Source organism: Arthroderma uncinatum (assembly GCF_011692745.1).
Source record: "Arthroderma uncinatum strain CBS 119779 chromosome Unknown scaffold1, whole genome shotgun sequence".
In the NCBI taxonomy this organism is placed as follows: domain Eukaryota; kingdom Fungi; phylum Ascomycota; class Eurotiomycetes; order Onygenales; family Arthrodermataceae; genus Arthroderma; species Arthroderma uncinatum.
The window spans coordinates 1,334,382-2,321,863 of record NW_022983863.1 but is presented as its reverse complement, the minus strand read 5'-3'; the positions used below and the strand labels follow the sequence as shown (position 1 = coordinate 2,321,863).

General features: G+C 48.9%; 302 protein-coding genes and 1 non-coding gene across 303 annotated transcripts; 151 read left to right on the top strand and 152 right to left on the bottom strand.

Annotated features, from left to right (window-relative positions):
* Positions 1-4,197: 4,197 nt before the first annotated feature.
* On the top strand, positions 4,198-4,864 carry GIQ15_00711 (uncharacterized protein; the record flags this gene model as incomplete). The annotated part of the gene is made up of 2 exons (XM_033548128.1): positions 4,198-4,279; positions 4,368-4,864. 2 exons carry the CDS (start codon positions 4,198-4,200, stop codon positions 4,862-4,864), a joined length of 579 nt encoding a protein of 192 aa, XP_033409079.1.
* Positions 4,865-5,939: 1,075 nt separating this feature from the next.
* Positions 5,940-6,668, top strand: GIQ15_00710 (uncharacterized protein; the record flags this gene model as incomplete). The annotated part of the gene is made up of 1 exon (XM_033548127.1): positions 5,940-6,668. One exon carries the CDS (start codon positions 5,940-5,942, stop codon positions 6,666-6,668), a length of 729 nt encoding a protein of 242 aa, XP_033409078.1.
* A 1,887-nt stretch (positions 6,669-8,555) lies between these two features.
* On the bottom strand, positions 8,556-10,586 carry GIQ15_00709 (uncharacterized protein; the record flags this gene model as incomplete). Its single annotated transcript, XM_033548126.1, has 2 exons — positions 8,556-9,545; positions 9,879-10,586. 2 exons carry the CDS (start codon positions 10,584-10,586, stop codon positions 8,556-8,558), a joined length of 1,698 nt encoding a protein of 565 aa, XP_033409077.1.
* Positions 10,587-14,306: 3,720 nt separating this feature from the next.
* GIQ15_00708 (uncharacterized protein) lies at positions 14,307-14,546 on the top strand (the record flags this gene model as incomplete). The annotated part of the gene is made up of 1 exon (XM_033548125.1): positions 14,307-14,546. The coding sequence occupies one exon, from the start codon at positions 14,307-14,309 to the stop codon at positions 14,544-14,546; it is 240 nt and encodes a 79-aa protein (XP_033409076.1).
* A 941-nt stretch (positions 14,547-15,487) lies between these two features.
* GIQ15_00707 (DIL and Ankyrin domain-containing protein) lies at positions 15,488-18,238 on the bottom strand (the record flags this gene model as incomplete). The annotated part of the gene is made up of 4 exons (XM_033548124.1): positions 15,488-16,993; positions 17,052-17,459; positions 17,534-17,961; positions 18,043-18,238. 4 exons carry the CDS (start codon positions 18,236-18,238, stop codon positions 15,488-15,490), a joined length of 2,538 nt encoding a protein of 845 aa, XP_033409075.1.
* A 769-nt stretch (positions 18,239-19,007) lies between these two features.
* Positions 19,008-23,750, bottom strand: GIQ15_00706 (low temperature essential 1; the record flags this gene model as incomplete). The annotated part of the gene is made up of 3 exons (XM_033548123.1): positions 19,008-19,258; positions 19,333-23,471; positions 23,548-23,750. 3 exons carry the CDS (start codon positions 23,748-23,750, stop codon positions 19,008-19,010), a joined length of 4,593 nt encoding a protein of 1,530 aa, XP_033409074.1.
* Positions 23,751-27,788: 4,038 nt separating this feature from the next.
* GIQ15_00705 (uncharacterized protein) lies at positions 27,789-29,882 on the top strand (the record flags this gene model as incomplete). The annotated part of the gene is made up of 1 exon (XM_033548122.1): positions 27,789-29,882. One exon carries the CDS (start codon positions 27,789-27,791, stop codon positions 29,880-29,882), a length of 2,094 nt encoding a protein of 697 aa, XP_033409073.1.
* A 270-nt stretch (positions 29,883-30,152) lies between these two features.
* Positions 30,153-35,181, bottom strand: GIQ15_00704 (uncharacterized protein; the record flags this gene model as incomplete). The annotated part of the gene is made up of 8 exons (XM_033548121.1): positions 30,153-31,485; positions 32,123-33,318; positions 33,378-33,483; positions 33,546-33,993; positions 34,051-34,739; positions 34,814-34,899; positions 34,963-35,055; positions 35,146-35,181. The coding sequence occupies 8 exons, from the start codon at positions 35,179-35,181 to the stop codon at positions 30,153-30,155; spliced, it is 3,987 nt and encodes a 1,328-aa protein (XP_033409072.1).
* Positions 35,182-36,107: 926 nt separating this feature from the next.
* On the top strand, positions 36,108-37,221 carry GIQ15_00703 (cell division protein kinase 3; the record flags this gene model as incomplete). Its single annotated transcript, XM_033548120.1, has 3 exons — positions 36,108-36,890; positions 37,006-37,127; positions 37,206-37,221. 3 exons carry the CDS (start codon positions 36,108-36,110, stop codon positions 37,219-37,221), a joined length of 921 nt encoding a protein of 306 aa, XP_033409071.1.
* A 3,031-nt stretch (positions 37,222-40,252) lies between these two features.
* On the top strand, positions 40,253-42,302 carry GIQ15_00702 (SH3 domain-containing protein; the record flags this gene model as incomplete). The annotated part of the gene is made up of 3 exons (XM_033548119.1): positions 40,253-41,266; positions 41,465-41,689; positions 41,742-42,302. The coding sequence occupies 3 exons, from the start codon at positions 40,253-40,255 to the stop codon at positions 42,300-42,302; spliced, it is 1,800 nt and encodes a 599-aa protein (XP_033409070.1).
* A 929-nt stretch (positions 42,303-43,231) lies between these two features.
* Positions 43,232-45,590, bottom strand: GIQ15_00701 (oligonucleotide transporter; the record flags this gene model as incomplete). The annotated part of the gene is made up of 2 exons (XM_033548118.1): positions 43,232-44,701; positions 44,775-45,590. The coding sequence occupies 2 exons, from the start codon at positions 45,588-45,590 to the stop codon at positions 43,232-43,234; spliced, it is 2,286 nt and encodes a 761-aa protein (XP_033409069.1).
* Positions 45,591-47,136: 1,546 nt separating this feature from the next.
* Positions 47,137-51,890, bottom strand: GIQ15_00700 (uncharacterized protein; the record flags this gene model as incomplete). The annotated part of the gene is made up of 8 exons (XM_033548117.1): positions 47,137-47,655; positions 47,712-47,962; positions 48,021-48,267; positions 48,329-48,772; positions 48,843-51,140; positions 51,202-51,387; positions 51,480-51,793; positions 51,842-51,890. 8 exons carry the CDS (start codon positions 51,888-51,890, stop codon positions 47,137-47,139), a joined length of 4,308 nt encoding a protein of 1,435 aa, XP_033409068.1.
* A 183-nt stretch (positions 51,891-52,073) lies between these two features.
* GIQ15_00699 (rds1) lies at positions 52,074-54,620 on the bottom strand (the record flags this gene model as incomplete). The annotated part of the gene is made up of 5 exons (XM_033548116.1): positions 52,074-53,099; positions 53,157-53,466; positions 54,203-54,283; positions 54,343-54,425; positions 54,489-54,620. The coding sequence occupies 5 exons, from the start codon at positions 54,618-54,620 to the stop codon at positions 52,074-52,076; spliced, it is 1,632 nt and encodes a 543-aa protein (XP_033409067.1).
* Positions 54,621-55,342: 722 nt separating this feature from the next.
* Positions 55,343-56,286, top strand: GIQ15_00698 (60S ribosomal protein L44; the record flags this gene model as incomplete). The annotated part of the gene is made up of 4 exons (XM_033548115.1): positions 55,343-55,345; positions 55,402-55,563; positions 55,808-55,900; positions 55,990-56,286. The coding sequence occupies 4 exons, from the start codon at positions 55,343-55,345 to the stop codon at positions 56,284-56,286; spliced, it is 555 nt and encodes a 184-aa protein (XP_033409066.1).
* Positions 56,287-56,879: 593 nt separating this feature from the next.
* GIQ15_00697 (fusarisetin A cluster transcription factor) lies at positions 56,880-59,128 on the bottom strand (the record flags this gene model as incomplete). The annotated part of the gene is made up of 3 exons (XM_033548114.1): positions 56,880-57,150; positions 57,215-58,401; positions 58,466-59,128. 3 exons carry the CDS (start codon positions 59,126-59,128, stop codon positions 56,880-56,882), a joined length of 2,121 nt encoding a protein of 706 aa, XP_033409065.1.
* A 1,073-nt stretch (positions 59,129-60,201) lies between these two features.
* Positions 60,202-61,035, bottom strand: GIQ15_00696 (alpha/beta hydrolase fold protein; the record flags this gene model as incomplete). The annotated part of the gene is made up of 1 exon (XM_033548113.1): positions 60,202-61,035. The coding sequence occupies one exon, from the start codon at positions 61,033-61,035 to the stop codon at positions 60,202-60,204; it is 834 nt and encodes a 277-aa protein (XP_033409064.1).
* A 2,475-nt stretch (positions 61,036-63,510) lies between these two features.
* GIQ15_00695 (amidohydrolase) lies at positions 63,511-65,460 on the top strand (the record flags this gene model as incomplete). The annotated part of the gene is made up of 6 exons (XM_033548112.1): positions 63,511-63,754; positions 63,837-64,071; positions 64,183-64,423; positions 64,486-64,669; positions 64,738-64,939; positions 65,040-65,460. 6 exons carry the CDS (start codon positions 63,511-63,513, stop codon positions 65,458-65,460), a joined length of 1,527 nt encoding a protein of 508 aa, XP_033409063.1.
* Positions 65,461-67,030: 1,570 nt separating this feature from the next.
* Positions 67,031-70,015, bottom strand: GIQ15_00694 (uncharacterized protein; the record flags this gene model as incomplete). The annotated part of the gene is made up of 5 exons (XM_033548111.1): positions 67,031-67,284; positions 67,349-67,697; positions 67,741-68,048; positions 68,114-69,658; positions 69,760-70,015. The coding sequence occupies 5 exons, from the start codon at positions 70,013-70,015 to the stop codon at positions 67,031-67,033; spliced, it is 2,712 nt and encodes a 903-aa protein (XP_033409062.1).
* A 1,567-nt stretch (positions 70,016-71,582) lies between these two features.
* GIQ15_00693 (uncharacterized protein) lies at positions 71,583-73,409 on the bottom strand (the record flags this gene model as incomplete). The annotated part of the gene is made up of 1 exon (XM_033548110.1): positions 71,583-73,409. One exon carries the CDS (start codon positions 73,407-73,409, stop codon positions 71,583-71,585), a length of 1,827 nt encoding a protein of 608 aa, XP_033409061.1.
* A 233-nt stretch (positions 73,410-73,642) lies between these two features.
* GIQ15_00692 (beta-lactamase) lies at positions 73,643-75,006 on the top strand (the record flags this gene model as incomplete). Its single annotated transcript, XM_033548109.1, has 4 exons — positions 73,643-74,039; positions 74,090-74,208; positions 74,261-74,561; positions 74,621-75,006. 4 exons carry the CDS (start codon positions 73,643-73,645, stop codon positions 75,004-75,006), a joined length of 1,203 nt encoding a protein of 400 aa, XP_033409060.1.
* Positions 75,007-76,552: 1,546 nt separating this feature from the next.
* GIQ15_00691 (uncharacterized protein) lies at positions 76,553-79,495 on the top strand (the record flags this gene model as incomplete). The annotated part of the gene is made up of 2 exons (XM_033548108.1): positions 76,553-77,897; positions 77,958-79,495. The coding sequence occupies 2 exons, from the start codon at positions 76,553-76,555 to the stop codon at positions 79,493-79,495; spliced, it is 2,883 nt and encodes a 960-aa protein (XP_033409059.1).
* Positions 79,496-80,553: 1,058 nt separating this feature from the next.
* GIQ15_00690 (manganese resistance protein MNR2) lies at positions 80,554-82,870 on the bottom strand (the record flags this gene model as incomplete). The annotated part of the gene is made up of 3 exons (XM_033548107.1): positions 80,554-80,624; positions 80,697-80,899; positions 80,964-82,870. 3 exons carry the CDS (start codon positions 82,868-82,870, stop codon positions 80,554-80,556), a joined length of 2,181 nt encoding a protein of 726 aa, XP_033409058.1.
* Positions 82,871-84,063: 1,193 nt separating this feature from the next.
* GIQ15_00689 (uncharacterized protein) lies at positions 84,064-106,130 on the bottom strand (the record flags this gene model as incomplete). Its single annotated transcript, XM_033548106.1, has 5 exons — positions 84,064-85,611; positions 85,663-97,734; positions 97,790-104,316; positions 105,146-106,030; positions 106,091-106,130. The coding sequence occupies 5 exons, from the start codon at positions 106,128-106,130 to the stop codon at positions 84,064-84,066; spliced, it is 21,072 nt and encodes a 7,023-aa protein (XP_033409057.1).
* Positions 106,131-107,183: 1,053 nt separating this feature from the next.
* On the bottom strand, positions 107,184-107,740 carry GIQ15_00688 (uncharacterized protein; the record flags this gene model as incomplete). Its single annotated transcript, XM_033548105.1, has 2 exons — positions 107,184-107,369; positions 107,465-107,740. 2 exons carry the CDS (start codon positions 107,738-107,740, stop codon positions 107,184-107,186), a joined length of 462 nt encoding a protein of 153 aa, XP_033409056.1.
* A 1,109-nt stretch (positions 107,741-108,849) lies between these two features.
* Positions 108,850-112,424, bottom strand: GIQ15_00687 (uncharacterized protein; the record flags this gene model as incomplete). Its single annotated transcript, XM_033548104.1, has 7 exons — positions 108,850-109,123; positions 109,213-109,738; positions 109,798-110,000; positions 110,059-110,139; positions 110,199-111,572; positions 111,640-111,752; positions 111,819-112,424. The coding sequence occupies 7 exons, from the start codon at positions 112,422-112,424 to the stop codon at positions 108,850-108,852; spliced, it is 3,177 nt and encodes a 1,058-aa protein (XP_033409055.1).
* A 5,085-nt stretch (positions 112,425-117,509) lies between these two features.
* GIQ15_00686 (uncharacterized protein) lies at positions 117,510-118,292 on the bottom strand (the record flags this gene model as incomplete). Its single annotated transcript, XM_033548103.1, has 1 exon — positions 117,510-118,292. The coding sequence occupies one exon, from the start codon at positions 118,290-118,292 to the stop codon at positions 117,510-117,512; it is 783 nt and encodes a 260-aa protein (XP_033409054.1).
* Positions 118,293-118,839: 547 nt separating this feature from the next.
* Positions 118,840-120,891, bottom strand: GIQ15_00685 (uncharacterized protein; the record flags this gene model as incomplete). Its single annotated transcript, XM_033548102.1, has 3 exons — positions 118,840-119,082; positions 119,168-120,609; positions 120,867-120,891. 3 exons carry the CDS (start codon positions 120,889-120,891, stop codon positions 118,840-118,842), a joined length of 1,710 nt encoding a protein of 569 aa, XP_033409053.1.
* Positions 120,892-124,284: 3,393 nt separating this feature from the next.
* Positions 124,285-134,098, bottom strand: GIQ15_00684 (eIF-2-alpha kinase activator; the record flags this gene model as incomplete). Its single annotated transcript, XM_033548101.1, has 12 exons — positions 124,285-124,440; positions 124,515-124,665; positions 124,810-125,079; positions 125,608-126,146; positions 126,202-126,343; positions 126,396-126,477; positions 126,537-126,689; positions 126,759-126,950; positions 127,009-131,022; positions 131,081-131,762; positions 131,829-133,883; positions 134,039-134,098. 12 exons carry the CDS (start codon positions 134,096-134,098, stop codon positions 124,285-124,287), a joined length of 8,496 nt encoding a protein of 2,831 aa, XP_033409052.1.
* Positions 134,099-134,443: 345 nt separating this feature from the next.
* GIQ15_00683 (uncharacterized protein) lies at positions 134,444-139,322 on the top strand (the record flags this gene model as incomplete). Its single annotated transcript, XM_033548100.1, has 9 exons — positions 134,444-135,876; positions 135,936-136,829; positions 136,884-137,599; positions 137,653-137,710; positions 137,764-137,905; positions 137,961-138,345; positions 138,439-138,625; positions 138,758-139,025; positions 139,089-139,322. 9 exons carry the CDS (start codon positions 134,444-134,446, stop codon positions 139,320-139,322), a joined length of 4,317 nt encoding a protein of 1,438 aa, XP_033409051.1.
* Positions 139,323-147,113: 7,791 nt separating this feature from the next.
* GIQ15_00682 (cell pattern formation-associated protein) lies at positions 147,114-149,745 on the top strand (the record flags this gene model as incomplete). The annotated part of the gene is made up of 5 exons (XM_033548099.1): positions 147,114-147,133; positions 147,199-147,875; positions 147,926-148,132; positions 148,186-148,318; positions 148,374-149,745. 5 exons carry the CDS (start codon positions 147,114-147,116, stop codon positions 149,743-149,745), a joined length of 2,409 nt encoding a protein of 802 aa, XP_033409050.1.
* Positions 149,746-151,354: 1,609 nt separating this feature from the next.
* GIQ15_00681 (uncharacterized protein) lies at positions 151,355-152,454 on the top strand (the record flags this gene model as incomplete). Its single annotated transcript, XM_033548098.1, has 3 exons — positions 151,355-151,835; positions 151,916-152,282; positions 152,346-152,454. 3 exons carry the CDS (start codon positions 151,355-151,357, stop codon positions 152,452-152,454), a joined length of 957 nt encoding a protein of 318 aa, XP_033409049.1.
* A 710-nt stretch (positions 152,455-153,164) lies between these two features.
* On the bottom strand, positions 153,165-155,552 carry GIQ15_00680 (uncharacterized protein; the record flags this gene model as incomplete). Its single annotated transcript, XM_033548097.1, has 2 exons — positions 153,165-154,724; positions 154,782-155,552. The coding sequence occupies 2 exons, from the start codon at positions 155,550-155,552 to the stop codon at positions 153,165-153,167; spliced, it is 2,331 nt and encodes a 776-aa protein (XP_033409048.1).
* Positions 155,553-156,624: 1,072 nt separating this feature from the next.
* On the bottom strand, positions 156,625-161,045 carry GIQ15_00679 (uncharacterized protein; the record flags this gene model as incomplete). The annotated part of the gene is made up of 8 exons (XM_033548096.1): positions 156,625-157,903; positions 157,959-158,532; positions 158,590-158,746; positions 159,046-159,201; positions 159,552-159,760; positions 159,823-160,276; positions 160,337-160,824; positions 160,877-161,045. The coding sequence occupies 8 exons, from the start codon at positions 161,043-161,045 to the stop codon at positions 156,625-156,627; spliced, it is 3,486 nt and encodes a 1,161-aa protein (XP_033409047.1).
* Positions 161,046-162,030: 985 nt separating this feature from the next.
* On the top strand, positions 162,031-163,190 carry GIQ15_00678 (MOSC domain protein; the record flags this gene model as incomplete). The annotated part of the gene is made up of 3 exons (XM_033548095.1): positions 162,031-162,045; positions 162,098-163,112; positions 163,168-163,190. The coding sequence occupies 3 exons, from the start codon at positions 162,031-162,033 to the stop codon at positions 163,188-163,190; spliced, it is 1,053 nt and encodes a 350-aa protein (XP_033409046.1).
* Positions 163,191-164,581: 1,391 nt separating this feature from the next.
* Positions 164,582-166,371, bottom strand: GIQ15_00677 (serine hydroxymethyltransferase; the record flags this gene model as incomplete). The annotated part of the gene is made up of 5 exons (XM_033548094.1): positions 164,582-165,726; positions 165,778-165,915; positions 165,971-166,064; positions 166,133-166,189; positions 166,255-166,371. The coding sequence occupies 5 exons, from the start codon at positions 166,369-166,371 to the stop codon at positions 164,582-164,584; spliced, it is 1,551 nt and encodes a 516-aa protein (XP_033409045.1).
* A 1,575-nt stretch (positions 166,372-167,946) lies between these two features.
* GIQ15_00676 (uncharacterized protein) lies at positions 167,947-168,529 on the top strand (the record flags this gene model as incomplete). The annotated part of the gene is made up of 2 exons (XM_033548093.1): positions 167,947-168,206; positions 168,256-168,529. The coding sequence occupies 2 exons, from the start codon at positions 167,947-167,949 to the stop codon at positions 168,527-168,529; spliced, it is 534 nt and encodes a 177-aa protein (XP_033409044.1).
* A 1,016-nt stretch (positions 168,530-169,545) lies between these two features.
* Positions 169,546-171,833, top strand: GIQ15_00675 (MFS transporter; the record flags this gene model as incomplete). The annotated part of the gene is made up of 3 exons (XM_033548092.1): positions 169,546-169,700; positions 169,751-171,044; positions 171,360-171,833. The coding sequence occupies 3 exons, from the start codon at positions 169,546-169,548 to the stop codon at positions 171,831-171,833; spliced, it is 1,923 nt and encodes a 640-aa protein (XP_033409043.1).
* A 195-nt stretch (positions 171,834-172,028) lies between these two features.
* On the top strand, positions 172,029-172,752 carry GIQ15_00674 (Ras2; the record flags this gene model as incomplete). Its single annotated transcript, XM_033548091.1, has 3 exons — positions 172,029-172,106; positions 172,196-172,660; positions 172,741-172,752. The coding sequence occupies 3 exons, from the start codon at positions 172,029-172,031 to the stop codon at positions 172,750-172,752; spliced, it is 555 nt and encodes a 184-aa protein (XP_033409042.1).
* A 1,455-nt stretch (positions 172,753-174,207) lies between these two features.
* GIQ15_00673 (AMP-dependent synthetase and ligase) lies at positions 174,208-176,507 on the top strand (the record flags this gene model as incomplete). Its single annotated transcript, XM_033548090.1, has 4 exons — positions 174,208-174,589; positions 174,655-175,050; positions 175,115-175,987; positions 176,065-176,507. 4 exons carry the CDS (start codon positions 174,208-174,210, stop codon positions 176,505-176,507), a joined length of 2,094 nt encoding a protein of 697 aa, XP_033409041.1.
* Positions 176,508-177,217: 710 nt separating this feature from the next.
* On the bottom strand, positions 177,218-177,913 carry GIQ15_00672 (uncharacterized protein; the record flags this gene model as incomplete). Its single annotated transcript, XM_033548089.1, has 1 exon — positions 177,218-177,913. One exon carries the CDS (start codon positions 177,911-177,913, stop codon positions 177,218-177,220), a length of 696 nt encoding a protein of 231 aa, XP_033409040.1.
* Positions 177,914-178,659: 746 nt separating this feature from the next.
* GIQ15_00671 (uncharacterized protein) lies at positions 178,660-182,765 on the top strand (the record flags this gene model as incomplete). Its single annotated transcript, XM_033548088.1, has 2 exons — positions 178,660-181,846; positions 181,906-182,765. 2 exons carry the CDS (start codon positions 178,660-178,662, stop codon positions 182,763-182,765), a joined length of 4,047 nt encoding a protein of 1,348 aa, XP_033409039.1.
* A 704-nt stretch (positions 182,766-183,469) lies between these two features.
* GIQ15_00670 (uncharacterized protein) lies at positions 183,470-184,099 on the bottom strand (the record flags this gene model as incomplete). Its single annotated transcript, XM_033548087.1, has 1 exon — positions 183,470-184,099. One exon carries the CDS (start codon positions 184,097-184,099, stop codon positions 183,470-183,472), a length of 630 nt encoding a protein of 209 aa, XP_033409038.1.
* A 659-nt stretch (positions 184,100-184,758) lies between these two features.
* GIQ15_00669 (uncharacterized protein) lies at positions 184,759-185,083 on the bottom strand (the record flags this gene model as incomplete). The annotated part of the gene is made up of 2 exons (XM_033548086.1): positions 184,759-184,836; positions 184,907-185,083. 2 exons carry the CDS (start codon positions 185,081-185,083, stop codon positions 184,759-184,761), a joined length of 255 nt encoding a protein of 84 aa, XP_033409037.1.
* A 654-nt stretch (positions 185,084-185,737) lies between these two features.
* On the bottom strand, positions 185,738-189,034 carry GIQ15_00668 (uncharacterized protein; the record flags this gene model as incomplete). The annotated part of the gene is made up of 1 exon (XM_033548085.1): positions 185,738-189,034. The coding sequence occupies one exon, from the start codon at positions 189,032-189,034 to the stop codon at positions 185,738-185,740; it is 3,297 nt and encodes a 1,098-aa protein (XP_033409036.1).
* A 924-nt stretch (positions 189,035-189,958) lies between these two features.
* On the top strand, positions 189,959-192,357 carry GIQ15_00667 (palmitoyltransferase akr1; the record flags this gene model as incomplete). Its single annotated transcript, XM_033548084.1, has 5 exons — positions 189,959-190,240; positions 190,314-191,117; positions 191,179-191,251; positions 191,318-191,512; positions 191,804-192,357. The coding sequence occupies 5 exons, from the start codon at positions 189,959-189,961 to the stop codon at positions 192,355-192,357; spliced, it is 1,908 nt and encodes a 635-aa protein (XP_033409035.1).
* Positions 192,358-193,711: 1,354 nt separating this feature from the next.
* Positions 193,712-195,295, bottom strand: GIQ15_00666 (uncharacterized protein; the record flags this gene model as incomplete). The annotated part of the gene is made up of 2 exons (XM_033548083.1): positions 193,712-194,312; positions 194,364-195,295. 2 exons carry the CDS (start codon positions 195,293-195,295, stop codon positions 193,712-193,714), a joined length of 1,533 nt encoding a protein of 510 aa, XP_033409034.1.
* Positions 195,296-196,965: 1,670 nt separating this feature from the next.
* GIQ15_00665 (nonribosomal peptide synthetase 2) lies at positions 196,966-212,568 on the top strand (the record flags this gene model as incomplete). Its single annotated transcript, XM_033548082.1, has 9 exons — positions 196,966-197,259; positions 197,314-201,268; positions 201,321-201,569; positions 201,633-201,817; positions 201,871-204,276; positions 204,341-205,567; positions 205,621-207,652; positions 207,701-212,370; positions 212,437-212,568. The coding sequence occupies 9 exons, from the start codon at positions 196,966-196,968 to the stop codon at positions 212,566-212,568; spliced, it is 15,150 nt and encodes a 5,049-aa protein (XP_033409033.1).
* A 1,053-nt stretch (positions 212,569-213,621) lies between these two features.
* GIQ15_00664 (uncharacterized protein) lies at positions 213,622-216,930 on the top strand (the record flags this gene model as incomplete). Its single annotated transcript, XM_033548081.1, has 3 exons — positions 213,622-215,407; positions 215,469-216,133; positions 216,193-216,930. The coding sequence occupies 3 exons, from the start codon at positions 213,622-213,624 to the stop codon at positions 216,928-216,930; spliced, it is 3,189 nt and encodes a 1,062-aa protein (XP_033409032.1).
* Positions 216,931-218,442: 1,512 nt separating this feature from the next.
* Positions 218,443-220,036, top strand: GIQ15_00663 (glutamate 5-kinase; the record flags this gene model as incomplete). The annotated part of the gene is made up of 5 exons (XM_033548080.1): positions 218,443-218,482; positions 218,549-218,736; positions 218,794-218,904; positions 218,966-219,061; positions 219,131-220,036. 5 exons carry the CDS (start codon positions 218,443-218,445, stop codon positions 220,034-220,036), a joined length of 1,341 nt encoding a protein of 446 aa, XP_033409031.1.
* A 610-nt stretch (positions 220,037-220,646) lies between these two features.
* On the bottom strand, positions 220,647-221,835 carry GIQ15_00662 (wiskott-Aldrich syndrome protein family member 2; the record flags this gene model as incomplete). The annotated part of the gene is made up of 4 exons (XM_033548079.1): positions 220,647-220,706; positions 220,773-221,406; positions 221,470-221,570; positions 221,626-221,835. The coding sequence occupies 4 exons, from the start codon at positions 221,833-221,835 to the stop codon at positions 220,647-220,649; spliced, it is 1,005 nt and encodes a 334-aa protein (XP_033409030.1).
* Positions 221,836-222,233: 398 nt separating this feature from the next.
* GIQ15_00661 (uncharacterized protein) lies at positions 222,234-223,191 on the top strand (the record flags this gene model as incomplete). Its single annotated transcript, XM_033548078.1, has 2 exons — positions 222,234-222,434; positions 222,490-223,191. The coding sequence occupies 2 exons, from the start codon at positions 222,234-222,236 to the stop codon at positions 223,189-223,191; spliced, it is 903 nt and encodes a 300-aa protein (XP_033409029.1).
* Positions 223,192-223,684: 493 nt separating this feature from the next.
* GIQ15_00660 (cystathionine beta-synthase) lies at positions 223,685-225,446 on the bottom strand (the record flags this gene model as incomplete). Its single annotated transcript, XM_033548077.1, has 4 exons — positions 223,685-224,278; positions 224,335-225,011; positions 225,079-225,113; positions 225,190-225,446. The coding sequence occupies 4 exons, from the start codon at positions 225,444-225,446 to the stop codon at positions 223,685-223,687; spliced, it is 1,563 nt and encodes a 520-aa protein (XP_033409028.1).
* A 568-nt stretch (positions 225,447-226,014) lies between these two features.
* On the top strand, positions 226,015-226,320 carry GIQ15_00659 (metalloprotease ATP23; the record flags this gene model as incomplete). Its single annotated transcript, XM_033548076.1, has 1 exon — positions 226,015-226,320. The coding sequence occupies one exon, from the start codon at positions 226,015-226,017 to the stop codon at positions 226,318-226,320; it is 306 nt and encodes a 101-aa protein (XP_033409027.1).
* A 792-nt stretch (positions 226,321-227,112) lies between these two features.
* On the bottom strand, positions 227,113-228,200 carry GIQ15_00658 (serine/threonine-protein kinase 6; the record flags this gene model as incomplete). Its single annotated transcript, XM_033548075.1, has 2 exons — positions 227,113-228,054; positions 228,108-228,200. The coding sequence occupies 2 exons, from the start codon at positions 228,198-228,200 to the stop codon at positions 227,113-227,115; spliced, it is 1,035 nt and encodes a 344-aa protein (XP_033409026.1).
* A 404-nt stretch (positions 228,201-228,604) lies between these two features.
* GIQ15_00657 (uncharacterized protein) lies at positions 228,605-231,626 on the top strand (the record flags this gene model as incomplete). Its single annotated transcript, XM_033548074.1, has 4 exons — positions 228,605-228,918; positions 228,980-229,370; positions 229,431-229,529; positions 229,884-231,626. The coding sequence occupies 4 exons, from the start codon at positions 228,605-228,607 to the stop codon at positions 231,624-231,626; spliced, it is 2,547 nt and encodes an 848-aa protein (XP_033409025.1).
* Positions 231,627-231,929: 303 nt separating this feature from the next.
* GIQ15_00656 (xaa-Pro dipeptidase) lies at positions 231,930-233,420 on the top strand (the record flags this gene model as incomplete). Its single annotated transcript, XM_033548073.1, has 3 exons — positions 231,930-232,084; positions 232,140-233,157; positions 233,208-233,420. 3 exons carry the CDS (start codon positions 231,930-231,932, stop codon positions 233,418-233,420), a joined length of 1,386 nt encoding a protein of 461 aa, XP_033409024.1.
* A 246-nt stretch (positions 233,421-233,666) lies between these two features.
* GIQ15_00655 (uncharacterized protein) lies at positions 233,667-236,944 on the bottom strand (the record flags this gene model as incomplete). Its single annotated transcript, XM_033548072.1, has 7 exons — positions 233,667-234,200; positions 234,271-234,406; positions 234,523-234,741; positions 235,098-235,662; positions 235,723-236,258; positions 236,602-236,678; positions 236,867-236,944. The coding sequence occupies 7 exons, from the start codon at positions 236,942-236,944 to the stop codon at positions 233,667-233,669; spliced, it is 2,145 nt and encodes a 714-aa protein (XP_033409023.1).
* Positions 236,945-237,011: 67 nt separating this feature from the next.
* GIQ15_00654 (epstein-Barr nuclear antigen 2) lies at positions 237,012-240,022 on the top strand (the record flags this gene model as incomplete). The annotated part of the gene is made up of 4 exons (XM_033548071.1): positions 237,012-237,242; positions 237,329-238,292; positions 238,512-239,771; positions 239,835-240,022. The coding sequence occupies 4 exons, from the start codon at positions 237,012-237,014 to the stop codon at positions 240,020-240,022; spliced, it is 2,643 nt and encodes an 880-aa protein (XP_033409022.1).
* Positions 240,023-240,317: 295 nt separating this feature from the next.
* Positions 240,318-240,951, top strand: GIQ15_00653 (uncharacterized protein; the record flags this gene model as incomplete). Its single annotated transcript, XM_033548070.1, has 2 exons — positions 240,318-240,626; positions 240,694-240,951. 2 exons carry the CDS (start codon positions 240,318-240,320, stop codon positions 240,949-240,951), a joined length of 567 nt encoding a protein of 188 aa, XP_033409021.1.
* Positions 240,952-248,641: 7,690 nt separating this feature from the next.
* On the bottom strand, positions 248,642-249,423 carry GIQ15_00652 (peroxiredoxin DOT5; the record flags this gene model as incomplete). Its single annotated transcript, XM_033548069.1, has 2 exons — positions 248,642-248,949; positions 249,009-249,423. 2 exons carry the CDS (start codon positions 249,421-249,423, stop codon positions 248,642-248,644), a joined length of 723 nt encoding a protein of 240 aa, XP_033409020.1.
* Positions 249,424-250,009: 586 nt separating this feature from the next.
* On the top strand, positions 250,010-250,716 carry GIQ15_00651 (NADH-ubiquinone oxidoreductase kDa subunit; the record flags this gene model as incomplete). The annotated part of the gene is made up of 3 exons (XM_033548068.1): positions 250,010-250,072; positions 250,137-250,627; positions 250,692-250,716. 3 exons carry the CDS (start codon positions 250,010-250,012, stop codon positions 250,714-250,716), a joined length of 579 nt encoding a protein of 192 aa, XP_033409019.1.
* A 1,376-nt stretch (positions 250,717-252,092) lies between these two features.
* Positions 252,093-254,120, bottom strand: GIQ15_00650 (U3 small nucleolar RNA-associated protein MPP10; the record flags this gene model as incomplete). The annotated part of the gene is made up of 1 exon (XM_033548067.1): positions 252,093-254,120. One exon carries the CDS (start codon positions 254,118-254,120, stop codon positions 252,093-252,095), a length of 2,028 nt encoding a protein of 675 aa, XP_033409018.1.
* A 570-nt stretch (positions 254,121-254,690) lies between these two features.
* GIQ15_00649 (Atg22A-1p) lies at positions 254,691-256,555 on the top strand (the record flags this gene model as incomplete). The annotated part of the gene is made up of 2 exons (XM_033548066.1): positions 254,691-254,868; positions 254,934-256,555. 2 exons carry the CDS (start codon positions 254,691-254,693, stop codon positions 256,553-256,555), a joined length of 1,800 nt encoding a protein of 599 aa, XP_033409017.1.
* Positions 256,556-256,931: 376 nt separating this feature from the next.
* Positions 256,932-258,485, bottom strand: GIQ15_00648 (actin; the record flags this gene model as incomplete). Its single annotated transcript, XM_033548065.1, has 3 exons — positions 256,932-257,805; positions 257,876-258,374; positions 258,443-258,485. The coding sequence occupies 3 exons, from the start codon at positions 258,483-258,485 to the stop codon at positions 256,932-256,934; spliced, it is 1,416 nt and encodes a 471-aa protein (XP_033409016.1).
* Positions 258,486-258,886: 401 nt separating this feature from the next.
* Positions 258,887-262,218, bottom strand: GIQ15_00647 (nitrate reductase; the record flags this gene model as incomplete). The annotated part of the gene is made up of 7 exons (XM_033548064.1): positions 258,887-259,435; positions 259,537-259,654; positions 259,714-259,837; positions 259,905-260,293; positions 260,356-260,519; positions 260,574-261,893; positions 262,003-262,218. 7 exons carry the CDS (start codon positions 262,216-262,218, stop codon positions 258,887-258,889), a joined length of 2,880 nt encoding a protein of 959 aa, XP_033409015.1.
* Positions 262,219-263,183: 965 nt separating this feature from the next.
* GIQ15_00646 (neutral protease 2) lies at positions 263,184-264,441 on the bottom strand (the record flags this gene model as incomplete). The annotated part of the gene is made up of 3 exons (XM_033548063.1): positions 263,184-263,203; positions 263,266-264,111; positions 264,204-264,441. The coding sequence occupies 3 exons, from the start codon at positions 264,439-264,441 to the stop codon at positions 263,184-263,186; spliced, it is 1,104 nt and encodes a 367-aa protein (XP_033409014.1).
* Positions 264,442-267,142: 2,701 nt separating this feature from the next.
* Positions 267,143-267,844, top strand: GIQ15_00645 (pyrophosphatase ppaX; the record flags this gene model as incomplete). Its single annotated transcript, XM_033548062.1, has 1 exon — positions 267,143-267,844. The coding sequence occupies one exon, from the start codon at positions 267,143-267,145 to the stop codon at positions 267,842-267,844; it is 702 nt and encodes a 233-aa protein (XP_033409013.1).
* Positions 267,845-270,666: 2,822 nt separating this feature from the next.
* Positions 270,667-271,513, bottom strand: GIQ15_00644 (uncharacterized protein; the record flags this gene model as incomplete). Its single annotated transcript, XM_033548061.1, has 2 exons — positions 270,667-271,133; positions 271,201-271,513. The coding sequence occupies 2 exons, from the start codon at positions 271,511-271,513 to the stop codon at positions 270,667-270,669; spliced, it is 780 nt and encodes a 259-aa protein (XP_033409012.1).
* Positions 271,514-272,433: 920 nt separating this feature from the next.
* Positions 272,434-273,481, top strand: GIQ15_00643 (lathosterol oxidase; the record flags this gene model as incomplete). Its single annotated transcript, XM_033548060.1, has 3 exons — positions 272,434-272,950; positions 273,016-273,082; positions 273,148-273,481. The coding sequence occupies 3 exons, from the start codon at positions 272,434-272,436 to the stop codon at positions 273,479-273,481; spliced, it is 918 nt and encodes a 305-aa protein (XP_033409011.1).
* Positions 273,482-274,051: 570 nt separating this feature from the next.
* GIQ15_00642 (Ara2p) lies at positions 274,052-275,263 on the top strand (the record flags this gene model as incomplete). The annotated part of the gene is made up of 1 exon (XM_033548059.1): positions 274,052-275,263. The coding sequence occupies one exon, from the start codon at positions 274,052-274,054 to the stop codon at positions 275,261-275,263; it is 1,212 nt and encodes a 403-aa protein (XP_033409010.1).
* Positions 275,264-275,818: 555 nt separating this feature from the next.
* Positions 275,819-277,822, bottom strand: GIQ15_00641 (Poly(A) RNA polymerase cid14; the record flags this gene model as incomplete). Its single annotated transcript, XM_033548058.1, has 3 exons — positions 275,819-276,199; positions 276,272-276,962; positions 277,026-277,822. 3 exons carry the CDS (start codon positions 277,820-277,822, stop codon positions 275,819-275,821), a joined length of 1,869 nt encoding a protein of 622 aa, XP_033409009.1.
* A 4,245-nt stretch (positions 277,823-282,067) lies between these two features.
* On the bottom strand, positions 282,068-283,644 carry GIQ15_00640 (glucosidase 2 subunit beta; the record flags this gene model as incomplete). Its single annotated transcript, XM_033548057.1, has 3 exons — positions 282,068-282,720; positions 282,790-283,518; positions 283,566-283,644. 3 exons carry the CDS (start codon positions 283,642-283,644, stop codon positions 282,068-282,070), a joined length of 1,461 nt encoding a protein of 486 aa, XP_033409008.1.
* Positions 283,645-284,166: 522 nt separating this feature from the next.
* On the top strand, positions 284,167-285,233 carry GIQ15_00639 (replication termination factor; the record flags this gene model as incomplete). The annotated part of the gene is made up of 3 exons (XM_033548056.1): positions 284,167-284,186; positions 284,245-284,710; positions 284,775-285,233. 3 exons carry the CDS (start codon positions 284,167-284,169, stop codon positions 285,231-285,233), a joined length of 945 nt encoding a protein of 314 aa, XP_033409007.1.
* Positions 285,234-286,102: 869 nt separating this feature from the next.
* On the bottom strand, positions 286,103-287,429 carry GIQ15_00638 (uncharacterized protein; the record flags this gene model as incomplete). The annotated part of the gene is made up of 3 exons (XM_033548055.1): positions 286,103-286,396; positions 286,463-286,889; positions 286,963-287,429. The coding sequence occupies 3 exons, from the start codon at positions 287,427-287,429 to the stop codon at positions 286,103-286,105; spliced, it is 1,188 nt and encodes a 395-aa protein (XP_033409006.1).
* Positions 287,430-289,455: 2,026 nt separating this feature from the next.
* On the top strand, positions 289,456-290,556 carry GIQ15_00637 (uncharacterized protein; the record flags this gene model as incomplete). The annotated part of the gene is made up of 4 exons (XM_033548054.1): positions 289,456-289,488; positions 289,655-290,121; positions 290,184-290,226; positions 290,284-290,556. 4 exons carry the CDS (start codon positions 289,456-289,458, stop codon positions 290,554-290,556), a joined length of 816 nt encoding a protein of 271 aa, XP_033409005.1.
* A 727-nt stretch (positions 290,557-291,283) lies between these two features.
* GIQ15_00636 (phospho-2-dehydro-3-deoxyheptonate aldolase) lies at positions 291,284-292,508 on the bottom strand (the record flags this gene model as incomplete). Its single annotated transcript, XM_033548053.1, has 3 exons — positions 291,284-292,279; positions 292,350-292,405; positions 292,463-292,508. 3 exons carry the CDS (start codon positions 292,506-292,508, stop codon positions 291,284-291,286), a joined length of 1,098 nt encoding a protein of 365 aa, XP_033409004.1.
* A 4,562-nt stretch (positions 292,509-297,070) lies between these two features.
* GIQ15_00635 (uncharacterized protein) lies at positions 297,071-300,913 on the bottom strand (the record flags this gene model as incomplete). The annotated part of the gene is made up of 1 exon (XM_033548052.1): positions 297,071-300,913. The coding sequence occupies one exon, from the start codon at positions 300,911-300,913 to the stop codon at positions 297,071-297,073; it is 3,843 nt and encodes a 1,280-aa protein (XP_033409003.1).
* A 4,041-nt stretch (positions 300,914-304,954) lies between these two features.
* Positions 304,955-306,981, bottom strand: GIQ15_00634 (integral peroxisomal membrane protein; the record flags this gene model as incomplete). Its single annotated transcript, XM_033548051.1, has 3 exons — positions 304,955-305,563; positions 305,623-306,902; positions 306,969-306,981. The coding sequence occupies 3 exons, from the start codon at positions 306,979-306,981 to the stop codon at positions 304,955-304,957; spliced, it is 1,902 nt and encodes a 633-aa protein (XP_033409002.1).
* Positions 306,982-307,392: 411 nt separating this feature from the next.
* On the top strand, positions 307,393-307,865 carry GIQ15_00633 (uncharacterized protein; the record flags this gene model as incomplete). Its single annotated transcript, XM_033548050.1, has 2 exons — positions 307,393-307,395; positions 307,452-307,865. The coding sequence occupies 2 exons, from the start codon at positions 307,393-307,395 to the stop codon at positions 307,863-307,865; spliced, it is 417 nt and encodes a 138-aa protein (XP_033409001.1).
* A 1,607-nt stretch (positions 307,866-309,472) lies between these two features.
* Positions 309,473-310,469, bottom strand: GIQ15_00632 (inositol oxygenase 1; the record flags this gene model as incomplete). The annotated part of the gene is made up of 2 exons (XM_033548049.1): positions 309,473-309,529; positions 309,588-310,469. The coding sequence occupies 2 exons, from the start codon at positions 310,467-310,469 to the stop codon at positions 309,473-309,475; spliced, it is 939 nt and encodes a 312-aa protein (XP_033409000.1).
* Positions 310,470-311,713: 1,244 nt separating this feature from the next.
* GIQ15_00631 (uncharacterized protein) lies at positions 311,714-312,772 on the bottom strand (the record flags this gene model as incomplete). Its single annotated transcript, XM_033548048.1, has 4 exons — positions 311,714-311,899; positions 311,965-312,139; positions 312,196-312,299; positions 312,410-312,772. The coding sequence occupies 4 exons, from the start codon at positions 312,770-312,772 to the stop codon at positions 311,714-311,716; spliced, it is 828 nt and encodes a 275-aa protein (XP_033408999.1).
* A 523-nt stretch (positions 312,773-313,295) lies between these two features.
* Positions 313,296-314,347, bottom strand: GIQ15_00630 (uncharacterized protein; the record flags this gene model as incomplete). Its single annotated transcript, XM_033548047.1, has 3 exons — positions 313,296-313,916; positions 313,994-314,052; positions 314,110-314,347. The coding sequence occupies 3 exons, from the start codon at positions 314,345-314,347 to the stop codon at positions 313,296-313,298; spliced, it is 918 nt and encodes a 305-aa protein (XP_033408998.1).
* A 322-nt stretch (positions 314,348-314,669) lies between these two features.
* GIQ15_00629 (uncharacterized protein) lies at positions 314,670-315,212 on the bottom strand (the record flags this gene model as incomplete). Its single annotated transcript, XM_033548046.1, has 1 exon — positions 314,670-315,212. One exon carries the CDS (start codon positions 315,210-315,212, stop codon positions 314,670-314,672), a length of 543 nt encoding a protein of 180 aa, XP_033408997.1.
* Positions 315,213-316,133: 921 nt separating this feature from the next.
* Positions 316,134-317,917, bottom strand: GIQ15_00628 (uncharacterized protein; the record flags this gene model as incomplete). The annotated part of the gene is made up of 3 exons (XM_033548045.1): positions 316,134-316,854; positions 316,913-317,542; positions 317,607-317,917. The coding sequence occupies 3 exons, from the start codon at positions 317,915-317,917 to the stop codon at positions 316,134-316,136; spliced, it is 1,662 nt and encodes a 553-aa protein (XP_033408996.1).
* Positions 317,918-318,438: 521 nt separating this feature from the next.
* Positions 318,439-325,861, bottom strand: GIQ15_00627 (phosphatidylinositol 3-kinase tor2; the record flags this gene model as incomplete). Its single annotated transcript, XM_033548044.1, has 6 exons — positions 318,439-318,816; positions 318,889-323,289; positions 323,342-324,228; positions 324,281-324,660; positions 324,716-325,667; positions 325,735-325,861. The coding sequence occupies 6 exons, from the start codon at positions 325,859-325,861 to the stop codon at positions 318,439-318,441; spliced, it is 7,125 nt and encodes a 2,374-aa protein (XP_033408995.1).
* A 382-nt stretch (positions 325,862-326,243) lies between these two features.
* Positions 326,244-327,539, top strand: GIQ15_00626 (uncharacterized protein; the record flags this gene model as incomplete). The annotated part of the gene is made up of 1 exon (XM_033548043.1): positions 326,244-327,539. The coding sequence occupies one exon, from the start codon at positions 326,244-326,246 to the stop codon at positions 327,537-327,539; it is 1,296 nt and encodes a 431-aa protein (XP_033408994.1).
* Positions 327,540-327,812: 273 nt separating this feature from the next.
* On the top strand, positions 327,813-328,447 carry GIQ15_00625 (40S ribosomal protein S17; the record flags this gene model as incomplete). Its single annotated transcript, XM_033548042.1, has 4 exons — positions 327,813-327,833; positions 327,900-328,025; positions 328,101-328,298; positions 328,364-328,447. 4 exons carry the CDS (start codon positions 327,813-327,815, stop codon positions 328,445-328,447), a joined length of 429 nt encoding a protein of 142 aa, XP_033408993.1.
* A 394-nt stretch (positions 328,448-328,841) lies between these two features.
* On the bottom strand, positions 328,842-329,876 carry GIQ15_00624 (DUF408 domain-containing protein; the record flags this gene model as incomplete). Its single annotated transcript, XM_033548041.1, has 1 exon — positions 328,842-329,876. One exon carries the CDS (start codon positions 329,874-329,876, stop codon positions 328,842-328,844), a length of 1,035 nt encoding a protein of 344 aa, XP_033408992.1.
* A 640-nt stretch (positions 329,877-330,516) lies between these two features.
* On the top strand, positions 330,517-334,083 carry GIQ15_00623 (SH3 domain-containing protein; the record flags this gene model as incomplete). The annotated part of the gene is made up of 3 exons (XM_033548040.1): positions 330,517-332,170; positions 332,227-332,289; positions 332,342-334,083. 3 exons carry the CDS (start codon positions 330,517-330,519, stop codon positions 334,081-334,083), a joined length of 3,459 nt encoding a protein of 1,152 aa, XP_033408991.1.
* A 486-nt stretch (positions 334,084-334,569) lies between these two features.
* On the bottom strand, positions 334,570-337,183 carry GIQ15_00622 (adaptor protein complex AP-1; the record flags this gene model as incomplete). Its single annotated transcript, XM_033548039.1, has 6 exons — positions 334,570-335,623; positions 335,675-336,103; positions 336,163-336,527; positions 336,588-336,663; positions 336,749-336,933; positions 337,145-337,183. The coding sequence occupies 6 exons, from the start codon at positions 337,181-337,183 to the stop codon at positions 334,570-334,572; spliced, it is 2,148 nt and encodes a 715-aa protein (XP_033408990.1).
* A 1,412-nt stretch (positions 337,184-338,595) lies between these two features.
* On the top strand, positions 338,596-339,279 carry GIQ15_00621 (uncharacterized protein; the record flags this gene model as incomplete). Its single annotated transcript, XM_033548038.1, has 3 exons — positions 338,596-338,739; positions 338,797-339,149; positions 339,204-339,279. The coding sequence occupies 3 exons, from the start codon at positions 338,596-338,598 to the stop codon at positions 339,277-339,279; spliced, it is 573 nt and encodes a 190-aa protein (XP_033408989.1).
* A 116-nt stretch (positions 339,280-339,395) lies between these two features.
* Positions 339,396-340,887, bottom strand: GIQ15_00620 (kynureninase; the record flags this gene model as incomplete). Its single annotated transcript, XM_033548037.1, has 3 exons — positions 339,396-339,826; positions 339,877-340,339; positions 340,396-340,887. The coding sequence occupies 3 exons, from the start codon at positions 340,885-340,887 to the stop codon at positions 339,396-339,398; spliced, it is 1,386 nt and encodes a 461-aa protein (XP_033408988.1).
* A 355-nt stretch (positions 340,888-341,242) lies between these two features.
* On the top strand, positions 341,243-342,380 carry GIQ15_00619 (uncharacterized protein; the record flags this gene model as incomplete). The annotated part of the gene is made up of 2 exons (XM_033548036.1): positions 341,243-341,413; positions 341,475-342,380. The coding sequence occupies 2 exons, from the start codon at positions 341,243-341,245 to the stop codon at positions 342,378-342,380; spliced, it is 1,077 nt and encodes a 358-aa protein (XP_033408987.1).
* Positions 342,381-342,413: 33 nt separating this feature from the next.
* Positions 342,414-343,678, bottom strand: GIQ15_00618 (metallo-beta-lactamase; the record flags this gene model as incomplete). Its single annotated transcript, XM_033548035.1, has 4 exons — positions 342,414-342,733; positions 342,799-343,197; positions 343,251-343,394; positions 343,492-343,678. 4 exons carry the CDS (start codon positions 343,676-343,678, stop codon positions 342,414-342,416), a joined length of 1,050 nt encoding a protein of 349 aa, XP_033408986.1.
* Positions 343,679-343,948: 270 nt separating this feature from the next.
* On the top strand, positions 343,949-344,500 carry GIQ15_00617 (HHE domain-containing protein; the record flags this gene model as incomplete). The annotated part of the gene is made up of 1 exon (XM_033548034.1): positions 343,949-344,500. One exon carries the CDS (start codon positions 343,949-343,951, stop codon positions 344,498-344,500), a length of 552 nt encoding a protein of 183 aa, XP_033408985.1.
* Positions 344,501-345,165: 665 nt separating this feature from the next.
* GIQ15_00616 (uncharacterized protein) lies at positions 345,166-346,224 on the top strand (the record flags this gene model as incomplete). Its single annotated transcript, XM_033548033.1, has 2 exons — positions 345,166-345,217; positions 345,266-346,224. 2 exons carry the CDS (start codon positions 345,166-345,168, stop codon positions 346,222-346,224), a joined length of 1,011 nt encoding a protein of 336 aa, XP_033408984.1.
* A 1,486-nt stretch (positions 346,225-347,710) lies between these two features.
* GIQ15_00615 (uncharacterized protein) lies at positions 347,711-348,865 on the bottom strand (the record flags this gene model as incomplete). The annotated part of the gene is made up of 1 exon (XM_033548032.1): positions 347,711-348,865. The coding sequence occupies one exon, from the start codon at positions 348,863-348,865 to the stop codon at positions 347,711-347,713; it is 1,155 nt and encodes a 384-aa protein (XP_033408983.1).
* Positions 348,866-350,254: 1,389 nt separating this feature from the next.
* Positions 350,255-351,299, top strand: GIQ15_00614 (iron-binding protein erpA; the record flags this gene model as incomplete). Its single annotated transcript, XM_033548031.1, has 3 exons — positions 350,255-350,593; positions 350,884-351,208; positions 351,265-351,299. 3 exons carry the CDS (start codon positions 350,255-350,257, stop codon positions 351,297-351,299), a joined length of 699 nt encoding a protein of 232 aa, XP_033408982.1.
* Positions 350,678-350,793, top strand: GIQ15_r0003. Its single transcript, XR_004500572.1, has one exon. It is a non-coding gene; the product is annotated as a 5S ribosomal RNA (ribosomal RNA).
* Positions 351,300-351,801: 502 nt separating the features above from the next.
* On the bottom strand, positions 351,802-353,301 carry GIQ15_00613 (eukaryotic translation initiation factor 3; the record flags this gene model as incomplete). The annotated part of the gene is made up of 2 exons (XM_033548030.1): positions 351,802-352,923; positions 352,993-353,301. The coding sequence occupies 2 exons, from the start codon at positions 353,299-353,301 to the stop codon at positions 351,802-351,804; spliced, it is 1,431 nt and encodes a 476-aa protein (XP_033408981.1).
* Positions 353,302-353,942: 641 nt separating this feature from the next.
* GIQ15_00612 (uncharacterized protein) lies at positions 353,943-355,691 on the bottom strand (the record flags this gene model as incomplete). The annotated part of the gene is made up of 7 exons (XM_033548029.1): positions 353,943-354,440; positions 354,502-355,053; positions 355,109-355,191; positions 355,242-355,263; positions 355,325-355,402; positions 355,487-355,538; positions 355,639-355,691. The coding sequence occupies 7 exons, from the start codon at positions 355,689-355,691 to the stop codon at positions 353,943-353,945; spliced, it is 1,338 nt and encodes a 445-aa protein (XP_033408980.1).
* Positions 355,692-356,788: 1,097 nt separating this feature from the next.
* GIQ15_00611 (uncharacterized protein) lies at positions 356,789-358,095 on the bottom strand (the record flags this gene model as incomplete). The annotated part of the gene is made up of 2 exons (XM_033548028.1): positions 356,789-357,981; positions 358,053-358,095. 2 exons carry the CDS (start codon positions 358,093-358,095, stop codon positions 356,789-356,791), a joined length of 1,236 nt encoding a protein of 411 aa, XP_033408979.1.
* Positions 358,096-360,379: 2,284 nt separating this feature from the next.
* Positions 360,380-361,661, bottom strand: GIQ15_00610 (prephenate dehydrogenase; the record flags this gene model as incomplete). Its single annotated transcript, XM_033548027.1, has 4 exons — positions 360,380-360,535; positions 360,609-360,740; positions 360,799-361,395; positions 361,449-361,661. The coding sequence occupies 4 exons, from the start codon at positions 361,659-361,661 to the stop codon at positions 360,380-360,382; spliced, it is 1,098 nt and encodes a 365-aa protein (XP_033408978.1).
* Positions 361,662-362,787: 1,126 nt separating this feature from the next.
* GIQ15_00609 (40S ribosomal protein S14) lies at positions 362,788-363,499 on the top strand (the record flags this gene model as incomplete). Its single annotated transcript, XM_033548026.1, has 4 exons — positions 362,788-362,860; positions 362,917-362,989; positions 363,120-363,280; positions 363,348-363,499. The coding sequence occupies 4 exons, from the start codon at positions 362,788-362,790 to the stop codon at positions 363,497-363,499; spliced, it is 459 nt and encodes a 152-aa protein (XP_033408977.1).
* Positions 363,500-364,009: 510 nt separating this feature from the next.
* On the top strand, positions 364,010-365,377 carry GIQ15_00608 (AAR2 domain-containing protein; the record flags this gene model as incomplete). The annotated part of the gene is made up of 1 exon (XM_033548025.1): positions 364,010-365,377. One exon carries the CDS (start codon positions 364,010-364,012, stop codon positions 365,375-365,377), a length of 1,368 nt encoding a protein of 455 aa, XP_033408976.1.
* A 305-nt stretch (positions 365,378-365,682) lies between these two features.
* GIQ15_00607 (40S ribosomal protein S16) lies at positions 365,683-366,418 on the bottom strand (the record flags this gene model as incomplete). Its single annotated transcript, XM_033548024.1, has 4 exons — positions 365,683-365,973; positions 366,031-366,207; positions 366,276-366,298; positions 366,373-366,418. The coding sequence occupies 4 exons, from the start codon at positions 366,416-366,418 to the stop codon at positions 365,683-365,685; spliced, it is 537 nt and encodes a 178-aa protein (XP_033408975.1).
* A 354-nt stretch (positions 366,419-366,772) lies between these two features.
* GIQ15_00606 (mitochondrial 54S ribosomal protein YmL23) lies at positions 366,773-367,454 on the top strand (the record flags this gene model as incomplete). Its single annotated transcript, XM_033548023.1, has 3 exons — positions 366,773-366,793; positions 366,881-367,241; positions 367,324-367,454. The coding sequence occupies 3 exons, from the start codon at positions 366,773-366,775 to the stop codon at positions 367,452-367,454; spliced, it is 513 nt and encodes a 170-aa protein (XP_033408974.1).
* Positions 367,455-367,749: 295 nt separating this feature from the next.
* Positions 367,750-368,800, bottom strand: GIQ15_00605 (uricase; the record flags this gene model as incomplete). Its single annotated transcript, XM_033548022.1, has 3 exons — positions 367,750-367,880; positions 367,946-368,592; positions 368,661-368,800. 3 exons carry the CDS (start codon positions 368,798-368,800, stop codon positions 367,750-367,752), a joined length of 918 nt encoding a protein of 305 aa, XP_033408973.1.
* A 1,034-nt stretch (positions 368,801-369,834) lies between these two features.
* Positions 369,835-373,963, bottom strand: GIQ15_00604 (sterility protein Ste20; the record flags this gene model as incomplete). The annotated part of the gene is made up of 5 exons (XM_033548021.1): positions 369,835-370,027; positions 370,102-370,268; positions 370,327-371,595; positions 371,650-372,159; positions 372,215-373,963. 5 exons carry the CDS (start codon positions 373,961-373,963, stop codon positions 369,835-369,837), a joined length of 3,888 nt encoding a protein of 1,295 aa, XP_033408972.1.
* Positions 373,964-375,538: 1,575 nt separating this feature from the next.
* On the top strand, positions 375,539-376,755 carry GIQ15_00603 (LON peptidase N-terminal domain and RING finger protein 3; the record flags this gene model as incomplete). The annotated part of the gene is made up of 2 exons (XM_033548020.1): positions 375,539-376,134; positions 376,197-376,755. 2 exons carry the CDS (start codon positions 375,539-375,541, stop codon positions 376,753-376,755), a joined length of 1,155 nt encoding a protein of 384 aa, XP_033408971.1.
* Positions 376,756-377,201: 446 nt separating this feature from the next.
* Positions 377,202-381,642, bottom strand: GIQ15_00602 (actin-like protein ARP8; the record flags this gene model as incomplete). Its single annotated transcript, XM_033548019.1, has 6 exons — positions 377,202-378,406; positions 378,481-378,750; positions 379,227-380,862; positions 380,931-381,339; positions 381,454-381,532; positions 381,606-381,642. The coding sequence occupies 6 exons, from the start codon at positions 381,640-381,642 to the stop codon at positions 377,202-377,204; spliced, it is 3,636 nt and encodes a 1,211-aa protein (XP_033408970.1).
* A 3,143-nt stretch (positions 381,643-384,785) lies between these two features.
* GIQ15_00601 (uncharacterized protein) lies at positions 384,786-385,622 on the top strand (the record flags this gene model as incomplete). Its single annotated transcript, XM_033548018.1, has 3 exons — positions 384,786-384,942; positions 385,008-385,216; positions 385,278-385,622. The coding sequence occupies 3 exons, from the start codon at positions 384,786-384,788 to the stop codon at positions 385,620-385,622; spliced, it is 711 nt and encodes a 236-aa protein (XP_033408969.1).
* A 5,265-nt stretch (positions 385,623-390,887) lies between these two features.
* On the bottom strand, positions 390,888-393,455 carry GIQ15_00600 (uncharacterized protein; the record flags this gene model as incomplete). The annotated part of the gene is made up of 6 exons (XM_033548017.1): positions 390,888-391,282; positions 391,338-392,547; positions 392,603-392,683; positions 392,740-393,267; positions 393,332-393,358; positions 393,414-393,455. The coding sequence occupies 6 exons, from the start codon at positions 393,453-393,455 to the stop codon at positions 390,888-390,890; spliced, it is 2,283 nt and encodes a 760-aa protein (XP_033408968.1).
* Positions 393,456-394,622: 1,167 nt separating this feature from the next.
* Positions 394,623-396,328, top strand: GIQ15_00599 (ATP-dependent RNA helicase DBP5; the record flags this gene model as incomplete). The annotated part of the gene is made up of 5 exons (XM_033548016.1): positions 394,623-394,879; positions 394,954-395,436; positions 395,512-395,749; positions 395,803-396,003; positions 396,074-396,328. 5 exons carry the CDS (start codon positions 394,623-394,625, stop codon positions 396,326-396,328), a joined length of 1,434 nt encoding a protein of 477 aa, XP_033408967.1.
* Positions 396,329-398,504: 2,176 nt separating this feature from the next.
* GIQ15_00598 (uncharacterized protein) lies at positions 398,505-399,281 on the bottom strand (the record flags this gene model as incomplete). Its single annotated transcript, XM_033548015.1, has 1 exon — positions 398,505-399,281. The coding sequence occupies one exon, from the start codon at positions 399,279-399,281 to the stop codon at positions 398,505-398,507; it is 777 nt and encodes a 258-aa protein (XP_033408966.1).
* A 612-nt stretch (positions 399,282-399,893) lies between these two features.
* Positions 399,894-401,119, top strand: GIQ15_00597 (FAD dependent oxidoreductase superfamily protein; the record flags this gene model as incomplete). The annotated part of the gene is made up of 2 exons (XM_033548014.1): positions 399,894-400,803; positions 400,881-401,119. 2 exons carry the CDS (start codon positions 399,894-399,896, stop codon positions 401,117-401,119), a joined length of 1,149 nt encoding a protein of 382 aa, XP_033408965.1.
* A 291-nt stretch (positions 401,120-401,410) lies between these two features.
* GIQ15_00596 (ferric reductase) lies at positions 401,411-403,329 on the bottom strand (the record flags this gene model as incomplete). The annotated part of the gene is made up of 2 exons (XM_033548013.1): positions 401,411-401,994; positions 402,060-403,329. The coding sequence occupies 2 exons, from the start codon at positions 403,327-403,329 to the stop codon at positions 401,411-401,413; spliced, it is 1,854 nt and encodes a 617-aa protein (XP_033408964.1).
* Positions 403,330-404,399: 1,070 nt separating this feature from the next.
* On the bottom strand, positions 404,400-406,276 carry GIQ15_00595 (tripeptidyl-peptidase 1; the record flags this gene model as incomplete). The annotated part of the gene is made up of 2 exons (XM_033548012.1): positions 404,400-404,688; positions 404,775-406,276. The coding sequence occupies 2 exons, from the start codon at positions 406,274-406,276 to the stop codon at positions 404,400-404,402; spliced, it is 1,791 nt and encodes a 596-aa protein (XP_033408963.1).
* Positions 406,277-409,297: 3,021 nt separating this feature from the next.
* Positions 409,298-410,143, bottom strand: GIQ15_00594 (uncharacterized protein; the record flags this gene model as incomplete). Its single annotated transcript, XM_033548011.1, has 2 exons — positions 409,298-409,711; positions 409,799-410,143. The coding sequence occupies 2 exons, from the start codon at positions 410,141-410,143 to the stop codon at positions 409,298-409,300; spliced, it is 759 nt and encodes a 252-aa protein (XP_033408962.1).
* Positions 410,144-412,093: 1,950 nt separating this feature from the next.
* GIQ15_00593 (sodium transport ATPase) lies at positions 412,094-415,611 on the top strand (the record flags this gene model as incomplete). Its single annotated transcript, XM_033548010.1, has 5 exons — positions 412,094-412,317; positions 412,371-412,563; positions 412,616-412,710; positions 412,769-414,704; positions 414,769-415,611. 5 exons carry the CDS (start codon positions 412,094-412,096, stop codon positions 415,609-415,611), a joined length of 3,291 nt encoding a protein of 1,096 aa, XP_033408961.1.
* A 1,087-nt stretch (positions 415,612-416,698) lies between these two features.
* On the top strand, positions 416,699-417,187 carry GIQ15_00592 (uncharacterized protein; the record flags this gene model as incomplete). Its single annotated transcript, XM_033548009.1, has 1 exon — positions 416,699-417,187. One exon carries the CDS (start codon positions 416,699-416,701, stop codon positions 417,185-417,187), a length of 489 nt encoding a protein of 162 aa, XP_033408960.1.
* Positions 417,188-420,303: 3,116 nt separating this feature from the next.
* Positions 420,304-423,603, bottom strand: GIQ15_00591 (sterol regulatory element binding protein Sre1; the record flags this gene model as incomplete). The annotated part of the gene is made up of 1 exon (XM_033548008.1): positions 420,304-423,603. The coding sequence occupies one exon, from the start codon at positions 423,601-423,603 to the stop codon at positions 420,304-420,306; it is 3,300 nt and encodes a 1,099-aa protein (XP_033408959.1).
* Positions 423,604-424,644: 1,041 nt separating this feature from the next.
* Positions 424,645-425,586, bottom strand: GIQ15_00590 (uncharacterized protein; the record flags this gene model as incomplete). Its single annotated transcript, XM_033548007.1, has 1 exon — positions 424,645-425,586. The coding sequence occupies one exon, from the start codon at positions 425,584-425,586 to the stop codon at positions 424,645-424,647; it is 942 nt and encodes a 313-aa protein (XP_033408958.1).
* A 2,248-nt stretch (positions 425,587-427,834) lies between these two features.
* GIQ15_00589 (uncharacterized protein) lies at positions 427,835-428,557 on the top strand (the record flags this gene model as incomplete). Its single annotated transcript, XM_033548006.1, has 1 exon — positions 427,835-428,557. The coding sequence occupies one exon, from the start codon at positions 427,835-427,837 to the stop codon at positions 428,555-428,557; it is 723 nt and encodes a 240-aa protein (XP_033408957.1).
* A 648-nt stretch (positions 428,558-429,205) lies between these two features.
* Positions 429,206-431,110, top strand: GIQ15_00588 (MFS transporter; the record flags this gene model as incomplete). The annotated part of the gene is made up of 3 exons (XM_033548005.1): positions 429,206-429,322; positions 429,598-430,043; positions 430,093-431,110. 3 exons carry the CDS (start codon positions 429,206-429,208, stop codon positions 431,108-431,110), a joined length of 1,581 nt encoding a protein of 526 aa, XP_033408956.1.
* Positions 431,111-431,456: 346 nt separating this feature from the next.
* On the bottom strand, positions 431,457-433,552 carry GIQ15_00587 (para-aminobenzoate synthase; the record flags this gene model as incomplete). The annotated part of the gene is made up of 5 exons (XM_033548004.1): positions 431,457-431,488; positions 431,571-431,919; positions 431,984-432,085; positions 432,146-433,102; positions 433,157-433,552. 5 exons carry the CDS (start codon positions 433,550-433,552, stop codon positions 431,457-431,459), a joined length of 1,836 nt encoding a protein of 611 aa, XP_033408955.1.
* A 3,397-nt stretch (positions 433,553-436,949) lies between these two features.
* On the bottom strand, positions 436,950-438,347 carry GIQ15_00586 (ankyrin-3; the record flags this gene model as incomplete). The annotated part of the gene is made up of 1 exon (XM_033548003.1): positions 436,950-438,347. One exon carries the CDS (start codon positions 438,345-438,347, stop codon positions 436,950-436,952), a length of 1,398 nt encoding a protein of 465 aa, XP_033408954.1.
* A 2,243-nt stretch (positions 438,348-440,590) lies between these two features.
* Positions 440,591-441,232, top strand: GIQ15_00585 (uncharacterized protein; the record flags this gene model as incomplete). The annotated part of the gene is made up of 1 exon (XM_033548002.1): positions 440,591-441,232. The coding sequence occupies one exon, from the start codon at positions 440,591-440,593 to the stop codon at positions 441,230-441,232; it is 642 nt and encodes a 213-aa protein (XP_033408953.1).
* Positions 441,233-444,480: 3,248 nt separating this feature from the next.
* GIQ15_00584 (MNN9 protein) lies at positions 444,481-445,605 on the top strand (the record flags this gene model as incomplete). The annotated part of the gene is made up of 1 exon (XM_033548001.1): positions 444,481-445,605. One exon carries the CDS (start codon positions 444,481-444,483, stop codon positions 445,603-445,605), a length of 1,125 nt encoding a protein of 374 aa, XP_033408952.1.
* A 618-nt stretch (positions 445,606-446,223) lies between these two features.
* Positions 446,224-448,058, bottom strand: GIQ15_00583 (uncharacterized protein; the record flags this gene model as incomplete). The annotated part of the gene is made up of 5 exons (XM_033548000.1): positions 446,224-446,239; positions 446,304-447,249; positions 447,313-447,463; positions 447,527-447,618; positions 447,920-448,058. The coding sequence occupies 5 exons, from the start codon at positions 448,056-448,058 to the stop codon at positions 446,224-446,226; spliced, it is 1,344 nt and encodes a 447-aa protein (XP_033408951.1).
* A 369-nt stretch (positions 448,059-448,427) lies between these two features.
* GIQ15_00582 (66S preribosome component NOP16) lies at positions 448,428-449,248 on the top strand (the record flags this gene model as incomplete). The annotated part of the gene is made up of 2 exons (XM_033547999.1): positions 448,428-448,555; positions 448,627-449,248. The coding sequence occupies 2 exons, from the start codon at positions 448,428-448,430 to the stop codon at positions 449,246-449,248; spliced, it is 750 nt and encodes a 249-aa protein (XP_033408950.1).
* Positions 449,249-449,904: 656 nt separating this feature from the next.
* On the top strand, positions 449,905-451,579 carry GIQ15_00581 (uncharacterized protein; the record flags this gene model as incomplete). The annotated part of the gene is made up of 4 exons (XM_033547998.1): positions 449,905-449,972; positions 450,066-450,197; positions 450,307-450,329; positions 450,414-451,579. 4 exons carry the CDS (start codon positions 449,905-449,907, stop codon positions 451,577-451,579), a joined length of 1,389 nt encoding a protein of 462 aa, XP_033408949.1.
* Positions 451,580-454,359: 2,780 nt separating this feature from the next.
* GIQ15_00580 (peroxin 24) lies at positions 454,360-456,108 on the bottom strand (the record flags this gene model as incomplete). The annotated part of the gene is made up of 3 exons (XM_033547997.1): positions 454,360-455,662; positions 455,717-455,838; positions 455,899-456,108. The coding sequence occupies 3 exons, from the start codon at positions 456,106-456,108 to the stop codon at positions 454,360-454,362; spliced, it is 1,635 nt and encodes a 544-aa protein (XP_033408948.1).
* Positions 456,109-457,042: 934 nt separating this feature from the next.
* GIQ15_00579 (dyrk) lies at positions 457,043-461,766 on the top strand (the record flags this gene model as incomplete). Its single annotated transcript, XM_033547996.1, has 7 exons — positions 457,043-457,148; positions 457,236-457,416; positions 457,491-457,551; positions 457,609-460,470; positions 460,522-460,879; positions 460,934-461,631; positions 461,752-461,766. 7 exons carry the CDS (start codon positions 457,043-457,045, stop codon positions 461,764-461,766), a joined length of 4,281 nt encoding a protein of 1,426 aa, XP_033408947.1.
* A 1,055-nt stretch (positions 461,767-462,821) lies between these two features.
* On the top strand, positions 462,822-464,160 carry GIQ15_00578 (ER-derived vesicles protein ERV41; the record flags this gene model as incomplete). The annotated part of the gene is made up of 3 exons (XM_033547995.1): positions 462,822-462,912; positions 462,977-463,567; positions 463,643-464,160. The coding sequence occupies 3 exons, from the start codon at positions 462,822-462,824 to the stop codon at positions 464,158-464,160; spliced, it is 1,200 nt and encodes a 399-aa protein (XP_033408946.1).
* A 1,300-nt stretch (positions 464,161-465,460) lies between these two features.
* On the top strand, positions 465,461-466,416 carry GIQ15_00577 (uncharacterized protein; the record flags this gene model as incomplete). Its single annotated transcript, XM_033547994.1, has 3 exons — positions 465,461-465,895; positions 465,944-466,003; positions 466,078-466,416. The coding sequence occupies 3 exons, from the start codon at positions 465,461-465,463 to the stop codon at positions 466,414-466,416; spliced, it is 834 nt and encodes a 277-aa protein (XP_033408945.1).
* Positions 466,417-466,828: 412 nt separating this feature from the next.
* GIQ15_00576 (uncharacterized protein) lies at positions 466,829-467,685 on the bottom strand (the record flags this gene model as incomplete). Its single annotated transcript, XM_033547993.1, has 2 exons — positions 466,829-467,501; positions 467,567-467,685. The coding sequence occupies 2 exons, from the start codon at positions 467,683-467,685 to the stop codon at positions 466,829-466,831; spliced, it is 792 nt and encodes a 263-aa protein (XP_033408944.1).
* A 1,800-nt stretch (positions 467,686-469,485) lies between these two features.
* On the top strand, positions 469,486-470,237 carry GIQ15_00575 (methyltransferase; the record flags this gene model as incomplete). The annotated part of the gene is made up of 2 exons (XM_033547992.1): positions 469,486-469,531; positions 469,624-470,237. The coding sequence occupies 2 exons, from the start codon at positions 469,486-469,488 to the stop codon at positions 470,235-470,237; spliced, it is 660 nt and encodes a 219-aa protein (XP_033408943.1).
* A 239-nt stretch (positions 470,238-470,476) lies between these two features.
* GIQ15_00574 (M protein repeat protein) lies at positions 470,477-472,541 on the bottom strand (the record flags this gene model as incomplete). Its single annotated transcript, XM_033547991.1, has 3 exons — positions 470,477-471,703; positions 471,759-472,388; positions 472,485-472,541. 3 exons carry the CDS (start codon positions 472,539-472,541, stop codon positions 470,477-470,479), a joined length of 1,914 nt encoding a protein of 637 aa, XP_033408942.1.
* Positions 472,542-473,347: 806 nt separating this feature from the next.
* GIQ15_00573 (mitogen-activated protein kinase MAF1) lies at positions 473,348-474,280 on the bottom strand (the record flags this gene model as incomplete). Its single annotated transcript, XM_033547990.1, has 1 exon — positions 473,348-474,280. The coding sequence occupies one exon, from the start codon at positions 474,278-474,280 to the stop codon at positions 473,348-473,350; it is 933 nt and encodes a 310-aa protein (XP_033408941.1).
* Positions 474,281-475,175: 895 nt separating this feature from the next.
* Positions 475,176-476,265, bottom strand: GIQ15_00572 (putative AP-2 adaptor complex subunit sigma; the record flags this gene model as incomplete). The annotated part of the gene is made up of 5 exons (XM_033547989.1): positions 475,176-475,220; positions 475,571-475,845; positions 475,911-476,028; positions 476,161-476,194; positions 476,255-476,265. The coding sequence occupies 5 exons, from the start codon at positions 476,263-476,265 to the stop codon at positions 475,176-475,178; spliced, it is 483 nt and encodes a 160-aa protein (XP_033408940.1).
* A 991-nt stretch (positions 476,266-477,256) lies between these two features.
* GIQ15_00571 (uncharacterized protein) lies at positions 477,257-478,201 on the top strand (the record flags this gene model as incomplete). The annotated part of the gene is made up of 1 exon (XM_033547988.1): positions 477,257-478,201. One exon carries the CDS (start codon positions 477,257-477,259, stop codon positions 478,199-478,201), a length of 945 nt encoding a protein of 314 aa, XP_033408939.1.
* Positions 478,202-478,420: 219 nt separating this feature from the next.
* GIQ15_00570 (serine/threonine-protein kinase bud32) lies at positions 478,421-479,341 on the bottom strand (the record flags this gene model as incomplete). The annotated part of the gene is made up of 1 exon (XM_033547987.1): positions 478,421-479,341. One exon carries the CDS (start codon positions 479,339-479,341, stop codon positions 478,421-478,423), a length of 921 nt encoding a protein of 306 aa, XP_033408938.1.
* A 1,850-nt stretch (positions 479,342-481,191) lies between these two features.
* GIQ15_00569 (mating-type alpha-pheromone receptor PreB) lies at positions 481,192-482,365 on the top strand (the record flags this gene model as incomplete). Its single annotated transcript, XM_033547986.1, has 2 exons — positions 481,192-481,936; positions 481,998-482,365. The coding sequence occupies 2 exons, from the start codon at positions 481,192-481,194 to the stop codon at positions 482,363-482,365; spliced, it is 1,113 nt and encodes a 370-aa protein (XP_033408937.1).
* A 1,036-nt stretch (positions 482,366-483,401) lies between these two features.
* On the top strand, positions 483,402-484,890 carry GIQ15_00568 (uncharacterized protein; the record flags this gene model as incomplete). Its single annotated transcript, XM_033547985.1, has 2 exons — positions 483,402-483,512; positions 483,568-484,890. The coding sequence occupies 2 exons, from the start codon at positions 483,402-483,404 to the stop codon at positions 484,888-484,890; spliced, it is 1,434 nt and encodes a 477-aa protein (XP_033408936.1).
* A 2,382-nt stretch (positions 484,891-487,272) lies between these two features.
* GIQ15_00567 (indoleamine 2,3-dioxygenase family protein) lies at positions 487,273-488,925 on the bottom strand (the record flags this gene model as incomplete). The annotated part of the gene is made up of 2 exons (XM_033547984.1): positions 487,273-488,490; positions 488,638-488,925. 2 exons carry the CDS (start codon positions 488,923-488,925, stop codon positions 487,273-487,275), a joined length of 1,506 nt encoding a protein of 501 aa, XP_033408935.1.
* Positions 488,926-490,961: 2,036 nt separating this feature from the next.
* GIQ15_00566 (Cysteine desulfurase) lies at positions 490,962-492,742 on the bottom strand (the record flags this gene model as incomplete). Its single annotated transcript, XM_033547983.1, has 3 exons — positions 490,962-491,384; positions 491,651-491,860; positions 492,002-492,742. 3 exons carry the CDS (start codon positions 492,740-492,742, stop codon positions 490,962-490,964), a joined length of 1,374 nt encoding a protein of 457 aa, XP_033408934.1.
* Positions 492,743-493,207: 465 nt separating this feature from the next.
* Positions 493,208-493,830, bottom strand: GIQ15_00565 (uncharacterized protein; the record flags this gene model as incomplete). The annotated part of the gene is made up of 2 exons (XM_033547982.1): positions 493,208-493,421; positions 493,490-493,830. 2 exons carry the CDS (start codon positions 493,828-493,830, stop codon positions 493,208-493,210), a joined length of 555 nt encoding a protein of 184 aa, XP_033408933.1.
* Positions 493,831-495,171: 1,341 nt separating this feature from the next.
* Positions 495,172-496,158, bottom strand: GIQ15_00564 (uncharacterized protein; the record flags this gene model as incomplete). The annotated part of the gene is made up of 3 exons (XM_033547981.1): positions 495,172-495,491; positions 495,551-495,959; positions 496,045-496,158. 3 exons carry the CDS (start codon positions 496,156-496,158, stop codon positions 495,172-495,174), a joined length of 843 nt encoding a protein of 280 aa, XP_033408932.1.
* A 357-nt stretch (positions 496,159-496,515) lies between these two features.
* GIQ15_00563 (uncharacterized protein) lies at positions 496,516-500,310 on the bottom strand (the record flags this gene model as incomplete). The annotated part of the gene is made up of 8 exons (XM_033547980.1): positions 496,516-497,917; positions 497,977-499,177; positions 499,292-499,328; positions 499,383-499,494; positions 499,553-499,740; positions 499,803-499,862; positions 499,921-500,137; positions 500,195-500,310. The coding sequence occupies 8 exons, from the start codon at positions 500,308-500,310 to the stop codon at positions 496,516-496,518; spliced, it is 3,333 nt and encodes a 1,110-aa protein (XP_033408931.1).
* Positions 500,311-501,664: 1,354 nt separating this feature from the next.
* On the top strand, positions 501,665-503,321 carry GIQ15_00562 (7-dehydrocholesterol reductase; the record flags this gene model as incomplete). Its single annotated transcript, XM_033547979.1, has 5 exons — positions 501,665-502,286; positions 502,342-502,456; positions 502,512-502,628; positions 502,687-502,931; positions 503,086-503,321. The coding sequence occupies 5 exons, from the start codon at positions 501,665-501,667 to the stop codon at positions 503,319-503,321; spliced, it is 1,335 nt and encodes a 444-aa protein (XP_033408930.1).
* Positions 503,322-503,688: 367 nt separating this feature from the next.
* GIQ15_00561 (putative Glutathione S-transferase) lies at positions 503,689-504,601 on the bottom strand (the record flags this gene model as incomplete). The annotated part of the gene is made up of 5 exons (XM_033547978.1): positions 503,689-503,761; positions 503,820-503,914; positions 503,981-504,095; positions 504,182-504,375; positions 504,431-504,601. The coding sequence occupies 5 exons, from the start codon at positions 504,599-504,601 to the stop codon at positions 503,689-503,691; spliced, it is 648 nt and encodes a 215-aa protein (XP_033408929.1).
* A 1,505-nt stretch (positions 504,602-506,106) lies between these two features.
* GIQ15_00560 (aspartic endopeptidase (AP1)) lies at positions 506,107-507,489 on the bottom strand (the record flags this gene model as incomplete). The annotated part of the gene is made up of 4 exons (XM_033547977.1): positions 506,107-506,441; positions 506,503-506,781; positions 506,838-507,115; positions 507,179-507,489. 4 exons carry the CDS (start codon positions 507,487-507,489, stop codon positions 506,107-506,109), a joined length of 1,203 nt encoding a protein of 400 aa, XP_033408928.1.
* A 2,489-nt stretch (positions 507,490-509,978) lies between these two features.
* GIQ15_00559 (reduced viability upon starvation protein 167) lies at positions 509,979-511,380 on the top strand (the record flags this gene model as incomplete). The annotated part of the gene is made up of 3 exons (XM_033547976.1): positions 509,979-510,162; positions 510,234-511,289; positions 511,355-511,380. 3 exons carry the CDS (start codon positions 509,979-509,981, stop codon positions 511,378-511,380), a joined length of 1,266 nt encoding a protein of 421 aa, XP_033408927.1.
* Positions 511,381-512,037: 657 nt separating this feature from the next.
* GIQ15_00558 (saccharopine dehydrogenase) lies at positions 512,038-513,920 on the top strand (the record flags this gene model as incomplete). The annotated part of the gene is made up of 11 exons (XM_033547975.1): positions 512,038-512,090; positions 512,240-512,576; positions 512,637-512,667; positions 512,780-512,954; positions 513,022-513,129; positions 513,185-513,284; positions 513,352-513,384; positions 513,447-513,467; positions 513,540-513,597; positions 513,669-513,846; positions 513,905-513,920. 11 exons carry the CDS (start codon positions 512,038-512,040, stop codon positions 513,918-513,920), a joined length of 1,110 nt encoding a protein of 369 aa, XP_033408926.1.
* Positions 513,921-514,344: 424 nt separating this feature from the next.
* GIQ15_00557 (F-box domain-containing protein) lies at positions 514,345-516,376 on the bottom strand (the record flags this gene model as incomplete). Its single annotated transcript, XM_033547974.1, has 2 exons — positions 514,345-516,153; positions 516,227-516,376. 2 exons carry the CDS (start codon positions 516,374-516,376, stop codon positions 514,345-514,347), a joined length of 1,959 nt encoding a protein of 652 aa, XP_033408925.1.
* Positions 516,377-520,337: 3,961 nt separating this feature from the next.
* On the top strand, positions 520,338-522,219 carry GIQ15_00556 (uncharacterized protein; the record flags this gene model as incomplete). Its single annotated transcript, XM_033547973.1, has 9 exons — positions 520,338-520,460; positions 520,517-520,537; positions 520,592-520,649; positions 520,719-520,778; positions 520,853-521,135; positions 521,194-521,288; positions 521,345-521,616; positions 521,678-522,128; positions 522,203-522,219. 9 exons carry the CDS (start codon positions 520,338-520,340, stop codon positions 522,217-522,219), a joined length of 1,380 nt encoding a protein of 459 aa, XP_033408924.1.
* A 2,204-nt stretch (positions 522,220-524,423) lies between these two features.
* GIQ15_00555 (Nnt1p) lies at positions 524,424-525,371 on the top strand (the record flags this gene model as incomplete). Its single annotated transcript, XM_033547972.1, has 3 exons — positions 524,424-524,541; positions 524,717-525,234; positions 525,300-525,371. The coding sequence occupies 3 exons, from the start codon at positions 524,424-524,426 to the stop codon at positions 525,369-525,371; spliced, it is 708 nt and encodes a 235-aa protein (XP_033408923.1).
* Positions 525,372-525,910: 539 nt separating this feature from the next.
* Positions 525,911-527,603, bottom strand: GIQ15_00554 (carboxypeptidase Y; the record flags this gene model as incomplete). Its single annotated transcript, XM_033547971.1, has 4 exons — positions 525,911-525,982; positions 526,050-526,528; positions 526,837-526,939; positions 526,995-527,603. 4 exons carry the CDS (start codon positions 527,601-527,603, stop codon positions 525,911-525,913), a joined length of 1,263 nt encoding a protein of 420 aa, XP_033408922.1.
* An 886-nt stretch (positions 527,604-528,489) lies between these two features.
* On the top strand, positions 528,490-529,041 carry GIQ15_00553 (Autophagy-related protein; the record flags this gene model as incomplete). The annotated part of the gene is made up of 3 exons (XM_033547970.1): positions 528,490-528,579; positions 528,704-528,936; positions 529,005-529,041. 3 exons carry the CDS (start codon positions 528,490-528,492, stop codon positions 529,039-529,041), a joined length of 360 nt encoding a protein of 119 aa, XP_033408921.1.
* Positions 529,042-529,484: 443 nt separating this feature from the next.
* GIQ15_00552 (RNA polymerase II elongator complex subunit) lies at positions 529,485-530,900 on the top strand (the record flags this gene model as incomplete). The annotated part of the gene is made up of 3 exons (XM_033547969.1): positions 529,485-529,490; positions 529,547-529,749; positions 530,012-530,900. The coding sequence occupies 3 exons, from the start codon at positions 529,485-529,487 to the stop codon at positions 530,898-530,900; spliced, it is 1,098 nt and encodes a 365-aa protein (XP_033408920.1).
* Positions 530,901-531,723: 823 nt separating this feature from the next.
* Positions 531,724-532,128, bottom strand: GIQ15_00551 (uncharacterized protein; the record flags this gene model as incomplete). Its single annotated transcript, XM_033547968.1, has 1 exon — positions 531,724-532,128. The coding sequence occupies one exon, from the start codon at positions 532,126-532,128 to the stop codon at positions 531,724-531,726; it is 405 nt and encodes a 134-aa protein (XP_033408919.1).
* Positions 532,129-536,381: 4,253 nt separating this feature from the next.
* GIQ15_00550 (uncharacterized protein) lies at positions 536,382-537,850 on the bottom strand (the record flags this gene model as incomplete). Its single annotated transcript, XM_033547967.1, has 5 exons — positions 536,382-536,644; positions 536,721-536,802; positions 536,853-536,959; positions 537,047-537,169; positions 537,235-537,850. The coding sequence occupies 5 exons, from the start codon at positions 537,848-537,850 to the stop codon at positions 536,382-536,384; spliced, it is 1,191 nt and encodes a 396-aa protein (XP_033408918.1).
* An 817-nt stretch (positions 537,851-538,667) lies between these two features.
* Positions 538,668-539,448, top strand: GIQ15_00549 (Palmitoyl protein thioesterase; the record flags this gene model as incomplete). Its single annotated transcript, XM_033547966.1, has 3 exons — positions 538,668-538,722; positions 538,773-538,832; positions 538,895-539,448. 3 exons carry the CDS (start codon positions 538,668-538,670, stop codon positions 539,446-539,448), a joined length of 669 nt encoding a protein of 222 aa, XP_033408917.1.
* A 2,793-nt stretch (positions 539,449-542,241) lies between these two features.
* Positions 542,242-543,228, top strand: GIQ15_00548 (palmitoyl-protein thioesterase 1; the record flags this gene model as incomplete). The annotated part of the gene is made up of 1 exon (XM_033547965.1): positions 542,242-543,228. The coding sequence occupies one exon, from the start codon at positions 542,242-542,244 to the stop codon at positions 543,226-543,228; it is 987 nt and encodes a 328-aa protein (XP_033408916.1).
* A 443-nt stretch (positions 543,229-543,671) lies between these two features.
* On the bottom strand, positions 543,672-544,232 carry GIQ15_00547 (uncharacterized protein; the record flags this gene model as incomplete). The annotated part of the gene is made up of 1 exon (XM_033547964.1): positions 543,672-544,232. The coding sequence occupies one exon, from the start codon at positions 544,230-544,232 to the stop codon at positions 543,672-543,674; it is 561 nt and encodes a 186-aa protein (XP_033408915.1).
* Positions 544,233-545,571: 1,339 nt separating this feature from the next.
* Positions 545,572-548,906, top strand: GIQ15_00546 (uncharacterized protein; the record flags this gene model as incomplete). Its single annotated transcript, XM_033547963.1, has 3 exons — positions 545,572-545,930; positions 545,994-548,812; positions 548,866-548,906. The coding sequence occupies 3 exons, from the start codon at positions 545,572-545,574 to the stop codon at positions 548,904-548,906; spliced, it is 3,219 nt and encodes a 1,072-aa protein (XP_033408914.1).
* A 3,406-nt stretch (positions 548,907-552,312) lies between these two features.
* On the top strand, positions 552,313-555,692 carry GIQ15_00545 (uncharacterized protein; the record flags this gene model as incomplete). The annotated part of the gene is made up of 3 exons (XM_033547962.1): positions 552,313-553,957; positions 554,010-554,773; positions 554,850-555,692. 3 exons carry the CDS (start codon positions 552,313-552,315, stop codon positions 555,690-555,692), a joined length of 3,252 nt encoding a protein of 1,083 aa, XP_033408913.1.
* A 532-nt stretch (positions 555,693-556,224) lies between these two features.
* On the top strand, positions 556,225-557,451 carry GIQ15_00544 (uncharacterized protein; the record flags this gene model as incomplete). The annotated part of the gene is made up of 1 exon (XM_033547961.1): positions 556,225-557,451. One exon carries the CDS (start codon positions 556,225-556,227, stop codon positions 557,449-557,451), a length of 1,227 nt encoding a protein of 408 aa, XP_033408912.1.
* Positions 557,452-557,682: 231 nt separating this feature from the next.
* Positions 557,683-560,013, bottom strand: GIQ15_00543 (Lpz3p; the record flags this gene model as incomplete). Its single annotated transcript, XM_033547960.1, has 4 exons — positions 557,683-558,384; positions 558,446-558,962; positions 559,016-559,648; positions 559,760-560,013. 4 exons carry the CDS (start codon positions 560,011-560,013, stop codon positions 557,683-557,685), a joined length of 2,106 nt encoding a protein of 701 aa, XP_033408911.1.
* Positions 560,014-561,016: 1,003 nt separating this feature from the next.
* On the top strand, positions 561,017-562,137 carry GIQ15_00542 (eukaryotic translation initiation factor 2 subunit alpha; the record flags this gene model as incomplete). The annotated part of the gene is made up of 4 exons (XM_033547959.1): positions 561,017-561,094; positions 561,169-561,331; positions 561,407-561,614; positions 561,669-562,137. 4 exons carry the CDS (start codon positions 561,017-561,019, stop codon positions 562,135-562,137), a joined length of 918 nt encoding a protein of 305 aa, XP_033408910.1.
* A 612-nt stretch (positions 562,138-562,749) lies between these two features.
* On the top strand, positions 562,750-564,972 carry GIQ15_00541 (potassium ion channel Yvc1; the record flags this gene model as incomplete). Its single annotated transcript, XM_033547958.1, has 5 exons — positions 562,750-562,825; positions 562,910-563,237; positions 563,291-564,228; positions 564,290-564,430; positions 564,503-564,972. The coding sequence occupies 5 exons, from the start codon at positions 562,750-562,752 to the stop codon at positions 564,970-564,972; spliced, it is 1,953 nt and encodes a 650-aa protein (XP_033408909.1).
* Positions 564,973-565,603: 631 nt separating this feature from the next.
* On the bottom strand, positions 565,604-568,038 carry GIQ15_00540 (vacuolar segregation protein; the record flags this gene model as incomplete). Its single annotated transcript, XM_033547957.1, has 7 exons — positions 565,604-566,234; positions 566,622-566,786; positions 566,851-566,929; positions 566,990-567,477; positions 567,544-567,566; positions 567,740-567,881; positions 567,941-568,038. 7 exons carry the CDS (start codon positions 568,036-568,038, stop codon positions 565,604-565,606), a joined length of 1,626 nt encoding a protein of 541 aa, XP_033408908.1.
* Positions 568,039-568,402: 364 nt separating this feature from the next.
* GIQ15_00539 (cation-transporting ATPase 4) lies at positions 568,403-572,540 on the top strand (the record flags this gene model as incomplete). The annotated part of the gene is made up of 4 exons (XM_033547956.1): positions 568,403-568,426; positions 568,518-571,790; positions 571,879-572,015; positions 572,084-572,540. The coding sequence occupies 4 exons, from the start codon at positions 568,403-568,405 to the stop codon at positions 572,538-572,540; spliced, it is 3,891 nt and encodes a 1,296-aa protein (XP_033408907.1).
* A 3,940-nt stretch (positions 572,541-576,480) lies between these two features.
* On the top strand, positions 576,481-578,471 carry GIQ15_00538 (choline transport protein; the record flags this gene model as incomplete). Its single annotated transcript, XM_033547955.1, has 6 exons — positions 576,481-576,642; positions 576,762-576,811; positions 576,907-577,103; positions 577,179-577,556; positions 577,610-577,947; positions 578,004-578,471. 6 exons carry the CDS (start codon positions 576,481-576,483, stop codon positions 578,469-578,471), a joined length of 1,593 nt encoding a protein of 530 aa, XP_033408906.1.
* Positions 578,472-579,002: 531 nt separating this feature from the next.
* On the bottom strand, positions 579,003-579,835 carry GIQ15_00537 (uncharacterized protein; the record flags this gene model as incomplete). Its single annotated transcript, XM_033547954.1, has 4 exons — positions 579,003-579,300; positions 579,370-579,488; positions 579,558-579,616; positions 579,685-579,835. The coding sequence occupies 4 exons, from the start codon at positions 579,833-579,835 to the stop codon at positions 579,003-579,005; spliced, it is 627 nt and encodes a 208-aa protein (XP_033408905.1).
* A 742-nt stretch (positions 579,836-580,577) lies between these two features.
* Positions 580,578-583,127, top strand: GIQ15_00536 (PH domain-containing protein; the record flags this gene model as incomplete). Its single annotated transcript, XM_033547953.1, has 1 exon — positions 580,578-583,127. One exon carries the CDS (start codon positions 580,578-580,580, stop codon positions 583,125-583,127), a length of 2,550 nt encoding a protein of 849 aa, XP_033408904.1.
* A 2,677-nt stretch (positions 583,128-585,804) lies between these two features.
* GIQ15_00535 (uncharacterized protein) lies at positions 585,805-586,566 on the top strand (the record flags this gene model as incomplete). The annotated part of the gene is made up of 1 exon (XM_033547952.1): positions 585,805-586,566. One exon carries the CDS (start codon positions 585,805-585,807, stop codon positions 586,564-586,566), a length of 762 nt encoding a protein of 253 aa, XP_033408903.1.
* Positions 586,567-590,291: 3,725 nt separating this feature from the next.
* GIQ15_00534 (MACRO domain-containing protein 1) lies at positions 590,292-591,435 on the top strand (the record flags this gene model as incomplete). Its single annotated transcript, XM_033547951.1, has 2 exons — positions 590,292-590,938; positions 591,048-591,435. The coding sequence occupies 2 exons, from the start codon at positions 590,292-590,294 to the stop codon at positions 591,433-591,435; spliced, it is 1,035 nt and encodes a 344-aa protein (XP_033408902.1).
* Positions 591,436-596,712: 5,277 nt separating this feature from the next.
* On the top strand, positions 596,713-598,601 carry GIQ15_00533 (NsdD protein; the record flags this gene model as incomplete). The annotated part of the gene is made up of 3 exons (XM_033547950.1): positions 596,713-597,861; positions 597,930-598,280; positions 598,350-598,601. 3 exons carry the CDS (start codon positions 596,713-596,715, stop codon positions 598,599-598,601), a joined length of 1,752 nt encoding a protein of 583 aa, XP_033408901.1.
* A 1,159-nt stretch (positions 598,602-599,760) lies between these two features.
* GIQ15_00532 (uncharacterized protein) lies at positions 599,761-601,389 on the top strand (the record flags this gene model as incomplete). The annotated part of the gene is made up of 3 exons (XM_033547949.1): positions 599,761-601,069; positions 601,120-601,191; positions 601,376-601,389. 3 exons carry the CDS (start codon positions 599,761-599,763, stop codon positions 601,387-601,389), a joined length of 1,395 nt encoding a protein of 464 aa, XP_033408900.1.
* A 113-nt stretch (positions 601,390-601,502) lies between these two features.
* GIQ15_00531 (uncharacterized protein) lies at positions 601,503-602,346 on the bottom strand (the record flags this gene model as incomplete). The annotated part of the gene is made up of 2 exons (XM_033547948.1): positions 601,503-602,199; positions 602,258-602,346. 2 exons carry the CDS (start codon positions 602,344-602,346, stop codon positions 601,503-601,505), a joined length of 786 nt encoding a protein of 261 aa, XP_033408899.1.
* A 1,107-nt stretch (positions 602,347-603,453) lies between these two features.
* Positions 603,454-607,191, bottom strand: GIQ15_00530 (C2 domain-containing protein; the record flags this gene model as incomplete). Its single annotated transcript, XM_033547947.1, has 7 exons — positions 603,454-603,636; positions 603,702-604,453; positions 604,514-606,073; positions 606,134-606,542; positions 606,623-606,838; positions 606,909-606,953; positions 607,045-607,191. 7 exons carry the CDS (start codon positions 607,189-607,191, stop codon positions 603,454-603,456), a joined length of 3,312 nt encoding a protein of 1,103 aa, XP_033408898.1.
* Positions 607,192-609,345: 2,154 nt separating this feature from the next.
* Positions 609,346-609,695, bottom strand: GIQ15_00529 (uncharacterized protein; the record flags this gene model as incomplete). Its single annotated transcript, XM_033547946.1, has 3 exons — positions 609,346-609,410; positions 609,468-609,533; positions 609,599-609,695. 3 exons carry the CDS (start codon positions 609,693-609,695, stop codon positions 609,346-609,348), a joined length of 228 nt encoding a protein of 75 aa, XP_033408897.1.
* Positions 609,696-610,656: 961 nt separating this feature from the next.
* Positions 610,657-613,311, bottom strand: GIQ15_00528 (pheromone-regulated membrane protein 10; the record flags this gene model as incomplete). The annotated part of the gene is made up of 1 exon (XM_033547945.1): positions 610,657-613,311. The coding sequence occupies one exon, from the start codon at positions 613,309-613,311 to the stop codon at positions 610,657-610,659; it is 2,655 nt and encodes an 884-aa protein (XP_033408896.1).
* A 2,130-nt stretch (positions 613,312-615,441) lies between these two features.
* Positions 615,442-617,286, bottom strand: GIQ15_00527 (uncharacterized protein; the record flags this gene model as incomplete). Its single annotated transcript, XM_033547944.1, has 2 exons — positions 615,442-616,530; positions 616,753-617,286. The coding sequence occupies 2 exons, from the start codon at positions 617,284-617,286 to the stop codon at positions 615,442-615,444; spliced, it is 1,623 nt and encodes a 540-aa protein (XP_033408895.1).
* Positions 617,287-617,959: 673 nt separating this feature from the next.
* Positions 617,960-621,470, bottom strand: GIQ15_00526 (uncharacterized protein; the record flags this gene model as incomplete). The annotated part of the gene is made up of 4 exons (XM_033547943.1): positions 617,960-618,470; positions 619,224-621,111; positions 621,170-621,356; positions 621,417-621,470. 4 exons carry the CDS (start codon positions 621,468-621,470, stop codon positions 617,960-617,962), a joined length of 2,640 nt encoding a protein of 879 aa, XP_033408894.1.
* Positions 621,471-623,548: 2,078 nt separating this feature from the next.
* On the top strand, positions 623,549-625,977 carry GIQ15_00525 (glutamate-cysteine ligase; the record flags this gene model as incomplete). The annotated part of the gene is made up of 7 exons (XM_033547942.1): positions 623,549-623,559; positions 623,631-623,703; positions 623,813-623,878; positions 623,935-624,074; positions 624,141-624,263; positions 624,323-624,908; positions 624,967-625,977. 7 exons carry the CDS (start codon positions 623,549-623,551, stop codon positions 625,975-625,977), a joined length of 2,010 nt encoding a protein of 669 aa, XP_033408893.1.
* A 691-nt stretch (positions 625,978-626,668) lies between these two features.
* Positions 626,669-630,414, bottom strand: GIQ15_00524 (CBS domain-containing protein; the record flags this gene model as incomplete). The annotated part of the gene is made up of 8 exons (XM_033547941.1): positions 626,669-627,203; positions 627,262-627,440; positions 627,501-627,618; positions 627,699-628,168; positions 628,231-628,701; positions 629,128-629,182; positions 629,247-630,089; positions 630,146-630,414. The coding sequence occupies 8 exons, from the start codon at positions 630,412-630,414 to the stop codon at positions 626,669-626,671; spliced, it is 2,940 nt and encodes a 979-aa protein (XP_033408892.1).
* A 1,335-nt stretch (positions 630,415-631,749) lies between these two features.
* Positions 631,750-632,610, top strand: GIQ15_00523 (uncharacterized protein; the record flags this gene model as incomplete). The annotated part of the gene is made up of 1 exon (XM_033547940.1): positions 631,750-632,610. One exon carries the CDS (start codon positions 631,750-631,752, stop codon positions 632,608-632,610), a length of 861 nt encoding a protein of 286 aa, XP_033408891.1.
* A 2,224-nt stretch (positions 632,611-634,834) lies between these two features.
* GIQ15_00522 (uncharacterized protein) lies at positions 634,835-635,835 on the top strand (the record flags this gene model as incomplete). Its single annotated transcript, XM_033547939.1, has 2 exons — positions 634,835-635,185; positions 635,242-635,835. 2 exons carry the CDS (start codon positions 634,835-634,837, stop codon positions 635,833-635,835), a joined length of 945 nt encoding a protein of 314 aa, XP_033408890.1.
* An 820-nt stretch (positions 635,836-636,655) lies between these two features.
* Positions 636,656-637,912, top strand: GIQ15_00521 (actin patch protein 1; the record flags this gene model as incomplete). The annotated part of the gene is made up of 1 exon (XM_033547938.1): positions 636,656-637,912. One exon carries the CDS (start codon positions 636,656-636,658, stop codon positions 637,910-637,912), a length of 1,257 nt encoding a protein of 418 aa, XP_033408889.1.
* Positions 637,913-638,611: 699 nt separating this feature from the next.
* GIQ15_00520 (reticulon-4-interacting protein 1) lies at positions 638,612-639,766 on the top strand (the record flags this gene model as incomplete). The annotated part of the gene is made up of 1 exon (XM_033547937.1): positions 638,612-639,766. The coding sequence occupies one exon, from the start codon at positions 638,612-638,614 to the stop codon at positions 639,764-639,766; it is 1,155 nt and encodes a 384-aa protein (XP_033408888.1).
* A 985-nt stretch (positions 639,767-640,751) lies between these two features.
* GIQ15_00519 (vacuolar protein sorting-associated protein 74) lies at positions 640,752-642,035 on the bottom strand (the record flags this gene model as incomplete). The annotated part of the gene is made up of 4 exons (XM_033547936.1): positions 640,752-640,802; positions 640,868-641,364; positions 641,455-641,701; positions 641,778-642,035. The coding sequence occupies 4 exons, from the start codon at positions 642,033-642,035 to the stop codon at positions 640,752-640,754; spliced, it is 1,053 nt and encodes a 350-aa protein (XP_033408887.1).
* An 855-nt stretch (positions 642,036-642,890) lies between these two features.
* On the bottom strand, positions 642,891-643,738 carry GIQ15_00518 (uncharacterized protein; the record flags this gene model as incomplete). Its single annotated transcript, XM_033547935.1, has 6 exons — positions 642,891-642,937; positions 643,007-643,045; positions 643,149-643,197; positions 643,254-643,334; positions 643,393-643,410; positions 643,511-643,738. 6 exons carry the CDS (start codon positions 643,736-643,738, stop codon positions 642,891-642,893), a joined length of 462 nt encoding a protein of 153 aa, XP_033408886.1.
* A 268-nt stretch (positions 643,739-644,006) lies between these two features.
* GIQ15_00517 (NADH-ubiquinone oxidoreductase 23 kDa subunit) lies at positions 644,007-644,884 on the top strand (the record flags this gene model as incomplete). Its single annotated transcript, XM_033547934.1, has 3 exons — positions 644,007-644,314; positions 644,421-644,686; positions 644,754-644,884. The coding sequence occupies 3 exons, from the start codon at positions 644,007-644,009 to the stop codon at positions 644,882-644,884; spliced, it is 705 nt and encodes a 234-aa protein (XP_033408885.1).
* Positions 644,885-645,383: 499 nt separating this feature from the next.
* GIQ15_00516 (uncharacterized protein) lies at positions 645,384-647,194 on the bottom strand (the record flags this gene model as incomplete). Its single annotated transcript, XM_033547933.1, has 3 exons — positions 645,384-646,952; positions 647,039-647,122; positions 647,177-647,194. 3 exons carry the CDS (start codon positions 647,192-647,194, stop codon positions 645,384-645,386), a joined length of 1,671 nt encoding a protein of 556 aa, XP_033408884.1.
* A 2,095-nt stretch (positions 647,195-649,289) lies between these two features.
* GIQ15_00515 (uncharacterized protein) lies at positions 649,290-649,906 on the top strand (the record flags this gene model as incomplete). Its single annotated transcript, XM_033547932.1, has 2 exons — positions 649,290-649,600; positions 649,687-649,906. The coding sequence occupies 2 exons, from the start codon at positions 649,290-649,292 to the stop codon at positions 649,904-649,906; spliced, it is 531 nt and encodes a 176-aa protein (XP_033408883.1).
* Positions 649,907-651,314: 1,408 nt separating this feature from the next.
* GIQ15_00514 (uncharacterized protein) lies at positions 651,315-652,649 on the bottom strand (the record flags this gene model as incomplete). Its single annotated transcript, XM_033547931.1, has 1 exon — positions 651,315-652,649. One exon carries the CDS (start codon positions 652,647-652,649, stop codon positions 651,315-651,317), a length of 1,335 nt encoding a protein of 444 aa, XP_033408882.1.
* A 659-nt stretch (positions 652,650-653,308) lies between these two features.
* GIQ15_00513 (uncharacterized protein) lies at positions 653,309-654,766 on the bottom strand (the record flags this gene model as incomplete). Its single annotated transcript, XM_033547930.1, has 1 exon — positions 653,309-654,766. One exon carries the CDS (start codon positions 654,764-654,766, stop codon positions 653,309-653,311), a length of 1,458 nt encoding a protein of 485 aa, XP_033408881.1.
* Positions 654,767-655,573: 807 nt separating this feature from the next.
* Positions 655,574-657,328, top strand: GIQ15_00512 (initiation-specific alpha-1,6-mannosyltransferase; the record flags this gene model as incomplete). Its single annotated transcript, XM_033547929.1, has 2 exons — positions 655,574-656,767; positions 657,122-657,328. 2 exons carry the CDS (start codon positions 655,574-655,576, stop codon positions 657,326-657,328), a joined length of 1,401 nt encoding a protein of 466 aa, XP_033408880.1.
* Positions 657,329-659,881: 2,553 nt separating this feature from the next.
* Positions 659,882-660,559, top strand: GIQ15_00511 (uncharacterized protein; the record flags this gene model as incomplete). Its single annotated transcript, XM_033547928.1, has 1 exon — positions 659,882-660,559. One exon carries the CDS (start codon positions 659,882-659,884, stop codon positions 660,557-660,559), a length of 678 nt encoding a protein of 225 aa, XP_033408879.1.
* Positions 660,560-665,435: 4,876 nt separating this feature from the next.
* GIQ15_00510 (translation initiation factor IF-2) lies at positions 665,436-668,431 on the top strand (the record flags this gene model as incomplete). Its single annotated transcript, XM_033547927.1, has 2 exons — positions 665,436-668,202; positions 668,277-668,431. 2 exons carry the CDS (start codon positions 665,436-665,438, stop codon positions 668,429-668,431), a joined length of 2,922 nt encoding a protein of 973 aa, XP_033408878.1.
* Positions 668,432-668,983: 552 nt separating this feature from the next.
* Positions 668,984-669,850, bottom strand: GIQ15_00509 (uncharacterized protein; the record flags this gene model as incomplete). Its single annotated transcript, XM_033547926.1, has 2 exons — positions 668,984-669,124; positions 669,251-669,850. The coding sequence occupies 2 exons, from the start codon at positions 669,848-669,850 to the stop codon at positions 668,984-668,986; spliced, it is 741 nt and encodes a 246-aa protein (XP_033408877.1).
* A 1,113-nt stretch (positions 669,851-670,963) lies between these two features.
* Positions 670,964-671,793, bottom strand: GIQ15_00508 (uncharacterized protein; the record flags this gene model as incomplete). The annotated part of the gene is made up of 2 exons (XM_033547925.1): positions 670,964-671,527; positions 671,596-671,793. 2 exons carry the CDS (start codon positions 671,791-671,793, stop codon positions 670,964-670,966), a joined length of 762 nt encoding a protein of 253 aa, XP_033408876.1.
* A 2,895-nt stretch (positions 671,794-674,688) lies between these two features.
* GIQ15_00507 (uncharacterized protein) lies at positions 674,689-675,251 on the top strand (the record flags this gene model as incomplete). Its single annotated transcript, XM_033547924.1, has 2 exons — positions 674,689-674,904; positions 674,955-675,251. 2 exons carry the CDS (start codon positions 674,689-674,691, stop codon positions 675,249-675,251), a joined length of 513 nt encoding a protein of 170 aa, XP_033408875.1.
* A 1,563-nt stretch (positions 675,252-676,814) lies between these two features.
* On the bottom strand, positions 676,815-679,219 carry GIQ15_00506 (neutral ceramidase; the record flags this gene model as incomplete). Its single annotated transcript, XM_033547923.1, has 3 exons — positions 676,815-678,110; positions 678,169-678,952; positions 679,014-679,219. 3 exons carry the CDS (start codon positions 679,217-679,219, stop codon positions 676,815-676,817), a joined length of 2,286 nt encoding a protein of 761 aa, XP_033408874.1.
* Positions 679,220-681,916: 2,697 nt separating this feature from the next.
* On the top strand, positions 681,917-684,124 carry GIQ15_00505 (kelch repeat protein; the record flags this gene model as incomplete). The annotated part of the gene is made up of 4 exons (XM_033547922.1): positions 681,917-681,922; positions 682,114-682,195; positions 682,252-682,889; positions 682,982-684,124. 4 exons carry the CDS (start codon positions 681,917-681,919, stop codon positions 684,122-684,124), a joined length of 1,869 nt encoding a protein of 622 aa, XP_033408873.1.
* Positions 684,125-685,926: 1,802 nt separating this feature from the next.
* Positions 685,927-686,843, top strand: GIQ15_00504 (vacuolar-sorting protein snf7; the record flags this gene model as incomplete). Its single annotated transcript, XM_033547921.1, has 4 exons — positions 685,927-686,101; positions 686,208-686,412; positions 686,481-686,689; positions 686,761-686,843. 4 exons carry the CDS (start codon positions 685,927-685,929, stop codon positions 686,841-686,843), a joined length of 672 nt encoding a protein of 223 aa, XP_033408872.1.
* Positions 686,844-687,729: 886 nt separating this feature from the next.
* GIQ15_00503 (uncharacterized protein) lies at positions 687,730-691,283 on the bottom strand (the record flags this gene model as incomplete). The annotated part of the gene is made up of 2 exons (XM_033547920.1): positions 687,730-691,031; positions 691,082-691,283. The coding sequence occupies 2 exons, from the start codon at positions 691,281-691,283 to the stop codon at positions 687,730-687,732; spliced, it is 3,504 nt and encodes a 1,167-aa protein (XP_033408871.1).
* Positions 691,284-691,501: 218 nt separating this feature from the next.
* GIQ15_00502 (uncharacterized protein) lies at positions 691,502-692,220 on the top strand (the record flags this gene model as incomplete). Its single annotated transcript, XM_033547919.1, has 2 exons — positions 691,502-691,913; positions 691,961-692,220. The coding sequence occupies 2 exons, from the start codon at positions 691,502-691,504 to the stop codon at positions 692,218-692,220; spliced, it is 672 nt and encodes a 223-aa protein (XP_033408870.1).
* A 124-nt stretch (positions 692,221-692,344) lies between these two features.
* Positions 692,345-693,502, bottom strand: GIQ15_00501 (cAMP-dependent protein kinase regulatory subunit; the record flags this gene model as incomplete). Its single annotated transcript, XM_033547918.1, has 1 exon — positions 692,345-693,502. The coding sequence occupies one exon, from the start codon at positions 693,500-693,502 to the stop codon at positions 692,345-692,347; it is 1,158 nt and encodes a 385-aa protein (XP_033408869.1).
* A 275-nt stretch (positions 693,503-693,777) lies between these two features.
* Positions 693,778-696,108, top strand: GIQ15_00500 (extensin; the record flags this gene model as incomplete). Its single annotated transcript, XM_033547917.1, has 3 exons — positions 693,778-693,788; positions 694,179-694,437; positions 694,624-696,108. 3 exons carry the CDS (start codon positions 693,778-693,780, stop codon positions 696,106-696,108), a joined length of 1,755 nt encoding a protein of 584 aa, XP_033408868.1.
* Positions 696,109-697,166: 1,058 nt separating this feature from the next.
* Positions 697,167-697,499, top strand: GIQ15_00499 (uncharacterized protein; the record flags this gene model as incomplete). Its single annotated transcript, XM_033547916.1, has 2 exons — positions 697,167-697,381; positions 697,439-697,499. The coding sequence occupies 2 exons, from the start codon at positions 697,167-697,169 to the stop codon at positions 697,497-697,499; spliced, it is 276 nt and encodes a 91-aa protein (XP_033408867.1).
* Positions 697,500-699,102: 1,603 nt separating this feature from the next.
* Positions 699,103-699,794, top strand: GIQ15_00498 (uncharacterized protein; the record flags this gene model as incomplete). Its single annotated transcript, XM_033547915.1, has 2 exons — positions 699,103-699,233; positions 699,389-699,794. The coding sequence occupies 2 exons, from the start codon at positions 699,103-699,105 to the stop codon at positions 699,792-699,794; spliced, it is 537 nt and encodes a 178-aa protein (XP_033408866.1).
* A 2,601-nt stretch (positions 699,795-702,395) lies between these two features.
* On the top strand, positions 702,396-706,888 carry GIQ15_00497 (carboxylic acid transport protein; the record flags this gene model as incomplete). Its single annotated transcript, XM_033547914.1, has 7 exons — positions 702,396-704,020; positions 704,163-704,187; positions 704,420-704,663; positions 704,808-704,954; positions 705,053-705,096; positions 705,579-705,919; positions 705,985-706,888. 7 exons carry the CDS (start codon positions 702,396-702,398, stop codon positions 706,886-706,888), a joined length of 3,330 nt encoding a protein of 1,109 aa, XP_033408865.1.
* A 936-nt stretch (positions 706,889-707,824) lies between these two features.
* Positions 707,825-709,913, bottom strand: GIQ15_00496 (uncharacterized protein; the record flags this gene model as incomplete). Its single annotated transcript, XM_033547913.1, has 3 exons — positions 707,825-707,970; positions 708,054-709,476; positions 709,527-709,913. The coding sequence occupies 3 exons, from the start codon at positions 709,911-709,913 to the stop codon at positions 707,825-707,827; spliced, it is 1,956 nt and encodes a 651-aa protein (XP_033408864.1).
* Positions 709,914-710,377: 464 nt separating this feature from the next.
* On the top strand, positions 710,378-711,028 carry GIQ15_00495 (uncharacterized protein; the record flags this gene model as incomplete). Its single annotated transcript, XM_033547912.1, has 2 exons — positions 710,378-710,725; positions 710,792-711,028. The coding sequence occupies 2 exons, from the start codon at positions 710,378-710,380 to the stop codon at positions 711,026-711,028; spliced, it is 585 nt and encodes a 194-aa protein (XP_033408863.1).
* A 411-nt stretch (positions 711,029-711,439) lies between these two features.
* On the bottom strand, positions 711,440-714,088 carry GIQ15_00494 (uncharacterized protein; the record flags this gene model as incomplete). The annotated part of the gene is made up of 1 exon (XM_033547911.1): positions 711,440-714,088. The coding sequence occupies one exon, from the start codon at positions 714,086-714,088 to the stop codon at positions 711,440-711,442; it is 2,649 nt and encodes an 882-aa protein (XP_033408862.1).
* Positions 714,089-714,398: 310 nt separating this feature from the next.
* On the bottom strand, positions 714,399-715,651 carry GIQ15_00493 (meiotically up-regulated 65 protein; the record flags this gene model as incomplete). Its single annotated transcript, XM_033547910.1, has 2 exons — positions 714,399-714,593; positions 714,647-715,651. The coding sequence occupies 2 exons, from the start codon at positions 715,649-715,651 to the stop codon at positions 714,399-714,401; spliced, it is 1,200 nt and encodes a 399-aa protein (XP_033408861.1).
* Positions 715,652-716,027: 376 nt separating this feature from the next.
* Positions 716,028-717,006, top strand: GIQ15_00492 (uncharacterized protein; the record flags this gene model as incomplete). The annotated part of the gene is made up of 2 exons (XM_033547909.1): positions 716,028-716,189; positions 716,272-717,006. 2 exons carry the CDS (start codon positions 716,028-716,030, stop codon positions 717,004-717,006), a joined length of 897 nt encoding a protein of 298 aa, XP_033408860.1.
* Positions 717,007-717,464: 458 nt separating this feature from the next.
* Positions 717,465-718,622, bottom strand: GIQ15_00491 (SEC14 cytosolic factor; the record flags this gene model as incomplete). Its single annotated transcript, XM_033547908.1, has 3 exons — positions 717,465-718,142; positions 718,198-718,321; positions 718,378-718,622. 3 exons carry the CDS (start codon positions 718,620-718,622, stop codon positions 717,465-717,467), a joined length of 1,047 nt encoding a protein of 348 aa, XP_033408859.1.
* A 1,132-nt stretch (positions 718,623-719,754) lies between these two features.
* On the bottom strand, positions 719,755-722,259 carry GIQ15_00490 (ras-GAP; the record flags this gene model as incomplete). Its single annotated transcript, XM_033547907.1, has 4 exons — positions 719,755-719,915; positions 719,980-721,822; positions 721,875-722,008; positions 722,061-722,259. 4 exons carry the CDS (start codon positions 722,257-722,259, stop codon positions 719,755-719,757), a joined length of 2,337 nt encoding a protein of 778 aa, XP_033408858.1.
* Positions 722,260-723,464: 1,205 nt separating this feature from the next.
* On the bottom strand, positions 723,465-726,031 carry GIQ15_00489 (exosome component 3'-5' exonuclease; the record flags this gene model as incomplete). The annotated part of the gene is made up of 2 exons (XM_033547906.1): positions 723,465-725,358; positions 725,412-726,031. 2 exons carry the CDS (start codon positions 726,029-726,031, stop codon positions 723,465-723,467), a joined length of 2,514 nt encoding a protein of 837 aa, XP_033408857.1.
* A 1,118-nt stretch (positions 726,032-727,149) lies between these two features.
* On the bottom strand, positions 727,150-730,610 carry GIQ15_00488 (N-acetylglucosaminyl transferase component Gpi1; the record flags this gene model as incomplete). The annotated part of the gene is made up of 6 exons (XM_033547905.1): positions 727,150-727,610; positions 727,663-728,096; positions 728,736-729,019; positions 729,073-729,164; positions 729,224-729,685; positions 729,749-730,610. The coding sequence occupies 6 exons, from the start codon at positions 730,608-730,610 to the stop codon at positions 727,150-727,152; spliced, it is 2,595 nt and encodes an 864-aa protein (XP_033408856.1).
* A 1,375-nt stretch (positions 730,611-731,985) lies between these two features.
* Positions 731,986-737,081, bottom strand: GIQ15_00487 (DNA mismatch repair protein msh-2; the record flags this gene model as incomplete). Its single annotated transcript, XM_033547904.1, has 5 exons — positions 731,986-732,734; positions 732,810-733,245; positions 733,301-734,842; positions 735,351-736,258; positions 736,343-737,081. The coding sequence occupies 5 exons, from the start codon at positions 737,079-737,081 to the stop codon at positions 731,986-731,988; spliced, it is 4,374 nt and encodes a 1,457-aa protein (XP_033408855.1).
* A 1,769-nt stretch (positions 737,082-738,850) lies between these two features.
* GIQ15_00486 (zinc finger protein) lies at positions 738,851-740,993 on the bottom strand (the record flags this gene model as incomplete). Its single annotated transcript, XM_033547903.1, has 2 exons — positions 738,851-740,366; positions 740,422-740,993. 2 exons carry the CDS (start codon positions 740,991-740,993, stop codon positions 738,851-738,853), a joined length of 2,088 nt encoding a protein of 695 aa, XP_033408854.1.
* Positions 740,994-742,557: 1,564 nt separating this feature from the next.
* On the bottom strand, positions 742,558-743,964 carry GIQ15_00485 (uncharacterized protein; the record flags this gene model as incomplete). Its single annotated transcript, XM_033547902.1, has 1 exon — positions 742,558-743,964. The coding sequence occupies one exon, from the start codon at positions 743,962-743,964 to the stop codon at positions 742,558-742,560; it is 1,407 nt and encodes a 468-aa protein (XP_033408853.1).
* Positions 743,965-744,382: 418 nt separating this feature from the next.
* GIQ15_00484 (uncharacterized protein) lies at positions 744,383-744,736 on the top strand (the record flags this gene model as incomplete). The annotated part of the gene is made up of 2 exons (XM_033547901.1): positions 744,383-744,411; positions 744,460-744,736. 2 exons carry the CDS (start codon positions 744,383-744,385, stop codon positions 744,734-744,736), a joined length of 306 nt encoding a protein of 101 aa, XP_033408852.1.
* A 190-nt stretch (positions 744,737-744,926) lies between these two features.
* GIQ15_00483 (uncharacterized protein) lies at positions 744,927-745,615 on the bottom strand (the record flags this gene model as incomplete). The annotated part of the gene is made up of 2 exons (XM_033547900.1): positions 744,927-745,308; positions 745,371-745,615. 2 exons carry the CDS (start codon positions 745,613-745,615, stop codon positions 744,927-744,929), a joined length of 627 nt encoding a protein of 208 aa, XP_033408851.1.
* Positions 745,616-745,924: 309 nt separating this feature from the next.
* Positions 745,925-746,322, top strand: GIQ15_00482 (uncharacterized protein; the record flags this gene model as incomplete). The annotated part of the gene is made up of 2 exons (XM_033547899.1): positions 745,925-746,152; positions 746,212-746,322. The coding sequence occupies 2 exons, from the start codon at positions 745,925-745,927 to the stop codon at positions 746,320-746,322; spliced, it is 339 nt and encodes a 112-aa protein (XP_033408850.1).
* A 1,252-nt stretch (positions 746,323-747,574) lies between these two features.
* On the bottom strand, positions 747,575-749,756 carry GIQ15_00481 (uncharacterized protein; the record flags this gene model as incomplete). The annotated part of the gene is made up of 5 exons (XM_033547898.1): positions 747,575-747,636; positions 747,689-747,964; positions 748,019-748,160; positions 748,231-748,391; positions 748,445-749,756. The coding sequence occupies 5 exons, from the start codon at positions 749,754-749,756 to the stop codon at positions 747,575-747,577; spliced, it is 1,953 nt and encodes a 650-aa protein (XP_033408849.1).
* Positions 749,757-750,908: 1,152 nt separating this feature from the next.
* Positions 750,909-752,176, bottom strand: GIQ15_00480 (U3 snoRNP protein; the record flags this gene model as incomplete). The annotated part of the gene is made up of 2 exons (XM_033547897.1): positions 750,909-752,033; positions 752,087-752,176. The coding sequence occupies 2 exons, from the start codon at positions 752,174-752,176 to the stop codon at positions 750,909-750,911; spliced, it is 1,215 nt and encodes a 404-aa protein (XP_033408848.1).
* A 277-nt stretch (positions 752,177-752,453) lies between these two features.
* On the top strand, positions 752,454-755,773 carry GIQ15_00479 (calcofluor white hypersensitive protein; the record flags this gene model as incomplete). The annotated part of the gene is made up of 7 exons (XM_033547896.1): positions 752,454-752,492; positions 752,556-753,102; positions 753,164-753,290; positions 753,498-753,573; positions 753,623-753,668; positions 753,727-755,534; positions 755,618-755,773. 7 exons carry the CDS (start codon positions 752,454-752,456, stop codon positions 755,771-755,773), a joined length of 2,799 nt encoding a protein of 932 aa, XP_033408847.1.
* Positions 755,774-756,385: 612 nt separating this feature from the next.
* GIQ15_00478 (uncharacterized protein) lies at positions 756,386-756,976 on the top strand (the record flags this gene model as incomplete). Its single annotated transcript, XM_033547895.1, has 3 exons — positions 756,386-756,524; positions 756,592-756,686; positions 756,770-756,976. 3 exons carry the CDS (start codon positions 756,386-756,388, stop codon positions 756,974-756,976), a joined length of 441 nt encoding a protein of 146 aa, XP_033408846.1.
* A 604-nt stretch (positions 756,977-757,580) lies between these two features.
* Positions 757,581-758,969, top strand: GIQ15_00477 (DNA mismatch repair protein msh-2; the record flags this gene model as incomplete). Its single annotated transcript, XM_033547894.1, has 1 exon — positions 757,581-758,969. One exon carries the CDS (start codon positions 757,581-757,583, stop codon positions 758,967-758,969), a length of 1,389 nt encoding a protein of 462 aa, XP_033408845.1.
* A 545-nt stretch (positions 758,970-759,514) lies between these two features.
* GIQ15_00476 (cleavage and polyadenylation specificity factor subunit 2) lies at positions 759,515-762,648 on the top strand (the record flags this gene model as incomplete). Its single annotated transcript, XM_033547893.1, has 2 exons — positions 759,515-759,663; positions 759,927-762,648. The coding sequence occupies 2 exons, from the start codon at positions 759,515-759,517 to the stop codon at positions 762,646-762,648; spliced, it is 2,871 nt and encodes a 956-aa protein (XP_033408844.1).
* A 563-nt stretch (positions 762,649-763,211) lies between these two features.
* GIQ15_00475 (uncharacterized protein) lies at positions 763,212-764,036 on the top strand (the record flags this gene model as incomplete). Its single annotated transcript, XM_033547892.1, has 1 exon — positions 763,212-764,036. The coding sequence occupies one exon, from the start codon at positions 763,212-763,214 to the stop codon at positions 764,034-764,036; it is 825 nt and encodes a 274-aa protein (XP_033408843.1).
* Positions 764,037-766,169: 2,133 nt separating this feature from the next.
* On the top strand, positions 766,170-767,995 carry GIQ15_00474 (asparaginyl-tRNA synthetase; the record flags this gene model as incomplete). Its single annotated transcript, XM_033547891.1, has 3 exons — positions 766,170-766,492; positions 766,602-766,722; positions 766,787-767,995. 3 exons carry the CDS (start codon positions 766,170-766,172, stop codon positions 767,993-767,995), a joined length of 1,653 nt encoding a protein of 550 aa, XP_033408842.1.
* A 7,719-nt stretch (positions 767,996-775,714) lies between these two features.
* GIQ15_00473 (cAMP-independent regulatory protein pac2) lies at positions 775,715-777,097 on the top strand (the record flags this gene model as incomplete). The annotated part of the gene is made up of 1 exon (XM_033547890.1): positions 775,715-777,097. The coding sequence occupies one exon, from the start codon at positions 775,715-775,717 to the stop codon at positions 777,095-777,097; it is 1,383 nt and encodes a 460-aa protein (XP_033408841.1).
* A 5,175-nt stretch (positions 777,098-782,272) lies between these two features.
* On the bottom strand, positions 782,273-784,121 carry GIQ15_00472 (uncharacterized protein; the record flags this gene model as incomplete). Its single annotated transcript, XM_033547889.1, has 4 exons — positions 782,273-782,848; positions 782,900-782,985; positions 783,169-783,866; positions 784,045-784,121. 4 exons carry the CDS (start codon positions 784,119-784,121, stop codon positions 782,273-782,275), a joined length of 1,437 nt encoding a protein of 478 aa, XP_033408840.1.
* A 6,236-nt stretch (positions 784,122-790,357) lies between these two features.
* On the top strand, positions 790,358-792,530 carry GIQ15_00471 (uncharacterized protein; the record flags this gene model as incomplete). The annotated part of the gene is made up of 2 exons (XM_033547888.1): positions 790,358-791,150; positions 791,254-792,530. 2 exons carry the CDS (start codon positions 790,358-790,360, stop codon positions 792,528-792,530), a joined length of 2,070 nt encoding a protein of 689 aa, XP_033408839.1.
* Positions 792,531-794,632: 2,102 nt separating this feature from the next.
* Positions 794,633-798,674, top strand: GIQ15_00470 (ATP-dependent ABC transporter; the record flags this gene model as incomplete). Its single annotated transcript, XM_033547887.1, has 2 exons — positions 794,633-797,924; positions 797,980-798,674. The coding sequence occupies 2 exons, from the start codon at positions 794,633-794,635 to the stop codon at positions 798,672-798,674; spliced, it is 3,987 nt and encodes a 1,328-aa protein (XP_033408838.1).
* Positions 798,675-799,413: 739 nt separating this feature from the next.
* GIQ15_00469 (uncharacterized protein) lies at positions 799,414-799,998 on the bottom strand (the record flags this gene model as incomplete). Its single annotated transcript, XM_033547886.1, has 1 exon — positions 799,414-799,998. The coding sequence occupies one exon, from the start codon at positions 799,996-799,998 to the stop codon at positions 799,414-799,416; it is 585 nt and encodes a 194-aa protein (XP_033408837.1).
* Positions 799,999-802,623: 2,625 nt separating this feature from the next.
* Positions 802,624-806,105, bottom strand: GIQ15_00468 (transporter sec-24; the record flags this gene model as incomplete). Its single annotated transcript, XM_033547885.1, has 6 exons — positions 802,624-803,285; positions 803,368-803,559; positions 803,648-804,085; positions 804,153-804,493; positions 804,561-804,658; positions 804,735-806,105. 6 exons carry the CDS (start codon positions 806,103-806,105, stop codon positions 802,624-802,626), a joined length of 3,102 nt encoding a protein of 1,033 aa, XP_033408836.1.
* A 476-nt stretch (positions 806,106-806,581) lies between these two features.
* Positions 806,582-807,973, bottom strand: GIQ15_00467 (amino acid permease 2; the record flags this gene model as incomplete). The annotated part of the gene is made up of 7 exons (XM_033547884.1): positions 806,582-806,672; positions 806,733-806,804; positions 806,868-807,224; positions 807,280-807,475; positions 807,524-807,594; positions 807,661-807,838; positions 807,904-807,973. 7 exons carry the CDS (start codon positions 807,971-807,973, stop codon positions 806,582-806,584), a joined length of 1,035 nt encoding a protein of 344 aa, XP_033408835.1.
* Positions 807,974-810,154: 2,181 nt separating this feature from the next.
* GIQ15_00466 (putative Protein kinase) lies at positions 810,155-810,952 on the bottom strand (the record flags this gene model as incomplete). The annotated part of the gene is made up of 1 exon (XM_033547883.1): positions 810,155-810,952. One exon carries the CDS (start codon positions 810,950-810,952, stop codon positions 810,155-810,157), a length of 798 nt encoding a protein of 265 aa, XP_033408834.1.
* Positions 810,953-812,439: 1,487 nt separating this feature from the next.
* On the bottom strand, positions 812,440-815,611 carry GIQ15_00465 (uncharacterized protein; the record flags this gene model as incomplete). The annotated part of the gene is made up of 3 exons (XM_033547882.1): positions 812,440-814,710; positions 814,776-815,291; positions 815,360-815,611. The coding sequence occupies 3 exons, from the start codon at positions 815,609-815,611 to the stop codon at positions 812,440-812,442; spliced, it is 3,039 nt and encodes a 1,012-aa protein (XP_033408833.1).
* A 3,826-nt stretch (positions 815,612-819,437) lies between these two features.
* Positions 819,438-820,934, top strand: GIQ15_00464 (oxalate decarboxylase; the record flags this gene model as incomplete). The annotated part of the gene is made up of 6 exons (XM_033547881.1): positions 819,438-819,558; positions 819,615-819,853; positions 819,910-820,042; positions 820,101-820,161; positions 820,218-820,563; positions 820,620-820,934. 6 exons carry the CDS (start codon positions 819,438-819,440, stop codon positions 820,932-820,934), a joined length of 1,215 nt encoding a protein of 404 aa, XP_033408832.1.
* Positions 820,935-821,448: 514 nt separating this feature from the next.
* Positions 821,449-822,483, top strand: GIQ15_00463 (histone acetyltransferase MYST2; the record flags this gene model as incomplete). The annotated part of the gene is made up of 1 exon (XM_033547880.1): positions 821,449-822,483. The coding sequence occupies one exon, from the start codon at positions 821,449-821,451 to the stop codon at positions 822,481-822,483; it is 1,035 nt and encodes a 344-aa protein (XP_033408831.1).
* A 1,472-nt stretch (positions 822,484-823,955) lies between these two features.
* GIQ15_00462 (T-complex protein 1 subunit zeta) lies at positions 823,956-825,959 on the bottom strand (the record flags this gene model as incomplete). The annotated part of the gene is made up of 7 exons (XM_033547879.1): positions 823,956-825,182; positions 825,249-825,422; positions 825,481-825,501; positions 825,564-825,605; positions 825,672-825,693; positions 825,750-825,844; positions 825,918-825,959. 7 exons carry the CDS (start codon positions 825,957-825,959, stop codon positions 823,956-823,958), a joined length of 1,623 nt encoding a protein of 540 aa, XP_033408830.1.
* A 325-nt stretch (positions 825,960-826,284) lies between these two features.
* Positions 826,285-827,976, top strand: GIQ15_00461 (SIK1; the record flags this gene model as incomplete). Its single annotated transcript, XM_033547878.1, has 3 exons — positions 826,285-826,448; positions 826,508-827,627; positions 827,701-827,976. 3 exons carry the CDS (start codon positions 826,285-826,287, stop codon positions 827,974-827,976), a joined length of 1,560 nt encoding a protein of 519 aa, XP_033408829.1.
* Positions 827,977-830,358: 2,382 nt separating this feature from the next.
* Positions 830,359-831,147, top strand: GIQ15_00460 (uncharacterized protein; the record flags this gene model as incomplete). The annotated part of the gene is made up of 1 exon (XM_033547877.1): positions 830,359-831,147. One exon carries the CDS (start codon positions 830,359-830,361, stop codon positions 831,145-831,147), a length of 789 nt encoding a protein of 262 aa, XP_033408828.1.
* Positions 831,148-831,343: 196 nt separating this feature from the next.
* GIQ15_00459 (uncharacterized protein) lies at positions 831,344-832,012 on the bottom strand (the record flags this gene model as incomplete). The annotated part of the gene is made up of 2 exons (XM_033547876.1): positions 831,344-831,609; positions 831,673-832,012. 2 exons carry the CDS (start codon positions 832,010-832,012, stop codon positions 831,344-831,346), a joined length of 606 nt encoding a protein of 201 aa, XP_033408827.1.
* A 356-nt stretch (positions 832,013-832,368) lies between these two features.
* On the top strand, positions 832,369-839,180 carry GIQ15_00458 (DNA polymerase epsilon catalytic subunit A; the record flags this gene model as incomplete). The annotated part of the gene is made up of 3 exons (XM_033547875.1): positions 832,369-832,973; positions 833,035-833,171; positions 833,224-839,180. The coding sequence occupies 3 exons, from the start codon at positions 832,369-832,371 to the stop codon at positions 839,178-839,180; spliced, it is 6,699 nt and encodes a 2,232-aa protein (XP_033408826.1).
* A 642-nt stretch (positions 839,181-839,822) lies between these two features.
* On the top strand, positions 839,823-841,253 carry GIQ15_00457 (uncharacterized protein; the record flags this gene model as incomplete). The annotated part of the gene is made up of 4 exons (XM_033547874.1): positions 839,823-840,011; positions 840,085-840,175; positions 840,233-840,563; positions 840,644-841,253. The coding sequence occupies 4 exons, from the start codon at positions 839,823-839,825 to the stop codon at positions 841,251-841,253; spliced, it is 1,221 nt and encodes a 406-aa protein (XP_033408825.1).
* Positions 841,254-841,900: 647 nt separating this feature from the next.
* Positions 841,901-842,276, bottom strand: GIQ15_00456 (uncharacterized protein; the record flags this gene model as incomplete). Its single annotated transcript, XM_033547873.1, has 3 exons — positions 841,901-842,089; positions 842,154-842,216; positions 842,271-842,276. 3 exons carry the CDS (start codon positions 842,274-842,276, stop codon positions 841,901-841,903), a joined length of 258 nt encoding a protein of 85 aa, XP_033408824.1.
* Positions 842,277-844,144: 1,868 nt separating this feature from the next.
* Positions 844,145-845,276, bottom strand: GIQ15_00455 (uncharacterized protein; the record flags this gene model as incomplete). The annotated part of the gene is made up of 2 exons (XM_033547872.1): positions 844,145-844,616; positions 844,675-845,276. 2 exons carry the CDS (start codon positions 845,274-845,276, stop codon positions 844,145-844,147), a joined length of 1,074 nt encoding a protein of 357 aa, XP_033408823.1.
* Positions 845,277-845,997: 721 nt separating this feature from the next.
* GIQ15_00454 (ecdysoneless) lies at positions 845,998-848,040 on the bottom strand (the record flags this gene model as incomplete). The annotated part of the gene is made up of 3 exons (XM_033547871.1): positions 845,998-847,398; positions 847,463-847,542; positions 847,773-848,040. 3 exons carry the CDS (start codon positions 848,038-848,040, stop codon positions 845,998-846,000), a joined length of 1,749 nt encoding a protein of 582 aa, XP_033408822.1.
* A 340-nt stretch (positions 848,041-848,380) lies between these two features.
* Positions 848,381-852,299, top strand: GIQ15_00453 (calmodulin-binding coil-coil protein; the record flags this gene model as incomplete). The annotated part of the gene is made up of 3 exons (XM_033547870.1): positions 848,381-848,944; positions 849,026-852,015; positions 852,071-852,299. The coding sequence occupies 3 exons, from the start codon at positions 848,381-848,383 to the stop codon at positions 852,297-852,299; spliced, it is 3,783 nt and encodes a 1,260-aa protein (XP_033408821.1).
* Positions 852,300-852,748: 449 nt separating this feature from the next.
* On the bottom strand, positions 852,749-854,282 carry GIQ15_00452 (vacuolar protein sorting-associated protein 4; the record flags this gene model as incomplete). The annotated part of the gene is made up of 4 exons (XM_033547869.1): positions 852,749-852,970; positions 853,046-853,496; positions 853,575-853,904; positions 853,984-854,282. The coding sequence occupies 4 exons, from the start codon at positions 854,280-854,282 to the stop codon at positions 852,749-852,751; spliced, it is 1,302 nt and encodes a 433-aa protein (XP_033408820.1).
* A 435-nt stretch (positions 854,283-854,717) lies between these two features.
* On the top strand, positions 854,718-855,391 carry GIQ15_00451 (uncharacterized protein; the record flags this gene model as incomplete). The annotated part of the gene is made up of 5 exons (XM_033547868.1): positions 854,718-854,778; positions 854,863-854,933; positions 854,994-855,118; positions 855,194-855,254; positions 855,326-855,391. The coding sequence occupies 5 exons, from the start codon at positions 854,718-854,720 to the stop codon at positions 855,389-855,391; spliced, it is 384 nt and encodes a 127-aa protein (XP_033408819.1).
* Positions 855,392-855,895: 504 nt separating this feature from the next.
* Positions 855,896-857,691, bottom strand: GIQ15_00450 (2,3-bisphosphoglycerate-independent phosphoglycerate mutase; the record flags this gene model as incomplete). Its single annotated transcript, XM_033547867.1, has 4 exons — positions 855,896-856,106; positions 856,166-856,748; positions 856,818-857,555; positions 857,661-857,691. 4 exons carry the CDS (start codon positions 857,689-857,691, stop codon positions 855,896-855,898), a joined length of 1,563 nt encoding a protein of 520 aa, XP_033408818.1.
* Positions 857,692-857,797: 106 nt separating this feature from the next.
* On the top strand, positions 857,798-858,508 carry GIQ15_00449 (uncharacterized protein; the record flags this gene model as incomplete). Its single annotated transcript, XM_033547866.1, has 1 exon — positions 857,798-858,508. The coding sequence occupies one exon, from the start codon at positions 857,798-857,800 to the stop codon at positions 858,506-858,508; it is 711 nt and encodes a 236-aa protein (XP_033408817.1).
* Positions 858,509-859,072: 564 nt separating this feature from the next.
* On the bottom strand, positions 859,073-862,276 carry GIQ15_00448 (serine hydroxymethyltransferase; the record flags this gene model as incomplete). The annotated part of the gene is made up of 6 exons (XM_033547865.1): positions 859,073-860,033; positions 860,116-860,480; positions 860,556-860,606; positions 860,667-860,784; positions 861,100-861,957; positions 862,017-862,276. 6 exons carry the CDS (start codon positions 862,274-862,276, stop codon positions 859,073-859,075), a joined length of 2,613 nt encoding a protein of 870 aa, XP_033408816.1.
* Positions 862,277-862,602: 326 nt separating this feature from the next.
* GIQ15_00447 (uncharacterized protein) lies at positions 862,603-865,191 on the top strand (the record flags this gene model as incomplete). The annotated part of the gene is made up of 5 exons (XM_033547864.1): positions 862,603-862,636; positions 862,693-862,996; positions 863,049-863,175; positions 863,231-863,530; positions 863,590-865,191. 5 exons carry the CDS (start codon positions 862,603-862,605, stop codon positions 865,189-865,191), a joined length of 2,367 nt encoding a protein of 788 aa, XP_033408815.1.
* Positions 865,192-869,389: 4,198 nt separating this feature from the next.
* On the top strand, positions 869,390-871,046 carry GIQ15_00446 (uncharacterized protein; the record flags this gene model as incomplete). The annotated part of the gene is made up of 2 exons (XM_033547863.1): positions 869,390-869,401; positions 869,511-871,046. 2 exons carry the CDS (start codon positions 869,390-869,392, stop codon positions 871,044-871,046), a joined length of 1,548 nt encoding a protein of 515 aa, XP_033408814.1.
* Positions 871,047-872,913: 1,867 nt separating this feature from the next.
* On the top strand, positions 872,914-873,961 carry GIQ15_00445 (uncharacterized protein; the record flags this gene model as incomplete). Its single annotated transcript, XM_033547862.1, has 2 exons — positions 872,914-873,083; positions 873,346-873,961. 2 exons carry the CDS (start codon positions 872,914-872,916, stop codon positions 873,959-873,961), a joined length of 786 nt encoding a protein of 261 aa, XP_033408813.1.
* Positions 873,962-874,154: 193 nt separating this feature from the next.
* GIQ15_00444 (uncharacterized protein) lies at positions 874,155-875,592 on the bottom strand (the record flags this gene model as incomplete). Its single annotated transcript, XM_033547861.1, has 2 exons — positions 874,155-875,321; positions 875,461-875,592. The coding sequence occupies 2 exons, from the start codon at positions 875,590-875,592 to the stop codon at positions 874,155-874,157; spliced, it is 1,299 nt and encodes a 432-aa protein (XP_033408812.1).
* Positions 875,593-877,084: 1,492 nt separating this feature from the next.
* On the top strand, positions 877,085-878,766 carry GIQ15_00443 (prenylcysteine oxidase; the record flags this gene model as incomplete). The annotated part of the gene is made up of 2 exons (XM_033547860.1): positions 877,085-877,220; positions 877,295-878,766. The coding sequence occupies 2 exons, from the start codon at positions 877,085-877,087 to the stop codon at positions 878,764-878,766; spliced, it is 1,608 nt and encodes a 535-aa protein (XP_033408811.1).
* A 666-nt stretch (positions 878,767-879,432) lies between these two features.
* GIQ15_00442 (uncharacterized protein) lies at positions 879,433-880,656 on the bottom strand (the record flags this gene model as incomplete). The annotated part of the gene is made up of 1 exon (XM_033547859.1): positions 879,433-880,656. One exon carries the CDS (start codon positions 880,654-880,656, stop codon positions 879,433-879,435), a length of 1,224 nt encoding a protein of 407 aa, XP_033408810.1.
* Positions 880,657-881,494: 838 nt separating this feature from the next.
* GIQ15_00441 (Atg26p) lies at positions 881,495-883,445 on the top strand (the record flags this gene model as incomplete). The annotated part of the gene is made up of 2 exons (XM_033547858.1): positions 881,495-883,099; positions 883,158-883,445. 2 exons carry the CDS (start codon positions 881,495-881,497, stop codon positions 883,443-883,445), a joined length of 1,893 nt encoding a protein of 630 aa, XP_033408809.1.
* A 907-nt stretch (positions 883,446-884,352) lies between these two features.
* GIQ15_00440 (prefoldin subunit 3) lies at positions 884,353-885,222 on the bottom strand (the record flags this gene model as incomplete). Its single annotated transcript, XM_033547857.1, has 4 exons — positions 884,353-884,463; positions 884,548-884,781; positions 884,851-885,100; positions 885,200-885,222. The coding sequence occupies 4 exons, from the start codon at positions 885,220-885,222 to the stop codon at positions 884,353-884,355; spliced, it is 618 nt and encodes a 205-aa protein (XP_033408808.1).
* A 325-nt stretch (positions 885,223-885,547) lies between these two features.
* Positions 885,548-886,608, top strand: GIQ15_00439 (uncharacterized protein; the record flags this gene model as incomplete). The annotated part of the gene is made up of 2 exons (XM_033547856.1): positions 885,548-885,847; positions 885,922-886,608. 2 exons carry the CDS (start codon positions 885,548-885,550, stop codon positions 886,606-886,608), a joined length of 987 nt encoding a protein of 328 aa, XP_033408807.1.
* Positions 886,609-886,773: 165 nt separating this feature from the next.
* GIQ15_00438 (UDP-glucose:glycoprotein glucosyltransferase) lies at positions 886,774-893,495 on the bottom strand (the record flags this gene model as incomplete). The annotated part of the gene is made up of 8 exons (XM_033547855.1): positions 886,774-886,836; positions 886,898-887,797; positions 887,863-888,269; positions 888,670-891,535; positions 891,617-891,877; positions 891,938-892,811; positions 892,926-893,285; positions 893,347-893,495. The coding sequence occupies 8 exons, from the start codon at positions 893,493-893,495 to the stop codon at positions 886,774-886,776; spliced, it is 5,880 nt and encodes a 1,959-aa protein (XP_033408806.1).
* A 1,132-nt stretch (positions 893,496-894,627) lies between these two features.
* GIQ15_00437 (uncharacterized protein) lies at positions 894,628-896,086 on the bottom strand (the record flags this gene model as incomplete). Its single annotated transcript, XM_033547854.1, has 2 exons — positions 894,628-895,371; positions 895,430-896,086. 2 exons carry the CDS (start codon positions 896,084-896,086, stop codon positions 894,628-894,630), a joined length of 1,401 nt encoding a protein of 466 aa, XP_033408805.1.
* A 3,337-nt stretch (positions 896,087-899,423) lies between these two features.
* On the top strand, positions 899,424-901,344 carry GIQ15_00436 (uncharacterized protein; the record flags this gene model as incomplete). The annotated part of the gene is made up of 4 exons (XM_033547853.1): positions 899,424-899,447; positions 899,508-899,809; positions 899,886-899,959; positions 900,383-901,344. 4 exons carry the CDS (start codon positions 899,424-899,426, stop codon positions 901,342-901,344), a joined length of 1,362 nt encoding a protein of 453 aa, XP_033408804.1.
* Positions 901,345-902,246: 902 nt separating this feature from the next.
* Positions 902,247-903,068, top strand: GIQ15_00435 (uncharacterized protein; the record flags this gene model as incomplete). The annotated part of the gene is made up of 1 exon (XM_033547852.1): positions 902,247-903,068. One exon carries the CDS (start codon positions 902,247-902,249, stop codon positions 903,066-903,068), a length of 822 nt encoding a protein of 273 aa, XP_033408803.1.
* A 1,843-nt stretch (positions 903,069-904,911) lies between these two features.
* On the bottom strand, positions 904,912-905,673 carry GIQ15_00434 (uncharacterized protein; the record flags this gene model as incomplete). Its single annotated transcript, XM_033547851.1, has 2 exons — positions 904,912-905,531; positions 905,601-905,673. The coding sequence occupies 2 exons, from the start codon at positions 905,671-905,673 to the stop codon at positions 904,912-904,914; spliced, it is 693 nt and encodes a 230-aa protein (XP_033408802.1).
* Positions 905,674-906,016: 343 nt separating this feature from the next.
* Positions 906,017-907,996, top strand: GIQ15_00433 (heat shock protein; the record flags this gene model as incomplete). Its single annotated transcript, XM_033547850.1, has 5 exons — positions 906,017-906,118; positions 906,196-906,232; positions 906,295-906,421; positions 906,483-907,254; positions 907,316-907,996. 5 exons carry the CDS (start codon positions 906,017-906,019, stop codon positions 907,994-907,996), a joined length of 1,719 nt encoding a protein of 572 aa, XP_033408801.1.
* Positions 907,997-908,416: 420 nt separating this feature from the next.
* On the top strand, positions 908,417-909,589 carry GIQ15_00432 (uncharacterized protein; the record flags this gene model as incomplete). Its single annotated transcript, XM_033547849.1, has 4 exons — positions 908,417-908,482; positions 908,559-908,744; positions 908,856-909,161; positions 909,218-909,589. The coding sequence occupies 4 exons, from the start codon at positions 908,417-908,419 to the stop codon at positions 909,587-909,589; spliced, it is 930 nt and encodes a 309-aa protein (XP_033408800.1).
* A 1,123-nt stretch (positions 909,590-910,712) lies between these two features.
* GIQ15_00431 (uncharacterized protein) lies at positions 910,713-911,939 on the top strand (the record flags this gene model as incomplete). The annotated part of the gene is made up of 1 exon (XM_033547848.1): positions 910,713-911,939. The coding sequence occupies one exon, from the start codon at positions 910,713-910,715 to the stop codon at positions 911,937-911,939; it is 1,227 nt and encodes a 408-aa protein (XP_033408799.1).
* Positions 911,940-912,349: 410 nt separating this feature from the next.
* Positions 912,350-914,842, top strand: GIQ15_00430 (S-adenosylmethionine-dependent methyltransferase superfamily domain-containing protein; the record flags this gene model as incomplete). The annotated part of the gene is made up of 1 exon (XM_033547847.1): positions 912,350-914,842. The coding sequence occupies one exon, from the start codon at positions 912,350-912,352 to the stop codon at positions 914,840-914,842; it is 2,493 nt and encodes an 830-aa protein (XP_033408798.1).
* Positions 914,843-915,503: 661 nt separating this feature from the next.
* On the bottom strand, positions 915,504-916,086 carry GIQ15_00429 (DASH complex subunit SPC19; the record flags this gene model as incomplete). The annotated part of the gene is made up of 2 exons (XM_033547846.1): positions 915,504-915,890; positions 915,955-916,086. The coding sequence occupies 2 exons, from the start codon at positions 916,084-916,086 to the stop codon at positions 915,504-915,506; spliced, it is 519 nt and encodes a 172-aa protein (XP_033408797.1).
* Positions 916,087-916,155: 69 nt separating this feature from the next.
* GIQ15_00428 (uncharacterized protein) lies at positions 916,156-916,881 on the top strand (the record flags this gene model as incomplete). Its single annotated transcript, XM_033547845.1, has 4 exons — positions 916,156-916,375; positions 916,441-916,470; positions 916,608-916,658; positions 916,814-916,881. 4 exons carry the CDS (start codon positions 916,156-916,158, stop codon positions 916,879-916,881), a joined length of 369 nt encoding a protein of 122 aa, XP_033408796.1.
* Positions 916,882-919,028: 2,147 nt separating this feature from the next.
* On the top strand, positions 919,029-920,547 carry GIQ15_00427 (uncharacterized protein; the record flags this gene model as incomplete). The annotated part of the gene is made up of 4 exons (XM_033547844.1): positions 919,029-919,096; positions 919,230-919,345; positions 919,451-920,101; positions 920,165-920,547. 4 exons carry the CDS (start codon positions 919,029-919,031, stop codon positions 920,545-920,547), a joined length of 1,218 nt encoding a protein of 405 aa, XP_033408795.1.
* Positions 920,548-920,820: 273 nt separating this feature from the next.
* Positions 920,821-922,620, bottom strand: GIQ15_00426 (leucine Rich Repeat domain-containing protein; the record flags this gene model as incomplete). Its single annotated transcript, XM_033547843.1, has 3 exons — positions 920,821-920,845; positions 921,015-921,851; positions 921,914-922,620. The coding sequence occupies 3 exons, from the start codon at positions 922,618-922,620 to the stop codon at positions 920,821-920,823; spliced, it is 1,569 nt and encodes a 522-aa protein (XP_033408794.1).
* Positions 922,621-923,967: 1,347 nt separating this feature from the next.
* Positions 923,968-924,330, bottom strand: GIQ15_00425 (uncharacterized protein; the record flags this gene model as incomplete). The annotated part of the gene is made up of 1 exon (XM_033547842.1): positions 923,968-924,330. The coding sequence occupies one exon, from the start codon at positions 924,328-924,330 to the stop codon at positions 923,968-923,970; it is 363 nt and encodes a 120-aa protein (XP_033408793.1).
* Positions 924,331-926,445: 2,115 nt separating this feature from the next.
* On the bottom strand, positions 926,446-927,053 carry GIQ15_00424 (uncharacterized protein; the record flags this gene model as incomplete). Its single annotated transcript, XM_033547841.1, has 5 exons — positions 926,446-926,575; positions 926,650-926,740; positions 926,791-926,820; positions 926,878-926,904; positions 926,990-927,053. 5 exons carry the CDS (start codon positions 927,051-927,053, stop codon positions 926,446-926,448), a joined length of 342 nt encoding a protein of 113 aa, XP_033408792.1.
* Positions 927,054-927,827: 774 nt separating this feature from the next.
* GIQ15_00423 (vacuolar protein sorting-associated protein 64) lies at positions 927,828-930,194 on the top strand (the record flags this gene model as incomplete). Its single annotated transcript, XM_033547840.1, has 2 exons — positions 927,828-928,976; positions 929,034-930,194. 2 exons carry the CDS (start codon positions 927,828-927,830, stop codon positions 930,192-930,194), a joined length of 2,310 nt encoding a protein of 769 aa, XP_033408791.1.
* Positions 930,195-931,230: 1,036 nt separating this feature from the next.
* GIQ15_00422 (CMGC/SRPK protein kinase) lies at positions 931,231-932,618 on the bottom strand (the record flags this gene model as incomplete). The annotated part of the gene is made up of 2 exons (XM_033547839.1): positions 931,231-932,039; positions 932,105-932,618. The coding sequence occupies 2 exons, from the start codon at positions 932,616-932,618 to the stop codon at positions 931,231-931,233; spliced, it is 1,323 nt and encodes a 440-aa protein (XP_033408790.1).
* Positions 932,619-934,821: 2,203 nt separating this feature from the next.
* On the top strand, positions 934,822-936,212 carry GIQ15_00421 (salicylate hydroxylase; the record flags this gene model as incomplete). The annotated part of the gene is made up of 2 exons (XM_033547838.1): positions 934,822-935,805; positions 935,871-936,212. 2 exons carry the CDS (start codon positions 934,822-934,824, stop codon positions 936,210-936,212), a joined length of 1,326 nt encoding a protein of 441 aa, XP_033408789.1.
* A 3,251-nt stretch (positions 936,213-939,463) lies between these two features.
* On the bottom strand, positions 939,464-940,433 carry GIQ15_00420 (uncharacterized protein; the record flags this gene model as incomplete). Its single annotated transcript, XM_033547837.1, has 4 exons — positions 939,464-939,623; positions 939,687-939,825; positions 939,880-940,279; positions 940,335-940,433. The coding sequence occupies 4 exons, from the start codon at positions 940,431-940,433 to the stop codon at positions 939,464-939,466; spliced, it is 798 nt and encodes a 265-aa protein (XP_033408788.1).
* Positions 940,434-941,571: 1,138 nt separating this feature from the next.
* GIQ15_00419 (PA and RING finger domain-containing protein) lies at positions 941,572-943,866 on the bottom strand (the record flags this gene model as incomplete). Its single annotated transcript, XM_033547836.1, has 1 exon — positions 941,572-943,866. One exon carries the CDS (start codon positions 943,864-943,866, stop codon positions 941,572-941,574), a length of 2,295 nt encoding a protein of 764 aa, XP_033408787.1.
* A 2,331-nt stretch (positions 943,867-946,197) lies between these two features.
* GIQ15_00418 (uncharacterized protein) lies at positions 946,198-948,513 on the top strand (the record flags this gene model as incomplete). Its single annotated transcript, XM_033547835.1, has 1 exon — positions 946,198-948,513. One exon carries the CDS (start codon positions 946,198-946,200, stop codon positions 948,511-948,513), a length of 2,316 nt encoding a protein of 771 aa, XP_033408786.1.
* Positions 948,514-949,196: 683 nt separating this feature from the next.
* On the bottom strand, positions 949,197-953,767 carry GIQ15_00417 (uncharacterized protein; the record flags this gene model as incomplete). The annotated part of the gene is made up of 6 exons (XM_033547834.1): positions 949,197-949,386; positions 949,441-949,778; positions 949,842-950,175; positions 950,234-950,484; positions 950,542-953,238; positions 953,312-953,767. The coding sequence occupies 6 exons, from the start codon at positions 953,765-953,767 to the stop codon at positions 949,197-949,199; spliced, it is 4,266 nt and encodes a 1,421-aa protein (XP_033408785.1).
* A 1,984-nt stretch (positions 953,768-955,751) lies between these two features.
* On the top strand, positions 955,752-956,631 carry GIQ15_00416 (uncharacterized protein; the record flags this gene model as incomplete). Its single annotated transcript, XM_033547833.1, has 3 exons — positions 955,752-955,764; positions 955,818-956,088; positions 956,400-956,631. 3 exons carry the CDS (start codon positions 955,752-955,754, stop codon positions 956,629-956,631), a joined length of 516 nt encoding a protein of 171 aa, XP_033408784.1.
* A 382-nt stretch (positions 956,632-957,013) lies between these two features.
* On the top strand, positions 957,014-961,914 carry GIQ15_00415 (kelch-domain-containing protein; the record flags this gene model as incomplete). The annotated part of the gene is made up of 5 exons (XM_033547832.1): positions 957,014-957,382; positions 957,508-957,904; positions 957,976-958,258; positions 958,323-958,904; positions 959,109-961,914. The coding sequence occupies 5 exons, from the start codon at positions 957,014-957,016 to the stop codon at positions 961,912-961,914; spliced, it is 4,437 nt and encodes a 1,478-aa protein (XP_033408783.1).
* Positions 961,915-964,249: 2,335 nt separating this feature from the next.
* GIQ15_00414 (CK1/CK1/CK1-D protein kinase) lies at positions 964,250-965,487 on the top strand (the record flags this gene model as incomplete). Its single annotated transcript, XM_033547831.1, has 3 exons — positions 964,250-964,261; positions 964,323-964,395; positions 964,457-965,487. The coding sequence occupies 3 exons, from the start codon at positions 964,250-964,252 to the stop codon at positions 965,485-965,487; spliced, it is 1,116 nt and encodes a 371-aa protein (XP_033408782.1).
* A 3,561-nt stretch (positions 965,488-969,048) lies between these two features.
* On the top strand, positions 969,049-970,238 carry GIQ15_00413 (uncharacterized protein; the record flags this gene model as incomplete). Its single annotated transcript, XM_033547830.1, has 3 exons — positions 969,049-969,159; positions 969,279-969,613; positions 969,686-970,238. The coding sequence occupies 3 exons, from the start codon at positions 969,049-969,051 to the stop codon at positions 970,236-970,238; spliced, it is 999 nt and encodes a 332-aa protein (XP_033408781.1).
* Positions 970,239-971,043: 805 nt separating this feature from the next.
* On the bottom strand, positions 971,044-971,904 carry GIQ15_00412 (phosducin family protein; the record flags this gene model as incomplete). The annotated part of the gene is made up of 3 exons (XM_033547829.1): positions 971,044-971,521; positions 971,587-971,769; positions 971,852-971,904. The coding sequence occupies 3 exons, from the start codon at positions 971,902-971,904 to the stop codon at positions 971,044-971,046; spliced, it is 714 nt and encodes a 237-aa protein (XP_033408780.1).
* A 1,090-nt stretch (positions 971,905-972,994) lies between these two features.
* GIQ15_00411 (coatomer subunit gamma) lies at positions 972,995-975,876 on the top strand (the record flags this gene model as incomplete). The annotated part of the gene is made up of 5 exons (XM_033547828.1): positions 972,995-973,234; positions 973,307-974,270; positions 974,339-974,683; positions 974,750-975,574; positions 975,644-975,876. 5 exons carry the CDS (start codon positions 972,995-972,997, stop codon positions 975,874-975,876), a joined length of 2,607 nt encoding a protein of 868 aa, XP_033408779.1.
* A 1,343-nt stretch (positions 975,877-977,219) lies between these two features.
* GIQ15_00410 (F-box domain-containing protein) lies at positions 977,220-977,615 on the bottom strand (the record flags this gene model as incomplete). The annotated part of the gene is made up of 1 exon (XM_033547827.1): positions 977,220-977,615. The coding sequence occupies one exon, from the start codon at positions 977,613-977,615 to the stop codon at positions 977,220-977,222; it is 396 nt and encodes a 131-aa protein (XP_033408778.1).
* Positions 977,616-987,482: the final 9,867 nt, after the last annotated feature.

Sequence of the window (987,482 nt, the reverse complement as noted above, 5' to 3'; positions counted from 1 at the left end):
TTCTATTTTCTTCTCTTTTTCGTTAATCTACTTATAGATATACCCAGATACCCTAACCATCTTAATGTATTTGAGTTTTTTTTTTTCACTTCAATTCTACTAATCCTTTTGTGTTGTCGTTTATCTATCTAACTACTTATTTCATGTTGTTTTAATCGTTTTATATAACAACCTTACGATTACACTTTCCTTCTGTATTTACCTTTATTTCATTCCTCTTTTCGGATCTGATAATGGATGATGAAAGGTGTCGACTCATGTCCTGATTTGGCCGTGATGGATAGTCCTTCGCTCTGAAAAGGTAGATGGGAGAAGAGAAATACAAGGAGGTAGGTAAATACCACAGTCGTTACTTCCTAGGAGCTTTGTTCTCTAGTATATTTATCGTAGAATACACCTCGTCCATTTCTCGGAAAGCTATAGCTAGCCCGCGGTAGTTTTAAATATTTAAGGTCGGTCGCCACTCTATAACCTAATCCGCACCACAACACAACACAACACAACATCGAATATACACACCTCCAATGCCCTCTGTCCACAATCAACATGATACCCTCGGTCAAAAGCCAAAGTCTGTTTTGAAAGTACTAGGACCCCAGGCTGCAAAGAAGGGTCGAGTTTATGCAATGTCAGCATATCAACATATCCGCACACCATGAAACAATTTAGTCACTGGGCATGCAAGTCATTGAGCAAGCTTGGTGGTAGCTTTATTTATATAAGTCAGAGTGTTAGAGCCACAGCAAACATTTATGGAAACACCAGAAAGCAATATGAAAGCTAACAAGCAAAATTGCTGTGATTGCTACTGGAAATTAGCATCAGCGCAAACAAAACTAAATCAAAGAAACAACACAAAGAAAACATGAACTCAACACTCAATGTTGAAGTTTTATCCCATTCACTGTTTTCATAGCTGCAGAGGCTCTGTATGCTATACAAACTAATCTTTGTGGTACATTTTTAGAACTCATGCATCCGGCATTGATGATAGAAAATGTTATACTCATTCACTCCCCTTCCTAGAGTGATAGTGGCCTACAGCTACATATCTTTTTGGCATCGCTTGTATAAACACCTCAAGCCCCAAGAAGATCATCCAGCCATTTTTACTCAAAGTTGACGGAAAATTGAGGCAGCATGGCCAGTATACCAGCTCCAGGGTTTATCTGTGCCAACTGGCACCCTCACCACACCGGCTGTAAGAAAGAAGGTGGATACACTTGCAAAAACTGCTTTCTTGTCATTGTAAGTTTATGACCCATGCTCCTTTTTACCTTTTTTTATTTGATTTTAGGGGGTTTATGGTTATACCTTGAGATATACAATAATCTAACTGCGTATATAGTACTGTAGCTCGACATGCTAGAAGCCCCACTGGCCTCGACACAAATCCGAATGTAGGTCACCATTGGGTAAAAGGACCTGGCAGCCCGCCTGGGTTTTAGAGAATCGAAAGCCTTCGTTTGTGGGAGCGGTGGAGCAGTTTGTGACAATAGGGGTGAATAAATATCTTTGGGGTAATGTCCCTGCCTTCGATGTCCTGCAACTCGGTTTAAATGAAGGTGTTGAATACGGAGAAGCTCAGAGTATCTTGCTTGCTGGTAAGTTCTAGATACAGAGGCCCCTACTGGAAGTCCTTAAGGGGCTCTGTTTTTTCATTACTTTTTTTAGGACAAGCTCAAGGGTTATAAAGTAAGGTTGATGAGAGAATCTCATTACCAATAAATTCCTGGGGACCCTTAACGGCTTTGTTAGGGCCCTCAGGGCACCCATGGGCCTAACGAAAGCTGACGAGATATACATCTTCCTATAGCTTTAGGAGACCTTCGAAATGTTATCAAGACGATCGCCTAACTTCCGCATGGCTATTGTTAACCACTCGAAGTAACAATAAACGACCGAGATCTTGACATAGTGGCCCGTAACGTGATCTTGCTTCTTAGGTATTTCCCTAATGACCGGGTAGGTTGACGATGCAGCCGACTGCATCATCCACCTCTGGTACTCAGCTCTTGTGCGCGAATCAGACATTGACCTTCTTCGCCATAAAATTCGGCCTCTCATCGAAGACGTCTGTCAAAAAGTCAAAGATAAGTCTCCTAAATGTGTACTAGGAAAGACATGGACATTTGGGCAGCACTCCCTTAGAGTTGTGCTTGAAAAGGCATCGTGGGACTGCCTTTTATCTTTTGTCGATGTGCTAGCTAGCTTAACGACTGCTCGGGCAAAAGAGATCCGCACATCTATCACTCTGGCTGAATCAAGAAAGATTATCGTGACCGACTCATTCTTTGCCAGTCTCCTTCACATCGGATCGCTTTCCATAAATTTTGGGAAGACGGTCCCCTCCTTCCATTTGGGTACCCGCGCAATGAATTCGAGTACAGAACCCGTGAGTTGATAAATATATACCAAAGTTACACGGTAACTAGTGCTAACGCAGAACAGGACATTCTTCCAGACCGCCGATATCTAGCCGATGAAGGACAATGCTGATGTCCATAGCGGTTGGTCTTCGCTGGAGGCTGTCAATACATCAAGCGGAGCAGCAAAGGCCGATATATACGGCAAGCTTTTCTTTCATATCCGCGGGATGCTTCAATCACCCCTTGGAAAACTCTCGACTTTGAGTGTATCCTTTAAACTCTTCCAGGTGGATGTCGGTATTCTTCCTGTCTATCTTGGGAAAAATGCTTTTAGTAGAATCGAGGTAAGAAATATCCAATGCCAACAGCAACTTCTATATTTTTCAACCCCTTGTGAAAGTGAATAGACAGGGAGTACTTGGTTGGCAATGCATCTCCAAATAAGGCACCACTAACACGAGATAGGTATCCAATATTTCGGACGCTGGTTGGCTGGGATTGCATCGCACACTGGGACTGATGCTACCATTTCTTCAAACCCCTCTCGAGAACCCACATGCAACTCTGATCACTCTCTTTATGAATGCTGTTGATATGGCCTTAACCGACGATGACAGGCTGCCTGCAACCTCCCCGGTCACAAAACGCCTGCTCAAATATCTTCCCTACACGGAAATGCCAACTTCCATGTATGATCCCCAGATTATCAAGACTACTATTGGCTGGGGTCTTGTAACAACCCTACGACGATATCTTTGATATGTAAGTGTATGATTAATGCAGATATGCACCTGGAGTAATCAGAGCTCCATGTTAACCCTGCGAGTAGGTATTCGAAAGCTGCCGGGTTCTATGAGACAGCTGATATATTGGGGGCGGCGATAAACGAGAAGCACACGATCATTGATAAGTGGCCCTACCGATTGAAGCTCCGTCCCGGCCAGCCAGGAGCACAAGAGGAGTTTGGCCGGTGTTTGGGAGGGGCGACGTCTGGAAAGGAGCGCTATGGAGAGTGGAAGAGAACTCGTTAGGGGGTACTCCGTATGATTGGAAGATGGCCAACTTGTGACAAGTCATATATCTGACCTCAGGACGCACATACGGAGTAAAGGCTCGAAAGATGTTGGAATACCTTCTTGTACGGAGTATACGGCTTCTTATAGAATGTGGTTCCAACTGGTTAAGCATTTTTCGCCCGTGGTTGACTTTCGGACGGGCGCCTTGCTCCACCGACACGGGCTGTCCGTGGAGTGGCAACCTTAGGCCCCTGCATGCAGCCTCCTCCTTTTCTTTTTCTTGACATAACTATGAACGCTGACCACTTCTACTTACCAGATGCTGCACGGGGACACGGGAACGTCGAGTTCGAAAATGGATAGGGGGTTTAAAGACAAGTCGACATGCTTCGTTCTATACCCTCTTGTCTCACGGCTGCAAATGATCCTAGCGGCTTGAAGGATTTGGTCGTGGATGACGATCTGTTTATTCCTTGTGGAGATAGTTTCCGGCAATTACGAAGAGGGTGCGGCCTGATACCTCCTTCAGTGCATGGGTTTGGGGCGGCGCTGGACGGGAGAGGTCGACATATACCCTCTTCCTTCGCCGCCCCCGTCCGCGGCCTTGCTCTCACCACTACTCAGTATTGCTGTCCACCTCACGGCTCCCAACATGCTAACCAGGAGTCTTTTATATCTGGTCTTGTCTGCGTCTCTTTGCGCAGGACGGGATTGCTTCTATCCTGACGGGTCCGCTGCTCGAGGCTATTCTCCATGTTTCTCAGGCCCTCGTGATACTCATTGCTGTGCGGATTCTGCCATCTGCTTGACCAATGGCTATTGTCTGGAATCAACCCAGCCATATAGTCTTGGACGTGCAGCCTGCACCGATAAGGACTGGGACACATCGTCCGGGTGCCCTGATCCATGTTCAGAAAGTACGCCTCCCTGTCATATCACCATTTGTTGTCCAAAGAATGACCAAGTCTAACATGCTCAATAGTACCTGGCAGAAAGGGAGAAGGATGCACAGTCGTCCTCTATAGCTTCCTCAATAACAAATCGCTGTACTGCGCAAACTCGATCGTCGCCAATTCATCAAACAGCATAGGCTGCGCCGAGGATACAAAACCATTCACCATCAACAGTGGTGATGTTATCACCAACAGAGCCCTTCTCGCGAAAGCCGATTGCTCCGTACCTACGCTCAACCAGACAGCAGCGAACAGTGGCATGCCCTCCTCCACTGCCACCCCTACCAGCAGTCCTGACAAGGATAACAGTGACCCCAAGACTATCGCCGTCGGCGTTGGTGTTGGCATCCCTCTTGGGATCTTAGCCGTATTCGCCTTCGGATGGGCCCTCTACGAGCGGAAGCAGCGATATCTCCTCATAAACTCCCATTCATCGCAAATGATGGAGCCACAGCCATACACCATGGAGCCGAAGCCTGTACATATTAGCCCAGTTCCCCAGGAATTGGGAGACGAGAACCGCTAAATATACACTGGAATGTGGGAAGGGAAAATGGGCACGGCTATCTTGATTGTAAGATTTCGGGAAATCTACTGGTATCAAGGGTTGGAGGGGGTATTTCCTTTTCTATTCTTCTCTGTTCTATATAAACCACCCACTGAACCGCGACCTTTGCGATACCCAATGAATTGTACAAAAAACATGTTGTCCGGTGGCGGTATAACATGAATTAATATCGATATAAAATACCTATATCACTTTATCTCTACAGCTTTTCTAACAACGTCTAGCTTCTTCATATTATCTTACACAGGTCTCAGTAACTTAGCACGGAATATCTATTTATGCCGAGTACAGTTTACGCCACCGAAATGAGCTGCAGATGGAGCACGAAATTTGTCAGGCAATCCAGCATTGCTTTTACTCTCGCAGAACTGCTTTACCAGGTTTACCTCTACAATAAAACCTTGAGCGAGAACCCCAGAACACAGCTGTCAACGAGATAGCCGTGAGGATGCTAGCCAGTCGCCAGCGGCATCCGAGAAGGATAACGAGGATGCTACATACCCAAGGAGCCATTCATCCAAGTTCATATTCGCCTTAATGCTAGGTTAGATGAATATAGCCGAACTTCTGACAACTTACTCTCAAATCTCATGGCTCGAAATATCCTGACGGATGAAACATCCACTAAATTATCCAATCTGGACCCGCATGCTGCCCTGTCCATTTACAACTAGCACAATGCAGCGTAACAGCCGTCACCACGGATGTCGATTAACGACTCTCTTGCTCCGAGATCCTGGTCCTTAAGAGCAAACCGACTTAATGGAACGGTCTATTTACGCCTACTGGACCGATGCCAGTTCCTATGCAACCCCTGTTTCTATCAATAATTGATACCCCTGTTGATATTTGTCTAGGCAAACTAGTCTATAGCAGGGGGATAGATTAATATGTATACGCCCTATGCAGAGATTTCACTGTTTTCAGTTATGGTTATCACCGATGTTGTACCCCGTACTCGTCTGATATAGCTATATCTCAAAAAATATATAGAAGAAAAAACAAAACATCTGTCGCAGCTGGAGGAGGAACTATGCGAGTTCTCAACATCCCCCTCTCGGCCTATATCTCTGCGTTCTCCCCTCGATACACATGCCGCTATATTCTCGCCTCCTTCCTCCTGTGCTACCTCCTCCTCATCCAGTACGGTCGAACTCATAACTATCGCGACCCAACTTCCGTCTTTTTTGATGCCAACAAGGGGTATGAACCGATATACTCTAGGTTTAGAACTTCCGAAGCCACCAACTTTATCCGGTACATCGACGCGACGGCCAGCCCTCGAAACGGTACTACCTCACCAGGGGATAGCAGCGCAAGTCTCTGTGTCGGGATTGCCTCCGTTGCTCGGAAAGATGTGAGCTATATTGAAGCGACGGTTGGGTCCTTACTCATGGGCCTCAGCCAGCGGGAACGTGAGGATATCTACTTGATCTTATTCATACCTCACGTAGATCCAACGATACACCCGTCCTTCGCAAGTAATTGGACATCGGCCATGGTCGATAGAGTCTTGCTCTATGATGTTGATGAGGAGAAACTCAGCCATCTTAGAGAACTGGAAGGAGAAGGCGGATTGTTCAGGGAGAAAGGTTTGTACGATTATGTTTACTTGCTGAAAGCTTGCCAGGCCGTGGGAACACCGCATATTGTGATGGTGGAAGATGACGTTCTTGCAATGGATGGCTGGTACCATCGTACAAAGCAGGCTTTGGCAGATGCAGAACGACAGACTGCTCAACTGGGTGCTTCAAAGTGTTAGTATTGATCCCCTCGTGTTTGACTACTTATACTAAATATCTGATACCTCGAGAGCAGATCTATACCTTCGATTATTCTACACTCAGGGCCTTCTGGGATGGAATAACGAAGAATGGTTCACTTACCTCACTGGCTCTATCATCTTTATCGTATCCCTTTGGGCTGTACTCGTTGCTACTCGGTGGTGCATCCCTCGTTCTGGCCGTCTGCTCTCAAATGAGGTTCTCGCACTTGTTTGCCTTGTCTGCGGACCTCTCTGCATAATACTATTTTTCGCCTCAGGCCGCTTGTCGGTATTGCCGACTCGAGCGGGAGTTCATCAAATGCCACGCTTTGGATGTTGCTCCCAAGCTCTTGCGTTTCCACGCAACCGCGTCGCGGATATCGTATCATGGTACGAATCAAAGAAAGTTGGATTTGCAGACTCGCTGTTGGAGGAATATGCCAATGCCAATGACGAGGTTAGATGGGCTTTGACCCCGAGTGTATTTCAGCATGTTGGCTTGAAAAGCTCGAAACGAAATGGCCCTGCTGATGACGATGCCGCGAAAGTAATTTGGAACTCTGGGTTCGAATTGAACGACCCGATTGCACTGGAGCTTGAGCATGAAGCCGCTATCAAGCCTGTGAATACCATGTAAATTTAATAAACAGTGTAAACAGTCACTTAAAACCTACTAATAATTTGAAGCGTTAGACAGATTCTTTTGGTTTTGTTTTAGTTGAGCATATCTCAGCTAAAAATATATCTGGAGGGAGGCCCAGCTACCGTATATACGATTACTGATAGCATTTTTGATCCATTTGAGAGGAACAGTCGCCTCAAACATGATTTGTATAGTTATCTAAATGAGACTGTTCTGAAAATTCCGACAAGACGTTGATAAGTGTAATATCAAGGTTGTAAAACGTGAGCATTGAAGCAGTGCAGCCTGTCTATACGGTGCACCATTAGGGATTATAATTAGTACGCTAATGAAGGCCACTCCTAACTCCATGGAACTGAAGCTGTAACTGGAATTCCATCGTCTCAAAACGTACTTCGCCACTGAAATTACATCCTGCCTAAGGCTTGGGCATCACCGCATCGGGCATTGTTCTATTTGGATTTTGATGTCCGCACGCCACATGTGATATCATATCGTGGCGCCCTCAGCATTGGAAGCGGCGGAATAAAGTAAGAATCTCGCTTGTCTGTATGAATTGTATTTTATTTCATTGATCAGCATTCGTCAAATGGATGATGGATGCAAAGGGCCAAGGCGCCCATTTCCCTGGACAAGTAAATATACACACCTCCGCTGGGTATCAAGTTTGATTAAAGGAATGTAGAAGACAAAAGGGAGGCAACATTGGATGGTACATGAAGGGAATGTGAACTAAAGGATGCAAGGAAGTAAATAAGCCAGCATCGAGAAGATAAACCCACCCTGCCACTCTATAGGCCAAAAGAAGTAATGGCAATCAGAGAAAAATACTAAATAAATAAATAAATCAAATGGATTAAATCGAAACATTATAAAAGGGACATAAGCAGAACATTAAGAGTAAAAACAGATACAAGCGATCCAATATCAATCATTAGGTGCAATGGTTAATCAAACCCTCTCATTACGTAGAAAAGGACAGTAAATGGGATATGCAGAAGTAAAGTAAACGAAACACAGGCGCAAAGACACAAGCGTGGCTATTTTTTATAGAACAAAGACATGAAATAGTAGAAAGAAGGGCATGCAGAGCAAGAAGAGAACAAAACATAACGAAAAGGGCGAGGATGTCGAAGAGGGCAAGGCATTAGATTAGGTATTATACCAACCAGCCTAGGCAATTGGGATATAATCAATCAGTCAGTTAGTCATTAAGTAAGCCAGTTTCAGCATGGCCGGTCCTAATTGTTCAAGTGGTCACCATTGACAAGTGCGCCGCTGGTCTCGTTATTTGGTGTTATTGGGTTCGATGCGCTGTGGTAAGAGACAGTGCTATCCCCGCTGCTACCGGCGTTGGCGTTGACATGGGCGTTGGAACTGGTAGCGGTAGGAGTGCCTGATTCACGTACGCTTGCTGGATCTCTCTCCCTCTCCCTCTCTCTGGTGGTGTCTCGTGTATCGCGGGAAGAAGGCGAGACGTCGCGCGAGTGAGAATGAGAGCGACTAGTCGTCGGAGTCTGAATCGGATCAGATGGACGCACTAGGGAAGATACTTGCATCTGCATCTGGACCTGACCATGTCCCTGAGCCTGTCCATGGCTTCCTTGTGGTGGTTGTTTCGAGGTAGAGCTCGGATTGGCATGGGCGTTGCTATTATTTCTGGTATGAATCTTAAACGTATATTCCCCGGCTGAGCGGGCCTGGGCTGCGGAGCTGCTCTGCCTGCGTCTTTCCGTGCTGCCTCCAGAATGAGATCGATTGCGTGGGTTACGACCAGAAGTAGAATTTGGACTTTCCGTGGTGGCTACCTCTGACAATTGGGATGGAGGAGGTGGGACGGGAGCGTGTGAGGCCTGGGTTTTGCGCTTCTTGGGGGAGTGTTGGTATTCATTTCGTAGATGGTGAGTCTGGGAAGAGGCAGAGGCCGGGTGGCCGGAGTGAGGTGAGCTGTTGGGGCTTTTTCCAGCGGGAGTGCTTGGCTGTGACTGTGGTGGTACCCAGTGGTGGAATGAAATAGGAGAGGTCTGGGAGGGCGGTTGTGCCTGAGAAGGAGTTGCAGACTCGTGTTTGAGCTGCATGGAATGAGAAGAATGAGAGTGGGAATGGGAATGGGAATGGGAAGACTGCGTGTGGGCACTGATGGCAGCGGAAGAAGGAGCGGAGTTGTTCCTTTGAACGGGATGATGCATGTCAGAAGCAGTGGAGATACGGGGAAGTGATTCGGTGGTTATCTGGGGGTGATGAGACATGTTATTTGGTCCGTATATAGTGATTGGAGGGTGTGACGATTGCGGAGACGGTTGTTGCTGATGATTATGCTGTTGATGCTGCTGGTGCTGTTGATGTTGATGATGCTGATGCTGTTGATGCTGGTGCTGGTGCTGGTGCTGTTGATGCTGATGCTGCTGATGATGCTGCTGGGAAGATGGAATGGAGAGCCTGGGAGCGGGAGAAGGAGCAGCGTATGGATTGGGTGCTATCTCACGGTTCTCAGATGGTTCCATTGGACTCTGCTTCGAGCGTCCTGGGAGCTCTGGAAGCTGGCTGAGGGGATTGAGAGGCACCGGCTGAAAGGAAGGAGGCGGAGGCGGTCTGTACTGCTGAGTATACTGATGGTCATGCCGTTGCTGGCCCTGGTAGGCAATTGGATTCGCGTTTGGAGACGGACTCATGTTACTCCCGCCCTGGGTCATCTGGAGGATATACTGCTGAGCCCACTGAGCCTGGGGCCCGGCCAACCCCACAAACACCAGGGGCACCATATGCGGCGGGACGTTGGAGTTGAGCGTCTCCTGCAGCATTCTGTGCTCGATCTTGCGCTGGTCGAGCTTAAGGGACTCCTGCCGGGTCCGCTCCTCCTCCTGCTTGCGCTTGTCCTCCTCCACCTTAGCCTGCAGCCATTGGCGCATTGCGTCGTCGTGGCCATCACGGCTGCCATGGTCACGACTGTCGCGGAGATGCTGATGCGAGTGCGTTGGCGGCGGCGGAAGGGGGATGCTGGTTCCGCCGGTGGAGTTTGAGCTGCTGGAGCTGTTGTGGGCGTTTGTGGACGTCATTTCGGTGACGGTCAGGCCCATCGCAACTGGTGGAGGCAGGTTCCGGAGCGAGTCCATCTGACAGCGAGCTGGCGTCGAGGTCAACGGCGACGGCGGTGGTGACGGCGACGGCGACGGATGGGGGTGTTTCTGGTATGCGTATGCCGGCGTCGTGCGCGTGCATTCGTCCAGAGCCAGGGCGCCGTTGCGGGAGGAAGCCTTGAGGGTGAGCAGCATGAGCTCGTCTCCTCTTCTTCTTATTCTCTTTCGTTTGTGTTGTGACTGTTGCTGTTGCTGTTGCTGTTGCTGTCTGTCTGTCTGTTGGCGGTGCAGGTAATTGCGTCGCCTTCAGCTTGAGCTGGATTATCCTGGGCGAGGAGAGGTTAAGAAGGCCATCGAGAGCCGCTGCGGAATGTGCTGGCTGGTGTAATTATAGCAGGAGGATGGAGGCAGACGGTGGAGGTTGCGCCGGGCAGAGAACCCTGGCCCATCGCAAGTCGCAGCGCATCCCAGGCCTTTTCTTCTTCATCCGCATCCACTTCCACCTTTTGCTCCAGCTCGTATGTTCGACGCAGGTTGGCCGTATTTGGAATACGCACCGGGGCGGCGGTACAGCACGGGGCAGCCCTGGGCACGACCCCATTGGTCCACGCGGCTCCACTTCCTCTTTCGGACAACTTAGACCTGACCACACCACACCCCCATCTACAACATGTCCATGTCCATAAACATAGGCCATAGTACATGCTCATTGCGCAGTATAGAGTGTGCATATAAATATAGTGTAGAATAGTGTAGGTAGCGTAGGTAGCGTAGGTAGAGTGTAGAGTAGGTAGATGGTCACCGAAGTTTCCCGATCGGGACAAGGCCTCGGGCTTTGGCATGGACCCACCTTTGTCCCAAAGCGGAAGGCGGACCGGGCCCATCTTGGCATCAGCCCTTTCCCCTTTCGGCCAAGGCAGGTACAGCCGAGGTTGCTCAGCCCTTCCCACTTGCCGCTTTGGGACGACTTTCCCTCCCACAGCCACGATCTCTTTCTATACATATACCACAGCGCACACAAAACGCACCACGAAACCGCAAAAACGCACATATAACAGCTCACAGGGCCAGGCAAGGCCGTCTAATTATAGCGAGTACAGCAGTACACGGCACATAGCACAGAGTAGGCTAAAGGGTGCACAGAAGCAGATGCAGGTACTCTCTCTTCTGCATCGAACTCTGCTGCATCGCGCCGTTGGCCTTCCTGGGGCCAAAGGACCCTGATCTCCCGATCTCCCAGCGGGCGCCTATATTTAGAAGCTGACTCAGCCTCTCGTCCCCCTTTGGGCCTCTTCCTCCCTCACACTCTATCTCGACTCCCACCCACAGTCACTAACATACGGAATATACAGCATGCATTTACTATATGCACACGGCGTACGGCACCAGCCCGTATCGACTGTGCCGGTCTTTCATTACCGCCAGCAGCAAGATAGGTCGAACAGGATGGATGCGACTGAGGGGCCGGGGGGCCGTTCGGGGAGTAATTCTTATTCGGAACGAGTCAGCTATAGACAACGGTTTGGTCGTGTATGATTAGCGTCGACATATACGAAGAGGCCTGGAAAGGGACAGCAGAGACAATGGATGGCCTATCGATAACCGCCGAGGTATGTGATGTGATGAGACAAGGTTGGGCCCCCTCATCGACTTCGCCCGCAGCCATTCGGCCAACCACTACGCGAGACATGGACGAGAAGGGGGGTTCTGTTCCCGCTTTCAGTCCATCAGACGGAGAATACAGTTCGGTTGGTTGGTCGGGGGCTCGCGAATGATTGGGGTTGGCCCATTGTTCAGCCCGACCAACCAACGGATTATATGTAAGGGCCGGCGCTTAACTCCATCACATACACACACAATCGGCAGAATACCACGATCGCCTCCTGCACGCTGCACGCTGAATAAGGCCTCAGGAGGGGCCGCTCGCACTCTAGAAGTTACATGCTAATCCTTCTACTTCTTTTCTCTTCTCTCGTCTCCGGCGCGCAGCGGTGTCCACAATACACAGACCCAGATGTGGCCTCCCCCCTCTCCCCTCACCCCCAGATTGCCATTTAGACCACCAGAAGAGCACCAGGTACCCAATCATTGATGTTACTTCCCCAGACTTAGAGACTATTTAGCCAGGGATCAGCCAGAAAGCTCCGCAGTACTCTTGTCTGGACCCCAGCATACAAATCATCTTAGTTCTCGCCATTGAGGCGCACCTCTGCAGCTTACAGCAAGTACAGGTACGATCACCTCGCCTCTCGACCGGCCAATTTGCAACACCATCGCCATCAGCTGCAACCTCATCGATACCGGTTAAGTCCGTATGTGTACTACCGACTTATCCCAACATGCACCTGCATGACTGCTTCCATGAAGGAAGGCAAGTGATACATTCCCCAAGAGCCATTTCCACTAGAAGCTGTTCGTCTCAACGGTTCTTGCCAAGTCCTTATCCGCAGCCCGCAAATTACAAGTTCCTCTGCATATAATGTCCATTGCTACGGAAGGTCACGTTGGAACCAGTGCTCCCTTAGCCTGCCAGCAATATACCAACGTTCCATATATCAACCATGACACACCACCACCTCAGTGGCACGAAATAGACCAGGCTACGTCAGCCCACAGTGGCCACTGCCTAAGTCCGAGAGGCGTAGACGCCCAAACCGCAATACTTATTGATGATACAGCCATAGCTCATGTCTGTGCCTCCTGTGCCTTGGCTTGGTACAGCTTGCGCGTTCTCACCCCATTCACAGGAAGAGAGAATCATGCTTGCACCTGACTTGAATGTACTTCACTTGTATACCTAGTGCAAGATATTTGCATTGGAACAAGCTCGGCCAAGCCTGTGTGGCGTTCAATGCAGACTGGTATGTATATACAACCTGTATGCAAGGAGTCAGGAGTGATCAATAGCTGGCATAATTCGACAATCATTAAGTCTTCAGGGAACGGAAATGTAAGTAACGTGGCTTGGAAGTGCAGATGATACAACCGCGCCGACCACTTGGTACAGTCATCTTAATTTCATCTCCGGCGGTACGGAGACAATTATGCCCGGTATGACCCGACTCTATATCTGAGCTGTGCTTCATGATGTTGAGCTCCTAGTTTGGCTTAGGGCTATCTATGCACGCTTTCAGTACATCATAGAGACGTTTGCAGGCTCATCTCAGCGGCGTGGTAGTGGTATATTTACTCTCTTGCACATGTGAGGGGTGTATTACTGAATATTCAGGCGCTGCTCTTCTATCATATGAACAGTTTACCTGGTGGCGTGGTAGAATTGCAACCGAGTCTGCACGTGAATAGACATAGGAATCTCATGCCTTACTAAAAGAAAAAGTTGCCAGAATACGAGGTCATAGTTTTCACCCCCTGGTCAGGGAAAGAAAAGATACGTGATATCAAGATCTGATTCCGCGGATCATGGCCCCTCCGTCGTGCTTACTAATATCCGCTGCCGTCTACCCGCCGCCAAGCCTATTTTTCATTGGGTCTTGGCTGCGGGTAGGGAAGACTCTGTGCTTACTTAATCAACAACTACGTCATAATGCGTAAGCCAAGTATGACTAAGCACGAAAAATGCGGCTATCTCGATGTTTCTTGAGGCTTCAAGAGATGAATTAATCCATGCGCGACGGGCAGTGCGATGCAACATCAGAATTTTCCTGGATAGCTTCAACTCGAGGTAGACGGGTATAAGTATGACCTCGATTCTCGTTCGAAAAGCTCCATCATCATCAACAGCATCGTCAACAAGAACAATAACAATCACAAAGCATTCAGATCTATACCAATCAAATACCACCACAAACAAACAAGCACACTATATCAGTCTACCAACAAACAACTATCCATCAAGACAACTCAATCTTATCCACTCCATACATCTACTCCAACTTCAATAAAAAAGCATTCACAATGTCTGCCAACTTGACCGACTTCAGCCTCCACTACACCCCAATGCTCATTGATGCAAACGCTTCCTCTCGCCGCAACTCGAGGACCTTTGAGCGCCACTCTGCCTCCGCCTCTTCAACTCCCTCCTCGTCCCGCGCCTGTTCTCCTGCTCCAGCCTCCCGTCAGAGAATGGACAACAAGGCCGCTGAGAAGAAGTCGAGCACAGAGGCTCGTGCTTCCTTCTTCGCCAACCTCGGATGAACATTCAACTCGATTCATAAAATGTTTTAAAACCATTACCATTACTTAATTACCACCACGAGCTGATGCAGCAACGACACTCCTTACGACAACTATGGCTTTTTCAATATATGGGACGGTGATACGGCAGTATCTAATTTTTTTTTCTTGGCCTTTTATATATAGAACAATAGTCACTAATACTTAATACTTATTTGTATACTATTAATGTGCCTTTTATAATCAATTAACCTTATGGTTCATACAAGTGCTATCTAATCTTCCGTATTCAGTATAAATTTACTTGCAATATGGTTATGTGCAACTGGCTGCGTGCGATTAACACCCAAGGCAACAGGGAATATCTCAAGTGAGCAGAATTGATCATTTAATGATTACTATTCACAGGCCTGGGCAAATTTCCTTCAAGCGAGCAGGAAATGAGCCAAATATAGTGGTTGACAAGGATCGCTCGTAAGTCACTGCGAACTCAACCCGATGTAACCACAAGGCTGGTCGCGATGCTAACTTTCGAGCCACTCCTTATCGTCTAAATTATCGATTCTAGACTTGTTTATACTGCGGCGTGTATGTACGTGAGAAAATAATACATTTTGACCCAGCCCCCGGATGTATTGGACGACGTTCCAATGCATGACTTTGGTTGTATCCATGCAATCCCGAGTTCCATGTATGTATAGAAGCACAGAGCAGAGCCTCCCTCAGCCTGCAGGGCTAAAAATAGACCGATGCAACATCTCAGCCTGGGTGTATCTAAAGCAAGAAATAGAATGATAAGACCGGTCATATACTCTAGGCACCGGCAATATACAGAGTACAGAGTACAGGACAGTATATCCGAAAGGAGTCCGAAAAGAGTAGTGAAATGTAGAAGGTAGCGTCTCATATTTGTACTAGGAAACATAATCGTTTCACTACGGTCTATATAATACTGCCAGTTATTACTCGCGATCAAATTTGACGAGAAACTCCGTCGGCACGGTTGGTATATATTTTCGTTCACGCTCGCGGTTGACTCCACCGAACCCGGCCCCGTAACTTACCAGCATATCGGTGCTAGTGGGCAGTTGAAAAGGAAGTGTTAGAGATGGGTCGAGAAGAAGCGGGGCGTTCTTGGGGATAGTTATTTGTGGTGATGGGGGTGGCGCGGGCGAGGTAGCACCACCTGGGGAGGATGGAGGAGGCAGCACTCGTGGTGTTTTGGGGGTTTGTGGTTCCTCCGATGGTTTCGTTTCATCCTTTGCATGGTCGGTGAATGAACCTGTTGTACCGGGGGTTTGGGGCGGTTTCGAGTGCTGTCGATGCTGTTCTAGAATCTGCTGTAATTGCGATGGATCCTTTTGTACAGAGAGAAGGAGCTTCATGGCGTTCTTGGAAAGACCCTTCTCCCCGACTTCTGATCGGTAGAGCTTTACAGCATGGAGAAGCTGGTTCGGCGTAAGGCGTTGGAGTTGTTCTAGCGTCTCTACCAGAGCATCCATATCTTCGCCCAGCGACGAGAAGCATTGAAGCCACTGTAGCAGTTCAATGAGGGGCTGTAGGTGTCTACGGGCTGCCTCAACTGTGCTTTCACCAGTGCAAGTCGCGGAGCCATTTTCATAGTGTTCAGGTTGTCGGCTGTTCGTACGTGCCCAGTCCTCAAGGGCCGATACGTTCATTCGAATTTGCATCGCCTTGGTTCGAGCAAGGTATTGCTTCGTAGTCATAATTCTGTTGAAAAGCTCAGACCCAAGCCAGTAGAACAGCTGTGCTATTATTTGAGTCGTGATAATTGAGTGGACGTCGTATAGATCTAGCACAAACAGAGTCGACGATAGCAGAGATGTCACATTACGAGGAGCAATTTCGGCCCGTCTCTTGGGAGACGGTGGCCGGTACCGCTTCTCCATTGGCTCCGGCTTTACCTTCGACTTGGTTCTAAACAGCTTCCATTCGTTCTGGAACTGAACATCTTCAAACCCCGGGATAGTCTCGTGGTCGAGCATTGCTGTGTCCAGAATTTTATCTATGCGTCGCTCGGCGTCGCGGATGATTAGTATAAATATCTCATTGATCAGCTCTGCAAGATGAAGCTGGAATTCGACCGTTGCTTCGACCAACTCGGCGTCTTTCTTCAAGTAGTGTAATAATAAGGTAGCGTTCGATATCCAAAACGCCAAAATGGTCATGTCCCACTGGTGCTTTTCGACCACGCGGTTGATTCGATCTGTAGCGGAGTGAAGGAGCGTCTGTAGGAGGTCGGCGCTGGCGTGATAATGCGCGTAGCGTGCGCAAAGGAAGAGTAAATTTGCAGGGACAGGTTTCTGTGAAGGCGATCGTTGAGGGGTCATGTTCGTTATAACAATATCCAATATCCTTTCCAATTCATGTTCCTGAAACACAAACATTTGGTCGTTCAGGCATCGGTCCCAGGCAAATTCTGGCTGCTCCTCAAATTCATCAGGGGACTATTTTAACAATAATATTAGCATGTGTTCTTATCTTGTAGGAATATAAAAGCCGTACATCTTCATTCTTCTCGTCAAGACCCAAGCTCGACAGGTCAACTTCTAGATTTATCGCGCTCTCCTCCATCATCATCCTCCTCTTCATCTCGTTTTCTGCCATTTCTTCCTCGAAACGGCTATGGGAAAACCCGGAATCATAAAAGTCCTCTCCACCACCGGCAGATCCAACGTTATAGCCATTTTCATGGAGATACTTTGAAATATCAGTTCCAGGTTGTATAAAGTCAAACGCCGTCCCGCCAGAAGATGATCTGATATCGGGCGACGCGCCGTGGTCTAGCAGGTTCTTTGCAATGGTCTTATGTCGGTTCGTCATAGCCCACATTAAAGCACTCCATTGATTGCGATCTTGTTGGTCGACAAATGCGCCAGCGTCGAGCAGCGCCGATACAACCTCATGGTGGCCCTACATTGGTTAAAGGTTAGATCCCCGATTCACACAAGCCATCCTACCGACCTTCCGATTAGACGCCCACTTACAAAACAACTGGCATAAATCAACGGCGCAGTCCCTTCTTCATCTGGCGCATTCACATCCACATACTTCATTGCCTTGCCACTAACCAGCTTCCTCACCCGGCCTACATCCCCATTACTCGCAGCCATATTCAGCGTTCGCTGCAGAATATCCTTCTTTTCCTGATCCGACAGCTTATCGTCAGACGCAATAACATCCTCGTCCGCTTCGACGTTTTCCCCATCACGGTGCGCCGCCTGAGCAGCTAGCATTTCCATTAACCGGGCATCATTAGAATCACCTGCTCCAGTCCCTAGCCTGGAACCACCGGTTAAGCTCTGGGATGGGAGGCGAGGGTTGTAGAAGTCTTCTTCAGCGTTATGGTCGTCGAGGGCAAGGTTGAAGGAAAGTGGTTTCGTAGGCATAGGAGTGGTAAGGAATTGCGATTGTCCTGGCAGATGTATACACGTATGTTAGTCTATATAGGGGGGACGGAGATGGGGCAGGATCAAGAGGTACAATAAAATCTCACCTTGCCATCCATCATATATCTCTGTTTCAGAGTTATAGCTTGGAAATGAGCGTCGGTCGTCTAGTGACGTTGGCAAGTCGGGGGGTAGAGTTCTCGGCTTCTCGACGCCCTCATCACCGCTGCTCTCGTGCTCTGCAGCAGTAATGTTGAAGGAAGGCCCCCGAGCATGCTTCTGGTCCCGACCCTCAGAGTCCATGGCATCTAGATGGTGCGAGATCCAGTCCAGTCCAGTCCGGTCGGGTTTGGTGGTGGGGGATTAAATATGAAGCAACGACAAAAAAAGCTATCCTAGACTGCGGGGGAAACCAGCATCTGAGTCCATTAGGGCGAGTGAGCACGCGGACACGGGCCGTAAGCGGTAGTAGGAACGCCGGGCCTGAATATTGGATCTGGTTTGTATCTGGTGAATTGCTGGACCGTATGTTGACGTGTATTTGCAGGTTGTGAGTGACGATGTTTTATGGCGAGGGTGGAAGAATGTTGTTTCTGGCCAAGATGAACTGGAACCGGCCGAGGACAAACTCCGATCTCCAACATTATACATCAAAACACAACCCAACTACAGAGCAGGCCAATGTGAAGAATTATCATTACTTGGATAGAATCTGTCGCCAAAAAAAAAAGTCTTTATGTTTAATCTTAACATGCTCGTCACCGCCGCGCTGCACCAGCCCCAGATATGAGAAGAAAACAAACAAAAGACCACACCGATGCTCCTGAGTTAAGAATGATGATTACCAGATCCGGCCCCAGGATGCGCAGATGGAGATGATTATTCCAAAGAAAAGTAGACAAAAAAACCAAATGCAAAAGAGTATGAGGAAATAAATTAGAAAATAAATGGCCATGATATGGAGTGGTTCGGAGATTGGTGTTAATTAAATATGTGAAACAAGTCGGTTTCATGTATGATGATAAACCTGCTGGTCAATCGGTCGCCCGCTCGAGGAATAACGCCGTTCAACTCATTCAATCGCTTTGCTAAACATTATGATATCGTCGTCCGGCAAAGCCGCAATCCAAAGACACCGCTCCAATATTCCGGGAACGGGCTCGAAGGCATATTTTGTGCTGGCATCAATGAGGCGAAGGAGGCTCTTCACAATGGCAGCTGTGGTATGGTATCGCTCAAAGTTGACCAATGGCTCACCGTCACGGGTGCTTGCGATCTGTGCTGGCTTTTGAGCGTTGTATGTGAGGTCTTGCACATAGAGGCCTAGTTGTGATATGAGTAAGGACGGACGAATGGAAAACGGAAGAGAGGGAGAAAGAAATTTGGGGGATGCTCACCAACAAAAGGAATACAGCCGTCCTGAACGGAAGATTCCATCTCAGACCTAAGTTTATGGAAGTTACGGATGGGTTGGATCAACGATTCCATCTCGGCCAGGAACCCCCTTTCAACCTCCGGAACGCGCTCCCACGTCTTCGTCAACCGCGAACAGTCGACAGACGACAAAGCAATAACCATCTGCAACATGGTGGCGTAATTGCGCAGCTTACGAGCGTATACAGCGATATGAATTAGTTTCGTGATCACGAGAGCACGCTCCGCGATATTCTTGGTTAGCACGATTTCAGACACGGCCCATTTGACCATTAGATTGAACCGGGCGACAACCATGTCTAAGCCCTTGCGCTCAGGGCCAGCGAAGATATAGTCGACCCAGTTGAGCGGGGAAGGGCAGGAATGGGCCCAGCGCATATCTACAAGGTCTTTCCAATCAACTTCACTGAGCGCAGCTTGCTCAACGATAGTGAATTGCTGGGCGAGCGTGTGCGAGTCGTGAGCTAGGATAAAAGCGATGTGACCAGAGCTAGGAAAGGTGCTGCGCGTGGGTGTTGGAGTGGTGGGGGTAAGAGTTGGCTGCGAGTTATTGCGAGGACGGGAGAAGTTTGGATGGCTATCCTGATACTGGTTGGTATATGGCGGGCCTGCATAATGATTGTATGGCGGCAGGGAGGCCGACGGGAGAAGAGCCGGTGGCATAGCAGGCGCTGCGAGGGGATGCGTGGGATGCGAAATTCCCTTGCCGATAGAAGTGTCATCGTCCACCGAGAGCTCGGATGAGAGTTCGGAGACATTGTCATCCATATTCTCATCTACTGGTGACGGCGCAGTCGCACCCTGCGCAATCCTATCCATGCTTTCCGTCTTCTCTATGAGTTCAATAGACGGGTGCGATGGCGTATCTCCGCCCAACGGAGACCGATTCTCACCCCTAGGAACTCTAGGCGTTCTCATCGATTCATCGTCCAGCCCACGCTCCAGGAGCGGAATGGAAGAGTACGAATACTCTGATCCTAGGTACGACTCAGTGTTCGTGCCTCCACCCGCATTCCCATATACGGAATAAGCCGTGCCGTTGATGTTGACGTTTATGCCTTGCCCGTGTGCGCCTTGCCCCTGTATTGGACCATCCACAGGTCGGGGGCGACAGGCACTCTGCCCGCCAGTATTAGGGCAGACAGCCCTAGGAGAAATTTCATCAACCTCAACATTCATATCTGCCCTCCACCTTCCTTCAAGTTTAAGAAGAGTTGACTCAATACCCCCATCCCCCTGGTCGGGTATCTTCCGAAACCCGGCAACTGCGTTTTCAAAGATATGCCCGACATGGGGCTGTGGAGAGGAGTGGGAGCGCGTGTTGCTACGTCTAACTGAATATTGTGCACTCGATGAAGTGGATAAGTCAACTTCATCGTCTTCATAGTCATCGTCCTCGCTATGCGAGATGGAGCCAACGGTCGTTGATGTACGGGTGATATACAACGCCGAGGATGTGGAGTCAGTTGCGGTTGTGCCAGATGCAAACTTGAATTTTGCTAGACCACGCTCAGTGTCGACGTCTGGTTCTTGGTCGTCGGAGTCCAATGCGGTTTGCATCTTGCGGAGGTTGCCGCCTGGCCGTCGACGAAGTCGTTTCTCGGGTAGCCGCAAGGGTGTGGCAGTGGGCATCCGTGCAGGCAGAAATGAGTCTCTACATTTAATCATATCTGCATCTGGAGTTGCCTTGGGCATGTCCGACGCCGGCCGTTGCGTACAATGCCCACCCAACACGCTCTGATAAGATGCATACTTTCGAAGCCTCGAGCCTGATCTATCGATAGGGGCATTCTCGTGATGCGTTGAAAATGGGGTGATATCTAATTTATCCTTTTGAGGCACCTGGATGGGGATAGGTGTGAGCGGGTCAATCTCTGGTTCTTCAGCAGCCTTGCCAGTGCCAGGGTAATACATCTGGAACTCCTCTGGAAGCAACGAAAGGCCACCCCCTGCACCAACGCGCGCACCAGTATCATCGACAATGACAATTGACTGGCTGCCAGTTGTGATTTGGCTAGATGCTCCGCGTGAGTAACTGGGAATAGGGAGTGAGGGGGCCACGCCCGTTCGGGACTGTGACTTTGGACTTGGACTACGAGCGGCAACAACTGGTGTTGCTACTGGTGTTTGACTTGCCAATGCTTGATAGGACTGGTACGTCCGCTCACACAAGACGTCGATGCGTGAGGCGCTTCGGATGCCTGGTCGCTTTTCACGGTACCTGTCGGAGCCAAAGACGATATTTGGCGGGAGAAGAGATGTTTTGCCATGCGCTGATACGATCGGCCGCGGTTCTGGTTTGTTGGAGTTACTATTAGTGGAGGTACTAGCACCGGAGCCACTGCTGTACAAGACACGTCGAAGTGAACTCATGAACGTTTTGACTGCTGGCGCCGGAGACTTTGGTGGCGATTCTACCCGTGTGAATGAAGCGGCTGCTGACGGTGGTGGAGAAAAGGAAGACGAGCTAGGTGGTCGAAGACGTGGCATTGATGGGTCTGGTGGTGGTGACGGCGGGCATGTCATTGGTACATCTGGCTCCGAAGGTGCGAGCATGCTTCCTCGAATGATACTCATGTTCACGCCTCCTGAGGGTTGCGCGGTTTCGGCAGAGAATTGGCCAAGTGACCCTAGTCCAAGCCCTGCGCCAGCACCATCGATATTGATATTTGATTGAGGTTGTGGGAGAGGAGCACGGTCATCCCGAAACGAGTCAGAGAAGCTGCCGCTTCGTTTATGCGAGTGAGAAGAGTGAGAGTGGGAGTGGGAGTGCAGTGGCCAACGCCAGATAGGAGAACGCGGACTAGGGGGAACGGGGGAAGAGGCGGAAGCGTTTAGCTCTGGAATAGGGTCCGGGATGGCATGAGGAGCTCGACCTTGGTTGGAGAAACTGTTACCGCGTACTGAGAGCCGGGATGAGGGATTGAAGCTTGACGGGTTGAAGGTAGACGACGAAGGAGGTGGACTTTTAGGAAAATCGTTCATGGAGGCAGCCGATGCCTTGCGGTTATGGCATGTAGGCGTACCCGGTGCAACAAGTTCAGAATATGAAAAGCACAATCCATCACCATTAGGTCTGGAATCCGTTCTGTTAACACCGGGGATAATGGGATCCTCTGGTCGTGCATCGTTGACAAACTCTGGATCATCCCAGTACTGTGCACATCTCCCGTTCCAGCACCGTTTGAGATCTAGGATGATCTTGGTATCACTGACGTCACGGGTATTACGCTCTCTAAGATCATCATATAGTGAATTTATGCGTGAACAGAACTGAGCGCGCAGGCTCTGGTTTGCAACAAAGTCGTCAACGAAGTAGTTTAGTATCCAGTGCCGTAGGGCGGCGAAGACACGGATACGGATGATGCGTCCATCGTCTGCACGACGGTTGATAGCCCACTGGAGACGAGCAAGAAGGAGTGAGAGCAGATTGCTCGCAGAGAGGTAGGATCGGAAGGTGAGAAAGAAGTCCGAAACGAGTTCATAGTCCATAAACGACTCGGAGGAGATCTGGGCAACGATGCGTGCTGGGGTAGCGGCGGAGAGCTGCTTAGTCTGCTTTGTGTACCGAACCACAGAAGGGTCGTGCATTATAGGGATGAGGTCGTCGAAGACGGAAGGGTCGATCGGTTCCTTTAGCTTGTAGAAGACAGATTGGCCGAGTCCCCTATCGGCGGACTTATGCACGGGCCCGTCCATCTTGTCCATCGATATCGGCGGAGACAACCTGCGAGGACTGGGTACCGGCCGGTGTGTCGAGGCATGTCTGTCAGGAAACTTGAACTCGTCTAATTTATACGCAGGCTCTGGTATATTTGGCAGTCTCCTGTCTCCAAGTTCGTACCCCTCGATAACGACCTTCAATCCTCCGCGAGTAGGACTTGGCGGGACGTCGTCGATGGTGGGCAGAGACTTCCACCGACGGAGGTGATGGTAAGCCTGCGTGTGTCCATGGGCGAGAGTGGTGTCTGGCTGGTCAACGAGGTACGAGAACTGTGAGTTGGACCAGACGCTGGCTCGATGCCCTGCAGGCGTTGTAGTATCGTGTATGCTTGGACCCGGTTGCAAGCTATGCGGTGTGTAGGGTTGATTGGCGATTGGTCTGTCCAAACCGTGTTAGAAGTACCGAACTTGTGTAGTCAGCGGGAAAGGGAAAAGTGAAAGGGACAAGAGGGTACCGTAGATATATACGCCCATTGTTGCCGACGTTGGCTACCGTGAACTGACGTCCGTGAGAAGCACCTCGGCGGCGGTGTAGGACCTCATCGCTGCTCTTGACCTCACGCAGGCCGAGGCCACAGTTGTGGACGTTCTGGCTCTTCGCGACGGAATGTCTTCGTGGACCGAGAGCAGAGTAGTAGCTGGAGCTATTGGTGTTCATTCTTGCACTCCGAGTAGGGCGCCGGGTGATTGTGGCTGCATGCTCGGCCGGAGCTGTCAGAAAGGCGACGGAATCATTGCAGCATGCTATCTATATCGTGATAGTTAAAGCAGAGTGCAGAGGCGTCGATCTACGCCTCGGGCGGGTCAGTGTCGCGTGTTCCGTCCGAAGAGACGTGTATAGGAAGACGTTCGACGGGGTGGTGCTGTGTCGACGGTCGGTTGTTGACACCGGCGTAGTAGATGTAGGTAAGCAGAAAAGAGACAGAGTTTCCGGGTCCGGGCAGCGATACGGTCAAGCTGCAACTTCAAGACGAGAGCACGGCCTAGTATGCCGATTAGCGGACGGCCATGAAGGGACGCCGGCGAGACAAGAACGAGACAAGACGAGGCGAGGCGATGGGCTGGAGGTGAAAAAGCAAGCAAGAGGGCGAAGAAGCAAGCAAGGAGGAAAGAGGAAGAAGAAACAAGCATGTCACGCAGGCTTACGTAATACTGCAAACGCAAGGACCTGTTTAGGTAAGCAAAAGGACGGGTGGAGCCGCGTGGGCCAATAGCGGAAGGGCCGTGCTTAAGTAATCAGATATAGCAGCGAGCTTATATTGAGAACGTCCTAGGTACAGCGTAGAGAGGACGATGGAGAATAAGTAGGAGAAGTAGGAGAAGTAGTAGTGGGAGAGTCAGGTGGTTAGATAGTCACACCCCGTAACTTGCAACAACCACCGCCTCCGCCTACTTCTGTGTGTCGCACCGGTGAACCTGGCCTGGTTGCTGTTGATGTTGATGTTGTTGTTTGATAGCTGAGCAAAAAGCAAAAAACCGGAAAAAGAAACGAAGAGATGCCAAGACCAGCTGCCCAGCCCTAACTTTTTTGAGGTCTAACCCTAATCAAGCCCTAGCTCCGTCTAGCCCTAACCTTAACTTAGCCCTAGCTTTGACCCAAAGAACGGGGGAGACCATGTGATATCACGTGGTTGCGGGGAGGTGTCGTGACTTGCTCGAACTTGTCGCAGGGCGTTAAAAGAGAAAGGAAGTTGAGCAACTTGTCAAGCAGAGGGCGTAACACACTCCGTCACAGTTGATAAGAAAAGGGATATATATAAGCTCCTCTCCCGCCGCCACAGTCGCTATCATCCTCGAACCCCTCGCTACCTCACTCCAACTCACTCAATTGAACTCTCACCACCTTCAACCCTACCCCTCCTCCACAATGGCTCCCAAGCAAGAAAAAGTCCTCCTCGCCTACTCCGGTGGCCTCGACACCAGCACCATCCTCGCCTGGTTGCTCGAGGAGGGCCATGAGGTCGTCTGCTTCCTGGCTGATGTCGGCCAGGCCGAAGACTTCAAGGAGGCCGAGCGCAAGGCCGTCGCCATCGGTGCGAAGAAGCTTGTCGTCGAGGACCTGAGGAAGGAGTTCGTCGAGGACCTCTGCTTCAAGGCCATCCAGTGCAATGTGCGTTCTCGACCGATTGACTGCATAGAGCATGACATGTGCTAATGGATACCTGCAATTTAGGCCATCTGGGAAGACAGATACCTGCTCGGGTAAGTGTTTTATCATCGCCTCTAGATACTGGAATCGTCAAAGCTAACTGTTGAGTAGAACCAGCCTGTATGCATCCAGAGAGACCCCACAGTGGTGGATATGATAACTGACTTCCTCAGTGCCCGTCCCGTTATTGCCAGAGCCATGATGCGTATTGCCCAGCAGGAAGGGTGCACCGCCGTCAGCCACGGTAAGTTCCACCGCTCTTTGACCGTCTACTCGACCGCTGCTAACGTTTATCATTCGGCTAGGATGTACCGGCAAAGGGTACCTCCCCTGTCCAATCCCTGCAGATCATCCTGACCCATGCTCACCCATTGTATAGAAACGACCAGGTCCGCTTCGAGCTCGCTTTCTACGCCATCCAGGTGCTTTACCCCTCATCCAACATAATCTATTTACCAACTCTAACGTTCTATATAGCCCAGCATCAACGTCATCGCCCCATGGAGAATGCCAGAGTTCTACAGCCGCTTTGCCGGCCGCAATGATCTTATTGAATACGCCCAGAAGCATAACATCCCCGTCACTTCCACCAAGGCCAAGCCATGGTCCATGGACGAGAAGTAACCCTCCCTTTTTGGCTCATATCTTGTGGGGGGAAAGTTAGATAGCTAACGTCGACGTTGTAGCCTTGCTCACTGCTCTTACGAAGCCGGCATCCTCGAAGATGCCGACCATACTCCACCAGAGGACATGTGGAAGCTGACCAATGACCCTCAAACCGCCCCCGATGCTCCAGCTGACCTTACCCTCGTCTTTGAGAAGGGTCTCCCAGTTGCTCTTGTTGACCCCAAGAGCGGTAACAAGACCACTGGCTCGTTGGAGATCTTCTCTGCTCTCAACGAGATTGGTCGTATCCACGGTAAAATCATATACCTCTCCCGTATGGTGGCAGACCCGACTGACATCCGCTCCAGGTATTGGCCGCATTGATATTGTCGAGAACCGCTACATTGGTCTCAAATCTGTACGTCTTACCTCCCCCTGATCCACTACCCTTGGCGTATGCATGCTAACTCTTCCTTGTATAGCGTGGTTGCTAGTAAGCTTCTCTCCCCTCCTGCATGTCTCTTAAACCCCTGTTCCCCGCCACTAACATTGCGCCTTCCAGCGACTCCCCTGCCATGACCATCCTCCGCCTGGCCCATCTTGACCTCGAAGGTCTCGTTCTCGACCGCGAGGTCCGTCTCCTCCGGGACCAATTCGTCACCATCACCTGGTCCAAGATCCTTTACAACGGTCTCTACTTCTCCCCCGAGCGCAAATTCATCGAAAAGTCCATTGCCGCCAGTCAAGATGACGTTAATGGCCAAGTCCGCCTCCGCTGCTTCAAGGGTGCCGTCTCCGTCCTTGGCCGCAGCTCCGAGACCAGCAAGCTTTACGACCCTGAGCTTAGCAGCATGGACTCCATCGACGACTTTGCCCCTACCGACACCACTGGCTTCATCGCCACCCAGGCCATCAGACTAAAGGCCTACGGTAAGGCCGAGAAGGAGGCCGGCGTCGACCTCACCAAGGCATAGATCTAGTACGAGCAGAAGAAGAACTATGGAAAAAGAAATACTCTTGCTCGCGCGGCTCGCTTGTTCGGGATTTATTTCTGGATAGCGCAATCGCCGCGTCACCCCGCCATCACACCACTACAATACCATACCACCACCGCCACCACCACTACCGCAACATCACAACATTTAGCTATCCAACTAGCTATCTTATTATTTTTTGAGCCGTAAAAAAGCAGGAAGGCGGGATAGAAAGGGACCCCATCTGTTTGGAAGCTCCAGGGCAAAATGCTTATACTTTTAATCAATGATACAAATAAAAGCTCAATATGACCAATGAATGAATTCAAACCTCTTCAAATGTAATAGGATAACGCAACTCACCTGCTGAATGAGCGGTATCTCAGTTGTATCGTGATATCTGGCCACTACCCCGATGCCAAGACCAAGAAAGGACAAGGTTGAAAAAGTTGTATGACACCAAACGCCATTTTAGGCAAGCGCGGGGTCAGATCATGTGAGTATCACCTGATGAGCTTAGATAATATTTATATAAGCGGGTAAACGCGGGTCATGTGATTTGGCGGCTGCACGCGTCTAGCGTTTCCCTGACGAAGCAAACAAACGACCATAAGGTAAATAATAATAGTGACTTCTAAACACACCTATCGCCGATATAGAGTCAAAACAGAGCTGTTACTTCACTCGGTCAATGCATCAGCCTCGTCGAAATTGAACAGGGATAGGGCTGAAATTCCCCTTGCTTGGTTACTCCATTGGAATCCTCTCACAGATTTGACAGTTTCAGGATGAACAGCGGGAGGCTATCCCATACGCAGCCAACATACGACTTTCTCGCTGGGAACTCGCCTTCCCGGATGGCTAGAAGCCCATTACGACAAAGCATCCGGGCCAGCGACCCAGTCGTGAAGCCAGGTCAGTTACTCTACCCCTTATAAGATCAATTTTACGCATCAAGTTTGCTAACATGTCCTCAACGGTCTGGTCGATAGATGCCGGAAACGAAGAGCTACGCGTACAAATAAGTACCCAGAAATACGATCTCGAGAATATCAAGCAGGAAAAAGACCTTATCGCGCTTCAACATGAGAAAGAGCTGAGGGAGCTGCAGGCTAGGGCGGATGCGGACTTCCGTAGAGCACAGGCGGCGGAAAGCAGTAATGCTAAAACGCAGCATAAGATCGAGTCGCTGGCCGAAGAACTGAAAAACACACAGGAAGCTGCAATTAGCGAGAAGTCTTCGTGGGAGAGGCGGTTGAGGTCCCTGCAGGATGAAAACGAAAGTTTGCAGGAGGAATCGGACGATTATCAATCACAGCTTGCAGACCAACAACGCCAATCGAAACACCAGATCAACGAGCTAGAAGCTATTCGGTCTGCCTTACAAAAGACCCTAGACGAACTGCGGAACGAACTTCTGGAGGTGACGGATAACCTACAAACGGCGCAGGGAAGACTTGAACAGCGGGAATCAGAGGTTGAGGCCTTGGAGACAGAAAATATACGTTTAAAAGCCGAGGGCACAGATCCTGAGTCTCTTACCGTTTTGAAGCGAGAACTATCCGAACAATTGGCGCAAGTTAGACGGCTCGAAAGTGAATTACGCCCTCTCCAAAAATCACAGAAGAGAGTGGAGGTTGTGGAGGAACAGAAGATGGCGCTAGAAAATCAATTACAGATGATGAAAGGCGTCGAGGCAGAGTTACATAATGTGCAAATACGAAATCAAGTGTTGGAAGACGAGAAGCGGTCCTGGGCCAATTTGCTGCAAGAGGAGGACCAGGAGATGGAATTTGAATCTCCCGAAGCTATCGTCAGAGCGCTTGTGCAGTCCAGGATAGAGAATGCATCTTTGGTGGAAAGAGTCGGACACGTTCAATCAGAGGCTACAGAGAAGGCTGAGCTGGCTGCGAGGTTGGAAGACGAGAAACATGCCCTTCAAAAGGAGATGGAAAAGATTCGTGCAAATACCGCGGCTAGTGCAGCCCCATCAGCATCGTCAGGCTCTGAAAGTCGGGCTAAGCTACGACTAGAGCGCCAACGAATGCTTGCGCTAAAAGAGGTTGAATATCTACGAGCACAGCTAAAGGCCTTTGATGACGAAGAAACGACTATGAATATTGAGGAGAACCGTTTCGATTCCCAAAAGGCCGAGCACATCGCGCATCTGGAATCTCTTCTAAATGAGCACCGTCAGGAACTTCATCAGTTACATGAACAGCTCTCGAAACAGGAGGCAGAGGCAACTCCCGCTGATCCACAAGCAGCGGCCGCTCGAGGAACCAAACGGCCCCTCTCCCCTGCAGATAGCGATGCCGAAAGTGAACGGATTGCAGTTCTGACTCGCAAGTATCGTACCGTTCAGGCATCTTTTTCCAAATCAGAGCAATCCGTCAAGCTGCTTACGAAAGAGCTCGAAGCAACCAAATCCCACCTCTCTTCTCTCCAGGCTCAGTCACGCACTCGGATCCTAGAGTTCCGCGATAACCCAACTGCCCAGGCGGAGAAGATCAAAATGACTACACTGAAGACGCTCAAGGCAGAGAACGTCGACCTTCTCAACCAAATCCGTGGTTCACGTGCAAACATCAAATCCGTCCCGGCCACAGTCCTTGAAAGCATGAAACTAGAGCTACAGGAAGCCAGCAAGACAGTTGCTGAGAAAGAAAAACGTATCCGACGATTAAAGGAAATATGGACGGCCAAATCTTCCGAGTTCCGAGAAGCTGTAGCCTCGATCCTTGGCTATAAACTTGACTTTATGCCCAATGGTCGCGTACGAGTGACTTCTATGTTCCATCTCTCCCCGGCCTATAGACATGGCGACCCAGGCGGTTCTGCTGACGGACCCGGAAGTATGGGCGACGGCGAAGAAAATTCGATTATATTTGATGGTGAAAATGGTACCATGAAGATATCCGGCGGACCTAACAGTTTGTTTGCACTTGAGATTCGCGACCTGATTAAATTCTGGGTAGAGGAAAGGAAAGATATCCCATGTTTCTTGGCTGCGATGACTCTGGAGTTTTATGACAAGACGACAAGAGCTTTGCGTATTTAGGTTGTCTGTTTAGTGATTTCCTAGGCTGGGGACCTCAGACTGTTTATTCTATATTTTATGTTATTTTTTGGCGATATAGAGCGCAGGGTTAGGCTGGTCCTTTGAACATGCTCAACGTTAACTCCCAAACTTAGCATCTTGAATGCTTCGGTTCGTAGCTGAAGAGTGGCTATATCAATATACACATACTAATAGAATATCTCCAATTTGACTACAGCTTGAATCTCTCCATTAAATGGGTGATATGAATATCCTCCAAAGTCAGTACTTTTACTCTAAGGCTCCTGCTTCATTCTTCAAAAAGTCGTAGGCGATCATAGTATGGATCTGTGAGATATTATGGAGCTCATCTATCTCAACGTATTCGTCGGCTGCACCCATATTATTCGGTGTGCATCCAACAACCACAGTCGGGACATTTGCAGCGCGATACCATCTTGAATCCGATGCTCCGACACGCATATTGCGGATGGCTTGCTGGCCTAATACTTCAGTCGACACTGCCTCTGCCAATCTACATATTTCATGGTTTGGCGAGGTATAGTTTGGTTCCGATTTCCGTAGGATACGCCATGAAATACCCTCCATGGGACCAAGCATTTCCTTCAACTTCTCTGATACGGTGCTCGTTGGGATACCCACTGGAATACGGATATCACATTGGGCCACCGCAGAACTTGGGATCAAATTAGGGGATATGCCGCCTTTGATAGTGCCTGTGTTGACTGTTATGCGTTGCAAGGTATCCGATTCACCTGCTCCAGAAAGGCTTTCAGATATTGTGCTAGCTGCTTTGATGGCATCGCAGACCTCCTTTGGCGCGGGAACGGGGATCTTTTCAAGGCCATACACTGCATCCAATGCTTTGCGGAGACGATCAATTGCATTCATACCGAGATGAACGTGTGCTCCGTGGGCAGGATTGCCAACAGCTTCAATGTCGACCCAGACGAACCCTTTTTCGCCGAAGCGGATGATCCTAGGTGATCCAGCATCGCCGCATATCATGGCATCACCTGTCGCCTTTTCAATGTTATCTAGTAACCACTTGGTGCCATGTGTGCCCATTGATTCCTCGTCACCGGCCAGCGTAAGTACGATCTCACCAGACCACATCTCACGATTCTCAGACAGGACCTTCGCGGCGATGGTAGATGCGGCAATCCCGCCTTTCATATCAGAGACTCCTCGTCCGTAGAGCCGGCCATCTTTCACCAGGCCGCCTGCTGGAGGCACAGTCCAGTTCAAATCCGTGCCTAATGGAAAAGTATCTAGATGCCCATTGAATATGAGGCGTTTACCTGGACGGCCGCTCGAAATGCAAGCGAATATATTCACAATTCCAGGTTCGGGTTCGTGACGGGATATTTGGATATCTGGGATCCCTTCTGTGAGCAACTTGATAGCCGCCTCGGCTGCTAGTGTGGTGTTCCCTGGCGGGCATGGGGAGGGAGCAGCTACTAGTTTCTGAGCTGCTTTCACAATCTCGTCCTTTAGATTTGATATTTGAGCTTGTAGACGGGATCGTAGTGTTTGTTCATCCATCATTGCAAAAGTGTCCTCTAGATAGTATTTATATGGTACCAGGAACGGGTTTCCGTAGCTATTTATACGGTTCAGGGGAATGGATCAAAGTATAATAACTAAGCTGTAGTTGACAGCGCCACAGACCCGAATTACAATGGTAACGGTGATGCATAACTAGAGATGTATACTTTCTCTATATGCAGAACCATCTAACAAAATATTTGGTCAGCCGGCGTTACTGGGGAAAACAAGCCGAAATACGTGGTCAAACTCCTACATTATATATGCCGAAAAGCCGGCTAGACTGACCAACTAACTGTAATAAATCTGGGAAAGCCCAAGATTATCAATGACACAGAGTACCTATGGCCGACAGCACGATTTAAGTATTGCAGGCTAGAAAAGCACAAGATATGATAGGAACATCATTCGTTTGGGCATCATGGTCAACAACTTAATGATTAAAGAGTCTACTTGTTAATTTATCAAAAAAGGATACATAGCAGGAAGAATACATAATATGGCAAAACGGTAATACCGGAGGGGGCTTGGCTTAACAGTAATGGCATGGGAGTCTACAACTGAACCTGTCTCCAAGGGTATATGTTAAAAGGGATTCAAGGGAAATGAGCGAATGTACGTGGCACGCAAGCGGTAAGTGTGACTCCCTACCAACTAGCCTCAACTCAATGATGGATCATGCCGAGACGTACTTTGCAACAGCAAGTTTACGCTCGGTCAAAGGTTCCGTCCAGGTGCCCGTAGATGCCGGAGCATTCAGACTTTCGTCCGCGAATGGGTCGTCTTCCTTGCTCTTATCGTCTGCGTGTGCAGCGGATTCAGGAGAGAAAATACTCACTCCAAGCCTTGAGGTGTTGTCATTGCAGGTAGCGTCAAACTTGGCTTCAACCTTGCCTCTCTTTGGCCAGCAGGTTGACGTCGTGAACCTAGCAAGGAACTTACCCTCCTGGCCAGGCCCAACCTCTAGCTCGGGGATCTTCCAGGTAACGGATGAGTTCTTACGGCGGAAGACAGCGCCGGTGCTTGGATGCATAGCGGCGCCGATCGCCCTGGCAGCTTCACGGGGGCGCATCGTAGTTTCGTCGACGTGGGATATGTCCAAATTTACGGATAGCAGTAGGTTGTGGAGGACGACTGATGCGTTAGAATTAGTCGATAAGAATTGCGGGTTCAGTGAATATTGGACAATGACGCTGGCTTGAAACTCCTCCTCGTTCCAGACGGGAGTAAAGATGACAGGGCAGTATGATGATAGATTCGAAGAATCGAGATGGACCTGGTATTTGAAAGCAACGGTGGGAGCAGGTCCCGTAATCGATGCTAGGCGGACATTATACATGCCTTTCTCGGAATCATCACCAGCGGTTAGGTTGGACGCCTTCTCTGTAATAAACTGCGGGTTTGCAGCAACTCGTTCCAAAACACCGAAGTTGTTTAGGCGGATAAGCGGCGTATTTGGGCTAAATTCATCTGATGAGTTGCTATTGTATGCAAGAGCAAGCTCACCCACGACGAATGATCTCGTAACCGTCCCCTCGGATATCATCGCAGTTAACTTTTCCACTATGGAAACATTTAATCCGGCTTCCGGTAGATCAGGATGTGTTATGGGCCCAGATAGACTGTGTAATGTCTGTGATGAATGAATCGACGTATTATCTGGTACAGTGTGATCCTCTTGGACGGACTTTTCAGCTAACGTTGCGCTTCTTGGCATGTCTGGTGACCCTGGAGTAGCAAGAGCAGCTAGATTCAGGGCTGGCACAGGGCTATCGGCACTGACTCCAGCGTCCGGTACGGTGGGATGAGGAACGAATATGGTATTTCGTACGTCTCGACGACCCCGAACTGTTCCAGGGCCGCGGGAAACACCTGATTGCTGTGCTTTCTGTTAAGATGAAAAGTTAGTTATCTGAAAACTGAGCAATGATTGTGATATGTACATACAAGCCGCAAGGTATTCGCCACCTGATTCAATGCCTGTTTCGCTTCACTTTCATCCTCTGGAATAGGCTGGTCCCGAATGGTTAAGTTGATACCTGAATCATCGACACTAATGAAATGTTAAAACTATTGGCGTTTGTTTATACGGGTTAAAGAGTATGGTAAACTTACGCAGAAGCTTCCCTCTGGATTCGTGTGATCTCATCTTCGGTATCCGGTCGCTGAGAGTATCCCTCGGCATCGACTTGAGGAGATTTAGCAGGCGCATCAATAAGCTCCCCATTCGTTGCTGTTGGTTCTTTCATAGTTGGCTCCTCGGGGATACCATTCGTCGCCGTCGCCGTTGGAGGGGGAGATTCGATGATCGCCGAGTCGTTATGAGTAGACGACGATGGCCTCTGAGATTCCCTTGACATAACCGTTTCTAGGCCATTAGGGCCGTCTGATTCGTCCATTTGGTGAAAGTTGCGCGATGGGTCGGCGCGGCGGAATGGAGTGAAAGGAGATCGAAATTTCTTCTCAGGAAGTCCAGCGTTAGGAACAATTATGCTCTTCCGTCTTCCCATGACAGTTCCTAGTCGTTTCAAGCCACCGAAGGCAGTATGACGTGCTTCAGGCGCTGGGAGGTGTTAGCTGAATGTGACAGGTGCATGAGGGAAACAATGTACAGTCTTACCTTGTTGGAGACTTGGGCGACGTTGAGTAGATGTGCCGGAGCGTTGACTGGCGGCATCATCGTGAATCCTTGGGGGCGATGGTAGCGGTTCCATCACTGTAGGCGGAGTTGGTTTAGGGCTTGTTGGTGTCGCCTGTCTAGCGGAAGAGGCAGCAGGAGTAGAAGGGGCATTTTCAGCCGGCAGCCGTCCTCCGCTCTTCTTGCTAACATATGCGCGAATCTCTTCGCCTGCTTCTATATTTAGCAAAGCATTGAGTGAGTTCTCTGCAGCCTGGCGGCTGCGCTCGACCTGGTCTGCCTCATGAGTCTGGTATTGGGTGAGGATGTCGCGCAAGTGGTTTATACGGTGTTCGTCGACAGCTTGCAGTTGTTCCAGCACGAATGGTGCTCTAGACTGCCATTGAGTCCTGGCATCATCCACAGCTGCCTGTGCGCTGGGCACCTTTGCAGCGTACTTTGGCCCCTTGTCCTTGAGCTTGTCAAGTTTCTTCTGTGCGACTTCTAGGGTCTTGACGAGGGATGAAAGATCGGTTTGAATCGACGCCATTGATTTCATGTCACTATTTTTAGTTTCATATTCTCTGAGAGGCTTTTCGGCGTCCGTTTCGATCCCACTGGCCAGGGCTTCGTGCGACTGCGCCATGGACTCCGTCGAAGAAAGGATGCGTTGCCATGGTACATCAAAGACTCTATCATATCACATTGCCAGTAATCAGTAGTTATTCTCACATATATATGTGTGCTATTGAGGGTGATATCATACCCCAATGCGTGTCCCGACTCCGGTTGTGGTCTCCGCGCAAGTTTTCGAAGGCCGAGGTAGTATGCTTCCTCTACACGGCGTCGTTCCTATCTGCATATCAGTGTCCTGCTTTCCGGTATTAACGGCAACCATAACTGCATAGAAAGTACCGCAAGCCAGTCTGCAACATCTGTGTTCAGCTTATTAACTGTCCGCAATCGCTCCGTCACAACTGCAACAGCTTGGCTAGGTTGCAATACGCCCTATTCCCCATAACCGTGCTGTTAGTATATGAATCGTACATGAGAATATAAAGGCATTCTCAGAGACGGCTATTAGATGCTCCAACTTACCGCCAGGGCAGGATATTCTTGTCGCGATAGTTCCATCTCAAACGCGTTTCATAATTTGGCTGCAGATAAGAACTATTGTATAGTTTCTCGGCGACGTCCGGGTAGAACAAGAGAGGTAAGGAGATATCTCAGCCTGTAGTTAAGAGTGACTATTGAATGAATGACTGCTCTTCTCTGCTGCTCCGCGACTGACTTCAACGTTTAATGTCAGATGGAGGATGAGACAGCCCTATGAGATAGCTGGAATGAGGAGAACATCGCGAAAGTTGAGATTACAAAGGCATCACGTGTCTTCATCTTGCCACCTGCAGAAAGTCTGGGGAAGAAGCCATTAAACAGAGGGTTTGGAGCATAGAATTGATAGCAAAGAGGGATGATGTTCAAAGGGATGACAGATCTGTGAGTGAGAGGTGGAATTAGAGGCTGGAATATTGATGCTGTCAATTTAGACCAGATCTCAATGCATGAAGCAGATACCCGTCAGTCCCTCCTGCTCACATAGAGAAGACATCTATCTATCTGCTGGATAGGTGCTTTCCACCATATATCCAGAGCTATCACAGGTCATAAGTAGATTGAGAGATAGCCTTCATATCATAAACCGCCATGGCCACAGAAGCAGATTGGAGATCAGAAGTTGGATTTTCTGAGCGACTGGCTAATGTCACAGCACTGCAAGTTACACAATATGTGGCCCCTATCCAAATGTATGTATGGCAAGACTAACTGGTTTATAGGAGCTCAGCATATTGCCACGCCTTTGCAAGCTCTGATGACTCTTTCAGGGGACACGCAGAAGGGACCAAAAGGGAAGCCGATGCATTTAACACTGCCTCCTCCAAGGTAAGGAAGAAAGCCGACTACCTATGTCAATAATTACACTGAGCCGCCATCATATAACCTTCTCAACCTTCTAGGCTGAGTACTTGGATAAATGCCAGGCACTTATAGCTTCTGTGAAAATGCAGCGGGCCAACGATGAGCCTGTGCAAGAATCAGAAGCAAAACGGAACTATGAGAGTGACCCTCGACCTGGACAGGAGATCGGACCCTACAAGAAGGCCCTGCATGATAATGATGGACTGTTCTCAACCATCTACAAGTCCAAAGATTCTGATGGCAATCTCGTGGCTTTAAAGGTCACCGTTCCGCAAATGATGGAACCGCCACATGATTCAGTGCGCGAAGCAAGAATACTACGCCGCAGCGCAAGTGCCAATGTGATTCCGCTGCTGGACACTTTGCACGAACCGGGTCAGCGATTTGTTCTTATATTTCCATACATGCACTGTCAATTGGGCGAGCTGCTGCAGCAGAATCAGCTCTCAGAGAAAGAGATCCAGTCCCATTTGCGTGACATGTTTCGCGGATTGGACCATGTACACTCACTAGGTGTTATACATCGTGACGTTAAACCGTCAAATATCCTACTCCGCGGACCGTTGGGCCCGGCATATCTGGCCGACTTTGGCATCGCTTGGGACCCAGAGGATGTGGTTTCTGAACCAGCTAGCGAGAAGATAACTGATGTTGGAACAACATGCTATCGGCCACCTGAGATACTGTTTGGAGCGAAGGATTATGACACCAGCCTTGATCTGTGGGCTGCTGGATGTGTTGTCGCTGAGGCTATCAGCCTGTCAGGCCATCCGACGTTATTCGACGCTGGCGAGCTCGGCAGTGAGCTGGCGTTAATACATTCCATTTTTACCACCCTGGGAACACCGAGCCTTGAGTCTTGGCCGGTATGTGTAGGGATTCCAACCCCATCCTAGCAAGCCTCCGCCCTAGGGTTCACATGCTGGTCCCTCCGTCATACACCGGAAATTGCCATGTCTAATTAACTGATTCGTCTTGTAGTCTGCGAAAAAGTTGCCTGATTGGGGGAAAATCGAATTTAAGCAGTATCCTGCAAAACCGTGGGAGGAAATCCTGAGCCAGGCACCGCCCGCCGGCCGAGACCTGGTGCGGCAGTTGGTCAGGTACGAGAGCAAGGATCGGATTAGCCCCTGCAAGGTTCGTAATTCATCTATCCATACATGCATGTTTACAACGTGCAGAGACTCTGGGGCTTAGGAAGTTGCTAACAGCCTGGGATGACAGGCATTGAAACATCAATTCTTTTCTTAGCGAGAAACTCGTTGGAAATCAATCTATCGATATTGATTATACGGCCTTAAATGAGGATCGTTTTGACCTGCATCTAGATAATCTGTTTAATTTCTTGCACTCCCAGCGCCAGATCACATGATAGTATACGATCATGTGACTTTACCTTCCTGATCTAGAAATTCTGGACTTCTCCAAGACGACATCTAAGATCTATATCCAACGGTTTTGCATATTCTCTGTGCTTCTCTTGCATTTTAGGCTGTTTATTCGCGTATTAGACATAATAATAGCACTCTCTCTGTGGGTTGGCATCATAATTTCTATACATACAAGAATTCCACAACCCACTTACATTGGTCTGGGATCTACTTCTTATACCCTTAAGTTTGTCCAAATAATTAGCCCTACACTCCTCCTTGACCTTCCGTCTCGCGCCCCGTTTTGCCATATGCTTAGGCTTAGGTAAATAAGGGAGTCTTGCGGAAAAGAAAGCGAGTCCGCGATTCCTAATTCTATAGCAACCTGGAGTCATCATACAGCAGAAACCACGAGCCCGAAAGACCAAAGGCCAGTCAACAAGCAGGATTCCATTTCTGCATGCATCGTATATATAAATACACCCTATACTAAAACGATTGAGACTCCAATACTGATACTCCTCCTCATGTCAGATAATGCTGGCTATGAGGTTTTAGACCCTCTCCGCAAGATGAGAGGACCTTTGACACGCTGATGGAAGAAGCACGCGAAGCTTATAATGTCGTCCAGGATGGGTCAAGGCAAGTACGCGCCATCTTGGAGACTACCACAAACAGGAAATGCGTCGACCTACCGGAGATTTCTGAATGATAAATCTCCTGCCATGGTATACGAAACGAAGGTCCTTACCACGAGTCCTTGGGGGTCCTCCACTCCGTACATATTACCAGATGATATCAGGTAAAGCACTGCCCCCTTTATGATGGTATCCGGAAGGGTAAATGAAGGTAAGCTTAAGGCCAAGCTTAAGGTACAGGAGAGAGGGTCTTTATTAGACCTATAATGATACATTATAGGTCCAGTTATGGGCTTATGAGACCTCACAAAATATTCAACTAACGGTATAACCTGTATAGTCAATTAGCGTCAATAGGACAGTCGCGTTATTACCATTCTGAAATTGGCAAGCATAACAGCAGCTGTTATGCTTAATCCGCAAGAGCTTCTGCTCTCTCTGCCGAATTCGCACGGGGATTCGAGTCTTACTTCATTGATGTTGAGGCCGAATCTCAGGCGGCTAAGCTTCAACCCTCCAGTGAGTAACTTGGCTGGTGGCGGGCCCTGAGGAAATAGCGCAGCTTCAGGTGCTAGTGAGCCAGTCTTCGGGGACCCCAACAAAGACAAACATCCTGCCGGTTCTTGAGATCGGTGTAGTTGCCACTCGTGACACCTCTTCGTTGCCTTCAAGACTCAGGACGGTAACGATGATATTCCAGAAGAAACGCGCTTCTCTCTCCTGTCCGTCCGTGTGATGCGCTGGTGAAACCTCTTGGTCGCAGCTAACATCTGGTATTTGGCGGGGCAGACATTGTATGGCATTATGAGCTTGGGAGATATGCTTTTCCCTCAAGAGGATTTCAAGTCTTCTCCAACTTTCAACAGACATGGGGTGGGGCTGTGTATTGGCCGTGGCTTTGAGATAGCACCCTGAGACGGCTTGAAGAGTCCTAACCAGAGATATTATTCAACATGCGGCTTCAAACTGGTGGTAGGAGCTCGCTTGACGTTCTCAAATTAACGTACGGCTTCGGTTGGAAACATCGCAGATTTTATATATTAGCGGCCCCAGTGATCGAGGGGAAAACATTAATCGAGCACCTTTCGACCAATGGCGCGGCCACACCAGGTCCCCGTTGTTTGACGATGAACTGGATCCCCTTTCGTACGGGCTCGTATTGATCGACAGCCAACAAAACACGGCAGACAAGGGGTGGGAAAAACCGGCACCAAATTGTTTCCTGATGCACATCATCAAGCATACTGCGGAGTACGGTCATCATCTTCATAAACATCGCTATATGGACATGGCAGTTAGTGCATTGCGAATCAACTATTTACGTGTCTCGCAGGACGGCGGCCACATGTGTTGCTCCATCAGCCGTGTGGATGCTTCCATATCGGGGCAGGCGCCAGGCACCAACGCCGTCACAGCTTCCTCCAAGCCACCACTGGGATAGCGCCAGGGGTGATACGACCCTGGCCACCTCGTACCGATGTTTAATTAATAAAATACGCCAACACCGAGGCATCGCATGCAACTGACTCTGGAGCGCGGGAGCGTGGGAGCCTGAGAGTATGGCCATGATAGAGAGAGTGCTGCGAGATACGGAGGACCGCTTGTCAGTTCCTGCTTCCATGGCCACTGTTTACTACATACTCCATGAGATCGATCGATGCGAGCCCGATCTCGAGATGTGTCTTGCGTGATTACTCAAGCAGCCGGGGAGATACGGGCTCGCTCGCATGGGTAGCGCATGGGTTGACCTGGTTCAGCTGGTTCACTAAACCGCCGCTAATCTCTCTTAGTGTCCAAAAATACATCTCCAGGCTTGGGATGCCCTGGCATGAAAGTCTCCTCCTTCCCCCAGGCTTTCGCTTTCGCTTCGCTTCCGTTGCGCTTTAGTTTCTTTACTCCTGACGCTCGACGCTGCCACTACGTTCTTTACTCTGTCGACGTTCGACGTTCTCTCTTTGTTCGCTGCCCCCAGTCATTCTTTTATCCATACTCCGTTCACTCTTTTAAACGCTTTATAGAGGGGTACGATCAGTCGCTCGCTCAAAAAGCTATTCGAATCTCACGCAACTCAACGTATTGTTATTGATCTCGACGCAGAAACAGATGGCTGTCTGTTAACAGCTACTTCTATCGATCCCGTCCTCTTCAGAGCGCACTGGTTGCTGCATTACGTCAAGCCAGAATTGAATTCACGACCGTTTTCTGATATATCATTTCATCATGACGCGACACAGCCATAGCCATAGGGCTCGAAAACACCCTAATCGCGATATCATCGATGATATCCGCGACAATATCGACAACATCATCAATGGCGGGAATCAACCGGCGACCATCACCTCTGTCATCTATGTGACGGCCAAACCGACATTCTCTGGACCCATCGGCGGCTATTCGACTGCGACTGGTAAAGATGACCACCCACCGCCTACCCTGCTTCCTCCTCTGGAGCATACTCCCACCAGGTCGACAAGAAGACCAAAGCCAACTGAAACCAGTGAGGAGGAGGAACCAACCTCAACACCTACTCCGACCAGCCGTTCTTCTTCGTCGTCGTCGTCTTCTTCTTCTCGTTCGTCCCCCGTAACAACCACAAGCAGAGATAGGGATTTCACAACTTATACATCGACCCCTACACGGACTACCCTGACGAACTCGAACGATGCCGCTATGGGAACAGGATTGAATTCTCCCTCGGCTACTGCTGCCCCTGCCGCTGGAGGAATGTCCCCTGGCGCAAAGGCTGGTCTTGCCATTGGCCTCATCGCGCTGTTTGCAATCATCGGCGGTGCCATCTTTTTCTTCATTCGCAAACGGAAGCGAAACGAGGAATTGGAGGAGATTGATAATGAAAAGTCTTTCAGGAATACCCCCATGAATTTCCCACCACCTCCTCCTTCAAGACCATCTGTTTCTACCACTTCTCCTGTTGCGCCGAAGCTCAACATCCGCCCTGTGACCCAGTTCTCCCCAGATTTCGGTAGAAACCAACCAGGAGCAGCCAAAGCTCCAGGCATGCTGAATGTCTCTGGTGCTCTACCAACTCCCCCTCCATCGACCAATGGTTCGCGTAGTTTGACGGACGGCCCCGGCCCAGCATCCCCTCTCCCGCCGCCCAAGTCACACAATGCTACGAACTCTGATCCTTTCAATGACCCGGTCAATCCCTTTGATAACCCCAACTCGGCGCCCTCGTCGCCTCCAGCTGAACGAGCACTTCCAGGAGCTCTCCAGGTTCGCACCCCGAGCCTTGGATCAGACGTTGGCCGACCTGTGTCCCCTGAAGGCACTGTCAACACCGGCGTCGTTGCGTCCGCTACTGCCCTGGCCGCTGTCACTACTGGAGCTGCTGGTGTTGCCGGTGCTGCCGCCGTTGCTTCTGTTGCCTCCAATGATCACACACAGAAGCAAGAGCTACCTGCTCCTCCACAGATGCCGGCTGCCAATGGTCCACCTCCAAGCCCCGCCATGAGCACCGGATCTGCCTCTGTCGTCAGTGTCGCTCCAGTGCCAGCAGGAGGAGCAGCTGGTGGCCCTCCTCCAGGCCCAAACAATGTGTACCGTATTCAGCTTGACTTCAATCCCTCTATGGACGATGAACTGTCCCTCAGGGCTGGCCAACTTGTTCGCATGCTTCACGAATATGATGACGGCTGGGTATGCAGTCTTTCCCATCCACCTATCCATGTACTTTACTAACTTGACTTAGGCTCTCTGCGTCCGTCTCGACCAGTCCCAGCAAGGTGTCGCACCACGAACCTGTCTTTCTTCCCGCCCTGTCCGTCCTCGCCCACGCGGTCCTCCCCAAGGTCCCGGCCAACGCGCCCCAGGTCCAGGCCCCATGCCCCCTGCCGGCGGCCCCAACTCCCCCGGTCCAAATGGCAGCCCAAACCCCAATGGTCCACGCTTCAACCCACCCGCTAACGGCCGCCCTGCCTCCCCTAACGCAGGCTACCGTCCATACCCTCCACCGCAACCGAAATTCAGTGAGATCCCACGCTCCTTATCTCCAGGCCCTGGTGGTAGCCCGCGTATCCCACAGCCTCGGTCAATGAGCCCTGGCCCATATGGACCCGGCGGAATGGAGAAACCCGTTATGCCCGCTGCCCAAAGACCAAGGAGTAATAGCGCCGGGCAGGCCGCTGCAGCCCCGGCACCAGCTCCCACTACTGTCTCGAGCGAGCCAGCAGAGAAACCGGAGCCAACAAGCAGCCCACCACCGTCACTTGGACCTGTGAGCCGTAAACCGATTCCAGGTCAGGAGTCGTAGACTTTGTTTTCCAACGCGAATTCCCCATTTCCTTTTTATCCCCTTGATTTTGTGTCATGGTTTGAATGTTTCTAATGTCTAGTTTCTCCCTTTCCCTTTCGAGCTAACGGTTGTACATGAAATGAACATCTACATACCTATCTAGCTATATCTATGTGGGCTGTAGCCATGATCATATATGCATACGTGCTCTCACCGGCGATGCGATGGCGATGATATCCCGGATATGTTTTACCTCTCTTTTTTTCGCTTTTCAGGCCCGTGCTTACATTTGCTTCAAAGTTACCAATCTAAGTTCACGGTGTTGTATTTATTTACCTTTTTTTTTTTTAGCCTATCCTATTTCTTATGGCTTTATCTCGTCGCCCAATTGTATACAGACTTTTTTCTATACTGCTCAAGCCCGGTACCTATTGCTATGGTTTTGATGTGTCCTGACCATATAGCGTTTCATGTTATACACTTAGAGTAGCAGTTATACATTTAAGCTGTGGCGTTCCTCTTTTGAAAGATCCTTTTCAATAGCTAGTGAGATCCCCTTTTTAGGGGCTCTCTAATTACAATATTATGGTGGGTTTTTATAATGACTTGTTCGGACATATGATGTTGATATATGGTATAGAAATATACATAGTTCCCTCTTTCAAGAATTTATGGCACGGAATAATAAAAAACGGCGCCGGTTTGTTAAACTCGACTAATGTGTATGTACTGTTAAGCCTTCCCGTAATAAATGCATCATTGCTGTATATATATGCAACCAATAGACTCTAACCGTGAAAGACAAAGGGTATCCAGGTATTCATTCTAATCTTTCCCAGGGCGAATCCATCCCCTAACGGGGCAATATAGGAGCCGGAGCTCATGGGTATCTCCGAAATCTATGGTATAACTATAACTTCGTCCATGTAATGCATGAACAATCGAGATCAAAGGTGCGGAACTTTCGCACTCGCGAGCACCAAGTTGAGAATGCTAACAATACCTTCGCCAAGGATAAGGCCAGATGCCAAAATAACAATTGTCGACGATGTTGCATCTTCATCTTCATCGCCCTGAGATTTAGGTGACTCTTGCCCCTGACTCCTTTGAGTAGTAGGATCCTGCGGTATTTGCAAGGTGCGGGCATCCCGTGTTAATTTTGTGCGATATTGCCATACCAGCGCAACGACGCCCCCAATTGCCCTGGCCAACGTGAACGAAGGGACATTATACATCCCAACAGCGACGGCGATACCACCAGGAATCCAAGCTCGCCACGGTGCAAACTGAGGAGACTTTCCACCAGCGGGGCTTGTCACAGTTCCCACAATCCTTAGGATGGTAGTTATAGTAAACACTATGCTGGCAATGCCGGCAGCAGGCCATGCCATCTCTGGCAGCCCCTGACCGGTAACTAGCCGCGCAGTGAATATCCATACATAAGCCGTTGGTACCTGGAACATCGGCCCAGGAACAGGATATACGTGGACATAAAGCTTATAGACACCAGCGGATATAAGTGCACCCACAACGCTGCCGATTGCCTGGCCATAAAACTGTGCCTTAGGGCTGGCGCCAAGTAAGTGTCCCGTCTTCAAATCCTGCATCATGTCACCGGCCTGTAGGGCACCAGCCTCCGAGACAGCACCGGCGAGGAGATTGGTAATGATTGCGCTGCGACGGGTATGGTGACTGGCCGGTGTGGCTGCAGCAAAGATGAGCTGGGTCAGCTTGCTGATGCCAGACACGGGGTTGAGATCTGTTTCACCCAGAGCACGAACACCCATTACGGATAACACGAGGGCCAGGAGAGTCGCGAGCGTGGAAAGGAAAGGGGAGATGAGGTCTCCAAAACTTATATGCATGCATATCACGTTAAGGATCAATGTTAGAGGAAGGAGAATCATGACGGTACGGTTGGATATAAGCTGGGATGGAGGGGCGTCATAATCTTCAGCTTTGCCGCCCTGTTCGTGCAGAGCAGCATAGCCCTGGCGGGACGAGGAGTTATTGTTGAAAAGGCGTTTCCAAAACCGTTTTCGTCCAAAGTCATGCTGAAGACGAACGATGAAACCAGGGCCGTGGTTAACGAGCGGCCGAATTACCAGCCATCCCAGGTTGACGATTGAATCAGCAAGCATGATCGCAAGGGAGACCCAAACAATCCATCCTTTACTACCGGTTTCCCAGTTATCAACTGGACCGGGTGCCCAGCCATTATGCTTTGCAAGTGGTGACAGAATGGCCCATCCAAGTACGGCACCAAGTAGCATATGAAGGGATGTCGAAGGACCCATGATGATGCCCTGGCCAATGTATGCAGGGGAAGGGTTAAGCGTCCACAGCCATTTATGCGCCAACGGTAGCCCAAATATCGGTAGGTCACGAAAGATGGGAGCAAAGTAGGTCAGGAGAGTCTAGAAACAGGTTTTTTTTGGTCAGAATTAAAAGGCGGACGATCAACGTATGAGACGATGATGTGTGACTTACGTAGAGCGCGGATACACCAAAAGCAAGTATCAACATTCTGATCTTTGCTTTCCATGCATTCTTCCGTCTTCTATCAGTCTCAAGATCTTCCGGTGTAACAGCCGTAGACCCAGTATCTTCTAGATGACTAGACACTAGCAACCTCTCCCGCTCCCCTCGACTGTCTGTGTAATAATCCAAATCCCTTGCAGCCCCTTTGCCCTTCTCGTCTGTCTTTCCTGCGCCATGCAGTACGTTTATCATAAGGGCCGTTGCCGTTCCGCTTGGAAACTTCAGCCGTTCCCGTACTATAACCTCTCTCCTCAACGGTACAGCAAAGACGACTCCGAACAAGCAGACCCCCAGACTCCAGACGACCAGTTTCCAGAACGTCAGCTTCAAGGGACCGCCTTCTCCGTCGCCGCCATCGCTCCCATCCATCGCACCGTCAGGTCCCGGTCGAAGTAGATACTCCAATGCCGGGATGACTCCTACAAACCCGCAGCCCAACGGCATCGTTCCAACGGCCCCGGCAACGGTCTGAATCAGGACATTCTCGATCGGAGTAAAGGGGAAGGACAGATGGCGGGAGAGTGTTTTGAAGACGGCAAAGCCGATCAGGGACGACGGCATCGCCATGGTACTGATCCATCCCGTCTGGAGGCCGAAGTAGGTGTTTGAGAACGTTATCAGAGTCCCGATTGCGAGGCCAACGAGTAACGACCGCGGCGTGAAGCTCTGCGGAGATGTCTTGGGCGAGGTTTCGTCTTCACCATCCTGTCCCTCGCGGGCTTCCGGTGTTTCCTCTGCTCTGAGCGTGTCGCCTTCGCCCGCCATGGTGTTTCCGGGGATATCGGTTGAGGTATGTGGCGGAGAGGTTCTTTCTTTCAGGATCGTGCGATGGGCGACGGTGGGAGGGATCCTGTATATAGAGAGCCCATGCTATGCTCCCGTACTTGTCGCCGGCCAGTTCTCCCAGGCGCAAGTCTGCTCTCGCATTGGCTGTTCGTCCGTTGATCGCGGGCCTCAAAATTGAAGCCATCGCGAGCTGACTAATTGGGGAAATAGGGCGCGTTGACGTAATATCGCATCTCTATCACGAACCTATCTCGTATTCCTTGCTGATAGATGATATAGAAGCATCTTCCTGGTCTATACCGCCGGCATGTTAACAGCCTAGACCTGCTCGGAGACTATACCATCGTTGATACATAGAAGGTTGAACAGGATACTTACTTTGTTCTCGAACACTTACACAGCCAGGTTTCTTTGTAGAGAGGTTACATGGCCTTCTGTTCGCGCGAAGAGTAAGACGAGTCCGGATGTAGTCGATATATATGCATATATATATCATCTATTCTCATCCTCGGGGGCTGGAGATCCATATTCTTCAGATCTGCGAGCCTTGAAGTCAGTCTACTCTTCTCAGTCTCTAGAAGTCTGTCTAGATATCTCTCAAGATGAAACTTCCAGCATCAATACTGTTTATACCCCTTTTTGCCCTTTTGGCTGCCGCTTTTCCTCGAAGCATGCCTGAGAAATTCACTCTCTTCGGCGAATATCTCAACAATACAGGACGTTACCAGTGGCCAGTTCAAGCTTATGAAGGAGCCTTCTATCTCGGCGGCGAGACAAGCACGAGATGGTACGCAGGCTATCACTATCCGGTTACCCACTTCAAGGACGGCCATGGGCTCATGAACAAGTTGGTATGTTGCGAAAAATGTGCAGTCTTTGGCTCTGCTCTTGTCGTTTAGCTGATACTCGGTCTTCACTGGAAAAAGGACAGCCCCATAGACCAGACAGTGTATATCGATGTCAATGGAGCTCTCCGCTACACGTCCGTGGAACATCCAGCGGTCCCCCCTAACGCTGACCATGGGGGATTTCGGGCAACGTACACTGAGTGGGCGCCTATAAGCTCAACTGGAGTATACTGGCACGCCTGTGCCACTACCAGGGGCGCGCAATATCGTCAAATCTACCGCCCGGGCGAACAGATAAACGTTTCTACCTGTGTGAACCTCTCTTGTTGCATTTTCCTCAGGCTCGTTTATACTTCGTCCGTCCTAGGATACGCAGGGATGTCTTGGGTTGGGTAGGTTTCAATATAGTCGTTGATATAGTGGCATTGTACAGGAGATGTAGTCGCGCTTGCGTTGATACAATGTCACATCCTTCTCACGACTGCTAAAAGAGAAAGAGAGAAACCAAGTCATCAATATTCCTACTATACATTGCCAAATAAATACACACTATAATCGCGGCCTCCCAGGCTCGATGATCCTTAAAACTCCTACTGAAATTAACACACAATCGCAGCCCATATGCATCCAAAGAGTATAAATATAATGGGAAGAAAAATATAGTATCGTAGGTAGACTTAGAATCCGAAGCTATCGAGCAGCGAGCTTGACTCTGGCTCTTGAAACTGAGTGGCATTTTTTGCTTGCTGGGAACCAGCTCTGGAAGCTTCTGTCTTCCCAGCGTCCTCTTTCTTATCGTGTGCGATATGCATATCTGCAACGACCAGACTCCCTCTGCGTTTAAGTAGTTTGCGTGGATCCCGGGAGTCTTCCATAAAGCTGACTGATAGCCGATTCGATACCGTGTCGTTTGCGGAGGGTGGAGTAAGGAACTCCCACTCTCGTACTAGGTTGAGGGCGAGAAGATCACAGCCCATACGGTCGTATAAACGTGCGTTGCGTAGGACAAACTCCCATTCCTCACGGGCGGAAATCCTGGATGCACCTTTGAGAGTTTGTAGAGTCTTTTCGCGCAGCTGCTGGTACAAGACAACGAGCGCTGGATCGTTGGAAAGGTACGATTTAGCTTGAAGGGCTACTTGGCCGGGACTCGATGGGGACCCAGGAGTCGACGGGAGGAGACCTTCGATGGGCGTCTATGGCCAAAGGTGTTAGTACAGGCCAACGATAGCAAAAATCAGAAAACACTCACCACCAATGCACGGACAGCCATGTCACGTTTGTTGAGCATCCAGAAGGCCCATGTTGCCATCCACCGGTTACCTTCTGTGGCAGCCGTGGTGAGAACTCGATCCTCCAGGATTTCCTTTAGAACCGGCCCATCGTCTCCTTCATATGCGCGAGCGAGTGTGATCGCAAGTTGTACGTCTTGAAGCTGGTTTAAGCAAACGTTTACTGCATCTCGTAGGTGGTCGGCCAACAAAAAGAAGGCGGCAGCGTACTCTATCGTAAAAGTTAGCAATCTCATAAGGCAGTGTTTAGATCTAGGGCGACGTCTCACCAAATCTTCGCTTCCCAAGCAACGCAAAAGCGTTTTTCAGCGCCGCAGTCTGCCAGCGAGTCTCCTTAAAGTTATTAGACAGGAACCGATAAGTGTTTGGTTGCTCTCGGTGCCAAGTTGCCATTCGCCAAAGACCCTGCAAGACTTTCTTTTTCTTTAATGCAAGATAGAAAATGCTGCAATCGATAGGGTTCTTCTCGTCGGTTTTGGTGTATTCATTTCGAGCAATAATTTCGAGTAACGAACGCTAACCATACACACAGTTAATAAATATACGACATAATAATAAGTAGAAGGGGAAATCATACCAATGCATTAGTGTCAGTGATCCACATGAAAATACCACTTTCCCTAGCTTGTTCCCAGAGCATCTTGCCGTGGAATTGTTTGCCAACCAAATCTGTAAGGATTTCGTGACTACCGCTGTGGAAGGCCCAAACGATTTCTCGCCATGAAACCATAAATTCTTCGCGGAAGCCTTGACTTTTTCGAAGCATATACTGGCGAAAGAAGAGTAGATATCTTGCAGCATTAACGTCCATTGAGCGTCGATGTTTCTCAACAGTCGCAACGCACTCGACGGTATCAACAAGGCGAAATTGTTCTTTAGAAGACAGCTGGGGGAGAGCTATTTTTTTCAAATACTCGTTGAGTGAAGTTGCTATTGCCTCATCTAGCACATGAGGTTCGTCATCCATCGTAAAACCAGCATAGGATGAGTTCATTTCCTTATATGTTATCTGTTGTATGGGCTTGCGATAAGGATTAGCTTGACTATCAGTTTTCACATGTATTGGACCGGGAAACTTTGTATATACGTACGGAAACCTCGTTATATATATCATCAAGTGGGATGTCTAGAAACGCCCCAATATCATCACCATCAGTAACATATTTCAATTTCTGATGTAGCCTGGTTAATATCAAGTGCACCAAGCTGGTTTTACCACTTAAGATGCACTGCGCCAGAAATTGGGGATGGAAAACTGGTAGCGGTCCATTCAGTCGGCTAACAGCATCGAATAAATCGAAATGTGTCTCCTCGTGATAAGGTAAACGGAGGCTGGTGACCCATCGATTGTTCGCCTCGATATATTTATCATGTACGAAGAGTTGGTTTCCGGCGCCAATGACAAGGTTTCCGTTACCTAGCCAGCATGAATCGCCGATCGGATGAGGCGTGTGACGCCCGATATTAACCTCTCGAATTTGTGCCCATGACGGTCCGGCGTCAAGGTAATCATATCGCAACTGCGAGAGAAGAATGACTTTATGTGGGAACCCGACAGCCAGGATAGACTGGGTGTCAGGAGTGGAAGTCCAATCGAGATCTTGAATGATATCATGTTCTTCAAAGCTTTCTTCCAGTTCCAGCTGTGCACTGTTTGTGTCCCAGATAGTCAAATGTGTTCGGTTTTGATCTACAAGAGCTGCCTTTCGCACGGAACCGGCACTTGCTAAAGAAGGATTGGGGATTCCGGTCTCAACGGAAGCCGTCAGAAGCCAGTCAATTTTTCGCTTTGATTTGTCAACTTTAGCAGTCCAGGTCTTGATTGTACCGCTATGCGAGTAGGACAGGGCAATATCCGTTGCAAACAAATCTAGTGAGTGGGAGGCCTGGAGCTTGGAGCCTGCTGGGTCAACAGGGAGGATGTAAGCAACATCTTCGTCTGACCCGAGGCTGAAAGTTGAAAATTCTCGTAGAACAAGGGTAGTATCTTTCTTCGACTGGCCTCGATCCGTACTGTTGGTAGGAAGCTCAACTTCCCAAGCCACACCGGCCATATCAGCTCCTATAGCTGCAATGTAAGAAGTGCAAGGTTCCGACGTGGGGATGAGCAAGACACAAAGAGGCTTGCTGCTCAGATGGAAATCGCTTTTCGCTATCATCTTTGCCTCAAAGGAGCGAATATCCCACATCGACACGCCATTATGGTGTAGATTAACTAGAAAATTTCCATCTTCAAGCAGGCAAGTTCGGTGGATATGCATATCACAGTTAAGTGAACTTTGTTGCACAAGTACGGAGCCCGTAGCGCTATTTGACCTCTGTCGCCACATGACAGCATTGTTGTCATTGGTACGTGAACTGAGTACTTTTCCACTCGGTGTTCGAACTATCTTCTTTATTGACTCTGTGTGTCCAGACCATATGGCTTGAGAGACCAATCGACGCTTCCTCGGCGTAGGATCGAATAAAACGTCAACTTTGGAGTCTAGCCATTCGATCCGCCCATCAAAATAGTGCGCGAGGACGGTAAAGGACGCATCAGATACACCACCGGCGAATGGGTAAAACTGGGCATAATCGCCTGTTGGGCTATTGCCCAATGCGGAGGATAGATCTAGCCCTTCGATGTGCGCGATGTTGAAAATATTCGCTTCCGAATGAGTTTTACAGCCTGCATTTTCCAAACCCCAGACACACATGTGGCCGTTCCCATCAAGGATAACACACACTTCCGGGCTCTTTGTAGCGGCTTCGATGAGGTGTTCAAGGGCGAACTTGTCCTTTTCTGTCGCTGGCCCGCGCTGCACCGCACGTTCAGTAGCAAGGGAGAAATCCCGGCTATCAACAATGAATCCGTATCGACTGCTAGCGTTTCCTGTTTTAAGAGGGTATCGTGGTTGAATTGAAGCCTCCATATCAATGGTATTCCAGAGCTGAAGGGCCAATAAGGCATGGCGATCCATCGGTGCCCATACTCGTATTTTGTTATCGGCACATATAGTGTATAGTACATTGTCTATCGTCTGGTCTATATGATGCGATCGACGCCAGTGTATACCTGTTACAGCACTTGGATGCGGTAGATAGGTAACGTCGAACCGCGCCTCGTCTGAGCCGAACGAAAGCCGTCTCCATACTTTCACGAGCCGGTCATAGTCTCCCGTAGAAGCAATGAGCCCAGCATCGTATGAGAATTGGGCAATTTTAACTCTGTTAGCCAGCTTATTTGTCCATATGGCATGTGGAGTGTCATCGTCAAAATGCCAAAGAACGAGGCTGTTGCTGCCTGTCAGCAGCTCTCCAGAGCCACCCCATGACAGCGTCCTGATCTCCCCATTATCGCTTCCGGAATCAGCACCATCACGACGAAAGGTATACTGGAGGTTCCACTGCGTGCTTATTAGCAGGTTTTTATATTATTCCAGCGAGGGAGCAAGGGTGACATCGTACCTCGACTCTGTCGCGGATTTTCGACGGTTTGTAAACAAGTATAGTCTGTCCTCCACACACTGCAATCTTCCCGGAAGCCTCGTCTATATTAACCGCGGAGAGCCAGTCGACATCGTCAAGATAGATGGTCTGTAGAAGCTTCTGCGGGCCACCGAGTATGACGACCGCATTGCCAGATATATACACCTATCACGATCATAGGTCAGCCAGGCCACTAGAAGCTACAAAAAGGCACCGGATAAAGGATAATATGCGCGCTGGGAGGCTGTATCACTTACAACTACACGGATGCCCTCCCACAGAGCTGTGCTGACAGCTTGGAGCTTTGGCGCAGGCCTGCCTGGAAGTACGGTGCGCATCGCAACGTCGCGGGACAGGACACGCTGGTTCAGGTGCCGCGCTATACCATTGCAGATAATGATAGAACCCTGCAGTTGCGCATGAAGAGCGAGGGCGTGAGGGAGGTGGCCTTCGATGCAGTTACAGGCAGCTCTCTGGGGCTGTTTGCGGTCGTTGTTCGTATATGGGCGGGTTTGGGGCGTGGTGAAACTATGACGTGCATCTCCTTCGCGCGTGATTGACTTGCTTGCCTCTAAAATTGTGATTTTCAGCTTGAAAATGCAACAACCAACCAACTCACGATACAAGAAAAGGAATATCAGAACTGTACTCAATCTTACTTTTGCCATGTATGGGAGATACGGAGATATAAGGATCAATATTATATTCTTTTTTAGGTACCGTACTACAAAATATATATCCAACTTTTGACTAACCGTCGTGTAAACATCGTGGGATAGCCATACATTACAACAGACTTCTTATCAACCCGACGCTGTTTATACTTCGAGTATAACTTATGAATGTTCCTCTCAGCCAGCTTGATACAAAGCTGGGCCAGCAACGACGTGTGGATTGATCATTGACAGGTTAAACGACGTGTACGGCGTGTCCGAGTCGGTGATAGCAATGAACATCGTCCCATTGATCGCCGGGTCGCCCTGGAACGTCTCCAGGTTTGGCTGCACGGTAGTTCCTGAGCTATTTCCATTCATGTTTAGGGGAGAATAGGTGACGTTAAGCTGCGATACCCATACGACGAACTTGGGAGCTCCGGCCTGCGAAGTTGTGATATAGCTGTTATTCGGCCCCACTGGTTTTCCGGGACTTTCCCATGAGAGATTGACGACGCGGCCAGGGTAGGAGAGTGGGTTTGTGCGGTTCTGGGTGATTGCTGGACCGCAGTCGTTGGACAGGCTGGTTGCGTTGAGACAGGCTTCAGATGATGTTAAGTTTGAGCTCTTCAGCGTGTTCATCCCGGGAGTCAGCGTCTCGTTTGTTCCTGCTGATCCATTTATACGTGCTGGGTTAGGCTGGTTAACGATCTGAAGGGCCGGGAAGTTTTGCCAGGCAAGTCTGGTCTGGTCAGCTGGACATGAGCTGATATATGGTGCGAGAAGCGTCCAGGCCCATGATTGAGGAATGCCAACTTCGAACCACACGGGCATAGGGAACACGCCGTTGAATTGGCGGAAGATCATCTGCTGTCGAGCCTCAGTGGTAATGGACTGGAGCAGGAGCGTAGCTGCTTCACCTGAGTTCAGATGTCCGAGGAATCCATACACTCCCGACTCACCGAAGCGAGTGAGCTTTTGACAAAAGTCGACGTACTCCCGGACAGTGGTGAAAGGGTAGTTGTATGTGCATTGCATAGGAGCCTGGGCGCCTAGGATGTTGCTGATTAGGGTCGCATGGCCGATTTCCTGCTCAGCCATGAACTCGATCAGATATCGGTCCTCGGAAGTGAGGCCGGCATCAGTGAATTCTTTCTCTGAGAAGATCTTCAGGCCGTATCGGAAGAGATCCAGTTCGATCCATTCTTGATATAGTGCCAGGGCCTTTACCAATTGTTAGCACTGGGAGTTCACCCCCTGGAGACCTATGCTACAACATACCAATGATTCATAATCAAAGTCACTCTTGACATTATAGACTGGCTCCGTTCCGTTTGTTCCTTGTCCTCCGGCGGGAACATAAGGGGCTGGCTGAGGGTTATGAAGCTGTCCATCGCTCGGGTATGTGGTAGCTGATGCTGCAGGAGGTTTCGCAGGTATCTCCGTTCCCAATGCGGTATTCTTCAAAGCACCAGTGACGGTCGGTGTTCCACTGAATGAGCCATGACTGGCCAGAGATTCATGGCTTCGAACAGGTGGTGCAGCAGCTGGTGCCGCCGTGTTAACCTGGGCAGCTACATGGAAGACTCCACTGCTAATAAACAGTGCCAACAAGGCAACAATAAGGTCTGTGAGGGTCCGCATGGTCCCGACCTTTCTCCAATCTATCCCCGAAACTTATATATACGTAGAATTGCACCCGGGGAACTGCGTCTTGCCAAGTTGACTATGGCAAGTGTTTTTCCTATCTCTCCTGATGGTTTTATTGTGGAAGAAAATAAAAGTAGCGAGCAGCTATATACCGGCTAGCTCTTGATCGGAACCAGATGGAAGTGATGGTGATAGTTGCGTCATCTGAGGTCTCAGCCGGGACATACGGAACATATGAACGTATGTCATGACATTTAACGGTTACAGTTTCTAGTAGCATCCGTATATCATGGACCAGATGCGAGCGAACAGCACGATCTAGCTGTTGTCCTCTGGATTCTGGCCCGAGTTCACCGTACTTTTTATCAGCCATGGAAATATAAGGTATTTTGATAATCTCGCTATCAATTGATGCAGGTAACAGATCTAATAAGATAAACCAGGAAATAAAAGCAGACAGTTGGGATTCTGAGCTTCGTTTCCAAGCGGAAGCCCGTTCCGCCAGGCAGTAAACGGGTTTGGGAGACCTTCAGTGTATCCTTGTGGTTTGACCCGGTCGACTCATGGGTGGGTGTTCTCTTCTCTCATTCGTCTTTCGTCGTTCATCCTTACTCTCCTCCCTGCTGTTTCTTTCCTTCTTTCCTTCTAGTTCTTTATCCCGTGAGATATGGCCTTACTGTCCCCCTCGTAGGGCTAGAACCAGATGCAGTGTGGCTCCGCCTTCTAAGTTGTACTCTGATGCGATCTTATCGTCTGCCCTGTTGGATGAGAACGGTTAGCAAGAGGATAAGCCCAGGGTAAAAAGGGGAGAGCATACATCTGCTTTCCGCCAAAGATCAACCGTTGCTGCACTGGTGGAATACCCACCTTCTCTTCTACACGCTCCTTGATGCGGGATACCTGGTCGGGTATTCGGGTCAACAATCACGTCTTGTCTTCGAATAAAAAAGATAGGAGACGCACCTTGTAGTCTGGCTCAATGTCCAGCTCGATCTCCTTGCCTGTGAGGGTTCTAACTCTGTTGACAGACGGGTTAGCTGGTGGATGTGGGCAAGCGTTAAAAGGTATGAGGGGCAGCAGGTACTTGATCAGCATGGCGACAGTGGCGCGAAGTGTGAAGAGGAAGTGCTACGAAGAGACAGCAAGCGGTGCAGGGGAAGAGCTCAAGATTGAGTGAGCGTTGCAGTCGAGGCGCCAACTTATATATCGTGTTCTCTCTCTCCTCTGTTGTCTTAACCGTTGTATATACAAAAAGACGGAGAAGGAGGCTCCAGCCAACGCCAAGACCCGATAACCCTTATCATCACGTGGGGACTACAGACAGCGAGATGAAGACAGGGAGAAAACATGGAGAAAGGATGATAGAAGGGATAGACAGGAGGATATAAGAGAGGTATAATGAGGGTAGATATAGAGGGTATAAGAGGAAGTTAGTATAGAAGTTAGGTATAAGAGTGAGTATACTATTGACTAGCTGGGGCCGAGTATCTGCACTCTCCGGTTCTACCAAGGCTGACTGTAGTTCTGAAGTAGTCCTATTCTACTATGTCTCTGTTTAATATAACTGCCATATGCCAACTGCCAACCTATGTTATAAGCGTTCCTGTCTGACGATAAAGATATAGATGCTTGCGTACAGAAGTTTTGTAGATGTGCTTACATAACTCGCCTAGCGTCTTGGCTTCCTCTAAACGTAAGCGAGCGTGAAATTCACACCACACAAAAGTCGCATCGACATCGACATCGACATCGAACTCAGCGACCAGCGACCAGCGACACTACCACTCGAGTCTGTGATCCGGCGAATATCAGTCACCATGGTAAGAGCCTGACTCCCTTTTTCTTGGCCGTGTCTCCTTTATTTCGGAGCTTGGAGGGGTATCCAGCGAGCAATCGAGCAATCGACATCGACCGGCCATCGCATAATGACACGAAATTCGACAATTTTGACGAGAGCGAAACCGTGTCTGCGGATACTATTGGAAAAGAATACAGTGTTGGGAAGATTGTTGTGAAAGATCCGGGAGTGACAATCGCGGTATAAACAGTCAATATTTTGACTCCTAGAGATGGCAATATACGTATATCTCTTCGGTATTCATGGACGACAGCGAATGTTCTCGAGGACTCATCTAATCCGCCTCCTGGCCCATCGACGGCACGATACCACCGATAATACGATTTCTGCTTAAAAGATCGAATAGGATGACTCCAAGCTTCAAATATACTTACAGCCTGCAAAAGTCTTAATCCGCGAATAGTACTGACCCTTTGCTCGATAGGTCAACATCCCAAAAACCCGCCGGACGTACTGCAAGGGCAGGGACTGCAAGAAGCACACCCAGCACAGAGTCACCCAATACAAGGCAGGCAAGGTCAGCAACTCTCACGATCTATAAGACAAACCAGAAATATCTCTCGCGCGTGCAATATACTGAACAGTGCTGTTTCTTCGGTGCATTAGGCCTCGCTATTCGCCCAGGGTAAGCGTCGTTATGATCGCAAACAGAGTGGTTATGGTGGTCAGACCAAGCCCGTGTTCAGGAAGAAGGCCAAGACCACCAAGAAGGTCGTTCTCCGAATGGAATGCACAGTCTGCAAGACCAAGGCACAGCTCGCATTGAAGCGATGCAAACACTTCGAGCTTGGGTATGTCGTTCCTGTTGTCATTTTCTCCTTCTTCTTCTTCTACTTTATGCTAATTACCGTGTTCAACAACAGTGGTGACAAGAAGACCAAGGGTGCCGCCCTTGTTTTCTAAACGACAAAAAGAAATAAAACTTAAACGAATGAATTACCTTCATCAACCACCTCTCTCGATGACATTCTTCTTCTCCTTTTTCCAATATCATGCCGTGCTTTTGAAACACCCCACACCACCTCCCGATACCTTCTTCAATCTTCTTCATCCATTTACCGCTTCTGGAATGGAAATTATGTGGGGTGGCCATGCGGAATGAAAAGAAATAATCAAATAAATAAATGTTTCGATTTCCGTGTAAACTAGACGGCAGAAGCAAGAATGGTGAAGCGGTCCTAGGGAAATGACATAAAATTCAATGAAGCTTTCGTTGTCAAGTAGGTGCAAAACCAACTGGTGTAGATTGATGTAAACTATTATTTTCATGCTTTTAAATAAAACTCCTAGATCTCCGTACACTCGTCATAATATCCTAAATTCGTTCTTATGGCGTCATCCCAATATTCGTGCATACATCATATCTTGCATACATCCAACGGTAATACATTCACACAGATAAACAAAAATGTATCAAATATCTGCCTTGACGACTCCCTAAAGACACTTAGACACACCTAGAACTCCGAGCTTGCTTTCGTGATAGTAGAACGGGGCTATACTTCATGGATAAGGAATCCCCAGTTATTCCATGGGATACCGCCAGCCGTGACCCAGTACTGGGCCTGGAGCTGGGACTGGATAGTTTCAGCGTGCGGGTTTGCAAAGTTGAATGCTGGTTCTGGTACCGGGGCCCCGTGCGAGAGGAGAGGGAGAGCGGCATCTTGCGGTGATGAGAGAGTGGTGGGCATGAGGTCAGAATGTGACTGTGGCTGTGATTGTTGTTGCGGTAAGGTTTGATGCTGGGGCTGAGGGGATGCCAGCTCACTATTATTCCTGGTTAGGTATCGACGGTAGGAAACGAAGATGGGATAAAGATCGGTGGACTTACAGTAACTGACTAAGGATTGGTATCCCCTTCTCGCACAAACTACTCCTACTCGAAAGTATATGGAAGACCTGCAACGTATCCACCAACAGGCCATGAATCTCTTCATACTCCGCCTGGCTTTCAGGATTCATCATGATCACGGTGAGGACAACGGCGGCATGGAAGGCGTGGAAGCTAGCCAACCCAGCCGTGTACCATTTATAGGGTGCGTACTGTGGCGATTCAGCAAGGGTCTTTTGGATGGATAGCAAGCCCTTTGCAGCGTCAAGGCAGCGATTCCGAGAACTATGGGTGCGGTCGTTTATATCCCCGGTTAGATAGCGGTTGAGGGCGGGACGATGCAGTAGCAGACGCAGCTGGTGCGAGTAGCCGAAGAGGATGTTAATGTGAGCAAAATGCTGGCTGGGCAGCGGCTCGACACTGGTGTCGGAATGGTATCGTGTGGTCCAAAGCTCCTGTTGGCTAGATATATCATTGTCCAATTTGGCAATGACAGAAGGTGATGTCTCCGAGGAAAAGATCTCATTACAAATGGCCAAGGCAATATCGTAGAGACGGAACTTGAAGAGGAGATATGTCATCTGTGTAGGGCCGGTAGGATGGCGGAGCTGGTCCATCGTGAGACCACTGCCCTTCATCAGGTCAAGATCGTTGGCGTCCAGGGGAAGACGAACGTCACGACTCATACGCTGGCGGTCGAGGTTGCGGAAGGAGATCTTCTGGATCATATGCAGCATGATCAGCCCAGCCCAGCACCGCCGGCGTTCTTCAGCTTCGACCAGAGAGAGGTCGAAGTTATCTGGGTCGAGATGGCAGCCCATGGCAATGGCTACGTGATGGGTCATGCCGATGAGGACCCATGACGGCTGAGAGCTATGCGTGAGGGCATAGATCAAAAGTACCAATGCCTGGAGGGTCTTCATGGAATGCCGGGACAGCACCTGGTCTGCAGCAAGGCATTGCATGGCCGCTGACCGGTACTGCTCTGAGATGACCCTGATATTGGCGCTTGGAGTAGACTCCCGACCCAGATCGGGGAGCAGAGGGTCGTCGTCGTCCAGGCTGGTGACGCCGATTGCCAGGACGACAAAGAGCAGAGCCAGCCATGATAGAGACACCGAGCCTGGATCCTGTCTGAAGCACTCATACTCTTCAGCAAAAGTAGGATCGTGCAATATATGAAACAGCTATAGACGGTCAGATCCACTGATATAAACAAACAGTCCTACAGTCCAGGAAAAAAGGACGAACCGGAGAAAACACTCGAAAGTACGTGTCCTTCAGGGCATCACAGTATCTGCTCGGCGGCAGACGGGCCAGCAGCCTGTCTCGCGATGCCGGGTCGTCACAGCCAAAGGGGAACCCGCTGGGCTTCTCGACGTTGGCGCTGTTGACCTGGTTGCGGTACTCGCTCGCCGAGATCTGGGCGAGATGGAAGTCCAGCTTCGACGACTGAGGCTCGAAGCGAACATGGCCCTGCGGCGAGATCGAGAGCGAGCCGACATTCTGCAGAAAGCTCTGCGTGAGCTCTGAACTGCTGCTGCTGCTGTTGATGTTGCTGTTGCTGTGGCTCTTGCTGTCGCTCTCGGAGCCGTGACGGGTGTTGGACGACACATTCGTCGTCGGCGGCGATACGGGCTCGTCCTGGACGATGGCATGCCCGACGTGCTTCTTGAGCAGGTCTTCGAGGTTCCGGATGCGCTGCAACAGCTCCTGCTGGACGATCTTGGACGACTCGGCGGAGGTTGCGTTCAAGGGGTTGCGCGACTGGCCCAGGAAGAAGCAGTCCGCCATCCCCAGGCCACGGCGTATACAGGTGTCGCACGGCGGCCCATTGCGCGGACAGCGGATCTTGCGCTTGCGACAGGGCTCGCAGCTAACCGGCAGCCGCTTGTTCGTGTGCGTCGTGCTCATGGCGAGGACGGTGATCGCGGAGGAGTGAGGGCGGAGGGGGGACGGAGGACGAGAAGAGGCCTGGGACAGCGTCGAGGGGGGGGAGGTTGGTTTTTTTAATTCTCCTTTACTTCCAGCTCTACGCCATGGTAACGGTATGACGGGCGAGGGCGACGGTTGGATCTTGTCAAACGTCTGTCTCCTTGCTTTGCCTTTGTTATATATTGCTTTTTGGCGGTTTCAATATACCAGCCCGTCGCCAATTATTAAGATATCGGGATGAACGCCAACTCTGAACAAATAGCCAGTCGAGACCGAGGGAACGAGGCGGCGAGTCGCTCGTACACAGTGCGACGGCGATGTTACAGTACTTGGGCGTCGATGGCTGATCGTGCGGCGTATATCTGGCCTCATACGGAGTATATGGACATGCGTTATCACAGATATAAGCTGTATACCATACCTGATACCCTTAAAGCTGGAACTGCGGCTTCCAGATACTCAGGGGATATGTTATAGCCCAAGTTTATCATATACGGCCTTCCAGAAGCCGATGTCCTGGTACAGACTGCTCTATATAGCCGTCTAAACAGCTTCCAAGGATTGCTTGAGGATAAGCACTGCTGATCTTTAAAGGCTTGGGGAAGGCCGTGAATAAGAATATGGATACTTATAGGGAAGCAGTGGGTGAATCAACGTTTTATTCGCCGAATGATGCTGTATAGAGATATAGATGCTGGTTATATCGAAGTTACCAATGTAGACATTATAATATTAATACTCTATTAAAACCCTTGGTCCAAATACAACAGTCATCACGTCTAGGCCAACGTACGTATATGCCCGAACTTACAGGCGCTGGTTGACAGATGATAGTCGACCACTGCTCTGTTGAGTCATTACAAAAACATATACCAAGTCATTGTTCCCGAACAGTTGAGCTTGCAGCTTCTATCCCTTCCTCTATTGCCTATACGCAGGCAGGAGGCATAACATCATCAAATCTGCAGTCCTTCTTTGCAGTCCTTATTCCCGATAAATCCCCTCATACAATAAGAAAATAGCAGTCGTGGCCAAGTTGGATATATAGAGAGCTAGTCCCTGAGAAATGGCCGGATTGCCTTGGATACCCCGTCTATGTCTTCGAAGACATGCCAGTGGCCAACATCCTTCAGCACGACTGGAGGCTGGCAGTTGGGTATAGACGCTGCAAGCTGGCTACACACAGCTGGCGGACTAACTCTGTCCTCGTCGCCGGTGATGATACAAGTCCGACAGGTGAGGCTTCCAAGGTCCAACGGCTTGGTTTCATCGGCCAGGGCAGTGCATGCCTTTGCGTAGCACTCTGGATCCTGGCCCAGCAGCATCGATCGTATTGTCGAGTAGACGGCTGGTTTCTTTGTTTTGGTGAGTGAGGATGTGGCAGCTGTAGCAACTGTGTCCGCAATGGTAGACATGCCTCTGCTTCTCACCACTGTTGCCCTGGCGTGAGTTGCACTTCGTCCTGCCGGAGGGAGAGGGCATGGAGCAGGACCCAGGAGGATGAGCTTGCGAACCAGCCCTGGATTCTGTACTGCAAATAACGTTGCTATAATGCAGCCCATGGATGATCCAATCAATGTCGCTGGCGTAGATGGTGAGATACCGGCTAACGAAAAGATACTCTTCACATCGTCTGCGAATGAGGACATGCTTAGTATCGATTCAGCGGAGGAAGGTGAACGGCCGTGCCCTTCAAGGTCGAACTGGTGAATTGAATAAGTCTCTGCCAGCTTGAGAGAGGAAATCAAGGGGTCGTAATATTCCGATGTGCCCCCTAGGCCATGAACGAGTACAATTGGTGGTCCTGTTGGGTTTCCATGTTTCTTATAGTATAAATGCTTGCCGGCTTCGTTTATCCTAGTCAGGAATCCACTGTTCTTGGTCATGGCTTCGAGGTAGACAGGAAAAGTCGTTGATATATGCGTATTCAAGAGTTTGGTCTTCCAAACCAAGGAATTCCTTCAACAACGAGCGTGGTTGGAGGCCTCTTATATATAAAACATGGAAAATTCCTTCTTCTTGCCAATTCTGCGGACTTCCGCGTCCACGTATTGCCTCCGAATCCAGCAGCAAGGAAATCCTTGAGATGAGGACCACTTTCACGGACGAAGCCCTGCGTTGAAGCGCGGATGTCAAGGAGAAGAGCTATTTCTCTTTCGACTAGTCACCACAACACTATGCAATGCAAGACGCCCTGACCCTGGAATGATCAAGGGGGACCTTCAGCCCGGCCATGGAGATGCTGTCCGAGGCGCGGAGACCTGCACGAAGCGGGCTTGACGATGGACTTGGCCGTCCGCTCCTCCATGTCAGTCGACTCTTCTCCACGATGGAAGACGGACATCGATGCGGACTCCACGCCCAAGATATGCTAGAAATCGGTTCTTCAATTCCAGATGATGCAGCCCTGCCCCACAGATCGAGCTCTTCTCCTTCTCTTCTCTTTCTCTCCGCCTTCTCCGCCTTCTCCGTTTCGAGCATTGTGATGGCCTAGGAACTATCTCTGCACGAAATCAGTCCCGAAGCGACGATGGCATGGCGAGGGAAGCTATAGTAGCTCCCCCGGCGCATGATGGTGGTCGTTCGCCGGCGTGGTGGGAATAGAGAGAAGAGATAGGCTGATATCGACTCTGACGGTAGCAGCGGTGGCCCTGGTTAGCCAGACGTAGTAAATATAGTATGACCTGGCTCCAGATATCAACCTGTCGTCTGCAGAAGAAGGTGTTTGTACATGCAGGACGCGGTAGCCAGATCCCAGTCTTCTTCTCCTAGACGCAGTCTCAGTCAACTCATATCCCTAACCTCTTCCACCATCTCTCCCGTCGTCTTCCAGCTTTCTTCTCACAGCTTTCGAGACTTTTCTTTCTTGAACGGGCATGATGAGCTTAGTCCTGCTGGAATCTTTGTCCATCCTGGCTGCGATGTGGCGAGTATATGGCCATCATCTCCTTGAATAAACAGATGATCACGACGGCGTCATTCATCAACACCCGGAAGCCAATTTGACGGTTCGAGAAGATGAAACTCATGCCAGCGAGAACGGATGACCAGGAATCGCATATACATTCGTTCATTCATACATGGATGCATTCAGCGCGAGGGTACGACGTCGAACCGATGCGCGATTGAATGGCGCCGGGGAGATATATGTACTGCAACACGATCAGTCGCACAAAAGAGACTCGACAGCTTCGATACTTCGCTGGCCAACATATATTTCGTCTTTGACTGTTTTCCTTGTCGATCAAGTTGAGAAGCTCCAATCCCTCTTCGCGCCATGCCTCCATCGCTCTTTGAGCGCGCTCCCAGGGACATGCTCTACGGGCTATACAGGCTACTCTGCGGGCTATACAGGCTACTCTGCGGGCTATACAGCCTACTCTACAGGCTACACACTACGGTATAGCCTCTGCTGGACCTCAACATATTCATTCAACACACTTTCGCCAAGCTGAAGCTTGCCTGGGGATGTTTGCTCTCAGCGGCACGACGAGGCCAGGGTGCCTCTGCAGCTGTGACAAAACTCTGAAGAAATACAAAAGTTACAAGGTGACGGGCTTAACTTTCGGCCTCTCGCGTTCGCTGGCTCGACAGTATCTCGGTTCTGGAGGACGGATCAGCTCGATATTGCGCCCTTGATTGGCCAGATACGCTGCTTTCTCCCGGTTTTTCTTTCTTTATATTCGACGCTATCTCGCTAGCACAACGGCAGGCCCGAAATAGCATAACTCGCTCCTATATACCGCCACTAAATCATGACTGTGCGTTGAGCTTGGAGAAGGCCGTCTTGTGGCGCCCAGCAGTCTGCTCCACGCAGCTGGCTTGCCTGTGCTGTGCCGATCTCGTTCACCTGCAGCGCCGTTGGTATCGTCGCGGAATTCAGCATGTGCAAGGCGGAATACTCCTCGCTCTTCGTTTTAAGGAGCCAGGAAGGGTGAAGGAGGGAGCAAGGATACATCCCAAGCCTGGTTGTTTTCCCAACATAGCACACACGCCTGCACGGGGGAATCATACGTGTGACACGCCTTGACCTGCCTGTTCACTCCAGCGGCACTGGTGCTCAGAGAGACTTTGCTGAGACAAGCCCTGTTGGCGAATATTCATCGCACACGTACTAACAGGCCGCGGTGGTAGTGCAAAACTCACTGCTGCGAAGGGATAGTTCTTCAGTATCTTTCACTGTCCAGGGTGGATCGGTATAGCAGAACTCTAAATTGATATCACTGTCACTTGTCTCTGGCATATTGTACGACAAAGGGGGAGCTGCGTCCTTTAAGAGCAGTGGGAGACCCCCTTGCAGAGGTAGAGGACGGCAGCTCCTCGAACTCAATCCAGACCTGCCCCCTCTAGCAAAAGCAGTCATGGCAGCAGAAAAGACGGACGAACCTCCAGTTTCATGGGCCTCGACTGGGAGCCAGATACAACCTTACGATGGGCCACCTAGAAACATAGCTACTATTGATGCTCTAGACTTTGGAGCCAACCTAACCCCCAAGAAATATGAGATTTCAGGGACTCACGCAGACTCCAAGGTCCTGTTCCTAGATGTTAATATTTTGGACTCTACTGGCAGGCTCCCATATCAGGGCGATGTTCTCATCGAAGGTATGTCAAACCTATCTGGCTGGCTCCTGATTCCTGCTAGGGTATATATAATAGAAAGGGCCGGCGACTAACCATCTCGTAGGCGAGAGAATAACCGCCGTTGGTGCAGTTCCGGGGAAGGAGGATCTTAAGAAAAATCCCCGAGTACGAAAGATCTTCGGACGTGGCCGCACGTTAATGTCCGGTCTAGGTGATGCCCACACGCATCTCTCCTGGAACGGTGGTGACCTGGAACGGCTCGGCGAGCTTGCAGTCGAAGAGCATACATTGCTCACGGCAAGGAGCGCCCAATGTTATGCTGACTCTGGTTACACGATGTATGTACTCGACCTTCGTATCATCCATTTCTTCCTTTCTAGTATCGCTTTTTTCCCCATCTTATCTGGTGTATCCTTGGAAATAATCCAGACGCTGACCCTCTAGCAAAGGTGTTTTGGAGCGGCTGCAGCTAAGGATCGACTGGACGTAGTGATACGTGATTCGATCAATGCTGGCGATATACCCGGCCCCCGGTCTCTAGCTAATGGCATGGAGATTGCTAGGCGTGATGGGGAGTTGATAGCTGGAATCACGGCGTTTGCGGATGGGCCAGAGGAGATGAGGGAGGTGATCAAACATCATGCTGAGCTAGGAGTTGACCAGATAAAGCTTAGCATGTCAGGCGAGGAAGTGAGTAAATTATTACTAACCTTTTCGATATTTTATGTGCAGCTGTTAATGATATATTGCAGATAACGGAGACAAGAAATGCACAAGACTGCTATTTTACAGATGAGGAGACAGCTGCTTGCGTCGATGAGGCCCATAAGCGTGGTATACGTTTATGTGCACATGCACGAGCTCGAGATTCGGTGAAGATGTGTGTCAAGCATGGAGTCGACGTAATATACCATGCCTCCTACATTGACGATGAAGGTTAGTTCTTCACCAACCAACAGTAGTCTCCCTTTTCAAGGGAAGAATGGCGCCTAACTGCCAGATAGGAATGGACATGCTTGAGAAAAACAAAACGAAACACATTGTTGCGCCCGCCTTGAACTGGTTGGTCAACATATTCACCGAAGCCGCAAAGTTTGGATACCCACCAGAAAAGGCAGAGGAGGTAGGATACCGGAAAGAGAGGGACGCGGCACTTCTAGCTCTACGGGAGATGCATCGTCGTGGTATCGTTATATTACCAGGAGGGTATGCCGAATCCCTTTCAACTCCTTCCCTACCACATACCATACCTCACTAGTTATAAGAAGGATAGTTTTAAGACATCCTAACTAACACCTAGCTACAGTGACTATGGCTTTGCTTGGACGCCTCATGGCACCTATGCCCGAGACCTCATGCACTTCCAGGATCTACTAGGCTTCACGGCTCATGAAAGCGTTATCGCCGCCACCGCCGGCGTAGCAAAGCTGTTCATGCGTGAGAACGAGCTGGGAAAAATCCTTCCGGGTTACTATGCTGATTGTATACTGGTCGATGGTAACCCACTAGAGAATATTTCTGTGTTGCAGGACCATAGGAAATTGGACGTTATCATTATCAATGGGCGGGTGCATAAGATTGGGATGAAGGATGGCGCTGGAAGAGCTTCTGCTGCTTCTGCCGGCGCTGATGCGGAAGAAGGGAGGAATGGGAATGGGGTGAGCAACGGGGATACTATCCACGAGGAGTTTCCGGAAGTCAAGAGGAGTATGCAGAAGAATTACTAGGGCCATTTCACTCCACCAATACACTCCTATATGGCCAGACGAGTCTGTTTATGAATCACCAACGAATGACGTGCCATGACTGTTATTTTATCGTTTAAGGGTGCACCTTTGGGGGATTGGCTTGATTTATTGTTTGAGCTTGCAAGGTTTTATTTATATTGCAGTATTATTATCGATTTCCGTATCATCCCTTTCTTGATTAGGCCATGAATTCCCGCCGCTTTTCCTTTCTACTAACTTACTCATATTTCTTCCTCTTCCTATAAAGGTTTCTTTGTATTCTGTTGAGTGTATTCAAGGAAACAACTGGTCGTCCTCGATATTTATATTGAAATGCGCGTGTCGTTTGTTTTATTTTTTTTTAATATCAACCTTGGAAACCTTCGATGGAATAAAAGATGAGGATGCTGCCGAATGACGTCAGTTTTGACGCTGACTTCTAACTCGGATTTATGTCTCTGCTTCTGTATTTCTGTAAACACGACATAACAGGTTGAATAAGCCCTCAGTCTGGTAACTACTCAGCTGGTATGTGTGGATTTTATGCCCTCTAGTCCACCATTGATCATCTTTATAGTATCTTATTCTTGGTAATGTTGGTAATTAGCACGCCTTGCACAACTGCGACTATGGACGGCATTTGCAGATATATTAGTAAATGGAGATCGAAAAAGTTTTCTGGTCGAAGAGTGCGAACTGCGCAGCGCCTCGCATGTCCAGGATCTCATCGATGAGTTAGAAGCTGATATCTTGGGCCAGTACCCTGATCGTACTCTTAAAGGGCTTTACCCCCAGCGGAGAGTGTATCAGCGACGTCTACCCAACAGCCTTAACGTATGATACCGAAGCGCACGCCGAAGATACTGCCCTTTCCATGAAACAGTGGCACGTAGATAGATACGGGATTGGCTTAGACTAGGCGTCAGTCTTCTTTTGAGTTAACCGTTGCAATGTATTATACTCTGATATCCTTTGAGCTTATGGCTGTTTTCATTCGTTGAAGGCCACCACTTATCTTATATAAAACAATAGTTCTATTAGATATTCCTACTGTCTTTTGACGCTTAGAGGTAGTATGGCGCCCGGTGAGCGAGGAAAGCAATTAGTTAGCCAAGGAGAGCTCATTATTGCAAACTATATAACTTGTTAATCATTGATTTAAACACAAATTGCATCTCACGTATGCGATGAACCCAAAATCTGTAAATAGAAGCTTTGTTATCATGACATATCACAAGTAGGGGGAATCGACATGAGGCATGGGCATGGGTCATTGGTCGTTATAATAAAAAGACGAAGAAATAAAACCAAAAAGGTACAGGTAACAAGCACGTAGGTCGTAACGTATAAAAAACAGGTTCATAATCAGATCATAATCATAAGGGATAACAGTATAACATAACTGGGTAATAAATCATTAAGCAAATGGCCCCCCTCTAACGACAAACTGTGAAACAAACACGAACGCATAACCGGGCGCTAATCTCTCTATTTTTTGTATTATTTCATATTATATTTCATCATCGTCATGGAATAAAAATATAACTCTCTCCAAGTAGTGGTGATCTGTCTAACAATGGCTTATTAATTGGCCGGCCATGTTCATCAAACCTTGGAGGGAGCTCAATGGTAGAATCAGAGTCTCGGTCGGTTTCACGCCTAACATGTGCAGGGGTATGGTTCCGGGGAGAGTTTGGATAAGGTTGTGGTCTGGACTGGGAATAAGGCTGGGGCTGGGCGGTATTGTGATATCTTTCCGAGTGGCGGGATGGCGCATAAGAAGAAGCATTGGATGTAGAAGAAGTAACGGACGAGGCGCTGAGGCTATCGGTATCATGGTCACGGTGGTCACGAGGATTGCGGGAATGGGAATAGGAATTTGACATACGACGATCCCTAGAATAGGATCGTCTAGCATAGTCGATGGTTGCATCGGAATCAGAAGCAGAATCATTATCGTCACTTTCATACCCGTCACACGACGAGGGAAGGTCAAATTGGACGGATTTAGAACGGGTAGGCGCCTTATCCTTCTTGGGCTTGTGAGTGTGAGAGGGGGGAGGTGGCGATGGGGGTTCGAATAATGGGCGTGTGTTATTTTGAACGGGGCTTGCAGCTGGTGATGCAAATAACCACCTCTCCAAACCTCCGATGGCATCAACTCCTCTTTCGCCGGATCCGTTCTGTTTCTGATTCTGGTCGGATGTTTGTGGAATCTTTACACCTGCTCCGGTTAGCTATGTACTACATAATGTCAGACACCGTTATGTGGAAACGTACATTCTCGTCCCCCCTATATCCTGTATACCCGTTATGTCCGGACGGCCCTCCCGGTCGTCCTGGGCCAGCAAAGTAACCCGGCCCTGGCGGAGGCCCAGGCGGAGGTGGAAATCCCTGTCCCCCGAGTGGTCCTCCGGGTGGTCCTGGTGGAGGAGGAGCGCCGTAGTACTCCTGTGCTGCTGGAGGATGCTGATAAGGAGCAGCGCCTGGCGGTGGACCAGAATGTGGTGGATAGTCTTCCTCATATGAATTACGGAAGTCCCTGTGGTGCTCAGCACGGCCGCTATCACGCTTATGTTCGCGGTGGTCTGTACGCATTGGTCAGTCGAGTACTACTTGTGAAGTATGGTACGGGGTGTGCGGTATGCCGTACGCTTTGCATATTCATGCCCAGCATATCCTGCACCAGCGGCAAGACCAGCAGCGGCTAGCCCTGTGGCTAAGTTCCCATTTCCATGGTCACCGCGCGAATGGCTACGGCGCCTATTCTTCCTATCCTTTCTCCGTCTGCGTCTTTCGTCGCTATCAGACCCGTCATATTCGCTTGAATCGCTGTATGAGTCGTGCCTGGAGTGATGACGGCTCCTACGTCGGCGAGGAGAATCCTCTAGCCGCGGCTGATCCGGGCGTCCATAATAGTCTGCCGCTGGGATACGACCATACACAGGGTCGCCACCATATTGGATTAATTCGGGATGTGGATTCCTGGGGTCGTCATTGATGTTTAGCCGGCCCATTCCACGGTCAACGTCCGTGTATGAAGAACCAGAGTGAGATCGTCGACGTCTGGAGCGTGACTGACGGCGCTCCTCTTTCTCGCTCTCGTACTTCTTGTCAGCTTTCTTCTGTTTATTGCTCTCATACATCGCGGCGATGGCGGCACTACCCAGTCCCGCAGCTGCAATAGGAATACCTTGCCTTATACGGCTGTGAGAGCGAGAACGGGAACGGTGTCCTTTGCGGGAGCGTGATTTGCTGCGAGCGTGCTCGACAAGGCCTGCTACAGTAGCACCAGCGAGGCCAGCTTCGGCCATGCGTTTGTTGCGGTGTTCAGCCGATTTCTTCTTTCGCCTCTCCGAGTCCCCACTGTCGGAGGAATAGGAGTATGGGGATTGAGAGTGCCGGCGACCACGTCGGCGACGGGAGTGGCTCTTACGGCCGCGATACTTCTCGGTTTTGAGAGCCTTTTCTTTCTCGGCCTTAGATTCTGCATGTTTATGGGCTAGGGCCACAGCGCCAGCAATGGCTGCAGCGCCAATTCCAAGGCCAGCCATTGCCTTGGTATGCGAATGGGACGAGGAGGAGCGAGAACGGTGATGGCGTGAACGGCTGCGGCCATGACGAGACCGGCTGCGATGATGTCTGCTGTGGTAGCGGTGCCTATGACGGTAGTGCTCACGATCACGACCACGGTCGAGCGAGTCTGCGCGGCGGCGGGATTTGCTGCGATGCTTGGATATAGCTTCCACAGCGTATGCGCCGACGGCACCCGCACCCAGGTCCGTGGTTATACGTGAAAGGGTGCCAGAGTGTTCCTTTTCTTTATCCTTTCTGCTGTTGCGGCGCCACAGCTCTGCGGCGCCTACACCAGCGAGCGCACCCTCAGCCATATGTCGACGGCGGTGGTCATGCTCGTCGTCGCTACCATATTCACGATCGCGACGATGGCGATGGCGATGGTGTCCTATACTAGACCGACTATCGGAATAGCGATCTGAGTAGTGGTCGTCGTGGTCTCGAGGACCGCTGTCGTACTCACGAATGCGACGTTCGTACCAGTAGTCATCTTCGTGGGGTGCACGATGGACCACGGTACGATCTTCTATGTCATCAGCACTGTGACGGACGATCTGATATTCGTGGTCATCGTGGGGGGAGTAAGTAGCTGACCCCCGATAGGCGGTGCGATACTCATTAGCTACAGTCATGATATGGTGATGTTAATGGATAGACAGATGGGCAGATGAAGATAGGTATGAGATGGAAGTGGATTGTAAAGTAAGGAAGGAGAAAACCTACAGTCGTGGTCGATGTCGACATATTCATACTCCTGGCGACGTTCCATTGTGTTAAGGCGGCGGGGCAACCGCTCGCTTCCAGAATCGCGCCGGCGGGAACGGGGCTGCGAGTCGGGCACAATGACGTAGCGTTTGATAGAGTAGCTACCGGCGTTTGAAGATCGGGTTCCGGACAGAGGCGAGATTATTTCTTGGTCGTCGTCTTCGTCGTCGTCGTCTTCGTAATAGTAGCGGTACTCCCTTTCTCTGAGGCTCATGCTGGCACAGAAGAGAAAAGACGGGGCCTTGGGCGGATATTAACGATGACCGGGGATCTCTTTATCTGCCGTCAGAGGGGATTTCTCGGCTGTAACCCAGATGATAGAATGATGGAAGAAACAAGAAGTCAAGGATGAACTGAACTCTGAATAATAATAAAAGAAGTCAGGCGGGGCAGGGCGGCCGTTTTGCCCAACTCCAGCTTGGCAGATCCTGGGCCCGTATCCTATACGTCAGGATACAGGGAGATGCGCGCCTTCGACTGGGCAATGCGGGTAGAGCTGTGCCGTGCGCAACAAGGTCGTACATCTCAATACACGGCGATACGGATGTGTTCCCATGACATCATTCCTGGATTCCATGGAGAAAATGCTGGCAGATCCAAGGAGATACGCCCATTTCGCAACGCCGAGCATAGGACGGCTGGGATATGAGGCGAACTATACGCCGTGTCAGCACTAATCCAGCGTCCATGGAGAACACGGAGCCTTCTTTTTTCATCTTTATCTTACTATGTATAGACCTGGGAGTAGTTCCTCCGTCAGCCCTGCCGGGCGCTCCCTAGACGTGGCAGCGTCGCTTGTCGCCAGCGATCGATGCATGGCGCCATCCTTAACGGCCACTGGGCCAATGACACTCCTTATGCATGCAAGTAGGCGACGTAGATCTGGAGAAGCTGGAGGTACAGCTGGACCTGGTGGAAGTCGAAGAGGTGAGGTCGAAGAAGTGAAGTCGAAGAAGTGAAGTCTGGTTGGCCCAAAGGGGGGGCGGCGGGCCGCGGCAGAACCAGAACCATTCTTTCTTTTCTCCTTTTTTCTCTCCATCTTCATCTTCATCTTCATCTTCTCTCTTTTCTCTTCTCTATTTTCTTATTCTACTCCCACTCTAATGGCCAACTACTGATAGGCAGTTTCCAACTCTAATTGAGCCCCGTTGCCCGAGACCGCGGATATATCGCGAAACGTCAGGGGGTGTGGAATATCCGTCGAGAGGATTGGGTACCTGTATATGTACGTATGACGTTTGCTTATCGATCTGCCGTTAAAAGGGCCTCCTGATGCCGCTGCTTATACATACGGGCGCGGAGATGCTGGAGATGTCGGAATATCGTGCATGGGTGTATTATGCACCTGTATGCCGGGCAAAAATCTGGCCACTTACCCTGCTGTCGCCCCCGCCCGTCAGCATTCCAGATTTTTCTGTGAAAAGTTTCGGGTATCCACCAGTGAAGGTGTATGTGTACCTTGAGAAGATAATCGTATCGCAGTCACTTGCGCCGTTACTTCGCTAAAAAAGATAGGTAGCACATCCTGGCACATACTATTTAAAAAATAGAAAAATCGTAATAAATATTAGGAATGGATGTAAATATGTAATTATTGCACCTGAATGTTTCCCGTCGAGTCGACACCCTATACGAGTTTGATAGGGCCAGTTTGATAGGGCCGAATTGATGGTGAACACCTTCGTCCAACATTGTACACCACACACTGAATCCACCAAAGTCTGGCCCTTCATATTGCACAATTAAAATAACTAAAGGTAACGCTATACAAGTGATCGCGTTCAGGTTCGCTGTCCAAGCTGAAGGGGGAAGCTATACCAGTCGTCGCTCCAATGCGCCCGCGTTTTTGGCCAGAGGTCCCGAAACGTCTCTTCGTAGGCCTTGGGGGGTTCGGGATGACGATTGATGGTCTCAATTCTCTCTCTCTTCATGCTTCCAAGCTCCTTTACATGAAGTTTGCCGCTGCCGTCCCTTGACCTGGTACATAGCCAATGGCGTTGGAGAACAAGGGCGACATCTGCATACTCCCTATCACGTAGGTGTTCCCATTGATAACGGGCTCTGTTCCAGTGGATCTTGAGACTCCGCAGAGCAGATTTTCCCTGATCAGCAGCGGTGATAATTGTGTGAAATATAGATTGGGCTAATGGCCTATCGATGGCAGAGTTTATCATCATTCCATGGTTGAAGCTGCCGTCAATCTGAGGGCCCCAAAAGTCCATATATATTACAAGATGCTTCAATTTAGCTAGTGTCCCAAGTGCCCGGTAGACAGCAATTTCATCCTGACTCCCCATTGTGCGGTCGACAATTAGTGTAAACTCCTCAAGCTTCAAGCATCGTAAGGAGAATTTATTGATCATCGCCGCTGACAAGGTAAATGGCCACTTCTTTTTCGGGGAACTTGAGAGCCGTAGTCGTTGTATATGGCTACCATGACTATCCAAAACAGCCTGGAGAGTCTTCGTCGAAAAAGAGCCTGGCAAGTTTAGGCTCTTAAGTGGATGAGACAGACTTTTGAGGAACGAGCTGCCCGTTGCATCCAACTCGTGCCTATCATACTCCTCACTGAGGAGAGACAAATCTAACGCCAGAGTTTCAAGCGAGTTAAATTCGCATTTCCCAGCCAACTTAAACGTGTCCATGGTTATATCGCCCTTCAAAACAAGAGTACGCAATTGGGAGAAAGAGGTATTGTTGTTCCAGGCCTCGAGCCCCTGGTTGTCCATCAGAGCGCCAGATGAGAATCCCAATTTCTCTATCTTCCCAAAGCCGATTGTGGGTTGAGGCCGGTCAGGAAAGAACCCATGCCATGTAGGCCTAGGGACGCTCCGGTTTACAAGTGGATATTCTTGTATAGTCTTCAGGTATATCTCCTTCAAATTTGGAGCCAGTCCCGATGCGAGCAGCAAAGCAGCTTCGTAATTATGGTCGACCAACGGCGAACGAAAATAAAAATGAGGCACAAAAATGCTGTATAGGTTTGGTGATGTAGCGAGGGTATACTCATATGGCTCTATATTGTATGGGCAATCCGGGAACCGGTATAGGCTCTCTAGGCAGAAGGTGTATATGTGCAGTCTGCACCGGGGCAACTTCCGGTGTAGCACATCTAGCAGACACTGCGGGAACAGTTTTATATAGTTATATATCAAATCAGTCAAGCCTGGAAGTCGGCTAATGAGCTGAGCCAGGGGCTCCCATGCTTCTTCCTCCCGTAGAGTCCATTGGTTGCGTTCATACATTTTATCAAAAATGCTGCAGGGAGATTGGCCTGAGAGTATGTCAATGTTTTCATCGGCAGGGTCCTCCAGCATGCCGGACTCGAAACTTTGGACTGGAGCTTCGTCGTAGAGCACAAGCCGACGGACATACGCAAAATAGCAGCCCGATTCTAAAACGGTATTCCATCGGTTCACGCTTGAATGGAGCTCTTTGCGGTTTGTGATGAGGAAGCGAATCTCCCTGAAACGTTGTTTGTTTGCTGCGTCACAGAATCGCCTGTTTGTAAGTGAGAAACCGCACAGGCTGGCCCAGTCGTCCTCGGAAGCGACAAATTCACAGATATCCTCCAAAACCTCCAGGGGAAGTCTCTCTATGTCGGCCATTTGCACATCTCCTGTTGACGTTTGGGGGGAGGAATGTGGTTATGGAAATCGTGTGGTTGTATAACTATACGGACAATTAAATATATAGTTAGGCTTGATCCCCCGCTTGCACTAGAAGCTCTATAGTTATAATATGCGAGCCCCCGCACTCAGCGTTTCATTTTTCCACGGGTGGGATAACTATATTTTACACAATCCAGGCTGAATTAATCTAGAGAGTAAACTCTCTAAAAATGGGCAAATCCATCTCTCCAGACGGGATCATTGCCATTCGCAAAGCCGTCGACGATGCCTGCGTCGATAAGGTCAAGGGTCTCCCTGGCGTGACCGTCGTAGTGGTCAACAAGCAGGGAGAAGAGCTTCTCGCCCATACAGCAGGAAATAAAGGAGATGCAGCCTCGGAAGCGCCCTTGGCTCTCGATGCGGTGTACTATATGGCGTCCTTTACTAAACTGATCACTGGCATTGCCTGCATGCAGTTAGTTGAAAGGGGGGAACTGTCCTTGGATGATGCCGAGATGCTCGAAAGGCTTTGCCCCGAATTGAAGGAAGTGAAAGTCCTCCAGGATGATGGTACTCTCGTTCCGAAGAAAAAGGGAATCACACTTCGCATGCTTCTTTCTCATACCTGTGAGTGTTGGCTTGTCCGCATTGGAGTGCACCGACTGATAACTGAGTAGCTGGGTTTGGATATTCGAACGGCAATAAGAAACTGGAGGGATTCCTGGAGAATACTGGCAAGTTTGACCAGTTTCTGCAGCCACTCGTTAATCAGCCCGGCGAGAAGTGGGAGTACGGTGTATGTTTTTACCAATATCACCTCGAGACCTCCAACTAACAGTTGTCGCTAGATTAGCATCGACTGGGCTGGTATAGTGGTCGAGCGAGCTACCAACATGAGACTGGGAGCGTATTTCCAGTCGAATATCTTTGATCCTCTTAGTATCAAGGATATCTCTCTGCTCCCATCCGACGAGATGAGATCTAAGCTCGTTACCATGCATCGACGGCATCCCGACGGAACATTAAGACCGATGGACTATAACTTGCTTAAGGCTGTATCAACTCTATCAACTCGGACTAACGAAGAGCGAGAACAATTTTTTCAGGGCGGCGGAGCCGGCGCCTTTGGAACGATGAGGGACTATTCTAGTATGCAGGCTCTTCTATATATTCTTCATCTTCTGCGGATGCTAATGCAATGGCTACAGGCATCCTCGCAGCACTCATCAATGGCGGCACATCGCCGACGACCGGCAACAGGATCCTAACTGCCAAAACGGTAGAGTCCATGTTCCAAAACCAAGTGCCGGACATGCACAACTTTCACTGCGAGCTGCTGCCCCATATCTCGCCAGTTAACCCTGCGGAACTGCCCTCCTACGGGTGGGGGTTAACCTTCATGATGACATCGACCCCCCTGGGCAGAAGTGCAAACAGCGGTTTCTGGGCCGGGGCGCCAAACTGCTACTGGTGGTGTGATCGTGAGCATGAGATCGGAGTCGTGATAGCAACGCAGGTCTTGCCCATCGGCGATGCTAATGTCCTCAGGCTGTGGCATACCGTTGAATCGACCATCTACCAGCAGTTACAGTGAAGGGCGCTGTCGTCACCGCCAGAACCAAGGATAGAAGTATGTTAATAATAGGACAGGGGCCTGGCCATATAGGTCGAGCCTACAACAGAAAGTGAAGGCTCTAGACAGGCCCTGAATACGAGGCCCTCATGTGTATCTGTACCTCGAGCCGAGCAGGAGGGATGGGGCAAGTCGGCGCTCTCGGTACTTTTTTATATCATCCTCATCCCTGTCTGCCAGCAATTTACTCCGGTCAAAGGTTTCCATTTCCCATTTCCCACTTCCAGCTTTCGGCCATCGGTTACATCATATCAGCCTGTTCGGAGGATGAAACATGTCTCCCAGCCTGCATATCTGTATCACATCATCATCACCACCATACATCATCGTACATCATCACCATCACCACCATATCATATCTTCGTCACATCGTCACATCGTCACATAGTCACATCCGACTGTACCTCGACTTAGATGCTGCGATATCCAGGGGCTTTTTGTATGGGGGAGGAAGTACCGGTACTTTGCTCACCGCCGTATCAGTAGCGTATTCCTCTTACCGGACAAATATTAAGACCGAGATATAAGTAACTCCAGCGTTACTTCTGTAGAAGAGTAACATTAGTCATACATACTGTCATGTACTGTACGGTAACATAAATAGTGGCCAGGCTCAAACCTCCAACTTTCTTCAACAACCTCAACTTCGACCTCAAAACTTCGACTTCATCTTTCTCTTCCTCCACCCGTCTCCTATTTATCTGCAGCCTCGCTCCCTCTGACAGCCCTCCTCGCGTCCTCCGGTGGTTGCTTTTTGTCGTTGCCGGTTGCTGCCCAAGCGACGACACCTGCATCTGCAGCACACACTCGCAGTAGCCCAATAAACAAGCTTCCGGCTTCATCTTCAACATCGAACCTCGACCCTCAGCCTGTCGACGGCCTCCCCTCGCCTTGGACTGTTCCATGTCCAGCTTCACTTCGCTGGCTCCTTAGACCTGCTGCGATCGCTGGCTAGCCGTCTCCTTCCCACTGGCTGTGCCCTGGTTGGAGAATCTCGCCTCGCTGTTGACGTGGGCCGTCCTTATTGGGCCCTTTCGCTCCTCCACGCCGCAGACAAACAGATATCGACCCCTTGCTGCTCAATTCGTGCAGCTGTCGTTGGCCGTCTGAGCGGGAGAGTCTGGATCGGACCGTACTCGAGCTTACTTTACCTGCGGACCTGCCCAAGCCTGCGTTATTCGACCTGGACAACAGAGGGAAGCCTGACCATGATCGTCACCCCTGTATAATCCGCTGCAGCACACCTTGACTATACGGACTCTACATTTCTAATCGCTCAGATCTGACAAATACCTTGCTCTCTTTTTCTCTCAAAGAAAAATCAATCTGCGTCTCTGACCTGGCCAGTCTCAACATTATGGAGTTTTGTTGACCTATGAGCGCCTCATTTTGATAATTACCTGCACATCCAACCGTCGCTGGCCGATCATTTCGTGCCAGCACTCTAGCCCCGGATTCGACAACGACGGCACTATTCTCCATATCGCCTTTCCTACAATCCCCCGTCATGTCGTCTTCTACTAGCCGCCTCTCGTCTCCGTCACGGCCAGCGCCAACAGCGCCGTCACCTGATTACGCCGTCAGACAGGACGCTCCTCCTTCCGCAGGCCCCGATGGCCGTAGTAGCACCAACGGGAATGGCACCGACAGTGCACGCGAGCAGCTGCAATCCAGACCAAATCCCCTACTTCCTCCAACCATCCTGCACCCCTCGCCTGCCTCCACATCTACAGACCCGTCACTGCGTCCAAAAGCACTCCACCTCCATCATGGCAGACCTGTCCATTCGTCTTCCCCCAATTCTGTCGCTTCCTCGCGAGAAACCTCACCTATACCGCGCATACCGCGCTCGACCATTGCCCATCCAGCCGCCCATTCATCGACGCCCACATCTCGATCCATCTCCAGGTCAAGGAAGAGCAGCAGGGATCTCAGTGTCCCTCGTTCCCCAAGCGGAGGTGCCGCTACTCACCCCCCTCAATCGCAAGGGCAGAACGGCCAGAAACTGCTTTCGGAAGTGAATAAGCCTCTACTCCCTCCGCCGGTCGAGACATTAAGCCGACTCTCCCCAATCTCGCCGTCGTTCACTAACAAGTCAATCGACCTCCAATCTCAACGCTCTCCAGGGCTGAAGTCGCCTCAGCCACAATCTAATCTATCAACCTTCTGCCTGCCGGCCACCGTTCCTGAAACAACACGACAACAGTACAGGGAGAAAGATAGCGGATGTCAGCAACCATATCAACTGCAACTGCAACCGCAGCAACAACAGCAGCAACAACAACAGCAGCAGCAGCAATCCGAGAAACAGGCTGAAGACTTTGAGGATAGCCAGATGCGGAGTATAAGTCGTAACCTGTCCCGCGCAGGGAGTGTGGCAGGGTCTATGCTCGAAACTGTTGAGGAGGCAGGGACTCCAACACCAACGGATTCACATACCACCCTCGACTCTAAACTAGATGAGAAGGAAAAGGGGAAAGATGACTCCTTGTCTAAACCTGCCGGTGAAAGTGGCTCGGACTCTAGCGGAAGGAAAGCCATTGCTCGGCCCCCCACTAACCCAAATCGAAGAAATGCATCAGCTACAACCAGGCCAACTGCCGGTGATGTGTTACCGAAACGGTCGTTTACATCCTTGAGTGCTACTCGAGGAAAACCAGGGGAAATTTCCATGACCAACATGACCGTTGAGACGGAGACTGTTAGTTCCGTACCGCAATTACCCCTGGGCGGCGGAACTACTGAACGTGGAGGGCCTGGCACATTAAGAGAACGAAGGAGTGACGAGACCATCAGGCCTAAGAAGGAGAAGAAGAAATCGAGTAGAAAAACCACAGTGCCGCCTGGAGCATGTAAGTCTACCTTCCATATACATGTTCGTTGTTCATCAACGTACTAATAATGTGTGCTAGTGTCGTCGAAGGCGGATATCTTCGAAGCTAAAGTTGCTAGTGCTGTGGACGATGCGGACTCTTCCGATTCTGCAGAGACATTTGTCTATGAATCCAATCCTCGTGATCCCCATCCTGCTCGCCAGCATAGATATCACTCGAGAACTCCGTCTGCTGCCTCAGCTGTTAGCCAGTTAGACCAGTACGGTGGCCGCACGCGTTCTACACTCCGCGATACACCTGGCTTCCATGGAATATCTGGAAAACGAAGTATGAAATTCACAAATACTACCTATAATACATTTGACGGCGACGACAATATGTCTTCGGGACGAGGGAGCTCACGAACCAATGGTCATGGCCACAATATACATACCACAAGACACCACACTGGCCGACATGCACGCAACGGAGCACACCCATCACTCTTCGACCATGCACGGTTCTTCTCGCAACAGTCGCCTGGAGCCAAGGGATTACGATATTCCTCGGTTAACAGTAACGGTGGGCCTCAGCGTTTCACCTCCAAGCAAGACGGCGACTACGGTTACGACTTTGACGCTGAAGGTGCAGACGACGAGCGCGCACCCCTTGTCGGCAGTTCAAATGGCCGTGCTCTCCGCTCCCGTCATGGCCGCCGACCAGGCAGTTCTAGCCTTCGACAGCTAGAATATATGGAGGAACGACGCCGTGGATGGTTTGCGCGCGTCACCCTCTGCTCACTCCTGCTTATCTGCATCATACTCCTCGGCGCTGGCACCGCGGTGTTTATCGTCGGCGTGACCAAGGCGTTGAGCAATGTGCAGATTCGCAGCATTCAAAATGTGCTGGCTTCAGAAGCAGAGCTAATGCTGGATTTGGACGTCCAGGCTGTTAACCCGAACATCTTTACGTTAACGGTTAATTATCTAGATGTGAACATTTTTGCGAAAAGTAAATTTCTAGACGTTGATACTATGGACTTGGGCGAAATGCGAATACTTCCTCGCACAAGCGATAGTAAATCGCGCGCTATCCTCTCCCTCGCAGCGAGAGGAGTAGAGGCGGATTCCGCAGTCATCTCCAAACGAGAAACGATAGATGGAAAAGTCGACAAAGGCACTGACCCCATTCACGACCCCTCGGATCCGAATCCGCAAACGATGCTCCTTGGCCGCGTCTTTCATCTCGACTCACCGCTTACTTTCACTCCTTCACCGTGGAAACACATCGCATCCAATTCAACGGCTCAAATCCGTGTTCCCAAGCCAGGAAATAGGACCGAAGAAGGCGGCTCATTGCGTTGGGAAAGGATCTTGCAGCATCCTTTCGAGCTGATTGTGAGAGGTGTTGTGAAGTATGAGCTTCCGCTTAGCTCGATAGTACAGAGCGCACCGGTTAGTGCAAAGGTTGCTGTCCTACCAGATAAAGGGATTATAAAGCCTACGCCTACCTCTATTACTACCTCAATAACGCCAACGAAGACTGTCACGGCGGAGGTGCTAGCGGAGACAATAAAGTCCGCGTCAATAACGCCATCCCCGCCGCCTCGATCCGATACTAACATCCACCGGCCATAGATTCTTTGTACGACTATCTTCGAATTCCCGAATATTTTTAACGGATTTTCTATATGCTCTATCTTTTTGAAAAAGAGGATCATCTTGCGTTTTTTTCATATGATGATTCCAACGAATTTCTAGTTTATTTCTCCAAGCCTGATTCGGTTTTTATGTTTTAAGCGGTTTTTATAAGAAAACACTTATACCCTTGTTGCTTTGCTGTTATGATGCATAGCTGTTTTAATGCTATTTTTACTTCCTTGTTTTTGTTTTCCATTTTTTTGTCTTTGCCTTTTGTCTTTATGTACTTGACCCCCGCAAGGGTAAAAACCTGTTTTTCTTTGATATACTGGGGGAAACATCATGACAACAACAATGACAACAAAATAGAATGGGGAATGGGTAATCGTTATGGGCGCAAGCTAGGTTTTTTTTCCTTTTTCATGTTTCTTCTGGCCCCTATGATTGCTATTTGGCTATCACACTGCACTCTTTTGATGACAGAAGCAGACGGGGCTTGGTGGGATGATATAGCTGGCTTTTTAAAGCCCTGTCCTCGCCTCGCTTTCGCCTTCTTCGCTTCTCCTATCCTTTTCCTATGTTACTTTACGATCTGATACGAAATTGCCACGAATGAAAACAGAGAACAGAGCAGGACAAACAGAATATGAAAAGAACAGATAATATATTAAACTATAATACAGAAGTGGAAGCATATTTATAGTATGAATTACTGGGAATAGAAGCTTGTGTCTATGTACTTTTCAGGGGACTATTAACATATATAGGAAATATCAAACAGTGTTTCTAGGGCTAATAACAAATGAGTATCTCCATAAACTTTTTTATAAATACCAATAACTGCAAAAGTTGAAGGGTAAAAAATATGCTCATATATCAAAAACATTCAAATAACTTTCAATTCAAAACAAAATCAAAAGGAGCGTTCTAGAGCACCTGATATCAAAAACGCTTCAAGAGCTAGCTGGTACTTACACTACTATCCTGTGAAATAGCTGGAAATGTGGAAATATATAGAAGACGACCCACTCCTCTGTTTGCAATATATGTGCTGCTTACACGATGCGATAAACGCGTTTCGCAACATAGAAGCAGACAACAGCAAAAACCACTAGCCCTGCGGTAACTATAAGAAGGAAGATGTTAGCGAGTATTCATAGTAGGAGATGAAATGAAAGAGTGGGTTTTGGTGACATACTTGACCAGAACCAGTTGAGGTTCTCGATATCCTGTCCAGGAACTTTTACGTTCATCCCCCACATTCCACAGATGATGTTCATTGGAAGCACGATGGTGCCAAGAACTGTAAGTTTTCCCAGGACATCGGCCGTCTGCTCTTGTCGTTCGTTCATGCGGATATTTATCTGGGCAAGATAGTTGGAGTGGGCGCGGGAGAGGAGGCTAGGTAAATGATTAGTATATTATAGTAAATGATATATAATGCATGGGATGAGGAGCGGCGTACGTTTCGTAGTGAGTCAGATTGCTCGTCATAGTCAGAATATGATCTTGTATATCACCGAGGTAGAGCCCGATTTCTGACTTTGGGGCAACCTCCCAATACTCGTTGCAGCGCTTAGCGAACCCCTTAATAACATCTGCCTTATTGCCTAGTAACCTATAAAGGCCCATCACCTTCTTTCGGCAGGAGCCAACCTGTCGAAGCATATTAGACCCAGAATGGCTCGCTTCTAGAGCAGCTGTCTTTTCGTTGTTTTCATTGCGGTCAGGCCGCATATCTTTGCTGTCGGAATGGAGACGTAAAATTATATCGTCAATCTCATCAACCTCCTCTTCAATAGCATGGATAAGAGGACCAAAAACATCCGTGATGTCGTCAATGATAGCATAAGATATCCAGTCTGCGCTAAGGATCAGGTAGTCCTTAAGTTGGCGAATTCTTCGACGCACGTTGGCTGGATGGGGGGTTCGAGAGAAGTGGAAACTGAGCAGACCTTCACGGAATACTACCACGTACATATTCACTGGCTCAAGGAAATCAGGGCTATTCACATCCTGTTCGAATGTACGATAGTTGATGAAATAGTAGTTTCGGAACAATTCAACCTTTTCGCGAGCCTCCTGCATCATGATATCCTCAGCCGTCAAGGCATGGATGCCAAACGCTTTAGAAATTACTCTCATTTCGCTGTCGGTAGGGCTGAGAACGTCAAGCCAGAATGTGGGCCTGGGTCCATATCGTGTTTCTTTCGGCTGGCTATCTTTCCGGCTGTGATCGTTGGCGGTCTTGGATGAAGCGCCGTCTGCATTGTCTGATAGGAGATCTGGTATGTTGTTTGTATTGTGATTCAGGTATGTGGATGTTGATTGTGTTCTATCACGGTTCATGGCACCGTTGTAAGGGCGGAAATCATCTTCGTCTTCCGAAGACTCATCCTCCAGTATCGGGGGCTCGGGAATAAAAAGATCCCGGAATGTTTGGCCGGGCTGTTCAAGCTCCGACAGAGTCTGGCTATGCAGAGTACTCTGAAAGTCTTCGTTGAAGTAGGTAAATCGGTAAGGTGCCTCCTCTTCTTCGTCGTGCTTCCATACTAAATTCCGCGTTCTTAACCTCCCGCCAATGAGCACTGGTTCACTAATTCTCTTTGAGCGGATGGCGCCGCTGCGGGCTTCTTTCTCCTGTTGGCTCCATTCGTCTAATGCCGAAAGGTCTGGCCATACCCTTCGTGCACGGCGTCGACGTCCTCGTGTGTCTCCTTCAGCTTGCGCGCGTGACTGAAGATCTTCCTCGCCGAGATCTGAGAGACCACCGGTTGGGAAACATACGTCCTCTTCTACAGGGAGTGCGACTGTTCGCCGGCGAACGAGCTCTGGAGGGGTGTGGCACGTTGATGTACGACGAGACGGCCCTCCTGGTCTTCTGGTATCTGTATCTATATTGATGACAGCGTCCATGGGTAGGCTAGAGGCACTCATCGCCTCTGGCGATTGTGATCGAATAAATCCTGGGCCTGTGATCATTGTACTATCGTAACCCAGATCAGGCCCCATTTTCGGGCTCCCAGGCATCGAAGGCGGGTTGTTGACATCGTATTCCTGCCTAGGAGCCAAAAGGCCATCAGGCATGTAACTGTTCTGCGGTGATCGCCGTGACGATGTGGTATCCATGTTATCCATATTCTGATGCATAGAGTAAGGCGACCTTATTTCACCGGCCCCATACCCCCCAATACTACCATTGTGTATTGGGTTGATTAGCAATGGCGAACGGTCATCTGTTATGGCAAATTCGTCCTCTTGTACCGCCTCAGGCCTGCGGCCTCTGCTGCGTGAGTTGGATGGCGACTCCGTCAGAGGCTGGTCTGGACGAAAGCTTTGAGCTAGCCTGCTCTCACGACGTGGGCGCATCATGGGTTGGTTTCTGTAGTATTTAAAAGAGTACATTAGAATTACAATTTATATCACGGATTAGGTCGCCCACGAAAACGCCGCTTACCTGTGATCTAGCAAAGCTTCGCTCTCAAGGCTTGTCTCGCTGAGATTACCTCCGCCAACTCGCCCTAGATTGTAAAATGGGCGTGGGCGAGTCTCCGTCGGGGAGGCATTCTTTACATTCTCGCTACCGTCGTTTGTTTGGCTATCGACTCGGCTGAGCGGGGACTGGCAGTGAACGCTTTCACCGGGAGCAGGGGCGAAAGACGGTCTCCGATTTCTCTTCTTCCTCGGTGCTCTCTGTCTTCTTTTCTTCGACGCACTCCCTTCTACCCCCACGACGTTGTTGACCGAATCCATCCTCAAGCCGGCCCGTTCGAAGAGGAGATGGCGAGTAGGGCGAGGCTGAATGTCATCAGGGTATCCCGGCCGAGATATTGCGCTTTTAGGGAACTTTGGAGTCGTATGCAGGTAGCAGACTAATGGAGAGAGATGCGGAGCTCGACATGGAGCAGAAAGATGAGCCGAAGAGGTTGATGTCCGAATGCTGGCATGGATGACCGCAGCATGACGTCGGTGGTTGGAAGTTTGGGCGGTATGGCTCAGCGCAAAACCTAATCCCGGCCCAGGGCTGACTTATCAGTTCCGGCTCCCAGGCCCGGATTCCTCAGCCATGCAGCCGGCCGCGGTGGTGCGTCTATCGTCAACCAATAATTATGCTGGATCTGGTTTTTCTGTGATACCGCATAGCCAGGCGGATCAGGGGATCGGCTTGGAGATCTTGAAGAACACGCGGATCCGGGACAAGGCCGTTGTCAGTCAGCCGGGGAAGATCGTTAGGTGGTGATATCCAAAGTCAACTTCCAATAAAATTGAGAACTATTAAAATACAGCTATAGCGAATAAATACAAAACAAAAAGATTTGGAAGATGTCGTGAACCTCGTCATCGTTATCCGAGCAACAAAGGAAATATAAAATAAAAAAAGTGATTAAACGCCGTGAATCTTGAAGCACGCCCAAATGCCAATCCAATTATCCCATCCAAAAATATAACAAGAAAAAGGTATCCCAGAATATATCCAAACGCCGCAGTTTCCGTGTATTTGAGAGGTAAAGGAAATGTCATCAAGAGGCACCCTTGAGCGAATAAATAAGTATGAGTGTGACGCCTCACATTATGTTGCTCGGGTTGCTCGGGTCCATGCTGATGGACGGGAAACTTTGAACGGATCGAATGCTCTGTCTATCTGCGCTCAATCCCTTTGACGATTTCCTATCCTTTGGCGGCCTTGCGACGAGGACTTGAGCGGGACATACAACTATCTCTTCATCCCCATCACCCTCATCGCTGCCCTTCTTGACAACGAGGGGGAAGAGAACCATGCGAACGATTGCACGCTGTGATTCGAGCTCCTCGTTTGAAGTAGTCTCGCCGCTGCGTTCGTTCATGAGGGCGGCGTTGAAGTAGACTTTTCTGAGTAGCTCGCCATTGGTATCATATTCTGGCTGCAAAGGAGGCAACATGATGTATTCTGCACGCTGAGTGCGCATTTTGATTGAGAGGTCGACCGCCGACCTCATAACATTCCGGAGAGAGTCGAGAACCGTCTTTTCTAGCTCCTGGGGTGGGGGGAGTAGCTTCGAAAGGGTACGGTAAATTTCTTGAACTACGGCCTCGGTATCCTGCGCGCGTAGTTCCTTGAATGACGGTCTCTTGGAGAGAAGGGTCAATGTGGTGGCTCTCCATTTATGGACAGCGTTTGGCGGGCCGACTTCTGACAGGTGCTTTTCGAGAGTTTTTAATTTTTGTCGTTGCTCCCTGTCCATTCCGAACAGGTATCGGGTGAAGATGTACTCCCACATCATTGTCATTGCAACTGACATGAACACGTCCCTTCGTCTAACCCGGTCGGCGAGATATGTGTCGACGTCGGTTCCGTCTAGGATGGCATTCTCGAACCGGTCGGCAATCTTTTCGTCGCGAAGGACGCCCGTCGTGCGACAAACGCGCATATCCGAAAATTTGGAGAATCTCAGGACCCATTGCTGAACGTGTTGGCACAGCTTCTGGCAGGCGCTGTCAAAGTAATCTTCATCGTGGAAAACAAGGATGTCGTCTTTGGAGGCACTCTCGATCTGCTGCTGGAGCTCCTTGATCTTGTCTTGCGCCTCTGCTAGGTTGTCGCGCAACAGCTGTATTTCGGCATCTTTATCGGCCAGCGCGTTGCTGACTTCGTGCTTGACTATCTGGTCCAGGCCTGAGGATAGCTGGGTGTACTGCGCCCTGGCCTTCTCCAGCTCCTGCTGCGCTTTCTCCCATTCTTCCTTGTAGTTGGAGCTGTCACCGCCGTCGAGGGCGCGAGAAGCAGCGTACCCGGCGCTGGCGGCCACAAGCCCTTCATTGACCTCCGTCAACCTCGCTATCTCCTTCTGAAGCCAGTCCGACGACTTCTGCAGCTTCTGGATCTCCAGCTCTTTGTTTTGCAGCGCCTGGTCACGTGCTTCCAGTGCGCGCGCATGTTGGCGCTGGGCGACGGCGTGGTTCTCAATGGCCTTTTCGGCAGCGGCCTTGGACGAGCCCAGTAGACGGTTTTCCGACACGAGCTGGTCCAGACGGGACTCGAGGTCCTGGAGGTGCTGCAAGCTGCGGCGTCGGCGCACACTGGGCGGGCGCGTAGGCGACAGCGGCGGGGTGCCCTGGACATCGCCCCATCCTTCCTAAGAGCGAGGTTAGCACTGTAATATCACTGACCCATGGCTATAACTTACATAAACGTCAGCGGCCATGCCTCGCAGCGGCGCTTTGCCCTTGTCGGTGACGGGATCGTAGGTTGAAGACGACGGAAGTTGAGCTTCTTCTGCTTCTGCTTCTTCTGCGGCGCGGAGGCTGGGGGACGGAGTGCGGGTTCTTCCGCGCCGGAGGTCACGTTGGCTCGCCGCTTTAAGGTCGGTGCTGCGGCTGCTTTTAACCCGGCGCAGGCTGGGGGGAGTCGACGCCGGGCTGGCGATGCGGTCGACGGCGGCGCCAGAACGGACGGTGTCCTTCTTCTCGGGCCCGCGGTAGATGGCGGTGGCCTCGGGGGTCAGCTGGGGCAGCGCTGGCGGCGTCTCGAAGGGTGGTGAGATCGCGGCGTGTTCTTTGATCGGAGCCAGGGGCGTCTTGGGGGGGGAGACCGATCTCTCCTTTTCGGCGAGTCCATATGGTCCGCCAAAGAGAGACGGCGGATCGAGGGAAGACTTGGCCTGTTCGAGCTGTCTGGACTGTCCGAGGGGAGAGTTGGGCAGTTCAAGGGATCTCGGCTCGTCGTCCAGCTTTTCGGGAGTCGGGAGCAGTGCGTGGGGAGTATCAAGGGGCTCGTCCTGCTCGATGGACTTGTACAAGTGCTTGGGCGTAGGCGTGGACGGGAATTGTTCGAATCTATCTTCCCTTTCAGGACGAACCGGGGTCGTGTAGCTGAAATCCCGGGTCGAAGGCGAGGAGTGAAAGAGTAATGCGGAGGACCGTTCCTTTGAGCTCGATTCAACCGAGAATGGATCCTCGTTTCCCGAGCGTTTTGGCGTCGGTGGCACCGTTTCGCTATCAAAGTCATCGATTGACCTGGAAACGGCCGTGTCTTGCACCGGGACATCCTCAACCGGCTGATTGATGGTTTTGTGAACATCGCCGGGAGCCTCAGGTAGATCAATATCCATATCCCTGGAAGTCGTCAAATTGTCATTGACTAAACCTGCGTCTTGACGTTCGACATTGCTATCTCCAATTGGAAACTCACGTTGCTCGGACCAGTCAGGTACCTCCAGAGCTTCTGTTGGCATAGGATGAGGTTCAGGTTGAGGTTGAGATTCAGGTTCGGGTGTTGGTAGCTGGGCGTCTACATTGTCAGGGGAAGGGTCTTCGAAAGCCTGGTTTTTGCCCTTTCGCTTGGTTTTCTTTCCCCTCTTGCTTACGACCAACGACGGCAGGTCGTCCTCTTGCCCGCTCTGTAAATCGTTTGGGGATTGAAGAGAAGGCTCAACTGTTTTGACAGGATCCGCCGGTTCAACTGGTAGTTCACGAGGTGCATCCTGGGGGCTCTGTTCCGTTTCGACTGTCGACTCTGGCTTTGCTGATTTTTTGCCCTTGTCTTTAGATTTCTTTCCCTTTTTCTTAGTAGCGGTTGGGAAGAAGTCTTCCTCTTGGCCGGGGATTTCCTTTAAGGGCTCTGAGGTTGGCTCGATGATTTCAGCTGGAGCCTCGGGTTCAGGGGAAAGCTGGGAGAGTGGTGTATCTTTGACTTCGTCTGTTACCAGTTCAGCTGCTTTGGTCTCCTCTTCCCGTCGGTTCGCGTCTTTGGATTTCTTTCCCTTTCTCTTGGTAACATTGGGTAGGAAATCTTCCTCTTGATGCGGCTCCGTAGAAGGCTCTAGCACCGAATCGAGATTTCTCACAGTATCCTCAAATCCAGCATCTTGAGTATTCGCTGTCTCCTGATGATCTTGTGGTTCGGGTGCGGCCCATTCAATATTCTCGACAGCACGACTTTTAGCCTTGGATTTTTTCCCCTTTTTCCCCTTGGTCGTCATCAACACTTCTTCATTTGCAGGCTCCATTGCAGGCTCCATGGCGGGTTCCAATGCAGGCCCTGGGGTTGATTCAGCGGGTCCGGCGAGATCTTGAGGCTCAGTGCTTGATGGGTCTGGTAAAATCTCCATTTCAAGTTCGCGGGTTTCGTTTTTTTCTTCCTCACGACCCTTTCCCTTCTCTTTTGACTTCTTTCCCTTTTTTCCCTTCTTCCCCTTGGCTTCCTTTAATGGCCAGGTTTCTTCCTCTTGCGTTGAGCTCTTTGGAGTGTCAGCGGGTTTTTCGGCTTCCACCCTCTCTGTCGGCTCCAGGCTGCACTCCTTTCCCATCAATACGTCTTCCGTGCCTTGTTCCTCAGTGGAGATAGGCTCCATAGGCTGGGTTTTATCATCTGAGAACGCTGGGGCTAGGTCTTTGGAATCGTGAGCCTCGGTCGTCATATGCCCAACGAAAGGGAGAGCGATGTAATCCTCCGTAGACACCTCTCTAGAGTCGTCCTCTATCGCTAGAGGATATTGCGCATCAGGACCCTGGGGTACGTCCTTCGGGGTTTCATCGATCTCCATAGCTGAATCGGCCTCAAGTTCAGGGGTACCATCGCTTTTCGTCAACGCAGTTTCATCATGCACTCCCTTAGACGGAGGCAAATCGGGAACGGGTGGACTTTCTACCTCCTGCCACTTGGGGGACGAATCCATATGAGTATCGTCAGCCTCAGGTATCGATGACTTGGTTGGTTGGACTGGGTATAGATCATCCATATCCTTCGACTCGCCCAAGTCGATTGTCTCTGGGTTTTGTTCAACCATAGGGATGCTAGGTGCCGTTCCCATCGACTTATATTCATCCCTGGGTATTGCGTCTTCGTTGAAATCTCCAATATCATCTGCCGCTGAGTCTGGAAGGTCCTGGTGGTGAAGTTCGGGGGTATCGTTCGTCACCTCATGGTCGCCTGAAAGCTGTAGATCCAATGACGCCGTCTCCACCTCTCGTTCGTTATCAACCTGAGGGTACGGAATAGTATTAGATACATTTTCTTGGACTTGGTCCCAGTCAATAGTTGGCCATACCTCATCCTCTCTATGAGCTTCAACCTCACTAGCAACAGGCATATCAACCTCAGGATCAGCTACGGGGGGTTCCGTGGTAGGCTGCTCGATTTCTTTCTTTTCTTCTTCAATCGAATTGTCAACATCGCCTCTCGTGGAGTCGAAAACGTTCCTTTTCTTTTTCTTGCTTTTCTTGGAGGATCGTCCCGATACAATAGGTTCCTGCGAAATCTCTTCTTTCTCCCCTTCATTTCCTCGTTCTGTTCCCGGTTCAGTTCCTGTCGCATCGTTGGAAACATCAGGCTCTACCAGCGAAGCCATCACAGATTTACCATGCTTTTTTTGTTTTTTCGATTTTTTCGTTGAGCTGGAACCCCCCCATGCAAATTCGTCGTTCGTTTCCGTCGTTGCAGTAGGGACTCCTGACGGGGCAGAATTGTCATCCAGTGAGCGTGAGGTTGGCTGAGAGGCCTCCGCTGCCGCGATTGGATCAACGGACGTGTCCGTTAGAGCAGAGGGTTCTTCCAATTCGTTGGTTGAGCTTTTAGCAAGCCCATCTAATCCCTCAGGCATGGGTGCAATGGCTGCTTTGTCGAAATTTGTATCCTCGTCAACATCAGCCACGTTATCTAGCCCCCGTGAAATTAGACTGGGCTCCTCGGTATCGTTCTTGGAGGGCTCTTCTTGGACATCAACTGAAGCTTTTCGGCCCTTCTTCTTGGCTGCCTTCTGTTCTTTCTTGGACAGGGTCCGGGGCGGTGGTGTTTCGGGATCAACAATGGCTGGCTCCAGAACGTTAGGCTCTTCAGGTAGCCTTTCCATGCTGCTCTCTGGCATTTCGGGGGCAGCAGGGGCCTCTTCCTCCAATACAACAGCCTTCTTCTTCTTTTTATCCTTTTTCTTCTTACCCTTTCCGCCATGTTGGAATGGTTGCTCGTCAGTGACCATTTCGGTGTGAGGAATAGGACTCGCTGGAATTTCTTCCTGAGCGTTGTCAAGGGGGAAGGCTGAATAATGGCGGGCATCGGGGATTGGTTGTTTGGGGGAGTCAAGAGATAAATCTGGTTCTGGCTTTGGATCCTTAAACAGAGTCTCTTCCATGATCTCACCAGGGACTGTGTCTGTTGGCGCAGAATGGGAGAATTCGGTGGATGGGGGTTGATCTAGGACTGGGTCGTCATGAGATTCTTTGCATTCCATGAGGTCAGTGGGCTCAGATTCCAGGGTCGCCGTTTCTTCCCCGATGGCCATTGGTTCCTGCTGGGCCATGGATTCACCGCAAGTCTCGTCTGATGGTCCCTTTGCTGCAGTTAAAATTTCGGACTGATCTTCGGTAGAGGGCCATGCATGCGTGCTGAGCGATGGAGGTGGGGAGCTCGATTGTTCTTGTGGCTCAGGTAGCAAAGGTTCGATAGGAGTATCCCCTAGACCGATTGATGTTAAGTCTTTATTCTCATCAGGTGATATTTCATTGGCAGGATTCTCAGCGGCGCTCTCTTGGGCATTTTCTTCAGTCCCATCATCGAGAGATTGCCCGGGTCCGGTGCTCTTTACTTCCTTGGGCGTTTCAATACCTTCTTTGACCGTTTCGTCCAAGTTTTCTTCTGGCTCCACGGCTTCCTCCAATGATGCTAGCAGAGGGACTGTTCCGGCATTAGCAACTTCATCATCGGCAGTGGATGTTGGGTCCTCGATGGTGGCTATGTCATCCATGGGGGGTACATCAAAGTCGTTCAAGGAGTCTGATAGCTTCGATTCCGCGGGGACAGCTGGAGAATTGCTTGGGAGAACATTTCGTAATAAAGGATCCGGGGCATCGGTAGTTGTGTCAAATTCTTTGGGAGGTTCTTCATTGAAAGATAACGATCGCTGCTGGGGCTCAAACTCCATGGGAGGGATTGCAGGTTCATTGTCAACCTGCGTAGGCGGAATTTCATCAGTCCAACCAGAAACTTTAGCCTTTTTCTTACTTTTACTCTTCTTCTTAGATTTAGAGAGCTGAAATTCTTTACCGTCCACGTCTGGGTTACCAATCCTACTATCACCACCACCGTCACGTCCGAGCTCAGTTGTGATAGCATCTGGTCGGTCGACATCCATATCATCTGTGCCTTGGTCGATCGAACGGGGCTCGGTTGTCTGCCCTGTTTGATCTTCGTGCTGTTGTTCCATAGCATGCCCTTCCGGCACAGGTTCCATGGCTGATGTAGGCTCTGGTAAAACATCAAGGCCGGTTGGGACTGGCGTCTCCGGTTGGGCATCTTTAGCGTCCTGAGAAGCCTGAGGTACCTCGTCCGTCCAGTCCAATGCCTGCTTTGATTTCTTGCCCTTTTTCGCCTTTTTCTTTTCCTTGGCAGTCAAAGGTTGCTCAAAGGGGGTTTCTATCGATACGTTCTCGATGCCTAGAGCCTCCTGACTTGAAGGCTCAACAGCTGCATTTTCTGGAGGTGGTGATGCTTCTATAGGTTCGGGTTCGCCTTCCCACGGAAGAGATTCTTGATTCTTTTTCTTTTTCTTCTTTTTCTCCTTTGCCGACAGCGGTTTTTCAGGAGCTTCTTCTACCGTTGTATCGATATCCAAAGCCTTGTCGCCCAGGGGCTCCATAGGGAGACTCTCGGATGGCGGTGGTACCTCTTTTATAGGTTCAGGCTCATCCTCCAAAGTCATCTGTTCTTTGCCCTTCTTCTTTTTCTTTTTCTTTTCTTTCGCTGACAACGGGTTTTCAAGGGCCTCTTCCACCGGGGTGGTATCGGCTGCCAAAGCTTGATCCGTTAGATCTTCCGCAAGAGGAGTTTCGGGTGTTGCTGATGCTTCTATGGACTGGGGTTCCTCGTCCCAAGACTTTTGCTTTTGATTCTTTTTCTGCTTTTTCTTTTCCTTGGCTGTAAGAGGTTTTGCAGTTGGCGTTTCCAGAACGGGTTGATCTTCTAGAGGGCCAGTGGGTAGATCCTCAAGAGGGGCTGGCGCTTCCGTGGTTTCAAGTTCATTTTCCAAGGGCAACGACTGACCCTGCTTCTTCTTCTTCTTATTTTTCCTTTCTTTAGCAGTGAGTGGCCTTTCAATTGGCGTTTCTGTAGTAGCCTTGTCAATGCCTGAAACCTGCGCCTCTACAAGGTCAGGCCGTTCCTCAATGACCTCTGCGGGCTTATCTTCCACAAGCTCAGCAGGAATATCCTCCACAGGTTCAGTAGGCTGTGCTTCTATAACCTCAACAGGAACATCCTCCACAGGCTTAGTAGAAACATCCTCCGCAAGCTCAGCAGAAATACCTTCTATAGGCTCAACAGGAATATCTTTCACAAGCTCAGCAGAAATATCCTCGACAGGCTCAGTAGGAACATCCTCCGCAAGCTCAGCAGAAATATCCTCGGTAGGCTCAACAGGAATATCTTTCGGAAGCTCAGCAGAAATATCCTCGACAGGTTCAACTGGAATATCCTCGACCGGCCCAGCAGGAATATCCTCGACAGGTTCAACAAGAATATCCTCGACAGGCTCAACAGGAATATCCTCGACAGGCTCAGCAGGAGTACCCTCCAAAGGCTCGGTAGGCTTGTCCTTTATAAGCTCAGTAGGGATATTCTCCTCAATCTCAGTAGGCTGTGCTTCTACAAGCTCAGCAGGGATATCCTCCTCAATCTCAATAGGCGGCTCTGCCACAAACTCAGTAGACTTGTCCTCCACTTTCTCTGCAGGCTGTTCCTCTACAAGCTCAGCGGGTTTGTCCTCCACCGTCTCTGCAGGCTGTTCCTCCGCAAGATGTGCAGATTTATCCTCCTGGGGCTCCGAGAACTGATTCTGCTGAGATTCAAGGTCCTTATCCTCCACCGGTTCGAGAGGCCCATGCTCCTGGGGCTCCGACAGCTTATCATCCAGAGATTCTGCAGGTGGATCTTCTAGGGGAGCTGGTGTTTCTATAACTTGGGATTCACCATCCGATGGCATTGACTGGTTCTTTTTCTTTTTCTTCTTCCTTTTTTCCTTGGCTGTGAGAGGCTTTTCAATTGAAGTTTCCAAAGCTGTATTGTCAATGCCTGAGGGTTGATCCTTAGCGGACTCTGCGGCGGTATCGAGCTGAGACATTGACGGCATGTCCTCCATGGACTCCAAGGGCTTATCTTGCTGGGACTCTAACAGCTTATCCTCCTCTTGAGGCGCTGACGGTTTATCCTCCTCTTGAGGCGCTGACGGTTTATCCTCCTCCTGGGGCCCTGACGGTTTATCCTCTTGAGGTTCTGCGAGTGAATCCTCGACAGGGGCTGCCGCTATGGGTTGAGGTTCATCATCCCGGGACTGATTCTTCTTCTTCTTCTTTTTCTTCCCCTTCACTGACAAGGTTTTTTCGAGAGATGGCTCCTTGGAAAAACTATCCGCGTCCACTGGCTGTTGCTCCCTTGAAGCTTCCGAAACCTGGGGCTCTGCTGCAGCTTCGAGTGGCTCCTCAACTGAGACTCTTGAGGGCTGAGATTCTATCGTAATGTCATCAACAGGCAAGGCCTGCTCGTTCGATGATTCCACGAGCTCACGCCCAGTCAGACTATTATCAAGGCCTGGAGGCTGCTCGCCCGAGGATTCAAGAGGCTGGGGTTCCGTTGGCGTCTTACCGATGGCCGATGGCTGATCGCTCAAGGGTTCGGAAGGTTGGGATTCTTTGTACCCGTCATCAATGTCCAATTCCAATGAACGGGTACCTGAGGGCCCAGGTTCGTCTTTAGGCGTAACAGGTTCAACCGACAATTCAGTGACCTGGGCTTCCTCTTCCATAGCTAATGACCCTCGATTCTTTTTCCGTTTTTTCTTTTCCTTGGCTGTCAATGGTTTCTCGAACGTGGCATCCATGGAAGCATTATCGGCACCTAATGGCTGATCGCCAAGGGATTCCAAAGGTTGCGATTCAGGAGAAGAATTTTCGATGCTGACCCGTTCGTCCTCCAAAGGTTTCGGGGGTTGGTCTTCAGGGCTCTTCGCTGGTTCTGCGGTCTGCGCTTCATCTTCCCAAGGCTGCACTTCTCGGTTCTTCTTGCCTTTCTTTCCCTTCTTATCTTTCTTGGATTTGGCAGGTTTTGTAGCTTCCCCAATGTTAGATAGTTCTCCTGCTCGCAGGTCGGGTTCTTCAACAAGGCTTTTAGGCTGCGCAGTTTCGATTTCCCCAGCATCTTTTGCGGTATCCGAATGTTTCTCTACAAGGCCCGCTTCACCTGACGTCAATTGAGTTGGCACCTCATGCTCAGCATCTATTGGCAATGGATTCTCCTTGGGCGGTTCACCCATCTCGAGCGAGGAGTCAACAGGTATATCCTTCTCCTGCTCCGGAAGATTAGGACTAGCACCTAAGAAGTCGTCCACTTCCTTTTCTATCAATTGACCACCTCCGATATCTTCAATAACCTCTGTTTGCTGTTGAACAGGTAAGGCAGTATTCTCAGCATTCTCCTCGACGTTACTTGCCTCAGGAACCATTTCCTCTGATGCATTGGCCGATGGTATTTGCTTTTTCTTGTCCTTTTTCTTTTGCTTTTTAGATTGCTTCGATGTTGACCGCACATCAAGTTGAGAACTGCTGTCGCCAGGCACATGTGGTGGGCTATCATTGGCTGCTAACCCAGCTTCGGCCGCATTAGCGGCTTCATCCGTTGACAAGGGTAAAGCCTTGGATTCCTCCACATCAAGTGATTGTTCTTCTAACATCGGTGGTTCGGTAGGTATTTCACTTGGAGCGACAACCAGAGCATCCTCGGCGTCATTGGATCTCACCGGTATTTCAGAAGTTTCTGCGGTGGGTTCCGCAGGTGTAGGTGTTTCAACATCAGGAGGAGTGGCATTTTTGCGGTCCTTTTTGGCCTTCTTTCCTTTCTTCTTCTTTTGTTTAGGTTCCGGCTCTGCTGTCTCTCCAGGTCTATCAGCAGGGGTGGGTTCCGGCTCTTCATCCGCCAACTCATCCGGGGTTGCAAGCTTGGCCGGCGCATCCACATCTTGAACGGTGTCAAAGAACATATCGGTTTCACTTTGGTCGCCTTTCTCGTCTATTTGGTTACTTGGTGCAAGATCGGGAGAGCGACTACCAACCACTATATCCTCTAGAGTTTCACGCGCCTCTGTAGTAGAAGAAGATTCCAATGCTTGAATCTCAGGCTCCTTAGTGTAACCGGAAGAGGTCGAAGCGGGTTCTCCAACGGTGGTGGTATCTAACGGTACTTCATCACTGAAGTCTCTCGCATCGACGTCCCTATGAAGCGAATAGTCTTTGATCGGCAGCTGGTCATGGTGCGAGGAAGCTAACGAATTCATTAAAGAATCGTCCAATTGCGTGGGCTCCTCCGCGGCTACTTGGCTGATTTCTTCTAAAATATTCGCTTCATCGAGATCTGGTAGTGGTAGTGGGATATCCTGTGCGTTTTGATGCGGACTGTGAGGTAGAGACATTGCTGGCTCATTTGGAGGATCTTCTAGCTGCACCGATGTTACAGCTAGCCCAGGTTCTTCATGGACAAATTTGAGGGCATTGATTTCATCAAGATCCACCTCGGGTAGAGGAGTGTCTTCTGCACGAGCTTCTTCTAAAGTAGAGTCTACCCCCAAAGGCAAATCACGTTGACTTGGGGCTTCATGCTCCACTGCATGACCATGATGAGGTTCCTCAAAGACGTCCGAGACATGATGCTCAGGGTCAATGACAACTTCTGCTTCCTCAAGAGGGTTAATGATTGGACCGGCAGAGTCACCCGCTATTGGAACTTTTTCCATTTCTGGAGGGCTACTTTTTGCTTCGGGGATAACATCCGCGCCGTCTTGGATATCACGTTGAAAATTCTGATGCATGTCAAAGGCAGGCTTGTCTGTTTGATCATCAACATCTCTCATTGGAGCCTCCAAATCTTGGCCCTGGTCTTCAACTACTTTTTCTTCTGTTGGTGGAGTAGAGATGAAGAACGGAGGCACCTCGGGTTCCTTGCTAGGCTCTTCAGCAGGCTCTACCACAACAGGCTCTTCTACCACAGCTTTATTCTTTCGGCCTTTCTTATTTTTGCCCTTCTTGCTCTTGGATTTCGCAGTTGATTCAAGAACGGGTTCAGGTACTGCAGGCTCGGGTTCGACAGATTCAGGTTCGACAGTTTTGGGTTCGACAGGTTCAGGTTCAACTGATTCAGGCTCGCCGGGTTCAGGCTCGACAGTTTTGAATTCGACAGGTTCAGATTCGACTGATTCAGGCTCGACGGGTTCAGGTTCGACAGTTTTGGGTTCAACGGGTCCAGATTCAACTGATTCAGGCTCGACGGGTTCAGATTCCACCGGCTCTAACTTGGTTTCTTCAGCAAAAGTACTGGAGGCAGCCTCTTCGGTTGGGCGTTGATCAGGATTCGTGACAGGGATTGAGTCCGGTGAGCTATCTAGGGGCACTTCTCTCTCAGCTTCAATCTCGGCGACAGGCCCAGTACTCGGTTCTTCAGCAACTGTAATCTCAGGCTCTACAGGTGATGCAGTAACAACAGCCTCCGCATTGCGATCCTTCCGCTTCTTTTTCTTGCCCTTTTTAGATTTTGATGGCATTGAGAGTTCGGGTGCCTGGGCTTCTTCTTTCGCAGCCTCAGATTCAGGCTGCTTTTGATCTCCGTCGTCTTTATATGCAGTTCCGATGGACTCAAGGTCGATGTCTTTGGATATAGACTCTTCATTTGGTGCAACAGGGGTCGAAAACTCAGCGCTAGGTGTGACAATGCCGCTCTCCTCGGGCAGTTCGTGATCGGATGCCAAGCGAGTAGGAGTAGTTGGCGAGTGTAACTCTCTTTGATAGGATGGGCTCATGGGCGCCTGGCTGCTGGCATCTACGAAGTGGTCCTCGTCGACTGATTCATATTCGCTAGCCTCACCACCACGGTAAGCTAGTGGGATTTCCGTAGGGGTAACAGGGGCTGTATCTGAAGTTGAGCCTTCAGCGGGTGTTTCATAGGAAACCTCTTCAACAGCACGATGCGTCGGCTGTGGTGTCAAAGAACGGTCGATATCTTCAGGGATCATGTCATTATCCACATCTTTGTCGGCATCGGGGCTGCTTGGGCGGCTGTCGGGAAGTGGTGGAAGCTGTTCGGTAGAAATTGTCTCTGCTGCTGCTTCTGAAATACTCTCGCCTTTATCATTAGTTTCAGAGCTTGAAGGCGCCGAGACACCCTCATCAACGTCAGAAGTTTCATCTAAAGCAGGAGCCTCCCGTAGCACTGGGAGGTCTTCTTCGACCGGCGAAGCAGGCAAAGGCGGCAAGTTCTGCAGGTCCATATAATGCAACCCCATACCAACATCGTCATCATGTATTGCAGTACCTTCAGGCGACTGTGGTGCCTCGTCTGGCATGGATCGAGGTATTTCCACGTTGAGCATTGGGTCCTCCAGGAGCTCCGATGGGGAGTGGAATTCATACTTCGGTTTCTCCTTTCGTTCTGCATCTTGTCGTTTAAATGTGGCCGCAGTGGGCGTGGCTTGCTGGGAACCCAAAATATCTGCATCAAAAGAAGGATGGTCAGTAGCAACTTGTAATGATGGTCGGCGCCTTGGGGTTGAAAAGAAATCCGTAGATCCTTCGCCATCAAGAGCAGCGGCCCGTAAATCTTCAACCGATGACATTCGAGACGTGGATCTACTTGAAGGCAGGGAGGGGTATGATTCCTCCACCGGCTGTTCGGCTTTACTGGTGTGTCGTTCGACAAGCCATAATGGTCTAAACTCACGATTCGTCTTAAACTCAGTAGACTTGGGCCGCTTGTGTCCTGATTTCGGCCTGCTTGGAGAAATTTGGGTGTCATGGGCTGATCTATCAGGGGTTGAAGGTGGCCGGCGAAGTTGTATAGGGATGGCAGTCGGAGAACTGTTGAAGTCGCCGAAACTGAAGCCCCCGCGCCACGATACTCGTTTTGCAGTATCTGGTGGTGAACGTGATTGAGACGAAGGCCGGCTGACGGATTGAGCAGGAAGGTCGACAATTTTCTCGCCAGGCAGCGGGCAAACCGAGCGGCTTCGGCCACGAGATGGTAAGTTCAGCTGCAAAGGAACTGCTGTCCCAGGGGTCGGAATGCTGCTTGCGGGCTCTCCGCCAGCAGGAGTAGAGTCGTGCCCCAAAGTACCACCGGGAACGGACGGTATTTCAGGGCTACCTCCTAAAAAAGACCTCGATGTTCGATCACTCTGTGAAGGTTCGTCCTCTTGTTGTTTAGCACTACGGGTGTCATGGCGAATCTTGTCCTGAGAGTCCTGTCAGCAATAGAAATGGTATTATTAAACACTATTAGTTACATACTTCGTCATCACTTGCTTTTCCAGACTCAACGATTTGTTCATATCGACTTTTACGACTCTTTTTCCGGTCTTTACTCTTTTGCTTTTGTTGATCCTCAAAATCCGCGTCATCTAGATTTACTGGCTCGATATCTCGTGAGGTGGCTAGGTCATTGTCATCTGGCTTGATTTCATCGTCGTCAGCACGGCGATCTTTTTTCGACTTCTTCTTTTTCTTTGAGCTTGTTGAAATTTCAGACGGGGCAGGTGATCGGTCTCTCTCTTTTGAATGCTTCTCCTTATTGCTGGTGGAGGAGGAACCGAACAGTCCGAAAAGGCCTCCAGATCTTTTCTCGTTACCATTTGAGTAATCTTTTGCTGTCTCAGATTTAGCTCGCGACGAAGAAACTATTGATGCGTCGTCATCTTTCGGCCTGGAGCTCCCAACAACATCAGACTGGGATTCGATCAGTTCGCTATATCGTTTTGAGCGGCGTTTTGACTTAGACTTTCCTCTTTCTAGCCCTTCGTCCTCGTGGATTGACATTGGAGCACTAGGTTGGGTGTTGCGGTCAAGAGAGTCGTCTATTTCTACATCGCGAGTACTGGGCTCCACGAACTCATCGGCGAATATATCGTCCTCCTCGGTGGTGCGGCGTTTACTTTTCCCCTTTGACTTCTTTGACTTTTGCGCGGTAGTAAACTCAGGATCTTCTGCTGGGATAGGCTCCGCAGGTGTAGGGAGAGAACCATCTCCTCGGTCGGCGGTACCGTCGTCAGCCCAAACGTCATCAAAGTCCCCTGGCATTGAAGAGTGAGAGCGATTATCGATCTCACGATCTCCAACATTGCGGGCTGACGAGCCGTTACTCGCCGGGGTTATTTGAACATGCTCATTATCGGCCAAAGGCAAAGATGAAGGTGCCATATCCTCTTCAGCGTCTTGCCATGTCTCAGGCCGGTATGCAGATTTTCCTTTGCGATCATCTACTGCTTCCTCGAAATTCATACCACGGCGATCCTGGCTTGGGGCATCTTCCACATCAAACAAGTTTCTGCCCACGGGTTTTGGTTCATCAATAGGCGCGGCTTCCACCAGGTGAGAAAATTCTTCTGAGGGTTTCGATTGAGCGTAGGCAGACCCTTCTTCCCAATCCGGCTCAAATGACTTCTGACCGGAAGACTTGTCCTTCTTCTTAGCAGCTTTCTGTTTTTTCTTGTCTTTCTTGCTAAGCTTCCCAGGTGATATTTCAGGTATTTCGCGGCTAGAGGTCTCTTCAGGCTGAGCGGTTTCCATTTCTTGATAGGCATGCTCTGGTAGCGGTTGCGTCGAGGCATCCATGTTTCGGTAAAAAGAATCATTGCGCTTAGAGTAATAATCCTTCTCGGCCTCGTTGTCAGACGTAGGTAGGGATTCTCCTTCAACAAAACCTCGAACGGGGGATACTGGCGTCTCATCACGAATACCACCAAGGCCATCCTCGCTTTCTGATCCAGGAGGCGAAACACGGCGGTGATAAGTTGGGTTATCCGTGACAATAGCAGGGTCAAAACCTGACATGGCAGCACCAGCAGCAAGAGTAGCTGCGAAGTCGATATCGTCGGCAAATTCACCAGGCATATGGTGAGGGGGTGAAGAAGTATCAGGACTAGATTCAGGCTGGTAGGAGCCAACCTTTCGCGGCACAACCTCGATATCCTCATGGTCATCCAATTTTTTAGATGCTCCCACAACGTCAGGCACAATAGTTGTAGGGATGGCAATGTCCTCTACATCTGCATCCCGTTTCGGGTCGCGAACACCACGCTCTACAATATCTCCAATGTCTCTATCATTGTGAACGGCGGATGGCTCGGGGACAATGACGACAGGGTCCGCAACGCGTTCCTTTGGCTCGCTGGCATCTCCCAAAATGGAACTGGTTCTGCTATGAGGCGGCGTCGGCTCAATTACATTCAAATGGGGAACTGGCCATGGTAAGTTTGTACTCTTGACTGGCTCATCCTGCAGCGCTTCACTATCAAGTCCCGCGCCACGGGGTTTAATGACACGGAATTTTGCAGCTCCCGATGTAGCTGTCGGCGTCGAATCAGGGATTGACTCAGCGCTAGATTCACGGCGAAGCTCCGGGGGAGCGAAGTAGTCGGCATAGCTTTCATAAGTTGGCTTGCTTCTGGGCTTTCGGGTTGGTTTCTTGACTACCTCCTCAGGCTCTACAACGATATCATCATCAGGAAGGTCGAAACGCTTCCCTGATGCCGTTGATGATCCCATGTCAGATTCGGGGTAGCTACCGCGGTCTCTGCGACGCTCTTCGGGGGGCTCTTCTTTTTTACGCTTTTGAGCATCCGATATGTGATCAGCTGCGAATGCAGCGGCGGCCGCGGTGACAGGGATAGCAACTCCTGTAGGCAGAGCCCATGGATGAGATGAGCCAGTGTCCTTTTCACTTAGCTGGTCCTCAAATGTTTCCGCGGGTGGCGGGGAAATGTCCCTTCCCTCACGGCGGCGAGAGCGCTTGGGTTTGGTTATCCGGATCTCTGAGTCTGACACAGGCTCGTCGTCCCGTTGGTATCGTCGGGGCTCTCTCCTGCCGTCCAGCTCTAGCTGACGCATCTCTTTATCTTGCTGTTCTTTTGTCAATTCGAATTGGACGCCTTTGATCGTCGAGCTGCGTTTGGGTAGGTCCGATCTTGAGATATAGGATTGCTGGCTGCTGAGGACTGGGGAAGAATCTCGCCTTCTGCGTTCCATCTTCTTCGCTGGTAAATCACTATCGTCAAAATGGTCTCTCCTTTTTCTAGTTTTATCCACACCTGTTCCTATATCACCAGAAAAGCCCGCCACTGGCTCATGATCGTATTTTCCCGGTAAGGAAATAGGTGCAGCTGGTATTGCTTCCTTTTTCCGATACTTGTCTGCGCCTATACCACTAACCGTCTCCTTGGGGAGTTTAGTATCATAGTGCTCTCGACTACTCCCGGGTGATGGGACTAGTGGTGAAACGATATCCTTAGTCTGGTGTTGCTCTGCTGGTATACTCCCTACAGAGTCTTTCAGAGGGTGGTCGGTGTAATATTCATGTGCGGTCCCAATCAATGCCGCGCCAGCCACTGCAGCTGCAGCCGCTGGTGCAATTTCTTTAAAGACATGCTTCGATTTTGCGGCTTCGGGCTCCGTGTGAGAGTAGAGTGAGCTAGAGATAGGAGCTACGGGTTTTGGCTGGTCGACTTCGGTGGGTTGGGAATGGGAGATATACATCGGGCTTGTCGTGTCATAGGATGATATTGGAATACCAGTTGAGGAGGAATGGCGCGGGTTGCGGGAGGGTTGCGTGGAAGATTGTTCGGAAGCTGGGATTGGCTCCACATTTTGCATGGAAGGAAGGCTGGTGAAGCTGCTGGAGGGCGGAGGATATGAGGCTTGGGAATTTCGTCCGTTTGTATCAGGTTTATAGGGGAGGGTTGGAGATTGTCGTCTCTTTTTTCGGGAATTCCCCCAGCGCCATCCCCATTTCGAAGTCCCGGAGTCTGATGTGAACGAGTCTCGGCTACGTGATGACGGTCCTCCGTATGCTAGACCTGAGTACCCTGAAGAGGACTCATCTGATACAGATTCCCAGTTGTCATCTGCAGAAGTTTTGTGCTTGTTGTTCGATTTTCGTTCCTTGACTGCCACGAGGCCATGCTGTCGCCTACCATTTGCGATGGAGGCTGTAGCTGCAAGCCCAGCTGCAGTAGCACCCAGGCCTAGGAGCTTCGCATCAATATTCTCATCACGCTTCCGGCCCTTTCCCTTTTTCGGAGTCCGTGATTTAAGGAAACCGGAGCCAAATGCAAGGTCACCGTCATCTGACGACGAATACGTTGATCCAAGGCCGAAAAATCCCTTTTGTCTCTTGCGAGGACTGGCACGACGGGTTCTGGATTTCTCTGAGGGCGCGCTAAAGAAGGTTGAGAAGCTGGCTAACCCTTTCCTAGCAGGAGGCCGTGATATGTCGATAATGGAGGAGCTAGAAGACGAGTATCGTCGACGAGGTTTCCTAGGTGACCTGCTCCTACTACCACCACGTACCCGTCTCTCCTTGTGTCCGTGGCCCATCGACGATACCGCTGCCGCCGTACCAAGCGCTCCCGCTGTGATAGCCGCAGTCTTCAGACCAGACCTAGATTTACGGTCACCAGACGACGAGCGTGATCTATCGCGTAGGAGGTATCCTTCGGACTTAGACCTCGAATGGCCTGACACGGATGACTTGGAAAAATCGCTTCTAGAATCATACCTATCAATTCTCTGCCCGCCTGCTATAGTAGAAGGTGGGTAAGAGCGATCTGATATAGCGGTCTGTCCGTAAGAAGCGGTTTTAGGTCCTCCTATGCTCGAGGTTGATGATGATTTTGTACGGCGAATGGACGGAGACCGATCACGACGGTCCTTCTTCCTCTTATCAAAGAGTGTCTTGCCCACATAGGCAGCTAAACCAGCAGCAAGCCAAGATTTGCGGTTCGAGCTTTTGTGGTGACCCTCATCCTCGGAGGAGCCATAGCGACTGAGCTTATCAACTCTAGACCTACCACCAAAACTTTCATTGGAAGGTCTTCGCCTATATCGATGCTTGCGTGGTGCATCACGAGAGGTTGTTCCTGGCTCGAAGCAGTACTTGCAAATCCCTGTGATTTCTGAATATTCTTCAAACTGTGCCACGCCTTCGGGGTCTCGCCAAAAGTCAACAAACTTGCTAAGGGGCCCATGGTGGCGCTTATGATATGCCAGAGTTCCTTGTTGAAAACCTCCAATCTCTTGTTGCTGGGGCATATGGTGCGAGCTTAGTTGCGAGGCGCCGTAGTTGTGTGAATTGTGATTTGTGTTGTAGTGAGAATTGTGGTGCGAGTTGTGGTGCGCGTTTGCTGCTAGGCCAGCTGCAGCTGCGAGACCAGCCGTTGCTCCAAGAGCAGCAAGCCCACCGTGTGAGGATGACTGGTGATGTGATGATGAATGGTGATTCGAAGATGAATGATGTTGAGGCTGAGTCTCGGGATATGCTGGTGGTGCATAAGCGGTTGGAGATTCGTGGTAATTCCCGGGCATCGCGTTAGATGGCATATCAGATGGCATGCTTCCTGGCATGGTAGGTGACATGTTAGAAGGCCCGGTATGAGGCAATCCTCCAGACATGGCTGAAGAAATACCATAGCCAGCGGCTCCGGCAGCCATTCCTCCCATCACACCGGCACCAGTGCTAGGTTGAGGCGGCCCATGCGGCCCATCCCCGTGCTGTTCATACTGTGTCATGGTGGGAGGCCCGTATTCAGGTCCTGGGGAGGGGGAGATGGCGCTCGGTGTGAATCCGGGCTGGCTGGGAACAGACTGGCCCTGGTCGCCGTAGTATTCAGCCGCTGAACCGATCGTTTGCGGCAGTTGCGAGCCCTCTGGGGGTGGATAGGAACCCGATGTTGGATGGTAGTTAGATTGATGTTGTGGTAGGGAGCCAGGACCAGATGTCGAAGGTAGAGGGTAGTTGGTATCAGTAGGGTATAAAGGAGAGCGCGTCGTCTCGTTACCAGAAGTACCAGCTCGACCCCGGCTAGCTGGCTCGATGGGCTGGTCGTCAGAGATGCCTCGATCATTTAGAGTCCTGCTACGTCGCTCAGAGCGTGCAGATGGTTCGTATCTCTCATCGGGTTTTATTTCTTCATGCCGTCGACTTCTTCTCCTATCATCATCGTCGTATCGGTCTTTGTCCCGTCTTGATATATCTGGTTCTGTTGTCGAAGAAATATCATCGCGGCGTCTTCGTTCGCCTGGGAGGGTATCTCTATCCCGTCGTGATGTGTCCCATAAATCCGATCCCACAGTAGAAGGAGCATCATCACGGTACCTCCGTTCGTCGGTATATCTATCTCTCTCGCGACGTGGTGTGTCTCGCGAATCTTCTTCCACGTCCTCATCATGTCGTCTCCTGCGAGACCTCCGCTCTCTGTAATGGTCATCAGGGTCATCACCAATCACACTTCTCGCACCATCCAATGTACGCGAAGGAGCCTCAGAGGCTACCTCACTGGCTGCTACAATGGATCGTGCGCCATCATCTTGATCCTCGTGTCGTCGCGAGGATCGCCTCGAACTCGAATGTCTGTCCGCATCACGATCGTCACTTCGTGAGGACTTGTGTACCAAGGAGGACGAGCTATGGCGTGAGGATTTACGGTGGTGAGAGTGCGATGAAGTTTTTGAGCGGCTGTCATCATCGTCGTCGTCGTCGCGGTCTCGACGATGTCGGTGGCGGCTAGATGATTTAGAGCCCGACGATCGACTGCTCGACTGCGTTCCCAGAAGGCTTCTAAACATCTTGAGTGTGAATTGGAGCCGGCCGCTGGACGAGACAGCCTGAGAGAGGGTGTGTGGTCGTGGTAGTGAGAACGTCGACTTTGGTGTTTGTTTACCGACCTGAAGCTGGTTGTCCGGTGGCTGGTAAACGGTAAACAAGTCGACCCACGGCTGAGCGGCCGGGAAGAATCCGTGGTTGGCTGCCGGCAGGGGCAGACGAGCTTGGGAGCAGAGCTAGTGGCGCCGTCTTCGTCTTGCGATAAAGCGAGGGCGAAACACCCAGATCGCGATGGACGGAGCAGAGAGTCGTACAGAGTAGAGTATAAGTGGTTGAAGTGAATAATCTAGAGTCGTCAGGTCGTAAATCGTTGGAGACAGGCTGAGTAGTATATCGTTTTACAAGGGAAATTCGTCAATCGTAAGTCGTAAGTCGTAAGTCGTAAGTCGTCAGTTCGTCACAGTAGATCAAGTCGCAGGCTTCGCTATCAGAACAGACGCCAAAACGACGGTTTTTGTGTCAGGACATCAGTCGGCTAAGGAAGAGAGATGCGGATGATGGAGAAAGAATGCGACGATGAGAGCGAGGCGAGGAGAGATAAAAGTGCGAGATGCGATCGAGCTTGCGAATCGAGCTGAGGCTGCCTTCTTTCTGCATGTCGCACATGACCTGGATACGTTGCCACCAGCAGAGAATGTCCAAGTACAATTATCGTATATTCTGGGGAGGTCGTTGGGAAGTATCCAAGTGTACCAAATGTAGTAATCGTGAGGTCAGTGACCAGCTATATCAAAAACGCCAAAAAATATATCTACAAAAAATAGGGAGAGATTTATCCAAAGAGATCGATTCATCCAAAATTATACATCGTCTCACATCATATCTCGTCAGGGTCTGCTGAATTCTTCCCTCCCTTCTCGTCTATCAAGCACAGTGACTGGTCCTTGACGACCTCTCGCATCTATCCCTGATGAAGTTCTGGAACCAGAACGGGAACGCGCGAATGTTCTCAGCCAAAAACCCAGTTGAAGCAGGCAATATCACTCTCCCACTAGATCCGGTCAATATCTGCTCAACCGTCCGTTCTGCAACCGTGTCAGGGTGAAGAAGCGGGTGGAACCATGAATCCTCCGATGACATGCCATCGATGAGGCTTGTTTTGCAGAAACCTGGCTCAATGACTACTGTGCGTACTTTGGGGGCTTTGTATCGTATCTTCATCTCACTAGCGATACCTTCGTGGAAAGCCAATGCAGCGGCCTTGGTGCCGGCGTAGTCAACCATACTGGCGCATGCGACGTGTGCAGCCTGTGAAGCCACCGTCACCAGCATCCCATGGTTCTGGCGGATCAGGCAGGGCAGGAACTCACGCGCCATTACATAGTGCGAGAGAGTGTTAACCTCAAAGGCAAGTCGGGTCTCCGCCTCCGTTCCTTGAAGCAGAGGTCGCGTCCTCAGAATGCCGGCATTATTGACGATGATGGTTGGTTCGCCAACGTCTGCGCGGATTTCTGCAGCTGTCGCAGCGACGGCCGCGGTGGAGGTGATGTCACACTTGTAGAAAGTGATGTTTGCTGGTGCTTGATATTTCAGCGGCTGGACGTCAAGGACAACAACCTTGAGACCGCGGCGGGCAAGGAGGAGAGCAATTCGCTGTCCGATGCCATCGCTGCCACCAGTGATCAAGGCAATTTCCCGCCTCCAGACAAATTCGTCGGAAACCCAGTTGTTTAGAGCACGACGGTTAAGCCAGCCGTTCACGGCGCCTAGCAGGCCGATTGATACGAGTGCCTTCAACGCAGTAAACACGCGAGGTCGCTCAGCGATCAGCTCCTTTCCTTTGGCGGTGTAATTAGCGACGAGCAATAGAGGTATCGTCACCGATGGTGCCAGGAGAGTGGAAGACAGGATGCGCCCGACGACGTCCGCCGTGAAACCTGTGTTCGTGTTAGCTCTTGGACAAAACCAAATACGATGCGTTCTCAATGGTGACACACCTTCACGCGGCAGCCACCCTTTATGACCCGACAAGCTCATGATGGCTATAGTTGCACTTTGTATCAACAGCTTGACCTGAGCAGAAACGCGATCGTTTGTTTCCCTCGATATTTGGCCAGCAGGCGGCTCTATATACTTCACTCGTCTCCACAGATCTCCCAACGCACATGCTAGCTCCCTCCCAAGAAACGCGGAGAAATAGCCGACTTCTGCTGGACTCGGGCCTCTGCTTGGGATAACGTATGTTGTGGTCCTTGCATCGTTTTTTCCTTGAGAGGTTCCGCTCCTGTATCCGCGATTGCATGGAGTACAGGCTTGTTCATAAGCTCTGTTGTCCCCGGCGGACGCTCGAAATAACAGCCACGCCATCCAGAAAGGCCAATCTTGTCCCAGCAGGCAGTGTCAGGAGAGTCCGGGGTTCTCGATAGCCCTTGAGCACCCCAGGCACAGATCTATGCCATCCATGCTCTCGGTCGAACCTCTCTGCGCCAATACGAGCAGAGATCCCCTTCTCCGGACCTCGGTCCAAATTCGTAGCGAGGACAGGACGCGACGAGCTGCGGGAGCCCCAGACTGCCCCTTAGCTCCAAGTTTCCATCAAACACGGCGAATCACAATTATCGTTCGTCTTGGGGGGAAAAGAAATGTGGGAAAGTTGAAGTTTCTTTATATAAAAAGCTCACGGCCGAGTAAGTCACGTGGTATCATATTCGACCTCCATCGAGATATCGACATGGACATTTCTCAATATAAGAGCTGTTAAACAGTCGATATGCGATACTGTGGAATGTATGATACCCATATAACTGCTGTTCCTACTCTTTGTCCATGATATTGATTATTAAATGATGAAATATGGTCGTTCAGGGTGTCCAGAGTACCCCTTATCGCTGCTATTGCCCCGGTTTATACTCAGGAAAGCTCGTGTGTTTATAATCATTGTGTCTTTTGTCTTGTGTCCTTGAGAGAATATTGGATACAGTCGATTGGAACATGAACTCAAGTCAAGGCCTCAATTTTCGCAAAGGGTAGACTGCCCAAAAGAAAAGAAAAATACCCAAGGTCAACCCTCCCTCATCCACGGATATGAACTCAAGATAACCCCCTCATAAACACCTTCATTACTGGTACACTCTTCAGGACAGATTTTGGGATGAATTTCTTCGTACTCTGTGTGTACTCCTTTAATGCATTGTGCGTTCGGAAAATATGTGGCGTAGCCTCTCGACGCTGTGCGTCAATCCAGTCAAGCAGGTTGATATGCACTTTCCGCAATTTCTAGAGTGCCATTAGCTTGATATATCCTGTATCCGTATGGATATCTTCAGGTCTATACACGCTCTCGCGCTCATCCGAGAAGGAGAACCACATACCTTCTCGCATGCGGTAATAGATGGTGGTGCTTCGTTGCAATATTCTCGACACAGCATTTGCATATTTTCAAGCTTATCACCTGTTCCATCGACAATATTATCCACATGGTATGCCAGTTCGGCTATAAGGCATGTCTTCCATTGACGTTGGTAGTTTCCTTTCGCCTTGGTCCAACCACGACGGTTGGCGACGCGACCGAATTCCACGCGCAGAGGGTTTTTGTCATTATGGATGAAGCCAGGGTCGTGAGCCTCAAAGTAGGTTGAGTGTGGCATGCTGACGCGCTCGTTGGGACAAGCTAGATCATATATTAGCAAAACCTATCTAATAGATTGCTTGTGGATATGTGATACACACCAGCTGCGTCGCTAACAGATGCCCTGGATACTATCTGGCGTGCCTTAGAAGTATGATGTTAAAGGAGTGGGAAATATGGCATGTAAGTGAAATAAGAAAGAAAATTTATTAAGAGTTTTTGCTAGGGACACTGTTTATATAGAAGTGGCGGGAAGATCCGTTTCCTATAACCTATCTAGACAGTGAGAGTGGATATACTCAGGTATTATCTATACAGCAATATCTAAGGCTTACTTTCACTTTACTGTTGTCATACCTATATATGAAATACCAAATTTTGGGTAAATTGGTGCTATCCAGAGGTAAGCAATCTATATAATGGATATTTATACCTAGTGAGATTTGTAGTATGTGGTAGTTATGCATTTTGCATCAACTAAAGGAAGTGAAAATATCTATACACGTCTTGTCCCTTATATTACGGGATATAAATAAGAACCATGGGCAAATAGAATAAATTCATTTTATAAGCTGCTAATCAATGAACTGGCAGCGTATGTTAATCTTCCATAACTCTTACATTTATCATCACCACTCACTTCACCTACTAGTGAGTGACTCGCTACTTTGTTTTCAGAACCCAGGGCAGGATGGAGCAAGATGGCCAAAAAAGGAGCAAAAAAACCAAAGGGAAACGTGCAGATAAACAATACGCATAAAAGTATACAAAGATCGAAAAGCAAAAATGAATATAGATGTTTAAAAATAAGTATGGTTTTCACATAAAAAGAGCCCCCATAACCTATTTCAGACCTACAAGAAGCGAAATAGGTAAACAATAGAAAAGTCCTAAATATATGCAGAAGACGATTTGCCACCCACGCCAAAATGGTATTGAGCATAGATTGAAACAATGCATCAAATGCAATAAAAATATATGAACCCAATAAAAAAAGTATCAAAACAGAGAAGTGAGGATAAAAACACATAAAACGAATGGAAAGAACGTAACCATGCTCGCTTGAGAAGTCAGTAGACGAGATGGTTAGGGGTTATATATATATTCGAGGAGTAAAGGTTAAGTATATCAATGGTCACTAGAGAAGCTACTCGATTGTGCCTGCTGTGTCTGCTGTGTGGCCTGTTGGGGTTGCTGCTGCGGCTGTGGGGGTTGCTCGAAGAGTTTACGACGAATCAATGTTAGGATCTCTGCATCCTTGCGGAGAGTAGGTGATATATGCTTGCTTTGTAGTAGGAATTTAATGGTTCGGTTGAGTAGGGCGTATAGTTTCTCGCCATCCACGAGGCTCGAAAGTTGAGAGGTGTAGGTTGCTGATAGAACAAGCATGTTGCCAAATTGACTATAGCAATAATTAGTGATCATCTTTAAAGGCGCATTATATATAATGTTACAAAGGGAGAAGAAGAAAGTGGCTGCTTGGTGACTTACGCATGAGCAGTCCCAAAAATATTGGTCACAATGGGGCGCCCTTCTACGCCGTCGAAGGCAACAGTGCTGTTCATTGCGGTATTGATGCAGACCATACACGCATCAAAAACCTTGGGCTCCAGGTCTTTCACTGATGGGGGTTGTGGATCGTTCGATGGGGTGCGCACCGGCGGCCCCATCTCGCTTGTATATCGCTCCATTTTCTCCGCCTGCTGGACATGTGAGAGAGATGGCGATACCTGGGATTGTGAGCTTGACACTGTAGATTGGGCTGGCGAGTCGGCGGGGGCAGGGTTGCGCGGCTTAGGGGCCATGGGATGCAGGGCATGGTGGAGGAGAGGCCGGTGGATGAGGTACTTCGCGCCGTAGTACTTCCCGCGCATACGTGCAGTGTTGATGTCTTTTGCCGGTGGGTCGGAGTCAGACCATCGCATGTATTCTGGGAGGCCACTACGCCATTGCTCAAGATTGAAGCTCAGCGCTTCCTGGATCTTGGTCGACCAGCGGGCCTTTTCGCCTCCTTGCTCTATGAGTGGTTAGCTACCAGGCTATGACAAAGGTGTATGGATGTGGTTGGTGTCTCACTTTCAGCTTTGTAGAGGTCGGTATGGATCCTATTAAGAACCTTTCGGAGGTGGACCTGCACAAGGTAATACATCATCATCATGGTATTAGGCGCATATATTTCGTTTGGGATGGTATGCGCAAAGACACCTCGCGGAAAATTCATGCGCCCCTCTAGTCGACTGATCCCACTCGCTGGCAGATCAAGCTCGGCCAATATGTCACTATTTTGGATAACGTATTAGCAGCATGCTTTTAAATTATTTTCAATTTAACTCTTACCTCTCAAGTTGCAGACAAGTCCAGAAAACCAGGCAGGTCAAGTCTTTCTTTGGGCCTTCAGGCATGCGATCATATTTTCGTCTAAGAAGTAGATGAGTTACAGTCACCTTAAAGAGAATTAATGGCAGGGGGACCCTTACGGTCGAACCAAAACTTGGCAGGCTCGGGCTGCTTGATAAATCCATCCATGGCTAGAGAACGGATGTGCAAGTTGTCCTGTATATAGAGCGGCAAGCAGACAAGCTTGAGCAAGCGCCAGATCGTTCCCACCATGTAAATTTCCTAAAATATCTGAGGCAAGCGCGTAATATGCCATTCCAGGAATGACATCCATATTTCTCACGTCAGGTGGGTCCGGCCCAACGTGGGTTGACTGCGTGGAAAATCGTCTATGGTGATTTGCAAATGGCATGCTCTCGGGCGGGGAGTTTGAGACCGCTAGAGAGTGCTCTCCCATTACGGGTGTGAAGGGGACAGGCTGCGTATGGCGTACGGGGCCTGGGATTGGGCCTTTATATGCGCATATCGCGCCCAGGGCCAATACCAGCAACACAATTGCATTATCAAGAGAGCGTTGAATTTCATGACCACCATTAGGGGAGAAGGTGTCTGATGCCGGGGATTCTATCTCAATGGGGTAGCCATCCGACATATCGACGGATCGCTTCCGTTTTTGAACTCTATGGATGCCCGATGTTGGATCGGCTCGTGAGGGTAGCGGTGCTGGTGCAGTTTTAGCCTGGGGGCTGTACGTCCGGATGAAGTTCGCAATCATGTTGTTTAGGCTATCCTGACCGAGGAAAGGGTGCAGGATATGCATGTGTTGGAGGTAGCTATGGCGATACCTATCGATAACATCTGCATCGAGGTTCAGCACCCCAGAGGCATTGAGGCCACCTACCTGGCGCTCTTTTGGGACGCGCACGGTAGGGTTTAACTGGTAAATTTCCAGTCCAGTTCCGTAGCCTGTGCTAGGCGAGCGGGATTGGTAGCCTTCATCATCTCGGGGGCTTGGGGATCGAAGTTTCGGGCTAAGTGGGTAAACGCTGATGTCATGTCCGTCTTCCCCTTCACCGCGGCCATAGGGTCGAATAGGACCCCGTTCTTCCTCCAGCTCCATTACATATTCCGCGTCAATTCGATCAGGTAGTAATTTCCGTATCGATGGCCATAGAAGAAGTTTGTGTGCTGCGGTAGTGTGCTCGATTGGGATAGATAGCTCATCGTCGTCAATGTGTAGGTCGATGTGCTCATCCTTTATATGCTTTCCACCACTAGGAGCTTCGTTGGTAGATGCGGCTTGCGGGGGGCTCCGTTCCTGTTCTGCAGGCTCAGATGGTTGCTGGACGATCTCTGGCTTCTTCTCGATCTTTGGACTAAAAGGGGACATCTTCTGAGCCCGTATCAAAGCTTCTAGTTTTGAGTCTTGCTCTGCCTGTCCCTTCAGCATATCATTGAATCTATCATCTAGCTGCTTAAGACGATCTAGTACCAGTTGGGTCGAGCGTTCGTGTCTACGCCAGGAAATGTCAGTTTTATCCATCGCTAGTGGGACATAATCAACCGTTCGTCGACACATACTTGTGAGGCGGAACATCTTTATAAACGCAGGCAGAGTTGCTCTCTTTACACAAGCTGCATGACGGGCGACCTTCGTCACATTTCGCTTTTCGCGCACGACATTGATCGCAAGCCTAAACAGACAAACGATTAGCTCTGGTAGCAATACCGCCATCAACAATCACAAATTTGATTCCTACCTGTTGCGCCCGTGTGGTTCGGCGCTGCCGTTGAGCCTGCGACTGTGCCTGCGAGTTAGGCTGGTTGAGGAAGTAGTTGTTCTGTTCGTACGGGCTGTGTGTCTGCGCTATTGGTGTACCGGGAGGGTATGGCCGGTGCGATGATGAAGGCGGCTGCATGCCATCGACAGGCGAAATCATCTGTAAGCTATGATGTTCACCATTCTGGTGCCCGCTATCAGGGCCATAGCTGCTAGGTCGGGTATGGAAATCGTTCGGCGGAGGCTGGTAGTTATTAGGAGGATTGGGGTTGCTGTCGTGGGCACCATTAACCGGTCTGAACGTGCCGTTGGGTGTCCTGGAGGCGGGAGGTATATTATTTCCCGGCCTGCCGTATGATTCTGAAATATGGGAGCTTTCTCGCGGGGAGACCGAGTATGAAGATGGCCCTCGTTGGTCCGCGTTTTCGTAGGGATGATATGAGCGACCCCCCCATGTATTCTCGTAGGAGGTCCGGGGAGGAGGGAGAGATGGCGGCCGTTCGGAGGGAGGCAGCTGGCGCACTGACGTCGGGGAGGGAAGAGTTGGCAGCGTCTTCGGGTTGTCTGATGCTGTTACGGCCTCCATTGTCATAATTTTGGCCCAGTCCAAGATCGGAACGCTCGATCAGCCTGCAAACGCGAGGTCCAGGCAGGGAGGAGCCGGTGATTTTTGTTTGTGTTCCAAAAAGAGCGCGATATATATACGTTCTACAAAGACCAGTTCAATAAACTCATCCGTAAAAATGGCATGGCTAAGGGTGACTGTTAGGTCGAAGTCCTATCCAGTTGCGCTGCGAAGGTCTGAGCAGAGACGAATACGACGACGGTCAGCAAGCTAACGATCAACGGTGATATGTGTAGTATCTGTGACGGGCGCTGTTATCCTGCACGTTTGTTTCAGGGTCGCAGCGAGGGAGTCGAGGAAGGAAAAAAAAAAAGGGTTGATCCCGAAGCCGTGACAATATCGATATCTCTCTTTGGTTTGGGGGGGAGGCAAGTAGACGGCTTCCTGACAAACGATGGATTGGTTTGTTTGTCAGAAATGCGGTGACCTATGGTTCCTGAGCCTTCAACCCAATGCTGTCAGCAGCCGTGTAATGGTCCTACTTGAATGGATGGTGGTTACCCGGTTCCGGGCAAAGTTTCCGATGTTTGAGAGCCACGGAAACCGACGCAGCTAAGGTGAAACGTCCAAGCCAGACGGTGGTAGGGACTGGGCGACTTGGGATTATGTAGATACCCTCTACCTATCTTCGGCTGCGGCGTGCGGCGTGCGATGTCAGAATAGGCCAGGCCAGGCGGGCAGCAATCGTCGCGAGGTACGAAGACAGGAAAGATGAACGTCCCGGTCGAGGAATGACGAAGACGAAGCGGTCGGAAGAACGTCTTTCCTCCCTGGCTGTTAGCCCCAAGTCGTCGATGATCCGGTGATTGAGCAAAGGCTGATGATGGACGTGGATAGATGGGATTTGACTGGACGAGACTGGGGACACTGGGAGGGGCGAACGCGATCCAAGCTCCCGCAGGCTTTGCTCGTAGCCGAAGCCTCGATCAGGGCGATGCCGGGGTGTGATGTCGATGCCGGCAGCAGGCAGGAGATGTCTCTGCTTCTTCTCCCAAATCTCGATCGATCCCCCGGGCTCGAGCTCAAGGCACAGAGGAGGGAGGCGGCGAGTGGAGCAGAGGATCGGATCACCCACAACGACGTTAAGCTCAGAACGGAGTCACAATTTTGCGGCTTGCGGCTTGCGGGCGTGATGGAATTGCGGACGGGGGATGGAGTTATGGAGCGGCGTAAGTAGCGTCCCTCTTGGTCGAAGGGAAGAAGAAGAAGAAGGAAAAAAAAAAAGAGGGCTACCCAAGATGCACGTAGCAGTGGGATGATGGATCGTGACAAATCTCCTCCGTACCAAGTCTGTATACACACCCGGCGGGCGATATTACAATTGAGTGGCAGGCTGTTACCGGGACTATCGGCGGGCGGCTGCTGCGTCAAGCTCGTTGGCGAAGAGGAAACGATACATCGACCTGCGCTGCCGTTCGAAAGGGGGTGTTTATGCAGGCTGAGGAGGAGTTCGGTTCAGCGGCGTTGATATGTAGTATAACTCGTACCACACTACCGCACTACCGCCACGATTCCATCCATCCAGAAGAACAAACTGGGGACGGAGAGGTAGGGGAGAGCATGTCAAATCTCGTATTTCCCGAATACTAAAAATAAGGCATTCCAAGCGAGACGACAGCGACATGCCCTGGCGCATCCCGTCATCCCTCCCCATCCCATCCACTCCAGCAGGTATTGTCATATCCACACCCGCTATTAATTAACCTAGCTTGCTTAGCTTAAGTTTCCTGGGCGAATCAAAGCCTAAACCGAATTAGACCCATGGGCAAGCATCATATTGGGTGCAGGCGAGAGCTCGCACGCGGCACGAAACTCCTCGGACCCAAGGCATATCTAGTATGCAGAGCCGAAGTGTGTCTTAATTCTAGAGTGCCAGAGGTGCCGAGATGGGAGCAGATCGTTTTGCCCTAGCAGCTCCTCCCCTCCATGTATGTATCAAATGTACTCCATACTTTCGTTTGTATATGGGCTGTCAAGCGCTTACACTATGTAATGCAAGGACGGCCCAGATGCCCGTTTACCAGGGTCAAAGGACAGTGGCAAATCTCCAATTTTTTGACTTGGAAGCAGGGTAGGTGCATCGATATCTGCTGGCAAACAGTTCGCGGAGTTCTTACCAGCTGGCTGGAGTTGTCTGGCTGGTCGTATATTACTTACTTATATCCAGTCGTTGACTCCACATCCGACGATGATCTCTTGGTTTCGAGTCAAAGTAGAGAGTACCAAGTACTACTCGGTGACCGCCGAACGGGTCATCCTTGAATAGGTTCGCAGGGCAACCGTCAGGCCGTAGCATCATTTGTATCCTCTTGCACCTGGCGTCATTATAGACTCCGGACACCGCCCGATATACACGCCGCTTACTAACGATTCCGTGGCAGAGGGAGCTGGAAACAAACAAGCTTTTCCCGTGGAAAAGGAGAGCAGCGAGCCTTCTCTTTCCTTGATGAAGCCCTGGGTTCTCTGCTACTTTGCATGGTATACGCCGTAGGTATACATGATGCACCCCACAGAACCGATCGATTGAGACCCTTGCTTGACCCAGTTCGAATCTGAAATCTTGCGCAAGCGTATCGTAAAAAACTGCACAGGTTGTTTGTATGCTAGTTTAGCGTATAACTAATGTGTTTCGACGGCAAATGGTTGGGTGGCTGCTGAGAGCGTGTAACTAACGGGTGCTGTGCCCCTTTTGTCCTTCGATCATCAACGTCACATACGTAGGCGGTATTCGTTGGCCGGAATCTGTTGGCAACGGGTTGAAGCATTGCACTTTACCTCACCGTCAAACAAAGATGTCTTAATAGAGATACGTCACAACGCCCTCACAGGTCCTCGAGGTTGACAAGTGAGTCTGTGGCGTGTACGCCGTACCACGTACCACAGCATCATCCTCCGTATACTCCCGTACTAGTGCTGAATATCTCTGGCCACCCAGGATCATGGGAAGCTCGAACTTCAGCCAGTGAGAAGCCAGGAAGCGCAGAAAGATGTTAGCATCCCGTATCTACCTTCTCGACCGACTATCAAAGATAAGGCATGATGTTCATACACGTGAGCCATTGGAGGTTGAATACATGGAACTGTTGCAAGCCTTAGCAGCCGATAGTTATCACAAACCCCAACGCGCCTGCATGAAATATCAGTTAGCCATGGAAAGCGTTCATGAGTTAATGGAGGTAGTGGCGGCGGCGGGGGGGGCCCTCCCGCGACTTTGGGCACCGCAACGTCCGTTTACCCCCTGTCGACCCATGCACCAGGCCCCAAGCCTATAACCCCGAGCAAGAACCCCGTCCGCAAGGGCTCCATTCCAGGACCAGTCCAGTCTGAATCGTTTCTTTGCGCCCATTTGTTCCCTGTCTTCTCTTTTCTCAGCTTCGCTTTTTTTCTACTGGCTGTTCACTCGGGGCTTTGTGGTTATCTGGTTAGTATATTCTCCACCCTTTTTTGTCCAAGGCCAGGTATGATCGAAATTCCCTTGACCCCTTAACCCTACCTCCCTTCCATCGGGCTCCGATCGCCTGGGCCATCTCTTTTCGTATAACACCTCGTTTTGCATGGTATGGTCAGATGATCGTTCATTCCCCCAACAAGTCGGCAAATGACCGGCTCACGGAGCAGCCGCGTCATATATATGAGGGAAGCTTTTATAACCCATCCCTCTCTATACGTAAGAGTACGGACCTCCCTGTACGGAGTAATAATAGTCGGTGAGTATATCGGGGTCTTGAAATGTTAGCATTGCGGCTCAGGCGGGATTTGTTCTTCAATCCATCGTTTTGATTCCTCTGGTCTTCTGCGTTGGCTCTTCGACTAGCGTTCCATACATCTTGCATGGCAATATCCCCACATATTGGATAGCGCGACGGTTTGTTCACCGGCTGGCATGGACTGCGCGCTTGCTCGGCACACAAAGAAGGCTTGGTGACCGTCTGTAGCGAGTGCCTTCAACGCCACAAGTGCGCCTTGGGTAAGCATAGTATATTGAATTTCCACCAAGCCGAACTCAAATGTCAAAAGGGGAAAGTCTCAGAGAAGAATATCTTAGAATAAGAATAAATCGAAGGAAAAAGAGGGAGCCAGTGGGAAAAAGAAACAAAACAGGTTTCGAGCGCCTTAACTCCATCATGTGGAAACTAGAGAGAGCAAGTTAAAAAGCCTGAGCTGAGGCGTGATACGAAAATAAAAGAAATCAACACCCCTACGTGATTCAGAAAGTTAGTCCCCTTAGCTTTATCCTTTTGCCCGGTTATCGTTGCTCATAGTGCTCCATACGGAGTAAGAAATATGGCCATAGACAGCGGCGACTTAGCTGCATATTCCTTCTCTTTGAAAGGAAATGAGGTTTGACGGGATGTAGCGCGTGTGAGGGATCATCTTCGAGACGATCGAGGGGTCAATGACATAATGGAAATTAATTCTTTTTTGTCTGCGCGTTTCGCCACGACACGGCCCTCAATTGCTTCGTACTATTGACAGCGATGTTTTGATATGCGGAGGGGCAGTTTAATATTAGTATAAATATACGGAGTAGTACGTCTGATAGTCAGAAACCTCATGATGCGACGATGATACGGCCTGTGCAGGAAAGCTCATCGCATCCCCTTCGTACACTCCGTATGCATCGCTTCTGTCATATCATATTATCGTCGTTTCAGGGGTTCCAGATTTCATGCACGGCCAAGCAGGCTCGATGTTAACACAGGGCAGGCGGAAAAAGAAACCTGGCCGGCATCAGGCAGGAGATTTGATTCTACACATGCATGTGGATCGCCGTTTATGTACGCGAGCGAGCGTGAGTGTGCATGTGGTGTGCATGTATGTCATGTCGAACCCGCTTAGCCTGGGAAGAGAGTCAGGCATCAAAGGGCGTGGAAAAAGGAGGATATCACTTAGGCAGAGGGATGACATATTTTACCGATCCTTGAGGAAGGCGACTCGCCTCCCTCGATGGCAATTAAGGCGCTATCCGACATTCAGCTCGGCGTATATACTGAAATTTATCAGCTCATCGGGCTCATATGCATCAGATATATCTAGGGGCTGTCCCTATCCATGTCCGTGGGATGATAGCGACCAGGGCCTCTTCCCAATGCTCCAGATAGGCTTCTCTTCCGGTCTTCCCCGCGGCTTAGCGTCCACAATTTCTCGAGCGAGGCCGTGGACGGGTGGAGATCTGAGTTGGGGAAAGTCTGTATAGTTGTAGTTATACGATGTGATGAAGTCGGCGGTGGTCACCAAGCTGGGACGGCGCATCCCATCCATCCCATCCCACGCGTCTTCACCACCGCATGGTCCTATCGTTATTGGCCATGTCGACGGTGGTAGCGCAAGGTGACAGCGGGCTAATTCGACGAGGGTCTTGATATCGTGGTAGATGTAGTAGGCCCTTGCTGGGAATAACGGCGGACGGACATCCATGACAGCAGCCCCCACCGTCGTCTCATCTTCCTTGTCCGTGTTGACGCCATGCTCAAGCTGCCACGCAGAACCCCAGAACTCAATTGCTGCCATGTTTGGCGTCTGGTGTAGAGATATGCCCGAACGGGAGCGCGTTCTGGTCGTGTCGACGTGTCGACGTGTATGGAGAACGGCCCGTAGTAGACAAGTTGTCCGCAAGGTGGAAGCTTGGAGCTCGGATATACCAGCCAGGGTGAGTACCATGGTAATTGCCTGGGATGCTGGAAGTTGGAATTTGCCGTCATGGATGGCGGTTAAGATGTAGATGTATACTCCGTGGCGTGGGGGGAGATGCAGCAACCTGATGCCCTGCATCGCCGTTTCGCCGTTTCGTCCCATGCAGCGTTGGTTGATTTTCATGTCTGGCACCATATTTGGCAACAGAAGCTCACCTATGGAATAAGACATTAATTTCTATTCTGGATATGTACCTTTTTATCTTTGACGAATCAGTGGGCAGGAGAGGATGGAAGCTGGGGAAGATCTTATTATTCCAGGTTTTATACCATGTCCTTATTGCGATGCTGACTGGCCCGCCCGCCTCTGGCGTTTTCTCAACGTCATTTTTATACAGTGGTAATATCAAATTCGTTCTTTCTAGAATCTTACGTAGGATTTGTATATCCCAATCTGATATAATCCCTGGATAGACGGGTAGTTTTCAGATCCAACTTGCATACATAACAGCTAGCAAGCATACACAACATGGGGGCCAACGGGCAGCAACATGGGGCGGCCGAATCTAAACATTTATCTCACTTGCAACTTGGGTACGCGGGAAAGGAGGCAAGAATAGGAAATATATTCGCCTTGGCGAAGGCGAAAGGGATGAGAGGCGGAAGCAGCAAGTGATACTTTTTGGACATTTCATAGAGAATACACCCTGGAGACAGTAAAGTCAGGATAGTAGCCATCCTGTTTACCTCATCATATGCGTAAGCACGGCCCAGAGCCCGTCAAAGCCCTCTATACGATCAGTAGGGTTGAAGAAATCAAACCATCGCGTTCGACGAAGCACGAGGCATTGCCATGGTGGCGTCTCCGGGCTTGTATCTTTATTGGGGGAGTCTATCTTGCCTGTTGCAAGCCATTTAAGGTAGCTGTCGTGGACTCTGAGGTGAACGATAGAAAAATGATGGATGATTGACGATATCATGAAGACCTGGACACGCACATGTTAGCTGGCTTATATTTCAAGAAAAAAAAAAAAAAAAAAAAAAAAAAAAGCTGAGGCAGCCAGAACTCACGTCATCGAAAGGACTGTCTGCATCGGCTCCGATTTTCATATATTTCACCCTCTTATCCCACAGACTCGGACCAGGCTGAACCGTCTTCCACTTCTCTATCATGCTAACCTTCCTGTTACCTGTCAGGCCCCGTCGGTACGAAATGGGAGACCGGTCATGTCTCGTCCGTTTGTTGGTCGCGGCTTCAGATTTTGGTGCAGCATTCGATGGCGTAGCCTCCGTCTGCTGCTCCGGGCCGGTTGGAATTGGCTCACCAACTGGGCCGTCGTTAGGGAGACCTCCCCATCGAGGTGTGGTGGTCCACCATTTCCCATCGCCCGGTTTGACTTCAACCACGTTTTCTCGTGCTCTCTCTTGGGCAAGAAGGAGCATTCCTGCGACTTCACGTAAGACGTCGCATTTCTCAACATATCTTTGGCCGCTGGCGTCGTCGTAAAACTGGGTCTCGGCTCGACACTGGGCGACAAGCACGGGACCCTCAAGAATGTGTTTCCGGGCTTCCTGTCTATCTTGTGGAATACGTGATACGCTGAAACTCTGGCGTACGGGGAACAATAGGTCTTTGACTGCAAGGCGAGGAGGCATGGTTGGCAATTTAATTTGGCATCCAAGGGACCAAGCAACCATTTCTACAAGGCCACGTAGAATTTCTTCACGAACAGAATCAGGCATACCACTCCCTGTGCCGATTCTCCTGCCCTTGTAGCGTCTGTTATCGTCAAGGTTTTTAGGCTTCAATTGGGGTATAGTGACTGGTTGCTGTTTATGGACGTTTTCATCGTCAATATCCATTTTGTTTTCCAGGGGATTGTTCATGGCTTCTCCTAAAATTCCACTATTCCCATGCCCGTTAGCTGTAGCATTGTCTGTGGCATCACCACTCATTTCACTATCAGTGCTTTTCTCATAGTAATTATCGTAACTAGCATCCCAATACTGAGCAGCATGTTGCAAAGCAGTCCAGAATTTCCTCGCATGTGCAATGCGTAGCTTCTTATGTCCAGGTAAAGGGTCAAGGCGAGCAAGTGACCGAAACACATCTTCGTTATCAAATAATAGTTCTTCCCTTAAGTGGCTATATTTAGTTTTGTCGGGGAATGGCGCCCCATTGCTCATAAAAACCGGGGCATCAGTTGGTTCTTCTCCTTCCCCCGCGCTATATTCTGACCATTGATAGGGGGGTTTAGATTTGAGGTCGTGGTCTGGCACAATTTCGGAAGCATCAACGTTAGGTACCACTTCGATGTTAAACGCCGTCAGATATTCGTCTGTAATATCCGACGGCTTTTTGGCGCGGGCCAACAGTCGGTACAGCACATCGCAGCTTGTTTCATCCAGAGGCCTAGTTGAGCTAAAATTGCCGTAGTCAGGGAATTGGAGTGTTGTTGGTGGCGGAGGGGGATCTCGCTCCTCGTCTAGGTTAACGTTGAAGCTTGGTACGGCTGTTCTCCCGTCAGTTGTTCATTGCAACGTGAATATAATTTTCTTGATGCTATACGTTGAAGAATAAATAGAGATCGAGTAAAATCCCTCAGAGTTACGCAACACAGACGAAGTATTCAAAGAGAAGGGAAAGCGTAGATACACGCAGGAAAGAGGGAGAGAGGATTTGATACGGGGTAAAGGGAATCGAGATGAAAAGCATTCTTTATAGAGGATTATGAACAGCCAATGAATGTTAGGGAACCGATAGGCTTACCCAGACTGCCTCCCCAGCTGAACATGGCTACCGAAACGGCCCTAAGACGACCTTAGCTAATAAGTATAGCAAGGGGCCCTTAATTGGTGGCAGTACAAAGGCTGGATAGAAGGATCAGATAGACAACTTCATAAGTCTCTGCTACTCGGAAGCCCAGGAGGGGTTAGATTGTCACTAGGCGTATGCAATGGGTGAGCAGGACGTCAGGGCAAGAGCTCTATAGCGTAGCAGATCACACGAATATATCTGTTAGGTCTGCGAGCGAGTTTCGATAATGTGCAATGCACATAAATAAAATAATCGTAGGCCTTGGCTGAATGAAGGTCGTTGCTGGAGGGAGTGAAGCCAGAGAGCGGCGGAATTGTACAAATATTGGGTGGTTTCAGCATTCACTCGGGCTTGTGTAGCATGGTATTGCTTATTGAAAGGAAAGGAGGGCGAATAGTAATAATGACGGATAATAAGACCCAGGCGAAGAATTCAATAAATACCTAATGGTCAGGGATATGATGCCGGCGATGCATGAAACTGCCAACACCTCTGGAACATCACTGTAATTAAACGAGAGCTAGTGAGAAATACTTAAAAGATCGCAATTCCCACACTCGAATCGACCAGAGCGTCTCATATACAGACACTCCAGAAGCCACTGATTATTCGCTATTTACTCTTGGAATCAACTCAGCTTGGAGGTTGATCTGGCTTCAAGGGACGGTCACGTGGTTGTCCAGAGCAAAATGTCCAACTTCCGTGTCAGACAGTTAACTAAATATTCACATCTTCCACTTCAACGTCAGCCCAGCGGCTTATAAGGACCAGATCGGATGCGAATTTAACCCACACTCCGGTTTGGGATGGGGGTATATAATTGGGTGTCTCGAGAGGCTTTAAATGGCCCGAGATAAGCCATCAGGGCGTTAAAATGAACGTCCATTGCAGCTGGATGGTGCCAGCATATAAGCTAACATGATGCCATGTTTCTTCTTCTGTTGCTCTATTGAGCCTCGACTAATCTACTCTAGAGGTAGATTATCAACTCTTGTAACGACGATACCCTCAAGAGTCGAAGATTCGCTACGGTTTCTGACCTTTCACGCAGCCGGCAGAGCAGTGGCACCACGGCCTCAAAACCACCATTAATTTCATTATCTGATATCCATATCCCGCTGGTGGAGGCAGTATGTGGCACCCTGTCGCCATTCCCTATCTAGACACTGTTCTAGGGGATCATTTTTCTTTTCCCGCGACCCACCTGCAGCCTCCCGGCTTCTTTGCCAAAGAAAAAAAATAAATAAATACAAGATTCTCCATCTTACGCCCAGTGTCCCACTACCCGTCAGACATGTGGCCTGACCAAATTGAAGTTTGATCCCGTCAAAATCGCCCGCTCCGGCTGTCTCTGTGGCTGTCTCTGGCTGATATCCTCTTTATGCACTCGTTTTCGCCTGGCACTTGACGGGAAGCCTGCAGTCATTGATCCGCCAACATCAAGCCATGCAGGTGACTCTGTCAAGCCGCACCTGGTCGATATATGGGGTGAGGATGGGTTGAATGCATTCGGGTCGTTCCGAGGCCTGCTTCACCCCCGGTTTCTTTCACCCGCTGCCGCTCGAATGAACCCCCACGGCCAGTGGCTTGATATCGCATATTGAGGGTTCAGCTTTTGATTATGATAAAATATGGCAGAGTATCGTCTTAAGACTAGCGTCATGTAGACACGCGAGGTTTGACGGACTCCTCGGCTCCTTTGGGACTTTTCACGGAAAGATTTTCTCTCTTTCTATCTGGGTCTTGCATGTATTGGACATATTAAAACCCCTACAAGAGTACATTGTCTACTCTAGCCGCGGGCATGATAAGATAATGTTTACATCCTCTACGGTGTCAGCATGGCTCCTGGGAACCCTCCGTATATAATTGCCCGTGCTACGAGTCAGGCAGTAGCAGGACAGCAGCCTTTCATTATTGCGTGTTCTGTAACTGGTGCTGGTGTGCTCTTAACTATCGTCATTTTCCTATCGGTTTATATCTGGCGTCATCAACTGGGCAGTCGACAATTTAGGCCAGTGCCACAGCTTAAGCTGTTACAAGAGGGACTTCTTTCGAAAATTCGATATAATACCAACCATGTTCATGAACCATCGAGTCAAGTTATCAAGCCATCACCATGTGTCCTGCCTTCGAAACCACCGATGCCGGAGTTGACTTCCCCCACTCTTATTCCAGCTCCTCGATACCTCCATCCGCCAAACCCGCCGAGTTTTCATAACCGATCACCTCCAGGCTTTCGATGGAAACGAAAATGTCCTCCCAAACTCGGACCTCTACTAGAAAGTGGGCCTGTTGCGTATACCACTACTCATGGAAGCGAAAAAGATTCTCTTGAGCCAACGGAATATGACCCCAAGGAGTTCCGCGGCTCCCTCGATGAACTGTCAACTATTTCAAATCACATCAACAAATCTCCGGGCCTTACGCGAACAGTGTTCGCTCATACATATGCGGACGAATCACACTATCTTACGGATAGCTTAATACCGAGCCCTTCCCTTTATTTCTCGGCCAGTATTGATTTAGAATCGTTACTGTTTCCGTCTGACATTTATGTACCGGAGCCATCTCTACTATCCCGCTCAAGAACCAAGAGTAGCAGTGTCATCTTGCTTCCCGGGGATAGCCCTGGTTCTAAAAGGAATTCAGATGGTGCCAGCAAGCCGCTTCGAGCGACTGCGTCGGTCATCTCTCGCTGGCGAAGAGTTAGGGACGTGGTTGATTACCCCAAGGTGGAATTGCGGAACGGCAATAGTTCGTTAAGGTATTCTATATCGCCTACTTGGTCAGAGTACAGTTCGTTCATGGGCACCTCTAGAATGGGAGAGAAGATCAACGAGTGACGTATTCTGGCAATGCGATCTTGATCTAAATCATGGGGTATTCCCTTTCGAGGGTTGAAAAAAAAATATCTATCTCGTCACTCCTTAATTGACCCTTTCTTTATTTCTACAATCATACAGCTGGTTTGGATTAGCCATAGTTTAATTACCCAAAGACATTGACTTTCATTAATTATTGTTTTGATTTCCTGTGGAATATTCTTTATTTCTTCCCTGTCTCGATTGTGGACTTGGGTTGACCTTGCATAAAGTACTCTGCTCAAATCACCCTTCCGTGACAATGACAATGGTAGGATACTAGCGTCCTGTGTAATCCGTTGTACATTCATAGTAGAGCCATGAAGAAAACCCTCAAATGAACAGAGAAATGCCAGAACAGTAGTATAGTGGGCATAAATTCCATTTCATCATTTTTTTGGTTCGAAAAATCAACATGAACTCCCTTGCCCACTGACCAATACCGACAAGGAGAAGTGGGGTGGAGGAAAGTGGAAATAACACATATTGAAAGGTCAACAGATAGTTTATGCCTCCTCCTCGTCCTCACCGAGAAGAGCATTCCGCTTGGCGGTAATACGCTCTTGTCGTCTCTCACGGGCAGCCTTGGTCTTAGCACGTTTGACATCCATCTCGTTCTTGAGGTTAAGTTCACGTTGTTTCTCAGCCTTGGCCTTGTGGATCTGTAGGCGCATATATTAGTACATACTCGCATCGTTGTGGATGAAGGAGAAATGTCTGCATTGGGGGAGCATACGTGTTCAACGAGGGCACGCTTGTGCTTGAAGGTGTTACCCTTGCTCAAGTGGTACAGCTCGTGGTAAAGGTGCTTGTCAATCTTTCCGGCAGCACGGTATTTGGCAAGTAGTCGTCGGAGAACTCGTAGACGGCGCATCCACAGAACTTGGCTAAAAAGTTGGATAATCCGTTAGCTACCGCGGGAAAGAAAATGAAGGCGTGTTTAAACGCTGTATGATCTCGCATGACAGCGCTGTCGACGTATTCTTCTTCATTCTGATTGTAACTATTCAGCACCACTCAGAGGAACGTACCTTGGCATTCTGGCGTCCTTGGTACCCTTCCTCTTACCGAAACCTCTGTGTCGGCCATTTCGTCGGGCCTCTGCGAGCTCGCGGGCACGGGAGCGCGAGTGCATAGTGACGGGCTTGTGGATGATGAGTCCATCGCTGAGAAGTTTGCGGATGGTCTGGCGAGAGTTGGCGGTAGAGATCTCGTTGACCTCGCTGGGATCAAGCCAGATCTTGCGTTGACCGCAGCCGACCACGGAGGCGGCCAGGCGCTTCTGAGTGCGAAGGTTGACCCTAATGAAGACGCAGAAGGTCAGTTTACAGCCACTCCTTCGTCTCGAATTTCGATATCACGAGAGCGACAGAAATCCTCCCAATCGGGTGCCATCAACGCAAATTTCTGCCACAAAGAGGGACGCGGGGTGTGTTCGAGAGGGAAATATCGGTAGCAGGCTTCGATCCGACGAAGCAGAAAGGGTGAACTCACATCTTGATGCCGGTTAGTTGTCGATGGCCGAAGGAGTCGATGGATTGCTGTTTTGAATCCGCAATCGACAAAACGACAAGAGGTGGACGACGTTCCAGATTAGCTAAGCGAGTGTGACTTGCTAAGCGAGCCCACCAAAAAGGTCTGCGAGTTAGGGTTCGGGTGCACCAGGTGACGCTTTACCGCTTTGGGACTCCGGGAAAATGTTCTGCTTAGTAAAAATGTAGAAACAACACGTGATATGCTTTTTTATCTAACTGCTCTAGCAAACGGGATATGGATATATACACCCAGACGCTGCATGTAGTTTTTTGCTGGTTTAATCGTCGCTGAACGACTCCCCCAGGTCTATCTTGCCGACGCTCCACACCTCCTTCTCATCTTCGAGCTCGTCGCTGGAGAGACCTAGACCTCCCTGGCCTCCTTCTGCCTCTCTCCGCTCGCGCGCTTGGCCTCCTAGTCGGAGTGCTACACGCTTAAAGTAGTCCTGCATGCTTCGTTTAGGACCCGGTGGAAGCTCTGCTCCAGGACCCTTCATGTACTCTTCAAACACAGTACCTTCGCATTCCACGACCGAAAAGAGGCCAAGGAATGCTGCCTCCGCGGCAAGCTTGACGGGGATGACCATATCACGGACACCGCCGAAAACTGGTGGCACCATAATAGATAAATGGGGTGCAATCATCTCCTGGTTCTCTCTGCTGACCGTACGTATCACGACTAGCGCTAGACGACGGGTATCAGTCGGCTTACCAGGCTGTACTATGGCCGCCAAAGCCTCGAACACGTCTTTCTCGTCCTCTGGTTTCCGGTCCATCTGAGATGACAGAAGGTATTTACCGGCTGCAAGGACAGCGTTATCGGATATGAAAACCTAATATGATGTGAGTGAGTGTTTATCTTGACATGACAGAGTTGGGGTAACATACATCGTTGCTTTTAATGGCGTGGCAGATTACTGAAGGCACTTCGGATCGGAAATTCTCACTCAACAGCGTAGGAGCCTCGACTAAGATGGCATTCAGTCGAAGGATAGACTGATGCGTTACTTGGGTCGAGAGTATCCGGTTTCTAAAGCCGTATTAGCCATTGCCCTGTAAAACATGAGCTATCGTGTACATACTTGATGAGTGGAAGAGCTGTAGGTGTAGGAAGCGATTTAATGAGTGCTCCGGCAAGTTTGGCGTTCGTGATGGTCGTTGCAGCTATTAAGGTGTTAGATTAAATATTTGAAGCACCATGTTAGATGTAGGGTTGAACGTACCATCGTCTGCCGAGTCACTATCAACAAGGCCAAGCACGGCTTGTCTTGACGCATCACTCATGTTTGCACCAGCTTTATCGACAACATCATGCAATGCACGCAGCATAGCATTCTTGACCCCGGAATCGGTGGTCTTGGAGCCGGTGATAAGTTCTTTGACCGCGTTAGTATCACATCATTTGTAATATATCATTTTTAATACAAGGTGGTTCTATTACTCACCTGCGACAAGGGGGTCGACTCGTGGCGTTAATGTAATCAGGATTCCTAAACCTTTAGCAGCCCGTGTCCGTAAGATCTCACTTGATGTGTCTGCGAGGCCTCTTGCAAATGTTCGCTGAAGTTGCGGCAAGAATGGCTTGACAAATAATGGGATTTTTTCGAGCAATTTGTCAAGAGCAAGGAAGATTGCACCTATATCATTAGTTAGTTAAAGGAACTAGTTTCACTGTCAAGGCCGGAATAACTGTACATTTAATGTCCACGGATCTTTCTGAGACCACACGAATCAGAGGACCAGTAATTTGAGTCACAAAGGCTTTAAGTGCTTCTGGGCTGGTTCGGTCAATGATATCACCAATCGCCAATGCGGACTGCGTGCGCTGTTCGATGTTTCCGTTCAGTAAGCCCTGGAGGAAAATAGGGAGAATGGCGCCAATTCCTTTGGGTAGGCAGAACCCAGCAAGGTTCGATCCTGGAACTCCAACCTGTCGTAGAACCTGGCGTGTCGGGTTGACGAGGACCTCCATCTCTTCTTTCCTCATGCTCTTGGTTAGCTGGCTAAGGCCCTCCCAAGCTGCCTTGACAACGTTCTTATCACGATCGTCAAAGGAGATCAGGAGCACGCGTATCAGCTCAGGGTAGAATCGAGAGATATCTAGCTCTGTGTTGACGAAGAACGTAGCAAGGTGCCCAGCTGCGCTTGCACGTCGTCGATGGTCGTCATGTTTCATTAATGTGAGCATCACGTTCATACCCACGTTTAGGCCATCGAACTCATCCACTGAGTCAAGGACGGTGTCAAACGCCTCACTTATCTCCGACTTGAGGTCATTGTCCTCTGTGGAGATGATTTCATCCATGAGAGTATTCAAGATGGTCGGTAGCCTTCTGTTCATCCCACCTCCTGCGACCTCGGAGAGCGATGCCAAAGCTTTAGCATTGAATCCAGTAATTGGCCGGGTCAATAGAGTAGGAATAAGGTTCGGCAATATGATATTGGCCCTAGTGGCCTCAGTCAATAGAGTAAGAAGGGCAGAGAGAGCTTGCTCAGCATCATTCTCATTATGCAACAAGTGCAAAAGGTCAGGCAAAACTCTGTCTACGATTCTCTTACCCAAAGCCTGCTGGAGAGCATCGAAAGCTTCAGCAGCAGCCTCGCGAACCTGGTTGTTTGTATCGACCAAGGCCGTTCTGACAATAGATATAAGTGGCTTTTCGTACGTTTCAAGTGATTCGTCAGAGGAAGACACCACAAGCTCCCGTACCGCCAGACATATACCTTGCCTGCCATCGATATCGGTTGAAGTGAGAAGCCCTTCTTCAAGCGCAGGCAACAGGGTGGATAGGACCCCCTCGCCAGCTTTCTTGATCAATTCTCCTAGTGCATTTCCAGCGATGACCTTCTGCTCCATATTTGAACTTCCCAGGCGTCGAATGATAACTTGAGACAGCGTTGGTACCAGCTCTTTCAATGTGCGTGGAGTAGCCACCAAAGCCTTCCAGACATTGATAGCAGCACTCCTGACCAAGCCTGAAGTATCGCAACGGCAGATGTAAAGCGACGAGAGGACCTTGTTGCGCCTTTCTTCGCCGAGTACCTCGAGAAGTGACTGGCCAGCTTGGATTGCTGAATCCATTTCTTCGTCTCCATCTTGTGCGCTGGCTCCTGTTAGGTTGAATAGAAGGTCACCAATAAGTTCCACAGAGGAAAGACGGATGCGGTAGTTGTCATTCGCCAAACCACGTTCAAGCTCGGGCAGAAGTAGATCAATTGATCTTGTAGAAAAGTTTTTCACCAGTAGTCGACCGGCCCGGAGTGACGTTTCCCTTATCGATTCAACCTCATCGGCCAGACCAACAAGAATAGGAGGAATAATTCGGCTCAAGTAAGCGGCAAAACTGTTACCAAAACAAGCGGGAAGGAAAATGAACAGGGTCATGAAGCCTTCTCGGACTGTTGCCTTTGAACTGGAAACATTTTGTAGAAGCGAAGGCAGAGTATCCTCCAGACGAGAAGTTCCCAAACCAGCAAGAACCTCTGCAAGCGCTTGGGCAGAGCCCATACGATCTCCAGCTCCAGCTTCTGATTTGAGAGTGGCCATAAGACTGGGAATGAGGTCTGGAAGAGTATCTTCTCCAAGTTTTTCGATGAGGGAACCGAGTGCCTTTGAGGCCGTTGCACGAGTAGTGGGCACAGGGTCAACAACAGCAGTCTTAAGTCCAGCAACCAGAATCGGCAAATGAGAGGTCAGGTCCTTACGCTCCGTAAGATGGGCTAGACTGCCAATAATTTGGGCAGCCTTTCGCTTGGTCGTTGATCGATCGCCTAAGCCTCGTTCAAGAATTCGCACCACCAGTGCCAAAGATGGCGCATCAAGATAGTGGACGAACGAAATCTTAATTAACGCATCTAAAGCTTCGTCCGTATATTTAGTCGGGTCACTCAAAGCTTTGAGTAGGATTGAGACTAAGCTCTTCACTTCTGGGTTGCTTATGACATCTCCGAACCGTTGCAAACTTCGGTTGGCGGAGTTTCGAACCTCCTTATGACTGTCATTTAGAACTTCCGTAAGCGGAGGTATAATATCAGGAAGATTGAATGCAAGTTGCTGAGGATCAAGGTAGGCCATAGCCCCAAGCAAGTCGCAGGCACCCTTCTTACTTCTCCATTGAGAATCATCCAGACCTTCCAACAAAGTTGGGAGAATTTGTTTAACTCCGAAAGAACTCAAGCTTGCGAAACATGCTTTTGCGGCATCTAAACAAGCATCACGAACATCAATACTTGGGTCGCCAAAACTTGTCAGTAACTGTGGGACGATCCGTATGACATAAGGCTCGAATACACGGCCAAGGACGAATGCAAGAAGCTCAAATGCTAGAACTGCTCCTTGTCTTTGGTTTGCTTCTTTTTTGTTTTCCGTTGCCTCGGTTAGTCGAGACATAATTCCAAAGTCGCGAAGTGCCAGTATTCCTTTACCCCTGACGATACCTGCTAGGCCATAGGCTGCTCCACGACGAGCTGCATACTTCTTAGACTGGAAAAGTTGATCAAGCAATTCCTGCACAAAATGGCTGGCGTCAGACCCATCTAGTCGAACCAGTGGGACAAGGCACTCAGCAACAGCAAGTTGTACAGTTTCAGAAGGGGTCGATAGAGCGTCCATAAGTTTGCGAGTGACTTTTTGAACGCGTTTATCTCCGGAAACAAGGTGTTGTGCAAGAGACCCATAAAGGATGATGACCGCTTCGTTAAGCCAATCTGACTGTTCGGTTTCCTTATCAGAGGTTTCCAAGGCCGTTTCGAAAATATGCATCAGTTCTTCGACCTTCTCGCGACCACGCAATGTAATCACAGCACTTCCACTCTCAGCCATTTGTCGTCGGACAGATGCGTTACGATCCACCAATGGACCATCATCGATCAAAAACCGGAAGAATGACACAATATCATCCCCATTGAACCCGCTAGCCATTGCGCCAAAGGACAATGCGATCCCACTCCGAATTTCCCATTGATCGGCTTGTTCGGCTTTCCTAGGCATGCCATATGCATCTTTCTGTACAGGCTTTGTATGGACTTCTTCCCGATACATAGATTCCAATTTCCGCAACGTACTAGGGAAAACAGAGGGGCATAGCTCACAAGCATAGGCTAGGGCATGAGCAGCGGCCGTCCATAGTGGCAGGTCGACGGTTCCTAGGTGTTTGATAATCAGATCCGGGGAATTTTCATCAACTTCTAAAGCATTTTCTTCCCAAATTTCTTTGGCAATCTCGGCATTCTCAGCCACACTGTCATGATATGCAATCCAGATGTATACCGAAAAGTCAAGGTCCGTCAAATCTATTTCAGACAGTATACTCTGAAGAACGGCAGCCCGAACTGGTATTTGATGGGAAATCGAACCCTGAAGTAAAGTTTCAAGCTCTTTGGGTTGTATATTTGCTGACATGGCCCTACAAAGGTCTAAGAGCGCATCGCGCATTAATTTATAATGTTCTGTGTGTCTCCGCATAGCGTTAATGAGCAGACGTAACGTTTCAGACCTAGGTAGTCGCGAGTCAGAGTATGAGTTCGCGTGGAATGAGATGAACTCCAGAGCAAGGAGAACCTGTTCCCCACTATCATCCTTCGATTCTTCAATTCCGTCATTTTCCAAAACTATGAAAACTAAAGGAAGAATATAACCGAGGGAGACACTGTCGAGGGGGCGCTGTTCTGAAAGTATTCGAAGTCGGTAGAAGATCCGGGTGATGAGAGCTATTTAAACACAGAGATCAGCAATGTTCATAATAAAGTATCCAGACGGAAAACTCACTTCCGAGGTGCTCTGTTTCGAGCTCAGCCATCAAAAAGGTCTTCCCCACGGCTCTGAGCGTGGCAATGGCAACAAAGGGTCGTAACTCTCCGAGTCGAGATGACGCCTTCTTAGCACAGGAAATAAAAGCTGAAGATATGCTATCACCAACAATAACACCCCCTCCAAGCTGTGCAAGCTCACATAGAGAACTGCAAGCGGGGTTAATCCAAGATTCAGCATCGGTTGGAGGACCGTTAGCTAGGCTCTTGATTATACCCGCTCCTCGCTTAATCATTACTTCAGCAGAGTTAACCTGACTCCGGATCTCAGACTCCTTCACCAGCTGAGCTTTAACCTTAGCCTGTTCCTCCGCAGTCAACTTTTTCTGTTTTTGGCCGTGCTTCTTAGCAACCTCTGCCCGCAGTTCTTCCTCCCACTTGAGGGTGTCATAATCTTTAGCACTCTTGTTGGGTAAGTTCTTGGCTTTGGTATCTAACACGTCAATAAATGGTGTGTCTTCTGTATGGCGAGCAATAGCGATGTCTGTGGCGGAGAACTGGGATATTCTTTCAGGTTTCAGATCTTCACAGAACTGCGATACAAGCTTCGGTATCATCACTTCCGGAGCAACAAAGCCGAGATCGGCGGCTGCATTCCAAGCCGCTTGTCGACCTTCAACTATCTGGTTGCGGATTGGATCCTATCATTGGTTAGAGAGTGTAGTGCTTTAATTATTGCGTTAAGGGGAGAAGAGAAAATATCGTACTTCAGTTGCAAGTAGAACTTGGTTTAGACACTGATCAGGATATTCGAGGGCCAGTTTCCCAGGATCAACCCCCATTTTCAAGGTTATATTAATCCAGCTCGTTCCTGGCACCAATTCAGGACGACATAGGACGAGAAGCTCAATGGATTGTGACTCAAGGTCCTGTTTGCTAATAGGACCATGGCCTTCGAGCTCCGATACTGCAGGCGTAATTGCTCTCACCACATGACAAAGGTTTGATTTTCCCGTCCCTGAGAGCACTGCAGCGGACTCCTTGTCCAGAGTATCGAGATGATAGAGCCACTTCCACATGGAATTGATGATGGTAGTACCTATCAATGCGGTTTCCTTGAGATAGCACTGCCGTAACAATTCTATTGCGCGTTGTCGAACTTTAGGAGGTGAGCTCGTAGAGCAGATCATATATATGAATGCGTGAGCCCAGGCCTCCTTGACCTGCGCGCTGGAAGCGGAGAACTCTGGTTGCATGGTCACCCCGAACAGGGCGCGGACATTCCATTCAAACTCCCCGTTGGACGACAGCTTTGTATAAATTTTTGGGTTGAGCAAAAATGATGGTTTGGGCGAAACTGATATTGCCGTAGCGAACACATCACCAGTCGTGAAGGGTAAACTATCCTCATTTTGGAACTTTTGGAATGACAAAGCCGTAAGGACGTTTGCTATTGAGATAGCTCCGCCTTGCAATGAAGGAAGCGGGTTGGCAGCAATTTCTGTGAACGACTTGTGCAATCTTGCTATCACTGGCTGTAGGCACTCTTTGCTAAAACTCCGGGATGATAGCAGCGTAGCGTGGTCAAAATTCCAAAACAATTCGCCCATGTTCACAAGCCATAGCTTACGGAATCCAATGCGCTTGTCATCGCAACCCTTGATGATGGTACTATATTGCTCTTTGGTAATATCAGCACCAGAGGACACGATAAAGGCGAGGTGGTGGCAGAAAGATTTGATCTCAGGTTCTAGCGCAATTTCACTGCTCTCGCGAAGAAGCGCAGAGGAAAGGCCAGTTAGTATAGACTGTGATGCATTGGATGAGCATGGTATGGCTTTTAAAATTTGCGCCTGAAGGGCACGTTGTTCGACATTTGTGATCTTCTGTGTTTTTAATGGAGTTATCACCTCGTCTATAACCTTGAGGGCCCATTTTTCATCACCACACCTGGGCATGAAAGCTTCGAGCGCTTCAACGGCACCCTTTCGAATGACTCCATTCGTAGATTTGATGTTTGCGAGCAATGGCTTACAAATGGATGAAGAGAAAACCTTGGAAAGGTCAATATTCCGAGGGATTGCAGAAATAAGAGAGGCGAGTGCACCAGCAAGCAGGATTTCGGGGCTCCTGAGGATTGCCTTTTCTACGGCTGGCCAGACGTATTTTTGGAGGTCCTCCTTCGTAGAAAAGGATGTGAATAGGTCCTGGATTCCATCATAAACATGTCGAGGAATTGGGTTTCTGGAAGCAACAATTTCCTTAGAGTAAAACTGGAAAATATCACCCTTTACCACATCCAAGTCATTCTTCCTATTTGGCAGACGGGCACAAACACCACAGATGACGCCAAGTATAGGGGCATTTTTAAAGCCAGATGACGCCTCCTTCGTCAGGTAAAGTACTACATCCCGGACCAGGTTGTTCCCATGCGGCTCCGTGGGGAAAACAGCACGTAGTGCCCGTCGAGTTACTATTATAGCAGAATGCCTCAGGCTCTGCTTTGTCGAAGTCCCCAGGCACGTTTCTAGGGCCTTGCCGATGCCAGACACTGTCTCCAGAACCAACGGCGAAAGATCTTCGAGTCGTGTGCTCAGATGCTCTAACAGTATAGCGCACCATTCCACCAATACGAATGCATTCGCAGCCGCTATAGCCGAGTTCGATGCTTCCTTTCGAAGGAGCTGGGTAAAGGCCGGAAGGTCTGCGCTCGGAATGGCTGGGAAGAGGGCTTTCGCACAGCGTTGGGCAGCATGGCGGGATTCGCGGTCAATATAGACGGGATATGTCTTGAACAACAGAAGCAGGACTTGCTTGTAAAGCTGTGGAGGCAGTTGAGAGCCTTTCAAATGCGATTAGTTAAAAGAAATGCCCCGATTTAGACTCCAACGTTGACTGGCGAATATTTACCACTGGTGATGCTGTCATGCAACTGATGTAACAACTGACAGCGCAGCGAAGTAGAACTGGAAAATACCACCAGCTCTAAAGGGACGACGCTCCCTTTTCTCACTTCATCCCACTGTTCTTCGTCCATTTTCGTGTTAGATTGCTCATTCCGCACCCCCAGACAGACCGGGCGTTTGCTGGACGTTTGCGTGGTTGATATGGTGTGAAGTCAAGGATTCTTTGCTGTTCGGAGAATTCTCGGTGCCTGATTTAGGGCTCAAGGCGAGATCACCAATTTTTATTTATCCAGGCCTACATCAGAGACGAGAAAAAAATCTATATCCTGCTAATATTTTCCGTTCAGTCATCATTTTCACTTGTATTCTTTAGATCGAGGATTATCTAGGCTCGCTTTTACTACACGACGAACATTCTGCGGTATCCCACTGCCCCTCTTAACTAGTTATCTTCCTGACTATGGGCTTCATCCACGATGGCGCCCAATAAGAAGAAGAAAAAAGCAGCCTCTAACCCGGCTCGAGGGTTTGCAACTGTCTCCGTGCCATCCAAGGTGAAGCCGGCGAGCTCTACTGAGCCAGTAGAGCCCGAAGGACCTGCCAGCTCGGAAAATCTACCAGATAAACAACAGGCCGCAGAAGCTTCTCAGAATACAACTGCTACTCTGCCGGCCAGCCACACGCCGGAGCTGCATGAGTTAACCCCTGAGGAGCTAGAGCGGCACCTGGAAGAGGCAGAACTGCAGGCTATCGTCGACAAGCATGGCGTAAAGTGCAAGGGGGATGCTGCTCGCTACTCTATCAAGCTGACAGCCGAGAAACGCCTACTACGGCCCCAGGCAACGCCGCTTAACCACACCAGCGAATGGCTCTCGTCGGACCTACTGGAGAAAATCCTCGAGAAAGAGAAAATAGGCGCAAAAAAACAGCCTGTCCAGGCAAATAGGACAGAGTTTAATGGACAGCTCACTCTTTCTGCGGAAGAAAACGTGTGTGTTAACATGTGGATCGTTCGTCTTACTCTCCTAGAACTCGGTTTCCAGGAGACGGATATTGACGAGGCGTTGAATAATCTGCTTCTCCATGGCCCATTGGAAAGAATATCTGGGAAGGATCCCATCCCAGTCTTGGACCAAGCATTCTACTACCTAGCGCTTTACTTGGACAAGGATAATCTAGCTGCATACGATGACAACAAGCCGTTAGAAAAAGCAGGTAGGGTTATCACTGTTGGAGAAGATGCTATCAGTATACTGTCAGATAAAACTGGATCAAGGAATTCCAGTCCTGCAGGCCAGTTGCGAAATACCACACCCGGTAAATCCACAGATGCAACTCCCAGGTCTATCTCACGCCCCCTAAGCCCAGAATCTGAAGAAGATAGTAGTCTTCATGACCCGGAAATGCTGCTTCCAGAATTTCTTAGCCTTCGATCACGACTCTATGAACTGGACCCTGGTATATTTGATAAAACAAATGTCAAAAAGGCTTCGAGGCAGGATTCTAAACAGACACAAGACCTAAGTCATGATCCTGCTATCGCTAAGCTAAAAAGAAAACTTGCCCGCATTGAACGAGATGTTTTGTTTGACTTGCGCGAAGCAGAAGAGCACTGGATAGGAAGACTAAAAGAATTGAGACGAGCGACTGGAGAGAATCTGAGGAAGGCATATGACTCGCAGGCAGCTTCTCCTGGCCTCCTGGGCACAGAGCCTGATGATTCTCCACCAAATCCCATCGAACCCGAGGAGGACGAAGGACTCTTCGGTGAAATGTTTACATCGGAACTGAATGATACTGGTAGTAACTCGCTACCTGGGACTGGAAACACTACCACCAAGTTGAGAGATTTCGGAAAATCAGTAGGGGTTAATCCACGAAAGGCTTTGGAGGATGCCTGTAGAGCCAGGTTAGATTTGTGCCCTTCATCAAATATTTTAGGCCTAACTAACACCCGAGGGGCAATAGAGACACCAATTATAGGCTTGCCTACCATACGCTCTCTGCCTGTGCGTTCTCGCATCGCAAAGCGGTGGAAATAAAGTGGTCAAAAGACCAAGATATCATGTTTGAAGCACCGCTCAAGGACACCTCGTACAACATTTCTCCCCGGTCGTTGGCATTTTATATGACCGGCCTAAGCGCTGCTTCAGCTCCACAGGCCGAATCATACATTTCAACCGTTGCCTTGTTTGTATTATCTTCTCACGCGTGGAAGGAGAGCAAGGCATCCATGAAGCTCACAGGTGTATGGAAAGATGTCTGGGATGAAGTGGCTCAAGAAAAGAAAGAGTATAATGACAATGCCGATAGACACGCCGTTAAGGCTATTAAGGGCTACCTACAAGCTTACGAATCTCACCTCGAAGAAGACGTTGTCCTTGTCCACAACTTTAGACAGCGGAACGGTACTGGAGATGTTACTCCATCAAATGAGACTGTACAGCGAAAGCATAACCAAGCTTCATTTTCACCTGACCTCCAAAGACTCTGGGCCAATCGAAGTTCGACTCCTAACTTCCAAAGGATGGCAGAATCAAGGGCAGGTCTTCCAATATGGTCCTTCAGAGATCAAGTTATTGACGCCCTCTCTGAAAATCAAACAATTATAATCTGTGGAGAAACTGGAAGTGGAAAGAGTACACAGGTCCCTTCATTTATACTTGAGAATGAGCTAGCATCGGGGCGAGAGTGCAAGATATATATCACGGAGCCTCGACGTATATCTGCGATTTCGCTGGCAAGAAGGGTCAGCGAGGAACTTGGTGAAAACAAAAATGATATTGGCACAAACCGGTCACTTGTTGGATATGCCATCCGTTTAGAGAGCAAATTCACGGCTTCCACACGACTAATTTTTGCGTAAGTTCCACTCCAGACTTGATATCATGGATATCGTGCTTACTTTCTTTCTAGGACAACTGGTATTGTTATCAGGATGTTAGAACGACCCCAGGATTTCGATAACGTCACTCATTTAGTTTTGGATGAGGTCCATGAACGTACAATTGATGGCGATTTCCTTTTAATCGTCCTCCGTCGATTGCTTGACACTCGAGCTGATCTGAAACTGGTTCTAATGTCTGCGACCGTTGATGCTAAACGCTTTTCTGATTACCTCAACGGTGCCCCTATTTTGAATATTCCAGGTCGCATGTACCCCGTGAGAACCAAGTATCTGGAAGATGCCATTGAGCTAACCCACCATCGGCCCGATAATGACGAATCGTATACCGATGACACGGATACTTCAGAAGACGAAAAGGCATCGACCCCAGAAGATAGCACCACGTTGAAATCAACCCTTGCTAGCTACAGCAAACAAACTCAAGCCACCGTCCTATCATTTGACGAATATCGTTTGGACTATAAACTTATCACTGATCTACTTTCAAAGATTGCAACTCACTCAGAGCTACGAGACTTCAGTAAAGCGATCTTGGTATTCATGCCAGGTCTCGCTGAAATCCGCCGGCTACATGACGAAATACTCTCCATTCCGATGTTCCAAAGCGGCTGGGTTATCTATAGCTTACATTCGTCGATTGCAAGTGAGGACCAAGAAAGAGCTTTCGTGGTCCCTCCACATGGCGTGCGAAAGGTAGTGATTGCTACAAATATTGCAGAGACGGGTGAGTACCGTGACCTTACAATAATTTAACTCAATACTAACTGGAGCCTCCAGGTATCACCATTCCTGACATCACAGCTGTCATTGATACTGGCAAGGAGAAAGTTATGCGGTAGGTAGATTCCTCACTCACCATAAAGAATAGCCATTGACAGTGTACTTTAGTTTTGATGAACGCCGCCAGATTTCGAAATTAGTTGAGGTATTTGTTGCCCGTGCTAATGCAAAACAGCGTCGTGGCAGAGCAGGACGAGTCCAAGAAGGAATCTGCTTCCATTTATTCTCGAAGTACAGGCATGACAAACTTGTATGTTCCTGAACCCCAATTTAGGACCTCAGATACTAATGTACACGACGAATAGCTTGCGGACCAACAAATGCCGGAAATGCTTCGCCTTTCGCTCCAGGACCTCATCCTTCGAGTAAAAATATGCAACTTAGGTGACATTGAAGGCACGCTCTCTGAAGCTCTAGATCCCCCGTCTTCGAAAAACATCCGACGAGCTATTGAGTCTCTTAAAACGGTGAAAGCTCTTACAGGAACCGAGGCATTAACGCCTCTAGGGAAACAATTAGCCAAGCTACCGTTAGATGTGTTCCTAGGCAAGCTTATCCTATATGGGGCTTTCTTCAAATGTGTGGATGCAGCTGTCAGCATTGCAGCGATATTATCTAGCAAATCTCCTTTCCTAAACGATGCCAATCGGAGAAGTCAGATTGAAGCTTCAAGAAAAGCGTTTGAAAGGGGTATGTTTTCTTCTTATATCGCCCGTTAACCTTTAAATTTGCGTGAAGTCTAACATGATATATCCACTATAGGAAATTCTGATTTACTCACAGTTTACAACGCCTACTGTGCATGGAAGAAACATCGAGCAGAGAAAAACGAGTTCAGTTTCTGCAGGAAAAACCATCTTAGCCCTCAAGCCCTGCTGAACATTGAAGACGTCAAAACTCAGCTTCTGGTGTCTGTAGTGGATACAGGCCTGGTGAAGTTGAACAGCGAGGACCAGTTGGCCTTGAATAGGTATGGCCTTGTCTGCTGAAATTCTGAGAAAATATTGGAAAGTCACTAACCCTCCTTCGAACTTGTTAGAGCGAGGTATACGGGACGAAAGCGACAGTTTTTCGTTGCTCCTGAACATGTAGATATTAACAGTAGTAACGATACGATCGTGAACTCGGTGATTGCCTGGAGTTTCCATCCGAGGCTCCTCACTCGACATGGCAAAGGATGGAGGAACGTCAGCAACAACCAAGCGGTCGTCCTCCATTCAGCCTCCGTGAACAAGCACACCGAAAACCCGCTGACATGGCTATCATACTATCACATCATGCAGTCTCGGAACAGAAACTACAACGCACACGAGACTAGTGCTGTAGAGGAGCTCGCAATTGTACTGTGTTGTGGGGACGTAGAATTCAAGGTACATAACAGTTTTCCTTTTTCCTCCGGATTTTCATGAAATTGCTAACTCTATTTCCCAAAGATGTACGCCGGGATTATCTCCCTTGATGGTAATCGCGTCAGATTCAAAGTACGCGATTGGAAGACGATGCTAGCCCTTAGAGTGTTGAGTACCAGAATCAGAGAAGTGATTGCTCAGGCGCTCAAAACCCCGAAGAAAGAACTCTCCTCGGACCATAAGCAGTGGCTCGATCTATTTTTACAAGTTCTTGCGGTGAAAAAGAAGCCGGAAAATTTAGAATACACGATGATGTGAGGCAGAAGAAAGAAAAGGAAAGAAAAGAAAAGGAAAAAGAAACGAAAGGTGGTCTAATTTAAGCGACTGATATCCCGATGTGACACTTCCATTTTTCTAGCCCCCTTTCTGCCTATAAAATGTTGGTTTTTGATTTCTTTTTGGTGGACGTTCGGTTTAACATGGTGTCTGATAGAATGTGGGATGGCGACGAACGGGTTTCTCTTGCATATTACTCTGGCAAATGAGAGGATTAGCTGGGGAAGGGGGAGACTTTTCATGCATGAAAAAAAGGGAGTTGGTAGAAAGAAATTGGGTCATGGTAAAAGTGGTCGAAATCTCCTAACAATCAAAGGATGTATCAAAATTCCATGCTCGTTCGCTTGCTCGGTTCTACAAATGACGGCATGATATGTCGGGTCAAGTCAAGAAACTAGGAAATTGATGGGAGCGAGTTTGGCGCGTCACTTGTCCGTTGTACTTTCAAGACATATCCAACAAGCTGTTGCTAAGTTGACTGCCCTGTAGTACAGCAGTGATAGGGGTTGGAAGCTTTGTTGGGTTTGATAGCTGTAGGCATGCGTGGTAGGTACAACAAACATCCTAGACTTCCAACCGTACTATTAGCCCCCGTGGGGCATGGATGATGGCTCTCGTGTAGCCGGAGGAAGCGTAGTCTGCAGAATCTTCAGATAGTTCTCCTGCAGCGATAATGAAATGGCCATTGATGTTTACTATGGAGAGACAACTAATCTCCACATCCCAGGAGAGAATCCAAGACATTTCAGACCCAAGATAGGGATACTTTTATGACAAAAAGATAACACATCTTCCCATCCGGACAGAAAAACGAAGACTATTGCCAAAAGCATCAAGCATTCGAGCTCCGAAAGCAAGTAGTAACACTGCCGGAGTCGTACAAATGAAATGCAAAAGAAGAAATGTGCATGTAGATGCACATCTGACCAAAGGTGACGCGGGGCTTGCCCTGCATGAAGAGCCACCGCAACAAAGAGAGAATGAATTTTTTCCCCTTCCAAAGGAGGCAGCGATATGGTACAAAGAAAAGGGTCAATATCAGGGGGGAATGGACATACCAGGCGTACGTGTCTGGAGAAAACCTACCAGTAGCCAACTTGAAGTGAAAAAAAGGATAGACGCAAATATTTTAAGAATAATTTCAGGCAAAAGCATGAAACGCCGCGAGATGGATTTTATCAAGCTTTGTTATCGATTTCCTCTTGGCCATTCAGTCGAGATGGACGACCTTGACAGGTGATTCAACATATCTGGGGGGTTGACGGGTGAGCCCTCAGCGCTGGGTGAACGCCGCCGTGGGTTGGGCGAGCTACGTGGCACGCCTGGGCTGTGAGATATCGCCTTATGTTTATTTTAACTCCAGCTCAACTGTGGTTGAGTTGACGATATAAAATTTCTTCAGAGCAGGATTTTAAGCAGTTCGATGGCGTATATCGACTGGTAGTACCTTGCACGGAGATATCAGATTCTGGCAGAGTAGGACACTGGCCAGCCCGAGAGAATACGACGAGATCCCGCGAGCCCAAAGGGAGTAAAGGACAAGCCCAATGGAGGTTTTTCTCCATGTGGGTTTATGTGGTTCAACCCGAAGGGTAGCACAGCTGTCAATCATAGCATGCTGGCATCAATAAAGGAAGAGTAGGTGGAGGATGGGGATAACTCAAGACCCCCTTTTCTTCCAACGAGCAAGCCGGAAATACATCGGATCCCAGACCTGTAACTTTTCCGATTACTTTTCGATTACATTTCTTAGCTTCGTTCTCGCCAAAGCCAGGAAATATAGAATTTTTACTGATACCCGCCTATCGAATGAAGGCCATGGCGATTCTCATCGTTGGATGACTCGTGCGACTCCCTCCCTGTCTAGGCTAGGTAAAATGAAAAAGAAACGGAGGAGCAGCTGCTCTGGCTGCTCTGGCTGACAAGTTTGATTGTTGTCAGGATCCGTGCTACCGCTGGATATCATGCGGCGCATCAGTCATGACAACAGAACAGCCATAGGCTACGGGGTATGACTTGAAACCGAGTGGATCGTGGATATTCTGTAACGGCCGACATTGCCTGCCATATTTTCCTTTTATTTCTTTTATTTTTCACCGAAATATGGCTGAGAAACAGGTATATAAACTTGCGCCACCGAGACAGGACCGCGTGAACAGGGCGGGCGAAGGAACTGATAATTTCAAGTCTCCCCTCTGCAGACTCCCAGGCAAACCTGATGATAGCTCTCTTCTAATTTGGGCCAAAGGTAAACAAGGTGTAGGCAGGCAATCTGCTATATTGTCCTGCTATGATATGCAGCAGCGGTCGCACCAGCTAGGAAGATCGCCGATTGGTGAAGATGCGAATGCGAGAAACAGCAGCTGGCGATCTGCAAAATAAGGGTGAATAAGCTGGCTAATTGGTTGAACGTACATGATGTACGCACGATTCTCGTACATTTATACAGACTCCAGCAGTGTGTTATGTACGTCCGTTGAGCTCCCCCGTCCCGTCATCGAGGAACGGCCGTATACCAACGCAACCTCCTAAATGAGATTGATATAAAAAGATAGGGGGGAAGGAAAAAAAAGGAAAAACCAGGACGGGCAGTAGGACGAGAGATTGCAATCTGTACTGGCTGGCTAGCTGTTTAGCGAACGAGATGCCCGTCCTCTGCCGAAACGGTGCCCCGTTCCGTCAGTACATAGGGGATATATATTCGCCGGTGGAGGGAGAAATCGAGAGACACGATCTCACAGATGGATACTACGATAGATGGCCGGTGTCACGGAAGGGGACGTGAGTGCCTTGCATCTGTCGGATCATTATTTTTTTTTATAGTTGTAGCCATCCCCGTTGCTTAGTTACGGTGACATAGGGAGGGAAGACGCTGCATGCAAGTAAGTATCAGGGGGAGAAGAAAGTGATATCTGATATTTCAACTCCAACTCCAACTCCACAACCTGCCTCCGTTTCGTGCCAGCATCCTGACAGATAAAACGGGCAACCTTCGACTCCGCTCGCCGTTCGCGATAATATCAAGGAGTAAGATGCGCCAAGTCAGTCTCCAGAGGCATCATCATCATCCGTCACAGGGATAGGAAAAATCGCTAGTTCTCTGCCAGGTCACTCGGCCTAGATCTTTGCCACTGCTGGCAGCTCAAGCATCAGTTCCACGGACGGACGTGGGGAGTGTGGTATCACGCAGTCTCTGCCACTTATTTTTACTCTTCTTTTTTTATTTATATTTTTATTCTATTTTATTTTTTAATACTCGCATATGCAACGGCGGGTGGATGCAGCTGAAACCCGCCATGACCATCACCACACCCTTTTCTTTTCTTCTTTCTCCGCCATCCTACATCTTACCCTGATATCGGCCAGGAGGTACTCGCCATGTACGGAGTACGGGCATGCTTATCAGCCGCTACGGAGTACGGAGTAGGACTGTCAGTAGAGACGGAGGGTGAATAATCGACATGCGGAGATTACGCGAAGCCAGAAGCTGTCCATACAGAGACCGTTGGCCGCTCTCTCTCGCCTCTCTGCCACGGCGCGTAAGGGAGAAAAATACGCCACGGGCCCCGGAGTCACCGGCGAGTAGGGGAGTAACGGGGTATGGAGAGGATACTGGGCTTGCGACTGACCACCGTGTATGGATGAAAGGCGAAGGGTGGAGAAGCGAATCTTCAAGTTGATGGAGAGTCTAGGGATGTACGGCGCGTATACCGTCAATTACGCACAGAGTACTCCCGTACGGAAGGCCTTCAATTTTGCATTACGCCTATACATACGGAGTACCCTCTGGTACGGGGAGAAGATATACATGATTCTCGTCCTGCGTGGAATTATCAGCCATCTGGGAACACAGAATACCCGCTCCACCCTTGCTGGGATGATGGATGTTACATACATATCGACCTGAAGGAAGTCACTAGTACTAGCCCTGGTCGTTGCTCTCGGACCACAGACATGGTCAAGGATACCTTTTGTCCGAGGGATGGGCAAGAATTCGATACGGGCAGAACGACTGGACTGGAGCAGACCGGAGGGCGAACCGGCATGGTTGGGCGGGCGTCAAACGTCCCATCGTCCATCGTCCATCGCCCATCGTCCCATCGTCCCATGGGCTATCTCTTGCCTCAACTCAAGTTCCATCCTGGCTGGGGGCTTGGTTTTGATGGCGTTTAGAGCTCGTTGACGTGGTCGCTTTACCATCCAGTCGTTTTCTTTGCGCCCAGCCCGCAATATCCACTTCCCACACCCACAGGCTATACAGGCCATCCACATCTACAGCGCACACCGGGCTCGAGGTCGTTTGATGCCAGTTTCGAACCATGAAGAAAATGTCCTCATGGGCTGGCTACCGGACGGTGGGAGGTTTCTTGCCATGCGGAGTGGCCTCCCCTAGTCCAATGCTGAGATGCTAAGTAGGTACGGTCAGGATGAGTTAATTAATAACCTACTATAGTTACTAACGGAGTACACACTAATAAGCTAGCATGAACAGGCATCGTGGATGGATTGTGATTTCCACGCTGGCTGTTCGCACTTCGCTCGTTACTTTTCCCTCTTTGCTTTTTCTTCTGCTTTCTCCTTTACGGTGGCCGCTTGGTTTTATCTTTTTTATCTTTCCTTTTTGAGGAAAAGCCCGCCACGTAGCAGGATGCCTGGGGGAAGAGTGAGCGAGTGGATGGCCGTGGTTCGTTCAAGATCTGGACTCGCGCCTGCTCGCCTACTATAGCATGTGTACTGTACTCCGGATTCCGTACGGGCATGGCATGCGCTGTCCATGTACAACTACCGCGGCACTAGGTAGGGGGGGGAACATTCGGCATCATGCTCTCTCTCTCTTTTCTTCTTCTCCCCCTTCTGAACGCAGTGCACAGTCTCTCTCTCCACCTGTCCGCCAGCTTTGACCTCCGAAGTCTGGAGTACATATGTACAGCCGGTGGGAAGAGCCCGCCAGCAAGCCCACGCAGGCAATTCTCCGCAAAGGAAAAACGAAAACCAAAAAAAAAGGATAAAAAAAAAGGATAAAAAAGAATTTGGCGAGCGTGTGAGAAGATTGGAAAAAGAAAAGAAAAAAAGAGCAGCGTATGGGAACAAGGTTGACATCCTTGCGTATCCCTCCCGTCTCGCCCAGGGGGCCCCCATACCTGGACTGAACAGGACGGAGGAAGGACAGGAGGACAGCAGCCGGGCGAGAGATCCCACTCCCGAAAGTTACTGCACGTATGCTCCTTGTGTTATACTTGGGATATATGTATATTCGGTCCTCGTGCTGGTCGAGCGTGGGGTACGAAGCGAGTCTGTCAGTGCTTATGCCGATGCCTATACTCCGCCTGGCCTGATGCTTGCTTGCTGATGCTGGTTGATGCTGGCCTGATGCTGGTTAATGCTTGCTTGCTGCTGCTGCTGCTGCTTGCTGATGCTGCTGATATGCTGCTGGTTTGCCGGTGGAACCAACCGCGACGCCTTCAACCAGCGGGGCCTCCCTTCCGGCTGCAATGCAAATCAGATCCAGAGTTCGGTGTTTCTTTTCCTTTCCTTTCTTTTTCCTTTCCACCTTGCTGTAAAGGCCGTATGGTACGGAGCAGGGAAAGCAGAATACGAATACTATCGACGAGCTATAACCCCCCGTGCCATTTACAGTGCGAGTGTGCGGCGTGGCTGTACGTTTCGCTTCTCCAGATCAGCAGGCGGCGCACGACGAAGAAGAGAGAAAGAGAGAGAGGGACCGGTTATTTCGCTATTTTTCCCACCCAGGGATGTACGATGCACGGCGTACTTTTCGTCTTTGTAACGATTGAAATTATTAATATATATTCGCTGGTCAGGCTGCTGGTTACGGTATATCGGCTCTGTCTCCGGCTGGACAAACGCAGGGCCTTGCTAAGCGACTAGCAAGCTTACGATATACAAGGACCCTGATGAATGCCTCGTTTGGGATGCTACATTCGACATCGCGATAACTAGTTTGATATAGTGAGGAGCCAAAGGCGCAGGTCTAATAGCGACGAAGGTTCCTGCAGTCGCTTCTTAAACTCCGCCCTCACGCCACGCCTGATACGGTACGGAGAGGGCTCTGCTGCCGATGCCAGTATACACCCGATTACTGAGCTGTTACTCCGTACATGCTCGATGTCATGCAATCAGAGTCCGGCAAGGATGCAATGCTAGGTTATTTCTCCTCCGCCGGTCGTGTCACTGAACTCAACTCTGCCCGGCACGCTCTGACCTGACTTACTCACGACTCGCTTCGAGGAGATACTTCGCTAGCCCCCGTCGTCCTGCAGCGGGTAGTCTATACTATTATCATATCGTCCTACTCTTACGATATGGTCTCTGCGATCGATGCGTATGTAATCAGAGAGCTAATGCGACCCGTGGATGTTCGGTGGATTGGACTGTGGATTGCAGGTCTGCGTTCCAAGGATGCAAATAGGTACCTTAACCTAAGATGTTATGCTATGTAATGCGCTGTAGGGCGGGCCGTGGATAGCGAAAACCTTCAGCAGGGCTAAAAATAACGAGCAAGGACTCTGATACAGCGATGGAGGATACAGAAGCAAAAAGGGGGTGGTCTCCGTGCCGGTGCAGCGGTGAAGTTTCACGATGCAGGGGAGGGAGGGAGGAAGAAGAGAAAGAAGAAGCAGAACGAAGGAGATGCTACTGGCTCGGACCCGGTGTATATCTCCCTCGCTATCATGCGGCCTGACTAACGGAGCAATTAATCAACGATACTATTGCCTGGCTCCTGCGCTATTGTCGGAGGACTACGAACAGGCCACGGCCACGGCCACCACATCCACATCCACATCCACATCCACGGCCACGTCCACGTCCACGGCCAAAGCGGCGACCTGTTTGAAAGAAGTGTCGATTTAATTAATCCCGATGGGCCAAAGGACGGGCCGGGCCTTATCCAATTGAAGAAGCAAGTTAAGATTCCGATGCACGAAGATCCTGCCTCGCCGTCTCTTTGACAGGCCCATCACTGCCCAGGACGGATGAAAGAGATAAAGACGAGGTTAAGGCACGGAAGAAGCAAAGAAGAAAGGGAGAAAAGAAGGCCTTCCAGCGTTCTCTCTTCCTGCATTGCAGTGCATGAGAGAGCAACGTACATACATGATGTACGGCGGAACCACCAGCTGGGAGTCTTTGTATCCAGCCTCGGGCTTCATCTAGAGACATACTCCGTACAGAGAGATCGCTCGTGGGGACCGCTGGATAAGCGCAGTCCAGGCTGAGATGAGGCGGACAGACAAAGAATGTGCCGCTGTAGATCGAGATATCATGGCGGCTGTCCGAGGCTGATACTGAACTCATACCCATACTCTACTGATACTGATACTTATACTGATACTGATACCGATACTGGTAAGGTAAGGTCTTCCAGAAGAAAAAAGCAATAACCCTGTCCATCACCAGACCAGTGAGTTGTCATTACCTGCTAAAGTGATGTAGACATAGAGTAGTAGAGTAGAAGGGTAGAGCAGACTAGAGGAAAGAGAGTAGACTAGAGAGTAGATATGGAGGTAGACAGACAGACAGACAGAGTAGACATAGACATACCCTAGATATAGACAGACAGAGTATCGTATAGACAGAGAAGAGTAAGTATACGTAGAGAGAATTGCAAAAAGATACTAGCCCGTACGAAAGATACGGAAGAAGCAAGCAGCGAACAAGCAAGTAATGTGATCTCCACCTCGAACGTCCATCTTGCTATCTTCACTCTTATTCCCTTCTTCTTCTCTTCTTCTCTTCCTTTTCTTCTTCTCTTCTATGGCCTCTCATCTCTACGAGTCCATGACCTCACTCTAGCTCGACTCGACTACGACGTTACGACCTCACGTTCACGACCTGCTAGACCTTGTTCTTCTTCCTGGCTTTCGGGTGCCTTCATACAGACGACAAGACGACGAGACGACGACACGAGTCGCGCAATTGACAGTCTCTGCCAGTTGCTTCATCCTTGCCCCCCCGGATCCCTTCAGTCTGAAAAGCTGGAGCTGCCGTCGATTTCCCAGGTTCACACCAGGAGCGCCGTGGACCTTCCCTGGTATAATCACCACGCTACAGAACGGCCGCTGTTCTCAGGCGACAAGCTCCCAGCGCTCTCCTTTGCTCCAGCGTCCGTCGCCGCCACCACCGTCTCGCAGGACTCCAGCTCCGTGACGAGCCTGTCGAGCTTCTCCCAGGCCAGCTGCGAGGGTAAGAGCCCTCCCTCGATCGCTGCGGACGGCGCGGGTGTCGGTGTCGGTGTCGGTGCTGGAGGAAGCATGAACCAGACACAGCCGTATATGGATGTGCAGTCGTCGCATTTGGCCTCCTCGCAGCCGTACACGCAGGGAACGCCCGCAGAGAACATCTCGCACTACTCTCAGTACCAGCAGCCGTCGTTGCTGCAGCCAGGTCCCGCGGCCTATCCTCCATCGCATAGCTATCCGCAGTACGGGTACTCGAACGGCATCACCTCGCCCCCAAACAGCCAGCCCGTCTCCAACTCGTTAAACGGGCAGCCGACCCAGATCCTCCCTCTCCCTCGTATGTTTATCCGTTGTTCCTTTGGTCTGTTCAGAGTGCTAATTTTCTAGCGTTAAACTCAACGGCCCCGAGCTCCCATGGTTATGTGCCAAACTCCACGGGCCAGGTTCAACCCTACTCGTCCCAAACATTCGACACGACCGGCCAGATAGCGCCGCCGGGCGTCAAGCCTCGCGTCACGGCCACGCTCTGGGAAGATGAAGGCAGTCTTTGCTTCCAGGTCGAGGCCAAGGGAGTGTGCGTCGCTCGCAGAGAAGGTTCGTTCGTGTCCAGCAGCCTCTCGTCGTCTCCATGTCTAACGTTGATACAGACAACCACATGATAAACGGCACAAAGCTGCTCAATGTCGCCGGAATGACGAGAGGCAGGAGAGACGGCATCCTCAAGAGCGAGAAGATCCGCCATGTAGTCAAGATCGGGCCCATGCATCTCAAGGGCGTCTGGTACGTATATCTATCCGTATCTCTCTCTCTCTCTATAAGCAGCTAACATGCATAGGATACCGTTTGAGCGCGCTCTGGACTTTGCAAACAAGGAGAAGATCACCGAGCAGCTGTATCCTCTGTTCGTCCACGCCATTGGGAGCCTGCTATATCATCCGGTGAACGAGAACCGCTCCAATGCCATCATCTCGGCCTCTGACCGCAGGCGCATCGAGAGCACCCAGCCATTAGGTCGTCCTGGGCCTGGAGGACACCCTCCGCCGCTGCACCATCACCACTCGATGCAGAACCCGACCACTTCACACATGTCGCAGCCCTCGTCGCTCGCCACGATTCCTCATCCCATTCCTGGCCGTCCGCCGCTTGACCGCGCCCACACCTTTCCCACGCCTCCCACCAGCGCCTCCAGCTTGGTAGGCATGCCCAGCCAGGCTGGTTCTTACGAATGGAACGGCCAGAACATGTCAAACGGCGTCCAGGGCTCCCAGGGGCTTCCCCTGGAGCCTGGAATGAACGGCACTCGGTCGATGCCAACCACTCCGGCGACGACACCGCCAGGTGCAAACATGTCCGCCATCCAGGCGTACCAGAGCCAGTCTGGCTACAGCGACTCCAAGGCCTACTACTCCTCCGCTCCCGCCACGCAATCCCACTATGCGTCGCAGCAACCTGTCTCTCAGCAAAACATGTCCAGGTACGGGATCGCTCCCTTACCCTCCCACCCACATCACCCTCAATCCTCCTCCTCCGCCAGCAACGGAAACGAACCCCCCCCGTTCGCTCGGTCGGATAGCAAGGGAACTAACCAATCGTCTATCAGCCAGGGAAACGGCCAGGTGAATCATGGGCCAGCCGGCGCCACCGCCGCGGAATCAGAGTCCACGGAGCAGCAGCACCAGGGCCACGAGGGTGAATACATCAACGACACCCACGGCGCATACAACTCCAACCGCAACTCGTACCCGGCCTACCCGTCCAACCAGGCCGTCGGCTCAATGCCAAGCGAGCACCCTCCGCTCCCGTCTGAGATGGCCGCTCCATCTCACCAGAACGGAACGGACAAACGCTCCTCGGCCCCGTGGGCATCAACCTACCCGCCTCGCACCGGAGCGCCCAGCAGCGTCTACAGCGTGATGAGCGACACCCGCAACTCCTCTGCCACCGCTGCTGGAACCGCGACCTATCCAGACTCCTACTCCGCTCCCGCGAGTACCCCTGGATACTCTTCTTCCATGAACGGATCAAGCAAGCGAGGCCGCGACGATGACGAGCCAGATCACATCTCCCGCTCCGAGAGCCGCAGTGAAGACTCCGTTTACGAGCATAAGCGCAGGAAAACACTCGTTGACTCCACCGCAGGTCCCATCGTGCCTGCGTCCATCAGCCTGCAAAACGTACAATCAGGCAACTTCCCCCGACGTATCTGACCATCCGACTATGCTCGTACCCCCGCGCTACACTAGACCATCTGTTGCCACCCTGACACGGACGTTGACGAATTGATGCTTGTCTGGACCTTGATATAAAAGAACCGCAAAAGCCGTCTACCCCATCCCTTTCTCCAACATGACTCGACATGCCAACGAACACGACCACGACCACGACCTAAAACTTCAACGAACTAACGAGCCCAAAAGAGAATCAACCATAAAAAAAAGCGCAGCGTCTGGATTTTTCTTCATAACGACCCATTTAACGAAAGCGAGTGTTACCAATGTCTGCTACATGTTTTGAAACAAGAAAAATGTCACCTTTTTTTGCCTTGCCAGCCCCTTCTTTTATATCAAATTAAGCCACCCAGTCCGGTCAACGTCAGCGTCATCGTCAGTCAGCAATCCAAAATCGAGAACACGTCAGTTTATCACCCACCGCCATTGGCAACAACCTCTTGCATTGAATACGCCACTCTCCCCCTTCTCGGAACCACGGGGAGACGGGGATCCGTTATCATCGTCTTTTTCACGTTTTTGCGTCTACACTTGTTGAATCGGGAGGCATCCTCTGCTTTCCCCTCACCATTTGATTATTTCTATTTACTTCTTCTTTTTTCTTCCTGCATTAGAAGTTCTTGAGAGCTTTTTTTCGTTTCTACAGTTGGTCCTTGCCTGTCTTGTCCTGTCGTCAGGAGCGGAGTAAACGAACCTCCGAAACTCCTGCTTCTCGAACCGCGCCTGCTCCCGATCCAGGGATCTTTTATGCTCTTAGCTGACGTGTTACATGTGTTTTTATAATGACCTGAACCTGACCCTCAACTGACCCTTTTCGTCTGCAACTTTCGCCTGCAAATCTACCTTTTCTTTGGTTCTGAGTGATTATCTGCGTCATGTCTTGCGTTGCGGTATCTAAAGTTGAATGATTGCCTACTACCCGAATGTGGTCTGATGTGTTTGATGTGATTCCTTACAGTTGACAGCAGTTATCTTCCCTCCTCTTTTTTCCTTACCTTCTTTCCTTCTTCGCTTCTCCCATACTGTTGTCATCTTTTTATACAAATGCTACTTTTTCCCCCCTCTCCTTCCCTATGTCCGTATTTATCTTTCCTTTCCTTTTATCTTACATCTTCTTCATCCTCAAAATCTCCCCAAAAAATTTCCCTATTTTTTCGCTTCTAATGACTTGATATGACACGAATTTCCTACTTTTGCACTATCCTTCTCTAGTCGGTACATTTTGGAACTACGAGTATGCCCTAGGGATTGATGTTAAACCAAGGTCTTCATCCAACAAGGGTAGCGGTAGCCAGATTATTCTATTCTTTAAATCTTAATTCTCATTATATATTTACTTTTCCCGTCGTTAGATTTGCATTTTTATGTCATGAACATGTTCCCTTGTAGCAGTTCGTTCGTTTAGGTAGAAGCGCGGCTAGAACACGTGAGCTGCAAGTCATCCCGGCTTCCCGCATAAACTAAGCTGGTTTCGGGCAAACAACAACATAGCGCTTGATATCTGGTGGGATAGGGATAGGATAGGAGAGCTGGAAGGAGAAGAGAAAGGGGAGTCAGTATTACGGAAAGGAGGCCCGCCTCGTCTGAAATGGCCCGCAAAGATACGAATATATCTCCCTCCCTACGCCAGATTTTAACCACGCCGTCTACCGCCGCCCTCGAAACCTTTGATGCCTGGAACTCAGTTGGAACAGGCCACCAGCGCGCTGAGCTGAACCAAACAAACTCATCAGGCTGGAATAAAGTAAGGAGCCAGAAACTATCGGCACAATACGGCAAGGGGAGAGATGGCAATGCAAAAGCCGCGGCCGAGGCCGGGGAGTGGGTGTTGTCAGATAAAGCAGGACGAAAGAAACTCGGTCGATTTAATGATGGGAATGGAGATATCAGGTCCTTTATGGGAGGTGTGAAGAAGAGACGGGTAGAGAGCGAGAAGGATAACGAGGTAGCTAAGCGGTTAAGGACGAGGGAAGAGCAGGGATTCAAACGGCACGATACCCACGATGACACGATAATGAGTTTGGAAAGAAGTAAAGGGGCTATATCCTTTGACCGTGATGATCTCATGAGTGAGTGATATTTCTCTCCTCCGTTAACTGTCGACACTTCAGGATCGTGACGATGATAGCTAAAATGCTGATACTGATAGATGCCAACGAAACAAATACCTCAACCTCAATACACGCATCTAACGACAGCAATGATAGAGACAAAGATACTAACAAGGAGAAACGAATATTCGCTAATCTAACAATATACATCAACGGTTCCACCTTGCCGCTAATATCAGATCATAAGCTGAAAAATACCCTCATCGACCATGGCGCGAAGATATCAATTGGCCTTGCAAGACGGAGCGTCACACATGTTATTCTTGGCTGTCCTAACGGGAATGTCAAGGGGAATGATGATGGTATTTCCAATGGTGGTGCTGGAGGGGGCCTTGCGGCTGGAAAACTACAGCGTGAGATAAGTCGTGTTGGCGGTATGGGGGTTAAGTTTGTTGGTGTTGAGTGGTTAGTACTTTTCTTTACCGTTAGCATATAGGGGAACTCGGGGTTATTGACTTTCTTTTTAAGGGTGTTGGAAAGTATCAAGGCAGGATGCCGACTGCCTGAAGCGCGGTTTGCAAATTTACATCTTGCCTCGTCTAAACAGAGGAGTGTTTTGGATTTTACGGTCAAGTAGCTGTATCTCGAGAGGACGGCGATGCTCCTTATCCTTTGGCTTTGAATTTCTATTATTGATACCCCTTGTTTTATTGATTTAATTTTTCTATTTAACATGCATGCCCGTACCGTCATGTATATCGACCGAAATCACCATGCCGCCCAAAGACATTATCATCATTACCAGGCATCAAACAAACAGCGTCAAGTTCAAGTTCAAGCGCAAGTGCAAATGCAAATGTAAGCCAGGAACAGAAGACATGCATCAAATCAAAGCAAACGAGGATAAACGATAACAAGAATGTATTGTCGATATCTCCAATGCAAGGAGAGCGGCAAAAGCGCGCGCAAGCATCCATTATAAAACTGCAAAACAAATCCATAATGGACAAGCAACAAAAAATATAAACATAAATGACAAGAAACAAAAACCAGTGGCCATGCCAAGCCGTGTATTAATGGCTTTCCCTATATACTCCGTACATTTTGCATGATAAGTATGTTATAAACGAATAAGACAAACGGGGGGTCGAAGAAGGGTGAATGGACAGTCAAGGTAGACTGTCAGGGAGTTCCAAAAGGCGGAACAGTAGACAAGAGTCGATGGCTTGTCGTAAAGGTAAATGCTCGACTGTAGCGTGAGCCAAAAAAAAAAAAAGGAAGGGAAAAAAGATATTAAACAGCGAGTTATGGCAATCAGAACGCAGCGCAATGCATTTTTCATCAATTTCATCTTTTGCTTGGACCTTGTCCTGCATCTCCAGAGCCGTCACGACCGCCTCCGTCATGGCTTTGTCTAATGTTCCCGCGGCGCTCTTTACGTCCCTTCCTAGCTTCCCCTGGGGAAGAGGTCGCGGCCGACAGGGGAAAGCTTGAAGTGTCAAACTTGGGGAACGAGCATGTCGAGTCAGAAGGCCCTGTTTCGCGGTTGTCTTGCTCTGATACCCCCGTCAGCGGCCGCTCGGGACTTTGTCCGCGATGCTGTTGGGACTGGGACTGAGACTCGGAAGACGGTGATGGAACGTGGGATGATTCACCTCCCGATGAAGAAGAGACGGAGAGGACGTGGCGAAGGGAGTCTGAGGAGTCGACGTGTGAGTGTCTTGTGTTTTTGTCCGGGCGGGATTTATTCGCGGCTGGTGAAGGGGAGCGGGTTTTGCCCTTGTCGCCCGCAGCGAGGCCGAGGGCTTCTTCCTCTGTGATGCGCTTGGAGCTGCTGGCATGAGAGCTGTGATGGGGTATGAAGCTGGGGAGATGCAGGTGGGTCGTTTTTGTAGGTGTAGTGAGTCGTTCGGTTGGCGGAGCGGCGGAGGAACTGCGACGGAAGACATTAAAGGAGAATTGTCTATGGGCTCTATGTGGAGGAGGCGTCGGAGGAGGGCTGGTTGAGTCAGCATTCTCCCTGATTTCAGATTGGCCCTTCTCGTTATCAAAGAGAGGCGATTTCTCTTCCTTTCTCCCCTTTTCATTAATCACGGAGTCGATCGTCTCGCTTCGCGGACGACGGATGGCTTTGTTATATTGGAATGCCTGGAGGAGCTCATGGCGAGTGAAGGGGTCGGACTCGGAAGGCCGTTCGGGCATGGACCTGGGAGAGTCGAGACGGCCATCTTTCTCCATGGGCTGCGGGGAGATGGTGCCGCTGGGTCTCCAGTAAGGGTGTAGAGCAGTTGAAGCGCGTTTGCGGAGACTGCCAATGAACGAGCCTTCGCCGCCCTCGTGAGATCTGACTTCAGAACGTTCAGGTTCGGTGTAATCTGGGAAACGGGACATGCCTAGCGGAGGATGCTGTACCCTACGACGAGGGCTGGTTGCCTGTACACCATTGACAAGAGTTGTTCGTCGTCTGCGAAGACCGTCCCACTCGATAACTTCATTTTCACCGACTGGCTCAAGTTCGTCGAGTCTCTGATCCATGTGGAAGCGCCTGATCTCTTCTTGCTCCATCTTTTGGCGAGGAGTCGATATGCGGCGGATGATGGCAGCAGTTCCTCTGATGGCGTCTGCTTTCGGTTCCAGCTCTCCCTGTTCTTGTTCTGCAACCTCGCGTACCTGGTCCAGGTCACCCTTGAAGACAGCAGCATCTGGGACGTCCTTGGCGGATTTGGAGAGTTGGAGAAGCACGACACCGGTACAGATCTGGAGGAAGCCCATGACGACGGTCGTGATGCTGATGGCGGTTCCCTTGAATCCCTGGAATAGCACTGCAGAGGTGATGATACAAGCACTGGTAAAGATAACGTAGTAGGTAGGCGTGACAAGGGCGGCATTGAAGAGGTTAAGTGCTTTCTAAGAAGGAATTAGCATCGAATATTGTAGATTTATCCTCTAAGTTGGAAAACTCACGTTCAGGTATATAATCTCAGTGAGCAGGGTGACAATGATAAAGACCAAGAGCACCCAGAGGAACCATTCCTTAAACTGCGAGACACCCATGATCTGGGCGATGATGGCAGCTCCCAGACCCTGCGTAGCAACGACACTCAAACCACCCGTGAGACTGCAAATGGTGAGGTAGACAAACATGCTCTTCTTGCCGTACCGGGGTCCAGCCCATATGGCGAGAAAGGCAGAAACCACCACAATGACACCAGCAAAGGAGAGAAAGCCAGGAGTAATCACATAGCGCTGCATATCCTGGATATTGGCGACCGAGGACTGCGTCGGCGCGTTCATGGCGATAATGACGGACCCGATAAGACAGTTCAAGCAGCCGACCTTGCCCACGAAACTAAGTCGTTCCTTCAGGAAGATGGCTGAGAGGACGGTGGTGACGACGACAGAGAGGGCGCCGAGGGGAGTGACGAGGATGGCATCGACGAAGGCATAGGCGATGAAATTGCAGAGTTCACCGAGAATCATCAGCGTCATGCCTCCCCACCAGTAGACGTTTTTGAGGTAGCCATAGCCTTCGCCGGCTTCCTCGTTGTATTTGACATTGGCCTTGAGAAGACCGACCTTCTTCAGGACGAAGGAGATGCCGATGAAGAGGCCTGAGCAGACGGCGAGAGTGATTCCAACTGCTTTGAAGGCCGGTGGACGCGAGTCGGGAGTTCCAAGGGGGCTGCCACCAGAGCGAGCGATTAAGGGGCCCAGCGTGGAGGACTCATCGAACATTGCGTGGCGGCGGAGCGTGAGCTCCGGTGTGCGTGAGCGTTTAGGGACGCCGTGACGGTGGTCTTATTGTAGGGACTGTAGATATCGGTCGATGTTGCTGTGTTGATGTTCGATGTGATGTTCGATGTTTTGAGGTTCGACTTTTGCTGGATGGCGGTTGGAAGTTCCGCGGAAGCGAGAAAGCTTGTATGTAGAGTTAAAGGAGAGACAGACAGGAACAGGCACAGGCACAGGCACAGCTCACGGCGGACAGAGAGTCGGTCTCATCGAGATCAGCGTCGCAGTGAGCGAGATGAAGGTGAAGAAGACCGTCGCAGAAGAGATTTGACGGGATGGAGTCGTGATAGTGCAAGATCCCGGCGACAAGTCGGGGCGAGCGCTTAGGAGGTTGAGGCGTTGCCATGGCACTTGCTAGGGTCTTAGGCTTAAGCTAGGCGTGGATCTGACAGCCTTAGGCGGCCTTAGGCATGGGTTTGGCGGTCCTTAGGCGTGGGTTAGGCGTGGGCTGGCAGTCGTTAGGCATGGGCTAGGGGTGTGCTAAGGCGGGCTGGGCGTGCTTAGGGGGGCTAGGCATGGGTTAGGGGTAGTGGCAAGCTGAGTTAGTTAAAGCCAGGCTTCCAAGACTGCGCCTGCCGCATGACGTAGAGAGATGCGCATCACTTGCCACCAGCATAGCCAGCATCAAGATACCAATATACCAGCAGTATAGCAAAGAAGTTCATATCCCGTATAGATCTCTAGAGTACAGCCTGAACCCTGCTGCATGCATCACGATCGTCGGCTGATATCCCGTACTCCAGAGCCAACGAAACACACCACGCATACCAACGATGAAGGAAGCATACATAAACTAGCCCAATAAAAGCAAGACATAAAACAGGTATAGCATCGCTTTGTCCAGCATATTTTCCTTCCAATCAATATAAACGAGAGAAGTACAACGAATCCAGCGTAAGTACGGGAGTTAGACAATAGAATATTAGACTTATATATGTACCACAAGGAGATGCATAAATCGTTACCTTTTCTTCTTTCTTTTTTTCCGTTTGTTCGTTTGTTCGTTTGTTGCCCCTCACCGGGAAGTATTATATGTAGGCTTCCTCGTACGGTTCACCGGTGGCGGTCCGTCATCTGGGTACGGCAGCTTATACTTCCGCGGTGAGCCAATGATAGAGACTGGCCTGTCTGGGTTCCGGGGAGGGATGGGCATCGACACCACCCCGTTGCCGTCAGTTACATTCTCGCTGCTGCCAACAGGGTACGGAATGGGTGTCTTGGGCGGTAAGGGCGGTGGTGGATTGCGTGGTTGGAGCGGTTGGAAAGCATCTAGGCTCTCGCGAGGGGAGCCGTGAGGAGATGGTCTATCCAGGCTCTGACGGGCCGGCGAAGGAGGCAGCACATCGGAGCTGCGACGGCCACCTGAGTTGACTGGTTCCGGGAGGTCTCGACCGTCTGCATCGGCGCCGGGGAGGACGGTGAATTTGTCGTCGTGGGACGAGAAGCTGACCGCCGTCGAGCTCTGTGCCGTATTTGGTCGTGGATGTTGTTGTGGCTGCTGGCCGTCGTCAGCCGGTAGTTCGATGGCAGGGAGCTCAAAGACATGCTGCTTCGACGGGGACTGAGCAGCTTGCGAAGGTATTGGAGGAACAGGCCGGTTCTTGCGCTCTTCCAGGCTTTCGTTTGCCGTCACAGCAGCAGAATGAGACTCTATCCGGCGATGCATGCGTTCGACCTTGGCCAGTTTAACAGCTGCCTCGTAGTTCATGCGCTGCACCTCATTCTTTGCCAGGTACATGCGCGTACTCGTGCTGATTTCCGCCAGCCGGCTCCATTCGTTCATCCCAAACTCGCCGACACCGACTTCGACGTTGAGACGATAGTAGACCTCTCGCGGCACGTTGCGTTTGACCAGGTGGTCCTTGAGCATGAACTGGTGTGTGGCCTCGCAGCCTTCGATCTTCGCAACCAGCCGTCTCCTGGCCTCTGCAAAGTTGCCCAGCGAGTCTCGGAATACATCTTCCCACCATTCGTGTGCGGGAGCGGTCGAACCCTGTGGTCTCTTGCCTGTGCCTATGCTGATGAAGACGCCCACTTCACGGCCCGGCCATTCGTTTACCACCGCCTCGTCGAGGATCTGTGGACTAGGGTTGTATTTGCCGGCACCTTCGTCGAGGAAGAGATGCTGGCCGATCTGGATGGGTTTGAAGGCCAGTCCGGTGGCAGAGGTGGCACGTCCGGCCTGCCAGATCGTGCAGTTGAATTCGGGAGGAGGTTCACGGCGGGAGTCGTACGAGCGGAGGAGTGTAGAAGAGCCAGATTTCGGTGTTCCCTTGTAGACTGCTGTCACGGCACTGTTCATTGGTTAGTTAAGAGTAGCAGAATGACAATGCTCATGCGTATACTCACGTCTTGGTGCGATTCTCCCGGTTATCGTACAGTTTCGCATTCGGATCCCCCCACATATGCCCGGTCGGTGGCCCTCGATTGCTCACAGGCGATGTAGGAACCGAAGTATTGGCCGTACTCACGCTCGACCGGCTCAGCCTCCGTTGTAGCGTGCTGGTCGAACCGACATACCCGCTCCGCATAAACGGATTCGCGCTCGTCATCGCAGTCCCGTCATTTCCTTCTTCTTCGTCGACCGTGTGCTCACGCACGCACTGGCGTATCGCATCTTCCAGCTTCGAAGCCTTGAACAGCGTTGTCCGATACGGGATGCCGGCGATTGTCTTATCAGTTTCGAACACCCGGCGAGTCATGCGGATGTAGACCTCCTTGCAGGTCTCGATATCCATGCGTAGGCGACCCAGCATGAGCGCTATGAGTCCGCCGGTGCCTGTGCCTGCTATCAGGTCGAAGTGGTCGCATGGCTTAGGGATCTGGTCACGGCGGGGGGCCTTGCCTTCGCATTCGACATAGGTTCGGTACATCAGCTCCTGGAGAATGATGAGCATCGAGTATCCTCTCACTCCGCCGCCGTCTACAACATGGTTAGTCCGATGCTATACACCCATAATGAGAGAGAAAGAGGGCCTACCGAGTGATAATATTCGTAGAGGGGGACCCTTGGTGGTGTCCTTCCGACGCAGGCCAGAGGACGATTCCATGGCTTCTGGTCGCGCGCGCAAATAGCACGGATGTATCGTCTTGCGGTCTGTACCAGCGAGGTGTCGATGTGAAGAATGCGCTGTGTCCTGCGATGTCGTATCGAGTGTGATATCAAGTGCGATTGCTCTCGGTGCCTCGGTTGGCGTGTCAAGCACACAGTACGGCGTCCGATGCGAGGAAAGCAGTCAGCCAGGCAACGCAGTGAAGGCGTCTTATATCGTATCAGCAGGATGGTCTCTCTGTGTGAAGTGTAGGAATGAGAGGGAAGATGTGAAGAATTAATGTGAAGGATGGCGGTTCTTCAGCTGCGACTTTTCGATGTTTCGGCGTGGCGTCGACGGTGGAAGCGCTGCCAAGGTGATGACGCAACGATGAGCAGTCTCACATAGATGAGACGAGATGATGAGAAGACGATGAAGACGATGTTGATGAGATGAGATGAGGACATGAAGATGAAGAAGAAGACTATGAGATGATGAGATGAGGCGAGGACATGAGTATAGGATGCGCCCGCCGGTGGAACAGCTGGAGGCGCCATCAGCTGGTGGTACAGATCATGCCCATACAACATGAGGATAGCTACAGATCATGAAGACAGGGAGCATAACATAGTTATAGAGTGCCTGGTTCAGGGTCAGGGCAGCCGTCTACCGTGGAGTTCGCTGCAGAGTGTTTCCGGTTGACCCGAAGTATCTTCCCATTAAGCTATTCCAGCGCCACCGTATACAAAAATATCATCATCACATATATATCGTTCAGTCAGATAACTCCAGCCCATCCAGACATATTATTAATTAGATTCAACCCCCAGGGTCGGTACGGCCTCGTCTCGCTCGTCGCCTCTTTCGCTGGTTATTTCCAAAATACCAGCGCCCTGCCTACATAGCGTACCACGATCAAGGGGTCACTCAGCAGCGGCGCCCCGTCTCCGCCCAGCTTGGGCATCTTCTTCAGCACGCCAGCCTTGTGCATCTGCTCGACGGTATGGTGCAGTGTGGCATCGGTCGGGATGTCTCTGTGTGCACCGCAGTTGGGTGGCCAGTACCGCGGCTTCCACTGGTGCTCTTCCAGCTCGAGACGGGTGAAGACCGGCAGCAGTTCTGATACAGCTTGTCAGTACCTGTACATGTATGTATGTATAGATGTATATAAGATGACTTACCCATAAACCACCATATGACGGTCATGTACCAGCCAGCTCCACGGCCGATGATGAGGGAATCATGGTGTTTAAAGTGAGCTACCTCGCCCTCTGGTGTGACTCCCGATGCTCCAGGCCCGTCGTTCGCTTCGGCCCGCGCCTTCAGGATAGCCTCAATCGCCTTGAGTCGGTTTACTGCCTCGGGATGGTAGTCGTTGAACGTTAACGGTCCAGCCGGGGCGTCTGTCACCGACAGGGCTTCTTCCAGCATCCAGGCCAGAGGAATATCGGACAAGAGGTAGCGTGAGTTCCGCTCGTAGGGGAACCCGCCCCCTACGTCAGAGTGGTTGCCTGCGAACCAGACTTCCCTGATCGTGGCGGATGTATCCTCGGATTCAAACGTGAATAGGGCAGGCTTAAATTTGAGACGACGTTCGTGGACGGATAAGGCGTGACGGACGTGTTTGGCCGGTGACTAGTATTTCGTTAGACTAATGCAAGCAAAGGCGAGGAGACGGACATAGGGAGTACTCACTGGAGCACAGTATCGGTATGGGTGTGAAGAGAAGGGGATCTCGAGTGTTGACACGCTGTTCACACAATCAAACAGACCCAAGAAGAAGACCCCGACCTCCTTACGGCAGAAGGTAGTCTTCAGCTTTTGCAAGTATTCTTCGACCTCCAGCTCCTTGGCCGTCTTGTGTGGCTTGCCTCTGGAGACTTGCGATTTACAGAAAGCGCTGTACACGAATCTGATCATGTCTTCGTTGCCTCTAGACAACAGACCGACGTGTTCGATCATCTCGGCCAGGAAGCGAGCCGTGTAGGCGCCACGCGAGAAGCCGAAGATGTAGATATCATCACCTGGCTTGTAGTAGCGCATCAAGAAACGGTAACCGCTGCTGACATGGTATTCGAACGTTGTGCCGATGGCTTTGTCGATGACTTCGCTGATTTTGGCACGCATGCGGCTGAACAGTGTGATTCCGCTAGATGTGCCCACGCTGAATGTTCCAATACCGGCTGGCTCTGGTTAGTTATGGCTCTATAACGTGTAGAGTTCGAAGGAGCTCACGTTGATAGTAATGGAATTGACGCTTGTCGAAACGGTCTAGCATCTGGTAAATTTTCACCACGTTGGAGTCGGATTCATTGCCCTTGAACTGGTTTCCCGTGCCATCGAAGCAGAGCACCAGACGGCGTCCGGGCTTATCGATGCCTACCGTCTCCGTTCCTTCGTCCATAGTCACTGTATAAATCAATATATGCCCGTATGAAGGGGGTATATGGATTGAAGTCCCAGGACGAGAGGCCTATCCAGCGCAAGGGCATATATATATATATCTCTTATATATCCGCAAGCCACGAATGCACCTACAAACGAGATAAGGCCAATGCCCCCATCCGCCGTAATCTAGCCCGGTATCATCAGCCGCGAGAGAACGAACTTCCTCAGCTGGTAACCATCTTCGCACTGCATGGCACATCCACCCATCCCGTAGCCCCCGTTAGTGCACAGCGGGAATACCGAAGAAGCCCTGCATCCTGCGTCCAAACCCCGCCGGCCAATGGGTATCAGAATAATTGAAGGCTGCCCGAGTCTTTGGCCCATCGAACCAGGAATAATCACCAATGTGACAGGGAGTTTTGTCAGACTAGGCTAGCTAATCATCATGCGGAGCAACAGCCTCAGCTCAGCTCTCCGCAAGCCACCTTATCAGGGTGCCGAGCTGGCGAATTGGAAAAGATATTTACACGAAGGACAGACGTGATGACAAGGAGGTGGAGTTCGTGCTCAATTTTTAGGCTATGCTTGCTTTTTGCTTGGCCCGAGATGAGATATGAGGCATGGTAAGTCGATGGGATGTCTGTAACGAGGGTGGATGGAGTTGGCCGTTGGAGGGAGGCAGTGTGCATCCAACATCTCAACCCATCATCCTCCTTCACGATGTAGAACGTAGATGTTGGTCGAGGAAGCCTGGAGTCGAGTCACGATTAGTTATTAATAGTCAAAACAAGGGCGCAGCTAGTACCTTGTAACTGAAGCATATAAGTTACTCCCCGGACTAATATATCAAAGTCAGCCCCCCATAGGATTCGCTCCTACGTAAAATATTTTCTAGGCTGTAAGGCTGAACGAACTCTCATCCTTCTAGATACCTCGCGTTTTTACGCCGGTCAGGACCAGGAGTCATCTTACTTGTCGAGCAAGCGATCACAGGAGTCGAGATGGAAATCTCCCAGGTATGTATGACCTCGAAGAGCACATATCACACTTCTAAACCTCGCTTCGTAGATATACGTCTACCCTATCAAATCCATGCGTCCGACGGCGCTAAAGTCGTCGAGAGTGACACGCAATGGATTGCTATATGATAGGAGGTTCATGCTGCTCAAGATCAAGCCAGACGAGCAGCTGGTGAACATGCATATCGACAAGTTTCAGCAGATGGCGCTCTTCTTGACTGACATCGAGTTCCCATCGGCACAGGGAGCGAGTGATGACCGTGGCTGGATAACGGTGACTTATAAGAATGCTGCTACAAACCATCCAGAGTCGGGTGTTGGGAACAAGCTGCGCATCCCCCTGGAACCAGATACAAGCAACCTGAAGAAGCTTGAAGTGATGATGCACCGTAGCCCTACAACGGCATACGATATGGGCGTGGAATACAATAGCTGGTTCTCTGCCTGGCTAGGGTTTAAGATCGTTTTTGCATATATTGGCGAAAACAGGAGGTTTCCGCTTGGAAACATGGCTCCTCCAGGTACATCTGGCAACTCAACGACTGGATGGCTATCCACAGTTACAAAGAATATACCCTACGCCGACAACCTGCTTGGACAGGTTGATGCCTCAAAGGTCCTCACCTTCGCAGACATGGCACCTTATCTTATCGTCTCACAGACGTCTGTGGATAACGTATCAGCCCGACTTCCGGAAGGTGAGACGATGGACGTCACCAAGTTCAGACCCAACATCGTCCTGTCTGGCTCCCCTGAGGCGTTCGAAGAGGACTTCTGGGGTGAACTCATCGTAGGCGAGCGTGTGACGGTTCAACTGAGGAATAACTGCGTACGATGCGTCAGTATCAATGTTGACTTTGATACAGGAGCACCGCATACTGGTGAGGCGGGAACGGTACTTAAGAAGCTAATGAAGGATAGGAGGGTGGACAAGGGGACGAAATATAGTCCTGTCTTTGGACGGTATGGATTTCTGCACCAAGAGAATGGTGACGACGATGCAATGATTCGAGTTGGTGATGCCGTGAAAGTGTCGAAGATTAATGCAGAACGCACTATTTTAGGTGAGTGCCATGTCCCTCCACATAAGTGCAAGGAGGGAGCTAACATCAACTACAGAATGGCCCGGGATGACCAACTAACCCGACATCATGTCAACCTAACTTGGTCGCTCATCGTACTCTCTACCAGACACCTTATCCTCCACTACATCGCACACCCTTGATCCTTCGCAGATCCCCCACATACGTTCGTTGAGCAACTGCATGGCTCAATATTGGTCGAAAAGGAGGAATTCCACTCGTGACGAGCCAGAATCGAAACGTAATTGCCGATAATGCCGATACTAACTCTCTCACAGAGTGGTATGCACCGTCTCTTTAAAGCCAGTCTTATACGATCAAGGCGTTCTCGTGGGGATAGTGTCAAAGTATGCTTCCTCTTTCTCTCACACAGCACATTACGCTGTCATGTTTGTAGACTGGTGCTAGCGTCAATGACGGCGTGAACAATGCCTCGCATCATCACTGGATAGATATTTCCTTTTCCATATGTTGACGATCCCTAGCTCGTGGGCATATTGTTTTATGGGTGAGGTCTCATAGAGGCATCTTCGCTCAAACTGTTAAAGTATTCCGTTGCCTTGCGGAGGGTGTCCATGAGTTGAAGAAACGAGGACTTGAGTGATTCCGGCGAGGTGACGGTTATGTCACTACCCTCTTCTTCCGTAATATCAGGTACTAGACGTGGAGGAGAGATTGAGTTTGGAACAGTGGGTATATCGTTCCCCATTTCATTAGGTTGACTGGATATATAAGTTTCTCGAGCATCTATAGCAGCCGGAGGATGAGAACAATTGCTTGGATTCGGTTGACTGGCTTGGATCGGGGTAGGCATAGGATCGAAAAATACTACAGATGTAATATCAGTATTGGACAAGCATGGTATGGAGTGAAAGCATACCATATGTTAGGGTGTTGTTTATATCATCGCCCTTTTGTGGTTTTGAAAGAGCATTCTTGCGTCTTAGGTAGGAAAGTCGCCTTTGTTGCTTTCGGGCAAGACGACGGGCTTCGGGAGAGTGATATAAACGTGGACGACCCATATTAAATAGGTTAAGTATTCAATACAGCCGATGATAGTATATTATGTATATATCAGAGAATAGAGAGTACTGAGAATAGAGTAAGGTGATATATTCATCGAGAATGGGGGATACTGAGAACAGGAATAGCCCCCTGGCGCGTTTATATAAGCTGAACTAACCCGACTAAGTCCTTTAATTGTCCAGGATGTTGGCAGTATAGTATTATATCTTGATGATAATGGATAGAGGGAAGTATAGGGGAAAGTTATACATTATTGGTGGTTTGGCTGAACTGGGATATCATTATTTATACTGACAGTTGAACGAGGTTAAGCAAGAGCCGTCCATAAATCCATGTTGAAATACATAAATAACAAAATACATCTTTTGCTCATCAATCGTCGTTGAAGAATGACTCTACCACCCCGTAATGGCTTGCTTTGCTATTTACTCGCTATCGGTCCATGGCAGGCTGAACGTTCCCACCCAATCCTCGACCTCCTGTCTAAGCTGCACGATCTCAGAAACCTCCTCGCCCTCTCCCAAGAACTCATGGAACGCCTTGAGGCTGCCTGGGTTCTTGCGCTTGTTGCTCTCGGCGTGTGCACGAGCAGCCTTGTCGAGCTTCTGAGTGATGGTGACAGCCCGGTCGACGATATCGGCTACGCGGGCAAAGTCTTCCTCTGCGAATCCGCGAGAGGTCATGGCTGGGGTACCGATGCGGAGACCACCTGGCTTAAGGGCCGATTTGTCTCCTGGCACGGTGTTCTTGTTACTTGCCACGCCGCAGAGTTCGAGGACTCGTTCGACGCGAGCACCGTCGACACCACGGTTCTTAAGGTCGACGAGGACAAGGTGGTTGTCTGTGCCGCCGGAGACGATGTTGTAGCCTAGACCGCCGGCGGAGGTGGGGTTTCCGAGACGGGCAGCGAGAGCTTGAGCGTTCTTGAGGACGTTGGTCTGGTATTGTTTGAAGGAAGGAGATTGGGCTTGCTTGAGGGCTACGGCGAGGGCGGTGATGGTGTGGTTGTGTGGACCGCCCTGGTGGCCGGGGAAGACGGAGGCATTGATGGGGTTCTCGAGATCGTAGAACTCCTTGTTGCCCTTTGCGTCGGTACGGCGGAGACCCTTGCGGTAGAAGATCATGGCGCCACGGGGTCCACGGAGTGATTTGTGGGTGGTTGTGGTGACGATGTCGGCGTGAGCGAAGGGAGTAGGCAAGACGGATGCAGCTACCAGGCCGGAGATGTGGGCCATATCAGCGAGGAGGTAGGCATTGACGCTGTCTGCGATCTGGCGCATGCGTGGGTAGTCGATCAGTCGACTGTAGGCGGATGTTCCTGCGATGATGAGCTTAGGGCGGTAGACCAATGCGAGCTCGGCAAGCTTGTCGTAGTCGATGAGGCCGGTGGATTCATCGAGGCGGTAAGGCACCGTCTCGAAGTATTTGGAGATGGCGGAGATCTTCTTAGTGGGGGTCTGGTAGCCGTGGGAGAGATGACCGCCGTGGGGGAGGTCAAGGCCCATGAGACGGTCGTGGACGTTGAGGACGGCGGAGTACGCACAGAGGTTGGCGGGAGAGCCAGAGAGGGCTGTAAACATTAGCATATATCCGATGCCTTTTTATATACGACCAGACATACCCTGGACGTTGACACCCCATTCCTCTGGGTTCAGGGAGAAGGTCTGAAGGGCTCGTTCCTGGCAGAGGCGTTCTGCCTGGTCGATGAACTCGTTTCCACCATAGTATCTTGCTCCGGGGTATCCCTCCGAGTATTTATCTAGACCATATCAGTATACCATCATGATCACCACCACCACCACCAAGGTACTAACTCTGCATAACACTGCCTAGGGCATCGAGGACAGCCTGGCTGGTAAAGTTCTCTGACGGAATGAGGTTGATAAAGTGCTTCTGGCGGCGTTTCTCCTACAACCCCCACACTGAGATTAGCATACAATGCCGATGTCATTGCTGCCGAAGTCGGAGAAACGTACATTCTGTATTATCTTGTAGATCTCGGGGTCTGTGGACTGCAGGTGTTTTGAGAGCTCCTGTTGACCTGTCAGCAGCTGTAGGAACACTCAATGGATGGGATATGGCGGTGGTCTGTTTTTACATTGTGGTGGCCGTTGGAGGCAGCGGAGCTCTGCCATCTGACGAGCTGTGCAGGTCTGATGTAGGTGCGAGGGACGGCGAACCGTCTGGCGGCGTCTCTGGCACAGCGCAGGGACATTGTCGCAAACAGTCAGGATGATACTGGTGGACAATGGCTGGGAGTGTGGAGGGACTTATATCTTCCCGCCTGCTGTTGATATCTTGATGTCGAAGTGCGACCTCGGTCTTTCTTCTCGGCGTTTTCTGTTTCCCGCGGAGTATGACTAACCGCGGACTTAGTCATTACCCGCGGACTTACTAATAACTTATGTCATCCTCTTACTCATCACTTATATAAGCTACTTCCCTTTTCTTTTCACTTTTCATCTTTCTCTCTCTCTTTTTCTTCTCTTTTTCTTTCTTCTCTTTCTTTCCTCACAACTAAATCCAACATGACGAGAGGGCTATCTTTCCCGCTCCAACTCTCGCCTTCTCCCGGTTCATCGCCGGGGGTCGCGCGGGTGCTGTGGACATGTCTCGGCCCCAACTTCACCATCCTATAAAGGGACAATGTGAGATCTTCTGATTGGAAATACGTTGTGCGTTCGCTGTATACATAGCATCTACGAGTACGAAGTATTATGAAGTCAGTCTGAGTCGAGTCGAGTCGAGTTGGATGCAGCGACGGAAAGCGGGTGAGACCCGGACGGCCTGCGCTGTCGTCGCTACCGGCGTGTCGTGTAGAGTAAGTAGGTTGACGGTGAGTGATGATCTCGCGGTCTCGGTCGTGGTCTGCTGCTGTGCTGGTCGCATCACATCGACTAGTCTGCCGTCCTGTTCGCCGTTATCTGTCGCTAGTTTGTCACCACTAGTCTCGTTCGTGCATCCGATGTCACATCAGGAAGACGACCAGCGATGAACGACCGACGGGACGGCATCCTCCTGGTGACGCAGCCTGACAATCCGCCATCTTGTCAATCTTGTCAATACGGCTGCATGGAGCGTACGGAGCACAGGACGGAGTCCATCACATCTTCAGCTCCATCCGATCTCCATCTCATCTCGCCGTCGCCTCCCTGTCCCTGTCTCTGCCCTGGCCCCTATCCTTCATCTATTTTTTAGGTGGAGTCACGGGAGCTCGTAAGTTACCGTGCCTGGTACCGTCATGTAAGTACGTACAGTATAATACGCGCCTAGACACCTAGACACCTAAGATACACCATAAGATACGCATGAAAAGGGACGCCACCTCTCGACTTGGGCATCTCCGACACCGTCTTGGGCACGATATTCGGCCAAGTAGCATGAAGGACAAGGTATGCAGGGCCTGGTGGCGCCGATAGTGGCAAGCAAGTCACGTCTCCGTGCAACCTGGCGTCGATCCCGTCTGTCCTTGTTCTCCTTGTTCTCCTGGCTCTCTCCTGTGCGCTCTTTGTGCCTCGTCCGGCCCTGGTAACCGCCCGTACCGTGACGCGCACATACGCTCAGGTACCAAGGCCTCCTTTTTTTAGATCCGCCCGTCTCTCTCTTACTTATATCTCGCCGTCTCCTCGTCCTTCTTCGCTCTCTTTCTTCCCTTCACCAACAACGATATCTCTCTCATTCGTCCGTCGCTCTTTACCAGGTTCACTCAACCGTCCACTCTTTCAAACGCCGCTCCAGCTCTCCTAACGTCCTCGTTAACCACCCACCCACTCCCACCTTATTAATCAAGATGCGTTACTCCGTCGCTACCGCTGCCGCCATGGCCAGCATCGCCTCTGCCTCCCTCCTCGGAACCGGCCTGCCCGTCGAGATGCCTGCCCTCACCACTGAGGTCGTCACCAACTTCGTCACCTGGTGCCCTGAGGCCACCACCATCACCCACGGCAGCCAGACCTACACCGTCACCGAGCCAACCTCGCTCACCTTCACCGAGCCCTGCACCGTCACCCGCACCCTGACCTCCTCCACCGTCACCGAGTGCACTTCCTGGTATGTTCACTATCAATGATAATAATAGAGTATATACTAACGAGGACAGCCCAACTGGCGCACCAACCTCTGCCACCGTCGCCCCAACTGGCGCTCCCGGCACTGGTGCCCCCGTCCCAGTTCCCACCGGCGGTGTCACCTCCATCTACGAGCCACCAACCTACCCCAACTCCACCGCTACCCAGCCCCCAATGGGAACTGCCAGCGGTACCGGTAGCATGACCGCTCCCCTGCCAACCTTCACCGGCGCTGCCTCGCACGCCGTCGTTGGCGCCGGCGCCGGTCTTGCCGGTGTCCTTGGACTCGCTGCCTTGTTGTTGTAGATGTGAGATGTGAGATGTGAGTGTGAGAGACGATGGGTTATGCGTTGGGTTGCGGGTTGGGTGTGCGATCTACGGACAGAGTCATTGTACGGTAGCCGATCTTCTGTCTTGAGTTAATGCATAATCATTATACCCTTCTAGTCGAGCTTTATCATTTTCTAATCACTTCGATATTCTCACTATTAACAATATTCTAATCACTTCAACGATATTCTCAGTATCAACAATATTCTCAGTATCAACAATATTCTCAGTATCAACAATAATCTAATCACTATTCTCGCTATCAACAATATTCTAATCACTATCTAATCACTATCATCAATATTCTCAGTATCAACAATATTCTAATCACTATCTAATCACTATCTACAATATTCAACCAACATCAATAATCCATGTATACCATATTAACGTCACTGATCAAATGCTCCACGCCAGGGATACGCCCCACTGGCCCCTGACACATCTTGCATATATCCCAACAGCCATGCCTTCGGTGTCGTTGCAACAGCTGCCCGCCACAGCGCTGTCAACCACGCTATCAAAAGTCGATAGTCGCATGGCCGAGGGTTTCGGAGCCGCGCTACTCCTTGGCCGGCCGGCTAAAAGGCATCGAAAGCCTGGAAAGAATACGCTTTCAGTGGGGCGAGAGGAGCGTGAACTTGCTACCCTCATTGCCGCCTCTAGTCTATGCTCGATGTCGGAGATGCTCCATGAGTACGGATAGGTTTGGGATATAAAAAAGAAGCAGAGCGGGACGGCAGCTCGCCGGTGCAGCGACGGAGGCATCGCCGGCCTGGTATGCTTTCTCGGGCTCGGGATACCCCATGGGGAGAATGGGAACGGCTATGGATGCGATGCTGAACTTTGGAGGAGCTATTCTCTCGTCCGTGTTTCGTCTGGGGCGAGATGGCGAGATCCACTGAGACTCTTATATAAAGCGTCTTTCCTTCAGCATGGATGATAGCTGAAACTGGTCGCGTGGTCTGCGTCTATACTGCTCGACCGTTGTGATGGCGGACTCGAAGACGGACGTTGAGTCTCTCGACGTTGCGCATATGCAGCTCAGTCCGGAAGAGCTGGTGCTGGAGAAGAAGCTGCGGAGGAAGATAGATGCCTTGATCATGCCCTTGGTCATCCTCGTCTATCTCATGAACTACATTGATCGGTATGTCTGTTCTATCTCAGTATCAGACGTATATAGCTAACAAGAGATAGGAACAACTACGCCGCCGCGCGACTGCAAGGACTAGAGAAAGATCTCGGTCTCGTCGGATCCCAGTATCAGACTGGCCTCTCCGTACTCTTCGTCGCATATATACTCATGCAGGTGCCCTCCAACCTGCTGCTCAACTACATGGGCCGTCCGTCACTATATCTGGGCGGCTTCACCGTCGCCTGGGGGGCAGTGTCCGCCCTCACGGCCCTGGTGCACAACTACCAGCAGATAGTGGCCTGTCGGTTCCTGCTGGGGCTCGTGGAGGCTCCCTTCTTCGCCGGCGTGCTCTTCTACCTGTCGAAATGGTATACGAAGAAAGAACTGTCTCTACGCATGAGCTTCTTCTACTCTGGCTCGCTCATCAGCGGCGCGTTCGGCAGCTTGATAGCCGCAGGGATACTGAACGGACTGGCCGGTGTTCGTGGCCTGTCTGCCTGGAGATGGCTCTACATCATCGAGGGAGTGGCCACCGTCGCTGTCGGGCTGGTCATCGTCTTCGTCCTGCCTGATTTCCCGGATACGTGGAAGCTGCTGCCGGCCGACCTCAAGGTGGTAGCTAACAAGCGACTCGCCATTGAAGCTGCAGAGGCCGACATCGACGTGCCCGGCGGCATGAGCCAGCTGAAGGGTCTCCGGCTGGCCATGACCGACGTCAAGACCTACGCCATCGCCATCGCCTACATGTCCATCACCGCCGCCTCTGGGTTCCAGAATTTCTTCCCTACCCTGACGGGCACACTAGGCTACTCCAAGATCATCTCCCTGCTCCTCGTGGCGCCGCCTTACCTCTTCATGGTCGTCTACAGCCTGGCACACTCCTGGTTCTCCGACCGAATGAACAACCGGTTCTGGTTCTTCATCTACCCGATCCCAATCACCCTGGTCGGCTTCATCATCTTCATGACCACCGACAGCTTTGGGCCACGCTACTTCTCTTTCTTCCTCATGATCTTCGTCTTCGCTCTCAACGGCACGCTGTACGGCTGGATAGCGAGCGCCATACCTCGCCCTCCCGCCAAGCGAGCAGCCGCTTACGCCTTCATCAACTCCCTGGGCAACTCGGCCAGCATCTGGACGCCCTTCACGTACCGCAACCAGGACGCGCCCCACTACCGGCTCGCGCTGGGCGTGGCGATGGCCTGCCAGCTCCTGGCGGCTGCTTGCGTGGTCTTCCTGCGATGGTACTTGCAGAAGCAGAACCGGGAGCTGGCACGGTTCGAAAGGGCGGAAGTCCAGCTGACGGAGAAGGAGATGGCGAAGTTGCGGCGGACGGCAGAGATTGAGAATGTCGATGTACAGCAGGCGAGGCTCCTGCAGGCGGGATTCAGGTACCAACTGTAGCTAGTCTTCGTCTTTATATATAGTCTTCAGTATAGTCTTCAGTATAGCGTCTTATGTATCTTATAGCGACATGTATCTATACTCTCGCGGTCAGATCAGCTCGTAGTGGCGACGGAGGTACAGCGACCTTGCCCCTCTGAACCGTCTATATACCTAGATACTCTCAATAGATATACCGTAACTACTCCGTATATATTATATCTATATCTATATCTATATATATCTGATATCTATATATCTGTGTCTGTATATCTTCTCTGTGTGTAGTGGACGTCGAGTCACGTGCCACCCCTCGTCAACTCCCTCGGAGCATCGAAGCTCGACTTCTTTCGCAACTCCAACTTCGACCATAGTTCGACCGTCCTTCGCCCTCCAGCGTCTTCCAGCGAGCCCCCAGCGTCCTCTGCTCGTGTCAATGGTTACCGGCGATTCTCCCTGTCTGTAGCCTCCCGCCAGCTCGCAGCCAACAGCTTCCAGCAAGCCCCCGTCCTGCTGCGCGAGAGACCGCTACGACCGCACCTCAAACCTCCTTCAGCCCATCCCGTCGAGCCCTGCTCAGCGCCTCTGGCTCGGTTCGTACTCTGTCTTCCTCCTCGCCTCCGCCTGTCAGCCTCAAGCTCTTTTTTCCCTGCTTTTCTCGCCCTCGTCTGTCTCATTGGTGTCGCTCTTTTGGACGTGTTTTCGCCACCGGGCGCAGGCGTGGATCTTGCCCTTCAAGACAAACCCCCCAGGCTAATTTAGCTCGCAGATATTCGCAGGCTTGCATATAGTTACTTCTTACTATCTGTTCTGCGTTTGGAGTCCATCTGGCGCCACCATTTACCATCCTTGGTGTTAAACTTGACCTAGGCTTACCCTGACTACCGCAAGGAAATACACACGTCTTCGTGTCTTTTGTCTTTTTTTGTGTTTGTGTTCGTGTTCGGGTCAGCAATCATGGCGGGGAAAATGACCTTGTATAAGCTCGTTGTCTTGGGCGATGGAGGAGTGGGCAAGACAGCTCTCACAATTCAGGTTCGTCGTCAAGTCATTTTTTTTGTTGTCCGGGGGGGAGGCTCTCTTTCTAGGGGCCCGAAAATATACTAATATGGGAGGGGGTATAGCTTTGTCTGAACCACTTCGTCGAGACATACGATCCTACCATCGAAGACTCATATCGCAAACAAGTCGTCATCGACCAGCAGTCGTGCATGCTGGAGGTCCTCGACACGGCCGGACAGGAAGAATACACTGCCCTACGCGACCAGTGGATACGAGATGGTGAAGGTTTCGTCCTAGTATACAGCATCACCTCGCGCTCTTCCTTCACCAGAATACAAAAATTCCACCATCAGATCCAGCTCGTCAAGGAATCTGCAAGCTCCGGCTCGCCCACCGGTGCTAGCTACCTCTCCTCTCCACTCAACTCCGCCCTATCAAACACCCCCGCCGGCCCAGTGCCGGTCATGCTCGTCGGCAACAAGTCGGACAAGGCCGTCGAGCGTGCCGTCTCCTCGCAGGAAGGTATGGCTTTGGCCAAGGACCTGGGCTGCGAGTTTGTCGAAGCTTCCGCCAAGAACTGCATCAACGTCGAAAAGGCCTTTTTCGATGTCGTCAGGCTACTCAGGCAGCAGAGGCAGCAGCAGCAGCAGCAACAACAGCTGAACAGGCCGTCCGATAGGAGGACAACCGGGTTTGGTGGACAGGGTGGATCGAATAGGGATCTTAACGGCTCAGACTATCAAAAGGCCTTGCGTCCCGATCGATCAAAATCACACCGCGGCGTCAAGTGCCTGATCCTTTAGATTTCCTATTCCTCTCCCTCTCCTTCTCTCTCTCTCTCTCTCTCTCTCTCTCTCTCTCTCTCTCTCTCTCTCTCTCTCTCTCTCTCTCACTCACTCCGCATTTCTTCCGCCGTCCAGTCATAACCTTCTTATCATACCCTTTTGGTTCTTTGGATATTCAGATTTCCCCGGTGCCAACCCACTACACACGGCCTCACTTCGTTTCCTTCGATTCGTTTCATCACACTTACACATCTATCCACATCTACCATCTACGTCCACCACTTACCCACCGTCTACCATCTACCACGTTACATACCTAAGCTTTTTAAATGACTTGATGATCTATACGAACGAAGAAGTTAATTATCATTTTTATTTTTATTTTCTCTTTTTGCTGCTGCCTCTTGCCTTGGTTTTTGCTTCTCTAGCCCAGGAGTTACAGGACTGTCTCGTCTGTGTGCATTAATCAAGTGGGGGCGCCAGAAGAGAGGAGAATATACGGAGCACTTCAGCAATCGGGTGGACATGGGGCGGTTACTCTGCTGGATGTGACTGATCGTCGGAAGCTGCGGGACTACAACCTTGGGGATATACGCCTGCTGCCTTCTCTTTTCTCTTACGGGGTTACTCTGTCCCTCCTCGCTTCATATCCTCCACGCATCGGAAGAGGTACCATACCGTTCGGAACACACCACCGCCAACGCACGCACGCACGGCACTAATGCACGTCTTTGACCGGCGAAAGGGTTCCAAGAAAGGATAAATCAGCATTTTTAACGCTCGAAACAGCCTCCCTGGTCAGCGATATATATCTCCCCGCACCCCTCTTCTGCAATGGGCTTTACCTTTACTAGTCTAGGTCTGAGGCTAGTTGCAATGTATATAATAAGTTATCATCACAACTAACGTGCTCAGGGTTGGGTGGATTTTTCACTTAGTAGACGGTTTATATCCTATTTTCATTTGTTACATACACTCCCCATGAACCCATCTTTCCTACACATAACTAGATCTGTCCCAACAGTCCAATTGAGCTTCTTCCGTATACTCTACATCTTCGGCTTCAAGCCACAGCTTCATCCTTGTCAAGCTAATACGATCTCTCCGCCCTGTCATTGGCCCGTAGCACCGTAGTAATCCTACCCCAACCTCATACTCCAGACAGCTATTAGGTTACGGGGCCAGCGATTTTCATGGCTGTTACTACCGACCTTCTGCCGAGCCTACCATTTTATCAACTGAACGAAATCACCACACCACTCGCTGCTTACTTGCATATCATATCGGATATTGGACTTCCCTCTTATATACCGCCTCTTATAGTTCGTTTCGTATAATCCTGCCCAATAATGGCCGCTCCTCACCCGCAGGACGCTATACAAAGCCTATCATTAACCCATCCCGAGCAATTCTGGGCTCGCCACGCCGCCCAACTTCACTGGCACAAGCAGCCGTCTCGCAGTCTTCGGAGGGGGACTAAGGTCTTGTCCGACGGCACAAGACATGAGAGCTGGTCCTGGTTCCCGGACGGCGAGATCTCGACTACGTATAACTGCGTAGACCGCCATGTGCACGCGGGACGAGGAGAAGAGGTTGCCATCGTCTGGGAGTCGCCGGTGACTGCGCGGGAAGAGAAGATCACTTACCGCCGGTTGCTGCAAGAGGTGGAATTGCTGGCCGGCGTCTTGAGGGAAGAAGGCGTTAAAAGGGGCGACGTGGTGGTGATTTACAGTATGATTATCTATATTCTGAGGAAGTATATATAATGGGCGATTTTGGCTGATTCTATATTATAGTGCCCATGATACCTGCTGCATTGATCGCGGCACTGGCAATTACAAGATTGGGCGCGATTCATGCTGCGGTGTTCGGCGGGTTTGCGGCCAAATCGCTGGCCCAGAGGGTAGAGTCATGTAGGCCACAAGCTATCATGACCGCCTCGTGTGGCATTGAAGGGAAGAAAGGCGCCATTGACTATAGGACGTTGGTCGAGGATGCTGTTTTCCAGAGCTCCTTTAAGCCTCCCAGGGTGATTGTGTGGCAACGAGAGGAACTTCGTTGGTCACCGATACGGGAGAACCTGGGCCAGCGGGACTGGCAGGGTCTTGTAGAGGATGGGAGGAAGCGAGGGATACGCGCTGATGCGGTGCCAGTCAGAAGCGATGAGGGATTGTATATTATATATACCAGCGGTATGTATGATTTATGGCTGGTGTATGACTTATGGCTGGGGATGAATATCTAACCTACGTATAGGAACGACTGGCACGGCCAAGGGCGTTCTGAGAGAAGCCGGTGGCCACGCCGTTGGCCTTAATCTCTCTATCAAGTACGTGTTCGATATCAAGGGACCCGGCGATGTTATGTTCTGCGCCTCAGATCTCGGCTGGGTCGTTGGCCATTCGTTCATTCTCTACGCACCGCTCCTAGCCGGAGCTACGACGGTTCTTTACGAAGGGAAACCGGTCGGCACGCCAGACGCAGGCAGCTTCTGGCGAATTATCGAGAAGCATAAAGTGAACGCGCTGTTCACTGCGCCGACGGCGTTGAGGGTAGTACACAGGGAAGACCCGGAGGCAAAGTTCTTTCACCAAGTCGGGCAACGGGGAGGGTTGAAGCAGTTGAGGGCCATCTTCTTGGCCGGCGAGAGGAGTGAACCCAGTATTATCGTCGAATTCCAGAAGCTGCTCGACAGACATGCCGCGCGCGATGCGATGGTTATTGATAACTGGTGGTCGTCCGAGTCTGGGTCGCCGATGACAGGACTTGCGCTGAGGCCGGACAAGGGAGCTACAGACGGCAAGATTGCGTTGACCAGGCCGTTGAGGGCGAAACCAGGTTCAGCGGGGAAGCCGATGCCTGGGTTCGATGTCCGCGTTGTCAACGACGAGGGCGAGGAGGTCGAACACGGCGTGATGGGGAATATAGTGCTTGCCATACCGTTTGCGCCGACGGGATTCACGACACTGTTCAACGCCGAGGAGCGGTTCTATAACGGCTATCTGAAGCGGTTTTCTAGTCGATGGATCGATACCGGCGACGCAGGCATGATCGACCAGGACGGCTACATCCATGTAATGTCGAGATCGGACGATATCATCAACGTTGCTGCGCATAGGTTTAGTACCGGTACGTATCTCTCTCTTCACATGCACACTGGTATGGGGTGGCTAAGCTGACGGTGACTTGACGGTTTGACGGTTCAGGGGCCATCGAACAAGCCGTTCTCTCTCATCCAGCCATAGCTGAGACGAGCGTCGTCGGTGTGCCCGATAGCATCAAAGGCCATATGCCGTTTGCCTTCGTCCAGCTGCACTCCTCAGCCTCGGCGAGTTCCAGCCCGCTGCCGGCCACTCCATCGCGAGAGTTCTTCTTGGAAGTTAACGATCGAGTGAGAGAGCAGATCGGGGCCATCGCCTCGCTTGGGGGTATCATACAGGGCCGGGGCATGATCCCCAAAACACGCAGCGGGAAGACACTTCGGCGGGTATTGAGGGAACTAGTGGAGAAGGCCGCGGAGGGCAAATATGATGCGCCTGTCAGTGTTCCGCCAACGGTCGAAGATCCGGATGTCATCGAGGTGGCCAGGCTGAGGGTGAGGGAGTACTTCGAGGCGAAGGCGAATGGAGCAGGACGAGCAAAGTTGTAGTTTCACCTCCCGATGGGATTTCACCCTTAATCTTCACCTCCCATGGATAGAAAGCAGGATTTCAGGCAGATCGATTCGATTCTAGCCTCTTGTATATTTATATAACAAGCCTGTCATCGCACTTCCGCCAACGCCAGCCGCTTTTTTTGATATTACGATGCTCGCTATCCCCTGCCCTCAGCCCTTGGCTGGCCAGCGGGAATGCACTCCGTAACTAGTCTCCTCCGTACGATGGGACAGGCCGTGGAAAGCCAACATCGGTGCATCCGTTCCTAGCTCTCTCTTCCCTGGTTCGAGAACTCCTTGTCCGTCCAACCCCATGTGGAGATCGGCCCTGTCAACAAACACAACCCTTGCGTTATATTAGATCCTGTATCCCGATAATGCTCGGCGAAACATCGAGATAGATAAGTCGGTATAGACGGGGGTAATAATATGACCTAATATGGTTCACACGTTTCCCAACGGCCTCAAATCGACAGTCAAATCAACCCCCTGCTTGCTTTTTCGGGCCTATCTATCGGTCGAATGGCTGCATTTCGTGTCTCAATTTTTCGACTGGTCAAGTCCAGCACACTGACACAGAAAGTGAGCTCACAATCCTCATCCTTGCATGCATGCTGTCGACAAGGAGAGAGAAGAAATAAGAAGTATGGGTAAGGTTGGATGCAGTAAAGCTTCGCACCCGCTGCAGCGAGCCCACCGTTCACTCAGCCTAAGGGCATCGTATGTTTCTGATATCGGACCAGGATAGGCCCTTGACGGTCCAGGAATACGAACTGGCGCAGCTCCCGGGCCGCTGGAAGAGACTTGCTCATTTGTCCATGATCAACGGCGCATTCACGGACTTGCGTCCTCAGGTGGAGCGACCAGCTTCCAATGAAGCCCATAACGCCAATATACGCCAATGCGAACGAAGCCAGTGAAGCCGGCGCTGCTGCCGTTGCACGCAATTCCCAGCGACCTTCCACAGCGCTCTCGAGGGCGCCGTGTGAACTCAAATCACCCCTTTTTGCTTTTTCTTTCTCCCTTGTCGCCGATGTCGTCGGGGACGCCTTGACGTGATGGCGATATCTGACGGCGGTATCTGATGGCGAGGCAGGCCCCTGACCGTACTCAGTACGTACGGAGTACTTTGGAACCAACGCTGTTGGATGCACGGAGAAGGAATGTACTCCATGAATGTAAGAATGCACTATCTGCTGGAGGTCGCGGAAGTTTTCTCGCAAGCAGGCATATCCCTTCATCTCCACCTGTAGCTCCTCCTTACTAGGCCTCTCCCGACATAGCGCTGCGTCTAAGGGCTGCAGCTCGGCCAGGGGAGTACATCGGGGCTCACGAGCTGCTCTCGAATCTAGCGCTGTCTCTCTGCTGTCGTCCTGTTGCTCGCGTTGTTTGTGCACCATTTCGTGGCTTTGGCAGTCGACTCAGTGCTCTCTCTCGCTGCTTAGCCGGATATCTCGAGATATACATCTTTTTTTAAGCGACTTTTTCTTTTCAGTTTGTTTAATTGCTCATCTCTAAACCATGTAAGTATAAGCGTGATTGTATTGACCTTAGGAGTACATACTTTTGCTCTCCCCTTGCTCCTTCACATGTCCTTGCTGGTATCTTGCTGGTCTTTTTGCTGCTAGCTGGCTGGCATTTGCTATCCTGCCCCTGAATCTGCATCTTGCATGTCGTTCTACTTCTGCACGTTGAACACTTTGCATGGTCCATATTATTAGCATCGCGTTTTTGCTATTATTGGTTTATCTCTGCTTGATCGATGAAGGTTGTTAATCGCATTGTCGTTGTTTTTGATAGACCGCGAGGTATCTGATACCTACTGCCAATTGCACCCTCTCCTCGCCCTCCTTTACGCCGCCAAAGATCGCCTACGAAATCGCCCTCCCCCTGACGCCCTTGACGTATGAATGCATAGCTTAGCTCGAGATCTCCGCCGGCAACTATAACTACAAGCTGATATGCCATGATACAGTCGCATGGCCTTGGTCTCTAGTTAACGTCGAGTCGTGCTGATGGGCGAGGCTTGAACGCAGTGACTAGACTTGGGGTTGACCTCCAGACCGGATATCTGAGCCAACCGACTGTATACATATTCTTTTTTTTTTTTGAAGGAAGCTATTCAGTGTCAATACGTTGAACTGGCATGCTTGGAACATTGAATCAGACTCCCATGGACGCCAGGGAAAGCGAGCGTGTATATGCCTCCCACGCGTTGACGGATACCCCTTATCAGACTCTCATGTCTCGTCAATCGATGAGCTGGATGGAATCTCCTCCCAAACCGTCCTCTCACCAGCTACGATTCGACCTAACTGACGGGCATGAATCCCGCAGCAAGTTCGATGCTGTAGGCGACGAATCCATCTCCCCCCTCGACCCTCGACGGTTTACGCCTACGCTACATGCATCTCTGGTGTCGGAAATCCTGTCTCTGCGCCGCGAACTGGAAGGTAAATCTAACACTATAGAAACGCTCGAGTTGAGTCTTGATGTCTCCAGGGCAGAGGAAGAATCGCTGCAGGAGTCGCTCGCCAATAATGCAAAGGAAACCAGGACCTTGAAGAAGCAGCTGCAGTTGCTCGAGGGCGGGTCCCTAAGTGCTGTCACTGAGCTAACCAAGGAGAGAGACGATGCGTGGGAGACTATAGCAGAGTCTAGAAAACGGCTGGAGGACGCTCAGAAGAGGGCAAAGTCGCACCAGGACCAGGCAGAGCGGACGCAGGAACTATGGGATCTCGATCGACAGCGCTGGGAAGACGAGAAACGGAAACTCGAGACGAAAGTTCACATCGTCGAGGGACGTCTGAAGACTGTCATTAATGAGATCACGACGTCATCTCAGGGCGCCAACGGGAAACATGGTCACCAACCCGATGGCCAGCCGGACGAGCTGGACATGGGCCATACGGCATCAACAACGCCCAGGGCTCTCGATGCGATGAGCGTGCGATCGGACAGCCCAGTGTCAGGGCGTAGGAACAGTAACTCCAGTGTCAGCACCTACAGCAGCGACGTCAACCACATCCGCTGCTCTGTTACGGGCCTCACCAATGGTACAAGTCCCGGAGGTACCAATCTTGCCGACGAGCTTGCTTTCGACGACACCGAGGATGAAGAGGCCGAGACTCTGGAGGCCGCACATAACGCTACTCAGATCCAGTCAGAGGATGAATCGGAACACTTCCCATCGATACACGAGCGCAGACCCATGTCAAGCCAGTCGTTACTCACAGGCCAAAAGGCTAGAAGGATTCTCGGACTTTCGTTTGATTCAATGAGCTCCCAGAATTCTCCAGTGAGGGATCATTGGTCAAATCCTGCCTCGCCGAGGAGTCTATGCGAAATACCTGAGACTCCGACCACCGAGACTCCCATCTCCAAGGCAACATATCGAGATGTTGGGATACAGTTCACTCCACCTCCATCCCCTCGCGGGGAGACGATGGTCAATGGAACCCACGATCCGTTTACCCCTCCACTCGTCCTGGAGGCGCCTTGCACGCCTCCAGAGGCTGATGATATGGTAGGTGTAACTGGGAAGAGCTCCCCAGTCTATGAAACGTTGGACATGGGAGTTCAAACCAGCCCGGCCGATGTCGTATCTACCGAATGCCAAACCGCTGAGGATTTCCCTGATACCCAATCTCAGCAGGAGATAGAGCTGCAGATCGTGGATCACAGATCAGATCCAAGCTTGATGATAACGGCCTCAACCCAAACTGAAGACGTTCCAGCCCCTGAACCGCCCACCGAATCCCCCGAGTTCAGTATTCCGATGATTACCATCCAACCCCCAATGTCCAACCCTGCGACTCCTAGAACTAGTGTCGTCCTACCTCCGCAGACGAAGAATGCCTTTTCTCAGACTCTCCCCGAGCCGCAATCGGACATGCAATCGTCTGGAATGCAAACCGAAGAAATCCGCGTTGATAAGAGAACCGTTAGGCTACATTCAGATCTGCTTCCATCTGCCTTCCCAGACCATCCAGCTGAAACTGGCCCTGCCGATGAGAAAAAGCCGCCGTTCGTCTATCAGCCATATCGTCCGCCTGCCTCGAGTGTATCGTCAGTCTCTCGATTACGGGATCCGCCACCCGTTGATACCCCGATCTCACTTGGCACTACCAGCCAGGCTTATCCCGGTAACAACGACAACGGCCCGCTCACTGGCGACATGCAGCGTGATATTAGACGCCCCTTCAGGTCTAGTAGCTTGTTTGCTGGGTTTGATCATGAGAGTGATGACGAAGTACCCCATCTACCTCTTGAGGAGGTGTTCAATGACGACGATTCGATATTAAATCGACCAATGGCCTCGTACACCATCAGGATGGGTAAACTGGTATCGAAATCCACCGGCTCTATTCTAGACGAAAGCCCAATGGAAATGCACGAAGATGAAGAGTTTATGTCTGGCCAGTCGATGGGCGATGACCAATTTGCTAGCGGCAGCCTACGCCGCTCTTCAGCAACTCGCGGGAAGCCGTCTGTCAGGGGGTCGACGAGATCGAATAAGAGCGGAACGTCGAGACAGCCTCTAAATATCCGACGAGCGGCCATGATGTCTAGCTCGGTAGCTGCGCATCAATCCACATCAAGGCCACGAAGCCCAAGCGCTCCCAACATAGCAAACCCGGCTAATGTTGTAACTCGCCCTCCATTCCCAGTCCCCGCTCGCCTCAGTTCCCGGAAGGTTCCTACGATTGCGAGTGAAGGAGCTCAGAGTCCTACCCCCTATGGAAACGGATCGATCTCTGATCACAGCACTATGGGACGGGATCTCCCTCTTCGCAAGATACGGTCCGCCGCTGCAGTGTCGAAACCACATTATCGTGATGACCATGCTAGCTCTACTCGTTCTCCTACTGCCATGTCGACCTCATCTGCTGGCCCAGAGAGCCCGCAGTATTCCTCCCATCGCTCGCCCCAGCCATTCGATATCGCAGCTCTCTCTAATAAAAACACCAGCACCTATGGTTCACGCCGGCCATCAAGAGCAGGGGAGCCCTATCACGAACGAAAGGAATCTGCTGCTGTGTCTGTTCAGCAAACTAGTGTTGTTGATGCTATTGCCCAGACCATGGTTGGTGAATGGATGTACAAGTATGTACGAAGAAGAAAGTCGTTTGGAATGTCCGAGGCCCCCAAAGATAAAGACAAGGATGGTTGGGAAGCTGGTAAGAACACTGAAGAGATGTCTGCCAATATCTCTGGCAACGGAGTAAGACACAAGAGATGGGTATGGCTTGCACCGTACGAAAGGGCCGTTATGTGGAGTAGTAAACAGCCGACGAGCGGATCCGCTTTGCTGGGCAAGAGTGGACGAAAGTGTAAGTGCTACCTCAGCATCTATTCATCTATTCTTATATTCGATACTAATGACAAGCAGTGATCATTCAATCCGTGCTCGATGTGAAGGACGAAAACCCCTTGCCCCGTGGCGCAACTCAACAGAACTCATTCAACCGTTCGATCCTTATCCTGACTCCGCAGAGAGCTTTGAAATTCACAGCTCTATCGCTGGAGCGCCATTTTGTTTGGTTAACCGCCTTGTCCTTCCTTAGCCATTCCTCTCTAGGCCTTGATGATCTCGCGACATTACCACCAGTTCCCCAGGTGGAAACTGGCCAACGGCCACTAACTGCGGCCTTACGACGAAACCCCATCCGTGACTCCATCAGGGTCGCAAAGGGGAAAAACCGTCCGGTACCCAATAAAGCTCGCGCAGCAACTACTAACCAGGCAACGGTTCCTGAAGAGACGTTCCCTGAGATGTCAGTCAGACCAGACCACAGTATTGACTCTGCTGACCCCCCTAATGTCCCGAGATTTGCGTCTCATTCCCGAAAACGAAGCAACACCGCTCCCAAACCATTGCCAAATCCATTCAGGTCTTTCTCCGGTGGTGCCGTTGCCCCATCTACATACAGTTCAACCACAGCCGGATCCTCTGATCTATACTCGCCAACATCTGTAGCCCCTTCTATCGCGCACAGCGGACAAAGTAGTTATACACATCGCACCTCTGAAGCCAGCGGACATGCTCCCGTCGGCATGGCCAACTTCTTCGACGCTGTTGGCACAGTGAGGATGGAGGCGTTTGTTGATAGAGGTGACGTCCCACGGCAGCGTGGTTACCGTGGGAGAAAAAAGGACCAGTGGCCCCAAAGCCCTGATATCGAGTTCCGCGAATCAGAAGGCGGAAGCAATGACTTCTTCCGAAGCTACGATCCTTTCAGGGGTTTCTAGACCCATGCTCTCTGTCACTCCTTTCCCCTCTCCCTCTCCCTCAAGGCGTTTTCTCTACGGCGTCCTTGATCTACTGTTATGAAATCTTCTGGATAAGTCTAACCCTGTAACTCTAACTTTTTTTTGGGAACAATTTCTGTTCCATTTCATTTATTATTTTCGCTGGTCTATCCGTCCGGTTTAGGGAATGGCGGTATTCCGATCTCTCGATCACTCCTTTCTTTTCCTTCTTGTCTAACTAGCCCATTGCTCACCGTCTCTTACTCTCTAGAAACGCTTATATACCCTCCTGTTTTCTTTGTATATCTTGTAAGGCGGGATGGAGGCAGGTGCTAGAATTACTGCTATGCCAGCACTTTTTTTATTGGCTATTCAACTGCCTGGTTCCCTGGTTATTTCCCATGGCATTCGTTACACCAGCCTTTTCTTTCTTCACTAGTTGATCTGACCCTCTTAACTGCGTTAAGGATTTCTTATAAGTGGAATATACCCAGCAAATACTACATGTAGATATTAAACATTCAAAACACGATTATTGGTGGTACAATTATCAATCTGTACTTCATAGCAGTTTGTCATAACATATCCCATGCTTGCTAATTGGGTATATCCAGAGTTTAAGGTAGCAGCAAAATGGTGTACAAAGCACATATCTCGAATGCAGCACCACTTCACATCTAGTGTGACATGCGTTCTCACATGCCTCAACCTGGGCCCTTCATCCCATATGATGCCCCTATTATTGCTACAATATCCTCAGGGATATCATATATCTTCTCCTCCGCAATCTCCTCACTAGCCTCTCCTAGCCGACCAGACGAAACGAGGCTCGAGACCTTCTGAATCTGATCTGTGATATCTGTGATAGACACGATCCATTCGTCCACGTATCGATCGACCGCTTCTCCCTTCAGCCCAATTTGGATCGAGCGGTAATTGAGCGGAGTAAATTTGAAGTCTCGTTCAGGGTCCCATTGCACCCGGACACAGGATGCTTGCATACGCTCTTCCCAAGATGACTTGTCTTTGTAGAGCGATTCGTCTACATGGCTTAAGCAGGCATTACGCAGTGCCCACTCGAAGCCAGAGCGAGTAATCTCTATGGCCAAAACGCGCTCCTGGTTAGGTTTTGTTGCCCAGCCGCTCCGATATGCTACCCAGAGAAACGAGGGTTTGACCCAGGTCATTCGACCTCGTTTAAACGGGGAGACAAATTTTTGTGCATGGAGTGCGGCATCTGCAATTTCATTTGAATAGGCTTGGTATACGGTGATAGTGTCTTCGGTGTACTTTGCTCGAATGGCACGGTAAGGGTGTTTGGCGTGCTTGGTCATTTTGTATAGAAGAATAAACGATTAGGCTGGTTGGTGATTTTTGAAAGTATCAATAAGGAGAGCACCGTTAGACGATCTACACGGTGTTGAGGATCTTTCAGGTTTATGGGTATAATCAGAGGAGGATTGAGATTTGAATGAATATTCATACTTCTTCCAAGTATCAATGTGAGTCACGCTCAGCCACACGGAATACGCTTGATCTAGGCAGCTTCAGAGCTATAACCATTGCTAAGGGTTAAGGAGCGCCTAAGGTTATCGCGTACTGCAACAGTAAAACTGTGGAGGCTGAGCGACGACAAAACTTCGTGACTCGACTTTAGTATAAAAATAAAGGCCCTCGAAGTTACTAGCGGGAGACAATAACGACGCTCGAAGAAATATACTCCAATTTGATATGTGATTCTCACCCCGAGTTATCGACATCTAAACCGCCGAAACAGTAACATTGTATCAAGTTCTAATAATCTAATGATAAAGCTTGCCTCCGTCGCCAAACTATAGCATCTAGCCTAAGAGGGGCTTCTAGGTTAAACTGCCGTGGAATCGATGGTGCCCTCCATGACTTCAATTAAGTACATTGCCCTCCTGCATTGTATATGGAACAGGTGATGTATTCATTCAGTTTCATTCGTTCTGAGACCCAAAGATGGGTGCCATTATAGCTTCGCCGCATCCTTGACCTCGCCAACCTTTAGCCTCTCGCCGTATTTCTTCAGAACATTTTCGCTGTGGTACTATAAGACACTGTTAGCAGCTATACGAACGCATACTGCAGGAAGTAGAAGTGATAGGACTGCTACTTACTTTCCAGAATTGTTTTGAGGCATCCTTCCCAATCACTCGCTTCAAGATCCTCGAACCACCAGGGTGTTCGTCTATGAAGTTGGTGATGTCGTACACTCCCGAATCAATGATAATGTATTGGCCGTCTTCAGGCGTCTTATGGTTTGCGACTTCAGCGGGAGTAAACGTTTTAGTCATGCTGGGCGATTCTTGATGTAGTTGCGACTATGTCAACGTTAGTATTCTTCACATGAAAGCGGTATGACTGGGCGCTTATATATGCGAGGTTGCTTACCTAGAACAGAGGAATAGGTATATATACTGGCGTAGAGATACAACCTGGGATAAGATAGTAGTGAACTTGAAGATTGGCAGACGTTTGAATATAAATGGTTAACTCCAAACGCCGAAGTTCTGGTGGAGAGCCGAGGCACGCGGGAGAAAGAAGTCACGGGGACACGGCGCAGGAACATTTTGGACCAATCAGAGCACGATTATTACAAGTAAATCATGTGATAAAATAAGTAAGCGATTTTGCCCATTTATCACAGTCAGGTGATTTATTGTAGATGACTAAGCGTGTTATTTCCTGATTAGGAAGGAAATTACTTACTAAGATGCTTATTAATAATAATACCAAATTATACCATTAGTACAAGAATAGGCCAATGAAACGCGGTATTTGGGCTGGATATCGTATGTGGTCGTATGATTAATTACATACCTGACTATGCCTCCACGAGATTTTGCCTACGGGAGGAACTTGGATGGCTCTTTAAATGGTAATACATGGTATATAATAAAAAGTGACTATCTTACATCCTAGGTATCTATTGGCGGCGCAATCAGTTCTCATGCCTTGCTTTTTTCCGCAGCATTTGGCCCCTTGGGTTTACCCAAACCAAGCGTCTCCAGATCCTTCTTCTTGTGATAATGGGGAGCAACCTCTGTTAACCATTCTGGCTGCAGCGGCATATTGCTACGCATAAATTCCTTGCTAGTCAATACCAGCTCGAAGTAGATGACCCATTTAGGATCTGCCCCGAACAGTGTGCTTGATGGATGGAGGTAGACGGTCTGGCCGTTCTTGACGGTTCGATAGCTGTCTCCTCCGCGCTGAAGTCTAGCGGCGTTAGGGAAGAAGCCTGCCGTGATTGCCTTCTGAATCACCGGTAGATTGCTTGCTCCTGCGCTACTGAGAGTTACTTCGACTCGATCACATAGTTTAGCAAGTTGGTCCCTGACGTCGCGGGCACGGGTTAAGCTTCGCTGCTGGAGGAAGTTTTCCCGCGCCCAGACATAGCTGAAGTCTGCGTCTACCCATTGGTTCCAGATGTTGAGGAGCGTTAGGTGGTCACCTCCATCTTTGATGGTGAATCGGGCGCGAGCGCTGTCAGCGTGGATCTTCTTATCCTTGGGCCTGTAAAATAAGGCGCTAGCCTCTCCTAGCATGGCGATGATGGATAAAACCTCTTCAACGCAGCCGTATTTGTCTGCGGCAAGGATGGACTTGGAGAGCATCGGGTCAGTTGGGAATTCTGCCATCTGGCGACCAACTTTTGTGAGTTCTCCATGGTCGTTTAAGGCGCCAAGTGCATAAAGCTGCTCAAGAGCACGGATCAGGGTCTCTGCCGGAGGCGGGTCCATAAAGTCAAAGTCAAGGAGGTCATTGATTCCTAGAGAAGTCAACATTAGCACCACACCGCTGAGATTTGTGCGCTGGATCTCAGGGGTGGTGTTCTGCTCGAGTTCGTTATAATACGCCCATTTCGTATATAGACGGAAGCATTTGCCTGACCCAACACGACCGGCTCGACCAGCTCGTTGACCGGCGGATGCCCTAGAGCACGGCGTGACAACGAGACTTTCCATGCCAGTACGAGGATTGAAAACACTCTCCTTGACGAACCCCGGGTCAATAACATATACGATCCCATCAATTGTCAAACTTGTTTCAGCAATATTTGTAGCAAGGACAACCTTTCGAGCTCCAGGGGGTGTAGGTTCAAATATCTTCGTTTGCAGTTCGGACGGGAGATTCGCATAGATAGGGCAGACCACCAGTTCTTTAATTTTATTTCCAAGTTTCCGGGCTGTTTCTTGGAGATTCTGTTCTGCAGATTCGATCTCTTCTTGACCTGTCAAGAATACTAATATATCTCCTGGGCCTTGGGATATGTGGATTTGGAAGACAGTGGTGATTGCAGCGGCCAAATAGTTGGCTTCTGGCTGGGAGGTATAATGGACGTCGACGGGGTATCTGCGGCCGGGAATGTTAAAGATAGGGGCGTCATCAAAGTATTTTTGGAACTTTTGGGCGTCCATTGTTGCGGACGAGATAAGGAGCTTCAAATCTGGCCGGGCTTTCGCGATATCTTTTAAGAGACCGCAGGCAATATCGGTTGGGACGGTACGCTCGTGCGCTTCATCAATCATCAGAGCAGAGTAGGAAGCTAAATCTGGTTCCATGAGAAGTTCTCGTAATAAGCGACCATCAGTCATGTACTTCAGTACTGTCTTGTCGGAGGTAGTATCCTCGAATCGAATCGAGTATCCCACTTCATCTCCAAGCTTAACTCCTACTTCTTCGGCAACACGCGCAGCAACACTCATCGCGGCAACTCGACGTGGTTGCGTACATCCTATTTTGAGACCACCTTTAGTATACCCTGCTTCGTGTAGATATTGAGGAATTTGCGTCGTCTTTCCACTACCAGTTTCTCCCACGATGATCAAAACCTGGTGATTTGCCACAGCCTCTAGGATTTGTTCTCGGAACTGATAAATCGGTAGGCTTTTCCGCGTCTCTTCAATCGATGCTGCCTTCTTCTCAGCTGCATCAATTTGTTTGTGCAGAAGCATCTGGTCCTTCGTCATGGGTTTGTGGTCGCCAACTAGCTTTGAATCCATGATGAAATTCACCTTCTGCGCATCATCGAAGACATATTCATAGTCCCCTTCATCAACAAATTCTGCTTTTGTAACCTGGGCTTTGGCCTTTGCAGTTTGTTCAAGTTCCCACTCCTCATGTTCGGTGACAAAACGTTCCTTGCCATGGTCATCACGATCGACATATCGTTTGTAAAGTGCTTCTTCTTTTCGTTTCCGGTCTATCTTCCCTTTCTCCGTTATATAATCCTCCGGCAGGAAGTAGCCATCTCGATGATCATCTATTTGCAGCCGTTCTTCAGTCAACCTTAAAACTTCTCTGTTCTTTGCGAACTCTTCTTTCTCCTGCCGTGTCAAATCAGGGTTTTCGCGGAGTTCAGCTGTTTCTTCCGCAACTTGCTTGCGCAATAAAGCTAGACGTTCAGCCTCTCGCTTCTTTAGATAATCTTGACGAGATCGTAGGCGAAGGTCTGGCATCGCAGCAGCCCTAGCGGCCGAGTCATCTGCAAGGGCTCTCCGCGCAGCCACCCCACCCTCCTTTCTGGATGACCTGTCTTCGATGAGCTTTTTGGATCGTTGATCATCCTTTGACACCAGCCGTTTCGCGAACTCATCACGTTCCCGCTTATCACGTTCCCTAGCTCTTTCGGGGTCATCATTATGGTTTTCGTCCGACTCGTCGACATAGGAAGCGCTGGTCTTGTCGCGAGAGGTTTTTGGAGGAGGCATACGTTGTTCTTCGAGCTCATCTTCGCCTAACGGAGGCTCTTCATCCCCCCACCGGCTGGCAAAATCCTGGTCGTCTATCCGCCGAACTTTCCTTGGCCGATTGTGTTCCCGTCCATCAGTATTGTTATCCCGCCTTTTGTGCTCACTGCTTTCGTCACTTCTGCTTTTTGGCGTGGACCGCGAGCGAGATGAGCCAGCCTCCTTTGACCGGGGCTTGCTAACATTAAGGTCGTGGTCTGCCGGCTCGTCTTCCATTTCAACCAAACGGTATTTCTTCTTCGACTGCTGTTGACTTGGCTTATCCTTTGTCGGCATGTCATCGCGCCCCGACGGATTTACCCGATTCCATAACTCCGAATAGAACGGTTGTACATCTCCATCCCCGCCATCTAAAAACACCCCAAGCTGGTCGCGTAGGGAATCCCGTGATTTGGCTTTTGACGCTGTGGCAAGAACAAAATCGACAACGGTAGGGTCTGAGACTCCGGTAAACTGAAGAAGGGAGTCTGATATGTAGGTTTTGATATCCATGGCGGATTCGTCTCGGGGAGGATGGGAATGAAAATCGCGGCCTATATATGATGTTAAGATTTAGGTTGACTGGTGTCGTGAGTTGGGGTTTAGGTTATCGCATGTTGAGAAGAAATAGAAGAGGTTCAGGTAGGAATAGCTACAAGGCCCGTCAAGGCACCGCCGAAGAGAGAAGCTGGTTAGATGTAATTGATATAAAGTTGAGATCTTGAAGCTCTCAGACTTTCAAAGTGGCTGAAGAGTCAGTATTAGTCAGCACTCTCCTCGGTCTATGAAGCTCTTGATACTGCATTCATTTGATATCTGCCTTTATTTCTATAATGAGTCCGTCGTTTATGATAATATAAAGCTGGACTGTTTGGAAGGCTGTGTTTATCCCGTTTCATCTCATTAAGCCGCCATGAGATGGGGAGGACGCCAGGCCGAGATGCACACGATAGTGCCTACTATTCCTTGTCAGGGGCACTGAAAAGTAGTAAGGAAGCTATATCTCTTGCGGAATAGTGTCAGCGTCCTTTATACGAAGCAACAACTTACACGAGGATGGGCGTCGATAGCTTCTTGTCCTCGTACCAAGCAACGAGTTGAGCCGCATACCAAGAGCTATGCAGATGCCACCAACATGGCAATAATTTGTATATAAGTACTAGAGAGAGGCGTATATCTGCTAATAAGACGTAGTCATCAATAAATAGAATCAGATAACTGCTTTTCTTTGTATAATATAGGTGAATATCGATGTCGTCCATATAAATGTCAGCTTCGTACCTGGATGAGGCTGAGTGAGCGCGCTAGGCCTTGTCGGGCTAATATGGAGAAATCGCGGACATCAAAACGAAACCAGCTCGACTTTTTCTCTCGAGACAGCGAGAAAGGCCTCAGCATGTCCAGCAAGCACTGAAGGCTGTCCTGGACCAAGCCGACATGTCGCCCAACAATGGACTCGGCAGCTCGCCGCTGTCTACCCCCAGCTCGTCCTCAACCTCGACAGGTAGCATGGCCGCGAAATCCCCTTTACCGCCAGACACCGCGAGCGGCGTCGAACTGAAGCCCATGAAGGCCCCGAAAATCGCGGACCCGATTCCTCTCGAGTACGATATTATGCAGCTGGCTAGGCTTGGTGAAATCGCTGCGATCAAGAAGCTCTACGATAGCGGGAAGTACGATATCAGTTGTCGTGACGAGGAGGACATAACCCCATTACATGTACGCTGAAAAAGAAGTACGACGATGATGGTGATATCTGAAGCTGATTTGTGTGATTGTTCTATTTATTCAGTGGGCTGCTATAAATAATCGCTATGAGCTTTGCAAGTTCCTCCTCGATTCTGGCGCCGATGCCAACGTCAAGGGCGGCGAGTCTGTCGCAACGCCTGCCATGTGGGCTGCCCAGAGATGTCACTACTATATCGTCCATCTCCTGCTTCAATACGGAGCCGATCCTCTCTTGACCGATATCCAGGGCTTCAATATCCTTCATTTGGCTACTATAGACGGAAATGCATTCTTACTGGTCCTGCTCCTCCACCAGGAGATTCCAGTTGATGTTGCTGATCCTCAGGGGCATACTGGCCTGATGTGGGCAGCCTACAAGGGGTTTCCGGCCTGTGTCGACGTCTTCTTAAGATGGGGTGCGGATGTTAATGCGACAGATGAAGGAGGCTTAACGCCGATCCACTGGTCCCTAGTCAAAGGGTCTACCGCCTGCGTTCAGAAGATAATAGAGTACGGCGCGGATAGGTTTGCTGAGACAAAGGAAGGCAAGAGTCCGGCTACTGTTGCTGACGAAATGAAGACAACTAATGTATGGCATCATGCGCTGAGAGAGTGTGGCTATAAGCCCGACGGAACCAGTTCGGCTGCGCCGTCTGTTATCGGCCATGTTCTGCGATCGCCGCTACATATGGCCAGATTCTACTTCCTTTTGCCTTTTGCTGCCCTACCGGCTGTTCTGATTATCCTGAGCTCCCTGTCGATATATGTCTCTATTCTTGCCACGCTCCTCTTTATGTTTGGTGTCCATTTGCTTATAAAGTGGGTTTCGAAAAGAGGCCCATTGGACTTTAGAGTGCTTCAGAGGACGGTACGTTTGTTGTGCTTCGTCCCCATCTACTACATATCCAAAACACTAACACTTCAACTAGGCATTCCCGGCTGGGGTTTTTGCAGCGTCTGCGTTCTGGGTTGCGTTGCGATGGTTGCACGTTATTCTACCTAGTACGACCCCATTCCTTTTCCTTGATCCCGTTATATGTGTAGTGATATGAACTAATTCGGCTATAGATACATACTCCTCCTCCCCCTTTCTGAATTTAATTTTCCTTGTTTTGTTTGCATTAATGACCTACTTTTACACATACGCTATGATTGAAGACCCTGGGTTTGTCCCGAAATTGAGCAGCCGGAACGAACAGAAAGCTGTCATCACGGACCTTATTGATGATTGGAATTACGATGAGGACCATTTCTGTGTTCCTTGTATGATTAGGAGGCCGATCAGGAGTAAGCATTGCAGGCGATGCAAGCGCTGTGTATCAAAACATGACCAGTAAGTTTGGTACCCTTGACTGATGACATTACCAGGTTCTAACTGCTGTTTAGCCATTGTCCATGGATAAATAACTGCGTAGGAAACAATAATATCCGCCATTTCATGCTTTATCTTATTCTATTGCTTCTTGGGATTATTGCCTACATTCGATTGGTCTTTATCTGTGAGCTTCCCCTCTCGTCACTTGATACTTTGGTATGGACTAACATGGTCGATAGATTATTCTGCTATTGTTCCAGCTGGCGAGAAAACAACATGCAATTTCATCTCTCCGTGGCTCTGCAACCTGATTGAGACAGATACATACACTTTCATTCTAACTATTTGGACCGCTCTTCAGCTTGTCTGGGTTACCATGCTTACCTTCGTTCAACTATACCAAATATCCAGAGGCACGACCACTTTTGAGGTCATGAGAGGCCATGGACACGGGTTCAGCCACAAGACTCCTGCATCTGCAAATCAAGCTGCATCAACAATCGGAGGCAAGAAGCATTCGCATTCCTCTTGCTTCACCAAGTGGAAGAGCCTGTTTGGGTTCGACGCGTTCATGGCAGCAGCTCAAGACGGGCTCCAGGACGGCCAAGGCCAAAGGCAACGACAAAACCCGTTCTCGCATGGAATCATCCGCAACTGTCAAGATTTCTGGTGTGATCCAGCGCCATATTTCGGCCAGCGGCAAGCTGGAAGTTCGATGCTTGGAGGGACGGTTGTGAATTACTACAAGATGTATGATGCGGAACTGTTGGAGTATTCAGGGGGGCGAGTCTAGATCAACGGTTGCCTAGGCTGACATGGAGGGGTTCCCCTACTTTCTGTCGGGATCGCAGTACATGATGCAGCCCACGACAGAACATGGTCCGCAGTTGACTCAATGATGCTTTTCTTTTTTCTTTTGCTTCTTTCCCGCAACACCGCCGTGTGACTTAATCCTGTATGATAGATCCAAATTTTATGTCAACTTACGACTTTGCCTCAGCAGTCCCGAACCTGCATGCATTTAGACAAAATACGGGAATATGTACTCCGTATACCAAGAAATCCTACTGCTGATCAAGGCTACGGCCGGGTCGTGAGACCTTGGTCCTTTATCCTTTCGTCTTTTCTCCTTTTATCCACCAAATTCGCGCAGACCGCCTGCTAATTCACCCCCGAACGCACGACGCACGCACGGAACCGCCGGCATGAAGGACTTGGGCGCAAAGCTCTGCGGCCCATCGAGGTGTTCTGTTCCTTGGGCTCTCGGCGCTTGGCGTGTCGCATGCTGCATCTCGCTGAGTTCTAACCGGGGAATGTCGGAGACTATCAGATTTTCCAGGTCCACAGTATGGATCAGATAACAGACAAGGTTTGCACATGGGCTTATCAGATCGAGGAGTCGCATGTCCTCTTGCTCCACGCGAGAGAACGCAGTCGTTATTAGTGCATTGGTGGCGTGAGGGCGCAGGGATCAGCGGCGTCATGTTAGCCTTGGAAACTCAATGCTTTTGTTTTTATTTTTATTTTATTTTTGGTTTTATTTTTCATTTATTTTTATATTTATTTGCTCATTTGTGGAGATGGTAAGTGTTAAGCCGTTTGAACATGCAAGTATGGCATATGGAAGGGCTTCCGCTGAGGCTAATATACTGGAAAACTCTGACCGTATCCCTCGCTGCCCTCGTTGTGCCAGGAACTGCTGCAGGATGGGAGGGAGCTTTGTGTTCCGCCTCTCAGGACAGCTTATAGACATGGAATTTAGCGATTGAGTTTAGGGCTTCATGTATATAGTATCACGTGTAATTATGGCTATGGGGATTATCTATTACATACATGGATGCCCTGGAGGGAAAACTAAGGGGGAGGTTCACGGGGGTAGAGGGATTTATGCGGGTAAAGCGGATTAAAATATCTAAAGGAAAAGACCAAGAGAAAAACAAGAAATTATCATCCCTAGATGCAAAAGAAAACGAGAAATTATAATCCTTAGATGCTGTTGCTGCTGAGAACTTTTACGCCAAAAAGGAAAGCTAAATAACCAAAAAAGGAACTATTCTACGCGCGGTATAACCTGACTCAAAGACATCCTCGGACCTCCCTCGTAAACTCGTCTGAAAGTGGCACCATCTCATGCCCTGCCAAGTAAGTTAATTGCCGTTGGCAAGTTGGGCACCAAATATCGCCTGCACAATCTCCCCGCCCCGAACGGCTAGGATCGAGAGGAGACTATCGCTGAGTCCATGTGTAGATTCGTTGCATCCCTGTAGCCAAATACCGGCATTGACATCCACTTGGCCTTTATCAAGTTCCAGTCTGTAATTTCTCTGGACCTTCCAGCCCATCTGTTTATGAGCTCGTAGCGGTTCAATTGAAGCTAGCATGCTTTCGTGCGCATTTCTAAGGTAGCCGGTTGCCAAAACCAGGGCATCGGCAGTCAATTCCTCATCATGGATTCCGTTCATGGTGATATCGTCGGATTGAGAGTGTTGTAGTGACATGCTAAGTTTCTCGCTCTTGTCTGACTCGATCTTTGAGATGAGGCGAGATGGGAAGATTCTGTGCTGCCATTTTCGTTCGTCGGGGCATTTGATCTTCTGGATATACATGTCTCCGTAGATCTGCTCGATGAGTTCAGGTCTAACCACTCCGTAGTTGGTAGAGCGGTGACGGGACAAGAAGAACTGTCTCTCCTTTTCACTTTGGTTAAAGAATTTGTCGACTCGCTCGGGGTTGAATAGTTCATTAACACTATGAACCTTGTTAGAGATGGTCATGATATAAGAGGTAGACATTACTTACAAGGGGGAGTCATCGCTGGGTCGAAGGGCCGAGTCACGCATGATAAGGCTTGTTTTGGCATTTGGATACCGTTTTTGGAGATCATGGAAGATCTCAGCTGCGCTCTGGCCGCTTCCTGCTACAGCAATATGATATTCCTTTAGGGTGTTGTTTAGAATATTTGGGAGAGTGGTGCAATATGCTGAAGAGTGGATTATTCTTGAGTTGCTTGGGAAACCTGACGGTATATTGGGCTTGCCGCCAATTGCAACAACCACATGTCGAGCCTTGCGAGTGGTGATCTCGCCCGTCTCCAAGTCCTTGGAGCGGACAGTGAAGGAGTGGATTTTCCCAGTCAAGGGATCAATTGCCGAAGGGGTAACATCAATGACTTCAGTTCCATATCTGACGAGATTGGCAAACTTGCTCGCGCACCATTTCATGTAGTCTTCAAATTCAACACGGGCAGGAAGGAAGGTTCCCAGATTCGCGAAGTGAAGCAGACGGTCGTGGATTTGTAGGTAGTTTAGGAACGTAAACTCGCTCCGGGGATTGCGGACGGTAGCTAGGTCTTTGATGAAGGATATCTGCATCTTCGATCCCGGCAGGAGCATGCCCGAATGCCAGGCGAAGTTTGACTGTTTCTCCAGGAAGCAGACCTTTGGGAGTGTAGTGGTATCTGGTGCATGGCTGGACTCAGCCAGTCGATCGTGAAGAGCAATAGCTATGGCGAGGGACGCGGGCCCAAATCCAACACATAATAGATCATGGAGCTCGTCGTCAGAGACGGGAGTCAGTACTTTCTGAAGTCCCGCTGTGTTGGATGACTCCGTGGTTGTTTCTGGCTGCAAGTCCAGCTTCGGCACTGGGTACTCTGCTCCATTGGCGAAACCATTCACCGAGGCAGGAGCACCGTTTATGTACGGGCTGAGAGATTCTAACGAGGGAGCCATAACCAATTGGCATGTATGTACTCAATGAAAGGGGAAGAATATCGATGATCGTGGTTTTAATATGAGGGTGACAGTGATGTTGTAGCATGCAAGGACCATGGACCTGGAGCGGAGGATGATTTAAATCAACTGGAGCAATGGGTTGAAGAACCTTGGGATATGCTTCCATCTCCGCCGGTCCCTGCCCGCATGTCGCATCATTATCATCACGGGCACGGGAAACGAGAAATTTAGAGTTGAAAAAGGGTTCCACTTGAAACTCTCGACGGGCTGATTGATAACGGAGATGCTAAATGCACTAACTAGCCCCTGGTAGTTATGCAAGCAGCAAGCAGTTTAGGCGATGGCGCGGGAAGGGAGGGAGACATCGATCCTCTTGAGTAGAGTTTTAGGACACGGAACAGTGCGAGTGCTGAGCATCGTCATAGGCTTGTGCCTGCGAATCCCTGACACCGGCTGTGCATAGCGCTTGGAGAGAGCGTCATATTATTCCAAGTAACCGGTTAATTCAATCAACCTGTACCATGACCTGATTGCGTACCAAGGTCCACCAGGAAATGCCGTTTGACTACCGTTCGTATTCTGTGTTCTGAGGACCCTTTCTTCTTCTTCTGCTGCTGCTGCTGCTTCGTCCGGTCCGCCCGCTCTGTTCCCTGCCCTCCTGTTCCTGTTCGCTTGTTCGACGTGGATGTGGATGTGGGTGGAGGGCACTAGGGGGGCAAAGGGGCCTGAGGTCGGATGTTCCTTTTCGCGGTCAAAGTTATCAGATCGATAAGATTAGATCCGTGTTTGACCGACACGCGCGCTAGTCCGCTTCGGGACATCCTCACCTCACCCTCCGAAACAACGGACAAAAATGCAAAAAATGCAAAAAAAATGCAATTCTGGCTGGCTTTCTGCTTACCTACGACGCTTCTTCCCGCCCCACGCAACAAACCCGGCCACCAAGCAAGCAAGCAACCAAGCAACGCAGCTCCATCTCAGTATCCCGGCCCCTGGGCTCCATGGGTCACCGTTTCGCAGCAGCAGAAGTCGCCGATTCGCCCACTGGCCCAATCATTCTGTCTCCTCTCGCCAGCAGGTTACTCGCGTTGTCTCGCCTCCCATATCGGGACTTGTCGGTGCTCGGGTATTGCTTGTTGTGCCGTCTGCAAGGCATCTCTCTACTCCGTATACCGGTCTTTTCTTTTCTTTCTTCAGGGGTAGATGCAATAGAGGACTATGGCGAACCCGGATGAACCCCCTCCTTCGTGGCAAGGCATACCGCAATACGCTACGAGATCACTTGAAGTTTTGATTTTTTTTATCTAAGGTTTGATCAGTAGACAACTCGGTTAGGAGTTTCTCGCTGGGCCCACGGTTTAGGCTCTCTGGGCCCTGAGCCAATCCCTGACTGGACGGGGACACCTTTCACGTCTTGTATGGAGTCTTCTCCCCTCCGTTAGCTTCTTTCTCTGATGGCTTCTAGCTCTGAACTGAAGACGTCACGCGCTTAGTGGCACTTAACCAGAAGCTGCTGTCATCACTATTATTTTTATCATTATTCTCTCTGTCGCCAGGCTTTTTTCTCTGTCGTCGGAAGCAGTTATAACCCTCCAGCTCGGGACCTTTCTCCTCAGTCATGTCAATTGTATAGACGATTATCACTTATTTACACTACATACACAACCATGGAGCCTCTTCAATTCAATAGATACACACAATTTCCAGACCTCAACTATGGGCTGGAGCCGGTTCCCTCACAGGCCTCAGCTGTCTGGAAGCTGGACGGCAGCATTGAAGTCGATAAGCTGATTCTGTCATGGGCGTCGATACTAAGTCGCTTGAGCGAGGAGGAATCACCAATCATTCTTGTCGATGGAACTCCCGTGAAAGTACATCCAAAAACCAACCAGATCGAGAGAGTCCAAGTTGAAACACTGGGTTCTGACTCTGGTAATTATACAAGCATAGTCACCGCAGAAGTAAGTAACGAACCTGCTAGTATGATCTTGTATCCGCGTTAATCAAGACCATAGACTCCCGTTTCCAACGAGCATTGTCAGCTCGAAGTCAGATATTCTCCCGTCCACTTGGAAGGGTCTATCATATCTAGGGGCTGCGCAAGTGCAGAGTACTTGACCCAGATCGCCAGGCAACTAGAAAGGCTTCTGCGAGAGTCCCCCATGCTTTCAATTCTCAATCCAACGCCCATGATTCTTCCTGGCCCCCGCCTTTTTCATGACATGGTGCAACGGGCTGGCAGTGAACCAGCAATATCGTTCCTAAACGGAAACGGAGAAACAGAAGACCTAACTTATGAGCATCTTCATTCACGCTCGGAAGAGCTAGCATCCCACCTTGTGCACACTCTTGCATCTCTCCCAGCTCCTGGGCAACACGGACGCATCATACCCGTACTTCTACCTCAATCACTAGATCTTTACGTGGCATGGTTGGCGATTCTCAAAGCGGGTGCAGCCGTCTGTCCCTTAAATCTTGATACCCCGACGGAGCGGCTTAACTTTATAGTTGGGGATGTTGATGCTCGCGTAGTCATTACCAATGAGCAGCTCGCCGGGGCTTTCCAGCAGATTGAAATCCCAGTCACTGTAGTCAAGATGGAAGACAGTAAGGACCTGACTGCAGACGGTCCTCCCGCTGTGGATATTCGGGAGGAAGATCTGGCGTATGTCATGTATACTTCTGGATCTACTGGTCTGCCCAAGGGAGTAGGCATCTCTCACCATGCTGCTGTGCAGGCCTTACTGGCTCATGACGAGATAATACCACCTTTTAGGAGATTTCTCCAATTTGCTGCACCGACATTTGATGTATCAGTTTTTGAGATCGTCTTTCCACTTTTCAGAGGTGTAACCCTCGTGGGGTGCGACCGACGGTTAATGTTAAACGATCTCCCTGGCATCATCAATAAGTTGAATATCGACGCAGCTGAACTTACCCCCACCGTATGCGGAGAACTCCTCCGATCACGAGCAGCAACACCCTGTCTTAATCTGCTATTGACAATTGGCGAGATGTTGACTAGGCATGTGGTCGATGAGTTTGGATCATCAGAGGACCGGCCAGGGATTTTGCACGGAATGTACGGCCCTACAGAAGCTACCATACACTGTACAGCTGTCTCCTCGATCCGTGCAGGTTCCATTGTTGGCAATATCGGTATTCCACTTAAAACCGTCTCCGCCTTCATCATTTCGATAGACCATACAGTTGGTCAGGAACCAGAGATTCTTCCAGTTGGCCACGTCGGTGAACTTGTGGTTGGAGGCCCACAGCTCGCTAGGTACTATCTCAATCGACCAAAGGAAAATCAAAACGCATTCATCGAAACCAAGGCATACGGACGTCTATACCGAACCGGAGACAAGGGCCGCCTACATCCAAACGGTGAGATCCAGTGCATGGGTCGTATATCGACAGGACAAGTCAAGCTCCGAGGGCAACGAATTGAGCTCGGGGAAATCGAAAGCGTTTTATTAAAGGGTCAATATGTGAGAAATGCCGCCGTGTGCGTGGTCCAAGGCGTGCTTGTCGCATTCCTATCCGCCGATGTTGAACGCTGTACGTCCAAGGATCTGCAAATGACTTGTCAACGATCTCTTCCAAAATTTATGATTCCTGGGAATTTTGTCATCCTTGACGAATTGCCACGGCTTCCATCAGGTAAAATTGATAGGAAAGGCCTGCAGGAGGAATATATAATATCCAAGGGCATAGGGCAGGGCGATCCCACCGAGTTTGCGGGTGAAACTGAACAGAAGATAGCAGCATCCCTTGAGCAGCTGCTAGGGTTCCCTGTTGGTCCTACCACGAGCCTTGCCTCTGCCGGACTCGACTCGCTAAAAGTAATTAACCTTGCCTCTATATTACGGCGAGAGGGGATAGTTCTCAACGCCTTGGACATCTTGGAAGCTGATTCCATTCGCCAAATGGCAGTCCTTGTGTCGAAACCTGAGCCAGAATCAACTGTGGCTCCTATCCAAGGCAGCGCCTTGGAGACCTGGAATGCAATAATAGAACAAGGCCTCGATAAACTAAAATCCACCGAATATCGCGAACACCCCTATGAAATCATCCCCTGCAGTCCGACTCAGACGGGTATGCTTCTGGAAACCAAGTTAAACCCAAAGGCGTATTTCAACTCTATCGAACTGCAGTTCGATCATGGAATTTCTCTACAAGAGGCGAAGAGAGCATTTTTTGCAGTTGCTCTGCAAAACGAGGTGTTGCGATCTGGCTTCGTCGAGATCGATCTTCCAGGCTTTCCCTATGCACAAGTTATCTGGGAAAAATTAAATTCAGATCAAATCAGTGAACCACAAAATTTTGACTACGATCTAGAGCTACAGAGCCAATGGGATATTCTGCACCCATTCAGAGTCCAGCTGGGTCTTGTTGACGGACAATCCAGAGCTTTAGTACATATTCATCATTCTCTATATGATGGTTGGTCCTGGGATCAGATTATGCTAGACATAGCAGCGGCACTCGGAAATAAACCTCCCGTCCAGAGGCCACAGTATCGACTCTTTACCCTCTTTCACATGAACCATACTTCCTCTGAATTCCGAGAGCAGGCTCTAAATTATTGGCAGTCCCATCTGGAAGGTTCATCGCCGTCCGTGTGGCCTAACTTCCAAGACCGATCCGATATTTCCAAATCAACTGGAGTAGTTACACATCAACTGAGCATCGACCTGGACAAACTTGATGCTCTGGTTCGAGACTTCCGTGTAAGCCGACAGATCATCTTCCAAGCGGCCGTTGGATACCTACTTGCAGCCTATAATGGCGTTTCAGATGTAATATTTGGGACTGTATCCGCTGGTCGTACGCTCCCTATCGATGGAATCGACAGTATCGTGGGGCCTTGCATTTCAACTCTTCCATTGAGATTCGATCTACAGCGAATTCGGACCGTTCGAGACTTGCTTGCAATCCTTCATGGTTTGAATAGGAAGACTCTTGCACATGGATTTGTTCCCCTTCGGGACATAAAGCAGGCATCAGGGGTTAATGTGGCGGAACAACTATTTGATACTTTGTTCGTCTGGCAGGACACTATCAATACTACTTGCGGCCCAATAACCCAAGTAGCATCGAGGGATTTCCTCGAATTTACATTAACCGTTGACATCGGAATTCAGGATGGCAAAATACAAGCGAAGGCTATCTTTCAGGAATCAATTCTTCCCGCCAGCCAAGCTAGGATATTTCTGCAGCAAATCGAAGGATTCGTTTCCACCGTCCTACAAACCCCTGATATGTTGCTTGGAGATATCGGGCAACAGCTTCCAGAACCTCTATTATCAATTGAGAATGCCTTGCCAATGTCGTTAGAGTCGGTACCTGACCTTTCATATGGTGTTGAACAAGTCTCCAAAGCCGATCCAGAGAGAATTGCGGTTGAATTTTTGGACTCTTTAGACCCAGAAACTGGAGCCAGAACGACGCAGACCCTGACATACTCTGAACTAGATACACGCTCCAGCAGGCTTGCAGGCCACCTTAGAAGACTGGGTGTTATTGAGGGTAACTTGGTTGCCATATGCCTTGAAAAGTCGCTCGAGCTTTACGTTTCTATTCTTGCGGTGGTCAGAGCCGGCGCAGGATATGTGCCAATGACACCACAAACGCCCATCATGCGAGTGAAACATATTATCCGCGAGGCGAACTGTCAGATTTGCATTACGGATAAGGAAATTTCAACCCAGCTGTCTGATCTCCCAGACACAAAATTTATCCACGTTGATCATGATATAATGGAAGAGGATGTCCAATATGCCCTTATGTCGAAACCCCCAGGCTCCGGTCCTGCGTACGCGGTATTCACATCTGGGACCACTGGTACCCCAAAAGGAGTTCTTATTTCACGCTTCAACTTAGAGAGCAACATAGCTGTTCTGTCTGCCCTTTATCCTGACTTCCCAGAGTCACGGCTGCTCCAAGCATGCTCTCATGCATTTGATGGTTAGCATACCTCCTTAGTACCACCAATTTATTTACGTACTAATTGGTATAGTTTCTGTGTTCGAGATCTTTTTCACCTGGAGCAAGGGAATGACCCTATGTTCTGCGAAAAATGACGTTTTATTCCGGGATATTGAAGAGGCAATTCGCAGTTTGCGAATCACCCATCTCAGCATGACCCCAACGGTTGCCGCACTAGTAAGGGCGAAGAACGTGCCTCTGGTTAAATTCCTCGTAACGGCTGGTGAAGCGATGACCCCGAAGGTTCTGATGGACTGGGCAGGAAGGGGCTTATGGCAGGGTGAATAACTCCAGCGAGAAGAAATTAAATTAGATGAGAATGTTACTAACTTTTGATACTTAGGATATGGTCCAAGTGAGACAACGAATATTTGCACGGTTAGGCCAAATCTTTGCATGTCCCACTTTATAAGCAATATTGGGAAACCCTTCGTAAACACCTCTGCGTTTGTTCTTACGGAAGGGGATGGATTCTCTCTTGTCCCTCGAGGAGCAGTTGGCGAGCTTTGTTTCGGAGGAGACCAAGTGGTAAGTTCTTTGCGAAATGTGCTCTTACGGTGCCATATACTAATTTCTACTAGGGTATTGGGTATCTGAATATGGAAGAACTTACGCAGCAGAAGTTCGTCACTCATCACAAATACGGTAGGATATACAAAAGTGGAGACTATGGGCGACTTCTTGCCGATGGCTCGATTGCTTTCGCTGGTCGTCGTGATGACCTAGTAAAGATCAGAGGCCAGCGCATTGAACTGGGTGAGATCACCAGTGTTTTGATGACTGATGAAAACGTTAAGGACTGTGCAACGATCGTATGCGAGGGCCAAAATGGTGGCAATCAGCAACTGGTATCTTTCTGGGTTCCTGACAAAATCGGTATCAAGGGGCTTGACCAGCCCGAAAATTCTACTATTCCCCAGCAGCTTTTCGATCACATAAGCGACCGCTTGCCTACATATATGATCCCGTCATTCCTAATCCCAATTAGTCATATTCCAATGACGACAGTTGGAAGGAAGATCGACAAAGGAGCTCTACTTGCCATATATTCAAATGCGGATTCTGCGTTGCTTGATGTATACTCGCGCGGAAAAGACGAAGAGCACATACAAGAAAACCTGTCAGAGAATGAAGCCAAGATCGTGGAAATTGTTGCACAGGTCACAGGGGCCTCCACGAAAGAGATCGGACGACATACTTCATTTTATCGACTAGGTTTTGATTCAGTGATAGCGATCGCGCTTTCTCGGCAGTTGAAACTTGCTGGCTTTGGCCAAATCGATGTCTCGATCATCATAAAAAACGATTCCGTGGCCCGTCTCGCTAGAAAATCGCAGCAGAAACTTGAGGCCCCAGTGTCAGGCCTGCGGGCTCTTCCAAATTTCGATCATCTGTTCAGTCCTGATCTGTTAAACAAAATTAAGAACGAAGTCTCTTCTCATGGGATGAATGTTGTGAAAGTTTTACCATGTACATCCTTACAGGAAGGCATGCTTTCGGGGATAGCAACTGGGAATGGTGAATCGTACTATAACCATCTAACCTTTGAAATCAGCGCGGATGTTGAAGCTATGGAAGTGGCCTGGAAGAATATGGTTGCAAGACATGACATGTTGCGAACTTGGTTTCGACAAACTAATAACGCCCGTTTTGCATTCGTACAGGTTGTTCTGGAGAAAATAGACATCCCTTGGCAGACCATTGAATGCACCATGGCGGATGCTCCATCAATCATAGAGCAGCAGAAATCTACAGTCTCTGTCGAGGAGGGGCCCCGTTCACTTTGCTCTTTTACCATTGTTCAATGCCTTGATTCTCCTAAGGTTTTTCTACTGCTGTCCATTCACCACGCTTTGTATGATGGCGAGGCAATGGAGGTACTTTTGCAAGAAGTCGAGGAAGACTTGTTGGGATCTCAGCTTCCACCAGTCGTCCCATTTGACTTGTATCTTCATGAAATGATCAAGCTTAACGGCGAGTCGATGGACCAGTTCTGGAGCGATTACTTGAAGGGACTTTCCCCAACGCTATTCACCGCGCCATCTTCCTTAACCAAGGCAAAGCCGAAACAATACCGAGCTATCTCCCACATGCCTGACATACGTCTGGCTGAGATAGGGAATGTATGCAGAATTTCCTCCGTGACTACTCTTAGCCTTTTGCAGGCTTCCTGGAGTAGGCTTATCTGTTATCTTTCTGGTGCTTCTGATATTTGCTTTGGAGATGTGATGAATTGCAGGAGTATATCCATTGAAGGAGCGGAAAGAATTGTGGGACCTTGCTTTAACACTCTCCCTGTTCGGGCGAAACTCAATCAAAACATGACCAATATCGACCTGATGCGGAACCTGCAAAGGGATAGGTCTGCCTCTCTTCCGTATCAACTTAGCTCAATGAGGCGGCTTCAATCACGATTTGGTCAGCGCGGTCTCAAAATTTTTGACTCATTATTACTCCTACAAGGCACACCACGCCCACTCGACGAGGCATTGTGGAGAATGGTCTCTGAAAGTGGCACTATGGACTTTCCTATTATCTTTGAGATCGTTCCAAATCGAGAGGATGACAAGATGTACTTCCACTTCCATTTTGACGAGGGTCTTATCCCATTGGCAGACATTGATGCTATCATTGGTTGTTATTCTGCCCTTTTAAGCCATACACTTCGCTTCCCGGAGGCTAGGGCGATGGATTTCACTATCACAGACCCCATTAGCGATATAGCCCAAGGCCTAAGCGTATTCAGCAAGGAACAAGAACTAAATGGAGAGTCTAAAATAAACGGATGCCATCAAGCCCAGGAGGGAGCCCTAGCAGAGACGCTAGAAGTCCGAGACCTGCTATCGACGATGTCAAAAATAGATAAGAAGTTTATCGAAATGGATATGACGATATTTGAATTAGGCCTTGACAGTATCAATGCAATTCAAATTGCTGGACATTTTAGGAAGGCCGACTATGAAATCTCAGCAGCTGATATCTTAGAGGTGAGTTCACGAATATAGAATTAACGTTCAATCATTGGGGCTTGCATATTGACACTACGTTTAGGGACCTTCCATTAGGGAGATAGCGTTATTCCTCCAGCAGTCAAAGGCTGGTGGTTATGAAATTCAGAGCCTTCCTACATTTGATTTTGGGAGCTTTCATTCGTTACATTTGACCTCAATTTGCGATAAAATTAAAATGCCCGAAAGCAGTGTTGACGCTATACGACCATGTACTCCACCCCAAGCAGGTATGCTTGCGGCTTTCATAAACTCGGAGGGAGTCCTTTACCTTAACAGCCTGAGTATGAGATCCCCAACACCACTGGACCTTTTCGCATTAAAAGCGGCGTGGGAAGAAGTTATGAACAGGAATGAGATGCTCCGAACCGGATTTTGTGATGTGAAAGACGATACATTTCCTTTCGCGATGGTAACCTACCGCCCGGGAATTATGGAACTCCCCTGGCACGAATGTCCATCCCCCGTCGAAAGCTTTATTGGCGCACCATGCGAGCATAAGCTTGAAAATAGGGATGTATTGAATCGAATTCACCAGCTCCCTTGGTTCCTTACAATTAGAGCAGGTCAAGAATTTACGCTCATTCAAGTTTCAGCACATCACGCTCTTTATGACGCTCATTCAATGAATCTCATACTATCAGAAGTCCTAGAATTATACCATGGGTCCTCGTTGCCTCAACCAATTCCAATATCCCCTGTGTTGAGATTCATGGCTGAGAAATTCCAGTCTCCTGAGTCCGAGGCCTATTGGGGAGAGGTGGGCCCAGCATTCCATGCAACGAAGTTCCCAGATATGAACCCCGTTCACACTAAAACGGACAAAATTCGTGTGCTCTTCAGACACTGTTCAAGCCTTATGGAAGAACTCCAAGTGGGATGTCGTGTGCTTGGTGTCACTTTACAAGCCGTCGGACAAGCTGCATGGTCACGAATTCTCTCCTCATACCTTGGGGAGTCAAGTGTGGCCTACGGCCTAGTTCTTTCGGGAAGAAATATGTCGGAAGAGGCACAGGATACTGCTTTCCCTTGTCTTACAACAGTGCCGGCACAGCACAATGTCGAGGGGACGAATCGGGACTTACTTGACCAGATTATGAAATCAAATGCCCTAGCGGTAAAACATCAGTTCACATCTTTAGCGAAGATCCAACGCCTGAGCAAATCTGATTCCCCGCTATTTGATACACTGTTCGTATTTCAAAAACTCGCCCCGTCGGATAAAGAAGGCAGCCCCTGGGAGGTGGTTGATGAAGAGAGCAAAACGGAGGTAAGTTTATATCAAAGCATGAGTGAATGATAGTATATTAATCTAGTCTATAGTATCCGGTTTCAATTGAGTTGATACCTGATGGCAAGACACTCAAGCTTGCGGTCACATTTAAGAACCGTATCTTACCTGAAGAGCAGGCCGCACTGCTATTGGATGAGCTTGACTGGTTTCTAGCCGATATACTGCAATATCCCGATTCCACTTCATCAAACCTCGACTCTGCGAATCGTTCTATCATATCCGTTTTACCAAGGAAGGATTCCAGGATTGAATGCCCCACCCAGCTTTTACATCAGTTTGTAGAAGTTGGAGCTGCTAACCATCCCTCTAAAGTGGCACTTGAATTCGCAGAAAGATCAAATGGCAAACTAGTTCCTAAGAGCTGGACGTATAAAGAGCTAAATGAACAGGGGAACAAATACGCGAACTTACTCAACCAACTCGGAGTGAAACAAGGGACGTTGGTTGGGGTTTCCTTCCAAAAATGCCCAGAGGCCTATTTCTCCATACTTGGAGTTCTCAAAGTTGGTTGTGCATTCCTTGCCATTGACCCTGGAGCTCCAATCGCTCGAAAACAATTCATAGTTGATGATTCGGGAGCGAATGTGCTTCTTTGTGGGATAGAGCAAAAAGATGAGCTGGAGAGTCTCACGGGTATCAAAGTAATGGCAGTCAACGAAGCTGGTTTGCTGGATGGAATCAATTCCACACCCCCAACCCTGGAAACTCCGATTACAGGCGACGCAACGTGCTATTGCTTGTATACATCAGGAAGTACTGGTACACCAAAGGGATGTGAGATAACACATGACAACGCAGTTCAGGCAATGCTCTCCTTCCAAAGGTTGTTTGACAATCACTGGGATGAATCATCTCGATGGTTCCAATTTGCCTCCTTTCACTTCGATGTCAGTGTCCTCGAACAGTATTGGACGTGGAGTGTGGGAATATGTTTGACCTCCTGCCCAAGGGATACTCTGTTCGAAGATTTTGCAGGGACCCTCCGGGATCTATGCATCACACACATTGACTTAACGCCTAGTCTTGCACAATTGATTCGCCCAGAGGATGTACCATCTCTTTGCCGTGGTGTATTTATCACCGGAGGAGAGAAACTAAAACAAGAAATTCTGGAACATTGGGGCCCTCATGAAGTGATTTACAATGGATATGGGCCAACGGAAGTCACCATCGGCTGTACCATGCTTCCTCGTGTTACATCTTTGGATAAACCATCCAATATCGGACCGCAATTTGATAACGTTAGCGGCTATGTTTTTAAACAGGGTACTTCTATTCCTGTTCTACGTGGTGGCATCGGGGAGCTCTGCGTATCTGGGCCCCTTGTTGGCCGTGGTTATTTGAACCGACCGCAATTGACGGCTGAAAAATTCCAGTATATTGATACCTATGGAGAAAGGATTTACCGAACTGGTGATTTGGTTCGTATGATGCACGATGGAAGTTTCTGCTTCCTAGGGCGCATTGATGACCAGGTGAAACTCCGAGGCCAGCGGCTCGAAATCAATGAGATAAACCATGTGATGAAGAATTCTACGGACGAAGTTGGAGAGGTGGTGACAATGGTTTTGAAACACCCTGCAGCAACCAAAGAACAGATTGTATCTTTTGTCACTGTTCTTCCATCAACGGCCACAAAAAATAAGCCACAGGTTGATTTCAGCCCTGAGGCTAGGTCGGTCTTGGAGCTTATTCGACAAGAATGTCAGATGCATCTACCAGGGTATATGATCCCAACTCATATCATCCCGCTGACAAGACTCCCCCTCTCATCTAACAACAAAATTGATAACGCTCAATTACGAGGGATATTCGGGTCTATGCAATTAAGCGATATGCAAGAACTGTCTTCCCATGAGCTGGAAAGCGTTTCTGGGTCGACAGAAACAGTTAGGGCCATTATTCCAATTCTCTCTAAACTCACGAAGGCTGAGGAGAGCTCAATTTCACCATCTTCCAACATTTTTGAATTAGGCCTAGACTCCATATTGGCAATTTCTTTTGCTCGGTCGCTTCGAGAAGCTGGCTTCCCAACTGCACGTCCATCAGTGGTGATGAAATGTAAGTTTTGCTTCGTGACGAGTTTGGAATGTTATTAACGGTTTCTAGGCCCAACCCTTTCAAAGCTAGCCAAGGCCATCGAAGCCCCTGGCAACGACGCAGAAGGAGAAAGGCGCCGGTATGAAGATGCAAAACAAAGAATCGTTGCATTTTCCCACATGCACACGGCGCAGTTAGCAAGTGAATTGAAGGTTGCTCCACAAGGCATCGAGGCAATGACTCCTTGCACATCCTTGCAAGATGGCATGCTCTACCAGTGCTTGAGGAATGAATCTCATCCGTACCTAACATCGTTCAACTTTGAACTAAAACCTGATGTCAGCTTGTCAGACCTAAAAGAGGCCTGGCGCCAGACCCAATTTTCTCTTCAGCTTCTGCGAACCAAATTTCCTTTGACAGATGACGGATATGCCCTTGTTGTTCTTAAAGAGGACACTTTCCCATGGTTTGAATTGGTGGCGCCAGATGACGACGAACTCGAAGAGGTGTCAACTGGTCATTTTAGGGAGTGGAACCTCGGGTTTGATAATTTTGTTGGTCGAGTCTGGGAAATTGGAATTATTTCAAGCCAGGCTCGCAGGTGGATGTGCTTGAACATATTCCATGGGTTGTATGATGGAATCAGCCTTCCCCTCCTCCTTGACGCAGTAGCAGCTGTATATCGTGGAGAGAAGTTATCAAAGACGACACCATTTACTGATATATTGCCACTTGGACCACTTTGCACCGTGCCGGGCGCTAAATCATTCTGGACCCATCACCTTGAGGGCATGAACCAGAGGATAATACCACAGATAGCAGCCCCAGAAGCCCACCCTAGAACCTCAACCATTCGTATCGAGGGACTAGTGGGCCTCGAGAAAACGAGAAGATTGCTGAATGTGACGGAGCAGGCTATTTTCCATGCTTGCTGGGTCCACGCATTCGAGAAATATTTCAATTTCATTCCAATAATGGGGATTGTGGTTTCCGGGAGGTCGTTTGATTCGGAGGATGCTGATACCGCGATTGGACCTTTATTCAATACTATCCCTTGCAACATCACCAGGTTTGATTTCTCGTCCTTTTCGGACCTTGCTAAAGCTTGCCACGACTTCTCTGTCTCCGTACTTCCTTTCCAACATACGCCTTTGAGATCAATTATGAAATGGGTTGGCCGAAGTGCTGAGAGCCCTCTCTTTGATGTATTGTTTGTTTTCCAAAAGGAGGAAGGCAATGCGTCTCCTTCAGCACAATCTTTATGGGAGCCTGTGGCATCGTTCGCGGAGGCCGATTACCCCCTAGCCTTGGAAATACAAAGCCAAGGCAACGGATCCTTCCAAGTGACTGCAGTTTCTCAAGGAGACATCCTGACGCTTGATGGTATCTCCGACTTGTTAGCACAATTCAAGCTTTCTTTAAGCATACTGGCCGAGGAACCGTCCTCAGTTCTCAGCTTCTCCACGAACTCAAAACCGGCTAAAGCTACGTCTGACCCGGTTGAGGCTACGCTCCCTGGCGACAACCTAACCAACGGCACGGCTATATTCGAGTGGAACCCGACTGCATCCATGATTAGGCAAGAAATTGCAAAGTTAGCCAGTCTAGACGTGTATGCGATTACGGAAGATTCTTCCATCCTCGAAGTTGGACTGGATAGTATCGATGCTATCAAGCTCTCCTCTCGCTTGAAACGAGAGCATATAGATATCTCCGTGAGCAAGATCATGCGGAATCGAACCATACGGATGATGATGACGGAGATCATGACTGGCGATAACACAGCTAACAGCACCATGGTTTCTTTAACGTCGTTAGATGCCGAGTTACGACAATCTTTAGAGGAAGATGGAAATGACTTGAGTGAAATTGAACACGTCCTCCCTGCGACGCCACTCCAAGAAGGCATGCTTAGTGAGATGATGGCTTCTGATGGCCACCATTACCTCAACCATGATATTTTACAGATTGGAGAAGACGTGGATCTCGACTTGCTGAAAAAGGCATGGGAAATTATTGCGAAGCAACATCCCATCTTCCGGACCTCCTTTGCCGCGATATCTAATCCCAACTTGCCATTTTCTTACGCCCAGCTTGTTCACAAGTCAGCGATCGAAATGGATTGGAATATTGTAGACCTGGCCGACAAGACCATTGAATCAATCCTTGAAGAAGAGCGAGTCCGCGCGATGCCACTCGCAATGACAAAGCCACTTTTTAACGTACGACTTCTTCGGGACGGAATTAAATGGCTTCTTGTCCTTTCTCTCCCTCATGCAATGTATGACGGATGGTCACTTGGGCTGTTGCACCAAGATGTAGCGAGCGCCTACGCTGGCAAAGATTGCACGCGGCCGCCGTATCACAACGTTCTCGAACATATCCTTACTTCTTCTGGAGAAGCAGGGTCGCAGTTCTGGAGGGGAGCTCTCGTCAATGCAAATCCAAGCATATTCCCACAACTGCCTGATGCTGGGAATGAAGGCCCTCTGGTACATCGTGAAGAGACTGCATCCGATATTCCACTTCCAGAAGTATTGCAATTCTGCAAAAGACACGGAGTTACGGTCCAGGCTCTCGGCATTACATGCTGGACTATTGTCCTTGCCAGCTATCTCAAACAGCTAGACGTTCTTTTTGGTACTGTCATGCTTGGTAGAGACACAGAAGAAGCATCAAATGTCGCATTTCCAACTATGAACACCGTGGCAATTCGTGGCATCATTCATGGGACAGTGTCTGAAATGCTAGATTATACCCAGAAGAATCTTGCGAATATCTTAGAGCACCAGCAGTACCCCTTGCGAAAAGCGAAGGCGATGGCTGGAATAGGGAACAAGGAACTGTTCGATACCCTTTTCATTTATCAAAAGAGCCCTAACGTCCAGCAAACGCAAGCTAAGCCGCTATACAAATCTGTTGAGGGCTCCTCAGGAGTGGAATATTCCGTTTGTGTTGAATTAGAAGCTGTCGATGAATCCGCCGTATGGCGCGTTGCCTGCAAGGATACGATTTTAGGCAAGAGGGACACTGACGAACTCGTCTCCCAACTTCTGCAGGTATTCAAGGCCATTATACGATCCCCAGACACACCAACTGCAACATTCATCAAAGATGGAGAATCAATCCAGGCCCTCCCAAGTCTAAGTCCGAATGGCGCTGCAGCTCTGAACGAATCGAATGGTAACAATGCTGAGAGTATGTCGTGGTCACCGCTTGAAGAGCAAATTAGGACAACCTTGTCGTTGGTTGCCGGTGTCCCTAAGGAATCAATCACCAAGCTCACCACAATTTTCCACCTTGGAATCGACAGTATCAGTGCCATCAAGGTTTCTTCGTTACTGAGAAGAGAGTCCATAATTATTTCCGTCAGAGATATGCTGCGGGTTGAAACGATTGAAAAAATGGCAGATACTATCACTTCCTCACAGGAGACTAAGAATTCTTCTGGAGGAGACTCGTCGTCACTGCAGATACCAAGGAACGGCAACATTGATCTTCAGCTCCGTAAATACGGGATAAACCCAGAGGATGTCAAGTCACTCCTTCCTGCCACTGCCGGACAAATATACATGCTGGAAATGTGGAAGAGTTCAAATGGAAAGCTTTTTTTCCCAGATTTCTTTTACAAGGTCACTGGGCGTATCACCAAGAGTCAGCTAGACAACGCATGGGAGCAACTGCTCGCCAAACTGCCTATTCTGAGAACAACGTTCCTGTCTACAGACGATACTATTGTACCTTATATCCAGGCAGAGTTGAAGCAAGTCGATAATCCGATCATCTGGAGGCCCGATTTAAAGATCAAATCCAATCGGCGCCATGTAAAGGCGAGACAGGGATCGGGTCTTGTTTATCTATACGCCTCTCAGACAGAGGCCGAGACTATATTGATGCTCCATGTTCACCACGCCCTGTATGATGCAGTGGTGATTCAGCATCTAATCAACGCGTTTGAGTCGATCTGCCAAGGCATATCTGCTCCCATGAATTCCCATGTCGACATTTCAGAATTCATGGCATTCAGCCAGGCGAAATCATCCCCAGAGCAGCAGAAAGCATTCTGGGAAAAATATCTAGGAAAGGACACTCTAGCAACACCACAGCTGCCTAGACCCGCGGTGGATGTTCAGATTGGCGTGGGGCAGTATCACCCAGCTCTCCTAGAAAGCACCGATTGGCTGAACAAAATGTGCCAAAGTCAAGGTCTATCAGTGCAGGCCGTGTTTTTGGCAGTCTACTCCAAGGTCCATGTCAAAGCGTTCCCTCAACCTAGCGAAGACCTGACAGTTGGTGTCTATCTGGCCAACCGCTCGCACGATATGGTCGGACTTCCTGAGCTCATCGCGCCAACACTTAACATTGTACCACTCCGCGTGGAAAAACCGAGATCGCGCTCTGTATTCCAACTCGCGCGGGGCATCCAGGGCGACCTGCATGAAATTGGCTCTATCGACAACTGCGCCGTGTCACTGGCGCAGATAGCTGATTGGACTGGAATCAAGGTTGACACAACGGTAAACTTTATCAAGCTACCGGAGTTGTCGGCACAAGAAGCTGCAGCAGACGGAGATGCTCCACAGCTGGTTCAGATTGAAGAGGAGGAGGTGCATGGTTGGCAGGACAAGGAGTGTAATGGCCGTGAGGTGGATGATGACGGACCGGCCAAGCTCTGGATCGAGGAGATGCTCGGAGGCGAGACTGGGGCTGAAAACAAGACCGCAAGAGACATTTTCAAGGTAAGGGTCCCCCGACAAGATCGGTTCGCTGGGGATCGAAGGGAGCTAACACTGCCATCTCCACAGCCGTCCATTGACGTCGAGGCGGCGGTTAGAAACGACCGGCTGGATGTTGGGGTCTTTGGCCCCAGCAGCGAGACAGCTTCGGGGGTCCTGGATGAATTACGACAGCAACTGCTGAGTCTCCAGGATAAGTGAGACGCCGCATGCTTCATCAAAGGCGAAGTCAGGCAAGGGGTTGGCCATCAGGCTCGGGGCTATAAAAAGGACCACGGCGTAACGCTGGCCCCAATTTATGCATGTACATAATTAGAGTTAGCTGCCGCTCTGCAGGACAGGGTTAGATAAAATCATCACCTCCTCTCATAGATAACACCTCGTCACCTGTACTTATCACCTATCATCAGTATTAATATCATCTATCAACATCGATATCATCTACATCGCATTGTTTGTTGTTGTTATTCCCAAAAAGGAAGTGCCAAGAAAGGGGCTTGCTTACTCATCGAAGTTTCACGGGACCGGCCGCGCTAGCCCGATCGGGACTGCAACAACAACGCGATCGCGTGGGAAAAGAAAAAGCCCCTTCGAACTTCACGACTTCCCGTCACTTATCATATCTCAACCACCACCACCGCTATCACCATCCACCGCGGGCCTCCGTCCTCGACGCCTCGACAAGCACCCTAAGACGCTCTCCATCCTGCATCCTACATCGCCTGCTCAGCCCTGTCTCGCCCTGCGAATCTATTTCTTTTATTCTTGACACCTTGCGATCCGCATCCGCCTGTCGACGGTGTCTTCGGTCCGACCTGCCCGTCACTCACTATCCCGCGATCGACCGTCTACATCGCCGCAGCATCTACGCTCGCTCTCCCACTCCTCAAATACAGCGAACTCTCCTCTCGAGCATGAGTATCGGCCTTGACTCGCGCGCTGGACTAGATACCTAGCGCGGATGGAAGAAGCCAGTGCAGTCGGCTGTCCATGCTTGCCTTGATCAGTCACCTTTGAATGACATATACCTCGCGTGAAAGAGCGTGCGCGTCTATTGTCTTTCTCTCTTGCTAGAAGGACGCTTTTGAGACCACTTTGTGGGGAAATTTACAGCTCTGCGCAATATTTCCTATTGACCTACTATCTTTGTGCGGCCCAATCATTCACACCACCAGAAACATACTGGAACGCTTCAGTTCAGCCTCGCTTCACTTGTTTACCATCATCACCATACGCCTACCTTGATTTGGTGCGATGGTTGCCTCATTCTCTCCTCATCGTGATGCGGGGGGCACATTACACCTGTCCTCCAACGGATTCCATGCAACGCATAAGAACTCCGCCCTAAGTCAACTACGACGCTCGCTGTCGAGAAGTCCATCAAAGACCACCGATTTCAGGCTCATATCTTCTTCCTCGTTCAACTCTCCAGCAAACAGACACTCGAATTTCATGTCACCTACGCTCTCACCCTCAAGACAGTCATCACACGGCAAAATACTCTTCGTACCCAACTCAAACTCTCCGTCTCCTGTCGCCATTCCATTCCCGCCCAGCGCAAAGATCCATCGCCCTCCCATGCGCCGCAGCCGTTTCATTCACTCATCCAAATCGTCTAGCATCTCTTCAGGCCCAGTTAAACGGGTCCTTGGTGAATCACGAGATAATGGTAACTCCGTGGTTTCTCCAGAATCTACTTTTGAACCCATGAACGATAAGATTTCCACCACCCCTCCTAGCCCAGTGCTATTCAGAGGAGGCCAGGAAAGTCCACTCAATCTCTCTCCCGGTGAGCAGACGGAGGATACCTCTGGCACTGGACGAATGGAGAAACGACGCAGCGGGAACCTGGAGTCAGCAGCACTCACATCCAGTCCTTTGAAACGTGCTGATGTGAACATGACTCTGGACTCTCTGGGCGCCGAGAGCCCGTCGGCCAAGCGTAGGAGCTTGCACGGCGTGAGCTTTGGTGCCGATTTTGATGTCTTCGAGTCCAGTTACTCTGCCATCAATTCTCCTCTAAACAGTCCAAACGCGAAGGAGCCTCGCTTCCCAGCACCCAGTCACTATTTCTCCACGATACCAAAACGTTCGTCGTCCTTGAGAAAGTCCACCATCCAACAACGTCATCCAGAGCGATCTCCCTTTGCACGCAAAACGAGCGCGGAAAATGACGAATCTCTTGTGCTACAAAACAGGCAGCGCATGGCAATCGACAGCTCGACGTTTCTGCCCCTCAACCCAGACTCCTCGCCATCTCCTAACCCATCTACACCATTATTCGCCTCCCATACAACATCTACGTTCCACCCTCCAATGCATCCCCTATCACGCACCATCACGCAATCGTCCTCAAGTTCAAGCGTGGGAGACGACTCCCCAACCAACAGAGCTTTGAGTACAAACTTCTCAGAATCCAGACCAATCCTAAACTTTTCCAAGTCGCTCCCAATTGGTGCTGTAGCACCTAGAGCTCCCAGTCTCTTACGACAGGAATCTTCCAATGCCTCTGCATCACCTTTTTCCACTCCAGAGAACTACAAACTTGTGAAACCTTTGCCAGCGGCATTTATGTCAACTGGACTTATTTCAAAGAAAAACAAGAATGTCTCGGACTTCCGCAACAGCTCAACTATGAGCCATAATATGCCAGAGACTCCTTGCAAAAGAGCATCCAACGTGCTTTTTGGGGCCAACCCTGTACCCCAAGCAAGCAGTGGAAAATTTTTACCTTACCATAAGACATCCAATTCCTTTGAAACCCCATTCACTCACCGTGTTAAAGCACCATCGTCATCCCGCGTTGTGCCCACCTGCTCTCGACGGGGAAGCTTTGCTAGCATTGATGGGGATATTAACTCCATTCCACGATCACCATCGGCTGCCTTTGATAGCCAATGTGCCACAGACTCAGACCTTCCCCCCACACCCACCAAGCGAGGATTGTTCCCGCAACACGTTTCCCACTCGACTCCATTCCAGTTTCAAACTACGAACCACTATAACTCAGATGTCTCGAGGGGTGAACCTGGTTTATTTTGTAAGGATGTTCATTCCAATATTATTCAAACTACATATTTACTAATGCTCAATTACTTCAGCGAGCCCGCTCTACTGTAAATCGCCGGATTCCGGGCCTCCCAGAACACCTAGGGATCACACACTGACGCCCGATGCCAGCGGCCTCTCAATAGCAGCCCCAGACGACCATACTTTTAGTCTTGTAGAAGCACATGCTTCAACCTTACCTGCTACCCCCACTGCTCCTCGTGAATCCTTTCCCAATCTAGGGAAACGATCCAGTTTTCCACTGGGAAGCTATAACTCCCCTGATATCGACCCCTGCCTCAACTCACGCTTCGAAAAAGTGGAGTTAATTGGCACCGGAGAATTCTCTCTTGTGTACTCTGTCACCGAACGTTCCTCTCCTTCAAGTCACCATTTCCAGCCCCATACGCCTCTTGCATCCAGTTCGACACCTACAAACTCTGGAAGCAGTAAAACCTGGGCTGTGAAAAAATCTAAACAGCCATACGCAGGTTCCAAGGACCGCGAGCGACGAAACAATGAAGTTGTCGCGCTCAAAGCTCTTCGTGACTCCGACCATATCATCTGTTATGCTGATAGCTGGGAAGAGAAAGGCCACCTTTATATCCAGACCGAATTCTGCGAAGAAGGTAGTCTCGATGTATTCCTGTCTCAAGTTGGCCTCAAGGCACGGTTGGATGACTTTAGGATATGGAAGATCCTCCTTGAGTTGGCACATGTAAGTCGTGTCCTACAGCTTGCCGGACGTCGGTATCGAAACTAACAATCCACTCCTAGGGCTTGAAACACATTCACGACACCGGGTTTATTCACCTAGACTTGAAACCAGCGAACATTCTCATCACATTCGAAGGTGTTCTTAAGATTGCAGACTTCGGCCTTGCCGCTCGATGGCCTGCAGCTGCTGGAATTGAAGGTGAAGGAGACAGAGAGTACATCGGACCTGAAGTCCTGATGGGCCGATATGACAAACCTGCAGACATCTTTGCTCTAGGACTAATCATGTTCGAGATCGCCGGTAATGTCGAGCTTCCGGATAACGGTGTATCCTGGCAGAAGCTCCGGAACGGCGACATGAGCGATGTTCCAAGTTTGACCTGGAGCTGCGAAAGCAGTAACATTCTCCGCGATGCATCAGGCAACCCCTTGGTCGAGTCGTCTCTCGGAAACCTCTCCTCATTTGACGATTTCGACAAAGACTGTTCCTCACAGGAGCTGTCTTCGAACTATTTCCAGCTCGCTCAGCGAAAAGATGCGCCTAGTGCCCGCAGTGGAGAACTTGCGGAGCCACCGAGCTTCATGGTCGACGCAAGCAACGATCAAGCTCTCGACAAACTCGTCGGATGGATGATATCTCCCAATCCTCCAGACCGCCCTGTTGCCGATGACATTCTCCAGTCTTTCGGTGTGCAATGGGCCGAACAGAGACGTCGTGCTGGCGCAACAATCTTCGAAGGAAACTGGGGACCGGCAGATGAAATACTGAACGAAGATGCCGAAATGATGGACGTTTGACAGGGGAGATCGGTTTAGAACCCGGTTTCATTTCAATATTGAAGTACGGCTTTGCTTCACGGTTTTTAGTTCCTTCGCGCGAGCTGTGCAAGGATAGGCAGGTTTTTTTTTACACGGGATGGTGGGGCGTTGCTTGGGGGTCTCTTATTGGGTTTGTCAACATCCGTTTTTCTCCTTTGTATCTTGATGGTCCTTTTCCTTCTTCTTCTTCTTCTTCTTCTTCTTCTTCTTCTTCCTTTCTGTGTTATACCAATTATCTTACCAGTGATGCAAATCTGGAAAGTTTGAGCACCTGCATAGCAGCATGATATTCTGAGTTAATGATGGATGGTTTTTGTTTCGAAAACAAATGTATAGCACGATAAACTAGCTAGTGATATTTTATAGATGATACTTCTTACCGTTAATCCTTTTTCCTTCCTTCCCTAGTCCATGTCCCGTAGCACATACATGGTTGGACATGGGTGCGCGGCATGTAGCTCAGAAAGAGATTTCCTCCAATGTCGTCCGTTCCATGAAAATCCACGGACAGCTCCTGGTCAATATATCCCTCACCAACGGAAGTCCGTCCACGGGCAAAAGGCTTGTACCTAAACACCCGGACAGTTTGAGATTTATTATACTTTCCATCATATTCTTCCCACATGGGAAATAAATGCAGAGATCTCACCAGTCGGCCGGCATCAGTATTCATATACATGATTCAACCGTGACCCAGTCATTTGACACCCATTGACTGGCCCAACTGCGCTTCACGCAACGGACGTAACATGCCGAAAGCGAGACACCGCTCCTTCCATACCCTCGATCCCACGCAGAAGAGCAACATTTCACGAACGAAGTAGGTTGAGGTGTGTTTCGCAGGACTCCACACAGGTAATTTGATTGCTTCTCAGCCCGTCAGCTCGGTGAGGGTCCGCAACAACACCATGCGGTACGGAGTCGATGGTTTGCGTTCAAAGGCTATATTTGGCTAGAGGGATTTTGCATCTAGCGGCGGATTCCGGGCCATCATATCCGCGGTGGCGCAGCGGAAGATCACTTCACCGTGTTTGACCCCTCGACATCGTCATCATGCCGCCGAGTAGCTGTTGATATCGATGTCGTAGTGTGTGTGTGTCGTCGGTGGTAAAATGTATGGCGTCGTGTTTTTTTTGCTGCACATGTAAAAAAGGGCTGGCGGGACTCACCGGAGTTGCCTGCTTACTTAAGCCACGGAGTTCTGCCGCCACCCACCGCCCCCCCCCCCTAAAAAGGGAAACTCGGGAGACTAAGGAATGACTAAATATATATATCCAAAGGGAAGACTCTGCGGTTTGGTCAATCAGCATAGAGGGTTGCATCCAGTGGTAGTCTTTGATAACAGCCTGGTTTCCGTCTTCTCTTCTTCTTCTTTTCCTGTCAGTCTCTCATCTTCCTCCATCTTCCACTCTGGAGACCCGATTATCGCGCATTCCGTCATACCCATGGATCTCCCCCAGATCACACTATAAAAACTGTTAATTATCAAAGATGGCGGGCTCAAAGTCGTTGAAGGTGGTGATCAAGCTCGGTGGGTTTATTTGATCAGTTCTTGCTGCGTTCAGTAATGTGTGACCTGTTCTGACATGGAATATAGGGACGAGTTCTATCGTCGATGAACACACCCATGAACCGATCCTGTCAAACCTGACGCTCATCGTCGAGGCTGCCGCAAAGCTCCGAAAGGACGGCCATGACGTTATCATCGTCTCGTCCGGTGCTGTAGGCGTTGGCATGCGTCGAATGGACGTTGCGGAGCGGCCCAAGCATCTCCCATCCATCCAGGTTTGTCTTTCGCCATCATTTCCCGCTATTTAGCATGCCACTAACATTTATCCCTAGGCTTTGGCGGCTGTTGGGCAATGTCAGCTCATGAGTACCTGGGACAGCTTGTTCGGCCACTTGCGTCAGCCGATAGCCCAGATCCTCATCACCAGGAACGACATCGTGGACGTGAGTTTTCCCCCCGCCAGTAAAACAAAGAAGCGAGGAGTCGTCACTAACAATATCGTAGCGAACTCAATATGTGAATGCCCAAAATACGCTCGCTCAGCTATTGAGCATGGGTGTTATCCCGATCGTCAACGAAAACGACACGCTGACCGTTTCGGTATGTGGACCATCAACCACCCCCTTTCCACCAATGCCAGGTTGCTGACAGGGATAAATTGCGTTTTAGGAAATCAAATTCGGCGATAACGACACGCTCTCTGCCATCACGGCAGCAATGATTGAAGCTGATTACCTCTTCCTCATGACTGATGTTGATGGGCTGTACACTGCCAACCCCCGAACCAATCCTGACGCCCAGGTCATCGATATCGTTCCGGATATCTCAAGTCTCGAGGCCGACGTATCAAGCGCCGGATCGTCCCTGGGTACCGGCGGCATGGGCTCGAAAATCGTCGCGGCAAGGCTGGCCACAAGTGCCGGCGTCACCACCGTGATCACCCGTAGCTCCCGTCCAGGAACGATCGAGGACATCATCGAGCATCATTCGTCCAACGACGCAACGTCATCCGACAGCGCGGTAGGGGTTGAGGAAACAAGACCCGATCCACCGCTGCACACCTGTTTCTTGCCCTCGGATTCTCCGGTGCATTCCAGGTCGTTCTGGCTTCTCCACGGCCTCAAGTCTCATGGAAGCGTCTATATCGACGAAGAGGCGTACGACATCATCCGAGACACCGGATATCTGCTTCCATCTGGCGTGATAGCAGTAGAAGGCAAGTTCGGATACATGGAAGCCGTCAAGTTGATGGTTGCTCCGCGTCCGTCACAGACAGATCTAAATGGCGACTATCCCATGAAATGCAGCACTCCCAAGGAAGCCAAGGAAGTAGGCAGGGCCCTGATCAACTATGGAAGTGCAGAGCTTTCCCGCATCAAGGGTCTGCGGAGCACCCAGATCCATTCTGTGCTAGGCTACTCTGGCAGCGAGTATGCGGTATCGCGGGAAAACATGGCGTTCTTCGAGATGCCCAGTCGATGCATGACGCCCACGAGTCTTCCCTCGCCATCTCCCGAAATGAATAACGATAAAAACCCCCTTAATGACATCCCCGCTGCCTCTGTCAATCAGTAGCGTGACGACCTGACCTGACTCTGGCAGTCATGTTTGCTGGATAACAAACAACTTCTATCCTGTTAAATGGTTTCTTTTTCTTCCTTGCTTCCTCTTCTTTTTTTTTTTTTTTTTTTCTTTTTTCTTTTTCTTTTTTTTTTTTTTGCCTCGGGACTTACGCACGTCTGAAGAAGGAGATGGGGGTAAAAAAAGTACCGCTGGATTCAGTAATGGTGAAGAGAACCGGCTATTTGCACAATTCTGTATAGAAGGTGGAAGACGACTGACTGCCATAGAGACGAAGTTCTAGATGTATTTCAACATCATCAAATGATAACATTGTTGGTAACTCTGGTATTCGAGGGGAGGAATGCCAGTACGCCGTAGATATATCCAAGACCATCTGGGGTGCCTTAAGCCCAGTTTGTTTCCCTTCCGGACGTCCCGCATCCTTGTCCAGGTTGAGTTCCATAGTGTGAGGAGAGTAGTAGGTGAAGAGTGTGGTCTGCTTCATGACTTCACGACGCCCGTCTCGGCTTCCAACAGCCTATTCTATTTTGGTTAAGGGTGTGTATATGTGTTTGTAGGGGGGGTAATTTTGAGTTATTTAACAAATCGCCAGGATTGTCTCTCAATCTTGCCACCTTTTAAGGAATTTTGCCATATCGTCGTCCACTGCTGCAGGAGCGTGCTAGATTACAGAGATGTGTCAGTAGTCCGTGGAGAAGACCTTTTTTTATCATCAGGTATAACTCACGGTGTTTTCATGGGGCTCTGCGGTAAGAACGACTGAGACAGATATGGTAGTCTTGATAGTGGGACGTGGTAGGAAAGTAGTAGCCTTTACGTAATCGCTGGTAGGAAATTGTGGTTTGGCGGACTTGAGGCTTATCTTGGTTGGCGGATGCATTGGCATGGGAGCGTATCTGGTGAGTCCCGTCTGTTCTGCATAGGGAATTGTTGGGACAACCGGTGGCTCTGCGGCCGGTGGTGGTACTGCTGGTGGAGGAACTGCTGGCGGAGGCACGGCGGGAGGAGGCACTCCAGCCGGAGGGGGTACTCCAGCTGGAGGGGGTACGGCTGCTGGTGGTACTGCGGCCGGTGGTTTCCCTCCTGGCGGTGCTGGTGCTGGCGCTGGCGGGTTGGCTCCTGGCACTGGAGGTGCTCCGGCCGGCGGTACAGCAGCACCGGGAGCTGGAGCTGGAGCTGGGGCCGGGTCAGGGACCTGACGTTCCTGGATACGCAGTAGAGAAGGAGGTCCGTCGTCCTTGGAGACGGATTCAAGGCCCTTTTCCACCGTGGGAGAGAATGAGCCGGTCATATGGGTGAGGGTGAAGCGGCCTGAATACTCGTGAACCGCATTGGATATGTGGATGACCGCCTCCAGGAAGCTGGCAAGAGACCGTCAGTATGGAATATTACGATATAGATTTATCATAGAAGTAATCACTTACTAGCCATTGGGATATTCTCCTCCGACATTGGGATCAACCTGGGCAGAGGTCTGGATGGGGTTGGCGATTATGTTCTCCGTCAGCAGCAGCGCCACGCGTTCCTACGGCGTTCCAAGTTAGCAGTGAGCAACAGCAGCAACAGAGCGTCTATCGTACGTGGGAGAGTCCATCGTTGCCTCCCGCGCAGAGATAGATGCTGTATTCACTGCCGGCGAGGTACGAGGTTGCGTTCTCTGGGTATGACCACTCGATGGCGAGGGGGGAGCCGGCGTCGAGGACCGCCTGTGCCTGCGGCGCCGTGAACTGGATGGTGGCAGAGGCGACGCCCAGTAGAGCAAAGAGGGAGAAGAGAGAGAAAGGGGACATCCTGAGGCCAGGGAAGCGAGCGCTGTTCTTATATAGAGAATACGAGATGTTAGGTCGCTCTATCGTGACTTTCTCGCTCTTTTGGAACGAACTTGATGCTGGAAAGGGCAGGATAGGGCAGGATACCACAGGCTTAGTCATCGCCCCTATACCATACTATACAATACTTCTATACATACTTCTACTATACTTCTATACTATGATACTATTATGATATATAATCTATAGAACAGTCTACTATAGGCCACTTACTTCTGGTGGCTTCTTACTGGTATCCCTGCCTCGGTCCGGAAGCTAGACGTGGTGGCATCACTCGAGGAACTTATAAAACACAACTGCGACACGAAATAAAAAAGACACAGAAGAAGATACACAACAACAAGAAGAGAAAGATAGAGATGGAATGGGACTCCGCGAGCAAGATCGCGACCAACCTGCTATCGGCCAATCCGGTCGCCATCGTGGTGACCTGTCTCGTCGCATTCCTGCTGCCAGTGTGTCTGCATTTCCTCCTCTACCGCGCAGCTCCCACCAGCAAGTCCGATGAGTTCCTCCTGCTGGGCGCCAGTGGATCAGGAAAGACAGCACTCTGTGCTCTGGTAGGCACTCTTCCTTCGATATATACTGTGCCGAGTCCTGCTGACAGCATCATAGCTAGAGAAAAGTCCAGCTTCCACAGAGTCACGGCCAACGCATACATCCCAGGTCCCCTCGACCGTCTCCGTGGCCCTTCATCCCGCTGTCCGAACGAGCTCAGACAAATACCGCTCAGTCAACGACCCGACAGTGGCCCAGTCAGCCAAACATCGAGTCGTCTTTGGCCTCAGAGACACCCCGGGACACGGCAAACTGCGTGACCTCGACGGTATCGCCCAGCTGCTGGATCCGGCAAAGCAGAAACAGGCCAAGAGCAGGGTTCGAGGGGTGATATTCATGATAGACGCTGCCACCTTGTTGGACGCCGGCCAGCTAGCTGATATTGCAAGATACGTCTACGATGTCCTGATCATACTACACCACAGGACATCGTCGACCCGAACTCGCAGAACGCCCGTCCTCGTGATAGCCAACAAGCAGGATCTGTTCGCTGCAATCCCGCCGAAGATGGTAAAGGATAAGCTGGAGGCCGAGATTGAAGCAGTGCGCGAGACGAGACGGAAGGGCGTTGTAAACCCTGATGCCGACGAGGAGGACGAGACCGACGCGCTGGGAGAGCAGCCGTTTACTTTCCAGCTTCTAGAGGACGAAGCGGGCGTCAAGGTCGATTTCGTGGGCGGGAGCGTGAGGGATGACGATAGAGATGATGCGACGGCTGGTGTTCGGGCCTGGGAAGAGTGGATGGGACGATGTCTATGAACGATGATAAGGTCTAATGAACTTGATTGAAACGAGAAAGAATTATATCCAATATGAAGAGCATTCCTACCTGTCTAGAGCCTGCTCTATCATGTTACTCGTGGAGTTCCTTCGATGAACCTCCTTGCCTACGCTGTGAAGCTGCTGGCAGCGAAACCGTTCAGGCCGAGACACTACATTATACCAACGCCGACATTTATAACTCGGTAATGATGATGGGTCCCCACGCTACGAGAGTGTATAACTTACAAAGGCAAACTATCAACAAAGAGCCTCGATGTATTACTATGATATGTGCATACGGTTTTAAATGTTGAAAAATCTAAAGACAAGAAACCCCAACTCAGAATCAGAAGCCATGCAGTCGTTGAAACGTCTAACCTGTAAGACATGCCTGTTGAAGAACTATAAAAATGTCATGATAACGTTGGTCTAAACTCACTCCGCCTCCAGACGTGAAAGAAAAGAATCGAAGGAAAAAAGGAGGAGGAATCTAAACGGCCTTGTTTTGCTGTAGGAGCCAGGTCAAGAGGTCGACCTTGGTCGCGACGGCGAGTGGCTTCATGTTTCCAGACTCGTCCTTCTCAGTCACTACCGCTGCGCTGTTCCACTCGAAGAAACGGTTGAGAACGCTCAGGGGTGTGTCCATTGTGATCTCGACGAATTCGCGGCGTTTGCTACCTTCGGCTTCAGTCTTTGGTAGCTTGCCTAGGTTGCGCGGGTCGGTAACGATTTCAGATATCTTCGAGAAATCGAACATGACGTCCGACACGGGGCTGTTGCCAGTGGCTCGGCCGCGAGAGATCCAACTGAGAATGTTTCCGAGGGTTACGAGACCGACTAGTCTTCGGCTTTGAGATGCGAGGACGGGAAGCTGGTCGAAACCCTTTTCTCTCATGGTTTCAATGGCTGCTGAGCAGGATGAGCTGGCAGATACTGTCGTGACGGGCTTGAGACGCAGTGCCTTGACTTTGGCGCCCGCGAATCGGTCAGTTGATCCCTGGGGAGCCAGTTGTGGTGATGGAGGAACGGCTTCGGTGGATTCTGGAAGCAGGTTGTTCGCCGCAAGCCAGTCATCGTCGGCAAACTGTCGAGATAGGTGAGTATATATATGTTAAGTGATTAAATTCGTGCTGGACATACCTTGGTCAAGTAGCTTCGGATGCTATCAGGCAATATGACAACAACGACATCATCTTTACCGACCAGACCGTCCTTTGAAGCCTGTACTAATCCGTCGATGGCGCTTCCACTACTTCCACCGACAAGTAGTCCCTCCTCTGCAATAAGCTGTCGAGCATATTTGAACGATTCCCTATCGCCGGTCTTGTACCACTTGTCAATGATGCTCCTGTCGAGGACATCAGGAATGAAGTCATAACCGATTCCCTCCACCTTATAGGCCTCGTTAAGGTGTTCCTGGTTCAGGGGCTCTGGTACGGCGAGGATAGAGCCATGAGGATCGGCCGCAATGGCCTTGATCGAGGGGTTATGCTTCTTCAGTCCACGGGTAATTCCAGTGATGGTGCCACCGGTCCCGGCTCCAGCAACAATCGCACTGACCTTGCCCTCGGTCTGGGTCCAAATCTCCTCTGCGGTTCCATATTCGTGTGCCAGCGGGTTATCCAGGTTGCCATACTGGTCCAAAATATGCGCGTTAGGCAGCTCCTTCTCCAGACGCTTGGCCACTCCGATATGAGACTCTGGGGAATCAAAGGCCGCCTCGGTAGGGGTGCGGATGATCGTGGCATTCAACGCGCGAAGCACGGCGACTTTCTCCGCCGACATCTTCTCGGGCAAGGTGATGATTGCCTTATAGCCTAAAGGGGGAAATGCATCGTCAGCCGAGGGTGTCTATGTCGCAATAGCAAGGATTCAACCCCGAACCTTTCACAGCAGCAACAAGAGCCAATCCGATTCCCCTAAAAAATCACCGGCAGTTAGTTTATATTAACTCAAACTCATGCGCCATGCACAGGCTGCATTGCATGTACTTACGTATTGCCGCTGGTGGGCTCGATCAAAGTGTCGCCAGGCTTTATCCTTCCCGAGCGCTCTGCCTCCTCGATCATGCGCAGGGCGATACGGTCCTTGACGCTCCCGCCGGCGTTAAAGAATTCTAGTTTGGCGTATACCGTTGCTTCTATGCCCAGGGCTTTTGGCAGCCTGTTGAGGCGAACGAGAGGGGTGTTGCCGATTTGCTCGGTGACGGCGCCCATGACCGCAGGCGGGGTTCGATTCTGAGACTGCGCCATGGCTGCTGAAGGTCGTAGCCTGGACGATAAGAGAGAAACAATAAAATAGCTAGAGCAAGGTGTTTAGAAATAGATATAAAAACGGCCGATGTGTAGGAGAAAGAGATGGAGGTACCCTTGAGGAACGTATGTATATCTCTTTGCCTCTTCGATGGATCTAGTAGCGCCCCGACAGTAGCCGGTCTAAACTTTACAAAGATATTTATGGACTTAAGACACTTTTCGTATCGCCCGTTAACCCGTGGGCTACCTGGCGCTATCTACTTGGTGCAGTTATATCAAGGGCTGGACGGGGCAACTTCAGCCTGCAAAGAGAAAAACATCCCACCAAAGAACGAGAAAAGAAGAAAAAAAAGTGCCGGGATGCGAAAAACTCCGAAAGCGAAAACCCGAGCCGAGCCAATCAGAGGCCGAGGACGGAAGATACTAAGTCCGGGCCGATATTATGTAATAAGGAAGCTTTGAGACGAGAAAGACGAGAAGGAAGAGCTGGAAGAGAAGAAAGAGAGACGAGAAGGAGAAGCAGGACAAGAGGAAGGGAATAAGAAGAGAAGACAGCTGCAGAGCAATGGCGGAAGCACAGTCATCAGGCAGCAATGCCTCGGAGAAGAAGCCAAAGTCGAACGGGTTCATACCTGGAGACGACATCCTCACCCATTTCAGGAACATCTACGCGGGCATTACGGGGAAGATGACCCCAGAGGGCGTCCAGCAGTTCATGCTCGCGAGAGATCTCCGCAACGAAGAGGCAGACTGCAAGCGGTGCGAGACGCAGAAGGAGTATCTGCTGAATTATAGTACGGAACAACGTCGATTTACTTCTCTCTCAATTGCTTGTACTGATACTTTCTCCAATTTCCAGGTCCGGTCATAAGATTCCTTCAGGATAACATCAGGCAGCTCGGGGGAGATATATCTTCAAAGAACATATACTGTCGGAGATGTACATCTCGGCGGGGAGGAGGGTTTGATCCCGAGTATGGAATTCAGATATGCGCAAACGCCATGAACAGCCAGAGTCAGCTTGAGGATACCTTGGCCCACGAGATGGTACACGCATATGATCACCTACGCTTTAAGCTCGACTGGGTGGATAACTTGAAGCATGCCGCGTGTGCAGAGGTATGTTTGGCTGTCTGGAGAGAAATCACACGAGTGACACACGCTAACTTCAACCTCCTAGATACGAGCAAGCTCATTGAGCGGAGAGTGCAGATGGGCCAATGAGTTCTTTGGAAAACAGCAGTTCAAGCTGGCAAACCATCACCAGGACTGCGTTAGACGGAGAGCCGTGTTGTCCCTGATGGCCAGGCCTGCATGCAAGAATAAAGAGCAAGCTTTGAGAGTAGTAGATGAAGTATGGGAAAGCTGCTTTCGAGATACACGACCATTTGACGAAATATACCGATAACACCAGATATTATGGAAACAAAGGAAAACACCAAAGAGACAAAACGCTCAAACAATCATGACGCTGTAACAATAGATAGACTTTGAATACCCCCTCCCTTTATTTACTTATTTGCCTTTGCTCTTGCCTGCAGCTTCTCTCTGCGATACTCTCTCTCCCTTCACACAGTATTTCACAATCCATGGGTGCCGTTGAACTTCATCCAGTGGAATTCGACTGGCAGGGTCAAGTACAAGAAGCTGGTTTTAAGAAATGTCAGTGATACCCGTGTGAAAAGCTAGGGGAAAGAGGCAGAGCATTTACCTTCTTAATAAGATCCCTGGCTTCGGGGCTTACGAAAGACGGGATAGTCATTTCTCCCCGGACAATCCTTCTGTGCGTCATCACTGGTGAGTCTTCAAAGGGAGCTTCACCGACGATGAACTCGTATATAAGAACCCCCAAGCTCCACAGGTCAACTTTCTCGTCATACCACTTGTCGCCGGATCCGGGCTTCAACATCTCTGGGGGAAGGTAGTCGAGAGTTCCACACATCGTCTGTCTTCGGTTGTTTGGGGCATGTACACTCCAGCCGAAATCACTGATCTTGATCTCTCCGTGAATCCCAACCAGGATGTTTTCTGGTTTGATATCGCGATGCATAACATGCTTCTTGTGCAGATACTTCAAGGCAGCAGCCATCTGGGCAATGTATTGGGCTGCTTTCCATTCAGGAAACCTGTTCTCCTTTCTTAGATGCTTGTAAAGCTCTCCCTTCCCAGCAAACTCGAGGATGAGGAACACTCGCTTGCTATCGTGGAAATGGCCGTATAATCTGAGAATGTTTGGGTGTCGGAGGTTGCTCTGGATTTCGATCTCACGTCTTAGCTGCTTCTCAACGTGGCCGTGGACGAGTTCACTCTTGTGCAACACCTTCAATGCGCATACGAAACCCGTAGATCTCTCGCGGGCAAGATATACTCTTCCGAACTTTCCTTTGCCAAGTGGTTTGCCAATCTCGAACATGCCGAGATGGAACTTTTTCGGGTTGCCCGCTGAATCGTTCATGCGTAATGTGTTGGGAGACTCTTCTTCTAGTGGGCTTCGGTGAGACTTGGATTCGTTGTTGTTTTGAAGCGCAAGCTTGAGAAGGTTGGGCCGGTTTGAGCTGGCATTGCTGTGTGAGTTTGAAGGCGGACCACATTTTGATGGCACGCCCTATCGATCTATTAGCAATCAACGTATTTCAGAAGCCTGTATAATGGTATTACCTTTGCCTTGAGGTGAAGACTGTTGACTGGCGGCTCGTTCTCGTCGTTAACGTTCAACTGCTCGAACCGAGCCTCAAGCACCTTTGTAGTCATCCTGGGAGGGTAGTACAGTGATGGAGAGCAGTAGATGTGTTGCGACGGAATAGCTAGAGCAGTGGATAACCCAGAGAAGTGAAAAAGAGAAGATAAACAGAAGGCGATCTCAGCTTCTGCAGCTTTTGAAGAGCAGAAACTCCATTGCTTGTCGCTGGCTTCTATTTACACTTAAAGTAAACTCTCGCGTTGTCGCAGCAACCACCGGCCCGACCTTCTCCGGCTTACCTCATCATCCCCAGCACGTGACTTTATCTACTGGCCGGAAAAGGAAGCAAGGAAAGATGCCATAAAACTTGAGCAATAACAACGAATAATCAGTCATTGAACATCAGAGTGCATAGTCTTGTGGCGCAGGAAGATTACTATACTCTGGGTTGTTACTGGGATTCAGTACGATAACCATGGCTTCTTCAAACGGGACTCAGTCGAGCTTCCCCTCACCAGAGGCCACGCCCCCAAGCTCGATAACAAGAAAGGGCTTCAAAATAAGTACCCAGAAACTACCAATCCTTAAAGCTGGCCCAATCGATGAGATGACGAGCAAGCTGGGCATTGCGCCGCCTGAAATGATATTTGGGGATAACATGGTTTCTATCGAACATATACCAACCGGGTGGGGCATTTCCTTTAATGCATTTGATGCCCTGGATCGCGTGGATAAAACAGGAGCCTCGATGCTCAAAGTGTCGTATTCTGGCGAGTGGCAGAAGAGCAGGTGAGTGAGGATGCAGGCGAGCACTTTTATACAGTAGTTCAACCCTAACATTAGTCTGCAGAGAAACTGCCCACGAGGGCATAAAAGAAGTGGTTAAGCCGTTCGACTGGTCATATACCACTGACTATAAGGGCACTCTTACGCCGAACGGTCATGAATTTGAGCCGTCGTCTAGCCCCATCCCGATAGAGCAGCTGAAGCGGCCAGACCCGATTCTTTTTTACGATGACATCATGCTTTATGAGGATGAACTAGCAGATAACGGAATCACGATGCTATCATGCAAGATTCGCGTCATGCCGACCTGTCTTCTCCTGCTCACTAGATTATTTATGCGATTAGATAATGTCCTTTTCCGGCTGCGGGATACCCGTGTGTTCGTCGATTTTGACACTGGTGAAGTGGTGCGGGAGTATCTTGCGAAGGAGTGCGAGTACGATAAAGTCCGGGAGGTAAGTTATATCCACTGCCCACCGAAAGAAAAGAAAATTGCATACTGAACGAGGTTGTAGGTGATCGGTGGCTCTCGCAAAGACGTCCCAGCTATGATGCGGGATCCGAACCACCTTGCGCAGCTATTACCCATCGTGGAGAGCAGTTTAGAACGAGTGGTACTTCCTCCGCCATCGACTTAGACGTAGGTAGCAGTTGTATTTAACCACGACATTGCCATTCCTTGGACCCCTAGAGGGCTCTAAACTACTTAATATTCCCATCGTAAAGTATTTCGAGCATGTTGAGCCTCTTTTTCTTTTTCATGGTAAAAATGGCCGGAAGCTTATCTTTACACTCCTGCCGACGCTAGGCCGTTTCTGGGCCAAACAAAACAAGCGGCGCGTCACTTTGACATTTATGAAATCATCGCGTCACAAAGCTGACAACACTCAAGATAGGCTGCTGATCTGGATACGCAGCTGATATCTATACCACGGAAGCCGACAGCTATAATATTTTCAGCCAGATAGGCCATCGTCGTCAACAAGATGCCTCGACCAGCTGCGAAGCGAGCTCGGGTCACTCGCAACGATAACCCTCCTCCTCCCGCACCGCCCGCCAAATCGAGTGCTACGCGCGGTAGGAAAGGAAGAAAGGTCTCTGGGAGGCAGTCTAAGGGTTCCGCGACGAAGTCCAATACCACACCGAGATCCAGATTTGATATAAGCGGCGGAGCTGAGCTTTCCGAGGCCGAGGGACAAAGCGATGAACTGCAAGGCCAGAGTCCAGGGATGATACGGAGAGATCGCGAAAGAGGAATGGCAAGCAGCCAAACTCCTGTTAGGGACCGACATCAGCAGATAAATGCGCCTCCATCAGGAGGCGTTGGGATGGGTGCCTCGCTGCGGTTACAGGCATTCCCGGGCAGCGCGAGACGGGGGGACATGAATAACAGAGGACATACACCTGCCTTTGAGAGCTCGATATTAAGTGCATTTCGCCCGCGCCCAAGGCAGCCGAGTATTTTACAGCTTGTGGGGGACGATTCTTTGGACCTAGGGTCGTCCGAGTTGGGCTCTGATGATTTACTCGGTAACTTTGATCCGGAGGATATATCTACACCACTGCCAGCAACGAGGAGGAAGACTTTGAACGAAGCCGATGTCACTCCTACAACGAAGAAGAAGACACCAAAATTCCCCCGTGTCACTGTTGAGATTCCCGTATGGCGCGGGGATATTCCTGATGATACGATACCGGATGAGCCATCCATCGCCGTTGACAAGACCCCAGATGAGCCTTCTATTGTAGTTGATGAGGATCCGGATGAGCCATCTATTGCGGTTGACGAGAATTCAGAAGAGCCTTCTATTGCAGTTGATGGGGATCTAGATGAACCACCTACTGCCGTCGATCAAACTCCAGACGAAGCACCTGTTGTCGACGACGAAATTCCAGATGAACCGCCGGTCGTTGTCGAAACCCCAAATAAACAGCCTATTACCGCCGCCGATGAAGTCGAGGATGATGATGACGACTGTTCCTCTCTTACATCCATCGATTCTCTTCCAGCAATGAATTTCACTAGCTCGCAAGGGCAGGAATCCAGACGACAGACAATGACGATGGCACCCCCAGCAAGCAGCCTCGGGACTGTCACGCCTCCAGCTTCAACTCCCCAAAGCTCTGCAAACCAGCAATCACATCTCGCAGGCACTGGCACACAATCCTCAAAATACCCTCACCTATCTACCACGTTACTACAAGACACCCTACTCCCCCAACGACGTAGCCGCCGTAAAGGCCTGGCCAAACAGAGAAGTAAACGCTCTCGTGCTGGAGCTAAGGATTACGTTCTCTCTGCTCCAGGATCAGAAGATGAACTCAACTTCTCTGGAGAGCAGCGCGTCTTGGAAGACACAACGAACCAACGAAAGAACAAGAAACGTCCGCATAACCAAACCGGGTCTAAGATACTAGAAACAACGAAGAATCCAATACGGCCCAAGAGAGGACGCCCCAAGGCTGATATTACAGCATCACATCCAACCAAGGGTCTAGCAGCAAAGAAGACGTATTCACGACTCAGCAACGCAGACGGAGATGCGGACTGGGATAAGGAGAACTTCCCTGAGGAGCCAGAGGTCCTGACCGGGAGAGATATAGCAGTTTCCATCATAAGTGACGAGCTGCTGCGACAGAAGAAGAAGTTTGCCGAGATCGATGAGTGGTCAATTGACTTTGAAGAGGTCCCCGACGACGGGTTATATTAGTCCATACTATTGCTTCTTATCTATGTTAGCCATGGCGTCTGCTCTTCATCTGCACATCTTCATCTTCACATCTTCGTCTTCAATCCTCATAACAGCTTTCCTCTTCTCCTTTCTCGATATAACATCCGCTGTTATGTAATCCGACCCGGTGTTAGCCATCTTTAGCCCCGCGTTTTCCACGGCTTCAAGAATGCCGAAAAGGGCGCGAGATAGATAGAATAACGACGACAACATCCAAAACTTCATCTTCATCCTCGTCTGCTTCTTGTCTTAATATAACCCACAGTGCAGTGATCTATAGCCATGGATATCAACGTCGACAAATATCCCGCCAAGAGCCACGCCAAACGCGTTGCGGAGAAGCTCAGTGCCGCGGGGCATGGCTCGTCCGGCATCATCTTCGTCGAGGGCCAGAAGGAGCATATCATAGACGACAGCGATGAGCCGTTCCACTTCCGGTATGATATAGACTTGGCCTATAAAACTGAAGGATACCAGCTAACGGTGAGATAGTCAACGACGGAACTTCCTCTACCTCTCCGGCTGCCTCGAGGCCGACTGTTCCGTGGCATATAACATCGAGAAGGATGAACTCACCCTGTTCATTCCCCCAATCGACCCGGCATCGGTCATGTGGTCAGGTCTCCCCCTTGAACCTGCCGAAGCCATGAAGCAGTTCGATGTGGATGTCGTGCTTCCAACCACAGAGATAAACAACTACCTCGCAAAATGCGGTGTTGAGAAGGTCTTCACAATTGCAGACCGAGTCTGCTCGGAAGTTTCTCTTTCCTCGTTCAAGCAAAACGAGTCATCGGCCTTGAAGACTGCCATTGAAAGCTGTCGTGTCGTCAAGGACGAGTACGAGATTGGCCTTCTTCGACGTGCGAACGAGGTCTCGAGCAAGGCCCATGTCGAAGTGATGAAGTCTGCAACCAAGGCGACAAACGAACGGGAGTTCTATGCTAAGCTGAACTACGTATGCATGGCAAATGGCTGCTCAGACCAGTCTTATCACCCCATTCTTGCCTGTGGTCCCAATGCTGCTACTCTTCATTACGTGAAGAACAATGCCGACCTGACCAACCCAGCTACCGGTGTTAAGGACCAGCTGCTCCTCATCGATGCTGGATGCCAGTACAAAGCTTACTGCGCTGATATCACCCGTGCGTTCCCTCTTTCAGGGAAGTTCTCTCCAGAGGCTCGCCAGATCTACGACATCGCCCTGGAGATGCAGAAGGTCACATTGGGCATGATTAAGCCTGATGTTCTGTTCGATGACCTCCACGCCATGGCCCACCGAGTTGCCATCAAGGGACTGGTGAAGATCGGCATTCTCACTGGCTCTGAGGATGAGATCTTTGACAAGGGAATTAGCGCTGCATTCTTCCCCCACGGCCTCGGCCACCATCTCGGAATGGATACTCATGATGTTGGAGGCAACCCTAACCCGGCTGACCCCAACCGCATGTTCAAATACTTGCGTCTCCGTGGTACTATCCCAGAGAGGTCTGTTGTGACTATTGAGCCTGGTGTAAGTGACTCCAACCCCGTTATACAATCGCTAGCTAACATATTCTTCAGGTCTACTTCTGCCGCTACATCATCGAGCCTTTCCTCACCAACCCAGAAACGAGCAAATACATCAATACTGATGTGCTAGACAAATACTGGACCGTCGGAGGTGTACGTATCGAAGACAACGTCGTTGTCCGCGCCAATGGCTTCGAGAACCTGACCACGGTACCGAAGGAGCCGGAGGAGGTGGAGCGCATCGTCCAAGAAGGCGCTAACTAATTGCCTTTGTAAATAAAAGGTAGAGCAGCATAAGTGAGAAGAAGAATGTACATACGATCCACCCAGTTGATTGCAAATAAAAACAAATTTGGCATCAAGCTTTAAGCGTAGCCAAGCAAACCGCAGCTGTATTGGTATTACATAGAGAAAGGATCCTAGGTTCCAGGTGTGTTTTTTTCCTGTGGAAAACAGTAATGATAACAGCATGTAATGAAGTGAAGAAAGGAACGGTAGAGGTATAGCCATCTAGAAGATCCGGGATCTCTTTCTAGCAGATCCTTTAGGAACAGGGCTGCTGGTAGCCTCGCGCTCCCTACTATGCTTTTCCTTCATGTTAAGAACGGTGTTAAGTATATCGAAACCAAACTGCGGGAAGTCAAGACACAAAGCGCGGAACTCATCCTCAGCCTCATGACGCATGACACTCCTCGTGCACCAGAATTTAGCAATGGGTTTCCGGATCGTCTCGTCGCTTGGCGAGGTATTGCTGTACACGTATCTAGCATAGACAATCTCGGCAGAAGCCGTGCTTGTGGTTCTGCATATCTTATCGAATGCGAGTGCTTGTAGTTTAGGTATTCCGAGCTTTTCAGCTAGGGTGTATACTCGTCCGTGTTTGAGGAGCTCGTTGCCCACCTCGTCCGTCGAGGGGATGGCGGGGTCTTGCTCAAGATCTTTATTGTTGTTAGGTATGCATCGTGGGAAGTATTCTCCAGTGTATTGGAATTGAAGGAAGCAGGCGACCGCATCTGGGTTTTCATCCTCAAGGCTTATGCGGCGCTGTAGCGTAGACAATGGTGTTAGCACTACTATCGTATAGATACTGGTAATAGTGGAAATGAGTCCGTACTTCGCCTCCGCTTTCAAATTGCGATAATTTCTCTGCAAAGAATGGACTGGATTCAAGGACCGCTTGATGCGCAGTGAGTATAGTTTCCTCCTCGCCCTTCCCTAGGACCAGCTGTATGATGGGCGATTTAAGGACACTAGTCAAGAAGAACAAACACGGTCAGCCACTGGCCATATATAATACTATCTTCCTCAATCTGGAAGAGTACTGTAGACTCCGAGGGGTAAACGAGCAGCAATGGCGGGTACATACTTAAGGAACAGGTCTTTCTGTGTAGCGACTACCGGCGCAGCTGGTTCTTGTGTTTCTTCTTCTGCTTCTTCCGTCTCCTTCGAGGCATCATTAGACGGGCCTGAAGCTTCTTCTTCGGCTTCTTGGGCTGTAGATTCCGCCATATCCACGTCTACAGCTGGGAGTTCAATTTGCACCTGTGGCATTGGGTCCGCCATGTTCAATTCACCGATGACTTTTCTGAAGCGACCGAAGAAATATATATATATATATATATATGCGGTATGTATATATAGTAGCCCAGCCCACGAGTTCCTGCTCAATCGATGGGGGAAGTGTCAAGCTGGTGTCCTCGATGTTTGTTGTCGGCGCATCTTCTCGTTGGTCGGGCGATGCAAGCTGTTCCTGGCTAAAAGCTGAGCTAAGCCGACAGCAGTTATTTACACTCTCACGTCAGTATAGATATATCAGGTCAATACTCCGTATAGGTTAATAGGTTAATAGATCAATATCAGGTCATCATGGGTGAATGCTATGGTACATAATATACAGTAGATTTAGGAATCCAACGCTCAAGTCGAGCGCTCCCCGCTTACTGTGGCTTCCCTAACGGCTTTGGATCAAGCTTGAACGACTCCTTCGCGCCTCTACTCGCCAGCTGGACCAACTGCCCGTCATTCTCAGCTGTGACAAAATACTTGCTAGCCCCCAATCCCTGTGCAAACTCGGTCAGAAGTGTCACCTCGTCCACGGGCGCCATCTTGTCCAAAGTTCGTCGCATGTACACGACCACCTTCGCGATCTTAGCCCAGTCGAGCTCGTTTCCCTTATGATCCGTTGGAAGGCCTTTGAATAGATTCCGCCAAACGGCTGCCGCAAGCTGGGCGTCTCCCTTGACGAGTCCCTCGTCGTAAGCAGCCAGGACGCCTCGCCATTGTATGAATAGATCCTTGAGATATGTCACGCGGATACCCCTTGCTGTTATGCCGTGAACTTCATCCATGCGCCGTTCCGCCTCGTGGGAGAAGTGATCGAGTAGATATCTGTTGTAGGTCTGGACGCTTTCGGGAGAGGACAGTCCGCGTAGTCGGACGGTCATAAGGTACATGTGCAGGAAGGTAACTTGAGACCACGACGAGAATGTAGGGAGAAGTCCCAGTTCTATCAATGCCTGTTAGTGGCTGTGAAAAGCACTCTGTATCAGACGAATTGGGTGCTCACCTTCGTACCACCATCCACTGCCCTCTCCGATATCCTCACCCGCCGCTGTCTTGGGTATCTGCTCTGCCTTCCTGAGTGCCTCCGAGATGGTATACTCTGCCTGCCCCGCACACGCGCTGAACAGCTTCTTTGTTGCACCGTATGCGACGTATGACTCTTTGTAACCCGATATGGCACGCTTGGTGACGTGTGAAGTCAACAGCCTGTCAGTTGCTGCTGTGAATGCGGCTCCATGTCTACTCCGCTCACGGCCAATTGACACGTTCTCGGGGGTCCTCGGTGATGGCGAACTGCTGGAGAGAGCTCGGTATGGCACGCTCAGGAAGCTCTTCTGCTCATGAGCGAGTTGCTGGTTTGCGGCCTGTAGAATGGTCAGTAACATTGATAGAACAGAGTAAAAGGTGTGCAGAGTCTCACCCGAACTACCCGTGATAGGCATCGAGGCCTCGATATATGTGTTAACGGCTTCATGGCTCGCTGTCTTCCCGTCTATCTCTATGCTCGTCTTCTTCGTCTTCTTCATCAACTTCTCCGACCTCTAAAATATCACCATCACGTGACTCAAAATAGAAACACCTATATCGAGCCTGATATTACGTCCAGGCAGCGAATATATGCATGGAACCGATCATAAGACCAGGGATAGTAGTAGAGACAAAAGCGATATAGACAGGCTTGCGGCGAGGATGTCGCCTGTTCGAAATGAGGTGTAATTGCAAAATCGACCGTTAACGTCCTCCGCCCACTGCTCGATTGGCAGCTCTTTTATTCATAGATCTATTTTCTCTCCCAGCGTGTGGCCGATGCAGGTCGTGTGCGATGTGACGGATTATATATATTAATTAACTATGCTGCTGGCCGTCGTCGACGTCGACGTACCGCGGGCTCGTCTCAAACAGGAACTTCTCACGACGAACTTCAACTTCAACCTCCCACAACGTCAACGTCAACTTCCCCTGTATAGAGCCTCACCGCGAACACCGACACAACAGCGGCGAAACCTCAGAAAAGAGGCAAAGAAGCCGTCGAGGCTCGCTCGGAGACTCCACGCCTGCAAGCGCAAGCCCCTGGCGCCCCTTAGCCCCCTTGCATCCCTCACTTTATCGACCACCACCAACATCTCCCGCCAAGCAAGAGAACTCACCCCAGCATCAATCCAGCCTACTGTCGGTGAACCAGCTTCTGCTCCCATTCGCAGTGCAGTTCGGCGGACCATGTCCATAGTGTTCGCTCTAGACTCTCGATGAATGGCTTGCTGGTCAGCGACGTTGCAAAAGCCCTGAGGATCGATGGATGGGACTCGAGAACCACCACCACCACCCGCCGCCCGCGAAGGTAGGGGGTCCACGCAGAAGACAATGTTGTCCAGAGCACTGCAGAAGGCGAATACTGCGGTCCTGCTGGACAATGCCACCAACTACGAGGGCGCCATTGACGCATACACCGACGCTTGCGGCCTTCTCGCGCAGGTCATGCAGCGTGCGGGTGCAGACGAGGAGAGGCACAAGCTAGATGATATCGTGAGTGAAACAAAATAGCTACTACCCCCTTATCTCCGGTGGACTCGGAGAGGAGTAAGACCTGGTCTGATAACTGCTGTCTGTAGAGGAATACATATACTACGCGAATCAACGAACTCCGACGCCTAGGCCTTGCGCTGCAGGCAGGCGGAAAGGCCCTGCCGGAGAGACCGCCGAGCGGTGAATCGCTATCCCAGAGCCTCCTCTCAACCCATATAACAGACGGTAATGCAGACGATCAGGATATCTACGTCATTGGCACCGCTGCTGCAAGTCGAATGCTCGCTAAAAATGCCGCCACGGAGTCGACCGACGAACGTTTCATCCCGCCGCGACAGCAGTCCCTACATCCATCCAATGAAGACAACAGGCTTCATGCATCGGGCAGCTTCGATAGAAACGATAGTCCGCCATCAAACCTTGCAAATGGCGATCTGCAAACCCTCCAGGAGAAGGGGACAGAGTCCACCTCATGGTTAGACACCATCGACGAATCTGGTGCTTCGTCAAACTCCTCCGTACGCTCAACAACGTCCTCCCTCTACCTACGCCAGAAACGAGATCCCCATTACAGCAGGGGCACTGAGGCCGAATTCGACGCTGCTCTGGATGAAGCCGTCGAGGCTGCCTATGATGACGGACTGGAAATTGTTCATCAGGATGAACCAGAAGACGATATAATGTCTCACGTACGCAGGAATATCGAAATAGCAAAACAAAAGGTGCGAGAGGCCGAGCTCGAAGCAGAGGCTGCATCGGCCAGAGAAAGAGAGAGAAGGAGACCGGACGGCCTCCGTGAGGATGACCTTGGCGCGCTGGATCAGGACGAGTACGAAGACCATGAAGCCGAAGAGGAAGAGCGCATTCTGGAAGAGATGATGGATGATTTCGAGTTCGATCTACAGTCGAAATCTGCCCTCCCACGCCAGTCGGGCTCCAGTGGCTACTCCAGTAGAACCTGGGGTAGCTCGGTGGCATCGAGTCGAACAAATACAGGGACTCTACTTTCTACCCTCACCGAAGAAGACGACTTTACAATCCCACCTGGAGGTTCATCCATCAACTCTCACCCATATTCTCACTCTTTTCAAAAGTTTCCTCCACCCATGAGTGCACCTCCACCTCCTCCACCACCTCCTCCTCCGCCGCCGCCGCCACCACCGCAACAACAGTTACCGTCAGCGCCGACACAAGTGCCATCGCAGGTACCATCGCAGGTTCCATCGCAAGCGCCATCACCACCACCACAGCTACCCGCGAATCCTCCAGATGCCGAGGACAACGCTGTATCGGCAGCAACAGTTCGGTCACGACGACTGTCTGGACATCCAAAGGAGCTTGTAATAGAGACTGGAGCCTCCCAAGCATCCTCTGGAGCGGATGGATCTCGTCATGTACCACCGTCAATGCTTCTAGCCCACCCCATAACCCCCTTGCCGTCGAAAACAAGCCATGCCAAAACATCGAGCGATTTCAATCTCGAGACGCTACAGCCGCGTCCCCATACCGCAATTGGCTCGCCAGAATCACCCACTCTCGACTCTCCTGCAATTTCGGCGTTTCCCACCCTCCAATCTCACGAATCTGTTGACTTTGACACATTTTTGACATCTCCTCCCCCCGTTTTGAGCAGACTACATTCCGCACCCAGTATCTCCCAGCGAGAACACTCGGCACCAGCCCTTGGGAAGCCCTCCTTAGGACCCAGCAGTCCATACGCCACTGCGTTCATCCCTGATATTGGGAAAACCTATTCTCTACCCGCCGTACCTACGCTCGGTGTGTCCGGGCCTTCTAAACATTTATTCGATAACAATATACATTCCCCCCTCACCCCAGGGTCACCTAATCCAAACGCTCCCGACGCCCCCATTCCTCTAGAACCTTGTCCACAATCATTCCTCCTTCGTCCATTCTGGTTAATGAGGTGTCTCTATGAAACAATCGCCCACCCGCGCGGTGGATATCTAACCACAAAATTATTTATACCCAGAGATATATGGAAAGTGAAAAATGTCCGAATCAAGGCCCTGGAGGAGAAGATCTCAAACTGCGATCTACTCACGGCAGCATTGCTGAAACTTGCCACAGTCGACACCAACGACGCTGATGCTGTACTGGAAGAAATGCAAACCTTTGAAAATATCCTGGATCAGGTACAAGCCGTATGGTCTAGGAAACTAGGTAGTGAAGTTGGTGTGCAAGGCGGCATGGCACTGTTCAAGCTATCGGCAGACGAGACCTCTCCAGCAGTCGATTCATCTTCCAAACTTTCCAGCAGCGGAAGTAAATCTTACCTTTCCTCATGGCGAAAGCTTCGGTCGAAGAGTTCTGGTGTCACCAGTACAAGTTCAAGTAGCTTGTCAAGAGATAACAGCAAGGACAACCCGACCATATGCACATTGCCTATGACTGATCTGGCAAGTTCCGCGGCTCCAAGACGGGATGTCGTTGAAATCAATTGCAATGGGCCAAACGCAAACTACATGAGCGCCTTAGCCAGGCTGTTCGATGCTGCACAAGTTATAGGTATGTATATTCAACATTACCCTTCCAGCTTCAAGAATATCCAACTAACCTGCTCTTCCACAGACCAAATTGCCCGCCAAGTTGAGGACCCAGGCCTAAGGCATACATCCCAGACTCTCGTTGGCCTCGAACTCAGCACTCGTCATGCCTCTGAATTCTTCGGATTCTATGCTTGCCGGTTCGCGCTGAACGACATCGGCCTGATGCTTGACAAATTCATTAAACGAGGTAGTGAATACGTTCTAGTTTGATAAAGACTAATTGTGCCCCCATTTTTGTGCTTCTTTTGTTTATGGCTTGATGAAATATGGGCTCCTGGTTAGATTATGTAAGTCGCATTTTATCGCGGTGTTCATGGCTTGGCAATGTTTACATAATCTCTTTCTTTGACGTCTTTCTTTTTTGATGTATATACATATCACCAGGAGCGCCGCAAGCTGCTCCCGTCAATTTTGGGATCTTGACACATTTCGTTTGATAGAAGGCGCTGGAATTGATAACGTCGCGTTCTCCTCCTAAATATAATATCTTAAACGCGCTTTTCCAATGGGCCTCAAGCGTGGGAAGCGGCCCTCATCGCCTGGTGACGACATCGAGCCTACGCTCTCTGAAGACCGTTCCAGAGATATCAAAAGAGCCAGAACTGCCAAACCCTCTGCTGACGCGGGGAAATCAGACTCAAGCGCCCAGGTATCCTCGGCTTTAGACAGAACACCCAAAACCGATTCCAATGGAGATCCATACTGGGAAATCTCGCGTCAACGACGTGTCACTATCTCAACATTTAGAGGACGCGTGCTAGTAAATGTGCGGGAGTATTATGAGAAAGATGGGCAAGACCTACCGGGAAAGAAGGTAAGAGCCCAAATACGCATAATATATGAGAGGCATAAGCTAACACCCACGTTTTCTCGCTATATAGGGCATCTCTATGACATTAGAGCAATTCAACAGCCTCGTCACATTGCTACCTGAAATAACGACAGTCGTCGAACAAAAGGGCGGCACGGTTATTCGACCAGACTTCTCAGGCATTGCCGCTCCCGCTCCCGCTGAGGACGAGGATATGTCTGATGTGGAGCCAACCGTTCCTGAAAAATCCAGATCAAGCTCCAAATCCAAGAAGGAATCTCCTATCAAGAACTTCGAGGCTACAAGCGACGAGGAAGAAGACGAATAAATATGTTGTGCCTTGAATGGTTTCCTTAGCTGGGCTGGGACTGGTAGGGCTTTACACAGCTTGCCTGGGCCGGGATGTATATGATTCGGTGATTTACAACTTGGTTGGCGTTCTACGTTGGGAGGTTTATGGAGGTATCTAATTTGGAACGGTGTTCTATTGCGCACTTTTAGGCATTAGTTTCCAACTAAGTCTATGGTCTAATGTGGATTAATCTGATATCGACACAATCAAGAATATGTGGCTCGATTGGCCACTTAGCCGCTTAACATGGCTATATATCTCCAGTTCACATACTGGTTTCTTGAGTGCCAACTCGTGAAGCTAAAGAGCCTCCTTTCCAAGCAAGCTGCGGGTCAGTTTCCTTTCGAACTACGCTTTCGTTTCCGGGCTTTCCATAACCACCACCTCCTGGAGTCTTGATGATAATGCAGTCACCTGGCTCCATCTTTGCGGTGTTTTTACCTCCTAGATTCACCTGTTTAACAACACGTTCTTCCTTGGATCCTTCAGGCTGGGGCATATTTCGGACCCAGAGGTTCTGTCCACACGCGGCGTCCTCTCCTCCGCCCATACCATAAGGATGGTAGACTCTGCGCTCGGAAAGAATTGACACCTGGACAGGAATTCGGAACTCAATATCCCTAATCACACCGTCACCTCCGCGGTTCTGACCGGCACCTCCAGATCCAGCGCGCAGGCTGAATTCTCGAAGTAGAACTGGGTATCTTCTCTCGAACACTTCAGCATCCGTAATACGTGTGTTCGTCATGTGTGTATGAACTCCGGAAGTTCCCTCCCAGTCAGGACCTGCTCCGCTACCACCAGCGATGGTCTCGTAGTATCCGAAACCCTTCGTTTCCTCTTCTCCAGACAAATTACCACCGAATCCGAAGGTCAGGTTATTAGTATCACCTTGAGAGGCAGCACATGCCTGGAAGCACTTTAGGATGACATCCGTAACACGTTGACTCGTCATGACATTTCCACCCACCACCGCCGCTTTGTTCGAAGGTGAGAGGAATGAGCCCTTGGGAATTCGCACATCGATGGGCTTCAGACAGCCCTGGTTGAGTGGGATATCTTCAGAGATGAGACATCGCAGGCAGTAAATAATTGCTGAATATGTGACAGCTTCAGGAGCATTGGTGTTGGCATAGACTTCAGGACCAGTGCCTTCGAAATCAAAGATTGCCTCTCCTTTTTCGGCGTCAATGGATATTTTCAATTGAATAGGGCTGCCGTCATCCATGTGTTCAATAGCAGTCAAATCCGCTCCCTTGAATCTCTCACTCACTTGCTTTAATAAATTGCGCACGCTAAGCTCTGCGTTCTTCTGGATACTCCTCATATACAGCTGGACAGTGTCGCCACCATATTCCTCTATGAGGGTAGAGATGAGGCTGATACCCTTTTGATTTGCAGCAATCTGTGCTTTCAGGTCGTTCAGGTTGTCTGCAAGGCATCTTGTTCCACTACAGCCAGGATATTTAGCTGGCTCAACATAGAGCAACTCAACAAGACGCTCCTCGTTGAACTTCCCTTCAGACACTAGTTTCTCCGATTTGATCGCAGCTCCCTCCTGGTAGAGTTCTTTAGAGTGTGGAGGCATGGATCCGGGCAAGATTCCTCCAATATCCGCTACATACTAGTTAGTGTCTATCCAGGAATAATTTACGGGTAGAGACTTATACGTACCATGATGAGCTCTTGACGCAACATAAAAAACGATCTCGTCACCGCTGAATGCAGGAGTAATAACGGTGATATCAGGCAAATGGGTGCCTCCAAACTCGGGGTGATTGGTTACGATGACATCGCCTGGTTTCAGTTTTCCCTTCCAGATGCCGGCTTGAGTGCGAACACAGGTGGACATACTACCCAGATGGACGGGTAAATGGGGAGCATTCGCTACAAGACCACCATCGCTATCGAATAGGGCACAGGAGTAATCCAATCTCTCCTTGACGTTGGTGCTAACGCTGGTTTTCTGGAGGGCTCGTCCCATCTGTTCAGCAATTGCCATGAACCGATGGCCAAAGATACTCAACAGGATTGGATCAACTTCAGAAGCCGACTGCTTCGAGCTTTCTTTCTTATGAACATCAACATCGATAACCACATGGGTATCGATAATCAGAGCAGAAGAAGTCGGGGTGACCAGAATAGTCTGTGTCCCATCTCCAAGAATTGCCGGACCATCGATGCGATCGTTAGGCTCCAAGGATCCAATTTTGTAGATGGGAGTTTCAACGCGGCCACCTTCAAAGTACACCAGCTGTGTCGCATGTGCCTTGCTTTTAGACACAGGTGTTGGCTTTGCGTCGCGGAGTTGCTCATCAACGGTCTTGGGGAAGTTGTCGAAGCTCTTCCCAATAGCTCTCAAGCGAATGTCATCAATGATGATGTCACGGTCAGGGAGGGTAAAACCGAACTCTTTCTCGTGCTGTTGGACAAAGGAGTTTCCATACGCCGAATCGCCTTGTGGTTTGATGATCATGAGAGCAGACTCAGTTCCGCGGTATCTCATGTTCAGGTATTCTTCGAATACGACTGAATCCTCCTTGAAGCCTTGATCTTGAAGTCTCGCAACAGCGCCCTTTCTCAGCTCTTGCATCCTCTTCTCGATGCTAGCTTTCACCTCTGAGCTCTCGGACCAGGCCATAGACTCTGGGACCTGGCTCTCATCGACAACATCGGCGAGGGCCATTCCGTATGCCGACAAAACTGAGGAGTAGCGGTGGACTAGGATCTGTTTGATTCCGAGATTCTCTGCGATTGCAATGGCGTGCTGTCCACCAGCACCACCAAAGGTAGCCAGACGATGTTTTGAGGTATCGTGGCCCTTGGCTTCAGTCAGAGAGCGAATAGGTCGGGTCATGGCCTCGTTAGCCACTTTGATGAATCCATATGCGACTTCGTCTGCAGTCATCTTTCCTTGCTTGCCACTCTCTGCCATTTCTGCGTTTACCTTTGCTGCCAACTCTTCAAAGAGAGCAGCGCTGGCCTTCTCGTCAAGTCCCTCATCCTCATTCTTTCCGAAGATCTTAGGGAAGAATTCTGGCAACAGCCTGCCGAGGAAGAGATTGGCATCGGTAACAGTTAGGGGTCCACCCTTTCTGTAACAAGCAGGTCCTGGATGGGCACCAGCTGATTCTGGTCCGACGACGAAGAGACCGTTGCGGTAGAACAGACGAGAACCACCTCCAGCGGCGACGGTGTTGATATCAAGCTGTGGCGACTGGATGGTAACGCCGGCTGTTGTGGTCTCGAACACATGCTCATATCGGCCATCGTACCGACTCACGTCCGTACTTGTTCCACCCATATCGAAGCCGATAACAGGTATTTTGGTCTTTGGGTCGTAGCTGGTCAACGCATATCCTACAACACCACCAGCCGGGCCCGATAGGATAGCTCGAAGGCCAGTGAAGCCATTGACGTCAACTAGACCGCCGTCAGACTGCATAAATTCGCACCGAGCACTTTTTGGCTGCGACGGGTCCTTGACGCCCTCTGCACCAAGGACACCCTTGAACCCAGACTGGAAACCGGTAAGGTACCGTTTGATGGTGGGTGTGAGGTAGGCATCAGCACATGCTGAAGTGGCCCTGGGAACAAGTTTGATCATGGGCATAAGCTGGTGACTTAAGCTGACGTGGGTGAACCCGATATCATTGGCGATTTTCCCAACCAGCGCTTCATGGTCTGGGAATGTATATCCGTGCATCAAGCAGACGGCAATGCTCCTAAACCCATCATCATACAACGCCTGCAATTGTTGCTTGATCTTCTCTTCGGATGGCCGCTGGAGGATTCGCACTGCCTCAGAAGACAGGCCGCGAACTATCTCCGAGTCCTTTGCCTCTTCGCTGCGGGCTACCGTTGAGGTCGCGTGCCTCGTTGGGTCCTCGGCGTAGTCTTCAAGGGTAACTCTCTCGTCGATTTCGACAACTTGTTCGAACAGATCGTCCGGTCGACGGATGGCAAGATCAAAGATCTTAGGACGTGACTGGTTGCCGATTCGAAGACAATCCCGGAATCCCCGGGTGACTACGAGGGCCATGCGTTCACCTTTTCGCTCCAGGAGGGCATTGGTAGCAACCGTTGTACCCATCCGTATACTTTCGATCTCTGATGTGTCCAGCGGTACGCCTCGAGGGATCTCCTTGCCCTGGAACTTCGACAGCAGCCTCCGGATACCTTCGAGGGGTGCATCCTTGTAGTTTGATGGATCTTCGGATAGTAGCTTGATCACCACGTCGTCTTCCATCTTGCCCGTCCCTGGATTGCCCACGCAGTCCGTGAACGTGCCGCCGCGCTATACAGCTGTATTAGCATGCTTGTAGCAAGAGTCAGACAGGAAGTGCTAATACATACGTCAATGGCGATGCGGATTCCATTTCCTTGGACTTGAGACATAGCTGCAGCTCCAGCACCAGTGAAAGATACAAACGGTTCGGTGAGCAGTCCGTACAGAGCTTCAGCAGCCAGTATCGACGATCGGGGTCAGGGATAGACAGCTTCAAGAGCTCTGTCTGGGGTATATAAAAGACGAAGCAGTTGGTATATTCGCTGCGGGATGCCCGGCGAACATCGGTGAAACTCCGACTCGCACCCCACCAAAAGGCAACTTCGCCGGGCGTTAAAAAGCTTGAGATGTTCCCGAGTTCTCGTACCGGCGGCAAAGTCACTGGATAGCGGGTTTATACTCACGACGGGCCAACCAGGCAGTCAAGAGAGCTGGAGACAGGCTGGAGACAGCTGGAGAGTCCCGCGGAGTGGCCATTACGGAGTTCACTACCAGGAGGCGACGCAATTATTGAACGCAAGACTCCGACAGTCCCCGAGTTTACTATCACCCGTTGCGTGGAGGATGATGTTACAGGAGACAATTGGCTGAAAATAAAGATTTAATTCATGTAGTAGAGTAGTTGTTTTAAGCCTGATATGGCTGAGATCGTTGATCTCCACCTGGCCACGACTATAGTTTACATCATAGTTCTTCCTTACATCTTCTCGAAGGTTGCCATTAGCGATCCTAGAACATGGTTAGCCACGGGCGAACTGTTAATTGTATAAAGGGAAAAGGAAAAGACATACCGATGAATGTGGTGACCAGGCGGGAGCGGACTTGACAGATATCCTCCGGCACCAGCCATATGGTAGCACCCATCTTTCTGGCAATGCTGATGGCCAGTTTGGCGTTGGCATAGCACTCCTCCTCTGTCCTTCCGGCAGTCACCAGGTCGTAGTCGACGTAGCTGCTCTTCATGCCGTTCAGGATGTCAAGCAGGTAGATACCGGTGGCGATGGACTGGTCCTTGAAGCTGCGGATGGACGAGCTCTTCCCGCCCTTCTGGGACATGTCGTTGGCCCACCGAATCATCTCGGTATCGGTGATTTCACGTTTACCCATCCGCTGGGCGAGGGATGAAAGCGTGTTTGTAATGTCCTTTCTCATCAGCTGCCAGACTAGACCTAGAGTCAAGGTGCGTTGTCCGTCGGTGATGTCTGCCCCCTGGATACCTACGAGGGAGAAACGGTTCTGTTTCCCGAGCTCGATCACGTAGTTGGTGTTCTCCACAGCTTTAAACCTCATGAGTTCGCTGCCCGACGCCGGGGGTTTGTTGACATGTCGCCAGTTGACACTGTTCGGGATCACCTTGTCGTATGCTTGGAGAATGATGGTGCCGTCTCGTAGGTCGTTGAAGAGTGAGTGCACGGCTGGCTGGACGTCCAGGGAATTCAGCCAGAGAGTAAAGACTCGAGCTTCGCGCTCTCCCTCTGCGTCAAAGTCTTCCACCTCGAGCTTGTCTTCCTCCGTAATAGGGTCTAGACCAGGGTGAGTGTTGAATAGATTTGCAACAAAGGCAAGGTTGAGCTTGGGGTTTCCGGCAACAAGTGACGTCGGTGTCAAGAACTTGCGGCATTCTAGAAGATCGGCGTTATCCAAGACCTGCTCAGCACGCTGCAATAGATCGCGAGTCTCAAGCGGCCTTCGCGAGCAGATGTCCGGAGCCAATTGATTCAGCAGGACCGTATAGTTCTCTCCATCCTTTACATCCGTAGAGAAATTCGAGACTCTATCCATGTATTAGTTATTTCTCTTCTCAAATTAGATTGAGTATACTTACGTTCGGTGCCATTTGGCGTTCTTGAGATGGTAGTTGAACCACCGCAACAAGATCTGCTCTGGGGGCAGACGGAGGAACTGGTCTAGGGTTTCATCCTCGTCAAGCAGTCTGTATAGCTCAGGGTGGAGCTTTATATCGATCTTCCCCAGCAGACCACGACGAATAACTTGCCAGATAAGGCCCAGGATAAGATGTTCTCGGACCTCGATGATATCTCCACTTCCGATATTGACGACTGAACATCCAATGCCCTTTGCAGAGTTGATAACAATATTATTGTTCTCGGTCATGTGGAAGGCATTGAGCTGCTTTATCCTTGTGCCGGGCCTGTTCAACACACGCTCATCGATGGTGTCTGGAACGCTGTCGTTGATAAGTTTTGCCAGCACCAAACCGTCCTTGCATTTATCGAACATCTCAAAGGTGTCGGTTGGGAAAGGAAGCATGTTCCCGATATCCGGATCCCCGGCAAGGACAGCGTTGATGTGTCGTGTGAATTCGGTTCTTTCATCTTCGTTGATGGTATGGGTGACATTCGCAGAGGAGCCCTGGACGTGGATCTTCCCGCTGATGCTTCCCTTGGAGGCATGTCCATGGCTACTGGGAGCATGCGGGGAGGGCTTGACAGGCGGACCGGCGCTGGCGGAACGGTCACCACCACGGAGTTTGGCTATCAGCTGTATATGGTCAGCATATACATGAAGTAGACATCCCCAGCTAAGGACGGTAAACGAATGCAACAACGAATGCGGGACTGACATCAACATAATCCTCAAACTCCACGCGGCGAGAACTGTCGAGTTCCACCTCCTTCAATGTCTGTCGAACGACGTCGTATGGCTGTCTCTCGGAGGCCTGCGTCGCCTTGATAGTCTCAGCTTCGTCGAGATAGCCCTTGTCGTCTACATCCAGCCTCCGGAAGGCATCCTGGAGGGTGAATATCTCGTTCTGCTGGAACTGCGGGTATTTCCTATCGACCGTCAGTACCGAGTCGGTGATCCAGTGTATATCGAGCAGCTACTACCTTTGGAGCTTGATGACGTTCATCTCGCCGGCGGTGTTTGATATCTGCTGTTCCTGGTGGGCACAAGGAGAGCAGGAGGGGTAACAACTATGAGGAAGAGGCTGGCAGCGAGAAGAGCTGAGCCAGACAGATAGACGGCGGCCTTAAATACTTCTCTCAGCCACAAGTGATACGGGACTGCAGGCACCAGGATTTTTCTACCAGAGCGAGTGCGCGTTTACCTTCGTCCTCGTCTTTCATCTTCGTCCTTTTCATCATCGTCGGCGTCACTTTCGAAGCTCCGCCCCGCGGGTGATGACTAAGGATCCTTCTCCGTTATATAAAAATATATATATATCCGTGGAAGAGGCGGAGGAGGAGGAAGAAGAGGAAGAGGAAGAGAGAGAGGGAGAAGATAACGAAGTACGGAGTAAAATAAGAGAAGACGAAGAAGAAGCCTAATACCGACAAATCCCCCAGATCGCATCAGACAATAGTTAAAACAGTCCCTCGCAGTTCACGTTCAGTCAATATCACCCATGGACCGGATCTATTCCCCCTTGATCAGGTCCTGAACCAGGTTCAGCGTCTTCTCGGGGCCCCCCGGCGTGCGCAGAAGCACTTTTCCTTCCTTGTTGACGGCAAAGACGCCGCGGACGGTGCCCTTGGGCGTCTTCTTGAGTCCGAACGCGCCGATTAGCTTAAACGATGGATCGCACAGCAGGGGGTACGGGAGCTTCTGCTTGGTCTTGAAGGTCGTGTTGGCCTTGGGAGAGTCGCCAGACAGGCCGAAGATCGAGAATCCAGTCGAGGTCAGGTTGGTGTAGTCGTCGCGAAATGCGCATGCCTGTTTGGTGCCTGTGGTCTTGTTAGATATCAAGCAGCAGCCCATATTCTATACACGGGAATCGACTTACAGCCAGGCGTCGAAGCCTTGGGATAGGTAAACACGGCGACACCACCTTTGCTCTCCTCGAGCAGGGCCTTGAACGAGGTCTTGGTTCCATCCTCGCGCTCGATCTCGTCTTCGAACAGGCTGAGGTCGAGCACATCGCCCTTCTCGGGGACGCGACTGGCAGCTTTATCTTCAGCTTTGTCTTCAGTCTCAGCTTCAGCTTCAGGAGCAGCCTCTTCCTTCTCTTCCTTCTTCTCCTCCTTTTCTTCCTTTTCTTCCTTCTCCTCCTCCTCCTTTGGCGCCTTCACCTTCTTAGGCGCGGCCTTCTTGGGCTCCTTCTTAGGCTCTGCTTTACCAGCCTTTGCACCTCTCTTCGCCTTGGGCTCTGCCACGGCGGGCGGTGCTGGCGCCTTGCGTTTTCTCAATTCAGGAGCCATTGTTAGATTGGAGTGTCTTGCTGTTCGCGCTGGCTGTGGTGGTCTGGGGGCTGGGAAGACTGAAAAATGGGAAATGTGTAGCGAAGAGCGCAAAAGTCCTGCGCGCGCGACTAGAGAGGGAAAAGCAGGAGGATGGAACAGGACAAGGTCGCTAGCTCGTTTCTTTTACTACCGCGTCCAGGCGCGAGTCGAGCTCCATACAGGGTCGAGTATTTATATCTATGAAGCCAGGAACAGGCGCCTAGCCGACTATCGTTAACTGGCGCTTCTTCGCTTCGAGACCGCCGGCGTAGACTCGTAGAGACCGTAGAGGCCGTAGAGGCCGTAGCTTGTCCGTCGCTGGTTGGCGATTAACTGCTGACCGTCTCTCTCTGCTATTGACCTCCAGCTTCTCTTTCTCTGCTTCTCTTTCGGCCTCTTTTGCTGTGTTGTTGGTGGTGAGGCTTGGCGTCTCTTCATCTTTCGCTTCTTCGGCTTCACATCAACCACCACATCGCATCTTCTGCCCTCGTCTTTACCGTGAGTTCGATATACTGAGTACCTGTCGTTGCTGTATGTGTCTAATTGGTCTAATTGAGAACAGGAGATGAGAGCGTCCAAGATCCTGCAGACGGCTCCGGCCGCCTCTCACGTCGTCCCAGTCAGCCAGGTCGGTATATCACAATGGCACTGCACTTCTCGCTATACATGCTAACACCGCGGTCTCGATGCAGAAATACACCGTGCAGTCCTACGGCATATGGGAGAGAATCCGACGGGCCCTCGCCGTGGATCCCACTCGCTCCAATGGTGTTCCCTTGAACGCTCAGTTCCGCAACCCTACGCCCGGAGCCCTCGCTCCCCAAACATACGATGACCCCGTCACTCTCCCTGCTGCAGACATCGCCGACAACCCCTACTGGAAGCGAGATGTGAGAAGAGGCTACCCGCAGGCCAGCGTGGTGAAGCAGGCCGATGTTGTCGGGCTCTTGACCTACGGCAGCAAGGCAGAGCCCAAGGAGAGTCTCCTTGCCGGCGAGGCGGGCACGCAGCAGCTCGTGCAGACGAAGCAGACGGCCGAGGAGCGTGGACTGGCGGCGCATTTTGAGGAGAAGGCCAGCTCTGGAGTCGATGTCCTTGGTCCGGATGGCCTCCCACCTATGCCCGGCAACTTGAACGCAGGCACAGTATATATCATCCCGTCAGAGCAGGCTTATCCATCAAAGTAAGGATCCCCTTCAAGTTTATCTGCTTGTCAGTTGATACATGTCTGGCTAACCTCGTTCTAGATACCCGTGCCGCACATTTATCTAGGAGCTTGCAGCTAGGTCAATAGAACGGGCATTCCTTGTTTTTTTCCTTTTCTTGCTGTAGAGTACTCGTCTATGTTCTCAGTAACGTCCTTTCAGCTTTGATTGTCATGCATTGGCTTATCGGGAATTAACAGCTGTGACATACGGAGGCGTCTACAAACTCGGCTATTAACATGTATAGAAGTAGCCATGTATGAACATATCCCACTTCCAGACCTTTCACTCTCTATGCCGTAATATCTTTCGTAATTATGCTCTTCTAATCATCTTGTACTCTCAAAAAACACATCTATAAGCGCCCATGGTGGCATGGGATGGCCCATTTAAGTTTTCCCACTGCAAGGCGAATTTTTTCATATATAAAAAAAAGTAGCCATCAAAAAACTCGAAAGCAGTCTGCACCGCTACAATTACTGGACTAACCCCAATACTCAGACACTGAAGCAGCGATTCTAGCTACATGGGTGACTTTAGTGAACAGCAGCCTGACCAGCTTCTTATCAGCGACTCGCTCGTACCGCCCAGAGAGATTCAATGTCCAGGCACAAGTACCGTCTCACTTGACGGCATACTCAACCCGCCATTACAACTGAGAGAAGACCTGAAGGAAGGCTGCGGCGGCCAGATATGGCCTGCCGGAGTGGTTCTTTCAAAATACATGATTGAGAAGCATGCCTCAGACCTCCTGGGCAAGACAATGTACAAAATGCTACCTATGCGATTTTACCTCCTGCTTTGCTTTGCTGATTGCTTGCTTGACTTGACTTGTTTGAGCCTCGAGATGTTGATGTCTCCTCTAACTCCCACTAACTCATATACCCTGTTACTAGAATCGAATTAGGGAGTGGAAGTGGCCTCGTCGGGCTCGCCGTCGCAAGAGGATGTGTCACCGATTCACCAATTTATATCACCGATCAAATGGCGATGTTCGCGCTGATGCAACAGAATATTGAACTGAACGGCTTAACTGGCTCGGTACACGCAGCTTTGTTAGACTGGGGAGACGCAGAGGCTGTTCGTGCTCTCCCCAAGGCGAAAGTCATACTCGCTGCCGACTGCGTCTACTTCGAGCCCGCGTTCCCTCTGCTGATATCAACTCTCGAGACCCTGCTGGACAAAGATACAGTGTGTTATTTTTGTTATAAGAAACGTCGCAAGGCGGATATCAGGTTTCTCAAGCAGGCTAGGAAAAAGTTCGACTTTACGGAAGTGACTGACGGTATTGATCGTGAATATTGTAAACAAGAACGGATCTTCTTGTATATCATTAGACAACGAATGGAAAAGTCTTGAAAGATAAAACCAATAGTTGGACGGATATTTTTACGTAGTCTATTCTCTTCCAACGCCTGAAGAGATGCAAGTATTTATTCTAAATCACAGTTTTAGGTTCTCACGGCCTTTGGAGCCGGTCTCACGGACTTCGTTCCCTTGTACATCGGTCAAGTTACCGCCCTTCCCAATGACCTTGACTCCTCCCTTCTTCAAGCTGGACACAACCTGCTGCTTCTTAGCTGATGCAGTGTCAGGCTTGCTGGCCGCTGCCTGCGACTCCCTCTTCCTTTTCTTTTGCGCATCACGGCGTCTGCGGTGTCGGAGTTTAGCCTCCTTGCCTAGCTCGTCCTTGGCCAGCGATGCGCCGCTCTTCAGTTTGATCTCGCCCGGTGTCCTGGTTTCTCCAGGGTTGTATATCTCGTGAGGAGCCATGCCTCCAGATGCAGCGCCAGAGTCAGCGCGAGTAGTTGGTTGAGCGTCTTCCATGAATATCGTATCAACGTTGGACACCACATTGAGATCAATCTGGGCCTTCCTGGGCTTGAAGTGCCAGTTCGAAAGAGTGTCCAGCTGAGAACTGATTTGCTCCCATAACTGAATAACCTCGTTATGCTCTTTTCGTAGCTTCTCGGCGCCCTTATCAAGGAACGCAGGATCGGTCGAACGTAAATGGTCTGCTTCATACATTTCTGCTAGACTGTGCTGTGGTTTCGTCTCGTCTAGTTCAAACTTCCGCTTGGGGGCGTTGCCATGTTCGCCGATGGCGAGCGGTCGGCGGCGGATGATGTCGTCGAACTCCTTAGTGACGATTCTGCGTTTGATGAGCGATTCTATATCATTGCTGACCTCGGTTGTGATTATAGGCACTGGCTTCCCAACACGTTCAAACTCCAGATCTTCTTCGATCAACGAGTTAAACGGTCTTGCGTTGCTCTGGGCTTCTCCCATTAATGTCCAGTCTTTCTTTGCAACATTACCAGCTTCAAGGCGACGGATTTCATCCGCAATTTGTGCCCGTCGTTTTTCATGGGTAGACATGTTTTTCGAACTTTTACCGTCAGCGCCATCGTTTTCCTCGCTCATTTCATCGTCGTCAAACAAATCTCTTCGCACATTCGCCATGGCTCGATCAATGTCTGCATCCAGGTCTTGCTGGGTCTGGGCAGGTTTTGGTTTTGGTTTCTTTGCGTTTGTTGGAGGGTCGAAAAAGTCCTCATATCTAGCCTGGCGGCCGTCGTCACCGTCTAATTCCATATCATCGTCATCAGGATTGGAATCGCCGTCATCCATTCCCATATCAGGGTCTTCTTCGTCCCCACTCGCATCCTCGTTTTCTTCATCTTCGTCCTCATCTTCGTCCTCTCCGTCGGGCATATCTCCAAGGGCAAGGGGGTCTGCGTCCCAGTCGATGTCCTCTTCATCACTGGAAACTTCATTGGTGTGCGGGCGTCTAGCATCCTGATTCTCGAAGAAGGCTGATTGCTTATTGAATTCGTCTATCGAGAAGAAGCCATCGTTAAGCCCATGGGGGTCCGTTTTCGACTTTTTAGTGGGCCGCGAGGATACATCGCCCTCCATCATCTCGTCTTCGTCCTCCTCGGGTAGTATTTCACTACCACCTTCACCAACGTCAACTCCCTCGGCATCCTCATCTTCTGAAGCGTCGAGATCCAACATTTCCTCTTCGCCATCTTCATCGTCCTCGCCGATTTCCGCCTCAGCGTCATCACTCAAACTATCCGCACTTTCCGCAGAATCGTCTTCGGATGCTTTTCGTTTTGAAGGTCTGGAGGAAACGGTGCTTTGCGCATGGAATCGGTCAATATCACGCGAGGATATAGTCAATGCTGAATCCAGAATACGCTTTGCTTGTTCCCAAATCTGATTGTGACTGAAGCCGTTCACATGGAGTTGGTGGAGCTGTGGAGCGGGAGTTCGCTGTTTTCGTTTTTGTCCACGCTGTTGCTCTTGTCTCAGGTCTTGTGTGAGAGAATCAAGGTATCCCTTTGCCGCGGCCACTGAGTCTGAATATAGAAGAGAGGAAGGCTTTAGAAATGCTTCGGGTTGAGATATGGGAAGCGTCGAGTGAGAGGCAGCCATGGTGGTGCTTGGGGGATTTTCAACCGGCATCGCGACTGGCGTAAGATATAGACGCTGGATATGAACGAATCCAGGTATATAAATTGCTAATGCGAGGTCAATTGCGTGCTCCTTTAATCAATTTTTGGCGCATACATACTATCCCACGAGCTTCCTTAAAGACCGAGATATAGCTTTTCCGGCCTATAACATGAAAGAAAATAAAGAGCAGCCTCTACCTCGTACGTCTATCTCCAACAGCCAGTCGTCTCTCCGTCGAAGGTTGCGCTGTCTCGCGATGAAATTTCCTCTCGCAAAAATGTTCAAATCTTCAAAATGTTCAAAAGTTCAAAATGTTCGAACTCCACATCGAGTCTGGGCGAGCCGCTCACGTGCATGACCTCATGCGCGGTTGGAACAGCTGAGCCAAAAACGAGAACCGCGAACATCTCGACTTTCTGTATAGCTTCACGATGGCCATTCTGCAGCTTCAGATACACGCTGGAGTCGATCTCCTAGACACGACGGACATGCAGCTTCAGAGCTGGTGATGATATAGCTGCACCTTCTTGTCTCCTGTCTCCCTATCCGAACAGGTTGACCCCCTTGCATCCTACAGACATGTCGAGCTCTACTGCTCCCGTACGAGGCCAGCTCGAAGATGGCGACGGGAACGCTCCTCTCCTCCCACAAACCGATGGCCACCCGCAGGAAGACACCAGGCCTACTAGCAGAAAAGAGCTCGCTGGCTGGTATTGCTATGGCTGGGCTGCGGAGGTCTTTGTTGTGTGTGCTATGGGTTCGTTTTTGACACTGAGCTAGGTCATAGATGAGGGACCGGTTATCTAATTACGGATCGAACAGGCTCCTTTCTCCCTCTAGCCCTCGAACAGATGTCCCGAGATCAGGGAGTGTTGCTCTCTGATAAAAAAACGCCCTGCACCTCAACATGGCAGCACTCGAATGCCACAGCGGGCGCCAGGGCTGTCTCCCCGTTCAAGGCAGCACCCTCGAACAATCAATGTATTGTCTACATGTTTGGATTTGAGGTGAACACCGCTAGCTTTGCCATGTATACGTTTTCGACTAGTGTTCTGATCCAATCGCTCATCATAATATCAATCTCAGCCGCGGCAGACCACGGCGCCTACCGAAAGACCTTCCTTCTTATATTTGCAGTGGTTGGCTCAATTGCAATGATGCTATTCCTTCCTCTCTCATCGCATCTATATATGTTGGCCGCGTTTCTGGCCATAGTTGCGAACACTGGGTTTGGCGGATCATTTGTATTGCTAAATTCCTTCTTACCTCTCCTTGTTCGCAACCACCCTACCATCCGAGCTTACAAGGAAGAGCAAAACACACCCTTATACTCCGATACACATCCAGAGACCAATGGAGATCTGGAACCCTCCCAGGTTCGCCAATCGCATGAAATCACCCCAGAAAGCACCACTGGAGCTCCGTTGGTTTCGGCGGCGTTGGAGTTATCGTCCAAGATATCCTCCAATGGAATTGGTATCGGATATACTGCTGCTGTCTTGGTGCAGATATGCTGCATTCTGATAGTTCTTGCTACGCATTCTACAACGTTCTCCCTTCGACTTGTTCTATTCATCATTGGGATGTGGTGGTTCGTCTTTACCATTCCGGCGGGCATGTGGCTACGCCCTAGGCCCGGGCCACCGCTCCCTGAACATGTAACGAATAAGAACAGCAACTGGCCATGGGTCGACTACGTTGTATTTGCATGGAAGTCCCTCGGCCGCACTGCCATGCGGGCACGTCGATTAAAGGACGTTGTTCTGTTTTTGGCTGCTTGGTTTCTTCTATCCGACGGCATAGCAACCGTCAGCGGTACAGCGGTCTTGTTTGCGAAAACTCAACTGAAGATGGAGCTGGCTGCCTTGGGTATGATCAACGTCATTACCATGATTTCGGGTGTATGTGGTGCTTTCTATTGGAGTTATGTCTCCCGTCTACTCGGACTCCGCCCTTCCCAGACAATCATAGCCTGCATATGTATCTTTGAGATCATCCCGCTCTATGGCCTTCTAGGCTATTTACCGCCTATTCAACGGCTGGGAGTCCTGGGACTTCAGCAACCATGGGAGATGTATCCACTTGGTGCAATCTACGGACTCGTTATTGGCGGCCTGTCGTCTTATTGCCGCAGCTTCTTTGGTGAGCTTATACCGCATGGGTTTGAAGCTTCTTTCTATGCCCTCTACGCGATCACAGATAAAGGATCAAGTTTCTTCGGCCCTGCTATCGTAGGTGCCATCACCGACCGATATGGAGAGATTCGCCCCGCATTTTTCTTCCTTGCGGTACTTATCATGATACCGCTACCTCTGATGATGCTCGTCGATGCGGAGAGGGGGAAACGCGATGCCGACTTACTTGTCAAAGAGCTGGAGGGATCCGCAGATGCTGATGACGACCAGGGGCAAGTCTATGGGACTACGGCGGAACAGAGAGAATAGATTTTGGTTTTAAGATTCATTGGAAACATATATTGTTAGACAGACCCCTGGGATTGCATAATATATCAGCATTGCCCATAGGCACCATTTTGTACCGCACACCTTCGGCTTATTAGTAATTAACCGCTCCATCAGACCTTACTCCTTTATCCGTAGCAGTAAGAGTTGACCAAAATATACCAATTTGAAGGATGCTAAGCGCGGCCCGTGGCTAGTTACCCATAGATGGAGGTGGTGCTTTTCATAACCGTCACTGCATGTCTTATTGAAGACGGGTAGAAGAGTTCCACAAAGGCTACGGCTTCTTAGCGATTAGACTGTCAACCTGCTCGTCAAATTGTAACACTTTCCCCGGTGGAAAGACCGATGGAATGGCTCATTTGCATCGCTTTTCTACGATGTTTGGTCCATGCTCTTCATATTCCTTCTTCGAGATCCACATTTGATGGAACGTGCCTAAGCTCGCTACAATGCTTCCACCTATCCATGAGCCGAATTTCCTCTCAGCAGTGTTTCCTGGAGCAGATATTCGGACTCTCGGGCTTGGATACATGTTTGTGAGCTCAAGGTTCAATCGGTCGTTAAAGCCGTACAGCAAGCTAGCTGCTCCCGTCACGACTACGTTACCAAGTAGAGTCGGTCTAATATCAACGTCGACTTGGTTCAGGGCGCTTCGGATTAATTCTGGTATTGTCTGGCTGGCGGTCGGAGTGGGGAATTCCGAATCTGGGTCAGGGAGAGCAGCTTTGGCGTCGAATAAGCCCTCGGCAACACGATACCTCTCAGGACCGAAGAGCTGATTATAGCCATCTGGGAATTCAAATGGACGCATTGGCATGCCCTTTGCAAGCTCTTCGTTTGGAACTCCGGTGGGGCTTTGGCCGGACAAGGAACCAGGAGCAGACCAGACTTGGACCACACATTCTTTGAACTCAGAGAGTGTTCGATCCTCCATCAAGCGGCGGTACGAAGGGTCAGGTAACTTGTTTTCTGGCAAATCCTTGTACACTGCTTGAGCCGGCTGGCCAGCATCAACCGCAACCTTGGAAGCAATTAAGTAATGAGGCGTCACGTTAACGGGTGGTGTACTCGATTTGAGAAGAGCCCGAATCTGAGAAGAGATGAAGTCGCCAGCAAGCTGAGAGTGCTGTACACCCCGTTTAAGAATTAGGCCATCATGAACTGGGGTCACAGAGACATTGCTAGCGCCAACATCGACTACTAAGGCTGTTGCTTTGCCGGCCGCAAAACTGGAGTAAATCACGAGTCAGCACTTCCACCAAACGTAATAGAATGTACGGTATGGCTATAATCACAAACCTAGCTAATGGCCCATTTCGAGAGAGATAGAAGGCTGGTGTTCCCCAGTTCTCCATGGCAATTTCAATGGTCTTCTCCCTCGCTTTGGTGGGATTCCATCCTGGTTCGGTCATAAGCAGCGGGCTATCAGCCAGAGGCTTTTCTTCTGTTTCTACCCCTTCCATTTCGGCTGGTAAATCCTCGGGGTTAGGATCGTTTAGTCCGTTCAGCATCGCATTCCCAGGTTTTCGTCTCGTCAGCCGCGAGGTAAAAGAGTATTCCCATAGTTTCTCGGCCATGTCCCAATCCTCCACAATTCCATCCCTACCGATCGGGTTGTGAACAGAGATGCCTGGGCGAGGGGAAACATAAATGTTGTCGCCGTAAACATATTTATCTTGCGCGTCCGCAGAGTATCTCGCATAGTATGAAGGAATGACCGATTTGGGGGTGTCTTCACCCGCAAATCCAGCCCGGGTTGAGGCATATCCGGGGTCCAGGATTATCGCAGACACCTCATCTAGTGAATGCAAGTATTAGTCTCCTTAACCGGCTGAAAAAGGGCCTGAGATGGGAATTGTATCTTACCTCCGCCATACTCTGCCGCCGCGGGTGGGGCAGAGGAGTTCATCGCGAGCAGTCGGAGCTTCGGGTATGAAGAAAGCTTGCGCAATAGAGATTTCGATACGGATTGCTCCAGTCAAGCAAGGTATTATGGCGATTCCAAAGCTGTCTCGCGCGTACTTACAGACTGCCTGTTGTCGCGCTTTCAACTTTGATAACAGAAAGCAGCGAGCTAACTAAGCAAGTCTTGGCCGCTTCAAGCATGATCACGTGTTACACCCTATCAACGACATCTTCTCTCTACACTTCTACATATCACAACTCTTCGCCAGTATTGTTTAAACTATTGATAAATATGAGTCCGAAGTTCAACTAAGGCGGCAGATATTAAGAGTGCAACGAAAGGCGTACTCCAAAACAAGAAATGATACAACTCAGGCAGAAAAAGAGCCAAACGTGAACTAGCCTCTAGAATCCGAACAGATTCTCGTCTTCCTCATACCCCCAGTTCGTCAAAGCAGGCAACACGGCTTTCTGGATCATCGCTGGTGGGCCACAGAGCAGAGCAACGTTCTTCTTACCCGGTTCGAATGCATGTTTCCGGATGATTTCTTCATTTACGTGACCTTTGGGCCCTTGCCAGTCGTCGCTAGGATTGGACAGCACATGCACAATCTCGAACCGGTCTTTATGTTTGAGGGAAAACTCATCGAGATCTCCTCGCAGCAGAATATCCCCTTCCGTCTTGTTTGCATCGATGACTTTGATCTTTGTCTTGTCGTTGTTGTCTTGTAAAACTCGCGCGATGACCTGGTAACCAGGAGTGACGCCAGATCCACCCAATATAAGGGAGACGTTGTCGAATTTATACTCCTTGTTGTCAACAGTGAAACACCCGTTACCGCGGTATTGTATATCGCCCGACGGACCTTTAACTTCGATTTCTTCATTATCACGAAGACAGTCTAGGATGTTACTCATAGTACCACCTGGCTGGTCTTCATTTGGGAGATATGTCTTTACAACAAGGTCAAATGTTTCATCATACTCTTGATTTGAAATGGGGCGCACTGGGGGTAGGGGCGAACAACAAGGCTGTCCCTGAAATGGAAACCGACCAGGACATGCTGACCAGTTTCTAAGCCGAGCTCCTTAGCTGAGGCCGGGAGCTTGAACGTGTATCGGCTAGTATCCTTGGAGAGACGCTTTTTTACGAGGAGTTTCGCTTGAGTCCACCTGGAGGTCGACTGTCAATACCTAACGTTCTAACGCAGAGTTCGAATGGACTGACATACTTGTGTTTAGCTAGGGCGGCTTTGGAGTCCTTCCCTTCTGACTGCAATCGTTCTTTCTTCTTTTGCTCGGCTTCTTTCATCATATGATCCATCGCTTTCTGCGTGACCTTTCCTATGATACATTCTGCTCACTGCTGTTAGAAATGTGCCCTAATCATACGCATATTTTGAGCCAATGGAGGAAAAAATACCTTTGAGCTTATCTTGGGCATAATTGTCGTGGATACTGCTAAACTCCTCTGTTGTATCCCAATGCACAATCCCAGCATGCGCCATGATAGCACCCTTACCGCCGGGATGCCAGCTGAGAACATGCGTAGCATCATACACATTTCCATTGACAACTATCCAACAGTCATCCTCCGTATGATGCTTCTCAATCTCCTGTCTGGTAAACTGTTTCTCAGGAGAAAATGCATTGCGTTTGATTTCTTCAATTCTTTCCTCGGTAGATGGTTTCATCCAACCATTCGTCCCACTGGCTGCGTCAACCGGGTGACGGAAGAGAAGGTATGCTTCCTCGTCCTCTTGGTTATCAAAAACCTCCGGCCTTACTTCATACCAGCAGTTGTTCATCATTCTAAACGTGGTTAGCGATATAAAAATAACTACTAGCACTGAAGAGGGATTTGCTTTACGAACCCTCCAATGTTCCACACTGGCTTTCGAGGTTGCGTGTTCTTGTGGGAATCAAACGCACGAACTAAGACGCTCTGCGCACGAATAAGTCTGGTAATGTCCAGGTCGATGTGCCAGTGCAACCAGGTCCAGAATTTCTTGCCATGCCGAATTGGCTTGTCAGGGTACTGTGTATAACCGTCAACTCCTGAGACTCATGAAAAATATGGAATGAAACTCACTCTGCGGGAACAGTAAAGCCAAGTCTCCCCGCCGTTCAAACTAATTTCTACTCTGTCAATCTCATCCCCGCTTCCACTATAGGCAAATCCCATAATCCTATACATCTTGCCCTTTTTAACATCAACCAAGTCAATTTTTTCACCCTGAGCCGGCCTCACGATGATAGAGTTCAACATCTGCTCGTTGCAGATGGTACTTGGATGGCGGTACATTGTCTGCGCAATCTCCGATTCTGTATCGGTGATAAAACTCGGGAGCTGTCTATTGTCATATATATGATAGTGGCTATCATTTTCATGTTCAGTCACCCAAATTTTGGCCAGCCACTTGATAGATCGTGCTCCCACCCAACCAGGGAGTATTAATCGCAGGGGATACCCATGGTCCGGTGGTAAGGGATGATCGTTCATTTCATAGGCAAGCATCACATCGTTGATAGGATCCATGGCATATTCAAGTGGGACACAAGTTGCATACTTCCCTTCACTAAGCTCGTCTGCTCCCTCGTAGTTGACCCATAATCTCTTGTCGGGGTTTTTCTTCACAAGATTGTCAACTCCTGCCTCTAAGAGAACGTCGCGAAGGAGGACTCCCTTCCAATAAGAGCAGCTCGCTGATGCAGCAGTGAAATTAAAGGCTCGAGTTTTCTTGATCATATTCAGTTCCTTCCTACGGCTTCCATCACAGGCCAAAAAGACGGGTATGTTAATACTCTCGAAGGAATCCTTTAGATTGTCCATCGTGTAGACTAGGCGCTGGTCAGCGACCACTTCGACTTCATGATTTTCCCATAGCAGATGTGGGACGGTTCCATGGTTGCGGACATAATGAACCGGTGAAGGAGTGATAAGGCCAGCCTCAAAGAGAGTAGTCAGATCAGATTCTGCATTCATCGGATGCTTCCCTGTCAGGCGAATCAATTTGTCGTTACGTGGAATCCAATTATCCGGAGTAAATTGGTCTACCTCGTCAACTCGCGAAGGAAGTATCTCGTCTTGAATCGGACAGTTTCCCTTGCCATCGTTTCTCCCCATGGATGACCGATATTGTTGTTCATGTTGCAGGAATTGTAAAAGCGTCTCTTCTTCCAGCGTGGGCTTTGGCTTCGACTTTTTCTCCTGTTCACCTTCTCCCTGGCTACTATCCTTTTCTTTTTGCTGTTTCTCCTGTTCTGCTTTATCGGCCTCTTCTTTTTCTCTTTCCTTGGCTTTCTTCTGATTCACAGGCCAGGGCTGTTCCAGCTTGATGAAACTTTCAGTGGTATGCAGAACATATCTCCAGTAATCAGGATGCACTTCTGGCCGTTCCAAATGGAAATCCTAGCCTGAATTAGCTCCCATATTGACTCTAAAATCGAATTGTTGGTCTAGCGATGGTATGAAATGAATGTTTCTTTAAAACCTTTTGCCTGGTCATAATGTCACGAACGGTAACCAGTTCCCCCCTGTTCACCTTATCACGAAGCTCCTGGATCTTTTCATCGACTTCCTCGAGCTCCTCGTAATATTCGTCCCCTCCATGGGTCATACCCATGAACCGGGCATCACGGCCACGGGTCCCGACGCGATGACTATGCGTCCGCGTCCAGTCGGGTTCATTGAGTATATCGAGGTCAGATGCCCCCAGGTGTTTCTTTAACGACATGATGTCTGCCGGATTTCGGGAATCAATGGTGAATTTCGTGACCTGCCAGTTTCTCGTTGTTGAGAGGAAACTAAAAAGTATCAGGTCGCTGTAATCTAGATATATATCGTCTAAAGCTCCATTCCCTTTCCTGCTGTCTGATATATGAATTTATATACAAGTTGAGCCATATTAGCCACTTCCTGAACCCAGAATCCTTGGATCCCGGACTCTAGAACTTGGCTGGCCATCCGCTCCGCGGAGAGCATGTCAGCGGGTATGATCTCATCGACGCAACATTCGCTTGCGGCCAACTTCGCAATTGTTGGACTGGCCCTGGTCTAGCGTCAGGTGATGATAGAGTAGATATTTATCTGATTTAATGCTCTATTCTCATTGGTATCTTTGAGCTGATTTAATATTTGTTCTAACAGGTCTAACAGGCTCAACGGTGAGATGAGCTGCCGGTAAGTTTGGCCACTCATCTTCTTTAATGATGGGGGTGGACAGCCAAGTTTCGAAGTACTCCTAGAGCGAGGAGAGGCTCGAAGAAACGGTAATATCTATTTCGTTGCGTTCGTTTCGTTAGGCGCTGAGCTCTAGATATCGTCAAACATAGTTCGTAACTATATATAATAAGTAGTACTCAAGTTTCAGGCGATGTAACAGGCCACTCCTGCACAGAGTAGTAGTTACTATCTAGTTCAATTTTCCACATCCCGATGAAACTTTACGATTTGCGATGCAATAGGTAAGATGAATTGAAACATCCAATTAAGATTGTATTGTTTCTTATATTTATCTGGAATGTAATGTATTTACACGGGGAAAGCAAAATTCCAAGAGGTGAAAAGGTGACCGAAAAATCCTGCGGCCACAACTAGACTACCTCAGGGAGTAAAGAAATAAAATTATGTACACGCTTGCCCCTTTCCTTTCATGCAAACGAGCCGACTCTCGCCCACAGAAATGATCGGAGGAACCGCTTAGCAGCCGACGTAGATAGCTATGATATAATTAGTTAGGGGCCATAAACGCTATCATATAGCAAGAGGAATAAGAACATACCATTGGCGAAGAGAGCATAGCTGTCAGCGTTCTGAACGGCCTTCTCAGCAGAGAGAGCGGTGGCGCGCTCATATCCGTATCCGTTGTCCTCACAGAATGGCTCCTGGACAGCTGGGTTGTGGGTGAGCTCGTGGAGGGTGGTGGTGGCCTGGTCCTGAGCGTGGCACTCCTGGCTGAGTGGTGGCAGCATGCTGTAGTAGATTGGGCAGTTGAAGACCTCGTTCTGGGATGGGAGAGTGTAGGCAAGGACACCTTCCTCACAGCCGTTCATGAGATCGGTGCAGTGGTAGGTAGTGCCACCACCGCTGGTAGAGCTGGACTCTTGGGCAACAGCTTGGAAACGGCTTTGAACAGTGTTGGTGTACTGTGGGTCCTTGAAGTATTCCATGTACTTGTCCTGGTTTTGGCTGACAGCCTGGGCAGCCATGCTGGAGAGCTGAGCGGAGGCTTGAAGAGCATTGGTAAGAGCCTGGAGTTCCTCCTGGTTTGAGCAGGACTGCATGTCGACGCTGGTGCGCTTTCCGAGTCTGGTGAGGGGTCCGGATCTCTTGACAATTCCCATAGCACGCTCAACGGAAGCGGCCTTCTTTCCGTCAATGTTCATGCGGAGCTCGTTGGAGTGGTAGTTGGCAGCTCCGGTGATGTTGGTGCCGTTCTCCTCGGCGACTGGGACGACACCGCTGGCTTTGAGGATGTACTCGCCGCCGCGGGAGAGGTCGTGGGTGGCAGCGATATCGAAGGAGTGCTCAACGCTACCCTTGGCAGGGAGAGACATGAAGTAGCTTGGCTTGAGGTCGGTGTGCAGGTATCTTGGCATCATACCAGTGAACTGGACCTCAGCACCACCTAGTTAGGATGTGTTAGAAATTGATCACTCCAACAAAGACTTGGGATAAAGAGAGAACGAAATATTGCTCTCGAATTATGAGATATCTTACCCTTTTGGTAGATGTTAACCTTGCGGGTTGGGTTGGAATCCATGATGGTATGGAACCTCAACAAGTTCAAGGCACGGTCACCATTGTTGGTAATGGTAGCCTTGACCATGGAGTTACCAGTGGCACTGAGCTTCACGTCAATCATGGAATCGCTCGTTGGCACACCGCGGGGAATGGAAAAGCCAACCACCGGGGCGGCGAGGGAGCTGAGAGCAGCGAAAGCGGCGAGAATTTGCATGTTTGCGAAGAAGGTGAAATAAAATACTGGGATATAAAGAAGGTGAATAGAATTAAGAATGGAATAAAGAAGATTCTCTCGGAACCTATGTCTTTTCGAGGGTTGTTTTGCTGCTCTTGCTGTCTGAAAATATCTCCAACTTGACGGTTGGCAGCCTGGTTTATATACCCTATGGATGTGGATGCGTCCATGGCACTGCCCGGCAGATGACATAGCTCTTTGCACCAATTCCAATGAACAATATCCATCCCAACCCTGGCAATCATAGTAAACGTTGCATCCGTTCCCATACACCAACCGGAATCCCGTTTCAAAATATCAAGTATAGAAAATGGGGGAGTTGGCCTTGAGCGGAGGTAACATACAACCGGACAAGGGGGTCATTTCCACATTGTAGCGGAGGTTCCACCCTGCGACTGATGCTGACCCCTCGCATTTTGACAGGGGAAGTGCCGGTAAGAGGATACATCAAATAATTGAAACCAAGCATTGTTTCGTGGGCGTCCAAAAGCTTATGGTTTTCCACCCATGGCAAGCTAATGTGAACACACCGGCTCGGCAAAGCTTGAGTCCACCGTAGTATCGAACCATGAAAACCATTAAGTTCCGAGTGACTTCTAGACTGAAAGGCTAGAAAAGAGAAAGTCCCGGGGGTATGCGCCTGGGGATCGTCGAGATGATAGATAACAATTGAGCAGGTGAACTCGACTGGATGTCGACGTTCGTTGATCGCCGCAAGACCAGACGACCGCAAGGCATCTTCGGCTGAGTTCATGCTAGAACCTCCCTGACTAAGAATAGGGTATATGAAGCTCTGGTATGGTTAAGGATGTCTGAGAAACCCCTGTCGCCTCGTCGTGATTGGGGCATTGAAATCAGGTCCTGTACCCGAGGCACGACCATTTCGCGTTTCATGATATGGGCGATCACTCCCATCAAATTCCCCGTTTTCTGGAGTAGCAGCGAGAACGGGACAGGCACATGCTGCTATGGCCTCTTGGTCCAATCAACATGGACAGCCAGCGATCGTTGCAGGCTATCTCGATGGATGTCGAATGCTGATAGAATGACAACTAATGTAGCGGGAGGGGCGACTGGTTAGTAGGCGAAGTTTGGATAAGGAGGCAGTTCCCCTCTCTGCTATCTTTACCGGTTCTATCGTGAGACGCCGGTCTCTCTCGCGCTCGATCGAGGACGCCTTGCGATGGCGACGGCGTCGTTTGTGATGTCGAGGCGAGATGCAAGTTGGGAGATATCCCGACCCCGTGATCCAGTCAACGTCGAGGATGCCATGTCAACATCCAACGCCATGTCAACATCAACGGCTCAGCGAGATGAGAACTGCAGATACTTGCTAAGAAAGGTGCCCTCCTCCATGCCCAATCCTGGCGGCTATGCCACTGCCCGAGTCGACACGAGATTATGTGGGTGAGAGCGATCACCGGCACTCCGCCAATCTAGACCAGCATACTCTGACCATAGGTACTTACAACACGGCCCGGAGAACAAGCCCCTACCCTACGACCGGCCGACTGGAGGTGGAGATAATACATGAAGGGTGCTGCTTGTGTTCGGCATCAACGAACGGATTACGGGAGTTGGGAAGATTGTCGTTTGGACCTGGCATGACCACAACATATCATCATGCAGAGACAGCGGTGGTGATAGTGATATTCACTCGCTAAGCCTCGGGTGTTTTTTACGAAGAGTCCGATGATGTGGTGATTCTGGATTTGATCTGCGAACTCGGTGGCATCGACGAGGTGATAGTCGCAGCTCATACTATGCACGGAAGCTCGAAATATTCTCGGATAGTACCGCTCACTAACACGGGGCAGGCCCGTTGATATTCCTCATGGGCGACTACTTGCCATTATCCTTCGCCGGATTTGCAATGCAATCCTTCAGTGAAGATACATACTCGGACGGAGGCAACGGGGAGTGTCCATTACCGTGCATGGTGATAGGTTCTGGGGGGGACTTGCGGAGGTGAGATGAATAGTTATGCTAAAAATATGATTGAAGCCTCCGGGTTTCCCGAATCACTCTTCAAAGCCGTCTATCCTACCATCAGAAAGAAGAAAGATATTCGTAATACTCGCTTCCACAGAGTCTTCCATATATGGTATCCACTTCGGTGCCTTTCTAAGTTATATCACCGGCGTATCCTCTCAGTGCCTATCGACACTGGAACATCTGACAAGGCAGCATGGAACCGATATATCATGGTTACAAGTATCAATATCCGTACAAGACGGCGAGGGCGAACGTATGGAGCACTTAGGTAAACCTATCGCACGAGTGACGACCGTAGGAGGCCCCTGGGTATTCTATCTGTCAACTTCATCCTGCGATGGAGTAATCGTGCTAGCTGTGGCCATCAACATCGACTTCGAGGCTGTCAAATGAAAATCGTGCCCATGGGTATGTTTGAAACCCAGGGCGCCAATATCGCAACTGTCTCATTGTGCTATATGATATCTCGAAGGTGATGACGACGCCGAATGTAAATAAACGACCAGGGCAGGGATCATGGCTTCAATGACTCAAACTCCGGAGTTTTTCTCAACGTCAAGAACAGCCAGTCATTGCATGAACTGCCCGAGTTCCGCAGCCCCTTTTCGTTGCCATCTCCCCTAAAAACCAAGTACCAGGCCTGGCTCTCGATTAGGAAAGAAATAATAAGTCCAGCCCGCTCAACATGACCAGCCTTGCAATCTTCGACTTCGATGGGACGCTCTTCGACACCCACGAGTCGATCGAACAATCCATCAAGCTTACCTTTGAGGCTTTACTCCCGGCCCATGTCCCGCCACAGTCGAAAATACACGCCCTGATCGCCAAAGGAGCGGGCCTGTCAGATACATTCCGGACACTGCATCCCAGCATTGAAGCGTATACCGCGGCAGCGGATGGCTGGACTGCTAAATATCGCGAGGTATACGCGACACATGGCCAGTTGCTTATCAAAGCCTTCCCTGGAGCCAAGGAGATTCTTGAAGACTTGAAAACATGTGGTATCCCTATTGCTATTGTGAGCAACAAGGGCGTTGCGGCTGTCAAAACTGCCTTAGAGCGTAATGGCATGGGTGGATATATACCCGAAGACCTGATTATAGGGGATAGTACGCCGGGCGCGCAACGAAAGCCGGAACCAACTAATTTTACGGATATCTTGATACCGACGCTGAAGAATCAGTATGTGGTAGCCGATATCGATGCTAGCAAGGTTCTGGTTATTGGGGATACTGTAGCGGATATTCAGTTTGCGAGAAACATCGGTGGACGCGCATGCTGGTGTCGTTATGGCTTTGGAGATCAAGATGCGTGCAAGAAACTAGACCCAGAGTTGATCGTTGATTCCTTGTGTGAGGTTGCTGCACACATCCGTTCCTCGGTATAAAATGGTTATTATATGTGGAGGAATAGGCGATTGGCTATGGACTCAAGGGTTGCTGTTGGTGGTAGAATAAAAGGAGGCTAGGAGAAACGCTTGCTATAAAATGGTCTCTCATAAGGCTTAAACTGGGCTGAAGATGACGACGTCAATGATGGTCACTCGCATACTCTGTATATTCTCAGCAATAGAACAATCCCATAAGCTTTAGATGTTAATTAAGAAAGAGGCTGGCTTCATAAGAGTGGATAGAGTTACATCGTTAGAAAAAAGTAAACAGTTGTAGAAATATGGCTAAAAGTATGTCAAGTTAAAATCTCAGGACCTCCCCCGGTTACTACGCAAATTCATTTCAGGCCTGTCCTGGTTTCGCTGCAATGGCGAATGAACTATATTCACCAAGGTAGTTAATATAATATCCCGTGGACGGATGGCAGAGGGCAGTGGGGAGAATACAAAACGAACAGCACATACAAATGAGAATATATATGCATCTTATTGGATCTGAGCTCCTCGGTCGCGTTATTCAAAAGTTTCAGTAGATCGTCGGTGCTCCAGCCGCCAAAGCGAGTAAACAGTGATATGCTGTAGGACTCCATTGCATGACCAAGAAACTGTGCCATAAAATAACGGCCTCTGGTTTTCAGTTTCTTGTCCTTCGGCCATGTTCCCAACGGTACAACCTTTTCCGTTTCTTCAACTTCGATAAAGCCTGCGTCTCGCATCCAGCCGGCCAAACTCGGGAAAATGTCGAACTCACGCCCACATTCATGCGAAATACGATTGAACTCATTCTAAATTCCACGTCAGCTGCGAATAGAGCGTGTTCCCGGGGTTTGTCTGTAAACCAGCAGTAAGGGGGTGGTTTATCGGATACATACCAGCCACTGTTTTGCCTTTGAGTCCTCAGGAAACGTTCCGTCGTCACAGCAAAGGTGTGCGCGAGCTTCTGATATCTCGATTCGAGCTCCGGGTTTCAATCGCCTGCAAGGTGATTTTGCATTAGCAATTTGAAAACAGGAAACTATAGGCATGGCTTCCTTCGTACTTGTAGCATTGGGCCATCAGGTGGGGCCAATCTGTTATGCTTCCTCCAAGCGTGCGGATGTGGATGAAATCGAACGAGGATTCAGGGAAAGTCCATTCCTGAAGAGCATCGTCCACCATAAATTCGACGTTAGGAGGACGCCTGCCGGTAGGTCTGGGGTTAACCGAAGCACGAGAAGACTCTAGAACTTCCAGAGTCTATGTCTAGGACACTTTTATCTCACCAACTTGGTTGAATCGGAGATATATCCGTCCCAATAACCTGGGCCGAGGGGTATAACTCTGCCACTAAACCAGGCTCAAGTGTTAGGATTGGATTCTCTCTACTCGCTGCGCGCAAGACACAGCTCAGTTGTGACGGAAAGAACTTGCTTTCGATAGCCCATATTCCTGTTCCAGTACCGATATCGAGTATCCGTTCAGGACTATCGAGTTTGGTATAACACAGGTCCCCATCAAGCGTTAACCGAAAGATATGGTGAAGAAAGTCAAGACGCTCTTGTTCCCGTTCGTCGTTTGGCAAGAACTGAAAAAACTCTCCGACGTGTGACCAGTCAGCGTCTAATTAACTCGATGACCAGAGAGACGATCATGACGTAGAAGTTCAGGCGAGAAAGAAATCTCCTTCGACGCCTGAGGTGGTGGGAGAACGCACATATTGGTCCGCACTGTACCCGTGATACCGCCGGCCGTTCTCATACACGTAGTTTGGGATCGTGGATGCGATTGAAGCGAAATCAGTTGCGATGCTAGCGTTTAACTCCGAGTAGCCGCTGCTCTCTGGTTCGATGGGCAATTCGGAGCTATCCAGCCGATCTTCTGGCGCCATCCTGAGGCTAAATGGTGGCGGGACGCTTGGGCTGAAGAGGCTAAATCTAGGATCGAAGAAAACTCCAGGATGGAGGGAGTTTGCAAAGCAAGGCGTTGGCGATGTTCTATCTGTCCTAGTGACACATAACCGTCCACTATAACCATTTCCAGGACCCGGGTTTATCGGCAAGTGCGCTGAAAGAACAGGACGCCACCACAGGCCATAGCATGCGGGTTTGTCTCCCACAGACGCAGCGTTCAAGCCGTCTTTACCAGGGGCTGAATGCGCGCATGAAGTGCATATCTGCCCGTCGAGTAGCAGTCTAAGTATTGGACAGCAAGTCGCAGTTTGGCTGGAACAAAGCATGGTTAAGCAGGTGGGAGCTAATTATTAAGCTCCCTTGCCCGTTGTCCCGGGTCGCCTCGTCCACGGCCCTGGGACGCGCGACTTTATGTCCACTGCCGGCCGACACGCCCGCTCACGACGGGATATATGTACATATGTGTTGTTTAGTTGGCAGTATTTGGCGTGTTGGTTACCTGAAGGCTTTGGGCTGGCTTCTAGCGACGTTTATGCATCGATATAAGATATATATCGTCCCGTATAAATATGCATATTATGTAATGGGTACTGACCAATGATAATATTAGATTTATGTGGAGCACTACGGATAGCGATATCATTGGATGGATACTGCTGACATAATATACAGATGATCTATTTTATCCAGCCTCATGTTCTCAAGAGAAGGAATTCGTTTCAATTATGTAGGAAGAAGTGCTTGAGGATAGTCTAAGAAAATATTAATATTTCACGGTTTGGTACAGCGTACAGCCAACATTGCATGTTACCGTCAACCCAGGTAGGCAAACAACAAGGTAGATGGTTCGTTATTATACACAGAAGAAGACTAAGATATATTTGGGAGCGGGAAGGTTTCTGAAGATAAAATCGATAAGGTCCCAACGACTTATTTACCGGCGCTTCCCCAGCTTCCCCAACTGGTCCAACTCGACCCCAATCCCTTGGAGTCGGTGGCTTCGTTCCTTTGGCTCTCGCTCTCCAGCCGGGAGTCTGAGGGAAGGGTAACTGGTACCGGAGCCTGAGCAGCTTTCGAATCGGGTATTTCTGACGATGAGACGTGGGGCTCGGCTTCTGAACTGGTGGCTTTCACGGCTCCTGGGCCATCGAAGAGCCAGCTCCGGGCCTTATAAAACATCGTCTGCTTCTTCAATTCGTCTCGTGCCCGCTTTTCTTCGTCCGCAGCCTTTTCCTTTTGTAGTAGTTGTAATTGTTCCTGGGTGGCAGTTCCAGCAACATATGCTTTTCTAGCATCTAGTAGACGATCCAATTCCTTTTCGATAAATAGATCCCGCTGCCGCCGGTTGTGCATGAATAGCGATGTCATTGAATAAATAGTGAGGATTCCGGCAATACCTAGAAAGCATGTCAGTATATGCGTATATATAAATTGACTATTATCAGAAGCCATGAATGTCCATACCAGAAGCAGTGATTAGCGAGAACACCGCCGCCCTGTGGAAACGATCTGCCCACGTTCTGCCACTATTTACTATCCGATCCATGGGCGAAAACGACTTGGAAATGCGATTGGCGCGAGCCTGGGCCCGTAGCCGTTCAACTTTTTCCTTCGCGGTCTCCTGGGCCCCTTGGCCGGGAGACGGTTGTGACGGCTGGGAGGACCGGACCTTCAGGCCGGACCATTTCGAGGAGGAAGGGGAAGACATGGGAGATTTCGAGTAGGCGTAGGGACCGGTAGCGGTAAACCGGGTAGCATCAGCTGCAGACCGCGACATCCTCGTCTGCTAAATGGCTAACTCAGAAAGCGTTAGGCTCAAGGCACCTCGGAATCAGGCAATCGAAGTCGGAGTCGCAGTCGGAAAATTGTGTCGAGATGCGTATCATGCCAACACGGTCCGTACTCGGCCTTGACAGCGAGCGAGAGGCTTGCGGCGTGGGAGCAGGCCTGGTGGAAGAATTGCAGCTTGTGGTTTTGGTCTTTTCGTTGAACTTGCAACTTTCATCCAGAAGTAGAATATTACATAAGCCACTTGAATCTGGTCTTGGCATTTCTCTCAAATCTTCAACTTTTCCTCGAATAAACAAGATAGGAAGAGAAACAGGAGAACGTCTACGGAGAATAATCCTTTGATATCTTCTAGAGGTTACAGGGGATTCTCACGGTAGTTGCAAGATATGTTGATGCGAGTTCCTGACGCTGTCCTGCATCAAAAGCCATAACTAGTGCAGCTAAACCTCTACTGATCAATCTAGCAATTACCATCAATCGCTCCTGGTGGTCTATCCCCAGGTTTACTGATATTCTAGGCTCCATGCACAGTATTAGAGTCTATACCGTGCCCCTGTACTACAGGCCTATAGCCGTACTTGAAAATGGCTAATAGCTAGGAGTTATAAGAGATACGCGTTATGGTGGTGTGACTCGGCGTGTCAAAGTACCGAATAGTAGCAGCCAAAACTAGCACCAGGACAGGCGCATTTCAACTGATCATGCACATCTTCAGCGTCTTTATATAATGGCTTTCGGAGCATAAAAGGTCCATCCTTCCGCATCTTCCGAATTACGTGGATCACCGAACACGCTGGTCTCCTTTTTTCCCGCAAATTTGGGGCAGCCAGACACTCGTCAATCCGACAATATTCCATCCAGCTCTCCCTACTGTGACGTCCATAACCTAACTTGCGCTGATTAAATATGGACGTCGCCATAGATTTCTTGGACCCTTTGGTATTCGATAAAGCGTACGCCTACTTCGTCCCAGCAGCTACCTCCAATGCCGCCACATCGTCCAATTCGATATCAGCGTGGCCGCGGGACAGCGTCCTACGACAATGCATCTCGATTCTAGTGATCACGCAGATTGGCGCTACAATGCTGTACTGGGTCTTCAGCGCCCTTTCATACTACTTCGTCTTCGACCGGCGGCTCGAATACCACCCGCGCTTCCTCAAGAACCAGGTTCGGCAGGAGATAGTGTCGTCAATGATGGCCGTCCCGTGGATCAACATCCTCACCCTCCCATTCTTCCTGGCCGAGGTGCGCGGCAAGAGCTTTTTATATACCAGGGTAGATGAGTATGGCTGGGCGTGGTTGGGTGTTTCAGCTATCTTGTTCATGATCTGGAACGACTTCCTCATCTATTGGATTCATAGACTTGAGCATCACCCCAGCGTCTACAAGTACATCCATAAACCACACCACAAATGGATTAGTATGGATCACTATGCATTCTTTTCTTGTATCGACTAGTGTAGACGCGTCGACTAACCTGTCTAGTGCCAACTCCATGGGCGGCTCTCGCCTTCCACCCCCTTGACGGATATGTTCAGTCTCTGCCGTACCAGTAAGGCGTCCATGCTATCAAAGCCAATTATAGAGATGCGGATATTTCTGACAGCTCTTCTCTAGCGTCTTCGTCTTCGTTTGCCCTGTGCAAAAGTATCTCTACATGGCGATGTTCGTTCTCGTGCAGATATGGACCATCTTCATCCACGATGGCGATATGATATCCGGCCACTGGCTTGAAAAATACATCAATAGCCCGGCTCACCACACCCTCCATCACCTCTACTTTACTGTCAACTACGGTCAGTATTTCACCTGGGCCGACAACTACTTTGATTCGCATCGTACACCGTGCCCTGAGCTAGATCCGCTCCATGATGCCCTGCGAGTCATGCGCGAAAAGGGACTTGTGGACGAGAGTGGTAATATGATTCCCAAGAAGAAGAAGAAGGAGTAGGAGATTCCCGTCGTATCGAATATGATCTGTGGATGGAGAGTAGAATCTTGGTGGCATTCATTCGGCACTACAACGTACGGCTCTTTTAATATAGAATCCCTAGGCTAGCAAAACCGTGTCGCCAAAATACACGGGTTTGTGAGATAGACCGGGCCTACATTTAATATGTATATATATATCAATTAATTCCACATAAATGGTTGTCTTTTTGAGACTTTAGCATCAGGCCGCAGACAAGGTTATTAAAAAGTTACAATTTAAACGTAATTTTTTGCACCACCATAGAGGGTATTTATATAAATGGATGAAAACACCTTCGCCATTCTCACTTACTTACAAATGGAAAAGAGTATCTTCACCTCGAACCTCTAGAAACGCTTGAATCTTTTTTGAATAACATGGAATCTGTCCAACTCTCCCACCCTGCCTCCCTCTGACAAACGCATCCTTGACCATCCCACCCCGCTTCTATCTGGCAGCATTTAGGAGTGATATATCAGAACAGAAGTGATAAAAGTCCTGTACGGAGTATATACATATCATACCTCGCGATATCTTGTATCAGTCAAAATGGGAGTCCCGCCTATTCCAGTCTCCAGCGACTTGCCACCACTTATCATGGGAACGGCCACCTTCAATGGCCAATACAATGCAAACCCTTATGAGCTTCCTACGACAGAACTCGTCCACCGTGCTCTATCTGCCGGAATTTGCGCTTTTGATACCTCCCCTTATTATGGCCCGGCAGAGGAACTACTTGGAAAGGCCCTTTCTACCCCGTTCGTTCGTGACAACTATCCACGGGATACGTATCGGCTGCTCACCAAAGTAGGCCGGATAGCGGCGTCGACCTTTGACTATTCCCCATCTTGGATCCGGCGCAGCATTAAACGCAGCTTGTCCCGCCTGGGAACATCGTACCTTGACGTTGTCTATTGCCATGACGTGGAGTTCGTTACGCCAGATGAAGTGTTGATAGCTGTTCAAGAACTCCGGAAGATCCGCGACACAGAAGGGACTATTCATTATATTGGAATATCAGGCTACCCCGTTGACGTACTCTGTTCCCTGGCTAAGATGGTCCTAGAGAAAACTAGTCAACCCATAGATATCGTTATGTCTTATGCAAATTTCACCTTGCAAAACACTCTTCTGGCCACCGAGGGGCTCCCACGATTGACTGCAGCTGGCGTGGATTGCGTTCTTAACGCCTCTCCGTTAGGAATGGGGCTCCTCAGGCGCAACGGAGTACCTATTGGTAGTATGGGAGACTTTCACCCGGCCCCTAGCCCTCTACGTGAGGCGATCCACAAAGCGAGCCTTTGGACCGATAAGCAAGGGGAAAAGATTGAGGTTGTTGCCATTCGATATGCCCTTGAAAACTGGCTTCATGAGGCTGCTGCCGTCGGTGCATCTGGCCTACCTACTGCTGCTTCCAGGGAGGGCAACGGTTCTGGTCCGCGTAGGCTGGGAGGTAGCGTTATGGGAGTGAGCAATCTTGCTGAGTTGGAGGAAACCATGCGTGTTTGGAAAACTATTCTCGACACTCTGCCAGCTGGAGCTATCAATCCCCAGACCAGGGAAGGGCATGCTGTGTTGAGTGATGACCAGACACCGCCAGAGACACAGCGGATCCAAACGCTGACGAAGGGAATACGTGATATCCTGGGCCCAGAATGGGTGGATTACGCATGGGAAAGTCCCGATACCGGTTTTGTGAACACGCCTCTGCCCGATCACCCACCACCCGTTGTAGATGGGGATCCTCAGACCAAGCCCTGATTACATTCGATCCTATGGGCGTTTGCTATCTTACGAACTGGGTGTTAGTATTGGATATTTACTACAGTCGTCTGCCCACTTCTAAAGTGGTGATGTATGCGTCTAATCATATTGTACATAACTTCTATTAGAGCGATTAGAATGAATCATTGCAGACACCCACCTTATCGCCCCTAAAAAATGATATCTGGGGTATCAGCGTACGCAATGCGAAAATTGGAATAAAAGTACATAAGACATAGAATGTCGAATCACGAAAGGCTGTCAAGGATAAAGCATGTTCGCAGCCCGATTTCAAATGGGCGGCATGCTGTCGGTTGAAGGGATGTATAGTGTAGACTTCCCTCAATCATAATTGGTGTCATTCCTTTAGGCAAAGGATATGATGCTGCGGGTTCATGCAGGATTATGCCCATATCAGGGAAAGCTTGCTATAAATACCAGCCAGGAATGACAGGTACACCCCTCCAGGCAAAGGTTGAACTTTAATATTCAAATACAAGGCGTCGTGCTCTCTTGATACTGCTAATCTAGATCTGTGGATAGATCTTTTTGTCAGGTATTTGATGGTGGAGGCGGAGGCGGAGTTGGAGATGCCATTAGAGGAGGCGGAGGTGGTGGCGGAGTGTCAAGCGCTACAGTGCCCTGATAGCCTGCAAACCTACGATCGCCAACGAAAAAATCACGCAGGTGTTTTCTCTGCTCCAGGAACGAATCGTAGTTGGCAGCTATTATTGATCCAAGCAAGCTGCTTGTATTTTGTGGGCGGCACGAAGCCGCATAGATGTTCTCCTTTATCGAGTTATGCGCATCAGAAAATGCTTGGAATATCCGTGGAATCTCTTTAGTCCCACCAGAGATATCATTATCTGGATTGTTGGGGTCAATTATTGAAAGCCTCGTCCCCTTGTTTGCGTTATATATGCCACGCAAATTCTGGACGAAAAAATTCAGTAAGTCATTAGCACTTCAGCTAGTTAGGTTAGGAAAGAGAAGGAGATGGCCTACCTTGTAGAAATACCCTGGTGGGTCGAACTGTATGCCCACCGTACCTGCGTCAAACCTGGAGCCATACAAGTCAAAGAAATCCATTAGAACGGAGCCAAGGTTTGGTTCTCCGACTCCTCGAGGCAAATGCTGAAGTATGCTTGTGACCAAACATATAATTGAGAAACCACCCAATCCGCCAGTGGAAACATCGTTGAGCCCTCGAATTAGAAGAAATTGTTTGATAATGGAGGCTATGACTGGCATAGCCGGATAGTCTTCTTTCCAAGCTTTGAACGTATCAATAGCTGCTAGCCCACTGCTGTTGTCGAAAGACAAATCCACTTTAAGCCCAGTGAGGCTATCCACAAACTTGATGATGGGAACGCGCGCGTGCGCAATAGTTTCAATCGACCCAGGAATTGCAACTCCAAGCCCGCGGAGATATTCAGCGAAGCTGTATATATCCCGAACTTTCTGGCAGATACTTTTCCTGCTAGAGGACATAAACTGGCGTGAGAGCAACACAAGATCCATATCTGCAGTAGGAAGGTACAGACCTGATGCAAATGACCCAAACGCATATAGTTTTGCGCCATAGAACCTTTGCCCAAAGTACGACTGAAGTCTGGATATCAGGTCACGTCTAACAATGTCTTCGTACTCTGTGGGTTTTACCCAGTGGTAGAAGTCTAGAATTTCTTTATGTAGTCTGAAACACCTAATTAGTATCCTAGAAGACGAAAAGGGGATGATAAGTGTTGCGAGTACTCACTTAGTTCCTACGTGGAGAGCTGATGAGTCTGACCGATTGAACCAAGGAGTTGGATCCTGTCCACCACGCGACCTCCAGATATCAAGGGGCGAGCCATCTGCATTAAAGAATTTCGGCCCTTTCTTCCCCCTTTTCACCGTTCCAGTGATCTCGTCGTCTCGATTTCGCTTCCGGTTGCCCAAGGCCGAATCACTTCTTTCAAGGCCTGCTGCTCTCGGTCCACTTGGAGCATTTTCCGGCGGCATATTCAGGTCCGGCTCCTCCGCGCCCAAAGATATAAAGTCATCGTTCGACACAACGGGGTTACTGGCCTCTGTAGTCGCGAGGACTGTGGGCGTTATCCGTGCCTTCCTTATCAGCTTCACGAAGTCTCTCTTCTTCCCTTGCCTTTCCTCTTCTGGCGGCAGTACGGTATAGGGATCAGGATTTGACCATTTTGGCGCGGGCGGTGCAGTTTCGGGTTCGCGTTCAATCGCCCGTTTCTTCCGCGGTGGCTGCGCGCTCTCGTCCTGCTCGTCGTGCCCATCAGCAGAGGACACGTCCATTTCAGCTTCCTCGCTGTCCGTAAGGTCTTCAAGCGCTAGGAATTTCTTTGCTGGAGCTTCATTGTCCGGATCGCCTATGAATTCCGGGGTGGTCTCGCGCTTTGCTCGTAGTAATGGCCGTGTCGAGGGGGTCGCCCGGAACGTAAATTCGTGGTGGTGCTGGCGACCACCGCGACGACCATGGCCACGGCCATCACGCTCGCGCCGGCCGTCACCGTTGCCATTCCCGCGGAAGACGTATGGCTGCGACATGCTGTCGTCTCTGTCGTCTCTGCCGTCCTGTCGCGGTCTTCAGTCGTCGGTCTTCGAGCAAGCGGAAGAGTCGAAGATGGCGTTTTTGGTGCAGGGAAATTTTGTCGCACCGTAAAAGGCGGTAAGTTGCGGCAGTTGCCCCCAAGGTTCGAGTTTTCCCACTTTTATAAAAAGGAGGCCGGCGCCTTTTCCATTCACTGTTCACTGTTCACTATTCACTACGGAGTTGGAGACACGGTGAATAGTCTATGCATGGCTACTACGAGTGAATGACGATATGTGGTGACGCTGAGGGCGATGGCGGCTCTGCTGGTGTCGAGTCTCGCGTCATTAGGCTGGCTGCAGGTGAGGCTTCTTGCAGCGGGCGAGCACTTGCATAGTGAGGCGACGTTTATTCCAACTCGACTCGACCAGAATGGACAGCATGAGACAAGAAGAGACAGTATAAGACCAGAGGAGACAGTATGAGACAAGAAAGGCAGAGACGTCGTGATCTTGCTTGAGGTGGCTACATGGCAGACTCCCAGGATGCCTATGCCCTTGGTATACGAGCTGACCTTAGAGCGTTCTACGACCAAATGTTAGGAGCAACAGAACTGCTTATTGATATCTATTCACCAGACATAACGAAGGCTATCCCTTCAATAGAGTCAGTCAACTGCAAATGTTGGGCACCAGGGCGCTGAATCCATACCTATATCAGGAACTAGATGTGGCCAACCTGCTGGCTTATCTTCCGACAACCCGGCCTTAACTCACGGTCTATCGATGATTGAACGATATGGTCAAGGTCGTCGAACGATATTCCTGGGATGGATGGGCCATGGCGTACATACATGCGATGCAGAGATGGTCGACGGCGATACCAACGAAAACAGAGCCATGTCCGCACCGTGCTATATGGCTCGGCGGCGTCATGCGAACGAAACCTGTCCACTGGAAGTTCGTTTCTCCTGTTCTTTGCGATGCATCCTCCGAATGACATGGATGGGATAGGCTGGCTTCCCCTGCTCCTCTGTATGGATTCTTGCCTGCATCCATCGCTAGCAAAAATACCTCAGCGCCTTGCAGCGAACATTCCGACCCAGCCTAAGTACGGACAGACAGGTGACTTTGTCCATCGTCATAGGCCGGGGAAGGACGAAGTTGTCACAGGTTTTACGCCTAGTCATGGCCCCTTGTACCTCTACATAGGCGTGGGCGTGGATTACTATTGGTGGCGATGTCGAGTGACTTACCCCGCTACCCATCCCTCCAAAACCTCCGGTATTTATATATGAACGCCAGCACCGCCCGTTTCTTCTTCCTCCGCCTTTCCACCGACGCAAACATCCAGCAAACCAGCCTACGCCGAATACGCCAGCTCAAAACAAATACCAGATACCTCGTTTATCTCTCCAGATATTTCAAAAATGGGTAAGCTGAATAGGCTATCTCTGCCTTAATCTCGGGTTACTAATGAGACTCGTCATGCTCACCCTTCTTTTTTTATATAGCTCCTTCCCAGACTGCTCTAGTTAACTACCAGTGCGACAACCCTAACTGCAAATGTGGTGATGCCTGCAAGTGTCCCGCCGGCTCGTGCAAATGCGGCGTAAGTCTACCAGATCTGCCGCCAGGCAAGTCATCTCTCGCGCAGCCTACTGACACATCCAAGGCCTAAACGGGGTTTCCCCCTGCCATGACGAAACTCGATGACAGTTATATCGCGGGCGTGCTGTCCGAAAACCTCTGGCCCACCGAGCGAGGGTCAAGGCAGCCGTTCCTCCATCGACCAACAAGCCTTCCAACCAAGCTTTTCTCATCCTGGATATGTTTAAAGCCGGAAATATAATAAAAAGACGGGAATTCGATATTGATAGGCTACATGTTTCGCTAAAAAGGGATAACTGCAATATAACTAAATTATGAGAGAAAAGAAACGTCGTCATCCTTCTTCCTCGACCCTTTTTCCTCGGGGTTTGATACATTTACGGGAAAGTATTCCGTGCCGCCGTGGCTGGATAGCATCAAGCAACCCAGTCTTGGTTTCTCGTACAGTACGTACTCGGGGGATCACACTCGTTCTCCCCAGGTTTCAAAGCCAAGATAGCGTTCGAGGAGGCGAAAAAAAGGAATGCTATTACGTAGATATAATAGACCTGTCAGCCGAACTTCGTATATCCGCCATAATTAAGTGTCCAGAAACTAGCTGGCGATTCGCTAACTTCCCGCATATCCCCAAAGTTGCCTTGGGCCTGTCATTGGAGACATCAGACTCCCTAGCGCCGAACCTCCAGCTCCTCACAGCTCTGGTCATCGCGCTATAACTACAACAACTTGGTTATGTACATACGAGGTGTCCTGACAGGCAGAGCGGTCTCGGCAGCCGGAATGGTGGCCCTGAAAGCCAATAACTTCGAGACTCCTTACACCACACCAGACATCCTGCCAGGTTGACCTGACACTATAAGGTATGCAAGGCGAGGCCAGAGGAGATAGCCGAGCTTCCTCGTTGACGCCCATATACAGCAATAATATGCAGTCACACGGCCTCCCTTATGTCTAAGTGAAGCGGGATTTGTTTCCTGGCGAAGAAGAGTTTTGATATCGTTTATCGTTTTTTTACGGGCCTGCTCGTTGCTTTTTGCGCTCCTGTGACTCCATCCCGAACACGTAGCAGCGACAGCTAATGAACGACCAGATGCCATTTGCAGCCTCGGAAGGCAGAATACAACTCTTGTTCCGCATAATTCACGCTATCGCAGAGCTCCACACCGCGGGGTTTGCGGCCAGCTGCTTGATGTCACAGTGCAGGCCATTTCACCCATCGACCGGACATGTCCAGGGGATATCCGCCGGATATATGTACGCATTCGATGCATACGGCGTACAGGACAAGGGGGATGCAGCAGATATGCTGAGTTTAGTCTGGATTTTGGCGTTGTAACGCTGATGCATGGTTATCTGGGTTCCGGACGCTACGCTCTTTGGTGCCCTCATGCAAAGGAATGCAATGCATGTTTATTTCCTTTTTGTTATTCTGATGTTTGATACCCTTGCCCTATGGCGTCTGGTGGTATCGCCGGTAGTGTTGGAAGGGGGGCCAGTGGCTTTCTATCCAGTTCTATCCCGAGGGATGAATGGCTTCAGTTACTTGTCCGTCTAAACGCTTGTCTCTGATTCGACTTCCCACTCTCCACACTCTTCTGCTGTTCGGGCTATCAAGGCCGAGTGAGGGGTTGGGGATATCAAACAGCCCTCCGCAGCTTCAACATAAAAGGCAGCTCCTCTCCCCGTATATTCCTCTTCTTCTTCTTCCTCTTCCCATCACGACACAAGAATCCAAAGCAATCTACAAACTTCCAACTCAACCAAATCTTCAGACACTTTCGTCAACCCAAACCCCCCCCAAATCAATCAAAATGGCCCCATGCTCTTGCAACTGCTGCCCAGGAGAGTGCTCCAGCTGCTCTTGCGACACCTGCAAGGTGAGAATACCCCCTGATCTATACAAATTCCTCGAGGAACCGTGTTTGAATACAGACCCCAAAATCCTAACATAAAACACCATGATAGCACTAAATGAACTATGAACGTCATCCCGACCCTTTAATTTCTCTCTCCTCCATATTGCAGCGACAACATCGACTCCTCCCGCCGAACACCTCAAATACCGGGCCAAAACTGCATTGACAACATCCACCTCGCTTGAACCCAGACAACCACCCCAATGCGCAGGATATAGGAGACATGGGAACGGATTTTGGACATACGACTTTTTTGAGGACCGACCTTGTTTATATTTCTTCCTGCTAGCTCTGAAGCCAGCCAGTCAATTCACCGCACACTCCTTTTATGTCAATTTAAACGACTTGGTTTTTGACAAAAACCCCTATAGTTACAGCCATAGAAGAATCAAGTCACCAATCTGCAGGCCTGCAAACAAATTCTCGCTTACTTCCATCTCTTTTTCCTTAATAGATCATCATATTATACAGGTTGAATTAAGCAATGCGTTGAGTTAAGCAATTACAGCTAGTACCTCTAAAGGGGTAACGTTGGGGTCCCGTGCGTTGATATTAGTGCCAGAGGAGAAACTTGTATCAGCTAGAGACGAAAGTATGTTTCTATCCAATTTGCATGTCAATACGAGAACGATTTCTGGCCTGAAGTAAGTTCTATAGCCAACCGGATGTAAACTAGTTCTATATACGGCTTAGAAAAAAAGCAAAGGCCCTAGTGTCCAATCGTCCTATAATATTTTTATAGCTCATCCTTTCCGCTGCTTTCCGCCTCATTCTTCCCTGGAGAGTCACAGACTGCGGGGGTGGTCACGAATATAGAGTAGATACACTTCTCGTCCTCTGAGATTTTCGTCAGCTCGTTGTTCTCACCACACTCCAGAATCACTGTCGTCGATCGAGAGGGGCCGTTCCAGCATGATTGGCCGTTGGTGTACAAGAGCGTGACCTTCGTTTTCTGTACAATTTGGCCAGATGGGGTGGCCTCGTCCACAACCATGGAGGAGATCTTCTCGAAATTGCCCATCGTCGTATCTCCACGGCCTTTCTTGGATTTCTGCTTAGTCTGCTCCATCCAGCAGAGTTCATAAGTATACTCGCCTGAATCCTTGGAGATACATTCTCCCTTGAGTGCTCGGAAAACAGAGTCAGCGCCAAAGTCATGTTCGAGGTCGCCTTTGTGTCTCTTGATTTCTGATTTTTTCGAGTCAAGAGAAGACTGTGCGTTAGAAACTCGGTCTCTGGCTTCTTTCACTGCTCGTGGTTCATTCGAGTCACTATCAAGTGAATTATCTGCAAGAAGGCCGTTCGAGACCAATGCGGATCGGAGGCCGGAAAGGCTATCTTCGATGGAGTTCACAACACTAGCAGGCAAGAAATATGCCAACTTGTATACTAAACTGTATGTTAGAAATACGTCCTGAATAAATAAAAAAAGGGTACAATCCTCAGTTTTAGACTCACTTAACCCGACTTCGGCTTCTTCCGCCCACTGTTCCGGGTCGTTGAATGGTTCATCGTGCTCGGGTTTAAGGGCATCAAAGAGGTCGGCATCCCCAAAGAGGTCACCGTCCCCTTCTTCCTTTCGTGCAATGTAGTCCTCCCAACTACGCACAGCACGTTTTACACCCTCGTCGTTGAAGTTCGGGTTATACTCTTCTTTAAATTTGGAAAGTATCCCCTCGGCCTCACGCAAGAGATTTACCACTTGATCCCTTTGGTGGTGTACTTCCGCTAGTACGGTTCGGAGGGTATCAGTCCTAGTCTTTGCAAGTTGTGCCAGCTCATAGGCCTTTCCTTGTTTCTGACCACCAGCTGATTTACCCCTGTTGTTTGCTCGGACAGTCTCCAACTCTGCCTCGAGGTCCTTGACTGAAACTTCAAGCTCCTGGGCTTCCTTCTCAAGAACGGAAATTCGCTCCTGCATTTCCCGTTTCGTTTTGGATGACTTGGCAACGAGTTCCTTGCGTTTTCGTAAAGCTGTAGCGTATGATTTATCTTTCTCCTCTTCGGTCTTCTTCCATTGCTTTCCGATCTCCTTGCATTTATCCTCGCATTTTAGACCGCCAACGTGTGCCCACTCATCACTTCCGTCACAGCATATGTCGTAGTCACAGACCCCATCGTTGACTCTCTGGAAGTTGACATAAAGAGGGACATGGCCTTTATTCTTGCAGTAAAAGCCTGGGAGTGCTAGTGTGTTATTTGTCTTATCATTTCCAGGGTTGGATGAATATGACGGAGAGAGGGAGGATATAAATGAGCAAGCCGAGGTGCCAGGTTCATCACTGCCGTCTGGACAGTCACAATAGTCATCATTAACGGCAGAGAATGGTATCTTGATCGAAGGGTTAGAAATGCATGTAAAGCTCGTTGTGTCCTTGTAAAACTTGGCAACTAAATTGCGTCCGAACCGCCAGTTAGCCTGATTGGTTGCTTAATCTGAATATGAGGATATCAAGAAGGTAGATGGTGGACTTTACATTCTGGCCCTACTCCCCTCGGACGGGGTCCTTTCTCGCCTGCGGCTACACATAGTGTAGGACCCACGGCCGCCGTAAACAATAGCAAGAGGGAGCCTCGGTTCATGGTGATGGCATTGGGCCACGTCCAAAGCGCGACTCAGCAGCCTAAGTGACTTGGCTCAAAAAGCAGCTGTTGCAAAGCCAGTATGCGGCCGTTGGAAGATGAACTTGGAGTTGACCGGACAGTTGTCTTGTTCTTAAGCTTCCTCCACCGCGGCGGGAGCTTGTGGTCACGTGCCGAGGAGAGGCGATATCAAACTTCGAGATAGGGACTCCAGCCTGGACACCAGCAACCAACAGCTGAATACTGCTTAAGATGGGTAATGACGGTGGAAGGTGAGTTGTTCTCTCATATATAGTTTAATGACCGCGTTTCTAACATCGACCTATTTAGCATCCCGACTCGCCGCGAGCTGGTGAAGGAAGCTGCGCGGAATCCAAACACTACGCAGCTGAAGGAGACGCTTCGCGAACACCTCGAACATTTCTGGACTACATGTCCTTTGTCTCACAAGAGGTTACTGCATCCTATAGTGTCAGATGCTGTAGGGAACTTATACAATAAAGATGCCCTTTTGCAGTACCTTCTCCCCGGAGATGATATCGAGGCGATTAGCTCAAAGGCCGACTGCGATGAAGTTCTCCAAGGAAGAGTCAAATCGCTGCGTGATGTGGTTGAGCTCAAGTTCGAAGCCGATGGAAATGCCGAAGCGCCAAATGGGAAACAGAAAGGGCGGTGGATCTGCCCGGTTACCCAAAAGGAGCTTGGCCCAAACGCGAAGTCTGTGTATCTGGTTCCCTGCGGACACGTATTTTCTGAGGGGGCCATCCGCGAAATGAAAGCTGATAAATGCTTACAAGTAAGTGCGACTGCGCTCCTACCAGACGTTTGTTGAGTGCCTGCTAACAAATACATCTCTATAGTGCAACGAGCCATACGAATCAACCGACATAATTTCAATTCTTCCAACTGATAAGTCAGAAAAGGAACGCCTGAAATTGCGAGTCGAAGAATTATCTCATCGGGGCCTCGCCCACTCTTTGAAAAAGCTTCCTGGATCAAGCAAAAAGAGGAAGAAGAACCGTATGGATGCAAACGGCGATGTCGAAAATGGCATTAAATCAGAGCCCCCATCAAATGGCAAAGTCAACGGCAGCAGCAAGACGCCTATTCTATCTTCCACTTCTGCACCTGTGGGGATCAAGAACGCGGACACCGCCATGTTAACCGCCAGAGTCCTCGAGGAACAGAACGAGCGCCGCAAGCGTAAGAAGACCTCAGGGACAAGTGACGCCGTCCAATCCCTTTTCACGTCCAAGAATAAAAAGGGCGGGAACAATAACATGGACTTTATGACTCGAGGCTTCTCAATTCCACATTAGCCTACCGACAACGTCATTCCCATTCCTTGTTCGCTGTGAACTGCTTATACCTAGTAGTATGTTATTTTTACTACACGACGATGTGATTATTCTACAACAAAGCGGTCATAGAGCAAGATACCTCGCCCTCGGCGATCTGGGGTCATTGCTCCATGGATTTCCGAAATAACCCATAACCACAGGCAAGAATTCAAATCAGCCTTGCTTGGGCTACCGAAGAGGACATCTTATCTTAACCCTCAAGTGGGAACCCCGTTTCGCCATAGGCTCACTACTAGCCTCGGTCTACACATTATGTCAGAGCTAGCTGTAACATATCGATCTCCCTTCTAACACAGCGAATGTGTATGTTTGCCGACGATAAAGCAGGCTCAACAAGGGGCACGCCTACCAATAAGCGGACCTATTTGACGCGATAACATCCCAAAATTTATTTTCGACATTGAGGATGTGAAAATAAAGTCCCACATAGGCTACGTGAGTCTATAGAATTCCTATACACCACAATGAATAGTGGTTACAAACATTTCTAAATACCTAAAAGCTTACAATGCTTAAGCTGGTATTAAAGATGCCTAAAGAATCAAAGGACGAGTATATACTTGGCTGGGAGTTAACAGGATTACTCTGGCGTGTTATTGCGTCGCGTCCATTTCAAGTTTTAATCGACTTAAATAAAACGATATCCTACAAGTCGTCAAATGATCAGAATATGACATGCTCAAGATAAAGTACATTTATTCTAAAATTAACCCGCCATAACGAAGGAAAGTGTCCTATTTTACATGCAATATGTAGATTGCTCTCGAAGGCTCTTTTGAGGGATCTGACACCCACTAAGCTTGATTTGGGAGCATGAGCGCACACGATCATGCTGTTTTGCGGCCAGTAACCGGTAGACCCCTCTTAATAAGTTCTTCCTCGATAACTTTCCATTGGCCGGTCTCTATTTCGCGGTCGATGGGGGTTTGTCTCCTATCGTAAATCTTGACGTTAGGGATGCCATCGAATATGCCTTCGGCGAGGAGTTGGTCGGCAAGTTTGGTTGGTTTTGGAGTCGAAGCGCGGATGAGATATTCTAGGACAGCTGAGGGATTGGACATTGATGCAAGTTCGTGGTCGGGAATGAGATGTCCTGTCAACTGACTGGCCCTTTTAAGGTACTGGTAGAGGGAATATTGTTAGTATCAAGCAAATATACTGCAAAGGCTATACAAGGAGAGACATACGGCAAATTTCAAATCTGGAGATCCCAAGGCAACATTTAGGAACTCTGTATTCTTAGGTGGGCTAAGTTCGAAGGACGACGTCTCCTGCGTGAGTTCGGATGCAGAGTTCATCTCGGACTCCGTCGAAGGGACTTCTTCAGTGGCTGCAGGCTCCTCGGTAGAAATCGCGTCAAATTCACGGAAGAATTCAAAGATTTTAGCCTTCACATCTTCGCTGGGGAAAGCCAATGCAGCTTCAGACCCATCGGTAGATGGAGTAACCTCGACCTGGTTGATGAGAGCTAAAGTCTCAGGTCCATGTTCCAAAATATCGCAGGCAGACCCCAGTGGCTTATTGAGCTCTTTCAAAACGCTCAATTCGACCATAACCTGGTGCAGGATAGCTAAAATATCGTCATTGTTCGTAACCTTTTCACGTCGCATAAATCTGTATATAATAACTCAGTTAGTCTCTCTAATTGCTTCCTCCCTCAAGAGGTAAAGCCGAAGAAATAACTTACGCATCAAATCTATCCATCTCGGTTGCTGGTTTATCCCACCATTCTCCCAAGGATCCAATATGTTCTAAGCCATCCCATGTCGTCGCAGGTACATAATCCCCTACTGGCTCAGCACTTGCTTCCGCCGTTGCGGCCTGGACAGGCTCTTCTGGGACTTCGTGCGACTCGGGCTCTCTGGAGACTTCTCCTTTCGACTCTCGAAACTCACGAGCTCTTCTCTCGAGTATGCTTTCACCCCCATATGGATCCTTCAGACCTGGAGGATTTTCTGTACCCCATAGCTTTCGTCGTACTATTTCGGTGAATGGAAGGTTGTCAGACGAGTTGTATCGACGGCTTGCGGTGTAAATCAGATTTCGGGTTCTTGGGAGCGATTGCCAGCGGCAATTCGTGCAGACATAGCGAGAACCGGATAGCTGCGACGGCAGTGCCTCCAACGACCGCAACAGGGGCCTTGACGATGGCATTGTGCTGGTTGTATTCGTTGCGATAGTTGCTGCACTTTATCCCAGTCGAAACAATTCATCTTCAATCAAAAAGGACTTTTATGCCAAGGCTAGGCACGTGATAGTTTACCATACCCCAGAGAAAGTTTATTTTGCACACTTCTTACTGAATATCAAGATGGGACTTATTAAAAGTAAAGACACGCAATAGAAGAGCAATTAGTTGAATTATTTTAATAATCCTGAATGTATGATCGATCCCTAGTGTACAGTTTACAACCCCAAAATCAGGTTGAAAGCAGAAGGCAAGGAACCAGTCCTTCTTCATTTCAACGCGGCGACCAACACCAAATACTGGCCATTGGATAATATGCAGAAGGAAAAGGGTATCTCTATACGGGAAAACGAGAAATCCAGCGAGTTAAAGAAATAAACTGAGAAGATCCCTATCCATAAGGCGACGTAGGGCTGGCTGGTTGAGATGGTTGCCGACCGGGAGTTTTGGATATGATAGCCGGTAGTTGGTGCACATCCTAAGAGTATACAAAGTGGCTATAGTGTCCAGGGACACGGCGTTGGCATTTGTCACAGTCAGCCCGAAATCCCATTGCTATGCTAGGTTTCTTCGGTGGCCTGGGTGTGGTTGGCGGCGTGCGGATGATCTTGTTCTCGAGGTTGTTGTGTAAATGGTGGGCCTCCGGATTTGTACGACAAGAGTAGGATATTGGGTTTGCCGCTCGCATGATATTGAGCCCATCTCGGGATCCCAAAGACGTGACGTTATTCTGGGTTATAGAAACGAGTGGAGTTGGGTTATCGAAGTACGAGCCAAAATGAGAGGCGTTTACCGCAGATTTAAGCAGTATACCATGTCGAGTCTTCGATTCGTCTTGGTCTTCACTTATATGGTTAGGAAGGTGACAACCCGATAAGTATGTGTCATTGGTTTGTGGGATATAGGGACCGTCAACAGAGGTTGCCGAGGAATCACTGTCAGGGGTACCACCTGAAACTTGGTCAGCCGCTGTGTTGTAGGCAGAATGGGGGTATCTTGGTGACGCAGAACGACTGGCTCCATCTGTGAAATCGAAGGCGTTGCCAACAACTTGGTGGGAGACCAGAGAATCCAGGTTATCTTCGCGGTGTTTTATATGAGGAAAGCAGGTAGACCACCCCGGGTGGCTAGTAGATGCTGCTGACAGGCAGTCGGTCATTTCCAAGTCGGAATCTGCCTCGGTATATACTCGGCCATCGGATGGGGACAAGACATGGTAGTGCGGTCTGGGTCCTGCGCCGTATATCGGTTTGTTACACTCATTGGAGGTGTCGTTGTCATCCACTTGTGCTCCCACCAGGGTACGGGGTAAGGGCGTAAAGCTGTGAGTTTGGGCATGCTGCATCGAAGGGCGAAGGCATAGAGATTTGAGTTTCTGATCTATATATTAGAAACGAGCTGAGAGATGATATGTCGGGGCTGACAAGGTATTCGGCTATACAAACCTTTCTCCTCAACATCACTTCCCCCTCCAAAGCTCCATCTACCTGTTCCTCCTCCCTAGCCCGTTTGGCAGGGTAACTTAACATGAGCATCGCGAACCGGACGATCCTAAGCTCGAAGCCTTTAAAGTCGTCTCAAAATCCTATGGGCAGTCCGGGTATAGCAATAGAGTGAAGCTCATTGAGAGTGACGGCAGAGAAACAGCAGCCCTGCTCCTCCTTTAAGCGTAGGAAAGAACACAGCTGCTCATGGTAAGCAACACACCCTGCCTTCCAGAGGGAGCCGAAAGCACCTCGCGTAGGCGGTCTGCCTGTATAGAACAGCCACGAATAGCTGCAGGGTCCTGCTCACGTAAATATGCCAAACAACAATGGGGGACCTTTTACGATCTTTAAAAGCTGCGTCAGTAAATAAACCTTGGGAGGCAAACGCCAGGCACAGTCTTGGCGTGATGTTGATTAGTTATGTAATATCCTCTTTTAGCTGCATGAGGCAGGGAACATTGCATGGACGAGACATCGACATCTCCATCTCGACAGCGACGTGGCCATGGAAGAGGCCGTCTCAGGTGTTCACGACGAGGTGTGCCGTTAGATGTGTGATATATGCTCCCTGACGATACCCATACTCTATTCCGTGCTGTCGACTTTTTCAGTATCGACCGTTGGTTCCTACGAAGATAGAGCGGATAACGCAGCTCTAATCTCAGATTGATACCCTAAAAACCATGCTATCTAGTGCTTGGTAGCTGGTCATGGAGTTCACTAATAGTGGAACACCCGATCTCGCCGCCATATTAAAGACACTCTCGTCGTTCAATACTCCTCAGACTGGCCAATCTCAAACCCCCAACACGTCATTACCACCAAACGATTCTCGCCATGACAATCACTCTAGGATACTTGCATCAAACCAACCCACCCGTAATCCGGGCCACCGAGCACCACAGGAGCTAGCAGCCGCCTCGAGCAGGCAGGCTTCGGGGTTTGGGCCTCAAAGCAAGAGCTCTGTTGATCCGTATACTATCACGACATGGCCAGCTGCTATCAAGTGTGTGATGAAAACCGTTGCTCAGAATGAGACAGTTCAGTACCGGATCCGTCGGCTGATTGCCACACAACATGAACACGAGAAGAATTGGTGGCAAGGGCGACAGAGACTTTTAGCAAAGCAAAAAGCGCGCGTCGGGAATCAGAAGAAGCTAGACGAAGTGCTGTAAGCATCGACCTTCTACTCTCTCATGGAACTCTCTTTGATTTTATATATACGTTTATTAGACGAGCCGTGGGCGGCAAAGTTACCAATCAGCCACATGAAGCTGTAAGTAGCGAATTCTACACCGCCATGTCCGTAGACACAATACTAACCAAATAACAGGCACCACAAGAAGATGAGCTTGAGATCAAACACTATGATGACAAAGTCTACAAGGCATCAACAGAAATGTCCAAGGCTCTTGATTCGGAGCTTAAAGCCCTTGGGATCCCCTTTTTTGCGATTAAACAAGACCTCATCCGGCCTTCACCGTCGGATGGCAGCTCAAAACCAGAAGACGTAAATAGCAGCACAGATAATTGTATCACACCCGAAGAGGCAACCGTACTGCGGCAAAGGATGCTGGAGCTTCTACAAGACCTTTGCAAGGAGTGAACTGGGAATGACACCCTCTATGGACAAAAGCAGTGCAGCTTCCTGGGTTTGGGGTTAGAATAGGATCTCGATTTCTTTGGTATTATCATGTACTCAATGCCTCCGTCTGTTGTTCTCCTTGGGCCACGATGAGAGCTGTATAAATGTGAATTTTTGTACTTCATCCGACGGCTTCTTGGCTCTCACCCCCTAAGAAATATCCGATCCCACTACGCTATTGGGCCGGATATAAGTGGGTACGGGTGTTTCACGGCAATCCAGCCGTCTTAAAACCCAGCCATCACGCTCGCTTGACTCAATTTTTGTGTTGGAATCCGAAATTCAGCTGTGCAGGCTGAAAAGGATCCTTCATGGTTGCGTGCCATGGTCGAAGTCTAGGAATTGTGCAGCTGCGCTTGGATGGAACAGAATGGCGAACTTTCATACGTTACGGCGTCGACGAGAGAACACCAACGACTAAGGTTTTGGCCGCCAGGCTACAGGGTGAATTACGAGAGAAATCGAATTGAATGCAAAGATGACCGAAATTTTTGACCGCGAGAGAACATTTTCCCAATATGAAACAAGAATCTATAACTTCCTATACCAACAGACATATCCCACTTGTTTTACGGAATCTTTCTAGGTTCATCGAAAATTTTGACCAGAGCATGAATGTTTGATACAATCCTCTAGTTATGATTTACCACTCTTCCCAATTAGATTTTCCCCAATGCAGCCTTGCTTTCTAGGCCTTCTTGGAACGGACCTCCCTCCTCGTACGTACGGCTTCTGCAAGTTGTTCGAGGACGACAACAGTCGTCTCCCAGTTAATACAGGCGTCGGTGATGCTGACACCCTTGATGAGTCCCGAAGGCCCTTCTGGCGGGACTTTCTGGTTGCCTTCAGCGATATTGGACTCGATCATGACTCCAATGATACCCTCTTCGCCATTGCGTAGCTGGTCGCCAACCGCCTGTGCTACTGAAGGTTGATTTCGGTGATCCTTCTTGGAATTGCCGTGCGAACAGTCAACCATTAGAATCTCACGCTGTTTCTTCTTAGCGAGCTGCTCGCGTGCACCGGCGATACTCTCGGCATCAAAGTTGGTGCCCTTGGTACCACCGCGGAGGATGACGAAGCCATGCTCGTTACCGGTTGTCTTGGTGATCGCAGCCAGGCCTTGCTTGGTCACTCCCAGGAAACGATGTGGTTTCTCCGCAGCACCTATTGCATCGATTGCGACCCCAATGCTTCCGTCCGTGCCGTTCTTATAACCGATGGGGAAACTGAGCCCAGAAGCAAGCTCACGATGTAATTGAGATTCAGTGGTACGGGCACCAATGGCACCAAGGGAGATAAGATCGGCAAGATATTGAGGCGAGATCGTATCAAGCATCTCGCTGGCAATCGGCATACCCATACCATTCAGATCAGCATACAATTTTCGAGAGATGCGAAGACCCTTGTTGATGTTGTACGATTCGTCGATATCGGGATCGTTAATCAACCCTTTCCACCCGACAGTTGTCCGAGGCTTCTCTAGATATGCTCGCATGATAATACACAAATCACCCTTCAACTTGTCGGACAAAGCTTTTAGGCGTCCGGCATACTCGAGAGCGGTTGGAGGATCGTGGATCGAGCATGGCCCGCAGATGACGAGAAGGCGGTCATCACGCTGTTCTATGACCTCAATGACCTCCTTACGACTCGCGCGGACGGTTTCTACTGCAGCAGCCGGCTAATAAGTCATATCAGAGACGGTGTCAGAATTTCCATCGATGCCCATCCACGATGCGGGGCAAGCTTACCACAGGGACCTCTGTCTGGAGGAATTGAGGCGAGAGCAATGGGTCGTATCCCAACACTACAGCCCGAGTTAGTTCCCTGGCCATCATTCGGATGCTATTTCAGGAGCGCGCACCTCTGCTATCATCGTTGTCCTCGACGGTGGGTTTAGCGAAAGGCATGCTGCGCGGGCTTGTTCTGCAGCTCAAATGAAGAGAGAGAAGCAATTGGGTCCTGAGTGGTGAGATCCAAACTATCGGACTTGTATACGGGTGAAGGGAAGAAAAGGAAGAAAACTTCACAAGCGATTCCGGGGGGCGGCCTTATTATGTGTGAGTCAACCAGCGCTTGTGTTCTCTTGTGCCCAAAAATTTGAAAATCCGCCAAGACCAGAAGGTTGAGCTGCGCTGGCTGATAGGACCACGTGATACCTTCACCGCGTTATCTGGAGTCGACGGATCGAGTTATATCACTCGAGTTTATGCTGGCTATGGAGTACATTAGTACGCCGTGAGAGCCCAATCAGAGACGGCATCATGCTCAGCAAGCAGTGGGCGACCAGCGAGCGAACAGCGCAGACTTGACGGTTTGCCCCAACGGCTGGCTGAGGATGCAGCTCGGTAGCAGAATTTAGAATACGTCGACTCTCACAGACCAGACGGGCATTAAATGCTTCAAGAAAGAGTGTTTTCTCTTTGTTCAGTCTTCTCAGATTGTGTAAAGATATGCTGCATGATAATTCTTGCATGGCATATCTACGAAGATTATTAACTACAGTGACCCAGTGAGGAAGCAGATGTGCAATATTCCAACATGTAGCTTTTTATGAAGCATTCTTTATAAAGCAGCCTATATATAATCTGTGCTTGAAGCAGGAAGGGCAATAACATGGCTTATTGTCTGCTAAATCTTTCTCTATGTGAATCCCCTTGTGGTATACATATTGGTACTTCTTCTACTTAGGATCAAGTGCTAGGCTACGCGATAGAGTGCCGGACAACCACTTAGATATCTTATCTAGCAATACTATGGTTTATTTCTGTCCTATCTTTGATAGTACCCTCTTCCCGCTCTTTTCCCTCGCTTGTAGCTTGCATCTCAACAGCAATGATTTACTGTCCCTTACCTCTCTCATTATATCTAGTTACAATGAGTTCAGAAGCCAGCTCAAGTTCAGACATGGACCTATCATGACAGGAGATCTAGCCTCAGATTGAGAGATCTCCCATCAGCTTTACCTTGACCTATTGCTTCATCAATCTTCAATGGATCTGTTATCTTGATCTGCTGAGTCATCTCACAAAAGCAGCCAGTCCTAATTTCTCTTTTAGGATTAGTGTCTGTCCTCTTCACCTAGTTTTGTTTTCTTCACGTGACCAGACTCATTATCACGTGCACACCTTGTTCTGACTTCGGATTATCCAAATCTCCGTTAGTTCAGCTTCATTTGCAGCTTTGGTTCTAGTAAGTTATATCTTTCTTCTCTTCTTGCACATCTCTACTTCCCCTTCAGACAATGGTGATGAGAAAGAAAAGACCACCTCTATAGCTGGGGGCGGAGAGCCGAGGGATAAGAAGCTGGGGGATTTCGCGGTTCCCCTGCTCCTTATCCCTCGAGTTATGTCTGTCCTATGTCTTAAGGGGTGGGATTACATTGTCTATTTCTTTTGTCATTTCAGTTATTTAAATTACCCTCCTTGCCTACAGGATCATCTCCTAGACCTCTAGTAGGAGAGGATATATGTGGCCCAAGCTAATTAAGTACATATGCCCATCCCAGTCCCCCTTTACGTTCTAGGCTTGAGGGGAATAAACCCTTTGAAATACGCCTACCATCATATTCTAGACATATTTAACCGTGTGACTTCTCCTAGGTATAGACTTGGGCCACTAAGTCTTGGCCAGAGAATCTCAGATCCTCTGGGCAGCATCTCAACTTGCTGCTAGGCAAGAATGGGGGCGAAGGGGAATCTGAGCTCACTCTCCATAAGCAAGTGGAGGAGGCTTAAAGAGAAGCAGTCTTATGGGGCCGAGCAGGAAGCCCTAGAGAAGGAATATGCCAAATGCGAGGTACACAGCGGCGCAGCCAAAGCGGTCCCTGAACCGGAGCCCGTTACTGATAGCTCAGCCAAACCATTCGTTGTAAATGGCAACAACACTTCTTCACGGCCTTCTAACGCTCAAAAGCAATTACCACCTTTATTTGAGCCTTCCATAAAAACTGAGGTCGAATCTGTGCGTGCTTCATTCGAACGACTTGGGATAGTATTTGGTTGCCCAGAAGAACCCGAATCGGTCTCTCCACCAAGTGCACGGTACCAGCCAACTATGGATGAAGGAGCTACACAGAAACTCAACGAGCTTCATCTGCACCATCCAGTCATGGATGTTCCGCTGTATGCTGGTGGTGGTAGTAGTAGCTACGGTTATCTATCTACCGGCCCTCATTTTCCTGCTCATGTCGACCCTCTCCATCTTCCACTAGGATCTCCACCCTCAGGCTATCGTTCACCAGCACACCAGGGGTCATTCTTCACCAAGAATGACGCTACCACTGTACCCTTATCTGGATACCCAACCCGCTGTGCTGTCTATGACAACCATACCCCTATGCCTCCCAAGGCTTATCCTGCTCTCCCTCCGAAGCCACAGGCCTTACTAGCCGCTCTGAATCATCAGGCCGCATCAAAAAAAGACACCTGTTCTTGTAGCCAGGAGAAAAAGCAAGGAATATTGACTGCCTCCCATCTCTTAACATCCTTTAAGTCTGGGAATTATTCTGATTTAAACCTCACTTTGTACTCGTGCACAAGCGTGTTCCTATCAACCACATACTCCATCCATCGGGTTATTGCATCAAGAAGCAGACGGCTAGCTCCTCTACTGGATATACGTGAGAACGGAAAGGATACCAAAATGATCTCTGTATATGCCGGAAGGTCTTTTACTCATCCAGCGGCGTTTGAATCAGCTTTGTTATATTTGTACGGACAACCTTTGGTTGATCAACATCAGTTATACAGTCAGATTCCCCTTCCACCAAACCACATCACCCAAAATATGGCATCAAATAACCTTGCAGCCTCAGCTGCAAGGATTTCGCGAATGAACTTTGCTCTTTCCTACGCTACGGCGGGGGCGTTTTTGATGGATGAGAATATCGTGGAGCGTGGAATAGAATTGGTTTCCAAAGTTTTATGCTGGGGAAGTTTGGAGACCGCATTGTCCTTTGGCTTGTGTCCGGTGCACTTCGAACTCACATCTATCGATGAGGGTGTTGGGGCCAGTTTCTCAATGTCGAACGATTCAGACGACAGTATAGATGATGGCATTGCGCCTCACGTACGAGACACGAATCACAAGCTCTCAGGTTGTCGTTTAAATCCCGATATGATAATAACTCTGGCAAAGAAAGTTCTAAATATCTCACTTCACTTTGTCGTCGCCAATATTCCCCCGGACTTCCAGCTCGACAAGCCCAGCTCTTCACATATTTGTCACCCTCAAATCAGTGGAGTGACGCCACCTATAACCCTACTTTTTCTATCCCTACCTTTCAACCAGTTGAGAAAACTGTTCAAATACATGCGGTCTACCGGGGATTTGACTGAGGAGTTCGTTAGAGAAGTCATTCACGAGCGAGAAATACGTCGCATGCAAGCATTACGGAATCTTGCCTTGAGAGGAAACCTTCGCAGCCATTTGGATCCTGAACATGAGGTGCTGGGATGGGAGGAACACGCTTTATTTACTACCAAGCAAGCTTCTGGAGCCATTATAGGTCGTGATTGGAGAGGTTTAGAGATCCGCCCTGTTATGCTTGCTTCTTGCCGGTTGAGGAGATCTAAAAGCTTTTGAATGCCCTGTTTCTACCAGTTTTATGGTCATGGATCTCTCAAACCAGTTCGAGTGCACTGTTCTGGGCAGCGGACGGATATCGGTATATGCATCGTACCACCAGCGGGATGCCCTCGATATCTCAAAGATCAACCAAAGAAGGTAGAACATACTCACAGACAGGCCCAATCGTTAGGATGGATATCAACGGAGATGTCAATTTCTTGTTCCTTAGCCTTTTCCTTTTTTCTTCAGTGGTTTACTTGAGCGCTTTGATACCAGAATGCATTTATCATCATCTTTGCAGATCCATAATGAGTAGGAGCGTAGCGTATGGCCAATAGAAGTATCGATGGTATCAAATCATGATCAAATACTTACTACCTAAGAAATTTTCAATTTATAATTTGATTTTACACTATACTATACCTGAATGTTTTGCTCATATGTAACAGTTTAGATCATGAGTGCGAAAGCAAGGTCGTACGAGGTACTACACAGCTAGAAAAGAAGAGAAGAAAGAAGATGGTTACCTAAATCATTCTGAATTTAAAGGAGAAAAGCTCCCTCCCTGAGGGCATGAAAAAGGGGTATTTAACATCAAGGCCAGACAGCCAATCGGATTTAGAATAGAACTTCTGAAAAGGAAGCGTGAAAAAAAAAGAAAGTGACACATGTCGTAGGTCAAGTATGAAAGTAAACCGATGAAGGTAAAATAAAAATGTACACAAGAAAAGTAGAACAAATTTTGTACACAAAGTCTTAAAAACGGTTAGTGGCTCAGTGGAAAGTGGTATATTCCGGTTCCTGGGTACATCTATCGAAAATTTGTCGAAGAAAAATGGCCCGGGTTGAATCCAACAAAGCGAAGGTATCACAGTAGCTGAATAGTAAAAGAAAAGGCGACTTAAAACATGCCATCTACCCGATTTTGCTTTGGTGGTTGCGGCATGGCCGGCGAGTTCCCATTCATTAGCTGATGCCTAGCCTTAGCGTTAAGATTCCCCCCTTCGCTCGATATCTTTCGGAGCCTTTGTCGGGGTCTAGGTCGCTTCTCCTCGTCCGAAAATGTACTATGCTCCTCCGACCTGCGAGGCCCACCAGCGCTACCGGGTGGTGGAGGATGGTGATGGTGGAGATGATCACCTCTATCAGCGGAAGGGCTTCCCTTGAAGGCGCCAAGGATGGTCTGTGTTGTGGTTTGTCGTTTTCTCCTAGGATTCATGGGAGGAATTGGTGGAGTTGCGGATCCATTGGACAGGCTGGCCCCGGGAGGTAAGCCGATAGTGGGAACATTGGAAGTGGTTGAAACAAATGTAGGCTCAGATATTTGGGACTTGTCCACCAATCTCTTATGCGAACCAAGGCTTTGTTGCGTGGTGCTGGGACCAGGGCCTGGAGGGTTTCGCTGGGGCGGGGGGTATTGCATGGGCGGGCCACCAAATCCTCCAGTGGTCGGGGTTGCCGATGCAGGCGAAGTTTCATATAAAGGAGGAGTTGCATTGGCCGAGTATGGGGTAGAAGGCGATGGCCTTGGTGAATTCGTCATGGCAGGGAGATGGGTGGTTTGAAGTGAAGGGCTCGGAGCGGGAAGAGATCTCAGGTCGATGTGGTTTGGTGCGACTGGTCTAGAGTTACTCCTGTATCTTCCTGTGGATGCAGAACGGTCCCTCGCTCTACGGTCATTCGATTCCGTGGATGGTCGAGTGGATGAGCTCCTGGATGCTTTGTCCTCAGTTGATGGTCTACCTTTCCTTGGCTGCTCGATACTTTCTCTAACAGGCCCGAGATCTTCACGATGTCTAGGCCGGCTTTTTGAGCGACCAGAAGTATCTGAATCGGATCTATCTCTGAGCCCACCCCTCCAGGCTGACGAAGCACTATCCCTGGCAGAATTTCGAGCAGAAGTTCTAGCATCATCCTCGCTTCGGCGCGATTGTGGTGTAGTTGACTGTGGGGGCTGTGGTTGACGTCCCCATCCATGATGCCGGCTTCCTCCCATGTTTGGGGACTCAGCTCGAGATTTCTGGCCTAAGCGTCTCGTCATCCTTTCCTCATCTTCTCGCCACATTTCACTGCCCTGTTGTAAGTTAGGAGCAGACGAGTTGAATTGCGGCTTATCCAATCCTAATAATCTAGTGGATTTGGAGAAAGGGGCCTCTGGCTTCGTTGGGTAGTTTTGGTTTCTGCTCGTCTTGGCCTTGAGTATTGCGAATGCATTGCCAGTCTTACCGGGGCTGCTGTTACTGTGATTGTTGTTGTCTGGGAATCGATAGCCAGGTGCTGGACTGCCCGACCTCGACCTGCTCTCGTTTTCGGCAAAATTCTTCAGTTTTTCTTGAACTTTGCGTCGTCTTTCAGCAAGCTCGTTGGCGAACTCCTCTCTTTCCATTTGTGTTTCCGTGCTACCGCCGCGGTGGTGACCATATTTAAGCTCTTCTTCCCACGAGGGGCGGGTAGTGTTAGAAACTGGAGGCACAGGAGGTACTGGGGGTGCTGAGTTTTGTTGTTCGTGACTTAACCCGTTCGAAGTATTTGCATTCTCGGCGCTCTTGTTGCTAAGAGCAGTTGCTTGCCCGAGCATTTGTTTAGCACGTTGAGACATGCTTGAAAAATCAGGCTCGGGCTGGCTGAAGTGTTCAGCTGTCTCTAATGGATGAGGAGCAGGCCTGGCCCAGTCATCATACTCCCAGGGATTGCTGTGAATGCTTACCGCAAGGTCCGAGGACCTAGCTTCCTGGACTTGAGGGTTAACTGGCCGTGCCCTCTCTGCAGGGCGATGCATTGAAATTGGAGAAGGTGGTGGGTATATCGTAGATTTGTCACTGTCTTGTCGTAGATGTGTCCGAATCAAGCTGCTGAGACCGGTTGGGCCCAGGGTAGGAGACTCTGGTTCTCTATTAGGGGGTAGTTCTATGACGGGTGGAGCAGTATCGGGAGCCATGTCGTCTTCCCTTATGGTATTCAAATCTCGCGATTCCGAATATCTGAATTCTCCAGGGGTAGGATGAGAAGGTTTGGTTGTTGGGATAGAAGTGATTGAATCTCTAGATTCCATACTAACTCTCAGAGGAGACCCAACACCTTCGTGGGGGTGGAATAGGGGCGAGACTCGTGCATTTGACATATCTTCTTCGGCATCACTTCCGGACTCACTTCCACTAAAGTCCGCCAGAAAAGTTGTTGGGTTGATTGGAAAATGCGAGGGCGGAGCCTTCTCGGTGCGCAAAGGGGTTGATCGGAAATCTGTAGTGTGGGGGGTCGAAAGTGGTGAGTTATTAGCAATAGGTAGTCCCGGAGATTCTGGCTTCGATTGGTGACTCGTGGCAGACAGGCCCCTTGGCCGTCCAGAGTCTGCAAGATCCGAGGCTGCTCGAGGGAGAGTTGGGCGTTGCAACGATACGTTACTTCTGTTCTCATGTATCTGGATCTGACGCTGGGAGAACTGGCTGTCATCGTATCTCGAGGCTGGCTTGTTGAATAGACCGGTTGCTGTGGCTTTACCACGGTCCTCTGGTTGAACCGCGGCTGCAAATGTGTATCCTTCTTCGGTTTCGCTCGCTGGAGGGCTTAGCGGAGAACCCACCGTGTGTCCCTGATGGGGGTTCGTAGTGCTAACAGGAGACGGCCTTTTGGGCTCTGAATTTCCCGCAACAGATGAGGTTGATGACGGCGGAGGGCTGCTGGGTCTGAAGCTTGAGGATGAATAAACCGGTGATAGCTTTTGGTACCTTTCATTAAGGCTAACGGCACTTTTAGAAAGCGACCGGTTGATCTGTGTGTTGTCGTTTGCGATAGCTCGTTGACGACTGATGCTCTCCAATCTTGAAAGTGCCGAAGGCTGGCTTTGAAGCTCTAAGCCACGGTCATACAATCGCCGCGATTTGGTAGGATTCCGCTCGAGGCCCACTCCGGTTGGATTCTGGGTGCTTCTTGCTGAAGTCTCTGCGGTTACTGACCCCTGTCTAGAAGCAATACCCTGAGAATTTGCTGAGGTTGTCGATGTAGAGTTTCTATTCTCGGAAACGAAAAACGAAGGAGATTCAGTTTGCCTGGGAGATGGTAGAGATAGCATCGTAGATTCCGGGCGCAGGTCTGGTTCAGATTTCGAGTCGTCGTCCTTGGGCCGTTGAAATATAGAACCGACATCGTTTTGATATAGCTGCTTCCCTCCCATTCGCGCACTGCCTCTGTCTCCTCCTTCCGACCCTCCTTCATTCTCCGAAGCCGGCTCGCTTCGCGTGTTTGGGATTTTGTAAACCTTTTGGCGTCCACCAAATAGGGTATTGCCTTCAACCGGCCGTGACCTAGCCATCACACTCGTGCTACTGTTAAGGTATTCATCGTCTGTGGAACCAGAAGCGTAGGAGGTCCGGCCAATGTTGAGAGAAGGTCGAGCAGAGCCATGAACAGACCCAACTTCAGTGATATCAGCCAACTGTGAGTGTGCAAACAGGTTCAACCTAGACGCCCTCTTTGGGAACAAGACGCTATCGTCGTTTGCCTTTCCGATCTTCGAATTAGGGTCGTCCTGCTCGCGTAGCATGCTAAATCTTGCCGATAGATTCGGCATCAGAAGACTGGTCCTGAAGTCATTCTCTGTGGGCAGGGCGGTTGCCAGGTCTATCTTGGGAGGCTGTTCTGGTTCGGGCTTCCGCTTGAAGAACGGCTTGGAGAAGATAGGGAGTGGAGGAGCGTCAGATAGATCAGGGCCATCGCCACGTTTCTTGCGGTTTCTGAACCGATTCATGATGTTTCTCTTGGTCTTTGAGAGGGGGTAAACGAGCGTGAAGTCGAGCGTTGTAGACTCAGGTATACGGACAGTCAATTCCAGCCCAGTGGAACGAGTGAACGACGGTTGCGGTATCCTCGCAGAGGAGTATGACAAGAAGAGTAAAATAAATGTGTTTTAAATGAGAGACAGAAGTAGAGGGCCGTTGCCGGGCGGTCGTCTTCAACAGATTCGATTAAGGAGAGGAATGCGAAGAAGTATTTCGACGACTAAAAGTAGTTCGACGTCAAAAACGATTAGACTGTACACAACCACGACAACCAAGGGGGAAAACAGCAGCAACGAGAGACCATGTTACATACGAGAATGTGATGGGAAGGACTCTAATTATCAGGAGAAGAGACTCTGCGATCAATTTGAGATCCAATTCCCGAACGCCGCGCAAAAGATGCGATGTGACAGAGTGCAGGCCGGCGGCAAGTCAGGAACGAGAGCCAACTGATCTCAACGAAGCGATGCAAGATCTCGGGCCGTGCTACCATGGGGAAGTGTTAGACTTCAATGTATGCCATCTTATTGCATATACGGTGGAAAAGAAAACAAGTCGCGGTCGATCTCAGACGCAGAGGGCAGACTCCTTGACCAGGAACCAGGGATGCCAGGGTCGCACGGCGCTCGTCGATATTCGAATCGATAGTCTGTCTGATATGCACAAGCCAGAGTCGAGGGACGAAGAGATGCAGAGAAGAGTCCCAGGAGGGCATAAAAAAACAACAGCTTCCCACCGTGACGTCGAGGTGCAGACCGGGTTCAAGATAGAGGCCGCAAAGAGACAGCCGGGGGGGGAGGAATATGATACGATCTTTGCCTCCTACCTGTTCGAAGTATTTTGCAACTGCAATCCACCAACCAAAGGGCTAAGCGAGAGTCTCCAACGGATTTTCAGACGCGTCTCTTTTGAGTGCTGTTTATTCGCCTCCGCTGCGACTGATTCTCAACAGGAAACCTGAAATTGCTTCCCGGAAGGACGGCCGCCCAAAAAAGAGGATTAAAAAAAAGGATTAAAAAAAAGAAGAAGAAGAAGGAAAAAGAAAAAAACGAGGGCCCGCTAGCCGTTAGCATCAACTAGATTTACGATACTCTTTCTCAGGCACTAGTTACTACGGAGTACGAGCTTGTTCTTCAGCTGGGCAACTGCTGTCCAGATATATATCAGCAGCCAGATAATCACCAGGCCCCAGCAATCCCAGGGTGTGGCATGGCAGACTGGACGGCGTCAGCCATCCGCCGCCAGACCGAGATGATGCCTGTAAATCCAGCGCCCAACGACGAGGATGAGAGGATGAGAGGATGAGAGGATGAGAGGATGAGAGGATGAGAGGATGAGAGGATGAGAGGATGAGAGTGAGGACGAGGATGCCGAACGTTTGTTTGCTCCCCCTGACTATGCTGCTTGGAGTCTAGGGGCTGCTCCACCGGCCAGGAACAAGCAGGAACAGGCAGACCCCTGGAAGGTTCTGCGATTTTACAGGACGAAAAACGGGCCAGGGGGTCAGGGATGAGGAGGACGAAGAGAGGACGAACGGGGGAAACGCAGACAGGTCATGCAGTTCGCCGGCCAAACGTTGTTGACGACCAGGGCATATAAATATATGGATGGTACACTGCGCGCGAAGCAATCACCGCGGGATGGAACGTTGTATCTTGGTACGAAAACGGTGAATAGACCCGTATCTGGCAGAGTCTTCCCGTGAAGTATCCAACGCTAACACCGGCGAGGTTTAATTAGATTCCATCCTCCGTTCCACTGGGAACGAGGATTAGGTCTGGACCGTGAACTCCGTACTATCTTCGTGGGATCTGCTTGCTTAATTTGCTGGGGGAATTTTGGCCACCCTGAAGACGACCAGAAGGCTGGCATGCAATGCATATATTGGTGTCCTCTGCCCCTGGCAGACCTGATACAGTCTGTCCCAGCAGGAAGTGATCTCGCATGGACGGAAACTGCGTGATCGCGGTGGCTTACGACTTCTCACTGGATCGCAGGACGCAGGGGTTGTTCAAGCCTTCCCTTTTAAAGCCGCATCTCACAAAACGCGACTACATCTATACATACGGAGTACATATACGGACACTTATTTAGATAGCGCTCCAACCGAGAATATGACTGGTATGGAGTGCACATACATGCATTTGATTGTTATTTTGTACAACACACCGGGCGCATCGAACCTTCAAATGACATCGCCAATCATCTTACGTACGAGCAATCATCTCCGCCTTACCCAGAACACGCATACGCATCAGCTCAAGCCACAACCTTTGAAACAAATATTGTGGATACAAGCGCTTGGGAACCCGGATTAGCTGAATGCTCAAAATTGGCCGCTCCGCTCATCCCAGTATCATGCAGGAGATATACATATCTCAAAGCTCGTTCTTTCGATGGTCACCGCCGTTATCGAGTGTGTAGTCTAGGTTCCACCGCTTCGTGCCATCGAGAATTCAGGAGTGAAAATCTCCAGCCCGGCATGGGAGTACGGAGTTACAGACTATACAGAGCACATCTTTCCCCAGGTTCTCTCGCCACCAACGCACTGCCTTTTTATACTCATCAACTCAATCGACTGGGTATACTTCCACGTGGGAACCACTGCTGTGGCCTTGCGCCGTGCTCCCTGTCAGGGTGAGGGTAATATCATCATGCATGAGACGCTATCAGGGATAACTCTCTCTTGGACGCAAAATCAGTTCTCGACCGCGGATAGGTTCTTGGATGATGGGATCGATAACATTCCCTGCAGCGCCCCGGGGTCCTTGCAGCCGGCCTTCCACCATACAGTCGCGGCCATTTACACCGAGGGAGGACCTGCATGCACTCCGTATGCATATACGTACATAACTTGCCGCACATATATGAACAATCTAGCTGCGCCTAATTTTAGTACCGGCTGCTAAGTCTCGGACCTAACCCAACGACAACCCTTCGTTTATATCTTATTCTAATTGACCGATTTGACCGTCTCAAGGACGTTTGGCTAGTTTAGCATCCCACATTTGGCAGATCGCGTATGGCACCGTTCTGCGTTCGCTTCTAGATAGCCTGACCCTTGGGCGTGCTCGGTAATCTCCCCAGTCAGTTGCAATTATATCACCAGTGTTAAGGGGTAGCCACAAGGCGCTCTGAGGGTGTTTGGGATTAGACTTCCCACTACGTGTCCAAAGCCAACCGCATCGCGAACGGAAAAACGGCTGTTTACATGAGTGTTTATTGTGATACTATAAACACCATCCCCTGTCCTTAATTTAATTAGAGAGGGGTGCAATATCACGACCTGGAACAAGCATCGGAGATGAGACACCGGAACAGCCTGGCATATTATAAATATCAACTACGGAGCAGGCATCGCAAGCACCAGGATGGGATCAAGAGTCGGGATATTTTTACTTCCCTTATCGTGCTCGGTTATATCAACCTTGCAGCGAACCATACATGGATTTGGCCATATATAAGTACGAACCGGCGGCTGAGAGATCGTACCGTTAAAGGAAGCTGGAGGGGGATCGTCCACGCTGAGCAAATTTCAAAAAAAAAATCCATCTACTCTCAATTTATCCTTTGATCAGGAAAGCATCAAGGATGGTATGAGTGCCGTAATATCGACCCGCCGAAAGCCGTAGGAGGACAACGGTCAGGCGACAACGTAACTTTTTGTTCTGGGGTATAAACCTCTGCTTAGAGCTGATATCGCAATCGGAGCCACGGAGGATATGGAGAACCCGGGGTGTGGATGGTTAACTATTGAATCAGGCAGCTATAGGTAGTAATAGTAGGTGCAGTTAAGAGATAAAAATATACAAAAGAAAAAAAGAAAAAAAACAACAACTCCAACTCCAACTCCATCATATGCCATTCCGTTATGGCCTTGGACTGACGGTATTCCCGTTTCCCACGCTCATGTCATAAAAATGCCAACCACCTTAACAACGCAGACAGCGTACAATATAACACGCCAGACAAAAATAATACACCAGATAACGTAAACTGGAACACATTCGTCAGCTTAAACTCATATGGGCATCGTCACCCAAACCCCATGCCCTGCCTGCCCTCTCTGCTGCATTGCCAGACTGACTACCCCATCTGTCAGGCATGTTCTCTGCTTCTTCAATCTCTTTCTCGCGGATACTGGAAGACTGACTCTTTCTGTCGCCGTCGGTGTTTACACTGGCTGGCCGTTTACCGCTCCCAGAGCCGATGCTCCGAGCTCGTATTGATCCGTTGTTCTGCGAGCTACGGCCGCTAGAAACGCTTGACGCCTTGGGCGGGCTAGACCCCGTTGCTGCTGAAGGAGATGTCGAGTATGTTTCGAGATTATGTGGTAAGCTCGAGCTGGAAGGTTCTGGTACAGCGGTTGAGAACCCTTTGAAGTCTGTGCTACCAAACCATCGTCTCCTGCGAGCTTTGGCGGCGTTCTTATCATCTCCCGAGTTCACGTCTTTCCCGCTATCACCACTGGATTTCCCTTCGTTGTCGAGTGTACGTTTTGAGGGAGCTGCCGAAGACTCCGTATCTGGGAATGTTTCGACCAGCTCTGCATCTCGACACCATTTACGGCGCCGTGTATACCTTCCCCAGCCGTCTTGACCTCGACGACCGTCGTGCCACTTCAATCACTACGTCAGCAGTGCATTTCCATATGTATGTGAAAGAGGGATAGAAGTACCTTATTGTCATAATAAATCCAGCCGCCGTCGTCTTTATTCTCTATATTCTTGTTCCCTTTACCCTTTTTCTTCGAGGATGGATCAGACGCACCGTCAATGCGCCATTCACTTCCGGCTACCCATCGCCACTTAGAATTGCTACCCTGAACTTCTGGAAGCTCAAATTCATCTTTGGGCGGCACGGGGTTCAGATGCTCATCTGACCACGCCGGCCGTTCGTAGGCGAATAGAGAATAGGTCCAGCCGATGCCCAACCATCGTCTCTGATTCTCATAGATGATGAACGTAAATCTCACACCTGATGAGCTTGTCCGACGCCTTGTTGAACCGTGCTGTGATGGTTGTTTGGAGCGGAAACGGGTTAATGATAAAAGAGAGGATTTGGTAGAGGATTTCGACGAGTGGTCGTCGTTATGCGGTAAAGAAGAGTACTGCAAGCCAGTAATGGTTGAACAAATGCGCCGTATGGCCAGAGACCTCCAGAGCAATACTCGGAAGATCCGTGCGGGTTTCGAGTGCCACGTCAAAATGATCGTACCGACGGTTATGATAACCCTTTTTATCGTGATCAGGTAGATTGGGTGAAGGGTTAACAGGATCCAAACGGGCGTAATGAGTATTATCCGGGTTAACAACGCTGTTAACGCAGGCCGAGTTGTAGTCGACGTTGCTGTTCGCTGGGTAGAAAGGAAATCGGTAAGGTCCCGCAGAGGCTCGAGTAGAATATTACACCTCATCGTAAACTCCCGTAGGGTTTCGACAATCTCATCCAAAGTCTTGTGAGGCCTAGATGACGCATCGGAGCCTTCTCTTTTATGGCCATGTTTCTCGCCGGTCAAGCCAGTTGATGATAGAGGGGAATACCGCCGCGAGTATAGCCCCAGAATCAACGCAACTACCACCAATATCGGCCCTCCCCATAGTATGATAGCGCTACCGTGCAAAGTAACGGCCCAGAAGGCGCCAACCAAGAGAAAGCTCTCCCACGGATCCCCGCTGGTCCAGGAAAGCAGTCCCGCCAGTCGGTTTAAAGGGAGAAGAAACGGGTGAGAATATGCCAGCGCACGGGTGACCGCAGGAGGGGTGGCTACCAGCAGCGGAGACTTCCGGTGGACAATGATAGTAGACCGCTGCTTCGACGTTAGAGAATTGCCCGATATGTTGGTGGGCGAGAAGGTCGCAACGGTAGGCGGGAGAGCATCGTTGGAGCCGAGGGACCCGGAACCACCGTCATTCTGAGAGCTAGGATCTGCAGACATGGAATCTACCCACGGTGTGTCTATCGAGAGAGCGTTAGCATAATATATCCAACCCGTCATGCGAGGGGAGTGTTGATAGTATATACCGAGAGCGGCCATGCAACTTTCAAAGCTACCTTATCCGGAGACCGCCGAAGCTCATCCTAGGAGGCAGAGCTGTATATCTAAAGGCACACGGTTGTGAAGAGCAGGCAGAGAGAGATGCGTCTTCTACTGTCGCTTTATAGTCCGATATCAGAGCTGCTCGTCCTCGTCTTCGTCTTCTTCTTCTTCTTCTTCTTCCAACTTCGGCTTCAACTCGCAAACTACGTCACGTGTGGATACCTTCCCCATGTGATTCCCGGCTTATATAAGCAGATAGGCTGTTTTTGCGCTAGTCCGCGTTGGGTCTAAAAAATTTGTCCCTTTGGCCGAATCTTCAACGACTTCAACAACTCTTGGACACTCGTTCGTTCTCATACACAGGGAGCCAGGGCTGCGGCTTGTATTTCATTCTTTCCTTGGATCAGCATGGTAAGCTTGCACTTCGCTCTCGTACGAGACACTCGAACTGACTCTCCTCGGAACAGGCTCATCGCATCTTGACGCAGATTGTTCTCACGAGCACCAGGGTGTTCGGTCGAGCATTCGCTGAAGCGTACAAACAAGCGTCCGCGTCCTCCAAATACCAATCGCATGCGCAGAAAACCGGCTCTTCTTCCGGCACATTCTCCAACTCCGGCCTAACGTTGGAGGAAGCATGCAAGATTCTCAACGTCAAGCCGCCAATGGGCGGGGAGGCAAACCTGGAGCACACGATGGAGCGGTTTAAGAAACTATTCGACCTGAACGATCCCAAGAAGGGCGGCAGTTTCTACCTCCAGAGCAAAATTCTTCGTGCTCGTGAAAGAATCGAGGCCGAGGTCAGAGACGCGGCTAGAAATGCAAAAATAGAGAAAGAGGTACGGGAAGGCTGGAACCCGAAGCTGTTTAAAGACCGATGATCGATGTTAATTTGTGAAGGTGAAATAAACGAAAAACCACAAATTCGCCGCGGTCGATTTTTTAGAGCCCTTTGAGGCTCTCCGAGCGCCCGTGACACACACACCTCTCCTATCATCTTGGAAAACACACTTAATCCTTTTTCTTTTCATTAATTTGGAGCATTAGCACCGGAGTTTTGTGGATTTTTAGAAAGGATATAAGGGCTATCTACATCTTCGCTTTTTACGATATACTCCCTCCCGCCATCACTCGAAACAACCCCCGCCTTTCGGCCGATGCTTGAGCGCCCTTCCCTGCGCATACGATACTATAGTTCAGGCATCTGGAATCGTGTTTTCTTCTAGTGTACTCTGGACATTTGCATTGCATATTGTTTTACCATACATTGCATGAGCCAGAGTCCCCGTTTTCCTTTCTGGCCGAGTTACTCGGTTTTATATTTGGATGCTATGTCCCAAATGGACCCGAAAATCTGTATTATCAACTGTATATGTACGCAAATTACCATACCTAACTGTCGAGAGATGATGATGCCGTCGTGTTTCTTCCTGTTAAGCCCTTTTGTTTTTGCTTCCCAACTCTCCCACTCCACTCTTACCCTTTAGCAGTGGCCTTTGTTATATCCTCGTGTCGGTGTACATATAGACGATAAAACCCAGGAGCTTACGATCACCCAAGAAGCCTTTAAATTGTTATTTACCGAATTATTTTGCTGGGTGCTTTTGTTAGGTACTATCGATATGTAACCTTGATTTACTCTCTCATATATTTACTTGCCGTTATGTCCAATAATTCGTATCTCATCAATAGTCGTACCACTGCTTTCGGCCTGTCAAGAAATTCCTTTTTATTGCTCGTGGTTCTGTTGCCAATCACAAAATCCATGCTCGGGGCCTACCCATTATCCATACTCGCTATCCTACTCCTCTATACTACGCAGTTTCTCCCTGTGCGACTTCGCCGGCATACCTGCTTTTTAACGAAGTGACACGAATGCCATATCTGCTACTTGGGTTTCTGAGAGGGTTAAAAATTTAAATAGTAGGAGACAATCTACGTTACCACTCCCATCGCTGTCTGATGCAACCCATTCGTTGCTTTAGATACACCTGAATGCATGCCCCTTATTGGGTACTATTCCGTTTAACATCCTGATAATGGGGGTGTCAGTGTAATATTCTTATATTCTTAACCAACGGTTCGTGGAATCACGGCTCACACCGCGTCAGCCGTCTCTGCGCATGATATATATGATATTACAGAGAGCAACCTTGTCGATAGTAATCAATGAGATATTCCCTATGACGAACGCTATTCTAATCCTGACTGTCGATATTAAGGGCGGGGAGTAAAAGTTGGACTCATAGGCTATGCATCTTCTTCGCTGGGGACTGGGCCTTGCTTTCATAGCATGCCGACAGGTGAAAAGGCGGCTGGCCTTCCCGGTAGCTTGGGACAAAGCCCATTAAGTATCCTGGTAAGCAATCGATTTATAGAGTACGCAGGGTATTCAGCGAATAGAGCCTGAGAAGGGCCCCCCCCTATATCGAAGAAATGTTTATCACCCATAGAAGGCCAAGGAGCAACACGGCTGAATATATATTTTCTACCACCGAATGACTCGCTGGGGGAAGAATTCGTCGATAAGGTCGAGGTAATATGGCTGCATCCCAGTATTAGCCTAGCTCTAGCCGAGAACTGCAATAAATCAAGACACAAACCTTGAGTTCTTTCGTGTCTGGAATCTCATCATTCTTGCTGTATAAATCATAGGGGTTGAAGGCGCGGACGGCCTCAAGCATATGTTTGTCTTTCTCGTCCATAAGATAAGAATATGCTCCTTCGGAATGCCAGGGATAAAAGGAGTGATAACGAATCATTGCTAGCGCCTCAGTGGGCAGAGTAGACTGAGATTTCACAACACGATATAGGTATTCATCATGCCCCCAGGAGAGCATTACATTGTCCAGGCCACAGGCAGGGGCATATATCCCATACTTGGTTCCATATATTTCGTGGCCATAGTCCGGGTTCTTCCTAAAAGACTCAGCTGAATAGATTATTCTGTCATCGAAAGCGCAGCCGACTGGGAACGTATCTCCAACGACATCCCATTGCCCCTGGGCGCCAAAGAAGTAAAGTAGCTTTCCCAGGTCGTGAATTAGACCCGTCAGTTGCATCCACCGAGGTTTACCGTCCCTTCTCATGGCCTCCGCAGCTTGGAGAAGGTGTTCAATCTGAGAAAGTGATGTATCAGGGTCAGATTCGTCGATGAGAGTGTTGAGCGTTTCTATGGCCTCCCACACGGTCAGCTCTGTGTGGGTCCGGGATCGGAAGTCATTTCGCACTTTCAAGTTGAATGCAACGGTTTGCTTTTTATGTTGCTCGAGATAGAACTGCTTCACCTTCTCGCACGCGACTTCATAATTCCGAAATTGGGTTTTGTCTTTACCTCGATCAAACTTGGAGGCTTCAAACCGTGTCCGGTTCCTGACCGATGCCCTCAGTACGTTGACAGTATCAATGTCATCTGAAACCCTTTCCAACGCCCTCCCACCGTAATTACCCTGTACTAGTGGGGAAGCTGTAAGCCCAAGAGTCATGTTATACAGATAAGTTCCAGTTAATCGGATTTTTAGTATGGAGTAGGGGCTCCAGATGAGCAACAAAGGATGTCTTTTCGCCTAGTATTGTAGAAGGTGACGAACACAAGTTGAAACGGGATGCACCCAAGTTAGGATTCTCCGCCGGGCCTGTTCTTTTGTATTTGGCGTGGTCAGGAGGTCATATTCTGCAATATAAGAACTCTTATGAAGTCAGCGTGAGAATAGATGTTTTGTAATGAGGAATTTCCTGGGATATCAATGACACTGTCAGAGTGTTCGACCAGCGAAAGGGGTTGGGCCATATTGGCGTTATCCACTATAGATACTCCATGAGGTGGTTAACGGCCAACTCTATAGTTGGGGAAATAGTTTGATCTAGCAGGGAAACCCTTTCAATAGGAATAATAGTTATCTGCATTTATAGCTCCCCGCATTCCTAGCTCGAGTGTGAAGTTAGAAGATATGTAATATAATGCCGGGAGCGACAAGGTTCTTCCAGCTGCTCGCTTGCATGTCACAATCACAACAGCCAGTGGATAGAGTCACGGTCGAAAACCAAGGCCAGAGCTGTCAAGTAGTCTAGGCATAGCCGATCAACACGGGATACATACACCCTTAACATTGCCGCGGAGGTGATGATGTCAAATTGGGGTATACGACTCCTCACGATCGAGTATCAGGTATCCCCTAATAGGCGCTTGTCGGCCTTTTCCAAACTTTGAGTTGATGCCACCAGCTAGTTATCGACACGACCTTAGCTCGATGGCAGAGCAGTTCTCGACTACTGCCTCTCTCGTATCCCGCTTGCATCTCCCGCCCATTGGGTGTGAGGACAAGGAAGTAGCAATAGCCATATCGTTGGGTCTCCTGTCCGGCCCCCCGGGGAAAATGGGGACGAGCAGCTGGAATCATTATCTCATGACACAACTGTATGACCCCGAAATACCACAACCCCCCGGCGTTCATCTCCAAGAATACGGGCAGGTAGGTTTTGAGGCTGATCCGAATCTCAGTTTCGGCTGGGACATTTCCTCCGGAGCTAGCTCTGTGGCGGTGAGGCTCGCCGTAATACCCGGAAGCAATAGGGCAATTCTTTCAATAACCTCTAGTACAATGCACGATACATGATAAAGCTGGCAGAGGAGTATTTTATATTTTCAAACACGAAGATGAAAGTTGATGTTTATCTAGGCCGCCAGTTGCTGACTAAGACGGACAGCTCTGATCTATATAAAAAAGGCTCAGGCACGTTTTAATCTGAAAGCCAACAGCTTTGGAAACTGTGTGAACTGACGGAGTGATCCTAGCTTCAAGTCGTTTGCTTTGGTATATGCCTCGTCAAAGTTAGGCTCTTCTAGAGCATCGAGGATCAAGCCTGCTCGGAAAAAGGGAGAGAATAGTTCGTGGATTGGACGGTGGAAATATAGCTGCGTTGATCGGGACCTTAGCTTTCTAGAGCAAAGGAAATTTATGAAGGTAGTTATTTGATTACCTGGGAATGAGGCTGGGACTGGGTTGCAACGCCCTTTGAGGGCGGTACGTGCAGATACTTGCTCATCTTCAAGGTATAAACAGCTTCCTCTCGGCCCGATTTGGGGTTGTCGCTATATTCAACTGATCTCGTTACTCCACAGGTGAAGAGAGGATGCAGCAATGTTGCAACAAAGCTGGAGCGATATATCAATCACTGTCACTGTTTCTTCCGGGGCCCCTACGGACTCACCGGCCGCCACCGTTTTTCAGAAGCCTAGGCAATGCATTGGCAAGATGCTCCAAGGTAGAGACGTCCATGATTGCCATATTCATGGTAATGATATCAAAGGGCCCCTAGGAAGTCAGTGAATTGGGTTCGATTTCCACTAAATCTTCATCTTTTGATCTCTGGGGTAAGATGACGCTGACAAGACACGCAGGATATATGAGCTAGAGAATCTCACCCCCCTATCTGACGAGATAAGCTCTTCGAAGTGTAGCGGATTTGTCACATCAAGAACTCCGTATGCTACCAAAGACTCTACTTCAATGCCCTTGAACCTCATTGCCTGTCGGGCTTGGGCGTGTACGATCATAGCTGGGCTTCCATCCGTCGCGAGGACGCTGGCGCCTTTCTGAGCTAACCAGTGAGCTACAAGGCCGTTTCCAGTCGCGAGATCCAAAGCACGATCACCAGGTTTCGGCTGCACCATACGCTCTAAGGCGGGGAGTTCGATAACGGTGAAGTAATCGTTGCCTTCAGTTCCCATCGCTGCATCCCAAGATTCGGCAAGCCGGTCCCACGTTAACACAGGGTCAAATTCCATTTTGAATACGTAGACTTCAGGCTTCAAAGTGGTAGTTGGAGGGATGAACGCTCTCTTCCTTATCTTAGCTGTTCTACGACCGCAGAGAATCGTGGGGGCATGGCTTCCAAGGAGCACGCCGTGACTCATGAGGCCGTGAAGGATAGGATACTCCGAAGATTATCTAATTCTGAGGCTAGCTGGTTCGTATTCAAATAGCCGTTTAAATATTGACCAGCTGCAAAGCTTTCTTTTTACCACGAACGAAGAGTTCAGTTTTAGACAACGGTTGCGACGGCTGGGGTAGTTGAATAGCACTCAGTGCCAGATGGTCCAGTTGTTCTTCTAATCGGTATTCTATCACTTTTATCGCGTTGACTCTGCGATGCCCAGAGTGCTCAATTAGAAAGACCCCTTTCGATCAGCACCATTTCCGGCCAATGGCTTGGAAACCATGAAAAGTTTTATCCTGCTTGAAAGGGAATTGTTTCAGGAGTCGAAATCCGGAAAATACTACCCAGTGAATATCGGCGAGGTATTCACCTCAAGCGCCCATCCATTTCTTCCAGATGAGATTCCTCCTGTCCTTTTCAGCGTTCTTTGCCATGACCTTCGCAGTTTGTATGGCGGTTAACTGTCCAACCTTCCTCGGTTCCAGGAAAACTGTCTTGCCAGCGAAAAAGGGGTCAACGAGTTCTGCGTAGCCACCAGGAGTGGCATGGGCGGACAAAAAGTTGCGCAACCCAGAAACATCCCGGCGGTATGTGGTAAGTGGCCCCTGATTCCCAGTCTTTCTGGCACTGTTCACAAAACGAACGACAAATTCTACCCATCGAAAAGCGTCGATCTCACGAGTGAGACCGGGGCCGCGACGGAACTCGATGGTGAAGTTATCACCATCTAACAGGCCGGTGAAATTCCAGCCATAGTTCCTGTTGCTACCGCAATTCATAAGCTGGACTAGTTCTTCATTGGTTGTGCAAGCGTCAACCCGGCTATAAGCTTGCACATCAGACAATCCTTCGAGCTGGTAGTTGTCGCTGCGATTGTTCTTCCCCCATATACTCCCCCGACGATGCTCGGGAACAACGAGCTCGATAGAGGATTCGAAGTAAATGATGGCGCGAGATATGCGCTTAAGATCCTCTAAGGTCCAGGCGGCTTCCTTCCGGCTTATATGAACGTGGAAGCCACAGGAATGAGGAAGTTATATGCGCTCAATGAATCGAAGACTGAACGGACCGACGTTTTCCATGTCGGCCTCGAGTATTCCATTACTGGAGATGTTAACTCAAAGGCAGCTACTAAGTGGTTAGAAATTGCAAAAGCTGGCAACAAGGGAAAGGATTGAGGCATACATTGTTGCGAGTTGTCCGTATCTAGAGAACAATCCTCGACTATGCTCCACTCTGAAAGACTATTAGGACCGTCATAGGGGAGCAGGTCCAGGTCACAGTGTATAGAATGGATTCGACTGGGAAACTCGTGGTATTTTGATACCAGCGTCTGCGCAAACGCTTCTACCGACAGCGGAGCGTGGCTGTTTGGAGTAAGGAGAATTTCTATCTCGATACCAATCTTATATGAATCTGCCATCGCTGGGACAGGTGGTGAGGGTAGAGTAATGTAATAGGCGATGAAGGTAGGTTTTTGAGTGGAGGATGAAAACTGAGTTTGAGCTTGAATTACTTTGAAGAATGAAGAAATAGAAGGAGGAGGAGGAAGAAGAGGAGGAGGAAGGAAATATGGCCGCAGATATAATGGGCTTCTTCGGTTTAAAAGTGAATAAATACAAACTGGAATGGACTTTTTTTCGAAAGTGAATACACAAATGTACGAATTTCCCAGTGAAAACCAGTAGGTCCAAACACCAACCAATTCTAACCCCCAGCTGAGTGAAGAGTGATCATACCCTGGATTAACTGCTCATGCTTGGATTGTATTTCCCTTCAGTTAACTCTTCGGGGCTCCCATTCCACACAAAAGTTTTACCAAATACCTTCTGCATCCTCGAATTCTCAATATCAAGAAACTCAATTGCGCAGGCGTCTATCAGGTATTTATCAGTTTCATAGGCACATAACCGGTCCACCTCAGCTTGGTTATGCACCTCAAACGCCATGCCCTCAACAAAATGACCAAAATCGGGGCCGTGTCGAAGCGCCGGGTATGGCCCCCAGAGTTTTGTGTGATAGCCATCAATTCGGGCCGGTCGTAAATTCAGCCTCTCACTGTCAGGAGACATGTCAAGGACTTTAGCGAGCATGTTCTTGTCCATCAACGTCCCGTAGAAGAAGATATAGTATTCATCGAAGAATCCAGGCAAGCCTAGTCTTTCGTATTTGGGGTCAACATGAATCTCTGGGGGTTTCCAGCCTTTGGGCATTAATTTCCACTTGGCCGCCATGCTGGATGGCCTTTCCAGCTTCTTTCGTAATGTTTCTGGCTTGATATTTTCCATGGTTGGCTGGCGGAGCGAGTCTATACGAAGACTCTCAGCAGGTCAGCTACTCTTCGAGTACATTTGACGATGGGGACTTACAATCGCTTGTTGATATAGAAGCTCCTTCGGAGCTGTTTGGGGTCAAGGGTATCCTAGCACTAGGTATGTATTATGTGGTAGTTGATAAAAGTCACAACTGTGCCAGGCAACCAGCGGAATAATAGGCTAGAAGTTTGATGCTTGATAAGCTGTTTAAACACTTAGTTAAACGCTTTGTGCAAGATAATTTATAGTGGTAGACAAAGCGCCTGTTCACTTAATAAGCTATCAAAGCAGACTGAGGGTGAAGGATCTTTTTCAAGTCATATAATGAATGATAAAATCTGAGGAGCCGGAACTTGGAGATGACGTCAATTTAGTATTTAAACCACTATTTCCTACTGATTTTTACATCTGGAAACTGCCACCCTCATAGGTTTAATTTCTTAAAGCATCGAGTATTTTGTTGTTGTTGTTGTTGTTGTTGTTGTTGTAAGACAAAATATAGATATGGTTGTGGAAGTCATTTAATTACTGCCAATAGTTTAGTTTATCATTAGTTTATCTTGTATTAGTGGCGCGGGATATGGAGAGTTTCCCTATATAAAACGAGGTGTTGTAATCAGGCAACAAGGGTGATTTTTTGGGTATTATTGTTCCTGCTTTAGGTTATGTCGTCATTCAATGTATAGAAAGGTATCGGCGCCTATTCTCTTATCTAATTATGTCGAAGGTCGGTCGTTAGTGGGCAAGCTCTGTCGATGGAATTAGGGGTAAAGCCTACGCAAATGTGCTAGAATCCAATGAAACTGTTCCTCATCATGTGCGATAGAATCTTTAATGCAAGTATTTGAAATATCATGTACAAGTAGGTCATTTGCAGATGCAAGATAGCATCATTTACTCGACCGAAACCTTTTTGTTTTTCTTCGCGCGGCGTTCAACCAAGTCGATATAGCCGTCACCTCTCATCCATGTCAATGCTTTCCTGAATCCTCGATCGGCGACATTCTCGGGGTTTCTTTCTAATAACACCCCCAAAAGCGCCCATGAGGCCACAATTACCCACAAGTCTCCGCCTCTATAGCCGCGCCAGAGACCACGCTTAACCCCGGTTTTCCAGGCAGACTCAACAGCTTGTCGGAATAAATAGAGGAAGTGAGCTCGGTAGCCAGACCCGCAGAGCACTGCAAATGGCAGACCACTAATCGCACCACTGAGGTAGAATCGTTGAGTTGGAAGCAGCTTTCGTGGTAAAATGGCGTTGAAGAGACAAACACTTCCCCATGCAGCGCCGATCGACGAGCACAAAATGGCCGTGGCAGCGAGTATTTTCCGGCACAGTAGGTTAGTTGAGGTGATGGGTTCTGTGAGGAACGATTTGATCTTGAGAAGTGAGAGGGCCAAGTAAACTTTGGTAAGAGAACGAGTGAGGGGTGGAACAGAAAGGAGGGCTTGATGTATGAATGCAGTTAAACAAGAAGGAGATTTTGGGTGAAGTAGTGCGCAGGAGAGTGAAGCTATTGCTGGGTGGGCGGGAGATGTGATGGGGGACATGGACTGAACGGCAGCAGGAAGCGTGCCTGAAACAGTTGGGTGAAGTATGGGAGACGTGAATGGCCTACGATAGAGCACAAGTCAGTTTAATGATCTCGAAAGTGAAGCTGGAGATGTCATACGGCCACTTTAATTCGGCTATTTTCGCCAATGCATCGACAGTCTCAAATGGCTCTGGCCAAGCCACATTCGCTGGGAGCCCAGCAGGGCGTTGCTTTATATACTCTGGAGTAAACTGCAGGATGAGTTTTCCAAACCACTGGAACGATACAGCGTTAGCCTCCAACTCGTCAAAGATTTCTGATCCGTCCTGACGACCTACCGCTGGTGTAGCTTCCCTATCAAATATAAACGCATGGAAGAGCTGGGCCATGGAAAGTGGCATGAGCAGCCAACTGCCGAACCACCATGGCCGAAAAGCGAACCATCCCTTCTCCACTAAAGTATTATACAGGACTTCTAAGCTTCTGGTCGACGTGTAGATAGCTAGCGTAAGACGGAGCTGGCTTTGCGGGTAACCCCCGAGAAGGAAACCAGCCAAACTGGCGCCTATGGCAGGCGCATATTTCGACATCAGCGCTTTTGATATACGCGGATTCCTTTCGCGGAAGAGTCGGGCGTTATCTGTTCGCAAGTTCGCACGCAATCGGTAGAAAAAGCGATATAATAGCCGGTGGAATAATAGCATCAAGGATAAGGAGAGGGGGAGCCGGAAAGCCGGAGAATCGCGAAATGGCACCTTCGGCGAGGCTCTATTATTCGAATACATTAGCTATATTCCACAAACTGCCTCTAAATAATATTCTTTCAACGTACGGTGCCCCTTTTCCGAGGATTCGCTGGGTGATGAAGTCCAGGAGTTTCATCCCCACGCGTGTTAGTAAAAACACTCGGATTGAGGAGCGTAATGCCGCTGTGGTGTATTTGTCCTTTGACTTAACGATGCCATTGTAAGTAGCGGGCGAGTAGGTTCTATCTTGTATAGATTGGGGGAGTTTCTGGATGGCGCATTCATGGAGAAAGCGATACTCGTCGCCAGAGCAGAGAAGCTGCAAGACGGTTCTGCGGGCCTTCAGCCGCGGGTCAGCGGGACTGCGTTGCGCCTCTGGATCAGCATTTGAGGCCATGGTCGCGACTATTCTATGATAATCCGCATAAAACGAAGGCGTTTGACCACGAAGCGAGTTCCATGTCTCGACTTGATGTTTACGACGTTTATCTCGACTGCGACCTCGACGTCACCAGAAGCGCTTTTTACATGTGACTTTAGCGCGGGCCTCGGCTATTCTCTTCCTTAGCCGCAGATTATACTGGATATCAAGCAGAGAACGATAGGAATTATAGGAGTAATCTAGGGGAGGATATGACAGGTATTGCTAGGATTAGATCTATGGACAAGCAGAAACGAAAACAAGTAGAAGTAGCAAAAAAAAGGGTCGCGTGTATAGTAAAACATGGAGGAGGACGAACGTAAGGAATCAACCCCAAGCAGATCGTTACTATGAAATTCGTCAAAAGATATAGTACCAGAGGTAAATAGTTAAGAGCGTTTGGGAGGATGTGAGCCACTAAAAGCTAGAGCTGGGGGAGAAAATCTGGTGCGCAGGAACCGATCATGAAAAAGATTCTCTCTACAGATGGTGGGATGCTACCAAAAGCTGCACCATCCAATGTAATGCTGGCACAGGTTTTCTACACTCGTGGCTTGGACTAGAAGCTTGTCGACCTGGTCGCTAACGTTGAGTTCCTCAGGCGTTCTGAAGTCGCGGCCAGTCAACTTCTCCTTGACTCTTCCAAGCACTTGAAGGGCTCGGGCATTCTGCACTTCACGTCCTTCGTTAGGGATGCCCTGCTGGGCATCTAGAATGCCACCATCGAGAATTGATGGGCGACGACGGGAGAAGGTACTCGGCTGAATAGGGTTGCCCAAGTTAGCTTCCGTGGGCGGATGTCGATCCACGATAGAAAGTCGAGCGGGTGATTCGCGGGCACCAAGACGCCAATTGATCAATGGGTCATGGATAAACTGTCAAGGAAAGTTAGTAACTTAATTGTTGAAGGTTAGTATAAAGAAGCGGGAAAAAAAAATAGAACTTACGGCTTCAAGAACAGCCATTAGAGACTCCTTGTTTTCGCGAATAACACGCATAACCGCCTCACAGGTGATATGGAAACTACCCTCGATGTTGCTGACCTCCATTGCGAATGTAAGCATACGGGTCAGCCGGAAGGGTACCCGTTCTGGATACTTCTCACGATGCATCGCAATCTCGAAACAATCGCCGAAATCGATATGTATTATCTTCCCGGTAATTCTATCAAGTAGCAAGTTTGAAGGATGTCGATCACCCAAACCAAGAATATACCCGACCATCGACATGACGCCGAGTGAGCGAGTGTAATTGGTGCGTCGATCAAGCCATGATTCAGAGCTCTTACTCTTCAGCCATAACACGCGGTACAGGTCTTTGCCGGTAGTATTGTCCATTGCATAGCCAAACACTTCCACTTTTTGCATTAGCGTTAAGTTATCATAGTCAGGTGCCATCTGAAGCATAATCCGGTGCTCGATATTGAGTAGAATGCGGCGGCTCTCGCGGTATTCTTTGATGAGCGCATGTAGCGTATCGGTATTGTAGCACCATCCAATCAATCCTGAGTTCTGAGAGAGTGGGATTGCAGGGAACCTTCGAATCGTCAAGTGACGTTTGAAACATTCGCTGTCGTTGTCTAGAAGTGTGTTGACCAGACCGAACAGCTGCATAACTCGCTCGTCTTGTCGAATATCTTCGTGACCCTTGAGCGCATACATGTATGAACTTCCATCACTTCCTCTGATTATCATCTTTCTTGGTTTCTTCTTTGTTTGAACCACCACTGCAACGCTATCGAAACTCTGAATTCGGATAACGGGCCTACCGCTTTGATATGTGCCGGGAATAGCGAGATCAAGGTCAACCACGTCCTTGAGTTTAGGAGAAATGTATTTCAGATCAAGCGATTTAATCTGTGTCACTTGTCGGGAGATTTTGCGGAATACGTTGTAGTATAGGTCCCACGCTTGGTTGAGATCTCCCATCTCCCCAGTTTCACGATATAAGTTGCAGAAGTGTTTTGCCTCAGCTAAGTCCCGACCGAAGGCTTGAGCAAAGGATACTTCACGCAGGGTTTCTGCGCCCTTATCCAGCATATCATGGAGGGGGGCAAGCGTCGACAACATACCCTCCACGTCATGGTCGGTGAAGAAGAGCCTGGACGCTTCTTCTAAGGCATCATACCACAGTTCATGCCATAATACCGCAACACGCACCAGTTCACCACTCACAACCTCAGCCTGTTCAACCAACCGTGCGCTATGCGCTCTCATGCTGTCCATGATGCTCAGAGCGGACTGGGACCGCCGGACCACGTTGGACTTCGTTGCGACAGTCAATGGGTAAACAAGCGCCTGCGGGTGCGCTTTGCCCATCTCCGCTAATAAACGATGCACCGCGGCACGAACTCGGGGATTGGGTTGATTGATGCGGGCTATGAGCTGGGGAGTGACTTCGAGCCATGTGTCAATGCTCACAGTTGAAAAACCTTCAACGACAACAGCATTGACTTCTCCGTCGCCGCCATGGGTAAACCAAAGAGTAAGTAGTCTAAGGGCATCTTGCAATGTGCTTGAAGAAAGAAGAGCAATTGAACGGAAGAATCCGCGTATTGCGGGCATAACATGTTCAAGAATGATGTGTTGGGGAGCGTCCCGGTCTGGTTGTGACGTTAAGGAGTTAACAACTTCGAAATTCGCCAGAGCCCATGCATGCCACGCCTTGTAAGAATCGCGATTGTATTGGGTGGCTGCAGAGTATGAGTTCAGGACATCGCGGACACCGTCAGATCTCCAGTCACCACGTTGCAACACGGTCTGCCATTCACCTTGCTTGAGATGGCTCTTCGCCAGGAGCCGTCGGAACTTATTGGCATCCCCGAGATGTTGCTTCGAGAAGCCAGCATCTGCATGGTTAGAGTCAGTGATGCCATTCGTTAGTGATGGCCCTTCGGCAGAGTTGTGCTCGTCATTAGTGGCGAGAATCGAGTTATATCGCCCGTAGGATTCCGTGAGTGAGATAGTAAATTCTTCTAGTGCTTGGAGGGCTTCAGCCTGACGTCCTGACGCCCAGTTAAACTTGAGACGTGCATATGTCACTTCAGGCGGGATGCCACCCTCAGATGTCTCTACCGACTCGAGTGCACTGAGAGAACGCTCTGCCAATCCCATTCGGTTTGATTTACGGCAAAGGTTGACGAATTTAATCCACATATCGAGATTCTCACGCGGAGTGATAACAAGGGCCCTGACTTTGAGCATGCGCTGCCACACCTCAACATTTTGTTGGCAGCCCAGAAGTCGCTTATTCCACGTTATTCTCATTGCTTCCTGCTTCTCAGGGTCATCCACGCTGCGCTTATATGTTATTATCTCCTCCAGCTCCGCAAGCATCTGGACGCGAACAACAACGTTGTAAGCTCTGTTGTATGATTCGCCTAACAAAGCAGAAAGTTCGGTGTCTAAGCCGTTTCTGGCCTTTTCAATGAGCGCCGATGCCTCCTCAAATTGGTTGCGGTGAAGAGAGAGAATGGCTCCGAAGAATGAACGATCTGGTGATTGATCTTTCATAACTCCGATGTAGGAATCCATAAGTTCCCATTGGCCCCTTCCCCATGCGGCCGCTGCGGCCAGTGGTGCAATTGCCTTGCGATGCTCGTTTGAAGCTTGATTCCACTTCTCCTGTGCAAGATCTGAAAGCATTTTCCATTCTCCAAGCGCATGAAGACATCGCATCTTTCCCATGGTAACCTCGAAAGAATCGGGATCTATTAATTCTCGTCTCTTATAGGCAGCTAACGCTTCTTCCCATCGTTGAAGCTTCACAAACCATGTCTCCTTTAACTCCACGTCTCGGTATGCTTGAGCTTTGCGGAGAATACCGATTGCGGCATCGGATTGTTGAAGGTGATTATTGATGCTGATCAGCGCCTCCACGGCGCTAGAATTTTGATCTTGCTCAAACTCTAACTCCTTGTAATGTAGCGCTTTAGCAAATGCGTGGCATTTACCGGCGTATTTACCAAGGGTTCGGATATCAATTGGTAGAGCTTTGTCATCGTGCTCCATGAACTCGGCTAGGTTGAGGAGTATTTGTAGGATTTCTGGAGGGATATTTTGAGAAGTTAGAGCTAAGTCGATTGAATGAACCAGCTCCTCCTGGTATTGATGGTACAACTCTGTCCAGCAGGAAACAAAAGCAGCGTTGAAAAGATCTTTCGCAAGTGGCTGGTAGATACCAGCTAAACTTGCACAGGCACGAAGGGCATGAGACGGGGACTCTTTGAGGAGCTCGACACTGAAACGTCGAATCCATTCCTGCCAGTCCTCGCGAGTAGACTTTTGTGTGGCATCCCACGCATTTTTAAGATGTTGCTGGTTAACAAAGATTTTCTTCTGGCCTACATCCGCAAATGCCGAGTCCTCCACGAGGTTGCTATGATGTTCATTGGGGTTGAGGTCCTGCGGTAACGGGTCTCCTTTCTGTAGTTTTGAAACAAGGATGTGGTAATTGTGGTGGTGAATCTGGTTAAATTTGAGAACCTTGTTGATAAGGGGGACATAATTATTGAAATCCTGGCCAAGTTGAAATATGAGCGTACAAATGCAATCTAATGCAGTCTGTCTGAGTGGTCTTTCGGCGTTATTTATAACCCTGGACAATGGATGTATCATAAGTGACGAGAAGTCGGATACGTTGACCTGCCTCGAGAGCTTTGCCAGTGTTTCAATGGCGCATTTTCGGATATTGGGTGGATTTTGCGTTTTGTCGAAGAGTTTGACAATGGCTGGGACAATGCGATGCATATATTCCTCGGCACTCGAGCCGAAAATTAGAAAGGTGTGAAGGATTCTCTCAGAAGGTTGTCGTCTGACGGAGTTGTCTTTCTCGATAGTGTCCAGCATCAAGGGCACAAGTGCTGCGAGATACTTTTTGAATTCGCCCTCCAACGATTTGGCAACTGCCTCCACCAAGGATAGTATCGTACATTGCACAGGGTAGGGAGAACCCCAGTAGTCGCGAATGACTTCAATTATTTCGGGAAGGAATGCACGAATATGTTGTTTAACAATTGTCACCAAGATGGCCAACTGGTTAAAGTATGTTTCAAGTCGGCTGATAGGCGTGCTCCTGATGACGGATATAAATGCGGGTATTATTTGCCCTAAAAATGGAACACATTTGAGTCCGAGGGTTTTGAACATCGTAACAATTGCATCAATGACAGCGGAATGATATTGGGCAAGAGAGCTCTCCCGCAGAACGTTTTGGAGAAGGGTATTGATGACAACGGTGGGATAGTACTCTTCGTTGGAGGGGGTGAGGCCTTGCATGATGAGGGACACGTCGGAAACCGTTTGGATTTCATTGACAAAGTGAACATCAGGGGACGTTTCGCTGATTTGCTGTAATACAGTTAGTATGTTACTATCAATATAGAAATATATGAAATATTACCTGATCCTTATATGGGTCGAGGGCGCCTAATATTCCAATGAGTTTGATGGTCTCTTTTCGTAGACCTCCAGTCTGCTCCGTCTTGATGATGTTGATGAGAATAGAGAGAAGCTGCGGGTATTCCTTGTACGGTTCGATGACATATCCGGCATTACTCGCTAGTTGACCAAGAGTCTTCAAAGCCGCTTCTCTCTTGGCTTGGGAGGAGAGATCTTGCAGGGAGTCCAGGATGATTGGCATGAGTTGCGGGAGGTACTGTTTCATATCCTCGCCGCCTATGGTTGCCAGCTCTCCAATAGCTTTAAGCGTGGTGGCTTCTACTGCAGCATTTCCGTCTGACATCTTAGGCAGTAATGTTGTAATGATTGGGTCAACATAAGAGCGGATAAGCTTCGTGGCATTCGATACGAAGAGACTGATCAGTTGAGCACTCTCCTCTTTTTGTCGCGAGGTCGTCGCGAAGCTGAGGCCAGTCAACAAGTTGACGAGCAACTTCCTCAAAGGTGGGAATACGTAGGCGGGATTGACACTCGACAGGCGGCCAATGATACTGATTGCTGCTTCTCGTACTGGGAACATCTCATCATTAACCGCAAGGAACAAACATCGAACATTTTCTGGTTTGGCCAAGTGGCGGTCGAATTTCTTATCAAGAGAGAATAGCACGTTGCGTCGGATGTCGGGGTCGGGGTCTCCCACTCCAACGGACAATAGTTTATCGATGACCTCGCTAACGACCTGGATCGAGTGAGCGCTTGTCTGGTTAATAATTGGATCATGTACAAAGAGCTGACAGCACGTCAAAGCGGATGCCTTTCGGATTTCCGGGCTGTCGTTATCAACAAATTTGATAGCAACGTCACGAACAAACTCGTTCAAAACATGACCTAACGAAGTTAATAGATCGCTTCCAATTCCCCTTGGCCTGGGATTACTTACCTGAGAAATCAAAGCTGCCAAGTGTATGCAACGCGAGAGCGATTTCGCTGTCGCTTCGGTCTTGTGGCAAAGAGCCGAAGTCCTTTGCAAAAGAAGGTATAGGAGGTAGCCGACTCTCTGGGCACCCTAGGGGCCTGAACGGCGTTCCACATAGGACAATACTAAGCATGTCCAACAACTTTTCTTGGATAGTGGCTCTAATGGGTGGGATATAGTGCGCCATATCCACAAGCGCCTGGGTAAGGGATTTACTTAGGCCACAAGCAAAGATCGGGTCAAGCAATGATTCCATGTATTTGCTGAGGGTCTGTCCAACGGCGAGGGAGAGCATGCTGATGCACTCGAACATTGGCCCTTCATTAACAGCAGCACGATTTCGTCTATAATTCATCTTAGCTTGGGCACAATCTGTTAAGTAGGTCAGGGATCACTTACGCTTTCAAGGCCAAACCCTCACGGATATATATGATGATTCCATCAAGGAACTGCCCGATAGCATGGCCAACAGCGCTTGCAATTTTCCCAATAGCAACGAACGCAGTATTTCTCTCCTTATCGCGTTTCAGCTGTGCTTGGAGGTATATCATGAATTTATGGAGGTATGTATTTGTAAAGTCGAGGGGGGCGTAAGAGGCGAGAACGGGTATGGTAAGCACAATCTGAGCGCGAATCTTGGGGTCACGGTGGTCCTTCAGCCGCAGTACGAGTTCGCATGTGTTATGATAATGCTCGTTCATGAACATCGCCCCTTTTAAGAGTAGCTCTTTAAGCGTAAGAAGGGAGCCGTGAATCCAGTCCACGTTGTTCGATCGCAGGCCTGACAATGACTCCTCATATATCCTCGAAAACCACTGTGACCGAACCAAGCTATCTCTAGCCGCAATTATTTCGAAGCATTCGCTGACAGCCTCTGCGGCGGTCTCTCGAATGACTACCTTCGGGTCCCGCAACGCGACCCATATGAGGTCAAAAACTTGCGGAATAAACCCGTATAGCAGTGTTGGAGACCCCTTAGCGAGTTCTTGGATGACCAGAACAGCGGCAAAGCGCCTGTTTTCCTGGCGCTCCGTCTGCAGCCATTCTAGCGCAGACTGTATCTCGCTTTCAACTAGTTCTGCCGTCAACGCGCCGCCTGGCTTGGCCAGATGTCCGAGGCATCCGGCCGCGAAGAGTAAAACCGAGTTGTCATTGCTTCTTAACGCGCTCCGTAAGTAGCTAGCAAATCGAGTGGTCTTCTGTGCGGTGTCCACGCCATCAAATTCGATCAAGCGGTCGAGAACGAGTAAGCCGCCAATTTTTTCATTCGCATCATTTCCAGTTACGATAAGTTGTGCGATACGCTGGTTTATGCTGTTATAATGGTCGAGGAACTTGTCCTGCGGAAGCTCTGCCGGTTGGGGAGAGGTAGATTAGCATAGGATTCCTCGACGCAGATGCGAGATTGGCCGTCTTACCTCGGGAGGCTGCAATGATATTATCGTACAGCTCGGTGGCAGCTCGATTCCGAGTATCTTCGCTCTTGGACTTGAGCTCCTGAAAGAGTCTTTGGGTTGCATCTGCAGCTTGGGTAACTTGGGCCATGTTTTGATATCAAGTCAGGAAAGCCGGCAACACAACTAGCTCCGATAAGCAAATCATGGGCCGCATTCAGCATCCCAGTACAATAACCAAGCAGACAGCACGATTCATATCCCTCGCGATCACTTCTCCCGTCAGCTGCCGGAGAACTGCTGTTTCGTTGCTTGCTGTCTTGTGATGGCGACCCGTTTGGAGGTTGTAGATAACGCTTGGGGAAATTAGTAAGCAGAAATAGTCACGTGAAAGTCAGCTTTTTAATCTCTTGGGCAAGAAGGAAAATCTTCATGTATTGCGAAACAAGAGACCTTGGACGGCGACACAGGCAACGCCGAGAATAACGCTGCGTTTGGGCAATTGGAAGGCGACAGCTGCCACAGTCGAAGCCATGGCGGGTAGGATATCGCCTGCCACGAATCTTCTGCGCAAGTCTCGCCTGTTTGCGCTCCCTTCCTCTCTCGCTCCTCCACCTCCAGCGCCGACATCCATTTTTTGCAGCGAGTCGGACTCGGCGACACTCCCCTATCCAACGAAGGCTACGATCGAGACACCTCTGTCTTCTCTGGTGAGAGGCGATTGGGGTTTGAAGCGGCCCCTACCAGCCAAATCTACCACCAACAGCTCTTCCAACCCCCTGGTTCGAATCAACCGCCTTGATACCTACGAGCATATCACCGACTTCCACCCAGCCAACGATCATGCCCTCACCCTTCAAAAGTATCAGGAGCTAAGTCTTCCGGTATCCTCGACGGTCCATAATAGCCTGACATTGTCAGGCAGCCGTCACACCAGCGTGTTCGAAAGCTCAAATGATAACATAACAATAACCGAAGATCAAAGCTCCGGGAAAAAGTTGAGGTACAGGTTCAAGGGACCATGGTTAGCTGGTATGACAGAAGTCGAATTCCAAAGGTACCTGAAGAAAGTACGAAAGCAGAAGCCGGAGTTCCTACAGAGGCTCCGTGAGGTTATCACAGAAAACAAGGCTTTGCAAGCAAGGAGACGGTTGATGGACGAGGGCAAGGTGTTGGAGGACTCTGATATCCCGAAAGAAATGAGCGATGCCGAATTCGAAACCGCTCTTTTGGCCCTTCGTGCCGACCCTACAAGCCTTGGCCCCGAAATCAACAGGTTCCTCGACCTGGCTACTCCGCCCAAGGTTCCCGATCGACGAATTCACCTACACAACTGGATCGGGGGCCCGTCAGACGTAGCGTCACCTCAGTATGCACGAGATGGGCCTCCCAGAACCCATCCTTCTGCGGGAATAAGTTATCTGCGCACCAAATCGCATATCGACAACCATCCCGTTGCAGGTCCCCAGCGAGACCCTCGTCCGGTCCAAGCCCGAGTGTTGCGCGCGAGAGGACGCGGTAGAGGAGGATCAGCCAAGAGCATAGTTGGTGTCGCCGGTTTTGTCACAGACGACATTGGCCCTTCAGCATCTAGGGAATTCGACCGCCAGAATGGATCGCTCCAGTTTGATCCAGATCTGCCCGGTGGCTCGAAATGGTGGGTTAAGGTGGACAGAGCTATGGTAGATGCGAATGGCAAGGTGATACTCCGTGTCGACGGCGCAACGTCTTCGGCAAAGGCCCTATATGGGGTGAAGGAAGCAACCAAAGCTCTGCCCTCATTCGTCACCAGCAGGGCGTCTTTCTCCCGCCTCGACGAGAATTCGTGAACGAGTGTCTGCCTTTGATCTCCCGCTGTATACAAGTGTATTTTTATTTCCAGTCAAGATATACAATTTACTACGTTTTAGCCATGCTTCAACATACCAAATTACTTCCTTCTTCCACCTGAATCGAGGCCTGAGATTATGTAATCAATATAGTCACGTGCATATACCAGCCCTAAGCGAACTTCCACTTATCAAAAAAGCATCACGAACATTTACTCGACTGAACCAACTGTCACTTCATCAACCGCAGTTCAGCACATCAACACCGCCAACATGGGTCGCGTTAGGACAAAGGTAGGTGGTCATTCGGCTGTATCTTCTCTTGATCGAGAACTGACGAAACTGCTTTGATCTGGACAGACCGTTAAGAAATCCGCCAAGAGCATCATTGAGCGATACTACCCCAAGCTCACTCTCGATTTCGAGACCAACAAGCGTATCTGCGATGAGATCGCTATCATTTCCTCCAAGCGTCTTCGCAACAAGGTAGGCCTCCAAGAATACCATGAATCATACAATTTCCGAATCTGCAATTCTAATTCGAAAACGGTTTTTCGATAGATTGCTGGCTACACGACCCATTTGATGAAGCGTATCCAGCGTGGTCCAGTCCGCGGTATCTCCTTCAAGCTGCAAGAAGAGGAGCGTGAGCGCAAGGATCAATACGTCCCAGAGATCTCCGCCCTTGACATCTCTCAGACCGAGAGTGGTCAGCTCGACGTTGACGCCGATACCAAGGACCTCCTCAAGAGCCTCGGAGTAAGTTTGCACCCCCAAGCTTGGAATATAGTATTGGCAATTTTCTGACATGCTTCCCTCTCCAGTTCGATGCCCTCAAGGTCAACGTGGTCCCAGTTGCTCAGCAAACCCAGAACACCGACGGACGACGATACGGCGACCGTCGCTAAATCGATTCCTTCAAAATGGCAGGAGTTATGCGGTGGTGGGAATTTGGGTCAAATTATCCAGGCATTTGTTCAAAACAAGTTCAAGCCTAGGGTGCCAATTTCTAATATAAAAAAATTTCCAAATACAAGGTGTCGCGGATTCCCTCGGGATGAAGCTTGATTGCCAAAAAAAACTGTTTCCCCAGCCGTAGTAATCTATACTACATGTCTCGGCCCTTTAAGGCGGCAAGATGATGTTCGTTTATTATGGTAAGTATCGCAACCGCCCAATGTGAAATTGCAAAAAGAAATGCTTGAAAGACGCCATAGTTCGCCATCAGCGCACACAAAAGCCTCGGGTATATTGCGTTCAGCCCAACAACGCCAGAATAAACCAATACATGTAAGCGCGATCTCATATCTGTGGTAATAAATCATGCATATCCTCGTCTCCATCCCCATCTCGATCGGGGACGTCCCAGTTTCTGAACTGTATGTCACTCCTGGGATGAAAGCCTTCCACTGAGCCTCCGCCTGCGCTGTCGGCCTGGGGAATAGGAGCTTCCGGGTGCCTTAAACTATCAGTGTCTCTCTCAACAACCGATGCGAGTAAACCCGCTGCCTGATGTGAGGCAGGATTGCCCTGACTGTGAGGATTTATCGACGGAGCCCCTCGATCTTGCATTGTCAGCTCCTGTAGCTCTCGAGATAGATGATCCTGGATATAGCCCGAGTTCCCCTGGAGCGCAGGTCCCTGGACGCTTTCCTCCATTCCTCTCATGCTATCACCGGCCTGTTCGGTGTGCGACCCTGACGACTCAGCCCGTCGGGCCTCGTCTAGAATCACAAAGTTCCTGTTCCCGTTCCCCATCCTTTCAGAGGCTGGCCTCTCACTGAGCTGGACCTTGAGATACATTGCTCGCTCAGCACACTCGTCAGAACACCACATCTCCAGCTTCTCTTTCTGCACTACTTTCATCTCTTTGCCACGGCCTCCAGGACCGCTTCCCTTTGAACCCCATACGATCCGGTAGCCACCTCTAGAGTTATCCTTCCTCCGCGGCTTAGGACATAAGGTATAACCACAGCTACCGTCGATGTTGCGTTCCTGGATCAAGTTATCGTAGTCCGATGGCTGGAAGCAGGCCAACGCTGAGAAAAATGTCGACACGTCTTCAGCAGAGGGAGAATCAGCCGTAGCATCCTTTGCTGTAGGTAGTTCCATGAGCGTTTCTATATGTGAGAGTATAAGGAGCTCCAGCTCTTTACGGTTCTGGATCTGGCGCGCATGGTGAAGCGCAATGGACATATGCCGGGGATCTGGGGACCCTTTCCCGCGATACTGAGAGGATTCAGGCCTCGATCGCGTCGAGGCTGGCGCGGATGAGGCGTGAACAGCTTGTATCGACGTCTTGAGGGCCGAGTCGTTATGAGCGCCTCCGGCCGCCATAGCTTCGGCCAAACGGTTCGTAAATATGCAATCCTGGACGGGCAGGCAATAGACAAGCGCTCTATCCCAGTCGCTAGCCCAGAGGAGCCCTCTTTATCGTCAGTGTCAAGCCCGTAGACCGCGAGCAGTGCATGTTGAATGTTGTGCGGGTGTGGGGTTGGACGTGGCGGCGTCTGTATACAAGCCACAACCACCTTATTAAGTGTTGGCGCTCTCTCTCTCTCCTCCCTCCAGGCAACTTCACCAACTCCACGCTTCCCGGCCCTGAGCTCGTCGTTACTCAACGGCCTGTATTCGTGAAGGAGATAGCGCTATAGACTTTACAGCTTGCTTTACCACCTGTAAGATCGTGCACTCTGCTCTCCTCCGTTGACTTGTGTTGACATCTCATTACTAACACAGCCCGCCGCGCAGCTTGCTCAGATGCTCTAGCTACATACCACGTCATCTTTCATTCTGTCGGACTCGGAATTGAAGCCATAGCGGACTCCAGCCGTCTGATACTCTCTTTTTGCGCTCTGCTATTGCTTGGTTTAAATCTGGTCGCAATACAGTTGACCCGTCGTACCTGGAGCCGCCGTTGCGCTCGACCGTTTATACGTCCCTCGATACTCTTATAGATTCGATACCAGCCTCCCAAATGCCCGCGGTACCTTTCACGGTCAAAGCAGTGTTCGAATACACCTCGGAACATGAAGATGACCTTAAATTCTCAATTGGGCAGATCATCACGGTAACGGAGGAGGAGGATGCTGATTGGTATTACGGCAATTATACCGACGATGCGGGCGCCAAACAAGAGGGCATTTTCCCTAGGAATTTTGTCGAAAAGTACGAGCCTCCAGCTCCTCCACGGCCTACGAGACCGACGAGGACCCGGAAGGAATCCGAAACCGTTCCTCAATCCCCGCCCATGGCGCCTGAGCAGCCCCCTGCCGATATTCCGCAAGAGGACGTGCAGAAGAAGAGTGTTGATCTGGGAGCTGCGGATGAATCGGTCAGACAGAGCATCCCCGCCCCATCCGAGGCAGTCAAAAGCCCTGTTGCTCTATCGTCGCCTCCTTTGAGTCCTCCTCCCTCTCAAAAGGCCGTACCACCTCCGCCAGCAGCACCTGTTGAAGCCCCCGCCAAAAAAGCTCCACCTCCGGCAGTTGCTGAGAAACCTGCCGTTGGCTCGTTTAGAGATCGAATTGCTGCCTTTAACAAGCCATCTGCGGCACCGATAACGCCTTTCAACCCTAACGCTAACCTATCAAGCTCTTTTGTTAAGAAGCCATTCGTTGCACCACCACCAAGTAAAAATGCTTACGTTCCTCCACCAGTTGAACCACCCCAGACTTACAGGAGAGAGGAACCTGCAGAGCGTGTTAGTCAGGAGACTTCATTGCCGATCCGTTCTGAAGTCGCGGACACCACCGGGGCTGTAGAGGAAGACCAACCAAAGCCAACAAGTCTTAAAGAAAGAATTGCTCTTTTACAGAAACAGCAGCTAGAGCAGGCTGCTCGACATGCCGAGGCTGCCCAGAAAAAGGAGAAACCGAAGAAACCAGCAAAGAAACGACCGGAACCACAAGAGCCTACCGAACAGCCCGAGTCAACGGTGGGAGTAGAGCTGCAGAGAACTGAGACTTCGGAAACAGCAAAGGAGTCATCAACTACAAGCGGCCCAGCCGAGGAAAGCAGTCAACATAAGCACCGAGCTTCTGTCCTACCACCCGCCAGAGAACTTACAAGCGATACTAATGACGCTGACAATTCCGCGGCTGGTGATACGGAGGAGGCGAGTGAAACTTCGACCAGCAAAGAGGATCCTGAAGAGAAATCACCTGAGCCAAGGTATCAGACACGGCCTGACGATGAAACCAACCGTGATGAAAATGAGTCCGAGGAAGAAGCAAGCGAGGAGCAAGAGGAAGTTGAGATGGATCCAGAGATCAAGCGGAGAATGGAGATTCGTGATCGAATGGCCAAACTTAGTGGCGGAATGGGAATGATGGGAATGTTCGGTGCGCCATCTGGTCTACCAGGAATGCCCACTGGCGGATATAGAAAACCAAAAACCCCGTCAGCGGATGCAGGAGCCGTAGAACAACAACCAGAGCCCCAGGCATATGCTCCTCCTATTCAGGTTATGGGTCTTCCGGGGATGCATCCCAGAAAACGGGAAGAATCACCCAAAAGCCCAACAGTGGTGCCAGAAGAACATAGTGAACCTCAAAATGTTTCTCAAGCCTCCCCAGCTGGTTCAGAAGAGGCTCCCGAAGAGGGCAGTGAAGAACCGGTCACACCACATGGTATAGCTCTATACTCCCCTAAATTGTCAAAAACGTAACTAATGCATTCACGTCAGGACGGCCAGTACCTGCGCCTCCAGTAACCCATGCTCTACCACCACCACCTCCTCCTCCAGAAAGTAAGCTACGCCGTTCCTCTTTCTACTCATCTTCTGCTCTAACGTTCACTAGGTCGACCTGTTCCACCACCTCTGCAAGGAATCATGACTTCTCCTTCTCTTGGGGCCAAAACCGAGGAAGACATTGTGTCCTCTCCGGTAGGGCTTGACAAAGGCGATAATGAATCATACTTCCCAGGACATGAAGCATCCAGGAGTGCACGCCAGTCGATAGACCAAACCATGGGTGCATCTCCTATATCGTCTCCCGTGCTAGGGCCAGGGCGACGGCAGAGCCATCCACCTCCTCCACCTCCGTCGGCTCCCCCAGTACCATCATCCGCTCAAACTCGCCCCCCACCACCTCCTCCACCAACAGGCCCAATCTCGCGCAAATCTACATCTGACAGTAGGATGAGTGCACGAACACCAACTCAGCCATTAGGTAGTGATAGTGAGGAAGAAGTGACCGAGTACGAAGGCGACTATGATACGGACATAGCTTCTGGGGCCAAACACAAAGATGCCCTCAAGGCGCATGCACGAGATTCTAGTGTAGATGAAGGGACGCTAGCCGACTCTTTCAGTCCCCATTCACCAAGGAGCCCGATAGAAACAAGACCACCGATCCCGCAAACTGCTCCTTCGACATCTGCTCCCCGTTCAGCACCACCCCCTCCTCCACCTGGCCAACCTCCAAAGGCAGCACGGAGGTCTGTCGATATGCCGAGGGTCCCGCCACCTCCAGTTCCTGCTCCAAAGATGTACACGCAAGAAGAAGATACCCGTCAACAAGGGCGTGAGGAAGGATATGACCCGTATAGGTACGATGTAGGACCTAGTGTTGTCGCCCAGGAGGACCGAGGCGAACCCCAAATAAAAGAGACGGAAGAGGAGGAATCATACGATCAGCCATCTCAACAGCCAATGTCTTCTCCCCAGCCGTCACGCCCATCCCGGAGTTCTGCTGATCTATTAAGAGGCCAAACAACAACACGTAGGTCCATGGATGTTTCTCGCCCCTCCATTGATCAAGGATACATTGCAAACGATGTAGATCTTGCTTCCACTTCTCTCTGGTGGACTCAACCGAATACACCACCTCCAGTATTCCAGGGCCGACGAGACATCCTCTTTGAAATTGAGGAATCATCAACGAATAAACGCGGCGGTAAAGTTACCATATCAAAGGACGTTTATCTTCTATTTATGGACTACTCTCAAACCGTTGTATCCGCGCAATTCGATGCCAAAAACCCCGTCGATGTAGTGCTGGAACAACGTCACGAGCCACCACCACCACGACTCCGTCAAGATCAACTAGAAGACGCCCACACCCAATTCGGTGCTCGTATTTCTGAATCAATTGCCTCAAAACAAAACACCACCATTGGCGACGGCACACCTCATGCTCTCATCCAAGCACTCCTTATTCCGTTCAAGGATGCTCTTCTCCCCGTCGGCGTCCGCAGCTATGGTGCTCTAGTTTATGCCAACCTTGCCAACGCCTCTGTCCAGCAATTTGATGAGATCCGTCCCGGTGATATAATCACATTCCGCAACTGTCGTTTCCAAGGCCACCGCGGCACAATGCATCAGAAATACTCAGCCGAAGTAGGGAAACCAGACCATGCAGGAATCGTATCTGATTGGGATGGGACGAAGAAAAAGGTACGAGCCTGGGAACAAGGTAGGGAGAGCAAGAAGGCGAAAGTAGAGAGCTACAAATTGGGAGATTTGAAGAGTGGTGAATGTCGTGTTTGGAGAGTCATGCCTCGTTCATGGGTTGGTTGGGATGGACAGCACAAGGCCTAAGTTCTAGCCAGAACTGGACTTCCATCAACTCGCTCACTCATGCTCCAACGCTATACGCTACGATTTACATTTCTGCCTTTGTCCCTCGAGTATAATCGAGCCAGCAACTTTTTTGAATCACGAAATTTGTTTGTGTGAAGAGGAAACGAAGCCGGAATACCATGTAAATGAAATCGGATTCCTTAATATTTATGAAAGTTATCTTTTTCCAGCATTCGTCCGATGTCCGATTTCAAAAGAGTCAAAGACAGCTATATTTTCATCAGGCGGAATCAATATTCCTCTTTTACCTATTTAGGAGCTATACACATTGCAAAGATTATCTACCTCAATCCTCCCAAAACTCCACTATACACAAATACATAAACACACCCCAAGAAAATGATGCATTAATCCAAATGATCGCTTGCTCAAACAAATCATCTTCCCGCACTATCCAGCTCTTGCACTGGTATTCGTGCCTTTTGACTTGGATTCAAACCCAGATCATATAAGAAGAAGCTCCCCGGTAGGACCGCCCATATTATGCTGATACACCTGCTGTTGATTCTGGCTGACGATATACTGACTCTCTGGTGCGGTTCCTACCATATCACCGCCCTGCACACCGCCGCCACTCAGGCTCATGGCAGCCATTTGACCGTTCCCTATTCCAGCGAAGTAGACATCTGCAGCATTTACAGCGGCGCTGATGTCTGGTTTCTGCGCCATACCTGGGGTTCCTGCCAGGTGTTGAGCGTTCGGATCAGAATCGCCCTGACCAGGCGATAGGAGGGTAGCTAGGGGAATGTAGAATGGTGCATCGGAAGAGTCTTCGTACGTAGACTGTTGGAGAGCAGGACTTGGGGCGAGCCGTTTTGGCCTCGCAAGGCGGAAGACCTGCTGGACAGGCTTGAGGTAAACAGTTGCAAGAGTGCCGACATTAAGACATAGCTCCTCAAGGGTCTTCGGGTCTAGTTTCTCCCTATCGGCTGAGATGGGTGGCTTTTCGCCCATGACGATTTTCCTGGCTGTTTCTGGATCAGTGGAGAGAAGACGCCAGTACATGAAGCCCCTATCACGAAGATCGGGGTCATCCGTCTCCTCAGTGCACCATTTTAAAACCTGCGGAACCAGCTGTTGACCCTTTGTAGGACGTTGGATGAATAGTTTGACGGTAGCCGTGAGAAGGGCTAGCTGCACTTCCACGGGTTCATCGTGGAAGGTAGCCAGGTAATCCTGTAGGAATGCGTCGGAGTTATCGATTCTGTCCGCATACTGGCCAATAATCCATATAACGGCTGCCTTGGCTTCTGGCTCATCCAACTCATCAATGTTCTGAATGACAGTGCTGATAATTGATTCATACTGGTTGGGGTATTTTCTGAAGATGTTCCGGATCACAACCGTTGCTTCCTGTACGATATATGGGATCTTGGCGTTGACAAGTTCGAGCAATGTCTCGATACATTGTCTAGATGCAGATTCTATTTTGATAGCCAGCTTTCCAATTGCCCGCACAGCCTTTCGTACGAAATGAACGTCGATCTCAGTAGCATACCTGGAGCAAAGGTTAGAGAACTGTCAACAAACATTAAGGTGGCCCACTCACTCTCGAAGCTCGGTCAAAACCACCGAGATATTATCTTTCGAAGCCAGCATAAAGATCAACTCTAACTTGGTCACTTTGACATAAATAGGGTCATTATATTTGCAGAAGAACACTCGGATGTCATTCCGCAGCACCTCGGGCCGTTTCTGTAATATCAAAATCGCATTTCGCAGAGCCAGATACTGTACTTCCGGCCCCTTAGATAACAGCGTGACGAGTGGTGGAGAAAGCTTCCTAGATAGAGACGTGACCTGTTTTTCGTCGGCAATGTAGTTCATGAAGTAGAGAATGACACGAATACATGTTAAAACGACGGAGGAGTTGGAATGTGAGAGACGTGGCGCTACTCGTTCGGCGAGAAGGAGTGCCTCCGAGGATTCTCGGGGAACATAGGCCATCAATGCCTCAAGTATGTATGTTTGGCACCACCTGCAAGCGTATTAGACTATACCATCCAGACAGAGCATTAAGAGAATATGATCACGTACTCGGAGCAATCTGGCAAGATAGAGATGATCTTGGACGCATTCGTATAGTCAATTGTCAAGGTAATGGATTCACTCCGCTCCCATACGTCTACCAACGCAGCCAATGCACTCGAGACGACCGTTGGATTCTCGTCCTGAAGCATGTTGTTCAACCGCTCGATCAGGTCCGATGATTCGACCAGCCTTCTATCATGATCGTATAGTTTGGCGACTGCAAACGCAGCTGTCTTACGGACGTACGGGTCTGCATCAGACATTAAGTGTTTCAATGGCTGGACGGTTGCCTCGACGAAGTCTCGCACGTGGATGTATGATATCGTTCGGAGGGCCAGGGCTCGGATCAATGGGTTGCTATCGCTCATGTCCTATCTCGTTGTCAGTGCCGCTGCCTCAATATATATAGGAATGTAGAGGGACAGACGTACATTAAGGAGCAGCGGCAACGCCTTCAACGCTACCTCCGGCTTCGTTCGAGAGTAATTGACGAGAAATAGGAAACACCTGCCACCGTTAGTTTTTTCCTCTCTATTCAGCGGAACCCCCCTTTCTGCTGGCATCCAGCATCCTCCCGGCCGGCCGGACGTACATTTTCTTTATCTCGAGACTCGGTATGGTCATGCAGCCGATGACGTCCGGGAACAGGCCGATCATATCGTTATTGCTCATGGTCATATTGGCGACAATCTTCTTCAGCGTAATCTTCTTTGCGGAATGGTTCTTGTCCTTCTTGCCACCGCCCTGCAGCTCCATGCGGAGCTCGCTGACCTTGCCCTGGACAGTGTTAGCTTTTGGAGCAAACGCCCTGGCCGTTCCATACTGAAGGGTCATCATCGTGCCGGTGGTGATAGTGGCAGCGCACTACCGTCGAAGGATAGATATGGCATGTATAGGGGGGTTGTCAGGGCATTGGAGGGAGGATAGCAAGAGGAGAGAGGCCTGAGAGGGTATCTGCGGGCAAGATATCAACAGGAATGCAACGTACTCTCGCGAACAGCTTCGCATCGCCCCCGCTCGAGCTCATCTTCCTTGCGCGCCTAAGGCGAGAGCGGCTCGAGATGTCTGGTTGTTACTGGATGGACTGGAGGCGGTTGGTCACATGTAGGTAGGCCCCCTGGCAAGCCAAGTTGCGCTGGGAGTGTGTAGCGACGGGCTTCGATGGTGCGCGGTGGGCGATATCCGGGTGATCGGTGAGGGTGTATGGCGTACGGGAGGCGGTTTTGATGCTCTGGAGATAGCAGGTCGGAGCGAAGGATGCGCTGGAGCTTGGAGTCGTGAAAGTTGTGGACTTGGGTTGTCCCGGTGCGCAGGTACTTGCAAACACTAGCAAACTGTTAGCCAGCGCAGGTACCTCGCGACCCTTAGGGAACAGTGGGCCGCAGCTCCTTGGCCCCAACTGAAATCGACCACCGTAAACAGTTTTTATATCTTCTAGACGCTGTGTCAGGAGCCGAGATGAGCGTCCAGGACGCTTGGAGTCGCCGTTAAGGGCTACAGCCTGTTTTTAAGGGGAGTCTGTGGCGCCCTACGTCGACTCCTGAGTCCTGAGTCTGATACTGTGTCTGTTGTATGAGAGACAGCGTTTATCCCCGACGAGCATACTCCAGCAACCCTGGAGACAGTGATCCCGGCGGTCATGGAAATATATCAGTGCATCGCTACCCCAGCTATTTTAGTGATGGTTCGAGAATCCGTGAAGGGTATCCTTGCAAGCGACGGCGGTCTCAGGAGAGTAAGGGGTGTCTTTAACTTGGCTCTTTAGACTCGTTCTTTACCTACGACTCGTTCTTTAACTAAGACTCGTTCTTTAACTAAGACTCGTTCTTTAACTAAGACTCGTTCTTTATAACAATTTAGTCCTTAGGGCATTCACTACCTAGACATTATGAGCTACTACTTGGGCTCATCGTGGTAGAATGGTCTTCAACAGTCACTTGAAGAGATAGTGCAGTAACCATTTGATCCGTTCGTCTAATATAACCACGGCAAGCATCTCTTTCGAATACCATGACTCCTTTGGACTGTATACAGACCTGCAACCCCGGAATATGCTACTATAGGGCAATATACTATGCTAGACGTATACTGGTCGTCCGTCATTCTCAAAATATATTGGAATAACAAGTTGATATTGGAGTATTGTATGGGTTGCCTTGGGCCAACTGCGGAAGACCTTGTATTTGGCCCCTAGTTGACGGACGGATTTAACCAGGAAACCATCTAGGACAAGAACATGTCCTTTAATAGTGTCTGAGAACAGAATAGAGGTTTCAATGGATGTTTGTATTATTTTCTATATGGGCAGCTTCAAAAGAAGCTGGCTTAGTCATCGATATCTAGACTAACGACATCATCGAATTATTCCACAGCGATACATCCCATCAACAAATATATCCTCCATCTACTCATATACCGAGCCATAAACAGATATCCAACATGGCAGAACGGATGAGCCTGCTCCCACCTCCCCCTCCCCCTCAATGGGCCGTTGACATGAACTCTGCCGCACCCAGCAGAGCGCCAAAGTCGGCCTCCTTCCCTGACCCGCCAGGCTACTCTGCCCCCAAGCCTGTGTCGAAGGTATGTGTCGACCAGCCCTGTCCTTTCCAGCAGATATTCTAACGTACACCTATCCAGCAACGCGCCCAGCCATCCGCCGGCACCTCCTCAGCACCACGCAAGACTGAAACAGACGCCCTGAAGCTTAAGAAGGCATGGGAAATAGCTTTCGCGCCAGCTAAACAGCTACCCATGAACGCTATAATGATGTACATGTCCGGCAACAGCTTGCAGATATTCAGTATTATGATGGTATTTATGCTTTTCAAGGGGCCTATCGGTGGTATTATAGGTACGAACGCCGCGTTTGCCAAGTTGGAGTCGGACAGTATTCGCGGGCAGATGGTGGCTGTTAAGGTGGTTTATGTGGCGATGCAGTGCGTACTGTTGGCTCTAGGGGTGTGGAAGGTCAATGGGATGGGATTGCTGCCGTAAGTGATGTCTACAAATTTTGGGTGGTGGTTTCTGGCACTAACAGCGTATAGGACGACGAGATCAGACTGGCTGGCATGGGAGACGGAGCGGAGTCCGCTGGAACGGGCATATTTCGCTTTTAAATGATATACACGAGTTTAACTAACAATAAAAACCATTGCATTCTATCTGAAACTAACGGGTTGCACCTCAATTGTTCTCGCTCTATATATATATATGTTTTGGGTCTACCGTTGTATGATCTAATTCGCTGTCGCTTGCTTACATGCCTCCTTGAGTTCGCGAACAAACACCCACACGTCGTCAAACGTGTTATACATCGGCGTGGGCGCGACGCGGAGGACGTCTGGTTTTCGCTCATCCAATATCACACCGTTCTTCTCCAGGTAGGCAAGGACATCGTCCAACATGCCTGGCTTGAGACGGACACTGATCTGGGCCCCTCGCGCGTTAGGATCGGAGGACGTGATGATGCTGAATGGCTTCTCGGGTCCAGCCGGGAACTCGCTGTTGAGGAGATACTCGAGGTAGGCTGTTAACTGGATCGATTTGCGTCTGAGAGCGGGCATGGTAGCCTTGTTGAAGAGCTTTAGGGAGGCGGCGACGGCCGTCATATCTATAGCGGAAGGGTTGGAGACTTGGAAACCTGCCGCGCCAGGACGGGGTACGAATTCTACCAGGCCATTAGGAACCAGTGAAGCTGTCGGACGGGAAGTAACTTACTATTGTCCATGAGGAAGCGGGCACTTTTATCGGATCCCCACCAACCACTCAGCCGTGGTCTGAAGCTACTTTCACTCGCCACTCCATGCTTCTCGTGCACGAACAGGCCGGCCATCGCTCCGGGGCCGGAATTGAGATACTTATACGAGCACCAGGCAGCAAAATCAACGTCCCAGTCATGAAGCTTCATGTCCACGTTTCCAACAGAATGGGCACAGTCCCAGCCTACTACCAAACCCTTGGAGTGTGCATGGGCTGTGATTGTCTGGATATCAAAGTACTGGCCGGTATAGTACTGGATGCCGGGAAGCAGGAGGAGAGCAGCCGTGTCTGCGTGCTCATCGATGACGGAGAGGATGTAGGATGTTTCAAGGGTGGGTGATTCAGGCGACTCTGGCTCTAGTAGTACCATGGTATCGGCTGGATCAAGGCCGTGAAGCCGTGCTTGAGACTCAATTGCGAACTTTCATCCCAGTCAGCAACCGAAACAATGTGAAGAAAGTAGAGCTATATCCCTACATGGTCACTAGGGAACGCCTTGCCCTCGAGGATGATCTTGTATCTGTCCTTGGTAGGCGTGTAGAAACTAGCCATCAGCAGGTGTAGATTGCCCGTCAGCGTACCCATGACGGCCACCTCGCTGCTCTTCGCACCCACGATGGGAGCCATGAGCACAGCAGCTTCATCGTCAATGTTCAGCCATTCCGCCTGTAGTTGGTCTGAATGAGGAGCTGTATGGCCCAGCACTCCCTTAATTGCCCACGACCGAAGGTAGGAATTGACGTGGACGCTCGTAGAAGTCGGCTGGAGACCAAGCGAGTTTCCGCAGAGGTAGACACATTTTTCCTCTTGTTTATGCTGTTCGTCTGCCGGAAGGGCGAGAGTGGTGCGTGTCAGGTCTGCTTTGGAGGGGATGATGAATTCATTGCGAAAGGAGCGGAGAGGGTCCTGCTCGTCGAGACGCTGGGCGTACTCGCGTGTGAGCGAGCTGGGGTCTTTGGCGAAGTCCATCTCTATTGATTATAGTAGCAGCAGGTAGTAAGCAGTAATATCTTGCCTCTGGTTATCTGTATAGACATCTTTTTGTACTCCGAATTGGGGGAGGGGACGAACTACCTAATGCCGACCCCGCTAATATTAAGGCTCGTAAACATTTAAAACTTTGCCGTTTCATGCTATTATAAATTTACTTTACTATAAATATTCCGTATCTCCTGCATAATTAGCAGTTACGTTGAATAGCTCTAAAGTAATAACGTTGTATACCCATGGCGATACTACCACTTCGCAGTCCTCGATAGCTTATACTTTTAGGCTATGATTTGCAGGCGATCTCTTTAGCTACTCGCAGTTCATGACAGCGATAATGGCACAAGTGAGCGAGGTCGCCTACCACGTCGGGGCGTTCATCTCGACGCTCTTCCTCCTCGAATTCGGAGCAGACAAATTCATCGCCCACACGGCCATTGTGGCAGCTCGCATCCAGATCTCGGAAGTTGTCATCGGACTCCTCACTGCAGGCGCAGAATGGGAAGAGGTAAGCGTCTGAGCAGAGGTTACAGTGCATTGCGAGCAACACTTGCTAAGGAGATTGCCAGCTCGCAGTTGTAATCGCGTCAATTGCGCAGGGCCGCTCATCTCTGGCCCTAGGAAATGTTATCGGCTCGTCCATATCCAACATACTGGGCGCATTCTCCCTCGGACTGCTCTGCTATGAGCGAGGAGAGCAGATCGTGTTCGATAGGAGCTCGCGGATCTACTCTCTTCTGCTCCTGGTATTAACAACCGCGTTGATGCCAATCATTTATTATTCAACAAGGATCACCTGGCTGGTGGGAGGTTCTATCCTCATCGTGGCATTTGTAGTCTATTTCCTCCTTGTGGCGCTGGCAATTGGTCGAGGAGTCCTTACAGCCCCAGAAGACTCCGACAGCGACAGCGATAGCCAGAGTGATGTTGATGACCATGATTCTAGTTCCGTGGGAAGTAGAACTGCGTTGCTCCCTCGCAATACAGGCACACGCTCGTATCGACATAGCCTGCTCTACCACGGACTCTACCTATTGTTTGGATTCCTTGCTATCTGCCTCGCCGGCTACGTCCTATCCCAAGCTGCAATAAAGATCACCGATCAGCTTGGGATGTCTGATGTCCTATTCAGCGTTGTGATACTTGCCGTCGCCACTACTCTCCCCGAGAAGTTCATAGCTGTCATGAGTGGCTACCGAGGCCACCCTGGGATACTCGTGGCCAACTGTGCTGGCAGTAATATCTTCCTCTTGTCGCTTTGCTGTGGTATAATAATGGTAGACACGAGGGGGAACCTGGATAGAGGAACAGTGACGGTTTCCGAGTTGGCCGTCCTGTGGGCGTCCACTGTCGCATTTACAGGGACAGTCTGGTTTGGGGCTAAGTTTTCACGCAGCATCGGTGTTGCCATGCTCGCTGGCTATATTGCATTCATTATCCTGGAATTTACCGTGATTCACGGAAATTCGGGCTAAGCGTACATTATAGTGAATAGGGAATGTACATTATCAGCTAGGCTGGTCGGCAAAGAGAAGCCTGGCGCCCACTGAGCAAGGGAGGAGACGCCCTGGCATGGCCTGCTCGATGGCCATCTTGACCCTCCAGCCGGAGCAGTGGCCGGGGACGAGGAAGCGCGGGTTCATGGCTGCCAGATCGTGGACGGTTTCGAGCATCGTGGCCTCGTCGCTGGTCGCCAGGTGGTATCCCCCTATTATCGCAAAGATATCCTCTTCTTTTCCTTGTTTGTCCCTCTGTTCTCTTCTTGCATGTCTCGCGGTGTTTACAACTCCAGCATGGCTACACCCCGTGACCACGACTAGCCCTAGCCCTGTTTCCCCTTTTAGTCAGCGCGGGGTCATGTGCTTAGTCATGCTTATATAAGACGTTACTCACCCCGCACTCGGCACGTGAGCACGCGCTCATCCGCGATTTCTTCGTCCTTTTTCCATCTTCCTTCGCGTTTATCATCATCATCTTCATCTTCTTCTTCATCTTCAAAGCGCATTCCTCCCCTAAGCCCCGTCTCATACTCGGTCTCCCTTGGTATCATGCCCGAGACGTGAAACATCCCGCCAGCCAGGGTATGTGCTTGCGCGTTCTTGCTCACCGTAGCTCCCGCGGCCGCCATCTCGTCGAATCCTGGGTCTGCTTCAAGGGATATGATCTCCTCGCCCAGCTGGAAACCGCGATACTTGGGCCGTGATGGATGGACATCCACTACTACTTCCTTGATGTTGTCGCCATGGGCCTCCTGGGCCTCCTTGATCATCCGGATAGCGCGTAGCATGCCGCCTGTTCCTTAGCTATAGACATATACATGATAGTAGAAATATAAGAATAGCTACCTGAGTGGTCTCGATGCCAGTGGGAGAGCACGATGGCTTCTACTCCCGCAAGATCCACGCCTAATCTCTTTGCATTGCGCTCCCATATATCCTCTTCGGGGCCAGTATCAAACAATACGCTTCTCTTCTCCCAGCCTATCGTCCCTGTCTTCATCACAGCGTCAGTACAACTGTATTCTCTGGATATTGGGTATATGGTATACCAATAAGATAGACAGCCCATGCGCTGCGCAGCAGATACTATCCATCCTGAGCTCGCGAACATCTTCTCCGCCGCGATCATGGACTAGGGCTGACTCTCGGGCGATGTTGCCCAGTGAGCCGTGCGAGTAGATGGTGCCCATCGTCGTGGGTGGCGGGGGAGACATCACGTCCAGCTCATTGTCAATGATCACCGTCACTTCAAGGCTGTCGAGTAGCAGAGACATGTTGTCGATGTCGATATACTTTGTGGTGATGTATATAACTAGTTGGGCATATGTTGATGTTGATCTGCTATGGACCATGGAATTCCTGAACCCAGTGCCGGCCCTGCAACCACTCAACTTCAGCTGTTCAAAGTGGCTCTGGGGGCGATGACGTGAGGTGAAGTTACTCAACCATCGCCTCCTATATAGATCACCACCAAACACTCTCTGCCCACGCTCTACCAGCGCATAACCATAACCAAGTTCAAGATAAACAAGAGATCATACACCATGCCGTCTATCACAGACACTATGAAAGCAGACCACCAGGAGCTGCGAGATGACTACAACAAAATTGTCAACGCCACGGATGAAGACTCCATGACCCGCTACGGCAACAAGTTCACCTGGGACCTCGCCCGCTACGCTGTTGCAGAGGAACTCGTCGTCTATCCGGCCCTCGAATCCCACATGGACCACGGCAGCGTCATCGTCGACCACGACCGTGCCGAGAGCCAAAAGATCAAGCAACTACTCGCTACTTTCCAGCCATTGTCTGCCTCGGACGCCAAGTATAGGCATACGCTGGACGAACTCATGAACAAGATGAGCACGCACATCAACGAGGAAGAAGACGAGTATCTTCCTTCGCTCGAGTCGGTGTTGGATCCGGTAGAGTCGGAGCAGTTGGCGCGGACATTCGAGCGGACAAAGATATTGATGCCAACCAGGAGCCATCCGAACGCTGTGGCCGAACAGCCCATGTTTGAGACTGCATTGGCTCTTATTCAGGCGCCAATTGACCGTGTTGCGGACCTTATGAGGCGGTTTCCAGAGGAGTAATCTTGTATATTCACCATGATGTGATGTAAAATGTAATGTGCTGCGTATCCAATCTCTCAACTGTTAATTCTATGTTTTGGTCTCAAGAAATCCCCTTAACGCAAAAAAGAACATCCGCTCCGATTCCCACGTGACTGGCTTTTTGGTGGCTCAAATTGAATATTCCAATCATGCAACAACCAACATTTGAGCACGAAGACATCAATAATTCCTTTCTCATAATCAATACATGAATCCCGCTTTAGATCGTGATAACTCAATACATCTAACGTGTGCTCCGTAGTGCCGGTCGGATTGGCCAATCTACTACAAACCATATACGTCCTGAGATCCTTGAAGTGACGTCTGCCAGGGATGCATGAACTAGTACTCCAGATGTTGGGCGAATTTATGCGGCCTGCTATACGAAGTATGGTAATAAAATAACGCAGGCCTCGGTGATTGGCGTGATGGCCCGACCTCGAGTCAAAGCAGATTAAAATGTGGAATGACCATTATTGCTGGTCCCATTAACTTCATTTGATAATATATTAAGACTGCTTCATATTCTTATACTTAAATCTCAGGACCATATTACTCTTGGAATATAGTCGGCATCCTGTCTATCCTGGGAGACATCGTCAACTTCACCCCATCCTGCATTTCGCCAGTCTTCTTTTGTCAATATGTCAAAGATTGATATTCACCATCATGTCTACCCCCCGGTTCTAGTAGAAGGTCAGTTAGAATTGTCTCATTCGTTTGGAATATGCTAACGGCCAACAGCTTTGAAAGAGGTCGGAGGTGACTCTTTCGGGTGGCAGGTTCCTCCCCCATGGACATTAGAAAAAGACCAGGAGATCATGGCCCGTATGGGTGCTGAAGCAGCGATTTTGTCGATAACCTCCCCCGGTGTATGTTTTGTCGAGGATACCGACAGGGCAGCCCGCCTGGCACGTCAGTGTAATGAATTCGCTGCAGCCATTCGTGACGAGAGACCTGGGAAATACGGATTCTTTGCCACGCTTCCGTCCTTATGCGATACCCAGGCGGCCCTTGACGAGATTAACTATGCGCTGGGTATACTAAAGGCGGACGGGGTGACTATTTTCGCCCAGTATGGTGACGAACATCACTACCTGGGCCATACCTCGTTTCATCCCATTTGGGCAGAGCTAAGCCGTCTGAAAGCCGTGGTCTTTGTTCATCCTACTTTTCTCCCTACCAGCGCCGCAGAGACACGTTGGGTCAACTCTTACATGCCGCTGCCAATACTTGACTATTCCCAGGAGACTGGCCGCACTGCAATGGACCTCATTGTTAGCGGAGTCATGAAGACATACCCGGGATGCAAGGTCATCCTCTCACACGCCGGAGGTACACTACCCTACCTTATTCACCGCAATGCCGCCTTGTTGGCTTCTACACCTAATAGCTGTGGGCAAACGCAAGAGGAGATTCTCGACGCCGCTCGCAAATTTTACTTTGATACAGCCCTTGCTGCAAATCATGTCTCTCTATCGGCTTTGTTTGCCTTTGCAGAACCAGGTCACATATTATTCGGGAGTGATTTTCCGAATGCACCTGGAGAGGTAATCGACCGTTTTACGGGCTACATTGACTCAGAGCTTTCGGGTGAACAACACAGTCGGATCTCTTACCTGGCGGCTTTGGAGTTGTTCCCGCGACTGAAGCCATTCTTTGAAGAGACTGAGATAAAACGGCCGGACAAGCTAGATGGCTAAATTCGGACACAAGGCAATATATGTATATCGGATACGACGTACTCTCATATTCAGCAGAGTTAAACATAGGAGCATCGGGCCGGTACCAGGATATACGCAAAGACTGCGGTTAGGGCGAGGAAAGGCCAGTAAACCGAGCTGATTTCGGCACAAATTGTGGTCACAACTCCCGTTCTCATCATCACTCTAGACCAGAAATCTTGATCATATTACCAACTTGCCAGTTCACCCAGCATTTTATCTCGTGTACTGGCCGCTACTGGATACCCTAACACGAATAAACTATAACCAGTACATACACTTTCAATATTCTGAAGGCTGGGGCGCGCATAGGCAATGCACAAATCAGCCCTGCGCTGCAGCCAGTTACCCATTACCTTTGCTGTCAATATTTATATATCCCGGCCTCGGCACTTTTACCAGCTTCATAAACCCCAAGTCAGAAGTTGACTGCGATATCAAACGGATTTCGCTGGTTGACTACTGGCTGCACTGATTCCGCTGCGCCAGGGCTTGTTGCATATATTATGTCAAAAAAGAGTACAGTGCAGCAGAGGAAAGCTAGATGAGGGCTGTTTTCTTCGTTTAGAATGGTCGCATGGCCAATTACAAGTGACAACAGCCTACTTTCCAGTGGGCATTCATACAGATTACCCTGTCGCGGCTCGTCGTTACACTGCATCCCTCTCTGTAATGAGAATAACGCCATTGTCGGCTTTCGGGAGACCATGAGAACGCCTCGTCATCCAGATCCATGAGACTGGCAAATTACCAAATATTTGGGTCATTTAATGATGGATGTCATTAAAGTCATGCAATTTGCGATTTGCCAGTGGTAGAACTCGGCATTTACTGATCAGGCCTACACCTGTAAATCAAATCGGATTTAGAGTCTTATTTGGACCTATGAAAACGAGTTTATTCGCTGCGCCTATTCATTCATTGATAGACTTGGTCGGCCTCAGACAGCCATGCATCTTCGGGCTGCTTTGTTTGCACTACTAGGGTCACATCTAGCGGAGGGTTGTACTGGCCAAACTGAGCCTGTCTCTATCCATTTTGGCAGTCCCCAGGGCCATATCGGCTAACAGATTATTACGCCAACGGGCCGGACCTCTGCGCTGCTACCCAGTTGCTATGCACATTAACGGCATAGGTGTAGAAGACCTGATGTGTTTGAGAGTGCATCTCAAGCAATCTAGGAAGTGTGGTTGCAGGCGGAAGATAACAACTCCAGGCCAATTAATCATAATTCAGCCTCAGTGCACGTCAAATTCTCTTGCCTGGCCAACATTCAGAAGTCTAACACTTGGAAGAAACAGAGAAATATGGCAACATATGGGAGATACGTGATGCTCTGACTCCTTAAATCAAATATCCTTGACTAAGGAAACGTTGGCAGGCTATTATGTTTACCAGAGTTGCTTCACAGTTCTCAATCACCAACTTTTCTCTAGGATATATAAACCAACTCTCTCAAAACGCTTTACTCCAGTTCCTTATTATCCTCCTTCGAAAACCGCTGCACATCCCCAGCCTCAGGGCCCCGAACCCATCCCAATGAGACCTTGCCACTCTTCACCAACCGGTCCCTCTCAATCCATTTCCTTTGTACCAGCTTCCCAACATTCCTAGTCGACGCCCTCGCCCTCGACTCAAGTCCCATATCCAAAGCCATGAACAGATGTTTCTGGGCGTCCGTCAACGGGCTACTGTTGGCATGGATACAACGCGCCGTCTGGTCTTTGAATAGTCGATACCATGAGTAATATAGATTGGAAGATCCTAGGATAAGGTCCTTGTAGAGAAACTCGAATGCAAAAGGGAAGAATCCTGCCATTTCCCAGTCGATGATTGCAACGACTTTGTATTGAACCGTCAGGGGACTGGAACCTGTCTCCTCTGCTTGGACCAGGATGTTGCGAGGCTCAAGGTCGTTGTGGCAAAGGACAACGGCGTCTTGCAAGGCATCGATCGCGGCTCTTGAGATGGCGACTGGGGGTATATCGTCACATGAAGACTTGAATTTGATCCCGCCGTCATCTGTATCGGTAATTGTGATCTGCTGAGGACCAAACTGTGATGATACAAAACCACGCACGAGATCATGCATATTGGAGAAGAAACCCAAACTAGGGCCACCAAGTGGAATTATCGGCTCCTTAGGGAGTGAATGCTTTGCAGGCTTGAGTATATGCTGCGCCTTGTCGCCACGAAGATCAATCCCCTGGAGCATCTCTATAGCAGACGCAACCTGCTCCACGACGTGCAGCTGTTGATCGTCCGCCAGGTCACTCCAAACATCCTCCAGCGTGATGGCATCACGGATGTACGTGGTAACGGAATACCCAAGGATTTTTCCGTCTTCTGTAGATGCTGTTCCTAATTTATGAACATTAGGAACAAGATCTGGAATCACCATTGTCGCCAACTCTTGGATGGCCGAAACTGCCGAGATTTGGCTGCCCTCGGCCTCGAGACGGACGAGAACATCCTCCCCGGAGCCTGCACGCGCAGTAAAGGTGCATGTTTTGAAGGTCTGAGCAATAATGTTGGTAGACGAGGATTCAGCAGGACCGAATATCTCAGCTAGAAGCTGGTTATCCGGAGCAAGTTTTTTGGAGTTTTCTTCAGAAGACATGGCTGTAGAGGCAGGATGAATACTCTTTTCCCCCACTGAAGCTCCTGGATATCAAGAACACTTTGATATAGAAGCAATTCAATACAAACAACGACGAGGCTGCACTTCTACCCTTCAATTCTGACTCAGCAGGGAGGTCGACAACAGGATGCATGTACACCCCCTGATAGGAAAGTCAGATCGATATTCTCAAAGGGCCTACTTCCTCGGCCATGGTTCTCTTTCTGTTCCTTTTGATCCGATTGCGAGACCGGACATTCCGGACGCATCACCCTGTTATCTCTGGCCAAAATACAGTCGTGTTGGACATGGCTCAGCTATTGGAGCCAGGTGTTATCGCCTCCGCCCAGCACTGGAAGTCATGAGAGTTCCAAGTTTCTATAATAAATTACTTTTATAAAAACCTAGCAGGCTAAGACTCCGTGATTTGCTTCCTTGCTACTCCGAGCTGTCCTTCGTTAAGTTGTCATATATTACGATACCCCCCCCCTATCGGTCTTCTACCCCCTTAGGACGGCGAAGAGTACATCTCCAGAAGTCCAAATACGGGCATGACACAGCCTTGTCCTAGCAGAGAGGGTAGGAATAGTGTATGCACCATGCCGATTGATCTCCAATTATCGATTTACCTGGCTTGAATGAGGCTCCTGCACGTGTGAATCTTGGTATGCTAATTCTACCTTATTGCACACTGTCATTCCTTAGATATTAATCAAGGCTTCCTCTTTTTAGAGTCTGCTTTCAGGCTGGTATGACCGGGAAACTATGGTCATTCATGATTTCCAGGACCCCACAAGGGCCATCGTCTCATTTGTCTGATTCTTATGCACGCTCAGCTATATCGCTCGTTACCACGAAACGGTCGTCCTCATAACTGTTGTTGAAATAGTAGTGGCTGTTGTCATTGCTGATCTACTCTTGTGTTCTTGACTGACTGCACTTGTTATCTATGTTTTCTCGGCCCCAATGCTACTATATATCAATATAACCACCTATCATTCATTCGTTATGTAGAACTCAGTTAGTTTGTAGGACTTGACAGTACCGAATCTTCGGCCGTAACTCCTTAGGATCTGAACAATCACAAGGCGAGGCTGCTTACATTTTCTCATAATACACTGCCCATATTACCCCCTATATTCCCCCCATTTTATATTTGCCCAAGGTCTTTCTAGTATTTATTTACTATTCGCTGTGTTTTGCACAGAGGAGACCAAGATATACACGTGACCTGCTTAATAATAATCACTTATCTGCTTCCAATCAGGAACAAGTTTATTCGAGCTTCGACATCTTATCTCGAAGGGAATATTGTCATTCACTCAGCAAGAGACAGGACTCTTTCTCTGCCTATATACACCCGTCTAGCGTTCGTCTTATATATCCAGCATGTCGAAGCATACTCTTCTCTCTGCGTGTCGCGCGCGAACCATCACCGCATCCCCGCCGACCATATTTATAAAACTACATAGCAGAACACTCGCAACGGCCTCCACCCCATCGCAGACCCTCTCTTCTCCCGTCCGAGCTATCCCAACATACCTCCTCCCATCGCATTGCCAGTGGCGACCACGGAAGTCCTCGCCGAGTCTCCTACGACAGTCTCGTACACCTACGGCCGCATTCAGCACCTCCGCCGTAGGCAACGCGACAGTCGCAACGTTGAATCCACAAGTGAATGAGGAAGGAGAACCATTACTTGTTTCTATATCCTCTCGGGCTGCAAAGGTACGTTGGAGTGACAATTTTCTGTTGGAGGCTTGGTGGCCTGCTGCCGCTATATATACCCACTCCTCCTAGTATCCAGTACATACGACCACAGGAAGTGGAAAACAGAGCTTCCCGTCCGCTCAGCTGTACTTAAGCCACTTGCCGGTCGGTTAGTAGTTGGGTGGGTGACCACCAGCGAATCCCGACTGTCGTATGTTTTTCTTTTTGCTCGCCCAGCTTCTACATGGTCCTTTCATCTCGTTGGTGTTGTGTTTTTTTGATAGGATGTTGCTAACTTGTATATCCAGCGATTGAGAGAAATCACCAACCCCACTGCCTCCCCGACACCCACCCAAAAGGAAAATCCATACGATCACCTGCGAATTACAGTTACGAGTGGCGGGTGTCATGGTTTCCAATACCTAATGAGCCTAGAGTCAAGCTCCAAAATCAGTGCAGAAGAAGATACCGTCTTTGAGGTAGAGGAGGATACTCCGGACGCTGCGCCAGGCGCCGAGACTGGACAAGCAAAGGTCGTCATGGACTCCGCCTCGCTCGAGCTGTTGTCGGGAAGCACGGTCGATTACACCACGGAGCTTATTGGCAGCCAGTTTAAGATTGTGGACAATCCGCGTGCGTCGAGTAGTTGTGGGTGTGGCACCAGTTTTGACGTTAACGAGTAGGCATAGAGGTTGAACAGATGGATTTAAAGCGTGTACGATAGGTTGCCTCAGCCCACTCATGATATATTAGACCAGCGAGGTTGCAATACTCGATTGTACATAAATACAAATATAAGATGGCAATGCTCTGCTCCTAGATCGTATCATTTGATAGTGGCTGAAATCACATTATTGCAAATTCATAAAGATACTTCTTTTCATTCCGTGTCTACTGAATCCAGCAATTAATATATCAATAAAGTGGTAAAATTCCAGAGTTGAAACAGAAAAGAAAAAAGAAAAACGCCTAAATGAATGGTCATGTCTTTTCACGTCCAAGAAACATGGCAAGCATAACAGCGTCGTGGAATCAGGCAACTGGGCACAATGGAACCATTTTTGTAACGGCCTAAAGAGACCTTTCGCCTAAGCCGGGCATTATTCCTACCTGCCCCGGGGAACACGTAAAATCAATAGAAACATGGAAGCAAAACGGCAGTTGGAAACGTAATGCAGAATTGCAATGCCCTTTTCTCCTTTTCTTCTACCCGCCAATAGCATGACTTAATAGGTTCTAGCAAGGTTGCGTAGATACCAATCGACCAGTCTTCGTCCAGCCTTGACCTCGCTAATATGAATCAGATTGCCCTCAATGGCATAATCGAGGTCTCCTGCGTTTACAGCCTCTCCGTCCAACAGTCCGCCGTCAACCCATCGGATCTGTCGGCTTCGCTGCTTGTTAACCAATAGCCAGGCACGCAATTGCTCAGCATCAACTTCCAGGAATCCAGCAAGCTTCTTCAGGTCCATGGTCGTGTACAGCTTCAGGTACGACTTGACGGTTGGGTTGAACAAGGTGTTCTTGACCTCATCCATGAAGATGGCGGTCTGGTGGTCGACTGGGTCAACGTTAAGGGATGGGTTGTCAAAGTCTGGAGGAGTGGGGCTAATGAATTTGGGGCAAGCGGAACGGAACAGCTCTTCGAAGATTGGAAGGGCATCGGGACGACCGCGCTGGAGACGGTTGAATTGGTCGCCGTACTTCTCGCGGATGGCGGAGTGGATGGTGTCGTCGAGACGGGTGGGGTGGAAGGCAACACAGATGGCTATCAGGGCATACATCTGGTCGTTCTTCTTAGCAATAGCATCGTAGCCATCACGACCCTTCTGGAAGTTCTTCGTCCTCGAGACATATACGAGGATGTGGCTGAACATGCGAATGGCGTCGGCATAACGGCGCATCATCATGTACGAGAAACCAACATAGTAGTATGTGGTGAAGTGGGCGGCCATGACACGCGCGAACATGGCCTTCTTGTTCATTTCAATGTCGTCCAGCGTCTTGAGGGCGAGACTGAAATCTCCGAGGAGACAGTGCACGCGCAGCAGACCGATGATTGAGAAGTATCCCAACATTCGATAAAGCGGGCGAGATCCGTACTCTCCAGCAACTGCCATTGGGTCTTCATTTCGTTTTATGGCAGCAAGCTGCTCGTTGATCTGGGATCGCTGGATGAGCGAGTAAAGCACGTTAAGAACAGAGTAGCAACCCCATGTGTTTGGGTTCTCGCGCAGTAGCTGTGCCTCCTCCTCGTTCGAGCCGGTGCGAGCCACTCGGTTTCGGTATCGGCAGAAAGACTCGAATTGATAGATGAACTCGTCAATCACATCCCACGCCCAGTAATACTATAGTCGTAAAGCGTCAGCTCGGATCACAATTCAACCTATCATAATCTCCTCCTTCTCAAGACATACCGACGGAACTTCCAGATCAACGGGCCCTTCCGAGTTCAAGATATAATGGAACAAGCTACAGTAGTTATCGTAGCTCGCGAACTTCGTCTCTAGAGTAGCCTGGTATTCCAGCGGGGTGGCAGCAGCCGCTAACTGGGCCTGTAAATCCTGTGTCTGTGATGTCGCGCCTAGGGAGGTCGTTCGGTCCAGCTCACTCATGCCATCGTCGAAATGTACCTGCTCCTTGTAGTCATTGACAAGAGCCTCTTCCTCGACGTCGGATTCATCCTGGAGATTGGGGGGTAGACGCCCGCGGTGATCTTGCGACATTGTGTGTTCGTTCTGTGTGTGTGCGTGGTGGTGGTTGTTTTGTGTGTGAGACCGACCTCGAACGGAATTAGCGAGCGGACGACGGTAAAAGCACAGCGGCTACCTGTAGCACTGGTCCCTCTGTACGTGGCGAGAATGCTGTCTTTGACGCTGCCCTCGATTCGATGCTGTCTCCTCGTTCAAATTTTGATTTTTTGACTTTCGTTTTTTCGCTTCTCTTGTTGAACTTATCTTGCTTATCTTAGTGCGGCGTGTAGATATCACGTGATGCTCCTACATTTGATGCGAAGTTACAGATATCGAGATGGATATAGATGAGTTACGGGGGAAGAGGGGAGGAGGGTGAGGAAGGTGAAGGTCAGATGGCAGTAAAGTCACTCCGTACATTTTGCAATTTGAAATCAAGGCTGAGATAAGAAGGATAGGGATAAAGATCGATAGAGCGCCAGATACAAAATGAGAGAAGTTGGATGCTGAATGCCAGGATGGGGAGAGAGTAAGGGAAAACATGCTGGGTATCAAACAAGAAATAAAAAAGAAAGGAAAAAGGTGGTGGGATATTACAATTTATGGTGGAATAGGGTGAAAAATAAAAGTGTGAACCTGCAAAGCACTTCAATACCATTGCCAATCAACGACTGTTAGACAGCAATCGTATTGTTGCGCCAACTAATTCCACCTCCCAAGGGACCGTTGCTCTCCACATCATCCTGATCATCCGACTCGTCCTCGGACTCATCAAGATGAAGCATCTGGAACCGATTGGCCATGGGATTCAGCGTCTTGGCTGGACGCGATGGCACTTTAACCGGCGTCTCCTTAATCTTGGGCAGTGGATCTGCACACTCGTCTTGATAGTATTCGATCCTCATGATCCGGTATGGCATGCGGGACATCATACAGTTACGAGCAAAGGAAGCCTTTTGGACGGAGTTGGTTGAAATGTAGACGTTTCCATGATTGAACGTGAGGCTGACTATTATCAGGTTATGGATATGCCTCATGTCTTCGCGGATCATCGATTCAGTGATGTTCGGATGCACGCCGCGGATGATGAGGTTGCGAGATGCACCATTTGCCATTTGGGACGAGAGGTATGTTGATAGAGAGTATTGGCGTTCTGCCCAGGATATGTCGACCTAGTTTTGTGAATCATTAGTCAACGTAAACGGAATCGATATGTACAAGTAATGGCCTTACCGGTCTATCAAGAATGCATAGATTGCAGCGCTTAGCGTATGTATAAAACTCCTGAGCAGCCTTTGTATCCGCAAAGGAGACGCTTGCCATGTGGTCTCTGGATCGAAGGAAGACATCCACCAGCGCTCCTCCTCGAACGACTGCGGTGATGTCACGGTGCGTAGCTCGCTCAGGGACGTTTTTGATCGCTACCGTCCGGTTCTCGGTGCCGTTTACCCCATGTCTCGAGGAGGCAGGGGCTGAGGGTCCATCACCTATAGGCGATTCCAGTCTATCATCGCTTGGGAATGAATCATCGTCATTGTTGTCAAAGGAGCCATGGTGCATCGGCGATTGTTCCTCAGTATGAGCCCTAGTTGACCTATCATTGAAGCTTGGCTGATGAGTCCCCGTTCCAGACCTAGCATTCACCCTGCCAGAGTATCTATTCGCCGGTTCGGTTCCCTCAGAGTTCTGGGTTGGTTCATAGCTAGTCCGGGAGTATCCATTCGAAGAATAATCTCCATTGGTAGTAGATGCCCCTTGTGGAACACCGGAATCCTTTATGAGTGTCTGTTCGGACCGTAAGCTTCCTGTAGATATTATACGATACTCGGTGCCCTCTCACTTCTATAGACGACTGCTCAACCCCGCCTTGATAAAGAGCTCGCTTCAGGTTCTCTGCATGCCACTCATAAGTATCCTTCTCGACTGATCCGGTTCGTACCATCCGCCCAAGCTCTAACAGTCCATTGACATACCATATTCACGACATCTGCGGCTCTAACATCAACCTTATCAGCGTGCGTAGAGCAAGATCCCGTTTAACCCAAAGTTCACGAACCATATCATCATGATCAGGTTTCAGTATTGTCACAGTCGGGATATCAGCAGGCGTGTCGAATTCAGAAGACGATACACTCTAGCAACAAAGTGACGTTGGGAGCGGTCAGCTCAAGCAGGCGGTCTTATGGCAGGACGATATCATCAGGGAATACGCACACACTTGGCCCTGCAGCGTATAACGAGAGTACAAGTTAGCCGGTGCAACCTGAGTACTAAACAGAGTGTGTGGGATGTTCCCATGGTTCATGGTCGGTGGTTATCCAACATCGTCCATAGATTGGTTGGTTCGGGGGAGAAATATCAACGACATACCGTCTGAGCAAGGTTTCAAAGTACTGCTTTTCAATTGTCACGTAAGATGCCATGGTCACTGTTCTCTGCCTCGATCCGACGTGTTAGATCGATGCTCTATACAGAATCAAGCGAGAGAAGCAAGATAACACGAGGGACAAAGCTCCGTGTGCGCTAACTAATGACTGCGGGCGCCAACAAACACAAGCCACAGGGGTAAATGTAAATCCCGACCAGGTTAAACGATACAACGTCCAGGATGTCCGCACGAGAGGATGAGGGGAACGAGAGCCAGGGTCGATACGTACTGTCTGCGCGGCCTGTCTGAGGGGAGCGAGGTGGGAAAAAGGAGAGTTGAGTCTGGGGAAGCTCTGCTCTGCTTGATCTGTATATGTATGATGATGTACTAGGGGGCCCCTTGATACGAGGTGAAGAAGCTTATCTCACTGGCAGCTCATCAAAGAAGCGCCGTGATGCCTTCTCGCTTGTCTCCAGCATCGTCTCTCTTCTTTCTCCCCTTGTCGTCGCCTTGTTTGTCTCCTTGTCTGTCTCCTTGTCAGCTCGCTACAGTGAAAGACTCCCGGTCAGCGGCCAAGCAACGATCCCGGCTTCTGTATCCGTGACAGTAGTCTTACCGTGAGTCCGTAGTATTATCTTTATCAGCTGTATATTTATTGGAGACTATCATCTTCTGTTAGGGTAATTATGGAAGATAAGGTAAAGGCGAGTATTAAGCGATCCTTTTATCCGGCTTCCTATGAAATACGGTAGACCGTGATATATGGTAGGGATGTATAATCTTTATTTGAATATAGTGAACATGTCTCATTATCCTTCCTCTCGCTATTAAATAACTGATCTATGTATCGCCAATGCCTGAACCGAGGAACAGGGACGCGGGCCCAACCTTCCTTCTCTTCCATGGAGTATCCAGCATCCCATAGATGGACGGCCCTGGCATGCCATAGTATCCAGCTTCAGTCTGCGAGAGCTGCCTGGCTGGGTTGACGGCGATGTCAAAGGCGGTTCTTCTTTCTTCTTGACCCAGGCGTCAGGTCATGTTGTTTGCGGGATGTCGGACTGTTCATGAATGGGATATCTCTAGCCAAACTCCGTACAAAGAACCCCCAAAATTCCGTAAATTCCTTTATCAACGCAGCTGTAAGCACTTTCAATACCTATCTACCAACTCAACCGCACTTCCTTTCGCAGCCTGGTTAGCTCCAAGAGTTTCCTTCGCTGGCTTGGGTTTCCTCGACATGAAGAGAACCACCGAGATGTATACGGCGGCCATGATAGCTGCTATGATACAGTATGCGATCACGCCCGCTCTGGGGACACCGGGGGTTCCGATTCCACTAAGCTTCAGGCCCAGGCCGCCGTTGATAATGGCAAGAGCAAATACACATCGTCCCAGCCAGGCGTGAAGAATTCCCTGTACGGCACGCTTTCCGGTCTTTCGGAAGTGTAGATGCTGAAGCAGTCCGAGAGCAGGCTGGAGGAGTATAACACAGGCCATGACGACGATTCCGATGATGGCGTGCGTGGAGTCCAGCTTTTTCAGATCCTTTGCAATGGTAAGACCGAGAGCGAAACCGACAATCGCAGCGATGAGAGAGACTGCCTGAAGGGGCGCGTGGATGCGAGGAACGGTATTGCTGCCCGGAATCAGGTGTAGGGTCAGAGCAAAAGATGGGAACATGACGAGGAAGACGATGGACATGATCAGTCCGTGAGCCGATCGTCTGGCAATCCGTCCTCCGTCAGAGATAACGGTGCCATCAGAGCCAGAGTTGGGGGTGTTGGAACCGTCGCTGGACACGAATGGATTGCCGTTCTCATCGTCGCCAACGGCCTTGGTCAGATCCAGGTTGAAAGCGCCCATGGTATCGTGTATCATCAGGCTCTTCGAAACGTCGTTTGACATGATAGCTGCGCCCATCTTGACGGCCCAAATCCACGAGCTGGCAGCGTCTGTTGGATCCATCTGTCCTCCTTCCCACGACAGACAGTTGTCGCATCGAACATTTGCTACCATCCGTCCCTCGGTGATGCCGCTGCCACTGAGAAGAGTAACCTTGGTCCGCGGGTTATGTTCTGGCATGAACTCCCCCAATCCTGCTCGCGGAGAGAGCGTGACGTTGCTGCCAGTAGCTGCAGAGTAGAGCATGAAGATATTTGAGCCGGCCATCTCGCTGCCCTGGCCCAGTCCTACCCATTCTACGCCGCTCGGTACTCTGATCTGGAAGTAAATCGGCCCTCTCTTTGTCGAGGCCGTGGATGTGGGTATATTAACTCGAAATCTGATGTCGTCTGCGTTTGCTGGTCTGAATTGAGCCGTCTTCGCGGCGTCCACCAGGGATGCTATCAAGACGTTAGCATTTACACTCAGGCTTTTTTACCCCTGGGCCGTTGATATCGCTCCCACAACTCACCCGCCAGAAGACAAGCTTCCGCAAGAAGCGACAAGAACTTCATCTTGTGTGTTTATTTCAAATCCAGCTTGAAATCAGGTCAATGTGGAAGAAGCGATGCAGAGAAGTTATCATCCAACCCGAGTCGGAGAGAAGACACGCTACGTTATATATATGGAAGTGCATCAGATTAACGCCGAAACTCGTAACAAGGGACCGGCCCATGGTTCTCAGCTCGGATAAAGAAGGTCTAATACAGGGTTAAGTTCTTGCGAAAAAAACAAAAAATAAAAACCAAAAAAATAAAACTGATCGCATCCTTGGACAGTTTGTACGTCGTTGACCATTACTGCGGCCTCATAGGGAAATACAAGCTGACCAGATGCCCAGGAGACCAAGACCTCGTTTGCATCCTTCCAACGCCAACAGGAAGATCACCATGACTGCATATCGCAGGGCGAGGCGCAGTTGACAGCTACGGAGTACAACTTTCTTCTTTCTGCTCTTCAGGCTTTTCAGCATGGTTCGGGGATATAACCAGGGGGGCTGACTTCTGACGACGCGAGCTACGGCGGACGTTTGATCGACCCAGATCGCCTTATCAACCTCGAATATTTCACTTGGCCTCTCCGCAATTCTTTCGAAATCCTCAATGCGCTCAAACCAATGACCGCGAGCCGTTTTGTCAGACCGGACAAGATAAGAATTGAAGAAACTCTCGGCTTGGACGCCCCCTGCGCTACTTAAGCCTAAACTGTGTCCCGAAGCCGATGTACATAGTCGAGGAATCGGGCGAACAAGCAGTATGCATCCAGGGGTTCGGACGGCCTTTGCGCTGGAATTGAGGGTGATACGGGATCCTCGTCCCCTTGCCAGCGACCAATATCTTCAGGCGGGGTCTGGTGTCCGTCTATCTTGAAGTTGATTGTACGAACGCGCACCATGTATAACTCTCACATGGCGAGTATCATTTGTCTCGTGGCGGTTACTTTTTTGCAGGGAACATGGCAAGAGTCGGCGGTTCATATATTTCTAGGCGAACATGCTGTCTCTGACTCCAGTATGGGGGAGTCGGGATACAGAGACTCGGCTGCCCCTTGCAATGAAACACGAGCCGTTTGCGCTGGAGTCCCGACGGCCTTTCCAGGGATCTAGGGGATCTGTAACCGCCCACGCTCTTCACGATGCCCCAGAGCACGACTGGATGAAGACTATTGATCGATCTCGTCCAGGCCTGAGACGCTCTCGACCGACACCATGCAACAAGTACGAAGTACGAAGGTTAGTAGCACGGTGGCCCGTCTCCTGGTGCGAATGGTGAACTAGCGCCCTTGGTACGAAGCAAAAACCAGCGAGCATATTACTATCTTCTTGTTCCTGATTACTCCATATGGGGGGTTAAGGCCTGTACAGCGCCAGGCATGAGGAATCATCGGCCCAAAGTCCCACCATCCCACCCTAGTACAGGCCATTTTATTGGTGGTTATATTGGTTTTGGGCTCGACTGCTATATATTTATCGACAAACATATGTAGTCCTTGGTTGCTTTTGACGTTGTAGCCAGTTGGTATCTCAGATATCCTTTTCGCACACAGCCTCAATCCTAACGTCGACGGGATGGCCGCTCTGCCTTGAACCATGGGTAAAACTACCAATCATATACGGAGGGGTTCGGTCAATAAGCCTTCCGCGCGCACAACATGGAAGGCTCAAAACTAAAGATGCTTGACAAAATCTCTTGGTTTTGATATTTTGCTCGATTTGTCATGCTGACGGGCAACATGATAGAGCCGATCACGCCACACGGAAGGATGCAATCATTGTCTGACCTTGTCGGTTTGGTTCTACTCCGCACATCCGGTTGAACATCTGTATAGCTTGGGCTATGCTGAAATAATTCTTGGGTAACTCTGCCTTGGCGCTAGTTTGAAATCTATGAAATTGGTAGAACCAGGACACCTATTAGATTATGCCATTCCCGCCATCAACCAATGATCTAAATTCATATGAAAAAGTAATATTAAGTAAGAGATCTTGCCCAGCTGGACAAGTAATATTGCTGACTCCGAAATAAGCTTGCTTTATTAATACCAAAATAAGTGTTGGGAAACCAAGTGGCCCCAGGCTTGAAGCCTTCCCTCAAGAGGCCGCGAAGCTCGAACATGGATTCTCCATGCTCCATGAACTCTCCATACCCGGTATCCGCAACGAGTCATTGAAATGTGGGATGGCACGGGCTTGGCTCTGGCTAGTTGTCATGGTCAAGGCATGTATTGTTCACTCTCCTTGGGTCTGCGCCCCAATCCGCAGTGTGCGTATGCACATACTTGTTTGAATCATGAAACGGCTCAAGCTGGCTTTGACGTCTTCTCCAAGATGGTTTTCATCATCTCATTGCCAACTCGCACAGCCTCTGGGAACCTTGGCGCAAAATAGGACTGGATCTTCTCGAATCTGTCGCGGTAGGACTCGAAATCTCCAAAAGAAACGCAGTCTGACCATGCCTGTAGTCATGAATATATTAGTTGGACTTCTTTCATGGCTAATCCTTTAGTATGGTCAAGGAGAAAGACTGACTCGTGCCGCAAAGGTAAATTCAAGGTCATCCGACCTAAAGGTATTGTCGTTGATGGCAACGTCAATCACCTCATCAAGGAGCTCTTCCTTTTGAAACAGATACTCGGTTACTCCTAGCCAGAGACGGAATAACTATGATTGTAAACATCAGTGACCTATCAACCACAGTAGGGAGGGGGATTCTACTGACTGGCGTTGAGCAAATCATATGGTCATAAGGCACGATACCTAGTTTCCACCAGCAGTCAACGATGGCAAGTAAACTCAAGTGGTTATTTGGCATTCTCTCTGTCAGCCCCTTCGATAGCGAAAACCGATCTAGGACTTCATCTTGGAGCAATAGATCATGGTTCGCTGAGCTACCCTTGAACACAGCCTTTCTGGCAGTCTTGACTCGTTTCTTCAGCTCCTCACGATGTCCACCTAACATCAGCTTATACAATTCCGTCACCGACTCGGCATATTGCCTTATCTGCTTTTTGGCAGCAGGATTCAATATGGCAAGGCCAGCATAAACGTGCCATTTGTTCGCATAGATTCTTAAGGTGATGTTGATCTTCACGTTCTCGATCCCACCGACATAGCGCGGTACCTCCCACGGGAATTGGTTATTTGCATGCCATGCGGTGCCCATGCTTAAAAACGCAGCATGGGTGACTGCCTGGGTATCTGCAGTAATTCGATCATGCATTTCTCCACTAAGGTGGACAAATTTCGATTGGAATGAAGCGAAAATGCTCTCAACGAATTTTAGACTCTCATCTGATGCTCGATGTTGAATTAAAACCTAGTAACTGCGTTAGATATCAAATCAAACTATCAGGGTCAAGCTCTATTTACCAAAGGTTGACCCTTGGGTTTAACATTTGGCCCGTGGAGTGAGTGACATGAGATAATCTCCACATCGCTGGGCAGATATTTCTCAAATGCTGCCAGTTCAGGGGCCTTGCAGGAAGTCTGGCCCCCTACTATGGCTCCGACTTTCGTAGCTTCAATGCCGGTCAGACTTTCCTGGTTCTTAATGGATGGACTGTCTTGGATAGAGACGTACATGGTCCGTATTCTTCAACAACGGATGCAATGAACTTCGCCTCTACGCTATAGATAATATAGTCGCTTATTCGGGAAACAAGGTGTCCATTGGGAAGTATATTGATATTGGTCTACAAGGGTATAAGTAATAATAGAAAAATAGATTAAAACTAGGAATATTTAAGGCATGACAGTTTGAACTTGGGTAGGAGCAGCAGCTGACGTACATCATTTGCAAACTCCTCTCTCAGTTTATCATAACTGGATGGCTTATCACAGGCGTTGATTCTGGAGACCAGCAACGTGTTAGTGAGTTGTGTGAGGTTTTACTAGCTGCCCTAAGAAAATCTGTATCATCCATTAGCATAGATCCAATGCAAGTATAATCATCATGCTATGAACAGATAGTCGTATAGAGTGTGTTTCAGACAAAGTAATATTAAGGTAGCAAAGAGTTTACATCAGTGACGACAACGAACCGACTTCAGCCACAAGAATAGTGGTAGGAGCAGCCACATTGCCATACTCGAGCCAAATGCGCTCTTGTCATCATAAGAATGGGGTTATGAAGGGAAGTGAAGTGTAAAATAAATCGGAAAGAAAATAAAATAACGTACCAATTGAGTAGTAACCAGGAGTCGCAGGTGAGAATCAGGTAAGAATCCAGTGAGTTGACCATTACCTCCAGCCAGCTTCACCCAAGCGCTGAGCATACATCCTACCCATATCACCCATACCAATGATCCCAATGGACCTGGTCTTTGGGCTGGGTGCCGCCATCGCGAGAATTATGTCCCTTCCAGCGGGTTAGCGGGGTGATGAAAGTGAAGCTGCTCTTCCCTCGAACGAGAATCAACAGATCAAGCTGTCGTTTCAGCGACACCGAGTTGCACAGCCAGATGGCCCAGCTTGAACAGTTTGAAGCAGCAAAAAGTGAGGGAGGAAGCAAAATAAATAGTCGGAGGAACGAAGAAGTTTTTCCCAACCTTAAGCTAACTGCTTAGTCATGGATATCTTGGCATAACACGTGACACTTTTAGGGCACACCCTGAGAAGCCCTATATCGAATCCCGCTTTTTGTGAAGCTTCGAACGCCTTTGATTTTTCGAAACCATCCACAACATCCTCATCCATCGCATCATTCAAAATGGCCCCAAAGAAGAAGACCGACGCTAAGCCCGCCAACGAGAACGTGTCCCTCGGACCTCTCACCGGTGATGGTAAGACGACCTGCGAGCTGTGCCAATTGAAATCATCATTGCTAACTCTCTATCAGGCGAGAACGTTTTCGGCGTTGCCCGTATCTTCGCCTCCTTCAACGATACCTTCGTCCACGTTACCGATCTCAGGTCCGTATTCCATTTATAACTATCTGCACTAGCATGTTGCGCTGCCGGATGCGATCCTGATGTCGAAATTCCACACATCAAAACGCAATCAAACAACCTGATAAGAGACTAAGACTAATAGGTGATATAGTGGTCGCGAAACCATCTGCCGTGTCACTGGTGGAATGAAAGTCAAGGCTGATCGTGACGAGTCCTCCCCATACGCCGCTATGTTGGCTGCCCAGGATGTCGCTGTCCGCTGCAAGGAGCTTGGTATCAACGCTCTCCACATCAAGATCCGTGCTACCGGTGGTACGTATTATAGCACTCTTAAATCAAAGCTACCAACAAGATATATAGACACTTACACCCTATATAGGTAACGGAACCAAGACTCCCGGTCCCGGTGCTCAGTCTGCCCTCCGTGCTCTCGCCCGTTCCGGTATGAGAATCGGCCGTATCGAGGACGTCACCCCTACCCCATCTGACTCTACTCGTCGCAAGGGTGGTCGCAGAGGTCGTCGTTTGTAGATCTATATCGCCTTTATCTCCTGGTTATCCGATTTCGCGATTGGGAACAATGGCGATTGGAGAAAGGATGGAAACAACTGGAGGTTATCTCACGATATCCCTCTCTATGTTCTGTGGATGGAATAAACGCGAAGAACGGCATTTTCGCCTGGTCTTCTAAAATTTTCCCCTTTTTCAACCCCCTGCTCCTTCAGCGATTGCAGAGTTAGTGATATTGCAAAATATATCTATAAAATGCAACAGAAGTTCGAACAGCCTACAGCAAAACATCGTAAACCATACCAGTAGATATCTTTGAATACATTTGTAGAAAACCGTCCTCTCAAGCTCCGCTTAGGTCGTTACGAAGTTCCGTGATAAGGCCCTTGAAAAATAAACATTCCGCCTCTAGAAATCTTTTGATTCACGTTAACTCCTTCATACAGATACTGCCCTTACTACCTAAATCTCTTATCCCTATTTATATTGCTACTTCGGATAATTTAAGTGTGTACTGTATCCCCGTATCTCATGTCGGACTTTCCTCGCCCCTCGCCCACGATCCTTATCGACAACCTCCCCGCCAAAACACTCGTAGGAGTCGATCTCCTCGCCTTCGCATCAGCGCCGAACTTCCATGGAATAAAAGAGCTCCCGATTGGAGTGCACATTCTCTACACGGGCACAACAGACAGTTTCTCGCTGCGGAGTGGAGAATGGCTTGTGGTTGCTGGCCCGAAGGAAGGCCAACGCAATGGCGCAGGTGTTGACGTTCGATTAAGGCATTGGGATGAGTCGGTTGAATCTCTAGCTTTGGTAGACGAAAGCAAAGATGAAGGACGACAGAGAGCAATGCAGCAAAGGGCTAATCTGAGCCGAATATGGGCCGCTGGAGGGTTACTCGCATATCAATCTCGAACCAAGAAACAGGAGAAGGATGGCAGTGAAGAGGCGTCTGATACTACAACTCTATACAACGAGTGGGATAGTCTTTCAACCTACATAACTCCGTCTGTTTTGGAGCGGATATTAGGTCGTGCTGAGCGTGATTCCGAAGGCAGACCAAGGTGGATGATTACATCTGGAAGCTCGGCGGCAAGAGACGATGATGAGATACCCGGTCTCGCAAATAAGGACGATACCAAGATGCGCGGGAAATTAGTAGAAGAAGAGAAGGAGCTACGATTCTTACCTGTGGATTTGAAGAATACCTGGCGAGCTGGCGCAGTGGGACGTGAACGGACAGAGGCAGCTCGGGATCGTTCATGGGCATTGGGCTATATCTGCGAATGGGCTTCGAACAACACCAGGGCCGCGGGAAGGATCGTTGATGATGAAAGCCTAAGTGAGGGTGAATCACAAATTCTGGGTGAACTGCAACTTACGTTCCTCACTGCACTTACGTTGATCAATTTCTCCTGTCAAGAGCAATGGAAGAGGCTACTACATTTGATATTTACATGTCAGACAGCTGTTGGAGAAAGACAGAACTTCTTTGTAGCAGTTCTCCGGATATTGCGGCTTCAGCTGGCTCACAACGATGATGTCGAGGGAGGATTATTGGAGATGGACGGAGACGATGGTGGCACCATGGTGAAAAATATCCTCAAAAAGTTCCGAAGAATAATATATGACGACTTGACCGTTGATGTGTCGGCGGTCAAGGCGGAGTTTATGAATTTAGAGAAATGGGTAAAGGACGAATACAGTTGGGAGCTAGCAAGGGAGTCGACAGTGCGAAGGGGTATGCTGGAGCTGGAGGATGGAGAACAGATTGAAATGGAGGTTAATGGTGCTGAGGAAGAGGACGAAACGGGGGATTACGCCCCAGTGATTGTTGACTTGGAGGAAGCTGGAGGGGAGGCCGAGGATATTGATATGATGGACCACCACAAGTAGTGTAAAAGGCAAGCCTGTTTCAATTAGTAGTCACTGCAGAGTCCAGTCCGTTAACACAAAATTGAGACTCCTCCAATGTATAAGCACGTCTCCAAGGTAGAAAACTGCTTGAACAAGAGAAAAGTAGGATTTAATATTTTAGGGCAAAAATCTGGCCTATTTATTCTATGTCCAGCCATTTCCCATATGCTGGAGCACATTTTAACATCAACCATTCAGGGCAGATACAAGCAGATACAAAAACCCACAGATACCGCGCCCAGCAAAACACCCCGTCCCCATAAACCCATCCACCTCCATTTTGTTTAACGGTAAGATTTCTGGTATCTGGCACGGGCACCGGGACCACCGAAGACCTTTGGCTCGCAGCGTCTGTTATCGGCAACGAGGAGAGTTCGGTCGTACTGAACGAGGGCTTGCTTCAGTTGGTTCTTGGAGTGTTCATCGACGAATTTCTGGTAGTAGGCGACTATCGACTTGGCGATAGCTTGTCTGATAGCGTAGATCTGGGAAGTGTGACCACCACCGGTGACGCGGACACGGATATCGACACCGGCGAACTTGTCGAGGCCAACGATGAGGATGGGTTCGTAGACCTATAGTGTTGAGACGATCATGTTAGAGATGTGAATCTTTAATCAATTCCGCCGCACCACATCGATCATTTGCGATTCCACTCGTCTTTCCCTCGTCTCTTCTCCATCCGTTTCCTTCCATTTTCTTTCCACCGTGGGTTCCAAACGTGGGTATTTCCGTACCTTGAATTTGAGGAGCTCTGGCTTAACGAGAGCGAGAGGTTGGCCGTTGACCTTGATCAGACCTTTGCCTTGCTGTTCGGAAAATTAGTATACGCCCTCGAACTTCTTCCTCGCAGTATCCTGTATCGTCGGATTCGTACCTTGCAGTGGGCGACAGCGGTGGCTATATCGTAAGAAATTTCATCAGCAATTCGCACTCTATCGGGACTTCGATAAGCAGCTTCTCGATACACGTACCCGTCTTCTTCTTGCCGAAGCATTGCACGCTGGGAGTACTGGCCATGGTGAAAGGTGATGGCAGTGTCGACGTGCAGGGTGCGGTGGAATATGGGAATGTCTGGTCGTTCACCGTCGTCGCTATCGATCGCAGCTGGTATTGGAGATATTGAAAGTTTCAAGGTGTGGGAGTTCGCTTAGTGGGGATTAGGGTAGAGTCACGTGATATATAACTTTTGGCTGGGACGAAGCTTCTTCACGGCGAGGACGAGCAGCAGCAGGGACGCGGAGAATCGACGCAATTGACGGGAACAGCGCTTATCGAGGAGCTCAGCTGGCTGGAAATTGTGCTGTTAGGTTGGACGACCGCCTGAAAACCTATCCTGACAACCCCTGTATGCGCCGGTAGTCGTCAGAAGCCATGTCTCAAACCATTGGAAAAGTACGTCCCCTTAACAGCTTCAACCGATGCGGAATCGTATCTCGGAGGAGGGATAGATGGAATATCTGGCTGACTGAATGACTACAGACCCGTCTCGCCTACTCGCGAACATGGCACGCCATCGACATCGGATCTGATCCGCGAAGTCTCGGGCGCGTTGCCTCGTCCATCGCAATTTTTCTCATGGGAAAGCATAAACCAATCTACGACCCTTCTACAGACTGCGGCGACTATGTCGTTGCCCTTGGATGCCGCAATGTTCACACGACTGGAAATAAACGAGCTCAAAAGTTGTACTACACACATAACACCCGGCCCGGTAGCTTGAAGTCGATGTCCATGGATCAGATGATTGAGAAATGGGGAGGTGCGGAGGTGCTGAGAAAGGCCGTCAAGGGAATGCTGCCAAAAAACAGATTAAGAGAGAAGAGGATGGCTCGATTGAAGGGTTAGTACCTTCTTTTGTTTTTTTTTTTACCTTGCCTGGCGTTGATGTTTGAACGTTACTAACCTACCCTGATTTACAACAGCCTTCGACGGGCTTGAACATCCCTACAAGGAAAACATCGTCAAATTCGGCGGTGAGAGCACTTCGATTGCAGATCTCCCTGAAGTGCGCGAGGCCCTACAGAATGCGAAAGAGGAAGCTTTAGCGCATTAAATGCCAACGTTGATTTTATATTCCCCTGTCGAGCGCATACGCATGGAGTAATTTGGGTCTTTTGATTGTATTATTATTACTACTATCCTCTCCTTTACAAGTTATCAAGGAGGCTTCTGGTTTTAGACCTTGTTTCTATGTACCATATATATATATATACGGATTGACATCACCATGGATTTACAACAAAGATAGTACAGATAGTCGACTGAGATGAATGTCCAAGAAACCTGCCATGTATGCGGTCTATTCTAGATGTTATGACCCTAATATGCGTCTATGTGGCACATTCGAGCTATAATTTCGACTTCTTCTCGACATCACCGCGCCCAATGGTGCATTTGATGAGCCCACTGGCGCCTGAACCGGGAACATACACTTCAGCATCTGTACCAGTGTTTTTCAAGCCCTTATGCCAGCTCAAATCTGTACAAAGCATGTCAGCATAATCATATCATCGAGAGCGAAGGGCCAGAGCAGAGCTAACTTACCAAGTTGGAAATAGTGCTTGTTAGGCAGGCTGAATTCAGCCGTCTCCAGCAACGGCTGAGCCGCAAGGAATCGCTCTCCCATTTTATACATGGTGTTTTGCACACTGGCGCTGTTATCGTTGCTAAAGGTCTCCAATATGATACCTCGCGAGGTGTCCCAGGTAGTGTCAAACTTGGTAGCTGAACGTCTTACTTGCTCCACGCTTGAGAATGTAGACCATGTCCAGGTAGAATCGACATCTGTGCTTAAAACTCGGTCCCAGGTCTCGGGAAGGGTGGTGAATTCATCTCTCACGAAGCCATGGAACTGTGAGTTTGTGCTTTTCAAGACGGAGAGCCCGGATAGAGATGTCTTGATATCAACTCCTTTCCCTTCAGTAACGGTGACATCGGTAGATCGGACTTCAGAGGCATCCTTTAAGAACGAGTGAGGGTGTGGTTTGCCGTTGATATTCACTCGGGACCATCGCTGTGCCACTACATTGACATGGGCGATATGGATATGTTTGTACTTGTTTATAAAGTGGTCTCCAACAATCGAAGCGAAGAGCTCCGGTGGTGTGACTGGGTTCTGCTTTGCTAGAATATAAATGGTATTCTTTATCGAGTCTGTCGCTACCACGACGCTGTTGTCTGCCTTGGTATACCTGGTGGTGCCGATGTCAGTACTCTTTTCAGCTGTCTCGTCCTGGAACAGCCACGGCGGGATACATACGAGACATCGATTTCACCCTCAAGCAGTACACATACAGTCATCTCGACCACCGTCTGAGTACCGGCTGCCTCATCTCGATGTACCTTGTACACACGAACGTTCTCCTTGCCGTAACGGGCGGCAGCTACTCTGGAAGTCATTCTTATTAAGTTGTAAGGGATGTTTAGAGATGGAAGGCTAGGGATGGATGTGGTAGACAATATACGGAGTAGAATGGATATTTTTATACAAGTCCGGCAGCGAGGGAAGACTCCGGGGCCAGTTTATATATTTATATCATACGGGCAGAGGAGAAGGCGCGAATGGATCGGCCAGCCCATGCACAGGAATGATGGAATTAACCTATTATCAGCTAAACTAAGTCCCGCCTCTTGGGGTAACTAACGGGCTACGGCTAGGCACGAGCTTTCACGAATAGTTGGGCGGTTAGTTCCGTAGATAAAGGAGTATATGAAGCTTCACTTCTGGCGATCCAAACAGCTGCTCCAGGGCAATAACCACGCAAAGAAACAGGGAGAACGGATACAAGTTTCTAGCCGTATACCAACTGGTCTGTACCGAAGTCTTCACACAAGGGGCGTTCGCATCACTACGGCCTTTCGATAGAGGCATTGACCTAATATTGAGCTGTCACAGGGGGTGTCGCAGGAGCTTCGCCCGGGGTTCTGGCATCGGCCAGCTCCGATGACCGCGCAGTTTGGCGATCGCCGCCTGGGTCTCCTTGGGCCCGAGATACGCCAACGCCGGTGGGAAAGTAGCGTGCGTTGGTGGCGTCGACTTGCAAGCAGCGATGTCGACTAGCAAAAGGTACGTATGGAGGACTGGCCGGAGAGCTTGGAGTCTTCGAGGTTGGAGGAAGAAACATCCCATGATCACATGACTTGGTGATGGGAGACGAAGGATGAGGAAGAGACGGTTTCTTTAAAGACTGGGGGTTTGAGGATGAAATATGAGTTGCCTTAATAATATCCTACACTGTATCGCTGTATTCAAGACCCAGGACTGCCTCCGTAGAAAATAGAGCATATATGACAATTGCACCAAAACGCCGGTAGATCTTCGCGCCCACGTACTTTAGAATGAGAAGGAAACAGCGGAATAGAAAAAGGCGAGTAACTTAAAGTTCACGGGGGAAGAGAGATAAGAGGGAACAGTACAGGCGACATGTGAAGCGCTACTCTGACATGGCACTATCAGATTCGGAACCGGAGTCATCTCCGAAAATGATACGCCTGAGCACGCTTTTGTCGAACAATTCCAGCGCGAAACGCCGTGCGGATAGCCGGAAGTGATGGCTTTCTAGAATAACTAGGGTCTTCTCGAAGAGATCAATACGCCGGAAGCAGTCGGGACGGTTTGCTTTGAAGCTGTTTGGATAAATCATGTTAGGATCCTTGGCGTGGCAAGTAAAAAATTGATGAAGAGATATGAAAGGACGTACACTTGTAGATCTGACGCCGCCTTTTTGGCAAGAACAGTGTTCCCCATGTCGATGATGAGGCTTAAAACCTTCTGCTTTAACGGATCTTGGTCCTTTGATGCTGCTTTGTATCTGTTCCTTGCAGCTTTGTCCTTTTCTGTCCGAGCGTGGTGTTGCTCAAAGGTTACCTAAAAACGAGCTTAGCACAGCTATCCAGCACCATAGGTGTCTCCAGGATGGACTTACCGAATATAATTTCCTTAGATCCATTGGCATGCAGGAACCCAACGACCGCCCCCTTTGATCAACGGCGGCATCCCACCCTGCCTCAATAAGCATTTCAAGGCCATGTTGGCTCCTGGATACCAGACCCAAGACAAAGAACGCTGTTCCACGCATAGTCATGACCGCTGCATTTTCAGCGATCTGCACTATCCTTTCCACGATATCTGTTTCTTCTAAAAAGGGCGCACTAAGCTCCATTGAACCCACGTTCCCAATAGCCCATAGCGAACCCTTTACCTTTAACAGTACCTCTGGATCCTCTTCGTTGAGTTGGAAATCTCGAAGTATAGAAGCAAATTCGTAGAAATGGCCAGACTGCTCCAGCAGTTTGCATCCTTCCGTAGTACGGGCGAGTTCTCGGTAAAAATGTGGTGGTACTAAGCCGATATCTTGCATCTCGACTATGTCGTTGAGAGCTAAGCTATTGCGGCGTGGCTGGTCAACATACGCACGAGATAGTGAAGCCTCCACCAACCCGACGTATGCATCGTTTCTTCCTAAGAACCAGTCGTCCATTTCTTGGGTGATGTAATCAAGACCGTCGAGATAGTGGTATCCGACAGAGGTAGAAAGGAAACGGAGTAGCAGAGGAGCACCAATTTCTCCAAGATGGTCCAAAGATGGGCGGCACTTGACAACATACTCGAGATAATCTCTCTGGTTGCATGCCTCTTCCAGTATTTTGACGGCAACCTGGCAAACTGCAACGTCCGGATCATATAGTTGGGTGACAAGGAGCTGAATAACCCACTCGACTGGAGTGCCTTGTAACACTTTTCCAACCACATACTTTCGTAGTAGCTTGGTAGAAAATATACGGATATCCTTTGATCCCGTGGTTAGCGCCTTTGAAAGGATGACTCGTAGATGGCTCTCGCGAGTAAAATCCATATTCCCAAGAAGAGTTTGAATGAGGTCATTCCGGTCCGTCAATTCGACGATATGATAAAACATGTTAAGCATATGCCACCTTTCCATCATCTGAAGGCCATTGGGTTCACTGCTCAGGGTCCCAAGCAGCGCAAAGTATCCACCACTAAGCGTATCAGCCATTTGCTCACGAGAGAACAATGGCGACAGGGAAGTTAGCCCGCTCATTCGGTCGACTTGAGCCAAACACTCAGCTATTTGGCGTAATAGCTTATTCTGAGCTAGGTACTTCGACCCTTCTGGACTTTGAACAAGACAGCGCATTAAAGCACAGCCCGTTCGGACATATCGGCGATTAGGCTTTGTATTGCGAACCATTGAAAATCTGTATTTAAATGGCCTATAAAAACCTACTAATCGCTTCATGAATTTGGAGCCTTTGATGGCTTCGTCTAGCCGCTTAGGATTTGTCAAAGGTCCTTCAATGATGTTCAGGATCAGGTCCCACTTCCATTTCATGAAGTTGACAGAGCTGAGAACGTTGGTGTCTAGGATCGCAGTGCGAAACTGGGCTTCGTCCATAGTAGCACTAAGTTTGGACTTGTTTTGTTCTCCTGTGAACAACGAGGCCGGTATCTCAGCACTGACAGAGTATCTGCCGTTAACATCTGATATATCGTCGGATCGTGTCATTGTGCGGCTGATGCTCTCCATTTGATAGATTGTCGAGGTTGAAAGGTGCTGGTTGTCAGATCTCTCTTTGAGTGCTGATGATGATGGGAGAAGGCTGGGAAGAAGGTGGAGGTTGGAGCACATAGAAGAGGGTAAGCAGCGCTGAGCACGTCTCAGAACCTCGGCAAGGAGGAGGGTTGTTTTTCGTTTCAGGGAAAGGTCAGGTTCATCCTCAATCAAATCAGACAACACCTAGAATTTGCGGTTTAGCCTAATTTGTATACCATTTCTCAGGGAATACACGTACCTTGATTAAGCCTGCCTCAACTAATAAGGCTAATATAAGCCCAGAAAAGTGTGCAGTAAGGTCAAACGAGTTGTCTTCGTCTTCGTAAACTGCACGAGGTTGTTTCTTTTCTTGGTCTGATTTCATATTGGCCACTCGGCCGTACGTTGTGAGTCTCCTTCCAGCAAGGAACGACGACGACCAGGAAGGTGGCTTGATACGGAGAGCATCAAACAGAAGTTCCAGTATTAGATCCCTCGATTGAGGATCAGGAAACTGTAAGGAAAGGAGTAATGATTGGAGTGGCCGTTCTGGGTTTTGGGCAAGTGTTAATATACCAGGCCAGGTTTTAAGCATTGCAGAAATAGCTTTGGCTGAATACTTCAACTTCAAATGGCGGTCGCTATCTGGCACCGTCTCGGTGAAATTGGCAAAAACAGAATTCAGCTCACATCCCGCTCGGAGGTATTTTCTGCTCTTAGGAGAATCCAAGACGTGGACAAAACCGGCTGCCAAACTGTCCGATGCCCCAAAGGTGCCTTCTCCCAGCACATCGTTTAAAGTACCAATTCCACCAGCAGAGAACAACAACGCTGGGTCCTTGACAAGAAGTTCTGCAATTGTCATTATGCAGATATTGCGTAAACGGTCGTCTCGGTGTTCTGCGATTGATACAAGCGTTCGCACCACCGAGCGCGAGAGTTCTCGAACGCCGTCTTTGACGTCTAAAAATGCGCGAACGAATTTAAGCGCCTGCTCACGCTCCATGCTGGCCTTGGATTCCTTGACCAGAGAGAGCATTACCAGCTCATCCGTGTGTAGTGCTCTGATTACCTGGATGGACTTTCTATCCGCAATCGCATACCGTGTTAATCTGTAGCCTGCAGCGACAACATCGCGGCTCTCGCTCAGCAGCATCACCTGTACCCGTAGACCAAAGACAGACCACTCCAAGTCATATTTTAGGGTGGGATAGCGTTTGAACAGATCAACCAAGTTATTTGCTCGGTCAACATAGTAATCAGGCGACATACCCTCTGCCTCTAACTCTTGTAAAGTTTCAGATAGCACGACCGTCGGCGATTCCGCTTCACTATCCTCATCCTCGAAGCTTTCGCCGGTTGCGTGAGTTGTTGCCCTTGAGGGAGACCGGCCGGACGTTGCATTGAAGAATGTAGACAGCCTCCTGGCTTCCGGAGCTTCTATAGGTGTTAGCTGAGCCCGCATTAATTCCTCTTCCAGCTCATTCTGTAGTTGTGCTATTTTTCGATGCGAAGAACTGAGCTCCGACTCCACTCTTAACCGCTGCTCCTTTGTCTGCTTCATATTCTTCGCCAGCAGGGCTTCCAGCATATTTTCCGTTCCAGTCTTTATCTTTATTTCTTTCTCAATCTGGCCCCGGATAATGGCCTGTCGTTGCTCGGTGGTGGGAGCTTCATTATCGCCTCCAACACCATTTCCCCGGCCATGGGTAATCGACTCTGGGGGTCGTGGTGTCGCATTTCTCGATATACTCGCATGTTTTAGATCCGAGTTGAAGCTTCCTTGTGTGATATTGGACGGAGCTAGCGAGGCACTCTTTGCGCTGAGGGAAGCCAGGGTGCCTGATGACGAAGGGCCAGCGTGGCGCGAAGTGGTAGCAGAAACAGCATCGTGCCAGCTTCCGTCGGCAGACTCATCATCCGCACTGGACGAGGACCGCCTGCTGTCACCTAGGACGCGGTGCTGGGTGGGCGTTGCTGAGGTCGCTCGATCATGGAATGTCGCCATGGATCTCCATCTAGCAGCCCCCGGGGGGTTCACTGTTCGAGTGGACAGTGCGTTCGATGCATCGGTTTGCGTATAAAGAAGTGTGATGCGTTGCGAATCAATTGGCTCCAGGGACCATCGAGTGTCGCTGGGGGTTGTGTGGAAGACAATATATCAGATCGTCATAACTATGTGTTGCCGTTTGGATATGGCTTCAAACCGCCAGCCTCCACTTCCCTCCCCACAGCAGCTAGAGGACGTGGCCTACTTTAGCGTGGCTGCTGAGTGAACTGTGGATTAGGTAATGACCGATACCTCACCTGTACCTCACTATAGTACGAATCTGACCACGTGACGTATAGGACAAGGACATTTAATGAAATCGCGTCTTGGACTTCAAGGATGATATCAAATTTATATTCGCCTTTGACGTTTGCATTTACACCACTCTCTTCTCGGTGAGGTACCAGTTTCACGCCATGGGGATGTCCCTGGAGTCTGCCATATACCACAGCCACCAAGCTTAGTTTGATGACGGTGCGGACGAAGAAGTTCTCGGGAACCCGAAGAGGCCGGTACGGGTTGGATTTGAATTAGAGCCCAGCTCGGGTTTTTACCCTAGTCGAACCCTCGATGAGTGGCTCTCACGAACCCTCCGTTGCGGTGACCAGTGTGGATGATCCATCTACGTTTTACCGCAACTTAATACGATTAATACAATGTAGTCGCTGCTCTCTTCCGCTCAGAGCACCAGTAGAGCTGCCATGCGGGAACACCATCTGTCGATCATGCATTCCAGAGACACACCAGCGGATCAATATCACGTACCCTGGCACCGAGGGGCGTAACCTGGGGTTCTACTGTCCCTCACTATGTTCGCAGAGTCAAGCAAAGGGCACCGCAAGTTGTGTTCCGGAGCACTGTTTGGCAGATTGCGGCCTGGATATCACTCTCGGCAAGGTGGTAGATATATTCGACAGATGTGTAAACAATTACTCGTCTAATGGCCTACTGGATAAAAATACCCCCCTTGGACTTCATATATATACTCCAGGGACCAACTCCGTGGAACCAGAGCCGGAATTCCAGGTACAAGGCGGCTTCTTAATCGGAACTTACTCCCTTACAACCCAGGGCCACATACCGGCTACTTCCAACGTCAGATACACATTCAATGACCAGGACAGGGAGTTCTTGGATAATCTTGACGATGAAGTACTGCAGGCGATAAGGACAGACGTCTTGAAGGAGCTCGATTGTCAAATCTGCTATTCCCTGATGATTGACCCGTACACCACCATCTGTGGCCATACATTCTGCAGATTATGCGTAACCCGGATGCTTGACAATTCGAGTCTCTGCCCTGTATGCCGCAGGAAGCTGCCCATGATTCTGCCCACCGACCCTGGGAACAAAGTTCTGGACACCCTTCTTAGCTCTATACTCTTTCCATCACTCGTCACCACACGCCTACAAGGAATTCGAAGCGACGCAATCGACACCTCTAGAATCACCGAATTACCCCTTTTTGTATGCACGGTTTCTTTTCCGTCTATGCCGACCTATTTGCATGTCTTCGAGCCTCGGTACCGGCGTATGATTTTGCGAGTAGTTGAGGATGGCAGCCGCAGGTTTGGCTCGGTCATGTTCAACCGAAATGGCGAGTTGGGAGGACAACTCGAGAACTGTACCTTTGCCCAGTATGGCACTCTGCTTGAGATTGACCGGCTAGAATCGCTACCGGGAGGAAGGACTCTGATACGTGCCACCGGCCGGTATAGATTCAGGGTTGTTACAGGTAGCGAGTACGATGGCTGTAAGTTCGGACGCGTGGAGCGCCTAGACGACATACGCATCCCGGATGAAGAGATACTGGAAGCAGAAGAAACATCAGCTTCAAATACAGAAGACGACGCGAACCGCCTGAATACGGCTTCCACCCAGAAATTGTTTCAAATCGGGGCCGAGTTTGTGGCCAAATGCCGAGCGAATAACGCATCATGGCTCAACGATAGGATGATTTCTGCGTATGGAGAGCCGCCGACAGACCCTGCAACGTTCCCTTATTGGCTTGCAAGTGTGCTTCCAATACCTTCAGAGGAGAAGTATAAACTGTTATCGGTCACAACAGTTCGGGGAAGACTAAAAATATGTGCAAGATGGGTGGAGCAAGCCGAGAAAGATAAACAGTTGTCAGTACACACCCTCTCGTTCCCCAACCGTCGGAATATAAAGGCTAAGTAACTGTCTCTAGGCTACGGAAGGGTACAAGAACGGGTTTTCACCTTTCAGCGCTTCTCCCATTTCTGTTCATGTTTGGTATCTGGTTCTTACCAACTCTCATCTCGGTCATTCTAAACTTCGCCAATATCTCAACTCCTAATACCTCTGCCTTTAATTCCTCTCCATTTAGCGTGTCCTTCTCAATCTTCCCATTTGGGCTTTCGTTCAGCTATTCCTCGGGCTCGTTCTCGACTTCGTTTGGTACAGACCAAAACCCCCCGCCAACTGGCTTCGTCTACCCTGGCTTCAACATATCGCAATATTTTTCCAGGAACTTGCTCCTGGGGGGTATACTGGTCGTATGTGTGGCAAGAGTCTTGCGCCGCTTTATCGAAGTGATTAACCAGCATCAACGCACAGCAACACATGTACATGAGAGCTCCGCTGATAGCCCTGCATCACCAACTCCCGGAGAAAACAGCAACAATAATACCTTCACTAGAGAACAAAACTACACAGAGGCGGGAGCGGGGGTCAACAGTACTACCGCTCCTGCGGATGATACAAGCTCTGCTGAGCCAGATGAGTAACTTAACCTATAATCTTTTTCCATCCAAAAGTGAAAATGGAATGGATTCTGTTGTGGGACACCAATGCAGTATGTTTTTGAGTACCAAGAAAATGGCTTCGTCTAGTTAGGATATCCGTATAAGCATTAATATAATAGATCAGCGTCTAATTCAGGTTAAAGTAGGGTGTGGTATTGTAAAAACCGACTTTAGCACAATTGAACGCTTTAGTTAGCACCAAACCCCTCACCAATCTAAGAAACTTCTTCATTTACAAACATGTATGAGCCAGGAACTGGGTTAGAAAACGCCAAAATGCCATGATATCAAAGAGTAATGTGATGAAGATTGAAGAATAAGGGGGAACCAAATGGCCCAGGAAGATTTCAACATTTTCACTGCTTATGTTGACATAACACAACAGTTGTACGTGTTCTAGCGCCAGTGTTACACTATGCAGAACGACTCTAGTCATCATTATCATTATCCGCCATTTCTTCGTCGCCGTGTGCGTCGGCTGCATTTTGACTCTTCTCCGGCTCATCCGTGGAGAACGGATTGGTGTATTTAGAATCAATCTGGCAACGGTGCCCAGCTCGCTTGTGGGACTCCGCCTCGATAGGATCACGCAGTTTAAGTTGTATCTGATCCACCAGGTCCTCCTTTGCAGTGGCACGTGTAGGTGCCAGGCCTGCGCGGGCAATCTTTTGAGAGCGTTCCGGTTTTATGCGAGTCTTTGATATAATCGGATAATAGTATGCACCCTTTTGCTTTAGACGGAACGAGTCGCGTTCACCCTCCGGTATTTCGGCGGGGTCAAACAGAACTATGGAAACATCTTTGTATTTGTGTTCAGTGTTCAAGATTTGTGTACTTGTTGCGTATGTTCGAAGCCGGTCATAGTGATGATATTTATCTCCACTTGAGCTTTCATTGGCATAATTGGATGGGTTGTCTCGATCGGGGTTAACCATATTCAGAGAGCGTCGAATTTGTTTTGTGGAGCTTTGCTTTTGAGGCAGGTAAAGATCATAATCGTAAGGTACCGGTCCGGGATCTGGGTAAAGTGCTGGGTTTGCTCTGTAGAGCTGCATCTTGGAAGTATGTTCTTGTAGGACCCTTGGCTCTGGTGCGGAGGGAATTAGAATTGACATATCCATGCGATCATCTCGTCGTCCGTTGACTGGTGGAATAGGTGTCTTGTCAAATTTGAATTGTAGGAAGCCACCGGAATCTGGGAATCCGTCCACATCTGGAATCACGGGGAAGAGGCCAACAGGTTTCAACTTGGGATTGTCTGGATGAACAGGATTTGCCCATGCGTCGAGTTCGGCTTTGGTTGGTGCTAAACCTTGAATCTTACTTGAAGAGTCTGGGCCAGAATGTTTGCTCTTAGGATAAGCAATATCGAATCCTTTCTGGATATATTTCTTGACGTATGTGGGATCATCTCGGGATGGTTTCGGCTTCTGTCCCTTTCGAGCACTTCCAATAAAGACAGGTCCCTTAGCGTCTATCCCACGAGCCATTCCGCCGGAGGCAATGTATTGTGTTCGCCTTAAAAAGCTAACATTCACGTTCTTTGGCGCTGGGTTCCTTAACTGGTCCAATGACATCAAAAGCGGAAGATCTGCAGGGTCGAGTGGAGGCGGGTTCTCAGGCGCCATAATAGCTATGGAGGAAGCAATACGGGTTAGCCATAGTACTCAATACCGCTATAATCAATCATTAATCCCGCTAACATACCACTTTCGTCACCCAGGTGCAGGCCTGGTATTCCTATCAAATCAATTGGCATGCCTCCCTCAGCATCGACATCAATATTTGGCTCTTCCCGGCGCACCATGTTGGACGCAAAGCCTGCTGTCAGAAATCGTTCTAGCCCTTCGTGCGGGATGTCCAAAAATTTGGGGGGCATTTCTGGCGGAGGGAGGTCATTGCGGTATCGTAAGGATGCGATATATTCTTGGTGGAAACCACCGGCGGGGCCGCCATCCTTTGATTTCGACATTTTGCCTATTTAAAGGCACGGAAGAGTCTCGGGATAGCTCTGGTGGATGAAGGAGGGCTAGTATGCGGTTTTGCGCCAATCCAACCTAGCTCGAAGATCTGAAGTCCGTAGTTACCACTTCAATGGAGTCGATCGCGCAAAATTGGCTGAATACCTGGCTAGATATGCGTATACCGATCCAAGTCGTGATGCCTTCAACAAGGGATATGTTGCACTCAGTGATCCTCGACTGGAGAGACCGCAGCTTCTCGTTCATGGAGGTCGCGGTGAATAAGGAAGAAGCTATTCCGCCAAGCCTCACCGTGGATAAACCATTAGTCCGATGTCCTGTCTTAGGTAATCAGGACGCCAAACGGACGATATCGATATACAAGGGACAACAAACAGGCATGGAGTCAGTTAAAAAGTATTGATTTGGAACATATAGCTTCTATCAAAGTAGCACTGCATAAAGTATCGTAATATCACCACTGCCACATACATTTATAAGTCAATACCCGGCTGCCAAGTCGGTCGTATTCTAGCTTCCCAATCCAACTATCATTCGTTGCATCCAGCTTGCCAAACACACTTGCCCCTTTCCACACGACGACTTGCGGATCGAGTTCTCGGGGTGGCGCGCCGACCATGACATGACTGGCAATATCTGGGCGTTTGAGTTGCATCCTCTCCTCGAGGAAAGCGTGGAAGCCAGAAACAAGACTGCCACCTCCAATCACTAGGACTCCACCAACGAAATCGTTGAATTTGCGAGCCTCTCCCCGAGCTGCATGGGTGATAGAGGTAAATATAGCATCTTCAAGAGGCCATACCGGGAGGACGTCATCGCGCATCTCGACTATGGGCTGGCTTTGTGATGTTGGTCCACCACCAGTACCTCCCTGAGTCTTGAGAGGGGTTGAGACGCCTCCTTGGGGATTTGGTGCTGTATCAGGTGTGGGAGATCCAGCTGCAGAGGACCGTGGAGTTGCTTCAAGATCCTGTAGTCGGCCCAGGGGATTGTGGGCTTGCGAACGACTGGGCGTAGCTTGAGGGTCTGATCCGTTGGTTTGTGAAGCTCCATTTGTTGTGCCATTGTTCAAAGCTGGGGGAGGAGAAATGGCCGCTATAATCTCAGCTTGAGCAGTAGAGCTTGGATCGTTCGGCTGTCTGTCGTAAAGATCATAAGAACGGTTAATGAGTTTCCTCCGTCCAATTAGTTTTTGTGAGTTATCGAATATATCAGGCTGAACCACGCCCATAGGCGCTAATATGATTTCATCATATGCTTTGAATGTGTACTTCCTCGTATCTTGGCCCGAAACCCGAAGGTGGAAGTCAAACACCTGTACTGAAACGTTTGTTTCATTGAGGGTTGCCACATTCTTCTTAAGCTCCTCTGCTAACAAAAAGTCATAGCGGCGGTTCAAATTGATCTCCTCGTATGGGAAATGGTCGTAGAGCATCATTTTGATAAAGGTATCAGTGACGTCAGAGCCACCATACTTCAAGTTGACACGGGAGTTTTCAACGCACATCCCTTCTTCGACGCAGCATATTGACGTCTTTTGGGCACCGACGTCAACAACGCAGGCAGCGGTGTACCCGGCGCCAAAAGTACCGGCCAAACTCTCCTGGACAAAACAGACACGGCCGAAACCGAGTTCCCGCATCAGCGTATCCAGTATTTGAGTGACATATAGCTTTTCGTAGAGATCGGGTATGACAAAGACGCATGAATATTGTCCCCAATCTTTATCTTGTGCCAAGTTTAATTGGGTTTTCATCGCATCTTCCAGAATGAGAGCAATGTCTAAGAACAATAGGTTCTTGCTGTTGTAATCCTTCTCGTTACACCACCCGTTTCGAAGTGGCCAGTAGAGCTTGTATCGGGGTCTTGAGAGATCCGGTATCCTCAAAGCTGCTTCTCCAACCACGTACTCGGGAGCAAGTGCGGAATTATTTGGGATTTCAGTCCAGTCAACCCGCATAGCGTCATTGTGCTCAGATATCGTCTCTGGTGGTGTTCTTCTATTGTAGTTGACCACCATCTCCTTGGAGTTGGGTAGTGTCCTTCGCTTGTTTTGGCGCATATGGGCCTTTAGTTCTGTGCACATATTTGTATACAGGGTGCCAAACTAAAATATATCTCATTAGCACTATTATTTGAGGTGTACGTCGTGGGGCCCAGCAACTAGTTACTCACATCAGGTCCAAACATCTTCTCCGGTTCCATAAGTTCACCGTCATCCATCTTTAAGCGTTTTGGTTTCGGCTCACCACCATTTTCCTCGGATTCATTTAGGCCGGACTTGTGGGCTATGACCATGGGAATCGTCTTCGGTAAGGCATCACTGGCAAGACCTATGCGCAGATTCTGGCTTCCCACATGCACCACAACAGTCTTTGAGCCGACCATCACTTTTTCCTCCTCGTCGTCCGCCTCTGCCATTGTCGCATCTGCGTCTGCTTCTTCCTCCGGAAGCGGTAGCTCATTGGGTTTTGACATCGCAAGAGATCTATCTCGTTCCTTTGCTGCTTTAGCCATTCGGTTTCGGTTTTCCTCACTTTGTAAACGGTATGCCAGGATTTGATCGTCTCGTTTTAAGTACTCGCTGGAAAAGGTATCATTATAAAATCAGCAATGGCTTCTCCGCAACGTTTCTGCCTAGGTTGTATGGGAAAGGCCGATCTCGCGACCCAGCTCATCCGCGTTCTAGCGTACGTACGTGTAGTAATTCTTCTGATTGATAGCAGCCACTTGTGGCCAGCTGGTGAGGTCCATGCTGTTATCAGTTCGCTGAAGGCCTGTATTCGACCAACAGACAATGCATTAGCTCAAGCAATTCCAATCTTTTGATGTCTTGAGGATCCTTCTCACCCTCATCGCGCATGGCCCTTCCTCCCTTCTTCCCCATGGTTGCGGTAGCCTCTCGATCGGCCTATTTTCGCAAATAGTTCCAATTCGGGTTCACAATCGATCGTCAGAACAGTATAAGAATAACCCAGCGCGTTAACGGGATGATTATGCCGGCTCCAAACACCGCTAAACCGCTATCTGGGTCGAGATGCCGGTGGTGGTCAGGTCAAGATGCTTGGTGTTGGGGTCGACGACGAGCTTGGTTGCTGGCTGCAGCTGCTTGGAAACGCCACTAGAGAGAAATATCGCGGCCCACGTCCTCACCTCCCATTTGTAATAGATTTATTGATATGCAGAACTCCGTTGCTCTGCAGCACTCCCCTTACATTTAATGCTCATTTTTGTTTCCTTGTCCCTTTCAATAAATACCCGAGGAGCTAGCGATCTCTTCTTCTACCCAGCCAAATAGTTATCCGTTCGTTGAGCGCCTTTCCAGACCCAACCGAGCTCGTTCTTACCGCCCCTATCTACATATCTCAGAGACCGACACCGTCATCGTCTATTCTGTGTTTTGTCTATATCTTCTAGAAGCAGGATTCCCGTTCCGCGGGGCTACGAAACCATCTGAACGCCCTATACCCTGGCTCCGTATCCTCGACTATCGCCATTACCTGACGGCCGAGCTGTATACCTCCGATCGTCCCAAGCAACTCCCATTAAGACTTAGTTTCCTGGATATCTTCTCGCATAAATATGGGCGGATCACTATCTAAGCTTGTGTCAGGCTGGCTGTGGACAAAGAAGGAAATCCGGATTCTGATACTAGGACTTGTACGCACCCAACCCCGATGTTTGCTATTCTACGAAACGCACCAACGCATGCCTTTACCCTTAAAGAATAAGCGCTAACTGGGCTCCCTGAATTACAGGATAATGCTGGCAAAACAACTCTCCTTTATCGATTAAAGGTGTGACCGCCCTCTGCCCCTCACCGATCAGACAAACAACCCAGGGATACTCTCATGTCAGAGTACTTGGGAATCATATGCGTGGAAGCTTACATTCTCTCTGCTCCTTGGGAGCGTATTATCGATATGATATAGATCGGCGAGGTCGTAACGACAATACCTACTATCGGATTCAACGTCGAATCCGTCACATATAAGAATCTGAATTTTAACGTCTGGGTATGTTTATTCCCCTGAAAGCGTTCTCTGAGAATATTCCAGTGAGGCCCGAAATAGATATATATAAATGCTGAACAATTCGACTCGAACACTATCTAATCATTTTTCTGGCCAGGATCTTGGAGGTCAAACATCCATAAGGCCTTACTGGCGATGTTACTATGCCAACACTGCGGCGGTTATATTCGTCATCGACTCAACGGATATTGATCGACTGGGGACAGCATCAGATGAACTGGCAGCGATGCTGAACGAAGAAGAACTACGGGAGGCGGCACTTCTAGTTTTTGCAAACAAGCAAGATCAGCCTGGTGCCAAGGGTGCTGGCGAGATATCGGAGGCCCTCAAACTGGGCGAGCTAAGAGACCGAAATTGGAGTATAGTGGCATGTTCTGCCATCGATGGGAAAGGTATCAATGAAGGAATGGACTGGCTAGTGGTAAGCCCAGAGATCTTCTTTAACCTCCGTGCAACCTTGCTTCAATCACTAACGGTGGCCTTGGTATATAGCAAACGGTACAATCCGAAAATGCATAGTTATGAAGATGCATATATTGTCCGTGCTCAGAACTGTACAACCTAATTATTTCAATGACCAATCTACAAATTTACAATATCACGGCCCTTGGCTGAGCAATGGGAGTTAAAATCACCAGTCTCTCTCCCACTTCCTGGATTGCTGAAATTCTCATCGTTTTTGAGAAGCATGCCAAGCCATCATACATCGTCATTTAATAGTCGTTTCTATTTCTTCTTGAAACTAGTGTCCTTCGTCTCTCTCCTGAGCGATGACCCTCTCTCCTGTCTTCTACCCACAACACAAGTCTAAGATACAACCCCAACAAAGAGAAAACAGCCAGAGCCATCATCGTCCTCTCTGTCCCCTTCATGCACCAAAAAATTGAGCAAAAAAGACATTCGTCTGGGCCCGAGCCGCGATTCGAACGCGGGACCTCTCGCATACAAGTACTTAGGGTTAAGGCCCTAAGCGAGAATCATAGCCAACTAGACCACCCGGGCGTTAGGGACAAAGTCGTCGATTTCTGCTCTTTCGAAGATAAAGTCGTCTTCCTACGTAGACAAGACACGGTAAACGGAGATAGCAACGGTGATAGTTCATACGTTCATAAATACGATATAATAATCAATATAGGATTAATAAAGACACGGTTACTCGTGTTAAGGATGAGGTTAACAAGATGTATATGACGCTCTTTGGTAGAGATAGATTCTAGTAGATATAAGCCAAATAATCCCTAGGGAGGAATGTAGGTAGAAACAGTTGTAGACAAGCAGACAATGGTAGATCTATCTACATAGATATTGATAAATAGTCTCAAGCTATTTAGCTTGATGAGGATGTTGACACCGAGTACGGTCCATAGGATAAACAACTTCCCGCAACGAGCTGTTTTCGTCTCATCTACAGCTGTGATATACGCGTATAAAATCATTTTGATTGGGAAGTTCATGCACTCGCCCTAGCCTAGTTATCTGTGATTAAACGCCTTCAGTAGCTTGAGCGCTATCAGGAACCAAAACATAACACGGCGGCAAAGCATCGCTCCTATGTCTAGACCACGGATTTTGTCGACATTTCTTCATGCCTATAAGGCGTCTCGAAGCTCTCTACACCCCTTGCCCCGGTACTTTATTCCGTACCCCCATTGCCATCAAACAACCCGTCAACAAAACCGCTTCACAAGTACACAATCTCCTCCAGCCGCTAACATGAGGAAGACGATACCCCTTGGAACAGAGCTGACAGGTCAATCTGGCCGTCGCTACGTTATTGAACGAGTTCTCCAGGAGAAAGAACATTCGCCTTTGCATGTTTATTTTGCTCAGTATGCCTATGTAGATGTCCTGAACTTCCGTGTTTCCTCAAGTTAACCTCTTCAATAGGTCAGGAATGGATAGCTTTGTACTAAAAGATGTACCTGATTTCGAGTATCTCCAGGAAATCTATCAAAAGATAGATGGATGCTCTCATCTCCGCCTACCACAAGATTCAATGGCCGAACGCTCGATGTTTGTTTATAAGCACATGACAACAGACTTCTTGACCCTTCCTGTTAAAGAAGAATTGCCATTGGAATCAACCAAGAGAGTTCTGAGAAATGCACTGCAAGGGCTTTCTGCATTGCATGAGAATTACATAGTGCATAATGGTAAGTGATATTGATATCGTGCATGCTATCTCGCTATTATCCATAATTAAACTAACTTTACATAGATATCAAGGCAAACAACATTCTTGTAAATCAAAATGATGATGGCACAATAACAGATGTACAGCTAAGTGACATTGAAGATGCTGCAATTGTTCCTCAAGGCAGTGAGATCGCAGGTCGACAGCTGGGCAATTGGATGTGGCGTAGTCCAGAATCTCACGCCGAGGGACCTATGAACACGCCCTCTGATATCTTCTCCTTTGCAATCGTGGTCAGTATTATGTGCACCCCGGTTATTTGCTGGATCCATACTAAACTTACTTCGCGATTAGTGCATATACGCCGTTCATAGACGGCTTATCTTCTCAGTTGAGGAGAGTGAACTTGGCGAAGGCGAAGAAATTTTGGCCCACGTTATTGAGAGGCAGATATCATACTTCGCAGACGCGGATAGTATACAGGAATTCCTGAAACACATTCGTGAAAGTCCCTGGGCCGAGATCTTCCAGGTCACTCGGGACGGTTTCAACAAGGAGAATCCTCGAAAGCCATTTGCTCTATGGAAGGGCGTTGATCCGGTATTCAAGGATTTGATCTGTCGGATGACGCATTTTAATCCTAGGAAGAGAATCACTGCGCGTGAAGCATTGGCACATGAGTGGTTCAAGGGTATATAGTCTGTTTTGTTCAGGACAGCGTTAACAACTTACCATTGATATCTTGAGACATTTATCTAGATTGGTTATAGAGTTTGGATGTAAGAATAAGAATGGATAACGATGCACAAAGCACATAGGAGGAGCAATGTGAAAAAAATACAATTCGCCCCTCCTTAAAAATAAAGCCGTTTATTTATATTTCCTTCTCCGGGTGGCACGCCACATGTATCTCATCTAGATTGTACTACGTATTAACTTAAGGTTAGCACCCAAGAATATTAGTCTTACGATCCTGTATACGACGGTTATATAAAAGTAATGTATCATTAATTTCCTGTTAATACAGCCGAGGAAGGTAGGGAGAACCCCATACAATCAAAGGCAAAAAGCAATCAATCAAAGGGGTAAAAAGAGAATCAAATTAATGACGAGTAAAACGCGAGTGCGAAGAACAAAGGACTGCAATGTACTACTACCGAATGCCTATTCATACCGGGCCGCTGTAACAATTTAACAAAGCCCCCAACCATTCAATACCAATCATGGGCATAACAAAAACCAACAAGAAGGCCCGAGATGCCCGAAAATTTTAGATCATGATCATGGATGCTCCAAAGAGAGTGGACAGGCCGACGGTGACGAGAACCATCAATGGTGCAAAGCCGAATTCGGGGGCACGGAGACCAGCAGCGGCGCCTGCGGAGCTGGTGCTGCCGGGGGCGTTACCACCGCCGCTGGTGTTAGGGCCCTTAGCTTTGGAGCCGGAGCTCTGGCTGCCGGAGCCTTCCAAGCCGGGGCCGTCACCAGCACCATTGTCCATATACTTCTTAGCATCAGCGGGGAAGGTTGGGAGGTCCTTGTCGCCGTCAACATTCCAGTTAGGAGCGTTCTTGGCAGGGCACTTGCTGGCAGCACCCTTCTTGTTGTAGCCACCGTCACCGGATGGGTTCTCGACCTTGGCGAAAGCAGACTTGAGAGCGTTGTAGTCGGCAAGTTTGGATGGCTTGCCGGACTTGCCACCCTTGATTTCAACCAATCCGTAGTTGCTGGGCTCCTGGGAGTATTCGTAGACGAGACCACCGGAGTAGACACCAGTCATTTCAGTGGAGTAGAGAGCCTTGACCTCACTGAAGTCACGCTTGTTCAAGTTGCAGCCGTACTCGGAAAGGAAGATTGGGACACCATAGTCAGTGAAGTTCTTAACTTTCTGGTCCCAGCCGGAGGTCTCAAAAGAGGATGGAGAGCACCAGGAGTAGTCGTTGAAGGCGAAGAAGTCACTTCGAACGTCGTCGGAGCCACAGTTCATGTACTGGGCAGCCTCCAAACGGTTGGTATCGATATCAGCCTGTGGGGGGTATTTGTTAGCTAGCTTGTCGATGGCACAAGAGGACTTGAATAGAGGAATATCTTACAGCAGAGTAACCGACTGGAACCTGCCTCAATTTGCGCTGCTTGAGGAATGTACGGATGTCACGAGTGGTAGCCTTGACCCAAGGAGCAACTTCGGAAGTTTTACCGTCGTTGATGACCTCGTTACCGGAGAAGAACGCAAGGGTGTTGTCATACTTGGCGAACATCTGGACGGTAGCGAAGATGCTCTGGAGGTAGACAGCATTGTAAGAAATCTCCGGGTCTGGATAATAGTATTAGCACCAGATGCATGTGTAGTTTGACGAATGGTTGTGCATACCAGCTCGGTTGATCGAGTACTTGGGGGTGTTGACGTCGAGGACGAGGTAGATGCCAGCGTCGGCCAACAGCTTCATGCACTCATCGTGGTTCTTGGTGTTGTCGACAGTGTAGATACGGACGGTGTTGAGGCCGAGATCCTTGAAGTTCTCAATGTCTCGCTTGCAGAGTTCGGTATCGGCGATGGGGTCGACAACCTTCGAAGAGCCACCCTGTTGAGAAAGCCTTAGCAACGTTCTCATGTTAGCAATGGTTGTATCCTTTATAACGTACTGGCTGGTAGTCCCTATAAACGAGAAGTTAGCAAAATGTTATCCATCAAGCTGCTGAAGCCAACTTACACTCCACGAATGTAGAAACGCTCATTTCCCTTGAAGAATGCTATCCAACCGTAAACCGATTAGCGACTACTATCCCATACACGGACTTTTCTGGTTATTCTCAGCCTGGTGGGGGATCGTACCGTTTCCCTTGACGGTGATAGGGGTGACGGATCCAGCGAGGGCAGACGAGGCTCCGAGGGCGACGGCGGCCACGGTAGCAAGGGTAGCCTTCATTATGACGTTTTCTTTCAAGATGTATCCCGAGCGGTTAAAGCGTTAACGAGATGCAGAGTCGAAGTCGAGGTCGAAGTCGAAGTTGAAGGCGAACGAGTTGGCGATTAAAAGAGCGATAACGCCGAGGAAGGAGACGCCTAAACGAACGTGTATCCCGCTTTCCCTACAGCAAGAGTGAAAAATAGAATGAATGCGAGAAGGAGAAGACGATGGAGAGCGAAAGAGTGAAGAAGAAGAGGAGGAGGAGGAAGAAGAAGAAGAAGAAGAGCAGAGGTGTCTCTCTATGTATGGAAGACGAGGCCAATTGGGGGTTGGCATCCAACTTTTTGCCCTTGCGATGTTTTACTTTTTCGATCCACCAAAAAGCCCAAGCCGCGTAAGATGGCCAGGGGTCAGGTACCAGCTACTTCGATTAACCAGGCCCCTCGCTGCTATTACTGGCGTCACTGCTACTTTATTATCGGCGGGAAGCATCTCTCGATCGGCCCTAGGGAGACGGGGCGCATCGTGGATTGGACGGGCCATCGAAGCCCCTTGTCCATGCATCGAACTTCAAACTCATGCGGTGGCGGTGGCAGCGACCACGGGGAAGCAGAAGCAGCGCTGCAGAAGCAAGGAGCAGGGAGTCTCTGGCGCCCAGGGACGATGATGATGAGATGGGCCAGGGGCGAAGGGGAATAAGAAAAGAGAAGAGGATCTCTCGAGACGGGCGGCACAATCATCTCTCTCATCCCTGATGATCTCAATACGCTGCCTTCTCCCGCCCACCCACTTGTTTCACACGGCAATGAAGCTGCACATCTCTCGAGGCAGCTCACTAGCGACGGCTACGAGGACACTATGATGGCATTCGCTGCTTGGCTGGTATCGGGGTGGATGTCTTCTTGGCCGTGTCCAAGTCATCATCGTGCTGCTCGGTTACGGATTACTGATGGCATTGAGAGATTACCTGATGGCATAGAGAGGAGCAGGCATGGTGTCTAAGCTGCCAGCTGCATATATAATCATCCGGCTTGATGATTATCAATCGCAGTACGGAGCACATAACTATGCAGGAGATTACAAGTGAGACGGCACAACGTTCATCAGCGACGCTTTTTGGCCGCCCAAACGCTACATCCATAATCCCCCGGGATATACGGAGTTCCACAACAAGAGAAACGAACGTCGAGGGCTCTATCAAGAGAAGTTCGGGCGTCGATGGATGTTTTGGCCGGATTAGGACGTTCAGTGTCGAAAATCCGCGTTCTGGCGTACGGAGTACTTATGGAGCGATTACAGAGTACAGGTCCTTATCTTTTATCCCTTTTTCTGATGGCCGCTCAAGAGCAGTCTATGGGTCAGTCTATGGGTGATGAGGACAAATTGATATTATTTCATAGCTTTCATCTATCATTATGCTTGCCCTGACGTCCTTCAGTGGTTTGGTTTAGTCATCAACTATACAAGAAGCGCGACCTCCAACAACCTGGAGATTGACCAGATTCAGACCTCAAGGAAGCCCGTCGAGGTCACTGTTCGAATTATGGAAGATATGAAGATGTCATTTATCGAACTTCGATCTCTTCTCCACTCCCAGCCAACCGCCTACTGAGACACCAAAGGCAGGATGGCATCACAGGTAGCTTGCTCTATTGGCCAAATAAGGGACAGCTCGTGTTTGTGGACGACTATGAGGGGGTGACATTATTAGAAACTGTGTACCTTTGGGAGTTAAAGGCCACATTCCTGCACTGTGTTACCGCTAGTGCACTTGCGCTGGACGGGACAGTCGCAATTAATGGTGGCTCGGCGGGCATATACAGTCTCAACACGGGTAGAATGGAGCGGAGTCTCGAGCAGGGTTTTAGGATTTGGCACGACCATGAGGTTACGGCGTTCGCTTTCTCGCCGGACCGTGGGCGTATCGCAGGCGGAGGTCGTCGTAATATCACAATTTGGGATGCAAGGACTGGAGAGACGCTGCAGAAGTTTCCCATAGAGCGTGGAGGTCAAGCCCTCGCCTTCACCACCGATGGGGACAAACTGCTGGTGGTGTTCAGGCCCGGGGAAGACTCCCCATATCAGCGCCTTGTGGAAGTGACAACGAATACAACACTCAGCGAACTCTCGGACAGCAATATTTCACAGCTGTTCCCTAGCAACATGAACGACGGCTACATATTGACCAATCGTGGACCGTTGCATATACCGACTCCCCATGATATGACTTTGACCAAGCCCGATATCGAACACTCTTCGTCACTGACCGCTGGATCACGTATGATGGATGCAATGTCCTCTGGCTGCTCCATGAATATATGCCTACGTGCATTCTTGCTCGGGGCCGTTTTGCTATATTCGGATTCGAGGATGGTCATATTGATTTTATAGTGTTCGACTTTACCAAAATACCCAAATAAACAGACTGTAACAGTTGCAGTATATTAGAAATGGAAACCCGTTCAGTTCAATCTAATATTATTCCTAGATCAAACGTCATGGGGAGACAGAAGATATATATTGCATTCTATATTGGCCTTGCTTGTTTCCAAACCACAAATCCCTGGAAAAGAGAACAAACCGATAACTAAGTCTTCGTTATATTTATAGATCGTCGAAATCCTCGTTACAAGCTCCCTACGGTCGTGAGGGTGGTGTTTCCTTACCCTTCACTAACCAAGCTACTTCGTCGAGGAGATGAGTTCAAGTGTTGAAAGCAACGAGTAGCGGTAGCAACCTAGTCTCTAAAAAGGATCACGATATACTTTGGTTAGGATAAGAATCAGTGTCATGATGCCATTAAAGGACGGTTAGGCATATCATACAGTTAGCTTGATCTGGTATATGGCGTCCCCTGGCCAACGAATTTAGGACTTTAAAACGTTTTGCTGGATTGAGTAGAAAAAGGAGCAAGACGACAGAGATCCAACCATTCTAACCCAAACAAAGTTAAAAAAAAAAATAGATGCTATACCATCTACGTGCATGGCCGTCCATCCGTCCATCCCTAGATACGCAAATGGAAGAATAAAAAGCAGGAGGAAAGAGAAGAGACTCATGCATCTTCAATGTAATTAGCAGGAACACACTTCGTTAGGCCTCCCTTTTCGACATCCGCCCATCCATTCCCGCTATCCCGATTCACCAGCACGAACCGATCACCGGCCGCCATGCTCCATTCTGCATCAGTTCGTGCTTCATAGTCATACATCGCTACGACGTACTGGAGTTTCTTCGCACCGCGTTTGGGGGCGACTGCTGGGCCACGGCGCTTGCCTGCCGCACTGCTGGCCAGGGAGGCGCTGGAGGTTGAGTATGTTGATTCTGGTCGGCCGTTGGGGCTGGGAGATGTAATTGGTGACGGAGCTGGGGTGGGTGATACTTCAACGTATGACGCAGGCACCAGGCCGGTCAGACTGTTGGCTTTAACGCGCATCCATCCCGAGCCATCTGTTAAGCATATGTTAGTAAAACGATGTGGATAGCAGGGAAAGTGTATGCGCACCATCTGGTTCGACGATGATGACGTCCTGTCCTTCGTCTACGGTTATCTCATCCTCCCCGTTGGCCTGGTAGGCATATATCATCTTCCCTCCCGGTTCACTGGGCTTGCTAGTGCCACCAATGTTCTCTTTGTTATCGTTTGAAGGTGCCGGTGGTGGCGCACTAACATACTGCGCTGGAGGAGGTGCTAGTATTCGATTCTTCCGAGGTGCCACAGCAGGCTTCTTTGCAGCAGCTGCAGCACCAGCATCAGGTAACTCGACGATAGCCGGCGACGCTGTTCCACCGTTAGCGGGCTGACTAACAGAAAGTGCCGACGTTGACTTGTTAATTGCATTTGCAGAATATCCCGAGCTCAGCGAGTTCATAGTATCCTTCCGCGACAAGGCCGGGAGCTCTGCTGTGTTGGAAGTTGAGATTCGGGGGGTGATATCCTGACTCGACAACACAGGCGTAGCATTTGCTTGCTCTTGTCTCTCAATCTTCAACTTCTTCCTCTCCTCTTTCGTTTGCTCACCCGGACACTCGGCTGGGACTTTCATCTCACATTTATTATGACATGTATAGCCACAATCGCGACAGTCGAATCCCTTGGCTGAAAGGCCCCATATCCTCTCTCCGCACAGGTCGCAGTTGGTAGGAATCTTGAACGTCTGAGCTCTGAAATTATGATTCTTCGCTCCAAGGGATAGATCTCCCACTACCGACGATATCGTCGACACCTCAATTTCACCTGTGAGCCTCTTCCGATCCAGCAGGTGTAAATCCTCCTGCATAGCGAATACCGCTCGCACAACCTCGACTTCATCACGCTTATCTTTACCCTCTCGAATGCTCTGTCGGGTTTTCTTTGCATTTTCGACTTCCCGTCTCTTCTTATCGGCTTCCGCTTTCAACTCTTTCATCTGGCTTTTACTCTTGCTTTGTAGATTTCGTAGAAACACCTTTGCCTGATCGTCGATGACCATAGTTGGCTCGTCGTGCCAGACGGGACTAGGCTCAAATTGCATGTCCAATGGTTCCTGCCAGTGGGCGGTGTTATGGCGCATGAACATCATCGAGTCCAGTCGAGGCTCATTGCGCGGGATTTCGGCGAGAACATGCGACACTTGCTCGTCACTTCTCGCCAACGTAGCCTTTTCTAGATCTGCGGCTAGAGTCCAGATTGAATTCAGCTTGCTCACTCGGGTTTCGTTCAGGTCTTGGAGCCCCTATATTCATAATGTTAGCAGCTGAAGCAGAAAACGGCCAGGATGATGCACGTACATCCAGTACTTCCGGTACATATTCATGATAGTATTTCTCTTTCAGTTTATTCGTGACATTTATAGCAATTAAATAGGTGTTCTAGAGTGGTGAGTTTAGCATTCGCTGGTCAACAAACGACGTCACCCTGGACATACCTTGACATTATTCATCTCCGAGATCTGATTCTGATAGGAGATCTGTGCCTTCTGCTTCCCATGATCGAACGAGCTCTCTACCTTCTTCCGCTTGTTCTCCACCTCCTGACAGACCCCGTCGTATTTGCCCTTGCTCTTCTTCAAGTCGCCGTACGACGCATCCCTCTCCTTCTCCAGCTTACTTGCGTACTCGGCATGGTTCTTGCGTAGCTCCTCCAGCCGAACGCCCGTCTGCTTCAGCGGCTCCGCTATGCGAAAGACAAGGTCGGCCCCAAACTTATCTCGTGCCGCGGCTTCCGCCTCCAAAGCACACAGTTGTGTAGCCCATGTCGTTAACGATGCTGACTCTAGCGATCCGGGAGTCATGACCGGCGTATCTCCGACGCTGAGAATGCTGGCCTTTTTCGACTTCCGGTCATGGTATTTGCGACAGAGGGCTGTGAGTTTGGCGGCATATTCCTTCTCGATGACGCTACGGTCACGGTAGAATTGCTGTATCTCGTCCAGCCAGTTTATTCCGACTGAGACCTAGAGTGTAGAGTATTGTCAATAAAGCATGCGGGGATAGCGGCGTTCGAGGGAGGGAATGTACCCAGGCATTGACCGGCTTGAAGGCATCCTATCCGCAGAGTTAGCAGCTTGACACCTATCCCAGTCCATCTGCAGTAACGTACCTTCAGCTCTGCGCCAAACTGCGGGTTGACCGTGTCCGCCATCTCTCCTGTCTATTTATCTCGAGGGGGAGGCGCGGGTTCGTGGTGGACTGCTTCACAGCCCGCCGGCCCAGCGAGAGTCGTCGAAAGCCAGCCAGAAAGGACCCAGACCGAGGCGTGGAGATACAGCAACGCTACAGAAGGGAATATGCATAGCTAGCATCTGCCGCGGAGTGAAGCTGGCGGTTTGTTCTGGTGTTCTGATCGTGTTTATGTTGGACATCGAGTCCAGCCACTTCGGCGCATGTACTTTGACTGCTTTGGGGGCAAGCCACGATCCTACGTAAGCAGCATCCTTTCTTCTTCTCTTCTTCTTCTTCTTCTTCTTCTTCTTCTTCTATGCTTCTTCTTCTATGCTTCTTCTTCTCTAGATACGAACCCTGAGACATGCTCCGACGGACAAGATAGACGACATCGAGCAGATCAAGTGGGATATCGCCATGAGGCGCTATCGACTGGGATATCCCCGTGTTTCCTGGACATCCGCCTTCATTCTCTCAGGATACGCCTGGGATGGACTAAGAACAATCTACAGCCCAGAAGGTATACGAAGACATAAGAAGGTATACGAAGACATAACAAGGCATAAGCAGCTAAGGACAGGTAAGGAGTTAAGTAAAGGCAACTCAAGGCTACAATGTGAACTATAGGACTATATCTCACTAATAAATGATCAAGCTATACTACTATCTCTATCTCTATCTATCTATATATATGTATATCTATATCTATATTTATGTATGTTTATATCTATCTATGTATATCTATATCTATGTATGTGTATATCTACATCCATCTACATCTATATCTATGTATGTCTGTCTGTGTATACGATGACTAAGCTGTCGAGAAGTCGAAGAAAGACTGAAAACGCAGACTCGGAGTTCATTCTGGCAGAGGAGAATATCTGGATATTCCCAGCTTCTCACTGTCTACTTACAATAGCTAGTCTGCAGTGTAGCCGTCAGCATCTCGCTATATACCCTGCCGCTGCAACATCTTCAGTTACCCCCGCGACCCCTCCACGCTCATTTGTGCACCTGTGTTATCAAAGCAGCAGCTCTGCTAAACAGCAAACACAACCTCTCTCGATCCCTTCTTCCTCTCTTCCCTGCCGTCGCAAATCCAGACCCAGCTTCTCGAGACCAGACGTATACATCTGCCGCGACCATGGCCTCTGAGAACCCGGCCACCGGTACCCCGCTATCAGAGAGGGCCTCGTTCCCTGATTCAAAGGGCAAAGGCGTTGACAAGACGGAAGAGGCTTCGGGCACCGTTGAAGATGCGCAGACTGACGGTACTACAGTCCGGACTGGAGCCTCGCAGCTTCGTGACTCTGAGTATACCGTCAATGTCCAGTTGAGCGATCTCCAGGCCGACCCAAATAACCCTCTATACTCTATCAAGAGCTTCGAAGAGCTTGGACTGTGAGATGCGATCTCTCTTCCCCATATCTTTCTAGGCGGATTCAGTCAGCTTACCCATTTTGACAACTCTCTAGAGATGAAGCCGTCCTCCGTGGCCTGCGTGAAATGCGCTTCAGCCGACCTTCTAAGATCCAAGAACGCGCCCTCCCGCTTCTCATGTCGAACCCGCCCCAGAACATGATCGGACAGTCACAATCCGGAACTGGAAAGACAGCAGCTTTCGTCCTCAATGTCCTCAGCCGTGTCGACGTTTCGTTCGCTGCCCCACAGGCCCTGATCCTCGCCCCTAGTCGCGAACTCGCCCGCCAGATCGTAGGAGTCATTCAAGTCATGGGCTCCTTCATCGAAGGATTAAAAATTGCGACCCTTGTACCCATGGAGTCGAATAGGAACCAGCCAGTTGACGCTCCTGTGGTTGTGGGAACTCCAGGAACTGTTCAGGATTTTATTAGAAAACGACTGTTCAATACACAACATGTGAAGGTTTTGGTACTAGATGAAGCAGATAATATGCTGGACCAGCAGGGCCTGGGTGACCAGTGCATCCGGACGAAATCGTAAGCATATACCATATTCACTGCCTCTATAAAACACAAAGTACCACGACGTGCTAACCGCCATTCTTCTAAAAGATCCTTACCAAGAGAAGCGCAAATTGTTCTGTTCTCTGCGACGTTCCCAGATGCCGTCGTCCGCTACGCTCACAAATTTGCGCCCAATGCCAATCAACTTACCCTCAAACATGAAGAACTCACAGTCGAGGGAATCAAACAGCTGTATCTGGACTGCGATTCCACGGAACATAAATATGAGATCCTTGTCAAGTTTTACGGCCTCCTCACAATTGGGTCCTCCATCATTTTCGTCAAGGTATGATGACTATCATTGTTGGGGTCTTCGCTCGTTCTCTAATATCTCTTTAGACACGTGCTTCAGCGCTTGAAATCGAACGCCGGATGATTGATGAAGGACACACGGTCGTATCCCTCTCTGGTGGTATTGAAGGACAAAAACGTGACGAGGTCATCGACAGTTTCCGCAAGGGCACTGCTAAAGTACTCATAACTACCAACGTTCTTGCGCGAGGCATCGATGTACAGACCGTGTCCATGGTCATCAACTACGTAAGTTTTAACATGAAGTGCCTCCGTGTATCAATTATAAGCTAATCGGTCCCTTCTTTCTAATGGATAGGATATACCCGAACTCCACGCTCCTGGAGCAGGCGAGCGTGTCGCGGATCCACAAACCTACCTTCACCGTATCGGACGTACAGGTCGATTCGGCCGTGTCGGCGTCGCAGTCTCCTTTGTTTCAAATAAGGAAGAATGGACAATGCTTATGGACATTCAGAAGTACTTCGGAACCGATATCATGCGAGTTGACAGCAGAGACTGGGATGAAGTCGAGGATGTCGTTAAGAAAGTCATCAAGCCGTCCGCTAAATAATCTACTGGCGCTTTCTCCTTACGAACACCGCAACATACCAACGGCGAAATGAAAATGAATGAATGGCGTCTACCTTTTTTCTCACCTCCTGCATTCGGCACGGGGAGCCGCAATGCGATCTAGAGCGACGGACTAAAAGCCAGGGAATGAATGCATTGAGCTGAATCGAGTCAGAGTCGAATCAGGATGGAATGGAAATGTTTTGCTCGAGTCTTTTACGCTGAAGATGACGATACATGGGCCTGGAAAATAATAAAAAATAATTTCATGCAGAGAAATCAATGATGACGTTTTGCCGCTTTAGTTAACTCCGAGCTTATCTCCCCTTACTAATCCGCCCGATAACGATTTTCCCCTCCATGAGATCAAAACAATACGAACGACGGCTGGAGAAGACATTTAATTTCAGCTTGCGTTGCGTGAACTATCTTGACAATGGTTAGTATGGATCCAAGAGGCTCCGGCTGCACAGTATTATCTTAGCTGGCTGTATGTGCTAAAAATCTCGAATAGCCCCACGCAGACTCGTCGTATTTCCCCGCGGGGGCCTCAAAGGAAGAGGTATACAAGCAGGTTGTAGAGCAGACGAAGGCACTGATAGATGGACAGCGGCACTGGGTATGCATATCGACTGACGGTGCATTTTACTCTGCAATTGAAAGCCCCCAAAGCTGACTGGGAATATATCGTTACTATAACAGATAAGGTATGCTTAATAAATTCCCCATGTTCTTGGTCCTGCAATACGCACACTAACGATATATTCTCCCTTATTAGCAACTCTGCAAACGCAGCCTCTCTCCTATGGCACGCATACGCTAGCCTCCCTGCGCCATCAGCCTCCGTAAACTGGGCCGGCTTCTACATCCGAGAAGACAAGTTTCCCTCCTCCATACCTGAAGCCTCGCGCACGAAGAATAAGCTACTCCTGGGCCCGTTCCAAGGTAAACCTGCGTGTCAATGGATCAATTTTGGAAAAGGAGTTTGTGGCACTGCGGCTGAAAAGAAAGAGACGGTGATAGTCCCTGATGTGTTGAACTGGGAGGGACATATCGCTTGTGATGCGGAGAGTAGGAGTGAGATTGTTGTTCCGATCTTGGTTAACGGAGAGGTAAGGACGATCCTATTTAATATACCTACTTTATTCCAATCAGTCTGCACTCGGAAAATGGGTTGTTGATGGTATTTGTTAAAACTTACTTATTGAGATAGACTGTTGCGATTATCGATATCGACTGTGCTGAACCCTCGGGGTTCGATGAAGTGGATAAAAATGGCCTCGAAGCGCTCGCAGCAGTATTAGCAGAGAGCTGCGACTGGTAAGGGGTATCGAACTTCCTGCCATTTCATATGGGCGACTGGGCGACTGGGCGATTGTTTAGTAGAAGGAATTAGATACAGACTTGCCCTTGGAATTACGCTTAGCTGAGGTACTCTCTTGCTATATGGTCTATAGATCTCTTTATTAAAAATAAGTAGGATATTGTCGAAAGTACACACTCCTTAACTGTCAAGTGGTGTTATCCATTGAAGGAAATGTAGATAACTAAGAGCCTACTCCTAAGACTTAGGGAACTAACTAGACTGCTCCCAACCAACGGCCAGAAACATGGAATAGACTAGAGTGCGAAGCCATGGTATTGCTTCGGTGAAAGTCGATATGTTTGAACTTGATCTTTACTTTCTCCTCCCTCGTCCCCGTAACCGGCACTCGATCATGGAGTACACAAGAGCGAAAAACCAATGGCAAGACGGCCGATATGGCAAATAGTGATTCAAAGACATCGGAATGAAGCAATTGCAATAGATTAATGGACACAGAGGGTGACTGAATCAAGTATTGTAAATTTGTGTAGGCGTCGAGGGCTATCTCACAGGCTTCTTCTTCAACACAGGTCGGTATGATGGGCTATCAATGTCCATTTTTCGCAGCAACAGCTGCATCATTCGTAAAAAAAAAGTAGCCAACTAGCCAGATAGAATGTTAGAATACCAGAATGTCGTGCCGACATGTAAGAGAGCTCTAGATACCTGCTGGTATCAAGGTGTTTCCTTGGAGAGGTTATAATGGTATCTTGAGAGAAGTGATATATTGTGCTCCCCAGTTACCGTGCTGCTAGTCAAAGAAAGCCAGTATTCACACCAGACCTCGACAGTGCTTTGAAGGGATATTACGCTAGAAGACAACTTCCTGCATATGCAGCATAATCGCATGCTCAAGGTGATACGGCTTGAGAATCTTTTCGATAGCAGCATCCTTGATCCACCCACTTGTCCATTTTGGATAATATAAAGCCTTGACATATTCCCAGTATTCAGGATAGTAGCCGGCCATTTCCCAATCCAAGAGCGCGACCACCTTATCTCCACGTACAAGAATGTTTCTCGGAGCTAGATCAGAATGCGTGAGAACAATCTCATGTGGAGGCAATGCCTTCACAAACCTGGCCACCTGGTCTACCCATGTACTGTCCCCAGAGAGTCTCATTGCTCGAATGAGGCCGTCGTTGAACTCTTGCTCGGTCTTATAAGGCCCAAACCCACCCAGTTCAGCACAGAAAACGGGATCTTCGCAGTATGTGCCGTCAAATGAGCCGATGAAATCGCCCTTGAACGATCTTAGTTGTTCTATAAACGACTTCAGCTGGCTGATGATGTTTTGTCGTTGCTCCTGGTCCAGTTCGTCCCATACATCCTGCAGAACACAACCTTCAATATATTCCATAAGGATTATACCACGATTTGTAGCTTCATCGGTGTATACATTATACACCTCGGGAACCGGGATGGAGGTGTTTGCACGAACAAATCGCATTACTTCGGCCTCAGCAACTCGGTGCGGGTCGGTCACCTTTGCCACGGTTTGGTTATCGATGCGGTGAATATTAATCAGGGGATTCTTCACTAAACGATTGCTCTCCGTGAGATCTGATGCTTCAACTCGCCGTGCCATTTGATTCTTCCTTTAGGGTATTGGTATAAACTAAAGACCTGAGGAAATTAATAGCGGTGGTCGTGACGTGGGAGATAAATAGGATATTTGATCAACAAATTGCATACGTCGTCAACATGCATCAGCCCCTCGTCCTCGTATCTCGGAACAACAGCATCTATGGAGTACTTAACTAACTCGTATAGACACTCTACGGGCTTTTTTGGTCACTGACACGATTCATGAAATAATTTATACTGGCGTGAATCTTTTGAAGGGTGTCATGGGAATGTGTTCAAAGCCGTATCCCCAGCCAGCTTCAGGCTGCAGCAACCATACACCATTCTGGCGAACAGTGCCTCACAGTCTGGATACCCATCGGTCAACGGCCGATTTACCCTCGGAATGCGATATCTTAATTATCGGTGGTGGATACTCTGGTGCCTCTGTTGCATACCATATATTTCAGGAGAATGAGGCACCACCTAGCACCGTTTTACTCGAAGCTCGACAGCTATGCTCTGGAGCCACAGGGAGAAATGGTATGTGATCTCTTTACATTTTAGCATGAGTGTACGGGTCTACAGTGCTCCTTCTAATAAAAACAATGAAGCTGGTCATCTTCGCCCTGAAATGTACGGCCATGCAGCTAAATTTATTACGCGCCATGGGATCGAAGCAACGGCGGAGATGATCAAATACGAAATCTCGCACCTCCGCATCCTTGCAGACGTGATCGAGCGAGAGAAAATAGACTGTGATCTTACCTTGACTAGATCATTCGATGTATACTTTGACCAGGAAGTGATGGACAAGGTCCGTCATGGCGTCGAGCCGTTATTATCTGACTCCTACCAGCAGGGGAAGTATGAATTCATGAAAGATGCAGACTTTCGATTCCCCACAACAGATCACCCGTTAACTGAGGAAGACCTGAAGGAAACAAAAGTGAAAGGGGCGAAGGGATTCGTGTCTTTTCCTGCAGGTCACATCTGGCCATACAAATTCATATCGGGGCTGCTAGAAATTGCCGTCTCCAAGGGGTTGAATCTTCAAACTAACACACCAGTACTAGAAATTAGCCCTCAACGCGACGAAGAAGGGTACTGGAAAATATCTACCGGCAATGATAGAGGGGTTATTCGTGCTAGAAAGGTTATCCTGGCCACGAATGCATATACCTCTGCCTTAGCCCCAGAATATGCAAAGGCCATTGTACCCTGTAAGGGTCTCTGCTGTCATATCGTGATACCGCAGTCGAGCGATCAGGATGCGGACCAAAAACTGCCACCACGCCTAACAAACACTTATGTTACTCGTCACGGCTCGGGGGCAGGAGGATATCTCATCCCCCGTCCTGATGGTAGTGTGATTGTTGGCGGAACAAGTCACACATTTACCCCCTTCTTGGAGCAGTGGCACAATAACCCCAACGATGACGTGTTGATCGACGCTGCTAAACAGTATCTTGATGGATACATGCAGCGAACATTCGTGGGCTGGGAAAACAGTGGTGCATACTCGAGGGAAATTTGGACTGGTGGTATGCTTTTTACCCGCATTTTGAACCCTCTATTGTACGGTTGGCGTAACTTATACTAACCATATCTCACCATATAGTAATGGGTTACTCAGCCGATTCACTGCCCCATATTGGAGTAGTGCCTTCGAAGGAAGGCCAGCTCATCCTTGCTGGGTTTAACGGACATGGAATGCCGGTATGTTTCTTAGCAGGGAAGGCAATTGCACAGATGGCCCTATGTGATAATGTTATCTTCGAGGACACTGGGTTGCCCCGCGTTTATAAGACGACCAGTGATCGGCTGGAAACGAAGTATAATGATACGCTACAGCCATGAATCTTTAATATGATGACCTCCAATTTAAGGTGGGAGAATAATTTTTAGAAATAAAATGCGTTATTCATTCAATGGGGTCATAAGGTCATCAAGGTATATATATCAACATCATGGAACGTGAACAAAAAAAATATTCAACACAACTAGATATAGGTATCAGAAGGAAAACGAAAGCAGTGAAAGAACAAACAGAATCTACATGATGCATAAAGGCCAAGCCGAAATCCGCCCCAAAGAGAATTCTCAAAATTTAAGAAAGTATAAAATCGACGATCATGATGATTACCGTAGTCAAATGTTTAACAGACTCATCACTCTGTGGATAGGGCTGCTGCTTCCTGTGGCAGGTGAGTCGCCGCATTCACTTTGTCCAAGGCCACTATCAGTACCTTGGCCTGTATCAGTAACTGTATCAGTATCAATATCCCAATCCTCGTCTTCTTCGTCGTCATCATCATATGTTCCAGGGTCGGCTGTCATATCAGCTGTAGGAGGTATAGTATTAACCTCGCCATCTGGACAATCCGCGCTACCGTTCCAGCCTTTTTGAACAGCTCCTCTTACGTTCCAACGTAAGGAACGGCGGACACTCTCGAACCATTCTCCGCCCTGAGAGACAACGGTTGGGAATGGATACTGGCTTGCTTCTACAGTCACGTAGTCGCCGCGACGTAGCTTAATACGGCCTTTGCCGTCGAAGGAGCAGTAGGCTGAAGAACGTGAGTGACGGGGGACAGCAACGCGGAGAAGGAGGGTGTCAGATAGAACCATAGGGCGGAAAGAGAGAGTATGTGGGCAGATGGGTGTTAGAAGAATGGCAGGGATGGACGGATGAATTAGAGATCCACCTGCTGAGAGAGAATAAGCGGTCGAACCTAAAAGTCGGATGAGTTAGCCGTGATATATGAAGGGTGAGCTAGAAACTGATAGATATCCATACCTGTTGGAGTCGAGAAGATGCATCCATCCGCCTGAACCACAGTGAGAAGCTCATCGTCCCCGTATACCTCTAGATTTGAGACATATGGGGATGGTCCACGGTCAATAACAAGTTCATTGACAACCTCGAACCTTTCAACCTCTTCTGCCGGCGCAGCCTTGTTCCCATTCTTCGCATTGGCTCGATACACTGTACATGTAAACCTCATGCGAAGATTAACACGCATCCCTAGGTCGCCCATTATCTGGTTTAGATGCTCCTTATATTTGGAGAATTCAAAGTTCGTCAAGAAACCTAGACTGCCTAGAGAAAATGACAATATCGGAGGCACAACACGCTGGAAAAGCCAGGAGGTGAATAAAACTGTTCCATCACCACCTAAAGTGATGACCAGGTCGAACTTCTCGGGATGTGACCAGCAGAGATCAGGCGTCCAGTATTTGAGCATGTGCTCGAACCGTGGCTCCATTTCTAGTAGTCCATGGGCGTCAAACCGTTTCGATTGGCGTAGCTTTGCGTCCACATAGACGTTGACTCCTAGATCACTGCCATACCTAGGAGTGCTAAGTAACCACTGGGCCAGATCCCGGGTGAGGTATACAAGACTATTATCCCGCGCCTTGGTGACTATCATAACGTTCCGGACGGCTAGTTTGATGGGTCGACGTTGTAACTGTCTCGACACCTCTCGCACACCCGTAGCAGTCTGCATTAATCGAGAATGTGACATCCACTCGTCGCTGACCACTTCATCCAGCACTCGTTCAATATTAACCGCATTATCGAACCGCTGGTGGAAATAACAGGGTGACTTTAGAGGTAAACGTGGGGTAGGTTCGTCTCTTCCGGTAGCATTTGCTTGAGAATTGGATAGCGCTGAGAGCCGCTGAGTGAGAGAGTCACTATTGTCCTTTATCTGGACGGTGGTATCATTCCCTTCGCCTATCTTATTCTTCGAACCAGCGCCGGAGCCTGGAGATGACGGGTTTAGAATTTCAGACAAAGAAGCGGCCAGTGAGACTCCAGTTCGAGGAGCAGGGTCAAGGATATGCTGGCTTGCGAGTTCGTTAACGGCTGGAGGTCGTATGGCCAAAACATTGGACTTCACCTTCCGGCTGTTCGGACACGAATCTATGGCTGGAGTGGAAGCCGACGCGGGTAGGGACGAGATCGATTGCGTATCCGAGGGGTCTGGTGTGATATCTGTACTGCTGCCATCATAGGTGCTCTCATACAGAGCCTCACCGGCTCCTCCCAGCAGCGTGGTCATGATGCCTCGTTATCGTTCGGAGATCAGGATGAGCGCGGTACCATACTGGCGGGATAGGTTAAATAAAAGCACAACAGGTTCAAAATATGTGACGGTTTTCTGGCCTATGTGGCAGACCGGTGTAAGGTCGTCTACTCAATGAGCAGTATACGGCGGCTCCTGGCGGCGCATCTCATACAGTCATTCCTCCGCATATAAAGGCAGGGCTAGTATGCGGTCAGCGTGAACATGCGGACGAAGAGGCGGGCCAAACAGCAGAGATATCTCACATCCTAGTTACCAGGCCAAGATCATGCCTGTAGACTAGACAGCGAGCAAGTCAGAGGCCACCTCAGTCGTATAAAAAGCCTCCGAAGCTGCATGCCGGGGTGGAGCGATGCGATGTGACGGGCGTCGCTAGCCTGCGTCGGAGTTGTGTTAGTGAATCTGGACGACGGACTCCGTGGATGTTCTCATCGTGATCGATGCATTAACTCGACGTTTATTATATTGACCACCGGAGGATCAGCTTCATGGCGGTTTGGATGTCGAACTCCGACACGAACGAATCCGTCCTCGCCGGTTTCTGTGGGAGTTGAGGCCGGCTCCTTCGCTCCTCGGCGCTTTCTGGCTCCTATACACATCCCTGCTATGCACCATTCAAAGTAAGCATTCCTGTACGTACATACTCGGTGCCAGCAGCATGTATGTCATTACGGCAGAAGGAAAAAGGAGTGTTCAGCTCGCCATGTGCCGATATTCCACGGAGCACAGCACAGCATGAAGTTCAGCGACGGCTCCTTGCACGTCCAATCACTCCTTGCGCCCCCAGCTGTACTAAAAATATGTACGTACAGAGCAGGCGGGCTGAAATGCACCTCGCTGCGCCAAGGTCACATAGATATAGTCTAACTACTCAGTTGGAGGGTTGGAGGGTTGGAAACGATTCGATTTGTTGCACTAAATATCTCATATCTTGCATGCATCTGCTATTCAGCGTGTTGAGACGCCGTTGCGCATCGTCTAGTATATATAACCAGGCTGGCCTGCCACGCAGAATAGCTCAGATTCTATAGCTCGATCATATGAGATCACGGCAACACCTTCGTCAAGGCTTGAAAGTTGGGCGTGCCGAACCCAGTCACCGGGTCCCATCCTTTAGTAGCGTTCCAACTCGCGTACGGCACCTTCTTTGCTTTCAAGCCGCTGTATATATCGTAGCCTGTGCAGCCCCTGGATCCACCTTCGACGATATCTGTAAAGCCGGTGAAGCCCTTGGAGTAGATCCATGGGTTCAAGAATCCAAGCACTGGAGCGCCCTTCGACAATCGGAAGTCGTTTAGCTGCCCAATAATCGCTGCCATCGCAGGAGCAGACGCACTATGAAGTGTAACACGTTAGCATCAGGATTAGTTCGTTGATAATCTTAAGTGAATCATGGCTTGAATCGCCCGTCCTCGCCGTACCTTGTGCCCGACACTCCAGTCATGCGCCCTTTGTCATATACAGCGAAGTTCGATCCCTGAGCAGCGATATCAGGGAACGCTCGACCCTTGGGGTCAAACAGCCCCTTCCATTGGTCACCTAGGATCTTTAGGTACCCATTAACTGCAGCCTCCTGGTACTGAGGTCGGGGGAATCTGTCTGAAAATCCACCGGAAGAAAACGAAACCGCGCGCTCGGGGTTTGTGCCAGATGTTCCGCCAATGGAGGTCACAAATGGACATGAAGCTGGGTAGATTGGGTTAAATCGCGTCGCGTTCCTGCCATCGTTTGTCTGGCATGAGCTGCCGGGTCCTGTATCACCACTGCTGAAAATGACTGATACACCCATAGTGCCTAATTGGGCAAAGAGGTCACAAGTGGCTTTAGTATAACTTGCTGGCAAGCTCTGCTCAGTATCTCCGTATGAAGTTGACAATACAGATGGGAGCTGGCCTTTGGGGAGCTTCACGAGGTAGCGCAGCTGTTCTAGATATGGCTCGTTGGAGTTTGATGCCTGACTTGGCTGGGACAGGTCAGGTATCAACGGACCACGACCGGCAGTCGAGAAATAGGTAACCTTAGCCTTGTGGGATAAACCGACAACATATTGCATGTCTAGGTTCGCCTCAGTCGAACTTCCAGAGCCACCTTGTGTGTTCTTTCCGCCTGCAATAAGACCCTCCGAGAAGTTGAAGCCTTTAGCGGATGGCTCAAAGCGAGACAGGAAGAGCTCGAGGTCGCGGTATTGGGCATATTCCTCCAAGAATCCTGAGACTCCGAGAATGTTGTCATCTCTGGCCTGAGTAACGCGGTCACCGAGTCCGTACAATTCACGAAGGCAGGCAGTCGTTACCAGAGACCTGCAGTTGGATGCAGCAAATTCCTCAACAGACATCGACTCAAGATCCTTCGTCAGGGGGCGGATAATCAAACTGTTCTGTGGTTTTTGTCTTCCAAACAATGTTGTTGGTTGAATCATCTGGACATGGGCGGAGATGGAGGCGGGGACAGAATACTCCAGAGTTCTGATCCTCGACACATCACTCAAATCATCCTTGAAAACGTGGAATTGCGTGTTCATCAGCTTCTCGGCAGTCTTGACATTGGTCGAGAACCTGATCCAATCCCCTTCGTCACGAATTCCCTGAGGGCTAACTCCACCGGTGGTGAGCCAGCTGATGATACCCTCGCTGGTTTCTGCCCTTGGACGTAGCAAATCATCCAGCTCCTCACGATTCAAATGCTTGCCGTAACGGGCGTGCCCTGGGGTAGAAACGTCATAGATCGCCGTATAAAGATCCTCTGGGTTTTCACGTTCGATCGCCAACCAGAAGTCGATAATGGCGGAGGGATCTGCGGCTCCAATCTTTCTCCACCCTTCGGGAGTCGAGTCTAGATGTTCGACGACCTTGGGTACCTGCCATGAGGTAGGCTTTGCAACAGCAACCGTGGCCAACAGGCACACGAATTTAAGAACAAACATCGCTACTGAAACCCAAAGCCTGGGCAATGCGATGGAGGAGGAACTTTTGCAATAGAAGAAAGAGAAAATGACTCGGGAGGGTGAGACGAAGACATGAATAAATACCACGACGGGCAAAATAGTGGCAAACAATGCATTTGTCGTATACCCGCGGGGATGTAGTCGAAGCAACCCGAGTTACACTCGCATAGAAGCGGCCGAGACATGGTAAGATGCAATCAAGGGTTCTCTCTATTCATAGCTGCGGCAGCTATTATGTATGTATCCTCAACGATACCAGCAAGGTAGTTGGGGGTTCACGAAGATAAAAAGAGAGTTCCTAGCCGGCCCAGATATAGGGGGACCGAACGGAAGTAGAAGCCGAAGTAAGGTATAGTATACCGCGGCCAGTATAACGACCTTCATCAGACAACTGCTTTGGCTGACTGCTCTAACAGACTGTAAAGCAAGGAAATGTGGCGGTCGTGTGCAGAGGTAGAGCCACGGTAAAACCGACATGGGTCTCTTCCTGTCAAGCAACGAGGGGAAAGCTTGTATTTCCGTGCCGTCACCGATCCTTGCTCGAATCTGTTCTCATGGCCTCTTTTAATTAGTTAGAGTTCCCCGTATGTTACATCTGGATGAAGATGGAATCGGGATTTAGCATCATCCTGCCGCCGTATCTGACTTGAATGCAATACCCCGCGACGGCCATAGAAGGATCTGTGGGGGATAATGGCCGAGTACCCCTGAATATCGATGGAGTTGCATCCTCAACAAAGCGATCCTTACAAGGTCCCGCCACTCATGAAGGCCGCTTCAATGCCGCTGTCCGATCGTTATTTATGTCTTGACCGACTCACTAGAAAGCCAATGGAATTCCTTCAAGGCAACATGTCTTGCAATTTGTTGGCTTGCGGCGCAGAGAGCATTCGCTCCATTGTACTTGAAGTCGGCACTTGATACAAATTATTCGTTGCACCTAGTGTTGACGCTCGCTTCAAGAAGATGTTCCTGCAGTGACCATTTCGGACCTTCGCAGTAGCTTGCCGTGTCTTTGTTCACCTTTTTTCTTTAAGGTAGATGAAAAGGACAACATGCCCACACCTTATATATTTTGTTTGCATCGATGCTCACTTCCTGGACTGTACACCCACATCTGAGGCTATGAGCTTTGCATTTTTATCGTTTATTGTTGATCAGGATAATATCGATAATATCCACATTCCCTTCAGAATATTTTACTTCCTCTGCCTGCAAGTGGCAAGGACTGTAACTACCTCCAGATCTGTCCTGGTCCTGTCAGCAGTGGTAGCATATTGCGGCTCGTTCTTGAGAACGAGCACCTCTTAGCCTTTCTGCATCTCATTTTTCCCATGCTTCAAGGAAGTTTCTGTCCAAATATCTTTATAAAAAGTAGTTCAGCTTCCTGGCCATAAGATCATAAAGCACATCATAGCCCAAAACACAACCACAACATTCTCTTGGTTCACATTGGAACAAACCATCCAAATGGATCATAGGGTAGATACTGACCCTGAAAGGCTGCGTGCTGTCTATGGGGAGGAAAGATGGCCTAGTTGTGCCGATCCAGGCATTGAAATGATCGAGTTTATCGCAAATTCAGGCGGGAGAAATGCTTTGACAGTTGGAGAACAGCCTCGGACTGAACGAGCTCACACGATGAGCCCGTGTATCGTGACGCTGTCTGTCGTCGGCGTTCTTATCCTTACCGTCTTCGTTGGGCTTGCAGTGCAACTCGTCAACCTATACATACTTCGGGTGAGGCCTTGGAAAACTATACTTGCTGATCAGTAAGGTGGGTTTTTGTCTTTCTTGGATATAATGACCATCTACTCTGTATAAATTTAACTCACTCATTAGACAGATATAAACCCTTCGTCATCTAGTCATTGAAGTTCGCAAGTACGCAGTCAGCAATGCCAATCATTCACTTTCTGCAGGGTATCGAGCGTGTCATGGCGCCCTGCTATTTGATCGAACGGGGCTTGATAATGTTGCCTTGAAGAATGCACACTATCGCGTAAGCCGACAACTCCGGTATAACGTTCGGGTTCGCAAGTTCGCTGTCACTACCACTCTTCGTTACCTGCGGATTCATTCCCCGGGCGTTAGTGATATCCTGATCGACGGCACCGCGTTCGATCATCCATTCGCCTGAAGATGATGATGTCTTCGTTTGGCCCACCTCCTAGAAGCTCTGTTTTAGACGACGAGGAGGTATTGGCTGCCGGTGCTGCCTTGGTCACAATGTCGAGAAGATCAAGTGGAAGCCGGGCAGCTCCGGGGTGCAGATGCGGGAATGGATTCCTTACGGGGGCGACCTAGGAGAGAAGCAACGAGCTGTGCTCCCTCGCAGCTAAAGTTTGTCGAGTTTAGTTTTGTAAAGTAGATCCTCCTAATTTTTTTCTGTTTCTTTAACTCTCTCCCTCTTTAGACATGGTTTCATATCACAGGGAACCGGGTCCAAACAGGTACCTGTTTCCATAGCCTTGGATAGACGAAGTATATGCAGCATTTTGGAATAGGGTTCGGAGGTGAGAATCTAGATATTTTTCCTATCAGGCTGCTTCTTTGGGTGCAGTGCTTGATGCAAACCAAAGCAGTTATGAGGTTGAATAATAGCGGCGCATGTTTGTATTGTTATTGTCTTGCTAGTTTATCGACCCATTGGCGTCACGTAGGAGATGGTTGAATCTTGCGATACATTCTTTGGGCAGACGCATTCTAACAGAGCGGGATTATTAGCCGTCACTGTGCCACGTCGCTCAGGCATAGGATGCCCGCATATCCTCGAGCGATATGTTTGGATGGACACCATTCCGAAGCCGCCATTTCTGCTGGATAGCCTTATTCTGTGCTCCGTAAGTTGGCTACAAGGTATTAACCTGGCCATATCCCCCAAACCAAGCTTTCACGTAGAGCAGCTTCCTACCGCGACGATGCATAGGTAGCTATGTCGTAAGCCTCTCAACCAGGGTTGTCGATTTATCCTGTTACACCATCTTCCCACCCGGCATATCAAGCAGCTGCAAGCTTCCAAGAGAATTCTTCTCTAACCTTATCTTCAACCGTTTCTCGAATAAAACTCTCAAGCGTATTGGCGGCCCCTCCATCCATCGCAATATCCTTATCCTCTCCGTCCGCAGCAATGCTGCCACGACAAAGTCTTTCTGCAAGGTCATACACACCTTCCCACTGCTGCATGTTGAAGGAGCCTTGGCTTTCGTTCAAGAGCAGGTTTCCCTTGGAAGAAAATGCCAAAACGTGTAATGATGCGCAGGCTTTTATCTGCTCCGTGGATGGATTGGGAAGGAGTTCGCCCGACACAGATATCGCGATAAGACAAGATGTGTAGATCATTGCCATCGGTATTCCGGCTGATAGTAATGCGAGTAACGCTGCATGGAGCAAAGCTGGTAATATCGAGAGATACTGCAAGGCATATAAAGTCAGCCATACACAACCGGACAAACATTGACGACATGAGCCGTCCAGCTGAGAAGATAAAATAATACTTACGCTGCCGCCTCGCAAGTCCACTTTGCCGTCCACGATGCGATTCTCAACCACCACAAGGGTAACGACTACCCCTCTGCGCGCCATATTCTTATCCCTCATCAGGATCACCCTACCCAGTAGGCCACGTAGAATGCCTTCGACATACCGCTCTCCAGGGCCGCTGACCCCTACACCAGGTTTCACTAGCACTTCGAGCGTCGCCTCTTCGGGATTCTGAACATCGCGCCGACTTACTTCGCCAGGCCCGTTGACAGAGGCCAGGATCTGCTCGCCGGTGGGAGATGTGTATGATGCCGATCCATTGGGGAATCTGAGCGGTGTGAGAGATGCCGTAGGAGCTGCCATCGAGCTAGACGAGGATGCAAGGTTGGTATTAGAATGGATGTATCTCGGGGTGGAAGAGTTGTCGGCTCATTGTTTCGGTGGTGTGTTTGGAAGCTCTGCGATTATTTTTCTGGGTGGGAGATTAGGTAATTCCGCCCCGAGAAACATCCCGCCGGCCTTCGTTCTATCATTTTCATTTTCAAGAGCTCTCTCAAGGTGTGCATGGGATTGATTAGTGCGACAGCACGGAATACGGGAGGGAGTCTGCCGGCCTGTTCGGTTGGCAGAGCTCTCTCTACTTCAGACCACTGCCGGGGTTTCAACTTGGGGAGTCCCAGTCTGGGTTGTGCATTCCTATCTCACAAAGTGAAGCATCTTCCCCACGCTGCTTCACACAGAATATTTCGTGGCGGCAGATATTCAGATCATCCTCCCCGATGGAGCATCGCTTACGTATTCCCAACCTGGATCCCGCATCTATTATGGGGATATCTGATAAAGAGCAAAAGGCCCGGGATAAGGAAGAGTATCAACTATCTTTCATACAAACGGACCCGCCAGGTGACGCCCTCGTCCCGGCCGTCCAATCGGCATGAATCGTGTCTGCATCCGTGTGGAACATCACGATATCCAGTGGGTTATCGCGTTTGGAGCGTCAGACGGCCGGCACTTTCTCCCACTGAGACCGGCCTCTGGTTGGCTTCGCATGCAACCTGTTCGCATGGACGTCCTGCCAAGTCTCGTCACTTCACGCTCAATGGAATTAAGGGAATGGTAATTGCGGAAGCGTAAAAAAAGGCGTATAACCAATCTCCCCCTTACACGTGAGAGGAATCCATTGTGCATATGCTCTTCCCCAGATCGCACATTCAGTCGCAGCCGGTTTCAGGCCAACCAGAGCGTGTCTCCTGTCCGAAGAGGGAATGATGTCGAATGGGCCCCATGGGTCCGACCCAGCACTCCAGGGTTCTCCGCTCGAAACGAGGTAGCGATGCGCGGGAGCTAGCCCTACATCTGAAGCCCGTATATTTGTGCTCTGTACTCTGTACACCGTCGTACCCCGTACGCAACATATGTACTCCGTAGCCAGGAAGAAACCTGGATTCTCCGTGCTCAAGCCAAGCTGTCATTCTCCGTAAGTATACTCCGTAGACAACCAGCCGAGGAGAGGCGAACTTGTCCTTCAAACGGGCGACCGACACAGCGTTTCGCCAAGTGGTTAGTGGCCTCGCTGGCCTCCACTCGCTTCCATGGCCAGAACGGAGTATGACGATGTCCCAGCCTGTGTGAACACGTTCCTCGGGGTGGGATGCGATGGCGGATCCGGTGGAAGGGCCCTGCGCGCTGCAGCCTGTAGGCTTGCAGGCTCCGAGGGAAGGGCCAGGGATGCTCGTCGTGGGATCTGGCTTTGATCGACTTTAACCTGCCCGTATCTCTCTCCACCGCACCAGGTTCTCCGTCCAATCTCGCGGCGTCCTCAGTCGTCCGCCATGCCTCTATACCGCATCTGTCGGTAGCCCTGGGCGGCGCTGGCGAATCGTGTGCTAGCACAGCCACCAGGCAAACAATCGTATAGGCCTAGAGTAGCGTGAGTAAGCTGTCATAATTCGTGCTTTTGCCATGGTAAAACGGGGATATGATGGCATGCATGGCGGAGGGCAGGGTGGAGGTGTAAAATATGAAGTAATAAAGTGAATGTTTGACCTGACGTTGATATAAAGCCGCCCTCCCGCCCTCCGCTCCCTTGGCTCCAACCTCCTCCCACTCCTCCATTCTACGACATCTCACGCCCACATAGGACGATACGAAGAAAGAAACGAAGAAACGAACACTACAAAACGCCGTCTGACCTCGCTCTCGCTCCCTTCTACCCAGCTTTGACAGCCACAATCGCTTTCCTTGCTGCCCAGAGATTCGCTCGAGAGGACAGAGCGCCAGTATCTGTCCTTGTAGACCCCCCTTCTCTATTGAATGGGCACAGAGACTTCTCAGCCGGATGTCGAGGAACCGACGGAACCTCCTATATGTTCCTCTATCCATGAAGAACCCAATAAACATCAACCCAGCTCTGTCGTAGACCCCCAGGTCGGGGTAGACCGTACACCTGCTAACTACCAGGACTGGCACGCCTGCTACCAGCATGCCCACACTATCTCCATCACAGATACTGCCCGTATTCTACGAGTTGAGCTACAGTACGGACTTTGCCTGTTGTGTTGAATTGACTTGACCTTGACTTTCCCCCAAGCTGGGCCACGATAACACCGTCTCAGCGTATTCAATACTTGGCTAACACTTTCCTCTCCCCGGCCAGACATGGGCTTAGTAGTTCCGAAGCGGCATCTCGCCTTGAGCGGGATGGACCTAACAAGATTAAGAGTGCGGAGGGGATATCCATGTGGAAAATTTTGTTAAGACAGGTGTCGAACAGCTTGACCTTAGTACGGCTCCCTATTCCTTGTATCATTATCAATGCTAATATGTCGAGCCTAGGTACTCCTAATAACCATGGCCTTGTCCTTCGGAATCGACGACTATATCGAAGGCGGCGTAATATCGGCTGTGATTCTCCTCAACATCGTCGTTGGGTAGGTTGACACCCCCCCCTTTTGATTGATATCTCCCTTTGCTTATATTACTATCTAGTTTCGTTCAAGACTACCGTGCGGAGAAGACGATTCTATCTCTCCAGGCTTTATCTGCCCCGACCTGTAAAGTTATTCGTGATGGGAGGATCGACTCCATCAAGGCAGAAACCTTGGTTGTAGGTGATCTTGTCCAGCTGGCTGTGGGAGACATGGTCCCTGCAGACCTGAGGCTGTTTGACGGGATCAATGCTTCTACCGACGAGGCACTCTTGACTGGTGAATCAATGCCTGTGTCTAAGCACCCTGATGCTGTTTTCACCACCAAAGACATGGCTGTGGGAGACCGTACCAACATGGCTTATTCCGGCAGTATCATGACCAGGGGCCGTGCAACTGGAATCGTCATCTCGACTGGCATGAATACAGAAGTCGGTAAAATAGCCCAACTGCTCCGTGACAATAATCTCCAGGCCGAAAACGCCTCCCTTTTTGTTCGAGTCTGGGGCCGATTTAAGAAGAGTTTCGACCAAATCCTTGGTTTGGTAGGTACGCCTTTACAGGTGAAACTCAGCAAATTTGCTTTACTACTCTTCGCCCTTGCTATATTGCTTGCTATCATCGTTTTCTCGGCAAATAAATGGCACGTCCAAGGAGAAGTCTTAATCTACGGCATATGTGTGGCCGTGGCTGTCATCCCTGAGTCACTCATTGCAGTGTTGACCATCACGGTCGCCGTTGGTACCAAATCTATGGCGAAAGGGAACGTGATCGTTCGGAAACTGCAAGCGCTCGAAGCTGTCGGAGGAGTGACCAATATCTGCTCTGACAAAACTGGCACGCTCACCCAGGGCAAGATGATTGCCCGTAAGGCCTGGGTTCCCGGGACGGGCACATTAACTATTCATGACACAAACAGCCCATTCGACCCGAAAAGCGGCTTTATTCAAATCGGAGGAAACGAGATACAGCCGAAAGGCTTTGAGCAAACGTCAGCAATGTCAAAGTTCCTTCGCAGCATCTCCCTCTGCAACCTGTCGTCAGTGTATCATCCTGGCAACAAAACATCAACGGAGGGTTCTTCAACCACTGACTCGAAGGGGGGAGACTGGGTTGCAGTTGGAGAACCCACCGAAATCGCCCTCCATGTTCTTGCTATCAGATTTGATATGGGAAAGCAGGCCGTGCTCAAAAATGATGGCCTAGAGCTCGTTTCTGAATTTCCGTTCGACTCTGCCATCAAGCGAATGACTGTCATCTATAAGCAAACGGACTCGAAAGATGCAGAAGCATACTCTAAAGGTGCCACTGAGTCCATGCTCCCCCTTCTAGCAGTTGACGACGATATGAAGCAAGAGATTCGTGCAAAGGTCGACAGAATGGCAGGCGAGGGCCTTAGAGTTCTATGCATTGCACACAAGACTATACCCTCAGAGACCTTGGATAACCTCCCAGGCCGCAAAGAGCTGGAACAACACCTCGACTTCGTGGGGCTCGTCGGCCTCTATGATCCACCTCGCATGGAAACCGCCGGCGCGGTCCGTAAATGCCATATGGCTGGTATCACTGTTCACATGCTGACAGGAGACCACATCAAGACTGCGACGGCCATTGCATACGAAGTTGGCATCCTCGGGAACCTGATTCCATCTGCGCAAGCAAGCAAATTTGTTATGGGAGCAGATGAATTCGACAAAATGACGGACGATGAGATCGACGCCGTTGAAGCTCTACCGCTTGTTATTGCCAGATGCAGCCCATCTACGAAAGTCCGTATGGTAGAAGCTATGCACCGACGCGGTGCTTATTGTGTCATGACCGGTGATGGAGTAAACGATTCGCCAGCATTGAAACATGCTGACGTTGGAATTGCCATGGGCAAGAACGGCAGCGATGTAGCTAAAGCTGCAGCAGACATGGTCCTAACTGATGATGATTTTGCATCCGTCGTCAAAGCAGTTGAAGAAGGACGCCGTCTGTTTGACAACATTCAAAAGGTATGGGACATTTTTATACCTGGTCATAAATATAGATGGGAAGTTGCTAATCTGTACATTGCAGTTCTTGATGCACTTGTTGATATCCAATATCGCTCAGGTTATCCTTTTATTGATCGCACTAGCCTTCAAAGATAACGAAGGAAACTCTGTCTTCCCACTCTCACCCCTTGAAATCTTATGGGCAAACTTGATCACTTCTTCTTTCCTGGCCCTTGGTCTCGGCCTGGAGGAAGGCCAAGCAGATATCATGTACCGCCCGCCACATAGCTTACGTATCGGCGTTTTCACGAAGGAGCTCATCGTCGACAAGATGATATATGGTACCTTTATGGGTAGTTTATGTCTCGCATCCTTCGCCTCTGTTGCCTACGGTGCCGGAGGTGGTGCGCTTGGAGAAGACTGTAACGAGGGCTGGAATCCATCCTGCGACATTGTTTTCAGAGCTCGTGCTACCACCTTCGCTACGTTATCGTTCCTCCTACTAGTCACAGCGTGGGAAGTGAAGCACTTTTCACGCTCGCTCTTCAACCTCGACCCTGCTCGTTACCCAGGTGCATTCTCTATTTTCCCAACCCTCTGGCGAAACAGGTTTCTTTTCTGGGCTGTCGCTGCTGGTTTTGTGACCTCCTTTCCCGTCATCTACATACCAGTCGTGAATAAACTCGTCTTCAAACACATTGCCATATCATGGGAATGGGGCATCGTTGTCGGCTGTGTGGTCGTTTACATTGCTTTGATTGAAAGCTGGAAGGCAATTAAGCGAGCATTGAAGATTGGAAGCGCCGCCGCCTCGTCTCTCACTATGCATGACGCGGAAATGAGAGCTGGCTTGTTCTTATCCGACAGTCTTCTTACCGAGAGTGCTATTACTTCCCGGGAAGATACGCTAGAGAAGAAGGAGTGACACCAATCAGCGTTCGGGGACGGAAGGGAGGATTAATATTTCATTAAATTAATTCCCAGGGGCATTTATTATGCTAGCTATGATGGCTTATCAACTAAGTCTCCTCTTTTTACTTTTATTCCTCTCCCTCTTGAGTTGAGGTGGTCTTTCTATTTTCTCAATTTCCCGTGGCCCTGGTTTCAACATCCTTGCCTGTTCGACATGCACCGTCATGCTTAGCCATGCTGTTTGTGATGCTTCAATTTTTACACACATATTCAACATATTGTCAATAGTTCTATAGGCTTTTTACATATCGTTTACATTTTAAGTGTGAATTATTTGTTACCTTGAATCATCGATACAAGTTATATTACAAGCCGAACTTATCAACAATCTATATCCAGGAAGCTGGCGCATGCTTGGGTGGCCTCGACTGGTGTTATCATCACTCAGTTATTGGAGCAGCAGTAGCTGTTGAAGGGGGAGGGCTGATGAAATAAGGCTTCCTACACGCCTACCATGCAGATGGCAAACCTCTAAACATTACCTCTGACTCTCTGCTTAAATTCAAGCTAGGACGGCTTACTTCTTCCAGGTATCAGCCCCTATGCATAGAGAAATTGAAAATGGCCGTTGGCTGGCATCATTTGGGGGAGCCCTCCCTCGCGATGTAAGTATAGTTACGGATGGTCTAGCGAGAGCCAACTTCAAACGTACTTTCACGACAATCGTTGGTACTTCGTGCCTCCCTTAGTAGCTTGTCCTGTTAAATACAGGATGTTAATGCTGTTATGTGTCTTCCTCGGGGCGCGTATTATTTACTACTAGGATCCTGCAGTGTCGTGTACACTATGCAAGCCAACAACCGTAGTTGCAGAACTGTCATTTACAATCCTGCTAACTACTGCATTAGAAAAATCCCCCATCTCTGTCGCTTGTATATCAGCCATCCTTCAGCTATCCTTCTCTCAAACGCCTTTCTTAATAATTAACTAGGACTTTACTCCTCAAACCATCTCAAGAATCGTCCTATAACCCAGCTCATTTCGACAATACATTCCTATTTATTTCGCCCGTCAGCCTGACCCCGCTTCCCCTCGTAAGGATGTCCTTTCCCGGGAGATATGACAACGGTGTAAGGGTTGAAGGGAAAGGAGTATACCTGCTCCTCTGGACGACCTCTGCGGAGTTTCAATTCCACTGGGGGATATTCATTGCTATGAGCGAGAAGGTTGGAACTCTATTCCACCAGACCTACGATAGCCAGATATGGACTTTCAGACCGGAAATCAGGGACATTACACAGTCCAGAAGCCTCCTCTGCGCCCTGAAACTTGGTGTCGTTGAAGATAACAGGGGCACATGGATGAATGCTATCGAAGCCTGTGTTCGCGAAACGGAGGTGAAAGGGGAATTTACTTGTCGAACTTGGGCACTGGCAGCCGTTTTCGAACTAGCTGATGGAGGCTTTATTGGCATGATCCCTTCCTGGGATGTGATTTCCAATATCGAGACGGAGGCGAGGTTTTTGGCTGGTGATTCTTATACTACTGGGGGGACGGCAGTTGAGACTAGCGATTATAGTCTCGCCTGAGCGATAACGTACAGTTCAAGTGCGCTCGATCATTGCGGTTTGGTACTATTCTGTGGTAGAAATGAATATGGCTTGGTTTTGCGATCTTGACACGATAAAATATAGGTGTATTAGTACGAGGGAGAAGGAAATAAGAGAGAAACAAATCTGCTAGGTTTGGAAGGGAAAAACCTTTGTAGTCAATAGACAGGCTTTTTGTCCCAAATAAGCATCTCCGCTTCTAGCTCCTCCTTGTAATTCTTATCGAAGGCAAAACCTAGGTCCTGTTCCCGCTGCTTGTCACCCATATATGGCCACATCGCCCGGGTAAACTCCCAGTATTCTGGCTTAAAACATGCACTCTCCCAGTCGATAATACCTGACAATTTTCCCGAATGAACAAACAGATTGGAAAGATGCAGGTCAGAGTGAGTAAAGCATATGTTATGGTGGTTCTTGTATAAGGACAAAAGAGGATATTCATCCCTTAGCCCTTCAAGCCCCTCGGTGAGCATATTAGTAAATGCGTCTTTTGTCTTATAAGGGCCCCATATACTGCCTGTATCAGTCCGATGATCTGTAGTTGGGCCGCCCAAAGTGTTGCAAATGAGGTACGGAAGGTGGGTATTTTGGATTTGGCGATACTGCAAAATATATTCCTTGAGGTCTTTTGACAGCTGAATACGCTCCTTATACGTCATACGATAATAAACGGTGTCGACTGGAACACCTGGAACTCTTGACATGATAAGATATCCTACTTCGTGTTCATCCTTGACAAAGCCAATTAGCTGGGGAGCCGGCACTGTCGTTTGCTTCTCAATAAGGAGAAGGGCATTGGCCTCATTCTCCATCACTCTGTGTCCACGTTTCAAGCATAGGCCGAAGGGAAGACACTTAAAAGATTCATCACCCTGGGGATTCCAACGATTTACTGCTTGGATAATAAGCTTGGTGAGATTTAACCGGAGGAACTGTGGGAGCATATAAAATAGCCCCCGTAGAATGCGCCGGCTAAATACTCTAACCGGACCAGTATCTAAAATAGGAGTCAGCTCAGTCTTTTTAGACCACCAATAAAAGTATAAAGGCGTGACTGACACTCGCCATCTATATGCCACCCAGCCTGTATTTGATTCTCGATGTTCAAATAATATGTGAAAGTAGAAACTCGCTTATGGATCTCAAGTAGAAAACCCTCGGGTAGAGGAAGGCGAGTATGATCTGGAGTTGACGGCATAGTAGAGAATTTGCAGTTATTTTGGAGTCCAGGAATAACAAAACGGCTGGGTGTCGTTTTGCGTATGTTCCACTGCAAGCGAGGTATATAAGAATATGGTGTCGCTAAAACCTCAGTGGGTAGTGATTTCACTCACATGTAATCTTTTGGGTATGGTTTCGTTCTTGAACATTGAGATATATCCGTCTCGAAATGCCCCACGCACAGATGGGCGCATTAGCCAGAGGTTTTTCAGATTGTCTTCAGTACTGTTGCAGGACTTGAGGAAAGAGAAGAGCTTGTCAACCAGCTCTGGAGTTACTGACGCCTCTAGGATTTCAAGCAAGCTGCCCTATGTATTACCATGAGCTGAATTCTAGAGAATAAATATTCAGGGAGAAACATACACCAGGCTGGAGATCTTCATCCTCCAAAATTGAGGGGGAGACGATATAGATTGGCTCAAGATCCTCGGAGTCTCCTGAGACATAACAGATGTTATTCTGGCGCTCTCGCAAAGCGTCCTTGGTATCTGGGGAAATGGAGGCATCGCAGGAGACTTGTTAATATTGATATTAGTACATGAATATATCTAATAACAACCCGAGTCCTCGACCAGAGCGCATACATTTCCCAGCTAGAGAACGCAAATTATGTATCATAGAGCGTAACATATCCTCTAAAGAGCCGTCTGGGCCAATGTCTGAAGCTTTATTGAGAAGAAATTGGCCAGCCTGGTTGCGATCGACTGCATGGTTCAAGAAGAAAAACAACTGTAGATGTTCCCACGCGGAAAGCTGGGCAGAGTAAACAACGTCTCTCGCTGTCCGGAAGAGAGCATCTTCGCCCTCCCTCATGGTCACCATCGGACCAATATAGTTATAGCCACTGCGCTAGTGAGCACAGGGCATATAAGATAGAGCCTGCAGACTCCCCTCGTATCGTGATATGCGTCTAGAGTAGATGTGGTATTGTAGATGTGGTATCTGTAGATGTGATAGTAAGTGAAGGTTGCCCAGGGGAACTCAAATCCTTACTCAGCGTCCTTACTAAATCGGAACGGAAATATATTTTCCCGTTAGTCATCAATCTTAATTAGTCAGCAAACTCTATTTTATCGCCAGCCAAATTGATTTCGGCTTCTTGTTTTCTCATCTTTAATTAATTACTTTATAAAGGTGATACAGAGTAATCATATATATAAATTGTCTGGTTATATTATACGCGTAATATCGCAATTAATTAAAATTAATATAAGAGTCCATGTCCCTTAGAGCTGTAATAATAATATACCCCAGTGTTTATCACCGTCTATTCCCATTCACGCAACCAAGTCCACCAACCAAAACATAAATATCTACCGCCAAACCAAAAATAAGGAGGTATTAATTGAAAAATAGGAAGAAAACGGCAAACCAGAAGATGCTAACTCAGTATGGCTACCACTGGCGGGTGGGATGTGAGATATCCTAAAGGAAGAATTTGGAAGACAAAGGTCGTGGCAGAGTAACCAACAAATGATAGGAAAAGTAGAGTAAAATTGGTTGAGTGATAGGTAAAGTACATCTATGTATTGAAGGAGCCCTTTTTTGTTGAAGAATATAGAGAGTAGGGGCGAGTAGAGAGTGAGTCCGCTCAAGCCTTGATCAGGGGCAAGACCTGGGAAAGACAACGAAAACGGATCAATAAAAATTTAAAACCAAAGCCATTTTATCGTAATACATGGTAAACTGAATAAACCGAACGCCATCGCAATGGGTAATTGATATGTATGTGCAAAGACGCATGGAGGGAAAAGAAGAGATAAAAAAGGTTCAGGAGAAGCCTAGTCTCGTAGCGTTAGAATGAGTCTAGTCGGCGGGTATCTATTTTGCTGTGCAACAGGATGACAGTTTTGGGCCACAGGGGGTTTGTGTGGTCAACGGGGGTTTGTGTGGTCAACGGGGGTTTGTGTGGTCAACGGGGGTTTGTGCTCCTCCGAATCAATGCTGTCATATCCGGTATCGTTGCTGAATGTACTCTCTCTCCTACCCTGTGTCCCATGGCAGCCTCCACAGCCGCTGCTGTTGCCGCAGCTGTTGCTATTTCCACATTCATTATCAGGATTATCGGCGGGAGCCTCGGTGATATCAACGCTCGATTCTCGTTGATGGGTTTTGATACGCTGGATCTTTTTGATATCAATATCGATTCCGGCATTATGGCATGCATCGACGCAATCCTCCACAACCTTCTCCATAAGCTTGGCGTTAAGCCCGGAAGAGATCGGATTGTATGCGTTTCGTACCCAGAATATCAAGTCCGCCGCCATTCGGGCTAGGTCCGGGATAGGAACGTCGTGATAGTCGCCGTGGCCAGTTGTAGTTTCGGAGCCGTCACTTAGGTCTGTTGTCGACGAGTAGACGGAGGATGCAAGGGATGTACATGGCAGTAATCTTTCGTCTGTGGCGGTAATATGAAGAAGGTGGTAATGTGAAGCGAATCCAAGTAGTGTAAGTTCGACTTCATCAACAGGGGCGGCATTGAATTGCCTGATGGCACTAGAAAGAGAGAACGGAGAAGAGGCTGGTTCATCTTCACCTTTCCCTACTTGTCCGCGTAGAATGGCCGCAATCATCGCACAGCGCACGCCGATGAAAATTTCGTCCCGCGCTGATGGCGGAATGGAAGAATCGAGGAAATTCGTCAAACCACATGTTGAACAAGGGTTGTGTAACTTGCCGCTGGGGAGAGTGGCAAGTACCGCATTGATATTTCTAATTCTATCCTCTTCGAAAAACAGGGCTTTCACCACGGTTGCCCTGGTATATGCTGTTGAAGGGACCGGAGCGGAAGTCAGCGCCACATCTAAGCTTCTTTCAAAGGACTTGCGTTTCTCCATTGGGGATTCGACGGACACCAAGTCTAGGGATTTAAGTAAAGCCTCTTGTAATGCGCGGCTAGACCACCATGCAGCGAGGACATCGAGTGGAGAGCGAACCGCAGTGTCCTCGACAACAACGTCTAGCAATGCGTCTTCTCCATCGGTTGCTTCTTGAGTTGGTCGGTTCCAGATCATATTGGTGGCGCGTTGAGTGATCGTATCGGTGAATACCTCATCGCAGTCCATGGATAAGAGGAAAGCAAGATGGCTTGGGAGAGGATCCTCGCCCTTCTTCGGCCCCTTCCGATGCATGCCTTGAGCAAGTTCCCATTGATAGTTCGCCAACATTTTGGCAATGTAATCGGATATCTTGGCCGTCACGGAACCTGGGGAGCCGATCCTCCATAGTAATACCCTGCAATGGAATGCCTTGAGCATCATGCGGGCAGGGCTGCGAGGAAGTGTTCCCGCAGCGAATATGGTGAGCACTAATCTGCTTTTGCTAACCTCTGCATCCCCACCAGTGAGCTGGGCGTCGAGAGCGATATCCCAGGCCTTGACGCGGCCCTTTTCATCATCTGCATTGATTCCAGTAATCATGGAGTATAATTTCCATCCAAGGATACAGCGGACACAATACTCCAGGCAGCGAGAAGTAACAGCAAACCACTCTGGGAAGAAGTTATGGCGAGGCACGCCAACGGTCTGTATGCTCGTGAGCCATGCATCCTGGCGGAATTCTGTAGGTGATCCACCAGCACATGTCTGTTGTTGCTGCTGCTTTTTTTGTTGCTGCGTGCTTCGTACCTTGGGCGCTTTAAGGGGCACGCGGGACATCCTAGGCCTCGAGTTAAAAAGATACAAGAATACGAAAAAGGCACACCCGAATACCAAGGCAGACGTCATGGCAAACTGTGATAGGGCACGTATTTGCCATGAATTCGCCCTGACAAAGTAGAAATTTCGAAGAGCGAGGCGATAAAAGCTGGCTAGGTAATGGATTGGGAGTGCGAATAGCTCCTTTTTCTCCTCTGGGTCGGAGGTTCTATGGTTCTCGAAGCCACCGATCACCATGATACCAGCCAGTGTGCCGAGCATGAACTTGTTGGGTATACCCATGAATTGGCGTCGTCCACGGGTAGTTGTATGCCCATTGGAAACGGTATGAGAGCCGTTGGTGGTGCTGGTGGTTTCCACCGGTGACGACCCATAGTTCTGGGGCTGGTTGTAACTAAAGGAGTCGGCATAATGAGGTTGTGGTCCGGTGGGACGTAGTTGGTTGAATCCATCCGGTGGTCTAAGCAGGCCCTCAGGCGGAAATAGGGGGTTTGGGGGCGAATCGGGTGAAAAATCCCCCGCATGGGAGAAGATATCGGGCGACGAGGTGGCGGCGGAACCTGGAGATACAGTACAGGCGCCTGGAGAGGTCTCAGAACCGGCAACAGTAGGGTACGCAGTCAGATTCACCCCTTGGATTTTTTCTAGCTGACGAAATCTATTCTTCAAGGCAACATTCTCCTCCTCGAGCCGACTATTTCTAAGTTCCAGATGCTTGATATATTCCGTTGCCTTGGATAGGATTGATGCTTTGTTCAGCTTGTTCCCCGACGAAGCGTCCACGTCGTCATCCTCTTCCGTCCTTTTCGAGCTACCGCCATGACGTTGTCGATATGTCAAGCGTAGACTGGGGACGCTGTCTCGCAGCTCGGCAATCTTGTCGTTTAGATTGGCACGGTACCGCTTCTCGATGATATTATGTGATCGCTTCTTTGACGGAGCCGACTTGTCGACCGACGCAGAGGCAGTAGATGGGTTGCTTGGGGAGTCATCTTGGGAGGACTTGCGTTTCCGCCCAAGTGAAGAGGTAGGGGAAGGGGCCAAAGGTGAGGAGGCATCCGACAGTGGCGCCGACTGCTGCTGGTTTTCCTGTGTTGCCAGGGTTGACGGCTGTCCTGGGAACGTGGGGGAGGCAGGGAGCTGGTTAAGCGTGGATGGAGCAAGAACAGAGCTGTTGGATGAACCCGGAGCATGGGTGGATAGCATGGCATCATCCGATGGAAAAGAAAAGGCCGTATGCGGGATGGAAGCACCGGGCATGATAGGCATGTCGAAAGGTGACGCCTTGGTGTCGTCAATAATGTCGTCCCAGCGCATCCACTGGGCCCAGTCCGCGGTGAGGTCGTCAGATGCGGAGAACATCGCCTCTGTATCCTGTCGTTCTTCGCTTGGGTCTGTTGATGGCATGAGCGTAAAATCTATGTGCGGGTCAGCCATGTTTATACTCTCGTCAGCGATGTCCAGGTCTGGCGGTGCAGATTCCGTGTCGTCGAGACGGGGTTCTTTGCCAGTCTCCATCGTGACGAAGCCTTTTTTTCTTGCTATTTCAAAACTGCCGTATCCTGGGAAGCAAAAGAATCCGTGTTTCCAGTTGATGAGACGTGATGGATAATTGAATTAACCGGACTGGAGAAGGGATCTCTCGACGGGTCAAGGGTGTATGTATGCAATATGTGGGAAGATGGCAGCAACAACTAATGACGAGGACAGGAGCTAGGATGGTTCCGGGAGAGCTCTTGGTCTGTCCATAAAGCCAGAGTGAGAGTGTGTGAGAGAGAGAGCCGGAAGACGCCGAAACCAGGGTTGCAAGATAGACAACGGTCGGACGGAAACAATTCCAGCGGATATATCATATAAAAAGCGAACAGGCGAGGGCCTAGACCAGGGAGCCGCTATTCGCCAGGACCTTCCCAGGATGGATGGAGGGAAACAGTGCTCGTAAATAGCCGTTGAGACGCAGTATTAATCTTCCGGGATACTCTCATTATTGCTTCGAGATGTGCGTAGAATGTACGGTGTAAAGTCCCCCAGCCTGTGACGGGGCCAAGGACTGCAGCCCGTCAACCGGCCTGAAATTAGCGTTTCACTGCAATGCTAGTTCCCACGGGGCCGCTGCATGCAACAACCCCTAGTCTTCCATGGGTGAGAGAGAAGTAGCTCGTAAAACGCAGAAGCCGCGAGATCTCGTTCGCCGGAGGTTGAGGTTGAGGTTCGACGTTGTTTCGCGGACAAGTGATATCAGAGAGTCCGGCGGGCCGAGTTGGGAGGTACAGGTTCATGCTGAGGTAAGCACGCTAAACCTGTCCGGGTCATGTGGGTCTGCCTTCCGAAATCGTATGATTTATACTCCCACGCTAGCCTCTTTGGGTCATCTTGGCGCGGTAATTTCACGTGACCCGCCTCTCGCGTGGTCCGGGCGTTTGGCAAGGAAGTTTCCGGGCGCGCGGAAAGTTCCGGCCCTCTTCCGCCGTGACGTTCTTTTTATATCACAGACCAAGGTTACGGAGTACGGAGCATCAGAGAAGAGATCATGATCATTGTTACGTCGGGAGTTGGTAGTTACAGAGCGGCCTCTATGACGGCGACCTCGGCCATAAACTTCTTCACGTTCTCCTTTGCAGCTTCTGTCGGCGGTTCGTACGGTCGTCGGGGCCGCAGCCTCTCTTCCGCGTCTTTGATCCCAGCTGCCTTTGCACTGAATATCGCCGCCGCATACTTGGTCGAAGCGATCCCTGATTTGCATGGCGACTCGGCTAACGCCGCCGTCCGATGCAGCTGCAACGCTTCTTCAACCTTGCCAGCCTTATACAATTCGTATACCTTCGAGATGGTCTTGGGGAAGACGTTTGCAAACGCAGCAATGCACCCGGCCGAACCCACACTCAATCCTCCAATCAAGAAATCAGACTGCCCGCCAAACACAGAAAACGTCTCTGGGGAGAGTTCCGCCGCCAGCCTGGTTATCTTGCCGACGCTGGCGCAGGTAAGCTTCACCCCGACAATGTTCGGATTGCCCCGTGCGATGGCCTTTATCGACTCCGAATCGAGGTCAACTCCGTTACAGACTGCTGGGAAGTTATAAATAACCACCGGCAGTGGAGAACTACCTGAAATGTCGTTGAAAAATGACCTAACCGCGGTCGGCGTGGTAGCCTTGCCGAAATACGCTGGAGGAAGCACCAGGACGTAGTTGGCCCCCGCCGTCACTGCGTCTTGGATATACTGAAGCACCTGGCGGGTAGAATGACCACCACAGCCGGCCATGAGGGGGTAGTCGGGTCCTACGGCTTCACGGGCGGCGGCGATGAGCTCTGCCCGTTCTTCCCGCGTGAGAAGGAATGCCTCTGCATTGGTACCTAGGATGACCAGGCCAGCGAGTCCGGAGCGTGAGAGGTAGCTGTAGTACTTCTTTTGTGAAGGTAGGTCAAGCGTATCGGACGTAGGGTCGAAGAAGGTTACAGCAGGGCACCACACGCCCGCGGGCGGAACTCGGGGGGGCATTGTATGCAGTGAGCTTGCTATAATGCTTGAAGTCTGTTATAGTCAAACGTCTTATCTCTTCCGCAGATACCTGTTCCTCAAGTACTTCGGAATTTGCTGGCATCTCCGAACTCCAAGGACCAAACCATGGAGCAATTGCGGGGGTTCCCGAATATTATTGGCTTCCCCGGCTACTATTTACCGAGACGAACCATTCCTGCCTCTAAACCCTAGTAACAATCTCTCTACTTCCTCACAGTGCTGGTTTGCTGCTAGCAAACATAAAGGGAGGACAGGCAGCATGCAGTGCCACATTATTACATATCTGCTTGTCTACCAAATGGCCTGTGACGAGTCCATCTACGTGTACACTGGGTATAAATATGATACCTCTATACGGAGTAAGAAGCAAGGGACAGGGCCCTCCCTGGTCATGACAATCCCCATCTCTGCCTTCCCGTGTTTTAAATAATCTCTTGGAATTGCTCTCAGTTCATGCTTGCTTATTTGCATACATTCCCTGACGCAGGCTAAGTTGAACTGCAACGGGTCCACCAAACATGAATACCACGGCAATATTTCTGCTCCTGACGACCTTGGCTTTGGCCACAACCCTTCGTATGACTAGACACATCCTTCTACAACCGTAGGCAAGTTCTAACGACCAGTTACAGCAAAAAAACCTCAAACGGTTACAAAACCCTGTCAACCTCCAGGCGGTTGTCGCTGGCTCGGAAGCGCTCCTTTTTGCCGGGGAAGATGTGATCCTGGCCAAAACATCTGCAAGTATGATGATGCAGGATGTGGGTTCTCTTGCTGGAGTGGCCACAAAGCGCTTTGCTGCGATAGGCCCTGTAACTCGTTGGGAGAGATGCAGAATCGCCAGCTTTGATGCAAGTTAGGTCCTAGTTTAGTATGGATTGGAATGTGGTCTAGGGATAAATACTATAGCAGTCCATAATCATCAATCGTATATCTGGGAGATATGTCAAGACAAGGGGAAAAAGAAAACTGCTATGAAAATTTATCATGTCCCCATTCGGGAACAACTGTCCATACCTGATCTCATCTTCATCATAGGCTCGTCCCTTAGAACCACGATGATACAGGCGACCCACCTCCTTGCGGTATTCGACATATTCACGAACTTAACTTTGCGAACGCTGGCATATGAGGACGAAACGAAGCTGCAATCTTATTAGCAGGATGTGGTGGTTTGTCCGGATAGGCATTAACATGCGTTTGAAGCATATGAAACGGGCTGTAGGGTGATTATAGCAACCTCAGAAACCAGAATCCCCAGTTCCTGAAAGCGGGAGCGAGTGGTGATCTCTGATATGTTCTATTCAATATCTCGACATCCACCGACGATTGCGTGGTGAGGAGGAACTTTATATGACTCTTTAGACCTGTAGTTGCTTTTCGGGAAACTGCTAGTTATAGGAGCTCGAACAAATAATATATGGATGCATGTCAAAGTTCTTGCGTTGGCTAGCTTAATAAGGTACCTTGGTATCAATATTCCATACATGCAGCACCAAGCGCTGCATAAAAATGGACCAGAGGCTTGATATCAAGCTTTGCTTCGGGCACCATAGAGAGCTTATTATCTATGGAAAAAAGCTTTTGCTTTAGATCTTAATATAGTACTGATATGTTAAGTTCTCTGTGTTGGGTAGAACTCGGTCGTATAGCCAATGGTTCCCATCGAACACTACGCCTTTTTACCCCGTGCCCAATAGTATATTATTTAAATAAAGGGCCGGAAATATACTCCGTACTTGTATCTGAATATTTATCACGTTGCTATATTTATAATCGACGATCCTCGCCTAACGCTCGCGTAATTCTCGCTTAATATTGTTATTCTGAGGTTCTCTATAACTTCATTCGTAGTTCAAGCAAACTACTATTAGGCAGTGCTTTGATACTTAGTGAGGAGTAATAAGTGTATAAGTAGAAGAGCTTCCCCTATTAAGCCCATCGCGTTTGATACATCGTTTGATATATTATCACAATAATGGCCCAACCATTCCTTTGTAATAGCTGCGAGGCTATACTTCGATTCGACCGCCCTCGGCTCTGCTGCCAGGTTTGTACAGAATACAACTCATGCACTGACTGTCACGTACTTCAATCAGTAGTAGAACCTCATTCGGTAGCTCATAGCTATGCCATTTTCCGCAATGGGGAGGAGGTTAAGGTCGCCCCTAATTCTCCAGAAAGCTACTGGGGCTGCCTTCTAACACCTCTCAAACAACCATCACCAATGCTCTCCCGTCTAATCACTGCAATTTTTACCTACTTCGACCAAACAATCGTCCCATACTCCACGGGCTGGTTTGAGCCTGAAAAGTTCAGTGCTATGATGGCGGCTGCGGGCTATACGCCACAAGAGTTCCCTCCGGTCGCGCATACCCCTGAAGCGACTCAGCTAGAACACCAACAACTCGACGCCTGGCTCACGAATTGGTACCGGGACGTCTCGCTTGATCCTCGCATGGAGACACGCCAGTTCGAGGCTCCAGAACCGCCCTCACCGGTAGATGGTCGCATAAGAATGCGTGACAGCTTCTTCCACGCCCTTAAGTACCCGCAGGTAGAACCGGTGGTCAACGGTATGCCAAAGCTGGCAACGCATGGATTGGAGTATTATTTTGTTTCTACCATCCTATCGAACCCCAACGATGCGGCAATTCGTCTAAATAACATATTGGGGTCAACACCTGACCTTATTGACCCGCAGACTGCGCTGCCTTTCGAGCGAGACTTTATTCCTCGATCCTGTTTCCCACCGGGACCTGATAAAGAATTGATGGAAACGAATCTAAGGCTTCAGGAAGAAAGAATGGCAATACAGGCTCAGGAGGCGCATCTTAGGTTGGAAGCAGAGCATCAGGCAAATCTAATGATAAAACGGGCAATGGACAACGTTAGCGGCGGATGGAGAATTGACAGTAATGGACACAGGTACTACCAGCAGGGATTATAGGGGCTTTGGCCGGTATAGAATATAACTTTCTGTTTCAGAAACAATGTTCCCGAGCGGATAGTTCTTCTCCTATACACTCAACACCATCGATATTGCATTCTATAATATCACAATGGCTAAGCGTACAACAGGTTTCTCCATGGACGCGTTCGCTATACTCGTACAAACTCTTCGAATTCACACTCCGAACACGCGACCGCACACGTATAAAGTCCACTTTTTTGAAAGAGGGACGTATAGAGAGTCCTATATCTTAAGCAACGACTTGGAAGTAGTAAACATAAGCTTCGCTGTTCCTCTATACGACTCTTTAAAGTTGGCTATTTTAGAGGCCAAACCCTTGGCTACTGAGTTTACGTAACGGGGCCTTGCTTATGCGAGTCTACTTCCCAACATCAAGACCCCTGCTTCCATTGAACCCAATTGGACGTCTGAGTGCATGTATTTCATATAACTTGCATCTCACCGTGATAAACTGATCAGGATATGGGAGGCCCTTGACCGGAAAACAGGTGGCACTTGTGCGTCAGCATATACCCATTGTAAGATCGTTTGGCTTGCGCTGCCAGGCATTAGTACCGGCCTCTCCCGGGTGGGCAAAGGGTATAAATCTCGCTGGATATCCCTTTCCTGTGGAACGGAGTCGAGATGGACGCAAATGATCCCCTCAAACAGCCACTGATTTCTCAGGGGGGCGACATGGGTCACGGAGATTCAGCGTTGGCCGTCATCGGCGATAGGCGCATTCAGGTCACTGAGGAGGATGTACGTATTCAGGGCGTAGGGCTTTCTATAGCTCTACGATGCTTATCCCAAGGCACTGGTTCCGATATTGAAGACATCATACTGATACTTGACTGCAGAATAAGAAAATTCGAAGAAAGACTGATAAGGTCATTCTTGCTATCCTTGTTTGGGTATATTTTTTACAGGTATGAAATTCCATGGAGCGGAAATGGTCCATGCCATAAGGACATATGAACCAGAGGTCTTCCCTTAAGATGCAAATATATCATCTAACGGAACTACTTCGTCTTTAGATCCTCGACAAAACAGTTTTAGGCTATGGAGCAATCTTCGGACTTATCAAAGATACACACCTGACCGGAAACCAATATTCCCTAATTGGCTCTATTGGGCCCATAGCTCAGCTAGCATGGCAACCATTTTCGATGATACTTATCGTTAAAGTACCACACCGTATCCTCATGCCAGTTCTAATCCTAGGGTGGGGATTGGCTCAAACTGCGATGGGTGCCTGCCAAAATTATGGTGGCTTGCTTGCTACGCGATTCTTCTTGGGTTTATTCGAAGCTGGTTGTCTACCCCTCTTCAGTGTTATTACTAGTCAATGGTATCGCAGAGCTGAACAACCTATTCGAGTTGCAGCTTGGTACGGCACAAACGGCGCTGCTACCATTGTCGCGTCAGCCTTGTCATACGGACTAGGCCATATACAATCACCACATATTCAGTCATGGCGAATGTGCGTATCAATTCATACAGATTTCAATATACTCAGCTAATTATTGCAGAATATTCATTTTTGTCGGCCTAGTAACCATCATCTCTGCGCCATTTGTTTACTGGAAACTGGATAATGACATCCCATCCGCTCGTTTCCTAACAGAGCACGAACGTGAACAGGCCATCGAACGGCTACGTGCAAACCAGACTGGGACAAGGGCAACAGAATTTAAGTGGTCACAGGTCCTTGAAGCCTTGATGGAGCCCAAAACGTACCTCTGGATTGCAATGAGCCTCCTCCTCAATATTGGTGCATCAGTAACGAATATATTTGGGCCACTTATCCTTAAAGGCTTTGGGTTCGACAAATATCGAACGTCACTACTAAACATGCCATTCGGAGCTGTCCAGGTTGTCGTTATCCTCCTGGCGTCTTACTGTGCTCAAAGGTTCCGGAGCAAATCCATAATTTTGATCCTCTTGATACTACCAGTCATTACGGGATTGGCAATGCTACACTCCCTCCCATTAGAAGGCTGGCATGCTGTACTAGTATTTGCTTACTATCTACTTGCCTGTATATTCGGTGGAAACCCACTCATCGTCACCTGGATTGTTGGCAATACCGGGGGAACGACCAAACAATCAATCATAACGTCACTTTACAATGCTGGTTCCTCGGCTGGCAACATCATCGGTCCGCTCCTCTTTGTTAAAGAAGATGCCCCTCGCTACGTAAATGGATTACGCTCGGTCCTGGGATCCTTTGTTGCCCTCGCTGCTGTTATTGTAGCTCAGGTGATGAATCTAGTTATTCTAAACAAGCTACATCAACGGTCACGAGCTGCGGAGGGGAAAAAGGCGGTTATTAAGGACGTATCAATGAACGACCAATATGCCGATTTTGATGACGCAGAAGATGATCTTGAATTTATAGAACCGCAAGATGCTAGCTACCACCACCGTGACGAAGGGAATCTTGACTTTCCAGAAAGACCCGGGGAAATTAGACGGAGACGATTGGGCGCCAATGCCTTTCTTGATCTGACGGACAAAAAGAATAACGAGTTTATATATATCTATTGATTGAGTAGGATACTTATTGTTTTAGACATTAGTTGTCTTACGGCTTGTGTTCCCGTTGCTCTAATCTATCTAACCAGTTACCTTATGCACCGATACACCCTTTGGAGAATCTAGCTCACTAAGTAAACATAGATATATACATATGTGGGAGAAGAGAATTATTTACTTCAGATTGGCACAACTGCAATAATGCATATAGAAAAGCCCCGGTTATGCTCGCCCCTAGCCAGCAAGGCATGAATCAAAGAAGGGTGCTGAAAATCTATAAAATCCGGCATACTTTGATGTAAAGTATGGCCAGTTATATACCAGCAGAGCACGATCAATGTAAACACTGAGAGGCGCTTCAAGCATTTACACCAACTTCAGAGGAGCGCCCTATTAAAATAATGATCAGTTACCGTTCCCAGAGCACAAATGCACACTTTCAGAAATTTAATGCATAAATGCATTCACGTACCCTGTCGCGGAAGTGCAGTAGCAACAGCGTTGGCTTTGACCATAACCTCATCCCACTCTTTATCAGGTTCACTCAGCCAGGTGATAGCGCCTCCTGCACCGAGTTCGAGGTTATCATCATTTTTGATTACAGTCCGTATAACAACGGATTGATCAACTGTCCCACTGGCGCACATGTAACCTATACAGCCGGAATATATTCCACGTTCTGGTTCCTCTTCAAGAACGTCGATTATTTTGACGGATCGAAGTTTGGGCGCACCTGTCATGGATCCAGGTGGGAAACATCGTTCGATAACTTTGACGCCGCCAACGTTTTTGGCAATGTGCGATTGAATAGTGGTAACAAGCTGCGAAAAATGTTAGAGATGAGGGAACATTGGAAAATAGAACACGTATATGACGGTATCTTACTTGATGTACAGTCTCATAGCTTTCAACTTCAAGTAGCTTTGGAACCTGTATAGATTTAGAAGGGGATATGTTATGAAGGTCGGAACGAATAAGGTCAACAATCTAGCAGAAAAGCAAAGTGGTTAGAAACAGACAAGAAGTATTAGGAGTGGTGCATTTTACCATTAAATTTTCGGCCAGCTCCTTTACATCGGTTGCAAGCTGGACCTTTCTCCTTTCATCTTCCTCCTTATCAGGGCTAACAGCCAGAGTACCTTTAATGGGCTTCATTTCTGCAACACCTTCCCCATCAACAGATATAAACCGTTCAGGGGACGAGGAGAGTATAGCGGTATTGCTAACTGGAAAATTTATAAATGCAGAGTAAGGCGCAGGGTTGCGGCTTCGAAGTGATAGGTATAGAGAATAAGGGTCCACGTCAGTCATTTTGGCTCTGAATCTGGTTGTTAAGGTTACTTCGTATGTTTCACCTTCCTTTATGGCTTGTTGCGCGGCATGGATCTTCCGGCCATATGAATCTTCGTCGTCAATGGCTTCAAAGCTAGGTAATGGTGTTGGATGTGTATATGGTGGTGAAGGAGGCGAAGCGAATAGATCGCGTATATGCGAGAGGAACAACTCAAACTCGGCTTCAGTAAGACCAATGGGCGAATGCGCGTTGATAAATATTCCAACCGGATCCTCATCTCCGCGGCGAATCAAACCAAATGCCATCCACTCCCCTGTGTAGTTATCAAGCCTTAAAACAAGATTGGTAAAGATATGCTGGCAGTCCGGAATAGCACGTGAATCTTCTTCCTTAGCTAGCTTTGAGTATTTATAGCCAGGCAATGATTCACGCTTCATCTCGTAGCCGAAGTAGCCGATCAATCCAACCTGAAGTAGGGGTTGCCCGACTTCTGTTTCCTCCCTAAGCTGATTTGGCTGTACTGGTTCAACATTTTGCTGGATGGTGGACTGTTGGAACTGGTCGAGCCATGACCAGTAGGAGGTTGTAAGTTTCTCAGACTTGACTTGTTTCCCCTGCTGAGAAACAGATAGCCTTCCGGATTGTGACGAGTAGGATAGTGTGAATGCACCGACTCCCAAGTACGAGTTTCTTGAGTGCGCGTCACGGACCTAACAGAGGTGTCAATACAGGAGTAAAATGAAAAAATTACTTATATAACTTACCCTCGCGCTATCTAGCCAAGCCTCGCCGTCTAGGGAAGTGTTTCGTATAATGGTATCAAAAACAGTCTGTGGTGCAGCCCCCTTTCCGAGGCTGGTGTCCTGGATATAATAGGGACACTCCCTATCCTTTGAACTTGAATTCGAAAGTCCTTGATCTGGGTTGAAAATGCCTTGCGCCTCTCGGATGATTGCACTCTTACTCAGAATGGAATCGGGTAATAGACCGTCGCTGGATGCTTTATGCATGATCCCATCACCTAGGGAAGGATTGCCAGACCAAAACTCAAGTACTCTATCCCGGAAATTGTCGATGATTTGTTGACCATGTTTTGAACACACGCTTTCAGGGTGCCATTGAGTTCCATACATAGGGCGGCTAACGTGCTTAACGCCCATTACCACAGGCGTTGTAGGCTCTTCCTCGTCGAAAGTCCAGGCAGTTAGCTCCAGCTCCTTGGGTAATTCTACGAATCACATGGCACAATATTAGTATCTTTTCCTAACACGGTTATATAGGTGGGCTATTTCGCACCATTGAATGGAAGAACGAGACTGTTGTATCTCACGCCGTCGAATTGTTCTGGCAAGCCCCCGAAGACACCAGTGCCTGTATGACTAATTTTGCACACTTGGCCGTGTTTTATGTTGGGTGCATGTATAATCTTTGCACCAAAAGCTGTGCCAATCCCTTGGTGTCCGAGACAAATTCCCAGTATTGGTATATTAACCTCCCTAATTAATTTTGAGTTGAATCCAAAATCAGATTCTTTGTCAGGGCTTCCAGGGCCTGGGGAAAGGATTATAGCATCCAGATACGGAAGAATTGAATCTTTAAACGTGTTCCTATATGTTTTTGGTCAGCAACCACACACTTGGCCAGTACCCAATAACTCCGGATTTCCCGAGTTTCCGGTTAAACGCATGAATGAACCAACCATGTAAATTCATCGAAGCGAATGACTGCGACGCTCCACTCCGGGCAATCCGTCTCCTCTCCGCTGGAAGTTGTTTGCAGCAGTTGGATGATATTATTTGTATACGAGTCGTAGTGATCTATAATGACAACCCGCAAAGTTTTCGTCATCGTGTACTCAGTGCAAACGGCCAATACGCTCGCCTGGAAACGTTGGTGGTACAACTGCAGAATGGCCTGACAATGCGCGTTCTGACTGGATAAAAATCCCCGGGGGTAACAACTATGTAGAAAAATGCTCTCTCCTCCAGAATCCTGGAAGCGTGGTGTGATATAAACACCTAAATTAGGTCGTAAACCCCGGAGAGAAAAAAAAAATCGGAACAAATGTAAGATCGGAGAGGGCGAAGAGTATACGGGAAAAGTAGCAGATGACGGAGTATCTCTCTTTCACGGGAGCAACAGGGGGTCCTTCGGATGGTCTCAGGTATTCAAAGTGCACACGGACTGCTCACAAACCACCATGATGGTTTCCGGAGAGTTATTATAGGATATTAACCTCTGCGAACCGCCCAATTACTCCAAACACTCATCCGAAAACTCGTCTTCACTTTTATAGTCGCCAGAGACCAAAAACCCGGCGCAGACACGAAATTTTCTAGGACGCCACGTGACCAAACCTTCCGTCTCCAGCAACTTTTCGATGATGCAACGACCAACTTGGAACCATCAACATTACTTTTTAGCTATGCACGTACGGAGTACGAATGCACGCTGGGACCTTTACTAGACAAGGTTGCCTGGCCCCGTGGTGGAGTTTGGAGCTTCTTGCTACAGGCTCAAGAACTACCCGTGGAAGGTCACCCATGGTGGCAGTCAGACCGCTCCGAGGCTCACTACTGTGGAGGAAGATGCCTAACATTTTACTCGCAACTTTAGGCCACATGGACCCCGATATTCAGCTAGCCCTACTGCGAGAGCCTGGTTAGCAGCCGAGGGATGATTGGTGAAGATGGCTCCCGCGTTAAGGGGTCGAGCACCATCTCGGGTAGTGATATCATAACTACGGAAGGGATTCGCCCCATCGATTAAAGGGCGACATCAAGGACATAGCGGTCTAGATACACACCGCCTTGATGATACTACTGATGTTAGTAGGAACTAACCATGCCGTTTCAATCAATATTTTGCCGGCTACCAGGTACAGCATCAAGAAATAGATGTCACACTGACTCACACAACTTGACAGGGGCTTTGGGCCTTTGAGCTGCTCCCTCTTCTACCGAGTTGAACATGGCCTCATCTTCCCTACTAGGCTCGCAAATAGGAGGAGAGAAATTACAAGCAAATGATGATTGGTATGGAAAGATGATTTTCAAGTGACTCCGCGAGATGGCTGGAGATAGCGTCCCTGTGTGTCTATCACCAAGGTCTAGGTGTCGTTCATGATCACTGTATTATTGCCTCGTCAACTTTATCACGGAATACTTTCATTTAGCTACCTATCATATTAACGAGATATAGCCCCCAAGCATCACACGCGAAACATTCTCCTTCGCCAACCGTATGGTATCACGCTCCCCAGAACTTTTACGCAACTCCCTAGCTGCGGGATATGGCTGGCTTCCAAATTGCATGAAGCTAGCTGTTTGAACTTTATAGGTCTTCATCTACTAGGGGGAAACCTAGTCGGTCCCCTAACTTGCATATGGCAACGACTGACCGCGATAGCCGTGGTACAAAACATCGAGTCTGCCAACGGTAGATTCTTGAAGGCGACAGCGGGCACTACAAGCCAATGGGTAGAGCCAGAGAGCTTTACAGATCTTCGCAGATTATTATTTGCAGAAATACTAGGGCTAATATCAGGATTGAACTGCTCTTTATTTGGTTTGTTGAAGAAAGCTTCTAATACCTGTTTGAGTTCTGGAGAGCATCTACTAGTGAGGTTGACTCTTACGAAAGTCTACTACACGGTTCTCCAAGGAACTTTGAAAGAAGGAAGAGCAAAAATTCTCGGCAAATTCCTTGTTAGATCGTCAACCACGACATTTGGGAACATAGCTTTGAGTGTGCTGCAGACAAGCCTTGCTTTGGTTCTAGTAGACGCTTTGCTAGCTGTTGTGATCTACCCCTGCTTGCCTGAATGCACGTATCAGACCGCTAACTATACATACTATCGTGGATATCATTAGGTCTGCCAAGGGGCACCAGCAGTCTTCCCTTTTCCGTGTAGGGTGAGGGGAAAGGGGATGTTTATTCGATATGAGAGAATGATACCAAACCACTACTTCTGAGTTTTCCTTTTTCTGGGAGTTGGAGTTTCAGTGCTACTCATAGCATCCTATAGAAGGGAGGGAAAGGCACAACTGGGTCGATTCGACCGTCTTTAGGAACAACCGTTGAGAACGTTTTATTCTGAAAGCTAGAAAAAACAATAAGGCCCATGTCACTGCGTTGTGACTATGGACAGAGAGTACACCCTCCGCCTTCCTGTGTCCAATACCCCAATTACAGACATCCCAAATGCTCGCGGCGTCGATCCTACTTTCTAAACCAGCAGTTCTACAATTTCTAACTGATCAGAACTTGCAACCTGCAGTCAGTGCTAGGGGTGTGCGTCCTTGTTCCGTTGATTCAGGCGTACTCTAGCAAGCAGCATTTCTGGTGTTATTTTATGGTTCATCTCCGTTGCGATTGACGGTATACCCTGGGCATTTAAGTCACTTATACTGATGCCAACATCAGATCTTTCTGGGGGTAACTCAACCACCCAGAAGTCCAGCGGCATCCCAGAGCAGGCTAGCACGGTTCCACCGACACCCCGAGGATTCACACCAGCAGCCTTGTCGGAAAGGAGGTAGAACCGTACCAGCCACCTCAAATGCCGAAAGAGAGCGGTGTCATCCCTTGTATATCTCTAAAAGTGAGCTTGGCACCTCGTTGGATAAAAGTGGCCGCTAGGGAGGGATTGCTAGCCCGAGCCAATGTTAGCGGTGATTCCCCGTAGTTATTCTTAGAGTCAATATTGATTCCTGGCTTGCTGAGCAATAAGTCCACAATTTCACGATAATTCTCCCTTGTTGCTACGTGTAGCGGCGTATCATCATCATAGTCCTGGACGTTTATGTCAACCGCATCGTTGGATAGCAGCACCTGTGCCACATCCACATAGCCTTGATGAATAGCTAACAACAATGGGGTATTACCGCGACGGTCGCGACAGTTCGGGTCAATGTTGGGATTCCTAATCAACATTTCCACCATATCTGCGTTGCAGGTAATTGCGGCCACTGATAGGGCTGTCAGCCCTTCCCTATTTCTAGTGTTTGGGTCAACGCCGGCGACGAGGAGGATTTCTGCGGTAGTATAACGACGTCTAGCTGTAGCTAGCATAAGCGACGTGTTACCATCTGTGTCGGTATGGTTGATGTCGGCGCCATGTTCAATCAGCAATGCCACGATCGTGGGATAGGCATAGGCGGCAGCCCAAGACAGTGCTGTGTATCCTCTCTGGTCCTGAAGGTTTATGTCGACCTTATCCGAGGCTAACAATATCTCTACTAGGTCTTCATCAATTTTGCTGCTACTCGCTGCCAACATCAGTGCTGATTTCCCAGTAACATTGTTCAAAATGTTAGGATCGATGCGACTGTGCTCCAGCAATGTTCTCACAACCGCATGTTGAGCACGCCTCACGGCACAATGTACCACGGTGCCGCCATTCCTATGTTGAGTATCTGGAATTACGCGTGTATTATCGAGCATTAAGTTCACGGTAGTGCCATGATTCTCTGTCGCTGCCCAGATTAGAGCGGTATTGCCTTGTGCATCGCAACAGTTCGGATTGACACGAGAGTCCCCGAGGAGTAACTTCACCACCGAGTCGTGTCCGCCCTGTGCCGCCCAAATCAAGGCGGTGGGCGCTTTACCACTGGCATTCACGTCGATTCCCTCAGTTTCCAGTAGTAATTGCACTATATGGGCGTGGCCCATATGTGCCGCAGCTCTTAACGGCGACCTGCCATCAACGTCTTCCTCCGTGTTAACATTTGCACCTTGGTCGAGGAACTTCCGGACCGAACTCTCGCAGCCTTGTTCAGCGGCAGCCACCAATCCGTAGCTTTCAAAGTTCTTGATGTTGTTACGGTACAGAAAAATGTCTAGACAATCGTAGGTGCGGGATGATGTTTGAGCAAGGGAGTTGATATCCTTTTCCCGGATGAGATTCTCCGCGATTTCCAACAGTATTTCGTAGGGTAAAATAGACAACAGCATTTCTGCAGATAATATAAGGCGATCCAAGTTTGGTTTACCACAATTAGAAGGGTGAGATGTCAAGGAATGCTCCAATCGTCCGTGGAGACGAGTGTCGTTGTTTGTATATAAGTCTCAGCCTCGTCCAAAATTTCGCCTAGAGTCACGCAATATTCTTACAGGCGCTACGATGGAGTAGTTACTCAAGAGTATTTATGCAATACTACGGTTAGATGAACAAGGGGGAACAGAGAATCGGATCGAGCTTCATTATCCTAAAGCGGGAAATATCACATTGATCTATTGACATCCGACTACTGCCACCAGCCGCACCAACGTGGCAGCGTGTATGGATATGGACATCGATTACTACATGCCGTATCACCCCTAACTGGATGAGACATTTGGCTGCATGAATGACACCTCCATACTGCGTTGGGGATCAAGTGCCCATGTCACGGCTCCCACGCGTTCATTGCACTATGCACCACGGAAGACGACCGGATAGGTGACGAGGTATTAGACTGAACCGCGAGGAAGAAGAAAATAACGGCAAAAAATGGCCAGGAACGGTGAGATGCATGCAGGAGAGAGCCAGCGCATCAAGAGGGGGCAGAGATGCAATACCTTCCCCCGCATGCAAGGATCATGCATCCGGCGCCCTGCAAAGGACGGCTGAATTGTCAAGGATCATCTCGGGGGGCTTGGTCGAAACTTGCAACAACTGATATATTTAGATTCGTGAAAAGGTCAATTGGATGCTTCATTGGTAAGGCGTAAATTGCGGCTAGGTTACCACGAATTGACAGGATCCAAGTCGGTTTTGCTGTCATCGGCTTGGTATATATCACATCTGCAAAGGAAAGTTCTCTGGATCAGGGTTTTCCATGAATATATTTCACCCCTGAGGAAAATTTGGATACTGTGGTGATCTTTCCAGCTTTGATATCCATGTCGAGCCCAATGAGGCTATCCGGAGTGTTCGGGATGTCTAATAGATCAACGGACTCGGCAAAGGTAGCCTGTGGGAGCCTGTATAGTTTGACAGCCAGTTGCTTTTTATCCTCCGATATACGAACTGGCTGCAGCGCAAATAATCCGTTTGTATATTCTTGCCACGCATGGACATGGTCCCCAGCCCAGAACATTCTCAACGGGTGCCATATTAAGATAGTATTTCCTGAACATGGCTGAGGGGTTTGAAAGACACGGCCATCGATTATCGTAATACTTAATCATGATGTATCTGTTCAGCTCTTGAAGCGACACTGCAGGAATATTAGCAAAGGGCCATGATATGAACGAACAGGCTGTGTTGTAAACTTTTCTTCTGTAGGTATAGAAGCTTCAACGCTGACGGGGATGTTTCCATGAGTCTGACTTCCTGGTGATAGTCCTGCTTCCGTAGTCAGTCGCCATCGTGTTGGACTCTGATATAGGCCGTAACTAGGTCTTTCAACGCGGATTGACTGACGATGTCGCCGTGATCGATCGAGAGTAGACAGCGGGCTGGGAGTTATCTGGAGTAGACCCTTGACGGTTCTTTGATTCTTTGATTCTTGATTATTTGATTCTTGGATTATTTCGAGCTTCAACTTCACCAAGACACGCCCGGAGAATTGCCAGAAGTCGCATGTCTGAGTAAACTCGGCATCTTGGCCTTGAGTGTCTAGTGGTCTTCTTTGAGACTTGTGAGCTGTAGGATGTACTGATGCCGGAGAAGTCGATATATGTAAATACTCCGTAGAAGTGTTACCCCGAAGGCCGGCCATGTTGATGACCATCTCCAGCACCAGCACCAGGCCATGCTCATCTACCTCTTTGACCATCTGCCTCCGTATCCTCTGATACAGCATGGAGTCGTCGTTGTCGCTGTCGCTGAAAGAAAGGGAGAAAGGAAGAAAGGAAGATGGCCGCATGTATCGTATCTCGCTGCATGGGGGCGCGGCGTGCATGACGGCCAGGGATCCCACGATATAACATCCCTATCCTCTTCTTTTCTTCTCTTCTCTTCTTCTTCTTCTCTTCATCTTCTCTTCTCTTCATCATCTCGCCCATGAAGTCGCCGTCAGCCACCCACGTCAGGAGCCCCGTCCACCGCACTAGTCGATCTCCTGTCCCCTTAACCTAGTTACCCCGTCCCGTACCCGTCATCGCAGTTACTATAGCCGCCCTCCTGCACCCCCTCTCGACACAGCAGCAGCAGCAGCAACAGCAACAGCAACACATCAGACACAAGGAATATACAAGAATACAGACACACGATGCTCACCGACCGATCTCCAACCGTCCTGCGCGCTCCCACGTCTCTCCTCTCGCAGGCCATGGCCCAAGCCCAAGCCGAGTCCTCCTCTTCCTCCCCTGCCTCCTCTCGCTCCCGCCATGCTGCTTCGCTCAGCACTCCCTCGTTCCGTCTCGAGAACCTCCCTCGCTTCCATCCAGCAGTCTATCAGTCCGCCAACAGCAGCTCAGCCGCTGCTTCCGGCGCCTTCGACTTCGATGCGATGCATACATCCGCCCCGCCGCACCTCTACTCGCATACACAGGCATATCGTCCCTCCTCGGCCTCAGCAGTAGGCTCGTCATCTTCTTCCTCTGCTGCCTCCTCGTCCCGTGATGCCCTTCGTCAATACCGTGATCTGGTGGCTGGCATAACCCTCTCGGCGCGCGCATCTACTCAGTCCTCTGCATTCTCTAAACCCTCCAAGCCCAGGCTGGAACCCCTGGGCAGTCCGGGGCCCGTCACGCCTCTCGCCCTGGAGGAAGAAGGGGATGAATACCTCTCTGCCGGTGCGATGGAGATCCTGAGAACGAATGACCATGCGCACGCAGGCATGGAGAGGAACGAGCTGTTGGATCAGCTTATCATGCGAGAGAGAGACCGCATTGCATCCAGGATGGACTGATCTCTTAACCTTCCACTCCCCTTACTACTTTCCGGACTCTTTATCTCGTACTCTGCATCTGTTCGACTCGACTCGACCGCTCTAACGACCTTATGGCATCCTGCTTTATATCACTTTGCGTTTCTTACAGCCTGTCCTTTCATAGACCAGCACCAAGCCCAGATACGGCCTACATGCCACACTAGATTTCCATCTTTCATACACGAAACCACGAAAGAGGAGATCATCTTGACCCAGGAGTTTTGTTCTTTTTTCCTTTTCTTGTTTTTTTTTCCTTATTTATATATAGAAGGGAGGGGAAAGAAGGAACGGAGTCAGACCCAGATGGCTCCATTTATACCCAACGATACAACGATAAAAGAAAAAGAACCGACTCCCTTCTACATGGCTGGTCTGTGTGTGGTACATTATATCTTCTTGCATTTTTCTTTCCTACTTTTGGCACTATACATACCCGTCGATCTCTCGTGCCTTGTCTTGTACCATCTACTTAGCGTTATCCGTCGATGGCCGGATGTTTATACCCCGATACATCTGCCCTTAGCCACGGCATATTATTCTTTTAGTTACAACCCATATTTCCTTCCTTTTCTTTCGTATATATCCCTTGTTTCACACTTGATACATTTTCTAGACTTTATCTGCGATGGCCATAAGAGCGAGCGAATCGAGTAACTGCAATACACCTGACACACTTCCATGCACTGTAGCATCGTAGATATCAAATAGACTCCTCACAAATCTATATCTAACATCTAATATCTAACACCAACACCAACACCAACGTCAACACCCCTATCCGCTACCCGCCACCCGGGTAAGCTTAACTGGAATAAGCGTTCCCGCTCCCGCCCGACATCGGCCTCTCCTTTGCCGGGGTCCCAGCAGTTACAAGTTGGACATTCATTATCCCTTGACACTACAGTTAATACACGTAAAAGAGAGATTCTATCACTCCGTACAAAGGCGAGGAAGAGTTCGATGGCGGGCCGTTGAAGACGTCTAATTGGGCTGTCACAGAGCTTATCGCACTTTATCGCCAACCTAAATATTTTATTTCTTCGGCAAAGGTGAAAAAAAAATATATACACCAGCTCGCACATGTCAAACGACTCGTTACGGGCTGCATCTGCGACTGGCGGCGGTGTATTAATGTCCGGCTTGGGTCCGTCAAACCGCACACACCCGAGCAGTCCCAGCCTTGTCGATGGATCCGGTCAGCTAACGCATCACCACGGTAGCAGCGTTGTCAGTGGCAGCGTCAGTGGCAGCGTCAGTATGGATAATGGAGCTGGCGTCGCGCGGCAGGGTGTAGGCGCTGGGACGACGCAGATAAAGGCTCAGCATGACTACAAGGGCTTTGTGGCCGGGGTGTTTTCAGGCATCGCGAAGCTATCGGGTGAGTTGGACATGCTGAAGCCGGGCACCGAGTTGAACATCTACTGACGGTCTACTCCTATCCTCACAGTTGGCCATCCGTGCGTATCTCACCGAGAGCATATCAAATGCTAGTTGAAGGCTTTGGCTGCGACTGCGACTGACGACTGACGACTGACGACTTCACGGTGCCACAGATTCGATACTATCAAGGTCCGACTACAGACGACCAAGAGCACGCACTTCAAAGGCCCGCTAGACTGCCTGCTGCAGACGGTACGGAATGAGGGAGTCACCGCGTTGTATAAGGGGGCCACGCCGCCGTTGATGGGCTGGATGGTCATGGACTCGGTGTATGTTGAGTCTTTAACTGTAGAGGTGCGGGCGTGGTACTGACTAAATGTAGCATGCTGGGTTCTCTGACGCTGTATCGACGACTGATATTCGAGCATGTCTTTGCCAACGCCGAGCTACGGGCAGCTGTGCCGTTCGTCAGCCCCGAAGTCCCTGAGAAGCTGTCGACTTTCGGCCATGGGATCGCGGGCATCATGGCCGGTTCGACGGTCAGCTTCATTGCAGCGCCGGTAGAGCACGTCAAGGCCCGCCTGCAGATACAGTATGCTGCCGATAAGAAGCAGCGACTATACCAGGGCCCCATAGACTGCTCGCAGAAGATAGTAAGTCGGCTCTTCCACTTCCTCTGCTGGCGAGTATGCTAAGAGACAGCTCCGCGCCCACGGCCTTCCAGGACTCTACCACGGCCTCTGCTCAACCCTCATCTTCCGGTCCTTCTTCTTCTTCTGGTGGGGATCCTACGACATCTTCTCTCGCGCCTTTAAGAAATATACCGACCTGTCTGCTCCCGTCATCAACTTCTGGGCCGGCGGACTCTCCGCACAGGTCTTCTGGCTGACGTCCTACCCGTCCGACGTGGTGAAGCAGCGTATCATGACAGATCCGCTCGGGGGATCGCTGGGCGACGGCGAGCGCCAGTTCCGTCGCTGGAGAGACGCTGCGGTGGCTGTTGGCAGAGAGGGCGGGTGGAGAGCGTACTGGCGAGGGTTCCTGCCCTGTTTCCTGCGTGCGTTCCCGGCGAACGCGATGGCGCTGGTGGCCTTTGAGGGCGTGATGAGGGCGCTGCCGTGAGTCTTCGTCATCTCCATGGCCACTCTGTATAGCGCATATATATAGCCAGGTATACCCGTTGATCTGCATTCTTCGTATCCCGTCGCCTCACCTCAACCTCATCGAGCCATCCTCAGTAGCAGTCTATCTTGCAGTACTCGCTCTGTACTGATATAGTGTAGATATAGTGTAGATATCTTTTGCAGACATAGATGTGTAGAGTAGATGTAGAGTAGAGTAGAGTAGAGTAGAGTAGAGTAGAGTATTGTATATGTGAAGAAGATGAAGAAGATGAAGGTTCGGTTTAAGCCCGCGCCTTGCCCCTTTTGGAACTAAGCCGCGAGGCCCAAGAAGGAAATGCAACTTCAGCATCAAAAGACTCGCAACTTCAGCTTTCGCCCTCTCTGCGTCTTCCTCCTCTCCTCCCTCTCGTCCGCTCTCTTCTGCGTCCCAGCCTTGTCCTCGCCTCGACCGTCTGTCTTCCGCCTCTCTGCTGACGGCCAGGCTAGCCGGACAGGTGTTCCCCCGTCTGCGTCCGCTGCGTCCTGCTGTCTGTCCACAAGGAGTGTCTCTCGCTGTGAAACATGTTGCGGAGGATTAGATTTATGCCCGGATAACGAACTCAACTCTTCTGTGAATCCAATAGCCCGATAGGACTCAGAGCGTCGGGCTTCTTCCCCCTTCGTGGACTGATTCCTCGCCCCTTGGATCTCTCTCTCGCTCTCTACCAAAGTTGTCTGCCAAAGATGGCGCTTGCACGCTCCTTACGACGTACGAATCCCATCACTATCGTCCTAGCCAGTCTGCTGGCCATTGGTTTCCTCTTCTTTATCCTCTCGCCTACCTCTACCGCCGCTTTCACCTCGCAGGAACGACACGATGACGCTGCCCAGAACCCTCTCTCTCCGCCGACAAAACCATTCCGCAAGGCCCAGTCGGCGGCGGGTGGCAGGCGTGCTCCTCCGCCGGTCGTACACTATAACATGAACAATGTTACTACCTCCGGCACCGCGGCGAACAACCGCGAGCGTATCCTCGTCCTCACCCCCTTGTCGCGGTTCTACTCTGAGTACTGGGAAAACCTCTCCAAGTTCACCTACCCTCACCAATACATCTCCCTGGGCTTCATCATCCCCAAAACCCGCGAGGGAAACGCAGCCTACTCGGCTCTGCAATCGGCCATTACAAAGACCCAGTCCGGTCCCATCGATGACCGGTTCGCCAGCATCACCATCCTCCGACAGGACTTCCCTCCACCGATCCAGTCCCAGGATGAAAAGGAGCGCCACAAGCTGGAGAACCAAAAGATCCGCCGAGAGTCGATGAGCCGGGCTCGGAACAGCCTGCTCTTCACTACCTTGGGGCCCTCGACTTCCTGGGTCCTCTGGTTGGACGGTGACATCGTCGAGACGCCCCCAACCCTCATCGAGGACCTGACAGGCCACGATAAGCCTGTGCTGGTAGCAAACTGCTACCAACGTTTCCGCAACCCGGACACCAAGGAGATGGATATACGGCCGTACGACTATAACTCGTGGACCGACACCCAACGGTCTCTCGAGATTGCCAAAAATATGGGCCGTGACGAGATCATGCTGGAAGGATACGGCGAGCTGCCCACGTTCAGGAACCTGATGGCCCTTATTGCAGACAGGTCGCCGGAGAGGAATACCAGCGAAATAATGGAGCTGGACGGTGTCGGTGGAACTGCGTTGATGGTCAAGGCCGCCGTTCATCGAGACGGAGCTATGTTCCCTCCTTTCCCCTTCTACCACCTCGTCGAGTCCGAAGGGTTCGCCAAGATGGCGCGAAGACTTGGATGGAAGTGCTATGGATTGCCGAATTATTTTGTTCGTCTTACTCCCATATAACCCCCTTGTTCGAGACATAACCCGCTAACCACACCCCCTTTTTTTACTACAGGTATATCATTATAACGAGTGAGAAATTTGCTTCTCAGTTCCGACTCTCTTAACGTTCTCCTTCCCTTCCCAACCCCTTGCTTTTATCCTACTATTTTTTTTATTCAACCTACGGCCACGTATGATCGTGTGATCTCTAGATTTTCTGTACCAGATATCATTCTTTCTTTTCTTTTCTTTTTTTTTTCGTGTTCTCCTTTTTTTTAAACTTTCGCCCTTTCCTCTTTCTGGCGCCCCGAGTCTTTGCATATAATGCATTTTCCCTTCCGTCTAGCTCGTTCCTCGTTGCCTCGCTTTCATTCTCCGCTTTAGTGAGAACAAAATTTTAGATATGTCAAAGGGGGGGAGGTGTTAGTGGTTTTTTTAATGTAAGGTCAAGCCAGAAGTCAAGACAGACAATGAATCGGCATGAAAGGTATAGCTGTTGGAGTAATCGATTGGACTCCCTTATAGAGGAGGAAATTTAGGGCTGGCTGGCCCTTGAATGGATGTGATTCAAATATATTTTCCCGTTCCCTTTCTTTCTAGTTATATATTTTCTAGCCTATCCTCCCCCATTCCCTTCGTCTAGTCCCACGAAATCCTAGAAAGGAGCAACTTGGTTAGCAATGCTATATTTATAACGGATATATAGGGGGTGAACGTACCATAGCATTATTCCTGCTCCAGCAGCCATAGCAGCAAACTGCATCAGCGTCTTCCTAACCTCTACCCCCTTATCTTTACCAGTCTCTAGCAGCTCAGGGATAACCGCTACCGTGCCAACATACAAGAATGTCCCAGCGGTAAAGGGAAGCAACAAGTCGCCGACTGTAAGGCTGGTCCCCAGCAATCCAGGTGCCGATGCTCCAGCCCCAGCAGCAGCGGAGGAAGAACCCCCGCCAAACTCCTGAACCGCAATACCTATGAATGTTCCGATGAAAGCACCAACTGCAGTAACGAACTGAGCACCCATGGCTTTACGTTTGGAGAAACCAGATTGAATCAGGAGCGCAAAGTCGCCGACTTCATGGGGGATTTCATGGAAGAAGACAGCAACAGTGGTAGTTGCCCCGATGGTGGGGGAGGCATAGAAGGACGAAGACATCGCCAGTCCGTCGGTGATATTGTGCGTGAAATCTGCAATCAGGTTCAGGTACCCGCCTAGCTTGACGCTGGGGTTGTTGCTGGGACCTTCCTTCTCGCTTTCACCATTCACGGCCACGTTGGAGGAGGCTGCTGATTTCCGCTGCTTCAGCTCGCCGTTCTTATCGTCAGGCGATACACCGGTGGCTGTCACTAGCTCAGATTCATGGCTGTGGCCGTGGTCATGCGCATGGCCGTGCTGATGACCGTCTCCTCCAGTCGCGATTCTCAGTATCTTATCCATGGCCACAAACGTCACGAAGCCAACGAGAATAGCCAAGCCAAGTAGTAGGTTCTTGTTTGGCTCGACCATCACGAATCGAACGTGTTCCGGCGAGTCCTCTCCAAGGAATATCTCAGGTAATAGATGGAAGAGCGTGTCTCCTAGTAACCCGCCCACTGCAAAGGCAACCATTACGGAGAGGGAAGATGGGTCGATATTTGGAGGGCATAGTGCCAGTAGAAAATCTGTTGAAATAATGAGGCATCAGCACCTCTCTCTTCAGTAGATCACGTATGAGGACTACGTACTGGGAGGTCCAGAGATGTAGACCGTAGCGAGAATGGCATTCACTGCTGGGCTTCCAGGGAAAAGCACCGCAAAGACCCTCGAAGATAAACTGGCAGTCTCCGGGGCATTGGCGAGCTTCTGCGCGTTAAGAGACTGAACGAGCGGACACTCCTGATTGAAAAACTCGAATTAGACTATTCACGTCTAAAGGGGGTGTATAGTTATGTTTCATACCTGTAGTTTCTCCTCGATCTGGGGCACGGTCAGCTCCCCAGCTGAAGCCTTGTCCGATGTAGCTGCTACCAGGACAGCGAGGAGCGCAAAGACTGCCAGGGTGAGCCATAACCGGCTATGAAAAGGGGAGTATCTAATTGAGCGAGCCATGGTTACTCCCGTGAAGCCGATATACTATATCGTGTGCAATGATGTTATCGCAGCTTTTTGGTGTTGGGATGGCCTTCTTCCCCATCGCGGGAGGACCAAGCTACAACCGGCCTAGCTTGCGATTCTCCATACAAACCTGCACAACTACTTTATACAAGGACGAGGCATGCTAGAAAGAATTTATTCACGGAGATATAGCTATGTAAAAAGTTATTGACAAGCAGTCTACGGCTTGTTGAGTACTAGTGTCGAACTGCTGGTGATATGGCTTCTTGGTCAACAGGAGATGTCCATTTCCAGAATACATGCACATTGAGTTATCTCCAATATCTTGTTCTATCGTCCTATCGTCATCATTAACGTCTACAGCATTGTAGTTCATGATCCGTTGGAAGATGTGAGCGCAACCCCTGGAACATGCCTTTGAGAGCCGGAAGACTTGACCAGTCCCTCATGGCACGATAGGCGAAGAATGTGGCAGCTTATGGCTTGGATAGAATGATATCTAGGTCGAACACGACCACTAAGCAGTATTTATACGTATTTATACTCCTGATGAATCTGTAAAGCTCTTTAATGCTCCATCTTCCAATATAAAACAAAACTCCTGGCCAACTCTAGATAAGATAAAGTGATGACCACGTGACCAAGTTATGATGCAAACTTCAACATGTAAAAAAATTATTAGTTTCAAAGAAGCGAAAGAAAATACCCATCCCGTCAACAGTTTCAATTCAAGAACACCGTAAAGATGGGGAAAGTATTGCAGAAGAAGAAGAACCGATCTTCGAACCCAAAGGTCAAGCACAAAAGCAAGCAGGCCAAAAACGGGAATAAGAAGATAAACGTCTTCGGAAATGCAATTATCAAGAACAACTGGTAGATTCTCTCCTCGGCCTCATCCCCCGCTAAAAGAAATAAAAGTAACAGAGGCTGACCGTGATGAACAGGGACAAAAAGTTAACACTCACCCAGAATTACCGCCGTCTCGGGCTGACGCCTCGCTTAAACGCACCTGCGGGAGGAACGGAGAAGAAGATATCTGCAGCGGACAATGAAGCCTCGAAATCCACAAGATCGGATCTGAATGAACCATTTCACATTCCGCTTACTCACAAACGAAGCAAGAAACTGCAACCAAGCGAAGCCCGCGTTGAGCGTGATCCAGCAACCGGAAAGATCCTGCGCGTCATTAGTGGAGACAATGAAGACGACGACACAATTGAGGTCGCAGGACGGAAGCGACGAAGAGACAACCCGCTCAACGATCCACTTGAAGATCTACCGGAGGATACTGACATGGCGCTTGATGGTCTCCGTGGCACATCGTCATCCGTTGGTGTGATTGCAGAACTAGAAAAACAGGCTGCAATTCAGGAAGAGCAGCTGCAAAATAAGAAACCCAGACATCAGAGCAAGCGAGAAGAAGAATGGCTCGAGGCTTTGATAGAGAAATACGGCGATGATACCGCGCGAATGGCGAGGGACAAGAAACTCAACCGCATGCAGCAGACTGAGGCCGATATTGCAAGGAGGCTGAGGAAGATGAAGGAGAGAAAAGAGAAGAAATAAGAGAGTCGACCGATTGCTCTGGAAAAGAAAAGATGTATACGGACTGGTAGGCGGCGCTATCTTCGTTTGCAAGGCGTTTTTTGGACGGTTTTCTGGTGATCAAAAAAAATGGGTTCTAGAGTGTGGGTTTCGATTTCTGATTGTATTTTGTTTCTAAGGATCATAATTATACCAAGCATCTATACCTTCCCAGCAGCATTATGTTCTATTGTCTGTGTTCAGCCAGTACAGGGTGCAACTCTTCCTTTTTATATGGCCTGCTTCCTCGTTGAACAAGATATCCCATCCTATACTTCACTACAGCAACAGTGAATACTGATATTCAGCTCTGTTAGCTAAAGATACCTAAGAGTGTTATCTTTGTTGTGAATCTGTGTTCTAGCGGCAATTTCCCTGGTCTCTTCACTTCACCTCACTTGGTGAATGGTTTCCCGCGCCTTGAGTGAAGGTAAACAAACCTCATTCCCCTTTGCTCTCGCTAGTCTGTACTCCTATAAATACCCTCCTTCACGCGCACACAAATCACAACAATCTTTCCTTCTCTTCCTTCTTCCCCCTTACTGCGGATTAGATCTCAACCTCCTTTAAGCTGATACAGACTTAATAAGGACACAAACAACGCGTTAACCTACTCTATCTTGCTAGATCCAGTCAAGATGAAGTTTCTTCTTCTTGTCCTGGCGTTGTTCCAGCTTCTCCAGGCTACAAGCGCGCGTGTGAGCCCGTAAGTTGACTCCTTTCACGCTTTTACCTTGCAAAGACACACAGAAGTTACTATTTATCTTCTATATTAAGCTTAACCTGACTTCTCTTCTAGTTACTTTGCAAATATCACCTTTGCTCACTGCCCAGCTCCAGATGGATCTTTCTGTTTTGAAGGCCGTCGTGGTCCTATGGTGATCAAATGTATCAGGGGCTCCGTTGTGAATACTATCAACTGCAAGAAACAGTAAGACTTTATCCTATCTAAATTATTCCTTGATGTACCTCGCTTGTAGTCTATTATATCTTGCCCTGAACTAGCCTGGTATATCAGTAACTAATATTTAACTCCCTAGTGAAAATGACCGTACCGCAAAGTGTATGTATTCTCTGGAATATCCTATGTCTATCAATTATATATCCCACTGCACTGTTGATAGTATGGCTAGCTAACTATAACTAGGCTTTGAATCATCTGAAACTGCTGGAGATGCAGCTTGTCTTCATGGAGGTGTAGTCTCACTCACTATCAAGACTGAGCCATTTGCGTCCACTCTTGCTCCCGTCAACAAATTCGCTAGATCTCTTATTGGAACTGAACCTATCGCTTCTACTATGTTCACCCTGGATGACCCTATCAAGCCCTCTGGCACCCATCGAACTGAGCCAGTTGCTTCCACCTTTGCTTCTGGCACTATGGCTCCAATTATGACCCCTGATGACAAGGTTGTTATATCTTCTGATAACCTCCGAACTGAACCCTTTGCTTCAACCCTCGTTCCTATTCCACAAATTGGGATATCGGCTGGCACCACCATCATCTATACTGGCTTATCTGTCGACAGCACCACTACTATCTCTACTGTGTCAACTACCACAGATGTAGTGCTCACCAGCTTGTGGACTAGTTCTCCAACTCGCAAGATGCAATCTAGTGTGGCTACCCCTGAGCCTATTATTAGTGAACCAACCACCGAGACCACCAATGAAGCGAACGCATCTATGACTACGCACAAAGAAAACACAGTTTTTTCCACCCAATGCACCTCTTTGGCTCAGCCTACTTCGGAATCATCTGGCTCTTATGTCCCAGTTCCGTCTATTCCAACTGTTAGCCTTTCCTCGACGTCGGCTATGAGTACCACCGAGCCTACCACAACCAGCAAGACCACAACTTCAAGCACTACTACGTCTGCAAATACTCTGGTTATCACTATTACGCCAACTTCGACCACTATGAAGGAGACTAGCATGATCACTGAGTCAATTGTCACCAAGCAGCCTCAGACTTCTCTAACCACGGAGCTCAAGGGTACAACAGAGAATACTGATACTTTTTCTGCTAGCACCTTTGTTTCCACTGGTACCTCTAAGCGTCTATCCTCTGAAAACACTTTGGTGCTTTTGCTTCCAACTCAGACTAGTCTATCTACACACTCCGACATAGTCACAACTGTGTCATTCCCCTCATCTACAATGACTGTTTACAAAAATCACACTTCGACATACGCCACACCAACCTATAGCATTGTCACTTCCACACCCAACAATGCAGTCAATGAAAACGGGACTGACGCTAAGCTTGCTTATCTTTTTAGCATCATAGTTGCCTTCCTGGTTTTGGTGTGATCTGCTACTGTCACGATCATGGAACGGTCATTTAGTTGACTCCAAGAAACTCGAGCGTCGAAAAAGAAACGAAGCAGAAGATGTGTTTACAATGGTTGCTCTCAACTTGCCTTAATTTTTCCTATTTGATTTTCCTCTGACATCCTCTGTTCTGTTTTAATTTGAGGGGGTGGTGATATCGAGATGGAGTTAAGCTGGCAGGAGGTGGTGTGCCAATAGTTAGTTAAAAAAAATTAGTTAGTACGAGCAAGCATGAGGCAACGAATAAAAACTTTGTTAAGTAACTTCTTTTCTCCCTCGCCTTTTCTCTGCTAGAATTTAGGTAGTCAATGAGTACGGAGTACTGGGTGCTCACCCAGTATCTCCTATCTGCGAACTTTTGAGGGCTTTTTCTCACACAAGCCATAAAGCATGGTACATGAAACACACCCTTTTTAACCGTTTTCGTTTGAATATTGGATGCTTCTCTGGCAGCCAACCAATATTACAACTTGTAGAGCGAATGGCACCAATAATGTTATTATTGAATAGTTAGGAAATGACGATCTAGTTACCTCATTTTCGCGTTAAAAACAGGACGAAACCCCTCAGGGGGTAGGGTAGAGCAAACGTTCTAATCAAGGGTTTATATTTCATCATCCAACAATTCTGCAGCTAGCTTTAGCACAAGGACGTCTTCCTCGTTACTTGTCCAGTGCTGTACATGCTTGTGCTTCTTTCCGTTTAGGTCGTCGCTGTCAAAAGTTGTATGCATATAAAAGCTGACCGGAAGAGACACCCGACCTATCTCGGCCGCGAGCTTGACGAGCATGGACCTCCGCAAAAATGGACCACTTATTGGCCACTGTTTGTCTTCAGTATTTTGCACCTGAATTATACCAGATGCAGGCTCGAATCGTCTCCTGTAAAGTAAGTATGTTATCAAATACCGAAAATAGAGATATCTCGTCGATGGGCGGCGATCACATTGAAACCTAAGAGGTTGTCGATGCATATCCTGGGTTGTAATCATTAGCAAAGCCTGTTAAGTTCCTTTTTGTATAGGAGTCAATAGTCGGAGCATCATACCTTCCATAACAGACCTGGATAAATAAAATGATCATCCACGCCATGATTTACTACCACGACCGTCCATTCGTACTCCTTGTTAGAGGCTAAATACGGAACTATCGCAACAATACCCATATTCAATGCGCGTGCAAGGTGTACATCGAGTGTGATAACTAGAAAAATAAAAATCGAATATTCTCAGTCACAATGGAACGGAAGGGGAAAGGATAAGGGGTTGAAATGGAGGTGAACACACCATTTCGAGGATCATCAATGGGGAAATCTCCAACACCAAATGCATAAGCCAGTATGTCTTGAGAGAGAACCTTCGGTACCAATCGACATGCTACCACGAGTGCCGGTGGTGCCCAACCTAGGACGTGGCAATATGACTCTTCATTCCCCATGCTATTCATCCTCGTAGCTGAGTAGTATTGTCCAGCCAAGCGTGCATACGCTGCTTCACCATCGAGTGTTCCAGCTCTGCGAAGATACGGCGAGGACTTTAAAAGCTTGCCAGTAAGTACCTCCCTATACATGTTTGCGATATCGTCTCGGTGGTGTAATAACTCTCCCATTTCTTCTTCAATGATTTTGCGTTGGCGGTGGATAATAACTAGTTCACGATGGAAATGAGACCGCCATGTGAGTATTATATGAAAGAGCCCGATGGCTTGGGCGAAAGTCACATCATTATGGCTGGCTGAGTCTCTGACGAGTTCCTGTGCTTTTTCAAATCCACGTAGGCCGCAGGTAATTTGCGAGATCCTCTCATCAAGGAATTCTTGGGGGTTAACGGCCCGGATATGTATTGGGCTTGACTCAAATCCCTGGCCAGGTGGTATGGGTGATGGGATATCTTCAGATACCTCGGATCTTGATCTCGATTTCGCTAGCGAAATTGGCGATGGGGGCAAATTTGGCGTTGACTGTGACTGTGCATTTACCCCTATAGGATCTTGGGATGTCGCTGGTATTATTGCACGGGACTTCGCGAGAGGTCCCGTCAGTTCCCGTATGTCGGACCACGACCGCGGTGTTGGCGCTTGGCTAGATGAGCTTCGATGAGATGACACGGCTTCCAGGCAGTCTTCCTTCATGTCTTGGGGTGCGCTATCAGGCGAAAAGTTGGCTGGGCTCAAATATATCTTCTCCGCCTCTGCGGCTATTATTTGATTTAGAGGATGCTCTGGTGGAAGTGTCAGGGGTTGTGACGCTGTGTCTGTGTTTGATGGAAAAGAATCCATGATGCCAATTATGACGCTTGAGACCACCGTATAAGTAGAGGAGCGGGTATGGCAACCAACGAGACAACAATGAGATCGACTTCGGTTTCGATTATTCCCAATTGTTCTCGTAGCCGGGCTGGAAAGCTGGGAAGACTTCTTGGCTAGAGGACCAGGACTTGGAATGCAGGAACGACGCATATTCCCATATTTAGTCCTTCCATAGGGCAAGCGCAGCGTAGCTCCAGGAAGTCGCCTCCATGACGAAATACAATATTTCCGTTGCATCCAGCGGCCATACAAAGGGCCCCTTAAGTCCCATTTGTATTGTTCCTAGTTACGACAGAGCGTCTTTATTTTGAAAATCGTGTAGGTATACGCCGTGTTCTGGTAAACTGTGAATTGGTGGGTATCCGCTGTGAATAACATAAAGCTCGTAATGATTGTATCATGACGGTGAACCATAGCTGTACGCCTATATCAGGCGAGTAGAAGGTAAATTGGTTAGGCGGATAGCGAAGTCGCCCTCGACGTCTTCTCATCAACAGTCATTCTTCGCACGACCCTAACCCACCGCCTTCTTCTCCAGTCACCAGCCCTGTCAACTCGTCTAGTAGCCTCTTCCCACTCAGGCTTGTCTACATGGCTCGGGCGTTTATTCGTTTGTGGTGACTGTTGCGCCTTACTCCTTGGGCTCTCCCACGAGTCCGTGTATGTCAGGCTATCAGTGACATCAGGGTCCTCCTCAGGCGGGCTAAATGGCAGATCCCATACCCAGCCTCCAACCTCTTCACCCATGATTCCATCGTGGCTATCGGGGATTTCAAACTCGACTCCCGTCACCATACGTTCCATAACCCATTCTCTGCATTCAAGGTCCAATTCCCATTTCTTGCTTTTCCAGACCCATCCAGGTGGGGGTCGCACGTCTTCAAAAAATCTAGAGCCTCTTGGTCTATCTCCAGATATACGAGATGGGCAGAGCGGGTCATATGGAGTGGATGTAAATAGGAATGGCTCCCATTCAGGCGATGCTGAGTATAAGGAGTATGTTTTATGCTGCAGTTCAAAGATCTCGACCTCGCGCTCTTCTGGTTCTGCGGAAAGTGATATGGCAGTAATTGAGTCCAAAAGATCCATCAAGCCAACCGCAGTCAGAGGGATGGAGTACCCATAAAGGTTGAGCGAGGATTTCGGTCCTTCCTTCTCTTTGGACTGAGATGCGCTATGAGATTCAAATACCTCCTTCACCATCTCAAAAAAGGGCTTAGCGGTAGGATGTTTAGACAAAATCAAAGCGTCCCCTAGGAAGAGCATGATGAAACGCCAGGGGAGGAGATGTGATGTGAGGAAGACGGCACCTGCACATCCGGTGAATGCAATGAAGAGGGACGAAGACAAGGTTTCGTTGGAAAAGTTTGTGGCCGGAGCAATGAGTGATACGGCTGCATCATGGAGGACGGCAAAATCCGCCATTGAGTTTTGCAAATCTCGCATGTTATGGAAGAAGTCTTTAGATGTCTCAGGGGCGGGCTTTATAGTTGTAGCTGGGGCAAGTGCCGGGCCTTCGTACGAGTAGTACGGGGTTGTACTGGAGGTTGAAGCCGACGGGGGCGGTGGAGGGTGCCGCGTCAAGAAGGCAGGAATCATGAAAGAAAGAAGAATAATAACAAATGGAAGCACCGCCAATAGGTATGGGTCCAGACAGAGAAATGAATAGACACATATAAGAGACCAGGTTTGAGTTCTGCGCCTCCAGGATAGAAGCTTAATGACTCTATACTGGAATTTAAAGGCAATTCCGATTCTGCTCAGAGTTAGTTACGGGAACTACCACCACGGAAGTATCTGTACATCATACCTTGCATTAAAGCGTCGGAAGTTGTTTGTCATGGTAGGGAGGCTAAAAGGTGGCCGCTCTATCGACGCTGCTGCCTCAGTGGCGTCCTCATCATCGCTGTCGATATCAGACGGAACCAGCTGCTGAAGGAATCTTAAAGAAAGGTCAGTAGACATACTAGGGAACTATACAAAAGTAGAGACATGCCTGGCAAGCAGCCGGTCCTGCAACGAAGGGCCAGCGGTGGAATTTGTGTCTTCCTTTCTGCTATCCATCTTGACAGAGGACTGCTGCACTTCTTCCTTTGCAGAGTTTGAGGGAAGCCTGCTGCCATCGTGCCTGTCGTCATTGGTGACACCAGCGCCGCTGCCGTCGTCCTGGTCCGAGAACAGTTCAGCGGTATATTCATCCATCGTATCTCTCAAGTCTCGCACCAGGCAAGGAGTTCTATCTTATATCGTCCACCTCTTCCGTATGTTTCTCGAGATGGACTTCCTTCGACGTCGCCAACTTCCTAAAGCGGAACATGTCGTCACATGCCACACGTGACCTCTAGATCACGGGAGCGATCCGCCGCTAGTCCTGATATAGCCTAGTCTAGTTTACCTAAGCCGTATTATCTAAGCTATACTTACATAATCACAGGGGAAAGCCAAAAAAGGGAAAAAGCGACTTCTACTTTAACCTTGGTTCCAAACGACAATCAATTGAGACGTCGAATATCACAAAACAAGTTGGCATAGTTTGAACACTGGCCGGTTCAGTCCCTCGCCGCCGAGCCCAGAGACGGTTGTGAACTCCGCTGGTGGCAAGTGGCTTTCCCCTAGCAAAGCAACTAACGACCAACGCCGCTTGATCTCGTCAAGGGAGAGCTCCGCTAGCCACTAAGAGTTAGGAGCGCCTGTACCTACATGGGGGTACAGTACCTCACTGACCAGGTTGCTTTTTGATGCTTGCTCCACCGGGGGAGACGAACGACAAAAAAACCCTTCGACAAGAACAAGCATCACTCTCGTTTGCTCCCGACCAGCACGTCAATTTCTGAACTGGTGGGCGCCGTGACGAGATACTGTCCGCCTACAGACACTCACCTGGAACAGTCGTGCTTCGACGCCTGCGAACATCATGACGCGGTAGCAGAATTCCAGGAACGAGCAGCCGCTTCTGTTATCGGCCATTTCTTCGCGGCTGTTGACCGGAATATTCACCTGCGGTCGTTTCTGAGCGTACCGGTTGGCACACCTTCGCCCGTCAGCTGTCAGGTCACCTGTGTAGACGTTGGTTGTCAGGGCGCGCGGACTGCCATACTGACATACTAGTCGAACGTCGCGGTCACCCTTCGACACTATGCCTGCAGACATGACGTCCCAGAGGATGCCAGCCATGACGCAGCAGTCGATACAGCAGTCGAAGCCGTCTGAACCCTCCCGTCCTAGTGAGACCCGATTTTACGGTAAGAAGCCTCCAGCCTTTCCACGATTCGCCCGTTGAGGAAATTCTTCAAAAGGAGGTATCCTGATATCACATTCTTTTGATACAGCACAAACAAACCGCAAGCCTCTGCAGAGGAACTCGCCAATCGTTCCAGTCACCAACCAGACACCGTTCTCGTCCTTGCCTTCGCATATTGTTGATCAACAGATCGAGGGATCGACCTCGAAGAGGAGGAAGTCGATTCGGGAACAAAGTCCGACAATTGGTGGGCCTGTGTCGACACGACGGTATATCTTCTAGCTATTATTGACCACAAGTGATAATGATATAGATGTCTAATTTTTTTTTTCGTCTCCCGCAGCACGACGATTCACTCTCATTCCGGCTCCCAGAACCAATCTGAAACTCCGTTCCCCAAAGCGGTTCGTCTTCCGCCGCCAAGACATCCCCAATGTATATAAATGCTAATTTTGTCCAAGGTTGGCAATCATACACCCCCAGAAAGCAGTGAATTCCTTCCCGCGATCAACTTCGATGATTTCCATAATAGTATCTCGTCGAAAGAGCCGAGTTTAAGCCACTTCCCCATGCCGGGGCAACTTATACCTGGCTTTGGATCCGCTCCGTCGCCCTCGAAATCGACTCCACGCTGGTCAACTACTCCGTCTACTACGGGCCCGAAATCTGCCAGACCTACCACGCTCGCCAGAAGACAAAGCAACGCTGCTGCTCAAAGGCCGGATGGCGAAGGTGTAGCTGTAGGAGGGGCCTCTAACTCAATGGGGCAACCACCTGCTCCTGTAGCTGCGCGGGCAAGACGGCAAAGCCATGTTGCACCTCCAACTTCTTCTATTGCTGTTTCTAGGCCTCCCCGGAAATCTATCGGTCCTGGCGCACTGGTCACTTCTCATACAAACGGTGATGACGGTCTTCCACGGAGGCGTCAGAGTTTTGCAAAGAGAAATGCAGCTGGGGAAATACGGGTCAATACGGGTGCAAACCGCACGAGTCATCAGCCAACCGAGCAGTCCACCGGTCCATCTTTTCTCAACACGACCAGAAGCCAGAAGGCAAAATCATTACAGGCTGTCAGTCGCGGGAACAGGGACACTCAAATAACTCCTTCTGGCGGATCTGACCATTCTCGATCCTCGTCAAACACTGCCATTCGAACCCCTGGGAAAGGTACTACGGGCTCAAACACGAACCAATCATCGAAACGGTCGTCAATCATGCCTCACCACCCGACTGGCCTGGGTGCAAGGACCATTTCGCCAACCGACGCCAGGAGGATGAAACGGATGTCCCTTGTCCCCAATCCGCCACCAATACCTCAACGATCGCCTACTCAGCTAGAGCTAGGCTTCCCGCGCCCACGCTCCTCGGCTCAATCACCATCCATGATCCCGCGCAAGAGCGTAACTCCATCATCTGCCCGCACTACACCAGACCCACACCGGAAATCCTACAGCTCAGGGATATCTCTTTCGTCAAATACAACCTATAACTCTGCTCGAAATTCTAGCGGCTCTCTACAAGGGAGGCTTTCACAGACCGTGTCAACATCAAGACTTCCAACTCCTAAACCTCGGACTGAACACTCAAGTCAGGAGGAGGAGGAAGTGCCCCCAGTTCCAGCCATCCCAAAAGCGTACGAGTCACCGAAAAGCGAAGGCCCCATTCCTCCGACGTTTACCCCTCGACAAACAAGCATGCCCTTCGAGCTAGAAGCGCGAAAGCAGTCATTGAAGGATCCACCTCCGACTGCGGAAGTTGAAGCGCCATCTACACCATCTAATCAAACGTCTATGGGAGATGCGAGGATGCACCATGACAGCCGTGTCTTTAGTTCCGAATTTAAACCACGAGCCGCCGGTAACCACGGGAAGAGGAGCCTTCAACCACTTAAGTTACCGCCTCTGAACCTAATGCCTCTGAGCGGCCCTGTTGCGAGTAAAATAAATGCTCTACGGGATAGGGAAGTAAAGGAACCTGTTGTCAACCCATCCACTACGCCGCCTCCACCCCGTCAAATGGCTACAAAGACACCGACTACCCCTATGACTGCGTCTAAAACTACTTTCCCTTCACACATCACTCAAGAGCCTACACCGATACCTATCCTCGCGTCCAGAAGTAACAGTTCACAGTTCACACTCCCCTATCAAACTGGTTATCGCGCGCAAAACAGTTCAAGCGCACTAGACTTTATGGGCCTGTCTTCAAACAGAACCATGTCTCCTTATATATCTTCCTCTCTTCCTAGAGGCTCTGAGGAACTTAATTCTATCCGTGATAAGGTTGCGTCCAAACCATCCACCAGCAAACTAACTGGACCACGCCCGCAGACACAAATCTCGACCATATCCACCTCTGACACATTTAGCTTTAAATATGAGCCCGATTGCACGGATCCTGACCCAAGTCCGACCGTTGTACCACCATCCCCGCCAAGAAAGATCAGTCTTGACCAAGTTAGACATGTCGGCGGCAGCGACGTTGGATCAGGCGACACGGCCAAGTTTGATAACATGCCTCCTCCCAAGCTTCCTGCGTCAGCGATAGTAAATAATGTATCACGAACCAGCCCAGCTTCGAATACAAACTATGCGCCTGCAAAGAGGAAGCAGTCTATTTCCAATGTCGTTGCTAGCATCTCTTCGCGCCGGAACAAGAGTTTAAGCGGCGAACCGGGACCGACTGTTGTAACTCGTTCATCCATGGAAATGGCAGACGAAGCACAGCCAGTTCGAAACTCTTCCTCCATATTAAACCCCGTACAGCGGCTACTCGGAGGCCCACGACCATCGCCCGCCCCTGCCCCGAAACCACGAGTTGAGGAAGGGGAGCTTGATCGTGACGATCTAGCAGCTGAAGAGGAGATGCGAAAGCTTGGAAGCAAGCGCAAAGACTTCGAATCGGCAGCTAGAGAGCTAGATGAACTTCGGAGACGGGCCGGTCCTAAGGAACGAGCATCCCCAGCCCAGGCTCTTAAGATCGCAAGCCTTAATATCTTTGAACGCGGAGAAATCATCGACTACAAGGACATCTACTTTTGCGGCACGCACAAAGCCAAGAAGCATGTCGGTGATCTCAACACTCAGACTGCTAACTTTGGCTATGACGATGACCGTGGTGACTATAACATCGTTATGGGTGATCATATTGCATACCGATATGAGATTGTGGATCTTCTTGGAAAGGGCAGTTTTGGTCAAGTCGTGCGATGTGTGGATCATAAAACAGGTACGCTTGTTGCAGTCAAGATCATCCGCAATAAGAAACGGTTCCATCAACAGGCGTTGGTCGAGGTGAACATCCTTCAAAAACTTAAGGAATGGGTATGTTTCCCCTTTCCACACCGATATATTTACCCGTCTAACATAGAGTAGGATCCACAAAATCGGCATAGCGTTGTCAACTTTACTCAAAGCTTTTATTTCCGTGGCCACTTGTGCATATCTACGGAGTTGCTTGGTATAAACCTTTATGAATTCATCAAAGCCCATGATTTCCGAGGATTCTCCTTGAAGATTATCCGTCGCTTCACAAAACAGATGTTGATGTCATTGATACTCCTTCATAATCATAAGGTGGTGCATTGTGACATGAAACCGGAAAATGTCCTTCTTGTGCATCCTCTCCGTGGAGATATTAAAGTTATCGACTTTGGATCAAGTTGCTTTGAGAATGAGAAGGTATATACTTATATCCAGAGTCGTTTCTACCGCTCACCGGAGGTTATACTCGGTATGTCATACGGAATGCCCATTGATATGTGGTCCCTTGGCTGTATACTTGCAGAGCTGTATACCGGATATCCACTTTTCCCTGGTGAAAACGAGCAGGAGCAACTGGCCTGTATAATGGAAATATTCGGACCCCCTGAAAAGCACCTGATTGAGAAGAGTACCAGAAAGAAACTCTTCTTCGATTCTTCTGGGAAACCTCGCCTCACTGTCTCATCCAAGGGCCGCCGACGGAAACCAAGCTCCACCGACCTCCGCCAAGCACTGAAATGCGACAATTCCGTTTTCTTAGACTTTATTGCCCGTTGCTTAAGATGGGATCCAAATCGCAGACTGACCCCCCGTGATGCCATGCAACATGAATTCATTACTGGTATCAGAGCTCCCCCACGCCCAACTCGATCGCATATGGGGTCCCTGCACCACACCCATTCCCAGTCTCCCGTCAAGCGATTCGCATCGACTGGCAATGCACTAAATGGCCGCCCACTTCCAAACCCTCCCTCCAATGCCATGAATAGCGACGGGCCCCGACTCCGAGATTCGTCAACCAACTCCCCTGTCAAACCTGGTCTACCCAAACGCCACTCTACCTTTCATCATACCACCTCAACATCGGCAACCAACCCCGGGTTGACTCCCAAGCGCTCATCGAACGTCCCTCCGTCGGGTGGTTCCGCTTTACCTCGGGTAGCGCCAAGGAATGCCAGTGGGAAACCTGACCTTGCAGCTGCGGCGGCAACAACCAGCTTGGTAAGCTGATGCGAACAACGTTCCTCCCCTTCTGAGTTGAGTTGGGCAACATTATTTGCTATTTTTATATTTATTTTATGATGGTTTCTATTGGATATCTAACGTGACGTCATGGTACAGAGGACAGGGGTGTAGTTGAGATGATGCTGATATATGATGTGGTGGTTTATGGAGACTGCTTGCTTTCTTTCCTTCACTAGGCTCCATAGTGAAAACCGGGAAAGAAAAGAAGGACTGGACAAGATTCTTCATTTGGCTTAAGTATGACAAAGAATCTATGTTTTGAGTGATGTTTATGCTATTTCATGTTTATTAAACACTTTATTGTTAATTCTTTTTTTTCTTCTTATGCTATTTCTTCACAGCCCCATACCCATATATGCTTGTTGGCGAGCAAGTCCATTTATTTATTCATCTTGTTTTTCATTCATTGTTCAATTTTATGTTTGTTCTCCCATACTAAGCATTACATGCGTGTGTGTCATTTTAGTCCCCGCGATGCGCTATAAACCGTTTTGCCTTTTACGCTGTTTTTAATGCCTCATTTTCGTCTCATGGCCCTTGACTTTTGTTATTTTTGTTAAGCCTTTTGGACAAGATATGTGGCCGTCTGTCATTTGCATCAGTTCTCTGCTTCTTCCGCTTCCATGGCGCTGAATAGAACACAGTATATTAGCCTTCCCCATCATCAGTTTGAAAGACAAACCTTTCCTTACTGGCATGTTATATTACATACAATTTACTATCATGCATATTCACCATGTCCCAAAGATTATGATGTCTGCCTATACTTGGTGTTTGCTACCATTCTTTAATCCCAAGTGCTCTGTCTACATGGCTCAGGCCGTTTTCCACCTTCCGAATCCGTCGAAGTTGAAAAAGATATCACGTGATAGATACCGTTGTTCAAATAGGGTTAGTCAGAAGACGGGTAGACTAACCTAAAGACGTTAGTTCCAGGGCCATCTGGATACCTGGCCTTTTCGGATGCTGAGTCAGCAGGATAAGCTGCCCGGATTGACTGAAACATCGCGGCCGTTGGATTGGAGCTGGCGATATATGAAAGCGGACGACGGAGATAGACCCAACCCTGCGCAAGTAATTGGTCTCATTATCATAACTTCTCTTGAGCGAAACTGATGCCCGAGTTGAACGAGTTATATATATGCGCTCTCCTTGGCTGAGCTCCGATGAACGGGTTTGCGAAGGGTAGTCTGGATGAGGGCAGTTTCGGGGAGCCAGATGGCATTGCAGCGAAGCTGAGGACTTTTGATGCGTTTCGTGAGTTGCACCACGGTTTACAGCCCTATCGTCGTCTTTATAACCTACTGACACGTTCCTCTAGCGAAGACAAAGCCCACATATACGTCCACGACCGCCGGTGGTGGACAATGGACGATCTTCATAGCCATCCTCTGCACCATTCTCTCCTGCTCCGAGCTCATCACATGGCATCGCGGCCATGAAAACCATCACTTCAGTGTTGAAAGAGGCGTATCACAAGAGATGCAGCTCAACCTCGACGTAGTTGTCGCCATGCCCTGCGACGATGTGCGGATAAATGTTCAAGACGCAGTTGGTGATCATATTTTGGCTGGTGACCTGCTGGAAAAGCAACCTACCAGTTGGGCCGCATGGAACAGAGAAGTCACTCGACAACGAAGTGGAGGCAGCCCTGAGTACCAGATTTTAAGCAAAGAAGATACACTGAGATTGGAAGAGCAGGAGGAAGATCTTCATGTTGAGCACGTCTTAGGCGAAGTAAGAAGAAGCCGGAAGAAGAAATTCCCTAAAGCCCCAAAGCTGAAGAAATCCGATGCTGTGGATTCGTGTAGAGTGTTTGGGAGCCTGGAGGGCAATAAAGTCCATGGCAATATGCACATTACAGCTCGGGGTTTCGGATATTTCGAATGGGGACAGGCCGCTAATCCTCATAGTATGTTACCCTCCTCCCCGCGTCATTTCCATGGCGCCAGACTCTCGACGAGTTAGCTCACTGTGTTGATTTCAGGCTTTAATTTCACTCACCTTATCACTGAACTCTCATTCGGGCCCCATTACGCTCGTCTTCTCAACCCGCTAGATAAGACTGTCGCTACAACCTCCGTCAATTTCTACAAATATCAATACCATCTCTCGGTCGTCCCTACAGTCTATACGAAAGCTGGCCACATCGACCCCAACCGTCGGTCTCTCCCAGACCCAAGCAGTATAACTGCAAAGGATTCCAAGACTACAATATCCACCAACCAATACGCAGTCACCTCATACTCTCAAGTCATCCAACCACGCATCGACGCTGCTCCAGGGATCTTCTTTAAATATAATATCGAGCCAATTTTACTGATCGTAAGCCAGGAACGGGACAGCTTATTGGCCCTGCTAGTCAGGCTAGTAAATGTCATGTCAGGCGTGCTTGTCGCAGGCGGCTGGCTGTTTCAAATTGGGTCATGGGCGGTAGAGGCCGTGGGAAAGAGAAGACGGCTCATGTCAGAGGGCTTGCTAACAGGGAAACATGCAACGGAATAGTCTTGTCCGGTCCGTGTAGTTAGACGGCCACGTATGTAGGACTATTTTTTGTATCTACCCTCCTCCTGTTTCCTCTCCCCCCTCTCTCTTTCCTTTTCATCTTCTTCCTCTTCCTCTTCCTTTTTTTTTTTTTTTTTTTCTTTTTTGGAAATATAAGCCATATCTTGACTGGTAGATTACATATTGGAGACATCTTCTATCTCTCCATTTTGGATTCTCAATGCAGAAAACCCCAGGGTTTCAAGGGCGTCCATGAATTAGCGCAGAAGCCTTCATCTACCAAGCTATTTATCCAAGATCCCTGCACCTAATTCGACCATCGATGCACCACCAGAGCCCCGAGAGGATCAACTTCTTGGTAAAAGAGGCTTGCTGTCTACAGCCTGGACCGCGATTCGACCGGCGCCAACACACGAAGCTAAGAGAGATGCCATGCATTGCGCCGCAAACTGCTCCAAAACCCCAGCTCGGACGGCCCAGCGGACCCCTGTTCCGCGAGCACTCTTGTCCCATCGCACTAAAACCAAGGCACCAATTGCATGTGATGGCGAGACCAGTTCCCTCGCGCATGCTCGATGTCATCGCTTGCGGCCGACGTCGATGTGTGGGGGCTGCGAGATACAGTACATAAATGTAGATGTACTAGTCCTGTAATATCTAGGGGATGCAAGGGCGGACTTTCAAACAAACCTTCGAGCTTAAATGACGCATAATATCTTCCGCCTCGCTTTTTTTTTACGGATGTGCGGCCAATAATGGATCCCTGGTTCGTGGTTACATTCAAACTGCTTTAACGGAAGACATGGAGATTTTTGCCTTGGCCTATACAAGAACCCCCCACCCGTTCCGATGCTCAAGTCGCCCACCCAAGTCTGGTATTCCAATTAAGATACTGCTTGTCAGCCATTTTCTAGACTAGGAGTATGTGTCTACTCCTATCATTGCTCGCGATAGGCCCGATGATTTGACCCTTGTTGCGTGGCTATGACCATCTGAGCCGAATTGTATTACCTGGCCACAATTTTTTTTCCTTCCCTGCCATGAATACCTATATCCTAAGATGTTTAGCCCGTGGCCGTCGGTTTTCCGCCCTCCTTGGCTCTTGCATTTAGGGCCCCTGCCTCCGGCCGGGAGGACATGGGTTGAATCCCCCTGCCCGCTCGATTTCTTGCTTTCTTTCCCTTCTTCTTTCTGGGAGCTGGACTCGCTGAATCAAACCTACACTCGCTATTCCATCTCTCGTCTGTATAGCTGTCTGCACATAATATCCACTACTCTTTCTCTGGGGTTGCTTGTCGCAATGCTCTCTTATCTAGAATATCTAGGTAAAAAGGCCGCTAGGTGGCTTGGATGCGGTCTACCTCCCAAAACCATCTCCATAGGAACAAATACCCCAGTGGGAGAGGATGAAGATACAAACGGCTGTTGGGGGAATGGTAAGCCTGTCATTCTCATTATCCATGGCGCATGGCAGCACCCGGCATACTATCAGACATTCGTTCAAGTCCTACAATCACGAGGGTATGAAACCCACTGTCCTCGCCTTCCAAGTTGCGGTGGTCAAATCCCACCCACAAAATCACTAAAGGACGACGTTGAATTCATCCGCAACTTCACGGCAGAACTCGCGGACAGTGGCAGGCTGATCGACGTCATTATGCACTCTTACGGCGGGATAGTCGGTACTGATGCACTCTGCGGATTTGGCATCGAAGATAGAGTTAAAAGAGGCGTGGTTGGTGGGGTCAGGAACCTGATATATCTGACTAGTTTTGTGCCCCAGAAAGGACAAAGCTTGGTTGGAATATTTGAAGGTCAATCATTGCCAACCGTCGAGATCAATGTAGGTTAAAGAAAGGAACATTCGTCTCGTAAAACACATGATTTTCTTTATTGATCACTAATACATTCCATTAGGAAGAGACAAAACTCATATCGGCTACCAGTCCAATTCCCATGTTCTACAATGACCTCCCTGACGAGGAAGCAGAATACTGGGTGAAGCAGATGGTTGTCCACCCGCATTCGGCACAGTCAACTCCCGTCGGCAATGAAGCGTTCAGAGAACTACCAGTCACCTATATCATATGCGAGAACGATAAGGGCATACTACCCGAAGTGCAACAGATGATGGTCGATAAGATCAAGGCGGTTGGTGTTAATGTGCGGGTTGAGCGATGCACCGGAAGTCACAGCCCTTTCCTCAGCATGCCTCACGGTACGGCCGACATTATTGATAAAATTGCCAACTCTTAACTCCTGTTTCCCCTCGCCCCGTTCCTCAATTAGGAGGGGTATAATAGCGATATGATGTATTGATAGACGATCACGGCAGTCAGAAAAGTTGCGCGGTATATGAGATACGAAATCTTCTTACGTTTTTCCATTTCTAAATTCTTTTTCTGTTTCATACCACTTGATGTATTTATTGATCAACTTTCATCTATACCTTTGATGTGAAAAGAAGATTATCAACAAGCGAAATTTGGCTTAGTTAGGGACAAACTTTAAACAAACATTGAGTTTCTAGCGAGTCACGTGGAACCAACTCGGGACTTCACCTTCCAATATTTTATATAAATACAGAGACGAGCAAAGGAAAGCAAAACTATTACTCAACGTCGACAAGGACGCACTGCAACACTGAGACTCCTTCCAGTCCTCCCGTTTAAGCATAGCACGCAACAGCGGCCACTGCGGCCACAACGCCGGCAACACCAGGGAAAGAGGCGCGAATTTGGCCCGCAGCCCCTGTGAATACTGGTGGAGGGGTGCCCGTGAATACTGGAGGCGTAGTACCTGTTCCTCGTGGCCCATCGCAATGCCAGTGGTCTCCATGGGGCTCACACCTGGCAGACTCGGTTGGGCTAGGCTTGAGCGTTACGCTGGGTTTGGTTGTGGCGGTTGACGTGACGCGGGGTCCGTCACAATGCCAATGGTCACCGTGAGGTTCGCAGCCCACAGACTCTGTTGGACTTGGCTTGAGAGATCTGGTGGATGATTCGGTAGCAGAACCGGGTGCAGTCGAGGTGATGCGGGGCCCATCACAGTGCCAGTGGTCTCCATGAGGCTCACACCCAACAGACTCGGTTGGACTTGGCTTGAGAGATCTGGTGGATGTTCCGGTAGCAGAACCAGGTGCCTCAGTCGAGGTGATGCGCGGCCCATCACAGTGCCAGTGGTTTCCGTGAGGCTCACAGCCCACGGACTCGGTGGGACTAGGCTTAGTTGGGGTCACCGTTTCTTCGTGGTCATGGTCATGGTCATGGTCATGGTCATCGTGAGACGTGGGTGTTGGTGCGGCAGCTGAAGTTGAAGGGACAGCAGGGCCGTCACAGTGCCTAGCTATATGTGTTAGAGCCCAACGATCCTGCATTTGAAAAAAAGGCCTTGACTCAGCACATACCAATGGTCGCCATGTGGCTCGCATCCGACAGATGCCGTTGGAGAAGGCGGCAGCGTTCCTTGGGCAAAGACTACGCTAAGCGCAGACAAAGCAACGAGAAGAGACCCGGTAACCTTCATGGTAACAGAAAGATCGCGACCTGGTTTGAGTGGAATGCGTTTGATGTTCTTGTACACAAGGCAGAAAAACTCATTCGAGATGGACGGGAACCCATCCTTTATACGTCCATTCCTTCATACTAGCAAGCTCTTATTGCTACATGCAATTTTGTTGCCCACCGGGTCCTTGTCTTCTGATATCAAAGCCGGAGAATTTCGACTCCACTCTATCGTATTTTGATCCTAGCAAATCGACATGCACGCTTTGGCTCTCATCACCTTCCACCCAACAACGCCTACACTTTTGCCAATGCTAAATTTTCTTTTCCCCTCAGAATGTGATTTGATATAACTGGCGAGCCGGAAGCAGAGAAAATAGTGCTAGGCTGAAAATTTCCTTGGCATACAACAAGGTACTCATGATCCATATACACCAGATATGATCATTTTATCAGCAGTTCCTCTGTGAATGTGCGTTCAATATAGACTTATATCTATATGCTAGTGGTATAGGGCTGAATTTGTTGATACGCACATATCATACAAGCTTCAGTCGCTTCTATCCGCGGCGCCACTTTCTATAATATTCTATATTCAACACCAAAAGCTCGGTCTACCACAAGGTCCTTGGTTACCTTAAGGGATCCGATAGGCCAAGAACACCTTCTTAGCTACCTGTGGCGATGTGGATCTAGAAACAGCACAAAGGTGCCTCTGGTTTACTTCCGACACGCGATGCTTTTAGGGAGTACCTTGCCCGATGGCCTAATAATAACCACAATGGAAGAAGCATTTGGCGTGCTCGTTGCTACACTGATTTCCGCTTTCACCATACCTCGCCACGGAACGGAGTCTGCTAGAACCGTCTGTAAGGCAATCATTGCTTTGACAAAAATTAATTCTTCCGCAATTATTGATATCATTTTCTCTGAGGATATGCCTTAAGAGCCGCCATGACTCGATTCTACGCCCTCATCCCATTATCTCTGTCAGTACTTTTTGGTTTAGCTCTAGTTTCAGTCATTGAAGATGTTCTTAAACCAAATACTCCAGACGATGTCATAACGTCGAGAACAAATCTACCTGGACTTGTCGCTCTAACTTCTTTTATCAAACTATGTCTTTCTACACACCCCAAATTTTTACCATTACTTCGATCCAGCCTCCCTGAGTATCATCAAGCGGGAGGTATTAACGGTGCCACAGTCGTCAGCCCCACGAGCAAGGATGGAACAGAATCAGACGAACAAACAGAACATTGCCGACAACACGAAGAGAGAGCCCGTTTGCTGGGCCGAATGAGGAGGGACAATAATAGGAAATGGGATTCGTCACACCCTCGACATCGATTGTTAACCGCTATGCATGGGTTCGCTCGCTACAAGGAGAGAAATCTAGCCGAGCTTGAAAGATGGAGCAATCTATATTCGAACACTCCCAAACGACAACGCACAGTAAGCCTCCTTCTACGGCCTTTCATTTATAGATTCGCTAACTTACTTGTTCGGATGTTTATCTAGTTCATTGAATCGACCATAGGATATACCGCTAAGCTCGACAAGGTAAAAGGCTTATTCGAAGAGAATGACATTCTCGCTCAGGACATTTTAAACCATGCCTTGATATTTTATAAAATTGAAAGAGCTGAACTGGATCAATTCATTAAAGATACTGAAGCTAGTGGCACAATGGCTGATAAGACTGGCACATCTCAAGCCATGAAACACTTCGTGAGAGATTGGTCAGAAGAGGGCTTATTCGAAAGAAACGCAGCATTTTCTTGCGTAATTGAGGCATTGAACGCTTACACAGTCCGCTTGAATGAACGCCCCCTTCGTGTACTACTCCCTGGCTCTGGACTTGGGAGGTTAGCGCACGATATTTCAAATCTTGGAGGTAAACATCACCATCCTACCCGTATATTTCTCTATATGCTAACATAAAATAATTCGCTAAAAGGTTTCGAAGTTACCAGCAACGAATGGTCTTCGTTTATGAACATAGCATACCGTTACGTGGAAGCCCTGTCGAACAGAAATTCTGCAACATTCTTCCCCTTCATCGACTGGTGGTCTCACCAAGCATCCACTGCCGACCTTTTACGTCCTGTCCAATTCCCTGACGTCCTTCCCTCCAATGCGAACATGTCGTCTCACCCATCTGTCCTCCATATAGAAGGAGACTTCACTTCTATGCATCATGGCCTACCGCCATCGGAGACCAAATACGATATCGTTGTAACCCTGTTTTTCATCGATACTGCTAGAAATTTGATGTCCTATTTCGAGACTATACGCAAGTCGCTCAAAGATGGAGGAACGTGGATTAACCTCGGTCCATTACTTTATGGTAGCGCGCCGTTTTTGCAGCTTTCCTTGGACGAAATTATTGATGTCTGTGAAGGCTTAGGGTTTGAGTTCCTTGATACTGATCCGAAGTGCGGAGAACTCACACTAAACGGAAAGAAGGCTCGAGGCACGACGGTACCATATGGGCTAAGTGAGAGATCATTATCTAAAAATGCGTACAAGGCGCAATTTTGGGTTGCGAGGAAAACAAAGAATGGCGTTTGATCGTGTTATTTCCATGGACCTAGAATTAAGGTATTCGCATGAATTGTAACTTATTGTAAGATGTTAGCATTTGAGGTTGGAAGATAAAAATTCATAAGTAGAAGAAGTGGTATATAAGAGCCTGCCTTCCAAGTAAAACGTATTAGCCTATAATCCCAGCCAGCTGAGTAGAACAAAACGGGATACTGAGAAACCAAATGTCCATTGATTGTCTACGTTGGCCGTTATTTGTAAATCAATCATGCCTCAAAAATCTCCCCCAATCCTACTCCGGCCCCCTGGGCACCATACCTACACTCCACAAGATCTAACCTCCAACCCTTCCAATTCTTCAGCTTTCCTTTAATTTCCCTAGCCCATTCCACCCTTCTCTTCGCCTCCTCTTCCTCCTGCGCACGAGCAAATGCATCCTCATCAAACGCATCATCATCTAAAAGATCGTCATTCGGGTCTGCGTGGGAGCCATAATCGAAGCTTTTATAGCCTCTATCTTGATCATGCGTGCCAGTAAAGGCAGCAAGGCCACTGGAAAACACAGTTGCAAAAGACGAGTGTTGCTGCGGTCTCTGGGTGACGCTGCGGCGACCGGTATAGCTGTGACCACCTGGTGCACCTCCTGTGAGGTCGACATCATCAAATGTGCTAGTAACTGATTTGGTATCGGTCTGAGCACCATCGCCATCGTTATGGGTCGAGAGCTCGCGTTTTCGCTCCTTCCATATACCTCGACGAAGATCGAATACTTCTCCCTCCAAGTCTCGAACTTTACGCTCAAGATTGAGTCGCTCCTCGTCTTCGAGTTCGTCCAGACCCTCATCAGCTCCTGTGCCCGACGCTTCACGCTTCCGTAACCTATCCCGTTCCTCCTTAAGCCTTAAATTTTCATTTTCGGTCGTAGCCAGCTTCCTCGTTAACATTGCTACATCCTTTTCAAATTTATCCCTTTCCTTCATACGGACTTGATGCCGGCTTTCAGACTCTTTATGAAGGTTGCTTAGGGCTTGCAGCTTTTTCTCAAGTAGCTCTGCCTTTTTATCGGCCTCAAATTTGGCTTCCTCGGATTCCTTCAATTGACGTTCTAAACTCTTAACGAGAGTTTCTGTCGACGTCTTGTCTACACCTTCTTTAACTGCCTTTTCAGCTGCTCGAGTAACAGCTTGTTTGGTATCGGCAAGTTCGCGCTGTGATTTTTCTAATGCAGCTTCGCTGCGAGATAGCTTGTCCTCTAAAGCTGAAATCTGCTCTTCATGCGCTGAGGAGTGAGTAGATTGAGAGTTCAGTTGGGCTCGTAAATTAGAGATTTCCATCTCCATATTCTCAATCTTAGCAGATTTAGCGTCTAATTGGCTAAGGAGCTCAGAGGCTGGTGAATCTGAATTCCCAGACACCGCGATACTGGTTGATGGTCGATGTGATCGGGTTTGAAGATGGGAATTCTGTCGTTGTAATGCACTTATCTCCGCTTTCTACGAGGGTGACGTTAGCACTGTATGCATATAAAGGGAGGACATTTGCACTGACAAGCTTGTCAACTTCTTCCGCCTGCTTTGCGGCCTTCGCAAGCCTTTCCTTAAGCTCAACGGTTTCGGTACTGGCTTCTCGCAGATCATCAAGCTGTTCTTCTGATTTCTTCCACTTTGCACTTGTCACTTCGACTTCCTTTTCTAGCCGTTTGTTCTCCTTCTCCAGTTCCTCTAGCCTAATGGCTTGTTTCCTAAACATTTCCGGTGCTGTGCTTCCATCGGGACTTAAAGGTAATGGGGGCGATTTAACGCCAGACGCAGTCGGGTTAATTCCAGGTAGTTTTGAATCTTGACGAAAGGACGACGAGCGCAGCTTGGATTGGACAGATATCGATGGCTGTCGACCATGAGATCGGACTTTAGGCAGTGATTCCTCGCTGTTTTCCTCTTTCTTATCGCTTCCATCATCTCGTTCCTCTACAATCGCTTCTTCGGCATCCTCCTTTTCAACGGCCATGTCTTTTGGAGAACCTGCCTCTGGCTCTTGTTCTAACTCTGGCTCCGGCTCCTGCTCCTGTTTAGATTCGGGAGTGGGCGCTTTGTCGCCCGCCTCTGCTGATGCAGCGGCCTGTTTGCTAGATTCTCCCTTCTTCCCTTTCTTTCCCTTCTGTTTCTGCAGCTGTGCGACCTTATAGAACCCATAATAGTCAGTATAAAAGTACAGATGTGAATATAGGTAGCGCATCGCGTTGATTCTAGCCTAGATGTCCGATTATTGACGTACCCTTTTCTTCGCGGCCGCAAGCTTCTCAGCTCTAGCCTTTTCCTCTGCATCAGCCATTCTGCACTAAAGAGTATTCTGACCCTTCCACAGTAAATCACTCTGAAATCTAGCAGGCTAAGGGAGCTCTCGAGATGTTTATTGCTCTTATCCAAGATGATGTAGATGATGCTACAAGCTGTAAACTGATTGGTGGATGGTAGATTATGTAATTATCATCAACTTTACCACGTGATCATGAGGTAACATGTCATGTGATTCTTAGGTAATAGGTCAGGTGATTATCAGGTGATTATCACGTGGTTTTATTGAAGCTCCGGTTTCGGCCGCTCGGAACATTTAGGGTCAGGTTGGAGTTTATAGAGACGATCGAAATTCGAAATCATAACGACATTCTGATATTGTGATACTGAGCTATTGTCTACTTGCCCAAGGCATGGAATCCATGTAACTCCACGCCTAAAGCCAGCAAAGACATTAAAAAAAAGCAGGACATAAGCCAAAAGCAACACGATTACCATAACAATCGATGAAGCAAAGGCATATAATTAAAAAACGATAAACGTAACGGACGAGAGTGAAGAGTAGAATGAGGTTGGTAAGGGTGTTAAGCCGTGACTTCCTGGGGGAGGGGGGTCTTGAATTCGAAGCTCCGATGGCTAGCCATGGTGTAGAGGGTACAGATAACCTATCCGGTCATCATGAATTGTTGAAATAAAATTAACGTCGTGGTCGTTCATTATTGTAGAGATGGGGATAATAGTATTGTCAATTCAAAGAAAAAGGACCAAGGGGAAAAACGTAGAATTCCGATAAAGGTCAGTCAGTGCGTGGGTAGTTCTGAATCGAAGGAAGTGGTTGGTTGGTTACACCTCCATGGAATCGGCGATCTCTTCGCTCAAGGCACGAACAGTAGGTTTGCTACCTGACTGCGAACGCTGGTCGTCATCACTGAGAATGTAGTTATCAAACTCGTCCACTACCGGACGAGCGGGTTGCGATGGCTGTCTTTCTTCCTCGTCGGCGCTGAATTCGTCCATCTCATCATTCGCGCCGTCACCAAACCAATATCTGGCGCGTTTCCTGGCACCCGCGTTAGGAGCCACATATCCATCATCGTCAACGTTTCGCTTGCCCGGTATGGGCGTCGCTGTTCCATCAGCTGGAAGCTGGCTGAGGACACTGATGCCGCGCAAGTAGATATAACAAACTCGCTTTCTCGCTTTGTTGAAGAAGAAATAGTTTAGACTCCAGACGGTCCCTTCTTCACCGTCGTACGGATCTTCATCCGGGCTATAGCAGTATACACTGCACTCCTTGAGCGACATTTGGTTATCGATAATCTTCCACATCCTCGGCCCCCAGGAATGGGCTGTTGCCGACATGTGTGGCGAGGATGCGGTTGGAGTGGGCGGAGTGACATCGCGAGCTAATTGCGGGCGAAGATTAAACAAGGTTGTGTCGATGGTATCCATGACTCTTCTCAGGTTCTTCTCCCGCCGAAAGTCGGTGGGTCGCAGGACATGCGAGAAGTCATAGTCCGGATGACTCGCGTTAAGTGTCGCGATGAGATAAGCGTACGTCCTACGACTGGAGTGTTCGCTCAGGGGCCCAAATGGACTTGAGCGCGAGAGGTTGAGTGAAATGGCTGCCGAGGATGCGTTGGGTGGAGAGAGCGATGCGGAAAGCCGTAGGAGGGATTCATACTGCGATTCCAGCGAGCTCTCGATGTTCTTGTATAGCTTCTTGTCACCACTTGCGGCCTTTGTAGTATAGAGATCACATCCGCCGACCACCATACAGTCAGGTGTGTCAAAGTTCAACGCCCTTGTCACGTCATCGAATTCGCTCAAAGGTAGGAACTAGACGCCACGGCGTGTCAGCAAGTACGTTCTCGGGGAGGTGTGTGTGTATCGCCCTCGAGCGACAGATTATCATGCTTCAGACCTTCATGATGCCGGATATAGGTCAGGAAACTATTGCGAATTCTGAATTAGACTGGGTGAGAGATACGTGGCTGCGTTGTTGGTTGTTGCCAAGGTGACGTATGTTGATACTGTCGCAAGGGTGCAGCAGCGGTGATATCTCGAAAAAAAAGGGCGAGCTGAGATGTTGTTCCAGCGCTTTTCTAGCAAAATGCAGCCGCACAGGCTTGCGCTTTCGTGAATGAGGTCGTTCTTCTCTTTGTGTTGCTCCTGCCAAAGCAAGTCAAACAGCGGTACGAGTTATCCAGGCTGGCTGCAAGGACAACGCATACGGATCGACTACGCCAGACGACGAGGCGTCTAGCAAGAAAGGGAATCCACGGCGACGGTGACAAAACGTAGAAGTGAGAGGAGTGACGGGGAGCAGCAGAACTGACTGAGACGACAAGATGGAAGTGAGAGAGCGAGGGCAGGAATATGGAAGAGTTGAGGAGGGGAGCGCGCCGGATGGACCAAGTTGAATATGCGAGCAACGCCCCCGTGATCACGTGAGTATGTCTGACCAGTGACGTCGTGGGATTGTTTCACGAGTTATGGCAAGGAACAAGCGGATGGGAAGCCAGAATAACAGGCGAGAGAGGATGGGAACAGGCGAGAATCAGAGTAGAGGGCAGTAGGGATGGGGTGGGATGGGTGTATGGCTGCATGGTGTCGATGGCTAGGATGGCAGAGAAGTTGATGTATAGATGCGAGACCGGACAGTGGGAGCTCAGAGCCCAAGGGACTCCATCACCTTGACCCTGTCGTCCTCGTCCTGTTTCTCATAAAGATCCAATTAGTCATAATATAACGTATGTACACTGTCCGCGAAACACCGGGTATAGAACGTCGTCCCTAAACAAAAATACGCGGGGGGTTAAAAGACGATGCGAGGAAGTAGAACGCCATTTTAGCTCCGCTACATGATCTTCGTGATTATATCCTGTTCAACCTGGGGACAGAAAAGAAGCAGGGAATTAGCAACCAAAACTAAGACTCAGACTCAGACTCAGACACAGACACAGACTCAAAGACTTGACAGCTGCTCCCGAGTCCTCATTCAGGCGGTAGGAAAGCGGAGACGTGTAGTCGGTCCAAACTGCTTGACACCATAGGCCCACTTACCTCCATGTCTTCCAGGCTGTCCTGCTGGCTGATGCACCGTAGTACGTTCTTCTTGCTGCTCTCCTGCATTTCTCCTGCCAGCAGGAGCTCGTCGAGGATAAAGTAGGCCTTCTGGAAATTGAAGATGATGTCTAGCTCGCAGACGTTTCCGTAGTATTTATCCATCTGCTCGACGTATCGATGCACGATCTCGAGGGTGATCAGCTCGTTGTCGGTCGACGAGCAGCCGGCGATGAAAAATAGGGAGGCGTATCGGCGGTATACGACCTTGGAGTCTTCACGGAGAGCCAGCATTAGTCACACCGACAGACTCGCTGAAGACACGGAACATAAGACACACCCTTATATTCCAGGAAATTGCACATCCGCGTGCGTCTCGAGAGGACGAGCTGGGTGACATCTTTGATGATCTTGGCCTTGTCCTTGGGCGAGAGCGTCGTGAACCATTTTGCCAGACGCTACAGATACCACAGTCCGGTCAGAAACAAGACACAAAAGACAGCTTTCTTGAGTTTGTGCGTCAGGGAAACGAGACTTGGGGGGGAGAGATGGCTTTATGGTGGGTGACGAGCGGGTGGCTGGCTACTGACCACCTTGCCCTGACGAGAGAGCAGAATTAGATAGCTGCAGAGAGTCAGTGGTGCGGTTCATGCATTCCCCTAGCCGGTGGACAGCCTGCCTTACTTGATTGCCATTATGGTCGCGGGTTTCTCTGTGTGCGAGCGACGGGGAGGAGGATGTCGAAAAGGCGAGTTTGAGCTTTTGGTGGAAGTTTTGTTTTGTCCAGGAGGTAACTTTTATGCCAAGGCCGCGTCCTGCCCCTCGCCTTGAGCCGCGGACAGACACTTAAACCAGGTAAGGGTAAGGTGGTAAGTAGATATATGGTATGTTAAGGTATGTTAAGGTATGTATAAGGAGATGCATGGCTATTCTGGCTATGAGGCCAAGTCAGGAATACAAGTGCTATACAAGTTTCTACAGGAAGACCAGAATATATATTATTAGAAGTACTGCCATTCATTTCATCAACCTGGCTGGGCTCTACTGGTTATACAGAGGTGTTGTTAAACTGTTGTAATAGCGTACTCGTGGCATAGATAGTTAACGGCCAGAGCAGAAGCTATATAAGCTAAAGGCCCTTTAAATCATGTACTAAGATCGGATACAGTCTATAGATGGAATCAATGATATCTCAATCTCAGTATCTAACTATGTACTGAAGGCTCCTGGTGGACGCCGTGGTATACAGCCATCATCAGAGGCGATAGAAGACCTTAGGCCATCGATATCCTTACACAGTATCATCCAGTTCATCAAGTTACCATCTTCCACAGCATCTAGAGACGACCTGACTAAGCGTCTTGAAGCCGCAAAAACTTCCGAGGCCCCGCCAAAAACATCCGGCCCCAGCGATGCACGAGCATTACAAATGCAAAAGGAATCCATTTCCCCCTTCTACGATATTCGAGTCCTTCAGGCCGGGGTTGGCATATCCTTTCTCTAGTGTTCATCACCTACCCGCCTGCCTGCTAGTTAAATAGCGCCTCTTCTTCTTTGAACCCCGCTATTTAGATATATATCAAGCACGAAATCCGGCGGCGAGAAGGCGTCAGCAGTGAAGATGAAATTGGTACTATCTACCGGGTAAGTCCGCCGCGTTCTATACACTGCTATAGGTAGAGTGATATGCTAATTCTTTATTCCGCGGATAGAAACATTGTCAGCAGCGGTCCGTCGGTGGTCCGAGGGCTGGCATCCGAGAAATCCAATGTCGAATTTCTAAACTCGTTACGATATAATTTCGTCTCTGCGCAGGAGATCGAGCCGTCACATACCAACATTCCATGCGAAGATACCCATTCGCCGCCCCAGAAACTCTCGTATAGCGACTATACCACCTGGACGGCCAGGGAAGAAGACACTCTTTACATACCTTCGCTCGACTTCTCGTTGCCCGGCTTGTCCGAGGACCGTTCGCAGTATGATATAACAGTGAAGCTTTTCTATTTGCCCGGCGTTCCGGCGCAACGGAGGTGCCAGCATGCACGCGAAGCAATTAACCTGGTTCTGAAGGAGTTGCATATTAGCTCCATAGACCTGTTGATCGTCTCGTTTCCAGAGGTATCCTTTGATGCGGATGATGACGGGGAAGAGGAAATTTCAAACGGTGACGAGACGGAGTCGGACTTTGATAACATTGTCAAGACGTGGCGAGCCCTAGAGTTGATGCACGAGCAAGGGACGATCGCACAGCTTGGGATCGCAGAATTCGACAGTTCGCGGCTCACCAAGTTTCTGGCAGAAACCAAAGTCCGGCCGAGCGTTGATCAGATCAACGTCAAAGACTGTTGTGTCGTACCGAAATCGTTAATCATCTATGCAAAGCAGGAGAATATCGAGCTTCTGACACATAATGATTGCACCGATATCCTGCCACGGGGTACGACCCGAGACTTGCTCTCTCGTGGAGAAAACGGTGCCGGTATCCTGGCTGCAACGGCAGATGCCGATGACGGTGGTATAAAGGGTGATATTGAGCCACAGTGGGTTATTAAGTATACTGCCGTGGTGAAGGATAGAGGCGTGATTGAAAATAAGGGTTATTTCGCACTCGCCGAAGTAGGGCCTTGAGATTGGAAGGCTGTTATATCTTTTCCTTTGTCAGATCATGTTCTTTTCGATGTAAGCGTGAGCGTTATCTAGCGCGGGGGTAGCCTTTGGATGCACGCATATAGACGACAAATCCGCAGAATACCCAAGCGTATGATGCCAGTATATGTATACTTCTTTGCTTGATTTTAGATTCTGTGGGCGTTGAAATGCGTTGGATTTTCATGTTAAAATCGACTCTTATCCGATCATGCTTCTCTTCCTCCCCCTCATCCGGACTTCTTCCAGCTTCTTCAAGACCTGTTTGGCTCCCTTGAAGCTCTCTGCGTATCCATCAAGAACTTCTTTGAACAGGCCCTCAGTTCTGGGGTGCGAGCTGGCAAATGCTCGTTCGAGAACGTACAAGTCCACAGCCCTATCCTCATCTTGGACCGTCTGGCCAGCAAGCCCAAAATCAATGAGAATGATTTCTCCGCTCAAGCAAGGCGGCTCTGTCCCTGGTTGCCCTCTATTCGTATCTGCTTCCAAAGGCGCTGGCTCAGCCACCACGCTATTTTCTGGCCGTAACATGAGGTTACTCGTTGTCAAATCACCGTGTATGATTCCTGTCTTATGCAGCAATCCGACAGCGCCCCCTATTTTTTTAAGGAGCGCGCAAATCTTTTTTTCACTCTCTTTAACAGACTCCACGCTAGCGCTCTTGTCCGTATCGGCCGTCTCCCGCTCGTCTAACTTCTCTTGGGTTTTCACCCACCGCTCCCAATCATTAACGACTCGTCTGACCACTTCTCCCTCTATCCATTCCATAAGCAGCCAGCCTCCATTATTCGCATTACTCCCATCTTTCCCTTCAGTAGTCGAATCAGAGTTCTGTCCCCAGTCTGCTGCCAATATTCCAGGCACGGGGACACCCTCTCTGACTAACTTGGCCATGCATCTTGCTTCTTGTAAAATTCGCTGGCGAGTTAATCGGCGGTCGAGTATCGGATGACGGTATGGCTTTAACGGGCGTACTTTAAGCGCCGCGGGAATAGATGAGTCTATGAAATGTGTCTTGTAGAGACGGGCTTCCGCACCCTGGGCAAGCAGAACGGGTGTTTTGGCGGGGTCGCAGTATGTAAACGGCTGTGGAAGCGATGGTGGAGGTTGTATCTCTGTCATTGCGCCCTTGATATGTATATGGTGACTATGGTATATGTAGGGGATGTCTCCTTGACCGATGAGCAGAATTGCCTGACTATGGTGTGATTGCACTGCTTTGATGTCGCATGCTACGAGATTCGTGTTTAGTTACTCTTTCCATACTTTTTGCCCATGGAGGTTTACTTGGCTGACTAAGCGAGATATAAACATCGACGTCTCCGACCTCAACCTCCATAGATTGAAGTAACAGATCACAACGGTGAGAATTTACCCTAAGAAGTGATACGGTTGAAGATGACAAGGCGTTTTTTTGTTCAGACTGTGAAAACCTAGCTTCATGGCCCCCTTTTTATTTTATTTTTTCTTGGATGGCTGTCTATGAAGTACTAGCGACGATGACGAATCTCACCCGAGACAGACAATAGCGACCAACTCTACGCAACACTTTATCCTTTAAGGCGGGCAAACGCAGTAGCCTCCTATAATCAGTGTCGTCCCGCTATTACCCCCAGGGAGACACGAACCGCAAGCATGGATTGGCACCCGGGTTGAGGCCAGAGCTCTATCACAAGTCGAAGCATTCGTGACATCCCCGTACTACGGGCTGCGGTGCCTGTCTCCCCGGCACTGTGGTCAAGCAGCGGGTGGACTAAACTGTGCCACACGTCCGATATTACGGGGCTGTCCTCTGAGCTTAAGCATGTATCACTGCTTCTTCCTTACGGACATCGCCTTCCGCGCAGAGGCTTGCTGCCTGGCGAAAGTAAGGGTATCGCGAAGGGATCCTATTCGAGGGATCCTATTCGAGGGATCCTATTCGAGGGATCCTATTCGAGGACTCTATCCATAGCCTTCTTGCTTTCGATATGTATTCAAACAAACACCCTAAGACGGCGGGCGGCAGTGGCGGGCGTGGGAAGGGCTAGACAACCCCGGATATCTTCAAGTTACAGAGTTCTGGAAAGGTCCCACCTCCCGCCTAGCGCTTTGGCGTCCTTATTTCTTTTACTTTTGACGGGAACTTTGCTCAGTATGGAGAAACACAGCACTTCTACTCCGTACTCCGGACTGCTTTTTATATTGAGCTGCTCCATTGGCTGTATCACGTGAACGACTTCAACAGCAACATTCAGACAACATTTCGCCCATTTACTATTATCCTGATGGACTGCTATTCTTATACCTGTCCTCGTATCACAGATTTTCTTCACTTCTGCAGACTGCACCGTGATGGCCAGGTCCGCCCGCGCTATCGGGCGTTTGGTTCGGGGCCGAAGATCATGCAGCCTTGATATTGTTCTTTGCAGCAACACCCGCATGCTTCATATTGTTCCTGCAGGCTGGAACCCAAATGTGTACAAACGTCGCCCTCTTTCACGTATATCTACAAGTCAGCCTATTGTGACTCCAAACCTCACCATCTCTCCGCTGACTGGCTATTTTTTTCTCTTTATTTATTCCATTTTTCCGTTTGTCCTCCCCCCGCCTGCTTGGTGGGCGCCTGGGGGACCTGCAGAATTGTTCCCCGTTTCTGAATATGGACTATGTTGATATTCAGTCCGGCGTCAATGTCTCTACTGCCTTTGTCCGGATACGGCTGTCTATTCTTCCTAGACACCATCATGCAGGTTTCCTCCGGGGCTGTTGCAGTGACAAACAGCTGCAACGAGGAGAATCTTCTCGTTCTCAGGGCCGAGAGACGAGCTGCCTCTTCTTTCTTCTTCTTGATATCTCAGCTGTGCTCTTATTAAAAGGCACAACATCTTCTTCTCAAGGATCTTGCTCTCCCCCTTCAAATTGTACATACAATTCCATTCCTCAAGATCATACAAACCTACCCATCAAGGACTCCCTGAGAGCGTGATAAGATGGCGCCAAACTTCGACCCTTTTCAGCAGAGCGTGACCTTTCAGCGCGGCGATGGCAGCTCTTTCCCGGTTTCAATGGCGGACTTTGACAAATTCTTGCTCTACGTCGTGAGGACTGCTATTGCTGCTGCTTCTCAGCTTGGAGCCTCCGTTGTGATGGCTGTCCTTCTCGCTCTACTTACATCCCCGGAGAAGCGACGTTCCATCGTGTTCTATCTCAACATTACAACTCTACTAATGAACGTCTGTCGAACCCTGTCATCCGCCGTCTTTTTCACTAGTTCCTGGGTTGAAGTCTACGCCTACTTTTCCGGTGACTATTTTCGGGTTACCGCAGGCGCCTATGCGAATTCTGTGATGGGTACGATAGCCACTGGTCTCATGGTTATCTTGATTGAACTATCCCTCCTTGTCCAAACCCAAGTCTTGTGCTCTACCCTATGTGGCATTTATCGGGTTGTCCTCTTAGCATGGTCATGTGTGGTGGCCATGGTGCCCATTGCATTCCGAATTGTCCTGGTGGTTGAAAATATTAAGGCAGTAATGAGTCAGTCCTCACTTGGAACGAAGGTCTGGATACAAAGTTCGTCAAATATCACCATCTCAGTCAGCATCTGCTACTTCAGTTTGATCTTCATGGCCAAGCTTGGATATGCCATCTATACCCGGAGAGCTCTGGGAATGACAGGATTCGGAGTCATGCAAGTGATCTTCATCATGGCTTGCCAGACTATGATGCTTCCAGGTATACATCACCCTTTCTCCCAATGCTTTTAGACATCATTATTAACATGGATGAATTCTAGCCATAATGTCGATACTCCAGTACTTCATTCCTGAGTTCGAGATTAACACCAACATACTCACTCTTCTTGCCCTATCTCTACCACTCACGACTCTTTGGTCAGCTGCAGCCGTTCGCCATATCCACAACGACAACAACCATGGCCCTGGCCGTCATATCTGGGGCGGCAGCTCAGGAAAATACTTCTTTGACCAGAGTAAGAATTCAGGAGGCAGCTTCTCCCACCCGGCTTCGACACTAGTTGGAACAATGAACGGTTCAGAGAAAATCAAGTCCGCTGATCATTTCGATCGCCTGTACCCTGAGCTAAATGATGCAGGCCCCATCGCAGTGGATCGCAACTTCAGCGTTACCGGTGACAGAGTATAAAGAGGGAACATACTACTGCCATTGATAAGTACAGTGCAGGTACAGGCCAACGTATGCATATGCTTCGATCATGTATAGCCCTGCGCTTGCGATGCACTCTGCCGATTCATACTCGATACCAGTTTTCTTTTTACTCCCTGCCTTTCTTCTTTCTCTTCTCCCCTTTCACTTGGGGCATTTATTCTCTTCAATCCGATTTCCTTACCATCGAATTTGATGAGCTTTTCTTCTTTGAAATTATGATTCCCCACAAGTACTTCTTGTAACTAAAGCACTGGAGTTTAGACACGGCCACTCTAGATTAATTGAGAAACAATTGCATAAAAATACATTCTCCTGCGTAGCTAGTGGTTCATAGGCATGATGCATAGCAAGAAGGGCTTATGCTGCGTATTATCTGCAGTAGCTACTATGTACTGGTCGAGTAACATATATTTAGCGATAGGATACTGCTAGATTGGCTGGTGAGAAACGGGCGAAGAAGTCTGGGCGACGTCGTGATCAGGCATCACCAAAATATCCCACTTCAAGCCCCAAGCTCGCGGCACCATCACATCGGTTTATGATGCTTTCTTCAGTCCTACGGGCATATGATCATGGCAGCAGTGCCGCAGAAGACCCTCGAATGGCTTTACCGAGTTCTGACCAGCGTGAGAAGCATCCCCAACGCATTCCTTATAGCTAGCTAACACCCATCTCTGTCGGTAGAATGCACACGACCGGAACCAAGCCTATCACGATCCCAACCGAACATATAGCGATACAGCGCAGCTTTTGGCCCAGTTTCCTTCATTTTCTCCCCGGACAGATGTTTACAGTATGAATTGCGCGCCTCATTACACGCCCGTCATTGCTCAATGCGAGACCTGCTTTGTATGCGGTTGGATCTGATTGAACGATTTTGATAGCATATGAAAGTGGCGCATCAGCCCTGCTTCTACATTTAACAGGCACACTACCTGTGAATTTCAGGGGAGCTGTATACAGGTTTCCGATTGCGATATGGATTCCAAATGTGTATCCGAATGCGTGCCCGATGGTTTATGTGACCCCGACACCAGATATGTTGGTGAGGCCAGGCCAGCATGTCAGCAGTGATGGAAGGATATACCACCATTATCTAGCCCATTGGGCTGAGGCACGGGATGTACGTTATGACTATGAATGTGGGATCGGTGCCAGCTACTGATGACGGGTTATAGCGATCTACGCTCGTAGATTTCCTCATGATCTTAAAGGATGTGTTTGCCAAAGAACCACCTGTGATATCTAAAGAGGCTCCGAACAGGAGACCGCCACCGCCGACACAACAAACAAATACGCCGCCTGCAGTTCCTCCATTACCGGCTGAGCTAGCACGGCCTCCACCGAGCGCTACATCGACAACAGCAGCTCACCCGCCCGCCCCTCCAAAGTTGCCACCAAAGTTAGGCGGAGAAAGGCCGCAGTCCATGCAACAACCAGCTCAGAATACAACGCAAAATGTTCCACCACCTTTACCGCCTATTCCAACAGAGCTACAATCTGCCCCTCACCAGGCGGGTGGAAGGCTGCCAGATAGTCGAGGGAGCCAGTTCCCACCCCAAAGCTCAAGCAGTCTAAGAAGAGAGATCACACCCCTGTCCCAGCATCCACCTCAGACGCACCCAGGCCATCATCATCAGGGCTATACCCCGGGGTATCAGGATCGTGGAACATCAAACTTCCAGGAACCCCCTGTACCTCAATATCAGCATGTACACCGGATGTCTCATCAGCCTCAGCCTCCTCTTTCACAACATGGCCGTATCGCGCACCCCTCGCAGCAACAGGCAGCTTACCACCAGTATGGGCCCCCGCACGGCCCCCAGCCAGGGGTTCATCAAGCTCCGGCCATAAGGGGGCCTCCCCCAAAGAAATCTCCTACTCCTGATCTTCTTACTTCGCCATTTGATCTAGAGCTACCCTCTCAACTACCCTCATCCGCTCCGCCTCCAATTCCCCCAAATCCGGAGAAAGACGTGCTTCTACAAACCCTGTCACGGACTCTAACCCAAACCCTGCATGCCAACATCGAGCAGACGAATTCTCGCATAGATCCTTTAAATTCGCAGTCAAAGGCATTGCACGACGCAATTGCCACCCTGCGATCTGAAATTGCCGCCGTCAATGCATTCCACGCTAATATCCAGTCAAATACGCAAATCCTACAACAGTCTCTCTATCGCGCAGATGGGATTATTGCAGATGCAAAGACACGTATATCATCGTCTTCGGCATCTTCTTCTTCCCAACAGCCTTCTGGCCTACCTCCAATAGATGAGGTACTAGTTGCTCCAACGGTGGTAGGGAAACAGATTTACGATCTTGTGACGGATGAGCGCAGCATTCAACGAGCTATTTACGCTCTTCAGTCTGCACTTGTCAGGGGACGAGTGGGGGTCGATGTATGGGCCAAATCAACGAGAAGTTTAGCCAGAGAGGCCTTTTTGAAGAAAGCTTTGATTCGAAAAGCTGCAAAGGGAATGGGTTTGGTTGTTGAGTAAAGATATGAGTGAATACACCAGTAGCTCAATATAAAGATCTTTTTATAGACTTCCATTCGAGTCACTTGGAACGAAGGAGCGAGGAAGCATATACCTCAAGAGGTGGTTTTCATGTAACAACGCTGGGTACAGAGTTCCACGGTGTATACATTTGTAGTAAGAAGATGGATGATTGGATGAGTAGCTATAGTCTACTCTATAGGGTAACAGGCAATTTCTTTCCATCGCTTTCCAGTTTGCATCCTTGTGCATTTATGCGCTTGTGCACTTTACAGACAATGCCTTAACCCGTACAGAAGGTGATGTCCTGGTGAGGTGCCCGCTTGCTTGCCCTGAACAATCCGTGTTGCTAGACAGATTCCCCTGTTAGCTCCATCTTATCCGTTCGCCAGAAGGTACCTAGGTAGTTACTTACGGGTAAACATCACAGGAATCACCCTCGCCTAACCTAATAGATCTAATGGCGGCGCTGTTGTATGCCTGTTAGTAATGACAGTAGCCAGTACGCTTTATGGCATAAGGCGAGAAGAACTTACATCGGGTGGAGGGTGCGGCAGCTTCCATCAGAACGGACTACTTCAGGGCGGCCTCGATATCCGAAAACTGGATAGATGACCTAAGGTATAGACCTTGTTAGTGATAGCCCCTGGTTTATAGGAGCAGTAGACATACCGAAGTGGCAGTGGCCGTGGTGGCAAGGGCTAGGAGAAGGACACTGGAGAACTGCATGGCGCTGGACAAATGATATAGATAGAGTAGACTGTAGACTGTAGACGGAAGCAATTGTTGTTAGGTGCAGATAAATCAACAAGCGGTCGTGGGGGAAATTAGTCTGAATATATACCCATCCACACTTCATATTGGTCACCTCTCCGTGTAAAATGCGAATGAGTGAAGCGATCATCCACCACAGCTAGCACCCATTTTTCAGTCTCTCATGAGCCTAACCGAGGGCTGATCGAAGCATCTTATTTGGTCAACAGCTAGTTAACTAGTGAACTGGTGGCTTGCCAGGCGTTGAGTGCCGTACATAAGACACACAGACAGAAGCTAGAGAGGTCCGCGTCAGCGTAGACAGCAGGATTCAGATAGATGTTTGATACTACATAGCTCTGAGCAGTATCATGGGTTAGCTGCGAGACCAAGGTCCTCGAAGTCATTTATAATTAATCGAACTGCTAACCGATATGGCCCTAGAGACGATGAAGGAGTTGGATGCTACATACGTGTATGTATGTAAAAGGTACATGCATGTGTGCGTTGTCTGCGCCCTGCTAACGGTGATGTGATGACTGAGAAATGAGCGGCAGGATTCTATTTGATGAAATCTGGATACATAGCAAGTCGATGCGCCACAGTTAGAGGTTGCTTCTTTTTTCTAGCCGTGTTGCATCTTGTGTTGGCCCCTATTCTCAATGCACGGCTGGTATTGTTCGAGACGACGGACACATCTGAGGCATAGTATTGGCCAAGCAAGACCGCCAGCTATCAAGAATAAAAGCTCATATCAAGCAGGGAAGATCGGGGCTGGAGTAAGATAGAGGGTATAGCTCCGGCCTATCCTCGGTGCACCGAGCCAGAACTTGTCCCTGACATGCCGAGTAGCTAGATATACTATTGTATGTACTCCGTATAGAGCTCTGTCCTCACACTACGTAGGCGAACAGACTTGGTTAATTGGATAGGACTTCGACAGCTGCTTTCCCCCGACACTATGAATCGCTAAATAGATGATATGCCCCTGTTAACCCCATATCTCATGCCGTCGCCCAAGATTGCCATTAACTCAAAGGAGTTAACGGACGACCAGGGTCTATGCAGGCAGATTTTGACAGGCTTACATTGGCATTGCTAAACAGATGAGTGAAGGGTGGATGGTAAATTATATACAAGCCCGGCATTTGAGCCGGAAAGATCCCATCCTTCAACCTTTCATAGTTCTAATGATCGAACCCCGTCGCAACTTTGACATACTCTATTAAATGTTAATATCTGTTAATTATGTAGGGGCGGGAAAGCTTGGTTATAACCCTATATTATGATCAAACCTTCACACTCCCCGTAATCCACTATATATAAACTACTAGGCCTTGATATTTAACTTTAGACTTGGATGGAATATGAAAATTGTTCTATATATCCACTTCTGGTCTCGTTAAACGAGGTAGTTGAGATCGAGCATGTTGAATAAGACAGCATTATTAGGGGCGGGATCAAGTACAGAAGCGTCCCGGGAACAAAGCATAACAGAAACGTTGTAATAGTGTTATACATATCATTGGGCCGTAAGGGTCATCATTAAACCAAAAAGCAAACAAGATATTCACAAGAAAGAGTTGAGTGTGGCAACAGGGTATAAGAAGTTAAAAAGTATACAGATAATTACCAATGGCATAGGCCACCTTCGCCCTCGTCCACGGACCATGTACCAGCTAGTCCAACTACTTGCATCTGTCCGTCAGCATGTTCATCAAGCTTTGGCAGGGTCGCTACCTTGGGTGCTTGGACGCCCGCTTTATCCAGAAGCTTCTTTGCCCATGGCCCAATGGCCGCTTCACCCGTCTCATCACGGGCCTGTTTCAAGAACGGGATGAGTGCGGTGCCGCCTGTGCCGCGGAGCGGCGCTTTCTTGTTGTGCTTTGACGATGGACGGTTGGACATTAGCATTCCACCGGGGGTTGATTGGGGTTGTGACAGTGCTCGTGAGGGAGAGGACAGAGGTTGTATATCCCGCTGCTCTTCGCGCGACTTAACCACAATGTACCGTGATACCATTGTGATGTGCGTGGTTCGGATAGCTTTGACCATTGCAACTGCTGTGTTGAAGGCCATGACTAGATCTGTATCTGACTGATGTGACTGGACATATTCTTGTATGTTGGAAACGCTGGAAACATGTTCCAAGAACCGCCTGTGTGGGCCGGGCATATACGTCCGCATTTCCATGAGGAAGTTGTGCCATCGCTTCCTCGCCTCGCCATTCTCGTCACTTGATGACGAAGAGGTAGGGGAAGGAGTGTTTGGCTTTGGTCTAGTTTCACCTGTTGGACGATGTTCGACACCCAGTACAATATCGAAGAATTGTATCAGCGAGCTCTGCGCGTTACTTCCTCCCCTATAGTGTTTGTATTCGCGGTTCTCTGTCCCGTCATCGAAAAGTATGCCACGCGGAAGTTCGGCCATACCCTTGCTTCCTGCCAAGAACGGGCGGATACGGTGGTAGAAAACATGCGGGTCACAATGTTTGTACATTTTCTGTAGTACGAGGTTGACCTCGTCGACCACCTCAGCAAACTTGGTCAGGCATTCTGTAACCTCTTGCGTCTGGTTCTCACGAGCTGCAGATATGGCTCGGAGCATAAGAGGTATGGACCGTGCACCCCGGGCCTCAATGGCAATGGAAACAAGGTAGAACCATTGCTCATCCACGGAGCCGGTAAAAGTGAATAGTGTGGCAAGGTTTTCGAGAGAGTCTGTGGGTTCATCGGCGAATATTGGCTTGTAATTCCATAGACAGAGGCCAGCAAAGGTGGCTACTGGTGGAAGTTCCAGTTGAGCGGCAATTTTTAAAAGTGGGATGGCCAGGGGTTGCGGGATTTCCTGCAAGTATATGTCAGCGTTGTGACGCGGCGTAATTAATCCCTGACGGACAGCGGAAAATAAAATATATAAAAAGATAAAAACAAGAAAGCAAAAAAAAAATATTCAACGGTCACAGGACAAAGCTGAAGTAGGAGGGTAACTTACATCAGCGGGTTCATCGCCCCCCCAAATATAGCCATGCAGAAGGAAACCAAGGATGGAATATGCACGTCTCCATTCTGGTGTAGTAAGGAGCTGGCCGGTCGAGAGCACAGGCATCTGTGCAATTGTTTTCCGCAGCCTCCCGGCTAGTATCAGAGGCTGGAGGTTTCTGACAGCCGTCTCCCATGGAGAGTAGTATGCTGGGAGCTCTGTAGCTGGTGGCTCCTTGGGGAGGAAGCCATGCTCCGGAGTGATGCCATAGTCTGCAAGGTTGGGGACTGGACGCAACATGGCAACGGTTCAGCTCAATATGTGCGTGCCGAAGTTATAGATATAGAAAACTCCCAAGAGGCCAAAATCCGCTGTTGGTTGCGGGGTGGGACAGCAGAACTGTCGAGGGAGAGGGAAGGGAGAGGCCTTAAGTATAGACAATAGAAGAGGCCGTGGCCGATCAAGGTAAGTTGCAGGCGAGCTGAAGAAGCAAAACAAACAAAGGGAGCACAAGATAAATATAACAATCGGGAGAATTTAAATCTCGCAGGCGAAAAAAAAAAAGCGAGCAACTTATTCCCAACCGACTATCACGTGGATATGACGTCTATAGGTACCCCCTGCGCATAACTTGTATGGCGAGATACTTAGCCCGGGTTGGCGTGTTTCGAATGAACGGACGATTCAGGGACCACGGGAAGTCTTTTTTTCCCCAGATAAACCAGTAGTAACTCTCCGCAAAGCATCTAGAGGACTCCAAAAGCCAAGCTGAACAAGCCCAGTAAATGGGTTTGGAATCACCAAGGTCCGCAAGCAGCCGCACCATCATCCCTTGACATTTTGATATTGTCCCGGCCAGGATGGAGACCGATGGAGAGTTAAGTAGACGCCACCAACCGCGCCCACGGGGAGATGATCGCTGTTTCAGTCTGGCCTGGCCGTCCTCACCAGCACCTGTTATCATCACAACAAGGATTCTGGTCAAACAATTGGCATTCCTACCAAGTTTGGAGGATGGAAGCGCAGTGGCCAACAGTTTTAAGTCGCCGGCAACATCAAGCGACCTCCAGACACGTATTCCACCGTCGATGAAACCGAGTAGATTCCTCCGTTGTCTGTTCCTCAGAACGATTTTCCTTGGCCAGATGGTCTGACACGGTCACACTGTATTCGAGACGTTTGCGGGTTTGGTAGGCATGGCCAGAGCATTCTGTCGTCCTCTGCGACCTCGTCGAAACCGGACTAGCAGCTGGACCAGCGCTCTCAGCGGCTGGTTGTAGTAAACAATTAGAGAAGGGCTCATGATGCGCGGTTTTTTCCCTATATCGACGTGCAAAAATTGTCGCGCATGCGGGCGGAGAATTCCACTGCCCAGAAACAGCGGAAAATGCCTCCTGCTAGCGACGATGCTTGCTTTTTTGCTGTCTAGTTCTCGACCGCCGCTTGCGGCGTCCCGGCATATATCTCTGGAATCGTTGCTCATAGGGCGTTGATGTCGACATTTCGTCAGCGTAAATGTATGTATCGTCAGTGGTGGTGAAGGTGGAAGCGGGGACCGGACAGCTGCAACTTATTTTTGTTTTGGTGTAAGTATTTGGATTCGGGCTGCGCTGAAGACCTCCATGTGATGGTTATATAAAGCAGGAAAAGACGAGGGCCAGCGAAGACAGCTTCTATTCATTGGGCGCGGAAGGCTGAATACCATGGTTCAAGCTGAGTGGCCGGACGATCCGTGGCTTTCTCTCAGCTACATTAAATAGCATGTCCGACGAGAAAACTTAGGGCTGGCTGGGTTTGGACGTCATGAATTCGTCCTACATGACATCGCCATGATTCATGGTTAGAGAAGTAATACCATGATCTCGGCCTGTGTAGCAGATACTCGATTGGGCAGGGCATATATGGCCAGTTGCCGACGGCGGCAATTAGAACGACCTGGTTCTATATGCGCTGGCGAAGTTTGAGGATGTACGACATGACAAGAGAGTGCAAGATGCAAAAAATAGTAATTTGAGTAGTGTCATAATCAGCCCCGAACAAGCTATGGTACATATTTCCTGGGTCATTTTAATGAAATGTTCCCATAACAAAAAACAGGTGAAAAGGCCAAACCCTGACGCCTGGGTTATCCGAACCCTCCGTCATAGACCATCATGGAAAAAAGGTCACATATGGGCTGGGTGGCCGACTGGTTGTAGCTGAGCCATTTTATTGGATCTAGCACATATTAATAAAAATATACAGAGGGGGTATTAGAACAACATGGAATACGCATGCGTGGTGAGATAGCAACAAAAGGGCTAAAGTTAGTTGGTGGAGGATCATAAAAGATGAGCTCAATGCTGACTCCATTCAATGGTATTCAGATCAACACCTTCCTGAACGAGTTCCCATAGCGGACTGAGTTCACGAAGGAAGGTGACTCTCTCCTTGACAGCTTTGATCACATAGTCGATCTCGCTTTCGGTGGTAAAACGACCAATGCCGAATCGAATGCTACTGTGGGCGCTTTCGTCGCTATTTCCGAGCGCACGAAGGACGTAGCTAGGTTCAAGGGAGGCAGAGGTGCAAGCACTGCCAGAAGAGAGGGCAATGTCTTTGAGGGCCATGAGGAGGGATTCACCCTCGACATAGGCGAAGGATACATTTACGCAGCCTGGGTAGTGGCGGTCCGGGTCGCCGTTAAGGGTAGTGTGTTCGAGAGCAAGAAGACCAGTGAGGAGTCGCTGGGAGAGCGCTTCGATGCGTTTGGAGTCGTACTGGAGGGCTCGATGTTAGTTAAGCCAACCAATACAAGGAATATTCGGTGAATATATAAGATAGGGTCATAAAGACAGTGTAGTGTGTAGGGAAAAAGGGGAGAGTTATAAGCCATGATCATATAGGTGCTATATCAAACACAAGTCGTTGACTTTCAGAACCATGCATGTATAAGAATTGTAGAAGCATTTAATCATCTCAGGCAGAACTCGCAGGTCGGAGGGATAACGGCGGATAAACAGATAAATAAACGATTCAAACATACCTCCATCTCTTCCTTTGCGATACGGCAGGCTTCTCCAAATCCGACAACCAGGGGAGGTGCGAGAGTTCCACTGCGCAATCCACGCTCCTGACCGCCACCAGTGATAAGTGGGTCGATACGGACTCTGGGACGACGACGAACATAGCAAGCACCGATTCCTTTCGGACCATACAACTTGTGTCCAGAGATCGACATCAGGTCGACGTTCCACTCGTTGACATCGACGGGGATCTTGCCAACTGCCTGCGCAGCATCAGTGTGGAAGAAGATCTTCTTCGACCGACAAAGCGCCCCAATCTCTTTCATAGGTTGAATCACACCAATCTCGTTGTTGACAGTCATGATGCTCACCAACGCCGTTTCTGGTCGCATGGCAGCCTCAAGATCTTCGAGTTTGATCAACCCATTACTCTGAACCGGCAGATAGGTCACCTCGAAGCCCTCGTCCTGTAAATGTCGACAACTGTCAAGCACGCACTTGTGTTCGGTCTGGGTTGTGATGAGATGCTTCTTCTTTCCGGACCGACCAAAAAACCGAGCCACACCCTTGATGCTCATGTTGTTACTCTCAGTAGCCCCACTGGTGAAGATGACTTCTTTGGGATCGGCCCCGATGAGGGTGGCGATGTGTGACCGAGCCTGCTCGGTGGCCTTTTCGGTTTCCCATCCGTAGGCATGAGTTCTCGAGTGAGGGTTACCATAGAGACCGGTGAGGAAGGGTAGCATCGCATCGAGAACTCGGGGATCAGTGGGGGTGGTGGCTTGCATGTCCAGATAGATCGGTCGACTTCCTTCATCCATGATTGTGGCCTCTTTCAAGATACCAGCTGACGGACTCATCAGGGCATCTCCGGAAACAGCGGTGCCGGGGACCGACACCTTCTGCTCTGCTTTGACCGCAGTATCGACGGGGGACTGGGCTTGGGCGTTGTTCTTCTTCGAACCCGACACATAGCTCCTCCTACTTGAGCTGGAGGAACCAATTACGGTCCTCGCGCTGTATGCTGGTCTCGCCAGGCTTGCCGACAGCGACATACGCCGCGAGCAGGCCCAGGAGGCATGTCTGAGCACTTGCGGTGCTATATTCGACATGGTTGGCTGATGATTCTTCCACACAGAAGAGAGAAAAGAAAAAAAGAAGGGAGGAAGGTGAGAGAGAAGACAAGAAAATCTCAGCGCGAAGTTTTGTGGGCAGAAGCTTGGCTTATGTAAGAGGTGATGACAAATCGGGATTAACCTCGGCCGAGCCAAAGCTCCGAGTCACGTGGACCGGACCTCGTACTTGCGTTTTTCTTACTGGACAGATAAGAACAAAGATGGCATGGATGGCATAGGAGGATGAGATAGGAGGATGAGTAGAGAGAGAGAGAAGAGAGGAAGAGAGAAAGAAGAGAGAGAGAGAAAGAAGAGAAAGGGAGAAAGAAGACGAAAAAGGGTATGTATGGAAGTGGCTGTTAAGAAATTCGTACTATTATTTCATGACCTCTAGATATAAAGCTAAACAAACATCACAGCGCCATAAAACCGACAAAAAATTATACACAAGGAATTAAGAGCCTAAAGCAGACCAGCCCAGGCACCGCCCATGGCGACCAGAGCAGCAGCACCGCTAAAGGTCAGGCTGGAGGCAGCATTGGTGGTAGTAGCTGCAGGAGATCCAGAGCTGGTGGTGGGAGTACCACTTCCGCCGCTTCCATTGTTGACCTTGGCTGGTGCCTCGCCGTTTCCAGCGGACGAGGCCTTTTGGGTGTAGGCCTCGATGCTGTCTCCGCTAGATCTGTTCATTGAATATGGATTAGCATGGACAGTACAAAGTGCGAGGTGAAAAGCATGACTTACGGAGCGTTGATGACAGCAGTCATGCCCTTGGAGCAATGCTTGGAGACAGAGCAGTAGATCCAGACTGGGTTGGTGCTGGTGACGTTGACGGAGAATACATCGCCCTCATTGAGCTTTCCGGAGTAGAGTGAGTTGCTCTCTGGCTTGCATGGGTTGTTGAATGGGCCGGAAGAGACGTCGTGGCCACCCTTGGAGAATTTGAACACGACCTGGTCATGGAGGTCGGCCACAATCTTGTTTGGGGTGAATGTGAGGCCATTCTCGGCGACCTTGACTTCGACGGTCTTTGCGGCAGCGAGACCCGCGAGGGCGACAGTGGCGAGGATGTTCATGTTGACCATGGTTGCTGTTTAAATATGGAGGTATGCGAAATGCTGCTGAATAGTGGTATTGGTATTTTATGGTAGGATATTGGATTTTATTGCAAAGTCGAGAGTGTACGAGTTGTTAGTGAGCAAAGATACTCTGGGGAGAGCTCTTGCGGCCTTTATATAGAAGGCTCCAGCCGCCAGCAGAAGTAAGCATTCGCGCAAGGCTGTACTCTGCAAGCCACGGTGAACAATCTCAATCCCCCAGCTACCAGCCCTTCCAATTCGCTGTCTTACGGCCGGCAGCAGCAACGATACGTGCCGCGTGCGCGGGCTGAAACTCCAACGAGACAACGCCATGCGACAAAGGCCATACGTCGAAGAAATCGCCAAGCGAGGATACCAACAAAGAAGCCTCGAAGGCTGCTCCTTACAAGGCTATGGCGAAACTTTGCTCGAAAGCGCAAGGTATTAAGTCCGTAAGCCTGCGGAGGGATTAGAAACGGCGGAGAATCACAACTTTCGGCCAATCAGGCCATTCTAAGCGCTGTGTGTATTGGCTGAGTTCGCTGCCTAAGATCCCCTAGGGGATTGGCAACATGAACACATCCCGTACAGCCATAATTTGCCGTAAATTAGCTGCTAACTACTTGTTATCACATTCAGGATCATCTTGTCAGTGGTTGCTTGGGATAGATGTACTTGGCAGTGAGCTCCGCCCCCAACCGGGATTCCTGATCAGCATACGGAGGTAAGGAGTTGAGTATGATTAGCTACGTTTAGGGCCTGTTCCATGGCTGTCAATTGCCAACGTCTTGGGAGAGGCATGGTTGGAGCTACGTGACATAAAAATGCTAAATATGCACTCCGTAACTATCGTGGCTATGCCACGAGCGCTAGCATCCAAGCGCCAGGCACGAAGCTATTTCGCGTACAAAACCTCAAACAATATTCTGTCATCGAGCTTGGCCTTGGGGGCGATCACTAGCACTAGGGAAGCACATGCATTACCGACCTTTTTACTAACTGCAGATCACAGATAATGCGCCGGTTACGATGAGGCATTTGCCCATTTCGACGAGGCTCATGGAGTACGCCGGACCGGGACAGGTACGTGGCCGAGATATAAGATTTGGTGGTAACGCTACTATGTGGAATCATGACCAAGTGGCTGAATGTATATACGCCGGTTAGAAAGGTCAAAACAAGGCTCGAGCTTCGAGAGATGTGGAGAGAAGTTAGATATCAACCATGTTCAAATATAGCTATCCAAATAGGAATGATGCTTCCAACTATCTATGTACTGTTCTATTGCTCTATCGTTTAAATTTATTCATCACTGGCACCATCTATGTGTAATAGGGATATAAAACACTACCATGGTTTACCATACCTTGCTAGGGTTTCCATTGGGTTGCCGGTTTGCATCCATAGATCCAGAACTTCATCTGAAGGTATCCAGATCATACCAACCATTGCTGCAGCGTTCACAATCTTTATACCTTCCTGGTTCGCGCGAGAGCGGGGTATTATCATCATCCAATCCTTGACTAGAACAAGATTATGTGAATAGTCATTCTCATCCACGCCAGCGGCGGCCAAAAGGTCTGTATAAGTCGAGTACACTTCTTCTGCCGTTGCTGGCGTGGGCAGTCTTCGAATAGCATGCTTAAAGGGGATATTCGGAACCCGTCCTACGTGAAAAGTCAGCGTTTTAACGTAGAGTCAACAGTTGGTTGTTCAAACCACGAACCGTTTTTAATCCCATATATATCTGGGAACAGGTTATGGACATCCCGGGCCGGCCGCGGAAGCAGCTGCATATGTCGATGTGGCAACGACCAGCCGCCTTGCAGCCCTCCGTTATATATGAGGATATATTCGCTTTCCAGCCTGCTCAGTACGCTCCATCCGGCAGACAAATCTACCGCAGACAAGGGCTCGATCTGAGGCTTAAACTCGTTCGCATGCAGGATAAACTGTGTCCGGACGACGCAGAATTTATTCAAGCGTAGCGTATGCTCGGGCCCAACGTGCTCGATAACGAACTCTGGCGGGTCGTTGGCGAACGGACTTGATTTATTAACTGGCGGCTTCTTCTCGGCATCTTTAATAGGTATTTGTGGTTTCTTCGTCAGGCTTGATGCGATGCGGAACTGAAGCTGATCTCTTGGTGCGACCCCGCAACTGTTAGCTGGTGTTCTCGGGCTTCGTATAGTAGTGAATGGTCGAGTGGCATGTCCTTACATTGAATGGTTTAGCTGGAACATGAACTGGATCGCGATGGGAAAAGATCACATCGCCCTTCTCAACCAGTGCGTCAAATTGGCGTAGAGCCTTAGCCTCAAGCCCCTCCATCATCGTGGTCTGGTCGTAGTAAGTAAATAGTAATTGAATATGTCTTCATACGACGACTTCGGCTTACGAGGCCGGAGTTTTAATTAGCGGAAATTTCTTCGGGGCGAAAGTTGCCCCTCGGACCTAGGCCCGGCTCCTAAGTTTAAATATTTAGCTAAGGATGCGGCGATGTTTAAGTATACAGTTAAAGCTTGACTTCATCGAATTCATCAAAAGAACAAAAGGGATATATGGCTAGAAATACTCGAGATTAACGCTTCAAATAAAGCAATAGACAACGAAACAGCCTATAATCCACACTAACTAAGATTCTTCCACTACGAGGAAAGCCGTTTGATATCATAACACTCACTTCGCCCTTCATATCTCATCATTTTTCATATTCAACACCACTGACTTCCTGACATAGTCCAGCCAAAATGTCCCCAGGCCTAACATCCATCTCGTTTTCTCAGCATCTAGTCGATGAATGGTTTCGTCCAGAGTCGAAAGGATCACATCTTGTTCACCACCAGCCTTTAGCTGGACATCCGCAAGGCTATATTTGGCGACATCAACATAATAATGATCGCCCTTCCACTCCTTGACGGAAGATTGCCCATAGCTAATCGTCTCCATCCATCGAGATTGCGCCCTCTCCCAGTTCTGCTGCAGATGCGATATCTGCGCGAGGTATGCAAGGACGGAGAAATGGCGAATCTGATCATCATGCCATAGAGTTCCCGTGGTACTCATCTTTTCGAATCGCCCTTTCAGACCTAGCAACTTCCGTTCCGCTTCTGCATATCGCTCTGTGCGAATGCGGCCTTCGCAAAGGATGCTGACTGCTTCGTTGATTTCGAGAAACATCGTATCGTTCTCACGGACGTTCTCTCTGTCCTGCTGGCTTAAGCTACCTCGTGTGAACATGCGGCTCTCTATGGCCTGCGAGCATACATAAGAGACTATCTCGCACGGTCGCGCATTGGGCTGAAGAGTTGGCTGTTCGCCGCCGCAACGTATACCATTCGTCGTTAGGTCGAGTAGAGCATCGCACTTTTCTTCCGACCCTTCAAGTTCAAGGACAACTTGGACGAAGTCTCCGATTGCCCATCCCTCTTCACGGCTTCCGCGTTTGGCATAATCTTCAATAAACAGTTTCAAAGAGTAGTATGAATCTTTAAACTGCCCGAAATCCTTTGCGAGTTTACCCCGCATTCGTACACCCATCCCTTGGGCGTATCGCTCGAGGTCTGAAGGGTTATATCGATCTAGAGGTTTCCAGGCTTCGATATATTCTGCTCGTTTCTCCCACACTTCTCTATCGGACAGTTTCTCCTCGCGGACCAAGTATTCTATAGATAGATTTCGGAGGAAACCCACCTGCGCATTGTCGTTTTTTGTAATCTCGCTATGGGGGTCAGAGTCTATCTTTTGCAGGAATTCAGCAGCAGCTTCGCAGCCTTCGGTAAACTTGCCGTGACTATAAAACTCCAGTGGAAGCCGGGTACACCAGAGACGAGCTTGCAAACCAGGTCTTTTTGACGGCTCTAGAAGGGCCTTAAGCCAGTTCATGAGGGTACCATCTAATTCGCCAGAGCCTTCCCCGTACCCACGGATAGCTTCGAGGAACATTTCGGCCGTGGATTCCGCAAAACTCAGCTCGCTCTCGCCCTTAGCTTTCACTTCCCGAATAGCCTCAATGAAATTGATATCTTCATCGGCGAGGTATTCGCGGTTGAGACTACATTGGTAAACCTGAGGGAACATTTTTCGGGAAGAACTATCACAACTTGTCAGTTTTGAAATACGACTGTATTGAAAGGGTCCCCAGCTACTAACCTTCCACCTAACCCAGCTTGCACAACCGGATACGCGTGAACGACAAGGCTCAACGCATGAATTGCATTTTCTATCATCTCATCGGGTGTGAGAGCTTCTCGGATGTAAGAGTATGTTAGAGGATGCAAGACGATGGCATCCTTGCCGTTTGAGCTCTTGTCGTCCTCGAATATCTCGTCATTGGCAATTAGGGAATACGATTTCAACTCTTTCAATGCAAGATCGAAACCTGGCCCTTTTATTAAGTCAATTAGATCTGCAGAGACATAGCTGCTCCGTGGGCCCCGCATTTCGACTTGACCATCAGAACCCCAGCGAGGTTGGGGAGAAACTGCACGCTTCAGGAAGCTAGTTGTCGTTTTGGTCCTGTCGAGCCAAACCAGAAGCTTGAGCAACTTGTAAGCATCGGGGCTTTTCTTGACTTCGTCCAACGTGATTTGGAGGATGGATTCAACCGATGTCTGATACTTGGATGCCTTGGGACGATATGAAAGCAACCTCCGCGAAATTTTCCTGCCTTTCAGAGCGTTAAGATACTCGTCGATGGTAATGTTATTGCACAGGATATATGCGGCTGCTGAATCCACAGCAAGAGGCTGACAGCCCATAGATTTGATGACATTCTTTGCCTTAGCTTCCCATTTGAGGCGGTCTTTCACATCGATACCAGCCCTTGAGAAGAGCAGGTCCTTGGCATCCTTTTTCTGTAGCGCATTCATAGAAAGAGCTTTCGTGATTCTTGGGTCACTGATTTGTTCCCGCCCTCGGCAGGTTATGATGATATGGCCGTGACCAGTTTCCGGAAAGCCAAATTGATTCAAAGCTAACCAGTCATTGTCATTGTCAAGAATCATAAGCCACCACCGCTCTAGACGAAGGAATTGCTTGATATCCTCTACTGCGCGAGCGCTACCTGGAGGAAATCCCAATTTACCATGGAGGTCAATGAAATCACTTTCCAGAGACTGAATATTTGTTGAATTGACAAAAAAGACATGATCGTATCGATGTTCATTCTCTCGTGCATATTTCAATGCGACTTCCGTCTTGCCCATCCCTCCATTTCCATGGAGTACGATGATCTTGCGGCCTTCGGAGCCGGAGAAAGTCTCGTGGATCTGCTGAAGATAATCCCGCCGGCCGGTGAAATGTGGTGTTACATCCCACGGGAGAAAGACGTGGGCTTCACTCTGTATTGGGCCTAACTCGATTAGATGTCGTAGGCGGTTTACGACTCCGTGGAAGATTGGTTCATCTGCGGATTGATATCTACAGATTTCACGATGGTTGGCGTGTACTCCAAGAGCATACTCACTTGGTATGTTGAGGAGTGCCGATTCTTTATAGACGACCTTCATGACCCTTGATTAACTTTGAACAAACTGGGTGGGATGGGTTTGACTTACGACATCGCTGAAGCAGATCAGCCGACCCTTCACCGGAAGCAGTTCATAGAAGCTGCTAATTGGTAGGCTTCTCTGGTCAGCGATCTGCCTGAAGTCACTCGCGATACTCTCTCTATTATTATATCAGCATTTGATCCGGTACCCAGAGCGGATGGGAACCTCGGACTTACAGCTCTAATGAATTTTTCCTGAGCGTACTTATAAATTTCTGTGGTAAGCCGAGATTCAACTGGTTCACCAGCCTACTCGCAACATCGGCCAAGGCACTCCCCCGATGAGGTGCCGCTAGGAATACTATCCCAGACAGTGCAGCAAGGATATGCCTCAAGGACGGTTTATTGTTACACGTAATTAGCACCTGTTGGTCCTGTCAGCGGTGTGTGGTATATCGTGAGCAAGCAAGTATCGAAGACATGGTACCTTCTTGAGAACAATACCGCCGAGCGAGTATGCCACCACAATCAATGGCCGTGTTCTCTCCTACAACATCATATCAGTCAAAGTCACCGCCGTTACAGTCTGTCAGAAAAATGGTCACCTTCGCTGGCCTGACCCTTTCTAGCTCACTGATAAGCTGTAGGGCGGCGTCTTCGATATCGAGATTCGCATCTCCGTATCGTCCGGCGTCGTATCCGAAACTTAGGACTCGAGCTGACACCTTGAGGGCTTGCGGCAACAGGTCTCGCGGCCAGCAGATGTCACCGTGACTCCATGTATTGATTGGATGGCCCGTTAAGCCGTGGACCAGGAGAATGCTACAGCAATTCACCCATTAGCACTCGACTTGCTGAAGTTGTATCGTTAGTCCGTACTCAGCAGCAACATTCTCAGCCTCGTCAGGCTCGTGGAGGGGGAAAATCCCTAATAGGGGATTTTCTTTACCCGCTTTGGCAGCCGGTCCATAGGAGTTGGTTCTACTGCTCTCCATATCCGCGCTTTCTATCAACCTCGCCTTTTACATCCAGTACGCAGCCTTGGTGATATCTACTTTTTATATCCAGATCTAGCTTCGTTACGGGTCAGCATAGACTTCTCGGATAAACTATTACACGGGCCGCCCGCTTCCCGTTCCGGACAGGGGTACAGCTGGACTTCAATCGTTGATATCTTTGTATCTTTATCTTCTATATCATCCATATCACGGAGTACTGGCTGCGGAGAAGATGTCGTGACAAGAGAACGTCGGCTGTGATGGGCGCTGGTCGGTTCTCCTCCATATCTGGGGATGAAACAGAACCACCTTCCCCGTAGAAATGGCCTAGAAATGGCCTGGATGGAGCCTTCGGATAACTGCGAATCAAGTGCCTGCTGCTTATCCCTTCTCCACCGAACCATTTGATTGGTTTTATCTTGAAGGTAAACCCGAGATCCGTGCAGTGACGTGGGTGTCTTGCAGTTCCATCTCCTCCACAGGTTCCTTCAACCTCATCGTCTCCGTAAAAGGTAGAACTCCGTATTCTGATCTCTGCTCGTCGCGCAGGAAACCTCTCGCTATTTATCCTGATAGCTAAGGCAGCCGGCGCGATCTCAACAAAAAAAAGAAAATAGATGATCTGCACTCGCCGAGATAGGCTTGAAAATTGGACTTTTCCGGTCCGTGGAGAAGATACACCATCTCATTGACTGTGGCTACTGGGAGTTGGCGGGCTCATAGGAGATTTGCATCACTCATTGGCTCTACTCCTATGGTCCCCCCCAGAAGGTAATCTGCGCTGCCAGATTGCTTGCGTGCCATGGCGTGTCACCAAAAGCCAACGGCAAATCAATTGGGCGATTTGCACCAAAACCCCAGCCCGCACGATACTGATACTCTGCCATGAAGAGAAGAGTCTTCAGGGCTCGAGCAAGGGGGCGCTGTGTTACGCTTTTATTCTCCTCTGGATTCCACGCGCGTGTGGCCTGCTAGCTTGAGTCAGGCGAAGCCATTGGAATCTTGAAACGTTTCTTTTTGCCGTCTCTCGGCAGCTTTAGAGCACTTGCGCACGTAGCCGAGTAACTGTCCTCTTCGTCCATACCGAAAGCCTATAAATTGAGCGGTCAATGAGCGTCTTTTGGCGGGAGTGACTTGCGCAACTAAAGAAAAACTGACCCTTAGGTGGATCGCAGACAGTTGTGCAGAGAGCAAAACGCCTTAGTGACCAGCCACATAAGCTATAAAGCAGGTGTGTGCCCGCATTCTCAGTGCTCATGCCCTCTGCTCTCGCAGCATTCGTTGTTTGCTTACCTCCCTCGCCCGTCTCCAGGTTTGCCCGGGGCCTCTCCAGTCGCAATCGCAATTGCCAATGTCAGATATCACCATCACCAACAGCAGCGTCTGCGCGTCAGCCAGAAAGCGCCCGTTTACCATTCAGGGCGCCCTCGATGAACGATCCTCAGATAAAATAACAGTATGGGGGCGGAAAGGCACAACCTCGGCGCTCGGGGGCATAGCGTGTCTGGCGATGATGGTGGTATGCCCAATGGTTACCATTTTCTGGTGGACTTCGCTCAGTCGTTATGACGGATCCCTATCCCACGCCGGCATGTCCCTCGCGCAGACCGGGCTGATACCGTTCTTTGTACAAAACACGCCGGGTACGACTCTGTCGGTTGTGACCGTGTATGTCTGCTGGACCTTGTCGCACGTTATTCTATACTCTTTCCTGCCGGGAACGCGATGCAAGGGCCAGCTCACGCCAGCTGGGAACTTGCTGGAATACAGGATAAACGGCTTCCTTGCCTGTATAGTGTCCATCTTACTGGCTGCGGGCGTCCATTGGTACGGGCTCTTCGATCTTACCTTTGTGGCCCAGAACTGGGGAGGCTTTGTGTGCTTGTTCAATATTTACGGCTTGCTGTTGGCATTGGTGTTCTACATAAAAGCCCATGTTTCTCCTTCGCATCCAGAGGATAGAAAGTTCAGCGGTAAGGAATATACCCAAGTGATATCCTTGATTCAAGTTGCTAAACATGTTACCAGGATCCGTCTTTTATGATTTCTATATGGGCATTGAATTCAACCCTCGTCTAGGCTCTGACTGGGACATGAAGCTCTTTCACAACGGGCGGCCAGGCATGATCGGGTGGCTGATAGTGTATGACTCCTTTATTCAGTTTTGTGTCTCTGTATAACACTAATATGATAATTAGTGATATGTGCTTTGCTGCATGGCAATATAAGCAATATGGATACATCACAAACTCGATGATCATTACCAGCTTACTTCATACGATCTATGTTGTTGACTTCTTCTGCAACGAAGGCTGGTATGGAGGATCCCTCACTTTAATCTGAAAAGGCAGCAAGTCTAACTCTACCGTGAAGGTACCTCAAAACCCTTGACATGTGTCACGATCATTTCGGTTTCTACTTCTCTTGGGGCATTGCAGCCTGGCTCCCTGTGATGTACACTCTGCAGACGCAGTATCTAGCGACCCACCCAATCAATCTCCCCTACTGGGTTGCCGCCTTTATCTTGACAACGGGTGTGTCAGGTTACACTCTGTTCCGCGCAGCCAATCACCAGAAATACCTTGTCCGCGCTACGAACGGAAAATGTAAAATCTGGGGTAAATCTCCAGAATTCATTCGTGCTAAATATAAGACGGCAGAAGGATCTATCCATGAATCTCTCCTACTATGCTCAGGTATATACCCTTTTCAGTATTGTCGGTTTGATAAAGTCGTATGCTCTAATTACAAGACTAACGGACGTTTATACAGGCTGGTGGGGTCTCGTCCGTCATGCGAATTATCTCGGTGATTTAATTCTCTCTTACTCGATGTGTGCCACTTGCGGATTTACCAACTTGCTTCCTTGGACTTATGCTATATACATGACTATTCTACTCGTTCATCGATGCTATCGAGATGAGGTGAGATGCCACAACAAGTACGGCGAGTCATGGAAGGCGTACTGCGCAAAGGTTCCGTACCGAATCATTCCAGGGATTTTCTAGGACAATCACATAACGTTCCATTACACCAACATACTTGGTTTCTTTCATTGACATGGAATGACAATGGCTGTATCTTAATTGTTTTGTTAAGGTTGCTGACGATAAGTGGCATGGACGAATTTCGATCGCGGACGGGGAACTGAATTATGCATCTCATACTTATATTGACGATTAAATAGATTCCAATGGACGGGCAGTGGACTTTCTTCCTCTGTTTCATGATTTGTCGGTACTCATAGGACGAGATAGATGAATGGATAGATCTTAATTATGCTTTCAGATATTTACTACCTCCGGGTCCATCATCCATATAAAAGTTCAACTACCTTTCTCGATGGGTTAATTCATTACCCTGGGGGTGCACAGATTAAGCAGAACCCTTTACGCCGTCCTCCATGAGAGATTTCCACGTTGGCCGAGCGAGGATCTCTTTAGCCCATCTATACGAAGTCGGTCAGCTGCGAGTACTTAAATCTAGAATAATCCATAACAACGTACCTAGACACGGAAGGTCTTTCGTCAACGGCATTGCACCCAACTTGGGGGAGTAGGGTAAGGTAAGGGAGGTGGTAAAGATCGGCAAGCGTTAGCTCCTAAGTAAATATGTAAGCTTTATATCCAAAATGGACGTGTTTAAAGATAGGATCGACTTGACGCACGTTGCCCCCGATATACTTCTGCTTGCTCAGGATTTTCTCGTATCCATCCAGACATTGTAGAAGGTTTGACTCGAATAGCTTAACGGAGTGTTCATCCGGGGTCTTGCCTTGGTATCTATATATCTATTAGCCAACTGAATTACCTCAAAAGCGGAAGAAAAGGTTTGATGTATCATCCGTAGAATTTGAATTTAGACTTACGGCTTAAATAGCTTCTCATAAACAAGGGGAGCAGCAGCGGCATCGAAGCTGCCAACTTCAAGACTCAAGCCCTGTGCATAGAGAGCGTTCGCTTTAAGCTCCGATGGGACCAAAGGCGTGCCTTGACTGGCGTATTTAGTTACTATGTAGTGGCAAATAGCTCGACTCTCGTAGAGAACAAAACCATCATCGTCCTAAGAAGTAGTTTAATATGATACTTATGACTTGGCTAGGGAGCAATATACCTACAATGCAGGGAACACAGCCAAAGGGCTGAATCTTCATATAATCCTCATTCTTATGCTCACCCTTCGATAGGTCGACGCTGATATATTCAAACGGGACCTTCAACTCGTTAAGGACGAGGACAACACGCTGGGTGTTGGTCGAGTGGGAAAACCCGTACAATTTGAGGCCCATGGTTGAATTTTGAGAGCAGTAAAGAGGTTAAGCTGACTTAGATGGATAATGCGTAGATGTACGGAGTAGCTGGGCAAGGTAGGTACTCATCTCCCCTTGTAGTTCATAGTTACCACCGTCTATTTATATAAAGCACCGCCGGCCACTTTCCATGGCGGGGTCAAAACCTAGTTGACAGGCTGCCCATTACAGCTTATAGAGAAGTATGGACACGTTGACAGCACCAACATCGCAATACGAACTGGTACAGCTTAACTGCTTCGAGAGATAAGTACGGAGTAGCAGGCAGCTAAATTGTCCTTAGGACTTGTGCCAAGGAGGGCTCGACTTATTCCGCCCTGTACTTGTACTGGCTCAAGGAAAGCTCTACACGAGATATGTCAGCAGTAAACTCCGAATAAGTCAATTAAAGGAGAGGCTGAGGCAGTCCCTCGAAACCCCCACTACTGTCACTGCTCTTGTACCTTGTACGAGCTGACTATAACCTATAGGCCATAGCTAGATACGAGGATGGTGGGGTCCAAAGGCTTGAATTGCGTCGCTCTAGTTACGAAACACTAAAGTCAGTCATAGACAGGGAGGAGAGAATCAGTTGAGATTTGGCTAGTTGACCAAGCAGAGAGTGTAGTTGTCGCACTGTCAAGGGGTAAGGTATTTGATTTGTCATAAAGCCTCGAGACAGTACTGCATGAAAACCCTTGTGAGACTCCCGCCGCATTGCTTGGTCCATGTTCTACGCCTTTGCTATTCCTGTATTATGGGGTGAAAACGGCTTGAGAACAAACCGCTGTTGCCCCTAAATAGTGGTCGCCAGAAGAGGAACATTTGTGTCCATAATTGTTTAGGCGTGGCTCATATGGTCATCTAATAGCATGTTCACAGTAATCATGTAGAGTGCTGTTATAGAACATACGTTAGCCTCCCTACTCATTCTGTATTTAGAGACTCACATTTCCAACCTTATGATCAGCCAGGGAAGTGATAATATTGTGACCTTCGAGATGCCAACGAATATATTTTTCGATTTTAACTGCCTTTGCTTTCATTGTGAACATAAAGACGACTGCCATTTTAGGCCAGTACGGGCGGCGAGGAGGTATATACGCTGTGGATGGCCTGCCGTGGTGTTTACTCCCTTCCAACATCTGGAACGAGATGACGCTGGACCAACAACCTTCTGGGTTTATCCAACCATTGGCCTATCCTGCCGCTAGAGTTAATAATACAAATGTACTAGCAACCCAACGGAGGTGCTGAGGTATCCTGGCAATGTATATTTTATGTTCAAGCTCATACATAAAAATGTACGGGTGGTTGTTGTTTGTTCTGGTGTTTTACCAGCGGGATATTAACGGGGGACGGGGGTATATTAATCCGAGGTGGCTTATCATGTGACCTCGCATAAGTTTGATGGACCTCACTTTATGAACGAACAGTTGTAATGGATATTGTTTGATCGAAACTTCCTTGACTATGAGAAATGGGTTGTCTAATGACACTTAAGCCTATGCCTGAGGAGCAAATCCGATCTGTGGACCTTGAGTGTCCCACACCACAAACTGGCTCTTGAGGAATACGTCTCCGAAGATGTTTGGGACTCCGGCGCCACCGTTAGATTGAAGGCCTCCGAAACAGTTGGTTCCGTCGAGTGATTGGTAGTTCATGTATTCACCTGGAACAACAGCATTGTAGCCACTGATGCTAAGAGTGAAATCGGGAAGCTGGGCGCTGCAAGGGAATATCCAGCCACCTTGCTGTTGGCTGTTTTGTGCGCCCTGGACTTGTCCGTAGTAGTCGGAAACAACATCATCGCTCAGGAGCATGAGTGTGGTTCCAGTATCTAGAAGACGTAAGTTAGGGTGATGCTCTACTTGGAACTGACAATATTGAGATAGCCTTACCTGCGATGCCGCTAATAGAGCCTCCACTGGCCCTTCTGCGTGAAATTCCGTTGAAAGTTCCGTTGGACCCTCCAACCGAGTAGCTGTCGGCCGTGAATCCCCACCATCCGTTGCTGTTGTCGACCTGAGTATAGGCAATATCTCCGGTATGTTTGGCATCGTCAATATATCCAAAATCATATGACCCTGGCATGCCATGCTTGAGGGTACATGTGAACAGCGGCTTCTCAAGTTGGCTCAGAACAGTGTCAAGGAAGGTCGTCTGTGGTTTTGGTTGAACTGAGGGTATATCAGCGACTGGTCAACAGCAATAGGAAGGTCAAATGTGTGCTTACCGGTGTTGAGGACGCTGAAGGAAAGCCCCATCAAGCCGTCGGTGGCCTTATCCTTAGCAAACTGGTCGCTGACTTTCTGTGCGGACTCGACAGCCTGGGAACTGGCAGTTACATCACCGACGCTGACGGTGTCAAGGAAAACGTCTCCGCCGGCGGAGCTCATGTCGCCATAGCTAATTTCCCAGGAGTATCCATCGAGACGCTTCGCGCTTGAGCTGGGCTGGTAAAGGTTGTGCCCCTGACTCTGGCTTTGAGGCGTCTCAGTCGAGAAAACCCATCTATACCATGTTATTCACGACCCTCCAAATGACAACCTTGAAGGTCAAGGAGAATCCACTTACAGGTCGCCCGAGCCGGTGTCGAGGTCAAGGTTCAGTTTCCCCTGTCCAACAGTGACTTGGGTCACGTACTGCTCGTCACTTGGGGTTGGTGTAGTAGGAACACTTCCCCTTGCGGCATCCTCCACCGCCTTGGGGACCTTGATGCCGAACTTGTGCAGCGCACGGGCATAAGCAACAGCAGGATGGTGCACCTTGGTCATTGGGATAGCGACCTGGGGAACATTGAAACGAGCTTTCCCCTTGGTGGGTGCTGCTACCGTCAAGGTAGTGCACACTGCCAATGCGGCAGCAAGCTGGTTGACGAGGACCATAATGAACGAAGTATGTTCTCCTTAAAAGACCAAGAGAAGGGGAATTGGAATCAATAAGGCAGGCTTCGGAATCCAGGTGAGTGAGTTGCTTGCTGAGAGAGGTCTTAGAGGTAGGGAAATGGACATCTTTATACCCGCCTGGCAAACAGGATGGAGTCGACATCAACGAAATATCCAACTGCCGGCTCCATCTTTGGGGTTTGCTTGATACGTCTCTCTCCGCACATAACCTCCATATAATCTCCACACAGAGTGGTAAAGCTTGTCCGCGACAGCGACATGGAGCGGTATGGGACCGTCAAGTTGGTATAGACGACGTCTCGTCAAAGACCGAGTGTCCGAGTCCCCCCCAATACGAGATTGCAGGAAGTGTGGCGACGGAGCGCCTCTTGACTCAAGCTTAGCCAAGGCAACACAAGCCTTGCTAAGCATTCCCAAGCTTTGATTGCCGGGTACATATTCCACGGAGCATGGATACGGGGGTTCGAGAAGCAATGCAAATAATGCATGTGGGGTGCATCATCTGGCGGGAAGATAAGAAGGAGTGGTAACGCAGAGTTACATGAAACGGCTGGCCCACAAGGTTGGAAGGCAAGGTATACAATGGGATCTTCATCCAAGATTGCACGCGGAGGTGATGATTGTGGTAAACCGGTGGCTTGTGACCTTGATAGGAAGAATATGGAGGAGAACGTTCAACAATTACGAAGGAAATGGAGATAAAATTAGCAGGGGTGCAGATGACACACGAGCTGGAACTGGGGTTCACACCCGTCCTGTTCCCCTGTTTGTTAAAGTGTAAGTTGTTTGGCATGCCAGAGCTGAGGAACTAGTACGATCGATATATGGCACAAGCGAGATACAGGCTGGCTGACGTTCAAAACGTCAATAGTATTACTACGTACTCTAACTCGGTGCCTTCAACTTTGGCTATTGAGATGAAGGACGACCTTGACTGTAATCTACGGAGTATGTTTTCAATGATTGCCAAAAATAACTTCCTCACGCCCTTGAAACGTCAGGAAACAAGCTTTGTTCCAAGCGTAGCGAGCAGGGGCACCAACCCAAATTTATACATATGTCCCGACTAATTAATTCGCCTTCAGCAACTGAGGAGGGGACATACCTTCTGGTCGAGTTTCCGCGCTGTTATCCAAGTATTTTGTTGTTTCCCTTGGGTAGCCGACGACGGCTTCTCCTCGTTTACCATCGACAATCACGCCTTTTGATCCACGAACATCTCAACACGCGTACCCGACAGGGGCGAGAAGCAAGCGCTGCAACGTCGAACGGCTTTCCCCGCCCGGGAACATGGGAAGAACACCAATTCCCTCCAGTTCCGAGGCTGCGTGGATATCTAAGGCTGAGATCGTCAAATGTCCACACGATATCATATGACGATAATAGCTGCACTGATATGCAAATCGCGGAGGCGGGCCGGAAATATTCTCCCGATAGGATGCCGGTGAAGCAGATCAAAATGACTACGGAGTATATAGCTGCTGACATAGCTGTTTGGGCCACTGGCACATGAATCTATTAATAATAGTTCAGACTCAGGGGTAGTATACACTAGCAGAGTGTAGTACTCCGTAGACTGGTTGGTTGTTGTATTGTTCTCGGATATTCGACAATCCCTTATGAGGACACCCTCATCGACTGTTTTATTTTATGTTCACCAAGCGATGTATACTAAGAAGAGCCTGACGGGATGTAGAATCGCTAGTTAATGGGCGGCTTAGAAGGGCTAAGTGGTGGGTGGTCAGGGGGCCAGAAAGGAGCCTTTGATGAAATATCTTATCCCAAGTCATCCCAAATGCCATTTTGACCAGTTAGTAGAAGGAAGCTATTTATCGCTGATGGCTCTACCATATCCTCCATATAAAGAGATATTCGTTGCCAGGCTTGGAGAGTGTGAAGGATGTTAACATTGCTCGCTATCGCTCCACAGATAAATAGTCGTTCTTCCGAGTGGCTTGGCAGGTTTAATTATGCAATTGTGCAGTTAGTTTGTGATAGTGTAGCGTGTCAGAGGTCAATGCAACTAACTCTCCGTCCAAACCGGACCATTCACCTTGCACCAGCCTTGTTCATAGTTCAAGTGAGCACTCATACAGACATATATTCCTTCATCTTCGACTGTTTGTTATTTGTCGTTTGTTGATGTTGATGTTGGTGTTTGAGGAAGCCACGTGACAGAGGACAAGTGTGGCTGATCACTTCCCTTTGGGGCTCTGGTTAGGGCTAATGCTGACTAAGCTGATCCGCGCCACGATCTTCGCCACTTTCGGCGTAAGTGAAGAAGGAAGCAACTTATCGTGCTGCGCAAAAGGACGCTTTCTCCTGCCTCTCTCCTGGTTTTTGCTGCCGATATCTCTCTGTCTGCTGCTGTTCTGCTCGACGCTTCATCTAATCAACATAAATCTGGTTCTTCCTGACTACCCGACGCTGCCGAAACACCACCAGTCAGCCTACTTGGCGGGGTTGCGATGAGTCTAAAGGGGCTTCAGAAGGGCTTCGCCAGAGCTCCGCAGACTTTCAAACAGAAATTCAACCTAGGAGAGAATACAAAGGATCCGGTCTATCTCGATGCGGAAAGACGATTCCAGGAGCTCGAGAAGGAAACGAAGAAACTGCATGATGAATCCAAAAAATATTTTGATGCCATCAACGGTATGTGTCACCTCCGACTGTCCACCCCCCCCGGCGCGGAGAAATAATCTAACCATAGTTTTTTCCTCTAGGCATGCTGAACCACCAGATTGAGTTCTCAAAGGCAGTTGCAGAGCTATACAAACCTATATCTGGCCGAGTATCGGACCCTGACGCCGCAAAACCAGAAGGGAATCCAGAGGGCATCCAGGCATGCGAGGAATACGAATCGATTGTCAGAGACTTGCAGGAAACTCTGCAGCCGGAACTGGAGCTGATTGAGTCCCGTATCATCAGTCCGGCAGACCAGCTATTGGAGATTATCAAGGTGATCCAGAAAGTCGCCGTCAAGCGTGAACACAAGCAGCTGGATTACGACCGACATCGCGCGTCACTGAAGAAACTACAAGATAAGAAAGAAAAATCGCTGAAGGATGAAAAGGCGATGTATAAAGCAGAGAATGATGTGGAGGCGGCAACGCAAGAATTTAATTACTACAACGACCTGCTGAAGGATGAGCTGCCGAAACTCTTCAAGCTTGAAGCTGAATTTATTCAGCCGCTTTTCCAGTCCTTTTATTATATGCAACTAAATGTGTTTTATACGCTCCATGATAAAATGCAGGGGTTGAATATCGGATATTTTGATTTAACGTCGGACGTCGAAGAGGCATACGAGAGGAAACGCGGAGACGTCAAAGAGCGGACGGAGGAGCTGAGCATCGTCCACTTCAAAACAACCGCCGGCCGTCGTCCAGGCTCCAAGTTAACGCCAAAGGATAAACTTGCCGCTGAATCAAAATACCCCTCTCGACGCACGACTGATGCCTCATCCGAACATGCGCCCCCTCCCCCTTATTCCGCCCACAGCGCTTCAACCCTTATAGGCCGCGCTAATAGCACGAGTCCTGCCGCTCTCGCCGCAGCTGCCAAATCAAAACCAGCTCCACCGCCGCCGAAGCCGAAGCCAGCGAAGTTCAGCTCCGCCCCACTAATCGAGACTGCAACTGCGCTTTATGATTATGAGGCCCAAGCTGCCGGTGACCTGAGCTTTACTACGGGTGATGTAATCGAAATCACGCAGCGGACGACCAATACCAATGAGTGGTGGTCTGGGAAGGTAGACGGGAAATCTGGCCAGTTTCCAGGTAAGAAATGCCGAACTAATTAATGCCGATGATGGGATTTGATGCTAATATTTATCCACGAATAGCCAATTATGTCAAACTAAATGCTTGAATGCTCTAATAAAACTATAAGCTCCAAGGCTACGTGTGCGATGCCTACGATATCCCCTTCTCTCCCTCACGCCATTTATACTACCATGTCCTAATATCGATACCTGGTGCATACTTCATTACACGCTCTACCCCCTCCCCCTCAAGACCTTGGCAATGCAGATGTCTTCTCAGGCTATCTGTGGGCGCTCGAGCACTCAACTCGCATCCTTTTTACCCCTCGTTTTACATTTACATAGCTCCCTGATCGATATATCACCCCCCCGTTCAAGGATATCTCAACCCTTACTCCGTATATACTTTACCCTTGTTATCAGGCGTTCTATAACTAGATAGCGTGCGTCGTGAGATCCGTTTTGGTCTGCCAGTATACATATTACCCCCTAACTACGACTTCAACTCGCTCCTCAACTGCTTCTCCTTGTCTTCGTGATCGCCATATACCGTTCTGTTATCGCCAGAGATCAAAAGGTTTCGGCGTATCTTATCAGCACGTGACTGAAATAGTACAGCCTGAGTCACACCGGATAAGGAAATGGGTATATATTTCGCAGTTCAGCAAAATATTAGACAAGCTATTTTCCAATTGACCATCATCATCTATTACTCTTTTACCCATAGTATCTAGTCAATTGCACGCTTTATTGCCCCGTACGACATGGCTCCTACAGTTCTTCACCTCCGTGCGGAGGACAAGCCCCTCGAGCACAGGTACGCAAGCCCACCTCTCTCCTGTTTTCTATAGCTGTGCAGTCGGCACCTTATTTCCCACAATCGGACGAGTTTGCTTGATAAATACATATAAACAACTCAATTGACATTGCTATTGAATCGTATATCCTTCTAACGACCGCCTATAGATCTGCGCTTACCCCCACCACAACCCGGGCTCTTATCTCCGCCGGCTACAAGGTCAACGTCGAGCGCTCTCCCACATCAGCTATCCGCAAGCGAATTTTCGATGACTCGGAGTTCGAAAAGGCGGGTGCAACACTTGTCCCCGAGGGCAGCTGGGTTGATATCCCGAGCGACCACCTGGTCATTGGATTGAAGGAGCTGGACGAGACCAAGGACTTCCCACTGAAACATTCGCATGTCACCTTTGCGCATTGCTTCAAGAACCAAGGCGGATGGGAGAAGGCTCTTGGACGATGGAGCAGAGGTGGCGGTGTGTTGTATGATTTGGAGTTTTTACAGGTATTTTTACGTATCGCTTGGATAGCGGTGAGTAATGGGAGGCTGACTCGGAGAATTTAGGACGACAAAGGTCGAAGAGTTGCTGCATTCGGTAAGTACACTGCCACACAGTCTTTCATAGATTTACGTCTAACATATACTAGGTTACCATGCTGGATTTGCTGGAGCTGCTCTCGCTATTAAGACCTGGGCATGGCAACTAGAGCACCCTGATGGCACCCCACTTCCTGGCGTTGACGAGTTTACCGATGGAAAGGGATACTATGTCAGTGAGGATGAGATGCTGCAGCAGATCCGTGGCGATGTCGCTAGGGGTGAGAAGATCGCTGGTCGCCGCCCACGAGTCTTGATTATTGGAGCACTTGGTCGATGCGGAAGGTAAAACAATACCCTCTTCCGTTTATTTGACTATAACCGGGATGCTAAACTAGATTTTGTGGATTAGGGGTGCTGTCGACGCCTGTGTTAAGGCAGGATGCGAAGATATTCTCCGATGGGACATGGCTGAAACCGCAAAGGGTGGACCATTTACTGAGATTGTCGAATCTGATATGTGAGTCTCTACCCTCTACTCCCTCATTAGTGGTGAATTTTTCTGACCTATAAAGCTTCATCAACTGTATTTACCTGAGCGAGGAGATTGCACCATTTGTCAACATGGATAGTCTCAAGGGGTCAAACAGAAAGCTCTCTGTTGTCTGTGATGTCGTGAGTACTCCTTGGTATTCTGACATATATATGGGACAAACAAAGCTAAACTGCCTTCTTCATACAGAGCTGTGATACCTCCAACCCACATAACCCAATTGTAAGTGTCTCCTGTCCTTAGACTGTATTTAGAAGCATAATTCTAACACGCCCACTTTACAGCCAATCTACAATGCCAACAGCGTATGTTTTGACAACAATCCTTCTTTATCTATTATATATAGGCCAAAGGAGTTGCAACTAACACTGTCTCAGACTTTTGACAAGCCAACTATCCAGCTTAGCCTCTCCAACCCACCGCTTAGCGTGATTTGTAGGTGTTCTTTCCTTATTCACAGCGATACAATAAAGGGGCACTAGAATCTAGACTAACATTGAATATAGCGATTGATCACCTACCCAGTCTCCTCCCAGCCGAATCATCTGATGCATTCTCAAATGACCTTCTACCTTCCATGCTTGAAATCCAGAACCGCTCATCCCACCCGGTCTGGCAACGTGCTGAGGAACTTTTCAGGAAGAAGGTTGCGACTCTCCCTGCTGAGTTGCAGAAAGTCGAGCAGTAAAGCTGCAATTCCATAAGGTGGTGACTTATCTCTCATTGACTAAACATAATTTAGTGATGAGCATGTGTAGATCCCTATGTTAAAAGCATGAAATTTCATAAGAGACATGTTGTAATGTGGAAAGTATTCCGGTTTTTATTCTTTTTTTGGTTTATTTATTGTTTCTTTAAATGATTGGGAATAGTGGAAAAGATAACTAGTGCTGAGCTTGGAAGTATCCTGAGCCTTCTGTAGATATTCCCAAGGTGAATAAGAGCTAGGTAAGAGGCAGAGGGAGAATAAGGAGAAACTAGAGAAGAAGAACAAAATGCCGCCTAGACAAATACCTTGCCGGACCCGTTTTATGAAGTCTAATGCAGAGTTGAAATTCCTGTGTTTGAAATAGGGATAGTAAAAAGAGCCATTAACTCCTTCGCTAAGGGGGATAGCAATTGAAAAAGAAAAGAAAAAGTTGAAAGTATAGCGACGGATGGATGCGCAACTCCAGGTTGGGCCTATCTAAGCCAGAGGCCCTTGTCAAGACGCAAGTATTCTGCTGGCTCAACCCGGAACCAGGTGGGCTCAGGATGGGTATCGAACATACTCTGAGCTGTAGAGATATCCGCGTCGCTTCCGTATTCCTCTGAGTCTGGTTTGCGTCGTCCAAATGGTCTCTGGTTTAAGCGCTTCATATGTTTTAAACCAATGGATGGATCAAAGCTAATCATAATAATTGCCTTCGTCCCATCACCCAACCCAGAATCGGTTGAATAGACCATAAACCGCTCATCAGAAGTGCCGACAACCTTTCCTGCTTTCTTTGATGGGCATAAAAGCTCCAATAACTCCGCCGGGGCGTCGTTAGCAGGCCACATCTTGATGCCACGAGACTTAAAACATTCGTCACTTTGCGTGATAGGAGAGCTAATCATGCTAGTGGGAGTGGGAGGGTACGCCGCAGCACTCTCGCCTTCTTCGTCCATTTCGTACTGCTGGAATTGGCGTTTGCGGGATCCAATGCGCAGTCGGAGTCTGTCCGGCGGTGTGGTGAATGACTTGACTTGTTGCGGCGGGTCGTTCACGATGTCGATAAATGCAGAGGCCATGAGATTATAGGTGTGATATTTCGTATTAGAGAGAGTAAAGTCCCGGCGCTCAGGAGACTGAGCTTCCTCTGGAGTATATTCGAGATGATAAAACTTCTTAAGTCGTTTTCTAGGCGGCTCGTAGTTTGGCTTGCTGAATGGGTCAAGGGTCCTAGCTAGTGGTTCGTCGGGGAGGGAGCGAACTGGCAAATACTTGGGGAAACCGTGCTTAGCAGGTGAGGTAGAGAATGCCGCCTTAAGAAGACCTTCCAGAGTTTCCGCTGGGTCGAAACAGTCGAGAGGTTGGCTGTAGTTGATGCGAAAATTCTCACTTCCCCCATTCTGCCATTCATGTCTGCACTCCACGATATTCAATTGGCGTGTTGTATGATCCACACGGAGAGACAGTTTGGTCCAGTTATCATTGATCGGGCCCTCACGGTGTTGTCGTCTCCAAATACGCTGCCACTTGATGTCTGTCGGTTTGTTGAGTGGGAATCGTACACAGATATAGTACGAAGTCCAATCAATTTCCTCATCTTCGAAAGAAGTCTGGTTCGAAACTGCGTAGAGGTAACGATCCTTGATCTCAAAGCATACAGTCGATCCAATTTCTGACCCTGCAAAATTGTCCAGCTGAATGGGCTGGATGTTTATGTCAGAGGCCGTCACGAAGTCAAATCCATGCAAAACCCATTCACGATGCCCATGTCGTGCGCGACCAGAGTGAGTGCCATAATACATAACTGAGCGGTTATGACGCACGAAGAGGTTGCGAGTCGAAGCCATGGGGCGACAATATCTGATTCGATATCCCTTTCTGCTGGTCGCAAATTCTAGCTTCACGTCTATTGCTAGTAACCATGCCACGTCTCGGGACTGAGGCTCGCACAAACACGCAACGATTCCATCGTTGTAGTACAGTAACTTGTACTTGAGATCAGGATACCGGTGGCCCTTAGAGCGGGGGTGGTAAGGGTCAAACGCTTCATCCAAATCGACCACCTGTTCAAATTCGGCAGCCTGAAGGAGGTTCAAAGTCCGAATCTGCCCATTGCTGATGTAGCAAACAACTCCTTGGTTGAAAAGGAAATCCTGGCCAACGGCGAGTAAGCTTGTAGAGTATGGCTGAGCAGTGGCTATAGACTCGCGAATATCATAAACTCTCCCAAGAGCTTCACGGTACGTGATCTCCTTCACAGAAGCAAGGTCCCCTTCAACCGTGTGAGCGATATGTGCCTATAAAATTAGTTAGTATATGTAGAAAATGATATTCCTTGAGCCATATTGGGTTTCTTTTAAAGATCCCTACCTTTACAGCCTTGCGAGCAGTAATCTCATCCTTTAATAGGTTGTAGAGCTTGCTATTTGCGAGACTCAGGTTGATATAGTCGTTTGGATCCAGATAATGAACCACCTGATGCCATATGTCAAATGGAACCGCGTCAAAAGCTGACTGCATGGTAAAGGTGAGTGCACGCCAAAAAAAAAAAATGGCTGTCTTTTCTAAGCGTTCAACCTGGCTCTACAGAGCAGACAGCCTGGCTGGCGCGTGTATCTAGTACCAAGAGAAGTTTCTATGGCAGAGGCATTGAGAGGACGAGAGCAGCCGGGGGCTCAGAACATAGAGGTTTGAGGGAGAGTGAAGGTGAGTGAGCGCAGTGAAGGGTGAAGCCAGGAAGGAGGGCACGGTATAGATAGAGCCAAAATGAGGTCAACCTCAACCTCAACCAAAACCACAGCCACCACCACAACTATACACACAAACAGAACAACGGACGGGTATCTGGTTTATGCTAGATGATGAAAGTTCACTGCATGAAATAGAAGCGAATACACAGCCTTGACAGGGAGAGAACTAGGTCGGCTAGTTAAATGTTGTGAGCCTGCATCAACTCCATGCGGCTCTAACAGTCCAACTGGTAAGACAAAGCCAGCTCCACAATGGGAGATGTCTCTTAAAGTACTGACACGATGCAGAACTGTTGGTAGCTCAGCTAGCACTTAGTGGATCAATGAGGCTCTCTCAGTCTCATCCTACCAAGGGATGCCGTACTAATGGTGGGAATTCGTGTGGCGGGAAGCTCGGTGGAGAGACCCGGGGCCTACATTATGGGTTTATGGGGCTTGCCTCGATTGAAGTATGGCCAAAAATATCCAGGAATGGTTGGGAAACGGACAGGGACAAAAAGCAATGCAGGCAAAGCAATTAATTTGTGGAATGAGAAGGGATCGTGGCCAACCATCTTCCCCCTTTGAGCGAGGAATGAGGCTCAAACGAGAAAAGAGCCTCCATTGCGTGCGAGTCCCCTTCGAAACCGAGCTACCACACACACCCTGACGGAACCGACACTTATTCTGACTGCTATTAGATAGCGTCTTGGTCATCTCACAGGACCAGAGTGCTTCTTCCCCTGGTCAGCGCAAGGAATTGCCCCAAGCAGGCATAGGGCTTGGGAGACACGCCGGCCCCTTCCCCCCCTTCCCCCTTCACCCCCTTCGCCCCGACGCAGGAATGATGCTTGCATAGGACGATGAAGCTTAACTCTATGCCGGCCCATCCTTGATCCCACGGAGTGACACGCCGTTCGACGATTCAGAGTGCTTCGCAGCCTGGTCAATAGTGCTAAACTTATCACCTGATGTGGCGCAGTTTTAGCTGCAAAGACGGTCCAAGAGTCCAGTCATGGGCATGGAGGTTGGATGATTTACCGGCATGCATCATCTAGCTTCGGAGGAGAAGTGTTCCAGAGCAGGGGGGGTTTGTCTCAGGCACCCTTCAGGCACGCCCATGGGGGGGAGCTCTGAAATTGCAACAGAGCCGCAAACCACTAACTCTGGCTTACGATTGCTCCAAATATCGTACATGAGCCGCTCGGCGGCGCTAGAGAGTTGTTTGATTGGTCTGTATGGAGCCTGATACTTCATACCCTGTACTAGGCTGCAATATAAGTAGAGGCGTTTTGCCCTATGAGGCTCCGACGCTCCGTTTGTTCCAGTTGAGGAGCAAAACTCCACCATTAGCGATGACAGAACTCCTGGCCTGGACTTTCCACTTGTGGTAATCAGCTCGTACTCCCCAGCCAACGTTAATGGTCTTAATGTTCTGTTCCCGGCTCCCACTTCAGCTTTGGCCTATTATCGCTCCTACTTTACGTCCATAAAAATGGAAATTGGCCACCTCCACAAGAAAGGCTCCTATGCAAACTTGGCTCTTTCGCCATTGTAATGCAGTGGGTGCCCTGAGGCATCAGCTGCGTTCATGGGCTTGAGGCGCTGGTTCCCCAAAATGACGAGTTCGAATTACGTGGGAAGGAGGCTTGGAAAAATACAATCTTGAAATTCTCCGTATACGACGCTTCGCTTCGCCATTCGGATCTTCAACATGAGGTCAAATCACGATTCTTAATGTTTCTTGCATGAAATATCGCTCGGTTATACCTGGTATCAGTTGAAAGGTCATCGGCTCAGGCCTGGCCCGAACGATGGACCTTTTTATGAGACACTTGGCCTCGGTAGAGCTACGGGTTTACATATTTTTCTTCGGGATTCAGCTCTTTGATAGACGAGCTGAGGTCCACCAGCTGAGGACCCCGAGTCACCCGATAGTTATAACTAAAATTGACGACACAAACATAAGGTCTGCAGGCTGAAGAGGATCGAAGCATATCGGCAAAGGATTCTAGAAGGCGTTAAGAGACACCTCTTCCCATCACGCGGATTTGACTTCCCTTCGGTCACCGACTGTCAAGAGTCGGTGTAACCACTTTCCGCCTCCACACTCTTCCCTTGACGAGAGAGGGTACGCAGTAAGGCTAACACTGATGACTTGCATCAGTAGGGGCGTCTTTCCTGTCGTGCGCCGCACGGTGATGCTGTGGTAAATATATAACTATTCGCTACTTTGTGAAACCAATTCGCATCGCTTCTCTAGCCAAGGCACCTTGAGAGCGTAGTCTCAACCCTTTGGCAGTTGTTCGAGATAAGAACGCTGCACAGCTGGCTTGTAACATGGCCATTGCCTACAAGCAAATCTCGGCTTAATGCGCTCAATAGAGCACGCGGCTCTCAGTAACCATCCCGTACAACTACCGGTCCGCCCACTAAGGTAAATAGCTAATATTTCCCTTCCAACAGTACATCCATGGCTTCGCATCTGCCGCGTGAGAAAAAAAAAAAAAGAAATAACACGACGAAAAGGACGGAATGCATCTGCCGCCTACCATGCGAGACAACCCTGACGTGCTTTATCATTTAATCACAATACGATGCGGGCAGCCATATTATAGGTAGGAGGTTAGGAAATGCATAAACTTGGGGGCGAGATATTAATTAGGCACATTAAATATGCAAGATGAGCCCCGATATGTGGAGGTACATACAGGCTAAGATCCAAGCTTCCTTCGCTGGGCTACCTGGTTATTTACAGTCCAGGGCACATCCCTAGTCCTATACGAAGCGAGGCTTGCACAACATAGATAGCAACGAGAACACGTCGGCGCTGACCAGCATTCAACAGTGTGGGCGGAGAATGAGCGATATGCCCGTTATTTGAACATCGCCTGGCTAGATGGATGATGCCTCTCGGCTAACTAATACCCTGGATCGATCTGATCATTATTCTTAGATCATATCTTCTGCTCGTCCTATCCACCGCATAACGCATTGGTTAATGCTGGATGTCTGCCTGCATACTCGAGGTCGATTGACAGATTAGAAACGCCAGGTTTAGACTGTGCAAGTGGAACTCCCGAATATGCCTCCTATCTGCCCCCCTCAGTGTCTCTCGGTCCAGAGTAATATCTGGTCGTTGGCAGGTCTCGCCGACTTGTGCACGGATAGTATGTGTAACGAGTGAAGCCCTGGCAGCCGGTGGAGGCCTGAGGCTCGATATCTCCTTACTCTCATACTCGACGGGCTATGGATATCTTTGCAGGACTACTATCATGATAGTGCGCGTGTGACTTCACCCCCAAAACCAGCCGGGTGTCTTCGGCCAGGGAGAACGTCTTCCGATAAAAAATGAATACCTATCCAGGCTTCTAATATTAAACTCGGCGGCTCGAGTACTTCGTTGCACAACAGTACGAAGAACCAGATGATGGTTGCATCTCCAGTCACACCGTGAACTCTGACACTCGATCCAAGTCGCCAACCAAGTTTGCCAACCAAACTTCGCAAAAGGCCAATCGGGTGCGTGAGCTGGCTGTTTTTCACTCTATGCTATTCGCGCATTGTCAAGATTATGCAGTGACAGTTCCCTCGAAGCCAGTGCAAAGCTGCCAGGAAGGCGAACCATTATAAAATTCTAAATCACTTCTATATTTATATATTATATAACCCCGCCATTCCAATTCATACCCCATAACGATGGCTTTTCGCCACTCTCCTTTTGTTATCCTACATTCAATTTCTGCTCCGAGATGGAGAGTCATGCGGAATCGCCGGCGAGGGCGAAGCCGGACTCATCGAACATGCCATGGGCATACGAGCTTCGATCGTCTGAAGGATTCACTATCTTTGCTGTCGCTGTTGCAATGTTTGTGGTAAGTACAAAAGTTATATCTTGATTAATGTATCTATGCTAACATGACCCGCCTAGGACTCGTTTATATATTCTATGGTATGATCCGGCGATGCACACAGTTGCCTTACGCCAGGTTAATGAAGTCTCTAGATTATTCCCATTATTCCGAAGGTTCTTGGCGGCCTTGGAAATCTACCTGCTGACGATGGTAAGGATTATCATGTTCCATACGCTTTGGTCACTTTACTTGTCTACTAACCGTGTACGTAAAATATAGTCCAGACATGGGTTGCTATCTTACTTGCTGCATATGGTGCTACCTTGATTCTTGGATCACGTATGTATTCAAGTCCCGAAATTGCATTGTTATAGACAATAAGCTGTCTAGTGTTTGTGCTAACCTAGCATTAGTTGCTTTTGGATATATATCGGACCACTCAAATAAACGTAAGCCTGCGTTTTTCATCTGCCTGATATCCATGGCTGGTGCAGTGACTCTATTTATCCTTTCAATTTCACCTCCGGTACTGGTCATAGCTAGGCTTCTGCAAGGTCTTGCTGCAGGCGGTGTATGGGTAGCTGGACTAGCCCTTATTGCGAATAGAGTGAGCAAGGATCGAATTGGAGATGCCATGGGCCATACGACCTTAGGGATGAATTGGGGTGGTCTTCTTGGTCCATTTACTGGTATCATGTGAGTATATGGGTTTCTTCTCGCTTGTGGTCAATTTAGTCCAATATTAACGATTTAGTTATGATAAATTCGGATATTACGCATCATTCGCAATACCATTGTCACTTCTTGCATTAGATGTAGCTCTGAGATTTGCTATCATTGAAGGTCCTAGTTGGTTACCGAAGAATCTCACTAAACAAGAGAAGTTACTAACGTCTGTTTGCTAGATTGTTCGGAGGCCCGCCCGACAAATTGCTATAATACATTCTCGGGAGACTCATCCGAGACAACGCCTTGTCTCACGGACGACGATGAAAACGAGGATCGAGCCCTTCTTTCCATGACTTTCCCATACGTGGATTCAGAGTCCCAGCAGCTAAAACGCAAGGAATCAGAATGTCGGCTGTCACCAATGATACAACTCCTACAAAACCCAAGAATACTAGTTACGCTACTTGAGATAGCTCTAGCAGCTTCTATTCTCTCCGCCTTCGAGGCGGTATGTTTTTTGCATTCTCTTCCACCCTCGCAATAACATATACTAAACTATTTTTCTGCAGACACTTCCGCTGTTCGTGATAGAGCGATTCGGCTGGGGCTCGGCCGGGGCAGGGATGATATTCCTTTCTCTGACTGTCCCCAGTGCAGCGGGCCTTGTTGTTGGAAAGCTAGCCGATAAAATTGGCACCCGCTATTTTGCACCACTAGCCTTCCTCCTAGCAGGACCTGCGATCTTCCTCATGCGCTATGTGACTGGCCCCAGCACACTTAACGTCATTCTCCTGGTTGGCCTTCTAAGCTTAACGGGTCTCTCTGTCGTAGTTATTCAAATAATTACAATGACCGAAGTGTTTCATTCAGTCAACGATGCTGAAGCAAAGAGCCCCGAGGCATTTGGGCCATATGGCGCTATTGCTCAAGCTTACGCGATCTTGAATATATCATTTGCATGCGGTCAGTTTGCAGGACCCTTGATAGCGGGGATGCTGAAGGATGGAACTGGGTGGCAGGGTATGACACTTGTTCTATCCCTATGCTGCCCTCCTATGGGTTTGTTTGTAGGGATGTTTAATTGGTGGACACAGGTATCTACACCTGCTGAGGATTTAGATAAATAATATACAGGGGTTTGTCACGCTGGTAGGCTTTTTTAATGAGGTTACGATTATGCAGTCAATATATATATCGCTTGCCTGGCTAGAACGGCTATGAGGAACGAGAAGCGAGAAATGAGGAATGAGAAATGAACACGTATGTTTTCCGCGGAAAGGACCATGTACCCGGTCAACAGCGACAAGATCAATCACAAAATTTATTCCATACCCAGTACTAAAGCAGGCCGTCTCTAAGCAGTGAATATTTTTGCAAAATGGCTGCCCAAATCTTTGATAGCCTCACAACTCTCCCCCACCGTAATGCGAGTTTCAGGCCTAAACACCGATGGTCGTATCAAGCATCCATACACCACTAGCCTCAAAGAAGTCAACGGTGAGGTTCATCCTTTTGGCTGATTCGATACAGACTTTGACGGCATCACACGGGTCAAAAGACCGTCAAGGAGGTAGTGGCCCAAGGTTCGCCCATATAGCCGTAGTCGCGCGCAAAATGTATCCCCATCTTCCTGTTTAAGTGATCATTTGGTATCCAGGGAGCAGCGAGGACATCTTTACAGATGCAAACTTTTTGATATATACGCCTTTATGTTGTTAGGAGGCTAATCGAGTTCATAGCATTTCATTGCTTGAGGGGTCTAGGTAGAGCAAGTATATCAGCGGGATCGGATGGGCGTTGTCACACCTAGGGACCCCGATTGGTGTTTGGTGGGAGGATCTCCCGTCCGCCAGAAGTAGCTTAAGTGAAGTGACTCGCACCTGGAAAGTTATATTCGATGAAAACATGTAGTTAGGTGGTCAGACCAAGAAAAAAGCAATAAACAAAAGCTTCACCTAACTCTCCACATGTTTGGCCGATGCATTTAACGGCAGTGAATGTAAAATAGTGTTCATCTGGGTAGCCAATGATTGATGCCGCGTAAGACAAATGCCCATGCCGTGCGTTGGGGGCCACGGTGTAACTTCAATCCCGTTGATGATCAAATCCTGACTCAAACCCAATGATGAAAATGTATATAACTGCTGGGAAACATTGGAAAGGTGAAAGATATGAGTTAGAAAAAACAGTGAACAATGTGTACATGAGATGCTGATATATATATATATATATATGCTGTGAGTTCGACCCGCGATCTTTAAACTGTAAAAAGATAGGTATATGCCTTTTAGTCAAAGGAGATGTCCTCTAAGTCTCGCATCAGTATTCCCATCTGGGCACGCCGAGCTGCCTCCGCAACGAGATTGACGTTTTGTAGAAACTGAGCAGTAGCAGTCTTCCCGCATATGTCTTGCTGTTGGCCTTGAGTTTGAGAGTGTAGCTGCTGGTCTGCTGTCGACCGTGTTTGCATCTCTTGAGTCACCATCTTTTGTGACGCAGATGCAGATTGGTCGCTTAGTGATGATTGAGATAGAGTAGTGAAAGGTTGCTGGTGTTGCGTATGCGTAAAGTAAGCATGTTGGCCATTGTCCTGGTGAGTCTGGCCAGCCATTGCGAGAAGATGATACGTCCAAAAGGTCGAAGTTCGAATGTAAACCGAGTCCACGAGAGACGCCACCGGGATAGAAAATTTAAAATAGCGATTCGAACAAGATTGACGGCAGGAGGAGGAATAGATCTTCGAGAATTGTCTTCCCGAGACCAAGCTCTTCCGCTCTATACCAATTAATAAGTTATTTGAGGTGGTATTGGGCCTGTCAGTCTGAAATGGGTGTAGGATATGCTGGAAGAAGGCTATCGATGAGGATTGCTGATGAGGTAGAGCGGATGAAGAACTTGACAGAGAGAAACGACGATCAAACGCCGGTCGTGAAGTTCCCCACGAAGATGCAACGTCGCTATCCCGCGGACGATCGTACCTCGGCAGCACACGGTATCTGAAATACAAAACTCTTGGCAATGTTACAAGCCCTATTCCCGTTCTAAGCCAATAACAAGTGCAGAAAAAGTACCGGATACCATATCCGTGACAATACGGTATCCATGCAAGATTAAAGTCGAGTTATTACGTCATGTGGGGTAAATGTCACCTGATACATCTTATCTTATCAGACTTAGTCAGCGATATAAAAAAATTTGGATTTGAAGATCAGATATGCGGATTTCCCAAGAGGGATGATAATTTACCTGTCGACTTGATCAATTGACACAGTTGGGAATAAAATCCCGGTCGAAACAACGAAGAGAAGAGGAATAATGGGGCTACAATCCGAAGATGAGACCACATTTGATTTCGGGGATATTTTCAAGGAACCGGAGGGGTTCCTTCCCCCGCCAAAGCCACCAACATTCGCAGAGCATCGCCTGATTTCTGGTGATACCCTAAACATTCGACTTGTGGGAAGTCATCCGTTATATGTACGATCAATTCGGCCTAGCCTTTAGTCACTGAAGGTGCTGTTCTGCTTAAATTATCCCGACTGACAGCTGCTTGGATTTGGAGGGGTATCTACTCTGGAACGCAGCAAGAACTATATCAGATTTTCTAGAAGAAAATGCCCCACAATGGGTTGAAGGCAAAGATATTCTTGAACTAGGAGCTGGTGCAGGTCTGCCAAGCATCGTTTGCGCAATAAAGGGGGCCAAAACCGTCGTTGTGACTGATTATCCCGATTTTGAGCTTGTCGACAATATGCGACTAAATGCATCAGCCTGCGAAAAATTTATTCCAAAACGGCCATCACCCTTGCACGTCGAAGGCTATAAATGGGGTGCTCCTACCGATGACATATGCAACTTTTTACAATCGCCTTCAGAAGGGTTTGACGTCCTGATTCTCGCAGACGTTATATATAACCACCCACAACACCATAACTTGATAGACAGTGTCAAGAAGACCTTGAAGCGATCGAAGGATTCGGTTGCTTTTGTCGTATTTACCCCATACCAGCCCTGGTTACTAGAGAAGATCATTGCTTTCTTCTCCAAAGCGGAGGATAGTGGGTTTGAGGTCAAGGAAATATTTGAGAAGGTCATGGATAAGCTATTATTCGAGGATGACCCTGGGGTAAATTTATTTTTATTTGCTCTCACATTTACGTTTTTTTACTAATGATTTAATAATAATAACAGGATGAACAACTTAGACGGACTGTTTTCGGATATCAATTGAGATGGAAACAAGAAGAGCTAGGAAACCAATGAAAAACCCACCCATCAGAAGCTATTTAATAACAATACGAATTGCAATTTCTACCTCTCAGGGTTTGTTTCCCTCTAGCCGTCAGGTGGTGACTATTCTCTGGTTGCTGCATTATGAGCCAAAATGCAGCTTTCACTCAGTGCACTTCGTGATGTTACAACCTCCTATTTCTCGTTTTATGAGTCTACTGCTAGCTTGTAGGATTACAGTGAGCTGTACGACTTTCCAGGCTGCTCTCGCATAGTTACACCATATATCCATCCCTACTACCAGTGCCAGGAAATGTTCAAGTTACCCAGGTTGAGTATAGACAATATTTCTAGCTCTATGAAGGCGTGGAACTAAATAACATAAGCAGCTATGCTGCTTCCTTCCTCCTAAAGTATTTACGACGAATATACCCAACATTCTCATAAACCAGTTAGATCTGATGTAATTCACAGTGCTGGTAGGCTAAGGGGACACAGTCACAATCCAACCAGACACTCACGAGCCCCAAATTGAGGCTCTGTAACCGTAAGTTGTACCCGATTGTCCGCGATTAGACAAACGGTTCGCCTGAAATCCAGTGGTTCATCAGGTCAAATGCTACATCGGGTCGATCCTGAGGGACCTAGAGTGTACCAAATGCGTTAGCTTCACACGTTGGGACTCCAAGTTTCGTTAAAAGGATTACTCACCATATGCCCGGCGTTGTCCACAGTTACAAACGCATACCTGGTTTTCACATCCGTGCTATCAGTCACACGTATGTTGACTTCTTTCGTATTTCCAACAGTTTCGTTCGTTCCGGTCGCTGCAAGTACCGACTTCCACGGCACTAGAGGCTTGGATGTGAATTCGGTTTGGCCTTTCCATGGAAGGCTGTGCGCCCACTTTAGGTTTCCAGCTGTATTACACGCAAGGTCAAGATTACCTTGGTAGTTCATAACGTGTACTTCGTTTGCAAGCAGATATTCCACCTGGCCAGTTGAAGGCGTCATACCGTCCGAGGTCAGGCCAAAGGTATCCTCGACGAATTTGGACGCGTACTTGTATTTTTTAATTGCTTCTGGGGGAGCAAGAGCATCCCAAATGAGTTTTGTGTTTAGATAATTTTGAAGACGGTCAGCTTGAATATAACATATGTCGTCGACTTCGCAAGGGATCGTGACTTTGACTAGTTGTGAGTATGTTGTAAAAATTGGTAGATTATGGTTGCCTTACTATCAAATCTATTGCGACCTCCTTTAACATCGGACTCTTTCTTGTACATCCCTGTGACGCCGTCCACACAAACTGACTGGGCAGAAAGACAAATTGCTGGATCTGGGTTACGGCGACAGACCTCAGCAACCTTCATGCATCTCGGCATATTTTCAGCCATAATGTCACATCTGGTTTCATTGAATACTGGGCTCTTAACGCCAGGATTAGTCGTGCAAAGGGTTTCCCAGTAACCAAAGGCTGTATGCATATGAGACATACATCCATTACCTATTAGGCAGGACTTGAGGCGTATTTGTGGCTCGTCGGGATAGAGCTTATTCTGCTGCACGATTTGCGCTCCAAGATGTGGTATATAATGGCCCTACAAGCATTGGTGAATTAGGATGACCTATTTGATTGATCAGACAGAGACTTACGCCGTATGACTCTCCAGAAATGTGGAATGGCACATGCAGTTTGTTAGGGAAGACTTCGGATACAAACAGCTGTAGGAACCTCTGCATGTCCACAGCTGCTATATGCGAATCGTCGGGAGTCTTATGGCCCTCGTCGATGTAAGAAAAGCCTACACCAACGGGCTGGTCCACAAAGAGCAGCGAGGATTTCTTGCTCCAGCCCCACGGGTTGTAGTTTGTGCCGTTTCCATACTCATTTACCAAACACGGCCCAACCTCTTGCAACATCCCGATCATACTAGAATATCCCGGCCCACCAGTCATCCACAGCGTCAACGGATCATTCTCCGGGTCACTCTGGCTCTCAAAGTACCAGAAGAAGAGGTGTTTGGGCCCGAAGTCTAGCCATCCAGTATATTGGGCGGAGTGGGCATCACTGATCGAACTATTTTGTTTCTTGATGCGGATTGAGTGTTGCGGGGAATGTTTGCTCGTGAACACTTGGAAACCATCGTGGGTGCTCGCCGTATCATTAGGTAGGTCGACGTGCAATGGACTCTGCGACGTGGCCTGACCCAAGCCGAACAGCGTCGACCCGAGTAGAGATGCGAAACTCCAAGACAACAACATCTTTTTTAACGTGGAGAGCGAATTGACTTCCCTAAAGAAATTCAATATTGCGGGTAGGGAAAGAGTTTAATTTAAGGGCATAGTCACGTGACAACCAAGCTTTGCCAAGACCGGGCAGTAACCTTCGCCCGAAAAGGAAATTTTAATGGGAGAAAAGGAGAAGTTGAATAGCTATATATCGGGCAAAGACCTACCATTATCATCCACAGGATGCTGGTATATAAACCTTGGTCATATATTTGCATATTGGTCGAGTTAAGGAAGCGTTGCCATAAAGTTAAAGTTATAGCGGTTTCTTCGGGCCAGGCTATGGCGGGATCCAAGCAGCTTAACCAGCTAGTTATTTAAATAACTAGGGAACCGGAAGCATCCACGCCATGGAAATACCGCCGCTATAGGTGTCATACCCGGTTATTTCATTATGTTTGCAACCCGCGAAATTCCGGAGTGATACCATTATGCTGCTCACCTGGCAAACCAAAGCAACCGGCTCCTTCCATATTACGGGCTTCAGCCTGGGTGTTTGCCATAACCCATCAGAATCCTTTATCCATATGGACAACCATTCATCTATCTTGAATCTAGAGGGTTCTCCTTCAAGAATATACCAAGTTGGGCTTTGTGATTGAGTAAGCTGAGCACAATCCAAGGATCTGTAGGCCTTCATTCTTTGGTACTGATGACTATGCAATCCATAATATGAAGCGAAGTTCTCAAGGATAAATTCCAAGTTCTCCGTCATTCCCATTTTCTCTACTTAATTGTGCCCTTTTCGCCAACTCACATCTTTCTCGCATACAACTCTCTGCTCATTCCCGTTAGGCTACATAACTTCTATCCACCCAGAATAGCCCATATCTCCAGCTTTGCCAAGCTCTAGCACACCATGCCCATCCCCTTTAAGCAGCTAATCCGGTTTGAGCGGCGCAAAGCTGAATCCGCGCACATCCGGGCGAAATATTCTGATCATGTCCCTGTACGTCTAAGCCCCCTCTGCTCATCTTCCATTTTGTGATGGGAATGGTTATATGGATGAGTTGTCATGCTCGCCGTAACTTACACACTGGACAATATATCCAGATAGATTCAACATCTTACAGATAGTATGCGAGAAAGCCCCAGGGTCAGACGCCTCAGACATTGATAAGCCGAAATTCCTTGTTCCCCTGGATATCACCGCTGGCGAGTTTATGTATATTATTCGCAGGCGTATGAATATATGTCCAGAGAAGTCTATATTCCTCTTCATTGATGACGAAATACCTCAGAACAATGCCAAGATGAGTGTCATCTATGACGAACATAAGGACCCGGATGGATTCTTATACATCACGTATGTCAATCCTGTATTCTACCATACAAGTAAAGGAAATCTTCTCTGATTGATCTGTGACCGAATAGGTACACGGGTGAAAATACCTTTGGTGCCTGTCTCTAAAAATGAATTTATCATGTCATCAATGACCTGACCAACTTGGGTTTCGTTTATCCCGTCAGCTCAACCTGACATCTAGGATCAAACAACCAACTAGGACTCGTTGACCGCGGTTGTTTCTTTCATTTTATCTTTAGTTATCTCCTTGAATTATGTGTTAGTTATAGTGAGGATAGGAGGATATTCATGTCGCGGGGAAGATAGTTATGACTAAGCAACTCATTGCATGACGCCCAAAAATTTATATTTCTCTGCGAATTACTTCTTAGCATCTAATCAATTATCCGTGTTAAACAACGTTCTACCTCTGCCGCTTTCCATCCTACGCCTTCGCTGGTCCAGGATATTGTTTTATAGACAGGCAGTCAAACGCTGCTTTACGACGAATCCCCATTCAACCCGCCATGTGCAACGCGCCGTCCACGAATAATTAACACAGATCAACCATGCCAGTATGGAAGTCCCGCCTAGTTTCCACCCTCTCTAATTATATCTAACGTACCTACAGTTAATAATTTTAACCGGCTATCCATGTGCGGGACTGACCCACCGTGCGCGCCAGCTCTCTACGCTTTTCGAAGAGCTCCAGTCGTCTCTCCCCGCGGAATCGAAATCTCGATATAAGGTCCACATCGTCACATCACACGACGTAGCCCACCCGCGCACTGTATATGATGCCGCCAGGTCAGAGAAGCAGGCAAGAGCTGTGGTGTATGCGCGCGTGAAAAGACTGCTAGGGAGAGATAGTATCGTCATAGTGGATGGGATGAATTATATTAAAGGATGGCGGTATCAGCTGTGGTGCGAAAGCAAGGAGGCCATGACAACATGCTGTGTGGTATACCTTTCCCCACTCTCGACATTCTATATTCATACAACGGAGTAACTAACTTGGTGGTCTATCGGGCGACAAGGTACATGTGGGAACCCCAATAGACCAGTGCGTCTCCGTAAACGAGGCTCGATTAAAAAGGAAACGAGATGAGACGGAAAGCAACGAACAACAGTCGTCCGAGGCGAAAGTCTCTGGATCAACCGACTCTATATCTGAGGTTAAACGTTCGGTTGAACCCAGTAAAGAGGATGAACAAAATGGAACCGAAGATAACGAGGAGCCATACCCACCGGAGCTCCTTTCAAACCTCATATATCGCTACGAAGAGCCTTCAACTGCTAGTCGCTGGGATAAACCTCTCTTCACGGTACCTTGGGATGATACAGCTCCACCAGTAGACGATATATGGTTCGCTATAACAGGACAAAAGACAGCGAAAGAAGAGGACCAAGATAGCCCTGCTTCTGGTTTATTCTCCTCATCTGAGAAAGCGCAAGCTACTACTGGTGATACAAATACAGTAGCCGGCGCACACACTGCTACTACTGCTGCTAAGAAAACGGGCTTCCAACGGCCAACATCAAGTCGGCCAAAAATAGTCCCCCACCAAGCCACGGCCCAAGCACCAAAAACGGATCCCACAGCCCTATACGCAATTGAAAAGACAACGTCAGAAGTAATATCGACAATCCGGAAATTTTCCCTTGAGAACCGGACGCCACCTTCTTCTAGCTCTTTAACAAACCCACAAGCCCCTGGAATAACTATCCCCATTCCCTCGACCAAAACACCTATATTCATCCCCGCTTCAACACTTGCGTCTGCACCTACTGAAGATTTAGCAGGTGCGGGAGGCGTCCTGACCCTCCCACGCTTGCAGAGACTGAGGCGGCAATGGGTTGGCATGAATAGGGCATATGCCGGTCATGGCCAGGGAATGGGCCAAGGAACGCTTAACCAGGAGGAAGTTGGAGAAGCATTTGTGAGATTTTTAAATGCAGAATTTGAAGAAATGACTGAGTTTTAGGTACGTTTGATGATAAATGATGACATTTTTAACACTAAGGCATATATACACGAAAGAGACCTTTAATAGTGATATAACTCAGTTCATTCAGGGTCGTAAGATAAGAGTGGCCGTTGATCATAACCGCTGGGGTGGAAAGTCTTGCAAAAATAGATACAGGGAAATAAAGGAACTGAGTAGTAAAAATATAACAAATGAAATGAAAACATTGAAATCTTCATCGCAAAGTGGCTCCCTTTATTCCTTTAGGTTAGCTTTTTTTGGTTCTTTCTCTCCTTTTCCTTTCTTTTTTTGGTCTTTCCTAGGAGCGCCCTTTGCGAATCTCGATAATCAACCCCAAAATGGGAATGTCTTCGTCTAAGAAATGCAAAACAAAATAGTATAAAATAATAGAAAAACCTCTGTCCGCTGCGCGGTGTTCCACCAGGCACACCGGCCGGGAGCCGCTTCTGAGCATTCCAATACCACCAATGCAAGGGACCATAACCATAATAAACCGATAAATAAAACATGCGAACTCTGACTGCTAGATGGGTGGAAAAATAAGAATGTGAATATGACTGAAACAAGAAGGGGAAACACAAGATATGCCTGGTCTGGGTTTGCCATGCATGATATCCGAGAATTGTTTGGAAAGGAAGAAAAAACAAAACAAATGCTGTTGACATATCCTCTCTAGCAGGAATTCGAAGAAGAAAAAATAATAAGAGAAAAACCCAACCAAGAAGTCAAAAAGAAGACGGGAATCAAGAACCAATGACTTTTACACGATAAGCAAAATTGTATATGCAGAGGAATTGGAGGAAAAGGGAGACGGTCGAATTCAGGATGATTTGGATGCCCTTTCATTAGCAAGCTGTCCAGCGCGAATATAGCGGTAGTTAAGGCTCAGAGTGTGAAGTTCCTGTAGTCTGGCATTGGCTTTTTCATGCAGGGTGGGATCTTGAGGGTTGATATCCTTGAGCTCCTCTTGGAGATGAGCAAGACAGGCATAGTAGCTTCTCTCTGCGTTTTGTAGCTGCTGACCACTGTGCGCCTGGGCGAGCTTGAGGGCAGCCGCAGTTTGAGATTGAACTGGCCGAACTCGCTTCATGGTTTGGCTGTTTGGCGAGCCTCCCTTCCTTTTGCGGACTGCAGGTTCCTTCTTCTTTCCAATGTTTCCGGAAACTGGAGATCCTTCTGGAGAGCTGGCTTTATCAGATGAGGTGTAGTCATGGACACGCCTCATATGGTCATGTAGGTTCCAACGGCGTGGGAAGCCGTTTCCAGGGATTGATCGTTCACAGGCAGGAAAGTGGCAAAGATGAGGGTTTTCTCCGTGACCATGCATACCATGTGCTTCTCTTTCATGTCGGAATAGACAAGCATTGGAAGAAAAATGAGCATCAACACATTGTGGGACTTTACACCGGTAAGGCTTGAGATGGGAATCCAGATATTTACTAGAAGCTAGTTGTTAACACGAATGCATCCAACAGATAGAAACATCCATTTGGGGAAACCAAATACTTACTGGTAAGCGCATTTTTGGGTGGTAGGTGTGTGAGAGCATGGCTTGTCTCTGGATGCAAATGGGCAGTAGTACTTTCCATCTGTCTCTGGGGGAAGAGAGTAGAATGGATGATCCCTCGGGTTCCTTGTTTCTCCGCTATCCTTGGCCCTTGGGCTCAGGACTGATGGGGAGAACATATCGCCATCAGATACCTCGGACATATCACCAGTAGCTTCGGTAGATAAGCTGGATCTCTTGGTTGGCTTGGATGGTCTGATGGTTCTTACATTTGAGATCCGTTAGTTTTTGTCTTCCATTCAAACCGTGGCGTTAGAAACCAAAAAAATAAAAAAAAGTACCTGTTGTAGTCTCGAGCGCTAAGTGGAGGGCTGAGAGGATAGAAAGGGGCGCTTATGGCGAAATTTTGACCCGACATATAGGAAGAATCAACGAAAGGAGAGTCATCATGTCCGGTGTAAGGGGAAAAGTTTGATGGAGAACAGGCTGAAGTAACGGGTATGTCCTGATTGCCTTCCGTGAGGGGAGGAGTGGCTGGTATTTGGGTGTATAAGTTCGACATGTGGACTACATTTCCCGAAGAAACATCATCATTCATTCCAGACTGGCACCATGGGCTGGAGGCAGCCAGTGAGTCGGAGTTCTTCATTCCCTGGTGGCTTGGATCGAATTCCATTTGGTCTTTTTCATTCTCACATCCATTGCCATTGGAAATATGGCTTGTTTCATTCTTAACGGAAAATCCCATGACACTGGATACAGCCTGGAAACCATGGGAATTCCTGAATGCCATCTGCGGGCTTTCGCAGGTGGCCGTCACATCTTGAATTGGGTTGATCTCCGAAAAGGTGGAATGGTCTGCGGATCCTGCAAAGATGGGTTGTGAATATGGGGCGAATGTCAACATCTGGGATTCTTGCATGTCATAATCAGTCGTTGATAGTGACTGTGTGTCAAAGGATTCATCAGTAGCCTCGCTAGCGGTACTAAGATCAGCACAAGTCAACATGGCATCGCTGATGGCCCAGTGGCTTAGGCTATCAAAGTGACATGTTCCATTAATTCCGGGAGAGATGGAAAATTTGTCGTGTTGGGAGAAATCATCCTCCTGTGTCCTGGCTGGGATCTCCACAAACTCTTGGGCTGAAGAGCTGCTTTGGAAGGATTGTTGTAACCTTGACCCTTGGGAGTGTCTCTTAGGGATTGACAATTTTGAAACGCTGGCCTTTGTTTTGGAAGACATTGTGAAGTGTGTTGGGAAGATGTATCCTTGAGGGATCTAACAAAAATAGCACTGCAAGCTCGAATTAGTATTGACATGTTCGCAAGTCGTCAAGTTTTAAGGAAATAAAGTAAAGATGTGTGAAAATGATTGAAAAGAAACTCCAGGAAGAGAGGATCCTATAGCATCGTTAGTTTCTCATGTTTTCTCCTAGCATTCATATAGCTTGTAAACTAACCAGAAAGTTAATGGCTAGAGTTAATTAATGTCCGGCTGATTGAGAATCCATTGAGGCCACTGAAACATCATTTTGAAGTATCCGGGATAATCCATGGAGCGTGGCTGGCTCATAAAGCATTGATGTGGTACATTCATACTCAGCTGGGTCCGCTCCGAGGGAATTGGATAAAACTGCTGTAGACATTCTCCAAAGAAAAAACAATCGCACACTGCATCATCATCAATTTTTGGTGTAAACATTTCATGAATCCAGGATAATCAAGGCATTTTGTCGAAACAACGGACGCAGCATCATTTTTCATCCTTTGGTTAAAATCCGGGTTCAAAACTGGGGAAACATCACTTGGCTAGTGGCTCCTCGCTGGCAGTTTCAGCGTTTGGTTAGGATCATTCATCATTTCATTCTCTGGTCATCATTATTTGCGTCAAATGCAATATTATGCATATATGACTAACACGAGCCTTCCTTGACGGGTTCGCCAGGCTGTGCTGCTAAACAGCTGTGAGCATCCAGGTGAGCTATCCATGGCGGTGGCAGTGGCATTCTTCTGATATCCATCCGATGGCATAATAGGGTCGTCTTCTTGGGCTTCCATGGAAAATGTCGTGGGATAGTACATGATTTGAAGGTACAGGTCCGTAGAAAAATGAGAACGAGCAAATGAAAGGGGCACACTAGAAAAATAAAAACAGTATGTTGTAATAATAAAAATTAATGGGTACTACCTGGTGTTCTGGGTTGACACGCAACGCCGTTTGCTGGAATCAAAACTAGTATCCTCAAGCCCCGGAATTGGGCTAGCTGTCAAAACAATGCAATAAGAATCCAGTGGGCAGATATCCAGTAATTTGGGCCAATTTGGGTTGCAAAGGGATCCAATAGGCGATAGGAAAGTATAAAGTCGTCCACGTTCAATGGAATTGTACTGACAATCCACAGTGATAGGGCTAAAAGTGAAGAACTGAATATAAAAGTGGCCAAAGTGGGAAGGTTTGGAATTGGGTAAGAACGTCTGATGGTTGGGAGAAAAAAGTACAGAATCAAGAGGAGAATGGGGACATCGGGCTTTAACTACCCTTCGGAGCATCCGCCAGCGCATATCACAACGCGAGGCCGCCTCACCCTGCAAATCTAGATTAATGCAAGCAGCGCAAAGCGGGGCTTGTGCATTGCGACCGCAGAGAGCCCGTATACGCCAACACCGGGATTGGTGCACGTTGTTTGCTTCGCAGTATCATGCGGTGTTTGATTTGTGTTGGCTGCAGGGAGGTGTGATAGCGCTGGGGTTATTGCAGTAGGCCGCGAAGACAAGTCATCGGCTCTGCCTCGACGTGGCACTTGTCTGTCACCCAGGAGCCGGTCTCAGCCAGTCGATTCCTGCCAAGGGCCCCTGATAAAACAGCGGTGAGCGAGTGGCTTTTTGATCTTATATTTGCTTCTGAAACACTGCCGGTGGTTAGCCGAATTACGCAACCATGAGACGATGAACAGCGGCAAGAAAAACTACGTGGACAAAGGGCAGAGCAGCAACGCATCAGCAAAGATAGCAAGGACACGCTGGTTTACACCATGCAAAGAGATTAAGAGTACGACGATACGAAGCAGTCAGGGCAGGAACCGATGAAGCGGCTCACGGGAGAAACGAAGATGTTACAGGATGAGAGTGGGTTACCAGTCCATCCTGCTTGATAATATGGTGGATGTTGATGATTGGCTTGTGGTCATTGGTCATGGGAGGTTGGGCAGCAATGCATGAAGCCTGCCGGGATGATAAATTGGTGTTACGCTAAACGGATAAAAGGATGAGCCTGTAGTATTCCACCGAGTTAGCAAGCTGGATTTCAGAACATGCGGCACAGGGGAATATATTTTATCGGGTGTGTTGGCCATAATCAGACAGGATGAAAGATGGTGATGGGTTTATCGTTCAGCGATCCGAAGACCTTCAGTTGAACTATGCTTTGTACATGGAGATCATCATAGAAGCCAGGGTGATGAGAGGTAACAACGAGAGGAAAATACTATCGACATACCTTTCTAAAAATGCACCGTGAGCGGCATGATACTCCCCGTACCTCCATCCGTACACAAATTTCATCGAGTTGGTTGGTGCATTTCCTTGGTGAATGTCGGTAGCAAAGTAAACAGCGATGTTTACTTTGGACATCTCGCATTTAGCCACAGGTCCATTTCTTACTCGCCCGGGGAACGCAGGCTCCTACCTCGCCTACTCGAAGAAACAGACGAAAAGAAAGGTCGTCGTCTTTTTCGTGATAGAAAAAAGTTGAAGCTTTTTGTGTGAAGAGAAAACTAGCTGACTAACAAATTACCCCCCGTGACATGTTCCACCGGATTATCAATACTCCACTATCCGCAATCCTCCGAAATGCCCAGTTAGGAAATACATACTTCACACGGCTCAAAACATCCTCTTCCGACCACCCTACAGCGTCGCATTTCTCGTCCTGTTTATACCCGAAATAAACAATGACGATATAAGGTCAAAGTTCACATCTTGGGACTCGCGTTCTGGTGGTTGTTGAGCGAATCTATCAACGAATTCTTGTATGCTATGGGGTGACGCATAATCTCTTCCGTCATGTTGATTGCTCGGCTTGTCGCCCAGTCGTGCACCTTGTCGAAGTTAGTGCAAGCATGAGTCGCGCTGAAATCAGCCTCCACAGGCTCGAATGGGTCATTCGGCTTAAAGGTAATGAGCGTGGGATCTGCTGAACATGACAAGGCCTGGCGGATAATATCGATACAATGATCTAGGGGGGAACGAATGGTTAAAAATTGCACGACATACTAAACATACGCGAAAATAACAGGCATATTTTAACTTACCAGCATGCTCAAGCGCGGAAACGGTGGCGTGGCTATCGTCAACGTGGTAATACTCATTATGCACGTATCGACGTACATAGTCCTGTATCTCTCCGTTAGCCGTGGACTTCCTGGCCAGAATGGGATACATACCAAGCAATGGAGCTGATGGAACACCGCCAGCTTGGCTAGATACTTGCCCGGGCGTGATGGCACCTCGATGCTTTCCTTTCCGATTGCCTTTAACTCCGTTTTGTCGACTAAGATTGGTCCGGCTACCCAATTCGTATGGTCAGCCCTCGGTCTCTAATAATATTTTGTTCGCACCTAGCGGGAATTTGGCTTACCATCATATAGATGTTTCCATGCTTCATCTTGGGCCTTGCTTGGGGCTCCCTTGAATATATTAGTCGTTCTAACGTCGCCGTCGAAACGAACCGGCTGGAATTCGACTGCAGCCCGGGCAGGTGCTAGAATAAAATATCAGCAAATGCTCGATAAACGCCATAAATGCTATTCCAATGATTATACTCACAATATACAATTCCAGGGTAACTGCTCTTACACTCTTTACTGCCATTTGCGACAAGGGCCCCGCCCAATGTGAATGCTATAAGTAGCAATATGATCGTGAATACCGACGACGAAGGGCAATTATGGCCAACTGCCATCTTTTCGTTATTGCCTCCCCTTTCTGCGGTCTCTGCTGAGGTGGCATAACCTGCTCTTGCCTCTCTTTGACCCGGAACAGGGGGTTGTCCGATTTGGGGAGTGTAAGCTGTTGTCACAGCCCTACGAGGGGCCTCAGATGACTTGTCACCCTGGGACTCCCCGCTGTCTGAACAGGAATCACTATTTGTGAACATCCCTCGTGTTTCATCCCCTTGCGTCCCTGTGCAAATTGAAACAGAATAGCTATCAGGATAGCCGTCAGATGCTGTGTCGCTTGGAGACGCTTCGCCGTCTAGGAAAGCGTCGCCACCACCACACATAGTACGCTGGATATGCAGAGCGCCAGGGTCAGATTTGCTCGCGCTTCCATTTTGGCGTATAACTTCAGAGGAGGATACTGCCTCGAGAGAGGGCCGCTCCTCAAGGAGTGGCATACCCTCTGTTGAAAGTTCGCCTCTGAATGAATGAGATTCCGACATATCCTGCTGCTCAGATGTGAAGGATTCTTTTATTCAAGTTAGATGAAGATAAGATGGTAAGCAATGGATGGGTGCTATGCTAATTTCGATGATTTTTTCGACACAGATTTTATTCTGCGCAAGAAGAGAAGAATGGTGACTTGACAGAGTGAGATTTTACTCTGCCTATTCACGTGCGTTCCCCTACCTTGTGGGCTGATGTCACGATGATACCATGGTTATGTCAAGCATGAAGGTCAGTTATAATGGTCTATGACGTTGTTCCCGCTGAATTTCTTTCCTCGCAACCGTAGTTCAGGAACTGAACTATATCATTTCAGATACCAATACCATCGGCATTTCATATATTCAGATATACGATACCCATTCTCCCGCTCACCGCATCTATCTGCGATTGGTAGATGGATGGCTTGTTGGGGAAACTACACCTCTAGCCTCGCAAATCTTGGACGCTACCTTCGTTTCGTCGTAAATAGGTGAATTATTCCCTTGCCGAAATATTCGTTTCCTACCATGATATATGTAGCCGTACCACGGTACGAGCAAGCTAGCACACATATCGACACAGCTTCTAGTATTCTATGACGCTATAGAATATTTTGAGAAACTGGTTCAGTGGCTCCCTCGCCCCCCAGAATGACAAGGTACTGCTGTCATGTCTTCCCCGTCCCCCATGTTTAAAAATGGCGCCCACCGTCTCCTTTCATTCTTCTTTTCCTTTTTCTTCTTCTCATCACATTCTCGCAATAGCTACCTTCGTCCCCTTGCTAAGACAGCTTCGGAATATACTCATCTCAAACGTCCACATCTCTTCGCAATGTATGCTATCTCCCACCCTCCGTTAGCCCTATCCAAACTAACAATATCACCTTGTATGTAGCTTTCAAAATGCCAGCCTTCAGCAAATTTGCTATTGCTACAGCCGTGGGGCTCGCAGTCATGCAGCCCGCCCTTGCCATGCCAGTGGCGACCGGTACAAGCGGTAAGTGCGAACAAGATCTTCTTACCACCTTCTTCCGGCCATCCAGCTAATAGTATGAAAAGGAGGTTTTCCCCCTAAACATCTTCAAATCGAATGTGTTTCTGGTGAATGTTCTCCTGAGGACCTTGCCGCGCTCCGTTCGGCGGCCCAGATGGTCAAGGATGATCCTTCTGGAAAGGGCTGGAAAATCTCCTCCAAAATCGAGCCCCTCGCTCCTGGCCATAATCACCGTAGCCTCCACAAGGTCCGTCGTGACGACGGCATCTCTGAGGCGGAAGTCAACAACATTCTTAACGGAATCGAACATGCTGACCCCAACATGGTTGCCAGCTGTGCTGCTGGTACCTGCTCTGAGGCAGACATTAAACAGCTGGAGCAAGAACTCAACATTGCTACTATCCCGAACTGGCTCTGGCCCATCATTGGACGCATTAGAAGACTCAAGTTTACCTACGGAATCGAATTCGAGAACGGAGCGGCTCCGGCTCCCCCGGCTCCATCTCCCCCAGCACCACCACCAGCCCCAAAGCCTACGAAGGCGCCGGAACCAACCAAGAAGCCAGAGCCAACCAAGAAGCCTGAGCCAACCAAGAAGCAGGAGCACATGCCTTGGTAAACGGTTCCATGGTTTTGAAGACAATTAATCTGGTTCAATATGGAATGGGTTTGATTTACTGATACTCATTTATCATTCATTTGTTGTCTTCATGTACTTGCACCACCTACCCTGTTCAGTCTTATAAGGCCATGATATTGCCGATGGGGTAATGCCCTATCTTTGCTATTTATTCAACACGTCATCCCTTCTCTTCAAAAAAAAAAAAGGTTTAAAAGGAGGGAAAGAAAAAAAAGGGGTTGATAAAGGTATCTCGATAACAGTATGCAGTTAAATTAAATACATTCGTTTGCAATACACTCCATCGTAGCTTGACAGCTGTAGTCGTAGTGTCCGTCGCTAGAGCACCAAGCCAGAGGAAAGAGTGCTCAGCGAGGAAACATACTCAAACCAAGGCCACCACTCACACACGCATAACCACGAATTGACGTATGCTTTCTTACTCATATACCAATCTCTGGGCCTTTCTTCTGTACTGTTCTGCTTCTTAAAGGTCTTTAATTATTCGCCTTCTGGTGGATCTGGCATTTACGCACGATGAACTGGACGGGAGGTCGTTTACATCGATCCTCATACAAAACCAAGTCCTCATCCAGAGCTCTTGAAAGGCAACGCTTTGTCAAAGCCAAGCAACGAATCCTAAACGAAACACGTCCTACTTCCCAGTTTGAGATTTCTACTTGGGCGACAACCGAGCGAAAGGATGGTGAAAACGAACGCGCTGGTTCTACCGCGACGGCTACACAGTATAAGACAAACATTCCGAACCACAGTCCAACTGGAACGTCAAGCACTACAGATTCGTCAGAAAGGAAATCATATACTTGTGACAAGGCGATGAGGCTCCTTCCTTCAGATTCCTCTACAGTTGATGTCGACGAGATGAGAAAGAAATTACTTGAAAAGAAGGATTGGGCGAGACTTACTCTGGCACGACCATATAAGTCAGAGGTCGCGTGCCTTGAGAACAGGAAACATTTTGGAAAAAGACGTCCAATAACGGGGGAAGATCAACTCGAAAGCCCAGCACAGCGAAACGATACGTCTAACCTGCAACAAGCGACTCAGAATAAACGGCGGAGGATAACTGGGCCAATACGATGTGCCATGACACATCTTAGCTCTGATGATATCAGTATATGGGTAGAGCAACAAAGAGATCAGACTTTGGCTGGTACTCACCCTGCTGAAAGCCTTAAGTTAACCCAAGAATCTGTGGAATTAATGCTATTTGATAGAGTGGAAACTAGACGTGGAGGCATGCGGCCTTTGCGGTCCACTGACAGCCCTTCTATACAAACAGCTATATGTTTAAGGGATCCACGAAATATAATCCACAGCGGTCCTTCCACTGGTAGAGGCCAGCCTCAACTCGCCAACAAGGCTCCTTCGAGCCCTGAGATATCGGGTCATCCTGTCCTAGATCGACGGGGTTCGCTCGTTACGACTGGAAACCAGACACGATATGTCCCGCCAACAGTCGTTCGATCTGGAAGCTTAGGCCCACCGGAAGACACTGCATCTAATCGCGCAACGAATATGGAAGCAAAATGCTTTCAAGAAGATAGAGGTCTATCTCTTCGCGCAAAAGATAGGGCACGAGGGATAATTCCTGAAAATGACAGAGGCAGAGTAGGAAAGACGCCAGCCATAAATAGGTCACGAACTAAGGAAAATTGCGACAGCACTGTAATGCAACAAAGAGGGATTGTTTGTAACGATGGGCGTCACTCCGGACCAAGCTCCAAGCATACAGAACGCTACTCACTCGATGAAACCGTCATCAACCCCGCCAGCTTTAGCAAGAGTGGGTATTTCTGTCAATTTCCAGAAACCTCGCCAAGCTTAAATATGCAGAAACAATACTCTAGGAGTGGTGGTCATCAGGATCTCTATAATTTGAGCGGCCCAGCACAGCATATGTTCCGACGCGCTTGTAACCTGCCGCAAAATCCGAATAACGATAAAGGAGCAATGCCGAGCCACCTTCAGTTCCTGCCAAAGGCAGTATCTTACGACGATAGCTACTCGCAATTTCGGGCCTCTACCATGTTGAGCCGTAAGGTCGTAGTTTACGGCCAGGAGGTAGACATCTCGGAGGATAATGGGTCGCAGCAACGGAGTGTTGAACAATCTTCCCCGTGGCGCACACATACCATGAGGGGTAGAATGTTATACAACCAAGCGATGGAAGGATCGTCACCACTTGGGAGCAACAAATGCTCGTATACTTGGACCGGGTATCCAGGAATTGAGAAGGTGGGATATTCTCCAACGAGGCTAGAAGGGTCCATAACTTCAAGTTCGAATATGGGAGAGCTTAGGGAGTATTTCAGTTCCAGAACCTGTCCGAGAGAATCTGCCGCGCCGACATATATTTCCCAGTTTACCCCAGGGGGCGGGTATGTCAACGTTTCTGATGTCATCAGGCATCATTACCCTGAGAGAAGAGGAGGGGTTACTACTAATAGCGATGGCCTGACAAAACCCAGGTCTATGTATATATATGCAAATACAACGCGATTAGAATGAAATGGCCCATTTCTTGGAATTCAGTGGCATCTAAGGACCAGTTGCCATATAATTTTTCATACCCCTGAAGATAGCAAGCTCTTATCGATTGTGACATCGCCGCCAAGGCCGCTATATGATTACGTAATCAGGACCACTTCGAAGGCAGCATCGTTTCAGCAGGCAAGTTGACATCACACAGCTCGACAACGAAAGCTCACCAGGAGCAAAGGCTTCCTCTATACATGATTGCAAAGCAGTTATAAGGTCACAGTTGTACCAATGGGCAGAAAATTGATATATCTCTTCTTCCCCTTCCTCATCCTCTCCGCGCTCACACCCACGGCCCTCGCATCACCTATCCAGCCAGAGACCAATCCTCTACCTCTCGTGGTATGGCACGGCTTGGGAGACAGCTATGAAAATGAGGGGATGAAAAGTATTGCACAGCTTGCGGAAGAAGTTAACCCAGGCACATACGTATATTTGATCCGGTTCGGCGAATCCGGCACTCAGGATCGGGATGCCACTTTCTTCGGCAACGTCACGGCTCAAGTCGAAGATGCATGCCAGCAACTCGCATCAGACCCTATCATAAGCAGTGCTCCTGCTATAAATGCGCTTGGCTTCTCACAAGGCGGCCAGTTCCTGCGAGCATATGCCCAGCGATGTAACAATCCTCCGGTTCACAACCTGGTCACCTTTGGCAGCCAACACAATGGTATAGCAAGCTTTACGATGTGTAAAGATTCCGGTGACTGGCTATGCTGGAGCGTCAATGCCTTGCTACGGTTTGGAACCTGGTCTGGTATTGCGCAGTCCGGGCTGGTACCTGCGCAATATTTCCGTGACCCAGAGGAGATGGGCGATTATCTCGAATATAGCAATTTCCTTGCCGACATCAACAACGAGCGGGTAACGAAGAACGAGAAGTATAAGGAAAACCTAAAGAAGCTAAATAAGTTTGTGATGTATATGTTTAAGGAGGATACTACCGTTGTTCCAAAGGAGAGTGCTCACTTCATGGAGGTCAACGCTACATCGGGTGAACACACTAAACTCCAGGACCGGCCGATTTATAAGGAAGACTGGCTTGGGTTGAAGGTCTTAGACGAGCAAGCTCGACTGGAATTCCTGACTATACCAGGTCGCCACATGCAGCTCAGTGGCGCTCTTCTGAAAAATACCTTCCGCAGTTATTTTGGCCCTTTGCAGTCTGGAGAAACAGAAAAGACACCCGAGGCCAGTTTCCAAGTTCAGGAGTCGTAAATACTATTTTTTTTTCCATTTTCGCTATGAGTCGGCTTGTTCTTATTTATGTTCTCGACGTTCACTGCCAGCTCTAGCGCTATTTTAGCGATTCGGCACTACATTCCCGTCGTTTGTCACCCATGTGTATAGTAATTGATAGGTCTACTCATACTGCCGAATGACCTCGATACTTACCTTTCGAAGTTTTAAGACCTCGCATGAAGACAGCCCTACATACTTCATCGGCCGATATACCCCCATTGCACGAGGACCCAAGCTCTCCTTGTAGGGACCTCTCGTACCCCCTTGTTTTGTATAATTATTAAGATTGTGTTCCCTCTTAAGTATAATACTTTGATCTACATCTGTCCTGGTCAACAGGTGATGGGATAAATATATTGAATTATTTAGCCTCTATGTACAAGATAGGGAGATGAATAGTGAATCTATTGATTCGGCTATTATACACAGCTCCCTGGCCCCTTACGACCCAAAATGTATGCATTTCCAATCTCCCCCAACACTTTGACATCCATCAGCTTCTCATAATACCCAATTGTATTTTTGTCCCCGGTCATGATGAGTAGTCGCCGTAGGTGCTGCATCCCATCCACAACTTCTTTGATGCATCGAACCATAAACGTCCCGAGACCTGCACCTTGATATTCTGGCATAACGAATACATCCGCAAGATAGAAAAATGTCACATTATCTGTAATCAAGCGGGCGAATCCAATCTGTTCCACTTGTGAGGATGACCACGTTGTTGGTTGATTTCTACCGTCCGTTGGTACCTGGTCCTGGATACACTTGTATAGACCAAAACACAGGGATGAGTCAACGGCCGTTTTCAGCTCGGCCTCAGGCAGAGATTTGGCCCAGTATATATAGTCCTTCTCAAATTCCTCGTTGATCTTGGTAAGTGAAATAAGGGATTTATCCATCGAGACAAGGAACTGTGCATCTTCTCCGGCCTTGGGAGACCGGAGCCATTGCCTTGGTGCAGGAGGAAGGTTCGACATCGTGCGTAAAGTTCTTAGGTATATTCTGCTTCTTCGAATTTTTTAGAATATAAATGGATGATTATCCTTATTTCTAGTTTTGCATTCCCAAGAGTAAAATGTCATCGGTCCCTCAACACGAATATGAGTCAACATACGACCGAATCGACCCGAAACGCCGTTGGCGCTGTGGGTATCTAAATCATATGGCCTACCAGCCAATAAGATATAAGCGTATCGGCATAGTTACCCTTGAACGAGAGACTTGTGTATAAATTAATCTCTATTTAAAAAGACAGGTTTGCGAGAAACAGTCAATTCATGATATTTATGCGTAGATGCATGTTGTTGGTGGTTCCGTAGCGTATCATATTTGATTGTCTCGTAGGACTTGCATGCATCATTCTAAGATATCTATCAAAAACAGCTTCGCTTAACCTTATCACTACTCAGCTTATAGGTTTTCACCCAGGAAGCAGATACTACTTCAATGGTTTATGAAAAAAAAAAGGAAAAAAAAAAGAATGACAAGGGTGGGATTCGAACCCACGCCCTCAACGAGGACCAGAATATGATGTAGTGAGAGATCACCGGTGAATATTTCTAATTAAAGTTAGCCTTAATCTGGCGCCTTAGACCGCTCGGCCACCTTGCCTGTTTGGGTCTCTGTCCTGCCAACATGGACCATAGTTCTGCTTATGTAATCACCGGGGTTATTTTTCCCGAAGTTAATGGATGATAGTTATTCCGGTACGAACACGGATAAAACAACTTCATCCAACGAAACGACGACAGCATATACACCGGTTACTTGCATCTCACGGTCTCGGCTGCCTTCATCTGCTTCATATTTAGTTTGGGAGTTCTTTATATACCATCAGTCACTGGAGGAAGTCTGCAGTTAGTAGAAGTCACGATGTCTCTTGGCCACGATGAGGCTATTGGCAGCATGTCCATCAAAACTCCGAGCGGTGGACGGCCATTGGCAATTGTCCATATTACCTACCATATGGTCTGGTGATATTGAAAACCATGGAGCTTGTAGATATCAAGAGCACTGGGCTCGATAAAACGCCATGCACGATGCCGCTGGAATATTTATCCAAGAACCCACTGGCCATATATTCTTTGATATACGTGTGCATTAAACGCTGCAGCAAGTGAGGTGGGATTTTCCGCCTGGGTATCGCCTAGTCTAGTGGCTTCAGCTTTACTAAAGGCGCGTGATATGTTTTGTTTGTTTTCTGTACTCGTTCTACTTTCCCACAAAACATTTTTAGGCGACTTCGCGAGCTTCAGGGAAGCATTCCATTTTATCTAGCTGAAGAGCCCCCCATGCTCGTTTCTCAACCAAGCAGTCATGAAGAAGCCTCTTCCTCTTTCTGCTTCTCGCTCTAGGCTTGAGTACGTGTTTAACCACATTGTACTTCCGCCTCGCCTTCCTGGAAAAGCGGAAAGCTGCCCGGATGATATTCAATTCGACCTACTGTCATTCCTTCAGGGGGCATCGTGTACCCTAAATGATGACTTGGATGGAGGCTTGAGTGCTGTTGGGCTTTCTGTTCACAAGATACTGGAGATTTGCAAGTCTACCAACGCCGGTGGCAAATTGGACAAATCCACGCTACTGCGAGAATTTCAAAAAATTGAGCGAAAGGTCCCCATAATCCTTCATGTTAAGGAGCAGAACGCTGGGTTACTTATCTGGCGAGATGAACGGTGAATCTATCCCCTTTACAAGAGGGATGCGTATGAACACGATGACTAACTATTTTGATATAGGGACGATGAAGAGACAGTGACATTCGAAGCATTTGAAGCATCGGCAGTTTCTGAGAAAGTCCTTTCTGCGGAGGGCCCTCTACAATGGGATTTCCCAGGCGAGACTGTCGTCATTCCTTATACCGTATTTACCCAGCCGTCGTTCCAAGAGTCGCTTTCCACCTTCCTAGAGTGTGCAAGCACTGAATCGGTCAAGAAATTTGCAGCCTGTGTTCATAAGGCTGGGTCTGTCGCATTTGAAAATCGCGATACCACTGATCCGGCTTTAATCACCCAAATGCTGATGACTTTAATTGAGGCGAACGGATCTAGAATATTCCCTACACTCTTACGAAAGCGAGTTCGAGACGAAGTCTCCTGGGCTCCAGGGGGCGGAAAACCCTGGAGAAGACTACCTTTTTGGTTGGTTGTTCGAGTTGGGATTGAACGGCACCTGCGTTTGCAGTTTGGTACGACGAAAGGAAGGGCATGCTACAAGTTCTTACTTTGCCTCATGTTCTCTGACTTCCTAGAGTCTGCGACTGGCTCGCTCTCGCCGGATAAATTGGCCCTACTGAAAGCAAAGCTAGCACGACGTTTGTCTAAGTTAGAGGTGGAACGAGAGAAAGCTCCGCACAATGATAAATCGATCTATACCCGGTTATTTGACAAATTCAAACATCGCTTCCAAAGCTCCATCAGCAATTCAAGTGATCATATGGTCGATGAATGGAATGCCTATAAGGCGCGTATCAGACGCAGGATCCCTCGACTCCCCAAGCACGCTGATGCAGATTCACAGTATCTTTCGCTCACAAACAGCAAAGAATACATTACAAACGTGTTATCACAATACCAAAGAACAGGCTCATCTAAGCTCTCACACCATTATGCTTCCGCAGATTTCAACCCTAATTATTCAAATGCTTTCGGGGTGTTTGCTAAGCCATACAATACGCTTTCCGCATTAGAGGCGATGACGGATGAGGAATTTCTAAAGATGGGCTCTGACACGGAGGAAACTTGTCTGATGATTGCGAATATACTCACAAAGTATCTGTTAAAAGTTGGGCCAGAATATGATGATAACCCTGAACAAAAGAGCATCATGATTTTGCATTCCGTAAGACTTTGGGTGCTGATTGATAAGTGTGTCACTCAGTTATTCCCCTTGCTGTTGGATTATCACCCTGGGATCTCCTCGGATCTTCTTGACGTACTTCAATTGTCCAGCCTTCGGGATATGATTCGTCTGAACGCCATACAAGAGTATATCCATACTCGGTGCACACGGAGCCTTTCTCAACAACGTCGGACCATTTTTGATGACCCCGCGGAAGGATGCTTTGCAGAAAGATACTTCGATTCAGGCCACGAACCTGGATTACAAAAGCTTCATTCAAAGGTTCTATTGCAAGCAGAAAGGGCTTACGAAACGAAAGTGCGTGAATGGCAAGAGATGAGCGAAACTTTTGAAGCGTTACAGAAAAAGGTCATGAGTTCCTTCTGTAGCTATACTACCAACACATTTGGCGGAGTAAATCATGACGATAACTGCGAAAAATGCCACGACCAATACCGTGCAAACCGTATGACGATTAGGATTCATGAGCACCCACTACCAAGCAATACGGCCCATGCCAAAGCGGTGGTGTTTGAGCTTCGGTGTCCTGCAGCTTTCAGGGCCTATCGGGACTCGACCTGGGAGGTATTCGGCTTTATGACTTGTCCTCAATTCCAGCCCAGAATAGACCCTAAGTTGTTAATTGAGGATTACAGCGAACTCAAGAAATTTGTCACCGATGAATCGAGCAGGATCACACTGGCATCAACAACAAAATCCCTGCTATCGACCCATTACAGAGGAGTTTATTTCCCAGTAAGACTAGAGGATATCTGTTTCGAAAATAATCTAAAGCTTAGATACTACGATACCATCGCCGGGACATTCACATATCGGCAGAACCATGTTCCAGGTTTTTCTCACCACCTTCGAATGAGCCCACCCACCAACTCGCCGTTCGCGTCTATTATGCCTTTAGGTAGCTTGAGTGGCTCATCCTCTTATGAGATTATTGCCAGCCAAGCTTCGTGCTCCTCTGGATTGAATGTTCACGAGTCCATGGCTTATAAGTCTCTTTTCTCCGGCAAGATCAGGCGTTGGCCTATGATCCTTGTTGAGCTTGGGTCATCAAACTTGAATTTCAGTACCAAGGCTCCATCCTCGCTGATATGCCTGCTTGCGATACAGGCAGGGCCTAGAGATAAGAGTGACCCCTTTCGAGTAGTACATAAGATCTTCCGTGACGAATCTTTTTGTGCCCAATTAATTAGGTTAATTCGCGAGCGCCTAGAGGGGGTTGCATCAAATTGGCGGGAGACGGATTGCATGGAGATGCTGATCACCCTGATACTTCGATTATGCATTTTGGCCCCAATAACCATACTACCGCTAGCTCTCGACCTGTTGAGGATAGCCCAGGAAACCCTAGTCAACTGGGTCAGACAACTACGCCATGAAATTTGCACAGCTGAGGATCCAGGGATCATTGCGAACTGCTCGGAGTTTGCTTTTGTCGTTGCCCTACTACTTAGAAGGACCTTCGCAGTTTATGCCGAACATATCCCAGGGTACACGGGAAATATGACACCTACGGATACGCGCTGCTTTATTGAAGCATCTATTTCGCTTCAAGATAATGCTCCTGGTGACATGAAGTCCTTAGCCCCTTTTCCGAAACGTGCTCTTATTAGAGATTTGAAGATGGTATTCCGGATGCGCTCCACATTAACGCAGTCTTTAATACATTGTCCGGACAGCCTAGGTGCTGTGATCACGGGTATGTGGTCACGGGGCTCTATCTCAGCTGGGGAACTTTCCGACCCCAATCAGATGGGGTTAGAGAGCTCTATCCCGGCAAGAAGTTTTTCTAGCCTTAGGCAGACAGACAGTCGTGGATGGTTTCAAATAGAGATTTGTGCAACAAATCAGACAAGACCCCTAACGATTCATTACCATTCGCTAGAAGGACATCTACTGGTCGATGGTCAACCGTTAGGTAGACTTCCAGCAAATCACCAAAATTCTGTGGTGTTGGATAGGCTTTTTGGTAAGCAGAAGCTGCTTGTTTACCCTTCGCCACTCCAAGGAATGGCATTTATGCTTCCTTTCCAGATCAACAAGCACCAAGTTCATATAGGTTTTCGAGATGGGACAACTATTGTTCGAGCACAGACGGCCTACGAAACTTTTGAATTCATCCCGTGCGAAGTATTCGGCAATAAGAGGAATTTTGACCTTCCTGGATCTCTGGTCGAAGATTGCATTCACTGGCTTAATTTGTCAACGGGGGTGATCAAAGTTAGGCGGAAACCCGATATATGGCGTGACAAAGATAGCAACTGGGCGATCGATTTCTATAGCCGCAAAGCATACCGTCGAACAGTTACCTTGATAGACCCTCACAGCCAGCTATTTCGCCTTGTCACGGGCATATTTGAAGGATTTGAGTACCCTGGATACATAACAGTTTATCAACCCCCCACTAAGAGTCTCTCCGTGGAACTACGCCGTCTAAGGCTGGACTTCATTACCTCCGAGACCGGGCTATTAAGATGCAAACAGTTGAACGCTGTAATCGATACGAATCAAGATGCAGGTACATGGTATGGACTAAATAGCAAACTTGTCCTACATGATGTGACCAATTATGAGCAACGCAGTATTATTGTTCCTATGGGACCTCTCCGCAGTACCAAAAATGGCATCCATGTTACCGTCTTTGCTGAAAACCTAGGGGTATACTGCCGATTTTTCATCAACGATACCCTTGGGAGGCTGGACTGCCCAACTGAACCATGGACATTATATGCCAAAGCTCAGTTTCATGCTTATACTTCCTTTATTTTACCCGACCGCCTAACAGACCGTACAGGGACAGAAGAAGCTGTGCATTGCCTAAGATCAGGATATAGCCAGCCATGGACCACGTTGAATGCTGGCCCCCAAGAGACCCTTATGTCCATTATGCAACTCGCTCCAACAAGGGTATATTACCCTCCAGGCTCAAAAACCGTACAGCATACGACATGGAATGACAATTTAACTTCGGGGATTCAACACGAAATTTTCTGGGTTTTGGTAGAACGAATCTGCAATATGGAGAGAACCCTAGGGTTATTCAACCTTAGTCAGATTGACCAACCGGCCCACAAGTCCCTTAGTGACGATTTCCTGATGAAGCGAGCTTATAGGAGAAGAAATACTTACCAAAGGCCCAACGCGGGGTTCAGCGAGTTACCATATCTAGAAGACGTACCGTACGAGCCGCGAGATCGGTTTCAAGAACAACAGCGTCGTTTCAACGTTTTTGAGAGCAGCAGCCTACTGAAAAGATGGCCCTGCGAAACGGGATTTCACGTTGACTTGATCAAAAAGCTTGAGAACTGGCATACAATAGGGGGATATTGTGAAGTTTTTGACAAGGTTCTCTTAACAGACATGCTTGAAGTCCAGGTTGATACATCTTGGGGCTCGATTGTTAACTACTGTCGTGCATCAGAGGCAGAGAAGAAATATCATCTCATGATAATGATGGCCCTTATGTCATTTCATGACCGTGTTGATATGGAAATCATACGGGTCTTGATTCATTTCGCCACTGTCCCAGAGCTGAAATCTTTGAGCCCCCCGAAGTGGGTTCATTATAAGGATTTCCGTTATAACCAACAACCGACAATAACCTATCTCAAGAAACTGGTGAAGCTATGTTGCGTTCCATACGCTGAAGACGAACGGGGCATTTTGCCACTCAGTAATAAGACCAGAAAAAGGCTTGAGGCAGCCGAAAAGGAACATGAGAAGCGAGTTGAGAGTGATGCAAACGCATTTTCAGAGTTTATCCTTGCACAATGGCCATGTGTAGAACCAAATATGGAAGCCGTTCCTCAGACCCCATTGTTGGACGTTCCACGGGCCCTAAAGATCATTTTTCCTGATTGGACCCGACTGTTTCAGAATCTAGAGCTATCTAACTACCTTGCTAAGGTACAGACGATCTTAAGTTCTCATGGTTTTTGGAAACCTGAAAAGTTCAGCTGCTGCACGAAGAGTATGTCAAGAGACATTTTTTCTACCAGAGCTCGAGGAGAGGATATTCCAGCACTTGCAAACAATCTTTTGAGCAAGAGCTGCGTGCTACTTTTGTGTTCGCCCTATCCCGCAACGCTTCAAGCTAGTGATAAAACGTCAGTTGAGGGTAGTGGGAAACACAGTTTCTCTTCATACGGTAACCGAAAAGTGGGTAATAATGTGTCTTTACCCTGGAAAATGGTCCGCCCTGAGGTATTACAACTTGAGAATATTGTTGAGAAAATTAAAGATTCTTCTTCATTGGTTAGACAACAGTACGGACAGGATTTAATGACCAGCCTCATGTCTTTGAAGGATGATAAAACGACCGCCGAATCTACCAAGGACACATTCGACCCGGCTACCGTCTATACAAACATTGGTTGCGCGACACAGGAGGTACAACGCCACCTTGAACACATCAAGTCTGCGCTAAATAAAGATGACGTACGCTTCCACTGGTTACAGGCCGGAGGGCTGTGGCCTTGTATGACAACAGTCACCTTGCTTGAGCAGCTGCGTTCTACCCTCAGGGTTGTTTTCGGGGCCGGAATGAAAGAAAGTTTCATATCATTTGCCGTAGCAATCATTGCTAGACAACGTCTTTTAAGAATAAAAGATGCATACTTGCGAAATAAGGATCAGGCGCTTAATGACGAACAAAGCAACACACCACAATCTAATTGGGATCCTGCACATAATACAGACTGGCTACTACTACAAATAGACGCGAACATCTGTATCAGACCCAACCAGGTTGACGTTGCAAATGTGACTATCTCTCCGCCCTCAAAGGCGAACTCGGTCCTGCAAATGAATATGGGTCAAGGTAAGCTTCTGGACCTCGCATCATTTGAGAATATGGCACCTAGTTCCTCGTATGGTTACGTTTTAGCCTTTGCTTTCAGTCTATTTATGGTTAAAAAGTGACTGTACTCGATGAACTAGGCAGAGACTTTAGAGCCATGACTGACAACCGATATAGGGAAAACTTCGTGCATTATACCGATGGTTGCTGCGGTGTTAGCAAATACCACAAACCTTCTCCGAGTAATTGTACCAAAGGCGTTACTCGTTCAGACATCACAGGTACTCCAGGCAAGACTTGGAGGCTTAGTTGGGCGTGAGATACGGCATGTGCCCTTTTCTCGCAGAACGCCCACTAGTCTTGATATGGTCAAACATTATTTCGAAATCCACAAAGACATAATGTCATCTGCAGGTGTTATCGTTGGGCTTCCTGAACATATGATGTCGTTCAAACTCAGTGGCCTACAGAGATTGGTTGATGGCCAAATGCCAGAGGCCAAACAAATGATCAAAATCCATGATTGGATGCAGAAAGTTTGCCGCGATGTGTTGGACGAATGTGATTTTACTCTTGCTCCACGGACCCAGCTGATATACCCGAGTGGCACACAGAGCACCATTGATGGTCACCCACATCGATGGGAAACTGCTGAAAAATTGCTCGAGCTGGTGTCTGGTCATCTATGGGAGCTCCAGCAAGGATATCCTGGAAGCATTGAAGTGATTTCTAGGCCTCAGGGAGGGTTTCCAATTGTATACTTTCTACGCAAGGATGCGGAAGAGGCCTTAATAACGCTTATAGTCAAGGACATAATAGGCGGCCGAGCTTCAGTCATTCCTGTCCGAAGTTGTCTCCCTTCCGAGCTCGTTGACATTAAAGCCTTTATTTCTGAGGCTACGATACCACCAAAACTTGTTAAACGGGTATCTTCTATGTTCCCGGATAATCCTGCGGTGAAACAGAATATCTACCTACTACGCGGACTATTAGTCCATCGGATCTTGCTCCTCTCGCTTAAAAAACGTTGGAATGTGCAATACGGCCTCCACCCCTTGAGAGACCCCATAGCTGTCCCATTTACCGCCAAAGGAGTGCCTTCCGATCAAGCCGAATGGGGCCATCCTGATGTTGCAATACTCTTTACCTGTCTAGCATTTTATCTCGGCGGATTAGAGCTTCCTCAGGTGAAACAATGCCTTGAGAGCCTCATGAAATCAAGCGACCCATTGACTGTCTACGAACAATGGAGTCATAGCTCAGAAACATTGCCTGAGATTCTTCGTGATTGGAACACAATAAATACAGAAGATGAATCGCAAGTTCTTGAACTATGGAGTCACCTCCGCCATCAGATGCCTCTCATTAATTATTTCCTCAACCATTTTGTCTTCCCAAAACATGCAAAGCAATTCCGCGTGAAATTGCAAGCTTCAGGCTGGGATATCCCACTATTCTCTCCTTCTGTGGCCTCTGGGCTAGGAGATAGCTCAGGGGCTACCAACGGCCACGAGTTTAAGGGGTCCAGGGCTATGACGACAGGGTTTAGCGGGACAAATGACAATCGCACGGTACTTCCGCTAACAATTGAGCAACAGGATCTCAAGTCTTTGGTGCATACAAATGCAGAGGTGTTGACCTTCATGCTCCGTGCCCGCCAGTATGTGGTTGCCGAGAACAGGGAAGGCAAACGCTTGACAGAAACAGAGTTTCTCGTTCGTCTAAAATTGATGGACATACGCGTACTAATCGATGCCGGAGCCCAGATCCTCGAAATGGACAATTTAAGCCTCGTGAAGGAGTGGTTGGGTGTACAGCCCGATGCTCCAGCAGCAATGTATTTCAACGATGAAAACAAGCCGTATATCATCTATCGGAACGGTTATCGAGTTCCTCTTCTGGCGTCTCCTTACGCAGATAACCTGGCAGACTGCCTTGTGTATCTTGACGAGGCGCACACCCGTGGCACAGATTTGAAGATCCCGGTTGATGCTGTTGGAGCCCTTACCTTGGGGCTCGGGCAGACAAAGGACCACACAGTGCAAGGTAACTGATCTCCACTATTCAATATTGAGTATTTCTAACTGACTATATATAGCTGCTATGAGATTAAGGCAACTCGGTACTACACAATCGATTACGTTTTTTGCGCCCCCCGAAGTTCACCAGAGTATACTTGATTCCCGACAAAAACCTAGTTTTGTTCCAGTGGATTCCGTTGATGTTGTATACTGGCTTTTGATCCAAACTTGCATTGGTATAGAGCAGATCCAACCACTCTACTTCTCCCAGGGTATGGACTTCAGCCGCCGAACACAAGCCGCCCTGGAAAACCCTAAGTGTCTCATTGACCAAAACCAACGGCAGCAGTATTGTAGGACTTTGCGGCAGGAAGAAATGCAAACTCTAGAGGAGCTGTTCAAACCTGCGCTCAAGGCAAAATCGAAAACCGCTACAGGTGCATACGCCCCCGAGATTGCGAAATTTGTTAAAGCCCTTCAGCAAAGGCGAAAAGGATTCCAGGATTTTGGTGACGCTGTTCATAGCTCGGCGCTCCAGGAAGTAGAGCAAGAGAGGGAGGTTGCCTACGAAGTTGAAGCCATCCGAGAAGTCCAGAAACCCACCCGTTTCAAAGCACTGGCCTTCCCTGGCCTCCACGAGGATATTAAAAACTTCTGCCATACTGGGATGTTGACACCATATTCGTCTGGCTACCAGCAAGCATTCATTTCTCTAAGAAATACAGGGCTAGGACAAAGGCATGGAATCAACTCTAATGCAACCTCATCGAACCTACTTGTCTCCAAGGAGTTCTTGAGAACTGTGCGTTTGCCCGATGACCAGTACAACGATAACTATGTAGTAAGGATTTCTCTACAGTCCAGCTCTTAAACAGATTTGAACGTGTTAGATTTGAATGCTAATTCCCCCCTTATAGCGCCAAATAAATTGGATCATTTGGAGCCCCCTAGAAAAAGCAGCGCTTGTGATCATCCCTGAAGAAGCAGAGCTGTTGATTCCTCTCCACCAGCAACCCAAGCTCGTTCGTACACATCTACTAACTTATGCTGCACCTGTGACTCGTGGAATGTTGCGTTTCAACAACCTGGATTTCTATTCCGTCCCATCCCTGCCCAGAAGCTGGAAAGCTCCTATATGGTTAACCATTGAGCTTGGCATTCTATCAGGTCGAGTGTACTTTGACTTCGCGGAATATGAGCCCTTGTGCGAGTATCTTGGGGTTGCGAATACGATAGCCCAAAGGAGACCAGGTGGTACAGGAGGCGAGATATCGTCGACAAAAATACCCTGGGAGGATGTAGAGGACAACATGGGCGTTGACAAGCAGAGTTTTACTGCCAAACCACTATCCTTCCTCCAGGAGTGGTTAGCCATCAGGCGTAAGGGCCAAGATTTCAATAATACGCCGATGGGTTATGTATGTCAGGGCAAGATGTTGAATGAAAGCAATGCCTTCTTCTCCTCCAAGAGAGATATACGGTCCAATATACCCAAACTTAAGGCTGAAGACCATGGCTATGAAGATGATGTCGCCGAAGATCGTGGGGGTAGTGATGATGAGCCAGAGGAAGAAATTGGAGACCGATACGAGAGCCAGGGCGAGGATCGAGAATCGACAGAACAAGACGAGGAGAGCGAGGACGTAAGTGAGAGCGGTGATGAGGGTCTGGGGGGATCTGAGGCCTTAGAAACCAGCGAAGACGAAATCAGCGAAGATGGTGGAACTAGTGAAAACGAAAGTGATGATGACGAGTACTAATAATCATTTATGTTTAGATGTCGGCAAGGCGCAGTTATAAAATTGGTTTAAAAAGAAGAAGAAGAAGAAGAAGAAGACAAGAAAAGGGAAAGATTGGAATTCTTAGTTAAGGGATATTCATAGTCCATGTTTGGAATAGTAATATTACCATTCTCTACTTGAAGTTTTGTTGGTACCATATGTTGTAAAGTAAATGGCCATGTCTTCTACGGAGTACATCTAGTCTTATCAGGCCTCTCTTCGGCCGCTCTAATATATTTAATTTCTTAGGGATAAGCCTAAGAACACACTCAAGGACAAGCTTAGGGGTAAACCTAAGAGCGAGCTAAGTCTTCCAAAATATGGTGGATTAGACAGTCCTTAAGCACTTTTGTTAATCTGGCAAGCTCTGTTGTAGAAGGGTCAGGCCCATGATTAAACTATTGTTAGTGCTTCTCTGGTAGACTTCGTCCCATACTCGCGCCATATGAAGATACCACCCACTACAACAATCAGATATTATAAAACGAACAATGTTTACATGAGAATATAAATGGCTCAAGCAGGCACGGAGCTATTTGCAACGTCTTGGACTCTGCATCGGCTATCGCCTTTGTACCACGGCCAGGACTCTGCCAAACCGCTCCTCGACGCGCCAGAATGCATTCGCCAATATGCGGATCGACTTCGCGACACGCTTACAGGCAATGTACTGGGCGGTATTGTCCAGTCTGCGGTGCCATCTACTAGCGCTACGGCCCTTGATGATGTGCTATCTAAAGCTGGAGCATTGCAGGAGTGCAAATGGACAAACATTCCGACATGGAGCTACTGGAATGAAGAACATTCTATACTAGAAGACCCGGACCAGGAGTCTCCCCTAGTTCTTACTTCAGACCAATCTGCGGGGATTCTTATTACTCTACAATACGAGAATACCAATTATAAAGCTGTTCTGTTGGCCGGGCCAGATGGATATCGCCACGAGGACGTCCGCGGAGCAGAAGGCACTACATTTCTACCATTGCTGGTAACGCGAATGCCAAACGCGTTGAGGCAGGCGCTGATATCTTTCTTGTCTGAGACATTTGACACTCGAGTCTCCCTATTGCGTCTCCCTTCGAGCTTCTTATGCAGTGCTCTTGAGAAATATTTAGCGACGCTCAATCGCGGTAGCATCCGGGCGAATAGACGCGCAGGCCAGACATCGACATCAACAGTGGAATCCCGCGCGTTTATAGAGTCTGTTGTGAAAGAAGTGCAGTTAACACTCTCATTCCCACCACCTGTCTCTACGGACCTGAAATTGCTTGATGTACATCTTCCACGCGAATCTTTGAGTGCATTCTACGCTCATGGCCTTGGAGCTCTTGAGACAGATAACGACAACAACAATGATAGTGGGGAGATTGGGGTCCCAACAGCACCATTTTTAACTGCTTTTTCGAAATACTTTGACCATAATCTTGCTATGAAGCTGGACATGACGGATTTTGCGGGGAAATCTACCACCTCAACAGGAAGCAGTACGAAGGGAAAGCTTATCAGGTTGACAAAAGTCTCTTGTGGTGCGTTTGTACTTGGTTCAGAAGGTAGAATAAAATTGCTTGCCAACCCCGGTCGTGCTATCCTTTTGGATGATTCTGATATCGAAGGAGAGGGTGACGGGATTGATATCGATGAAAGACACAAGGGACTTGTGTGGAGGGCGAACGAGGATTTACTACGAGCTTTGATTGCAAGGGCCGTGGGAGAAGGCAGGATGGAAGTCAGGGTTTGATAGTCGTTCAGCTGGGTTGGATTGAATGGAGTGGCGTTTTCTGTGGTGTAACGTATAGGACGTAAAATCTTAATAAAGATAGGGTATAAATATGTTGCAGACAACCTAGATGCAACAGGATAAGAAATTATATTTTCATGTTTCTATACAGCGCTAATCACAGGATATATAAACCATTAATACTCCTCCACACATATAACAAATTATCAAAGAAAAACTTCCATAGAATCATCACTCATGATCTAGATATTCCATCTCCGTCAACTGGAGGGCGCTATCAACTGTGGGCACAAAGTGTGTTATGCCGCCACACGTCTCAATAATGCCACTCCTCTCCATCATCCTGAATACTTCACTTTCGGGGAGGGGAATGCGGCAGAAAAACACACGCACGCCATGCGAGACGTATTCTTCGATGATTTCACTCAGCACCTGAACGCCCGAACCGTCTATGCTAGTTACCCCGTGGATGTCGAAGATGATGTTCTTATTGTGCTCTGGAGACCGAACGCGTGGTAAGGCGGGATGGGCGGCATTTGTGCCATAGAACTCCAACCGACGCAATCTGTTCTTTAGATCGCCTGTGTTAGCGAAGGTGAGTGGTTCAGGAATCTTCACGATTAGCGAGCCGGCGATGAACTCGACACGCTCGGGATGGATTTCAGCGTTCTCGAATCGGTCGCGGGTTCCGTGCACCTTTCCAAGAATTTGGATGCGTGGTTTGGTTGCGTGGCGGATGATTTGAAGGAGAGAAAGGCCCATTCCAAGCGCTATGCCGAGGTAGAGGGAGTAGAAGACCGTGGAGAAAAAGATCAGGAGCATTAGGGTGAGCTCTGACCAGCCGCGAATTCGGATGAAGAAACGGATGTCCTCGGGGCATTCTTCTATCAGCGTGTATGAAACCACTGAGATCAATGCCGAGAGCACCGCCATCTTCAAGAGGAAAGTTAGCATCGGCTATCAGAAAAGGGAGGGGAGTATGGTTTTTACATACGGGGAGGTAATAGAAATATGGGAGCAGCCATATGACGCATGTGAGAGTGATCAAGGCTACGAATATTCCACTCATCGGGGTCTTGGAGCCGGTTGCAGCACTAAGCTTGCTGCGGCCATAACCACCGAATGCGGGAAGACCCATGAAACATCCGCCAACCATGTTTGCAACCCCTAGGGCAACGAGTTCACGATTTGGACTATATGTCATGCCTTCGATTCCGCCTTTGGTTGCAGACCTAATACCCTTTGCGGCGACCGAGGATTCAAAGAAGCCTAGGAGAGAGATGATGAAGGAGGTGCTCATGGCGCTGCGTATATGTTCTATTCGGTCTGCCTGGAAAGGCCACTCGAACTTGAATAGATTGCTGGGGCCTTTGACATTGCCGAGAATGGCGAGGCCCTTTTTATCCCACTCTAGATGCCAGGTCAAGACTGCGGACAGCACGACGACGAGGAACTGGTCTGGGATGAAGACTACACCCGGATACCGCGGTTCCATGTGTTTCTTCAGTACCCTAAGGACAAGTCAGTATTATAATGGGCCATGCCTTAGCCGGGAGTTACGAACCTGAAGACCATGATGATTGCAAACGTACTGAATGAGACAGCACAGGTAAGAACATGACTATATTGTACATTGCGGAACAAGAACATCAGCTTCTCCGCAGAGCTGCCGTGGGTACCCAACATGACGTCTTTGGCTCGTTCAGACAACCCCATCTCGGGAACAAATTGATCTACCATGATCATGAAACCAATGGCACTGATGAAGCCCCTGAGAAACGGGCGACTGAGGATGTTATCAACGAAACCTAAACGCGTGATTCCCCCTATAAGAGTCATTGCTCCAGCCATCCCCACGACAATTCCAGCAATTGCAGAGTTGCCGCGGGCATCGTCGTCGATACCCTTCCCGTCATCGACTGTGTTTCTAACGACGGTTCCTACCAGGAGGGATCCAGCGGCCTCGGGTCCCACGATTAACATTGAGCTACTGCCGAGGATAGAGTATATAAATGGATGGAAGATGAATGAGTATAGCCCGTTAATGGCAGGTAGATGAGCAACGTTAGATGCCAGTGACAGACACATGGGGATATAGATTGACGAAACGGTCAAGGCTGAGATGAAGTCACCGCGAAGGTACGACCACTTGTACTGTGTTATCCAAGTGAAGAACGGTACATAGTATGCGAGATACCTGGAAAAAAACGATGATATAGGAGGTTAGCCATGACAGTTTCACAACACCATTGCTGTGATACTCATATTTTTATCCTTTTTCCCCTTTCTTTGGTGAGGTATAACGTACATGGCTCTTTGGTTCTTTACACCGTGGGCGTCGGCCAGCTGCTTCGTTGCAGATTTCCCAACACCCGGCGCCGAAGAGATGCCATCTCTACTATGGTGGTATCCGCTGTCAGAGAGGTGGCTGCTTTCACCATAGCTCTGTATAGATGCCGGTGTGAATGTGCCATGAGCACGATTGCGGGTGTCACTGGCAGGATTCGACTCAAGGAGCCTAGAGTTGGCATTGACGCCATTGCTCTCGGAAGAATTGTCCATGGTGGCGGTCTGTTGAAGCTATCCCCAGCCCTCCACAGGCTAGAAAACTTATGGTAAATTAATGTAAATGCGCAGATGGGAGTTTAGCTAGGCTGCCGTCCAGGTTAGCATGCCGCAGAGACTATCAGGCGAACAGACATCCTCGCATATACGCATCTGTCCAGCGACGGGTTGCAGGGAATCCCGACGGGGGCGAGGAGCAGGCCGTTCTTATATACCAGTCAAAGCTATCACCAACTCCACAGTCTCGCCGGGATGAAGTCCAGTTGGTCCAGTTGGTCCAGAGCAGGCAGAGGATGGCGTTGAATTTCCTTGAATTCTCATTGGTGGCGGTCGGATATGTTGCTGAGTAAGATATTATGTAATCTACACGTGACTGTTTAAAGCGGCGACGTCTGATGCCGCATTAAGATATCTAAGATATAAAAAGATATAAGATATAAGATATAGTACTATTCTTGGAATATACAGAGTACGGAGGGAGGTTAGAGCGGTTAGATAGACTTGTACGGGTAATATCCAGTTACAATGAGACGATGTTTGATGTAAGTAGTACACTACGAGTACTATGGGTATGTCATTTTATGCTGCTCCAGCGTCATGTCTCCCCAGGTATACAGCCAGACGGTATATAGCTAAGAGCTATATAAAGATATAGCTAGATTTATATATAAGAATATAAGAAAGAATGTTTAATGCTTCCACGCCCGAAACTGCCCAACTGGTTGCTTATCTAATATCTACACGTGACTGTCCCACTATCCGCCAAACAAGCGGAAAATGTTTTGCGATTGCAAGGATGGAATATCTGCACAGAAACGACCGAACAAGTGAGCGTCAACTCGGCCACTCCTTGCTCTCGCAGACATACGCAATCTCTCACCAAAGGGCCTTCCCACTCCCGCAGCCACCCAAGCCGCCGACGTGAGCGAACCTCGAGCCCGCATACCGTTTCCCTGTCACGCATCAGTCAGACTTGCGCACCAGCGCCCCGCCCGCCACCATGTCGCTCACCAACTGTCGCTTCTACGAGGAGAAGTTTCCGGAGATTGATAGCTTTGTCATGGTCACCGTCAAGCAGGTAAATATTATAATTCCACGGATGCAAGCTGGCAGAGCGGGGAGGAAGGCTAACGGCTTATCATTGGGGATTAGATTGCGGAGATGGGTGCATATGTCAAATTGCTCGAATACGACAACATCGACGGCATGATTCTACTATCCGAGCTGTCCAGACGACGAATTAGGAGTATACAGAAGCTTATCAGAGTCGGACGTAACGAGGTCGTCGTCGTTTTGCGAGTGGACAAGGAGAAAGGTGTGCACCCGGACGGATATATTTCGAGATTGGCCTCCAGTTTGTGCTGACACTTGTCTTGTTTCTCACTTTCAGGTTACATTGATCTTTCAAAGCGTCGAGTATCGCCCGAGGATGTCGGAAAGTGCGAGGAGCGATATAACAAGAGCAAATCCGTTCACTCAATTATGCGTCACGTTGCCGAGAAGACAAAGACTCCCATCGAAGAACTCTACCAGCAAATCGGATGGCCACTGAATAAGAAATATGGACACGCCAACGATGCCTTCAAGCTCTCCATCACGTAAGGCTGCCTCCACGGTGAATCTTTGCGTGCTCTAACAATGAATATATATAGGAACCCCGCTGTATGGGACGACGTCACATTTCCCAGCGCCGTTGTCAAGGATGAACTTATCTCGCATATCAACAAGAGGCTTACCCCACCACCTACCAAGGTCCGTGCCGATATCGAAGTTACCTGCTTTGGATATGACGGCATCGATGCTGTCAAGGACGCCCTACGCGCCGCCGAGTCCGTCAGTTCGCAGGTCAAAGTCAAGCTCGTGGCACCCCCGCTATACGTCCTGACAAACCACTGCCTAGATAAAACTCAGGGAGTCAAGCTGTTGGAAGAGGCCATCGTGAAAGTCCAGGAGAATATAAAGGCCGGCGGAGGTTCATGTGTCGTCCAGATGGCGCCCAAGGCTGTTACAGAACAGGATGATGCAGACCTGCAAGCTCTTATGGAGAAGAGGGAGCGTGAGAACCAGGAAGTCAGCGGTGACGAGAGCTTCAGCGAGAGTGACGAGGGTGTTGTCGAATAAAATTACGGCCACGGGGGTTAATCGAACGTTCGCCTGCGCCTTTTTCTTTTTCTTCCCCTTGTTTCTTTTTTCTATCTGGCATTCCCCAATTTGTCGTCTTTTTCCTTTCTGCGGGATACCTACCTTCCTCTCCCTTCTTCCTTCATGCCGCTTTTTAGAATATGGACCTCGGGATAAAAAAAGCAACGACTTGGGCAGGCTTGATGCGCAATTTGATTATCGTCACGGAGCATGAACACTAAACGAGCGCAAATGCATGAATATAACATGAAGCCCGAGATGAGTGAATGAGTTTGAGATCATGGAGGCAAACCGTCTTGGCTGGCGACCGGCAGGGATCGTAGTCACTCCCACGCCAATCGTGTCCGTCCTAGCAAGCATCCAGCGAGACAAGAGTAAGCCGTCTCCGCGCGAAAGTCGCATATTGTAGAGTTCGGTGGCGATGTTTTGGCGTTGGCGCAAGTTCTGACCGGGCTAAAACTCCCAAGGCCCCCTCACGATCATCCCAGAGCTGTATTTAAGCTTGCCCGCGGAGTCCAACCTCCAACCTCGAACCTCGTCACCTCCAACCATTCTTTCGAGTGCAGGTTCTAGTTCAGTTGGCAGCTCAAGATGGTTCAATGGGGAAGGTTGTTTAATGACGAGCCCAGCCGGGCGCGTCACCACTATCTGCAGGAAACCCGACGCCGTACGTCTGTCCCAGCTAAATCATCCTCCGGAATGGCCAATTGAGCCCTGGTCTACAATTGCTAACTGCTCTGTCATGTTGTAGTGCTTCCGCATACTCGCGATCAGGCTATTACGCCCGCTCTGCCGGCCAAGGAGGTTACCAAGGTAGCTCTCCGGCTAAAGTACCAGGTCGAGCAAGTCGTCTGCTGCGAGCTCGAGGAATCCTTGATCACAAAGGCCAACAGCACGGTTATCACAAAGGAGGTCATTCAGACCGCCAGAGAGGCGGGCGGGGAGGAGTACCGTGCCTGTGTGGTCTACTGTCTGCTCGTTTGTGTACGATGGTTCAAGATTCAGGCTCTAATCGAGCTTTGGGATTCCGACCTCCATCAGCTACGTGCGGTTGCATGCGAGATCCTTGCGAAGCGCATGTATGTTATCATGCTTTGATTGTATAAGGATTGGCTGCTGACGATGTCCATAGAATCGAATCTGAGGAAGACCAGGACTATCTCATGCTGGAGGTACTCTTGAAGCGCTACTCCATTTTGCGAGATGGAGAAGCCACTTCCCCTGCAAACGTCATCGAACGTGCTGTCGATCTACACGCCTTGTCCGTGATTGGATCTGCGGGATACCAGAAGTGCATCAAATACCTCTGGCAAGGTTGGCTGTGTCAGGACGACCAAGATCCTACCAACTTTATCGAGTATAGGGAGAGGAACAATACTTCGTACTGGTCCCATTTCAATCCCGACAGACTCAGAGCACCGGTCTACCAGAATGCCGTCCAGGTGTTCTTTTCTCTCCTCTATCTCGTCCTCTTCACCATCGTGATCAACACCGTTAACCCAACGGGTGACCTTGATGTGGTCGAATGTATCCTGTATGGCATGACCCTGGGTTTCATCCTCGACGAAATCACCAAGTTCTGGAAAGTCGGTCGGTTCTACTTTGGATTCTGGAATGCCTTCAACTCAACCCTTTATGCCCTCCTGCTGGCCTCGTTCATCCTCCGAATTGTGGCCCTTACCCATTCAAGGGACATTGACAACGACCAACGTAACTACTTTAACCAGCTTAGCTACAACTTCCTCGCCTTTTCAGCACCGATGTTCTGGGGCAGACTCCTCTTGTATCTTGACACATATCGTTTCTTCGGTGCAATGCTCGTGGTCCTGAAGGTCATGATGAAGGAGAGTTTGATCTTCTTCGCCCTCTTGGCTGTTGTCATCATTGGTTTCTTGCAGGGCTTCGTCGGTATGGACCAGGCCGACCCTGATAATACCATGACTTCCATGATGCTCCTCCAGGGAATGGCCAACACCGTCTTGCAGAACCCATCATTCGACGAGTTCCAGAATTTCGCACCGCCATTCGGTATCCTGCTTTATTATCTATTCACTTTCGTAGTCATGGTTGGTGCGTATCTCTCTTCTCCTAGATGTCTATGGATAGTTACCGTATTAACCACCAACGACAGTGTTGCTCAACATCCTCATTGCTCTTTACAACAGCGCATATGAAGATATCACCGGTAACGCAATCAATGAGTATATGGGCCTCTTCGCACATCGTACCCTTCAATATGTCCGAGCCCCAGACGAGAACGTCTTCATTGCGCGTAAGTGCCTCTATTACGGAACCCCTTTCAATGCCCATTATTCACTGAGGCATTGACTAACCGATCCACTAGCCTTAAACCTGGTCGAAATATTCTTTCTCATCATTCCTTTCGAATGGTGGATGGATTCTGCCCGCTACGATCGACTCAACAACTACGTGATGGGTATCATATACTCTCCTCTCCTTCTAGTCACCGCCTTGCTTGAATCGACCAGCGCCCAACGCATCAGACTCAACCGTCGCCTAGGCGAACAAGACGATGACACCCAGGAAGAGTGGGAAGACGCTGCTGAATCCGCAGAGTTTGATTTCAAGAAAGTTGGAGATAATCCTGACACCAAGGACTGGGATCAGGCCGTCACTAAGTCTAGACCAAACGTCGAGGTCGATCAGTGCGTCTTGGAGGTGAGAGAGTTGAAGCAGCAAGTTGCGCAGCTGACTGCCCTGGTTACTACTTTAATGGAGAGGCAAGGTATTTCTGCCGAGCCATCCAACGGAGAAGGTCAAGCCAACGGAGAGGTGAACGGAAATACTCAGTAAAGACGACTTGTCTCGCCACATCAACACACCTTTGCTTTTGAATAACTTAGTTTACGCATCACATATGAGTCCAGAATGATTTTTTATATATATCCCATCATGTCACCTACTGTTATGTTTTCATCCTTTCTTACACAGATATGTACTGTAGAAGGCGGTATAGAGTGAGATGGATCCTTAATATATTCGCTTTCCGGTTGTTTCAATGTCATCCAACCCCAAATCTATCTGCATACTTTGTATTATTGAACATCTGATTTGTAATCGAGAGCAGCAGATTTCGATGTCGATTAACGGTGAACGATACGAAAACTAACTAGGCCCTAGGGTATGGAGAATGGAAACATCTTATGGCGGCTCTTGATCCCAGGCCATAAAGCTCTAACTAATAGACAAAGCAGACAGTAATGTGTAGACATGTAGAGATAAGATAGAAACATCGCTGGTAACTTGTATGTAAAAGATTTGGATCATCAGGGTCATGAATAATTCTGAGTCAAAAAAAAAAAAAACGCCTAGCACCGACCTTGAAATGAGGAACGCTCCAAGGAAGAAGAGTGAATACAAGATTCGTGGCAGTCGCACTGAAGGGAAACAAAGGGCAAGGAGATCGTAAAATATGCAACCATTATTAACTTGCATCGCCGGTAAAAAGGCCCTCAAAATCTAACTGGCTGATCATGCCGTTGACGTGATCAATTTCTTTATTCAAATCCGCAACATTTTGAGCAAGACTGCTAGCCTCGTCGAATTTGCGCCGCTTATTAGCATCGGCAATCATTTCTGAGACGAAGAACCGCTGTTCCTCGAGGACAATTAGCCGATCACGCAGTTCTTTCTCTTCGGCTTCAAGAGCCGAGATTGCACTACTATTGTTACTAGCCAAGCTAGTACTGCTGCCCCCTTGTTCGGGGTTGCCATACTTGATGGCGGCCAGGGAACGAGGCTGAGCGGAGCCGGCTCCTCCGTTAATGCGTCTGCCATCTGAAGATGACGAATCGAAACTATTGAAATGTCTCCCATGGGGGGTGGCATGTTTTAGGATTTTAGGGAGCGTTTTGAGCGGGAGCATGTGGAGGTGAAGAAAGCCTGTGGCTTGGCGATATATTGCTTGTTGGAGCTTGGTCTGTGTTGGGGATTGCGTCGGGTGGTCGCGAATACGCCTTGCGGCTACATCGTATTGGGCGAAGGAATCCATGAGTCGTTTGCGGACTTTGGACGCCTCGGTAAGTTGGGCTGGTTCCGGGGGATTTTCGGGGTCTCTAATAATATGGTTAGAAAACAGTTACGATGAAATTCTCAAGCGGACGGGACGAACTGTAGAGCTGCTAAAATTTTATGGAATCGAGGCAATAATAAGCGAATGCCTCGCTCGAATTGTACAAGGTTCTTGTAGGCGCGAACGTCTGGTGGTTCTTTTGAGGTATCTTCCACGAAGTCTCTTTTGCTAAATATTGTGGATTTGCAGTCCTTACATAGCCGCACATCGAGGTTAACTTTATCTGGGGTCGGTTTTTCTGACAATTGAGGATTGGCTTTGACGGTTAGCAAAAAATATAAGTAGGAGTAGGCCTGGATAGGTTGAGCATACATTTGGTCACGTCGAGGCTTATTAGAGAGGAGCATTCAGTTGTTGGGTCGCCACATACAACCCTCCCACACGTTCTGCAATGGTGTCTTCGAAAGATATACGCAGAGAACTCTTGCTGACAAAACGGACAGTTTGAAACCTCCGCGTCATCTTGCCAACTAACGACAGATTGCTCAAGCATTTTCTTTTGATCGTTCTGCCAACCGATAGACCATCTTTTAGACTGTACCTGCTCAGCAGGTAGCCCGGCAAGAAGTTGTGTGAGGCGTGTTAGTCTCTTTTCTAACCTCGAAATTTCAAGGAATGCCTTGTCGACTGTAGGTTTCCGAAGAGCTTTGAATGTCTCTGAGTGATCACGTTCCGCCCCTGGTCGAACATTAGTCCAAGAGAAGATCTATGTAGCAACAGGATAACACATATCCATACCGGTAAAATCGATATAACCCTCCCTCGATTTGTAGCAGGTTTCACAGACCCTGCACCAAAATCCACGGACCGGTTCATGTTGTGCAGACCTTGACAACTTCATCTGGTACATTGTGTGATCCTCGCAAAACAGACGGCCACATTTTCGGCAGTTGATGCATCCATTGGTCACCGTGAGCCGTTTCTCACACATAGGCTCTAAGCAAACGTCATGGCCCGACCGCTGTTGCCAGTGAGATTTTGTTATCAAATCATCAGCATCGATTGGCTTGGGAGATTCCGAAACGGAGCTTTCGGCGGTAGGTCGGGCTGATGGCGGTAGAGGTTGTGTATTGTAGTTGGATTCAAAAACCTCTAGGCCCTTAAGCTTCTGATTTAGCACGGCGAGAGGTTGAAATCGTTTAGCCTTGTCGACCTGCGTCTGAAACCAGTCCTTCACCTCCACTTGCTGTTCATCCTCGAGATTCCGGTGCACATCGTCTAGGTGTCTTTAGGGAGGATTGTAAGCATGACGGCTATTCGTATAGAAGGATATGTAAATTGTGAGTTATTACCTGTTCAGCTGCAAGAGCGTTACCTATAAAATCATTAGCATCTAGTCTACCCAAAGTATAAAGGTACGCAGGGCATCTCACCATTCCTTCATTGCAAATGGGGCAAACCAGCGTCCCGACGCTGCGGGTGGTTTTAGCTATAGACGAATCTCCATTTTTGAGAAATATCCTTGAGGATAAATCTTGCGTGTCTGACGAGACCTGCGAGTTTGACGCCTGTGAGGCTAGGGAGACGCTGCTGGCAGACGGGGATATAGCATTCGAGGAACAGCCCTTGGGCGGTGGCTTTGGCGGAACAGGATTTAGCGACCGTCCACTGCCTAACACTCTGCCTCCGCCTATAGATCTGTTAGGCATGGTCTGCGGAGGGCTCTGGGGGGCAACAGCTCGCCCTTACGCATGCTGCTGCGGCTGTATCAACGGCTTGACAGCAAGCAAGCCCTTGGATGCATCCTCTCTCTCGTTCTCTCCTGCGGCCAAGCCACTTGCCCCCATGGTTTCGACTTATGTAATCAGGATTATGAACCCACTTAAGTGAGTTTGATGAGATAAGCAGTTCCCCGGCTTTTGATTGGCTTCCACCAGCCCGACAGTCTAACCTTATTTTAACGCACCAGCCTCATTATGTAATCATTATCATTATGTAATCGTAGATGAAGCCACGAAAGGCCAAAGTCGTCCTCGTCGATGTTTAAAGGAGCATTTTTTTGGCCTCACCCCCTTCCATGAGCTCTGCACACGGCGTCCTCGCTCTTGATGTGGATATAGTTAGCCTGTTCTGACTTCTCTTTTTACCTTCTACTTCCTGGACGTTAATAGATATTTTAATGTAATATACTGGTTCCACAACGACACACACATGTCAGCTCGAACCCGTCTCCATGTGAGTCTCTCTACAGATTGGCCGATGATGGCATAGCAGAGCGCTAACCAACAGTCAATCTTGCAGGTCGAAACTCATAGATAACCCGCAGATCCAATCTGCGGCCCTTCGGAATCCCTTACCCGTTCAGTTCCGCGTTTACGTCTGGCCCTTCACGATACTATGGCCTGTTTTCCTTGCATTCTACCTTTCCCCTGAACGATATGAGACATATCTCCAGGCCCCCGAGTGGGCTGCCCTGTGGACCGGATTGATTGCTACCTCGCAGGCGCTATTATGGTTAATGACAAAATGGAACATTAACATCGACGCGCTCTTTACCACTGTCGCTGCTAAATCAGTTGCGGAGGCACAGCTCATCAAAGTCATTCCAGCGGCAAACGCCGGATCAGCAGAAATTTGCAAGCTGATAAAGGACCAAACCGGAGGAGTCGAGAATATCTCATTCCTATTTCAAAAGAGACGCTTCCTATACGATCCGGAGCAGGGGTGTTTTGCCCCCCTGCGGTATGTCCTTGATACTGAGCCAAAGCCAACTCTCCGATCATTCCAAGGATCCCGCGGCCTCACCTCAACCGCGCAAGTCAACGAAGTCCAACATCATTATGGAGATAACACCTTCGACATTCCAGTGCCTACATTCGTGGAACTCTTCAAGGAACACGCTGTTGCCCCGTTTTTCGTTTTCCAGATATTCTGTGTCGGTCTTTGGCTTCTGGATGAGTACTGGTACTATTCACTATTTACCTTAGTTATGCTGGTAATTTTCGAAAGTACTGTGGTATGGCAAAGACAGCGAACCCTAACAGAATTCCGAGGCATGAGCATCAAACCGTATGACGTGTGGGTCTTCCGAGACAACCAATGGGTGGAAGTCAGCAGCGAGAAGCTTCTTCCAGGCGATCTAGTCTCAGTGAACCGGACAAAAGATGACAGCGGGGTTCCATGCGATATACTACTGGTATGGGGTAGCGCCATCGTCAACGAAGCCATGCTTTCTGGAGAGAGTACTCCTCTACTGAAAGATTCTATCCAACTACGACCAGCAGAGGAGAAGATTGAGCCTGAGGGCCTTGATAAGAACTCATTCCTCTACGGCGGTACCAAGGTGTTGCAGATCACACACCCAAACTCGCAAGCTGGATCAGACAGTAGCTACAAACCATTGAATGGAGCTCCCACTCCCCCTGATAACGGTGCCCTCGGAATCGTCATTCGCACTGGCTTCGAAACCAGCCAAGGAAGTTTGGTTCGCACAATGATTTATTCCACCGAGCCCGTCTCTGCAAACAACGTCGAAGCATTCATGTTCATCCTGTTCCTCTTGATCTTTGCCATTGCTGCCTCTTGGTATGTTTGGGTAGAAGGTGTTGCTCAGGACCGAAAGCGATCAAAGCTACTCCTTGATTGTGTTTTGATCATAACCAGCGTCGTACCCCCCGAACTTCCCATGGAACTGAGTCTTGCAGTAAACACCAGTTTAGCAGCCCTCAGCAGATATGCTATTTTCTGTACCGAACCTTTCAGAATTCCATACGCGGGACGAGTTGATATTGCTTGCTTTGACAAGACCGGAACTTTGACAGGGGAGGATCTTGTCGTTGAGGGAATTGCGGGTCTAACCCTTGGCCAGACAGGGGCCCCAGCAGACAAGTACGGTGCACATACTACCGTCACGCGAGTTACAGACGTTCAGGATAATACCACTCTCGTTCTTGCTACTGCACATGCATTGGTTAAACTCGACGAAGGAGAAATTGTTGGCGACCCAATGGAGAAGGCAACCTTAACTTCACTCGGATGGACACTTGGCCAGAACGACACTTTGGCTAGCAAAGCAGGATCAGCGGGACGGTCAGGCGACAGGTTCCTTGAATCGGTTCACATTAAACGCCGCTTCCAATTCTCGTCTGCATTAAAACGTCAAAGTACAGTAGCAATCGTGAACGCGTTCGAAAAGCAGTCATCCAAACGGTCGAAGGCTACATTTGTCGGCGTGAAGGGAGCACCAGAAACCATCAGCACTATGCTTGTATCCACCCCTCCATACTACGAGGAAACATTCAAACATTTTACGCGCAACGGTGCTAGAGTTCTCGCCCTGGCTTACAAATTCCTCTCAGACGCTGAGCTTGGACAAGGTCGTATCAACAACTTGAAACGTGAAGACGTTGAGGCGGACTTGCACTTTGCTGGCTTCCTTGTCCTTCAATGCCCGTTGAAAGGAGATGCAATCAAGGCTGTGCAGATGCTTAATGAAAGTAGTCACCGAGTTGTCATGATTACTGGAGACAACCCTCTGACCGCCGTCCATGTAGCAAAGAAAGTGGAAATTGTCGATAGAGAGGTTCTCATCCTTGACGCCCCTGAACATGACACCAGTGGCACGAAGGTTGTATGGCGAAGCGTTGATGATAAATTCAGCGTTGAAGTTGACCCTACCAAGCCAATTGATCCTGCCATCCTTGCCGAGAAAGACCTCTGTGTTACTGGATACGCATTAGGGAAATTCAGAGACCAACCAGGCCTTCGTGATTTGATCCGATATACTTGGGTGTATTCTCGAGTTTCCCCAAAACAAAAAGAGGAAATTTTACTTGCTATGAACGAAGCTGGATACACGACCCTAATGTGTGGTGACGGAACCAATGACGTCGGAGCCCTTAAGCAGGCCCATATTGGTGTGGCCCTACTCAATGGCACTCAGGAAGATCTCAACAAGATTTCTGAGCACTTCAGAAATACAAAGATGAAGGAAATTTATGAGAAACAGGTTTCACTGATGCAAAGGTTTAATCAACCCGCACCTCCTATCCCTATTCATATCGCCCATATGTACCCTCCTGGGCCAAATAACCCCCACTACGAGGCGGCCATGCTGCGCGAAGCACAAAAGAAGATCGCCGCAGGAATGCCGCCGCCAGAAGAAAATGGTGTGCCAACCGTCGTTTCCCCCGGTGCTCAAGCATTGCAACAAGCAGATGACAGTAATCTGACCCCCCAGGAACGCAAACAAAAGCAAGCAACCCTCGCAGCATCTTCACTGGCCGACAGATTAAGCGCATCAATGATGGAAGGAATGGATGAAGACGAGCCCCCGACTTTGAAACTTGGTGATGCCTCTGTTGCCGCACCTTTCACAAGTAAACTTGCCAACGTCATTGCTATCCCGAACATCATTCGACAAGGGCGCTGCACTCTGGTTGCTACCATCCAGATGTACAAGATTCTCGCCTTGAATTGCTTGATCAGTGCCTATAGTTTGAGTGTGATCTATCTTGACGGCATCAAATTCGGGGATGGACAGGTCACCATCAGTGGAATGTTGATGAGCGTGTGTTTCTTCTCCATCTCTCGTGCGAAGGTAAGATCCACAGATACCCTCCCCCCCTTCTTCTCTCACCCTCTCCTTCCCCGCTACATGCATGGCAACCCCGCTTACAGTACATTAGGCCGTTGATGGGCTATCAAAGGAGCGACCACAGCCAAACATTTTCAATATCTACATCATGGGTTCTATCCTGGGCCAGTTCGCGATTCATATTGCTACCCTGATCTATATCTCGCAATATGTCTACTCTATTGTACCGTAAGTGTTCCACCATAGTCCCTCCTAAAGCTATAATATATTCGACGATTCTAACCCAAACAATTCAGACGCAAGGATAAGATTGATCTAGAACGCGAGTTTGAGCCATCTCTTCTTAACAGCGCCGTCTATCTGCTACAGCTTATCCAGCAGATCTCTACATTTTCCATCAACTATCAGGGCCGGCCATTTAGAGAGTCCATCCGCGAGAACCGTGCTATGTACTGGGGCCTTGTGTTAACTTCTGGTGTAGCCCTGTCTTGCGCGACTGAATTCATCCCAGAACTCAACAATAAGCTCAGGCTGGTCCCATTCGAGGCCGGATTCAGAGTCAGACTTACATTGACCATGATCATTGATTATGTCGGCTGTTGGCTGGTGGAGAATATCTTGAAGAGCAATTTCAGCGATTATAAACCCAAAGCCATTGCTGTGAGGAGGCCTGATCAGCTTGCCGCTGAGGAGAAAAGGAAAAAGTTGGAAGAAGAGAAGGAAAGAAAGAAGGAAGCTGAAAAGAGTACCTAGTTGCGACAGGGATATTTTGGCTTCTTCATTTCTCACCCACTTTGATTCCGATTATCGTTACATCACCTCTGCGCATCATACCAACACATAAATGAAAATAAAGGTTCGTGTTATCATCGAAGGAAACGGAAAAATATGACGAGTATGTTTTTTAATAAATGATTTTTATTTTGCATGTTTATAACTGGGTCATTCTCACATGTTTCATCTTTAAGAAGTTGGCTTCTTTGTGTCTCTCGTTCCCAAGGAGTGTGGGTCTTATACTTATGATAAAGGAAGTAAACAAGGAGAGGAGCAATGGAGTTATTTTATACTACACCGTTTTTCATATTCTAACTCAACAAAGGCTCAACGATTACAGTATTTATTGCCTCTACAGGTGACTGGTTTCGGCTATTCTTAACCGTAGTTCTTCAGCCCTGCATCGGTAACTAACATTAATATATCAGCGCAGCTTTTGTGTAACTTGTTGACCAGTCAAACTGTTTTGTTTCTACCGGAACGGCGAAAAGCAATTAACAGGCCTCGTGTATATCAGTGCTCGGGGATAGCATTCACGCCACGCGTCGTCTTAAGGCAAATATATTGTCCACCAGGTTCTTCAATCACACGCGTACCTGACAGATAAATAGGACAAGATTGAAATCCAAATTGAAATGTGATAGACTGAATAACAGAAAGTGATATATTGAACAAATCTAACGTTCAAAGCGTTGCACCGCTTAGGGGGGAGGTTGCACTAGCCGGGTGAAGCTCCAGATACCATTGGCGGTAATACTCCTTCTATATGGCGGAGATATGGAATGAAGGCGCCTGAGAAAATAAGAGTCCCGTGCTCTTTCTTCACTATGTACACAAGGAATTAGATGTAGTACTGACATCGACAAATAGAAAAATCAAACCCTTATGTGACCCTGAAACTGACCAGAAGACCTTGAATCCAACCGGCCGGCCGGTCTAAACACCGAGTTGGGTTTATAATGAGACGTTTTGCCTCCAATCGTCGGTGAGCCTGCGATGGTAGGCTTCTGTGCACCGATGCTTTGTTTTGTTGGGTTGATACCTCCGAAGAATCCGGTTGTGCAATAGAGACATGGTCGTCACGAATTCTGCTCCGTAGCTGATATGCTCCTGAACACATGTGTGGCATTTTCACCCCCTTGTCAAGGTGTCAAAACTTGAACTGCGTTCTGTCATTTTTCCGGGAGTGATACTGTCTGGCTGCTCACTCCGTTCCCAAAGAAGCTCCTGTAATTTGGACATCGGGCTCCTGCAACCGGCTACCTTGGACTCGGCAATGTTCCCGTTATCGTAATGTTCCGTTTTCCCCACGTTGTATATCCTAAAGGCCGCACCAGGGTGTAGATGGTGTGTAGCTCGGAACTGTCTTGTACACGAAGACATGGTGGGTGTCCCAGGCTCGCTGGCCCCGGACGTCGAAGGCCGCGGTGTGCCAACTCCGTAGTTCTCTTTCGAATAAGACGTTTTTCCGGAACGCGGTTGAGATCCCGCCACCACGGCTTTACTCTCTCCTCCAGACACCGACAGCTCATAGAACTGAGTAACAGTACCTGCCATCAACCCAGTTCGGAGAATAGCGAGTAGCCGTTTTAGATTTGGAATGCAGGTAGCCACAATTGATATGCAAAGAATAGCTTGCATCCAGATTGTTGGCATAACAGCTAACCACGGCCTCTCTTGTGCTGGGGAATTAAAGTAGGATTTCGATGTAACGGTCATCACAACGGTAATGGAAGGCACACTATGTGTAGTCCAACAGTGTCAGCCCGATAAACTATTTCTCCACATTCCATGATATACCGAGAATTGGCGGGAAGCACCCCCTCATGTTCAGTCCACTTACATTGTTCTCATACCGAAAAGGGCAGCAATTGCCAGTCGTTTAATCCGCGGAATTTGGACCTGAGACACAAAGATAAATGGCAGAATAACGAGGGCCAGATCTGTCACAATGCTTCCTACATTAAGGCCCGCATGCAAGGCATACTGATCGAGCCAGCATTTCTCGCCCGAACTCCATGGTCGAGGGAACCCGCATTGCAGCGAAAGGGAAATGACTCCAGCCATTCCCCAAATGCTTAGAACTCCGAGGAGAATGCGGCACATCAACAGGATGTTTTTCAAGGGCTTAATTGAAATAAGAAGTAGAGTTATCGAGGCCTTTGAACATGCTAAGGACGCAATAGCAAGTATCTGACTGGTGTATATAAGCTATTTGAACATCGAAACATGGTTAGCTGATGCCGATGGATGCGAAACAGTGAAAATGGAAGAGAAGCATGTATAATTTCTCACAATTTCAAAGTCTCTAATCGGCATATCCCTCACGGCACTGGGACTCCGCCCCAGCCCGCGCAAACATGCAAAGTTTATGCATATTCCCTCCGCTGTCGATAAACACTATGCCCGTAAGCATGTTAGAAAAAGAACAGCAAAGAAGCATGGGAGCGTAACTAAATTCAAAGAGGAAGAAATCCAGTCAGTGGCGAGGGGCCCCGTACAGCAGCAAACAACAGCAGCCAGTCGCTCAATGCAAGCGTCCTAAGAACCCTGAACCGCGCTATGAGTGTTGTAGTGACCACGGAGAAGGTGATTATCATGAATAGACAGGTTGATACGATGACCCACGGGCTATGGTTCTCGGGTGTAGGCTGTATAAAAGGCTGATAAAGCGGGTCTATGGTTCGTTTGGACATCACGATCCAGGAACCGAAACAAAATCTCATATACCCCGTATATGGTGCGAAGGAACAGAGCTGCTGGCTTTTCATACAGCTCTAGATGCCCTATAGCGGTGATATAAAGCTGGATATATATCCCTATGAGAGCATCCCCCCAATAGCGAATGAGCCATTATACCGCAGCGTCGGGTCGCTTTCATTGAAGCACATAAAATAGAGATAACCAAGCGGCGTAGATCCTCGGTTACGTCGATCAGATCATACATTCCAGCAATCATAGAGTTGCATTGTGCCTGAGCCGCGCTGCCGATATTTTAGCAGCGACTAGGAAAGGTAGGGATACAGCATATCGACTGGTCATTTGTGGATTTATCCTGTGGAAGGTGATTCCAAAAACGGGCAGTCATGTCGAGCACTTCTCTCCTCTGCTTTTTCTTTGTTTCCTTTTTCCTCTTGGGCGATGCCGCCTGTTGCTGCTGCGCAGACGATGCAAAGAGCTACACAGCATCACACGCTAGAAGCTTTCAACGGCGCCACTCCGCGAGCATCCTCCTCCTGCTGGATGCGTCGGCGCGGGCGTGTGTAGCATCTCCAGCTTGGAGTTGGATGGCGATCCATCTGATATGCCCACTTCGCAAGCCAACATTGAAGCAAAGTCGCAGACTGGACCAGTTGCCCTTGGCATGGCGTTTCCAACAAGTTTAGAGCTCGAGTTTCTCTTGGACCCTGATATTCATTCCGACTTGTTGCCCCTGAGCTCGAACAGGAGGCAAGAAGTCTGTGGTGTCGAACAGAGGCGATGGGGGGAGCCAGGATTGTACGACTATTCATTCTCATATAGACCAGGGCCCTGAGGTCGGGGAAAATACCAGTGGGAAAAGCAAATAATTATGCAAGGCGCGTCTCGCCGTGCGGGAGGAGATGTTACCAGTCGATTTGCGAGACAATGAATCTTTCCATGTTAAACATCCTAACTTGGTGATATTCTTGTGCTGTGAAGAAGATGGATCACACAACGCTAGGTCAAAAGTCTGCCCCCTTTCTCCATTTCTCTCCGTTTTTCTCCCTTTTCTTTCTCCTTTTCAGCTCTCACTCTAGCCTTCTGCTTCTTCTGCTGCATTAGATATTCCGGGGGGGGAGCTAGTACCTATCTTCAGCACCGATATCCCTTATCTCGGCCGCTTATTCGGCCTTAAAGAAACCGTTCTAACACGCCGTTGATAGTTCTATGTCTGAGGATGGACGGGAGTAGTCTCACCTCCTTAGACGGCAAGGTGGGCTATCCTCTTGGGCCGTATGGAGACGACTCAGAGAAATATATGAGAAAGAAAACGATGGCAGAGCCGAGAGCTCCAGCTGCTGCTGGCGACCAAGCCTCCGCTGACCAGTCGAAGGTCAAGGTATTTTGCTCCTCGCTTCCCTTTTATAGAGGAGGGCAACTATATACCCTCTACTTCATTGGATTATTACTTTTTTAGCTAATGCAGTGGCCCGCTAGCAACTATTCAACTTCACCCAGATTTTCTTCTTCTCCCTGACATTCATGTCTAGCTGGGAGTCAATGGGCTTGTATGCCTCCAAATCTTACACTGTTGCTCAATATCCTATATTCCATGCATGGTTATCTGCATAACTGACCCATTACTATGATTGCTTTTCTGCAGAAACTTGGCCGCAGTCTTTACCAATGGCGGACCTCGGGCTCTTGCTTGGGGGATTATTGTCGTCGTTGCCGGTGGGTTGGCCCAATCTGCCTCGATGGCGGAGATGGCTTCTATGCAGCCGATTGCTGGTGCCCAATACCACTGGACTCATTACCTCGCCCCCCAAAGGCATAAGAAATTTATTACCTGGATGCAAGGTATGCCTCATCAACGCTGAAGCTCATATTCTTTGACATATATCAAAGCGATGCTGATCAGCTTCTAACCCCTAGGCTGGATTACCTGGTTTGCGTGGGTGTCTCTTTTAGCCGGTGTTGCCAACACTACGGCAAATATGATTCAGGGCCTGGTTGTCGTGAACTATCCCAGTTATGAACCCGAAAGGTGGCACCTTACACTTATAATTTTTGCTATGTTGATAGCCGAAGGGCTCATGAACATGTACACCTTCTGGTTGATCCCGTGGGTTGAGCTACTGGCTGGTATCCTCCACGTAGTCCTGTTTATCGTCTTTGTTGTTGTCCTAGTCTCGATGGCCCCCCGTCATACCCCTGGATGGGTGTTTTGGGACCACACCTCATCGTCGGGATGGAACAATGAATTCATTTCATGGAACTTAGGTTTACTCACGCCCACTTGGGGGTTCGTAGGTAAGTTAACCCCCTAACACTTATCGAAAGATTTAGACTAACGTATAGTTAAGGATTCGACGGAGCTGTTCACATGAGCGAGGAAGTCCGTCGTGCAAAGCATGCAGTACCCAGATCAATGGTTTGGACCGTTGCGACAAATGGGGTACTTGCGTACGCAATAGTCATTACTATCCTTTTTACTATGGGTCCTATAGACGAGGCTCTAAAGTCGAGCTTCCCTATAATTGAAGTTTGTCGACAGGCTACTGGATCCGTGACGGCGGCAACTGCCATGGTATGTGGACTGCTCATCATTTCACTCGCCGTCAATCTCGCTAGTATTGCATCAACATCGCGTCTCACTTGGGCATGGTCGCGTGATGGAGGTCTTCCAACCTGGTTTTCAGTGGTAAGTATTCATTCTGGGCAACCGTGTATCTTTATCATTAATCTTACCCTCGCTAGATTGACCAAAGGCACTGTGTTCCCGTTCGTGCAGTCTGGCTATCTATTGGTATTGTCATGATACTAGCCTGCCTCAACATAGCCAGCACTACCGCCTTCGGTGCATTTATTGCTCTTTCATCTATCGGATTGTTCAGTTCCTATTTTATTGCCATAGGCTGTATGGTGTTTGCTCGGTTCTCTCGAGATCGTCCCCTAGAGCTCGGAGAATGGAACATGGGAAACTACGGTCTTGCCGTCAACATATTCGCCATGATTTACACGGCATATGTAACGATTTGGTTGCCTTTCCCCTCACTACTTCCGGTTACCCCACAAAATATGAACTACTCCTTGCCAATTTTCGCATTTACTACGCTATCCGCCATGTTATATTGGTTCTTGAGAGGTAAGAAACATTGGGGAGGTTTGAATAAGGAGGTTATCCGATTAGTAGTCGAGCGAGGCGAGTTGAACTTGATAAGCTAAGTCTTTATTGTTCCCATACCTTCCATTCCTGTTAATTTCCGCCTCCTTTGGCTTTGATGGCTGTATACTTTATTTATTTTGCGTGGAGTTTGAATAGCCTTCGAACTGAGTTTCAGGGTTTTACTTTGCTCGGTCTCTCCTCTCTCTCTCTCACCCTGTCTCTCTCTCTTTTTTTTCTTTTTTTTGATATGGCTCTTGTCAAGTAAATATTATTCTGTGAACTAAACGAGGTATCATTCCGGAATCGAGCCGTTTAGTCCACGGATACATGTATGGGATAAACTAACTCGGGTCACATCAAACAAAATCTCCACAGTATATTTGAGGTTAAAGCCTACAAGATTAGTTTGGTCGTCAAGAAGGGACGGCAAGAAGTACGGAGCGTTCAATTTTCTTGCTTAAAAATTGACCGAGGTTCTTAGTTTATATACGATATATCCAATAAGATGCCCCCATTGCCTTTAGTATTATCATCCCTTTTTATCCTTTCGGAAAACATAGGTAAGATTCGGTCAAGATGAGTGGATATCTTTACCATTGAGCTTCCTTTCTCTTCAAGAACTTGTTCAGGATATCCACTGCTTTCTCTAGAGCTGCTATTTCTGCCGTCATTGCAGCACGAGTTTGGCTCTCGTCTTTCCCCAACTTCGCATAAAAGTCCTTCCTGTACGGAGTTGCTGACATTGCAGCACTGAATATGGGCTTCACCACGAAGCTATGGTGTGGTTTAAGGGTGTTTGTATATGCATCTCGGAAGGAGGCCGCCAGCTCCTCGTTGGTTTCTGAAGCAAGGTTCTTGCTGAAAGCCTGGGCGGTGAAGTCAAGACCACTATGATAAAATTCCTTGTAAGTAATTTTATATTATTATGCCTCCGTTTCAAGCATTGGATAAGGTTACCGGATAAGCCAGACCAAACCCTCGGTAGCTTTGTGTTGCTTTGTTTTCAGCTCATTGAGAACAAGAGCCTGGAGGGTTTCGGATTCCGCTGGGGCAGCCAGTTGACGATCTCGGATTTTCTACATCCAATATAAGTTTTATATTGTAGAAGTATTGTAGGAGAGATTTCCTTCTGGGTGAGAACGCACCTTGATGTTTCCAGTCAAGTCATTCTTAACTGGGGTGAAAGCGACGGAGCCAAGGATATCTGGAGTCAGAAGATGATACAGTTAGTATATCTCTATGTAATTAGACGCAGTGACAGCCGGGCAATACCGAATAGTTTAACCAGAGACTCGGCAGCTTCAAGGAACTCAGTAGTTGAGATAGCATTGTCGTTGGCTTCGTCGATGGGCACGTCCTTGAAGGACCTCCTCATCGTATCAAGCCACGTGCCGCCCTCGGGGATAGCAACGGTGGAAGCCATGGTCAGTGAGTTTATTTCTGGTAGATTGCAACGATTCAATACAGCCTCGCAAGTACCGGGAAGTAAAGAAGTATGTAAACAAGATGCCCCTTTGGCGGGGGGTTTAAATCCAAGACATGTTCTGAATTACGTCAGCAAGGGAAGATCTGCAAACGCTGCAAACTAAAAGCTCGGACCATACTTTTTTTTGTTGATACTTACGTCATATGGAAAACCTAAAAAAAGGGTCTATTTCCATGTCTTGGTTTCTTGTTCTCGACCTCACGGCATTCCTGTGAGCGAGCCGTTGCGTCAACCTTAGCTACCAATGCTTTGCGGAAACCATCCTAAAACCATCCTCTCTGGACGTTAAGGCCGCCGGCCAGGCATGAGGAAATGGATTCCAGTGGCCCACCCGGTGAAAGGCCCATTCCAACAACCAGCTCCCTCTCTGGACCACAAGAGGACCATGAAACCCTGGAATGCAGTTCATTCACAGTTCAGAAATTGGTATGCTCCCTTTTGTACGGAGTACTAATAATTAATTGTTTCTAATTCTCCTGGCCAACAGCAACATGCATCTCCAGCACACCTACACATCACAAATCGACGTTTCTTCATAGGGCCGCTGCCCAAGGGCTGGGTGCAAAATCGCCGGAGACACTGGTATAAGGCATGTCTAGGGATCAGCGATTATTCATCTCGCAATCAAACATTTTCAGCCGATACTTCTGTTGGTTACCAGCGCCAATCAACCCGGTTCATGGGTAAATTTGCTGCCACAAGGTTCAAACCGAGCTTCCCACAACCGGACGACATCCAAGAAGAAGATGAAAATGAGATAGCACCCGAAGATTCTACAGGTAACGATAGAACCCGCGGAGAATCGGCAGAAGAACATCGTGTGGGTCCCAGGATAATCAAATCCATTGATGCTGCTCGAGATGTCCAACGTCAGGAAGAAGATATAGCCCAGTTTGGGTTTTCTCACCCAAGTGTAAAGCGCATACAGAATCAAACACGACCACGGAATAGTCCTATAGCCACGGGCTCTAGTCCAGTTGTACGAATGTCATCGGATGACAACGTCCCCGAAGCCTACTTCACGGCTCCCGACGTCGAGCCCCAACAAACTACTCCTCCTGCTAGGGCTCTATCAAAAGGCAAGAATAAATCCCAACACCCAAGGGTTCCAGAAAGTGGCGGGATTGCAAGTTCCTCTTCGTTGCCGTATAGAAATAGCTATGCTACTACCGATACATCAGTGTTGGCGACAGAAACCGGGTCGCAGTCGTCCCTAATACCCCACAATAAGCAGCCGTCCTCTATCTCCAAGAGTAGCAGGAAGTTAAGTGAAACCCAGCCAGAGGAGCTACAACCTCAGGAGCCCTGCGGCGAAACCGATCGGACCGAGGCTGAATTAGCAGAATCTCAACGCAACCACGGTTCTATCGGTCGTGTTATCTCAGACCGGGTCCGCTTTGGGGTGGAAGAGGGTTTGGAAAGTGGCCAAGGTCGCATACAGAAACATTTGGGTTTATCGAACGAGGCTAGATCGACTAGAAGACAGAAGCGGCAAGTTCGTCGGAATGGAGAGGTCTTGAGAGCAGAGAAGATGTTAGTTCGTATTGAAGTAACAGCTCAAACGGTACCCGACCTTTATAACGACAATGCTAGTCTCAAGATAGAGACACGTCCAGTGGAAAACTGGAGAGAATATCTTGTTGTTTGTCGGCAAGGCTATGACGAGCAGGTGCCATATATTCTTCAGTTCTACAAAACGCGTGTGATACCACAAGTCCAAGGTGCAAAGGTGAAGAGGAAATATGCACACGAAGTGAGGCTTGGTCAAGGACAGGCCAATGTGAACCTTTTTTCCTCCTTGGATAAGACGATTGTTCTGTGGCATCCAACTAAGGCAAACAATACCCATATTTTCATTATGCGGGCCCGGTCGGCTGCGCATTCAGTAGAATGGTATACATTCATTCGAAAAGCCTTGGGCTGGAAACAACCTTCAACTCTATTCGTTCACGTTCCCGACCTTGATGTCTCTCTTGTGCTACAAAACCCTTTTGCACATCTTGCAAAAACCCAACAGGACGAGAATGAAGGCGCCCTACTAAGTACAATGAGTGAAGAACAAGCCGTATCTTCAGGGATAATACGTACCTGTATGGAGACGCTTTCGGAATGTGTTGAGTGGTCCCAAATTCTTGACATTTGGACAAAGTCTGAAAAAATGGGGTTGGCATGGCGACGATATGACCGATTAGAATGGATTCAGGGAGGGAATGAGGAGAGAATGTACGGGACAATGGCAATGAGGACCTCGCATGACTTAGAGCTACGACCGAAACGGCACTACCCAACGTCTACTGTCTTAGAGTCATGCAAGACACAGATGAAGGAGCCCTCTCCCATTGAGGGGTTCTTAATTCTTCTCACTTCCCAACAAGGCACTCACAGGCGTTGGGGCAGAAATTTCTCTAAACGCCTTTACTTTTATAGCGAGGACCAGTATCTTTGCTTCTGCAAGCCAACTAAGGCATCTACACCGCCGGCGCCAAAACTTCCTACTATTCGCAATAGTCATGCGTTAACATCACCCGAAACAATCAAAGGCTCTCCGGTGATGTACCCGGTTGACCCGTATCCGGTTGAGGATGGTGAAATATCATGGCTACGTAGCGGAAGCAACAAACCGTATATCAAACACCGGGATCAGGCCGCGTTTGCAGAGACTCAACGAAACAAAAAAAACCTTAGCCAAGCGGAAGGGTATATCAACTTATGTCGGGTGTCTGAAATTCGAGCCTTGTCAGCGGTAGCGGGAGCGGAAGGTCAACAAAATGGCAATGGTGGAGGTGAATCTCAGAACCACGCCAGGCACAGCAGTTTTAGCGGTAGCTTCTCCAGCGCTACCGGCAACGATTCCAAGCAAGCTAAAATGGATCGGATCTTTGAGCTTGTTCTTGACGACGGTTTGGTGGTTAGGTTACAAGCGTATAGCAAGCAAACTCGAGACGCATGGGTCGGGCGAATGAATCAATTATCCACTTACTGGAAAGCTCGAACGAAGGCGGACATTACAACCCTAAAAACCGTGAGACAGCGTAACTTGGAAAAGTTAGATATCGATGAGGAGCAAGAGTCCATTATTGGACAGTTCGCCCAAAAGTGGGAGGTTGCACGGGCAGAGACATCACCCGAGCTTTTCAATGTGTGCGGCCCTTCAGGGTGTCGAGCAATCAAGGTATGCATCGAGCCATTTACCCCGTTCTCTCCCCTTAAAAGTGTGAACCGTAATTAATAGCTTGTGTAGAGATCGGGTCACTTGTACCGGAAACCTCGTAGACGCGGCGCATTTTCAAAATGCAGCGTCCTCCTTGTCGAGGGTCAACTGCTCATCTTCCAAGGCTCTCTTCGGACATTTTTTGGGGAGCAAGTACCACATACACATCAGACTAGGCAAACAGTTCTCGATTTACGCGATTGCTACCTATATAGCGGTGTCATTACCAACTCCGACTTACTATATCACAGCCAAACATTTGACAATAACCATCCAAGTCATAATTCGACACCACGTATATACCTTTCTGACGGTTGGACGTCTGCTGATGAAGACACAGCTACAACTTTCGTTATTTGGAATAATACCCGCAAAGAATTTTTTCATGGCGAGGAAGAAAGCGAAGGAAAGGGAAAGAAGCGGAAATGGAGACATGTTTCTCGCCTAGGCACCTCAGGGAGATCTATTGTGTTTAAGGCTCGAAGCAGAGCAGAGAAAAATTTATGGGTTTTAGCTATCGAGACGGAGATCGACCGGCTGCAGCAGCAGGAGGATATGAGAATCGTTTCGGACAAGTAACTTTTACCTTATCCAGGTTGCTCTACCCTATTTTTATCAAAACGGATTTCATAAAGAGCAATTCGAATTTTTGGTCTAGCGCAGGTTGTTATAATGCATTGTCGTTACATTGAGCGAGCATTTGATAGACTTCAGGAAAAAATAGCGTTCAATTGAAATTGTATATAGTATACATCATTGTCCTCCATTTACTGGATAAATACTACATCTAGTAAAAATACATGCTGAAACAATAATTAATAGGTATCCGGGTCATAAATTGTAACCGCGTTTTTATTAACTCTCATTCTTTGGCTCTTCCCATAATCGCCACCACTCTCAATAGGATCATCCTCATTCTCCCACTCCCACCACTTTAAAGTCCTTGACTTTGGCCGTATCACACACATGACCTGACCCTTTATCATGCTCATGGATATCGGCCCATAGGTATTACTATCAAAGGACAGGTCAGGATCACTAGCGTCACCTTCAACCCAAACGTGATTCCAAGGTACGAGTTGGGTTCGCTGTTCCTCCTCGCCAGACTTCGATGGCCGTGTAGTGACAACATCCCCTGGTAGGGCTATGATACGTTTCACTGAGAGTTTGCTTGGTTCGGCTGTGGAACTAGACCCACGCAATGATCTAAACACAATATCATTTAGCATCAGTTACATAGAAAAAGCAGCGATAGAAGAAACTACTAACGGGAAGACCACCACCATTCCTCTCTGCAAATGCAACTTTGTAGCATAGGTGACGTCCACCAACACCATCTCGCTATCAATATTGTCGATATTATAACCCTTGTTTAGATATGGTGACATAGATGCACCACTAATCCATTTTATGTCCAAAACATGTTCCCGGAATACGATGAAGAGCGCTAATCCCTGGATTGTGAAAAGGAGGGTGTCGAGTGCAGCGCTTCTGCGATACGAATATCTGGGGTGGCCCTTTGGTTCTCTGGTGTTATGCTTGTCGCTATGGCCATCGTTTTCCGTATTGGCGCCATTACGGTCAGATTTATATGCGGAGCTCTGATTGCGTTCGTAATTGGACTTGTATGTTTGCGGTTTAGGGATGAAATGCGAGGTCTCTGAATGCGACGCTGGTGAAGGATGGATGCTGCGGATGCTTAGCCTCTTGAAGGTGGGTCTGGAAAGACGGGAGGTTGGTATAAAGAATCCATTCAATAAAGAGAACATGAGTAGAGGAATCTCCCCTATCCTGTGGGTTGTCGCTATTGTATTGTCATGCTTTGATGCAGATGTTGGAAACTGATCCGTTGGATTATAGCATGAATGAAGTTACAGATCTGATAAGATAAGGAAAGTCTTGGCGTTTGTGATCCAAATTTTTATCCAAACGACCGACCGTTGTCTTGATATTCAACAACAGCTATAAACAGCTCTCTAAGCCAGAGCAACCACAAGGATAAAGGTACAAGACAAAGGAGACGCATAGGGCCTCAACTAAGGCCCTATGTATTGAAAATTAAGGGGCCTTATAGGCAAGGGCACTCCTAGATACCCTCTGGGTTTATTGCTAATAGACTATCAATAAACTGATATTAAACGCATCTTACATTCCCTATATTGCCTAAGATATATAAACTACAAAGTAGTATATATATATTATACCCAATTTTCACCAGGATGCCTTCTTTATAAATGAATTCTGGCGTGGTTGACCTGGTGAAGTGGTGAACCAGAAAACACTCCCCAATATATATCCCTAGTTAATACAGCCCTTATTCACATAGCATTATCATGTAATCAGTATGACTATGTGCTGTTTAGACAGACGCGACTTTATTCCCTTTTCTTGTCCTGCCCTCCTCCTTCTTCCCCTCTTTTCAGTCTCAGACATCTCCTTGACACTGGCCTACAGAAATAGTCCCTCAGTCCTAGCAAATACCGCTCTCAATCTCATCTCTCTAGTCCTTTCTACACTCCCTAAATCCTAGCAGTATATACTCTCGGCCCTGGTTCTTACACGGACGCGACGAGATGTAAGTACTACATGTCTTGTGCTTCAAACCCATTCTATTCTATATATGCTTTTCTTATATTGATATAGATATTATGATACACTACTAACAAAGTATATAGATATAATAGCACAATTATCAATGTCTAGCTCTCATATGCAAGCTGTCATCGTTAGGAGGAGCACTCTTATGAGCCTCTCTAACGAGATTCTTTGCATGATTGCAGAAGAGCTCAACACAATTGACCTTGCCCGGATTGTTCGCTGCAACAAACGTCTCAATACAGTAATAACTCGGTTTCTATATCGCTACAGGGTCAAGCCGTACCTTTGGCTGAGGCTCACCTACATCAAGCCTGGTCACTACGCATACAATACTCCAGTCTCATCTTGGCCTACCGCGCGTTTGACTCGCACATACCTTACCCAAACACCACTCGAGTGGGCTGCTTTGACCAACCAAGTCAACACCATCAAGCGCATGATTGGGTATAACCCAGACCCGCGCGTCTTTAAGGAACTGCAGGCCGGAAGCGCTATGGAACTGGCAGCTATGGTTGGCAATGCTCCTGCACTTAAGGCTATCCTAGATACTCGCACTGGAACGTGGCCCAGACGCAAATGGGGTTGCTATCCTATGCATCAGGCGGCGTTCAACGGTTATATCGATGCTATCCAGGTTTTGATCGATGCTCGCTGTCCCATTGATAAGAGAGATGACAGCAAAATGACAGCTCTTGCTGTTGCTACAGTGTGTCAGAAAGTTGCTGCGGCAGAATTTCTTTTGGCAAATGGCGCCCGCCGAAGTAAACTTAGCCAGGACAACCAAATTTGTTTGCATGTTCTGCTTGGGGAGCCAATACCCAGTGGATATAGCAGCAACAACAACAACAACAGTGATTAAGCAAAGACAGGTACGTGTGGCACTATCAATTCCCATTTTCATAGACATTTCTAGGATTGGTAACTAACTCAGTCAATCTAGTATCCTCTGCAATATTTACCATAAAGTGATGATCAGTTCTACAGTAGCTCATCACCGGTCTACATCTATATGTTCTTTTTCTAATCTTTTCGCTCTGGACTTCCCACTCTGCCTGATACTAGTTGTTTCTATATTCATATGGGTGGAAGATCGGAGTTGAGGTTTTGCTTCTGATGGTTCTTTTTTTTCCTGTCATGAGGACTGGCATGAGGGGAGTCTCACGCAATCCAATGAGGTCCAGTTACGCAGGTCGAGCCGTCTCCCTTTTATTGTGCATTTCTGCTTTTCTGTAACCTAAAAACAAATCAACTGTCAATTAAACATGTACCGCGTGCATTTATTGTTGCGGAACGGCGACACCGTTCTTCATCAGCCTGACTGCAATACGCCTCATTCGATAATAAATTGCACAATGTATGTAGTCTAGGAAGAAGCAAGGACTCAATCGGCTTCTCGCATGAAGGCCCAATAAATTCGATTCCATATACTTCTTCACAGTGTAGATCGTCGAGTCGATCCAACCTCGGGCTGCACCCCCCGCCTTTTTCGTTTCTTTTTCTTTTATTGAAAAGAAATTAAATGTTCTTCAGCCCGAAGGATGATGTACGACTTCAACTTAGTCTGGTTTAAAATATATATACTACAATTAAGAGGTTTGGTTCATGGTAGGCCGTTCGCCAACGCACTGCAAACTTTAGAGCACTTTGTATAGTAATCAAATATTTGGATTGAGCGCGTTCTGTTTTTAGACATGTGCTCACTTCATATGAATAATGAGTTAATACCGTGGTTTTGACTTTTGAGTACTCAGTCCCGTCACATATCTAACACGGCTTAGGAAAATTATCGTGACATGGGATAGGTCTTTTTTATTAATATCCGGGTGAGGACGATCGCTAAGGTCGCGTATTTGATGCGATGCTTGATGCTGACTTCAGAAGAGTGCAAACCAGCGCGTTTTAGGTTGTTCCTCGGTGTAATTGAGCCACATTCGATAATTCCATCTGTGAATAAAAAGAAAAGATATTTTATCGTAAGCGAGAGCAAGCAAGATGCATGTAACCACGCCGCCGTGTAACTACACATGTAGTGAATATGTACTCCGTGTTCCCGTTGCATCGCATAAAATACTCCTTTCCGCAAGGAGCCTCATTATATACTCCGTGTGGAATACGAAACATCCTTCACGCTTGGATCGTTCGGATTTGATAGTGCAAAAGCAGATCCAAAACTCTCTTCACCGCCCACGAGTCTGTGCAAACGGTTTCCCCGGATTCTTTAGCGACCTGGATAGGTGTACTCCGTACGGAGTACTCCGTAGAACCGTAGCTGGTGATGCGTTGGTAGAGCAAACAAGGCACAAGGTCAGTCGAGGATGCGATACAGCATACGACTGGAGAAAAGGATTTCGGCCTCCCTGTTGCCTCCTTATGTATCATAACCGCCATAGATTTGGTTGGTATCTGTACTCCGTACTCTGCCGCTGTGGTGGCTGCAGAGGCGCGCTTTTTCAGCTGAACGCGATCCACGACTGAGCAGGCGATGCTACGACGCAGCAGATCGGGAGCGCCTTACAATGAATTCAGGGATCCTGGTTCAAAGGCATGAAAGGTTATGAAGGCTATTGGACGACGTCTAGTAAATCGGATAACTAAACTTCCGACTTGCATCTTCGATATTCCTGTCTGGACAAGCCTAGTATTGGTTTTAAAGTAGATACTACACACAGTTGCCAGGAGGCCCCTAGTCGAGTCAAGTGAAAAAGGCTCGAGGACAGATTCCGGTACTGTATGCAGGTGCCACCATCCAGGGTTTTTCGCTTCGCGTAGAACTTTTCAGCTCTGGAAGACAAAACATGGCTGTGCTATGCCGTGTTGTCCCCCTTGAAAACGTAAAGAGGCGGTAGGATAGGCCTCGGTTAGTCACCAACGAACATCAGACATGGACAATCAACGGAAATGGCCGTTGGTCGACGAATGGATGCACACCTGCCTTGAGAAGTCTAGCTGCAAATCCTGAAGCAGGCGAGGACCGGCAACTTAACTGGTTGAAGCATGTCTGAAATAAAGCTGTGACTCCAGTGACTCCGCTGACGACGACCAGATTTGCCTTAAAAGAGAGCTTCTCATTAGACAACCAATGGTGAAACTAGAACTCTACCAGAATGATCTGAGCTGCCGTGTATACGGATTGACATGGTCCCTCAAAAACTCCACCAGCTGAGGAGCTTAACCCAGGCCCTTGATTCCTCGGGAGCAGAGCAAAATGCCTCGAGCATGTGTTAAGAAGCATATCATGTAAGAAGAAGGGGGAGGGAGGGTAAAAAAAAAAAGGGGGTCGTCGAACTCGTCTGATTCGAGGAGACGAGTCGGACATCGTGGAAGCGGATAATATAGTCCGCGATATTATTAACGCCTCCATTGGGAAAGTATTGCCAGGCGAGTCAGGTAAGTACTCGCTTGGGGCCCGGCTGCAGTGGACGCATACCACGCTGGCAGGGCAGGTTTGGTCGAGCAGCGTCCCGAAAGAGGGCAGCAGGGAGGGAATCCTCACCCGCATGCGTCGATGGCCTGAACGAAATCGTTAGTCTGGCGAGCGTGCAGGTCAAGTCCAGCCGGGGGAGTAACCTGTATTAGAGAGCCGTCTTATTATCAGGGAAGCCGGCTCCACTTGGTTGGATGTCCGCTCCGGAGGCGTCTTAGTATCTGCACTTATATACGCCCTGTCACCTCACCCTTGCGCACTCTTTCTCCAGACGAAGCGCCAGACCTCATCCAGCCTGGTGCCAACGGTTGGTTCTAACTTTCGGGTGAACGACCACAGCCACGCATCACGATCCACAGCAGGCGGTGGATCGCCGTGTGGGGGAAACTAGTAGGACTGTATACTACTCCATAGGCCTCTCCGTATCTACGTCAGAAAAGGGGCCGATGCCTACCCATATCACTTAGCCGTTTGATATAGCGTTGGGAGGCAGGGTTTCAACTGAAAATAAAAGCTTCTTCCCTGATGTTTGCCTTTGAGATCCATCAGATCTACCCTAGGCCTGGGAACCAGTCTCTCCGTACTAGATAGGGATTCAAACTCCGATCCTGAGTCCAGCTGGATAAGTCAAGTCAACATAGATAAGTCAACATAGATAAGTCAGCATAGATAAGTCAGCATAGATAAGTCAGCATAGATAAGTCAGCATATAAGTCAACACAGATAAGTCAACAGACAAGTCCAGCAGCTAGATAATAGAGACAGTGATATGTTAGGAGTAGCTGGGTGTTGTATGTATATTTTGTATCGGTGATATAAAAGTCCGTTCCGATATAAAGTAGTCACGTGCATATATCCCCACCAGAGCTTGAGCAGCTTCAAGTGAACAAAAAACTGAGCTTCACAAGAAGAAGAAGAACAGGACAAGAGACGCAGGCAGCAAGATACAACTGGTTGATGGTGCAAGCCAGGACATGCATGGATGACAGCCAGAGCTGCTGATTAGTCCCTGGAGACTTACCTTCTGCTCTCAAACGTCATATCTCAAACCCTAAACAATTATTCTGCCTACACTGCTACAGCTAATAAACGCCCTGCCAGCTCTCAGAGTTAGACGTGCAAGAATAAAAGGAGGGAAAAGAAGAAGAGGAAGAATAGAGATGGCGTCTGCTATCCTCCCGCTAGGAGAAATCCCGACCTTGTCTCTCCTATATCGACTCAGACATCTGGCACCTCCAGCTACCCCGCGTGTCTCCACGGCCTCACAGCAATTCAACGATACCATCAGCCATGTAACCCACGATATCACCAGATTAGAAGTCGACTGCATCGTGAATGCCGCGAACGAATCCCTTCTCGGTGGCGGCGGGGTCGACGGTGCGATCCATCGAGCTGCGGGCCCAAACTTGCTCCGTGAATGTCGTACGCTTGACGGCTGCCAGACCGGCGATGCAAAGATCACCGATGCGTATCGATTGCCTTGCAAAAAGGTCATTCATGCTGTGGGACCGGTATATGTGATGGAAAGGTTTCGTGGAGGGTCTGGTCGGGGCGATGTGCGTAGGCCAGAGATGCTGCTGAGAGGCTGCTATCAACGCAGCTTGGAGCTGGCAGTCGCCAATGAGGCGAAGAGCATCGCGTTCTCGTCGATCAGCACGGGAGTTTATGGATATCCAAGCGTCGAGGCTGCAGCTGTGGCGATCAAGACGGTGAGAGAGTTCTTGGAATCGCATCCAGACTCGCTGCAGAGGGTGGTCTTTTGCACCTTTGAGAGAAAGGACGTCAAGGCATATGATACGCTCCTCCCGTACGTATACACACACATACATACCTTGTCCTTTTACTTTCTCCATTTCGGAGTATTCCATCATTGATTGGTATATGCTCCAAAAGCTAATGTCATGGATTACCTATAGCCAATATTTCCCTCCCACTGAGCCAGATCTTCCCCCTTCCTCGACATCTAAGACAACGACAGGGACAAAACCAGAAGAAGTAGGAGGTCCACACGCCCCCGAGATCCTCGCGGCCAGCCTTCCTGATGCGCCAACTTCTGAGCCGGTGACTCAGGACGGCGGTGGTTCCACGGCTAAGAAGGCTAAGCTGTCTCCCGACAATAGCACAATCACAGCCCGAGATCTGGAAGATGACGATGATTGGGAAAAGGTGGACCAACCAGTGAACACCAAGGAGAACCTCGAGGACGATCCTGTAGAAGTTGACAACGGTCCAACAGCAGCAGACGTTCAAAGTGTTTCTAGTGCCGCCGATCTCGAGTCTTCCCACGAAGGAAAATTCAGATAAATCCATTCCTGACATGAACAAGCTGGGGGTTACTTTTTCATTATTCGATCCAGTCACCAACCCTTGTACCATCCATCCTTCCCCATCACGTCCTTCCCTCTTTCTATTTTTCTTTTTCGTTTCTTTTCTTCTCTCACAATGTGATATGATACAACGAGGTGAACGTACTCCGGAACGCGGATTTGGCTTGGGGATTCTGGTTTGATTGGGCCGTTTTTGCTATCAGATAACATACATGCGTGTTTCCCCAAATAATACACAGAGAAACGGGCTTTAAATTGACATGTTTCTTTTCGGTTTCTTTATCGGGCCAATCCACTCATGCATGCTAGTCAGGGGCAAGCATAGCCTAAATCCCCCCCCTCAAAGATCGTCAAGCAATGAAACGGCCGGACCATCCTGCACCCTTACATATATGTATGCATTATCTGTTATTTATTGAGGTCCGAAGGTCCGGGCGGAAGGTTGTAGCGGTGCAGGAGTGAGTGGCTAGGCGTTCTCCGTTATCTACATTATTGCTCTATAGCGTGTGCTACTACTGCACTACATCGATCGCCTCACACCCATGGAACGGGGTTTTACCAGCACCATGACAATAACAGCGCTACTTTCCGCCGATTCCGATTTATCGATTCCATAAGGTATATGCCCGATTACTCAGGTATATGGTACAATTTGAGTCCGACCCATCCAGAGCCAGGCTGAAACAGGAAGCTCGAAACAAAAAACAAAGAAGGGAGAGAAAGGGAAAAAAAATCATGCTCCGGAGATTTTTCTCTTTTAAGACGCTTAAACGGGGTAAGTCTATATCGGGGGTGTTAATCAATGAGATACAGTTCTTAGCTAATAACAATAATAATGTGCGCAGCAAAGAGAGAAGAAACACAGGAAGTTTTTTACGGTTTTATGGATATTAGTTATGGTTTCGTTTTCGTTTTGAAGATGAGATGAGATACGATTCACAAGGATTGCAAGTGCAAATCCCGATCATCGGATGGTGCTACCGAGACAAGCCAGGAGCCTAGCAAATGATAGCACTGGAATGACCAGTGTCTCTATTCCCTGCTTCATAAAAATTTTTTATGATGATATGCCTCGGGGACTGCTTCGGCTCGGATTTCGCTGGCGAAAAGTGAAAGCGGGCGGGAAAGGCAAAAGAAAAAAAAAAGGGCACAGAAAGGGGACAATGGTCTGGCAAATCCCGAGAGTAGCGGGTGTATAAAGCGTCCAGCGTGATCGAACTGAGAACGGTTCTGCAGAGTCCTCTTCCCCGTCCCCTGCTTGCGCGGTAGGCGCTCTAATTTAGGGGGTTTACTTGGTTGTGCATGTGGCTTCCCCATGTCTAGCTTCGCTGTTGGAGAACCAGGGAACACGAGACGGGATGGTATTTTGCAGCAACCTAATCTAGGTACGCGATGGTATTGGTGGTACGTCGAGGGACGAAATGCGATGCACCCGAAGCAGGAGACGCAATATATATGCGAAAATGCACATTGGTCAAAGCTGCTGTTTCGGGCTATATGTGCAGGATTGACGAGTTATGCTTCATGCGAGAGGGAGCTCTAGACTTTCGATGCAGCCAGATAAGCAACGGGCGGGCTGGTGGTAGTACATCAGCTCTCGAGAAGAAAAGCTTGGAGCTAACATCTTGCATGAAATCTGACTGTTCCATCACACCAGCAGGGATGATGGCCATGTCGGAAACATGTGGGAAGGGGGAAGGGGAGATTGCATCCATCGCGTATGTATAAGAAATCGTTGGAGGGGAGGCTATTTGTAAATCAAGATTTCCTGCTCGTGGCTATGACGATAACGTAAGTAACGTACCGGTGTATATGCGAGGATCATTCGGCTATTGGCAGGGTTCGTCTCTTCGTCGACCAAGTGGAAAAGCCGCTTGATGTTTATAATATGTGTATACATATATGGCCGGCTAATCCCTAAGCAGTATGCCCTCCGCCAATAGTAGGGCCGATATAGGCAGATTTTTCGACGAAGCAGAATAGGGGAAAGAGCAGATTATAGCCCAAACCCCTGCCGTTAACACAAAGAGCCGGCGAGCTTTCTTACGCTCTTCCTCCTCGCCTCGCCCGTTAGGCAAAAGAGGTTGAAACCAAAACGGGCGGCAGCGCAAGATGACCGTTGGGATGGACATGTCACTTTTTTTTTTCTTTTCTGGCTCTTCCCATTCTCCACCGGTCTTTGTGTCCTTTTGACGCATGACGACATCGTCGCATGCCCTTTCATGCGGCAATAGGGATGGGGATCATGGATTGGGGAGGCGGGAATGATCCCTAGAAGCCCTTGGCAGGCTCCAGCCGTTGACGTCGAATGCAGGCAGGGCCTCTGCATCTCTGCATCCTGGGACCCGAAGCAAGAGAGTTACTCCGTGCATACGTAAAGAAATGTGCATGGCGAAAGCAGGTTTGAGGTGTAAGATTACATTACTTCTGGAACCACGTCGAGCCCGCTGGTTCCTTGTTCGAAGTTCTCTCGTTCTCGTGTCCTGGCGATGCGTTCGTCCTCCGATCCGATGGTGGGTATACAAGGCCATCTCGCTCAGATTCCCCCTTGCTCACCTGCCAGATTGGTGAGGCGGCCTGTTGATCAGGTTTAGTGGTATGGAGTAGAAACGCCGGGTGGATGTTTTTGCTGCTGTAGCCCGATCGATCGTATGTTCCGATCTAAGACAGTAAAGTTAGTCCGCAGTAGCGCATTTTATCCTCTTTGCCATCCTTTCCCTCTCCATAAAATTAACAGCAAACCCTGTTATATATAGAGTGGTTTGGCCTCCCTATGACAAAGTCCGAATCGGAACAGACGCATGGAGGGAGGGAAGGTTGTGTATATGTGACAATAGCAATCTCAGATCTGGCCTGTTGTCTGCACCTTCAATCTGCCTCCCGTCGGGTACCACCTCGATCTCGGTGTAACCTCGTCCATCTCGCGTATGTGTCCGTACGATGTACGATGGAAGTACTCCGTACTAACGGCGTATAAATTGTCGACTGGCCTGGGGGGCAGCCATGGTTCAAGAAAATCCCGAGTGCCTGGATTTTCATTCCACTTGGGCGATGGCTTAGCTGTATTTTAGCCCGGCATTACAACATTGCAATATGTAATCTGTCTCACCCGAGGGGGCTGTTGTGGCATGCTGTTGTTTGTTGTTTGTTTGGGTCCATCTTGCTATTGGCATCCCGGCTGGCAACTTGGATCCAGATATTCGGCTTCACCTCTTATTGTTACACTTCCATTCTACTAGTTTAGTTCGGCTCGGTTTTGGTGGATGGGGTGGAAGGGGGCGAGCAGGGGAGAATCTTCCGAGTGAAGATTTCAGGCCTGTCGTATATGCGAGTGTTCGACTTCGTCCTGGCCTGCTTGCTGATCGCTGGAAGGCATCAGTCAGAGAAATGTGTCCTTTCGTGACAGCTTCTTGATCAGCGGCTCAATCCACCCGTGTCCCTTTTCCCACCCCTTCGATGCCCCTTTTCCCACGGAGTCGAGCCGTATCCGTGTCTCAGAGGTTCTCTCTGCACAGGTTTGCGTTGATCGAGCGGCTCAACCGGTGTTCATAACAGCGAAGAGAGCATCTCTTGTCGTAGACGCTATGCCCGCGCATCCACGCCACATCCGCCTTCCATCTGGCCGGATTGCTATCGTGCATGGACAATCAGCTAGTGCTGTATTTCACCGTGTATCTGTATAGACGCCGTATATTAGGCAGGCCCCTTCGATCGTGCTCCCGCTGAAGGGTGCAAGGCCCTGCTTCGAGGGCCTCGTATTCGATCCCTGCTAGGGGCAGAGGGACCCTAATCTCGATGGTTCGCGGGCCGGATTCCCGATCTGTCTTTGCATCCATCTGCCTCCATATCATCACCGTTTCTCCCTGCCCCGTCCCAAGCATGGCCAGGAACCTTCGTCCCGTTGCCCAAAGCAGGCGGTGCTAAGGTCAGGGGGCCACCACGCCATCTGCTGCTTTGCTTTTTCCTGCGTGCTTGCAGCTTGCCTTGTCCCACTGAAGCATGAGCGTGAGCGTGAGCGCGAGATCTGATCTATCTGCTCGTCCACGCCACCGCATCGTCATGTGCGGCCGTCGTAGCATCGTAGCATCGCCGGCTTCATCTTCTCTCTCTCTTCACAACCAGGATCGTAAATCCCCGACGCTAGGCCCTGTGAGCTGGCCGTCCAGGTCGCAAAAAACGTGTCTCTGACTGCTAAAAACGACCGCTCTCCACTGCGACTCTTAAAAAAAGATCCTATGCATATATCAAGTCTGTATACACATGTGCCAAACCTTCCAGGATGTAGCCCCGTACTGTAAGGGCAGACGAAACGGTGTAATATCCGGTCATATTAGTTAAGCATTCTTCTCTATCACTACTTCTCTATCACTTTACTTCTACCTCCTTCTACCACTTTACTCTCTTCTACTTCTACCGCTTCTTCTCTACTACTTCTTCTCTCCTCCTCCTCGTCTATACCTCCTCCTGCATAGAAAAACAAAGCTGCAAACCCCGAAGCCCGACAGCTCAAGCAGTTTGCCTTGCATAAGTTTAGCCGGCACAGAGCAGACAGAAAAAGAATGGTTTCCGTGTGTGCGAATCTGATATCCGATCTGATCTGAACCCAGCCCGCATCAACCCTCGCACGCGAAGAGATCCGTTCGTACATACGATAGAGCGATCTTGTGCGCCCGTCGCCCCCTCATTCATCGTCCTGGCTGCTGGATTGGCTCTCTGCGTCCCTGGATCTGGCCAAGATCCAGCCCGTCGGCCAAATATTTGGCTACCCTGCTACGCTTTGGCCGTGGACTTGCGACACCCCGTCGAAGCTTATCCGGAAGTACGGTGTATTGCTTCTATACATACATATATCTCGATACGCCCGTCATCCATCTCATCTCGTGCGCTGGGGGCTAGGAAACCTTCCGCGTCTTCCACCTTTCTTCACCTCGAGGCTCTAGGTCTGAAGTCTCAGGTTGGACTGCCGGAGCAGTCTCGTATCCGGGACAGGACAGCTGATATCGTTTCAAACACTCGCTCCCACGACCACCGAAATATGAGCTCTTCCTCCCTTTGACCGAATAAGGTTGACCGATTACGTTATTTCCCGTCTCTATTCAAGAGCATATTTTAAGTGGAATCTTAGCGCGGGAGCAGAGGGAAAGGGAAAAATAAATTATAGGGAACCTTGCCGCCATCCAGATCCATTATCCAGGAAATCTGAGATCCCTATAGCAAACCGCTGGGCTCGCACGCACCGCACGCGTGCTACGGAATGAGCACGGCGGACTCTGACGACAGAAGCGGACGCTGGTCTGGAGCTGCTCCTCTTCCTCTTACCGTTACTTCTTCTGCCTCTGCTTCAGCTTCTGACCCACGGGACGCCTGCTGCACGGCCACCCAAAACCGACACTCTACCCCTGGATCAGGGCTGCATCCATTCCTCCCTGCCACAACCCCAGCTTCGACGACGACCTCGACTCCACGATTTGCCATCCAAAACAAACATACATTGCCTCCCATGGCGACAGGAATCACTGCTTCTTCGACTTCCCATATCTTTCATCGACAGTCGGCCGGCATGTATCACAGCAATCAGCCGCAATACAACAACTACTCTCCTCCCACCCTCCATCAGCCAGCACCGCCGCCGCCGTCGTCGTCCAGGTCGTCCGCCGATGTCTCTCCTTCGACTCGCCCGCATCGACAGCTCGATGTTCCAACCACTCACTCTACCAGCGTAAAGTCGCTTCCCTCCATCCACGAAGCCCTCGGCAAGAGCAATCCGCTACCGTACCCTCACCCTCCCCAGTCGTCCGTATGCGGTCCCTCGCAATCGTCCGGACTGCCTGCGTCTTCGTCCAGTCTCATTCCCGGTCCAAGTGCAGAAGGTCCCAGTGGACCGTCTAACCCGTTCTCCTCTACCAATTCATCGGCCGCCCCGTCGTTACGGGACACCCTTCTCAACTCGCAACACCCACACCATCAGTCCGCTCCATCCCAATCCGAAGGCTCGATAAGGTCCCAGGATTCACAAAACCGCTCCATACACTCGATCGGGTCCGAGAAATCGGTTTCCAGAGGTTCAGTGCCCGAGAGGACGTCCATATGTACTTCCCATGCGCCTGGGTTTGATATGTTATCTACAACTACCACCGCCATGTCTTCGCCAACCAGCTATGTATCGCCGGTGAGCTACAACCAGCCACAGTACCCATCGCACCGAGCTGTCCCTCCTTCGCAGACGTTTCCCCCTCCTTCGTTTGAGAACAGATCGTCGCATTCTACGTGGAATTTTGGCGCTTCTGATCACACGCCAATGGACGGGGTCAAGTCAATGCAGAGGAGCAATGGGATTTCCCCGTACAGCGATGCTGTCAAACGACACCTCGACGATTACGATGTCCGCGCATCGCTAAACGAGGTATTTTAATTTCCTCCCCTGTCACTAGGGAATAGACCGGTTCCAAACGCTAACCTTATCATCCACAGGTCCGAGACACCAGCTCCCGTACCCTAGATTTACTTCGACCACATTCCCAACGCCCGCCATCGACTAGGCCAGAGTCAATCGACTCGTTACCCTCGCTAGCTGAAATCGACGAATTGCTCCACCTACATCGCCACGCGGCAGAGATTCTAGAAAGAGTCCGCTCGGCCGCAATCTCCCATGAGCACTCTCTAAGCGAACAGCGGAGTCAACAGCAACTCTTCAAAACGGAACCCACCCGTGATAAAGAGCGGATGACCATGTATGGTGACGAATACAAGAACGGAACCAGCGTGAACGGCAGCAACACCCACACTATGAACAGCAGCATCAGCCTCGAAAAGAAGCGCAGGGTACGTTTCCCCCCTTCATGCTTGGCCCATGACTTCATTAGTTTTCCCTCTACTAACATCTCATTATAGAAAGCTGCCCCACCTGGACGCTGTCATAGCTGCAATCGCGCTGAAACACCAGAATGGCGGAGGGGACCCGATGGTGCCCGAACACTCTGCAACGCATGTGGTCTACACTATGCCAAACTCACCCGCAAGGCGGGACTGAACAAAACAACCTCCTCCTCATCTTCAGCACCAACATCTCAAATGGCCATGGCCGCAAACAATATCAGGCCCAGAGGTGGCGTCGGTCCACGATCGCCCCCTATTCAGTCCTGACCCCCATCAATCACCGGACGATGACATTCCTTGTCCCATCCACATATATACACAATGTATCACTATACATTTCCTGCCTGTCATTCTGTCTTGTTTCTTTTCTTTTCTTAAAAACCGGGGGGAATCGGAAGGAGTAAAAATAAACTACAAGATTTATTTCATATCTGGGGGCGTTTTTTCTTTTCTTTTCTTTTTTTCTTCTCCCTCTCTGTTTCCTTGTTACATTGTTACACTCTTGTCATTTGGTTTTCCATCCCAATTTTACCGTTGCATGTTTATTTCCCCGGACTATCTGGAATACAGGGCTGTATGTATGCTGGGACTTGTTTTTGGAAACTGGAGTTACCCATCAAACTATACTTGCATGTGCGTTTTTCGTTTTTGGTCTCTGCTCATCCACTGTGAATCTTTTCTCTTTTCCATTTGCTTTTTTGGATCTCATAATCTACTGTCACATATACCCATTTACTATTAGCAGTTATGTCAAATATCGGAGATTTTACTACTGTTATATCGATTGTGTTTAAGTCTTATAAGACAAGTTCACATTTAACTATATACACGTCTATTCAATCATAGACATCACTAGGAAAACATTACCCTCAGTTACACCATTTAGTACGGTCTCCTTGGAGGGTTTCTAAAAGAGTTAGTGCTAAAAATACAAGACCAAAGCCACGATTCAGAAGATAACAATTACCGTGAGCAGTGATTTATCTTACAATATCGTTCGTTGTCCCTTCTAGTTTGTTCAGTACCACAATATTAGGTTTGATCCTGCTGTCAGCAGAAGGGAGGAGAATATTCGCGTGGGATCTTTCGCTTGGCTGCAACCTGAGATGTAGAATATAATTATTAATCGAGAGGGAGACATGGATCAAGAGAGCACCCATACCACTAAACAACATCTCTCAATGTGAGTTAACATTAGACCTATTAATTTCTACACTGGACATTCTGCCATACTTAGTGACCATAGAGTAACTTCTTAGTGGTGGTAGAACCATGGTAGCGCAACCAAATAAGGTACGGTACGGGTAGATAGCCGATAAACCTTATTTGGTCCGTTAGTTACCCTTTTTTCCAGGGACGGTTCCTCATTCTTGTTAACAATGACCATAGTCGCGTACTCCAGCCCGGGCGACCAGCTGCTGCCACAATGGACTTTGACCATACCCTTGATGCCGAACGCAACCGGCTGATGGCGGAGTGGGCCAATACCTTTGACAATTCTTTGCTTGACATCGGCGTCGTGGCAGCGAGGTATAGGAAGAACCCTCGGTGTACGTTGGTGTCGAAACACTGTGGCTCTTTCAACTTTTCATTGCGGTTGCACTGGGATGATGACGGTCCCGATTGGCTTATTCGGTTCCCAGTTCTGGGAAAAGCCATATTTGCAGAAGAGAAATACCAGAATGAAGTTGCCGTGATGCGTTTCATACGTCAAAATACAAAAATTCCTATTCCGGAGATTATTGCCCACGGAGCTGCTGCGGAGAATCCCACCGGACTTGGGCCATTCATGATAATGACCTGGCTTGAAGGGACGACGATGAAGGACCTGTTGGAGGTGCGGGTTCCGACGCCGGATGGCAACTCCGAAGGGGTCCTGAATCCGGATATTGCTAACGTGACCCTCAACCCCCTTTATGACGGAATTGCCAGAATTTTGCTCGATCTCTGGGCGCTAAATTTTGATAAAATCGGCTCTCTGGGGTACGATGACGTTTCAAATTCGTGGAAAGTCAATCGCCGGCCGCTTACCCTTGGGATGAACGAGTTTGTAAGGCTTGGTGGAATACCCGAAGATGATCTAAAGTCCGGCACTTTTACCTCCTCGCTCGACTACTTCTTCCATTCTTCCGAATTGCATAAACTACACCTTGAAAAGCAGCTGAACAGCATTTTCGATTCTCGGGACTGTCGCGAGAAATACACTTGCCGTCATCTTTTTAGATCCATGATCCCTTCCTTCGTCTCAAGCAAGGATATCAATGGGCCTTTCAAACTTTTCTGTGACGACTTTGGGCCCGGGAATATTCTCGTCAACCCATCTACCCTCGAAATAACTGGGGTTATCGACTGGGAATTCTGCTACGCAGCGCCTGCTCAATTTTCAGCATCTCCACCTTCGTGGCTGCTGTTGAAGCGTCCCGATCACTGGGTGCAAGATGACGGGTTACAGCATTTCCTAAAACACTATACCCCTAAATTTGATATGTTACTTTCATCGTTGGAAACCCACGAGGCAGAAAGAGGCTTATCGGGTGCTGATGAGATCCTTTCTATTCGTATGCGGAGATCGATGGAAGACAGAACGATATGGTTCAATCTTGCTGTCCGCAATGGTTGGAGCATAGATTTCGTTTATTGGAACTTGCTTGATAACTATATATACGGCTCTGCCTCGATGACCGAGAGGGTAGCCGGACAACAGGCGGCAGCGAGCTATACCGTGACCGAGAGGGGTTTGTGCATACCAAGATCAAGCAGCTTCAACAGTATAAAGCTAAAATAGGATCCAAGGCAAACATCGAGTATCAGGAGGAGGAGGATATTGAAAAGCGAGAGTACTGGCTGCCACCGACGGGTAAATTCTGTATTCCAGCCCGGCGTCGTTATATACATCTTATGAGGTCCACGACCGCTAACCAAACGTATATATCAACCAGGAGCAAAGAACAACGCATCATAAGCAGCCTTATGAGTCTATGAATAGGGTGTATAGTGTATGGGCAAAAGAAAGTGACGCTACACGTGATCGTACAAAACAGCATTGGTGGTTTAGTGGTAAAATCCGTCGTTGCCATCGACGGGCCCCGGGTTCGATTCCCGGTCGATGCACTTTCTTTTTTGCACTTTTTACTCTCTATCACTCTCTCAAAAAGAGAATCAGAGATATCATTCCATTCTCCTGTTTTGCCACATCAATATCTCCGCGCCCACAGGGTATGCCGTCACCATTCTTGCGTATGTCCCCGATAATCGGAGCTGTGCCAACATGGCAGGCGACATCCCATTCTTGTCCGCGATATGTAAATCCGCTCCATGTGTCAGCAACGCCTTCACAGCTTCACCTCTGCTTAACCGCTGCCCATAAGGCTCGTGCCTGATAGCAATGAGTAGCGGCGTGCCGAAGTCGCTTATTTTGTTGATATCTACCCCGGCCGAAGCTGGTCGGTGCTTGAGGAGGCGGTCGATATGGTAGGCCATGCCGAGACGACAGTAGTAGTGGAGGAGTGACTGTCCTGCGTCGTCTATGAGAGTGAGATCTATACCTGTTTGATCCATGAGGGTGTGGCTGGGCTGGTAGTTTGCATGGAGTGCTGCCTTCTCGAGGTTGGCCATCAAGGCCGTACGCCCTCCTTCACCACCTTGGAGGTTTGCGCAAGCGCCAAGCTGGATAAGGATATCAAGGCGTTCTTCTGACTGGGAACCCTCTACGGCAGCTCTAAAGGGTGTGTGCCATCGTCCGCCGGTTTGGTTGACATTTGCTCCATGGGAAATGAGCCAGGGAATATGTCCATAATAGTTGCAAAGTGCAGCAGCAGCATAGAGAGCGTTACCAAACAATTCACTCTGGCAATTGATATCCAAGCTATTATTGGCCAATAGCAAGCGATCTATTCCTGATTTCATCGGAAATCTATTATTACCTATGACCAGGAGTGGAAGCAGCTCTGAAAGATTGATGTTCATGGGAGAGACTTGCCCCGGAGGCGGTCGTCCAAGTCGGAATGGGCATGGCGTTGAACTGAGAGTGGGAAGTAAGTCCTTGGGGCTGATATTGATCGCGACGGCAAAGCATGCCCAGTCGACGAGCACCCTCCACTGGTATGCCCTAATGCCATAATCCACTTCACAAAGCAAATGTTCTAAAGCATCTGCTGCGGTGCGGATTAAGGTGAATATGGTAGCATTATTTAAGCTGATACTCTCATCCCTGGGGTGGATATGCATTAGGACAATGGTTCTCAGAAGCCATGCAGTTGGCTCGATATCCCACTGAAACCAGCCTGGTGAATCTATACCTCCGTGGAATGCTTTCTCGTCATTCATAATACGCCTCGCAAGGAAATATGATATTCGGTCGTCAAAAACACCTACTCTTCATGTTAGTATGGGCTCGCTTAACCAGAGGCCTAAGACGTACGGCATACGAGCCGCAACTCGGCAAAAAGAGCTTGACCTCGCCTCTCTTTGAAGTCGACGCAGGATGATAGAATAAGGTCTATGATCTCAACTGGGAGCAAAGCTAATGTCATCCTTTCCTTCGACATTGTATCAACACAATGCAGCTATGGACACGATGTGAACGTCTTCAAACACTCTTTTTAGAGAAGCATAAGCTGTTACCTTGAAACGTTTGTAGGCAGAAAATCAAGGGTGGTGTTGTTGTGTTGGGAAGGGTTTGAGTGCGGGAAGGAACCTTGGACCATATCATTAACAAAACAAACGAAGCCACCACCCAGTCAGTAAGATTACATTATACGCTAATAATTCATTATATTTATGGTGTTGAGAAAGAATGGTAAATGTAAAGTATGTTTTAGAAGACTAGACAGGCTATATGCAGTTTTGTCTCTTGTGTCTAATAAAAATGCAATTGAAGTAGCTATATGAATTACAATAAGGTCTCTGGCGCTTAGGCAATAAATGCAACAAATGAGAATTAAAAGGAGAGGACGACAGGCAATAAACGTGCTCAAATGTAAGGCAACAAAAGAAGAAGAATAGGAAGAAGTAGTAGTATATTGAAGAAAGGAGGGAAAATGGAGAGGGAAAAATCCCTAGAAATCCAACGCCTTCAGCTATTGTTTCAGTTCCGAGCTGGCGAGGATTCCTAGTAAGTCTATTTTGTTTCGTCGAGGCGGATATCCGAGGCTGGTTCTGGGATTAATGACGGGCCCGGTCCCCCGATTCTGCGGTTCGCGTCTTCTATTTCCTGGGTAGTTACGCATTTACCAGGCTTGCGTATGTCGGGGGTATGTTGGGAGACATTCGGGCTGTGGCCGATGGACATTCCCACGCGGATCTAAAAAACTTGTTAGGCGGAACACATTTCACAGATTTGAAGAAAAAGGAGAGGAGATTACATACCAAGGTCTCCAAGGCACCCTTCGAGTTATCGACCAAGTCGCTGTCGAAATTCATTCGTCCTGGCTCGAAAAGAACTAATAGGGTACTTCCTCCAAACTTAAAGTATCCGAGCTCATCCGTCCTAGACACTTTTGCGCCAGCTTCCTGTGTGATGACGGTACTTCCGACCATCATCGCACCGACGCAAATGACCATCACGCGGCCATGGGCAACAGAGTCGATGGGGACAATAACTCGTACGTTCTCGCCATAGACGTCTAACGCAGAGCGAATGGCCATTGGGTTCACAGTGTAGTATTCTCCCTCTATGGTCTTGGGTGTACCCATGACACCATCAACAGGGATGTGGAAACGGTGATAATCTTGTGGGGCGAGACGGAAGATTCCAAGTGCGCCGTTCTTGAAACGCTCGACATCCTCGGGGTATGCCTTACCGAGGAGTCGCTCGATGGAAAATTCGCGACCCTTGACCCAGATTTGAGTGGCTTCGGTGATGCGGTCGAAGACCACGGAGCGGCAGTCAGCGGGAGAGACAATAATGTCGGGGTTTTCGGGGGCTGAGCAAGGTCGAGCATCAGGCTTCAGGGCGCGGTAGAAGAATTCGTTGAATGTCTTGAATTGGTCAAGGGGGAGGAGGACTTCGCTCATGTCGAGTTGATGGAATGCGATGAACGCGTCAATTTGGCTGGAAGAGGCTGGGTCATCGTATTTGCGACCTTGTTTGATACTCAGAGATTTAAGCATTTTCCGAACTGCATGCGGTTGTTAGTCAAGGCAATGATATAATGAACGCTGTAGATGTGTTGACGAACTCCTCTTCTTTTCCATATCCCTGCTCTTCAGCCCCTTATATAGTAACCGAATACCCAATCGAACGTATACGCTCATTTTCTCTTCGTTAATTTGGCCTGTCAAGCGGTCCTGGACCAAGATATTTGCCGAGTTGGCGCCAATCTTGTATCCACCGTACGATAGTTTGGTAATGACTTTGCTGTACCATTTCCTCTGCGCCTGACTGGATGTTACAAAGCCGCCCATGACCAAGTTGTCGACTTGTCTCCAATCCTGGCTGGCGCATGTAGCCAGGTGGGTGATGATGTCGGCATCGGAGCGTTTACCCAGGCGAGGCTGATGGCATAGAGGACACTCTCGAATCTCGATAACGTGTTCTTCACCTCTTTCATCAGTGAGATCAGTGAGGTCACCTTGAGGAGAGCTCGTACCCTCATCGCTACCAGAGACTGATTCATCGCGGTTAGGTGTGGCTGAAACTGCTCCAGTAAGGTTAGTATACGAAGGGTTTAAAGTAAGGCTAATACCGCCAGCAGGGGTGAGGTCATCATCGTCCTCCTCCTCATTATCGGGTAGGATCTCACTTTCTAACGGCCCTGAAGAGGACGATGGGAACTGCACCAGTTGAGACATCGTGGCGCCTACGGTCTTCTTTTGCAACTCCTGCAGCTTCTCTTCAAGACAGATCACGGCTTGATCGAAAGTGAGATCCATCGTGTCGCCGGTCGTTTCGTTTTCAGCAGCAAATCTGTGGAAAAATCCATTGATTGTCGAATCCTTCAATGTCGATCCTAGAGTGTCAAGCATGGTGGTCAATTCGATTTTGCTGATACGCCCGCTCTCATCAGCATCGTATTGACGTAGCATGACGCGCCAGAACTGTTGTCTTAAGGCTTGGTATGGCATATACTTTGCTTTTATATGCAGCTCCGGGTTATGCTTGTCTTCCCACCTATCTTTATTTTTTAAAGATAGAGGTATAACGTAATGTTTGAATACTTCTGTGTCAGGGTTAGTGGGAGGGAGGCCGCACTTCTCTGTGTAAACTGGACTGGCAGTTCCGGGGACGTTCAGTAGCCCGGTAGGATCATTCTGAGGCACGGGGTTGGAGGTCGGCGCCTGTTGTTGATCCTGCTGAAACTGGCTAGCCAACGACGCCGCTGAAGATTTAGATTTCAAAGATGATTTTGGCATTTTGGTAAGATTCGACGCCGAGGACGAACGTGATAGTGCGAGTCGGAATCTTGAGGATTTGGTGGCAGATTGAGGAACAGACTCGACTGGGTCGGAGGGTAGGTCGAGGAGTTTGTATAACCCGGTCTCTGGGTCGGCAACGGGGCCGGCTTGAATGAGGGATTGCAGGGGGAAGTTTGTGGATGCAACGAAATCATTTCCGGACAGCTTATCTCTGTCGATGACTGTGAAGCTGATCGAGTAAGACTGCTCATGCTTCATGACTTGAAAGACCATCTTTTCGTCAAAGACTGGGTTCAAATTATGACGAATAACGCGGGTTCTCATGGTCTTTCTGCCGAGAGAGGTGACGACGAAAGGGTCCATATCGAATGATGTGCGGGTCACTTTTGCAGCGGTTAGCACCCCACACTTAAAGCAGAAATTCGAGTCCAGGGTTGACCTACTGTTCTTTTCTGGAGGCAGGTCCAGAACCTTGTTTATTTCAATAAAAACTATCCCGACCACTCCATCCTTCGCTCCGCAGAATTCATACGCACGCACCGCGATCGACCTCCGCTTTAGACGCGCAACTTTAGACTTTTGCCGTTGCTTCGCAATATCATCTGGCTTGGACAGGTCCTCCCTCGAGCTTTCTCCAATTTCATCATTGTCTCCAGACGTCGTAGGCGTGGCATCTTCGTCCTCGTCGTCGCTGTTGCGGATGAGGTTTTTGAACCTCGAAAGGATCTGTTCTGGGGAGGCGGAAGGGTTTGTAGGATCGACGAGAGAGAATTGCAGCTGGATCTGGCCGGAAACGTCGTTGTTCTTCTTACTAGTTGTCTTCCATTTTGACTGAAGATCGTACCATTGGGGCTGATATGACATCGTTAGTCTGGGGTCCCTTTTTGTTCTGTGATGGCTTTGAAAAATGACAATCAACTAGGTTTGCGTACATCCTGCTGAACCTGACCGTTTGAAAAGATATCTTCTAGAGGGATATCAAATTCACCCATGTAATCCTTCCCAAACCTATCTTTATCCCAGCACACGCACTCGAGCAGCGGGACGCCAACAATGGGTAAGTCGAAGCAGACATTCCATTCTGGGTTTAGAGTCTTGCTAATTGTGGGCGTGGACTGTCTGGCATGGCCTAATGTGACTACCAGATACTGTACTGCGGGTTAGTTGGGGTATTTTCCGGGGAAAACGGATTTGGACAGGGGGGTAGAGGTATCGTACAGGATCACTCATGCCATTCCTGTCCTTTGCAGCTAAATTGCGGCCCTAAACGGTAAATTCAACGGCATCAGCTTCCATACAAGTGTATTTATTTGGGGAGGGTATGTCCACGCGTCGTACGTAGGGGGAAACATACACTAATAACCTGGGTCTTCAGGATCAACGGATGTTTTGTCTCTGTGATGCCAGACGAGGAGACAGAGAGGTCATCCTGGGAAGGAGGAGTCCCAATCTTCGGGGACTTGTTCCCACTGCGTCGATGAGGGAGTGGTAGGCGGACCATCGTGGGCGTGACGAGGCTGAGAGGGAGAGAGAGAGAGAGAGCTGTTTTGATATGGGTTTTCGGAGGTCAGAGGATCGATACAATCAAACAGAGGCCCCTGTTGACTATGATTGCAAGGTCATAGAGGCCGGTGAGCGTCCATTCATCGAGTATAACCGTGTCAAGAGCGTTGTGGCCTGTTAAGAGTCGTTGTAAACCGGGTTGGGGCTGAAGACGGGCGATATATAGGAAACGAGCGAACGGGGACGACTCGACAGGCTTTCGGTGTCAATTAACGCAGGCGAGACGTAGCAACGAAACTCTAGCCGGGAGGACAGCAGAGCGAAAGGACGACGGAAAAACCTGGTGGGCAAAAGTTGGCTGCTATCGTATGCTGTTTAGCGGATGTTTGTTGGAGGAACGCTAAGGCGGGTTGCAGGGGAAAAAAAAGAGAGATATGATGAAGTCACTGAGCTATTCTATATATAGGCTCTCTCGCTCAACAGGGAGACCCCCAACAGATATGCAGGGGAACACGCGGGTTACATCGCAGAAAAGAGACGAGAAAGGGACAGAAATAGAGAGCAAAGATATACGAAGTGCGCCGTGGATTATCGATAACAAGCTGCCTCTGCGTCCCTAGCCCTGGTCGGCGCCCAGTTACAGCGGAGATGAAGCGTGCGGCTGACCAGCGACAGGGCCTAACCTGCTAACTCTTAGCTAACTCTTAGCTAAGGACGAAGCCCCCGGACCAGCCACGGAAGCTTCTTCCGGGCCCTGGCTAGGGGCTAGTCCCCTAAGCAACGCTAAGCTCCAGTTAAAGCCTGCCCCTAACTGCCCCTAAACTGCCCCTAAACTGCCCCTAAACTGCCCCTAACCTCGCCTTAAGCTGCCGGTGGAGGCCTCTTCTCCAGTTAAAGCGCCCACCGCCACACCCACCCCGACTGAACCCTCCCCCCCCCTCCCAGGACGCCAGAAGCCTGTCAGATTCCCAGCATCGAGCATCAACCCGGTGTCAATCATCTGCAGAAGGCCTACCGTGGCCTCGGACGCAGCCCGCAGCCACACCTCTGTCACCACGGAGTACCAGATACAACAGCAAACAGGCTTGATATTAGGAGAAATATGGGCTCAAACCCGCCTTGTTCCGATGCGACATGGCCCACTCCCCTTATGCAAGACACCAGTCAGCGTCCGTTTGATCTTCCCGATGACTTCACCCATGTCACATAACCGCATCATAGCCTACGCGGAGGCAGCGTAAGCCCGCTTCAACTTGCGTGCACAGCATCCGTCTCTGAAAGTGAATAGACGGCAGCCAGTGGAGGGGTAAAAGCTTCTCCGCAAGGCCGCTCGCCCATGAAGCCGTCCGTGGTGGAAGGGAAAAAGGAAGGAGAATCGATCTAGGACTCCCGTTCGTGGATAAAAGAGACGAAAAGCGACCAGTCCGGTGAAGGGGACAGCCACAAGGACCCTCCACCCTTTATGCAGCCTGCTGCCGTGGAGGACGGTGTACGGCCATGGATGCTGTGTATACCAATGGGGTACCTACGGCGTCTGCAAGCCATGCAGCCAGAGCATGTCCAAGCGTGTGTATACAGCTGCAGCTGCTGTGTGATACGATGTATCCCGGGTGGTTATTTTATTGGCAGCGATCCAACCGACGGGTTCACCACTCGCAAGCCACATCGGAGACCTCTCCCGCAGGCACGGAGGACCGGGGGCCTAAGATAGCCAACGTTGTTACTTTCTTAGACCAGTTCCAGAGGTCATCGGGCCACCGGGTTGCCCTGTCTCATGGATTTGATAGGAGAGATATATCTCGGAGGCAGATCGCAGGACACGATTTAACTATCGGGAAGAGGGGAAGCAGGATACGTTTTAACTATCCGGGAAGAAGGGGAAGGCTTTCAGGAATATTTGTCATATTAAGCAGATTGGCATGGACACCGTGAAGCATCGACAGGTTATAAAACAACCACAAGCAATCAATCCGCCCAGCAGCCAATATCACCAATATCAATTATCATCCAATTAACCTAACCATCCATAACAGAACAAAAAGGCTTACATGACTGGAGCCAACGATATTAGCACCTGTCGATACAGCAGCTATAATATGGCAAAATGTACCTGAGTTCAATGCTTTCATGAGGGGAACCTCGCGGTCATCCTCTATTTCTTCTCCTCAACTGGCTTGTCCTTGTTGCCCAAGAAGGACTTCTGAGCAAAGTCGATACCTATATTCGACGGATTAGCCATATAGCTGACATCGCAGACTCGCATATCCAACTAACCCTTGTTGATGTTGTCGTTGTTGCCCTGGCCGCTCTTGATGAACTGGCCCTGAGCGAAGTCGATGCCTGCAGTGAGTCTCCATGTCAGCATCCATCATCATGCTTCCTCGGTCTGAAGATGAGTTAGCTACCCTTGTTGATGTTCTCGTTGTTCTTGTCACCACCAGCACCAGAGCTTCCACTGCTGCCACCAGTGGCCTTGCTTGCGAGCTTGTTGACGAAGTCCATTTTGCTTAAGATTAACGACTATTCGTTACTGATTGAGTGATGAGGATGATGGTTTCTGGAAGAATAGAATCACCCCGTTAGTTTTCCTGACAGAAAAGGAGGGGGAATCGCTGCCACGGAGTCTTCCCGCGGAATATACATAGATTCTACCCCTGACAGCGGGGTCAGGTCAGGTCAGGGCACAAAACTCACCAGGTTGATTCGAGGTCGGTGATTCTTACAAAGAGAAGAGCTACGGCCAGAGAAGGAGGGAAATACGACAGGATAAATACTCCAGCGGACAGCACCAAGATGGAACCAGAGCGAACCTTTCCGATCTCCCAGTTTACGTATTATATACTTTGCATCTCGATCGGGGGCCATCCGTGGAGGGGCATTTATCCACCAGCATCGCATCAGCGAGCGAGGCCCCGGTTCAATTCGCCATACGGATGCTGCTAGTACGGTACGGAGGGACCGCCACCGGCAGCAGAGCCTCGATTCGATCGTATGCGTGCTGTATCGTATCTCAGTTCCGTGCAGCCTCGTACTTAGCATGCAACATCTAGGGGTTGAAGTCGTCTTCTTCCCCCCTCCCCCCGGTTGCTGGCCGTCATTGGCTTGCCTCCGTCCGGCGCATGATGTTAGCGTGGAGACCGAGTGGCTAAGCAATTGCGATAATCCTCCTCACTGGCTGGGCGGATGCCACGGAGGCTTTCTTTCGCTGCACCTCGACCTGGGTCAGGAGGGGTCGTTGGAGGGGGATATTAAATTGGACATAGCCAGTCGACTTGGGATCGACCTGGTGATGTAATTGTGTGTCAATTGAGGTGGATTTAAACTTCCAAAGTGGCTTGATGCGGGTTGGAGATCGTCGGCGATGTTAGCAGTATATAACTTCAAAATGACGATATGTATATTACTATTAAGCTATCTACTATATGTGCGAATGGCTATATATATAAGGAGCGAAAAGCAGAAATCAAAAGCTAAACAATTCGCTTCTCCTCTTTCCCTCGGGATAAATAATCAACGCTGCAAGGAATAGCCCCACTGTCGTAGAAATGCTAACTTGGACCATCGCATATGCCAGATCGAATACTATGTTGCCGTACACTTTGCTCGCTCCAATTTGTGCTGCTAGGTCTTGAAGACCTCCATCGCCAGCGCCAGCTATCACCGTGCTGGCGGCACCCACTGTCCCATTCAGAGATAGATGGCTCGAGGAATTCCCCGTTGCCTGGTTTGCGAACGCGAGGCCTGAAACGAGAGACCCGCTCGCTGCTAGGCCGGAAGGGACTTGTACTAGGATGCCGGGTAACATGGCGGCGGCAGCTAAACCATGGCCAAGCCGACTGTAGAGATTGCCCATGATACCGATAGCGAAGGCACCCAGGCAGTTGGCTATCTGCAGATTGTGCGGAAACACTTTGCTTGTAAAGAAGTTCACCAGATACCCGATGAACGAGAAGAGCGTCATGACGGGCATCTGTTTGAACTTCGCCTGGTTGATAGCCGTGAGGCAGATGGTGAATGCGATCACCGCTGGGAAATTATATACGTATTCGTTTCGACCATGTCCGATGGGACAGGTATATGCCGAGCTGGCGTTGTGGTCGATTTTGCCGTAGAAGGTAGTACCAAGCATCATCCCAAACCCTAGAACGAGGGAGTATATAATTGCGTAGACGAGGCGGACTGAGCCTGCGAGGATGTTCTGTGATTGCAGCTCGAGACTGCTGCAGAGGACCATGAAGCCCGGTAGGATGAGGGCGATGGAAGACTGGGCAAGCGCTGGAAAACAGAAGAGACGCTCATTATTCGGGCCAGAGACGATGCTGCCGAACACACGAGAGAGGAAGGAGAGGAGCAGAGCGGCAGTGAGTTCGAAGATGTTGGCATATAGACGAGAGCGTGGGACAGCGATATATTTGAGTATGCCGAGCAGACAGCCTAAGCCAAATGATATAGGGAGATCGATCACACGGCCGGTAAACGCGAAGGGGCCCACGGCAGCACTGGCAAGTCCAAATAGAAGTATCAATGTCGGGACGTTGTATCGCGGTTTCTCAGCTTTGACTTCTTCGAGGAGCTGCATTGCCTCCTCGACGCCAATCATATCGTGTACCACATCCTTGTATATCTGATGAACGTCCTGCAGCTTCCCTAGATCCACGCCTTGCTCGCAACGTTGCAGTTTCAAGCTGGTAGTATGCGTTGACGAATCGTTAAATGATACGAACATGCAGCCCGGAAGATATAGGAACTGGGCGTCAAGCTCCAACACACGAGAGGTCATTCGTAGCGCCTCCTCCAGCCGATGTGTTGGTGCACCATAGGCCATCAGGGCATCGCATAGCTTCTCAAGGTACCGTTGCCGAGAGATCGTTTCCGCAATGTGAACTGTAAGGCGAATTTCATCTTCTAGGCGTGGCCTGTTACGGATTTTCTTCACTGCATTAAGCATTAGACCACTGCTTCGGGATCGTTTGAGCTCTGGCCGTCCGGCGGTTCCAGACCCTCCACCTTCTCCAGTCAATGTAGCTTCTGAGCCGAGAGTGTGCAGTGATAGCATAGAAGGATTCTTGTTCTTCTCATACCACTTCGGGCGAGGCGTGGTTCGTCCTGGCGTTGTCTTTCCTGAACCAGGGCCACTAGGGGGTGTCAACAAAGGAGGAGTGGCTCCTTGAGGTGTAGGCATTTGCTGCTGGGGTGCGCGATTCCCAGAAGGGTCTTGGAGCTGACCAAGCCTAAGAATATCCGTCAGGATGCTCCGCCCAGATGGTCCATGAGGGGACTCGGCACCGCCTGACGATTGAGTATCAATAGAATAAGGCCTCCTGCTCTTGTTTTCTGTTCTGGCACGAATGTTATTCACGATGTCATTCGCTTCTTCCGCACGTAACGTGAACCGTCGCGACCGGTCGTTTTCATGATCAATTGCGGCCTTGGGTTCTGACCTAGATCGTCCGATGGACATTGATGTGTGCCGTCGTTCATGATGGGGTAGGCCTAGATCGTGCGACAACGACTCCTCGTCCGATCTCCGGCGGCGATGAAAGTATGACGCCCTTCGAACCTGCGAAGCTAGATTTTGCGCCTTCTCATATGCTGATTGAATGGCTCTGTTTTTAGTCTTGGACGATTCATCATCCGTCGACTGAGTGAGTGGCTGGGATGTTAATATCGGGGCTGGAGTTCTCTGGGGCCCACTGAGGGGAGAATCAGGAGGTGTTGCTGCTGGGGAGGATTGTGCTGAATATTGACCTGGATTGGAGTATAGGGGAATGAAGTCGGAAGATTTAAAGGTAGGGAGGGAAGGCCGGTGGACGAAGGCAGGGATCTGAGGTTCGGAAGCATAATAGTTCTCTGAATCATCCCTAAGAGGAATATCTTCTACACTCGAGTCGGATCCCTCTGGGCCAAGAGTGAATTGGACCCTGTTGGAAGGACGTCCTCTGGTGTCACTGACATCACTTGTATTGCTCATGTCTCTGACATGGATTGCCGGACCGAGTCGAGGGGAGTTAATCGGCGTCTGGCCTTGTGATGGCGGCTGCGAATTAGGGGTAACATGATTTCTCGAGGTAAAAGGGCTGTTGCGGGAGCGTGACGACTGGCGAGGCCAGTCCGCCATAATCAAATCAACCGCGACTAATATGAAAATGTGGCACAATTGAGGGATTATAAAAATCTCAACGAACAAACTGAATGTTAACAATAAGCAACAAAAATGCAAAGGTCAAACAAAGAGATTAGGGTATATAAAACGAATTGTGTGATGAAGAAATAATATAAAGGGGAGAAAGAAGAAAAAGCTGATCAGTATATATCCTCTCCTATCATCTAGTCACCGCCATCATCGTTCTAGACGGTGTTCTACGTACCCGTTCGCCACACCCGTAGTAGGAGCTCTGCATCAGCTGGACAAACGGGCTTGCAGCTCAGGGTTAAAAAAAGAAAGAAAGGCCGTGGTATCAGTGGGGCCGCGCAGGGAAAAACGCAGCCGAAAAGTGGACTGCCAGGAGTACCAAGCAGCACTGCGTTAGATAAAGATTGTTCTGTATGCCCAAGCAGATAAGGTCAAACGCGGTCGAGCCGGTCCAGTCATGCGGCCGATAAAGGCCAAGCTTGGGATGTTTGTATCAGAGCCTGCGTATAGTCCACGTGTATTGGTCTGCATTCGATGGAACTAGATGAAGCTCCGCCCCTGTGGTCTCAGGATCTGAGATCATAATATGATTATTAACAGTGCCTGAGGAGCAAATGCCGGGAAGATGGTATGATGGTGGCCTGGGTCGAGGGGCATGAAAACTCGTTCATTCCAGATGGCAAATTCCTGCGACGCCTGTTCCAGGGCGAATGATGCAAGGTAGAAAATGGAACTCCGTTCGGAGAAAGAACGAAAACAAGCCAGGAGCAAGAAAAAAAAACCATATAGCTATCGGTTCCACCGAGGCAGAAACCTGATCCACCATTGCTAGTGTTGATGCCCAAGCTCTTCCCGGCTCTAGATCGGTGTTATCTCTCGCGCTGCGCTGATAGAGCAGGCCCAGCATATACAGAATATAGCTGAAGCATATCTATGTGCGGTGGCAAGGCGGCCAGAGGGTCTGACTTTCGGCAGTTCAGGCGAAGATTAGCCTGCATCTACGGATCCACGGGTTCCATTGTGTAGATCTGGACCTGGGCTGCTGGGATCGTAGTTTGTCAGGACATCCCTATTGCAGTTCCGTCTCCCTATATGCGTCCAATGGTAATCACCCCTTTATCAACGGCGTGCATTGGCAGGGGTGGAGAGGTGAGATCAGGAGCTAGCGGTGGATGAAGGTGAAGATGAAGATGGAAGTTGGAGTCGCGAAGTTGAAGTTCCAAACAAGCGACGCATGGAAGAACTTACTTAAGCGCGCAGTTCTAGAAAGCTTGGCAGGGCTATGACGTAAGCACGACAAACGGCGTTCCCTTCTTCTGGTCAAGCATATATGTATCTCGCCTGTAGCTCGCCTGTATACGACGACACCAGGGCCATGGATGGCGGGATGGTACATAGATGAGTAGTATGCACATGCAGCCCGCCTATGCTCGTATACTGCAACGCTTCCCCCAGGACCAAGGGACCGGAAGCAGAACACAACATCCGTCGACCACATGGATTCAACTCTGTACAACGCAACGACGGCGAGGACGGATACACGCTGCCACTTAGATGATGTTGACGTCTTAACGGCTGGTCGAGATCTGAACTGATATACGCAATTCAACATATTGCCATTTGATTTTCTTTTCTTTAATTCATTAGAAACAAATTTCATCTCATCCAAGCTGCTCCTGCCATACCATACCATCAGACCATCCTGCCTGCTTAGCTTTTGGTCAACTCTCTGCCGACAAAAGAAAGCAATTCACTCGGTAAACTGAGCTTAAAGGAATGTACGAGCAAGACATCAACTCGCTCAAAGTCGCACACGGATACACAAGATACACACACACACACACACACAAAAAAGGCAGGGGGTATGGGAACAGGTAGGTAGGCGTACAGGAGCATAAAAGCATAAAGAATGCACGAAACGAAGATAGTAAGACGGAAAAATCCCATTTAAAAGCAAGAGCAGATATCAAGTACCAGTAGTGGTAGAAGTAACGAAACCATAACGGCTAAGGAACCACGGGCCCTAAAAAAAAGAACAAACGAACGAACAATCACATCCATCATCATGCTGCCTGTATGTATCAGTCTCAACACCATCTTCCAGGGCTCAGAGAACTACATGACAGGGCTCTTCCTCTTCTCCGCGTTCGACAGAATCATCATCGGCATCTTCCTACGTCCAGCGTCAAGTTCTCCCATTCCATTGCCGTTACCGCTAGCGCTTTGCTTTCTCTCAGACCCGATTGCTCCATTGGCAGCGGCACGCAAGCTTCCTAGGCTCCGTCTGCCGGATAGAGAGGAACTACTATCCGCGTCACCGTCGGATGGAGAAAAGGTGAAGTCACCATCACCATCGTGCTCGTTACCATGCTCACTAGAGGGAGTCACGCTACCACCTGTGCTAGCTTGCGAGTTACCGTTAGAGGTAGAGGTGGAGGTGTTCCGCTCTAGCCTAGCACGGACAAGACTGTGGACTGCCCTCCGGCGCTGGCGGGTAGCGAAGTTCTTGCTTCCCTCGTGCTTGGTCGTGGGCTTGGCAACGAGCTCCTCGAGTGGTGGAGGTCCACGGGGCTGGCGGATTGCGTGTTCACCAGCGCGGGCTTGGCCGGGGCCAAAAGTGCCAGGTCCAGCGGAAGCAGGAGTTTGTGGGAACATCGCTGACTTTGGCGTGGATGAGCCCGTGCCGCTAGAGCGGGTAGTCTCATTGATCAGCTTGACGGCCAATGAAAGGGATTTCTTGTGGTCACGTTTGAGGCCAGGGGCAGGAGATTGAAGAGGGGGTGATTGACGGGCGGAGTGCTGGGCTTGGAATTGAGATTGGGCCTCGCGTGGAGGCGTGGGATTCCGGGTTGACGGGGTTGACGAGAGATGACGGATGGGAGACTGGCGGGACTCCGTTGGGGGAGGTGAAACACGAGCGGAAGAACGGAACATCGAATGCGTGTTTCCGTTAGCGTTGCCGTTCGAGTTGCCATTGGTGTGTCCGTGGAAATTATTGTTACTGTTCGTGTGGGACTCAACAGGGGAGCGAAGCTGGTCTTCGTAGCCTGTGGCAGTTGGTGCCGCAGACAACGGCACATCATCGTATACACTGTTATCGACGACGAAGCTCTGCTGTCCCGTCATTGGATTGTACACTGAAAACACGCCAGGTTTTCCTGGTACGGGCTGAACGACGGGCTGCATCCCGTGTTGGGCCTGTTGCTGGTAGAATCCCATGTTAGGCAACGGGGAGAATATTTGCTGTTGCTGTTGCTGCTGCTGTTGTTGCTGCTGCTGCTGGTGCTGATGGAGCGCTTGTGCATGTGAGGAATGCATTGGGTTGCCAAGGTGGAGTGCTTGGAACTGCTGTGCGGCAGCCGTCACGCTGGCAAGCTGTTGCTGTAGGCGCTGCTGCTGGGCGGCAAGATACAAGTTCGTAGAGACTAGCTCTGCGTACAGGGACTCGTCCATGGGCTCGCCAGTTTCCTCGAGGATGTGGTCGAGGGTAGGTGGGGCAAGGACATGCTCAGGCAAAGAGTACATCTGCCCATAAGTCTGGGCGGTGCTTCCACTGCTGTACGACTTTGCATGATTGAAGGAAACGCCCGTGGCCGTCTGAGGGACACCACCCATGTACGCATTAGAGTGACCACCGTAATTCTGCATCCCGCCGAACCCATTCTGGTGATGGTGCTCCTGCATTAATGGGGCAGTGGAGGGGGTGGTAGGCTGCTTGGGTGCAGTCCTCAGCCCAGCAAGAAGGTGAGAGCGGCTGGTGCGCGGGGTCGAGATGGAACCATGAAGGTCATCCCACTGGTCAAGTTTGGAAGGATGCGGAACGCTGAGACGCTTGATGTGCGAGCCTTTGCCGCGAGAAGCAAATCCAGATCCCGGAACGCCGAGGGAAGGAGTGTTAAGCGACATGTTGTTGTTGTAAGTCATTTGAGCAAGACCTCCAGTGTCCATGCTCGTAGTCATCAAAGTATGAGGGAAAAGATCAGATCCAGTATTTTTTAAGTCGTATATGCACCAGGTCCTTGCTAGAGATCGATCAAGCGATAGGTGGTGGTATGAAGAAATTAGACCGAGAATTAAGTAACGAAAGGTGTCGGATATTAGATCCGACGGGTCGAAGAGTCGAAGGTAGTGATCAGAATTAGACGATTAAGGTGTATGTAGTGAAGGTCCGTTACGAGTGATCGGCTAGGACTCGTCAGTGAGTGTGAAGATGGGCAGGATAGGAAGGAAAGCGCCTACCAAAGCCAAGAAAGAAAAGGAATAGACGAGAGCAATGGGCCAAATTAGAAAATGTACAGATGAAGTAACGCAGTCGTGATACGGGGAAGTTAATGTGTGTCACAAGAGGACGAATATTTGAAATCGTGAAGGCGAGGATGCTCTGCAAGCTCGCGGTGAGTTTTGAATGAAGGCTGAAGCTGAAGATATGGACGTGCACTGAGGAGGCACGGAGGAAGGCCAAATAAACGCAGGTACAAAGATGCAATGCAAAAACGGAGCAAGGAAGACGAAGTTCCAGACGCGTGAGTTTCGACCGACGGACGATCAAGATGGAAATAGTCGAGTGGAGGAGGGGGAGGTGACTTTCGATATAACGATGGAATATGTGGGATATACGGTGGTTGGTGGAGAGCTAACGTTTGATGGATGGCGATGTTGGCGAGGTTCGAGAATAAACGGCGGACGAAAAAGAAATATCAACCAAAACCAAGGCTAACGTAGCGATTTCTAGGGTCTTCGAAAACGGTTCAACGGTGCGCGATATCTGCCGGGTCCAAGAAAGGCCCGGGGAGAGGCCTGTTTGACGGGTGGTGGGCGAGTCGGCACGCACACGGCAGCGGTTGTAGTCGCGGGCGTGGCGGTCGTTATAGCGTGGTCGTCCGGCTAGCAGAGCAGCGATAATGAACGAAGAGAAGTCGAGGAACGCAGAGATAGAGAGATAGAGAGAGAGCGAGAGAGCGAGAGAGGAAGAGAGAGAAGAGAAAAGAACAAGAAGCGAGGATGGGGATGGAGATGTGAGGATGGGATGGGATGGCGAGCTGTGGAGGAAGAGGAAGAGGAAGAAGGAGAAGGAGAAGAAAGACGGAAGAAGGACGAGAGAGAGGTCGGCTCGAAAGGGGAAAAGGAAAGAGACGCGCGCTAAGCTGCTTTGGGACTAGCGAGCGCCAGCGATCGCGGCTTAGCGCCGAGGTTAGGACCAATCAGGGTGGCTTATGTAAGACCCGAGGATATACCTAGGATATATATAGCATAGGATGAAGATGGAAGAGAGATGAAGATGGAAGATACATGATAGATAGAAGAGATAGATGATAGGTGATAGATGATAGATGATAGATATGGAGGTAGGATAGATGGTGGTAGAGATGAGAGAGAAGAGGATGTGACGAGAGATGTGATGAGAGGATGAGAGGCAGCTACAACTAGGCGCCGAGGTGCACGCTTATACAGATTGCATGACACGATGTTTATAGATGTTTACATGGATAGATGTTTACATGGCTGAGTCTATCCTTGGATGACAGTACTTGTAGGTGTTCATTCTTGCATAGTATACACCATACATACTCGATATACAGGACAATAGCAGAAGATAGTAGAACGAAGAACAGGGTATGCAGCCACCATGACTCCCACCGTAAGCGCCAGGCCAAATAAATAAGAAGAAAACAAGATTAAACGCGTACTCCAAGGCAGATAAACAGCCATATGCAAGGTGGCGTCGATATCAGACAGCCACATGACCAGCTTCACCAACAGCATGGTCTATCCCAGTCGCGGACTCCAGCCTGTTTCCATTTCCATTTCCATTCCCACCCCCATTGTCGTTGCCGTTGCCGTTGTCGTTGCCGCTGCCATTACGACTAGCACTGCGACTGCCAGTGCCATTTCCCGACGTCTCTGCTTCCGTCTCGCCTCCAGCCATCAGCTGTCTGACAGCACCTGGCCCGGGCCCGGATCTTTTCTCGTTAGCCCTATCAAATTCCAGCGCGTCCGCTAGTTCGCTGCTCATCGGATCTAGCTCGTCCTCTGCCAGACCGGTGGCCAGCGAGACCAGTTTCCTATGCACGTCTAGCTTGGTGCTGACGCCTGCGTCCGCTCGTTGACGGATCAGTTGGGCCACGGCGTCGGAGCGGTCTAGCTGTGCTTGAGCCAGTTCGTTTGCAAGCGTATATAGTTCTACCATCTGTTCGGGGGCGAGTTCGCGGTCAGGGTCCGAGTTACCCGCGTCATCATTCAGGCCATTCGATTCATATAAAGCGGTAAGTTCCAGGTCGTGTTTCTGGTTAAGTAACGACTCGTACTTTGATTTTATCTCATTGAACCGTACGAGTTGGGCGTCGAGATCTTCGCTTTCGGCTTCCTTGGCCAGCAATGCTTCCGTTTGGGCGCGGATATTCGCCCTATCGGATTCTAATTGCTCATATAGGCCCTTGGGGTTGGTCATGTCTTCTGCACTGCCACTGCTGCTATGCGGAGGTGTTTTAGCCTCTCCGTACGCGCGAGCAAGTCGTCTGTTGGCTTCGGCCATTATGGACCCGATTCGGACAAGTAGCGCGTTAGTAGCTTCAGTTGCGACTGCAGATCCGGTGTAGTTGGCTGTGGGCGTTGTAACAGCATACTCGCCCTCGCCATCGATGTCTTGAGCATATGTCACGGACGATGGGGGAGGAGGGTTCTCCTTACGCCGCCTATACAGGGCCATCAACACCTCGTTGGCTGTCTCGTGGTGTCTGTTTTGTAGATCGCCAGCCTCGGGACACTGGGCTAGCAGTGTAGTCGCTAGCCTATAGCATCCGTTCTTTGCTGCAGTCAGTGCTGCCGTATCACCGTTTGCATCCTGCGATGATAAAAGTAACGATATCTCATGTCTCGGAAAGACTTGGGCTAGCTTATCCATCAGCGTTTGGCAGTAGTACCGAGAACTCTTCCATTTCCCTTTACTCCGTGTCGTAGCAGCAAGATGGTTGAAGACCGTTGCGCCAAACCAGTCGCGGAATGTAAGTGTGCTCTGTAATAGGTCTGCCAGCTCTGCCATCGTACGTTTCTCATAGTTATTCGTGAACAAGACCGCTCGGACAAGCGGTGTTTCGTCATGGTTGGACCGCACGCGCACATCTGCACCACGATTGATCAGATCCTTGACGATGTCGAGGTCCCCCATCGCGCAGGCCCAGTGAAGGGCGGTGTTGCCCTGGTCATCGATCGGCCGGTCGACTTGGAAGTGCGCGGGCGGCATCGGCGGGAGGACTCGAGATGCACTCGGATCATCGCCAACGGTCATGAAGTAGTCTAGTAGCTGGTCACCATAGAGGATGTGATTTTGCTCGATAATGCCCATGGAGACATCGTTGACCCCACGCTTGCGTTTGCGAGACTGTGTTGATTCGGGAGACATGTGAGCCAGGTCATCGTCCGCCATGATGGAAGAAGTCTCGGGGCTTCCCTGCATTATGGACGAATTTTCATTGAACGACTGGTTGATATTGTACTGTTCCTGGCTGAAGCTGCCTCCAACAGCTGCCGGCGCAACCGGTGCAGCAGGCTGTACGGGCGTCATGCGCTGGTTGACCGTGGTAAACGAGCCGCGGGCAGACCCGGCGGGTGCTCTACGGCCTGCACCAGCACCCTTTTGCGCGCGTGGCTTGGATGCAGCGGTGGTGTGTTTCGGCGCTGGCGGAGGGCTGGCATCGCCGGTCATGAAGTCGAAGAGCGGCCGTAGCTTGTCGAGGACGTTGTTCTTGTCCGCCAGCGCTCGAGCTTCTGCAAGAGGTATCCATGTTCCTGGTAATGTCAGTAGAGACCTTGAGTCGAATGGTGTCTCGATGATGTAGGCCGGTACCTTGATATTTGCCGTATCCTCCCTGGATCTTCTCGTGTACACCACGCTGGACCTCGCGCTCCAGGATCCGAGTCCTCGACGGCTTGTCCAGTCCGGCAATCTTCAAGATATGGGTCGCATTAACCCAATCATCGACCCGCCGCCGCATCACATTCTCGGCACCCAGCTTGTATTCGTAGACCGGGACCTATAACCGCGGTGTTAGTTTATACCGAAATGGAAAGGAGGACGGAAAGGAAGAACTGACATTGCTATATGTCGCCGAGTAGATGCGTCCTTCATCAGGTGCCGTAGCAGCCATCTTAGCCGTCCCTACCTCTGTATCAGACGAAAAAAAACAAGTCTAGATAGAAAGGTGAGATGTATCAGACGGCGCAAGCTGCTTCACGTCACAGACCCCAGCAGGAGGCGTAGATTTAGTGCTGGCAGTCTTCGGTCCGCCTGTCTGTGTACTAATAATGATAGACAGTACCTCTTGTCCTTAGCATGCTGCAAGTACGCGAAGAGCTCCCAGTAGATCGCTGCACCATTCCTCTCAGCTCGTTTATTAAATTTAATTTAAATGCCGGCGCGTGAGTTGAAGCCTTCGAGCAAAAAGACGCGACCCTGCGAGAAGTTCCAGAAGTGTGGCCGGAACAACCTTTGGCCGCGTTGAACAACCAAAGGACGAAGACGAAGACGAAGAGAGAAGAGAGAAGAGACACCACGGCATGATCCATTCGCCCTCCCGCCTCGAGGAAGACACACAGTACAGCAGAGAACCATGACGGCCGCAGAGTCAGCCAAGTGTGAGTTTTTACGGCCCAATTGGGTGGGAGAGGAAGGACGACGACGACGACGACGGTGATGATGATTGACTGACGAGGACGCAGTGGCTACGCGGGAGGAGATGTCCAACGCCCGTCTACCGATCCCTTACAGAGACAGCTGCGCGCATCTGTTGATACCGTTGAACCGATGTAGATACGAGGAGTACTATCTCCCATGGAAGTGCGAGGTACTACTTTTCTCTCTCCCCCAATTGACCAGTAGAACTGTCGAACAGACTAATGATAATGACTGTCCAGAACGAACGACACACCTACGAGAAATGCCAGTACGTGGAGTTTAAGAAGCGAGTCGCAAAGATGGACGAGCTGCGGGCGGCCAGGGATGGTGCACGCAGCAACTAGAGCAGTCGGATACGCCTTGAGTTGAGCCAGCTCTGTACGATCATATAGAACAGACAGACGGAACGATGGAGGAGCAATGGGAGGTGGCACACGAATGAATACCTATCATACTCGGGCAGAGCAGGCTGGACAGACGACGCAGACAGAAGCTACTGTATATAGACGAAGGGAGCCATACCATCAATATCAGCCATCCGTCAGACCAACATGAAGAAGTCATCATTCCTGTCTCCTACCCAGATAGCCTCACACCATGCCGCTCCATGGCCTGAAGTTAACTCTTCCCTGCGTAACGCTATGCAAGCTATGCTAATTAAAGCAGGGCTGAAGATGCTGATAAATCAGGCCAATCTCCGGGCTTACGGCTCATACGCAAGACGACAACGGCCTCACGGTTCCTAGAGGCCGAAACTTCTGCAGCAGCTGGAATCAATCGACCTATTTGTAATCATATATGGCCATCCTTGCTTCGTGTGCTAGCGGGACTGGGAGCGGATAATTCGATTGCGTGGAGAGAGAAACAGCTGAGGAAGACCTGGCCAGTCGATGCTGCTCACCCCGGATCGTGTTCTATGCATACGATGCATGGAGGGTGTTCGCAGCCCTTGTCGAGTCCCTGTATAGACGTAGCACGCAATCTCTGATATACACACTTGATGCTCAGATATCAGACATATCAGAGGCAGAAGATGGTGAAGATGGTGAATATGATGAAGACGGTACGAAAGCATCTTACCATCACTGATATCCGTATGTATAGGTCTCTCTCTGTACTTTGACATCCAGGAGTTCAGCCCGGCGAAGGTTCGTCCGCGCCGACTGGGATGAAGAGGTCAAAATATTCATCCCACCATCCCTCTATCAAGGCCTGCAGGCAGGAGTCGAGATATAAAAGCGCCCGACGTCTCTCTGGCCGCTCCATCTCCTCCTCGTATCCCATCCTTCCTCTGCTCGTCTCTTCCTTTTCTTCCCCCCGCGATCTTGCTCCGAGCAAATAACCCCGCTTATTAATCCATTCGGCAAAAAAGAAAGATTTCGAGCGCGGAGGAAGTATAAGTTCGGCCGCCGGAGCAACAGAGATACTTTATATATAAATTTATGATACGCCCTATGTCAGACTGAATTCCTTGTTATACGTCCCGCACTCGCGCCGCCGTGTATCCTCTCTAAGCGTCGTGGTTGAGTTATATCGCTTGCTTCTGACGCCATGGGCTTACTGTACGATCACCCTCCGTCCATCTTCCGTCTGCAACTCAGGATGATCTGCTAATTGAGAATCGGACTGGCAGGGCGCTTGGCACACCGCTGGCATGGCCAGAAGCAAAGAAAAGTGCTAATCAAGTGAGGGAATGGGGAATCGAGGTACACACAGTCTATCTCTGCCACGGCTCTGCGTTGCACTTTTACTAGTCAACTGGAGGCCGGTTCCTGGCCTGCAGCCTCGGTCTGATGTTTACCTGTTCTCGAATAGCAATTGCTCGCCATATGGAAGAAAGCGCGGGGAAAGGAGCGGGATGCGTTGCTGTGGGGTGACGAGGTAGGATAGCCATGAAAACATGGTATGGCATATGCTAATACATATGGTTTACAAAGGTCGAGTACCTCGTTGTTGCAGTCGATGATAAAGACGAAAAAGTGCGCCTCTCTCTATGCCAGGCTGAAATCCTGAAAGCTCTTGCACAGGATGTGGAGTTCTCGAAGCAAGCAGCCACCAACGGCAATGGATCGGAGGAGTAGGACTCTCTCTCACCCACTCTCTCTCTTGAAGGATACTTGGCTGATATTCCGACTTGTAACAGAAAGGAACCTCTTCCAACGTTTCATCCCGAATTCGGTCGGTTCATGCTCGAAGCCACGCCTGGGAAACCATGGGGAATCGGCTTCAAGGACCTCCTCAAAGTAGAGTCCAACATGAGATGGAGGTACGACGATAGATCTCGTTTATTATTTTCGTTATCTATGGCTAACTTAATTCTACTAGACGAGTTACAGCCAAAAACCACATGGCAGCAAACGAATATCCCATCACCCTCACGACATTCCCCCGTCTAGGCTGTAGTGACGACTTTACCACGCCCACATACCCGCTATCAGGCCCTGCCCTGCGGTCACAGTTCGTCCCTGACGAGATAGCAAACCCGCACATCCGATTCCCAACTCTAGCTGCGAACATCCGCTCGCGCAGAGGGAGGAAGGTAGAGCTGAACGTGCCGGTATTTAGGGATACCAACACTCCATGGCCGTTCAAGGACCCCACTGTCAACTATGATATGCACAATTGGCCAGAGGACGATGATGTACGGAACGGCGCTGCGAAAGAGGGTCATGTATACATGGACGCCATGGCTTTCGGCATGGGAAGCTGTTGTCTACAGATTACTTTCCAGAGCAAGAATATTACTGAAGGAAGGAAGTTATATGACCAGCTAAGCCCGCTGGGACCAATAATGCTGGCGTTGACCGGGTCAACCCCGATATATAAGGGATTTCTAGTCGACACGGATGTCAGATGGAATCAGATTGGCAATGCAGTTGATTGCAGGACACGAGAAGAGCTGGGAGAAGTGGTGAGTTCATCTAACCCCTAATATTTCTTGAGTAAAAGGCCTAACATATATAAAATAGCCTCTGAAGAATGATCGATGGCGCATTCCAAAGTCGAGATATGCTTCAAACTCAACATATATATCCCAGGACCCTCACCTACGACCGGAATACATGGACCCTGATCTTGTCATCGATGAGGATATCAAGAAAAAACTGATGGATGGCGGCATGGATGACCTACTGGCAACTCACTTCGCCCATCTATTCATCCGTGACCCCATCGTTATCTTTAATGAAGACCTCCAGGAACTCGATCTCACCAAGACAGATCACTTCGAGAATCTCCAGTCCACAAACTGGCAACATATCCGTTTCAAGCCCCCGCCTGCAGATAACGATATAGGCTGGCGTGTCGAGTTCCGCCCCATGGAGATCCAAATCACTGACTTGGAAAACGCCGCATTCAGCGTCTTCATGGTCCTCATCACCCGCGCTATTCTCAGCTTTGATCTAAACTTCTACATCCCCATTCCCAGAACAACAGAAAACATGGAAACAGCACACGCACGGAACGCCGTGTTGGACGAAAAGTTCTATTTCCGCAAGGATCCTTTCCCCCATCGCCTTCCTCGATCTCAGCGCCATCAGCAATCCCGTCCTTCCTCTCCACCTAGCTCTAACCCGCCTTCTCCGCCACCTTCCACTACCCCTTCTTCCCCTCTCCTTCTCCCCATTGAGTCCGAATATACCCTTATGAGCATCAATGACATCATCAATGGATCTCCTAACGGGTTCCCCGGCCTCATTCCTCTCGTGGAGTCATATCTCGACAGCTTAAATGTCGATGTCGAGACGCGTTGTGCGCTAGCGAAATACCTCGACCTCATTCGTCGTCGTGCAGATGGCTCTCTGTGGACAAATGCAAAATGGATTAGAGAGTTCGTCGCTAATCACCCGGATTATAAACATGATAGCGTTGTGTCGGCGAAGATTAACTATGATCTTGTCAAAGCTGTGGAAGAGATTACATGCAAGGAGGGGAAAGATGGAAGTATTGGTTGGGAAATGTTTAGTGCGAAGAAGCCTTGACCCTCTTGATATTTTTGATTTAATGTTTGGTGAGAGAGAGGGTGTTGGATTTTAGTCCGGCCAGTTTAACATGGCTGCGTTCAGTATAACCCTCCCTCTCCAATTTAAAATAGATAGTTACGACCACGTCAGTGTATATAGAATAATTTACATGTTTATGTTCCTTAACTGCCTGCTGTTATAGCCCTTGTCATTGGAAGTAGTATTCGATGTACAGATACCGGTTTCCTACCAATCATGCCGGATATGTACGTAGCTACATTTTTGACTATGCAATTAGTTACTAGGCGGCAAGATAGTAAAAGGCTATATAGACCTTTGAGAGACTAGAAGTGAATTTCCCGCAATCATATAAGTATCCGAAGAGATCAAAAAGAAACTGATAAGCAATTGCAGTAAATAAACTAAAGGTGAAAATTTGGTCATATCTCATAACTGGCTCCTTATTTTGTGACTTTTTTTTGGCTTTTGGCCGCCGCGATTGTTCCGTAGTTCTCAGTCAGGTTTCGAATCGTTGCCTCGACTAAGTTGTGTAGGGTTGTGACGCCGGATCGGGGAGAAAAAAGTAGAGTAGAGAGGAGTGAAGGGATGGAAAACGCGAAGCTAAGGAGTAGAGAAACAAATAATTGAGCACTTTCGGTTAGCAAAGCTGCCAGAAAGTTGGTGCGAAAGCTCAAAGTTTAGTTCACATTCACGGACGGTTCCAGATCTCCCTCGCGAGCTCTCCACTTCTCCTAAAGCCAAGACTCGAGCTGCTACTACGGCGTCGTCGTGTGCGATTAGCATTTGGGTCGGTGGGATACAAACCGCTGGCTCTTGCATAGAGGTTAAGTATGTCAGTCAAGCTTACCACCCCGACAAGGCGGCCAGATAAACTAGCCCCCGGAAGTGCCGAGGCCGGAATTGACGTAGATATGGATGCAGTGAATGTGGGAGGGGAAGAACTGAAGGAGTAAGACGCCGAAGATGCTGTTTTTGGGTGTTGGAAGGGCGAAATGGGATTGGTGGTTAGACGAGTATTCCCGTTTTGATGCGTGTTATTGCCATGGATGCCAGGGGCAAAGTTGGCAGATGAGGGTGAAGGTAGCTGAGCGCCTGTACTACCAACGGCCGGTCCGGCTATGCTGCTAGACTGATTGGATGATCCAAGCTGGACATTGGCTGATGAATGTGACGGGGTAGAGGGCGCAGATGATGCAGGTGAGTGAGGATCAGTAACCCACATTCTAAACATTAGGAGTTAATTCTGCAATATCCATGCTATTCTCAATAGAAATTACATACCTGTGAGACCGAGTTGCAACAAGCTTAGCAACAGTATGGGCTAGGGTAGATTGTGGGTTGATATGGAAGACTGGGAATGAATCTTGCCCCTCAATTATGCCCCGGGTTGATAGGATAACGGAGATGAAGTGGATGCATGTATTATGAAGCAGTGGAAGTGATGTGGATTTCGTCAATAACTAGATTTGGTAACGTTATTAATTTTGACCTGTATCAGGATGCAAGTATGAAGCACTAACCTTAACATCAACCACAGATATATTGCCAACAACATTCCACTGATTATCAACCACGGCAAGGGAGGAGACGCCCTCGTTATTCATCAGTTCTAATGCATGGCAGAGTGGCCGGTCCCCACTAGATTCGATTGGTTAGCTCATCGGTTCATTCCCGAAGATGAGGTTTGCTCTGCAAATGGAGGAGAGGGATATACTAACTTAATTGATATCACGCAGTGAGATCCCAGCCGTAGCTCTCGTAGATGCTGAGGATAGAGTTGTTCAATAACTGGAAAGCTGCGCCCGTTCTCCCACAGGAACTTGACCAGTTTCCATTGAGTGAATACTCCAATTATCTCGGTAGTGCCCTCTTTCACAACAATAATGCGATGGACACCCCCTCCAAACGTTTCCACAGCCGTCATCAAATTGGTCGACTCTGGCAGGGTGGTGAGGGGTTCTTGCATTCCAAGGCCTTTCACATCCTTGAGGGGGATCTTCTCTCCTTCTCTGGCTCTCCTGGCCAACTCACGTAGAGATGCAACTTGTTCTTCTTCGCTTGGCTGTATCAAGCCCACCACAAGGAGGAGGTATGCATTGAGATCGGCATAACCAAATGTGCCAACAGCAGTTGAAGAACCCGGTGACTCCCGAATCAGTAGGGAATGAGCACTGGAATCGATGAGAAGCTACATATATCAGACAAATTAGTTCAGCCGGATTTCTAATGATGGGGCGGGCATGACTATACATTTGTAGCATCTTCGATTGCTGTATCTGCGTCCACGAATTTTAGATCCACCGGTTGTACCAATTCACCAATTGAAATCTGAGTCCAATCTCGGCCGGAGAACGCCGGATCAGCAGCCGCATGCGACGGCGGATTATCTATCAGGCTCTGAACTGCGGCTTGTGTGAATGAGGGCTGCCGGCGGGCTCGTGGCGAGGATGGAACGCCTCGAAGAGATTCACCGAGACTCTGGCGATGGGATAATTTGGCAGGCGTCGCGTTAGATGGCGGGTCCCGACGCAGAGACGAGCTTCGAGAGGACGATGACCGTGAATCTGAGCTCAATCGAGGCGAGCCCAGAGGTTCTTGACCTGCTTCCCCCGTCGCCGGTTGGGTGTTCTTGTCGCTCATTTTGAGCTCATCCGGGTGTTTGAGAGCGGCGCCAGGAGGAGTAGTTTTGACAGGGAATACTCGGGTAAACGGCAGAAACTCCTATGAGCGTTGGATATTGCAGATAATCCCAATCTAGACAATGCCAGACGCCTTCGACAAGGAATTAATTCGGTGGGCAGGTTGGAAATCAACAAGGGAGTTCGCTAGGTTTATGGGGGTTGATAGGTGGTGGGGCGCGGATGTAGTCATATCCCTCGCACTAGATGCGCATCAGGCTGTATTCCCAAGCGATGGTACGGGCAAACAGAGTGTCTCGACAGTATAGATCTGATATGGCCACCGTGAGAACTACATTCAGCAGCCAGACACGGATAGAATGTTATCTACTAAGTTAACAATTCACCGAGTAAACCTTAGGGGCAAGGAGGCAAAACGGTCGAACAGTTGAGTCACGTGATTATTATATAGAGGAGGTTGAGGCTATAGAAGAAAATAATATAGAACGTGTTTAGTTCAATGACATACGACGAGTACGGAGTATAGGGAATCAAAATGGAATGGTGTATCAGGGTATACGCTACTGTCAACTTCTTACCTGTCGATCTGTTAGTCAGAAGCGGGAGTAGCAAAATGGGGAAACATACGTAAACTGTGCAAGGAGGCCATGCATATCCTCCCTACGGTTCTCTCTCAGGACAGGTTTAACTCGTTTGTCCGTTTTAGCTGCCTCTATAGCCACGTTGGAGTAATTCTTCCGCTTCCCTGGACCTGGACGACCCTGGCGTGTGGCTTTCCTCTTGAAAATGATTTCCTCTTGCTCGTCTAGAGGCTTTAGGTTCCGCCGGAAGAGAGAAAATTCCACCACGGGCGAGGCGTTGATCATCAAGGTATTATCTTGTGATTTTGGCTCTAACTCGCTACCCAGTTTCATTATAATCCTATAAAGACTACAGTCTGAAAAGTGGACTGTGTAAGACTCCCAGCCATGCTTCGCCGCCAGCTCTCTCGCTTCTTTGCGATAAAGCTTCGAGCAGCCTTGCATAATGAACGTGGTGAGTGATCTAAATGCATCAAGATAGGCAAAAATGTGCTCTGAGATCCCAGGCTGAAGCCGGAGAACTAAAATGCGAAGCTGTCCAAAGGCGCTACCTGCGAGTGCCATCTCACTCCAACCCCTGATGACGCGGTCCGATATCGTAGTGATAGGTTCATACTCAAACTCGGTCCGTCTTGGTTGTGATCGGATTTCTAGGGCAGTTAAATTGGTAACATTGGCGATATCAAGCAACTCATTAGGCTCAAAAAACTCGGCAGATACGCTCAAGACAGCCGCCCAGTCCAGGTTCTTAGAAGATATAAGTTTTAAGTAATCGCTAATTGGCATCTCCTTAGAACTTGGTTTCAATGAATAGCGATGAGCTACCTTGTTGAATTCCTTAGTGTAAGCTGCCGCAAAGATTTTCCACAAGTATAGACTTGTGCGTTTGCTAAATGAACGTATTAATGATGACCTTGAGATATAGGCTGATAAAAGTCATCTTACCTTCGACTCACACATTCCCAAAGATACTTCGCGGTCGACCAAGGGACATCTTCAAAGTGCAAAGGGGTCAGAGTGCGTTGGTCAGCCAAAACGGCCCTCATGGCCATATGTTTCAGGGAATGGGCGCCAGTCTGGCTATGTGCCTCCCATCCTTTGGGGAGTAAGGGAGATTCGTGAACCCATGAAGATCCTCTCAGTTTGGAGGCTGAAGGCGCGACTCGAATCACCTGCTCGGTATACACCTGGCCACTCTCTCTGTCATATTGCATGGTGGCTGGCTAGCTGATCGCGAATTATAACAAGCTGCGTCACATTCTTGATGTCCCTAGTTATAACCCATGATAACTTTTATCCTAAATAAACGCAGCAGCCGAGTACTAGACGGAGAGTTCAGGGTGAAGCCACTCTCATGTTTCTCTCAGCGTCGCATAATGGATATTTCGTAGTCGATAGGAGTTATCCAGAATATCAGAGTCACAGAGGTATGGCCATATAAAATACACGGTAATAGTGGTTTTAGTGAGGCTGGACAAAAGCAATTGGTATTTCAGCAGGCTGGTTGTCACTCAAAATGTACAAAACAAAAGATGCGAGGGGTGAAAACGACTTCGGATAAATAGAATATCCGCGTTTCCTTCTGTCCCTCTTAACTATTCTTGAAAGTCCAATTGAGAAAGGACGGCATCGACGAGATCAAAATTGGCATATACAGCTCTCTGTCGGAATGGAGAATGACACATATTTTGTATTCCAGTGGGAGTATTATTTTATCGGCTATGCCTCGTACTCTGTACTGCCATGGCTATCATTTGACTTTTGCGAATGTGCCCCAAATGGGATTTTTCGACTCTCAAGGTGCCATCACGTCATGAAGGCCCAAGATGACTCTCGCAGGAGATACGAAGGGGGCTTCTTCTCCGTATTATTAGTTTTGTGGCGCGGAAGATTTTGACCGTGTTTTTTTTGATAGTGCCCCTGAAATAATCACGTGATGTTATCCCCGCCTCCGTATCCGATCGCTATCAACTCCATCTCATCGCTGGGATAAAGAGAGGAGATGGAATGTTGATAGAAGGCGCCTGCCAAAAGCCCTTAAGCTCCCTATATTATACCCCTTTTCCTACAGAGGAGTTCATGAATAAGCTTAAAGACGAGCTTATCTGCAAGGTTAAAGGATGGGCTTGAGGGTAAGACTAAGGGCAAGCCTCAAGGCAAGCCTCAGGACAAGCCAAATGACAAACCTAAGGATAAAACCTTCGGGTTCCCAAGGGCTTTTGGTAGACACCTCGATACCAAAAAATCCTCCATTTCTATTTATGTCGACTCTGCCTTACAGCTAAACCCTGCGCGGGATCAACCTTAAGCCTGGAGAGGTATAATTGAGCCTCACATTCACCAATCAATAGGCAAAATCTATGCACGATCTTATCTGACAACTAGCAGACACGAGGAGAAAAGGTATGATTCGTGGAAAGGCGCATCGAGATTTACCCCTGATATTTATAGTTAGTTAACCATGCATGTCAAAAGCCGTGTGTTGCGCTCCGTTTCTCCATCTTGGCCATCTCTGTCAGCTCCTTCTCCTACGCCGATCTCGTCAAGGCATGGCCGTCTTCCACTTCTGCTGGTGGCTTCTACTGGCCTGTAGCAGCAGTACCATGGCCGCGGACATCACCTTCCCGCAGACTATAGAAGTGGACTTGATATTCCCCCACAACGACACCTACGCACCTGTCCCGTTCATGCCCTTTGTTATTGCAATCCAGAACTTCCGCTCCACCGGAATGATCTTACTAAACCTCGCCTATAATTTTTCTGCGGCCGCTAACCCTGGGAACCCTATATTTTCTAATTCCAAACAATTTCAATCTGATGACCCCGACTACTTTGATAAAGACGACACCGGATTCGTACTTAGCTATGCCAGTGAAACCAACAACGTCGAGAAAGCCTGGCTGTTTAGCTGGGAATTAGAAATAGCGAATTGCACGAGGTCTATGGAACATCCGGAATTGAATCTTGTGCACGTCAGTCGAACATCCCAGCGTAGGCAGGTTTACTTCACCACTAAGCACGGGGCCCAGCAACCGAATCTCATGGCTGCGACACAAGAGGGCACCTGCGGCAACAGGTCGAGTAGCGGCTATGCTATAAATATTACGGAAATGATATATAATATTCCCGAAGGGCAATATCCTAATGATGGAAGCGAATGTCCCGTCATTTCAGACACACCACCGACTCCAAACCCCTGTGGGGTTAGGATGAACAACGACACCGCATCACAACTTTTATATTCGATTGACACCGAGGCATGTTTTTGGTCCAATGATGTATCCCACTGTCCGCTAGGTACTGGCGGGATGAGTCAGGAGAGCGTATCACGGCGAACAGTGCAGCTTTCGGCGAGCGGGCTGATGTGGGCAGTTACTATGGGTTGGCTCATCTACATGAGTACTATATAATAGTTACTATCTCTTAATTGAGATAATGTTTTTATAATGATGTATATAGTAATGGAATAGAGAATAGATGTTACTTCACTTTCTCCATAACATTCTGTAGGTAGGTAAATTCTAGCATTGTACTCCTTTAGCAAACGCCTATATGACACTCACAGTTCACACAGGGAAGAGGAGGCCACTGGTCTCGGCGGTTCGTTGTTGGCCGCACTAACAGCATTTCTATTCCCCCAATCCTTTACTTCATTCTCTAGAGCCTGTAAGTTACGGCACTTAAGAATCGTCTGTTCATCGATTGATTCCTGTAAGAGTGCAAGCACCCAAAGCACCCAAATACGACAAGTACATACAACCCCAGGAACGTTGAGCCTATCATCATAAGCCTTCATGGTATGGTCTAGATGCTGCTCGAGGCCTGACGGGACATTCGCAATTTTGAACAGACCCACGAGGAGGAAGGCTTTGAGAACCCCAGCTGTTGCACCATGGTCTGCCATCCATCCGCTATTCCCTTGTTGTCTAACGTGATACTTCATGCCGTTGTCAGGGCCACGATGGAAGTAGAATGCCCAGTGGAAGTCATTCAGAATCGGTGGATGATTTCTGAGAAACAGCATAAGATAGAGGCTGTCTATCTCTAATTCAACTCCAGCCATGACTGATTTTGTGGGAAAATATTGAGAATAAACGTAGTATACTCAAAGGAAGGTATGACGGGTAGTTCCTTTGCTATCGAACACCTTTGACGTGCTGTACTCGATTTGATAAAACAAGATGAGCTCTACTGCGCCGCAACCAGTCACTTGGCCTGCATCGATAACTAGAATGCTTTGTCGGGAAGAAAAAGTGCTTAGTTATTCTTCAGACTCTTTTTTCCTGTAAAGAGTTCGCCATATTAGGAGAGTGGAAAGGCTGAGAAGACGCAGTCTCATCAGCGCCAGTAAGAGTAAGGAACCAGCAAAAGAATGAGATATATGAAACGCAGGCGTTTTAACAGTGGCATGACAGGCGCTTAACTACATAACTATCGGGCCGCCTACCCCAATGTTCCCGTTATCATGTCTGGGAACGAGGAATAGAGATCAAGAAACCAATGGATAACAACCACGCTTCAGCGTCTGCATTAGTGGGCCTGACAGATGAATAAGACCGCATACCTTGCCGCTGAGGAGATACATTCAAGACCAAGGTAAGAGGATTCGTTGGTCGTGGATGTTCGAAATGTCAAGGTGGCCTGGGGGCCGGCGCCAAAAAGGGGCTTTACCATAATACGGTCTAGAGTACCATGCACTTCCCAGAACCTCATGCAGGAAGGCTACGGATGACCATTCTCAGTCTATGATGATACCCTTGGGAGGATATCTCGCTCGTTCTCCGTGGCTTTGGAGAACAACCTGCCTCGTATCCCCTAGCGGTTTCGGTTATGATGGATTTTGGCTTGATCGGGTCCAGAGGATTGCTAGCCCTGTGGTTCATCATCGGCTCTTCCTAGCGAATCGTTAGTTTGTTGAGTTCACAGGCGTTTTTGGCTGTTGTTTCTACTCCTCACTTGCAATTCTGCTTTGCGGCTGTGTAGACATGGGCTAATAAGTCGCCTTGTGCTCGACAGATCGCTACTCTTTGATCTTGATATACGTTCTATCTATTGTATATCAAAGCGGATTGAGTCTCTGGTAGACCGTCCATTTTCCTTTCGTCCTCTCGTTTATACATTTATGCTATATTATATTGATCTTGATTGTCCGAAAAACCTGTATCCATTTCCTCGCTCATGTCTTCGTTTTTTTCTTCAAAGCCCAAGTCGCAGGTCCGAATTGGCTCACAATCCAACAAAAGCGTCAGTGATGGCTTTGGCGGCTTTGAGAATAGGCTGTCATTCTCTAAGATGCGGAAGAAGAGGCCGCCTCCTATCAATATCTCTGTGGCCGGGAACGTTATCATCACCAATGCCACTCCGACCTCTTCCCAAGTTATCTATACAGATATGCCATGGTCAACTTCGAATCCGCCGACCCCTCGAACATTTACATGCTCGAATCCGGGGTGCATGGTGCGGGAGACGGCGCCTATGACCTCGCCCGTGGAATCACAATTTAAATTGCCCAGCTCATGCACTACCTGCACCTGTCAACCGTGCAGTAAATCGATGCCAACAAACACAGCTTACTGTTCCCCTCGTCATCCATATTTTTCAGCAGCAGAGCTTCCAGGGTCAATAACGTCGCCGATGAGCGTTGAATTAGATGCACCCACGACGCCAACGAGGCTCACATTCGATCATTCAGACGAGCATCTACTAGACTCTCCGCCAAACCTGTCGCTAAGCCCAAGGGCTGAGCCAGTCACAGGACGACGAGATGGCGACCCATATGGATATCCTCAGGAAACAGGGCCTATTCGTAATGGAAAGCCATTAGGACGGATGGATTATGACGAGCTCATGGAGATTCTCCCTGATCTTACTCCAGAGCAGGTTAAGTTGCACTGGCATCCGGCCATCTGCCAACAGCTTGAAGCAGCAAAGCAAAAACAGAATAGCCCTATTTCGGTGGCTCGTTCCAGTACATGGAATGGACGAGTGAGTATCATTCGTTATCCCGGATTATACAGAGATGGCTAATGGCAGGAAATCAGGGATCATATAGTAAGGAAGACCCTGAGCAGGTCAGAGCCGAGTGCGAGATCCGGTTAAACTCCAAGGAGAACGAAATCACCGGACTTCTACGACTCCACGACTCGCGGATTGCCTCTCTCTGCAAATTCATCACAGACCACCTCGAGAACGAACTTGAAAGCTCCGATGATGCGAGTCATCAGGAAGTAAGAGAAATCGTTTCAGCCCAGCAACGCCGGGGTAAAGATCACTTCGACGCAGACCTCCAACACATGTATCAAGCTCGCCAGATTCAGGAGTTGCAAGACCATATATCTAAGCTCGAACCCGTTGCTATACGCAACGAGAAGCGGGCGAGGGCATATAAACTCAAGCTCAAGACGCTGAGGGAGGATATTATGAAGTCAAAAGAGGACGAGCAGCGGTTAAAGATAGAGCTCGCTGAGAAAGATGCGTATATCGACACGCTAAACAACAAGGTCACCCAGCTCCTGACCATGCGCCCTGATCCGTTTCCCCCGTCTGATATACGAGGGACTAGAAAACATCTGCCTTCGCCTGCGCCATGTGACTGGAAAAGAGCAGAAGAACTCCAGCACCAGGTCGCAGTGTAAATGTCGCCCATGAATTATGACAAGAAATTATGACAAGAGCAGTTTTATGACGGGGGGGGGGGGGGTGGTGTCTATATCGTACTCACGGTGTCTTTCTTTTTAATCTGGTTTCGTATGACGGCGTTTTGGCTCGAAGGGTTCATTAGTGTTTATCACTGTTGAGGTCTCAGGTACTCGGTGACCCATAATATCCTATATAGAGACTTGGAAAAGACATGAAGGAATCAAATGCTATAAATCATCCTCTCTGTCGCCGTCTGTCGCATCTGATGATGGCGGCGCTAAGGGGCTCAGCCTGAAATGACGACAAGGTCAGGGTTCGTTTTCCAACTCGCTACATCACATCCAGGACGCCATTTCTGCATGAAAGAATGCTGCAGACGGTGCCTGAACTCGTGCATGTCAAGCGCCTGTAGCATGGCCGGCGTATACTCCTATAACTACGAGATACATGTCTATTATTAGGCGTCGCTTATACCTGACCGCCGAGGCCGCCGAGAAGATCATCAGCAAGTGACTCTGGTCACCATGCCGCCATGTCGAACAAGTAATTATAAGAAGAGCGAGCTCTGTTCATGATCAGGTCACGACGACGCCTGATGACTCCTTTCACCTGGTCTGCGTTTGCTCTCTCTCTCTCTCTCGTCCTATATCCCTTTATCATCTCGAGATCAGCGCTTCATAGCTAACCGCATGCGACTCTAGATACCCTAGACCAGACGAACCGCTACTTAGCAACCTCGATTCTACTGCTCTCGTGTCTATACCGAGAGATACCACATCTATCCCGCAAGAATACAACCGGCGTCGTTGTAAAACTATGACACCCTTACCAGGCTCCGGCGAGACGCCCGGAGAGCGAGAGGATCGTGAATCTGGAGGCTTCCCCCAGGTCGAGAACAAGCTCTCGCTAGATCCTACCTCCGTCCTGAGAGTTGCATCATGGATCACCTATTTCTCATCTTCCCTCACCATGAAGCTCACCCCGGGAAGCCAGCTTGTCGACCCAAAGAAACACATCGTTTGGCTCTTCGACAATACCGCATATCAACCTGCACATGGCCCAGTGTACGGCCCTATCGGATGGCACGCTCATGTAGTTGGGTGCATGTTTGAGAAACACGGACGACAGGATATCGGTAGATGGGTTGCCATCATCGCTGACCTGGTCGGTCTAGACGGCAATCCAGGCCTCGACAAGGAAGCTGTCCGCAAACGAATTGCCATGCGTATACAACCTTTCCTTAACGCCGTTGTGCCCAATCGGTTTATCAAGCTGGAGGTCCCGATTTCCAGCGGAGAGGTGCATAGATTTAAACTAGGCAGCTCCAACAAGGACGGGATTTCCGAGGACGATATTCGGATTTTTCCCGCAGCCGGCGTCCATGATGGAACAGTGGTGCAATCTCAGGCGAGAAATTGGGGACCAAAGCCTTTGACCATGATGACAACTTTTGCAGCGCAGGAAAGCTGGGCAGTCATCTCAGACGTCGACGACACGATCAAATATACCCAGACGCCAGACGCCATCGGCATTCTACGAACAACTTTCGTCGATGACCCGAAAGCGATCGCAGGCATGCCAGAGGTATATACTCATATCCAACAGCAACTCAACCCGACCTGGTTCTACCTCTCAGCTTCTCCGTATAATTTATACGAATTTTTGCACGGATTCCTCCGCTCAACCTTCCCACGAGGCACACTCCTACTCCGTGAGGGCTCGTGGATGGACCTGGCTGGTCTACTGAGGTCATTCTCTCAGGGTACACAAGAGTACAAAGTTAGCCAGCTGGACAAAGTGTTTGGTTGGTTCCCGATGCGCAAGGTCTTGTGCATTGGAGACTCGACACAGAGTGATCCAGAGGCTTATGCGGAAGCGTATAAAAAGCACGATGGCTGGATCAAGGCCATCTATATCAGGAAAGTGACCGATGTGGGGAATATGGGGGATAGGAATGACCCCGAAAGATTTGAAAAGGCATTCGAGGGCATTCCTCGATCCGTTTGGAGGGTATTTGAGCATGCAGATGAGCTGTCGGCGCTTGTTGATGAGCTCAAGAGTCAACCATCTTAGAGATGTGGCGTGTGGTGGTGGTGCTATGACGATGATGATGTCGATGATGAGCGTCAACCATGTCGCTGTTTAACGTGTACGGTTTGTGTGTTATGGTTCTTATATGGTGTATTCCATCGGCGTCTGTCCTTCTATCCTTCTGTATTCTGATCCTTATGTTCAGTTTCCTTTTGCACAGGTTGTATACCTTATGGCGGTTAATTGTAATGACTCGGACATGATCTGTATAAATGCGGTTTCGTTTAATTTGCACACTGATTCTTTGAACATTCGGTCTGAACGTTCACTCTGCCTTTTGCTAATAATGAATTTTCGTTCTGATAGCCTTGTACGGAGTATGCTTACACAGTCGGGAACGGTTTATAGTATCTCAAGCTTTAATAGCCTAAGCGGATGAACTTTACAAATTTTCTGACGTCATATATTCAGCTCCAACGGTCAAAAGAGTCTCTCGAACGACAAACTGAAGTGCTAACTCATTTACTTATTTATCCGTATATCACTTAACTATTCCTCCGTGCAACACAATCCGGGCTATCCGCACGGGTCTTGTAGTCCCGTACTCAGGTCATGTTTGCATATGGGAGAATATAGTCCTATATAATGGGCAACACCCATCGCTGGCATATAGCTGGGACTAGCATAATTATCATCCTGGCTCCTATTCCATATATACATTCGGCAGCTACATAATCAACAATGGCAGATCAAGAACATATCCCTCCCTTTATGCCTGCGGTCCATCTACCCCCTGGGCCATACGATACATCATCCCCTCCTCTCCCTTCCTCACTAATATACGATCCCAAATTCCCAACGCCCAAACCAAACCCATCTCAATACCTAATAAAAGTCCTCAGCACTGCCTTGTGCCGTGACGAGCTCACCTGGCCCGAAGTTATCTCTAATTCCCGTGTCATCCAACCCCCCGTTCCCGGCTACGATGTATGTGGCACCATCCTCTCTACACCATCAAATGACGAGCGATCCTACGATGGCCCCAAGTTTAAAGTAGGCGACGAAGTCTTTGGATGGCTAAGTGTCCATCGAGGTGGTGGTGCTGCAGACTGCGCACTGGCGGAGGAGAATGAATTGGCATTCAAGCCGAAGAATATATCCTCCATTGAGGCTGCGAGTATTCCGCTCTCCGCAATGACCGCATGGCAGGCATTTTTTGCTCACGGGAACCTAAAGCATATTGCCGATAAGTGTGGCCATTTGGACAGTGAGGTAGTGCGTGATGATTGCATCGATGAGGATAACAAAGAAGGGGTCAAGCAAATGCAACCGCATCCAGGACCCATTCGAGTTCTAATCACGAATGCATCCGGCGGAGTAGGCACGCAAGCCATTCAACTCTTACGATCAAAGACACTGTTCGGAGCCCAGAAATTCTGGATATGCGGCACTTGTTCGAGCCGCAATGCTGCTTTCTTGAAGGACACGCTACACATTAATGAAGTCATCGACTACACTGTCCAGCCAGATTTGAGCGAAGCCTTCAAGGCGAATGGCTGGAAGCCTGTCGATTTTGTGTTTGACTGTATTGGAGGATCGTCTCTGAAGCAAGCCCATTCCCCGTCTGTCGTTTGTGATAGCGGATCGATAGTCAGCGTTGCTCACCCTGTCATGGAGGAATGGGGTGACCTGGGGATTGAAAAGAGGGGGCTCAACAGTCGGTTTTTCATTATCGCGCTGAATGGGAAGCAGCTGGAGAAGATTGGTATATTGGTGGAAAGGGGGGAAGTGAGAGGCTTCGTTGATAAGGTCTTCGAACTTTACGAAGCCAGGGAGGCGATGGAACTGGTTGAATCGAAGAGAGTTCGGGGGAAAGTTGTCTTGAGGGTCAACTAGATATGTGATCTTACCAAGACTGAGCTTCAGGCAATCCGTATCAATGATGTATGGAAATAAAATGGAAGTAGTAGATTCGGATAATATAGTATGTATATCAGCCTTCCTGTTGGTAATCATCGCCTATAAGAGATGTTTTAAACGGCCCCTGATTGAAAACACCTAGATAAGGCCTTCATCTATGAAAACCGTTACTCCCATGTTTCAGAAGGGCAAGGAATGTTCTTAAACATGGTATCATGGATGAAGTTCACTATTCACTGTAGTTTGCCCATAGAGTTTGCGAATAGAATGACCCAGGCTCTTTTCCTTACAAAATCGCTGTAATGTCCATCCCATTTTGTCTACAATATCAACATGGTATCAACCATGCAGGATTTATACAATCTCAGCAAGCACCGTGTTACGAGGCAGGCACTTGGCCAATATATATTCATGTAACACTCGAAGCACCAACTACCAAAGTTTTGTGACTCAAGTGCTAAAGGGTTTTCAGCTTTGCCTACGGTAAACTTGTTTTATACTCAGTTAATCAGGCCACGAAACCTCCGTGAGATGCAAGAATCAAGATTGAATCTCTGGACAAAACAAATAGCTACCTTTTGGTTGTGTTCCTATCATTATTTCGCTTCTGTTCTACCTGCTTAAACCGCTCGGGCAATGAAACTATTCAGACAGAATAACAATAAAGAGAAGTAAAAAAATAATAAGATTATAAGCATGAGCATGAATAGAAAGAACAGGATCATGCCGGAAACCCTTCAACAATGCAATCATTTTGACATCTCTCTCCTATCCTTTTGAGGGTCCAGTAGGGGGTGAAGGTGAAGGGAAAAGCTAAGAACACACTTGAGCATGAGCCAAGAGAAGAGAATAGGCGACCGGATGATGATGAAAAGTGAAATAGTAAATGGGATGAAATGAGGATATAGGGCATTATTAGACATCGAACGGGGCTCTATTAAGGGCTGGTAAGAGAAACCGCTCATAGCAAAGAATCAAGGCGGGTAAATACGCCTAAGCATGCGGCCACGACCTGTATTTGAGAAAGGGAACGTTAGTTATAAGCAATATCAGAAAGTAAGGAGTTGTATAACTGACCTCCAGCTGAAGCTCCTTATCCTTTGCCTTCTCAACCTCGTCGCCAACAGCTTGCGGTAAATTCGCGCCAATAACATGTGCGCCCGCGCCCCTGTTCGACGCAAATGGCCACTGTGAATATTCCGCCAGCAGCTCATCAACCTGTGCGAATGCCCGTTCCCTAGCTTCATGGCCCATCGTTACCAAGGCGTTTTCAAGTACGTTTGCAGCATACGCGGCGCACACCAATGCAATAGTCCGCAGATATCTAAATTCAATATCTTCGGGGAGGAATTGGTTCGGCGGTAGCATGACAGTACGGCTGCTGCAGATATTGCGAACTCTCTTGTGGAGTTCTTCCTTTGCGCCGCCGTCGGCAACCGGATGTGTGGCCATGTCGAAGAGTAGGAAGTTGCGCTTTTCAGTGCGGAGGACACCTTTGTCGACTAGGCCCTTTGCGAGTCGCTCTCGTACTTGCTTTAGCTGGTAGCCGATCTTCATCAAATTCCAGGTTTCACCTATACCAGTCGAATGTATTAGTTATATTGATATGCTCGACAAGTAGCTGTTAAATAGCCCTAGGAACGGTAAAAGGAAAGGTGATTTACCGCTCATAAGATCGATCCATGAGCTCACGCTCATCTTCTCGCTAGCTTTCATCATCTTCAATGCCTCGTCCAGCAAGACTTCTCCAGTCAAGGTATCATCGATAACCTCAATTATTCGGTCTGCAAGAGGAAACCGTCGCCTCGACGAGTCCTTCTGCATGCTGATGCGACCTCGAAACGCCAGTTCAATGACAATACAGCCCCGTAGAGCATACGAAATGTTTTCGTTCCAAAATGATAGATATCCCTATAGATATAAGAGGAAAAGGGACAATTAGAATGGTTTTACTGGGAATTAAGGCTGTCCTCTGGGGCCAAATTACCTGCTTATCCTTTAAACCCAAGAGCAGCACCTCCTCCATGAGTGTGAGCTTGGGCTGTTTATTCCGCTCTTCATTCTCACTGATATCTCTCGGGTCGAATGCGATCTTGTGGCCGTTCTCGCCAGTGAACGAGGACTCACCACGGCCATCCGGAGACGCTCCATTTAGCGATGATGGTGAGGCCACTCTGCTACTCTCGGTGCCGCCATCTCCCCGACCACCACCTCGCCGACGAGTTAAGCCGCTGGTAGACGCCATCAAGATGTAAGGAAAAGGACGTAGGAGCTCGTCAGTGGTCGATAAGGAGCCGTAACGAGCTCAGGCAATAGCTGCCTAGAGCATAGAACTGCGCGTTGGGCGTATTGAATCAGGGGGGGCAGGCAACTTTGAAACGGCGCCGACTGTTGTATGGCTGAGGCGGGCTATGCGGTATCAACTAGAAATCGTGGAAGATGATGCTCAAGTGAATAGAGACAATTGCCGGGTCTGTATATGTGTTGCAGGAGTGTGAAATTAAGCGCAGTAGAGGAGATCTGTATAACTTTTTTCGCAGGCGGAGGACATAAAAATCGCTTTATTTCCCCCAAGGGAGCCGCGGTGGCTTGGCGGACGACGGATTTCACGAACTGCTTGTACACGTAGAGAGGAAGACTCGCATTTACTCTCGGTTATATGATGGCTAGTTGGTAGTATGTCATTTAGTGATTATCTCTATCTGTCTGTGGCCGCTGGTGGTGGCTTTTTGAGGCTGCTCTCTGTGTTGATATTCAGGCCCTCCGGCGTCACGAGAGCATCCTCTGCTCTATATTACTGGACTGTTTGCACGATATACTCTTCGCTGTTCGGCTGTTTGTAAAGGAATATGAGAGTAGGATGGCTATACAGACTCTGGAGGCTTGGGTGGACCGGCGTATATACCTCCCGCAGTAGACCATGAGACAGGAAACACGGCTGGAAAAGAGTAGTAAGATTCACACGAGATATTCTCTAATTATATCAAAATGTGATGTTCTGCTGATGTACACGATATAACAAAGTTGGGAACAATTATCACATAAAACCGGCGCCCGACAGCATCCAACCCTGGGGGATTTTCACGCTCGTCTAGAATAGCTAGGAAATCTTTTGGGGCGCAATCCAGTTACCGGGATTCGACGAAACTGCTTAGTGAGCTAGTTACTGTTAGCAGAGAACTTGACAGGACGGGAAGAGGGTAGGTAGATACATACCATCAGGCTGGGAGAGGATATAGGTAACGGCTTGGTCAACTGTGATTTGGTCAGTAATTGCACTTATTACGCATATCTTCGGATATTCATCTTCATCTTGTTATGTTTGGATGAATGGACGTGTCGCTAGGGCTGTACGTACTGCTGTGGATGGCGTCTGCGTCCTTGTCAGGAATCTCGATGCTGAATTCCTATTTCCAAAGTTAACACAATGCTGCCTCGAGTTTGTCAGAAATGGGTAAATTACCTCCTCAATTGCCATGACAACCTCGACGGTGTCCAAGCTGTCCAATCCGAGGTCGTTTGTGAAGTGGGAGTTGGGGGTGATCTTGATCGATAATGGTGAGAAGCTGTGTTAAACCGAATCATCCTATACGTGAACATACCTTGGAAGCGTCGGAAACCTATAATAGAATACAGTCAGTAACAAGCAAATGATAAAGAGAAGAAGTGGTGTTGGCTATATTGGCATTGATGCGTGGCTGACTGCGTGTGTGGTCGTACCTTGTCAAAGTTCTTCAACAGATCGACTATTCGGCCCTGGACTTCGGTCTGGTTAAGGCCAGCCGGTGCAGAGTATGATCTTATGGCCTGGTAGGAGAAGCTTGGGGCGAATTGAGCTTGTCTGGCGATGCAGGAGAATTTTGGGACTTGACGGGCGACGGGCGAAGCGGCTCTGGCAACGCGAGGTATGGACGACCGCAGCGATCGGGCGACGGCGGAGCGGAACATGGTGATCTGGCGATGTGAAAGCGTCCTGGGAGACCTGGAAGAGCGATGTGGCGGCGCGGTTGAGTCAGGCTGCTGGTGCTATCGAGTTTTTTTTATATAGGAAGCTCGCAGTTTTTCAGCGTTGAAGTTGTCCGAAAGTTGCTTGTTTTGGCGTTCCGCGGGCCAATCAGCGACCACGTGAACAATATGACCTTTTCGAACATCAAAAACCAACCTCCAGCATCACGACCGGACACCGGAAAACAGATCAATTGCACCACCGCGCACCATGGTTTCGTCAAGGCCTGCCGCCAGGCTGCTGGCCTACAGAGCGCCGTTTCCGCTGGGCCCTTCTTACGCTCTCACCAGCCCGTCAGCGGTCCTGCGCGCCGCACCAACGTCGGCCCTCGCCTTCTCGACATCCGCATTGAGAGCTGCCACACCCGCCGGGCCCCCGCCAGCGGGCTTCCGTCTTCCTCCTCCAAAGCGATGGGACCAGCAGGACGAGACCTCGCTGGATAGAGCTACCAAGTACTTTTTGATGGCGGAGCTTTTCCGGGGGATGTACGTCGTGCTGGAGCAGTTCTTCAGACCTCCGTATGTACCACGTTTCCTACGGGTTATATCGCATATAAAACAATGAAATGCTGCTCGAATAGCAACTTGGTGTGCGTGTAATGGGGCCAGGCTGACCATTGAATAGATACACAATCTACTATCCCTTCGAGAAAGGTCCCATCTCCCCCCGCTTCCGTGGCGAGCACGCTCTCCGTCGATATCCCTCCGGAGAAGAACGATGCATCGCCTGTAAACTCTGCGAAGCCATCTGTCCCGCCCAGGCCATCACAATCGAAGCTGAAGAACGTGTGGATGGAAGTCGACGAACGACCAGATACGATATTGACATGACCAAGTGTATCTACTGTGGGTTCTGCCAGGAGAGTTGTCCTGTAGATGCGATTGTTGAATGTAAGTCGTTTCTCCTCGAGATGGTTCATATTCCGCAGGAGGGGGTTATAACTAACGTCCAATATAGCGCCGAACGCCGAATATGCCACTGAAACCAGAGAAGAGCTATTGTACAACAAGGAGAAACTATTGGCGAACGGTGATAAGTGGGAGCCGGAACTCGCGGCCGCTGCCAGAGCAGATGCTCCATATAGATAAAAACACCCCCTCGGAAGCGCTTCCTACTCCTTTCCTTTCTTGATATCTCTCTTTAGTATTTATTTCCCTTTTCTTTTTTTTGTTCCTGTAGAATGGACTCCTCAGACTTGCTCGTTCTTATGTCAAGAGTGGTCTAAATCAATCCAACTGAGCGTTGTGTATATCATTGATAAAATAAATGGCTTGTGGAAATACAGGTGGGAGATTTGCATGAATTCTGTCCTTGTATACAACATTGTTATCTACGTATATAAATACCTCGAGCATACTTCTTCTCCTTTACCAGACTAATGGAGATATAAATCATGTACAGACTGCATGTAGGCTAAGCTCAGCTAACTAGACAGGTAAAATAAATCGCCATAGACCAATAGATCAATTATGTTTCCCTCCCAAGTGGATATATCCCACTTGTAAAACTCCATAGTACAAAAGAAGGCATGACCGAATATAAAAAGAACACGGAGGGAATAGAGCAATGCAAAAGGGTTAACATCATCTACTTCTTCTTGGACTTGAAGCTCCCTTCAAACCCAGGCCTGGCTTTGCCTTTGCTCTTCGTCACCTTCTTCCCACCCTTGGCACCCTTGCCCTCCTTTCGTTTCCGTAGATTTTCCTCTCGCTTGGATTGTCTGATTTCCTTACCCTTGGCAACACCTTCTATCCTCTCCTTCCACTGTTTCTCGCTTCGCTTCTTGATCCCTTCTTTTCTGCTCAATGCCTTTTTCAGCAATGATACGTCGTCTTTGACGCGTTCTCCATGTGCTCTCTTCTTCGCATTGAGCCACATATCCTTCTCCTCGATGTCGGCGCGTTTCTCCTCGTCGAGGGCGGCAAGTCGGGCCTTCTTGGATTCTGCTGCTTTGAGTGCAGTTGTTGCATCCTGGGGACCACGCTTCTTGGCTGTATCTCGGAGTCCAGTCATGCTGGCGTCCACTTGCTGACCATCGGCGAAGACTATTCGTCCAAAGGAGAAGTTGTTTGGTATAGATGTTATCGAGTCGGCTGGTGAACCGGGCGAGGAGAGGAGGGATCCTGGGCCCTTGGATGAGAATCGTTTGGAGATAGCTTCATCTCGAAGTCGCTGTTCCTCTTCTCTATCCTTTTGTCGTTGTTCCTTCTTTTGTGTGCGGCGGGCTTCTTCACGCTGCCTTCGGCCTTCAATGAGTTCTTGTCTGTTCTTGGCTGGCTTTCCATTGACGCCGTCAGCGTGGCGGGCAGCACGAAGTTCATCAAGTCGCTTCTGCAGTCTCTCTTTTAGTTGCTCGGGTGTACATTGAGGCTTTTTGGATTGCGGGGATTGTTTTTCAGTGCCGTTGGTGGTTGACTTGGATTTAGATGATTCAGTAGGCGGGACGATGGAGGAGACGGAGGAGCTGCCAGAGGGGGCGTTGGACGGGTCTGATGCGTTGTTGGGAGATGTTGGAGCTGTTGATTCATGGTCTGCATGGACTTGTAGGGCTTCAGCAGAGAATCCTTCTATAGCTATATCCTCCACTTCATCATCGCTTTCTGAAGATTTTTTGGCGGCTTTGGCAGCAGGTTGTTTCTTAGACTTTGTAGGTTTCTGCACTGACGATGGCTTTTCGGCCGCTTCGTCTGGATTTGGCTCTGATATCTTAGCGGAGGCTTCTACACTGGCTTGCTGTTCTCTCTTCGCAGCCTTAAGCGCCATCACTTTCTCCTTCCGCTTCTCCCGCTTTTCGGCTGCTTTTTGTTTGAGCATCTCCTGCTTTGCTGCCTTTTTATCTCTTTTCTCCTGCTGTCTGGCATCATCTGCCTTGGCTTCTTGGTCTGCTGCATCTGCTGAACCAGTGGCTTTCTTTTGTTTCTTCGGTTTAGAGTCCCCCCGCTTCAGGCCTTCCCTCGGCTTTTCTGAGCCCAGCGGCTCTTCCTCTGAGGGAGACCCGTCGAGATCCTGCACCTCATCCTTATCCTTTCCTCGTTTCCTCTTTCGAGCATTGTCATCCATTACGTCCTTTGCTGATTTTGAAGACTCAGGGTCTAGCTTGGCCCTCTTTGCGTCCCTTGCCTGCTCCTTGGTCTGCTTCTTTCGCTGCCATTGTTCCTGCATTCCCAACCAAGACGTCAGCACTCGTTTCCTGAAGACCAATATCTCGAACGTATAAATCTCTGCCTCAAGTATGAACGTACGCTGTTGTCGTCTCCATAATAATACTTTGCCGGAATGAGCGATAGCAACCCGTCAAACGCGCTCGCATGGCCTCGTAGGCGGTCCTAAACACATAGAAAATTAGCAGGCGACCTTGACAAAGGATGGAGCTATCTTACCTCTAAACTATCTGCCATAATTACAATAACTGAAACAGAAAACGCTCACGATAAAAGTCGCTAACAGCTTGGATGCAGAATTGGAGAAAATATTTCGAAATCCGAACGGTGGGAAGAAATCTTGGCGCTGACCTTTTGCTTGCAGTGGGGCTCACCGCCCTAGCCCAATGAAAGCGCAGCCGAAGATAAAGGAAGCTGTTTACAGAGTACAGACTCAAGATTTGATTATTTAATTATATTTGGACACTGATGTTAAATGCTGCTCGAGGACGTTGATAGTGTCTAATTGACGGCAGCTGCGGCTACAACGAAGTGATCCGTGGTTCTCCCAACTCTGCTCCCGTCTACAGCTACGACTGTCTCTACAACTGAGGCCAGTGAGCTCTCTGTTACTCCATGCACCTCTCTATCACACCGTACGCGTTTGACGTGGAATCTTGACGCTGGGGACTAAGTACGCGCAAAATCTAATATCTCCCTCCAACGGTTCGTATCAAACAACGGGCTTTCGGAATAACGGCCATGGAGCCTGGCTTCCCAAGCGTGTCTTCTCTACCGAGAAATTTGTCCCGTAACTGACCAGCGTTAGAGACTTAGATCCCAATGCGCATGCAGGGAGCTAAAAGAATGGCTAAATCGACTGGTTGAGACGAACGCGAGAGGCGAAACAGCCCCCAAATCTGTCATAAGTTAACGAGATGCCGCCCATGCAGTTTCAAAGAGGATAGGACGGGAGCACCCCAGACTATCTGATCACTGCGAATGTACAGAACAGCGGCCAATTCTATATTAGTGCCCGGTTGACTTGTCCTAGCCTGTTGCTGATATACAGACAGAATAGTCAAATCACATGACCAAGGAACAGTTCGGCCACAGTTGGAGCTTTCTCTTCAGCAGACTTAACTCCATAACGGCGCTATGTTTGCCCTGAAGCGATCTAGAAGCTTGTTCTATCCGCATCATGAGACTCCGCACCTTGAACACAGTCGAATATGCGATCCAATAGCTAAGCATCATCGTGGCGCTGCCGCGGCTGTGCATGCAGTTAAGCGTAACCAGCCACCATCGAGGCTTGGACAGGGATAGGAGGCTGAGGGGGATCAAAACTTCATCCTCAACAGCAACAAAGAAACCCTGCACCGCGCGTATGCTAAACTCGGTACGGCATCATGGTGCGCCAGGCGGGAGTATTCGGATGGAATATGCCTTCATCTTGCCAACTACGGGTGTGACTTTGGTTGAATTCCAGTACATACGCCTCCACGGCACACGATAAACTCAGCTGATAGAGTCATCGAGTGGCTTGACTGATTAAGCAGTGTTCCTTCACACCATTTGGTAGCATGAGCCTTAAAATTTTTTTTCTGGAGGGGTGGAAACGGACAAGTGGTATCTTGCTCCCTAATCCTCCTTGCTCCCGGTTACAGTGAGAGGGGCAGGGTATAGAGGGGCATGCAGAATACCTTACCTAACGCACCTGAAGCTCCAAGGCTTTTCTATATTCGACTAATATTCAGGGAATATTCAGCCAATGCAGCATGTTGTAACGAGCGGCACAGTCAAAGGGATACCGGCACAAACGAGGTACAGCATTGCACGGAATATCCGGTGTTAAACTACCGCCCAAACACAGCTTGGCGAGGCTTTGCTCATCGTATCCAGCTGAGTATCGCCAGAGTGGATATGCTGTTGACGAATGGGAATGGGCTTAGACGGGCGATTACGGTGCGTGTGGCTGCAATCTGGAGTATGGCATCACCATATGGAGTCCTCGGCGAGCAACGTTCGTCTATACTGGGATGGCACCGCAACACCTGCATGCTGGACTGGGAGCCAGGGATTTGCTGCGCATAAAAACCCCAGAGGATCAAATTGCTGTGACTCTAATAATAGGCCTACGTAATAGGACATCATGGGCTATTCTACACCTGAGCTGACTAGCGGGGCAAGGTCATCCGATTTTATACTTAAGGCGGGGTCCCTTCCCTCCTCCATCTATTTCCATCCTATCCTTCCATCATCATTACAACTACATCTCATCCTAGACACATCGTCGCTTATAGAACGTCCTTGAACACCAGTATCTACAGTTTCAGACTCCACATCCATCAAAATGTCCGGCTACAACGACTACAACAACCAGCAGGGCTACCAGCAACAAGGCTACGGCCAACAACAAGGCTACGGCCAGCAGCAGGGCGGTTACAACCAGCAGCAAGGTTACGACCAGCAGCAGCAAGGTTATAACCAAGGCCACAACGACCAGTACAACCAAGGTTACAACCAGGGACAACCTCAGCAGGGCTACGGCCAGCAGCAGCATGGCGGCTATGACCAGAGCGGCTACAACCAACAGTCACACCAGCAACAGCAGGGCTATGACTCCAACTGGCAAGGTCAGCAGCAGGGCCACGGCCAACCAGGGTAAGCACAGAGTCCCGTCGTCCTTCTCGCCACATCTCCTATCCTTACATGAAACACACTTCTAACGTTGCTCTTTGCGAACACAGAGACCAAGGTGCTCCAGGCGGTGCCCAAGAAGGCGAGCGTGGAATCGGAGGTGCCCTAGCCGGTGGTGTTTCCGGTGGATTCCTCGGCAGCAAAGCCAACCACGGTATCCTCGGAGCCATCGGAGGAGCCATCGCTGGCCACTTTGCTGAGGAGAAACTCAAGAAACACGGAAGCGGCCACGGCAGCCAGGGCGGCTCCATGTTTGGCGGAAAGCATTAAGCGGTGCCGTTAACCAGATATTTGAAGAATGGAGATAATCGCGGGGGTGGATGCGGAGGGGCAAAACCACGCGAGCCGATGACATGCCTGTATGATTCTCTTTTGTGCTGATACTGATATAACTTGCCTTGCTTTCGATAATATGGATATTATTTCCTATGTATGCTTTTTACAATTTTCTGCGTTAAACTTAACGACCTATGAATATTGTCCCCAGTACCAGTTTCCTCTCATGATATATATTGTATTGATTAATTGTTATCTATCTCTTTAAAGAAATTGAAGTCATCAATCGCCACGACAGCTGCCCTGACTAAACCGTTCCCCTGGAACCTGTATCTCGCCTCATCCTTGGCCGTAGGGCTGACGGCTGTCGGCTACCAATGGGGATATATATATTCCATGGTCCGAGGGGGGTTTTCCTCGCATCAAATAGAATATTCCCGTACCAGTGGATTGCGGTGAAGATTTCGCCAACCACAGTCCAGAAGACGAACATTCTCCGTTCATTCTAGCGCAACCACGTCTGGCTCCGATAGATCAACCGGAGATCAAAAATATCTAATAATCTGCAGCCACGCAGGATTTCTCTTGCCTTTTATTTTTCAATTGAGGACCGCTCATCGGACTTTCGGCGGTCCACTTGAAAAGACAGACACCGGAGATCATGAAGATGATGGCTGAAACTATCAAAATTCCTTCAGCAAAGAGCTAGACGGTGGAGTCTTCAACGTTCCCCGATGATAGGTATCCAGAACCTGGACTATCTTGCATATTTACCGCTTCGATGTACGAAAAACGACAAGTCGATCGGCGGCTGGATGGCTTGAAGAAATTTTTTGTACGGGAGCGGGAATGGGGCATTTCGCCGATCCAGGGGTCAATAATTAATGTTAGCCTTTTCGATCTTCTATTTCCCGTCTCAAGGATAAGCATTTGTTCGTATCAGCTAGAGGGATCGAGATCGTGAGATCACGCCACATCAGTTAGGATAAGGGATTTATACAGACGTCTTGACTTGGGGAGAGGGGGGTTCATGGGTTCCTTTCCTGCGCCTGCAGTGGAACAAACTGTCATACGGAGTACGATTCCCAAGGTGACGCTGTGGAATAGCCGGCGGCTGAATATATGGGCTCCGTGCTCTGTATGACGGGAAATCATTTTGTCCTGTTTTTTCGGGTCTCGCATGGGCGCAGCCGTGCTCTGGTGGTGCAACTGGCGATTGGGAGATAGGAAATGCACGGTACTGTGTTTAATAATAAACCTGGATATTGTTTACATATATTATCGTAGCCTATAACACAGGATCTAAGATGAACACCGGCGATGAAACGTCAAATTGGTATCAAGTAACTCCGGCCTAATCTATGTATGCTGGCCCCAGCCCGAACCTGGCAGACACCTCGTATCATGCAATAGAACAGAGACCCAAGCCCTGCAGGAGATCACTGGCTAGAACATCAATCCCGGCCGTGGTCTCGTCCTCGATTCCGAAAGAAATAAATAACACGTCATCGCTGTAGCCGTGATACTTTTGGCCATGGGTTTTCCAGCTTATGGAGGTGATGTAGAACATCTCTGTTTGGTTCCACGTCTGCACTTCCTCTGGGGTAAGACCAGGCGGCTTTTTACCTTGGCCTTCCTTGCCACGGCCGTGTATCCAGATCGGTTTTGATGAGATGCCGTATACCTCAAAGGGAGCGCTCTGTCGGAAGAGCATGGCGTACGGCTCGTACACGCTGTGGAAGGCGTGAAAGCTCTTGTGTTGGAAGATGGTGAGTACGAAAGTGTTGTTTTCGTCAGGTTTGCACTTGGGGTCCGATCGGTTACAGAGCGTGACGGCCAGGGAGTTTGTAGCCTGGTGGATAGATTCCAGCTTTGGGCCGACAGAGGGCATATATTTCTGCATGCATTTGCTATCCTGAGCAGCAGCCAAGGGAGCCAGGTCCTGTCCGACAGAGCCATTGTACTCCAGCTTTGCGAAGACACGCTTGGGCGCAACGTCGTAGTGAGCGTACATCTGGCCGTTCAGATCCCAGAACATGAACCAGTTCTTCTCGATGGCGCCGTACGCCGACGGCCGCTGAATCTCCGTCGGCGTCCTGAACTCGTTCTGGAAGAAATGCTCGTATCCCCAGTCCATCAGCATCCTGAAATCAAGCACCCACTGTCCGAAGCAGGTGAACATCGAGTTCGAACCGTAGATGGTAAGCGGAAACCTGGGCCCGTAGAACACTCGGGCATCGTGAGGACCGATATTGAGAGCGAAGAAGGCCAGCTCGCCCGTACACTTCGTGCGATCTCCGATAGTCGCGGCGATGGGCATATTCATCGGCGGACTGAGGCACTCGAGCTGGCCATTCTTGTTGAAGGCCGCGTTACACACCAGTTCAGCGAACCAGACGGTGTCCTTCACGGCACCGCGACTCATATGCTGTGCGGTAATGATCCATGTGTCGTTCAATGATGGATGAGGGATGATGCTGGGATTTGTCGCCTCCAGCTCCCCGAACTTGATCGTGAAGAATTTCTTGTCCGCCCTCGACACCGAGAAGACCTCATGGTGAGTCTGCGAGACGTCTCTCCCGCTCGAAGAGTCGCGATCGAACGGCAGCGAGCCCAGCCCGCCGCGGAGAGACCATCCGGCACCTCTCGAGCTCCCAAAATAGGTGGCGACCACGAAGGTGAGCAGCAAGAAGGACGCTACCGGGAGGAAAAGTCGCTTGAGCCCGCGAACCAACATTGCCTTTGAGCAGGTCGCGAAGATGGCTTCACATCGCTGGATAGATCGAAGGGAGAAGAGAGTAGTTTCTGGTCCAGCTGTTTGAGATTACGGGGTTTATCACCGTCTTGCACGAAACCGCCGTCACAGGCAAAAACCGTCTGATGTCCCCTCGAAACACTCAAAACCAGAAACTTTTCCTCCAGACTTAAAATCCAAGGCATATTACGTGCGCTTCTTTGGTCCGAGGTGTGGTTCGCAGATGGAGTCAGTTCCACGAGGCCAATTGGAGCCTCCAAGTGTTGGATACGAGCTAGGGGTTCCGCAAGCCTGCCAACCTTCTGCGATGTAGCAGCGGGTTGATGGCCTGAGCTAGCAACGATGGACTTGATCGCCAGTGGATAAGGCGGGAAAAAAAGCAATTTATCCCAGACAGCCTCTCGGACTTGTTACTGAATCGATATATAATTTGCACGAAGGCGCGGCGCCTGCAGACCCAAAGTTCATTTCGGTTCGGGGCACCTGGAAGATCTCTATATACAACATTATGATCCTGGATTCGTAACCAACGCTATGAACATGTGAAACTGAAATCTAATAGACGCGGGAGGGATGCAATAGAATATGGGAACACCAAATAGAAAAAATAGAAAAAAGCAAAGGAGAACGGGAAAAACATTTCACATCGCTTTGGCTGATGGAGGGAGGGTCCTGGCGTACGCCCACTGGGCAAATTTCACACTGGGACCATCGAAAAGCTTGGTTACAATCTCCGCTAGCCAGAGTGTGAGCGGCAGGAGAATAAGCTGTGGAGCAAGGAAGCCAACTTCAAGGCCTAGGGGTCCCTTCGTGGTGGGCAAAGGGAAACGGTTGATCCAGCCCGGGATGGTTTTGTGGTGTGAATCCTTCACCCAGCCCACTGCGGTGTAGAGTCGGTCGCCCAGGATCCAGAGAACGGGTCCGTGAACGAGGTAGAGGGCGAACGAGACGCGGCCAAGATACTGGTTGAATCTGAGCTCGAAGAAGCTCTGGAGAGGGCGTATGCGTGAAATGGATGAGACGAGGCATATGGCTGCCCAGAATAGATAGAACCATTTAAAATCAAAAACAGCCTGTGGCTTTAGGTAGGAGAGCCAGTTCCAGCCGGGTGAATGCCGTAGAAGCTCGACATCGAAGCTGTGGGAAGGGCAGCCGCCAAGATACATGCTGATGACGAAAAGGCTGTAAAAGATCGTTTCCTTGTACGGTTGTAGGCGGTAGAAAAATTTCGGGAGGTTGTTGCTTTCCGCAAGCAAATCGAGGTCGCAAAGATGCATGCCGGCGACGAACATGGCGCACAACGCACCGTCTGCAATGTACATGAAGTAGACGAACAGGCCAATCTCGCATAGCAGGCGGGCGTTCCTGGAGGCCTTTGAGAAGGCTAGAAGGGCGGTGTAGATAACAATTGAGCCTTTGAATTCGACTGGAATCGACCATGCGTGAAAGTTGTAATGGAACCAGGGCTCCCCTCCGGTTCTGAAGATGAAGCTGAAGTTCTTCATCTCGCAGTACCACTTCCACAGCTCATCCTTGTAGCTCCCCTGGGCGTCCGGAACTGCCGTTATTCCAAACAGATGCCATATGGTCATGTATATGAATGTCGTGCCCATAACGGGGAGGTAGAGTCGTAGCCATCGTCGAAATAGTGCGGAGGATAGGGTATCTGACAGCTTGATATAATCGCCCGCGTGTATCAAACTCAGAGCTTTCACGGACAGCACATAGCCCGACAGAACGAAGAAGACGCTCACGGCAAAGTGACCACCAGAGAAAAATGTCCGGATTCCAGGCAGCGCAACGAAGTAGTGTTTTTTGTCGTATCCGAAAGCATTCTCGAATATCGGGTTCTGGGATTTCGCATCGTGTGCCCAGAGCTCATGGTGGCCGATATAAACCAGCAGGGCCGCAAATCCTCTGAGCCCGTCGAGATAGCTTGTCCGTCCCATCTGCTTCCGCCGGCCTTTTACCGTCAGAACGGACGGCCGCACGATGTCAAGAAACCATCTTATGCCACGAGCAAGCCGCGATTGCTTCGACTCCGTCGTCGGCTCCTGCCAGTACTGCTTCTCCAATATGTTTCCAGGTAAGGCAGACATCTTTTCCCACAGCCGTTTTGTCCTCCGTCGAAATGTTGAAGTAATTTCCCTAGCGGTCGACCGGGCTCGCAGCTGGGGCGTGGAGAGGGGGAGATATCTTGATCAAGATTAAAAGAGAATGCGGAGGCGTCAAATGGGTTTCCCGCGCAAACCCTTGCTCGATCGATGTCCAGGAGTGGAGAACGGTTGAAAAAGTTGTAGTGACGTATAGATTGAGTAGCAGTTTCAGCGCCAAAAAAAAAAAGCAACGAAAAGTAAAAAGAAAATAATCACAGGCTGCTCGGAAAATGCCGAGGAGTGCCAGATCGACTGACTTAGTGTAAGGGGTTCACATGCCGGGATGTAGTTTTGTACAGTCTCGGACCCCCTTGCCCTGGCCGAGAGGCGACAAGGTATCCCCGGAGCTGCCAGGGAGGGCGTGGTATCCATCCCTGCTATGTGGAGATTGACTTCCCTTGGTACATGGTTTGACTTTTGGCTCCACTCGGTTTTCGCTTTTTGCCTTCCAAACTTTTCAGTTAGTCTAATTGAGCTTATCCCTCGCCATACAAGCGGAAGAATATCAACAGCTTCTCGGCCATAAATCCAAAAAACGGCACTTTTTTGTGGTCGGAATTCGACCGTGGATACGCTGACGGAGTCCGCTTACTTGATTCTTGGACCCCCAGGTATTCATCTTTAACTTGTGAACTCCCCCCTCCCCCCGCACATGGGATAGCCGCTAGTTCTTAAAAAATCACCATGAAGCCTCTCTCTCCTTCTCTGTATCGCACTCCCTCGAGTTTTCGTGCAACGATAGACCACACAATGGGGGCCATCAAGTCCATAGCACCGAAATTCGGAGGGTTCCTGCCGCGGCAGATGAGGAGAGCCCTCCTGGGATGCATCTCCTGCACGATCATTCTTATCTACCTCTCAGTTGCTGGTGCTTTCACCGATTCGAAGAGCGAGCGCCCACAGAGCATCGCTTCCACAATGGAGCGGTTCCCACGAAAAATATGGCAGACATGGAAGGTCGATCCCCTAGATTTCGAGAAACGAGACCTCGACACTGCAAAGAGCTGGGTGTCGAAGAACCCAGAGTACCGATATGAAGTCTTGACGGACCAGAACGACATGTATTATGTCGAAACACATTTTGGCCCGGAAGGGTTCAACCGACCAGACATCGTGGACACATACCGAGCACTCACCGCAAAGATTATCAAAGCCGACCTGCTTAGGTATCTTGTCATGTATGTCGACGGCGGAGTCTACACCGACATCGACGTTGAAGCAATTAGACCAATCAAGCGATTCATCCCAGAACGATATAACGAGAGGGACATCAACATGGTCGTCAGCGTTGAGATTGACGAGCCCAGTTTCAGCGATCATGCAATCTTGGGCCAGAAGTCGAAGTCTTTCTGTCAATGGACATTCATGTGCAAACCCAGACTTCCAGTCATGATGAGACTTGTCGACAACATCCTCAAGTGGCTCAATGGAGTTGCAAAGAAACAAGGAAAGCCTATCTCGGAGATCGTGCTCGACTTTGACGAAGTGATAAGCGGGACTGGTCCCTCAGCTTTCACCTCCGCGATCTTGCAAGAAATGAGCGAGTCTGCCGGCGAGCCTGTGACCTGGGATAGATTCCACGATATGCATGAATCTAAGCTTGTCGGTGGTTTCCTTGTTCTGACCGTTGAGGCATTCGCTGCCGGACAGGGCCACTCAGACTCTGGGAACCATAATGCGCGTGCCGCGCTTGTCAAGCATCACTACCACGCGTCCGAATGGCCTAAGAACCATCCCCGTTTCAACCATCCTGTATATGGCGAGGTAGAGAAATGTAACTGGGACCGTGGTTGCGTTGAAGAGTGGGACAAAAATACGGCTGCCTTCAAGGAGCTGACGCCAGAAGAGCAGGCTAAGAAAATCGCTCTGGCAAAGCTTGAAGTCGACAACCCGCCGCCTAAGATACCTGAAGTGCCAAAATGGAATCAGCCTGGACTGCCTGAGGTACCTGCCGAGCAACCCAAGGACCAGCCGCCGCTCCCTGAAGTGCCACAGCAACCACCGACTCAGGATACGCCCCAGCAGCCACAGACCCAGGAGCAGCCCATATCTCCTAATACTCCCCAGCAGCAGCCACCACCACAGCAGCAGCAGCAACCACCACCACAGCAGCAGCAGCAACCACCACCACAACAGCAGCAGCAACCACCACAGCAACAGCAGCAACCACAGCAACAGCAGCAACCACAGCAACAGCAGCCGCAGCAACCGCTACAGCCACAGCAACCCCGCCAACAGCAGCAACCCAGGCAACAGCAAAAGCCTAATATCCCAGTGCCCAACACCGTTGAGAACCAGAAGGTACCCGCTGGGCAGAAGGGACAGCAAAGGGTGGCCAACGAACAACAGGAGCCTCAACTGCCTAATGTTCCTACATCGGCAGATGAGCCGGAAAAGCTCGAAGATAGCGATCTCAAGGAAATTGCTGATCTTGATAACGAGATTAACAGCCTTGAAGGCTCTGAAACGCAAAAACCCGCGGCTCCCAAGCCTGCTCTTCCTTGAGGTGTGGAGAATAGATTCGGACAATACCCTAGGGCTGGAAAAGGTTGGAGTGCCATTGGCTGTCCTCATATTCTCTTTAAAGGTTGGCTTCCTGTTGTCCTCGGAGGTAGCTTGAAGCTAGTGATGGTGGGATAATATCGGAGGAAATATATATATATATATATATATCCCCGCTCTATGAAGAGTGGACGTGTGGTGTGCAGGCGCTGGCATATTCGCTAGCATGGGATGGCGCGAGACACACTCTTTATCAGCCCGACATACCGACATGGCCGAGTATATTCGAGAAGGACGGTGTTATAGCGGCGTTTATGGGTCATATTGAAGGGAAGCGCGTGACGAATCTGGATACCTAAGACTTTTGTGATTCCTTTCCTTTCCTTTTTTTGGACATTAATAGCGGTTGGTTATGTTTTATGCCGGGGTTTATTAGCACGTTATAGACTATCATTGTCAGTTATCACGGCCCTCAATCAGAAAAATGTTTTATCTTGACGTATATATACTGTGAACCTGTAGCATTGAATATCGAGGTGAAGGGTGCACACCGCATCTTCACAACTTCATCTCCTAGCAGAGTAGGCCGTTTAAAGCCTGTAATTCTGGATAGTCATTGTATCCCAGGGCTCTAGACACACCTGTCCGCTTGAAAATTATCCACTTGCGCCGTAGAGTCTCTGATCCTCGCCGTGGATTAGCTTGTTGTCGTTCATCAGCCCCTTCTATTCTCCAAAAAATGTCGTTGAGCCTGATGGTTTGGTAAGGCTGCTTATGTAATCGGAAATCTCAGGTTCTCATCGAGCCCTTCACTCCCCCGGTTTCTCTCCCTGCAAGGACAGACAAACCGATAACGACAAAGATGATATTACGACGTCTGGCCGTAAGGCAGGGTAAGTTTTTATCAGCTTCCTAGCTGCTCTGTTTTAATTGAGAGACTAACCGCCCATTTGCATGCAGGGCGAGCCTTCCTTCAATGCCCCCGACAACCTTTCGTTCAGTCCAGATTTTTATCCAGCCAAGTTCCAACCCAAACCGCCTCAGCAGATGAATTAAAAACCAGTGAAATAGCACAATTGGAAGAGGAAGTTCCAGAAGATCATGTTCCACCAGGATGGGACGAATACCAAACCAGTGTAGCTGCAAGTACGTACGAGGATAGCCAATTTTTTTTTTTCTGTGGAATCCACGTTAGAAGAGGAGAATATCCGTTCGGGAATGTTCGCTAATCTTACTTTCATTTGGATAGAGAGACAAATGAAGCGACTCGGTTCTGAGGTTCGAGCCGCTTACAGACCCGACAACCTGATAGCTCATCCTCCCCGAGCCTCTGATATCACACTTGAACTCCTTCTCGCATCACAGGCACATATTGGACACTCGACCTCGCTCTGGAATCCCGGAAATTCAGGATATATACATGGTATTCGTGAGGGTGTCCACATAATCTCGCTTGATGCAACTGCAGCCTATTTACGACGCGCAGCCAAGGTCGTCGAGGAAGTCGCTCGAGTAGGGGGTCTTATCTTATTTGTCGGAACGAGGAAGGGCCATAAACGAGCCGTCGTGCGTGCGGCAGAGCTAGCACAGGCTTGCCACGTGTTTGACCGCTGGATCCCAGGAGCTCTCACCAACTCTCTGCAAATCTTGCGTAGATGCGAAGTGAAACTCGTTGATGCAATAGATAGAAACGTTCGGCACGGAGAATTCCAAAAACGAGACCCTAATAGGGCACCGTTAAAACCAGACTTGGTCGTATGCTTTAATCCACTCGAGAACGAGCCTCTGCTCCAAGAATGTGCCGGTATGAACATTCCTACCATCGGAGTTATCGATACCGACGCGGATGCTACTCGTGTTACCTACCCAATTCCTGCCAATGATGATAGTCCCCGATGCATAAGCGTCATCGCAGGTGTATTGGGGAGAGCTGGAGAAGACGGACAGAGGAAGCGCTTGGAACAGTCGGCCAGAGGAGAAATACCTTATAGACTTGTCGACCTAAAAACGCGAGCGGATGGACGGCATTAGGGCCAGACGGTTTCTTGCTTTCCGAGCTAGCAATGTACAATAGCATTCCCTTTTTTTAATATGTTATTATCTTTGATTCTATTTACTACTGGATATACAACTACGGCTTATTTCCCTCCTGGACGCTTACTTTTCCGAGCCGAATCCAAAGGCCCAATTTGGTTGCGTCCCCTGGCAGCGCGTCTCGACAGCCCTCAGTTCGACAAAACAGTTGGATAATGGTTCGAGGGCCTCGCCATCCATCGAACCATAAATCGCACGCAGGGGACCAGGCCTGTACCCCCAAACTCACAAGCATTGCATCCGCGGAGAACCCATTGACTTCCTTTCTAAACTGACTTCCTTTTCTAAACACGTCATAAAGTGCAGGTTTTCTAATATAGCTTATAAGTAGCAGGAGTGACCCAGGATTTCATGCTGGAAACGACACACGGCCCCCTACACATTCAATTGATACTAGTTCAAGCGTTTCTTTTTTTTTCTTGTCTACCGGCCTTCCTAGATCGGATCATACGTGAGAACTATATGATGGAGCTAGGCTACGGTGATCAGGATCTTATCTACGAGGCGGAGGCTAAGAGGCTTGCCGAATCGGCTCCGGTACCCCGACCTATGTGTCTAACGTGCAGCAAACGTCTAGCAGAGGCTTCCATGCTACAATGCCCACTGGCCGACCCTTTGTCAAAGTGTTCTCAGTGTGCAGAAGACAACAAGCCCTGCCACGTCGTTCCCTCGCAATTCCGGGGCGACCTAGAGCGTATCCAAGCTCTGGCACGCGAGTCTCATGTCAGGCCATCCAAACCAGTCTCCAAATTGCTCCAGGAAGCTGTGAAGAAATACGTCACAGAAGTTGAAACATATGAGCGTAAAAAGCCCACGTCAGAAAGATATCAGCCTTACCAGGTGCCCAGACCTACACCTCCGCCGCCTGTGCCGATTCCTTCTCCCGGATGTGCTACCCCTACCGCCACTCCCATGAATTCTCCAGCTTACGCAGAAGGGACCGTAATCGCAAGCGCTCAAGACGTTCAAAATATTAATCGGATGTTGAATAATATCGCGGAATTATTGGCTGAGAGGGTGGACTTACCCCCAGAAGAAGAGGACAGCGTTGGAAAGGATTTTGTCGCAGCCTGGCTAACTGGTAACGGAAATACTACAAACGAGGGACGCATTAACGAAGCTGTGAAACAAAAACGTTGAGGTGTTCTCGTAGTTCCACACACTACATGTGCGATCTACAGGTATGTATACCTGATGATTTTTTATTCTAATACATTGGTATTTTTGAAAATATGGTGCCGCTCGAGTTCATGGGCTGATGCTAGTGTTTAGGGCAATCGCGAAACTTTTTTTTTTTTTAAACCCAGGCCTGTCCCCGATGGTTTTTATCGTACATTCGTTTGCTAGAATTTGCTCCTGCGGACTGCCCGTTCCTCTCGCATATGGTGGACAAGCCTAGTCGTCACGATATGTTTTACTTGCTTTTATTCGAAGATTCACTCACTTGAAAGGCCCCTATTATTACTCTGGTTGTACTCCGTATTTCATCCTTAATTACCCGTTTTTCAGTGTACATCTGATCGCGGGCCGGCCAGCTTTGACCTTTGACCTTTAATAAACTCCTCCCATGATACGAGTAGCGTTTATATTCTATGATCTGCATTTTATACGGCTGTCGTACTGCAGCGTCTCCAGCTTAACGTCGTTTATGTCATAAGTGCATACAATCATCAGTGAAACGCCAGAGCAGATAATGGTTTAATCACGCTCGTATTCAGCCAAATACCATGTAACCCCCTTCCCAGTTACTCAAATATCATGTAGCGGTTTCCCTGACTATCCGTGCCATGTACAAAACAAGGCGCGAAAGAGAAGAAGAGTCGATGTCGCCGTCCCGTAAACAAGTTCGTCGTCCTTATGGTGGAGCAACAATTTAAAGTTGACTTTCCACCTGCGCACAACCTTATTTTAACTCTTTTGGCCACGAGTTTTGTGCCAAGACTTATGCATGAATGCTTTTTGACGCCATGAAAACGCCATTTTTGGCCCAGTCGATGATAATTGCAAGCCTAGTGTTTATTAGCACAGTATGGAGCAGGGGTAACTGATATGGGGCCCTGGGATATCTCTTGATCGTCTTCTGCTCTTTCCGCCGGAGCCTTTGGATACGACCGCCACTTCCACAAAGGTCCGAGTCCATGTGATCACAGTTCACCTCTGGCCCACCCTCAGCCCGTCTTGTTCTTCTTTTGAATTCCCATTCATACGAATTATTACTTACTGACATCATTATATCTCTCACCATGCATCCGATAAAATTCATATCAATGGTCAATATCCAAATTGACAGGTATTCTTCAACACTGAGCTCTATTTTAAATTTGTAAGCTCTCCCTTGAGACGCGCTCGTTCAATCAAAATGTTAACCGTCTAGACAGCCTGCTTTTATCGGCAATCCCTCTTGCATACGTCCCACAATATATTAAGATCAGAAAACGTCAGAACGCCGATGGAATTTCGTTTTTCTTTCTTGTTATACGGGCTATCACCACAAGCGCGAACGCTGCTAACCTGCTCCTGCTAGTGCCAGTATGGCAGGTAGTTTACCTCTGTGAAACGCAGTACTCTGATGGTCGATGCTTCATGGAGATGGTATGGCACTGGCAGTCTATGGCAGATTGGGCTTGTGCGCAAATGATGTAAGTGGCCTCTAGTTTAATACGAAATTCAATATAATTAGCTAAGAATTTTTAATTTAGATTCTTCTTTTCCCTGCCTTACTATCAGCATCGAATCACTATAGCTTCAACTAGTGACTCTCTAAATGGTCAAAGGGGTAGCCCAAAGCGCTATTCAAATAAGTTGACGAGGGCCGCTATTATTTTTGTTATATTTTCCAACTTTATGTTACTAACCTCAACTCTCCTTTACAAGATTCCTCTGACGACGTCATTATTAGGATACCGATTCCTTCTGATATGGCCACTTATTACCAAAGTTATTGCTGCGGTACTTAATCCTATTGCCTTCATACCTCAAATTTATCATACAGTGGCTCTAAAGAAGGTTGGAAGTCTAAGTATCCTCTCTCTAGCCATACAAAGTATTATATACTTCTTTCTAGCGTTATCCTTTGCTATTCGATTTCAGTCTGGGTGGGAAGATTTATCAAGTCGCTATATATATGCTGCCAGTGGCTGGATCAATTATTTTATCACAGGTAGTGGGGAACACATACTTCTAATGTTGTGTGGCTTCTATGCTTACGCAAAACGAGGGATTATCGACGATCCGATAGAAAGGCATGAGCAAGATGGTGACACAGATTCAGACCCAACGGGAAATGTGCCTTTACTACGATAGAGGCGTTAAAGTGCTGCTTGGCAGCACCGACATTGTGGAAGAGGCAAGAAGGAAGGGTTCTATAGCTCGTTACAAATACTATGACTTTATTCGAAATGCACCGAATATAAAATGGACAGCGCCCCATTAAGTAAGTATTCTATGGCTAATTTAACTGCATACTAATATGATCTTAACACTGTTGATCTACACTGTAGCTCTGTAGTCTTCAATCTATTAATAACTTTTTTGGCGCAAGAATGACGCGAACATATATCGAGTGAAATGACAGTAAGTATTGGGTCATACCAGTGCAGCCGCTCCAAGATAGTTCCCAAAAGGAAAACGTCTATCTATCATATATGTAGAGATACACAAACAAATCTAGTAGGGTATCTGGAAGGCAACAAGCATATATAATCGCACAGTGATTGTTGAAACTGTAAAAGCAATATCTCAAGCCCAGTAAACCCAAGGTGCCACAGGGTGTAAACAAACATTGAGTGAAATGCATGCTCTATCCGAGAGCTCTCTTGGTAAGTTCGAAACTAAATAGCCCTGTTAGCAAAATGCTTTTTCAAAAGGAGTTTGTGAACTGTTGTAACACTCACGCCGCGAAAGTGCCCGCTGAAACTGGCCCCGCCCTTAGGAGGGTTGGAGCAATGCCCTTCACGAATCCTCGCATACCCTCCTGTGCAAGAATCTGCCTGAAACAATCTCGCATGCTCTTGTACCTCTGTTGCTCTCCAAATCCGTCGCTCTGCATTTTACTCTTGACGACGTCAAATGGATAACTAGACAGCCAAAGCACCTCGCCGGCCAAGCCACCGTATCCTGCAATTTTCAGGGCCGAAATATCTTCGCGTTTGGTGTTGGTTCGCTTAGCTTCCCAGTCCATCATGTACTCAAAGGAAAGGAACCACATTCCATAAGCTTGCGCTTCACGAAGAATTGTGACCGCTTCTCCTCTATACAGGCCATTGAACACTCCTCCCTGCGACGAGAGCTTCTTTATACAATCCAACGGGCCATTGTATAGCCTTCCTTCGCCGTGAGGCTGTGTTTGAAGTCTGATTCGAACATGTTCGATTGGACCTGAGATTGAAGAGTTGACAATTCCCGCAAAGGCACCGGACATATAATATTGTGGGTAGGATAGGCTGGTATCCTGTTTCCCTTTCTGAGCATTCAGCTTTTCGAATTGTCGGCGTGCTTCATGGAATGCACCGAATTGGACGCTGACCTGTGTAGATATGCTATTAGCGTTGGATCCAGATACGTACGACAAGGGAAAGATGAGCGTACACAAGCACCGATACCTAGTAATGGGGTCAGAGTTCCTTTGTAAAACGCAAATGGACCCTCCTTCGCAAAGATCTTTGTGGCACAATCCAATGCATTGGAGTATTGTGTCGTCGTCTGTAATCGAACCTTGACAATGTCTAGAATATTATAACTTAGCCGATGATTTTATCGCTATGTTTCTCGCCAGGGGTGCAGTCTCATACCGAACGGCTGGCCTATGAAGTAATTTGTCAGTATATGGGCAATCCCAGCGGCAGAACAAGGAACCAACCGAGAAGAACCTGTGCTATGCCTCCTACAGCTCCAGATGCTAAATTCTTGACGGTTTGCATGGAATCCTCCACTTCTACCTGGTGTTCGGCGGCCATTGTGCTGTATTTCTCCGACGGCCGATTAAACCGGGGTAAAGCTACAGCTGCAAGCGGGGAAGAGAGAGTGAGTCAAAGAGTCAACGATTATCTGTCTGCTAACAAATATCAACACAAAGATTGAATGAAAAACACTGCCCTCGCCCAATTGAACAAGCCCGCACCGTCGTGAGTCGAGAAAACGCCGACAGAACCTGAAAAGGCAAAAGGCGGAGGGAAATCCGATGGCGGGAGGAATTATGTAAGCACGGGTTATCTATGGCGCGATAAGCAGATCTTAAGTAAGCAGATCTTAAGTAAGCAGATCTTAAGTAAGCAGATCTTAAGTAAGCGAACTTTATATCTCGGAGTTACCTCGGGCCGGAATAAAGTCTTGGCACCAAAAAGTTCCCTGACCAAAAGTTAACAGCCTTCTGTAGATTATTTGATACCGCGTTGGATAAATAGCACGAAGCTGACAGCATCGCAAACGAGATGCTAGAGTGAAAGGATGCGCCGGCAGTCAATATTGAAGGTGAGACACTGGCTGGATTTGCCCATCTGGCACAATTGTGAGTTGCTGACGGATCCATGCTTAGGGCCTTCGGTGTCGATACTGCTGCTCTCCGGGCAGGCTGTCTTTAGAGCGTATCGGCAACCATGAGCTACTCAGGCGGCAGAGGCGACAGCTAAGTTCGAGTTCTAAAGGCACAGGCGCACCGGACAACAATGACTCCAAGGATAAGCCTCAACCTGCAGGACAAGGGTTTGGGCGTGGATGGGGCGCGCCTTCGTTCGGTGCATCAGTGACTATTACGGCAGCTGAATTGAAGCAGCGAGAAGCCCTTTTAGCAAAGCAGGGCCAGCAACAGTCACCGCATCCCTCGCGAGAGACACGTGGAGTGAGCACTCTGAACTCCTATACATTTCGGGCTGAGGTCACAGACAATAGTTCCTTTAGCTAATAATATATGAAGGATGGTATACAGGACAGAATCACGGCCGCACAGACACAGACATGGAAGTGTACCAACTGCCAAAAAATTAATGCGATGAAATCTATTCTTTGTGTGAACTGTGAAATGAGGCAAATAGTGAGATACCTGGAACCGTCAGTACCTCCTCAACTGGCCGGACAACACGGAACACCGTCAGAAATAAACACTACTTCCAAGCCCGGACGCCGCTCACCTTTTCGTATAACGAGATTTCTGACCGGTGCACCGTCACCCGCTACCTCGATACCGTTGCCTAGAGATCAGTCGAAGGATTGGAAGACTGAGAATGCAAGAGACCAAACCGACCAGCCCTGGTCTAGGCAACAACGCTCCCCCGGACAGGCTGCGGGCAGGCACCACCCATTAAACTCTAGCTCCAACGATGGACCCCACGCAGATTCACAGGAATCGTGGAAAGGTCCCAGGTCGTCTCGATCTTTCAAAATACGGCGGCCAGAATTCGTCTTCGGCGCGCCTCCGGTGAATGATTATAGACCAGCCACTAGCAAGTTGACCCCCTTTATGAATCCCAAAGGGCCATGGGGCCCATCCCAATTTCAAAGCCCCCCAAAGCAGCAGCCAGGTCATAGCTGGGGCTTTCAAAAGGAGACCTTTGGCGCCGATGATACATGGGGATTGTCTGGATTTAGGTCTCTCCCTCAGCAGCCAGGTCATAGCTGGGGCTCTCAAAAGGAAACCTTTGGCGCCGATGATACATGGGGATTGTCTGGATTTAGGTCGCTCCCTCAGCAGCCAGACAGGTCTCTCTCTCAGCAGCCAGACAAGTCTCCCCCTCAGCAGCCAGGCGTAGTACAGCCGGCTGGGAGGCGTTCTGTCGTATCTAAACCCATATGGGACGACATGGGTCTAGATATTCCTACCAACAAGAGTTCATCGACCCCTCAGTCCTTTTCCCAGCGCAATCGTGGGAAAAATGAGGAAACAAAGGATCCAATGCAGTACCAAGATGAGGACGATGATGCCTTATTTAAACCCCGAAAACGGAAGGGTAGACGTGCGGCTTTGGAGGATGACTTCGCCGAATTCAAAAGCAAGCCAAACCGGCGAAACGCGAAATATGAGGATGATTTAGAGCTAGACGAAGAATATGGCACTAATCGACGTAAGCGGAAGCAAGAGAAAAAGAGAGGCGCACAGCGTGTTCAGGAAAATGATGCCTTAACCCCTATTGTGCTTCCGGATTTCATTGCCATTGGGAGCCTGGCAGACGCCATGAATGTCCGCCGTCCCAAGTTTCTCCAACGTCTACGGCAGCTTGGATTTGATGACGTGACGGATGACCATGTCCTCGATTCTGAAACTGCCGGGTTGATTGCTACTGAGTTTAATTTCGAACCTGTTATCGAATCTAACGATATAGATCTGGTTGCAGCCCCGGCTCCTGAGGACACATCTAGCCTACCTCCAAGGCCGCCAGTTGTTACTATAATGGGCCACGTCGACCATGGAAAGACCACTCTTTTGGATTACCTTCGAGAAACGTCTATCGTGGCAACTGAACATGGAGGAATCACTCAACATATTGGCGCATTTTCTGTCTCTATGCCTTCTGGGAAACAAATCACGTTCTTAGACACTCCTGGCCATGCCGCTTTCCTTGAAATGCGAAAACGAGGAGCTGATGTCACTGATATTGTTATTTTGGTTGTTGCAGCTGATGACAGCGTCAAGCCTCAAACAATTGAAGCTATAAAACATGCAAAGGGCGCAGGTGTCCCCATCATCGTTGCAATCAACAAGATTGATAAAGAAGGCGCTGATATCGAAAGAGTCAAACAAGATTTGGCCCGTCATAACATTAGCGTTGAGGATTATGGCGGCGACGTTCAAGCAATTGGGGTTAGTGGGAAAACCGGACAAGGCATGTTGAAATTGGAAGAGGCGGTGATTACACAGGCCGAGATGTTAGACCTTCGAGCTGAGCAGGAATGTAACTTTGAGGGCTGGATTATTGAAGCAGCAACCAAGAAGGGTGGCCGGGCCGCAACGGTACTCGTACGCCAAGGAACACTCCGACCAGGCGACGTTATTGTCGCTGGGACTTCATGGGCTAAGATCCGAACTCTGCGCAATGAAGCCGGTGTACAGGTTACAGAGGCTCTGCCAGGAACACCTGTGGAAGTTGATGGTTGGAAAGATCAGCCAGTAGCCGGATCTGAAGCGTTACAAGCTCCGGATGAGCAACGTGCAAAAGATGTTGTTGAGCTAAGGCTTAACAAAGAAGAAATACAGCGTTTAGGCGGTGATATCGAAGCAATCAATCAATCCCGCCGGCAGGTGCGTGAACAACGGCAACTACAAGCAGCACAAGAAGAGAATAGCGATATAGCAGATAAAACCGCCGACAAGAGCGGCCCCGAACCTATCCCATTCATCGTTAAGGCTGACGTTTCTGGTTCCGCGGAAGCGATTGTCAACTCTGTCTCGGCTATTGGAAATAACGAAGTATATGCCAAAATTCTCCGATTTGGGGTTGGCAAAATTGGAGATTCAGATATCCGACTTGCCTCCGCTGCAAACGCGGACGTTATATCTTTCAACCAGCCTGTTGATTTAGATATCATGAAACTTGCCGTTGCCGAGGGAGTCAATATCTTGAACCATAACATTATCTATGAGCTGATTGATGACGTGAAAATGAAATTGAGCGAACATTTACCCCCTACTGTCATACAGCGCGTGTCTGGAGAAGCAGAGATCGGTGAAATATTCGAAATTAAACTCAAAGGCAAACGAACCACCCCGGTCGCCGGATGCAAAGTCCGAAATGGCGTCATTCATCGCCCTCACAAAGTGAGAGTGTTGAGAGGAAAGAAGGTCATCTATGATGGTAGGGTTCTTCTTCTTTTTTTTTTTTTGCATCTATACCCCTAATCGCAGCTTACTAACTGATATACTTTTTAGGCACTCTATCTTCTCTAAAGAACGTGAAAAAGGACGTGACGGAGATGCGAAAGGGTTCAGAGTGCGGTATGGCATTCGAGGGTTGGACTGACTTCGCCGTTGGCGATGAGATCCAAACATACGAAGTGATTCATGAGAAACGTATTCTTGAATAACTAGAGACATTTTAATGGTGTTGGATGGGCTAAAGTATCCGTTTCCTTTTATCCGCTGTATAACAACTTTGTATAGACCGATCTTGGTAACTGACATGCTACAAGTGGGAGTTTCCTAGAATTGCCCATTTTATAGATATTTTCCCTTCGAGATCTTGTATTATATTATCATCTATGTCATACCCCATCTTAACTCCTGTTTTTATAGCACATTGTACCACCTTTTTCCTTTTTAATGTTCTTACACCGCCTCCTTGAAGTTATCTCATGTCAACTACGGGGTACAAGGCAAACGTATCCCTATCGCCGTATTTAGTAAATCCAAGAAGCTCCAACGTTGATCAGGGTGGCCACATATAATACCCGTTTTTGTTTTAAAATTGCAAATAAGCTATGCATAAAATCCCCAATAACTAAACATCATGTAATCTCCAAGGGAATAACTAGGTACAAAAAAAAAAAGGATGCATGTACGGAGTAGAGCGACAACACAACCTGCATCAGACACAATTCAAAAAACCATGTCCGCCCCGGCTAGGCTAACTTCCTATATTAAATCGTTTCCCCTCTCCCTTTCCCACCAGTCCCTTTTCCTTTTCCTTTACCCATACCAGAGCCCGTTCCCGATCCTGTGCCCCCAGCTTTCTTTCCTCCCGTTTTGGCCTTGGCTGTACGAGCAGGACGTGTCGGTGCCTGAAAGCGACTTAGCAATCTCGTCTCTAGTACGGTTTTTCGTGGCCATGTACATCATAGATAGGCTTCCCACCTTTTTAAATAAAGGCAAAGGTTTTTTTAATTCGGAAGAGCTGCGAAACGTACCTGTTTTTTAGAGCCAGCGCCACGTTTTCCCTTCGCAGGTGCTTTTGGTTTCAAACCCCCAGGCCCTGGGACAGGAGAGCTGGGTAGTGTTGCGGCTGGGGTGCTAATTTGAGTGGGATCGTTTGCCGATGTGATCAATGGTGAATTCATGAATAAATCCGTCGGGGTGGTAATGAGAGATGGATCGATAAAGTTGTTTTTCAGCATGTCTTCATTCTGTGCGTTGAATCGTGCAGCCTCTTCTTCTGTTCCGTTCGCGTGGCTGGTAGGGACAGCATTATTTTCATAGACAGGTGTCCCATTTGGGGTTGGGTAACGTGGGTGTGGAGATTTACTATTAGAACGGCGTGGGTTGGGCCCTTCACGATCAGGGAACTCGACGTTGCGTGGCCCAATTCTAACGTATTTCCCGTTGATAAGTGAATAGGCTGGATCAGTAGCTGGATCAAATGGAGTAGGGGCTTTTGCTATATTTAGACCATCGCCTTGTATAGAGCTTTCTTCAACCTCTTCAGTGTCTGAGTTGCCTGAGCCATCGCAGGATACAGACGAGGGTGCGTCGAATATGTCCATAGCATTGAGGTTACGAAGTAAGGACATGTCAGGCTTCAACCGGGTGATTGCTGAATTAGACAAACCATGTAAGTCTTGCCGGCCAAACCAGTAAACATCAAATTCGTTGGTATGTAGAACTTACCCACGTGTTAGCTCTGCAAAACGAGTTTCTCTTTATCCTTCACTATTGATAACAGAAAGGGTATGGGTATAAAGCGCGGGACTTTACCATAGAATAGAATATGATACGGAAGGACGTAGGAAATTCCGACTTGTCGATTCCTTCTAAAATCTGTAGTTCTATCTTCTTCCTCGATATCTTGTGGGGTTTGCCATCGCTGATTAGTTTGGTGATCGTCCTATTCGCGTGGCCCAGGTATATCTGTGTAAACATATCGGGCTGTATCAAAATAAAGGCATGTTAGCACTATAGGGAGAGCTTAAAGGGATTTGAACAGTCCACTTAGTATAACAAATACCTTTCCAGAAGCAGGACTCATGTTTCCCTGTTAAAGCGAGAGGCTCCCTATAAGGGCAACCGAGCGAAAGACAAGTTTCAAATCCTTAATTAGAGAACGGTGGTCCAGTCTGTATAAATATTGCGTATGGTTTGTTGACGGTAGATCAAACTAGCCGTGGATGTAGAGGACTGATAGCAGGCTGGTAGGTTGAGAAAGTGTCAACCCACAAGATATAAACCTCCACGGTTGATTCCGGCAATCTTGAAGCGGAAACGAAGTAGGTGTAATAAACACACACCGGCCTAGTTAAAAAAAAGAGAGAGGAAGAGGAAAACCATTAGGCACGTGAGAGCAAGATAACACTGTGCTAGTTCCCCTGTGTTATTGTTTGAATAAACACAGAATGTCGCCCAAGTAACCGAGGACGTATGTGTATCCTTTCTTGAGCCTCCTCAGCTGAGTTCCTGTAATAGAGCTTATGGCTCTATAATATAAAATGTCATCGCGTACGCCGTGTATTGAGAGCGGATATCTCCAAAATACTCAGATAAAGGTAAACCAAAGAAACCAATATAAGAAATCAAGCAGGCAGAAAACTGCCTAACTTTCAATAAATTGATGTTAACTCCAAACAAGCTAACGGGCCAAAGTTTGATATAAATGCCAGGTACAGATCAAGGTGTTCGGAAATCTCCCTCTACCGTGACTTCCAACGCAGCCTGCCGGCCCATTTTGCCCATTCCTGCGTATCATCCCTCTCTAATATTGCCTCAACCGTGTGCCAATCCCTAGCCAGTTCCTCATTAGAGGCCATCCTATGCACATAACTATGGCAAGCACGGCACAGCCAGGCAACTCGGTTTAAATCGCACTCTTCATGCCACCCACGTTTCAAGGCTTTGGCGTGAACTGCCCTGGGTATAAGGTGGTGATATGTCAGGGGAATCCAATCTCGTTCACATATCTCACAGGCGGTTGTGCGGGTGGCACTAAAGGGCAGCGGTTTGGCAGTAACAGTAGATGAATACTCTGCAAAGATAGAGGAGAGAATATTTGTAAGGTCGGACGTCTCAGACATCATGCCATAGGTGACTAGAGACTCGGGGACCGATGGGTCGACCAGTGAAGTTAAGAATTCGATAGTGGTCCCTGGCACATTCTCCGCATATTTTTCTGCAAGAACAGGGGAGGCTTGTGTGGCATTGAAAGAGAGCGTTTGCACATCCCTTGGGAATGAGCTGAATATCTCTTGGGCGATGAACTAACAGCCTCATTTAGTACCCAAGATGGTCAAAGAAATCCTCAAGCGAGGACAGATTTGGGACATACGTCAATAAATTCTGCTAGTTCAGCAGGGTCATTGTCTTCAGGGAATGAAGGTTTGCTATGGCGGGTATTGTTGTTGCGTTTTGCATTTCTCCTTCGTCTAGTCAGGCTAGATTTCTCTATTGACCTGTTCAGGATCGACTTCGACACGCACTCCCGAAAGATCTCATAGTTCTCTCTGGTGTCGTCTCCGATGTTCATGATGGCGGATTGATATGGTCACCTCGACTGTTGCTAGGCTTCTGAAATTGTTACTCGAAAGCATCTCAATTTCTTCCCCAGAACACAACCCGAATGAGCGGTATATATAATGATAAAGCCAGGCATTACCTGGGAGTCGCTACCGAAAGCATGGCCTCAGACATTCCCTTTGTGCTATCGATGAAGCCGATATCCAACCTCATTTAGGTGCCCGACGCTGATTCTTAAAGTCGGAGGTGTTTGATAGACGAAATACGAGCTTAGTCATACAGCCACTTTCCTCTTAGGCTGCAGTTTTGGCCAATATGCAATGATATTTGCATCGATTCTCGCCTAGAAAGAATGCGTAGTTTCTGCTATTTCAGTGAGTCAGAGTTATCTTCCTTATCTTCCCAAATGCTACGTGGCTTTAGTCCTCCTCCATGATGTGAAATATGGCAAGAATTTGGGAGAAAGAGAGTAATTTCGGGTTCTATTCAGTCGAGCAACGCAACGATGGACGAACAGAGTGATATGTACGTGAATGCAATGTATATTTTCGGCGTTCAAGGTCGGCTTTACGTCTTCAGATTCAATATACATGGGCACATATCTAAGTCGGTATACGAATGGTGGATGTACCGCTGTTAAATATTTCCGATAATTTCCATATGGTAGAAAGTTCCGGGGTAAGTCAGCGAATAAGTATTCTATCCTCCATTTTCCCCTCCAAAGCAATCCATGGAATGGGACGTCAGAGTGAATATGAAGGAAACAGTTTTATGTATGAGGAAGAAAAAGAGAAAGGAGCAAGTTCGACAGCGAAAATTCAGCTTTTATATGATGTGGTCATGTGACATCGCTCTCCACCCGCCAAACATCGATAAACAACAAGCAGGCAGCGATGATGTAGATATGAGAAGACTACATCCACCAGGGAATAGCAAGACAGTTGATAAAGTGAGCTGGACACAGCTTCAGGATGGCCAGGCTACTCAACTTTCACAGTGCGACCTGGCTGTACCCGATACAGGTGAGTTTACGAATTATCCAGGCTACATCCTATGCTTGCAACTACACAATTACTAACAACCCCGGCAACAGGGGATAGTGTATCTCATCTTTCATCCATTCCTATGGCCTCTCTTTCGGTCTCGTCTGCTGCCTGTAACGCTACTCTCGATATTCATCTACACTATCCTCTTTGTCTTCACATATCTCCCCCAAGTCGCTTTCTTGGCGATCTTCCATGGACCTGGCGCATGGGTTAACGGGGCCATTATCGTCCTAGGAGAAGGAGCTGCGATAGTAGCATTGCTATTTGAAGCCTTCTTCGTCGATGAAGTACAAGTCGACGTCTTCGATGCGGTCTTGCTTTACGAAGCAATGAAAAGGCCTCTTGAAGATCCCACATCAGTGTCGGATCCAACTTCAACCACCGAACCCGCCTCCTCCTTCCGAGATCATATAATTTCAATGATTTCGGAATCTAGAACGTTAGACCTAGCAAACTATTCCAACCCTGTTACTCACAGAATTGAAGACCCCGCAAGATGGCTTGGAAAACCAATACATAGCGCTATATACGCTCCTTTCTCCCTCAGACAAATAGTGGAATTTGTATTCTTCTTGCCGTTAAACTTGATTCCCGTCATAGGAATTCCATTATTCCTGGTTTTGACAGGCTACAGGGCTGGGCCGTTCCATCACTGGAGATACTTCCAACTACGGGATTTTAACAAAAAGGAGAGGAACGAGTATATTCACAGGAGAATGATGAGATATACCTTGTGAGTTCTCCTACATAGATGATTTGCTCGCAAATGAAAACACTATTAACCTAACTAACATTCCATAGGTTCGGTACAATGGCGCTTGTGCTACAGCTTGTCCCTGGGCTATCAATGGTTTTCCTTCTAACCACTGCCGCTGGCTCGGCGCTGTGGGCAAAAGATATGGAACAACGGAGATGGCTTATATCTCTAGGTACCATGGACAACGATGGCCATAACAACGATAGGCCAGATAATCAATACCACGATAACCCGGTATAGAGGCTTGTATAGAGGCTTCATCATTTTGGTATAATGTAGATTGGATTCCTGGAATGTTGAATATATATGACGATACTATTGGGTTTAGTTTTACTTTTGTCTGGCGCTTTATGAATGATACCAATCTTAGCAATACTCCTGAGTCCTCCCTGCTCTCCTCCCTGTTTTTCCCTACCCTTCCCTGCCCTTCCCTGCCCTCCTGCTCTGCTTTGCTCTTCCTTGTCCTCGCCGGCGCTTACAGTTAGATATATCACGTGATATTGAACTTGTTTCATCCGCTGACCAATCATCACGCATGCTGGGGAAACCTCCATCCATGTTTGAAGCAAGCAAGCAAAAGATATCGAGACCGGACATCCAACCGTTTACCGCCGAACATTTCAACTTAAAGCACTTCAGACGGGTTAGAGACTGAACTATATATACCAACCAGTACGCTGATGGCATTCCCCTGGAACCCAGACACAACATGCTCAAAGGGCCGACTACTCCTGGTTTTAACTCCCAAACCAGGAGTATGGAAATGACTCCAAGCAATGCTGTTTACCAGCGCGCTTCGCCGTGGAGCGGGATTTCTTTTTCTCGTTTGCTGAAGCCAGGCAGAATGTATACTTAAGCTTCAGCAAATCCGTCTCTTCTCTATTCTTTCATCTGTATTTTCGCCACTTTTCTGCTTCATTCGCATCCCAAGGTCTTTGTCTGTGACAAACTTCCTGCTTTTATTTCTTGTTATGCTCTTTTGACCCGAATAATAATCCATTTAAAAATCATATTCTCCCACCGTCACTTTTTAAGGCCTTATTTTATTTTACCTTTCGATTCCTTTTGGATCTTTGACACCAAAAAAATATACACGGACAAGATGCGCAGCCTACAGTTTATTACAGGCATAATATCCCTTGCCCTGTCGTCCCACGTCTCCTCTAGTCCAATTTATCATGTTCGACGAGATGAGCTTCTCAATCGGGGCTTATACTCTTCCTCTGCTCAAGATGCAGCCGTCGTGACGCTCACTGTCACTCCCACAGTCGCTGGCTCGACTGTTCCTGTGACAATGTGTGTCGAGCTACAGGGGACGGTGAATACCGATGCCCCTTCAGTAGTCTCTTGCCCGACAACGACTTCTAGTGTGATTCCGGATTCCACGTCCACTACCATCCCAACTACTTCGTTATCCTCGCCGCCAAAAAATGGGACTGGGAATGTTCCTGCAATTGGAATTGGAACTGGAAATCCTCCACTTTCTCTTCTATACTCATCATCTTGGTACAATTATCCTACTCCAACTTCCAGCTCAAGTTCAAGCAGCAATCACGCTTCGGCTTCAACTCCTACTACGCTACCTTCTACGTCCTTGGTCTCCAGCTCGACAACGTCAGGCCTTGCCTCAAGCATCATCTCAAGCCATTCCACATCTACCGCTAGTTTACCGGGTACTACAACCTTGCAGTACTCTACAATGCTCAGTAGCGAACCTGTTCAAGTGACCAAGGACCCCAACAGCAGCACCGTGTCTACCCCGGCGCAACCTCAACCCACTACGATCTTTGATACAACTACCAGGACAGTTTATGTACCATTCCCTAGCACAGAAGGCACCACGCCAGAGCCTACTACTATTCAAACCACTGAACCCTCCACCACGTACTCTAATTGGAATTCCACCCTTCCATCCTTCACCACGATTACGAAATCGTCTTTTACTACTATCACAACATCAGCTACACAGTCATCGTTACCTCCTGTTTATTCGTACTCCACCCTCCCGTCCTTTACTACGATTCCAAAGTCGACTACACAGTCTTCAGCTCCAGCTTCAACCGCATCTTTAACCGCATCTTCAACCGCATCTTCAACTTCATCTTCAACTTCATCTTCAACTTCCTCAACTACATCCTTGACTTCATCTTCAACTTCATCCTTAACTTCCTCAACTGCATCCTTCACTTCATCCCCAACTTCGCCCATTTATTCGCCTACCAGCTTAACACCATTACCCCCATCAACTACCCTGCCCCCAGTCATTTTAACAACCTCAACTAGTAGCATTTCTTCATCTACCTCTGTTCCTGCCACCCAACTACCAACAATGACGTATCCGTCACCCAGCATCAGCTTGCCATCATTTACTACAATTTCGCCTCCGTCAACTACTTCTCAGGTTTCCTCTTCAACCTATGCCCCAGCTCCTCCACCAGCTGAAACTCTAACAACTTCCAACACTGACCCCATCCTCGTAATCCCTGTGACGGATCCAACGCCAATCCCTACGGGCATCGAGCTCATACCACTAGGTTCGGGACACGGAAATACCTATATACCTCCCGTCTAAAACACTATCTACTTTTCCAACAACACGCATATATACGCTCCTTTCATGCAGTTTATCTTGTTGGCTTGTATTTCTCAACTTTTATATACCTTATATCATCTATATACTGTTATTTAACCTATGCATCTCCTTAATAGACCACTCCAGGAATCAGACCATGTACATACAAAAGGAACACTCCTTAGCAATAAGATTTTTACAAAATTTAATTTTCATTTCATCACAAAAGCAAAGAAAGTAACTAAAACTAGGCTTCAAGACTATCATCCACCGTTAACTCTTGGCTTGTTTTGGACATTTTACCCTCCGATTGGGGGATACAGTATAAATATAGACCATGTAGCTCTAAGACGGATAATATACTCTATTAGGCTAAAAGCGTCAAGAGCGAGTAGTAACCCGAAGAATCAGACGAAAGGAGGAGAACTGAAACACCAAGCAGAGAGAGCGCGGGCATAAGGACAGGAAGATAGGTAAAGAACATTCATTCACGCTCAAAATGTGACATTAGATTATATCAAATTACTCTTGGACATATGCAATATATACCATGCAACCCATCTCCGCCTCACTGGGTCAAAAAAAAATTTGAGAAATTGACATGATAACCCAAAATAAATATATATAAAATAGTAAGTAACCAAGTAAAAAGGTCCCTAAACTGCAACCTTAAATGAGGGCCCAATACCTTCAAAGGCAGAAATTTTCCCAGTAACAGGTGCCTTCGAGTCTCCATAATAATGAAGACGGTATGTTCCGCTCTCGAGCTTCTTCTTGTTTCCGATAGAGTAGTAATCGTCTTCGATTTGCCATTCGAGAGTAACCTCGCTAGTTCCGATGATGGCGCCAATGCGTTTCCAGCGGTATACCAAGTTCCAGTCAGCGTCGGTACGGACAACTTCCCAATTGTTGGTGTTGGGAACTTGACGCTCTACGGCGGTGAAGGTCTTTTCCAGCCTGAAGTTGTTACGTGGGTTGGCGCCGACGAATGTGGTGCTGACTGTCTCGCCGGGGTGGAAGGTTTTGCCCTTTTCTGGCCCGTTGACGACGTCGCCGAATTTCTTGCCGACGCCGGGGTTGTCCAGGACCACACCGGTGATGAAGCTAAGGGACTTTTCAGTGTTGATTGGTGGAGATGGACCTGGAGCAGGGCGCTCGTTGGAGCTCGAGGATAGGTATGGTAGGTAGGTGAGGGTGAGGTTGACGTGGGCGGCGAGGGTGTTTGGGCCGTGTAGTGTAGAGCCACCCTCGTAACGCTGGATGCCGTACTCTTCCTCAGTGGTGACGTAGTGGCAGTAGGTGTTTGATGGTGCACCTAGGACGACGAGCGGGTTGCTAATGCCCAGGACATCCTTTGCGGCAGTTGCAATTGCTTGTTTCCATCTTCGGCCGGCCATGGTGGTAACTTCAGGGGAGGCAACGATGATGAGCAATGGCCCGGCTCGGAGCACCTGGATGTCAATGATGTTGGCAGTCCAGGCATAAGGGAAGGTCAAATCGCCGACATCGAGGAGAATCTTCTTAGGCTTTTGGCAGGCCTGCTGTTCCTTGGTGGGGGCGTGGAGGAAGTCTCGCGCAATGTACCAGATCGGATTCATTGTGCCAGGCGAATCAGTGCCGTTCTGGGTGAAGTCGAATTTTCCTGGGCCGTCAGTCGTGCCGCCAGCAAAGGAGAAGCCCAAGGCTGCCGAGCAGGTAGACAAAGTCTTGCGGGGGTTGAATGGCGACGGGAAGGTGTATCCGTCGAAGTTTTGGAAAACGTGGAATGCCTTGACTGCGGAGTTGTCCGTGAGCTTCTTCGCGGAGGTATCCATTTTGTCATAAACGCTCTTCGCGGCATTATATTGTCGACGTCCAATTTCGAAGCAACTCTTGGTTCCCTGGTCCAGCTCGCGGTAATAGGGACCACGTCCATGGCACTTTGCAGTCTTTCCATCACAGGTACTATCTTCCTATTCGAGAGTGTTAGCTATCAGGCTCAGCTCGATGGGGAAATGCGGAAACCATTACAAATTTGCAATCCAAACCGGTATCTTCACAGAAGGGTCCCATCGTGTTGGGAGACGTATCTCCAACAGAGGACTGAGAAAATCCAGCAACAAAGCCGTCTGCAAACCGGTCGTCGCCTCGAGCACTTCTTTCAAACAGGTAAGCTGCAACACCCTTGTTGTCACCTGCGACGAGAGTGTTATTTCCGAACAGAGAGGTTCCGTGGACGGAATAGAAGGTCAGCACGCCTGTAGTCTTGCCATCCGATTTACGGTCAAACCGCAAAAGACTCATCGTCTTGTCGGTGTCATATTGGTATCGTTTCCTCTCATCTTCAGGGTTGGCCATGTATGAATATGGACTCCTGTTGATGTTGCCGTCTACAAGCTCGGTGGAATCGAAGCTCAAACGACCAGGGGCTCTGGCTTCATGAGCCCTCTTGATGGAAAGAAGAACGCCGTCAACAATGGCTTGGTAGCTCGCCTTGTCGAAACCCGAGCTGGGGATCTGTGGCAGCAGGTAGTTGAGCCAGGCACCAGGTCCAGCATGCGAATGGGTTCCAGACAGAGCAATATTGTGTGCTCCGTAGCGAGCGTACTCGGGTCCCATGGAAGCAAGTCCCTTGATGACGCCATCTCGCACGGCGGTATCACCAGCAGCGAGATCAGTAACGATATAAGCGAAGGTATCTTCAGGCTTATTGGGGTTTTCAATGATAAATGTGCGAGAGTAAAGACGCTGACGGAGGCCAGTTCCCTTTTGCTCAGAGTCCGCAAACCCCATAAACGTAATCTCTACGACAGGTCTGTAATAATGATATCAGTACTGAAAGTTAAGATATCTAAGGGTAACCGAGTTTCCCGTACCCTGTAACATCGGCCTTTCCAACGCCAAGGTTGAATATATCGCCATCCTGGGCCGTTGCCCTGCTGGCAGGGGCTTGCTCGACCGGCACTGAACGTCCAAACTGAAGTGGCTGACGGGAGCCCTGGAAGTTGAAGGCAAGCTGGAGGGCCAAGATGACGCCCAAGAGGACGCCAAAGACCCCGATCACCGTGCCAGCGCGTGGCATCTTTGCAGCAGCGAGCCCAGAAGCAGTATCCGGGAGGAAAAAGAAAAGGGGACGAGGCTCAACGTTTAAACGTTTCAAGAAGCGCGGGTGTCCTTGCTGCCGGAGAAGCAAGAATCGTCGTCACCTGAACGCCTGTCTTCGAAACAACAGCAGGTATATATATCAATTTCCCAGTCTCGGGGGAGGGAGACTGGACGAAACCGAAGGCCCTTTATACGGGGTATCCTAAGATACCCCTGACGAGAGGGTCTATACGTGCGGAAACTTATGCGGGGGAGATCACAATCAACAGGTGGGCCAAAGCCACCCCACGGCTCTTCAGGAAACGAGAACGACCTGCAGGTATTTTAGCTTCTAGCTAGCAGCGATCTTTGTGTGCGCTGGCCGGCGTGATTGTCCCAGCTCGACCTCGAGCTCCGATGCCTGTCGTCTTGTCCGGGCATCTGATCTCGAGAATGACGCCGGGGCGAACTCTGCAATGCAAGATTTCAGGGTTCGTCGAAAGTTGGCGTGGAGGTTGGAAAAGAAGTCGCCGGGCGGTCAAACGGACGGAGCACGTGAAAGCTCGGCAGAAAAGAAGAAAATCAAGACCCCGTGACTTGATCGCCGTGACATGTTTCCTTTTTGGGTAAGACGAGCGGGTGTTAGTCAGTTGTTAGTCATCTGTCTTCTTTGGGTTAGCATGACACGTGATATATGCCAAGATATAGAGAAGAGGAAATCGCGATAGAAGAAGACAAGAAGAGACAACAAAGAAGAGAAGAAGAAGAAGAAGAAGAAGAAGAAGAAGAAAAGAAAAGAAGGGAAGAAGAGAACATGTCACTCAATGAGACGCATGACTCGCTGCCATGTATGTATAACCCCCCCTGATACAGACATTTGCTTACGTTCTAGACATCGACGAGGACGTCACGCCGCAAGTCCGCGCAGAGCTCAGCAGACTCGTCGAAGCTGAGCTCCCCCAGAACTACCAGTCGACCCTTCACCCGTCGCTGCCAGAGCTGCCACAGTCTAGATTCTCCCCGCTGATAGAGCAGGAACTAGAGAGAAAGGCCAGGAATGAGCCCATCTCCGGCGGGATCGATCTTTCGCGCTACGAGGCGCCAGAGATACCTGCTTCCTCGACAGACCCAAACGCAGACCCGGCCACCGTGTTAGACGACTGGCGACAGACCCTGCGACGCGCATACGCCGCCCATCTACACCTCTCCACCCGGCAGGAGAATCTCGCTCTGCTAGAGGCCCACGGCAAAAATGCTTGGTTGATCGGCAACTCGCAGCTTGAAGATATCTTGCGGCGCGCAGAGAAGGAGCTACATGACACCACCGAGGCCACCGAGGCCGTCAACAGGGAGAGGAAGCTGAAGCAAGAGAGCGTCAAGGGTGAACTGATGGCGTTGGACGAGACGTGGAGACGCGGAGTGAGCGGAACGTTGGATGTTGAGATTGCAGCCGAGAATCTCAGGCGGGAAATACTGGATATGAGGCGCCAGCAGGCACAGTCTTAAGAGCAACGAAGGAACGAGCACAGAGAACAGTACGATATCCCCAAAGACCGCATAACTGAAGGTCAGGGCAGGAACTACGTTAGGGCGCTCCCTAAAAATACACACCTGCAACCCAAAAGAGGCCTGTTGGCCAAGGCCTACATTCACCGGCGAAACTACTCCGTACAGCAATGAACGTATCCGGTTCATCCGAAGGATCACACGTCCACTAGCTCATCGTTGCCGGTCAGGGCTATATGAAACAGGACGTTGGAAGCCCTGAGCAATATAACTATGCACAACATCATGAATAAACCGAGTTGGCCACCGAATGTATAATGAAGCATAATATCATGGTTCTTACTAATAACCCTATTTTTATCTTTACAATCATAGTCTACTTGTATTTACGACGCGCACTGGGAAATATTCCGCGTCTGAAGAGATCAACCATCAGAGTGAGACCAGGCTGAAGCTCGTCCAGCCAATCCGCTGCTCTGGCCTGTTGGTCCAGGGATAACGCGCGTTAAATAAGCACCGGCACCCGTGCCTATTGGCGCCGAGCTGAAGGGGCTAAGATAGCGGCCGCTATGATGCAGCCTGTGGCCGTTCATGGAGCCATTCCTGCGTTGGTGTTGGATGTCCATACTCGTCACCAGCAGGGATTCCGGCGGGCTTCCGTACGCCGTCGTCTCTTGCGATGATACTCTCCACGATGTGCTCATGATATGTTCATGGTGTGTCCATGAAAAGTTGCCAGAAGAGGTGTATCTCCCTGTTGTAGTTACGAGATATTCACTCCACCCCGGCCGCGAAGGAACAACAGCCAATACTGCGACCTGAACGGTTTCGGATTTTTATCCAAGTGATTCGTAGTCCCACCATGTGGCGGTTGATGCATGCACGATGTATGCACTTATGTATACACAGCCGGGTGTCTAACTGAGACATCACTTGCCATCGATCTTTTCCCCTCAACTCATGGAAAAATGATTGATCCTGCTTTCCATTTCTCTTTCGCCGGTTACTGAGCGGTGGTCTATCCCATCATACCTCCTTGTATCTTCTTTCACGCCCTATTACGTTGCTCAAAGGACGTCTTTGTTGAGAGTGTTTCACCGAGAAACCTGGAACTCTCCCAAAGTCTGCCCTCCGGTTTTTTGGACTCTCTACTGCGAAAATATTCTACAATCTCAAACTCACTCTGGCCATGCTGGTTTGTGGTTACTGTTGGTAGAGAATAAGATGTCGGCGTCGATGGCTATCGATCGAATATTCAAGTCGGCGTCCATGACATATATTCTACTCATATTACTAGTTGGATTACAACCGAATATACATGCTCATGCAAGAGCATTATCAAGGCGGGACAATAGCCCAACAGACGTCTGTAAAAGATGGTCTCAGCAGACAGCCATCGTTAATGGAACACTATACATATATGGCGGCCGGTCGACGACAGATGCCAGCCAGAACGATAAAACTTGGAGTAGGATATTTCTTCCCTTATCACCATTCTTTCGATACTAACATTTTACCCCTTAGATGACAACTTTCTCACTCTTGACCTAAAGTCAAGCTGGGGAATCTCGGCGCCAAAGTTGACCGGGCTTCCTCGCCCAGACAACGGTCCTCCACCCGTCTCGAACGGATATCTGTGGAACTCCTATAGCTCACTCTTCCTATATGGAGGAGAGTTTTCAGATAACCCTCCGACAGACCCGGTTGACTTTAGCCTATGGGAATATAACATCCCTTCGTCGTCGTGGATAGAACATAAGAGTCCGAAGACTTCGTCCGGGGATAATTCCGACGCGAGTAATATACCAGTGCAACGGTCGGCCGAGGGAGCCGGTATAAACGTCCCAGATCTAGGGAGAGGGTGGTACTTTGGCGGCCATCTCGATGGATATACTACCAAGGGCTGGTCGCAGTCGGTTCCAAGGGTATATCTCAAGTCGATGATCGAGTATACCTTCCCAGGGTTCGCCAATAGCGGAGTCAAAATCGACACAGCTGATAAACGGGCCGGTCCTGAAGGCGCCTGGCGGAATATAACCGAAGGAGGGCTACAGGACTCTGCGGGGTTCACTGAACGCGCTGACGGAGTGTTGGTGTATATACCGGGTTTTGGTAAAGAGGGCATCATTCTCGGTCTGGCTGGTGGTACAAACGCTAAATTTGTAAGAACCCCATGATAATCTTCCTCGCACCCTTTATTTTTTCTCCAGCTGACCCGATGGCTAATAATTTGTTTTTTGTCTGGATTTTCTAGACCCAGATGAATGTTATCGACGTGTTTGATATTGCAAGTTCAAAATGGTACAAGCAAGCAACAAACGGGGAAACACCCAGTATCAGAGTAAACCCGTGCGCTGTTGCTGCATCAGCAGCTGATGGAAGTAGCACACAGGTTTACCTGTTTGGCGGGCAAAACCTGATCCCCTACGGAAGTCAAGTTCAGTATGATGACATGTGGATTTTGTCGATTCCTAGTTTCACCTGGATAAAGGCCGATACGGGCGGTCAATCGGTTCCTCCCGCCAGAGCCGGACATACGTGTAATATATGGAACTCCCAGATTATTGTGACCGGAGGCTATGTGGGACAAGATCTGAGCTGTGATAGTCCTGGTATATACGTATTCGATGCGTCGGAGTTGAAATGGAACAACGAATATACAGCTCTCAAGGGTGGGAATGACTTGAACCAACAGGCGTCCCAGACACGCGATGGCAGTGGCCTAGGGGGTAGTTATGGCTATCGGGTCCCGAAAGTGGTTCAATCAGTAATAGGAGGAGACGACACCGGGAAAGCTACTCAGACTGTCCCTGCCATGGCACCAACTGATGGACCTCTAGCCACTGGCCAACCTCTCACGTACACCATCCTCCCAACTGCAACCGGGGGACCGTACCCAGGGGGTTCGAACGGACGCGGCAACGATGGTCCTAACGTCGCTGCCATCGTTGCTGGGGTTATCGCTGGCTGCCTCGCGATACTGGCGATATACCTTGGTTTCGTCACCTGGCTCTATCGCAGACGACTAGCAATCTATAAAAGCCACATTGCCGCGACTCAGCGCTCCTCAATGGGGAGCGGATATGGTGACAAAATATCTTCCTTCCCGCCTCGATATTCAGACCACATGAGCAGCACTGGACTAGGGGCCAGCGGATCAAGTGGTAACTTAACTGCTACCACAGCCGCAACGGCTGCTGCGCGTTCATCGTGGGTGGGCAGCGATTATCACCATCACAAGCATACCAGAAGCAGCAGCGGTGGTAACCTCGAACCCCTACAACAACCAGGCCCATCGGCTAGTAGCAGTGTAGAAGATCTACTCGCTGGGCAAGAACCGACATTCCTAGGCGTCATGTTGAACCCCCGGCAAACTTTGAGAGTTATCAACCAGTGATTTACCCAAGTGCCTCTTCGATATGCCTATTTATGGTGTTCATACGGCTCTATTTCAGCAACCCCATCCTTCTAGGAGAAGACTGTACGATTGCCAGGTCTAAATGATAATGCACGAGAGTTGCAAGCATGCTCTGTTTCATTGACTTATTGATACCCATAATTTACTCTGTACTTTTTGCTATTTGCAGCCACAGTTTTTTTCCCTGTTACACTCCAGCCTATTTAATTGTAAATGCTCCTGGTGACGTGGGGGGTAGATGGGTTTCTATTTCCTTGTTTACAGTATAATATCTGCATTGATGACCTGACTAACTATAAATAACATCCATTCGATTATACGTGTTTGTAGCAATATGCGCCGTGTAAGGTTAACATCATGCGACAGACGTCTTATCTCATTACACAGCATAGTGTCAACGGGCCCCTATATCATCCCTTCTGATATAATCCCGAGGGTTAGTGAAGAGGAGTGAGGCTGACGTATTCACACCCATAACTATTTGAGATATTGGAGCGTACAAAAGTAGGAACCTCCTGTGTCTGCATCGGAAAAACCTCCCACGGCCTTAACTCTAGAAAATATGTGTATGTTTGCTTGTTGTGCGTTGTCCGCCAATGGAGCTGGTATAGGTAGTATTATTCTGGTTTCTTGCGTTCTTGGAGATTAACCGCCATTAACCCTCATATCAACTTGTTGCATATCATGCAGGATCCTCTCATACTCTCCGATTCGAACTGGTCCAGCTGGTAAAACCATCATAGCCTGAATGTATACAGGTCGGTCTATTTTATTCTGTCCTCCCTCGCCATTTCTGCTACTGGCATGCTCATTTTTTTTCTTCTTCCTGGTATCGCCGTAAGAGGTGCCCTCACGTATATATCCAAAGATGTTGAGCCATGACCCGATTTGAACACTAGTATGGTTGATATCTCCAAGTAGTAGGTTTATATCAACCTCTACACTGGTAGATTTCTGGCTTTGAGCATTTCGCCCGTCGACATTGTAATTGTGATCAAGAGTCAGGCGACCAGTGGCGGAATTATATCTCGAGACACTATGCGTGTGTTATTACTAGCTTCCTATCAATTACCACGCATGGGATCACACACCAGCCTAAGAATCGGATCTTGTAATCGACGGGGTAGTTTGGAATCTGTGAGAGAAATACCAGCTTCGTCGGGAGAGGGCCCGGGATATCTTGGTTCATCCCAAACGTCGTTCTAATACCACTGCAAGAATATTCTCATCATCTGTCCTGTTCTTCAAGCGTTGGTGAAGTGGAAGTAGTAGACGTCCCAAAACGGCTATCGATAATGATGACTAAGGCGGAATCCATGTGACTAACCACGTGATATCGTCTTTTGGCCATGTTCGATGTCGTAAGTCGAAGAGAACAAAAACGAAGCAACGATAATATCACTGCCTAACGACGTCTGCAAGCCGCCTGCAGGGTACCAGCAAGCGTATATACGCCTTATCGCCTCTCTATACTTGACCTGTCCGTCCCTTGGATTCTTGACCGCCTACCGCCTTCTCCACGAGCTTAATTTACGACGCTGACGGCCACCCCGCATCCCCGTTCTACGGCTGTGCTATCTCCTGCTGGTCGTTGAACAGGCATCAATATCTGCTTGGGGTAGCTCTTTGGCGGAAAGAGACGCATATATCTCGATTTCGAAGCTGCCCGTTGCCTCATAGCTCTGTTGCCGTTCCAACCAGCTAGGCACCTATAATACTCAGTCTCGTCATATTTCACCCTCTTCGATTTTAAGCGGTGCTATACATCCCATCGAGTAACCATGTGGTCGTGGTTTGGTGGTGCGGCGGCGCAGAAGAGGAAAGATGTTCCTAAAAATGCCATCCTCTCCCTACGGGAGCAGCTTGACATGCTGCAAAAGCGGGAGAAGCATCTACAAAACCAGATGGACGAACAGGAAGCTATAGCGAGGAAGAATGTAACGCTCAACAAAAATGGTATGCCTTTTCATTTTCAAGGTTTAGATCCACTGTTCCCCGCCAGAGAGATCCCCCGGTTATTCAATGATATATCATCGATATAATATCTAACTGTGAAGGATAGCCGCCAAGACTGCCTTACGGCGGAAGAAAGTCCACGAACGATCCCTTGACCAGACGAGTGCTCAGATTCTACAGCTCGAGCAGCAGATATACTCCATCGAATCTGCCAATATCAACCACGAAACATTCAACGCCATGAAGAATGCTAAGACTGCCATGGAACAGATACACAAGGGCCTCACCATAGAAGCAGTCGACCAAACAATGTTGGTACCAATCTTTATCATCGTCATTCTATGTTACAAGGTACTGACGCCATTTTTCTACTCAACAGGGGCGAACTGCAAGATCAGCACGCTCTCAGCGAAGAGATTGTCAACGCAATTACAAACGCTCCTATCGGCGAGCCGATCGATGAGACTGATCTAGAGACCGAACTGGATGCTCTAGAACAAGAACAGATTGACAATAGAATGATAGGCACTGGTACAGTACCTGTTGGAGATAGGATTGATAGACTACCTTCCGTCGCAAATGGAGCGAGTAAGTCCACCAACCGCCAAATCCATATACCTGAAATGAAAGTTATGTCTAATCACTGTTTTCCGATATAGTCAAAGAAAGGCCCAAGGTTCAGACCGAGGAAGAAGACGAAGAGGCCGAATTAGAGAAATTAAGAGCCGAAATGGCCATGTGAGCAATTATCATCAACATCGACTGAAAGTGATATGAGAGAAACGAAGGATGAAAGAAACTAGGAAAGCGAGCATCTACTTCACTTATTATGGGAACTGGCGTCCGGAGGGAAGGGAATAGCTTTCTTTGTTCTTTTATATCTTATTTGTTTTTTTGTTGAATACCTATAACAGTCTCCTCGTTTCACTCTCGTCTTATCGGCACCTGGATAGCCCTTGCTCTGCTGCATACATACATACTGTCTCTCATTGTACTACTCCATTGTAATTTTCTCGCCACCCTGATTTTGCATGCTGTATTTTTTATCCCTTAGCTAACTAGTTAACCATATTACAAGACTTGCTTAATGAACAGGGTCACAGTCATTGACTTGGATCTGAAAATGATTTATATTCACTATTTAAAACCAGGCATGGCAGCAAGTAAGCAGGAGGTAGCAGGGTTCGAACAATAACCCGGATACCCTTTATTAAGTAACGAGAGACCTAGCAGGAAATATATATTTTCCGTCACAGATGCGCTGGGGGATCGATATATCAGACGAAAACGAGATAAAGACGTCTAGAATGCACGACCCGCGGCGCCACGACACGGTCACTTAGTACCGGCCAAAAACCAGGTGTCCAGGGAAAATCAAAACGCCCATGATGGAAATAAGAAAGATCTTTTTTGATAGTAGGAAAGCGTTTCGCATCATTCGTATACTTTTGCACATTGTGCATGCATGGTTATGGGCGTGGGTATGTATATGTTGGTAGGTAGGTAGGTAGGTAAAGAGGTACGGTAGATATGATGTGTGTGTATAGGTTGGATAATTCAATCATAAAACATATTCCCCAATAATCTATCTAGTTCCAAGCCTGGCCACTAGCTATATAGCTAGTCTATTAATCCTGGCCATTAAGACTACCAATGATACCCCTTAGAGCGTCAATAATTACCGATTCATCCTTTGTTTCGCCGCCTGGGAACGAGCTTTCCTTTGCGCCGTGGAGGACCCTATCTCGCGCACTGCGGAGGACTTTGCGGATGTAGTCTTTATCCTCGTAATCGTCTATGAGGACTGCCTCGAAGTTGTCGATTGCTTGGTTAGCGCGGGCGAGGAAGGCGGGGTCCATGCCTGATTTTTGAGGTGCGGGAGTAGTGGGTGGAGCTGAAGCTGGGGCGGGTGACGGAGTTGTTGTTGAGACTGGATGATTGGGTTGGGGTATAGGTGCGGATGAGACGGGGGGAGGATGTGATGGTTGCGCCTGGGTTTGGGCTGGCGGGGGGTGTTGTGGTGGTGGTTGTGGAGGGCGATGAGGCTGATTATGGTTTGGCGGGAGTATTTGATTGTGGAACCTATATTGGTTTGGAGGATGGGGTTGTACTTGGTGTTGCGGTTGTGGAGGCGGTTGAGGATGATGTGGTTGCTGAGATTGCTGTGGCTGTTGCAACCTTGCCTGCTGTTGATGTGCTGGTGGATGAGTGGGAGGAGGCGGGTGCGGTTGTATTGGTTGTTGATGGGATGGCCGTTGCTGTGGCGGAGCAATGATATATGGAGAGCGGTATGGAGCGAAGTTCAATGCAGAAAGAGCTGGGGGAAGACTTTTCAACAACTGTGGCGGCAGCATAGGGGCCGATGGAGCTGGCGGTGCAGCTACGGCAGCTGGAGGAGGAGGGAGAGGGGGAGGTTTGGCTGCTGCTACGGGTTGAGATGGCGGTGCAGCTGGAGGCGGAGGTAGAGGAGTCTGTTGCTGCTGAGGAGGAGGTGGATATTGAGTGTTTGCCGGAGGTGGATAAGGAGGGTATTGACGACGATTGAACTGAGCTGGAGGAGCAATGTAGGGAGCTCCAGGCCCAGTATTGGGCGGTAGAAACCGTTGCTGGCTGTTGTTGGATACATCTTGGACTGGTGGAGGCGATGGACGACGCTTCTTCTCCTTATCCACAGATGCGCCTGGTAGGAGTTTCCACGACCATCCTTTCCCATCTCGCTCAGCGTGCATGAACAGATGCGTGTTTCCGTTCAGGTTATGCCGTACACTGGACGTCCAGCCCTCGGTCTCGCATTTGAAGCGGAAGTATGGGTATTTGAGCTTTAGAGCACGGTATATCTGTTTCAGCGTCATGGGTGTAGGAGATTCCGATAGAGCGTCGTAGATGAGCACTGCATAGTTGTATGGTGGCTTTGCAAGCTCCTTGGGAGTATAGAAGCTTTCAGGGGGGTAGTCAGGGGACGGTGATTTGGAAGGCTTGCGCTTCTTCACTGTTGGAAGACGAATGGGTTCGCTTTGCTGTATATCCGCATTGCCTCCTGCACCTGCACCTCCTTCTATGGATTGCATTACAGTCTCGCCTGGTGTCGAATCTGGCTTCTTCCTCTTTGTATATTTCCGTTTCTCTACCTTGACGGTTGTCGTTGATTGGTCCTCTGGTACGCCCGCGCCGGTACCCGCAGGAGTAGCAGCAACAGACGTAGCAGCTGGTTCTTTGGCGGCTTTGGCAGGCTTGACTTTAGCAGTAGTGGTGGGCGGAGGAGACGCCGCAACAGCAGCACCTCCATTAGCTTCACGTTTAGCAGCCAGCTTCTGTTCCCGTGCAATTTCTGCCCTCTCGCGTTTAGACATGATCCCGTCCTTGGGCGGTCTTCCAGGTCCGCGCCGTTTATTAGTACCCTGACCAGGCTCCGCAGAGGCTTTCTGATCAACCCGGGGCCCCTTATCCTTTGACTTGGCCGTATCGTCGCCACCACTCTGGTCTGATTCATCCTCCGCATTAGCTTGTTCCGGTTCTTCAGATTCTTCCACTTCAGGTTGGTCCGGCATCCCCTGGCCTATTTCAGGAGGAGAGGAAGGTGTGATTTCAGCTCCGGTGTCTCCGATGGGCACGTCTGGAAGAAGGAAGCGTACTCTGACGCCTCCTATCTGTATAAAGTCGCCACTGTGAAGAGGTCTGACCTGACCGGGAGCAAGCCAATCGGCACCCATAAAGGCACCGTTCCTACCAATGACTTCCATCTCAAAGACGTTTTTGTGAAAGTTATATGCGATCTTGACGTGTTTTCTCGATATTGCCCTATGTGACGATCCACCGTTGACGGGCACAGGCGGGTGAATTGGGATAGTCGGACATGCTTCCGGGGAAGGGAGTAAAGAGAGGGTGTCTACTCTCTTGGGTTCATGGTGGCCTCTCTGTAGCGATTGCATGGCCAGGGCGTTGTAATCAGTCATCTCTCGCTGTTCGGCATTCGTCTGTGACTCTCCATGGGATATATGTAGCAGTGGCCGGGCAACCTGATCGGCAGAGGAGTTGGAGGACTTCCAGCTCATCTGCGGCGGGCCGTGCTGAGGGATATCCGGATCGAAGCCCATGATGCCGCCCCTGTCACTGATAACGCTGCCCATGTACGCGCTTCCTTCCCGCTTGACCCTGCTTGGAGTGCGAGCCTTGTGTCCGCTATGCGAACTATGAGCCTTGCTCTGTTTTGCCTGGTAGTCTCTCTGGAACGCAGCGCGGGCGGCGCGCACATCACGGCCCAGGATGAAGGAATACGTATTAACGTAGAAATGGCCGTCGTCGAATTCAAGTTTTGCAAATGCTTGGATTCTCGGCTCTGATCCGGCTACAGACTCAGACCCTTCCCGTCGTTTCGCGTCCACGCCCGTAGAGAAATCCGGATAGCCGACTATTCGCGGCGTCGGTCCTGCTCCGTTCAGAGTCGGCGAGTCGTAGTATCCAGCAGCACCGGCAAGCAGGCCATTCTGTTCCATTGTCTCTCGCGGATTGACCGGCGTGGTGGCCAGGGCGGTGAAGTCTGAAAAATTCTGGGTGTTCAAATCGCCGACTTTGAGATCGACGTTCTCCAGCGATCCCAGCATCGAGGCATCGGTCTGCATGTCCAGAGCCGGCAGCGCATCCGAGGCCGGCAAATCTCCCATCCTAGGCAGTCCGTGGAAGTTCTCCTCTGCACTGGCCGTGCCGGACTCGACGGGAGCAGCACTCTGATGTTTCGATTTCGGCATTGGTGGCCATGCGTGAGCGCCAGCATCGACGGCAGAGATGGAGACGGGGGGATCAGACAGGGCCTGCAACGAGCTACCCTGGCCGTTCTGGTCGGCGTTGGCAGCAGGCTGGCTGGATAATAGTTGAGCTAGCAACGTACTCGCCGCGGCCTGCTGCTGGGAGTCTGGCTGCGCCGTCTGCCGGTCTATACGGGTCAGCTCGACGAACGATGAACTTGGACGGACGCGGACATACCTATATCACCGTCGCCTGAGGGCTGGGAGTCGCACTGAAGGGGTGTTGTCGCGGCGTGTATAGCAAAGTGCTCCTTGGCAGGACTGCGTTGGGCGTTCTCATCTGGCTGGCGGTCGAGCCGGTCGAAGTGAGACCTCTCTGGCACGGCGTCGGGAGGCGGAGGCCCCATGAGCGACGCCGCCACGGCCTGGGAGGAGGACATTGCATGGGAGTTGGCTTCACCGTCGAGCGCGCATCTTCGTCTTGTTCTTCGTCTTCGTCTTGTTCAGGGAGAAGTTGAACCTCCAAATGCCGGCGGATTTTGCATGCGCTTTGCCTGTTTGGGTTAGCTCACCTTCTACTTTATCTACTTACTTTATATCTACTTATACTTATACTTATATATATATATATCTATATACTTATATGTTAGAGGATACGATGCCAAAGAAGATACCCATAGAGAAGAAAGTGACTAAGAAGAAAGAGATAGACTGGCCGGCGCTGCGCCCTGTCCCCCCCACGGAAGACCTGTCTCTGTCTCCCATCCTAGACGGGCAGATATACATCATCCGCAACCTGCTCTCCTCAAGCCTATGCAAGACCTACATCTCCTTCCTCTCCTCTCTCCCCCTCGTCACCACTCCCAACAAGCCCAAGAAAGACGAAGCACTGCGCGTCAACGACCGGTTCCAGGTCGACGACGCCCTCTTCGCCGAGAGACTGTGGTCTGACACCGCGCTGAAGCAGCTTGTCTCTGACGCCAGCGTAGACTGGGACGGCGATGTGGTGGGTCTGAATCCGAATATTCGCGTATACAGATATACCAAGGGCCAGTTCTTTGGACAGCACTGTACGTTTCATCATTACGACTAGGTGTATGGTCAAGCTAATTGGTAGACGACGAGTCTGTGGTGACGGTAAAGGGGAAGACGACGTGGACGCTGCTGGTCTATCTGAGTCGGTGTTCGGGTGGAGAGACGGCGTTTTACCCTGAGGGTGAGAAGGGAAAGAGGCAGCCAGAGCCGATAGTGGTGGGCATGGAGGTCGGTATGGCGCTGCTGCATCGGCATGGTGATGGATGTCTACTTCACGAAGGCAGGGAGGTGACTGGGGGAGAGAAGTGGGTGGTTCGAAGTGATCTGGTAGTTAAACGATAGTGTATTACTCTGCTTATTCTTTTCTGTTTTCGACGACTAAACATAATTCATCAAAGCACCTTGACCGTGCCATCATAGTAGATCGGACATCAAGTATCATAGATATAGATGTGATAGATATAGATCAAGTATCATCCTTTTGCTCCCTGCCGGCGTCCGACTCCGCGGCGCTGCCGGTCCCGTAGTCCTCTCTCCGCATAATCTCCTCTACCGGCCCGAGCAGACGCTTGAAGCCGTCTCTGCCCAGCTTGGCCACCTTGACCTCCGTCTTGGACACCACCGTCGCCTGTCTGGGCTTATCGTCCAGCAAGGCAAGTTCACCAAAGTAGTCGCCACGTCTATACTCCTTGACCGGCCCCTCGATGCCAGACTTGTAGGCCACCGCCTCGCCGGACTCGAGCAAGTAGAAGGACTCACCCGGCTCACCTTCAGCGATGATAGTGGCGCCACTAGGATGTTTGATGGTATCTAGCGCATCCGCAATCTTGGAGCGTTCGTACGGCTTCAGAGACGAGAGCAAGGGCACTTCTTCCAGGAAGGCCTCGTACATGCGTCGACGCTGAAAGGCGCTGTCCATGAGTATGCGGCGGAAGGTGATGCGGTCCAGGGCCCAGAGGGTCGACGGCTCCGTGGAGATGACCGTCGCTGCGCGGGGGGCGTTGTACATCAGCGCCAGCTCGCCGAACGCGCCTCCGGGCCCGATGGAAGCGACCTTTGCGCCCAGTCCGGCGGGCCCGCCTGGCTGAGCGGTGCCGGAGGGGTGGATGTGGATGTCGAAGTGGCCTGACTCGACTATATAGAAGAAGTCGCCGGCGTCTCCCTGGGTGATGACCTTGATGTCTCGTGCAGGCACGGGCTTCTCGACCAGGGCGTCCAGCACGGTCTTGAACTGGTCGTCGTCCAGGTGGGCGAAGAGGAAGTTGGAGGAGACGGACGATTGGAGGCGGGCGAGCTGCGCGGGCGACTTGGGGTGATGGGGGGGCGTCCAGCTGTCGGTGCCGGAGGAGGTTGGGTTGAGAGATTCAGCGGAGACGGAGGTGCGGCGGCCCAGGGAGTAGTTGTTCGGGAAGGCCGTAGTACTACTCTCCTGGCTGCCAAACGGGCTGCCAGAGCCAAACATGCCGCCGCCTGTACTCGAGGGATAGCTTCTGGGGGGCTGCCTGGTGCTGTTGGTATGGCTGGGGCGAACTGGATCTGTGGGCGAGGTGACGTTCTCTTCCTCCTCCTCGATGCAGTTCACGCTGGCGCTGAACGGGTTGGCGACGAAGTGCGATTGAGACATCGCCGTGACCAGCGTCTGTTAGACGTAGTGATCTAAATGTGTCAACACCGGTGAAGAGAGAAGAGAAGAGAGAAGTAGAGAGAGAGATGTGGGAGGGGTTGGGCGAGGGGAGGGCGACCACTTACCGGTGACTATCTACGGGCAGTCTGATGCTGTGTCGACACTGGATGTCTGTCGATGGGAGGCGAGGGACGAGGACGAAGGGCGAAGGGCAAGCGAGTCTTCCGTCTTCTTTCTTCTTTCTAGAACGTCACCAACCTTGTTACTATGTATCTATGTACTCCACGTGAGTACTGGGAGTAACAGTAGAGTATAGTATAGATAGAGGAGTATAGAGTGTATAGAGAGTATAGAGTAAGTATAAGAGAAGAGTATGTATAGGTAGACCCCTGCTCCGATAGCACCTGCGTCTTATCAGCCAACTTAAAGGGTCTTTTCTTTTCTCACCGTCTATCACCGTCTGTCTTCAAGCTGTCACCGTCTATCTTCAAGCTGCCACTGTTAAGCTATCCTGTCACATTAACTGCCATGGGCTTCTACACATTCCGATGGTAGGTCAGAGTTCAGCCAGAGTTCAAGACCAAGTCAAGACCAAGTTCAGTCAAGCTGAGTCTAGCTCCGGAACTCTCCTGTCCTACTCTCTCTCTCTATGCTGTTGAGATCCTAACTCTTGCAGGCCACATCAGGCACGCGAAGTCCTCGTTACGGGCTCCTTTGACGGCTGGTCGAAGAGCGTTCAGCTGGAGAGGACAGACGCCGGCTTCGAGAAAGAAGTCCTCCTCCCCGACGACCGCATCCTATACAAGGTCTGTCTCTCTTCTCTTCTCTTCTTCTCTTCTCTGGTGGCTGGGGCTGGGGCTGGGCTGGACTGGGACCATATATACGCTGGTACCTCCCTGTACCTCCCGTCCACCGTCTTTGTGCGCGTGGCCAGGGTACACCCAGGTATCCTCCCATACGTCATACTCTTCGGGCGCTGTCCACCACTCGTTTAGAACCTGCTCCTTGCTCCATCGCGATAGCGTCGGCCTCTCGTCTCCTTTGCAAGAAACCCCCGCCATCCCCCTTTCGCATATATAAACCGCTTTTCGCCTCCCTGGTCCCTTTGCTGACTGCCGCAGTTCATCGTCGACGGTTCCTGGCTCACCGACCCTGCTGCGTCGCAACAAGAGACAGACCACCACAACAACACCAACAGCGTCCTCCTCCCGGCTCAGTTATCGCCCACCCCTACCACCACTACTACAACGTCAATGTCTGGAGTCACGCCCGAGTCGACGACCGCTGGCCTCGCTGCCGCCGTCGCAAAGGAGCCGTCGGCCCACGAAGCTACCATCTCGTCGGCCGCTCCCGAATCCACCACCGCCCAGCTCGCCAAAGACGTGCCCCTGGAGAAGAAGATGCAGACCCCAGGCACCTTTCCCGAGACACCGCTAGACGAGCAGGAGGTCTCTGTTAACCCTCTACCTGCGACTGGCACTGTTGGGAACCCCGTCAAGCTCGCTCCAGGCGAACAGGTGCCGGAGTCGAGCACTGTGACAGACCACACGCTAGGCTCCAACGTAACCACCGATAAAGCAGGCTACGAGAAGGATGCCAGCGACCCTGCCATGGCCGCAATGGCGGCAGGCGAGCAGCCCGTCTCTGTCAGTCCACTACCTGCGACCGGCACTGTGGGAAACCCGATCAAGCTCGCTCCAGGCGAACAGGTGCCAGAGTCCAGCACTGTGACCGACAACACGCTCGGCTCCAACGTAACCACCGACAAGGAGAGCTACGAGAAGGATGCCAGTGATCCTGCCATGGCCGCAATGGCCGCACAGCAGCACCAGCATGACCAGAAAAACACTTACTCTGCCCTGCCCATCGACACCGAACCCAAGTCCAAGCCTACCGGCCCCAACGACAACCCTACCATCCAGTCAGTCGCTCCCCAGTCGACCACCGCAGCTCTCGCGGGTGCCGTCCCGCTAGAAAAGACGCGCAACGCTGCAGACACCCAGTACGACCCCGAGGTCCCCGCCAAGCAGGTTCCGGACCTCGTCAAGGACTCCATGAACGAAGCACACTCCCGTCCCGAGGCTGCCGGCGTCCCCGAGATGGTCAAGGAGAAGAAGGAGCTCGAACAGGAACTGCTCCACGAGATTCCACGCTCCACGGAGAGCGGCCTGCCTGCTCCCACCACCTCAGCGGCTGTAGCATCCTCTATGCCAGCACCAACTACCACCGAGCCCATCAAGCAGGACCAGCAGAAGCAAACCCATCAGCCAGAGACGCGGGACCTATCTCCCAAGTCGCGTGAGCCAGACGTTCCAGGAGTAGGCAGCGAACCCATCGCCGGCGGCACCGCTGCCTCCCAGGTCTCCTCTGCGCCCAAGGAGACCGCGCCACAGGTAACCACCGGTCCCACCACGACAACCATCCCCAAGACCTCTGGCGTGCCGGAACGCAAGGCCGTCGAGCCCAAGACCACCTCTACCGCCGCTCCAGCCGGTGCCTCAGCCCAGAACGGCACAACCGCCAACAACACCACCGAGACCATGGACAGGAAGAAGAAGCACCGTATCAGCGGCTTCTTCAACAAGCTAAAGGAGAAGTTCGCGTAAGCCTTAACCTTTTTACTCTTTTCTACCGGTTGTCGAGTCAAGTAATATAATGAACGTGTGTCGTAATGGTATATTTCCCTGTTCCTGCTCCTGCTCTTGCTCTTGCTCTTGCTCCAGCTCGGTTGGCTATTGTTTATGAAGTTGATATCCTCCTCTGCCTGTTATTCCTGTCGCTTCTCTATCCGTCTATCTTTCTATCAGTCGAGCGTCACTCAGTCGAGCAGTCCGTGACCTCGGATATAAAAATATATCTCTAATCTGTCTAAAACACCTACGTCCGTTATGACCGTCCGGCTATGATAACGTCCTGCGTTCTATATCTATGCTATGCTCATTGCGAGAGCGTTCTCTGTTCTCTTGTTGTCCGGTATCAATAAGCTGGTAGAGGATAGTTGCCGGCTTGGATAATGAAGCTATACGTTTGTCCTGATTAATTAGATGCAATAATCCTTCTCTACTATCGCATCGTATGTGTTATATCGGCATATACATCGTACATTAAGGCAACCTCTACTCCGTATTATCGTATGTGTGAAGATGTCGCTTATTAATCTCCCCCGAGACAGCAATGTTACTGCTATACGTGATATATTATCGAGCAAGCATCTCTGCAAGGAGAGATGTATCCCTGGACGATCTCCTGCCTCTGATTGGGATGGCAGTTTCAGGAGCAACCTCGCCGTGTCGACCTCAGCTGAAGTCCTCCGCGGGACGAATCAGCACTTCTCCAGGCTGAGCTTGCGTTCGTATCCCCGTCGCCCGTCGCCGCAAGGAACAGCCACAGCCGGTCTGCCCCTTGCCCTTGCTTGCGTTGTGGCGGGCCGGCCTTCCACTACGACAGTTACAGTTACAGTCCACGTCGTCTTATCGGTAATAAGCCACAGACCCCTCGCGGCTCTTCTTCCATATATCTAACCGTTACTCGCCTCAAGCTGGTCCTCTCAACAACCCGTTCTTCCACTCCGTATACTCCGTATATAGGGATAGGATATACCTCGCGCCCAAGCGAAGCGTGGTGAATTGCGCACGTCTACTCGAACGAAACGACATCCGCCGAAATGAGTACCTTAACTCGCCTGTTACCGGTCATACTCGTGGTACTGCTTGTCATCGCCCTCGCCGCCGTTGGAATAGTGATATACAGCGTCGCCATGGACGTGAAGAGCAACACGAAGAAGAAGATGGAGAAGAAGAACGTCGCTTTCTCTCGGGACGGCGCAACGGTCGGCGTCAAGGAATTACATGCCGAAGACTATCAGGATAAAACTCAGAGGTGCGCCCTTTCGACTTCACCGGCTCCCTTTCGGGCTGTGCTGACCTCTGTCTATAGTGTCCTTGTCAACATTTGGGAAACCTCCGGCGGAACGAAGGGTAGAAAGAAGAAGGCGTAGATATGGAATATTGATTTGGATCAAGTCTAGAGGTGGAATATAGAACGACCGATATGACCTTCATCTCGAATCGCATGCATCCCATCCCGTCCTAGATAGTAGATGTTTCATTATTCGATACACTGTACTTATGAAAGAATGTACTCATATTATCGCCGACTTTGCGATTCATCGGAGTATACTATATGAAAGGGTTGGGTGTGATCGGCCGTTCAACGCTCCATATTAAGTTATTTTTATGCATGAAATAAAGCACTCGTCAATCTATCTGATATTACTTTTGATCATTATTTCTATTCGACAACCAGCTGCTGATCGCATAAGCATCCTCTATGATAGATGAGCTAGCCAAGCCAGAATATATTGATAGACGCATTGATCGGCTTCTAGATGAGAAACCAAGGATCGTGTCCTTCAGCTTCGGCTTCGGCTTCAGCTCCAGATTCTTTGATGGTCGTCTTATTCGTTTTTCTCGCGTCTGCATATATGGCTCGTGAGACCACAGATGAACAACCGGAAGGGATCAACCCCCTACTACGCTGAGTCCATTTGGCGATTGGCTGATAGGACAGCTCTGGATGCCGGAAACCAAGGAATGCAAGCTGGAGGAGTATACAGCAGCGCTCTCATCCTTGATCTACACTCATTCCTGCACTGGTTGGCATCCGCTCCGTCGCACCGCTGCTCAAATCCTTCAACTCTCCACATTGATGCAATATGAGGGGTTATCATCCAGCTCTTGCAAGGGATCCCGAATCCTTCAGCTTCATCTTGTGGGCTTCAACAATATATAAAGGGTCATGTTCTCTCGTTCCACCTTTGTTCTCTATAGATCTTCAAGAGAGAAATACAATTCGTTCTAAACCTCAAGCAAATATCCCACGAACATTCGCCATGAAGGGCCTTATGATGATCTTCCTTGCAGTGACCTCTGCCGCAGCACTTGCAGCTCCCCAGCCTAAGAATGACTTGACTCAAGGAGCACAGGGTGTATGTTGATCCTCGGATGACTGTGTTGCCTAAATACTTATATTATGTAGGCCCTCATTTGCGCTTCTTTCCCGTGCAAAAACGATGCTGAATGCAAGAATGTCGGATGTTTCAGATGCAGTAATGGCGTAAGTATTGAACGTTGAAGTGGGAGAAATTGTGCTAACTATGTTCCGCTTCAGAGATGCGCATAATTGATAACTGGGAGAGAACAAGGATTTGAGTCAGTCGTTTAGTCTAGGCAGCAAGTCAGAAAGCATGTCCGTCATAATCCCAATGTGAAACATCTCCTTCTGTCACAGCTGTCGTATATAGCTTTTATGAATGAACTTACGAAACAACCTTCTATGCCATCTCAATAACACACGTTATATAGATAGCCCTCGCTAAATAGAACAACGTAGCCTCCAAGCGAGAAGACTCATAACTATATTCTACTTGACGTGTTAATTTGATATAAATAGGCGGATACGGGCTGAGCCTCTAGGCTAAAACAAGCCACCCGCTGACTCACATCAAGACGCTGCCTATTTAAACGTCAACTTCTCCCTCTCGTCAAGGGTCAGACTTGATAATCTTCATACTCTTCGTGCCTATCAACATTGCCCTGAAGATGTCGTCTGAACCCATCTTTTTCTGGAAGCCAGAGCAGGAGCATGGGTATCTAGGACAATGGTGGAAGTCAGAGTTCACCGTACCACGACCAGAAGGCGGCGAGGATCTACGATATGAGAACTGTGAACAGTAAGACTACCCTCCGTTCGTGTCTGTTGCTCACACAAGGAGGGAAAGGAGCGGGAGGTATTAGTTGGGTATAAGTCATGATATATTCCGAAGGATACAGACCCATCTATGGACTTATCCGTTATATATCATGATCTAAAAAAACAGCTATATAGTTACATGATGCATCAAAAGGGCGTCCTCTTCGCCCCCGATGATCCAGTCACCGAAGAGATTCTCGCTCCTTCGGGTCCCGTCCCTGATCCCAGAACGATAAAAGCTCTAGGCCGTCAAGTGCCCAACTTTGACGACGAGGTGTGGAAAAAGGAACGATTCAAAATTGTCGTACAGGGGAATTATTACAAGTTCACGCAGCATCCTGACTTGAAAGCCCAGTTGTTGGGGACTGGGGATAGGGAGCTCGTGGAAGCTAGTCCGCGCGATAGGATCTGGGGAGTTGGGTTTGGAGCGAAGAATGCGCCAGCCCGAAGAGCGAATTGGGGATTGAACTTGTTAGGCAAGGCGTTGATGGAGGTCAGAGAGACGATTAGGAAGGAAGAAGCTGAGAAGACGAAAGAATGATATCTTGATCGTTTATTTCTATTTTCTTTTAGAGATGTACTAACTTTGGCTTGCGAACCATGAATAGCACGAATGTTAATATTCATCATAACTTTCGGTCAAATTGCCTTCTAGACTCTACTTCGTTTGTTTTGCCTTCACCTTGGAAACATCGGAAGCTGCAACGTCAACGTCATTTCCAAGAAGTTTCCTTGGTCCTGCTATATATCAGTATATCCATGGAGGTTGGCTCAGTTCTGGTATATACTATATGAATCCAGCATACCATATCATATACTCGCTATAGTAGCCTGTTCAGTATAAACATCCTGTGTACCATCACAATGTTCTTCTTCCCCTTCCCACTCGTATGCTTTCAGTGCGGCACCGACCAAAACCCATGTCGCTGCAAAGTGGTCGGACCAACTCTAGGTAAATATATGGCATATCTTCCTCCATTTTTCCTCTCGTGTATCAAAAAGGGTTGTAACTAACATGGAATATCCCTAGGCTTCGCGGTTGGAATTGTTACAGCAGTATGTACCGTATGCTAGTCGCACATAGATCGAAGCTAACCGTCCGTCGAAGATCGTATGTTATCCGGCATCAATATTCTGCGGATGCTGGGGAACGGAGACTGGAAAGCGGTAAGTGTACTTGATACCCCTTTGCTCAATTGGTAGAATTAACCATATATGCAGTGTCCTCGCAATGCCTGTGGAATGGAACAGCGAAGTCAGCCGGGTGATTCCATTTTGAAGAGATAATAGTTCGTTATGTGGTTTTGCTGTTTATTCGATGAGATGTGTCATTAGGTTAACACACGCAGCTCTATGATATTTTCCATATGCCGCTCCTTTTTATATGTACCTATTGACTAGGACTTACTTTGGTTAAGCGGAAGGTTGCTGTCCAAGGTGCTACTAATCAAGGTGCTTTACAAGCTCTATATGATAAATAAGTAAGAAGGGCACTCTCCGTAAAGACAAGTACGAGTGCCATATGAAAAGCTTCATATAAGTGCTGACAATCACATAAACACCAAGGACCTAACACACTAGGTGCAGGGTATTCTAAGTCAAGTACTCCGTATGAATATCAAAGTGCTCGGATTTCAGACATTAAAGATACGGTCCTTGTGTCAAGCTGAGCGGTCCTTTGTGGCATGTCATCTAGAGGACCACTGGAAGCCGGTGTCGGCCAGCGCCATAATTGGACTTTGGATATGTTCTCATTCGCGATTGTGGCACAGCTGTCGGCCTTCTGTGAAGCTAACTTTTTTCAACTTTCCCAACATTACCCGCTGGTCTTATGTTATGGCGGATAAAATGGTTCTCCAAGTCGATATAGCCCATCTAGAGGCTGAACGCTCGTGACACTACGGCCACGGACAGAGAGACACTGCACCATCGGTTCAGCCAGACTGATTGATAACTTGGACATTCTGTCTGTATTGTGACGTCCTGATAGACGGCTGCCACCCCAGCCCAAGACTGATTGTATCATTAGACAGACGGTACGACACAACGGTTGTCTCCAAAGTCGGTACGGTAGAATGGGCGGTTGAACCATAAGATTACTCCAGGCGAAAAGACAATCTCGTTCCGCCCCGTTGCGTGCGAGTCAAGTAGCTTTACAGCGAAGTAGCATCTCTCCCGCCGTGGAGCAGGTATCCGTCTCTGCTATCCGCATGTCTTGGGGGTTCCCGTTCCCCATGCCGGAGCTGTCTCCGAAACCAGGACTTATCCCCATGTGGTGGAAGGCGACAGTATCGATGCAGGGATGGTCCTATTTGATATCACGGCAAAGGTGACGGTGACGGCGACTCCGTACTGGATGATAACCGGGATACACTGCACGATGCACAGCGGCCAACTGCTTCATCGCAGGTAGGACAGTCGCCTATAGCACACGTAACTCTACCTTGCCTCCAACTCCCCATACGTAGATGTGTCCTTGATAGCCTTCCAAGAGTCTCAGCCGTCCGAGCAAGCTCGTATGCCGTCGAGCTAAGGCCGGATAAGCATTAACCTCGGGCTTGGCTCATCCAGCTCTAACATCGCGATGGCAGGGGGACAGATGTAGCGAAGAAGTATCTCTCTATACCTCTGCTGTCTCCTGTGTCTGGTCGAGGTCGACGGTCCGTAGAGGGATGTGACCAACATGGCTGGCTGGCGGGTTCCTGTTTTAGTGGAACTAGCATTCGATAGTCTAAGCCGACGTCCCCGTTGAGCACCAGCTGCATTGTCCTTGTACATGCAGAGTACGTCCAAGGTGGTAGTGTATATGCAGTGCAACCGCAGAGAAGAGAGACGGCCCCGGCCGCAAAGAAGGACATGGAGGGGATAGCGAGCGTATGTCCATGACTTCATCCGCTTCTCTACCACGGCTGAAGAACTCTAGGACAGGGGTCGATCCAACACACCAAGTGCTGCCGTCATTGACTCTGCTCTATATAAGTGACTTCTCCCTCGCTCCTCCTCTTTTGCCCTGCACACTTCATCTGGGCTACTCACTACTCACTACTCGCTACAACTACAACTACAACTCGCTACAACTCACTACATCAGCTACATCAGCTACAACTGTCCTGCTGTAACTAGCGAGACTAGGAGAGCCAGGATGTCCGACCCCTCGTCCCCGGCTACTGGGAGGGACGAGAGAGTCAGCGTCGAGAACAGCAACAAACACCTCCGACAATCACCTAGAGAATGCTTCGCCGACCTGTTCAACTGGAAAGTGCGAGTAGAAGAGACCGACCCCGTCACAGGCGTCACTCGTGTCGAATATCGTGATCCAGGACCACTCAAGAATCCCATCTCGCTGGCCGCTCAGCTCTCGCTGCGTGACTGGCTCTTCTTCCTCGTCGGGCTGTTCGCGTGGATCTGTGATGCATACGACTTCCACGCGCTCTCAATCCAAACAGTCAAGCTATCAAAATACTTCAAGCAGACGAAGACTTCCATCTCGACAGCCATCACGCTCACTCTCCTGCTGCGGTCTGTGGGAGCAGCCGCGTTTGGCCTGGCGGGAGACAAATGGGGACGTAAATGGCCCATGGTGGCTAACATGATCGTGCTGGGCGCCCTTCAGATCGCGACTATATACTGTGCTACCTTCTCACAGTTCTTGGCCGTGCGGAGTCTCTTTGGCCTGTTCATGGGCGGCGTGTATGGGAATGCGATTGCCATGGCGCTCGAGAACTGTCCCACCAACGCGCGAGGGCTGATGTCTGGTGTCCTGCAGCAGGGCTATTCCATGGGCTATGTCTTTGCAGCTTGTGCAAACCTGGGAGTTGGCGGGTCCACGGAATCGTGGAAGACGGTCTTCTGGATCGGAGCAGGCATCTCCTTCCTGTCTGGTATTATTCGCGTGTTTCTGCCAGAGTCTAAGCAGTTCCTTGAAGCACGCAAAGCACGCAAGGAAGGGTTGAAGAAGGGAGCTAGTGCCAGCGAGTTCTGGAGGGATACCAGAAAGATGTTGGCGCAGGACTGGAAGCTCGTCATATACTGTATCTTCCTGATGGCGTGGTTCAACTTCTACAGCCACACGTCACAGGACAGCTATACGACGTTCATGCTGACGCAGAAGTCGCTGAATAACTCTGCAGCCTCACGGACATCTATCCTGATGAAGGTTGGTGCCTGTGTTGGTGGGACTATCATCGGATACATCTCCCAGTGGTTTGGCCGTCGCCGAGCCATCGTCTTGTCCGCGCTGCTATCCGCCATCCTTATCCCCGCCTGGATCCTGCCACACGGCGAACAATCGCTATCGGCCTCTGGTTTCATGATGCAGTTCTTCGTCCAGGGCGCGTGGGGTGTTATCCCAATCCACCTGAACGAGCTGTCCCCGCCGGCGTATCGATCCAGTTTCCCCGGCCTGACGTACCAGCTAGGCAACATGATCTCATCCCCGTCCGCACAAATCGTAAATGCGATTGCCGAGTCGATGAATGTCCGCGGAGATAACGGGAAGCCGGCGCCTGCCTACGGGGTGACGATGGGAGTTGCAACTGCGATCATCGCGGTAGGAATCATGGTGACGACCTCGTTTGGGCCCGAGATGAGGGGAAGGAAGTTTGAGCTCGCCAAGGTTGCTGGGCAGGTCGGGGGAGATGAAGGAAGGGTCAAGAAGGGTGACATTGAGGCCGGGGGCGAGAAGACGGGTGAGAAGACGAGCGAGAAGACAAGCGACGAGCTGGGGAGCGTGTATCAGACAAGGCGATCGAGGCCGAGAAGTGAGGGGTGAGACGGGAGAGATGAAGCCATCGTGGGAGAAGAGAAGAGAGAACGGAACAGGAGGGTTCATACTGTACTATCTTCTACATCGTGCATGCCTCTTAATGAAACGAAACGATCTTATCTATACATCTTGTTCTTATCGTAGCGCTAAAGATGACATAAGCGCCGAGGTAAGCGTGCTAAACGCCAGCCGAGGTCCGCCGAAAAGCATGACTTCTTACATAATCAACTTATGCCTCGGGTTACCGTATGCGGGTTTATGCGGCCGTAATGCAAGCGTAATGCACATCCTCACGCGAGCAAACAGAAAACATAAAACATAAAAAAGAAACAAAACAACTTTCCTTCACGATCTCAACGTCACTCGAAGCTTTGCGCAGGGTAGAGTTCTACATCCTATAGCGTCTGTTCCAAGTATATGCAGCTGCCAGGCTGATCGACACTGCACCCGGCTCCTCTGGCAGGATCACGCGAGCGAGCATTCTATCCGGCCCTCCGCCCCTCGACGGAGCCACGTACCATCCAGCCTCTCGAGTTCGTCCGTCTCGTCTGACCTCATCTCGGGCTCGGGCTCGCACCGCGGAGGGACCAGCCCTGCAAGCTGTCGCCGTTGGGCCCTCTGAGGCGGAAGATCTGGCGCCCGAAGGTCCGTCTCTGCGCTCGCCAAGCGGGTAGAGTTTTCAACCAAGAACCTTTTTTCGCTAGCTTTGCTGGGATTGCTGGGATGGAGCAGGGCTAGCAGAACAATGTACGGCTTTGCGCTTCCACTATGGTAATTTTGACCACATAGACGGAGTTACCAAGCAGGCTGTGACGCACTATCAGTGCAGTCCGTACGCAGACGGCCACATAGGGATACTCGTGTTTGAAGATACGTTTAAGATATGTTTGAGATATGCGTTTGGAGATACGTTTGAGGATACATTTGAGGATACAGGTCAGTGTTGAGCGAGATGAGATGGGGATGAGATGAGGCGGATAAGCGGGAGATGGGCAGGGATGGAGAGATACCTCGATGCTAACTATATCTGCTAGGAAAACGAGGTATCTCTGCATCGTCCGCCATCCGAAGCATCCGTGTACGGTATCGTATCACGCTCCATGCGAGCCTTGGCCGCCGTTACAGCCCCGTTACGCGTTCTTCGTTACAAGCCACCTGTTTTACGTAAGCAGTCCTTCCTTCACTCTTGCTTCCTTTTTAACTCTTTCTCGGGCTTCTTCTACTTCTTTGCTTTTCCTGCCCTGGTTAATTAGAAGCAGACAGTCTCCTCTTCCTCTTCCTCTCTCCCTCTGTCTCTGCCTCTCATTCACCCTTCGCCGTCCTCCTCTCTGCCGCGATCTCGTCGACTCGCTCTGCTGCTGGCCCACGCTCCCTTCGCCATCCGCTCTAGCTATACACACGACCGGCATCAGATAGGGGCCTCGAGGGTCAATTGACGGCAGATAAGGCAGAAACCAGGACAGTGCAAGGAGGAGGTAGATATAGATAGAAAAGATGGCATCCTGGAAAGACCACCCGTTTGCGAGGCCACCGCTCCTTATACCATGGCGCTCGCTCCAGCTGCTGCTTCCGCTCTCTTCACGCCTACGCCGCCGCATCCGCTCCAAGCTGCGCTCACGAACCTCTCCTTCATCTTCCATCACTCGTCTCTCCACGTCGTTCTCGCCCCTGGATACTCTCAAGGCTCTGCAGGCTCACCGATGGACCATATATGATGGCCAGTACCTCTTGCTTATCGTGTTGGGGATCTTCTCCCTATGCATTATCGAGTCTCCGGGTCCGTTGGCGAAGACCATCGTTGCGATGGGGTTGATCAGCTCGCTGCTCATGCCGATAACGTGCCAGTTCTTCCTTCCTTTCTTACCGCCAATCTGCTGGCTGATCTTCTTCTATGCTTGCCAGTGAGTGCTCCTTTTGCGGTGGTAAAGGCCTTTTCCTTTCTGCCTGATTTGCTGACCAGCTATAGATTCATTCCTAGTGATTGGCGACCACCGATCTGGGTCCGCGTCCTTCCTGCTCTGGAAAACATAATCTACGGCGCAAATCTCTCCAACATCCTCTCTGCTCACCAATCCACCGCCTTGGACCTTCTGGCCTGGCTTCCATACGGCATTATGCACTACGGCGCCCCTGTCGTCTGCGCCATCTTCCTCTTCATCTTCGGTCCACCGGGAATAACTCCAATCTTCGCCCGTAGCTTCGGATACATGAATATTGCTGGCGTAATCATCCAGTTCCTCTTCCCTTGTTCGCCACCATGGTATGAGAACCTCTACGGCCTTGCGCCGGCTCACTACGGTATGCCGGGCGATCCCGGTGGTCTAGCACGTATCGATACCTTGTTCGGCATAGATCTATACACTTCCGGTTTCTCAGCTGCACCTGTGCCCTTTGGCGCATTTCCATCTCTGCACGCAGGCCATGCTACCTTCGAAGCTCTTTTCATGAGCCATGCTTTCCCCAAACTCAAGCCAGTATTTATCACCTATGTCGTCTGGCTATGGTGGTCGACCATGTACCTGTCTCACCACTACGCCGTCGATCTCATCGGCGGAGGTCTCCTCGCCGCCGTGACATTCTATTATGTCAAATCTCGCTTCCTTCCACGCATTCAATCCGACAAGTTCACACGCTGGGACTACGACTATGTTGAAGTTGGTAGTTCCGACATGACAATGCCTGGCTCGTACGGATATGGTGTCGCCGACGGGCTACAGATGGATAGCGACGAATGGACAGTCGGATCCAGCTCATCGATTTCTTCTGGCTCCTTGAGTCCTGTTGATGAGCAATCATTGTGGGGTGGGGATGCGGAGGTCGTACCAAAGCGCTCGGCAGACCTGGAAACAGGCCTGGGTATCGCGAGGTGATCATTCACCACGAGAGATAGAGAAAAATAAAACAACACAATAAACTAACAAACAAACGATACGATAATGTCTTAATATCGACGACTAGGCGGCGTGGGGACGGGGCGGGAAGGCCGAGAGAATGGATTTGATTTATAACATCTACCATTCTTGGTTCGTTGATTGAATATACCGCACCACACCATACACCCTCACCGTTGCTCGCGCACATGGGTTGGCTTGAGTTGAACATGTACAATTTTTTTTTTTTGGGAAAAGGGGCTTGCTTACCGGAGTGTTTGGATGGATTGGGCAACGGTTAATGGGCAACTGGTGTTTATTGGAGTGATATGATACCCCTTTACGTTCGTTTGGTGGTTCTCGGATATACACCGGTTGAAAGAGTCATTCGCTACAGATGTCAATTGGGGAGGACGGTTGGATGGTACCTGATTATCATCCTGGGTTATGAACGGCTCCGCGGCATTTGGATGCGAGAGACGACGAATGGAGGCGAGAAGAGCACACAGCAACTTTTACGAACGAGCAAGCGAGCAGCAAGCGTGTTGGCAGGGATGCCCATCTAATATCCGTACATATCTTCTTGGACCTTCACATTTGCTTCATTGGTTACAGCATTGTTGCTGCTATGCGAGCGAGCAACATATCTCTCCGTGGTTAGAGCAATTCTCCCGCACCAGCTTGCTACTTGCTTCGTGTAATTATCTACCTATACCCACCGGCTACTTACTTGCTTGGGCATGCTTAGTAGCGTGTATTGTATTAGCATAATAGTTAATTAATTGATTTATGATACATCAGTATCCCAAAAGAAAACTGTTTCATTAAATTGCCTATTGTGCGTTCGTTCTGTTCGTCTATATAGTATATACCAACCTACCTCCCAGCTAATATTAACTCCATCTAACCAACTATCTTACTGTTGCCAGGCTGCTACTACTCTTCATCATAGATCTTCACGCGGCTCGCTATCTCCTTGATCCGCGACACGTAGTTCTCCTCTATCGAATCGCCTTTACCACCTGCGATGCGCAGAATCAGATCGTTAAGGGATGACCGACCCAGGATATCGACGTGGTCGGCTATCAACATAAGTTAGCATCACACAAGTAGCAAACAAAGTACATAGGGCGGAAAAGATACTATAGATCTGCTGTCTACTTACCTGTGTTGGGACCTCCCCTGGGTGAAAACCTCTCTGGCTCATGAGGCATCTCATACACCTTAATCGGTATCCTGGCCGGGTTGAATCTCTTAATCCTCCATCCGCGAGTGCCCATATATCCCAAACTAAGCAAGTTAACGGTCCCATCGCCCTCATTCATTACCACTCCGTGATCCACGGCCCCTGGGCCCTCGCCTTCCATCACAGATGTATCCATAGTGACGTTTAGCTTGGATAACGGATCCATGTCTTCACGGTAGAAATAGCTTCGTTCCGTTGGCTTACCGACGCCGTAGAATGAGTATATCTTCAGATTAGGCGCTAAAGGAAGGCGGATTTCCAGCGGGTTCAGCCATTTGCGTGGATCATTCTCGTTGGCTTCTACTTCGGCAGCTGTATGTGCAACGCCATGAGAATAGTTCTCTTCCAGCTGGTTGCGATACCATGGCTCGGAGGTATTGTATAGATATGCCAGTCCATCTTCTACAGTGAAGTTATATTGCGCTGCCGGTTGGAGGGTAGTGTTAGACCGGAAGTTGAGCAGGTTGCCGTTTGTGAATGGTTGGTTAGGGAAGTCATCCGGAGCCCAGGTGTGGTTCCCCCAGACCTCATTGCCGCCCTTGGGCAGCATGCTGGAGATGCCGGGCATGGCACGGAAAATTTCAACTCGTTCTTCCTTGGACAAGAACTTCTCGAGTCCATACACGGCAAAGGCGTTCAGTTGTGCCGTATCTCTCATCTCGCCTGATAGTACTGCCGTCAGGCCCTTGGAAGTACCCAACATGCAGCCGCTGACGTTGATCCAGGATGCGATATGACGGTCCACCCAGTCAGGCCCTCCGTTGCCATAACCCTTGTGCTCGGCCCATTTGAAGAAGAAAAGCGCTACCTGTGATCCCATGCTGTGCGAGACGAGAACAATCTTCTTGTCGTTGAGCTTCACTGCGGTCTCGATGTGGTCCTTTAGCCGGCTAAAGTAATGGTCCCGGTGCTCTAGGTTGAGATATGACAGTCTCCAGTCATACGCTGCTGAGTACGCGTTTGTCGGATCATACCCTATCGTTGCTAGGTTTTCCAATATCTTGTTCCAAATCCAGTAGCCCGTGATGAAGAAGTCTGTCGCATCGAAGCCCTGCGCAGCCCGTAGCTTGACGCCCGGCGGGTCAAGGCCGGTCTCTTTGTCTAGCATGATATTGGTTTTCCAGCCTGCCGTGTCCAGAACCAGTGCGCGCATCATACTCCAACTGCCCCAGAGGCGTTTTCTGAAGTACGGCCTTGATTTCTCATCGGTGCCCCAGCTCTCTAGGCCGGTGGATATCACTCCGGGTATCATGATGACAGGGTGCAGTGCCTTAACCCCCTGTGATTGTAGGTGCAGGCCCACTGAGAACGAATCATAGCTGACTGTATCGCGCTCGCTTTGCTATCCAGTGTAAGTAGGAGGTCTGAGGGTCTAGAGGTCATATGCCTTACTGAGAATTCCTTTGCGTCCCGTACGATGCCCGCGGGTATAACATCGATCAGCGAGTCGATATTCAAGTCCATCAGCGCATCCAAACTGATCACTTCATTGTGGTTTGCAAAGAACAGGGCCACAAAGATCCCAAAGATCCCTCCAAGCCCGAATATCAACCCATTCCGACGCTTGCTTCGTCTCTTCGTCGGCGCGGCGTCTTCGGATGTCGAGGGAGCTTTCACGTATACGATCTCCTTCTTGCTGGAGTTATAGCAGTTGTCTTCGTCCTTTGTCTCCTTTGTCTCTTTGCCTATGACGGTGCCTTCGGAGGGGTCGTTCGAGGGGCTGTTCCCGTCAGATGTAGATACGAGGTCTGCGCCAAACCGACGTCGGAGTTCGGCCATGGTAAATATAGTACAAACACGCGCGCGCAAAGTAAATAGAAGCTTATAGATTGTTCATGTCTCCCCGGAAGCGAGTATAGAGGCAAATATCAACTGATAGATTATTGCGAGAAAGGGTGTCGCCTCTGGATAAATAAAATAGCTAGTGGGCCAACTTTTAGTGTCAATCACATGGATAAAAGTCAGCAAGCTGCAAGACGAGCTCGACGATATGAGAAGGGAAGAATCTCTCTATACAGCCTATGAAGAGAGGAAGAGGAAGAGGAAGAGGAAGAGGAAGAGGAAGAAGGGAGAAGATAGATTTCTTTCCCTGCGAAACCTCGAGCTCCACCGCGATGATGTAAGACGCGGAATAAGCCAAAGCGACAAAAAGCCACGATAAACCAGCATCTTTCTCTCCCTTTATTCTGTCCGCTGTCTGATCTCTCGCGGGCCACGGATATCTCCAGCCTGCTCGACCTGCGATGGCGGACGCTCCGTCGCAGTTCCGCTACATCCAGTATGAGGCCGCGAAGGAGAACGAATACGTTGCGGCCATGCGCCAGCTGATATCCCACGACTTGTCGGAGCCATACAGCATCTACGTCTACCGCTACTTTCTCTACGAATGGGGGGACCTCTGCTACATGGCGATGGACGAGAAGGATAACCTGGTAGGCGTCGTGGTTTCGAAACTCGAGCCTCATCGTGGCGGGCCGTTGAGGGGATACATCGCCATGCTCGCGGTGAAGGAAGAACACAGGGGGAAAGGGATAGCCACCAAGCTGGTTCGTCGGGCCATGGATGCCATGATAGAGAGGGATGCAGACGAAGTACAGCATTTTCACCCTGCATAGCTTTGATATTGGCGGAAGGGAGATACTGACTCTCGTTTCTAGATCGTTTTGGAGACGGAAATAACGAACTCGCCGGCAATGAAGCTATATGAGCGTCTAGGCTTCCTCAGGAGTAAGCAGCTACATCGGTACTATCTTAATGGAAACTCTGCCTTCCGGTTCGTGTTATATCTGAAGGAAGATGTGGGCATGATTCCGACGGCGGATCCTTACCATGGGCCCCCTGATGGCCTGCCGCTTCATGAGAATGGAGAGCATCCAGGTCACCATGTCTGTTGATTGAGTTATGGATACGGCATGCATGATTGCATAGCCATAGTATCTACAGCGTTATACAAGTATGTTACGATGAGAAACTACGGTCTAGCACCCACGGCCAGGATAGCGGACGTTTGAATATACAGATTCACATACTGTAAGCGGCTGCAACAGTGCTAGGAATATAGCACACCATCGTGGTTTTCTACGGGCGAACGTATATGGTTAAGCATTCGTACAAATGCGCGGTCATGGAGTTCTAGGTAACAAACTAAGGGTGCAAAAATGGCCATTCAATTTATGGGAAACACATTGGTCAACTCTAGGAAACAATATAGATTTACATCTAAAATAATGATACATTATTATACAACGGAGGAAGCTCGCTATATATGCAACACAGGGTATAAATTTTGAGACGGAAATAAATGCTCAGCCATCCAGTGAGATGGGTTCGGGCTTGGTGGGTTTGGTAGAGTTGGATTTAGGGGGGGCGGGCTTTATACACCTGGCGCTATTGACTTGGACACTGTTCTCCCGTAGCCATTTGACCGGTTTGTCGTGGCAGGGACCCCATTCCTTGTCCAAAGCGTATGCTCTTGCTAAGGCCTTGTCCAGGGGCTCTTTATGGGCGTACGCATTCTCCAAGGCAGTAATATCACTGTGCACCAAACGCTTTGCTAGCTCTGATCGCTGTGTTGAAGGATCAGGCATGTCGTCGTCGGAAATTGGGATGTGTTCCCCGTGTACAAGTTTTGTAAAGTCTTCTCTGATTCCCTTCTTCAGTCTGTTGAACGGAATGACGCCAGCCACAACCTTGCCGATGTTTTGGAGCCAGAGCTCACGTTCCGGCACAGAACTGTTTGTCTCGCGACGGAGTGATGAATATATGCTAGCCTGCATTTTCTGGGTGACCCAACCGTCGAGGCAGCCATATCGCCAGAGAACTCGACAGATATTATATGATCTGGCTCTCCAGGCAAGGTGCCAGAGTATATCCATGGTGCGATCATCGCCCTTACTTTGGAAAGTTTCTGTAAACTTCAAGTATAGCTCTATGAACGAAGTATCGGCGGTGTCTGATTGATGGAGGAAGTAAAAAAGGGCATTGTTTAAGCTCATGGTACCCAACTTGAAAGAGTTTTGTTTGCAAAATAGGAGAATATCGGTGATAGCCTCTGGCTTACTGCTCAAAGACCCTTCTAGGAGCAACCTATCGATAGCCCGAACGGACAACCAGCCATTACCGAGTTTTTGGTCCATCGCCTCGATGAAGCCAGGTACACTTCCGCCGCCCTTTAGCCATTGCCCAAAGACTGGCTGGATGGCAGTAGAGACCGCAACTTGGAACACATGTTGGTCGTCGAGAACTCCGGATTCCTTGGCCCGCACCAGCACGTCAAACCGGAGGGTATGTGGGGTTATTGCGGAGAGTATCGATACCCAAATCCAGTTGCGAGGATGGATCCTCTGGCGTTTCATAGCAGATATACACCAGTTCAAAACCACAAAATCCCGACGAAGGACAGCGGCACGTACTAGTGAATTTGCTGTCCGCGACGTCATTAGGCCCTCGAAGGCTGGAAGCAGAGATTGAAGTGATGCGCGACCGTGGCTCCTCGCAAAGTAGGAGACAGAAAGAGATATGGACCGAGATGAAAAGAAATTTCTGTTCTCAGGGTCAAGTAAGAGGCGGCGGATCATATCCCCGATCACATCTCTATGGGACATATCGAGCGCATGCTTGAGTCGTCCATGGACCAATCTCGAAACAGGTGTGTTAACCAAATCTTCGATATAGTCCGCAAAGGACTTAACAGTCCAGGTTTCCGGAGTGCTTATCTCATTTTTCTGGGGTTGAAGTGGCTCTGGTGGTAGCGATACCCATACTGACCGTATCACGGGTTTCTGGCGCGGGTTCTCAAGAGGCGGAGCAAAAGGAGGGAGGTTACTCTTTGGTAATTTTTGTATGAGCTCCCGGATATGTTTCTCTGCGGCTTCCACGGCTGGCTGTGTACCACTTAACACCAAGCTGCGAGGCTCAAACGAATTGGACTTTTGAGGAAGGACATGCGCACGGCATCCGCTCAGCAACGGTATAACCCACATATTTTCGCGCTCATCACCCAGTAACCCAACCACCTCTTGTTCATTCAAAAAAATCGTCTTCTGATACTCATCTGTTGGAAGCTCCTGTTTAGTAGCGAAAATGTCCTGTATGCTTTCTATAAGTATCTGGCAGATGCCAATCCGACTCTGGACATTCCATCGATGCGCCTCTGGTGTTTTTGGCGGATGTAGGCGGTGACTGATAGGATCGTTATAGCCATGGCGAATATATCGCAATGGAGGGTATGTTGGCGCCGAGTAAGGGTTAGCGGTACCCGGTTGCCTGTCGAGTTCAGCCATACGTTTTGTATATCTTAGCGGTGTCCCCTTTGCTGATTTCTTTATCCATCCAGTAGGATTTCCCCTCTTCGCCGGTACGATTCTGTCTATAGGTCGACCCTCCGTTTTATAGTTTCCGCTCGTCGATTGAACATTCTCTTGCGCCACTATATCATTAACTTCAGAATGAAGCCCGGGGGTTTGAAGTCTGGGGGGTGGTGGATATGGAGTTCGATGAGGTATAGAAGATGCACTCTGCTTGCGGTTGGATTGCAATTTACTGTCGTCCTGAACATGTTCCACAACAGGCGGAGGTTGAATATTATCATGGGGTGTATGTTCCAAGACAGGTTGATGCTTCACAGTGTCGTGAGGGACGGCATGTTCGGGGCTGCTCTGTTGAGGTTGAATCGACTCGTTACGAGGTTGTTCGGAGCTTTGTTGAGGTGAAATCGTCCATTGCGGGCGGCTGGGAGGCGTGTCCTCCGCTTCCCGACTTATTCGAGCTTTTGACTGTCTCTTATTATAGGGAGGTGATCGTACTGTCGTGAGCTGAATTGAGCTCTCCACCGCCGAAGCAAAGGCTGGGGGATAGAGGAAGAGGAGAGGTTCATTTTTCAAGACTGCGCTGATATTCTCGGCAACGGGTGTGCTTGCTTTTCTTGACAAGCAGTAACGGCTGCCTGAGAACATTGATAGCTGCCGCAGAGCATTGAGCTGCCCCAGAAGTTGTCAGGACATCGACGGTGTTTGATATTGGCCTGTTGACGCCGAAAAAGCCTTTTTGATCTTTTTTCTCTTCAACTTCCGCGGTTCGAGCTAAACTACTTGGGTTGCTTAGTAAGCCTACACCATACGGGTAAACAGTGTACAAACAGATGGATAGAACATACAGAATGATAAATAGAGATAATAAATAGAGATAAGAGTAAAGACAAGTCTAGTATGAATGATATTAATTGACTGTTTATGACGGAGTTGGTACAGACTGTAAATGGTGTCCTCATGCACCGTTCCAACCCAGCGACTCCCTCATGAGCTGTTCGCCAGCTCTATAGGCCTTGTGAAGGTTCTCCCTCCTGCTCTTTTCTGATTCATCGGTAGAGTCCTGCGGTATTTCATCCACTGATTGTTTCAATATCTTAATTAGTTGTCGACGGGAGGAGTGGAAGAGAAGCATCGACATGATATCCGGCATCTAAATAACATGTTAGCAGGGGAATCAAACGCCAATGGTAGATTTGTTCTCACCTTATCCTCCAAAAGGACAAGCTCGTCTCTGCCCCTGTGTATGAATTCTTTAACGGCATCGATCCTCTCGCGATCAAGTGTGGCGATCCTAATAGCTTTAGATAGAACCGCGACATTCGTAATATCCTCCGGGGCAATCCTTTCTTCCCAGTCTTCGTGGGACATGCCCGAGTGATGGCCTGTATAGGTCGTCCCAGCTCCGCCGGCACTGGTAATGCTGTGCTCACGGCTCCCTATCGAGCCAAGACCGACAATGCCCTTTTCGGGTCTATGTTTCGACTTTCGCACTCTCCTCCTTAGCCATCGTCTCCGTCGAACGAACGAGTGGCACCATGGATGCGTTCCATGCCAGGCGAACTTCGAGGCAAAGGAGAAAGAGTACTGCCAGCCCTCCTCGTCTACGTCGTATGACATGTCGACGTACCATGTCTTCCAGTCCCATTCCCAGCTTGGATCAGGCACCTGCGCATTGGCGATCGTTACGGGACTCTGCTCAAGGCTGCCCGTCATCCAGGCCGGTGGATCTAAATTCAGAAGCGAGTTTTTCGAAAATATCGGCTTGCCAAAGCAAAACCATCCTCGTTGGTTTTCGTATAGAACATCTATTTCGCTTTGTGCTTGTGGCTGCGATTCTTCCGTCGTCAGCTGTTCGTGTAGACCTGTGTCAGCTTCGGTAGGTATCTCCGACTCAACTCGTCGGAGAGATGATGCTGGTGCAATTGATGAGCTCCGTGACGGTGAGGCTTCCAAGGTAGTGGCCGACTCCTCCCTGCTAAGCCTACTGTCGTCTCCATTCGCACCGTTCACGCCATTGTAACGTCCCTTCTGCCATTTCGCGTACTTTCGTCGTGCAAGGTTTTCTCGAACTGAAATCCCAGTTAACTTCTTGGCTAGTGATTTATGGCCGGTGCTGGTCCGAGTTGCTCGTAATTCGATCTCTGCTTCGTCCGGTTGAGGTGGTGGGCAGGTATTGTCTACCAGAAGAATTCCACCACCGCTCGTCATGTTGACTGCTATACGACGGCTGAGTTAGGGGATGAAGTCTCCAGCTTCAGGGGTAAGCCGTAGCGGTGCCGTCTCCGTCGCCATAAGGAGGGAGATCCCTTAGATTCAAGGTTAACATCAACGATAAAAGGAGGGAGAGCCTGTCTGCGTCGTCTTTTCTATATCCGCGTTATCCAAGTAATTAACATCAAAAATAAGCAAGAAAAAGCTGCTGACTAACCATGACATCACTGGTGCCACGCTAAGCCCGAACAGGATGTCAACACTGGCATCGCGATCAGATAACAAAAGCGACGATATACGACTTGATATCACTTCAAACAGTGAAGATACAGACATCTCGACGGTATAGAACAGCACTAGGACGACAGCTACGATGCAGGAACCTCACCACCGCAAGGTCGAACTCCAGTCGACCGCGGACCTTTCCTATCTCTACACAAACACACTTACCGTCGCCCGCGAAAAGATCGATCTCCATTTCCCTCCATCCGCCAACGATGACTCGGACCCTATGAAAGAGCGCGTGCGCAGTTTGGTAGACGGAGTATATATTATCCATTCAGCGCCGTTCAGTCGGAACTCGGGAAAATGACACAAATGCTAATCATGCAGCGCAGTTTATAAATAAGACATTCACTTCAGCCATCCCCTCGATAAGCATAAATGGAATCGACACCACGGCATCTTCCTCGACAAAACGAGGCGCTGCCAATGATGACGAACACACAATTAACCTTGAATCGCTACTGACAACCCGCGAATCAATCGAGTACGAACCATTTGACACCGATCTCGCAGCGAGACTTACATCTCTCTATGCGCAGCTAGAATCACTCACGACAACAGTTGCGCAGATGAGACGAGATGCACCGCTCAAAGCAGCAAAGGCATATGAAGACGCGCTAAATAATGCATTAAACGATGACGAGGATGATGAGGATTTTGAGATGCAAGACTATGAAGGTTACGACGGTAATGGAGATAATGTTAAACACGATTTATCCGAAGATACGGCGCATTTGGATGCGGATCAACTTCAAAGACGGAACGATGAAAGAAAGAAAGATATCGACCGAATACGCAATATACTCCGAAAACACCCGGAGTGGCTTCTTCAAGCCCCCGCTGGAACACCACAGGAACAAGAGCGATGGCGGGATGGAGAAATGAGCGAAGTCTATGCTAGGTCATTGGAGACTCTGTTTAGATTACAAGGGGAAGGGAGCGGGATTGGTTATGAAGATGGAGATGAGGAAGGCAGTAGTCATAGTGGGAGTGTTGCTCCTCTTGCCACGACCGTGGGCAAAGCTGAGAGAGCGCGGCTGGCTACTGGGGTTGTTGAGAAGATGTAATTAGCCGTTGACAAAAAAGGGGTTAACTTATGATTAATGGACATTTTTTGCTGTTAATTTTTTTGGACACGGGTCCCGTTGCACAATAAGACAATTTGATATTAACAAGGCCTGTCGGTAGATGCCAGGGTAGGGGTAGCTAGAGCTACTCTCTATATTAAGAAGTATTAAAGGCCAAGTCCAGGGAATAATCTAACGGTCCACAAGGGTTAGGGTTAAAAAGACGCATCTCTATTCCAAATAAGTCGACTTTTTGATATTCCATTGGCAAAAGGAATATAGAAGGATGTATGCCTGTAGGATCGATAACAAACTGTCAAGAAGTATCATGTAGTATGTATATATGAACTTGAACGATGAACCCCTTGTTCCAATGTATCAGAAACCCTCTACCCTCTGTCTTTTTGGCAGAACAATTAAGAGCTAGCCGTGTATGTTAAAAAAAAGGCCTATATCATCTAAGCTGTAGGTGCTGCAGGTGCAGGTGCAGCAGCAGCGGCTGTAGCAGTGGTGTCTTCAGCAGTGACCTTCTCTTCCTTCTTTTCCTCCGTTGGAGCTGGAGGAGCTGGCACAGCTGTCTCCTCCGTCTTGGTAGCAGCAGCCTCCTTGGGAGCAGCTGAAGCCCACTTGGGGTCATGCCATGGTCCCATATCACTGAACCCGCAACCACCCTCGCAATCACACTTGCCACCAAACTGAACGGGCAGGTTCTCAGCGGGGATCTGAGAGAGGAGCTCTGATTCATATCCGGAGCTAAAGACATGGATCTTCTTGACGGTCACGGGGTCCAAGAAACCCTTGACCATGCCGAAGACCGTACTGAATCCCCATGGGGCGTTGATAATGTAGAGCTTTCCAAGACGCTCGGGGTAGTAGTTTTGAGAAATGGCAGAGGCCTGTCGGACGTATCCGATGACGGAAGAGGCGTTTGAGATGCCCACGCCCTTCATGTCCATTATTGTGCAGCAGGTTTCGAGCAGGTGGCCGGATTTTCGGGCGCAGGAGGGGAGACGGTTGTCTGCGAGCTTCTCGTACTCGCATACTAGATGTTTGAGCATTCGCTCACTGGATGTGATTTTGTACATGGCTGTAAGGTCGATCTTGCCGAACTGTTCGATGTACACGGGTCGTCCATCCTGATGAGGGTCAGAATACTGCTGGATATTGAATAGACGACGGAAACAAACATACCTTGTCGGTCTTGTGGTAATACTGAGGATAATACTCAAACACTGCTGCCTTCTCCGAATAATCAAAATCCGCAACCAAAGTATCTGTGCCAAACTCCGCTCTCCATTTCTCGCAAGCCAAAAACCTATACACAGTGTTAGCCATATTTCACAGCTGTAATATTGTAATGCTCCAACGTACATGGTCTTCGCCGCCTCGACATTGAACTTCCTAGCTCTCAGGAACCGCAACAAGGTCAGCGTGTCTAGTCTCTCCTTGCAGCCAGCCTCCTCCAACAGAGACCGTAGCTGGAAGACCTGAGCATCCTGCTCGGTGGTGGTATAGCCCGGGTGACCAGCTTGAGGCGTAGGAGCCGACGTGGGGAAGCTGTAGTGGTCGTATTTAGGGTCGACGGGGAGGTCTTTTGGCTGTGGTGCAGTTGCCATCGTGTCCGACTTGTATATGTGTCGAGTTTATCAAAGGTACAGACAGCTGAACGACGGCGTGCTGTTAAAGATATGGAGGGAGAGGGTCGAAAGGGGCGATTTGCCTCTGGCGTTCGGAGGTGATGCGTATGTAGTAGCTTCCGCGGCGTCTTGCGTGGGGTTGATGGCGGAGCAAGGAGTCTTTCCAGCGGCGCGGGAGGACGGCAGCGAGTCTACAGAGCGCAGATGAGACGAGACGAGAGGGTGAGACGGTCTCGGGTTCCTTCGTGGCTGGTGTTCGATGTTGGTGTATGGTTTCTGGTGGGGGAAGAAACCAGGATGGACGAAAAAGGGACGAAAATCCGCTGAATGGGCAAAAGTGCGTGCTGGGGATAGCGTTAAAATTAGTGTGCCTACTATGAGATGTTGTTTAAGACTAATAAACGGTTGAGACCCGCACTGAAGATGCTGATTTGATTGAACAGTAGTTCGAGAGATACTTTCCATTCCTTTTCCTTTTCCTTTTTCCTCTTTGTATATAGGCGGTGTCAAGGAGAGAGAGATAGATGAATAAAAATATATAGATACCAAGGAGAGAAAGAAAGCAGGGTTGATAACAAGTCCTTTTCCTTCCCTTCTTCCTGAGATTGATATTGAGATACAGGTAACATGAAGCAGACATGAGCATGAGATGAGCATAAGAGAGTACGTAAAGGTAGATAAAAAAGATAAAAGGTAATAATAGACATAACTCAGCAGAAACCAGGGGTATGTAAGTAAACCAAAGCACAAAAGATGAGAAGGGGAATTGTAAGTAACATAGTAGATATAGAAAAGAGAACAGGAGAAAGTAAAGGAACAGAGTATCCACTGGATGATCGCCATATAGAATATAACATAACATGGAATAGAAATATCAATATACCTCCAAGCACAATCGTGTATGGCCTCCGAGTCTCCATATTAAGATACCAACGATAGCGATAGCTCGAGGGGGAAAGATAAAACGAGAGAGGAGGGAAGGGGGGGAAATAGCAAAACACAACACGCCGGGTTGATCGTAAACGCACCGGCAAAGATTCTTCCGCCTCTTTCTGCGCGCAAGGAAGCTGATATAGATGAAACGGAAAAAGTAATTAGTGGATAGATAAGACTACCATCCCTTCTTCCTCGCGAACCGCTTGTTGAGCAGCGCGAGGACTCGAGAGACGTTGAACTGGACATACTCCAAGTCTAGATCTTCTTGGTTGTCTTTCTGCATCTCTAGCAAATCGTCAAGTTTTAGATCCAGTTCAAGAAGGCCGCGGGCACGTCCTAGACACATACAGTTAGTTATTCAATTGCAGCAAAGGTAAATGAAAAGACGACGGGGAAATACCTTTATAGTGCAGACTGATGACAAAAGTACCGGGCAGAGGACTCTTGAACATGAAATAGATATTCGCTCTCCTGTTTTCTGGGACATTACTGCGTCTAATGACACCCTCCTTCTCCAGCTGCTGATGAGTAAATTTATACGGGCCTAGTTCTTGGTGTTTTTGCGTCTTGCGCTGCTTCCCTTCGCTCTGACTGCGGACATTATGCAGGTACGATTTATAAGTTTCTAGCTGATTGACGAGATAAGCGTTGTGGTCGCGGATGGTACGGTAGACTTCCTCAAGTTTACGTTGTTCCTCGAGAACCTTTTCACGTAATGAGCCGAGATGGACGAGTTCCTGCTCGACCTCATCGCGGAGGAGGGAGAAGTCATCTGATCTATCGATGACGCCGAGCTCCTGAAGCTGACTCAAGAGTTCCATTGTGCGGATACCCTTGCGAACCATGACGGCGTCGTTTTTGAGAGTTGCTGCTGCCTCGGCGATGCGGTCGAGGCGGAGAGGGCGGCGGGTGACGGAGGTGTTGTGGGGGAGGGAACGCATGATTTGGACAAAGGTGGATTTGGCTTCCATGAAGAAGATCTCTTCCTGGGTGATGTCGAGGGCGGAGGTGAGGTCGTCAATGGGGGCTTCCCATTTGCTGAATAGGGGCAGGTGGATGGCGCGGTTTTCCTTGCGAGGCATCTGGGGCGGTGCGGGCCCCAGTTCCTGCAGAAGAACCTGGAGGTGAGAGTTTTGGTCGGATGCGAGGGTGTTGCAGTGTTTTTCGATCAGGGCGTGGGTAGCGTATATTTCGTTGAGGGTGATTTGCAGCTCCAGGTCGCGCTTGGAGAGTGCGACGTAGTTGTCCATTTCCAGGCTTTCGTAAAAGTCTTGCACCTCACAGAGGTCGAGGAGGAACCTGTTCACTCGCTCTTTGTTCTGCTGGATGAATGGCTGCAGCTTGGCCATGTAGGGCTCTTTGGCGTAGGAGGGCTTGTTAGCCAGGTTCTGCAACATCTTTGCGATCAAGGTCAGTGTGCGGCGTGGTTTCTCGGCGGGGGTTCCATCGATCAGCATGTACGATCGCGGAGTGACGATGGCAGGGTTGATGAAGCGTAGGAAGAAGAATCCACCGATCAAGGTACAGATGACATGGTCCTGGGCATCAGGGTACTTTCGTTTAGACAAGCTGCGAATCTGTTTACATATCCATCTAATGCCGTAGGGCGTCTCTTCGAGGCCGTCGATGATGGTCTTGAGGAAGCTATTGGCGAGATCGGTCAACATCTTGAGCCTGGGCGCAATAATATTCTGGACCTGCTCGTTCTCGGCAGCCACTTCAGCCGTGACGGCTCTTTCCAGGTACGGTGGCAAGGATCCGGTGCTTGCTTCGATCTGTCTTACCATGGCCTCGTAGACCTTGAGCGGGTTAATCTCCAGGTCGATGTCGTGCAGCTCGATGAGCGAGTTGATCTGGCCTGCCAGGATATGTTTCAGGTATGCCTGTCCCGGTCCACGACGGGTATACGTGGTCATCATACGAGAGACGGGAGTGTTCTGCCGTAGCAGAGATGAGTATTCAGGAGTGTTGTCGAATTGGTAGGTGAGAACGGACTGAAACATGGTGAGGAGCAAGTGTTCTTCGCGGCTTTCGTACTGGTTTCCGTAGATGGTGAACATGACGGTCTGGAGGAGGGAGTCGATCTCGGCCATAGAGACGAGACGGCAGAGGTGGGCGATGTGACGGGGCTCGGACTGGAGGAGGAAGAGGAGATTGCCGTATTTCTGCGTCTTGTCATCGTTGGGGAAGGCCCCTTCCTGGATATCCGAGGCGTCGTCGAGATGGCTTGCGACCTCGTTTTGCTGTTCCTGTTAGTGTATCCGAGTGTATGTAAGAGTAAAGATAAAAACTCACCTCTTCAAGGGCCATGCGATTCTGGATAAGCAGGGCAATTCTCGAGTCCAGGTACCGCACATCCTTTTCGAGGACGAAGTTCTTCTTCGACTGGGTAGATATCTTCGACTTGAGTTCCCGCAGGCTCTTTTGCGCTGTATGCAGTCAGTATCGTCAACCCATCACGGACATTAGTGTTCAACGCACCCCTTGCCAGTTCGTCTGATATTTCGAGGTCCTTCTCCTTTGCGGACATGGACAGGTAGAGCGCCGTGACGGACATGCGCTTCGACTGGCGCATGGAGCGGGCGTCGTGGGACGACATGGTGTTCTGTCTGGTCATGGGCTGGAAGGATGAGGATGAGGATGTTGATGCGCGAGAGACGCGGGATGCTGGCTGCAGCATGGTTGCGACTGACATAGTACTCTGCTAACTTGGATGGAGAGATGAAGATGATCGAGCAGGTGTGCTGCATTCACATTAGCCGTCTATACGTCTTCAAGCAGGCAGTCTTCCTTACGAGGTCACGACTGCATCGAAGCGGTCATCGAGCTGGAGCAGTCCTCTATCCTGAGCGTCGGTATCTGGTGGCGAGGGCGTCCAACGTCAATGGGTCGAGTGCAGTGCGTCCAATGGTCCAACGGCGCCGGCAGCAGACGAGACGAGACGAGATCGAGATCGATAACGGCGTTGACTGCGAGGTTGAAGTCGAGGGCGAGAGAGATGAAGATGGCGCTGGTCGCGGGGAGAAGTTGACGAGGGCGAAAGGGGCTAGTGATCTACTTTAAGGATGGTGTGCATGGGTGGGGCCGGCAGTTGCAGTATCAGTACAGTTAAGAGTTAGCAGTCAACAGTTAAGAGTTAACAGTCAACAGTTAAGGGTTAAGAGTTAAACAGTTAAAGAGCTAAAGAGCTAAAGGTTAAGGGTTAAGAGTTAGGATAGTTAAGGTACAGTTAAGAGCAGAGAGCTGAGAGAGAAGAGTAGAGGCAGAGGAAGCAGGTACAGAGGCCTCGTCGCATGACCTCATGTAGCGCCTACGAGCGAGGGGGCAAGCCAAAGGACAGGCCGAGAGAGAGCCTAAGGAAGCCTAAGCAAGCCTAAGCAAGCGTGAGGACGCCCGGAGACAGGCCCAGGGGGGTGCCTAGAGCGGCGCTAGGGGCGCAAGCCGGAGTTAAACAGGGGCTAAGCAGGCTAGCCAGGGCTAAACAGAGGCTAAGGGCCTTGGCGTGCGCTACACAGTTAAGGCTTGCTGTTAAGGCCTCGTTAGGGCAGTCGATTAGTTAAAGCAGGCACAAACTTGGTTAATGCCCAGTTAAAGCCTTAGTTAAAGATTTTAAGCAGCTCGCCAATCTTGCGAGGCTCGGGTATGCAAAGTTAGCTGTGTGAACTGCGACACGCCCTGTTTCAGCTTCTCCGATCCCTCGAGCTTGTTATCGGAACAACTCTTCACGTCTGAGCTATGGATACATATATGGATATGGGTACTTCAGGTGAGCATGGCGAGTGGACTGCCTAGGCGACGGTGGGTGGATGGCAGCAAATCATGGCCCTGCAACTCCGGCAGCTCCGGGATATACAGTCAACAGGTTTGCATTTTTATATGTAACATCTATCTAAAGGTATGCGATCGACCAGCTGTCTCCTTGCGCACTTTCTTCACTCCAGACGGCGCGTTGGACAGCTTGACGTACGGGTCAAACCTCCTGCCTTTCCCTTTCCCGCCCTGCTTCCCCTGGTCCTGCCCGTCGTCTGCCTTTGCGTGTATCAGTGACTCGGCATTCGCGTAGTCAAACGGCATTGCATCTTCCTCGTTGCCATCTTCTCGTCGCCGTTTGCCCAGCGACGACCTCTGTTTCTGCTTCTGACGCCGTCCCTTCTTCTGTTTCCGATCTGCACTAGTGTCATCAAGCAAGATCTCAGACGCAGCCATATCGAAGCCCCTACCAGGATCCGCAGGGGCAGTTTCATCGTCATCAGACCTTAGTTGCGCCCCGCCCTGCCGTTTCTGCGGTACTCCAAACTGTTTCACAGTAAAGATCTCGTTGCTTTTTACCGTCTTGGGCCTTGCTTCTTCTTCTTCCTCGTTTTCCATGTCGTCATCGTCATCGTCATCATCCTCGTCCTCGTCCTCGTCGATATCAAGACCAGAGCTGGCACTGGGCATGTTATCCTCAACAACCCGGACCGGCATCGACGGCAGCGGGAGGGAGAGCTGTAGGGCCTGCGCGGATGCTGGGATCGCATAGTTGGAGTACTGGGGGTGTTCTGTATCCTCGACCTGGCCCCAGAACTGCGACACGGAGGTACGGACACCCACGCCTGCATCTACACCTGCATCGTTCACGTCAAGGTCCATCCCATCCTCAACGGCGACAACCTTGGCAGCAGGAGAAGCAGGAGAAGCTGCTGCTGCTGCTGCTGCTCGAGCAGCTTGAGCGGCCGGAGATCGTCGCCGGATCATCTCATGCATTTCCGGGCCCGTAGCACCGTTCTTCTTCGCCTCTCCGATCAGCGCGGCAACTTCTTCCGCCCGGCTCCTCAGAGATGCAGAAACAGGCGACGCAAATCGGAGGACCGCGAATTTATCCTCGGGCATCTCCTGCGCAATCCTGAACAGCGACCTCTTCGATAGTACCGTCTGCGTGCTCTCGTCGTCCGCTCGGGATGTCCTGTCTCGCCATTCGTGCAGAGCACGGAAGACGGCGAACTGCTCGCGTGTGAACAGTACGGGACTGTTGGAGAGCATGTCGTGCCATCCGCCGCTGCCTCGACCGCGTACGGAGTCGTAGGTCGGCCGTTCGTAGCGCTGTAGTGCACACTCCTTGGACCGGGAAAGCACATATTCAATCCCGTCCTCCGCTGTTCCTCCAGCCGCCTCCTCCGACGCAGCTATCAAATCATTCCTCAGCCTGTCGAAGATGTATAGAAGGAAATGCGTATCCGACCTCGCATAGTCTAACATGCCAGGCAGAAGCGGCCGTATCCTCCAATCCGCAGTCTGATACTTCTTATCAGCGTCAAATCCTACATATTCCCGTAGCAGGAACTTGAGACTCTTCTTTTGCAGCTGCAGCGCACACGACGCGTGGTACGTATCGAACAGTCCAACCAGGTATAGTCCCAGGTCTCGCTGTAGCCAGATAACATCCATACTCGAGCCGTGCAGCACCTTGACGATAGACGGATCTGCAAACACCTCGTTGAGAACCTGCAGCTCTGCTCGCCATGGTTTAAGCGTGTCTACAATCCAGTCCTGTTCGCGCGTGCTTATCTGCATCAGACATACGATGCCGTGGTAGACGTGGCTATCGTGATGCTCGAGATCGACTGCGATTTCCTTTGCCTTTTTCAACTCTGCTAGCATCGCGTGTACGCCTTCAAGGGTGTCCACGAACGTTGCCTTTGTAGTTTCCACGGGTTGGTACATCATCGGTTCTGCAGACTTGTAGACCGATTCCGGATACGTGAACTCTGCAATCTCCTGGCTATACGGATGGTTGTATCTAGATAAAGTTAGTATATACACCTACACATGGATGATAAACGGAGGACATACGGCTTGGTAGGATCTGATAGGCTGCCTCCCAGACTCTTCTCAAAAGGAACAATGGCATGCGGCTTCGTCTTAAGCAACGGCTTAAACGCAGTGCCATCATCAGCATTATTCAACGGCACGTCAAATAATAGCTGTGGCTTCGGTATCTTCGACGGCCCATAGCTATACATGCTAGGAAACCCCTGTTTCCCCTCATCCTTCTCCTTCTCTTTCTCTCGCTGTCTCTCCTGCTGCGACGGACTGAGTTTCTTAATTATACCCGTAAACTCATCCAGACACGCGTCGGCCTTCTCCAACAGCTCATCGATAACATCCACGACAGATTTCCAGTTCTCGTCTATCGACTCTTCGTCGCGCAAGACCGGACGACGCGCAGATTTCGTTCTGGAGTTGCTGGAAAATGGCGAGTCTGGGTTATTCGAGGATGCGATTCGGAGGAGCGAATTAGTTAGATTGAGTAGTCGGTTGCCCTGCTCGTCGAGGGATTTGGTGACATTGGAGTCAAGGGAGCGGTGGAAGGCGAGATCTTCAGCTATTATCTGGCCGGTGGTTTTGGTAGAGCTGATCAGGGCAGCTTGCACCTGCTCCTGGAAGGGAGTGAAGTCTGCTGCGCCCTCCATGGTAGGATGGTTAACGGCGTGAGTAGATAAAGGGAGAGACTACTGGAGGAAGGTAAATTGCTTGTATTTGCTGATTAGAAGCGCGAGATATTCTCAAGTTATCAAGAAGAAGGACATTTTGTCCGTAGCAAATCGAATATCACAGCTTTTTTGCAAGTAAATCAAAAAAAGTTCAAGATGCACAAAATGTTTAAGGTTCGGCTGGCAGAAGTCGGAGAAATTATTTGCCGCGGAACCTTTACAAGAAGAGAGAAAGACAAAGACAAGAAAGAAACAGAAGAACGGAAAAACAGAAGACAGAACAGAAGACGCTATCCTTGCCTCCGAGAAACACCGTTAACAAATTGTCAAGAAGAGAAGAGAATTTTGAGTGGAGATTTTGTAGCAGCATATGCTGAAGAGTGGTTGAGAGCTGTTTTTGTCGAGAACTGCTAAACTCGTTTGAAAGAGGTGACTTCGCGTGTCGTCGCTTGCCGGAAGGATACTCGAAGAAGTTTCAGCTGGAGAGAGGTCGAAGCGAGATAGGAGACGAAGAAGTCGAGCAGTCGCAGCTTGAAGATTGAAGATTGAAGATTGCAGATTGAGCTTGGAGCTGAGCTAGAGATTGTCTGACGCGAGATTAAAGACTTGACACCGACATGTCTGCGTCATTGGCACCCGAGTGCAACGAGATCAAAGAGTAAGATTGCCAACTCTGTTGCGGGCGAGAGAATCAAAGAAGCTGTGCTGACGATGCTGATAGGAGGTACGACTCGTGCTTTCTCAAGTGGTATAGCGAGAGTAAGTTCCGTCGAGAAACATGATGACCACGAGACACGAGAAGAAGAAGCTGAAAGAACGGATTGGGTAGAGTTCCTTCGCGGAAACACGTCGACGAATGAGTGTGAAGATGTCTTTCGGCAGTACAAGAAGTGTTTGTTTGTGAGTTGACCCCAGGAGCAGTCAGGACTCGACACTTGTTTGAAACTAGACAGCTGACTCGCCCCGAAGAAGACGTTGAAGGAGAGGGGGATCGACGTGATGCTGGAGGAGGCGCGGAATTCGAACAGAGAACAGGACGCAGAGTTTTTGTCGAAGAAGAAATGAAATGAGTATTGGCTGTATTCCATTTGCTGTCTTCACTGATATCCGTAGAGCCGGGGGTCGATATTGGGATCGAACGGTCCCTGCTCTAGTTGCGACTGCTGCTGCGGCTGCGGCTCAGCTGGCTGGGTTGGCTGGGCTGGCTGCTGCTGCTGCTGCGAGTACGGCGGATATGCCTGCGTGGGAGGTTGCTGGTAGTCTCCCTGCTCGAAAAACGCGCTCTCGAGTTGTTGGCTTGTCGGGTCGCTCACACCAAGGAGGTCGTAGCCCTCGACACTCCCATACCCATGCTGTCCTTGCTGCTCGGGCTCTCCCTGGCCCCAGGTCGCTGCGACACCCGCTGGAGCCCAGCCCTCAAGGTAGAGCTGGGACGGCGATGGTGCCGGCTGCGGTATCTGGGGTGGACTTGGCTGCCGGGGAGGCGCAACGGACTGGGTGCTCTCTGAGCTTGGTGGAGCGACCGCTGGCTGGAGTCCTTGATCTCCAGACTCGAGTTCTAACCAGTTAGCTACCTCTCAAAGAAAGAGAAGAGAGAAGAAAAGACATACCTGGGTGCGGTGGAACAACCCTGTCGTTGGGATGTTGCTCCAACACTCGCAGAACCTCGAGCACCAGTCTCCTCTCCCTGCCATCGGCGATGTGGCTCGGTCTGTAATGCCTGTAGTCATCAAAGACATCGGCAATACTTCTGCTCGCACCTGGGGGCATTGTCGGCCTGAGTGACTTGTTCCAGCGAGACTCGAGGTCTTTGGCGCTGGCTTGAGGGAAGACGGCATCGAACTTGACTTTGATGCCTTCCCAACTCAGGTTTGTCCCCAGGCGGAAGGCCACGATGGCGACGTCCTCGGCCTCAGTCCACTTTCCGTGCATCTTGTCGTCTTCGACGACGGCCTGGCAGTGATGCGAGCTGGCGTCTGTCGGACACGAAAAGCGCGGGTCGGGCGTGCGAAGGGAGGTCAAGGTCTTGAATGGCTTGTCGTGGCTGCTTTGGAAGTTGGCTGGCAAAGAGCGACGAGAAGAGGGTAAATCAAATCAAGACCTTGAGCTGGCTGTTGTTGTTGTGAACAAGAAGAAGCCTCTGCTGGGGGGAGAAGCTCCTGTTATATATAAGACCTGCCGCTCTGGTGTCTGCGGGTTGCAGTTCAGAGCGGCGGGTGAGAAAAGAAAGAGAGAGAAACAACGCCGAGGGGGAAGATGAGGACGTTATATAGAAAACGATGCGATGGTCACAGCTAGTAACAGGCTAGTGAAGGGAGAGTAGCGCGAGACAGGCAGCGAGAGGACAGCAGAGACAGTGAGAGGAGAGTGAGGCTTTCTCTTTGTCATATTCACGCTGTAGGATGTTCTAGTTACAGGACAGTATGGAGGAAGATAGTAGTTATAGTGAATGATACACTATAGATGGTAGTTATATGATAGATGGACAGTGTAGGTGACTGGCATTGTCAGGGATATCAGCTTCACTTGCTGGAATGTAGCTGTCAAAGGCAGCACAGTTGAGTCTACGTGAATATACATCTAGAGACAATGATGAACGTTATGTAGTGAAGAAGAGTATTACTATGTACGTCACCCTCGACGCCGTCTATCATGCATGTGAGGAAAAGACGGAGCTCGATACAAGACTCCAACGCCTCCCATTCCTCCTCCGCCGCCGCTGCTGTGGGTGCCACTGCTGGTCGATGTGCTCTTCGCCGTCAAGCGTGACCATACGTCGATTATGCCTACTCGCTGGGCCGGGAGCATGCTATACTGTAGGCTGTACAGGTTGCGTCGATGGATAGGGGGAACAAACTGGCCAGTGGCAAGACAGAGGATCACTCGGGGTGAGAGATAGTGCTGGCGGATACGGTGGCCGAGGCGGAAGTACTGGTCGAACATCTCCCTGAGAGAAAGGGGTATTGACTGCATGGTCTTAGTAAAGAGGTGAAATCTCGATATCTTCAAAGGAGGCATACCTTGAGGTGGATGTAGGACGTCTCCGTATATTCGAGCTTATCATTTGGCGGCTTGGGAAGGGTTGGTTTCCGGAGCTCAAACCGCGTCCCTCCTGCATATGGTTAACATGAAAGCACCGGCTAGGATAAAGACACGGAAAGGGGAACGTACCAGGGAGTCGCCGCGAGTCCTTTAGCCGCAGCATCAATGCAAATAATGGGAAATGGTTGAGAAAGGCCAAACACGTATCAAGCGCCGCCTTTAGAGAAATAATAGCCATCCGGGCAGATGCAAAAGTAATATAAAACACAAGAACGGTAGGCAACAGGAAGAAAAGAAGCGTAAACAGGATCGTGCCGAGGAGTAGCTGGTCAAGATCGTAATCACAGGAATCTATCCGGTTTCGAAGGATGTTTCTCTTTCGGCCGCGGAAGAGGTGGAAAAGGGATATTATAATCGTCAGCTGCCAGTTAAAGATACGTGCAGACGCAATGTAGAAGGAATATATGTGGACGGTGAAGATGGTAAGGAGGTCGGAGAACATGGCAATCGACATGCTGGCCCCGGCGAAGCTCGCACATCCGATTATGTAGACTACGTGTGAAAGGAACGGCCGGAGACTCGCCAGTGCACCTAAAATTGTTGTCAGTATCAAGAACCTTTTTGACTTGTTTAAAGGGAGAGGGAACCACGTACTGGCCCAATGGGCGATGACCCATAGGAACAGGTCTCCCAAAAACACAGCCAGTTCATTGTTGAGTTTCAGGCCGGCCGGCCAGCCCATAAGCCATGATATAGTCTGCTGAAGCCCGTCGACAGTCCAGCCGCTTAGCACTGCGTTGATTTGTGAGGCCACAGTATCGGCGTTGTCGACGATATATGAACCCAGGGCAATGCCGATGATGACATCGTTGGCCACGAGCCAGAGACTATTGTAGAATCTGATATAGTCCGGATGACTGTTCGTCACACTCTCCCAGTCGTCCTTCCTCTTGCGTAGTGTCATATATTGTATAGGCCAATAGCAGAACTGCTGAAGTCTGATATCAATCTGTTGAGCCGTGGCGGATATATCCTTCAATGCAGCCGCATCAGGTGCTGCACGCCATTCCAGTATCTTTAGAACCACCTCAGCTACTATCCGATGTCCGATAAGCAGTGCAATGAAACCCTTGGTGATGACGGGGTATATCCAAACCATCACAACATACGATATCCCCCAGAGAAGGATACCCCATGCTGTCGTTGCCGATTCAACAACCCGCTGGCTAACACTTAGGGCCCGTTTCGGTCTCGTTCCAATCAGCCCTATATTGTTCTGGAGCAGCCTGTCCATTTCAAAGGAGCAGTTGATTTGGTTGATAAGCACAGGGAGAGCCTGCTCTTTCGACGAAGGCACATGCTTGACCACCGTCACCAGTCTTCGCTTAGCTATAAGCCTTGAGGATTGAGCTCTTGCTTCCCTTTCCGCGACCTCGACCTCATCCAGTATCTCACCACCCTTATCGAACGTCGTATGTTTGTCTCCCAGGGCTAGAGGGATCGGTCGTAGCGACATATATTGCATTTTCGTCGGATGGGGCCGGTTAAACATTATCACTTGCAATGGCAGCTTCACATTTGGAGGACAATATATGCGCGGCACTCCCGTAGACGGACTTGTCGTTACATGGATATGAGATGTTGTAAACGCCGTTGGCACCTCCGCCGCATTAGTAGAACCGAGTACATGCATCACAGGTTTCCCGCAGAGTCCAAATATTCGAGATATTGGATATGGACTATTCCGATATAATATACCCGTCCGAAGGGCATTGTCAACATTTCGTGCCTATCTCCATAACCACACCTTTAGCGACTTGCGGCCTCCTTATGTATATCAATCGCAGCGCAGTATCTCACCTCGACATGCTCCAATACTGATACCACAAAGAGGTCGAATTCCGAGTTCCTCCATCCCACAATCACCCCCGGAGCGTCAGACAGCTCAACTTCATATGGCCAAAAAACCCGCAGCAGGCCATCATTCATAACCATGCTGACATTCTCTCTCCTCCGCTCAGAAAGATCCGCGGCGTCTCAGTTGCTCGCGCGCCGATATACCGTGGTGCACGGAGCGAGGATGCTAGAAAGATAGCACAAAAAAATAGATATTAGCCGCCCCCCGCGCTTTGCGATTTCATCTTCTACCGCCTGTAGGAATGTATTTACCACTTTAAACTCTCTTGTCACGATGTGATTTAGGGGTACGAGCAGGGCGGCGAAAAATATTGAGAGAACGAGGAATCCTTTGGCTGCGCGAGTCTATGGTAGAGGAAGTCCGCATGTCAGCTATGATTGTATTTATACATCCAGCGCGCAATGGTCGGGAGACAGAACACAGCAGAATCCATACCACAACGCCGTGATCCCAGGCGAATATAGCTAGCTCGTATAGCCTGGTAACCAAGTCCCACCGTGCGGTGATGTAGCCAGCGACGAAGATGCTGAACGCGAAGACGGAGAAAGGGTGCATGAATCAAAGCCCGCTAGCTGCGCATGCCCGAGCAAGTTGCGATTGAGGATTATAAAAGGCCGTAGGCTCATGGATAGGTCGTGGTCCCGTAGTCCGGATGGACTTGAGCTGTTGATATGTGCGTTTGGTGGGAGAAAGGGTGACATGCGCCCGCCGTTTGGCAACCGTGGAATTTTTGTCGATATTCTCGATGCGCTCAGCCACCAGGGACAGTTCAACGGTCCACACAACTTGCCACGGCGAATGCTCGAGGATAGGAGTCGATATACGGTTATCCAATATTAATTACTCTGTACTAGATCTTAGTATATGCTTAGGATAGAGAAAAAGAGTATAATTTTGGTAAACCGGCCTATATATCATCGCTAAACGCCATTATCCTTAGACCTGGACTAAATAACGTCTAAATTACCGCTCATTATAAAGCCTTGATATCCAAAAACACCTTATTAGCCTGCAGCTTGTCATCTGCAGCAACAAGATCTCGCAGTCGCTGTTTCTTCTCCTCCACGCTCATGTTCTCGTTGCCAGGGGCTTCGACCTCGGCCTTCCATTTGACCAGCATGGCTTTGAGCAGAGCATTACCCTCCGCAACTTCTTCCGTAGTGAACTTGTCGACGGTTGCGGCCTGCTTTGCATCAGCTGAAGACGTGGTGAAGTCTTCAAGTTCTTCTGCCTTCTGACGGGCCATGTTTACGACCTTGTCGGGGAATCGGACCAGCTCGGCGACGTGGATTCCAAAGGATTGATCACAGACACCCGGCTCAACACGGTAAAGCAGAGTGACTTCTTGCTTCTTGCCTTTCTCCGGCTTCTTTCCTTCTGATGCAGGACCGTCTCCGATAAAGGCGACGACATGTAGATTGCTCACTGATTTGGGATAGCGCTCCTCGAGTGCTGTCAACTCATGGAAATGCGTAGCGAATAAGCTGAAGCATTTGATTTCAGTAACGATATGTTCTGAAATTGCCCATGCAAGACCAAACCCGTCATATGTGCTCGTTCCGCGGCCTAGCTCGTCGATTATGATCAAAGACTCGGACGTTGCCGATTTCAGGATATTCGCGGTCTCAAGCATCTCGGCCATGAACGTCGATACGCCCTTGAGCTGAGAATCACTGGCGCCCACTCGAGCCAGGATACAGTCAAATATCGTAAGCTCTGCCTCTGAACAAGGGACAAAGCACCCTGTCTGAGCCATGAGAGCTATAACCCCTATTTGTCTGATATAAGTAGATTTACCGCCCATATTGGGACCTGTGATGATTAGAAAGGAGGATTCGTCTCTAATCAAAGAGACATCATTGGTGATGAAGGAAATGTCATCTTGCATTTCCATGCATGGATGGCGAGCTTCCTTGAGGATAGTGTTACCCGTCCCTCGTGGGTGTATTTTTGGTCTCACATAGGCAGTCGGGGCATGAGCGGATACATGTGCGAAGCTCACTATCACATCAAGATGTGCTAGGATGCCGGCAAGTTGTTCAAGTAGTGGGCAATATGAAGCTGCAACGTTGACAACCTCACTAACGAGGCCAGTCTGCGTTCGATTGTAGTTCATTGAGAGTTGGTCGTGCTCCCTTCGTAGCGATTGCATCGTTGAGGTTGTGAAGTATACACCGTTTTTCTGTGTCGAACATTCCTGGTACTCTCGTTTGTTGCGAATACAGCCAGCTTCCTGTGAAGATACGTTAGTAAAGGGACGACTGAATGGGTTATAAGGTCAAGCTTACATTTCGCGTTAACCTGAAGCACCAACCGTGCACTCGGTGGTTCTCTAGGAAAAGCTTCTTCTCAATGTCCTGACCAAGTTCTCTGCCGACTTTCTTATGTTCAGAGTCCATATCATATTTTAACTTGTCGAGTTTCTTTCTGATTATCCTCAAACTATCGTCAAACTCCGGTTTGATAATGAATTCATGGTTGTCCAGAGCGTCTAGGTCAACTGTTGTCTCAACCATTTCCGCAAGTTTCCCCAGGTCATTGGAAAGTTTGCGTAGCTTGGTTGTATATTCTGCATCTAAAGGTGTTTGGTATTTCTCGTCCATGACTCCTTCGAAAGAGTTGATAAAGCCGGGAATGCGAATTACCACCTGGTATACACGAACGACATCTTCCAAGTTGGCCATTCCTCGCTGGAAACGTTTGGCCAGTCTGTAGAGATCTGGTATGGATCGTAAATGGTCCTCTTGCATAGTCTGCCTTAATTCGGTATCTGTCACAAATGCTTCAACCAACTGCTGGCGCTTCTCGATATCCACATGGTTCATCAGTGGTTGCTTTAGCCATTGAGCCAATAGACGACCTCCAACGGGCGTCTTGCAATGATTTAGTAGACCGTAAAGACTCATGTGTTTCATGCCATCTCGCGGTCCAGGCATGAGATTCAACGCTCTGAGTGCAGATGCGTCTAGTTTCATGTATTGTGCCAAGTCATGCTTGTAAAGTTGATATTGGCCGAAATTCGAAGAATCAGACATTGCGTTGAGGTAGCCGATCAAAGCGGCCGCAGAGCCCATTGCTAATTTAAGGTCTGTCTGTGGTAACATTGCTGGGCCCCTCTCGTCTTTCAGTAACCTAGATAGGTCCTGCTCGATATCCTTGGTTCCGAAATCGCTGGCGGGTCGTTGTGTAATAGCAACTCCACAGCTATCTGCAATTTGCCTCAGCTTCGATAGCTCGACGTCCTTTTTTTGTCCCTCGGCGGTAATCAAACACTCTTTAACTCCAAGCTGAATGAGTAACGATTCAAAATTGGAGTACAGGTCATTATCCACGAATTCGCTGACTCCAAGTTCCCGGACACTTGCATCTGCAAAGCATACGCCAACGTGCCTCGTCTCTGCAGCCTTAGCAGATACTTTAACAGCGAGAATGATAGGGGAGGTGTCCATAGCATTCCCTCCAGAAGCTCCACCTAACTCCTCCTCCACATCTTGTAAATTTCCCGGGCTGGCCTGCTTTGAGAGCTTCCAACCCTTCCCAGAAGCACCGCCTTGCGATGACCATATCTGAATGCGTTTGTTCAAGCGGAAAAGGGCTTCACGTAAAAACGATCGAAATACGGTGACGGATAGGGTCACTGAGGGGAGGCCGCTGTCGCTTCGTCCCAGTGTTCGTATGACTGACGTGGTCTTGTAGACTGTGCGGGCGATGTACTCTGCATCTCTGCCGTGGGCGGTATACCAGTCACCACGATCGAACACGCGAATTGTAGACTCATCTTCAGAATCTAGTGAGCGGAAAAATCGAATAAACCCGACTTCATCGTCAACCTATCCAAATGTTAGAACACCAGGCTATTTAAACACGGAAACAGCAATCTCACCTTCAGCTCTGGTCGTGATGCCATAGTTCAATTGTAAATATCCCTCCTGTTCACTGCTTAAAAACGAGAGAATAAGACAGTTCTTAGCTATCTCAACGTTTTATATTTAAACTGTTGCTTCAGCGCGTGAACGAGCTTAATGGATTTCGGGTCACGTGCTCACGCGTTTCGCGCTCCATGACATCATAAAAAGTTGTATAGAAAGTTGTATAAATATTTGAAAGTCTGATGCAAAGGATAAAGAAATAAGAGACAGTTCTAGGTAATCCCCCGTTGATATTCCATACAGAAAGAGAACTCCGGAAAAATACACATATAAAATATAAGCAGTGAGAAGAGGGAATTACAGCTGCTCATTTCCCTTTCTTTGATGTACCCCCTTTGCCAGGTTTACTGACTTTAGTTGCAGCTTTCCTCTTCGGCTGAGGCCTGGGCTTTGGAGCCGGCTTACTCACGGGCGCTTTCTTTGACTTGGTCTTAGCTGGAGCTTTGTTTGGAGCTCTACTCCTACCTTTGCCTTTCCCACTTTGCGCTGGCTGGTTGCTGCTCTCGCCAGCGTCCTCAGCATCTTCATCTTCTGCATCATCATCCTCAGCATCCTCGTGGATTGTATCAGGGACCGCTACTCTTCCATCATCATTCGCTGTAGAGGCTTGCGGCCCGCGGGAAGATGCAACGCTTGCCTTTCTTGCCCCCAGTCCGCGAGTTTGGCGTTTTGCGGGCGGTGCAGTACGGTCTAGCATCTTTTGTCTACCCGCGATGGCAGCTTGTCTTCTAGCTCTCTTAGGCGGCTCCTCATTCGGAGCTTCAGCCGGAGCTTCAACCTTGGGTTCAGCCTGAGAATTGTGAGAAGTCTCACGGGAAGAACCTTCCACTCTCTCATATTTCAAGGGATCTTCTTCAATTGACGGAAGAGGAATCTGTCTTGGGTCAACCTCTGATGGCGAATCTTCTAGCTTCACAACCGGCGTCTGTTCATGACGAATGAGAGCGACTCTTCTACCGGGCCTAGTCAGTTGCGGATAAGGTGGCAAGGCTGCAGCCAATGTCCTGCCAAATTCGCCTAAAATACTGATCCTCGACGCGCTCCAAGTCCGGATTCGTCTAGTTGGTAGTTTCTGTGGAGGAAAGGCAAGGAGCAACCGCCTCCGGCCCATGCGTTTGAACTCTGAACGCAGTTGTCTAATGCGTCTTTTACGATACCATGAGGCGTAGGGGCCTTTGGAAGTATATACCCCGTCTATGCCTGGTGAGGGTGTGAATTGCGGTGATGATGGAGGTTCTGCGCGGTCCTTGATTCGTGATCCATTTCTAGTGAACTGCGTCTTATGGCTATCATCATCAGAAATAGTAATTCGTTGGCCTGTGCAATTGTTAGCATTGCCGTTCAAACTTCACCTGGTTCTTCACCTCTACACAACTGGGGTAGGCTTGCTTGTGGACTCACCAAAATCAGGGCCGATGGGCCTTGTTTCCCGCTCTCTAGTAGCCCGCGGGAAGCGCCGTTCTCTCACGTCAACAATAACTGGATCTGAGCTAGTCTCCCCTACAGCTTTCCCGCCATGCTCCCGCGCTTCGACAGACTTGTTGTGGCTGTCATCCCCTGATCCCGAACCCTCTTCAGGTCTTGACCTTTTCTTCGGGATGGCAGGGAGCTCGTCAGCATCACTTGACGTTCCTGTAACCGAAATAACCGTTTCAGTTGCCTCCCCTGCTCTCCTACCTCCTTCAGGGACCGGGGTATCACCTGCAGCAAGGGCAGTTCGTTCCTGTGGCGTATATCGAACCACGATGCCAGCTCCTGGCCCGATATATGCCCCTGACTCCCCATCCCTCTGTACCCGCTCATACAGTTCCGGGTTATGCAATGGCAGGCCACCCCAGGGCTCAGTCTGCTCGGTTTGGAGTTCGAGATGAATCCTATCAACCGTTCCTGAATCTGACTCAGACATAGGTCCAGACCCAAGTCCGCTGCTAGCATCATTACTTCGCCTCTGTCTCTTATCCCTGTGTCCGCCTGCGTCGTTGTCATCATGCATATCTTTCCCTTCTTCTGCCGGTGCTTCTACTCCCCTGCCCTGAGGTCGGCTTCCTTCAACTCCTTCATCATGTATGGGCTGAGAAGGATGAGGCCCCGCGCTGCCTCGTGATACCCCTGGGTCACCCCGTCGTTGCTCCGGGTTCATCTTTGGATGTCGGCTTCTTGGTCCGGTTTCTGTTGGGCTCAGGCCCCTGTCCTGGATAGTCAAATTGTTCTATCTATATTGAGTACCCCGCGAGTCGATGGCATAGGAAGGTATCTTTGGTTCACGCTAACATGCAAAACAATCACGAGGGTGTCATTAATTAAACACGAAGGGGATGGAGAAGTAAGGAAAGCAAAAGATGGGGAGCGCGAGGATCAATTGGTGAATCTATATAATAAAAATAATGGAATAAAGAGAAAGCCATTGAGTTAGGGACAAGACATTTGAAAGGAGCAGGTAATTGTTCGATAGAAGGGAAGTATACAATGGGATATAAAGAAGCAAAGGAGTCTTCCATCGGCATAAAGAGAGGAAGTAACTTGTTTCCTACATATTCACTATATCTTAAGCTATAATGGGATACACCAGCTTACAATCACTGTAAAGGCCCTCAACCATACTTAAAGCCATTTCACTCATTCAGTATTAAATAATATTATAGAAAACCGCTAGATACACGAATCAAGTAACCATCATAAACCCACAAACCAATTCCCATCATCATCGTTATCATCAGAGGCGAGCAGAGCATAGACGACGATACGCTGGAAAGAAATTCCAGTATTGTTGGAAATAGAAGAATCCCTTCCATCTATCAATCATATCAGACGTCTGTGCCTGTGCCTGCTCTCCATGCTTCTCTCTGAATCATGCATATCATTATTCATGCCCTCGTTATCCACACCGTATCAGAAAAGTAGAGAGATCAGGTAAGTAAGTTGAATAGCTTGTCTTGATAAGAGTTATACTCTGTATGTAGGATCGAGATAGAGTAAGTAGGTAAGTAAGTAGGTAATCGAGACAGGTCGAACAATAACAATATGCCATGAATGCAGAAGTTGAAGGCAAAGCAAAGCAACCTGCCCTTCAAAAGATATTCATAAAACAGACCAAGAAGCGAAAAAAGTAGACAAAGCGTAAGTAACGAAAGAAACACACAAACACAGCGAGAGGGAGGGAGGGGATAAAAGAAAGTCATTAATTCGTTTCGTTTCATTTCATTTCAGCATCTTCGTTCCGTTTCATCTCATCTCGTCTTTTCTTTTGTTCTCGACTCGGCCGGCTGATGGAAAGGGTCCAGCAAGTAAAGTAAATGATTCATACCGCACCACACATCGCGATTCCGCCATAGGTAAAAGCCGGAATATAAAGCGAGGTAAGTATATATAAACAAGACAAAAAAGGATAAAAGGACAAATACCACATCCACATCCATAGATAATGACGAGGATAATGACGATGATGATGATGGTAGAGACAATCCATCGTCCATCGTGCCAGACGGAACTGACAAAGGAAAGAAACATGGGAAGGAAAAGGGAAAGCCTAGAGAGATATGAGAGTACGGCGTGGCGTGTGTTTATATATGGGGTATGAATGTATGTATAGTCGGAGAGTCCAAGAGAGGTAATGAAAGGAAACAAAAGCAGAGCAGAGCAAGGAAGGGAGGGGGAAAGAGAGAAAATAAATAATGGCCATAAGTAGCATGCCCAAATGCTCCTAATCCAATTCATCCAATTCCTCCGTATCAATAACTAGATCCGTATCGCGGCCGTGGCGAGCAAAGTAGTCTGTTGCCGTCATTCGCCCGACCCTCTAAGTCATTACATCGTAAAAACCCATATCTCAGCCGATGGAATATATATACCATTCCAGACAAACTTTTTTGTTAGCGTTTGCGATTTTTGTGAAAGTTCAGTGCAGTAACGCTAGAATTTTGTCTTTTTATTTTCACTCGTAGCAACGGCGACGAGTGCTTCGAGGCGGCCGAGTCCATCGCCGCTGCTTCCGCCACCGCCGGCCATCCGCTGTCGCTGTTCTGTAGAACTCGTCTCGAACTGGGTTGGCTGCTGCTGCTGCGTGGGCATCTCGGTAGGAACGCTTGGTCCTGGTCCATCGTCTTCCTTCATCTCTTCTTCGTGCTCGACCTCTTCTCTCAGGGGACCTGTGCCTGCTCCCGTTGACGGTCGAGATCCGATACTCTGCAACTCACCGAGTGTCGCCTGGCTCCAGCTGGCCGCATCCTTGGCACTGCCATTGGAGCTGCCGTTGCCGTGTAGATCTAGCCTGGTCAGTGTTCGCTGCAGCGTTGTGTCGAGGGATAGCTGCCCGCGTCTGTGTTCTGCACCGGAGTAAGGCGGGGCAGGCCGGGGCGTGGCGTTGAAGGTGGGCGCGAACGAGGAGCTACCTATTATATGGGATGGCGGCGGTGGTTGGGAGTAAGGCTGGTGTTGGAAATGGCGACGGTCGATGGACATGGGGCTGCTGTCTCGGTCACGATCTCGGCGTGGGGGGACATGATCGAACGATTCAATTCCCGGTAGACGGGTTGTCTGTTGCGAGGAAGAAGAGAGTGGAGGTACATTGACGTTTACACCTACGCTCACACCTGGCGGTTCGGCGGATTGCTGGAACCATAATCCGCTGGTAGCTGGAGCGGGACGTGCAAATCCCGTGTACGAGGAAGGATGCCATGTTCTCCGTCGAGGATCAGCCTCAAAGCCGGAATCGACGGCGCTACCCGGCGTTACAGATGCATACTGCGGTGTTTCTGCCGGAGCTGGCGCCAACACGGGTGCCGGAGCCGGTGCTATTGACGGACCTGGGTATGATGGGTGTGTCATGCGTGAGAATGGCGACTGGCTGGGATAGTTTGAATGCGGCGACTCAAAGGGCCTTGTACCTGTGGGCACCGACAGACGACGACCAAAAGTGCGATCAGGCCAGAACGAGCCGTATGCCGAGTTTGGAGAAGCGTAGTAAGGGCTTCCGTGGTCGTATGTGGCCGAGGACGGGGTGAAGATGGGCCCGGGAGCAGATTGGTTCGGGGGAGTCTTGGGCGGCTCACCCATGGTCTCGAGGGAGAGAGACAGCCGGCCACGCGCGGGATCGGGCCCTGACCCAGCCATCATCAGCGGCGGTGGTCTGCGCCGTAGTTCCTGGTGTGTCGGGCTGAAGGTGGACATGTTGGACGAGATGCTGGAGGTAGATAGATTGCGGCTGTGGCTGTGAGAATGGCTGCCTCCGGTCCCCGCGCGGGCACGGCCGGTGGGACGCACACGATCGGTGCGTATCTGGCGCTGGAAGCGAGTTCCGGTGGCAGCGAGGGAGTCGCCCGGTATGTTTTCATTGACGTGGACGGTCTGGGCATGCTGGCGGAGGTTGTCCAGACGGGAGAAGCGGCGAGAGCAGTGGCACTGAAACGGACGCTCCCCGGTGTGTTTTCTACATCCGTTAGCATTCACTTCTTATGTCTTTAGTTCTGTCTATAGTTACATACCTGATGTGCCTGGCTAGATGTTCACTGCGGGTAAAGTTGAGATTGCAGGGCGGAAAGTCGGTGCAGTAGAAACGCTGGCCCTTTTTCTTCTTCGACGGCGGACCTGCCGATCCAGTTGAGCTTCCGGCACCTCCGCCCGAAGTGCCTGCAGCAGTTCCTGACTGTCCGGCGTCTCCGGTGCCGCCCATCTCGACCTCGTTGTCGGAGGGATAGTGCTCTCCGTCCGAGTCTGGGTGCTGGAGCTCGTCGAAGGCGGAGGAGTGCGTGGAGGAGCCCTCGCGACTGACGACGGTGGCGCGACTGGGCGTGGAAGCCATCTGCTGCTGTGACTGCGATGATGTATAGGCCTGGGTATGTGGTTGCTGTGGCTCGGTAACGGTTACATTGTTCGATCCACGGTTCGAGCTGGCGTCGGCCTTTGAGATGCCGTTTGCTGTGACGGAGGAGAGCGTCTGGCCGTTCGACTGTCTCTTGAGCCCGGGAGCTGGCGCTGACGCCGGCGTCGGTGTTGCTGGCGAGCGCTCTTTCTTCTGGCTTGGGCTCTGGCTCTGATGCTGGTCGGACAGCTGCATCGGCAGTGTATTGTTCACCGGTAGAAACGAGGGCATCGCTGTCGACACCATCTTCTCTCTTCTTTCTTTCTTTTGCTTCTCTCTTCTTCTTTTCTTCTTTTTCACTTCTTCTTCACTTCTCTCTTCACTTCTCTCTTCTCTTCTTCTTCTTCTTCTCTCTCTGCCGACGACCGACAGCTGGAGACACAGCCAGGGAAGGAGGCTAGGGTGTCATCTATGCCTCTGTCGCAGTCTGCCGCAGACTTGCCTGTCTAGCGTTACCTCGACGACGTCTCTCGAACGGCGGCAAGTGGGTCGTCTAGTACGGATCAACGCAGAAAGGACCGAAACATGAACCTGGCGAGTGGATGATGGATGTTGGTGCTGGTGGATGTTCTGTTGGTGTTCTGTTGGTGTTCTGGCGATGGAGATGATGTTGGAGTTATGTGATATGTGATATGCGTGCAGTCAGGTACAGACCCCTGTGACACAGCCTGGTGTCGTCTTAGTAGATATGTACGGGAGGAAGAGTAGACAGGGTAGAGTAGACAGGAGTAAATAGTAGACAGGGGAAGGGTAAAGAAGAGAGGAAGAGAGAGGAAGAGAGAGAAAGGAAGAAAAGAAGCGAGGCTACGTCAGAGATGCAAGTCATGGAGAGGGGAAGGGCTGGCGGCTGAGCGAGAGGGCGTAGGGGCGTAAGGGGGAGAGAGTGCTGGTTAAAGGCGTGCCCTACCAGTTAAAGCCTTAACTAAGACCCCGGCCAGGCCTTTAACTGGGAGGGACCCGGCAAGGCCCCCGACGCCCTGGCCTGGGTGGCGCTAACCAGGTACCTGCCTGCACTAAGTGGGCGCGGAGGTACCTCCCTCGTGCCTTGCCTTAGCCCGTCCCAGGTACCTGCATATCTCTCTCTCTCTCTACACACTCTCTACCCTCTACCCTCTGTCTACTCTGTCTCTCTCTATGTCTCTCTCTATGTCTCTGTCTACTCTTCTCTGTCTCTCTCTACGTCTGTCTACTCTCCCCTGTATGGATGACATGTGAAACATACAGAGTTACGGCGATCGATCGATCCAGGCACCTTCATCCGCCACCGCACACTTGTATACTTGTATACTTGTATACTTGCACTGTATGCTGCACACTGGACCGGGACGATGCTGCAGGGAGTACAGGTACTGCCAACAAAGAGAGACGAAAAGCAGGTAAGCGGAAAGTCAGGAGGCAGAGAAAGTATGTGAGTAAGGGCCTGTACCTGCATGTAGTTGCACCCAGTCCAGTCTGTCTGTACCATGAAAGCAGGCAGGTCGCCTCCCTGTCGGGGCCTGGATGTTTGTCTTCTTCCCCTTCTCCTGAGGTCGCACGGCGCGGAGCGAGACAGGATGAGACGTCATATTCAGGATCCGGCCAGGTCGGACCAGGCTGCTGGGGATGTACGTACACGGCAGATATGACAGGGCTTGCATACGCCACATATAGATGATATAGATATATATAGACGATAGATATATAAATACGATGATAGATGATAGATGTGAGATACGATGTAGATAGATACGATACGATGGATGATGGTAGATAGATGAGATTATCGACTGACGGCCCCGACCATGACGGCGGCCTCGCGCTCCCAGTTGCCCACGACCAGCCCGCCGCCGTCGTCCCTGCTGCTGCTCCCACGTAGCACACACTGCCGGATCTCGTCGCGCACCCTCTCCCGGTTCCCCCGCAAGGCCCTCGCGGCCGCCCCGCCACGGTTCAGCAGCTCCCCGACCCGCGGCGACAGGGCGGACGCCAGACACCGCCAGAAGTAGCTCGGCAGCGACGACGTGTCCAGGTACTGCAGCAGCGGATACAGCAGGTTGTTCCTGTCCTTCTCCTTGTTGCTGTTGCTGCTGGTGGCGTCGGCGGTGGCGTGGTAGAAGGGATGCACTGGCTGTCTGGCGCCCTGCAGTATCCGTTCTAGCAGCACGATGGTCTGGCAGCGACTCGATACCTCGAACAGCGCGCGCTCGAGGGATGGGAGCTGGGAGAGGCCCCGTATCAGGGCCTGGAGGGAGGTGGAGAGGGAGGAGTGGATGAAGGACTTTAGCGTCACGAGGAGCAGCTCTGGTTGGAAATTAGCCGTGGCCGACACTGGGACGGGCGTTTGTGTTTGTGCTTGTGCTTGTGCTTGTGTATGGATATAGGGGTGGGGGGTAGGGGATAGCAGATAGAGGGCCGTCATGGCCGAGATCAGTCGCGCCCTGGCCTCTTCCTGCTGTGCATATGTTGTAGACGACGTTGACGCAGTGCTCGACTGCCGCCCTTGCTCGTCAACAGGCAGTGAAAACCGACTGATGATCTGCTGCGCGCGAGTCTTGACACTGTTCTCTGCCGGATTCACCAGATCCGCCTTCAACGTCCTCACAACCCTCACCCGATCTAGACCGACCCCGTACCCTTCTCCTTCTCCGTCTTCGCTACCAGCAAACATCCGCCGTAGCATCAACAGCGTCTGTGACGCCCTTACCAGCGCCCTGTGGTCCTCTCGCTCTCCACCACTGATCTCCACCAGCTGTCCCTCCAGCTGCCGGCCCAGCACCAAACACCTCGACACGGCCCGCGCGAGCTTCACAGTCGCCCACGACCGTTCTGCTGCCCCGCGCACTTCCTCTGCCCCTTCCCATCGACGCACCACATCTTTCTCAAGCCGCTGATACCCTTCCGTCAGCGCGAGTACCTGTGCCTCAATGGCCAACAGTACCCGCTGGCCCGACGCAGTGGTATCGGTCGTGTATCGCAGCAACGGCAGAGCAGACTTGGTAGTGAGCGTGTGCACATGGCTATCGACTTCTTGGATATCGAAGAGCACCCGGGAGAGAGGCGTGGACAGGTCAAGGGGAGTATCAGAGGGGTTGTTAGTGGTTGCCACTAGCGTTTGGGCGAACGAGGTCGGTGAGAAGGACGGATCGAGGAAGGTCTCATAGTCGATATACGACGGAGAAGAGGTCATGGTGGACAACGAACGTCGTGGTCTTTTGCTTTCGTGTGTAGTATCTGCCAGATGCGTTAGCATGCCTTGTATAACGGGTATCGTTGTAGCGGTGGTCCCTTTTTACTTGCGCTGTATCTCTGTATGACGACAACGGGTCACGTTAGCAGCGAGATGAAGCCGAGATGGCAGAGCCGGGCGGGCAGCATCAGCATGCTTTATGTGAACGCTTGGTTTGCCTGAGTGCCGTCTTCTAACCAGCTTGAATTGGACGTTTGTTCAGCGTGCCGTGTCCCGTCTGAATGCTGGAAGTCGAAGGTGAAGCTGGAGTTGCGCATCTCCTGGTCTCGTGGGGACGTCACATGATGCCTTGCCCGCGCGGGGAGAACATTTCTACAACATACAACATATCTACAACATATCTACAACACTAGACGACATGTCGACGACATCTCAACGAGGTACTGAGTATGCTAGCTGTCAAGGAAGCTAATTCTCAACGTGATGGCTCCGAAGGCCGCCTCAGATACGAGCAACGACCTCAAACGCCGGCGAAGACGAATCCCTGATCGAGCTCCATTACATCTGTGACATCAACGAGTCCAAAGTGTCCGACGTTGCAGATATCGCGACAAAGGTGCCCATACGCAATGATATCCCGAGCTGGAACTGTCGGGATTTCGTCTTTGACGTGGTACATGCCCTACGGGGACTGGTTGAGATGGACGATGGATATAAAGAGCGTCTAGAGACGTTGAGGTTAAAGCAGGATGGGCTCATACGACCAGAGTAGGCTAACAAGGCCAGTCTATGGATTATACGCAAACTTCAACTGTTCATACATTTCATGAGGATTATTAAAAAGGAGATAATATAATAACGAACGTCCAACACCATGCAGTCTCCAAAAAACTCCACCCGAGAAGGAAAGGGTATATGCAACAATAACCAGAGCCATGAACCCGTACCAACCTATACCCTGTCTACTCGTTAGGTTCGACTTCCTTGCTGGCAACCGCAGCATAGTCTCCGCCCCCGTCTCGATCTCGACCTCTTCCTCTCCCCCTCGATAGGTTTTCCAGATCGATTCCGTTCTCGATATCGGCATCCGTAGCTTGGGTTTGCCTGGAGCTGGCGTTAGGCTGGCCGCCAAAAGCAATAGGCCGTAGTTCCCTCCACTGACAAGCCCACATGCCCAGAAACGTCATCAGAGTTGCGCTGGCCGTCTGGAGACCCCACCAGAGCATATTCGTAGGGATAGAATGTGTATAAAAGGAGGTGATCGTAAGATGAATGAAATGGACCGTGAAGGCGAAGTCGGGAATAAGTTTTGACCGCGAAACGAATAACAGGAGGAATATAGCTCTGTAAACAGTCAGTTTGTTCCTTTTTTGACATCTTACACCGAGTCGTGGTAAAGTGCATACCCCAAGGAGCTGTTCAGCAGCCAAACGAATCCAAGAGTCCATCCGACAGTTGTATCCCCCCGGACCGTCCGCCAGCTGAGTATAAGATCTGGAGAGAACGCAGTGCCAGCCACCAGGGCCGTGAATAAGATAAGGATCGAAGCGCAGACATAGTAAGCTAGTTGGATGGCGAGAATCTTCCGTATAATCTTCGACGGAGGGAGGTCTGCCAGAGCACCAGCCCGCGGGAGTCGACGGCGTCGCATGTGTAGGACTTGAACGGCGCAGGTATTATGGTATAAAATTAGGCGGCTGCATTTCCTTATAGCAGAAAACAACAGTTCATCTGTCAAGATGAAAGTGCATCGTCGTGACGGGACTTCCCTTGAGCTTGGGAAATTGTTTCTTCCTTCAGGCGCCGACGAAACGAGAAAGGGATATGGTCACGTGATATTCAATATTTTGAGTACGGGCAAGCAATGGAATGGATGGACTTTCTACGCCACGCAAGCATCGCATTCTACAAACAGTTACTCGGCTTCTCGGTTATTTACTCTGTCTCTACATCGCTCGAAATGGGGTGGTTTTCGTCATCCCCCGAATCTGCGCCCAAGAAGTCCACGGACGGCGGCTCAATCGCTCCCGACCGATCATCCCGCCAACAGTGCTGGATAGGAAGAGACCGCTTCTTCGCCTGCTTAGATGCGAATAACATTGTCGATGCTATCAAGGAAGACGGCCCGGCACGATCGAAGTGCTCCAAGGAACTGCTGGAGTTTGAGAGTGCCTGCTCGGCAACTTGGGTATGTCTTGCCTTGCCATGAACTGTATTGGTTGTCAGTCTACTAACCGGTGTTTATAGGTGAAATACTTTAAAGAAAAGCGAGTAATGGAACACAGGAGGGACCAGACTATCGAGAGAATAAAACGGGAAAACCTCGACTCTGCCGCGGCACAGAAAGCGGCCAAATAGAGCTACGATTGGATATTGGAGGGAGATCTTGCTACGATAGACTATGGGAAGTTTGAGGCATCACTGGCTTCGTTTTGTCTCCGGGCGCCTTATGAAAGGCTTGACTCGACTGTGCCGAAATCCCCACTCCACGGAGGTTATAGATATGGTAGCTATCCCATATCTTCTACAACATTGCGGTCAAGGCAACTATGGGTAGGGGTACGAGTGTAAGATATGATTGTAACATTAGCCTGACTTCTCTAGAGAGAAAGGAATTAGACGTATATTATAACGCAATATAGCATGTGAAATAGCATTACATATCCCCCAAATTCAACCATTCTCCATCACCTTGTGCTATAAATGCAAAAAAGTGAGATTCAGATATCGCTAATGTGCAATGGGGGTGGGATGCCCGGACCAAACAATTGGGTAGTGATGAATTAAATATATCAATGGGCTCATTATTGTTTCCATTTCATTAACTGCTCCATGATCTGCTGTACCTGTGTATTTGCTTGTGGTTGTTGATATGGCACGTCATTCCCCGGCCCCTTTGCGAGGAGTGATGCTAGGTTCGCATTGGGATGCGTGTTTGGATTTGGCGGGGGTGCAAACTGTGTAGTTTGAGCTATCGCTGGAACGGATGGCGAGTTGGCGTTACTCTGACGCGTCAAGTTACCCAAGAGTGTAGCTATATTAGTTGAATTTAACTGTGGTGCAGTGGTTGCCACCGGTTGGGATCGAAACTGATGGGTCTGTTGTTGCTGCTGCTGATGCTGTTGTTGCTGCTGCTGCTGATGTGCTTGTAGCTGTTGCTGTTGGTTTAAGGAATTAAGCAGCGAGTGTAGCGTGGAGCTATCGAGATTCGATAGGAGGTTGGCGATTGTTGCAGTCTGCTCAGATTGCTGAGTGGGTAGTTGCTGTTGGATAGGTAGAGAGGGTAAGGCTACAGATAACAATGGTGGTTGCAGCTGTATCAGACTTGGTTTCTGAGAGTTACGAGCCTGCACAACAATTTCGGCCGCGATGCTGAGATCAAGCTCAGTGTACTCTATATTATCATTAGCACTAGGGACCGTGAGAAGTATAGACGATAAGAATAACCCACCATTGAATCGGACGTTTCCCATCCCACCAGTTCTGTCAAATATCTGTAATGGTATTTTTCCAGAATACTGGTTTGCACGCGAGATGCGAACAATGGCAAGGACACCCTCGATTATCTGACGGCGAACAACGGCAGAGAGCCGTATTCGTGGACTTAAAATTAATACATCACATCGGAGGCCGCGGTCCCGGAAAGCGTTCTCAACGCGATAAACGAATTCACTAAATCAGGTCAGTACTCCCATGGTTCAATATGGACAGGGGCTAAACTTACTTATCTGCATTTTCCAGAACAATGACCTGGACCTCAGGGACGTTACGCGGATCCCTTCTTGGGATTGGTAGGTCAGATTCGCTGTCATACCCTTTGTCCCTTGGGCTAGGACTACGGTGGCGCGCATTCCGTGGACGGGGCGACCTCGACCGTCGCCTATCACGGCGGTCATATCGGTCAAAGCTTCGTTCCCGGGCGTGATACGAATCTCGACGTGGGCCACGGGGAGAGGGGGATCGAGAGGCTCTGTCACGGTACCGATGCTGGTCTTTTTCTCTGAAATCACTGATTGCCAGTCTACTCTGGCCCTGGCTCGGAAACCTATCGTACCGGTCGGCTGCAGAGCGACCGCCACGAGCTGGTTCTCTGTTTCTCTCATATTCCGGTGACCTTGACCTTCGCAGATTACGTCCTCCAGGTTCGGCTGGGCCAGAGTTGCGAGCGCTTCGTTGTGGCTTCGATATTTCAAGATCTAACAAGACGTTAGGATATATAACGAGAATAACGGGTCGTGAATACTCACGGATCTTTCGTCCCCTCACAGTAGCTCCCTGCTGAGCTTGTAGTGCTTTGCGGCACGAGTCAAGCTCCAGAAATTGAATAAAGCCATAGGCTTGTTTGATCGATATTTGAGCTAGTTTGCCATGCATATGGAAGAGATGGAATAAATCCCGTTTCGTCACCCTTTCGGTGGGAAGGTTACCTATGCGTTGTTAGTATGGATTCTCTGCTACATTGAGAGTATTGCTTATTTACCGATGAATAGTCGCGATCCGACGGGGAATCGATCCCAATGCGCCTCGGTAACGTACACTCGTTCATCACGGAGAAAGTCGTCATACTTTTTCTGAATTTCCGGGCCCCAGGGGGTATCATCCTGTTGGTCACCTCTTTTGGACTCGATATTCTCATCATAGCTATCACGCTTCCGTGAACTGCCAGATACCTTTCTAGAATGAGACTTTGATGGCGCCTGTTGAGATGCTGCAGTAGCTGGGGGAGCTGCTGACATGGTTGTATTCATGACCGGCGGATAGCCACTCTGGGGGTGACTATTACTTTGACCATCTTGTGAGGTCTCTTTAGAGGACGGGTTATATGATGATTCAAATAGATGACCACTACCTGTGTCTGTCTGGCTGGGTGGAATGGCTTCGTAGTTATGGACTGGTGGGCGAGGAGGGAGTGTAGATGGGTAAGGCAGGGACAGGTCAGGGATGGAAGGGATATCACCAAGGTTATGAGTGGGCACCTGGTTTATGGGCTCTGCGGGATGGGCTGCAGTGGTGGTGGTGGTAAAAGATGAGGGCGCATTGCTTTCAAGCAAGCTCCGATAGGTGACAGCAGTATTGAGAGGAGAAGTCTGAGAGATATCAGGATTTATATCACCTGAATTGTGTGCTGTAGTAGCAGCCCCTACTCCCAGGGAATAACCAATAGCTTCAGGTTCTGTGCACAACTGGGGCTGTTGATAGTCATACGAAGGAAGGGCAGGACCAGAAGCGGCTTGATACAAATCGAGAGCATCGGAACGACCTATAACATGGTTAGAGCCAAGTTGGGCGGCTGCTGAAGAATCCTCCTCTGCTGGGGCGGCGGTATTGATATTGATATGGGAAGCGGGATCAGGATTAGGGTCAGGCACTGGAGATGAAAGTGAACTAGTCAAAATCTCGTCACGAGTAGTAGAAGTGAAGATCGATTCATTCTCTGATATTATGCCCTCCGCTTTAGTATTAGATCCAGGGAAACTACCTGTGATAGCACTTGGTCCAGCAGCGCCACTCGACGTCTTCATCTGCTCCAGCCCGCTCTGCAGCAGCGAGTATGCCTGCGTCGAGAACTCATCTACCGGCTGTAGTCCCTGCACAACCAGCGCCGGGTTCAACGTGTGCTCCTTGACGTCTGGGATGCTCTCAAAGGCCGACGTATCATGGTACGCTGCGTCCATCTGGTTCTGGAGGAGGGGTATATTCGACGGCTCTGCGATGTGCAGCGGACGCGGGCTCTCTGGCGTCAGCGTCTTGCCGCGGAAGTGCAACGCCTCCTCTGGCGGATCTGAGGCCATTTCAGGGAGTCTGCGAGCTTCATCTAACCAGGGCCGCCGTGCCCTTTTTCAGCGTGTGTCTCGCTTGACGCACCCAGGGTCGGGTAATTTATGTAGCTCTCGAGAGGGAGGCGGGCGGCCATCCAGCGCGCGAGAGACAGCACCCTATAAACCGTCGAGAATATAAGTCCGGACGAGAGGAACGGATAGAGCCCCGAGTATGCAGCCTCCGGCAGGCATGGTGATGTGGTGGGTTGTGCGAAGTGCAGATGGATGTTTCCCTTTGAGCTCTTCTCAGCAACCAATTAAGGGTTCGAGATAGCGGACGGAGCTTGGAAAGCTAAGGAACTGACTAAGCAGTCTGGCCATCACGAAGTTAAGTTGAGAGTTGAGATGTCGAGTTTAGATGTCAAGTTGAGAGTTGAGAGTCGAAGTCACCAAGAGGTAGGATAGGTGAAGGCAGGATGAAGGTGGTCTGGAGAGTTCTTCGTCTTCCTACAAGTCTGCGTCGCAGTGCGCATACGGCCAGCGACGACGAGCTCAGAGCAGCGAGGACATGGCTTGCTCGCCTCTCTCCAGAGACAATTCCCAAGAACATATGCGATGTCTCCTTTAGCCGGTCAAGCGGGCCGGGAGGACAGAATGTGAACAAGTAAGATGCTCTTTTGACCAGAAGACAGGACGATTGTTAATGGAAATAGGGTCAACTCGAAGGCGACGATAAAGGTGCCGATGAGCTCCCTGCTACCGCTTATACCGTCGATACTACATACTTCCATTCGGGCGTCACGATACTTCGCAGAGAACTCTCAGGCCTTGGTCATACAGTCGGACGACAGTCGAAAGCAGTCACAGAACCTCCAGCTTTGTTTCGACAAGCTTACCAACATGATAGCGGAGGCCGGAAAGGGAGCTATACCAGGAGAAACCTCGCCGGAGCAGAGGAAGAAAGTGCAGAAACTGTAAGGTGGACGGTTGCATACTTGTGACGGGCATTGCTGACTTGCTACGACAGACAGAAATCTGCAAATGAAGCTCGGTTGCGGATGAAAAAGGCACACAGCAGTAAGAAGAGCAGTCGAAGAGGAAGATCCGACGAGTGATGGGGCATGGCATGAAAGTGGTATCTTTGATTACGAAGAACTAGATCTAGAGAAGCTGGTGGTTGTGGTTTTACGTCCTGCAACCCTCCACCCGCCGATTCGCACTTTTCAACGTCGCCTGTATCACCTTTTGCAGCGCTGGATCGAGGTTCTCAGTCTCCATCAGACCCTGCAGCCAACCGATAACCCGTGGTGCGAGTTGTACTAGAACGGGGTTCTCCTCAGTCACGTACTCCTTCACTCGACTAAGAGATGTATAGAACGCCCGAGGGAACTCCGGCGAGGAGGGACTCAAGTCCGCAACCGGGTATTTGATATAACACTCCTGTGCTTTGGCGTCTGCCGGGTGATTTGTGATTAGAGAATCGACGACATGGCTCAGCACACGCTGCAGACACGGGCACCCTTCAAACTCGACGAGCATATGATAGAAGTCGTAGGCGAGACTCGGGTCGTTTTCGAACTGGTTCATCGCCGCGTCATAGACGGCAATGGGGATAGCACCGGACAACGCGGGCGTCGCATTGAGCGTTTCCAACGATGCTTTATCCGGCGCATCGCCATCAAGTGTCGGATTTATATCCTCTTCCGTCAACCGCGGCAGCATCATCACATCTGCGTCGGGCTCATCCTTGCTCTCGTCGATAGCCGGCTGTTGCTGCTGCTGCTCTTCTGCCTTGTCCAATCCAAGAATCCGTTGTCGTGCAGATATCCGCGCTATATATATCATTTCCAACTTTGCATATTGAAGCCACAATGCCTGCGAATTCTTGCAGAACCGTAAGCCGCGCTGCATATAGCCTCGGGCCTGCGTTATATCTCCATGATCCTGTAGAACATGCTGAGCAGCGTATATCCACAAATCGACCTCTCTCGGGTGTAGGCGCAGGGCGTTTGTAAAAATTTGAGCCAGCTTCTTGTGGGCCTTTTGCTTGCGTGCGTATTCGATGTATTGCTGCCATAGACTGACATCTCCATGAAACTTCCTCGTAGCACGGTCGAGGATGAAGAATACTCGCCGTTGGCCAGCGTGCATAGGTGCTTTGATACCGAGTCTCTTGATCCTCTTCTTGCGCAGCGTATCCAGGTTCATTTCGTACTCGGCATACCGGGCATAGTCTGACGGCGACGGCCCGCGTGAATTTATCCTATGCTCAAAGTCGGATCGCTTCTTCGTTATAGAGCTTATCTCGCTCTGTAGAGACCGTTAGACGCCATATCGATAGAATATTGGTGGGCGAGATTTACCTTGGAGAATATTTTCTTCTTCTCATACTCGCGCAGTTCGGGGACCAGCTGCTCCAGATAGAAGCGAGCCTTGTCACTTGCAGCCGCCATCTCTATCTCCTTTATTCAGACAAGAGACTGTCCTATAGTTGGAGTGAACGAATTGCGCATCTACTCTTCCTCGAGCTCGATATATATTTTTTGGGCGGAGCGGATCAAAGAAAGGGCCGAGGAAGGATTTATCCCCAGGCGCGCTTTTTGCGAACTCCGTCAGGGGCCAAACGTCGAGTCTTCGCTTCTTTCCCTTCCTTTGAAATTCTCTTTTTAATACTTCTTCGTTGATGTTTTACTATTCCCTCCCGCGTCGCTCGTTTATAGCTTTCTAACCATGGCCCCCAAGTTCAAGGACGGGGACACGGTCTTTACTGTTTGTGCCCTCTACTCCCTCCCCCCATGCTGATCTACCTCGGGCTAATGTTTCGGACTCCAGTTTAATGGGAAATGGATTTCATGGACGCATACGGCTGTTGCTTATGCTGCGTTTCTAGGCGCTCTGATTGTTGGCGTACAGCTGCATTACCATAAGATTGTCCAGAACGAGCATTATGGCTATCCCGACGAGTGGTTCCCGTCCGTTTCCGCGACTATTGGCGACAGATACCCTGAGCGTTCGGTCTTCCAGGTCTTTATCGCGATCACTTCCGGTCCTCGATTCGCCCTTGTCTTCCTCTGGTATATCCTCACTGCGAGACCCAACTCGGTTCTGCCCAAGTTTGTCCTCGGAGTTGGCCTGTTCAGGACCTTGACGTGCGGAGGATGGACATACGTGACCTCGACGGACGACCACAGCTGGCACGATATCTCTATGATCGCATACCTGGTGGCTACTATTCCGTGGACTGTCGGATGTCTCGCATTGAGTCCCAATAACCCTCGGGCTCTCAAGTACCGAAAGACCTTCGCTGGTTTATTCTTTGCTACAATTGTTCCGCTAGTATACTTTTTTATCCAACACAAAGTCCACAAGGTTGCTGGAGGTGAGTTAGAAAATGATTAATATCCGTTACAATCTTCCGCTTGCTAACTCGGTTCTGCTAGCCTACACGACTTATGCCTTTTTCGAATGGGCCCTGATTCTGTTCGACGTGGGTTTTGATGCCGTGACTGCTCTTGATTTTGAAGGTTTTGAGATTACGGTGAAAGACATTAAGGGGATTAGCAGAGGGTACGTCAGGCGGCTTCCGAAGTAGATTTTAAATTGTACAGTCGTTATGTCCAGTCATGGATGTTTGGTACTCTTTTCTAAAACAAAAAGAATGAACAGAACGAGTAAATCAGCCCGAGATGCCGCTATCGAAAAAGAGTACGATTGAGCCATTATCTTGTCCTGCTTCCTCTACCCTACTTCAGTTGACGCTAATATCTCCTATAGCGGACAGCACGTCGCCCTTGGTGAACGCTTCTTCCTTATCGAGGCATTCGATGCCGCGGCTGACGTCTACAATGGAGTAAGAATCCCTCACGACTCAATTGTCTTTATACTCTAACATAGCATAGTTCGTCTTCTGGTCCACCCTGACTTCTCTTGGGGTTGTGGTTTGGTGTAAGTGTGACCCATGAAGCCGCAACTGCGTTTACGTCTACTCACGAATCATCTCTAGATTTCCCCCTATGGAGCATGGGACTTTCTGGTTACGAGGCTATCGTCATGGCTAGTGTTTCGCCTGTGCTCCTATGCATGCCTGGATTCCGCTCCTTTGCTGTCCGTAATGTCCGACTATTCCACCTACTATCCCTCTCCGGCCTCCTCGCCTACCTCGTCCGATACCCCCCATATCGACTGTTCATGGTTGGTTTCTCCGTTGCCATGGGCTGCTTAACATGGGCTGCTACATGGTATGGAGAGCGTAGCCAGCCTGCACGCCTTGAGACGAGAGTGATTGCCTGGAGCATCGGACTTCTCGCCTCTAGTGTTATGAAATATGCGTTTTACACAAACAACCCAGTGTGGCCCATTCTCAACCCAAACAATGGTGGATGGAACAAGACAGCGCTTGCCCTCGCCCTACTCTCCGTGCTTCGTTCGACCCGCAGAAATTATGTGTCTGGAGATTATATGGCCTCCAACGGCCGCAAGGGTTCCTCGATTCTCTCCGCTCTCGGGTTCGGTGGACTTATGTTTGCTATGCACTCCCTTCTTTCGGATTCTAGCACGATGATTCTATGGGTGTGGGAAGGTTTCCCTATCCGTGGTCCAATTGCGGTGCCTCATGGATCTCTCACCATCCTCGCCATGGGTGTCGGTGTGTTTTTAGGCATAACCTATCCTCGTTTAGCTGGAAGCTGGACTGCCTTTGGCCTGGGATCTGTTGGCGCCGCGCTATTGACAGGAAACAGCCATTGGATAGGATTCTACGGCGGCCTCATGCTTGCAGTCTATATTATGGCCATTGCCCCTATTCTCATCGGCTCCGCTGTACGACACTCCCCTGCGACCGTCTTCGGATTGGGCTTCTTCGTCTACAATATCATGGTTCTTTTCAGTATTTGGGTTGTCGCCTACGCTTTTGTGCCTGGCGGACCACTTGTCCGTGAACGCACCGACTGGGTCATGATCGCGATGATGATCTTGATTGGAGCCGGTGTCTTTTCATCATCGGTCTCGCAAACCTCGCCATCCGCCAAATACAGAAAGCCGGTCGTAAACGCTCGCAAGCAGAAAACCTTTTACCTCTACGTCCTTGGTGCTCTCCAGATCGTCTCGTTCGCTGTTGGATTCCTGCGATTCCCCACCAATGATTATACTCCATACCATAAAGACGAGAAGGTGTTGACTGCTGGTATCTGGACTGTGCATTTCTCGCTGGACAACGACATGTGGTCCTCTGAGAGGCGTATGCGTGACGCGATCAAGGAACTGGAACTTGATGTCGTAGGATTGCTTGAATCCGACCTTCAAAGAATTATCATGGGTAACCGAGACACCACTCAGTTCCTCGCTGAAGATCTCGGTATGTACGTCGACTATGGCCCTGGTCCAAACAAACACACCTGGGGATGCGCTCTACTCTCCAAATTCCCAATTCTCAACTCGACACACCATCTCCTTCCCTCGCCCGTTGGTGAACTCGCCCCTGCAATTCATGCGACGATTGACATGTACGGTGAACATGTCGATGTGGTTGTATTCCACTCTGGCCAGGAAGAAGACCCCGAGGACAGAAGACTTCAGTCGGAATACCTGTCCAAGCTGATGGGATCATCGGACAAACCCATGATCTTGCTCAGCTACCTCGTCACCAAGCCGCTTGAAGGCAACTATAACACCTACGTTAGCGAGCAGAGTGGAATGAAAGACATTGACCCTACCGACTGGGATCGCTGGTGTGAATATATTCTTTACAAGAATATCCGCAAGATTGGATATGCTCGTGTGAGCAGAGGAACGATTACAGACACCGAACTACAGGTAAGAAGGAGAAAAATTCCTCCCCTCAGGCTAGACACGGCCCCGTTTCGTTGCATACTAAGATACTAATGATGTCACTCTAGGTCGGTAAATTCGCTGTCGGTCAGCCAGAAGGCACGGGAGAACGCATAACGGAAGACCAAGTACCTGCAGGCATGAGATTCCCTGCCATGTTCCGAGGGGAAGGCGTTCGCGGCCACAGATATCATGTGTTTGACGAGCCTCGATACTACAACTAAAAAAAAGAGGGAGAAAAGCCTCGCCAGCCTCCTGTTTGTCCAATAAAACCTTGTCTGCTAGTTGTTAGGGGCATGATCCTTGTACTCCATACGCAGATACGTAATAAGCTAATTAATTCCTACTTTTTTTCTTCCCTCTCTTCGTGATTTTCCAGATCAGGGGCAGCGACCACATTACCATAAGGGGTACCTATCACCAATTGGAGAGAACACTCCACGACGATCAAGATACGTCCACCCTCGACCTCTCCCCATGTTTGAAACACGAGCACTGGACCACGGCCAGGCTTCTCCTTCTCGCAGAATGGTCCTGGTCCATCTGTAGCTTTGCAATAAACTTGGTTCTTGTGGCTACAACCCATGCCAGAGTCCCACCACGTGACTCGAGCTTCAGGCAAATTTACGTCATACTGCTTGAGCTCGCCGTCTGGGATATAAGCAGCCAACCCTGGACTATAAGACCCCTCACTCCGATGCTGAGGAGTATTTAAACAGTACGGAAGAAGCCTGTGGTTCTTGTGAAACTGTCTGTATTTCACTGTCTGTTGATTCTTCGATTCAAGCTTCAATTCGAGCTCCAATCCCTACCAAGCACTACCGCACCCAGCAATCATGGATCGGCCGCCAAATGTCCCTAGCGTCCCCAAGTCTCGTCTCCCACTGTGGCTCGGTTTGGCCGCTCTAGGTGCCGGTGGTTACTACCTATATTCTGCCGGAGGTGACCCAAAGAGGGCGACCCAAAAGTTCGAGAGTAAGCTTCTATCATCCGAGACAGGCATTGGCCTTCCCGCTTGCATCCAGGCTAATTGCGTTCATAGGCGATGCTTCTCGAGCACTCCATGGAGGCAAGCCAACAAGTTCCACGGCTGCTGAGAAGACCGGTGCACAGGCTGGTGCTAAGCTAGACGATGCTGTGAGTTCCACTCGTCCATGGGCTTATAGATTAGCCTGCATACTCCCGTACTTAGGCAGTTATTAACATGAATATACCATTAGTATGACAGTGTACGAGACACAGCAAGGAAGTTCGACGAAGGAGCTGTGGAGCGGGCGAAGCAGGGTATGGACAAGCTTGACAAGGCCTCTCATGAGACCGCAAAGGACCTCTCCGGCAAGCTAGAGAGCTTCGATAAGGCCGTCGAGCAGAAGGCAGCAGAGGCGAAGAGTGGCCTCTCATCATGGCTCGGTGGCAGCAAGAAATAAAGTAGGGTCGTCGTCCAATGTGTTAACTCAAGCCTCATTCGAGCATAGTAACTGATTCGAAATAATGGAGGCTACCTGGACTTGTTATCACCAGGTGTATGGAAAACAGGACGTTTTTATCTTGCTGTATCCGAATGTCATATTCATCCATAATATTCCCACTTGACAGCCTTCAGCTTCTTGCATATGCCTTGTACCCGAGTAACGGTCTTGCTTCCCATTCCAGATTTTGGTGGCCCGGAACAGCCGGGTAAAATTGACAGTACTTTAAAATAGCATGTATAATGCTCAGGCAGCTACTTCACCTATCGTACATAAGTAGCAAGGTGTTAAATGACAATCATGAAAGTTGCCCAAATGTGTTTTCTGTTTGCTCGGAAAGACACGAGATTACGTAAGATTTACGAACGACGCGTTTGTTTTTGTCGCGTTAATTGAATTTCGCGCTTTGCAGAAGTTCGCGATGAACAAGGAGCAACTTTTCTGTTAAAAGGGCCTTTGCCGCATAATTTGCGAACAGGGCCACATACCACACATTTCCACATATACTTCAAGTATACTTACCTTCTATCATAAAAACAGACTAATATAAACAGAAGGCAACATGGCGGTAAAGACTCGAAGGGCGGCGACGACTCGCTCTTCCACAGCTCGCCTTCCTGCAAAACAGCCTGGCATTGCAGCCTTCACGCGGGTAGGCAAAGCCGGGGCACGAACGGTTTCCACGAAGGACACACTTTCTTTAAAGCGAAAGCTCGAGGAGTCGGACGAGAGAGACAGCGACCCAGTACAGGTTTGCCCTTCCGTCGAGGACGAAAAGCCTGCAAAAAGGAGCAAGACCGAAGATACGTCGACGCTGCAGCAGGAAAATATTATTACAGCATCTCCATCCAATGATACTTCCAAGCAGATTGCCGCGGAATCGTCTGCCTCATCTGACTCCGGCGATTCCTCTTCCCAAAGACCTACCGAATTCTCCGACCTAATCGATCTCAATTCTGCTTTCCTAGGCGCCCTGTCTCTGCATTTTGCTCACAACGGGGCTCTCGCTCCCGCAAACCTTCGAGAACTCATTCAGAGCACAGAGCGAATATGGAAGAAGCGAAAAGTTGCTCCTCAGGACGTTCGAAGGATACTGCATGTCCAAGGAATTCGTCGACCGTCATCGTCCACAAAATCTGCTCCATCGCGACCACTCACCGAATTCAAGCTCACCAGCTATGGAACGAATACGTTTTTGGAGAAGCTGGAACATTCAACTTCAGGCGCACCAACCAGCACGTCACCCTTGAAGGACACCGAGCTGAAAGCAGAGTTTTTGGCGAATCTGGAATACTACTGGGATTCGAACGTCAAAAAGGAGGGCGACGAGGAATCAAGCCGAAACCTACTTGAAAACATCCCTCTCGCACCAATACACCCATCCAAAGGATCCATTAAACCGGTTGGGAGTGGAGGCCAAAGGACCATCGACCAGCTTTTCGGGGTTATCAAATCGAAGCCAATTTTAACCCGTGAGCCATATGCGAAGAAACCAGCCCTGTTGAAAGATTCGGTCTCAACGAGTAACCGTCGAAACGGCCTTTTAGAGCGCATGAAGGTGAAGGCGCTGCACCAATCAAAACTTCCTCCGCCTCCTTCAAAGGAGGTTATGCTCAAAAGGACTGCCGTCAGTCGAATGCCGGAAGTCATCAGTGTTCTCCTTTTGCTGTCACTCCCAGGCTCCAAGGTCGATGACATAACGGGTACTTCTGCGTCACTGCGGAAGTCATATACCATGGATCTAATCACCCAGAAGATCGAAGATTCAATGCGAACTCCTGCATCAAGGCAAGAGATTGAGACATGCATAGACATCCTCGGTCAATCCAGCGTGGCAAAGGAGTGGGTTACGATAGTCACGACGAGCCAGATGAAGTCCGTTGTCCTAAGGTCCGATCGACGTCCTTCACCAGCCGAAATAAAAAACGAGTCCATGAACCTGAAGTTTTAGTTGTTGCGCATTGCTGGAGTTTGTATACCTGTACATCTGCGATTGGCCTTTTAGCGTCCTGTTTTCATTCTTTTTTGCTGGATATGCATCTTGAGCATTGGATACCCTGTAGAATTAACTGTTATATATATATATATATCATGAATCCAATATTAACTGTATCATACTCTCTATGTTAATATGAGCGAAGTAAACCCAGCTGTAAATGCAAACAGGACAAACAAGGCCCAACTTTTGGCTTTCACGGATATAGCTTTGTTATCAAAAACATAAAGTGAAGAAAGCGAGTTACAGCGGAGAATATCAACGGCCAGGTCCAAGGCATTGACCCGAAGCACGAGATACGCTGGCTACGTCGGGGCTCTATGCTTCCAATCAGCATGCTGAAAGCAACTCTTCTCCCACTCCTCCTGTCGTTGTCCTTGGTCTAGTCGTTGACGAACGCGCGACGGTATCTCGCAGCTAGCTGAGCCCTCAGGTCGCCCATATTTTGATCATACAACTCGCACTGCTTCTCAGCTAGTTATCTCGTTGGTTGCCTTGCCATGTTTACCTTCACGCCTTTGCTTGGGGCGCAATCCTCGAGCTCCAAAGCTTCTCAGTCCATTCTTGAACTAGACGGTGGTGTGAAGATATTAGTCGACGTTGGATGGGATGAGACGTTTGACACATCTGCGCTCAAGGAGCTGGAGAGGTTTGTCTCTATATTCTCGGCTGATGGGTATTCTTAATGCTGACCTCGTTGTCTCTTAAAACTAGACATATTCCGACCCTTTCCCTCATTCTCCTAACTCATGCAACGCCATCTCATCTTGGAGCCTTTGCGCACTGTTGCAGGACATATCCTCTGTTTACGCAAATACCTATATACGCTACCAGCCCAGTTATAGCATTTGGCAGGACGTTTCTACAAAATCTCTATGCCTCAGCTCCGTTAGCTGCCACCTTTTTGCCCAGCACTTCCGTTACAGCATCTGAATCAAGCTCTGGCCTTGCGATCCCTTCGTCAAGTGCTACTTCCCAAGACCATCCGGAACACGAAAATACTGGATCATGCCGCATTCTCCTACCATCTCCCTCGAACGAAGACATCGCACGATACTTTTCCCTCATACATCCTTTAAAATACTCCCAACCTCTTCAGCCATTGCCGTCTCCCTTCTCTCCGCCACTAAATGGCCTTACTATAACCGCCTACAATGCTGGCCACACTGTGGGTGGAACGATATGGCACATTCAACATGGAATGGAATCAATCGTCTACGCCGTCGACTGGAGTCAAGCAAGAGAAAACGTCATCGCCGGTGCGGCCTGGTTTGGAAGTTCTGGCGGAAGCGGGACAGAAGTTATTGAACAGCTTCGGAAACCAACAGCGCTTATCTGCAGTGCGAGTGGAGGAGACAAACTCACTCTTGCTGGAGGAAGGAAGAAACGAGACGGACTACTTCTTGACATGATTCGGAGTTGTGTTGCGAAAGGAGGCACTGTGCTTCTGCCTACTGATAGTAGTGCACGAGTTCTGGAAATTGCATATGTGCTAGAACATGCATGGCGAGAGGCCTCTGATACCGGGAATTCAGACGAGCCCCTTAAGAATACACCTCTATATTTGGCCGGGAAAAAGGCGCATGGCACCATGAGACTGGCACGAAGTATGCTGGAATGGATGGACGAGAACATTGTCAGGGAGTTTGAGGGTGGTGACGGTGTCGAAGTTGGTGCCACTGGTAAAGCGGGAGGAACCGCAAATCAACAGTCAAAAAATACACAGAGTCAGAAATCTGCAGCTGGCCAGAAAAGCCTTGGGCCGTTTACGTTTAAACATCTGAATCTCGTGGAGCATAAAGCTAAGCTTGACAGCATTCTTGAATCCAAGGGGCCCAAAGTAATTCTTTCGCCTGATACTTCGCTAGAATGGGGCCTTTCGAAGCATGTCCTTAAGCACATTGCTGAAAGTTCTGATAATTTAATCATCATGACGGAGCCGCTAAATTTCTCTACTGAAGAGCAAGGTGGTTCTAGCAACAGCTATGGAAATATCCTAGGCTGTAAGATTTGGAAACTCTACGAGGAACGAAAAGACGGCGTTGCTCTTGAAAAATCCGCAAGTGGAGAGCTCCTGGAGCAGGTTCACAGCGGCGGAAAGGCGTTAACTCTCACCGAAGTGCAGAGGTCGTCGCTAGACTCTGACGAGCTTCTCATTTACCAGCAATACTTAGCAACACAGAATCAGCTGCAAAACACTGCCCAAGTCAGGGGTAATACCACGTTAGAGAATGCCGCCGACGCTATGGACGATGCCTCCAGCTCATCTGAATCCGAAGATTCCGAATCCGAGCAACAAGGGAAAGTACTTAACTTTTCCGTCTCACTTCCCCATTCCAACAAGCGCAAAATGGGCCTCAGCGATGCCGACCTAGGTGTGAATATTCTTCTACGCAAAAGAGGAGTGCATGATTATGATGTCCGTGGGAAGAAGGGCCGGGAAAGAATGTTCCCCTATGTGGCATCTAAGAAAAGAGGCGACCAATATGGAGAGTTCATCCGACCAGAGGAATATCTAAGGGCAGAAGAGCGCGAAGAAGCGCAAGTCCAAGACCCGCGTGGGCCTTCCGGGAATATCCAATCGACACCTGGCCAAAAGCGACGCTGGGACAAGGCTGGCTCTGGCGGGAACCAGGGGTCCAACAAACGACGCCAGCTATCGCAACCTTCCGACGACAACATACCTAGCAATGAGCTATCTCCACCTAATGGACTCGTCAACAGCGATGCTGAGAATGCCGAAGCCTCAGAGGAAGATGCCGAAAGCCAGACTCTTACTGAGGGACCCTCAAAGGCAACCATTGTACACTCTTCGCTCGCATTGAATGCACGACTAGCATTTGTGGATTTCGCCGGTTTGCATGATAAACGAAGTTTGGAGATGTTAATTCCCCTTATCCAGCCCCGCAACTTGATTTTGATAAGGGGAACAAAGGAAGAAACCCTGGCACTTGCCGCGGAGTGCAGGAACCTACTTTCTGCTACACGGGGAGCCAGCACTACGTCGACGACGAAACGTGGCGTCGATGTATTCACCCCTTCAATAGGAGACACGGTCGATGCTAGTGTTGACACGAATGCTTGGATGGTTAGACTAAGCCGGCCATTAGTTCGACGATTAATGTGGCAGAATGTCAGTAACCTAGGCGTTGTTGCACTCGTGGGAAACCTACAGTCGTCGCAAGCCATATCATTACAAGAAGAGGTGCTAGAACAGTCTAAAAACAAGGGCAAAGGAGAAGCATGGAAGGCAACTGGGCCTGTGGAGAGTCAAGCTAATCAGTCTCTTATCAAAAATGAAAAGATTCCAGTCCTCGACATACTACCTGCTAGCCTTGTTGCAGCGACGAGATCAGTGACAAAGCCGCTGCATGTTGGCGACCTCCGGCTATCTGATCTTCGCAAACTTATGCAGTCCTCTGGGCATTCCGCAGAGTTCAGGGGTGAAGGCACATTGCTTGTTGATGGCTTTATTGCCGTGAGGAAAGCGGGTGCTGGCAAGATAGAAGTTGAAGGCGCAGCCCGACCATCACCGAACAACCCAACCACTATGAGACACGGCACCGGAAGCTTCCTCGCGGTGAAGCAAAAGATATATGAGAGCCTCGCCGTTGTTTCTGGGCATAGCAGTTGAACTCAATGAAATCCATAATTTCTTACTTCTTTTTAAGCCACGTTACAAGAGAGCGGCAGTCCAAGTTTGGTCTCTTTCGTTTCCATATCTTGGTTGCTGTGATAATGTGGAATGTCCACCAGTTTAGCACCCTTCACTACCATCGAGCTTCTCGCCAGTTATTTATTTATTTTGCTTTTCAGCATTTTCCCCAGTTATGTGGAGTTTGTCACACATTCTGTGGGATGGCTTTGTAGTGACATGTTTGATATGCCTTACCGTCTCAAGGTTCTATTCACCAGGCAATCTCCATGGTTACTGTGTATGATATGTGAAGCATAGCCGATGGGAATTCTTCAAAGAAGGAAGAGGGGAGGGATATAAATCCAAGCATCTATTCCCGTCACCCCTCGAATGTTTTTCTTTGCTATTCCCTTCTTGCATATTTTTTTTTTTAACCAAATACAATTCCCTTGCTGTATAAATTGTACTTTTTTGGAGCTACCATTTCTCCCTTTGATACTGGCAACTATACATCTACCCAAACATCTTCAAGAAAATTCCAAACATACCCCTTTCACACCATGGCGGAGATGAGATATATCAGCCTTGATGGTCCACCTCTTGGAGGTATTCCTCCCCAGGATTTCGCATACCTACAAGCCTTCCCCATATATCCCTACACAGGATTCTCCGTCTCTCCCCAGGACCAGCCCGCCCCTCCGGCTCCAAATCCAGCTACGCATAGCCCCGTGGGACAGGTTGGTGCTTTCGAAAATGGACAGCAGCCCCCATGGCCAGGTTACTATCAACAACTAACGAATCAGGTCATCGTGCAGCAAACCTTCACAGCGCATATCCCCCAGCCAACGGCTCCGGCTATGGCTCCAGCGCCAGGCCCTCCCCCAGCTCAGCCTCCATCTCGGCCATCGGATCAACCACCAACTGAACGACATCAGGGCCGTCATCTACCTGCTGGTGCGTTCCCCCCCAGTAGTAACCGACCCTTGGTCCTTCCAAATGGACAGGGATATATTTTCCCTCAAAAGCATACGACAATACACATAATCGAAGCGTTTGCGGCCCCTTGGAATAATCCCGGGGGCACATTTCAATGGAGATCCTACCGTGTGCCCCCAACGATGACTGTTTCAGAGCTAATAGACCAGCTCTGTCCTACACATGGGCCTGATGGCCGCAAGGCCACAGCTCAGGGAATTACTGAGTGTCTTGAGGTTGGCGACGGTTCATGGCTAAAGGGTTCAGAATTCTGGGTCGGAGGCGCCCGTGGCGGTGATGAGAATATGAAGCGCCGTGTCTCCCAGACCCTTGCTGCTGTTGGTTGGACAGATCAGCGCGGAACTGCCGCGCCACCTGTCTGGATAACCATCAGCATCACCCTTGGGTAATTCGAGGACCGGCGGTATACATTCGAGGGGTCGTACTTGTTGAGGGAAGGGTATATAGCGGATCTAGCATGCACAGCCGATAGATACGCTTGGTGCATCGAAGAAGCTAGACTAGTTACATGGAATTTCATCTCTCCATCACCTAAATTGCCACTTTTTTGCAATGCTGCTTCCGTTCCACAATGACCATTAGGTGGCGCATGATCTACTATTTCCATCTTTAGTTTTTGATCATACCTTATTTTTTAGAATTTTCCCATTTAACTATTTGTTTTACGTTTCTTTGTTTGCGTTAGCGGTCAGATTGGAAATTTCTAGTTAAACAGGTCTTTGGCAGGTGCTTATTTACTATAATATAATCTTTTTGGAAGTAAGAAGAAGTATCGATGTTTTAATTTATCTCCAAATCTACTAAACGTACCTCTGCCGCACTCAACCCCCCCTATCTAGTATTAAGTTAACCCTTGGTGGCCGAGTCAGAACCCGTATCAACAGGGAAACTGCCTTTATATAAGCTTGTTATGCAAACATCGACGATATATATAAATTTCAAGATTCTTAGGCCTTGGTATCATTTGTTCGATTTTGCCTCTTATATTACTTTTTTCCTGTCAAATAATGAAAGCTTGCAGTGAAAACCCATCATGCAATCATAGGCGGATTGCCTCGTCTCCCCAAAAAACCTGTTCCCGTTTTACCTCAAAATCCCACTGGGGCCTTGGGAAAGAGTTGTATCTTTCTGGTTCACTGGGTATTAATCCCTGCTTTAGCCAGACCTGTTCTTGGATCCTCGTACGCTAGAGGACGCCCCATCCACCTCAATTAGGTACGGTTTAGACGCCAGGTATAATTCCATGTAGTCATCCTCGGCCCGTTTCAAAAATTCCTTGAGCCGCTCTACAAAATAGTCCCGTATGCAAAGAAACTCCTCTAGTTCCCAGTCTCTTAAACGTGCAAAAAAGAGGTATGATTGTTCGTCCTCGGTAAATTCGACATCGAACTCGTCAGTGTCTATGGTATAGAAAATATGACCGTGGAGTTCGAGAAGATAATGCTCTTGCAAGGCGAGCATACTCTGTTTGTGAGATATCGGGAATGCGGTTAGCCTTGGAGGCAGCGCCGCCGAGGGATGTGCCATCTGAAGTACGGGAATTATTGCACTTATCTCCCGTTGGGACATGTTCCTCGAGGATATTAAGCCGGCTGCGAGCAAAGTCATAGATGAAATATTCAACGGTATCGTGAAATTCAAGAAGCTCTTTCCAGGCGGATGGTGAAATGACAGTTCTCTCTGGGGTAGGTCCATTACGAAATGATTTCGCAAATTTGACGGTTGGACCTCGATATTTCTCCATGTCACCAAGGGGACTATCATCCGCAAAGTCAAACTCAGCACTACCTTCATCAGTCCTGCGTATACGTTGCTCGTAAGCATCCATCGCAAGGTCGAGAAAAGGGCTGATTCGATTCCATTTGACACGGGAAAGGATCCTGGCTCTGTCGTCTTGGAATACGTGAAGAAAGCCAGGGGAAGCACGAATTAAGGAATAAAGAGACCTGAGATCCGGGATCTCCGTTAATATCAAGCGTCCTATTTCATAAGGCAAACGTTCAATAGGGCAAGACATTGGGAAGTCGGAGTATGCGCTTTGATATTCGATTCAGTCCGTTGTTCGTGGTATCAAGGTATCTAGGTATCTAGGTAGTTAAGGTATGGTTACCCATATCGGTAAACCGGGGAAGCCAAAGACTGTGATGGATGTCGGCCTCCTGGCTCCTAACAAATCCGCCCGGGTGGTCTAGTTGGCTATGATTCTCGCTTAGGGCCTTAACCCTAAGTACTTGTATGCGAGAGGTCCCGCGTTCGAATCGCGGCTCGGGCCCATTTCTTTTTTTATTTTTATATTTTTAATATACAGCATTAACAACAACTAGCTATCCATAAAGTATCGTCTAGGCGTCGTCTTTTCTCTTTTTCTACAGTCTGTCTCTGCTCAAAATAACTAAGGGTGCTAGAAGTGAAGGCGTGTCATGTGACTGGATGATATCCGTGACTGCCAAGATTTGATGCTCTTCACGTATCTTTCTTTCTTCGTCGAGCTCTCGAGCTCCCCTGTTAGGATATAGAAACCAATGGGCCCGATTTCTGGCAGGATACGACCCGTCCGGGTGGTATCAGTGGGCAAGCAGGCCACTGGTCTGTACCGAAGATACCTCTTTACGTCCCCTGCGCGACTCAATGGCCAGCAAGCGAGCCCTATAACCCTCCGATGCGCGCAGATATTTGAGCAATCGAAGACAACCGCGGGACCAGGCCCGCTAGATAACAAAAAAGTGCGTGTGCAGGGCCATGTCAGGTTCCTAAGGAAGCAGAAACGCTTTGCATTCGCCCATATATCCGACGGGTCGTCTCTGCAGTCGATCCAAGTAGTCTTGACACCAGAGCAAGCAACCAAGTACGTCTCGAGTCTCAATATATGAAATACCTATCAGCTATTATCCTGCTATGGCAGCTTAGAATGGATTGGTGGAAATGATTGACGGTTAGGACTTTTGGCTATCTAGCTTAACTCAGGGCGCTGCAGTTGAAATTTCGGGGATATGGCAACCATGCCCCCCAGGTAAACAGCAGTCTCACGAGCTTCAGGCGACGGAAATTAACATAGTGGGAGAAGCTGATCCTGCAGTTAGTTCTACTCTGTTCAAAAATGGCTGTGACCTCTAACTGACCTCCACTTTTCAAAATACAGACATATCCTATACAGAAAAAATTCCATACCCCAGATTTTCTTCGACAGCTACCACACCTACGCCTACGCACGCCTTTCAACTCCCTTCTATCGCGCCTAAGGTCTGAGTTTATATACCAAGCGACCCAAGAGTTCCGTTCGCATCATAACCGTAACTTCGTTCAAGTTCAGCCACCGCTAGTAACATCATCAGACTGTGAAGGAGCAGGAGAGGTGTTCACACTTAAGCCGCGTGACGCTGTTACCGAAGCCGGAGAGACGGTTGACTTTTTTAGGTCGCCTAAGTACCTTACCGTTTCTTCGCAATTACATCTCGAAGCCTATGCGGCAGAGTTAGGCAATGTATGGACACTCTCTCCTACCTTCAGGGCGGAGAAGAGCGATACGCCACGTCATTTGAGCGAGTTCTATATGCTTGAAGTGGAAATGAGCTATCTGGACTCCCTGGAATCGCTCACTGGCTTTGTGGAAACCCTTATCAGGAATATGACGCAGAGGGTTTATAACACCCCGGTAGCCCAGGAACTCTTTGGCTTTCGAGAAACCGATGATCCTACAAAGGATACTATCCATGCGGACCTTGAAAAAAGGTGGAAGGCTTTGATGGAAGGTCCCAGTTGGCCTCGCATTACCTACTCCAAAGCTATTGACCATCTCCAGGATGCCGTCGCTGCCGGTCAAGCAAAATTTGAATTCTCTCCGTCCTGGACTGGTGGCCTTCAGTTAGAACATGAAAAGTTTCTTGTGGACACAATTGGAAAAGGCTTCCCTGTCTTTGTCACAGATTATCCCAAGGCTGTCAAACCATTCTATATGGCGCCTTCTAACACCCCGTCCAGCGAAAACAAAGAGACAGTCGCATGCTTTGACCTCCTTTTACCCGAGATATGTGAAGTTGTTGGCGGATCACTACGTGAGCATAGACTTTCACCGCTCATCCAAAACATGCGCGACCACGGGTTGCTAAAACTGCGAGATCCGACGCCTGATTCATCTCTTCGCGTTGATGCCAAGGTGACCTATCCGCATCTCCTCGCTAACGAGGAGTTGGGCTCTACTCAGTGGTACGCGGACCTACGAAGGTGGGGGACCGTACCACATGGCGGATTTGGACTTGGCTTTGATCGCTTCATCGGATATTTGGCTGGCGTATCCAGTCTAAGAGACCTTGTGCCATTCCCTAGGCATTTTGGAAGAGCGGATTGCTAAACGATTGCACGTCTTGGTATTCCCCACATAACCTGTACGATATATCCTGTACGATATATATAGATGGCGAGCTGTACACAATAGATTCATGTTTTTTTGGCTGACCCGCAATTGTCTATTCGTGTTTTATCTCGTTGGACTCTGTCTCTGGACATCCTTGATGCCTACTAACCTGTCGTAGTCTGCACGTCATCTTGCCCCTCTGTCTCGTTCGGGGTGAGACAAAACATCGGTTCTTCCGCCTCCATCCCTTGCATCTCGTGTCTATTATATGATAGGTCGGAATTAAGCTTAAGTGCATCCTTGGATTGCTTACACTGTACGAAGTGTGGTTGCAAAACGGAGACCAAAAAGCAAAGGGCGTGTTTCCTTAAAAAATCCCAGGCAAAGTACCTCACCCACACACATCTCACGGCTTTTGCTTTTTTAACAATGAACAAGAAAACGACAAGATCTTGGATTCTTGGCGCCATATCGCAGGACAAAATGAAACGAAGGGGAGGATTGCTTTCTGTCCCAAGTATTCCCACCTATGGCACCCATCGATTTGATGTACGCATCCCTTGCGATCCAAACGTCAGCCCCCCCACGGCCATGTTCCTATTCCAACCACCTAGGGAACCTTCTTTTACACATATCTCCAGAAGCGGAATGAAGAACAGCCAGCCCGTCCATTCTCTGCCGTCTGCATGCAACCCGAGGCGAAAATTATAAATTATCCTGCGAAAGCCGGGCGTACGAAAGCACCACTTGGTTTTTTGGCGTGCGATGAAAGGTTTTCCTGCTACTCCGTACCATCCGTCCGGCCATGGCACCTACTCGATACTCCACGACCGGGTAGATGACAGCTGCCCATCACCATGGCCAGGGCGACGCTAGAGAGAAAGAGTTACCCCGCAAAACGTTCAGCGAACGATCAGAAAATAACAATCGCAGCTCGTATCCGATATTTTGCTCCTGCACTGTGAGGCAAGGATACTGGGTCAATGGCATTGCCTGACTCCTCCGCGTGGCTATTCTAGGGACAAGAAAAGAAGCAAACTACGGCATCCCCGTTTGCATCGTATAACCATATATTTATTATTAGCATCCTCTCTCTTCGCAGTCAAGTCATGCGAGCAAGATATATTCCCCTCCACCCCGCGATAACTACATACACGTGTCGGCGTCGTCGTCGTCGTCGTCGTCGGTTACGTAGTAGCTGGCTCGCCTCTTAAGGAAACACGCTTTCCTAATTGCATACGGTTTATGCGAGATTATCGCAAACATGCTTTTCCTCGCGATGCGATGCAAGGTTCAACGTAACGTACCTTTCTGCCATCGTTTTCGCACAGCAGCGGGATGTCAATCAAGCTCAGCGGGTATGCGGTCGACCACTCCAGCGGTACCTTACGAGGTGGGAGCTGAACCAGCCAGAGAATTGGCTCAGCCAACGACACCACCCATGACACCCGCGATGCTGAGAGTCGGGTGGCATCTCACGGCCCGTCCTTTTAGCTTCCGCTGACCTGATTAAAATTCGCCCATGGAAATGCATACACCCAGGCGCGCCCGGAGTATTGTGAAATGCGGAAGGAAGCAGTAATTACTAACGACAGATGCGACTTACCTACAGATAACATATACTCCGTATACGTTGGTGGTCTCATTGGCGGCTCCCTACTCCATCCATTTAGCGAAAACGAAACCACCCTGCATCGGACCATTGGAAAGGGGAGGCGTTTGTCGTTATGGCATTTCTGGAAGGTCACATTAGTTCAAACGGGCTCTTGGCCCAGTTTTCACGACCCGACCATATGGAGTGGCTCTCCGGAAGCCAGGGATTGCTCTCTATTTTGAATCGGGATTTCACGCTAACCCATATCCACACGAGCGTCGGGATTTGGGTAGATACCGAAAAGTCGCGTACTATATTACCGCCCATGCAAGCATTTATTAGAGTAGTGCCACCTTGGTTAGCAAGGTGGCGTATTCGAGAACATGCCTGAGCCCTGTCGGCCTGTGCTCTCTCTGGAGGATTGGCAGGCCGGGTGTCCTGTTTTGAAGCCTGCTCAGTTGATCTCAGCGAATCCCGACGTCGATCTGCCAGGTACTTATCCTTGACGAGTAATTATGTGAGTAACCAGCAGCAGATAGTGTCATGCTTCTAGTCAATATGTGATAGGGGAAGTGGGGGCGGGAGCGCATCATACAGCTTGTGTGATGTATTATTACTCGAAGAAAAATGTCCGAACACGAGGAAAAAGCCATCATGGTTTCTTTTCATGGGGGTGAATTTTTAATTAAGCCTTATTGCGTCGCTGGGTGACGTTAACATATCGATTTAATATGTATGGAGTGCTCCATGCATCAAGCCACTTGCTTTTATTGTTGTTCTTCTATCCGGATGCTGGTTGGGTTGTACTCGTTTGATGACATGAGCGCAATGTACTAACCCACAGTCGACCTCGCTGAAGCTTGCTAATTGGGCGATTAACCTTACGATAACAAGTAACGAGGAGATATCGTAATATCAAGCAAATGAACCCCGTGTCATGCGGGCGCAGTTATATTAGGCATGCGAAAATTACACGTTTTTAAAGTTGTGGGTTGCCAAGGTGGATGTGGTAAGAAAAGATAGGCAAACTTGGTGATCGGAGATAACATCCGGCGCGATGCAAAATTAACCATCGACTCTCTTGTCTCTCTGCAAGGAGCACGGGTAGGGAAAGACGTATGCGGTAATAGGTTTTGGTTTTTATGTTTTAGCTACAGGCTGACGGCGTGCATGGATCGAAGCGATGGTATTGCTTTGACCCGATCACAGAGCAGCAAGGCCGCTAGGTTCTCTCCCAACGCCAGGCTGGTGTTTTCTCGTTGGCGAGTGCGAAGTATATATATTGAAGTGTATATTTCCTTTTTTCTGGTTCGTGTGGATACCGCATGAAATATGCATAACTAAACCTAATAATAACCTTAATTTATCAATATATTCTCCACACTTGCCAATAATCGCCAAGAAAAATAACCGCTAGTAATCAGCGCATGTGCCTCCTGTGGTTTGTACCCTTTTTATAATCCACGGCGTTTGGAGATTTTAAAGATGGCCTTTGTCCCTTCGTCCACAAACAACTTAAATAGCGTTTGTTTTATTTAGGCCGCGGGCGCTCCTCGGAGCGTGGAGTAAGTTGTAACTGGGCTCAGCGCCGTTCGGCCGAGTTCTCCGGATGATGCGGTCGTATTCTTGCTACTCGTCAAAAAGAGTAACTTCTCTATCCGTGCTCACCCTCTTGCGTGTGTACATACCCTTTTCGCACTCTTAGAACTTACCCCTGCATGATACCTGTAATTCACAATTATCCTCCACAAGCATCAATTCCAGTTAATCACCAACTGCTTCGTTCGTACTATTGAACTTAGGCCTGGCCATGGAAGTCGACAAGAACATCTGCATGGCATATTCTCGACGAGAATGGGCAATGTCAGCTTCTTATTTCGGCATAATGCAGCCGGAGCTTTAACAGGTGCGGTATCCGGGCATAATAACGAACGCCATGCACCACTCTACAAACAGCAATGGATATATGCATGGCGTGGATAAGCTCTCCCTCGGCTTCCACCGATCATCATGGGTTCGTCGTACATATATCACCGCCCATCACAAACAATAAGGCGACATTATGGGGGTTTATCCCTGAGCCCTCCCCAGCACCGTCTCGAGGACCAAGCACCAATGTAGCTGCAGACCACAATATTTCGGCGTACGGCGATTAACTCATGCAACTCGCTTTGCTTTGTCGCCGAAGAGAGTATAACGAGAACAACGGAAGCTGAGGAGGAAGATCGCAAGACAGCCTATGATATGTGCTGTGGGAGCTGGGCGTGAAGGCAGGTCACTCCAGCCTAGGTTTTGGCTACATAAAGCTTGTTGTAGAGATCATCCACAGATGATGTGCTCTACCTCGGTTGCGGTTAATAGAGTGAGGGAATGGGTTGTACAGGGTACGGAATATACGCCGCTCTTGCTCTTGAATTCCAAGAGGCCCATAGGAGAGAAGGGGCTTGCTTATATGTGTCGGGGTCTGCCAGCCACACTCCCAACTAGTCGGGCTCCAGGTTCCAGAACCCTTCTCGCTAGATAGCGATAGTTCAAATTGTAAATGGCGTGTTGTAATCCGTAAATGAGCTATTTATTGCCAAATTCTTAAAATACCCTTTCTTACTCCGCATGTTTCCCCAAGGGCCGTTATGAAGTGTGGCAGATTCTCGGCTAATATTTCTCCTCGCTTGTTATTCAGCCAGCACTCCAGCCAAAATAAGAATCGAGTCGTCGCTGGTGTGCCAGAATAAATAGATAACGAATCAACACGCCGTAACGCCACAACAACCCCACAGGGAAAAGCATTCCCGCTTGGCAGGCTTGGCTCCTTGGATATCGCGGTTTCTACTTGCTGCTCAAGTCTATATGCACAGGTACATGATAATGTACGACGGAGTACGGAGTAACATGTATTCCTGGAGGATCACTTAAAAATCGTTCCTTGCCAATGTGGCTGGTTGGACCACGCTATACCCCCGTATCTTCCTTCGGCCGTTACCCGTTCAGCGAGATGGAGCAGTTATGAATCATTTGTGTAAAAATAGCCATGGCGCTGACTCAGGAGCGCCCACATTTATGTAGACACTAACGAACGAAAAACATGACAATTTAGGAAGTTCCCAAGCAAATTGGCGCCGCATCCTCCGGCCACCGTACTCCATACCAGCGGCCGCCATAACGTGGACATCAATTCTTAGCACAAAATACCGCCCCTGCTAGTAAATATAAGATGGTTAATCAGATAAAAGACGACTAATAACATGTTCGAACTGGACATCCCGCTCCATATGGCGCATAGCGGAACCAACCCCACAGAAGCGATTCAGTTCGATGAAAATTAACCTTCGTAAGCATAATTAAGGTTCCGCCAATGGACCCACGGATTCGCTTATAACCTTGGCGGTTTATATTATTGTTGTATCCATACGTAAAAGTACGCCAAGTAGCCAGCTAATCGCCCAACCGCCCGGGTTTATGGCCATACCGTTCCTTTTCCTGCACTGGGCTTTTTATTTCGCAAAAACTGCCTTTTATGGCAACAGACAGCGGAGATTATCGCCGGTGGCTCATGCATTGATCCACATGTCGACGACGTAAAACGGGAAAATACATCCACGCCCAGGGTCAGGAGAGGCACTAAGAGACTTGGCTGTGGTCCGTGGACATGCTTAGTATTCTTAAATCCTTAATTGCTGGACCGAGAGGTGCACCAATGGGCCTTTCTGGACCCGAAGTGGTACTCTTCCATCCAAGGGTAACCCAACCAGGGTATCATTGCGGCGATCTTGCTCTTGATATTCCGATTTTACCGTTTGCCCTCTCAGCGCCGACCCACGCAAATGACGTTAGCGACCGAGCCATCCGACAGCAACTGCACGGAGTAACGAGCGTCACAAGCAAATCCCACGCTCCCCGCCGAGACATCCAACGCAGCGCTCACACTTGACGCAGGAAGCGTACCCCTGATCCGTCCGACCCATCCCAAGGGCCGATTATTATTGTCCCTCCATCCCTGGGACTGGGCGCCAAAGAAAGGATCAAGGATTGGAGTGTAACTTCATTACATAACAAGCTCGATGCCAAGTCAATTTTAGGTTTTTAGGTTTTTCCGTCTTTTTTTGACTTTGCGGCATAAGTTTTATTTTCAGGCATTATTTATACATAACTTATGTACATACGTACTTTTCCGTCTCATCGAGAAACAGGCGAAGGAAGGGGATCAAAAGGGGCGAGGGGAGCAACAGGATACAGGATACACGGCACAATCGCCGATTCCCTGCTGCGCGCGACTCCTCGGGACGCCTCTGGAGCTTAAGCTTAATCCAACATTCCGTCTCCATTCCATCAGCCATTCCGCTTAGCCGCATGACAGAGGAGGGGGTAAGGGGACCGCCACAAACCTTGGGCGTAACCTTTTGCCTTTTATCCCAGACATTCTAAAGCACAACGTGGCTTTTGCATCCTCCTTGGGAGGGAGGCCTGGCCCTGGCCAATGACGACAGGTGCTTAGCCTGCCGACTGAGCAGTTCTTAGCATTTTCCAAGCTTGCAACGGGCGATTTCTTATACTATGCCGTATATGTATAACATGATAGCTCTTGGTGTCATCAGGCGAGACGGCCTCGCCACGATGGCATATTGCTTTGCTCGTTCTCTTGTTTATCTCTCCACTGACGGGACTGGTGGCGTCCTCCCAACGTTCCTGTGCCATGCCCATGTCCTAGTCCCAGTGTGCTAGGCCTGTGTAGCGTCTACCCGCCGTGAAAGCTCTCTTCTTCTTCCCCCTTATCCCTCCCTCTAGGGTGTCGGTCGCACGAACCAGGAAGAAGCAAAAGCGTCCAGTTACACCTGTGTGGGAGAGCGAGAAGGGGCAAGGGCTGGGTATGGCGACGGAGAGATAGATCTGCTGCTGTAAATACGAAACCCGCGCTGGGCAGTGGAGCCTGGGAAGACGAGCGCTCGTCTAGGTTCCAACCTGCGGCCATCTTCAGCCTTGAATAACGCAACTCCGTACGGAGTAACTGATATCAAACCCCCCTTCCCCCCTATAGCTGTGCCTCCGTATCTCGATTACAGTACGACCCACCATGGGCCTTTTTCCTCTCTGCATCTCACGTGGCATCGCTGCCGTCCAATCTCTCGTCCTTCTTTCGCTGCAGCTTTTTTTTTTATATTTTTTATTTTATTTTATTCTTTTTCCTTCCCTTAACTCTGCTTTTTGCAAAGTCAATAAGTTAAACAAAATTAGAGAACCGCAAGAAATCCACCGAGCAAAAAGCCTCTCAGGGCTGGTGCTTTTCTCACTTATACTCTTAGCCTACCCGATTTTATTCTTAGTTCTACCACCATCCTGTCCTTTATTTTTTCAGACCGGATTTCCTCACTTCGTCCCCCTTCCCCCCTTGCATCGCGAACTTTGCAGCCTGCTAGAAAACAACAAACCGCCCAACGCTGACCGAGACGGAGGAACAAAGGAAACAGGGAAATCCAAGGTGAGTCGGCTTGCATCGTGTGACTTGGACATTCCATCTCCCTTGTGGCGCCGTTGCTGCTCGTCGTCGGCTTGCTTGATCTAGTTCATGCTTGCTCGACCGTGCCAGGCGTCAATTTTCAGATTCTCAATTTTTTGGCGCCGGCCATGCATACATCGCTGCCCACACAACTGTAACAGCTGGATCTTTGTCTTGTCTCTGCTTTAACCGTCGAGGTCTTTATCTTCCTCTTTGTTGTCGTTGTCGTGTTTTTCATCTCACTTCATTGCTCTCTCTCACTTGCGGCCTACCCCTCTCTTTCACTGGTATATTTTTTTTCCCTTCTTCACCCAACCCTCGCGCTTTACAGCCATCATAAACAGAGAAGACTGAAGCTGCTGCTGAGTCTTATATATCTCTGGAGACTTGTATTGTTGCTATACTCTCGCTCTGCCTGGTATTATTTGCATCACGCTTCCGTATCTACCGTGGTTGAGACCTCGGAACCACAGCCCAACCGCCAAAGAATACCATCGCTAACTACATCGCCAACTCGATAGTTCATAGAATTCAGAAGAGAACTCTGGATATCGGCGTGCACGTATCCGTGATCTTGCCCGGATCAGCAGCGCCTTCACCACTCGTTCGCGCGTACAGCTAACAGGCGCCAATGGAGACATATCATGGTCACGTCCGCACCCCTGCGGATGCGATTATCCTCTTTGAAGCATGCCGTATTGGACTATTGCCCAGAGTTCAGCGAAGATTATCAGAAAAGGAGAGACAGTCGATAAAGTCGGGCTCCGTGTTCGTCTGGGATGAGCGAGAAGCCGGCATGAGAAGATGGACGGACGGCAAATCATGGAGCGCCAGCAGGGTATCAGGCAGTTTCTTGACATATCGAGAGATGGAAGGCAAACGGGGAGGCAGCCATGCTGCCCAGGCGTCCTCGAGAGCCGGAAAGACGCCCGATAGCAACAGGGGAAGCGACGAGGACGGAGGCGAAGGAGGCGAAGAAGGACCTGATGGCTACCGATATAAACCCGACGGCCTGATGAAACAGTCGTTCAGTATCACAACTTCCGCTGGCCAGCATCTTCACTTGATCAGCTATTATGCCAGGTCTCACCCGACCGTCCCTGGTCTTAACCAGCCTTCAACGGATCCATCATTACGACATATCCAGCCCCAGAAGGGTTTGTACCCAGAGTCCAGCGTCAACGACCAACAGAACCTTCCAGTCGTGACCCGCGGCCCTATGGCAGGAACCGCCTTCTCAGTACCGCCGCCCTTACCGCACTATGGCCGTCCAGCGGCTGCTCATCCCCATGGCTACTCTCCGGCACCGTATAATTGGCCGTCAACCCCGATGAACGGACCGCCAACGCATGCGCAGCCCCCATACACCGGTAGCTATCTACCGCCACTGTCAGGAGCCAGTGGACACGCGCAGTACCAGTACGCTCAACATCCTCACTTACCACCTTCCCAGCCAGCTTATCCCCATCAATACGACCGTCCTCATCCTGCCGAGGCTCCGACTCCCCCAGCCTCTCATGGAAGTAGTGGCCATAACGTTAGCCCACGCGGCTACCCTTATTATACTGCAACTAGATCACCCGGGCATCCGCCAGCCGGCCATATGGGGCCAGGAGAAAATATATATCAACCCGGCGGTAAAATGGACCCACGTCTCAGCGTGTCTTCGTCCGACTCTCGCTCTCCCAGACAAGCCATGAGCTCGCTACAACATACACCTGTCAAATCACCAGGCCTATCACATATCGGTCGCTCACCTCAATCCTCTAGCATGCAGAACGGCCATGCTCATGATGGGCCATCAGGCTCCTCTGCAACCTCGGTTCCAAGTATCAACGCCCTAATGAACGGCCCACCACTGAACGATAGCCCGAATATGCAGGGCTATCGTCAAGGAGGAGCTCCAGCACCAGGCGTCGGCGGAGAAGGACCAAAAGATATTCCAAGCGAAAAGATAGGATTTGGTGAAGACATGAGAGCCCTTAGACAGCTTGATAGGGTGTTTACTGCCTAAGTTCAACACTTTACTAGCATCATGGCTCGACAGCCCTATGGACTTTACTTTCTTTTCTCGCTTAACCCGTTACTCTCTCAACCTTCTCTCTTCCTTCCCATACATTTGTCTTTGTCCTGAGTCCGAGTCTATCCGATCGAGTGTCAATCCGTACCTCTTTGCGTGTGCTCCCCCTCCCTTTGATCGAATCTGTTTCTTATCCTTTCCTTCTTTCTATTCGGCATATCTGTTGCGGTTTCAAGGGTTGAATTTAGCATTTGAAGTAAGGCGGTGGGTCATTAAATGGGTCATTTGGTTTTTTTTTTTTTTTTTTCATTCACATTTTTATCTTATTCGATTGTCGCCTTCAAACATGGGTTATCACGGCCACAAAAAGTTATCGGACTAAATTTGGACGGGCAAACGGAGTTGACCGCTGTTTCTATGATCTCTTTTTTCTTTTCCTCCCTTTTCTTTTTATGCCCCTCGTGTTCTGTGTATTCCCCCCCGTTCTATACCATAGTGATATTCATTCCAACTCGGTTCAGCCCGCCACTTGCAACCCCCTTTAACGAGTTGCTTTGATTTTTAATATCTATTATTTGTCAGGTAGTGTGGTCTGTCGGTCAATTGTCAACGACGAACAAGTCAAGTCAACCTTGTGCTAAGGAAACGGCTGGCTTGTTTGATAAGCATCCCGCTCCTCCACCTACCGTGTCTTCCAAAGCATAAATATACCTAAAATCAAACAAGCGTAAAATAACATTTTCTTAGCCATCTTGGCCAGCTTGGCAGGTGGGCGGGAAACATGCACAGGTTGCAGATTTTCTTCTCACTTCACTCCACGATAATCATTCATTTATCCACTCGCTCCCCGGCCATACGCTGTGTAACTCGCCAAAGTAGCCTGCAAGCCCTCGTCAACTCGGCGACTATATTAATGGGTCAGCTCCTTAGCCGGCGGTACCATGTAATATGTGAAGGGATAGTCCCCTGAACACGCCCTCATCGTTACGGGCGCAACTTGAAGGTCATTTACTCCGTATATGCCGGCGGAAAATTGGTATGTTGGGACTTTCCAGCGATCTTCAAGGACCCTGAACATCTCTGCCTATCAAAATACAAAGAGCAAGAAATCAGCAGCTAGCAGCGAACGAGCAACCAAGGGTGGCGGGAGACAGGGGATCGAAGGACGGCAAGGTAGGGAACAGGGGACTTGTATTAACCATCTCACGCTATGCTAGGTCGTGCAGGATGCAGAGTGAATCCTGCCCATATCATGTTGTCGGTATTTTTATGGGCATAATCTTCCTCTGCCTCCACCGGACTCGCACCGCAGGCAGGCTCACTCTTCCCTCGGCTATTCATTCAGCAGTTGGCAATCTATTGGTCGTTTGACGGACAGTCTTTTTCCTTTTCGATAATTCCAAACGCAAGCCTGGTCTTTAAGACCATGTCGTTGGTCGATGTTTATTAACGTTTGCTAGCTAATGACGGAACGAAATGCTTCTTTTTGAGAACACCTCAGCTGGGATCCGTTAGTTAACCATACTAGTCGGTCTCTCATTAGATATTTTACCGTTTTTTCTTTTCAAGAACTGGCGCCCTGTCGACATCTTAGGTACATGATACATGGCCCGTGGGGGTCGGATATGTCGTTGAGCAATGGCTCTACGGATCCATATTGGTGGCTACCCCCTATCAGCGGTCTTGCTCGGCCACCGAGATATTCTAGTTTCATCTCTCATCGATGTCACATAACAAACGAAATCAAAGCAGTTGTCCGTGTCGATGACCAATCATGCTATTAGAATCCCTCTACAAGGCGAGCCTACAAGGAACATGGCGCAAGTATCCCAAAACAGATATCAACGCTGCTACGTTTGATCTAGTAGGTTATACGCCTACGTTCACAGAGTCCATTCAGGAACCAGGTACAGGATACGTACCGTGGCCTAACTGAATAGTTATGGCTGGTACATGTTGTATAACCATCCTTATCCGGGGTTAGGCTTGATAACAATGTCAACAACAACATTCGGGCATTAAATAACGCCAAAAGGCTCTCGATATCCCTCGCGTAACATCATGTCTGCTTCGTCCAACATGGAGGGCCAATTGAAGAGGTTTATCCCTTTCACCAATAACTGGCTGATGTCAGATTCATCGACGTTCTTAATTCGCATAAAAGTCGAAGAAAGTTCACGCGTTATTCAAGGGAACATGACTGACAGTTTATTCCTGAGGACAAATTGATAAACTACCTCCTCTTAGGAAACTTTCCTGCCATCGACCTTGAACTATTCGACTGCGCCACCAATTTTGGCGTCATCAATGCAAACGCTACTGGAGACGGAATCCCAGATGTGCTATTTCGGTTTAGGTCAAAAGTGTTATAAAGCGCACTGGAAGAGAAAGGGAACAATGTTGTGGTAGTATAGACACCAACAACATGATAGAGATGAAGGAAAGCTGATAAGTGGTATTTGGATTCCGAAAAGAGTACGGACGGTGGGTTTATATCCTGACTTGACGTCCTGTTTAGTGCTCTCTTTACTGACTCTCGAAGTCCTTACGTTCGTATTCTGAATCCATAGATAGGATAGGATTGACCTGACCACCTTATCTCTCACGTTGGTTTCAACGAATGTTGCCATATTGTCTCTTGAGGTAGGATGTGGATGTTAATGGTAGGAAGATGGCACTGGGATGCCGTTGTAGTTAACGTTGTAAACGAGGACTTCCTATAATGTAGGGGTCTGATAATATAAGTTACTATGAACTTATGAATGGGTCAGTTAGCGAATGGTGTGGTTTTTATCATTATCTCTATGAAGAAGGTTATAAGCAGATTCCGAGGCTAACTATCCACTTGGTTCCCTTTTTACAAGAGATAAATATGGGAGTTAAATGGTTCATAAATCATTCATATAGCTGAAAAGCATCGCATAAGGTATCACATAGCTCCAATTATATATACTGTGCAGCCAAGGTATATAGCCCAAAAACAGGCCTTATAATATAGTACATAAATATACAGCCAAACCTATACGTCCAACATACTTCTCACATGTTGATGCCTGGTTTGAGACACGAGTGTTTCGCCCGATGATTGAGTAAAATTGCTTTCCGCGCTGCTCTGCAAGCGATCTGTCCTGGGGCGATGTTCGAAACCCGGTTCTGTAGAGCCACCAACGTTACCATGGCTAATAGGTTGGGAGTCTCTGTCGGATGGGCGCTGGTGATTGTCCGTGAATGGGTCTGCGTTCCTCTGCGTTCCTGAATTACCGGAATCCCTATAGCGGCTTGTGTCGATAACACCCATCTCTACCCTCTGCTCTATATTCCGTTGCGTTGGCCTACCCCCGCCAACTTCTGTCGTGAGAGCTCGAAGCCTAGACTCGTAATCGTTCCCAACATCACCCTTGAAATCAGGCCTTAACCTCCTCCACCAGGCTGGCTTTCTTTTACCAGCTTCTATGCCGAGCTCAACATCAGTGGCACGCCCTCTCTGAATTCGTTGTTTTATCAATTCTCTATCCTCGTTTGAATCAAGGTAGCCGAAGATATTGAAAACGATAATAATCAGGAGATGCGGTGCGTAGCCTAGACCGTAAATATATGCAGCTTGGCCATCATATTTCAAGGGGGAAATTTGCCAAATGAATGAAGATGCAATATTGTAGGCTATGGCGACGCTTGAGAGGATAATCGTAATGATAAACTTGAGCGGGAGTGCCAAAGCCACGAACGGAAACGAGGTTTGACCCTGTTGTTGACGCTTATATCTATACAAACTATGTCCAAGGCTGTAGCAAATTATGAAGATGCACACAGCCGCCAAAATGTTTCCTGCTTTGAAACGGCCATCAGTTGCAGCTGGTTTGGCCACGGCTTCTTGTTGATCAAAAGTTCGTTGTTTCTCTATTGCAGACCACGACCGAGGGACATATAGAAAGAATGCCAAAAACGCAAAGAGGTAAAATACCAGCGGTAGATATAGCTCTTGTCGTTCTCTCGTAGTTGCAGCAGGAAATGCAAAATTATCGCGGTCTACTATCTGACGTTCTTGCCATGATCCCCTGCAGAAGTGAGATAGTTTAGCAAAATGATGATAAAAAATAAGGACGGTTATATGAAGGATCAGAACTTACCAATGCCTCACACCCTCCCAAACTGTTGCAAGCATTATGGGGATCATTAGATAGTAGAAAAAGCTCTGCAACACGATCGCCGAGTGTGGTAAATAGTCGCGGTCGACATCAATGCTCATAAAGCAACTGACTACTCCACAAATCGCCAGGAATATCATCCAATACCACTGCCATCGTCTCCCGACAATAGTCCACTTCTTTTCAAGGGGCAATAGTCGCTCGCCGTGTTTTCGAAGATTTATGACTGTGAAGAGTATGGTGGCCGCAAAGAGAGCTGCAAATGCAACTCCAACGCCCCCCCGAGTTCTCAACCCCTTTATCGGAACATAGCAAGATGTGCCGTTTATAAACGTTCCGTTCGATAATAAAAGGCGTGGTGTGTAGGCGTCAAAAGTGAGCCAGCAGCTAGAGCCGTTCGAGAGCGTCCCGTTCGAGTAAAGAGTATAGTTGAAATGGTTTAGGGTTGTCGTATTGAAGTGAATGCCATTTATCAAGGAATCTGTTTCGTTATCGCCGGTAGGGAACCGGAGAAGCTCCCGCATGGAAAGGATGGTCATGGCGACTGAGCGGCTTGGGGGCTTTTCCAAAACGATGGAATCGAGCGCTCAAGGCGGCAAGGCGGTGATGCGGCCAAACACTTATGGACCCATTTGGCAAAAGCGATGGAAATCCGAGCAAAGGATCGCATCGTGAAGGACGAATCTTCGAAAAAAAGGACGGCATCTTCGGAAAGAATGAACCGACGTCATTGGAAGAGCTTATATAATCAATCACGTGTGCCCCACTCTGAGCATTGGCTTTGTAGCATAACCTTAATTTCATCTACTTGTATAAAAAAAAACACTTTTTTGATTGTTTTCGAGTTACATCTCAAAGCAGGACATTAACTGTTTAATCTAACCCGCAGTGATGGGGAAATGTCGAGGATGAGAGCTAGCAATTTTAGCAGACATAATAAAAGATATAAAACATGACATCCCCTCTTTAGTCTCCCCGTAAATCTGGCGAAAGAGCCATGGAAGTGCTTAAGGTCGTGGAGTGATCAGAAACGCGAACGCTGGCGCTTGATTCCGGCGGCGCAGGTATCATCATGCCATCTCAGCTTCACGTCATCAATATACCACATGACAGCTTTACCAGCCACCCGCGCTTCGATCTCCATGCCTGACAATCCGCTGAACCCATCCCCGAATATGATCTGGGTTAAGTTACAGCGGTTGAGCCCAACACAAGGAGGAATCACAAATTTAGATGTCCCAGAAGGGATCTCCGTGTCGGACTCTGTCGAGTATTTTAGCCCCTTCACAGTTAACTCGCAAGATTTCGTGCTATTCCCGTTATCGCAACCGGCGTGGGTTGTAAATGCATCGAACCAAAACAATTCATTGGCAGCACGGGGTCCGGCACCAAATTCCCCCTTAGGCCGTGCTTCGGCCCCCTTCTTTTCTGTTGGAACATATATCCCGATATGAGGATTTGATACTGGCGCAAACGGCTCGGTTGGAGGAGGGCCATATGACCAACCGCTGGAGAAGAAAAAGTGGTGGTAAGGACCGAAGATGGGCGGGTACGCAGCTTTTTGATTTTTGCCAGGCGAGTATGCTGGGAGGTCATCGAACTGAATATATTGTTAGACGTGATGCAATCTCTAGATACTAGCCCCACTTACGTTTATCGTAAAGTAACCGGTTTCTCCACAAGAAGTGGGTGCAGTATCGACCACACCTGTGCGAGATTGAACTGTTTGGCTTGTTTCTAAACGGGTATTAGTATTTTAACAAAGCAATTCCCATGGTCAGGGTTTAGATCATCAGTCCTCACTTGTTGCTTCCTGGGAATGTTTATCTGATGTCAGCATCGTCGACCTAGTTGTCATAGATGATGTTTCTGAGGATATCTGTTCCCCACTCCAGTCATTCCTCCATGATATTACCTGACCGGCGATAGTTGCCGTAATCGTTTCTCCAAAATGGCGTTCATATACCCGTGGGCGTATAGGATGAGTAGGAACTGCGGTTGCCGCATGCTTCACCTCATATCCAGGTGACTCGGTTTGGTGGACATCGCTTGTCGATACTGTGAAAAATGTGGAAGCGTTCCACCCGCCTGGACCAGGGCCGATGAAATGAGGTCCTGCTGCAGCCTGTGTTGCCTGAGCTTTAAGGAATTTGGGGATACGTATGATGGACCCGGCCGTGGGGCTTGGTTCGCTCACGGCGGGAGTTGACAAGGTTGGTCGCCCACTAGTGGTGATGATGGGTTTCGTAGCCACTTCCGTAACAGTAATTGTAACGGTCTCCAGGTTAGAGCAATATTTCTCTTTCTCCACAATAGTTATAGAGACCAAGTCTGTGGCGCCCGAGTTACCTGCGGCGGTCGCCTTTTTTTCCCCATGAGCAGTATTTTCAACCAAAGAGAGTGTTTTGGTGTAGGAAATATAACTCGTCGAGTAAACGGGTTCATCGATGGTGCTGGTGATATCGAAGTGGCTACTCGTCGCAGTTTGGGTAGGGACAGTGACATTCTGAAAGGGAACGAATGCCTCCTTTGTAGCATGCTTCATATGCAGAGTGATATGGCGGGCATCAGTCGTTGCTACCGTCTCATACCCAATGCTACGTTCGCCAGACGGCAAGCTATGCGGAATATTAGTACTGTTTAGCTCCAAGCACGCAGAGAAAGACCAAAGGAATGAATCCAAGGACTTATGAATTGGGATTTCGATTTCTTCACTTTGAATGGCTTCATCACATTGCAGATAGTTTGACGGAACGAGACACCACTTGAAGCAAAGGCACGAGTAATTTGACTCACTTCCGAGGCAAGAGGGCTGAAGTCACTTCTCCAACAAGTCCACCAGCAGCCAGATAGGCCATCCAGGGGACACGCATCGTAGCAGCGATGGTTGAAATGAGTGTGGTATAGCTATCAGGAGCCTTGCAAGAATGCCAAAGGTAAAGAAACGAGCGTGCAGTGATAAAAAGTGAATGATTGAATGATTTATTCGACGCGTGAGAGTCGATGAGGGAGAGGTTGAACGCGTAGACGTGAAGATTTTGTTGACGTTGATGTTGACGTTGTCTTGTTCTCGCCGTTTGTTATAGAAGCCGGCGGCACTTCCCATGTGACCTGGGAACCCCCAGGACCATAACTTTTTAAAGGGTATATCTCGGTGCTCGTATGGATATCTGAATTTCCTGCCGCCAAAGAGATAGAAACGAGCCAATTGAATTTAATTCAAGACATCTAATGGTGGATACCGGACGGAGGACTATGTCACTTGAAGGGTACTACCATGACGGACCAGCCGCTACCTAGAATAAAGTAGCAAAACATCCTTGGAACTTATGAGGATAGCCATTACTTGCTCTTTTCATTTCATAAAATGCCGTAGCATACCAGCAAAGAGAAGGGAAACATATAGACACAGATATATACGGACAGGTTTGGAAGTCCTAAGAAAGAAGGGCATCTATATTTTAGAGACTAAAGTCACAAATAACGGCTGTGGTATAGGGTATAATCCAAGCCAAAGAGTCCTTATTCCTTATCTTAGGCTTAGTTACTCCGTATTGGAAGTGACTAGGGTTAGGACAGTCAGACTGGAGGCATAGTGCCCAAGGCCAAACTGGCATCCCATAGCCGATTGAGCCAAGTCTAAAACAGCCCACTAGATGCATAACATCTAAGACCACCGGGTATAACTAGATATCAGCAAGTAAAGCATCACTAAATGGACGGGTATCACTTCGTAGAATAAGCCAGTTTGCTTGTCAAGAAGAAAAGACGAGAAAGGAAGAAAGGGAGAAAAGGAGAAAGGAGAAGCCGCTCGGGTGTCACGTGGGAGACTGCATTTTATCCTGACAGCAAACATCAAAACGGCAACAGTTCACACTCGCCGACTCCTCTGCAGCGATGTACGAAGGGATATCCCGGTGAATCAACGTATGGCTGACGGCTGCCGCATCCGGAGACCTGGAATATCTGTCATTCTCGAATCCAGGCAGAGCTTGCCACTTTGGCTCTGTTTTGTGCCTTCAAACCTAGGCGCCGAGGATGCCCATTATGGCCTGACGCACCCCGATTGGAAGATTTCATAGATACCTGATCTACGGGCCCCTATTTCAAGGAGAGCATTCTCTGTCTGGCACTCTGCTTTCTTCTCAGAGGACGCGTGTATCTGTTGGTGGCATTGGTGTAGTTTTGCTGCCCAAAATCATTAATTGCCACCTCCAAAAAGCAGACACAGAGGAGCGGCCTTAAGAAAAGCCCCCCGGAATATCAGATAATGTCATCATTGCAATTCGGCTGCATAATATCGTTCATCGGGGCGCTCTGGGGTCGCATTTCGGATGCAATTGCCCTCTGCAGCACAGGCGAGGTAGCACAATGCACTCTGCGATGCACTTTAGCGTGTACTCCACTCCTTAGTATTAGAGCAAGCCATTCGCTGTATCTGGATCTCTTGGATAGCGAGCAGGAGAATGACAAGATCTACAATGCAGACAATGCAGGACATGATGTATGGATCCCTCGTCCATGTTGGCAGCAAATTTTTTTCCCGTCGCGCACCGCGGTTGCCTGAGCTAAATGAGTCCAAAGAACGACAGAAAGAGGGCTGCTATTGATTGTGATATGAATTCGCTAAGGCGGTGCCGGAATTTTTGCAGGTACCACGAAAATTGCGGCTGCAGCTGGCTCAGCTCTCTCGGCTGCGGGATCCCGGTAGCAGTCTCCTATTTAGGAAATGCGAGGTGAGATAACTTGCGATATTTGATATATAGCTCAGCATGGGGATGATGCACGTAACCCCTCATCCCCCCTTTGTGGCTCGTTGGCATTGCATGGTATATTGTCCTCCATGCCGAGCTGCCGCACGCATATTTCCATAGATTAAACTACGGCGTACTCTGTCGAGGAAGTATACTCCGTACTCCGTACCTAGAGGGGGATGACCTGGAGAGTAACTCCATCCTTCATCGTCATTAAAGCCGGCTGTACATTTGCGGCCTAGGCCATTCCTTCCCTCGCTCTGGATCTGAGCGAAAATCGACCGGCTGGTGAAAGTGGCGTAGTGGAAATTTCGAAAGCGCTCCATATTTGATGCTTGATGCCAGTAACTCCTCGGGACGCATCAGCTCCTTGGGGGCTAATGTGTGTGCTCACCCCTTTTTGCCTCAAAAGCAAGTTATATTTGAAACCCGATTGACTGGGGGATCCGCAAAGAGGGGGCGTTTATTGCATCACCGCTAGATTCCTTCGCAAGAAGTCGGAATATCGAAAGGGCCCCTCCAGCTAAATTTTGAAATTTCTTTTCCAATGTGGTTTTGCCATGTCATTACAGATCGATTACCTTGCAGTGCAGCGAGCGAGGATGCGGCTGACGAGGGATCCGGGCGACATTTTTTAGGAGGAAGCTGAATTTTCGGCATCGCCTCTTGCTCTGTAAGCGTTTTCCCGTACGGAGTACCTGGGAGCAAACTGAATATTAGCACTCCGTCTGTATGTAACATAAGGCTCACGGAGCACTGCCAGCCACAGCCTCACAATCCAGGTTTAGGAACCGAGGCCAGGGTGATTATTGCTTGCTGGAGGTGTCATGCGACACATTTCCTCCTCTGTAAGGACATCCACTAAACCGGTCCAGAGGGTTCGAGACGTTGAGGAACTCTCCTCGGTTACCCTGCTTATACGAGTAATGATACACCATCTAGCATGGAGTACGGGTCGCGGAATACGTGGACTTGGATTTGCGGTTCAAAATGCGCAGGGCCACCCGCGCTCCCACTGGACGAGAGAAACGGCACCGCGTTTTCGTTAACTTAATACTCCTCCGCCATGGGTATTTATTATTGTGAAAACTCTTTGTCATTTATTTGACGCATTGACTGGAACTAGACAAGAAGTAAAAAAATGCTTTTTTCTGAAGGCCTAGTTTGAGCTGATACCAAGTTCCATGTTGACTTACATATGTGGTCTCTGGTGGCTGCTAGGTTCTAGGTCTTTATAAGCGGCCGAACTATGTTTCTGAGGCTGTCAAAGGTTTGTCGCCCATAACCTGGTTCGGGGACTGCGGCCCGTCAGTAGAAAAGCGGAGTAGTTCCACCAAACGCCTCCTCTTGTGTATCTGAGGTGTTGCTATCCAAGGCAAGGCGGAGTATTTCCGTGGTATGACTGGGTGGTATATGTTATGTTCTCTGTAGAACTCTTCGAAGTCCAGAACAGGTGAAAGGGAATGCAACATGCACGCTACGGGAGTCTAGCAAGTAAATCATCAGTCAGGAGAAGGAATCAAACAATGTAACGTTTTAGGCAATACGAGACGTATACGTAGCCTGTACTGTACTTCGTACAGAGTACTATGGGCTGCATAATATGCATACGTGCACTGGGCAGCTGCTAGGCGTTCCCCAGACACCGCGACACGAGGGAATGTATGTCTTGTGTCTCACTGAAACCGGAATTCCCTACTGAATATGAGTATGGAGGGAATGATGGTATTGGTCCCTGTTTGATGGAGATGAATTTTCGATCGACGATCGCCCTCGGGCTCACCCTTTCCCATCGGTGGAGCCTTAACCATGTTCTTAACTGGTCCACAGATACGACCAGGATTTAGCCCGGAGGTCCAAACGCTGGATTTATTCCATTTTTGGGCAAGCCGGAGTACCTTGTCTGCCACGCCAACAGCAACTCTTCAGGGTAAGCGTACGTACTTTTTAGTCTATATACGGAGCATATATCCATATAGGCCAGCGTACTTACAAGGCTACCCTCTCAAGTACTGGCACCCTGCCTCTCCAAGGAGCTAATTCTGACGAGATAGGTTAATAAACCCATCATGAGTACTCCATAAATAATGCATTTGGCCGTGTAAACATGAGGCACAAGAGGAGTATTTTTATATGTGCTCCCCTGTGCTCCGTACACACATCGCGCAGTCACATGAGCAGGTTTCTTTTGCTATGCAAAGTCCAAATTGTCCCGCCTGGGAAAATCTTGTCGCCTCCCATGACCTTGGGCGTTAAGAAGGCTTGCGGCCTGCTTTCGACTGGGTAGGTATCTTGCTCAGTTGGGAGGGGCTGTCGCAAAGCCTTCGTGACGCACTGCCAGCCAGCATCCACCAAACATTAATGGTGCTGTTTATCGTCGGGTACCCATATATTGACTCCATAATGCTTTAATGCTTATATGCATTATGGAGTACCGCTTGAACATGGTTGCGTAGCCTACTCGAAGCCGAGGGCCGTCCCCAGCGGTTCAAGTACCAATTTCTCCAGTGTGGCATCAAAGTGCCATCCTCGGCCTCAAGGAAGCCTTGCCAGAGCCCACTAGGGTGTGATTGGGTCCCCGGTCTTTAGGTTCAAGCAGCATTGAACAATCCAGGAAAAGTCAGCACCAATGACTCGGTAAATAAAATCTTGAGGAAATTCCGTGCGCCTAGCCAATGATGTTGCGCCAGTGAGTCACCAAAGCAGCAACTAGGCGAAAAGGCAAATGAACCTGATGCTTCCTTTTTCAAGGTGGTATGAAGGTTGAAACATAACCGGTAGATCGAGAGTACCGTTGCGATAGGAAAGGGCTTGATATGAAGGTGTTAAATATTAGTAAGATGGATCTGAATAATATACTGCCTGATTTGTATGTCGGACTAGGGGCTCGTCAGATGGCGTCAGGGGAATGGAACAACGGGAACGCCCTGGACCGGGGTTTGCGGGATGCTTGGAGAGGCTGGATTGTATGCAGGAGGAAGGGGGAACAACCGGCGATGTAGACATCTGTACGAAGTTCTCCGTGCTGAGTAAAGAAGGCCGTGTGGAGTTAGAATTAAAATTCTAGTGATCATCGAGCAGTGGAAACGAACGACGAGCTTGGCCATTTCTCGATCAATATACCCCGTAGGGATACACTCGTGGAGCCAAGAGCAGAGACACAGAGTACGAAGGTATCGCGCACGAAATTGATGTAAGACGGCCGGTTAACTCCTCAATGTTCTGGATGCTTCCTCGTCGTGGGATTGTGCTATGTTTAGATGTTCGTATACATCGCCTAATTGTGGTCGGTGGAGGGACGGGACTGGGGAATGCATTGGCGACGTGGATCTCGAGCGGGAGCCTTGCGGCCTACCATCCAGCCAAGGGACAGAATCTACTGCGCATGGTATTGTATCGCCTGACATTCATTCACCTTCGATCTGGGGGCTGACTTCTCTAGTTTGGCTCACGCGTCCTCATGCCGTGCGCGATTCTCCGGTGGCACGCAGGAGAAAAACTCCGAGACAGCTTCTGTGAAGTGACCTATCCCGACGCTGGAGGGTACGTATGTACCGGCCAAAGGAGGAAGCCCCCAAACGTACGCTAAAACTAGGTGTTCACGAGGCAGCATGTATCATGTATCTATCGAGAAGCGAAACCCTGCGGCCTCTTTCTCCGTGCGGCCGCTGGGATCATGGCTGGCCGTTTTGATATTGAAAGCTCTGGGCATATCTTTTCGTGCCAGCCGGTTCTGCATCCACTGGCGCCCTTGCAACTAACCGCAGGTACTCCGTACTTGGACAACAGAGGATGCATCGTGTATATGCAGGCTTCATGGCGTAACAGCCAACCCAGTCCGTCCCCGCACTGGCCGCGATCGCTCTAACCGGAATCGTGATAATTAATACGACAAGGACCGACGAGGCCTGGGTATTTTGTTTGCTGCGTATTCATTATACACGCTGTGGACACCGCAATCCGCATACGCCATGTATGGTGCTGCTTTGCTTCTTTTCGGCCAGTTCTTTTTTTTGCTCTCCGTCTGTTCCTTTTGCCTCCTGCAATTTCTATCTCGTCCAAGGACCTGGCGTCGGGAGATTCGGCCGGTGTCAGAAGGTTGCGGACGTCTGCCCCTGGCCACCTCTTTCGGGATAGAAAGTTTGATAGCATCCCTCATTATATTCAACCAGTGCGTTAGAGTTGCGGGACTAATAATCATTTGATTTGATTCTGGCTCAGGCTCCCTTTTCCTTTCTTTTTCTTGCTAGAAAAAAATTAGATAAATAAAACCTTCTCCTCCACCATTCGTCTCTCCCTCGTGTGTCCACTTGATGCCCTAGTTCGCGTCGACTTTTGGATGTTGGAAACCGTCGATGTTGTTCACTCAAAGGACGCCGGCATTCGACGTTTGCCGCCAATCTCTAAACCTCAGCCTCGGCCGCCACGTTTCTAATGCTCGCTGCGAGCCGAGCAAGGATAATAATACCAGCGAGAACGGCGGCGGTTTTGGGAGCAATGGTTACTGCGAGATAACGGATGCGGGAAGCAACAAGAGCAGCAGTGCAACCAGCGACACCTCGACACCCTCGCCGACGAACTCCACGACCAACGAGACTTTCTCCCGGCTCTCCCTCGAAGCTCCCGATGACATTCCGGGGGGGTCGCCCGGTCCGTGGACGTATACTTCGACAGCCGAGCAGATCTTTTCGACGCGGGTGTTTTCCTCAGATAGTGGTGCAACGGAGATGGGTTCGCCCATGCGGATGTCTCGGTCGCTCAGCTTCACGGTGATCTCGTCTCCAGGGTCGACCATGCACGAAGACGATGTCGCGCCCAAGATTGAGGAAATCGACGAAGATGATGGAACGATATCACTAAGTATCCACCACGACGAGCCACTGGATGGCAAAAGTGACGTTCCGCCGTCGCCGACTGCCTGTGTTCCTAGAAAACGCGGCAGACCGCGCAAACACCCCCCACCAGCGCCAGGCCAGGCCAAAATCACAAAGGGCCGATCGAAGACTGGATGTATAACATGTCGCCGGCGGAAGAAGAAATGCGACGAGACGAAGCCGGCGTGTCTGAACTGCCAGAAAAACGCCGTTGTTTGCGAGGGTTACCCGGTGAAGGAAGTCTGGAAGAGCGGAAAGCAGAAGATAGAAGAAGGTAACGAGATTATTACCCTTTTGGGACATCCTCAACCTCAATATTCTTTAACATAAGAATTCTTCCATCTTTACTGACACAAGACGTCTGTCTGTGTATATAGCAGCTCGAAGACAGTCCTTTGCCATCCTCGCCCGCGGACTGCCCATCCTCATCGACGGCATCGAGACAGACATCGACAGACGCTTCCTTGACCACTTTGTAAACGACTTTAGCAGAGTACTCACCTTGATAAACGATGACTCCAATCCGTTCAAGGAGATACTGCTACCAATGGCGACCCAGCATAAAGGCCTGATGCACTCGTTGATGTGTCTGGCCGGATCACATCTCTCGGCTCGAGACCCTGAGCCTTCACTGAAGGAGCGAAAGCATTATCACTTCCATCGCGCAATTACGAATCTGAGAACTACCATCGCCGCTCAATCATCGACTTGCTCACCATCATCGCCTCCTTCTCCTCCTTCTTCCTCCTCTCCTTCACCGACAACGACCACAAACACAAAAACAAAAGCCAAAGAACACCCAGAAAGTCTCCCCGTCGAAGATCCTATGATTGCATCGACTATTGCGCTATGTCTTCATACGATTTGCGAGGGGGAAACTAAGGGAGAATACAGGTCGCACATGGATGCTGCGAGATATCTTTTGATCACACAGCGGCCAAGGAACGAAAAGTTTCGACAGTTTATCGTCGAGTTCTTCCAGTACCATGATGTGTCCAACTCGGTGACCACACTCGATAGACGGCCTGTCTGTTTCGCCGGTGACCTTCGCCTACCCGACTTCGTTCCCCATGCTCAGGCCGGTGCTCTGCTAGGCATTTTCGACGGGCTCTTCCATTACATATCCGAGATCACTGTCCTTCGTGATAGGATACGGCGACGGATAAACCAGGGCATTGAGCCGGCAATTGATTATCAGACACTGAGTGAAGCTGTAGGAATAGACTCGCAAATCCGCGCGTGGGAGCCATCATATCCCGCAGACAACCCTAACTGGTTAGCATCTCAGTTATATAGACAGTCTACTTGGGTGTACCTGTATAGAACCATTCGTCCATCACGGCCAGACGAGAAAATATCACAGGTGGTAGATGACGGCCTCCTCTATCTCAGCCAGCTACCCTTAGATGCTGGCGCATATAGCATCCTATTAATGCCCCTCTTTCTGCTTGGATGTTCTGCTTTCGAACCCTACCAACGAGAGCGTGTTAAGACCGGATTCGACAGCTTACAGTCATATTCGAGCCTGCGAAATATCGTTCCCGCACTTCGAGTGGTAGAGAAGGTCTGGGACGTCATGGATACAAGCCCAAACCTTAGTTGGGATTGGGAGAAGATCATTGACGATATGAACATGGACTTCTTGATAACATGATGCGGACAGACCATATTGATATCAGTCACCCAAGGGGTATCGGTACTAATTTTGAAGCGGCACAGCAACATTTGCGTCCTTACCATCCCGATGGCCCATTACGGCTCACCCTCGACATACCTACACTTTTATACCGTCATACCTACGGCGTTGATGCGTTGCAATTCCATTGGAGTTATGGGCGGAGCATGGTCAAAGAGTAACGACTTACATCAACATGTCTCGCATGCTGGCGTCCGGTCGTTGTATTTCGTCCTTTTGAAAAAAATTCTACATCCTATTTTACCCCACGGGTCCGATAATTACTCTCCCCTGCGGCATTCCTCTCGACCCATCACTCTGTCTCTCATCTACGGATGATCCAGGGAACGTGAAGCCACGGCTTACACCAATCCGATCCCTTCCTCCACTGCCGCCGGCACCGCCTTCACCATATTACCTTCCCCCGTATTCATATTCGGGGCCTACCAACCGAATATTTGATGGATATTGAACCAAATTTTCGGATAGGATCCTAATTTCCTAATGGGCAGTTCCCAACTTTGGGGGTAATTCTAAAAACGGCGCTTTTAAGTCAAGGGTTGCCCGTGTAGCGAGCAACCACCATTTTTGTTGTTAATTTTTTGTCTAAGCCTATCATTGTAAGGTGTTTGGATTAACTATTACTAGCATATTATATCTATCTACGCATTGATATACCTTTTCTCCCTTGCTTGGCTTATACATATCCTTTTGTGGCAAGTATGACGAGTAAATTTGGTGACTCTAGCTATTGGATCGATACTATGATTTTGCCCTATTTTATATCGTTATTTCTAATTGGACAAAGCCTGGCCATCTACAGGCAAGCACTTACATATATACAAGCGACTTCACATGGTAACATTAACCCAACTAATATAGTTGTGTTTCGCCTGGATGATGGGATCATGTTACATTGACCGCCTCCAACACATCCATGTTTCGCTAGCAAGGGCCACCCTCTCCTCGACCGTTGCAATTGATACACTCGACTGCTTACGGAAAGGGAACTCGCTGTGCTCTCGCGGATTGCTCCGTACAGTCGTCATGGATGGCCAGCAACTCGAAGTTCGCCTGGTGAGCCCAACAGCCAATGCAGCATGGGTAACTTGTTATGGTTTATAACGACCGGGAGACCCAGCGATTACAGTGAAACCTCAGCGGTCCCCGAGCGGGGTGCCGAGGGTCTTACACCAATTGAGTTTCTTAGGGTGCCCTGTTCGTCTCCTCTCGACAAAGTCACCCTGTGCCGGGCCCAGTTTGTTCATCCGAATATACCTGGAACTCGCTTCTGTGGAGACCTTCTTCCGTCGCTCCATAGCCATGACGCGGGAGAATCCTTTGGCGGAAGAGCATGGGCGGAAGATACACGCTTGGCCTGGCTAGAGTATCGCGTTCCGCTGGGCCGTCTAGGGATGCTGATGGCTATGCTCTTGATTAGTTGAGGGGTTGAGTGCTCATTTGAATATTCGGTAACGGGCTGCTTTACATGGTTGTCAAATGCTTGATTGACGACAAGGCCATTTTGATGCCCCAGCCAGTCCGCTCATCGACAAGATCGTCATGCCCATCAACGCAAGCCACTGATTAATTGATTGACTAGCCAGTGTGCTCTTCTCCCCGAATGGATGAGACTGGTCTGGTATCTCGATAAGGCGCCAGCCAAACTTTCAACTAATTCACACGTCAAAATAGAAGAGATATTAATATCACATCCATTATTGAGCCTTTGTCCAGCCAATGAAACGACCTTGACCTGGCCCGTAATTACGGATATTTGAACCTACCTGGCCCCACCCTTCTGGATGTATGAAAATAGTTCCGCCCATCTCCGTTCAGCAATCCAACTGATAACTATATATAGGAGACGTACCCTGGCCAGGTCTAGCGAATGTTGAAAATATGGACCTTTTATCCAGTCGCTCGCCCATTACCAAAGGGTGCCCAAATAACATGCAGATGCGCCTGCTTTGGTTCGGCATGCATCAAGAATTGCCAGCACTAGAATTACTTCCACATATCCGTCCGCTTGTACTGCATACCCTCAGTGGCTAAAATAAGGACAGTCAGTTGCGCTGAGAATGACGTTTTCACGGCAGGACACGACGAGTTCTTCTCTGGAAAAGAAATCCTCTGACATGTCGCTTAAGACTAATGCCGCCAAGTCTGCAACAGGAGTAAGAGAGCAAGACTTATCAAAAGTGCCGAGTGGATCGCACTTGTCCCTTCGCGCCGTCCAGCCTATCGACGTTGAAGTATGCGATTTTTCCCTCCACGTAGATACCACGCCATCGATACTGCAGAACCCTTCGGCTGCATTATGGAAACACTTCTCTCTATCGAGGCGCCGGGCCCCGTTCAAGACAGTCCTCGATGGCGTGACTGCCAGCATGCCCCATGGCACTCTTACGGCGATTATAGGGGGCAGCGGGTCTGGAAAGACAAGCTTATTAAACGTCATGGCTGGTCGCATGGGAACTAGCCGCATGAAAGTGACTGGGACTGCCAAATTCAATTCCTCGGGGGGCATAAATGGCAGTCGAAGCGCATATTTGATGCAACAGGACGTTCTAATACCCACCCTGACTGTACGAGAGACACTCCAATACTCAGCCGACCTTAGACTTCCTCCACCTACAACGGCGGAAGAACGTCGAGCTGTGGTTGAAAAAGTAATTCTTGAGCTAGGCTTGAAAGAATGCGCAGATACCAGGATTGGAAACAACTTGCACAAAGGCTGCAGTGGTGGTGAGAAGAGGCGTACGAGCATTGGTGTTCAAATGCTAGGAAACCCATCGGTATTATTCTGTGACGAGCCAACAACAGGGCTCGATGCAACGAGTGCTTACCAGGTTGTCCGAAGCCTAAAAAGGTTAGCTTTGGATGGAAGGACAATTATAATCTCTATTCATTCTCCTCGTTCAGAGATTTGGGGGTTATTCGATAAAGTTGTCCTACTCTCTCGCGGGTCTGTACTTTATAGCGGAGCAGCGGAGCGTTCTCTTGCCCATTTCGAAACGCTTGGACACTCCATCCCTCCCTTTGTTAATCCTGCCGAGTTCTTAATAGACCTAGCGGCATACGATAATCGAACTGCTGAAGCTGAATTGGCCTCGCAAACCCGTATCGAGACCCTCAAGGTGGCGTGGAGAGCGGCCTCGAGCAAAATTTCGGACCAAAACAATATATCTCCGGCAGGGAAAGAGTTTCTTCCTCAAGTTGATAAACAAGAGAGTGTTGGTTTTACACGGCAGTTTCAGGTACTGACAGCCCGAACCATAAAAATGACCATCCGCGATCCCATGGGGATGACAAGCTGCCTATTCGAGGCAATCGGCATGGCTGCTCTCAATGGGTGGATATACCTGAGACTTGATGGGTCCCTTACAGGTATTAGGTCACGGCAGGGCAGTTTATACACTGCAAGCAGCCTCAACGGATATATAATCCTGCTTTATGAAATTTTCCGCTTGACGACTGATATACAACTCTTTGATCGCGAGAGAAGTGAAGGTGTGGTTGGCGTCCCTGCATTCCTCTTGAGTCGACGAGCCGCCAGACTCTTCTTAGAGGACTTACCGGTCCCTATGCTATTTTCAACTATATTTTACTTCATGGTTGGATATCGGCTGGCCGCAGCTGAGTTCTTCATCTTCTTAGTGCTAAATATACTTACGCAATATACGGCTGTCACCTTCGCTGCTGTTTGCATTAGTATCTGCAGACACTTTCCTGGAGCGAGTCTTGCAGGAAATCTTTCTTATACCCTCCAGACAGTTGCCTGTGGATATTTTGTTCAAGTTAATCAGATTCCAGTATATGTACGATGGGTCAAATGGGGCGCGTACACTTTTTATGCCTTTAGTGCACTTTGTGCCAATGAATTTATCGGACCTAATGGCCCTGAATATGGACAATTCTACGACTGCCCATACTCGAAGGATCCCACGAACCCGCAATGCAAAGAATACACTGGCCAATTTGTCATAGACAGCCTTGGAATACCACGAAATTGGATATGGCGGTCAATTATAGCACTCGCGTCGTTTACCCTATTCTTCTATATACTTGCTGGTCTGATCTTGCAATTCAACAAGATAGATATCAACGTTGCTCAGCCACGCAAAGCGGAGAAGGACCTTTCGGTAGGCAAGGAGAAATTTGTTGCCAATACGCCAGGAGATAACCGCCAGGTGTCTATCAAGCTTGAAAAATACTCGTTAGACATACAAAAGCGATCCTTGACTCGTCGCGGGCTGCAGTCGCAGACACTGAACATTATAAAACCTATCACTACGGAGTTCGAGCCTGGGAAGCTAAACGTTATTATGGGGCCTTCTGGGAGTGGGAAAACATCTCTCTTGTGCTCAATCTCAAATAGGCTGCAAGGTTCAATTGGGACACGATATTGTGTAGGAGGGAACATGTTATACAACGATGCTGTCCCTTCGAAAGATGTGGTTAGATCTGTCACCTCCTTTGTCACACAAGATGATGATGCCTTAATGCCATCATTAACTGTCCGGGAATCACTGGAATTTGCCGCCGGATTAAGGCTGCCTTCGTGGATGTCGAAAGAGGAAAAGAACCAACGCGCAGAGGCCATTCTATTAAAGATGGGTCTTAAGGACTGTGCGAATAACCTAATTGGCAGTGATCTAATAAAGGGGATTAGTGGCGGGGAGAAGAGGAGAGTTTCGATTGCTATCCAAATACTTACGGACCCGAAAATCCTTCTCCTTGATGAACCTACATCAGGTTTGGATGTCTTCACGGCCACATCTATTATTGAGGTCCTGAATGGGTTGGCTGCAGAAGGTAGGACACTCATTTTAACGATACACCAATCGAGATCCGACATCTTCCAATATTTCTCCAACGTACTCTTGATTGCAAGGGGCGGGTATCCGGTCTATGCTGGCAGCGGAGCAGATATGCTCCCTCACTTCGAATCGCTTGGATACGAATGCCCTCAAACTACGAACCCAACCGATTTTGCGCTTGACTTGATTACTGTGGATTTGCAGGCTAAAACGAGGGAGGCGGCCACTCGTACCAAAGTACAAAGCTTGATTGACAACTGGGAGGTCAAACCTCACGAAAAGGATGTAGCGGCGCCTGTAATTGCGGCGCCTGCAGAGTTGGGCAGTTTGAAAAGAAAAGCCGCCGCGTTCCGTTCCATGTTTGCGTTGGTGCTTCGAAGATCAACCATCAACCTGAGGAGACAGCCATACCTTCTTCTTGCGCGTACGATGCAAGTGATTGGTGTTGCTATAATTATGACTCTATTCTTTGCGCCGTTGAAACATGACTATGCAGCAGTACAGTCGACAATGGGAGCGGTACAACAGATCACAGCGTTATACTTTGTTGGTATGAACCCACCTACCCAGAGATCTATCTTATAACACTACTTATATGATTATAGGAATGCTTCAAAACATAGCTATCTACCCGTATGAGCGAGATGTGTTCTATCGCGAGGAGAGCGATGACTGCTATTCCACCGAAGCATTCATCTTACAATACACCACGCTAGAGGTTCCGTTCGAAATCATGTCGTCTCTCATATACGGCGTCGCTTCCGCCTACGCTATCGGTCTTAGACGATCAGTGAAAATGCTATTTGTCTCATCATTTAACGCTTTCTGTATAACTAGTTGCGGCGAATCACTCGGTATAATGTTCTGCACTCTATTTTCCCACATTGGATTTTCGGTGAACATAACCTCAATTGTTCTATCGATAGCAACAGTTTTGGGTGGAGTTATGAGTCTCAATATACCTTCCGTCCTACAAGCGATAAACCATCTGTCTCCGGTTAAATACTCAATCTCCAATCTGGCACCTTACGCCATGCGTGGTCGCATGTTTACTTGCACGGATGATCAACGTCTTCCGAACGGACATTGCCCAATTGAAACAGGCGAACAGGTCCTATTACTCTACAATCTAGACAAAGACCCAAAAATCAATATTATGGCTCTTGGAATCTGTGTGATTGGATATCGGTTGGTTGCGTATGCCCTAATAAAGGTCGTTCGGAGCCGCAGCATTCGGGAGAATCTACTGGGCAAGTTTTTGAAGAGGCCAAATAGCGTCAAAGACTCTGGAATTAAATGAGGTGGCTTAATTTACATTGTTACTGAATAAATTTTTTCCCTTGCATGTATATACTGTTTGGCTACATACTGAAATGTGTTGAAGCTAATGTATGATGCCTCTAGCTCAAACGTCTTAAAGTGCGCGCCTCTATAGCCACCGCCCTCGCGCCTCTTTACATCATATGCTGGGGAAGTTCGAGGCAGTACACCTGGCTCATCTCCTTAACTTTTCCCTATGATACATCGTAGTAGACCCTTTTCCCAGCTGGTTACCTAGGTACATACCAAGCGGAAGCTTTGACTTGCGCAATGATGCCAAGACTATAATTTAAGCTCTGAGCCATGTGGGAACATGTCGTACGTTCTCCACGTGGAAAACGCTTAACTTTAATTTAAAGCGGGTGGGGGCGAGAGACTACGTTTGCGTTCAAGGGAGGGTGAGATCCAGGAAAATGGAGGTCATAGTGGTTGTGGGACGTCCGCAGACGATTTGATTGTGTTTCTATATACATCTTCGCTTCTAGCCAAAAACTCCTGTTTATCTCAATTTCTGTTCGTATAGCTGATCCGGCCGGAATCAGGAAACACAAAAACCAAAACCAAATATTGCTTCAAACTCGCGGTGTGTCGGAGGGGTATATATGCGTTTTAATGTGGAACGTATCAGGAATTCCATCTTGAAAATCAAAACACCAAAGCTTTTTTGTGGTCATGTTCATCGTCCAATTTTTTAAATGTGTGGTGGTGAAGTTGTTCATTTACTCTGGGCGAGCATGGGGGTGGCGAGGGCGGTTGGCAGCCTTCTCCACTGGCTTGAACATCTTCTTTGGGCCGGCAGAGCCACCACCAGCACAGAGCACAACGTTGAGGTCAGATTCCTGAGGGCAACCATGAGTGGCATGGTCATCCTTTGGCTGGTTATAGGCCTCCTTGCACTGCTTGATGCCACCCTCGCAAATGACTGCGGGACAGCTGGAGTCGGTTGGGTGGACACTGATGCCACCCTCCGCGAATGGGTAACCGTCAATGTTGGATAGATCGTAGAAGATTTGAGGCTCCTTCAGAGTGTACTCAAACTGCGAAATATCCTTGTGGTTTTGATCGGTGCTCATCTTGATGGAGATGCCACCACCGTTGCTGTTGGGACGGTAGGTCTCGGTGTGGGTCTCGCCGTCCTTAAGGGTGATCATCTTCTCTCCAGCCGAGTCGGCGACTGACCAGACGTAGACGTCTTTCCCACAGGCATTCTGGATGTTGGCTGCACCAACTTTTTCACCTGCAAGGGCAGATGGGACGAGAGCAGCGAGGGCGGAAAGGGCGATGAAAGCAGTGTTGGAATGCATCTTGATTTTCAAAGACGAAGTTCGTTCAAAAAATAAAGAAATAATATAGTGAATGTATATAAGAGCTCTTAAAAGATAGTGTATAAGGGCAATAAAGAATGACCCTTAAAAATAATAAATGTATATATAAGTTAAGATCAAAAGAATGTGATGAGGAGAAAAAAGAAAGAAAGAAGGCCAGGGAGGGGTCGGGGGGTTATTTATAGGTAAGCCGTTCACTTACAAATGGTTAAAACATGACGAACATTTCCTGGGAAAGGTCTAGAAACCCCCCGAACTCCGATCTCACCCACCAATATAATCATATACCCAAAGTTGAAGCTGAGTAAGAGCTGTTATTGCCACAAGGAGTATCTGGTCCGGAGTTGATGGGGGTGGGGAAGGTTCAGGAACCAGGGGTGCGAATTTCAGGTATTGGTGGGCGAGAAAGTTTAGAAGAGTAAAAAGAAACCAAAAAGAAGCAAGACTGGCCGTTTGATAAAGTTGTTTTCTAGGCTACCACGGTTCCGGCGGGTAGGGGGGGAGGGAAAATGACGACAATGGTGGTGGCGGGGGAAAAGTGAAAGAAGAGAATTCGTTACCACAAACCAGCCCTCGGTACTCTTCATTATAATCTCATACTGCGTATAGTCGAGATTCCTCTGCGCATTAACCGCGGCATCTACCCTCGAAACAGATGGGGGTCATACAACACTTTCGTGCCTGAGATATTAGAAAAACCCCCATAACTTAGGGTCACCCATGCATGCGGGCCGCAGATATAGTCATAGCGGTGGTGGCCTAGGCCACACCATCAAAGAACCCTGATCTTATATATTCAATATCGATTGTGTGAACTGATAAGAAACATGAAGGTGAAAAGCCATAAGGTTTGGCCCTTTTGTTCAGACGTTGAATGAACAAAAAAAAATCTTCCCTTTGTATAGGATTTTATTGTCGCTATGAGCCCATTGACGGAGGTATAAAGAAAGGAGCAGAATGGGTCATGCTCCATATGCCGCATCTCGCGGCTGTCGGTGCGTGGCGGGTTTTCTGGCCCCTCTGTGAAAGAAATGGCAATCCCGTTGATGCTGTTCAGCCCACTTTGACCCATAGGCCAGGCAGAGGCGACCATCTAGGCCCCGGATGCAGGTATCATGACTGTTGAAGCTGGTTTTATCGCATGGGGGGGTGGAGTCCCAGCGGCGGAGACCACATAGGAAAAAGCCTGCAAACAGTATAACACGAAGTCGTTGCAACGCAAGGCCTCCAAGATAGCTGACATACGTATGCGTATATCCACCTGCTTTTGCCTTGTCGTCCGAGAGCTTCAGTTCTGCTGTCCAGGATGTGGCAGAGTTTTATCTCGCATTGGAGGTTAACTGGCTGAAAGAATATGGTCACGTGCCACGAAGCTCCAGCAAGTTTGTAGATATCAAGCAGAATATCAATGAAGTATACCCATTTTGTAGCATTTCTACTGAAGATATTTACGGAGCACAATAACCTTAAGCATGCTTATGACTGCGTTTCCCCCACACTAGCCAAACGTGGACTACCGGGTAATGGAGAATGCTGGCGGACCAGCGAGAGAGCCACTATTGCTGAAATCATGATAGAAGACTTGCAAGATGGAGTTGAAAGAGATACCCTTGACGTCCTGATTTTCTTGCTGTAGCCGGAAAGGTGTTGCTGTCCTTGCGTTACTAACATGGGGGATTGTTGTCACAGGAGTTTATCAATGGCTACAGATGTTTTCTATCGCCACCTTACACATGCTTTCCCCCCCAAAGGACTCGAGATGTTTAATAAGGTGCTGGATAGATGGTCGGGCCGTATCAAAGTCGAAAAAAGTTCTTCTTTTTGAAATTTGGACGTTGCGAGCATTTTAAAACCATAGCAATCAAGCTAAATATCTATACAATAGCGAGGAGCACCCCTTAGGAACCGCCAGGGGAATGCAAAAGTGGCTACTCAAGAAGCATGGGAACTTGGATATAAGATGAACCCATACATTGCCCTAGTATTGCATGATATATATATAATGAGTGTTGATAACACCTCTCCGGTTATCTGTATGCCTCTCTGGTTAACCTTATATACCCCTTAGTTATCTATTAAAGTATAGCATTAAAGAAAACTTATCTAGTCAAAAGTAACCCCTGGCTACCTTTAAGTAAATATTTTTCGTAACACTATACTTCAATAAACAACCAAGGGATGTGCGGTTAACCGGAGAGGTATATGGACAGCCAGAAAGGCGTGACTGCACCACTGCCCTTCCGTTATGTTACTATTCTCCCTGAACTGGCAGAAAACCGAGTATAAAAGCCGAGGTGGAGGCTTCCAGCGCCACCTCGGCACAAAGATAAGATTTCTCGCCTCCCGCTACTGTAGAATAGGACAGATAAGTTCAAGGGCTGGAATGGTGTGCTTAGTAATGCTTCATTCAAGTCATATATGGATTTCTACCGGGAAATGTCGTTACGCAAGGAAACGTCGGGATAGGATTAGAAAGAAGGGTGGGGTTGGAAGGGAGGGTAACTCGACTGGGCGAAAGCAATACGAATCACGAATTTGAGGTATGTAAATAGCTAAGAGGGCACATTCAATGAACGGTTTTGAAAAACGGGGAACGAAATGCGGCTACCAGTATGGAGGCCGTAATCCTGCCAATCCGGACAAAGTGCTTTCTACTCCGGCACCAACAGCACCAGTGACGGTGCTACCATCATCTTTCTTCCGATGGCCACCTAGTTCAATGTTAATCTGTCGATGTAGGTGCACCAGCCAGTCGACATAGCTCTGTGCCTCGTTATTTCTATCCTCCAGTAAAAGTCGTGCAAATTCGTACTCGGAGCCATCAATACCCTGTCTGGCCAGTTGGATGGTCATGGCCTTCGAGCCACGGATACAACTTAGATACTGGAGGATATTGCGCACCTGGGCGTTGAGTTGTGTCTCTAGAACCGGAATGGATGACGTATTTGGGTCAAGAGATCTAAGAGTTGTGTGACCTGGGCCAAAGAGGTCTTCGAGGAGGTTGGGCGAAACTAGTGCATGAATCCAGAGGATACATATCTGGCCGTTTTCCACAATGTAGACTCCTCCCTCCTCAATTCGCGAGAACGATGCGCGTTGAGTTGGGGGCACCTGTAGCTGGCCATGCTCGTTGGAAAACCCGTCTTTGGGATCTAAATTGTGAATTGGGATGATCCTTGGGTATAGATAGAGTAAAAGCTCCCGGCATCCGAAAGAGCGAAGCATCCGGACGTCGTGAATACGACGATCCGATGGCTCGTGGCCTCCTGTTAGGAAGAAAATATAAATTTAGCCAACGCCCAACGCAACACGGTAGGGAAAATAACGGCCTACAATGACACTACATACCTTTGAATGCGCGAGATTTCAACAAGCTTAGCACATACATTGAAAGCTCTTGTATACACTGGGGCAAGACTAATTGGCCAGGGGGTTGTGACAACGTGAAGTTCTTTCGGTAGCTTGCCAAAATATCGATGCTCTTTTCTGTGAGCGCAGCACGAATTTCCGTGAGAGATTTGTCGGGCAACTTGGAAGCCGCTAAAAAACCGAAAGCTCGTATTAATAACCATGTAGTTTACCAAAATTCCAGACAAAAGTGTAGAGGGAAAGGGGTGGATGGATTTACCTTCTTTTGCAATAATAGCTACAATGGCGTCCTGGTCAAGAGACCTCATGGTTTCTATTCCTCCATCGTTGACAGCAGCAACGATATTTATACACCTAACACGCCGTTGCCCATTGCCTGCGGTATACAGGAGAGCAGCCTGGAAATGGGCATCTAGCTTAGCGTCAAGCTTACCATCGTAGGAAAACATGATACCAAATGCTTTATCAGCATCGATACTTCCCATTTCAAGATCTGACGCAAAGGTGTGTTGGAGAAAGTTGCCATGGTAGGAGGAGATTTGAAGTCCGTTCGAGCATCGAACCTTAAGAAGGGCCTGATAACCGGTTTCTCGGGTGATGGAGTGTGATATTTCGCTAGAGAGCTTCTGGACATCCCGAGGGGCATGGAAATTAGGATAATAAAATGTCTCTCCTCCAGAAACAGCAGATACATGTCCTAATATCACAACCTTGTGTAAATAAAACCAAACTCAACCATCGTTAGAAATATAAGGACGACTTACCGATTGTTGCAATGTCCATATAAGTTCCGCCTCCAGCTGCGATAAAGAAATCGATACCTATTCCCGCCTCCGCCGACTTTGTGGCGGTTTTCTTCCACTCGGCATGCTCGGTAGTAAAGAGCTTTCGTTCGGCATCGGTTCCTTGACCCTTGCCTTGATCTCTCATAAAAAGACGCCCTGGGCCCCAAGTGGGAAGACTGCTTAAAGAGCATACAATCTTACCCCCAGTTGCTTCTAGGGCACATAGCGCTGAATTTAAAGTAGGAAGAAGAGCTGGTTCCGGATTTTTGATGAAGGAAAATAGAGTAGGTATTTGCGTCAAAAGCGATGAAATAACGTGTCTATGATCAAAATTAGTGTTGGATCAAAGAATAACGACAAATGGTCAAGACAAGGGCTCTGACGTACTTCGATTCGTAAGGGTCGGCGAAAAGCCCCTCGCTCAGAGGAACAAATGGATCTTCCAAATCTGGCATTACTATCATCTGCGCCTGTTCTAACTGGGGCTATAAAGATGAATGTTAGTCTCTGAAACTCTTGCTCGCTGAAGTGGTGGGTAAAAGATACAGATTTCTCACATACACTTAGATTATAAAAATGGACCTCCTTATCAAAAGTGATTATCCCAATCTTCGAGCCCTCAGGTAGCCTTCTATGCGATTTGGCTGCATCATGCTCTGTGGTCTCAGCTCCTTCTTCTTCCTCGCTATCACTGTCTGACCCATACAAAGCAGATAGTAATCCATCGCAGCAAGCTTCTAAAAACCCGCGAGACACAGCTTCCTGTGAGACATCGAGGAGGAAGAGCCATCGCAACCCTACTGGCTCCTTGCTCCAGTATTCCTTGGGGACTAAGAATTCGACAGTTCCCTGCATTAGTTCGGGGCGCTGCATACGGTCCACACGTACACCTGTGGGGTCAAGCGGTGCGTAGTATTCAGGCGAAACCTCATTGGGGAATGTGCACATGTTGCAGATGAACTTGTTTCCGCCTGATCGGAAGGTCATGAACGGATTTATGTACGCTCTGCACCTTCGACATCGTGGGGGTCCAGAATCTCCAAAATCTAGAACTGGGACCGGCTGCTCGGCCTCGTCGAGTGGGGCGAGAGGCTGTAATATGAGGCCCAGCGGGAGCGAGGTTAACGCGAGGGACTCCGATGTGGAGGGGATGTTGTTTATGGTGAGTCGAGCAAACTTTGGGGAAGAATTGCCTTGATCATGGACCACGAACGGAACGGTTGATGGAGGGGGTACATGTCGCTCCATAGTTGGGTATGTATGGTCAAGATAATATTGAGCTGGGATATCGCGAGACCGTGGCACGCTGGGTAGCTGTTCCGGGTTAACATTGCCTTGCGCTGGCACAGAGCCATCGCCAACAGACCCAGTGGCCCCTGGTTGGGGTTGGGGTTGGGATGAGGTAAATCCGCCATAAGGGGAAGAAACCTGCGGACTCTGCTGGTTCAAGAATTGCGAGGGCTGCTGGGTGGCCCCCGGAGGCATGCCGTTGAATGCCTGTGACGACCCTGCTGGAGCCCCAATCTCATGGTATGCATGTCTATCTTTCTTCTTAGGTGCCCTGACACTCCCACCGGCGGGGTGTGCCGGTCCTCCAGCAGCAATCCCCAGTCCACCCATCTGAGCTGTTAAGCCCTGCATCCCGGGATGCATATCGGCTGGCGATTGAGGGTATCCCTGTGGTGACGGGTAGCCCGCTGAAGGCGAGGGGTAAGGCGGGGAGGATTGGGCGAAGCCATGCTGCTGCTGCTGGTATGCCTGCTGCTGAGGCGATAGAACAGCACCTCCGCTCTGCACGTAGCCTGCCGGCGGTTGAGCAACTGGCGGGACAAACTGAGGAGCTGCGGGCTGGGTTGGGATTTGCGATTTCAATCTCTCGTCCTCTGGCACAGCACCTTCGCCTAGGTTGTGGTACATTGAAAAGTCGGCCATTTCGTTAGCTTCATCCACGCGTTCGTCTGGCGATCGAGAGGGCGGCAGTCAGGGAAGGGAAGGCGTAACAATAATTTGCTGCGGTGTCTCCGCGGTCAAGATCGCACTATATCATCACAGCTCATTTCTCAATTGATTCATGACAGGGGCAGCACTCGGCTTTCTATACCGACTCCTTGATAAAACTGACCACATCGTCCAGTCTTCAGGCGCGGCGCGGACTTATATTTCGCCGGATACGGTCACGTGGTATCACTAGGGGAAACATATAGGGGAAACACGGAGAAGGGACAATCATGATGGAAGGAGACCATAGTCTTCAGATGATAGAGATTACTTCCTGGTTTACGTTTGGGTCAAAGGTATCTGCCGTGTGTCCACGTTAAACCCTGGGCTTCAATTAATTATATACTGTTGACAGTCTATTCCAAACGCCGAATAACAACCATGTAGGATGGAAAGAGAAAGGTTTGATTTCACACGCCAAAGCTGCCATAGGTGCCTGGCTCAAAATCCTCTGACGGGACTTCCTCGAGAAGATCCTTGGTCCGTGGGCCAGTGTATCGCCTAGTTGGACATTAGCAAACGTGCTCCAAAGGATATCCATATTTAACAAAGAGAACATACCCCTTAGCTGAAAGCCACCACCACGAGAGCGCAAATAGGGCGATAAAGGCAGCTACAACAATTGCATAATTCCTGTCTCATCTGTCAGCTCTTCAGATCATATCTAAGTGGAGGTGGAGAGGTGAGGTTGTATACATATTCTGTAGCGTCACCGGTTGGACAGGTGGGAAAAATAGGACGACGCTGATGAAGAGCACCCAAGTGATGGAAATCCAGTTGATGGCTGCGCCCCATTTACCTAGGGTAAAAGGTCCCTCGATAAACCTAACCTTGTCCTTATACAACCTGTGCGCCAGAATAACACCAATATAGGACAGGTCGAGTGCAGGCGCGGTGATGCTGAAAATGGAGGCTGCGGTTTCGGTGGAACCGATGGCAATACAGTTGAGACATATTGAAAAGAAGACGACAAACCACACTGCGTTAACCGGGGTAAGCGTGTATGGGTTTATTTTGGCCAAAACCCTATCATATTCGACTCGTTGGTCAACTCTGGCTTGAATAACGGCCATACTCAGCCCCGCAGTGCAAGGGGGTGGTTTCTTACCTTGAAAAGGGCAAAGCATCATCACGGGCAAAAGCGTATGCCATGCGGGTATCTGCTAACATGGCAGAGCAGCCGGTGAAGAATTGCACAAGGACAGCAAACGACCACATGATCGTTCCGCCGGTTCTTCCCCCGGCATTGAGGAAGATCTGCGCAGCTGGGAGGCCGGTGGGTGAATGTAGAATAGCTTCAAGTTCTGTAATACAAAAGCACATAGTGACGGTTAACATCCAGCCAAATATACCGGATACCACAACCGCTGTTTGGATAGCAACAGGTCCTCGGACGGCAGCGTCATGGGTTTCCTCTGACATACTATACCAAAGAATGTTTTAGTAAGAGGTCTCAATTAGGCATTGTTTCTTGAAAAGGATATCTTACTGAGTAGTTCCGTCGTAGTCTGTCATCGTCCAAGCCACGGCGATGAAGCCAAGGAGGAAAGAGAAAGCTTTAGAGTGCCAGCCCGATCCATCAGTGACATGGGTGAATACCCATGATGCAGGCTGTTTGTTTGGAGTGAGAACGAGAAGAGCAATGCATATGCCAATGGATGCGAGAACTGTTGGGCAAGTATTAGCTTCATATTTAGGAATGCAAAAGGTACGTGGCTTCAGCATCACATACTATTAATTGGCGCAAACCAAAGAATAATCCGATGCAGGCTCCTTGTGGTCAGGGAGCAAATAACACCCATTATGCAGAGCAGTGCAATCGACAGTAAAACCGTCTGAAGAGCCGTCCTATTATACCCTTCTTTTAGCGCTTTCTTTTTTTGCCCAAGCAGTGGTTGATATATGCAAACTTACGGCGTATAAGAATAGCTTTCTCCATCGTCCAGAGTCGAATTCATGCTCGCGGTGGCTAGTAACATCTGGCTCACTGTATAGGCCACACTGGAAACGCCAGCAGTTTGGCCTAACAAGTTACACCAGCCTTGGACCCAGGAAAATATGGGGACTTGGTCCTTTGGGACCACATGTTTGGTCACAAAGTACATTCCTCCAGCTGTCGGATAAGCAGAAACCAGCTCTGCCACTGAGGAGCCAATGCACATTGCCATGACAGATCCAATTAACCAGCACCACACAGCCGTTGCAGGGCCTCCTGCACTTAGCGGCTGGCCGAACGTTGCTGGCACGGAGCCTAGGACACCTAATATCGAAATGGCATAAGATATTGTTGACCATTTGGAGAATTCACGTCTCATTTCCTGAAATAGCCATGTTAGACCGTAAGGTGCTACCATTAGGGGGTGACTCCAGCCCGTCTTCGCGGTCTTCACCACCACTTTATTCGGATACCTAAAGAAAAGACGTTTCGTACTTGTTTGTATCCTATTCTGGCTAGAAGCCGTTCATCGTCATCCTTGATTGTCGCCATTTGAGAAGATTTGACGGCGTTTTTGTCTTCGCTGGTAGCGACCTTTTTGTCACTAGGTCCGCCACGACCTTGCCCTACCGATCCCTGGGAAGAGGATATTAGATTTGAGTCCAGTGCCATGATAGCTGCTCCTTTGTTTCCTTGGGACTTGTGGTTTATGTGTGGTTTATAGATTCATTTCACTGGATATATTGTTACACCTCTAGCGATATACCTCACTGGTACGACTGATAGAGACGAACGGATAGCAAAACTAGGCCCTTCTAGAGCGAAAATCGAATTTTGTATGCAGGACGTAGCAGGAAAGACGTCCTTCTTTTCACGTCTGTGGGTAACAATGTATAGAGGTGTTCATAAATGAAGAACCAACACGAAAAAGAGAGGACGAAGCAGGCCGGGAAATTCGGGAGTGATAAGAGAGCGAGGAAGCACAAAGCCTGGGTTCAATCTCAAGGACTATATAAAATCCTACGTACCTTATAGGTGGGAGTAGGGCTCGCAGTCTCTTCCGGGCCTGATCCTTGTTTGTTCCCGCTCCCTCCTTGATGGTGATACCCCCCACAAGGGCGGAACGAGCCAGTTCTGCCCGCGAGAAAGGCAAAAGAAGTCCGAACGAACAGGTGAACAATCGGGGACGGGGAAAGCCCTGGGGAGCGAAAACTCGCTTGCCAGTTCCTTAGCTTTATGGTGGAGCAGAATGTTTTTTAACCGTGTCTCTGGAACGTAGCCAGCATGAGATCTGACATATAATAATTCCTTTTCTCCCTGCCAACAGTTAGAACGCTGGATCGATGACTTATTCGTTCATGGGGACACGGCAGTCGAGTGTATACATCGAGCGGAAACGGCTGCCAGAAGATCGTGGTATCTGATCCCCTGCAAGCCGACCAGGTTGAGGTTGCAGGATGCAGCGAGTTTAAAAAAGGAACGCCCGCATTCCTGGATATGTGTCGGGGGTGGCCTTCCGCTTCCTTTCTTGAGATGTGAGATGCGGAGGGGCGGGTATTTGCAGAGGTGAGTTGGTCGAGATGGCGCCCTGCGGTGCCATCGCCCAGAAACCGGGTGGACGACCAACTGCATATCCGACCAGAAGTTGCATTTCCGCTGTGTTTGAAACGGGCGAGAAGAGCAGTCGATATCCCACACGTGGGCCAGGGAAGCCGTTTCAGATCGACAATCGCATTTTCGTGGCTTGATATCAAATGCGCCATCCCTGCTAGTCTTCCACACAGAACCCAGCCAAGAGAAGTTATATCAGCTTCACCAAGTCGAGTCCACCAACAGTTGAAGCTCGTACAGAGTACACCTTCTAACACAATTAAGGACAAGTTGAGGACAGTTAAGGTCAGTTAAGGACAGTTAAGGCCTATAAGGATGGCTAAGTTGAAGCTCTTTACTTGATCCTGCGATAAAAACATCTTGCTTAAAGACACTCGAAGTTCTCATACAGAGGAGAGAAGAGAAGGCCAAAGAATCCGCCATGGACTGAATCGATCTAGTCTTCGGCATCAGCATCAACCACGCCGCTGCCATCCCCTGGGAGTGCCCTGGCCAGTCCGGACGCCCAGTTATTCCTGTCAAAGTACATTGCAATAATAAAGTACGCAAAGCTGTCAGCATTATTCAGTGCCTTCTCCCCCGTGAGCTTTACAAGATTCTTCCAGCGATAAGCATGGTCCCTCGTCCCATCGCCAGGACCCATCAAAGCCGAGTGGGAGATCTCATGAAGTAGCAGAGTGGCAACATTCCACGTCAAAACGTCCAGTGGAGGGCGTTTGACCAAGGTTGCAGTGCGAAGATTCTGCAGCGAGCCACTGATGCCGATTGGGTTTGTATTCCAGTGCTCAAACATATCCGCGCAGATAACAATCAGCTCGATGGGCCCCGTCGGGGTGGTTATATCTTCTGTGAAGGCGAATAGGTTTTCCTCCGTTCCATCTGGTAAAAAAGTTGTACCGCAGGTAGAGAGCGGCCTTACAGCCGTTTGACCACCTCTCTCGGCAGGGCGGCTGTCGAAGAATAGCTTGGGGTCATTTTTGTCTTTTTCAGGTGTGCCTTCGGGATAGTCTTTGGTAAGAAAGCTGTGGCCACACCATATATCAACCTCAACTTTCCCACCCTCCAAGCGCGAAGATATTGTCGAAACCAGGTGAAGATAGTCCCTTAGAGTCTTTATTCCACGTTCGCTCTCCTCTTTTTTCTCCTCTGCCCAGTATACCTGCATGAAGATATTCTCAAAGGTCCACAAAGTGACTCTATCTATTTCCTTAATCACATCGTCTGGGCCAGGCATTTTCTCGAGCGTCGTTATAAGCGAATTCAATCGTAAGATTGCAGCTCGAAGAGCTAGGCGAGCATCATCTATACCAGTACTTATCCAGCCTGCCTGATTAGTATCACAATCATGCAGCGTCTTTATTATTCTCGAGTGTGGAAATGGAATTCCACCTGCATTGGTGCCGGATCGGAGGAGTAGGATAAGAAGCCAGAGAAGGCTAACAAGGTTAACGAACATTATTGCTAGGTATACTTCGTGATCCTCGTTTTCGAACAGCATAGAAGAAATAAAACAGGACAAGGGTAGAAATATAACCTAGACAAGTCCGTAGTCTTGTCTATCTGCTTATTAAACCGTGCGACCATAGCCATATCTCATCAATTTAATCAGGCATTGATGGCTGTTTTCAGTCGCAAGTCGGTCGATGTTGTAACTACTAATGACGTGCCACGCCTGCCTCAGTATGCGATGGATCAAGCAGGGACTTCATATGCGTCAGTCGGTGCTCTCGGGTTAGAGGTTAGGCACAATGAGGGTCAGAGGCAAGCATAAAAATAAGCGAAGTTCCCACCGCAGGTATTATCTTGGGAAGCCGAAGTCGCGGTAGCATCATGCCAGACCACTGTTGGCTAAGCTGTGACTGCTGCCTATTCATTGCATTCCTACTCCGGAGAGCTCGTCATGCGGGACTTGAATCACTGGGTGGAAGGGAGATGCCATCCGCTGGAGACCCGGCACCCCGGAAAATATCCACCTGTCTGCGGTGTGTAGCACAAAGTGACGTCCTGTCCGCGAGTTTCTTTGTGACCAGCATGCAAAGCGAGGTCTGTTCGCTGTTTAGGAGAGGGGCCAGATAGTAATCTGTGATATCTGGACGGGAACGAGAAAACTGCGGAATTGAGGTGAGATGAATAAAGTTTTAGAGTTTGCCGTGCCCGATTGGAGGAACCACGGTCTGGCGGGCTGGTAGAGCATACATCAACTATCCCTCTCTCTCTCTCCAGGGCAGAGCGGAGCGACGAGACGATATCGTTAGGGTCTTCTCGACTCTACTGCAGAACGGAGTACCCGCGTTATAGTGTAAGCCCTCGCGCCAAGAAAGTACGGGGCGAAGAATGCGGCAAGGTTTTAACTTCCGGAGGTTTGTTGACTCTGTTTTTAGCCTGCAGATGACGCAATAGGAGCGGTCGAGGATTCTAACTATCCCAAATTTCATCCCCTTGATCAACATCTCGTATGCTTGCGGGTAGGGAGTTTCATGTTGTTGAAGGACATGCGTGGGGCTATGCGGAAAGCTCTATAGAGCGCCCCGGACTCAACCAATATCAGAGTAAAATTGCCGTGAACTATCCCCAGCGACCACCAAGTAAAGATACATACGCACAAAGAAAAAGGGCTGTTTGCCAGGGTGTCTCCCAAAAGTAAAAGAAATAAGAAAATAAAACCAAGTGGGGTTACATGGGTCCGAACGCCGTTGCTCGATACGTGTCCTGGTGCCAATTTCAAAAAAGTACAGGTCCCTGTTCATATGCTTTCCTCTCTTCTTCAATCATCTCAATTGCCTCTTCAAGATTTCCGTCAGCGGCTTGCGCAAAAATTCGGAGTCTGTTAGTATCCTGAGATCTGTCGTCTCCAAAACCAAGAGCTCTCAGATGGGACAGGCAGAGTTCAATTCTGTCGTCTAACGGCGTTTCGGTTATGCCAGGGGTTTGAATTTCATGGGGGAAGGTTCCAGGGAGATTTGAAAGGTGTTCGCGATTAGTGCTCATGTCTGCTAGTTCGTGGTTGCTAAACCTTCGCTGTGGGTATGGGTAGAATTCGGATGTCCTTGGAGACGCTCTGCGGACACGCTCTGTTGCACTTCGACGAAGGGGGGACGTGGTTGTTGTGGGGAGTGGAGGGAAACGGGGAGGGAATGGCGTGAATGGGCTAGAGAGGTCTGACCGTATTGGCTGGTTGGGGTAGCTTTGGGTATTTGAGATGCTGGGTCCAGATAGGTTTTCGCCCCGGATACCTCGAGGGTTACCTTGCTGGGTGTCCTGGTCCCATGGCCATGACCCAGGAATTCGGTCCGGAACTGGAGGGCCCGACGATTCTTCTTGCCTAAAAGGGTTGATATTCTGCTCTGGAGCCCGAAAATCCCTGACCGAAGATCCACGGTTGACGTGAGGCCGCGGGGCCTGCCAATCCCAAACTGGCTGTGGTTCATGCATGAAAAGGGGCTGCATTTCAAGTTGTCGCATCGAAGGATATCGATCCATCCCAGAGCTATATTCATTAGATGTGGATGGGGAGATAGCATGCGCATCATGTTGCAGATTTGGCTCAACGTTGTCGGTGCCTCGGGACGCGAAGAGAGATGGATAACGTTCGGCGAGATTGGCTTCGGATTCGTCAAGAAGTGCTGTATTAGGCCGGGGTTGGACATTGCCTTGTTCTGGTACCGGAATGTCCACCGGTTCGACTTGAGATGTTGTTTCTGGGCGTTGATGTGCGCGTGAGGTGCTGCTAGTGTCGTTGTCTAGCTCACTAACCGGAAGGTTGAACGAAATATGGGGTCGCTCAGGCTCCGAGGCCATGCAGGAAAGCTCAGAAGTCAAGTGCACAATAGGATCCTCAGATAAATCGGTAGTAGTGCTAGGCTCTTGGTTCAGAGGCTCACTACTAGGCTCAACATTAATAATGCACCCCCCGATTAATGTTCCCCGCAAGGCCGGTAATGCTGCAGCCGCTGCATAAGTTGAAGGGAAATGGACATAGCAAAAGCCAGCATGATCCCCAGTTAGGCTATCTTTCGGAAGTGTGACCTTTCCAACAAAACCTTGGTTTGCTAAAGCAGTGATGACAGATTCCTCTGTTGCATCTGGTGGTAGATTGCCAATAAAGATGTTGGTTATCGCAGGATTAACAGCTTCAGGAGCCGATGCCGGGTCAGGTGCGTTTGTATTTGCATTAACCTCAGGATCGTTACAGTCTTCTTGTGACTTAGACCCTTTTTCAAAGCTTGAAAGAAGCGAACTGCCTACTTCTCGAATCTCGGATGCCAGGTTTCGCAGATTAGTCATCTGAGCAGTCACCACTCTCTCTGCTTCGCTCGTTGCGATGGAGGATGACCGTGCAGAAGCGGCAGCCTCCTGCATGATTCCTGCCAAATTTTGTATGTGGCAACCCATAGCATGTAGAGTTTCGTGAATGGCATTTTGCATTTGATCTGGGACTTGATGTTGTAGATTTGTCACTCTCTGCTCAACTTCGGGAAGCCGAGCAGTCAACTCAGTATTGAGCTCGGTTACGTGAGATAAGAGAGACTGGAAAGACTTTCCAAACACCGTAACGATATGGGGGATAGTCTCAGCAGGGCATGGCGCTTCCTCTGAGGCCGAGTAAGAGGCAGGTTCTTGTGCAGGTTCTGTTCTTGGTCCTTGCGCTTCTGTCGAAGCCCAATTAGGGGTAGGCTCTTGAGATGTCACCACTTTTGGCTCTACAGTAGTAGTAGTAGTGGTAGCAGGCGCGGACTCCCATTGGGTATTTTCTGCCATGAGTCGGGATAGCTCAGCTTCAAATTGAGATAACAGTGGCTTAGAAGGTGTTTCAAGGGGAGATTCGGGACTATCAGGTTCCCTTTCTCTCGTAGTAAGAGGATATTCACAGAACTGCTGGGTCGGCTCATATGTGCGCCAGAAATTTCCGCGGTCATCGGCAGGTAAAGCTCCAGGCAGCTTTGGCCAATATGCTCTATGGGCGTCCCGAAGGAGTCTTCCAGCAGCATGTGCCTTAACCGTAAGTGTTAGCTAGTCCGTTATTGGGACAGGGAATTTTTGTTAAATGAGTGACATACCTGCTTCTTCCCTTCTTCAGTAATATATTTACTTCCAGACGAGGAGCCTTCAGCAGAAGATTCGAGATGTTTGTCAGTATTCGTCTCTGTGGTCACATCATTAGGGTCTTTAGTATCTGAAGCGTAATGTTCCTTGTTGTCCATGTTTGCCATGGTTTGCAAATAACCGTCGTGCCAACTCAACGGAGCCTCACTAGAACCATCTCCTTTCTGGGCAACGGGTAGATCTTTTGTATCATATGAAGAGTTTGGGCGAGTATTTATTAAGCGGCGACTGGCTTCCAAAGGGCGACTGCGGCTTAGGGGTATCGGTTGGCCGGAAGGTAGTCCGGAGATACTATTCCTCACGGTCCTCAAACGAAAATCCCGCCAGATATTGACCACCGGGATGGTTTGTTGAATCTCGAATGTGTGCATGGCTGGACTTTGCTCCGCGTTGAGTGTGCTAAGCGGTAGGCAGTAGCTACTAGGCAAGATTTCACCAATAAGCTGTGAAAGCTCTAGTGACGAACCGACCTATTGTACCCCATGATGTTAGTAAAGAGATCACGAACCGGTGGTGGGGTAAAGATGTATATACTTACGACCACGATCTCGCCATCATCTTCATCTTGATATCGAAGCTTCGCTGCTGGGAGATTTGATATAGTACTGTCATACTCACTGGCCGAGACTTGGACTACTCCATCTCCTTGGACCTCAAACTCGGCACTTTGTTGGTTTTCTGGAGTCTCGGTCGCAGAGCTCTCAGATCCATGCTCAGCGTCATTCTTAGAAGATCTTCTCCGATGTAAGGGATGTCCAACGATGCCCTTGATGCGAAACGGGGGTAACATCTTCGATATCAAAAACTAGGTATCCTCTGAGGACTAGATGGGAATGGAGGCAGCGTTTCGTCGGGAGTGTTAACAAAATAAATGCTCCTGATAAACTGCAGCCTGGAGGAGGGAATACGGGTGTACTCCAACTCTAATGAAGGATGGTGCAGGGGGTGATACCAACGGCCGCGGGACCAGTCAGCGAGTAACCTGACTGCCTGTCTGCGCGTCTGGGGCAAATTCACGCCACCGCAGACGAACTGTGTCTCGTTCAAGCAGAGCGACTTCTCGGCAGCTTACGTATCTACACGCAGCGGTACGAAAAACGGAGCTCGTGGCGGCCTATGGGTGCAAGAATAGATGCGATGTCGACGTTGCGCCCCAGGCAACAGCAATATAAGATGTATGAGAGTTCCAGCTTCCTGAGCTCGAGGCGGAGCAACGTCACGTTCGTCATGCCTGCTTAGTAAGACTGATACTGCACACATGACCTGCGGCTCTCGGGTCATGGAATAACTTAATTCCGGATATAGCGCCTCTTTTGAGAAGTTACATGGCATATCTCAACTTCTTCCACCAAGGAGGCTGCGGGGCACATATATTGCGTTGGTAAATACGGAATATATGGGAAGCTTTGTTGACGCCGACCTAACTTGACGTTCTGTCCTTTATCTGTCGCGCCCTCATGCCTGATTACATAGATCTTCCGTCCTAGAGGGCACCATCTATAAAGGATCTGACGACAATTTGAGAATTGAAATCGACCCACGAAGATCAAGTTTATCAGAGAGCTAAAAGAATCAAAGGCATCGTCCATATTCTGTGTGAACTACAACGGCAAAGTTGTATGTGCCTTGCAATTGCTGCTTCCCAAACTGACCAGATTCTAACCATATCCAGTTCAACAACGATGAAGACCCAGGGTATGTCGATGATGGGGTTCGTGACTTGAATTGTGCTCGCTGCGAAATTCGGGCTTATTATAGCCATAGCCTCAACCGATTTGACATATGCGATACGTGATTTGTTCCATACTTTTTGGGGACACCTTGGGTTTGGAGACAAAGGCCTTTGCTCCTCATCTGGATGCCTTCTTGCAAGACCGTCATCCTCCAAGCTCAATCCTGATGGAATACCGTCCGGACCCTTCCCTAATGAATTGCAGTACCTACAGCAGAGAGCGAATGACCAAGGCGATTGATGGCATTCAAAGGGTTCATTTCGCTCTAGTTGAACACAAATGACCCTTATCTTAAGAACATCATGATCATCCTTGACAACTTAGAAAGAGTTGTATGGATAGATTTTGATGTTCCAATCGCATACCCTGACAGCACTTACATCAGAGATAGGGCGTGACTGGCTTGATATGGAAACTAATCGCGTGAGAGACTCTGGAGTAATGCTTGCTTGTGCCTTGAAGATCTCTCAGTTAACTAATGTATAGGCTAGTGATCAGAACAGGGTCTTTCACCAAACCCATGATATTACTAGAATGTCAATACTCGATACTGACAGCGAAGCAAACAAAGAGACATTGTGAGCCAATTGTTTCGCGCAATGTCTGTTGGTTGCTTCAGCTCAGCACTTCCACAATATCTGTGCATTACCCTGAGCGAATCAACATGGCTGTCATCCCTGTACCAACAAGAAATATGACTACTTTCCCTGGCCAAGAAAATATTGAGGATGCATGGATTGATATATGTGAATAGTGGCCCATGCAGAATGTCAGAGTTCGATATTAGGCTCGATCTTAGGCCCGTTTGATGTTCGATATTAGAATTTAGGCTTCATATTAGGGCGATTTGATGCTCGGTCTGGTGCATAAATATCAGACCATATCTAGCATCAATCTGCCCTGGCATCGAGTCGGATATCGAACATAAAACAGGCTTAATATAGAGCACCGAGCCAAGCATTGATGGCCTGATATCGAGCATCAGATGGCCTGATCTCAAGCATCAAATGGCCTGATCTGAGCATCAAACCAACAAACCCGCTGGTCAGTAGTCACGTGCTTACCCGGATAATAGATAATCCACCACTACACTGCGTTTATAGCCAATCATAATGCGTGAATATGTTACTAGCATGGTCACCTGACTAGTCTTGGCCGTTTCCCAAGCGCCAAGACATATGCATGTCAATATGGAGGCTACATTGAAACGGCAGCTCGGGCACTGCAATTTCGCAGAAATACGAGTTTTGTGCCCATTGCAACCTGGCAATAGTCCGGTGTACTATAGTCTGTCGGATTTCGGATCCCTGACCCCCGTCGCTATCGAAAATCCCCTGTATACATACATAATTGCGACGATATAAATACTCGACTCGAGATACATAGGGCACTCGATCGACAAAACGTGGCTACGGAGCATCGCCATGAAGTGCAAGCGAAATATATAAGGCTACCTGATCTGCGCAGAAAGGCTAAGCAGCCTGGTGGCGAAGCTAAGCCCGCCGGATCTTGGATGTTTTACTCTGGACAGTACATCGGGCGATTCCCTTTCCGCCAAGATAGCAATCACTCTGTTCGTTAACAGTTCTGTCAATCAAACACCCTCGTCCCGTTCTCATGATTCCCCCCCGGCTTTCTTCGGGACCTGAAATCGCATGCTGGTTACTCCGTTTACGCTAACTACGGGGTACTACGTTTACCCGTTATCAGAAGAGAAGTGGAGTCCATGTCCTATATCTGTGATATGCGACGACACACCTTTAGATTGGATACTGCTCGAAAACATCACGATGTTCGATGGTAATGATAGAACGTAAAGCGATAATCTCGCAAGCTTGCTGACTCCAGGAAGCCCATTCTTGTTCAGCAAACCAATATAACTAGTTAACATGGCGGACGAGTTACCCCTTGCAAATGCACAAGCAGCAGCGACCCCATCGCCCGGTCCCGGGACTCTCCCTGCAAAGTACTTACTAGGTAACCGAAGCTAACTCCCGGTTACTGCTTCCTTTCTCTGGCATTGCTGAACATCACTGCTTGGCCTCGTATAAATAAGGGACCAGCCCTAGGCTCCGTGTTGGGTCGGGCCAGTTACATACTTCAAAACTTCAAAACTCGTTCCAGAAGTTCTCTGCACCGCGGAGATAGCCCACGAAGCTCGGTAGGCTTGGGCTGCGACGCATATAATCATCATGCCACTATCAGGATTGGCATCCATCCATGGCTTTAAGTAGCGTGCTATGAATAGCAGCCCCGCCAGCCATGCGGATCAGCCGTTCAGGCACGATGTGAAACCGAGTTTGTACAACTTGGATTGAGGGACCAGGGTGAAAAACTCGGCTGGCCCGAGTAGCTCCACTCTACTTTGGCCGAATTTACCCCCCGGTATCTCCGTCCATGCTCTGAACCTCAACCCCTTTTGACTTCTTTATTGGGATTAATATACCTACGACTCCGTAGATGCCGTACCCGGCCCCTTGCTCGCGAACCTGTTCTCCCGAAATTCTTAACGGTTCTTGGTTGGTTACACTTAGTTCTCGGTCTCCCTCGGTCGCTCTGGATACGCAACCGCAAGCCGACGTCTTAGCATGGCCACCAAGAGCGTAGGATGCAGGAACGTTATTGGTATAGCAGCCGGTGGAGACAGTGGCTAAATATATATACATATACGGAGTCTCTATGTCGCTGTCATCGGGTTCTACGGAGTACATATCCGAGCACCCATCCAGCCTTTCGACTCCAATTTTGTGCACATCTTCGCACCCATTTTTCCTTTCAGGATAATAAGTATCCGATCTTTCCCCAGTATACAAACAGGCTGGCAAACGGGTTAAAGAGGATCATTGGATAGAAGAAAAGTCGGGAGGTTCACACAACATCAAAATGAAGTTCGGCTCAACACTCATAGCCGTGGTCGCTGCCGTAGCAGGGACCGCTGCAAAAGACTATGGCGGCGTGCCAGGTCAACCTATCCAAAAGAGCGGAAAGGGAGCTGTCTTCTCTGGTATGTACACCGCATTATCTGATGCAAAGGCGTCGTCAATAACATGAATTTATTAGGTGCCACCAACCCTAATCTCGATCTCCAAAATCCAAGCAACATTAACGGCCAGCCCGCTACTGACAATGGCCTCATCCCAAACCTCAAATGGAGCTTCTCTCTTTCTAAAACCCGTATGTTCTATGGCGGCTGGATTCGTGAGCAGGTTATCCAGGATCTGCCTACCAGTCACGATATTGCGGGCGCCCAAGTTCACTTAACTAAAGGCGGAATCCGACAAATGCATTGGCACAGAGTTGTATGTTTATATGTCTTCTAACATCAAGGTGAACCATTTATTGATTGTGGCTATAGGCTGAATGGGGTTACGTCTATACTGGCGCCATCTTGGTGTCTGCTGTCTCTGAGGATGGCAAATTCCAGATCGACAAGCTTACCCCTGGTGATATCTACTACTTCCCCAAAGGAGCTGCCCACTCCTTCCAAGGTCAGCTTGCTTGATTCTGATTTTCTTGATCAATGGCCCATGCTTACCATCTCAATAGGTCTTGAGGACGAGAATGAGGTTCTTGTCGCTTTCGATGACGGCGACTTCGACCGTCGTGGGTATGTATTACCCTATTGCTTAAATGTATCTTCGAAGCTATCTAACACCTATATAGAACTACTTTCCAGATTGCCGACTGGATCTCCCACAACCCAAGGGAAATACTGGCTAAAAATTTTGATATCCCAATTGGCTCCTTCGATAAGACTTCTCGCCATGATTACGAGATTATCAACTCTACCACAACTAGTACCCGCAACGTCACTGGCCCAAATGGCACTCTTATGGGTAACAGCTCTTATACCTTCCATATTCGAGATGCTCAAGAACTTCAAATCCCTGGTGGCGGCGGTACTATCCAGATTATCGACTCCAAGAACTTTCCTATCTCTAAGACGGTCGCCTGTGCTATTGTCCGTCTAAAGCCTGGCGCCTTGCGTGAGCTTCACTGGCATCCAACTGTATGCACCCAACCTATCTATCTTGATTGATCGTATCTAACTCTACTTCCTTCTAGGCTGAGGAATGGCTCTACTTCCATAGCGGAAACGCCCGTGCTACTGTCTATGTCGGAGGTGGTCAAGCCCGTACCTTTGACTTCACCGCTGGGGATACTGGTGTTTTCCCAACTAACACCGGTCACTATGTTGAGAATACCTCCAAGGACGAAGAACTCGTTTATCTTGAACTCTATAAGGCTGATCGTGTTGCCGATGTGTCCCTCAGTCAATGGCTCGCGCTTACACCACACGATATTGCTGCCGCCGCAATTAACGTTCCAATCGAAGTCATTGATATGCTAAAGAAGGAGAAACAATATATTATCGAGTAAAGATAGGGGTATACCATAGTGCAGGCACTTTAGTTAGTTATTATTGAGCCACTTAATTATTTTCTTTTAATACAGATATAAGCTGTTCGGTTGATTTTAAGATAATTGCTGGGGATGGTTAGATTGGTTGCGTATGCCAGCTGGCCGTTTCGAGCGCCGTCTATAAGTAGCCAGAGATAAGCGTAAAGCAAAATAAACTCTCCTCTTTGACCCGCACTAATCCAGGCCTGGTACCAATAGAAGATTTTGGCACAATCCATATGTCCCATCAATTATTATACATAGTTGCGTTGTTGCGGTGTTGCTCGAGGGAAGTCGCTGCCGTTTATCACGTGATATCCATAACTAACGGCCTCCGAGACCTCGGAGAGAAAGATGGAAGATAAAGAGAGAGCAACGGCCAACTGTGATATGAGAGGGCTTCTATCATCCTCACGGCAGTGACAAGCTTCACCACGTCATCTAATGCGCACATTGCCGATATAGGGAAACTTACGCACGTAGAGTGCTTGCGATGCCGAATAGCAAACCGTCGCAGAGTTTGAAGGACCATGTCAACCAGAACGTGAAGCAGGTGGTGCTCGGAAACCTCCAATTCAAGGCATGGTTTGATTCGCGTTACCCAGAGGAGCTGGTGCGGCCAGGCGATGGGACGCTGTACGTCTGCCGTTGGTGTTTCCGATACACATGCGACAAGCAAGCATACCTAGGCCACACACACGCCTGCGAAAGCAAGGATACGCCGCTCGGCACTCAAATTTACGATCACGACGGTTATTCGGTATGGGAGGTGGACGGCGAAGATCAGAAACTATTTGCGCAGAATCTCTCCCTCTTCGCAAAACTGTTTCTAGATCATAAATCGGTCTTTTTTGACGTGTCTTCGTTCCTATACTATCTCCTCGTCTACACGAATCCTACGAACCCGAACGACTATTACATTCTTGGATTCTTCTCGAAGGAGAAGATGTCATGGGATGCCAATAACCTAGCGTGTATCCTCATCTTCCCGCCATACCAACACAAGCAACTGGGGAAGCTCTTGATGGGCATTAGCTATAAGTTGAGCGCATGGGAATGGGGGGACGGCGTCATTGGTGGACCTGAGAAACCTCTCAGTGAAATGGGGCACAGGAGCTATGTGAGGTTCTGGGAGGAGAGAATTGCTCGGTTTCTACTTCATGTGAACCCTAGCGGCGCGAAGGAAGAGCAAACCAATGCAAAACCACAAACCGGAAAGAAATATAAAAAGAAGCCGCCTCGGGAACAAATGACAATCCAGGATATCGGGCAAGCAACCGGGATGCTAGTCGAAGATGTCCTTACTGCCCTGAATTCCATGGGAGTGGTCCAGGCGGAGAAGAAGCCGGCGAAACGGAAGAGGGCCTCACAGCCAGATGATGAAGAGGACTTGGCTACTGCAGTCGTCAAAAGATCTAGTGTTCTTGAATGGTCCAAAACGCACAATATCAACTTACGAGACCCGGTTCGTGAAGAGGGATTCCTAGGGGAATGGGCCATGGGCAGTGAGAAGGAAGACTCGGATTGAAAATGTCACCGAGAGACTCATACCATCCGTGCTCAAAGACTGGGCCAAGTGATAAGCTCCAATTTATCCAATCACCTTAATACCAAGTAGAGTTCGTTCGTCTACAATTGGCGCGTGAGTACCATTCCATTATAACGGCTAATATAGCTCTTACTGACATGGAAAGCTTAGAATCCCCAAAAACATCATAAGTATGATTACAGGTTGCAGGCCCTAAATTTTCTCGCATGTGTCTTAAACATGCAGTGATATTACGGCGTTGGGATTCATATATTAGCATCCCTATTATTTCTATTTCTCGACGCTTAAATTGTGCCATTGGGCCATTCCTTGCTGCTGTCAAATAGTCTTCCTTAATGAGGATTGCTAGGGCTACCCTTGCCGCAACGGATCCGCGGGAAGCCGAATATCAGATGTTAAAACAAGCATTGCGAGCGCGAGCAGAAGCTTGATATAGGCGAGAATGCTCCTAATGCATCGCCGGAACCCAATACTGAAAGCGAAAAAAGCGACACACGCTGTTGTTACCTTTTGTACACCCTCATCGACCCCGAAAGACTTAGTCGCAGATATGATGACGACGAGGAAGCCAGGATTCAAACCGGCTTCGACTAGTCGATGTACAAAGTTATTTTTGACCGCTTTCACAGAGAAGCATCTGAGATGTGATTCATTTCCCCGTCCTTGGGGAAATTGCGGCCACCACCTCGCGCGCTGATGTCTTCGCAACAATCCATCGCTGTCGTTTGAATTTAGATGGAGGTATTGTCGTTACGATGGATAGCGTATAGAAAATGTTCCCAATGTCATTTCGTCTGGGACAAAATCATCGTCGACCGTAACACCACCGGCCAGGCCAGTATTTCATGGGGAAAGCGGGCTAATGGGGGCGGATGGTTTATCAATGCATGCGCGGCCTACCCCGAGGCCAACGTCACCAATGCCGTTACCTATTATAGAATCTTAGGTCTTAGGGGTTATTGCATGAAATCTTTCTAAGATATGGTTCTGGTCGCTTCCCTTATCGCTCTATCCCTGGACCTCGTGCCTCCATTTTCCTGGGAGTAAGCCAATCAGTCCCGAGTGCATCTTTGGCTTTAGATAAATGGCAAAGAAGCAATCTAAACAAACATATTTTTAGTGGTGTTGATGCATGCAATCACTAGGATGTTTTAGCCCTCACCATATACATACCTGGTGGATTCTTCCACCAGCAGAGGAATATTCCTAAGCTCTTCGCTAGTTATGGTGTTAAATTGCTTGGTCGATTATCACCACCGTCCTCACCGAGGAATCCCAAGCGTGGATACGTAGGTGTGGGAAGGCCTGTAGTTGGCCATTTCTGTAAATATGAACATCCATCTCATAAGCGAATATATTTTGAAGGTCATCTATTTTGGGCATTATCCTAGAGCATAATGGTGGATATCTAAGAACAAATCTTCCCCCTATTCAGCCTCTGGGAATCATATTTACTCTTCCATCCCCTGTGGACCACCTTGTTTGCCCATCTGTCTCGCCTTCAGCAATTCATCGCAAAGAAGCAAGTTGGAGGCAATACCAGCACTGGATGCAATGCAGTTTCGCAACACTCTGAATGAATCGAAAACACCTTCCTGGACGGGGTCCATTGGGTTTCCAGTAATAAGATCTAGACCGGCAACATTTCCTTCGGAGTGCTCATCCTGGAGAAGGGCGATGGATTCTTGAATGTCGTGGCCGGAGTTGGCGGCTAAGGTCTTGGGGATGATGAGTAGTGCCTCCATAAAGGCGTCAACTCCAAACTTGGCCTTGCCCTTTACGGTCTTGCGGAACGCCGCTGACTTAAGGTGGGCTTCACACGCGATCTGGAAAGAGCCTGCGCCTGGAACGACGGCTCCATCAACGATAGTGTTGTAGACGGACCGGAGACCGTCACGGGTTGCCTCGGTGATCTGAGCGATCGTGTGCTGGTTGGGGCCCTTGATAAGGAGCGTCACAGACTTGGGGTCCTTAACCTCCTCGACGAATGTATACTTTTCCTCACCGAGCTCGTGTTCGTAAACGAGGCCAGCCCAACCAAGGACATCAGGGGTGAGGTCGTCAACGCTGTTCTGGGCAGTACCACCACATACTAGCTGTAGTCGTTCCATGTTTCTCCTCTTTGCTCTTCGTAGGGCGAGTATGCCGTTCTTCACGAGGACGTCCAAACTCAGGGGGTCGATACCCTTCTGATTAATAACGACAAATGACTTCTTGGGGTCATTTCCGCAAACCTCTTTCTTCAACTCCACAATCTTCTTCAGTTTAGAATCAACGAATTTGCGTTCGCTCTCCACGAGTTTATCTCTCTGTTCTGCGGTTGAATAGAAGAATCCGGAGTTGATCTCGGACTTTTCATATTCAAGACTTACGTTGAGAGTAAGAATAAAGGCGTTCTCCACGCGCTTGGGCATATCGGGATGGCGGGCACCGTGGTCTAAAGCGAGACCTCGAATAAGCTTGGTGTCAGAGGCAGTACGATGCTGCATCTTCATAATCTCAATCATGTGCAAATCGGGTTTGGCGGGGGCTTTGTAGATTGCAAGAACGGCATCGACAATGGCAGGTGTTAATTTCTCTGCGAGAGTGCGGTTCAGTTTTGTTGCAAGAGACGTCCGGGCTACGGATAGGAGGAGCTCTCTGTCGATATCTCGCTTAAGCTTAAACGTCTCGAGGAACTGCGGTATCGTGGGTGGTCAGCACATATTTTCTGCGAATAATATCTAGCATGCAATATTGCATACCTTGAGTGCTTCGTCCTTGGCAATTTCATAACCGTCGGTGATAACTCTGGGATGTAGTCCCTCGGATATATGTCGATTGGCCTGTTTAAGCAATTCTCCAACAAGGAGGACCACGGAGGTCGTTCCATCGCCAGTGATGTCATCCTGTGCCGTTGCTGCCCTCGCAATCATCACCTGGACCATAATGTATCAGTAAACGCGGCATCGGGGAGGGAGCACTAGGTAGTATTACCGCAGTAGGGTTTTGAATTTGCTAACATCAGAACCAGAATTAGTAGCCATAGCCGTAAGCGAGGGGGAAGAGATATTACGAACCATTTCTCGCAACAAGACATTTCCATCTTTTGTAAGTTTGATCTGTACATCCGTTGTATAAGAGTGAGGAACAGGATGAATAGCGAAGAATAATGTGTGATCTCATACCGATCCAGCACCGTCAACAAGCCTATATCACACCGTCAGTCAACAGTATAAATATTGCGTGTAGAACACCCCACATACATCTTAATCGTGCCAGAGGGCCCTAGATTGGACTTGAGGACATCTTGAAGCCCTTCACCGGCACTGATATTAACCTTTAATGCTTCTCCCCTCCGCTGTATAATTTGTTACCATGGTGTTCCCTGAGATGGTGGGATAGGAGAGGGGGGTAACGGTGTAGGTGCGTACCCTGGACTCCGCCTTCGGGTTTAGCAACTGGGTTGCGGACATGGCGACTGATAGAGAATCTTCAAATAACAAATCCCCGTCGGCCTGGGAGAATCGACAATGCTGGTGAAATGGTGATGTTCAGCGTTGTTTGTTCGGGTTTCTTCGTCTTGAAAGTAAAGTTCGAGCTTGAAGCTCTTCGCACATTTCCCTTTCCGCACTAGCGCATCCACAGAGAAAAAAAAATGGATGCAAACTTCAACTTGCTTCTTGCGACTTTTTCGCTTTCCACCACCGGCGACAGCTTCAACAACTGCACGAAGCTCTGCGACCACCGCCAATTGACGAGAATTAACCACGCAGGTCTATTTAATTCTCTCCTCTAGCAATGGCGGACTTTCTCCTCTTCGAGGGCCCGGTTGGCTACTCGCTTTTCAAGGTCGTGCACAAGCCCGACTCTGTTGGAAACCGACTGAAGGAGGTTCAGGCTGCTAACCAGGACCTCGCGAAATTCGGTAAGATGGTCGAGGTTGTCAGCTTCTTACCATTCGAGTAAGCCTTGCCCTTTCCGCACATTTTACCTCTTTCCGCATGCTGATTTTGTCTTCTAGGAACAACAAGCAGGCGCTCAGCGAAATCAATGATGTATCCGAAGGTGTCGCCTCTGAGACCCTAATCTCGTTCCTTGAGCTCAATCTGCCAAAGTCTAACAAGAAGAAGAGCTTGATTATGGGTGTCTCTGACAAAGGTCTTGCCGGTAGCATCAAGGCTGCGTTCCCATTCGTCGAGTGTGAAACTGGCGATACCAGCGAGGTTGTGCAGGATATGCTGCGTGGAATCAGAATGCACTCCGGGAAGCTCCTCAAGCAGCTTCGTGAGGGTGACATCAACACTGCGCAACTCGGTCTCGGTCACGCTTATTCCCGTGCCAAAGTCAAGTTCTCCGTCCAGCGTGATGACAACCACATCATCCAGGCAATTGCTATTCTCGACCAATTGGACAAGGCCATCAACACCTTCTCGATGAGAGTGAGAGAATGGTACTCGTGGCATTTCCCAGAGTTGATCAAGATTGTATCTGACAACCATCGCTACGCCAAGTGTGCGCTATTCATCCAGAATAAGAAAGATCTTTCGGAAGAGAAACTCCATGACTTGGCCGCACTCGTGGATGACGATGAAGGTGTCGCTACCAGTATCCTCGATGCCGCCAAACACAGTATGGGTCAGGATATCACTGGCACAGATATGGAGAACGTTATCGCCTTCGCTGAGCGCGTCGTCAGCCTCGGAACGTACCGCAAGAACCTTCACGCATACTTGGTTAACAAAATGAGCGTCGTTGCACCTAACTTGGCTACTCTCATTGGAGAAGTTGTCGGTGCACGTTTGATCTCGCATGCTGGAAGCTTGACCAACCTTTCCAAATACCCTGCGTCGACCGTGCAGATCCTTGGTGCCGAGAAGGCTCTCTTCAGAGCGCTCAAGACCAAGGGTAACACCCCAAAATACGGTCTACTCTACCACTCTTCCTTCATTGGCCGCGCCGGCACCAAGAACAAGGGCCGTATCTCGCGATTCCTGGCCAACAAGTGCTCTATTGCATCAAGAATAGACAACTTCTCCGAGACACCCTCTACAGCATTCGGAAATGCTCTCCGGCAACAGGTCGAGGAAAGACTAGAGTTCTATTCCTCTGGAGCCGCCCCTACTAAGAATGAAGTAGCAATGGTATGCCTAATTCTGCTTAGCATTATTTTATTTTTTATCTTTTTTTTTGCCGTTACTAATTTTTCATGTTTAGAAAACCGCGATGGACTCCATCCTCGCAGACATTGACGTTGATGCTGGCGCCGATGATGTTGAAATGGAAGACGTAGAAAAGGCTGAGAAGTCCGAGAAGAAAGAGAAGAAAGAGAAGAAGGAAAAGAAGGACAAGAAGGAGAAGAAGAAGGACAAGAAAGAAAAGAAGAAGGAGAAATCGGCCGATGAATCAGATGCCGAAGCTGATTCCACACCAAAGAAGAAGCGAAAACGCGATAGCGAGATTGGTTCTGGAAAGAAGAAGCAAAAGAAGTGAAATATGTTATTTGGAGTCTTTGATATGGCGTTTTAGGAAAGGATTTCTTCTTATCCCTGTGTTTGTCTGAACTGGAAGGATTGTCTGATTTCATTTTATTTCTTGTACACTTACGACATCTCGTTTTTGAATCGATATCAGTGAGCATTACAATTATTCCATTCCCAGACCCCCTTGGACCTGAACCCTTGAAGCCTTCGGCCGGACTTGAGGGTGCTTTTGGAGCTATGGTAGAGCCGTCCGAACACTTTTTATACTACTTGAACATTTCGATTTACGCCAGGACGGCCGAATGAGGCTCGATCTGTGGGCCAGATCCGCCCTCTAAGTCTAGATCCAATATAGAGTTAAGAGGACCTGGACGACAATACCGACGACGACCTGTCGTCTAATGACGGTGACGGCTATACAGACCCTACCCTTGAATAGTTTAGACAAGTAAAGGATATATAGAAGTAGTGAATAGGTTAGAGATACCCCTGTGAACACTATTAATAAGCCTATATGGTGAATCGGCTAAAGCACTGCGGCTAATAGGCTATAACCTTCTTTTCCTTTACTTTAAATGATCCGTGAAGCTTAAACTGGAAATACTATGGCTATCTGTGTTTGCTCTGCCAGATCTATTAGAGTACCCGCCGTCGAGGTGCTCTGCCCTCTAGCTTTGCACATACTGAGCTCCAGCAATACTTCCCCCAGACTTATATACGCACTGATTAGCTAGTAATGATACATATTAAATGCCAATAATATGCCCTTACTCACAACTCCGGGTCAACTGAAAACAAGCCGCATGTCCACTAGAAAGCAATCGTGGTCGCTCCAGAACCCCGCAGCGCAAGTACGCAGGCTCCTGTAGGCTAAATAATCTGTTTATTATTTGTAGGAGTGCAAATCTTCAGCCAGTCACGGAGGAAAAGGTGGAGATCTTCTCTCTACCCATAGGTTGTATAGTACGGAGTTGAGCTTGAGAGTTCATAAGCCAGATCTGCTGCGATGATAGCCTTCTCTTCAGCTAATTGGGAAATTTGAAAACAGACTAGAAGGCCGCATAGCCCTCAATGTAACCTTAGAACTCATGGGAATAGCTACTTAACCTGCGTTGTTACTCCTCTTCATAGATATCCAAACCCATGATCTATCAGTACACAATAGCATCATACTATCCCACTCTTCAAAAGCCTTCTCAACGACCACCAAGCTCTTTCAAAAACACATAATGGGTGTCACTGCCTTAAGCGGGTATGGACATCTTTTATGACTTGCCTATTATTTGTACACTTACTAAATAAGTCCTAGAATGAATGATTTCACCGCGGTGATAAATTCCAGGAACGTTGTCGTTATCCACTTTTCGGCAGTGTGGTCCGGGCCTTGCAGAATCGTCTCAGTAACTCTTGAAAATTTGTCGGAATCAGCCCCAAGCTTGGGTTTCTATAACGTGGACGTGGATGCGGAGCCAGAAATTACCCAGGAGATGGATATCAAAACCATGCCGACTATCAGGGTATTCCAAAACGGAAATAAACTTGACGAATTAGTCAATTGTGATGTTCCAAGAATCGAGGCTATGATTCAAAAGCATGTAGTTATCTTAAATGGATAAATATCCATATAACTGTGATGAAGTTGTATGAGGCCAGAAAAGAACGAGAATGTTAATTATCTCAACCACTAAGAGTGATAACTAGTTACTGTGCTACTTTCTTGTCTTAGCTAGTAACTCTTCCAATTTGTTTAGGCTATTCTTTGGAAAGGTGGCCGCAAGATACTTATTCTGGACGACGCAACCAGTAATGTTGACAGTGGGAGTCATTGACCAAGGGAAGTTGGTGGAATTCGGCCGCCCCCAGGCCATTTTAGGAGCAAACGGTAGCCCCTCGGGACTTTGTATAAGGAAAAGAAAGAAGTCAAATCATCTTGTGGCTATTGACCGTGGATCTCAACAGACTGAATATTGAGAGTCGACGCTGAATTATATTGGCATTATATTAATCTCAAGGTTAAATGTAACTACCTAGGTGAGTGAACCTTGTGCATTGTAATGTTATGGCTATCTGGATATTTAGTAGACAACGCCAGTCCATAGTTGTCTATTCGGCCCCCGAATTCCCCTATGATCTCGTAGTATGACAGGTGACACATCAAAAGCATCTAACGGTTATCGGTCATGGAAGCTTACACTATCCCAACAGGAGGTTGCCTAGACGAAATTGATTGGCGAAGTCGAGTTAGTTAGTTGGGATAAATCTCCGGCCAGCGCTTCATCCAAGGGCAATGCACAGTCAACATCACATCTCAGGAACCGCCACCACCACCACTTTCCAATGTGAAAGCCACGGCAGACAAATCGTCGAGCTCTCTTAGAATATACCCTGAGAGATGGAGCAGAAAGTTTTAGCAATTCACCACAAGTCTCTAAAGCGCAAGCGCAATGAAGCTGAGCATAGCGATGAGGCCCTCTCACTGCCATCACATGGAACCCAGCATGATGCAGAAAACATGCCAGAGAGCCATGATCAGGGAGCCATGAAAGCCTCTGGAACTTGCCCACAGGGAACGGTGGCTAGCCGGCTGCAGGATCTCGATATTCAATCTCCCGCCGCCATGCATGAAGAGACCTCTGAGGTACATGCTACGGAAGAGAAAGCCCAACCCGGGAGAATAGAGAGCATCAAAGAACAGCATACTTCGGATCATGCTACGAAACCACTCGCCACAAGTACGGAGACGCCAGCACTCGAAGGAAATGAAAATATAGGCGACAAAGCAGACATTGCTACGAAACCTTCACCATCTACCAGCAAAGCTCGTTCAGATATGGCCGAGTCCTCGCACCCAAGCTCGCCTCCTCCATGCCATGAAACCGCCAGCATTGATCCGGATGAAGAATCATTGACCTGGGACGACTCGGAAATAACAGGCCACCATGCCACAGACCCAAACGATGATGGGTATGGTTTGAACGGAATTGGGTTCAAACCATCAGCAGAAGTAGCATGGGACAGATCACAGCGACGAAAGGAACAGGTAGCCGAATGGGAGAGGCGTGAGGCTCGTGAGGCGCGAGAGGCACGGAGTAGACGAAGACGGACGCGTGACGGCATTGATCCGGATATGATAATAGCAGCAGATAATCCCAAACAGAAGAGGGTCAAATTCGATGATTGATGCTCATATAAAAATACAGACTGGTCCATATTAGAGGGGGAGGTTCTTGGAAACAGAAACTATTCTTACAGAGACGAATAATGCTCATACAAACGTCAAAGATTATGCCATGCCACCGTCGGGAGCGCCCATCGACCGGGTATGCCCGCAATCCAGACTCCGAGACTCCCAAATATACATATGTCCAAAAAAATCTCTACCAAAATTTATAGTTCGACAAGTTGGTCCAGCTCTTCCGGCGTGCCTCTTCCGCCTTTCGAGCGAGCTCCTCCTCATGCAGCTTTCTGGCGGCGTCTCTCTCTTTCTGCTTCCTAAATTTGAGCTCTCTCATGAGTTCGGCAGCTTCCTTCATCCCTTCGCGCTCAATTGCCCTCTGTCTCTGACAATATTCGTGTGCAGCCAACGATACAATGGCGAAGGACCCAACAGCCCAGTTACTAGCAGTCCATAACGAACCAAGACCTAATGATGTAAATTAATCAAATGTGCCTCCCATCAAGGAACTAATTCAAAGCCATTCCATACCTCCAAGAATCGCCCTTATCCCTCCAACACCGAACCCGGTACCGATTCCCACCAGGAGCGAGTCTCGCGCGCAAGGGGCTTTGTAGACCGAGGCAAAGTTGTCGAACGATAGCGACTTCAACGAGTCCATAAACGTAACCTCCTTGGGTTTACCGCCCGCTGAATTATAAGTCCCCCCGGGCATCAAGTTGACCGGCTCGTTGGGGTTTCCGAGCTCCTCCCAGAGCTTGCCCACTTGCGACTTGGAGAGCTCATATCTCGTCTTCCCGTCCGCCGTCCTTGGTTCTATCTTCGAGGCTGCGTCTGCCTGTGTGGCCTGGTCCCGCGCATCCGCCGCCATCTCTCTGCAGTGTGTATTGTGAGTTGCTTGTTCGTCAATTGTCCTGTCAGGGAATTTATCGTGCTCTTCTTGGTCGATTTCGACTTGCACTTTTGAACGAGGCTTGGCGCCACGGCCCGGAAGGTTTACCCGAAGCTTTCAATTAAAGGGAAAACGCGAGAAACGCGAAATCGCGAAGTCAAGGGAGTTTCTGGCATCTTGAGCTCGACTTTTTTCTCAGCTGTTGTCGCAAACTCGGAGTTTGCTGTTTCTTTGAATGCGGGCATTTCTAATACTGCTATTTAGCCTAATGGATTTATTTTAACCACGATTCCTTTTGTTTATACGTTTATATCGGTTGTTGGCCAGAAGTCAACATGACCCGCCGACCTAGCAAGTATGGCAACAATTTCAGATCACACTCGTCCTCGTTCGTACCGAAGAGAGCGAAGACCATCGGCGTTTCGTCATTACGATCGAGTGAGGCTACCTCTCAAGATGAGAAATTCCAGGCGTTGCGTATCGCGAACGAGATCGACGAGACCATGGGATTTGCGCGATATGAGGCAGGGAAGAAACGGATTGGATGGCTATGCAACATGCATAGTACAACAATAGAGGATCCAAAGGTCCCCGGAGGCCGAGCAGCGGTGGAATTTTACTTTCTTGAGGAGGATGGCGGCAGTTTTAAGGTATCTCTCGAATACGATCCCTATTTCCTAATAGCTACGAAACGAGGACGTGAAGCAGAGGTGGAAGAATGGTGCAAGCGATCATTTGAAGGCTTGGTGAAGGGCATAAAGCAGGTGGAAAAGGAGGATCTACAGATGCCAAATCACTTGCTTGGGTATAAAAGGCAGTTCCTCCAGCTCAGCTTTGCCAACGTCTCAGACCTCCTTGCAGTACGGAAAACTATATCCCCCATTGCTACAAAGAATAAGAAGAATGTCAATGCTATGGATACATACGCAGAACTTGCAAGGTTGTTATCCCATCTCAGGTGAATACCCCGTCCGAGTACTGGGCTAATTTATGTTTTGCAGCGCGAACGCCGGATTCGATCTATATGACGATGAAGTTAATAGCCGTGGGCAAAATGCTTTACAGGATGCTACAGATTATATCGTGGATATTAGGGAATATGACGTTCCCTATCATGTGCGCGTCTCAATTGATAAAGGTATTGTTCTACATCATATACTATCCTTCGGACATAAGTAACAAAGGTGTAGATATCCGCATTGGAAAATGGTACACGGTGCAATCGGTTCATGGTGTCATATCATTGACCTGCCTCGAAGAGAGACTGCAACGAGCCGATCCTGTCGTGCTTGCATACGACATTGAAACCACAAAGCTACCCTTGAAATTTCCAGATGCTGCGATTGATCAGGTAATGATGATATCGTATATGATTGATGGCCGGGGATACCTGATAACAAACAGGGAGATCGTCTCCGAAGACATCAGCGATTTTGAATATACCCCTAAACCTGAATACTATGGACCTTTTACGATTTTTAATGAACCGGATGAAAAGGCTGTCCTTGAGCGTTTCTTTAACCACGTCAAGGAAGTCAAACCTAGCGTCATGGTCACTTATAACGGTGATTTCTTCGATTGGCCATTTGTCGAGGCAAGAGCGAGCGTCCAGGGGATCGATATGTATACGGAGATTGGCTTCCGAAAAAATAGCGAAGACATCTACCAGAGTGATTACTGTGTTCACATGGATGCCTTTTCGTGGGTGAATCGAGACAGTTATCTCCCACAGGGAAGTCGTGGCTTAAAGGCTGTCACAGTTGCGAAGTTGGGGTACGATCCTGATGAGCTCGATCCCGAATTAATGACCAAATATGCGAGTGAGCGGCCTCAAACCTTGGCTGAATACTCGGTTTCCGACGCTGTGGCCACCTATTATCTATATATGAAATATGTCCATCCTTTTATCTTTTCACTCTGCACCATTATTCCACTGAGCCCGGACGAGGTTCTCCGCAAGGGTACTGGAACCCTTTGTGAAATGTTGTTGATGGTCCAGGCATATCAACATAACATCATATTGCCCAACAAGCATATGGACCCGAATGAAGCATTCTATGAAGGCCATCTTCTCGACTCCGAGACTTATGTGGGAGGACATGTGGAGAGTATAGAAGCCGGTGTTTTCCGCAGCGATATTCCCGTTAATTTCACCGTTGATACGACGGCGATTGACGAGCTTCTCCGTGATCTCGATGCAGCACTCGAGTTCAGTATTACCGTCGAAGAAAAGAAATCCCTTGAAGATGTGGTCAATTACTCTGAGGTCAAAGCACAGATCACAGAGAGGCTGCTGAAATTGAAAAATTCGCCGAATCGGAACGAGAGGCCATCCATCTACCATTTAGATGTCGCATCTATGTATCCAAACATCATGACTACAAACCGACTACAACCAGATTCAATGATTAAGGAGTCGGATTGCGCTGCGTGTGATTTCAACAGACCTGGTAAAACTTGCGACAGACGCCTCCCATGGTCATGGAGAGGTGAATTTTTACCGGCGAAGCGTGACGAATATAACATGATACGGCGTGCAATCGCGAACGAAAAGTTTCCAGGCAGGACCAAACACCATGCGCCGAGGAGTTTTGAGAGCCTTGATGAGAGCGAGCAAGCAGCCATCGTGAAGAAACGATTACAGGAATACAGCAAGAAGATATACCACAAAATCCGCGAAACCAAAACCATCGAGCGCGAGGCCATCATCTGCCAGAGAGAGAATCCATTTTATGTTGATACCGTCCGCAATTTCAGGGATCGAAGATACGATTTTAAAGGCAAACAGAAGGTTTGGAAGGGCAAAGTGGAATCCCTGAAATCCTCAGGCGCTGCCAACTCAGAGGTTGAGGAAGCAAAAAAGATGGTCATTCTGTTTGATTCCCTACAGCTTGCCCACAAAGTTATTTTAAACAGTTTCTACGGATACGTTATGAGAAAAGGTTCTAGGTGGTATTCCATGGAGATGGCCGGAGTTACTTGTCTAACGGGTGCCCATATCATCCAAATGGCGAGGGAGCTAGTGGAGCGGATTGGGCGGCCACTTGAACTTGATACAGATGGTATTTGGTGCATGCTACCGGCTACCTTTCCGGAGAATTTTGTATTCAAACTGGTGAACGGTAAAAAGCTTACCATTTCATACCCTTGCGTCATGCTCAATCACCTAGTTCATGGGAAGTTTACCAACGACCAATATCAAACTCTCACCGATCCCGCTACATTCAAATACAAGACTCACAGCGACAATTCCATCTTTTTCGAAGTCGATGGGCCATATAGAGCCATGATTCTTCCAACTTCCAAGGAGGAGGACAAGAATTTGAAGAAGCGTTATGCTGTTTTCAACCACGACGGATCACTTGCTGAACTGAAAGGGTTCGAAGTGAAGCGAAGGGGTGAGCTTAAACTCATCAAGGTATTCCAGACCCAGATCTTCAAATTTTTCCTTGAAGGCACTACTCTCGAAGAGACGTATGGTGCCGTTGCCGAAGTTGCGAATCGGTGGTTGGATGTCCTGCACATGCACGGTTCGACACTAGCGGACGAAGAGCTCATAGATATGATCTGTGAAAATAGGAGTATGTCTAAAACAATCGAGGAATACGGAGCCCAAAAATCGACGTCAATTACGACCGCAAAACGGCTTGCTGAATTCTTGGGAGAGCAGATGATTAAAGACAAGGGACTAAACTGCAAATATATCATTTCTTCTTCACCGAGGAATTCGCCTGTTACTGAAAGAGCTGTCCCTGTTGCAATCTTTTCGGCAGAAGAGAGTATTAAAAGATTCTTCCTGCGCAAGTGGATGAAGGAGGACCCCGGAGATATGGATCCACGTACAATTATTGATTGGGATTATTACCTTGAGCGATTAGGATCCGTGATACAGAAGCTGATAACTATACCCGCTGCTTTGCAAAAGATCTCCAACCCCGTCCCTCGAGTAGCCCATCCAGATTGGCTCCAGCGAAGGATCAATACCAAGGAAGACAGGTTTAAACAGAAGAAAATGACGGATCTGTTTGCGAAGAATCCATTGGCCAGCCTGTCAACAAACATCATGGACCATCGCATCCCTTCAGCTGGAGATATCGAGGACCTCATGCAACGCGGAAGCCAGAAGCCAGGTACACAGCCAGGAAATAAACTCACTCAGAAACGAAAGGCACCTGGAGGAGAGACCAATACATCCCAAGACCCATTTGCGACTCTTCCACCAATAATGCCATCAATGACTGAAAATTATGAAGACTGGTTGCAGTACCAGAAACAAAAATGGAAAATTCAGAAACAGGCACGACTCCGTCGTCGCAAACTCTTTGGTGCTAAGAAAACTGCGGCTTCCGACTCTATTGGTGGTTTCTTCCGAAATCAGGCTGAACTCACATATGTCAATACATGGCAGATATTACAGCTTCGGGAAACCGATAGCCCCGGTGAAGTAAGGGCGTTTGTGCTAATAGATCGCAAGGTGCACACAATTACCATCAAGGTCCCACGACATATTTTTATTAATTTCAAGGATGTGGACTTACCTGACGTTGATATCACCAACTGTTCGGTTCAGAAAGTAAACCACACATTGCCAAACGGACATCCATCCGTCCATCTGTTCCAGCTGAGTATGCCAGAGGAGATATATCTGAGAGAGACATCAAAAATATCTTTACTACTCAGTCACCCTAGCGTTGAAGGGGTATATGAGAAAAAAGTCCCGTTCAATATTCGAGCTGTCCTTAAGCTTGGAAATCACTGTACTTTTGATGAAGAGCAGCGCGGTGTCCTCGGCAAGGGTCTAGAACATGGCTTTGACTTGTCTACGCTTCTTCCTGCGCCTGAACCAGGTGTCTATCTCGAAGGAGCGCAGTTTCAATATGTCCTCCTCTATCATATTGTCGCGGGCGAACGTGAGATATTTTCGATCTTCTCAACGCAATCGAAAGAAGCACATATTGTTACCTACACAAAGCAGAGAGATATTCAAGGATTCCCCAATGTCGATAAAATCTTCGCTGAAGCACTTCAGCGGAAAGCAAGCGAACAAAACAGCGAAACGTGGCAGCAAATATTCGAGTATCAAGAAAAGCTTCATTTCAAGACAAAGCAAGTCACAACAAAGCGGAAAGCCCATCTTGAAGTCGGAGACATTCTTAAAAAGTTCCGCAATGAGAACACGCTACCAATGCTAGTTGTGGTCCAGTCGCCCAAGAGTCGCCAACTTCCACGTCTTATCTCGAGTTTGAAGGACTATCCAATGATATCATTGAGATCCAATGCAGCCGATAACGAACTGCCACCACTTGGCTGGCAAGCTTATGCTGCAAGGCAAATCGTGATGCACTACCTGGCGTTGGATTCGTGGATTAACCATCTCCTTGGATTTGCTCGATATGGCAATATCCCAATTGGTAACCTCGAGAAAGATGACCCTAAGCACTTGATCGATATCCTATATGCTCGACGGCTTGAGCAGAGTAATGTCGTCTTATGGTGGTCCTCCAGTCCCCTTCCAGACCATGGTGGCTATGAGAAGGACGATATCCTTGGTCCATTGAATTCAGTCGAAATGACTTCTGTCAATACCCCTGGCGCCTACTCCACCGTGTGCATCGAACTTGAAGTTCGAAATCTTGCGATCAATACCGTTCTCACTTCTTCACTAATCAATGACCTCGAAAGCAATGAGCCAGCGTTGCTCAACCCAGTTGCCCCCGGAGACCAGCAAAGTGTTTCTGACGGAAGTGGTGTGTTGTATTCTGATACCGCATTTTCCGCCGTGGGTATACTTGTTCTGCGAGATATGGTAAAATCGTGGTGGAACGAAGCCTGTAAGGGTAATGGGATGGCCGACGTGATGGTTCAACATCTCATTCGATGGGTGGAGAGTGCGGATTGTTGTTTATATGACCATGCACTCCACCAATACGTGCAGATGCTCCTGAAAAAAGCCCTGCAACAACTTATCACTGCCTTCAAACGAGTTGGGTCTAATGTTATCTATGCAAATCCGAACCGACTAATTCTTCAGACAACCAAAACAGAGGTCGGAAACGCTTATGCATACAGCAAATATATCCTGAAGACTATCAAGGAAAAGCCTCTATTTCACTTCCTCGACCTTGACATTAAGGAATATTGGGATTATTTGATCTGGTATGACGAATTCAATTACGGCGGCAAGGCATGTCAGGAGGTGGTCGAAGCGGAAAAGCAGGAACTGGAGGCAATTATGAACTGGCAAATTAGCAGGTTCTTACCGACTCCGCTGCAGTCCGTCTTCGTAGACTGGATTGTAGAATACGTCGAGATAATGCATGCGCACAAGAAGCCAGTGGCCGCACAAACCGAAGCCGATGCAACCCCTCGACAGACACAACTTCCATCCCGGCCTGAGGACGAAAGCGAGAGTGTTGAAATAACTTCAGTGTTGAGCCAATCCTTCTCCAAAGCACTGAAGAAGCAGATAGCAGGCTTGATTCGCCGACAGCGTGACGAAATGCTGCATCCTGAGCTGGCCTCTGATTATGAGTTCCCAGTGCTCCCTGGCGCAGTTATACCCAAACATGAACGAAACCCAACATTGGAACTTGTTAAATATCTCATGCAAATCCTGGGACTTGCTAAATATACTGCGTTGGAAGTGAGGCTCCTTCGTCGAGATCTCCTAACCCTCTTCGATATCCGCGAGTTCAGCGATGAAGGGAAGTTTGAGAGCCCAAGCTCGAGCCTGGTCCTGACACAGGTGATATGCCACAACTGTACCATGGCCCGAGATTTAGACCTATGTCGCGATCCTGAATTCCTCCCTGATAGCGGGACTGAAAATAATGCAACGACGACTCTCCCCCCGTGGATATGTCCGTACTGCTCCACCGAGTACGATCGGTTATTCCTTGAGGAGAGGGTGATTGGTGACGTCCAAGGGCTTGTTATGGAGTGGCAAGCGCAAGATCTCAAGTGCGCAAAGTGCGCTGGTATAATGATAAACCCGTTCATGGAGCACTGCTCGTGTAGCGGCGAATGGGTAGGGACCATAGACAGGCTTGCAGTCGAGAAGAAGTTGGGGGTGTACCAAAGCATTGCTGATTTTTATGGGTTCAAAATGTTGTCTATGGTTACGAAAGGCGTTCTGGAAAGCATCTGAGGGGGCTCTTCATGATATTCATGATATCCATATATTTGATTATGTTAATTAGATAGAGTGCTGCTCTATTATGATCTGTTGCATGTATTTATTGGAGTTTAAGGAGGCCATGAGATGGAAATGGATATATTCTTCGCTGTACCTTTCACTTTTCCACATATCACTGCATTAAAACAAATAATTCATCGTAATAATAAATTTGTCTATATGATGCCTACAGCTACGTACTTTGGGAGTCGATGGATGTTTCAACGCCCAACCAAAACCCGCGGGGGCAAACTCCGCCCAAAAGCAACTTCAAACATGCAGCACCGTTTGTTATACGCGCAAGGAACGCACCCAACCTGGATTCTCGACTCTCATCCCGCCGTTCGTGGTTTCACGGAGTTTCTGACTGACGTTTTATAGCTGTCGATTTGGCCGCAGGGAGCGAGAATCAATCAGGCTGCTCGTTAACTACCCCGCCACCATCGAGATCCCGGGATCGCATCGCTTCGCCCCCTATAACCTACAGATCGAGACTTCACGATCGAAATCTGGGAAGATATACACCCCTTATCCATACCTGGGGATCTGTCTACAGTCCCCATTTATCCTTACGCCTTACCTCCCGACGTGAAACTCGATTGATAGGCTAGCTTAATGGCAGCTCAAGCTCATCCAGAGGCCAGCAAGCCAAAGACAGAAGTCCAACCATGCCGGTATAAAACAGGGAAGACGCTGGGAGCTGGGTCTTACTCTGTCGTGAAGGAGTGTGTGCACATCGATACGGGCCGGTATTATGCTGCGAAAGTTATCAACAAGCGGTTGATGACCGGGCGGGAGCATATGGTACGCCTGTCATCCACCCATAGCGTAGCCAGTTGCGTTCCTAATAGAAACTAACTGGCTAAATCTTTCGCAGGTTCGAAATGAGATTGCCGTACTTAAGAGGGTGTCCATGGGTCACCAGAATATCCTTACCCTGGTGGACTATTTTGAGACCATGAACAACTGTACGACCCAAAATCGGTCCTCATACCTGAGAGCCTTCATTAATTAGCCGTTTATAGTGTACCTTGTCACCGATCTTGCCTTGGGCGGTGAATTGTTCGATCGAATTTGCCGCAAAGGAAGCTACTACGAGTCTGATGCCGCTGACCTTATTCGAGCTACATTGTCTGCTGTTGCATACCTCCACGATCATGGAATCGTCCATCGGGACTTGAAGCCAGAGAATCTCCTGTTTCGCACTCCAGAAGATAATGCTGATCTTCTGATTGCCGATTTTGGGCTCTCTAGGATAATGGACGAGGAGCAGTTCCACGTCTTGACAACCACATGTGGCACCCCAGGTTATATGGCACCGGAGATTTTTAAGAAGAGTGGACATGGAAAGCCTGTGTAAGAATGGATCTATTTCTCCTAATATTGCATTCTTGAACGTATAAGAGCGTGAGGCTAATCCTGTGGGTTCTTTACAGTGATATCTGGGCTATCGGCGTGATCACTTACTTCCTTCTCTGTGGTTATATGCCATTTGATCGCGACTCCAACCTCGAAGAGATGCAGGCCATCCTCGTAGCAGATTACTCCTTCACCCCCGAGGACTACTGGCGCAATGTATCCCCCATCGCCTGCGAGTTCATTAAACGATGTCTTACCACTGACCCTCTTACCCGTATAACCTCCCATGAGGCCCTACAGCACCCCTGGATTAACCCTCCAGCAGACCCAATGAACCCAGAATCCACCGCAAAATCTGGTACAGGTGAAGATCTCCTGCCTGTTGTCAAGAAGAACTTCAACGCTCGCCGAACACTGCACAAAGCCATTGATACTGTGCGTGCTATCAACAAGCTGAGAGAAGGAGGTGGGTTAATGATGGACGGTGCTATGAGCATCGACCCCAGGCCAGAAAGGGTCAATGGAGATCAAGTTATTTCAGAAGGTGTAGATCACGATGGCCACATGGAAATTGATAGCCGGGGAAATGCTAGGGGCCAGACCGAAGAGCAAATCAAGGAACAGGAGAAGAGGGTTAAAAACCTGGTTACAGGGCTGTGGAACCAGTCTGCCGCTGGACGGCGGTGAAGTATTGATGGCATAGGCTCTTGAAGGTTGTCTTTAATGATTAGGTTTAATGCATTTTTTAAATGCAAGCGCTACTTTTGGATGGTGATGCCGTTTGATGAAATGCTCCATAGTTACTGGGTTATGCTACGAAGTGTGAGCATAATAGGGAAGTTCTAGGATGAATAAATTCGATCGGAACAGTATGCCCTTTTCATTGCTCTCTTACGTATATCCGAAATATATGCAACACCTTTTGTAGTTTAACCACTTCATCTGACCCTACTGGGATATAGAATTCGATAAGGCTCCAGGATTTAGATAATATCAGTAGGCCTAGGAAGAAAGATGCCCTTGGTTTCGCTTTACAGGGAATGCATCAATGCCCTAAGTCCTCTATGGCTAGTTCATACATAGTTTTCATGTTGCTGGGCCTTGACTGCCCTGTCTATACCAACCTTAGGTACTCCCAAATAGTGGCACATTGATTGAAATATGAGGTGTTTGATAGCTAGCAAGAGTAAGGCAGTAGGGATGTGTTCATTTTTCCACCCAAGTTCAAGTGCAGACTACTCAGCTAAATACAGTGTATATCTAGAAATTGAATGCCACAAGATCAAGGCCTGTTCAGATAAGATATCCAAAGCTTATCTCCATGTATTCATCCCTTAGCAGCTAAGCTTGCCGCATTTACGGCAAGAATCCCTGCGGCCGTAATCACAGGCCTTGCCAGTTCCTCTAGCACATTCGTAAACGCGCCCATTCTTGCAGGCGGAGTTGATGCTCTCGTCACCACAGAACTGTCCCTGGATTCCGTTGCACAGGCAGGAGCTGGGAGTGCAGGACTTCTTTTCGAGCTATTAATGCATTAAATGTTAGCAAAAGTCCACACTATTATAAATTATATGGGATATCTCTTACAACGTTGTCGGAGGCGCTGACGACACCAGCAATGCAGGCGACAAGGGCGAAGACGGTAGTGAACTAAGAGCTCTCAGTCAGTATTCTAAGCTCATCATTCGCTAAGAGATGAATTACCTTCATGTTTGCTGAGCAAAGGCTGCAAGAGATTTGGATTAAGATCAAGTATTGTCAAAGGTGTTTGTGTTGTGTGATGGAAACTGGAGATGAAGAGGATGAGCATCTCCTTTTTATATGTACCTCCCTTCGTAAATTGATTTCTATCCTGGCTGTCATTTCTTCGACCAGCCTTGCGTGGATTGCAGATCACCATGCCGTCCCTTGTTGGCCGTGATGTTGAGAATCTCACGAGCTGACATTTTGCCATATACAGCATTGTTTCCCCATATTTCGGTGTTTAGGCAGCTGAATCTTCGTGACTGCCTGGCCGATCTCTACATTGTGTTCTTCCATTGGATGCCCGGTGTACATCTCTCTTGGACCTTGCGAAGGGTTTCCATTGACTAACTGCCAACCCACCCGCAAACACGAGTACAAATGCGAGGTATTCCCTCGTTTGGACCATCTTGCGCCCTGCAGATGGTATATCACCTCCACCGCTTCGAGAGAAGTTGTGAAGTACCTATCCGTAGTGCGTTACACCATGGGGAACCTCGTATATCTCCTGGCCTTGTTTATGGGTATATGGGACTTGGACGGCAGCACGGAGTAACGCGGTCGATGTTTGAATTGATCAACCGGTACTAAGTACCTAGGGAATTTCTAAGATTAGAAACGGCCGTGCTACTCTCTCCAGGCTCGAAAGTTCCACCTCTTCGTGTTCAGCTTTCTCTGTCTGCCGCTCCTGGAGGGTAAAGGGGCCGCATTCCCTGTTGGCAATCTTCCAACGCGTCATCGACGGGTGTGATATTGGCCCTATACGTGGCGGGTATGGACAATTGCCTGTATACGGAGATGTTTCACCGTGAATTCACAATGCAGGCTGAAAAAAGCACAAAGACTCAAGATACTGAGGAGTGTCGATCAGTATTTGCGGCTTATTTTGCATTCAGCTATAAATATAGTACAACGGGTATCAGTGATGATCGCTCGTATATTGTGGCCAACCACGCTTGCTGAACGCACAGGGGCTCCATGAGTTACCTACGGACGCTGCGATAGATGCCTCTTTGGTGACTTGGTGGTGGCTGAGGTTGATGTGATAGAAGCTGGGTCCCTGGATGTCTTCGTGACCATGCTCGTTTGTGGTTGATCTGCTCTTCTCTTGTTGCCCAGGAGTTATGATGGGATGAAAACAAGGGAATGTCTTCATAAGGGACAAAAGGCCTAACTAGTAGTTATCCAATGGGAGCAGCACAGAATCTGGCACTATATCTGTTTTTACGAAAAGAATACCAAGACCTTGAGTTCGTGTGAGCATACAGTTATTATAACTTGTTAAAGAGGATTTACTAACTATTTTACTTCTATAGTTAGCCTTATGAGAACTTTTCATGGACAGCTATGTGCGAGGATAGAACCAGGCGATTCTGAACCGCAAGCCGTCCCCAACTCTACAGCTCTCAAGGACTCTATTCAACCGTAAGCCGATGTGGGATCACCTCCAAAATTGCTATAGCCCTTCTTTTAGTTGTATTTGACAGATATTTTGTTAGAGCGGGTTATAGCTAGGCTAACCCACGCCTCTGATAATTACCTATCCAACCGTGAGCCAGGGTCAACTATTCTGTGCTGGATGGGGATCTAGCAGTTTATCTAGCACCCTTTTATTTTAATGGCGGCTAGTCATATGGCTTTATGACCCTTTGGATATAATTTACGGTTCTTAGAGCCTTGAGCGAGCGTCCCAAAGTCGGATGATAGTTTATTGTGATTTAAAAGCAAAGAGAAGCCATGAACAAAGCTGGCAGTTGGAATGAAAGGAGTACAGTAGAAAAATTCCCAGTAAAACGCCCCTTCTCACAACAACAGACACGAAAGGCCGAAGACATCTAATGGGAAGCTTCTAATGTAGCTAAATGAGTGGGGGACGATTCCACCCATTTCCTCCACTCCTGCCACTCGGAATACGATGCACTTGATTTAAGACCCTGGTATCTGACGGTTTTGAACTCAGACATGTCCTCCCAAGGCCTGTCTGGGTTGCCGCCGCCAGAGCTTCCTGACCGGAGGAATCGACGAGCAACTCCACCAGAACTCGAGGACCCTTCCCAGCCAGCTTTTCTCATAAGACTCTCCACGGTCTCTTCCTTTGTCCAGCCTTGATCGACAGCCACATCTGGAAGATAGGTAGCTCCATATCTTCTTCCCCTATAGATAAACGATATGCGAATTCCGTGCATGCCTAACTCCCAGTCTAACGCGTGGGCACAGGTCTCGAACGTCGACAGGAGGGTGAGGGAGCATGAAAGAGAAGGCAGGAGTTGCGACGGTATAGGGGCGAACCTAGTGTCACCGAAAGCCCTGAATGAAGTTAGTATATAGATCCCCCAGCGAGAAGGGCTTAGGTGTGGAGCCATACGATGTCAGTGCGTAAGACCTCAAGCCAGAGCTCAGCTCTTGGGCTTCAAAGGTGCCGATACAGCCCCGAAGGGACTTGTGGCCGCTCCTAGAAACTGTATTCCACGTAACAAAGAGTGGATATGAAGCGTTTGGAGGTGACCTGCGGAGCCCCTCACTATAGCTCTTGGGCGGGGAGAAGAACGAAGAAGTCTTAGGGCTAGGACTGGAAGATATGGAAGTATTGCTCGTCAGTGCAGAACGAGAAGAACTGGCAGATAATGCTGGAGGCGTTGAAGCTGTTGCACTGGATGAGCCAGAGGAAGCCGCACTCTGAAGGCGACGAATACTAGGCAGCTGCAGGGTGTTCGAGCCTGCTTGTCCTCTATCTTCAGAGGAGACATCTTCCATATCACCTTGGTGCTCTTCATCATCTGCGTCTACATGAGGCTCAACTGAATTTCCTCCCGCGTCCCCGCCTTCTGCGGCCTGCAAAGCAAGGGCCGTGGAAGCTTCAAACTCCTCCCATAATTCTTCAACTACTGAGAGCTTCGGAGGTTTACCTCCTTCAAAAGAAGCAACTAGTGTTTCGAAGCAGAAGTAACATTGTGCGGGGGTAGCCATCGAGAACAAAGAGCGGCTTTGAATGACCCCTTTGCTGATAATAAAATCTTTGCTTTCAAGGAGTTGAAGAAACCTGAGCCTTGTAAGGAGAAGTAGTATGCTGTAATGGACAGGCAAGGGGGGAGAACCTGGCCGCCAGCTTATTGCGGACTGAGCATGGGCTGTGGAGGGGAAGCACCTTGCTGGATTTCAGCCTGTTGGAAGCTGCTTCAAAGTCGATGTGAAAGCCGTAAAAGAGCTCTGTTCGTGCTGGCCCTCCAAAACAGAATAGCCCGCGCCGCAGCCTATGCAATTATCTAGCAGGACGAAGACGAGTGAAGGCGAGGATGTTGAGGTCAGAGCCTGGAAGGACGCTGAGAAACGTCATGAGCGCCATTTGAGGCACGTGAGGCCAGTGCAAAAAAGCGCCGTCGGGTCCGGATCAACTATTTCCCACTGAACTTGTATATCATATCGGAACCAGACGGATATCAAGGAGCATCTTTCTCAGCTTTTATATCGTAGTTCTTAGGTGAATGGGGAAAGTTGAACCTTCTGAGTGGTGATACGGGTATGGAGGTATGGCGATTGTCCGATCCAGTCACTTTTCAACGAAACCGTACACCAGCCTTAACAGTTTCAGGCTTCTTTGGTGAACGGTGCACAGCTTATAGTTCTGGTCCTTCGGCGTGGAAGACAGTACTGGTATATTCGATTCTCTCATCGTAATAGCATTGTACATTCACTTCCGGTCATCCTTTGGCATTCTCATCCCCATCATGCCAAGCATGTTGCTCCCGGGTCCGGAGGCGCCGCCTTGACTGTCAAAACTCTCTAGGAGATTTTTCGCTAGATTGATGTCGATCTCAGTGTCGTCAAGTTCTTGAACTTCACCTTCCTCTTCATTATCCCCATCAGTATCATCACCCCTTATCGGAGCTTTCCCTTTGACAGCCCTTTTTTTGCCATCTGATCCGGTTCGGGAGGCATTGAGTTGGTCAAAAAACCCGGCTTCTCTCAACTCTGCCTCCATCTGCTTGGACAAGTCTTTGATCTCGTCTTCGTCGTCCTCTCCGTCACTTGATTTTTCATCGAGATCCTGGATGCGTTTTGGCCTATATGAAGATCCATGATTCGAGACGGATGGCATGCCCATCATCTCCTTCATCATCCTTGAAAACTCCTCCTCGTTAAAGGATGCCTCCTTATCTTCTCCGTCACTACTAAACTCGTCATCATCGTCGTAGTTATCTCCATCGCTGTCGTCCGAGCCAAACTCATCAATAAGACCCGCCCCATCATATCCGGCTGAATCATCGTTTAGGAATTCTTCGAACTTCGAGACTATTCTTTGCAGGTTCTCTTGCGCGGCTTTATCACCAAAGTCTCCTCCTTTTTTGGCCTTCTCACCACCACCGCGTCCTTTCAGCTCGCCTTCAAGGTCTTCGAAACTAATATCAAGCCATGATTCATCGTCATCTCGCGTACCCCAACTGCTCTTGATCTCTTCGTCTGTCGGGAGCCTCTCCTCGCCAATCTCAATATCATCAAGGATAAGTTTCATTTCTCGTACAGACGGTTTATCGCGGTTTTGCGGATCTGACAGCAACATTTCAAAGCCACAAGACAACTTCATTCCGATTTCCGCACGCTCGGAATCCTTGGGTGTTTTTGCTTCAGGTAACCGGCCCTCCCACTTGGTTGGCGCCGGAAAGTCCTGGCTTTTTAATTGTGCAAACCCAACTTTTGTGAATTTTACACTAACTGTAACGAAATTCTCAGGCTCAAATACCAATTTATTTGAATCCTTGGCTTGTAGAGGCCGCAACGCAATGGGATCCCGTAGGTAAAATGCCTCAATGGCTGGAGATATATAACCCGGTTTAGTGTGTAGTAGGTGGGCAATTTTCCGTGGTATGGTAATCAGAGACGAGTGCAAATTTTTTTCAATCTGGCCTGGGTAATTTCGGAGTCTGTAAAATGCTTCCTCCCCGATCGTAGGCGACCGCATTAGCCTTTTAGGCTCGGTAAGGATTATGTCCCTTGCATCTCGAAAGGTCAGTTTACCAGATGCGGCTTTCTTCTTGGTACCAGGTGAGGGTCCAGGTTTGATAATGACTAGCTCTCCCTTGTTGATCCAAACCTAGAGTGCGAGTTAGCGGTCATGGTGGGTAGCTTCGTTCCGAGAGCAAGGGCATCCAACATACTCGATTATCAGCAACATCGGGTTCCAACCAAGCTGGCAATGCTGCTGCCGCTTCGACAAGCAAGAATTCCCCATCGCTATCTGTCACTTTTACCCACAAATTCTCAAATTTACGTGAGAGCTCGCGCAACAGGTATACAATAACCCATTCATCTTCAATTGAATCTCCGTATTCAGCTCGTCCACGCAGTAAATTTAAACCTGAATATACAAAAGCATTGATAAAAGCCTTTGATTAGCACTCCGATTTAGAAGTTTGAGCACAAGTACCAGCGATGCAAGAATACGATCTGAGAAATCCACGAACTTACCATCTTCCTTCGTGAGTTCCAGTTTGAAATTGTCACGCTGCCAGACATAGCCCTTCAAATATTGTTTTAACAGCGCCGATGAATATTTCTGTACTTCAGTCAAGGACGTGCGAATCGAGTCCGACTTGCCCACATCGTCAGGTGAGCTGCCATCTAGCGGGATCCAGTAAAGCGAATATTCAACACAGTCATCCGGGAGTTGGGGTTTAGGAATTGGCCGAAACGTAGACCTAAACCATGCGATGTCTTCTTCAGTCGGGCCGGCCATATCTCATCACTCTTCTCTGTGTTTTCTGGCCTGTACAAGCGCGAGATGTCCTATATTATTTTATTTTATTTTATTTTTGGCGATGACTTCATCGGCGACCACGGGCCGACAAAAACTCCGGCGTCCTTACCGCGCTAAACCGAAAACAGCTATATGTAAACAACGTCACATCCAAACACGCCAAAATTCAATGATTTCAATGCTGCCCGCGCCCTTTTTTTCCTATTCCCTCCATGCCGCGTTGAATAGGAATTTTTATTTTTATTTTAGGGTGAGCGGTACATACTGGGACGACTAATGGTATAGGTATACCCGACGTTAAATATTCCGAGCCGTCGACATGGCCTTTCCCTACATCGATACTCCGCGCACCGAGGTGGACGCAAACGCGACGTTCATGAGCCACGGCCAGCGAAGTGCAACGCGCCATAATCTCTCAGCACTGGACTCGGTTGAAAACTCCTTTGTGTCACCAACTAAGGAAAATGATATACTGAAGGAAACATCCGGCTCGCGAAACCGTCAGCGCAAGGTGTCGCTCCGGACTCCGCGAGCCAGCCAGGGACTTAAGTCAGCACGACACGATAAACGCACTCTACCCAACTCTGCCTTGCCCAAGGGAGAATTTACCCCTCTTATGAACAGCGTGACGAAAAACAATTTCCTGCGAACTGGTGGCGATCGCGCTCGAGGTGTGCCGGCCACGCCCGCCCTGTCCAAAATAGACGAAAGCAATTTGTACGAAGGGACTTCCGTGAACAGCTTCGCGTACGATGCGACCCCTGTACCCCAAGCTGCACCTAGCAGTGGTCAAAGCACACCGTTACCTGCACTCCCCCAAAGAGATGGTACTGGAGGGGTAATTCGCGATGGACAGAATATGACTTTAAGAGAGCAGGAAAACGTACGGCCTACCTTTCTTTTCCCCTGCAATTAATCGACCGTTATACAATGAGCTTGACTGACATATGTGAGGTCATTGCAGATCATCAACAAGTTTGACAAAGAGAATTTCGGCCTGAAGTTGAAAATACACTATTTGGAGGAACAGCTGAAGAAGGCTGGGCCGGAATTGAACCAGGCAGCACTCAAAGAAAACACGGAGTTGAAGGTGTCAAAAGTTACAATGCACAGGGACCTACATCGCTGCAAGAAAAGCCTCCTCCACGCAGAACGTGATCTGGAATCCTGCCAGCTTCAGCTCCAAGAACTTCGAGAAAAGTTGGCTTCTAAACAATCCGATAACACGAAGCAGGAGGCCATAAAATGGATGCGCGAAGAGATGGAGACCAAGGAAGCAGAAATGGCAGAGCTACGGGAGCAGCTAAGGTCACGAGAATCGAAGCAGGCAGAGGAGGCTGCGAATTTACGGGAAGAAATAAATGAGCTAGAGTATGCCATCCGTGAAAAGGACAGGCGCCTTGAGGAAAAAGAGGAGGAAATTGAGAACTTGCAATCCAAAGGAGCGGACGAAAATGCCAATATTGCTGATCTTGAGACGGAGCTTGAAGATGCTAGAGGCAAAATCGAAGATCTTCAAGATAGCCTAGAGCGAGCAAGGACCGAAACAGAGGAAGCCGAGGCATCCTGTGAGCAAGCTCTCCAGGAGAAAGATCAAGCCATTGATGACCTGAGAGAATTACAGGATGAAATGGCTAATAAATCAATGTCTGCCTCCGGCTTAACTCGTCAACTGGAGGAAAGGGCAAGTAAGCTGGAAGGAGAACTTACGGCTGTTCGACAACAGTATGCCAGCCTTCACGAAAAGTTCGAGGATAAGGCGCAGTTTGAGCGACGTTTACAAGAGCAAATCAAGGACCTTCGGCAAGAGCACTCGTCGACAGAGAGAGAGCTTATCCTCATTCGAAAAGAGCACGCTGGATGCGAAGGAAAACTTGAGGACAAAATGCATTCTGAGCATCGGTTACAAGAGCGAATTGAAGATCTTCGGCAGGAGCTCTCATCTACAAAGTCTGAGCTACAGCATGAGCTCGAACAGGCACACCACGAGAAATCAATTGCAATCCGAGATCACAAATCTGCGCTGTCTCGTCTTAATGCCCTTGAAGATGAGGTGCAGCAGAGAGGTGAAACTAAGAGCCTTTTGCAAAACCGACATGATGCTTTGACAAACGAATCCAAAGCTCTTCAGAGTGATCTTGAACGGGCAAAGAGAGCAATCGCGGAGCTAGAAGAGGACGCGGCTACTGAACGACAGGAGTCATTGAACACGCTTGAAGACCTGCGACAGCATCATAAGGATGAAGTCGACCGACTAAACGTCGAGATAGGGCAGCTTCGCCGTGAGGTAGATGGCAAAGACTCGTTATACAGCTCAGATCTAGACAAATGGGAAAACATAAAACGATCGCTCGAGCTCGAACGGGATCAGGCAGCACAACAAGCCCAAGCGTACAAGCGGACAATCGACAGCCTTCAACAAATGGAAACGACAAAATCTGGACGAGAGAAAAGGATGCAGGATATCATCGAGAGTGAAAAGGAACGCCGTCTACAGCTGGAGGAATTGTACACGCGTCAAATAAAGGAGCTCAATGATGATATTTCCTCCAGAAGGGAGGCGTCCGAAACTCAGAGATCAGAGTTGCTTGCCCTGAAGGAACAACTTAGGGTCAGCCGACGGGAAGAACTGAACCTCAAAGAGAAAACGCAGGGCCTGGAAGACGAAATTATAGTCTTACAAGCTAGCCTAGAGGAAGAACAACAGCATGCATTGAATCAGAGAAAGTCAGGCACTTTGGAATCCGGCAATCACCTACAGAGCATTACACAAGAGAAACACGCCCTCAGAGAGCAGTTAGCCAATGCAACCTCCGAGTTGAATGACCTTCGAGTTGCCCTTGCAGAAGTTGAGGCAGAACGAGACGGCCTCCAAGACCAACTTGCTCAATATGAAAACAATGTTGACAGTGCCTATCGAGTAGACCAGGAAAAACTTGAGCTGAAGAAACTGAAGCTGCGTTTAGAACGAGAGGTTATTCGTCTAAATGCCGAAAAAGGATCTTTACAGGAAGCCAAAGACGTCCTTCAGAATGATATTGATAATGAACTCGCTCGTGCTGCAGCGGAAGAAGATCGTCTAGCGGCAGAGATCAATCGGTTACAAGACAAGCTATTCATGGTCGATGATAAGAAGGATCGTGAGCTTCTATCATCCAAGAGCAAAATCACTCGTCTAGAGAACCGCCTTAAGGAACTCGAAGCCCATCTCCACCACCCTATACCATCAGAACCCGTCTCCCCCCCAGGAAACGCCGATGCTTCACTCTTCCACCATTGCCTAGCCGAGACACGGGAGCGAGAAAAGGTCATCCTTCAACGAGAATCAGACCTCAAATCTTCCATTCGACATCTCAAATCCCGTATTGCTGACTTAGAGAAAGAGAACCACGACCTCCAGGTCGAGAGATACGAGGATAATTCACCCAAGCCTTCGCCCTCCTCGCGACTTCAAGAGGAATTACGAAACCTCCGTACACAAAATTTGGAGGCTCACAAGGCTCTAAAGGAACTGAAAGCCAAGAACCGCGAACTCGAGCGGCAAAGATACTTCGCCAAAGATGAGGAGAGTCAGAACTTCAGTGAGGTCCTCGACCTATCTACGTATGAGGCCGAATCAATTGCAGCCAAATTGGCAAAACGCGAGGCTCGAATTAACGAACTCGAGGTCGATCTTTATCGAATCCGCGGAGAGCGCTCTACTGCGCTTAAAAATCTCAATGCTGCAGACCGAAGGATTCGAATACTGCAAGACCGCCATCCAAAAGCAATTCATGATATGTCAAGGCAACTAGAGAAACAGAAATCTCGCCATGACAAGGAATTGGAGGTTTTACGTATGGAACTCCTCTGGAATCAAGCACGGTTGATCCGAACCGAGCAATTCCGTAGGGATCTTGCATGGTATAAGGAAGTTTCGCAGTACAGAGAACAAGAACGAATTAGAACTACATGGTATGTTCCCCTAGTCAACGCGAGTCTTATACTAAACTAACATCGTTTAATATAGTGCTCAAATAGAGCGACAGATGATAGCTAATATGGGCATTGTAGTATCTGAGACAGTAGAACAGCTTACCCCTCTACAAAAATTTAAAGCTGCCATTTCAGTTGCGCTATTCATTGCTCGCGCAAGAAGAGTGACAGTTGAGTGGAAGAAGAACTCACAAATAGGGGATCTGGTGAAGAGGGCAAAAAAAGACCAGTTTAAGAAGCTTGGAAGAATGGGACAGAAATGAGGCGCATTTCCGAAGATATTTATTCCTCCGACGCTTAATGAAACGTTTTACCTGTCTTTCCTAGCTGTGTTGGTCAAATACTTATTGTTAACTAGTTAATAGCGTTTCTTTTTTTTACGGACGGAGTAAGGGCTCTAGGGTGTTGTTGGTGTTTGGGATATGGGGGATCTGACTAAATGAGAGGATACTTTCGCGGTTTGGCAACTTGTATATCACAGTTGGTTATGAGTTATTCTCTTGTGGTTAAAATCGAGAACTATTTCATTACTCCATTCGCTAAAATGACAACCGACTCGATATTATCCAAGTCTTTCAACGTGATATCCCAGAGACAGGGAGAAAACATGTATGCTAAAGGGGGAAGGCCACACTCCAAAAGTGCAACAGCTATATAAGCCTGGGAAAGTAGTATGGGAGCTAGAGACCAGGTTACAACCACCATGGGTGAACTAAGCGCCTTCACTACCAAACATGGCGGTCCATTCAGCGCTTTTGGCAAGGTCGTCAGGGCTAACAGTCGGCCGCGATCCTTTGACAGCCTTGACAAAATCCTTAAGAACGAGAGGAGGTTCCAGAAGTTCGTCTGGGTTCACATCCGCCCAGGTCATTTCAATGGCCCCCTGGTCACCTGGTGAGCATGGAGTTACTTTTTGTACTCCATCCACCATTACCTAGTTAAGATATCAGTAACTGACCGAAACTAGTAGAAAACATTCATATAAACGTAAGAAGACAGTACTACATACCTTTTTATAGTGTGTTGCAGATTGAATTTTGCGTACAGGCTGCATGAGCGCATCTTGAACAGCAATATTGATATCGCTCCCCGAGTAACCGTCGGTCAGTTCGGCAAGTGTTCGATAATCAGGCACCGTTAGCTGACAGGGCGTGCTGCCTATACTTATTTTGAACATTTTCATCCGGGCGGCAATATCTGGTAGACTTATGTAAACTCTTCGCTGGAACCGCCGTCGAATAGCTGAATCTAGTTGCCAGGGAATATTCGTTGCTCCAAGAATCAGTACGCCGCTAGAATCCTTGCCAACACCATCCATCTGCACGAGCAGCTCTGTTTTGATACGGCGAGACGCATCTGGCTCTCCTTCACCACGGGTGCCACAAAGGGCGTCTATTTCGTCGATGAAAACAATGGCTGGTTTGTTTTCTCGGGCCATATTAAAAAGTTGCTTAACGAGCCTGATAATTGACACATTAACCCCAATGCACCCGAATATCATATGGGGTATTATGGAAACTTTAGAAATGTTGACTCACCTCTCACTCTCTCCCATCCACTTTGAAACCAGGTCACTACTGCTCACGCTGAAAAATGTGCTGTTCGCCTCTGTAGCCACGGCCTTAGCTAGGTAGGATTTACCCGTTCCAGGTGGCCCGTAGAGCAATATACCCTTCCAGGGTTGACGGTTCCCTGTGAACAGGGAAGGGAACTTAATGGGTAATATGACGGCTTCCTGAAGTGCCTCTTTCGCGCCCTGTAAACCAGCCACATCTTCCCATCTCACATTTGGCTTATCCGTTAATATAGCTCCCGCTAGAGCTCCTCGTAGCTTCTTGGATTCGGCATCTTCATCGTCCTCGTCCTTGCTAGATATTGAAAGAATCATATTAGACCCAGCGTCACTTGGAACATGATGTAGAATCACTAATCAATTCAAAAACTCACCCTCCTTTCCCACTTCCTTGTGCGATCTTCCCATTCGTTCCAACTGCGCTTGGTTTCTTCCGATTGTCCAGCCCAGCCAGGTGATTTTTTAGCTTCTCTGCCCTCTCCATATATTCCCCGGTCTTCGCTCGGATCATCTCCTTCGATTTGGGGTTTTTCTCCCATTTTAAAGCAAGCATAAAAAGCTCGAGAGCCGAGTAGTATGTTTGGTATGCTTTCTCATATTCGCCCGCATTATCATGTTCAATCGCGCTCTTCACAGTGTCGATCGCCCGGCCAAGGAAATCGGTATTGCTCATCGTGATTTAATTAACCGAGGTAAGCTGCAGTAGAGGTAGCAGAAGATTCGCCAAAGACCTATCCAGGCAACAGGCAAATCCGTCAAAGGAGTTTTGAAGGAGGGAGGGGGCGATATGTGCTTCAACGTCGGCTCAAAACGGCGGTATTGCGCGAGAGCTATGGCACGGATGTAGTGGTCTTAGAATATTGCCAGAATCACCTGCATATCGTAGTCCTGCAAGAAAGAATCCGTAATATATAAGTTAACTGAAATATGGCGGGCCTAACTCCAATATCAGTGTTGCCTGCGTGTTTGGAGGGACTGATGGTTTTCCCCAGCTTTGGCTTTTTAGCGCTCTGTTGCTGGGCGACAAATATTCCCGATTAGATAAGAACAACCACCAGCAAAGACCCCGAGTTCACACTTCATCAAACAATAAAAAATCAATCCAGCCATGGCGGACGACCAAAAGCAGATTCAGGCGCTCAGCGATGAGTATCAGCAACTTCAAGCTGGTCAGTAGTATCTCAATTCCCTCCACGAAGCGCCAGTTTCGCCGTTTATATGTGACCCCCCACTAACGCTGCCCCTCGATATAGAGCTCGAAGAAGCTATCGGAGCGCGAGAGAAACTTGAAGCTCAGCAGCAGGAAAACACCAGCGTGCAAAAGGTAAGGGATGATGACCCTCTAGTTGGTATAGGCAGCTACTAATGGGTGATTAATGACTAGGAATTCAAAACGCTAGACGACGATGCGAATATATATAAACTCATCGGTCCGATACTGTTGAAACAAGACAAGTCAGAGGCTGTCATGGCCGTCGATGGCCGTCTTGACTTTATTGAGAAGGAAATGTACGAGCGGAATTTAGCACGAAGAATCTGGAATATCAGTCCATGTCCAAGCAACTAACGCATGTTCCCCTGCAGAAATCGGATCGAGAAGCAAATCGCCGAGGTACAGGAGAAGAGTGAGATGAAAAAAGGAGAGGTGCGTTAGATCCAGTTCTCTTGAGATTTGATAGCGCCTGTTTACCACAGCTAACATACGTTCTTAAACAGATCATCCAATTGCAAGCACAGATGCAACAACAACCACAGGCTGGTGGAGCTCCTGTAGCCGCCTAGGCATTATAAACACGCACGCTTTAACTTCAATGATGGAAGAAATATACCAATTCTATCGCTATTACTATCCATAGCCTGGATAATTGAAGCCTGGACACAGGATACTCTTTTGGCCCAACTGACTGGCAAACAGGCACCTTATAAGCCGGTATTTAAGGGCCTTCTTCCAGGTATATACCAGGCGATTAATTATATTGGTAGTGCTGATACGACGCTAGACACAACCTATTCCTCGCGAGGGAGGTAGATACCCTTGGTTCGGCTGGTCAGGGTTGGTGTTATCGGGTCAATAATGGAGCGGCGACATCATACAACCAAAATATTAATCTTTTTTTTTTTTTCATCAAAAATCGGAAACTATGCACTCTAATCCGTCAATCTATGAATGCATCAACCTGTCTTCCCATATTTACAATCCTACCCATGCTACCTCCTAGGCTATCCCAACTCTAAGGCAAGATACTTACCTCATTTTCAAGTCCAATAGATATTTAGTGACCTGATCTATGCTTTGACAAGCAAGCTAGAGCCCTCCATTTCCTTGGGCTTCTCAATACCCATAACATCCAGGATGGTGGGAGCAACATCACCAAGAACACCGCCAGATTTCTTCAAACTCCATCCTTCTGGAGCGTTTGCCATGACAAATGGAACGAAGTTGGTGGTGTGGGAAGTCTTCGGGCTTCCATCTGCGTTCTTCATTTCTTCGGCGTTTCTGGGGGGAATAGTCAGAACATTGTATAGAAACGTGTGAAGGTTTGACATCGTACTTACCCATGGTCAGCAGTGACAAACAGGACGTATCCGTGTTTCTTGCAAGCTTCATACACACAGCCAATAGCGGCATCTGTGGCAGCTACGCCCTTGATAGCAGCTTCGTAGACACCGGTATGGCCAACCATGTCCGGAGGAGCGAAGTTGTTCATCAGGAATTCGTACTTGTTATCCGCAATTCTCTCGGCGAGCTTCTCACCAACTGGCTGTGCGCTCATCTTAGGGTCAAGGTCATAGGTTGCGACTTTTGGAGATGGAATCATTTCTCGGTCTTCACCTTCGAATTGTTTCTCGACACCTCCGTTGAAAAAGAAGGTGACATGGGCATACTTTTCAGTCTCGGCAATGTGGCACTGCTTGAGTTGTTTTTTACTCAACCACTCAGCTAAAACGTTACCCATGTGTTGAGGAGCAAAGGCAATGGGGAAAGGGTAGTCAGTTTTATATCTGGTCATGGTGGTGAGAGAGATGTTCTTAGGATAGGGGAAGTCCGGTTTTGGGGATCGGTCAACATCTCCCAAGAGCTGGGTTATTTCCCTAACACGGTCGGAGCGGTAGTTGAAGAAGAAAAGAGTGTCGTTGTCTGTTTAACAGGAGCGTTAACGGTCCACTTGGCCATCAAGATATGGACTACGATTGGAGTCGCCCTTACCTTTAACTCTGCGTTCGTCTCCGCCAACAATGATGGGCTTCAAGAATTCATCATTCTCGCCCTTTTCATATCTCTCCTTGATTGTCTTGACAGGGTCGGTGGACTCCTCGCCCTCTCCAGTAACGATACCCTTCATGCCAATCTCAATACGATCCCATCGCTTATCGCGGTCCATGGCATAGTATCGGCCCACTACCGTGGCCAGCTCGCCAACTCCGAGCTCCTTGGTCTTCTCCAACAGCTGTTCCATGTAGCTCACTGCACTCTTTGGGTCTGTGTCTCTTCCATCACCAAAGAAATGGATGAACACCTTTGGTACTCCGATTTCCTTTGCTACCTGAAGCAGGCCGAACAAGTGTTTAATATGAGAATGAACACCACCATCGGAGATGAGGCCAAGAAGGTGCAGTCGGCCGTTTCCATCCTTTGCGTTCTTGAATGACTTCACGATATTCTCTACTTGGTTCAGCTTTCCGCTCTTCAAGGTCTGGTCGATGCGGACCACATCCTGCCACACCACTCTCCCGGCGCCGATGTTCAAATGGCCGACCTCACTGTTTCCCATAAGACCCTCAGGAAGGCCTACAGCGATAGAAGAGGCGTCGATCTCGGTGTATCCTTGGGCAGTCTTCGATCCTTCTTCTGCAAAGCCGGACATCACTGGAGTCTCGGCGGCGGCAATAGCATCGCCATTGGCAGGGGAATCAGGGCACGGAATACCCCAGCCATCGATAACGACTAAGAATTAAGTATGCAGGTTAGCTTGGACATCTTTTAGAGGACCTTTAGAGCGCACTCCCTGTATCCGGAGCGTCAACAGCGGAGTAAATAAATAAAACGTACTCAGAACCGCCTTATTCTCGACTTTGGCCATATTTAAGAATGTGAACAGTCACAATTGAAATGATAATATACTAGAATAACCAAACTGCCAGCCTGTACAGGAGTAAAGGATGAAAAATCTCTAGAGCGAGTCCTTAATGGCGGGGGAGGAGGGGCTCTGTTGGCCGGAACATCTTTTCTGCTCTATCAAAAACATCGCAACGACGTCATCTGCCGCAGCCACAAGTCGCGCAGAAAACACCAAAGCCCATAGCAAGCCATTGCACTATCAACGCCTAACAATTACAATAGCCAACGACCCCTTTACTCAACCTGCCATGATAATGTCTGTCCAACCGTCGCCGCCGCATGCCTCTCCGACGCGCAAAACTCCTGGCGTCTCATCCACACATCCCAACACTCCGAACATCCAACTACCACAATCGCAACAAGACGAACGCGTAGCCTCGCCTGATCCAACCGTTGCACCTCGCTTTCCTACACCACAGACATTTGACATCCTCCCGCCTCTTCACGCACTCTTGGCTAGGCTCTTATCAAACCAATCGTCTAACTTTGCTACCGGTCAGCCGGGAGAATCGGGCCTATCCCAATCTACGGAACCAACACCCGGTGGAGGGATCGGGTCATTAGACGGCCTTGATCCGAAGTCATTGCTTACGGGAGCCAGTGCTGTTAAGATACGGATTCAGAAAGCGAGGAATGCCGTTGAGGAGTTGCCAGATATCGATCGAACTATCGCCGAGCAGGAAGAAGAGATTGAGCAACTGGAGAAGAAAATAGAGAAGCTAAAGGGAGTTATTAGCGATTTTAAAGTGAGAAGCTCGGAGCTTGCCAATGGATTATGAGACGAGGGATGGCCCGTTTCTTGTTTCTCTTCCTCTTCCTATATCAAAAAAGACGGGTGGTGTATTGATAGATGTTTACAGTTGTCAAGCTGTTCGTTATGATACCAATTTTATTTAATACGCATTAGAAGGTGATGGATGGATGAAGCGTTCTTTGATCAAAAAGAGAAATGACAATTATGCCATGTATCATTGTTGAATTTGCTTTTTGAACAAGGTCAGCCAGTGATGAAACCTAGCTGCCGTCGAAAGAACTAGTTGAATATACAAATGAAATATAGGCAAACCTGCCAGAAGAAACAGGGAATATTAATGAAACAAGAGTTGATATCGTCCCACCAAAAAACACCATGGATTGCTTGTTGAAGATCCATAACACACAGTTTCACCGGTCATCGCTCCCAAAAAAAAATCGTGTTTGCACATAAAGGTTGAAAATTCATCGCTTTTTTTACCCATTTTTCCTTCTTTTTCATACGAAGCAATGCACCGGCTCATGACATCAAAAGAAATAAGGGAAAAGAAGTTGCAAGGGAAACCGAAAGGTAAAATTGTTCGAGCTGCTTAAACTGGGAGAGGGAAGGTGTTGGCCCATTCGGCGATCTCCTTTCTAAGTTCAACAATTTCCTTGACGGAGTCATCGGCGACCTTGGCCTTGAAGTCCTTGAGCTTGTTGGCTTCCTTGGGAAGCTTGCTCTGTACATCCTTGCAGATGTTGATGGCAGTGTCGATGTAGCGGGTGATGCGCTTGAAGTCTTCCTCGCCCATACCACGAGAGGTCATGGCTGGGGCACCAATTCTGAGACCGCAGGGGGTCAGAGCAGATTTGTCACCGGGGATAGAGTTCTTGTTGCAAGTAATGTTGATTTGCTCAAGAACAGCCTCGACACGGGCACCATCAAGACCCTTTGGCCTTAGGTCAAGGAGGACCATGTGGCTGTCGGTTCCGTCAGCAACGAGCTTGTGTCCAAGTTTCTTCAGCTCTTCCTCGACGGCCTTGGCGTTCTTGATGACGAGCTGCTGATATTGCTTGAACTCGGGGGTATCAACTTGCTTGAGGGCAACGGCCAATGCAGTGATGGTGTGGTTGTGAGGACCACCCTGATGTCCAGGGAAGACGGAGAAGTTGATTGGATTCTCAAGGTCATACATGATCTCCTTGCCGTTCTTATCGGTGCTTCTAACGCCCTTGCGGAAGAAGATCATGGCTCCTCGTGGACCACGGAGAGACTTGTGAGTGGTGGTAGTGACGACATCAGCATGTTCAAATGGAGATGGAATGACACCAGAGGCGACGAGGCCAGAAATGTGAGCCATGTCGACAATGAGATAAGCGCCAACGGAGTCGGCAATCTTTCTCATCCTAGCGTAGTCAATGAGTCTGCAGTAGGCAGAGGTACCGGCAACAAGGCACTTTGGCCTGTAGAGCTTAGCATTGGACTCGAGGAGGTCATAGTCAATTATGCCAGTCTCCAGGTTGACCTGGTATGGGAAAGTTTCAAAATAGGTAGAAACAGCAGAGATCCTATCAAACATACGGTGTTAGCATGTATACTCGCCAATTGTTATACACAGTGAAGTAATATTCGCGTTTTGGTTATACGTACTTCTTAGTAGGAGTCTGATATCCGTGACTCAAATGTCCACCGTGGGGCAAGTCCAAACCCATGAGTCTGTCATGAGGTCTCATCAAGGCCTGGTAGACCTGGAGGTTGGCAGGGCTTCCACTGAGACACTGGACGTTGACTCCCCATTTCTCCGAGTCCAGGTTGAAAGCCTTGAGGGCTCTGCGCTGGCAGGTGAGCTCGAGGGTGTCGATGTGCTGGTTTCCGCCGTAGTAACGAGCTCCGGGGTAACCCTCAGAGTACTTATTCGACATGGGAGAGCCCAGAGCATCGAAGACAGCGCGCGAAGTGACATTCTCAGAGGCGATGAGGAGGATAGATTCCCGTTGACGCTTGATCTCTTTTTCCTATTTGACCATGTCAGTACTTTACGCTTCACGCAAAGGAATCTCTGAATGTAGAGGTAAATAATTAAGACGTACCATGATCTCAGCAATCTCTGGGTCGGAGTCCACAAGGGATTTCTCCATTTGCTGTTTACATTGTTAGATTCGCAGCTCTTGACCAGCAATGGAGGGGTAGCTCTGACTTACCTCGCGATGAGCCTGGGATAGGGCGTATGTGGCCATGATGAACTGTTCAGTAACTTCTTTGGTGGCTTCTTTCTGTACGATAGGAGTCTCTTGATCAATTCCTGCACGAGAGGAAGGTCTGTATGTTCAGTTGTTTGTGATGGGAGGAAGAGATTTCATCGGAAGGTTTTTTTCCTGCGAAAAAGTTCGGTGGGGTGGCTTTTTGGCCTTTTTTCGCCGGAGTCGGAGCTTGCTGCAAGTTGTTCTCGCGCCCTTGGCGATTTAGCGAATACATCATGGGTTAATTAATTAAATAAACAGTTTAACTAATGAATAGTTAATTAATAACTGCCGGGTGAATAGAAGATAGTCTATGGCTTGTATCGGCCCCGGAGTATGGGTGCATCGCATAGTTTTTGGTATTCAGCATTTTCCCCATTTAGGCTGTATTTACATAGCTTCCGGCTGTTTCTTCCGCTTCTTCTCTTCCCGGCGTGCTTTTCGCTCTTCATCAATCTCATTACTGTGTTTTTTGCTGCTCTTCTTGCGGGAGTCAGGGCTGTCGGTCTTTTGTTTCTCGTCGGCCCCTTTCTTTGAAGATTTCTTCTGCTTCTTCTGCGCGTCTTCTCGTATCGGAAGTGACTGTTTCTTCTTTGGGCTCTCGCGTAGTGAACTATCCGGCTCCTCGTCGCTGTCTGACGGCACATTGATGATTTCTGTTTTCCTCTTCTTGTGTTTTCGATCTACATCGGCTCCCTTGGGTATTTTGAACTGTTTCTCCTCTAGATCTAACTCGTCGTCACTCGATCCAATCGTCTCTTGGAGTTGATCCGCCGAACCAAACGGCTTGTAGCGCATCCGTAGATGTTGAGGCTGCTTCGGTGGTTTCCTTGCTAACGCCGATACGTCGGTAGATCCATTGGCATGGAAACTATCGCCATGCAGGATTTTTACGACCTGCTCTAGGTGGTATGTTTTGGAGACCGGATGTCTTTGTCGGCGGTAGACATTCCCGTTCTTATCCGGCACGAGTAGCGATTTCTGCTTTTCCGCTCCAAGCTGGTTCTCGTGTAGTCGGTAGGCGGCCCCCTTGTGTGTCAAGACTGGTTCTCCGTTCTTGATAGCATTCATAGCAAGGGTCTCTATTGACGAGACCGGGACCCCGACTGGAGCGGTTATATGCCATAACTGTTTGCCATCGAGATTGGAGAGAAGCTGTGATATATCGCTAGACTGGGAGGAAGACTTCTGCATAAATTGGAACCCTGGCGGGGGCTTAAATGCCTTGGAGGGTAGAGGAACGATCGCATTCCTATTCGAGTAGTTAGCCACCAATATTCAATTAGAGTCAATATTTTAACGGCTGCGCACTCTTCTTGTATAGTTACTCTCTTTTTGCTAGAGGGCGTCGGTAAAGGTTCTGGTTCACGCGCAGGAGATTCGGATTCTTCCTCTTCTGAACTAGAGGCGCTCGAGGCTTCACTTGAGCTTGAGGGGCTCGGTTCTTTTGCAGTTTTGAGAGCAGTTTTGCTCTTTTTTAGTGTCTTCTGTTTTGTAGGCTGCGATTCCCTTTCGCTCTCAGAGGAACTGGAACTGTCCGAGACAGTTTCTCTGCTCAATGATTGTTTCATACTGATACTGTATCTGTGAAATTCGACAAATCTGGGAGCCCAGGACTAAAGAAGAAGAATAGTTATGAACTCATGAATGGGAATTGAATATAACCCGTCTGGAAAAAGGAGCGTCTAAAGTCGTTATTTCGTCCAAGGAAAGTGGTTTTGATATCTTTGATATCTCGGTGAAATTGAAGCTCTAAAAACTTTTTTCTTCTGCGCAGAGCACGGGCCACATCCAGACTTCCGATAAGATTTCTGATAGAAGGAATAAATAAAATTGAACATTTAAACCACCTCAATTTAACCCTTATCCCCAATGGAATAGAGGGTTCGTCCGAGGCATGAAACGAAAGGCGACGGTGCAATCGCAGCCGGGTAACTATATTCTCTCAGTCCTCTGGCCAGGCCGCCTGCTAACAACTCCTCCATAGCACCGATCAGCGCGATTGCAGCTCGAAGAGCCCGACAAGCTAAGATTGCGGCTGGAAAGACACCTACTGCCACTACCGAGTCAGAATCGACGGAAGACTCTCCGTTAAAACGGACAAAAGTGTTCTCGACTCCAATCCCCCGGAAGCAGGCTCGCGGTGGAAAAACTTCACCGAAAGCTCCTCCACCCACAGTCCGCCATGAGATAAACCCTGAGGTTGAAGCTCTAAGCTTAGACCAAGACAACAATGGATACCCTATAGAGGATGACGATAGAACTCAGTTCTCTGAAGATCATGAAGAGAGGTAATTTTCCCACAGCGAGACATAGATAGCGGGATGTTGATATCATGTGCAGATATGTGCCTCGACCTACAGCCTGCGAGTCGCATGAGAACTTTTTACTATCCAAGGGTCGCATCACCAAGGAGAGCATTGTATACACCAGGGAAAATGCCGTCTGTCTACGGTTAAAACTAAAGACGGTAAGAACTATACCCATAACCCTCGGGGAACACAGCTTATTGATTGACCTGTTAGACATTGGCAATCGTTGGCCAGTATGATATCTGGGTAAAGCGAGGGGTAGTGAGTATAATGGGAGCGAAGCTATACCCGTGTCCTACGATATACAGGGTTTACGCGCCTTCAACGCACTCTTTGCCAGTTATAAAATCCGTGTCAGGACCAGATGGATACGCCGAAGTGGAAATTATTTCCTACAATGACGGCCTGTCACAGCTCAGTCGAATATCCAACCTATATTATCGGATATGGAACGGTCAAGGGAAATCCGCCGTTAGAAACCCTCTGGCCCCTGAAAAGGCAACATTTTCCATAGTAAGTTGCTAGCAATCCGCATGGTCGATTGTGAGCACGCTGCTAATCCATATACCCAGCTACATTCATCCTCTGACGATCCATACAAACGGCATCTCCGCCCTCTTCATCTCGATAAAAAATGGAGCATGATGATAAAGCAGCTCTCCCGGCGCGCTGGAGCACTAAAAGTGCTTACATGCGGACCGGGGGGTTCTGGGAAGTCGACGTTCAACAGATACCTACTCAACCATCTCCTCAGTCCGTCGCCTGATGCTAGCAAGTCGGTGAATGATGGCGTTGCATTCCTTGATTTGGATCCTGGACAGGCCGAATTCTCCCCCATGGGCCAAGTATATCTGGCCCATTTACGTGCTCCAGCCCTGGGACCGCCCTTGTCCCATCCTTCGCTTAATGCGGAGGATGGATCAATAATTCGATCACATCTTATCGGAGGCAATTCCCCCAAGGATGATTCCGACCACTACGTCCAATGTGCCATGAACCTACTGAGTCATTATCAAAGGCTTCTTGAAAGTTACCCGCAATGTCCGCTAATCATCAATTACCCCGGCTGGATATTTGGACAGGGCCTGGAGATCTTAACTTGGTTTGTAGAAACGCTCGGTCTCTCTGATGTAGTATATATGAGCGAAACAGGGCCAGAAGAAGTGGTCGGGCCGCTCCAGTCTGTGGCGAATGCGGTCGGTATACCGTTCACAACCTTACCATCCCAGCCGACTGAGTATGCATCCCGATCAAGTGGTCAACTCAGAACGATGCAGATGGTTTCATACTTTCACATGCAACAAGCTCAAAACCCATATTGGTCTGCCGCTCCCGTCTCTCAGACTCGTCCTATCAAAGTCAGCTACTCGGGGCCTAGCCAAGGCATACTCGGTGTAATGATAACAGGATATCCTCACGATAAGGACCATATACTTGATCTATTGGACGGGTCAATAGTGGGAGTTGTGGCAATTGAGAATGCCGATGCCATTCAATCCGCCTCTTCCTCAAGTCAAGCTGATGCAAATGGGGATAATAGACCCGACGAGGCTGAGGATGAAGGTGATACAGACACATCGACACCAAACACCGAACAGAAACGTCATCCCTGTTTACATCGCACGGAGAGAGAGAATCTTCCTTATCTATTCAGCGGAGATGGAACATGCGCACCACCCAGGCCCGAACTATCCTACTCCCTCGGCCTAGCTCTTATCCGATCTATTAACACCGACTCTCAATCCCTCGACCTGATCACCCCCGTCAGCTCTAGAGCTCTCCGCGATGCGTTGGAACGAGGACATCAAATCGTCCTTGTGCGAGGAAATCTAGACAACCCCGACTGGGCTATCAGCGAAGGATATTTCGCCGCCAGATGGGCGCACAAGCAACAACCACGATTACAGCAAAAGTTAAAGTCACAACCACGAGCAGATGAAGCCAGTCAAAGTAACAGAAAGTTACCAGAGTCCAGCAGCCGCATGGAACACGAAGCGCATCTAGATAAATTACGAGAACGCATACATCGTGCTGGGAATGTGCCGTGGATGCGGGTATCGGGCGCACATAGGGCAGAATCTACGAAACCGAGCATGAAGAGCAATGGAATGTGGAAGTTGAGAAAGGCTGCATATTCCGCTGACTCGGGCAGCGGGAGTGAACAGGAGTGGTGACTGTTTGTTCAACATATAACAAGTTGAATATCAACCATCCACACCCGCTCATTTAGATATATGGGGGAGATATATATGGGGTGCTTACATACATACAGGTTAAAATACTTTCTTTTATGCATAACAAGGCCGCTGTCCAACCTGATTTTAACAATTCTTGGCTAGCATGAGAATGGATTTTCAAAAAAATAGTTATCTCCCCCTCATCGACTGGAATATATCATATGTGAATGTTCACCGTATGATCGGACGACCAACGGGAGATGACCATGTCATCGAGGCTGAACGACTGCCGAGACGGCCACCCATAAAGCTCAGACGGCGAGTGACAAGACCACTGCACATGCATATAAATGTATATCGTGCATAACTGAGGGCAAATCGAGACGCATCCAGCCAGGCCCATGGTTAATCCGCGACGAACGGTTCGTCGACAGCTTGATTTGGGCCAGGACTGGGTGAAACGCATGTCTTCCTCCGTATACGACGTTATAATCCTGCCAACATATGATATAGGGATCTTCCACTAAACTTGATCCCTTTCTCCCTTGTTCTCAATAGCCGAAAACGAAACCTAGATCGAGTAAGACTCCTGTTATTTAAAGTAGAACATGAACGAGGGTGGAAGAAACGGTCCGTATTTAGGGGGGAAATAGAGAGAGAGAAAAGGCAAAAAAGGGGCAAGGCGACGCCAGGCGCGTATCCGGGGACGCATCACAAAACCCGCGAGCCTCTCTTTCATCGAGATCTTGTTAGTACCACTCGTAAAATCCGTAAAAGAAATCGAGCCGTTTGAATCATGATCAATCGGCCGTTCGTATGATAGCTCACATCGCATCTCGTTCGGATGCTTCCCGCTGCTCCCGAGTTCCACCCGTACGCGCTACTTGATTATTGCTTCTTGCCCTGGATACATAGTCCATCCAGGCGATTGGGACATCACATTTCCCTTTCCCCATGGGGCACAAAAAAACAATATATTCCTTCACGTTTTTCCCGGACTATGACTCAAGGCGAGACAGGGGTCAAGGGTTCGGCTCTTTTCTTTTTCTCCCCTTCGTCGGCGTCTTTCTTCTTTTTTTTTTTTTTTTGTTTTTTGCAGTTTCTTGTATTACACGGAAGTATGTACATCCTTCTGTATATACGGAGTACGGAGTACATAGATGGGGAATATGCAGATGCAAATAACCGCGTCTGCAATGCAATGTCCGAAGTACCACCAGCATCAAACCCAGCGACGGGCACCAATAATCGGCGATACATGCCGGCGCCATGCATGGTCTAGATATACCCGATGTCATCATCAGATTTTGTGTGGTGATAGAGCAGGGCCATGCAATACAGGGAGGTGAACGGCACGCCGCTAATGCGCGTTACCTGGTCAACCTGAACTCAGTACGGGCCAGAGAACACCACAGGGCGAGCCCGATCTCATTGGAACACGACGAAAGAGCGGTGAACGGCAGGTCCATGGACGAATGGGATCACCGTCTTCTAGGGGAATTAATATTGATATTATGGACTGATGGGGATGGGTTGTATGCATAAACGAGGAGCGAGGATAGAAGGCATCTGAGATGGAAGGACTGCCGAAGAGCATCATCTTCTGCTTCTGCCTCTGCCTCTCCCTGAGCCGCAAAGAAGGGATATAGATACAGAGATACTCTGTATACGCTGCAAGATGCGTACCACAGCGCCATGCGACTCACCGTGCAACCCCAGCGCCCCTGCTGGCCTGCTTCTCTGGGACCCAACGGCGATTGTCCGTCCATATATAAACTATTATGGAGCAGGCCTGAGTCGGGTACTGCATGTAAATTATGCATGTGCGAATACGACATGGCATCGCAAAACCATGACCATGATGTCTTCAGCTACTGCATGCATCGCATTTTCTTCCCTGTGCCGCGATGTATATATATCTTGATCTGCGTGCTTCCTTAGTGTGCAGATCTATCGATCCTTTGTGCATGCTATATGTACATAGATGCCGCAGTCGCCACATCCATCTTCCTTGTTTTTCATATTTAGTCGTTTATTTCCTACATAAAACAAGTATAACAGCATAATATACCAGGAAGTAGTAAACTAACTAAAGAGGGAAAGAAAATCCTAAAGGCGATTCTCCTTCCTTTCCCAGACGTGTAAACGGGAGATAGAAGAATGTACATCTATAAGACTTCTGATATACCGAGGAGGCGACATGCAGAGGCCGGCCGTGGAACAGAGACAGTCGAGGCGAGATGGATAGCTGCTCGCGTGTCCCGCACCACATGCGGTTCGAAGAGCGAACGAATATGAGTGCAAAGATCAAGACTTTCCCTCCCTGTGGATCGAAGAGTCCATCGAAGAAGACTCTATCCCGGTGGATCGAGATGAATGGAGCTCCGGGAGGACCAACGGAAGCTGTACCTGAGCAATTCCTTTACTCCATGCTCCATGCTCCATCCGCCATGCTCCATTCCCCGGCACAGTTAGTTTAAGTATTAGTAAAGTAGCCTGCGCGTCCACCGGAGGAACGTCCCTTGAGGGGAGGTGGGATTACGTACTGGGGAGTTACAGGTTCAAGGGCCCCGGAAGCCCCGAGTTTCAACTTTTTCAAAACACGACACGACACATGGGAGGCCGATCTCCGCAGGCCGGGGGGCAGCACTGCATAATTACGTACATGTCGTCGCACGGCCACATAGCCAGCGTAGAAGCGTACTCCGTAGAAGCGTAAGAAGCGAAGAAGAAGGGAGACAAGCGAGGCCGGCGGGAGTTCATGCTAGGAGGTATAAAGGGGCGAGATGAAACGCTGGTTCGGGGCTGGCGAGGTCGCAGCGAGAGTGGCTCCTTGGGCAGCGAAGACAAGGCCAGAGAAGACTAGACGACGCCCTAGAAGCCGTCTCGAAGTCTGTCGAAGGCTAGCCAGATATCGTACGTACTAAGATAGACATGGGCAGACAGACTAGACAGACATCGACGGAAGGTATAGAGATATAGACGAGACATACATAGATAGTTATAGATGATATAGATACAGAGAAGACATAGACATAGAAATAGATATATAGGTATAGAGATAGATACTATAGGTAGGTATAGAAGAGTGTTACCGTACCAGGATACGATGTTACGTGGCTTACATAATGAGATCGGATGGCTTGGCGGTAAGGCTTGGCAGTGAACCATGGATCTGGGTGCAAAAAGTCACGCGTTTACAATACGATACACAGAAGATGAAGAGATGAACAAGAAGATGAAGAAGACAACAAGAGAAGAAGAACAAGAACACGAAGAGAAGAAGAGGCGCAGAGAGAAAAAATGAAGGCGAGCGTGACCGGTAAGGATGCCCCATGCTCCTATTATAACGCATCTGCTAATGTCCTGATATCGGTCCTGTCCCGCCGCACCGAGGACGCCATCCCTGCCTAGCCTCGACCCCCGGGAGAAACAGGAGTCTGATGCTTATCCGCGACTTCACCTTAGTAGAGCCCAACCGATAGGCTGTCACGAGCATTAGACGAGGATGGAAGAAGGGAGAAGGGAAGAAGAGAAAGGACGGTTGCAGCGCGCGATTTACTAAACGGCGCAACGCCAGAGAATAAAGAGCCTTGCCCGTTGAAGGCAACAGGGATCAGGCCTGCGAGAAACGAGACAAGACGGTGGAGAGACACGACGTTGACATGTCTAACGGCGCTGCAGAAGGGCGTCGGAGCATCACAGAATTGCCGTGCGTGGCCAGTTGCCTTTCTGTATCCTTTGTATCCTTTTTGTGGCCGGCGCGTATTTGCAAAAATAAGAGTATACTTCGTACATGGAGCTCGATGCTACCCTTTTGCCCTCTGCCCTTCTGGAGGTAACGGAGTAGCGTCGCACGAGGAATGAGGAAATAAAAAGGGTAAAATTCCCGAGGGATTTGCACAGAGCAGAAAAGCAAAAGGGAAGAAAAAAGAAAAGAAAAGAAGAAGAAGAAAAGGGTATGGGAAAAAGCAAGGGTTTTTCTCAGGCTTTAATCTTAATTCCATTTCAAGGTATATAGGGAAATCGGGCTCTCTCCCCTACATAACAACTGGCTATCGTCATCACCACTCTCTGCGTCTCGACTTCACCACGCTCGTCGGTGGAAATGTCTCTGCGCGCCGGCTGGATGAATTCGAGTCTTGCTTCCTCATCTCTCCTCTCCTGACCTGCTCGCCTCGTCTGCTCCGTCGGAATGGATTTCATTGTAAGTACTGTCTTTACCCCGGAGTCGTGACCTGACCGCGGCCGCCTCACCTGATATCTACATCTCGATACATCTACATGTCCGTCGTGTATCAAGCTAACAGACGTAGCTCTCCCTGACGCACTTCTGTGAAGTGCATGGCCCAACCTCCATCCTCTGCTCCCAGATACTCCCTACGCAGTGTCAACAGTGCAACCCAGACTCGCCCGGTTCGTCGCCAAACGACTCGCCCTCCTCTCCTCACCGCGGCTCCTCGCCCTCTTCCTCTCTCAATGTCAGAGACGCCCAGCACTCATCTGTCTCGGCCTCTGCGGCGCCAGATCTCAGCTCTTCTCCCTCTTCTGTCCGTTACGTGACCACTTCCGCCATCGAGCCACTCGCCACTCCGCCTGCGTCAGCGCCCGTCACCGCACCGCGCATCGAAGACCACCCTTGGTTTGCGAGTGATAAGCGTGGTAGAGGATCAACGACGGCGGCAGACAGTAAAAAACTGTCTCGCTTTGCTGGTGCAGATGGAGATACCTGTGCGAGCTGTCGACTCAAGCTGCCCGAAGATGTGAGCAGACAGCTTCCCGGAGACGCCGCCAATGGCGCACTCGGAGACCACGATCACAAGCAGCGCCATTCCAGTCCTGTCCTGCGCTCGAGGGAGGTGGTTTACGCCTGTCGAGGCAATCATGCCGACTACGACGATGATGAAGACGAGGGACACTATTCCACCTCCGCCTCGGCATCGCAGCAGCACATTCACTACTCCTCGCCCGCCTCGGTACACTCGTCTTACTCCTCGGATTCGTCCTGTCACACTCACGTAGTCACCTATCTCTCCATGCGCGGGCCCGCGAACCCAGACGACTACGCTCTCCTACGGCGTGCCTCCATCCGTACCTTGTCCTGCGAACTCCTGCCGCGAGGGCTCTCGTCCGGACCTCTCTCCTTTGGTGACCAGTCGGCTGGATACACGGTCGCCTACGTCTTCCGTCTACCGGACCCCATGGCCCGCGGCAAACGTCGAAGCTACGCCCTCGTTGCCCTGGCAGGTAAAGACGCAGGCCGCACTTTCAAGGCCAGTCCAGTCATCTGGCGGACCTTCAGCCGCATCGCAAACAACATCGTCAGTGCTGCTGAGAAGTTCCAGGAAAGCGAGAAGATTCGTGAACAGTCCGCCGTCCACGGCCATGCTGCTGCGAATTCCGGCAATGTCAACGGGGGCGGACGGAATTACACGCCCATATCATCCTTCTTGACCGGCCGAGCCCTCGATCCAGACGGCCAGCCACGAAGAGCTGGTCAAGTCCGGGCCCGCAACCTGATCGAGATTGTAGGCAACGAGTACATCTTCGCCGAACTCCACGCCCAATTCGTCGCATTACTACAGCAGCTCAGTGCCATGTTTTCCTCTCCATCCGACCACTCCGAACTGTTCGATGATTCTGGCAAGGAGTTCGCCTCTTCCTCTCATCGGTCTTCGTCCGATCGACTGCGAGGAAGCGGCCGCAGCAGCATCGACCACGACCGTGCCGGAGACCGTTCCGGCAGCAGCATCGGCTCAGCGACACTAGCCAAACAGTTCTCGCAGCTACAGATGTCGACGTCCGTGCCGAAGCCAATTCCAATCTCCCAGCGCAGGAAAATGGTGGCGTAGGGTTCGCTGCACTCGATCGTCGGCCGACTCTACTGCCTCCCATGTTTCATCCCTGGCCGACTTGACTTGCTCTGCCTGACTCGCCGTTTCTTTTACCCATGTACGACCTGTCACCGCTGCCACCCGGTCGGGCTCTGCCATACCCTTGCCCTTGCTTTCGTTCATGTACGATGTACCCTCTGAAACCAACCACCGCTACCTAACCTACCTACCTTCACCTATGGTCTCGACCCTTCCCACGTCTATCAAACCAACCCGCCATTATCGGTACAGTACGACCGACGTACTCCCTTTCAACCCTCTTACGATGTAATGACCCCGATCGATACCAGACATACCCAACCCATAGATACCACCCCTCCCTCTGCAACTTCGCTTTTTTGCACGAGGCGCCTTTTTCCTTCACTTACCTGCTTTACGACCATCGACTTGCATACATCCATACATGCATTCCGTCCTGAAAAGTATCAAAATTCCAGCATGGTGTTGAAAAAAGTCGATTTCTTTTTTCCCCCTCACCCTCTCCTCTTCCATCTGTGAGGTGAGGTGAGGTGAGGTCCCGATTATTCCTTTTTCCGCTTTACTCCGCCTCCGCCTCTATCATTTCTTCACTCCCCCGCCCTCTCTCTCCAAAGCTGTGCGCAACGCAATGCAACGAGTTTAACGGCTTTCTTTTTCTTTTTCCTTTTTATCGACTTTTTTTCTTTTCTTTTGCAACAATAGGTATTAGACGGGGCAATATCGGCAAGGGCAATGCCGCACGGGTTTCGATACCCTCTGGCTTTCTTTTTCTTTTTTCCTTTCCTTTGCTTTCTTTTCAGGGTGTTTACGGACATGGTCGGTCAGCGATCTTGTGATCCTTCTTGTTCCCTTACTACTTTCTCCTTTTCTTTCCTCTTTCCTTGCTGTTTTTTCTTTCCTCTCTCTCTTACCGACCAACCTGATAGATTTCACTTGTTTGCTGCTTTTTGTTTTGCTCTGTTTCTTTTTGCGGTTTACTTCACGGCTTTACGGACCGGCATTTCCTCGGCTCGATACCTTTTCTTTCCCTTTCTTTTCTCCATTTTTCACTTCTTCAGGGCGGGGACCCCAATTAGCTTCGCTTCAGTCTGTTCTTGTTTCTGACTTCGTGTCCTTCTCCACCGTTGCGACGTGTGTTGAGTCGCTTACCTTTTTTTTACTACTTTACTTAATTACGCCGTACTCCCTTTGAGACATAATTTTATTTAATTACTTTTGATACTTTTAATACCTTTGCTACTTGTCCTGCTTTCACTGTCGTAGATGTGCGGAGTAGTGGGACAGGCCAGATAGTGATATATTGACGGACTTTTTGGTAGCCGAACAAAATATTCAGCGTGTCATGTGATTATCACGAACACAGCAATATTGGCTTGTATTTCGCTATTTTGCTAGAGTAACATGGATAGCAATACGGTAGTATCATCCTTCTTACCAATTGTCTAGAGAACTTGCTGAGAATAGCTTCCTCTCTGCCTCAATTCCTCGTCTTTCTCGTCGTTCTCGTCGTGTCCTCGTCTACTTCCACGAAAACCACTGCTTACTCAGCACAGGAACCGGAAAAACTTGCCAAGAGGGGAAAAAATCCACAACTTCACAAAACCACAAAAATCAAACAGTTACAACATCAATTCAACTTCATTTTCACTCAACCACAACCCAACCACTCATAACCATTCACATCACACATCCTACATCTCAACCTCGAGAACTACCTACTAATATTGTTCTCTATCCTTTCTCGAGGTTCATTACACAGTTTTCCAAGCAGCGAGTTATTACTCCCAACGCTTGGAAGAGGGAAGACAACCCCCTCTTGGGATTAAAATAATACACATATTCCACGATGGCGACGTCGTTTGATAAATGCAAGACGCGTCCGGCGCATATGGATGCCATTTTAAACGGACTCGACAGATATAACCCGGAGACAACGACCGTCTTCCAAGATTATATTGTACAACAGTGTGAGGATAGGACGTTTGATTGCTACGCCAATCTAGCGTTATTGAAACTGTAAGCTCTCCCCTTCTTTCTGAAATGCAGTCTTGCTTTTCTTTCGCACCATCGAGCTCGCATGCCCGTTTTTTTTTTTTCCTTGCAATGATTATTACCCATAAACGTTTCCTATTAACACGACTATGCCTTTATGGTATACATGGGGAGAACTTTTAATATGAGACAAGCTATCGGAAATGCAATTTACCAATATTTATACCTCATTTAACATTTCATGGACATGTTTGGCTAACCACCGAGATGTGATAATGGTATCTAGTTATCAATTTAACCCACACCTACTCAATGTTGAGACAACCACCAACATACTGGTCAAGGCCCTGACCGTCTTCCCCTCACCTGCCTTCTCTCTTTCCCTCGCGCTCCTTCCAGCCTACACACAACCTTTCCACTCAACCCCCACCCAAGGGCCATCCGCCACCCTCCCCATCCAAACATCCGACTTCGTCGAGTCAGTGCAGAAGCTTGCCCGTCTCTCCACACTACTAGAGTCAGCTCAATACGCTCTCTTCTGGTCCACATTAAACTCAGACGACCTATACGCTGATTTAACTGCCGATGTTGCTGGCTTCGAAGAGTTAATTCGCGTCCGCATTGCGGTGGAGGTCGGAAAGGCTTTCCGTGAAATTAGCGCTGAGATGTTAATGAACTGGCTGGATGTTAAGGGATTGGACACCCTTGAGAAATTCGCCGTTGATGTTTGCGGTTGGGAAGTTGATAAGACCGGTGCTTCTGGCGCTAATGATGCAAAGAACGTTATCGTCAGAGTACCAAGGAATAAGGAGAACGAGGCCCGCGGAGAAGTAAAGGGCGAGAAGGTCGGGATTGAAATGTTTGGAAGAGTTATTAGAAGAGGCTTCGAACAGCCTGCTTAAATTTTCTCTTGCCATGTCTTCTTTTCCTTCTCTACAATAGATACCTACCTGGCAGAGGGTTTACCTGTTTTACGTCTTTTAATGGCTTGATATATTTTAACGGCTGACAAGAAAAAAAAATTCAACGACCATCATGTGTTTTAAGTCTATCATGAACAAAAATAAGGATCTACTTTTTAATATCCAATTCTTTCTATTTGGCCAGTAACCTTTCTTCCCACTGTACACCAGCCCATTCTTCTCGCCAGCCAGCCTCTCCTATATTTTCAGGTGCACAATCGGCCGCACAAACGCCCAATATGATTGTTCCCCACTCCATACCTGGATCATCTTTAGGGCCGAGGCCAATTCCTTCCATGCCTTCCTCAAGCATAGCAATTGCATGCGGAACAAGCTGTAGCTCAAATACACGATCCCCTCCACATGATTCACAGCGTGGAATCTTGCTCTTGCTCCCGCCACTAGACTGCACTTTAACGTGCGACTGTGCCTGGTTTGAGCTCTCAGAAGCAAATATTTTCCCCACCTCGTCATTCGTCGAATATAGTAATGGCGTTCCTCGGAATTCATATCTAAGGACTTGCTCCGGGTTATGTTCTAGACGGGTAGAAAAGCGAATAAACGACTTGTCCATAGATGATTCGAAGAGATCTTTTTCTGTCTCCTTTTTAGAGGAAGAGGGTTCGTCTTCTGTCTCGAGGGTATCAATTTTAACATTGGACGGTACTGTGGTTTCTTCAGTTTTGGACAAGGCTTCATATTCGGCATCAAAGTAATAGTGTGGATATGGTGGAGGGAAAGCGGATTGTTCTGGCCAGGGAGCTTGTGGTCCTGCCATGGCTTTGGGTTGTTGTTGTGAAGGGGATGAGATGCGTGCTTTCTGTGCAAATGTTTCAGGGAGATCCTTTTCTGTTGTAGGCGACGGTGTGTCTGGCTTTTGTGGTATAACTGCGGCAAGTGATGATGTAGGCAACGCAGCAAATGGATTACTGCTTCCGCCGATCGTAGATGTTGAGAATGGATTCGAGTTTCCAGACATGTTAGAAGAAGGCTTCACGCCGAATAGGTCCGCCCCGATATCCCGTTTCGGTTTGTTTTGCGCCTCTTCCTTTTGCTTCTCGGATACTTTCTCTCTCTCCTCTACACTTTTATGTCTCTTCACACCCCGCAATGCGCGTATGCTCCCCTGCTTGCGATTGCAGGTACGCCTAACACAGCCAAATATATATAGCCACCTCTCATCATTCGCAAAGTGTTCGGGGAGGTCGGCATTTAGTTGTAGGATAAGTGGCATTGGGTCATTGCAAATCTTGCATTTCGAGAAATCTCCTGGTGGAGGGGTCGCGGGGTCAAGCCATGTCTAGGAGGGAAAATAGTGTTAGCAATGAAACAATTTTATATATATCTTTTGATGGATAAATATCGTTGAGCCCAAATACTCATATACAAGGGATAAATAGTAGGTTGCGACCCAAAGCAATGAAGTTTGATATACTCACTGGCCATCCACCTAGGTGGCTGATTGCATCGCTGATTTCTTCCTTGGACGCGTATCCAAGGAGAACCCCTGTTTCTGTATAGTCTCCAAGTTCCTCGTCTATGCCAGACGAGTCACTATCGTAGGGATCCATCTTTCTTCCTGTGGTGAGATATTGCTTGTCTCTATACAACTTTTCTATCTATCTCTGCAATCAGAAAAATGTTTATCGATGAGTCACGTGATGATCGCGATAAGAGGTGGTGACTAATCATGCCTAAATTTTGTTTCTTTGTCACGTCTCGAGATTGCAGTACGGAGTAGAAAAGAATAATATCTAGTTAGTTACTAGACTTTGCTTGGGTATTCACATTTGGTCCTTTATCTATATTTTTAATTACGGAGAGAGATGGCTAGGTGACTATGTTTTCGAGCAGGAGGAATTTATCAAGATTCGTGGTTGCTTGTCAAATATCTAACACAGCGATTTCAATACTACAAACGCCAGGGTTATTTATTGTCAAAATCATTTCATGTTTACAGCCTAAATGACTCGACTCCGTCCTTGGAATCTAACCCCTCTTTGGCCATCTAGTGTCTAATTTTCCAAGTTTGAACTGAAGGTCTTTCTGTTATCAGGTACCAATGTATTATGCCGTTGCATATGGAGTAGTAATAATTTGATGATTCTTTCTGTCTAGTAGATGCCAGTACTACGTATACCTCTCGCTAGGAACAATGCATTTATATTAGAATCTGAAAATTTTCGATACCATTATCAAGTTGAAAACAAGACGATGCTGTGACCCAAAACACCGGAAATGCCGACAGCCGGGGTGGAGCCGTGTTTGTTTAGCCTCACGTTAACTCGACATCCAACTTCCATCTTCAGCTTCAGCTTTATTTTCAACTTCTTGGGGTGATGTCAGGCATCTGCATGCAATGTCTTGAACATATCCCGCTTCCTCGAAGTATCCTTTTCATTGTTACTGCGACAGGGGCTGTTTCTGAGGCTGTGTTGTTTCCAATACAGCCGTGGTATCGCGATTAGCCAACAATAAGGCCAATGATCAGCCTAGAGGCACGGGCTACGGCATTAGTACGTGTATAACTAGCGAATATATATGCAGCCGTCCGTCCTTATCTTTGGCCGTGTCGATCCAAGTACGGGCCCGTTGGCACTCGCTATTAATAACCCACCTGCTTTGTTCTGTGCAATCTTATCCACGCAATCAACTGCATGATACTCCCGACGCTTGAGTGCATTGCATCAATGAGAGATAAATAGGTCCTTGTGCACTGCAGACTGTTTAAGGGCGATCCGGAAGACCGTGGAACAGGACTGGTACTTCGTTGTACTTGCTGCCTTCCCTGCTGTTGTGACTTCCCCCTTACGCGTAACTGAGACCTTTGCTGCTGTGCTTGCGACAAGACAAATTCTACGGCTTGCTGCAGCTGTCTCTGATAAAGGGACATACGATATGCGTTAAACCGCCTTATCCCTAACATTCATTGGCATATTGATCGTACGACCGCCGTTACAAAAGTCCGGTGTGACGAGGACTCGAACTTGCAGAAGCATCCATCCATTCTTACCCTGATATCCTAGAATCGGTTTAACTAGGCGCAGCTGCAACCAAGTCATCATGCATATCATCCGATCTACCCTCGTTTTCTATGTTCTACTGTTGTCGGGCTTCGTGGTGTCCCAGGACGCCCAACGGCCATTGGGAACAGAGCTGCCTGCGTCTCCGAAGGCCCCGAAAAGAGTTGCAGTAATAGGTACGTTTTCAATTATGCTGCAGATACGAGTAATGGAAAACTGTCAAAGCAACCCGCAAGCTAAGTATCTCTAGGTGCTGGGTCCGGTGGTTCGTCTGCTGCTTACTATCTCCGAACTTACGCCGATTACTTTTCCGTTCCTATAAACATTACAATATTCGAGCGATCGCCCCATGTCGGCGGACGATCAACTACAGTTAATGTTTTCGATGACCCATCCCTGCCCATCGAGCTGGGGGCATCGATATTCGTCGAGGCCAATAAAAACCTCATGAAAGCTGCAAAGACTTTCGGCCTTACTATCCAGGGCGCTGGAGATGGTCGACCCAAAGAAGCAACAGACAGCGTGGGTGTATGGGATGGAACTAAATTCGTCTTCCAGCAGAGAGAAGGAAACTACAGATGGTGGAATATCTTGCAGCTGCTCTGGCGGTATGGATGGGCTCCAATGCGAACGCAGGATTTGATGAAGTCCACGATCGACAAGTTCCTGAAATTATACCAATACCCGCTCTTCCCATGGAAGTCGCTATCTGAAGCTGCACGGAGTAGCGGGCTGATCGAGTCAACCTGGGCTACCGGGGCAGAGTTTTTGAAAGCAAACCACATCTCGGAAGCATTTTCGAGAGAGATTATTCAAGCAAGCACTCGTGTGAACTATGGCCAAAACCTTCCGCTCATACACGGACTGGAGACCATGGTGTGCATGGCCGCGCAGGGAGCAGTTTCAATCCGGGGAGGGAACTGGCAAATATTTCGCGGTATGGCTGCAGCATCTAAAGCAGTTTTGAACCTTGAAACCGAGGTTACAAACGTGAAGAGACGAGAGGACAACGCCTATGCCGTTTCTTATGTTACGAAAACTAACACGACGGAGCAAGAAGCGTTCGACCACGTCGTCCTTGCAGCACCGCTTCAGTTCTCAGGCATTAAGCTTGGGCCTACTATCAATAACCGCCCAGATGAGATCCCCTACGTCAAGTTATACGTGACCCTATTCTCCTCGCCTCACAAACTGTCCCCGAAATACTTCAACCTCCCACCCAACGCCCTGGTACCCGAGACCGTTCTCACCACCTTACCCAAGGGACTTGACTTGGGACATCGCCGTGATGGGGTTGGCCCTACCGGATTCTGGAGTATAAGCACTCTGCAAAAGGTACGGCCACCGGTGAAACAACGGGTCAACGTTCCAGATCACTATGTGTACAAAGTTTTTTCGCCTGAGCCACTGAGCACAGCATTCCTATCGGGTATCCTAGGAATCAAAGGGCCGGCAAAGGGATCCATATCCGATTTTTTGCAATCCGATATCAGCTGGAGCCATGAAAAATTGTGGCATTCATATCCCGTGCTATACCCGCGTGTGACGTTTGAAGAAATCCAGCTAGCTCCAAACCTATGGTACACGAGTGGGATAGAGAGTTTGATTTCAACCATGGAGACGAGCTCTCTTTCTGGGATGAACGTTGCTGCGCTGATGGTTTCCCAGGAGACAGAGGATTTTAAGCCGAAGATGAATATGTTTGATTACGGCTTACTGTAGATCCGTGGGTCGATTCTACTGGTATGTGAATACGGTTTCTGGATACCGAGACAGTGAAATGTCGCTTTTTGAGGTGTAATATTGTTAGTCACAGTTCCGTTCGCTTATCCGTATGAGTAACAAGTGTATCTGTAGACGAATATGACCTGTTAACCCAGTAATCCATGCTCCGTATGTTCCGTCCAGCAGATAAAGAGCAAGGGTAAATTAGGCACCAGAGCCCAACCGGAAGCCGCCATGAATTCCCCGTGTCGGGTTTTCCTGTCAGTTGTTTGCTCGCTCTGTTTCTCTTTATTGGCACTGGGAATACTTCCGCGTAAGCGCCAGGCTATCGTACAGGGGGACCATGTTCTTCATGCCAAAGTTGATTCGAAAAATTCCTTTATCCGGATGGAAATCCAAGATTTAACCGGCTCCATGCTAGCCATGACCAACCCAATTTGGATATGGTAAGGTATCAAATAATTTAGGTATCAACGAACATTTAAACGGGAAAGAGATATGGAGAGAAACGTACGGCTAGAATGTAAAAGTCTGTAGAAAGTAGTAAAATGTAAATGTAAAACTACTGGAGCTAGAATAATTCATACTTTGATAAGAGCTAGTCATTACCACTACCTGTTTCACATCATGCAGTTATCGTCTTCATCAAAACCAGACCTCACTTCATTCTTCATCCGAATCACCCATATCTTCTTCACTCTCTCCATCATCGATATCGAAGAAATCATCGTCGTCGCTATCGCTGTCATTGTCTTCCTCATCGCTTCTCAGGTCTAATCCTTGGGCGGCCTCGCAGATCTCGTCAACTTCCGCCTCAGAGTCGAATGATCCACGAAAACATTGGCTGCGCATATTTTCTTGTAGTTCTGCGGGAAGTTCGTGACCGACCTTTTCAATGAAACCATGGATAACGTCGTCAGTGAGGTAGCTCCCCTCGCTACCCCAAGCTCTAGTCAGAGATGGTATCATGGAGTCTGGGAGCTCGTCTTTGATAACACCGGCCGACTTCTGGGTACGATAGTGAGATATCATAGCTAGAATAAAGTGGAAATAGAGGTAACGAGCTCGGGGTCTGGCGTCAGTGGCAAAGATCAATTTTTTCTGGTGTAGCTCCCCAAAAGTCATACCCGAAACACGAATATCTTTCAAGCCAGAGTGGTCAAGAAGAATAACCTGCCACTCTCGTGGCTGGCTCGTGGGCGATCCATGAGGGACAATAACAACTTGATATGCGTTGAATGCCTTTTCGAATTCAGTGGGAAGAAAAAGACCGTTCCGCGCAGTATTAATTTCGCCATGAGCATCTTTTCCGAATATATGATTCATAGCTGGCTGTCCAAAGGACAACGGAAAAATGTGCGCTGTAATGAAGAACTGTCGCATGTGCCACTCCCCAGTCAGGATATTGCAATAAGTGGTCACTCTACCTTCTTGTCTTGATCCGTATGCTGCCGTGAGGGACTTGATGAAATCTCTCTGTTTGTCTCTAAAGGTCTCTCCCCTTATGCTGAGAAACAGATCAGTGTAAATGGCTCTTAATGTTGTTCTGTTTCCCGTCTTGGGGAAGGTCAACACCTTCTCCCGCTTCTGGTAACGTTCTTCCCTTCTCATTGCTGACCGTCTCCGTTCGTCTCTGGCGGCTTTCTGCCTGAGGTATTCTTCCTTGGCCGCTTCGAAGGCATCATCATCCGTGGGCCATGTCTCGCTTCGGCGCTGCCAAATCAAATCCTTGATAGCATCCTCTAAATCTAGTACAGTTTGTGTTGTTCTCCAAAACTGGGGCGTATCATATAGTTCTTCCCTCGATTGCTGTCGAGCGCGTTTGTAGGCCTTCCGGGCAGATTTTATGAGCTCTCTGTGTCGCGCGGCACGCTCTTCTGAGTCCATATTGTGTTGGCCGACTAAAAGGGGTAAGCATAGCATTCATGGAGGTTCAGAAAGTAACTTACCAGACAATTACAAGCTGATGCACTGGTGAGTGGAAACAAAGATGACAGTCTTAAATCATGGGTTAAACAACTGATTTCCCGAGTGGCTGCAGCCGACAAGGGGAGGGAAAAGTAGTAAAAGGTGGGAAATAGCCATGTTTATATTGCTACCTAGGTAAGAGGAACACACCAAATAGTCAATAACATCATAACTTCCTATCTAGGTAACTTCCATATTGTCATTTATATTCACGTGACTCGTGGTCTACATCTGACTAAGCACTTAGGTAATATTTAACCTGGAGGCTGTCTCCATCGATTAGGGCTGGGTGGAGCGTAACGGCGACATGGTCCGGATCGCCAACGCCTACCATGTCATACCCTGGATCATGTCCTAGATCATGTCTGGATCATGCCTGGATATTTGGATCATGCCATAGATCGTGTCTCTTGGAGCGTGATATGACTTTGCTGACTCGCCAAAACATGTGACTGCAAACATGTGACGCCCGCGAGTTTCCGCTTCGGGATAGCTAAAAGAAGCAACGTCAAAGAGCCGCAACTTTCGTCCCATCAACTTTCCATCGTCACCACCATCACTTTCAACCATCACCTTCACTCGCCTTCTTGTATCTCTGCATCCCTACCTATTCCGCTTGGCTATTCTTACTATTCCACTGCAGCTATGTCAAGCGTTCTGCTATGTAGCCCGTAATAGCGTTAGGCCCTTAAGCGCTTTCCGGTCTCGTGCTTTCTACTGAGTATATCCACCCCTCCTCCTCCCGTTCCATCCTTCCATGGACAACATCCTCTACCGCGTCCTCCAGTCGTTTATATTACCTGAAAACGACATGTCAAAGGCCTTTTGGAGACTGTGCGAACTCCTGGCTCGCCAGGGCCAGCAGGAGCTTCCGGATACTTTCCCACCAGAAACTGACGAACAGCTCCAGCATCTATTAGAACAAATGAACAATAGGCACAGGAGCCAAAGCCGGAGTGGTGAGAGTGAAACCGCCACAACGGAAACCACAAGCAATAGCGATCCGACACCTCTGGATGCTGCCTCTGGCAGTAGTAACGATTTCGACGTCCAAACCCTCAAATCCTCCATTTCGAACCTCTCTCAGGACAACGGCCCCATGCTCTTCGACGATAACTCTGCATCCATCATAAACTTCAAGCCATCAGAACCACTACGAATAACCTGTCTTACCATCGGCTCCCGTGGCGATGTTCAGCCCTACATCTCTCTCTGCAAGGGTCTTTTGGAAGAGGGGCACAGACCCCGCATAGCGACTCACAAGGAGTTCGAGCCTTGGATAAGAGGCCATGGAATCGACTTTGCTCCGATCGATGGTGACCCGGCAGAACTCATGCGAATCTGCGTTGAGAACGGCATGTTTACATATGCTTTCTTGAAGGAAGCATCTTCCAAGTTCCGTGGGTGGATAGATGATCTCCTTTCCTCTTCCTGGAAGGGCTGCCAGGACTCCGATGTCCTGATCGAATCTCCAAGTGCCATGGCCGGTATTCACGTTGCGGAAGCCATGGGAATCCCATATTTCCGTGCTTTTACTATGCCCTGGTCAAAAACAGCCGTCTACCCTCATGCTTTTGCTGTCCCAGATCGCAATCTAGGAGGCACATACAATACCCTGACCTATATTATGTTTGACACCTTATTTTGGAAAGCTATTTCCGGCCAGGTCAACCGATGGAGAAAGAAGGAACTTGGTCTCCAAAACACAAGTCTCGACAAGATGCAACCCGATAAGGTGCCTTTTCTCTACAACTTTTCACCCTCTGTCGTGCCTCCGCCACAAGATTATCCAGAATGGGTACGCGTGACCGGCTATTGGTTTCTGAACGAAGGATCCGAGTGGGCTCCACCAAGTGAACTCGTAGCGTTCATTGACAAGGCTAGAGCCGACAAGAAGAAACTGGTATACATTGGTTTTGGATCGATAGTCGTCTCTGACCCTGTTGCCATGACAAAAACTGTGGTCGAATCTGTAATGAAAGTTGGTGTACGATGCATCTTGTCCAAAGGCTGGTCAGATAGGCTAGGTGATGCAAAGAGCACAAAGGCAGAAATCGCACTACCTCCAGAGATTCACCAAATCACCGCCGCACCCCATGACTGGCTATTCTCCCAAGTTGACGCGGTAGTGCATCATGGCGGAGCGGGAACGACGGGGGCAAGTCTTCGAGCTGGTGTGCCTACTATTATCAAACCCTTCTTTGGAGATCAGTTCTTCTTTGGCTCTCGCGTACACGACCTAGGAGTCGGAATGTGTATGAAGAAACTAAACGTTGCTGCCTTCACGAGAGCACTATGGGAAGCAACCAATAGCCAGCGCATGATCATAAAGGCAAAGCTAATTGGAGAACGAATCCGCCAGGTAAATCTCCCATTCTACTGTATTTAAATTGTCAGAATATAACTAACCCGTAATATAGGAAGACGGTGTTGGCAAAGCTATCCAGTCCATCTACCGTGACCTAGAATATGCCAAAACTCTCACTCTCTTACGCCGAACTGCTTCTGGCCATCCTTCAACTGACGCCGAGGATGAAAACCTCGAGGATTTCTTAGACGGTATCGAAGAATCCTGGACATTCGTCGGTGACGAGATATTTCCCAAAACCCAGGATCCCAAGAGCGAATTGAAAGCGCTGATTGATGGGGCCGCTGCCGGGACGTTACCGCCACTAGATGATGACGGAGAGGAAGATGTGGCTTGTTAATACCCGAGCCCTCCGTTGCAATACGCTATGGCCCACCTATGCTTTGATGCAACTATTATGAATGACTTATGATGCCCTGATGAAAGGTGGGTAGGATGGGATAGGTCAAGGCGCCATGGTGCTTCTGTTCGTTTTTTCTTTCCTTTTTATTTGTTTCCTTTCTATCCTTATGCATAGTCAAGCATTCTCAGATATTTGCTATTTACCCTGCATACCGTCATTTTAAACAGTCTTTTCCTTTATTCTTTGAATTGTCATTTGGTCACCCATCTTCCCCTTTGCCATTATGCCATTTGTTTGGCATCCCCTCCGGTTTTAATCTTCTTGTATTTGATACTCTATCTTCATTTCTTACTCTCTGGGAGCAGGTTTAGATTGGGATTTGGTCAGATTGGATTGCATTATTACTGCAGAATTAACTACTTGCTTTCGTCCATTTGTTTGCTTGCTGCCTGTTATTGATCTCGCCTTGCGCTTGCATAGTATTTGACGCGTTTGCTCGTTTCTTATTCTTCGATGCCACACTTCCTCTTAATTTCATTTAGAGGTGCACTTGAGATCTCACTTATTAGAGACGGTTAGAATGCTACATGGCTTTGACTATCTCATTTGTTCTAGGTGTTACAGCAATTTCTGTTATTTCTGTTCTCCATGTACCATTCACTCTTTGCTATGTTACCTGGTCTTCAAATAGTGAATAATATGAATGTCTAATATCTGAAATCTCAGCATTTGTGCCACTTTTATCCTTCGAGCAAGTGTTTCCAGAGCATTTATACCTACTGCCATCCCAGCCCACACAACATTGAATACCAACGGAATGACGGCCACCAAGTATCGACTCGGTGTTGAACTGAAAATATAAACAGATGCCTTTTTTATATCCCTTCTAGGGTTAACCATCTGTTCATATCCGCCTCTTTTCACCTTTACTCTCCTCATCTTTGCCTTCCGCTTTCTCCTTTCGTCTCTGCACCACGTCCCAGTTATATACACGGGCCGTTGCAACTTCAAGGGTCTAAACGGGGAGCATGAGAGCATAAGTTGGTTAGTAATTAATAACGATGCTTTGAACCAATGTTGTAAGCCATGGTGGACTAACCGTAACCTGCTCCCTTAGGAACTCCATGTCCTCTTCGCAGTTCTTAAAACTCACTTCCGCAGCTCGTAATTTCTCTTCTAGCAGTTCCTCTGCCTCGTCGATGGGGTATGCGAGCATAACGTTCGCTCCAAGCCAGAGGAACACCTCATCCGTATCTTCGGGTAATACCGTCGCATGCGCATATAGTGTGTCGTTCATGTCAAATGTAGTTTGGATGGGTTCGTTGGTGCCGGCCTAACAAATATATCCCATCAGCATCGCAAACAGCTAATAGCGGAGTATGTTGAGCCTGTCACTCCGTACCGCTCTCCTGACCTTCAGAAACCTGACGGTCTCTAAGGTTTTCCTTATATCTGGGATCTTCTCTTGTAGGCCCTGTGCACGTCGTTGCGTATTGACTTCCATAAACTGATATTTGGACACCATCTCCTGGAATGATCGGAGGGTGGGTTCGACATCTGTTCTCGAAGAGACGTAGTCGGCCACATTGTCGACGAAAGGAGCGGCGGGGATGCCGCGAGGGTTAGAGCCCGTCGCCGGGAGGCTACGCTTTCTATATAATTCGGGTTGTCAGTCATTTTCGGCCGGGACTAATTGCGAGCGCTTTGGTGAAGGGGGGTGGTAGAGCGAATGTGGGGGAGAGCCAGTATACTTGTCTGCTTGTTTCTCTGCCATCGCAGTGGATGCCACAGGTTCCTAGTAGTGAATTTGATCGCTCTTGGATATATGTGAGTATTATCTACTCATAGCTCGCCGATAATAGCGGAGCGTGTGAAAGGAAACCAATTTGTTGACCGCAGCGGAAGTTGTAACTAATTATTTTGGTGGTGGGAAAACGCCAGGAGTGACGTCGTTTTCGACCTCCCCCAAACACCAAGCTCCATCGACAACTCCGGACTGAAGACCTTGTCGCTCAATACTCGTGCGTACTGCAGTTAAGGCAGACTCAATTATTGTCTATACGCTATAATAAATGAACTGCACCCTCGTTTAATCCGCAATGGTGCTATTAAAAGCTACTCCGTGCATTATCTCCGCCATTGAAGCTCTCCCTCTAGCAACACGCGAGGCGCTCTCGCTTTCGGAAACCCCTGACTTACAGGCTCCTATATCTCATAGCCAGCTTATATCCCTTGCCCGAAGCTTCTCCCGTCGGCAATCCAGGTCAGGAGGCGCGGATGGAGAAGATGAAGCTCAGGCAACGGCTGATGCGCTGGTGGAAGGCAGCAAGTATACATTGAACAACCTCCTCCGTGGAACAGAGCTCTACATCCCTCCTCCACCACCGAAGCCTGCGCCGGTAAGTGGTTATATCTATTAATTATACCCTTATCTTTAGCTTAGTATAATATCAGTACTAACCTACCCGTCTAGAGCCCAGAATACCTTGCCCTCAAAGCCAAGTTACAGGCAGAAGCAGAACAAAACAAATATAATAGTCTCCTCCATCCTCTTTCTTTATCCGAATCCAAACGCCAAGCGTCTCCCATATTTGCATCGCCTTCAGACAGAGTACACGGCGGTGCCAAACAGTCCGTTTTTATGGACGGGCAAGAATCCGATCCAATCACTCCTTCCCTGGTCCTAAACATCCTCGTCTCTATACTCTTCACCGGATTCGCAACATACTGGGGTCTGTCAAATTTCCGAATACCAAAAGTGTCTACTTTGTTACCTTGGTCCACGTTGCCTAGCTATGTAGCTAGTGATCCCCATACCCATTACTACTATCCCCACGCGCCCTCTTCGCAACCATTCCGAGTGTTTGTTTCTCTCTTCGCTGGAATCTTGGTTGGGGTTGCGGAAGTGGTTGTTTATGCCTCTTATTTGCGAAAGGTGGAGAACGCAAAGAGTAAAGAAAAGGCGAAGGTAGAGAAGAAGGTGCTTATTGGGTTGGTTGAGGACCTCCCAGGTGATAAGAAACATGAGCCCGCAAAGGTACCGGTGTCATTCAAAGATAGTGAGAGGGAAGAGATCTGGGGCAAAGGTATCAATGGCGGAGCTCGAAGGCGAATCCGCGAAAAATGGGCTGAGAAGGAAAATGAACTGGGAAATGAATAAGGGAAGATGGTGTAAGTAACCCCTTCAATGGATATTGGATTTTATATACCCCAGTAGGTTGTTTCTCAATGTTTGCAATACGTATAGATCAAAATATACATATCAAGGTTTTATGGCAGGGCTTCGTGCAATGCAAAATCTCATATATAGCGCAAATTCTAGGATCTATGTAGCCTCCCTGTATAGCATGTGGATGTTGACTCGATCAGCAGCGGACGCCGCTACACTCTTTTGCGAAACCCTCAGTTCGGGAGAATATCATCCGACCTCTAAGCCAAGTTTCTCTTACCATACCTCTCATGGTCTTGCCCTGGTAAGGGGAGCATTTATTCCTAAATAGCATAGTGCTTGGCTCAACAACCCATTCCGCCTCATCATCAAAAACACATACGTCGCCGTCGTAGCCAACGGCTAATTTCCCCTTCGTCGTATCACACGACACCTGTGCTGCGGTATTGCTGCAGCACCATTGAGCAATTTCCTCCAGAAACGGCTTTCCCGCGGGGGTTAGACCACCTTTATATCGGCGGTTTATTTCCGTCCAAAGTATGGGTAGCCCAAGTCCCACCGACGATATTCCTCCCCATGCTTCGAGGAAGTCTCCCTTCTCTCCAGGTCTCTCACCACCTGCGCTTCCGGGAATGTGGTTTGGAAGCAGCTTCAAGTTTGGAGTGCAAGGCGAATGGTCAGAAACTATTGTCTTTATGACTCCATCCGAGGAATGGCGAAGTAGTTCATCCCAAAGCTGATCTTGGTTGGCCTTTCCTCGAATCGGGGGACAACACTTGTACCTCGTATCCCCGTCTTGGATATCTTCAGCGGCTAGGGAGAGGTAATGAAAGCAGGTTTCTGCAGTTATCTTGGCGCCTTTACCACGGGCCTCGCGGAGCAGAGGGATCGACTCAACCGCCGAAAGGTGCACAATATGTAAAGGAAGGTTTGGTGCAACATGAGAGAGTGATAGGATCTCCTGTACTGCCGTAGTTTCAAATTTGGGGGGCCGGGATGATAGAAAAGTTGAATATGACGTAGGAGGCACATTGGACGCGGCGCACCCTCCATGTTTCTGGCCCGATGATCCTTCTGGCTGGGCCATTTCAGCATGGAACATGAGAACGGTTTTTTCATCTGCCAATTCTTCCATTGCGGATTTAATGTCTCCACCAGAAACGGCCGGGAACTCATCAACCTATCATGATTTTAGCAATTGCTTTCACTCTTCAATATGGGAATGGTACGATAAAGAATGCATACACCGCTGTCAATCAAAAACCCTTTGAACCCTTTCACGTTATTCTTCACCAATGGCTTCAGCTCAGAGGCATTATTTGGAACCAATCCACCATAGAACCCGTAGTCTACCCAACACTGGCCCTTCGCTGCCTCAACCTTCTCTTGCAGCCATGGAACCGTCGTAGTTGGTGGAATAGAGTTCAACGGCATATCAATTACTGTCGTGACACCACCAAAGGCGGCTGCTTGAGTGCCTGTGTAGAAGCCCTCCCATTCTGTACGGCCAGGCTCATTCAGATGGACATGCGCATCAACGAGGCCCGGCATAAGGACCCACGGAGAATAATCCTTATATGAAGTTTTAGGACCTGAGAATTCGGATGCAGGAAGCACGGTTTTGGAAATTGAAGTTATTTTGCCCGTTGTAGCTGAAATGACAATAGTAGCTGGCGTCAGGACTCCTGAAATGATAGCCCTAGATGAGGCCATAACAACTACTTCGACCCCTTCTGGCCTCTGCGGCATAACCCTGGTATCCATGATATAAAATGACAGGTCCACTGGTTCTAAAAACTTGCTAGTTGTCTTAAGAGACTCTTGTAGATGTGCTAGAAACTGGCTTGTATATATACTTGTTCAGGCGTGGGGGTCAAAATGGAGGGAAATGCACGTGATAAAACCCGGACAACGGAGGTCGCCGCCACAGGAAAGAGATAAATGATAAACAATCTTTCTGTTGCTAATATTGACTGGTAAATTCTAAGTCGATGGCGTAGTACTTCGTAGATTTGACTGTAAAAAATTGGGTACTTCACAATTCGTCCTTACCCGTAGCCTCTGGTTCTATACTTTCATTTTTATTGCGGCCTGTATGATCCGCATCAGAGGCTTGCGCACCAACCGTCCTTGCAAGCTGCGCAATCTCCTCATCGTAAACTGTCCATTCGGGCACCTGTCTTCTGGCCCTGTCGAGTTTCGGCTCCTTGGTTTGCGGGTTATTACACAAGTCGATCGTTTTCGCAGTCTTTAGCGATTCATCCGAACACCAAGTCTCGCACCAAAGCCAGTCCTGCGGAAGACTCTTGATAGGAATAGAGTGCTGCATGTGGTTAGGTAGATCTTGGTCAAGGTTAGATAGACTGGCTGGATCAGCGGATAAGGACTGATATTGCCCTCGAAGTCTGTCACCGGCGGCAATGGCACGGAATCGCTTGAGGTCAACGACGTAGAGGGCAGAAATGTGGTATGGCCGGCCACGTAAGAACCGTTTCCAGTACCCCTGATTCCAGAACCGGAATCCCTCAATCTCTGTACGTGAGTCGCACATGGGTGTAAAGCCGTAAGGCGCTCCCTCGAGATCGAGTGAGACAAGGTCATACATATCGGTGCGGACGATTTGGTCGGCATCCACGAAAATCACCTTGTCTAGTGACAAAGGGAAAAGAACGTCGAGGAAGAGGATCTTATAACCCCAGATTTCTCGCTGCTTTTCACGCTGTGGGCGGAGCCAGTGTGGCCACTTGTATGTAACCATTTCGTAGGAAAATCCGTATTTCTCGGCAAGGTGCGGCACGAATGCCTTGAACGAGGGTGATAGGAACTGCTCGATAAACCAGAACTTGACTGAATGTTTTGTGTGCTTGGTGACGGACAGCATCATGATGTTCAGCATTCGCTCATACAAGTGGCCACTCGCGACAGAGAAGATATTAATATCAGCATGCTTCTCCTTCTTCGTCCTAGCTACACCGGAGAACATCTCGGACGCATAATTCAACCCTTGGGAGAGGAAATTAGTTGCTGAACCTGGTTTTTTAACTCCATCTTCAAGAACGTCATCCGACTCGTGGCCTGGCTTGCGAGACAAACGAGGGAACAGTGTCTTTCCTTGGAACGAGAGTAGAGAAACCTCGTTGTTCTCGTCTCCTGGCGTTGGAGTGTATCCCATACCACCAACACTGTCAAGATTGAATATATTTTCGCTCCTGCCTGGTTTCAACGTTATTTGCCAATGGCCAGGCTGTGCCTTAAACTGGAAGTACCCGAGATTGGCCATGACGATGGTATCAGTGAAATGGGGGTCTTTCTCAGTCCCCAATAGAAGCTGGACTCCCCTTGGAGGTTTCTTATTCGACAGATCCCGAGAATGGCCTTCAATCAGGATATGCTCAAGATCATAGATAGCATCAACATTGGTACCTTCCTTTAAAGAGCTGAGTTTTATGTTATCCAAATCATGAACCGAGTCCTTGGGGGCCACGAGCCAAGATGGGGGAACATCCATTCCGAGATTCAACAATGCTTCCACTGGGATTCCACGGAAGGATGCACCTGGTTGTCTTAGTGAACCATCATCGTGGAAAGATGGCGCGGCCTCAAGAACGTGTCTATAAAACCTTTTTACTGGCAGCTCCTTTATGCTCTCCAGAGGAGTTAAGAATAACTTCAAAGAAACGCCGCTGAGGTTGGACAAAACCTTCAAGATAGGAATCCACCGCTGAGCAACCTCTGTTGCCGGATCCACGGTCGCAACAATTTGAATCAATGGCTTTTCCGTGTTTGATATAGTAATAGCAGAGTTCTCGCTTGCCCATCTGGTGAAAATATCAGTACGAACCATGGGGCCAGATTGAAATGTTCCTTGTGGGATATCCGAAACCGTTGAAAGCGCCACGAGGGACGTCAGTCTTGCGAAGGCCGAGTGGTCACGAATTTTATCAGTCGCTTGGAGTGCCTCGAGAGCCTTCACCACAGGAGTAATACGCTTAGAGCGTTCATACTGCAGTGCTAACTCCAGATCTTGACCATCTAGGATTGTTGTTTGATTGAGTGGTCCTATCAGCCTTCCGTTCAGGAAAACATGTATGCTACCTCCTGTGACCCCTAGCTCTGAAAGCAATGGTTGAATGGATGAGTAATAGCTTTCAATGCTAGACGAGGTGTCTGGGTCCCGTTGACTCTCGTCTCTTGTTTCTTTCTTGAGTAAAGCAATCAGAGCATCGACATTAATCTCGCGTCCACCACCAAGGAGGCTATGGATCTTGGCAGAAAGTCCATTGCTGCCTTGTTCAGCTGGCGAAACAGGGTTATGCAATAGAAGAATTTCAACTTCAGGGTTCGCTTTGTAAAATTCGACCGCGTTAGCCAATTGTTTCGCACTGTGTTCATCATCTAGATCGATTGCAAGAGCGAGTTGCGCCCATTTATCAATAGAGGAGTCACTCTTCCCAGGTATCCGGGGGATTAATTCAAACGCGTCCTTATGTTTAATATAAGCGTCGTTTATATTTTTCACAGTCACGTCGCTCGCATCCTCGGGGACAATTAACGGGTTGCACTTTGGCGATGCGTCCTCCAAGTAAAAATTAGGAAGCCACACATCGTCCTTGTAGACACCCTCGTAGATACGTCGTTGCATACCCTGCACATCCTTGAAAAGTCTGTCGATCAGGAAATGCATCCAATTTTCACCCCGTTCAAGAGGTGCGGCGTTTGCAAAGATGGGGGGATTCTCTCCATCTGCAGCTAGTCGTTTAAGGTACTGTTTTGATTTCAAAACGGCAGCATCGAGCTCAGGCGACTTCAAAACGTCTTCCAATGAGGTAGCAGATCGATCCTCCTTTAGTTCTCTGTCTTTGACAGCGGCCTCAAAGCTAGTTTTACTTGGAACCTTGAAATTTTGTGTCGAGTATATCTATTATCAACGGATTAGCATTTGTTCAAGTATGAATACCAGCTTAGAAGGGATACGCGAAACTTTTTAACTAGAACGTACCTCTGTAAAATAGCTGAAAAGCGATTCCAGCCCATAAGCATCTTGCAAATAATACGCAATTTTCGCTTGATCCCCCGAAAGTTCGCTGATGTGCATGGGAACCAGTCCAAATCTAATAGGTACCTTATTCAGGACAAACGCTTGCATTTCCTCAACAAACATCGTGATATCTGCTTTATCGGCCAAGTCTAATGGTATAATGACGTTGTGGACGTCACGGCGGAGCTCATGGAACTGGCCAGGATACATCGGTTGCAAGAGCTATATCTCATCAGCATTGACGGGATTTCAAAAAGTTTTGGGGTAGTTAATTGGACTTACAGTAGTGATCTCGTTTGACCAATCTTCATAGCGAGGATCCTTCTCCAGATCATTCAGCCAGATAATGACATTTCCTCCCTCAATATCGTCTCGATAGTCATATCGCTGGATTCCTTGCACAGTCTGAGCTTTTGAAATGGCGGAATTAGATAGAAGCTTAACTGCGTCTTGTGCAGGCAAACCAAGCTCATTAAGAGAGTTCAAGAGTTTCCGTTCTTGTCTTAAATGGGCGAGAAGTGAAAAAGCATCAACATTCCGAGGTGCCATCTGCACTCCATTGATCCACATAGTGTTTATACCGGGCTGCAACCCTTCCTCCCTGTTTTCTCTATACTCAGCGAGAAATTCAGGGGTAGCATTGAAGCTGGCGGTTGTCTTTGAGTGTCTAGGGAAATCATCCGATAGTTTTGTCAGGGTGTCGAATGGATCATCACTATTCATAACAAAGCTAGCTGCATTTAATCCCAGGCTTGACACTTCGGATGAAGAGAGAGGTTCCAGGTCTGCAGTCGAGCTTTCTGCTAGACCATTGACAGCCAACGTCGGTTTCGTGTCTGTCACTGTGTCTTTATGGTCTCCTTTTTCTTCACTGCGGTCATCGATCATAATATAATCGGTACGCTTTAGAGAAAGCTCAACACCATATCCACTAACGTAAAGCGGTTTTGCCGGTCCAGTCGTAGCTGTTGAAGGTCGATAACGAACCCTATAAGAGATCTCGCCATCTCTGGCTCTCTTGCTGACTGCCTTGTGGAATTCGCTGAAAAGAGGTGAAGTAATATCCGCGTATAAAACTAATGATTGCTGGCTTTCATCGTCGTCACCGTTTGGAACAGCAAGTATACGATCAAAAGGAAGCATTTTCTCAAGTGACCTGGAAATAAAAGCAATAGAGCAAATTAGCTTGTCAGCAGTCTTTCAACCATTTGTTTCATTCATCATTCATATCTCGTCTTTTTCAATCTTTAACAAATCACGACTCACGCACTCGTCCCTTCCAGCAATTAAAGGCTGCTGAGCATGCTCTAAAGTAGGCGAACAATATTGGGCTCCATCGTAGTGAGCCCAGACCTGACACACCGCGTCCTGTGCCGCCATCAATGAATTCTCAACGGAGGTATTATAGTACTGGTAATGAGCCTGGATTCGGGGCGCGGTAGATCGAATCGAGAGGGCAAACTTGAATGACGACAAAGTAGCTGCGTTCGTAATATGTCCTTCATCGCTAAGCACCTGGACGAATTGTTCGTATAGGTCTTTCTCCGTGGTGGCATCCGCGAATCTACCGTCGGCGATGCGGTCGAGGAGGGGGAAGTAGGACGTCGCATTCTCTTCAGCTGCTGTTTCCCTAATATTATCAGTCAGCCAGAGCCAGTGTGGACTATATTACTGTAACCGAATCAGCTTACAAGAGTTCCATCAGATATGGAGCTGAATTGAATGATGCGCTCAAGGCCACGTTGACCGACGGGCTTGCTTGAGCCACATTTGGGAAAAGCGCAATGGCAGCTAGAAATAGCTTCAATGGCCGTAGAGGCCATGGCTTTATGAACGACATTAGGACTGTGTCGTTGTAATTCCAGCTCTGAGCATAAGGGAATCAATAAATCAATCGTGTTCAGAGGTTATTATAACGGCGGAGATAGGCCTCGGGGCAGCTTCAAATTAATTATTTCTTCTGCAAATGCATATCTAGAAAGAATACCGAGTCGCCATGAGATCTGGCACGGTTTGCCAAACGGATTGGTGCGATGTATGCTATATAGTCCAGGCTGACGTTGTTGTTTGATCCCACTCCGCGGGCCGATGGAGCTTGCGGCCTCCTTCTGGCCACATTTCGGGTTTTCTTTACATCATCAACCCTGGACAGACAGGTTCAAAATGACATCAGTTTCACTACGACAGAGAAAATGAATGGTATTAAATAATTATATTTATTATAATACGCAGCATACACTCCATATCTGCATTAACTATTATGAAGCGGCTTTTAGCGATTAATAATTAATAGGAACACTTTTCAATCGCTGGGTACAGGGTACAGTCGGTCAGGCTTTCAAGCATCAAAGCGTACATCAAAAGTAGAGAGAAACAAAGGGGGCCAACATCCAGCTCAAGAAAGAGACAAAATATCGGAGGCATTAGAAGCCATAGCTAGAACAGATACAAGAATCGAATCCTCCAATGGGGCTATTCCCTGCAAAAGAAATCGCTATTGTCGGGTATGAAAATCGAGCGTTTGGTTAACCTGAGGGTGGTGAAGAGGGTATTTGTTCGTTTGTTGGATGGGAAAAGTTAACTTAATCCGCTCGCGAGAGACATAGAAAGACCTTTAATCTCCGTGCGCCATTTGCAAGAAACAAAAACAATAAAATCAGAAAAATTCTCTTTTATTTCCGGCCTGATAAAGAGAATCGTGTTGCGTCGTCCGTGGTAAGAGATCTGGTGTAAGGAAAATCTGGTGCCAGTCCAGTGGTTTGGGGACAGTGGTAGTAGTAGTAAACGTTTGGCTGTTGAAAGTTCGCCAAATAAGAAAAGAAACGAAAGTGGATGGTAGCACGGAAAATATTTATGCGAATCGGGGTATCGTCGAGGTTATCCGGAGGAAAAAATGGGTGGGTGTGCTGGTTGTGGCGGAGGTATGACACGTAGAGAAATTCGTGAAATTCATTCAAGGCAAATGCATGCGCTCATTCGGCTGTTTGTTTGAGCTTGTGAGCATTCTTTGCCTCCCACTGTTTTCTCTGTTGTTTGAATTTGTCTGGGTCAAAGGATGGCTCGTCGCTCATGGACAAGCTTCGCATGGTATCCCTTAGGAGGCTGGAAGACTTCATCTTCTTAACGGTGCTTGGTCGCTTGGGCTCCTTTACCGCCTCCCTAAGGTCGCCGCGCGATTTTAGTTTCTTGATTTCCCGTGCGATCCTCTCTAGAGTCGACCCATTCGAAGCCTTGGGCTGGGAGATTTGCGATTGTGGCGTGGATGGTTTTGTCGAGTTTTTGTCGCTGCTGCTAGAACTGCCGCTTGTAGATGGGCGTTCGGACGATGTGAAGCTGATGCCTGAGTCGACCTTTCTTCCCTTTCGTTGTCCAGCGTCGGCGGCATCTTCAAAGTGCTGGCAACCGGTGACTTCGGAACATTGGTTGATAATGCTATTCGCCAGGTTGAGGTAACTGTCGATCATGTCTCTTGCGACGGGCCAACCAGTCTTCTCACCAGGCCGTCTATCTTGTTCGATGACATGTTTCAGCACCTGTACGCCCTTTTTCTCAAAGGAGGAGATGTAGTCATAGAAACGCATGCGATGATCCAGTAGTAGTTTCCCATTAAGATGTGGAGTGGGTGGCCTGGAATCCAATGGAGGGAAAAGAGTGTTTAATAATGCGATACAGTTGTACCTATTAAATGGAGTGAGAAGCATTTCGTTGACGAGAGCCTAGAACATATTAGCAAATTAGAGAAATGTTAAGGGTAGGAGATTATATCGAACATACCCAACATCTGATGCGGAGATAGACCTGGGTATAAAGGGCGATCACGCGTCTCTCGTTATCTTCAATCGCCTTGACCCAAGCGAGCACTCCTGGATACCGTTTTGAGAGTTCATATCTCTCATTGTCGGTTCCGGTAAGACCGAGTCTGTCGAATGCGTTGACGACTTCTCTCTTGCGGCGGTTTTCCAGGTCTCTGAGGTAATCCAGTGCCGTGAGAGCCTGGGGGAAATCGACATCCTCCAAGACAGGAGGGAAAGACCGCCGAACAAAAGAAGTGATGAAGCTCGGTGGTAGAGAAGCTGGCTGTGAAGGTAGCTGCGCAATCTGGGCCATCATCTGGGCCTTGAATCTGGCAGCAGTGTCTGACATGCCCGAGTCACTTGATCCCTGTTTCTCGTGGCGAGGTTGTTTCTCATGGCGAGATGAAGGCGCGGTACTGGCGGGAGATGGAGTAGCTGCCGGTCGAGAGAATGCAGAGCCAGCCAAGCTGGATGATAGACTGGCCAGGTCCGTTGTTCGAGGAGACGAGTTGAGAGTGTACATGGTGCGCAGGGGGATCTCATAGCTGCCGGGATAGGCCAGCAGATGCTCCAGGATCCATGGCAAAGCAGCACCCTCGCTGCTGTTGGAGGAGAAGCTCGAGTTCTGGCTGCTCATGATGGACATCAGATGCCAGAGACTCGCGTTGTTGATATGTAGTAGAAGTGCACCAGAGATATGTGGTGATGATGTGGTGAAGGTGAAGAAGAAGAGAAGAAGAAAGGAGCCCACGCGAGGAAGACAGTGTTAAAGAGCGTGAGCTAGCTGATCTCCCTATGCAGTGAAAGAGATGGCTTGTTTCTGGCGTTGCAAAGACAGGCGCGCGATGCTGACAGGAAGTTGTTTATTTGTTTACTTGGTTCGCTTGTGTTCTCCCCAAACCAGTCATCGTCCTCATGATCCAACACTGCTTTCTCTGATGGCTGCACCACAAAACCGCGAACCGGGAAGACTAGCTGACCGAAGCTTGGAAGAAGGAGAAGATGGTGGTGGTAGGAGGAATATTGGTGGTCAGCGGTAGGTCTCTCTTCTCTAGACTGCCGGCTGATATCTGTGCTAAACAAACAAGGAAGACGAAGAATGAGAAAATCCGGCTGCTCGATCAATAGTCGATGTCAGTAGCCTGCGTTCCTGGTCAACAACAACAGCAGCAATTAAGAGACCGGACACGAGCGAGCACAGAAGAGAAACGAGAAACGAGGAACAGGAGAAGGAAAACGGAAGACGAAGAGGAGGGAAAAGGCGAGATAAAGTGAGTTGATGGGATCGAGTCGTCACATTCAGGCTGTCCCACCCCCCGAGACATCTAGATCCACAGCTAATAACAAGCGCTGTAAGATGTATATTATTTTTCTTTTACCTGCAGGACGAAGAGTACGTGGAGACTACGAAACCAAGCGCGCCACATTCTACTCCGTACTTATAGATCGGATCCTCCTTAGGTTTACCAACGGGCTGGCTCGTTAGTCGAAACATCCTGGGGGAACATCAGTTAGATACGGGCCCTGAACGCAGTATCCATGCCTGTCACCAAGAGGTGCGATGCGCATATCGTATGCTCGTCTGGAGGGTTACGGAGTGCATGCGAGGAAAAATGGGTGCTGCAGGAACTCTCCCTCTCTCTCTTCTTTTTCGCCTCGACTTGTCTTTTTGCACTTATGTAGGACGCGAGACCTGTTGGAAAAGGTTACTTTGCTTTATGCAGTCACCATGCATCTATCCCAGCCCTTCACCGGCCGCCCAGTTAGACTTGCAGCTTGGGTTTTTTCAACGATCCTGCGGGCGACTCGACAGACCCTGAATCCTAGGAAGGGCATATTATATTATGTACCCTAAATAATACCGATACGATATCAGATAAGTATATGTTGGCTATTCCTTGGAAATTTCAGGAGCCACGCCCATACTCAAATTCACCACCCACCACCACCCCCCCGTCCCCCCATATCCGACGGGCAATTAATATTTTTTTGCCCTCCCCCGTTTGAACGGATTAAGAATCGCAGATATGGAGATTTGAGTTGAGAAAAATAATAATTTTCGCGATATGATTTGATGGAGACGCTTCCCTATGAGCGACTTACCCCTGGGAAGGTTCCCTTGTGCCTTTTACTTAGTGTCTGCAGGTTGACCGCCGCGTCTCTGCTGTACTCTGTACAACAGAGGTTCGTCCAAGGGAAGGGTATTTTCCCCCTCCTCTACCTCTCGTTCGTCAGAATCGCCAAAAATCCGACGTCTGTGGCTTTTCTTTTTTTTTTCGGGAAGTAAAAAACAAAATAAACACCTGCCGGAGTGCCGCGTCAATGAACAAACATTTTCTTTTTTGTGCCTCTTGAGTTGCCCTCCCGCCAGTAAGAACCTCGCGCGGCCATGGTGTCAGCCAGGGCCAGAAGCCGCCGGTGGGCACACACGCTCGATCCTGTTGTCCGTCTTGGCGAAAGAGTTGCGTCCTGCGAGCAGTTCGGTATGGAAAGGAAAGGAAACGGCTCCCCATATCAGATGTGTGTACATACGGAGGTGCGCATATCCTGTTATGTCCAGTCACATTGACCCCGACTCGTTCGCTGTTTGGCTGGGGGGCCGCCTAGTTGCAGGTAGACAGGTAGCTCCTCCACTAGGACACAGCTGATTTTCAAAATACGAACGGCGCCATTGTTATACTTTCCGCTCACGTCCCGCGTCCAAAAGTTGAGCTCTCAGTTTTCTTCTTTTTTTTTTTGCCATGGGATGAAAGAATAATGTTCCGCGCCCAATGATATGGTACAAACGGTCGGCCCCAAGGAAGATGAGCAAAATCTGGATGTACGAATCAGATCGGGAGGAGAAAGGCAGAAAAGCGTGGGTTCGAACCTTAGCGAAAAGGATAGGCGGATGGACCGAAAATGTGCCAGATCAGATTTGTTACCTCCGTACAGCAATATTCATTTTCTCTATCCCCACACACTCCGTGGCGTATTGATTCGACATTAGCGTTAACCGAAGCCTCACACGCTCCCCCATGCTCATAAGCAGCCTGATATCGCTGGCATCGTGGCATATTTATAGCATTCGACAGATCGTTTATGTATTATGCGTCGTGGGTTGCTCGGCAATTATGCTTATATTTACTCCCTCGAGAAGGAGAGGCGCAAGACGCCTCCGGGGCTTCCTTTTTTTTTCTTCGTCTTCTTCAGCTTTTCTCGCCTTCCCACGATTTAGCCTCTTTCGCCAACGGCTTCTCGGAATTGCATCCTTGCCATGAGTAGCGAGGGCTTTGGGTTTAACGCACAGAGCTCGATGTAGTATTTGATCAAACGGCTAATCGATATTGGGCAAGTTCACGTCTCGGCTTTACGCTAGAACATACCCACGACACGCCGTAGAAAAAGCATCCCCGCCTGATCAACCCGAAGAAGGCGATCGGTGAACCAACGGGCGAATTATGGAGCGGCATACCCAGACGGAGATTCCCAAATGGACTTCATGCTCCGAACATCAAACGTCAAATTGACTGATCGGGGAGATCAAGGGTGGGAAACGTGTTTTTCTCGGGAACTGTTTCTCTACCCATGTCCGATAACCACGCCTGCCAGCGGATCCAGAACATCCACACAGGGAGGAGGCTGGCGAAACTGACGCCGTAAGAACTCAAGTTCACCCTACAGCGTACTCCGTACTCCGTATGGGGGGAGGTCTCTCCCTGTCCAGATTCCTGCACCCCGACTTGAAAGCATATAAAAGCCAGCTGCTATATTGTTCAACCCCCCCCTAGCGGTGATCACTATCGCTATTCACGGCTTTCAATAGCGTCTTCCCTCAGGCCAGGAGGTGTTCAGATAAAATGAACGGAGAAAGGCTCCCTGTCGATTCACACACGCTGGCACGTTTAGAGGCACACTAAGGAGGCAACCGACTGGAGTCTAAAGATAAATTGCATACGCGAAGGATGGTGCTAGATTCGCACTTGATCGCCCATATGGCTTCAACGCTCTCGACGCCGGTGCGAGTCTAGCTGACGCAGCGTAGCTCCTGCTGCACACCATGACTAGTTGCTGTGTAGACGCGCCACCTCCGCACTCGAAGTCCGCTTCCAGAGGACGCAGAGAACCGTCATCCCACGGCGATTGCCAACCATCGTATTGTCGTCACGGTTCATGCGAGTCTACTCCTGCATGTAGCTCCTGTCTGTGTGTACCTGTACGGAGTATGCTCGTGTTTGTTCGTGTTGCTGTTGGTGCTTGTGTTTGATGTGTTCGCATGGTCAAACATGGACGCAGCTATCTCCGGTCACGTGTATATCCACATCGGGTTTCCCCGTGACCTGCCGCTTTGTGCATCTTTGACGTCGTGGAAATCCGAAGGGTGAAAGAGACCACGATCTTCACCCCCGGCAGAGCAGAAACACCGAGCAGACTCGGGCATAGACATCCTATTTCAGGCAGAGAGAGCGCCAGAGGACCTGCATCGGAAAGGTGCCGCTCGTGGAAATGGAGGCTGGACCTCTTAGTTTCGGTAGGTCGCAGCCAGTCGCCGCCGGTCAGCGAAGTTCGGCTTCGCTGGCAACACGGGATTTTTCTTTTCTTTTTTTTTACCCTATTCGCGCCTTTTTACGGAGTATGGTTGGCCAAATATTCTAATGCAGCACATCACTGACATTTCCGATCTTAGTTACGCTTGATGTGTTTTCATCTGAAAGGTTGATACCACCTTGTCCGTTTTGATAGCTTTCGCTTTTTTTTTCTTTGGCCTGAAAGCATGCTAGCAGCAGAGCTAGACCAGAGCTAGACCCAGGGGGATAGTCTCTGAATGATGCTTTCCAAGCCAAGTCAATCAAACCAATCTTTAAACCCAAGGTCATCGTTTTGTTACTTTCTCTAGATGTCTAACATTTTCGATCTCTTGTTTATGGCAGGTATGAGGGAAGCCCACTTGCAGTGGTGCTGGTGAAGAATGGTAGTTCTCTCTCCTTGGAAAAGAAGACGAACATCGCCATAGAATTTGGTTATAATGACACCGCTTTCTTACATGAGCCATTCTACGAAGAGAAGATTGGCAAGAATGTTCGGAAATTGGAACTCTTCGGCGCCACAAAGGCACACAAGCCTTTGGCTTTCGATGCCATTCTCGGCGTCGCGTTATACATATTTCAGAAGAACCCTCTGAACTCGGCAACGCCGGTACCTGGCCCGCGTGGGGGAACGGAAACAGATAAATCGGCGTCGGCTGCCTTCCTGGAGTGTTTTATCCAGTATAAGGATCTGATATTTCGCGCCGAATATGACCCCGCGCGTCAGGTTGGCGTTCTTCTGATGCCGCACAACGTCCACGTCCACGGTCGGGAAACGAAGAAGGATGAGATACTCGCCGTCCAGCCCGGGCTGTCCAAGGACGAGGAAGTGAAGAAGATGAACGCGTCGTATCCGATAATGTCGATCGCCACAGGAGTGACTTACACCTTGGTAGACTTCACCAACAGTCCCAATCTCGTAAACCTTCTCGAAGCAGGCGAACCGCCGACCCCCGAACTCGATACAAGCTGGAAGGAGAGAGCTGTGGACGAATCGATCATCCATCGCCACTATGGGGCAGTTTACTTCGTTCAAGACGAAGCCGATTTCACCGAGGAACCCTATATCACGAGTCTGCATGTACGGGTGATCCAGGACGGCGTTGAACAGACTGCGACTGCCGGTGCCTGTTCCATTCTTGCCGCATACTTGGCACTGCAGAAAGGGGGGAATAACTCTAGCCATGCATTTGCTATTAAGCAAACCACTACAACGGGTCGATCGAGCCAGCTGTGCCTACAGATTGGTCTCGATGAGAATGGAACAAGCGTTAAACGCATCGTTCTCTCCGGGCGTTGTACCTTCATCAGTCAAGGTACATTGCTATGAGAAATCAACCCTGCCCCATCCATGTATATACTACTTACCTAAGTTACCCCATTTTTCATGTACCTGTGCGCTGCTTCTCTGACGGGTCGCTTGTCAGATTTGGAGCCCTTGTTCTCCATGGGTCAGTGTTGGCAATGTCACTTTTCCTCGATCTGTACTTACATGCATACTGTAACCGTTCCAACCCAGCATCGTGATTACTTTATGTGTATTTTTCATGGATCAACCGATTTGCAAAAGTTAAATACTCCTGCACATACGAGGTTGATCAACTCGCAGCCTCTTGTCTATCACTACCTTGCTCCGGGCAGAAGGCTGATACTCACAACAGATCCCCCTCATCCCTTACCAGGGAACAAGAGGATCACTGCTCGGAGCACTATACGCATACTTTCTAAGAAGTTGCCTCTACAATCTATCTCACACCAAACTTAGCCTGTAGGGGTTACTCGCACCGACGATGGCTCCTAACACGCATTGCGACAATAATGCATATCTTATCGCCCGCTTGACAGGGTTATTAAGGATCTATTGCATACAAAACAATAGAACCTATATAGAACCTATATAACTCCTAGTTCTGATGTATCTGAAACTTACCTTGCAAGAACTATGCAACTTTTAAACGAAGATGAAACGCGCAACCATCATAAAACATACCATATCACGTGTTATTAGGTTATCGATAAGAGGGTTTATGTTTGAAGCTTCAAAGAGAGAAAAAAGCAAGCGACTTTTCAACGGCGGCCGAACATAACTCGACTTTAACAGCACTTACCACCCTTTATTTCGATCAAACAGTCCGTGTCGCAAATCTAATCGTCTTTTCATAAATAAGTTAATCTTTATTCAACTGCCCTTGCCAAGACACTCGGTCTTCGCGCCGAGGCTTCATCTAGATAATGGCATCTCCCACCATCATCCTCCCTGGCGATACCCTCCAGCTATCCCAGCCCAATGCTCCCAAGTTAGGACCGAACCTTCACCTGCTATCATCACAGAGCGAGTCTCAAGAACCCCAGCAGGCTTCGACACAAATCATTGCAGCCTCGCAAGCGGGGCTTCTGACGTCCGAAACGAAGCGGAACACAACAACTTCAGTTCTCCCTTTTCCTAAAACACGCTACACGCCGTGTCAGAATGACTTGGTGATTGCGCAAATACATCACTCGAGTCAGGATTTCTTTCACTGCATAATAACACCAAACTCACCACATGCATTTCTTGGCCAACTCTCCTTTGAGGGAGCAACGAAGAAGACAAGGCCGCAACTTAAAGCTGGTGAAATAGTTTATGCGCGCGTTTTATCTGTAGGGGTCGGCGCAGGCGGAGAGATTGAATTGGCTTGTGTTAACACTGCGACTGGGAAGGCAGAGCCTGATGGTCTCGGGCCCCTAACAGGTGGCATGGTGTTTGATGTTTCCACCCTCTTTGCATCCAGATTAATGATGACTGGGGCAGAGAGGAAAGATGGCTCCGGACCTGGTGGTGTTGTTGTTTTGGAGGAGTTGGGCAGGAAGTTTGAAGGCCATGGTGGTTTTGAGGTCGCTGTTGGAAGGAATGGGAAGGTTTGGGTTGATAGTTCTGCTGAGGGGGATGTTGGAGTTAGGATGGTTGTTGCTATCGGACGGTGTTTAAAAGAGACGGATGATAAGAGACTGGATGTTTTGGGCCAGAAGAAGTTAGTTTTGAGAGTGCTGAAGGAGATGGGATTAGGTAAATGAGTAAAAGCTAGATCCATTGAAATTGATGTTTGCATTGCTACATGGCGTTGGACTTATGAGGTTGTATGTATCTATTTGATAGACTGGGTATATTTAGCGATTTCAGGTTACTAAAAACGATTGTTTATATTCAAATAGCTTCCCCTCTTCAAAAATCGGAATCAGAACACAAGAAGAAGATATAATACTCCAATAGCCCTCCTTAAACAACACCTCGTCGCTTTGGTCGTATAACTCCAAATGTCAGTCTCCGCCTTAATGCCCTTGAGCAAAGGCAAGTTATCAACTGAGATTGGAACCCGATAATCAACGGTATATAATCGTGCTCAACCAATCAATACGTTTTCAAGCCGCTGTTGAGCTAAAGTGTTCAAGTAAGAAAATGCAACGTATTTCCATCAGACTGGTTAACCCGAGGAGCAGGTATTATGATACATACCCAGATCTATACTTATCTGTTTCTTATTTTCTGCTGCAAACTGTTCTCCCATCCATATCTTTGCACACCATGCAGCCACGAGCGCATCGACCAGTGTATCATCCAAATCACGTATAATGTGTAGTACAGGCCGTATATTCGAGCCCCCGGGTATACATACAGACTCTATGGCAACAAGGGACCGGTTGGCATCTTCCCACTGCAGAAGTTCCTGTTTTTCCATATTATATCTGGGCCTGATGCGAAATATGAGATCGTCTGTCTGCCCGTTCAGACGGAGTCGAAAGAGCGCCCACCCCCTTTTTAGGATGCCCCGAGACATGCGCAAAGATAAAACAGCAGAGAGACAGTTCCGCCTTTTCCCTACTATTTCCGCGCAAGATGAAAATACAGGTCGCGAGAAATCATATAAGTGTTTGCTTTGTATGTTGCCATACTGGGCGCCATTTCTGTTCGGACAGAGCCGTGAAATTCCAATCTTGCTATATCTAGCATCTAACTTGTGAGATAGTTCGTAGAGAGCTGTTGACGGAGGAACAACTGGGTAAATGAGGTTGCCGTCGAGGGTCAGAGGTGATAGCTCTGGTCGGCTCAGCGAAGGAGGGGCGGGGGCTTGTGCTGATTCTCTGTAGGAAGGGGGCGGAGTAGCAACGTTTGACATGGTAACCGATTTAAGATACCCTAGTATATCATAAATTCGAAGGCCTTAGGGAGTATCCTAACTTCAAAGCGGCATCTTGAAGCCCTAAGTCGGCAAACTGAGCGGGGGTCCGTGATAATCGCCACTTATACTCCGGAGCATGTCCTTGGTACCTAGAGAGGCTGGAAGGTAGGGTAAAGGCGATATTATAAACAGCGCTCGTTATATACAATGATAATAACTCAGATGATATGCTGGTTCTTTTGTTCAACTGATGCTGTCGACGTTGAGAGCGGCCAAAAGTTGTGACATCATCAGTAAAGTCCATGCCAAGAACGGTAACATGATGCAAAGCTAGAGCAAAGCATTCTCAGATAATATCCATCCGATGGAGAGGGAGGCAGTGAAAAGCATAGTGCTGGCTCTCCAGAGGTACTCCATCGTTCTTCGCATATTATCCACGAGCAACAATGGAAAGGGCATGTTGCCTCAATGTAGCTTAACTTCTAGCCAAGTCCTGTTGGCAAGGAATGCTCTGGGCGACTCCGCCATAATGTTAAACGTCAGCGGTAGAGATAATTCACATCCGATAAGTGTAAATTCTCAATCCAACCACGGCGTAAACATATGGGCCCATCGCTCGATATCTGTAATGTACTCTCGGCTCTCTGATACAGCCAAAGGATAGCTGGTAAGGCGTTCAATCACAAACAAGACGTGAGGATATTCGTCAAGATTCATCCTTCCGTTATTCGTATAGGTCATTATTCCATGGTAACTGCGATTTCTACCATGTTTACCCAACGAGTCCTTGAATCTGGTAAATCCGATTCATCTTTATCAGTAGGATTCAGGGCGTTATTCCGCCTCTGTCCTGCAGGTTCTGCCTTTTCATTCGGCTTAGAAGCAGCCCCCCCTGTGCCCTTTTCTTTACCGTCATTCGTCTGAGTATCACCTTCTGCCCTTCCTGCCTTGTCCTGTAATCTGTCTTCAGCCTCCTCGTTCTGGACAATGTTGTCAACGACCAAGACTGTTCCGGTCTTTACTTTGGTAGTAAATCCGTCCGTTTCATCAAACCACTTCCCCACATCCATAGCCTTCGCAATGGCACGCCCAGTAGCCTTGATGAAGACTGGCTCCTTGCGCAATGCCTCAGAAGCGTCTTTAAGCTCTGTGAGCTTGTCTTTGCCAGTTTTTCTCTTATCTCCCAAACGAACACTCTGTGTGGCACGCTTTTCCGCTTCTCTCAGCAGTTTCTGCACGCGTTTGGCAACGCTCATGAAAGGTGTCTTGGTCGATACATAGACAACCTTTGGTACCTTGGCTCCAGCATAAGGAGACGCGGTTGGAGGGTGAGGAATTGGGCGTCTCTCAATTCGCGCATCTATATAGCAAGATCATGTTAGTTATAACTGGAAAGCTGGCTCTCGACGGTGCTGTGTAGTGATTGTACTTTTAGGGATCTTGAGCAGGTCCTTGTTCTTCCTCTCGAACACCAGCTCGGGCTCAGGTTTAGTTTTAGCCATGGCGAGCCACGATCAAGCCAACACCCGGTCCAAAATCTTCCGGAGAGCTTCAATTAACGCCGTACTCGGTCATGATGTGTTGAATAACTGTCTCGTTGTTGTAGTAAGAAAACGGTCGAGGTGGAGCTTTTGCTAGGTTCAAATTATCCAACTATCGATAAGCTTTTTACCACACCTTCCAAGCCCAAAGAGGGCAACTTTTTTTTTTCCTTGACGAATTTTGTTCCGCCGTGTTGTTGCAAGCCACTTTGTTAACCACGGACTCCGTTTTCCACCGTTCAATTCTCTGTTAACGAGATACTCTTCTGGAGGCCGACATAACCTCCACGTCCACGAGATAAAAATGAGCGACCAAGCTGCTGGCGTCGCCTCTGATGCGGCCGAGCGGTGTGCTATTGGTATCTCCTTCGGAAACTCCAACAGCTCTATCGCCTACACCTCGCCCGTACGCTACCATTGAATTGAGTCGTCGTTTTCTTTTTCTTTTTAAAATTTATTATCTGACACTTGCGCGTTGGATAGGATGGAAAAGCAGAGGTTATTGCAAACGAGGATGGAGGTTAGTGGGATTCCCCCTCATCCAGTATATACGGGCCAACGGACTGATCGTCAAAAATTTAGATCGCCATATCCCTTCCATCATCTCATATGTTGATGGCGATGAATACCATGGAACACAAGCCAAATCCCAGGTAGTCAGGCATCCAACCAACACCATCGCGTATTTCAGAGACTTCCTTGGAAAAGAGTAATACCACACTACCCAAGACGATATAAATCGAGAGACCGTTGGCTAACCAAGTCTCTAGGTTCAAATCGATAGACCCTACACCATGCCACCAGTCCGCTCATCCTAAGCAGCACGAATCTACTATCGCTTTCACAGTGCAAGAGACTAGCGGCGAAGAGTCAAGCACGCTTACCGTGTCCGAAGTTACCACTCGCCATCTCCGACGCCTGAAGAATTCCGCTTCTGAGTATGTCGGCAAAGAGGTGAATGCAGCAGTCATCACCGTTCCTACGAACTTTGCGGATTCTCAGCGATCTGCTTTGATGGAAGCTGCGAAGAACGCTGGTATCGAAGTTCTTCAGTTCATTCACGAGCCCGTTGCTGCGGTCGTCGCATATGATGCTAGACCAGAGTCTGTTGTGACCGATAAGCTCGTTGTCGTTGCTGACTTGGGCGGCACAAGATCCGATGTTACTGTCATTGCATCCAGAGGTGGAATGTATACCATCTTGGCCACCGCCCACGACTACGAACTAGGAGGTGCCCAGTTGGACCAGGTGCTCATTGATCACTTTGCGAAGGAGTTCATCAAGAAACACAAGATAGACCCTAGAGAGGAAGCTCGAAGCTTAGCTAAACTAAAGCTTGAGGCAGAGGCTACCAAAAAGTCTCTTAGTATCGGTACTAATGCCTCTTTGAGCGTCGAGAGTCTTGCAAACGGTATCGACTTTACTTCAACCGTGAACCGACTAAGATATGAAATTCTCTCCGCCAAGGTCTTCGCAAACTTCACCGAGCTTATCCAACAGGCTGTACAGAAGGCTGAGCTTGATTTACTTGATATTGACGAGGTTTGTTAATCCTACCCCTAAATCTAAGTAATTTACCAACCAATCACTTACCGAATTTTAGGTCATTCTCTGCGGTGGAACGTCTCATACCCCAAAGATCGCTCGCCTTGTCCAGGGCCTATTCTCTGAATCCACCACTGTTCTCGCGCCAGCTACTTCCCCTGCTGCCATTCACCCATCCGATGTGGCTGTCAGAGGTGCCGCAATCCAGGCTTCTTTGATAGAAGAGTTCGAAATGGCCGACATCGAGCAATCCACTCACCCGATGGTCACGGTTACCCCTCACCTTAGCCACGCCATTGGAGTCCAACTTATTTCTGCTACCGAGTCAAAGGGTATCTTCAAGCCGCTCTTGAACACCGAGACTGCTCTCCCAGCCCGTCGATCAGCCCAGTACCCCGCGCCAAAGGACGGTGGTGATGTTCTCATCCGTGTTTGTGAGGGCACACGTGAGATTAAGGTCATAAAAGCAGAACCTAAGCCAAAGGCTGATGATGATGACGAAGACGACGACTCTGATGATGAGGAAGATGAAGAAGAGGAAATCCGCGAGGTTTCATGGAACGTTGCCAAGCCACTCGCCGAGTTTGCCATCCGCGACGTCAAGCCTAATGGTAAAGTCGAGGTTATGGTTAGTGTTAATGAGCAGCTTGCTGTCCAAATAACCGCCCGCGAGATTGGTGGAAAGGGAGGTGTCCGTGGCGCTGTGGAAGCTCCACAGGTGGTTGAGAACGGTGCATAGATCTTTGATAAACGGAGGACATACAAAAAGCACACATAAAAGGCTTCATTAGACGGAGAGGGATATTGGATGTTAATGTTTTTATCCTTTTTCGATGAATTTAATATGCTTCGTTGATAAAAAAAGAAGTAGTTTGAAGACAATCGTACATTTTCCGTAGCAAAGGGCAGTAAGCAGGCATGCCCTATCTCGATCCAGACTTATTACTTCTATCAATACTAGATAATTCGTTATTCCCTTACTCGCGAGTATCTACTTGAGTTCCGTCTTATCTTCGAGGTCGTGATGATGTCTTGGCAGTCACCAGATACAGATGACGTTCGAAGTCGCAACCAACGAACGATAAACAACATCTTCAGTATCTTTTAACCCACGACTCACACACAGCTCATCTCAACAATAAAAAAGCTCAGCTAGAATATGGCTGCCTGGGCGTATCCTTCTCTAGCGCCTGATCAGCTAAAGGAGAAGGAGGAGGAGTCGTTGGTATGTGTCCAACCCTATTCTGAACCCCGATCAAACGATCAACTTTCTACACATATAGCTGACCCTGGTGGATTAGTCTCGAGAGCTGCAATGGCTGCTAAACTCCTTACAAGGGACTCTAGCCTCCTTGAGAGAAGGCCTACAGGAATGCTATACTCTACTCACGCCGAATGAGAACGGGTCTACACTCGTCCTTTCGTCAATGCGGTCAGAATGCGTGAAGGGGTTTGTGACGAGGGCGGGCTCAAAGATTGTTAAAGGGGTACGGCTCTTCGTGATGAAGCTATATATATAGCTGGAATAAATATTCCTTGATCAGTGATGTCAAATTCACCAGATTATTAGACCTTTACTAATAACCAGTTGTTACTAGGATGTCCAACTCCGTTTAAATTCACTACCTCCCCCACGCGGCTCCCCTTCAACTCGACTGAGTATTTCAACCGACCCGGCAGCCCCAGAACTAGTTCTCAACCAGCTTTCATCTGTTCGCCGCCTAATAAATGATAGCCTTGATATCGTTGATATTAGCACATATACGGGGGATTCAAAGAATGCGAATTTTATATCTGGCCAATTAAGGCTTCTAGGCGATAATTTGGCTGAAGCAAGGCAAACTTTGAAAGGAGATGGAGAAGGCATTAAGCAACCTTGGTTTGAGGACAGTGCCCATGAGAATGTATGCCCCCCGCTCCGGTTAAACGGAATTATGATCAATACTGACTCCATATCTAGAGCTTCGACCCACCACTCCCGCCTCACCTCTCATTCCATCTCTCAATTTCAGATGCAGCTCTCGTATTGTATCTTCGCACGCTTGAACCCACCTCGGCAGATAGTGCTCCGGCCGCAACGTTCACCCCTGACCTTTCTTTAGGCGGATTTTCTTTACGAGATCGGCTGTTTGGCTCGAAGCAACCGACCCATGATGAAACTGGAGATGTATTTCAGTGGCATGGCGAAGAAGTAAGGGTCCAAGAGAAAGTCAGGGTTGAAAGCCAGGATCCCAGTCTTTTATCTGCCATGGCTAAAATCGCCGCCCTTGAACATGAGGTTGCAAGGTGGAGAGAAGCCCTGTCGATCCTTATGGGAGACGAGAGCGACTGAATTATACTTCGTTTTATCATCCTTGGCTACTGAGCACACATACGAAGGTCCCTGCCAACAGTCCTTGAGTAGCCCTATATGTTATCCCTTTCCTAACGGGCAAGTCTGAGGATAATCACGATGATGAGCCTAAGGGTAAATCTGACGACGAACCTAGAGCAAGTCTCAGGGCAAATCTAGGAACATGCCAATGGATTATAAAATGGGTGACATGAAAGGTCTCTACGGAGTTTTGTTAGGGACTCCATACATAAGCAGTAAGCCGAATATCTTTCCGCATCAGGACCGCATTCATCGTATTCGGATTTTCCGGGACGGGTGCACTGTGGCTTTCCCTGCTGCTATTTCATTTATATACATTGTAGTGTACCCTTCCCCACAGTATGAGCCTCGGAGTCGGTGCAATCGGAACCCGGGCTTGATCACTTTATCCAGCTTCGATGATTGTTCTATTTATAGAGGCATTTTGACTACTTACTCTATACGAGGAGCATCATATCAACCTCGGATGAACCGGACGGGCGTGGAAGAGTGCTCAAATTCGAAATTGTTCTGATGTCTTAATATGGCATTCTGCTATACTATTAATGCTTTGATATCGGAAAGTATTATTTCTTTATTTCTTTACTTCATGTAAGTCGACCCCAGAATCTCGTTGTTTCTAATTTTAGATTCACATGCTGGGATTCTTGAGCCCCACGCTGACTTTAAATTGTAGATCGAGGACGGGTAAACATAACGTTTCAGTGCTTAAACGAAATGAACCATAACGAGGACCAATCGCGATGGAAAGCAACATGCACATGGGCAGATTTGGGATATTCGCCGCGTGAGGTACAATGTACAATATTCCAATCGACACCGAGTATCCCTACGACGTTCCATTGAGATGAAGCTTACTCGATACGACGACGGACGACGGGAGTAGGCAGCTATGGTATAAAAGGGACGATGCTCTCGGCGACCTGATACTGGCTTGCCTTCAACCCCAGCCTCTCTAGAGCCTGTATATCGGGCTCATATCTAGACTTCAAGCCTTCTTGTTAAAGCACGTCTTCTGAATCTCCCATCATAATCCCCCCCAAACTCCCGAGTCGATATTTGAGGATACTTACTTGCCAACATGGGAGTCAAGCAATGGCTAGCTTCCCTGGCGGTAGTCGCCCTTTCAGCTACCATTACTCAGGCGAAAGTTGATGACCCAGCAGGGAAAGCAGCCCAGTACCACAAGGAATACGCCTTATTCAAAAGCGAAAACATGCTCTCTCCAGACAAACTGTCTAACGGGGTTGGCTTCCACTCATTCCGAATTCCTGCTGTCGTCCGTACCAACTCCGGACGTATCCTTGCCTTTGCGGAAGGCCGCCGCCATAACAACCGAGATTACGGCGATATAAACTTGGTCTACAAGCGCACTAAGACTCCAACCAATAATGGTGAAAACCCAAGCGACTGGGAATCATTGCGTGAAGTTGTCGGCACCGGCCCTCACACTTGGGGTAACCCTACTCCTGTTGTCGATGGCAACACCATCTATCTTTTCCTCTCCATGAACGACGGTGCTTATAGTCAGGGCGGAAACAACAAGCTTCCAAATGGGCAGATAACGAAAAAGATCGATTCTACTTGGACAGGACGTCGCCATCTCTACCTGACCAAAAGCACCGATGACGGTGACACATGGTCTACTCCTGTGGATATGACCAAAACTTTGACTCCAGAGGGACAGGCATGGGATGCTGTGGGTCCAGGCAATGGTATCAAATTGACATCAGGAGAACTAGTCATCCCAGCACAAGGCCGCAACATCATCGGCCGTGGGCCATCAGGGAACCGCGCCTGGTCGATGCAAATTCTGAAAGGCGCTGGCTCAGAGGGCACCATCTGCCAAACGCCTGACGGCAACCTCGTCCGAAACGATCGTCCACGGGACAAGGGCCATCGCTCAGTAGCTCGCGGCACTCTCTCTGGCTTTGGTTCCTTCGCAACCGATAACGGCCTCCCCGACCCTGCCTGTCAGGGCTCAATATTGAGCTACAACAGTGACTCACCAGCCAGGACTATCTTCATGAACTCCGCATCTCTGGATCGTCGCACCGCTATGCGTGTACGCATTAGCTACGACAAGGACGCTGCTAAGTTTGATTTTGGTCGCGAACTGAGTGACGCTGCTCTTAAAAACGTTGGAAACGAAGGCGGTTACTCAAGCATGACGAAGACGAGCGATTACAAAATCGGTGCACTAGTCGAGAGTGACTGGTATGAGGATAAGGGCGGAGAAAAGTCGCATCGTGCCATCATCTGGCGCCGCTTCAACCTGTCCTGGATCATTAATGGCCCTCATAACTAGGCTTGAATTGTATATTAGCCATCTATACTGGTGTCTGTCATCATCAGTGCTACAGTACGATATGTTGGGGGTAATCTACGGAGTTCAATAAAATAATCGAACGTTAATATATATATATATCTACGCCATTTATGTTTACTCCTTCTATTCCACCCATTTCTTCCTTGTTTTTACTCTTCCTAGAGGACGAAAGGGATATATATTCTGTACTGGTAAGGTTCGGGAGGTTTAAGTTTAAGCATAACTAGAATTTAGGTTTACTGGAAAAGACAAAATCTAAAAGCGGCTCAACACTAGTCCCAATATAGTTTGAATCTTGGCGGCCCCTGGAAGCTTGAATCTTTGGGGAATTTTTTTTTGTCGCTGAACAACGCCGCAAAGCACTTTTCTGTCTTCGCCAAACAAGAATCATGATATCCAGGCGAACTCCAGCAAAAGTGCGCGCGGCGTACACCCAAGGCTCCCTTCGAACTCCTAGCCATGGGTTCTTGAAATCCTCACCGTTACAGAGCTGCAGATTTCAAAACCGAAGAGCTCTCTCGACAGCATCATCTCACAAGACACCAGGCCTTCTATTAGCCAACCACCCACAAGCATCGGGCGACCTCGCACATTCATCACGCGGCAATAGTAAACGATGCAACTCCTCGGTGGTCGATCCCCCACCTCCGTCTCAAAAAGAAGAATTATACCGACTCCTCGATAAGATATACACCCAGCATGAAGAATTGGTTCAGCAACTTGACGAACTCGAACTTGAGGATTTACCTCAATCGGCAACAGCAGAAGACCTAGACCTGCTAAAATCTATCGGTTCGATTGTTGGATACCGGAGTCAGGAGGCATTGGACGCTAGTGTTAGAGCAGCATGGGAGCAATATGGCGTGTACTTACCACCTGATGAGCTACACGAAGACGGACTCAAGCTATACAGACGTTTATACGGAGAGCCGGTATTCACAAAACCGGGAGACCAGAGAGAGGATGACCAGATATTTCGAGAAGGCAAGGATGGCGAATGGATAGAAGTGGAGATGGGACGGGATCATCAACGTGCTGAGGCGCAAGTTCCAAAAAGTGAGCATTTGGTGCTTGAACCTGAGGAAGATGATGGTGAGCTAGCTATCCAAGGAGCGGATAAGTCTCGCCAAGTAGCAGCAAATCGTGCGGCAGAGTTATTCACCGAAACCCCGACATTCGACAGCGAAGACCCCTACGTTCGATCACATTTCCTCGCAGACGAGGGTAAATTTGGAACTACCCCGAGTAGCGTTACACTTCCTGTATCCACTATGGCGAGGCCCATCACTCAAATGAACGCCGCATTTCCAAATAAACACATATCCGAAACCGCCCATAGAATATTCGGAGGAAGCGAACTGCCGGACGCCATTAGTGTACAAAAAGGTGTACCAAGAAATCCAATTCCTTTTGCCGCTTCACATAAGAACATGGGTCAAATAGAGAGCGCTCTGTTCATGTCCGTCCTATATCCTGGAATTTACGCGTCGGTTCTAAGTGCCCTGGTGGAGGCTCGGAAAAGGCTTGGGACAAAATGGATCCGTAACCTTATGTGCAAAGAAGGGGGACCAAGCATCCTTGACGCAGGCGGTGCTGGTGCCGGCGTATTTGCATGGAGAGAAATTTTGGCATCGGAATGGTCACTGATGTACCCGAATCACCCAGAGGGCACCTTGCCAATGGGCAAATCCACCGTCTTAGTGGGGTCTGATGCGTTGCGCCATCGCATCAGCAGCATTCTAGAAAACACCACATTCCTCCCACGGTTACCTGACTATCTACGTCTCAAAGGAGAATCGTCTCTGGGTCCTAACAAACCTGGAAATCGAAAAAATTTCGATATAATAGTTGCCCCTCATGCGTTGTTGCATTTCCAAGAGGATTACCAACGGAGAGATTACGTTCAAAATCTCTGGGCAATGTTAAACCCCGAAGGTGGTATTCTTATACTTCTTGAAAAGGGCCATAAGGACGGTTTTGCGGCTATTGCGGGGGCCAGAGCGATGATACTCGAGCGACTAGTAACTTCTCCCGAGACGGCAGACTCTGTTGATGCGAACGAAGAGGCACTGGAGGGCTTGGTTGAGAAAAGCAAAGGCATGATAATTGCACCATGCACTACGCATTCCAAGTGCCCTATGTACATCGACGCTGGAAGAGAGAAACGGCCGAGAGAGATTTGCCGATTTGCACAACGTTATGTTCGGCCGCATGTCTTGCAGCGTATCTTGGGAAACCCATCTCATAACCATGAAGATGCAGAGTTCAGCTACCTTGCTGTTCAGCGTGGTGTTGATTTGAGAGAAACTAAAGGCGTGGCCCAAGGTGAAATCGCGACAAATGCCGCATTCGCTGGCCATGAAAATGCCGTCGACATGGGAGAAACCAACCAGGAGGCCACCCACTCTCTCTCATGGCCACGACTCATTCTACCTCCTATTAAACGAAAAGGCCACGTCTCGATGGATGTGTGTACCCCTGAGGGCAAAATAGAGCGCTGGACTGTCCCCCGTTCGTTTAGCAAGCAAGCATATCGAGATGCTCGCAAATCCGCATGGGGAGATCTATGGGCACTAGGCGCCAAAACCCGTATTCATCGTCCAGCCCGCAGCCGTTATGCAGACGAAGCTGCTCCTACAAAAACCAAACAGATCAAACCACGCACAGAGCGAAGGCGGAAACGTGGCAAGCTTGATGAAGACGAGGAGGAACCTGTTTTGGATGAGGAAGAAGAGACGGATAAACTCGCCGAGAGGGTATTGGATTACCAAGACCGTCGAATAGACCCGAAATCGAAGAAAGCGAACAAGGTGCCGAGGTGGGCTAGGCAGATGAAGGTTAAGCGCGACCGCAAAATCGGCAAACAAGCTGGCAATGTGTAGAAACCTGGATTAGGGCTTCCTCGTTGACATCTAGTTTTGTCTTCTACTTATTTACGCACATACGAGCGATCAGGCGTCTTGCTGGTGAAATAAGGAAAGGGAACTCAACTTATTTTTTTATGATTGACGGAGTATCTGTATAACATCAGGGGTTCTGCATAATAAGGTCAAACTGTATACTAGAAAGATTCTGTACAAAAATGTATTTTTATTTCACTTCTCTCTGGGCTATAACTTAGGAAAATGAGCATTCATGTCTTCTCTTTTCCACATCGATCAACCCTTAATAATCTTCACTAGGACAAAGTGCTGAACCCCTATGGTTTGCCCAATTGCGCTGCCCCCTATTCCTATTCTCACAATTCAGGGCTTCCTCATCTCGAACATTGTCTGATGGAAGGAGGTTGAGCCAACGGGGGATTTCTACTATGATAGCACTCGTAAGTTGGTAAGAATGGACAGGATAAACTTGACATTCCTTGGCTTCGGTAGCCGTGCCTGTTCTGGGATGCAGGAGAGCCCAATTCCCGATTCCCCATTAAAACAGCTCAGATAGCCATATCACTTCTACCGTGATTATGCTATCATCAAGTTCCAGTTGATCCTCGGCACTGTAGGCAATGCGGCCCAAAAGTGTATATCCAATGTCAATCAGCCATTATCAAGGAGCTGCCATGCTCTTCCTTAACTGACGTTCGCGCTGTTTCGATTGTAGCTCCAGTCGATCAACAGCATACTGTAGGCGCTCTTTCTTCTGGGTCAGCTTGCGCAGTTCGGCAGCTTTGCTTCCCAGAACCCCACCGGCCATAGAAGTAGAATAGGCAGCTTTTCTATCTTGATGTAAGTTACTCCTGGAAGAAGGGCGTGGTTCATGATATAGGCGCCCCTCCTGCAGTTCAGCCTTGGCCTTCAATGCTTCCTGTCGACGTGCAAGTTTGTCGGTGTGGTTTGATGCCAATGTAAGGAGATGTGATATGCTAGGTGTGATTTCGTCCAGAATAGCCTGCTGTGCTTCTTTTAAAGTGGGTTCTGGAAGCAGTTCAAAGTGCTAATAGACGTATGTCAGTTACCACTGGCATATGCAATTTTCAAGTAAATTATGACAGACTCACTCGTGTAGATTGAAGTACTTTGCAAAGGCGTGGGAAGTCGTTTACACCCTCATCTAGGATGTCGATTGACGATTCGAGTAGCTGTAGCGATGCGCGTAGAGAGGAAACAGAGGCTGATAGGGCCGCTGCCATGGCTAACGATGGTGTTTTCTCCGTTTAATTATGAGCGCAGTATCCTTCGTCCTATCTCTATCATGTACGATGTCCATCGTCCTTTGTTTTGGTGCAGTAGAGGTTAGTCACGTGATTCGCGATCACGAAAAGATCCGAAACTCCAACTTCAACGTCAAGCACTCAGTCTCAAGAAGCCTGGATACCACTCATCGCCTTCTCCCTCGCACAACTCCGGACAGAATCCTATCCGCCTCCGCTCTCTCCATCAAAATGCCAATCCTACCAAAGAAGTTCCCGGCCCTCGTTGGTTCGTACCCTCCTGCCTAAGCTCCCTATTTCGACATTTTGAGACGTTGCTAATGATTCAACCAGCCAAACCAATTGCCCCATTCTTCATCGCGGGTACGTTCTAAAGCTATCCAATTCTTTAAGCTATAGTTTCAGTCAATCGTGCCCAGCTCGATCAGATCGAATCCGGCCGCGTCCCTTGCTTGTTGCTATATCTCACCCCGCCCGGATCTTAACTAACGGCTTTCTAGCATTGGTCGTCGGATACGGAATCAACTCTCTCCAGAACGCCATGATGAACTGTGAGTCGTCCTTTCTTTTCGTTTCCATTTTCGCAATGTTGTTTTTAAAGCGACCGGGTATTGCCGAGCTCCTGGTGCATTCGCCAGGAGCCCCAAATTCATCCGAGAATCTGGCCTATAGCATGAATACCAAAACTAATGATTCATATCTATAGCCGAGGAATTCAGAAATGACCCCCGAAACCCCAACGCCGCCGCCGCAAAGCCAAGCGAGAAGCACTAGAGTGGTGGGAAGGAACCTCATGAAAACAACTGTACTGTTATATCGTGGCCGGGTGGAATGCGTGCTATCATAGGCCGACCGTTTTGATACACAGAAGAACCTTGTACATTGAATATAGAGAGATTCTGTTAACAGTTCTCAATTGACGCATTATTCCTTACTTTGACCAGACTAATCGATGTCAATATAACTGGGGCTGGGGTTTGACAGCTCTCAAACGGGGGTGACACACTCACCTACTCTCAATAACATCATATCGCTGAATGTTATGTTTCGGCTGTCTCAAACAAAGCAGCATCATCAACCTGGCTTTAAAATGGTATTTCAACGTATATCGCAAGACGTACCTCTAGGCCGATTGTCCGGCAGTGAGTTGACCTAGAGCCACGAGATCATGCTACATATATATTTAATAATATATTTATACATTTCCTGGTAGAGTAGAAACTCGAAACCCTTCACCATATTCAACTTCTCTTCAATTGATTTTTGGGCGGCCATGTCTTGGCGCTAACCAGTTTGGGTAATATACCATTTTCCACCAAGCTGGGCCAAATTTCACCGTCTCCTACTATCACCACCGACGACAGAGGAAAAACAATCCAATTCTTTAGAGCATCATGTCTCAATTCCGTGCGAAGACGCTGGAAATAACCGGGTGTGTCAACACCCGAGTTCTACGTGATCACACGAAGCGAATGGTCTTCGAGAAAAATGAACCAGAGAGGTAAGCGCTTGAACATCACTACTTTTAGCCATCTGATTCGCGTTATGCGGTTCAGCACGGCTCAATAGGACGTTTACGTTCGGGTTTTAAGTCTTCCCAAGCATATGCTGATTTCTTGACTATTATCTAGACAAGCACTCCGATATATATCTCACAACACCAGCCTCCCCATGCGTGTACGTGCCCAGGCGCAACTCAAGCTGGCTCAGATGCACGCCTATACTAGGCCATCCCAAATAAAGAACAGGTGTATTGCTGGAGGAATAGCGAGGGGCGTGTTTAGGGACTTTAAACTGGGAAGAGTGAGTCTACGCTCCCTATTTTACCTTGATTCCCCTAGCACCCTTGCGAAGCGTTATAGACACAGTTTACTGATTTGCTCTTTTCTCCTTCTAGTTTCAATTCCGAATGCTCGCTCTAGCTGGAGAACTCCCCGGTGTTAGGAAAGCAAGTTGGTAAAACCCCCAATGTGCACATGTACCGCTCCGGGCGACTCGACCAACGCTCCAACGGCCTTGCAGCTTTTTCTTGCCCTTTGTATATGTTTAAACAAACCAGGAGTTATAATGGCGGTATATGGGGATATGTATATTACAGATTTAGAAATTCAGTGCTTGTCCGAAACATCGCATTTCAAGCTTTCATCGGGTGAAGTATAGCTCAATATCACAAGGCATCAGCTATAAATCGAGGCGTCCAAGCACTTGTTCCCGCAGGAGGTACCTGGAGATACGAACAAGTCATACGCTAGGTTTGAGATATCCCCGATGCAGGAGACCATCATCTAGTCTACCAGTAAATATTTATGGTGGTGCCTAGCTTAAAAGATCACCAAGTCAGGCGGCTCGTCAGGCCGTTTTGCGGCTGCTTTCTCCTCCCATCTTGCTAACTATTAATAACCGGGACATCTGAAACATCGACCAGTTGGATCCTATAGGAGGATATTCCTGAATACCAGAGCCTAGCCATGCATATGAGTATGAAATAGTACTCATACCAAGAGGAGCTAGGTGCGATAAAGCCTTTGGACTGGGAAATTTTGCGTCCTGTAAATATTTATATGATATGGGCTATCTGCATCCCAGAATTCAACGGAAAGCTGCTGCTTGCCACATTTACTGAAGCTCCATTACATTCGTTTGCTTGTGCAGTCTATTGCATATCTTGTATTACATCTTATTGGTTCCTCTCTCGTTTTACTCACTAATTATCGCATTCACAGGAGTTGGGTGACGCCTGTTTCTTTCACTTGGTGCTGCCCTGCATATAAAGATACCCTCTCAGCTCACTTTCTTCTTTCAACCCGATGCTGAACCTCCAGAGAGTTTGTTCCTCTGTCCTCAGACTTCCCAGAGCATTTCACTACCGTCTACTTCGACCTATAGCACGGGTTGCTAGAGAAGTAATACGGCGAAGCATCATGTTCGTCTTTCAAAAGGACGCTCTTCCCAAGGATCCAGTATTTCCGCAAAATTTGAAGGAGCTTGGGTGAGACCTTACATCTCATTTGTATTCTTTTCTCGTTACCTCGCTTCTTTGTTAGCCCTTTTCCTCTCCTTGAATTTCACTTCAGTTTATAACGTGAATTATATGATCTTGAAGCTAAAAATATTCATATTAGATATTTCGTCAACGATGATGATCAGATACGCATGATAGGAGATCCGGAAGCGGGTTTCTTGTACAAGATCAATGCCAACGAGCGGTATAATGAGCAGCAAAGGGAGGCGATGAACGGTAAGTCCTCAGCAGGCTCTATATCTATTCACTCTATGATACTTGTTTTCTTAGCCTGTTGTTTGGCGTTTTGGCCTAGATGCTGATATATTGACCGGAGAATAGGATGCATCCGTGACATTGTCGTTTCCCGTCTGCACGACCAAGGTCTCGAGACTCTGCGATTACCTATTGGTGCTGAACCCAATGAACAACATGTGCCCATTCTAGTTTCCCCATCATTCAAGACAGACAAACGCATTATCGTCGTATTTGGCGAACCTGTTCAAGATCTCGGCATATGGGCGTATCGAACTATAGGCGGTGACAAAATCAACACTGGGTCTGCAGTTGACTTTACGGCGGCTGTCCTGGGAAGTAAATGCACCATCATTCCAGTGGCCGAACAAAAGTCCAAGCCAAGTGAACAAACATCTTCAGCAGTCCTGAGTGATACGAATGAGAGTAACGACGAGGCGAACAAGCCTCCCCCTCCAGGCCTTATCCTGACCAACCCAGGACAACTGGTGTGGCACTGTGCCGGTGAGCGTGCCATCTCACTTCCCACATGGCTTGCCCTACCCAGAAAATACGCTGTTGACCCACCTATGAAAATGACCGTTCGAAATAAGATACCCGGCAACGAAACCTGGCAGGATCATGTCACTTATGTCTTTGACGAAGTGTTGGGTAAACTTACGTCAAGCGATGCGAAAATCGACGTTATTGGGCTTGCAGAGGGAAGCCTTGCTACTGTTAGGTATCTAGCGGAGCATTGTAAGTTACTATGTCTATCCTTTACCAAATCCTTGCCAGAATTGATTTCGCTAACGTGAATAGGGTCGACATGGAAATCTCGCATCTCGTCAATCACTCTCGGGAACCCATTGCACGACGTTAACCATCTCCACCCACCCGAATTCGCGGAATTCATATCGACTCGCTGCCGTGCTTACCTGATCTCGGAGGCGGAGTTGGATCAGCCTGTTGCTGGTCGATATGAGTATGGTTGCAATTGCTATTCCTCCGGAGAGTCGAAGAATGTCGAATGCATCATCCCCCGAGCTTATGGGAGTATGTTGAAATGGCTCGATCATATGTCTGAGAACCCGGGGTTGAAGGAGGTTGAGGTATTCATTAGCAATGAGGTTGGGATAGCTCAAGCTGGCGATGGTACTAAAGCTTGGGGTGAGAGCGGAGATGCTGTTGAAGAGCTCAACTAAGTTGCTATTCCGTTGGTCTAAGTGGCCTGGGGAAGAAGGATATACAAATTTGCCCCATTAATTCTCTCTTATGTTCCATTAGCAAGCGAGTTATGAACAATCAACCCAATATATGACCTCTACTTCTCAAAAGGATGAGCCTAAGAGCTTTATGGTAATTAGGGGAAACCGTACTGATATAACTATAGGCCCCCTAAAGACTCTGACAGAGACCTGTACCCTTTATACCATGTACAAATTATGTTCACCGACCCAGAAAGAGTAACAAAACAATTATCCAACAACAAACTGGAGACGTCTAGGCCACGTCAGCAGGAATACTGGGTGCGCAAGCCCAGCTACAACCCCTTCTTATAAATGGTAAAGGATATAAACTCTGTCCCGGTTTCCTTCCATACTCCGTCCCATGGCTTTCAGCCGGTTTGCAATCCCACCACTCAATCCACCTCACTTTATCCATCACATACGACCTGCTGCATACGGAGCAGACCTTTTCGCCCGTTTGTCTGACCTCGTTTGCGAAGGTGAGTAGTCGAACTATTGGGTCCTGATAATGGGCGTTGGCACTAGTTGATGGTAATGACGAGGAGATCCCGGATGCTGGGGAGTGGGTATTTTGCTCGTCTTCTTCCAGGAACCGTGAGAGATTCGGAGAGCGAGAGCATGCTTTCAAAGCCAAATCACGAAGAGACGGGGTATTTGTTGGTGTTGTTCGCCGTCTACCCATGGGACGACCTTCCATATCGAGATATTCAGCGGCGCTAGTAGCGACGTGAATCGGTTTCCATTCCTCTATCATGTCATCTTTAGAGCTGGGTATGGCTGGGGTGTTGTAATCCGCTTCGCCTTCGCGAGTATTAGGATCCAGAGCCACGATCCCGCCCACTGCGGTGTTGACATGCCATTGAACAATTTCCGACTCATCCATGCGAAGGAATCGATTCGGATACAGGGTGAGGTTTTTCAACGCTCCACGTCCTTGCATCAACCCTATAATCTCCCACGGCAGATACCGCAGTTTGTTCCCTCCTACATTCAGCTCTTGAAGGAGGATAAGCTTGCGAATTGCGCCGGGTATTTCTGTCAGCTTGTTCTGTCGAAGACTCAGAAACCGTATGTTCCACAGGTCGAATACCTCCTTCGGAACATAGGTAAGTGAGTTGCGTGTAAGGTATAGTTGGAGAGACGGCTCTAGCGGACTAAATATCTGGATTGAATTCCCGTGTTCCAGCACCGTTGGCTGCTTGGTTAACTGTGTTAGAGGGGGCAGAATATGGGATGGAACTGTCTTCATGTCCAGGTATCTTTAATCAAACGAGTTAGGTTATTGGTCAAGCCGGAGAGCTAGGTTAGGGAGGAGACTTACGAGAGATCAACTCTGTCATTCCCATCATCCAGACATGTGTTGATGATCTGCCTAGCCTTGGTATGGGCCTCAGATTCAATCGTTCGATTCCCCTTGGCTACTGAACTCTTGTCACTCCCATCTCTAGGCTTGTGTGCTGGTCCGGGCAAGGGAAATGATCGAGACGCACTGGCACGGCCGGTGGTAGCAGCAGCAGCATCACGACGACCAGTGGGCAGCCCAACTCCTTCACAAAACACAGAATCATCCGAGCCGCAGGTAAACAGGGCGGCAGACTCGTCACCATCTTCGACGGTATCAGCACTCCCCAGCCAGACACCACTGTCTATGTTCCTCTTATTCTTGAACCCGGTCCTCTTCGTCCTCTTATTCTTCTTAGGCTGCAATTCACTTCCCAGCTTCTGTCCCCACCACGTCCCCCTGTACCGACGTTTTCTGCCAGTTGCTTCCTCGGACGAGTTAGCTTGAGCGTCTGCCGTCGTGTTGGTATCATAATTCTCCAACGCCGACGATTGGAAGTCGTCGCTTGAGAAGAGCGGCGGGTCACTCGATAGCGTCCCACTGCTGCCTAGAAACCTGTCCAGATTCGATTTCGAAGCGGCGGACGATATATATGGGAAAGGAGAACGGGTTCCCGTCGATTCCCTGGCCACTTTTATCTTGCGGCTGTACCGTGGTGGAGAAGGAAGCGGCGGATCGGAGTCCATCGCTGCAGTCTTTCTCGTCTCAATTCAGTTGGGATTTTTTTAGTTAATTACATTTGAAGGAAACAAGCAGTATATATAGACAAGAAACACAAGGAACGGCCACCGGTATATGTCCAGAAGAGCGCGCGGACGGACGCCTGGGAGGGCGCGAGGGAGTGTTTTTATACTCGCCTGAAATGCGCGATGACGCGCCTTGATCTCCGCCAAAAGTCGCGTGGCACGTGACGATCTCCCTTCCACGCAGGAAAAAGCCGTTGAGATCGTATATGCATATACTGCTTGAGTACGCTCTTGGGTTAGACTATGCTATAACAGTTATCCATACGCGATCAGAGCCGGAGTAAGTGTGTAAGCTGATGTTAAGATGAACATTGTTTCAGTTCGATCACAAAGCGTTGAGCATCAGTATAAGCATTGGTCATGATGCGGCGAGAAAGACGAGGGTAACCTTGCATCGATGTTGCAGTAGTTTGGAGTAGAGTACGGGGTAGGGAGCGACCTTATGCAGCATGGATAAGCCTACCATCCGATATCTTTACATCAATCGTGTTGCTCATCCCAGCTATATCTTTTACATCGTGCTACTGAATGGGTGAAAGAAGAACAAAGGATTCTACTTTCATTTTTTATTTTTAAGTATATTTTCTGTTCAAAAAGGGGTATAATTCTCCCAAACACTCGTAAACACCATATTTGCCCAGAATACACATCACTTCAATGATAATGCACGAGGAAGTGTGGTCAAATAGAATAAAAGGATACCAGGACTATACAGACAAGCTGGGGTCAAGGTAGAAGAATATAGCCCTTCCTCTGAAGAAGGATAAAGGATAAATAAAGAGGAAGGGTGTAAATAAGTGCGAATGTTCAAATTCTCATGGCGGTAAATGCGTATAGTTGACTTGAGCCAGAGCCAGCATGTTCACTTGCATCTCACGAAAAGAATAAAAAGATAAAAGGGGTATGTTGAAGAATAGAATGTCGTTGAAAAAAGGGTTAGAAAAAATGGCTGGGGCTAAGCGACTATCCATATAACGTAACAAGGGTCGGAAATCGGAAAATCGTCATAAAATAAAGGAGTATTCTCCTGGGCTTTAAAAGGGGGGATAGAGAAGAAGAATAGTGCATGAAGGGGTAAGAAGTGTCCATAAACAGCCCAGGAGAGGAAGAATGAGGCTGTTGCCGAAGTAGATATCGAGACGTTGGTCTGTGACGTGTGGCGCTAGTATTTAAGGACGCAGTAGCGTGACGTGGGATGATAGATAGATATCAACGCCCCTCGTTGCGCCTTTCACCATCGCAAGCCTGATATCGGATCTATGGCAACGAAAGGTCAAAGAGTCGAGTCTATAGCGCAGCTCCGAGAAGGAGAGCGACGGACCCGGCCATGAGGGCGGTCGAGAAGCTGACTGGCAGGCCGGCGGCGCCGTTGATGGTAGGCTGAGGAGCAGGGTTGCCGGTGTGAGTTGGCATGCCGCCGGTGCCGGTTCCCCAGGTCTTGGTCATCATGGAGGACGGGTAGGGCGCGGTGCTGTTTGAGCCGTAGGTTGGCATGGCGGTGGCCGTGGGCGAGGAGACAGAGTGGATGATGGTCATGGTGACGGTCTGGGTAGATGTGCTGGTCGAGTAGACGGTCTCCTCGGCGGCGAAAACGTTGAGGGGTGCGAAGAGCACAAGCAGAGCAGAGAGGAAGGTGATGAAGAAGCGCATTTTGACGGTGGTAGATGTTTTAAGACGAGGTAGATAACGAGGTAAAACGAGGAAGAATCGAGTCTATATAGACGAACAGAAGAGAGGATCGAGATTGATATTGAGCAAGGCGCGTGCTGTTACAGTGGCTGTCGCAAGACGAGAGTATGGGCGGGTAGCGATTGGGCGGGAAAGTCGCAAAGCGGAGTGCAAAGAGTGAAGCTGAAGAGCGAGTGATAGCGTGTAGCTAAAAGAGTGTATGCTGAAGAGCGTAGCTGAAAGAGCGTAAGGTCCAAAAGAATGACTGAACTGTGGAAGAGGAAGAAGAGGAGAGAGAGAGAGGAAATGAAGCGGGAGGCTATACTAAATATCAACAGCGGCCCCTGTTACTAAGCCCGCTTCTTCTATATCAGCGTACCTGGCTAGTGGCGTTTGGGTTCAATCTATACGAACCAAGGCCTCTTTTTCTCCCTTTCACCCTCGTCTTTTTCACTTTTCCTGCTCTTTGTCAGTAAAGTTAACGCTCGTTAGTGCCCAACCAGGAGCTTCAGCTACGTGGGAAGCTCTGGAGGCTCCCCTTGCGATGCGGTCTAAATTTTCCCGCCATCGAGGGATAGCTCTGCGCAGCGACGAGAAGAGACCGGAAAAAAAGCACATTATTGGATTCTCGTGCCCCGTCAACTGCCAGCTAGACGTCTTCTGGCAGTTGCGCATGCTGATCGTGGTGTCCCCCTGCTTGGATCGTGTGCGAGTTTGCCCTGCGGTGGATCAGAGCCGAGAGCGCAATCTCGGTGCGGCCTCCAATCAACAACCCGGTTCCCTCCTTTTGTTAGGTTGAGATGGAAATATGAGAGAGGGAGAGAGGTCCTCGTTCAGCCTCTCCTGTGCGTGATGGCTGCGTTGGCAATCCAGGGCTTGTCAGTCGCAGTCGTGGCGGCGCACGTCTACTCGTACTCTCCGTGCACTTCTCCGTGGCATGGAACGGAGGACATGGATAGACTGGGGACTTGACTGAGACTGCACTGAGACTACACTGAGACCAGAGACATGGGATGGATAGACGGGGAATAGGGGATGGGCAGCTCGTTGTAGAGACGGGGAAAGGGGCATCACTCTTACGGCTGTCTCTTCCGTCCTGTCCGTCCTGCTTCCGTGTCCAACAGCCCCATGCTTGACATTTCACACCGCCAGCGCCCTTCAAGCCATGCCTTGTTTGCTTTTCAGACAGCTTGTGTCTCTGGCCAGCGCTTACGGAGTACACGGTGCGTCCCTCATTCGCCGTGGCCCGGCGGCGCTGATATCAACTTCTCCGTACTGGGGTCTGAGAATAGTGTCGTCTCATCTGTCGCATTGAGCATGTCGCATTGAACTTCGTCGAGCTCGTCTTTAGCGCATCGCCTGCGTGGATGTTGATCACGGCCTAGTTTTCTCGCTTGGAAGCCGGTGAGCGAAGCCGGCAGCGTCCATCAATCGACCTGCAGCGGACGGAGGAGATCACCGCGCGTTGGGCCCTCTTCTTACTTACTTAACTGTGACGATCGCGATCCTTCAACCTGTTGTCGTGTTGTCGTGTCTGTACTTGTACGGGATAGTGCTTCGTATACATTTATAGACGGCTTTTACTATGTATAGCTCGTATCTCTGACCATTTCCCCGTTGCGGCGCACGAGAACGCCTTTGCTGTTAGAGCCGCAAGCATGTCTCAGCCTTACCAGCTAACAGTCTACGGGGTAGAGAGAACAGTCCATGATCTCGACATCCTACGATAGATACAGAGTGCACTCTATATTGTACTCCGTATACTGGCTGTGTAACTGTCGCCGTGGTAACGACTCTTAGACAGGGATATCCTACCAGTTGCTTTACCTGTTACCAGAGCCATGTTCAACCACATCCAGCCCTGCATCTATCCCAGGCTACTCCATCTCAACAGGTAGCTAAGTGACAGTTTGGTTTCAGTTAAATGAGACCAAATACTCCGTACCTCCCGGGCTATTCTTATTATATGATAACTATGAGGTTACGCGTAAGATGCTGCTTCATTAAAGATCATGGTACATTTGTCGCTATTCAAACTAGAAATCTCCCCTGTCGCCGCTGTTGTACAAGTGTAACGCAAATATGATATCAGGTGGCCTATTCTCTCCGGGCGTGTGGACGGTACTGGCTTGGGATGAGCATCGGTCGTCGGTGGGCGGCGGACCAGGTCTGGTAGGAGCCCGAGGGGCCTTCTGTTCGGATGACGCTGCCAATCGACATGAAGAACCTGGGATAACATAACGTATATTAGTAGGTGTCTTGTATGTTTATTCTTGTATTTTTGGAGATAGCTATGCTCACCCGAATGTAGCTCCAGAACCAGCCATGTATTTGCCCAGCGTGCGCATTATACCGTTAGGACCGGCGCCATATTGGAAGATCGAGACGGTTCCTGGCAGTTATCGTTAGCTTAGAAGAGGTAGACGTGGTAGTATCTCTTACCAATGATGAAGCCCATGATCAGGCCGACAGCTGTAGGATGTTAGCTTCATACAGAGTAACTGGTATAATTAGAATGCGTAGACGTACATCCTCCCATCATGGCACCCATTTTCACTAGACAGTCAGACGTTAGCTTCTTCTCTTCTCCTCTCTCGTCTCCTCTCTCTTCTCTCTCATCTCATGTCGATGGTGAGCATACTCTTATCAAATGTTGACGGAGCCTTCTGCATCTGGCCTCCCCCGGACGGCATGACTGGCGGCATTGTTGCTCTTAGGTGGGTGACGGTATCTCAAGCTCTTCGTATCTCTTCTGTCCTCTTCTCTTCTCAACTTTCTTCCCTTCGTATCTCTCTTCTCTGCTTCTTATTCTCAACTTCTCTTCTGCTCAACTTCTTCTTCTCTTCGCTGTTCCTATTGACTGACTAAGCAACATCCTATTGGCCCATATACATCACATGACTTCCAACCTGGGCCATCGAGCCAACTTCACTTTTTGCCCAGCGAGAAAAACACCCAGAAGATCGAGATAGTTCGAGGCAAGTTCACAACGATAGCGAAGGCGATCCGCTGCTGCAACCTCTGCTTTACACAGCCAGACACCCGGCGTTTGTTCCCAGTGTCTGAGATCGCTGGTGATGCGCGTGTGGACATCGCTGCTCGCCTCCCAGATCCAGAGAACACGCGACTCCTAAATGCTGAATAGACTTCACCTCTCTTAGACTTTTGGTTCTGGTATGTCTTGTGCAAACCCGCCCGATATCAGCAGTATCTCGACCCTAATACGGCTGTATAACCGTCGGTTGAGGCTGTTCTACAATTGATATCGCCGTATCTGCCGTCTGGACGCCGAGTTATTCACATATCGTCTCTATATAGTCACCGAATGCGGCCGTCTCCGGCAAGCAATTTCCCTTATGTTACCATCGAATACCTTCACCGCATACCTGCAACCCACCATCTAGGTCGCAGTGGTCGATCCTGATCCTATCCCCAGTGCAGAGATAGACTCGCCGGCGCCATACTCTCTCTCCTCCTCCATGACTGCTGTTGCGTCGCCACCAAGTGTGCAATCTGCGCCTCGTTTAGGATGGTACCCGACTGGTGACGGTGGACAAGGTGCCCTTACCTCAATGAGTGCAGACGAGGTCTCGCGAATGTTGATGCCTCGCAAAAGCATCCAGCGGTCCAACTCCTCTTCTTCCATATCTTCTACTTCCTCGACCTCCACTGTTGTCACCGCCCAGCAGCAGCCACAGAGTAATGCTGCTCCTGCTGCCCAGGGCCCGAGCACCGAGTCCTCCAACGCAACAACGAGAAAGAAACCTTCACGATACACCTGGTCCAGCTCAAAGTCGGACCCGGTCTCTGGGGTGACGAACACTCGACCACAGACCGTCTCCGTGCCGCCATCGGGAGTCTCAGCATCTTCGGCTATGTCAGCCCTCCACCAGACTCCTCCCATGGTACCATTGCAACATATGATGCAGCCCCAGCAGCAGCAGAACGGAGTACGCCCGGGGAATAGGCCTCCTCACGATCCTGCAGCAGTACTCTCGTTACTTCCGATAAACGGCACTTTTGAACGAAAACAGATAAACGTACCTTATTTTCCCGAGGTACTGCGTATTGGCCGCCAGACTAATGCCAAAACACTTCCAACTCCTGCCAATGGTTATTTTGACTCCAAGGTGCTGTCACGACAACATGCCGAGGTTTGGTCTGACAGGGCGGGGAAGATTTGGATCCGAGATGTCAAGTCATCTAATGGAACCTTTGTCAACGGCCAAAGGTTGTCCCCAGAGAATAGAGACTCAGAGCCCCATGAACTTAGAGAACATGATGTGTTGGAGCTTGGCATCGATATCATCAGTGAAGACCAAAAGTCAATTGTCCATCACAAGGTTTCAGCAAAGGTCGAACATGCAGGCGTATATGGGCCTAATATGAATATCTTGGATTTAAACTTTGGTGATATAGATCCAACAACAGGCGGTGGTTTACTGCCCCATCACCTGAGCCAGCCTTTGTCTCATATGCGAGGCCGAGCGGGAAGTTCATCCTCTACAGCAAGTGCACGATCTGGACAAAGCATGCAGGGAAGCCACCTAAGCATCCTTCACCAACAACGACAGATGAATTACTGGTCCTCTCCAATCTCAATTGAACAGGTTGTGAAAAAACTCACTGTATGTCTACCATTTGATCAATGGAGTTATTGTTATGTCTGCTAACCCATTGTCTAGTGTGAGATGAAACAAGCAAAGCAACAGAACCTCGACCTCGGCCAGACCACTGGGTTTCTCAGCAATATATCAAACCCTGAGACAACAAACAAGGAACGAGCGAGTCTACTTAATAATGTAGCTGAGAGCCCAGTTAGCACAAAGCCCCCGGCACGCCCCAAATTAAACAAAACAGACTCCATGTCGAGATTTTCAGATCCTCCCGCACCACCCCCACAACAACCTCTACCCGAGAAGCCGGATGCGCCACCACGGACATTCTCTATGGACTCCATCCCGAAAGTGTCGCTGAGAAGAAGTGACACAGAAAAAGCAAAAGCTGCAACCGATATCCCACCAGGCCAGTCTAGCCAGATATTGTCTTTGATTGAAGCTCTGACGACCACGAAGAAAGAACTAGATCTGCAGGCCAGCAAGGTTAAAGAACTGGAAAATCTTCTACGTCGTGAACAGAGTGCCCGTGAGAGCGCCGAAGAACGCGCAAGAAAGCTCGAAAGCCAACCGCCAAACCATGTGTTACTTCCAAATGGAAGTCATCCTGGTCCAAACGGGGTTGTTGATGAAGACGATGATAAACCTTTGGACAAGGCTGCTCCTGAGCCTCCAGCTGGTAAAGATGTGAAATCATCTGCGAGCCCCGTGGAGACACCTCCTTCTCCTATAATACTTGAACCCTCTTCCGATGAGCTGAAGCGCCGCATCGACTCCCTACTCGCTGAAATGGAGAGCGCAAAGAAGCAAATAAATACGTATAAGGAGACTGCTGAGCGAGCAGAGAAGGACGCTGCTGAGAGCCGACAAACCCTCGCCGAGATGATCGAGAAGATCCGACACGAAAAATCTCAAGCAAAAGCAGCCTCGAGAACGTACCAGTCGTCGAGAGATGGATCGAAGGAAGATGATGCACTTCCCTCTACTTCGGCGGATGATGAATCCACAGCCAACCAATCTAGCTTGGACGAGATAATTGAGAATTGTCATCCGATTAACCATGAGAGAATAAAAGAACTCGAAATTGCATCGACGGCTTTCGCGAAGCAGCAAAGACAGCATTCGGCGTTATTTGAACAGTCTGCACCATATGCATCCATGCTTGGTGTTGTTTTGATTGGAGTGGGCATAATGGCGTACCTAAATGGCTGGCATAAAGTCGAACGATAACCGATTCGTTATGTTACTTGCTTTCGAATGATCATGATACCCTTCCATTTGTCCCATCGTCATGTTATCAATATTCTACGACTTTTTACTCCCTTTCCAGCGACGCAGCTTGTTGAGCCGAGCATTGCGAATATTATTCGGAGATCCGTGAAACAGGTACCCACCCTTTCCATGGATGGTTTCTTTAATTACTCCCGCCTCGTTGATTTTTTTTCCTTTTTGTTGCTTAATTCCCTTTGTTTTGTCGCCTAATCTTGAGTGTACCCTTACTGGTTCATACCAAGTGCTATTGGACCTCCCCCATTCGTCCAGTGCCAACGATACCATTCGTATGACCAGACGTATTAACGACTTTTTCCTCACTTCCTCGATATCCCGGACTCTCCTTATCAAGCCTATAATTTTATTCACCACCAATGAGTTTTAAAGCTTTTTATATTCCAAGTTCGACAACCTCTTATATCTGTCCATTACCCAACTACATTCCTTCCTTGCTTGTCTACTCATTTCCTTTTGATGTCATTTTCTTTTTGTCTAACGTTATGCCTTCTTCTCCTATTGGCACTTTTGCTGGAAACCCATCATTTAGCCTTTATTTGATATGCCTTTTGCCTTCTACCGCACTTTGGTCCTTTTTGCTACGCTTGATTATTCGAGATAGCCATTGGGTACACTGTCTATCTACCCACCCCTGAAGCTTGGTCATGCTTGAGGGCTCAAGGCATTTTTCGTTGCCATGTAATTATTGACACACGTCTAAGCGTCTCCTGTGAATATTACTTACTATACCTGTATTCTTTATTACGATTCTCCTTTCCCTTAGCATATACTTGGTCATATTGAATCAAGCTGTTCTCTGTTTCCTAGCTGCGTTTGAGTGATAAAAAGTAGTATCGTTCGTTATTTGTCTATCGTGCCCTGTTGATGCTTGTAAATTCGGCGTAAAATAATGACAGACGGTTGTACATTTGAGAATAGCGTGCTAGATTACATGTTGAAGTAGAATTCCATTCACAGAAGAGGTTGATAGTGCTTCTTAAGAGCCTTTTAGCATTGCGTTCTGCATTCTTTGCAACTCTGGCAGGCCCCATCTTACCATCCACTCACATCTCGCCACTTCCTCAATCGTGACCCTTTTGCCTGGCTCCAGGACCAACATCGATTTCATCATGTCACGGAACGCATTCTCCTCCTCTGACGAAAAGGTATCAAACTTCTTCCTCTTCCGTGGATGTTGTATATACTCAGCAAACCGCTGGTTCCAGTCCCTGGGATTGTTGCTATACCACTGACGAAGGGATTCTTTCACGTTCTTGTGTCCATATTCGTCGAACCAATTACTTCTGTTCTCCCACTTCCTCCACCACCGATCGGGAAGTTTACCAAGCATCTCAACATGCTCAGTTACAACGTCATCCAATGTGGCAGGAAAGGCCTCGAAAGGCGGGCTGGATCCAAAGACATCCCAAATTGTACACGCGAGGGTCCATATATCTCCTGGGAAAGAAAGAGGATCATCTAAGTTTCCAGGCTCTGCGAAGAGGGATTCTGGTGGCGCAAGCAAGAGTGGTGTATGTGCAATGAACTGCTGAGTCGTCTGGGGATCAAATGCTTCTCCAAAATCTGCAATCATAACGGCGGAATGCGCTGGGGAAATCTCATCACTACCACGCCCTAGCCAGACAGGGACAATGGCTTCTGGAGGAACTCCTGGGTCAAGGGGAGCGCCATCTTCACGGGTCACTCGCTCTCTTGCTGGTTCACCCGTTCTATCATACAGCTGTTCCGGAGTCAAGTCTTTCATGTCAAGTGGCAAGCGAAGAAGAATATTTGCGAGATGTAGATCTGTGGCCATGTTAAGAGGATGATTTATGCTTCATAAGCCAAGTGATGAAAGGTACCGAACGTACCACCATGGACAATGCCTTCAGAATGGATGAATTGTACACCAAGGATAAGTTGTGAAGCAATAATTCGAGCGGCAGGGAGATGTAGAAGTCGATGATATGAAGCTTCCTTTGCTTCATGGATATTGACCCTAGCAGCATCCATGACTAGACAACGATGAGTGCCATTGGGCCCAGATAATGTGAAAGAATCAAGCAGATTCTGTACAACAGCCTTCCCAGGGAGACTTGATCTAGCCCTAGCTAGCCGCGAAAGAATATGCATCTCGTGAGTTCGCTCAGCTGATTCTGCAGTCGAGATCTTCAGGGCAACAAGTCGGCGTTGCCTTTTATCCTCTGCCAGCCAGGTTGTAGCAGACCGACCAAAACCAAGTTTATGAGCAATGACATATCGACCATCACCGAGTTCATCACCTATCATGACAGGATGGTAGCCACCTGGAACATAATAGTCTAAGCGTTCAACTTCTTCCACAAAGTTGTATTTGACTCTGCCGGGTTCCATGAGCGTTGCCATATGTCTGTGTGTGGTTGACACAAAGAGCCGTGTCCGTGGTCTGATTCTGTGAAATCGCAAAAAGCCATTGCTGGATCGACAGGCCATGATGCGTGTATTACAGTATAATTAAGAGAAGGGTTGTTGAATGGGGGTATCATGGCCGGGATGAGTTGCATACTCCGTAGATTCTGGCCTAGTGAGGTTTGAGGTTGAATATTTCATAGTATAGCTGTCCCTCGTCTGATTGGACCAGGGGTTGGATAGACAAAGCGAGTGAACAGAATCTTCATCTAAGCAAGCCGAGAGAACTTGTTTCTGGCGTGATAAGTAACTAGCGGAATATACAAATGCGCGATCTAGCATTGTCCTAAGTTGCCACTGCCGACTACCACGTCGGAGCCGAGATATCAATCCGAGTTCATCAGGGCCAGATAGTTAGGTAGAAGAAATGGGCAGCGTACTTTTATTCCTCGAAGATCCCTATGCTTAGAGATTAGAGGATACATGGACAAGTGCTTAAAAGGCGTTGAAATAGGCCTAGGTTACACATATAAAGTAGTAGTGTCTAAGCAATGAGGCAAATGATATACTATCGCCTTGTCGGGTAACAGTGTGCATTTTAGTGATATTTGAGTTTTATAGCCTTCTTACCACCTTCTAGAAGGTTGTTAGTGAGGGAGGGGGAGGCGATATCCTGGCGTGGCTTTCGGTCAATCATCTAAAATTCATACCATCCCAGGCAAATTTTAAATGCCACTAAAATGCACATAGACGAGGAGATAAGGGCCTCTAATTTTCACTCTGCCGAGCTCACATTCTGAAATGAAGGCAAAACACGCACTCCATATCGCCAACTTATTATGTAAAAACGATCTTTAGCGTTCCTATCGCTAGAGAAGCCGAAGAATAGCCTAGTTTATCATCTAACATCATCGGTTTAGGTTCCGTAGAAACACGAATCAACCCTCCGTGACCATCACGACTGACAGCTCTGGAACCTTGTTTGGTGATGTATAGAAACACCCTTGCCACTTGAATATTGCTTCACAATCGCAATGTTTCAGAGCGTATCCGTGACCAACCGGGAGAGCAAGTCTATACATCTCCGTATGTTCCGAGCGGAGGGCGGATGTCGGAGGACTCCATACAGAGTTCTTCGCTGCAGTACTTCTGGCGCACGTTCCCCTTATCACCCTTATTGCCCTGTTAAGATCATGGATATCTATATGCATATGGGTTGGGAGTATACTCTTCGTTCTCGCGTTTCTCGGCAGGATTTTCAACATTAACAGGAGCCACGGATCGCGCAGACAGGCTGGTGGATGCAATTCTGATGTCATGCCCTAAAATGAAAACAGCCCCGTATTGGCGGAGAGCCATCCAGTAGAATTTCGCTAAAAATGCGACTACTGAAAGTATGAGAGCCGGGGAAGCTAGGGCTGATGGGCCTCGCTGGGATGCGAACCGTGAACCGAGAGATTAGGAGACGATATTTCGGGGATCTGACGAGTTGCATACGAGGTGACGTAGAGATATATCTCTCAGCCCGGAGCCTCGGAGGACGATATCGGCAGACTCAGGGCTGAAATTGAACGAACGGCGCCAAGGGCGAGCTGTTCCTGCGACAAGTCGTATCCGTCCCATTCCCAACACACCTGGGATGCATCCATGTTGTCTGCTGTTTTAGTGTCCAGTCTATCCTTTAGATCTGGTCTATACACTCCGTATTTTCGCATGTCCATAGCATGATCCTGGCTGGTGTTGAAGGAAATCTCTGCATTTTGGATGCTGAAACTGTTCGACCCTAAAAGTTCATACAAGCCAATGAACCCCACAACTCCGCCAAGTCGGAAGAGAAAACACCAGAAGAGATGGAGAGAAGAGGCGAATTGACATGGATGGCCCAACGGCCCGACCAGTGCCATTGCCCCAAAGCAGCGGTGATGGACGATCCTTTGCCTAAATTCCGAGTAAATAAACGAATTGAATCTGTATCTTCAACCCGTCAAAGAGGAAAAAGTAAACATCAAAGAAGCTTCCGGCTGGTTGATCCACTGTCAACTCCCCTTGGCATCGAAGGGGATTTTTCTGGGATCCTTGTCGACTGGAGTCTGAGTATTTAGTAGTTGTTATATATCTCCTCCATGACCCTGACACAAGGGAGAGGAAAGAAGCCAGACCGTAACGTCTTTCATCTTTCTGTTGTTGAACTTCGCCTTCAATGATACCGCCGTGCGATATCCTCGTCCTGGGTGGCGGCATCGCTGGTATTGCTGCTGCGCTTGCGATATCAAAGGAGCTCTCCCCCAAAGTCCCCGGCCTCAAGATAACTATATTCGAGCTGCACAATGTCCCGTCCACGTCTGGAGGGGCGATCAACCTCAACCCGGCGGCCCAGAGACACCTTCACCACCTTGGAGTGTTGGACGAACTCGACAAGATGGGCGCCGATGGCGGGGCAGAGGTAGACCAAGTCGAGATGTTCTCTATACATTCTGGACGTCGGCTCGGGCGTGTGGACTTCTCAGGCAAGGATGGGAAGGGATATGGTGGATACAAGGCCAGGAGAGTCATGAGAATATCCCTTCACCTTGCCCTGCTCGCCACGGCTGAAAAGGCCAGTAACATAGATGTGAAGTTTGGAAAAAAGGTCGTTGACGGCGTCGAGTCGGAGGAGAAAGTGACGATTTTCTTTGAAGATGGCACCAATGCTGTCGGCGACCTGGCGTTGGGCTGCGATGGAGTGCATTCGCCCACGAGAATGAAGCTGGTTGACCCTTCGACGCCGTCAGAATACACTGGTATCTGCTTCATCCAGACGACCATCAAGGCGAACAGGATCAACGCTCCGGTACATTTCAAGACAACGGCCATGAATCGATCACGGCATGGCGGCTTGTTAACCACGTATTGTCATAAAAACAAAGAAGACATCTTCGTCGCTGCGCTGGCCGAAGTAGATGCCGCAGATATCTCGCACGAGACGTTTTGCCCCCGGAATAGAGATTCAATACGACACAGACGAACGACGTCGGAACGACTGAGAGACGAAGTCTGTGAACGATTTAACGACTGCGGAATACCCTGCGTGCAAGAGATGTTGGAGAAATCCTTGAATTGGGCCCTATACCCGGTCTACCAGCTACCTCCTGATAGGAAATGGCATACAGAGAGGACTCTGCTACTCGGAGATGCTGCCCATGCTGTATGTTCATTACCCATAACCCTTGATTCTGTTTGTGTCCCTTTACTGATACAGAGCCCTTCTAGATGCCTCCTAGAGATGAATCTGCAGCATTTGCATTAGATGATGCAATCCTGTTCTCCCGTATACTTTCACTTTACATCCACCAACCTATCAGTGATGCATTCGCGGTGTATGAGTATATACGTCGAAGCCCTGTTACCAAAGCATACAACTCGTCGAATGTTACGTGGATGAGCAACAAAGGCACAGGGCGATGGACCAACCGACTTGAAGAATGGATGACCCCGTGGCAGCTCTACAAGGACAAGAAAGCGAGGATTGGGGCATGGGAATTCGATGCCAGCACTCTATATATCCCACCACCGCCGAAGGAACCGAGCCTCAGCTCCCTTGAGGACAAATGACGACTTACGAACCACCTAATGCGGGTTATGCAAATTGTTTAACTAACTGTACGATGTATTAATGGCCTTTTCTTTTCTTCTATTCCCATTTGTTTGGCTTTGATACTATACCCGACTATCCATGACGCTTCCCTTCTTCCTCTTCCTCTTATTCTTCTTCCTCCTTCTTCCTCCTCTTCTTCTTCTTATTCCTCCTCTTCTTCCTCTCCCCCCTCTCCTGCCGGATTTTCAAGAAAAGTCTCGTCCCTGGCGCCTGCGTTTATTACGATACTCTGACCATGTTCTTTCTATACACTTGACCTAGACGGAGGCACTTTCCTTCAATTTTTCTCCTCATACCTATTTGTTTGTTTTCTTTGTACAATTTTATATATCCCCCTTCTCCTTGCTCTCCTCATACCCGCATACGATAGTGTCCATTGATAAATTGTATACTCGTTTACTTTTACCATAAATATCCTCTTACTGGAGTCCTTTACCCTGGTATAGCTTCACTCCGTACTCTACCCCATCTCGGAATGGGGAAGTTGAAGTTCCTTGGAGCCGCCTTAGGCCTGGCTTTGGTCTCACCTACCATCGCGGCGTTTAATGTATACGCTCTGCATGACCGTGAGGCGGTTATCTCATCGCTCGGCGTATCTTCCGAGTGCCTTTCGGCTTTGTATTGTCCCCTATATTCATAATCCCCCTTACCAATTATCCCCTTCTACTGAAAGCGCCGCTAACTGATGGCAAGGAACTATACCGTCCAGTGTGATGGCCCAAATGCTGCCAGGGCTGTAAAAACCCCTGAGAGTGATTGTAGGTCCCCTTTCTCCGTACATTGGCGTCTCTTGCTCACTATGCATGCATTACTTAGTAAACTGGACTATGGACAACTTGACATCCCTATGCACCGAGGATTGCTCCAAGTCGTTATTCACATGGCTGGAAACTGTGGAAGAGAAGTGTGAGGGCGAAGAAGTGGCGGCTAATGGTCTCGTCGTGGACCCAAAGGCGTTCCCTTTGAAGTATATCGCTGGTTATGAGTTGGCTTGTTTGCAGGATAGGTAATCTCTCTTTGGTTCCTGGGTCCCCAAGCCTGCTAACAACGACGTTCAGCAACGACAACTGGTGTTTTTTTGAGGCACAGAGCTGGGACAGCAGCGTATATACTAGGCACGTACATATTTCGGTTGTCTATATGTTGCTCAAACTGACCTTTATTGTAGTTGGGATAAAACCCCGGATGCTTGTAATGGTGACAACTGTGAAAAAAAGGGTTCTGGGGACGTAGGCGACACCCTATACGTGACAAATGCATACGATAAAGAATTGGTAGGTTTTACCTTGTTATCAGTTTCCTTCCTGTTTACTGACCTCAACAAATAGTACTGCAGCGAGTGCTTCCTGCTTATTTGGAGACAGCGGATCGAGTCCCCCGTTTTCCCTCAAGGGAATCTCATGGACCACTTTACCAAACAGCTTAATAAGTTGGAGACAGCTTGTTCTACAAAACTGCCATTGACAACACCAGCTCCAACCCTTGTACTCAGGGCTAAAGATTTTGCAGCAACAACTAATGGCCATGTGTTGGGTGCACCGACGATATACAGGTCTACTCAACCTCCAGCAGCGACAATCACCGAAGACGTTGTTGCTCGACGCAGTTTTGCACCGAGGGCATTGAAGACGTTCTATACACCAGGTAGCTAGGCCCTTGCGTCCTTAGTCGATACTGTTAGCCATCGCTAATATGCATGCTTTAAGCAATCCCTGATACAACGACTCAACTAGGGGCAACTGAGGCCTGTGGTAAATACTATAACGTGGTTTCAGGAGACACGGTATGTTTCTATGCCTATTACATCTCCAAGTTACCCGCTAATTAGATATATTGCATATAGTGTAATTCCATCTCCGAACAGTTGTAAGCACTGGCTCCCTTAAAAGTATCTAACTCGATGCTAATTAACTAGTGATGTTACGCTTGATGAGTTATTGGAATACAATCCCAGGGTAAGCCCGAGGCTTTTCAATACTTTGACGGCCACATCGACCTGAAATCAATTTTAGTTCTAGTGCTAATTATTTCGCAGCTTGCTCGGAACTGCGATAACTTATGGGCAAACTTTGCTATCTGTGTTGCCCCTATTTCCCCAAGCCCAATGGCCATGGACGGAAACTGTGGGGAGAATAATCCAGATGCCACCTGCAATGGATCCCCCTTTGGCTCGTAAGTGCTTCTGGCCAATTCACAAACATGCTCCTATCCAAATACTGACTGAATTATTGGTAGATGTGTAAGGTCACCCTGTTACATCGCTCAATTGTTGCTATCTACTAAATATGAATTACACAGTGCAATAACGAGGGGAGATGTGAACCCTGTGAACCAAAAGCCACCACCCCTCCAGCGCCTCAGACAGCACCAAGTGAAGATCCCTCAGACGAGGAACCACCAAAAGAGGAGTTGCCCAGAGAAGAGCCTCATATGGAAGACCCGAAAACCGAGGATCAAGAGAAAGAAACGCCAACTTTGCCGTCTCACAAAGAGGCACACCCTCTCCCATCGCAGGGCGGAAATTCTACTATGATTAGCAAGGATGGATCTTGCAATAAATATATTGTTTGTGGAGGCACACCGTATGGAAAATGCTGCAGCACTAGTGGTTTCTGCGGGACAGGGCCAGCATGGTGTGGTACGAATTACCGAACCCCCTAAGCCTTCGATGACATATACTGATGCTCAATCGACATAGGTATTGGTAACTGTGTTTCAGGGGATTGTGACACCAAGGATGGTGGTGTTACAACTGATGGCAAGTGTGGACCACTATTCCCAGGAAACAAAATTTGTGCTGGGACGTCTTTTGGAAGATGGTATGAATATTCCCTTTTTATATACCTTTGTCTAAATATAACTCTTTTATTTCTTGAAAGATCATTTGCTAATTCACATTTGGAACAGCTGTTCGAAGCAAGGATACTGCGGCTCGACAGAGCTTCATTGTGGCAAAAACTGCCACTCTGAGTGTGATGGGAAAAAGCAATAGAGCCGAGAGGTAGTTCGGAGACTAGAACACCAAGGCTGCGTTGGTCGGGCATTGTGGGAAGATTGTAGATTAGCGGTGGTAGCGGGTTATGAGACGTGTTGCTGTATCATTATCACATGGAACGACGAGTAAGAATCAACTTTATGGATATCCTTTTATCACCATGTTCACTATTAGAACAGTGCACGAGTAGGAATGAAATTTATAATCCGGGTATCACATCGATTTCATCTCGGTGGCGTCGCGTAGAGAGGGGTTTGCTGCAAAGGTCTTCTCGAGTCTGGAAGCCCAGAGAGCAGCACCAACGGTATTTGTGTATGCAAAGATTAGGGATGCAAAAGGAACCATCTCCAGAACAAAAGCAGCCGCTCCAAAACTACTCACAGGTCAGTTAAACGTCATCTCTTCTCAGGGCTAATACAATTGGCAGGGAGCTTACCTCGCATATGCGCCTCTGTTCTTCTGAAGCCACTCATCTCTTTCTTTTGAACCCCATCCCTTCAAGTAAAAGTACCTTGCATGCATTAGAGGCCCAACCCTCGTCCCTTGTGCTCCAATATACATAAATGTCCCCACCACTGGAATAAAATTCAGAGGCAGATACAAAAGTGACCGAAAAAAGTTCGACAAACTCATCTTGTTCATCAATGAACTGCCTCCTTTCTTAAAGAAATGCCCAAGTCGAGCCATTGGATCAGACGCGGGCTTTATTTTGCGGTCCTTGGCTACCAGCTGTTCATTCCCACAGGCAAGCAACGTGCCGTCAAACAAATTGAGTATGGTCTCCTGGTCGAAGCCATAACCCGATTTCGCAAGATAGGAGATTATCGTTGAACTCTCACTCAGAACTAGTAGGGCTGCCGAGAACGGCGCTATAAGAGGGCCAGAGGTAAGGGCCAGTATGGCTGCTTGGGGTATATAGGTGAAAAAGAACATGGCGCCGGTGACGACGAGACTCAAGGTTACTGTAGGCGCGAGCTTCGAGAGCATTGGTTTGTATAGAGATGGGTGGGATAGGAAGTATACAATGCCCTAAATTCGAGGTTAGGTCAATCAATGAAAAGAAATTATTTCATTTTAGGTATACCTTGAACGGGTAGATGTATGCGCCAGATCGCAACCCATCTTTGGCGAGCGCTAAGAAATTGCGCAATTCCTCCTGAATCATGCGATTGACTCGATCCATCTTGTTAGAAATTAAAAAAAATATGTAGCGAATTGCTAGATTGTAGAGGACTTCAAAGGGATGGCGGCGTCAACACTGGTGGTGGAATATTTGAAGGTGGTGGTGCTGATCCCGTTTCTGGTTTTCTGGAGTTATGACGACATTTCTGTGAAGATCGCGGGAAGTACCGAATGTCACGTGATATGACATCTATCAGGAGGTCCATGGATCTGTAGGAGAGTGAACATATTGCAAGAGCTGGGAAGGTTACAGGAGTACCGTTCATGATGTAGGTACAAAGTAGACATTCATATACTAATTATCTGGGGTAGGACGCTGGGGCTTGTCCTCGCTCCGGCTTTCGTGGTTCCTCCACTTCCATCTCTTCTCCCCATTAATATCTTCAGGAGTGTCCTTTCAAAGGAATGCAGTCCTGCTGTTTTGTTTCAATTTTGCACTCAAAACACCCAAAGTTCTCGTAATCCTCCAAGGGCTCGTTAAAACCAAGCGATGCAGTAAGGGGTAGGAAGAAGCGGAATAAAACAAAAAAAGAGAAAAAGGAAAAAGTGGAGGGGGAATCATAGGATGAAAGACAATTGTAGCACGAGGGGGTATAAGTAGAGACATATGATATACAAAGGAAAGCGTAAAATTAAGGAGGTTGAGGCGAGAAGAAACTGGTTATCCTAAAGTGGTGAAGGGGTAAGGTGAGATGTGGTTGCTTTAGTTAGTCTAGCGGTTCCTATGGGTTCGCGTATGCCGGACCTGGTGCCACATTGAATCCCCACTTAAAGCAGATAGACTCAAGGACGTAAGGCCTCTCCACGTAGACCGGTGGGATGCGTTAAGGGCGTCACCAAGTAAGGCACCACGCTCCAATTCAGAGTCGGTATTTTCATGATCTGGAATAGGGATGGCGGATGAGGAAAACCCATCGTGTCCCTCGACGGCTGGCGCTTGGTCAAAACTGGATGAAGGATCTAGGCTTCCCGAGCCATATTCGTTAGGTCCTTGGTTTCCAAATGACCTAACAACATCGCCTTTGCATATTGGACATGTGCGTCGACGGGTTGTAAGCCATGGTGTTCTTATAAGCTCGTTAGCAGGTTATTCTTTCCATATTATGATGGATTGATAGCGGAGGCTTGATTTAAAAGACTTACATGCACTCAGCGTGAAATTCGTGACCGCAGGGCAAACTCATAACCCTGCTTTCACCGTCGACATACTCTTCAAGACACACAACACATTCTACCTGGCGACCAGTATATTTCCGTCGCCATAGTGTTGATCCAGAATTGGATTTCTCAGTACCGGCTGAGAAAGCCGTGATATTAGGTAATGAATTTGACGCTGTAGCACCCCCATGGGCGGGGAGATGAGATCTACTATCAGAGCGTGCAAGGAGAGGAGATGTAGGGGTGGCAGATTCCGCTACTGCTGTACGGGGAGGCGTACTTGAGTTGGAGTTGCTTGTAATTGTATGGTATGTTCGGACGGGAAGTTGATCAACGATGGCTTTGGGCGCCCTCCATCGTCGTCGGCGTATCCTGGAACGAAGTAGGAGGAGTGCATAGACAACGGTGAGGGTTATCAAGGGGCTAACCACCAAAACTAAAAGGGTGTCGAAGAATGGACTGGTAGACATGCTCGTCGGAGCTAGGGTAACCCATAAGCCTTCGTGTTCAGGCTTATCCGCCGACTTCTTGCCGCCGTGATTATTGTGGGCGGTCCGGCTTCCTCGGCTGCTTTGTGTATCTTTATTCCCATTTGATGGTGCATGATTCTTGTTGTCGCTCTCTTCTCCCCAGCCAAAGTGACCGTTCCACCAATGCCGATCATTTTCAGGGTTACCAGATCCAGACTTCGATGTGGATGGCTGTTTGCTGGAGCTGCTGGGTTTGCCTTTGCCTTGGGTCGACTTGTCTTGATGGGCGTATTCACCACTGCCTGGGGTAATGCTTCCACCCTTGAAGCCATTAGAATCAGGGCTAGAGCTAGAGCCATCCCGGTTGTTTGATTTGCTGTCTTGACCTTTGGGACCTGTGGGCTGCGGTTTACCGGCAGCCGTTGAAGTGGGTTTGAAAACGAGGTCAGGATCGCGCCAGTCTTGAATTCCAATAAGGAAGTCGTCCTCACTGTTCTGGTGAGGATCTGACTTGGAGGGTGCCGGGACAGTGTTTTTGTCTTTTTCCTGATGGGCAGAGCCTTGCCCTGGTTTTGAAGGCGTTTCGGTATCCAACTTTCCACCTGGTGAAGTCCAATCGATATTGCCACTGCTAGGCGGTCGCCTGCTGTCCTCATGGACCGCCTTATCTTTCCAAAAGCTGAAAAGGGATGAAAGGAACCCTTTGTCTGAAGATGGCGTGCTCTTCGGTTTGGACGGTTTTGTCTTTATAGACTTTGAGTAAGAAGCACTGGAGATTCCGGCTTTACTAGAACCGCTGCTTGGCTTCGTCTTTTGTTTCCCTGCATTGCCTGGCCCTTTCAATTTAGACCCTGGAGACCCGCCTTCATGACCCTTATCCGCAGGAATCAGTGACGATAGAAGGTGTGCTGTGGTGTGAGAAGTAAAAACAGCAGGAATAGTCACATTTGATGTATCCCCATGAGCGTACATCGTAACCAAACCTCCACCACTCACATTATCTCCAACTATCACGGCTATCCCTCCTCTTCGTTGTACCCATTTTGTCTTTTCTAAAAAACCACAGCCACCACGGCTTAGTAGAACCACCTTGCCTGAAATCTCTGCACTCTCTTGCAGCGATTGTATATCGGCATGGGTTGGCGGCTTGGTCTTCTCACCACCGTGGTTTCCAGCATTATTTCGGTCAGGCAACACAGAGTCGCCTAGTGAATGGTGAAGGTGGTCATCCGTCCCGTCATTTTCTGTTGGCAAGCCACTATTCTTCCCATCACTTCGTGCTAAAACTGTAGCAGCTCGTTTCTGATTGCTTCTTTTCCCATCTTCTTCGAGTCCTCCAGGAGTTGGTTGGTCTTGTAACTTGGACTTATCTGTGCCGTGACGACCGCCAGCTCCCGTCTGTGCACTCCTATCTCCTTCCTCCCACCCCGGAACATCGGAACAGCCTAGTTCTCCTTCAGCTTTCGTTGTAACCCCTCCCTTGTGGCCGACATCGTCTCCAAACCCACTCCCAATCCACAACTGTCCGTCAAGACCACGCGAGGGTAGGAGGGGGCCAAATGCAGCAGGTCGGGCGAGGAAAAACGTCGAGTTATCGTCCGTCAGGCTTATTAATGCAGAGGGCGGGAATAACGATGAAGGCGCGTGAAAGAACAGGTCTCGTATCCGTCCTACTTTGCTTCTGTAATTTCTATAATCGGACCCGGCAGCGTGCCCTGGGTCCGCAGATCGGCGAGTTAAGGTCGTAAGCAGGAGGGGGAGGAATACAAGGCAAAGTAGGAGGAGGATGAGCTGTGGTGGTCTCATTATTCCGTGTTTGCCAGATTGCGTATGCTTTTTTTTGTCGTTCGTAGTCGTGTGCAGACGCACCCTGAAATCAACTGGCGTGTGTGCAGTTGGGTATGAAAGGCAAAAACAGCTGACTCGACTTCACCCTGGGGGCCAAGTGGCCGCTCGTTGAATGGCTGGGCAATCCAAGACGAGATACCAGGCTGTTCAAGGTCGTCCTGGCTGCGAGGAATGGTGGGCAGCAAAAGCGAACTTCGATCTTGTGAAGCCCATCGTCATGCTGGCTTGGCGTTACGGTGTGTCACATGATCATTCCCTTTTTAGCTTTTGCCATGAAGGGGGAAAAGTAGAAGGAAAAACCACCACAGTCCAGCGTTTATGCGGCCAGATATCAAATATTCAGGCAGCCACAGGCGGCGAAAGTCGTGTCTCGGTCTGGCATGCGGCCTGGAATCTGAGACGGCGTTCGGCGGTGAGATTACGTTTATATTTGGATCCCGCAGACCTACTGAATACAGAGGTCTCTACGGCGTACTAACAGTCCTTTAGAGCCCCTATATTTTGTCCATTTTCCTAGGGACAAGTCTAAGTCTAAGGCAAATATAAGGTGAATAAGATAAGGCGAATTAAAGCCTTCATGACTGTTGGAAGGGACCCGGTGTTGTGAATTTCTCGTCTGATATCAGCTGCCGTTATCACGATCAGGGCAGGCAATGTTGCGAGCCTTGGTGGCTTGCACTCAGTCTCCATAACTCCGCATTATCAATGGCTTTCAACATCCAAATGCCTTCCCGTATGGCAGCCCACGTTACAGAGCCCGAAGCCCCACAGACCTTCTCCGTGATATCTCGTCAGACGTTGCTAGATATATGAGAAACCTTTACTTTCGCGAATCATAGCATACGTAAACCGCAAAAACAAAATAAGCTGAAGAGTGATTGGCGCTCGCTCTCTGCCGACGGGCTAATGCAATACCAATCCCTGTTTAGCGTCTGGGACCTTCCGTCTCCCCTTCTTTCGTCAGATATCGAAACGCGGACTAGGATTGTTCGCTCCCCTGATCAATATTCCGGTGGCCCTGACCATAATTACACGCTTGATGACACAGCCGTAGCGAAGATACCGAGCTAGTGCCTAACAGAGGTTTGGACGAAAGCAAGTCCACCAGGACAGCCGTGGAGATGTCTGTCAAAGGAATGATTATCGTTCCTTGTATATACCCCGTAGCACGCGGCTATTCCCCCCATCTGTGCCATCTCAGGATGAAAGAGAACAACTTCCGTCTTTCCATATCAAACCACCTCCATTTTCCATTCGTCACGTGACGGTGATAATACCCGATGGATCGGGATGTTTATTTCAACCTCATCCAACCATTTCTATATAAACCTGCTCCTTTTAGGGTCGAAAGGGATAATTTTGCCGGGAAAAGAGGTTAGACTATGTTTAATCCTCATGGCTCATTTTATTTTCTGCTATAGCCTTCGATTTATCCCTAGGTAGTGACAGAAAATGAAGTTTATCCTGCTTGAAGGGCTAGTGCATCATTTGCGATAGTCTATAGATACTATCCTGGCTGATGTATCAATGTGCTCTATCATTTTATCAAGGAGAAGAATATTTGTTTATAGACGTTGCCTTTCTAGATGGCCTATAGCGAGATTCTTAGCCTCGCCTTTAGGAGGATCATACCTTCCTAGAGCCTGGTTGTTGCTGAAATGTCTATAAAGGCGGAATTTGCCTATTAAATACAATAGTTAGCTTGCTTATCTCTTATATCAGGAATGCCATACACCATGTGTTGGCAGATGCAGGAACATACCCATCTTTGCTTTCTAAGAAGTCTATGTGATATCCTGTTTATACTATCAGGTTGCATGAACTTCTCTTCTCTTCTCTCCCTTCGCTTCTCTCACTTCCTGCACAGAAAACCACGTGATGGAACATGCCCTCTTTCTGTTTTAGGAAGAAGGAGAAAGAGATAAGTGGTCTGTGCGCTCTATCTTTTTTGATGTCCTGCTTCCTCCTTTCTTCACTCTCTTTCACCACCCCCAGCTTCACTCTCCAGCTTCACTCTCAGTCGCCCTCTTTTAACTGCACGACATTCACGTCGGGCTCCCTGAGCTGTCAAGGATTTAAAGACGCCAAAGTAAGTACCGTCAGACCCTATGCTCTATCCTGCTTTATCATCTTGCCAGCACCTTGTTGCTATTGTTTTTACTGGTGCTGTTGCTAGTATTAGTGCTGACAGTAAATATTCAGGGTTAGAAAGTGACAAGTGAGACACAAGATAGATCTGAACGCGTTGTCTGCCCCAGCTACTAGTTGCAGAGCTGAAAGAGCGCAGAGATGAATCCATACAGATATGATCGACCTCTTGGGGCTAGGGAGCAGGAGGGCATGAACACGATCCCGTTTCCCCCATTTCCATATGATCCAGCAGATGAGATGGATAGAAATAGCTTCACGCCTCCGCCGCTTAGGTTGCAAGGTCCACCACCTCAATATCTTGGAGCACAAGGGAGACTGCTTGGATATCCAGGAGAACCTGCAAAATATCCTACTGCTGCTAGGGGGAAGATGGATGCAGACACAGTTACTCACACTCATACGCACCATCACTCTTATATGGAGAACAACTTTAGACCACAGCAGCCCATTTCTTATGATGCAGCACCCCGCCACGCACTTATTCCTCCTCCACCAGACCTGAGAGGCCCCCCTAACCCCTATATTTCATCTTCAGGGCACCCAGGGAATTTTGCTGCAGCTGCAGCTACGCCTGAAGGTCCACCCCATTCACAGGAACGTCCTCGGCCTTTCTACCGAGGTGTTCCCTCATTCGGGCAGCATGCACAAGTACCAGAACTGACCGGGCCTGCTCTGGCAAGATCAAGACACACTAGCCAGGAGCTTCAAGATACAGACCACTTGCCTTCCTCCCGTCCTATCTCCCTGGCCTCGCTTGCTACTATCACGGCCAAGGGCAAGGGGCCAAGGGCTGGAACACCACAGGGAGTCGACTTGGGTGACGAGAATCCAGGTGATTTGGATATGTTTTATAACAACCACCGAACCACGGGTACAAGATCAAACCCTAGGATGCTAGCGGGTCCCAGTGCATCCTTGATGGCTCACCAACTGCAAAATGTGCCTAGAGTTGATGTTAGAGGACACCATGGACAGGCAGGAGAACTTATATCTCAATATCACCATCATCAGAGCCCACAACGCGCACTTAACTCTGGACAGCATATGTTTTCAGTCGACCCAGGGGCGCCTCAATATCAAAACCCAAACATCGCTCCACCGATTCCGTGTCAGCCTCCCCATATTAATTATGCAAAGCATGCAACTGTGTCAGCACCCGCAACATCAGCGCCCACTCCAGCGCCGCCGAAGACCAGACCGGCAACTCCAACTGGCCCTTATGTTATGGGACCCGATGATCTTAGCCCTACTAAACAAGAGGAGAAGTTCATGGCTCAGAAGATGATGCTGGAAAGGCTTGAAGATAATTCGATCAACGACACTCTTGAAATTGACTTCTCGAAACTTGGTGTTAATCAAACCGATCACTACCTGGATCTCATTGGCGCTCCACCTAGACCTAGGCCCGAAGTGGAAAATACCGGAAACGAAGAAGGTCGACAAAATGGAATGCGTACAAACATAGATGAAAAACAGCATGGGCCTAAGCTGACATCCCCTCAGGGGGTAGTTCCAGGGAAATCTACAATGGCAACCCGGACCTCCCCTGCCGTAACTGGCCACGATATGTCAAGTGCTAGTGACACTCGAGTTTCAGGGACTCGTCGTCAGGAACATAAAGATGTCGCGGCTCAAACGAAGACATCCCAGTTCTTATCAGCTGCATCCCATACGCAGTTAATTAAATCTATCAGCCGCGATGCGGACGATGACTTCGATAGCCCAGCATGGGAAGTTAGCAATCTACGACGTGCAGGGCTCATTCCGCCAATCTCCTCTGGAGCAAATGATAAAAAGGATAGCGTTTCCCATCCATTAGAAACCCACCAGGAGGTTCCGCCCACTGATTATACCGGGCCTATATTTGGCCGTTATATCGGTGGACATGTGAGCATGCAACCAGATTTTGTCTACCGCCCAGTTCCCTGGTCTATTTCCACGGCAGAAGAAACTAAAAAGGCCAAAGAAGCCGAAGAGGCCTCGAAACCGTCGTCTCCTAGAGCTTCCAAGTTCCCACCTCCAGGTTTACCACCTCCACCCACCTTACTGGAAAGCCCAATCGGCAAGAATCGTGCCACAATTAAGTCTGCCAGCGACAAAAAAGCCCGTATAAACGAAACTCTCAAGTGGTACCGCGCCGATCGTCGTTGGAATGAGGGGCTCCGCGAACGTTTAGGGGATATTGTGCAAGACTACAAGGAATGCAATGGTGATATAAATGCAGCAACCAGTGCTAGCGTGAGCCGTGATATGGCCGAACGAACCACTGGTTTACTGGCTCAGGCCATTGCAAACCTCCAATCCTATCTTGATGGAAACGCGAAGGACCAGGCTGGGAATTTTGCCAATTATGGCCCAGTCCCGGACGAATGCTGTGACTCGTGCAAGGATGGTAGCTTTAGCCTCTTCGATGTCCAGCCTGGTCCATTCAGAGGCTCCGAGACGAGGAACTAGGGGGGAAATCAGCAGTGGAAAACGCAGGAATAAAAAATGGTGGTGCTTTGCTTATTCAATTTGATATAAAATTCTGAAAAGCCGCAGCAAGGAGTGAGTAGTACGGGATATATCTCGCATTTCGCTTCCCTTCTACACACGCCTTGGGAACAAAAAAAGAAGAAAAAAGGCGATAATTGTTTTTAAATCTGCGCTTATTAGGAATTCCCTGATTTAGAGCTTAGTGGTTGAATGATAAATTTAACTTGCGTTTGAAAAAGAAATAAGTCTTTATTGTCAAATGAATTCACAAGAACGTTAAAGTAAGAAAGTAACCTCCATTCCTCCTAAAAACCTAGACTCGTGGGCTCGTGATAGCGAGAAACAGAAAACGAAGGCAGAATGGGAAATGAATCCGCGCAGACTCCGAGGAATAGGTGCAAGAAAATAAAGCAAACGCAGAGAGAAAGAGAGCTTAGGAATAAAAGAAGATTCGACCTCTTATCCTATGCAGATAAGATAATTTCTGACCTGTTTGCACCCGGAGACTCTAGGAGGATGCTAATGAAACATCAGATTAAAAGCTAGGTAAAAAAAATGGAAATGTGAAGGGAAATAGATAAGTGAGAAGTCCCTTGCCCGAAGAAATTCGGAAATGGGATTAAGCGGGTGAAAGGTGGTAAATAGGTGTTAAGAGAAATTTCTCAGCAGGAAACAAGGTTGATATGGTTATCGTTGAGGGTCGAGCAAGCTAGAAGCATTTTATGCGGGTGGAATACAGTGCTGACGACTGGGGAGGAACGGCTGTGATGTAAAAAGCTGCTGTGGGGTTCAAAGGTGGAAAGGTGGGTGCCGTCAACATTGAAGGTCTTCACCTCGCGGCGATTAGTTCCACTAAGAAAATGTTAGTTAAAAGGCAAGCCAATGGTAAGATAGGGGAGAACGAACATTGTGAAAACAGGAGCATGTTCATGGACGCCCAAGGTTCGGAGTGTATCCTTGGTCGCCTGAGTGGAGTCAATGGAGTGATCCATTCTTAGATCCCATAGTCGAACTTCGCCGTTGCGACTTCCGGATACCAATTCTCTGACGCCACCTCGTTGCATGTGGACATTGGTGATCCATTGTTTATGTTCTCTCCAAACCTTTACCATTGCAGTCGTGGATTTTAAGCGCTGGTCGAAAACACGAACTGCCCCATCGCCAAATCCTGCAACGAAAATGTTACCGGCTACCTGGTCGGATGTCAAAGAAGTGATGCAAGAACCAGAGCGGGCAGATATATCCTGCGTTTGATTGTTAGATTTGAAGATATGCCTTGTGATAGCAGGGTATAGATAGAAACTTACCGTTGTGCAGACTTCAGTTGCAGCATTCCATACCCGGATAACTTTCACGTCTCCCGCCACTAGAGCTTTCCCTTGCCCTTGCTGCCAGTCAAGAACGAGCCCGGCATTTTTGTTACTGGGTATTAGCTCAGGCAGGGCACGGAATGCCGTAAGAACTTTAACGTTCTTATTCGACTCATAGCTGCGGAATAATTTTAATACACCATCGGAAGAACCAGTCATCAAAAGAGCTTGGTCGTCTTCGTTAATGAAGCGAACTTCATTAATCTTAGAACCGAGCGGATTGCCATTGGAAAATCGATTGAGATAGGTGTTTGATTGCCAATCCCAGATGCTGTACTAGGTTAGCGACCACTGGAGAAAGTTTAGGGAGGCTAAACCAGGAAACTAACCATATTGTGTCCCGGTCATCGGCTACAGCAAGATGGTCCTCAAATTGATGGAAACACATCTTCATTGGCTGGGTAGAGTTGTTTATCAGGGAAACAGAATTATCCCAGCGAGTACTTCCCGCTTTATCTTTCATTGGTTGCGTTTCAACAATGATCTTTTCGTTCCTACTCCGGCGCCACAAGCGTTCATTATAGTCTGAACTACCGGGTTCATCTGGTTCGTTGGGCTTCATTTGGGGCTCTCGGAAGTACTAAAATTACACTGTTAGTGGTGCTTAACGTGTTTGAGGGGGTTTCACTGTACGCACTTCTGTAGACCAGTCTAAGAATCTACTAACTAATGGGATAGTAGGCTCTTGTTTCATGTCTCTTGATTTAAACCCTCTCGAAGATGGTGTGGGCGCTTGGTGGTATGACCTTGCAGAAGCACGCTGGTCATTCACCTCTGGAGGTCTCGTCCATTCAACAGGTGCTCGGCCTCTTGGCGTGACTGGGACACGGCCTTTGGGTGGCTGAGGCCTAGCAAATGTCGCTGAGCTTGGAGAGCCCGGAGCCTGAAGACTAGTTGATGAAGATCCAAAAGCCATGTTTTTCAAGGATGCTGCAACGCTGGCAGTCCTTCGTAAGCTCAAGGAGAGGTATCCTTCAGTCTTAGGAACTTGTTGGCTTGGAGGAGTCTTGGGTCTGGCGTTATCAACAGCCTCTTGCTGCTGTGTTTTCTTCGACTGAGCACGGCTATATAAATCAAGAATGTCATCCCTCGCTTTACGAGCCAAGTTGCCCATGGGTGATTCTAGAAGCATTTTGTGTACATAATCAACGATGATACCGCCATCTTGAGCAACATCTGGGTGAGGGTCAACGGAGAGGATAAGGACCAGTTTCCAGATCGAACCGATAATGGTACTATAAGATACACCACCATCATATGGCTGAGGAGGCTGCATCAGCGGAGAACCCACGGGCTGGGTTTTTAAGACGTGCTTTTCCTCGAGCAGCTGTTCGTATGCGGCCACGATGAATTTGTTTTGGTATCTCTTGACGAATGTTGATACGAAAACTAAGAACTCCTTTCGCACAAGGACGCTACCGTCAGAGCCCATTGGGAGAACAGCCACAGCGAGGTATTCTTCAATTTGAGCTACTTGATCAGTGAGATCCGGGATACCGATAAAGCTAGTGAGAGCATGTAACATTGCTGCTCTGACCTCTGGGACTGGATCAGTCGACAGCTCGCAAAGCCTCGGTGGAGCGGAAGCGCGAATACCCATCCACTTGGCTTCCGGGAAGTCGTTCCATAGCATACTTAGGCATAGACAGGACCATTGGCGTAATAATGGGTTTTCGGTATCCAGCAAATGAGTCAGACATGCGTCAATAAGATCTGGAGACAAACAGACATGTTGCCCTTGAGGGTATTGTTTGCAGAAAACAGCAACAATGAATGCACACATGGCTCGATGGTCACTAACATTCGCAACAGGGATGGGGGCGCCGGGGTTAAGGATGGTGATAAAGTAATGGATACCATTATCTTTCAACAGATCATTTTGTACTGTATGGTCAACGGCCATTATCCTCGCCCAGATGAAGACCATAACGGGTTTAAGCTCTTGTGCGGCACTCTGGAGTAATTTGACGACATATGGGAAGATGCCGATGCTGAGAGCAAGGTGGACAGCCCAAGGACCCAGGTCGAGGAATCCACTCAATAGAATCAATGCACGTAATCGGTGTGCTTGGCTAAGAAGGACTTGCAGGACGATGGGGAGCTGATCTGGAGGGTTCTTTTCGGTCGGCCCTGAGGACAAGTAGACCTCAAATGCTGTAAGTTGCTCAGCGAAGAATGAAGAATGCTGGTATTCGTAATGTCTAGTGCCTTCCTCTTGTTCGATAAGAGCTGGAAGCTGGGCGAGAACCATTTCAACAGCCAAGTCCCAACTCTGCCAGAGAGGGTGGGTGTGAGTGATGGGTAATTTGGGCGAAGAGATTGGATGACATTCATGTGTTCTCATGATTCGCTCACTCAGGAGGAAGTTTCGGAATAATGCAGCAACCATGAGGTCTTGCCGGAATAGTTTTTTGAATAAGGGGCGTGGAAGCGTGTTCCAAGCAATGGTATCGGTAATTGCTGTGAATATCCAGTTGAGTTCACCCAACGGGCTTCGTCTATCCTGTAAACGGCCCGGAACTCTAAATTCATCCACGGAAAGACTTGTCTGCAAGGGATTCTGCAGCACAAAATACCTCAAAGCTATTTCAATAGGAGTGGTGAGACAGCATGTGAAAAGATCGGCAGGTAGGTCGGGGTTTGTGGGAAGAGTCTCATTCTTCTCGCAAGCAGCAAGTAAAATGCAATCGCCATAATTCTGTAGTGATGCAATGGGATCTCTCTTTCGAGCCTCGGCGTTTTCCTTTTCATGCTTTTCAAGGAAGGCGTGGAAATTCTGCACAATATTGCCTGCATGCGACACATCGAAAACGAACAAGCTGGGCCCAGCGAGCCAAGTCTGTAAATCGTATAGGGAAACCGGAATATATTGCGTATAATTCTTGTTGAATACCCAAATTTCACCGGAAGGCGTGGGAAGAGGGACACCATGACCATTGTAATGGAATAATACTCTTTCATCCTTTGCATTTCGCCGTAAAGATATGCAAAACTTCTTCGTTTCCTCCACGGAGGGATCCAGGTATTGTTTATATCGGGTCCGCAAACTGAGGGTTTCGTACTGCTCCTGTAGCTTCTTTCCAATTTGTTCCATAACCTTATTCTGAGCGCCAGTCGTGGAAGTCGGGTCGACCCAGCATTCAAGCTTAGCTGCCGGGTTCGTCTTTACTACGTCCGGAGGGTCTACCCCGATATTAAGACAGATAGCAAGTGCTGCCGAGACAGTCTTCAGCCTGTCTCTCATACGCCAGTCCTGGCTTCTCCAGGTTTCATCTGGTTGTTTCGGGATCCCGTTGCTGTCATGGCGTTTTTCGGTGAAGTACATGTAGAAGTTCTAGAAAGGCATCACGATTAGCAGACTGGTAGACTGAGTTACATATAAGTCATGCCCAGTGCGTTCAACTCACGGAGTTCAAAATCTTCAAGTATTCACTTGATGTGTATTCATCCTGCCAGCCATGACGGAGCTGGAAGTCTTCCTCTTCGTTTCCGAGCGCCCGACTCTCCGAACCCAGGTCATGCCAATGCTCACTCTTTGCGCGAATCAAAGCAGGCTTCCGTCGGCCGTTTATGTTCGGCCTCGACCGCGATACCGGCCTAGACTCGTTTGTAGAGGAATACGAGTCTTCTCTCGCATAGTCGGTTGATTTGGGCCCATTGTGGAGCTGGACGCCGCTGCTGGTGGCTGATCTATGGTGACCACCGCTGCCCGAAGTAGTCGGCTGTATAACCGGGCTGGAGGCTTGAGTGTCGGCAGTAGACTCGAACGAGACCCGGACCGTCCTATTCTGGCTCGGCCCAGGGGCCCTCTCTACCTCCTGCGTCATACTGTAGCGGGGAAGCGAAGGCGCATTTCTGCTCATGTCAAAGTTGGACGTCTAGTCGTGCCCTGTGTGACCAAGAAAGGCGCCCGTCAGTATTCACAAAAGGCGTTAAACTTCAATGCCGGCTGGTCTTTATTGAATTACAAAGATGTATGACATGGATATCAAGTAGTGGTTCTCAGGGCGCCCAACATGATAGGCAGGGGAGTGTGTAGCTTACTAGTAAGAGCCCAAAGACTTGTTGTATGTATCCAGTGTGCCCAGGTTGAGAGATGTGATGCAATGTGGGGGTAGACGGAGCTATCGAGACAAGTCAAAGAAAGCATTCACCAGCATCCGCCACTTGTAGCTCATCTCAGGCCTTGTTATAGGAGCAGCCCGCCTCATGTCCTGCTGGCTGCGCGTTGGTGATATTCGAGGTCGAGGTCGTCGGAAGCTCCCCATAAGTCCGCGCGGATCATCGATGTTCCGATAAGCCACATGACCTGTGCCCGTATTAGGTAAGGCGGTACCCGTAAGTCCCTTGCAAACTACAGAGAGACACAGCTATATAGGACTATCTAGGACTGTCGAGGATTGTCGAGGATTATCTAGGGCTATCCAAGGGGGCTGATGATATGTCGATGCATATTTGATAGCAGGTGGTGGAGTTTGAAGCATCAGGCCGCGGAATCCATCTATACGAGTAGGATGCAGCTGAAACAATTTTCATATCACATAATTATTTACCGATAGCTCTAGTATTAACAAGCTGGAGTGATCGAGGAGAGGCTCACTCAGGCCGATAGCATATATTCATTCAAGTAAACACACCAATATCAGTCGTCTAGACTTATCAAGTCCTTTCTACGCCGCTTATAAAAGCTCCCTCCTAACATACCATCTTGCCAACCGTCTCCATTTAATTCGTGTCTCCTGAGACCATCACTAGTAGATGATGGAACTAGTGTCTATATCAGGGCACTTAGTAGCAAAGATCACTTCGTAGAGCAGTGGGCGTGTTGTATCAATGTGATCTAGATATTTTTATAGCCTGACTCCACCTTGGCGCATTTCTACAGGGGAGCATCAAAACTTACCTAATCGTATAGCAGTCCAGCAGAAACCACGCAGACAAGGGCGCATCTTTTCCGATATAAGGGACCAGGGTATTTCGTATCCGTCGGCCAGGTTGGTGGTTTGGCCATGTCTTGTTGTGAAAAGACACCCTCTACCAGCGAGAGCAAGGAGCCTGCCAGGGACAAAAGCAACTCTGCGCCTCAAGGTATCCTAGCAAGCCTGTCTCCTGTCTTCCTTGCGCTGCTTCATAGCTCCTGCTGCTGGCTTCCAGTGAGTTTTTCATGATTAAACTCTGATCCATGGCATTGCTCTTCGTTGGATTTAGCTCACATGTCTTCCTTGGTTATCTAGGCCGTCCTTGACTTCCTATCAATCGGGACCGCGTCGGTCAGCGTCTTCGAGCAGTTTCGACCATTTTTCCTACTCTTTACCCTTCTTACGCTTGGGTGGAGTGTGTATCGCAACGGGTTCGACCGCCGCAACCTCCGCCGAATAGCTGTATCCGGTCTCTTTCTTGCCTGGCCGCATATCTCGAGATTGCTTAAACAGCCGCAGCCTCACGCCGAGGGACACAAGAGCTGTCATTAAGGGGGCCATATATCCGAGGAACATAAAAGTACTTTACTGCTGGGAGCTAGCTATGATTATGGCTTCGTTTGGGCTCCGGCCATCAAAGCTGAGCTTATCACCCCTCCGCCAGCTACCGAGAGCTACCTACTCTCGCAGCTGCCTTTATGCGGTACCTGCCGCCACCACAAAGCTGCGATCTGCACACCATTGTGCAAAGTCTCAGGGGTTAAGGTCGCAGGAGTCGTTACTGTCTTTGGGTTTCTGGAGCTCTAAGCCGGTATGGAGACGGGCAGGCGTCAACACATTCCGATGTCTGATCGGTTGTAGCCTAGGGGACTTTTCCGCCATGTGGTTCCTACAGTCGTGTTACCCAGGCATTGGAACAGGCCTTATCATGGGGATAGCAAGTATGTTCCTCATGTCCTTCCTTATATCTATATACTAACTGTGTATGTCGTAGTGGTCTCGGGGCTGTCTACATCCATGCTGCTGGAGACCGTGCTACTTCGAATGGGCCGTGACCAGCTGCCCTGGAAAGCGGCTGCGAAAACGGCAGCCGGAATGAGCCTGGTCTCGATGCTTGGAATGGAGACGGTGCAGAACCTCGTGGACTACCACTTGACCAGCGGCGTGGTTGCGTTTGACGACCCGTCGTTCTGGATGGCAGCTGCTGCCTCTGCCGCTGCCGGGTACCTTGCACCACTCCCGTATAATTACACCCGCCTGCGGAAGTACGGGAAGGCATGCCATTAATACGTACCTGGATCGGCTATAGACCGTATTACTCTATTAAGCTTTATCCCTTCCATCCATCTACCATCTCCTCCGCACTGTATATCATCATTATCATCTATCGTCTATCATCATCTATCATCTTATATCATCATCTTATACTCTATATCATCATCTTAGTACCCTTGTATCATATCGTCATTGTAGGAAAACCTTTCTGCGCTTAATCAGATCGCGCCCTGACTAAGCGCTGGCCGACTAACCCGATTCGACGCAAAAGAGAGCCCCCTAACTAGCTTGTTCACTCCAGGCCTGAGAAGCCAGCGGCCACCAACTTCACTCGATTTTTTCCCCTTCTCCTCCGCCAGTTTCACGATCGAAGGTGCTGCGAAGAGCGTCGTCAAGAGTCTCTCCTCCCTGCCCGGCACCGCTTCTCCCTCCCTCTCCGCCTCTCCGGCCCTCTGACCTCGCCGACTGCGCCGCTCCCAATGCTTGTTTCGTCTAGTACTACGATTCTGCAGCCGATCGCGCGCGCTCTATGAATGTTTGGGTCAGGAACACCACAGGACTCCTTGGAACGATAACGTTTAGCCACTCCTTCAGCAAAGGGATAGCCGGCTGTCTGACACGAACGCATATTCGATCGCTTCTTTATTTGCTTTATTCGCCGGTTCTCGCTCGTCGTGCTGGCTCTTTGATAGCCTCAGCCTGGCATATCCTTGATTCGACCAACCGACAACCTCCTACTCGCCAGGAGAACAAAAAGAACTAACGTATTACGGCCGCTTTCCATTGTTGCTTGGATGTCTAGACTTTGCTTTCTCTATATTTGACGAAACTTCCTTCGTTCTCGAGCCCGTCTTTTTGTGACAACCTTTTTGTTCTACTGGACCGGTTGCCTTTTGGTATATTCAATCGTTGAAGATGTCCTTCCTTTTCAAATCCAAAAAGAGCCAGCAGCAAAACCAAAACCAAAGCCAAAACCAACCTCATAATCAGAATCAGAATCAGAATCACATCCAGCCTCCGCCACAATCCCAGCCTCCGCCTCCGCCTCCTGCAGCGGCAACCAGGAATATCCATACATCTGAAAGCGCTGCTTCCATTCCGCCATCGAACGCAGTTAATACACTTAATGGCATTAGAGAGAAGGAACGGGATGGCGAGCCAACACAACCCTTTGGGGGACCTAATGGCAGCACCAACGCTGCACCTAATCAAGTAAATCCTTCGCCGACGAGCCCGATTCAATCGAATAATGCACGCAGAGATCGAGCGGACTCGGAGCCACAGGTTCGTTGACACCCTATTTCTACCTTTTCATTACACGAACCCAAGGGCAATCGTGATGCAATGGGAGTTCCCGACTACTGGAATGTGTTGCAAGTAGAAGGAGACTGATTTATTCGTATTTATAGGCACCACGAAGCCAGCCTGTTAACGGCACGCAACCGCCTTCGGGCCCTAATCACACCCTCTACCCTTGGTCGCAACGCCGCATGAACTTCCCTTCACCACAACTCACACCCTTCCCACGATATGGTGCTGCTATCAATGCCATTGCATCCACAGAGGGCGATATATATTTGATGGGCGGCCTGGTCGATGGCTCTACCGTGAAAGGTGATTTATGGATGATTGAAAACAACGGCAACAATTCGACATGTTTCCCAATATCCCCAGTCACCGAAGGGCCAGGTCCAAGAGTTGGCCATGCCAGTTTGCTTGTTGGGAACGCTTTAATTGTTTATGGAGGTGATACGAAGATTCATGATAATGATACCCTTGATGACACGTTGTACTTCCTCAACACCTGTGAGTATAACTGTTCCGTTCTGCTTTCTGCACCCTCCAGCATTACAGTCGCTGATAACTCGTGCCATTAGCTTCCCGACAATGGTCCTGCGCCGCCTCCCCAGGGCCTCGACCCCCTGGAAGATACGGACATTCGTTGAACCTGCTTGGATCAAAGATTTATGTCTTTGGTGGTCAAGTGGAAGGGTTTTTCTTTAATGATTTGCTCGCGTTCGATCTCAATGCGATGAACAACCCAGGGAATAAATGGGAATTCCTTCTTAGAAATAGCCACGATGATGGACCCCCTGTTGGACAAGTGCCTCCAGCCCGAACTAACCACACAATGGTTACGTTTAATGACAAACTTTACCTGTAGGTTCACTATCACCCCTTATATATCGAATTCCTGCAATGCTAACTTGGGGGAAAAATATAGCTTCGGAGGTACGAACGGAGTCCAGTGGTTCCACGACGTTTGGTCCTATGATCCGAGAACCAACAGTTGGACGCAGATTGATTACGTCGGTTTTACTCCGACCCCAAGAGAGGGCCACGCGGCTACTTTGGTTGGCGACGTCATGTATGTCTTTGGCGGCCGAACAGAAGAAGGCGTTGACCTTGGGGACTTGATTGCATTTCGCATTTCAATCCGACGATGGTACTCCTTCCACAACATGGGCCCTGCACCATCACCACGCTCAGGGCACAGCATGACGACTCTTGGTAAAAACATTATAGTTCTCGCTGGAGAGCCGAGCTCAGCCCCCCGAGACCCAATGGAACTTGGACTTGTTTACGTTTTGGACACTAATAAAATTCGATACCCTAATGACCAACCTACGTCTCCAACTGGGGAACGACCTCCTCGAAGAATTGGACCAAATGAGAGACCGGGCGGCCAATCCGGGCGTACCTCTCGTGAGGCCCAGCATGTCATTCCTGACCCACAGCGCCGCGGACCACCTGGCCCTGCTCGAGACCCTGTCGGAAGCCCATCGCCTGGTCCAGGTGGCTCCAGGTTACCAAGGGCATCAATTGCTCAAACCCCTGCAGGACCACCTCCATCCGGGCAAGCTCCACATCCAAGGGCAAATGCTGTTCCGCCTCAACAAGCTAAAAAGCAGCAGCAGCAGCAACAACAGCAACAGCAGCAGCAGCAGCAACAGCCACAGCAATCCGGAAAGCCTGACAGGAGCGTTTCTTCCTCATCCGATAACAATAGGCCAACCGATAAAGAACGACAAAATCACACCGGCAGAGATGCATCAGCTCATGGCAGCAATAGAGCACCTCGTGAATCCAGCCCAATGACCGCTGCTCGCCAACAACACTCGTCCTCACGACTTTCGGCACGCGCCATGGAAGCGGGCGAAGCTGCTCCAATGGTAACGCCCGCACGACAACGGTCACTCAGACAGCAAAGGCAGCAAAACTCAGTCGACAGCGTGGATGACTCGATACTTGGTTCTGAATCACGAAGCTATAGAAATTCCAGGAACCTTGCAGATGAGCCACGTTCGCCGCGTCTTACGGCCCACCAGGAAGCCTTGATAAAAGAACTGGAGACCGTAAAAACGAAAAATGCATGGTATGTGTCTGAACTTGCGTTGGCTCGTAAGGCAGGCTACACCCCAACGTCCAACACCGGTAGCTTTGACGAGCGGTCAGTGGACTCTTTCAATGAAGGTGATCGTCCTCTAGTTGAAATGTTGCTTGCCATGAAGGCGGAGCTCGCTAAGATGCAAGCCAACGTTGATCGTCAAGCGGGCATTGCATCAAAGCGAGTTGCGGAAGTTGAGCACCAGCGAGATATTGCTTTGAACGAAGCTGCGTATGCTCGTGCGAGATTCGCTGCACATGGCGGCGGCGGTAGCCAAGGTGGGACTCCAATGTCAGAGATTAGCGGCCGTGAACTTGATGACAATAACTCTCAACGTGCCACTGAAATCAGTCGTCGTCTAGCCCTCTCCCTTACTGTCCAGAATGAATTGAAGGCAAAGGCCGAATCCTTAACGCTGGAGCTTCAAGAAGAGAGACGAGCGAAGGAACTGGCTGAAGAACTCCATGAGATGACGAATAAGAGGCTGACCGAGTTGGAACTCCAAAGCAACCCCCTCGAACTGGAGAGTATGCGGGTAGAACTACACCAGCTACAATCCTCGCACCGAGAGGAGACTGCTGCACGTTCTGAGGCTGAGGCGTCTCTTAAGATGCTTCAAGTTGATTATGCAGAGTTGGCTGATAAGCATGAAGATGCTACTAGTCGTATAGAAAACCATGGATTGAATGTCTCTTCTCTCCGAGACGCTGTGCAAGCCTCCGTTGCCAAAGCTGATCTTATGGAACGAAAACTCGAAGAGGAGCGCCAGCATCGTGAAACTTTTGAGAGGAAATTGCTACAGCTGAGAGCAGAGCACGAGGAACGAACTGCAGAGCTAGATAATACCGCAAGACGTCTCAAGGAAATGGAGGAGCTAGCCGATTCTCACGCTAGGGAGGCTGAAAGCCATAAGATTGCGCTCTTGTCTGGATTCGATCGTGTGACTTCACGCGATGCCGAGAGAAGTAACTCCCTGACAGACCAGCGAGTCAATGTTCTTCAATCCCAAGTTGAACGGGCCAACGAGCTGGTCAAGACAAGTCAACAAGCCGCCGATTCCGCAGCCGAAAAGCTACGTCGTGCCGAGGAGCGGATTGCTGGACTAGAAGCCTACCAGGAACAGAGCAGCAGGGAAGGACTACAACTTCGAAGACAGTTGCAGGCAGCCCTAAAGGAAAGCCAAACGCTCAACTCCGAGAATAGAGAGATGAAGGCTCAACTTGAGAACCAACAACGTGATACCAACGCGCTGGCTATCCAGCATGGAGCCCTTAAGGATCTTCTCGGCGAGCGTGGTGTGAACATGTCTGATAGCCGACGCTCCCCTCTTTTGGATTCACCAGGGTCACGATATGGCACTCCCGAACAAAACCGACTACGCGAGCTTGAACAGCAACTACAGTCGAGTTTGAAGGCGCACGAGGAGACCAAGTCTAGTTTTGAATTCCGAGAACAAGAAGTTGGCCGCGCCTATAATGAGAAGCTAGAGCAGCTCGAGAACGATTACCAGTCTGCAGTCCATTACGTCAAGGGAACAGAGAAGATGCTGAAACGCATGAAAGACGAGCTGTCCAAATATAAATCTCAAACGGCTAAACTACAGGCTGAGCTAGATGAGGTGTCCAGCAACGCCAACGACATGTCGCGAGAGGCACCGGCAGAGTGGACGGCGGAACGCGACACATTACACCAGTCCATCTCAGAACTACAGTCATCTACTGCCGCATCTATTTCGTCATTGGAGAACAAACTCCTGACCGTCCAAGGCGAACTCTCTTCTGTCCAAAAGAGATACGACGAATCACGCTCTGACCATGAAGCGCTACAGGCAGAACTCTCAAGCACCACGGAGAGGAGCTACCGTGACCTCGAACAGCTCAAGAAGGAAAACGCCCTCCTTGAGGCCCGAGCCATGGACGCAGAGAAGAAGGTCTCCATGCTTCTCGACCAGGTTGAATCCTCCGTCACCAACTACCGTCGACAATCCCAACAAGTCCCCGGCGGAATGCATTCCAACGGCATCGACCTCAGCCGTACACATAGCAATGCATCCAGTGCGGCAGCTAATTCCACCGCCAACCACGCCAACCGGCCGCGAGGAGATAGCAACGTCTCGCAGGACGATACGCTGTTGAATCATCGCGGCTCCATGGCCTTGGATTCCCTTGCAAACGAACTCGATGCTCTACGTAGCCACTGGGAGACTACGAACCGCAGCTATAGATCAAGCACGCAGTTCGACTTTGACCAGACGCCTACCAAGGAGACATATGGTGAAGGACTGAGTGATAGTCTCGCGAACTGGCGCCGTCGTCTAGATGAGGAAGAAGCTCGTGCCGATGATCCAGTTTCAGGTCAACAAACGTCGACCATGCCTTCGTCTAGCACTGCTCAGCCTGTCGCGGCGGCGGCTGGAAATATGATATAAAGCGGTACCTTATTCCGTATATCAAATTTCTATTCCCATATTTCTTGTACCAATATAACCTTTGACCTGCGTCTCTAGCTGTTATTTGTCACATATCCCTTCCAACCCGTTTTCTCTTCTTTCCTGCCTTTTTGTTTTCTTTCTTATCTATCTCTATGTATTCCCACCAATCTCGTTTTATGGTTTCATTTATTGCGTTCCCTTGTTGTTCCCTCCCCCCCTGTCCTTCTTCATTCCATTCGCGGGCTCGGCTGGATTCGACGTGGCTCAATGTATCAAATCAACGTATTTTATCTTTGTCCTTGCAACTTTTTTCTCCCCCCTTTTGTTCTTTTTTGATCCTTTTTCTTTTCTTTTTCTTTCCTGTTCGTTTTGCTTCTTACACCGCTGTCATTTCACATAATGCTCTTCACGCCTCTGTCCTGTTCTATCATGCTGTTTGTTTGTTTTTGATTCCTTTCGGTGGACTGGGTTTTTTTTTCCTTGTTTATGATATGAACGTTGCCATAATATCTCTCTCCCTGGATAGGCGGGCAGGATGTAAGCGGCAAAGGTGAAATGGCAGTCCCTTTTGTTTCCCTTGTTTTTTTTTTTCTTTTATATATCAATCTTACCTGATGCTGTCTAATCTTATTACTTCTTTGACTCCTTGCTAAAACTTACAAAAAAAAAAGTAATACCTTTCTCCTACTGATTACTGTCTTTATTCCTTGTCTTTGCCTTTGTGCTGTCTCTTGCGATGTTTTCAGATCTCCCTGCTCTTTTTCTTTTTCCCTTTTAAACAGCGTTTTACAATGGGACGTCCCATCCGGGTATATACACGTTTAAACAAAGTAGCCTTATCTTCTCTATCATCGTTTCATCGTTTGGACAGTTGGGTGTAGCCAAGCAACGGACATGCAGGAATCCATCCTGTCACCTGTACCCCCGAGCCATAATCCCGGAACTTGGCAGCTGCAGAGAACTCGTACCTGTCGAATCCCTATCGCGACTTCGATTAATCTACCCTCATCTACGGAGCTCGCGTTAATATAAGTAAGTTTGCCGGCAGTATATAACTATATTACTAGCCGTCCAATGGCCTGATCAGATCAGACGATGGCGAGAAAATGGACGGCGATTGCCAGGGGGGGCCAACGGAGACAGTGATCCCGCATGAACTCCGCTCCAGCTTCGGCTTGACAGTGACATGTTATTTTTAGACCTGACAGGGAACATTTGAAGAATTGATCTGTACAGAGTGCTTCTCTGATGATGGAAGGGTAAGCAGGTATCGTCCATGGAGGTCTAGAAGTGGATGTATAGGCATTGGACGCGGAGTAACTGCAGGAAGGAAAAACCATGTTCCCGCAGCATCCTACTGGCAGCATCTTACTGGCGCAGAACCGTCGGAAGCAGCCGCTGAGGGGTTGGAGAAAAGGGGTTGGTATATCGAGGATGAGACATGGGCGATCAGGCTGGCCGGGGCTGACTATAGATAGTAACGTGGAAGGCAAACGGAGTGTGATGCAAGATCTACGAGAGGCTTGTTGCCACAGTGTGATCTCTATCAGAACAGCAGGTATAGCGATAGAAGAGAGAGGCAAAGAGCAGCAAGCAAAGAGTAGAGAGTAGAGAGTAAACGGAGTGAAAGAAGAAGTGTGATGCTGGTCAGGAGGGAAGTTCATGCCCAACCACGTGACTGCTCACCCAAGGGCGTTTCTTCCTGCCTGGCCTCACCGACTTCCACCTTCGCCGCCATCGCCGACTTCCTCCTCTCTCCTCCTCTTCTTCTCTTCTTCTCTTCTTCTTCTTCCTCTTCTCCTCCTCGTTACCTCACCATCAACACCCTCTATCTGCTGGTTCATCCCTCTAAGAGGGAGCAATTCTCACCTCCCGCAGGTCTTCTTCTCCCGAGCCAGGTAAGGCCTCGATCTTGGCACCTCTGGATGATGTTGTGCTGCTCCTTAGCCGCCGCCCCAAGCCAGCCTCATCACTCCAACTTCAACCACCTCACCACTCCCACCCACTTCACCTCAGCTGGCCTCGCCTGCAGACTTCAAGTGGCCTCTTCTTCCCTCGCCTCTTCTTCTTCTTCTCTCTTCCTCATCTTCCTCGTCTGCATTCTCCATCATTTACGACTGCATATCTTCGGCTGTGGCTGTGGTGGAAAATCCTTTACTGATCTGGCTTTTCTAGTTAAATCTCGGCCCGTTGCACCAGCTGGACCATCTCCCACTATCTGACCTGCAGATAGAACATATTACACCACCGTAACGTTTTCACCTGTCGAACTGTGCTCACACAATTCGACCTTCTCAGCAGCTGAGTATTTACCACTTCAGACACCTTCACAATGACTACCATGGTCAGTACACAACGTCAGCATAAACACATGTGTGAGGAGCGTTGTGCTGACCCTATTATAGGATCTCCGTGTTGGCAACAAGTACCGTATTGGCCGAAAGATCGGAAGCGGCAGTTTCGGTGATATCTACCTTGGTATGTCCCTTCCACTGCTACCCAAGTAACATCGTAGGCTAACCACGGGTTGTCTTCTCAGGAACCAACATCATTTCTGGCGAGGAAATTGCCATCAAGCTAGAGTCTGTCAAGGCCAAGCACCCCCAACTCGAATATGAAGCCCGTGTCTACAAGTCTCTTGCCGGTGGTGTTGGCATCCCCTTCGTCCGTTGGTTCGGAACCGAGTGTGACTACAATGCCATGGTTATCGATCTCCTCGGACCCAGCTTAGAGGACTTGTTCAACTTCTGCAACCGCAAGTTCTCTTTGAAGACTGTTCTCTTGCTCGCCGACCAGCTTATCTCTCGTATCGAATACATCCACGCAAAGTCGTTCATCCACCGTGATATCAAGCCAGACAACTTCCTCATGGGCATCGGAAAGCGTGGCAACCAGGTCAACGTTATCGATTTCGGTCTTGCCAAGAAATACCGTGACCCAAAGACTCACTTCCACATCCCATACCGTGAGAACAAGAACTTGACTGGTACTGCCCGTTATGCCAGTATCAACACTCATCTGGGTGTAGAGCAATCCCGCCGTGATGACATGGAATCCCTTGGATACGTCATGCTCTACTTCTGCCGTGGATCTTTGCCCTGGCAGGGACTCAAGGCTGCTACCAAGAAGCAGAAATACGACCGTATCATGGAGAAGAAGATGACCACCCCCACTGAGGTCCTCTGCCGTGGATTCCCCAACGAATTTGCTGTTTACCTGAACTACACCCGTTCGCTCCGCTTCGACGACAAGCCTGACTACTCCTACCTCCGCAAGATCTTCCGTGATCTCTTTGTCCGCGAGTCCTTCCAGTACGACTACGTCTTCGACTGGACTGTCTACAAGTACCAGAAGAACGCCCAGGCTATTGCTCAGGCCACTGGCAATGCTGGCAACGCCCAGGACGAGGATGAACGCCCACGCCGCCTTGCAAACGTTGGAGTCACTCCTGGCAACCCAGCCGTTCAGACCAAGCCCACGGCCATGGCACCTCGCCGCAAAGTGATGGAACGCGGAGCTTTCGACACCCCAGACACGAATCGTGCAATTGGCGGAAGCGATAGGATGTGAGTATCTGCAACTGTTGGTTCCGAGTAAGGAACACTCCCCTCTTCCTGTGTGCTCGTGCTTTGAAGTGGTCCTTATATGACGCTGGCTGGCCATGTGGGGAGGGACAAAACCTTTCTTTTTCCATCGAAAATCTGACTAATGTTATAGTTTTCGGCGTTAGGCTTCGTTCCGCTTCTAAAGGTGGTGCTAATGTGGTCCCTGGTTACAACACGGCGGCTCCTTATCACCGTTCATCGAAGCGGGATGATGGTAACAGTGGTGTTAAATGGTAGTCATCCGACAAACACACGGTTTAATGATTAGAGTTGATTCTGGGGCGTGAGAACGTTCCACTGACCCCACGTCTCTCTTATCTCTTTTTCATATATGAACTTTGGGCAAAGATCATTTCTACCCCGAAGTCCATCCTGTCTGTTCTGCAAATCATCTCCTCGCTGTGACTGTTTACGCTCCACCACCGGTTTTATCTCCCATCTGCTTCTTGGACTGCATCTCAACCCACCCTTCGACCAACGGAAACATTACCTCCAACTTTTTCTTACACTATTCTTTCGTGGAACAATATTTCCCTGGGGTTTCGAGATGCATCAAGTAGTCGTCCATCTTTTTTTTTTGTCGAGCAGCAGTATCATCATCATCGAGGGGTTTCCAGACAGACATTCATTTGGCAGGATATCGTTTTAACAGTTTCATTGGGCATGGCTGTTGACGATCTTGTCTTCCCATAATGACTAAGGAAAGAGTCACTTGAGGCGGAACCGGCATTTCATATTTCAACATCGTCAACACATGCAAGGCAGCGTCAACCATCGACATCAGCGTCGTCAGACTGCTATATTGTGTTGTTATCCGGCTTCATTCGTCCTCGATCATCCTGGCATTTCTTCCTTTTCCCCTTTTTATCACCATTCCCTCTCCCCATGCTTTACATTTTACACTAAATTGAATGTCCCTTTCTCTATTTTTGCCCTCATGTTCTGTTGTTATTTTTGTTTTGTTGTGTTTTATTTCATTTCATTTCTCACGAAGACGCAAGGACATCTGGGCAGCGAAGAACACTGCATACTGTCGTTGAGAGGAATCAGGTATGGTGGTTGGATCGAGAATCAACAACGCACCGACGCTCTCCTTACCATCACGTTCGACATCGTTATTTAAGCATCATACAACGGCCAGCCTTTACCATCTTCCCCGGTATTGGCTTATGTTGTGTATCAGCAATCCTCGAACTCAACTCTACCTTCTCTTCTCTCAACAAGTGGTATATGGCGACGGAATCTGGCTAGGGTCGCTTCCGGGGTGGTTTAGTTATGTTGTTGCCTTGCGTTCTTATCTCGTACCCCCTTTTTCTTTTTCATTATCTGCACATGCACGTACCCTTCCCCAGCATCCATCTTTTGAAACCGCGGAGATAAGTTGAGATCGTTTCACATCAATCGGTTAGGGTAAGAGTGAGTCGTGGCGGGAGACGGTAGCATTGGCTGAGAGTGGCAAGGAGAGGACGCGTGAGGATGAAATATTTATTTGACCGGGGACGAGGAGAAGACGACAACCTACCGATTGGAGACGATTTTTTAACTTTCTTTCCTTGTTTTTTTCTCTCTTTTTTTGCTTCTGTCTCTTTCACCTTTATTTTTCTTCCCTCCCCATTAATATTTCCATAATAACTGCTCAATCCCCAATACAAACGAACGCTATCAAACCAACATGCATGAAATAGTTACACAATCACAGAGCTTATCCTCCCCTGATGTGGTTCGTGGCCAAAAAGTGTAAACAACCGAGGCTCTCTTAGCGCTCTTAGCACCTGTTTAGCAGCAAAGACAAGATCGCAGCGAGAGACGATCGTGAAACAATAGAGAGTTACAGCGAGTAGCGAGCGGACACCCGTCTCGAAAGGAGCAATGTAATCCGTGGATGTGCGGCCGGTCGGTGCTTGCTGGCCCCATAACCATAACCATAACCGTAAAAGGCCCTCCTCGCCACGACAAACACTCACGGACAAGAACTATTATACCTATTCAGTTCTAGAACGCAGCCTCGACAGGTTGAGAAAAGCAAGCAAGCGAGCGAAGTCGACACCCCTGATCATACTAGTCGCCTATCCGTCCATCTTATCTGCCCGTCAGTCGCTCTCCTGCGTCTCGGTTTCGTCGAAGCGAAAATAGGCTTTCGCGGAGACTGATCCCTAGTATGCGAATGTGTGCGATGTGATGTGCCTTTGCTCGATTTGATTTACCCGATGTGCACGAGCGGAAGAATACGAGCTTTTAGAGCCCCAGAGCAGAGGGCTAGAAGGCCGTCACCGTCTCGTCCTGCTGCTCCTGCTCGCGTACTATGTATATCTTCCTCCTGTGGCCCTGTATATAGATAGCCAGCTTCCCGACAGAGTATGGGCAGATGGATCACCTTGGAGAAGTATAAACCGTATATCCTGGGTGGTTTGCTCGCCGAACGGGGTATCCGCAGGTGCGTGACAAAAGCAAATAATACGGACAAGAGAGGAAAAGGAAAAAAAAATAAAAAAATAAAATAAAAAACAAGAGAACCGACAGAGTAGCATTTCTGCACAGGAAATTGAGCAGGACAGAAGCAGGAGGGAGCCGGAATGGCGTTTCTGTCATCGTGTCGAAACGGGCGCCCTTGGCGATGCAAGGATATGTGGCGGCTGCAGCGATGGAGTGCGCTGCAGGCCAGCCCATGGATGGTGGAATGGCCGTTAAATCCGTCGCATGCTCCCTCGTCCGCAGTCCTTCTGGATGCATTTCCGCGAGCAGGGGGGGGGGACTGACGGCCCATCGTTCGTTCAATTCGTTTGTTTGTTCATCCGACGTTCCCTCGACCTGCAGCGTAGCTCGTAGCTCGTAATCCGTACGCAGCTCGCCGTTAGCAAGGACGGGAGGATGGAGGAACGGGGCGACGGGGGCCCGTTGGCTGGTAGCTGGTGTGGGCTGGTGGTCTCTGGAGGGCCGCTGAGGGTCGCTGAGGCCGGCCTGGGAAAAGCTGCCAGGATAGGGTAGTGAAATTGAAGACCAGACAAGACTGCCGGCATGAAGGTTGACTCTATCGGGGACTATCTCGCACTAGCTACGGATTGTCGTCACCATAAGCGGCAAAGGTGGCTTGTTCGGACACGAGATTCATCTTTCTCCTGGCCCTGCCCAACGCTCGTACGAACGAACGGCGAGGGAGGGAGAAAGCCAGAAGCCAGAAAAAAGCAAAGAGGCGAGAAGAGAAGCAAAGAGATAGACAGACAGACGGACAGAGAAGAAGGAAAAAGAAAAGAGAACAGGTCGATATCAAAAACCAAACGATCGTCCCATCATCCTTGACGCTCTTGGAATCCTTGAAATTCCCCCGTTGTATTTGTTCCCCACACCCTTTTTAATCCACCTCCGGCCGAGCCTTTGCATATCAGAAAGATCCAGATGTATTAAATACTCGATCGTTCGCCGGGCTGCCTCTTCTTCGTCTTTGTCTGCTCTTCTTTTGCCGTCTTTCTCTTCGTTGCTCCCCTATTAACATAGCTCGCTCGTCGTCTGCCAGTTCAACTTATCAACCATGGAGTACCCGTACTTTTCGTCTGCTCCCCAGCAAGCGTATCCATATTATAGCCAGCAAGCACCTCAGGATGCCTCGCCAGACCAGTTTCGAGCCATGGTGCCAGGGCCTGTATGAGTCCATTCCTTATTCTTCTTCTTCTCTTCTTCTTGCTTTTTCTTATCATTATCGTTCGGTGTCGTTATTGTGCGACCTGTATCATCCGCAGACTGACATAGATGCATATTCAGGAGCAGCAGCAGTTTGACCCGGCATTCCAGCAATTTGAGCCATATCAATTCAGCCATGCTCCTCCTCCCCATGGCCCAGTCAACAATGTACCGTCGGCTCACTATCCAAGGCAATCCATCGAGCCGGTGACTTCCGGACAAGTATCGATATCTCCCCCTCATGCAGCCGAGATCAAACATGATACCTCCATCGACTCGAATGCCTTCTCGCATAGTATGAACATCGATAACGGCGAAGATGGCCACCTCGAACAGGACCCTCGTAGCAGCAGTGAGGAAAAGGACTCCAACATGACCCCTGCACAGAGCCGTAGAAAGGCCCAGAATCGAGCTGCGTACGTTCGACCCTTCTAAGCATCGTTTCATGAAGAAAAACGCGCAATTACTCACATTGTCTGTCCATCTAGCCAACGAGCGTTCCGTGAACGCAAGGAGAGACGAGTTCGCGACCTCGAACAAGAATTGACAGAATACAAGCAAAACTTCTCCAGCTTGCTCGAAGACAACGAAGTTCTAAAGCGCCAGATGGCAAAGGTAGCCACGGAAAACGAGATCCTTCGCGCAACTTCAAAGGCTGCACACTGTCACGGCTCTCCAGCTCGCGAACCAGAACCCACAACTACCGGTCCGCTAATATACTCTCCCAAGGACTATAGCAGTACCGCCAGCACCACCAGCGGCGGCAGCGGTTTGTCAACAGAGAAAGAGAAGCATCAAAAGCCCATCCACGCGGTCAAGGTGTGTGAAGTTACCGGTGAGAAGCTGCTGGATGCATCGGCCACCTGGGATCTGATAGTCAGCCATCTATCGGATTCGGGCGTCAAGCTGGACGTACAAGATATATATGATCGGTTAAAGGGACACGCACAGTGCGATGGCACAGGTCCTGTCATTGGCGAGTCACAGGTTATCAAGGCAATACAGGAAAGCATTGCGGCTGGCAGTGACGAGTTGATTTAGATCTATGAAGTTGAGCGTCTTCTTTTCTTCCTCTTCTTCTTCTTATGCTTTGTTTATTGGTTGGTTGGATTTATGGGTGTTGCGGGACATGGACATAACATAACATAACTTCTTAGATATCCCTTTTTTATCTTCCTTTTCCTTTGTCCACTTCCTTGCACTTGACTTCATGGCAGGTAAAATATGTCTCTCTCCATTATGTATGTATTGATTTTCTTTCCTTATATTCCAAATCCTCTAGGCCTACTTGTTCATCTGTTTTCTCCTTTCTCCGTTCTCCGTTCTCCTAGAACTATGTTATGATCGCCTCCGAGTTACGCATTGCGCTGGAGAATAATTTTTCCCCAATTCCCCTCAAGCTACTCCGCATCACCCCTGAATATCTACCCTGCAGCTCTCGCAGGATGTCACCATTGCATCCGCGCAACCCCCCAGCCACGATGTCGACATCTTAAAGTCTTGGTATAATTCGTTGGGTTAAACGGTCAATTTCCAGCAGTTGAAACAAGGATGAGACGAACTGCAGACTTCCATGTGACGCGATCGGGTGTACGCTATGACTGTCAATGACAAGGAACAGTATGTACAATAGCGTGGTCATTCTCCCACCAACCCATGCCTGCACACTACCTACATGGCATGCATGATCGATTCCCTTTAACCATAAATCATCGATTCCAGGGACCATACCCTGTCTGTTCCCCAGGATATTACCTAACCAAAATCGTATATTACACATACACAAGAGGTAAGAGTAAGAGGAAGGCAAAAAGTTGAGAAAACAAAAAAGAAGCCTTTTCTAAGCTCAATCCCAGTCGTCGTAATCTTCATCATTCTCTGCCGGCTTCGGCGTACTAGACGGCTTCTTTAGCCGGCTATCATGCTCATCCAGCGCGCCCATGTCAACAAGCATCTTCTCCACATCCTCAGCCCTGGTCCGTGCCCCGTTCAGTTCCCTCAGGGTGATGATCTGTTTTTTAATATCGCCGTCCTTGTAGGCTAGTATCGTTGGTGTGTTCTTTTCAGGATACCCCTCAATACACAGGTCAGCGCGTATCTCGCAGAATTTTATATCGCCGTACTTGGCAGCCAGCTGACGCCATATGTCGGTGAGTATGCGGGATTCTATGTTGTTTCCTAGCGAGGAGGTAAGGTGCACTATCACGTAGTATTTGGACGATGCCTCGGTGACATCCCGAGAGTAATCTGGTTTTTGGAGGGGGTAGACTTGGTTGTGGATGCTGGTCTGTTGTATTCGCGAGAGTTCTTCGAAGCGCTTCTGTCTAGCATGAATGTCAGTCGCCTGCCTTTGAAATCTAACAGAGAAAAGAGGTCGTCCTGGTAGTACCGGTATTTTTCTAGGAATTCTTCGTCTTCTTCATCTTCAAGGGCATCTAGTTCATCCAACGTCTTATCTTCTAGTCGGTTCTCATGCTCTAACTGGCGAGCTTTTTCAATCGCTTCTTGTATAATCGGTGTAGGGGATGGAGGCTTTTCGGGTATAACTCCATGTTTCCGGAGGATATCGTTCCTGGATCGCCGTTAGCACTCGTCATAATTTCTAGATGCGGTGCGGGACAAAATAGGATCGTTCTATAGAAGATCAAGCGTACCATTCTGTGTCTGCGTTTGGGTCATCAACGGGTACATTCACAGGCATGTCCATTTTGAAGTATAGCAAGTGAATAAACCGCTTCTCAAAGTCGTCCCGTCTCTATCCCCTTTCAATCGAATTTGTTGCTGCTTATCGAAAGTCGAGATAGTGAGGTCATCAGAATGCTGGTGCCTCTAAATATTACCTAAGACGGACTGTTTGTCTTGTTTGACTCGGTTACCCCCCCATATATACAAAACGTCCTTTACCCTATAAATATATAGATAGATAGCCCAGCAAGCCACAGTAGAGCCATTGAGGAGATATCTTGGGATAATATCAAAGGAGAGAAGCGTAGCAGCCATTGAATTGACGTGAATTAATCATCGTCACGGCTAGGTATCTTTAATTTGCCTTCCTTTTTGCAAGTACACGACTGTTTATGTGATAGAGTATGTAGTAGTTATTGTGCCCTGGCACACAGGAGGTGCCCCGATGCCCTGATGCACCTTTAACTACCGTTCACTGTAGATGCACCTAAAAGTTCCCTATATCAAAGGGAGATAGATATCAAGATGCTCTCGCCTCCTTTATCGAGTCGCGCATCACGTGGAAGAAAGTATCCACGGGACTACGATATATTTGACAACAGAGGAATAGATTTCACCCTATTACATAAGCCAAGTAAATGATGCCAAGAGGATTACGGTTGAGATAACAGTCACTTTAATGTGGTCACGCATTAAAAGCTGAGTCAGCGAGTGAACATCAACGCGGCAATCGATCAAGAAGGGAAATTGTTAGTGCTGTGGACACCTTGGTCTTGAGTATATCGTCCGCCCACGAAGACGCTCGTCGACCGTTCACTCGACTTCCACGCCCTCTGCGATCGATAGACTGGCAATATGAGCTACATAAAGAAGGACGAGGACGCAGACCAGACGATGATGAAGTTGGATAGGACGTCGGTTTTTCAGGATGGTGCGTCAGTCTGGTTTACCATATTACCCTTTTGGGGGTGGTATAAACCCCCCGTCCATGTCATTTGGCGATGGGCCTGCTAATTCCTCTTCTTACCTGCGCCTAAATAGCCCGGTTATTCAATTCATCCCCGATATCACCGCGAAGATGCCGGACGCTGTTAACGAAGCTCGCTGTTTTAATGTTCACCGGTGAGAGATTCCCCACAGATGAAGCTACTACGCTCTTCTTCGGGATCTCGAAGCTCTTTCAGAATAAGGACCCTTCCCTGCGACAGATGGTATACCTTATCTTGAAGGAGCTCTCCAATACCGCCCAAGATGTCATCATGTCTACATCTATAATTATGAAGGACACGTCCGTTGGCAGCGATGTCCTCTACCGAGCAAACGCCATCAGAGCCCTGTGCCGCATAATAGACGTATGTAGTTCGCAGATCTGACTCTATTTCATTCTCCGACTAATATGCTTATTTTCTTTGTGTTTATCTTAGGCCACGACAGTCCAAGGTATCGAACGACTGATTAAAACTGCCATTGTGGACAAAACACCCTCGGTTTCCTCCGCCGCTTTGGTATCTGCATATCACCTTCTCCCAATCGCGAAGGATATTGTTCGGAGATGGCAGAGCGAAACCCAGGAAGCTGCTTCGTCCGGGAAACAATCTGGTGGTCTCCTTGGCTTCACTTCCTCGGGACAGCGCCATTCCATGTCACAAACCAATTACATGACCCAATATCATGCAATTGGCCTTCTTTGCCAGATTCGAGCCCATGACCGGATGGCAATGGTGAAGATGGTTCAGCAATACGGCGCCGGTGCCGTCAAGAGCCCCCCTGCAATCGTTCTCCTGGTGAGGCTTGCGGCAAAATTGGCCGATGAGGACATTAGTCTACGGAAACCTATGATGCAGATGCTCGAAAGCTGGCTGAGAGGAAAGCATGAAATGGTTATATTCGAAGCAGCCAAGGCGATTAGTGAGATGAAAGATGTCACTGATGCTGAAGCCGCTCAAGCCATCAACGTCTTACAATTGTACTTGTCCTCTCCACGGACTACCAGCAAATTCGCCGCCATCCGACTACTACATACCTTTGCATCATTCAAGCCACATGTTGTCAACTCTTGCAACCAAGATATCGAGGCCTTGATCTCCAACTCTAATAGGTCCATTGCTACATTCGCCATCACCACCCTCCTTAAGACCGGAAATGAAGCCAGTGTTGATCGCCTCATGAGCCAAATCTCTGGTTTTATGTCAGATATTACAGATGAATTCAAGATTACAATTGTGGAAGCAATCCGGACACTGTGCCTCAAGTTCCCAAGCAAACAGGCTGGTATGCTTTCATTTATCAGTGGAATCCTCAGGGATGAAGGTGGTTACGAATTTAAGAGAAGTGTCGTTGAGAGCATGTTTGATCTCATCAAATTTGTTCCAGGGAGTAAAGAAGAGGGTAAGCATACAATTGCCTTGTGTTGCCAACGTATTTTTCTGCAATCATTTCGCTAACGGCGCATACAGCCCTTTCCCACCTCTGCGAATTTATTGAAGACTGTGAATTTACCAAGTTGGCAGTCAGGATACTGCATCATCTTGGTGTAGAAGGCCCAAAGACCACTAACCCTACCAAATATATCCGTTATATTTACAACCGGGTTGTTCTTGAGAATTCAACCGTGAGAGCAGCTGCAGTCACCGCCTTGGCCAAGTTTGGCGTCGGTCAGAAAGACCCAGAGTTACGACGAAGCGTTGTCGTGCTCCTCAAACGATGCCTCGATGATACCGATGATGAAGTTCGCGATCGTGCCGCCCTTAACCTCAGGTTAATTGATGATAGTGAAATCGCAGAACGATTCATCGCCAATGGTATGGCATACTCGTCATGGTCCCCCTTTGCTATCTTATTGTGTAATACTAATTTAATCTCAATAGACTCAATGTACTCCCTATCCACATTCGAACACCAGCTTGTTATGTACGTTACTGCAACGGACAAACAAACCTTCGCGACCGCATTTGATATGTCCAAGATTCCAGTCGTCTCGCAAGAGCAAGCCCTGGCCGAAGAGAGAACCAAGAAACTTACATCTGCCACACCTACCCTCAAAGCTCCTACTGCTGGTCCTTCAAAAGCGAAACAAAATGGGGCCGTCGATGGTGCAGCCGCAGCCCAAGCAACAACTCAGAAATTTGCCGAGGAGCTTTCACAAATACCCGAACTCAAAGAATATGGAACCCTCCTCAAATCGTCTTCGCCTGTTGAGCTTACCGAGCGTGAGACCGAATATGTTGTTACCGCTATAAAACATATCTTTAAGGATCATATCGTTGTACAGTATGATATTAAAAACACACTCCCAGATACTGTGCTTGAGGATGTATCTGTCGTAGCGACCCCCTCAGAGGATGACGAGTCACTGGAAGAGGATTTCATCGTCCCTGCCCCGAAACTGGTACCAAACGAGCCTGGATTGGTGTACGTTGCATTCAAGAAAGCTGGCGGCGAACACAACTACCCTGTCACATCATTCACAAATATTTTGAAATTTACCAGCAAGGAGGTCGACCCGACAACTGGTGAACCTGAAGAGACCGGCTATGATGACGAATACCAAGTGGAGGACCTTGAGCTCACCGGTAGCGATTATGTTGTCCCTGCCTTTGCGGGTAACTTCGACCATCTTTGGGAACAGACTGGCGCCAACGGTGAGGAGGCTAGTGAGACCCTACAGCTATCTAATATGAAGGGCATATCAGGTAAGATATTCTTTTTAAATTTTTACAATCCACTTCTATCTACAATTGCTAACCGGTATAAACCTATAGATGCTACTGAGCAACTCATTGCTACTCTCTCCTTGCAGCCTTTGGAAGGTACCGATGTCGTCCTTAACAATTCCACACATTCACTCAAGCTATACGGCAAGACCGTGTCCGGAGGCAGAGTCACAGGTCTTGTACGGTTGGCATATTCAGCAAAATCTGGCGTCACTACCAAGATAACCATCCGGGCAGAAGAAGAGGGTGTCGCTGCCACGCTTATAACATCTGTGGCGTGAGCTACCAGGAAATGAACCTGACAGCCTCTTTTTCCATGTTCTTGTCTCATTCACGTTGGTGCTTAGATGGGTAATGACCTGTTTGGAATCTCCTTTCTCTTCCTCTTCTGTTTGTCAAAAAGATGACCTGAGCGGTTTTCGATTCTTGTCGCTTATAATATAACCAACCATCACCTCGTCATCAATAACGTTCTCCTTTTTCAATTCAACGAATATAATTTTCCAAAGAAGTTCTGGGTTTCAGTTATCAAAAGTCCCTCCGCAGGGCGCCATTGTTGACTTCCTGTAGCCATGGTGGTGTATTGCATGGTTCATCATCCTATCTAGTGGGCGGGAGATTTTGTCCTCAACTCAAGCACCATTTCAGAAGCATTGGTCGCCAGGCGATCGTTCTTGTGCCACTAGAAATAGTATACACCAGTTTGGATTCCGCCACTCTCAAGTTTATCCTTATCATAGTATCCCGAGTTCAAGGCATTTTCCATCAGAACCTTATCCATCTCGAGTTCAAACCACTCAGGGACGTAATCTATAGTAGATGCAGGGATCCCTAATAGCCGAACGCGCTGGAACGTAATAGAAAATACCATCTGTAGATCCTTTACCAACTGTACACGTAGTTTGTGCTCGAGCGGCAAGGGACTTATTTCTAGGATTTCCAAGGTCGCTGGCGTGAGAGACATTGAAATAACCCTCTTATAGAAAACTGGATCACAGCCACAGCCTCGTAGGCTTAGAAACTTGAGCCTTTCCATCTGCGAACATAGCGGGGAGAGGAATGCTATGTCGTCAGTTTGGCGTTCACTTATTATTCTAACGCGCTGCAGCCTATGGGAAGCGCCTCCGGTAATGAGTGTTTGTACTATATTGTTGTAGGAATAATGGGCGGATTCTATCATTGTCACAGCGGTGACGGTTTCTGGCCAAATGAAATATGCGAGGATAATGGAGTGATGCACCTTCCATAGCTGCAGCCGTTTCAATTTCGGCGGCCACTGGTACACGGGAGCCTTTCGGTCCTGGCCATCGTTTCTTTGTGGTAAACCCTCGGTAGAAATTTCTGGCGGGAATCGCAGGGTTTCCAAATTCTGAAGGTTGCGTACAGCATGTGGTATACTCAGAAAAGGAATCACCGTCATTAGAACGGATAAATCAACTATCCTCAGGTTTAAGCATTTGCTCATGGGAGTTAAACTAATGGTCCTACTTCGATTATAAGTAGTTGCATTTTTAGAATGGTTTGTGAATAAGAAATATCTCATAACCCCAAAGTATGAGATCGATTGCTCAACAATGGGTAAAAACTGCTGAGCTTCCGGAACGGTACAATTCTTTGGGTGAACTCACGAAAATGTAGACGCGGGTGCAACGAAGACCTCAAGCTCCTCCTTACATGCTCGCAATAGCCTTGCGGTGACACTCTTGCTGCCACTATGTGCAAGGGCCCCTAGATCGAGATGTTTGACAAAGTTCCCCAGAGGCTCCTGTATATGTCTGGCTTTGCCACGGACATCTAATGTTCCAGCAAAGGAGTCGTAGTTTCTCGCAGAGATGACTGGCTTTGAGTAGAGGAACGGAATGGCGGCGGCATACCATTGCTGGCAGACCAAGCAGCAGGAAAAGAGCGTAGATTGCCAGTTTTCGTTCACCGTATCCTCGTCAGTTGCGTAAGAAAGGATGGTGACGACGAGTTCTGTAGGGAGAAACGCCCCTCTGGCCCGGAGATCCTGGGCCACCATTGTGGGTAGACTTCCACAGGTATGGCCGGGCACAAACCGTGGGTTTACTCCTTGCTTCCTCCCATCGGTGGAGTTTAGACCCTTGTATATTTTTTTTATATAGGTTCGGGCATAGTTAAGGCCGCGAGGAGAGGTTTGCCTCACGTGATTGTATAACTATATCCCGATCCCCGATGTACAAACACCTTGATGGTTACTGTAGAGTACAATATCGAACTAACTGCTTGGTGATATTGCCTTTTTGACCTAATAGTGTCTACCATAAGATTCGCTCTTCCTTTAAGTAGGCCTCAGGTACGTTCATTTCTATCGTTTTTTGGCTTACATTTGGGCTGAAAATCGATCGTCAGTGAGAGTTTCAGGGCCTGCCGAGGTTAAGATCACGGGGTATTTTAGACCTCCAGTTCTCGGTGACATCTACATTTCAAGGTTGCACTTTGATAGCTATGTTGCGGCTGTATACCGGTGGTTGAGGGAGTTGTACATATATGTGCAATCCGTTTTCCTAGGCTTACGATGCAGCTGAGACGCATTCCTTTCCCGGTTGGGATTTCTGGGCTCCCGAAGCCGCAGACTGTCACTCGTTCAGCAGCAACACCATGCTACCGACGGGGGTTCAAAACGTCGACCATAGTTCCTTCAGCGGTTCCTAATTTTGCTTTTGCTTTTGAGTGAGACCTGCTCCCTTATTCATTATGCTCCTCGTGAAATCCAAACCCTAATATAAGCTGTTAGCATAGATGGCGTCCTACTCCGAGCCTCCAGGCCCCTCCCGGGTGCTTCACAATCGCTATCTCTGCTACAAAAACAACGGATTCCTTTTATCCTGCTTACCAACGGCGGCGGCATGTCCGAAAATGAAAGAATAGCTCAGTTGAGTGATAGCTTAGGCGTACCGCTTGACCCTGAATTGATCATTCAAAGCCACACACCCTACACAGAACTTGTCGGAGGTAAAGAGGATCAGGAGCCATTAGAAAATAAGACTGTCTTGGTGGTCGGTGGATCGGGCGACAAATGCCGGGAAGTTGCGAGACAGTATGACTAGTCCGTTGCCCATCTCGCGGTGTTACCTTTTTGCTAATTACATGGGCAGATATGGATTTAAATCTGTGTTGACTCCTGGTGACATTTTCATGGCCCACCCATCCATTTGGCCCTTTTCCAAAACCTTTACGAACTATTATGAAGGAATTACACAACCCCTTGCTAGGTCTATAGATCCAGTAGACCCTTCTCAAGGCCTCAAAGTTGATGCAATCTTGGTATTCAATGATCCGAGAGACTGGGCCCTTGATATCCAGATTATTATTGACCTTCTACTCTCACGAGATGGTATCGTTGGGACGCTCTCTAATAAAAATGACAGAGACAATCTTCCGAATAGGGGCTACCAACAGGACGGTCAACCAGTACTCTACTTCTCTAATCCAGATCTCCTCTGGGCGGCCGGCTATCACCAACCTCGGCTTGGACAAGGAGGATTTTGCGCGGCCCTTGAAGGTGTTTGGGCCGCGATGACAGGAGGTTCAGCGTCGGGTGTGGAGTTACTGAAGACCGTGATTGGGAAACCGCACCAGCTAACTTACGATTTTGCCGAGAAGAGACTGGTGCAGCTAAGGAGGAAGAATTTCCAGGCTGATAACCTCGCTTCTCTTAAGACGGTTTATATGATTGGCGACAATCCCGAATCCGATATCAGAGGTGCTGGTTCGTATAGCAGTGCTGTTGGTATAAATTGGGTCCCGGTGCTTGTGAAGAGTGGGGTTTATAGTGGTGGAACACCTACATATACCCCGAAAGTTATAGTAGATGGAGTTGAGCAAGCTGTCAATTGGTCTTTAGACCAATCGGGCTGGGACCAAAGTCTACCAGCTAAGTAAGGCCATGGGAGTCATGGATTTCGCCTTTTTTTTGATTTGTATACTAAAGTCTAGAATGCAGGAAGACCAAGATACCCAATAATACATATAACGTATTAAACTTTCGATAATTATATACTCCGCAGCTCATGTCAAACTAATCACTAGATCTCAGATTCTCCAGCTCGCATTTGGAATTCTTTTTCCAGCCAGCCTATCTATGTACCAATTCCCTTGCTCTTCAGCTATTATACCTTTCACCACTGCTTCCTTTTTTTGATTTGAGGCAGATATAAAGCCACTGCAGGGGTCACAGTCTCCTAGTGATCTAGCCAACTGCCTGGCAAGATTATGTATCTCAATATGAGATGAGCGATGGAGATCTTTGCTGAATGAACGTCGCTTTACATATCTGACATCTCCTGGAAGCTGATTGGCCATGACTAATTTCTGGATTTTGCAGATTATATCTGAGCCCCGTGATATTTATCTAATTACTAAGCGGATTATTTCCTAACGTAATCCACATGCGAGCCGGCCACCTAAGCGAGCCGGCCACCAAATTGATTATATATAGATTAGTCAACTTTTTATATGATAATTAATACTAAAAAAAAAGTATTAAATTAAAAATTAAATAATACTAGGATTAGAATATCTTATTCTTCTATATCTAAGAATATTATAATTACTATATTGTGGTTAAGCTTGTAATTATAGTTATAAGGCTAGTGGTTTAGCTTTAGTAGGCTAATTAATTATATATTTAGTAGATAAATTAGAGGGGGTAATAAGGCTTTAAGCTTCTTCTTTTATAATACCCTCTAGTTATTGAATTCTATAATTAGATCTTATATATTTTTACTTCTCTTTTTTATTTATAGTAAATATATCCTAATATTGCTTCTTTATTATTATTATAGTAACTATCCTATACTTATAGGCCTTAATAATTTAATTAAAGCCTTCCTTAAATTGCTTAGAGGGTTCTATATAGTCTTATCTAAAAAGGTTCTTAACCTTATTTATTTATCTATATAACTAGTAAGGGTTACTAGGTATTTATAGACTCTAAGATAATTAAGAGTTACTTAATTAGCTTCCTAGAGGGATAGGTATATAAAGTTGAATATTAAGCTTTTAGACTACTTTATCTAGATTAAATAGACTAATTCTAGTTATAGTAAAGCTATTTTAAATATTCTTAGGCTTAAAAGCCTCTATCCTTACTATAGAATATATATTTAAAAAATTAAGCTTCTTAATAGTATTGAATCTAAGTTATATTTATTATTTAACTAAACCTCTATATGCTCGCTTTATGTCACAAGCTGACGGCGCTCCTTGATTACCTAAAGGTAATCAGAGGTTCACACCTGCCGTAAGACAGAAGGTACGAAGGTCTTAGAGAAAGCTTGGGTTAGAAGTGAGTCATTATAGGAGACAGCTTAGTACTAGGGCGAGATAGAATACTATAGTAAGACTATCCCTTAGTTCTAAGTGTGGCTTTAGTCAGTGCCTGGGTCGGATAAAGGCTAAAGGTCCTTATGAGTAGTAAAGACAAAGTTGACCTGCGTTAATAGGCAAAGGGGTATTTAGTGAATATAGTATAAGACAACTAGAATGGTGCTTTGTATTAAGCAGTATAGTAAAACTGTAGCTGATTTGATCGCGAGTATAAGACTCTTGATCCTAAGGTAATAAGTATCTTTATATACATGGTATATATCTAGTAATAGGTATGATAGTTCTCCACCAAGGGGTTCCTATCACTCCTATTGGTTATTGTGATAGTATTAATAAGAAGCTGCCAAGCCCATCCTATTGGTCCTATCGCTATTGGTCACGTGACTGGTGCCCTCAAGGTCTGGCTCATGATCCTCCCATCCAATGAGTGTATATCCTGGGGCTGCGCCGCAGGTGGTCTGTAACATCATCCCCTCCTTTCTCAACAAGTCATCCCAACGCGCATATATAAACCTGGTTGGTTTCCCTCTCCCTGGTTCATTATTGTGTTTTTCTTGAGTATGCCTCGCCATGGCTCGTTCTAAGGGTGTTGCTGATGTTCCAAAGTCTTCCAAAGATTCTTCCTCCATCCATGCTTATGTGCTAAAAGAAAATGTTGCGAAAACTGGTGTCGCGATGCCTTCCTATTGTGTTCATTGTTTAGAGAATGGCAACCTCTGTGTCATGTCATCTCATTCCACAAAGTGTTTGAAGTGTATCCGTGCGGGTTGTCCTTATGTTCATAATTGTGTACCTTCTTCATCTGACTGGGCCAAAGTTTGGTGTGAAAAGGAAAAGTTGGAGTTAAAAGAGTGTGAGGCTTGCGAGGAATCTCAGCAAATTCACAAAGCCTTTCAAAAAGCATTAAATGATTCTGATGCCTGTCTCAATCGTCTTGCTTGTCAGTGCGAGTTCCTTCAGAATCATATCAGCAAGTTTGTTGAATCGTCTGTCAAGACCGTGGAGGAGTTAGAAAAGCTAGAGGAAGAGGAGAGTCATCTGGCCAAGCTCCAAGAGCATGACTTCTAACGGCTCCTGAGTGAACTAAGTTCTTCATCCAACCTTACTTCATTCCTAGATCCTGCTCCACTGGTCTCTTTTCCTAACGCTGAGTCCACTAGTGAAACTCCTTTACTAGGCGCGGTGAATCCTTTAGGTATCTAGCTGGCTTATAAGTGTTTTCTAAGAAGTCGTATCCTTTCTATTTAATCAAGTAGTGAGTTTGTCTACTAATCACTTTCTTGTCTAGGATCTTTTCAACTTTATATTCTTTTTCTTGATTTTCTGGTTGTATTTCTGGTTCGTATGGTTTGGCGTTCTAGGGTGCTTTTTTAATTAGTGAGACGTGAAATGTTGGGTGTATTTGCATATGTTCTGGGAGTTGGAGTTTGTAATTAAGTTGTCCAATTTTTTCCAAAATCTTGAATGGTTCTAGTTTCTTGTGATCTAATTTGTTGCTTAGTCTTAATGTCTTGATATTTTATCGAAGTAGGAATACTTTTTCCCCCTTCTTAAAGTCTGGCGCTTCTATATGCCGTTAGTTGTAGTAGTGTTTCATTCTGTAGTTCAAGAATTCAAGATCTAACTATAGGTGTCTATAGAGTTCGCGCATTTGTTCTGCTGAAACCTCTGCTTCTAAGGTGTGTGTTTTGCCTTCTCTTAGTATTTTTATTATTTCTGTTTCTCTTCTATAGTTTGTAAAGAAAGGTGTTATGCTTGTTAAGGCGTTCTTTGCTCTATTATAGGCGAGCTATACTATTGGTAGTAGTGAAACCCAATTATCCTGTTTATAGTTGATATAGCATCTTAGGTACTGTTCCACTATTTGGTTCATCCTTTTGCTTTATCTGTTTGTTTATAGGTGATATGCCGTTGAGGCTTTCTATTTAATCTCTATTCTTTTAGTGAGTGTTATCCAGAATTTACATATGAATCTTGTGTCTCTATCTGATATAATTTCATTTAGTAATCCTTTGTTTGCAAAGACATGTCGTAATAGGATATATGCTGTCTCCAGTGATGTGGTCTTTTTGATAAATGGTATAAAATAAGTATACTTTATTAGTCTATCTATGACTATAAGTATTGAATTATATTGAATGCCCGTTTGTGGCTCTATTGACTTCAGTAGCTTGACTATAAAGTCCATAGCTATTGACTTCTATGCTGTTTCCTTGTATGGTATAGGCTGTAGGAGTCTATATGGCATATGTTATTCTGATTTGTTTTATTGGCAAACTTTATACTCCTGGATATATCATCTAATCTCTCTCTATATGCCTGGCCAATAATAGTTCTGCGTTATTTGATCTATGGTTTTCTTAATTCCGAAATGTCCTGCAACCTTTGCATTGTGGTTGTCTCTTAGTATTTGTGGTTGTACTTCTCTGGGTATATATATCAATCCTTGATATAGAAGTATTCCGTTTTCTTTTTTGTATTTTTTGTTGTTGTCCTTGATTTGTTTGAATAAGGGATCTTTTATTATTGCTTTTCGTATTTCGTTTATTAGAGTGTCTTCCTCGGTCGTGACTGTTTGAGTAGCTCTCAATACTTACTAATCTAAGATTATACCCTTAGTATCTGGATCTAGATGCAATATTGCTCTAGATTCTCTTTTCTTTGTTATTAAATCTGGTCTTCTACTCAACGCGTCCGCGAAGGTGTTCTCTATTCCTTTATAATATTATATTTTGAAGTTATAGTAGGCTAGTACCTCAGTATACTATCTTAACTGTTAATGAGTGAGTTCCTTGGTCGTCATAAAGTATATCAGATTCTGGTAGTCGCTGATAACTGTGGTCAGATGCCTTGCTCCTTGGAGCTCTTGCTTCCATCTCTTAAATGCTGCAACAATTGCTAGTAATTCTTTGTCATAAATATTATAATTCTGTTCTGTAGGGGTTATGGTTCTTGCATAGTATGTAACCAATCTTAGTTTTCCTATGTTGTCTTTTTGTTGTAACCATGCTCTGATCGCACAGTCTGATGCGTCTATATTAAGATAACTCTCTTTATTTAGATCAAAGTATATTTATATGTCTCCTTGACTAAACTTTTCTTTAAGTTCTTTGAATACTTATTCTTTATTGGTTCCCCAAATAAACTCTTTTACTTTCCTGAATAGGTCCATCAGGGGTTTTGCTGTTACTAAGAATTTGTGTATGTATTGTTAATAATAATTTGCTAGTCCGTGGAACTGTTGTACTTCTTTGACTATTGTCGGCGTAGGCCAATCGATAATGGCTTTGATCTTATCTAGGTCTATCTAGATTCCTTCTATTAACATAATATGTCTTAGGAACTTGACTGATTATTTATAGAATTCATACTTTGATACTTTGAGGTAAAGCTTGTACTCTTTAAGTTTCTTAAATACTTGCCTGACTTTTTCTGTGTGGTCTTCTTAGGTTCCTTTAGTAAATATCAGGACGTCATCCAGGTATACTACTATAAATATATCCAAATATTTGCGTAGCACGTTGTTAATAAGCGCCTAGAATGTTGCTAATACGTTGGTTAATCTAAAAGGCATAACCAAGAATTTGTATAATCCAAATCATGTCCTAAATACTATTTTCTATTCTTTACCTTCTTTTATTTGTATCTAGTAGTAGGCTTCTTGTATGTCCAATACCGTGAAGTATGTTGTTCCTCTAAACCTATCTTATATCTTATTAATGAGTGGTAATGGGTATTGGTTCTTGATTATTATATTGTTAAGTTGTTGGTAATCCACACATAATTGTAGACTTCTATCTTTCTTTGGTACAAAGATGATTGGGTATTCTGCTGGTGATTGTGATTGTTGTATGTATCCTTTTGCTAAGTTGTCATCAATGTATTTTTGTAATGCTTCGAGTTCCGTCTCAGTTAGTCTATATATGGGTTTGTATGTAGGCGTCTTCCCTTCCACTAGGGGTATCTTATGATCCCATGCCTAATGTTCTGGCAAGCTTTCTGATGGTTCTCGTTCTTTGAATACCTCAATTAGGTCGTGATACTTCTTTGGTATCTATTATTATAGTTTGTCTATTTCAGTAGCTTCCTCCGTTTAGTGAACCATTTCCTACTTCTTTGTTAATTGATCATTTGTAGTTCCTGTTGTTCCTATTTCAACCTAGGGCGTCTTGCCCAGTATCTGACCTTAATCCCTTCTTTTAGTGCGGGTGGCCGCAAGGGTATCAGTCTTCTGATCAGAGCAGCGGTTTCCACCATCTAGTCACAATATGCTGTCTCTCTAGTTAATAGTTGGGTTATGTTTTGCTAACTAAGGGTGTCTCAAGACCATATTGTAACTCCCTAGGTTTGTCACGTTGAAACACTCTGTTCCCTTGTACTATCCTTTAATGTGTACCTTTATACCTCTGGTTTCCTTATCAATTCTTTGGTTCTAATCTTCATTAAGTCCTCCCAGCTTGTATAGTTTCTTTTTCGTTTGGGTATGAATCCCTGACTGCTTTACAAATTCCAGATCTATAAAGTTCCTAGTAGCTCCTAAATTGATCAGTGCTCGCGCGTTTAGCCCTACTAATTAGACTACTATCGCTAAGTAATTCTTTCCTCTTATTATAGCTAGACTTCTGCCTGTTTTAAGTCCTGTAGACTGTCAAAATTGTCCATTTCCTATTGTCTTAGTTTATTAATCATGAGTTCCGTCGTACAGTCCTTTAGCACTAGTTAAAGCCTGAATTTCCTTATTCAGTTCTTCCCAACTAAGTTTGTCTGTCAAGTCCTCGTCCGGGTACTCCGTTGTCTATATTGCTCAGTCCTTTCAACTCTCTTGGAGCTGTAGTTATTTTCATAAATGTCATGTTGTCTTCAACCAATATCTGGTTGCCACTTTTCCTTTAAACTGTGTGGTATATCCTTCATACTATATAGTGATTTATTTGTCTATTTTCTAGTATAAGACTTCCAGTCGTTCGTGTGGCATTATGTTTTCTTGGTCTGTTATATTGACACTTTTTCCATCTATCCATCCTGAGTATTTGTCAATGTGTACCAGACACTCTTTGTCTATATAATACCTCTAGTGGATGTTCTTGCTGTCTCTGCACGATAGACATCTCATATAGTTTTTATAATGAAATCTTTGTCCTGATTTCCATGTTTCTTTGTAGATATAGTATTTGTAGTGGCAGTCCCACCCATATTCGTCGTGGTATGGGTGCCTGAGGTCTCTGACTTCCGTTTGTTTTTCCTTATTGTGTCTGAAACATAGTCCTTTTTCTTCACACACTGTCTAGTGTTCATTAGGTATCTGGTTATCATATTTCTCTCTTTATTCCCATAGTAGTTCATGACTGTCTTTGAACGTTATCCGTGGTGCTTCATTTTCCCAATTGTTCATTTCCTGTGTATCTTTATATTCTGATTTGGTTTCTTCTTCTAAGTCTGTTTGTTCTGGTGTCACAATTCCTTGGTTTGGGCCTGTTGCTGGATCATATGTTCGTTGTTCTATCATCGTGTTCTGTTGTATCAACACTGGTTGTTTTCCTTGTTTGATCCGTTCGTCCTGTTTCTGCCATCCTTGTCATTGCTATATATCAGGTACTTATTCATATATGTCGTTAAGTTCGTTTTCTGGTGGCTATAAATAGGTGACTTTCCTTATTGCCCTAAGGTATTGTCTGACGTTCTGTGAGTCTTAGTAGCCTCCTCTACCTTATTCCTTCTCGTGGCTACTAGTCTTAGATATAGTAGTAGCGTTAAGGTGCTTCTTAGTATCCCCTTATTTCTTCCTATAGTCTTTTATAATATATCTAAGTTTCTTATAGTAGAAATATAGCTTCTTATCTCTATATCTTTTGCTTTTCTTAATATTATAAGGTTATTTTTTAGTAGTGTCTAATTCTATAAGTATAGTGCTATAATTATTATATTTATTTAACCCTTTATATTAGTTTACTTTCTAGAAAGTATTCTTTCCTTATTATATATTTTATAGGTTATAGAGTTGATTATTAATACGTACTGCCATTTCAACTATTTATTTAAAATTATTATATAGTCCCATCTTGATAGTTTTATATTAGGTTTCTGGTTTTAGTCCTTATTTAAAAATAGCCATTTTCTACTTATCATTATAGATTCCTAGTTCTTAACAGATCTATTATAGTTATGCTGTGTACTGCGCTGCGTCCCTGGTTTATCTGAGTCTCTATAGTTTATATTATAGGGTTCTCTTCCTATTAGTGTCTCCAAAGAATTATCTAAGTACTTATTTAAAATGTGTGTAGCTGTTGAGTATATCTATATATAGTATGGGTTATTCTCTAATATTAGTCTAGTCCTTGAGATATGGTTTGAACTATATTGCTACTACCTTTTATATATAGAATTCTATAAAGATAACTTTTTCTATATTAGTAACTTCTAGTTTAGTTACTAGATAGATATTATATTTCTTTAAGAAGTGTTTTAGTTTAGCGTAGTCTCCTTTATAAGTATTAGGCTTATAGATCTTAATAGTAGTTCTCTTATCTCTAGTTCTAAC